The 1,153,433-nt window shown below is 40.5% G+C and overlaps 5 protein-coding genes and 1 long non-coding RNA gene across 11 annotated transcripts; 3 read left to right on the top strand and 3 right to left on the bottom strand.

Moving 5' to 3' along the window:
* Nucleotides 1-465,764: 465,764 nt before the first annotated feature.
* On the top strand, nucleotides 465,765-537,713 carry SLC39A10 (solute carrier family 39 member 10). Of its 3 annotated transcripts, none has more exons than XM_067548987.1 (10): nucleotides 465,765-465,785; nucleotides 488,319-489,380; nucleotides 490,552-490,759; nucleotides 513,553-513,722; nucleotides 514,890-515,105; nucleotides 519,006-519,129; nucleotides 521,194-521,565; nucleotides 522,926-523,006; nucleotides 529,058-529,248; nucleotides 534,001-537,713. In XM_067548987.1, exons 2-10 carry the CDS (start codon nucleotides 488,328-488,330, stop codon nucleotides 534,157-534,159), a joined length of 2,574 nt encoding a protein of 857 aa, XP_067405088.1. In that variant the 5' UTR covers nucleotides 465,765-465,785; nucleotides 488,319-488,327; the 3' UTR covers nucleotides 534,160-537,713. The 3 variants fall into 3 exon arrangements, with proteins under 3 accessions (XP_067405088.1, XP_067405087.1, XP_067405089.1); XM_067548986.1 differs by lacking the exon at nucleotides 465,765-465,785 and adding an exon at nucleotides 471,398-471,740; XM_067548988.1 differs by lacking the exon at nucleotides 465,765-465,785 and adding an exon at nucleotides 471,398-471,740 and having other exon boundaries at nucleotides 529,058-529,084; nucleotides 534,001-534,165.
* On the bottom strand, nucleotides 537,675-798,933 carry DNAH7 (dynein axonemal heavy chain 7). Its single transcript, XM_067548990.1, has 64 exons — nucleotides 798,260-798,933; nucleotides 785,653-785,718; nucleotides 780,397-780,505; nucleotides 778,874-779,027; nucleotides 776,621-776,714; nucleotides 772,004-772,184; nucleotides 771,530-771,605; nucleotides 763,454-763,579; nucleotides 757,964-758,083; nucleotides 755,450-755,633; nucleotides 754,178-754,357; nucleotides 752,089-752,364; nucleotides 733,672-733,799; nucleotides 733,318-733,396; nucleotides 730,592-730,816; nucleotides 728,866-729,012; nucleotides 726,284-726,969; nucleotides 714,679-714,865; nucleotides 707,707-707,900; nucleotides 706,362-706,560; nucleotides 701,433-701,573; nucleotides 692,351-692,563; nucleotides 688,166-688,275; nucleotides 686,967-687,135; nucleotides 684,615-684,717; nucleotides 684,374-684,501; nucleotides 680,081-680,293; nucleotides 678,643-678,741; nucleotides 676,222-676,470; nucleotides 669,493-669,642; nucleotides 667,992-668,174; nucleotides 666,326-666,502; nucleotides 665,869-666,000; nucleotides 663,133-663,357; nucleotides 660,057-660,254; nucleotides 646,061-646,216; nucleotides 645,209-645,377; nucleotides 639,075-639,201; nucleotides 634,637-634,856; nucleotides 632,552-633,424; nucleotides 623,652-623,881; nucleotides 622,221-622,551; nucleotides 619,526-619,872; nucleotides 616,725-616,905; nucleotides 607,363-607,548; nucleotides 602,865-603,028; nucleotides 597,362-597,516; nucleotides 596,213-596,403; nucleotides 590,727-590,860; nucleotides 589,860-590,195; nucleotides 583,443-583,569; nucleotides 581,970-582,164; nucleotides 574,119-574,211; nucleotides 565,784-565,960; nucleotides 563,417-563,578; nucleotides 561,872-562,072; nucleotides 560,596-560,757; nucleotides 551,786-551,971; nucleotides 550,446-550,583; nucleotides 543,946-544,176; nucleotides 541,636-541,788; nucleotides 540,607-540,784; nucleotides 538,746-538,849; nucleotides 537,675-538,121 (listed from the first exon to the last, which is right to left on the bottom strand). The coding sequence occupies exons 1-64, from the start codon at nucleotides 798,272-798,274 to the stop codon at nucleotides 537,915-537,917; spliced, it is 12,030 nt and encodes a 4,009-aa protein (XP_067405091.1). The 5' UTR covers nucleotides 798,275-798,933; the 3' UTR covers nucleotides 537,675-537,914.
* On the top strand, nucleotides 567,307-572,233 carry LOC137153532 (baculoviral IAP repeat-containing protein 5.1-like). Its single transcript, XM_067548989.1, has 4 exons — nucleotides 567,307-567,488; nucleotides 569,418-569,527; nucleotides 570,652-570,769; nucleotides 571,672-572,233. The coding sequence occupies exons 1-4, from the start codon at nucleotides 567,351-567,353 to the stop codon at nucleotides 571,813-571,815; spliced, it is 510 nt and encodes a 169-aa protein (XP_067405090.1). The 5' UTR covers nucleotides 567,307-567,350; the 3' UTR covers nucleotides 571,816-572,233.
* A 6,368-nt stretch (nucleotides 798,934-805,301) lies between the features above and the next one.
* On the bottom strand, nucleotides 805,302-836,748 carry STK17B (serine/threonine kinase 17b). The gene is made up of 8 exons (XM_067549839.1): nucleotides 836,683-836,748; nucleotides 831,723-831,889; nucleotides 827,260-827,472; nucleotides 816,427-816,571; nucleotides 815,278-815,404; nucleotides 813,489-813,537; nucleotides 809,488-809,667; nucleotides 805,302-808,638 (listed from the first exon to the last, which is right to left on the bottom strand). The coding sequence occupies exons 2-8, from the start codon at nucleotides 831,842-831,844 to the stop codon at nucleotides 808,356-808,358; spliced, it is 1,119 nt and encodes a 372-aa protein (XP_067405940.1). The 5' UTR covers nucleotides 831,845-831,889; nucleotides 836,683-836,748; the 3' UTR covers nucleotides 805,302-808,355.
* Nucleotides 836,749-851,496: 14,748 nt separating this feature from the next.
* HECW2 (HECT, C2 and WW domain containing E3 ubiquitin protein ligase 2) lies at nucleotides 851,497-1,141,856 on the bottom strand. 3 transcript variants are annotated; one of them, XM_067548983.1, is made up of 30 exons: nucleotides 1,141,510-1,141,856; nucleotides 1,140,975-1,141,140; nucleotides 1,073,836-1,074,177; nucleotides 998,662-998,769; nucleotides 981,819-981,913; nucleotides 976,106-976,181; nucleotides 966,328-966,497; nucleotides 964,203-964,345; nucleotides 952,096-952,196; nucleotides 950,264-951,619; nucleotides 948,545-948,640; nucleotides 943,925-944,075; nucleotides 943,421-943,524; nucleotides 937,906-938,030; nucleotides 935,585-935,770; nucleotides 919,590-919,724; nucleotides 915,049-915,151; nucleotides 912,833-912,929; nucleotides 904,116-904,199; nucleotides 900,798-900,907; nucleotides 889,428-889,548; nucleotides 887,805-887,918; nucleotides 874,773-874,925; nucleotides 872,523-872,621; nucleotides 870,263-870,392; nucleotides 869,689-869,835; nucleotides 868,838-868,952; nucleotides 867,805-867,890; nucleotides 866,082-866,194; nucleotides 851,497-853,940 (listed from the first exon to the last, which is right to left on the bottom strand). In XM_067548983.1, exons 3-30 carry the CDS (start codon nucleotides 1,074,125-1,074,127, stop codon nucleotides 853,829-853,831), a joined length of 4,722 nt encoding a protein of 1,573 aa, XP_067405084.1. In that variant the 5' UTR covers nucleotides 1,074,128-1,074,177; nucleotides 1,140,975-1,141,140; nucleotides 1,141,510-1,141,856; the 3' UTR covers nucleotides 851,497-853,828. The 3 variants fall into 3 exon arrangements, with proteins under 3 accessions (XP_067405084.1, XP_067405083.1, XP_067405086.1); XM_067548982.1 differs by lacking the exon at nucleotides 1,141,510-1,141,856 and having other exon boundaries at nucleotides 1,140,975-1,141,245; XM_067548985.1 differs by lacking the exons at nucleotides 851,497-853,940; nucleotides 866,082-866,194; nucleotides 867,805-867,890; ... (1 more) ...; nucleotides 870,263-870,392; nucleotides 1,141,510-1,141,856 and having other exon boundaries at nucleotides 869,693-869,835; nucleotides 1,140,975-1,141,245.
* On the top strand, nucleotides 883,431-888,643 carry LOC137153529 (uncharacterized). Of its 2 annotated transcripts, none has more exons than XR_010919826.1 (2): nucleotides 883,431-883,750; nucleotides 887,849-888,643. It is a non-coding gene; the product is annotated as an uncharacterized lncRNA (long non-coding RNA). The 2 variants fall into 2 exon arrangements; XR_010919827.1 differs by lacking the exon at nucleotides 883,431-883,750 and adding an exon at nucleotides 886,592-887,015.
* Nucleotides 1,141,857-1,153,433: the final 11,577 nt, after the last annotated feature.

The raw sequence follows: 1,153,433 nt of genomic DNA, 5'->3' as shown, positions 1-1,153,433 counted from the left end.
TGTGAAAGGAAGGTTTGTTACAACCAGGGCTGTCCCTGGGAGGCGTGGGGCCCGGGGCAAACCACACTGTGTGGGCCCCCTGCCTGCCTCCCACCCAGTCCCAGCGCACAGACGGGAGGTGGGTTGCAGCCACTCGCTTCCCACCTGGTCCAGCGCGGGGGCCCCCCAAAGCAGTCGCCCCGATTCGCCCTACCCTAGGGACAGCTCTGGTTATAACACTGGAACATGGAGGCCACTCTATCCTATAAAATAAGAATAACGTGGACCGTAGTAATGTGAGATTATCTGACTGCCACACCAATGTGATTCCAGCTTGGCCTGAAGGGAGCATTGCTAGCTGCATGAAAATAGTTCAGGGTTTATGCTAGTCAGGAAATTTGCCAACAAAACTGAAGCCCTTTGCAATAACATATTGGTTTCAATGAAAATTTCTGGGGTCCAGTATGGGAGGGAAAAGAGAGAGACCCACCCTAGAATAACCAATATCCCGGTAGTTAGGGCACACATCTGGGAGCATGCTGCGTCATTCAGAGCAGGGACCTGAACCAGTGTCTCCCACATTGCAGGTGAGTGCCCTAAATACTGGGGTTGTTCTCACTCTTTCTCTCTCTTTCTCATTTTTCACAAAAACTTTTGAGAGGCATCATTTTTGTCCTGATGCAGAATAAAAACAAATTTCACAACCTCAACATTTTTTCATGAAATTAATTATTGTTTTCCAGCTAGCCCTATTGCCACAGATTGCTCTCTTCTGAATTTACTTCTTTCATCATTAAGGTTGCCAGTTGTGTTGGTGGATTTTGTGGCATGAACATTCTCCATTAGCCACTGGCACAAGACCATCAGATCATTCTGCTTATTATAGGCCAAAAGTGAAAAACTATGGAAAATAAGTTTGTTACTCCTGTCCTGAGCTAACCAAATATTGGGATGTATCAAGAGACAGAACAGGGCACAAATCAAAAGAGAAAATGATGGCTCACAACAAAGAGCTAATGAAACCACATCTAGAGTGTTTTGTGTACAATTTTCAGCAATATATGACAGGCAGAATATAGAGGAATGTAAAAAGATACAGAAGAGCACAGCAGGAGTGATAAAAGATCCCAGGAGTTATAACTATAAGAAGTGCGTAGGTTTGTATTCATTAAAAAAAAAAAAAGGATTAAGATAGAACATGACTGAGGTTTATACAGTTCTGGAATACAGAGATCATTGATACCACAAAATAATCAGTGTGTGTGTGTGAGGCTCAAAATTAGCAGGGCTCAGATTGTTGCTAAGAAGAAAGTCTAATCCTGTGGACATACACAGAGGTTGAGAAGAGACAGACTCTTCCTGAAAGCTACAACAGTGTACAGGGACTAGCAGCTGTGGCCTGCAGCACCCTGCAATAATTTTGTTGCCCAGTGGATTCACAGTGTGTGCAAAAACCACTTGCTTCCTCTTTGACCTGTCCAATTTCCATCATGCCCTGCAGCCAGTTGGGAAGACCAACCGTGGAGCTGATGCACAGAGGGATACCTAATCCCCTATGCTTGGGCCCGCTGTGCAGCAAATTCTTAGACTGGAAACTGATTTTGGCCACTATCCCACTGCTGTGACAGATGCCTACAGAGGAAAAAGGTCTTTTACAAAGAAGGTAACTAGCATGGAGGATGATTGCTAAAAATAGTGATAGGGGCTGAAATAACTAATATATTAAAGAGGTGCACAAGCAGTGAGAGGGGAAAATACTAGTGTACAAATTCTAATCAAGTGTATAGACCCAGGTGAGACATGTAGCTGCCTTGCTTTTCTAATGTTATTCTGTTACTCTTTGCGTGTTTGTACTTGTGTTAGATGTTTGGATCCAGTAAATCACAATAAGCGGAGAAAGTACTGCATTTCAGAACATATATCAGTTTCTGGTGTACAATAACAGTGTTAACATTTTATATATAAACATGTATATATATACACACACACATACTGAAAACTGTTATCACCGATGTGTGCAACAATTAATTTTCAAATCTGATTTAAAAGGTCAGCTGTTTGGGGAATATTTGTTTTGGTTTCTTTTTTAAAACCAATACCTTCAGGCCCCAGATCTCATATGGTAAATTTCATGGCATATAGTACTCTTACCATAAGGGCATAATCCCTTTAAAAACAGAGGTTTATACAGTATTCAGAATTGGGAGTAAAACCAGCCTGGGCAGGATTTTCAAAATGACTGGTGACTTTAGGTACCTCATTTGTTGGGTGCCTAACTTGAGACACCTTCTCAGAAAATACTAAGGAATCCAGTCTCTGAAATTCAGGTCACTGTAACAATTTCCAGCTGGGCACCCAGAAAATGAGGGATATGGAATTGCCAGTCATTTCTGAAAATCTTGTCCAGAATTTAGAACTTTAAAGAAGCTGCAATTTTTTTTGACTGACGTTGTGATTGAAATTTGTGGATCTGAACTTGCCCCTATTGTTTTGGTTCTGGGTCAAATCCAGACCTGGACGTGGCCTATTTACCAATACGATTGTAGCTGGGGTCAACAACTTCTGGTATATCAATGTCATCAAACCCAAATCTTAGTTCTGAATCAATCTCAAACCCAACCTGCAGTTTAGGTTAAAACTAATGCAGATCTAAACCATGCACTGTCTCATCAACCCACTTATTTTTTGGAATGGAAAGAGTTAACGAAAAAGGGGAAGTGAAGTTGCAGAGTTTGTAGATGATACTAAATAACTCATGATAGTTAGGACCAAAACTGACTGTGAAGAGTTACAAAAGGATCTTACAAAACTGGGTGAGTGGGCAACAAAATGGCAGATGAAATTTAATGTTGATAAATGCAAAGTAATATACATTGGAAAACATAATCCCAGCTATACATATAAACTGATGTGCTCAAAATTAGCTGCCACTGCTCCAGAAAGAGATCCTTGGAGTCACTGTGGATAGTTCTCTGAAAACATCTGCTCAGTGTGCAGCAGCAGTCAAAAAAAAGCTAACAAAATGTTAGGAACCATTAGAAAAGGGATAGGTAGTGAGACAGAACATATAATAATTTCACTATATAAATCTATTATATGCCCACCCCTTGAATCCTGCATGCAGTTCTGGTCACCCCATCTCAAAAAAAGATATATTAGAATTGGAAAAAGTACAGAGAAGGGCAACAAAAATGATTAGGGGTATGGAACAGCTTTCAGATGAGGAGAGATTAAAAAAAGACTGAGACTGTTCAGCTTGGAAAAGAAACAACTGAGGGAAGACATGACAGAGGTCTATAGAATCATGAATGGTGTGGAGACAATAAATAAGAAAGTGTTATTTACACCTTCACATAATACATGAACCTGGGATCACCCTGAAATTAATAGGCAGCAGGTTTAAAAAAACCATAAGGAAGTATTTCTTCACACAACACACAGTCAACCTGTGGAACTTGTTGCCAGGGAACGTTGTGAAGGCCAAAAGTAGAACTGCTTTCAAAAAATAATTACATAAATTCATGGAGGATAGATCCATCAATGACTATTAGTGAAGATGATCCAGGACACAACCCCATGCTCTGGGTATCCCTAAACATCTGACTGCTAGCAGCTGGAACTAGATGACGGGGTGGATCACTCAATAAAGTGCCCTGTTCTGTTCACTTCCTCTGAAGTCCCTGGCATTGGTCACTGTCAAAAGACAGGATGCTGGGGTAGATGGACTTTTGGTCTGACCTGGTGTGGCCATTCTTATGTTCTTACTATTGTGAACCAATGATAATCAGCATGTGGCTCTCAAAGCATCTTCATAGGTCTTCATAGTCAGCCACATCTCTCTATTCCAGTTTGAGAAGTGCATTATGCAAGTGCTCTGCCAGAGTTACCTCAAGACAAAAGGCATTTTAAAATCTATAGGCATAGACATAGTTTAAAACTTCTGTTTCTACTGGTAGCCAAATATTGTAAGTGAAAATTTTTGCTTTGATGTTTTAGATTTAAGAAAACTGCTTTATTCTAAGTACCTGAATGTTCAATACTCCTGTGCTTTCTGAAAATCTCTTCAGTGACTTTAGCTGTTAAAGGTTGAGTGTCATTGCTCTAAACTATAGCCACACTACTAGGTGCTGCTATAATGATCTTCATGCATATGTATCGCATGCTAAGTAAGGCAGAATAAAAGAATAGAAACTCTCAGCATTCAAAAAATCTCTAGAGTTTCAACCCCTGAGACAGGAAAGCCATCTTGCTTCTTCCAGAAATAGAGAACTACGGGATTTCCAGGATCTCTTTTTTCCATCATTGTTGTTTCTTGGCCTTCCACAAAAAAGAAAAGCACCAGTTGTCACAGTCATAAACATTTTCATTCTGAAAATAATAAAACAAAATCCTTTAAGTCTACACATAAAAATTAGAATTAACCATCAAAGAATGGAATAATAATAATAATAAAACCTGCTTTGTGACACACACCTGGGTTTTACGGAGTTTGAATTCATTTCAGAATTAGATCAAATTTAGTACTTCAGAGAATGGATCATTTTCAATATAATCATAATGAACATTACCATGTACTGTGCAATGAGTGAACTTAGCTGAGCTTGCCAAAAATTCATTCCTGAAATCTCTGCCAATGCAAAAAATAGCTTCCTCCCCTAGGCACAATATTTAAGAGTTTTTAAAATACTTCAGAGTGATGCTAAAGTTATTTTTCAAAAGTAACTAGTTAGGTTTTGGAAACCACACCATGTTACCGGTTCCCAGGACTGATACTCTTTCCAGGTTCTCCAACATTATGATTTTGTGTGGTCATTCAGTGACCATCTGTCACTTACGCCCTCTGTCAGATCACCACTGATTTTTTTCCAAATGGAACAACCATAAACTAAATGTAGCAATTATTATGTTCAGGTTGAAAAAAACTGCTCTTTGTTACTCTAAATTGTTTATGTGTCACTAAGCTATCAATTAGAAACAGCCAATGTAAGAAAAAAACATTTTATAAAGGCCCTTTTCACACTGGAACCATTAAACTCATGCCTGCAGTTTCATTATCAGCCCTTATTTTTGGAAGGTTATAATTCAACTGTAAAAAATTCCATATTAAGCCTTAACCAGAACTATAGCAAAGTATTAACTTAGCCTCTCTGAGTCTGTTTAGATTTTTTCTGTTCACTGGTTCTTGCACAAAACTGAATAATCCTCCTTGGAAAGTTGAGCAACTGATTTATTGGCAATCCCTCTCTCCTCTGAATTACTGAATTATTCTCCCTGGCCAATACACAGTACTGTGTGTGTATTTTTCCTGCTCTAAGGTTTGTTCTGCATTACTCTGGTCCTTTTTTGGAGCCTCCTGTTGTTGTTTTTCTTACAGTAGCACCTTGAGGATAAAACCAAGAGAAGAGCCTCATTGTGCTAGGTGCTGTACAAAGTATGAGAGATCCCTACCCTGAAGAATTTACAGTCTAAGGTCGTGATCCAGGAAGGCACCCCCATTCAGAAAAGATGCTCAAGTACATGCTTAACTTTAATGGGACTTATATGCATGCTTCAATCAAAGGAACACAGTGCACGCTTCAAGTTAAGTGCGTGCTCATTGCTTTACTGAAAAAGGATAGACTAAAGTACATGATTAAATGTTTAGCTGAATTTGGGGCCTAAATAAGGAAAAAAGACAAAGGGTGAGGAAAGGAGTAAAGCACCTATCTTTCACTGTAAGCACGTCTAAGCATTATATAGTGTTCACCTCCCAGTAATAATAATACCGCACCTCTAACTATCCTAAATCTCTAACCTGCCTTCTCCCAAAATGAATGAGAAAGTTGCTGCTTCAGAGCACACTCTGTCCCTTCCATCCTCCTGCCCCATCACCACCACCTCACCCTATAGCTCTCGCATTTCCTGCCTGAACACTCAATAAATAATATGTCTGTAGCGGCTGCAAAACCTAGCCACTGGTTGGGGGATTCTCCTAATAGTCTTTGCTCACCTTTAAACCAGTAGTTCCATCATTGCAGCACAGTGTGAAGAAGCTGGCTGCTTTGTTTAATCTGCAGTGACATTCTCTATTAAGCATACTCTAAATTAGCTGACCACCTCAAGAGCACAGCTTCAGGTAATCGCTGTAGAGTGATGGTGGCTATGCAATGTTGCTGGCTGTAGTGTACATTCATAGCACATTATATTTGCTTGTTGCAGGCAGCTTTCACGTTGTTAGATGTCTCTAAAACTATGTCTTGGAAACAAACGCATTGTTTTCCTATTGTTATCCCCAGTAGAAATGCTTTGTAGTTACTGTAAACCAGCAGATTGTCAGAAGCATATTGGAATACATACACCACATTGTGTCAACTAGCTATAATAATGTTCTTTTTTAAATATGCTCTACCATAAGCCTCCTATAAAGATTACAGGTGAAATCTTGGCTCCATTGAAGTCAGTGGGACTTTTGCCATTAAATTCAATGAAGCCAGGATTTTACCCATCATCTGACTAGTTATCATTAGGTATAATCAGTCTTCCTTTAACAAGTTTATTTCCCAAATCAATTCCCTGTGGAAGCAGAGTACAAGAGCTACATTCTGCAGCTCAGCACTACACCAATAAACAAGGAGGGACAGGAGGGCAAACCAGCTGTAGCAGGAGGCTGGAAGTGGAGCAACACACCCACACACTCCTCCACAATAACAAAAAGCATAAAGAGACCGTATTCTCTTCTCCTAACGCAAACAGAATCTATTCATAAGTATGGGAAAATGTCCTGTCTCTTTGTTACTCTTCTCAAAGTTTAGAATAAATTTATATTGAAGAAAACTGTTTTATTTTGAAGGGGGAGGGACTAAAAAGCATGTTAACCTCTTTGCTGCCTCTATGGCTGCAGACCCAAAAATATAAAAACCCAGTACATGCCTAGGACAACTGAGTTTTGACTAGCATTGATTTTTAACCGGTCACATATCAGTAAGGATGAGCAGTGCATAGTTATGAGGCAAAACCGTGTCTTATTGTAAATGTATGCTACAGTCATTAATTAATTAATAATCAGTTTGTAATAATAATTTTATCTATCTCTCTATATATATAGCATAGTATGTGTATAAATATACTTCCTGGAACAACAGTTATAACAGCACAATATTAAACATGGAATCTCTGTGCTTGAATATTATCTTGAACAAAAATGATTTACTTGAATAACGTTGCACAATAATCCTGATTGCAAGCGTGGCTTTTTCATTTTCATTCATTTTTATTCACATTACATCTAGCTTTTTGACAAGTGATATTTATCCCTATACTGACATTTTAAAAAACAAGAACTAATTCTAGTTCCACCTCTCTTAGTCAGTCTAATTCTGAATTATCTAGGGCGAATTTCACATCTGTACAAAGGACCAGCAGAGGCCTTTACATATTTAAATACCACTTTTAAGCCCTTTTAAGCACTTTTAAGTTGAAAGCTCAAAGGTGAATTTCACCTCTGGTCTTCTTCCAGTTATCTTTCTCTAGTCAGTACTTCTTACTGGTTCTGTACAAACATATCTCATCAGTCATTAATATTTCTCTTTTCTATCTAGGTAGTTCTCTTGTGGCCCACATCATTACAGACTATAAGCACCTCATAATCTTTAATGTATTTATTCTCACAATGTTGTTGTGAGGTGGGGAAGTGCTATTATCCCCATTTTACAGATGGGGAAGCACAGAGAAACTTGCAAAAGGTCATATGGCATCTGTAGAATTGGGAAATTACATCCGGGTCTTCCAAATCCCAGCCAGTACCCTAGCCACTGGATCATCCTTCCTCTCTTTTTACTCCAAGTACTTTAGTCCTCTAGTCTCCCTCTCTTATATATTCTGTTAGCTCAAAAACAGTCCATGGGATTTCCCCTTCACCAGTGGGGTGTGCCCCAATGGATAGTCAATTTTGCCCCACCAGCTGAGAAATTCTGTAATAGAGCCATATTTTAGCCCAGTTCTGTGAGTTCGTTCTATTTTGTTCGATTGGGGACCTAATTCTGGTAGCTGTAGTCACTCCTGTGCAATTTAATTCAGCAGACATGGTACAAGGGTATTTGTTTAGTCTGTACCCAAATCATAGAACTCCCTGACAAACAATTTAGGACTGCTGAGTCCCTACAGCCTTTGCAAAAGAAAACTGAACACATTTGTATTTGCACAAGTTTACTGTTGCCAAGGCCCTTAGCTGATGTGGTAATGGATATCTTTGTGGTTTTTTATCTATAACACTTTGAAATGTTTTGCTTGAAATCTGTTCTTTAAGTGTTTTTTCTCTGCATTTATCCCACCTCTATCAGCTTTAAAATGTTTCTACAAAGACTTCTGGGAATTTATAACTCTGTTTTCTCAGAGGAGTTCTACTCAAAGAACACTCTGTGGAATGCGAAGGTGTCAAGCTCCAAACCACAACAATAGGTCTATCACCTCATAATTGGCGTACTAGGCAGCCACTTCCCTAGCTGAAGTTTCAAATAAGTGACTCAGTGTGTCTGAAAGGAATTGGTTGCCATGGTATCAGGGTTAATTGCCAGGATATGTTGTAATGAAATAGCTATGTGCATGTGTACTACTCCATCTAATGGATGGAATCAGCACTCCTCAAATGTGGGTCATAAACTAGACAGTTACTCCTAACAGCTAACAGGTTCTCTTTCAGCCCAAGTAATAGGTGTAATGTTTAGTAGGCATTCAGGAGGAGGCAGGTAAGTTGGAGAGGAGGCACAGGTATCTACACTCAGCATATGCTGAGTTTCCTCAGGGTCGGGGAACATTTTTGTTCCTAGAGGACAGGTGCCCGTGGCATAAAAACACTCCAAATTTAGCACCATTATTAGTAGTCCCAGTAGAGAAGCCGGCAATGGATTAAGTTTGGAATCTGACCTACAATTGCTTCTCAAAGGTCATAAAACCTCCAAGAGTAACATGTCAGCGTGTCCCTCGGGGGCAGGGTTGAGGCATGCTGTTGAATCACTAAACAGGAGCTGTCATTGCAGCTGCCAATGCTATCCCTTTTTCGGTGATAACAACAAAGGGCTCCCAATCCAAACCCTCACATAAGCATTATACTTCTTCTTATACTATTTGTTTATTTGTTTTTTAAATAATATTGCCCTTTGGCCAAATGGTAGGAGTATTTGGGGCCTTGCAATTCAGTTTGCCACATGGATCAGAAATCAGTTATGGGGTTTTTTAGTGTAATTTGTTTCCTTACAAAATCCTTACAAGTCCTGAACAGTGGTGGTAACAAACAGCACACAAGCAACTCCCTTGTGCAGAAACATCAGTGAAAGCATCTCTACCCTGACACCCTAAACTGCTATCCTGCACCTCTCTCTCCAGGTTCTCACACAAGCCTTACTGCTTAACAAACTATGTGCCCTTTCCCTCCCTCAGTTCTTCAATTTTCACCCAGGAAACCCCTCGTCCAAAGTAGCTCATGGAAACAAAAGGCCTGGAAAGGTGTGTCTGGGCATCTACCTACTTTTATGGGGTTGCTTTGCAATACCAAGGAAGCACTAATAGCCCAGACAATATAGAGCAGCTTAATCCAGGCAATACTTTTAACGACTCAGTGGGTGAAGTCACAGCATGGCATCTTTAACCATTTCTATGGAGAGTGTCACTCTGCAAGCCATTGGCACCATTTGCCACAACAACAATCAAAACATTGGACAAGTTCTGGTCCTACTGAAATCTATGAGAAAACTCTCATAGATTCTAATGGGACCAGAATTTGGCTGATAATGTGTGATATTCCTGGGGTACAATTTGGAATGATGAATAGCTGTGTCCCTTCAGTTCTCCAACCTGCGGTTCTCTTCTGCCCCACTCCTGGTCTGCTCACACACAGCCTCCAGCATGAAAGTTACACTCAGTTTATATTGTATGAGTGCTATAGCCAGCCATTCTTGAATTACATGGCAGAGCAACACCAGCAACCTCCCAGTCCCAGACTTTCCCCAGAAACGTATGCCTTGTAGTGCCCAGCTCTCTCCTGGATAATACAAGCTCATATAAGTTGCATCCTTTTATTTATAGAAAATGCACAAATCCTGTTGTCTCAAATGTAGTTTCCCTAACACTTCAATTCAAACACACTGGATCAGATAAAACAATAAAACAAATTCATTAACTACAAAAAATAGATTTTAAGTGAATACAAGTTATGTGGTATAAGAGTAATAGAATCATAGAGTTAGAAAGGACTGAAAGGTTCATCTAGTCTTACCCCCTGCCAAATCCTGATTTGTTGTGTCTTAACCATCCAAGACAGAATGGCTAGCCGGCCTCCTTTTGAAAACTTCCAGTGCAGTGAAGGATCTTCCACAACCTCCCTCGGCAGTTTGTTACATTGTCCTACTGTTCTTACAGTCCTGAGATTTAATCTAAATCTGCTATGCTGTAGTTTGAACCCATTGCCTCTTGTCCTGCCTTCTGTGGCAAAACAGAACAAAATTTTTGTGGCAGCCTTTCAAGTGTTTTAAGACCACTACCATAGCCCCCCTTAATCTCCTCTTTTCCAAACTAAACATACCCAGTTCCTTCAGCCTTTGCCTATATGGCTTGCATACCATCCCTTTGATCATCTTTGTCACTCGCCTCTGGATCCTTTCCAGTTTCTTTACATCCTTTCTATATATTGATGGCCAAAATTGGACACAGTACTCCAGCTGAGGCCTAACCAACATTGAGTAGAGTGGTACTATCACCTCCCATGACTTGCATGCTATCCTTCTATTAATGCAACCTAAAATTGCATTTGCTTTTTTAACAACAGCATTGCATTGATGACTCATATTGAGCTTGTGATCCACCACAACTCCCAGGTCCTTCTCAGCAGTGCTGGGGCCAAGCCAATTTTCCCCGGTTCTGTATTTGTGCATTTGGTTTTTCTTCCCTAAGTGTAGCACCTTACATTTGTCTTTGGTGAATTTCATTTTGTTGTCAATAGCCCAGTTCTTCAATTTATCAAGATGCCTATGAATTTTAGCTCTATCCTTCAAAGTATTGGCATCACCCTCTAGCTTTGTGTCATCTGCAAACTTGATCAGTATGCTCTCTATATCTACATCCGGGTCATTAATAAAGATATTAAACAACACCGGATCCAGAACAGACTCCTGTAGAGCCCCATTTGAGATCTCCCTCCAATCCGACATCATTCCATTAATAGTTACTCTTTGTTTACAGTTATTTGACCAGTTATGTATCCACTTAATGGTAGTTCTGCCAAGACTGCATTTCTCCAGCTTACTTATCAGAATGCCATGTGGAACTGTGTCAAAAACCTTGCTGAAGTCCAGGTATATTATATCCACCACATTCCCCCTATCAACCAAATCAATTACCCTATCAAAGAAGGAAATCAAGCTAGTTTGGCATGATTTGTTCTTGATAAATCCATGCTGGCTGCTAGTGATTACCTCTTCATCCTCCAAGTATTCACAAATTGAAAGCTTTATACATTGCTCTAGTAGCTTCCCAGATATCAAAGTCAGGTCTATAGTTCCCTGGCTCCTCCTTTTTTCCCTTTTTAGAGATGAGCACTATATTAGCTCTTCGCCAGACTTCCAGGACTTCTCCTGTCATCCACGACTTTATAAATATTATTGCCAGTGGCTCCAAAATTTCTTCCACTAATTCCTTCAGTACCCTCAGGTGAATAGCATCCATCCCTGCTAATTTGAATTCATGTTCAAAAGATATGTGACATGTTCTTTACTTATCCCAATCTATATCCCTTCCCTTTTATTGTCTATGGTAACTTCCCTAGTCTCCCAGTTACATGTTATTTTTTGTGAGACGACTGAGGCAAAGTAGGCAGTGAGCAGCTATGCCTTCCTATCATCTTCCGTTACCAGCTCACCTTCTCCATTGAGCAGCAGATCCTGTCCATCCCTGATCTTTCTTTTTGGTCTGACATATTTGAAGAACAACTTCTTGTTGTCTCTAACATTTCTTGCCAGCTGTAACTCATTCTTTGCTTTGGCTTGCCTGATTTTGTCCTTACACACTAGCGCTATTTCCATGCATGCTTCCTTAGCAATATGCCCCTCGGAATAGGTTACAAGAAAAATTAAAGTAAAACACAACTAATGCCTTAACAAATTAGAGTGAATTCAAAGCAAAGTCTCTCTAGACACAGTCTTACTGACTGAATTTCTTTCAGTAAGACTGTGTCTAGAGAGACTTTGCTTTGAATTTCTTTCAGACAGGATCCCTCTCTCCAGTTCTGTTTCCTTTGTTTTTCAGGTTGTGGATGCCGTAGGTAGAGAGAAAGGGAGGAATAATTCGGAGTGTCTGCTCTCCCTTCTTACAGTTCTTTCTCTTCTTTGAGAATCAGCTCCAGCTGAGATTCAGGAGACAGACAGTCTGTGTGGATAAGAAGCTCAGCAGTTTCTTTGTCAAGATGTAGATTTTTCGTCCACACCCTCTTTCCTGCCAAAGAATGGCCACTTAACCAGATGATAGTCCATTTGATTTCGTTGACAACTGGTTGAGGCATCAGCTTGCCTTTTGTCTCTGAGGAATTGGATTGTGGCTGCTCCCCAGACTTGTAAGATATCTTATTAATACCATACAGATGAATTTTATAACTTTATATACCATATTGATACACTTATTTTACCAGGATAATAATGATCAGCAAATTATGAGTTTTCAAATGATAACTCACAAGACATACTTTGTACAAAATTTATCATAATGCTGTAAAAAGGATGAACATAGAGGTACAGACCATCACACTATGAACAGCTAACACTTCAGAAAATTTTCTGTCTCTTGTGATCACACTTCAGCCTCTTATGTCCTGTCCTAAGGTAGAAACCCTTTCCAGTTGTTCTGGCCCTTTTTTGAGCCACTCATGCGTGATGCAGTTAAACCTACCTAACCCCAGTGTGGAGAGGTGGATTACCAACACTAGCAGGAGAACACCTCCCATCAACATAGGTAATGTCTTCATTTAAGCACTACAGCAACGCCCCTGTAGTGTTTTAAGTGTAGACAGGCTTTTAGACTGTCACGGAAGAGTTGATTCTGTATGCACTGAAGTCAGCTGTAAAACTCTCATTGATTTCAGTGGTGTAGTAACAGGTCCTGAGAGCACACAGCTAAAGTCCTGCATTATTCACTCCCTGCTTTTCAAAGGACAAAGTCATCAACCACCACATTTATCTTGTTAGCAGTGTATTACAGATAGCATAAAGTTGCAGGTTCACATGTGCGCAGTCTATCATAGAGGTGCGCAAATTACCAATTTTTCAGTCCAGTGGACGAACCAGAAAAATTGAAAATAATTTTGGTTTGGGTTGACCTGAAACAAGAAATGTTTCCATTTTTTCCAGAGAAACTAAAATATCAAAAACAAATTGTTCTGTTTTGTTTAATTTTTAGGGCTTTTTTAAAATAAAATAAAACTGAGTTAAATTCTACAACAAAACATCTTTCCAAAATGAGAAGTCGAAACATTTTATTTCAGACATGCCAAAATGAATCATTTCAACATTTCCAATTTTTTTAATTCATCTTAAACAATTCACTGAAATCTATCTGAATTTGCAAATTGATTTTGTTGAAAAAAAGTTATTTGCATTAAAAATTTTACCCAGTTCTAGTCAGTACTGCGATTTGCCAGAAAAGGAGTAAAAATGGTAGGTGGCACCTAGTTAGTTTCATATTGGATGGAGACCTCATGAGGGCATTTTTGGTGTCACAGGAATTAATATACTATATTTATATATAGAAATATAATAATGTATGTATTATATAAAATAATATAATTATTTTAGCTAATAAAAATGTGGGACAGATAAGACACCTACTATAAATCAACTTTTAACATACAAGAATTTTAGAATACACTTTTATTCACTTGATCAGTCCCCTCTGAGATTAATTTTTTAGGGTCTGGTTACAGCCACAGAAATTTGTTTAAGAATCCTGTTTCTGTATTCTTAATCCTGTCTCTAAAAACCTGAGAAATCTGTGAAGCATCTGATTAGTACTGAAACACAATTAATTGGATGGCTAGTAGTTTGGGACTTCAGTTATTTCAGAAATTGTTGGATCCTATGGGGCTAAGCAACCAAATGTTTCCATATTTTGCCGTTTAGAAAATGTTTAATTAATACATGAAATGCAAGCCAAGAAAAATATATAAGCAATCAATCATCCTGAGATTCAGACCAGACACGTAAATATAAGGTTAGGAAGCTTATTATATCCTATAATTGTAAATTACATAATAACAATGTAAGGATTAGTTTATTTTCAATAAGAATAAAAGAAGCAAAGCCTTCAGTTCTGGCATTAAGCACTTTGGATTTATGCTAACAATATTCTTCTGCTTATCATACAATATTGAATATGTATAAGGAATTATTGTATTTCAATACAGTTTTGTAAATTATTTCCTTCACATATAGTCTTCTAGACATGCATGTTTGGCCGTTGCCTTGTTTAGTATATTCCTGCCATCTGATTTTTAATTTCAATATCTCAGTAATGTCATTCTTGCAGTAAAAGGCTGAAGTTTGAACTTGTTAAGGTTTATACAAATGAGACACATTTGGATTTGGATTTAGATATTAATCATCTAAATATATACAGTGCATTAGAAGACAAGAAGAGGCATTGAGGGAGATATATAATTTAACGATAGATCAAATACACAGAATCATGCTTAATCTTTTCATCAATGTGCTGTGCAGTCTCTGAGTCTGATTCAGATCACATTTGCACTAGTTTACATTGGTAGAACACTGCTAGCATCAGTGGAATTGTTTCTCATCTACAGTAGTGTATGAGAGATGAGAATCATGTCATCAGAGATTAATTTAAGTGTATCACTTCTTTACTTTTACTAACACAAGGTAATGATGCTAAGCACCTGCATGCTGAAATGATTGCTCTCTACTGATGATTTCCATTACATGAAAACATCACCTGGGAAAGATGCCATTATTTCCTTTAATAGGTAGCTTTCAAAAATCAAAAAGCTGTTAGGGGGGGGGGAGGGGAAGTGCCTCCAAATTTTGTTTCACAAATATTCACATGTGACACTTGTGAGAATATTAATAAATTAATCTAAAATGAAATGATGGATTTATTCATTTTTACTAATTGATGGGGGTTAGGAAGAAGCTAGGGGGCAAGTTATGTCTGAACTGCCTAGTGCAGGATTTCTTGCACTTTCCTCTTAAGCAGCTGAATCTGGTCACTGTTCTATGTATCTTTAGGTACTTATATGGTCCTGATGACCATGTGAGCATCTCACAGTATGTAGTTTATTTATCCACACAACACCTCTCTGAGGTAGGGCAATGCTATTATCCTTATGTAACAGATGAAGAACAAAGGGGCTAGGGCCCAGAGTCACAAAGGTATTTAGGTATTGCTCCTCTCAGTACTACCAAGTCTAACTCCTGGAGCCCCCCATGGAGTGGAATATTCAGCCCGAAGGTAGGCTCCCCATACAGTACATGGGTAGAGTTGGAAACCTAAGAAATGGATCCTAAGAAGCCAGCAAACTGAGAGCCATCTCTCTCTCTCTCTAATTCAGTCTTCTACTCACGTTTAATAACTCTCTTACACTCACCCTATGTTTCCTTGTGCTCCAAGCTGTGTTTCATATGGCTGCTGTTCTGCCCACCTTCCATCGGTGGCCTGCATCTGACCCTCCTACTATGGTGTCTGACAGGAATTTTGTCTTAGGCATTTTCAGAGCATGCCTACAGGATTGGGCCCTGCTGGCAAGATAGACATTCCCTCTCCTTTCTCTCCTGTTTGAGAATCCCGTTTTGACTTGGGCTAAGGCTCTGAGCTGCTTGTGAGATACAGCATCAGGGCTTAGGCAACTTTGTGAAAGCCAACTGACAGAAACTTAGATGCCTAAGGGATTTAAGTACCTAGGGGTTAGGTGGCAGCTGAGTGGTGGTTATGAGGATGTCAGTAGAACCTTAATGGTAGACTTAAGTGTATGCCTAAAGAAGTAGATAGGTTCCTAAGTATCTTTGAGCTTCTGGACCTACATGACTGGTTCAAGGTCAGACAGGAAGTCTGTATTGGGGCAGGGAATTAAACCAGGGTTTCCCAAATCCCAGGCTCACACTCTACCCTGTGAACCATTCTTCCTCTCTGCTGGATCATTCTTCCTCACTATTACTAGATGGACCACTGGTCTGATCTGGTATGGCAATGACTACATTCCTAATTGCTTTCAGCTAGGTCAAGCCCCAGAAAAAAAATCAGAAGGGAATTATAAAAATAAAAGTTGTATATGAAACATAAATTGTTCAAGATGACAGAAAAGAGTAATGTTACCAATTTTTTATTGCTGTATTATTGCCTTTGGGTTTGGTGGGTTTTTTTGTTTTTTCCCTTGTTTTTGTTTGTTTGGCTTCTTTTGGATGGTACTAACTAGAATTGTAGAAACTGCAATAATGAAAAAGAAAACAAAATGTCCCTGCAGTGCAATGTTTTAATCTTACAATGGACAAAACATCTGTGAAAAGATGGCATGTTTTGGCTTTTGGATTTTCAAGAAAGAATAACCCTGGAGCAGGTTATCTGGGCAAGAAATAAGTGGACACAGATCCAGGATGTTATTTCCTAGTCTATTTTTAATTCAGATATGTACACAGTTCATATTAATGTTTTCATACTAAGGATTCATAAAACAGCACAATTTATACAGAGTAGTTCCACTCTCAGAGGCATTCAAAACCTTGCAGAGCTGTGTTGGCCAGTTCTCTCACAAAACTGTCTCAAGGCACCATTGTGTCACTGTGCTTTAATCTTTACATGACATATAACAATTTCTTGTGTTATCATCCCCAAACCAGCTCTCAGCCATCTGGCCCTAGTAATGGATTAGGGGAGATGAAAGGAGGGACAAGTAAATTCTGGAGTTGTGGTAATTGTGTTATCCTCCCAATCTAAAACAAAAAAGAATTAAAAAACTTCCCTTTTGAACATAAGAGCTCATGTGTTGGCTGATCATTTTCTATTCAGTTCATTGTTCTTCTCAATTAACCCACTTCAGCACTGAGCCAAGTGGATCCACAATGGTTTTTGACCCTTGTTCAGAAGAGATCAGTCATTTCTAAAGGAATTTGGGGGCCTGATTTACCCCTGCTTTACGCTGCTTTAACACCTGTGCAACTCTATTAGTATGTTTATATAATAGATTTTGAACATGAGATAACAATTTGCTTTAGAAAAGAAGATCAGGTGCTAAATTTTTTTCAGTTACAACACCTTAATTAAAACCAGTTCTTTTGCTAGGGACATGCCAGGAATGAGTGGAAAACTAGAATTTACCTTAAGCAAAGAAGTTTTTCATGGGTTTCCCTCTTCACAAAATCTTCACAATATGAAAAGCTCTCAAGATATCTCTTGAGCTCACTTTCTCATACACACACTCTGATTTGCTCCAGAGATATATTTCCCTAAGCTTTTTGCTTTCATCCACTCATCCTCTCCTCCTCCAATGACCACAGCAACAATGTTGTTACTCATCTTCTTTTTCTTTCCTTTTTCCCAACTAGCTGGAGTCAGGTCACCAGATCAGTCTTTTCAAGGTGGGGTTCCTGCAGAGTAACCAAGCCAATCCCAAGGCACATGATGCAATGTATAGTTAGGAATGCATGTATTATTAGTGTTGGTATAAATGTATATAAGGAAAAGTTTTGCTGTGTAATTTTGGATGCGTGGTACACCCAATATCCACCCCCTACTCTTAAGTCTGATCAACGCAATGTGGCTCTGCTATATGCCAAATAAAGGAACCTTAGTGATGAGATTAAAGTTAAACTGAGTTCTTGGGGAACCAAATGAGTGACGTCTTGGGGGAACCCCAACACTCCCTCCCAAAGGTGTTAAGAAATTTGTGGGACTCCTCCAATACTAAACCCCAGCAAACCTTAAAAGGGGCCTTACGTCTCACTTATAATTGTGAGGATAATATATTCGTACAGTAGAACCTCAGAGTTACAAACACCAGAGTTATGAACTGACAGGTCAACCACACACCTCATTTGGAACTGGAAGTATGCAATCAGGCCTCAGTAGAGACAAAAACAAAAAGCAATATAGTACAGCAATACAATACAGCACTGTGTTGAATGTGAACTACTAAAAAAATAAAGGGAAAATTAAAAAAAAAAGATTTGGCAAGGTAAGGAAACTGTTTCTGAGTTTGCTTCACTTCAATTAAGATGGTTAAAAGCACCATTTTTCTTCTGCATAGTAAAGTGTCAAAGCTGTATTAAGTCAATGTTCAGCTGTAAACTTTTGAAAGAACAACCATGAAGTTTTGTTCAGAGTTATGAACATCCTCCATTCCCGAGGTGTTTGTAACTCTGAGGTTCTACTCTATATATTTGTGGATTTTATGGAAAGATGGGAGGGAGGATGGAATCATGTTTATAACAGGAATAATTGCAACCTTATGTATGGTATGAGTACCACCATTCTGTAACAACACAAGCCACGTCTTTCTATGACTTTATACAGTAGTCTCACCCAACTACTGAATAGCAGAGAACAGAATGGAAGTTATAAGTACCAATAAAGAGAAACCCCAAGGTGAAGATTAGTAAGTGCCTATACTCACTCTGGGAGACTTCCCCTCCCCTCAGTTGAGGTGTACCTCAAGGGCCAACAATCATAGTTTCTTCATCATCAATACTTAGAACTCAATGCTCAATACTGTATAATGGGAAATGTGCTGTGAATCTTTATAATCTGGTTTTCCTACTATTCCATATGTCAAGAAGGGCTATATAAACAAACCAGTTGATATACAGTAGTAAGTGTGAGCAATACATATCTTGACCTTTCCCTTTCAGAAAAGGATTTATGCAGAAAATAAAATACTTTTTCATAACAATGAACAAAGGAATTGTGTAGGAAAGAAAGGAATCAAGAATAATGAGGTAATAATAATAGTACATTTGGTGTGCTAGAAAACAGTTCCCCGTGGGCACAACGTGCCTCATTGTGTAGTTTATATATAGCTTCATTATGAGCAAAAGTACAATTTACTAGAATTATTTTCTGGAAGGCCTGTTTTATGCATCATATACCTCACTGGCTGTTTACAACCATTTTTAACCTGTATAAAATTAGTTATATTTATAGGTGACACCTAAATGAACCCAGCATATTTTTCTTCAGCTTATTTCCTGAATCGGATACAGTTGCTTAACTAGACACAAAGCAAACCTGGAGGATTATAGCCTTGCCACTGCTTCTGCAGCCTGGATCAACCTCAATTTTATAGTAACAGAACTGGTTCACCCAAGTAAGCTTTCTTCTGCTCACAGTTAAAAGCCACAGCCTACTGACCAATTGGAGCATGGTTCAGGTCTCAGATAGAGGGGTTTCCACACATAGTATGTTCATGATAGGCACAGAAACCTTATTTCTATATGAAAAAAAGGAAGATTAATTCTGAGTGTTTAAATTTCTGGCCTTCGCCTGGCCCCTTGGATCACCACCTCAAACAATACATGAGAAATATTATTATAAAAGACAAAGAAGAATTCAAAATGGAAATCACACAAGCAACATTACTTTTAAGTGATAAGGAACAGAGGAGTTTTCTGATTTGCCCATAGTAATGGAATCAATTGATAGAGTAGGGTAGTTCTTTCAACAGGCAGTTAATCATTCCATCATTTCATAAATGAGTTTTGGTTTATTTGACAGGTATATTGTGTTATTTATGGAAGCTTCCTTGTCACATAAAGGCTCTGAAGATGAACTAATTCTCATATAATCCACCTCCAAGAATCTGTTCATTAATGGACATTTCCTACTATATGAGTCTGAATCTTCATTTGATCATACTAGAACCAAGTTACTTACGTACCGCAGACTGACTGGTTTTGGCTCACCTATTCACTATGGACCCGTTCTAAAGCCCATTGAAATAAATGGAAAGCCTGCTCTTGGGACTTTAATGGGCTTTGGATCAGACCTGATATAAATTTAAGGTTTGCTCTTAACACCCTTCTCTATGTATAGGAGAGGAAATAAACATGATTACTGTTGACTTTTTATGGGCGACCATTATATTTCTGTATATTGATGCTACCTGATGTGATCTTCCATTTATACTCACACTCTGCAACGAATAATGATGGTGTACTTCTGTCAATATTGTTGGTAAAAACAAGCAATGAAAATAACTTCCTTCTCTGTCAAGCTTGCTCTCTTTCAGAGTCAAATATAAGTATAAAGGGTTTATTTTCAAAAGAAAACATCAATCTTAAACTAAATGATATAAGAAGTGTGATGCTTTAAATATCATTTTTTATATTACGTTAACAGTATGAAGTCAGGAGATAGAGATATATGCTTTAAAGTCTACTGTGTGATAAAGATATAGAAATCTCACAGCCGATACCTGCCCTGCTGATAAAAGAAAAGGTCCACTGGCTACTTGTGCCTCACAGATTACTGCCATAGCATTTAAAATACGCTCCCAGGTGACCTTTCACTCAAGCCCTATACTGATAGCCCTGTAGACTGAGAAAACTGTGTTTCAGTATATGGGATAAGAAAGGATGATAATTCATTACCATATAATGACTTTCCAGACTGAGAGCTCATCTCAATAGTATATTAAAGCAATCCATTCAGGTATAACACAATAAATAGGCCAAACTATATCAAAAATCCCTGAGCCATACAAAATTTATTGGCAATTGAAAGATAAGCTTCACAGTAGAAGCTACTGTATATTTGCCTTCCGATATAAGAACTATTTTCAAATCCCCGGAGATTTAGTTAAAAACTCCTGCAAAACCTCCTGGAAGACTAAGGTCCAGGGACAGAATGGACTTCTAAATCAAAGGCTCTGCATGCTCTGACTGACTGTTATGTGTTCTGTTTAGCATTTCATTTTGCCATCCCTTACATAGAGCTGGCAGGAACATGAAGGGAGAGCACATGCTGCACTGTACCAAAAGGAGCATTACTGCTGCAGCTGCCACTGCATGCACGTCCTGGAACCTGATTGCCATTTTTGGGTTACACGCTAAAACACAGGCCCATCCACACACTCAAGACCTTTGCCTTAAAGAGTCAACCTAGTATTTAAGATGGCACTGTAGTAATGCAAAATGACACCAATCCAAAATTAAACAATCATAGCGAAAGGGGAAAATACTAGCATGTGTGCCTCAAAAGCCCATTTCAAAATGGGACTGGGCAGCAATCAGGAGTACATAGCACATTGGAGAATGTAAATTCCCCATTGCTTATTGTTTCACTTTGTTCTCTTGCTTAAGTCTCACAATTTGCTAAAGGATTTTGGGAAGTTCTTTAGGCAGCAAATTTTGTTGGGGCTAATTTCAGAGAAATCAAGATCTTCTAGGAATCCAATGTGCTAGTCGCTTTTCTAGTACCCACTGTCAGTTTTATCTGTAAATATAATGTGGCAACAAGTGGAACAATTACTAATATTTGTATTTTTGAGAGGGCCACAAGCTTTTGAATAGAGTGACAGACAGAAGAGCAATCACAAGTGAGTTTTTGTTTATGATTGAGAGCAAAACTACAATTGTAGTGTAATGGTGAGAAGTGCTTTGTGAATTTAGACCCAGCAAAGACTCAAGAAATGGGTTATTTTTCTTCTAAGAGAGAAAATGAGTGGATCACAGGTACTGTTCTGAGCTTAGTGAAATCTTGTTAAGGATTGAGTTAAAACCTCTTTAACCTGGTGCATGAATGAGTCCCCCATTTACGTCAATTATAAAAGACGGTAAAGTGGCCACACCTGAAACAAAGCCTAATAAAGTCTGTCCAGAAACTAGCACCAGCTGAGTATTCAATTGGGTATTGTGACCAGGTGTGGAAGGAAGCAGGTGGAAGGGAGAGAGAATACACGCAAACTCAGAACAGAATGAGTGTGAGAGACAGGCAGAAGGAGCAGCTGAAAGTATGTGACTCACCCTGGAAGAAACCAGGGGAGAGGATTTTTGGGTCGAGTTGAGGCTGAAAAGTCTGCTCAAAGTGATGTGAGCAAAATAAGCTGTTTCCTGCCCTTTGATTCCCTCCACATTCAGAAATGTGGAACTTCTGTACATTTACAAGAATGTACAAACTGCATCAAAAAATACATGACTATTACAAATTTCTGTTTCCAACTAAAGCACCCACCAGGCCCCAAACTTTGACTAATCTCTCCGGTTGAAAAGGGGCAGCAATACCAATATAAGAAATTAGTTAATCTTCCCCTATTTATAATCATACACATCCTAGAGATAAACAGATGAATAAATGGGTTTCATGAAGCAAAAACAGCCCTGTTCAGATTTTCCTACTGCATTGTTTAGACTCTTTCTTGGTCTCTCTTCTGTTTCTGCTGTTATCCCTTTGCTGAGTGGGAACCAGATCTGGGACCTAGCAGGATGGTTTCTGTTTGGATGAGAAATTGGTGAAACAGAGTCAAGTATTTTCTTATTGTATTCTCTTTGTTTACAAAATGTAGCCACGTCATGTTTCTTGGAAGAGCAGTAGGAACAAACAGCAGGAACAAATAGCATGCCAGCAGTAACCTTTTTGCAGGAATTCGAAGCTGGCAAGCACCACCTTCCCCCAAGAAGTAGCTGTACTGAGCTTTGGCTTCTCCCCAGGGATTCACACAGGCTCATTGCCAAACACAGACTGATTTTTTCCAGGGACCACACCAAAGTCAGTGTGTCCTGATGCTTAACAAATGGCTTTGTTCTAGCACTCAACCCTAGAGTTTGAAACCTAAGAAATCGCATTAGCTCCACATTCTTCCTCAGGACTGCATGGTCTTCCAGATTTCTCTTTTGTGTGCAGCTCTCTTGCCCTAGTGTGACCCGTCCATGCCTAGGGTAGTCACCTGAAAATGCCAAGGTCAGGGCAGGCAGTAAAAGGAGAGCAGATTTTCCCAACACTGGCGGGTGACACTGAAGTCAGACTTCCCAACCAGCCACAAACAGTGCTTCTGATTCCCCACACTGGTTTTCAAGAAGCCAAACAAAAATATACACAGCCCCCTTTACTGCATTTCAGTCTCTGGATCCCAATCAGCCTCTAGGTCCAGTAAAGAGATCAGTTATTTAAAACGCTATGCTCTTTACCAAAAAGGTTTCTCCTGACCCCAAAGGGTCAGCCACAGTACCAGATCAATATAAGTTTAGATCTTACCCAAAATACCACACTGCCAGCCAATCCTTTAGTAAATAAAACTAAAGGTTTATTATAAAAAGAAAGATACAAACTAAAAGAAATGTTAAAGGATTAAAGCAATCAGACACATACAACTGATTTGAAAGTCCATATATATCAGGTTTCTAGAAGAACTGTGGAGTTTGCACGCTTGTATAGTCCCTCTGGTATACATCCAGTACCTGGATGGGTCTCCGTCCTTTGTTTCACAGCTTCAGTTCAGTTGTAGATGATTTGATCCAGAGGTAGGCTGAAGATTGAAGACAAAATGGATGTGGTGCAGCTGCCTTTTATGTCCTTTGGCCTTTGCCATGCTGCTTGTGGAAATGTACAGGAATAAGATGGAGTCCAGGGTCACATGAGTAAGTCCTGGTGGCTCATAGGTATATCCCTGGCTTCTCCCCCTGGGCCCATTGTACCTGTGAATTTCTTTAATGGCCCATTAAGCAGGCTAGTGCTGCAGCCATCCTGTCTGGGGTGTCGCCCAGAAACAGAGTACAATATGAAATACAGATAAAACATATCCATAACTTCTATTACACACATAACATGTGAACATAAACATTATCATCTTACTTAGCACATGATAACCTTTCTAACGGTACCCGGCATGGCATATCTCACATGAATTATTATGATTCTGATGTATTGATGTTAAAAAATATAATAAATGCTCCCCTTCTTTCCCCCAATCCAGCCAGCATCACAACTAGCGAAGGGCTTCAGCTGCTTCTACTTTTGGGCAAAAAGGAGAGTGCTTAGTACACCCTTCCCTTTAACAAGATCAGTGTTTGCTTCTGAATGAATCCAAGACCCCTAATGTTGGATCATTTTTATTTTTATAAAACAAAATATGTTTTCCTTTTTAGTTTATTATTTTTTAAAGAAAAATTATTCCACAAGTGTTTCCAGACTCTAAGGGCTAAATTACTATGCTACCTGAACAAGAACAGGTTGATAAAACGTGAATGTGCAGAAATGGATTCTGAAATCCATACTTGTTACTGAATATTTTTCATGAGATGTCGTGCAATTTGTCTACATTGTATTTGAATGAATAGTCTTAGGATATTAGATGAATCTTGGAAAATATACAGAAGAGAATTTTCTTTGTATAAATTCACATCATTTTAGATAATGCTGTTGTATGATTGGTACATTTGCTCAAACCGAGCTGAAGCCTGCTAAAATGACAGAGAGTAATACTTCCATGTCTTCAAGCTCATCAGAAAAATAAGAAGTCAAAGACAGTGTCCAAATGATAAACAGCTAATATACATGAAAGGACACTACTCGAATTGTATGGGAAGAGGAATGCTTAGCAACACTGCACATGTATTTGATCAGGAATGCTGCTTGAAAGACAGTGGGAACTAAGATTTTTGAGCATATGTTTCTCCCCAGTGTAGCGAGGGTGTCCATCCCTCCATGTCAGTTTCAGAGGGAGGTCACACCCACTCACTACCCTGCTCCGGCAGGCATTGGCCCATGCTGGGGCAGGGAAACAATTCTGAGCTCCCAACAAGGCAGGGAAACAGTTCCTATTACCCCAGGTGCGGTGTGGGAAAGGGGGACGCAGGCCCATCCAACTCCCCTGTGCCCCCGCCCAGGTCCCTATCCGTGGCAGGAGAGTATGCTGCGGGGTCAGTGGGGTCCAAACCGCAACACGCTGACTCGCTTCCCGGTTCCACAGTCCCTTCACTGTGTTTCCCCTCACCTGGGCTACTTCCTACTCCCTTTCCCTCTGGTACCTGGTGAGCCACGGCCCAGTCGGTCTCTTCGGGGTAGTCACCCAGGGGTAGATTGCAGAGCCCCTCGATATCGTCGGGGGGCGGTAGGTCAGGCAGCTCATTGAGGAAGTCGACGTAGGGCACTTCCTCCAGGTTCGGCCCCATCAGGGCCCTCGCCCCATCATCCACATATGGCAACTCCTCCAAGTCCTGGCCTGTCAGGGTCACCATGTCCTCCAAGGTGCTCAGCTCCGGGGGAACCTGTGGACCCCAGGATGCCAACCGCTCTCTCGCCGGGGCCCGTTCCGAGCCCCCGGTTTGCTCGCCCAGATACCAAGCCGCAGGCAGCTCTGGAGGGTGGGGAAAGACGTCCTTCCTCTTCGGGAGCTTGCCGCTGACTGAGCTCCTGGGCCTTCCTTTTAGGCTTCCTGTCCCGTCCCCTTGCTTCCAGACGGGCGGAGAGGCAGTCTTTGGCTCCACCCCACCGGGCTCGGCCTGTCCATCCTTGTCAGTTTCAGAGGGAAGCCAAAACACTTACTACACCCAGCAACAACATGGGGTTGTGCCAGTGTCTGGGCCCATTCCATTGTTAGAGTGAATAGAGTGAGACACTTTTTAGCAAATGTGCCAGATAGGACACCATTCTGTCCAGGAGGAAATTTTGTTCAACAAATCAAAACTCATTCAACAAAGCTGCAATAGGAATATTGCTTAAAGATTATACAGGAGCACATCAACTTTTCTGAAAGGCTGAACAGTTTTTCAAAATTCCACTTGAAAAAGCTCACTGATAGGTGCTTTCATAGTAATTGCATTCAAAATATGAACAATTTTATAGGCACAAATCATGAAAGCTAGAATCACTGAAAATAGGCTACTCAAAATACAAGGACACTGAATAAAATGGAGATTTTGGTCAGCAAAGATGTATTGGACATGCTCAGAAATGGGTGTTTACCCGCTTTAAGAAGACTGAGGGGTATAATGATAATTAATTATCTGTACAATAGGCAGTATCATTTGAAGAACTGAACGTTATTAATTATGATGTTGATTGTGGCACAGCCAGGAATGCTGTTGCTGTTTTGTTTTGTAGCTATCCATTCATCACGTGAGCATTCTGAAGGGTAAGCATGCCAAGCACTAGAAAGTAGTGAATATTTCAATTCCGGTCCATATTCCCCAACAATGATGCTCTCCACACAGTCTCAAACAGTGATTGCCAAATAAGAAAAGTCATTCATAGTCTAAAAAAAAAAAAAGAGTGCTTCATTATGGCAGAATAACCAAACATTGTATAAGAATAACTGCATGTGTTAATTAATTCTCAAATTGCAAATCTGTTAACTCAGGGTCAGATAGTGCCCTGCCCCCTTTTGGGCATACAGGATACCTCCCTTGTCCTTCTCCACAAAGGGACAGGGCAAAATTTCAGTCTGTGCTCAGGTGAAGGAGCAGAAAGGGGAGGGAAGGGCGGAAAGGGTCAGCATCTGATAGGCTGCATGCTGTAGCCTCCTAAGTGATACAGCAGCAGCCAGCGCCCCTCTGCATCTTCAGGACCTCTGGGAGCCACTGAATAGCTAGCACCCTTGTTCTGGCAGAGCAGTGACTGAGGCTATATCTACACAGGGATAAAAAACCTGTGGCTGGCCCAGGTTAGCTGACTCTGGCTTGTGGGGCTCAGGCTCTGGGGCTGATAGATCACTGTATAGATGTTCAGGCTCAGGCTGGAATACGAGCTCTGGGACCTTGTAAGAGAGGAAGGTCCGAGAGCTCAGGTCCCAGCACAATCCCAAATGTCTACAACGCGTCTACAAAGCGATTTCTCCACTACAAAGCAATGGAGAACTAGACCCTTTCTGTACAAATGGTGTATTTAGGATCTTTTCTGAATGTACAACTTTTCTTTACAGAACAGAATAGAGTCCTGGGTCAGAAATATATCAGAATTTCAGACATCATTGTGCACTACTAGGGCTATGCCAGGCAATGATTAATAATAACTCTGTTGCCAAACTTTTGCACTTCCTAGCAGTGCAAAAGTGTAGCATGATAGCCACATCTCAGGAGATTTAAACTCCCATTCCATTTGGTTCAGCCCATCAGCTAAAAGTTCAGAGACTAATCTAAACGTATTCAAATTTCATTGCACTGGGCTAGAAGTTTTGTGAAAACAATCTTTCAGCACCTGTGCTTCTACCTTCTGCTGTAACCAGGTGCAGAAATTTATTTAAAATTAAAAAATTAACCAAACTTCCGTGAAAAAGACACAGGTTTTGTTTGGTTTGAGTCTGAGGTAAAACTTCATGTAACTTCCTATTTTATCTAACTGGTTTGCCCATCTGCACTTATAAGCGGTAATGTTAACTTATAAGCAGTAATATTAAGGTCGCCCTGCATCAGTTTATATCAAATTAAGTTGCAGTAAGTGATTAAATCAGTGATTTAATGTATATCAGTTGTTGTAAAAAGCAGGTATTCTGTGGCTCAGATTATTATACCTATTAATGCAAAAAATCATTTGATGTATATGTTAAGAATTCTAGCAGATGTCTTTTTGATGTCAAATATGAAAGAGCATACGCTTCATTAAATGACACATCAAAGCATGAAAATGCAGCCATTAATCTATATTTCATGGCACCCTCCTAACAATGCCTTTTAGAAATTCAGAATGCACAAAGCAGTGGAAAATATATATAAAAATCCAATTTATACTATAAGGGATAGGAGTAAAATTTGTGATAGTTAATTTCTTTGCTTGTTTAAATTGGCTGAGATACTCATTCTATAAATTAGGAAATTGGTAGGGCCCCATCCAGCTGTCACTGATGTCAATGGCAAAACTTGCATAGGTTTCAATAGACATAAGATTAGGCGCATAAGGCACCAAGAAAAAGTGCAGTGTTTTAAGACCTTTAGCAAATTTTCTATATTGACTCTTTGAACACAGTAGACTTTTTCTTGCTTCCCAACCAGGGGCTGTCAACATAGCTTAAATCAACCTTATTTATAGAGCTGGCTGTCTGAGCTTTACAACATCTAGGGATTTTCCCTACATCAGGGGAATCCATGGCTGTTCTGTTAGGCAGCTCTCCATTCCTACCAGAGTGACACAAAAAGGCTGGAGCTAGGGCCCAGAACCTGGCCCACTGATTTCAATAAGACTTATTGTGGTAACAAGCACTTTTCCTTGTAGTACGTCTTTGCAGAATCAGACCTTTAATCTTTTGCTGATCATAAGTGTTCATTACTGGAGAGGAAAAAGGGAGATGAAGTACAAAGAATTGCATTATGTGATGCACAAACCCGTTTGGAAAGAAATCTCTTGAAATGGAATAAGGTTCCTGTTTAATCAGTAGAATTCTCTAGAGAAGGGGAATACAGGTGGAAGGGTGCAAAGGTGTCTTTACTCCCTCCAATTCTGGTGTGGCTGCATGAAGGTCTGGTCTAAATTATGCCACTGCCAGTCATCACAAGGGGACATTATAGTAACAAGGTATTTGCCACTCTCCCTCTCTCATGGTCATAACCTTATGCCAGCCCCTGGCTGGTGGTAGAGGAGCCACATTATGCTGTATCTCTGGCACTGGGGAATCCCCCTTTTCTAAGGAAATCTTCACATGTCTGACTATGGAAGTTTTGGAGCTACTTTGTATTGGTAGTGTGGCAGGAAGCAGCCACACATCTAAGGTCCAGGTCCCAGATTCTTATCATCTCATTCCTGGCAATAAAAAGTAAGCAGCATCAACACCGCTGACAATTTAGGGTTAAGCAGTGCTGCCAACTCTTGTGATTTTATTAGAAGTATCACAGTTCTTGACATTTTACTTTAAAGCCCCAACCCCCAGAATTATATGATTAGGCAAAACTCCCAACTTGTTTTCATAGTCATGGAGAAAAACTTGAGAATGTGACCTGAGTGCACCCTAAAGGCTCAAAACCCAGATTGCAAATAAAAAAAACCTAAAAATGTATTATTATTATTTATTTAATCTCATGATTTCTAAACTAAAATAATTACTTCAGCTTGACTTACATTTTTTGAATATTTGAGGTTGGCAATACTGATTATGTGACAAAATTCTGAGGATACCCAGAGGGTAATTTAACTATTACTGCTCACAAATTACTACAATCTTGGCGCAGCTCCATCCTGAAAAAACAGTACCCTTAACTTCCATTGGCTTTAGTGGGAAGTCTGGGTGTTAATCACGTTACAGGAGCAAGCCCTTCATGATCTGAAGTAGAACTGGGTGAATTCCTCAAATAATTTTCTCTAGATATTCATTCAAATGGAAAATATAATTTGATTCACTGTTATTATATCCCTTTTGTGTGACCTTTCCATGAATATCCTAGTGAACAAGTTTACTGTCTGAATGTTCAAAGCATGAATGTTTAAAGCAAACTTTAAGGGAATTTTGGAGAATATTCACAGAAGGTGAATTTTAAACGTGTTAAGTGAGAGCACCATGAACTTCATTCTAAGAGTTAAACGTATTGAAAAACTATTAGAAGAGAAACCATGTGATCTATTCATACAATCAAAACTAACCAATACTGCCGGAAATTTATATGTAGCTTTGAACATTTTTAACCAAGCTGCTCTTGACAATATCTACAGAACAAGAGTGAGTACAGAAGTTTTAAGTATGTTCACTTTACTCAGGCAAAAAAAGAATTTGAAGTTTTAAGGCTGAAATATTGTCAGAAACAAATTTTGAACTGTAATTTAAAATTACCTGTTGTATTATTTAATTACAAGTGTATAAGTTTTCCAGGAGTTACCTGGTGACTTAACAAGAAAGCTTGCTTTTCAAAGTTTGGTTATCAAAGGCTATGAATACTTGTTTGTGGGGAATTTCACAAAGAAATTCTTGAATATTTTTGAATAATGAATACATTCAATGATTTTGCAATCTTATCATGAGCATTTGAACAACAGAAAAGTGGGGAAACCTTGACTAAGTAATCATTTATTATGAATTATTCATTCAAAGGTACATCTTGCCAAACCAATACTCAAAACAGGTTCAGAGAAATGTTTGAATGCACCTGGTCTGCTTTAAGGCGGCAGGTGGCAACCATGCAAAATTCAGGCTTTTGCATAGCTTTGATCCAAAAGAGGTGAGTTTATGGAATGGGACATTGTGGTTCTTCTGAAGGGCTATTGTTAGTAAGGATAGTGTGATGGCTTTTTAATAAGTCCACTAAATGTGTCATGGATCTTTTAATTCTTGTCTGAAATTTTGCCCAAAGTTTGGAATGCATGCTTAAAAACACTAAAATTAAATAAACTGAGCTCACAACCACATACAAACATGTGCACGAATACACACACACACTTTACAGACAGTTGGTTCTGTAATTTAATGTCATCTCAATATTTTTTCCTATTTAAATATGGTATGATTTGTACTGCATGTTAGGATTTTACCAAGGTATTTTAGCAAACTTAGAAGGGATGTAGAGATTTTCTGTATGTTCTCATTCTCTATAAAAAACTTTAGTACACCATAGATAACAATAAAATGCTGTTTTTCTATATAGCTAAGAATAGTGTACTGTACAAAGTTTAATGTTTCATTTTAAAAAACTTTAAAGCTATTATTTTACACTTGATGTGTTGAAATTGGCGTATAGACTCATAAAGCTGGCAACATCAGTGAAGTGAAAGGAGGAAGACAGGAGGGATATTTGGAAATGAGAGAACAGAATTAAATCATCAAGAAACACAAGGTGTCTTTATGATCAGAGTGGGGAGTCCAAAGACAAAGGAGACTCGTGATGAAGTGTTAGATGAAGAATGAAAACCAATGAGAACAACACAATAGCAGGCATACCTTGGGATCTCCAAAAGAATTCTGACTAGTACAGGTCTGGGGGTCAAGTGTCCAGATGTTTTTGGTACTCAATATCAATCAATCAAGGAGGGGGAATCAAGGGGGGGGAACTAAAATGAGTAATCATTGATTTATTTCCCTTTGCCATTAAGAGGGAAATATCAATTTTTAATCTGAAAGTACACTCATAAGTATGTCTCTAGCAGGGCCAAGTGTTGCTGTCAGATATACATGGAAGCTTTCATTGGAAGTAGCATGCCATGAATATGAAGGAAAAAATTAGACCTGAAGTATAAAATCTTTGTGCACAGTATTACACTGTTTCAATAGTGACACTGTGGCTGTGATTACAAATGAAGATCTTGATTTTTGCAATTGGATCTACGTAGGTGGACCCTTGTATCCAGATAGAGCCCCTTTTGTCCCTTTTATGTAGCTGAGTGTGGACAGGGATGACTTTTCAATAGCTATGAAAAATATCAGATATTTTGGTTTGGGGATTGATAACTTAAAATCAGCTTCTTTTTTTAAAAGCTCAGTCTTGAGCCTGATCCAATGCCCACTGAAATCAATGGGAGTCTTTCCACTGACCACAGTGAGTTTTAGATAAGGATCTCACTGCTCATCATAGACAAATGCCTTCAATATACTGTGGTCAAATTCAGTGCTGACCATATGATTTCAATGAACGTTTTGCTCTGTTATACCAGGGCTGAATTTGACTCTGGAACAACTAGAAAATCACATACTCTTAAAATACAATAGAGTACATGATTTCCAATCAGCTGCACACAGAGGTGCAACAAATCAAGCCTAAACACACACCTGCATAGCTGGAGCATCACATATCTAAAGCCAGCCTAAAGATGTACAATATCAATTCCCAGCTGACTCAGTTTAACTTTCACTATATTGGTCCCTTCTTACATCCCTGATAACTGTCCTTCTACTTTAACATTCCCCTCTTGTGTTTTATTTGCATTTTAGTGTGTGATCACCAGATTGCAAAATGATGCAAATATTGTATTAATTAAAGTTTATGCTGGGGAGCACGAGGAAGTGGGGGGGCACCTTTTTAACCCCCTCTGATTGTACTCTGTATAAGGAAAGATTTCGTTTTATGTTAATATAAAATGTCTGCTGTCTTTCCACATCTCCAGTGCAGTAAATAGTGTATACAATAATATTTCCATCAGAAAACAAGTTGAAGTGGATATTGTTTTTGATTCAATGCTTGTATCTGAATGTAGTGATAATTTAAAAACAAACCAAAAAACCGTATTTCCTGCACTGGACATTGCAACGTTTAGTTTGAAAATCCTGTCTCAACAGCAACATTTAGGTAGGAAATACCATTGGCTTTTTTTCTTTCCTCTGAAGGTCAAAGGTTTAATTTGTGTGCTCATCTCTCTTTTTCACTTTCCAACATATCCCTAATTGAAATTTGACACATATACCCATTAACTGAATTTATTCTTTTTCCATGCTTCATTAACAATGCTCTTTGCTATACTACAACGATAATGCTCATCATAAAATGCTCTCCTATGCAATGTGGATTACAATGGATGGTGATTGATGGTATGAAAGGTAACAGGGAATCTGTAAGGTAAAACTTTACATGCTGAATTTGCAAGCTGTGTCGTGAATTTCAACATTTAGAGACAAATTCTGCTCTCTGAGATTCAATGATACGGGTGTAAATGTGAATTAATTCCAATGATGCCAGTGGATTTATACTTCATTTTACATCAGTGTAACTATACCAGAATCTGGCCACTACTGCATATCCTGAACCCATATTTATCAAAATGATCTTTTGCTAACTGAACTTGATCTTAATCTATTTTCATCAGAAATGTTGAATATAATTTTCTCCACTAAATTGTGCACAATTGGATCTTGTAACTAGAAAATGAAACTCAAAACTCATAAATGCAAATAAGATTTTCATTTTAAAATTGCAATTTCCTCTTCTGATGTCCTGTACCACTTGTCCATGAAGTTATGTCTCTTTTAAACATGACATTTCCCCCTGGCATATAAGTTTCACTGGGTTGTCATGGAAACTGGGACACTCTCTCTAAAATCTTTCTTCACCACAAGAGGAAAATGCTTGTCATTTACAGTGCATAGTTTTGCAGGTTAAACTTTCTATGAGCATTCTGATAGGGACGTAATAGAATTCCAGAGCTCAAGGACAAGAGAAAAGGAGAGATTGTTCATGTATATAAAGGTGACAGTCAAATGCTTCACTGACTTACATCCTTGCTTTCAATGAGAAGTCATGGGGTGTACATGTAACATGCTGTCTAAATGGCCCAGGGATGAGTATTAGTGATTCTCCCAGATTTTCAGGTTGGATCTATATTAGCCCTGGTCTTGGCATAGATGAGAGTGATCTTGGGGCTACATGCCAGTTAAGAATAGCTATAGCACAATGAGCAGCTCTGAGCAACCCAATATCAAGGAAATTCCCAACAGCCAGATGTCACTTCTTTCTGGTCCTCTGCACTGCCAGAGTGGCACAAAAGGAGCTGGAATGCACTACAGAATCTGACCCGAAGTCTGTGTACATGTGCCCCGCAGAGAGGATAATAACCTGATATTTAGTCACAGCTAAAGAAATTACTCCCGTAGCTCAAAGGGTAGGAGTTGGTGCTTAAAGATCATGGGTCTTATCCCTGCTAACGACCTATGCTGGGGGACCTGGTTACATAAATCAGTTTAGAATTTGGCTCCGTGACTCTAGAGAAAGATTAGGTCTAAATATCCCATCCACATAAAAAAGAAATTTACTACAAAAATTTAAGTGCATATATGAGTGAGAATAATTCATTGGCATAGAAAGCCTCTTAAGGAAAATGACAGGAGCATCAACCCTGCTGGTTTTATGGCCAACCTGAAACCAGGAAGAATTTAAATCTTGATCATAAATGTGACCACTTGAGCTTTTAGACCTGAGGAGGTTAAGATGAGTTTGGAAAATCTTTGGCTTAGAATCTGAATTTGTGGATATTTACCAGATACCTCTTTTGTCGTTAGCCAATCACTAATTTTAACACCTGCACACAAATGAGTCACTGTGCAGGTTAATCTGAGCTATGGATGTGAAAGGCCCATGCATAATCAGTCAGGAGGGGCAGATTTTTTGCTTAAACTGAAAATGTAGGGACATATTAGTATAACATATTTAGTAGGGGTGGAAAGTAGGTGTTAAAAAAAAAAGTCCAATATTTTGCCATTTAACAGCTGAATATTATTGACAGTAGCAGAAAATTTGCTGCAGTGATTTTCACACTACACATTTCACCTGTGGGGAGCTGCATGATTTGAAATTCTCAACATTAGACTATTCAGCTCAATAAAGGAATTTATTCCAGCTTCTAATGAATAGCTCTGCTATGGGCATCATGATGTGTGGAGTGAAAATGTTTAATCAGGACTTTGCCGGAGCACTACATTGCATTTTTACTTGAAGAAACACCTGATATTTTTCCCAACTGTTTCCCAGATGTCATATGTATGCTTATAGGCCACTGCTCTATTCAGAGTGTCAATAGTGCCACTATCACTTATGACATACAAACATTGAAGAATAAAGTACTTTGAGTCCAAAATGTTATAGAAATATGAACAGCTCCTGAGAAATGGGAAAGAAAACAGCCTATGGGAAAAAAAATCCTAGTCTGCCTCATATTGCATTGATGTCTCAGCTTTCGAATGCCAGGACTTTGACATTTCTGCTGATAGGAACCATGAAGGTGGACACATTTGTTCTAAAGGTGCAAAGAAAAAAAAAAGAGAACTGCATTACCTCCTATCAATCAAGGCACAAAGCAGCATTGATAGAGCCAGCTCAGTGTGCCACTAGACATAGATTTAGATGGCACACAAGTTTAAAAACACCCTTCTTTTGTAAGCTACCACAAGAGGGAAAATACATAGTCAATGGTTTAAAAATGTAATGAGACCTTTTGAAAGTAAAACTGTAGACAATTACCAGCTCTTGAGAAATCTGAGATGAGACTTACTGATTTCTTGGCCAGAGTGAAAGACAAATAAAGAATGGATGAAGTTTCTTTGCCTAATTCAGAGTCAATCAGATGGTCGGGTGTGGAAAAAAAGGCACTACAAGAGAGGTTCCAGCCTGTCAGTCTGGCACATGCTGCTAGTGCTGAGAGATGGTATCAACCTACTATAATAATAGGCACAGGCTTTTATTGTGCTGTTTTAATTATAAAAAATAATATTCCTACAGTGAGCTGGGATACTTTTAAAAATATGTAACTGTGTAAGACTGGATGGCGGATTTTACTGTTTCTTGTTAGCTGGTGTTCACACTTAGCAGCAGAACGCAAATTATGCTTAGTTTCCAACCATGTCACCTCCAAATGACCTCAACAATTATAAAGAAATGGTGATTTGAGTAGCTCAGCGCTAGTTACTGTAAACTGCACAGTAAGTAAAAGTGTATTTACTTGTGGATATTTGCTCCAATATTCCGATGCTACACAAATGAAACCATGATATGAAATGTGACTGCAACCTTTTCCTTGAAACTACATGTCTGCCTTAATTCTCTATATCTATGTCACCTATAAATCATGTTGAGAACAGCTTGTATAAAGAAAAAAGTGAATAAGTTACTGCACTTTCATAATGGTCCCTTACCCACCAGGCAATTTATATGGGTTTCATAAACTTATTTTCTTCTGGTATGTATTCAAATACAGTGGTACATTAGCAAGCTGTCACAGTACTTTAAGGTATCTCTGAGCTGCACATAAAGGAAGTGCACACAATTACAATTTGTTCAATTTGTTTCTTTATGGCATTTTCCTTATAAGAAAGTATCACAAAATGTTCCACATTCTGTTTCAGAAAATAGATTTTTTTTTTTTTGCTACATTTAATGGGCTGGCTCCTTATAATTCTTATGTCTTGCATTGTCCATTAAAAATGTATCTGATTGTCATACTCACCCCCTGAAAGCTCATGATCTGTAGATGTCAGGAGTGAAATATTTTTAAGATTGGTCAACAGACATCCAACTGGTATGACCAATATATCTAGACTAGGACTCTGGGTTCAATTCCTTGCTCACCAAAGAGTCTCAGCATGACTTTAGGTAAGTCATTGAATTTATCTGTGCCTCAGTTCCCCATCTGTAAAATGGGACCATTGAAGTTTCCTTTATCCCACCTTTTGTCTGTTTTTTCTGTTTAGAATGTTATCTCTTTAAAGCAGAACTGCCTAGTGCAATAGGGCCTTGATCTTGGTGGGGGCCTCTGAGGTTATCACAATACAAATAAATAATAATCACATAATATGGAAAGTCAGTTTATTCACTTGTGCCATTTCCTTAAGTCTCCTTTGCAAAGCCATAGATGATGTGCTTGTGGCACATAATAGCATAGTCCCCTGTGTGCTGAAATACCTTGGTCTAATTTTAGCTGTTGGGTTTAGTGTGAGGTGAGTGGCCTGTGATACACAGGAGGTCACACTGGATGATCCGGTAGTCCCTTCTGTCCTCAAACTCTATGACTCTGGAGTTTGTTATACTTTCCCTCATTTTGCTTCTGCCTCTGGCCTTTAGTGAAAAGCAAAGCTAAAGTCAACAAAATACAAAACTGCTGCTCAAGTTCAAGGTACAAATAGATGGAATGTGATTTTCACACTGTGAGCCAAGAACAACTATGCTTAAATTGGGGCTGAAATGATGAAAGGCTAAATTAAAGTCAAAGCTTGCAGCTCTTTCTTTTAAAATGTGTGTGCAAGGTGGAGGAAAACAGCCAAATTATCACTGTACAGTGGGCAAGCCTTTGAGGAAATATAGTTTTGCCATATTCTGACATCAATCCATGAATAATACTCCTCAGTGAAACCAATGAGCAGCTCTATGTAAAAGTGATTACATGAAATGGCTCCTGTTTCTGTGAGAATGATGTGTTAGCTGAAACTTTTAGCAGTTCTGGGATGCATCTCTCTCTGACAAAGAGCTCAAAGCTGCCCAAAAGCTGGTTTAACCAGCATAGAGGATTCATTGGGTGGCAGAACCACCAGAGACAGCTCCTAATCCTCTTCACTCCCATCATGGACCTATAGCCAGGGAAAACAGGATATTATGGGCTGCTCTTTGAGGTCATTAGCAGCTGGTATATATTGAATACTGCTCTAATTTATCCCAGGGGCACATACCATGGTACATGCCAGAGTTACTCTGTTGGCTTTAGTGGTATTCTTGCATGACGTGCCATAACTTCCTATAATTTATCATAGATGAGCAAGGAAGTTAACTCTGACCATGTTGCCTAAAAATGTGACTGATCTGCAGGGGAATTTCTGGTCTGCAGGGGAAGCTGCCATGACTGTCTATAAAAAGACATATTCCTCCTGCAAAGTAGTAGCACTTTCGGGGCAGTGGTGTGTGCCACTTAATATATGCCCATCTTTTCTTGAGCACTGTAGGCTGGTGAACCATAAAATAAAAGTGAGGTAGTTGATATGTCAACCAATAAGAAGAAGACATTCATATTTGAGCATACTCAATATTCATTATATAAATGAATTCCACTTGGTTGTGGAGGGCTTATACACTTACATTATAAATTCACAGTGTTGGTGTATGTATTAATTGAACATAACTTTAAAGATTCTGATTAACTTTAATGGGATTTGTACAAGTTTAGCTATCGGGCTAAATCCTGACTGACCGAATGATGGATGTGCATAACTACAGATCTGCTGATCCCATTACAGCCCACTCACACACCCCAAAAAACCCTCCTGCTTTAGGACATAAGCCACTCTCCTTCAGTGTAAATTGATGGTGCAGGATCCCCTCATCTTGTCAGTGCCCATGTAGCAGACGCATAGCAATTTCATTGCATTCTTGGTTTTCCACAGCTGCTGATGGGGAGGTAGAATTTGCCCCATAGGAAGTACTATCGGCTTACATGATATTTCATGCATAGCAGTAAACAAGCCATTTCTTTTCTTTTTTGGGGGGAAAGCTTCCTGAGCCAGTTAGCATTGTTCATTTACTAATATTTTGAGCACAGCAAGAAAGGAGTACGTCTAAAAGTCCAAATCATCGCTAATTGTCTGGTGGCAATGAGACAACTATTGACATTATTATTAGTTGTACACCTCAGGGTATTTTTTTTAAGTGCTGTATAGCAATTTAGTCATATGACTTGTTCTGCTATACAAAATTTAGAACATTGCCCTGCATGTAATTAATGACCTTCAGGATACATCTGAGAACTGTGCAAGACAAAAGAACCTAGTTACAAAAGGAGGAAGCAGGCAAGCTATTAGTGCACATGTTGAAACGATTCTAACTTTTTGAAAGGAAGAGAAACCTGCAACTTGTTCTGCACAGGCTGACCCCTTTGATCACATCCTGTTGATCCCTAAACTTTGCAACTCAAAGGAAATAGGTAGAGAGAGTAATTAGGGCCAAAAGAGTAAGCAATCATCACAGTTCATGTTCTTCAGCAATTTGCAGATTATGTGGGTTTTAGGTTCAGATATTGGAATACCAGCTGAACCAAAAGTATAAAGAAAGATATTGCTGAGGGTTTAGTTGGCCTGGTAATTCATTACGAAATTCAGGGTAGGTGCTTGTTACCTTAGTTTGTTGTTCTGTCCCAGGAAAGGTTGCTTATGCCAATTTTGTCATTGCCAATAAAAGAAAGGAAAGCAGCTTCTTTAACAGCCTCTTCCTACCCTAAATCACAGGTAATGAAACATGTATCTATATTGTCCCTATCACAGAAGTATTTGCACCTGGGATAGATATATTAATTCCACTCCATTGCTACTATTAACTGTTTAAAAGAAATAATTTGTCATTTTTGTGTATTTCTTTATCATTCTAATAAAATAAATTGAGGATATGTCTGGATTTTAATATACTGAAAGGCTGACATTGGCTGAGAAAACCACAGGAAAGAGCAAAATGAGTGCACTTATAGAGGTGCTGACATGAAAGCAGTACATAAAGAGATGGAAAATGCCACCAGATGGAGAAAAACTGATCATTAAATGTCTAAGAACTAGCAAAGATTCATCAGTATAACAAATGGGGAAGAATGACTTTGACAAGACTTTAATTACAAAAAGTCTCCATGTGTCAGACAAGTAGGTGAGGAAAGAAAGGGGGGAAAGGAAAGTTCAAGAGTCCTGTTTCAAACATTTTTCATTTTAGGTTTATATAAGGGAAGTTTTTTAATTAAAAAAACTTTCACTCATATAACACCTGACCCGTGACATCTGAAGTCACTTTACAAAAGCAAGGTGAGCAAAGGAGAAAACAAATGAGTCCTGAGCTTTTGCTTTTAAAGAATAAAGAACAGTCCCTGATTTTTAAATGAGAAATCTCAGAGAGTAGTTTGTAATAAGCATTTGCAGTCCTCATTCACTCTGTGTCACCAACTGAAAAGGCAAATAGCTAGCAGCTATTCCAGTGATTTGTTTGACTCACCTGCTACCTGAAAAGTGCTGGTAAAGGGACTGATTCTATATTCACATTGGTATAAATCAAGAGAAATGCCACAGAAGCAAATGGAATTAAATTTGTATAATATAGTGTGAGAGCAGAACCAAGGTTAATTCTTACTAAATTATCATTGAAACCCACGAGACCTATATGAGAGAGAGAGAGCACACCTTAGTAACCTTTATTATGACTCAGACCTATTACAACGGTATAGGTCTGGGTTAATTCTATTCATTCAAATGGAATTATGGACTTAATTCAGTTTTACACTAATGTAACAGACCTCAGAAACTGTCCCTCTGTCTATAGGTATACAAAACACTCCTCTCTCTGGCAAAATGCTGTGACAAGATCAGGTGAGCATTAGTATGTATGCACTAGCATACATACAAATGCACTAGAACCCTCATTAAAGGTTAAACAAGTCTCTTTCTCCTTGCATTAAAAAAAGTAAGATTATTCATTTCCCTGGGAATTTGACAGATATTAGGTTTACTAAATAGGTCAAAATTCCCAAGTTATGGGCATATTTCTGAATCAGTGTGGCCCATCTCTACAAATCAGACTATCGCAAACCATTTATACTTTTCAGCTTTTAGCCTTACACCCAATGCAATGTAGTATCCCCACAAATAAGTCATCTCTTACAAAGGGAGGCTCAATCCTTCTAGTTTTCCACACACATGTGGAGCCTGCACTGGTCACATTGGAGCATTTGCAGGTTTGGGCTCAAGAAGTTACCTTATCAATGAGCGTCCTTTTGTAAACAGGCATGTGTGGTTTGGATCCAGTTCTCAAATGAGAACTAACAAAATTTAGGACAAGCTAGTTGATTCTTCTAAAGAAGACACTTGTTCATCTCTTGGTACTGATTGGTTAACTCCTTGGGACCACTGCTTTCATTCACTCTGCAAAGCATGCAGCAGCTCTGTGGTGCTATTCATAGATGTTAACTAATAGCAATGAATAATACTGAATTCTTTTAGTAAGGACAGGAAAAGAAGACCCTAAAATAAGCCCAATGGTTTAATGGAAGGAGAAATGAAGCTTCATGAGGTCTAGAACTGATAAGGGACACATTTTAGGATTTATATTAGCTGGCGTAGAATAGCTGTAAATAGCCTTTCCTCCACTAAGGTAGAGAACATAACTATTGGATTAACTTGGGTCTATTTTTATTTCTTTAAATGGCCCTGAAGAGACTGCTGATACCAACCAGACTGGTTTCCCTGGCTGTAACACAAAATTTTAAATATCATTGTGGGTTTCTTGTCCTGGAAAGGCTGTCATCAAAAGGGGCTTGATCTGTAGACAATCACAGACCTTGTTGAGGCTGATGGCATGCCATCCGCCCTTCCCTCAGGCTAAATGGAAAAAGCAATTGAGCTCATTTTATGAAGTAAGCCACTGTACTAAGCATGAACCAGCGTGGCAGGCCTGCATAGCAGCTGAGCCATGTAGCCTCAGGGGTTTCCCTGGGACTAGTTGAAAACACAGGGCCTGGGGCACTGATTGGTGGAATCATATGTATCAGAGTGCATCAAAAGTAACCAGAAAGTGAGCACCGATGGTATGGTCCTGGGAGGAAACTGTATGACTACTCTAAATAACTTACAGCGGTGCAGCTGCACTGATGCAGTTATGCCGCTGTAGCGCTGCTAGTGCAAATGCTGTAAGCCAATGAGAGAGAGCTTCCCCGTTGACTTAATTAATCGACTCCCAAATGAGTGGCGACAGCTATGTCGGTGAGAGAAGCTTTCCTGCCAACATGTCTCTGTCCACACTGGCGCTTAGGTCGGTGTAACTTACATCATGCAGGGGGGTGACTTATTCACACCCCTTAGTAACATAAATTATATTGACCTAAGCTGTAGTTTAGCCATAGCCTAAAAGAAAGAGTGTTTCTTTTGGCCACAGCAGTGGCTTGAAAGACAGGCTTGAAACTGTGGGCTAGGAACCTCTTGCTTGTTTCCACTGTGTTCAGGAAAACAGGATTTGTGAACATTCTTTGTAAATAAACAAGGTTACACTAAAGAAATACCATCATCAATTTCTTCTCCCAGTAGAGACATCCCAGCAAGCCACTGAATATTGGCTAACTGTTCAGGCCAAGGAGTGACAAGTTTTATACAATGACAGCAGGAATTAGAGGAAAGAGCATGTAATTGGGATTCAGGACCCTATGGCAGCTCTACCAATGACTTTATTATCATTATTTATTATTTGTATTAGGGTAATGCCTAGAATCCCTAGTTGAGGATCAGGTAGTAGGCACTGCACATACACATTATGAAATGACTGTCCCTACCCTAAAGAACTTACAAACTAAGTATAAGATCAGAGACAAGATGCTGATACTACACAGAGATGTGAAAAGCACAAGGTTACAGTGAGACAATTACAAATGATGTCGTAAACAGCAATCATAGCACACTACCTCCCTAGCCATTGTCTGTGGGTTATTTAAAGTTATTTAAACTCTTTGCTTAAGTTTTTTGTATCCAGAGAACAGATATAATCCTTGAAGGGGGTCCCATGTCACAATAAGTGGAATTCTCTCAATTCCTGTCATGTCAATGGGAATTGAGAGTTTGCATTACCTCCCAGCAAGAGCACAGCATCTTGCAGAATGGGCCTTTACTGTTTAATGCTCAGAGATGGGATGTTATGATAGTTAATTAGTGAATGCCTCTGCAGTACTTTCAAACTGTGAAGTGCCAGCTTAGTGCTAAAATAAGTGATGGGCTTGTTTTTAAGGCACTGGCTTCAGACTCAGAAAATGTGAGCTCGATTCTTGGCCCACCTATGGACTTCCTCTGCGATCTTGGACAAATTACTTAATAGCACTCTGCTTCAGTTCCCTATCTGTACAATGGGGATAATTATAATTACTTTCTGCAACATTTTGTCTGTCTTGTCTATTTTCTAGTACCTACTGAGCAGCAATTGAAAATGAGAGCAGAATCAAAGTCCTTCTTATTTCCTCCTTAGTTAACTTACAGTAATTGTGTTGTAAAGTTCAGGGCAATTATGAAAAAGCTTTAGTATCTCAGGATTTAGGAAATAAAAGTAATATTCTAGCAAGATCACAGAACAATACAAAGAAATATGTCAAAGGATCTACTGTATATTAGATACTCTGTATTATAATGCATCCACTGACAGTTCATGAAAAAACGTGAGGCATCCAAAACTTTTATCTAATTTTCTGTTTTATATGAAAAACTATTCTTAGAAAATCCAATTTCATGATTAAATTAGGACAACAAAAAGTGTATAGCAAAAATACATAAAGTTATATATACATTATTTATTCTTTTGGTTAAATAATGTTATGTCATTTAGGATTTGGAATACCTTAGAATAGTTTTACTAAGAATTTTATAAAACTATTGAGTACACTAGCAAAGAAAAACCCCTTTAATTGCATATCCAGTTTCTATGTCAAACCTAAAAGAAGGTATATTCTCCTAATCAATATTACAAATGGGCCTAATTAATTTTATAATTAACCTTGATAAAAATTATAACCTTCACTGAGTTTGTTCAGTGTTTAGTTTCAGATTATGAGCAAATTCATTTTAGCTAATAAGGTCAACAGTATCAAATGTTGATAGTCTTAATTTGCATGTGCTAATTAATTTCTACATTATACTATTTTTATTACACAATACTGTATTTCCTTATTTATTTCTCCACAATAAAAATCTATGTTAATAGTAAGTATCTAGAATATTGTATTTTAGGCATGTACAAACTATAGGGCTGTTGTATTTCATTAGACCACAAATACTACTTAAAAATTGTTTGCTTCAACTATTTTTTAAACAAATAAGCCCTAAAATACCGTGGTGCATGATTCTAATTGGTAGCAAATCTTGCAGTCCTTTTTCAATTCAGATTCAGACACAACTTCCCCTGAAGTCACGGAGAAATTTGCTGGAGTCAGGACTTAGTAAAGTCTGCAAGATTTGGCCTTTAGTTAAATCTATTGAAAGAAAATCTCATATTTCTGAGCATGACTGATTGTCTACTAGCTGGCAGGCTAGGTTTTTGAGACCCGCATACTATCTGAAATAAGTATTGTACCAGTCAAGTAGTTGAGCTTGGAGGAGCTCTACACACAAAGGATTCTTTAAAGACTTAGCATTTACTCAGAAGTTACTGTACCGTTTGTGTCACACATACAGTATCCCCTAATTAGATGGCACAGAGACAACCTTTCCACTTTATATCTGACTGTGGACTGAATCTTGTATCTGTGGGGTGGGGAATTAAAATTCAACTAATCTGAATCCCCTCCAAAATGCTACAAAACTAGTCTAGAAATCTGCAAAACAGGTTCTCAAAACATGTCACTACTCTATTTTGAATGGAGATGTGAAGGGAAGCTCAGTTAGGGATTAGGAAAGCATCTCTATGGGCCAGATTCTGCCACCCTTAGACGCATTGAGTAACACTGTATTTCTCAGGTGATTGTGTTGAAATCAGCATGACTTCTTGAGGAGTAAGATACTACTCAAAATTTGTAAGAGTAGCAGGGTATCATAACAACTCCCTTTTTCCTTTAGGACAAAGGGGCCTGGATGGCAGAGAACTGTGGGTAAAGAAGTAATAAAGCGGGGGGAGAACTGAAATTGTGAAATATAATATTAGAAAGACTTTGATCTCATTTACTCACAATTTCTGATTTTTCTGGGGTTTAGTGGAATGGCTCCTGACTGAATCTCAGCTGAATAATATAGGTTGTTGCAGGAAGTTGTAAAGCAATCATAACAAAATGCTGTGAGTTTTCTAACTGAAATCCTGAGACCTGCGTGGGCAGGGACTCTTCATTCCACATTTTATTTTATTTTTTTAAATTTTTATTAGATTTCTAAAGACAGGAAGCCAATTATGCTTAGAAGCTATCAAATGATAGTTACACTGAGATAGCAATTACCAAGAAGAATACAAGATTGTAACAGGAATGATGTATTTTAGCATTTGTTGCTCCACACGCAAACTCAGTAACTGTTTTGTTTTCCACACATGTATGTTCAGTCTGGAAGTCTTTTATTTCAGATTAAGAAAAACAATATGCAAAAAAAAAAAATCCCAAAAAACAAATATAAGCCTCCATGAGACAGAACACAACAGCCTGGTGTATATCACACATATAATTCTATGGCAAACCCTCTAGAAGGAATTCAGATTGCCGACTCCCAGTAGATAGTCAGGGACACTGCTTACATTTAAGGAATCAGCCAACAGAAAACAAAATCCTAGCATCAACCCTACTTTTACATACATCTCATAGTAAGCAGAGATAGAGAATACTTATTTCCCAATTTTCTCTTGTTCATGAAACACATCACTTTTGACTACCAATTTAAAAAAATATAGTTCAGTATAGTAAGCACTTAATCCCAGAGCTACAATAGGACTGTCAATCATATTAAAAAGTTTAGACAACATACTTTTAGGCCAATGTGACAGAACATAAAATGCAGAACAACAATCATAAAAAATACAATTTAAAAACCAAAATACTGCCCTCGCCACTTATCTCCCTGTATGCCAACACTCGCCTTCCTCAAACAAAGACTATTCAGTAGTCTGTCTTCCTTTGTATCAATCTCCAATACACTTTGCAGGTGGGTGCAACATGACAGTAGGAGATGGACCAACTGAAATATCATCTACTCACAGTACAGTCCCAGGGATGGCATATCAGAGAGGCCAGAGCATCATTCACTATGTGACTGGTATGAATTCTGCAAAGCTCTTAGATACATAGTTTTCTTAACTTGAAGTATAGAAGGAAGAAGGGAGTTTTTTCTATTATGGTTGTTTTTCCTAGAGTAAGGGAATTCCCCCCCCCCCCCCCCAAATTATTGTCCCAGATGCCTGGAATGGAGACATGCTCCTCCAGGTGAGGTAGGAGGTGGAGCTATATGGTAATCCAGCAATGGAAGAATCTTCTTGGGTCAATAACCCAAATGAAAATTACCTAGCCACACATAAAGAGTGAAGCATATTTAATAATGTCTCAAGTTTGGGTAGCTTGCCATGTTTGGCTCTGTTTCAGAGAAAGGTTTCATCAGAACAAATTAATTTGCAAATGATAAATTTTAGGGGTCTAACCCTGACCGAAATAGGGGTTGTCACCCATTTTCTTCTGTCTGATAAGAGAAATTAAAGGGAATGATGATTAAGTTGTGACTATTCTAGATACCATTCAGTAGGCCTATTTTGACAACTTGCAGCCAACCAGCATCTCATGCTTCCATTTCCTATGCTGCAGGATTTGTGGTTGCTAATTCCAGTTGTAGTAGTTCTGGCATGCTAGTTTTAACAACAGATTTCAAGCACAGAGTCCTGTAGTGAGGATAGTGAAGGAGCTAATGTTTCTTGTCCATGTGGATTTGTGCAGGGCCCTGTGAATGGAATTCAACAGCCCTTAAAGGGTGCATATAAGCACCACCAGAGAGAGGCAAAAGGCAATTGTTTTCTTCCTAGCCCAGTGCTGATAGTTCATTTGCTGCTGAACCAGAGTAAATTAATACTTTCAGAAGCTGCTGCTCCTGTCAATAAATAACCAAAGGTATCTGTTAGTTCCCAAAATATCAGCTTAGCATGATGGTGAGGAATGAACCTAATCAATTACTGGCCTAGAAAAAAACCCACAAGTAAAAAAGCTTAAGTTAAACTGAATTGTACCATAGGCATTATTTGCAAGTGTGACAGACTGACAATATCCTGAATGAATTTTATTAAATTAATTTAAACCTTATTGAATTCATTTTAAAACCTTTGGTATCCATTGTATTAAAACTGCAATTGAGTGTGTGTTATTGTGGAACTGTGTATATGTACCTTCTCTAGGACGCTGACTCATGCAATCTCTGGAAGATATTAGGAACTTGAAAGGACTTCTGGAACAATGTGTATAAAGTGGATTTCCTAGGAAGTACCTGGGGATAAGGAGATCTACTTCAAATCCACTCTTTGGAAGCTAGGCCCTGGGGAGGAAAAGTGATTGTTTACTAATTACTTGCTCCAATAAACTCCAAATCAAAGACCCCTGAACTCTCTAAAGAGTGGACTAAACATGTTATGAGTGTGTTTGTTCTAAGCCAAAACTGTGATGAATTTGTGACCACAAAGGAAACCCTATGGGTGGGTGTTGAATGACTGCTTCTGCCAGAGCCCCCTGTTAGAGTTGGTGTGATGTGTGTAGGTTCTTTCACTGTTTTCTTTATGTTTCCTTTGTAGTGCTTTTTATCTAAAGAATAAAATAGGCTTGGATAAGGAGAACTGTACGGTAATCTATACCTGTTGGCTGTCACTCGGTAATCAGACTCAAAGTAGAAATAAGCAGATGTGCTTGGGCAGTTGTCTCTTCTGGGAATAACACAGTGAAGGCAAAGAACTGTGCAGCCTGGGAATACCGCAGTCAGAAAGGAGTAAGAGGGGGTCTGCACCCAAGAAAGGCAATGGCTGGGGAGCTAGAAGCCTGAGACTGGGTGCCTTCGCTGGACCACTGAGGGGAATTATAGCTGCAAGTTGCCCTGAACTGTGCCAGTAAGTGCAGAGGTGTGTTAGGGCCATGGAGGAAACAAGCTCAGTAACCAAGGAAATGATCAACATAAACAATTTAATCCTAATATCGTCTCCCAGTTCTGAGAACTATCCTGTTCTCAGGATAGTGAGAACGTCAAGGCGATCAGCAAAAAAATATATCCCAACCTTAAAATCTCTATAACATGCCCTGACTTATCTGTCTCCCAGTAAATCAGAACAGGAGGTAACCTCAGCCCTCACAGCAAGACTGGCACTTTTTTAATGATTATCTAAGGCTATCTCCTTCTGAAATAAAAAAGCTCTTTGATTCCTGACACCTTAATAAAAAAAAATTGTATAGCTCATTTGTCCTCATTTCTTGAAAGCCATTTAAGTACTGTAAAGGGATGCCTATATTTCTGAGCGTCAAGGACAGGCTTATGCACTGGAATTGGTTCTGGGAGACACAAGAAAAAAGATCAGTGCTTTGCTTTACACACTTGGAAGAGGAAAATTTAAGTGTCATGTAAAAAGACCCATCCAGGTATTTCTAACGGTTCAGTATATGAGTGTGAATAAAATCAGGTAAAGTTCTTTTCAATCAGAAGGACTGTATTCATTCTCCTCCCCTGATTTATAATTCAATTCGTGTGTGTGGAGTCGTGGGGGTGTTGGATGGTTTTTAGGGTTTATCTTTACTAACGTGTTGTTAGGGTATTCTTCAAGCGTTGTCAATGTCCAAAGGCTTCTGTGAGAAGATGGTCCTAATATTTTCCTCACAAGAAATTTTAGAGTCATCTTAATTCTGATCAGAGGAAATTCCATAGCCAATGTCCCTCATTCTGGACTCCACCAGCAACAGTGTAATCATCTGTTTTTTAAGGCTAGACTGTGGTAGCCTGAGAATCCTAAACTACTGGAAGTTAGCCTAGTGATGAACCTATTAGAGTAGAGAGCAGATGGGGCCGGTTTTGTTCAACATCTTCATTAATGATCTGGAAGATGGGGTAGATTGCACCCTCAGCAAGTTTGCGGATGACACTAAGCTGGGGGGAGTGGTAGATACCCTGGAAGGTAGGGATAGGATACAGAAGGACCTAAACAAACTGGAGGATTGGGCCAAAAGAAATCTAATGAGGTTCAACAAAGAAAAGTGCAGAATCCTCCACTTAGGAAGTAAAAATCCCATGCACATCTATAAACTGGGGACCGCAAGCTAGGCAGCAGTTCTGCAGAAAAGGACCTGGGGGTAACAGTGGATAAAAAGCTGGAAATGAGTCAGCAGTGTGCCCTGGTTGTCAAGAAGGCTAATAGCATATTGGGCTGCACTAGGAGGAGCATTGCCAGCAGGTCATGGGAAGTGATTATTCCCCTCTATTCGGCATTGGTAAGGCCGCATTTAGAATATTGTGTCCAGTTTTGGGCCCCCCACTACAAAAAGGATGTAGACAAGTTGGAGAGAGTACAGTGGAGGGCAACAAAAATGATTAGGGGGCTGGAGCACAGGACTTATGAGGAGAGGCTAAGGAAACTGGACTTGTTTAGTCTGCAAAAGAGAAGAATGAGGGGGGATTTGATAGCAGCCTTTAACTACCTGAAAGAGGATTCCAGGGAGGATGGGGCTAGGCTGTTCTCAGTGGTGGCAGATGACAGAACAAGGAGCAACAGTCTCAAGTTGCAGTTGGGGAGATCTCGGTTGGACATTAGGAAAAAGTTTTTCACTAGGAGGGTGGTGAAGTACTGGAATGGGTTACCTAGGGAGGTGGTGGAATCTCCATCTTTAGAGGTTTTTAAGCTGAGGCTTGACAAAGCCCTGGCTGGGATGATATAGCTGAGGTTAGTCCTGCTTTGAGCAGGGGTTGGACTAGATGACCTCCTGAGGTCCCTTCTAACTCTAATATTCTATGATTCTATGATTCTAACTCCACCAATTTATGTTTACCCTGTATTTGTGTGTATGTGTGGCTTTGTATCTTAATTTACTTCCAGAAACACTGCTTCCCAGAGTGCCTCATGAATGCAGCAATGATGACAAGATAGGATTGAAGGGGTTGTTTTTCTTGTCCTCCAGAATTTAAGTTTTTGTTTAACAAAAGGTAAATCTTCAGAATGTGAGCTGAGTATAAATTGATGAAGTGATGTCTACCAAAGTCTGCAGATTGCCTGAAAAATAGCTTTGAGAGGTGTAAACTCTCTGTGTTCAGATCAGTTTAGTGTTTACTCTGAAGCTTAATTATGGCAGTATAAATGGCAACATTGTTAACTATTCCACTACTGATCATAGCACACAATTAGGAAGGACATGTTATTCAGTGTGAGCAAGGTATCAGAATCTGACACATAATAAGAAAATTGTCTGAATGATTTATTTTCTTTTGTGAGGGCCTGAAGCTGGCTAATGATTGTTTACAGGGTTTTATTAATAATATTAACAATAATTTAGCACCCTAACCCAATCCAAGCATAGTGCTTAGTGTAATAAATAACAATAAAATAAAATATAATTATATAATTATAATAAAATCCTAATTAAAACACCCTCTTAAAAGCCAAATAATGCTAGTTTACAAAGGCTGCTGACATCATGTTTTAATAAATTATCAAAAATAATATATGTAACTGCACTGTTTATTGCTCTACCCCAATATTTAGCATCTAATTTAACTTCAGCCATTCATCTAAATAGACATCTGGTACAGCCCTACTTCTGCCATATGTATTTCTAGTTGAGGAAAGTAAAGTAAAGTATAAAGTAAACAGCTCCTTTTCCCATGAAATACGCTATTCTCTGCCCATTGGCCTCATCCTCAAAGGTGGCAAGCAGCCTCAGCTCCCATTTAAGTCACTGTGAAGTTAGGGCACTCAGCACCTTGAAGGATCACACCTTGAAGTCTTTAGTTCATATACTATATCATTTAACAGGGGCACACACATCACCTATGCAGAGGGTGCATCATTCACCTGGATCATTCACCTAATACCACTTATTAATATAGTGAGCTCAAAGCACTTTATGAAATGTATTAACCCTCACCACAGCCCCATTCAAGAGGTAAATTTTAGATAAAATGGAAGTTGGGGCGGTTTGCTCAAGACACTGAGAGGACTTGCCCAAGGTCACAAAGAATGTATTTTACCTTGAGTATGGCCAGCTGGAATAGGATATCTTTTTAGACAGACATAAACTAGAGAGATTCTATTACTTCCAGAGACTGTAACCAAGAATGGAATATCCTAAAACAGTGTTTTCCCTTTCCCATCTTCCAGAGACTGAATACAGATTGCAGTAACCAAGTTCAGAATTCATAGCACTTCCTTTAATTCTATAACAAAATGGATCACAGAAAAACTGCATCACATCTGGTAATACTATGTCAAGAAAATGTGCAATTTTCTTGGTTAGAATACTCAGGGAATTCTCCTGGCCTGTGTTATAGAAACTTAGAATTATCCTTTCGATTTTTTTTAAACTACTTTAAAATGATCTACCTACAGCCAACAGCTGGTTCCCAATGTGACTGCCAGTTTCAATGAAAAATCTCTTCAACAGCCTGCAGTGTATGAAATTTGTAGTACTGTTACATCCAGCTCTACTGACGCAGATGTAATTTTTTTAAGACCAATGTTTGTTCATCACTGAGGGCTCATTTTGTAAGAAAAATGAATTTTAGTACAGTGTATTCTGTTCCATGCATAATGACAATACAGATCTTATCAAGCATTTGAAGAATCATTCTTTATATCTGCCACACTATATTTTAGCGCCTGTTCTGACACTCAAAAAAAAAAAAAAAAAGGAAAAAGTAAAAGGTTCGTGGCCTGATTTTCAGAAATACTGAAAACTAAAAATCAGGCCATCAGGCTATTTAATCAGATGCTCTTAACTCTTTGAAGTCGGAATTCTCTCCTCCCCTTAAGCAGTGCTTCCCAGCCTCTTCGGATCACTGTGCCAATTTACCTGGCTTGAACTTTTGGCCTGATACATTTCCTGGGTTCTGACTGTGGAACCCAAACTGCTGGCTGCCAACACCAAAAACTGTGGCCTTAATGGGGATGCAGTAGCACAAGCTGCCTACAACTCTTACTCTGCTGGGGGGGCCAGAGCCTAAACTTATCAATGTCCCTTTTTCAGAAGAAGGATTTTGGTTAAAATCTCTTATTCTGTCTATCAATCCTGTTTAGTGGGGAAGAAAAGGATAGATGATATAATTTTAATCCACCTGTGAGTTTTCTGATCACTTTTCCTGCCTTCGACAATACAGGCAGACACAATGGGGGAGAGGAGATAGGAAAGGAAAGATGGGAGAAATATGGCTTTTTGCTGAAATTCTCATGACTCAAGGCAGCTTGTCAGTCACAGATGAATGCTCTAAGCTGGCACGCTGGCTATGATCACAGTTGCTCTAGACCCTGGCTTACTTCCCTGGTCTGGGATGTCATCTGGCTGGTCTGGGCAGGTATCTCTTTTTCATTGGTCCTTCTTAGTCTGGGCAGAGCCAATGGACCATCTCATTTCACTGTGCTGGTGCCATGCAATACAGCTGGTCTCAGGATCAGGTCAAAAACTGAGAAAAAGAGACAGACGGGGAGGAAGATAGTGGGAAAAAGAAAGGGAAACACACAAGAAGGGAAAAAACAGTAGGATCTCACATATATTAACCCAGGATTCTGTCTGGTCTGGGTGATGGTCAACATCTTCACTGGTGTGCTGAGGTCTGGGTATTGCAGTGATCCTCTAGGCTCACCAGTGGAACACAGAGTCTCTGGAGTGAAGCAGAAGCCTGTCGGCCTTTCCTGAGGGAATCCTCCAGGAGTCTATTCTGCCATTTTATTCTGCAAAGTATCTCTTTGCAAGGACCACAAAATCAGATGTTTTACAGACTTAAGCCATCCCTTCATTATACTGTCAAATTCGGCCTAATTTGCACCAATTCTGCCCCATTATTTTCTGGTTCCATTTTCCTCCTGTTTCGAAGTTACAGCCGCAGCTCAGTTCTTGGGTTCTATCAGCAGATCTTTTTTGTTTGAACCAACCCAGTCTGTGTCTCCCTTTTGTATCTTTTCTATCGACGTTCACTGTTACAGGTTATTGTAACACTTTATAAACTTTCATCCGCTTTCCAACAATTCAGCTCAAACTAGAGAGAGGCCCGCCAGACCCCAATTATAAGAACACTCTGGGAAAGAAGGGAAGCATTGGTACTAGTGCCTGCCCTTTGCCAGGGATTTACGTCTCCATTGGGGCAGCTGATCTAGGTGCAGAGTGATGCAAATTTCACCATCACCTTTGCCCTGAGGTGGTGAATCAAAATCATTATTTGTACTAGTCAGCACTTGTACCTCCCATGCAGTTCTGTTTTGCTCTAATCTGCAGTGGGGTCACTCAGGTTCAATTGCAGGCTTGATCATGCACAAATAAATGTGAGAAGGGCCATGGTAGTGCAATTTGATATTCCTCATTAATTCTCCACAAATTAGCAGTGGATAGATGGATATTATATGAGAAATGGCTGATTTCCAGGATTTTGTGGTTGGTATTTGGGAAAGGCAGGATAAGTAGGGTGCCAGAAAGAAGGGAGGTTTTCTTGTGACAAAGAGAAAGGGAAGGTCATGAATCTTAAGAAAAGCAAGTTCCAACCTGCACTTCCTCCTTTCTGCCAGGACGCTTCTCCCCTTCATAGGCCTGCAGTCCCTGCATGAATCACCAATTCTTGGTGCCCATTGCTGCCGTCTCCTTGGATGGAAACCTACAGTAGGGAGGCAGGTTCCCTTGGTTAGGGATGGATAGGAATTGAAATAGAGCCAGCCAGCAATGATGGAGAATAGAGAGGGAAGGACTGGTGGCTGGGCCAGGAAATCAGGCAGCGAAAGTCTGTAGACCCATGGGACAGGTGCAATTTTGGGGGTGTTTTGTAATGCAGGTGGAAAGGTCTTGACTGCTGTATGGAAGGAGTGGGAACTGATAGGGAATAGGATTCCAGTTGGCAAGAATAACTAGAAGAGTAAGTGCTGAAGAGTTCAGTACCTCAGTGCAATATCAAGAGACTGTCTTTGGTATCTCAGTGGTATTATTTTCAGGACCTCAGAGCAGAACACTCAGGATGAATAGACCCACCTTGAGTGAGGTGAGGGTTAAGGTGAGGAATATTTCAGAGAGACCTGAATATGTACAGCAGTGGTTTGAAACCTCTGCTTTTAGAAACTCCTTTGGCTGTCAGTTCTATAAAATGCCAGTGTTCTGAAAGTTAAATTAGGATATCCATTTCGTTCTTTAAAAAAAAAAATAGGTGACATCCACCAGCCTGAAAACACTTCTGCTAAAAGCCAGTCAGTAGATTGCCCTGAAGTAAGGAATAGCTACACTATCAATACAAGTACATGAGTAAACATCTGAGCTTTTTAAAATTTTGATGATGATAAAGCCATTTGGAACCTGTGGGAGGGGAATAATTCTCAGTCCTTGCCTTTTAAGAACCTCTTCAGTCATAAACTGAAATCTACTCTTCTGTGTGTGATTTTGTGCCTTACTTTATTGTCCCAATCTAGCCGCAGCCTAATCAACTGTATTCTTGAATCTTACCCAGATACTCCATTCGGTCGCAGCAGAAGCAGCCAAAGCAGGGAGTGCTGCATTGGAGGGAAAGTGGATAAAATGGGGCCCAGCCAAAGCATCACCTTCCTCCCATTCCCACTTGACCCAGAACTGTGCAGGGGAGTCACCCCGTAGTCTGAGGGAACTAGGAGTCAGGTGGTGCCTTGTCTCCCTTTTCCACCTCTGCCCTCCTGTCAAGTGGCCTCGGGGGAAAAACTGCAGAGAGAGGAACCAGACCTAGAGTCCATCTGGTTGGAACAGAAGCAGCCCAAAGCAGGGACCTTTGGACATTAAGAGAACGTTCTACAGTTTGATTGAACTCTCTGTGCCCTGTGTTGAATGGCTGTTTGCTCCAGCCCAACATCTTTCCTTCCCTTGCAGTCTCTTCACCTCAAGTTCACTTCACATCTGCCCTTTCACCTTCTTCTCCCCTGCCCTGTCCCCCTCACCCACTTCCCATCCCATCCCTTTGAGCTTATCCCCTCCTAAGTACACCCACCTAAAAATAAAATTGTGAAACTAGCATGACGTTTGCTGCCATCACATCTCAGTGTGTGTTAACCCTTTCCCCTACCCTGTGTCTGACTTGTCTGTTTAGATTGTAAGGGCAGGGAATGTCAGCTATTCTGGGTTTATAATAGACCCCCACTCTTGGCTGGCCTATAGCCACTAACATAAAAAGTGTGATTAATAACAATAATTAATAATAGATACAGGCCTGTGATTCCATTATTCATGCAAGGGACTTGTTAACACATGAAAGAATTTTAAAGAATTAATTATGTTTACATGCATCTTAGGGGTGGCTGAAGAAATGAAGTCAAAATGAAGCTGATCAACATTTTTAAATGTCAGTGTTTGTCACAGAAATCACTTGATCATACAACACACTAAGCTGACACACATTATGGGATAATCATAATTATTGAAAATGGTGAGGCTGAGCTTTGTGCATCATAATGGAGCTGAAAGTCAAATGCTAAATGTTAACTCTTTCTTAAATAATGTAGCAGGTTATTGTATTGCCAATATATTTAACTACATTCAGATAATGGGAGAGTTTTTTCAAGTGCCTCTGTACTGTAGTAATAGAGGGAAATCAGGAAAAAAAAATTAAAGTTAGTCAAAAAATGGAAAAAATTGTTATGTGGAAAATTTTGAAATTTGAATCTTGTTTTTGGTTTGAGGGTTTAAAAGTCTCATTTCCATGCCAATATCCAGAATGATATTCCATCTCTCAAGAGAGACAAGGTGGATGAGGTAATATCTTTTATCACCCACCATGTCCTTTTAACATCCTGGGACCAAAGTGGCTACAACAGCACTGCAAACAACAATGGAAGATATCAATGTTGTGGTCTGAAATGGAAACTTTACAACATGAAGTTAAAGGAAGCAAAACTTAACAGTGATATCTATTTCCTGAGATATGCAAGAAACAAAACGTCACCCCCAAAGAACTCATCATCTATAAGCCTCTGATAAAAAAGAATAATAATAAAAAGAAGAAGTTGGTCCAATAAAAGATATTACCTCACCCACTTTCCCTCTCTAATACCCTGGGACCAACATGTCTACAACAACATTCCATCTATCAGTCTGTTTCACAGTACGGTTACTGTCTGTCTTCTGGGGGGAAAAAGTCAATGGACAGGTACAGACTCTGTGCAATTTCTATACTAAATATAAAATTTATACCTAAAAAATCATAAGGCACAGCAGAAGGCAACCCCAATAACAAAGGGACTTGGATCTTGTTCAATGACTTTTTTAAAAATAGATATTTGTTCACTGGAAACAAAGAAAGTAAGACATTTGTATCATTAAGTTTCCCAGTTTGTTTTTGCCATAGTGAAAATGGATGTTAGATAGTACAATAAAAGTGAAGGGCAATTAAAAAGCCAACAGTCAAACAAGACCGTGACCTTTTGTGGTCTGAATCCTGCCTTCCTGATCAGCATTTGATCCTGCATTGAGGAGACACTGAAAAAAGTAAATCAGTCCCTCCAACCCCATAATCATTTTTGTTGCTAGGCTCCCTCCAGTTTGCCACTGTTGTTAATAATGAGCTACATACACTACTCAGAGTTAAACACAATATTCCAGATGTGCTTGCATCATATTCATGTAGAACCCAATCTTGTGGGGTATTCCATCTACTCTATCTGTTTAGGTTCTTGTACCACGCAATTCACCGGGATATCTTTGCTCCCAGCAAACTCATTAAAATGAAAACAAGATGTCTCTTTTTTCTCTCCTCACATTCTTCAGGGACTTCATATTGTTTTATATCTGAGTGGGTTACTGAATATTAGATCAAAGAGGTGAATTTTTTCAGTTGATTCCAAATACACCAAGGTTTTTCTCTTAATACATCTTTCTGTTTTTCACTAGAAATCACCGTTAAATGTACCAGGCAGTAACTCCTAGGAACATTCTATTCCTTTCTTTTACATGGGTGCCACATTTGCAATTTCAGTTCTGAGCATTTTTTCAGTCCCAAATCTTTGAGAAGTCCTTCATTAAGCCCTATTGATCAACTTCTTGTAGAGAATATGTAAATTGGACCGACTAAGACCATTTCCTCTGAAAAAGGAAAGAATGAGAGGCAGGGGGGGAATGACAAAGAGTAGCATTTCCTTCCAATGTTCACTTGCAATCAAACCCTTCCTATTGTACTTTAGCCAGAGATCTGTTACTCCAGGGCTAACCCTCCCTAAATCAGCACCTGTGACAAATAATGGAAAAAACAGAGCACAAAAAAGGGACAAAGCCAAAGAGAAACAATGGGGTTAACAACGTGGGGGTGGGGGGCATTTATCATGTCCTATCTATTTTTATCTCATGTATAAAGTAGAAATTATGATGGATGATGTGTTCTGAGAATCCTTTTGAAGCAACAACGGAGAAAGGAAAATTGAAATAAAAATTCAAAACCTATTCATCACTCCAGGCATAGTGACGTTTCTTTTGGATTTACACTCTTACTGGTTCACTTAGTTATAATTTATTTTTAATCATAAATTTGAAACAATTAAAAAAGAAAGCCAACAACTTAGAAAGAAAGGACAATTTTTGCTAAAAGCCCATCCTGGATTAATGGCAAAGTGAATGCAGCAATTAAAAATACAAAGGCAATATATAACAAACGGAAAAATGGAGAAATGGATAGCAAATAATATAAATTAAAGTTAAGAAATCCACAAAATTGATAAGGGATGCTAAAGACATCAGGATGAAATCCAGGGCTGGCAATGCTAAGGACAATAAGGAGGAATGTGTAAAGTATATAAGCAACAAAAGAAATCCTAGTCACTGTATAGGACTATAGGCCCATTACTAGATAGAGATGGTAAAATTGTTAATGATGCGGAAAAGGCAAAAGTGTTCAATAAATATTTCTGTTCTGTATTTGGAAAGAACTAGGATGATGTACTCATATCATATGAGGATTATGAAGTACTTTCCAGACCATTAGTAACTGAGGAGGATGTTAGACAACATCTGTTAGAGTAAAACATTTTTAAATCACCAGGCCCAGATAATGTGCACCCAAGAATCCTAAAAGAATTGGCTGAGTAGATCTCTGACCTATTTATGTTAATTTTTAATAAATTTTCTAATACCAGGGAAATTTCAGAAGACTGGAAGAGTGTTAATCTTGTGCTAATATTAAAAAAGGAAAAACAAGATGACCCAGGTTACTGTAAGCTGGTAGTCTATCAATCCTGAAAGAAAATGGAACATCTGATACGAGATTGAGTTGATAAAGAATTAAACTATAATAATATAATTAATGCCACACAGTTTTATGGAAAATAAGTCTGAAAACCTGATTTTATTGTTTGATGAGATTACAAATTTAGTTGATAAAGGTAACTGCGTAGATATAATATACTGAGATTTTTGTAAATCATTTGACTTAGTACCACACAAAGTTCTAATTCAAAAATTGGTATTATACGGTATCAACAGAATACATGTTAAATGGACTAAGAACAGGCTAATTGACAGATCCCAGAAAGCAATGGTCAATGGGGAAATCATCACTGAATGGAGGTATTTCCAGCAGGATTGCATACAGATTGATTTTAGAACAAACACTGTTCAACATTGTCATCAGTGATCTGGAACTAAATACAAAATCACTGTTGATAAAATTTGCGGAATGATGGAATAGTAAATAATGGGGAAGACAGGACAGTCATACAGAGCCATCTGGATCGCTTGGTAAACTGGGCCCATCCAACAAATATGCAAAGTTATATACATCTAGGAATAAGAAAAGCAGGCCATTCCTACAGAATGGGGGATTATCCTGGAAATCAGTAACTCTGAAAAGGAGTAAGGGGTCATGGTGGACAAACAAATGAACATTACTTCCCGGTGCAATACTTTGGCAAACGGGGCTACTGTGATCCTTGGATGTATACATAGAGGAGTAGTGAGTAGGAGCAGGCATAAGGAGGTGGTTTAACTTCTGTATTCAGCATTGGACAGACCAATACTGGAATTCTGCATCCAGTTCTGGGGTCCACATTTTAAAAATTAGAAAAGGTGAAGAAAAGATCCACATCAATGATTCCAGGAGTGGAGAAAATACCTTCAAGTGAGAGACTTAAAGGGCTCATACTGAAGACTGATGCTACATCTACACTACACCTACAATCTAGGAGTTTGATTCCCAATTTGCATACACATACTCGCACTATCTTAATGAAGCTAACGCAAGGATCTTTATGCAAGCTGAGAATCACACACTTAGCTCGCAGTGTAGATGTAACCTCAGTTGTGCTTGAACACTGCTTCTTCAAAACTCGTCCCCAAGCACCTCTCCTTTACCTATGCTACCCTGATGACATTTTCATCATTTGGACCCATGGGAAAGAGTCCCTCAAAGAATTCCACCGAGATTTCAATAATTTCCACCCCACCATCAACCTCAGCCTGGACCAGTCCACACAAGAAATCCACTTCCTGGACACTACAATACAAATAAAGGATGGTCACATTAATACCACCCTATACTGAAAACCAGCTGACCGCAATACATATCTTCATGCCTCCAGCTTCCACCCTGGACACACTACACGATCCATTGTCTACAGCCAAGCCTTAAGATACAACCGGATTTGCTCCGATCCCTCAGACAGAGACAAACACCTAAAGGATCTCCATAAAACATTCTTAAAATTACAATACCTACCTGGAGAGGTGAAGAAACAAATTGACAGAGCCAGACGGGTACCCAGAAGTCACTTACTACAGGACAGACCCAACAAAGAAAACAACAGAACACCACTGGCCATCACCTACTGCCCCCAACTAAAATCTCTCCAACACATCATTAAGGATCTACAACCTATCCTAGCAGATGATCTCTCACTCGCTCAAGCCGTGGGAGGCAGACCTATCTTTGCTTACAGACAGCCCCCCAACCTGAAGCAAATACTCACCAGCAACCGTACACCCTACAAGAACACTAACCCAGGAACTTATCCCTGCAACAAACCCTGTTGCTAGCTCTGCCCGCGCATCGACTCTAGTGACACCATCACAGGTCCTAACCACATCAGCAATACCATAAGGAGCTCATTCACCTGCACATCTGCTAATGTAATATATGCCATCATGTGCCAGTAATGCCCCTCTGCCATGTACATTGGCCAAACCGGACTGTCACTACGCTAAAGAATAAATGGAGACAAATTAGACATAAAAAATGGTAACATCCATAAACCAGTCGGAGAGCACTTCAACCTCCCAGGACACTCTGTAGCTGACTTGAAAGTTGCCATACTTCTATAAAAAAACTTCAAAAACAAACTTCAGCGAGAAACTGCAGAGCTGGAACTCATATGCAAACTCGACACAGTCAAACTGGGTCTGAATAGGGACTTGGAATGGTTATCTCATTACAAGAAGTAATTGTCACTGTTCACTCATTCTCATCTTCTAATCAATGGTTGTGAATAGGCCTCATCTACTCTAACTGAATGGACTTTGCTAACACCTATCCTCCCCATTGTTGTTCGTTACCCTAAGATGTATATATATATACCCCCTATCTGATTGCTATTTCTTGCATCTGACAAAGTGGGTTGCAGCCCACGAAAGCTTATGCCTGCAGAAATTAAATCTCTTAGTCTTTAAAGTGCTACAGGACTTTTGTTGTTTTTGCTATATACAGACTAACACGGCTACCCCTCTGGAACTTTACACAGGGAGAAAATATTTACTCTAGTGAAGAAAGGCATAGTAAGAACTAATGTCTGAAAGTTTAAGGAAAAGTGTAACAAGTGAGGGAGACTACCCTCTGGAACAAACTACCAAAATAAGTGGTGGAGCTGCATCTCTTGATGTCTTCAGATCAAGACTGAATGCCTTTCTGGAAGATATGCTTTTGCCAAACACAAGTTATTGGGTTCAACACAGGGATAAATGGGTGAAATGTAATGGCCCTTGATATACAGAGGGTCAGACTAGATACTCTGACAGTCCTTTCTGGACTAAACTATGGATCTTTGAAAAATGAAGTTTTTGTCCTTTGTCTGGCTGCCAGTATGTTGTTGGTATTGTTTACTTTACAGCTGTGAGTGGGCTTGTTGGGGGAAAAATGCCCAACTGTTCTGTTCCTGTATTTAATGATTTATAGCCTTCTGTTTGATTTCTAAAACTACCCATGTTATTTGCTACAGTAGCCCTTGTGATATGGTAATAGAAAACTCCAACATATATGTCTTTATGGGGGTGAGCAGATCTGTGTTCCAGCAGCAGAACATCTTTAAAAACTGAGGTTTTTGCATGCCGACCCTTTGTGAGTGATCTAGAGTAGTCACCTGTTATCACACAGTTACCTACAGGCACCTCCAAGCCTATGTGTAGGAGAAAATAATGGTAATCTCACATATTGTTGGTGCTGACTTTTTAACAGCAATGAATGTCTGTGTGGCTGTCCCTGATTACTTATCTCCTGCAATTCCACCAGCCAAATTCACCCCATCTGTAAGCAGATGCAACACCATTGACAGTTATGAAGGTATGGAGTTATATTCATACTTACACCAAGGATAAAATTGGCTCTGTTTACAGGGAAGATTCTTCAAAGTGTGGAAGTGCAGAACAGTAGAGAGCAGAGACTGAGACTCATGGGGCTTGTTGAGCAGCTGGTGAAACTAACAAGTAGTTGTTGGGAAGAAAAAACAGCAGCCAGTCATGGCAATCATACAAATCAGAGCAATAAAGCATCTGCTCGCGGTAGTGTTCTGTGGTTTTGTTTTGTAGTAGAAAGCCAGTGAAAGGTAGTTTAAATTTTAATGTGGATCAACCTGGTGACCACTACAACTGCTTCAAATTTTTTAATAAGCTCAAAGAGGGTAGATTATTTAAATAAATAAGGGAAAAGTCATTGCAAATCCCCAATCATTAGCCTACCGTCTAGAAAACAGGCTCTCAGACTGAGAAATATCAGCTCGAGAGAGTCTGCAAACGATTCCCTCCTCTTTTCTAGAATATGACGTAAATGGTATTAAAGCGGGAATGCCTTAAACTGATAGCTCAAGTAGATTCTTATTCTCTTATATGGTCCAGCCTTTAGAGGCAGATAAAGTCCCACATGTTCCTAGCATGGATTACAATAGCACAGAAATGAACTAGTCCTTATTAAAATTAATTTAATAACTACTTCAGTTCACATTCCCCACAGTAGATGGTGGAGAAAAGAAAACAAGAACTAGCTCTCTCTGTTCCTTCCCCTAAACCTCAGACTGAAGCTGCACCAAATCTCCATTTAGATTTGATTAAGTTTTGTTAAAGTTTCCCCACAGAATACAGACATTATGAATGGTGACTGTGCAAGCTTCCCCGCACGGCCCCACCAATAAACCATAAATCTGGCGAGAGTTGTTCATTCCCCAGGCAAACTGAATTTTTAGTCTGCCTGCTGAGACTACTTTTTGCATTTGTCAGGAAGGGTTTTGTGATGCCAGGCCAATAAACTCATTTCCTGCAGGCTGCTAAATTGCCATAATATGGTAACAATATTCAATCACTAATTACCTTGACTGAATTAAAACTGGTCATTTAGACTTGAAAGCTTTCCTAACCCATTAACAAATGCTTCCACTGTATATTCTGAATATTCTCTAAACTATAAATTATCAATTACAAACACAAGTATCTGTAGCAAGAACAATTAATCTCTGTGATGGATTGAGCTGTCAAGGACAGACCAGGGCAGTTTATTGTAGTGCCTGACACCTCCCTGAAGGGCCAACAGAAGAGTCATTAACTGTGATTGTTTTCCAATCAAGGGGACCCACACCTAGCATTATGGGCATGCTACAGAGAGGAGCAAGGCTGTAGGGAACTGGTTTACTCAGTTTGTACTCCATGTCAGATAAGCAGCTGACTTGTGTTTTGCAGCTGATCAGTTGGTTACCCAACAGAAGGGGTAGAAATCTTATTTAAGGGTAGGATCTGCTGTAGGCTCTACTTTTCTCACGGGGTGATCACTGCAAGACAATCATAGGATTGCAGGAGGCAGAGGACAGGAGAGGTCTGCCTACCTGATGCACTGACAGGCTTAGGATTCACAAAAAGAGAGGTGAAGCATACACACAGTCTCTCTGGGCCTAGGTAATTGTTGTTTTTTCTGAAGAGCTATAATGCTTGTGAGCTTTTGCAAAGGTAAAAGTTTAAAAAACTCCTGTGCAAAAGCCTTGATTCTTTGGTTACTTGCCATGTGGTCCACAAGGGCTTACTCTATAAACTAGAGTTCCCAGAGTGAAGTGGAGGAGCATGCATAAGTGATTTACAGTATGTCCACATTGCAGCAGGGTAGACAAATCTGTGTTAGTGGGGTCCATGAGCTTTCACCTGTGCAGCAATGTCCACACAGCTATTTTTAGCATGATTGTGCAAGCCCTGCTACCACAAGTCTATCTACCCGGGTTGAGAGGCTCGTTCCCAGTTGCAGTATAGACATACCCTAGGAAGGCTGGGGGGTAGGAGGGAGCCGCAGCACTGGTTTCAAGGCCTAAGGCAGTTGTACTGCAGAATCCCACATCCCAAGCAAGGGTGCCAGATAGGCAGTCTATACCGGGAGTGTACCTTTGCGGCCTAGAGCTAGAAATGATGACTAGACCTGACTCAGACCCAGTTGATTTGGAAGCGCATGGGATCCAAAAGTTGGGTCCAATTACAACAGGTAGGGGACTCCCCTAGGGCTGTAATAATATGTATTTGCATTCACCTCACATGTGTATATGGCTACATTTAAGCTTTTGTCGTGGTTATTCCCCCTCCTCCCCCACCTTCATGGCTGAAGCCAAAGAAGTCACAGAGGTTCATTAAAGTCAGGGAATCTGTGACCTCCTTGACTAAATCTTCTCTTTATATATGGCTAATGGCATTGACACTGCCTCTGTGAGGCTGTTAAATAAAGATTCAGCACTTGGTTTAAGAGATGGCTGAAACTTTTACTGCCTAAATTGGCTATCTCAGACAGCTGTAACTCATTACTCAGCAGAAACCCTGTCCAATATGGCCCCCAGCCCACTTATGAGGAGTGCCATTAAAACAAGGACATTGCTGTAAATTCTGCAGTTTGTGTTCACTATACTCACAATAGGAAGAAACTACTCAATCTGTCTGTCAAATCTACTTATTTGGTCCCTAGCACTGTACTATCTGAGTGCCTCACAAGTGCTTAATAGAAATGAACAAGAATATGCAGTTCTCACAACCATACTTACCCCCGAATAAACTTTAATACCTACCACTACAGCAGCACATATCCTAAAATTGGTAAATTGGAAGTGGTTCAATCTAAGTTTTTCTGACCAGATCTACCTGCCATAATAGAGATGACCAAACCAGCTGACAGACATCCTTTTACTCCCAGACTCTTGCCTTCTCTCTTTAGGCCATGCAGTGGTCTAGAAGGTAAATCCACTCATTCCTCTTCTGCAGAGTTTGCCATGAGGCATTGCAGGGGAGGCTGGAGTGCAGGTTTTGTATAATCCTAAAGACAGGATATATGGCGTATTCCAGAAGACAATATAACTATTTATTCCTGGGCTGATTTATTTGTGTAAGTCATTTCCAAGTTAAAATCCCCTGCTAAATTTGTTCCTCACTTTGTAACTGCGTTTATATGCATAACTTACCAAATTGCATTCCTGGTACTGACATTGATATGATATAAAAATACATTAATCTATTACTGTCTTAACCATTTAACAAAAATCTATGGAATGTTTGCAAAACATGTTCTCCTTTAATAAAATAACTTGTTAAATGGAAAAAATTGAATGAAGCAACTGATGAATGAAGCTGCATGACAGTTTTTAAAAGATGGTTAAAATGAGGATCTATTTTTAATAAATAACCCATGAGTCATTTATAGTGGATATAGCTGCACAAATATTGATACATATAAATCTATATATCACATGAATTGACTTGCAGCAATGAGTTATAAATCATCATTTATGTGCAGCCCAAGAAAGAATTACTTCCAGTGATGATTTAAAATACATGTCAATAGGGAAGCAATATTGTAGCAAAATTGCAGGGGATTTTCTCAGCACCCATAAATAGACTCATTCACTCATTTTTCTTTTCTTACTTGAAATTTACTTTGTTCATCTCACTCACATAAGTGGAATTATACTTCCGTCTCAGTTACATGTGGGGAGAAGAGAGATTACAACTAAAGGGAACTTTATATATTTTCTAAAATCAGGTCTAAATTAAAAATGTAGGTTGATCCAGCTACATCACTTAGGGGATGTGAAAAATCCATATCTCTGAGCAATGAATTAAGCCAACCAAACCCCCAGTGTAGACAGGCTAGATCAATGGAAGAATTCTTCTGTCAATTTAGCTACTGCCTCTCGAGGACGGGGATTAACTACAGCAATAGGAGAACCCCTTCCATCACTGTAGTGATGTCTACACTAAAATGCTAGAGAGGCATAGCTGCAACGAGTGATTTAAGTGTTGAGATAGCCTAAGAAATGGTGAAGCTGCAGATGGCCAAAGAGAGATTCCTAACCACTTAGATATTTATATTTGTGTGCAGAGTTAGACATTTATATTGGGTGCCAGTTAAAAAATTACCCTCCGACTGACCACACAGACAGTATGAGTCATGAAACCTCCAGATCTCACTGCTGTCAGTTGAGATTTTTACACTTAATAGCTGAGCTGACAAGATAAGGCTTATCCATTGTCCTCATACATTATGCCCCATCAGTGAGAATTACATGGATGCAAGAAGGGAAATAGACCACTTGGATTGGAAAAAGGAGCAGCAATGATAATCATGGGAAATAATTCCTACTGTGTTACTCACTGATGGCAATGGTTATATGAGGCAGACATAGTCTAGTGACCTGATCACAATCTTAGGATCAGGGTCTGGGGTGTACAGCTGCCAGTCAGTCATCCCCGGTGGGTGGTGGGGAACTAGGGAATGTGATGTGCCTTGGGTCCCACACCTCCCTAGGGATGGCCCTGCCTGGAAGGGCCCCAAACTCCCAACATCCTCTGCCATCATGGCTCCTATTGAGCCCCATTAAAATTGAAATTTGCCTTCTCTGATACCCACCCTTTAGGGTGGGAAGCAATGTAAACACTGCCTGATCTCCCTGCCACACTGTGTGGAGGGGTTCATGACCAGGAGTGTCAACCACAGGGCAGACTGCCAAAAAGCAGGGCAGCCACCCCAAACTGGTAGTATGTTCTACAATTAGATTTCACCATGGAGTGAGATTACAATGCTCAAGGGGACTATCTTGCCACCTAGGCAAGCTGAACTAAGGGACAGTTGGTTGCAAAGATCACAAAGGATTCAGGTTGATTCCAGTCCCAGGAGTCCAGTCACTTACCCCAGGTACAAAGTACTGAGTGTACCTCAGATCTTAGCCAATCCTATAGCTAGCTAACTAAGGATTTATTAATTAGAAAAAAGAAATGATAGAGTTATTTACAGGTTAAAGCAGGAAAACATAGATGCACAAATGAGTTACAGTCTGTGGTTCCAAAAGGTGACAGAGTTGGAGCAATCTGTCAGCACTGAATGTCTTTTAGGGCTAACCCAGGTTGCCTCTGGAGATCTCTGCTTCTGTTTCCTAGCCCCAGCCCTGTGAGAGTTCAAACAACAAAAGAGATGAAAAATATTCTTGGCCCCATCTTTATTTCCTTCTTCCAGAATCCAAGTTGATGGGATGAGCCCTTGTGTACATAGCTTCTTCATGTGTGTGAAAGGGCAATTAAAGTCTTTGTGTGGTGATGTCCCACAATGGTGCAGTTAGTTTTGATAGCCTTGTTGAAGGTTAGGAGATGATCCCTTCCGACTCGGTTCACAGGTTCAGAGCAAACATTTTTTACAGTCATAAAGCAAAAACTTTAACATTACCCTACAGCATGGGATAAAGATATTATAAGAGAGATTAATTCATGCAGCCACTTACAAGTATTTCATAGAGTCGAAATATTAAACACATTGTTGTAACTTCAATACTCATTTTAATGACACTAACACACAGGTGAAACAAACTGATGTCAAGCCATGAATTTGTTAATGCTCGGCTGAGGTTTAAAGATTTGACAAAAGTTGGCATCTGGTTTGCCAGCATCTCAGTCCCCAAAGGGTGAATCTCCCAACTCGGAGCTGGAGGGGATACAACAAACCCTTAATGCTTTGACTGTTTGCTACAGCCCCCTTATATCACACTGGAGATCAGTTATTCATACAAGTAGTCCCACTGACTTTGTGTAAGTTGCTGCTCCCCAATGTAAGGGCATCTCCCTCCATCCCTATATGCCCCAGCAGAGTTGCATAGATGAATTTTATGGTGTGTTGCATTCAATGGTAGGTCTTTCTTTCAAAGCTTGCCACATTTAAAGGTGTTTAAAACAAAATTTATAATTCTATTTTAATGTAAATGTAATTTTATGATACATTATAAATGCAGCAGTAACTTCCTTACAAAGCACTGTAAATGAATAATCACAGAAGGATTTGAATAAAATTGTATGCTTATGCATCTTCAGTAAAGCAAGTACTGAAAGTGTAATGAGGGATGTAGTCTATGTAGATAATGTTTAGAAAGGAAGGGATGAATGCAGGTAAATTGTATAAGTGTAGCAAGTAGACTGGGGAAAATTGTGTTATACCAAATTTTCTCCATCTTAATGCACAAAATTGGGAGTTGCACATGAAAAGGAAACCTGCAGTTATATTTATAGCCAAAGAAACCTTAGGGAACAAAGGAACTGATGATCCTTTCCCACAGGAAAAACTCAGGGGAGAAAAAAAAGCTCCTGGAAACTCCATGAGGTTCATCCTGCAGAGAGTCCGGGGGAGGGTATGTGAACTAAAGGCTTTGTAGAATCTCTACAGATAAACTAAGCTAAAATCTCATAAATCCTGGCTCTGCAACAGAAAGTTCCAGTTCCCGCATGATGCTTCTTCCTGTGAGGTTGCAGAGGATTGCAAAGGAGAATAGTAGACGAGATGATTTGCAGCCAGAAAGAACAAGGGATAGGCTGGAGAATCGCACCATTACTAGGAAAAGGTAGGTCTGTGATTGGGGACTCCCTCCTGAAAAGAACAAACAGGCCTGTAACCAGAGCTGATCCGGAGAACAGAAAGGTGTGCTGTCTGCTGGGTGCTAAGATATGGGATGTGGACTTGAGGCTGAAGAGGATCCTAACGGGAGCGGGAAAGAATCCACTGATTGTCTTTCATGTGGTGCTATAAGGAGGTCTTTGGGATGTATGGCCACTGGAAGACATTCATGGACAGAGGATTGTTCTCTTGGGATGGACTTCACCTGAGTAGGGAGGGAAATGCACTTCTAAGATGGAGGCTGGCACAACTGTTTAAGAGAGCTTTAAACTAGAGAGTTGGGGGAGATGGTTGGGAGATGCCCAGGTAATCTCTATGCCTGATTTTAGCATTGAGAGGGAGGAAAATGAAGTAAGAAAGGACACAGAAGTGGGGAGCAGAATGGACATTAAGAGGAAAGGTAGTGTAGATACCAGTCTAATAGGTGACATTGGCAATAGAATGACAGTGCCAGATCAGGTAAGGAACATGAGCGAAGCCAAACGGCAAACGTTAAGATATTTTTATACCAATGCGAGGAGCCTGGGTAACAAAATGGAGGAACTAGAACTACTGGTAGAGGAAGTGAAACCACATATTATAGGGATAACAGAAACATGGTGGAATAGCAGTCACGACTGGTGTACAAGTATTGAAGGGTATGTGCTGTTTAGGAAAGACTGATATAAAGGCAAAGGTATATCAATGATGAGGTAGACTGTAAAGAAATTAGAAGTGATGGAATTGATAAGACAGAGACTGTGTGGGTGAAAATCACATTGGGGAAGAAAGCTACTAAAGCTCCCCCTGGCATAGTGCTTGGGGTGTGCTACAGACCACCAGGATCTGATTTGGGCATGGAGAGAGACCTCTTTAAGGCTTTTAATGAAGTAAATACTACTGGGAATTGTGTGATTATGGGAGACTTTAACTTCCCAGATATAGACTGGAGGACAAGTGCTAGTAGTAATAATAGGTCCCAGATTTTCCTGGATGTGATAACTGATGGATTCTTTCACCAAAACGTTACTGAACCAATAAGAGGGGATGCCAATTTAGATTCAGTATTGGGGAGTAGTGAGGATTTCGTAGAAGAACTGGTTGTAGGGGATAGCCTTGGTTCGAGTGACCATGAGCTAATTCAGTTCAAACTAAATGGAAGGATAAACTCAAATAAATCTGTGACTAGGGTCTTTGACTTCAAAAGGGCTAACTTTAAAAAATTAAGGGAATTAGTTGGGGAAGTGAACTGCACTGAAGAACTCATGGATCTAAAGGTGAAGGAGGCTTGGAATTACTTCAAGTCAAAGTTGCAGGAACTATCTGAAGCCTGCATCCCAAGGAAGGGGAAAAAATTTCATAGGCAAGAGTTGTAGACCAAGCTGGATGAGTAAGCATCTCAGACAGGTGATTAAGAGAAAACAGAAAGCCTACAAGGAGTGGAAGATGGGAGGTATCAGCAAGGAAAGCCACCTCTTGGAGGTCAGAACATGTAGAGATAAAGTGGAAAGGCCAAAAGCCAAGTACAGTTGGACCTTGCAAAGGGAATTAAAACCAATAGTTAAAGATCTATAGCCATATAATTAGGAAGAAAACAAAGAAAGAAGAAGTGGGACCGCTAAGCACTGAGGATGTGGTGGAGGTTAAGGATAACCTAGGCATAGCCCAATATCCAAACAAGTACTTTGCATCAGTTTTTAATGAGGCTAATGAAGAGCTTGGGGTTAGTGGTAGGGTGGCTAATGACAATGAGGATATGGAGGCAGAAATTACCACATCCAAGGTAGAAGCCAAACTCGAACAGTTTAATGGGACTAAATCGGGGGGGCTGGATAATCTCCATCCAAGAATATTAAAGGAACTAGCACGTGAAATTGCGAGCCCATTAGCAAGGATTTTTAATGAATCTGTAAACTCTGGGGCTGTACCGTATGATTGGAGAATTGCTAACCTAGTTCCTATTTTTAAGACAGTGGAAAAAAGTTATCCGGGTAACTACAGGCCTATTCGTTTGACCTCAGGAGTATGCAAGGTCTTGGAAAAAATTTTGAAGAGAAAGTAGTTAAAGACATCGAGGTTAACGGTAATTGGGATAAAATACAACATGACTTTACAAAAGGTATATCGTGCCAGACCAACCTTATCTCCTTTTTAGAGAAGATAATAGGCTTTTTAGATTAAAGGAATGCAGAGGATCTAATTTACCTAGATTTCAGTAAAGCATTTGATACGGTTCCACATGGGGAATTATTAGTTAAATTGGAAAAAATAGGGATTAATATGAAAATTGAAAAATGGATAATGAACTGGTTAAAGGGGAGACTACAACGGGTCATACTGAAAGGTGAACTGTCAGGCTGAAGGGAGGTTACTAGTGGAGTTCCTCAGGGATCGGTCTTGGGACCAGTCTTATTTAACCTTTTTATTACTGACCTTGGTACAAAAAGTGGGAATGTGCTAATAAAGTTTGCGGATGACATAGAGTTGGGAGGTATTGCCAATACAGAGAAGGACTGGGATATCATACAAGAAGATCTGGATGACCTTGTAAACTGGAGTAATAGAAATAGATTGAAATGCAATATTGGAAAGTGCAATGTCATGCATTTAGGGACTAATAACAAGAATTTCTGCTATAAGCCGGGGATGCATCAGTTGGAAGTGATAGGGGAGGAGAAGGACCTGGGTATATTGGTTGATCAAACGATGACTATGAGCCGTCAATGTGATGTGGCCGTGAAAAAAGCTAATGCGGTCCTTGGATACATCAGACAAGGTATTTCCAGTAGTGATAGAGAGGTGTTAGTACTGTTATACAAGGCGCTGGTGAGACCTCATCTGGAATACTGTGTGCAGTTCTGGTCCCCCATGTTTAAGGAAGATAAACTCAAACTGGAACAGGAGCAGGGAAGGGTTACTAGGATGATCCACAGAATGGAAAACCTGCCTTATGAGAGGAGACTCAAAGAGCTTGGCTTGTTTAGCCTAACCAAAAAAAGATTATGGGGAGATATGATTGCTCTGTATAAATACATCAGAGGGATAAATACCAGGGAGGGAAAGGAATTATTTAAGTTCAGTGCCAATTTGGACACAAGAACTAATGGATATAAACTGGCCATCAGGAAGTTTAGACTTGAAATTAGACGCAGGTTTCTAACCATCAGAGGAGTAAGTTCTGGAATAGCCTTCCAAGGGGAGCAGTGGGGGCAAAAAAACTACATGGCTTCAAAACTGAGCTTGATAAATTTATGGAGGGGATGGTCTGATGGGACAGCCTAATTTGGCAATTGACTAATCTTTGACTACTGGTGGTAGATATGCCAATAGCCTGTGAAGGGATGTTTGATGAGGTGGGTTTTGAGTTATTACAGAGAATTCTTCCTGGGTGGCCGGCTGGTGAATCTTGCCTACATGCTCAGAGTTTAACTGATCGCCATATTTGGGGTTGGGAAGGAATTTTCCCTCAGGGAAAATTGGCAAAAGCTATGGGGGGTTTTCGCCTTCCTCTGTAGCATGGGGCACGGCTCACTTGCTGGTGGATTCTCTGTACCTTAAAGTCTTTAAACCATGATTTGAGGACTTTAATAACTCAGTCATAGGTCAGTGGTCTATTACAGGAATGGATCAGTGAGGTTCTGTGGTCTGCGTTGTGCAGGAGGTCAGACTAGATGATCATATTGATCCCTTCTGACCTTAGAGAGTCTATGAGTCTGTGAACTTCACAACCTTTCAAAGATGCATGATCAGACAATATTTCACAGATATAATATGTTAAAGTGGTGTCTAACAATAATAGAAAAAATACACTAATAGGCAACAAAAGAGAGGGACAGGGAGAGGGGACCAGCCTGAGGGGAGGAAAGCAGAGAGGTCAGGTAGAATGGAAGTCTGGCGTTATTTGAGCTATTTCAGCATTCTTTATCCAAATGTATCAAGAAATAGGGTTCAAATTTCTTCAAATTCATATCATTGCTCTTTACATCAATAAGCTATTCTTCCTCTTGCTGATAACTCAGCAGGTCCAAATGCCACTTCCCTATTCTGGGCATAAGCTTGCTCCTCCATTTTTGTAAAATTGTGTGCTTCATAGTCATTTCAGCCCTCAAGCACTGAAGTCTTTGTGGTGGAGTTAAAGCCAGCATAGTAGCTATATAACCTGGAATATAATTTTCAACTGAGATTTGGTTGTGGAAGTCAAGCTCTATTTTCACTTGTGTCCATCTCTTTCCACAGCTGCCTGGCTGTTGGACAGTTCGATAGCATATGCATGAAGATTTCTTTTTCTTTATTACAGCACCAACAAACATCAGAGGAAAAGGCCCCCACCTTACGCAACCTCTGTGGCACTCAGTACATTTTGAATAGAATCTTCTGCTGAGATCTAGAAAAGCATTTTTAACCTTCCATAATGTGCTCTGCCAAGGGGGTTCTTTTATGGGCTGTGATAACTCCCCTTCCCACATTTTCACACATAACTGCAGACTAATGGAGTTTCTCTTCATTAGTAAAGCATATATAGTGGATATGGGCCTGAAAAATTTATGAAGCATTTCCAAGGTTCCCAGTAGCTCTGGGGCCTCTGGCAGCCGTAGGGCATTTGGACCAAACTGGTACATTAACAAGTGTTTTAGTTGTAACTACTGCCACACTACTGAGTTGCTTTAGTGCTAGAAGACAGCCAAAGTTCTCATCCTTGACTAATTGGGAAATCTACATGATGCCCTTGCTCAGCCAGTTCTTCCAAATTATAGTGTTTTTCCCCCCAGTTTGCAAGTCTGGGTTGCCCTAGATAGCTGCTTTTACATGACAGCAAGGATGAAATTCATACCTCTTAGCTCAGATAGCCCAAATAACTGCACAGCCACCACTGTAGGCACCTTATTTTTCTTGATTGGCCAAAAAGAGGAACTGAGCAGACTCGCAGAGGGAATTGGATGCATTAATACCCATTCAATTTCCACGCATGTGCATATAAGTGTGTTAGCATCCTGGGCCCAATTTGACATCTAGGACATGGTAAAAAGCATAATAATACTTTGGTAGGTCTGGGAACCCAGTCCCCACCCTTGGAGCTTAATTTGTTTAACTGATAATCATGGGTGTTGACCAGGACCTCACAGAAAGGCTCTAATAATGTTATTACATTTGCTAAAATAAGACAGAGGAGTACACACAGGTAGAATATAGACAGAGCCTAGGCAAAATATTAATTTTTATTGCATTAACCGCTCCCCCAAGGGCTCAGGGAGAGAGGTTGTCACCTATTTGTATCACTAATTATTTGAGAGAGTTCAGGGTCTAAATTTATCCTTACTGGTTTGTTAATGTTTCTTAGTACTTTTATACATACATATTTCATTGCATCAGTTTGCCTATGGAAATTCCATTGATAAAAAAGCCCCGCTACATGACAATTGGGAAATTTGCGACAGTTCTGTTTTACCCCAATTTTCTTTTTAGCCAGATATTGCTCCAGATTTCTGGATTAGTGATAGGAGAACTGCAATAGTGGTTTCTGGGTTTCTTATATGCAAAAAGACATTGTCTTCATGTAACATCAATTTATACTCCCTGGGCCCAGATGTCTCGGATAGCTGGATGAGCTTGTACTGCTATTGCCAGGGGCTCAAGGGTCAAATCAAAAAGTAATGGGGACAGCAGGCACTTTTGTCTAGTATTCTGGAAGAGACTGAAGGTATCTGAGGTTACATTGTTGGTTGTGATATGAGAGGTTGGGTGAAATTATAACAGTTGGATCCAGGAACTAAATATGGGTCCAGATCCAAATTTTTGTAGGGTGTAAAACATATACCTCCAGCGCATTCTATCAAGAACCTTTTCTGCATATAAAGCTACTACTTGTGTTTTGGAGGTCATCATATTTCACTGCTATAATATCAATAAGTTGTGAAAAAGTTATCAGAGTCATGATGGCCTCTGACAAACCCATCTTGATTTGGTGTATGATAAGACCCAAAACCTTCTCCAATCTAATTGTCAGAACTTTTGCCAATTTTTTGACATCATTATTAATAAGTGAAATTGCCCTAAAATTGGAACATAGTGTGACATCTCTTCCTGGTTTAAGAATAACTGGCATTAGGGCTTCCCTCATCATAGGGGGAAGGACATTGTCTAGGAGTGATTCATTAAACATTGTAAGCGTCTTTTCAGACTGGAGGTCAAGGAATTGCCTATAGAATTTGGCAGGGAAGCCACCTGGCCCAGGGGCTTTCCTCAATTTCATATTCTTAATTGCCTCAGTGAACTCATCCTCTGTCAGGAGCATGTCAAAGTTTCTCTGCTGGGTTGCAGTTTTTGCAATAATGTACTAGTTTTGAAAAATTGATCCAAAACATCCGTAGAGGGGTTTGTGTCCAATTTGCATAGCTCTTTATAGAAATTAAAGAACAATTTATTAACATAAAGAGTTCTAAAAGACAAGACCATTGCAAAGAAGCTAAATGAATTATTTGCATTGGTCTGCACTGTAGAGGATGAGAGAGAGATTCCCACATCTGAGCCATTCTTTTTAGGTGACAAATCTAAGGAACTGTTCCAGATTGAGGTGTCAGTAGAGGAGGTTTTGGAACAAATTGATAAATTAAACAGTAATAAGTCACAAGGACCAGATGGTCCTTCACCCAAGGTCCTTCACACAAGAGTTCAGAAGGAACTCAAATATGAAATTGCGGAACTACTAACTGTGGTATGTTACCTTCAGCCTCTGTACCAGATGACTGGAGGATAGCTAATATAACACCCATTTTTAAAAATAGTTCCAGTGGTGACCCTGGCAATTACAGGCCAGTAAGCCTAACTTTAGTCCAGGCAAATTGGTAAAAACTATAGTTAAAAACAGAATTATCCGACCCATAGATGATTGCAATATGTTGAGGAAGAGTAAACATGGCTTTTGTAAAGAAACAGCATGTCTCACCAATCTATTAGAATTCTATGAGGGGGTCAACAAGCATGTAGATAAGGATGACCCAGGGATATAGTGTACTTGGAATTTCAGAAAGCCTTTGACAACGTCCCTCACTAAAGCTCCTTAAGCAAAGCTGAAAGTCATGGGATAAGAGGAAAGGTCCTCTCATGGCTCAGTGACTGGTTAAAAGGGTAGGAATAAAAGGTCAGTTTTCACAGTGGAGAGAGGTAAATAGTGAGATTCCCCAGTGATCTGTCCTGGGACCAACGCTGTTCAACATATTCATAAATGTTCTGGCAAAAAGGGTTAAACAGTGAGGTGGCAAAGTTTGCAGATGATACAAAATTACTCAAGATAGTTACTGCAAAAGCTGGCTGCAAAAGAGTTACAAAAGGATCTCACAAAACTGTGTGACTGGCAACAAAATGGCCCATAAAATTCAATGTTGATAAATGGAAAGTAATGCACACTGAAAAACATAATCCCAACTATACATGTAAAATGATGGGGGATAAATTAGCTGTTACCACTCAAGAAAAAACTCTTGAAGTCATTGTGGATAGATCTCTGTAACTATCTACACAATGGCCACTGGCATTCAAAAAATCTAACGGAATGTTAGGAACCATTAGAAAAGGGAGAGATAATAAGACAGAAAATATTGTAATGCCATTTTATAAATCCATGGTACACCCACACTGCATGCAGTTCTGATCACCCATCTCAAAAAAGATATATTAGAACTGGAAAAAGTACTTAGAAGAGCAACACAAATGATATGGAGTATGGAACATCTTCTGTATGCGACAAAATTTAAAAGGCGTGAGACTGTTCAGCTTAGAAAAAAAAGATATCTGGGGGCTGTGGGGGGGGGGAGGGGAACATGATAGAGGTCTATAAAATCATAAATGGTGTGGAGAAAGTGAATAGGAAAATGTTATTTACCCCCTTCACATAACACAAGAACCAGGGGAACCTAAATTAAATTTAGCTAGCAGGTTTAAAACCAACATAAGAAAATACTTCATCACACACCACACAGTCAATCTGTGGAATTCATTGCCAGGGGATGTTGTGAAGGCCAAAAGCATAACTGGGTTCAAAAAACAATTAGATAAATTAATGGAGGATAGTTCCATTAATGGCTATTTGCTGAGATGATCAGGGCTGCAACCCCGTGCTCTGGGACGTTGGGACTGGATGACAGGGTGTGGATCACTCAGGGCTTGGCTACACTTGTGCTTATGCCAGCAAAACTTTTGTCGCTGGGGTATGAAAAAAACTCTCTCTCCCACTGACATAACGCGGCTACACACCCTATGTTCACATCCCTGACTAAAGTTTTGCCAGCAAAACCATGAGTGTAGACAAGCCCTCAGTAATTGCCCTGTTCTGTTCATTCCCTCTGAAGCATCTGGCACCAGCCACTGTCAGAAGATGAACCATTAGTTTAACCCAGACTGGCTGTTTTTATGTTCTTAATAGCTATAGGAAATGTACATAATTTATCATGTGTGCCACGGATGCCTGTGATTCTACATACAGAGGGCTTTTGTCATAGGCGGTATGCCAGCAACTTGCCAGCTCTTTTACCTGATTCTCAGAAGTCCTGCCTGAGTCAAAATAGGGTGAAATCAGCCGACTTTGAGTGCAATTTATTGAGTTCATATCTACAATTAATCAGAGATTGCAACAAATCTGGAGAGGGGGCTGCGGCATATGACAAATCAATCTCTTCTATTTTCTTTCTCCATGGCCATCATATTTTCTCCATGTTTCCTCTTCTTGGCAAATGTGAAACCCCTCAATTAGTCTCCTACAATAGCCCACTAGAAAATTTTGAGGGTTTGTCTGTCTCCAGGAACAGGCCACTTTCATTTTCAATACAAATTTTTTAAATAGGTATCTAATAAAAGTGAAGATTTAAATCTCCATCTACATGGCTGTTTCTCACCAGGACCTTTTGCCATTTGAAGAGCTGTAGGGGCATAATCAGAGACAGCAATTGTATTAATGGAGGAGTCAATTGTAGAATTAAGCAAGTCCCTGAAGATCAAAAAGAAATATATATGGGAATAGGACCCATGTACTGGATTAAAAGTATGAATACTCCCTATCCATTGCATGTATAAGCCTCCAGATATCACAGCCCCAGATCCTTATTATGCAACTACAGAACCATTCTAGTTTTGGTTGGCTTATGATCCTGAGGCCGAGATTTGTCCACAAAAGGAGCAGGCATCTCATTAAAATACTGTGCAATCACAATAGGGATATAGGGTTCTCCATATAATTTAGTAAAAAAACCTATGACAAGTTTCAGGATCATCAAGGTGAGGCCCATATGTATTAGCAATTATTAGTTCAGATCCATTTACAGTGACTTTAAGGCTTAAAAATCTGCCCTGTTCATCTGAAATTGAGTCAGAGACTATTACTGCCAAGTATGCTGCCCCTGTAGATTTGGATAAGAAGCAGCAAAACATTGCTTTTCCTACCAAGTCACATTCTAATTTAGCAGCCTCATCTGCAGTCAAGTGTGTACCCTGCAAAAGCACTATGTCCACATTTGCCTTCTTTAATAATGAGTACATTTTTTTCTTTTAATTAGAATGTTGGTTTCCATTCCAGGAAATAAAATTAAGATTCAAGACCATTTGGCTGTTAAGAAATATTTTTGTATTTGTAGTCTTACAAAGGTGATGGAATGTTTGTGTCAGTTGCGCTGTTATATCCCCTCCTACTCCCCACATAGATGCCCGTGAGGAGGAGAGTCTATGGATGAAAGGTCTCAAGCGCTTATTCCACAGATTTTGAATTACCTTGCCACTTGCCAGACTTTAAAGAATAGGGAAGAGAGGGATCCAGAGAGTGGGAGGGAAGAGCACAAAAAGACAAGTGAAAGGAAAGACATAAAACCACATGACATATAACAACCTCACTTCTATCAAGCATAGGAGATCAAAATGAAAAGGAAACAATTACCAAATACTTAATATTGTCAACAAAGCTAAGCCAATCATAAGTTCAAGAGGGGGCAACTGAGGTTATAGAAGGTGTTAGGATGGGGGAAGGAGCTGAAGAAGCTAAGGGGGGGGGGGGGGGACAATCAGGGCAAGGAGGATGGGGCAACAAGGATAGAGAAATATGGAAGTAGTGGGATGGAGGAAGAGCATGGGGGGAGAGGAAGACAGGGGATATGGGCAATGGAGCAAGCAGGGGCAGGGGCACTGTAAAAGGGAGGAAATAGGAGGTGATAGAGAGTGCAGAAATCACTGTCCATGTAGCTCACAGAACTTGCGTTGGTCCTCTCCTCTGCTGCATTGGTCTATAGGAAGTGCAACTATGTTGCTTAGCTCCTGTGTAGCTTTCCTTGCTATCTTTCAGGGAGGAGAGCCATCTCTCACACTTCCAGCGCAAGGAATGTCAAGCTGTCAGGCTTTGAGGACCCCCAGGAGTAAGGCATTGTACTCACCTTTAAAATGTGGTATTGAGTCCTCAAATCTCTACAGGGCACCAGGGAGCTACACCGCCCCCTGGTGATATGTTTGGCGTAATTACTGTCAAGCTGACACACAGGCTTTGTATAATCACAAACACAGGTTCATATTGATCTGTCCAGTTAGGGTAGCTGTCAAATATTTCATTAATTCCCCAGAACAAATATAGGAGCAAAGGCACTCGATATTGCTAATACGCAATTTAAATAAATCCTTTTCACAGTCAGCTCACACTCATGAGATCAATTTAGAATGAGCTGTTCCCTTCACTCCGCTGCAGGGGCCCTTCACATTCAGCCATTCAATGACAATTGATGGACATACCCCAAAAGTTAATAATGCAAAAGCTTAGAGCAGAAAAGTGAACCTAAATAAATAAGTTAGTCACAATAACTTTGGCTAAGCTCCTAGGGAGCAGATAGGACTGACATAACAACTGGGAAGTAAACTTGATATAAAACAGAACGGGTACTCAATTCACTGCAAGCTATTTAAAGAACATTCTGCTTCTCGTGGCTCATGGACTGGATGCACCAACCTTGGTGTAAAACTGAGTTAGAAACTTTAAAAAATATTTGAGCCCTGGCTGCTTGGCTAGTTCCCATGCTCTTCTAAAAGCTGATCTCTGTTAAATCACATATTTTGCAAGATCTTGAAAGATCATTATCTTATTTTGTGGCTTCCTTCAAAGCAGTTCTTTGTTTCCACAAGCTAGCTGCATTATCTTTTCTTTTTCAGTAAATCTGAGAAATTTGACAATCACTGCATGAAGTTTGTCATTTGAGGCTGGTTTAGGAGCCAGGGACCTAGGTGCTCTCTCTAAATCAAATTAAAAATCATCTGGCAAGCTGAGCACTTTGGAAAGGAGCCAGGGAACAAATTCTATGGGGTTACCTTTCTCTGCTCCTTTCAGACTCCTATCATTCTCAGATTATTGTGGCAAGACTTTCCCTCAAAGTCTGCCATTTTAGATTTAAGAGAAGATAAATCTGGGAGGCTTCTCTGCACCTGGGCAGAGACCACTTGTGCCTGACCTTGGACCGATTATATTCTGTCTGTTGCTTCATTCACCCATCCTGCCTGTGCTTTCAGAGAGAAGTTAATCAAGATAACAGTCAATTGTATGGTGGCCATTGTGGCCTTGTTATCTACTATGTCTGCAGCAACTTTTTTCAGCAGGCCCATCACAGACACAGTGCCCTCAGCACCAGCCATCTGGTACAGAGGATGCGGGGCCTCCATTCTTGTTTTTCAGCTACTTGTAAGAGATCCCAGGAGACAAATATTTGCCTGTTGACATTCCAGAGATTTTTGTGGCACCTGTTCCTTTATTGGGGGTTGTCAGGGGCCCTGTGCTCTGGATGGAGACAATATAAAGGATGGCTCTTGATGGCTTTTCCATGCCACACAGCGACTCCTGAAGTCCACAGGTAGTCATTCAATGTTCACATTTTCACCTCTTTCTGCACATGAAGAGAGGAATATACACCAATAAAAACTGATATTAGAAGTTCATAAAAAAGATCCAGGACCCCGTTAGAATTGTTTCAGAAAATTGGAAACTCTGGCTACAAAGGTTTAGGGGTATTTCACTAAGTTAAACCTATTAACATACTTATTTCTCCAATATCAGTGAATGAAAGTACATATATTACTGTGAATGTAAAGTCTGACTCATTTTATCGCATCATAGAACAGTCCATTCTGGGCCATCCCACAGGAGGTGGGGTGCAAGCCTGGCCCTGCTGAAGTCATTACCAGTTTTGCCACTGACTTCAGTGTGGCCTCGATGTCACTTTGGCTGTACACTGATGTAGCTACATAGGTGCAAACCCTGTATAGACATGCAGTAGTGGTGTAAAAAGTAATGTATATTGATGCAGCATTTTCCAGTTTCAAGTCAGGGTAAACCCTACTGGTACAAGCCACCCTTTGCTACCCGTGCAACACATCAACAAATGGGACAGTGTAAGCAAGTCCTTATTTGCAGTATGTGCTGCCTGACCTTTTTATCTGCTGCTCTTGGAACATTCAGCACTTAACCATAGAGTTAATTCATTTTAATATTTTCCCTTTTGCTATTAAATGTAGTGAGAAACCAGCTGCTGTTAAAGCCTACCCACTGCTGTACATTATAGGAAATGCAATTACAATTCTTTGTAATTTTTTTCCTGTGGGACCAGAAAGGAAGTATTTTACAATCTGACACAGCATTTGCAAAATCATCATGAATCCCAGTAATAAAATGGATCTCTAAAGCCATTTGTTTGATCAGAAACTTGAAAATAGGCCAATTGACACCTCATACAGCTCAGAGATAAAGTATTTTCTTTGTAGAGGTGGACCCAAAGTCAAACTCCAAGTCTGAGTACTCCATAACTTTCTGGATATTGCAAATCAGAAAGTGGATTCTGGATCCACATTTTGCTGATGACCTTTATCTTCATAACAGGCTAATCCAAGACATCCTGAACTTTGTGGTATTTAAAATCTAAATCCATATCCACATTTTGCAGCTTCTGCCAATCTGAATTTCTTGTGATATTGGAGCCCTCAGAGTTTAGCTCAAGATATAATCATTGGTGGCATAGATAGAAAATAAGTGTGAGAACTGGTCTTTTTAGTCAGGCAGAATAAAATCTGCTACAAACTATTGATATCAGTTGATCTGCTGAAATAAGAGAATCACACACAGATCATCTGACCTGACAGATAATGCAATGCAAACCAGGATTTAAAAAAGTGACAAAAGAAGGCATTAAAAATTAGGCAGGTTATGTCAATAAACATACACATGCAGCAGAGGTGTCTGGGTCAAAGCGTCATGTTTAAGTTTGCAACAGCTTATTTAATCATTTTGTCAAAGCTTATTTTCATTGCAGGTCACCATGAAGAAATTCTGTGAGCCCACAATGGAGAAGAGAACCAAGCAGGAAAGAGAAGCAACACAATCAGATTGAGAAGAGGGCACTTGCCCTTCTTTTATGGGAGTTCTGAAGTGAGTTGTCTAGGATAAAAGGACTAATGGAGCTGGATTTCCTCATTCCATACGAGGAACAAATGTAAGAAAGATGTGTGAGAGATTACAATAAATACCTTGGCGAGAGATAAAGGAGAGAGATCAAATGTTTAAATCATTTGCCACATAGATAAGCTGCCCTTGATATAAAAATAGCAATGAATATAGTCCAGCTAGAGACATTCAGCACCTTTGTTCTTAAACCAAAGAAAATTCTGTCAACTGAGGGCTGTTATTTCCAACTTCACATATGATAACAGAGCTCTACCTCAAAATGAGAGCTCAGAAGCTGCAAAACAGCTCACTACATGGGATTTTGCCGATATTCCCACCTTTACGCTGATATTACATGCTCCTGCTCACCACAGTCAGATGGACTGTTATAAGAGAGACACACAGGTCATAAGCTACTATTTTCTGCAATGTACTTCATAGCCCCCTGCGTTTAGAAAGGGTACTCTGATATTACTCCTCCATTTAGGACAGTACTTCTCAGTGCATGGAGAAGGCACAAGGCATCCTGCATAAAAACCACAGAGGGCCAGTTGCAGTCAGGAACTTTGATGGTCAGCTTCTCTGTTGTGTCCCAGGACAGTATATTGCCCCCAAAGGGCCTGACCCTCTGATAACTAACGGATCTTTATGTCCACCTTATATTACCCAAAGTCAGGAGCCAGGAAGGTTTCCTGGGTTGCAAATTCTGTCCCTCAGGGTGATTGTTAAATCGTTTGTTTCTCCTGCTTGTTTAGCTTGATGGCTTTATTTAACTTACACGTAAAGGTACTTTCATTGTCCTTTGAGGGGTAACTAAGCCAATCAGACAAATAAATACACATTTTTTTGTCTGGGGTAAGCTAGGTTTATGCACTGCCTCTCAAACACATTTTAAGAACATTTTTTCATCACACATCTATAACTCTTTGTACACACCCCGCACATACCTCACACAAAGATCTTCAGGACCAGCATGTCACCAGTCTACATATGAAACCTTACATGACACCTGTGAGATACCTATTAAGACAACCGTGTGATGTGGCAATGAGTTTGTCAGGCCTGATATGAGTTACAGTATGGTGGGCCCAGCCAGCTGGCAATGAGGGACTCCCAGGGTCACAGATGTCTATGGTGATTCCGCTGATTCATGACTGGCAGGATTGTGAGTTACATGGGGCTGATCTTTTGTTTTTGTATTCCTCAAACCTTCACTTTAATATCTTCCACAGAACACGACTGCAAACATCAGATCAAGTACAATTAATGAGGTTGGGTGGTATTTGGATCTTGTAAAATCCTTGACTCTGTGAAAAGGCACTTCCATAATCAGGACTTTGGGGAGTTTAAAAAATCTCAATTTTTACCACATTACATCAATTGGACCTGGGAAGAATATTACAAAGATTGTGCACTTTGCTTATTAGGACGGTTGTTCCTGATTCAAACAGATAGAAAAGAATTTGAGTTGTTTGTCCCTAATTTCTTCATTTTGTGTGGTTTTAAAACATGTATATATGTGCCAATGTGTTGCATAATTCTTTTGATGTTTTATTATCTGTATATGTGGGTGGTGTTGATTCCAGCCACAGTTTGAAGTGCAAATTTGCCTCACAGTTCTTAGTGATGGTTAAAAATGTCACAAAACAGCCTCTGTGATTCCTTCCTGGGATTCCAAGTAGTACTTAGGCAAGACTCTTTTCTTCAAATATTTGTATTAAATAAAAACTAATTCAGATGAAAATAACCAGTCAATTGGTAAACAAACATAGAGAGTCCCAACTCTCCTAGATGCTCTTCCATATCCCTGAAGTTTTAAGCCCGCTCTGTTAAAACTCTAAAATATCTTAGGAACAACAGGCATGACAGCAGAGGGAATTGCTCCATGCTGGATTAACTTGTCCATTTCAGCTTCCTCTGCCTTTCCAGTGCTCTACATGTTATCATGGCTAATTTGAAAGTGAACTCATTTATCCCAAACATAGTGTAAAAAAAGAAAACATAAACATAAAATCATATGTTTACTATGTGAGCATCTCAGTCTGAAATCATCAAAACGTACAGTAAAGCAATAGCCAGGGATTATTTTTCCTCCCCTTATTTGGTGTTATGCAAAGTAGCAAGAATTTTTCCATTTCTGTGTTTTGTCTGAAAGGTGGTACCAGAAATGTATCCTTTTGTTGCAATATCTACATATTGCAGCATTGCTTCTGATGCTTTTGGAAACTTTTCCAGAAAGACGATCGCATAAGATATACTGCACAAGAGAATTTAATGCCAGTAGAGAAAGAAGTAGAATTTTCACTCTTTGCATGTTCTGTACATACAAAATCTAGATACCAGACGCATCCTCTCATATGTACTGAGAATATTAGCATATAAAAAGTGCCATGGAGTTTGTAAGGTTTTAATAGTGCCACTTAAAAAAGCAAAGAAAGGGTTAAAGAAGGAGAGTGTCATCTTGACTTGTTTTTCTACCTGACCCTTTTAAAAAAACTTTAAAAATGTAAGTGTTTTCTTTTCTCCCTTGATTTGAAAAATGATCTTTTCAGCAAAAGGGAAACTAGTGAAGGACTAGATTGTGCCCTGGAATGGGTGAAGCTTGGCTCTGTCCTCCCGTCTCACTGGCTACCTGGGCTAGCCAAGGGGAGTGTAATAATTTGCTGCTGCAACAGTAAATTACTACTTCTCTGCTGCCAGGGGTAGCTCTCTGAGTCACATCCTTGGAACATTCCTGGAGCACGGCAGCAGTGCATCTCCCCATACTCTTGGCTGTATCCTTGTGACACAACCTAGCCCTGACTCTTCACAGGATCAATTAAACTGATTATACACAAAGTGCTGTCAAATGCACAATGTAAAGGAGCTAAAAAATATTTCTTTGATAATTCCTTTCAATTATAGAAATCTGAGGTGTTCACTTGTAACTATCATGGGAATGCAGACTTCAGACAGAAGTGTGATTTTTCAAGTTGCTGATGTTTCCTTTAATGATGGACACCAATTATAATGGGGAAGATGCATTGCCCCTATGAATGATCTGAGCCCACAGTTCTGATGTGCATTGCTCTTCCCAGAAGGCAAATATTTCTCGCTGCTTAGCAACAGAAATTTGAAAGCTAGATGAAGTGTTGATGATGATATGATTTTTAAATCCCATGCTGGTATATGGTGTTAGGATTCCTAACCCAGCCGAATGCTAGGATGACAGAAGTGATTTAGATCAGTATATTGGTCCTTCCCCTGTTTCCTTTACAAAAGTTTTGCTTTGTTAATATTCTTATCCCTTTTTACTAAGCCTTCCTTTTTTATGATTTTTTCAATTTTTCAACCCTTTTTTCTTTCACTTGTCCATGTCTTTTAATTTCCATTTCTTGTAGCTTTACATCTGAGTTATTAACACCTTTCTCTCTCTGAAATGAGTGCCCAAATATTCTCTAATGTAAGAGTATGTCTCTTCTTTTGTGGGAGATATTTAAAACAACATTTCCATGCCTCACTCCCAGTAAGAGCTTTAAGGAGCTGTTTTAAGGATTTATTTTTCCCTCCAGCTTTCAGGAATTTATTAGAAAACAAAGATAAAACTGTGGCTCTCAAGCAGTCATTTAATCTTGAGGTTGCCAACCATGATTTGATTTTTCATTTTCTTTTGTTCCAGGGTTACAAACCTTTCAGTTCATTTATATTTATAAACAATGTTCCCACTATATTACATGCCTGGATTATTAAGAATACCTCCCAGTAGAGTTCTGTCAACTTTTTGTACATAATTAATTAAAAGCCTCAAAGTTACCTTTTATCAAACTTTCACAGAGGGTTAGCATATCAGAAATCTCAAAGTAAAAGAACTCAATTTATACCAAAGGACTATCCAGCATACCCCAAGTAAGGAAATATTCTTTATTTCATGGGATTAAAAAAAAAAAAAAAAAAAGGATTAAAGCCAAAGCAGAAATCACCTAGGGCAGAATGTGGTTTCACTGATAACAGAATTATATTTCACAGTAAAGAAAACCAAACCCTGAATCTAATTAACAGACCAGCTCTGATAAAACAAGTCAAAGGAGAAAACTGCTAGCCTAAAACTATGCTCTCACCTGCAAAAGAATTAAAGTGGGAGTAATAACAGACCCTTAGTAGTTAAAGTGCTTATAAATCGCACACAAAGGGGAAAAGGAGTGTAAATGTAAAGCACTGCCTACCTGTGTGCCTTCTGTTTTTTTATGGTATTCCCCCACAAGTAAACACAATTTTTCTCTTTCACATTAACTCGTAGAACCCAGCACCAGGTCAGTGAAATAAAGGTCCATCCTTTGTAATCTTAATCCCCTACATTCAATCTGCCACAGGAGTGACATGTTAGAATAGCTCAGGGAGGATGCAGCTGTGTCTGGAGTGCTCTGACCAAACAAAAGGAATACATCTGCCCCTCAATAGGAAATGTTGGGATCCCCCAAGACCCTCTTCGCTCGGTTCCCTAAAACTCAGTTTTTTTCTAGAATTTGTCACTCAGGGTATTATTATTTGGCATACAGCAACATGACATCCAAGCTGGCCAGGCTGAAACACAATCGGGAGGTGCAGGGTACTTCACAAACCCAAAGTTACCCAGCAGCCAACTGTTCCTGATATTCAGCTTTACTAACACCTAAATTCTTGACTATATATTACATCATGGGCTTCATGATTGGCTTGGTGACTTTTCAGGAACCAATCCCTGTACAGCATGTTCGTCCATGTGGCTGTTCATGTATCACTTGATCTCAACATTCCAGGTTTATTCTGTCCATTGTCCCTACTACCAGGGTATTCCTGCTTGTCTTAGCTACACTGACTCCAGCCTAATACTGGTTATGCCCTTATTTAAACTTAGCCTTCCATTCATCTTCCTAGTCATGCCCACTGAAAAATGAGGTCTGATTTATGTCCAGTTACTCTCATAAAGCTGGGCCTCCAGGAAACGCCTTTTATTTCCTTGCCATCTGAACAAACCTCTGGTTTTGTAACAGTAAAGTCCCTGTCAGGGAGACAGATAATGAGCGAGTTTGGAGACCCACAAGACATTGCAACGCGTAGCCTTTTACCGGAGTTTCTGCATTGTGGGATGTTGCTTACAAGAGAATAGCTGACTTATGCTGTAAGGTATTAAACTCTCTCCCTCCCTCCCCCCAGAGCATTACTCCCCAATCTGTAAGGTATATTACAGCAGTATGCACAACTGTTTATTCTGGTCTAGACTCTGCTTGTGACATTTGGGAGAAAATAAAGAATACCCAGTAGTGTCATGTTGTTATAGGTGTCCAGTTGCCACTGAGTAATAGAGTATGTTAGAAGCCTTGTTAGTCATTTGCCATCATTTTATGATTCAATACATTTGTTATGCATTACAGATTATGGGCCCTGCCCATTCAAGATACATAACTCCTTCCACCATCAGTTATCAGATTCTATAACTGTTGTTTGCAGTGTGTTCACTGTCATTTTCCTTGTCACATATTACTTGTAGTGCCATTATGAAAGATGTGTTGTTAGGAAGAAAACATCGACGGCTGTGGGATGCATACAGAAGATTGTTTCCCTTTATTTCGTAAATCACAGGCCAAAATTCTTGCAAAAGGGTAGATTACTTGGCATACATCAGATCCTCACATTTCTATAGCCCATTCTAATAACTAGGAGAAAATGGAGGGTCAGAGTACTAGTAAAGCGATACAGCCAGTTCTTATTTTTAACAGCAAATTGAAACCTTTTCCTAGGATCAACAACTTTCCGTTTTTCAAATGCTACAAATGATAGCTCTGTAGCATGCCTCAGAGTTTTCCTTCTCCTAGATAGGTCACTGCTAGTGACGCAGGAAATGAATTAAATGGACAGTTTTTCTCTAGAGAAACTCACATATTCCATGTCTCAAATGCCAGAGTCTATCTGAGATTTAATTTGAAATCTAAGATGCTTTAATTCAAAATAAACACTTGGCAAAATAGTCATTACCAAGCAGCAGGACATCAATTTTATGAGCTGGAGTTCTCTAATTCTGTTTGCTACTAATTATCTTTAATGATTACTGGTTTTTTAATCTATAAAATTAAGAAAATAAAAGCTAAAGCTCCTTTTTAATTTTAATATGACCTATTGAGTCTAAGTAATACAATGCATAGGGAACATAATTTTGAGACCCCCTATGGCACAATAATAGTTCAAGAACTTAATGCTGAAATAATTCTATTATTATTATTATTACAAGTGTTTCTAGAGGTCAGGGCCCCATTGGGCTAGGCACCGGATATAACAGAGAGAAAGTCCCAGCCCAAAGACTTTTGCCTTATTTTTTTCAATTTGCAGCACTATGCCTGAACTTTTAAAAGATTGTAGCTAAAAGTGCATGAATGCTGATATGGCCCAAAGGTGTTGTGAATGGAAGGATAGATTGTGATTCGTGAGCTCAGTGAATTTTCACATGTATCACTGAGACTGAAATTTGGCCATCCACATGCAAGCGATCTTATAATGAAACAACCACAAATGCATATCACTACGTAATATTCTCATTTAAATATTCCCTGACAGCAGACTAACATGAGTCAAAGGATTGTATTTGTTCCACTTAACCTAGTACTCTGAATGAGTAGTGTATATATTGCATGATACCTTGACAAGTGTATCAACATGGCATTTAATGTTGTTTTCCCTACCAATAGGGTTGTGATGGTTCTGATTACATCAGTCATTAGATCAGTATAGCTGATCATATATAAAAAGTTATATCTACTTCTTAAAAGCTAATGTCTGGTGTATTGGTTTAAATTGGACTCCCAAGATAATTATCCACTGCTTTCTCTATAGTGTTATGGTGAAGGTGTAGAAGATGATCCACAAGAGACAGAGTGGAAATTTGGACTCGGAATTCCACTGTTTCGGTCACATTAAGTCATAACACAAACTTTTATTTTATTTACTAGAGGAGCATCATGCAAGGGATCAGCAAAAATTGTTTTCTTGGCCTTTAAAGGGAAGGAAATCCTCTGAGATACTCTGAAGTAGTTGATTAAAACAGGAGGTGACTGTTAGTACAGATTTCTTCTATTATATATGTCATAGTTTCAGGGTTAACTGCACCGTTGACCCCCACCTCCTGGTCTTACTCAAGGACAACCACTTAATGTTTCAGGCTCCCAGCTGTCACCTCTCTTGGGTGAAGACCCATGTCTCTTTCCCTCCTGACTGGGGTTTTAAGTCTGCACAGCTCCTGCCTTACACTGCAATATCCACAGCAAGCCACTTTGCCCAACGGCCAGTGCCAATGTGTTGCTTTCCATCTGAGGGCTATGCACCGTTTATTGCCAGCAGTTACAAGTTACCCCACAGCTTAAGCAAGCACATTTATTTTTAAGGTAAAAGCATTACAGAAAAAGCTTACAAAACAAGAACAGTTCCTATATGCATGCTGAAAGCTTATCAGGGGTTACCCATCAGTCTGATAGGGCCTTAGTAGGCCAAAGCCTTTCCCACTTCTGCAAGGGTTGAGAGCCCCTTTGAACAGAAAGTCCTGATCATTTGCTGGATCAAAAGAAAAGGCCACAAGTCAGTTTAAATGCAGCCCTTCTGTATCAAAAGCCCTTTCTTTGTCTGTTGATCTCTGAAAAACCTAATTTCATTTATATGCTAGCCTCCTCGGGGGTGGTACAGCTCTGGAGGTGTTCACTAATCTAAGTGATTTGCCTTCATCATCTCACTGTTTTTAGTTCCTGGAAGAACTGTGAGAACCTTCCTCCCTGGAGTTGCATATAATCCCTGGCCCACAATGATGCATAAACTATTCATAAACTTAATGCAATATGGTCTCCAAAGACATTGTATGCATTTACGGTATCTGTCACAGTATAAACCCTTACAATTCATGTTACTGTAAAATATTGGTATATTTATCCCCTGTGGCTGACCAGTCTTTACCCAGTGTATTGATCCAGCCTTCTTTCTTGTTCACTGGATTATGTGTTTACCATGATGTTTTGAATTGTCAAGGACACTATCCAACCACTGCCTGTTGCATGTGGCAAAAAGTAGAACCAGAGGAAAAAGTAAAGTGAGAAGGAAGAAATCTCCTAGCCCCCATTTATTTTCCCTTCCATTTCCTCTTCTGTCTGTTCATTTTATTTCATCTTTCTTCCAACTTCCTTAATTCCTCTCCTATTTCTTCTCATTTCTATCAGCTTTTTTATGGACCACTAGAGCTGAGTGAATACTGCCACAGCATTCCATGAATATTCTTTCTCATTACTTTAATGAACTCCTTTCCATTCTCCTCATAGTAAGTCTGACTATTGCACTTGTTCTCCAAAAATATTCCAGTGAACAATTTTATAGGTGAAAACAGCAAATGTTAATTGAATTTACAATTCATAATCATGAGTATTTTCACCAGGAATCTGGTTTTAAGAATCAAGGTCACACAGTCAGGGAACAGAAATATACAGTGTGACCTATATTTCTAGTCAAAACTGCTTGAATTTTGAATATTGACTGCTCACTGTACTGCTTCCAAATGACCTACCAAGCAAGATTTATTTGTAGAAATTATTTGGCAAATTCATTCAAGGAAATTGTGATCTTCTCATGGATGACTTCTGACCAGATTATCCAGCTCTGTAATTAAATCTCCATTCACAGTTTGCCTATATCCCCTTCATTTTTTACAAGTCATCCTTCCACTCTGTTATCCTTCCTAGTCTGAATTTTTATTGAAAAAAATAACAATTTGAAGTATTTTTATTGGTCCTGTCACCACAGCACTACTCTGTTTTTTCTGGACTGCATGCCGCATTTCCTTCACAATAAGATGGGTTTTATGCTTTCATTGAATAACACGTGAGGAACTGCTTTTAAGTCATCCTGATCCAGGCTATGATTCAACAAGGTACTTATGCACATGTTTGACTTCATACCTATGAAAGCAAGTAGTCCCATTGACTTCAGGGCTTAAAGTCAAGCAGATAAGTGCTCAGGTATCTTGCTGAATCAGGAATTCAGTGTGGTCTAGCAAGAAAGTCAGCCTACAACTGGAGCCAAAGATGATGGGAGAGGAAATTCCCCATCAGATCTTGTACTGAAATGGGTAAAGTGCTGTCCATGGAAAAGCAGTGGGAGAGATCGCTTGACAGGTTATAGGCATTTGCAGGAAGTCAGAAGTTTTCCCAATCATTTTCTGTCAGAGACTCTGTGAATCCTTGATATTCCTACAAGATCTCAATACTTTTCATTAATGACTCAGTTCTGACAAAACTGGTGGAGATTACAAGGATGAGCACTACCATGCTATTCTGCAAAATGGCAAACAGCTTAACTTCCACGAAAACAGGTTCAGCCCACCTAAAGAAACATCAATGAATGTGGTTTTAATTCACTGCTTCCCAGTATCTGCACATATATGGTTGGGAAACTTTTAAATGTATGACTCCTTCCCTGAGGAATACCATCTTTTATACTTGACTCCTCAGCAACACTACTAAAATTCCCATTCTAATACCCTTGAAAGAAAAAAAACTGGAGCTTCAAGATTGCAAGTCATATGCCCAATAAAATCCATAGATGTTCTTTCTTCATCCTGTGTAATGAAACCTTCCAGCACTTTGTTGCCTCAATTTTCCGTTAAAAAAAAAAAAAGAAAAAAAAATCATTACCATTAGCTTCTACCTGTGTATCTCCCATAAACAGTGAGAAATACCCTTCATTCTTTGTTTAGTTAGTTCTTAGGTGGAGAATAAAACTAGATGGCAGACCTATAATTATGGAAGTTTAGATTATTCAGCAACCAATTCTTATTTCCAAAAGGAGGGAGCTCAGCTGGAAATTTTCAGGCATTATTTGAGCGGAGGTCCATATACAGTAATTATTAGTAATAGGTGAACCTCTTAAAGTTTGATTCTGAGAAGCCTCCAAAACTTAGAGCCAACAAGAAATGAAGATATTTCTATTGCAGATACCTGTCTGTGCCTGTCAAAGTCTTTCCAAAATAATGTATCCCTCATCACTGAGAGAAGTGGGGCAGGTAGAGAATGTAATGAAGACTGGGTATAAAGGGTAAGTAGCAGCTGTAGCTCATTCTTGGGACATATTATGATGCCAGGATAATTTTTAAAGTCAGTGTCAGTTAACTTGAATTAATTTCTCTCTTTTCACCAAAATTGAGCAATTCAAACAAAAAATCTAGTCACCTAGCAAGCCCAAAATCTAACATGTCATTTGAGCATATATAGCTGTGTGTGTGCCACAGTTGATTAGAGATAAGCGGTAACTGTGTACCACTCAACTGACTTCTAGGTAGATTTAATACATTTGCCTAGTTCTATAAAACATCAGAAGTTGGATGTTTTATACTTGGACAGAAGTACAAGGATATCTGTCAAATTATCAGTAATCAGAGAGTTTTTGGTTACAGGAGAGGGGTGTACATGTCACATTTAATGATATGGAGACTCTGACCAGTTGTAGTTATTAAAGATCTCACAGCACTTTTCACAAGAATTAGGGGTGTTTATTCCGATGTACTACCTAAATTTCAGTTTGGGTAATTACATTCTGCCTAGTGATCAATGGCTCCATGTCTAGCTGGCAACCGGTCACAAGCGGAGTTCCCCAGGGGTCGGTCCTGGGGCCGGTTTTGTTCAACATCTTTATTAATGATCTGGAGGATGGGGTAGATTGCATCAGCAAGTTTGCGGACGACACTAAGCTGGGGGGAGTGGTAGATACCCTGGAGGGTAGGGATAGGATACAGAAGGACCTAAACAAACTGGAGGATTGGGCCAAAAGAAATCTAATGAGGTTCAACAAGGACAAGTGCATCCTCCACTTAGGAAGGAAGAATCCCATGCACAGCTATAGCCTGGGGACCGACGAGCTGGGCAGCAGCTCTGCAGAAAAGGACCTGGGGGTAACAGTGGATAAAAAGCTGGATATGAGTCAGCAGTGTGCCCTGGTTGTCAAGAAGGCTAATGGCATATTGGACTGCATTAGGAGGGGCATTGCCAGCAGGTCACGGGAAGTGATTATTCCCCTCTATTCGGCATTGGTGAGGCCGCATTTAGAATATTGTGTCCAGTTTTGGGCCCCCCACTACAAAAAGGATGTGGACAAGTTAGAGAAAGTGCAGCGGAGGGCAACCAAAATGATTAGGGGGCTGGAGCACAGGACTTATGAGGAGAGGCTGAGGGAACTGGGCTTGTTTAGTCTGCAAAAGAGAAGAGTGAGGGGGGATTTGATAGCGGCCTTTAACTACCTGAAAGGGGGTTCCAGGGAGGATGGGGCTAGGCTGTTCTCGGTGGTGGCAGATGACAGAACAAGGAGCAACGGTCTCAAGTTGCAGGGCGGGAGGTCTAGGTTGGACATTAGGAAAAAGTTTTTTACTAGGAGGGTGATGAAGCACTGGAATGGGTTACCTAGGGAGGTGGTAGAATCTCCATCCTTAGAGGTTTTTAAGCTGAGGCTTGACAAAGCCCTGGTTGGGATGATATAGCTGAGGTTAGTCCTGCTTTGAGCAGGGGGTTGGACTAGATGACCTCCTGAGGTCCCTTCCAACTCTAATATTCTATGATTCTATGATTCTATCTACATTTTCCATGTAGTTTTACTTCACTTCCTGTACCATACTGTTCTTTCGTGTTATACGCTGTTAAATAGATATCATATTCACCTGAAGATGTAGATGCATTTCCATGGTGGTTGAAGTGGTTATATGCACATTAACATGAATCTGGTTTCTTTGGAATTAAAGGTGGTATACACACAAAATATATTCTAATATTCTATATTCTAAGATTTATCTTATCTGAATTGACTGGTGTTTGTAAGAAGTACTGGGTGAAAATGTTTTATTCAGTGTTTAAAAAATCAACTTGTACAGTTTGTATAAAATCCCTTGGCTGGGACCCCAACATTTTCATCATTCTAACACTCGAGTCTAAAGAAAGACATTCCAGGAAATGCTTTTTTCATTTCATTTCATTTCCAGAGTTCTATGACAATTGCATTTTGGTTTGACTTTGGGTGAGATGCAAAAGGCCCATTCTTATAGACTGGAGCACTGAGGCATAAAAAAAAGAACATTGTAGTTGACATTGACGGAAATTTCTGCAGCACATCCTGACAGTGAGAGAATAGATGCAAGCTGGAGAGTCTATAAAAGTCATGCGAGTCTCAGCGTTTATTGTAAAAGTTCAGGAACTCTATTCAGACACACAGAACCCCAATTTCTGAACTCTCATGTTACACTTGTCTGAAAATTTAAAAGGACTACTCCCAGCCAAAAGAATTAGGGTCTCCTCTGCCCTCTTCAGCCTTCCCATACCCTTGCATTGAACACATATTTAGAGTGAAATCCTGTTGACTTCAATAGGGCCAGCATTTCACCCTTAGAATATGAAGAAACCCCAATCTGTTGAAATACAAAGCTTTTCTCTCTAGGTAACAGCAATATGCTACTGACATTTATGTTTACTTGCCATCAGGGTTTAGCAGAACTTATTGAAAATGTTGCTGTTTTAATAATATTTCGTCAAGTCAGTCAGCAGCAGACATGCAAAAGGTAAAACTGAGAAAGCTAACAGGCCCCATCACAGTGGCATACCATAGGTTTCCGACACCCAGGGGCCAAGCCTTAATTTGCGCCACCCACCTCCCCGCTGCTTTCCGCCCCCTACCGCCCGCCCCCACGCAGGGCAGGAGGGATCCCAGCGCCGTCCCCCAGCTTCCCCGGGGAGTATCTGTAACTGCAGGGGGATGTGAGGCCTGGGGGGTGGCACAAATGCAGGCTTGGCTCCGCCGGCTTCCCCCCGCACTTACCCTCTGCGTGGCACCCACCTCTCCCACTCCAGCCCCACAGCCTGGCGCTGGATTGGATGGGACAGCCTCACCCCCCGGTCTGGGAGGGGGGGCTGGGCCAGCCCCTCATGACACATGGGAGGGGGGACACAGGAGTGGGAGCAGCTGCCCCTCACAACCTCCTGCGCCCCCTCCCCTCAATCTCTGGCGCTTTCCCCCACACTTATCCGCCGCTTCAGCCCCACAGTCTGGCTTGCACAGGGCACCTCACCCCCCAGCCTGGAGGGAGGGCAACGGGCTGAGCCCTCCACCCCATGTACATTGTGAGGGGCCGGCACGGCACCCGCCAGCAGACTGGCGCCCAGGGCCTGCTCCCCCACCCCCTCCTTGGTACGCCACTGTTCCATCATGCAATGGCAAAAAAACGGGTCAGGCCCAATGTTTTACAGCTAGGCCCTGATCCTGCAAGCTGTTCCAGGTGGACAGACCCCTGAATACATACAGAGCCAATGGACTGCACTGGCATTTCATATGAGCACACAAGTCTGCTTACCTGGAACAATTTGCAGGAATGGTGCCATAATCAAGACAATTGGCATTTCCAAAAACTACTTATTCAAACTTTAACTCAACAAGAACTAAACTCAGGCTGCTTCCAGCTGCTCATAATTATTGTTTCCTTTCTAGTGTATATTTTGTATAGGACTACTGGAATTTTATAAAATAGAGCCCATTCCTAATTCAGTTTTTACAGATGTAAAAGATGCATTGAAGACAATTAGAGTATTGTGTAAGGATTGCAGGATTCGGCCCATAGATAACATAGTTTGTTATTCACATATACTGGATTTTATATTTCTTCATATGATCTGTGGCATTCAGGGTTCATTCCCATGTTTAGAGATTCTCCATATCCCAAGTTTGAGAATTTAAGTTTGCGAAAAACGAGTGCATTGAGGGACAAATTGTAACCCCTGGTGCATGGCTGCACAGGGACTTAAGAGTTCCCTCCTCCTGCACAGACTCTCCATGATACAGGTCACCATTCACGAGGCTTTTAGTTTCCCTCCTGCACATGGTTGCAGAGAGTAGGCAGACAGGAGTGAGCAGTGCTCAGAGCTTTGACTCCATCCCTCCCATGTATAGGTTAGTATAGTCAGGACAGAGGGAGAAGTGAGCTGTGTCAGATAAAAGGCTGCCACAGCTGTGGCCAAAGAGCTTTCACCAAAGAGCCATGTAAAACTTGCCCGGTCATGAAAATTACACAACGAATAATATGAGAACAGGAAATGGCCCTTGTTGTCACTGGGAATGATCACAGCTTTGCTGAGAATTTAAAGCACAAGCAACCAAGAAAAGTATCCATTAGCAATGATAAAAAAACCAGTTCTCTACTACAATGAGTTACACCTCCAAAGAACAAGCTTTATATGTAGCAGTTTGACCACTCCGTGGTCCCAGGTTATAAATTCCCACAGCTCATGGGTAATATGCATACTACTTTTCCTCTTTCTATCCATTTGTGTAGATGTGTATGTCTGTGTGTGCATGAAATAACTGCCAGGTTAGATGTCTGAAAGGAGTTTTACAGGCTTTCAGTCCTGAGGCCTGTCACTAGGAAATGAGGGATTTTGAGCCCACAATGAGACTGATACTAGAGTACAAGAGCATAAGTTTGCTTTTCAAGTCTTAAATATGACAAACAAGGGCCTTGAGAAGCAGGATCCTCAGAATGTAATAAACTCTCCAGGCCTGCTGTTACCAAATGCCAGGCAAATACAGATGTGGGCCTAATATGCTGCATGTATTAGTAAGCATTTTGAGGCACATAATAAAACACGATACAATCTAAAAGTGGGGTCTTTTTTTAAAACCCAAAACTGAGGCTTTGCTATAGTTCAGAAATAGTTTAAGAAGGCAAGTGTTAGATCATCTAGCGTTAGCATGAATAATAGAAAAACACATTCTCCATACTAGTCCCCCGAGGGCTTCCCAAGAGAGCTGCTGCTAAAAGAGCAAGAATCAAAGCAAAATGTAGCTTCTACAGAAATCTTGCTGTTTGCCTAGAAGCCCATCACCACCACCCCCTTGCATTTTTCTGTCAGACAGGCTCTTTCTCTTCCACCCTCACCCTTCACTTGCTATATGTCTCCCCTGTCTATCAGCCTCATCAAGCCTGCCTAATATACAAGCCTATTCCAGGGCTCATGACTATGTCAGGCAGGCATCTGAGGTTGCAGTTTCAAGATTTGTTTTTGCCTGCCAGCATTTCAAGGCTGACACTGATGAGGCTTCCTGGATGGGAAAATGGGGAAAGCAGAATGTCTGAGGTCAAATTGCCCCCTTGTGGCAGCAAGTATCACTAATGCACTTATTTCTCCTTTAGGATTACTGCTGTGCACTGGAAGTGATGGATTTGACTCATCACCAACTCTATGGCCCTATCTGCAGTAGGTGAAGCTTGCAAAGGCATATGCGAAAAGGAAAGGAAATGCAAATGAGCAGTCTGTACTTACAAAGGAACATGTCAGTGTATCTGGAAACTGTCTCCCCAAAAGGCAGCATCATGCATTTTGTGCTTCTCTGTCAGAAGCCGCTGCCAGCTATAGACTGAACTTCCCCATCTCCTTTTCTCCCTCAACAGCTATCTACAAAAATTCATGGCTTGAACAATGCTGACTTGTCCTTATCCAGTTCATCAGCATATAAAAGAAAAATGCAGCTTGTATAAACTAGCAGACCCATGCGATTTGAATGTGGGTTTTTTTTTAATCTGTTTGTATCTGTAGTTCATGTGTTTTTCTCATTCAGAACTGACAGAAACTTTGCTTTATTTTAAAGCATAACATTGAACTAGTTACACTGAGCTTTATTCTCAAATCAGCTGAACTCCACTAGCTTCAATGAATCTATACTGATTTACATCAGCTGAGGATCTGGGCATCATTTTGACTCATAGGCATATAAACAACAATACAAACTACTTGAGTAGCTTCAGTCACTCTAGACTCCAATGCCCAGATCTTCAAAGGTATTTAGATGCCTAACTCCCATTCAAATCAATAGGAGTTAGGTGCCTAGATACCTTTGAGGATCTGGGCCAAAATGGCTTTTGGGATCACATATGGGACAGACTGATTGGTGATCATATTTAAAATGAGGGAGGAAAGAAAGAAACAAAGTGAAACCCTTGCCCCAATTAAATCAATTTTAAAAATCCCCTTCACTCCAGAGGGATCAGGATTTAACCCAACAGCTAAATGATCTAGGAATACTCAGCCCCCACCCCTTTGTTTAAAAACAAACAAATAAAACAAACAAACAAACAAAACAGTAAACATTAGTATTTATTAATTAATCATTTTGTTTTAGTTCATCAAAGAATAATAGGGATTCAGTATTCCTTCTACATGAGAAATATCACTAAGTGAAATCTACCCATAAAGCCTAAAACAGCACAATGCAACCTACTATGCTTCTGTTTAGAGTCTCTGTTATTAAGCTGAGTTGCTTGCCTCTGTGCTTTTAAATCAAGGATAACCTTGGTTATGCTTTGCCAAACACAAAGAACAAAATCTATCACTGAGTTTAGACAACATTTATCTGAGATTACAGAAAACAAGACATATAGAATCTCCATGAGGAAGAGAGAGAACCATCTTCCTCTATAACATTCTCTATCTGAACAGACATTCAAAATGGTAGCTGCCCTTATAGCAATCACAGAGACACCTTCACATTTAAAGATGCAGTACAAAGAAAACAAAATGGTGAAAAGAAAGTACCAAATAGGCTGGGATTGCAAATCCTGTTGGTGAAGTTTTAGTATGGCGGTTTTCAACATTTTCTCTTTACAGAACCCTAAAAATTTTTGAATGGAGGTATGGATTCTTTTAGAAAACTTAGACACTGTCTGCAAACCCCCAGCTCCATGAACCACAGGTTGAAAAGCTCTGTGCTATGGTAACAACAACCTTTCATGGATCCCTCAGACATAGTCTGCAGATCCCCGGGGATCTGCGGACCACGAGTTAAAAACCACTGTTCTAGTATATTTCAGCACCATACTGCACAAACATGAAGCATCTGGAGAAGAGAGATTTGCAAACCCAGGTATAGCAGAGAACATACCATCAGGTGAAAGCAGGCAAGAAATAGAATAGAGCTTAAATGAAAAATAACATTTTAAAATGTGTAAAGTTTAGATAAATAAATGCAATGAACAAAGACTTTTTTACTTGCAAAAATCAGTAATGAGTAGATTCTCTGATATCCTTTCTCAGACTGAGTAGCACTGTTGTGAAATCAACAGTTCAATGAGTAGACACCTTGAAAGAGCTGTGGGGGAAGATTGTTCAGCACATACCCACACTATTCCTGGAACAAGGCAGCAGAGCTTGATTTGTGACCTGTGAAAGCACAGGAATGAGGGGACCTTGAGTTGTAGGACTTCCCATTTTTCAAGCAGTCCAGAATTACACATGGGATCTTCTATTGCCTGGGAAGATAAGGAGACTTTGAAGGCATGGTAGGACCACCAAAGATGACCTCATAATGCAGTTAACCCTGCCCACCAGTGCTACGAGTCCTTCTATTTCATGAGAAGTAAATGCCACACAACACTTGCAACAAACACCTTCTAAATTCAAACAAAAATCACTTATGTAAACTGGACTCTTTAAACTTCTGCTGCTATGTAGATTTAATTTTTCATATCATCTTATTAAGCACTATGTGAGTACATAATATAATTTAGAAGGGCTTTCATGCTGATATGGCTGGCAGCTCCAAAGAAGTTAATATTTGTTCTGGGGATCAACAGGCACTACAGCTGAAATTAAAGGTGTCTTTTTCATCTAAAAAATCCCTTCTAAGCCTCATTGACTTAGAGCCCAATACACACTTCGTGGTTTGGAGCAAAAACAGGTGGTGGAGCAATAGAGTCTGACCAGAGAAAAGTCAGCTATTAGAGGGTTTTTTTATCCTTCTCTCAGTAAATTGCCATTTCATATGTTTTTAATAAAAGTGCGCTTTCCTGAATATCCATTTACCGATTTCAAAGAATCCTAATATAGAGCCCATATTATAGAAAATAGGACATATTCATGATATTAGGGTATCATTCTTCAAAGAAAGAAGAATTAAAATTAAATAAATATATTTTAAGAATCACACACAGAAAAGGAAATGGATGTATAACTATAAAGATTCATTTACTGGACACCTATTGTTTACAAGTATATACCAATGGAAAAAATACTACAGGTAAATTGCATAATCAGGATACAAAGAATATAATTCAATAAAACATAAGTGATCTACCGGGCATAAAGAACAATAGGTTGTGTGATTTGGCTGGGTGGGTATCAGATCCAGCATGGACTACAGCAAGCAAAAATCCAGCAATAGGAAGATATTGGCCATTTTTATCCTGTATATATCTTCCCAGAGAGTGACATTTTGAGCATCTGTATTTTGAACTTTGAATTCACTGAAACCCTTCAAATCCCTCCTTAAACAAACAGCAGATAAAAAGTTTTGTTCCATTTCCCCAAAGGCAGTAGATTCTGCAGAGAGTTTCAAAGGCAGGATTGTTTTGCTTATTTGATTAAAAAAGATTATAGGCCAGCCTTGATTTTATGAGACCTTAGATTAAATGGCTTAAAAGAAAATTCCAAATGATTTTTATAAGGTCAAATAAAAATTATGTTTCAAAAAGTCCCCAAGAATTTGCTATTGGGAATCAAATCTGTATAAATATTTCTGGGAGTGAATACTGTCTTTAGGTAAACTTGGAATCTGTGCCCCATACTGTGACTAGCTGTTAAAAGTACAAAAAAAAAACCCTGTGTTTTATTTACCTTTATTTACCTTACCTGCTATTATTTTTGTTGTTTTACAGTACTGCTAGTAGCCTCAATCAGCCTTAAGATCCCCTTGCAACATGCACTATACAGTATTCATGGTCCCTGCCCTTAGGGACATACTGTTTAGAAATATTCTCAAGGAGACAACAATTTGGAAACATGTTTTTAGATTGGTTGGAGGAGACACAGAGCAAATTAATGTAGCTCTGCATGGTAACTCACAGGGAGATTGCTGAGCAGCATTTTCTAAAATAACTTGAGCTTCCACTGTACCAAACCAAGCAAAAGAAAAGAAGAAACAACAGCACTGGCAAAAAGTTACAGATAAAATGGAACTTTATGTGAATAACAATATGTAGCTAGGTTAAATACCGTAAGGGCTATCCGTCCTCATAATTCAGAGTTGAGGTTTCAATCCAGCAAAGTGCTGATCACTCTGACCCCAGTCCTGCACAGCACTTAAGCATGTGCTTAACTTTACGGGCATGAGTAGTCCCACTGAACTCAAGTTCTATGTGCTTAACGGTAGGTTCACAAGATTGGAAAGCTCCACTGATTTTAATAGTGTGGGTCCAGGAACTAAGGATCAAGCCATAAACTGGCTAAAGTCAGATACAAAATTTTCCAGCCCATAATATTGTACAATTAACCAGATATATTAGGGGTAGTTGCTATGGTTTTGTTTTATGCTAGTACTTTTCTCTCCAGTTTTTGACTGAATGAACTATTCGCTATTCCAGCATGGCAGTTTCTCTTTTCTCTCAAAAGCAGCCAGACAATTTAATACAGTTAGATGTTGTTTATGAATGTTTCTTATGGCATTTTCTTTTATTTTTATTGAGCAATTTTTCCAACATGAAATGGGACATTTATTGTTCACATACAGTGGGTAATGAACCTGCAAAAGCCAAAGCGGGCTTCATAAAACATGTGACTCTCCTCAATAAACAGAATGACAAACCATGATGGACATTTATAAATCGTTCAGGAGCATTCCTCATAATTCCTGAAGTTTCATTAATTCATTTAGGAAGGACTGAACTTACTACTCATCAAAGAGGTTTCAGATTGCAAGTCCTAGAGTCCTCTACCTATAGAACAGATAAAATACGACAAGCTGCTCACTCTGACTTACCTATGTGCCCCAGCACTGAGTGTCTAGGAGTGCCTGTCATCCCATATGGACTAGTCTTATAGAATTTAATATGTAGGTGATTTGGAATTCTATCCCTTCCATGGCTCAAAAATGTATATGAAAGATATAGTTCTCTATTAAAATGTGTAGATTTTTAGAGTTACATTTAAATTAAAATTATGAAATTATTTAAACTCTAAAGTGTCCATATAGCCCTATTAGTCTGATCACTGCTACATTTTATAGCACTTTTCCATAAGGGCTTGATCGATAAGGGCTGGAAACAGTGGTTCATGGAGCAGCAGAGAATACAGTGTGGAGCATGCTCATTATGCCCTCTCAATGGTGTTTCTGTGAAACAAGGTTTCCACAAAATGTCATTCCATCAGCAGCCACGCTGCCTAAAACCTGCATGCATGCTGCCTTACCATCGCGTAGGGAAACTGAGCAAGGCCAAGCATAGGGTATGGGTACGACCAAGTAACACACCCCTAGAGATGACTTCTATTCCTCATCTTTTTGCATGGCCCTACTCAACTGGCGTTCTGCCTTCTCAGTTGGGGCTGCCAACACAGTGCAAATTAGAGCCATATATGGTGGGGACAACTAGTTCAGCACCAGGAACTAGAATGAGAACACAACTTCTTATTTTACAGTCATAGTAGCCAAAATATACGGCCTGATCCTGAGTCAATTGAAATGAATGGAGGTTTTGTCTTTTGAAATGCAAACATAATCCAGGTGGAACTTTCCCAAGAAGGCATTTTAACTAGTGATGGCCTTGAACAGCTAAATGAAGATTGAAATCTTGATGTAGATTTCCAATGGAACTACTAGGTAAATCCCCTAGCCATGGCTGCCCAAGAATCTCCTTAAAGGAAAATCCCTGCTGTGGAGTGAGTTCTTCAGGAAAGATAATATAGTCCTGAAGATTCTTGGCAGGGCAGAAGGTGATGTAGGATTTCTCTTCCACATATAGATGTAGGGAGGCACGAGGTTTTTCTGTTTCCTGGTATATTAATAAAACAAACATTTTCAGCTTCGTAAATCCCAGCACAGTGCATAAAAAATTCTGTCACAGAGAACATTGAAGAAAGTGTGGTATCTTACACAAAATGGCAAGAATCAGAAAGGGGAATGGCTCATCTTTCAAAACCTGGACATGGTCTGTCTTGACTAAATCCTGCTGTCTAGATCCTGTATTTTAGTTCATGATAAGTAGATCAGCCTTGTGACAATTGAGTAATTATCCTGGCAGAATCAGAAAGGATACAAATGTACACCCTAAATACTTTTGATGGGTTATGGCCAGTGAGCTAAAAGAGAGTGAACCCCTTTAAGGCCAAAGGGGCCTCCTAGTATGGCAAACACTGGATGTATTTCACTTTACTAATGAGGAATGCCCCTGGAGCATCTTTATCCATGGTTGCCCTTCCAGGAAAGGGATTCAAATACAAGTGAAACTGGATATTTGAAAAGAAAAGAAAACATAAAATGCTCATTTCTCTAATAAGTCAATTAGAAAAAGATGTCAGCCAAATCGTAAAAGAATTTAAACAAATTTTCTTGTGGCAACCATAAGATATGTTAAAACTCTGCTTCTCTTTGTTGCTAATCCTGAATTAAAAAACAAAAATATTCCTGGTGCACAAACAATAAACTACATTAATATTTGTGAACTGCTCTAAATCTACCTGTTCATGTAATCAGAAGACATGTCAGGTAGCAAAGCTGGCACAGCAAATTACTATAAGTTAACATGTAACACATTATTTCAGCAATATGCACAACAAGAACAAAAGAGCCTTTTCTGGATTTATGGTTGCTGGATAAGACACAACACTTTAGCTATAATGTAACTCAGGATGAATGGTGCCTCCTAGATCATTTACCAAACAGGTTCTTGGGCATTTCCAAGACTACTGGGCAAATTTCTGAAGTACTGTGAACTCTCTGAACTAAATCGAGACTCATTGTTAGATTTATTATAGTTAGTGCTACACTGGAGTCAAAACGTATATTTCCTGGTGGTTGCAGAGGATACAAAAAGTAGTAATGGTTTTCAGTGAACTTTAAATACTAAACCTGGGTAAGCACCCACCGTTTGGTTGTTTATCAGGGACATGTTCCATGACACCAAAAGTTTGGGATGAAGCTAAGAAATGACTATTTGCTAAAGTAACTGATTTAAAATTGCATCTTTTTACTCAAAATATGTGCCCGCAGTAAGCTATAGTCTAATACTATTTATCAGATTGATTGGCACCTTCTTCCACAAGTTCCACCATTGATTTCAATGGAGCTAACCACAGAATAAGGTACTACTAAACATCAGTAGAGAGGGTGTATATGTATTCTGGCTCTGTGAATCTGTAACACAGAGGCCCATTGGTGCTAACTGGCAAAAGGTTCACTGTCCTTTCAAAGCAACTTCTGTCTAAGGCCTGACAAGCTCACTACTTATGGCATTTATCCATAAAGGGTAGCATGTGCAGTCTCTACTGTAAGCTTGAAACTTATTAATACTCATAATGATTGCAAGATGTGTTTATGGGTAATATTTTAAAAAACAATGTAACTATATTGAAAATTATGTCTAATGCTCTTGGAGTAAAAGTTAGTGACCGGGGAACCATGTCTCAGTGATGGTTGATTCAAGCAGGAGGAAGGTGTCACCCCTCTCTGGTTAATCCCTGGTTAATCAAAACCATTTGAAGATTAAAAAAAAAAAAAAAAGGAACGTTATAACAGACAGGTGATTGCTCTGTCTGTGACAAAAACCCAAAAGACTGATTCACTTTATCAGAGGGTGGAAAAAGACACTCTGCACCTATTCACTGAGGAAACATCTTGTTGAGTGAGGGGTGTTCCATGAAAAATTGAATTCTTATACCTGTCAGTTCTGCAACAGACTGAACTTGGGGGGATGGAGGATCAGGGAGACAACCTACTTTATTAAATAGGAGAGGTACTATGGATAAGCATAGCTCCTAGTTCACATTTTATTATTTTGTTTTCTGTTGTAACCATTTCTTTCCATCATTATTTCTTATTTCTAGTGAAATCCCTATTCTTTCTTCAATAAACTTTGTTGTGTTTTAGTATAAGTGCTCACAAGTACTGTGTATTATACAGGAGCAGTGGTTTAAGGTAAAAATGGTCAACTGGGGCACACTGCTCCTTTTGGAATGGAAAATCTGGAATTTCTGTGAGTAGCCAGTGTCGGGGCTAGATATCACAGGAGAATACTTCAAAGGAACTCATGGGCTGGAATACACCTATTGTTAACTTGCAAGGCTAAAACAAGGTTGGAGTAGCTCAGAGAAAAGTGGCTGAGTGGCTGAAAGGCTAGTAGTGTTAGGGAGCTAATACCCAGCCATGACAGGCAAGACTCCTTTTCACTAGAGGCGGGGGGATAAGGTGACTCACAGTCCTGGGAGACCCCAAGAACTATCATAGTATCTTCACGTTATATCTGTGTTTTATGGGTCAGATAAGTATATTCATGGAGTAAGGTGCTACTCATTGTGCGTGTGGCTGCAGAGTCTGATCATATACTGATGAAGGCAAGTGTATGCTTCTAGAGCTGGTCAGAAAAATTTCAATGGAACCATTTTCCATCAGAAAATGCAATTCTGTCGATATTGAAGTACTCACAAAATCATGTCAGTTTTACTGGAATTTCATTCTGAAGGCAAGTGGGGGAGCTGAATAATGTCAGAACATCCCGTTTCAACATTTTTGGTACGCAATGTTTAGCTTTTTCATTTTGCAATGGCTTTTCATTGCAATGGTCTATTTTCTGTTATGTAACATATTATAAAATAAACTAAAAAGTCAAAATAAAAATGAAACAATTTAGTCATAATAAAACATTTTGATCAATCTGAATTCTTTTTTAAAATTTCCTTTGTGGAGAATTTCTAAATGTTTGGGTTTCCTTCCAACTTCAAACAAAGCCAGATTTTGAAATCTCAAAATCCTTTATGAAATGTAATTCCCACCCTCTGTACAGCTCTATTTACTGCCATTAACACAACAATGCTATTAGAACTACACAAAAACAACCTGGATTCTATTCTACCATATCAACAAAAAAAAATAGCAGTTAAATTCTCAATGCAGAATTTATATTGCTGGCAGTGATGTAGAAGCTTGGTTTTGGGATGGTCTTTTACTGCGATGGCAATTAGAAAATTCATCATTAAACTTGTGGACTTAGCAAATTCAATGTGAAAATCATTGAGTGAATAACATCCTCAAAATTATTTTACAGAGTCACATTTCTGACCATAAATCACATTTTAATCAATGTTTGGTTTCTCCTGATGTCTGGAAATCTGAAAAGTCTTAATAGTAATTGGCTTTATTATAGAATATGCATGTATTATTGTCTGGTTCAGCTACAACATGTTTATTCTAAACGAAACTGAAGTTTACAAACTGGTTTCCATTAACTAGTTCTGACTATACAGTATATATTCGTGAAATAATTATACGGCATTCATACAACCAGTTGGGCAACAACACCACTCTATTGACAGGAAAACAAAATCATATTTGTCAATCTAGACATCTCCCATTTTGCAACCAAATGTATAACCAGGAAGATAAGTGTATATATAATATGTGTGTATTTTAGAGGTACAGGGATGTTTCTTTATCAATAATGCATTCATCCCAAACAATATTGGAGTATCTGTTATATGTTTAGTATGAATTTCGTATGAGTTTTATGAATATTTATATAGGTGAGTATCTATAGCTAAACAACTTTGTGCACAATTCTATTGCCACTGCATGCACAGAGTTCCTATTTAAACCAATAGGCATCCCAAGCACAGAGGAGCTGTGAGATCATTCCCCATATGTTAAAGAGGAGCTGTGAGATGGTAAAATGGGAATGCAAAGAGGCTGTCCAGGAGGGTACTGGGTACTGAATCACCAATTCTCCAATTTAGAGATGTGAACATTTTTCGGAACCTTTTAACCCTTCTCTAATTAAGGAACAAAGATCTTCAACTTTACAGACTGTGACAGGGGCTACCAGAGGGTAGTAGAAGGATGCTACATTAGCCCAAGAATGACCAAAGCCCTGTTCCCCTAGCAGCTGCCCAAGATTTCCTTCAGACCAATTAGGGTCAGTGAGGTCAGGATCAGCTGAGACCAGTTAAGGGCTGCCTGGGAGCAGATAAAAACTCCCTGCCAGCCAGGCAAGGGTCTCCTGGAGTTTGGAGGTTTGGAGTTTGGAGAGAGTTTGGAGAGTGTGGAGAACGGGGGAAGGAGAACTGCGAGTGGCAGGAGCCAGAGAAACGCAGGGGGTTTGGCTGTTGGAGTGGTCACTTAGCCCCGAAGGAAACCAGAGTAGGGAAGCAGCCCAGAGAGAAGATTTATACAGAGCCCTATAGCAGCAGCCAGCCACTGCTGTCAGCCAGGGTCTCTAGGCTGGTGTCCGAAGAAGAGGGTGGGCTTGGACACCCCCTACCCCATCGTAGAGTCTAAGGTCCCCAGGGCACTGCTCAGCCAGCGAAGGCCCGAAGGGAGATGGGGAAGAAGCAAGGCGGCCGCCATCTTAAGGCTGGTGGAAGCCCCAGGCGGCCATTTTGTGCCCACCGCACCAAAAGAAGCGCTCAACCCACGAGAGCACGAAGGCCACATTACCACAAGACTAATAAATGGGCCACTTATGAGAGGCTGGACATTTCACAAGGTGTACAAACACAGGAAGACACACAATCTCTGCTTTGCAAATACAGCTTGTGACAATTATAATTATGATTGTCTTACTGGCAATGCGCTTTATACATCATCATCTTTTTGAGCTATTATCCATCAGTGCTTAGTTCTAGACTACATAGAGAGGCTTGGTGATGTGCTGCAAATTCATACCAGATTAAAACTACCTGTTCTTGTCAAATCAAAGCATATTTTATTCGTGGTGGATTCCACATGTTCAGTCTCGATTAAATTATCACTTCTGCTTGGGAAAAAAATATTCCCCCCACAAAGCATCCCCCAACTCTTTACAAAAGTAACCAATTGATATGTAAACTAAATGGATCAGTTGCGGTACAATTTTCAAAAGTACCTAAGTGATTTAGGAGAATACTTCCCAATTTCAAAGTTAATTTAGGTATTTAAGAACCTATGGGTACAAATTTCAAAAGACGTAAATGTATTAAGAGCCTAATTTCAATGGGATTTAGGCTGAATTTCAATGGGATTTAGGCTGTTTAGTGTTTTAGATACTTTTGAAAATGTTACCCTAATTTCCCATGCTGGAATCTGGCAAGAACACTGAAATGAACACTCTTAAACTTGCAAAATGTTCCATGAAATTTTTAATGTCCACAAGTGTTTGGGACTAGAGCTGAATAAGCTATGAATAGTAAACAGTTTAGCTAAGGAATTTAGCCTTTTTTTCTATTTGAGAATTACCCGCAAAGAAACTGATGTTTATAAATGTATTCATTATTCACATATATATTGCAGCCTACACCTTGTTCAGAACATATTTTCTTTAACTATTAATTGTTTGTTTTGTTTAACTGGTCACTCAGGTCACATGGTATAGTTTCTGGTCCTTCTCTGGATGACTGAAATTTTATATATGCGTGGTGAAGCACTTCTAGAATGAATAGCAAATCCTCTTATTCCCAAGTACATATTGATACTTACATGAATGAAGAACATTCCCCAACATTTATACAAATTAAAAATAACATTACAAATGCTGAGGAAAAGCAATAAAACGTCATGAGCAAGGCAAAATCAAAAATCAGTTGAGAATAAGTGGAAATGTTGAGTATTAACAAATAATTTTCTCCTCTAGCTCTAGTCAGGATTTTGGTATTACAGCTCATCCAAAATACAGCCCGTCACACTGCATAATGGTCTGTAACACCATGCTAGGGTACTGGTTCAGTATAGACTGAGAGGGAAATGCCAGCAACGCTTACTGCAGCCTCTTTTATTTTATTGGCTCACAGTAAAAAATGATAGGGCTACAAATTTAAAACACATGGGGTGAAATCATGGCCCCAATGGATTTTTGCTATTGAGGTTAAGAATAGTTACTAGCGTGGAAATGGAACTTCCAAACTCTGACGTCTTTGGAAAGATAGTTGATTGTGTTTTATATTTCAGTTATCAATTGCCCTCTTAACTGAAATGGCTTTCCCACAACATGCTACATATTTCATATATCTGAGCCAGGGGAACATGAGATAATTGTCTGATTCATTAATAGGAATATTCAAATACTGCAATGTTCAAAACTTTAATAAAAGCCGTGCTGAGCATAGAGTATTTTTATATTTTAATCTAATCCAACACAATCATAATAATTAGGTGTTATTGGTTAGATTTGTCATTTGCAATTAAAAACCAATATTAATGCTGTGAACCGTTTCAATGACTCATGAAAGCACATTTTTTTAAATTTAAAGTACAGTTACTTCCATTGTTTTGCATTATATTTATATCTCCCCAGCTACTGGTAAGATGCTCTGCTGGGACCCTTATTCAAATCATGATTTTCAATGGTTTCCTCCATCACATTACATAATTAAACATAATGCTCCACCAACAGATTAACATCATATTAAGAGGAAAACAATCTGTGCTTGTTCACTAATCAAGGGACTATTCATCATGATGATTTCAATCTCAGTAGACATTATTGTACTGTAAATTTCAAATTTTCCAGCAGTTTCTAGGCAATGCTCTATGAATCAAGAAGAAGTGTAAAATACCCAGAGAGAGACTTCAGTCTGAGATGAGATTAACACTGATTTTAGAGCTCAAGCCAATGCTTGCTGAAGTCAATGGGAGCCTTTCAATTGACTATAATAGGATCAGGCGCCTGGTTATTTGGACACAGGGAAAGCCTCGTTTTGTACTCTGGGCCTAACAAGAGGTGGACAACAGAACTACTGTTTGTAGCCAACAAGGCTCCTTGTTTACCTTTAATTTGTGCTTACAAATTACAAAGATACAGGATACAAAGATAGTGAAGCCCAGTCACTGGGCAAGAGTCTCTGTGACTTCGACAAGTCCATTTCAACCTCTGCCCACCCCTATCAGACTCAAGTAAACTAATCACATGACTGATTAAAAACTAAAAACTAACTTGTAGCCTGAACCATATACGTGTGCAGGGACATAAAGGGAAGTTAGATCATCCCCCATATACACCTGTGTCTACTTTTCCGGATCAGGTGTCGGTGTGGGGGGAGAGGGGGATGGAACCCTGGGGTCTGGCCCCAAGGTGTCAACTAGAAAAGCTGACCTGAGTCAGCAGAGAAGAAGAGAAGGGGTGGGAAGGTAGTAATTTGTTTCTGGTATATGCCTGCAGGACACTACTAGCCCTCTGGAGCAGTGGATCCTGCCCCAAGGGGCTCATTGCAAGTTCAGGGTTTGCATTTGTTTGTTAATAACAATGATGCACTTTTTAAAGTATATATTCACTGATGTTAAAGTCAAGTCTCAGTGAAAAAATATGATGGTCCATTAGGAAATGGGACTAAAATTGAAAATATATTCATTAAAACTATAGAGATCTTCATCTTATTTTATCCTCTGCTGCCACTCATTCCCAGTCTCATGAAACAGTTTTGTTTCCATATGTAGTGGTGTGAGATACAAAGAATGCATTGTTCAGTGAATGGCTGCTTCATCTTGGCATGAGTGATATGTATAGCAGCTGAATGCTAAGTGCTACTGACACACCCCCAATCTGTCTGTGAGGCTGATGCAGCTGGAATCTTGGCAGGTCAGCACTTTCGTAGACAGTGTGATGTGAAAGTTTGATCTGTTTGTTCTGTCTAAAATGTCAACAGTTTTTTTCCCCCATTTTAATGATAAATGATAAATAAACCATGAATTAATATCACTTTCTGTCTTCTTGCTTTTCTGATTCATTTCAGTGGTATTTTGGGACCGTTTTGTTTTGTTTTTTCTGTTCAGTCTTCAAGTTTGCCAACTCCATCATTCCACCTACTTCTAAATGCCATCTAGCAATATGCTGGACTCTACATCTGAGGTAGCGCCCTGTGAAACGGCAGCTACCAAAAGTTCAGGGTATTGGTAGGAAAGTTCAGTATCAATTTACCCATTGGCAATCAGGCACATTATTAATACTTTATTATAATGAATAATATCATTATTAGTGTTGTTACTTTGTTTACAGTGGCACCAAGAGGCCTCAGTCATGATCAGGGCCCCACTGTGCTGGGCACGTTACAAATATAGAGTAAAAGACAGTCCTTGCCCAACGGGACTTCAGTGGGACACTCAGCTGGATCAAGTTATGTACATCCAGCTGTTTGCAAGGTAAGAGTACTAGAATCCACTTTTGAAAATTGGTCCTGGGCCATCTACAGGACATCACAATAACTAAAGGAAAAACATAAGCCCGTTCTGGATCCTGATCTAAACTGAAGGCAATGGGAGTCTCTTACATTTTGGGGTTTTGGATCAGATCCACAGTAATCTCTGGTTAAAAGAATCTCCCAGTTTGCTAAAATACTGTCACACCCCCAACATCAATACACACCATCCATTGCTCTCTACGCAACCAACAGTTTTAAATGACACCCAAGCTCCTTGGATAAATGGGGCTGCTCTATATTTGAATGTGCTAGGAATTTGCATATGTAAAAAGTATTGGCAACAGATACTGTTCATTTTGCAGCAAGAGTTTTATCATTGTATGACATGTTTTCTTTGGTAAATCATTTTTTTGTTCATCCAACCAGCAGCTTTTCTCAAGACTGTCTGATTGTTCATTAAAACTTCCTTTCCTCATGTAGCTTGCCCTTCAGAGATGGTTGGCAGTGAAAAATAACCATGTTAGATTTGGAAAAAAAATCCAAAAGAATTTGGGAGTTTTCTATCCAATTACCTTATTCTTTCCTAAAATCACATGCATGTATTTTTTCAAAAACTTTATTATCCATTTTCTTAAAAGATATCTGATTTTTGTCCCTTCCTTATGATTTTTAGGAGTGTTGCCCTGCTTTTTATATCAAAGGACTGAGTGGTATGCTAACCGTGTCCATTATAAGTGGATTGCACTCTTCAATTCACTTGCAGTGATGAGGGAGTTTCTAACAGAATCTCTCTCCTCTCTCTCTCTTTATTAATCTTTGATAACCCTCTCTTTGATCCATGCAGTACACCAGGCTAATTTAAGGATGCTTTTAAAAGTCAGACACGGGATTACTTCATTTGATTCATGGGAGGCCTTGGGCATTTGAAATTAACCTTTTGCTTCCTTGGGAAAGAATTTTTACTTTGGGGATTTGGCTTACCTGTTGAGAAAGAAGCTGTCTCTTCTTTTTAGTGAAATTGCTCAGTACCTGAGAGTTGAAACATGCATACTTTGCAGGGTTTGGATGCCATTGTAAATTCACTGCTATTATGCTTCTGGGCCTGATCCAAAGCCCACTGAAGTCAAAGGAAACACTCCTGACTTCAATGGGCAGTCCTGCACTGTGCTGCATGTACTCAGTTCCCACAGAAATTAATGGGAGTTGAGGGTGCTTGATACTTGGAAATATCATTGTGTGCTGAGTCAGTGGGGGAAGGGGTATGCTCAGCATTGTATTCTTTTACCTGTTTTCAAAAATGTAATGAAACTTGACAATCCACAAACAGATGGATCAGAACAATTGGATATATTCTGTCCTGACCTTTTTTATCTGTATTATACTGACATTATTCCCTTACTCCCTTCTCCCTTTGAAATCTTATTCATAGTTTTTCTTGAATTTTGCACTTTCCATGTCATTGCCTTTAGATTTCTTCATGTTCGGGGCCTGGCTCTCCACTGTCTTCAAGCTTGAATAGTAATTTATACCTCTGCAAAGTGAGTGTAAAATCCTACCATTCTGACATAAGAGGCAAGACAGAATCAGGCCCTCTGATTTGATAAGATGTTACTTGTTCATTGGCTACTTGGTCCTGCCATCGCTGACTGAGCTAGAGCTGCTTGAATTTTTCATTACAAATAATATGTGTGGTGAACTTAGCTCTTATTTTGTTTGCAAATCACAAATCAATTCTGATTTCTACAAATACATGACACATAAATACTTGCTGGACAGCTTATGCAAACAAATTTGAACTTGTCAATTGTCCATGAGCTGTTCACTTCAACTATTCACTATTCATTATTTATGTTTTGTGGTTAATCACCTAAGTAACCCAATATGTTTTCTGTTCTGTGACTGGATGACTGAAACTTTTTAAACAAGCAAATCAATACTAATAATGAACAAAGTGCTTCTGGTACTATTTATTTATTTGTTTGATAAATCAGTTGTACTAAAATTCACAAAACTTTTAGAAATTGGCAAAAGTTGTCATGAACAACTGATGGCCATTTGAATATTTGAACAATGAATTAGTCTGAACTAATGTAAGCAGTGACTTTCCCAACATGTTTCATAACAAATGTACATAGCATGCAGAGTTAGCACTCACCTTCTATCTGGAGTTTGGGTTTCCTAACAAAGAATCAACAGTAAGATAACATAAAGCATGAAGAGGACATCTTCATTTGAATGTCTGAGAGATCAGGGTTCTTTGGGGGTTCGCCTCACATTTGTTATTAGCAGGCTCAAATAATACTGCCTACAGAAATGGGACAGACAGCCAATAAGAGTAGAATGAGAAAATTAGAGACATTGAAATACATTGTTTAAGAACCTTCCGAGCCAGAGAATGCAAGCCTTACTATCCAGCTAACAAAAGTTCTCCCTCAAAGGAAGGAGAAAACAGCATGTCTATCTGTCTATATATCCTATGGTGCACCTTGACCAGCGACTCCCATGCGATATTGCAGTGGCTTGGCAAGAAGAGAAAATATTGTGCATCATTGGAGATGTAATTTCGGTGCCACATCCACAGCTAGAATAATGATCAAAGATTTGATGCCAAGATGTAAAAAGAGCTCTCACAGTCACATGATGTTGCCCATGAGCAAGAAAAGTATTGTGGCTCTGTTGTCTGGTACATAAACAGAAATCTGTGTAAAGGTGCTTTGAAGTGTTGAACTTGGTGTTCTATTGTTTGAGAAACAGCTTTATCTGAATTCATTTCATCCCTGTCTCTGGCTGTGTGACAAGAAACATCACACCATAGTTTTGAGAGAATAAAAGGTGCCAGGGATGGATGAAAAAGAACAAAAATTGAATGTGTTCTTGCTCTTCTAGGCATTTTACAAACAAGAAAACTATAATTAGGAAACTTCTCAAATTGATTGAAATCTTTAAAACTTTTGCTCTACACAAGTGAAGTTTGCTTCTTTCCCACCTCAGTGTTGTGGGATAAGTCTTTCTTCTGCTAGACTGATTATCAAAAATCCTGGCTCATGGCAATTAACAGACTTTAAATAACTATGATAATGACCAATGTTAGATTATTGTTCACGTGCCATAAATGTACATAGCACTTCACAAACTAGCAGGAACTACCACAAAAAAACTTAAGAAAGGGTAAATATTTTATAACAGTGTTTAATATAACATTAGATTGTATAGCATCTTTCATATTAACTATAGCCTATGACATGTCACAAAGTTAAGAAGGGTAGAGAAAAGACATTATTAGTAAATATCTGAAATGAGACAGACAGATGTACAGGAAAGCTGTCCCAGACAGCAAGAGCAGCAGAGGAGAAAGTTCTTGCCAAAAGTCAGCCTGAATGTTCTAATAAGTCGTTATTACATTGAATCTCTACAATTGTTAGCTCAAATTCCTATTCTCTAACTCTGGCCTGCATTCACTCAAGTATCTGCACTGTCCACTGCTCTCACCAAGTTCCCTAATGATGTCTTCATGGCCAAATCCAGCACCTTTACTCCATCCTCAACCACCTCAACCCCTTTTAACATGATTGGCCATTCCCCCCTTCTCGAAATCTTGTGCACCTTTGGATTTTGTACTCCTCCTAACTCTCTATTTGTTCCATCAGAATCTCTTTTAGTGGATCCTCCTCATCATCTCTCTCCCTTTCTGTGGATATCCTATAGGGCACCATTCTTCACCCACTCTTTCTCTTCCATCTACACAATTTATGTAAATTACAGCATCCACTCAGATGGCTTCAAATACTCTCTATACACAGATAACTCACAAATGTGCCTCTCTATTGTTATCACAAGTTATATACTCACTTGTTCCAATTAGTGTCATCTAAACCAACAGAATAATAATGTAGATACATTTGTAACAGAAAGTTTCATACATATATGCAATAATGGTCAATTCTTCTCCCTGACCAAGAGTCTCAATGTTGCAGATCGGTGCTGGTGAGATGTGCAGTAGGAAGAGACAGGGAGGAATTCTCTTTAAAAAGCTACAAAACTCTGCACACAGGGAGAGTTCTTAGAAATATAAGGTTCCAGTACACTGAAAGACAAATATTGATGCTACAGTGCATGCATGGAACATGGTTTGATTCATATTTGTAAGGAAGAATTGAAACAAATTTTTTTTTTCTCATACCTGGGAGAAGTGCCTAGTAAACACCTGCAAAACAAACTGTTTCCTCCTTCAAAACTGTCCTTAAAATTCTCTGTTGCTGTGAGGCCTACAAAAAATTTGACAACTGCAAGGCTACCAGTGTGCTGAGACGGCTGGCTATCACAGTGACCAATATTGTCTCATTGTTTCCTTGTACACCTCAACCTGTATCTATGTGTTGCCTCTTGTCTTGCACTTAGATTGTAAGCTTTTTGTGGCAGGGACTGTCATTTTATTTTATATTTGCAGAACACCTAACACAAAGGGATCATGTCCATGACTGAGGCTCCTATGTGCTATGCTAATACAAATAAATAAATAAATAATATTAATAATGATAATTTTCCAGGGATTGGGTACACAGGACACAGAACATTTTCATAAACAAATTATCTGGGCCACACGATCTATCTTCTTTCTCTCTTCTTCCTCCTCCTCTTCCGCCTCTATTTCTCTGCAAAAGTCAAGTACATTGCTAGGAATAATCTTAGGCCTTTTTGAGACAAGTCAGACAGATGCATACTTGCAGGTTGTTTATAAGAATGGGAGGATGGGACAGAAGGTGCCCCTGACATATTGTTGTTATGGCTAGAAATACTAGAAATGTTTTGAGATAATGAGTAAATCATTGAAATTAGGAGAATTGGTGACCTGGTAGAGGTTATTATGTTGACCCACTGGAAATCACCATAAATTATGTGTTTTTTTGGAGTTAGCTATAAAAGATTAGGTAAAAGTAAATACCTCAGAGCAGCCTGAGGGAGTTTTTCTTTGGGAAAGGAGCTGACACCTAAACTCCCCCATCAGCTTGATGGAAAGACGGCTTCTGGAAGCCTGGCTGGTGATCACTCAAAACCACCTCAGATTGTGGGTAACTATATCTGGAATGTCCTAAACCTATTGCGTGTGTGTGTGTGTAATACATAGTAGTTTTAGATAAGAACACGCTTGTTTATATTAATCAATTTCTGACGGAAGCACTGTGTCCCTATTGATTTATTCCTGACACCACTTGGAGAGAAACAGTTAAGTTACTACAGCACTGGGTTCTGAAAACCCCCAGGTAACAGGTAATATGCCAAAATGCTACACTTCTTAAAAATCTCCAGTAAGCCCAAATTTAACATTTTATCAATACTGCAACTCTGACATTATTGACAAATATGCCACAAAGAAAATAATAGCAGGATGAAAATCCAGGATTGAGCAAAATTGCCTTTACCTTCTTTTTAAATTACTTTTCATAGTGATTTAGTTAAATTGTCTCTGTTTGGCCTTACTAATGACCTGTAACAGTGTGCTCATTGCAAGCACTAGTGTATGCTAAAAAAATGGACTCTGATATGTTATTTATAGGCTCTTTGTACAAGCCACATTGCAAGAGTATTTATTAATTGTTTGCAAAATCAGCAAAATACATGCCATAAGAGTCAGCTCAGCATATACGGAACATAATTGCACAGCTGAGCTACACAGTTGTTTATGTCAGATTGTAATCATACTAATAATTATCAAACAGCCAAGTAATTCAATGCACAGTAAATGTAGCACTTATTGACTTTATTAATTTCCACATAACACAGAAAAAGGAAAGTAACCAGACCAATGCATAATTTCACTCTATGTTCAAGTCCTATATTCTTACAGATATATGGCATGAATTATCAAAACACAGCACAGGAGATCAGGAGATGCACACACATAACTCAGCATTTGCTTGATGGCTTTTTTTTTTTTTTTTTTTGCTCTGGCATCTCTCCTGCATGGAGCTTTGAAAATTTATCCCATTATGTCAAGCAACTTCAAGGCATCCTAGATTTCAAAAATTAAAAGGAGAGGAAAAAATAAATAAGTAAATCTTCCACTGAGATACAAATTCCACCTTCTGTCAGGAACTAACTGATTAGAAAACTCTTTATAGGTTAAGCCAACCATTACATTTTTATATCGCTGTATATTTCAAAACATAAAAAAAAAAAAACATTTTCACCATAAAATCCTTCAAACAGGAAATACTAGTACAGTTCCCTGCTCTAAACAAACTTGCAATTTATTATTTATCTATTTGTATTCTGCTACAGTATCTTTTCCTTTACAAGTCTGGCAAATTTCCTAAAAAAGTTTCTTCACCGGCAGTTATTTGTAATGTGTGGTCCTTTATAATTTATACTACATGTGTACTGCACCAATCCAGGAGAAACTGAGTATATTTACCAGCAAAGTTTCTTGGTCAGGAAAATACAAAATCAATTTGAAGATAGTGGGTGTTAAGAAAACTAGTTAAAATGCAAATGAACCATTTGGGGACAGATTGTCATACTCTGTACTGTGTAGTACCTTCCTCCACAAGTGGTCCTGTTGACTCCTGGTGTAAGGCCCCACTGACGCTAATCAAGAGTATCACGGTTTAGCCCTTTAGGTAAGCCATCATTTAGTGTGTTCAGTGTCTCCTCCCTAGATATAGACTCTTGGATTTGGGCCACAGAAATAAATCTACTGTATAACTACCACCTACACAGGGGTGTCAAACATCCAGCTCATGGGCCAGATACGGCCCGCCAACCTTTTGGTCCAGACCCTGGTGGCAGCGCACGCTGCCGTGACATCTTGCGGCATCGTACTCTCTGGAGGCATTGCTTGCTGCCACAAGATCTCGCAGCATCGCACACTGCTGCCAGAGAGTACAACACTGCGAGATTTCATGACAGCATGCGACGCCGCCAGAGAGTACAATGCCGCAAGATCTCGCGGGGTCACGCGCTGCCACAAGATCTGTGTACTCTGGCGGCTGCACGTGGAGCGCTGTGTGCACGAGACACAGCACTCCAAAAGGCGTGAGAGGGACAGTGTGGTCTTGGGGCATCGCACAGCACTATAATTCTTAATCATTGATCGATTCTTTTAATCATAAAATAGTAGTTTTAGAAGTGAATTTACTGCTGTTTTTATATTGCTGATATCTAGCAAATAAAATAGAATACTACATAAAAATGGTTGTGCCTAGTATTTCGATTTATGGTATGTATGGCCCACTTGAAGTACATTTAATTCAAATCTGGCCCACCATAGCAAATGAGTTTGACACTCCTGACCTACAGGATTACTCTTTCATCCAAGAGTCTATCATTTTAGCACTGGACGTTCCAGGTTCAATCCCCAGTGACAACACATGATGATATTCAATAAGCTTCATCTTCTCTTGCTCCAATAAACATGAATGGGACATAATCGGACCCTATATTTTCCCCATTTTTTAAGTTACACAGTGATCATGATTAAAAAAATACCACTTATTTTTCTTAGTACCATTTATTAAATGGGGAAATTTTAATGTCTTAGCATTTCTCATACCCTGTCTCATTATTAGTTTATTTATTATTAACATTTTATTACTTAATACAGTGCTAAAGAAAAGAAAGGTAGGAATGCTAGTATGACAGTGAAGGTCTTAATGTGCTTAATATTAGGTGCATGTTTCATTAGCCCCTCTTTTGGTTGTCTTTTAAATACATTCTTTAACATATTAGCTCTCGAGTCTGGACTGAAGGTCAGAGCTGGATTTTCAAATCTGAAATCTCTAAATTCTGAAATATTTTATATCCAGTCTCAAAGATCAAACCCATTTTTATTTACATCAGAAAAACCATCTTCAGGAGAATCTAGAGGAAGTCTTGTTTTTAAAATTTCTCCCTCTTTTCAGAAATATTTTTATGAAGTAGTATTTTCAGAAGTACTTTTCTTTTCTTAGTACTGTGGTAATATTTAAGGTATCCATTGACAATTGACCAATCAGGTACTTGAGAACCCAGATGGGTAGTCCACAAAAAGATAGACAGAGAAAGTAGTATGATACTTTGAGTTATGAATATAAAAAGGCTTTAGTGAAAAATGTAAATGCTTGGTTTTGTCCTTGGTGTTTAATACTCATATCTTTCAGTTCATCTGCTTTATTTATTAGACTTTCACCTTATCCCTCACATTTGCTGTGACATGCAGAAGTTCTTAGTTCAGAGAGTAAATATAATAAAATGCAATAGGTTACGAACACAAAAAATGCATTAGAGAAAAATGTAAATGCTTAGATTTGTCCTTGATGTTTAATACTCATATCTTTCAATTCATCTCCTGTATTTATTAGACCTTCACCTTATGCCTCATGGTTGCTGTGACAGACAGAACTTCTTAGTTTATCAAAGAGTAAGAGTGCCTGTGCTGAGTACCAAATACATATTCCTGCTGTGACTGTTAAAATTACAAAAAGTTTCATAGCCTCCACAATTGCCTTTGGAAGGAGAATCTACAGTATTTTAAATAAAGTCACTGGCATGCAGACCATTATAAAGACTAAATTGTTCTTGTATTTAAATAGAGTAATTAAACAGAGAGACAGGGTAGGTGAGGTAATATCTTTGATTGGACCTGCTTCTGCTGGTGGAAGAAACAAGCTTTCAAGCTTCACAGAGTTCTTCCTCCAGGATGGAGAAGGTAACTGGATTTTCCAAGCTAAACATAAGATGGGATAGTCCTCCCAGCCCTTGTCCTCAAAGGACACAATGCCTTCAAAAGATCATTCATGAGTCTGCTGGACACTAAAAATATATGGACTTAACAGAGACACTAGTTTTAGGTCTAATTACCACAATTTGTAATACACCCTGCTTAATCCTTAATTGTCCACTTCATTCAAAGTGGTCTCCTACAGTTTATGTGAACCTCATATGTTTAACAACTTGTCCCACCTTGTATTTAGCATGGATACTCTGGTTAGCTTCTCCAGACCTGAGGAAGGGCTCTGTGAAGTTTAAAATCTTGTCCCTTCCACCAAGAGAAGTTGGTCCAATAGAAGATATTACCTCACCTACCTTGACTTTCTCATATCCTAGGACCAACACAGCTACAAGAACACTGCAAACAGTAATTAAAGAGTCATTTCTATTTGAAAACAGTATAGTAAGAGCACTGTGTATATGCAAGTGCTGTTACTGTTGAGACATTTTTGCTACAAACCCCATCTTGGGAAGCGTAATATCTGAGCCATTTCAAATCACATCAAACTGAAATTTAGCACACTTACACATTTGTCAGCCTGGATACAACTGGGGCAAGTCCTCACCTGCTGTCAGTCAGTTAGTTTAGCTCCACTGAACTGAACTGTACCTGGACCGGTTGGTTTTACCATGTACATTTTTATGATTTAAATGATTAAAAGTCAGTATATCATTTACTTTTAGTTATCAAGTAATGGAAAATACAGTTTTCTGAGGTTTCAAACACAAGAATTTGTTGGACAAGCAGCCATTGATAAAACTAGCTATGATTCAGAAAGTAGTTTTGCAGACCTCCCTGCACAGCTCTGCCGATGTAGCTTCATCTTCCCTGTTACTCTAGAACTATGACAGTTGTTTAGTGATGTGGACAAACATTCAACAGGCCCTACTTTTCAAGGCATATGCTGATTTTTGCAAAGGTCTACAGTACTGAACATGGTTCACTGCTAACCTAGGAACCAGCTCTTATGCCACTCCATAAACAAAACTCCCATTAGTTTTTCTGAGTAAAAGAAAAGTCTCTAGAACTGAGCCTATGCTGTATTACATATCTGTACTATTTTTTTAAAAAAAGTAATGAAGGAGCTACTGAATTAAGCCAGGAAAATTGGTTTAAAATGCTGCTAGAAATCCAACATTTATATAAGCAAAAATCCCACACAATTAAGGTGCCGTATCATTCTTCACCCACCATCATCTGTCCAAGTGATTTTTTGTTAAGGGTCTCAGGGTAGCTTGTAATTTCATCTTTCATATGAGCTCCATGAGCTGGATGAGTTAAAAATGGTCTTTCATCCTCAGCTCTCAAAGTCCTTGATTTTGTAGATTTATGTCAGAGTGCTATCATTATTTGAATGCATTCTTGTATATACTGCAATCACATAAGTGTTTTTATGCCCTCCTTCTCAGATCAGTCTGGACAAATCTCTCTAACTGAGTTATGTAGAATGTTATGTAAAGAAGTAATAACTGGCTCCATGAGAGCTACATTGGCCATGAAAAAAAAATCTAATTTTATTTTGTACTTTCATGTAGCAGAATTTGTAGCATTAGCCTTGCCAAAGCAACTTCTAGTTATATTTTTAGTTCTTGACTTTTAGAAAACACTGTATGTGAGATAAATGAATTTTTTTGCTAGTCATGAAGTGCAAGCTATAAAATATATCTCCTTCACAAATCACTTGCAAATCATCTTTATAAAACCTAATAAGCCATGTACAATGATGGCAGGAGATGTACTTTTGAACACCTGGAAGCCATCAGACTATACCTGTCAAGAAATAGCCTCCAGTGAACATGGAACTGCAGATGGGAGACTTTGCTGCCTATTAAAGTACAGTTTTATTACAGGCTATTATTAGAATTTTAAATTTTGTTTTTCTGACAGGTGGTGTCAACATGCTTTGCAAAAAATACAATGTGTTTTTATGGGAATGGTTGTACACAGCAAGGTGCATCTCAGCCTGACCCTTTGAGGCCTGGAAACTGACTTTTGTCCAGGTGAATATCAACCTCTTGTTTCAATACTACAGTGATGGGGACCTTGATAAGACAATTGTTAAGATCTGAATCTAGCCTTCTGTCTTGTACGCCTAACTGAAGGAATAATAGTTAAATAAATACAAGAAGTGTATTTACAGGTGGCCGTATGCTCATCTAAATGCTGTTTTACTTTCCAGTAGAAACCCTCCCTCTGCTTAAAAATGGATGATGGAATGTTATCATTCCAATGAAGAAAGCAGCACATACATTAAAGAAAATACATTGAAATGCTTTGAGTTCAACTGGGCACCTCATACTGACTGTATCAAGAAAATATACAAATGGCCAAGCAGCCCACTGGGGGCTGATTAATGATTAAAGTAATTAAATTGTGGATCCAATAATTATAAGGTCCCCATCATAAAATAGCAGCAACATTTACAAACGCACAGAGTACTGTACACACCCTCCGTTTGGTTTGAATATCAGAGACTAAATTTCAAAGATACCACCATAAGTACAAATATTGGCCCCGGTTGTGACAACCTGATTCAGTGGAGTAGCACCTGACTCTGCTTAGAGTTCCACTGACCTCAATAGGATGACTAATAAAATACCATCCAACCTAAGTAATGGTATCAGAATCTAGATTGTTGTTTGTATAATGCTTACCCACAAAAAATCCTTCTTGTGTGCTTTACCATTTGCTCATGTGCCCTCTCGAGTGTTTGGACTCTGAAAAAGATATACGGAGTACGATGTATGTTACTGATTCTGTTGGTGTTCAGGGGACAATCCAGAACCATAAAGTGTCATGTCACCTCTTGCTCTGCAACCCTGGGTGCCTCACAGTACTTTGCTGCTGTAGCTTCCAACCTGGAACAATCACAACCCACTGACAAGCATGCTAGACAGTTCTGGTTCAGCAGCTCTGACCCGGCAGCCTGTCGACAGCCCCGCAGCCCCACTCTGGCTTCAAGCAACCTGGGTTACTATTACTGCTACTAAACATGCTCCCAGTCCCAAATGTTCCCAAAACCATGTGTTATGCAATTGTCCAGCCCTCTCCTGGACAGTTCAGAGAAATAATAAGATTTGTTTATTTCTGTACAGATACAAAAAGCCACATCACATCTTATTAACTCAACTGAGGTAAATACACCCTTCCATTTAAACACAGCACTGAATTGGTACATAGTAAATATACAATAAATTTATTAACAGCAGGACATAGGCTAAGTGATGCCAAGTAAAAAGAATAAAATTAGAAAGGCTTACAAGTAAATAAAAGTGATACCATGCACCTAGAAGTCTAAAACTTAATCTAGCAAGGTATGGGCTTTGTTCAAGATGGGTTTTTTTCTCACCTATATTCGGTTGCCAGAGACTTGAAATCCTCCCTCTCCCCCCCTCCCCCCGCCCCCCGCGCTTTGGTTGAAGGACTCATCTCTCGCAGCTTGCAAGAGCTCTGTTCTTGTGTGTCTGTCTAGTGATGGATGACAAAGATGGCTTCTGTCTTGCTTATACCTTCCAAAGTTCAATTAGCTTGTTTCAAAAGGCAGGATGACATCATGCTGTTTTTCTATATCTGTGGACTTCCCATCCCACTGCTGATTCCTGTGTAAATGAAGCTTCCATTTTTTTGGTTCTACCATGCTTAATTTACATAGAAGACTGGTAAATAGCTGCCTTCTCTTCTGTGTGGGAGGGAACCTATTTCTCCCAGTTTGGTCATAGATTTTAGAACATAATATCATTAAGAATCCATATTTCTCATACACTGTTAATACGTACATTTCACAATGATATTAATTACCAGTGTGTCATTAACTTTCAGAAAAGACCTCACTCCATACACTTTTATGATACAGTATACAATCAGGTGATGCAATTGGTCATCACTTGAGGCTCAGCCCCTCTGTCTTTAGACTAATAGACCTTTGAAATGGTTTCTTCTGATGGCAATCCCTCAAAGTAGAGTTTATTCAAGCTGTGAGGAAGGTGAGATGGACTCTGGTGATGAAGGAAGCCCCGTGCTTTTTTCTTCCCCCACTTGTTAGCTTAATAGATTTGTTTACCTAATATGTAAAAATGGACCTTTTTTGCCTTTGCCTGAAGATCAGGCTGGTCAGAGAATCAAATACACATCCCTTTATGTAAGGCAGACCTGTTTACCAACTCCCCCAATGTGCTTGGTTTAAACACACGAGTCATAAATTTAGCATATATACATAACCATTAATACCCACTATGTACATACATCACACAAGAATATTAATGAACAATGAGTTATTAGTTTTCAAATGGTACCTCATAAGGCATAGTTTGTACAAAGATTATTATAATAATGTCGCACGGATCAATAACAATACAAGGATTTTGAAAAGGAATAATTCAAAACTGGCACTCTCTCTTTCTCACTGTCTCTGTCAGAGAGATTTTATGCATAAAAAAACTGGCACAATATGTGGTCTAACCACAGTAATTAGATATCTCAGATGTGAGACTTATGTACCTGGTTCCAAGCTCACTGGACATGAGTTTAGCCTTTGGCTTCACCTCTGGCTAAAATCGATCTGAAACAGCTGACATGAAATCTTTCCTTGCATTGTCATTTAATTCCACAGATTCATATTTCCTCCCGTTAGGGATGTGCTGTACACTATGTGAGAAATACTAGGTTACTGAAGCTCTGGATTCTAACTTTAAAAGTTTTCAGGATAGGCAAAAAGTATTTGTCCTCTTACAAATTGATGACAGTGAAGTGACTAAGTGGCCTTATCATAGAATCATAGAGTTAGAAGGGGCCGCAAGGGTCACTTATTCTAACCCCCTGCCAAAATACAGGATTTGTTCTGTCTAAAGCATCCAAGACAGATGGCTATACCACCTCCTTTTGAAAACCTCCAGTGAAGGGGATTCACAACTACCCTAAGAAGTTTGTTCCATTGGCCTACAGTTCTTACAGTTAGGAAGTTTTTCCTGAGATTTTAATCTAAATCTGCTATATTATAGTTTGAACCCATTGCCTCTTGTCCCGCCCTCTGTAACAAGACAGAACAAGTTTTCTCCATCTTTTTTATGGCAGCTTTTCAAGTATTTGAAGACCACTATCGTGCCCCCCCCATCTCCTTTTTTCCAAATTAAACATAACCAGTTCCTTCAGCCCCTAGCTCATAGGGCTTGCATTCCATCCTTTTGATCCTCTTTGTTGCTCGCTTCTGGAACTTTCCCATTTTCTCTACATCCTTTCTATACAGCAGTGACCAAAATTGGACTCAGTATTCTAGCTGAGCCCTAACCAGCACCGAGTAGTGTAGGACTATCATCTTCTGTAACTTGCATGCTATGCCTTTGTTAATGAAACCCAACATTGCATTTGCTTTGCAGTATTTCACTGCAATGTGCAGTTGGGAAGAGTTTTGTCCAGATCCTCATTCTGTTTTCTGGTATGACAAGGGTTCTTCACAGGAAGCAATCAGTACGCTGAGGCAATGTTCTTGCTTCATTCAATACCAGTTATTTGGCCAATTCAGGAACTCTGTTATGGACTCAGAAGGGAATCCCATCCAGTTTTCTTTGGCTAAACATTGTCAGATCATTACAGAATACTTGATGAGTTAAAGCAGAGAGAAACTCTCAAAGATCGGTAAGCAATATGAATGATCCTGAGTCAGGGAAGGGGGGAAATGAGGTAGCACGAGATTTCACTTGTTGATCTTGCTGTCTTATTCTTCCCATAATGTTAGTTATAATGTTATAAATCCTGTAGGGATTATGTAAACGTCAAGATTTAACAGGTTACCTTGCTGACTGACTTGTGAGATTTCCATTGCTTTGTTTTACATATTGTAAATGTAAAAAGTAGCATGAGATGATATTTGAGGGAAGGTTAAAATTCATGAATTGTTGGCATCATTCTTATTTACAAAAAGTGGAGTCGTTAGGTAAAATTTTCAAAAGTGCCAAAATGACAGAGAGGGCAGATGTTTGAAGGTATTGAGGTGTCTAAAGATACAGATTGGTGCCTAAGCAGGTAAGGTGCCAAACTCCCATCGATTTCAATTAAAGTTATGCACCTAACCTGCTTACATGCTTTTTAAAATCCTACTAGGCATCCATCTGCATCTTTACTTTTCAAAGTACTTTTGAAAATGACATTTCTAGGTACCCAAGTCACTTCTGAAAATGGAACTTAGGAAAATGCAACTACATGGCCTGGCAGAGCCCACTGTGGTGTTGTGATTTGTAAACTCAGTAAAGCACTGTGATCTAACTGCCCCATGTAGACCCTGCTGGCGTGCTCTAAAACATACTCAGTTCATATTTAAAGTAGACCAATTTAAAAAAGAGAGCAGATGTGCACAGCTCCCATGGGGGCCAGCCAATGGCAGCACAGCAATGAAAAGAACCATACCGATGGTATTATAAGGGTGACTGTTAGAAGTATGGGTGACCAGCATCTCAAGAAAATGTCCCTTTTGGTCTTTCAGATCTGTCTTTCAATAGAACTGGTTCCTGTGCCTCTGGCTGGTCTGCATTAACACTTACCTTGTCTCCACAAGGGGAAGGCGGCACAAAATATGGAGGGAGAAAAGGCTACAGATGTTCCCTTCAGTGAGTTTCCAAAAGGAAAAGAGGCGCTATGGGCCTATGTTAAAATAGTTTAAAAATTAAAAAGTGTTGTAAAAAAAAACCCAGAAACTATTTGCTTATGAAACAATTTATTTAGTCCTGAATAGTGTCTTAAATTAAATATCTGATCAGCTGAAATCTTACAGTAATAATATCTCTTGGAGAAATTGTCCTTGAGTATTCCACAAAGAGTTGAACTTAAATTTTAAGATTACTAAATGAAATCATCAAAGGTCATGCTCTCTCTCGGATGAAGTCTGTAATTACAAAGAATGTGAAGTACCGTACTTGACCTTTAAAAATATTGACATGTCTGCTGTTATAAATGTATTTGTTAAGACCACATATTCTACACTCCTTAAATATTTAATAACATAGCGGTCACACTTAAAATCCTGCTCCTCCCCCACCCCCTCACTTTTGACTGCATTTAAAGATGAATGGAAATGCTTTTCCTGGATGTGGAAATTTTCCTTGCTTTTCGTTCTTACTTCAAAAATTCCAAAGGCTTCAATAAATAAGACTGATGATGTGCAAACAGCCATTAAGGCCAGTAAAGGAAAAATCTGGGAATGGGACTTAGACCTTCTAGTTTTAGCTCTCTATTCTCCCCTAAGCCCCGAGGATATTTTGGTAGGGAATGCAGCAGCAAGAAAAATTCCTTTTATCAGATACATTCCCAAGTCTCCCAGGATATTTGATAAATGTGTCATGGAAAGTTGGGAGTCATTCTGAGGAGTAAAGGAGTAAGTGTGTACTCAGCTACGAATGTATGCATGATGCATCATTCCTTAGGTGCATACTTAATGAGTTAAGCAAAAAGTATACTATATATGTTGAAGATATGCTATTCATTATGTATTATTGGTCAAATCAAAACCAATTTCCTCCAGAACTAAGCCATGCATTAAACCTGGATAAGGACTATTTCCATGTCAAATTGTGAGTTTCAAACCCCAGCCATTTTGGTTGCAGAACTGTTAAAAAATGGTCATATGAATATTTTACAGTAGGGATAATTATATATTTTCATTCTCTCACTCAAAATATAGATGAGTCATTTTTGTTCATACTTTACAAAAATCAGGTTTGGCGTAGACTCAGAATGGAAATGTCAGCATGAAAGGGAAATGTTTTAGAAATGTATTAGTGACTGAAAACAGGGACTTACAATGCAAACTACTTTTCAAGCTTAATTATAGAAGTTGCTACCAGGCACCTGCTATAAATAACAATCTCCTTCCTCAAGAGTAACAGCAGAACTTTCTGTGATCATGTTATCACACTAATTCAGGAATTCTCATGCTTTTTTAGTAAAAACAGAATTTCAATACGAAGATTTTTCTCCTGAACCACTTCCTCTCCCATTTACAATTCTGCAGACTACCAATATTCATGAGTGTAAAATATGCCTGTCCCAGCTACAGTAATGATTTACACAGACACAGTGAGATTATGGCAGATTTTTATGTTTAACCATCTTTTAAAGTAATTTACTGCTGGAAATGACCTTGGCCAAATCTCCTTATACTGCCAGTTCTCCAGAGACCAAAATTTGGGGACCTCTCCGCTAAGATAGTCAAAATAAAGTATTACAACACTCACACAATAAAACCATTTGATTGTTTGAACATTCTTAAACCCTACTGCTGAATTTTTTTGCAAGCAAGCAGAAGTCAGTTCAACTGGAGTCCACCTGCAAGATCAGGACACTAGCTGCTCTATAGTTAACTACACCGATTAACATTTCTCCAGTGTAGTGTTTCAGAGTACATCTGCACACGCACAAAATCTTGGCATGAGACCACAGGCATGAGCTAGGAAGTGAACTATTTGCAGTGAATTTTATTTTAGGTAGCCCTTTTTTCTGTTTGCCAATTGCCTATGAATAGATTCTAGGAATGTATCCATTATTGAATATATTTGTTGGTTGTTTTATGCAGTGTTTCAGCCTATAGATTTTAAACTAACTGATCATGACAAGTATTGCTTTGAGTGTTCAGTATTAGCAATTTGAAATTCTCAGGGTGTTTTTCTTATTTGCATAAGTAACATAGTGTGTTTCTATTCCTTGATTGGAATTAGAATTAGATCTCCAGGTCACATAATTATGGTTATGAATTCCGTGAATATTCTACAATATTTTCTTACAAGTTGCTGTCTGGATTAATCTTCCTGAAATTTCATTCACTAGAATACTGGAAAGAAGTGAGCACACAACGCCAGGATACAGTGAAAGCAAATTCATTTAATAGAAAATAAGTTAGAAAAAATAAGTAGTTATTCCAACCATGCTTCCCTGGATAACAAGTTAAGTATGCTTGCTTGCTTTGCTAACAATTTGAGGTAGAATTATTTTAATATTATTAAAAACAAACACAAATGCTTTCAATTTCCCAGCTTCATGAGACTTAATCAGGTGAACAAAGTTATAATCAAATTGGATAATTAATAATGCATTTAAAACTAAAGACTAGCGGAAATGAAGTTAAAGTAATTGATGCAATTATATGGTCAAATGAGGCTGAAGAAACAATTTCATTGGACTGACTTGTTTGTATCAACAGGCATACGTGCCAGATTCACTTATTTTGTTTATGGTCCATGTTTTTTGCTTACATAAAATGAGCCTAATGCCACATATCCTGTAAGGAGATCCAGAAAGGTCATGAGGGACAGAATGCTACACTTCAGCCTTTAGATTGCAGTAGATCCATAGGTCCCATATCTCCCTTCCCAGAGGGTTGGATGGTGGATCTGTCAGCCTTCTCCTACCCTTTACCTTATTCCTACCTCCCACTCACCCAAAAACAAACACACAAACATTTATATATAACTGTGCACAGGGAGCATCTGTGGCTTTGTCCATGGTGCAAGTCTTCTGTAACCATCTCTCACCTCCATCCCCATCACAGTGGAACCAATCCAGTAACCACTTAGGAATTATACAGCCAACTCAGAGATGATGTTCTGCCTTCAAAATATATAGGTCTTGTGGCTGTGGAATTCCAGCAGGCTGCCAAGTTTTTCATGACCTCTGTAGCTATGGAAACAGTTTATGGGTGAATCGAGAGACAGAAAGTACAATTCTGCAGCTGTGGTAGCAGCCATATGATGTAATGCAGTAGCAAAAGACGTTTCAAGTGAAAGCAGCTTCTGTTGGTGTAAAACAAATCTTTATTACCTCACAAAAATTACCTTTATACTACTTCCAGTGTTAGGCCTTGTCAGGTCAAATCTGTTAAACACATTTTAGATAATACATCAGGCCTCTTTAGGTATTTTTTCCAATTTCTTTAAGCCCTTCGCTTTGTGATATAGTCAGTTTTGAACTATCCTAGGTTTTAGTTATTCCTCTTATGCACACGTATCCTCATGCTAAGTACCAGCTATCTGAACTGATCAATAGAGGGATTTATGAAGTATTTATTTATTATACAGTATTTATTTATTAGAGTGGTAACAAAAAATGGTCAGAATTTTGTGTCATTCCAGTTTTTGGAGGTGAATTTTCAGCAAGATGTATTGAATTTTAAAATTTTTCAACTAGCCCTATTTCTGATGGGAAAATATGCGGGGAGGTGGGTGGAGGGTGGCCTGCAGAGATGGAATCAACTTCTCATGTTTCCATAACATTTTTCAATCAGCTCTATTATTTATATATTATTTATTTATTATTATTTATTATATCTCCATAGTGCTTTTTCATGTCAGTCAAACCATACTTAGTCTTGAAAGCCCAATAAAATATTGCCTCTGGAGCAGGTCCCCACCATAGAATCAATGTATGGCTGAACCTCAGAAGGGATTTGGAATTTTGGTTTAGTTTGGGTAAGCACCCAAAAAGATATGTTAAAATACATCTGAACTATCTAACTTTCTTCAGCTTGCAAAGCAGTGGGCCAAAGGGTTTTTCATAAGATTTCTGTTACATCCTGGTTCTGATATTTTCATAAAAAAGAAAAAGAGCTTTTTGTAATATTTTGGTATTTTTGCTCCCAAGATTGTCCAGGTCCAGTGCAAAAGTAGATGCTTTTAAAAATATGATAAAATAATTAACCAAGCATAGTCAAAATGATGTCTGTTTGGATGCCATTTAAGATGACCTAGAGTTATGCTTATTTTGTCCAGTCTGGTTCTCTAATCATTAGATATATTTTAAGTCACTCTGTATTGTGAGACTATAGTTTGGGATTTTCAAAAGAGCTCAGTTTGTCTGTCTTACTATAGTATCTGAGAACCTATTTAATAATAAGACTCCCATTGACTTCACTGAAAGCAGAATTAGACCAGTGCCAAGCCCTTTTGAATATCCACCTCTGATTTTCAGAAATAAGGAAACTTCTTGTTTTGTTAGTACTGTTTCCTTTTCTAGGTCATCTAAACAAAATCATAGAAAAACATTCAAGTCTCCATATCAAATTTATGAAAAATTAGTTTTGTTCAAATGCTACTGTGATAAATTGGGAAATCTGTATGCACAACTTAAGAAGTCTGGGTGATATTATGAAGCTGTTATTATGAAAATTGTTCTATCACTGGCTGCCTACATGGACTTCATCATGGTTTGACAGTGCTATCCCTGCCAGATCAGGGATAATGATGGGTCATTAGAATTTAATGACAGGACAATAGTCATACAAAGTGGTTGCCTGAGTGGGGAAACCAGTTCTCCCCTGCTGCCCTAAATACAGGTTTGGCGAATAGAGACTTACCAGCAGCAGAACAATGACACCAAGGTGGTAATGCCACCATTAAAAAGGACTTCCAAAGGGAAGACTGAGGGAGCCACACAGGAAGTTTTGGGCAGCAAAGAGGAAGGGGATGGACCAGCCAAGGTCAGAGAAGGTGAGGAAGGGGAGAGGGATCACAGGATACAAGCCATGCATCTCAACAGAAGGCCTGTGGGTGACCCAGATGAATCTGACCCCAGCCCAAAGAATACTATAAAGTGATGGGGAAACTGAGGCGGGGACATGTGTGTAGGGTTTATTATTTTTAATAGATTTGTGTATTTCTCATGGGATTAAGAAAAGAGCAATGTTTTTTAAACTCTTGTGCAAAGTCTGTATGTGTGTTATAAGTGCAGCATGTGCCTCTTGAAGAGGTAAACTGTGCTTCCAGAACATTCATGTGGCTGGTGTTCTGGGGCAGGGTGTGTTTAATCTATGGGGAAGTTTGATGAGTCAACATTGGTTACAGAGTCCAGGCAGTGGGCTGCATGGTCACAGTTCTCAGGAGGGGATGCTTGACAGATGCAGTGCCTTGTACTCTGTTCAGACTTCAGAGATTTAAAACCAGCAGCTGGATCTCCTCTCAGCAATCTGATGAGTGGTTATGAGGGAGTGCTCAACTGCAGCCATGACAGCTACCCACTGCAATATAAAAATATATGGGAAAGAAATACTAAGCTCACAACTGGGCTTTAGGCTATAGCCACCAGTTAGCTTGATTTAGATTTCTTAACAGACACATTATTTTAGATATTTAATGAAACACTATCTTCTGGGTTCATTCTTTTTTCTCTTTAAAGGAGAATGTTCTCTTGTATAATCCATGCAGTGTGCTGTATCTGGGTTGTAAATACTTTAATATCTTGTAACTAAAGTTAAATATTGAATGAAGGTGACTGTTGTAAAAACAGATAATTCAAACTATAAGACCATGAAAATTTCTCTCTCCCTCTCTCTCTCCACTCTGTACACAAAGTTTACTATGGTAAGTGCAGTGACACCCATTCAGTAGGATCACCATGCTTAAAAAAACCATAATTAAACAGGAGAAGAAGACAAACCCTTCTCACATCCAGCTCTAAAAGTGTCCAGTAATACTTCTGAATAGTCGATAATTCTTCCTCCACATACTGCCTGTGTCAAAGGTTTATGACTAGCATAAAGCTCTTCAATAGGAAATCGTGCCACTGTTATATCACAATTTTTGAAGTCTAATAGAATAAATATAAGGTCTGCTGTCTACCATTTATTCTACTTCTATGTAGGATGTAATTTTAAAACTTATTTTAGTCTAGGTTGTATTTTTATGGAGCAAATATTTAAAAACACTGCAAGGTTTTAGAAACACAAGTCCCACTGAAAGTCATTAGAACTTGTGTCCTTTAATTCCTTAAGTATTTCTAAAAATTTCCCAACTGTATAGCTGTTGTACTGTCTGAATGTCCCTAACAGTCTTCTAGCTCAGTGATGTCAAATACTAAATCTCCCAGAGTAGCCTTGTGAGCCTTAGGGGGAATATAGAACTGGACATTTGGTTTGGCACTACCTCATCCAGTGGGGCTGTCAGAGGTCAATAGCTTCCCCTGGCAAGGAGGCCCAGAAGGGCCCCTGTCTGAGCAGGGTCCGGACATTAAGTCAAGGGGCACGGGGAAGTAACCCAGGGAAGCTAGAAGCTTTCCTGAAGCCACAGCATGAGGCTGCTATTTGTAGGGTCCCTGGGTTGGGGCCTGGAGTCAAGGGTGGGACTGAGCCCCCACAACCTCCTACCAGCCATTCACTGGAGGGGCAAGAGCCCCACCAAAAAGGCAAGGGCCTCTGAGAACCAGAGACCGGACTGGGAGTCAGCAGGGAGTGGCTACTTTAGAGAGGCTGTATTACTCTCCCCCACCACTAGAGGATGGAAGAACAATAAAGGGTGAAGCAGTTCCCTGACCTACCGCTAGAAGGAAGTGCTGGACGCACCAAAATAGAAGAGCTTTGTCACAACTGGTGTCAAAAGTGGGATCTGTCAGCACAGCAGACTAAGCACAGCAACAACAAAAAAAGTGTTTTTCTTTCACTATAATGGATGACATGGTGAGGGCACTAGTACAGGCCATGGAGGCCCAACAAGAGGCCACCAAGGCCCAGATGATTGCCCAGCAGGAATCAATGCAGGTGCAACAAGAGACTAACCACTTGCTAATGAATCAGGCGGCACAGGACCAAGCCCTCCTACAAGAGGTGAAGGACCAGCTAAAGACCCTGACCACCACAGCCTGCATGTCTGATGGAACACAAGCCTGGAGAGTCACCAGTCACCTACCAAAGATGCCTGCGGAAGATGATGCAGAGGCATATATTCTGACTTTTGAGAGGACTCACTGTGTGAAGCCTGGACCCAGGACCAGTGGGCCAGTATTCTCACCCCTTTTCTGTGTGGGGAAGCCCAGAACACCTACCATGACATGTCCTCTGGGACCGCAGCCAACTACCCACAGTCGAAAGCAGAGATCCTGGCCTGATCAGGAGTAACAGCGGCTGTGAGGGCCCAGAGGTATCATGAGTGGGGGTACCAAGAAAACAAGCTCCAGAAGTCCCAATTGTTTGACCTTGCCCACCTTGCGCAGAAATGTCTGCAACCTGAGGTCCATAGTCCAGAAGAGATCCTGGTCATCGACCGATACATGAGGGGACTACCCACAGACCTCCGCACATGGGTAGGCCAGAATGACCCCTCCTTCTACGATGAAGTAGTCACGCTGGTAGAGAGATGGCTGGCAGCCGGGGGCTCTCCTGATCACCCAGGGAAGACTCACTCTGAGTCAAGCTACTGGCCTTGATCCCTGCAGTTTGAACTAAGAACTTGGTAAAGATTAAAGGAAAGAAGAAAGAACCCAGAGGCTAAGAAGGGACAGGGTGACCTAGGCAGCGTGGACTACGGAGTCAGTCCTCTTAGCCCAAGGAATAGATGGCTGCTTAGGGCCACATACCAGTGCTATGCGTGTGGGGAGTTGGGGCATATAGCATCCCGGAGCCCTAATGTAATTTTGGAAGCTGGGCAGCCCCTGGCACCCTGATCCACCTTGTAGGACTTGCAATGACCCCACATAAATATACGAGGCCAGTGAGGCTGAATGGGGTGGAAACCACAGCTCTTGTGGACTCTGGGAGTGCTATTACACTAGTCTCAGGGAAGTTAGTGAAGCGCAGTCAGTTGAAGCCAGCCAAACGCACAGGGGTAACCTTTGTCCATGGGGCTGTTAGCTATTACCCCATCAGTCTGATAGAAATCGAGATTCAGGAAAATGTCACCAAGGTCACTGCAGGGGTAATCCCTAAGCTCCCATACCCTGTCCTCATAGGAAGGGATTTCCCAGGATTTGGAAGTCTAGTCCCACGTAAGTGGGATCATGAAATGCGTGAATCCTCCTCAGCAGAAAATAACCCCCCAATGTTCTCTGAGATAGCTCAGGATCTGTTCCCCATTCCTGGGAAGGCCAGAAAGACCAAGCGGGAAAGGAGGGCCACTAAAGGCTTTAGGTACCTGGATTCTGACCCAGGGCCAGAAGGCTGCCCTTGTAGGCAGACTGATGCAGCAGCACATAGGAGGACTGAATAGGGACCCGAGGTTGGTCCAAGACCCGACCCCACCAAACGAGAGGAGGTAGAGACTGAGACAGGCCCACTTGAGCTCAGTCAGCTCAGTCCTGTAAGGGAGAGGACCTGAGGTACGAGAATGCCAGGATGGAGATTGTGGAAATAGATGGGGTGCCTGTGGAAGGGAAAGCCTGGGGTTTGGGGTCCTACTTCATAATCAAGAGGAATCTATTATACTGGGTCGCACATATACAGGGACAGGAGGTGCAGCAGCTCCTGGTGCCACAAAAGCATCTGAAGATAGTGTTGAGTCTAGTCCACAGTCACCTATTTGGGAGACACCTGGGAGTGGAGAAAATCTGGCACAGGTCCTATGGAGGTTATTCTGGCCGGGAGTACACGAGGAGGTCCAGTGCTATTGTGTCTCTTGCCCTGAGTGCCAGCTACACAGACCCCGTCCACACTCACGGGCTCCTCTGGTTCCTCTGCCAATTATTGAGGTCCCATTTGAGCAGATAGCTATGGACCTGATGGGGGCCCTGGAGAAGGCAGCCCAAGACCATCAACACATACTTGTTGTCCTGAACTATGCCACCTGATACCCGGAGGCTGCTCCCCTATGGAACACGGCCTCTAAGACGATAGCAACAGAGCTAGTAAAGATCTTTGTCAGAGTAGGGCTACCTAAAGAGATCCTGACAGATCATGTCAAAGCTAATGAAGGACCTATGTGCCCCACTTCACATACGGGCCCTGCGGACTTCTGTCTACCATCCTCAGACTGATGGCCTGGTAGAGAGGTTCAACAGGATCCTCAAGGCAATAATAAGAAAAGTAATGAGTCGGGATGGGAAAGACTGGGACACCCTGTTGCCTTACCTCAGGCCTCCACCAGATTTTCCCCCTTCAAGTTATTATATGGGCGACACCCCCAGGGCATAGTAGACATCGCCAGGGAGATTTGGGAGGAAGAACTGAACCTGGGGAAAAATATAATTGACCACATACTGCAGATGAGAGCCAAATAGCCAGAGTCACTCGCATCATACAAGAACACTTGGAGAAGGCTCAGGAGTCCCCACAGACCTACTATAACCTCCAAGGGAAGGTTCGACAGTTCCAGCCTGGAGATCAAGTAATGGTACTGGTACTTTGTCACAATACATAACTCATCACATATTTTCCATACATACATCTCGCAATGATTATGATGTTCAGTGTGACACAAGCTTTCATTAGAGACTTTATATGACAGTTTTTGGTGGACTGGTAGGTAGACACCAGACGCAGAAGATCCCTTTAATCTTTATGTACCCCTGTACTCTCTGCCAGTTGACACAAAGACGTTCCTGGGTCACAGCATGTGCTTTAACATTAAGCACATGTTTCAGTTCCCATTAAAAATGAGGGATAGATAACTGAAATCGTGTCCTTATGATGTGGGAAGATGAACCAAATGACCTATATGCAGTAGTATCTGAGTGCTTTTGTTTTTTAATAATTTTATCATAACAGTATTACCCAGTTCACAGTAACACAGTAGCTATTCACTCAACATCTCACATTTTTCAGCCAGTTCAAACTACACGGAAAGTACAATGGCTTCAGTTACAGCTACTTTGTTTCCTACAGGAGTGATTAAACATAGGCCAAATTTTTCCATAGAAATAATTTATCTATTATTTTCTTGCTCGTATTTTTGGTCAACATGTTTTTTAACTTAGCGAGGGAAAAGTTACCACATCGATATTTAGAAATTGGGGAAAGTTCAGAGAAGAGCAATAAAAATGATAAGAGGGCTGAAGGGACTGATTTATGAGGAAAAGTTCAAATATCTATGTATAGTTTGGATTATAATGACAATAAATATTTGGGTGGAACTACAGATGAAGAGGATTTATTTAGTGTTATACATCTGGGTAAAATATTAACTAAAAATAAAAGATGAAATTAAGAGAGAGAAAATTTAGGCTGACTATTCTGAAATACCAGCAGTGATTTAGGATATGGAGTAGACTCCCAAGGAAGATAGGAAGCCCCAAAGAATGGGACTTATAAAACTAGATTAAATAGAATTCTAACAATGTACTGCACAGAACAATCATGTTTTGGGACCACATAATAGTTTTTTCCCATCTCTAATTTCTATGATAGTTCGAAAAGAAGATATGGGTGATTTTCCTATCTAATATGGAGTTCAACCCTCTTCCTCCCCCAACATCTGTGACCATAAATCCCTACCAGGATTGACTTATCTTTATCATAAAAATACTTCTGAAGAGCACACATTTATCTTTGGAACGCACTGGATGGCATGTTCCCTCAAAACATTTTCAAAGAGAGATTTAACCCCAGACTTTCTGCCAGGTCTTTATTTCTCCTCCTCCCGATAACCCTGCTCTGAAAATTAATTCAGTTTAAAAACTCAGATGCACTGTATATGTAAAGGTAGTGAAATTCTGCCAATGAAAGTGATAAAAAAAGAAAGATATAATGATACATATTACCAGAAGATTGTTTTTCTATATGCAGATTTGTTCAGATGCAGACTTTTTCTAGCCCTTATGTCAGGGGTGGGGAACCTTTTTTTCTGCAAAGGGCCTGATGGTGGTACGCGGAAGATGGCTGAATGTCTGCCGCCGAAAAGGGGCAAACGGCGGCAGGGTTTCGTTGGCGGGCACTGCCGCCCCCCACGGAACCCCGCCGCTGCGAAACCGCGCCACCACCGAATTCCCCCCCGCCGCCAGGGCCAGACCAAATGGTCCCACGGGCCGGACCAAATGATTTTGCGGGCCTTATACGGCTCGCGGGCCGGACGTTCCCCACCCCTGCCTTATGTGGTCATCCATGCATGAGAGAAATCATAAGGGACTCTCCTCTCCCATGCAGTTCCCCAAAATGAGGCAAACTTTTCCTTCCCAAATGTTAAGAACTGCACAGAGGAAGCCATTCGCCATGCACAAACAACAAGAAATGTCATTGGTCCTACAAAACTCAGGAGCTAATTGTGATTCATATTCCCAAACCCAATCCGCTGGTATCCGTCTATTAACGGTTTAACTATATCCAGACATCTTTTGTAACACCATACACATGAGCTGGCAGAGCTGACCTGCTGTAAAGGGGTAGGAAGCTGCACCCCCCAGAGAGATTTATATGACTTCTGTGCACTTGGGAGATCTGGAAAGCAGAATGCTTAAATAGTATAATCTAGCCCTCAGTGAAAAGCATGAGAATTTGTGTCTGCCATCCATCACAAAGCTTTTTGAGAAAGGCAATAAAAGCAATTATACCAAAGAAGTGTGCAAAATTCAAATGATGCATTCTGGTGTCCTATTCATTTGTCCCTTACTTGGGAGACCTAGAAGAAATTGTCATCTTTGGTCTTGCATACTCTCTGAGAAATTGCTGTATTTCGCAGCTAAACCCTAAAGTTTTCATATCTTTTAGCTTTTTTTACTGGGGAAATTACAGTGTGTTCTCTGCTTGCCAAAGCATAAATTCAGGAGAATATTGCAGTCTACATACCACAGCAAGAGGTGCATTAAACGTACAATAAATAATGGATATAGAGTAGGTAAATTGGGGGTAGGTTGCCATTATTGGGCTATAATTAGGTTTAAGTTAATGAATTTATCTTTATAGATCAGCCACAAAAACTCTCAAAATAGTCTGGATACCAAAACTAATTCTTTGAGATTAAGCAAATTATCATTATTATTAACATCAATTATTTTCATTTCACATTTTATTCTTTCCTTCTTCTGGAAAATATACTGATGCTTGTCACATTCATATTAACTTCTTTCCATGAATAGATTCTGAAATGAAAACCATATTATTTTCTAAGTAAGAACAACCATTGTATGAGTCACTTAAGTATTTGATCTTTGCCTCTATTAAAGTATTTAGAATTAAATAAATGCTTTTAATTGACTGTTCAAAAGTGCCCAAACCAAAATACCATAGTGCTGCTATGTGGTATCTGGATTATTAATTTAACACAATTGCTTTATTGTGGATAAGGCCTGTTTAGCAGCATTATTGATGCATGCACAATCAATTTAATTATTACGTTTACTGGTATAGCACTATGACTCATCTGTTTTTACTTTCATTCTTCCTTTGTGGACCTACAAGAATGCATGAAGAGCTGAGTTTTTCAAGACAGCAAGATTTTGGAATAAAGAAAATAGGCATTCGAATATTTTGTGAAGACTGGTGATCTCTCTGAAAGAATTAAAGGAATTAGGAAAGGGAAATTAATTTTAAATAGTTTAATGATTTTTGTGGAAAGGGTGGGAGGGGATAACGATCTGTGCAGGGCAGATCACACATCCCAAAGAAAGATTTTCAGTCAGGAGGGTAGAGGAGAATTCCATAAAGGAAGCTAGCAACACTCCTCTCTGGTGATAGGGGAATGGGAAGACAAGGATTTTGGAAACTGCCCTGGGCCTCAGTGCTTAAGGTGCTTGCAAGAGACCTGGTTTATTCTGTGTCTGGCTCCAGTTGCTGAACATAACAACAAGTGCCCTGCCCAGATTCTCTGAGAAACTCAGTCCTTAAAGGCACAGCCCCCAACACCACAGAAAGAGCAATCTTCATGATGGTCATGAGGCAACTGGGGAATTTTAAACTAACACATTAATTAATTAAGTCTCACACACTCTGTAGGTACATAACAGTAACCCCATTTTACATAGATGGGAACTGAGATATTAAACAAATTGCCAAAGGTCACAAAAACCTTTTTAACCAAGATAGAATTTTCTTGGAGATTCCAAGATTCCAAGGCACTTTACTACTGGGGCTGAGCTTGTGCAGTTGTGGCTGCGGTTAATGTCAAATATTAAAGCTAACTTCTCTTTTCAGTTACACTGGTGCAAATCTGGCATATCCCCATTAATTTTAATTAAATTACTCCAGATTAATATAAATGTAGGTAATTTCTGTTAAAGAGCTCTCACACTTCTTATTAAGAAGTAAGCAGTAGCATAGTCGTTTGAAATTACCTACATACTTTTAAATATAGTCAAATATATTCTTGATTTTAACCAGACAGATGTGAATTGATCTGGGCCTGTGGACTGCCTTGCTTGTGGATCATTATGTTGCAAATTCCAGTAATATAAATACATCTGTCCTCCCTTAGGGAGCAGTAAATATTAGAAATCATTGACATTATGTACCTGGCAATTCCCTTGCAAACTATTATTGCTACTCAAGTGATTTCAAATCCTCATTACAAAACACATACATGATCAATAACAGATCTTTATTAGTTCCCTCACTAACTTTCCAATATATTAGATGCACTGATATTATAACAACTTACAACTTGCCAGGAAAAATGCGGGGAACTTCCCAAGCTTTGGTTCAAATGAGCATCCATAAGTGAGGGTGCTTTTTTGAACCTGTTCTTTGTGGCAATCTCATAGTGCTATAATGCTCCCTTGTTTTGACCAGACATAGAGGAGTCTGGTAGATACACATATATAATAATTGTTCTAGATGACCTCTGATTTTCCACCTAAAACTTTTTCAGGCTATAATGTATTTGGACCAAATTTATCCTGGTGTAAATAGATGTTAGTGACTGAGTATAAAGCTTGTTTTACGCCACTTCAGGTGGTGCCACAGGCTTACTACATTTAGCTCCAGTTTTGCTGCTATTTGGGTTCTGGGACATGGGTGAGCACAAGCCTGCCCATGGCTAAAAATCCCCAGTTTTGCTCCTAGGAGGAAGACATGCTGAGCTGGAGAATGGCATGCAATCATAGGTATTAAAATCCCAGTTGAGATTTCAAATCCCCAGATGGGAGAGTCTCCCTCATTTGAGGCAATTGGGTGCAAATGAGGCTAATTAGGCTCTGACCTTTAAAGGACAGGGGCTGTGGCAGGCTGTTCTTATTGCAGGAGGAGATAGAGTTTTGTTGACAGTAAGAGTTTATGTTCAGAGGGGGAGTGGTTGGAGTCTGCAGACTTTCATACTGCCTGTTGAGAATGTAGCCAGAGACTGTACCGCTTTGTGTTACTCGGAACAAACAAGAAGCCTGTAAATACACTGAATCCCCTAGGGAGAATGTGTTTTGCTTAATCTCGGTTTCCTGTGAACTTTCTCTCCAGCTACCCAGACTAGATCTACACAGGGTGCAATTTCATCTAGCTAATAAAGATGTAGCCAATTACCTGACCTGAATTTAGTCCAGTACATGCCACCTAAATCTGAAGGGGGGGGGTTACATTTATGTATGTATAGATCCCACAGAGATCATTAGAATCATAGATTGCCTATATTCAGACCTCATCTGTTAGGAGGAAAAAAAATCTTAACTCGATCTGCTTTTCCACAATGTTTTGATTAACATAAAAATTTGTAGCAATTAATGACTCATTTATTCCCATAACTTTTCCACCCACTATCAAACAAATCTACATACAGAGAAAAAATATTTGTCTTACAATTGTCAAACTCAAAACTTTTCACACAAGAGAAAGGTTCTAACAGTCAAATTCAAAGACATTTAGTAAACTTCTACCTTTTTCCTTTCTCTGTAATTCTTTGCTCTCAATATCACTGTAATCCTCAGAGACAATTTATGTATAAATCCGAAGCACTATACATCTGGAATCCCAAAGGTTTCTTTCCGCAATTCAAATGCAATCCAACCCTCTCCCACATTGCCTGACTCCCAATGACCTGAGCTCTGGCCAATCTGTAGCTGAAAGGCAGGGCAACCTGTACTCTAACCCAGGCTTGAGGAAATTTACAATGAAATCTTTTTAAACTTGTACTTACCACTATATCTTTAGGTGTATTCTTTCATTTAGTGCATGCAAAGCGTAATTTTTAAACTGTATACTCCTTTGGAGAAGGGTCCTAGTTTTCCTCTGAATATTGAAAAATGCTTGATATATTGTAACACAAGGTTACAATTTTACATAATGTAAAATAATAATAAATGGACAAAAAATGAACAAAATAGATTTTTCCACCCAGCAGATTATAAACATATCTGAGGCCACTATTCAGCCAAAAGTGTTAGTAAGCTACACACTGTGCCCTGAAAGCTAGTTAAATTTAGATTCTGTTAAACAAATGGTAGAAGTAAATTCCAGAGATATGGACCCTCCACTGAGAATTCCCTGGAGTAGCAGTCCTCAGACATTCTGATCTGAGGGCATATAGCTCAAGATCACCAGATGACCTCAAGTGCCATCGCAGTGTATTGGGAGACAGGCAGTTTCTCACTTAGCTAGGACTCCAACCATGTTAAATTACACCTCAGAGCTCACAGACTGTCAGCGGAGCACTGATGTAATATGCTTCCTTATGCAAAGCCAGTCTCAGAATCTCTAAACGAGATGACATAACCTATTTGGCTGCACCCTCTCTTGCTGGAACTACTCCTTCCATTGGAACAACTTACCAAAGGTTGGGGTAGATTCTCCATTACTGGCAATTTTTAAATCAAAATTGGATGTTTTGTCCAAAAAGACATGCTCTCATTCAAACAGGTGTTCATTCAGGCAAGTCCTTTGGCCTTCATTAAGCAGCAAGTCAGGCCAGATGATCACAATGTCCCTTCAGGCTTTTAAACTGTGTTTCCGCTCCACCCCGATCACATGATTATGTACAAGGCCAGCCTGAGGATGTTCATCAGAGCTAAAGAGATGATTATTTGGCATTTTCCCAATATTTAACTGATATATTTTATGTACGATGTGCCCCTCGGATGGAGAACCTTTTTTAAATCCTATCTTTCATAGCCTCCTGGTGCAATGAGAAGGGAAGAGCACAACTGAGGTCTGTGCCTATTTGTTAACATAGAAAAGATTTGCAAAGGACAAGTTGGGATTCTGGGCACCTTCCAGGCTCTAGGTCACGTCCCAACCATATGGGGGGTTCCATGCACATTTCGGTGAGTTTTAGAACCTATATGGGACTTTACAAATACTCACTAGTTAATTGTCACAACACCTTTATAATTATCCCCATTTTACAGCTGTGGTAATTGAACAACACAGCAGTTAAGCCTAACATTTTCAAGCTTCATTGCATAATGTTAGGCACATAGATACATATTTAAGCATCTAAATAAAAGTTCCTGATTTTTCAGAGGACCTTTGAATTTAAGTGCATAACTTTAAGCACCCAATTTGTGTGACTTGACCAGGGGCACAGAGACAATCAATATCAAAGCTGGGAGTAGGCCTATCCTTTCAGCCCTTATCTTAGTTCACTTGAGCATGTTGACTTGTGTACTATAATCTGCCCTGTCTTGTGACACTATCATTCTGCCTTCCTTAAGGAAGCTATAATGACTTCTGCCAGCAATGGCCCCAATGCCACCTGACCTTAGGCAGCTAATGAAGGCGGTGTTGTGGTTAGCAAGTTGTGATTAGAGATTGTAGTTAGCACACTGGACTGAGACTCAGGGCAGTGGGTATCATAGGCCAGGAGAGGCTTAGCCTCCCCAAACAGCCAGGTGAGGCTCTGCCCATGCTCTGCCCCGAGCCTCCTCCTGCTGCATCCTGCTCTTCTCCTGTGGCCCCAGCCCAAGCTCTGCTCCTCTTCCCGCCCTTCCTCAGCCTCTCCCCTGAAGTGGGTGGGGGCTGAGGCCGATGCTCGGGCCACCCAGTGCTCTGGGGCTTGGGCCACCTGGCTGGGCTCGGGCAGGCTGGGGCCAGCAGCCTAGGCCAGCTGTCGGGCCGGGACTTGGGCCAGCTGAGGTGTAGCTTCTCTGGCCATGGAAGGGGGCTCAGGGCTCTGGCAGGGGAGGGGGCAGAAGAGTCAGAGGCTCAGGTAGAAAGGGCAGGGCCGGGGGCTAGCTTCCCTGAACAGGGGGTTCACATGCCAACCATGTGTGGGTTGCATTCATTGGCCTGCTGGGTAATCTTGGGCATGTCATTTCCCTTCTCTGTGCCTCAATTTCTCCACCTGTAACATAAGGATATTGATACTGACCTTTGTAAAGTGCTTTGAGATCTACGGATGGAAACTGCTATATAAAAGCTAGGTTTTATTTAAAAAAAAAAAAAAGAAAGAAAAAAACAACAAGAGTTCTGTAGCACTTTAAAGACTAACAAATTTCTGTGGGCATAAGCTTTCATGGGCTGCAACCTACTTCGTCAGATGCATGGTTTTATTAGTCATTTTACCACACTTTAGATCCTGGGTCCAGGTCTCAAATGAGAGCCAGAAGTACTTCCCCCACATATCTAGAATCCCAGTGATTGCAACTGATCAAAACTCAACCAGAGATGACATTGAATTCATACCCTCCCCACAAAGATTTAACCTTGTAAATATGGACAAGCCCCTTCTCAGTCCTAAACACCTTATCCATAAAAGTGCTTCTGTTTCACAGTGGGATACTCAGATCAGTCTCATGCATTGACCGTGCATATTCCCAAGATATTAACACTCAATTCTATTGGCTGAGACTTTCGGGATGTTATCAGAGAGACGCAGGAAAGCTTTTCTGCCTCCACTGCAACCACATCAAATTTTAAATAGTCTCTGTGCCACCACCCTTCAGCCATTGAATGGAGAGCTTGTCACCGTGCTCTGCCATAGTTTCCACCCATGAAGGAAGCTGTGGGAATGACAAGTGATGAGGGCAAGTGGCAATCAGGACATCAGTGATTGTAGACTGTAATATTCCACCAAGAGATAGTCAGAATGGTCCACCCTCTGTTGAGTTCCATTATTAAGAGACAACTGGAACCAAACCATCTCCATCACTCTCTATGGGCCAAGTGACTAAATAAATCCAATAGAGGTGAAATGGTGGTCCCATTGAAGTCAACAGGAGTTTTGCCACAGGGACTGATCCAAAGCCTATTGAAGTCAATCCTCTGATGTTACCTCTAGTACAAATCAAATGTAGTTTTAAAATTACAGCAGTCTCCTCATTCCCCCAAAAAGTCCTGTTTCCTGAGCCATTCCTTGCACTTATTAAGTCCTATATGCAACTGGTTTTTAATGACAGGTGTCTGTCCAAATTACAGTAACTGGTGGGGAAGGGGTGTGAATTATTGCCCTCATTTTGAGATTTGGGGACAGCAAGTTGTTTCCACTAACTCTATAGTGCACATAGAGGCTTAATGACAATGTGATACTGTTTTGTATCTTGTTGCTGTTAAATTGGACTTTTGAAGACCAAGAGTTTAGGGGCTATTCATGGTTAAGGCTAAACTGCTCCTATTGTGAAACTGATATTTGGAGGTGGGGGGAATAGAGAGAGAGGTTGGAAGTAAACTGAAAAGAACCCCAATGAGTACTTCAGCAAATTATCCGTCCTGCAGAACGCTAGCCCCGGAAAGCTCAACCACTATTTTACATAACAAGCTCGAAAACACTCATTTAAATAGCAAATTCAAATCCACTTGGGATCCAGATTGAGGCATGGGTGGATTGTGTAGTCTGAAATTCCAAACACTATTATTTGAAGAAAACCACAAGTAATTCCTTTTTTAAAGTAGTAATGCGAGGTCCAAGTCTTCAATGCATTTGAAAATTTCAAAGACTGTTGCTGTACCAAATTGTGCTTAACTGGAAATATTACATTTTAAAAGGCATAGAGCATTTTTTTTTAATTCAAATTATTAGATTTATGTCCCTAAAAAACCACTAAATATGTGCATATTTTTTATCATTTCAACTTTGGAGGAAAGTAAAATATTTGTGCTTTGAGGCTGAAAGCTTACAACTTGTCAACTGAACAGGCGGAAGATGCCTGGACAACTCCATCCTGGATGCCTGAATAGCACATAAAACAATGAGTTTTAAAAGATGAACTAGTTAACACCAACAAAATAAAAACAAGAGGCTATTTGAAAAGTGACAGATTAAGAGACCGAACCTCATTCACCAGAAAGTCATTTCACATTATAAAAGGCCTGTTTCCATTGATTTTAATGGATTTTTGGATCAGGCCCAAAGTGATTAAAAATTCTGTTTCAAAAGTAGGAACATGATGTTAATCAGCTAGTTACACTAAACTGATCTGCATGTTCCACACACTCATCTCATTAATTCAAATGTTACTTTTAAAACTAAAGTTAGTCAGAGAGAAAATAAACTTATTCTAGAACTTGTCAATAGAAATTCTATATCTCATTTAAAGTGGTGAATATCTTTGATTCAAAGGTAAATAAATCATATTTAAATTGATATGTGGGTATCTCTTTTTTTGGGTTGTGAAAAGGAGAAGTGGTGATGGAAGTACCTTTCTTGAAGCCTCTCAAACTTTTTATTTAAAAATGAGGTTTGCAAAATGTTTTAAAGTTTCAAAAAACACTTTTATTAATTATTCCAAATTTCTAGCTATCGTTTTCAAGCAGTTTTTTTCGTTGGTTGGGTTTTTTTGTTTTGTTTTTTTAATATCTGTTTCTAACTTAATGGTAGGCTGTACTATACAAATAATTGAGTCTTTCTTTAGAACAGTTCTTGCGTCCCTCCTGGAACTACAGGGAATATAACAAAATATACGGCATCCCAAGTTTCACATCTTGTCAGACACAAATGGCAGATGCCCAGGGTGGTATCTGGACCTGGATCCAAGGCTGGTCGGAGGAAGTGCTCCACCATGAGAAGCCAAACTTTAAACTTCCAATTTTTTTTTAGATCTCTTTTTGAGAGATCTTTCTGGGATGTGAGTGTCTCCCAGATAGTGGGGACAACAGAAATTTCCATTGCTGACCAGGACATATTCCCAGCAGGGAAGGCAACACTTGAATCCCAAGATCCCTACAGATTAGGTCAGTGACGACACCCAATGTAAACCCTTCAGAACAGAGGTAGGGAGAGGGTATTAAACAGAAATCCCCCAAATTACTAAAGAGGTATGATTATCAAAATAACTAAATAAATTAACCTAAACTAAATGTAGCGCTAAGAACTCAGTGCTAAGCAAGCGCAAAGCAGATTCATATGCATAGGTTGAATAGACGCTTCTAACAACAGCTCCAATCAAAGGCACATAGGACACATGTGCACTTGAAATAGAGCACCCAGAGGGACATTACTCAAAGATGGAACAGTTTCTTACGCCTTGTCTACAGCAGCACTTACGCTGGCAAAGCTTTTGTTGTTCAGGTGTGTGGGAAAAATAAAAACCCAAGCAACAGAACTTTTTCCAGCATAAGCACTTGTGTGGACAGCGCTGCGTCAGCAGGAGCAGTTCTCCCGCTGACATAGCCGTTGCCATTCTTTTAGGTGGTTTTATTATGTTGGCGGGGAGCTCTCTCCCGGCGACATAATGCCAACTACACAAGCGGTCTTCCTGTAGCACAGCTATACTGATACAGCTGTGGTACTGGAATTTTTATGTATTGACTAGCCCTTAGCTTACCTGTCCCCCCAAGCCCTTTTAGCCAATACCAGATCCAAAAGCTCTTCTCTCTCTCTAGCTTTTTCCAGGGTCACGCTGTGCTTACAAGTTCCTGGTTGGCCTTTTTTTTTTTTTTTTGCCTCTTTTCCTCAGATTCTCTCTCTGTTCTTGCTTGTGACCTCAGTATCTGTGTGTTTTCTCACACTCCCACACATATCTACCCAAAACAACACTCAGCGCCAAAGCTCCTGGGTGGGTTCACATCACAGCTTCTGTCTTAGAGAGGGCTGATGTTTACAGTTCTGTTAGCTGAAGGATGAGTTCACATCTATCGACCTCAACAGGGTTTTAACTCAACCATCTCTCACTGAAATTGATGGCCCCTAACCTTTTGGGCCATGTCTGAAAATCACATGAGGCATCTGTCTGCATCTCTAGGTGCCTACATATCTTTGAAAATCTGGTCCCAAATCCTTTAAATTGTATTAAATCTGAGGGGTTTTGTATGAATTAAACAGAGAACAGGACTGAAATATTTGCCCCTGAGTGGAAAATAATAGTTGAGGCCCACTGATAAAATGTCTATGTAATCAAACCCAGTTAGTTATTCTGTTATGTTCTAAATGCATATTTTTAAGAATAACTTGGCAATTACACCAAAATTAGGAGACTTCGTCCACATTAAACTATATACCGGACAAGTCTTATAGTCCATATTCAGTTAAAACTCCAAATGAGTCAACGGAAATTTACCTGCAGCATTTTGGCCCTAAGCATTTAATTTAGATGTAATTGCACTATTATTGCGTGTTTATCAAATTCCAGCTAGTTATTAAATGTATTAACCTCAACTGATTAGTTTTTAATGAAAAGCTGTTTTCTTTGCATTAATATGCAATTATTATACTGATAGGTCCAAAGAGACACATCTAATTAGAATACTTATTTAAAGCTTTTAAGCTCCAATTATTAAAATATCTATTGAAATATCCATATGGGTCTGCAGGAGTGCTGTCAAAAATCAAAAATTTATTTTTAAAACTGGCACTTGCAATAAGTGTCCTTTTAGAGTTGAATGAGATCCTTATTTTAAATTTTAATGTAAAGTATTACACTGTTTTCTGTAAGTCAGAGTCAAAAGGTACATATGCCTGAGTGTGCACAGAACTCATTTATCTCAGTTCAGATTAAAATATTGGCATGCAGTTAAAGTCTTAAAGGCTTCTCCTATTGATGCAATTAGCACTAATGGGAGTTGGCCATGTAGATCCCCTGTCCATTGGTCAGAGAAAAGACCTGCAATGCACTTTACCACATACAGCAAGACAAGTTTAATTTATCATTTTCCACCTTCAAATATTCACTCAAAAAAAATCTTGTTACTTGGCAGAGATAAAATGTGTATAAATAACATCTTGTTTCCATTTCTGTTTGTATGGCCAAATTCATATGTTATTCCTGATTTTTTTCATCATGTTCTCTTCCACAGTTCAAAGCATCTGTGAAAGAAAGATAAAGCAATGAGTACCGCTCCTAAGAAATGCAATATGAGATCTTTGCACTTAACATTCATAAAAAGAACAATCAGAAATGTTATCTCTGACAGGTAAACAGACATTTTATCTCAACCCAGTGGACATTAAATTTCTAGTAAAACTCCTGCCAAAAATACATGGGGATTTTGCAGCAACAGGGCAGAAACCAGAACCAACATGATATGCAAGCTTTTTATATGACAAAAAATTATGTGTTTTTATAGGAATTTTATAGTACTGAATAGTTTGATGCAGTGGAGCTGCTTATTTTGTTGACCTTGAATAGGAACAAACAAATCTGAACCTGAACAAATCTTTGGGACAGTTTCTTCCCCTCTGGCTTGGACACATAATAACTATCTTCTGCTGAACTATTAAAATACTAGGTTTCACACTTTCATTGGAATAGGACACTAGGAAAGCCCCTTAGGCTCTTTTCTCACTAAACCCTAACCTGCCTCAGTTAATTTGCCTCCCTTGATAGGCTTGGTCTACACTACAAACTTATGTCGGTATAAATACATCATTCAGGTGTGTGGAAAATCCACACCCCTGAGTGACGCAGTTATAGCAACTGAACTCCCAGTGTAGACAGCATTATGAGGGCTCATCGAATAGTTACTGCCTCTCAGGGAGGTGGAATACCTATGTCAACAGAGAAGCTCTTCTGTCGGCATAGGTAGTATCTTCACTAAGCTCTACAGTGACACAGCTACAGCTCTGTAAGCGTAAACAAACCCTTAAACTTCAAGCCCAAGTATTTTCTTTCCTTATTTTGTGCTAATGTTACTGATCTTTCTGATTCCAATGGTAATTCTGTCACTTCATTTTCTCCCTTTCCCTCCTGCTCCTTACTTCCCATGAGGGGGTCTCTGCTTCCTTTTTTACACATTTGGTTTGAGTTTCCTTAGGAAGTAGTGTGTCTATACTCCTAGTTGAGTTAATATTTTTGTGTCAAGCTGGGATGGAACAGTTACAAGGAATACAATCAGGGGAGTTAATGCAGAGAGGCCTTGGGGCATCCTGCAAAAATATTTCCATGATTTCACATGGGCCTTATCTATCTCACTCCCAGCCTAGGGATGATGATGACTTGGGTTGGTTGCTGGTCAGGAAAGTTTTAGCACTTGGCATTTCACCTCTCTCTTTCTGGAAGGAGGGCGACAATTTCTATAACCTTTAAATCACAAAAAACCAAACTCGACCATTTCACAAATCTTGACCAAATGGGCCTTACATGTGGGACAAGGAACAGAATCTTTTCCCAACCCATTGGCTCACAGTTTCTCTACACATCTCTACTGCTCTGAGGAGGAGGAGAATGCTGAGCTCCCCTTAGATGAGGTTGTTGACTCGTTGATCCATTCCAAACTGAATAGTCAAAGTCAAAACATTAAGAATTGGGAATCATAGACAGCATTTTTCAAGGAAATACAGAGCTGCCTATTACAAGCCCATATTGGAATGTAGATCTTTTAAACTCTTTATTGCTAATGTAAACATGGTGCAGGTCATGTAAATGAAGGTCACGGTGCAGGCAAATATGGTAAATATGCAGGTATATGCAGGTAAATATAGTGCACAGCAAAATTCATAACCACCTGACGGATACTGGATGGCCCATATGGCACAATCTAGAGGTCTTCCACCACAGAACCTGTCATGAGCAACTGGTGTTAAATAGCTATTTGACAGCCTCACCAAAATTGCCAAGGATTCAGTGGGCATGAAAAATGTTATAGTTTTTCACTCCTTGAGATGATTCTGCCAGATGGAGCCTTGGGCATAATAACATATATGGGAGGGGGCTCTTGCCCTACTGCTGCCCATACAATATTTGTACTGTGATTGCATACAGGATTTTCTTTTCCAGTGCTGTTACTTGATGCTGTTCACAAGCACTAAATACAATAAAATAAAAATAAAGAAGCAAATCTCAAGACTTCCAAGTGAACATTATTTTAAAGAAAATCTGCATTTCCTTTTAATTTGAATTCACTTGAATTGTAAATGTACTCTCTGGAATTAGAAACATGTCTCTGTATTTATTTTAACATCAGGCCCAAGGAGAGCTCTTTTTAAAAACAGTATTGCAACATCTGCAGCCTCCCACTCTCAGAAACACAGTTCAGAAGAAAAATAAAATTCAGGTTTCCAGCAACATGATTATTATTATAGTTTTCCCAATATATGATGGTTAGCCTCTGGCTCTGAGTTGTCAGGTAGGTAAAGGACAATTGGTGTTAAGAAAGTATTGTGTGGGGAGTTGAGCAGTCGGACCCAAACCAGAAATGGATTATCTTCTTTTCCCAAAAGTGTACCGAAGCATATTGATAGTCTTCATTAATAATACATTTCTTATTAGTTAGGACTGCTTGTATGTCACCTAAATTTATCAGAAATTGCAGATATCGAGGAAATTGTTCCTATATTTAGATTTGTATCTTTTCCATGATTTCTTTGCATTGACTCCTCTTTCTTATGCAGCTCCTGTTTTCCTGCCCTTCCTTTGTTATAGTGGGGGAACAGCAGCAGCTCTTCAGCCTCCTACAACAGCTGTAGTAGGAACGTTGGTTTCACTTTAGCCCCGCTGCAATGGGACCAAAGAGAGGATTATAAGCAATTCTGTGCATGGGAACCAAAGATGAGAAAGGCAACAGGTGTCCTGGCCCCTGCAGCGTGGCCAGGGAGGGGAATAGTGAGAGTTCTCCAGCTAACCGCGTGGGGACTTCACAGGAGAGTGGCAACAGCTCTTAAGCTCTCTGCAGGGCATAAGAGATGGGCACTAAAAAATACTGGAAAATGACTCCGGAGTACTTCAATATTACTTGGTCATTAGCATAGTAATTATAGCAGAGCTGTGCCTGCCTGATGCCATCATTTAAGAAGTTTCAGCATTTCCATTATAATCAGCTACAGTTATTTCCTGGGGTTCATTGGCCATAAAATCTACACCAGGAAAAGGATAAGAGCTTGCCATTATGACAATTAAGTTCAGCTACGGTGCTTCTGCAGTCTCTGAGCTGCAAATAGCTCTGGTGGGTGATTCATCATGCTTCAGGGTACCATGTAAGGCACACTTTTTCCTGAGAGCTCTTAATTGAGATTTAACTAAAGTTTTCAATGGATCTTTTTTTACAGAAATGGGACAGTTCATTGTGTGCTAGTCACAGAGCTCTTCCTCAGCAAGATAGTGGGGTTGGACTATTTTAAGAAGAAGAGTCTGACTTTTAGAGATGCTGAATGTCAGAGAAATTATTCAGGACTATCCATTACTCCCTCCTTGTAATATCTCAGCCTATTTCCCTTTTGCTCTCTCCTTTATGAGCAGTATAAGCCTCCCTCCTGGCCCCATCCCAGTCGAAGGTTTTATAATGAGATGTGGCAGGTTTCTTCCTCCTCTTTGCTGGGCCTGAGTAGCTAATGTTTTGAGATCTCGCATGCTTATGGGTCCTTTTCCATCAGCCACATCCTTGACCATCCTATGCATCTGCAGAGGAAGATACAGAAGCATGCAGGATCCAGCCGATGGAGTGCACTAGGGAGAAAGACGTCTCCTCATCTAGGTCCTGATAGGAAAACTATGTACGTTGATGGGAACCAGACAAGTATGTGTGTGGGAAGAGGGGACTGGGTGGAAGGAAAGAGAAGGATAGAGGAATGCAAAAAGGGGGGCTTTTTTAGAGATCAAGGGAGAGGCAAAATGTGAAAGCTGACCCCAGGGCTTGTCTTTCTGTGGTTGCCCAGAGTCCTGTTTTGGATGAAGCGGTCCAATGTTTTGAAAGTCTGTCGAGGGAGCTGCAATCCTGGCCTATGTCCTGGAACCATAGGCCTGATCCAAAGCCCACAGAAGTCAGAAAGACTCTTACTTTCTTTAATTGGCTTTGGACCAGGCTCTGCAGCAGCAGGTAGGCAGCTGTACATCTGCTCTGCTAAAAGTCAAGCAACATTTTCCCTTGCTGCTCAGTGGCCCCTCTCTGTCCTTTTTCAAGTTCTCTCCCTATTACACAAGTGCAGGATAAGACCTGACAGATTAAACATTCAGCCTAAGAGTGGTTTTTCCCCTAAATATCAGAAAATTTGTATTGATGTTTTACACCATTTTTCAGTCATCCAGACGCTAATGAAACCCATTTTACTTTATTAACTTTTATTTTTCAATCTGTACCCCTCTCTCATGACATGCAGGCACCAATAAGTCCATCAGAATTGTCCTGGCCTGGACATTTTAATTTTTCAAATAACTGAGCTTTTGTTTAAGAAATGTGGATCTGGGCACATGAACATTTGCTCTAATTTCAAGTTCATGCATTGACAAAGTGGGTTTCTGCCCACGAAAGCTTATGCCCAAATAAATATGTTAGTCTTTAAGGTGCCACAGAACTCTCACTGTTTTGCTAAAAACAGACTAACCCGGCTACCCCTCTGAAACTCATCTAATTTCAATGACACTTTCAAGGTAAATATTTTTTTCTCACTGGATGTTCTAGCTCATACGCAGCTCCTTGCTCTATAGCACAGACTCTAACATTTCTACAAGACATGTTATTTTCTAACAAGTCAATAATCCTTGAGTTAAATGGATTTACAGGACAGACCATAACAGCTCTGCTGCCATCGAAACCACATTTGGAAAAAAAGCCACCAGATATGTATTTATCCAGCAGAGTCTCACATTTTACAAACAGAAATGTAAAAGATGGGTCTCATCCACAAACAGGGTGTGAGAGTAATTCATGTGTTAAAAGAAAAAAAAGATATTTACAGTAAGATTAGGTGACCGTCTCAGTTTATTAAATTTTACACTTTTGACTCGGGCTGGGCAAAGAATTACACCATTCAATCAACTTCAACAGTGTGTATTGATCTGCATAGCAGATTGGGGGGAAATGATATATTGTTTCACCGTAAGCTTTTTCCTGGCTTTATTTGTTTTGCAACAGTGCAATATTTTTCTAAGCATAGATTGAGTGCAATGACTTCATAAAATGGCCCAGGAGGCAGCCACACTACCATTAAAAAAGAGTTCTCTCTGCTCAGAACTTACCAAGTTATATTGCCGAGGAAATGGAGTCCCCTGGTATATTATTCCCAGAGCTGCCATGATGAGCCAGCACTTGAAATACTTCTGAGCTGTGCTGACTATGATAAAAATACTGTGTAGCAATTTCCCCCTTAAAACATTACTAACTCCATGAAAGAGAAACAGCTCCTTCAAGAACTTAAATACCCTGGGAAATCATTTGAGATAGGATAATTAATACCAGGATCACAGTCAGAGCTTGGTGAATTTATAACAGACATTTCTTTAATTTATTTTCTCTCTTTTTCTGTTCACCTGTTTTCCATGAGCAGAGTGTGGTTTCCTTGAATTCATCTGTTAACTGAAATTACTCACCAAGGCTGAATTGATCCATTAGGCTCTGTTACCAGATTTGCCCAACACCTTGAGGTATACTCATTTATTGGGGTTACCTTCCTGGAAGGGGGGTGTGTGATTCTAGGGGTGTGATTCTATTAATGTACTGCTTGTGTTACTTGTGTGTTCATATGGCTACCAGTCCCCTCCCAATGGAGTTATCCTGCAGGACCTAAGGTTTTCAGGGCTGGGTTCCTCCAGCCCCAGATTCAAGTAAACCTCCCACATATACACACAGATTCCAAATTAACCAGGTGCGTCTGAGTGGACCGGGCTATCAGCACTCTCAGCTGATCCATTATATGTCCCTGAACTCAGTAGGCTGGGTGACACAGCACTTTCAGCGGCCACCCTTATATGCCCCTTTGCAATGCACCAGAATAGAGCACACTTCTTGAGCAGGCTGGGTCAAACAGCACTTTCAGCTGCACCCTTATATGCCCCTGGACTCCATAGGCTAGGCAGAGCAGCACTTTTCAGCTGTCCCCTTTATATGCCCCTTTACACCACACCAGAATAGAGTGCACTTCTGAGCAGGCTGGATCCAAACAATACTCTTCAACTGCCCGCCTTATTTGCCCCTGGACTCAATCAGGCTGGGTCAAACAGCACTTTCAGCTGCACCCTTATATGCCCCTGGATTCCATAGGCTAGGCAGAGCAGCACTTCCCAGCTGCTCCCCCCTCACTCTACAATTATTCTAGCAGTACCCCCTTGATGAGCAAACCCCATAGGATTTTTGGGCACTCCAGGGATATTTGGCTTAGGTAAAAGAAGCGTTGCTGCAGAGCAAGATAGGGGAGTTGAGAGAGAGAGAGAGATTTGCAACCAGCTTGATTATAACAGTTAGTTTATTGCCAGGTATATAAAACTTATCATACTAATAGTAATACCATACAAGAAAGAAAAACAATCAAACACTTACAATACTACACAATTACAGTTGGGGTATTGGAGAAAGCTAGCCCAGGTTTGATTACAAAAGTAGAAAGTTATACCTGGACTGAGAGAGAGAGAGAGAGAGAGTGTTGGGGGAAGAAAAATGGGGTGGTCTCACCACTCCGTGCAGCTCAAAGGTTCCCAGGAGACAGGCTGTTCAGCTTAGGGTCTGGAGCACTTGAGACAGGCAGAGTCCCCAACACAATCAGTCAGGAAGAGGGGAAGTTCCCATGTAACTGATGCAGAATTTGGATCCAGGCATCAGACCAGGGGTTTGAACTTTGGTAGGGGTTTTTGTAGACACCAGGTTTGTTTATGGGTAAACAATGTCTCAAGGAAGTATCCCAGAATGGTTTTCTTTATGCTGGACAAAAGGAGCTGATCACTCCTGGCTATGGGCAGTGTTCCTTGAGGGAGCTCACAATGCAATCAGGCATACAGTGTTCTGCATATTAATAACTAGAATCGTCTGATAACTCCAGAGCTGGATGTGTACAAGTGTGAGTTCATTTACATCAAGAGCAGAGATCTCCCATCATGCAGGGCGTCCCCGCTTTGCCAATCCCAGAGTTCAGTGCGGTCCCTGCTTTGGAGGTTGGGTTTCCATACACTATGCTAATTCTTGTTGCATCTTTGATGTAGATGAGACTTCTGTAATTGAGATGCCTTCTTTTTACATCTTTGATGTAGATGAGGCTAGGGGCATTGTCTTAATCTTCTTCCACTGCCTTTTCATATTGAGATGCTTTTGGTTTCTGGTTCAAGCAGGGGGAGGGATTCAGGTGAGCCAGAGAGAGTAGGGTTTTGTCCCCTGGTTCCCCAAGAACACAGAGCTGCCAGGTAACAACTCAGCCCAGAGAAGGGGACGTAGTAGCTCAGGAGGTGTTTGGGAAGCCATCGTGGCTCAGGGAGGGTACATTTCCTTGCTTGTGCCCCCTTTGCTCTGACTGGGAATAAATTGCTTCATCCATTTCGTGATGCAGCTATGTTAACATGTGTCGGTTGGTGTTAGTTTCTGCAATGAGCTTTACAGAGTATAAATGAGCAAAGTAACTACAGAGCACAGTCTATGATAACCTCCACAGACAGACCAACCTGATCAGAATGAACAGAGTATGTAACATCTTAAAAGGCTTCTCAGCAAAAAAAGACCATCTGGACAAAATGAGCCAAATTCTCCTCTCAGTTAATCCACCGACCTCAGTGAGAGTCATACTGCTTTGCCTGGCAGGAGCATTTGTCCCCAACTCTTTAACTTTGCCACGGTTTGTACCACCTGGAATGATATTTTATTACTGTAGAATGACAACTGCAAAATCACCATGTGGCAATCAGCAGGAAGGAAAATTAGTGCTGATTATTATTAACAAAACAACTTTGGTTTTAGCCCACATTAAGAAAAGATGGTTCAGAAAGAATCACACAAAAGTAGCAGGAAATTGAAGTGTGAATGTCTTCACGTGCTCTACCTCTTCCAGGGTTGGGGTGGGAGGAGGGGAAATGCCCAATGAAAACAAATGGGAAAATGCATGTGACAAAATCATTCTTTTCAGGGGTTCCAAACTTTCCTTTTGCCAAGCCTGACACCAAGAAATTACCATTGGTCCCCATCTCTCCTGAATAAGGTCCACAAGGCGATTTAAAAATAAAGCAATCAGCGCTTCTTGGTTTAGGGCCCCGTGCAGCTCCTGCTGAAGTCAATAGAAATACTCTCATTGTCTATGTGACAGCTAGATCAGGTCCTTGATCTTTTGTTGCTTTAACACCATTAACTGTGAACAGAAGGATGTTGTGATATGAAGAAATGCATGCAGGGCTGGAAAGCAGAAGATTCTGATTTTTAGTCCAGATTCTGTCACTGATTTATGAGTGGCCTTTGACAAGTCCCTTCATATCTCTGTTTCAGTTAAAGTATCTGTAAAATGGGAATAAATACATTGCAAACCTAGCTTGTGAGGATTAATTTATCAATGTCTGTACAGTGCTGTGGTCACATAAAGGACTATACAAATGTTAAGTATTATTTTAATGAGCTCTTATTTATTTGATGTACTAAAACACCAAACTGCAACCAATTATTTCATACTGTATCACATAATTGTCTTTGTTACAATGACTACTGAAGTAATTTAATTAAAACTAATAGAAAGGCACATTTAAATTTTAAACGGTTGAGTTTTGTCATTGAAATAAATTAACATGATCTATTCACTATAATATAGTTGTGCATTCTTGTATAAATTATCATTAAAGTTTTTAAAAGGTGAAGTTAACAGATATATGGACTGATCTTCTATAAGCAAAACTTTTATGTTGAACCATAATGATTGAAGAAAGGCATTGGATAATACACCATTAAATTAAATTAAAGCATTTTCATTTAAGTGATACGTTGCTCCCCACTTAAACAAGCTATCCAAGAGTTGGACAAATTTGCCTAGAAAATTCTATTAAAGTTTGACAGAATCAGTTCGTTTGTTTTTGTTGTTGTTTTCTTTTCTCCTAAATGAGTATCAAAAAGACCATAAAGCTGCATGCAACTAGCTAATTGGTGAGACTCAATCACCAGCATGTTTCACACTTTCCTTTAGATTTACTTAAGGTGCTAAATTCAAATGATAACTTTGGCTAATTCACTTGACATACAGTATGTTTCATTTAATCCCCATTTTCCCAGTTCAATAAACTCCATGTGCGCAAGGGCCCAAGAAGAACTAATTGCAGTCTCAGGGGTCTATATTTATTTCAACAGTAAATATAAATAACTGAGGTAGTACTCTAAGGGGTAGTACAGGAAAATGAATGCACTGGGCCAAGGGATAGTTTTCACATAACTATCAATATACATAGATATCCAACTTTTCATTTGCTTTTATCCGTTATCCCTCAGTAAATTACTGAGGCCACAAATATAGGACATTTGAATAGACTTCTGAATTAAATCCTTGAGTACATCTTAGAAATGAGACAGGTGAAGAGACATTTATGTCAAAAACAACAGAAATTCTTTTGCCTGTATAATCATTGAGGGTTGACTCTGCAATCATAATCCAAGCAAAACTCCCACTGTTTTACATGTAAAATATGTATGTACTCCGTAAGCACAAATTCCTGTAACAAATAAATCTCTATTCTGACTGCCTGATAGGCTCCAAAATGAATATGTTGCAGCCATGGACCAAACATTCACAACTCTCAAATGCCTCACAGGGTATAAACTTTTCCTCTTTTATGGTGCTGCAGAAGATGGTGAGAAAACCAGGAGCTAGGTCTCTGCATAGCCAATACCCTCTCAACCCCCAAATCAACAGACTAGCTCCAAGCATTTAATTGAGGATCTCCAAGCACACTTTCAAATCACCTTTCCCAATATAACCTTCTTATTGCTCCACTACTTATCTAGTAAGCTACTAGGGAGAAATCTAAGCCACCAGATAGGCAAATGCTACAATCACTTTGCCGTTATTACAAAAGAGAATTTTTTTTAATGTACAGTCTGTACCCTGTTTTTATAGCAGATATTAAGCACTCTCTGAGATATGGGAATGTCCTTTTTATTTTATTTGTGTGTTTTTTCACTATTTCTTCATTGAAACTAGGGTATATCATCTTTTAAAGCTGTGTAAAAAGAAATTATTTGCTACCTATCTATAAAAATAAACCCATCACAAGTAAGTTTATATTTTTCTATTTTTTCAAATTGTAAGCATGTTATGAGAGAAGATTATTTTTCTTACTACTGCCAGTGATTTTTTTTAAGTCAGTGTGAGTAGAAAATATCTGGCTGATGACTGGCTACTACTGTCACAAATTCTGTACGTGTTGAAACTCCTCTGGGCCAAATCTGTCCAGCTGTGACTGAGCAATTCATAATGGCACAGAACTAATGATCAAATTGTGATGAGTAGGTGTCCTTAGTTAAAATGATCCTTCACTACGAAAGAGATTCACAGTAATCTAATTATGAAAGAATTCACAGTAATCACTAAGTGTAAGACTTTTTTTACACAGTAATGTTACAATATCATCACAGTATTGTGTGTGTGTGTGTGTTTGTATTAGCACAGCCACAATAGTGAGTTATATACTTAATTTTGGGTACATGAGATTAAAATTGGTTTACCTGGATTTAACCTGCTCCTCTTAAACCAGGATTAATCACTGCAAGAGAGTAAATATACAATGTTGCAGCAGTTTTAAATTGGTACAGCATCACAACTGTATTTAAACTGGTGTAATTTCTGTGTGTAGACAAGCCCTCAGCCAGTTTCTCTCTCTTTCATTCTTCTTATTTATAATGGAATTTTCCTCTAAAAAAAATAATCTCAAGAAGATTCTTTTGTGCTTCCTTCCAATAGGCATGTTCTGTAGATCAGCTGAAGGATGTTCTGATAAGAAAAAAGCCCTAAGAACATAAGAACGGCCATACTGGGTCAGACCAATGGTCCATCTAGCCCAGTATCCTGTCTTCTGACAGTGGTCAATGCCAGGTGCTTCAGAGGGAATGAACAGAACAGGGCAATTCCTGAATGATCCATCCCCTTCAAGTTATGCTCCCAATTCCTCCTGGCCTGTTTCAGTTCAGTTAAGAAACAACCATATTAATTCGCATCACCTCATTCTTATTTTCTCCCCAGTCACTGCATAAGTATTTCATGCAGCTTTAGAAATTGTGCTATATTCTGCTGAGATGAAATTTGGAGCATCACCAAGAAGTCATAATTCTGGTATTTTTTAAAAACATTTGATTATTCCATTTCACCTGGTATTTCAGTTCTAACCCATTTCCTTTACCTATCCTGAACAACTGAAGGGGAGCTAAGAAATAGGTTTACATTGGCTTTCAGAAACGATTTCTCCTTATCTGAATCAATCTTCAATAGACTCTACCCAATAATACCTTAAATGTTTGATGACTGTTTCCAACTCATACTGCTTGAGGTATAACAATAAAACTAAACTTTCTTCTGACCCCAGGTATTATACAATGTTCCCTTCCTTAAATTGAATGAGCATTTCTTCTGGAAACACAATAACCTCACTTTGTCCACTTCACATTTGAAAAGACAAGATAAAGATTGATAGGTTAAATATTTTTTGTGTTAACCTTCTCCTCTGTGCTCACACATTATAATGCCATTTGAAAACAGAATTTGCCATATAGCAGATCAGACCTGTTGGCTCATTAATTCTACTATCCTGCCTATGCAGTTCCCAGAACTCTCTGGTTTAAGAGTCTCCCTTCTCCTTGACCATATCTAACCTGTGTCTTCTCATTGGTTGTACTCAAAGAAGCCATTTTTCCAGTAATTATCCAGGGCCAATATAATCCTATGTGGAATTCCCATTGAAGCCTACAAGGAGTAGACTACAAAATTCCTTTGCAGGATTCAGAGATTAATAGTGTTTAAGGCCAGAAGAGACTAATAGATCATCTACTCTGACTTCCTGTATATCACAGATCATTACATTTTTAATTTCAGCTGTAGGGGAAGAAGCTATTTTTAAAATATTGATTTGGGGTTGAACTGAGAAGAAGTTTGTTGGGGGATTGAATCTTCCCTGTCATCTCTAACACACACACACACACACACTGCATTAATAATTTCTTAATAAATATACCCAGTAAATTTCACCATTCCTATATCAAATGTTGCAGTGACCAGTGAAGGGAGCACAATGGCTTCCACCAAGTTGCTACCCCTGACCCTTGGACTAATTTCCCAGGGAGGCATCAGAACCATGGCTCTGCCCCTATAGTCACATGTATGCTTGCATCCCCAAATGCCCCAATACTTTCCAATGCTTCCCTGGGGTAGCACAGGCTGAGTCTTAAAGGTAAAATCTAGTTCTTAACTGTCCTAAAATATGCTCCATTTCCCAGAGCTGGTTCCCTGAAAACAAAGCTGTCATCTTAATTAGAAACATCTGTGATATCATACTGGAAATGTCCATTGGCTTCTACTTGGCCGAGACGCCCCAACTCGCCTCACATTTAGTCTTGAAAAGCAGTTTTAGTGGTGAAAGATCTATTCTTTCTTTGGGAGCCTTCGCATCAGCTAATTTTCTTTTAAATTTCATTGTTAACCTTTTCTACATTATAGAAAAGTACGTGTCAACAGACTGGAATTAAAAAGGTGACAAACTGTGAAGAATTAAAACTTCTAATTTAACAGATGAGCAACTGCAAATAACAAAATCTCAGAAAAACACAGTTTTAATGAAAGGTGACATGCTAGAGAGAGCTTTTTTTCTCATCATCAGGTAACAACAAATGAGTTTAGGAAGCCATACAATAATACTTTGATTGCAATAACAAATTCATATCCTGTGCTGTTAATTTTGTTTTGTTGCTTGCTTTCTGAAACTACCTATGACACTTCTTTTGTAATAGTATATTTTCTTCAAGCCAGAAGTGTCAGAATTTGTTCACGTCTGGACTAGCTCTCATTTCTTATTACTATCAAGTATCTTATTTTTCATCCCTCTATGGAATTTAATATTTTAGCCTGCTGAGTGAGATTGGGATGGTAGCAAGTGTTGTGAAGATACATAGTTCTGAAGGGCATCATGCAATATTTGACCTATATAGAAGTGCTCTGTTCTGCTCATGTTGCAGGCCTGCTTAGAGAGAAATATTTAATTATGGCAATACTCAGAATAGAAATTCAATATGAGTTAAGCAAACCATTAAACTCCAAAAGGACAATTATGGTTCTAAGAATTGCTAAAAGTTTGCTGACTAATTGCAAAGAACTAGGGACATGGTTATCTGTGCCTTATACATTTTTGGGCTTGTTTTCCAAAGACTGCATGCTTGTTAATGAGATTTTTTTTGTATGTACCTCCCACTCATTGCTTGGTAAATGTATCTCTTGGAGTGCTTGCCTATTTGTTCAGCACACTGGCTCTGAATACTTGATCATGCTTTTAGCCTTTTCCCAGTTTATTTTCGGAATGGTTGTTTTCATTTTGTTTTTAAGAGACTATAAAAATTAACACAACTGGAAAGAGAGTTTGGTCTGTTTTGTTACTTTCATTTGAACGTTTTGTTGGCAAAGTTTTTATCTTTGCCTGTGTCTTCTAGCGTACCGATACATTGTTTCCCACAGTTTAACTCTAACACTTAGCTCTTTGTTCTGCCTACGGGTTCGTTTGTTCTCTCTATCTGCCCACATTTTTTAAAAAATACTTTGAAAACAAAAAGCTCTACATAAGAGCTAAATGTTTGTCTTCACAGACTTAGTGCATGGTAAGCCAGGGTGTGTCATGTACATTAACTTGTCACACATTAATTGTCTGTGCATGTTATGCATACAGCATACATACCAAGATATTAGATAAAAATATAGAATACTCTTGCTGGAAGGTTGCAATGTAACACTCATTTATTTCTTTACATTTAGAACTGTAACATACAAGGACCCACAACCAGAAAGAGACAAAGCAGGCTGCTCCCTAAAACAGAGAAGCACACCTCACCCCACTTTATTCTCGGCTGTCTGGCTGCACAGTGACTACTGTTATGCCCAGATTGCATGCTTCTTTTCAGAGTCTACTAGCCTGCAAGCAGGACCAGGAAAAAACTCTGACATTTAAAGTGATAACATATAATTTTAACACAGTTTTTAAATACACCACAGTGTGCACCCTGCTACCATGCACTAAGTGTTGCTCCCATGCACTAAAAGTTACCATGTACTTTGATATGCTCCCACTTCAAACAACAGTTCATCAAAATGCAATATGGAATTTTTATATTGTGATAGCAGGGTCCACATGGCCAAGGGAAATGTGCTGAACATTCACACTCTGGCTTGCCGTGCACTAAATCTACATGTAGAGAAGCCCTCAGAATTGTAACTATTATTACCACTCTTCTTAATGTCCAAGAGCATTACACATAGTACAATGAGCATGATGAAACACTCTATATTGGTTATATTTTGTATTAATATATTATAGGCACACCTAGAGGCTCCAGCTAAGATCAAACCCCAATGTACTAGGCACTGTACAAACATATATTCTGAGATTGTCACTGCCATGAAGAACTCAGATAAAAGTAGTTTATCCCCATGTTACAGATGGGAACTGAGACACAGAGGGATTATAGGAAGTCAGTGGCTATGCTGGGAATTCAACCCAGATCTTCTGAGTCCCAAAACAGTGTCTTAACCAGAAGGCCTTCCTGCCGTCCCATACCCTATTCTTACCTGCTGTATTTCAGTATGACAATAAATATGTCTTCCTGGAGATACCATAGTTCTGCAGTTGCTGTTGGGTGGTGAATGTTTTTTATCATACCCTCTGCATTTGGGGAGAAGATATTCAGCATGTTTCTGAATGTCTGATTTCAGGATAGAATGCTGCTTATGTTGGAGAAAAGCTGCTGGACATTGGCATGTTGTCTTACTGAATTTTCCAAGAGTGGCTAGTATACAGACTACCATCCTCTCATGGTTCAAATCTCTCCTAAGGGTCAACTTGTGGCCGTGACACTTATAAAACACAAATCAACACCAGGATTTATTTATATTAGCTATTTATTTAGATTTATGCAAATACTTAGAGGGCCAGTTCTTTCTGTGTAGGTGTCCTTGACATAATTTTTAAATACAATAACATAAATGCCCACCCTCACCTAAAGTGCAGCAGTACAAACTAATGTTGCCCTCTGCCAGCAAACCAGACAAATCAAAAAGATTACATAATTGTCTTTTTCCCACGTTTTCCCTCCCTTCCAAATTCCCCTCCCACGATGTCCTATTTTCAAATACCAGGGTGGAAAAAGATGAGCCTTACTGTGTTCCCTGGAGACCATCAGAAATTGATGGTGGTAGAAAGGGATGTGGAGGCAGGGTGGACAAATTCCAAACCCATTGGAGCCTCTCAGAGAATGTTTCTACAACACACTACAATTTAGCTTAAGCATAAAGTTCAAATCCAGATGAGCACTTTTCAAGTTAGGGTTCTCTCTATCCATGGTTTGGAATTAGGCCTGATATACAGGCAATTTAGATGCAAGTTTTGCAAAGTTCAAAGGAGTGAGGATCTCAGCATGATGGCTGGTCCCATATTTATTATAAATAAAGGACTACTAGCAGTTACCATGGGAAAATGGTTTAACATAAATACAGTTCCAGCTGATAAAATCTTTACCAAGAAGTAAGTACTGTGATCAAATGTTGAGACTTGGGAGGGTTATAGTAAATTATCTAACTCTTTATTTAGGCACCTAAATATAAGTGGCCTGATTTTCTGAGACATGATAATTACTGACTTATTGGGAGCTCTTGCTGTCCAGCACTTCTGAACATGAGGCCACTTTTATTTAAGAACCTACTTACTAGGCAACCTACTTAGTAGGCAACCTACTTACTAGGCAACCAATTGAGAAACACTGATCTAGACCATTCCTAACAGATGTTTGCCATTGGAGATTTTTAAGACCAGGTTAGGCAGAGATTCTACAGCATTTCCTAGGTAATTTGTTCCAGTCCTTAGCTACCCTTACAGTTAGAAAGTTTGTCCTCAGATCTCACCTAAATTTCCTTTCCTGCAATTTAAGCTGATTACTTCTTGTCCAGTTTTCAGTGGATAAGGAGAACAACTTATCACCCTCCTTTTTATAAAAACCTTTTACATACTTGAAGACTGCTATCATGTCCTCCCTCAGTCTTCTTTTCTCCAGATTAAACAAACCCATTTTTTTCACTCTTTCCTCATAAGTCATGTTTTCTAGACCTTTAATCATTTTTATTGATCTCCTCTGGACTTTCTCCAATTTGTCCACATCTTTCCTGTAGTATGGTGACCAGAACTGGACATAGTACTCCAGTTGAGGCCTTATCAACACTCTAAGTAGAGTGAAAGAATTACTTCTCGTTTCTTTCTTACAATGCTCCTGCTAATACATCCCAGAATGCTGTTCACCTTTTTAGCAATAGCATTAATTGTTGACTCATATTTAGCCACTCCTTCCTAGGCAGTCAATTCCCATTTTGTATTTTTGCAATTGATTATTCCTTACAAAGTGTAGTATATTAGAGGAACCTGTTACACCAGCGTTTAGCAGCAGGTCTGAGCATGACCAAGCATCTTCAGAAGTAAAACACTTCACATTTCAAAGAGTGTTCGTCAAACTCATTGTGTTTGTTCATTCTTAAATCTCTTCTGTTTCTAAAGCGCTCATTTTCATATAAACATAATTATTTTAGAAAGGTTTGAAACAACAAAGATGGATCAAAATTCTAAGATGATATATGCCACGTCATATTCAGTTTATTGCTGACAAGCTGAAGTCAACACACATTGATGCAACTATGAAGTGGGTGATAGCGTAATAGTCTTTGGAAACATATATGGGACCAGACTCAGCCATACTGTAAATGGGAGTAATTCCACTGAAGTCAATTAGGGCAGATCCTCAAATAATGCAAATCAGCAGAGCTCCCATGAAGTCAAATGTAGCTATGCTGATTGACACCAGCTAAGCATCTGGCCCAGTTGAAATTAATCTGCTTATGCTGGGTTAAATTTAACCCAATATGACACTGTTCAGCAGCAATTTTTAAAGCTAACAATATTATAGTCCACTTAAAATTTAGAATTATTCTGTCATGATTTAAAAAATGGCACTAGTTCTTTCAATCAAGGGGTATATTTTTACCATAATGCAAGAGGATTTAACTGGGTTGGGTGACTCTATTAATGTCAATAAGCATCTCCTGGCTATATGTCTAAGGGTAACTATCATGTTGAAAACTTGCCCACAAGTGTGTGCAGCACAACAATAATGGACATGTACCGTGACTAAATACCTTTAAGAGATTTGTTAACCATGCACTGTATTTATTATATAATAGCCACGTGCAGCATCAGGAAGGGTTTACCTGAGCATGCATTGTAATACATGCTGCACACATGTGACCACAGAATAACAACTCCTTTTGACTTGTTGTCATTCAAGGTGAAAAGTGAAGCAGGCCATTTTTCTGCATGTTATAAATGTGCACAAAATAACTGAGACCACTGGGCCTGATCCTGAGAGAGACAGAGCCCCAGCAATTCCAGCTGATGATTTAATGGGACTTTCAGCTGCTCAGCACTTCTCAGGAGCAGCCCCTCATGCTGCTGGTCCTGCACATAACTCCCATTAGAAATAGTGGGAGGCACGGTATGTTGTGCACACTGAGAGCACTATTTCATAAAACACATGCCATCTATATGCTCAGCTAGTGGAAAAAATATTCCTTACAACACACAGTTCCACATTAAAATCAATCAACAGATACTTTCAATCACTCCTATGACCTTGGGGGAAAATCAGAAATTATATCAAAGCCTCCCTTTGCACTCTGCGGCTTGATGTGGCGTTGACGGGAATTCACTGAATGCCTCAGTGTGTTATAGTATGTCATTAAGGGATCGAGTAAGGCACCTGGATGCAGAAGGCTGACTCACCTGGGTAGCATTCCTGCTACTCATTGCAAAAATGTTATCCTAGTGTATGCTGAATTCAGGCTTCACCTGATGTGATCTCAGGTACCTGTCATGAATCTCCTATCCAAATAAAAAATGGATAAGCTGCTCATAACAGGGTGATCCTTATACATAGGGTAACTCATAAGCATAGTGCCTGAGAGTATAAGGATAAAAATACATGTGAATGTGAGCTCATATAGCCTGTCAGCCCTTGAGTGTGGTGGGCCCTCTTGATTATGGGTCACTATCTCTTTGTCACTATCTCATGGGAATTAACCATCCCCTGAATATTTATGTTGTATGTATTTGGAATGGCGATGTGAAGATTGTAGCTCCATCATGACCTATTGTTTGGGGATAATATTCAACTGGGTTGTTCTGGGATATGTTAGCACTTAAGACAATATACATTTAGGTTGAAAGGGAGCACCTATCAGCCAATGGACTGGTGAATGCATAGGGAAACTGAATAGATTTACTTACCAACAACAGATATTCTGTTTATAAGCATCCAGAGGGAGCTACTTGCTCTGGCCAATATGCATATAGGTTTCTTTGTTATTTTGAAAACCACTCCTCTAAGTGCTGTCTAACCTTCAGGGCAAAATAAATCATTTTTGTGTTGGAGAAGTGGCTTCTGGGACACTGCATACTATTACTATCCATAGGCTCCTGAAAGAGAGCTTTGCAGGGTCCAGTCCCAGCTGGACTCGATGAATTAGTCATGGTTAGTTCCAAGGGGAAGCTGGAACCCGTCTTGGTTTGAGAGTGGGCAAATTGCGGAATTCCACCCCAGAAGAGGCCTGACACCTGTGGAGGTGAACTCGGTGAGACTCTAAGAAGGGGCAGTGGGAGCAGCCTACCCAGAACCTTGAGAGTGACAGGGAGGCAAGATAAGTAAGCAGGGGCAAAATGATAAGATGAGGGATCGAGGTGGTAGATAGGAAGAGGCCCAGGGGGCAAGCTCTGAGCAGCAGCATTTAAGGGAGAGAGGAGTATCAAGCCTTCTCAATTAGGTTGGGAGCATATTTTTGTGAGGATGTTCTTTCATGCACAGTATATGGCAAATTGCATCACAATTTCAAGGTTCCTACAACTGTAACTCCAGAAAGAAAGGGACAAAGTGAGTATGAAAATATTGGCCTGGTTGCATTTCTTCAATTTTATGCTGGTTTATTAGTGGACTGACACCAGCGTATTTCACCGCTCATTTCCTTGCCACTCTATTCCTTCTACTCCTCAGGAATTACTAAAGAGAAAACAGAGATCAACAAAGGCATGAGAACCCCCCTTCTTATATCCTGCCCCTCAAGTCCTCTGTACTCCTTACCTACCTCAGCTTCACTGAGCATAAATGGGTAAAATATGACACTTCAGCAACGCTGTGTGGATGATCACATTCCAATACAGGAGGCTGATTGTTCCAACTGTTATAGTTTGTCTCTGAATATGATGTTTTGTCAAAGCAAACAGAATGTATATATGGTAATATCTGTTTGACTACGTATTGTCTCTGTGTAAGCCTTCAGTGATGAATTTGTGTGTGTTTGCTTTAAATTTAACTTACTTTATTATAGAAATGCCTTGTGCTACATTTTCTCATTTAACAGCTAACAAATGTTATACTATGGACAAGGTAATTGTACCTTGTTTGGATTATCTTAAATTTCCTTATAAATGGGTTTACTTTATGTATGTTCAGGGAAGAAGTGCTTTGACCAGTTAATGTCATCCTAAAATAGATAATAGAATTGGGTGGGCATTTAGCTTAGATTACCTCTGTCAATTGAAAAACCAGCAGACAGCAGCAAAAAAATCCTGAAAGGAAGAGCTTAGATGTGTCCAGTTTAAATGGAGAAAACAAATAATTTCCAGTGTTACATTCAGCACTTGTCAGAATTTTCCCAATCCAGCAAAACACTTGAGCATATGCTTACCTTCAAGCACCTTAGTAATTCCATCTGCTTCAGTATCCCACTAGCAATGAGATGTAGGGCCCAGTTCTCTCCTAACATAACTGTTGAAGTCATTGGAATTACACCAGCAGAAAATTTGACCCATATACACTACCAGACTATTAGTCAGACAAAATAACTAATCAGCATGAGCATTGCGGATTACGGCCCTTATCCAGCAAAGTACCTGAGCATGTGCTCATCTTTAGGTACATGAGGAAACCCCATACTGTCAGTGTGATTGTTCAGTTCCAAAAAAAAATTATGAGAGTTGTTTAACTCTAGAGAATGGCTATTTTGACTTGGTTACTGTTTTTCTAATGTACAATACCATTGTGTATGAACAAACCTCCAATATTATGTAACTATTTTCATATAGAAAAAGGAACATCTCACCTGGAGAACCAGATTGTTTACTAGCTGATCACTGATGTGTTCTTGTTTCATTTTCAAACTATCCCACCTTGCTGCTGCAAATTTCTCCTTGTCCTTGACACCTGAAGTGTTACAACATCCATCTCCTACACCCATTTTGATTAGGTTCCCCTAGACATACCTATAGCTGTTGGAACTGCAGAGCAGACACACTTAGATATTGAGTCTACTTTCATCATTGTATACTACATATTCCCAAATAGCTTTTAAAATAATCAAAAACATTAACTAAAATAAACGAAAATAAGAACTAAAATAAAGACTTGGATCCCAGTCCTACTCCCATAGAAGTCAGTAACAAATTCCTTTTCACCCCAGTGGTGCAGAATAAGGCCCTTGATTTCAAGAGATGCTGCACTTGCAAATTGCAGGTACTCAGCACTTCTCAGTCAGGCCCTGCATGAACAAATTAACCGCAATCCAGGCTATTGCAAAAAGACAAAAAGAAGAAGCATTCATTATTGCAGCTCCTTTGAACTATACAGAATATTAAATAATAAGCTAGAGAGTATAAATCCAATAAGGACAAAATCTGATGTATAAATTAGAACATTCACTCAAATTTAACAAAAATATTGATTAAGTGGTGCAGAACCATCTGTACTGCTCCATCTGCCAGGCAGGAGAAGAAACAGGAATGTAATAAGATCATTAATAATCATTTGAGGGGCAGTTACATATTTTCAATAAATTAGCCTATATTGATATTACACTATTTTAAACAGGAGCATACTTTAAACAGCAGTATTTAATTTACAAGCAAAATACAGTCTTAATCTATAATATATGACAGGTACCTAAGAAACTCAATTTACAGTGTTTTATAAATATTCTTTAATATGTGAAGAAATTAAGAAACTTAGTGAGCAAGGTGAAATAAGAGGAATTATTAAAATCCAAGAGTAAATCCTAAAAGACATCAGGCCTAATTTTTCGAGGTGCTCAGCCCTCACAAAACAAATCTCTTTTAAAGTCGGTGGGAGCTGTGTGCACCGAAAATCAGGCCCCATTGTATTTAAAGAGCAATAGGCTACAGTGTCATTGGGAAAAATAATGCTGCAGTGAATAAAAGCTGGCTAATGTGATTCCACATCAGGCTTCCCTAAGACCCAAGGGATAAAAAAAAATCTGTCCAGAAAATGGAGAAGTGGAAGGAAACAAATTTTTAAAAAACAACAGAAAAAAACAGAGCCATGGAATCCGAGGGATGAGATTGAGAGACTAATTAGGTCTTTTGGATTCTAGTCCACTTCTGCACCACAACAGGTTTGTTTCCTACAGAATATTTTATAGTGTTTTATCAAATGCAGTTTTTAAGCATCCTAAGTAATGGGGTTTCCATCACTTCCCAGGGAGGATGATCCACAGCTGATACATCTCAATGTCCTGAAGTTTTTTTCCTGTCTAAATTTTCCCTTTCCAATTTCATTCTGTTTCTCTTTTTTATATTCCCTTCTATTTTGCTATTCACACCCATCAAATATTTGTAGACTTACATCCTCTCTTGACTTTTAGCCAAACCATGCTTACTTCATTCGTTTAATCTTTCTGCAAAAATCAATCCATCCAGCCCACTGATGATTTTTGTGGACCTTCTTTGAATTCCCTCCAGCATGTCAAAATCTTTCTAGTAATAAGGCACCTTCACCTATATATAGTATTCCAGGTGCAGTCACCCCAAAGCCACAGGGGAAAGTTTTATTTTTCTGTTCTGTAACTTGATGGCTCTGTGTGCATCTTTGAATCACAAGTTTTAATGCCATATTGCAAATTCCTGTCTAATTTCCGATTTGCTATCATCTGTGATCTCTTTGGCAGCATTATGGCTTTCTAGGTCGCTCTTTCCCATTGAATCTGTTTGAATTAATTTCCTCTAGATATATTTCTTTAATTTTCTAAGATTTCATCTCATGTCCATACTTACAACTTATTTAGGTCCCTTCTACTATGTTTTTGTCCACAGTGCTATTTATAGCTCCTCTCAGATTAGTATCCTCTGCAAATTTAATTAACTTGATGTTTATCTGCTTTTCTAGATCATTAATGAAGATATTAAGTAAAATGGGATGTAACCCAAGTCCTTGTAGTAGCCTATAAGTCATCTTCCTCCAATCTGATACATTCTCATTTTAGATTAATCTTTGCTTCAGGCCTTCCACCAGGTTTCCATTCCCATCAGAGTGCTCATTTACAAGGCAGTCTGTTTTGTGAGCAAACGTCCAGTGCATCAAGCATTCCTTAAAAACCAAATATATTATATCTGCTGTTTCCATGTCAGCATATAATTTTGTAATTCTATCATAAAACCAGCAGTTGAGTTTCTCTAGCAATATTTATCCTTAATAAATCCATACTGCTCCTTGTTTATGATTCTGTTATTGTCTAAGGCCAACAAACTGTACCACTCTGAGCACATGTAGCCTGAAAGGGAGTGGTATCAAACTGCACAAAGGCGGTGGGAGGCTATGGAGAACTGACACAGTTGAGCACTGAACGGAGACAAGAGTGTCTGGTTCCATCACACCACAAAGCTGTTTTGTACTTGAGGCTGCACCTCCACTAGCATGAAAGTGGGATCGGAGAGGAGGAAGTGGCAACTATAAGATGGAGCACAGGTCCATCAATGGCTATTAGCCAAGATGGTTAGGGACACAACTCCATGAAGCTGGGACAGGATGAAAGGGGATAGATCAAGCCATAATTTCCTGTTCTGTTCATTCCCTCTAAAGCATCTGGTACCAGCCACTGTCTGAAGACAGGATGGTGGACTAGATGGACCATTGGTCTGACCCAATGTGGCCAGTCTTATATTCTTATGTTTATGATACGTGCATGTCTTGTGGATCTGCCACTACATAAATCCATCAGCCAAACATCTTGTATGGAAGAGGGGGTGCCATGGCTGCGAAGCTACTGCAACAGCAGCTGGAAGCTGTTCTGCTGGTGCTCTTTATATTCCTCCTTAACTAACGCTGACTATTCACATGTATAAGTGTTTTCAGGATCGAGACCACAGTAAAGTGTGCACTGGAAACAAGCCTTCAGAACTTTGTTACAGAAAAATATGCAGGTGTATATACAACATTTTCCTGGAATTTTTAGTTTGTTGTGCAATTTTGTGCCCCAATTTTGCTAATTCATATGTAAAGTGCTTAAAGTAAGAGGACTGCTCACATGAGCAAAAGCTACACACACCCATTAGTGTTTGCAATTCTCAGGCAATGATGTGTTTGGGGCATTGCTACTCATTAAAAATCACTTCCAACCTAAAGAATAATAGTTGTCCATTTTAAGTATGTGAGCCTTCCACCAAAGAAAATTAGTCTGAAAAATGCTAATGGGATGTTTTGCTGACCTTTTAATCCTGCCTAGTTGATTCTTGCTATTCCTAGTGACCTCCTGGGTTGATCCCTGTCAGCTGCTGAATTTATAATACCACGGCAAGTCTCAGACTTCTTGACATCTGGGTCTGATTTGTGCCCAGTAAAGATTTTATATGCAGATTTTTGTATGTGGAGGGATGAGTTGGATTTGATTTCCATATGATTGTCCCAACCTCACTCAAAGTTTTTGATATTGTGTCTATCTTTAAGAACAAAAATAAATAAATAAATTGAGGTCACCGGAAGAGCTGCACAAAATTTTTCAACCAAAATTTTTTTTCAGTGAAAAATGCAGATTTGGCAAAACCAAAATGTTTTGCAAATTTAAGTTGGTTTCACCAAACTCTTTATTTAGGGGGGAAAAATCTGAAATAATCCAAATGTTTTATTTCAACATTTTCAAAAGCAATGTTTTGATTTTTTTGGTTTTAAAAGACTTTGTTTCAAAATATCCTTTCTTTTGATTTCTTTAAAGATATATACACATTCAAATGATTAAAATCATAAAAAAATATTTTCATGTCATTTGACCCAAAATAAAATTTTTCAACTCTTTGATTCACCAAAAATTTCAGAAATGTAAGGTTTCAGTCCAAACTGAAATAATTGTTTTTTTTTTGAAATTGCCAATGAACCAAAAAATAAGTTATTTGCTCAGCTCTAGTCAGTAGCCAATACTTTAGAAAGCATAAAGGATAAAGTGAGCATTGCGCTCTCTCTCTCTCACTCCCATTCTCTCATTATTTCTTGTTTGCATTGCAGGAGAACCTCAGATCCCTTCATGGACCAGTTCTCCATGTTGCTAAAGGCTGTACAAACAGGGAACAACAAAATAGTTCCTGCCCCCAAAAAGCTTACAATCTAAATATAAGCCAATATACAATAGGTGGAGACGGGGAAACCCAAAGAAACAATGAAACAATAGTGGTCAATATGATAGGCAGTAATCTCAGCATACCAGTTCTCAACCAGAGTCAAGTCTTTTGTAGACTGGGGAGCACACCAAAGGAGAGTTTTAAGGGGGGGGAGATTTGAAGGAAGACAATAGCTGGCTTTGAGGAAGTTTACAGGGAACTCCTCCCAACTGTGAGGGGCAGCAGGGGAGAAATCACAAAGGTACTTGTTTAAAAATTTAACAAGTGGGAAATGAATGCTGCCATCACTGATGGAAAGGAGGCCGGAGATGACATCTTGATAGTGTATGAGAGATGATAGGTAGTATGAGGATATGCCTTGAAAGTGAACAGAAGTCTGACTATCTATCTAAGAACTTCTGTATATGCATTGATTTTGGAATAAAGAATGTAGAATATTTATTAACATAAAAAGTGTTACTAAATATATTTTTGTGTATATCTACATTGTGTTTATTCTATCCACCTTGCAAAAAGCAACTGTGTATTTATAAAATACATATATGCATAAACACATACATATATATGTATATGTATAGCATTTTCACTAGCTTCACAATGTCATTCCCTGTGGCCTTACCTCTATTATACACATCATTCATTAGATTATGAAAACCATTTATGTCATGAAGCAGAACCAAATGAATTCACTAAGGGGCCACCATTAGCATATCAAGTAGCTATTTCTCAGCTAAATATTCCTGACAGCTCTCATTACATATGATGGATGAGGTTTATAAGAAGTAGTGGTTCCAGAAGAAAATAAAACCTCAGCATTCTACCACACGTGACCCAATAACTAGCTATCATTTTTCTATTGTCTGTTTACATTTCTTCCCTTTTTATCCTTTTAGGATGAAAGGGTTGTAAAACTTGCAAAGAGATTAACTGCTTAATTTGAAATACATTAAAAATTGTGAGCCTAATTTAGACTCAATTCTGAATTTTGCAGGTGCTTTAGTCATGAGATATCAAACACTGTAGCATCACTGCTGTATTGCAGCACTATGCCAGAGAGGAAAAGAGAGAGGGAGCTGTGGATTAGCAGGAGAAGCCAGATTTTAAAAGAACACACATTTCAGAAACTTCTAAAAATAAAGCTGGAAGTCAACACGTTCCAAAATAAAAGACCAAATTCCAAAAGCAAAAAATGTGTATGCAAAAGTTCACCCATGATTGCACGAATAATTACTTCGAAGTTCTATGAAAAGTGGGTTATTGTATATACAAACACGCAGTTTGATACCTAAATACCCATAAGCACTTTGGGTCAGGAGGCATCTTTTTGTCCTGTGTTTGCATAGTGCCTAACACAATGGGGTCCTGGTCCATGGCTATGGCTCCTAGGCACTATTGTAGTGCAAATAAATAATACTGACAATAAGTTGGGCCTGCAGTTATACAGTTTGTGCACACAACTGCGGCAGATGTGTATGCAAATGGGAATGCATTCTGGGGGTACCTTTTTGCACTTAAACCTCCTTTCTCCATTTTTCAACATTTTTCTCTGATTTTTTAAATTTCCTGCTCTAAATTTCACTGTACAGTATTAACATTCAGGGCCAGATCATCTACTATGCTGATTTACACCAGCTGAGGATTTGGTCCTAATGTTTTAAAATCTGAAACTTTATTTTTTATTGTAAAGAGAATTGTCATTTACACTCTTCGCCACCACAGACAGAACTAAAAATACAGGGAAGTGGAATAAAAATCAGAAGCCAGAATATCCCAATTAACTACATTGGTTGAACTAGGTAAAAATTGCTAGGAAAAACATCTTGTCTTTGTGGAAAAGATGGTGTATCTATTTATTTTTAGGTGGAAAGTTCTTCTGACTTCAGTTCACCCTATGTCACACATTCATTAATCCCAGAATAGTTGTATGGTGGTCCAGTTCTATCTAAAATTGGATCTAATATTTCATTTCACACCTTCCAGCCCTCCTGCTAATATATACACTGTGAAGTAGGGATCAGTACAGTAACATTTTATAGAATATAATAAAGTTCACCTTTGTTAACATTAGGAGTATAAACTGGACCAACAGCAAAGTCTAATCCAATTAAACTGATAACTACTACCAAAACACTTCCCTCTACATCTTCCATTCCTCTGGTGACTTGGGAGCTTAAATATTAACACAGAAAAATTGCAACTCCTCATAGTTTATTATTAAAGCAGCTCTATAAATTCCTTCTCTCATCCCATCTAACTCCACTTTTAAGAATTGGATCTCTCGCAATGGAAAGATCAAGTGAGATGGCCTTTGGTTCTTCTTTTTAACAGTCAGGTTGTGTTATATTTATTATGTTCAATAAATTATAAAAGCTATATGATTGGTAATGCAACTGACAACAGGGCAACATTTTTCAGTCTCATACAAGCAAAAGAAAGAAAATGAACATAGAGATTGAACTACCTACCCACTTATCTCACAGAGTTGTTCCCCCAGGGTTGATGCACATTGATGAAGCTAGTGGGGAAATTTCGCTGCTCCTGAATGTGCCATCCCTGTTCTGTGGATTAATACAGGATTTCAGTCTCTAGGACTTTCAGTTCAGCACCTTTCCCAGTATGTATTTGTTTAAAAAAAAAAAAAACAACTAAAGGAAAAGCATGACTGTAGATTAAGAAAGAAATCCTAACAACAAAAATACAAAGACACACAGGAAGTCATGTGTTTCCCACGATTCTTATTTTCATTCTAATGCAAATTAAGCATGTAATGGAGAGAGTATATAATGGGAAAAGCATTGAAATCATATTAAAAAATTTCAATTTTTTAAGTTTGAAATTATTTCTCAATTCAAAATTTAAACTAAAAAAAGTTTTAAGAAAACGTTAAAGGTTCAAAATCATAATGAAACATTTTGAAATGATCAAAACAAAACATTTTGATTGACCTCAATTTAATATTTTTTCAGATTGTTGGGTTGTGAACATTTTTGAGATTTCCACTTTCTGTATCAAATCAGGAAAGGAATTTTTTCTTTTCTTTTTTTTTTTTTTAAATCTCAAAACTTTTTCTGGAACAGGAAAATAGTTTCTCACTAGCTCAGGCTTTTGATTTTTTTACCTGCTTAATTTTTTTCTAAAGCTGCTAAGAAAAAGAATGCAGCCTCAACATTTGAGTGCACTTACCTGCTTTGCAAGGGAGCCCCAGGTTCAAAGTTAGCCATGCATCTTGGTTCCCATGAGAAAGTCCAAAGTAAACAAATGTAGAAACTAGGAACAATGGCATAAATAAGTAAATAAGCACTACTATTCACTGCAAGCTCCTTTCAAATCTCTAGGCCACCTATAAAAAAATGAGTAGAGGAGCTATTAAATATTGTGAATATCTTCAAACTTGGGTGTCTAAAGTTAGGGCCCTAGCTCTATAAGTTTGTTTTGGCCCAGGGCCGTAGCCTCAGGTATTAATAAATAGGAGAGAACAAAGGAAAAATTAGTTCCCCCCCCTGCACTATGTACCACACTAAATAGTTCTCTGAATCATCCTAGATGTTTATGTTTTTCAAATATTTCTAGGCTGTTATTGCATCCCCTGTTTTGCCACCTTTTTAAACAAACTTTCTATAGCTCATTCATTTAGCCTTTTCTTATGAATTAATTCCTCCAGCACCTCTTATCTTCCTTCCGTCCTATCCCTCTGGTGATAATGGGATGCCAAAAATGCAATGCAATATTTTCAGAGTGGTCGCATCAAAGCTATATGGAGAGGAACTATAAACTATGTCCTTTGTAGGTTCTCATATGACATTGCTAACTCATGTCTAATTTACTGGTCTGTTTTAGAATTAATGGTTTCCAGCTTGTCCTTCCCAATGAGTATAGGTACTTCAGAGCATTTTCCTCCAGATACATTGACTTGCATTTTCCAAACAGTCTCATTTTGTTATTTTCTTCCCCAGTTTCTAATTTCTCTCATTCCCTTTGTGTTGCTTTCCTGTCTGACTGCTGCCAAACACTATCTACATATTGTTTACTCCTGATTCCCATATCACTAATGCAAATGTCAAATAACTTGTAGCTTCCCTTAGAAACCTAACTTCACTTCAGTGTATTGTCATTTAATATTGTCCTTTGATTATGGTGCTGTAGACAGTTTTCAATCTGCATGGCCGTGCTCCTATTCAAGCCAATGTAAATGACTTTTTCAAACAAGATTGCCTGTTTAACTAAAATACAAATACACGATCTCTCTTGAATTTTTATCAGCCACTAATTTTATACTACTACCAAAAAAAGCAATAAAATTTGTCACACAGGATTTATTATCTATGCTATTTATTGTTCATGGTTCTGTTGCCCTCTAGATATTTAGTGATTTGATTTAAAAATGAAACAAAGGAATCCACTCCAACCAAATTATCAACGAGTATATTATTAGTATTTATTATTATTCAGATATGAGTGTAATAGGAAAATAAACAGGACACTTATCACGTAATTATTAACAGATGCCACACAGCAATATAACAGAAGGTCATGTCCAGTCATCTTCTCTTCCAAATTCAATGCCTACCTACTGTAGTGAGTTTCGCTTCCCTTTGTATCATTGTTACTTATTGTCTCACTAGTTAAGGAGAGGGTTCATTAGAATAACTCACTTGAAACCAGCACTAGAGAAAGAGAGACCATATTGTATGAAATTTGATGGGATTGTTGGAATAATACAATGTCACTCCCAGAAATTTTTGTCCCTACACTCTACTCCTTTGGTATTGATTTTGTTCAAGTCAAACAGTGCTAATTCACCACCCTTGAGATGTCATTCCTAGAAGCACTGGCTTTTATAAAGACCCAAGATTTTCAAAATGACTTATTCAACTTGAGACATAGTAAAGGATTTTTCAGAAATGTGATTTTCCAAAAGTACTGAGCGTCCATCCCCTGAAAATCAGGCCCCTTTAAGATATATCAGATTAAACCCCAAAAGTTGAGACACTCCAAATCAGTAATCACTTCTGAGAATCTTGGCAATCACCTTTATAAAAGATAATGCTGCCAGAAATGACATTCCAACAGTGACCAGGTGGGTGAAATAATATCTTTTATTGGACCAATTTCTGTTGATGAGAGAGCTAACAAGCTTACACAGAGCTGTTCTTCTGACCTGACCTGAAGAGCTCTGTGTAGCTCGAAAGCTTCTCTTTTACCAACAGAAGTCGATCCAATAAAAGATATTACCTCGCCCACCTTGCCTCTCTAATAAATTGAGACCAATATGGCTACAACATCACGTATTCCAAAAGTGGGCAGTTAAAACTGTATGATTTGTGAAAATCAGGGCCAAAAAGTGTATTTTGATTATCTTAAGTTTTAATGGAATCCCAATGATAGCTATGTTTACTACATACAAAAGCATACCATGAGTTCCATTAAATTTTCTCAGGTACCTTTTTCAAGAAATTAACTTAAGATGGTATTAATACTGCAATAACTTTAATTATTCAAAAGGAAAACTAGTAAAGGCATATATACAAGGACAGATCTTCTGTGCACTTATTCTAGTAAACATCTACAAGTTTATTGTACCACTTAATGTTACATAGAAATTAACAAGAATAAATCAGCCATAGATGTTCATTGCAGAAAAAAATCAACTTAGAAGCATTAGGGTTGCAAAACAAACAATTACACACTCACTTCTCTTCACCAGCATAAATAATTAATCATAGAAAAACACTTCAAAGGTGTTCAAAAGTGATGATATAGGAAACTAAGGGTAAATAAATATATTAAATTATATATTAAATATATTATGATATTTATATAAAATATACTACAAAATATTTGCTTTAAGCATTCATCTCAAGCTAGAGAGATATTAATACTATTCTGACTTCAGGTAAATTGCTCCAACAAACAGCTATGTATTAAGCTATGATATCAAGAGAATTCTTGGATGCTAATATAATTCTTTCAGTCTCCTAAAGTTAATTCATTAACTTTATTCAGAAGGACTACATACTTAGTCTCACCTACACACCACTTTGGAAGTCTTTGCTTTGGGGATATTGATTTCAGCAGGGCTATTCGGGAACTAAGGTATTACTCAACATGCACCGGACGGGGATTCAGGAGATTTGAGTTCTATTCCCAGATATGCCATTAAAGTGCTGTGTGACCTTGGAAAGTCATATCACCAAATTGTAACTCAGTTTACCCATCTGTAAAATGGGGATAATGATGCTAATTTCTTGCAAAATGCTTTGAGATCTATGCATGAAAAGTGCAATATAAGTGCTAAGTTGTGTATATCAGAACCCAACCCTAAATGATGTCAAATTTAGGCTACAACATAGTTGCATATTCTTGGAGTCTACAAATAAGGATACATGTGTAAGTCTTACATAGTTAAGGTTATTTTGTACCATTCCGAAAAAAGAAAGAGAAACAAAAATGAAAGCAAGTCGCATGGTTTTGCTTACTCTGCTCAGACTAGATTTCAAGGTGTCTTTTCCATGGAAACACTCATTGGAACATGCAGATGTTTGCATTCTCTTTGCCCTCAGCCTTTATAGTTTTCTTTCATTCTATTTCTCAAGAATTTTCAAAAAATATTTTATATTAATATTAACATTTGTATCCATGGCAATTTCCAACTCACTTCTCAAAAGTGTATAGGGAAATATGACAACATCTACCAATTTGAATACTTAAAATGCAGAGCATATGACAGTAAATAGAATATTTAAGAACGTTTCCATGGTCCTGAATGGACCTGGTATTTCATCTTTGGCCCACTGATTTTGCAATTAATACATTTGGAAGGAAACATCATTGAAGAGTCCCTGGTTTTATAGATTCATACTTTGTTCTTAAACAAAGGGACAGACTGTGAAATCTTTGTTCATGCTCAGTAGTATCTTGGAAACTAGGAGGAGGGTATTTTTTATCATGAACAAGAATATCAGAATTTGGCCTAGAAGATTAAGTCCATTATCAAAAGATTCCAGTTTTTGTAAAAAAGAGGCTTATGTATTAATAATTAAAGTATCCTATTAGAATAGCTTGGTCAAAGTACTCCAATAAAATTGTCAATGTGGTTATGCTTAAGAGAATATTTAATTGATTGATTGATTTGAAAAATGTCATCTTCCTTTCTGTGGAATAATACTTTTTTGCTGAACCGAACAGCAGAATGAATTTTGCAATAGCATCTTCAAATTAGGGAGTGATCGTTAGAAGGAATAATAAAAAAGAGATGATAAGGGAATGTAGTTTGGATTTTTGTATTTGACTTTTCTTGCTTCTCCAAAATTGTACCGTTCTTGTCCACTGCCCAATAAATAAATAAATGACAGGAAATAAGAACCAACCAAAAGGTTCTGTCCTCTCTGGCTCTTTTGTAAGGGTGAACTGGTATAGGTAAGTTTCTCCCCTGCTATCCCATTGCCTCAAGACTCCCTACCTTTTAGGATAAGGATAAGGAAACAGGGCCCAATAGTCTCCCTACTGATCTTTTCCAATTTGTCACCTGCTGAGGACTCCCTCTTGAACTGCACCCTAGATTGCAATGCACAACTCCAGGAAATCATAGACCTCACCAGTACTTTTTCTGTCCTGTGAGAAAAAGTGATTCTTGTGGGAATGAAGTGAAGGAGCTCACCTGGCTCCAGTATTCCTAGTCAGCTACTGACCAAGCTGGGGTCTGTTTCAGAGGCAGAGGATATCTCAGAGCTCTGAAAATGTTCTGTGAAGAATCAGATAAGAATTCAAACATTTGCCTCCTTATCCAAACTGAGAGCCAGATACTTAGCTATTATATGGAAGAACTTCAATGAAATCAATGGAACAAACTTCTATACACCATATACACCACAAGGACATGACCCTAAATCTCTCAAGCTTGTGAGGTTTGCCTCTCATTGGTAGAAGACAGCCAAAACAGTCTCTATCTGTTTCTTTCTCAATTTCCATCCCCAGTACCCACATTTCTAAATAATACTTTGGGAATGACAGTAGTCATTGGACCCCAGTGATTCTGTCACTCAGTATTTATATCTTGGAGCTTCTTAACTCCTCTTTGACAGCCACACTCAGTGCCAAAGTGGGTCTGTGAAAGTGGCACTGTATTCGAAGTAGCTGGGTAAGCAATACAATCCTCACTCTAAGGAAATTGTTCCAATTTCCCTGGGGCAGAGGAGTTAAGTTTTTAATTTTATGTGAAGACTTTTTGCTGAAATGGAAATTTAGTTATCTTCCCAGAGCAATCAATTATGGGCATGCTTCTGATCTCTTTGTGTGGACTTCAGTGGAAGTATTCCTACATTCAATCAATGAAACCCAAGTAAAACTCTGTGTTTCTGGTAACCAGGGTCAATATCCCTACACGCATATCCCTTCACTTGTTCCTGTCCTCCTCCCCACTCCCTTGGATTTCTGGTTCCCCTTACACTTATTTTGCTTTTGGTAGCAGTCCCAGAAGCATTCCCAGTACACCAGTCATAATAGTACTAAGAAGGCTGCTGGGCCAAAGCCATTACTTGCCAATAGCTTGACTCATTCTCTAGAATAATACATGAGCCTTGAAAGGTGTATGATAACAAGAAATAGATCTGATTTCCATCACAATTGCAGGCTGTTTGCTAAATTTGAAATAGGCTTCCCTTACAGTAGTAGTTCACACAAACAGTGAAAGGCACTTACAATACCGTTATTCTGCGTTACTTCAAAAATAGCTATTTAAACTCGCACTGTTTTAAGTGCCAGTGTCTTAAAGAGTGAACTGTTCTGAGCAGAACCACTGCTTTGCTGCATGCTCAGAATGACCTGGTGTCACACCTAGTCTTGCTTCTGCTGAGAGACCAAGTGAGTCGTACGGCTAAACAGCAGCCACCTCATGAATGTTTGATGACAGCACTGCCAGCAGCACTTACATTATTTTTACAAGGATAACACTTGCACACAGTGAATAAAATCAACAGCTGCTCATAAATTAATTCATATATTAAAACATGAAGGCCTGTTACAGTGGGTTGCTTGCAAGTTGGGAGTGCTCACTTTAGGCCAGCCTTGACTCGGGTCTGCTCACTGTAGCACTTTATGAGAAGAGCTTCAAGCTCCTCCATGTGAATCTATTTTCCTTAACATAGCAGCCAGTTAATCCCACCAGATTCCTTTACTGCCTGTAGGGGAGAAGATCCATTGTTCCCAGGGACATGCAGCCTCTGTGAGCCCAAGATCAACAGACAAATCTCAATTACAGCACATTTAAACAATGGACGGTTCATTTAAGACAGAAACAGATAAGAATTAAAGGATCAACTCTTATTCTCATATATACATGCAGTGGGAAACTGTGCTTCTTCCTGGCAAAAGAATTTCAATTATAAAGGTCAAGGATTTGTAGTTTGTTCTTATACGGTAGGACCAGTGTTCCAGTTCAGAATTGTTCCCTGGTGATACCCTACTTTCAAATGCAGATATCTCCCCATTATGGGTGAGGGCTCCCTCTCACATAGTAACACCCAGCTCTGGGGTCTTGGAATATTATCTCCAATCCACCTTTCTTTGGAATGAATCCAAATATCTAGCCCCACCCTTTCTCTCCAGAGTCCACCTGTCAATAATAAAGATAGTTTCTGCCTACAGTGGCTTTATAGCAAACTCCCATGTGTGGTCTCTGTTTTTTCTCTCACCTAAAAAGAATATAACTTCAATTTCACCAAGAATGCCCCTGGCAGACACACTGCTTATTAGAAGAATTGTTCCTGGCACCATTTGTCATATTGCCAACTAACCAGGTTGGGAATGTGAGAATTCGGAGGAGACTGGAAAAAGCAAAGGGGCAGACAAGGTTTTTGCAAATTTTAGTGGGCAGTTAAGGTAGGTTGGGTCCACTGAAACATGTTTTAAATCTTGATTCTTCTTTAACAAAGTTTTTCATATAGAGTTAATGGAAGAGGTCAGCTCAACCATTTGGGAAAGTACATGAAATGTTTTTAAAAAATTGTTAAGGACAGCAGCAACAGGGGACACACATGCCACGATTGGGACATTCTACAACAGTGGTTCTCAACAAGGCACACGCATACCTCTGGAGGTATGTGGAGGTCTTCCATGAGGTACATCAACTCATCTAGATATTTGCCTAGTTTTAAAAGCTACAAAAAAAGCACTAGCAAAGTCAGTACAAACTAAAATTTCATACAAACAATGACTTGTTTATACTGCTCTATATGCTATACACTGAATGTAAGTACAATATTTATATTCCAATTGATTTATTGTATAATTATATGGTAAAAATGAGAAAGTAAGCAATTTTTCAGCAATAGTGTGTTGTGACACTTTTGTATTTTTATGTCTGATTTTGTAAGCAAGTCATTTTTAAGTGAGGTGAAACTTGGTGGTATGCAAGACAAATCAGACTTTTGAAAGGGGTACAGTAGTCTGGAAAGGTTGAGAGACACTGTTCTATAGCAATGGAGATTAGTTGAACCACACATCAGGACAAACTATCAGAGAGGAGGCAAAGGAGGAGGAATTGTTACTGTAGAGATCAATTTAGCAGACCAGTGTAAAATATACATGAATATTAAAGACAAGAGATAATAAGTTACAGCGAGTGAAAGTAAATAAAGGAAAAGAAAAGGTGGGAGGAGATAGAAAATCCTTTTTATCAATTCCACTGAATGAAACAGGGATTAAACCAAGATATTTCCTTTCTACAACTGTTTTGAATCCTCTAACAGAGTTCTATCACAGGGCTACAATTCTCTACTACACCCTATAGGGTGGTTCAAAAAACCTATAGATAAATCATCATTTTCCTCTAAATTCTTTAGGACCACGCCATAAAGGGCAGAGAAACTGAGCATAAAGGTAAATAGCTATAGCCACAAAATACCTGCTTTTCAGAACTGAGATTGGAAAATCAAGTTAGGAAAAAAATAAAAACCATGAACTCTCCCCCAGAGCTTGAAATTAACAATGTTTGAGGCTGGGAAATGTTTTGGGGGTTTTTTTCCATTATTTTTCATTCTTGTGCTCTGCTGTGTTTCCTTGTTCCACTCCAACCAAGAAATGAAAAGTGACAAAATACTGTGAATAAAGGCTGGTCTTCTAGTATTTTCAGCCTAAACAGATATGGGAAGTATGATGCTATAAGTCTCCTAAGAAAGTCTTTTCTCATGAGAGATTTGTCCCAAGTTAGAGACAAAAGACGTTTAAAAAACCATCTAATAAGCTTCAGATAACAGTATCAAAAGGCTCACTAAACTATACAAACTCTCATTGCTTATCTAAATAAAGGACCAAAATCTGTACTTATTAAACCTCATGCAATTCTGCTGGTGAATAGTGATTAATGAAGTATAAATTAGTGCAAAATTTGGTCCCAAAACCAGTGAGTTGGTATGGGGTGTAAGTCAAACTAAAATCTGACTCCAACCCTGCAAAATTGTTGGGGCTGTTTAATCGTTACTTATTAGCACCCACCAAGACCTTTCCATCATTTTACATCAGAAATTCAACAAGAATGCCAGCTTTCCTTGCTCATTTGCTAAAGGGAGGTGTCTTCTGATATTGCTACAAAATAAATGCAAGGACACAAAATTGATGACTAAAGACAGTCTCTGTAAAGCAACTACATGACAGCATGTTGCCATGCATTTAGTAGCATCAGCAGCCCCAGAAATAATGCTGAGAACAGTTGAACTGACTTAGTAGGAAAATTTCTCTTCTGTGTTCCTATTTCTTCATCCCTCACTACCAACCATCAATCCCATTCTTATCATGACTTGCATGTACTTCCTAATATGAATTTTTTTTAAATGGGCCATTCCAAAACATAAGTGGAGCCCATTCCACTCCAAGAATACACACATTTCAGATTTAGGTCTAAGGTGACCAGATCGCAACAGTAAAATATCGGGACACATGGGGTGGGAGTGAGGAGACCTGGAGCTCTCTGCCACCCTGGGTGGATCTGGAGCTCCCTGCTTCCACAGGTGGTGGGGGGACCTGGAGCTGCCAGCCCCTGCTGGCAACGGGGGTACCTGGATCTCCCATTCACCATGGAGGGGGATCTAGAGCTCACTACCGCCTTGGGGGCTCAGAGCTGCGGGACTGCCTGCAGTAGCTGGGACCTCCAGGTCCCCCCACGGCAGCTAGGAACTGAATTTTAACCTGAAATTGGGACAAATGGCATCCCCATCACACATTTATTGGGACGTGGGACAAATGGTTAAATATCAGGACAGTCCCAATATTATCAGGACGTCTGGTCACCCTATTTAGGATTGTGCCTGAGAAGAAATAGATATTTATCACTGGTTGTGAATTTGAGAAAGAGTCGCTAACTACAGGAACCTTTAGAGAAAAGCCAGGGAAATATCTTGTGGAGTGCAAAGATAATGGTCTCACTTTTATAGAACTTCCATCTGTTACAATTAATTTCTCTCCCATACTTCCAAACCAAGTTGCTCAACCATACAAGTAAGAAAGGGGTTGAAAGAATAATTATGTCTGTCTTGCACTTGAATGAGCTGGAGGGGCAAAGGGTCTTTCTCTTGGAAAGACTGCATGGAAGAACATATAGTGATATAGATTTCCCCTTTCCAAAGGTAGCAACTTTCCCTATAATCTCACTGTTCCTCAAGCCTGAACTGACGGTCTTCTCAATTTCCCCAATGGTAAGACTTTAGTGTATGTGTGTGCTTGATGTTCAGTTGCTGTATTTCCACATGGAGTTATGGGATACTGTGTTATATGGACACATAGGTTCCAATCCTTGGCTTTGGCCAAGCTACCCTTGCCACAGAACCCGGCAAGATGGGGGAGAAGGGGCAAAGGTGGTTGTCTGTCACTTTTTGAACTTCCAGGATCCTTGGGGCTGCCAAGTTCAAGTTGAAGCTGGGGCAGACTCACAGCTGCTCTAACTGCTTCTACTTGATCACAACCCGCAACAGGCCTTTATGCTAGCTGTGGATAAGTGGAATGTGGCAGTGCTCTGGCCATGCTCCTTCCTCACTGGCCCACCTCCCCAGGGACAACACATTATATATGGGGATGGATTAGTAGGCAGGTCTGTCGACCCAATTATGCCAACTCTATTCCAGCCGAGAGCTGCCCATTGGGAGATCTTTATGGTTTGTTTATGGTGCTGGAATAGCACAAAGGAGACACGTCGGGGCTGAGGATCTGGACTATGAATTAGCTTATTTTTATGTGATTAAAATTCTTCCACTGAATATACCAGGTGACTATTTTTAATCAAATTGGGGGGTTAGCTGTTGTTTGACTGTATAACAGTTCTGCATCCTTACTTAAATGTTTCAACTTAATTTTAAATTACAAAATGAAAGGACTATGAAAAAGTGTTTAATTTTTAAGTAATTAAACATCTGTGTGCACTTGAATTGTTTGTTTTTTTTCTTTCTCCCTTTAATTCTTTGCTCTCCCTTTCTCTTTTCCTTACCTATTCTCCAGTCTCTCTCTCAGACCTTGTATATTCCAACCTAGAGGAAAATCAGCCATGTGCTTAACTTTTTAGATTGTTTGCAAATTCCACAAGGAAATCCACCACCTACATGTTGAGGTCTGATCTCCCTCACACCAGGGTAAACTGGAAGTAATTCCATTATTGAAGTCAATGGGGTTGAATCAGGGTGAAACTCATGTAACTGATGTCAAAATCAGGCCTAATATGTCTGGGAAATTTGTTCTCTGTGGACTAATAGGAAAGGAATTTATTCCTATGCATTCACCAGCTCTTATGTTCATCTCCTAATCATAAGTCAAAAAAGCATCTGAGTAGCTTTAAAAAGATGTGTAGTTTATCCCACCTTTATTTGTATTCATACATCATCACTAATTACCAATTGCCAATGAAATGTTCAAGTGAAATTTACAAATGAAGAAAAAAACCCAGAGATTTGCATACATGACATTACACATTAAAGTAGTCACTGATATATATTTGCCTGCCTTCATTTTTATCCCTGCGAGCATGATGATTTGTGCATTTATTATCCAAGTCTCTCTATTGCCAATTGTACATACTTTTTTTTTTTTTTAAATTGCTCATTTTATTGAACATATAATGATGATTCCGAAATGTTCTTGTCCTGGCATCTTAACATCCGAATATTTCACAATGAAAAGGTTTCAGAAGGGACAATTTGAGGAGGCAAAGACATTAGACTATGAATCCTTTTGCCAATAATTCTCAGGTTCAAATCTATCTCAGGTCAGAAGTGTTTAAAATCCAGGGCCAAGATTTTCACAGCTGACTAGTGATTTGGGGTGGTTCAGTTTCTCAGTACCCAAACTGATACACCTTAAAGGGGCCTGATTTTCAGAAAGTGCTGAAGAATATCAGTCTTTGTGGGCAGATCCACATCACATAACTAGAACTAACTGGTACCCATTCTGACAGTCTTAGAAGAGATAAAGTACTGACTGGCCCTAGAGACTGAAATGTCCTTTTACCTCTAGTGCTGGTTCCTGTAGATCATATTGGGAGCATCAGGGGGAAGCTTGCACTACCTTTGCCTAACTTGTAGCTGTTTTATGGATAAATATATTAATTCATTTTCCAAGGCTGTCACTCCATGACATTTCATATGATCTAAATTCACATTAATTTTTTAATAAAGAAGAAGGTTGTGGAAAAACAAACTGGAAAGAGAAAATGTGAGAGATGAGGCTTCAACTCTGACACCTCTGACACTTTCGTTCTAGCTGTAGATAAACATCAAGGTTAACTACAAAGAGTAAGAGAATAGTTACTCTCTACTCTGTATAAACAGAAAAAACAAGAGTGTGAAAAATGGAAGGGGAAAAAGGTTACATTGTGACAGGGGCTGTTCTTGTTCCCTGCCTGATTTTAATTTGTGTAAAACTCCACCTAATAAGTATGCCTTATTAAGATGTCCATTAAAAGTCAAAAATGTTAATCAAATGGAAAGAATTTGATTGCATTGGTAGATTTTCCCATTAACAATATTGACTTTTTAGTGACTGTACTAATTAGACATTAATGAGAATATAAAACAAATTAACAATAGGTCCACAAGTGAGGCTTTGGAAGTACTTTAAAGACCAGGCGACTCAGAATACAAGCAACATGAAGCTGTACATTCCCCGATCATGTTAGGGAAAGGGTAAATTTTCAAATCAATGCAGATGAGATAGTTGAAAGTGACCTCATTATTTCTTCTCTGTGATGTAATGCAATTGGTATGCCAAGTTCTTTTCTAACCTGTACTCAGCTGTTTTATAGTTAAAACTTCAGTTAATCATTACTCTATATCCCAAACTCAAATGCATAAACACATGCTTGTGACACAGGATTGTCCTTTGCAATTTTTAAGTTTTAATTTCACATGAGAACTGAAAATCTCAGTTTACTTGTGGTTTGCTGTCAACTATAGGAACACGTATCCAGCTTTAGCATCTGCAACATTTGGATGTTGATTTTTATTTAGGTCTTCCCTATATAGGCAGACCTTATTGCTACTGGAAAGAAAAGACATTAATCCTCATGCTTTTAAAAGTATCCTACTCCAAAGTATCCCAGACATCTTAGTGTTGTGGGGTGGGATTTTCAGAAGTGCCAAAAGGCCAGATGTTTAAAAGAATTGAGGTGCTGAAAGTTTCTGATAGCACCCAATCAGGTGCCTAACTCAAATTGATGTTAATGGAACTTATACACCTAACCTACTTTGGCACTTTTGAAAATATTACAAGGCACCTATCTGCAACTTTAGGTGCCTAAATATCTTTGAACTCCTGGTCCTATGGATTTAGGAGCACAAATCGCATTGATGTTCAGTGAAACTTGTGTTCTTTCATCACTTAATTGCTTTAATCATTGTTTTAAAATCCTCGAAGGATGGAGATTCTACCCCCTCTTTAGGTAACCCATTCCAAAGACCGATGATCTAGCCAGCTTTCTATCTTATAGCCCATTCATCCAACCATACTTCTTTAATCTTTTGGATCTTTTATCCATAAATCCATGTTAATTTGCATTAATGACATTACCCTCTTTTATGTCTTTATTAATCATGTCCCTTATATACCTCTCTATTATTTTACCTGTAATCGATGTCAGGCAGACAGGCTTATAATTACCTAGGTCTTTTGGGTAATTAAAGTAAAGATGGTCGGTAAATGATTTCATTATTCCACACACAAAAACTGATGACATTTAAAACTTTTCATTTTCATTGAAAATTTTCTTCTAATTTTTTTGAGTTTCCTTGAAAAAAAAATAATTAAAATTTCTATTTAATCCAAAAATAGGGGAGGAAAACAACTCTAACTGCATGTCTTTCTTGTACATAGCTATAAACCAAATATTATAATTTAAGAAAATGTAACTGTATTTATAGGTGAATGGATACCCTCTCATGTTGTCTGTTAAAGACAACTTACCCAACAGAGACGTTATTCTGTATAGAGGGAATCTATATATCTCCACTAGCAGGAACAAAAGAAGATCATTGGGAACACAGACCATTAGTGCACAGGAAAACCAGGTCTTATTCCAACGGAAGCTAGGAATATTGTATGCTAGCAGAACAACCCAGGTGTCCCTGTGAGTATCAGACAGTGATCTGGAATTGGGCTAGATCCTCAGAGATTGACACAAGGATTTTCAAGAGAGATCTGCAACATATCAGACCATCAATCCTGCAACTAGCATTGGCCACTGTTGGAAGACAGGATGCTGGGTTAGGTGGACCATTGGTCTGACACAGTATGGTCGTTCTGATGTTCCTATGTTCTTAGATACAGTTGCAATAATCTGTAATGAATACCAAGAAAATATATTTATATTTAGCATCCATCCTTCAGAATTTCACAAATGCTTAACAAAGATATATAGTCAGAGTGTTCTGATAATCACACTACAAGTATGGTAGAGGTGACATCTTCATTCAAAACTATTGTCAGTGATGTAGAATTTTCCCAGAAAATATCTTTGGAAAGTTTGAACATCAATCTGAAAACAACTTAGATTAAGAGCAGCGACCTATTGGTTGCATATGTGTACAGCTTGCTAGTTGGGCCCTTTCTTTGTTCTCCATATCTTTGCCCAAAGCAGTATTGAAAGTAACGAAATTTTGTTGCTGCTGCTGCCAAGTTTCTTCCAACAGAAGCTTGTTTCTCACAACTGATCAGCAAGCCTCAGTTTAGCAATATCCATTAAGAAATTCTCTTTCAACACAACAGACAGACACAAGTTGTATACGAAAATGAAAATTATGGCAGGCATAATACTTATTTCAGCAGCTGCATCGCATAAATAGTGATTTTTATATTATTCTCTTCAGAGGTTGTTTTGGCACTTAGATATTCTAGCATCATTTAGATAAGATATCGGGTCCCAATCCTTCAGATTTATGCATGAGTTTAACTTAATGCATGTGAGTAGTCTAACTGAACTCAATGGGACTACTCAGCTGTTTTAAGTCAAGCAACTGCATAAGGCTTTTATTTGAGTCATAGTGAGGATGATACAATCAGATCAGGAGTCCTACAAATTGCAGGCACTCTGAATGGGTGACCTAAAATCTCTAACCCTTTTGGTTTTACTGTCCCCAAATTTGTTTGAGATAATTTTTTCCAGAATGTTCACGTTCAGTCAATTTTGATCCTCCCTAATAAGAGTTCTGGATTTTGTGACTGCAATGTAGAATTGTTTTGGACTAGACTATGCAACACTTACTCATGTTGGCGATCTTTTACTTATTTTACTTGAATAAATCTATTGACTTCAAAAGGACTATTCATGTGAATAAATGCTCACCTAAGGATTCTAAATCCTAGGCCTTTATATCCATTAGCACTTTATCCAATGATTCCTGTTAACTTACATGCTTCTCACCTCTGTTTTAGTTGGTTGCTTTCTTGTGATTATTATTGAACTTATGAATACACTTGTGTGATGTGGGGTTGGGGTGTGATTGTCCACAGATACTAGTTTACTGACGAAAGCTTCTTTTGCAATTATTTGGAGGATATTCATTCTTTTTTCTCTTTTTGAATGTTTATTTATTGAATGTTGAAATGATTCTACCACTATAAAACTTAACTTTGGCTACTTATTTGCAGATAATCAGTCAAATACAGCACTATCAGAATCTGAAGCAATTGGTTGTGAGTAATTGTGGTCTCTTTCAATGTTTCATGTGTAGCAGTGTAATTAAGTAGAGTTATTATAAGTATAATGTTGTAGCACTAGCAGCATAAAAACAAATACAAAGTGCTCTTCACAAGACACTTAACTGCAGTATCTGTTTTTTCCTGGTTACATTAAATATGTGTGTGTGTATGTTCTGTTTTTCAAACTTATTTATCGACATGTTATTTAATTTTTTATTATGCTACAAACTTGTCCAGTATGCAAAATCAGAAATCCTTTTATATAAAAATTTTGCACTATATTTTAGTAATAAGAAAGAATAGATTATCCTACTACTTTAAATTCTCTCCCAGTTATCTATCCTGATACAAAGTAGAGACATAATTGAAAAGACACGTGGAAAATAGTTTCTTATTATGTGAAGCAATGTTCAGTTCGCATTGACGGGATTAGAAATATTCAGCCAATCAAATATCCATTCAGTCAAGCCAATTGGGTGAACCCCACAAAAGGGATAAATATTGGGCCAGTTTCTCCTCTGATCTGAACTGGTTTTACACAATTTAGTAATTGCCACACTGGCTCAGAGTAGTTGTCCATCTAGTCCAATATCTGCTCACCAGCTTCTTTACAGGAAAATGCAAGAACCCTGCAGTACTTAGTTATGGAATAATCTGTCTACAGAGAAAGTTTCCCAACTCCCAAGAGCGTGTTTTATGCATGAAGATTTATAGACCTTCCAAAGCTCTTCTTTTATTTATTTTAACATTTACTATTAGACTCTAGATATTCTGACTATCCATATAGATGTCTAATCCTTTGAAAATCCTGTTAAGCTCTTGGCCTCAATTATGTCTTGTGGGAATAAATGCCACAGGTTAATTGTGTGTTGTGTTGAAAAATATTTCCTTTTGTCTATTTTGTATTTACCACTGTTCAGTTTCATTGATTGTCCCCATGGAGGACAGGATAGCAATATTAGTATATGTCAAACCTAAGAGTGTTAGACATCAGGTTCATCAGAGAAGCTGGGCAATGGTTCCTGCACAGCGGGCAATCTGTTGTGGCTGACAACAACCAGGATAAAAACCACTATTTGGTTTAAAACTGGCAAGAACACAGAGATAGGCCATGAGAGCAGGGATGTCCCTGATTTTCAAGGTCATGGAATTACCCTCTTTATTTATAAACACTGAGATTGAATTGCTCATTATGGGGTGTCAATATGGTGGATAAGAATAATCTATAAGTTTTTGTTTGGAAGAGAGGCAGAGAAGTCAGTAATTTATTTTATTAATTATGGCCAAAAAATTCTAAAGTTTGCCCCATACATGTTTTAAGATATGTTTACACTGCAAATAAAAGTGTGTTCTTAACTTGAGTTAGCTAACTCGAGCAGTGAACTTGGCTTTTAACTTGGGTTAGTAACTTGAGTTCAAACCTATACAGGAATCCATGTCTAACCTGAGTTACCTAACCCAGGTTAAGAACAAACCTTTTTTGGCAGTGTAGACACATCTAGAACCTTGGATGTGCCATTCAGGCACCGGGCTTCTAAAAGAATGTTCAAGGATGTCAGTAAAGCATTTAAAGTTGCCAACTGATCAGTTTTGTATTGACCTTATCAGGAATGTTAAATGAAAGCCAAGCCACCTGAAAGTAGAAGCAAATAGGATCCTCTGTAATAATAAAAGTGAAAAGTGCTCTCTGGGTAAACTAAAACAATCCCACACCTCATCCAAAGCCCTTGCAGCCAAACTTTGATTGGGAAGGTATCAATATGGATGGCAGGCAGTCTGTGCCAGTCAATGTTCAAACAATAGCTCTCAAAATATGTGTCATTACATGTTAGGGAAGGAGAAGAGAAGGCTGGGTGTCAGAATTCTGCCAAATGCTGGTCTTACTGAATTTCAAACACTCCTGGCAAACAAGATGCATCAGAAAGTTGTAGTTTTTTTTAATTCCTGATTTATTAAATATTTGCTCAAGAGTAGATTTTCCACAAGCAATTATCTGCTTTGCACTTGATCCTGCTGCCTGATGTAGACACATCAAACTATGTCCCAGTACATGTGCTGCTCATCTGCCGTATGTGCTCTTCAGCCTTCTTTAATTGAAGCACAGTTTGCACACTTTGCTGGGATTCCACAGGGACAAAATATGTGCAGGCAAAATGCCAGGGCTATCCTCACTGGAAAGCCAGATTTTACACTTCATTGGCTGATTTGCTGGCTAGGTTTACCAAGTGGGGAAAGAGGAGATCTGTGCCTCTTTCTTAAATCACATTCTGAGTTCAATTCACCACTAAGTTGTCAGCCTCAGCTTTTGGGGTGCCTAGTAGTTTCACTTTCCAGAGTTCATTCAGAATGTATGTGAAAGCATATATTGGACCAACTTCAGCCAGTGTAAGAGATAAGCTTTTGAGATACAAAGAACTCTTCTTCAGTGCTTCCCATTTAAGATGTTCTGAAAAGACAAATACTGCAAAATGCTGTCATCCGAACAAAAAACACACAATGGTTGTGCTTGTTAATTTTGTTTGTTTTTTCTTATGACTAATTTATTAAGGACAATTGAGAAAGCTGAAGTATCTCAACTGATTTTCCATTTGTTTGGCTATTAAAGTTCCTCTGTGAAATGTATGTTTATTTAAAGTATCTCCAGCTACCCATTTACAATGCATTTGTTAAATTAGTTAAGAGACTTTAATTGGGCATTGGGGATTAGTTGTGCTATTCCCAAATCTGTTTACTAAAAATACATGAGAACAGTGAGCAATTTATTTATAACCTTGTTATATTAGGCCATTACCAACATCAGAGTTTTCCCTTACCATATTTTTAATATACCATATTCAAAATTCAAGCTATGTTTGCTCATGTTTTATATAGCAGCCTGAAAACAGTTTAGAATGAAATACAGGAACCACCTGTTAAATTTGGAACACTGTGAAATGGGGAGGGTTCCAAAAAATGCAACAATATTTAAACAGCTATAAACAATATTGTCTTTCTCTCCTTTCTCTCCCATCAAGACCAATCATTTCACAGTTCCTATATCTGAAACCACTAATCTCCTACACTATGCTGGCTTATCAGACAACATTATTATCTATTCATTTATTTATTTTGATCAGTCCTTCACCTATCCCAGTCCCCACATCTTTTAAAACACACAAAACTGATAATCTTCAATACAATATGAAGTGTTGTTATATCCGTGTCAGGTCCAGCATATCAGAGAGGCAAGGTGAATGAGATAATATCTTTATTTGAACAAGTGTATATTGGTGGGAGACCACACAGTTTCTCTCACCAACAGATGTTGGTCCAAATAAAAGATATTACCTCACCAACCTTGTCTCCCACAAAACCCCAAGAATCCAACTGTGCCATATTAGAATCTACAGCCTCTGAACTTATAAACACAAATGTCTTCCAAAAGCCTGCAGAAAAAGATAGGTCTTGCAGTATAGCTGAATGAATAACAAATCTGGCACTGGTAGACCAAGGAAGGAAGCAAAAGAGGTGCTACTCTGTGCAAAAATTAGGCCAGAGATGTAAAATTCAGATCCAGAGTGTTTTGGTTCAGCCCATTATGAAGACAGGGATTATTTGCTGAATTCAGTTGGGATCTAAATTCAGATTTCACCATAAAGCCTTCTCATACTTTGGAGTTTAGGATCATGGGTTTGGTTCAGACCCTCCTCTAGCCAATTCTGCTCAATTTGTGCTGATTTTGCTATTACAAGCATGAAACCCCTTTGACTTTTCATTTGAAAAGGAGGGGAGCTCTATGCAAATAGATTCATCCATCAAAAAGCATATACATATATTTATATAAAAAATGTACTCTTCCATCAAAAAGCAGCAGTCTGTGGTAGACAGACAGGATGGGGGGATAATTTAGCTTAAATGTGGGCAAGTTTAAAACAACCCATGGATGAATGTTTCATTTTAATCCTCAACAGCACCCCACTCAATATATTTTACATCAGCTACAGCTGAGCAGAGCATGGTAATTCTGTTTCACATAGGATTTCAGAATTTTGAAATTTGGTTAATTCCAATTTGGATGAAAAACAAAAATTTTTACATTCTCCATGAAATAGAATCAAGAAAAAATGTTGTGAAAAGTCAAAAATTTTTCATGTTGATAATTTCTCCTGGTAGGCAGATAGGAAGCTGGGAGCCTGGGATCCCAGGAAGAACCAGCTGAGCCAAGAGCCTCTGAGCTTGAGGACCAGTGTTCCCAGGGCTTCCATGATCTTGACTTCCCATGAGCTCTCCAAGTGGGCTGACAAAGAAAACTGGAAGCCTTAGGTCTCTACCAGCGTACCAGACAGGTTGCTAAAGAAATGGGCAAGCAATCTGGCAGAAAACCAAGCAGAAAACAAGGCAGATTTTAAAACCTATCTGACAAGCAAGGTTTCATCAGAGCCTTACCTAGATTCCATGAGAACTTCATCAATATCTAACTATCTCCTAGAAACCATTCACTGTGTGTTCAGCTGGAGAAAATTTCTTAAGGTGAATCCTGGCCCTATTGAAATCAATGAATTTCACACTGAGTGTGTTTACAGGTGAATGTGCTCATAGTTATACATGAAAGCTGCAGAAAATTCAGTAGCAGTGGTGTTCCTTCACCCTTGTGAAGATCTGTATCTAGAAAGTAAACTGCACCTGGACAAGCCCTAATGGAAGCTTGTTGGATAGAATTCTACTTTTCTCTGTAACTATGAAATTCAGAGAAGGAGGCTTGATATAAAATGAAGCTGAACTCATGGTTATCACACACAGAGCCAGATTCACACCAGCTGTGGGGGGTTTAAAATGTATCTTTGCAGCTCCCTCACGGATCTTAATATCCTTCCAGAGGGAGCAACCAGCTCCAGGATCTTTCCAACATAGGGCCCTCATCTTGTAAGGAGATCCAGGCAGACAGATCCATGTGTCCACCCATAGTCTAACTGAAGCCCATAGGTTATTGCATGGGCAGAGGGACCACCCCCATGGAGCAACTTGTAAAAGTGAGTCTTAACCATTATTAACTTAATGGTTAAGTTAACCATTAAGTTACCAAGAACTTAACCATTATTATGTTCCAGCACCAATTCCTTTTTAGTTTTATTAAATCCGACTCCTTCTGACTGTGGTCTCTTAGGATGTGAGGAGTGAATAAGTCTATAGTCAGTAGGCAGCTGGTTAATAAGGCATTTATTTGAACTATATATAAATCAAACTTCTTTCTCAAGTTGCAGTGGGGGAGGTCTAGGTTGGATATTAGGGAAAGTTTTTTCAATAGGAGGGTGGTGAAGCACTAGAATGGGTTACTTAGGAAGGTAGTGGAATCTCCATCCTTAAAGGTATTTAAGGTGCAGCTTGACAAAGCCTTGGCTGTGATGGTTTAGTGGGGTTTGGTCCTTCTTTGAGCAGAGGGTTGGACTAGATGACCTTCTGAGGTCCCTGGGGTCCAATCATCTTCTATGATTCTTCCAGAGGAAATCAACAATATACTGTTAAACCAGATACATTTACTGAACATAACGTTGCATGAAGCTTTGGTTGCTTTTTTATATATCACAGAAAGGCAACTTATTATAAGGAACACTGTGACACAATTTTCCCAAACAGTTTGGTGCATTGTTAATCAAAAAGCCAAATTCTCAGCTGGTGTAAATTGGCAGTGCTCCATTGAAATCAATGTACCTGAGGATCTGGTACAGTTTACCTTACTTTTAATTAGAAATACAATACTAAAAAGCAGTCTTATATACCAAAGGAGAAGAAAGGAGTAACACAGGCAAAGTCACACCAGTAAAGCTTTATACCACCTTCACCACATTCGTGTGTACATATATACACACACCCACAGTATCTATAAATGCACATAAATGCATATTTACTATATATATAACATTTTTGTTTTCTTAAATGTTATTTTAGGGTTATCCATCACCTGTTTTGATTTAAGTTTCAGTTCTCATTTTCCTTCCATATATGCTCAAAATCATAAGCTTGTATGATGCAATTTGGTTAATTATGATGTTCCACTGATCAAGCCACTACACTTGTTTGTTTGTAAGTTATTGTCTTTTTCCTTTAATTTGGACATACTGGAATAAATTACAGTTTGCTTCCAGAACCTGTTCCTGCTGAAAGACTCTGAAGACTGTCTGGTACATTAGATGATAGGTTTGATCTTCAAAATGTTTTCAGAAAACTTTTGCCTAGGCAAAAACCTTTATTTTTAAAAGTACTCCAAGTGCAGGGACTCGGAAATAAAAGTGAAACAAGCCTAATGAGTCCTTTTGGGGTTTATGGCTGCAATCAAAGGAACAAGAGGCAATAAGGTGATTGATAGCACTGTATATCCTGGCATACAGTATACACATAAGCAACTCATGGGAAGATATTCACTCGACTCTGCAGGAGGCTTACGATTCCTGCTTCATCTAAATCTCCCCTACCCTCTAGTTCTCCAGAAATAAGAACATTTATGTTATTGTTCTTAACAGATTGTAGTATTGTAAAAATTTATCCATAAGAGTGCTGGGAAAAGCTGGAGACTGATTGAATTAGCAAAAATGGTGATTAAATCACACAGTGGAGTTTTAGTTCAATAGTGTTTTTTTCCTTAACCATCATTTCATATACCTTGAAGCAAGTGAAACAACCATATTCTCAAAGCTTTAAACACGAGGCAAAATAAAATATGAAAATAATTACAGTAGAACCTCAGAGTTACGAACACCTTGTGAGTGGAGGTTGTTCATAACTCTGAAATGTTCGTAACTCTGAACAAAATGTTATGGCTGTTCTTTCAAAAGTTTACAACTGAACATTGACGTAATACAACTTTGAAACTTTACAATTGAGAAGAAAAATGCTGCCTTCCCTTTATTATTTTTAGCAGTTTATGTTTAACACAGTACTGTACTATATCTGCTTTTTTTTTTTTTGGGGGGGGGGGGGGGGGGAAGGTGGGTCTCTGCTTCTGCCTGATTGCATACTTCCAGTTCGAAATGAAGTGGGTGGTTGGCTGGTCAGTTCGTAATTCTGGTGTTCATAACTCTGAGGGTCTACTGTAATTAAAAATAGCAAATTCTCCTGAGATCTTAGCAGGGAGCATCAACAGAAGCCACCTTGTTGAATGGTAAGCCCAGCAACTAGCAACCAGTATTCTCACAATGCTTTTGTGATAAATTTAGCACTCCAAATCCTGAGAGCCAAGATTCATACCCATCTGGCAATGTTAAGAGACAAACACTCATATGTCAGATGTGCTGCAGAGCTAACATTCCCAGGCAAAAAGCAACAGTCATTCTTTTCTGATTTTGAACACTCTCCAAATGTAGCATATTTCCTGATGTTGTTGTCCACTATACAGTACAGAGATAGAAAAAAAAACAAAAACCAAAAGCAGCCATTTGGAACTGTAGGAAAAAGCTAATAAAAAGCCAAATGGCCCACAGACAATCTGGTGAAGCAGAGCTCACTCCAACAGTACCTGAAATACCTATTGAGAACAAAGAAAGCATATTTCCTTCTTTGACAGAAATGACCAGAATTAAGTCTCTAAGTTGAGAACAAGCAGAAACACCATAAAATTGCAAGCTGACTAAACTCAAAGTCCACTGAATGAAGCAAGAGTTATGCGTGACTTCCACTGAAGTCATACTTGCAGAAGGAATATATTTTCAGTAACGGGGGAAAAGTCTCCTTTATAATGTAACTGTCATTGATTATACTGTAGTTCCCTGCTATGTAATTTTGTTTCTAAACTGAGCAATACCATCAGTGCACTATGTAGTGTAGAAAATGACTCTTCTGAGGAGTAATCTTGCAACTGCACATGCAATTGAAAGTGATGTCAGTAGTTTGAAAAATGTATGTTGTGTGGCGCAGGACTGTTCACCTCTTCCTTCAAACAGGCAGCAGGAAGGGTAGTGGATCCTAATAGTTGGAGCAGAGGACATCTGGGGTCTATCCCTGACTGATACACTCATTTTATGACCCTAATGAAATCATGTAGCACATCAATATGCCTTTATTGACCCATCTATGAAATGGGGATAATAATATTTCCCTCCCTCACCGAAGTATTTTGAGGCTTACTGATTGGAAAGTGTTTTAAGACCGTCAGATGGAAGGCGCCATACTTAAACAGATGCAAAGCAGTAATAGGGTGGTGATGATGATTAACAACAAGTCAAGAGAGTTGCTCACCAGGGTGTCACCATTTTATCAGGGAAATAAATCGTATAAGATTCATTTTAAAGAGACAAGATTTTTTTTTAAATCCCACAATAAATATATAACAATAAATCTCTACTTGCCATGGAATTCATCTTCTCTGATCAGAAAGTGAAGTATGTGTGTGATGTAGAATTAGAGCACTGGCCGCATCACACTTTCTGGCTCTGTGCAATGAATTGGAACTATGAGCTGCTCCTCTGCCTCACCATACAAATAACTAGCTTGCTTCTCTTGAGGTGTGGTCTTGATTTCCAATTCAGTTCTGGCAGGGGGTCAACACTTCATGAGTAATAATAACCGTTGCTAATTCAAGCTGTAGGTCTCACAGGCTTGTCATTATTTGCAGTCCTCCTCTTGCAGTGGTGGTACACATGTCTGCTTACAAATTCCGTGACTTGTCAGAACTGCAGTCTTATTCCAGTATAGTCCTACCTTTTGTTAGCAATTATTGTGTGTCTGGGGGCAATGTATTACAGTGATGGGAAGGGAAAAAAAAATAGTCAGCAGAGACATCCAAGAAGGAACATACAAGAGAGGTGTCCATAAATAAATAAATAAAGGCACACGAGCACACACTCGAGCACACACATACTTATAATAAGCTTCAAAAAGAAATACAAACAGAAAGCAGGAGATACAAGGAACCATTTAAAAAGAAAGTATTGAAGACCCCAGGAAACAAGATAGTCTGGGGTAGTTAATTGGCAACAGGAATAAAAAGGCAATTATTATTTGTTTCTTTTTATGTGTGTATTTTATCGATGTAATAAAAAATATACCCAGTATAATGGGGCTGCCAGGCTAGATGAGGCTTATAAGTGCCACCACGACGTAAAGAATAATAGTAATATGTCTCAACTCTAGATCTTGATTCATGTGAATCTTTAAACTATAGAATTTTCATTTTTTTCATAGCCACTGCTTTTTCAATGCCCAATGGCATCATAGAAGAGACTATGTATAATATTAAATATGCAATGTAAATATGTATTTGTGTGTGCAGGGGTTAAAATACACTCATGTACATATGCATATTTAGGCCAAGACTTTTCAAACTTAAGAATCTAAAGGTAAATACTTTAAATCATATTTGAGACCTGAATAACTGGCCAGATTTTCATAGGGCTCAGCTCCTGCAGCTACTATTTACTTCAATATTGATTACTTCATAACAATGTATTTAGGTGCCTGACTTTATATACCCATGTTTTAATTTATTATCTATATTCCTTATTTACAGCAACACTCACACATTTATTATATAAATATATATATATATATATATATAAAGTATGTGTGTACATAAAGAAGTATATTTAATATATATTTACATACCACACTTTCAAATACAAAGGTCTAACGAGCCCTCTGAGGTATACAAATGATTAAAAATATAAAACATCAAACTCTCAGCTTAACAACACCTCTGAGGGGAACAGCATGAACAGGAAAATAAAACTAGACCACATACTCAGCCTAACAACTCCGCAGTGGAGTATGGCCGTCTAGGAAATTATAATAATGAGATCAAGTACAAATTACAACATCAAAAGTGAAAATTCAATATGCAAGTATGAATAATACAAAATTACATTAGTAAGATGACATCTTCTATTAGCAGAATATCATACAGTACATGAAACCCCTACTGTATGTGATACTTCTATGTTCTATTATTTTCCCCTCATCTCACTGTATACAGTATACTACAGTATATCTCATGCTACAGGGTCTGTATTTATTAGTGTAACAAAATACTTTAGGACAGAACATTATGCCATGCTAGCAGAATGCCTAATCTCCATTTTCAGCTCCTTTTCTTTAAAATTCCCTTCAGATTCTCCCTGAATCACGATACATTATAGATGCTCACTATGGGCTAGATTTGCAACCTTTACATTGAGTTGTACCTTACACAACAAGTAATCCCACTGGGCTAGATCACTGCCTGGCCTAAACAGCCACACAGAGGTGTAATGTGGGGTAAGACACGTACAAACCATATCCTCACATAGCCGCCCTGCATGTCTACTGCTGGTATACAGAGAGGGGCAAGGATTAGGCACAGCCTTGACTCCTTCCTCCAGTGCATCAGCCAGCACAGCTAGGGGTAACAGAATATTATTCCCTGGGATCCAGATAAGCTGGGGTTCTCCTTAGACAGTGAATCCACATGCCATCCCTTACACTAGACAAGTGGTGTGAAGATGTAAAGCCCTTAGTAGGGTTCACCATTTTCTTGCTTCCGTGCTGGGCCAGCTCTATTAGCCTTCTGTTATGGAGGCAGGGCATCATATATCTTTCCTTCCCACCCTTTTGCAAGAGGCCTCTCCCACCCCTCACATGTGCACCAAAGCAGAAGTCAACCACCATTGGGTCCCGTGTGTTCAAAATAGATTTCACCTCTCTAGCATTTTTTCTGTCCTGCACCCTCCTTCTCCATCTCTTCCCTTGCCTCCAGAGGAAGACAACAAAACTAGCTATGAAATGTGTTCTTGTAACAAATGACTTCATCTAAATAAAAACAGTTGAGGTTCTCCTTGTGTGGAGTTACATGTTGCAGAGAGACAGAGCTGAGTGGTCTTGTTTAATTTGATGTGTTATTCTTCAGAATGCTCTTTGCTGAATTTCCTCTCTACAAAAAATTAAATCAGTTAAAAAAAAATAGTAATTCAACTTTCCCACAGATAACTTCTAAGGTTAACTTTTACCTCTCTGTGTATTTTTCTTTTCCTGACTGAAATCCAGGATACATTCCAATCACATCAGTTTAAATCAGTAATAATATTGTAGAAATTATTGAAGAGAATGATTTGCCTCTTGTTATAGAAGCCAGGGAAGTCAAGCCTTTCTTCTACTCCTATGTTGAGAAGTTTCTGTATAACATTATCTTTGGCTATGATAATTCTCACTCCTCATTTGTATTTCTGTAGCAGACTCAACGCTGTGGGAAATGCTCTTGAGCAATTTGTTTTCTCCAGTCATTATCTTCTGTTCCATTCATACCTTGAGATTGAAAGGAAGCCTTTGACAGTTAGACAACCCCCTGTGGGGAAAAACAATCCCTAATGTCAGACTGAAGTCAGCAGTTAGCCAACTATAGTAAATGCAGAGAAAGAAGAGAAATAGCAAAAGAAAGACATTTGAGAAATGTTAGTATTCAGACATAGTACATGAGACAACTGGCTGCATATCAACTTACCTGGGGGTACCATGGGTACTGAGAAGCTTCCATATTGTTATCTATATCTTTCCCTGAAAACTCTCAGCTGAAAGATGGTATTTCCCGCTGACACATAAAAGCTACATACAGAGCTTTAATTACTATCAGCTGCAACGATTTGTGCCATCCTAATAAAAATGTCATCAAAGAAGACTGTAGTCACTGATGTGAACGCTACTCAGGAAGCTGAAATTCATGTTTACCCCAGGATCGGAATAACTTGTGTGTTTCATAAAACCATAGAAATGTAGGGCTGGAAGGGACCTTGAGAGGTCATCAAATCCAGCCCGACTGGACTACTCCTGGCTATCCCTGGTTTAGGTGTTTGTCCAACCTGTTCTTATAAACCTTTCATGATGGAGTTTCCACAACCTCCCTTGGAAGACTATTCCAGAGCTTAAACTATCATTCTAGATAGAAAGTTTTCCTAATATCTAACCTAAATCTCCATTGCTGCAGATTAAGCCCTTACTTCTTGTCCTACTTCCAGTGGACACGGAGAACTTTATTGATAGTCCTTAACATATTTGAAGACGGTTATCACGTCACCCCCTCCGTCATTTTTTCTCAAGACTAAACATGCCCTGATTTTTAAACCTTTCCACAAAGCTCAGGTTTGCTAAACCTTTTATTACTTTTGTTGCTCCCCTCTTGACTCTCCAGTTTATCCACATCTTTCCTGAAATGCGTTGTCTAGAATTGGACACAGCTCTCCAGCTGAGGCCTCACCAGTGCTGAGTAGAAGTGGGACAATTATCTCCTGGATCTTAAACAATCTTGTTAATACACCACAGAATAGTATTAGTCTTTTTTGCAACTGCATCACACTGTTGACTCATATTCAATTTCCGATTCACAATAACCCCCAGATCCTTTTCAGCAGCTCACCAGTTATTCCCCATTTTGTAACTGTGCACTTGATTTTTCGTTCATAAGTACTTATTTTTATTTATTTTCAGCTTGTTGAATTCAGACCAAGTCTCCAATTCATCCAGGTTGTTTTGAATTTTAATCCTGTTCTCCAAAGTTCTTGCGACCCCTTCCAGCTTGGTGTTATCTGCAAAGTTAGTTTGACATGATTTCTTCCTGACAAATCTTTGCTGTCTATTCCTACGTGTTTATAAATTGCGTATTTAATCACTTTTCCCAGTATCTTTCCAGGTATCAAAATTAGGCTGGTTTGGAATTAGTTTTCCAGCTACTTTCATTCATCTCTGAAAGAGGAGCTGGTTTTAAAATATATAGCTAGAGAGAACCCAGAGACAGAAACAAAAGGAACCTCATCTTCTTTTCACCTATGATGAAATTCAACTCTATGCCAAAGCCCAGCATAAAGCCTAACCATTAAAGTCCCAAGCTTTTATTTTGGCCCTCTCCAGATTTTCAAACAGCAGCATACTGGACAACATAAATACCACCAAATCAATGGAGAATCCATAATGCCTATGCTTTAATCCTGCCTTGAACTCGCCATACATGTGCAAATTCATTAGCCTACAACTAGACACAGAATTGTGAATTTTTGCTTTTTAAAACACTTTTGCAAAAAAAATAAAAATAAAATAAAGGAGAGAGACAGACACTATTAGGGCATCCAGTTCAGCATGAGGATACATAGCAAAGAAGGACATTTGTCTATATCAGAATTTGCTATTAGAAATAGAACGGTAAAACCAGAGGCCCTGATCTCTCAGACATTCAAGGAACTTGAATAAATTCTGGCAATTTCAAGTTTTGCATTTCAGAAATAACACTCCCTTCATTATTTTCTATTTCACCACTTCTGAGCAAGAAGAATTTAGGTCAGTGTTGAGTCTGAGTTACTGCTGATAACTGTCAACAAATAAATCTCTGCCCCATATTTCATTCTTTATGAAAAATAAATGAGCATGGGTCCAGGAAATTGACAATCTTCCTGAGAAAGAATCTGTTAGAAAAAGTATTTGCATTTTGAAATTACTTTTGAAGAAACAGTAATGGACTTTCCACATTGAGCTTGAGACACAGAAGACATCATCAGAGGCCCAGCTATATTAGGTTTCCTTGGTCCATAATATTTGTACAGTGCACGTGAGGTTCAGCTTCAAATAATAAACAGGTGTGTTCAATAGCTGTGGTATGAAACTAACTACATGATAATAAGGAATTGACTTCAAATGTGCAGAATGTGACAGTGATCCAAAAAGTGCAGGAGAAATGGTTCCTTTTCCTGTGTCGTGAAAACAAAGGGATACTTAAAGGATTTGTTAAATCATTTGCCTAAATCCTACTTTGCTATTTTAACCATTTGTAGCCTCACTACCATAGGTTCATTTCCTTTTAAAATGTGACTATCTTCTATAATCGGTTATAAATCTAATAGTAAAATGTACCTAAGGCTCGCTCCTTGGAATTAATTTAGCATATTGTAATGGTTCAAACCAAGGCCAGAAAAGGTCTCTGTTCACAGACTGTTGGAGCAGGACTCTAGGCTAAGACTTATTATGGTTGTTTCCAGTGGTGGTGTAGCCAAGTTGTTCCCAGGATATTAGAGACACAAGGTGGGTGAGGAAATATCTTTTATTGGACCAACTTCTGTTGGTGAAAGAGACTAGCTTGTGAGCTACATAGAGCTGTTGTTCAGAAGTTGGGCCAATAAAAGATACTACCTCACCCAACCTCTCTAAGACTTCTAGGATGTTTATCCATTGCCACATCCTGCTCAGCAAAGAAAAGAAAAGAGTTAGTTGTATTTGGAGTCTGGAGAGACGTGGAGACACTTCTACTGCTCCAATTCAGCAGCAGTTCATCACAGAACTTAAGCACATGCCTAACTTTAAACATATGTTTAGTTCTCATTGTGATCAATGGGATATAGGAACATACTTAAGTACTGTGTTGGGCTTATATGCTTGGCTGAAATGGGGCCTAACTCTGTAGTACATTGCCATGTGAGCCTTTAATTGGTATTTATATTTCTAGCTCTCTCTTTACAGCCCATCACTACATTTTCTCTGTTATATACAAAATATAAAATGGTTATATTTATATGCTGAGCTTGCTTAATTGTTCTTTCTGCCTAGCTACTAAGGATAAAACCTAAAAAATCATGAAGAATATCTACGTCCTTTCAAGTCCAAATATATTTCCTTTCAAGTAACATGTGTCCGAGATACCCAAGTACATTGGTTAATTTTTAATTCATCATTTTTAAAATGTATTTATGCAGTTACTTACTTATTGTCTTCAGAGGTCAGAACAATGCAGGGCTACAATTGTAGCACTAGAAGGCGCAGTTTAGCCATTCAATTATAGACTAGTCTATTCGTGCAAATATTTCTTTAAGAAAAAAAACAAAAAAACAATCTAAGGAGTGAAGTTAAGCCAAAGTATTTTGAACATCTGCATATATTTTGAAAGGGCACAAATTAAATAATTTGATTTCAAAATAGGTTTGAAATATCTATTAGATAGATGTTCCATTTTGCCATATAAATGAATGTTTAGGATGATCTCCCTAATTTATCTACTTACCTACCCTGGGTGAAATCCTGGCCCCATTACATGGGAATTTTGTCACTGATTTCACTAGAGTTGAGAGTTATCCCTAGTCTTCAAAAGGTTCAGTATGGTCAATTTCTTTATTACCCAAATTACATTTTTAATTTCTCACATTTATTCTCTTAATTTAAATTAATTACCATCCTTTGCAGTAAAATCAACATGGCTAGTGTACAATGTACTTTATAAATTAAAGTGGTTGCTATATGTACTTTTAAAAAAAATGCTGTAAAAACTTTCTTTTTTATTCAGCAGTAGTAGAAGGTAGCAGAAATATCCAATTATGTGCTTTTTAGAACAAATCATTAGTATGTATGCAAAATTACCTTCTCAGTAATCACATTATTTCTTTTTAAAAATATACAAATTTATGCTTAATGTTTATTCTTCCCACTTACATTACAACAGAAGCAGCCCTCACCCTACCCTACTTCTCCTTCAGCTAAGATGCAAATTGTCTAAGCGAGAAGCTCTGTCAAAAATGTGTGAAATCATTTGAATGTGGGAAAGGGTAGTTCGGTTTTTCAAATTAGGGATAATTGAATACAGTTTGTTAGAATGTCACCTTAAAGGCACATGACAAAGGGAATAGGCATATTTTTAGTTTCCTAAAGCAAAGCGATTCCTTGAATCATTTGAAAGAATTGGTTTCTGTGTCTCTTATTATCACAAAGCCGTAAAAGTTAGAGATGAAAAAGACCTATTAGTTCATCCAGTACCCTGCAGTATATTGTCAGTAAATTTTTCCAAGCCAATTTTAAATGACTCATGCAAAGACACTTCAACTCGTTCCCTTGGGAGGCTATTTCACAGTCTAATAGACCTTAATGTTAGGAATTTGTTATATATTTTTTTTCTTTCCTTTCGCCAGACCCATCCCTTTACTTCTAGTCAATAGTTCTTCTCTCTGTTTGGGGTGAAATCCTGGCCCCAGTGGCATTAATGAGAGTTTTTCCATCAACTTAAATGGGGTCATACAATAATAATGTGTAAATACAGAAAGACTATAAATATCAAGGGTGAAATGTAGGCCCCACTGGCCTTTTATTTGTAAACCATGACATTTTTAAAAAGCAGAAATCTGATCACACTAAGGACTTGTCTAGATTAGGAGAATTTTCACCAGTGTAATTAAGTGCACTGGTGCAGACCCCTAATATAGACAAAAGGGAGCTTGCAACAGCGTGACTTACCCCAGTAAACTAGTAGGGTCAATCACACCTGCTCTACACTAGAACAGAGCAGTGCATGAATGCCAGGAATTTGCAGCAGTTACTACACCGTTACATAAATACAATGCATAAGAGCTTTAAAAAAACACTATGTTTTCATTCTCAGTATTGAGGCTACAGAGCCCAGAGGACAGACCAGGAGATTTTGCTTTTACATTTTGCATGCATAAGACAGCTAGGAATATGTCTCCTTCCCTAGATAAACAACACTATGTGAAGCTGACTTTTTGACATAAGGAACTAAGGGCCCAAGAGAAAGAAGGAAGCTATGGTGGCCATGACTGCTCAGGGAGGTGCCGTGTATGTATGGTTTGGGGTTTTAGGGAGCTATACAGAATGTCCTGTGCTGAGCTTCTGAGGATGTTGGTATTGAACAATCATGGAGAGTATTGTTTCTTTTGTATAGACAGCAAGCTAATTGGGGCAGAGACTGTCTTTTACTATGTATTTGTACGCCGCATAGAACAATCTTTGTTGGGTTTCTAGTTGCTACTGCAATACAAATAATTATAGCTAATCAAAACAGTTCAATCAAACGTTTTTTAATGCAAAAAGATCTTGTTTGGAAATTACGTTTTTTCAGTTTCTCAGTGAAAAAATGAAAACCATTTTTTAATTTTTATCAATTTTTTAAGTTTTTTGTCATAGAAAAACCAGAATATTTCCACAAAGATTTGAGAAAAAAACGGAAATTTGTCACTTCCTTCTAATGATTTTGCTGAAAACGCTTCTTTGATGACCAGCTCTTCAAATATTCTATTATAATATTTATAACGCTGTCGCTTTACTTCTTTAGCCAAGAAAAGGAATAGGATTGCAGTAGGACCGACTGAAATATACGGCTGCCTCAGACAAAGGCAGCGGTATATCATGAACAGGATTCAGAAGCCTAAGTACTCTCACTGCATTAGGATATGCAGCCAGGTGTAGCACAGTAATAGCAAGAAGATCATGTGGTTCACCCCAGGAAAAGAACACATCATCTCCCTGGTGCAAGAGAGAACGGCACAGGACTTGCATTGGGGAAAGTTTTAAAGTTTGTGGGAAGTACAACCGTGCCCCACTTCAGAAGAAGAGATTAAAAGCAGTTCATTATGTGGTATGTAGAAATATCTTCAAAGGGCTTAAAATTAACCCTTGATATCAGCTTGCTGGAAAAGCCTCTTTCATTGTATCTGCTTTGTAATCTTTCAGATGTCTTTCTGAGAGGCTATTCTTCATGCCTTACTGATATGAAGCTGTAATAATTCCCTACCATTGCCCATCAAGTAGCAGTGAACCCGAGATCAGAGCTGTGTGCATAAGGGATTCTTTTGTTCATTGGCAATTCTGAAAAATATGAGAGAAAAATGTTTGGGGCTGAACTGAAATTGACTTTATTTGAAATTTTCAGTGAAAAATAATGCATTTTGAGTCAAACAAAATATTATGTTCAGTTCAAAAAGAAATGTGTTGTTTATATTTTGAGTGTTCTATTACACTTTTTAATATTTTTTTAAATAAATTTAAATGGAATTTCCTAATGAAAAGTCATTTTGTATCCAAAAATCAAAATGTTTCATTCTGAAAATGGCAAAACGAAATGTTTGGGCTTTTTCAAATTGTTTGTTTTGGGGAGATGGGCTTGTACTCAATGAAACCCACATGAATTCATGAAATGATTTTGCCAAATCTGCATTTCTTTTGCTGAAAAATTTTGAATGAAAAATTTTCCCAGGTTTACCTGTGATTTTCCATGCCAAGAAGTACAGGCCATTCATTTGAACTAGAGGGTTAATTCCATTGGCTGGTCTGACAGATAATGGCAATTTCTTGTAATATCTTTGGAAGCTATTACTTAATTAAATTTAAGTATTTTTGGAATCCATTGTATTGAATGCCCAGGTTATGTATTATTGTGGGCCTGGATGATGAAAGGTTTACATTGAACAAAATGGTCAACAAGAATGAACTTTTCAGACAATACAAGTGAAGTGGATTTCCTGAGAAATATCTACTGGGAGATGAATGCAAATCCCACCCCATTCTGCCTCTGGCTATGCAAAAACTATCCCCTTTGAAGCTACGCCCTAAGAAAAGGGTGATTGTCTAGTGATTACATGGTCCCAGGGTCCAAAAATCAAAAGCCCCAGTTGTATAAAGGAGTAACTCAGAGGTTCCTGGGTGTGCTTGTTCTGAACTAACAGCCGTCATGAACTTGTTACCACAGACAAACCCCTGTGTGGGGTTTGAAGGACTGATCACCTGCCATGAGCCCTTGTTGGATTTGGAGGCCATCTCCAGTATTTAGCATGCATGTAGGATTTTTAGATACTTTTTAATACGTTTTCTCTGTGATGCTTTCAACTTAAGAATAAATGTGCTTGCTAAGAAAGGGCTGTGTGGTAACTTTTAACTGTGGGCACTTATGCTGTTTATAGCTTCTAAAGAGAAAGAAAAGCAAGCTATTTAGAGCAGTTTGACTTGCTGGGGAACTCACTGTTTAAGCAGGAAACTGCAGTGCAACCAGGAAAAACCCTGGTCAAGAGGGAAAGAGACATGGGTTTCTTCCTAAGAGAGGCGATGGCTGAGGAGCTGGGAACCTAGAGTTGGTGTCCTTGGCAGACCACAGAGGGGGAATACTAGTGCAGTTGTTGTGACACTTTCTTGGTAAATCACTTTGTTACCTTTCTGCATCAGCAAGAGAAAGCTTTGTTGGAGCTTAAATTGTGTGTTAGCTCCCTGCCACTCCAATCTGTCCTCCTCACCAGCAAACTCCCTGAGCCGCTGCCACTCTTAACCTTGCCCTACAGGTAACAATCAGTGTACCCTCATACCCCCTGGAAGAGAATTCCTCTGCAGTACCTAGCCCTATCACTGGGCAATCCCAGGAATTACCAAATCTGCTGCCTCCAGAGAGACAGTGCTCGCACCAGCCTGTTAGTTTAGCTGAGAACTCACACTTTACTTTAAGACACCTCACTGAGATGTGTATTAAAGAACAGAGATTTAAGTGAGAGTAAGCAAGGATAATAGAAACAGAAAATGGTTACAAATAAAACAAAAATAAAATCTGCTGATCAGTGTCTAAAATTTAACAGATTACAATCCTGGCCTCAGGCAATTTCTCAGTTACAGTTAGTTCTCAGAGTCCTAAATCCACATGGCTGCAGTGATCCACCTATCGCAGATCCCAAAAGCACAGACCCGTTGTCCCCCAAGTGATGAATAACCACAATGTCTGTTTCCCCTCTTCTTATAGTTCAGGAAACCTTTGAAATGTATTTTTTGGAAAGTAAGCCCAGACAAAGTTCTTTTCCCATCCTGCTTGTTCCTCAGGATGCAGGATGCAGGAGCCAGGCCTCTTTTAACTCTGGTTAATTAGCTTTTTCTCTTGGTTTGATTACTTTGTCTTAGATGGAAGTGTTCTTTCATTGTCTCTGGCTTACAAAGCTTGACTCAGGCAGACTGACAAATCCACATTCCTTGTCTAAGACATATCTGTTCATCCACTCTACTCAGATTGTTTGGTCTGAACTTATTTTAGAAATGTATTTCCAGCACAAATACATAACTCTTTACACACTAACTAGCAGTACATCAGACAATAATATTAATGACCAGTTTTCATTTGATACCTTACAAGATACTTTTTGGATAAAATGTATGACAACAGTGTGTTAGACATAATGAGTTTGTCAGGCCTGGTAACACTTGTATTTACAGAACAGTGAGTACTTTGACATTGAGAGGCTCTTAGAGTCACAGTTGTCCTGAACTGAGGCAGATGGTAGCTGTGGTAGGCTTACATCCTCTGTTACCCTTAGGGTGGGCCATAATAAATAAAGCCAGTGTGTTACACAGATTATTTATGGAAGAACCAGAGGAGAATAGGCAATTCAGTTCTGACTACCATAATGAATACAAACAATTACAGCAAGGGACTAGGAGGCAGGTTCTCTTCCTGACTCTGCCACTGAGAACAATATTAGTAATATATACCTACCTGCCATGAATATCATAAGAATTAACAAGTATTGGTAAGGTGCTTTGAGATTCTTAGCTGAAAAGTGTTAGAGAAGTGCAGAATATTGTTAGAGACGCTATTATTGTTGTGCTCATATTGTTTATACCCACAGTGCAAGAGAAGGAATGGCAGATTGTATAAATGGAAGTCAGAATGCTAGTATATAAAAGATCACTGAATTCTCCAGCTCGATCTTATCTCTTTGAGCAGCTCCCATTAGGCAAATATTACCATAACTGCTGTTCCCATTCATTTGCCACCAATATGAGAAAATAATAGCAAGAATGATCTCTTAAGACACTGTTGAAGATTTCTGAATGATTTGGTCTTTTAACTGCCCCATTTCACCTGTCCTATATACAGACCGTAAGCACATTCTTCTTTGCTGGTTTCTAGGACAGTCTGTATTTCCCTTTTTGTCAAGATCCTCACTTACTACCAAGTTCCATTCTTAAATTAGTTAGGAAGCAGCTTTAAAAAACGCCCAGAAAAGCAGAAACCATCAATCAAATCTGTTGGGGCTTCATGCAACTTAAAAACAAACATTGCTTGATTTCAACTTGCTGTAGCAGAAAACAGAAACACAAACATGTTTACCCAGCTTCTCCCTCTCTGACTCACGGCTTGGGTATTGCTTTAGAATGAATGCATTCATTAGCAGGGTTGACTGATCATTTTCATCATTCACTTCAAATGTGCACTGATGTGTCATTAATTAGGATTAATCAGGAAATTGCCATATAAATACAAAGACTATGGGGGCCTATACATGGCTCATTAAGCTAATATAACTTAAGAAATTGACTGGACTTTCAAATGTGTTAGCTACTGTACACTGTAAAAATAACTAATTAAAACTCAACTAACTTACTGTCAAGCAAATTATAAAAGACCATACTACTTTTCTGCCTCAAACTATGAAGAACAATGCAAAAGTGCACAGAAAATGCAGAGCCAGAAGCTAAAAAATTGACCAAAACATTTCATGTACCAAACAAAAACTATTAATTTTGTCTTTAGTATTTGTTTGTTTTCAGGGGCACCCATAGTGTGCTAGGCACTACACAAACCAAAAAGAAGTCATGGTCATTGTCCCCCGAAGAGCTTACAATAAAAAAATAAGGGATTGCTTTCCACTTAACATAAATGAAACTTGTCATGTGCTGCTGCAGAAAGATGAGAACAACTGAAAGGAGAGATGTCCCTAGTATTATTATACAGGAAGCATTTTGTTTTCTGTATGTTTTCAGTGTTAGTATAAAGTTCCAGAGGGGTAGCCGTGTTAGTCTGTATACAGCAAAAACAACGAGAGTCCTGTAACACTTTAAAGACTAACCAATTTAATTTCTGCGGGCATAAGATTTCGTGGGCTGCACCCCACTTCGTCAGATGCAAGAAATAGCAATCAGATAGGGCAGGGGTTCTCAACCGGTGGTACGAGTGGTACGCGGAGGAAAGCTTGGTGGTACGCGAGATGTACCTGCTGCTGCCGCCGAATTCCCCCCCTCCGCCGCCGCAACCCCGCGCCGCCTAACCCCCCCCCGCCGAATAAGCTTGCCCCCCGCTGAAGATGCAGATCACTGCCGCCGAAATCCCTCCCGCCGCTGCCGGCTCCGCTGCCGGCTCCGCATGTGAGAAACCCTGCCGCCGAAATGTGGGTAACGGCGGCCAGGATTCGACGGAGAGTATTGTTCCCCGCAGTGCATTCCACTGTTTCTCCCTTTTTTATTCCAGTACCACTCGGGTCAGGACCAGTGGTACTTGACCTGACTTGACTGGTACTGGGGAAAAAAAGGTTGAGAGCCGCTGAGATAGGGGGTATATATACACATCCAAGGGTAAGGAACAACAATGGGGAGGGTAGGTTTTAGCAAAGTCCATTCAGTCAGAGTAGGACCATTGATTAGGAGATGAGAATGTGTGAACAGTAACAATTACTTCTTGTAATGAGATAACCATTCCAAGTCCCTATTCAGACCCAGTTTCATTGTGTCAAGTTTCCATATGAGTTCCAGCTCTGCAGTTTCTTGCTGAAGTCTGTTTTTGAAGTTTTTTTGTAGAAGTATGGCAACTTCCAAGTCAGCTACAGAGTGTCCTGGGAGATTGAAGTGCTCTCCTACTGGTTTATGGATGTTACCATTTTTTATTTGTGATTTGTGTCCATTTATTCTTTTGCATAGGAACAATCCAGTTTGGCCAGTGTACATGGCAGAGGGGCATTGCTGGCACATGATGGCATATATTACATTAGTAGATGTGCAGGTGAATGAGCTCCTTATGATATTGCTGATGTGGTTAGGACCTGTGATCGTGTCACTAGAGTCGATGTGCGGGCAGAGTTGGCAACAGGGTTTGTTGCAGGATAGGTTCCTGGGTTAGTGTTCTTGTTGTATGGTGTACAGTTGCTGGTGAGTATTTGCTTCAAGTTGGGGGGCTGTCTGTAAGCAAGGATAGGTCTGCCTCCCACAGCTTGAGTGAGTGAGGGATCATCTGCTAGGATAGGTTGTAGATCCTTAATGATGTGTTGGAGAGATTTTAGCTAGGGGCTGTAGGTGATGGCCAGTGGTGTTCTGTTGTTTTCTTTGTTGGGTCTGTCCTGTAGTAAGTGACTTCTGGGTACCCGTCTGGCTCTGTCAATTTGTTTCTTCACCTCTCCAGGTAGGTATTGTAATTTTAAGAATGTTTTATGGAGATCCTTTAGGTGTTTGTCTCTGTCTGAGGGATCGGAGCAAATCCGGTTGTATCTTAAGGCTTGGCTGTAGACAATGGATCATGTAGTGTGTCCAGGGTGGAAACTGGAGGCATGAAGATATGTATTGCGGTCAGCTGGTTTTCAGTATAGGGTGGTATTAATGTGACCATCCTTTATTTGTATTGTAGTGTCCAGGAAGTGGATTTCTTGTGTGGACTGGTCCAGGCTGAGGTTGATGGTGGGGTGGAAATTATTGAAATCCCAGTGGAATTCTTCGAGGGACTCTTTTCCGTGGGTCCAGATGATGAAAATGTCATCAATGTAGCGTAGGTAAAGGAGAAGTGCTTGGGGACAAGTTTTGAGGAAGCAGTGTTCTAGGTCAGCCATAAAAATGTTGGCATACTGTGGGGTCATGCAGGTGCTCATAGTTGTGTCACTGACTTGAAGGTATAGATTGCCTCCAAATCCGACGTAGTTGTGGGTCAGGACAAAGTCACAAAGTTCAGCTACCAGTGTTAGTATAGATACAGAAGAAGTAGGAAACTGAGGGTTATACAATAGCAAAAGGGTCATGAAGAGACACAATAGCTTACTGATGTTATATAAACAGAATGTGAAATAAATAACAATAATAATGAATATTGTCACTCTGTGTATTTATTTTAAAGTTTGGGCTGAACCTTTACATATCAACCTGCAGTGTTAGTTAAAATGGGCTATGTAGACAGAGGGGTATTACAGTGGTTTCTCCCAGGAATCCAACCCAAGTGACTACAACTGTCTACTACTAGTTGAAGACATATGCAGCTGCATTGTAAGAAGCACAGAAAGCCCCTATTAAGGTCCATGATATTGATAGTTTTTAGTTATTCGGTGGTGGATCAGTGGTATATTTTAGCAATGATTCAGAAGCCACCTTAGCCTCTCCGCCATTGTTGCTCATAAGACTAGTCAGAAGAGATGCTGCGGTGCCATACAAAATAGTTAGTTATTGATTTCAGTAGCCACTGTCAAAAACCAAATGTGAACAGTGGTGCAAGTGTTGCAGCAGTTAACGAGGAGAAGCATGTATTCTAATGGATTGCCCTCTACCAGAACTGCTCAAATGTGTTTCTTAGGCCTGATACATCTAAAGATAGGCATCCTTTTGGAGCAGGAGTATCTGGGCTCTGCCTCTGTTTGGGACCCTCCACTCCTTTGTTGGTGGATTTTTGTTTGGTTGGTTGGTTGGTTTTTGAGGATTCCATGCAGTTTCAAATGGCCATTTTTTATAAAAATATATTACAGTATCCTAGAGTAATGGTCCAGATCACAATAGCAACATTACTGTGAGATGCAATGTTTGGGATCATTGCTGAAGAATACTGTGGCATGTTTTTTATAAGAGATGGCAGCTTTGACATAAGTGCTTTCTTTTCAGGAAGGGGAGCTCCCTGGGCTGGTTCTGAGAGAAGTGGCCTACACAAGAGCTCCTGAAAACTATGCTGCCAAGGGGCTGGAAGGAGCTGTCATGTTGTCTGGAGTGGCTCATGACCATGAATGCCAACCTCAGGGCAGACTGTCAAAAACAGGGCTGACACCTGGTGGCATGTTCTATAATTAGATTTCACCAACCCGGGAACAAATGTGAATTCCTAGATCAATATATCAGTCTTGCCATGGAGTCTCCTTAGGCCCTCCAGTCTATCTTGCCACCCAGGCAAACTGGGCTTAGTGATAAATGGTCACTTACACCAAAAATCACTAAATATTCAGGTTGCTTTCAGACCCTAGAGACCAGTCACTTACCCCAGATCAACTGGTACCCTAGGTCTTACACCAAAGACAATGCTTGTAGCCAATCCTGTAATAAACTATTTAAAGATTTATTAACTAGGAAAGAGAAATAAGAGAGTTATTTACAGGTTAAAGCAACCAAGCATATACACACAAATGAGTTACCATCTATGGTTCCTAAAGGTAACAGCTAGGTGGTAATCTGTCAGTTCAAAATGTCTTTCAGAGCAGACCTGGGATAACCACTGTGGATCTCTGCCTTAGTTTAATGTCTCTTGCCTTGTGAACTTCAAACAGAAAGAGATGAAAAATTCTCTCATGACCCTGTTTTATCTTTTACATTTAGTCTTTCCATCTATGAGACAAGCTCTCTTGCACATAGCATTTCCAAGATGTGATAGGGCCACTCAACAATCCTTTGTGTTGTGATGTTCCTTTATGGCCTGTTTAATCTCAATGGGCCTCCTGAATGGGCGGAGGGGGACGATTCTCGTACCTGGGTTCACAAGTTCAGAGCAAACATTTTCAAAGTTACAAAGCAAAACTTACACATGTCTTTATAGCATGTAATACAGACATTACAAGTGAGATTAATGCAGGAAGCAAGTTACAAGCATTTCATCATGTCTAAACACTCTATAAAACTAATACCTATTTTGAACAGAACTAACATACAGGTGAGCTGGTTTGGTTTTCAGCTATGCCCAGAGCTGGCACTTGATTTACCAGTGTCACGGGAGCCAAGGGAAGGCAAGTGACATAATGGAGGTACAAGTCCTCCACAGATATCACAAGATCCTTTGGTTTGAGCAGATCAGAGCATGTCACTTCTACAGTAGCAGAAAAAGAGCAAACACTGTGCCCCATTGGCAGCTGTAAAGAAAACCACACCCATTAAGATTTGAGAAGCTTTCTACAACGTACATGGGAGTCACCCCGATAGAGGTGAGCAGGTCCCAGTGATATTTTCATCAATGGAGTTTGAAGTCAGAGGTTATTCCATACATTACATACAAAAACAGCAATAATTCTTATTTGGATTGGTTTCTACCTCTCCTCTGCATTTGCTTCTTTCGTTCCCCATCCATCAGGGGAAAGTCCTTGTGTTTTAATTAGTTCTGAAAATACCTGGTGATCTTTCTTGTCCTTCATAGGCTACTTACTGAAGAGGTGGGATCTTATCATTATGGCAATTGGAGTCAGAAACCAGAGTTCCAACCAGAAGGTGTTGGGGTCAGTTTCTGTCCTGGAGTCATTGTCACAAGTGGGGCTGCATTTCTATGAGCCCTCCCTGGCTCCATAGGGAAAAGTTTGCAGGGCACATCAATAAACCTATTGGGCTCATACAGCTTTTCGCCAAACTCTAGCAAACTCAGTTTGATGAGGTTGCAGGACTGATTGTCTGAGTCCTCTTTAGTGGGGCATTAGGGGCTGTTGTCAAAATTTAATCAACATTGGAATCTTTATCCAATGATGACTGGTTTTCAGAATGCAGAATATTAAAATCAGCACAGCTCCTGCTGTGTTAATCAGAGACTTTCAAACAATTGCATTAGCATACATTGTTTGAATAAATACTTTCTCCCCATGACATTGGCCTTTCCAGACTCAGGCTCAAAGATTCAGTGAGTTGTCTCAATAGTACTGGTGATTATTGTGACAGAAGGTGTGCAAAGGCTATGTGATATCATGGATTCCAAAAGCAATACTAATAGAAAATCTCACATAGAGACTCAGGTGACCCTAGTACTTTAAGATAGAAGGTTCAAAGTGATTCCCTTTCAGAGCCAGCCAAGTTGACTGATGAGCTACACTCCAATATAGACTTCAGTGTAATGGAAAAAACGGGAAATAAGCCACACAAAGATGATTTTAAAATACAGAGTTATAAATACCATTAAATGCTATCAAACCATTCCTTCCTTAGCTGTTTCCACACATTTCAGAGGCCAGTCAAGCAATGGGACCTAAGAAAATACCAATATATTAGAGGATAAAAATCTTCTTCATAGATGAGACTCTAAATAATTTGGTTTTGCTAATGTGCTAATACTCCTTGGGATACTGTACATGGATCACAAAGGAATGACCAGAGCCAGTAGGGCTGCAGAGATATAATAAAAACATTTTAAATGCTATACAGGTCTCAGTTTGAGATCTAATGTTTCGCCCTCTTTTAAATGAGAAATGCAAACACGTCAGATATCTACTATCTATGAGCATCTCTTAATTCTCACCTAAAATGTGATTTTTTTTTCAGCTTTCTGTTGTAAGAAAGGATGGGATAATCCATTTGTTTAAAATAAGAATTGACATAACCTCTGCCTTTCCCTAGAATCAGGGCCTGAGTCACTCCAGCTTCACACTTGTGCAACTCCACAAATCCAGAGCACTACCATGAGACTGAAATAACATATTATTGAGCATAGATAAAAGTTCATTACTAAATATGCCCTGCCACTCGTCCACTTCATTTTCTGATTCTCATTCTGCTCAATTCTGAAAACAGATGAGCCAAAATACCCTCAGAAAATTCCTGGTTATTTCAGGAGCATTTGTTCCCGTACAGAGCTACTCACATGTAAGGGACAGGAAATGCAGACTTGTGTCCTTCATGTTTTTCCCTCATGGGTGGGATTTGGCAGTCTTCACATGTGGAAGTAACAGGTGGTTTCTCCCCAAAACCAACAGATCCCCTAAAAGCTGCAGAGATGGCCATTTTGCTTTGGTCTTAAATTTCTGGACTATTTGGGCTTTTTAGTCCCCTCTGGCCTCTTGACACTAAGGTTTCTGAAAGAAGAATGCTAACAGAGGGTCTTTCCTTGCCCTCTGCCTTAGAACCTTCTATAATACAGAGGAGTGCATAAATTAGTGAATTTTGATAGGCTCAGCATTATCTCAGCCTCTAAAATCTCATAGGGCAAGAGAGATAATGTCATCCCCTTGGCCCAGCCCTCTCCTCAGCTGCAGAACCTGACTCATACCGAGCCCTCATATAGTGGTTTCTGTGGCTATGAATCAGGGTCTATATTATTAAAGGAGGGGGCCATCAAAAAGGACCTAATTATGATCTCGAGCCCTCCAACACACTCCTGTCTGGTCCCCCTCATTTTTATAAGTCTGTGATCAGAAAAAAAAGGGGAGTAAATGGTGTTTTAGTTTTGGTAATGTTATCAGCAGTGAGTTTTCTTTTTTAATTATGAGCTAACGATGCTTTGGAAGATAAGGACTTGACCTTTATGGACTCCTACCATTCCAGAGAAAACTGTTTGGTATATTCATTAATTCACTCAAGAGGAGGCTCATGGAGCTTAAATGCCAACTGAACATGTGAAATATCAGGCTTTAAAGTGAAGTTTGCACAGCTGCCATGCTGGGCTAGCAGGGGGCAACTACAGCTGCAGCTCAGAATAATAGGAAAACACAAGCTGGGATCAGAACTACATTTCTGCTATTTGCTCCTAGCCTTGGTTCTCTCTTTCCCATGTTTCTCTTTTTCTCTCAATTCCACCTCTTCCTTTTTATCTTTCCCCCCTTCTCTCTTTTTTTTGTATGAAGTTAACCTGTTTATATTTAAATTGCCTTGAAAGAGGAAGCCAACTTTAATTTACTCCATTCAAATCAGTTACAGTGATAAGAATTTCAGATTAAACCTTTTTAAAATGGGCTGGTTGTTCTGTAATTTGATTTGTGAAATGATACAGATTTTTAAACATTTCCAATAAAATCAGAGACTATTTCCCCTTATCATAACTGCTGGAATGCAGAGATAGACTAAACTCTTGGATATTATAACTATGTATGAGATACTGCAGAGCATATAAACATTAACATTTTAATTTAAAAAACTAGAATGATATAAAATTAACATGGCACACATTAAATGGATTTAAACCTGGCTAACTAGTAGGTCTCAAAATGTAATTGTAAACAGGGAATCATCATCAAGTGGGTGTGTTTCCAGTCCTGCAGAGATCTGTTCTTGGATCTGGAAGAAAAGATAAAATTATCCCTGATAAACTATGTAGATGACACAAAAATTGGGGGCGTGGTATAATGAAGATGACAGGTCACCAACACATAGTAATGTGTATCACTTGATAAACTGGGCACAAGCAAGCAATATGTTTAAATGTAAATGTACAACCTAGAAACAAAGAATTTGGCCTATATTTACTGGATGGGGAATTGCTCGTGGGAAGCAATGACTCTGAAAAAGATTTGGGTGTCATAGTGGATAATCAGCTGAACATGAGCTCCTAGTGTGACTCTGTAGCCAAAAGGGCTAATGCTCTCCTTAGATGTATAAACAGAAGAATCTTGAGTAGTAGTAGAGAGGTTATTTTACCTCCATATTTGGTAGTGCTGCAACTGCTGGTGGAATACTGTGTCTAGTTCTGGCATCCGCAATTCAAGAAGGATGTTGAGAAATTGGAGAAGATTCAGGGAAGGGCCCTGGGAATGATTAAAGGATTAGAAAAAATGCCTTACAGTAATAGAGTCAAGGAGCTCGATCTATTTAGCTTAACAAAGTGAAGGTTAAAGGGTGACTTGATTACAGTCTATAGACACCTAAGAGCAGAACAAATATTTAATATTGGGCTCCAATCTAGCAGAGAAAGGTGTAACATGATCCAATGGCGGGAAGTTGAAGATAGACAAATTCAGATTGGAAATTAGGTGTAACTTTTTAACATGAGGGTAATTAGCCACTTGAACAATTTACCAAGGGTCATGGTGGATTCTCCATCACAGACAATTTTTATATCAAGATTTTTATATCTAAAAGATATGTGCTAGGAATTGTTTTAGAGAAGCTCTATGGCCTGTGTTATAGAAGAGGATAGATTAGATCATAGATCACTATGATCCCTTTTGGCCTTAGATTCTATGAATCTATGAACACAAGCCAGACCTATACAATGGCTAGTGATACAAAAAAGCCACTAATATCACAGATGAATTGGTGCTGGTTTGCCCTTAAATATAGTAGGTACCTAAGCAGAAGACTTCCATTTTGTACCTTGAGCTCAGCACTAATTTTTAGTTTTCTCTCCAATACTCTGCTTTAATGTTGTTCTACACACATAGAAACATCTAGCACTGCTTTGGCATTAAGTACCTTCTTTTAAAAGAAAACCCTGCCTATCTTGAATAGATCTTGAGAACTATCCATCCACAATGTGTGATCTCATCACCATGTGAGTTTCATTATGCTACATGAAAGGGAGGCTTAACCTACAGATGGGACCCATTCAAAAAGCACAAAGCTTCCCAGTAATTGATTTTGCATGACATAAAGACACACATGAACCTTTGAGCTACATTTACAAACTTGGGATGCCTAAAGTTAGGTCCATACCTAGCTATCTCACTGATCTAATAGTTGGAGGATCTGTGCTCAGACATTTTACTTCAGTGAGAACTGTACATGCTCAGCAGCTCTGAAATGTGGTTCTTGGTTCACATTCACAGGGTGCTGCTTCTCTGGGCATGCACTGAACAAATGAAAGGAAGATATTATGTGAGTTTTTAATACATACCAAACAACAGAAATGGAATTTTTGGATGTATGTCGCATTGTTGTAGAGGTGCTCAAACACCATGCTGATGAGTACTTTGAGTAGATAAATACACTAATAGATAGAAAACTAGATGGAAGAGTATATCTTGTGTGACAGGAAAAGAAATAACACTGAGAGATTTTGAAGGTAACATAGTGAGACTGTTAAGGTAAACATTTGTTTATCTATGAGGTTTGGTGAGCTTCGGTGCAAGGTTCATGTATTTTAATACTGTTGTCTGAAGAGAGCATGAGTTCCTCATTTTTTGGTTTGAATTCATACATTCTTCTTATATTTATCTGAAGAAAAAAGCTAATTCTGGAACAAAACCCTGTAATTGTCCTTTAAGAGAGTAAAAACAAGGAAGAAAGACACAAAGTTCAAATTTTATATACATCTTTCTGCCCTCAGGTTTTTTTTAAAAGATCCTTTTTCCTGCTTTTCCCCCCACACCTGTTCCACTGACAAGGCCTAGATGCAAGATTAAACAGAGGCCTACATCCTCAAAGGTATTTAGATACCTAATTCCCAAGGAAATCAATCCTTAAGAATCATTGATTTTAACGGGAATGAGGGGCCTAAATACATTTGAGGATCTGGGCCAGTATGAGCCAAATCCTGCTGGTCTTACATATACAAGTTTTTCCATTACAATAAAAAGGAGTTCATGTGCATAGTAAGTAAAGACAGCAAGATTGGTCTTTGTAAAATTTTTCATCATTTCTTTGCTTCCTTTTTCTTCTTTTGAATCTCAGTGACAATGGACCCTTAAATTTTAGCTTTCACAATCTGACATGCAATTCAACTTTACATTACACAGAAATAGTAGAAACTAGGGCAAACATTTCAACCTTGGATGCTTATGGTTAGGAATTGAATCTAGAAAATTGTATAAAATTGATAAGGAAAGCAAAAGGACACATGACAACCTCTCTAGACAGCAGTTAAGGAGTTTTTTAAGTATATCAAGAACAAAAGGAATCCTAACAAAGGTATTGATTGGTCCATTACTAGATGGAAATAATAGAATTGCCAGTAATAATGCAGAAAAGGTAGAAGTGTACAATAAATATGTCTGTTATATATTTGAAAAAAAGCCAGATGTTGTATTCATATTATATGATGAAGATAATGTAATGCTTTCCATTCCAGCCATAATTTAGGTGGATGATATAGTTAGATATTTTTAGATCAGCTGCTCTGGATAACTTGCATGCAACAGTTATTTAAAGAGCTGGCCAAGAGGCTTTATAGATCGTTAATGTTGATTTTTAATAAGTCTTGGAACATTGGGGAAGAAATTTAATGTTGTGTCAATATATACAAAAGGTAAATTTTGATGATCCGGGTAATTATAGGCCTGTTAGCCTGATATGATCCTGGGCAAAATAATGGAACTGCTGATAGAAAACTCAATCAATAAAGAATTAAAGGATGGTAATATTATTAATGCTAATTAACATGGGTTTGTAGAAATTAGATTTTGTCAAAATATCTTCATTTCTTTATGAAGTATAGTTGTTGCCGTGTCAGTCCCAGGATATTAGGATATATTAGGATATATCATTTCTTTATGAGATTACAAGTTTTGTTGATAAAGGTAATAATATTGATATAAAATCATGAGACTTTGATAATGTTTTGTGTCACATTTTGTAGCACATGGCATTTTGATTAAGAAACTATATCAATGCAAAATCATCATGGCACATATTAAATAGATTAAAAACTGGCTAATAGATCTCAAAATGTAATTGTAAATGGTAAGTAATCATCAAGCAGCTGTATTTTTAGTGGGATCCTGCAGGGATTGGTTTGCAACCCTGTGCTATTTATTATTTTATCAATGACCTGCAAGAAAACATAAAATATAATCATTGATAAAGTTTACAGATGACACAAATATTGGGGGAGTAATAGATAATGAAGAGGATATGTCACTGATACAGAGTGATCTGAATCTTTTGGTATGCTGGGAGGAAGCAAACAATATGCATTTTAATATAGCTAAAGTAAATGTGTGCATCTAGAAACAAAGCATGTAGGCAATACTCGTAGGATGGGTGACTATCTTGGGAAGCAATGAGTCTGAAAAAGACTTGGGAGTCATGATGGATAATCAGTTGAACTAAAAGATATGCTGTAGTTCAGCCACAGCTATTAGACTTGAAGCAGGAATAATTCGGAGAATCCCTATTGCTTGGGTTATGCAGGATGTCAGACTATATGACACAATGGTTCTTTTGGCTTTAAAATCTATGAATCCATGAAAATTCACATTTAAGCATCTAAATAAGTGGCCTGATTTTTAGAGGTACAGAATAGTATGTCATTTTTAGATCTATATCCAGAGTAGTTACTACCTCTGAAAATCAGGCCACATAACTGGGTACTTAAATATGGATTCAGATACCTCATGTTAGCTATCTATATTTAACAGAGTTGTCTTGGATACAATAACATCCTTACAAAAGTGTTCATAAGGCTCAGCCCTGGTGACATTATCGTATAGTAACACATAACCTTACAAGTTCTTTTTCACAGCGTGCAAGCAAGTTTTTACTAATGGAAGAAAATGTAGGGGTTTTGTTGATTTTGTGATGCAGGCATTATGGAAGATCTGTAGCAAGCAGCAAGGGAATTTGTCATCTGCTTAATCTCTCTAACTAGAGTTAATTCTTGAAGCAGAGGTGCTCACTGGGAGCAAGAATTGTCTGACATCCCTGACTGAGGGATTGGTTACATGCCGTTTGTGACCACCTATGTTCTAGGATTCATGTATGTGTGTAAGTAAAACAAAGTTGCACTAAGAATATACCCAGACTCCATGTCATCTGATTATTCCTTCAGTAGGAAGCCAACCTGCAAGACTTCAACATCTTCTACTGCTCAGCACATGGGTGTCAGTATTGTTAGCATCTCTTTTCTGCTGTCATTTTTCCTTTAAAAAGTTAGGAAGCTAAAAATAGGACAAGAGTCAATAAAAACAACAACTTGGCTATGGATTAATTAAAAACAGAACTATAACGATAAAAGGTATATTAAAAGGTTCATAAGGCACAGAACATTTTGATGAAACACCTACTAGACTTCAATGAGACATGCAAATGTGTGAACCAACCACTCTGAACCTCTGTGGCTAGAGTATCAGTTACAGTCAGGAAGTTCTAATATGTAAATAGTATGTAACATGAAAACCTTTCTGGAATATAAGAAATCCAATGGGTCTTGACATTCTTGCATCTCCTTAACTGAAATCAAGCTGAGACAATAAGAAGTGGACTGTAGATATTTTTGAAAAGCAGTTTCAGTGGGAAACTGAAGAAGTCTGATTTTTCCACTCCTTGCAATGTAGCCATTTACATGTGTGTAGCATACACAGCAAGTGTGTGCTCACTTCCCCATTCACTCTCATCAGTGGTGGTAGTTTAGACCTTTTAAATACTTTCATGCAATCATCATGGCACTGACCCTGCAAAGCCTTACACAGAGGTTTCATTTTAAGCACATGAATAGTCCCACTTAGTCCTACTAAGTTAAGCCTGTGTATAAGTGTTTGAAGGAAGGACTCGCGTCCCCAAACTCTTTATTTGTTGCTTTGTTAAAATGTTAGCACTTACAGGCACACGAATATCCCCACTGGAATGGAAAATCAGGCCCAGATAGTCCAGAACATTGAAGTCAATGGTCCTACTAGCAAATTTACAGTTAAGTTTGTGATTAAGTTCTTTGCTAGATCAGGGTAGTAACCTTTTCTCACGGGTCCGTGCCTCCAGTTCTGTGTGTGTGTGTGTGGTGCTGGTAACAGAATATTTAGGAGAAGTAGGCATATTAAGAAAGAATCAGAATAAAAATCTTTATCTAAAAAAGGTGAACCCAAATGATAAAAGCCTCAGAAACCAAAATGTAAGAGATGCTTCCCACTCCATAGTTCCATTCCTATATTGTCTCAGCATAAATATTTCTTAATTTGGGGGCTTAATCCAAAACCCAGTGAAGTTAATGGAAGTCTTTCCTTTGACTTCAAAGGGCTTTGAATCAAGCCCATATTCTTGGATTATACAGGCCTAATTCCCCACTCAGTCAACTCCACTGATTTGGGTAGAGCTACTTCTGATTTACACCAGTGGTAATGAGTGGAGAGTCGAGCTCTGTGTTCTACGTTACAATTCTATTTATCCCTATGTCCTGTTTTATTATATATAAACACACTAAAAAATCCACCATAGTTTAAAATTCACAGATCACAGATGTTACAAATGGTCATCATAGATCAAAAGTGCAGCCAGAATCCACAGCTCCTGTTCCACCTTCTCATGAAGACAAATTGCGTTTTTAAATTCTTTTAATAAAGTTACATTTATCACTTTCCTGCTGCCTTTTCTTTCTGTCCTCTGCTACAATCCTGTCATCTTTACAGCGGATGTCACTGAACTTGAATTTTTCTTCAGTCATACTACCAACTAAGTGAGATGAATGAAATCAATATTCTTCCCTTTACAGGTGAAATGAGTTTAGTGACACATAATGGTAGTGTACCTACCTCTCTTTCTCCATCTCCATGCTACAATCCATCAATGTGTTCTGCTTGGCACCTGACTGAACATATGGTAATATGAGACTTCAAGCAACAACCCCCCCAATGTAATGAAATCTTTCAGTCTTTGCTCTCGAAAGCCTGCTCCTGGATCTATGCTCCTTCCTCTTCCACCAGAATTTATTGTCCTTATTTTTATAGTTCTCCAACTGTGTACAAGTTGGTTAGTGTGTTCTTTGACTGGTGAAACTGAACTGGAGGCATTCTGCAATGAGAGGGCTGACCACTGAAAAGGGGAAATATCCCAGAGAATGGAAATGTAACACTCATAATAAAAGGACACTAAATTTTTCAACAGTCTGCTGGGTTTTATCCAGCGCTGTGCTCCATTAAAGGAAGATCACTTATCATAGTGAATGGAGCCTTGCTATAGCCCTTGTCAGAACTGAAACTCATATTAGTCTACATTCTGAGAATGAATGTAGATTGACCAGCAGGGGACGCTGAAGAATGAAACAGTTAGCACTGCTCTACAAAGCCCAAGATGTCACCTCTGTAACTCACCCCTTCTCCCTGGTCACTCAGAAACTAGGACTTTCATAAACTTCTGCATATTTAAAGCTTATTGGATGAAATTCATCCTTGAACAAGGTCTATCTATGCACCACTTAACCCCCACTGAAACCCTCTTTTGGGTGTTTAAGTGGGATTTGAGTGGTGCTTGAGTTTTGGCTGGCCCTTTGCACTGGGGTATGTTTCATCCATTACATATAAGTAAAATAAACCATTGATTTTTTTAAAATAAGTAAACTGCTTTAATGTTACATTTGTGAGTGATGAAGTATTACCTGTTGTCTGAAGTATGTAAGTTGAAAGCATGATGAAAAAAGCCACTTTAGCTAATCAGGATGTAGGGTTATTCAAAAAAATTCATAGGCCCTTTGTTCATAACGTAAGAAAACATTTATGTAGGTGAAAACATGCCAATGGAAGCAAACTAATGAGCCCCAAAAAGAGAACATTTGTACAACCTGAGTTTGAATGTTATCCAGCCATTTGTCTTTGATTGACACCATAACAGTCATGGTAATAGAAAGCCATTGATAATCTCCCTCAGTGACAATGCAAACAGTATCATCTAACAGTAATTGGCAAACCAAAAATGGCTAAAGATTCAGTTCAGTTTGGAAGAGCTCCCAAAAATTCAAAAGTTTAATTAAATTGCCTAATCCACTAGGATCTCCAAATTTCAGCCAGAAATAACATGAGAAAATGGCTTGTTTATAGCTTTCAGTGCTGTTCTGGTGTTGGCCAAAGACAGGCTGTGCACTGGTGAACAAAGATAATTTTACTAATCAATACTTCTAAAAGGTCAAGTTTCAATTTGGGACAACAGTTCAAATCTATTTGTATTTCATTGGAATCAGTTCATTCTTCTACATCAACTTCAATTCATTAATTCACAAAATTATTGACTATTACTGTTTTTAGTAACCTCATACATTAGGTAAACTGTGCCATACAGACAACAGGAGACCTGCCCGTATACTCTACAATGCCAATCCAACTTCCACGGAAGTCACTGGAAAGACTCTCACTGACATCCATGGAAGGTGGAACAGGCCCTAAAGGCCAACAAGAAGAACAAGAGAACAAACACAGAGGGTGAAATCCTGGTCCATTGAAATCAGTGTCAAAATTCTAACTGACTTCAACAGAGCCAGCTTTCCTCCCAGAATGAGGCATGAATGTTAAAGCTGTGAAGCTTCAAGGAACAGATAGGACTTCAAAAGTGATAGTAAGAGGAGGAGGAGAGCAATTGGCTACTATTAATTGGGAGGTTTTTCCAGGCATAAGGGGATGAACTGGAAGGCAGCAGGGGTAAAAGAGACAATAGTAAAGATAGAAGCTTGGGTGCATCAAAGAGACTGGGACAGAAAGTAGGTGAAGATGAGAAAGGGGAAAGCAGAGTCAATATATGGAACCGGTGCAGGTTACTTTTTGTGTATTTTTGATGGGGGGAGGGGTTGTGCCAAGTGCAGAAACAATAATGTAGGACGTGGGTTGGGTTTCTTTTTTCACTTTTAATCTTGCCTCTGGAAGTATTTAATGCCTCAATAGATGGAAAAAACCCTAGGGTCCCTTGCTTATTTCAATTCAATTTAGATATGTGGGTTTTGCGAAATATATATCAATAGGGAGCCACATTTTACAGAAATAACCGCTTATCTATGCATTTTCTAGCTCATTATAAGCAGACTCATGGAATCCAACTTAAATAAAGGCTGTAAGTGAATAAAATTACAGTGCCATCAAGAGCCTTCATGACTAGGCACATTCTGTTTTATTAAAGCTTTCTTTATGTATACTGTGAGTCAGCAAAATATTCAATCTCAGCTAACCCTGGCCATGATACTTACTGTAAATCCTAAAGGCAAGTATTTTCTGCCGAGGGCACAGTGTAAGTGAACTGTAGGGTTGGTCTTCGCTCTGCTAAGCCAAGCTTGACAGAAGGTATTTCTTGCAGCCATTTTGTATTTCCTTTGACAGCTCCTACTGAGAACATGGGGAAATGGCATGTAGTACAGTTCAGAGCTACAAAGCATCATCAGTTCAGGAGATATCCTTCCAGGCATACATGAATGTTCCTGAGAATTTGATATTCAAACTAAAATGTACTTGATTATATCCATTAGATTTTTATGCAGCAATTCTACAAGGTGCTAGTGGAGATAGAAAATGTTCAAATAGGGGGGGAAAAGAAATTCTTTGCAAGCAGCATGATTTTGAGTGTGATCATGCTCACTTCAGTGTTGTGCATTTGTTTTTTCTTTAGCAACAACAGGGACTGACAGTGATCAAGAATTTTGTGATAGACAAAAACCAGAAATAACGGGTGTGATTTGCAGGTCAGAGAATTTAGTTGACCACCATCAAAATACACTCCAGCCTCACTATTGCACTATTCTCTCCAGCCTCAGAATCTCAGTCCGTAGTTTGACTTTGGTGGGACTATAAATTCTACTGGGAGCCACTGACTTTATCTAAATGACCAGCCCCACTTAGATATATCACTTAGAAAGTGAGCCTGTGTTCCATATTTTGTCTGCTTTCACTTCGTTTTATGCAGGAAGGCTGATGAACTTTAGAAGCCCTAGCATACACTCACCCATTTGCTTCACTTTAGATAGGAAGGCAGGAAATTAGACACGCACTTCACTTTAGACAGGAAGGCTGATGAACTTCAGAAGCCCTAACATACACCCACCTGTTTGCAACCAGGGACACAGATTCGGGACTAGACTACTTAACAGGCTGCTGACTGGAACAGTCACAGTGGCTGCCATAATGCAGAAATTTGGCTTAGCCCTATCTTCATAATGTGACTGCAGGACAGCGATGCAGACAGTCAAATGTGGTGGAGGAGTCCATAATAAGAAGGTTGGAGGGTGGACTTCAACATCTTGCTGCCCTTGATGGTGCAGTAGTTAGATGGCTTAATCTAGATATTAACTTGTGATGCAGACAAAAGAAGACGAACCAGCCCCAGGAGGTAATTAATTCACTATCTTAAATTTTTCCAGGCCTGTGGTTGTCTTTAAGGTCTGGTTCCTCAGTTTAGAGACTGTAGGCATCAGGTTACAGCCTGAAGCTAGTGAGTTCACTGTACAGCATGGGGACCCTCCACCTCTGGAAAGCTGATCTATGAGTGAGCAGCAACCGATGTACTTATGAGCTGTTATGGAAAGTGTACTTATATTATTTAAATGTCTTCTTCAAGGTTTTCTGGAACTGTTTACTTGGGGTATCATTTGCTATGAATTTCAGACCAGAGACATGACAATGAGAAAAGAGTCTCACTATCTTTTTAAAGGTAAAGGAATAGTTTAATGGTGTTGCAATTGCTGAGAAGGTCTGACAAAGCGTAACATAGATCAACAAGAACATTAGTGATGCTACTATTACCACTTATTAATGTGTTTGTTTATCTAGCCCTATTGCCCCAAAAAATGACATAACATAAAATATTGAAGACAGTCCTTGGTATGAATTCCTTGCACTCCAACAATAGTAAATATGACCCTTCCATGCCTAGGGTAGCCACCTGAAAATGCCAAGGTCAGAGCAGGTTGCAAAAGGAGAGCAGATTCTCCCAACACTGGTGGGTGACACTGAAGTTAGACTTTCCAACTAGCCACAAACAATGCTTCTGATTCCCCACACTGGTTATCAAGAAGCCAAAACAAATATACACACAGCCCCCTTTTCTGCATTTCAGTCTCTGGCTCCCAATCAGCTACTAGGTCCAGTAAAGAGACCAGTTATTTAAAACTCTGTGCTCTTTACCAAAAAGGTTTCTCCTGACCACAAAGGGTCAGCCACAGTACCAGATCAATATAAGTTTGGATCTTACCCAAGATATCATGCTGCCAGCCAATCCTTCAGTAACTAAAACTAAAGGCTTATAAAAGAAAAGAAACAAACTATGGGAGAAGTGTCAAAAAATTAAAACAATTAGACACATACAACTGAGTTGAAAGTCCATATATATCAAGTTTCTAATAGAATTGTGGAGTTTGCAGGCTTGTATATCCCTCTGGTATACATCCAGTACCAGGATGGGTCTCAGTCCTTTGTTTCACAGCTTCAATTCAGTTGTTAATGAGTTGATACAGAAGTAGACTAAAAACCGAAGATTGAAAACTGGTGACTGGTAACTGAAGACAAAACAGATGTGGTGCAGCTGCCTTTTGTGTCCTTTGGCTTTTGCCATGCTGGCTGTGAAAATTTACAGGAATAAGATAGAGTCCAGGGTCACATGAGTAAATCCTGGTGACTCATCAGGTATATCCCTGGCTTCTCCCCCTGGGCCCATTGTACCTGTGAATTTCCTTAATGGTCCACTAAGCAGGCTAGTACTGCAGCCATCCTGTCTGTGGTATCACCCAAAAACACAGCACAAGTTGAAATATAGATACAAACATATCCATAACTTCCAATACACATATAACACATGAACATAAATATTATCATCTTATTTATTACAGCCTTTTTTAACGGTACCTAATACGGCATATCTCATATGAATTAATATAATTTTGACATACTGATGTTAAATAATATAATAAATGCATCCCTCCCCCCAATCCAGCCAGCGTGACCGTAAACATGTCTTCTCTTTTCAGAGAGAGATTTCTTAGCTATAGTTCTAAAGTCAACGCCCACTATGGTCAGGATTGGGCCATAGTGAGAGACTTTGACAGATCTCCATTATAAATAATGGTAAATGATACCGGACTTGAGCTGACTCCCACTGAAGTCAATAGAAAGACTACAATCAATTTCCATCAATAAGATTTAAAATCTATCACATCTATCAGCCGTACTGCTGCAGTGAAAGATCGTGTGAAATCATTAGTGTTCACACAATATAGTCATTTCTTTACTTTAGCTACAAGGATACAAGAGCTGAAAGAGTTTTGTTTTGCTTTGCTTTTATACTTTTTCACAACCCCTATAAATCATCCTGCAACATGAGCTAGCTCCGGGACCTGTAATCAGTTCCAGTATTACAGTGATAGCTGCTGATACGCTAAAAAGAGCACTCCGAGAATCAACTGGGATTATTTTGTGGACAATTAAAATGTGTGAGCACATAGCCAGTCTTGTCAGAGTGCCGTGTATTATTCTTTCAGGATATAAGAAAATGTAAAAGTCTTTCCCAGCAATGCAAACTTCTGGTTTAATGAGATCTGGAAAAAAAATGTCTAAGGTCATGTAACAAATTATTTCTTCCAGTATTCTGTTGGATTTTAGGAAGAATAAAAAAAAAATGACATGTCAGTTAAAAATAACATTACTTTCAGAGATCAGCTATAGTGGGGACTTAAATTAACTTTTCTTGCAAAATGAAGTTATTGTAACATGCCTATCTGATATATCATAAGTTAATTCAAAAGCTAGCATACATCACCACTTTCACATTCTGCTCAGAGAAATAATTTGACTTCTCTGACAGCAATTAGCAAACCTTCCTAAACAATTTATATATGAACCTTTATTGTTAACAGTTCAATAGACTGCTGTTAAATATATAAGACAGTATATGGAGTTAATAATATTTAATTTCCTACCTTATATGGGCATTGTGAGGATTAATTTGACTATAAAGTACTTTAAAATGAAAAACTGTAGATTGCATAAATGCTTAGGGCTGCTATTATGGCTGACTGTCATAAAAGTCATTTCCCAACTGTACAGACGATGTTGATGAACTATAAACATTTTAGGCTATCCTCCTACATATTTTCTACTTGGTTTTTATCACAGAAATTCAGACTTTGTCAATTCTGTAACTCTGTGGGCAGCTAGACAACTAGTGGGACTAAGACATCAGAAGATATATAAGAGTGAAAGTGAAACAACTGAGAGGGAAAGGGATTTTAGTCAATTTTCTTAAAATTGTGTATGGGAGAAGTTATTTCTTTTTGTTTGTTTATTTTATTACTTCCTTAACTCAAATTCCTAATAAACATTTGGGAGAAGAGATGTCTTTGCTAAAAATTCAGTGCCCTCACTCCTTCAATTGGATTACAGATGGGTTAGAAAGATGATAATATACATTTGAGACTTTCAGTGAGTTTTTTCAGTAAAACCAGGCAGATCAGACTAAGGTAAAAGCACTAGAAGGAAGAAAATAGCTTTTAAAAATAATCCTATTCACAAACCTTTCGGGCTTTCTTTATACGTCATAGGGAAGGAAAGAAAAGGGAACCCAATTCTTTTCCTTTTGCAGGTCACTTGTAAAAATGATATAAGGACTCAACTAGCTTTTGGTGCTCCACTACTTTCCAAACAAAGACAGGGCAAAGAGAGAGTCGTTGAGCTTGTCAGGACTGCTGAATGCCTGACAATAGTAGAATTAAAGAGGCAGGCACCTTGTATTTCAGACAATCCAGCAAAGAATGTTCTTTATTTGCAGGTAGTAAAAATGTCTTAAAACTATGGTACTGGTTGGTCTATAGCTTTTTTATTATCGTATCACACTGGGTAATTTTGCTGTTTAGCATCTTAAAGTTAAGAGCAAAACAAATTTATTTCAGCATATCTGTCCTTTCATTGTTTTTCTTCCTCTCACTCCCACCCAGATTTCAGATTGAGTATTCATCATTTCCCATCTCATTTTTGAAACTGTGTGAAATAACAAGGTACTGTACATGCTAAATGCAGATCAAAGGGAACCTCTATTTTCTACCTTGTGTTTGCAAATCTAAAATCAGAAGAGTTCAAAAAAACTATTTAATCAATGTTAATTTTGGTATCATTCTAGAATGTTTCTGTATTTTCTGACATTTGTCTACAGGTTAACTAGACTCTGTGGCATTCTGGTAATGGTGAGCATCAATATAGGTTTTAATAGTTATCATCTGTTAAGAGGACCCTGCATACTTTGTTGATATTGATTCTTCCATCCAATAGTCTGGTTATGAAAATCAGAGGAGTAGTACCCTGGAAGCAATGTAAAATATGTAAATACACACACATATACACACCACACACATTAGTAAGCAAATGTTCATAAGACCTATTAAAAATGCCTATAATATTTGTGGGTGCTTTTGCATACATGTGCAAAGCCTTGCATTTGTGTGTGGACATCAGGTCATTGCTGCATGCAGGCCTACCAAATTGAGTGTGCAGTTAACCAATTTGCATGCATAGGTGCCCATATATATACACAGACCAGGGCAAACCCATTCACCCGCAATATTTGTGAGCAAAGTTTATCAAAGTTTAGCCCTATTAACCAGGGTTTGAATAATGATTAAACAATAATCAATCACTGATATTTAGATGTATATGTCTTATCTAATTAGTGATGTTTGGCCTGTTCAAATTTATTAAATGATTAAAGAGACCTATTAGCTTAGTTGGATTTATTAGACAGTTAGCACATAACAGAAAGAGCATGATTACCACAGTCCATGAGAATCTGTCCTGCAGCCAGTGACATGTCTCATCCCAGCCTGTCTGGTTCTGATTACCTGCTTACAGCCTCGAACAATTATACTCAGGTTGTTTACAGTTTTGCTTCCTGTTAGTTCCTTTTTGTTTCATGCAGCCCTATATTATTTTTAGTATGTTTCCAAACTTTCTGTTCATATTTTTAAATTTGCTACTGCCGACGTGGACATCTGTGTGCCAGCTCATTGTTTTTACTGTTAGCACGTTAGATTTACATATTCTTATCCGTTCCAGTTAGGACATTGCTGACGAAATCAAAAGAGCAGGGAGCCATGTTAACGATCACTATATCTTTCAACTAATAATTTTAGTAAGCTGGTAATTTCCATTCTTTAGTGTGATTGTAAAGCACTATGATACTTTGGCTCAGAGGCCAGCTACAAGGCCTTATGAGAGACTGGCTCATCAGACAACAGCCCATAAGAAATATACAGGCTTAGAACTGTTAATCATAGGTGCTGTGCTATCCCTGGAGGATAATACTTTTCCACATGTACCTTCCATTACTGTTGTCTGCAAACCTCAAGAAATACAGTGCTTACAAGCTTGGGATATTAAAAAGATGGAACAGTGGGGGAATTTTACTTCATTTAACCTCTTTGTCCGAAAGTTTTCTCACCTATAAAAGCTGAAATTATATTTACCTACATCTGAGACATGTTAACTTGTGAAGACTAATTAATTAATGTTGATAAAGTATTTGAGAGCCTGGGATGAAGGATACCAAATATTATTTGTAACGTCCTTATTATTTTAAAGCATATACTAGATATCTGTGAACAATAAGTATCTGTGGATTTATTCCTCAGTAAAAAAATGTATTAACTCCACAAATTTCATTTAGGCCAAATCCCAAAAGTAAATGGGACCAGGATTTCACCCTTTTGAATAATACACATTCCATCTCATCAGTAAAGATTGTGTTTTGTTAACTTAGTGTACATGCCCATAGTGCTACCATTCAAATTAGACATTCTTTATAAATTGCAGTACAGTTAAAATCTTAGAAAAGATCATGATTTTCAGATGTTCACAAATCAGCTTATCAAAAGGGATGTATACAACATTGGAAAATACTGGTTCTGAACTTCAGTATTCTACAAGAAATAATCTAAAAAAGCCTGAAGGAATTTAATTCCTAGCCCAGATCCACAATTGATTGCTGCTCCTGCTGAACTTGTAATTACAGTAATTAGGAAGGCACTATTTGAATTGTCATTCCTGAAGTAAATAGGACATTGCAGTTCCACTTGGATTATGGGCCCATGAACTTCAGTAAGTTTGATAAATCTTGATGTTTCAGAAAAGAATTAGAGGTCGAGATAGACTCCAAGCATTTCTTAGGTAGACCAGCATCAGTATTATGTGGGTGGACTGCAGAAAATTTTGCCAGGAAGCACTGAGCCAAATTTGTTTCTGTTACAGCTGCATTGACTTGAATGAAGATTATGGCCCAGAATTGTAAAATTTATTTCAAATCAATGGAACAGATTCTGAACTGTGGCTGAGATCCCACAGGAGGCATATCTGGATGGGAGTTGGGAGGAGGGGTGGCCAGAGCATGTTGCATTCTATTTGTTCCCAGCTGGTGGATAGCCCGTTCTACAGCAATTCATATCCCCAGGAAGAGCCATAGTTAGTCAAACAAATAATATCTGTGCTTGGAACTACACAGAGGAATAGTCCGAGGGCTTCACAGCCCCATTCCTATGACCATTCATACTGAGACTTGATCAAAGTGAAGACTCCGTACTGAGCCAAAACGAGAAATGGAAATGGATGTCTGGAGGCAGGATAGGGAGTTATTCTCTAGAAAATGCTGAAATACCCCAGCGCAATTCCTCTGTTTTAGAAGACTAAGACATCCCAAAAGAGAGCCTTTCCCCCGTGCGGAGCAGGCACTGGGGGTGGCAGATCCTCATCTTCCTCTTTCCTTTTAGTGGGAAAGCCAGTGGGAGCCAATTAATACTGTAGACATTAGGATGTAGCGAAAGGACTTCTAACTGGGACATCTCTTTTTCTCCTGTCATGTATTGCTTCTGCCCAACCTACTGTTGAGAAGGCTAAGAGACCCTGAAACTGCCCAGCTAGGCACTGGCTCCTCCCATATTATCATCATTTTATTCTTTCTATTGCATTACATTAGTGGCACCACTGTGCTAGGCACTGTACAAACACATAGTAAGAGACAGTTCCTGCCTCTGACAGCTTACAGTCTAACCATGGCTGGGAGAAAAGAAGTATTAGCATCCAGCTTTTTGTTATACCGAGGAACAGAGACATCAATGACTTGCCTAACATCACCCAGGAAATCTGTATCGGAACCAGGACTTGAAATCAGAGTTCTTAGGCCAACATCTTACTTCCAAGACCAGTCTTCTTTTCCTATCCCACTGCTCCCACTTCAGGTACTCCTCCCTGTGGAGTTTTCACCTCAGCAGCTAAGGAGAAGGAGGTTTGAGGACCCTTGAGCACTCACTCTCCCAGGCCAGGAGAGAGGAAAGGGAGCTCTCTATGTTATTGGCAATCAAGAGGGAGCTGTGGTTACTTTAAATCCTGTTTGTATACAAACAGTTGCTAAAACCTTGTATGCTAAGCTTCAGCACACAGTGAACGTGAAAGGTATTACAGAATAAAGACCTAAAAATGGGTTTATAATGGAAATCCTGACAGACCTAAAAGCGAAGCAATAAATAGGTGCCACTATAATTAAGAGCAGTGACCCTTTGAAAAAAAGGGTTGCCAACAGGTAAATAAAATACCATGGTGCAGCTCACCTCGTTAAACAGGAAAGTTTCAGAAATGATTGGAGAACGTCATCAATCAGCATTACTCCAGACATCAGTTATAAAAGGCAGCTACCTGCTGTGGGAGAAACACAGTGTATGTATTATTAAAAACAAGGCTCCTTCATTGTTTACCTGCAGCACAAGTTACAAATCTAAACTTGAGAATTTCTGCTCCATCCATAATCACAGACTTTATATAATTTCTGGACTATATTTCTTATTTTTTCCCTCTAAAAAATTATAATCTATATAATTTACTAAGGGCTATAGACAGAGAAATACTCAGAGAGACAACCAGTAGAGCTTTGGTCAGTCTGTCATATATGTCGGATATGCCAGCATAATTCTGCACAGTCTCTCTTTCTTTTTAATACTCTCCATTTTGCCACCATTCAGAGTGTCGAAGTAATTGTCTCCTGTGAGCATGCTGACAGATTCAAACTCATGGATTACTGCAGACTGTTAAAACTGTTTTGTTTTCAGTGTGGTGATGTACCACGTGAGGTTGTGTTTCTCTCAGACAGTTAAGAGACTGACTGAAGCACTGCAAAATGGACCTGGCTGCTGTGATACTGATCACATTGAAAGTCTTGCCTCACAAAAGGAGTGTAGAAAAAGTAGTTTGCTTGGAAAAGATCCAGAATGCATTTTTGTTATTGTTTATTTGTCAGGATTGTCTCATCCTGATGATTTAGTTTACCCAATTTGCCTTGTATGTAACCTCTTTGGAGGGACAAGATGGTCAGCCACAGGAACTGAAGTCAGGAGGTCTCATATTTACATGCAACTTTTGCCCTGTATTCTTGGGCAAGTCACTTAATCTCTCTGTCAGCCCAAAGGGTTCACAAAGAGCTTCCTGAGAACATCCTCTGTGCAGGCAAAAGATCTCTCCGCTGGCTGTGATCCCACCCTCCAATATAAACAGCAGATCAGGTCAGATGGTGTGTCAGAGGCATGGCCTGCCAGCTCTGTACTAGGGCTATTCTCTTCTTCCAGAGTCCACAAGGGACCAGGTAGGTGGACCCTGCACAACCCAAAAATATGTGGACATAAAAAATGGCTTAAAGAATCAAACCCTGTGCCTCAGTTCCCCCATCTGTAAAATGGAGATAATAACACCTTGTTCAATTATTATGTGGTTTAATTATGAATTTGTACATTTTTGTGTGAGCCTTGGACAGAAGGCACTATAGAAATGAAAAGTAATTTCATCCTAAATTCATAATATTACATGACAGTACAATAAAGATAGCAAATACAGGATACAGGATCTTAATTATTTAAAATGTATTCTCTAAATGTTACTGCAGCACAGGAAAGCCTTTTGCACTAATCAGTTATTTGAGTTTTATTTGCTGGTTTAAACAAATGGGCCCAGATTCTGGGCTGAGTCCAAGGAATGCTCAGAGGAGCTTGGGAGGGAGTGGGTACCATCAGAGGGCTTTAAGCCTCAATTTATACCCAAGCAACCTTATTGTTTTGTATTCATCAGCATCTGGATGTAACTGAGGGGAAATAATGGGCCGCTGTTTGAAAATGAAGTGAAACAACACATCACATTGTCCAAAATATCACCAGGTTCCAAAGTGTTACCTTTAAACACAGAGAGGGAGAGAGAGACACGGCTAAATCAGTATTAGGAAAGTCGCAACCACTTCAACAGGAATAAGCAGAGCGTGCCTTTACATGTGGGACCATGAGGAGTCTTGGGCTAATAATAACTCGGTAATTAATGTGTTTAATTATTCTAGTTAATACTGTATTATTATTTGTTTTTATAATTAATTTATGCATAGAACAACTGAAATGTGCCACGTACTTTACAGGCACATCGAAGGCAAATAATATACCTACACAATATTCTTCTACTGTTGTTTTGTCATTTTGACTCATATCCCAGCTGCAAGATTTATGCAGGCAGATGAACTACATTGTCTGATAATCACATTTTCTCACAAGCAATCTGTTCACTATGATAAATGCTAAAGTGATTCGAAACGTAGCTCGCCGCTGTTCAGAAAAAGCTGGTTTCACCTATCTTAGTTTTGCTGTCACTGATAAACACAGGTAATGTTATGAGACGCATACTGCAGTGTAACAGTGTTGTGATAAAAATAGCCACCCTCCATGTGGAATGCCACTCTTCACATAAGCTGTGGCGTTGAAGCATACCCGTACTCTTACTTCCTCCTGTGTCTCGGGAGAATAGTTGATATAGATGGTGGGATTTCTGCCTGGGCTGTGAGCCAGCAAGGCTTCAGGACACAACCCTGTAGCCCACACAAGGCAAAACTCCCATTAGATGCCTTGGAATTGATTTTAGGCTTATCACGCTGATTTTACTATTACCTCACCCCTTCTTCTTGCTATTTGCTCTCACTCATCAATGATCTTGGTAGATCTTGGTCTCAGTGCTTTTCTGTGAAGCTCTGAGTGCATCCATGAGGTACTCAGTACCCTCAGCTCCACATTATCAGCTCCTCCGTGCACAGGAGTAACTGCTTGATTTATTCTTCTTGATGGTTATGTCTGTACAGGTTTTTGAGCTATATTTTGACCTTAAAGTTGATGTGACAAGGATAAAGAGATACCATTGTACCCTTTCATAAGTTTTAGATACTTTTCCACTTGTTTTTATCTAAGGCCTTGTCTACATTCAAAGCTGCCCTGCTTTTTAACTTTAAATCAGTTTGAGAACTGCTATTGTTAAACTAGAGCAAAACCCTGTGTAGACATTCTGAACTCAGTTTAAATCTGGTTTGTATCAATTTCCTTGAACTCTAAACCTTAAACCCTTTGCCTGCTGGGGAAGAGAGCCTGGGTCTGACTCTGTACAAGGATGGAGAATCCTTTCTGCCAACTTCATACCCCGGGGTTCTTCGCTTAGTCTCTGTTCATTTGGCCAGAGGCAGTGGAGTGCCAGTCAAACCTGTGAATGCCACAAGAGGCTCATTTCAGACCTTGAAAAGCAGCATGAGGCTTGAGAGCCTCAAACCAAGGATCACAGTCTTTGAGGGCAGTAAGTATTTATTTTCCTGCAGGCTGCCTCATTTTCAAGTGGGGTGGGACACAGACAGCCTGCAAGCACTTTGGGGATTGATGGGAATCCAGTGTATTGCACTGTAGCCTGCTGCAGATGCTACGTTCCTTTAGCAAAATGGATGTATAGATTAATTTTCTTCAAAATAACATCTATGAATTGATCAGTGTTCTTTGAAATGGCTGACTGGTTAATGCCTGTTGTGCTCTCTGCAGTGATTTGAAAGACGCTTGAAGCAAAACAGTTTAAGGCACTGTGATTTTTGACCACTAAACAGGCAAAGCATGGCTTCCAGAGGTTTCACTTGCTTAATCCCTTTTAACTCCTCACAGATTGCTTATATATCAAACTGGCTGCTTTGATAAAGCTGCTGATTGGTGAGATCTGGAGCGGAGTGTCTATTGACTTCAATGTATTCAATTCCAAGAACGAGGATATCTGTTTCATCTTCCAGATCTTCACTCTACTTTAATTCAGGGGAAACAAGTTGCATTAGAAACATTTTTTGCTTTTAGCCTGAGATTTCTTTCAGGCTTGTTGATTCATTATAAATCAGGTTAATAAATTAACCATCTTTTTTTCACCTAACCTTGCACAGTAGTTATTTAATCAGTAGCACATTTTCCCCTTCTGGAAACAAGCAGTTCAGAGGAAATATTTGAAACCACTCCTGTTTTTATATGCAGTTAGGGATGCATGTATTTGGCTATGTATTGATAATGCTGGTCAACAACCAGCCAAACAGCATATGTGCTGCACGGTAGTCAGCATGTGCAGTGAAACCTATTGCTAAACAGTGTGATGCTTTTAACTGATATCATTTGAATTCAAGGTGCAGACATTCAGGTATAGTCTCAGACTGACACAAATTCAAGGGGAGATTGCAAATAGTCTCCAGGCACACTTCAGTGAATAAAAATGATTTTATTGAAATCACTGTGCTAGATTTCATTTTCCAGTCCCTGACAGAGACTTGCTGACGACTAACATTTCAGCATCTTACCCTTCCTCGGAGTGCCTTTGCAGCCACCATTTGAACCAATGTGTAACTATTTACTAGGTAGGCATATACAGGGCTATCTTGTGGCATTAAACCACAGCTCTGCATTGGGGATGTGCAAAGCTGCACCTCTACAGCCAGAGCTACAGGAGTCATTGTACCTCAGGGACTCCTTAGAGCTCTGAAGAAGTGCAGACACTGCATGCCCATTAAAAAGGATGCAGCATGCACTCCATCAGTGCCCAGACAGCTCTACCAATGACTGAAGAGTGAAGGCAGATTTATAGCTCAGTCTCCTCCCCATTTTGAGTGAGCTAACAGGGCAGAAGCTCTGCATACTCCTTGCATGCTCAATGGTGCTTGACACCTGCAAGGGAGGTACAGGAGTAGGGGAAAGGCTTTCCCCTGTTCAGGATATGAGCTCTTCCCCTGTTCAGGATATGAGCCCTTCCCCTGTTCAGGATATGAGCACAATCCAGCCCATGATATGCCTGCTTTGCTTTGGACCTGCTTTGGCGAATCTCTATTTCAAGCCATAGTGAGAAAAAGCAGCAGGAATTTTCTTCTGAAAAATCAAAGCCGGCTGATGTTAAAATCTGGTCCCATCTCATCTGAACCTTCGAAGTTCAATTGGCCTGGGAAGAGGAGTGCTGAATAAGATGGTTCCGGCTTTGGCCAGCTTCTATAACTAGAGACCGACTGAATTATCCAACGTTTTTTCTTATTATTACAAAATGATCCATGCTCATCTATGACCAAGCTCACTTCAGGGAGTCACTGGAAGTATTGTGGCACATGAGTCCCTGTTAGATGTCTGACAGCTTGCTCAGTGTACCATGTACTCAGAGGCAAGCATGGCGGGCATGCCACTCCAGACTCTGGACTCTGTAAGACTAACTCTTGGCGTGTTCTCATTAAACACTTACATACTTTAAATAACTAAAGAAGGATTCTCTACTAAGGTTGGCAGAGAGGATGCAAAGACCCTAGGAGGAATCACCTGGATATTGCAATAAAAGATAAACTTGCTAGTTCCCAACTCAGCCCTAGAGGGCTTTCTACCCAAGAGATAGGTAGAAGGGTAACCATGGTCTGCCAGGCTTCTTGGATCTAGTACCTGAGTTGCACCTTCCTCCTAAAAGAGGGAGCGTAAGGATTTCCCTGTCGGTCTCCTGTTGAGTAGTGACTTGATTCACATGCCATCCCCACCGATTCCCAGCTGGCTTCTTGAGGGCACATTTAAAAATCTGGATCCTATTCTTCTGAATGAGGCCCCTCTCTAAATAAAAAAATATAGAGAAAAATCAAATTTCAATTTGTAGTGTATTGAGAGCACACTTGATTTTCAGACTCTCTTGTGACATGTCTGAAATGTGCCTGTGTGAAAAGAACATTTGCCAAGTGGTAAGCTGACACACAGGAAACTTTCTCTCTGTAAAGCAGCTTAACCCTTTAATTTAATTCAAGCAAATAACATATTTGAATTTTATGTCACACAGGGTTAATCCATTCTCCACAGTGAAGTGCAAAACTTTCAAAAATAACATATTCTGTTCCAGTGTCATCCATATAAAATATTGTTTACACTCCAGGCTTATCGCTTCAGGAAATTATTGATGAGAGCAGCTGCTGCTTCACAAGAGGAGTAGAAAGTCCTTTCCTCTCCGACCAGGGGCACTTTCCAGCCACCTTTACTTTATCACCATGCCACAGAGGCATACAAGATTGGATTTCAGACTCAATTTTTTTAAAAAGTGCTTAGGAAATAAACTTAAAAACTTCAGTTGGGAACCTCTGTGAGCCATCTCCCTTGGCTCAAAAGGATTTGTTCAAAACAAAATGAAATCCAGAACATAAGATACACAGTACAATCAGCATCCAACTTCAAATGTGCCTCATTGCTACTGAGCTGAACATTGTAATTATAATTATAACTCTGCAATGCTTTATGCATAAATTATTCAAATTTAACCACATAGATTATTCAAATTTTATCTCCAAAAAACACTTCTAAAAGCTCACTAACAATCACTTTACAACTCATTGCTATCAAATGCCGAGCCATTAAAGGCTCGATATATTAAAAAAAAATCTTTTCAGAACTAGTCACTAGACAATGACTTGATTTATTTCAAGCTGAATGAATTGTGGGCTTAATTTTTATTTTAGTAATGGTGGAGTTGTAATTTCTCATATCGTAGTTCAGTTCAGCAATAAGCTATCGGGGCCCTCAATCTTTCCTTTCCACATGGTCAAGTGCCCCCCCTTCCCCCCACCCCAAATGCAATTTAAAAATCAAATACCTCTTCACAATGAGTGTATAGGATTCGCACTGTCTCCCAACAATACTCCCTAGACTAGTTTGGAAATATGCAGTCACATCATGCTGCCTTATGGAAGTTGATGATGACACATATTGTCACTCAATTGAGCCAGTAGCCACAGAAGAGTAATAAGATTGGCATGCTGAAAAGAGCCCTCTAAGCATGAGCAAAACTATCCCCTAGGGAACTGTTAATGAATAAAATAAATGTGCCTTTTGCTGAAGCTCAGCAGAGCTATTCAAGTTCTCACCCAGTTGCAGGATGACTGTGGACAAAACTTGACCATTTTCTCTAGTGTTACCCTCTCATCTGTACAACACCATCTAGAGTGTTTCCCATACACAGCGAGGAGGACCCGTGGCCGCGCATGTGAAAAGCACTGCTAACTCACTTACTGATTACACAGTTTGGAGCAATTTGCAGCAAGTGCCACTTCTTGTAGTGAGTGTGCGTGCTCTACCTTGGCTACCACTACTTGAGTCACTTGTGCTTGAATTTGTGGCTTGGTGTGATATTGCTCTTCCATGATAAAGGATGATTTTGGAAGATGATGTATAAGGCAATGCCCCCAATCTTAGGCCAAGCTTTGATCATTTTGAACTGTACCACCAGTACAAAATAGTCCTACAAATGGTGAATCTGACTCCTAGAAGGATACTCTTGGGTGTCATATAGCTACCATAACACCCCATGCACCACCACGTCTCCCAGCTCCCAAGGGGTAAGAGGCATGGCCAGATTATTCAGGGAACCCTAGCTGCCCTAATCCCTTGGAGTCATTGGTAACTGGTGCAGGATGGAGCAGTATGTAAGGGGGTTCCCAGCCTTATTCTGAGCCAATAGAGGGAAGGTGCAAAGGGCACCGTTGTATCATTCCTTTTGCAGCTGCTCATTTGCTTCAGCTCGGGATCTGACCCAACATGCGTGAGGAGAAATCAATCAAGAGGATTAATCTTCAGAGTACAAAATATTTTCTTTAGGTTGTAGCATCTACATTTGATGGTTACATTCAAAATAGGATTTGTGTTAATAGGTATAGTATTAAGAGTTTATAAATTGGTTGTGTATGTAGGCTGAAATCTCTTTTTTTATTAAAATAGATTTTCAGCATACAAATTAAAGTGTCATGTTATACCTGTTCTGAATGTTCTTGGCAGGGAAAAGGAGAGAGGAAAAAAAGCACAACACAATTGATTGTTTTCTTTTCCCTGTGGAGTGATATGAAGATTTTCAAATTACAGTAACAGAAGAAACAAACTTATAACCAGATCAAAGTGCTCCTGAGACAATGGTTCATATATAACTATTGGCTATGAGGTAAATTTCATAGCCAACAGTACCCAAAGAAGCAATGTGGTGATTACTATGTCCAACCACCCTAGCCCAATGGATTGGTACCTATTTTGCAGCTGGATAAACTAGAGGTGGTCTTTCAGCGTGAGATAGAGCAAGACTCAAACCCACAACATTCAGAAGGGGAATCAAGCACCTTAATCACTCAGCCACCACACCATACCTCATTTAAGTGTAACAAAACACACAGCCAGATCTGCAGAGAACATGCACTTGAACAACAGCATGGTTAATATTGAAATTTGGCACTGTTCCCTTTTACTGTTATATAAACAACCTTCAGCCCTGTTTGTATGTCAGCTCATTAACAAAATAGTTCTATTTTCTTTTTTTTAACTCCCCCCATCAGATTGATGGAAGGAAGGAACTGCCAGATTGGATCAGACCCAAGGTCCAGTCCAGTCCAATATCCTATCTCTGACAATGGCCAGAACCACATGCCCCAGAGGAAGGTGTGAGAACCTTGCAGTAGGCAAATGTGGAATAATCTGCCCTTTGCATAGATCTAATCCTGATTTATAATAGTTGGAGACTGGTTTAAACCCTGAAGAAATAAAATGCATGCACTCACTTAAAGCTGCATGTTTTACCTTATCTTTGGCATTTCCTGACTTTTGAGTGTTTTGCTGTGGAACCTTAATACTGGATTAAAATACATTTTGTATTTTGGGCTACATAGGAGTCCCATTTATACACCCACATAGTGCTATAAAGTAGAAGAGGACCCTAGGACCCTCTCTCATTTACACTGCTGTTTGGCCTCCCCAGACCTTGGATCCTGGTATATAGAAGTAAGTGCACTACATACTCCACTACTAACCAAGACCATGAAAGTGGGTTAGATATGAGCAGAGCCAGGGGAGCAGAGTTATTATTATTTATTTTTTGTATTGCAGTAGCACCTAGGAGACCTAAAGATGGATCAGGACCCCATTGTTCAAACTCAGAGCAAAAATATGGACCCTGCCCAAAGATCTTACAACAAATTTTCCTGTCGCACCCGCTCCACCCTTATCTGGAATTGAATCTGTCCATACTCCCACCCACCCCATTACTGCATAGCCAAGGCTTCCTCAGCTGAGGAGCTTGGTCTGAAGATGGAGCTGGGGGAAGAACTGGGGATGGGTGAGGAGCTGGGGCTAGAGGTAGAGCTGAACTGGGGATGGAGAGAGAATAAGGGCAAAGATGAGCTGGGGCTGGAGTCAGGAGTGGAGCCAGACTGGGAGCCAGAAGCCGCAATTGGGGGCCAGGGCCAGGGCTGGGAATGGAGCTAAAGCTGCAGTCAGAAGTCAGGGCCAGTGGCAGAGCCAGCGTCAGGAATGAAGCCATGGACTGGGGTGAGGAGCAAGGTCAGGAGCCGGGCCAGACCAGGGCCAGGGCACAGGGCCAGGAGCAGAGCCGTGGCTGGGGCCCAGGACCAGAAGCAGAGCCATGGCTGGAGCTGCAGCTGGGGGAAGGGTAGAGCTGGAGTTGCAGGCAGAGAAGGCTGTCTGGTGTTCCCTCCCCACCCACTGTGTGGGCTGGCCCAGTCCCCGCTACACCACCCAAATGTTGGCGCATCCCACAGTTCAGAGACCACTGCCTTACAACCTAAGCATAAAATAAAGGACAGCAAGTGGGACAGACAGACAGGTGGGGGGAGCACAGGGAAATAATGCGACAATATTAGTCATCGTGAATCATAATAGATATTAGTCTCAGCACACCAGCCTCCTAACCATTGCAAGGTTTTTTGTAGGCATCACAGCAAAGGGAGTTTTAAGGAAGACATTGAGGTAGCTTTGTGGATGTTTACAGCAAGGAATTCAAAAGACACAGGTAACATGGCCCAAGCAACAAGCTAGGAAAATGATCTTTGCAGAAGAGTTTTGAATGGATATGAGCAGGACAAAATTGAGGTTGGCAAGGCCAGAGAAGAGGATGTTGCAATAGTCAAGATGCAAGGTAATGAGAACCTGGATGAGAGTTTTGGCCTGGTGGATGGAAAGGGAAGTCCAGATTTTTGGTCTGAACCAGTATCAAATTATCACAGCCCTAGAGCAAGAGTGGAGTAGGGAGGGATTTGTGCCTCTTGGAGGCACAATTCCTCCCCTGGGATGGAAGGAACTGATAATTTATAATTATTCTCAATTATCTATAATCTCAAACAGTGAAGACTCCTTTAATTCTAAAAGTTTTTACAATATACACATACAAAGAAACAGGATCCTACATTCCTGATAAAAAAACTAGGGAAATACAACCCAGACAGAGCTACTATAAGGTGGATGCATAGCTGGTTGGAAAACCGTTCCCAAAGCGTAGTTATCAGTGGTTCACAGTCAAGCTGGAAGGGTGTATCAAGTGGGGTCCCAAAGGGATCAGTCCTGGATTCAGTTCTGCTCAGTATCTTCATCAATGATTTGATAATGGCATAGAGAATACACTTAGAAAGTTTGCAGATGATACCAAGCTGGGAGGGGTTGCAAGTGGTTTGGAGGATAGGATTCAAATTCAAAACGATCTGGAAAAACTGGAGAAATGGTCTGAAATAAACAGGATGAAATTTAATAAGGACAAATGCAAAGTACTCCACTTAGGAAAGAACAATCAGCTGCACACATACAAAATGGGAAATGACTCCCCAGGAAAAAGTACTGCAGAAAGAGATCTGGGGGTCAGAGTGGATCACAAGCTAAATATGAGTCAACAGTGTAACACTGTTGCAAAAAAAGCAAACATCATTCTGGGATGTATTAGCAGGACTATTGTAAGCAAGACACAAGAAGTAATTCTTCCTCTCTACTCTGCACTGATTAGGCCTCAAGTGGAGTATTGTGTCCAGTTCTGGGTGCCACATTTCAGGAAAGATGTGGACAAACTGGAGAAAATCCAGAGAAGAGCAACAAAAATGATTAAAGGTCAAGAAAACATGATCTCTGAGAAAAGATTGAAAAAATTGGACTTGTTTAGTCTGGAGAAGAGAAGACTGAGAGGAGACAGTTTTCAGGTATGTAAAAGGTTGTTACTAGGAGAAGGGAGGAAAATTGTACTCCTTAACCTCGGAGGACAGGACAAGAAGCAATGGGCTTAAATTGCAGCAAGGGCGGTTCAGGTTGGACATTAGGAAAATCTTCCTAACTGTCAGAGTAGTTAAGCACTGGAATAAATTGTCTAGGGAGCTTGTGGAATCTCCATCATTGGAAATTTTTAAGAGCTGGTTAGACAAACACCTGTCAGGGATGATCTACATCATACTTAGTCGTGCCATAAGTGCAGGGGACTTGACTAGACGACCTCTTGAGATCCCTTTCAGTCCTATGATTCTATGATAGGGGATTTTATAAGCAATTCATTTGGGACACAAAACCTTCATTGTGTATTTTTTCACTGGAATGTTGTAGGATGATAGGGGCAATCTTAAATACAAATGGAGAACAGAACTGAGAAACTTGCACAGGCACTCATGAAATACCAGCCAAATATTTAATTGCACAGTGAAATATACTCAGGCAGTATCATCAGTTTCATGTGAATTAAACAGGAGAACCTCTTTTCCCCTCTTTTCTCTGTAAATTATTTGAAATTCCAACTTTCTGCAATACAGGGTACAAATCCACTCAGAAGACAGCCATTAATTTCCATTTGCCGATGTTGCTAACCAGATACCATCAGCATGTGATGATAGTGTGAAAAGTACTGTATCCAGCTATTACTCTAACTATTAAGTTTTAAGGTCCCCTACCTAGCTACTAATATACCTCTGAAATGAGAAACACTTGAAACAATCCTAGATTGGCCTCTATGTGCCTATGAATAAGTTGCACTTCAAACAATAACTACATTTTATTTCAGTCTTTATAATCAGGCTATTGCGCAGCTTTTTTAATCTTTAAAATAGTATTTATTTCATTTAGCAATTTCTAACCTGAACAGCAGGTAAAAAATGCTAACATAAATCAGCACAATTCCAGTAAAGGCAATGGACCATGCCAATTTACACCAGCTGATGACTGACACTAAAACTGTAATCATTTTAGCTTTTCACCATTTAATCTTTTTGTGCTTCTCATCCTGGGATTCAATAAAATGAATTTGCAACCTTTTCCTTTGCAAAAAAGGAAGTAATTATCCCCATTTTACAGATGAGGAACCAAGACACAGAGAGATTAAGTGACTTGCACAAGGAGGTCTACATCAGAGCTAAGAGTTAACATAGATATCTTGAGTCCTCATTCTTAACCACAAGACCATCTTTCCTTCTTCAAATCTCTTCCTTACCACCAGATACCTTTACTTGGTTCAAAACTGCAAATTACAAAGAAGGTTTCTATGGAGAGATATGATTGCTCTCTATAAATACATTAGAGAGATAAATACCAGGGAGGGAGAGGAGTTATTTAAGTTTGGCACCAATGTGGACACAAGAACAAATGGATATAAACTGGCCATCAGGAAGTTTAGATTTGAAATTAGATGAAGGTTTCTAATCATAAGGGGAGTGAAGTTCTAGACCAGCATTCCAAGGAGAGCGGTGGGGACAAAAAAACTTCACTGGCTTCAAGCAGCTTGATAAGTTTATGGAGGGGACAGTATGATAGGACAGCCTAATTTAGCAATTAACTGATCTTTGACTACTAGTGGTAAATATGCCCAATGGCCTGTGATAGAATGTTACATGGGGTGGGTTCTAAGTTACTACAGAAATTCTTTCTGGGTATCTGTCTGGGGAGTCTTGCCCACATGCTCAGGGTTTAGCTGATCACCATATTTGGGTTCAGGAAGGAATTTTCCCTCAGGGCAGATTGGCAGAGACCCTGTGGTTTTTTCACCTTCTCCTACAGCATGGATCACGGGTCACTTGCTGGGGATTCTCTGGTGGATTCTCTGTACCTTGAAGTCTTTAAACCATGATTTGAGGTCTTCAGAAACTCAATCATAAGTTAAGGGTCTCTTACAGGAGTGGGTGGGTGAGGTTCTATGGCCTGTGTTGTGCAGGAAGTCAGACTAGATGATCATAATAGTCCCCTTCTCACCTTAACGTCTATGAGTCTATGGATCTCTAATGATCCATAGAACACAGTTTGAGAACCACCACTGAAACATAAAAATGTCACATAAAACCACATCTAAAAGACCTGGATGGCCTCTATGAGTGAGATCCTATTCTCATTCACCCGGTGGTATACTCAGAGTAACTACACTAACTTCCATGAAGCTATTCCAGTTTAGATCAACATAAATGTGAGATCAGAATCTATTGATATGTTTTCTCCTAGTTACTGCTGCTGGTTCATCATCTGCTTTCTGCTGTCTTATGCAGCAGTTACATTACTTGTATATAAACCAAAATTATTATATTGATGTCAATATGACTTATGCCCAGGATTTTCTCTGATCTCTTTCTCCATACTACCCCAGTCTTTCAAAGTTTTAAGAGGCCACAACTCCCAATTAAGGCAATAAGAGTTGAGGTTCATTGCCATCTTGCAAAGGATGCTCATTACTTCTCAAGTTTGGGCCCATGGAGAAAGAAGAAGAGAGGATAAACAAATCTCATCCCTTTAACCTACGGGGATTTGTATTTTTGGGGTTATGAGGGATTTGGACAACCAAAAGCCATTAAAATGGGAATTCAGGATTCCAAAAAATAGCTGTAGTGGTAAATAGTGACAAGGAGAGTTTTATGGAGAGCTCTGGGCTGCTTGGAAAGCTGGGCTCATTTGAACAACATGCCTTTTAATACAGCCGAATGCAAGGTCATATATCTAGGAACAAAAAATATAGATCACGCTTACCTGATATGAAAATGTAGCCTGGAAACCATTGACTCTGAAAAGAACTGATGTGTCATGGTGGATAATGAACTGAATATGACATCCCGATATGATTTTGTGGCTAAGAGAGCTAACACAATCCTTGGGTGCATAAGCAGGGCAATGTCAAATAGGAATAGAGAAGTGGTATTTCCATACAAATTTCATATTTCGTATTCAAACTAGCAAGAACTTTACTGGAATACTGTATTTAGTTCCAGTGTCCACACATTAAAAAGGATGTTGAAATATTGGAAAGAGATCAGAAAAGAGCTACAAAAATGATCGGAGGTCTGGAAATCTTGCCTTGCAGTGAGGGACTAAAAAGCTGAATAGATTTAATTTAGAGATGGTTATGAAGTGATTTGGTCACAGAAGTTATGGCCAGGGTGCAGGAATTTCTGGGTGTGGTTTGATATCCTGTGTTATGCAGGTCAGGCTAGGCAGTCACAATGGTCCTTTCTGGCCTTAAAGTTTACGAATCTATGAAGTTCCTTAGGTGGCTTTGAAAATCTTAGTCTTAATGGCTATTGACATAACCTCAGAGTTTGTGTATCTATCCTATTAAAAACTAGACATTTATATTTTATTCACTCATTATTTTGGCCCTTAATTTTTAACATGCTTACTTCATGGTTTTTCAAATGTCAGTGTACATCATAGTATATTGCACCATAAAATAAACATCATGAAATAGAATTATAATACATGATTATAGTTTAATAACTGTGGCAAATTACTAGTTTATATTTCCTGAAACTATAGCATCTCCATTGCAGTAATTTATGTACAAAAACAATTGTGTTTTACGGATCCAGCTGTGACACAGATAGGATTAGAGTAGTGCTATTTCATCAGTGCACCTTTTTAACTAATAATATGTTATTTTCTACAGGCATCTATTTTTAAACCTCTGTTTCAATAATCATTTTTCACTTCTTCCACTTAATCCTTGTTCATTGGCTGCAAACAGGTATGACATATTGATCTAGCAATGTACAAGATTGTCATGGATAGCAGGCCCAGAAAGTGATCTGCCTTTGGTTGGTTGGTTGCTTGCTTGATTGCTTATCTACACAGTTATTTTTTTTAAATGACATTGCTTTAAAAAAAAATGTTAATGCCAGCATCCAAGCATTGGAAGTAAATTATACCAACAAAGAGATGTAAACATCTGCAATGGAGGAAGGAATGTTTATGACTAACAACCATATTTTCATCTTCCCATGGGGTTGTTCGAAATAGCAATGAGAAAAATATGTATTTTTAAATACCTGGAGGTAGTCCTGATCCTGACTGCGACAAGAGTTTTGTCTCAGCAAAGATTGCAACTTCTATTCAGCATTCCATCCTTATTCAGCAAAGCACTTCAACGTGTGTTTAAGATTAGGGATGGGTTTAAGCAGATGCCCAAATGCTTTTGCTGAATTGAGACCTGCACGAGCAGGCTTATATGGTATTTGCAATTCTTGGAAAAGTCCATTTTAATCATTTTATCTCAATGTCTTTTTAATGCTAAATTAATTAGAACATGATTTTAAGGGTGGGATTTTCAAAAGCACTTTGCATTAGCTCAGCTTTGTTGCCATTGAAGTCAGTGGGAGTTCTACCATTGACTTCAATGGAAGCAGAGTAAAACCAACACTGAATATTGTTGAAAATCCCACATTTAAAGGCTAAATACATTTTACAGCATATTCCTATCCCAGCACCTATTTTTAAGAGCTTCAAATCAAAGATTGTAAATATCTGCAGATTGTTTTTTAAAAGCTAGGAAAGTTTGGTGTCAAATAACAGCCTTAAAAAATTTAGCACATACGCAACCACATTTTAAAAGTTAGTCTCCCTTTCTAAGCAAATAATTCCAGTGTAATTTTGCAGCTATGGTTATTTACAGGCATGATCAATATCACTTTGATATCTAAATACCTGACTGATGGCATATAAAAGAAACATTTCCTCTCCTCGAATAACCCCAAAATGGTCAGAGGAAGGGCATAACAGAAGATTCAGGCCTTCATTTGGATTATGTATCTCTTAAATGACATCTTAAAGAAAAATGAATATACAAACACATTCAGCTTCAATCTGTACAAAGTCCCACTTCACAAACTGAGTATAGAGTGGGCTATATAAGAATGATAACTTAGTAACTCTAACATCATGGAGCTAGATTCTGAATTTGGTTGCATGGCCTCGCAGAGTTGCAAGGGAAAGTAAAAAAATTCCTTCATCCCCTGTGTGGGCTAAGAAGAAGTTGGGTGTGGGCATACATGAATAAGTAGGAGTACGTGGCCACAACTCTCCCCTAGGAGCAGACATGCAAGGAGTTGGCAGTGGGGGGTGGCCAGTACAGTTCAGCTTGTGCAGGATTGTCATAATTTGTTACCCTTCACCCTGTGCATCATAGTAAGAGGCACAATTCCTTCCCTGGGGTGGCACAGCTATGCATCACCCACACACAGGGTTTGCAGCAAAGCCACAGTCTAGACCATGAGCAACTGTTTATTTCATCTCATCTGCTATGGAGAGGAATATAATAGCTCCCGCTTTTTGATCTGGGGAGAGAGCCAAAGCGATACCTGCTGATCCTGGAGTGTCTGATAGTGATGGGTGAGTTCCAACGCCCATCTTACCCACTCTCGAGGTGACTCTCTTCAAGAAATAGTATTGCATTCACTACAAAGGGTCTTTAAAATACAATATAAAAGCCAACAATGTAAATCAGTTCAGATAACTTCAGTAGGTGAACATGAGTTTTCAATTCCTTCACAATAAAAGACCAAGGAAGAGAGGCAATAAAGCCATAAATATGTCCTACATTTCACTTTTTAAAAATACCTATCTCAGCCCTATAATTTGACTAAAATCATTTCACCATAAGGCTGTCATAACTGTTTGCTATGTCACAATGCTTTCTAGATACTAGACCCCAAATTGTTTCAGAAAATTGAAAATAAACCTTAACTTAATATAAACAAACTTGAGCGTCATTAGCCAAGCCAAGCTTCAAACACAACATAAAATCATCTCTAAACACAGTAATAGAAAACAAGGCCAGGTCTATTCCAATCATAATGGCTAATGGCCAGCAATTTCGTGTATCTTCTTGATTCATCCAAAATTCCATCTAAGAATCCCAGAGTTAGAATGCAAACTTTCCTTTTGTTTTCTTTTCTTTAATTATTTTTCTGGACAAAACCATGATGACACCAGGCAGTCTGAACAGGATATTACCAGGCTACACTTAGATTTATGTTTCCAAGGGAAAAAGCTTCCTTGGCTGTGTTTTTCAAGTTCACAAAAAATTCCAAACGAAGTGGGGGAGGAGAGAGAAAAGACAAACACCCATCCTAACACTTGAATTCATGAACATTTCCATCACATAACACAATGGTCTGCCCCCTTTAAAGTGCCAGAGGCCGGAGGGGGGGAGGGGGGGACAACCAGCCCTGTTAATTAATTAGATGCAGCTGGTGGGACAGGTGTTCCCTAAAAAGGAGTGGGCTGCCAGTAAGGTGAGGGAAAGAGAAGTAGCAGGGAGTCCCCTGAGAGGCAACCTGTGGGAACCTGCTGGGGAAAAGCGCCTCCAGGGGAAAAGCCCAGGGAAGCAGTGTTAAGCCAAAACAGCAAAGAAGAATTTTGCAGAACGGGAGAAGCAGGGGCAAAGAGTGAACACAAATGGCACTCAAGAAAGGGGCTACATTTATGTTTATTTTGTTTAGTAAGGGCACGGTGAGACCATTGTTGAAGGTCAGTGTGGAAAAGGAACCTTTCTGCTGGTAGAAGATCCTCTGTTTCTGATAGTCTGTCGGATTTGCATTCCAAGGACATGGTAGGCTTATGTTTGTCTTACTAAATGAGACTGAACACAGGCATTATTGAAACAGGGAGTTTGTGAAGTCCCCATTCAAGAGGCTGAGCAAGGGCAAATGGAGGCAGAGTGCACTAACACCAGGTCTTCCCAAAAGGGAACACTATGAGATGAAGGTGTCATATGACACACCATATTTCCATTTTCTTTTACACTGTCTTTCACATCAAAAAACCGGACTCTTGACAAAAATGTTTAACTTTCACTATAATTGTCTATCTTATGGAAGAAGACAAAGTGAAAGTAGTTTCTTATGTCCTCCATTTCCTGAGCACACAACTTTCTCATTTATGCTAAAAATGGTCCGGATTGTCACCTCTCCCCTACTGATGATAGCGAGCAGCAGTTCACACAAATACACATAATGAAGCTGGTAGAGTCATTCAGTAACTGCTCCCCAGTGGGAGTAAGAGGCTCATAATCTGGTCTAATATAGATTATCCATGCTTCACCCAGGGGAGAATAAATCCCTAAGGGCCAGATGGGAGTGTGATACTGTGCCTTAGCTCCACCCCAAGCATAGGAAACAACTGACTGTATAGTCCAAGAGACGGTCATAGAGCCAGAGGACAATCATTATTTGGTGGGGAGCCCTACACAAATTTGGAGTTCCTTCCTTCCTATGCCCCAACCCTTTGCCACCCAACCAAAATGCCCACCCTACTGCAACCTCACCTCAAGTCCCTGGCAGCACTGCTCATTTCCTCAGCACCATTTTCACAAATTGCTGGTAGTGCTGTCTCTTTCTTCCATCACCACCCTCTCCCTCACAACTCAGAAATGGTGCTGCGTGGCAAAAGAGGTTGCTCCTGCCTGATTCATTTCCAGGTGAACAGATGGCAACCCGTTTTCCCCTGAACTTGTGTTGCTCATGTGCTCATCTGCTTATGGGACTGGCAGGATGCAGCAAGCAGCAGATAGTGATTTTTTCAAAGTAACTACCAGCAACTTTTACTAGCTCTCCAATAGAAGAAGGAGCTGCTGCAGTGTAGACAGAGGTTTAACATTTATCTATGCCCAATACGAGCTCTTTACTCTAGCCTCTGGTCATCCTTGCTGTTTCATCTTCATTTTAGCCTGCCCACACCCCACAAAGCTAATTAGACAGGAGAAAAGTGCAATTGTAAGTGCCTGACTGTTCCTTCCATGACAGAGATAAAGTAGGTAAGGGAATATCTTTTATTGGACCAACTACTGTTGGTGGAAGGAATGAGCTTTTGAAATACACAGAGCTCACCTACTTTGTCTCTCTCATGTCCTGGGACCAACACAGCTACATACAACAACACTGCGAACAACTATTCCTTCCATAGCAGCAGCAGGTCCTGGAGAGCCCCTCACCCTATGGGCTACCAAGCATTACAGGGGCTGCTGGGTGGGGACTGGCTCATGTCGTGCAATAGTACCTCTTAATAATTAGTATTTTTCATAGCTAGGGATGCCCACAGGCCTTTGTCCCTGAAAGCAACTTGAGAATACGGCTGACCTTCATGAATAACAGAGCAGGGGAACATTTTAAATGGAAAAATAAAGATGTACTTCCAAAAGAATAACTTAAAACTGAACTAAAAGAGATGAACTTCACAGTTTCCCTGATTCCTCTTACTACAAATCAGTACAGACTGCATCTGTGGCAGGAATTGTTCATAAATGATAAGTGCAAGCAGTTCTAAACATTTGTTTCCAGAAAACAAACCTATTCACAATATACTTAAAGCACAGCTCCTCTTCCCCATTGATTCACTGTTATCATTTGTAGCCTTTTAAAATGGCTTTCCCTCTTCACAAGAAGGCTGGTTTTCTTGTGGTGTTGTTATTAGACAGTCGATCAGTAAACTTGTGAAATGCAAATGAGCGCTCATAATGCTTCCAGCAGTCTTCCCAACACTGACAATGAGCATAAAAGACATTTCTCAGGGAAATCAAACCAACTTCATCTGAATGAGCTGTTTGCTTTGTCATTTCCCTCTTCTTTTTTTTTTCTAAAGCAGCAATGCTTTTACCATTGATTCTGAGAAGTCAGTTTTTGACTAAACTGGTATCCTGCAGATTGACCTTTATTTTATTGTTCCTGTGTTTCTTTCACATATTAATGTTCTGGTCTATAATGAGAGCCTTAAATAATAGAACTGGTTTCTGAAGCAATTTTCTCTCTGAGGTTTTTAAATCAGTCCTGATTCTTTTAGATCATCAAAATAAAGTTCTTAAAAAAATAGAAAAGAAATTCTCTGAGAGCTGAATTAGAATTTGTGTGCTTCTTAATATTAAAAGGTGGACAAATATTTATGTGCCAAATGTTCACAACAGTGCAAAAAACGCTGTGCAAATGGAATAGCATCCCATAGCCATATATACATCTGCATCAGAGACATCCTGCTTACAAAGAACAGCCAATTACACCACACGATCCTTTTTGCTGCTCCGCTCAGTAACAGCAAAAGACTAATAAGAACTATTGCAGATAGCTGTACATCCACCTGTGAGATTGTGAACTAACCATGCCCTCTTCCAATTAATCACACCCCTTTGGCCACAGTGTACACTCTGCCACATTGACAGTTCCTAGCTATCATTACACTCTTGCGAACAATGGCAGGATGTCATCTGTGCATGGCCAGATGTTGGCCTTCTGATTTATGATATCTTTGTTCTTTTTGTTTTCCCCTTTGTACATCCAATGGTAGTATTTTAGCCTGATATATTCTCAGGGAGATAGAAAAGGTTCACAGTGAGAAATCTTTCACAAAAGTACGTTTCTCTATAAACAGATGTGGGTTTGTTATTTGTGTGATGTAGAGAGTGAAACTGGCAAGTCGGAGTTCCTATTTCCAAAAAGGGGTGAATGTCTGTGATGTGAGGCATAGGGGGACGTTTAAAATGTAGTGGGCCTGGTTCTCCATTGTCCTGTACCTTGTGCAGTTTTTTATACCAATGCAAAGTGAGTGCAAGATCAGTGCAAAACACTATCCAATCAGACAAGTAATGCTCCATCTCATTCTACACTGGTGTAAATAACAATTCAAGGTGTAGTTCAAAGGAGAATCTGGCCTGTATATACAGTAGCAATATAGCTCACATTTAACAATTTGTGTGCTTTGCAATACTGGGAAATTCACTCCTTATTCCTAACCCTGTCTCAACTGTGTTTTCATGACAACATGTCCTTGAAGATGTGAATTTGTCCTGTTCCCTTATTTCCTCCCAATGTTTCCTTCTAGATGTTTCCAGAACAAAACCAAATAAATCAAAGGTTTTCCCTTGTAATGGCCCTTTCTGCTCTGCTGAGCTGACAGATTCCTGTTTGTATGTTCACAGAGAGGAAACAGAAGATTCTCTTGAACTTCCTCCATTTCCTAATATTTGCAGCTATTTCCCTCCAAAAAAGGCACCTGTCATAACAAAAAAGAGATGTTTTCTTTGAAGAAAAAAATCAATAATAAATCAAAAAGAATTATAAATGAACTAAAGGAGAAAGCAGGTTTTTAAGTTATATTCACTGATCTCCATCCAATCTTAATGGAACACTTAAGGAAAACATATTAGCTGTTTGTATTTGTGATCTCATTATCTGTCTGTGTTAAAGTAATAAAGAATCAGTATAAATGGTGAAATAAATTGATGACAAAAACAATTCAAACACCTTATGATTAACATAGTTTGCATCCACTTATTAACATAAACACAGTAGGGTAAACAAGGTGAAGACCCCAGAGGCTCTTAAAAGTACCTTTGAAGACTATCATAGTGCAACTTTTCTCACTATTCAAATCAAATTTGACTTGTAAATTAGGGAAGCATGTGAATTTGGGATTCTTATATAAGGATGTTTGTAATATAATTTAATTTAGGGGTTGTAATTATCTATCCGAGTTGGTTAGGTGTAGTAGATTCCACCCCAGAAGATTCCCTTCAATCTATTTATTGGCTGTATATTAAACATACTTATATTATATAAACCTATATTTAATTAAATCTCCAAATAGTCCTTATTCTTATCCCCCTAATTTATTTCACAGTTATTAAGCACACAAAATCAGGTCTTGAAATCCAGAGTGTAAGGGCCCCGTTTTGTTCCTGCTCTTCCTTTGTCCAGTTTGTTCCTGTTTAGTCCTTTTTAAAATTGCTTACCACTTCTTCCTTTGAACTAACATTGCCCTCATGCTGCATAGGCAGAGCCCTGCATCAGCATGGAACCCTGTGAACTTCAAAGGCACAGAGGTCCAGCCATCCTGAAGAGTTTGTAGTATCAGGACCCAGACTAATTACCATGGAAATAAACATGCCATTTTGTCACAGAGTTAGTGGTATCCGTGTAGCATACGATAATTTTCCATCATTATTATTATTTGTATTACTGTAGTGTCTAGAGGTCCCAGTTGAGATTAGGGCCCCATGATGCTAAGCACTGCACAGAGACATTACAAGAGACAGTCCCTGGGCCAAAAAGGTTACAGTCTAAATACACAAGACAGACAAAGAGTGGAAGGGGAAACAGAAATACAGAGAATTCAGATGACGTGCCCCGGGTCATCCTATTGCTCAGCAGTGGAACTGGGACTAGAACCCAAGGAGCCACACTCATAGTTTAAGAATCTATTCACTAGACCACACTTCCCTTGAATGAATTGATATGTATTCCATGATTTGTAAAATAAAATGTATGTGATCTTCCCTACTCTTTATACGTGGTACACACACATATATATATATACATATATATATGTTGATTTATCTATAGTATAGAAGATCCATTATGTGGGGATGGTATTCTCCCTGTAGTTAAAGTTGAAACCAACTTCCATGATAATTTCCCAAGGCAAAATTATGGTGGGTCCTAAAAGAGAAATGTAAGTTTACTTGCAGGGCAAAGAAAAACATTACTGCAACGTTTCAAGAAAATTCACTTAAGAGTTCCTTCATCAAAAAAGCAATCATTTAATTTGGCCCAGTGAAAGCTGAAGAAAAGTGTTAAAGAAAGACTCACAGGACAGACATAGACTGATCATTAATAGGAAAGCAAGGAAAGATGGTGAATTTTACACAATACTAGAATAAGGCTGCCATAAATCTGACTAAGCAGTTCCTAATGTTTGACAAGAATCACTATAAATGAGCAGATCTGAAACAGGTCACGAGATAAAACTAGAGCAGGGACGAGAGACCACACATCAGCTGTTGAGTAACGGAAATTAAGCTAATTAAAATTCTTCTGTTTATAAGGAAAAATATAGTTCCAATCATTTCATCCCCTTTTCCCCCTGTTCCTCTGTAGAAACAATTACAAAATGCAAATAATGGATAGCTGCAAACATAGTTTGTCCTGCATTTATATTTCTGAAGCAAACAGTCAGCATCATGTCAATATAAAACCTACATTTTCATCCTCCTTACTGATTTATATTGGAAAGGATGCTCAAGTAAAGTTATAACATGGGATTTTATCTCCCTAGCTACCCCACTAGAAGTGCCCTACTGTTATAAAAGTCACAGCAAAATAGTGCCAGCCCCTCCACCCCCTGCAAAAAAAACAAGATAAAAGATATGAGCTAGAAGTCTGAGAGTATGAAAATAAGTTTTTAAAAATGCTATTATGGTACACGTGCTCTCTGAGTATATGTAGATTTAGCTCTATGTATGTATTCTAAGAATTCTAGGTATTACAAACCTGACACTTTGATCACCTCTCACATACTGTAACTATGTACAAAGTGGACAGATATGCATCTCCAATAGCCTGCTTGGTTTTTTTTGTTTTTTGTTTTAAATTACAAAATATTGAACAGATGTTTCCTTTGGATGGGTGACAGTCAGGCATGCCATGCCTGTTTTATAAAGCTACAGCATATACTAGTAATCCTAGTATCAGGTGTCACTAACATACACTCCCCGGAACCACACATTCAAATCCCAACAATATACTGAACCCTTTTAGCCCTCTGAGGCAGATATACTGAGTCCCAAGAAGTCTCAGGCTTTTTCAGATGTTGAAAACAGGCATCTTGTGTTTTTTGTTTTAAAGATCCCATGGGCATTTTTATAAGAGCAGTTCCATCCTGGCTGTGATGATCAACACCTCCAACAATACACCTTTCAAGATACAGGGGTCCTACACATGCCTATGAGTACATGTGGTGTACTTCATCCAGTGCATCAAAGGCCCCAACAAAAATTGGGTGGGTGAAGCCGGACAATCACAAATGAACTCACACAGGAAAATGATAAAAGACAAAAACAACCGATCATTCCTGGGCAAACACTTTTCATGCAGCGTTCAATCAATATCCACAATACTTCAAAAATGGGGTTGGGAACTTTAATTCAGAATTCTGCTAGATACCAAAAATCATGGTCTCAACAGAGGCACTAGTTTTATGGTTTATTACAACAATTTGTAACCTACTAAACCTGCTCTGTCCTATGACTGCAGAGGTGTTAATTATCCACATCATTACCATGGTTCCTTGCAACATGTGTTAACACTTTATGCTTAACAAGCTGCCCCACCTTGTATTCAGCTGTGACACTCTGGTTACCTTTTCAAGACCTGAAGAAGAGCTCTGTGAAGCTCAAAAGCTTGTCTCTTGCACCAACAGAAACTGGTCCAATAAAAGATATTATCTCACCCACCTTGTCTCTCTCATATCCTGGGACTAACACTGCTACAATAACACTACAAACAACATTCTGAAATTTTTCATGGATATAGGGTTGCCAATTTTGATTGGACATATTCCTGGAGGTGTCATCACATGACAGAATCTTTAATTAAAGAATAATCTTTAACTCCTGGAGACTCCAGGGCAACCCTGGAGAGTTGGCAACCCTGGGATAAACAAAAAAATTCATTAAAAGTTTCTAACAAAAGAAAAAGCGTAAATTTCTTTCACCATTTTTGGCAAAATATATATATATTGTGGTAAAGTCAGGCCACATGGCTACAAAAGGGTATACCTATTTGCAAACTGCTGCCCGCCCACCGCTCAAGGCCCCTCCCCCAGCCGAAGGGGAGGAGCCACTGGACCTAAAAGGCAACTAATTCCGTGGGACAACAAATGTAAAAACAGGAAAGGGCGTGAAGGTCAGAGGTATAAATGAAGGGAACCGGAAGGGGACACCGAGCAGAGAGCCCCGAACAGCGCCCACCGCTCCCGGAAGGTGTTGACGGAGCCGGTGGACGCCGCCCAGAAGAACTCTGCCCTCCCTGGTATTAAAGAGGGCAACTTTGGCCAGGGCCAGGAGGAGGTTGACGAGGAGGTCCCGCAACTTTGTGGGGCCACGGACGGGGTGTGCATAAATAAACAAGTGCGGGGAAAAGTGCAGCCAGAACCTCAGAAGGAGGTGCCGGAAGAGGGGCTGCAGCCTGGCACACTCCAGGTATGCGTGCGCCAGGGTCTCCCTCATGCCGCAGAAGGGGCAGGTGTCGGGGCTGGGGGGTGAACCGCGCCAAGAACACGCCCGTGCTCATGGCTCCGTGAAGGAGCCGCCGACTGATGTCCCCGGCGGGCCACGGGGTCAAGGTGGAATACAGGATGGCCCACCGGGGGTCCCCGCCTTCAGTAGGTGGCAGCAGGTCCCGCCATTTGGTGTCGGGGCGGGACGCAAGGGCAGGGAAGTGAAGGGTGTGGAGCACGAGCGTGTAAAGATGGTCTCTCGGCACGGTTCGGAAAGGGACCGGCTGCAAATTGTGCAGCCGGCTCATTGCGTGGGGGGGGGGGGCCGAGTGGGCTCGCGAGGCCGGGACTCAATGGAGAGTGCCAGAGGGCCGGGGCTGAGGGGCGGGCGGGGAGCACCCTCTCCCAGGACCCGCTTGAGGTAGGCATGAGCAGCGGGGTGCAAGGCTGCCCTCACCTCCTGGTACAAAAGGGTATACCAGGTCCGGTATGTGAGCCCTAGAATGCTAAAGGCCCTTTTCCCTACAGGCAGAGGAGAGGTTACTGCAGGTCAGTTAGAAACACCTGGACCCAATTGAGGGCTACCCCAGGTATACTTAAACCCTGCCTTCCCTAAAGGGCAGGAGGGGAAAAGGAGAAGGAGCTGCTAGCAGGTTTTGGCAGCTGGAGGAGAGACTCCTCTGGACTAGGAGACAGAGCTTCTCTGCAGCCAGAGAAGGAAAGACCCTGGCCCCAGCCTGCAAGAAGGACCGGTGTTTCTCCAATCCTCCAGAGCTTTACCACCACCCCTGGGGGGGTGGAAAGACACTCCAAAGGCCTGAAGTAAGGCCTGCACCAAATACTCCACATGAGAGGTGCCGAGGGGAAGGGACAAAAGACTTGTCAAAGCTGGGCAGTTACCTCAGGCCCCACTGCCAAAGGAGACTGCTGCCAATAGATGAGACCAAGGGGGGTTGCTATACCACAATATATATTTTACCAATCTGTCACTTCCCCTCTCTGTGCCTCTTTTAACCCTCCCACCTTTGATCAGTCTTGTCTTTTTAAACTGTAAGATCTTTCCAGCAGGGTATGTTTCTTAGTCTGTTGTGCCTAGCATGATCTCAAGTAGAGCCTTTCGGTACTACAGGAATACAAAGAAGAAGAAAGCACCTGTACAGCTTAAATGTTAGCACCTTTCATTTCATATCTGTGGCAGAAAAAGAGAGGCAGTTTTGCTGAAGTAATTTCAAACTGTTTGTAATCTATCCTTGGTGTTATGGTATCTTATACTGAAAGAACAACATGTAGGAGAGTAAAGAGTTAAAAGCTGAACAAATGGTCAGGCCTAAGTTGCAGGGAACGGGGTCAATGCACAGGCAAATCTTGTTTCTGTTAATTGGTATGAATTCTAGTGAGTCTGTTATCTCTCTTCTTTTCCTCCCTTCCTGGCCATCTGCACTGGGGATGAGGCTAACAAAATAACTATCACCACTCCTGCACAAGGCCAGGGTGGGAAGAAAGCATTATCTTCCTTTTCTCCCTGGCATGCCTTTACTTCAAAGAATGTTAGGGTAAAATTAATAGGCTTTGAGGTGATGTGCCTGCCCTCTGTATGATAATCCTGTAAATAACAAACAGGGGCGGGTATAATTGTATTCATTATGTAGTTGTTAATATTCATTTTATAGGTGTCAATGTAACCAAATAAAGGTCTCTGGGGAGTTGCTGGAAATGTATACATTTACATACTGTTATGGATAAAAGGATTGTAAAGTAACCCCCTCGTTGCTCACTTGCGGCATCGAGGTGGAACAAGCAGGCAATAAAGGGTTCTGTCTCCCCAGTCTGCCCCAGGGACAACCTGTTTGGTTATTTCTAACACAATATATGTACATGTCAATCTAAATGACTTTTATTTCAGATTCAGGAAGCGAAAGAAAGCAAACATAAATTCTCCAGAAAAACAGAAAGCATTTCACGCTGTAAGATGCTGCATCAGAACTGAAATACTAAATGGAAGCTGCTACTGCAGCCTCCTAGAATGTAAAAGTGCAGTACACAGAAAACAAAATCATAACAGCTGCATATATACATACTGCAGAGTTGCTTCATTAGAGCCAACACTTAATTCAGTCTCCCGTAAATCCTAATGGTCAGTGGCAGACTCAAGAGGTGAGAGGGACAAAAAACCTTGCACCAGAAAGAGCAGGAGAAAAACAGTAATTTTTTTCTTCTTTTTTTCCTTTCAGTTTTTCATGATATTTTCTAACAAGTTTCTGATTTTAACAGAACCAACCTGGATCCTAGGATGGGTCCAGTTTAACCCCCAGAGGAAGAAGTGTAAATGTTAATCGACAAAGCTACACTGATTTACAGTGCTTGAGGATCTGGCCCTTTGTCTTTACTTCCTGATTTTCAACATTTCCCTCCCTCCTCCTAAATTACACAAATCCCATGCTGTACCTCCTGAGAGCCTGGGTACGATGACAATGGCCACTCTTATGTCACCCTTGTGCCCTCCAGCTTATGGATTTTTTTGTGATGTCCAAAATGTCTCCTGTGTAAATTAGAGCAGCCCTTGGGCTGATTATGGTCTGTAGAGAAACCCAGAATCCCTTGTAGCGCTTAATGCCATGTATACTCCCCCTAGCATTCCCTCCTACCCCCAGCTGTGCCCCCTGTGCTAGGGTTTGAAAAGGTGTCATGGGGCTATCTGCATTGGCACTAGTGCTCCTGCATTAGGAGAATCCTACCCCAATCCCTTGAGGCTCCTCCATCACCCAAATATCATGTAGGGGCTGGAGTGAGGACCAGAATTTGCCTCATGGTTTACACAAAAAATTCTGCAACATGTGCCACACAAAGAACATGTGCATGAAATTATGTTAGCTCCACAATATGCATAGAAAACTGAAATTGGTGTCACAAGACTTTCTCCAGCTTTTGGCAGTAGCACTTTGATTCATTAGAGAGGAGCTCAACCAAATAAACAAGGAAATCACTCATATAACTCTTGATCATTTTAAGTAGTTTTTGAACACTAAAACAAAAAATGGTTCAGTGCCCTAGCAAAGAGGGTGGAAGATGACTGTACACACTGGCATAAGCACAGCTGCATGTCTGAGAAGAGTCAGTGCAGCGGAGATGGGAACAGTAGGAAATGTGGCTTAATAGCAGCTTGCATTTAGAAAGAGAGGGAATATTTATGAAAAACCACTGAGAATGTGTTTATGTTAATATCCTGCCAGGCATCCCACTTGAACAGGTGCACGAGTTTGTCCTTTTTCTTCCTCTATTTTTTTTTTTTTTTTTTGCAGTGCAGGGCTCATGTATTCACTCAGGCTTGTCTTATGAAGTAGATGGGGGAGGGGGGTTAAGCATAAGGAGAGTGTGGGGTTAGTTTCGGAGAGGGGTTTTTAGGTAGAGTTAATCAGTGTTATTGTTTATAATTTTGGCACATGTATGAATTCCACTGCATTTAGGGGTTACAACAGCAACAGGGGGTAGGGATGAGATATCTCTCCACTAGTAATTTAGCAAATTTTAGATCAGATCATCATCAAATGTAAATTAGCATAGCTCTACTGAAGTTAATGAAGCTACATTGACCTCGACTAGCTGACTTCAATTAAGCTACATGGATTTACACCAGCTGAGGATCTGGCCCTTAATGTTTTACATAAATAGTTTCCTTTTGTAAATTCCAGTCAAATGGATAGCTGAGGGATAAAAACTTTCATTTCAAGGAAAAAAAGGGCAATAGTGTGGAAAATACAGGACAATGCTTATTTATAAGGGATATAGCTGCAATGTTCTATTAACAGTACAGCTCATCCTCAATGCAAAGTCACACGCAGTATTTGTATCACACCAAATCAGCCTTTGCATGGCAACTGCTGAAATATGGAACATAATATGACCCTTTTAAACTTAATATGGGTGTCAGAGCACTAGATACCAAATAAAGAACATCTCTTTAAATAAGAAACAGGTGGTCACCATACACCAGATCCAGAATGGTTATTGCCTTTATTTTTTGTTTTAAACAAATGTTGGAACTTGAAAGATGCCAGTGGGATCTTCATTAGCTCTAGCATTCACACAGCATCACTTTTGCTGTTCTTCTTCCTTACCCAACAATAGGGGAACATTTAAAATACATTCCCTGCTTTGGATTTTGTACTTTTTGGGGTTTAGCATGTTTTATTGCTCTTCTGCCTTGCTCCCGTCTTACTTTGCTACTGAGAAAATGTGAAAGTCTGCCTCCTGCCTGCATCTGACACAGATTCTTCTAAGAATGGAGGAAGTCAGGCTATTTAAAAATCTCCCTTGCATCAGCATGAGCAGAACAGAGAGGTGGATTCTTCAAAGAGGGAAGAATTACTTCAGATGCAGTTGGTGGAAAGCTGGCTTTTAAATGTGATCAACAGGATGAAACACAAAGAACTAAACGATAAATAATTCCTCCAGAGCAAAAGAGTTCCCTCCTGTGCACTCCTGTGGGAGGTGTTTCTGAAAGTTCTAATGTAAACTCTTAGAAGAAGCTTCTGATTTAATTTTTTATTAATCGGAATCTTACATGAAGCACATGTAATCCTGGTTAAGGATCATGAAGCAGTCCCCCTTAGCCACTTGCCGTCAGTCTTACATCACTATGTAATGGGACCTCTGTGTCCACAGCATTCCCCCTAAATCCAAGGAACTATAGGGAATACTGCAGTCAGATTTTATATTTGTCTAAGGGGGAAAGGACACATTTTTATGAGGATTGTTATATTTGTCCTTTCACTTTCTCCTATTTTAAAGTCCTGTAGTTTAAGAACAGTACATAGAGCAGGAAGGAGAAAATGAGCTTAAAGCAAAAAATAGGTCCAAAAGGATAGTAAAGGCACAGCAAGAAAATCAGAAAACCCCACAAAATTAAGCTACTGCTATGTATAGCTAAGTGGAACTTCAACGCTATAAGATATCTGGATCAGAGCTACACAAATCAATTTATGTGAAAAGGGCTATTTTTAGTTAAACTGTCACTATATGGTATATTTACAATTCAGACAACACTTATCGTTTAAGAACCCCTGTTTATTCTTTCCAAGCTGACAGTGCTGTTGAATGTCTGATAGTTCTCACTAACTGGATCAAACCCACCTCATATCTTTGAATTTGAACACAAGCATATTTTTCAGTTGTGCCTCATTGGAATGGATGTGAGTGCCATAACAGAGGGACTTGGAGATGAGGATCAAATCAGCCCCCCAACGACACTAAAGTAGGGGGACAGAAACCCTGTGAGAACCCTGCAAAAGAGCCTCAGAAGGGAAAGGGGTCCCCTTTGTGGCATCACCCCTACTTTCCCTCAGACACTATGGAATCTCTCTCAGGTCTCAGTATTGGTAGATGAGAATGGGACAGTATGTGCATTACCGCATAGGATTTCTGTATATAGCTTACTATTAAGACAATAATTTTTCTGCATGCCTCCTGCATGTTGTGGAACACACACCCCTTCCCTTCCCCCCACCTGCTGAGCGGACTTCCAGGGGCTGTGGCCCCCAGGATTGTCCTTGTCAGTAAGACCCCCTATGAGCTCTTCTGTGAGGGAAGAAAAATAGGCCAGGGAGCCTGGAGGCTTAAGAAACATGCAGCCCTGCTCCCTCCCCATGCAGACAGCCCTGGCCTCTAGTACATCCTCTGAGATGCCTGGGTTTTAGATGCTAACCTGCCCACTTCATCCTAATCATGGAGTTTCAAGTCTCTTACACGTTTTGTTTCTTTTGTCCCCAAAGGAGCCTACACAGCAAAAGCCCACATTGTATGGCATGGATGTGAACCAACAAGAGGCACAGAAGCTGGGTCCAGAGCCTGGAAGACCTCAGATCTGAAGCTTTGTCCCTTGTGGCTCCTAGCCAACATAACTTTTGACTGACCATGCTGTATCTCAGATCTGCTCTGCCTCAGGCCCAGGCCCACAAGGGGTTGCTGAAGCGCATGACCCACAGATCTGCCCTTCCCTTCTGCACCTTGAAAGGCATAAAGACTCAAGTAGCATCTGGGCCTTTGCCCTTATTTAAGACAAGTCATAATAAATGTCAGTGGAAATTACAGGTCTTCAGACCTATTTAGATTTTGACTGATTCTCACTCCTTGAGCTCTCAATCTGCCAAGCCCCTTGTGCTACATTACTTGGCCTTTAAAATGTGACACAGTGATGGGCAAAATAAAAAGTAACAAAGGAGGGAGAGTCTGATCTAATGTGAGATTCATTTCTTTAATATAGATAACATTTTCTTTCCTCAGCTTCAGACATCAGCATTCACCGCTCAGTCCTGCAAGATGCAGAGCAAATTTGACCACCGTTTTAGCAAAGCACTTAAGCATGTGCTTAATTTTAATTATGTGAATGGGCACATTGGATTCAAGGTCCCAGTTCAGGGAAGCACTTAGGCATGTGCTTAAATCCATCCCTACGGAAAAACGTATGTAGCACATGCTTAACTTTAACTTCAATGGGACTTAAATACCTGCTTAGAATTAAGCAGCTATGTAAGCACCCTTCCTGAAGAAGGATGCTTTCCTGAATCTTGGCACAAGTGGTTAAGCATTTTATTGGATCTGGGTCAGTATGTTCAGCATCTTGCACAATTAGAGCCCTTAGAATACTTTTAGTCTAGTTATAAATCACGTGTCAATTCCTACCATCTTTACTGAGGCAAAATTTCCACTAAAGTCAATGGAACTGCAAACACAGCACCTCTGAGGATCAAACCCTGAATCTACTTTTAGCAAATTAAAATTCTCCTAGACTTGTCTGTCTCACTTAAGTCTGGGTACAAATTATCATAAAAAAATCTTTTAAAAATAAAAATGAAGAGTTTTTATTTTAGGTTTGTGGGAATTGAATGTGATTGTTAAAGTACTGCAAGGCAAAACATTAGTAACAATCTGCAAACAGTTTTTTACTCAGAAAAATAAAGTGGAATTTAGGTCAGGAACAAGGCAAAATAAAACCACTAAGGAAATGTAAAGGGACCATACTCAGATAGTTCATGCTCCCAAATTTAAGTTTTGTTAATAAATAAAGTGTTGTTAGAAATAGACCCATAGACTTTAAGGTTAGAAGGGACCATTATGACCATCTAGTTTGACCTCGTGCACAGAACCTCACCCATTCACTCCTGGAATAGACCCCTAACCTATGACTGAGTTACTGAAGTCCTCAAATCATGGGTTAAAGACTTCAAGGTACCGAGAATCCACCAGCAATTGACCCATGCCTCATGCTGCAGAGGAAGGCAAAAAACCCCCAGGGCTTCTGCCAATCTGCCCTGGGAGAAAATTCCCCAAATATGGTGATCAGCTAAACCCTGAGCATGTGGGCAAGACTCACCAGCTAGACACCCAGAAAGAATTCTCTGTAGTAACTCAGAACCCACCCCATCTAACATCCCATCGCTGGCCATTGGCATATTTACCACTTGTAGTCAAAGACCCAGGTAATTGCCAAATTAGGCTGTCCCATCATACCATGTTTTAATGATTATGTTATATAAATGAGTATAGGTTTTTTGCCTTTTAATCCCTCCCCTGCATAATTTGCAAGCTAACTATGGTAGCATTTAGCTGCAAAAGAAACTGACTAGAAACTAAAACTTATTAGCCCATTTTCATTGTCCAGAATGTGTGAAATGAAAAAGTAAGCACACAGCATAGAAAATGAACGTAAGCTACATGTTTATAATTTGGTCTGGCTAAAAGAGAGAATGGCCCATCCTCTCTATATAAGAAGAACCTTTTTCAACCTCAGAGAGATGCTGGTGGTTCAGCAACATAAGTTCAATCAGAAGTCATCACATCCCTGTGTAATGAGCTGATTGGTGACCTTGAGAGGGCTTCATACAGGAACTATGTCCTACCAGTCCCCATCAGGACCACCACTACCCTAGGTATATGTGCCACCAGATCCTTTCATAGGACCGCTGGGGACACCACTGTCAATCTGCTGCCTCACATTGCCTGGAAGATTTACTCAATACCATGAGGAAGAGAGTCACACAGTATACAACTTCCCCCGAGAAACAGACAGCTTATGATCATGGAGGGAGTCTATGAGACCGAACACTTCCTTTTAGTGATAGTTATAGTGAACACACAAAGCTTTCAGGATGCCTATAAATATAAGAAGCCCACTTACTCAATAAATATTGTGTGTACGTGTGTATGTGTGTGAGAGAGAGAGAGAGAGAGAATCATTTGCATTTTATGTTCCTTGTGACCAGATTTTCTGGATCTTGCCATGACTCCTATGTGCTAAGCAAGTTATCCTAACCTGCACCATTTGAAAGCAGACCCACTGAATCCAGATTCATCCTGGCTGAATAGGAAGAACACTGTTATATTATGCACACTATTCAGATTCATTCAAGCACAATTATTGATAGTGGTAAAACACTCATAGGGCTTGATTTTGATCTCATATCAGTCTCACACCAGTTCAGCTCAATTGACTTTGGTGAAGTTACTCCTGATTTGCACTGAAATAAGTGAAGTCTGAATAAGGGCAATACTAATCATTTACCTCCTTCCTCTTTCTCAGGTGATAAAGGGCATCCCATTGAGAACCTGGCTCCTGATCTCTATAGTGAATCCTCAAACCAAGGCATTGCATAAGTACAAGAGTGGTCTCATGTCCACCAGGTAGTCATACAGATGGCAGGTGACCTTCTACAAATGAGATTCAGATGTCATATTACAACTTGAGCTGTAATATTACAAACTGGAGTCATATTACAATATGAACCCAAATAATTTAAAGGATATTCCTGGTGTTGTATATGTTGAACAGTGTATGCCCTGGGATGCAGAAAGCCCTTCCCTGAAAGGACAGAGACAAATGAATTCCTGAACCCTTCTAAGGAGGAAGGGGTCTATGGGTTAAATAAGTTTAGGCATAAAGTCACTAAACATGTATTATCAGGTGAGCCAAAACCTTTGCAATGGAGGAAAAAGGCAGGCTTCTTAACAAGAAAATGGTGCCATGTTAGTTCCAGCTCATATGCCTATAAAGTATTTAACACTTTACATTTATACCTGAAGCATTTCAAAATGATTTGCCTCCAAGGGGAAAAAAAAATCTCTTTGTCATCCCACCATGATCCCATTTCAAAATATGATTTCAGATGTACATCATACATTTATTTAAAATACAAATATTGTTCTGCTTTTCTGCACTGGCCCTATCAGCAGGACTCCACTCTAATTTCATTTATTCCCTAATTCCCAAAAATGCTTGTTGTTTGAGGGCAGGTGGGGCCAGAGGGTTGTTTTTGTTTTGTTTGTTTTAATATAACATTAATGTCAAAGTCCTCCAGTGTTTCTGAGCTGACTGTCATTCCAATTCACCAATTAAAAATGACTGCAGTACAGAAGAAACAGGTATAAAGAATCCATTGACAGCTGCAGCAGCAGCAATCTAACTCACAAGCATATAAGCCTAAGGGGGTGAATGTCAGGGAGCTTGCAATCCATTAAATGCATAACCCAGTTATGCAAAAAATATTTCTTACTACTTGTCTCTTCTACTAGCAGGTTTTGGTTTAAAAGAGCCCATTACATTGTGAAATCTAATTTAGTTTGCTACACAGAAAATGTATTAGTTGAAGAGAGATATTTTTCTGTCTTGTCTTGGCTAAAGTTGCAAAGGCTATTAATCCTCGGGCTTCAGAGTATAAGCTTATCACCTTTTGGGGTCAGGAAGAGATTGCCTTCCATGGTGAAGCAATATACAGTACGGTCAATATAAGGGACTAATTCTCCTCTATCTTGCACCTGGTGTAGTTATCTACACCAGTGCATAAGGAGTTTAAAGTGATTGTAAAAATGCACCATTCTGATTTGGCAGCATTTTACATTCCCTTTGCACTGGGGTAAATCATTTCACAAGGTATCAGACTGTGGTGAATCAGATGCTGAAGCATTCCAGTTTCCCTTGAAGCCTTCAATATTGGCCACTCTCAGAGTCATTACCAGCCTAAATGGTAAACTCCAGTGTGGTCATTCCCATGCTCCCGCTCCCATGAACGATCACTGCAGATACGCACACACCATGGGCTTGATTCCAGTCAATGCACTGTGATTTCATTATGTTATCAAGATTATTCCTTTAGCATTTCTTTTTTTGAAAGGGTATCTTTGTGATTCGGTTTAGTGTATGGAAAATGCTTTCGACTTCTTTAATGTTTGTATAAACACTTCACTTCTTGTATACAGTATCTACTAACTAGAGATGGATCTGAGCCACAAAATTTGGTTCTGGCTCTGGATTTTGAATCACTTCCACAAAGGATTCAGATCCAAGTTTTGGTTTAGTCCACTCTGTAAACAGGGGCTGGCTACAAACTGCATGAACCAGCCCATTTCCAAAGGCTACAGCTACACTGATGGCGGCAAAGTCACCACTGTCAGATTGATTTCTCTGGATCGACTGAGCGGTCAGTGAAGATCCAGAATCCAGAAATCGACGTTCTAAGACCACCTTCACAAGTGGCATAGCACTGTGTCGACGGGAATGCGGTTTCCATCGCTGCAGTGCAGTGAAGATGGCACACAGAAGAGGAGCAGAGAAGTCGAAGGGAGTTATGCAAGTTTTTTGCATAGCTTGCGTAACTCCCGTCAACTGCCACCGAATCCCGGAGGTAACAGTAGACAGGGCCATAGTTTCAGTGTTTGGACCCAGGATTCTAATTCTAGTCCTCGGTATCATAAATGCATGCACAAAAATATACACAAAGTGGCTGGCTCAGGCATAATACCTAAAAATGAAAGCCCCCGCTGCAATATCTAGAGTAAACAGGACACCTGGTGCTAGAAAAATCTAACAGTACTAGGAGATCTTTACCATCTTAATCTTTGTTCAGCACAAGATATGTGTCAGTGAAAGATAACTAGTGATATCCAGGGAATCATCAATCAGTGTTGCACTTACATATCATCTTTTCTGTGAGGAATTCAAAGCACTTTATAACTTCAATTACATTAATAATTATTTCCATTCCATATTTACTATCCAGTTAAGTCCTGTGTCTGAACCATATATTTTGAATTGATGTTATTTTGCCTTCCACCAATAGGTCTTGTGACAGGATGTACAGACTCCACCCAGCAGCTATCGGGGAAAGGCTTAATTCTGTCCCTCTGGCTACAAAAAGGACCACAGATGCAGGAGATTGGGGGAGGGGAGGGAATGAGTGGGACAGCTGTAGGCCATTCATTCATTTCCCCCATCCCCAAATCTATAAGAGAGATGTGTTTGCAGCAGCATGAATTTTAGCAGGCTTTCCTGAGAGTAGGACATAGCTTAGAAGAGAATCCGAAGGATTTTCTTCTCCCTGCCTGGAGCATAGCTGAAATAAGCAACACTTTAGGTCTTTGCATTGGGCTTAGCTGAAGGAAGCCATGCTCCTATACCCTTTCTTTGGCTGTGGAAAGCCCTGTTGTATTTGTGCTGTGCCCTTAATCAGGGAGGACATTAGTCTTATGTTTTTTACAATAAAATTCACCACAAGGTGTTTAAATTCCACCTACATATGCCGAGACCTTTCCTTCCCAGATCCTGTGTTTAGAGCCACATTCAACTCTGGTGTAATTCAAATGACTTTACTGGAACTGCGCCTTCTTGTGCAAGGCTTGTTTTTGGCCCATAGTCTCCATTAGTCAGTTCCACACAGGGTTGTTAAATCTGGGAGCCAAACTATCCCCCAAAATGTGGTGAATTTTACAGGAAAATCTTAATTCTGTGATGATACCCGCTGTGTTATGGGGAAAGACAGGAGACGCAAATGAGCTCTCACACTCACACACAGACAAAACTCCCAGTGAAGTCCAAGACAAACTTGGATCACAAAGCTGGAACACTCTGGCCCAGATTCATACATGGTGCATCTCTCATTGAAAGACCGGAGGTTAAGTCCTCAAAGTTTAAATTCTAGAAGCAATTGCCAGGACCTTTCAATGATGAAGCAGAATGTGTTTTTCCTTCAGATTATTGGATGTAGGCATGCAAGGGAAGGACCCAATAAATCATACCCCGCTTCCTGCAAGATGACTATTGTTCAGTGCTATGCAAAGATTCCTGCATGGCATCACCATGGACACCATTTTTATTCTCCCCACATAGTAACATCTCTCTGGAATTTCTGAATGTTCATGTCATTTGCTGAGGTGGCACATAGGACATGGAACATAATGTGCCTCAGTCCTAACCTGGACCACCTAGTCTTGCCTTATATCCACTTCTGAATGCACAGAAAATTCTTCACACGCAATCTGATACTGTCTCTCTAGACAGAAGCAGTTGTTTAGGTCTCTAGTTAATTAGCATGCAAGTAGTAAGGAAAGAAAGTGACCTTCTTATGGCCTAATTCACCAGCTTTGGTTCAACATGAGCTTGTGAAGTACCATGCGATTAATAAGATTGTAGAAAGAAATAAAGGTCTCACTTTATAGCAAGAGATTAATTTCACAAAGAGGAACTGGGTATAATTTTAGAAGTAGTTAATATGCAGTCTGTGGCACAGGTACTTAATTGAGCCATTTCCCCATGTTCTATCAGTGCGTTAGAACAAGAATATGTTTAATAATGTTTTCTTTTGCATTATGTTTCAGTGTGGTTATTCATCAAATATGAAATGACATCTAGACCTAATTGCACATTCGTGGGTCCTCTAGGCATTCAGAGTGTGAATTATCTATATTTGTTCTTGTTTAAGGGCAGAAGAAATTAATCATTTCCTAGTAAGAACAATGATAGTCAAGAATGCACACCAGAAAAAAAAAAGCTACAGTATCTTTATTTTTTTTTTTTTTTGGAGATACATGTTTTGCCTGGAACTACATTTATGCACATCTAATATTTTCATGTTACATAGAATTAACCAGAGATAATAGAAATGTGAGTGCAGATTTTATGGTGCATGGATTTTTAGTCTCAAGAGCTTTTATTTTCAGATTAATGATGTCTCCAGTGCTTCTCTTCGTGCAGAAACCCTTCAAAATATGAGCCACTTCACTGTTGTCTTTTTGAGTCCTCAGTCATACAGACTGAGGCCCCTGCCTAACTCACAGTTGGTCCTCAGCCAAGCGAATAAGCACACTGATATGCATGGGACTACTCCCTTGAGTTCATGTTTGCAGAATTGGGTCTTGAAGCAGTGGCACTAGGTGAGGTGTAAATGAACTTCCCTCATTCATTTCAATGGAGTTCGGGACAATGTGAAGGCAGGAGAATGTCTTGAAATCTTAGCTGCTGCCACTGTACAATAGGCATAGTCAAAGACATAGGAAGAGGCAGAAGCGGCACATATAGGTAGAGATACAAGACTATTATTTCAAATGCCCCTATTATTCCTAATGATACGATAGAGCAAAAATTGATGCGTAGAAAGATGTGGGGGCAGTGGTTCCAGGTGTGCCTCTTCTAACCCTACTCTATTCCCTGGTCCAGCAAGAGTGGTGTCCATGAATATTCATGCCTATGACTTTGAAATTCATACCAGCAAAAGCTGATTGCATAAATGAGCACAGAAAGTGAACACACAAGGGCAAGAACATGGCAAGAAGGGGCAAAAGGGGCAAGAACATCAGAGTAAACTCATTTAAAAGTTCAGACAAATAGTCACGGGAAATATCCTGCATTATTCACCTAATTCTGCCTGAAACACCTCAACCTCAGAACGTTCATGGAGCTGCAGGTGGATTTTAAAAAGCAAAAACCCAACTTCATATACAGTTATGCAGCTGCAAAATGTGTTCTAAAAAAGGAGTACTGATTTGCATGGGTCAGACCCAACCCAAGGCAGGTTTCGAGTGCTTTTGGGGCTCAGACAGAACATTCTGCACAGCCTGAGTGTTCCATTGCCATCAGTTACAAAGAGTTGAGCCTCCCATTATGCAGCTTGTGGGGCTTTGTAGGGCTATAAAACAGGATCCACAGACAGCCGTTCACTTTACTAACCTAATAAATATTTTTAAATGACTCTCCTCGTGTGTATATCTGCTGCTACAATATAACAGGAGGGCAGAATAGAACAGGCCAAAGAATAAAACATATGCCTTGAGCCCCCACAGAAATTCCACAGATTTTTTTTTTATTTTAAAGACCTTCATAAATGTTGTAATGCAGGGGGAGACATTGCCAGAATTTGCTCCAGATGTCAAATATCCCCAACCATAATGATTTAGTGGGCAGATTTTAGCTTTCTGGGCACCTCTTCACAAATGAAAAGACAATTATGAAAATACACTCTTTTAAGAAAATCACTCATATTGGGCATGATTGTAAGGGGCATGGGAGGAAAAATGAAGTCATGTTTCACTTTGTAGAGTTCTAATCTAATTTACAAGGTTCCCAGAGCAAGGAGAATTTCTTCATTTTCTCTTTAAAGCCATATGGATAACTATAACACTAAAACCAAATGTAAAATAATAATACAAAATTAAATGATACTTTTGTATTTTATGCTATATGCAGTAGACATCTGGGAGTGAGTTATAGCCCTCGTTCTAACACCACATTTTCTCCACATCTAGACTCCTCCCTATCACAATCTCAAATCCTTTCTACCAGTACAGACATATGTATAGAGACCAACCAGTGGGGTAGGTTAAATCAATCTTTGACAAAACAAATGCTCTTCTTCTGACCTTATGTGCTTCCCTTTCCCCTCTGCTCCCACACACTATCTTACTTGGCTTTTTATATGGTTCTCAGCATGTTTTTCCTCTGTGCCCATAGTATTTCATTACAATGAGAAAAGCCAACCTCCTATCAACAGTCTTGATGGTACACAAGAAAAATATGTGGGAGATAGGGAACATTATTTGAAAATTATTTTTAGAAGTCATGTAAGATAATCTTCTCCCTACCACACACATTAGGGAGGAAATCCTAGCCTCACTGTGGTCAATGCGAGTTTTGCCAGGATTCCACTGTATAACTCACATGCAGAGATTTGATTGAAGACAGGGTACCATCTAACTGCTTGGTCCAACACCCACTGAAGTCAATGGAAGTCTTTCTATTGGCTTAGATGGGAATTATATCCTGGCTCAGAGTGCAATGATGGAAGTTTTTCATTTTTATTAATAACCAATTAAAAAAAGATCTTAAGTGTAGAAGGAAGAAAAACGATTGTACAGTGAATGTGTTTTTAAAAAGCAATTGTATATTCTGCTCTAGAATCATCTGCATTTGTTTCAGTCTGTTTTAGCAACCGTATCATTTATGTCGGCAACTTGAAACTCATCTGCCTGAAAAGCTAGTGGCTACGCCTTTATTTTGAGAATTAATATGCTATAATATCTTGAGAAATGAACAAGACATGCTTGATTGGTTAAAAAGTGTGCATTTATGTAAAAATTTTCAGCTGGCTGAGTCTTTATGTGGGAAATGCCAGCACTCTAAAGTTTGATGTAAAGCTAATGTCATGGGTTATTTTAATATACCAATGTATCAGAGAATATTGTTTCATTAGAAGAGACATTGGGAAACATTAGACAAAGTACAATTATAAAAAGTGAAATATTTTCTATAGTACTTTCTGCTCAAATATTCATCTTCATCGTGCTTTATGGAAAATAGCAAGCAGAGCTGAATAAAAGGCTGCATACGCTGAAATCCACAGGTTCTTCTCATAAGTTTGTGTGTTATATATCGTATTGTGACAACACTATAGCTGGATTTCAACTGCAGTGCAGTTTAATGTACCTTTATTGTGAAATATTTACTTGAATTATATGAAGCAATATGGTGCTTCGGTTATAGAAATACACCATCTTTTTTCTTTATGCCATTAAAGAGTTCTCTCATCTTCTTCCTTTACATTTTCTCTGCTCAGGAAAGAAAATATTGCTGTCACTTTCAGTGGGGCTTGCTTTTTATCTCACTGTTATTCAATGGCTTTTCAGGTCTCTAAGTGGTATCCAATTTATTTGTATTCTGATGCCACTTCTGTGAAGCATACCTCTCTGTCAGCTGAGTGCAAGCTTTAGGTGTTTTGTACTTGGAAGCTATGGTATAAACAAATTGACTATATCAACTGCAGCCAATCATCTTGCAGGCAATTTCCACCTGTCTGCTGAAGAGCATTATTCCTCAAATTCATTCAGCAGAACCATTTACTTTCATCCAGGCAGAGCTGAGGTTACTTTCTCTGGCTTTCTCAGGCCCAGGAGCTTGATTTACAATCCCTTGGAATTGTGTGGAAGACTCACATTAAACATGAAAGGAAGTCTCTTGAGGAGCCTATTGTCTGTGTGACAAAAATACTGAGGACAACAATTCCCTTTACCCATTTCTCTTCATCTGCTTTTCTTCATTTTTTCTGAGGGGTTTTTCATTGGCTTCTCTAGGTTCTTCTGCCCTGCTTAGTTGCTGAATTTTATCTCTCTCTTTATGGTCTAAATTGTGCCTTCAGTTGAACTAATATGAGACCTTTCAAGTCATGGCCTTTCCACTGGTACAACTGAGAGCAGCATTTGGTCCTAAGATTGCTGGTGTTCTTATTCACTTTCTTCCACTGGTGCTTCCTGGAAAGATGTGGAACGTGGTGATTTTCAAACTGTTTCTCCTATTTTCACTTGTATCTTCTCTATGTTACTCCTCTACCATTTATCGTTCACCCAAATGATAATGACGGGCAGACAGCCAACAACATTTCATAACTTTTAACAATGAGGTACAAGAATCTTCACTCCCCTTGCACATTTCTGTAAATTCCAGCAGTTCTTGTGCTTTGGAAGCTGCCTCATGGCAGGCAAATAATATACAAAATGTTTGTTCAGACTAGAGGTGGGCTCAAGCAAGAAGATTTCAGTTCAGATTTGAAGAACCCCAAATAGCATTGTGTTCCTTTTTTAGGTTTTAGTTTGGCTTGTTATAAAGGTAGGGGCCATTTGCAAAATCCAGATCCTAATCTGGGTTCAAATATCAAATACCCCAATGATTTAGGGCGCTTGGATCTGGAGTATTGACTGAGATCTATCTCTAGTTAAGTTCTACACTGTTCCCTTTTTTCCATTAACTCGTCTTTTTGCACGCGCATGCACACACACACACACACACACAATTCATGTTCAAGTATGAAATGTTAATTAAAATACTCTGTCAATCACATCCAGTAAATGATGCAGAGTCGGACCCTGTAGATATTCACTGGGTGGAATACTGTGCAACAGACACACACATCCTGCCAAAGTGAGGGAAAGACTTACACTCACACAGTGGTGGTTACTTTTAAAAGTCCACATCGACCTCACAGTTGTATCTAAAGGCTTGCCTGCACTGCAGAGCTAACTCAAATGCAGCCCCTAACTTGAATCCATTCCACACACATCAGCCCTTAACTCAAATGTGGTGGTGCTTTTATATCAATTTGGTTTGCCCTTCAGGGGATATAGGCTACTTTTTTACTTGAGTAAGCACAACTCATCCACTGCTAACACAATCACTCTCTGCTGCTTGAGTATTATTTCACAATGTGGCTTCTGTCACTCGAGCTAGGCTAACTAGAGAGGAGTTAACTACAGGGTAGGTAATGTCACCTAAACCTGCTGTGAAGACTAATTTCTGATAGCATAGTTATTTCCTTTTCTCAGTGTAAAAAAATGCTGTGATGTGTCTGTGTGACACCTATTAATATCTTAATTGCAACTACAGTGGGGCTAAAATAACAAAAGAAAGCAATATGTCTTTAAATACTGTCTGTGTTCCCCAAAATGCAATTGATTGCAAATATAAATTATTAAATATTTAAGAAAATGAGCCTTAAGCAGGGCTACCAGTTATGCTTAGATTACTTAGATTGTAAACTCTTTGGAGCAGGATTAGGAATTGTCTTTTTCTTCTTTGTTTGTACAACTCCTAACACAATGGGATCCTGGTCCATTAGTCGGACTCCCATGTGCTATCACAATATAAATAATGAATGTTAAAATTAATATATTGTATTTAGAACATTTGTTCTAGGTACCCTCTTAATTTGCTAAAAAAATGCATTTATTTGTCATTCAGCAGGAATTTTATTTTTAATTTGATTTGTTGAATTAATCAAAACCTTTTTTTAAATAAAATATTATATTTTCTTAAAGCTTTGTTATGTTATCAGTAAGACAGTATAACACTTACTCTGTAATATTCATATTTACGGGCCAGCTAAGGCATGATATGAATCAACTTTATCTTAATGTTACTATATTACTAAAGTGTTGTCATATTGTTTGAGATTTATGATACTGAAAACCCTGGCACAATGTAAACAGCTTTTTCAGATACCACTGTTGAATTGTAACCCAGGATTTTATTGTTTTAAGAGGTTTGTTTATGTTTCAACAGTTATTGCTACATTTCTTTTTTCAATATTTGTAGGAACTTTTAAAAAAAACTGCCAGCAATAAATATAATTTCTTCTGTCAAGAAGGCAATCCTTTATTTTTCTTTCTGAAGACAAGCCTTAATTTCAGAATTGTTCCATAGAATTGTTCCAACCTCCAGTGGAATCAAATATATATTTTACTAGAACTTGACATCATGCGAAACCAGGCTGTGTACGTATTTCTGGATAAACAAAATCCCACTTTTCAAATAAAGAATTCAGAAGAAAATAATGTTCTTGTTACATATTATACCATCTCCTGGCCCTTATATCATGGTGCCATATGCGTATGGAATCAGACGACTATAATTATTTACTCAAATCATACTCCTTGTCAGGCCTGCTCCAGAGCCCTTTGAAGTCAATGGGATTCTTTTTTTACTTTTAAAACCTCCATTTGGAAGCCTGAGTGATGTTGCAAAAGACAGTGCAGCTTTTGATATAGCTAATTTTCAACTACTGTTCTTCCCATGTGAAGTAGCTGGTATAACATTGTCTTTATACAACATGCACCTTGTAGGAAGCCACTGTGGCCTCCCACGGAGCCAGAGCCTGGGGAAGGACCCAAGAGCTCTGATTGGCCCAACTCACACCCGGCCCCAGAGTCTGCCCGGCAACAGGAGACCCGGGCCGTGATAGGGCCACCCGGCCAGGCCAATTGGCAGCCGCGGGGCGGAGCCCCAACAGGAAGGTGAAGGATAAAAGCCTGGCCCCTGAGCTCAGTAGGGCCCAGAGTGCTGCCAGAGGCAGATGTGCTGCCCCGCCAGCAGAGGCCTAGGCCAGAGCCTAATCGCCGCCGACAAACCCCGGCCCCACCTGGGCCCGGGGATTGGATAGGGCCCTCAAGGAGCTGGACTAGGCAACCCAGCCAGGACGACTGGGCCGAGTTACCCCGACCTCGAGGCTGGGGCCGTGCTCGGGAATTGCCAGACTGGGCCGAGACCCCAGAGCCACCCGAGTGGCGGGCACCCCCGGAGGCCGGACCGGATTTGGAGGAACTGCCAGCCGCCGAGCCCCTCCCCACAGTGGGGCAAGACTTGGAGGAGCTGCCCGAGGCCGAGCCGCTTGCACCAACCTACAACGACCTGGAGGAGCTGCCCCCTGAAGAGGAGTTTCCTGCCTTACCCCCGGTCGATGAGGAAGGACTAGCAGCGCTAACCCAGGTGGACTACCCTTGGGACACGGACGCAGCAGGTACTAGGGTCAGTGGGGAGGAAGTAGCCAGGGACAGCCACGGCCTGTGGCTGAGTCCGCCGTATTGCCGGTGTGTTGCGGCGGGAGCCCCGCCGGCACAGTAGCAGCCGCTTCTGCCACTGCTAGGGCCCTGGGCTGGGACGCAGTGGAGACGGGTGGGCCTGCGTCCCCCTCCCCTTCCCCTTTGCCCTAGCCACCCCAGGAGAATTGCTCTCCTGACCCCGCCGAAAGCTGTTGCCTCCGCCTGCTCACCCTGCCTAGGGGTTGGAGCGATAGACTCCTTGTTCGCTCGCCCTGCCCGAGGGCCTGAGCGATCCGCCTGCTCACCCTGCCTAGGGGTTGGAGCGATAGACTCCTTGTTCGCTCGCCCTGCCTGAGGGCCTGAGCGATCCGCCTGCTCACCCTGCCTAGGGGTTGGAGCGATAGACTCCTTGCTCACTCGCCCTGCCGGAGGGCGAATTGCCTAGACTGATCTCTCGCCAAGAGCGAGTTATTCCCCTGTAGGAAGCCACTGTGGCCTCCCACGGAACCCGAAACGCTTACACACCTTAAAGGAAAAGTCTGAAAATTCCTGAAAGGCACAGAGACTTAATCCTGGAGTAGAAATTGTTTGGCACTACAGTTCTACCTCAAAGATCCTGAAAATATGATTAGATCTTGCTTCTGTACAATGGAGAACAAAGACCCTAGAAGATGTCTCCTGCTACATTAGCTTTCATGTACTAAGATAAATATAAACAGAAGACTATGATATATACTTAGTAAACAAAAAAAATGTGTGAATTAACAATATTATTAATTTGCATTGGTATTTTCATCCACCTCATTTTAGTCAATTGCAGATTAAGTCAGAGTGGAATTCAATTTTCTGGTGGTTTTATTCAAACCTCAGGATAGCTGTATTCATCACACTTACACATGCCCGTGAGAACTAGCCATTAATCTGCCCCAGACTTTAACTGCAATGGGTTAATAGTACAAAAAAGAATAATCACCAATCAGGAAAGGAAATTCAGATTAGTTACTATCAATGGGAAGGTAATGAAATCTAGAATCTGCGATTCTGATATTTAAAGTTCACATTTAATCATGTGCTTTCACTCTTTATCTGTTGAAAGGTAATGGGCAGTGCATTTATACCTATATTCTAGAGAGCTGGAATGAGCTGATTTCCAAAAATTAAATCTTTGGTTAGAAAGAGCATCTAGGTTTCTTTGGATTTTTTTATATTTCTCCTTCAGATTCACCTGAATTACAGAAATTTGAATGATTTCTGCTCCCAGGATGCAGCCCAAATTCCATGGAGGAAGAATGACTCTTGAGCTGCAGAATGGAAGTGAAGTTGCACTTCTGCTGCTGCTGAAACCTGAAATTGGAGGAGCCATTAGAACCCCACCACATATTGCTCTGCAGGAGGAATGGCTAGTGGATCCCCCATGCAATAAGAGAGCAGGGCAGGTTGGGGGAAGCCTGCACATCATGTCCATACACTTTTCACAGCATAGATTCATAATGGCTTTCTCTTCCCCAGGTTAGGGACTATGCAGATCCAACAGCTTAGCCTTTCCATGGAAGGGGATCATGACTCCAGCAGAAGCAACAGACTGCTTCATAACCTGAAGGGTTGGGGGCTATTTCTTCCCTTCTTCCCACTGATCCCTTCCAAACCTCTCCGTTCAGCTCTTGGATAAGCATGTACTACTCTTATTATCTTCAGAGGAAGCCCTGCACATGCATCTGAAGTCAGAATTTGTCCCTTAGCTGGGTTACTGTAAATCAAATCAGTTAAGAAGAGATACTATTTCCTAAAGTTTCCTAGCAACATGCCTGAGACCAGCAGGCAAGAAGAGAAAGGAGAAACATTTTGACTCAGACTTTCCATCCCCACCCATCTCAGTGTGTAACAGTGACAATTTGGGAAATCTGTCTGTACAAAATATGGATTCTGGTTGACATTATTAAGTTGTTATGAAAATTGTTGTATCATGGAATGAATATATATGTGAATGTGGGATCCACCATTAGTTGACAATTTAAGCATGTCTCTCCCAGATCAAACACAAGGAGAGTCCTTAGCCTTAATGACTGTGCTCTGGACTGAACAACTGGTACCCTAAGTAGGTTACTTGGAACTGGGAGAAGCTACTTCCCCCAGCTTGTCAGCAGAGAGCTGATGATTTGGAGAGTGGAAAAACACAAGCAGAAAAACAAAGAAACCAGGTGTTTATAAGTCCCCCCTGCCAACTCTAGACATTCACAGAGACAGAAACAAGATGCTTTGAGCAGGAGAGGGAAAGAGATGGGCGTGCTTTTGTAGCAAGGAGGATGCTGTAGAGAAAGCTAGCTCAGATGGAAAGACTCCATGATCTGGAATAGAAGTCATGAGCTGCAGGGAAGGATCCTAGATACACAAGAGGACTCTGCCCAAGCTCAGAGAACTCTCCAGAGTGATGAGGAACCTGAAGCAGGGTAATGCATATGGACTTATTTAGACTTAGAATCTCCTGTGCCTACTGGCACATGAGGCAACCCATTTTCCCCACTGCTGTCTACCCAAAGCAAGATGCTTGACTCCATCATCATAAGTTGTCTCCATGATGGCAGCATCCTTTACAATCATCCTATGTCCACAACAGATCATTCTTGGTCCTCCATGCCTTCTCTTCTCTTCAGGTGGAATCCAATCTAAGACATGCCTCATTATTCTGCCATGGAGCAGCCTTGACATGATCAAACCACTGTGGCTGTCTCTGTCTAATTATTGAGTCTGCAGTCTGCTGACATGTGTGGCACAGCTTTTCCTCATTGGTTACGTGATCTCTCCAATGAATTCCCATAATTCTACTTAAACAATGCTGATGGAATGCATTCAGCTTCCTGTTGTCTATGTCCCCTATATGCCACATTTCTGAGATGTACTATAATGTTGGAAGGACAATAGCATTGTACAAGCTCATTTTAGTATCTTCTTACTCTTCCAGGTGTTTGACAAAAGGAAAAATGATCCATTGGCATTACCTATTCCTGCTTTCACTTCTTTAGTCAGTTAACTATTAGTAGATATTGAACTTTTTCCCAGATAGATGTAGTCATCAACTCTTTCATACTCATCTTCATCAATCACATATCTGCCAGTGTTGATAGCATTCTCTCTATTTCCTTGGTCTACTGAGCTCTGCTTCGGTGTATTTTGCCTTCTTTTTATTATATGTATTTGGGAGTTACTTACAAGCACTTTAATATATTAATATATTAATTAATTATTATATTAATATATTATGGCCAAATCTTGCACACCTTCATTCAAATCACTTCATTCACTCCTTCATCAGCAAAACTCTCATTAACTTCACTAAATACTGTGTAACAAGTGAATAGGGTTTGACCTAATGTCCAGAGGTATATCTATTATTTTAATAGAAGCCTGTAATCTAGATGATTCTGAATTTACTCCCACTTATAATAATGTATTATTCTCTGACTCACCCTCATCACAGATAAATTTTGTTTGCATTCAGATATGACCACAGCTGTACCAGCTTTAAGTCCTCAACCTTTAGGGAAGTTTTAATTGGGAGATTTTTCTTCTTATCTCTAATTTACACCCTGGAGTCTTATTAAAATGCTCTTGCTGGTGCCACTTACAGACAACATCCTTGTGCCTGGTATTCACTGAATCACTTACACTTAACCTCCAGCCTCCCAAATTTAACATCAGGATGATAGTGCCATAAATTAGACTGATTATATAAAGATGCAGGTATGATTGAATGTAGATCTTGTTTTTGCCACTTTTAAAGCAAGGGCTTTTTCAACAGTACATACATCCTATGTCATTTCTTCCCCTAGATATTTTTAGACACAAAGGTCATCAGCCACAAAGGGATACTGTTGCCAGAAACACCTTATGTATTAGGATATCCATTAAGTAGGTGTGCAACTGACTTCTGTTTTAAAGAGTAAAGGACACAATTACTATCTACTAGTCTGGCCAACAGCCAGTCTTTTTAACAAAGGAAGGTCTGGAATCTTATGGTAATAGTAAGGATGGGAAAAAAACTTCCAGTACTAATAGGGCTTCCTGTTCTAAAGAAACAGGAAAGTTATGTCATTAATTAGAAAATTACAAGGATCTGATTTGTTTTCTTTTACCCAGATGTTTACAAGGGAAAGACCATGGGCTAGATCATCATATGGTATAAAAGCATTTATGGGGCTACACCAAGGCCCTAATCCAGCAAAACACGTAAGTATGGGCTTAACGTTTCACACATGAATAGTTCCATGAACATCAGTTGCACTATTTAGATGTTTATAGTTAAACACATACTTAACTAATTTGATGGATTGGGATCCACCTGAAGATCTGGCTCCAAATAAGAACACATTTTATATTAACCCCTTTTTCCTTACAGCGTGGATTTCTATATTCACTCTGGCCTACTCACAACTCAGAAGATTCGCTTACTGTACAATGACTGCTATTATTTTTATTTGAATTCTGGTCCATCTTCTCCTTACCTCTGACTTCGCTATCCCTGTGCTCTGCATCTCTCTAATGTAGACTGTAAAGTCTTCAGGAAAGGGATAATGTGGGATGGGGGGGGAGGAATAAATCTGTATAAAGCAGAGTGGAAAGTTATGCTTCTGTATAAATTCATTATTAATAGTAGAGATGTTCTGCCATCCCTACTGTCAGCGCTGAATGCAATGAAGACAAGGGTTCAGCGGGTCCCATTGCTAGCCTAGGAAGAAACACTGGAGTGGGATTTGTCAAATACTTGGTGTGGAGGGGCACATTCATCTAAGCAAGGCTTGTCAGAGGAGAGAAAACTGTCCTGTGAGTATCTCATATCCCCTCCCTGGGGAGCCATGATGAACTGGGTGTCTCTGCGGACATTAAGGACAGAGTAGGTAGAATGCTAATGCTAACAGTTTTGTGAAGTTTGAAAAAGGTGTTTTGTTTTCCTTACTCATTCTTGTGAAGTCTATTCCATGAACCAAGAGCAAATACAATAATTTGCATTGCTCTTTCCTAAGAAGTCTCATTTCCACTGGACTCAAGTGAGCCTGCTTCAGCGATGTGGTCATTGTTATGCAGAGCATGCTGCCGTATTAGTGGTTTATTTATAGCACTGCAGCCTTTTACAAAATGTAAGTATGATTCTGAATGGAATTTATATCTCACAACCATATGCTTTAAAAGATCAATTATCCCTTGCACTGATAAAGAGTTAAGAAAAAATATATGGACACGGGAGGGAGGAATAACCTGTTGTAACAGGTCAGAGAGTTTAAAATGCCCTGCTCTGCATCCAAAGAAAATGGGTGTGTATCATTCATCACGCTCTCCTCTTCTCTTTCCCAAAAATACAATGTGTTTGTTTTCCTATTCCTTCCTATCTATGATCCAGATTGTGACTGGCGCTGTGTGGTTTCCATTTTGGACATGATCATTAGATGCTGGAGCTCTCAGGAAAGCACACTAGTATAAACAACTATCCCTAACATAGCATTGTAACGTAGTGTCTGAATATGCAAGTTGCGAATGTTCTCACCTCCAATGTAATTCCTGGTTCTATTTTTAGGTGTGATGACCCACACATTAATCGAGATGTCCATGCTGAATGTTAAACATATCTTAGCTCAAGCCATGACTCTCTTTTATGTTTTGAGGACTAGAGAAGACCCAAATAGCACCAAATTGGATGAAAGCTAGGGAGAAATTGTTATATTTTTACTCAGCCATTAGTTTTAGCAATGAAGGGAGGGTAAAATAAGATCAGATAAAATACAAACAAGGTTAAGCCTCAACCCACATCTATACCTGAGTCTTTTTTAGCATAGTTACATTTTATAGTTTCAGTTTTTGTTTTGGGTTCCTCTGCTTTCTGGTTAGGATGAGCAGATAGCAAGTGTGAAAAATTGGGACAGTGAGTGGGCGGTAATAGGAACCTATATAAAACAAATATCAGGACTGTCCTATAAAACTGGGACATCTCGTAACCTTATTTCTCGTTCCAGCTGAGTGCAAGAAGTAGAAAGATCAAAATACCATGATACCATTCTTGGAGCACTTGTAATCTAGCACAAACAAGACAATATCTAACAGAGGCCAAGGAGAATTTGCTCCTGCATAGATGTAGGAATCTGGCCATTTGGCAGACTACAAAGAAGCAAAATATGAATCACAAGTAGAATTCAGTCCCTATCTGAGATTGTATCAAACACACTAAAATGAAGCAGTTTACACAAAAATGTATGGAGATGCATAAATAACTGAAAGCCTGAATGCTGTCCAACTTAATTTTCTACAGATAGGAGCCCAATTAAGAAAAACGAAGGAAAAAAACAGTACAAGAAAGAGTATGACACTTTGCACTTCTGGCTGGTATAATAATACTGTGTACTCATGTAGTATCTTTCATGTGAGAGTCTCAAAGCATTTTACAAACACTAGTAAAACCCCAAGTCACAATCCCTCCATGAGGTAAATAAGTGTTGATAAACCCATTTAATAAATTGAGAAACTGACCTGAATGTGCACTGTGGGTGACCAGCAGGTGCTCAGTAACTCCCAGGATTTGGACTAATAGAAAAAGTGATGACACTTCCTTCAGTAAACTGATATTCTCTCTGTATTTAACAGGCTCTCAGGTTCAGGTTGCCTCTTCACACTCTCTAAGCATAACCGTTCCATGAATTACTACACACTATAATAATACAGCTTCCCTGTTCCTAATAGTAATGATCCCACATCACTCAGATCTGAACATCCCTGAAATTTACAGGCAGTTAGAATATTATTCCAGATCCAAAATCTGCAGTTAGCTCCTAACTATATAATGTGTCCACCCAGAACCTCAGACCCAAATACACACAAACTTCTCAGTGTCTGAAATCCAATTTCTCTCTCCCATCTTTTCTTGTTCCTAATGCTTTCTTCCTACTTTAGGCTCATATCATGCCATTCTCAGGCGGAGTGCTTAAAAATCAATAGGATTTGAGCATGGGGGCTTATGGAAGAGAGTGCTCTTTGGTACTGGAACTCCCTAGCTCCTGTAGAAGTCCTTCATCGGGGGTCTGCAGGTTTGGTGAGAGTTGCATAGAGGCTGGAGAGAGCAGTGCTGGGAGATAGCTGCTCTCTGCTATACCCTGAACAACCACACAAGACATTTGCCAGGAAGTTAATTCTGACCCTATCAGTCATAATCTACTCAGGATCTTCTTCTGTGTTGTAAATACTCCTTTAAACTGGTAGACAGATTCTTGGAACAAGAGCCAATGGGGAAGCTCCTGAAGGGGCTGGAGAGGGTGTGGCTTAAATCAGTTACACGGTCCTGACCTCTGCAGATCTCGGAAGACTGGCTGATTTGAGGGTTGAATCTCCAAATATTCCTACTTGGGGAAAGTGCATCCCATCTCTTCTCCAACAAGAAGAATGCATCAGAAACCATGAGTGCAAACCTCCAGAACTGTTCCTAAACAGATGTAACATTAGGAAACATTATGGCCCTCTGTATACTAATAAGAGTTTAGTAATTACTTCTGTTTGAAACTGATCATGCAAATAAGCAAGCTGATAAGTAATAAATAAATAAAAGTAGACGTGTTCTTACATAATGTAATCAGTTCCATCTTTCAATGCTGGAAACCCTTCACAGTTATATATTGCTACACGTGAACTTATTCATATTTCAAGCTTTCATCTCCATCTCACTTTGGACTCCTGCTGGCAAATGCTCAGTTAGTTTTCAGATTTTGTGAACTGAGAATAATGCTAAATCCAGAAGGCATGTTACAAACAAGTAAAGGCCTAATGATTTTGCACAGTTCATAAGAATAAGCCACTCACCACTCAAATAAAAAATGTTTAAAGATTTATTAACTTGAAAATGAAAATCCTGCACTCTCCTTTCTCTAATCTATCACACACATACATACATACCAACCATATAGTTCTTTCATTTTTTAGAAAAGAAGGCACTTTATTTATTGCATGGAATAATAATTTGGCCTATTTGGAAAATCCATGTTCAACCCTTCAAAAATTTATCTGGTGTAGAACTAGACCAGATTTTTGAAAGGCTACATTATAACAGATTTCGGTGAAAATGTAAAACATATTGGGTGAAAACCAATTGAAGTCAATGACAAAGCTGCCATTGACTTCAATGAGGCCAAGATTTCACTCTCAAAAATCTACAGGAAATTGGAGTTACACATTTGCTTGATTGTTAGAGTTAATTCTGCAATGGCAATGACCACAACTCATTCATCCAGAGTCTAGATAGATCAGAATGCAAAACAGACTATTGAGGCTCAGTTGCAGGTAGTTACAAAATAGAGAATTGTTTTTAATTGTATTAATAATATACTGTAGTAGCACTGTCATAGGTTCCCGTCAGTGTCTGTGTTGGGCCCCTTGCTGGGCCCCTCAGGTGTCCCAGTTTGTTGCCCCTCCCCCTGATTGGGGGCAGCCTCTGGGGTTGTTGTTTCCCTTGCAGGGTTTGTTGGAGTAATGCTGCCTGACGCAGGGTGGTCACTACTCTGCGGTTTTAGGTTTCTCTGTCTCCCTCCTCCTTCTTTTGTTGTGGGTGTCTGCCTCCAGGATTGGCAGCTCTTGCAGCTGTGTATGGGCGTGGCAGGTCTGTTAGTTTGCAGGTAGGGAAAGCTCCCCTCCCCCTCCTGCTTAAATCCTGAAGGGGTTTATAGACCCCATTACAAGCACCTGTTTCATTTTCATTTATATTTGCACTGTGAACCACAATAAAAATAAAGAAATTCTAGCTGTAAATCATGACACATTCAATCTTCTACAATAGTACCGGTATTAATCCACTAGAGGCTGGCAAGATCACACACATACTTGAGACTGTCTGAAAACATATTGCTGATATTAGGGATGGAAAGAATCTCATGGGTCATACAGCCCAACCTAATATGTCAAGTGGAAAGAGCTGGCTGTCTTACCCAGCCTGTGGATATTTATGCCAGGACATTTACCTGTTTTCACAGAGACTTTGCAATGAGGCAACAAACTGAATGAGACAGATGAAGACAGACAACTACTTCTTTTCGAACTGAGAATGAGCCCACCAAATGACTGATGATTTTGTTCAGTGGTGATAGAAACTGAGAGACCAGTAAATTTAATAAATGAACTTAGAAGATATGTGAAATGTGCTTGTGCAAGACAGTATCCTCCTCCACTTCACACCAGAAACCTAGCACTACTACACTTTAATACAAATAACAGAAACAAGGATACTTGGTAAATGATTAGTGACTGGACGATGTAAAATGGAGACCAGTAAATTCAGTCCATGAACCTGCCAGATATATGACATACTATGTGCTTGTCCTTTGTCGTGTAGAATGGAAGAATACATATCAGGTTCCTGAATCCAAATCCTGGCACAGTGACAATAAAATGAGCTAAACAAGGATCTGGCCACAATCTCTGCAATCTGTGCACATAAATAAACATGCAAATTGTTGATGTGATTGCGGCATGGATAATTTTTCTCTTCCTCTTTCTTGGGTTGAACCTCCTGCATCTAAGTTAATTGGATTTTCAGCATTGACTTCAATATAAACAGAATCAAGTCTTCAGGAAGGAACACAGCTATTTTAAAATACAGAGCACATGAGATGGGTAAACATAATGTTTTTTCATTAAAAGGTCAAGAAAAGATGTGAAATGTCCAAAAATTCGCTACATCTGATTATTTCCATCTAGCTCTTTAAAAGGCTCTCTTCCCCAGACCAGCTCTCCCTCTAAGAGAAGCCACTTTGGCCACTCCTCTTATTTACATGGGTTATTTCATCCAGTGAGGAAACAGAAATAATACTCTGTGACTTAGGGTTGGTCTAAAAATTAGGTTAAAAATTCACACCCATGGGAAACTTAGCTAAACTGACCTAAGCCCCAGCACAGATAGCACTAGGTCAATGAAAGAATTCTTCCATTGACCTAGCTACCACCTCTTAGAGAGATGGATTTACTACAGCAATGGAAAAAACCCTTCCGTCACTGCAGTATCTATGCTACAGTGGCAGCACTGTAGTGGTGCCACTGTAGCATTTCAAGTGTAGACATATCCTTAGGCAACCGACCACACAGCATGCATAGTGAATCGTGTTTACTGTTAGCAACTAGATCAGAGGTTAACATTTGTAAAGCATTTTCTGCATGGCTACGAAGAGCAAGTCATACAAATCATATACTCTTCGCAGCTCATTTGCAAACAGAAGAAGTGGATAAAGTCACAAAATAAATAATGTGTTGTGAACTATTTGGCCATTTATAAATACAGCTACATGTGCTTGCTCTTGACCTCCACAGTGTGTCAGCAACAGCCTATGGGGAAAGAGAAATTGGAAGGCCATTGCTATTTTTTATCATTCAGCTAATGAGAAGTCCAGAAAAGACTCTTCCTGGCTAATTATTTAGTCAGTAGTAAATGCAATACTTCCTTGAGGGAATAGAGAAGACGCAATGATACATGGTTTTATTATTAGGTTTTGGGTTGGGTCTGCTGTACCCAGTAGTTAAAGTAGATTGAAACAGGAGGCAGCACGGGGGAGCACTGCATATCAAGCCAATGAGAGGCTTTCCCACTGCCTTTAGCAAAGAGGAGGGAGTTGTGCTGCCCCCTTACTTTAACCTCTGGTTGTATCTCTGGCTGCACACTTGTTCACACTGATATCAGTGGGAATGTTTCCATTGATCATAATTTTCAAACGCACCTAAGTCCCAATAAAATGTTACCCACATTGGCTTCAATAGAATCAACATCAGGCCTATTCATAATGGCTGGTCTGTCAATACTTAATGGCAATATCATATTAATTTCAGTTTCATTCACCACTCCAATTGGGAGTGAGTTTAAATTTTTCGGACATACACATACATATTTCACAATGCTCACTGTGTTTACAAGTCAAATATAAAAATCTGTTCTGATAATATGCCCCTTAAACAAAATCACTTGGGAGCCTCTTCTGCTCTAGTTGGCATAGGGTGTAAGTCATCATTACAGTGCCTATAGGGAAAAAGAATCCTTTTCCTTAGCATTAAGTGGTTCTTCACTCAAAAATGGCCACATTTCCCATGGTGCATCAGAAAAAACAGTCTAAGAGTTCACATGGAGAGCTCTCACAGTAAGGTCCTAATCCTGCCAACACTTACACACCTGCCTAACTTTATGCATGTTGATAGTCCCTTTGAAGTAAAAAAGTCAAGTTAAGCATACACATAATCAGCACCCTCTATGCTAAATCCTGACAAATGCTAGCTTGATAAGGAAATAAAGAGATTGGACCAAATTCAGCCTTGGTGAAAGAAATAAACACAACTCTCACTGAAGTCGATGGAATTACCCTGATTATGCCAGGGATGAATTTAATCTGCAATGTGGTACAACTGTCAGATCAGTTCAGTATACATAATTTAAAAATGTCATCCATCAGCTAGACTTTCCTTTTCAGCTCGAGGATCTGAGAAATATTTTAGAGAACTACAATGTGGTTTTGTGTTGTCAATGGGGCTGTCTTTATTTTTGAAGCAGTTTTTAAATCATAGGATTATCTCTACTTAACCATGAATGCTCAATCTCTTTTCACTCACAGAACAGGGGTGAACAAACAGCTGCTATCTAATTTGACAGGATTTGGTCACCGTGTAATACTTTCTTCTTTAACATTTTGACATGTCATTTTTAAAAAAAATAATACAGTGAACAGTGATATCTGCTTTGTTCTTGGACTAGTGAGCATGTTTAGTTCACTTGCATTGCCTTAAGAATTTCCACACACCTTTAATTTAAAAAGAAAAAAAAATGTTTTTCCTTGCCTATTCCATGAAGGAAATTTGCTCTCACTACACAGATGAATTCACACACCCACCAAAGCCAATTTTCCACTGAAATATTAAAAATCACCTAATTTCCCTCTCTGAACTAGCAATGTCCTGTCTTAGGTGCTGTCATTCATTATTGGTAGGTTTTTCTGCTTTATCACCATATTCATTCCTGCAAATCGGTTTCAACAAAGGGGCACAGTTTCCAAACTGGACTATGCAAGAATCTCCCCATTAAAGGGAGTAGGTTCCAGAGTTATTTGCATTGTACAGCTGTGACATTTTTATTGATTTTCAGGGGGTGGGGGTTGTAATTTCCAAGTGTTTTCTACCTTTACTGACTGAGTTGCTGTAAAGGGGAGGGAGGAGGATTTTGTTTCTGTAGGCATATGAAGCCTGCAGCTTCCATTTGATTTTTGATACTCTCTATATGGCGAGGCTAATCTCAACTTGTAAGTTCCTAGAACTTTTCATTACAAAGATGGTCTTGAAAATAAGTTCCAGATTTCTACTTTAGGTTGCCCAGAACTTGCTGGTGGAGCATGCAACTCCCATCTGTAATCAAAGAGATACCACAGATATTGCCTGTATTAAATATAGGAGAAAGCTGAGGCAAACTTGGATTCCATCATGTGATAACTATTGGAAAATTCTGGCTGTTTTTAGTGGTGACTGTTGTAGTTAAATTACTGTGTTACACTGTGTTGTTATATTTTATGCCAGTAATAGAACAAAGAAATGTTGATGCATAGATAAGCTGCACCAGCATGATGTCCTGTTTTCTAGGGAATGTATGGATATTTCTGGTAAATATAACCTGCAGCAGAAACTATTTTTCTACTGGTGATTGTGATGCAGTGTCTACCCCGCACAAGGCTGAGTAGGTAGAAGGGGCCATTTAACACTGTGACAGACTGCACCTGGGGGAGAATTGGGGCTAATAAACTTTAATTGATGATGACGCCCAGCTGGGCAGGGGGAACAAAAAACCAGGAAGTAGAGAACAATAAGAAAGGAATAATGTGGTCACTCCCTAGATAGGAAGGGTGTGGGTAAGAGGTGGAGGTGCTGCCGCTGCCGCCGCCACATAGGCAGGAGTAAGCCTTGGGACCCAGCCTGGGAATACAGACTTTGGCAAGAACCTGACAGGGGTGAAGTAACTACAGGGTGCAGAGGAAACTCCAGTGGTAACCCAGAAGGAGGCCAGAAGATATGGATGAGAGTAGAAAGGAGTCCAGGAAAATGGTGACAGGGTCTGGGAGCAAGCAGACCACTGGTGCTATTCATAGGGTCCCTGGGTTGGAACCCAGAGTAGTGGATGGGTGGGCCTGGGTTCCCCTACCAGCCACTGGTGAGCAGCAGTGTGGGCAGTAGCTCAGAAAATTATCTGAGACAGATTATCCAGTGGGACTTTGAGAACCTGGAAGAAGGAATATATAGTGACCTTTCTGGAGAGCCTGGCAACAAAGAGGGAGCACCCTGAGTAAATCCTGTGACCGAGATATTAAATTAGATATTTTAGCTATGTATCTATAAAATGAGAGATATTAAATTAGATATTTTAGCTATGTATCTATAAAATGTGAAGCTGTGTTTCAGGAGACATCATAAAAAAAATTCTGTTCTCATCCTTCCCAGTGTAAATTATAGCAGAATTTGGTGCTTTGTTTTTATTGATACTGATCGTACCAACCAGAGCAGTATTTTGCTTTGATTCACAGAATAAAAAAGCAATGTTGTCTAGTGAGTAGGGTACTCAAACTGGGAGTCTAGAAACCTGTGTCCTATTACCAGTTCTGCCACTGACATGTTGTGTGAACTTGGGCAAGTCACTGCCCTTTCCTGCCCTGAGCCTCTGTTTCCCATTCCATCCTTTGTCTGTCTTGTCTTTTTAAACTGTAAGCTCACCAGGGCATAGACTCTCTCTTTCTATGTGTATGTATGTTACTTAGCACAATGGGGCCTGATCTCAGTTTGGGCCTTTGCATGCTGCTGCAATACAAATAATAATTCCACTTCCCACTAGGAATAAAAGTTGGTTATCAAATGTATTTTTGTAACAAGATTACTTCTCTAAATATACCGGGAACCAGCCCGATCCCTAAATGGTCCTAGATTCAGGGAGTTTAAGCAATGTTTGCCTCCTCCCCCAACCTTGTGCCACTCACAGCATGGCTGGATTGGGGAATCTGGGGCCAGAACTTTAGTGACAAAACAGTATATAAACCTGTTTGATATAGAACAAAATAGTGACCGTAACACACATTATTGTTAGCCAGGAAAAGGGCAATAACAATTTTTTAAAGGCCTTATTTAGTAAACATGATACTTCAGACTACTTCTGATCTTCTATTTAAATAGATCTTTTGGGAAACAAATAGCCTATGTTATCACTCCAAAAATTTCAGTCAAGTCCAGCTATATAGCCAGTCCAAAACTGCCCAATATTGAGACTTATTCAGTCTTTCAATCTCTGGCAGTCTTTGCAATGATACCTTGAAGATACCAGCATCATCATCTCCTAGCAAAGTCTCGGAACCTTCTTCTTAAATCCTCTCTTAGCTAAAACAAGAAAGCAGAATCTAAGGGGGAAACAGTTTCTTATTAATTCTTAACTGAGTAAAACTGGTGGTTGCAGATGAAAAGATGGGTAGGAGAGAGAATTAGAAATAAATTCTTAGCTTTATTTTCCAACACTGACGCTTTTATCTTTTTACAGTTGCAAATCTGTCAGAAAACCATCAGTTTTGTATATCTATGTGGGCTAGATTTTATCTGCATCCATCTTGCCTGAGGACACTAGACAAAATACTTGTCAAAATGGTTTTACTTACTGCAAAATTTTCTCACTTATCAAGATATGACATTTTTTAGATGAGACATTAAACTAAGGTCCTGACCACTTGTGGTCTTTGAAGTTCCCTTGGCACTTTTTGCCATCCTCTTGGTCAAACTTCAGTGTGGGTGGTAATAGTCTAGTAATTCCCTCTGCAGTTTTAAGTGGATGTGATATTTATTTCCTTTTCCACATTACTGTGTAGTGTTGAAATGTGCTATTTGACAGCTGCCATATTCCATCCCAGAAGGGGCTGCATTTCTCAGATGGATTAAATAATTCCTGTGTTTGTAAAAGTTTGCAAAGTGCTTTGAGATCCTCTGAATTAAAGGAACATCATAAGTTTAAGTTGTTATTAAGGATACGTTAAAATTTATAAAGGGTTCATAAATGACTAATAGATGTTTAAGCATGCTACAGATATTGGTATGTGTTATAGATAAAGATAACCATCTATATTACCTTCTACTGTTGTAGTTATAACTCATGGTTATAGGCAATCTACCGAGCTGCTGGGACTCTAACAGTTGACTAACCATTTCTTTAAGAACAAGTAATCAATTATTAATATTTTATACACATACCCTCAATACAAAGTATGACTGATACATTTATTGCCAGGAAGGTCCCCTCATACCTGCCATCCTTAAATCTACAGCAACTGAGGACCATCATAAACCTCATCACAAAAGAGGGAGCATTAAAACAGTCATTTCTTTAGTGTAAAGGAAGTTCTAGTGAAAGGTACTTTTTAGTCTTCATTTGTAATGGTAATTTTTTCCATAAAAGGCAAAGATCAGTAGCTTCCATTAACACTGTGTTTGACTGCTCACACTTCAACATTTTGTATATATTTTGTGTCATTGGGCTATTGTTACATGTCATCTGTACAGCAGAGAATATCAATACTGCTTGTATTTTAAAGATCTATTTTTCTTTCCAGGTTTGAGGTTACCATTTATCAAATGAGACTTCTTTCCTATTAAAACTCATATGTAGTTCTGGATGGAAGAGGTCATCTGTCTTCAGTGGCCCCCCAGTTCTATGTACGAGTATCCTCTACAAGAGGGTCTAAAGACCTCTCGGGGGACCTATTTAAAAGTTAAAGTTCCCTTTTGTGTGTGTTTTTTTTTCCTCCAGGCAATTTGCAGGAGATCTCAGAATCCCATGGCTTCAGTAATACTGTAAATATGGGTCTTTCTTTAATAATGAGATAATGTACAATATCCTTCATATTTAAGATCTTTTGTGTGTTTATATAATTGTTAAACTTGTAAGAGAACGTACATTTTTCTGAAGCTCAAAAGTGTTCACTTTGGGCTTATCCAAAGCACATGAAAGTCAATGGGAGTCTTTACTTTTGACTTTTGTGGCCTTTGGATCATGCTTGTTGAGCCTAATTTTATATGGACTTTGCATCAGGCTCATTGATTAAATCCTATAATATTTCTATATAATGTAATTTTATAAAATCAAAATATTTCTACATTGAATATCAAATGATTAATGTACAGAGTTTGATGGAATCATTTCTCATCTTCTCTAAAATATTTTTTAAATAAATAACATTCATGGAAACATTTTAGCGTTAACTTTTCCATTCTATATGTAGAAAAACAAACTGGAATCCCATTTATTCAGTAAAATTAAATAAATGAAAAATATCCAGTTCTCTCTCTTTATGGATCTGTTCCATTGTGTTTTGCAGAACTTGAGTACTGTTCAAGGTTGTTTTATGTATTTTATCTTTGATTTCAATTCTGAGAAATCTGTAATCTTGAACTAAATCTGAAATGTGTCTGTTTTCTCAGGAATTCTTGGTACCTTTCCATCTTCTTACTGGAACATGCAGCAGTTGAACAGTTATGGGGTCTCCAATGAAATGGATTCACACAGTTCTGAAAGGAGGGTTGAGGGCCCAAAATGATGGGGCCTTTTTAAAAAGAACTCTACTCATAGTGTAAGAGGAACTCTCAAAGAGAAGAAAGTTTTCTCTTGAAATGGTAATGAATCAAGTTCTCTAAAGGCAAAGAGATAGGTTTCACATATTTGAAAGTGCAAAAGTATTCAAATGTTAAACACAGGACGAGGTAACGTAAAGGCATGTGCAATGAGAAGTGTCCTATTTTAAAACTAAGAGGAATATTTTAAAATATATTAATCTTCAAAGCATTTAGAGATCCAGCTGTGTACATTTATTGCAGTTTCTCAACTGAGATGAGAGAAATGTACATCTCAGAGTAAGTTTGCAGTATTTTTAAAGGCTTTGTGTACCTTTAAGATAGGATTCCTCCCTCTTAATTAATTGGAGCTAAATACAAAATTTACTACTCTTGAAAAATAGTTCATGCTTTGAAATGTGGAAGGAAGAAAACCACCCATATTAATGAAGAACTAGCAGCAATTTATTTCTTACTCATAAAAGAGCCCTGATCCTGCAAATCCTTCTTCAGGAGAGCAGTCCTCACACAAATACTCACATTATCATCACAGACTGCTAAGGGTTTGCAGGATCATGCTTATTTCACTGTTTTATTTCAACAAGCAATGGTATCTTGTAAAGTAGGGTTATAATCTGGGTCACTGGACAAGGCAAGGAACTTGGTTTTTCTCTTTCTTTTATACTTTTCCCTATAAAGAAATCCTGGCCCTAGTTCATCAGCAGATCTCAAAACACTTTATAAATGTGGTCAATATCATTATTCCCATTTTACAGATGGGGAAATGGGCACCATGAAGTGACCTGCCCAAGCTCACCCAGCAAGCCATTAGCAGTCAGGAAAAGAACCAAATTCCAGTCCAGTGCTCTAGCCATTAAGCCACACTGTTCCGAAGGGAAATTGCAATGAGACAACTCACATGCTGAAAGTTAGGTTGTGCGTAAATACATTGCAGAATCAGAGCCTCTAGCCTGAAGAATAGTTGCACATCAAATTTTCAATTGAAGTCTTTCAGGGCCTGTTCCAAAGTCCAATGAGGGCCCTAAATATGCAACTCAACATTACCACAAAAACACCTTGTGTTGCAAGACAGAACTTGAAATATAATTTGGCCCAGTTCCAAAGAAAGGACTCTTCTTAGAAATTAATGTCAATGCTGTCATAGTGCTATTCCTCACAGGGTTAGTTAACAAGTGAGTAAAATCTATTATTTATTTTTAATTTTATATTGTGTTAATATGACAGAGGTGGAGCAGCAACAAGAAAAATGAGAAAATAGCTCTTATTGTTACTTTGTATACAGAAGGGAACCTGATAGTTTAGCCATTTGAATGGGCAAATTGATTAACACACGACTAGAATTAACCTGATTTCCTTTAATGATTCTAAGGCCACTCATGAGTGTAATATGTGTTTAAAGCAATATACTTTAATATTCCTTTACATGTGTGTAAGTCCAATTGAAAAAGTAGTACATGGATTTAATTTACTTATTTTTCAAAGCATTCAGAGCATTTTTGCCAAGAAGGTAAAGGTTCAGTGGGCATGGAGTCTGAACTCCCATCTCACTTCTAACTGCTTTTGCTCCAGATCTGGACTGAACCACATGTATTTTCAAAGGCATGTGACAATGAATGAAAGTAAGCACCTCAGTCCCCCTTTGTGCCTTTGAATATCAACTTCTACAGGGATGCCAATATGTGACTGCTTTTCAAAAGCACTAAATGCTCATAAAATGTCAAAATTAGGCATGGTAAAATATAGGGCCAAAATCTCTGCAGGCATAGTGCCGTTGACTTTGCTTCCCCAGCAGAAAATTTGACCCATAAACTCTGGAAGTTATATTGTATATGAAGTTCCTTGAACTTTCCATGTTGAGAGTCCTATAGAAAAATATCTTGTTTCTGTTTTATTGATGATGTAAAGGACGAAACACTGTTTTGTGACTTCAACGTAACTTACTTTTGGGGCTCTTTAATATAGCTTTAAAATATATTAGTGCAATATCTATCATGATGTGCCTTATGTAGCACAGAATACATTTTGGAGCCTAACTTTTTCTAAGGGCAAGCTCATGGTCCATTAAAACTAGTCTCAAAAGTACATCTGCCAAAAATACCTACATATTGTACAACTAACCTTGATATTTAATGTGCAAGGCTGGGTCACTGCCTCACAGGGAATATTTTTGTGGTTTAGTAGACATACGTTTGATTCAACAGCTACTCCACTCTGAGACTTCCCCAATGCCTAGCCCAAGACCTTGATGTTTCTGATTAGGTCAGAACTTGACTGGCATGTTCTCAAGTCTCAAACACACTGACATTTACTAGTGAGAAGGAGGGAAAATGATCCACATAGTTCCCATCTGCCTAACAGAAGAAATATCTGTAGTATTCATGACTGGCATGAGTTTAGGAGAAGCAGAGCTTACCGTTAGTGATCTCTGGCCTACTAAGTAGTAATATCTGTTGACCAGTAATGGCTACAAATAGAAATTACTGTAGAGGTTTTACTGAACTGTGGATTCTGTCTGTCAAAATATATCCTAGAAATAGGACTCCAAATATTTAACAGGTTTTAAAGCTGACATTAAGGGCTAACATGAAAATTTAGTTAGTCACAGATATATGCTGAATGCCCTTAAATAACTAGTCTATGAGGGCCATTCATCACATAAATAAGTTCAAACTGGAACCAGGCTCACTGTGAGTCCCCTCTCTATTATAAAACACATTTTATTTTCTTATTGTGACCTCAGCATATTAAGCAACTATAAAATCTTTCGTTATTCAAATGTGCTTTAATTGTTTTCTTTTACTGTTCTCTGGATTCCACAGTGTTATTTTCTCAGTGCACTGAACCAGATTTATAAAAATATGAATAGTAGAATGTATTGCAGTGGTTTCCTAAAACAAAGCTCTTTCCAGGATGGTTCTGTAGATTAAGCTACTTACCATTCCAATGGAAAGACACTCCAGCTGAAAGAAAAGGAGAGGTCATGTCATTTCACAGGAAAGCACTTCTGAGAAATTTGTCCCTCCCTCCAAAAACTGAAGTGACAGTGCTGTGCCTAGCATATATAAGTGTGTCATAGCAAAAGAACCTATCTACAGGTGCCTGACCTACAGTAATGTAAACCGGATGGTTATATATAGAGATATCACCACTTAGTAACATGTTTATACCACTATATTTTGGGAGATATGCAGAGTCAGCAATAACTGTATCAGCGAAAATAAAAATTCAAAGTCCAGAGGACAATGGAAATAATGTGACCAAAAACCACTGAGTTGCTAATCTGGAGACATTGGGACAATATTTGGACAAATATACTACTGAAGACAATAAAGACACGCCCTTCACACGAGCAGAGAATTCACCTCAGGTTTGACTGAACTTACGAAAACTTTACACTTAATTCTATGGAATTTCTGTCTGTATGTATTTGAATACCACCTCTGCTCAATTCCAAAATTTCAGGGAATGGCCTAGGTATCAAAGGTCAGAATTCGATTGGGGGGCTGAGAGGAGAGACTGGAAAACCACAAAAAACGTACAGCCACAGCCTCTACCACTTCTGCAATTCTCTACAGATCAAAGAACTTTTTGATGTTACCTGTCAACACTTTTCAGCATAAAAATATCCTCCTGATATTGTCTCTGCTGATCCTCCTAATAGTTTAAACATGTTGACACGCCAAATGACTTCTGTCCCAAGCAGAAAGACTAATAATGGTGAGGAGAGAAGGGGAGTGCACCCAGCTCTAGAATGTGGGGAAAGAATGGGAAAACCTGATATGGGGGGAGGGAGAATGGAGCACACAGACTTCCCAGTATGGGGGGAGGAGGCAGGTGAGCACACAGAGAAGTGGGAATGGGGAGAAGGTGGTAATGAGGGTTTATAGAGAACCCTTTCAGGTGGAAAATGGAGGACCCTGCTGTGGAAAGAGGGGAAGTAGGGGCACACTACCTCTGCAATGGATGGAGGTTGGAGGGCCCTGCTATGTGGGAATCAGAGCAGACAGAGCCCTTACCATGGGAGATGCTAGAATGGGAGGGAAGAGAGGCACATAGATTCTCTGGAGGGAGATGGGGGGGGGGAAGAGGGGTGCACACAGACCCTGATATGATGGTGGAAAATGGGGGACCATGGTATGGGAAAGAAAGAATGGGGGGCATACAGAGACCCTGGCAGGGGAGAGATTGGAGGAATTGCAGGGAGTCCTTGTAATAAAGGAGGATGACAGGATGTCACAAGGGGAAGAGGAAGAAGGGAAGGATGCAAGGAGCCCCTGGTAGGAGCAATTAGCTTGTTTTACACAAGCTAATGAAGTGTATGCCCTCTCTTCCCCTGTCCCCATCCTAGCTATGGTAACCCTTTGCCAGCACCCTATTGTAGCTCAATGTGCTAATTGCTGTTTGTATTACTGGATATGTCTTCTGCTGAAGATCTCAATAAGGCAGTTCCAATTAAGGCTAATATTTGCTTCTGTAAAATAGTTACATGTAAACATCACAACCTATACACTATTAATTTCCAGATTTTTTTAAAAAAAGTGATGTAGATACCCAGACAGAGTATAGCTGTTAAACTACTTCATTTAAACATTGAAATTATTTTAAAAAATAATAACTTTAAACCTCAGAAAATTATAATTTGGAGCCCTGAGTTTAAAAAAAAACACCCTACAAATCAAAAAATCTGGAAACACTCAGTTACGTTCTCAATATCAGCCTTGTTTCCTGATTATCCAAGTTAGAAGTGTGATGAGCAATATATATGTCATATACCAGTGGTTTTTGTTTTTCTTTGTAATTGTCCTAAATCAAAATGAAGAACTACCAAAACTAGTCTGTCCAGTTATTTATATTCTATGTTATCTTGTAATCTTTAAATAAATGCTCCTTAAAGAACATAGGAATGGCCATGCTGGGTCAGACCATTGGTCCATCTAGCCCAGCATCCTGTCTTCTAACAGTGTCCAGTGTCAGGTGCTTCAGAGGGAATGAATAGAACAAGATAATTTATTGAGTGATCCATCCCCTGTCATCCAGTTCTAACTTCTGGCAGTCTGCGATTTAGGGACACCAAGAGCATGGGATTGCATCCCTGATCATCTTTGCTTAATTGCCATTGACTGACCTATCCTCCATAAACTTATCTAATTCTTTTTTTAATCCAGTTATACTTTTGGCCTTCACAACATCCCCTGGCAATGAGTTCCACAGGTTGATTATGCATTGTGTGAAGAAGTATTTCCTTATGTTTGTTTTAAAACTGCTGCCTATTAATTAGTTCTTGTGTAATTTGAAGGGGTAAATAACACTTCCTTATTCACTTTCTCCACATCATTCATGATTGTATAGTCCTCTATCATATCCCTCTGTGACAGAATACACCCCTTTATTCACACCCTACACATTATTGTAATAATCCTTGTACAAAATAAGACTTGTAAGGTTTCATTTGAAAACTCATAATTTGCTGGTCAGTATTCTCCTGATAAAATATGTGTGGCAATATTGTCTGTGAAGTTATAAGATTCCCCTGTATGGTGATGTTAACACATGTTCCAAATCCCACAGGCCTGCCAAAAGTGAAGTTGTCAAAGAGAAGTTTAGGTCTGTCCAAAACAAAGGAATGTGTGTTCTGTCCAATTTGAATTTAAGCACTAAACAGAGTCATGAAGCAGGGAGGGATACAAAGCTCAAATGGGTAAGAAAAAGCCAGCAGGAAACTTCCTTTCACATATACTCTTTTTCCCCTCTTGCCCAGCAGGAAATGTTTTTCAATAGGGGAACTGAAACTATAAAAAAGAGGGACAAACACCCCGAGGCATCCCCCTCTCTCCTTGCCTGTCCCACCCACTGCACCTGAAGGGACAAAGCAAGCAGTCATTGGAGGGGTCCTGACCTGAGAGTCTGGTCAATAATCTGCTGGAACATGCGGTGAGAAATGTCCCTTTGATTCTAATGTAGTTTGTTAGTTTAGGCATTAGCAAGTGTCTTATGTTTATCTTTCTTGTAACCATTTCTGACCTTTATGTCTCATTACATGTACTCACTTAAAATGTGTCTCTTTGTAGTTAATAAACTTGTTTTACTGTTTATCTAATCCAGTGTGTTTACATTGAAGTGTCTGAATAACTATTTGAGATAATAAACTGGCATATTATTCCCTCAAAGAAATAATGGACTTAAATATTTGTACTGTTTAGGAGAGGCTGAGCAGTACAGGACATATCTTTCTGGGGAAAACTCTGAGACTGGGAGTGTATTGGGGTCACCTTGCAGTATAACCCAGGCTGGTGTGAGAGCCAGAGTATAACCCAACTGTGACTGGCAAGCTGCAGCTACACATAGACACTCAGGGTGGGGCTCGCATGCTGGAAGGTTGTTTGTGAGCGGCTCAGGTGGGAGCTACTTCAGCAAGGCATTGTAAGGCCCCCTACTGGCCTGTATCCTGGGATGTTACACTCCCCTTAGTTGTCTCTTTTCTAAGCTGAACGGTCCCAGCCTTTTCAATGACTTGGCATATGAAAGCTGTTCCATGACCCTGGTGATTTTTGTTGCCCTTTCTGTACTCTTTTCCAATTCTAATAATCTTTTTTGAGATGCGGTGACCAGAACTGCATGCAGTGTTCAAGGTGTGGGTGTACCATGGATTTATATAGTGACATTATGATGTTTTCTGTCTTATTAGCTATCCCTTTCCTAATGGTTCCAACATTCGGTTAACTTTTTTGACTGCCACTGCACATTGAGCAGATGTTTTCAGTGAACTATCCACAGTGACTCCAAGATCTCTCTTGAGAGGAAACAGCTAATTTAGCATCATTTTGTTTGTATAGTTGGGATTATGTTTTCTAATGTGCATTACTTTGCCTTTATCAACACTGAATTTCTTCTGCCATTTTCTTGCCCAGTCACCCAGTTTTGTTGAGAATCCCTCTGTAAGTCTTTGCAGTCAGTTTTAGACTTATCTTAAATAATCTTGTATCTTCTGCAAACTTTGCTACCTCCCTGTTTACCCCTTTTTCCAGATCATTTAAGAATAAATTAAACAACACTACTCCCAGTACAGATCCTTGGGGATCACTGCTATTTCCCTCTCTCCACTGTGAAAACTGACCATTTATTCCTTTATTCTTTTAACCAGATACTGATCCATGAGAGGACTTTCTTTTTTATCCTATGACTGCCTACTTTGCTTAAGAGCCTTTGGTGAAGGACCTTGTCAAAGACTTTTTGAAAGCTCAAGTACCCTGTATCTACTGTATCACCCTTGTCCACATACTTGTTGACACCCTCAAAGAATGCTAGTAGGTTTGTGAGACATGATTTCCATTTACAAAAAGTCACATAGTATCTTCCCCAACATATCATGCTCATCTATGTGTCTGATAATTCTGTTCTTTACTATAGTTTTAATCAATTTGTCTGGTACTGAAGTGGCTTATCAGCCTGCAATTGCCAAGATCGACTCTGGAGCCTTTTTTAAAAATTGCCATTACATTACCTATCCACCAGTCGTCTGATCTAAACGATAGGTTACATACTAGAGTTAGTAGTTCTTCAAATTCATATTTGAGTTCCTTCTGAACTCTTGGGTGAGTACCATCTGGTCCTGATGATTTATTACTGCTTAATTCATCATTTTGTTCCAAAACCTCCTCTGTTGAGTCAAGGACAGTTCCAAAACTACTCAGTCTGGGACATTTCCTCAGATTTGTCACCTAAAAAGAATGGCTCAGATGTAGGAATCTCTCTCACACATCCTCTGCAGTGAAGACCAATGCAAAGAATTCATTTAGCTTCTCTGCAACAGTCTTTTCTTCCTTGAATGCTGCTTTATACCTCAATCATTCAGTGGCCCCGCTAACTGTTTGGCAGGCTTCCTGCATCTGATTTACTTTAAAAATATGTTGATGTTAGATTTTTATCTTTTTCTTGTTGCTCTTCAAATTCTCTTTTGGCCTGCCTAATTATACTTTTACATTTGACATGCCAGCGTTTATTTTCCTTAGTAGGATTTGACTTCCAATTTTTAAAATATGTTTTTCTGTCTCTAACCACCTCTTTTACTCTGTTTACCCATGGTAGCATTTTTTTATTCTTTAATGTGCGGTTTACATATAATATGAGCCTCTATTATGGTGTTTTTTAAAAGTTTCCATGCAGCTTGTAAGCATTTTAGTCTTGTGATTTTTCCTTTTAATTGCCATTTAAATATATTCCTCATTTTTGCGTAGTTCCCCTTTTTGAAGTTAAATTCTGCTGTGATGGGTTTCTTTGGTATTTCCCCCCCCACATGGATGTTAAATTTAATTACATTATGGTCACGGTTAGTGAGCAAATCAGCTATATTCACCTCTCGGACCAGATCCTGTGCACCACTTAGGACTAAGTCAAGAATTACCTCTCCCTCTGCGGGTTCCAGGACTAGATACTCCAAGAAGAAGTAATTATTGATGACTAGAAATTTTGATGTTTCCAGTCCGGATGCAGCTGTAGTCAGTTGTTGGCTGTGTGTGTGTTCTCTCTGTGTGTTGTACTGGCTCTGCCCAACTAGCCTGCACAGCAGGCTCTGATTGAATTACTCAATAAGACCACTGACTCAATTCCATAGCGAACTCAGCCAGGTTTATTGTCAACAAAACACGGTCCTAACGCCCTGACTCAATGGTTACAGGTATGCTAACACATGTATACTCATTGAAATGGATTTGGCTCAGTGAATGGCAGGACTTCCCATTCCCCCTTCAGCCAGACAAAGACACCCCCTCTGTGACCCCTCTTTATACACTGATACCAACAAGTTATGTATTGCCCCTCTGACATGGTTAGTTACCACCTTTTACTTTGTATATGTGGGTTCAATCAAAACGTCTCTATCCATGATGTCATCCTAACCTTATCTTTAGGAGGGGGAGTGTTTATACCATACTTGGTATTGGGGTGTTCTGGTATTGCCCTTCGTGAATGTCCTGTGCCTAGCACTTCTTAAATGTGTTCACATTTTCATAATATCAGCCCTGTGTCAGGTTCTGTGAACTTGCAAGCAGGCATGTTTTGTAACAGGGCCTGACTTCCGCTCACAGCCTGACTTTTGCTAATTTTGCTTTATATCAGCAAGGCCTGACTACTTTAGTTCAGACCTTAGGCCTCATGCCAGACCTCTTATACCAGGCCTCATGTCTCAGGCTCTCTCTACTATCGGAGATAGTTGAAATCCCGCATAATTATTGGGTTTTCTGTTTTTGTAGCCTCTCCAATCTCCCTGAGCATTTCACAGTCACCATTACCCTCCTGGTCCAGTGGTCAGTAGTATACTGCTACTGCTATACTCTTATTATTCAAGTATGGAACTTCTATCCATACAGATTCTGTGGTATTATTTGATTCATTTGAGATTTTAACTATATTTGACTCTGTGCTTCTTTCACTTACCTTGCCACCCACCCAACTAGTGCAATCTACTGTGTCATTCCTACATATTTTGTTCCTTGGTATTACTGTGTCCCATTGATTCTCATTGTTCCATCAAATTTCTATGATCCCTGCTATATCAATATCCTCATTTAATACCAGGCACTCAAGATCACCCATTTTAGTATTTAGACTTCTTGCATTTGTATACTAGCACGTTAAAAAATGTTCAGTGTTTAGTTGTCTGTCTTCATGTGATGTAATTAAATGGAACTTTTTTGTTTGTTTGATTGTTTCTCTTCAGTTCCTACCTCTACTTTATCAACTTCTATTCTTTACTCTTTACTAGGATACAGAGTATCCCCTTTAATAAAACCTCCCCTAAGGGAAGTATCTGTCCAAACTGTGTGCTCCTCTACACCTGTTGACTTTCCCTCAGCCCTTAAAATTGTCTACAATTGTTTACATGCCAGCAAGCTGATTCCATTTTGGTTTAGGTGGAGCCCATCCTTCCTGTATGGGCTCCTCCTTTTCCAAAAGGTTCCCCAGTTCCTAATAAATCTAAATTCCTCTTCCAAACAGCATTGTCTCATCCTCCATTGAGATCATGCAGTCTGCCTAACTGGCCCTGCATGTGGAACTAGAAGCATTTAATGCTACCATGGAGGTCTTGGACTTTAATTTCTTCCCTAGCAGCCTAAATTGGCCTCTAGGACATCTCTCTTATATTTCTCTAGGTCATTGGTATCTACATGTACCATATCCATTGGCTGCTCCCCAGCACTGCACAAAAGCCTGTCTATATATCTCTAAGATCCACAACCTTCTAACCATGCAGTCAGTTGACCATGCAGTTCTCCCAGTCATCACAAGCTCAACCAATTACTAATAATTGAATCCCCCATTACTATTACCTGCCTTTTCCTAACAGTAATAATAAAAATAATTAACCTCCCCCAGAGATGTATATTTAGTACAAGAGGACATCATGAAATCATCTTGAAAGAGGGTCCCAACAATGGAATAGTTTCCCTCTGCTTTAGCTTGATGTTTTCCTTCCCTGATCCTTTGTTCCTCCTCAACAGCACAGAGGTTGTCAGACTGGGAGTGGCACCACTGTACTTTGTCCCAGAAAGTCTTTGGTTTTCCATAGTCTGACTGGTACTTGACTGTTAAACCTGAGGAAAAATTGTTTGCATCATTTTCATAAGCATATTGAGTACCAGGCATCATTATGTGAGCAAGAAACAGGTTAAGAATGTCACTGGATTAGAGTTCTATCCCATAGACACTGTCATAATGTAATCAAACAATAGGATGAAAATTGAAATGGCAAAATCTGAGGGCTAAAATCTTCTAACATTCTTTGGAACATGATATCTCAAAAAAGTGTTGTCTAAAAATTCCAAATTCATTTTCTTTGTTTATCCTTAATATCAGCCAGTGCCTGGGGCTCCTTTTTAGAAGATTGATGTGTTTTAATTAGTATGAAATTTGGAATCTCCAAGTGATATGATATTTCTGTAAAACTTCCTAATAGATCTTTGTAGAGTTTCTAAATTCCATTGGCCAGGATCTGAGCCAGTATAATTCAGCGGAGTACATCAAGTTACACCAATTGAGGAGCTGGCTCCATAATGCAGTCTGATTATAAAGAACACAGAAGATTTGTAGACCCACCCATTCTGGTTTATAAAATCAATAAAATGAGAAACTGGGTGGGCCTACAAATCCTTTATGTTTAAACTTTCCCATTAGCATAATTCAATCTAATATACCTTTTTTTAAAATGATGGAATACTTATGCTTTTGGTGACTGCTTTTTTTGCCATTAAAGATGAGTAGTTGTTTTAATGGTAGACACCTTTTCCTGGTAACATTCATTTTATTGTTACGCCATATTGGGAACTGAGGGGAAAAAACACATAATCATCATCTTCCATAGTATACTCATTTGCATAAGCAACTCAGTGATCAAAACAACAGGTTGAATGCACATTTGAATCAATTAGATAAACAATTCCAGCTGTTTTGAGTCAAAAGGCTGAATGCAGTTGTAAGTAGAAATGATAACACTTATTCTGTTCAGTGGCTGCATCTATTGCATTTTATTTCTGCAATTTGTATAGCACACTGGCAATATTTTCTGCACTTTGCTAGCAGGATACCATAAATGTGCAGCCACTCTGTACTTGTATCATTACATCCCTCCATGGAAACATTCTGCTACGTGATACCACAACACTCTCAGATAGGGCTTGTTAAAGTAATTGATTAAGCTGACTCCTTATTGTACCTTTCAGTGGTAAAAAACACTATAGTTAAGGCTACAGAATAGTTTCAATTATAGGTCTGTCTGCATGGAGCTCACAAGAGGATCAGGACTATAAATCTTTTTCCACTTATTCATAACCCTTTCCCCTACTGCTGTGTCTCTCTTGTCTATTTAGATTGTAAGCTCTTCAAGGCAGGAAATGTCTAATACTCTGTATTTGTAGTGTCTAATACAATGGGCCCTGTTCTTGGTTGGTCCCTAAGTGCTACCATAATAAACCTGATTAATAATAATTTATATTTTTTTCTAGAATTTTCCATTGTGGCTGAAAGTGTTTGTTCTTGTTCTACTTCATAAAGGCAGATTGATCTTGGAAGACTGGCAAGATTTGGGGTTATAAGTGCACGATGAAAGAAACAAAACGTATTTTCCTCCACTTTAGAAAAGCTGTAAGCATTATTTTTCCAAGGACATAACACGGTAACTTTTTGAATTCTGGAATGTCAAACTTTGCATAGAGGAAGCCCTCAGGCAGGGTTACATGCTTTGCTAAATTTGGAAAAACAAGAATGGAAAATAAAGTTAGGAATGTAGAAAGTGCACTGTGAGGCTGAGTATGCATAGCAGGAATTTTTAGAGTTCAGTGTTCTACCGTTTAGTTCAGAGGCAACATGAATGCACAGCTAGAAAGTGTAACAGTAAAATCCGTAAAGCTAAAGCAACTTTACAATCTGCCTTGAGTATAGGACATCACATAACTGCATTTCCCTAAGAGCTGACCACACAAGGTAAGACACAATTCCTCCCTTGATCTTTGGGAACAAATAAATTATTTCACTCCTTTTTGCAGACCATCTGACTGCCCATTGTTTGCCTGGTCAGCTACTCAATGGCCAGTGAGTTGAAGGGGCACAACCAGGAATCCACCTCACCCATGTCCATCTCTGCTTCCCGGCCATTCGCTTCTTCCCAGTGGGAAGGATCAAGTGAGCAGCCCCTATTCTTCTCAATGCAGCCAGGCCAACCTGAAAGGATCTAAGTAAACGTTAACCTTTACTCCTTTTTCCCTGTGTGGCCAAATAATGGCTATGACAATCCAGCAGAACTGCAGTGATTCAATCCGGTGATTAAGATGGACAAATTGTGCTTTACTAGATATTCACTAATTTGTAATCTTTCCAAATCATTCCCTTTGCCGACAAAACTTGACCTGTTTTAATCAAATATTAAGGATACATTTTCTTAGAAACCCCATGAAGTGAATAGGTTCCATCATCTTTGAGTTAATACAGAAAACAATGCATATTTTTGGTCTCAAAAAGAGACAAAGTTCAAATCTTTAGTCTTGTTGGGTGGGTCATCCTCAGTGAGGAATAGAACCAGGAGAAAGTAGATGAAAATTGGATTTGAAATTCAGAATCTGCAGGTGTTTCTTTATAAAAGCAAAGTAAATTGCTCTTTTCCTTTGAAAAAAATGTAACGTGAAGCCTGTGTTTCCCTGTTAACCTGCAAAATATTGGATCCAGCCATCTCATAGCTGAAGCAAAGTTATGAATATCATCCCACCTTCCCCACTATCAACCTGCCAAACTCATTCAACTTACTGAGATATTAAAATACGGTTTTAGTTAGAAAAATTACTACATGGAAATGATGACACCTTATTATTCAACAGATCTGCTTCATATGTGTTCTAAAATAGATCTTTATCCCCAAATAATAAAAACAAGGTTTTGTTATTGTTTTCTTTACTTCTTTTAGCTGTGCAGCCCCAATATAGTGTTAGCTGGATTCTCTGCTGGCACTTGAATCACGAACAGGTTTGTTAAAACAAAATATTTTTTATTAGCAATGCTACAGAAAGCAAAAAGGAATACAGCTTGACTTACATATTCCTGGCTGAGTTTGCGAAGCTGATTCTTTTTTTTTAAATTGAAAAAAGAGCACACTTGGTATGGAAATTAGTGAGAAACAAAATATATGTGGAGCCCAATTTTAAACAATCACTTTTTGGAGTAGAATTTTGCTTTAATTTCAAACCCTTGAGTGGAGCATATAAATAAACTAATGCAGAAAATAAATTTAATTCACTGATAAACTAATTGCTTTGCTAGGTTTGCAGAAAACTGGATGTTATTAACCAAGTAAGCAGCATTTATCAATAGTGTAACGAGCATGTGCAGTACAATTTTTGGTTGATTTCTACTTCAGGCTTTTTCCACATGTGTTTATAGATATATTTAAGGGCTATAAACAACATTGTTTTTAGTATTATATTTAATAGAAAGTTTATTGTTAAAACATTAACATGAATACAAATACTAATTAGATCTTGGTGGGGAAATCTGTCTGGGAAAATAGTTGCTTTCCAGTGAAAAACAAACAGAAACAAGATGATAGAAAATTGGCTGGGGAAATGGTAAAATAAAAACTGGGACAGGAGAAGTTGGCGTAAAAATAGTATGAGAAGAAACTTGATTCTGTATCTTCTTTCAGAACCTTTAAAGCTTAGTAGAGTCCATGTGAGTCTTGTCCCTACTAGGAATTTCTTATTAAAAAAAATCCCCATCATTGCTAACACTAGTGCAGATTCACTGAGCTTAGCACTTCTGAGCAGTCGAATGCAACAAGGCCCCCAAGATTGTTGGTATTTTTAACACCATGTTGATTGGGTTTGCTCTGAACAGGTTGAAATGGCATGATGCTAAATGCCATGGAAACCTTATCAGCAGTAGGGCGGAAAGATTTAATAAGAATGGTGGAGCTGTGCTAGTGTTAGCAAGAACAGGAAGCAATGCCTACTTCAGTCAATGCTATAGACAACACCAAAAGAGAACATACAACATCTGAAGATAACACACAGCCGTGAATCCATACTCACAGATGACAGCCACTGCCTTTGTCTCCAAAGGAAAAGTAGCTGTCCCTAAAAAACCACACATGCCAAGATCTCATGATGCAACAGCAGGGTACATACTTCAGTCCAATAGTCCCACACTGCATATTGTTGGCAAGTCAAGATGCTATGTTAGGGAAACGACATCCCACACAGGTCCGTTTTACTAATTTAGTACAACTCTCTCTAATATAGGTCATTCACCAAACTGCAGCTTTTACTAGTTACTTTTCATATACCCAGGCCATTAGGTTGTATAATTTAATACCAAACTCCCTCAATTTCCTGACTGAGCTGCTTTCATTAATTTAGCAGCACTTTTCCAGTCAGATGGCTGCATATTTTACTAATTGAGTTGCAGAGTTTAATAATTGAGAAATAATTTACTGCCCTTTTTTGTATATACTCTTAGTGAAGATGAATACTTTGCTGATTTAGTTTAATTTGTCACAGATCCGGGCACCTGTTTCTCTAGCTAAGCCTCTACATATCTCAGCTGTGGAATTTTTAGAGTACTTTGGCAACTGAGCTGCATCTTCACCAGTTGAATGGCATACTTCAGCTGCAACGTTATTTACAAACTTTACTGATCAAGCTGCTGAATTTCCTATAGACAGAACTTTGCAGATGGAACTGAATATTTTACCAATCATGGGAGGTGAATGAATTTATTTGATTAGCACTAATTTGCATTATTAGCTGATTATGTTCCTGAGTTCCTACTCTGAAGACCTGTGTTGTGTTGCGAGTGCTAGTTAATCATATATAGTGCTCCACTTCAGATATGGAAGCATTTCAGTGGTGGAAGAAGTGATCCTTCCCATTTCTTCAAAGCCTTCCTAAAAAGCCTGGCCTTCCATGTTACGCTCAAGAAGTTAAAAACAAAACAAAAACAAAAGATCAGTTATAATTTAAGCAGCAGGATGAGCACAAACTAAAACTGAGTAACTATATTTTACGACTGTGACCTTTGTCCTTCCTCATCCCACCACATATTTTTATTATTATTATTTATATTATTTTTTATTTGTATGAGAGTTGCAGCTGCATGCCACATCCAAGATAAGGACCCTCCTGGGCTAGTTGCTGTACAGACACCAAGCAGTCCCTGCCTCAAAAGGCTTACAATGTAAATAGACGGGACACAGGAACAGAAAGGTGCTGCGTCTTGCCAAAGGTCACATGGCAGGTCAGTAGCTGAGTTTGGAGGGGACCCAGGTGTCCTGAGTCACGAACCAGTGCACCATTCACTAGACTACTCTGCATCTCCTTTGTTTGTCCTTCAAAGTGCATAGCACACTTTAGTTACTGTGTAAATAATAGAATACTTGGGAAAGAAAAGGTTGTAATTTCTCTTTATAAATATCTACCTGTCCATTTATCTATGCTATTTAAATGTATAAACATACAAATTCTGTAGAGTGCATCATGGGGTCTGAATGTAACAGATGAAAAGTACCTACTGTAGTACATATCAATTATTATCAACGGGCCAAATCCTGAATTCCTTCATCAAGCAAAATACTCATTTGCTTCAATGGGAGTTTTGCCTACATAAGGGACTTCTTTGGGAGTTGTGGGTTCTCATTACCCCAGTGGTTCTGGAAAGATTTTATATAATTGATGGCATAAGAGAGAGCCAACAAGCCGGCATGACCTGTGCTGATTGGCAGCTTCCATCAACCCTCTTCCTTCCCCTCCCTTGCAGTCTCTTCACCTCAGCTTCACTCCTCCTACCCTCTTCTTCCCTTCCCTGTCCCCTTCATCCCCTCTTCCCTTCAACGTCGCCTCCTAACTAAATCCACCCCAAAAAAATCATGGAACTGATATGATGTTTGCCACCATCACATTATTCACTCTGCTAGTATATTCTATCCTTTCCCCCACTATGTGTTTGTCTTGTCTATTTAAATTGTAGGCTGTTTAGGGAAGGGTCCATCTTTTTGTTCTGTGTTTCCACAGTGCCTGCAGAGTGCCTAGTCCGTGACTAGAATGGTGTCTTACCATTGTATTCCAGTAAGCCAAAAAAAATTGGCATTAATCAGTGGGAAGAATTCAGAATAGTACATGCAGCCACAGAAACAGCTAAAACATAAAGGTAGATAAGTAAATGTAATTATTTCAGTTTGTTCAGGAAAGAACATAAAATGACAAAGCATAAAACTGGAAACAAGAAAATATGCACTTTGATTAACAGCACAATAAAACATGTAAATAACTTCTGAACTACAAATTATGCAACTTGATCAGCAAACTGCATAAAGACCGAGCTATGAAGATTTGCAGTAGACTAAAATTTACAGGAAATGTGTGAACCTGGAAGGGCCCTTACTCTTCTGTTCCTAGTCTCAGACAGCAAATCCTTTCATGTTTGGCTTTGGATCCAAATTAGATCTCTCCTGCAGCTCTGCAAGGAAATTTCTAACAAAGATTCAACCAAAAACAGTATGTCACACAGAGATTCCACCAGACAAATGGAGATTTCTTGTCTGATGTAGGTCAGAGTCACCTGTCATCATCAAAGAGTTTCTCAAGTTTAAGAGCACAACTTTCTGATTCAGAGGTGAACCCAAGCAGAAGTGAAACTAACTTGAATTTACTTCTCTTCCACATGAAGTAATTGATTGACAATATGAAAATAATAGGGAAGTTTGGTATAAATGACCATGATCTCCTAAAATTCAGCATAGTAAGGAATGGGCTCCCAGAACACAGAAGTACAAGAATATTGGATTTCAAAACAAAATACTAGGAAATTAAGAAATAAAGGGCCTTATCTTGCACTCCATCATCTGGCAAAACACCTGTTGAAGTAGATGTAGATTTTTATGGGCCCATAGTGAGCAATGACAGGAAGTATTAATATATACAAATGAAAAATCTAAATTCAATTAATTCAAAAGACTTCAATAAAACAATGTTAGGAACAAGAGGCAGCCAATGTATCTTCATGAGGGGCTGGTAAGGTTGCCTCCAAGTGTCCTGGAGTCTCCAGGAATTAAAGATTAATCTTTAATTAAAGATTACATCATGTGATGAGAGCTCCTTGAATACATCCAACCAAAATTGGCAACCCTAGGCTGTTCAGAGCGTAAATAACAGTGCTGTACTGAAACTGGAAAATGGCAGAGGGAGCCCAAAAAGAACAGGGTAAGTTAGACAAGTGTAGCCCAAGGTCTAGTGTGCTTCAACAACAGCAGCAGAAGTGGGAACTACAAGTTGTGGACTACAAACTGCAGCATGTTGGGAGAACTTCCTGGCAAGAAGTACCCTCTGCCCTCCCAGGAGAAAGTTTCAGCACTGACTTCTGGGAGCAGGAGGCTAACAAGCAGAGAGAAGGCTGATGATGGACTGTAATCCTCTTCTGTGTTTCTTTGCAGGTAGGACCAAAGGGGCTTAAAGAGCACCCTGAGAGGAGTTTAAATGAGGCAAAAGGACAACGTTGGCTTGTTTGTTTGGGGGTTCAGTTATTATGGAAGTTAGGACATGTTTGTAAGGGGGATTGTGTTATATTAAGTACTCTCTGCCCTCCCAGTAGGGAGTTCCAGCACTGACTGAGGCTGGGAGCATGTGGCAGGCAAGCAGAGAGGAAGCCGATGGACAGTAATCCTGTTCTATGTTTCTTTGCATAATAAAACCTTGTTCTTGGTGGTTGGTCTGAGATGAATACACTCTGATATGCAATGCAGAGCACACAGGAACCCCAGGCCCAGTTTCCCAAAGTTGTGTAAAACTCAAACTCACAAGGCAGATTTTCCTTATCTTGAACACACTCACGATGGGCTAGTAGACAGGAGGGGCTACACAAGGATTGCAGGTAAAAACAAAGGGCACCCATGAAGCAGAATGAGTTAAAAGTTGCTAAAGTGGTTAATGGAATGTGTACTGAATGATTCAGCAAAAAAAAAATCCCCAAAATGGCAGCCAGAAAGGTCTTTTTGTCAAAGGACAGGGTTTATAAAAAGAAAGCAAAATAGGAAACCCTAATCTCCCTACGTTGGCCTTGAACTCAGTCTTGTGTCTCTGGGTGTGCAGCTCAACTTTCCTAAATGCATTCTCCTCCCCCTGCCTCACAGGCAACCATCCTTAAACCTTGTGTTGAACATGTATTGTCCTTATCTACGCTTACAGTTAAACTGTGATCAACACTGGCTCAGCTGCACTTACTGCTACCATACATTGTTGTGGTGTATTGAAAAGTCTGTTCAAATTGTAATATGTCACTTTACATTTCAGAGAGTGTCCTGGTCCTGCTGCAGATTAGGGGGCTCTGGAGGGAAGTGTGGGATCTGGACCAAGCAGCAGTCAGTTTGCAGATGGACAGCCTAGAGTAAATGGTGTTCTGTTATCCCTCTCAGCAGCCTGCTTTCGTCTCTCTTTTTTGGGGGGTTTCTTGTGTGTGATTGTTCTGAATTCTAAGCAATAAAATAGTGATACTTGCAACCTAGCAGCAGGAGTATTTATGTCTTTATCTAACTTCTGTGTGTGGGCGTGCCAAGAACATAACTGACAGCAATGGGTTCATTTTGTTCTGCAGATCAATGGTATGCAAACTTTTCCAGTTGCACCCCTTTTACCATTCAGAGAATTTGTCATACACCACCTCCATTACCACCCTTCCTGTTGCTGCTGATAGTGGCACTGCCTTCAGAGGTGAGGAGCCGGAGAGCAGTGGCTGCTGGCTGGGGAGTTTATGTTGTTTGCAGCGTGGCAGGACTATTTTTTTTAATCCCATTCCCATCTCGCCCTGCAATACCCATTCTAGTTTTATCCTGCTCCCACTATTATGGCAGTGGGTCCTTTGGGACCCACGGGATCCCAATTCCTTCATGCCTCCCCCAGAGAACCTCTTGCACCCACCAGGGGGGCACACCCTCCAGTTTGCTCACCACTGCTTTAGATAAAGCTTTATAGTCCATCCCCTGATCTGAGGTTAGCCCTTTGTGCACCAGAGACCTAACAGCATTTCTGCAATTTGTCACTGGAAATCAGAGGAGTTTTTACAAATCTATCCAGTGAAACAGGAGTACTAAAGAGAAGGTGGGGAATGAAATCAACATTGATCTAAAATTGCACAGATAACAACACTGCTTTTGTAAATCTGTCTTCAACCACAAAAAAAAAAGTAGGAAAAGTAATTTGTATAATTAATGGCAGACGCTATAAAGTAATAGATGAGCTTATAAAATAGCTATTGATAAAACAAAGGTAAAACAGTACTTGGAAAAAGAGACCAAATTTGGGTCCAGTGACATGTTTCCTCAGGTGTTCGAGGATTTAACCAATGAACTTAGTGAAAAACCTCTGACAATGATTCTGGAAGCCTCACTGATACCATGACCATTGCCTTATCCACAGTGGACAACAGAGCTGCCATGCACAAAAATGAGCACCCATTTAAAGGGTGGCAGATGTCCTACTGCAATGTTCACTTCCTCAAGCTGCAGGAGGAATTTTGACTGATTCCCCTAAAATGTGTTCCTAGGTGCCCACTGCTGCAAGGCCCCTAACACACTTCCTTGTCTCCAGTACAACAGTGCACTTTACAGCACAGTCCAGCCTGTAGTTTGTTGCCAAAGGAAAAAAGTATCATATTAGAAATTGTCATGGATCTAAAATCGAACCCTACTAAAACTAAAAGTAAGGGACATTTTTGTAAACAACTAGATGATGACAAGTTCATGGTGTCCCCAATGACAAAAGTTCTGCGCGCACTAGCCCATGCTAACCAGGAGTAATTGCAACACACAATAATACAGTAACGTTATGTCCCAACCATGGGAGCCATTATTCAACCATCTCCTCTTAAAATATGCTACACTTCTAATTTCATTTTTACGATGGGTTGTAAAATATCTCTGCAATCAATTACAAAACATTGTTCTCCTACATATTGCTAAAGTGTACAATTATGATGAGTCATGATGAATTTTTTAAAAGTTGGGGGCAAGTCAAGAATGGACCTTGACTGGAACAATGACATTTCAAAAGTACATACTAATTAAAAGTCAGATGAGTGCTAGAGCCTGAGCTCGAAGTCAAAACAAAGAATTGAAGTCACTATCTGCCACATATTGCACATAAGTCTAATTTAATTAACATACCCCATGGTATTTCAGTGTCAATGGAAGGTGCCAGACTGATATTTTGAGAGACAAAGTCCTCCCCTCAGAGAATAAGTACAAGACGAGCAGCATTCCTACATTGTCCTGCTAACTAGGCATGAATGGAAAGTTCATTTTCAATGCCTATTCCAACCTGGACTTGTGGGCTGAATCTGTCAATTATATTTGTCCCAATTACATTGTTTTTGATGATGTGTCCAATTTTTTTACTAGGAACTTGGATTGAGACCTACCAAACAATGACATTGGGGAAAAAGTAGCTCTTTGTTTATGATACCTCTTGTCCCTGTAATCCAGGTCACTGTAGAAAGTCTCCCTGATAACAGCAAGTGGGTGAAAGGTATCTGCCATTGGGGCATTTGAACCTCCCAAAAATATGCACAAAGCTTCCTGAAGAGGGGCCATGACTGAGACCCACAGAGGCTAACTGACTTGCCTATAATCAGAACTCAGCTCAGTGACACAGGGTCAGGTTTAGGACCCAAATTATGAATTTATGAGCATTTTTATTAAATTAAAGCTATTTTCTCTTCCACATATAATTATATGCAGTATGAGCCAGATGCAAACATCCCTGAAATCAGTAAGACTCTTTCCACTGACCTCAGTGGGTTTTGGATCAGTTTCTAAGAACTGCTTGTTCACTGAATTAGTCTACAGTTTGGTTATAATAGCCAATCATGTGACTTTGGATTATTTATATTTTTAGGTTATTTTGCTTGAGATACCACAGAGCTTGAAATATACTATTTTACAAAACATTATCAGGAGAAGGTCACATCCAATGTAAGAGAGGTGATTTGCTTCAGAGTGCATATGCACAATGTCAAAACTGCATTCCAGCAACAGGGAATAAGCAGGTGTCTGTGCAATTTTACATTTTAAATACCAGGAAGATTACCAGACAATAGTTTCTTGATTGCAGAACTGTTGTAGATGGTCCATCCCTGTAACATAATTGGTCTGCTGGCATTACACCCATGTTACTTCACAGGATGAAAATAAAATTATAAAGTTCTGTGTAAAACCTGAAATGGGCACCTTTAAGTTTAATCTTCCCCTTAATGTTCTAGAGTTCATAAAATATGCATTAATTCAAGTTTTTAATAGCTTTTATCAATCCATCTTTCTTCTGCAGATGGTTGACAATATCTCTAATAGGTAAGGTCTCTCTGCACTTCCATCCACATGGTAAATCTTAGTATCTTGCTTTGTTTTAAAGTTGCTCAGGCAATGTTTGGTTAGCAGAAGCATACAAAGCCATTAACAGTTCCAACACCGCTGATGTAATCAAGGCTAAGGCAGTTAAAGGACTACGCAGAGGCTGAGAATAGCAGATATAAACTACTCAGCCAACTGACTATTAATATCATTACATCAAAAGCAAAAAAGAATGGTTGGTAAAATGTTAAAATATTGGCCACAGAATCATCACTGTGTGCTGTCCATCAGTTAATGGTTTTCTACTACTTAGGTACTATTCCTTTTAGTAAACACCTTCAGTAGTATCCTTCACATACTGCCTCTTTAATAAACCTTCTGTATTATATGGGGAAACAACTCAGTGAAAGAAATTGCACTGAATAGAACAAAACAATCTGTTAGACCCATGATTTGAACTATGCAATCACAAAACAATAATAAAAAAATATAAATGACAATAATTAAAAGGTTTACCAACCGCAACTAAAAAAGGCTGAGGATGCAGGCCAGAAGTTAAATGTATCACATTTGTAGACATGCTTTAGCAATTGACAAAAAAAATTTTTAGAAGGGCTAGACTGTGGTTTAGATGATGTGCCCAGAGAGGAGAGAAAGAACTTGTCCCTTGGGTGCTATCTGAATCTTGGTAGAGGCCTGCAGCAAACTGCTACCTTCCTCCTGAAGCAATGGAGATGCAGGGAGGGAAATGAGGCTCATAGGAGCATCTATGAGGTACCATGCCTGTCAGACCTACACTTGATGGTGCAGTTTCCATAACACCCTTTCCACTGTGCCTAACAGCAATATCTAGCCTGAGGAGTTGTAGATTATACCTTAATCCAGGATTATTTTATACTCCAAACCTATTTCTTAACAACCTTTTTTATCCTTACTACAACTTCTTTAATAAAAAGATCCTTTGAAAAATAACCATCCCGATGAAATAGGTGCAATTTATTAATAGTATACGACATGTACTTAGACTGTAGAAGTCATTGCCACAAGACATCATTGAAGCCAAAAACTTAGTTCAATTCAAATAGGGATTGGATATTTATATGAATAGAAATAATATCCAAAGGTATATGAGTTAATTTTTAAAAAGTAGGAGGGGGGAGAGAAACCATGCTTCAGTATTTAAGACACTCAAACTATAAGTGCCTGCTACATCTATCTCAAACTATAAGTTCCTCTGCCTGCTGTGGGGTTTTTGTACCTTTCTCTGAAGTATCTGGTTCTGGCTACTGTCAGAGACAGTACACAAGACTAGATGGACTTTGGGTACGACCCACCATGGCAATTCCTATATTACCATCTAAATTAAAGCAACAGTCACAGCTGCCTGGCATTTTATGGAGAGTTGGTCTCGGCTTCCTCTGTAATACAGCAACTATTCCCCCAGCTGAATTTTGCTGAGTGGTTTACTTGCAATTATTGGACACAGCTGGGAAAGGATCAGGGCAGTCTACAATAAGAGAGAGAGCGAGGGCACAGTGTTTGAAGATCTCTGTCTAGAGGGGTCTTGATAGGAGTCAGGGGGAAAGAGAAGGCTATTGCAGGAGATTTAGCTCCCGTAAGTCGTCTCAACATAAATGTGAGACTTTAGTGAAGGTAGCACTTGGAGTCAGTGGTCCACTAAGGAATGAAGCATAGGAGAAACTTAAAATGGATGAATGTTCAAGCATGAGGGTGGCATAAGTGGTTTTAATATATATATATATTTCCACTTGGTATTTGTGAGGGGAGAGCTTCAAGACAGAGCCCTGTGAGCCCCTGCTCTGGAAGAAGGGTGAACCTGGAGTGGCTGCGGTGCTGCAGAAGACAGAGAGGTCATGGGGCTGCACAAGAATATAGGTACACAGTAGTCCCAGGAAGAGGAAGTAGGGAAGACCTGCAGACAGGCTGAAGGAAACCCAGGCAGAAAGTTTTTGAGAGAGTCTGAATAGACAGACTTTGTTTGCTTACTACTGGTTTGGAACCCAGAAGAGAGGGAGGCCCACTGAGAGAGGTGGTATGAAGACCCCAGCAACTAGAGATAGAAGGACTAGTGAGTCTGTGAGGCCACAGGACTTTTGTTTGTTGGACCTTCTCTGGTACCCCAGAAGGGGTAAGACTTTAAAGTGACTTGGTTGGAGGGCTCAGTCATGAAAAGAAGCAGACCATTGCTGAACTAGAGTGGCTGTTAGCAGGGGCACCTTTCAGAGATGAGAAGTGCCTGCTATGCCATGCCCCACCATGAGGAGGCAAACCAGTGGTGAGTTCATTTTTCTACAGTAACCTATAGCAAGGTGTCTGAACTAAAGAATTTTGAAAGGAACCTTTTTAAGCGTATGTTTAAAATGGTATGGCTGAGACAGATGTCCAGACTTTTGACAAGGAGTGAGTTTACATTCTACAATTAGACCACCGCAGGCAAAGTTCGGATGACTGCTGACCCCTTGATCTTGCAGAGAGCTTTGCACAGGCAGACACCTTTGCCTGCATGAAGATCACTGCAGATTGAGAGCCTTGCTTTGTGATGGTGGACCCACTACAAGGTGGAGATGTCTGCTGGGTCCCAGGAGATCTCTGCGGGTTTTATGGTCCCATTGCCTGTTCTATAGGGAGTGAGGTAAAACCCTCTCCTTGGCAGAACAATCAGAAAGGAATTGTCAATCAAAGATTCTGTAAAGTGATCCAATGGAGATTTGTTCCCTTGAGATTTCTTCTGTTTTCTGTGGGAGGGTCTGATTCAACCTATCAATGTATTTCTCTTAGTTTTCTTCTAACTCAAGTAGCTGTTTTCAGAGAGAATTAATTATTAGTTTGAAGTGACAGTGGCTGGGCTGTCAAGCAATTGATTATATCTGTCATGTTTATGTTAGTAAGCTGGAGTAGGTGGGCTCCTGGGTGCAAATCACACTTTTTGACTGTATGGTTTTTATGACTGAGCCACCTGGGTGAGAACCTAGAGTCACTTTTCCACAATTAATTAGCATAGCTGCTGATGGCTATATCAAGATGGGGCATTTCCCGTTTTCACAGGTGCACTGTGCTCTGGGAGTTTACACAAATAAGCTTCAGACTTGCTTCTTGTAGTGTTGTCATTTGTAATACAGACAGACAGGGATCTTTAACACTAAAATAAACACGTCTTCTGTCTTAAGCTTAGCTTATTAAAAACCTAGGAGCAGTTAGTCTGCTGGAGACTCAGAATGCCAAAGAGTTAGTTTGATAGGGCCATACTCAAGCCATTCCTCCTTCATAAATGAGGTAGCAAATGTCAGTACACCCCTACTGAGGGGTATGGAAGGGAAAGTGCCAACATGATCTCCCCCCTGCCCGTGTGGAATTCAACAGGCTCCATGGGAGAAGAAAGCAAGGTTAGGGAAAGGTTGTCTTCTGCAGTGTTGTTCCTCACTCAATCCTGTACAAATTCCTGTGTAAGTCTATGCTGCTGACTATGAGGTTACGGGAATAAATCCACATTTACATTACTGGGAACAAGAGCAGAAACGGGACCCAAGGTTTGAAGGATGATATAGATAGATAAGGTAGCCGGTGAGGTGAGGAAGGAAGATACAAGGGAAAGGGCACTACTAGACTAGACTCAAAGGACTTCAGTGCGCTTCCTGGCTCAGCCACATAATCCTTGTGTGACCTTGAGCAAATCACTTAATCTACCCTGGCCCAGCTCTCCATCTATAAAATATGGATAAAACTTCTCTACCTCAAAGGGGGAGTTGCAAAGAAAAAAATCAGTGAATGGTTGTGAAGTGCTCAATTATTATGATCAGAGCGATAAAAGTGCCTCAGAGAATGGGGAGAAAAAGGAGGCTTACAAAAGTCAAGGGTTTGATGCTGCAGACACTACTCATAGAAAGCGCCCACTGAAAAAAAGGGGGCCTGATTCTCCATTGCCCTGCACTTGGTGCAGTCATTTACATTAGTGCACAGCATGTGCAAAATGCTCCCATTCTGATCGGTAACATTTTACATCCACCTTCTGCTCAGTTTCTAACAGGGAAAATGGCTATATACAAGGTACAGAGAAATGTCGTCTCAGGAGTTCTCCCTCAACAAGAATGATGGAATCAAATACCAAAAAGTCCAAGAGAGAAGACTGTTTTGCTCCTTGCCTATTGTGTTTTACGATAGGTGAGATACAAAGTAAGCAAACAGAAAAAAAAACTGATAAAAGTTATGCTGAAAGGAAAGTAATAATGAGCCAGAAATGAAGGGTTAGAGAGAGAGAGAGACTGAACTAAAGTCCAGCTTTAGTCCTGCTGCCCTTCAGTGAGTAAACCTCCCCTCAAGGTCAGTAGAAATTTTCCATGCTGAGGAACTTCAAGAATACTGGTAGCTAGTGAAAGTTCAGCTATATCATTTAGGAATTCAGTACAGGTAGGAAAACAGACTATGGAAATGATTTTGGAAAAAGGGTAAGAATCCATTGGGGAACATGGTAATGAAAACAAATAGAGAAGGTTTATGTAATTGTGATAGGTGCATGACTTTTTGTTTCTATATGTTTTGGTACAGCTTTATTAAGTATTCAGCACCAGGATTACTGCCAACAGCCAGAGGACACAGTTCCAGAACACCCATTAGCAGATGGACTAGTAATACTAATAAGTTCATTCATAAGTGATGCTATTTTAGAAGGTGTCTGTTTGAGCAATAAATAGGTGAGGAGATTCAGACCGAGTTACCTGTTAAATTCATTTTCTTAAAGATGTACATTACTCTTGTCAAATCAGCTGCTTTCTGACAGGCTGAAGTTTCGTGACTTTTTTTTTTTAAAGTGAATAATGCGTGGCCATCCAGCAATTTGACTAGCTGGCACAGATTTTATGTGGCAGAATTTTCAATGAATTAATTTACATTTGTATCAATACACTAAGTTAGCTACTGAGGGCTTCTTCTACTTAGAGCATATGTTAAGAATCAGATGAGACAGGAACAAATCAAACAATTGTGTTTAATGAGGCAAATTTTGCAAGCTATTGGGTAAGATATTATAAATGGAAGTTCTTTTTATCTCAGAGGCTGCATGGACTTTACAAAACATATCTGTACACATTCATCCTCTGGAGAATGGCTAGGTCAGTCTATTTGAATCCTACAACATCTGAATTTTGTTTAAAAAATTACACTGGTGAAATCCTCCCCAGCCTGACAGTTTTCTTGATTACTGACATATTTCCTGCTATCATAGAAACTGTTCTGAGTTGACCCAAACATGGGTTAAGAGTGACACCAAGTGGTAAGATATTTTCTTGTGTGAATTCCATCTAAATATACCTCCTCAGGCTGTTTTTGAAACTGTTATTTTAAAGCGGAGAGCCCTGATTATACCATTTTTATTTTTCCTCTTTAAATTCAAAGTAATAGTGTCTGTGAAATCGAATATTGGACATTTACTATGTGAAGAAACATGGACTAATATAGCATAAGGTCTGAGAACTTCAGGTCCATGTGATGCTATTAATGTAAAATTTCTTTTCTCTGGAAAAAAGACAGTGACTAGCTGATGTTAATGATCTATATGTGGTAAGAGACACAGTATCATTGTCATGGAGGAATAGGCAGAGCTTTTAATGCATTGGAATTCCATGGCAATAGAAATCAGTGATTTTTTTTTTTTTTTTTTTTTTTTTTTTGCCCAGCAGAAAAACTTGTCAGGGAAGAAATCTTCAGGCAAGAGAGAATCTAGTAAGATGAGGACAATGACTAATGAATTTCTTGCATATTTCTCTTCAAATGGCAGATCTAACAAGGGGAAATCAATGGAATGGTTTCCATATTTTCCAACAGCAGAAGCTCTATGAAGTAGCCATCAGTAGTCCATTAACAACATTGCTGAGAAATCCAGAGTTTATACCATTGGACCAGAGCCTGCTGCTACGAAACTCTACCTGCTCCTGGATATAGGCGGGAAAATTACTTCTCTGTTTTTGGGTGCTGGACATCCCTATGTTGTCTGATGGCTGATTCTTCACATTATTAACAGCAGTGTCTCAAGCACTAGGTAATTATTGTCCCTATGAACTATTCACAAAGTCTTTTGTAGCAATATACCAGCATTAAGTCAAGTGGTTTTCTGACTAGGTTTGCTAGCTTAAAAAATAGGGTATGTAATGTCTACTCTACTATATTTAAAGCAGGTCGTGTTAGAGAATCAGAGAAGATAGGCAGACAGATAAGTATTTGTATCCAGAAGGCTGACCTAACAAATCAAGAATAGGAGCTAAACATTAGGCTTTTCCTGTAAAATCCTGGGAGAGTAACACAGAAAATCATGGAACAAATGTTATTTTGAATAGGACTTATTGGAAAGTATCTGAATTAATGGCCGGTCCTATAACACACAGGTAAATTAGCAGTCATGTAATTGGTTGCATTAAATGGAAGCCAAGAACAGATCACTTAAAGATCTGTGAATAATGAAATAATTACATTGGTCAATCTGTTGTACTTTCTAAAAATACCATGTCCAAATCAGTAATTCTAAAAATGGCACCTGTCACTACATACATGAGATTGCTTCCATAGGGTGAACACTGGCATAAGTAGTAAGCGCTCTACCTTTCATGTACGACTGTGTGCTCCTGCCACTGCTGAGTTGGAAGGTGACTGTATTTTTTTTTTTTTTAGATGATGCCCTTGTGATCTTTCTGATTACTTGGTTACATTGACCAGAGAAGAAGTAATGCAGCAAAGCATAATTGTATGCCAGTAGAGCTAAGGGAGGCAGTAATTTAACATTTCCAGTAGGGGCAGTTGATGTTTTGGGGTAAGTGACCCTAGTAAAAGGTGAATTAGGACTCAGCTTTACAGAACTGTCCTACTGTCCTAGCTGACTTCAGTATTTTAAAATTAGGATTGTGCCTCAGTATCAGAATAAACATGACTTCCAGATTTTGGCATTTATTCTCAATTTTTTTGCAGTACATTTCATTGTCTTATACAAACAGTGGCTTTTTAGTCTTTTTTTAAATTAGGGCTATTAGACATTGATCATTATTAATTCAATTTCATTACCACAATCAGTTTTGTAGCAATGATCACATGGGTGAATTTTTTTTAACCAAATCTTTTCTTTGGCAAAAACTGCAGATTCAGTGATACCAAAACATACTTTGCAAATTCAGGTTGATTTTTGTCGAATTGTTTTGGTCAAAAAAATTCTGAAAAAATGGAATGACTCTTCCCACATCCCCAAGGATGAATCATCCTGCAACATTAACCCTAATTTCCCAAACTGTACGCGCACACCCAAATTAGCCCACAAATATTCAAACTAGCCCCACCGAGTTATTTTGAATAACATTTATATCAATCATTCTTCTTTTGCTTACTTTTACCAGTTTTCTTTGTACTTTGAGTAGCTACATTTGCGCGCCCCCCCCCCCTTTTTTTTTTTTTTTTTAAACTATGGCTTAATATAAACTGACTGAGTTGCTGATTCAGTCCCCTTTTCAATCAATGAGTTCTCTTCTCTGAAAGACACATGCATGATGTAAATTTTCAAAAGTGACACAACTGATTTTGGGTACCTCTGAGTCCTTTTAAAGGGTCTCAATTTTCAGAATGTGCTGAGCACCTACCCTCTGACAGTCAGGCCCCTCTAAGGTGTTTAAAGCTGAGCCCCCAAAGTCACTAGTCCCTTTTGAAAATTTATGCTATGGCTCTTTTCTTGCCTACACAGATCAGCTGTTTGGGCAGCATGAGTTTACATTGTTTTACTACTGATTTTAAAGGATTATGATCACAGGGTGCATCAGCCAAGGATGGCATTACTGTCAACTACAAAACCATTACCAGCCATGTTTCTCAAATGCCCCTTATGTAGAGAAGCCTCACTCATTTTAGTCACAAAGTTACCTACTTTCCATACAAATTTAGAGTTCCCTCACTTTGGTTGTCAAAAATGATTTACAACAGGAACAAGGAATCATGAAACTGAGGTTTAGAGAGAATTATTTACACTAAAGGAAGGAAGCCTACTATATTATAAGTTTCTCACATGAATAACTGTCCCTCATTTTGGCTTTGTTCATTGCGTCCCACTTTTGGGCCTTAGCAGGTTGAGATATTTTAATGACCTCTGACTGAAGGGAAGACATTAGATACAGCACAGAGGGAAGGAAAAGAACTCTAAGTATAAGGAATGATTTCTCCATTTCCCAACAGCAAACTACAACTAGTCCCCAAGCTTTCACCTGAAATCTGTATCTCGTAGAAGTGAAGTCAGCGTGATAAGAGAGATCAGCAAATGTTTTGAGAGGATGCTGTCTGTCTCCATCTGACAAAAGGGAGCAGATGTTTGTGTTTAATTATTCATAAGCCATCTACTTTAGCGTAGTGGTTCCTGCCTGTAAATATCAGGAGTATTCCAAGCCCCCAGGCAGTAGCCATTGGAAGACAAGTGTTGAATCTGTTTGGTGTTGTAGCATAAAGCAGATTATAAAGCAACTTAAAAACAATATTATCCAAGGGGGAGGAGAGCACACTTCAGTTGGTTTAACTTTAATTTCAAGTCCTACAGAAAAAAATTACCTTCAGTCTCAAGATCCAGCCAGGTTTTGTGATATGCAGGCCCCCGTGTCGTATATATCTTCTCTGAGAGGGTCATTTAAGTGCTTGCTAAGTCTGTTTTACCTAAGTGATTTTTTAAATTTTCATATAGCTTGCAGAAGTTACTAAAATATAATATGAAACAGACTCTAAATCAATTGCAAGCATTTTTGAATCTCTTCCATACACAGTACAAAGGCTGAGAGCAGTTTAATATTGGCTCAGACACTAAAATGTGCCAATCTAATCAGGTGTAATAGAGTAACCATGAAATTTTACAGTACTATCAACCTGTTTTTTGACTTCCGATTTTTTCTGCCTTGCCTTTATGTATAAAAATGTCCAATTAATCCTGTACATTATTGGTAAATTATCCATTGACCCTGGCAAAGTGGATATGAGACATGAAAATTTGTTATTCTTGTGGCTGCTACTAGAGTCACTACACCAGGGCTTTAAGAAACTCAGAAAAGATTTTGCAAAGTTCCTAGCTCCAGCAGGCACAAACAGGACAAATTTTGACAACAGGCTTTAAACATCAGTATTGTCAGTAGAGTATTATCCCCAGAAAAAATGTGCTGGCTTTGATGTATGGTTTACATAGATATAGTAAAGGTTTTATTAATCTCCCACCTCACCCATTATTGCTTTGATATGGAATTCTAAAAACCAGATTTTGCTAATAAAGAACACTTGTTAGTGGTAAAATGCTATGTCCCTTGTGACCCATCCGTGCCCAGGGTAGCCACCTGAAAATGCCAAGGTCGGGGCAGGGTGCAAAAGGAAAGCAGATTCTCCCAGCACTGGTGGGTGACACTGAAGTCAAACTTCCCAACCAGTCACAAACAGTGCTTCTGATTCCCCCAAACTGGTTATCAAGAAGCCAGTATACAAATACACACAGCCCCCTTTACTGCATTTCAGTCTCTGGCTCCCAATCAGCCACCAGGTCCAGTAAAGAGATCAGTTATTTAAACTCTATGCTCTTTACTAAAAAGATTCCTCCTGACCCCAAAGGGTCAGCCACAGTACCAGATCAATATAATTTTGGATCTTCCCCAATATACCACGCTGCCAGCCAATCCTTTAGTAACTAAAACTAAAGGTTTATTATAAAAAGAAAGGAATAAACAATAAGAGAAATGTTAAAGGATTAAAGCAATCAAATGATTTGAAAGTCCATATACATCAGGTTTCTAGAAGAATTGTGGAGTTTGCAGACTTGTATAGTCCCTCTGATACACATCCAGTACCTGGATGGTCTCAGTCCTTTGCTTCACAGATTCAGTTGCAGATGACTCGATCCAGAGGTAGATAGGTGGCTGAAGCTGAACAGGATTGAAGACAAGATGGATTCCTACCTTATATATCCTCTGGCCCTTGCCATGCTGCTTGTGGAATTTTACAAGAACCAAATGGAGTCCAGAGTTACATAAGCAAGTTGTTAGGGCGCGCAAGACTTTGTAACGTGAAATCAGTATAGTTTGACAAGAGCAAGGCCCTGAAAGCAATGCTAAGCCAGCAGCCAGAAAGGCAAGAGTTAAGACCTCTCAGGAGCAGAATCCAGATGCTGCCCTCTGCCCAACGTTAGGCCAGAGGAGGAAGTGCCTTGGGGTCTGGAGCATCCTGAGACGACCACAGACATTTGTTAATGCTTAATAAGCTAAAAGGTTCCTATTTTAGTAATAATAAAGAAGAAGTAAGGCTATGGCTAGGTTCTTTTTGAAGTAAACAACTAACGTCACTTCATTCCAGAAGGTCCCTAGCTAACTACCAATAGACTAATAGCAACTAAGTGTTAAGGCCCAATCCCTACTGGGATTGAGATATACGTCATGTATTACTGGGTAAGGCTTGCTGCAAGGTGAGGGGGGAAAAAGGGTATATCAGTCCCCCGAGAGCCTCCCCAAGCTGAGACTCTCCGTGGAAGCGCTAGCAGATGCCTCGGTCAAGGCGGTTCCCGTATGCCACCCGCTTATCAGAACGAAGTATGGGTCTCCTCGTTCTTGCAGTGGTAAGCGTCCCTGCACACGTTTAAATAAGGCTAGCTCTCTTATATCGATGGGCCCCCAGGAGTATATTGCTGTAGGTATCCTCTTGGCAGGTCTCTTCCTTGCTTAAGGTTCACTTCTCTGTTCACTAATTGCAGCTGCTGCTGCGGTTGCTCAGCTCATGATAATAATAAGTCCTGTGCCTATAAGTTGCTACTTTATATCCTTGTGGTTAATTGTACTTTCATTGTACTTTTCACCTTAAGACTTGTGCCGGAGCTTCAGTTCCTGTATGGTAAAGGACTCCCGCTCCTGTCTTTCTTATGCTATTTCATGTAATAAATAAGCACTTTTGACATCCTTTTGCCAGTGTGCTCCATCCCGCCACCGAGATAAAAATACCGAACACTACACAAGTCCTGCTGACTCATCAGATATCCCTGGCTTCTCCCCCTGGGCCCCTTGCACCTGTGAATGTTTCAATGGGTCATTAAGCAGGCTATTGTTCTGCAGCCATCCTGTCTGAGATAACACTCAGACAGCACAATTTGAAATACTGATATACCAAACATATCTATAACTTCCATTACACATATAACACATGAACTTAAACATGCTCATCACATTATAGCTTTTCTAACAGTACCTGACATTGCATATCTCACATGAATTATTATGATTTTGACATACTGATGTCAAACAATATAATCCATGCACCCCCCCCATCCAGCCATCGTGACATTCCTGACCCTCAAATTTTCAAAGGATGGTGAAGGATTTATTTCTGTGATTCATTAACACAACTGGGAGTAATGTAGCTAGTTCCCTGGGCTGCTCTTTGAAACTTTTCACTTGTCTTCACTAAGCATAAAGGCATGTCTATCTTGTAAAATAGAAGAGCATCCAAGGCAACTCTGATGCAGTGGTAATTTTTACCTAGATGTGGCTGGTCAAAGTGAAACATAGGGCTGGCAGCTAGTGTTTACCTCAATCAGATACATCAAGGTAAAACCACCACTTGCCTTGTCCACACTAGGATTTTGAGATGGCTACTTCATTAAACTCATAGCAACACAATATAGAACTCATTGTAAAAATATTTTTATCTAGTGTAAACACAGTCTCAGTAGACTGTTTCCTATTCCCACTCACATTTTCATTGCAGGCATCATCCAATGCTCTAAATTCCAGTTACAGGATGAGGGACATTTTCCCACTGCTCTTCTTCTTTAAGCTATTTATGGGTGATTTTCAAAGATCAGTACAGTCTCTGCATCAATTAGACTCATTTCCATAATCCCACCAAAGGATTATAATATTGCTTTTTCTTTATACTGCATAATCTGTCTTTACTGTCCAGAAACAATATTATTGCCTCTAAGGCAGCATAAGCAAAGCTTTACAGTGTTCTGTGAAAATGCTGTATGTACACATGTAAACTTCATACTCAGGATCCTAAAAGTAGTTGAACATAATGAAGCCTGACAGCAATGAAGTATTATCAAAAATCAGAATGAAACCCAAATATCCATCTCAATGATACACAATAGATAAACAATAAAGTCCTTGACTGAGGGTGTGTATATAAAGTCTTGTATCCAAAACGGCCTTCTCTGAGTTTCAATTGCAGGCTAGCTGCTTTCTCCAAAGCTACCTCCCACCAAGCTGCCTTCCCCACCTCTGGGATGTTGTAAGGGTTAAAGCAGTACTCAGCCATTATAATTGCACATGACTAATTGACAAGACATAAAATGACTATTCATTATTTTTCAATGATGTGATTATGCATGAAGCTGAAGAAAATCATTTAATGAAATCATCAAGGCTGTGCATGTTAATACTAGCACTGTTCCCTAGTAGAGGGTGTATGCAAAAGAACAACTACTGAAGCAGAGGAAAATATTACTTATGTTCTAGAAATAAACTGTATAGTGCAATTAACCAGCGGAAGTGGAACCCACTTTTCTCAATGCTTTGGTTTTCTCACCACAATCCGGGTAGGTTCAAGAATGAGCTTGACTCGGGCTGTAACAAAAGGGAGATCCCCCACCTAATATAAATATTTGCTACCAATAATAAATACAGTCTTGTCAGCTTTGGGATTGAATCCTGTTCCCCTTTAGATAGATGTGTAAGGCTTGAAAATCAGTAGGAGCTCCATGCAGAGAAGCCACAAAACTCTGGGAACCCACTCCATACCGTGGTGTAAAGCTCTACCTCAGGCCTCCGCACAGCAGCCTGAAAGGGGGACTGGGATGTGACATTGGAAAGGCAGGTTGTGACCTTTGGAACAGTGAGCAATATCTATCCACACAAGCTGCTCTGGCCCCAACTACAGCCAAGCAGTCTCTGCTCTGCAACCTTCTCCACTCCTCAAGTTGTGGGAGGAGTGTGGAAGGTAGGATTCCACCACATCTCTCCTGTTTGTTCTCCACACACAGCCCCTTAGCTCGTATTTGTGTGGGAAAACATGGGTTTAGTCCTGTTCATCTCACTGCTAGGAGCCATTAAGGGATAAGGTTTTTTTAATCCAATTGAACAGGATCCTTTTCTCTTTTTTATGACAAAAGTCCAAATGAGTCACTGCTATAAGTGTGGAAATGGAGGACAAGTGTTAAAAGAAATGCAAGGGCTCACACTGGATGATCCAATTTTAATCCACCCCTGATTAGACAAGACTCTCTAGCAATTATTATGCATCAAGAAGTCTCAGTGTTCAGTGCAACTAGAACTCACACCTCCACTAAACTCAGTGGAGATCACCTAGCTAAAACTCCACTTCTGGAAATGTCCTAGAGATTTTTAAAGGAATGAATCAATCAAGTTATATGGAAATTAAATAAGATGCTATAGAAATTATTCTAAAAATTATAGAGAGAAGATGGATGAGGTAATATCTCTTATTGGACCAACTTCTGTTCGTGAAAGAGCTCTTGAGCTCACACAAAGCTGTTCTTCAGGTCTGGGAAACTTACTCAGGCTTGGTCTATGCTAGGAATTTGTTGGTATAACTAAGTCACCCACACCGCTGAGCAACAGAGTTATACTAACCTAACCCCCAGTGTAGGCAGCACTATGTCAAGATAGCTTTCGCCTCTTGGGTAGGTGGAGTACCTACACCAATGGGAAAAGCTCTCCCATTGGTGTAAGCAGTGTCTTCGCTAAGGGCTACACCACCCTTGCTACAATGATCAATACCCCTCACAAAACACCTCACAATCTCTGGGTCCTATATATGCCTATCACAACATGTGCTGTACCTCATCCAGTGTATCCAATGCCCCAACAAAAAGTAAGTGGGTGAAACAGGACAATCACCATACTCTTGAATGAATTTGCACAAAAAAATTATAAAAAACAAAAACACCATGTCACCTGTGGGTGAACACTTTTCACAAAAAAGGATCACTCCATATCTGACCCCTCAATCCCCATCCTCAAAGGAAACCTGCACAACACTTTCAACAGATAAGCCATGGAGTTTGAATTCATAACTTTGCTAGACACTAAAAATCATGGTCTTAAGCCTTAAATCCAGTGTCTTTATTATTACAACAATCTGTAACCCATTAGCATAAGCCCCTCCCCCTATTTGTTTTATGAGTGGAGAGATGTTAACTGGTCACTTCAGCTTGAATGGTCTTCTACAATGTGTGTTAACTACTTATGCTAAACAATCTGTTCCACTTCTTAGGCCTTGTCTACACTAGCATTTATGAGGCATTGCAAACCCTTTCCAAAGCATCCTGCGTACAGTTGCACATTGGATAGTTACCCACAGTGCACTTCTCCCAGTGTTGATCCAAGAGCTGGTAGTGTGAATACACTCCACTGACACAAGGAGCATAGTGAGGATATGAAACAGTGGTTTAATTACAGTGATGGCTGTACACCAGCATAGATTGTGTTGACAACAATCTGTAGCATAGACAAGGCCAGAGTGTCACAACTAAACACTAGCTAGCACTTATGCCAGCAAAACTTTTGTCGCTCAGAGGTGTGAAAAAAACACCCCATTGAGCAACAAGTATAAGCACTCATGTAGCCACGTTATGTCAATCAGAGAGAGCTCTCCCGCCAGCATAATAAAACCACCTAAACGAGAGGCGGTAACTGTATCATACTGACATAGCACTGTCCACACAAGCACTTATGCCGGCAAAATTTATGTCACTCAGCAGGGTGGGGGGGGGTTTCCACATATAGACCCAGAAGAATGATCTGCCCCCTTCCCAGTAGTTCAGGCAGGACTGCATTTGCTACTAGGAGCTGGCATGCTCAGCTGGGCAGTAGCTGTGTGAGCTCTCCATGCTGAGCAATTTCAAAACTTCCTGGGGCTCTGAAAGGGAAGGGATTTATATCTGTGTAGCTGGAATGCAGGGCAGTGCAGCAGAGATGAAAACAGTGAGCAGAGCGGTCAGGATGGGCATTGTGGGATAGTTCCTGGAGCCCAGGTACAACACACAGCATATACAGTGATGTTTTTCACTCTAACTTTGCTGCAAAAAGCTGTATGTCCCTTATCAAGATGGTTTTATTTTGTTGCCAAAGCAGAGGAGTTTTGTCGGCGTGGGAACATTGTAGTGTCTACACCACCACTATTTTGTCACTGAAAGCTGGCTTTAGGCGACACAACTCTGTAGTATAGACCAGCCCTCTAAGTACCTTTTCTAGGCCTGGTCTACACTTACCTCAGAATTCGGTGGCAGTCGACGGGAGTTACGCAAACTACATAGAGTAGCATATGTAACTCCCGTCGACTTCTTAACTTCCGTTATGCGCGGTATCTTCGCTGCACTGTGCCACTTGAGGGGGTGGTTTTACTATGTCGACTTCCTGATCGATTGAGCGGGTCTTTACTGACCGCTCAATCGATCCAGAAAGATGAATCTGACAGCGGCGAATTTGCCACCGTCAGTGAAGATGTACCCCTAGACCTGAAGAAGAGCTCTGTGTAGCTAGAAAGCTTGTCTCTTTCACCAACGGAAGTTGATCCAGTACAAGATATTGCCTCGCCTACCTTGTCTCTCTAATATTCTGGGACCAACACAGCTACAACAACATGCAAGCAACCTAGAATATGTTGGGTTTTTTACTTATCCTATAGAATTTTCTATTAAATTCTACTGCATGATCCAGAATCCTGTGAATTGGTTATCCTTTTTTACAAAATTCTATACAAGATTTTCATAAGGGCTTTCTAAAACTGATGGGAGTTTTTTAACATCTACTTTTTTAGTCACTAAAGTAAGGAGTGTTGTAAATACCTTGCAATTTTCAATGTTAGCAAAAGGCTAGTTTTTGCTGTACTGTGTCTGCCAGAACTAAACCTAAATCACTCTCTTAAAATGTCTAAAAGCATCTCCAAAATTCCCTAGTGAAATCACATATTCACTGCAGACTTGTCTTTGTGGCTGAACAGCACTTTGCATTGTGATGTATTTTAAGGAATGATTCATAAAGTCTGAAGATTAATTTAGATTTTTCTGTAACATTTGGTAAATCCTTCATTTGGGTTTCCTCCAGCACTTGTGGGCATTTTTTCAGGCTGTGTGGGTGAATGTATGTTGTAACACTGTAATTTAAACTGATTAACATCCCTGTTATTGTAGCAGTAAACCTTTTATATATTCAATTAAAAAACAGAAGACAGCTCTATGAAGCTGCTTTAGGGACAGAGTCTCAAGCAAGGATTATGAAATCAGTGCTGGCATTTAGATCTCAAAATTAAGGGAAAACACTTTCATTTGTTCTGACCTCCTATAATGAGAAATACTTAGGTACCTACTTGAACTACAGGGATCTTTCAGCCTGATAATTTCCTTTCACAGAAGCTACCAGAACTTCTTCATGAGCTACACTCATCAGCACTGATAGCCATTGGCCAAATTCCAATGCAGGAGTGAGGTGAATATACTGGAATATCTTCTGAAAAGAAATCACTTTTCTTGGGATTATCAAGGGGGATAGATTTATTTCCTTAGTAAAATATTCAAAACTTCAATATTGAACTCAGTACAGTTTATCAAACCCAAAGAATAAAACACACACAAAAATAAAAGCATCTGCAAGTACAGAAAACAGATGTCCATTTCACAGCAAAGAGGAGAACACAGTCTGCAGCGAGGGATGGACAAAACAAACCATATCAAATCTGACCCTCTTTTTAAAGCTTGGATAAGTATCACTCTACCCAATACAAACTACATTTTTCTTCTAACAAGACTTCCTACATTTCTTGATATTCAACTAAATTGGTAATGGGATTTTAGCAGGTTTGGTGGTCAGCTTGCTACTGTCTTTGAACCTCTTTCTTTGAATTCTGAGGCAAGTAAAATGCAAAGAACTACAGAGAAATATTAGAAGACTGCAACTGTTCTCAGCTGTAGCAGAAACTGCTAGACCTGAGAATATTAATGAAAGGGAAGGAATACTGTGTATGTCATGGATGAATGGGAGGAATGTAGAATCTGAGTCACCAATATCCAGATCCTCTAAGGTATTTAGGTGCTTAACTCCCACTTTTTCCAATGGGAGTTGGGTGCTAAAGTGATCTTGAGGATCTTGGCCTCATTCCAGGGCATGGCAGCCAGCTGATTGTACTAGTGGTAGGAGGGGATCAAGTCAGGGAGAGCATAGAGTGACGAGAATGGGGACTACTAAGGAGAATGGATGTATATGATTAGTAGAGCTGGTCAAAAGAGAGGAGGAGGAGGAGAACTGTAAACATTTTGGTTCAAGATCTTCAAAAATAACTGGTTTGGAAAAAAATTTCTGATTTTTTGCTAAATTTTACCAATAATTTTGGAGGTTTCCACCCCTCCTCTCCCACTACTTCGCCTCTTTCCATTTTGCAATTGAGACAGGGGAAGGAGAAAAAGAGAAAAGGAGAAGCTGGAAAACAAAGGATAGTGTTTTTTCCTGGAGGGGAGGAGACATTTTTAATTGAAAACAACAACTTGCAAAATATTCATTTTCAAAAAATGAAAACATTATTTCACTTAGAAGAAAGTATGGCCAGCTACTCTAATAAAAATCTCAATCTTGGCCTAAACTATTTACTGTCTCTTTAAATCCTAACCTCAATATCTTTTCTGTATTTCCCTCAGAAAAGCAGTTCTTTTAGAACTAAATGCATCTGTGTGTGCAGAGTCTAATTTCAGCAGTTGTTGGGTTTGTCATTCCTCCTTTGATTGATGTTTGCACGATCTCAACTAGATTAGGCACTCAGGCAGCAGCAGCAGATTTCCATAGGTCTATATCCTGAGCAGCTGGGTTGTGCATGGCTGCACAAGCATGAATCAGAATCTTCTGGTAAAGGTAAAATTCCTCTGTAGGGACTTCACTTCATCATCCAAGTATTTCAGCATCTTCTCAGTTACACAGACTTGAAACAAAACATCAATGGATTTTAAAATGCAGCTTGTTTGGTTTTTTAAATGATTTTAGCTGGGAATGGATGAATGCTTCTGATGGGAGAGGTGCCCCCAAACAAATCTAGATCCAAAAGCACTCAAACTTTGGTGAAATTTAGATCTGATTTTTAATTTTATTTTGCGACTAATTCTTATCTTGAGAATGGGCCACACATAGGGTGACCAGATAGCAAGTGTGAAAAATTGGGATGGGGGTGGGGGCTAATAGGGTGCCTATATAAGAAAAAAGCCCTGAATGTTGGGACTGTCCCTATAAAATCAGGACATCTGGTCACCCTAGCCACACACCAAATACCAGCTCTAAACACCAAGGGACTTTGACAGATTTCAGATATAAATTTTTCCAGCTGATACCATCTCTAACCTTAAATACTGAATAAGGGGATGTCCATGAAGGGATTAAAGCAAGTCAGGGCCCCTAACTACCCACAACACAGAGACAGTGTGGCTTTGCTCCTGTGGTCCTAGTACAGGGGTGCTAGAACTATTGCATGGTGAGGGTGGTGAGAGCCATTGAACCAAACTGTAAATCCTGCATATGATGATAACCACTTCAAGTCATAGGGTGCTGCCACACCCCTAGTTCCAGCACATATGCCCCAGTACTTCTTGGGGTGGCTTCATAGGGTTCCTTTATTCCTCTGCAAGTGGCAGCAGGGGAAGAGTCCCTCAGTATTTACCCAAGCAGCTGAGATGTATCTTCTTGAGTGAGCGAGATGGGCCTGTCGCATTTTTCTTTTCCTGTTGCCCCACACCAACAGAGACCTCTACTAGCGCAGGGTTGGCAGGGTCCCCCAGTGCAGTGGGTTTTGGAGTTAACAACCCATTGAGATTCACAGGCAGTTCTTCCATCTCAGAGCCATTGTTTGAGGCTGTTTGCAGACTCAGGTCACTGCACTGACTACTCTGGGTCATGGTCTCAAGCTTTTTTGCCCAACTATGAGAGCAAGAAATTTTTTTGTTTCAATGAAAGCTGAGATGCTGATGTAACTATGTGACTCTAGGAGTTGGGTGCTCAGGCCTGGGCTTCTTGTGCCTAACACTTAATCAGGTCCTGGCCACAGCCTAAGGAATTCCACTGAAGATCTGTGCAAATATTTTGCATTATTGGCCCAGCTCTGCCTATGAGCAACCATGTGAAATTTGTGTGCTGTCCTATCAGCTGCTGCCTTCTGCCAATCCCTATCCGAAACAGCAATCCTTGGGGAATTCCATAAAACAAACATCTCCCCATCCACCAGGATCTTCACAATGTCCTTCACCACCACTTAAAGTTGCATAAGCCCTTTTGGGACCCATGCATTTAACCTTCAACAATGCAATTTCAACCCTGATGAAGTTTGGAAAGACAAATGGAGTTTATGAGAAGTTACAAATAAACACCTCGTAAAAGACCGGACACACAGATCACTGGCTTCAATTTCCCACGAAGCTTATGGACAACCCTAAACTGCATCCACGCAAACCATGACAGATGCGGATACTTGCTGCACAAATGGAAAATTAAAGCGTCTCCAGCGTGCGACTGTGGTCACCAAAACAGACCATGTAACATATAACAACTCAATGCCCAATTCACAAATACAGAGGAGGCATCACTGCAACACACTCTGCTTCTCCAGACACAATTATCTGGCTTAACCATCTGAATTTAAAATTATAGCTGTTGCTCTACATTTTCATCAGCCATATGAAGAAGAGACAGCCAGTCAGCAGAGACACAGATAGCGCCATAAGTCAAAGCTAATATGAAAATGTTAATGCATTCATAAACAGGGATGGACAGATCAGTTCAAACAAAATATAGACTGGCCTTGTCCTTTATCTTTGTGGAAGAAAGTTCAGCTAAATATTTCTTTTTTCATTTGCACACACGTCTACATGTCCTGGGTCTGACTAGTAACAGAAGAAAAGCAAGGGAACCCCAATCTCATGAGTTTTCCAGAGGAAGATATTTCACTTCCCTCTTCACTTCTTGGGTTATGCAGCACAGAGCACACTTTATTTCAAGCCCATGGCTTTACAGCTTACTTTACCAACTGCAATTCAATCTGGTCTTCACTAAAGTTATTTTTTTATTATGCTAGTTATTGTTTTCCATAAACAAAGAGCAACCCCGCGTTTTTGGTCTGGTTTTTATTTTAATTATGGGGGGGGGGGGGGGAGGACGACGGACATACCAAAGAAACAAAAGTAAAAGTTCCCAGGAGAAAGCAGTGTGAGTGTGTCTTCTATACAGCAGATAGCTATAACACTGCATTATAGATGTCTGGGCACAGGTTGGAGCCTGGGCTCTAGGGCCTTTTTGAGGTCTCAGAACCCAAGCTCCAGCCAGAGCCCAAATGTCTACACTGCAATTTTTATAGCCCTGCAGCATGAGTCTGAATCAGCTGACGTGGGCCGCTACAAGTGTTTTATTGCAGTGTAGACATATCCAGAGACACCAAATAAGGAACTCTCACTTCCATCCCCTTTAGTCTGACTGCCTAATGGTCTGTGATAATGCCAGTGTTTATGGGATTGCAAGCAATACCTCTAGGGAGGAGACCTGAGTCATGTAATCCCGAGGACATGTTATGAGCTTCAAAGTCTATTTGAAACAATATAAATTTTACAGTTAAGTGGATTTCCCAGGAAACCCCTAGATGGAGGTGTATGCTGAGGTATACTCTTCCAATTATACAAGAACTCAGCTTTTTGAAGCCTTGCCCTAAGGAGGGGACCTTTTGTATAGATCAAAGACCCAAATCATATAAAGAAGTGAGTCTCAGATTAATTGCCGTGCTTTGTCTGAGCCACAGCGGTTATGAACTTGTTACCACAGGAAAACCCCTTTGTGAGGTGATGGCTAAGGAGCCAGAAGCCTAAAAGTAGGTGCCCTTGTAGGACCATGAAGGGAGAATACAGGTGCCTTTGCCCTGAATTGTACGACGAGGATAAATATCTCTTTCCTGATTGGTCAGAATTGTTGAGTTCCTCAATCTCTAGGTGAAGTCAGTGGCACACAAAAATTGTGGCAGCCAAAATCAGTGGACGTTCTTGAAAGTGTAGTCGCTACCAACTTGACCAAGACCATGGTGGGAGACAGAACCCCAAGTAGAATATAAGTATGACTTGGTCTTAACCCTCTGCTGAGTCCACCAGACCACGCTGCCTCTCACACTATTGAAATGTTCACCCCACATCTTTCTGTATATGGCTAAGATTGCGGATGTCCAAAGCCTCATCTTGATGGCCTCGCTAAAAAAAAATGGAAGGACAGCCTGGACATCACAGCAGCTAGGATGGACTTAAGTAAGGAGGCTGATGGTCAAAAAATAATTTCACAACTCAAATCCAAAATACTAAGGCACAGCACAGAAACCTTTGTACTCTATAGAGTAAAATAATAAAATTAAATGGACAAGTCCTGTCAGAGTGCAGTGCATGGCAGCTAGTGTGATGAGCTGCAATTAACTGCTTTAACCTCTGGCAAGCAACAAGCACCTTAAAAACTCATGAAGTTTCTGCCTTTCTCCTGGTGCATGTGTCCATTAGGCTTTCTGGAAAGGTCAAACCTATAGGAAATGTTAAGCTGGGAACTGGAACATTTCAAGTTCTGTGCAAAAGGATCCAGTGTTGCTAATAGAGTGAAACCTCCCCTACTTTGTGATGTTTTATAAAAAAAGCAGAAAGGGGTCAAGGCTGGACTACGCATGTGTATCAGAGCTGAAGAGGCAGTGGGAAATATTGTTTGTACAGCTGCAGTGTTTAATCCTAAGTGCTTTTGTTTTCCAGAAGGAAAAGATTGAAGGGGGTGAGCTGTGAACCTTAAATAAATGCACTGGAATTGTACATGAAAGTTCAGTATCAAATTAGCACACATGAAGAATGAAGTCTTATTCCACAAGACGAGTTCAGCAGTCAGTAGCAATGGGAGCTCCCCTTTCTCTGCCCCTTTTCCCCCATGTCTGAAATCTGAGCTGGAAGGGGCAGTCCAATCAACCTGCATTTATCCTTGGCCTTTCTGTTGAGACTGCTAATAAGAGAGGCCCAGTATGATGATGGGCCCTAGTAAAAGGGCCTTGCTATGTTTTTTCCCAAAAATCATTTCAGGCCAGTTGCCCCTTCCCCACAGAATGAAGAGGAGGACATTGGCCTGTAAAATCCATAGAAGCTCTTTGACCCATAGAACCCGGGAGCCCACAGGGGGCCCTGTGCCTCTGCATTAGTTCTGGGGCTTTTGCCCCCTCCCTCCACTGGCCCTTCAACTGCCAGGCAGAGCGTATTGCAATTCTACTATCAGGGTTTCCGCTATAGCTGGTTGCTTTTGGAACTCCCCTAAATAGAGTTTCCAGCATATGGAGAGGTATGGGGGCACTGAAAAACTAATGCAACCTGTAGCACCTTTAATTTTGAAGAGGGTAGGTGGGAATGGTGCGTGTCTCCCCATTCCAAACTCACCCTCCTTTGACCTTTATTCACCTCCCTGCTTATTCACAGATCTACAGATCCTGGTGGGTCATGGGCGGGGGGGAGGAAATAAAGTAAGTTATTCAATAACTTTAGCCTCTACCTGTGATGTAAAACACAGGAAGGGATCATATCACTATCAGCATATTTGGTTATGCCCCTGAATTGTTGGCATTATGCATGTGCCCTGTTTTCCAATGTAGTACAGGTTGCTGCGTACCCACTTCCACATGGCTGCATGCTGAGCTTCTTTGGAGGAGCTGCTCTGAATAATTATAATGGAAATGTCTGAATAGTGCACACTGATAGAATGGAAATCTGAATGCCTGTGAATGGGATTAGTCCCTGCCTAGTATTTGACAGAGCACACAGAGCTCAGTGAATGTCCAGCTCATCCTTTTCCTGTAGTTTGGCTTTACTGGTAACCCAACAATAAGACACAGCAACAACTTCAGCCTGTGCTGACAGCCACCAGGGATCACTTCAGCATCAAGCTAGTTTATTTAAAACAAAAACAAATGTTTACCTATTCTTTCTGAGAGAGTTAATAGCCTATAGAAGAACAGAACATTAAAAGTTAGAGTCAATGAACACACAATAGGTTTCTATCCTCCAAAGCAAAAATGATGCAAATTAAATCTCCCAACTATCAACATTGTGAGAAACGTGGCAAAATAAAATTTAGAAATCTGAAGAATCTGTTTACCATAATGCTGGCTACAACAGTCCTACTGCCACAGCTGCTCTATTTAAAATATAAATTTCTATAAAAAGTTGTCTTTTACATGACTGGAATATTCATAAATCAGTGACTACTAAATATCTGCAAAATGGGTGGCTTATAGATTTACAGTGCATCCTTTCTCAATCAAAGTTACCATAGTTACAGCACAGTTCTGGGCGGAACATCCTTTCATCACAAATTGTTACAGATTTATATATAAATAGCTTAAATGCACCTTTTTTTTTTTCAAGCTCAGTTTGAGATTTAATCTACAAGAGTGGTTTTAAAGCAGAATTCTGTGATAGAGCCTGGGTAGGATGAGGACAAGCTAGACTGAGCCTGAGGTGGGTCAGCCCTGTGCGTGGCATGCTTAGCTCTGCCGTCCAGAGAAGCACAATTCCTCTTCCTGTCTTGCTGCAGGATAGAGAGTACTTTTCTACAGCCCTTTTCAGGGCACTGAATACTTCCCTGCCTTCTGCCCAGCCAGCTCTGCTGGTTTGTATTTTGGGAGTGGGATGCTGGGTTCATTCCACCTACTTGTTACCCCTCCCTCTCCACCACAATGGGTCGCTGCTCTCTTCCTGATGCACAGTTGCTGCTCTCTTCCTGATGCCCAGAGCTACAATCCAGGCAAGGCTAACATGGCCATACCCGGAAATAAGGTGTGGGGTCTTTACTTCCCTGCAGGTCATGTAGTTCAAAGACATACCACTCTAGCCTTTTAACATTAGAAAATAATAAGATCCCAGATAATATTATTCTTCAACAGACATGAAAGAATTTCTTCCATAATATAGGTTCTTCCCTTCTGATGTGCATAAAATCCCAATGATCTGAACTTCCACTTGCTGGACCTTTCTTTCTAATGAACTATGAGCATGTCTTCTTTTCTAATGATATGATTATCTGAGCTCTCAATTATCCAGGCATATTTGGTGTTGTGTGTTAGGTTCTGTTCATTAGGATTCTACTGTATTTTATGTGTCTGATTGGCTGAACTACAGTAGAGAATCTGTTCCATTATTGTATAAAGTGGTAGATGAGAGAATTTTCTCCTCTGTCATGGCTAGTCAATGAATTAGGAGAGCCTCTCTTTACTTGTCAGTGTTGACCCTGAATGATTTGCTAGTCTCTGAAATAACACATCACACTCAAACACATATCCAATCATCTTTGTTAAACCCATCGTGTGACATGGTCAGATTTCAGGCTGCCAGGATCAGGGTAACACAAGCTCCTCTCTTTTGCAAGCTCTCTTTTGCAAGGTTGTTTTAAGAATTGAGGATTTTGATTGTGCTAGTAGGATCCATGTTTTAATTCAGTTCTGAAATAGAGATGGTAGTCAGAGACATGCCACAGCTGATAGTGGTACTTTATGATTTAAAGGACTTAGTTGGACCAAAGGAGGGGAAAAGCATTCCAAGATATCACTGGTTGGAAAGCTTTGAGCTGGCAACTCTTATGCAATGTTTTGTTTCCACACACAGCCACCATCCTAGGTGTTTTGCAAGCCTTGGTTTCACTAGTTGGTTGTAGCATTTAAGTCAACATCTTTTGCTCCACTATTGCTGAGCTGGTGCGTATGACAGGAAGCCACAAGCATTGCAAATGCATTATCTCAGCTAGCTGTCCTTATCCATTCCCATAATGCAGAGTGTCTTTTCTGAAGATTGCCCAAAAGCATCTGCTCCCAGCAGCAAAGTTGCCGGGCATGTTGTACTGTCGATGTTATTTTATTTACTTATTTCATATTATGGTAGGACTTCCAGGCCCCGAAAGAGATTGGGCTCCATTGTGCTAGGTGGCACTGCACAAAATAAGAGAGTCCCTGCCCCAAAGATCTTACAACTATATAATGTGTGACAAAACTGTTCCATTAAAAAAAACATTGCTGGAAGAACAAGCTACCCTGTTACGAGGCCAGATGAGAACCCTATTATTTTCATGATATTAATGTGTCTCCTGCAATGGCTTCTTCACTTACTGTCTGTGTGTGAGACTATACTATTTAGAACACAGCCATGCAGCAAACAAATTAGAGTTGTGCAAATCATTATGCACTGAAAAATGTTATGAACTAGGAAAATTTGGTCATTTTGCCAATTTTGTACAATTATAAATCCAGGAAGGTTTTTATGATTGTGCTGTTGTTTCAAAGGAGTTGTATTGAGAAAGAACACGGAGTGAGTATGACCCCAATCAGCTACAGCTGAAGACTTCATGGCAGAGCTCAAAAGAAGAGGGCATAAAGCTTGCTTTTGTGTCCCCCTGGAACTTGACAAGGAGGCATGAATTAGACCAGACTGAAGGAAGCCTAGGTTCTAGTGCTGACTGTACCACAAACTTTCAATATGTGACTGTGACGTTGGCATCCAGGGGAGCCATGCTAAGATAGCTTAAAAAGGGCAAACTGCAAAGAATGGGGCAGGCAAAGCCCTAAACACTGGTGGTTTTTCTTCCATAAGCTATACCAAGCCAGCAACAAACAGGTTCTGATGACCACACTGGTCATTCAGTAGACAAAGCACAGTTCCCTTAAAACTATCCAGCCCTTTGGCTAGCACCCAGACAGGCAAGTCAAACATGATGTGGATTACCAAAAATCTTTATCCATCATATGTAAAAAAGTTCTACCAATCCCAAAGGATCGGACACATTACCAAAGAGGTCAATTAATAGTTCAGATCTTTACCCAAATACACGCTTAAAGCCGATTGTAGGAAGCCACTGTGGCCTCCCACGGAGCCAGAGCCTGCGGAAGGACCCGAGAGCTCTGATTGGCCCAACTCACACCCTGCCCCAGAGTCTGCCCGGCAACAGGAGACCCGGGCCGTGATAGGGCCACCCGGCCAGGCCAATTGGCAGCCGCGGGGCGGAGCCCCAACAGGAAGGGGAAGGATAAAAGCCTGGCCCCTGAGCTCAGTAGAGCCCAGATTGCTGCCGGAGGCAGGCGTGCTGCCCCACCAGCAGAGGCCTAGGCCAGAGCCTAACCGCCGCCGACAAACCCCGGCCCCACCTGGGCCCGGGGATTGGATAGGGCCCTCAAGGAGCTGGACTAGGCAACCCGGCCAGGACGACTGGGCCGAGTTACCCCGACCTCGAGCCCAGGGCCGTGCTCGGGAACTGCCAGACTGGGCCGAGACCCCAGAGCCGCCCGAGTGGCGGGCACCCCCGGAGGCCGGACTGTATTTGGAGGAACTGCCAGCCGCCGAGCCCCTCCCTGCAGCGGGGCAAGACTTGGAGGAGCTGCCCGAGGCTGAGCCGCCTGCACCAACCTACAATGACCTGGAGGAGCTGCCCCTTGAAGAGGAGTTTCCTGCCTTACCCCCGGTCGACGAAGAAGGACTAGCAGCACTAACAAAGGTGGACTATCCTTGGGACACGGAGGAGACAGGTACCAGGGTCAGTGGGGAGGAAGTAGCCCAGGGACAGCCACGGCCTGTGGCTGAAACCGCCTTATAACTGGTGTGTTGCGGCGGGAGCCCCGCCGGCACAGTGGCAGCCACTTCCGCCACTGCTAGGGCCCTGGGCTGGGACACAGTGGAGACGGGTGGGCCTGCGTCCCCCTCCCCTTCCCCTTGTCCCTAGCCACCCCAGGAGAATTGCTCTCCTGACCCCGCCTGAAGCCGTTGCCGCCTCTGCTCATCCTGCCTAGGGGTTGGAGCGATAGACTCCTTGTTCGCTCGCCCTGCCCGAGGGCCTGAGCGATCCACCTGCTCACCCTGCCTAGGGGTTGGAGCGATAGACTCCTTGCCCGCTCGCCCTGCCTGAGGGCGAATTGCCTAGACTGATCTCTCGCAAAGCACGAGCTATTCCCCTGTAGGAAGCCACTGTGGCCTCCCACGGAACCCGAAACGCTTACACCGATCCTTATTAACTAAACTAACATTTATTTAAAAATAAGGCAGAGAGTAATGGTTAAAAGGTCAGTTTACATACCCAGATGAATATAAAGCTCTTAGGTCAGTTTCAAAGAAGAGATTATAACTGAGTTGCAAAATTCTTAAATTGCAAAATCTCTGAAATTACCCAAACACCTTAGGTAATCAGTCCTTGTTTAGAGCTTCTTTGTTAGAAATCCAGTCCAGAGAAATGAAGACTAAATAGTCCATGTGCAGAGTTTGTTCAAATTTCCCATGAGAATTAGCAGGGTGGTTCTAAGGTAGTTCTGGGATCTCAGTCTTGCAATCCAAACTTTCCCCAATGAGCTTGGACAGATTTGAAATAAAAAGGATCAGGCCTGAAGCTTCCTTTATAGTCGAAGCAAGGTGGCCACTTGCAGGTTATTCCCTCATGTGCGTTTTGATGAAAGAAACGTTTGATCTTTACTCAGTGGGTCCTTCCTTAGATAATATGGACAGCAATAGCCATTTAAACTATCATGACAGTCCACAGACACTTTCTTGAGTGGAGAATAGTAATGTATATTGTCCTTTGAAGTAAAACCTTTACCTCCTAGGCACAGATAGGTAATTAGCTGCACTAGCACAGTTAACAGACAGTTTACATAAACCTCAAAGAGTAATACAGGCAAATGATGTCGTTACATCAAAGGTCCATCTACATGTTTAATATTTCCTTTTGACCTCTTAATCAAACAGAACAACAGTTATAGACAGGAAAGCAGTTTATCTACATTGCTAGCCTCTAACAAGATTTATGCAAACAACATCAAATAACTGTCAACAATACACTTGCATATCGAAGCTCTAGTCTACTTATGAGGAATGACCCTCACTACCATTGTATTTTCCTATAATATGTCTCAAAAAGTCAGAGTTGGGCCATGCAATTTGTGAAGTTGCTTGGCTTTTTCGGGGCTATCGTCACAGTGACCTTTGTCAAATTACTTAAGGGTAGATTTTCAGAGGCACAAAGGACTGGTAGGTGCCCAACTCCTATTGAAAGTCAATGGCAATTAGGCACTATCTGCCATTTGTGCTTTTGAAAATCTACCTCCATTATGTAACAAAGCCTACATTTCCCCATCTGTAAAACAGGCTAAATGGGCCAAATTCTTTGATCTAAATGGGAGTGCTCCATTGACCCCAGTGGAGATTTATATCTATGGAGTATCTGGCCCAGTAATATCAAACCTATCTCACAGAGGTAATGCTGTGAGGAACATTCAGTGGTGTTTCTGAAACGCTTAGAGATTGTCAGATGAAAGGCACCAGGCTGCTGATTTTATCTAACCACCAGAAAAGCTGTTTTTCCAGTCACAAACTGAATTTACCTTTTGATCCTCTCAGTTTTCATTTTTAATAAGCATTAAGTCAATTTCACTAGCAAAATCTACTCTTCACTTACAGCAAAACTGGCAAAAACGTCATTGTATGAAATATGACTTGGTGTGTTTGCGCACACATTTCTTCATATATTCATCAAAAAGTGAATGTTGACAGTTTTGGTTAATGTGCAATGATTTCAGAATGCTCTCTGATCAGATTTGGAGACCAAAATGGAAAAAAATAAACTACTCATTAATCTCACTCATGAACTCATCATTCAGTGGCATTCTCTGTTTTTCAGTACATTTATGCCTTTCAGAATCTTCCCGCTTAGGAGACAAGATTCTACTGGCATTATTTTCTTTCTTTATCTTTTAAAGCTGAGAAAATCTAATCTCTGCTTAAAAAAAAAAAATAACTTAATAAAGACACAGATTTTTTTTTAAATTATTATTATCTCTGATTATGTAATTTGCCATAAAGTTCATTAAAGACTTCATTAATTTTTCACCAACCTGAAAGTGTTCTCACTGCTTTTTTTCTTAGCTGAGATATAATTAATTAGGTTCAAATTTTTAATTTGGGGAGCGAGTCATTTACCTGCCCCATCACCAGTTTTATAATAATTACATTTTGCTCTGTCAGATGTGACATGATTCGCTTTCTCCCACTCCCCGCCCCCACCAGTTCCAGTAATTGGGAACCTGTTTTTAATACTTAGCACTTGTACAGACATTTCGATCTCTATGTTTTATGTTCTCATTGTCAGAAGGCTGACTGGATCTTCAGTCTTTTTCCTTTCTGTAAGTCATATTTTGGGTATTTTTAAAGCTACAATGACAAAGAAGCTTCCCATTGACCTGTGGCCTTAAATGTATCCCAGATGGACTGGTAATAACCAGTCCTGGAATTCTCTTGGTATTTGTGTTCCTTTTTCTCAAATCTCAACGCCTCCTTTACAGAACAGGAATATCAGAACACACTATAAAGCTATAATACATTTCAGTCAGAACAGTGATTAAGACAGTGTCATCTCTTGTCAAAGAGTTACAGGCCCAACTGTGCTAAGGCCAATCCTGTAAAAGCAGATTCATGCATCAAATCTGAAATTCCATTTTACTAATATGCAAGAGGCTTTAAAATATACCACTAACACAGCAAAATCTCTGAAATCCCATCATCTGAAGCAAAATAAAGTTGTTAGAATAAGCAGATGAAAGCAATAAATCTGAATTAGGAACACAGCAGATCAGACAAATGGTCTATCTAGTTCAATGTCCTGTCTCTGGTCCCCATTCAAGAAAGCATACCCTGCCCCAAGGGGAATTTTTCTTCCCATCCATCATCAGGTAGTCATTGACTTACACCTTTGGTACATGAGACTTTTTGCAAGCATTGGGTAAATATAAAAGGAGTAAAAAACAAGAGTGATGTCATGGGAGGGGTCTACTATAGACAATCTATAGAAGAGGTGGTGGATGAGGCTTTTTTAAAACAACTAACAAAATCATCCAAAGTACAGGAGTTGGTGGTGATGAGGGACTCCAGCTACCCAGACATGTGTTGGGAAAATAATTCAGCAGGATACAGATTATCCAACTAGTTCTTGGAATGCATTGGAGTTAAGTTTTTATTACAGAAGGTAGAGAAAGCAAGCAGGGAAGAGGCTATTCTAGATTTGATTCTGACAAATAGGGAGGAACTGATTGAGATTTGAAGGTGGAAGGGGAGCCTGGATGAAAGTGATCATGAAATAATAAAGTTCATGATTCTAAGGAATGGTAGGAGGGAAAACAGCAGAATAAAGACAATGCACTTGAAGAAGGCTAACTTTAGCAAATTCAGAGAAGTAGTAGATAAGATCCTGTGGGAAGCAAGTTTAAGGGAAAAGAGAGTTCAGGAGAGTTAGCAGTTTTTTAAAGAGACATTATTAAGGGCAGAAGAGCAAACTATCCCAATGCATAGAAAAGATAGGAAGTATGGTAAAAGACCACTCTCGCTAACCAGGAAATTTTCAATGACCTGAAACTCAAAAAAGAATCATACAAAAAGTGGAAACCGGGTCAAATTATGAAGGATGATTATAAACAAAAAACAGAAGCATGTAGGCACAAAATTAGAAAGGCCAAGACACAGAATGAGATTGAACTAGCTAGGAACACAAAGAGTAACAAGAAAACTTTTGACAAATACATTAGAAGCAAGAGGAAGACCAAGGACAGGGTAGGCCCATTACTCTCTGAGGGAAAGACTATAACAGAAAATACAGCAATGGCCAAACTGTTTAATGCCTTTTTTTCTTCCAGTTTTCCCCAAAAAAGTTAGCAGTGATTGGATGACTAACATGTTGAACATCGATGTAAATGGAGTAGGATCTGAGGCTAAAATAGGGAAAGAACAAGTTAAAAATTACTTAGCTAAGTTAGATGTCTTCACATCAGCAGGGCCTGATAAAATATATCCTGGAATAATTAAAAAACTGACTGAGGAGCTCTCTGAGCCATTAGTAATTATTTTTGAGAACTCATGGAGGACGGGAGAGATCCCAGAGGACTGGAAAAGGGCAAATATAGTACCTATCTATAAAAAGGGGAATAAATCAGTTTTAGCTGGTCTATAACCAGAAAGATAATGGAGCAAATAAACAATCAATTTGTAAACTCCTAAAAGATAAGGTGATAAGTAACAATGAACATGAATTTGACAAGAACAAATCATGTCAAACCAACTTAATATGCTTCTTTGACAGGGCAACAAGCCTTGCAGATGGGGGGAAGCTGTAGATGTGATATATCTCAATTTTAGTAAGGCTTTTAATACTGTCCACATGACCTTCTCAGAAGCAAACTAGGGAAACATAGCTATATATATCTACTATAAGGTGAAATAAGGAAATATAGCTAAATATAGCTACTATAAGGTGGGTGCACAGCTGGAGAGAAAACTGTACTCAGAGTAGTTATCAATGGTTCACAGTCAAGCTGGAAGGACATATTTAGTGGGGTCCTCCAGGTATCTGTCCTGAGTCCAATTCTCTAGAGTATCTTCATAAATGATTTGGATAATGGCATAGACAGAGAGTACACTTATAAAGTTAGCAAACAATACCAAGCTAGGAGAGGATGCAAGTGCTTTAGAGCGGTGGCTCTCAACCTTTCCAGACTACTGTACCATTTTCAGAAGTCTGATTTGTCTTGCGTACCTCAAGTTTCACTTCACTTAAAAACTACTTGCTTACAAAATCAGACATACAAATATTTAAAATATAAAAATATATAAAATACCATATTAAAAAAAATAATATAAAACAGCAAACTTATTGAAAAAATGCTTACTTTCTCATGTTTACCATATAATTATAAAATAAATCATTTGGAATATAAATATTGTACTTCCATTTCAGTGTATAGTATATATAGAGCAATATAAACAAGACATTGTCCGTATGAAATTTTAGTTTGTATTGAGTTTGCTAGTGCTTTTTATGTAGCCTGTTGTAAAACTAGGTGTGTATCTAGATGAGTTAATTTACCATCTCTAAGACCTCTGCATACCCCTGGGGGCACACATATTCCTGGTTAAGAACCACTGCTTTGGAGGACAGGATTAGAATTCAAAATGATCTTGACAAACTGGAGAAATATTCTAAAATAAATAGGATGAATTTCACTATAGACAAATGTAAAGTACTACACTTAGGAAGGAACAATCCTTCTTGCACAAATACAAGATTGGAAATGACTGCCTAGGAAGGAGTACAGAAAAGGAGGTTCTAGTGGATCAAAAACTAAATGTGAGTCAACAATGTAATACTGTTGCAAAAAAAGCTAACAGCATTCTGGGTTGTATTAGAAGTAGTGCTGTAAGCAGGATATGAGAAGTAATTCTTCCACTATACTCAGCACTGATAGTAGTGTGTTCAGTTCTGGGCACCACACTTTGGGAAAGATGAGGAAAAATTGGAGAAAGTTCAAAGAAGAGTAACAAAAATGATTAAAGGTCTAGAAAACATGACCTATAAGGAAAGATTGAAAAAATGGGGTTTATTTACTCTGAAGAAGAGAACACTGAGGGAGAACATAAATCTTCAAGTACATAAAAGGTTGTTATAAAGTGGAGGGTATAAAAATAAAATTGTTCTTCTTATCCACTGAGGATAGGACAAGAAGTAATGAGCTTAAATTGCAGCAAAGGAGATTTAGGTTAGACATTAGGGAAAACTTCCTACTCTAAGGGTAAAGTACCATAACAAATTACCTAGGAAGGTTGTAGAATCTCCATCATTGGAGGTTTTCAAGAACAGGTTAGAAAATCAGCTGGCAGGGATGGTCTAGATAATACTTAGTCCTGCCTCAATGCAGAGGACTGGACTAGATGACCTACCAAGGTCCCTTCCAGTCCTACATTTCTATGATTCTGTGAAAAAGCCTGTTTTATTTCTGATCATTGCCACAGTTAGACATTCTTCCATTTGTCCTTCTCCATTAGTGATTGTCCTTGTTCAGAATGCAATAGCTACGTAAAAAGGAACACTACTTGGGATGACGGCTGTGAGGCTTCCACCAACACAGTGTTTGGAAATGTAGGAGACTTTCTTGTTCCAAAGAATATTTTTTAAACACAGAGAGTGGAATAATACACTCTGCAGACACAGAGACATTGTGAAACATTAAGGTGAACTTTGCTTGCAGTCAGGGTGACCTAAGGAATCAGTATATTGTCTCTAATATCTTAAGTTCAGTGGTTTTAATTCCCAGCTCTGCACGGTGTTTGACAGACCATTCATTTAAAGGGCTTCTGGGATATGCAGGTGATTCAAGTTCAGATAGTTATTTTAAGGATACATCGCTTGTGTTTATTTTTTAGTTCTAAAGAGAACACACAGAGAGGAGCCAAGAAAGACCTTTTGCGCACAAAGAAAACTGTGCTTTCCAGAAAGAGAATGTTTTGACATTTAACTGAGTTTATTTTGGGATACATTTCCTTTAAACTCAAACACTGATTGGTAACAGAGGTGTGAGGAAGTGTCTCAGTTAATAGTTCTTTTAGCTTTCATTAAAGCAGTCTCCTCTTGACAGGTGGAGAACTATTAATATTAGTCTGATTGTTATTTCTTACTATTCCTATTATTAATAGCACTTTTCTCCTAAGCAGCATCTTTGATCTGAAAGTTCACATTTTGAAAAGCGAGGATAATTAATCATTGGAACAACTTACTAAGGATTGTGGTGGATCATCACTGCTCATTTTAAAATCACAAATGGAGGTTTTCCTAAAACACATGCTTTAGTTTCAAGGGGAATTAATACATGGATGTTCTATGGCCAGTGTTATGCAGGAGGACAGAATAGATGATCACAGAGGTCCCTTCTGGCCTTATAATCTATGAATCTCAGACAGTGACAGAGTAAGAAATAAAACACAGAAGTCCTGTCTTCTGGTCTCTTGATCCTAACCATTAGAAACGTTGCCTCCATACCAGGAGCTACCGTACCATATGTTTATAACTTCACCTGCATGGAAATCAGATTAGATTGATTACATTAGACATTAAACAAAATATCTAGACCTACCTCAGATGGTCCTTTATTGAAAAAATCTCGTGTGTTTTGTGTTGCAATTTTCTTTGTAAATTTTCTCTAATTTTGAAAAACTTTCCCAATAAATATGCAAGGCATCCTGCAAGTGTTTCTCATGAGTAGACTCTGCACCTGCACTAAACTTCATTAACTTCAGTGGGCACAGAGGTCTGTCCATATGGAACAACTAAAGAATGGGTACCTAAATGATATAAACTTGTGACAATATGGTTATTAAGATGACCATACTTAGAGTCCAGTCCTGCAATTGATTTCACTGGGACCTGCATGTGTGCAGCAGCCCACCTGCTCACAGAAGTTGCAGGACAGGGATCTTAAATTGTACTCTTAAAATGCTGCAGTCACTAATTATAAAATAAATAATGCAAAGACGAATACAGAGAATAAACTAGTAAATTCTAGGCAATGTTTGTTTTTTCATTTGTTTTTCTTTAATTGTCTTTTACTGTATACATTCTAAATTAAGGTTCTTTTGCCACTCTGAAGGTAACAGCCATAATATTACCTGATTGACTCTTTAGAGTACAGTGAAAAATAAAAGAAAATCTATAAAATAAACTATAACAACAAAGAAAGGTATACAAAGTGAAACATTTCACAACTGAAAGTCTAAAGAAGAATGGATCTTTCATGTATAAGCATTCTGATCTGATTTCAGAGATTCTGAGCACTCCCAGCTCCCATTGATATTGGTGGGAGTTTTAAGTGCTGGGTGTCTCTGAAAATCAGATCCTAAGGACTTTAACAGCCAGGGACCTTTAGGATAGTTTGAGTAGATTACAGACAGTTTGAGGAGCTGGGCAGGAAGCAGTTCCCAAATGCGCTGTCAGTGAATCAGAATGAATCGAGGAGCACTTGGGGAATGTACATCTCTGGCTGACTCTGTAACATTTCCTTCACTCCTACTTCTGCTTCATAAACACAGCTCGTCCGCTATGCTAACCAACATGCAGCTGCATGCAGTCCATCTTCTTTTGCTAGCTAGCACAATCGAACCTCCTAACCTCAAGCCAGCTGGCTAGATGCAGCTGAGGCTCCCCTGCTCCTCCCATTCCCTTGCCAGCCAGACCATCTGCCTGTCCACCACTCTTGCTTTTCCTCACTCCAAGCACTTCTTCAGTCACGGCTAGGCTCCCCTAACTGCCCTTCTCTCCCCAGCTGCTCCAACTTCTGCTCTGCCACCTCTCCCAATACCCAGGCTCTTCAGTGCCTTACCTTTCTGCCTTACTGTTACTTCTATTTCCCCCATCTGCCCGATAGTTCTGATATTAATCCAGTTCTTCCATCTGCTGCTCAGACTCCTCATCAGCCTACTATCCACCTACATCCTCCAAGGGGATGCCTCCAGCTGCCACACATTCCTCTACAACATGGCACTAAAAATACAGGGTGAAGGGAAGAGTATCCACAACTTCCACTTAGCTGTAAACACTTTGCTTTGTTATTCTTGTTCTCAGGTGAATACAATGCTGGTGGAAGTGTGAGTGTGGTTTGAGCCAATCCCTATGAAGCTTCTCCATACAGCTCTTCTGATGCACTTCAGTAACAACCTGCTGTTCTAGCCTGTGTTTGTTTTGTGCAGAGAATGACAATCCGCCAAATGCTGATTTTTTTTCATATAGACAAACATCCCATAGGGAATTACATGAGCTCCTGAATCTCTTTTACTAGAAAGATATAAAGCCAGGGGTCTAGTGCCTAGTGCATTATCCACTCCACCATCTAGTCCTTTAATAACAGGTTATTTCTCCAAAGAACAATTTCCCTCATATTCACAAGGTTTTCATTTTAGCTTTCCTTACTATCTTTATGAATATTTTAAACTGCCCTACACCAGTAATACTTCTTACACACATTATTTCCCCGGGGACCCAGTTCACAATTTACGTGCCATTTATTTACTGATATTTTACTCAGAATGTCTATATGCATCTGTAATTCATCTAAGTATTGTTCATTCTCATACACCAGTGCATTGGGCTACCTTTCCATTGCAGCTGAGTAGCGTGGGAATCAATGTGCAGTTAAGTGAAAAAAGCTAAATCTGTCCTGCACCGAGTTGTGCAGATTGTCTCACTGCCTCTGTCACATTGTCTATATTTTTAATGTACTTGCCTGGCACTATTTGCATTCCACATTAGAAAAAAAAATATTCACTAGCTAGTCTAGGAATCTGTCATTTTATTGTTATCCTCATATTTCCCTTTCTCCCTCCTGTTTATTGAGCCCACTTTTTACATCTGAACGCATATAATTTCACTTTAGGTGTGGAAAAAAATGTGACACTGACTCATTGGCAGGTATCCAAGTGATCTACAAAGAGCAGCACTAATACACTTCAAAAATGGGCTAACGATAAATTGGTGTCTGGCCAATCATCAAGTCATTTCAATGCTCAGCATAGCTTTTATGAAAGCACTTGACAGTTAGACTGCAGTCATTATTTCCCTGGGTATTTGTTTAATCCTTTCATTATTAGTGTGGACGGCATAACTATCTCTATTTTCACTGTAAATCACTGTAATTATTTGGGCCAGTGTTTTAGTTTGTTAGTATTTTGATATTATTTGTGTCGATCCATAAAATGGAGATTAATTAAAGCATGTTTGGAAACAGCTTTGAGTTATTTATTCAACATCTTTTTTCTTTTTCTAGTTTTAACTGCATTATCATTTTCATGAAAGGTATTAAGATTAAAAGACTTAGGGACTGAAGCCCTCTGTTTATCCACACTACAGGTATAGCATCTGCAGAAGTAGTGCAAGCTTCCCCACACTGCTCTCTAAATGCACTTCAGTTCCGTTCTGGGCAGCCGAGGAGGAAGTGTTGTCTGAGTATGTGCAGGACAGTGGACAGTCAGCTAGTGGGTGACAGTATGGCTGTAAAGCTAGAAGGTGCTGCTGCCAGGCTCTTGTTCTCTGGTGAGCTCAGGCAGCAAAAGCAATTGTTTATGTGGGCTTGGAGCTAGTGACTTATGAAAAGTGAGACTAGGGAATGCTAAAGGAAGGAGGTTTGGTGAGGTTGGTTGGAAGAGGGAGAATGTCTTTCTGGAGACTCTGCCTCACTATGGAGACCCAGTTCTAGGAAAGTTGGGTATGTAAACTACATCTAGTTTGTGTGGCAGAAGCACCAGAATCCACACTATAGACACAGTGATGTTGAGACCAGTCTGGAAGGTAGGGCATGGGGGAGCACAGTATCAGTGGCTGTCAGGGCTTGAGCTAGGAACGAGAGGTCTCTAAAATGGCAAAGAGATGACAATGCACTTGGGCCTCCCCACTTTCTAACCCAGACAGCTGGTGGGAGCCACACCAGTGACTGAAAGCGGGATGAGTGAAGGAGATGAAGTGGCAGCAGATCTATGTTCTGTTTATACTCCAACATTCACTAGAATCGGTGTTGGGTTTCTGCAATTGTCCCATGATTGTTTGTGCATGCTAGACAGAAGAAATGGTCTCTTACCCTGTCTTTTTTACTTTTTGGTATATATTTTGGAAACATTAATTGTGTTCCCTGTAAGAATTCCAGTGTACTTTGTTTCTTTAGTATAAAATTCAATATATCTATTCCTTTTAATCGAAGAGTTAACTCCCTGAAATTTTTGGCAGCAGATAAGTTTAACTGAATGAACCAGCTCTCTCTCTCTCTGGTCCAACTTTTTCAATTCTGCTTTAAAAAAGAGGTGGGGGTTGTGGGGGGAATGAGTTTAACCATATTAACATTTGTTCTGTGATGACTTTCTGCAAGCTGCTAAACAGGATATTTTTCAATACTGAAAACTTTAGCAAGATTGCCTTCCATTCTAATCAGGTGAAAATAGGATACAGTCATTTAAACGCATTGTGCAAAGGCAAACTCTTTAAAATATGAAATTTACTGAACAGCAAACAAAAGAGCATCTGAGATTTTTTTAAGTTACTGCCAGAAATGGAGCATGTGAAGCATATACATCAAAAAAACAAACTGGTGCTACTTCTGGTGTAGACTAAGTGGTAACTGATCCATTCTGATATTTTGATGCTAAAGTGCTAAAAGTAAACGATATTTAGAACCTCATGAAATCATGATTTCCTCAATGAAATCAGTGGTAAAATTTAAGGGACAAAACTCGGTTTCAGTGGGATCAGGAACAGGCCCTAATCTAAATGGTTTGCAGTGTGGCTGCAGTTGCACCGAATAATTTTTATAGATAATTTCACTTCATATTTTAGACTCCAATGCAGCAACTGCCTCATTTCACCGAGAAGAACCCAAAGCATTTCCAAATCAGGGCATTACTTATGAAAATGTTAACTATTGATCATAATTATACAATAATGCACTTGCTTCCGAGCAGCCAGAAACGGTTTGTTCTCCTGGAATGGGTTAATTCTTTGTTGGGAGAGGGATGAAAGGACACAGACTCAGACCAGTCTTCCCTAGTCTATTTGTAGTTAAAATATGCACATGCAGAAGTTCATATTAGCCCATCTTTAATCAAAGCAATATCAACAAAACAGGTGTAAAGTTACAGTTCACAGCCCCTTTTTCAGAGTTCCGGCAAGAGCAGCTTTGTTTGAACATTTTTGCTTGGGTAGCCTGTGTGTCAAAACTGTCTCAAGATACTGCTTTGTGTGGGTGTGTCTTAATCTCAGCCCAGAACTCATTAAAACACCATGTGCTCCAACATGTTAGATTTGGAGTCGCTGGGTTTGAGAGTGCAAAACTGGGGACAAGTTGAGACCACGCGGAAAATCAGGGCCACGATATGTAGTCATCAGCAGCAACATAATTTCACATCAAACTGAAATATTGTGCATTGAGTGTCAGGGACCTCTGGTTTCTGGTTAGTCTTTTAATGCACTCTTAATTAAAAGGCTTCAAATTTTCTTGCAGCTAGTCATTGATATTTTTATTACGATGAATCAAGTATAAATGACCAAATCACATAGATTTCTTCCTCCTTTTTCCCGTCTTGATTATAGATTTTTGGTTTGGTTTGATTTTTTTGTATGGGAGAATTAAAGTGTTCAGCATCTGATTAATAAGTCAAACTATTACTGAATGCAAGGGCAGCTTTTAAAATAAGTTGGGAAGTAATGCCCTTTTGTGCAATGGTACATAAAGAGAAGTAAAATAAACTTAGTTAAGGAGTTCTGGCCACCAAGCCCAGAACAAACATCATATTATGAAGAAATGGACCTGAGCTGAGAGCCTGGATATAAATGTCATTGAAACTTTGGGAAGCATTGGATCCAGATCAAAACTTCTCAGCAAATCATTATTTTTGTAATGTTCCACAGCAAAACCCCAGATTTGAACACACCCAATTGTGATGAAGTGTTCACTCCAAACCTCACCTGGAGGTGTTAAGGTCTCTTGGAAGAAGCTAATTGACTTAGCAGGCTGCACCTGAGGGAGAATTAGGCTGTATAGACAAGCTCTAATGAAAGATGAAAGACATCTGAGCAGGTGTAACCTGGTACAAGGCTAGGAAGCTGAGAACAGAAGGGGCTGTAGGGGAAGCAGGCTGTAGTCACTCCCTGAGAGTTGGGAGCTTGAGTTGGACCCACAGGTGGGCCACAAGACCAAAAAAGAGAAGAGAAGTAGGAAGGAGCACAGGGAAGCAGCGGTGTCTGAGAGCAAGGAGACCAAGATTGCTGAATAGAGGGTCCCTGGGCTAGAACCTGGAGTAGTGGGGCAGGCCTGGGTTCCCCTATCTGCCACTGGGAAGTTGGGATAGTCTTAGATTAGAGGAAGGCCTGGAGAGGTAGCTGGACAGTTGGTCCAGAGAGACTTTTACCCCTGCCCCAGAAGGGAAAAACACATAGTGACCTGGCAGGAGAGCCAAGCCACAAAGAGGGAGTCCATGAAGTCCATGAAGAGGGAGCATGCTGAGTTCTAGAGAGTGAGAGGAGCTGCAAAGAGAACGAATGAAGGGCCCATTGGACCTGGATGGAGCTAATCCCCAGAGCAGCCAGGAGGAGGTGCCCAATGGTGAATAATGCCCATGACACCCATCTTTGGGATAGTTCAGATCCAGATCTGAACTTGACAGTTTGGGCCAATCTGTCCTATTATTCCATCCTGAGGAGTCAAAAAATAATATGGGTTTGTTTTATCATATTGCAGAAGAAGTCCAAATCTCTGAGTAGTGTGAGATGAGATTTTAAAATAAATAGTAATCATCTCTTTCCAATAGTATCCCATTTTATTTATTTTGCATGCCTTTCTAAAAGTGGAAATAAAATACTCAATGTCCTATGATCAAACTGTTATGCCAAATGAGCCATGTTTGAATAATAACTCTATTGAATTCAGTCTAGGAGTTATCATCTATGATGTCCAAAAGTAAATTCGCAAAAATTATGATTTATCTTTTCAACAGTACCACAATAGTTTTCATCTAAAATTCCCTGAGAAGGAATCTACCCCCCTTCTGAATCCTTCCCTAACAATAAAAACAAGGAAAGCTGAACTGTAGGTGATAGTGATGTGAATTAAGAGCAAATTCCATATTTGTTTTTTGCCGTAATACATATTTCATATAATTAGCTCACACACATACATGTGTATTTTACATGTAATACATATGTAGAGGTGATATTTATGTGATAAATTACAGAGCTGTGTGACACATTCACTTATTCTGCACTTTTGACGTCTTTGCCTGCTCTCTGCCCACAAATCCATCTCCTTGAGCCTTTATTCTAAATTCCCAACCATGTCATCAGTTTCAAACAGCCTGCATTTTAAAAAAAATCAGCCTACAAGAGCAATGTTTCCACTTCCCTTCATTGTGGAACTTCCCCTAAACTTGCTCATGCCTGAGACTCAGGATGGGCAAGATTTAGTCCCGGGCCAGTGACAGTTTTATTAGACATAAAATTCTCCTGACTCTGAAGTCCAATATCTCAGGATACTTCAGGGCTAGGAACATCATTAAAGATAAGCTTCCTCAGCCTCAAACTGGCTCCTGTTCCGTTTGTGGATCCTGCTCCCAGGAGAGACAGTTCCAACCTGGCTACCTGTTCATGGTGAAAAATCCCTCCCCATCGCCTCCCAGCGCTTCCTCAGTGGAGAGCACCTCCTGACTTGGGCCCTTCTTCCTGAGGCACACTCTGATGGGATGTCCCATAGATGCCAGCCCAAACACAAGCACCCTCCTGAATGGAGAAGACTCCTCCCCTCTGCCCTATAATGTTAATTTTTAAAAGTTAAATTGTCAGCTTTAAAAGAAAAAATCTCTATCCTCCCTCCTCTGCTCTATCACCATAGGACTTGCTAGAAATTTTGCTTCTACAGTAAACCCCCTGCCAGAGCTGGGGCCATATGTACAAGTTGTGGCAATGCTGTTACTATATACTGTTATATAACAGTATACTATACTATATACTGTTATATAACAGCTCCCTCTGCTGCTAGCACAGAACAATACTGGTTCCGGTAATCCAGTGGCTTCAGTGAGTTTACTTCAGATGTATAACTGACATCAGATTTTATCCCAATATGTGTCTTCTGAAACAGTGACATTTGTGAATGAAGAGAACGTGAAATGTGAAATTCCTGTCTTGAGAATGCAGATATTGCTGCACTTTGGTATAAACAATAAAGTCTCATACATTAGTGTTTAGCTGACTAAAAACTAAAACAATTTGCTTGCTTTTATGCAAATAGTTGTTTATTTCCTCTCCTTCCCCTCTTGTACATTTCAAAAACTAGACCTAAAAATCCCTAAAAGCTTTATAGTTTTTAAAAGTTTTCACTGAAAGCCACGGGCAACTAACATAGCTGCTGAGATCCTGCAACTAGTCTCCATACTGAATCAGGGGAGTGGTTTGGGAAATAAGGAAACATGTTTCATAATAAAAAATTATCTTCCCCTTTACTGACAAATCTCTTGTGGCCAGTTCTTTCAGATAATCACAGAGAAAAGAAAACTTAAGTGCCTGAGCGTCCAGAACCACCAGCAGCACACAGATGTTGAACAGTGAAGTAGCAACACCAATAGTGATATGCTGTGTTGTGGTTTTTATTTATGGGATAGGTGCCCAGAGCACAGATGGGCACCTATAGTTGTGGGGGAGGAAGTGTTTGTTTTTGGAATTTGAAGAAATAAATGAATATAAAAATATTTAATGTGAATTAAAACAAAAATCCCCAAAACCTTGACATTTGCCAGTTTTAAAGTTCATAGCACTTAGACAAACAGGCTGTGAGGATACGTGGACTGTACCATTAAATGTAGATCAAGCACTAGAGGTTGGGGGGAGACACATTTTACTGGTGGATTTCACAGCTATTTGCTGACAGCAGAGGACTCCTGCATTCAATTCCAGATTCTATAAAGGAGTGTGCTCTACTGGTTTATAGACCCTTCTGTCCTGTCCCCACCCCAAGCCTGTCTTTGTCTCCCCTTCTCAGTTCTCTCACCCTAGCTACTGTCCCTTACCCCCTCTCTTCCTATGTACCTGCTCACCCCATAGGATCCTGCCCCTACTTGATAGCAAAGGAGGGACAATCAGGGGCTCTAAAATCTTGTGCCTGGTGCCACAATACCCCCTGACTTCCAGGAGCAGGAGTTGTAGGGGAAGTCCTGCTCAGCCCCTGCATCCCACACTGGAGCTGTTCCCCAGAGTTCTGCCAACCCAAAGCTCTTGGTAACTTTACTCTGTGCAGGGTGGTGTCAGGAAATAAATCAAATGGAGACATGGCCATCCAGATGATAGACGGACTGGTAGAGACAGTATAACACAAGAGTGCTCTCAGGCTCTCACTTAAAAGCTATACTTTACTTAAGGTATGTCTATACTGATGGCAGCAAAGTCGCCGCTATCAGATTGACCTATCTGGATCAATTGAGCGGTCAGTGAAGACCCGTTCAATCAATCCAGAAGTTGACGCTGGTAAACCACCCCCTCAAGTGGCATAGCGCTGTGTCACCGGGAACGCGGTTCCCGTCGGCACAGTGCAGTGAAGACATCGCGCAGAAGGGAAGCACAGTAATCGAAGGGAGTTACGCAAGCTACTCTGCATAGCTTGCATAACTCCCGTCAACTGCTGCCGAATTGCCAGGTCAGTGTAAGGCTCTGTCTCAAGCACTTACACACGTCCGCAACAGGTTAGTAAAACACCCCCAACCCTCGATAATTACCAAAGTTTGAAGTGGCTTTCAAGCAGTACAGCAGCGGCTTTCCAGTCAGCCAGTCTTCCAGCCCCAAAACTGTGGCCTAGGAGAGATCCCCAAAGAGTCCAAACCCCTCCCCGCCATTTAGTCTTGTTAGTAGACAATAACACATTACAAAAAAAACTTGTTGAGCAAGCAGTTTGAAAAGCTAACCAAGAAGTCACCTCAGAGTAGTAATTAACTAGATATGTTCCTGCAGAATCTGCATGTCTTGAGGCCCTGACAAATATCTCCTAGAGAGCATGCATAGGTAAGCTTCTTGTTTTAATTCTAAAAGACAGATCCCAGCACGTCCACCCAAGACTTCATCGGGGACTGGGGGGGGAGAGGGAAGGTGTGTGCAGAGTCAGATAAGGTTGAGAAAAAGGCTTCCCTTCCATCCTGGCTTAGTCATGTCAAGGCTGCACAGGTCTGCTGAAAGGCCTACCGATTTTGGCTGCTGTTAGCAACAAGTATGATCGTTAATATTACATTATCAAGTGGTCTATCAAAATCTCCCTGTACAGAGCATGTTCATGCAGACTGACTCTTTAAAGAATTAAGGTGACGTATTCTAACAAGTCTCTACTGAGCATGCACAAACTGAGATTTTTCAAAGGCTTATAGCTTGGCCCCATGTGAGCCTATGCCAAATTTTCAGGCTCTACTTCAAAGCTGAGGGGAACTAGTGCTTCTGAACTACATAGTTAAGGATTCTTTTTAACATGAGCAAAACAACACCTTTGCCCCTAATCTCATTGTCAGAAACAGCTGCACTGTTTTAGCTAAAACTTTCCAAAGACGTTCAGCCTGAGGCAGACACTCAACGTGGAAAATTTCACTCCAAGTTGTTAAAATTTGGCAAAGTTACAAGCAAATGAAAAGATAGCAGATTGTATCAAACAGCCTGCATTATAGGCCTCACAACCAACTCCATCTACCAATAGGATCACAGTTATTTTGCTTGGTAAAAAATCGATAGCGCAGTACACCCTCCCTTGCAGCTCTAACCAGCTCCACTGACTGATGCAGAGAGTAAAAAAGCAGGACGCCATTTTCTCTCTGCACCATGGAAATGCTGGGGGAAGCAGTCCAGATTGCAGGAACTGAAGCTGTGTCTCAATATTGTACAGAAAGCATAAGGGATGTGGGTGGTAAGGATCCTTGATCTGGACACCCACACAAACTGGCCCTATATATAGCTCTATCAATGAGCTTTGAAATGAAATATAGTTATCTTTAAGACTATGCTATAAAAAGAACACTAAGGTAGTTATTATTCCTGAAAGACATGGACTCATAGCAGAGCCTGGAATTAGATTAAACAAACTGACAAGTTGCATATATTTCTTAAACACTTGACATTTATTTAACAACATTTATGCTCTAGTTGGATTAAATCATGGAAAGCAATGCCTTGTCAGAAAAGTGCACTGTGAATAACTGCCTTTCTAAGTAACTTCTGTTACTTCTAAGATGATGGAAGTAGTTGCTTAGTTCCCATTATATAATTATTGGACTCCTAATTCTTTTATGGGCCATAATCTGACTTCAGGCCTTTTCCCATCCATAGTGATAGCTCTAATAGAGTTTACTAAGAAAGTGAATTATGCAGTTGTCAGTAAAGAAACTGGCAGCCTAATTTTTCTAGTTCTCAAACAGCTAATCATGCAAATAGCCATAATATCTGGCATAATATATTAGGAAACCTAGCTATTTGTTTATCAGTTCAACTGTTTGTCTTCACTGTCTGTCCCTCCCTACATTAATTTATAAATTTATATTCCTTCCTCAGAGTCAGGGAGGTTCAGTAAAGGGATACAGCTTAGTGTCAGCAACAGAAACTGGTTTAGCTACCTGCACTAACTTGCAATTTTTCAAAAAAGAAAGATGGGCAAGAATGTTCACATATAGCGGATTAAATCAATCTGCCCTAAATTCAGTGGGGTTTGGTTCTGGTATTCGATTCAGTTCCCTTTCAAACAGGGAGGATTGGGTGTTGGGTGTGAGGAGCTGGGCTGCAGGGGAGGTGGAGAGCTGGGGTTCTCAACCTCTAGCAGAAAGTAAAGTTGGTAAGAGCTTTCCAGGAATGCAAACAGCATGCCAAACAATTCTAGTTCAGTTCTCCTGCAGTAGAATTCTTCTGGAAATCTCTTCCCATGAAAAGTCTCATATTAAAGACTTTTTTCTCAATTTGGGATTAAATTTTTTTTCAAAAACATAAGATTTTTGGTGGGAAGTGACTTCCATTTTCTGGCCAGCTGTAGGCACCAGTAGTCAAGGTGCCCATGTGTGCTACCCCTGGTCTCCAGCAAAAGGAAGACTTTCTGGAGCTTACATTACATCCCTGACACCACCAGTCTGCTAGCCAGGCAAACAATCTCCTCAGGGCTCTGCCAGCTCTCTTTGCCTTGCAGGCTAACAATAGGTGTACCCCAGACCCCATGGCTCCCTTGAAGCATTCCTCTGTAGTATCCAGCCCCTGTCACTGGTTACTCAGAGAAATACCAGGCTTGCAGTCTCGAAAGGGTCAGTGTACCCACTAGCTTGTTTGATTCAACTGCAGATCAGCTCCTATATAACGTCATAACATGAGATATATTTATTATCAAAGATTAAGCTTTAAGAGCTCATGAGTAAGGGTAATGAGGAAAATAGAAATATGTAAATTGGGCTTCAATTGTGTTGGCTGACAGGGCTTAATTTACATGTGAACTAAGATAGACATACATGTGAATGCACATCCTAACTCCTGTCTGGAAGAAATCTATTTTTCTCTTTGGCTGGTGACAGACTTTAAAACATATTTTCAGTGCTTATACACAACTCTTTAAACATCATCCATTCATATATCACACAAAGATTACGAGGTTCAGTATAACATAAGCTTATATTTGAGATCTTACATGATATTCTTTATGGATAAATACTATGAAATCAGTGTGCTAGGTATTGTGAGTTTTCCAGGTTGGCTAAGGGTTGCTGTTATAGAACAATAAACCCTTTACCAGTTGACATTGAGGAGTTCTTATGATTACAGAGGGAAATATTATGGACATAGAATGTTCATTTCTTAAGTACTTATCTTTTTTCATCAGCAAAACATCTTTCTCTCCCAAAACATCATCTCTCTCTCAGTTTTAGATGATTATTCTTCATCTAGGTGCTGATGATTCTCAGGCACTGAGATCATTGGAAGATGGTGTTAGAGTGGCAGATATTTCAACTGCATGCAATATCTTTGGGGACTATATTGTACTATATTTATAGATCACTGTGGGCCAGGGACTATAGGCAATTGAAGGGAGGAAGGTTGCCACAACTCTTACTGGAACTAAAAAACAGTGGAAGTGGGGGTTACTGAGACTAAACTAGAAGTTCCATTCCTTGGTGTGGTTTGCATACACTGGTTCATGATGGGTTTTCCGGAGACTAGGAAACACAGAAAATGCTTTTTGATATAAAAGGATGAGCATGAACTGACTCATGGTCTTCTTTTTTATCCAGCAAATGGACAGGACTTTCTGTCCAATGGGGTCTCCAAGCCTAGCAGAAGGGTTGGAAAGACTTTGAACTACTAGGGCCCCATAAGAGTGATGGGTGACCTCTGATAATCTTTTAGCATGAGTCTAGGAACTTTTTATTATTTTAAATGTTTTTGCTGTAATGCTTTTACCTTAAAAATAAATGTGCTTGCTTAGAAAGATCTGTGTTGTATTTTGCAATTTCTGGCAATGCACTATTCATAGCCCTCAGAGAGAAAACAAAACATAGGCACTGGCCTTTAGGCAGACTGACTTGCTTGGGATACCACAGTCAATGGCAGGTGGCTGTGCAACCTTAAAATCCTGGTCAGAAGGGAATGGGACAAGTGTCCATGACCAGGGACAAGTGATGGCTAGAAATCTGAGACCTGTCTGGGCACTCTGAAACTATGACAATTAACATTTGAATGTTGTCTGTGTGTTCCTCTAACTTGATCCCGATACTGTTGTATGATATCTGCAGTGGCCTCATGCAGATGTTGAATAGAGCAGGGGAAAGAAGTAAGCCTCATGGGAGTTTACAGATGGAAACACTAGAAGAGGTGATGTAGTTGCTCATGATAATACTCTGAGTTCAGCCAAAGAGAAAGGGTTGGAGCCATCTCAGTGTGCTTTTGTTCAATTCTGCTAAGTCTCTGAGGCAAGACAGAAGTATGTGGTGGTGGATGGTATCAAATACCATGGAAGGCTCTATCAGAATGAGTAAGGATCAATGCCTATGTCACAACCTCCAAGTAAAAACTGAAACTGACTGCTGGCACATCTTTGAAGTCTAGGTTCACATCACACAAAAGGCAGTGTTAAAGGAATCCACCATATGATATGCTTGCATGTCAATATGTTAATTACATTTCCACCCACCACTAAGACAAGGAGAAGATGTGATGCCTTTTCTTTGAAATGAAATCCTAAAACTTTCATTTTGTTACAGTTAAATCATTCTAAAGGAATTTTCTATCAATGACCACACTTCAAAGCTTCTGATGCCCCAAGTAAAAGTAGATTAAAGTTTTATCAAAAAGTATAGGAAAATCAAACCCTGATGCCTTAACAAAAGAAAGTAGCTACACATAAGCAAAAATTAATGTGCCACAGGAAACTTATATGGGGGAAATGCACTTAAAAATAAAGCTATGGAAGGAATAGTAACTTTAAAGATATCACTATGAGATATCATATATCTGCTCTACATGTATGACTTCCAAGTCAAATCTGCTCAGTCTATTAATAAAAGTAAGTTTTAGCTATTTTCAGCAACATTGCAGAGAGGACGCTGATGTAGGCAATAGAGACAGAATGTATTCTCCCTCATGCATCATACACAAAACTATTAGTTCTGATTCCAGAATCCTTACTGTTGATCATTACATACAAAGCAGAAAGAACAAAATTTGATGTTCTGATACTGGCTTGAGTTTGCTGGGCTTCTGAGACAAAAACATCTTATTTAAACTACAATTCTAAGGAAATTGGACATGAAATCACTAACATTCCATATTTGCCATTCATCAATGTTTTACTGACCAAACTCCACCTTAAGTGCTTATAGCTGCCTGAATAGCCAATTTCATGCAATAAAAATACAGAATATTCTGCCAATAAAATTGTTACTTTTGACATAGTTTTGCCACATACTTTTGTTGGTCCAAATTTCTGCTTTTGGATATACAGTTGCAACCACATTTAATTTGAACTACTGTTGCAAATAACCAGGTTAGAGTTCTAACTATGATAAGAAATTGTTATACTAAGGAGATCCACAATGATTAACATGTAGTTATTCTCTAATCACTTTAAAACAATTTAGGTAGTGAATGCTGAAGAAATATTTTTAAAGTAGTGTGCTTCATTGAAAAAATGTATGCCAGTGAGAAGGGCATTGTCTACTAATTATTAATTACAGTCACATGTAAGCAAATTGGGAATGTTCATTTTCAAGAGGGCTTATGCTTCATATTTACTAGTAGCAATCTGGATTTTACATTTGTAATATTTTCTTGCTCATGAAAATTTATTTAGGAGATAAACTTGTGGGTGATCAACATCGGATGCCAGTTCCTATTCTGGTACAGTCATTACAGCTTGCTCTTTCTGTAGATCTTGGTTATTAACATGAACTGTTTGTTATAACAGGGCACCATAGAAGAGAAAGGATTGTCCATATTGCTGAGTTGGTTTTAAAATAGGCTGTCAAATATTTCTTCAGAAGTTGAGGTTTTGGGTTTTGAACTCCATAGTTAACAATTTGTGGCCTGAGAAACTGAGATTAGTATTACTTCCCAGGGGAAAATTCAGTTTTGCAAAATGAGCATTTTCTGTCAGAAAAGCACTCTGACAGAAATTACCAGCCAGCTCTTCTCCCACCCTCTGAGCATCAAGAAAATCTGCTGCTTTGAGATCCTTCTAGAGTGTGTCTACACGGAGGCTTGGAGTGAGCCTCCCAATCCAGGGAGACAGACTCCTGCTGGGGGGCTTGAGCTAGCATACTAAAAATGGCTGTGTGAATGCTGCAGCACCAGCAGAGGCTTGGGTTAGCCATCCAAGCTTGGACCAACCCCACCTCCTGGGTCCAAGTTCACAGGGTTGCCTGAGCCTCCACCAGTGCAGCAACATCCACATAGCTATTTTTCATGCTCTAGCTCAAGCTCCACTAGTACAAGTCTATCTTCCCAGGCTGGGAGGGGAGGCTCACTCCCAACAGTGTAAACATACCCCTAGACTCCCTGCTACTACTAGATAGCCAGTCAGCTATGGGAAAACTGCCCTTTTCCTCTAACATATTCTGATTTGGTCACAGTGATCCACACATGCATGACCTCTAGGACTGATTATTGCAATTCATTATAGCTAGGAATTAAACCATTTACCTTGAGAAAGTGCCAGTGGTTTCAGCTGTCTCTTGCTCAGCAGCCCAAGCTGCCAAGTGAACATCACCTCTATGCTCTGTTCTCTGCATTGGCTCCCTGTAGAATACAGAATCAAATTCCAGCTTTTGGTCCTCTACATGATTGGCACAGATTATCTAATCACATACCACCACTGCAGCTGACACTGATGTGATGCTGGCTGGATTAGGGGGTTATTTATTATGATTATGATATTATTTAACATCAATATGTCAAAATTACAATAATTCATATGAGATAGGCCATGTCAGGTACTATTAAAAGGTTATAATTCGCTAAGTATGATGATATTGTTTACGTGCATGTGTCATATTTGTGTTGGAAGTTATGGATATGGTTGATGTATCTGTATTTCAACTTGTGCTGTGTTTCTGGGCAACTCCCCAGACAGGATGGCAGCAGCAATAAGTTGCTTAATGGCTCATTAAGGAAACTCACAGGTACAATGGGCCTGGGGAGAAAACCTGGGGCTACACCTGATGAGTCACCAAGACTTACTCATGTGACACTGGACTCCATCTTATTTCTGTAAATTTCCACAAACAAGGTCAAGGGACATAAAAGGCAGCTGCACCACATCCATTTTGTCTTCAGTCTTCACCTATCTCTGGATCAACTCATCTACAACTGAAGCTGTGAATCAAAGGGATGAGACCCATCCATGTACTGGATGTACATCAGAGGGACTATACAAGCCTGCAAACTCAACAGTTCTACTGGAAACCTGATGTATATGGACTTTCCAATCATTTGGATTGCTTTAATCATTTAACATTTCTCTTATAGTTTGTTTCTTTCCTTTTATAATAAACCTTTAGTTTTAGTTACTAAAGGATAGGCTGGCAGCGTGGTATTTTGGATAAGATCCAAACTTATATTGATCTGGTACTGTGGCTGACCCTTTGGGGCCAGGAGAACCTTTTTGGTAAAGAAGATAAGAGTTTTAAATAGCTGATCTCTTTACTGGACCTAAGTGGCTGATTGAGAGCCAGGGACTGAAATGCAGTAAAGGGGGCTGTGTATATTTTTGGTTTAGCTTCTTGATAACCATTGTGGGGAATCAAAAGCACTGTTTGTGGCTGGTTGGGAAGTCTGACTTCAGTGTCACCCACCAGTGCTGGGGGAATCTGCTCTCCGTTTGCAGCCTGCCCTGACCTTGGCATTATCAGGTGGTCTACCCTAGGCAGGGATGAGTCACAACTGGTTCTCCCCAGCTCTGACAATCTCAGCAGAGAGTCTAAGGACTTGTCTACGCTTGCGGCACAGCTGCACCGCTAAACAGCTTAGTGAAGATGCTACCTACACCAACAGGAGAGCTTCTCCCATTGGTGTAGTTACTCTACCTCCCCGAGAGACGGTAGCTATGTCGACAGGTGAAGCCGTCCCATTGACATAGCACTGTTTACACTGGGGGTTAGATCATTATAACTGTGTCACTCAGGGTTGTGGATTTTTCACATCCCTGAGCAACGTAAATAAACTGACATAAATTGGTACAGCAGACCAAGCCTAAGGACTGAATAAGTCTGCAAACTGAACTAATCTCTCTCTGATACCGGTGGCCTCCCTGTGGTTCTCATACACAGCTGATCTTGCATACCCAGAACACTTGCTGAAATCAGAAGTTTTGTGTGCACAAGGAATACGCAATCTCTTTCCCCACATTTAGCTAATACAGAAACTGAATGAAAGCAGAAGTGGTTATAGTTATTTCCACAATAATTATAATATGCAAATTCTTTTACTGAAAAGTTTTATTACAGGGTTCATAGGAGAATGACCAGTTACTGCGTCTTGCTGCAATCTTGGTTTTGTAGTAAAAGGCACAACCAGCCCCCTACAAGGCCACGGGGAGCCTCTTCCCAATGGGACTTGTGTGGCTCCTTTCTACAAAGGGGAGGAGACTAGATTTCAGAGGGCTGAACACAGGATATGCATACCTTAGCTGGAACCCTGTTCTAAGCAGACTTGGAGGGTCAGGAGAGTAGAGGAGTCAGGAGGGAGGATCCACTCTTGCTAGGGATGCCACTTGTCTAGATTTTGACAGATATGGCTGTTTTTTCTAGTGCCTGACCAGTTGCAGGGCAGAAGATGTAGTTTATCAGGGTTTTTTTCCTGCACACATGTGCACCCAACTGAGCAGCGATCTTAACTATCAGCCATGCACATCGTGGCTGGGAGTGCACAGCAGCCCAGCCAGCACCCAGATTTTGCACTGAATGCATGCAGTGTGCCAGGCCTTCACCTCCTGGCTGCCATAACTGCGGCAGCTCCTCTTGGTGCTAGGGACTAGTGGGTGGGTTTTCTGTACCATGGAGGTGGCAACCACATCTACTGCATGGATCATCCCCACTTTCCCCTGTCTACAGAAGGGATCCATATAATCAGCTTCCTTGTCTGTATTCCTGGAACCTGGTCCAACTACTTGGTATTTTCCCTATGTGCAAATATTCAGTATGGGGGATATTGGCACAAGGCATTTATGTTTACATTCCAGTCAATGGCACATTTTTACTATTATCAATATTGCTGAGGAGCAAGAGGCATATGGAGTTTTTCGCCACATACTCCACAGATTCTCACAAGCAGAAGTCCACAAAAGGGCCACAAGAAGGGGATTTGGTGTCTGCACCTACCTGATTTAAGTTTATGCAAAGGCAAATGGATGGTTCAGCTGGCACATAAAAAGCTAAAAGAAAATGGAGGCTTTAATTTACTCTCTCCACTCCATGTGCTACTCTGTCTGATTTTGATGTAGCCTAACCTTAGCCATATATAGCTTTGACTGCCTTTTTGTAGAAGTTCCAAAGTTAGTACAGCCCAAGAATTTACAGCAGAGAACATAATATCCCTGGCTACAGATACTGGCCAAGTTCAGCTCTTAACTCTACAGTTTAGATGCTCTGAAGTAAGCCTGGGACAAGATGAGCATTGTTTGTGGGTAGAGTGACTCAAATCTACCTCTGTTACACCCATACTACCCCACTGACTTTATACTTAAAGACTGACAAACTCTGGCCTGAACTTATTCATATTCCTGATCAGGTTGCTTTTTACCAAGATGTCAATCTCAGCAGACAGGCCAAAGATTGAATGGGCCTGGAGACTGAACTAAGCCATGACAGAGGAGCCCTGCAACAAGAAATTTGCATTAAGAGCTGTGAGAACCAATACAGATCCTCTCTTTCCAACAGGAATTTAGACAATTAAATATATTGGGGTAAGTTATTCTGAGGCATGGAATTTCAATGCAGTTATACAGTTTAGCGGGTCAGTGCAGTTACAGCTGACATAAATTTGGTCTACTGTGTTTAGTACTAATTTGAATGGCATGGGGAAATTTGAGAGTAGGCTTAGGTTGAATAAATTCATCTCTTCCTTCTGAGTTCCAGACAGGACTAAAAACAGATATGTTTAAAATATAATAGAAAGGCTGTTCTCACAATATGTCTGGCCAGATGACTGAAGGAAATAATGGAAATCTTATGAAATTTCCAGTCCAGTTTGACAGAGTCCAGAGGTTCAGGTAAGTATCTGAACTTTGGGCTGTTTATCTCTGAACTTTAGAGATTCTTCCATCATTTATTTTCAAAATGAGCCCTGAGGTTAAAACCCAGCTTTAAAATATTCTAAATCATTATACTAAAGAATTAATTGGTCTTAGTAACCAGCACATTATCACTTTCAACTGACACCTGAGCAAACTAGACATACATTTTCAAAAAGGAGTGTTTAGCAGCTAATACACAGCACATACCCATAGGTGTCACGCCAGATGCCTGGGCTGTGGTGCCCCTGCTCTTTCCAACCCTGCTCCGCCCCTACTCCAAAGCCCCCTCCCACCTGCCGCTGTCTGGCTGCTCCTCTCCTCCATTCCACCCTCCCTCTCTGGAGATCCCTGCCACTCACCACATACATCCCTCTGCTCCTCCATTCCTGTCTCCCGCAAGATCTCCCCTGCCCACCATGTCCCTTCTCTCCTCCATGTTCCACCCCCTTCTGTCTTCCCCCAGGGGAAGCTTCACCCATCTCCCATGCAGATACTCTATGCAGCAATTTGAAAATGCACCTATTATGGCCATATTCTCATCATAATGTTCAAGCAGTTCTGCAAACAATTCCCACTGACACACACAGGACCTGTGCATGCAGCTCATATTGTAATGAGAATTTAGCATGGTGAGATTTCTGAATTGATCACCCAGTGTGATTTAGTTACTGCATTACCAAGTTCCTCAGGGAAACTTAACCACCTGAGCATTACTAATGAAGCCCTTCAGAAGTCTGAACTAAGCCCTTTTTCTCCATTGATTTGTGTGTTGCAGCACTCAAAGTGTAAATATTGAGGCCTCATCTACACTGAGGCCTGGTCTACACTAGAAAATTAGGTCTGTTTAACGACATTGGTCAGGGATGTGAAAAATCCATACCCCCAAGTGGCATAGTTAAGCCAACCTAAGTCCCCATGCAGACAGCTCTAGATCAACAAGAGAATTCTTTTATCAATGTAGCTACTGCCTCTTGTGGACGTGGATTACCTATGACAACAGGAGAAAACCCCCCTCTCCCCTATCAGCATAGGTAGTGTCTACACTGAAGCTCTACAGCAGCACCACTGCAACGGCACAGCTGTGCCACTGTACCAATTTAAGTGTAGACAAGCCCTGAATATTTGCCCAAATTCCAACAACTGGCAGCCAACAATTTGTGCAAACCCCTAACGTAGACAAGGAAAGCCAGGATTTACACAACAGCAACTTACCCAATTTCAGGCAGGTATAACCTGCACTGGTGCAAATCAACAAGTGATGAGGGCCAATTGAAACCTAGTATAATGGACACAGACTAGGGCAAGCATGGGTGCTAGGAACAGACACACCTGTAAGATGATTTGGGCCCAGATCCTCAAAAAGAACCTAGGTGTCTAACAGGAGTTAGGTACCTGAATACTTTTGAGGATCTAGGACTTGGGCCATAAATATACAGCTTTTTCTCCTGTCATTCAAGGTATGTGTACACTAGAAACTCTACTGCAGCACAGCTGCAGCATAGCAGCTGTGCCGCTGGAGCCTAGACACTATAGCAGTGGAAGGGGTTCTCTGAGAGGCAGTAGCTAGGTTGAGGGAAGAATTCTTCTGTCGACATAGCACTGTCTACACTCAGGCTTAGGTTGGCTTTACTACATCTCTATGGTATGAAATTTTCACACCCCTGCATGACACAGCTGGGTTGAGCTAACTTTCTAGTGTAGACCAGCCTTGAGTGGTCAACATGGAAGAGAAATGGAGAATATGGGGGCAGTCAAAAGTGATGAGACCAAGCTCAATGGTGTGTGGAGAAAAATATCAAGAGGGCTAAAAGCAGCTAAGGTGCTTGATAATTGTTGTTTGTTTGTTTGTTTGTTTGTTTAATAAGCATTTGAGTGGTTAGCGCATGCCTACCCTATAGAGTTGGTTTGTTTTTCTGCTGGATGTTTAATAAATACCCTAAGCCCCTACATTTTCTCATGCAGCATCATGCCTGGTGTGATAAATTAAGAAGTAACCACCTATAATGAGAAGTGCTGGCAGTAGGATCAAACCCCATAAACAGTCTTCCTGTAAATCTATATTAAAAATCAATATTTCAGCTAACTTTGTCAAGGCTAGAATGAGAGTCAGTTGAGAAGCAAACAAAAGAGCAGCAGCATGAGTGACAGCTTTACACAAACATTAGGTTTCACCTTCGGCCAAAAGCTAGTATAAGTGAAATAAAATTACCAGTGATCTTCTTGGTCATTAATGCTTAATTATGCATTTCATTATGTAAAGTTTTGTTTTAAATGAGTTCATTAGTAACAATTAGCCTGTCTCTCTCTTCTAATTTATAATGCACCTGTCCCTGATTACAGTGGAACTATATCAATACTAGAAAACACTTAACCCTTTTATGTTCTATGGATATATACTATACCAGCGTGCTGTGCTGACATCAGATAAACATTCTGCTACATCATGATGCTTTTTTGCACCACCAGATCATTTCCTGAATACCAGTTTCACCGAGACTTGCTAACCCAACAATTCTCTTTGTTCCCAAATTAGGTGGAATTCATTATGTGTTTGCTGTAAACACCAAGCACCGCATTGACAGTAGAAGGCATCTGAATGAATGTTTAGATCTTTCTAATATATTGTAAATAACCTTAAAATTCATGTTTCCCCTTTTCTCTGGATATTATCCATTTTATTTATGGAGTCTGTGTCATTGTTACGTATCATGGCAGGACTCAGTATGTGTAATGGGACTTGTAAAGGCAACCTGCAATGGCATCACAATTTAATTCAGACTATGTTTGTGCCTTGTGATATCCTGATTTTTATGCTAAGAATGGTAATAAGTTACCTATAGTAGTAAATCTAAATGCAGAAGTGATACAGGAGATGATAGTTACTGATATTGTGTTTCAGCCTAAACATTATCCTTAAGTAAAATATATAATACAACACTAGACATCTTCACCCCTTCCAAGTATTTTCACTTTGTCTACTGTAACTAATGGTGTTTTCCCATATGATTTCCAAACATAACTTGTGTTCGCTAATATCTGAAGTTGATAGGAGTCGAAGTTTTAACCAGATCTTATAACCCTCATTCACATGAGCAATCCCTATAGGGATAGTCCCATTAACTTCAATAGAGCATATGTAAGGTTGAAGAATGGTGCCCTAAAATTACTGGGTTCTGGCACAGAAAATGGGAAATAGAGTGAAATATATTTCATTATACAATATATTCATTATATATCCACCCCTCTTATATCACCTTCGTTTGCTTCTGTAATGCCCAGAGACAGATTATTTCTTTCTCTGAGATTTATTTATTAAAAACAAACTGTTCATCGGGATTTTCAAAACCACAAACATAAACAGGAATTCTCATCACCTATAGGAAGCTATGAACATTGCAGATCCTGGCATTCAGGATTCCTTCTGCATAAGAGAAACCAGTAACACTGGCACAGCCCTCCCAGGTCTTAGTGCACAGGGTGACTGCCAGAAAAGTGCCTTGTGGCTGTGACAGCCTGGCATAAGTGAAGTCCCAGCCTTTATGCCGGGGAAAGGCAAAAGTGGCTTAAAACCATCTTTGCATCCCAGCCTCTGTCCTGTGGTTGAGTGCAGCTCAAAAAACCAGGCCCATTGTTTCAAAACTCATCACGGTAAAGACTCAGGGTATGTCTACACTGCAGAATGTAGTCAACTTACTTAAGGTCGACTTTCACCCGCCTATTTTTAGAAGTCACTGGATCGTGTCCACACCATGCTCCTTGTGCCGGGCTCGTGCATCCACACTCACCACGATTGTTTTGGCACTCAAAACAGTGCACTGTGGGTAGCTATCCCACAGTGCAACTAGCTGCAGTGGCTGCTGGGATGAGATTCATCGTCCCATGATGCAACGCTCCTTCCCCCTCCCTTCTTCCCCCAAACAAACAGGAAACTGATTTTCGTGCCATTTGTTTATGCTGCACGCTCACCATTGCTGCGGAGCCATGGAGCCAGCTCAACTCTGCACTATTGTTGTGAGCATCACAAATACATCTTGGCTTATAATGGAGTATTTTCAAAGAAGAGTGAGAACCCGAAGCACAGGCAACTGCTATGCCACCGAGGCTGCCCTGCTACAAGCCATTGAGTGGAAGAATTCCAGATTGCTGCAGGCCGTAACACATCATCTGCAGTCCGTGGAGCACCGGTTCTGGTCCCGGAAAACAAGCACATCATTATGCAGCTGTGGGATGATGACCAGTGGCTGCAAAACTTTTGTATGTGAAAGGTCACTTTCCTTGAACTTTGCTCAGAGCTGTCCCCATCCCTGAAGTGCGGGAATACTCACTTGAGACAAGCTCTGACGGTGGAGAAGAGAGTGGCCATCGCTCTGTGGAAGCTGACAACCCCCGACTGTTACCACTCAGTTGGGAATCACTTCGGAGTCGGTAAATCCACAGTGGGAGCTGCCATGATTCAAGTGTGTAAGGTCATTAATAGACTTCTGCTATGAAGGCTAGTTACTTTGGGAAATGTGCAGGACATAGGGGATGGGTTTGCCCCGATGGGGTTCCCAAACTGTGGAGGGGCCATTGATGGGACACACATCCCTATCTTAGCACCTGCCCACCTTTCAACTGAGTACATAAACCACAAGGGGTACTTTTCCATGGTCCTGCAGGCCCTTGTGGATCACAGGGGTAGTTTTACAGATATCTATGTGAGGTGGTCTGGGAAGGTGCATGACACGCACATATTTCGAAACTCGGGGCTCTTCTTTAACATGCATGTAGGCACTTTCTTCCCAGACCAAAAATTTCACATCGGGGGTGTTGAAATGCCAATAGTGATCCTGGAGGATCCTGCTTACCCCTTGTTCCCTTGGCTAATGAAGCCATACACCGGGCACATTGACAGCAACAAAAAGCGTTTTAATAACAGGCTAAGCAGTTGCAGAATGGTTGTTGAGTGTGCTTTTGGACGTTTAAAGGCCAGATGGAGAAGTCTCCTCACTAGGCTGGACATGAGTGAAAAGAACATCCCCTCAGTGATATCTGTGTTCTTCATAATGTGTGTGAAGCGAAAGGGGAAAGGTACCCCCAGGTTGGGCTGTGGAGGCAGAAAGACTGGCCACCAATTATGAGCAGCCAGATGCCAGCAATACGCTGAGAGCTAACCTCATTGCGCTTTGTATTAGGGACGCATTGAAAACCAGGTTCTGCAATGAGATGCAGTAATGATTTCTGTCCCTGTATGTTATGTGCCTTTGCTTAAAATCCCCCCCTACCATGGATGTCAGTACCCTCCAAATCCCTCCCAAGCAAGATATGATTTAATAAAGAAACGTGTTGAAACAATGCAAACTTTTATTTATGAACATTCAAGTTGGTGGAGGCGGGGGGCTAGTGTTCATTCACAGTCTCAAATGGTAGTGTGGTTACTTGCAGGCCAGCTGTTAGCAGGGCTGCCGCTGCTTTCTGCTCACCTCCACCAGGGTGGAGTACACCACATACTGCAGCCTGGCCATTCTCCTCTTGCCAGCTCTGGATATCATCTCGATATTAACCTCTGCATTCAGGTTTAGTTATCTTAGGACTTAAATGGAAAGGGCTACTTCAACCAAATAACAGAGGGTCAGTGAAAATTATACACAGCAGACATTAATAAACAGGATGAGTATATCATCCCCGTCATCTGCTTTAAGAGCAAGGGCTGCCAAAATAACGTCTGGGCCATGTAACATTAAAAAAGACCCATCTACTGCCACTTACTTCATAGAATCGCGTATAAATCCACCTCATCCCATTTCTCTGAGTTTCTTGCCTGGTGACCCACCCACTTTTTAAAGCAGTAATGACATTGAAGTGACCTCTTTGTAAGGAACATTTCAATATCCTCTTTCCCTCAGACATCCTCAGAAATCACATTGTACTCTTTTCTGCTTTTAGTAAATGTTTGACTGTGCAGAGCAGAGGGAGGAGTGATGGATTAGAGGCAGTGGCTGCAGGACAAGCCTGGCGACAGAAATGAAATATTAGCAGCACTCTCTACAATATGCTTAGTACTGAGAGAAATACCCAGCTAGATAAAAGTGGACCTGAGAAACTTTAGTGAACCTGAATATCATGAATAGTCCTCCTCTCCCTTAGCAACCCTGATGAAAGAACAATTACAGTTACCATTTAAAGATGACACACACTGATAACAACAAACCTACAGTTGCTCATCAACGTGAGAATGAAATTCTCTTTATATAGATTTTTTAAAATTTATTCAAATTAAAATTCTATAGTGTACCCAATAGTGGATACTCTCGAGTTCCAAACCTACACAACAAATTCCAACTTAAAGTGTTCTATCTGTGAAGTCGACTTGGGAAGAAAAGTGGGGAAATTGCCTTTCTATTTAGCAAAAACAACGAGAGTCCTGTAGCATAAAACATTCTTAAAACTACAATACCCACCTGGAGAGGTGAAGAAACAAATTGACAGAGCCAGACGGGTACCCAGAAGTCAACTACTACAGAACAGACCCAACAAAGAAAACAACAGAACACCACTGGCCATCACCTACAGCCCCCAGCTAAAATCTCTACAACACATCATTAAGGATCTACAACGTATCCTAGCAGATGATCCCTCACTCACTAAAGCCGTGGAAGGCAGACCTATCCTTGCTTACAGACAGCCCCCCAACCTGAATTAAATACTCACCAGCAACCGTACACCACACAACAAGAACACTAACTCAGGAACCTATCCCTGCAACAAACCCCATTGCCAACTCTGCCCGCACATCAACTCTAGTGACACCATCACAGATCCTAACCACATCAGCCACACCATAAGGAGCTCATTCACCTGCACATCTACTAATGTAATATATGCCATCATGTGCCAGCAAAACTTCAAAAACAGACTTCAGCGAGAAACTGCAGAGCTGGAACTCATATGCAAACTTGACATAATGAAACTCGGTCTGAATAGGGACTTGGAATGGTTATCTCATTACAAGAAGTAATTGTCACTGTTCACACATTCTCACCTTCTAATCAGTGGTTGTGAATAGGCCTCATCTACTCTGACTGAATGGACTTTGCTAACACCTACGCTCCCCATTGTTGTTCCTTATCCTTGGATGTATATATATATACCCCCTATCTGATTGCTATTTCATGAATCTGACAAAGTGGGTTGCAGCCCACGAAATCTTATGCCTGCAGAAATGTGTTAGTCTTTAAAGTGCTACAGGACTCTCATTGTTTTTGCTGCATACAGACTAACACGGCTACCCCTCTGGAACCTTTCTATTTAGGAGATTAAGATCCTAACATGATAATGAAGCCTCCCAGGAATAACTGAATGGTCTAGCAAATACGTACTAGAAGCAAGACCAAATCCAAACACTGCAAAATTTTTGAGACATTTGGATTAGGATGTGAACTATATAGCTCAGACTCATCTCTAGTAAACAAGAACGAACCATAGAGCAGTGTAAATTAGACCTAAGGCCTAAATTCTACTCTGATTCTAGTGCATATAATATATGCACTACTACTAATATATACTGATATAAAGGGTTAAGTGTGAGATAAGAACCAGGCAGATAATGATTATTTAAGTGCAGTGTTGAAGCAGATTGTCAAATTTTAACCTGTTTCTCTACCCTTAGATGTTGAAAAGAACAAAATCAAAGAAACTGAATGGTTCTCTAAAAATTCCACAAAATTTCACAAACATTATATATTTAGGCAAACGGTCTCCTGAAGGAATATTTTGTTCACATAAGCACAGCTGCAAAAATTAATTCATCACAAAATTACATTTTCCATATCTGCTATAGGCAATTACAATTTATTACCCCAAGAAAATATTTAAGACCATTTAAAAACTAGCAAATGTAGTCACAGAAACTAGTTAATTCTCCAGACCGACCTTTGTAAGCCTGTTTTTTGTTTGGTTTTTTTTCCTTGAAAGAGAATTCAGTATTCATGAAATTGAGCGGGACTAATAAAAGTAGACTGTATTAGACAAGCATTCCCTATTCTGTCACTGCATCTCGGTAGTGAACTGCAAATACCCCTACTATTCCAGTCCTGGGCCTCTCTTGAGTACACTGCCAGTCATACTGAAATGTGTAGTGGTTTTGTGATGTGCACAAATTATGTCTAAATTCCCTTCTTTCATCTGTAGCGTTTCGTAAGGTAGTGATACAGTACTAGACTTTTGTCTGGTTTTGGATCAATCATTAAGACTCCTCTGCCCTAAAGCAACTAGAGTTGTTCATGAAATATAAAACTATTGGGGCAGAAGATTAATGAAGTAAATTTGATTTCCTTATCTCAGCTTGTGAAGATCCAGAATGTGGGTCTATCTTGATTCACTGCCCATGGTGGGTAGTAATGAAGAGGCTGTGAAAACATCAGCTTTTAATGTTCCATAAATGGCAGGTTTAGGTGCAACAGCTTGAGATTTACTCACAGGCAGATTGTGTAATTCCAAATAGGGCTAGGAAATTAAGAAACCAGTTGTTCACTGTGCAGAGATGGGGACTCTGTTAGATAATGAATACTCTACAACATACAAAATTGATCTCAATTATGGGAGTTAACCACCAAACAGACTTAACTGCAAAAGCTGCATTACTTCACACTCCTATTCTATCTGGTCTGGGACAGGAGTGCTTGCAGAATCCTCACACAGCCATCAACCCAAATATTCACACCAGAAACCCAAGCAGTCTAAGCAAAAGGAAGGATGCAATGGGGCTATTGGAATCTCAGTGGCTATTCCCTCTATAACCTCTAAACCCTGCCCAGCAATTCCCTTCCCCAGCCGGCCTGTGGAATGTGAACTCTGATGTAGGGCTAATTGGGCATTATTTTAAATAACTGAAATATAGGATAGGCTCTGGGATTATTTTTAATTATTTCACCTTTTTCCTCTACATAAGTTACTTGGTCTGTCTTGATGTTTTAAGCAATAAACCACGTCAGTGTATCTTTTATATATGTATTAGAAGATTAAACAAGCAGTTATAAAACAAATATGAGTTTTAAGCAAAATATATTATTAGCTAATTTAACATATATTTTTCCTCACTTAATTTACAATAACACAATACAATACCAAATCAAGGTTATAATTGAAATATAATCAATAAGTCAGTGATTCAGTTTATCTAGCTCACCAATTACTGCAATAAGTATTTCAATCAAATTGTAATAAACAACTTAAGGAAAACAGTTCTCAATTTTTCACAGGAAACCTCTTAAAGGGAGAAGCAGTTCCTTTTGATTTAAGATGTTTAGCTAAGATTCTGATAAAGGCTGAGGCTAGTCCTTGCTTTGGTTTTAAAAAAGTGTAGCAGTAAAGCAATTTCCTGGTAAATCCTTTGGCTGATCTCTGTTCGGAGAACTCACATCACGCTTTTGTTTATCTAGTCTATATCCCATCACCTCTTTAACACAGTGTCTGCTTCTTTCAGCGTCCTGCACAGATACAAAATGATTTCTAGTATCCCACACTTGTAACAGTTTTAAAATGATAGTGGTTTAATCTAGAGATCTGTTACTATTTAGATAACAGATTTAGGGGGGGGGAGGGGGGTGTGTCTATTTCAGGGAACAGTCAGTCACACACACACTAATGGTCATTAGAGTAAATCAAGAGTTCTCAAATTGCTCTACAAAAGGATTTTCACATCTTCTTCTTCTTCTCAAAGTCTTTAAACTCATGTGGTTTGTCCTCACTTGGAACTAAGTTGATTTTTACTGGTATCTTTATCAATGACAGGATGAACTTGAAGCTTTTCACCTGCAGGGGTCAGATGGAGCTTGGTCTCTGCTCTCTTTCTGTTACCAACTTCAGGCTTGATTTAGCCATTGGTCAGCGTCTCTCACCTCTCCTTCTTTGGTTAGCCAGTCAATGGAAGACAGCAGGATACAACTTTTGGTGCAGTTGTTATTGCAAGAGTCCCCTTCCCCCCTTTTCCTCCACATGCTTAGAGTCATTTGTAGGGATCAGTGTCTTTTTACTCCACCTCAGATAAAACCCCAATATATTTAAAGGCCAATTAAGTGTTACAGTCCGGTAACCATAATCTAATCTGAGTAAGAGTCTGGCACCTTGATTTTAAAGTCACATTGAAGATTCCAAGTTACATTGAAGTTTCCGAGTGTGTATGTGTGCCATAATTATTCATTCATAACCACACATGTCTCTTGAAAACAGGATGCAAGAATGTGCCATGTGATAAGAAGCTGGAGGCAAACTACTGTTTAGAACCACAACATAAAGGTCTTAATTGTTTAAATATAATTTATGACTTGTCAGCATTCTCATTCCCACTCATTCCAGCCTCATGCAGCCTCATGACAATGAGTTAATTATGACACTGGGAAAGTAACTCAGAGGTGGAGGCAGAGTCTAGGGTACGTACATGACCTTACCCCTAATAAACTTTTGCCTACAAGCCTGAAATCTGCTTTGAACATCTTTTAGTAATGCTAACTTTCATTAAACATATGGCCAACTAAAGTTACTCAGGCCTAAATTTAAATATGGCCTATGTTCCCTGTATCGAGTTTGGGGGAAGACAGGATTGGCACAACAGTTTTGACCCATGATCCAGCCATGTATAAAAACCAAAGATAATTTGACATTTCCCCATTTACTAAGATTTGATTTGACCCTTTTATTGAAGGGTGGAATAAAATTTAAACAATCTCTGCAGATATACTTATAATTCCCACTCAAACAGTCCAACTGCCATATCTGGCAAGATGAATATATGCGGGAATGCAATTTGGTTGACCTTGTTGTTGAATACCGTGTAGCCAACACACTGATCTTCTGAGAGAGATCCATAGGAGGAGAATATGTACACATGATATCAGAAAGCAAAAACAGCTCTCTGACTCTTCTACTCTTTCTTCTAGTAAATTTTCCAGCTTTTAAAAAGAATGCCAGTTCTACCTGAAGAATTAGGCTGGCATTTTTAAACTTGAATCAAAGTTAAACAAATCTAATATTGCATTTGAACAAATCAGAGACAAAACTGTGCCAAAGGGGACTTGAGAGTTTCTTTTTACCTAAAACCCAGTTAGAGAAAGCACTTGACCATGTGCTTAACATTAAGCATGTTAGTAGTCTCAATGACTTCTCTGGTACTACTTATTTGCTTAAGTGCATATTTGGATTGGGACCCTGCTCTACATTTTTAAAGGGACATTATCAAGTTGTATATCATATTAAATAAAATTCTTATTTATGTCACCCATTCACTTTTTGCTAGAATTAAGCTGATTTTTTTTCTTTTTTCTTTTTTTTTGGGGGGGGGGAGGGGGGCGGTGTCAGTTGGGCGCTCAGTAATGCCTCTCTCAAGCTATGAAGAGCTGATGTGTTTGTTGGATATATAAAGACATCACAATTCCATGCCACCTCAAAACTGCCTGAAGTGACAAAAACATCATGAGACTTACTACCACCCAATGATGCCAGGACACAATGGACTACTCTAGTAACATGCAAAAATCCATATGGAACCTGGAAGAGTTCTTGATTGCCTGCTCTTCACTCTTCTGGTAATACAGTTGTGTGTCACATTTGACTTTCAGTGGTCATGGATATTTAACCTGCTTTATAATGGCATTATTCACCAGATGGTTGTATCACTGTTTGGATGACAGGCAATTGCTGTGACCCGGTATCTGAGACACAGGTCAAAGACACTGGAAACTAGATTTGTGTTTTTATGACACACTGTGCTTTCGGATGATTCCCCCTTCACTCCCACTGGAAAAACATTGATGGTGGTGGCATGACCAACACCCACATTTAAACCTGTGGGGAGGGAGTTTCCCACAAACGTCTCAATGCAAAAGATATCCACAGCTTGAGGGTCACCCTAGGAAGAAGAAAAGAATGTGCCCCAACAAAACAAAAAGGCCAGGACACACAGCATGAAGAGCTGCAGGCTTTTATTGTGTTGTTTTTCCCCCCGTAGTCCACAATTTGCAGGCAAAGTTTGTTCAAAGGTATAAAAGAATGACAGAGCAAGCTCACCTATCCCACTTAATTGTTTGGCGAGCAAAGCAGTCACCAGTGACCCCATCCCACAAAAGGGAAACCTTGAACTCTTCCAAGGGGATGGAATGGTTCATTGACTGCCAAATAAACGAACATTGTTTACCAGGGCACCAAGGAGTAGCCTTGTGGCTGCAGAAAGTTCTTTCTGAGACATTGATTCTTTTCTTCACTACTCACCATTTGTGCAGAAGTTTGGTTAGTGTTTTCTTTGGGATTTTTTTTTTTTAATTATCCACTTAATTCTTCATATTATTATGAAATTTAGTGTGGTTGTAAATCTCTGTTTCTCCTAAAATAATGTGTATATGGGGCTCACAGAGGCCACGGATGAGCTGAATGTGTTTCTCAGGAGCCCTTTGCTGCAATCCCACTACCAAACTGAAAAAGACAATGAGTGAGATCAGGTCCTGAAGAGCTGTACACCTTATTTTGGTCTAAATTGATTTTGCAATTACCACTGTTTAAACCCACTTTCATACAGTGTAATTGAGAGCAGGCTTGGGCCTCTAGAAGACAGGCAGTGGTGTATAGTGTATAGTGAATGAGTCCTAGGTCCACTCATGGAACAATGAGAATAAAATAAGGATTGAACAGCTGTCCCATTCACCATGCATTGTCTGACCTACTCACTGAGAGTAAATTTACCCTTGTGCAGAGCAGCAACACATTGCCTACGCACCTCTTAAGACGCACATAAAACCTCCAAATAAGACATAGGTGAGCCTAAACTAGTGCATAGATAATGTGTTGGCCCTCTGCAGTGGGAGGAATTTCCATCTGAATAAGTCAGGGATCCTGTGGAAATAACAGCATGTGATTGAATATCACTACACGTGCACAAGGGGATAGAGTTAGGGCTGCATGAGAAACATTAACTTTGGCATTTCCTGTGTTTCACTTTGCAACTGTGATGTCCACTTAACACAGATTTTCATATAAATATATATTAAATAATATCAATACAGAACTAAAGTAGCAAATCCTTTAGTCTGCAAATGTCAACATTAAAAATGAAGGTATATCTACCTACCAGTGCAAGATAACTTTCACAATTACAGGGCGAAATCAATGAGCTGCAGGAGTTGTCTTAAAACCGTATTACTTCAATGGATCATATTTATGAAGACACTAATAATTATAATATAAATACAGCACTCAGGACAATGTAAAATCACCCATCATATAATATTCAGTAAGTCAACTTTATTACTACACAGTTACAATTATTGGAGTTAAATAGAGAAATATAAGACACATACAGAAAGTAATTGAGATAAAAGAGTACAGACTGGTATAGTACTATTGAAAGTGATGAGCCGCAATCATTAATCTGAACAATTACAAACACAGAGGGCAAATTCTGCTCATCTAATTTACATGACTAATTGTGTTACAGTTAGTGGTCCAAATTCAACCCTGGTGCAACTCCACTTGGCCCTAACTCCTTCTTGATTTAAGGCATGCAGGATTTGACCCATAGACACACCCTACAAATGCTGCATCACAATTTAGTGAACTCTCTCTTTCTTTTTTAAATGAGCTACATTCAAATTCATTAAAATATAGCCTGAACATTTTTAACATATTGGCTGAAGTCCTGAGATTCACAAAAGGAAATCTCTGGACTCTGGTGAAGGGTGTGTGTGTGTGTGTGCACGAGTGCACGTGTGTGTCTGGTTAATAGTGAGTAGCTCCGGCTGTGAGACTGAGTGAACGGAGAGCGCTTTATGAGGATAGGTTAGAGAAATATTTCTATTCCAAATTCACCCCTCACTGCTGGAAGAACGTGAAATTACCAACCTGGCTCACTCTGCCCCTGGGGATTTCTGGGTCGAAAGCTTGTCTCTCTCACCAACAGAAGTTGGTCCAATAAAAGAAATTACCTCCCCCACTCTGTCTTTTTGTGCCACCGGGAGGTAAGGGCAGGCCTTGTTTCCACAGCTACCCTTCTTCAGGTGTTCAGCCAGAGAGTAGGCAAATGAGTGCTGCCAATAGAAGCCACTCAGTGGATGAGCTGGATCCACAATCTCCTACCACCCTAGTCATACCCCTTCCCAGGCCAGGGCATTCCACTTCTGAGGCTGCACTGGTTGGCTTAGGGTGCAAATTGCATCTGCCTTTATGCATGGTGATAACTCTGACCCTGGTAAAATATTTCATAAAAGCAGAAATATTTTTTTGCTACTGTGAGACATTTCTTTGTTCCTTGTTGTTTCAGCCTCGCTCAGACTTGACAGTGTTAGTTCCTGCTTATAAAGGGTGAATTGTCTCCATTATCCCCTGAAAGTATAGGGTGATATTTCAAGGACGTACTTACATCCATTTTGATATAGACCAGTTAGCAGCATTTATTAGAAAGAAGTCAAGTCAGATACAAGCTGACATCTCATCCACTTCTACAAAGGATAAAATAAACCAGCTTTTGGAGTCATTTTTGGAGGACAATTAGGAAATGGTGATATTAAAAGCTGCATACAAAGAGCTTCACCCAAGAAACTATGTGCACTGCACAGCAAAAAGTTTTGTTGAACCGATAAAAACTAGAAATAATGCTGTGAATTCTTAAGCACTATCTACTGGCACTTTACTAGTTACCTAACTATTTACATATCTACAGATATCATAGAGCACTTCTGTATCAGATGAGGACCTGCTTTTTCTGAGCACCCACAACTTCCAGTGACTTAAATTGCAGTTGTTAGTGCTTAGCATTAGAGCTGGTGAAGTGTGTCAGATGAATAGTTTAATTCAATGAAAAATACAGTTTCGGTCAATCCAAAATTATTTGCAAATTTGACATAAATAGTTTCAGCCATTCACAAAATGACCAGAGGTGGAGGAGGAGATGGTGGTGGTGCTTCTGCTTCTGTTTGTGCTCTCTCCCTGACCTCCCCCCCCCAGACCCTTTATAATTTTTAGCTAAGTAGTTAGGGCACTTACCTGGGATGATGAAGAGCCAAGTTCACATCCCCATTCTGGACCAAACCAGAAATGGACTTTTTCAACTCACCAAAAATTCCAAAAAATGTCAGATTTGGTTTGATTCAAGCCAATTTTCTTTTCAGTTTTCCAGAACACCCACCAAACCAAAAAAATAAGTTATTCGTCCAGGTTTGCGAAGCACTTCTGAAAAATCAGATCCTTAAACATGTAAATAGAACTACTGCTGGAATCAATTGCAGTTGCATGGGAGAAGCAAAGAACAGAAGTATATCCTCTGGGAGAGATCTTCACCTGGTGTCAATAAACATAGCTCCCATTATTTCAATAGAACACTGACATGCTAAATGAGGAGCTGGGCCAATGTTCTAGGTCTCCTTTCTAGACAGGCAAGTCTTAAAACAAACAGAGTTCATTGCTCTTGGATTCTGAATGTTTTGCAAATTTTTATTTTGATGTTTAAGTGATTGTGGGCTGGAGATATTTTTGTCTTTTTGAAAGTGTGTTAGTATTTATTTCTTATTATAAACTGGCTGCTACTATGTTGAATCAGGTCTTCTGTGATATACCCGTACCAGACACATGTTCTAAAGTGTGTTAAAATAATCGAGTTATGTGGTAGAAAATAATGTTCTCTGCTGTATTATTTTTCCTTTTAGAAATAGTTAAAGAAGAACTTTGTCTTTTCTTTATTCCCCTTTACTTACAGCCTAATGGAGGTATTTACAACTGGGTAAGGCTTTTATTTTAAAAAAGTGTTGTGAATCCCTGGTTTTGTGATTGATGTTTTCATATTGGGACCATTGGGATGTTGATTGTTGCCCATTTATTAATAAATAAATATACAAATTAAAAAGGGACACCCGTCCAGCCTAAAGTAATGTTATAAAACTTTGTCCTAGAATGTGACTGTTAGGGTCTAACCCAAGATCCATTGAAGTTAGTGGAAAGACTCCCATTGACTTCAGTGGGCTATGGATCAAGTCTTTTGAGTTAGACTGATGAGTAACTGGGATAGAGGTACAATGTTACCAAATTCTCTGCTCATAGTTTTGAATTTTTAGCTGGAGATAGAAGTCTTAGCATTGCTAAAACTCATCTTTTACAAATCTGCCTCAATGCCATTCTGTTATTGCAGCATAACAGATTTTTTTTTTCTTATTCTACTTAATAACCAGTAACTGATCTGGAGATATAACTCCCAATGTGCTGTTATGATTGAGAGTTGTTAGTTTATAATCGGATTATACAAATGATTATACACAAATTTTTAGTCTTATTATAAGTGTATTTTCAGAGCCTTGGATAAGGAAGTTGGAACTTCCCCACCCCCATTATATAATTTGTAAACTTATTACATTAGTAACAAAACACAAAAAAATAATTTTTACACTTCAAAGGAAAATGTCATAATATGAAAAAAGTTAGACATTAGCATAACTCAGACAAGAAATTTCATGTAACCTGCTGCCAGCTTTATCAGCATTATGTTAAATGATCCCATGCTCCATTTGCCTCATTGAGTCTTAATAACGTTTGCCTTTCTTCCTGAAATGAAAGCATGTTAGCATGACAAACACTACAGAAGAAATCTCCTGGGCGAGTTACAAGAATGATTTATGGGAACTTGGTACAATGGCCTTAAATAACACCTAATCCTGGAACCTTGGTTATGACCTTCATTAGCCAAAGAACTTCACCAGTTATTAAATGAAAATGAACTTCAAATGTCAAGTTGATATAAAGAAGATACAAACCAAAGGGATGACAACAGAAGTAGAATCAGGGAGAGGAGGTAGGGAATGTGCATTTAGAAAGCAGATGCTTTGAAACTAAGTTCCAAAACAAAATTGAGTAACTGCTTAAGAACAAATTCCGGATGCTGAAGAAGCAGACGATATGTGCGGAGCTCCACTGGGGACAGTGGGGATGGGAGGAGGAAATGCACTATGCAGCTCTACTGAATAGTCCTCTTCTGGCAGCTAGAGCTATATGGAGTGGAGTGGATCTGATAAATTAAAGACGCTGCTCTGTTGGGGCCTGATCCTGCATCCTTTGAAGACAGTGAAAGTTTTGGGCCTGGATCAGACCTATAGAGATAAAGGAACACAGACTGTTATCTACAATGGGTGGTATGCTGAGTTTACATTAGAGCCCCCCTCATAGACTGACTTGTTCACAGTTCTTTCCTTGTGTAACCTTAGAACTCACTGTATCCTCTTGGAGCCTGATGCAACTCCAACTGAAGTCAATGGGAGCATTTCTATTGACTTTAATGAGAGATGGATCAGGCCTTTCTTGGTTTTCCCTTGGCTATGAGTGATTTGTGTTCTTCTACTATTTATATTTGCTCTGGCTGTTTTCTTACCATTAAAAGAAAAATGTTTTTTAAATCTTTAGGTATGTCTACATAGCATTTTGGAGCCTGCAGAAGCAAGCCTCCCAGCATGGGTCAAGAGACTCAGTCTAGCAGGCTCTAAAAATAGTGGTGAAGACAGCACTTTGAAATTGCAGCTCTGGCTAGAGCTCAGGCACAAAGACTGGGGAGCGGGGTGGCTTCAGATCCTGAGCTCCAGCCTAAGCCACAACTTCAAAGCACTCTCTACACAGCTATATTAAGATTACTAGCGTGAGCCTTACTAGCCCAAGTCTGTCAACCCAGGCTGGGAGGTTTGCTTCCATGGGCTCCAAAATGCTGTGTAAATGTACCCTTTGGGACTACAGTACTAATTCCATATGTTGGGAGAAGGAGTTGGGGGAGTTACTGTAATGCTTAGGACCCCTAATCATGGACCTAGGTGCTATTTTACTCATGAGGCACTAAGTACAAGTAAACATGCTGAAGACAAAAGGAGCTGCCTATGTCTGCTGTTAAATACTTCTGTGTTATTCTGCATGATCTTCAATGGGCACCATTTGTCTCTGCTTATGTGCTGTGTATGGAATGTGTATTGAAAATCCTATGTAAAACATCTGTGGCAAGGATAAGATGACCATTTAAACATTGTATCTTGAATAGGGTTTTGCCTCTGAGCTGCACTGAAGGACATTCCCACTGTATTAGCAAATTCCTACCTTTGCATTGACCTTTTATCATCAAAGGAGATGAAAGGAGAACAAAGGAAAATAAAATACAGAGGGGGAGGAAGTGAAATTTCCAGGCATATAATCAGTGTGTACAGTCTGGAATTGACAAGGCTGTGAAAATTATGTCTCTGAACTGTAAAAACTATACGATAAACTACACTAAATATCACTGCTGAGTATCAGTTTATGCTCCTAAATTCCCAATAAGCCATATGGAAAATGTCTTTCTTATGTGGAATAGTCAGAGCTTTTTGGATAACTAAAACCCCACACACATGCTAAACTCTTCCCAGGTAATTCATATAGTCAGCTATGTGCAGTTTTCACAGCCTGATGGATACAGTAGTACTTGAGGGATAACTAAACCTTAACAGCTGTATTGTGTTGCATCACATTACTCTGCAATGGAAGCAGTGGCACACATGACCTCTAAAATGTAGAAGACAGTACACATTATTCTTGCTGCAGAGAGTTAGGTATCTAAGTCCAAGTTATGTCTTTTCAATCTCACAAATTAGACATTTCTAGAAGTTAGATAAATTGCTCAGGAACATTTCACATCTAAGCATCAAAAAGTACTTCCTTGCAGTCCCATCTGCATTCAGAATAAAATCAGGACTCCACTTGCTGGCAAGACACAAATAATCCTTTGTCAGCAAACATGATGTTAATTACAATCTGTGTATTTCCCAGACTTATTATGTTAGTTTCTGAATAGAGTAAGCATATTAAATAGGCTCACATCATATATCGTTGGCTATGGCAATGATTGCAAGTCCCAACATGGGGAATAATAGCAAACATTTAAAACTAGCATTTAAAACGATATGAAAGATTCCCAATGCCTTACAATAATGGTTGAAATCCTATAAAAGTAAGAGTAATTCTTAGGTAAGAACAGTCTGAATGTGGAATCTTCTTTAAGGAATTGATCCAAAGCCCACTGGACTCAAGAGATGATTTTCCATTGACATCAATGGACTTTGACTCATGTCTTAAACTTGTTAGATTTCATTGGGACCAAAAGGGTTATATCATATAGTCCATGCTCTTAAATCTGACCACCCTTAAAATCTGATGGGAAAATGTCCTTCACCATCCTTACTGGGAAATAATAATAAAAAACAAAAGAGTCAATGTTTATGCTTCCAAGCCGCTGCAATATTTGTTCTCTTATGATGATCCACTCAACAGGAGCACAAATCTATTCCCAGCCAGAACTGTTTTTCAGCTATCATTATGATATGCAGGATACCAAGGAAATCTATGCACCTAAGCTGTTAGACCTGGTCCAAACTTGGGATTCTGAAAACATTTTTTCATCAACATTTCTAATTTCAGCCAAAGAAAATGAATTTCTTGTGGCAATTTTGTTATGTTTTTCAAGCAGCTCTAAAACCATGCTGGCTTCTGCTCCATAAGGAACAGAAATGGTAAAAGCATATAGAAAAATGACAAAACATATGGGGAAAGAGAGCTTTTTTTCAAGCTTTTAAGAAGTTATAAGAGCCAGGGAGAGCATGGACTGACTACTGTAAGGTGCTGCTGGGCACGCTCCTCTAGAATCTCAGAAAGACTGGGCCTTAAACAAAAGTATAAAATCTATAAAGGATGTGAGAGTGTTGTTTTAAACTGGGATATGGGGAGGGAAAAACTTACAAAACTGAGGTATTATATTTGGGCCTTGATTGTACAATCTAATCCATACAGGCAAACCCTGCACCCAGGGAAATGACAAGAAGAGTCCAGGGAAGTCAGTGAGGTTCCACACAGATGCTGCAGGAAATGCTTTCCACCCAGATGCCACAGGTGGCAAGATAGCGACCTAATGCAATATTCAAAACTGAAAAAAAATCTGCCAGCAAAACATTCTGAGACGGATAAAATGCCCAAAGCCTAAAAATTAGAGGTGATTTAACTTGTATCTGTACAGCAGCAGGGAAGAGCAGGAACAGAAATTATACTATGCTCAGTGAAGAAAAAAACACCTCAAATCTCACTGGTGAAGTATGTAAATTGAGAAATATTAAGAGTAATTATGGCACCTCTGCAAATGAACTCATACATTAAAAATTTTAAGGGAACATTTGTTAGTTATTAAAAATTAACAGAAGATTAAAGCCTCTGAGTCATATTGTCATAATTGGACACATGGATTACCACTTAACACTGGCATCAAATGAGGAAAATAACATCTACAAAGGTTTCTAACATGAAATGAGATGAGAAATTAGCAACCTGTTTTCAAAGATAGCCTCAAAGGCTGCTAGGAATGGGAGGGGTCTGGGCCTATATAAACCAGACCCAGCCCAGCCTGTGGGAAGGAGATGGACAAGGTAGCATTTTAGCAGACTGCAGTAGTGCTTGGGAAACAGAAACAGCTCCAGAAAGGAGTCAGAGAAGAGACAATCACCTACTGGAGAAAAGGTACTGAGTTTGAAGAGAGTTGGGCACAGACAGGGCCTGCCTCTCAAGCAAACTGCTCTTGCTGTAAAGGTAGGAGAACTCTGGGGGCAGTGGGACTAAAGACTTGAGGTGTAGATAATGATAAACTATACACTGATCTATCCCTTTTATAACTATTAGTATGTTAATGATAGTCTACCAAACTGCCTGAGGCTAGTGAGAATGCTAATCCCACACTGTGGGCTTGCTGATTTAAAGGAGCAGTATTAAGGTCTAGATTGTTTAACAAAATGGTGTGAAGTCATCTATTAAAATCTCAAGAGGCAATTACCCTCCCCAAGATGGTTGAGGGACTAAGGCAATTCTTTTTATATGCAGCTGAACCACAGATATGCTCCCAACCAGTTTACTTTCTGATTCTGTAGTAAGGTAAAAAAATGGTTACAGATGTGGCACCTTACAGTAGTGCCAGGAGCATAATTACCTCCATTGTGCAGCACTTACAAGTAAAAACATTCACTGAAAATAAGAAAGTGTCTAATCAAAATTATTTCTAAGTAACTTTGAAGTAACTTTTAAAAGCTAGAGTTTACTGAAACACTCCAGTAATTATTTACAGCTACAATGTAATTAATAACATTCTTCTGTAACTTTTTTATTGCTGATATCCACACACTTTACTGATTATTAAGCAGAGCCTTCTTTCATGATCATAGATTTTATAGTGCATGTGAGACTATCCCATCTTTAGTTTAAATTTCCATGGCATCTCACTTTTCATACAAGTCTTCACAAGATCAGCACTTTTCTTTACATGCCCCTATGAAATTACAAAGGGGAAGGCATTTTATCTTGTAAATGAGCATTTATACATTTTAGAGTGATGGTTGCAGGATATACCTTGTTCATTAGCGCAATTACTGACCTAACCATAATTAAATGAACACTGCATTTGAAGTAATATGCTGTAAACAGCGATATATAAGGGCACCTAAACAGCAATTTAAATGCATCCATTTTGGTGGCATAAGCATTTGTTCATCTTAGAAATAATTTCTTGCCTTACTCAGCATCTCTCTATTTTACGTACTTATTTACTCTTATCATTACAACTGGTGCTATTTCTTTTTATAATAACATCAAAGTCGCTTTACCAGAAATCTTATTTTCTATAATTGCTTCCCACATTAGAACTCTTCAGAAATGAATGGCAACCTGACTTTTGTGGGGTGATGTTGGAGGTTGAGGAGAAATCTCCTAGTCTTGGCATCCAAAAAAAAAATTTTTTTTTTACCTGAAAAAGATGGTGTGATGTTGCTTCCAGGGGTAAATTTTCAAGTATCTTTCAAATCGGCAATTGAGTCTTTTGAAAAAGCAAATTTTCCTGGGAAGAAACAAGATGATGCTATCCACTCAGCCCAGTGCAGGTAATAAGTATTTTCCTGGAACAAATTTCATAATATTTACTGTAAATACTGACCTAAAGGTCAATGAAGTAATAGCAATGGGTTAGCGTTCCATATCTACAGTATCAGATTCCACTGCTTTTCAGTCTCTGAACTGTCAGAATTTAGAAGCACTGTGATGAATGTGGTGTAGGGATGGGGTCTGCTTGATCTGTCCTTTACTTAGTTTAAGATGGTACTCGTGATCTGTTCATGTTCACTGAGCCAGGTTTCTGCTGTTGCCACTAATGTAAACCCAGGCATGGAATGTTGGCAATGGAAAGAGATAGTAGTGATGGAAAGTCTTCTCAGCTGCAATGGTTTGTAGGGCCAAAGAGTGGGCAGCAGCAGGGGGGGGAAGGATGTGCTGAGTCAGGGCATCCCCCTCTGCACCCTTGGTGGGGCACCATTCCCAGACCTGCCCTGGATTGAAAATGCCAAGAGAAGTGGCAGTAGTAGGAACACCACCTGCCCATCATCTAAGTAAATTCCCGCCTGAGGCACAGATAATCCAGTTGGTGCAGGGAGGTGTAGCTTGGATAAAAATGGTGTGAGATCAGAATCGGACTCAAAATGTTTGGGAATACTTTCTCTAATTGCTCTGCAGACCCATTCATGAAGCACAAACCACACCCCAAAGAATTGTGAAAGTGTATTTTGGAAGAGTTTGAGCTCACTCCAATATGAGAGGTTCCAAACTTCTCTACAGCCTCAGGCAGACATTCTGTGTTGTGCCTCCCAGAAGGGCAGCTTACAGGATGCAGCCTAGATAGTGGGGAAGGCAAAAGTGCCTTTGTCACTTTTGCTCCTTCAGGATTCTGGGCTGCGCCAGGGTCCAAAACTTCCACCGACACACATTAGGGCAACTCGCTTATCACAGCTTCCTGAACACTGACAGGCACATCCCCAAGCAATTTAGAATCACAGTAGATGCAAATGCTATGTAGACTATCCTTCCATGCCCTCTGCACCAGGTCTTGGGAGAGGGCCTGGTATAAGGCCCCTGACACACTGCCTGCACGTGTGGAATTCTTCCTTGGCCCCTTGTGGCACAATCTGTCACTGAGTCTCTTTGAAGCTTGCACTCTAGCGTTAAGATCTAGAAGGAATGACCTGAAATCAGGATATAGCAAGATAGAAATGATCCAGCAACTTCAGAATAAATTGAATATGAGAAATCCGTTAGGCTGGGAGGTCCAGGGAGGAAGAACCCAACCAGAGCCTCTCCAACAAGAAGACCGGCATGCAGAGCTCACTCATTTGAAATGCATAGGTGGTTGGGGCTAGATAGGCACCCCTAGCGAGCTTTGTTGTAGGAGACATGGAGCCCTACTGCTTGTGTAGTGTGGCTAGCATACCTTGGCGAACATTTAAAAACCTTGTGAAGAGGCAAATATCTAAAGCCTCAATCCTGTGCATTACTCCATGCATGAAGGTTCCTGTCCCTGTGCAGAGCTTCTTGAATTCAAGATGGAATTATGGGCAGAATTGTGACCCAAATGTGACAGGCACTTGTCTACCTCATGAGACTGGGAGGCTTAATTATCTAACTTTTGTGTAGGTCTGTCTCTTTTTCAGATGAAAAGTGCTATATTAATGCTGATGGAATTCTAGTGTGCCATTAATGAACATATAGACTACAGGAAGTATGTTTATTTCCGGGGTAAATTCACAGTATCCCTTTAAAGGCTCAATATTCTATTTAAAACTCAGTCTGTGAGGAGCATGTTTTTGGGGGGGTTTTCACAAAGATGATCAATTTCTGCAAGAAGTGCATAAGCTGCTTTTCATATACAAGCTGGTAACACACCTGCAGGACAGAAGTACTTGTTGTAAAGATGTTTAAAGGAAGGCCACATAAGAGGATGTGAATTAGCTAGGTGCTCTCATTAGCCAGAGATAGCTCAATAGTTTTTGTAATCTGGAACAGTTGTTTCATGATCCTTTGCTTTCAAGGATGAACAGTACTCTTGATTAAATGAAATATTTTATCATCTTTCAGTGTAGGAATAACCCCCATGGAACATGATAGTATATTTTTGCTGGCTTTTGTAGGCTGGTGTTCTAAAGACATCTATCTTTAATGCTAGTACCTAGCAAGGTTTTCTCCACTAATTAACACCACCTGTACAGGCCTGTCCAGCTCCTGTGGTTTAGCAGCTCAACTGCTGAACAGCTTCTAAAAAAAGCTGAGTCTTTGCTTTGCCTTTTAACCTATTTTTATAATAGTTTTAAACTATATAATTTGAGACCTAAGAGCAGCTCTCTGCCCTTGCTAGAGAACTTTTAACTTTATTCCAAGTGAAGTAGGAAACCACTACCTTTATATAAGCATTGAGAAAAGAGAGGACTGGAAACCAAGAGGAGAAGAGACAGGATCTGTAAACATTAGCACATAAACTATAGATATCCTGGTAAGTATGTTTATATTACTTTCTTGGTCACTATTCAAGAAATAAATTAACTAAACTGTAATAGTATAGTATAGTATGTATGGCTCCAGTGATGCATTTAGGCATGTAATGCAACAAAATACATGCTAATATTTTACTATATCAGCTTTAAGCCTATTAGCCAATAAGGCAAATGAAATACAGAGGATTCTTGCCATGTTCTATTCTTAGGATCCAATCATGCAAACACTCACTAGTTAGCATGTTGGGAACAAATTATCCCTGTTGTGATTGCAGGTTTGGGACCCCTCTCTCTATAGGTATGTATTTGGGAGGCTTTGTTCTCTTAAACCTAATCAGATGGGTTTTGTTCTTAAATGCTCAAAAGGTCTCTTATTTAACATGTATTTTATTTGTAGCTAACACATAAGAGGTCCTCTTCACTTCTTCTTTTCTATTTTATATATCTTTCAATAATGCAATTTTCCTCTTTTAGGAAGGTGGCTTGTAGTAAATTAAATGATTGCATAAGGCAAAATGCATCATACTATTGGTGGTTTTTTTCTGTTGTTGGGGTGGTTTTTTTTTTTGTTTTTTTTTTTTACTAAGCACTTCTGAGTTTCTTTTGGAGATTTAAGAGAAATAACAGTCCTGTAGTATATGCATTTTATGTACATGAACAAATATTAGCTCAGTCATAACAATCATGAAACTGACACTGTTGCTGGAAGCAGGAACAGAATAACTTTGTTCCTTCATTAATAACAAAAACTCTGCACAGTCATTATCTGTATTTCACTGCCAGAAAATCCCTTTACTTTCTGTTTGCAGACCCTTGCTTCCATATAGTCAGTAGGCATTTTACGATGTTTGCTGTGCTTGCATTTACCATGAGAACTTTTGCCTCTCTCATGTTGGGAAAGGCACTTTCTGTTCCCTCTACCCTGTAAATGAAAGTGCTTGCATTAACTATGCTTTGAAGGCTTGTAGTCTGCAAAAGTTCACACCGCCAAGGTAGATAGACAGTTATTTCAAGATTGTTGTTAAAAGCTGAAATGTTAAGCCCTGTTTGTTTGGTTTCGTAATCTGTCCTGTAAACTTCCTCCTCACCTAACTATTTAACCAACTGGACACAAGATTTCTGCCTGTGATCACAAGGAATGCTCTATTGTATAAAAGCAAAGTACTTGAACTTTTGAGGAACAGTGATTTGAACAAACACTTTCCAAAATATGTGTTGGAAAGGAAGGTTTGTCTTAAATCTAAAGTGTGCACTTTTTCATAGGTTTTAATTCAGCCCCTTCCATACTCAAGGTATTTCAAATTGTTTCAACAGAGCAATAAGTAAGGATTGCTTAGCCATATTTATACTGCCATATTTATTACATGAAAGTGTGTACACCTAGCCTTGGATTAAACCTATATTTACTGAGGAGAGAAATTTGCCAGACAACAGAATTGTTCCTTACTCTTGTCAAAAATACTACCAGATCTCTCTCTCACTTGGCCAATAGAGTTTGGTTCACTATCTTTTCTGAAAAGAATGGTGGTACAAACAAGTCAGTGCATTTCCCCATGCATGATTAATATTTTACTGCAGTACCAGCGCAAGGTATGAGCCCAAGTTCTGATAGGTAAGTTGAACTCAAGAGTCCTTCTGAGGTCTCCTGCTATGGCCTTTAATTGTTTTACTCTAGAAGTGACAATGCTCCATTATGAGCAATACTTAGGAGGGACCTGATCCTGCAATTGGATCCCCATTGGTGGTAATCTACATCTGTGCAGTACCCCATTGAAGTCAGTGGAAACCCATTTGTTAAAATAAGAGCCAAATCCTTTCTGCCCCTCCTCCCCCAACTACTAAAAGAAACTCCTTCTTGAGGTTTGGGAGAGGTTTGTTTAACCTGATCTCTCATTTTGGTAACAGGGTCTTCTGTCTACTATGGCTATCTCTGTACAGAGCATACGCTAGTCAATGAAATATCCAAAGGAAAAAAAACCCTTGAAAAATGGAGCTTGCGTAAAACCACCATACAGGGTCTTTGGATTAATGGAGGCTAGGAACATTAGGCCTGGTCCACACTAGGATACTAAATTGGTATACTTGTGTTGCTCTGGGATGTGACAAATCCACCCCACCCCCTCCAAACAATGCAGTTAAACTGACCTAATCCTGAGTATAGACAGTGCTAGGTCCATGGGAGAGTTCTCCCATCAGCCCAGGGAGGTGGAGTACCTACATTGACTGGAGTCCCATCTGTGTAAGTAGTGCAGGAGCAGCAATGCCAATGCAGCATTTTAAGTGTAGACAAGCCCTTAGATAGCTCTATTAAATCTGCTTTTGTACTTAACTTTTTAAAAACACTTTTAAAGTTTGTAGACATGCAAACATATTGGAATTTCTACCATTGCCACCAAATAGCAGTACTTAAACACAAAGTGGCTAGGCTGTGAGCTGTTGTAAATCAACATAGCTCTATTGACCTCAGTCCCCAGAGGAGGATCTGACCAAAGGTGTGATGCACTGCTTTTTATTTTTAATTACATTACTCTCAGTAATGTTTGGTGTAGTAAGTGAGTTTTCAGTGGAAGATTACTCCTCTAATATCACATCTGAGCCAGTTTTAATTGCATCTCAAAGATACAATCCTTAATTTCAACAACTCAGCAGCTGTAAAACGTTCCAGTTTTCTGCAGTGACTTTGAGTCCCAGAGTCTGCAGCAAACGTGGTCTTTCATTTTCACATAGACTGTCTTGGTGTTTGTCATTTTAGAGCTTTAGAAAGTTTTCAGTGCCTGGATTCATTAGATAAGGGAAATGGGTAGTCTAAATCTTAGCAAACCTTGACTGCCACAGAGATTCACTACTGCAAATTTCCTTCAAGATTAAAATAGAAAAAGACCCCATAGGTCTCGGTCAGCGCTGGCTTCTGATGGTTACTACTTTACAGCTGTTGAAGTTGGTGTCTTGATACAGAAACTTAAAACATTTTTTTAAAAGATAAAGTTTATATTTTCTCTGTAAATTTATATGCGGAGTGCTGTAGAAATGGGGAAGAAAGGTGGATTTAAAGTTCAGCTTGCCAGTCACATAAGAAAATTCATTTAAAAAGGAGCTTTTCTTGATAAAAAGGCCAAATTTTGTTCTTGTTAAAAGCAATGTAATCTGGAATAAAATCCCTTGGGTCACTAGATTTATACTGGTGTAATTTTGATCAGAATTACTCACATAATGATTAAGAGCACACACAAAATCACGTCTATTCTCAGATACCTTTTACAGCACTATGCAAGAACAATGAGTCAGACTGCAGGATATCCTTTGATTTAAAACAAACAGAACTATAATTCCAGCCTGAACAGGAGCTCCATGTTCTTGCTTGGAATTCCTGAACGTGTTAACCGTCAGACTATTGATTAGCTAAAACTAATATGGTTTGCACTTTAGATGGGCACCTACTCAAAAAAAAAAATTCCCTTTATTTGGGGGAAAAATGGGCATTGTAAGTAGATTGAAGATGTATTGGGGGAAATGACTGACAACTGTAAGAGACAAGGTGGGTAAGGTAGTATCTTTAATTGGACCAACTTCTGTTTGTGAGAAAGGCAAGCTTGCAGAAGAGAAGTTGATCAATAAAAGAGACTGTCATCCACCTTTTGTCTCCAATAGCCTGGGACTGACACAGCTACAACTACACTGCATGTGGCAGCTGTAGGCATCATGGTCTATAAAACTGGTTGTTGGTTCCTTCAGCGTCATCTTTATATATAGTCATGTATGTGGACATTAATTCTTTCTTCAAATTGAAGTGGAAGAGCAAAAGCTTGAATAGTTATGTCAGTGGAATTCAGCAGGTTCCATATTGGATATCTGATGTTAAAGGGTTTTTAAGTGATTTGTTTTGTCTATCTATTTTATTTTACTATTTTATTTTACTTCAGTACTGAAGCTAAAATGAAAAAGAGAAGTTTCTTGAATTTGAAGTTAAAGTAATTTTCATAAAACTTGGCCAGTATTTGAAGTCAATTGCTTCAAATCAAAGTAAGAACAACCTATCAAAAGTAGACAATAGGTCAAATTCTAAATTTAACGGCACCTTAAACAACTTCCTTAAAGTTAGTAGGATTGTATAGGGTGAATAGTCAGTGTGGAGAATAAAATGCTACTTTTATATCGAGGTAGCAAAATAGGCATGCCTTGCTCAGTTTGCAAGGAAATCTATTGGGTTTGCCTCTGAAAAATCTGTGCCTGAATTTCTCCACCAGTGATTGCAATGGAGAGACCACTAACATAGACATGGCCGCAGGTGGCCATCAGCATTTCAAGACCAGTGTCCTCTGAATTGGCTCAGAGCAGGTTCACACAACATGTGATTAAAATGCTGGCAGCTGCCAACACCTTGTCTGCACAGATGCCCCAGTAATGAATAGGTGAGAGCAACCTTTACAGTTTCTGGTAAAAAATTGTCTTTCTGTAGACAAGACCTGAGATGAAGTCCCTCAGAAAGGTGGCGGACAAAAAGCAAGCAGTGTCTTATTCACAGGGGAAATAGAGGTAGGAAGAATAATATTGTCCTAATTTCCTTGGATCACCATCACAATCTGCTCCAGGATTTCTTTCCTGTGGAGGAAAAGGAGACAGGAGTGTTCAGGAAGCTTAGCAGCTTCTCTCTCTCTCTCTGGAGGGAGGTCAAATCACAAGGAATAGAAGGAGAATGTTCAGGGCTGGTGGGGGAGGATGCTGAAGTAGTAAAATAGCTGATAGTGGCTTGGCAGCTCTGTAGCCACTAGCATTCTGATAGTGTAGAAATTGCAGCAGGGTTGATTTCTATGTGAGCAAAATACAGATTTTGGTGCAGCTACTCTAGCTTTTTTTGTTTTTGTTTATCTAACACTTAAGAATGAGAGAGGAGATAAAATAGCAAGGTTTCCTGAAGAAGAGAGCCTTTCAACACAAGCTTTTGATTTTTTTGAGATGAGTATTTAAGGGAACACTACTGTGGCATGTTGCCATCTGCCGTAGGGATGTCATGGAGTTGCAGAGGAGAGGCACCAAATTAGGACAGACTGTTGGAATGTTGGTTGGGTTTTGGAGGGTGGTTTTGTTTTTAGGACACTGATGACCAAAATCTAGGTGAAGGCTCACTGATCTTTTAGCTGTTTATCCCTGAACTGAATACTGCCTGTTCACTTGAAATAAAAGCAAACATTTCACTGTGGTGGTAAATGAAGGGAATGAATAACTGGTGATAGGAGGAAATGCAGTGGAAAACAGGAAATGCCCTTATTATATATTGGTGATAGACTTGTGAATTTCTTTCCAGTTCCGTTTTTGCCATGTCTATTTTGGAATCTTCACTCATGGTGGCACTGTCCATGCTGCCGGATGAATTCTTAAGAATTGATTGAGCAGCAGTGGAGACCTGCTCAGTCGATCCAGAACTCTATTCAATAAATCCACCCCCACAAAAAGATTAACGCTGCGTCAACAGGAGGGCATTTCCTGTCAGTGCAGCGTAGCGGGGATGCTGCACTAATTAGAATGTAGGAAGTCAATGGGAGATACGCAAGCTACTCTATATAACTTGTGTATCTCCCATCGACTGCTGCTGAATTTCTCTGCAAGTGTAGACAAGGCCCGAGTAAAAGATCTGAACATAAACACTAATTTAAAGCTCAAATTCTAAACCAATCTAAAAGACAATGTAACAATCAAGGTTCGGTGGTCCTCTTGTAAAACTCTGGCTTTGTGTTTGTATGTCAATGTGGTGTTTCCCTTCTAAGGGCTTGCCTGTGGAGAGGATAAGTACTTTTTTCTTTAGTTCACATAGTAATTACCTGAGCCAAAGCATCACTGCAATCTTACATGGAAACTGACTCCAGTCTACAGACATGAATTCATCACATTTCCTATTGTGTGTTGTATGATTAGGTAACAAGTTAATGAATAATAACTACCAAACCTGATCAAGGTAGCCTATTAAAATCTGTTTGAGGTGATCATTGCAAATTGAATTGTCTGTGCTGTAACAATTTACAAAATTACTTATTTAATCATTCAACACAATAGAGTGGTAATCCTCAAGCAAGGGATATACACGGATTCACTGTTAGCTCTTACATTAGAATTTCATCTTAAGGTTTATTTTATAGTGCTGAAGCATGTGCTATGTAAATCACCTAACATGAGCAATGTCTGTTTACTCTTATAATAGCTTACAATCCAAGATCCTGAAATTACTATTGCCCAACTAAAATCATTCAGATCCTGATCCTTCAAGTCTCTCATGGCCCAATGAGTGGGGATGACAAACTATATGGAGGGGATAGAGTAAGAAAGGATGAAGGTAATACTATTACATGGTACTTACATGAAGGTAATTACTATTACAGCAATACTATTACATGGTTACTCAATTTGGGCTTGTGCGGTATGCAGAGATCTGAAAGGCATGAAGGACAAATCTGAATGGAGCCAGTCACAGACTACACAGGACTCTGAGCAGCAGCTAGCAAGTATATTTTTTGCTGCTACTTCAAAGTAAACAAGAAACAAAAGTCTCCTGAGTAGCAGTGGTGGGCTGAGAGAAATAGTGCCTTGGGCGAAGGGTTGGGGAAAGAAAAGGTGGGACTCTCTCTGGCTGTGCTTACAGTACTTATTGAATGCCAGAAATAAAATGTGTAGATTGGCAACTTAACTTTGCAGTATTTGATGTAATTTTATTTCTGTAACTCTAGTTGTGGTCAGGGCATCTACACTACAGCAGAATTAATAAACAAAGAACATTAATTGTTCATATAAATAGGCTGTGCCTGTATTTCTTTAAGATTTTTAGGCTTTATTCATACAACATGAAAACTTGAGTTCAAATAAGATCTACACGTTTTCTATTTGTGTGAGCTGCTATAACTACATGCTTTTACTAGGTGAGGGCCCAATCTTACATAGATTTATGCATGACACTAATTTTACTCATGTGCTTAGTCCCATTGAGCTACAATGGGATTATTCACATGTATAAAGTCACTTGCATGTTTTATGTGTTCACAGGATCAGGACCATAATTACCCAACTTAATTTACAGCAATGATTGTAGAATCTGACAAGCTTTTTCTTCAGCATGACACAGTTTGTCAATGACAACATCAAAGCTCAAGAAAGCTTGTTCAGACCACCTCAAGCTGGTTTAGAGCCAGTTTATAAATACAGTTTACAAACAGATGTCAGTTTACTTTCCTAAATACTTGCTTTGATTTGTGACTTCTCTTTAATCACCATGCTACATTTTATTGAGCTCCTTGACTGCTGTATAGTACCACAGTAAAAATAAGACTGGTGATTCAAACACTGCTGCCATCTTTCTCTGGTTTAGTTTTGCCAATATTAAGATTTAAGGTATTAAGACTAAGGACTAAGGCCTGGCAAAACAAAGCACCTGGAAATTTGTCAGCTTTGGCTTATTACCACTGTAACTTTGAGGAAACTGACGTTGGTATATGTCGTCAGCGATCCCTCGAGTGGAGGATTATCTCTCTCAGGTTTTATTTTATGTGGGTCCTTTGACTGAGGGGTCCAATCCTGAAGCCACAGACTCATTGGCAGACGTTGCGGGTGGTGTTGGATGGCAGAGTTGGGCCACGATTACTGCATGACAGTTGTCTGTCCCATCTTTTCTGGTGTTTTTCTGTGACCAGGGCAAGGTGATTTTCCTCAAAAATGGTTATTCCTTCTCTGACAAGTCTTCACCAGTTAGTCTTATCTTGGGGTACTGCCTCCCAGTGTGTGATGTCAATGCTACATCTTTTGATGTTTGTCTTGAGGGAATCTTTGAAACATTTCTTTTGGCTTCCCCATTTCCTTTCTCCTTTGAATTGGTCATACAGAAGTTGTTTTGTTAGGTGTGTATTAGGAATGTGCACGCAGTGCCCGTTGCACCTCAACTGGTGCTAGAAAATCAGGGCCTCAACATTGAAGATGTTGACTTCTGTGAGGACATAGACTTTAATATAGTGATCCTCCCACTTTGAGACTCTTTAGAGAAAGTGCTGGTGCTGGCATTCAAGGTTTTTCAGGTGTTTTCTTTAGGTCACCCAGTCTTACAGCTGTATAGGAGAGTTAGGATTACCACCGCTTTATAAACTAAAATTCGAATATGTATTTTGATATTGTGGTTGTTGAACACCTGGTGGGACAGTCTGCCAAAGGCAAAGTGGCACAATGGATTCTGTGCTGAATCTTGACATCTATCTTTGCCCTCCGTGAAAGATGGCTGCCAAGGTAGGCAAAGTGTTCCACATTTCCAGTTCTTCTCTGCTTGTGTAGATCTTCCTTGCTGGGTCTGATGACTGGGAGCAGGCTGATGAAGAACTTTTGTTTTGCTGATGTTCAGGGTTAGCCCTAATCTTTTGTAAGCTTCTGAGAAGCAGTTGAGGGAAGTTTGTAGATCTTTCCTTGAATGTGCAACTACAGCACAATCATATGCATACTGGAGGTTGGTGTGTGTGTGTGTTTGTTTGTTTTTTTAGTTCTAGCACTGAGACGAGAGAGATTGAAGAGGTTGCCGTCAGTCCAATACTGGATGCCAAGACCCTCTGGCAGATGGTCTTGGAATAGCATTTTCATAGCTGCTAGGAAAATGGAGAAGAGAGTGGGTGTGAGTACACAACCTTGCTTTACACCAGTTTGAATGGCAAAGGGCTCAGAGGTAGAGCCACTGCACAGGATGGAGGCAGCCATCTCGTTATGGAGGAGTCTTACAATGGTGGTAAATGTACTTGGGCAAACCAAACCATGGAGCCTCACAGTTGACAGAATCAAAGGCTTTGGTCAGAGGGTGAAGGAAGGAGAGTAGGGGACAAAGTAACTCAGAACTTATTTATGATCTCTTTATAAGGAAACATTCATTCTATAAATGTTTACAAGTTTTTTACCCACAGTCCTATCAGAGTATTTTGAAGCCCAAATTTAGCCATGAAATCTGCCTTCTAACCTAACACACAATACTGATTGTTTTAAATACAAATAAAATAAAAATTGCAGACCTGCTCCAACCTCTTTCCAAGAGTTATATCCATGATGTTAGAACTTCCCCCTCCACTCCCCCTTCCCTTACAAGGTTTGACATAACCTTCTCCATTTACTCCTCTCCTTCCATCCTATCTAACTCTACACACAAGTTGATTTTATTATAATTGAGGCAAGGAATGATTTCGGGTCAGGCAAAGTTTCAAGTAGTACAATGAAGTTAGCAGAAAAAGATCAAACCATACTATTTCACACTACAAAAGAAAGTCAGGTAAAGAACAGGACATCTTGCAGGGGAGATGTTAATGCTCTTTTGGATCATACTATAACAATGGGGGGTGCTTTCAAGTAATTCTATAGCAATCAAAAATCTACTCTAGATGGAAGATTAGAAAATTTTAACAATAGGGTGAATAACTTAAATGCTGTTAACAGATATGCAGAAAATATATAATCTCTATTACAACTTTGGATGGCTTTCCCTTATTTCCTCTTGAGTTTTGTTTTTTGAATTGGTGTACTGTATTTCTGAAGCCACATCAAACTGAAAAGCCTGCAGTGTTGAAATACAGGTGTTATTCTGTGAAATGGAAGTAGACTTGCATCTGATTTAAAAAATGGAAGGCAGCTCCCTATGAGGACATTTGATAGAGGCCCCCCAGCTTAGGCATGGAGGTTGTATACCTCCATGCCTAACGCCTGTGCTCCCCTATCTGGGGGGATCATTCAGGACCAAAGGAGAAAAGAGACTAGATCTTACAGGTTAGTGTGCATATGCACAGAGGAAGTTTGGAAAAAGTGGATGAAAGATTTCTGTTAAACAAGAAGAGATGGAAATATGAAGTACTCTATCAAAGGCCATGATCGAGGGAGGTGCATTCTGATTCCCTGGAGACTCAGGTTGGCACCTTGGAGCTTTTATTTAACATAAAATACTTCATTCTCCCCACAACTGGAGCATAAACAGTGAAATGCTAGTGCAATATGTAACCTGTGCATGATCATTTGGTGTATCTTTGAGCCAGGATCTCTGGTTGTAGGTTGGGCAGCATTTTGAAGCCACTTTATTGTGCCTTGAGGCAATAATGTAATTCTGAAGGGTGGAGTGGGGGGAGGGACCTGGACTGGAAATATAAATTCTGGATTTCCTGGTTTAGTTAAATTAAAAATTAATGAACTAGCCATTGTGCTAATATAGCATAGAACTAAATCAAGCATATGTACACCGCAATATCCATGCTTAAATCCCTATAAAGCTTCACCATTTCCATAGCACGGACACCAGAATTTCAAAGTTTATTTTCAGTTTAATTTGGATCTGTGCTAGACAAATGTACATGACCCAGGTAACTTACAGTAATACTTGAGGCTAATGCTTATAATTGAACAAAGCACACTAGTTGTTGTTCCTATAAGATTTTTTTCCCCCCACTTGTTCTTGCCACTGGAAGACTTCAGGGCCTGTAACAGTAGCCATTGAAGACAGTGGCTACTAAGCCTTGTCATGTGACTGCAGTATTAACCTTTCATATTGATAACCTGTGAGTGGGGCCAGAGAATAAACATCAGTCTGTTACCAGCCCTATTGTGTCACACTCCTGTTAGATGAGATATAGTAGAACTTCAATCACATATCTACTCCTGGTTTTGGTGTATGGCATCCATACTAATTAAACGTGATTCCTAATGAAAGCTACAGAATTATTACTTTTTATTCAAAAACAAAGTTGAATGCACTCTGGAAAGGCTAAAGTTTTAGTCTTGACGTTTTTTTGCTTATATGAGGATTATATTTGTCCATGAACACATCTGCCTTATTCAGGTATGTAGCCCATTGACTTCAGTGGAATTTAGGTAAGATAGTAAAGCAAGCAGGGTTTGGCTCTTGGAAGATTGATTGATTTAAAAAATTAACATGCTATTTGTATCTACTTTTTAAAGTGCAGCTGTGCAGCTGTCCTTTAAAAGGTGATTGTTACAGTGCTTTTTTAAAAACATATATCCGTACCATGATGACGACCTCAAATGTGATCCGTTGACCAGTGAAGTAGTGGTGGTTTTTCTTCTGAGTGCCAGTCCTGCAAACTCAATCTGGGATTAAAGAGTAAAGCTTTGTTCTTTCTGTCCTGTTCCGTGCCACTCATGATGCTTCTGAAGGCCAAATTAGGCTGCTGACAACTGTGTAACCTCATGGAGTTGCAGCTGACTAGAACTGAGCAAACCACTTTTCTAGTGAGGAGCAAAAAGAAGCCTAATCAGCAGTTCACTCTCTCCTGGCTGTGTCTGAGTCAACACAGTTGACGGGAGTAAAAAGTGGTAAAACTCTGTTACAGGAAGCTGGCAGCCAGTAATACTTCACAATAGGATGTAGATCTCATTGTATTTGCAATCTGGACTGGTATATCGTTGTCACCCCTGTCACCCCCACTCCTGAGGCCCATTTAGTACTTGCCTCACTGTGTGAGAACCACCACTCCTGGGTCAGCCCACACACAGCCACCTGCAAGCAAGCGTTCCCTGTCTTAGTGAATGATTGCTTCTGTCTGGCCACTCATAGGATTATGCAATGGTGTGTCCCCCGCCACCCTACCCAGCCGATATCCCCAGTCCCAGATGCAACCCTAGGAATTGCCATTTTATACTTGCCTACTGGATTCTGCAAGCTCATTGGTTAGTCAATCTATCAAAGAAATAAATAGGCACCAGTTCTATCACTCTAAATGAAGTCTCTACACACACCCAAACCAGAAGCACTGCTTTAGATAAAACAAATTACTTTATTAAGTACAGAAAGATTAAGTGATTATAAATCAGAGGAAGAAATAAAAGCAAATCCCATTCTAAATTTAACACTTGAGTAGCCTTACAGTCTTTAGATGGTTCTCACCACAAGCTGGTTGGTTTGGCCCCCAACCAGGCTCCCCCCTGTGAGCAGTCTTGATGTCTTGTAGATGGATTGCAAGAGAGAGCTCCATTGAACAAAATGTCTCTCCATTTTAACAGATTCCCTCATAACCCCCTTGGGGTCAGGTGATTGGCGATGTCTGGCATGGCTTCCTCCACTTGAGTCAAATGAGCATCACCTTATCAGATGCTCAGGCCAGTCCAATGTTCCTGGAAGAGCTGGGTTGTTTTATGTATGCCTCAGCGAGGTGTGAATCTTCTCTGTTTTTAGTGTTTGCCCAGATCTAGTCAAACCATGTGAGACACACATTTGGAAATATTACATAGCAGGGCTTCATACACATGACATTGCAAGAAATCTACTACTAGAACAATAATGTTCAGCAGGTCATGAGCATTTCAAAAATACCTTACATGACATACTTTGCATTAAATAATACACAGTTACACTATAGGGGTGAATATGAATGATACACAATCACACCTTAAGAGTATACATGGGGTGCAGTGTGTCACATATACTAACTTCTTCGCTGTGGAAAAGAATGTGTCCTTTGGCCAAATGGGTAGAGCCCAAGGGGAAGCCAAACCACAGGACCAAACCAGTTAAGCATCTTGGGGGTGGAGGGTGAATGCCTGGGGAAAGGGAGCAAGGAGTAATATCCATACCTCTCTGCATTAAGATCTGCTGAAGTCAACTGTAATAGGTGAACCCTATCAACTATCAGTGGCTTCAGACATCTGCTATGATACACAGGTGCTTAGGAAACATCCAGCTTCAAGCCTGAAGTAAACTTAGCCTTGCCCAGTCACAGCCACAACAGAAGCTTGTCTCATGCTTGTGGTCAGGACTCGTGTATTCTGTGGGGTGGTTTTTCTCCATGTCCCTGTTCTTTATGCCACTAGCAATCTTTACTGACTGAAGAGTTCTGGGGTGGGGGGTGGGTTGTTTGTTTTAAAAAGAGGGGGGAGGAGGAAAAAAAAAAAAACTTTGACTAAAACCATTTGCTGATGCCATTCCTACCCCCACCATCCCCTTGCTGGTGGTAGGTGGAAGCAGCCTAAGATACCAAGTGACCAAATACTCTAGCATGGATATTGCTTGCTATTGATGACAACGTCTGTATGAAATAGTATTATGGCAGTGTCTGGGGTTTTTAAGTCAAAGTTCTTATCTTCTGATTCAATAATAGTCAGTATTTCTATAGAGCATTCTACGAACATCTGTGAGGTAAATAGGGATTATTGGCCATATTTTAGGAATGACTGTGTGAGGGGAGGAAGAGTTACAGAGAAGGTTGGTGGCCACATTTCTTGATCAATAGGGAGAAACAGCATAAAGTATGTGGGGTTTTTTGAGTTGTCTGTCTTCCCCCTCTCTCCAGATAACCATATACACTCCAAAGGATTTTCTGGTGAACTCATTAGGTAAATGTATCTTTATATACTCTACATAGATACCAAAGCCAACCTATTATGCTCTTAACAAAACACTACTCCTTATACATGTAGGGTGACCAAATGTCCTGGTTTCATAGGGACAGTCCTGATATTTGAGGCTTTGTTTTATGTAGACACCCATTACCCCCCACCCCAACCTGATTTTTCACACTTATCTGATCACCCTGTATACACCCCATATTACTAAGAGATCATAAATTTAACTCTTGTATAGGAATTGCACCCTGTTTCAATTTATATTGATGAAGGTGTAAACCTGCACATGTTCTCTCGCAGTGCTTATAGCAAGGAGTGAAGCTTGACCAGTGAAACAGTTTCTCCCTTCTCTTGCCAGTTTCTCTATGGCAGGAGGGATGAGGCAGGAAAAGAGGCAGCTTGCTTCAAGTGGAGTTATGCACAACATAAGCTGTGGGACGAAAAGGTGATGTAGAAACAATTTTATTGCAAGCACTAAATGCAACTGTTCACTTATAGTATGTTATCCCTGCGTATTGTATTCAGATATGTAGTGGAATTGCAACTGAGCCACTGATGTTCTGTTTATATACCTAGTATCAGGAGAATTTAGGTTACACTCAGAAAACTTTTCCCCTTCAAAGCTTTAAGAGGAAGAAAAAATAACTAAAATTAAATTAGCCCAATATCAAAGAGAATAGAAACCATATCATTCCAAGAAGTTAATGAAGAGCACACCCCTACTAATTTCAGTGGAATTGTAGAAGTGTATGAGGGTATAATTTGACTCTTGTGTAACAGTAACATAGAACAGAATACTCACATAACATCTTGTGCAAGTTTCCTACCCTATCTGTGACTCGATAAACACAGAATATAAAATACAAAATTGGAGGCATTGTCACTTAACTCCTAGAAAAAATTATTAGAGTATTAGAAAGGTGTGGCAGTAATGTAAATATATCAGCACGTTGTTATCTATGACACTACAATTTCTCTTATCATAATGCCTCAGGTTTTGCTATGATACGTTCAGTGCAGGTCAGACACCAAATCTGATCTTGCATTGGTTTCATTCTAGTGACCTCAGCAGCTTTTCTCTGGAAGTAAATGAGAGCAGAATCAGCTGCTGTACATCTATGCATTTTTATCAGTAGTGCATAGAGATCCCAACTGAGATCATGGCCTTCTTGTCCTAGATGCTGTACAACACTAGAGTTTCAAACATTTGAAACACTAAGATTAAGGATAAATATCCATAAAATGAAGAGAATTTCTTCGGAATGTGCTGCTGGTTGCTAATCTGAAGCAAGTTCTCTCCTCATTGCCTGAATAAACTTTATATGGAGACCTGTAAAAGGACAACTGGAGCTATGCAATTTTTGCAGCTCTAAAATGCATATGAGGTCTTGAAATTAGATGGAATTTTGTTCTTGTTGGCATGTTTCGATGTTGGTGGGGAGTGGTTCCATGTAGCTTTCTCAGATGTGCCCAGTGAGCTTTCTCAGCCTTTAGGAGAGAGAGGATGACAAGTTGAATCTTTGCAAAAAGAGTTAGATCTGTTTGTTCAGCTAAACTTTTAATACCTATTATCAAACAAAATAACAAACCTGGAAATATTTATGAATAAAAATCACTTATCTTTCATGTAGTCCAACTTGCTTTTTATCTGATATCATACCTGAGCTCTCCATATGTCCATAGAATCTTTTAGCGTAATTAATATTAAAACTTCAGGCCTTTATTCATCAAGAAGAGGGATTGAACCTGCATGGGGTTTTTTCGGTTGTGTGGCTTGGGAGGAAGAAGGTGGCTATAGGAAGCCGCTGTGGCTTCCCACGGAGCCAGAGCCTGAGGAAGGATACAAGCGCTCTGATTGGCTCAACTCACGCCCTGCCCCGGAGTCTGCCCGGCAACAAGGGACCCGGGCCGTGATAGGACAACCCAGCCAGGCCAATTGGCTGCCGCAGGGCGGAGCCCCAACAGGAAGGGGAAGTACAAAAGCCTGGCCCCTGAGCTCGGTAGGCCCCAGACTGCCGCCAGAGGCAGATGTGCTGCCCCACCAGCAGAGGCCTAGGCCAGAACCTAGCTGCCGACGATAAACCCCGGCCCCACCTGGGCCCGGGGATTGGATAGGGCCCTCAAGGAGCTGGACAAGGCAACCCGGCCAGGACGACTGGGCCGAGTTACCCCGACCCCAGGGCTGTGCTCTGGAACTGCCTGGCTGGGCCGAGACCCCAGAGTGGGCCGAGTGGTGGGCACCCCCGGAGGCTGGGCTGGATTTGGAGGAACTGCTGGCCGCCGAGCCCCTCCCAGCAGCGGGGCAGGACTTGGAGGAGCTGCCCGAGGCCGAGCCGCTCCCAACATACAACGACCTGGAGGAGCTGCCCCCTGAAGAGGAGTTGCCTGCCTTACCCCCGGTCGACGAGGAAGGACTAACAACGCTACCCCAGGTGGACTATCCTTGGGACATGGAGGCGACAGGTACTAGGGTCAGTGGGGAGGAAGTAGCCCAGGGACAGCCACGGCCTGTGGCTGAAGCCGCCTTGTAGTCGGTGTGTTGCGGCGGGAGCCCTGCCGACACAGTGGCAGCCACTTCTGCCACTGCTAGGGCCCTGGGCTGGGACGCAGTGGAGATGGGTGGGCCTGTGTCCCCCCCTCCCCTTCCCCCTAGCCACCCCAGGAGAATTGCTCTCCTGACCCCGCCGGAAGCCGTTGCCTCCTTTGCTGACCCTGCCTAAGGGTTAGAACCTAGACTCCCGTTCGCTCGCCCCGTCTGAGGGCGTGAGCGATCCGCCTCTGCTCACCCCTGCCTAGGGGTTGGAGCCATAGACTCCTGTTCGCTCGCCCTGCCTGAGGGCCTGAGCGACCTGCCTCTGCTCACCCCTGCCTAGGGATTGGAGCAACTGACTCTTTGTGCACTCACCCCGACTGAGGGCCTGAGCGAGTAACTGCTGCTCACCCTGCCTAAGGGTGGACTATTAGGACTACTCACTCGCCAAGCGCGAGCTATTCCCTGTTTGTAGGAAGCCGCTGTGGCCTCCCACAGAGCCAACACGCTTACAGTGGCATGTTTTATTGTTGGTTGTTTGAGGGGTATTTGCTTTGCAGTTCACTTTTAAAATCCAAGACCACGTTTGTTTGAGTGGTATTTTACTCAGATAAATGCAATTTAATTTATACAGTACACAACTCTAACAATCCTAGGCTGACTAGCTACTACAGAAATAGTATAATGTAGATCCAAAATGAATGTGTCACATTCATATGTTTAAGACATACAGTTATCAACACTCTAACCTGACAAATTATGTTTTTTAGACCATTTGTATTCATCAGATTTGCTAATCACTTTTATTTTTGCCATGATTTTAGTCAATGATGATCAGGAGTATTATCTTTTCTCCTTTATTTGGAGAAAAGGGATCTATAGAAATATTCATTAAGTAAGGATTCTGATTTGGGCACTCTAATCTCCTTTTTACATTTTCCTTCCATGTGTGTTTCCCTGGTTAAATATTTTGAATGGTAGTCTCGATACAAAATCAAAATGCACAGCTGGCATTTATAATGGAAAGATTTAACTTACTTCTGTTACTATTTTCTTTTGTGAGATAATTACTGCCAAGTGTGAAAATGTACAAAGCAAAAGACCACCTCCTCTTGGTTTGTGACCCACTGTTCAGTCTAATTACATTTTGGGAAGATGTCTAGGATGCCTTCTCATCTTAATAGGTTACCCAGGAAGGGTTTGGGGAGAAACACCTAGTACTTTAGTTTATAGCCATGCTTTCTATCCTCTTCTGCCTAACAAAGGATTTCTCTGAAACTTACTGGCTTTTGTTATCAAGATCTTGCCTTACCTATGAAAAAAAAATACAGGAAATTGGATACGCTCTTTTTTTTTTTTTTTTTTTTTTTTTTTGTCAAGTCTTTCATTCAGGTAACAGTGTAATCTGAGATCATTACTGTATAACGCTAATGCCATCAGCTTTCTAAACACATCATGATATGGCCACATGCCTTTTTAGAGTGGCTAACTTTCATCAAGAGCTCTATTAATTGCAGTAGGTAAAGAATGAGGAGTTTTCCTGGGAAATGCCATTAATAGCTTACCTTTTGTAGCCCCAAGATATCTGTAGGAGCAGATAGCACACCAATGGCTATATAACTAGTTTTAAGGTCTTTGTTTTAACTGAGTTTTATAACACAAAAACCACATTTGGACATGATATTGCTATGGCAAAGGTAGTAATAAAAGGCACATTAAGAATTAATGATACATCAAGTAGCTGATGTGAAACTGTGTTTAAAAGGTAAAGTAGTTTTTTCCCAAAGGACTCAACAGCTGGCTCTGGCAAATATGCCTGGATTGGATCATAAGTGTTCTTTTTTGGGGGATGGAGACTGCCAGTTTCAATGGACACTGTCTAGCTGAACCTATTTTGAATCATAAGAACAGCCATCCTGGGTCGGTAATAGTCCATCTAGCCCTGTCTCCTGACAGTGGGTAATGCCAGGTGCTTCAGAGGGAATAAAAGCTATGTTCCAGCTCAGCTGGAGAAAAGTGAATGTGAGACCTAATGCCCAGGTCCTTCTGAAATAGCCCATGAAGAGTACAGAGAACAAGGACCATGTGACTTTAGGCTGAGAGAAGCTCCACAGGTGAGAACAGATTGTGTCCTGCCTGCAATCTGCTGGAAGCAGGTTAGAGAGAGTAAGTAAATGTCTACACTTGTGAGTCTTGTTTCTCTCATTAAGTGATCCACAACAGCTGTTGCACAAGCATTGTATACCCAACACCTTGTTCTATGGTTAAGCTGCAAGCAACATGTTACTACCATGTTTCAAAATAACTGCTCTGCATTCTGGTCAGACATCCCATTGCTCTGCCATTGTGCTGTATGCATTCTAGGATTTTTTTTGTGCTGTACATTGTAGTTTGACCCCAATCCCACATGATTTCCATGATTTTTCTTCTTTCATCTCATCCTGTCTTGTTTTTGAAAGCCAGCACCTTTAAGTGTTGTCTGGCACCATGTAGGAAACATTGGTGAGTGATGTGATCCTCAGTGACTATAAACCAGCTACTGCAAGCATATCTAAAGCCATGCAATGACAGGGTGATAACCTCATCCTGCTCGGGTGTCCTTATCACCACCTTCCTTGGATGGTTGAACATTTTTGTGGGCAAGCCTGATCTTCTTACAGATTGGTCTGAGCAGCCATTCACAGGTATTGGAAAATACCTATTGGAAAATTCTAGTTGTGTGGTCTTCTGGTCATCTATTTTTTTGTTGTTTCTGGTCACAGCCTGTCCATGCTCATCTACCTCAGCTACAGACTGTGTCAACTCTCCCAGAAGTTCTGTTAGAGACAATAACTTTCATATAGCCCAGCAGGAGTGCCTCTACCTTACTGCAGCACTGACTTGAAGCCCATTTGTGCCCCCTATCCTATACTTATTGTGATACACAGCAAGGGTCTACAAGCAGATAACTGCCATTCAGATGGGCCTATACACACTCCTCTCCCTAGAAAGTAATGAAGTTCTATTTGGGATCATACTGAAACACGAGACTTGACTGCTGAATAACCATCAGTATCTCAGTTATATGAACTCCCCACAAGCTAGAATTGCAAAGGACAGCACCTGATAACACACCAGCATTTGAACAGGAAAGTCTCATCCTATCAGGATGACCTAGAAGGACACACAGATTAAACAGACAGCAGACCCAGGCAGGCAGAAAAGCAGTATGAGATCTCTGTCCCAGAATCTCCCTACTTTGTGAGTAAACTCCTTCTGAGTTCTGACAAACTCCTTGTCTGTTAATCAACTTCCAAAGTGGGTTTAATGAAGTACATTAAAACATCAGATTTACACACACACAAAATTGTTTTGGATGCATGGCTTGTGAATGTATGATAGCTACTATTTCACATTAACATATCTCCCAACAAATTTCAAGTGTAGACAAGCCCTAAGAGTCAGAGCTAATTTCTGGCTTCAGGGCTGGACACAGTGGTGCCTTAGCTGGGGTGGAGGTGAAAATTCTATAGGTAAAATTGCCTGTGGGCAGCCATGTTACTGTTTTATCCTCTGCTCAGTGTAAACAAGACTCATCCATATTTTTTTAAACATAGACAAAGAGTAGGAAATATCTGGAGTCTCATGGATTTATCTTCTAACAAGAAACTGACCCATTCCAAGCCCCACAAACTGCTATCCTTTAGCAAAAGAACAATTACATATGTAATACCTTTCATCCCAGAAGAAGCATATTGTGTCTTCTGAGACAATCCTGTATAACAGAAGGCTGATATTTGACAAGCAAATTGCCTAGCCAGTGTATTATTTTATTATCTATTTATGAAAATCTAAAAAGGTGGTGAGCAAAGGCTCAGTGTGATAGCCATGAAGGAAAACAAAATTCCAGTGGCCTCCTAATTAAAACAGCAAAATATTGTGTTCATTTCTGTTAGAGTAAGTCTTCTGGAAGCTCTGCAGCTATAAGGAGTCAAACCTAGGCCTTAGGACAAGAAGGCATGCCCAATGCAAAGAATGAGGGAGATCAAAAAGACTATCAAGTTGAAACTTCCAGCTGGGTAGGGTTCATAGGGTTTGAAAAGAAATGGTTTTATAAAGCACATTCTAGTCTCTTGGCTACAAACAACTTGACGCAGCAAGTTCAGACATTAGAGAAGTCACAACCCTGTTAGGTTCTCTAGTCCAAGCCCCTGCTAATAAGTGACTGTTCTTTCAACCTTTTATATTTGATTGACATGATTGGGCCTAATCAAACACTTTGCTATGGTTAGAACTTCTAAACAGATTCTTCAGCACAGATTAGACATATTTAATTGTTTTCATTCTTGAGACCATCCCATCTATTGTAAGCATAATTAGTTTCCACCAGCTCTTGCTTTCTCCATAGGGTGTCCTTCAAACTACTTTGTTCCTCTCTATCCGTGAGCCTGTTTGTACATAAATTTGGGATTTTGTTTTTTTTTTATAGAACTATTTGAATAAGCTTTGGAAATTAGGTTGTAGGGTTTTTTAAACTTTTCCATTATTAAACCCCATGCTATCAAGAAAGATTAAGCAGGGAAGTTCAAATGTCTGATAAACTGCATCTACAAACATTTTTCAACTGGAGGTGGGGGGTGTGGTTTTGTTTTGAGGGGCTGCCGGGGTTGGTTTTTTGTAGGGCAGGTATTATCCAGGTATCCCAGGATGGTTCTCTTAATATACGGCAGTTTGCCATCAGTGCTTAAAAGCTTCTGAAACCTTACAATTACATATTGCAAATAATAGCAAGACAAGGGGGATGACTCATCTTTTTATTGAACCAATGTCTGTTGGTGAGAGACAAGCTTTCAAGTTGGTCCAATAATAGATATTACCTCACCCACCTTGCCTCTCCAATATCCTGGGACCAACACAACTCCAACAACACTGCATGTCTATCAAATAATGGCTGTGTTGTAACAGCTCACCTCTGTACACTATAGCAGGAGTATCAAAGCTGCTTGGATTTTAAGTGCCTGAGACATGAGAGTCTAGAAAAGCTTCCAAAAAATGAAAAATATGCCTAATCTGGTGTGTTAGGGTTACAAGGTCTACAAGAGTCTCTTGCACAAATCCCCCACTTAATTTTAATATTGATACTTGTAAGCATTCCCTGGTGTGGGTGAGGGGTAGTGGTCTTTCTGCACTGTCAGTTTTGGAGGGACGCCACACCGCTCAGCTATTATATCCTGTAGGGAAGCTTGAGCTAATGGGGGGAATTCAATAGTTTGTTTTGTGGGGTTTTTTTTTTTTTTTGGCCCAGTCGAGCAAGCAGATGATTCACAACCCTCAGGTAGGTCGGGGCAGGAGCAACCTCTAGCCCTGTGTAGGGTGAACATACAAGTAGGGCCCCCACATGGTGGGGGGGAAGGTGTTGTGCAAAATTAAGCACTCGGGACTTTTTCAAGGGGAAAAGGCAGTATGCCGCATTTATTGACAAAAACTAAAGTAATAACTAACTTAAACCTACACACACACACACACACATACACGCGCCCAAACATACCAGAAAGCATTCTATAGTTATATATAGCTACCAGTCCTGGTTGTGGCTTGAGATCGTAGCTAGGGTCCGTTGCTGGAGTTCGTGGCTCGTGGCAGCTACCTGGCCAGGGAAGCTGGGCACGAGGAGAGCAGGGTCCTTGTCGGGCGCGCACCGACGCTCTTCTTTAGATGATGTGTAGAACGCTGTTTTTCCCCCAAAGCCTTGAAATCTCACCCAGTCTTTTATAGGTTTTTCAGTTCTGCTGTGTCACGTCGCCCAGCTGGTACAATAGCAGACGTGACTTTCAGCTTGTTCTTTGATGTCTTTGATTAAGTTTGATTAAGTTTTTCTGGGGTGGATCCTTCTTTGCTTTTTGGGGCTATGTTCACACTCTTCAGCCTAGGATGGACTTCACACTTCATCAGGACAACTTCATCAGGACAAGCTGGCAGTTTGGGTCTGACTCACACACACATACACCCTCCATTCATACCTTGTTCAGATAACTACCTTATTCATCTAAAGGTTTAGAAAGGGTTTGACACAAGATGGAGTACATAGGGTCAAAATGGGGTTTTTACACAAGTGGAGTACATAGGTCAAAATGGGGTTTTACATTCACAATATGGAGTATGGCTGAGAGAAGTTCAAATGTTACATGATATCAATAATAACCATATAAGGTTGACACAAATAAGGGTATGAATTAAAAGATATGAATTAATCTACAGGGTTACAATTACAATTAAAAGCTCTGAATTAAGCTGCAGGGTTACAATTACAATTTTATTCCTACAAAGGTTACATTTTACTGGGGCCCAGAGGCCCTGGGGGGCCCGGTCCAAGCTGCAACCCCCATTACCATGAGGAAAAAACTTTCATGGCTCATGAGATTGTATGTATGGGATGAGGGATTGTGGTATGTGTGTGGGAGGGAGCCCATGTTATAAGTTTGTACTGAGCCCAAAAAAATTATGCTTGGGCCCTACAGACAAGGCAAGGCCCTGGTCTTCAGTCAAGGTGGGACAGGAGCAGTCTCTAGCCCTGGGTAGGACGAGCAGCCAGTTCAAACCCCAGCCTTCAGTCAAGGTGCGGCTCTAGCCCTGTGTAGAGCAGTTTCAGTCTCTAACCCTGTGTAGAGTGAACAAAGAGCTCAAGGTCTGGCCCTTGAGCAGGGCGGGGCAGGCAAGGCAAATAGTCTATAGCCCTAGCAGGGCAAACAGTTTACAGCCTGGCCCTCAGGCAGGACAAGGCTGACGAGGCAGACAGTCTTTAGTACCATGCAGGGTACTCACCCCAAGGTTGGGTAGGAAGGTGGAAGGGGGATGCAGGCCCACCCAACTCCACTGCATCCCAGCCCTGGCAGTGACAGGGTCTCCTGTCACTGAGTCAGTGGGGTGCCAAATGAAACGCACCGACCCACCTATAGGCCACAGCACACCCAGACTAGTGTCTGGCTTCCCTGGGCTCCTTCTGTTCCCCTTTCACTGATGTACCTTGAGGGTGGCTTGGAGGACAATCTCCTTGGGGTACTCTGCCAGGGGGAGGTTCCAGAACCCTTCGGCCTCGTCAGTTGGTGGCAGGTCTGGTACCTCCTTGGGGCCATCAACGGATGGCAGCTCCTCCAGGTCGCAAGGGCCGGGTATCTCCTCCAGCACGCAGGGGTCCTGGACCTCTGGCAGCTCCTCCAGGTCACAGGGTCCAGGTACTTCGGCAGGTGCTCTGGGCTCAGGCTACTGAGGGCCCCAGGTGGTGGGCAGCTTCTCTCTGGGGTAGTGGTCAGGCTCTGGCCCTAGAATCCAGGGAGAGACAACCTTCTCTCAACTAAGCTGGGAAGTCCACCCTTTATGCTGCCCAGTCCTGTCCCGCCCCTCTGCATCCAGTCAGGTGGGGGGTGGACTTCCAGGTTCCGTGCTCAAGCGAGGGGGGATTGGTCCTTCCTCACAGTCAATCTAGGAGGGAGGCCACACTACCAGCCACTACAATACTCCATTAAAAACTCCCCTGTGTCTTGGTATCTGAATTTAAGGCTGGGATTTTCGAAAGAGACCAGTCAAATTCCACTAAAGTTTTAGTATGATTGGAATGCCTAACTCCCTTAAGGCTTTTTTAAAGTCCCAGCCCAAAGTAAGGTTGCCAATGGGCAGTTCAAATCTAAAAGTATGTTTGACTTTTTTATCCTTGACTAAAGCCAGCCACCACCGTAACTGCACATTAAAACCATAACCTTTTAAATTGGATCTAAATAATGCAGTCATTCTTGTAGCTAAATAACTCAGTCTTCTAATAGCTATTTTATCTTCCTGTTATGGCCTACCTTGATTTCCCCTCCCCCCCCCCCCCTTCTGTCTTCCACAGACAGTGAAGAGATAACTAGCATGGGCCAAATAATGCCATACCTATCCCTGTGTTGCAAATCCCAAGTAAGTGGGCCATGCAAAGGAGATCGAAGATGGACTGGGGATTCCCCCTTCCAGTTATGGTGGCTTGGCATGGACAATGGCACAACCCCCATTTCAACTCCTAGATTGTAATAATTCCCCCAAGGGAATTTAAGTCTATGGATTTCCATGTTTGTGTGGGTTTACCCACACTTCCCCTAACCTGTTGTCCAGGCTGTCAGAGCTACTTGAGTCAGGGAATTCCCCGGTGTGGAAGGAGAGGTTTATTGTCTCCACTGAGATAAGGACTAGCACTTCTACCTACACACTAAACAAGGAGAACCAAGACAATGCAATGATCAGGATTTATTCCTTCCTCCACATGTACTATACTCCCCCATCAAGCACTTCCTGAAAGTACAGATCTCTAAGGGGATGCCTTCACTAAAAACTTAAGTCAACCTATGTTCATGTCTATGCTGCCCTCCTTCTGTTGGTGGTGCACATTCTCACCAGGAGTGTTTTCCCAGAGTTAAGAGGGGCACTGTGGGAGGCTGAGAGCCTGGGATATCAGCTCTGTGCAGTAGCTCCCCACCCAGAGGCCAGGTGCTTCTCTGAGGCTCCCCACTCCCAGCTGGTAGCTGAGACCCAGGGGATGGGTCAGCCATGCTCCCAGCAGGGAGCCTGGGGCGATCGGGCTCTAGCTGGAGTCCCCACCCACCTTGCTTTCTTGTCAATGTTATGGTTCTAGCATGGACACTGCATTGCCCTAACTACTGTGTCAGTGGATACTGCATCACTCTAAGTATACCAATGTAAGTCCTATGCCTCTAGTGGAGGTGGAATTATGATGTCTGTGTAGTAGGACCCTTACATTGGCAGGAGCAAGGCTGTAGTGTGCACACTGACATAAGGTTGACGTAGGCTGCCTTATGTAATGTAGACTGTCTGCTGTAGTGTGGACCAAGCCTAAGTTCCTACACACTACCCTATGCATAAGCATATTACTTGCTGCAGCATCCTCTACTGTGATGCTACTGTAATGCTTCTTCCAGAATGGTTTGTGGAACAGGATCCATTATTTACGATGTGGCCTATCTTTCTCTGGGAGAAAGGGTGTTTAACATCCCATTCACTGTGGAAGTACAGGAGAGGCTGCATTTTTCTGTGCACTATCATGCAGCTGCAGTTCTCTTAAAACAGCTTATGCTGTTGTGCCAACAAGAACTGCAGGCAGTCTTCATAGCATGTAAACTAGGCGATGGAACTGAAGCCCCTAGCATTATAACACTACTTCCCAGGACAGACTTGGTTTCATTCCATCTTAAAAGATAAGGTCTTAATTGCTGGAAGTGAGTGGGCCCCCCTTTTTTTTCTTATCTCCCCTTCTCCTTTATCTCCCTTAAATTGATAAACCTCAATTTAACTCCATTTTCCCTCACACAATGTCCTCTCCTACAAGAGGATAGGGGGATGGAGTGAAATAGAGGTCGAGGGAGGGGGAAAGCTTTGAATGGAATTAGATGGGGAGTATAGGGGAGTGAGTAAGAGGACTGGCTGTATCCCAATATCCCCTCCTCAGCTGCTTTAAGGAATCAATATTATGCTTTTGTACACACTTGCTTTCAGTATGTGTGGGATGAAGTCCATACCAACACACAATTAATAACTGTTTGTGATTATTACTCTACAAATAAGTTATCGGAAGTGCAGAATAAGAACCTAAAATTCCCTGTTTAGATCCTGTAGAACATCATGTAAATGGTAGATACAGCACACTGGTATCCCTCTGTATTTCAGTGATGGGGCTGTGCTGTATGCAGAGCATTTGCATTCTTCTGAACCAACCATTCATTTGAGACGATTGACTGAAATATTCTTTTAAGCAATCTTCATCAAGTGGAACCACATTAAAATTATGTGTTGTACAGGGATAGAGATGGTCCTGAGTTACAAAACTCTGTTCCAGAGCTGGAATTAACAGTTAAGGGGCTTTCAGATGAGGAGGCTTTCCCCGGAGCCCCTTTCTAATAGCAGTATATATGCTAAATTGGGCTATGTGCTGGTAATTCCTTGCCCTCCTTCTGCCACTCCCCTGAAGCATTCACAGTTGTTTACAACACTGTGACTTGGGAAGCAGGCAGCCTCTATACCCTGACTGCAATGCTAGTTTCCAATCAGTTGGGGCCTCTAAAGTTCATGCCCTAATGGATGCTTACATTTACGTCAAGAGCTGAGGAGAACAATGGAGCCAGTAACCATGGGTAACTTATGTGGGAGTCTGTCTGCACAGCTTATGGAGGTGACTTCTACCCAGGAGAACTGGCTTAGCAGGGGAGAGGTCAACAGGCAACAGTCAGCTGGTAGGGGTCTGTGGTCACAAAGGGTATTGGAGGCTATAATAGAGATGGCTTCTCAACCCTTCCCCTCTCCCCACCATGGCTGCTGAGAAGCCATGTACAGGGGAGAGAGGGAGGACCCTGAGCTCCTTGAATGTCTCCACACCTGAGGAATTCGCCACAGTGGTGAGGAAACTGAGGCAGAGAAAAATGCATCTCTCTCAGCTAAGTAAAGAGTAATGGTGCTTTAGAATCCTGGGTCTCTGGCGGCTTTCACTATCATGTATCCTTGAAGAAAAACTGTAAACTAGAAGGCTCACATCTTCAGTGGTATCCTGGCAAATTTGCAAGAGTTGCTAGGGCAGGAGTAGGGGAGATGGCATTCGTTTCAGAGCATAGGTATCTGGATCTGGTGTGCCCATTCTCAAGAGAAGTGGAAGATATGATAGCTGCACCTGGAGCATCTACCTACAGGCCCAAAGCCAGGACAGTGCCTACCCTTAATTTGCTGGGGCAGGAATGAGTGTATGTGGGATGCAGCCTTTGGATTCCCTCACAGCAATCTGGAGAATGTCAAGGCAGGGGGAACTCACCCAGATCTGGGATAGCAGAGTCCCTGCCTGCTTTTGGACTAGTCTTTGCTTTTATCTTTAAAATGTTTTCTAGGCTACTCTTGATGCAGAGAGAGCCTTGAACACGTAACATTTGTAAATGCAAGTTTGTCAGCCCTCCCCACACACAGCCCACATGTTATCTCCTGTCCCTAACTTTGCCCCTCCCACATGCAGCTGGGCACATAACTGAGTCTTTTCCGTTCATTGACCTTTCCAAAAAGATCAACAACAAAAAGTAGTTCAAGATAAACTGAAACCAAGTTTTCTGGTGAATCAAGAAAGTCACTCAAAACTTCAGTTTAGGTCAAACAAAAACAAGTTGTTTAGAATCAGGGCATTTTTAACTTTGCAAAATAGAATCAAAGGAGAAGGGCTAGATTCACACAATGGGTTCCAGTTATCATTAAGCCAGAATGTGAGAATACCTCTCCCTCTATCCTAGTAGTCAGGGTTCTCACCTGTGAGGTGGGAAGACCTGGGTTGACAACCATGGTCTAGACTGAAGATTTGTAACTAGAACTCCTGCATCCCAGCCGAGTGCCCTAACCACTGAACTATGGTTCATAGGGGAGGAGGGCTAGACCTGCTTTTTGTAAATAGTACCTTAAGTCCATCTGTGAATATAGCTTCCCCCCTCCAAAAAAACAAACTCAAAAACTACAGTAGTAATACAGAAAATCACAAAGGACCAGAACCAGAAAATAGATTCCAACCAGCACAGTGGATGATAAATTTGGAAGGGGGAGGGAGGAGTAATACATGGGTGTGAGCAAGAGGTGGAAAACAAGAAATTGGAAATGAAGTGGTGAGCAAGTGGCAGAAGGGGGGAATGAGGTTGGTCATTTATGAAAGCAGCAAGGTTGAAATAAAATTAAGAAAATAATCAAGAAAAAGGTGCACACATTCTAACCTAGTGAATTGTAATTATTTCTCTGGCAGACATTCTATGGTTTTGTGCAGGGGGGTTGGGGAAGGGAATGGAGAGTATAATGGGAAAGGTATTGTGAGCGCTTGTTACACCAGTGTAATGCTTCTGCCAGGTGGTTAACGGCAGCAATGAAGGGCAGATTCCATATATCTAGAGTCCCTCTTGACAAACAACTGGGTTAAACCTTAACCCAGAAATTGGGAAAATTAAGGAATGCAGGGAAAGTCCATTTGAACAGCCAGAACTTCCCTACCATCAGCAGCACTCTCACTGTGTAGAATGAGGAAATCTGCATGGGGGGGGGAAAACACTCATAAACTTGAGAAAACCCAATAACCGAATATATAGGCAAATTATAAAATATTTCTCCCCCTTTCAGTAACTTGGCAGTAATCTAACTCCCTTTCCAACTGCCGGTGAGGACGTTGACAGGTAGTAGTCCCTTGGCTGCACTCCCTCACCCATCCACCATACCTCACTCATGGTTTGGATCTGCAACTAGTCATAGACTCTGCAGGTCTGGCTCTAGTCACCAGGGAACTGCTTGCCTCATGCTGCCAGGAGGTGCTACCGCCTAACCCAAACTAGTGATTTCAGCTTCATTTAAGGTGGTGGGTGGGCAGGGCCTTACCAGAGTCCACTGCTGCTGTCCCATGGGATGGCTCTTGCTGTGAAGCTCTTGTGGGAGAGGAGCCAAGTGTTGCTAGATGAATTGTGGGTAAGTAGTCCATGTAAATGAAGCTCCCTGGTCCCTTTTCTCCCAACAGAGTGTAGGGAAAGTCTTTATCTTCTGGGGATTTTGGCCGTAGGGCTTACACTGGCTGACTATGCTGGATTCTGTAGTTCAATAACTGGAGCCCCAAGCTTGTTTGGAGAATTGTCCCTTGGAATAAAATGTGTTGCCTTGAACCCACTACCATCTTCTGGCCTCCTTTTCTTATTTTGAAAAGGAGATGAATGAGGGGCACAATCCCCACCTTTCCCCATCTCTCTTGTGTGTATATATAAAATGGTGCACTTAAGTGCAGGAGAGAGGGCAAAGAATCATCTTGTGGTTCATTCCAACAATCTGAAAACCTGTTCTGTGCATAATGTACCAGGATTAATCCTCATCAATGAAGTTTGGGGACAGTAACTGGAACCTATGGAAAAAATTGTTCTGAAGGGTCCCCCTAAAATTTTAATGTCAGCTCATGACACCTTCACAAACAAGAATATTCCCCTTAGCTTATAAGAAATCACTTATTTTCTGCCAAGAGAGAGAGAGATTTTTTGCAAGATTCCAGGCTGATCTACACTGAAAACTTATATTGCCAGAGCCACAACCTTGAGAGACAACTTTTGCCCACCTAATTCCCACTGTAGACCATGCTAGGTTGACAGAAGAATTCTTCCACCGGCAGTGCCACGGTAGCATTTTATGTGTAGACATACCTTCAGTGTGTCACCTTGAATAAACTCATTCAAGAGGCTCCTACTTTGTCTTGTTTAGGCTCATTGACTGCTTTGTAGGACACTGATGCCCGTAATCTGTCTTTTATAGACAAGCATACAGAAGAATTCTTTTTCCTGTCTAAAAAAGGAGCTGATGCATTCTTAGGAGTGTTTATCTTCACTGAAGTGGGATAACCTTGAAAAGAGAAGGTAAAACATGAAGACACAGTATACAAGGCATTTATATATAAGAGGGGTGGAGAAATGCGGGGATCAGTTGGGCTCCCACTGGCCTCCTTTTTGGACTGAGGAAAGGAGGCCACAAAATGGTACTGTCAACACTTCCAACATAAAACCTTTAGACAGACTTTACCTCCATAACTTTTTTCTTATTGCTGTTTATATAGTCAGTTAGGGATTATGTCAATTTTTAATTCAATAAAATAAAGACCCTTTAAACAAGTATAATACTTTGAAATCTGAAGCATTATGAATGTCAAATAATTAGAAATGGGAGAATCTCTAGAAGGTTCTTAATTTTATGTAAGCTTTTAAATATGCTCTACAGCCAGCCCTCTCTCTTTGGCCTCAGTCCTCATGTACCCAAGGCATGATGATTGTCTTAGCTATTCACCGAAGAATTAAACAATAAGGTTTTGCACTGGAAGTTCCTTCAAGTATAGAAAACTGGCTGGCCTTAAACAGACCCATCTCCTGCATTCTTGGATGCAACTTTCCATTGGGAACCTGTTCATCAAAGATACTGTAGAACTATTCACTATTTCACCAGTACAGTCTCTTTTTATCTTAAATCTTCCATTGTTGTTCTTAGTCCTGTCATACAGAGACTGCACAATTTTATTACTTTAACTTAAAAGATACTGATGTACCAGAAACATCCATATAGAAATAGCTCCAGACACTAAGAAAACTCCTTGTCTCATGAAAACATTAAGTTGATAATCCCCATGTCTGCAACTTCTAGGCCAAGTGTGTTTTCAGGCTGGTATAGCCCACTTTTTGCACCAAAAAAAAAAAAGATTGTCATCAACAAAATGGGGAAATAACATGGAACCATTGAGAGAATGCTTGAATAAGTTCAACAATAGACTGAAGATCATGCAAATCTTGTAACTTGGCTCTTACTCACAGGAGCTAAGCAGTGGTTGGACGTGACGCTGCAACCCTTTGTTCCACTGAGTAGCACTTATATGAATAACACTATGTGACTTGCTTGAGTAAATACTACTCACTGTGAAGTAATGGTTGCAGAACTGGCCCCACTATATGTAATCAATAACTCATGATACAGTGTGCTAGACAACATACTATGTCAGTCAGAAGGAGTGTGGATCTTGCTGAATCTTGACAGCTCTGCTAGATTTCCTAGAGAAAGGAATGGGAAACTCTTACAATTCTAAGCTTCTTTACCATCAAGCCATCTTGGAAGTGAAGCAAAGGACTTTCAATGCAGCAGATAATGAGTATATTAACTAACAAATGCGCCCCTTGGAATGTGGTGTTCTCTCTAGTAAAACATTCAATAAAAACTAAACTGGATAGGTAGAACCTAATCACCTATATTGGATTTTGGCAAGAATAATGATGCAAACTGTAGCATGCCTACTCGTGCAGAAGTGCCAAAGATCACAAAAGATTGTTAATAACTATATATAGTCAGAACCTTGATCTTGCATCCAAAAAAGGCACTTCCAGTGGCAAAGTACTCTCTCCTAAACCAATGCCCCAGCATGTTTTTTTACAGGTTCAGAATAAGTCATGGAATGCTACTGAATTACCAATGATTCTTTCTGCAGCAGAGTTATCCTGGGAGTTCTCCCATCCAAATACTTACTTAGTGCTTAGTTTATTAAATCTGACAGCTCGTCTGTATGGCTACCGCCACTAACTAGTGTCATATCAAGTGAGCTCCTTGCTGAACAACCACTGTGACCTTTTGCCACAAGGAAAAACACCGCTATAGTGATGAGAGGCAGCGTGGTCTAGTGAACTGAGTGGAAGGGCTTAATCCCGGATCTGATCACTGACTCTTTCTGTGGCCTTTGTCAAGTCACACAGACCAAAGTTTTCAGACTTGAATAGCTATATCTAGGCGTACTGACCATCCCAAGCTCCCACTACCTCCAGTATGGGAGCTACAGATTCTCAGCAACTCTGAAAATCAGGCTACTTACATTTAGGTCCCTAAATGTGGATTTTTTTTTAGGTAGCTAGTTTTATACATGTATGCTTGAAAATTTTGGCTTGAATCTCTTTGCCTCAGTTCCCACATCTGTACAATGGAACAATATGAAACAGGTAAATAGTTTTAATGCTTGTAAAATGCCAAATCAATCCTAAAACTTGCCACAATGTATGCAAAACCCTACAGTGTCTGGGACCTAGAAAACAAACTTCTATGAACAAGTGTCCCATGCAAAACTGTACTAAATGTTGGCATCCAAGTACAGACCCCAACAAAAACAGCTTGTGTGGACAGGGGGTTCAGTGGAGGGGAAGAGTTATCATAGGGAAGAAAAGAAGTGGTGGAACCCATGGGTGGATGGGGAATAGAAGAAAGAAGAGGGAAAGACAATAATCTATAAGGGGACAGAAGAGTGTGAGTGAGATACAAAGAACAATAGTGAAGCCAACAGAAAGAGACAATGTAATGGGGGGAGGGGAGGAATAGGGAGAAACACAGAATGGAGTGAATGTAAAAAGATTAAAATAGGAAAGAAAAGCTGTTGCTCTTCAGAGAAAGGATAGGACAAAGGAGAGAGGCTGAGGAAAGAAACATGGAGACAGAAGGAACCTTTTAGTATTATAATTTTGGGCATCTATCCCTATCGCACCAAAGCACTATAGCAAGAAAAGTAACAGTACAGTGGAAGAAATCTGAAGGCCACATAGGAATTTACAAAATGAAAAGATCATGGGTTTTATTTACTGGAATTTTTAGGTTTCAATTTGGTTATTTCATTTAGAGGCAGAGTCAGTTTGGCATAAACTTGCAGTGTTGTGTACTGGGATTCAGCTAAACAGCCCATTAAAGTTAATGAGAGTCAAACAACTAAATCTCTTTGTACTGAAATTTGAATGCCTACCCCTGAAAGTCTAACTACTGTCATAGATATACTTAAAATCTTTTCCCTGCCTATGATTAATCCACTGGTTTAAACTAATTTGGCATTCTAAAAGAGCAGTTTGCATAGAATAATTGTTCAATATCCTTGCCTCCATGCACACAGACCTATTGCCCTTTTATGTAGTAAAAAAAAAAAAAAAAAAAAGCAAGGTCGAACTCCAAGGAATTCCCATCTCCTGTAGATGTTAGCCATTATAAAGCAAAGGCAAACTGCCAGTGGTTGTATGCGTTAATTTTCTTTATTGTTGTGGTTGGAGGGCCTGTCCTAGTCATTTGTGTTTATTAAATAAATAAATAAATAAATAAAAAGATACCTGCTGTGTTCCTGCTGATTCATTCCCCTTGCCTGGGAAAATAAAATGCAAAAGGCACATTTGCCTTCAGTATATCCTTACCTCGGGGATGCATTCTGAGTTACTAATTGCAGGTCCCTTTCAAATAGTGCAGTTTTACATTAATTACAACAAAGCTTGCTTTCAGATGAAAGAGCTAGTAGATACTTTAGTTTGTTTGTTTTTGTTTTGTTTTTTAATTACATGTTAAAATAGTTTGGCTGGATCGGATTAAACCTGCAACATTTAGCCTTCATAAAAACAGAATTCTGTTGACATTTATTTCTTCATACAGGTCACTGAGAACCGAAGAATTTTACAGATAACCCCCAGAATAGTGTAAACAAATGGCTCCCAGTTCAGGGGTATTAGTGCTATGTTGAACAGCTTCTAAGCCTTTTTTTTAATCTGTGAATTTAGCATCTGCAGTACCCCATTTTAACAAAGACCACTGCAGACTTTTCTCTCCAGTGGATCTTTAGCAGGACCAGGAATGGAATGTTAATTTATTTTATTTTTTTATATATATATTTTTAATAATCACTGGAAGCTTAGGTTTAAACACAAATTGTCCTCTCTGGGTTTGGATTTTATTGCAGGTGTTCTAAGTTTAACCCAAGGTGATATTCACTTGAAAAAACTCTAGCTGAAGTGCTTCTATGCAACTTGACATTTCCAAGATTATCTTCACAAGTAAAAGGGCTAGAAACTTTTAAAAATGAAAACTGAGATTCTGATTTACATTTCTGGGTCCCCTAATTTAGGAGAGAAAGGAAAGTTCTGATTGCAATTACTTTGTCCAACTGAATAGAATTCAACATAAGCTGCTAAGTAAAACTAAAATTGGCTGATTGGACTGAAAAGTGTTTAAGGGCTAGAAAATCAGGAATGACTATGTAAATTCAAAAAGGAAAAGAACCTTCCTTTTAGATTTATTATAATGCTGCCAGATGCAGGAGACTGGTTCATTTCAGCAGTGCCACGGGATAATGAATGACAAACCCTTTCTAATGCAGACAAACGTAAAACAATGAGACTGGAACAAAGAATAGATATGTTTATAAGAGGTAAAAAAGAGTTTTAAAGCAGAGGGGAAATAAAAATAAAATGTGCATTCAGCGCCATGTATACCTGAAATGCCTGCCTGCCTCTAAAATACGTTCACTTAAAATCTATTTTGTATTGTATTTTAAAACATAGGAGGAAGCCAACAAAAGGTTACTTTAACATCCAGGAACTTCCAAAGCAGAATAACCTTACCATACAAGACCTGGATTCTGCAAACACTTAAAGCATGTGCTTTCCTTTACTATAGTGAGTAGTTCCACAAGACTACTCAGATTAAGCACCTGAGTTTTCAGGATTGGGACCTAACTCTCTCGGTAGGTATAGATATATAAAAATTTAAAACATAATCTTAAATATCTTCCCCTACATATTATATATCATATTCTATTTTAGGATATTCAAAATCAGACAGTAAAACAAAGGAAAGAGGGAAAGTCAGCTGTGTTCCTCATTTATTTTTTTATATAAACTAAATCTTTTGAGATCTAGGACATCTTTGTAATCTTTGCCTTACAAATTATTAATATACCCCAAAAAATTCTTGCATATTTTTGTATCCTTAAGAACAATTGAATACAAAATCATGCAAAGGAGGTAATCATACAAGTACTGATCCAAAGCCCACTAAGGTTACTAGAAAGATATCAGTTGACTTCAGCTGGTATGTAACTTGTTCTTTAGGTCTTCCTGTGTTGGGTAACATCTCTTCAGCAGTTTATTTGTCTGACAGACAAAGTAAATGTAACCATGGCAAGAATGTACCAAATCCTGCATCATCCTGCATTAATAATAGTTTGTGTTTGCACCATTTATCAAATTAGACAGTTTGTGCACTGGTTTACATGATCAGCTGCCACTTTTTTTAACAGAAAAAAACTGCAACTCTCTTCCTGTGTGAGTGGTTTTTTCCATTGATCTTCAATCGATGATTATGGTGATTCAAATTGTATCATGAAAGCAATTTGAAACCATATTAGAAGCTTCTATAAAAAGACTATAAAATATGACCTAGAACAGACAGACTTCAGTTTCCAACCATGTCTCTTCTAAAATGAGATCATAACTGCATATCATTAGAACAATTAAGATGCTTAGCCCTTAAGAATAGTTTTGTAATGAGAGAAGGATAATTGGGTTCAGTTAACTGAACAAATCCAATTTAATTAAAAAAAAATCAGTTGCCTCTCTTTTGCAGAAAAGAAAATGCCTGTATTTAAAATAAAAGAACAAAACCCAGATTTGTCTGTGCTTACTAAGTAGCTTTTAGTGTTTCTTGCTAAGAAAGAAAAATAAAAATCCCATATACATAGAACACCTAACATGCATAGCTGATAACTAGAAGTGATCATACTAATCCTATTTTATAAAGTGCACAGCTTGTTCAACAGACTCACAGAGAATATTATTAGCATATCTGAGCTAATTAACATGTAATTAGCTTGGTTTTCAGTAATCAGAAGATATAATTTCTAGAAAAAATGTAACTCCCTTGTGTTTTAAAGACTCAACATATTAACCTGTCTTCTGCATTGGAGGGAATATAGTCCAGTATGGAAAGTAATTCACCACAGTGGTGTAATACCTATAAAATTTAGATTTTGCTATGACAGGGATTATTTCTGACTGTGTTTAACTCACCTGCACACCTTACCAATGTCTTGTACTGAAAACTTCTAGCACAGGAGCAACAGAACAGCCACTGATATTCACAAAGGTAGAAATGTTATAGAGAAGAATTTTGGTGGCATTCTTGTCCTCAAGAATGTTACATTTTACAAGTTGGTACTAAGTAAATGTTGTCAGCTATATTATATTCAAATTAAAATCTCTATCCAAATGAGCACTATCACCGTATAACTGAGAAAAGTGGGTGCTGCTGATGACAGCTAAATGGTTCTGGAGATCAGAGTGAATTCCATTGACTGGCAAGAAACTAAACTAGTAAATAAATGGTCTGTGATCTGTATGTTATACCTGCAGGGTGTTTGGTTCTCCTTGTACCCCAAATGGTATCGAATCAACTTCTGTGGCACTGCTGAAGATGAAAAATGCCAGTCTCATCTATATGCTTGACCCATACACAGGCTTGTGCATTAATCTTTCTCCTCCTAATTGGAGGACAGAATTCATTTTTCTCCTAGATAGCCAGTAGGTACATAGTGGGAACTAACAATTTTCTTCTTTTACGTTGCTGAGCAAACAGTTAGCTGTTGGACAATGAAATGATGAAGGATGAGCAATAATAAATGTCAACAGAATCCTTAACTAAGTCCAGCTGCAGAGCCAGACTTTGTCCTTGCACGCCATTGTGATAAATGTAAAATAATTGTACAGAATAACTGTAACTGAGGGTGGAATTTGGTCCATGGTGATTAGTGCAGGAACCATAGAGAACTCAGCCTGATTTTTCACACCTCCCAGGTTGAATTTATGATACTGGCAGAAAAGGAGGAAAACACATCTTTTCATCTGCAAACTGAAATAAAAACATGGAAACCCATGAGGCCATTTTTAGAGGATCATGTTACAGAGTAGACCTCCATTTTTACAATTGCTGTGGATGTGCTAGGAAAATATACTATAGGAACCAATCCTGTAGTGGTGAAAGCCAGGCTAGGTGACTATCTAATAGATCATTTCCAACTCTACCTTTTTTTAATTATTATATTTATTTTATTAATTCAGTAAAGTTGCAAGTCCTGCTGAGCAACAGGATGTAATCTCATCTTCATGACATATGTAAGCTGGGTGTTTCAAATTTCAAATTTGACTGAGATAGTATAGATGATGATAGTATGCAACCCAGTTAGTAAATTACACAGTAACTAAACTTAAATATTTCACTTAGCATGGTATAAGTAGTTTGCAGCTTGGTCAGTAAAGGGTGTAATTTACTTTGTAAAATTGACAGTTTGATTAGTAAAGATCTGCTGGGTGATCAGTAAACTTCTAAGTTCTTTTCTGAAGTAGTGAAGAATGTAGCTGAATCAGTGAAGTGTACAACGAATTAGAGAGAGGCTGCTATTTCTAATGGCACATCATAGCCATTTGTCACAAATTTCATGCACTGAGCGATGAGAGCATATGTTCAGAAGAAGCTCAGGAAAAAACCAACTAAACTATATCAATGTCTCTTGAACACCTATTCTTTGGAGTCACTTTATGAACTTAAAGCACACAATAAGCAATGTAAAGCTGCAGGCACAGTGGAGGAAGCATTACATTCCCAAACCTAATCACAAAATATTACAAGTGCTAAATTTTTTTGGGAAAGGTACAGTAGATTTTATTAGACTTTTTTAGAACATGATTTGTATACAGTAGATTTTTAAAGTATCAGTGGATTAAGAAAGCTGTTAAATATTTAAATATGAAATTATGTAATCACCCCAAAATCACTGCACTTTTAAAATGTTAGCAGGATATGAGGCTTAGTATCATCACTACTCACAGTTCAAACAGTGAGGACCCTTGTGGTATCAGATAATTTTTCAGCCTCTTTGCAACACATTCTTGTTTTACTCTTCATGTGTTTGCTAAATCCCATGCAAGGTGTTACCTTAGTACCATTCACTGTGTGTGTGTGAAATAGAGAGAGAAATATGTATTATAAAAAATGCCCATTGGCTAATCCTTTGAGCACTTTTCGGCAGAATTAAAACAAAATCAAAATTTCTTAACTTTAGACTCCCGTTAATCTGACTGTAAAGAGGATACCTCTCAAATGTACAATGATCAGAGTTTAAAAAAAAAATCAGAGGTAACATCTCCAACCAACATCTGTGTCTGGCTCCTATGACTAACTACCTGAGTGGGCTAGCACTTGGGACTGAACTAGAGACCTCCAGAGTTAGTTTCTACAGCTTGAACTAAAAAGCCAGACTTTGTAGCTGAGGGCTGTAACAGACTAGTATCTGCTGTCATTTGGCATAGAGGGGGACGTGTAACACACATTGACCATTGTGTTACATGAGCACTTTGAAGCAAAGCTAGCCTTAAATATAACATCCTAACCAATTAGATGGACTCAGTACATTGCTGTATGGTATTTAGATAGTGCCTTAATAGTAAAGTGCAATATACATACAACTTTCAGAAGATTTTGCTTTTCAGTAAGTAAGTGTTTTGGAATACTTACTTCTCCCCTCATTTGCATTTCCTGTATCATCTTTTACTTGGTTCCACTGATATTTTTAGCATTGTTGATTTATTGTCCTGATTTCTGTTTTTATCACTCTCACTCCCTATATTCTTTTTATTATTCTCTGACTCTTCCTGTTAGGGTTCCATTTACACACTCATATATAATTACAGGTGCAGGTATGCATACCCCTGGTTGAGAACCACAGTGTTAAAGAAGCACTTGTCCCTAAATTAGTTAAATCCCTGCCTAATGTTTTCAGTAGCAGACCATATCTTACAGGAAGAGTGGGAGTGTAGGCTAGTGGACAAAGCAGGGGAAAGAGAGTCAGAAATTTCAGGAGATAATCATACCTCTATCACTGATTTGAAGTGTGGCTTTTGGCAAGCCACCTTGACTTTCTGTGCTTCTGCTTCCCCACCTATAAAATGAGTGTGATAATTTTTGCCTTCATCACATGGATACTGTGAGCCTTCATTGTTTATCTTTAGAAGCCTTGAGACTTGCAGAGGGATGCTTCTATAAAATGCAAAGAATTATTCATAAAGCAAATAGAAATGATGAAGCTAAGTCTGTAGTCAGTACTTGGAAAAATTAGGAGTAAATGTGGCCCTATCTAATAACAAAATCAGGCTATAGTGACTTCTGTTCTTTTGAGTAGGGAACTATGCTAAACTATTTCTTGTTTTCTTCCTCCTTTCTCATCATTGGTTTTAAGTCACTTTATTTCCTCTGCCTTTGGCATTCAAAAATGGCAGTGACAGAATAGACTCAGGTGAAAAGACAAATAATGATGATGTTGTTTATTGCTGAGACATGGGGCCCCTCTGCCTCTAGCAATTTGCAGTCTCTTGATGAGATTGGAAATAGGTTCATTTTAAAGCTAAGGTAGAAAAAAGAGCTCCCTGAATTTTTCTGGCTGACAATGAATTTTGTTCCAAATGATGAGGATACACCAAAATGTACTTATATATCAGAACTCTAGGTAATACATTTCTGGGGTGTTTTTGTCAAGAGACTGAGCTAGATTGTGTGGCAGTCACTGAGATGTTGCTAAGTAATTCTGATGCTGCAGTCTGTGGCGGTTCATCCAGCTGATTATTCCTTTTTGGGGTGGGGGGAAGGTTCTACTTGTGACATCTTGGGCTATGGCCATGAACACTTCTTGTTAACAAACCTTTAATGTCCTCAGTGGTTATAATTTCCACTTTTCTCTACAGCTGCATTGTTTTCATACTGTTTTGGCTACCAATGAGAAACTGATTTTGTACAGAATTGAGCGGGTTTTATGAGAAACTGATTTTGAACAGAATTTAGGGGGTTTTTCCAATCCATTTCCCTCTTTTTTTCCCCCCCCCCCCTCCCTCCCTCCCCCAGGTCATTGTGCCTTCTTATCTTGAGAAATAGCAATGCTTGTACTTCTGAATGGATACTTTCCAAAATGCCTGCAAGGATTTGGTCAGGTTTCTTTAGTTAGTCATGGTTTAGTATAACTACTCCTGAGAGCTATCCTGTTTAGTACTAGCTCATGTCACTGATGCCTTGATTCTGCATTCATACCTGGGAAGGTGAGTCCTTAAAGTCATTGAAGCTCCATGCAAGAGCAAGGGTCTACCTCTCCAGATCTGGTTGGAAGGTAAAGGGTCTTCACTGAGTGGATGTCTCTCTTCTTGCATAAGGGAATAGGCTGATATGGAAATAGGATTAGGAGTTGTGCTCCAGCATGCTCTTATCCTCAAGCAAATGAAGGCTCTTCCATGCAAACTCCACAGACATGAGACTCTGTGGCTGCACCTACACTGAGGATTTTATTAAATTCTTCCACCATAGCAAGAGTAACTTCTCAAATCTTCTCAGAGATGCAACAGTGAGAGAATTTTGGGGGTAGGAAATCATGCGGCTGTGTTTCGGAGAGAAGTATGCCCATGATAAAAGGATGTGGCCATTCCCCTAACAGCCTGAAGTTTTCCAAACTGCATAGTAACTTCCCTCAAAGCCTGAGAGAGACAAACTACCCCAAAGCTCAGGTCATCTTCCAAATTCAGTCACATGCATCAAAAAAGTCACATTGTACAGTGTTCTCAACAGCTTTCTTGCTGGCATTCTTCTGACTAAGAAATAGCTGCCAAATCTTCATCTTATTACTGCTTCAGCACATCTGCCACCCACCTTTCAAAAAAACCCCAAAACAAACAAAAAAAAAACCCAGCAGCAACAACAACAACAAAAAATAACTTCTTGATGTCGTCAGTTCCCTTAGGCAATCTTCTCTGTTACGGATTACTTTCCATTTTCTCTCTTGAGCTGGAGCTTTTATTTTCCCCAGGATTAAAGCAGGGTACATATAATTGTATATCATTTCTAGCTCTTTAATTTTGTTTTTAATTGCTCGGAAAGAATCTTGAGTTGCATCAAGGCTATTGTGAAGCAAGCCCATACCATGTCCTACCTCTTTATTGTGTTTCTGAAGCTAAGCAGTCCTGCCTGCCCGTCCTGAGATGTTTATACTTCAGCTAAGTGCTGAAATGTTTCTGTAGCCAAAGAACTTCCCAGCAAATAAATAAAATAAAATTAAAATTAAATCTTTAACCAGAGTAGCATTCCTGCTCAGAGTAACTTCAGATTTTAACATGAGACAGCCAGCAGAAGATTACAGATTCAAGTCTGCAAAAATAAAATGAAGCCACAGTGATAGCTTCGAGCATCTGATCACCAGTTCGTGCATCTGCACCATTTAAAATGTTTTAATCATGATTTTTTTTAAACGGATATGAATGTGTACATTGACACAGCCCTACAACCTGAATTACATGCAGGAAAGTGAATACAGTGATACCAGAGGCCACTGCGACCAAGGTGAACGCAGATTACTTGAGCTCTCAAGTGGCCCATGGGGAATCTCTAAATATCGTCCCTTAAACCCCGCCATCCAACCCCTGGAAATATGGTACCTGATTACTGAAACCCCCAAGATGCCCTCTAGCTCTGCATCTTCCTTTCCAAATCTGAAAATACCCCCCAAAAAAAAAATCTGCCTTCTACAGTGGCGTACCAATGGGAGGGGGAGTGGCAAGGGGCCAGGCCTCTGGGCACTGGTCTGCAGGGGGGTGCTGGGCTGGCCCTTCAGAACGCGAGGGACACAGGAGTCTCTGAAGGGCCGGCCTGGTGGGGTGGTTGGGTGAGGCTGCACCATCCGAGACGCTGCGGGGCTGGAGCGGGAGAGGTGGGCGCCATGTGCCCAGTAAGTGCGGGAAATGGGGGGCAGTGGAGCCAAGCCTACATTTGCATCCCCCAAGCATTTCCCTTCCCCCACAGGTAGGATCCCACCCCTCCCCATGGCAGCTGGGTGGCAGCACTGGGACCCCTCTTGCCCTGCATGGGGGGGGGCATGAGGCCTGGGGGTGGTGCAAATGCAGGCTTGGCCCCCAGGTGCCAGATACCCTCAGTACACCACTGACTTTCTACAAACAAAATGTGCCAGAGCAAGCCAGGTGGAATGCAGCTGATGGCTGTACTACAACAGGTGGCTGCAGGTAGTGTTGAAATTTAAATCTACAGTTCCACCTCACAGACCACCATGGCTTGTGAGTGCACTACAGGCTCTATCCAGACAGATGGCTGAAGCAGAACACAGAATTTCTGAAGTGCACAATGATTTCAAATAAAACAAATTACAGGTTTATGAAGAATTGTAATATTAAGACCAAGCTAAAAATCTCAAAAAGCCACTCATGACAATGTTACATCAGGAGTCTGGGTGTCCTTGAGGGAACAGAGAGAAAGGTAATAAACCCTCTGAATTTGTCCCTAAACTGTTGTTAGATCTGCCAGTAGATTTTTTTGTTGTGATGCAGAACGGGTACACCAGGCCTTTGCATGCCAAGCTAGCTACAGAGGTCAACCTAGAGCATTGATTGTGAAGTCCTTGAAATTTACCACTGACAAACTTATTGCAGAAATCCAGGGGGAAAAAAGAGTTATGGGGAGAGTCAGCAATTAAAATACTGCTTTTTCAAGATTTAGGCCCGTGATGTGATTGCAATGAGTGCACCTTTTAGTCAAGCAAAACGATTAGCCAGGAAGATGGATTTGAAGTATTTTATTAAATACCTGGCAGTGCTCCATATTAAGAATGGCAAGAAGATTGTATCATTCCGTTCCCATTAGGAGTCAGAAAAATACCTCAAAAATCTTCAAACTCCTCCCTCTCAAGAGCAGACATCCATGGAATGATCCGACTCTATGGAATTTTTGTATTGCTCTCTGAGATCTGAATAAGTTGGTCCTCTAAATAAGTTGATGAGCACTATTTGATATTGATGTCAGTTCCTTTTCTTTTTTTTCCTCTCTCTCTTGTTGGGATTGAAGGGTTATCATCTATTTACTTCCTAATGCCTTACCTCATGGGAAAGGAGCATCAGTGTAAAATCTATCATTTCACTGGTAATTTTATATCACTGCTTTATTAGATTGTGTTTCCTTATGGACTAATATATGAAGGTTCTATTGGTAATAGATGATTACTATAGTTGTCATGTTTGGAGCCCCAGAAGCTATGAGGAACTCCCAGTTTCACCTGACCCGGCCACCCCCTCTGGGTGTCAAGAATATCTCCTTGGACTGTTTAAACAGGTTCTCCCTTTTGATTATATGGTATGAATGTGTATTTCTCGCTCCACAATCTTTTCCAGTTTGTTTTTTCACTTATTTAATTTCTCTTTCTGCCCCCTCCTGTTACCATCCCGTGCTGGGAATTTCCTTCTCACTCCTGTAGAATTTGTACTGCAAAGCAACATGCAACCCCTGGATTGTATAACTTTTGCTGCTTAGATATGCAAGAACCATATGCTGCTCAGGAAAATTTGCAATTTCTCACTTATTCACAAAGTGAATTTATATTTACAATTTTATATCATGTATACTTTAACAATGATGACTCTGATAATTTAAATATGTCTCCTGGAATATAAAGGGTTTTAAGAACACTATTAAAGAGAAAAATATATACTAAATGCTTAAAAAAGAGAATGTTGCTATTCCCATGCTCTGAGAGACGCATCTGACAGAACTTGAGGATTGTAAACTGAATAGAGATTGGATAGACCTCTGAATTTCTAGGTGACTTAATTCTAAAGCAAAGGACATTGCAATACTAAGATATAAAATGTTGAATGTTAACATTCTGAGCACGAAATCTGACAGTGAGGGTAGATTTACTGACCTCGAGGCTGAAATTGGCAATCCTACAATCCTCTTTGCCAATCTCTATGGGCCAAATCGGGATGATCCCAAATTTTCTTTTTTTAGTACAAATGACATGGGTCACCATTCCATTATTTATAGCTGGAGACTTTTAATAAGACTCTCGAACCAGTCCTTGATAAATCTTCTCCATCTCGATATAAAAAAAAAATACTCATCAAGTACTTCATACATTTGTTAATGGCTAAGATTTTTGATTTACCATAATTAATTTTATATCCTGAGGGGTCCAAACTTATTAATAGTAGTTAGAAAGCATCCCGAGCAGAGGAGACAAGCACTGGAGAAGGAGGAGGAGGGGCGGCTATGGTGACTGGGCAGTCAGGATTGCTGGCAGTCACAGGGCCGAAGCCCGTCAGGACCTCCAGATGTGCCCCATCGCCCAGCTGAGGAAGCACTGGACCTCTCCTGAGGAGTAGTGTATCCTATACTGGGCCCCTTGATGGAGCACCAGGAAGGACCCCTCGAGAGCCTCCCCGTCATGTGCTGCCATCAGCGGCAGCTGGATTTGGACCTGCCAGCGGAAGGACAAAACGTGACGGAGGGTGGGGTCCTTTCAGCCCAGCAGGAGGGGGCTGACAATGGAACTAGCTTCCCCACAGTAGAGAGGAGAGAGAGCAGGGCAGCGTTAGGGAGGAAGGGTGAGACAAAGGTGAGGACCACCCGTATGCCCAGGTCCTCCAAGAGCTGTAAGGGGACATAGACACCCCTCACTGCCAGGCCCTTCTCTACTGCCTCCTGTGTGGCTGCCTCCAGTGCCAGAAAGAAAACCATCTTCCTGTACATCTTGGAGGCCACCACGATGGCCGAGGGCCACACCACCCACAAACACCTGCACCTGGGTCTCCACAGGGAGTGAGGCGGCCGCCAAGAGGCAACGGACACCGTGATCCCTGGTCAGGGTGGAGAAGGGGCCTAGAGATGTTTAATCAAGGAGGCGGTGGGGGCAGATGATGGGGCAGTGGCTCAAGGGGTGGCGGCTACCTGGGCGTATGCTCTGGGGGCCGCGGCAGGAGCACCACAGAGCTGGTGGAAAGGACAGTGGGGGAAGGAGGGACCTCAGCCAATGGCGGGGCCATAGCGGAGACCGGCCCCTGCCACAGGAGGCTTTGTCTTCCAGGCAGGGCTCTTGCCCTTCTTTTTCCCCTGGCCCTTTCTGCCGCCCGAGGAAGTCATAGCAGCAGCGGTGGAGGTATCTCCCATGCTTGCTGCTGCTGGTGTCCCAGTGGGGGCAGTGGTGACAGTAGATCTGGCAGTGGCGGTCAAAGTGGTAGCTGCAGGAATAGATGGGGAGCAGGCTAGGGGGGTGGGACAGGGTTGACTGAAGGGGTCTTCATGTCCATTTGGGGGGATGGTCAGGAGCAGACACCTGGGGATAGGCAAGGGCAAAGGGCAAAAGGGAGGGTCAGGGATAACCGCTCCTCCCTGCTATGCTGCAGGCAGAGGAGGAGGATCGTAGCGGGGAGAGGTTGCAGGGGCAAACGTTGAGGGAAGGGGGGGCTAGGAAAGGGAGGTATGGGATGGGATGGCTAACTTCTCCCTCCCGCTAGGCTGCAGTCAGGGGAGGAGGGTGCCGACAAGGAAGAGTAGCAGGGGCCTTATTTGGGATGAGTGTTTGGGGGGGGGGCAGCTCCTCTGGATGCACTGGGAAAGGAGGGGTTTACAAGAGCATCAGGGGGTGCAGTGTGCAGGGGACAACAAAAAACAGGGAGTTGCAGTGGCTTATGGGTGCTGTAAAGTCTTGGGCGCACTAGGGAGATGGGGTGGAGCAGAGCGGGGTGGGACAGGGCAGCAGCAGAGACTAGCCAGCCAGGAAGGGCCCCACACAGGTGGTAACAGCAATGGGGGGGCCACTCGCTCCTTAGCGGGAGGCAGGCCAGCAGGGCCCCCCAACAGCAGTAGCAACAACAACAAGGGGTTCAGCGGGACAGGCCCCCACAAGAGAATCCTAACTTGCTGGCCAATGAATCAGCCCCAGAAGGAGCAGCAAGTCTTTTCCTCCCTCCTCCCCCCAGCTGAGCAGGGGTTATGCCAGGTTAATTAACACATCTGGAGCCAATCAAGGCCCCACCCAGGACTTGTTAAAAGCCTCCCTTCCAGAGAAAGGGTGCGGTTGGAGTTGTGGGAGTGAGGTGAGCTAAACTACCGGAGAGTGTGAGCAGGCAAGATGCTGTCAAAAACCAGGAAGGTTTAGGAGAAGGAGCAGACCGCTGGCAGGAGAGGATCCTGCAGGTACAAAGACTGGGGGAGGGAAAAACCCTGCCCGAAGAGGGCAAAGGACCTTTCCTAGGTCTGGAGGCCTGAGGGAGGAGACCCTACTAGAAGGGGAAGATAGTGCCAAACCAAATGTCCAGTTCTACCACGCCCAGTGGGGCTGTCTGGTCAAGAGCCTCCCCTGGCAAGGAGGCCAGGAAGGGCCCCAGTCTGAGCAGGGTCCAGCCATTAAGTCAAGGGGCACAGGGAAGTAACCCAGTGAAGCTAGCAGGTATCCTGAAGTCACAGCACGAGGCTGCTACTTGTGGGGACCCTGGGTTGGTGCCTGGAGTTGTGGGCGGGACTGAGCCCCCCCAGCCATTCACTGGAGGGGCAAGAGCCCCATCAAAGAAGCAAGGGCCGGTGAGGACCAGAGACAGGATTGCAATCCAGCAGGGAGTGGCCATCTTAAAGAGGCTGTATTACCCTCACCCACCACTAGAGAGTGGAAGAACACTAAATGGTGAAGTAGTTCCTTGACCTACTGCTAGAAGGAAGCACTGGACCCACCAAGGTAGAGGAAGATCTTTGTCACAGGATTATGAAGAATCTGGTAATTTGGTATATTTGTTGTATTTGGAAAATTAATAAACAATAATAAATGCAAGGGAAGTGACTTGAATAGCAGAATTTCAGAAGCCTTTTCTAATTGAGGATGTTTTGCTCTATCTGATGATAATAATACAAAAATGTAATGCTAATACTTCAGATTTTAAAGTGCTTTCACCTTCCTGCAAGGTAGGTCAATATTATCCCTATTTTACAGACAGGCACAGGAGTCAGAGTGATGTTCCTATATGTCACACTGAGTCAGTGCCAGAATTGAGAATGGAATCCAAGAGTCCTGACACCAAAACCTGTGCCTTAGCCACAAAACTGTCCTTCCCTTGTTGGAGCTGCAGTGTTTCCTTTTCTGCCTTTTCCTCTCTCTCTCTCTCTCTCTCTCAATTTTTCTGCCTCCCCCTTTCTTCATCATTGTCTCTTTGCTTGGTCCTTTCTATTAGCCTTCTTCCACCAACCATTCTTTCTCTCCCTGAATTTCTTTGTAACATTCACACCATGGCTAGGGTGACCAATGTCCCAATTTTTAGGAACAGTCCCGATATCCAGGGCTTTGTCTTATATAGGTGCCTATTACCCACCTTCCCCCGTCCTGATTTTTCACACTTGCTATCTGGTCACCTTAACCGTGGCTGCCCTAGTGAGGTGGGGGAGGGATAGAGTATGCAGCCCAGGAAGCAGCACTTTTGACCTGCCACCTACTCCTCAGTGTTGTGCTGCACTTTAGGCACAGAAAGAGCAAGGGAGTCAGCATTGAATGGGTAGACGGAGGAGGAAACCTTGGTTTGGTAGCCCGAGAAGAAGCAACAGTCCTTAGTAGCTGAAGGAGGAACCGAAAGAGAAGAACCTTGCTTCCTGCCAGTTGCTCAGCAGGGGCAAATGTGTATCACTCCAGATGAGTGACACTGCAGACACTTTCTGCACAGATCGTCCAAGTCTGCCTCTGCTTGTGTTACAGGAGGGGAGCATCAGGCCTAATGTTACTCAGTCCCCCTCTCTTAGTCCCTTTGGCACAGTTATCACGCCTTAGACCTGCCTCTCGTATACCAAAGAATAAAAGAAATGGATAGAGTAACTAGGCTTTGCTATTAGATACAGTTTCATTATTTTGCTGAGAAGCACAGACCCCACTGGTATGGCAGGGAGAGGGGAGATTGTTACCCTCTGAACATAGTACCTGAGTCTGTCTACACGTTCTGCTTTTAACAAAGAAATAAATCACAGCTGGAGTTCAATACTGCTTTGACTGCTTGAAATCTGAAAAAGCACCTTTCTTTTTTTCTTCTTTTCTTTTCTTCTTTTTTTTTTTTTTTTTTTTTTTAAGTTTAAACTATGTTAACTCCAGATTAATTGAAAACACCAGGAGCCTGATTCACTGCCCACTAACATCATAGGAAAGAATACCAATAACTTCAGTGGACATTGGATCAGGCCAAAGGGAAACAAAAATAATGATCACCATAGAAGAAAACAAATTTTTGTGGATGTGAACAGGAATATTCTTGTATATTTCGAAGATGGTATTAAAGTCCATGAAAAGTCACTTTTTTTATTGACAATAGCCTTTTAAATGTGTGCAATTCCCTAGGTGGTTAGCAGAGAGATGTTTTAGAAATACAAACTTAATGTCACTAATTTTCATTAATACATTGACTGTTGAAATCAATTGTAAAACAGATTAATGGATTGCAGAATTTTTACCCCCACTGCATAAGAGAACATAGCTATTTATCTGTACCAATATAGATTACAGTGTGAGTGTTTCTCAGGCTGATGCTAGTAAAGCTGCAAATGAGGTATGGTGTCACACATTGTTGACCACATTAGCCACTCTGCAAAGTCCAGGAACTTGCCAGCACAACAACTGATAACACAAAATGTTACAATCAAAGGGGACAGAGTCTAATAACAAACTGAATATACCTAATTAGGTTTGTCTGAGCTAAATGCTTTCTAAACATGTCGTCTTGTGTTCCAGCTATTAAAGGTGTCCTCAGGGCATAGTTTGCTTTCTGTTCCTGATGTTCTGGCTTAATCTGCTAAACCTCCACCCCTAAACTCACTAGAATATTTTATTTCCTGGGTAAAAAAACACTTGATCCATTCATTTCATGCAGGACCATGTACTTTTTAATGATAAGTTAATGTATCAGCGTTGGATGAACGTGGTGTCTCTTTTGTGCTTACAAAAAATAGCTTAGAAACAATTTTGACTGTGATATATAATAGGGCATTCAATTTTGCACCATTAAAAGGCAATTGTACAAGTATGTCCTTTTCTTTGTGAGCAGGCCTCAAGAAGAGAGGTTTCTAATGATTGTTCTAATATATGGTGGCTACAAGGGTGAGACAGTTGTTCATTACAACCCTAATTAGGATAGGAAATAGAAAGTGCCTCTGAACAAACAGTTCTAATAATGTAAATTTAGAACCATAATGTTTAGACCCAGACTGAAATTTTTCCCAACTTAAAGGACTTTTCAGATTCCAGGTTTTGGTTTAGTCAGTTGTTGAGATGGGATGAACTGTGAAAGTTTGATCTGCATTTGGTTTCTGAATTTCATGTAAGTTCATAGTTGTTTAGATCTAGGTTTTGTGTTCTGTCCCAAGTCTTCTGTAAATGGTTATGATGATGTTTTCCTCTGGCATGAAAAATGGAATAAAAGATATTACAGTTAAAAATGGAATTCCAAGGGATCTTACAAAGGTCAGACTGTAGGGGTGTGATCTAAACTCTGCTGTGAAAATGAAACCATATGTCCATCAAGTCACAGTAATTCTAGTTCTATGAAGTCTAAACCAGGGATGAATTTAGCCTAGAATTGCTAAACTATTACCCCTTGAGCAAGAAAACTGAACAAACTGTAGCAGAAAAACTACATGGCTAAATACTGGTTTTCATCTAAGAATTAGAAGGAGAGACGATAACTTGGGTGAGTCCATTCCTTTGGCTATCATTAAAAATAAACTGAAAAACATATATAAATATTTTTTTGGTGATTAAGTTGTCTTTTCCAACTAGATATGGGAGAAGCCACTGATGGTTTGAGTTTTGTAAAACATCCTAGAAGTTATTTACTGGAGTTTGCGGTTTCTAAATACACATTTGTACTGCATTAACAAGGAAGGTTCTTGTTTAACAATAATCTTTCCCCTACTTCCAAGATTACAAGGGAAATAAAATGTATTTGCAATACATGTAAATATATTCTCAAAGTTTTCATTTGTAAAACTAATAAGCAACTCTAAACTCAAGTTTTGAGGGTTGTTCCCCTTATTCTAGAATCCAGGATATCTCAGTGAGTTCTAAATTTTCAAAATGCCCTTTATTCCCTAAGGTGAATATATACAGTAGTGAAAAGAATACGTGTTTAAATTCCTTAAATTCAAGTACATGTTGATTTTTCTCTCAAATGTTGATGATCTAAATTAGAATACAGAGTAATGATGGTCCTGGAGTTAAGCCACTAGACTGGGACTCTGGAGATCTGGAAATCTTAGCTTTGCCGCGGATTTCCATTGTGCCCTTGAACAAGTCACTTAATCTCTCTGGATCTTGTTTCCCATCTGTAAAATGGGGGTGATAAATAAAAGGGGTTCCTGACTTTGGTCAGGTCTTCTGTGTGTTCCTGTATATTATTAACAATAAGGTATTAAGTGCAGAGTCCTGCACTTAAGACGGAAGAATCCCATGCACAGCTACAGACTGGGGACTGACGGGCTAGGCAGCAGTTCTGCAGAAAAAGACTTGGGTTATAGTGGATAAGAAGCTGGATATGAGTCAGCAGTGTGCCCTGGTTGCCAAGAAGGCTAATAGCATATTGGGCTGCATTAGTAGGAGCATTGCCAGCAGATTGAGGGTTTGGAGTATTGTGTCCAGTTTTCGGCCCCCCACTACAAAAAGGATGGGGAGAAATTGGGGAGAGTCCAGTGGAAGACAGCAAAAATGATTAGGGGGCTGGAGCAGAAGACTTATGAGGAGAGGCTGAGGGAAGGAACTAGGCTTGTTTAGTCTGCATAAGAGAAGAACGAGGGGGGATTTGATAGCAGCCTTTAACTACCTGAAAGGGGGTTCCAGGGAGGATGGAGCTAGGCTGTTCTCAGTGGTGGCAGATGACAGAACAAGGAGCAATGGTCTCAAGTTGCAGTGAGAGAGGTCTAGGTTGGATATTAGGAAAAAAAATTTCACTAGGAGGGTGGTTTCACTGGAATGGGTTACCTAGGGAGTGGTGGAATCTCCATCTTTAGAGGTTTTTAAGCTGAGGCTTGACAAAGCCCTGGCTGGGATGATTTAACTGAGGTCATTCCTGCTTTGAGCAGGGGGTTTGACTAGATGACCTCCTGAGGTCCCTTCCAACTCCAATATTCTATGATTCTATGATTATTGTTTTTTAATTGAAATAATTTAAATAGAGTTATTTGGATTGAAAACTTCAGCAAAATATCTGAGGGAATCTGTATCATTCTTTAGATCAGAGTATAAAATAAATCTTTTACTGTTGAAATGAATCTATTTTACTATTAAAATCAAATCTACTTAAGACAATATCTGTTTAAAGAATGCCCACATCTTGCCTACATATTTAGGCTACTGAACAATGCACTTATTTAAGTTAAGGATCTGCTCCTGCACCTTTATGAAAGTAATTTTTCTCATGTTGACAGTCCTGTTTACTTCAATGAGATTACACGCATGAGTAAAGTTAATCATGTGCATCCATGTTTACAGGATTGGGTCCTAATGCAAATAGTCCCTGCATAATTTCAGTGTAGGAAGCAAGATGCCCTAGCTATTAGTGAATTAATTTTTAAATATTTTAATTAAGTACTAAAGACAAAAACTAAGCTTCCTCTGCTTTGTATGGAACACTCACTATTTATAGAGTTGATATGTGGACTAACAGAAGCTGTGACTATATATATGTAATATGACTATATGAATCAATCAGCAAATGCAGGCAAATCAAATAGCTATGATGGTTTTTTTTATAAGGGCAGATACAATCCTTAGTTTCTGGCAGTATCTACCTTACATAGAACTCTAAAACAAATTATGACTTCGGTTGAAAGTAATGAAACGCTATGTTGCTTGCTGATATATATACTTTGATAGTCTGCAGAACCTTAAATCTGATCCAAAATGTTTCACGCATTTAAAAAAAGCCAAGCTTAGAAAAAGAATATTTAGCCACACAAAGATAGGATTCCTCTAGAAAAATAGTAAGCCATTTAATGACAGCTGTTGTCTTGTCTTGTTTAGTGAATTTCCTCTCTGTATTTTTTTCCACCTACTTGTAGTGGTTTTTCATATCAATACAAAAAAGCTATTGAAACAGTCAAATTTAAACAAGATACAGGTAAAGTTAACTTGTATCTGCTCAAAAATCCATTCAAATCAATGGATGTCAATGATCTATTGAATCCTACAGAACCGGGATCAGTCCCTTGATCCCCTGCAGTCCCCATATGCCTACATAATATTTAGGAGTTCTAATTGGTTTCTGGAAGGATTAAATAATAAAATCTAATATGAAAACATAAAAATTAAGAAATCTGGTTCCTTAGTTCATACCAAGTTCTACTTGTATGCAACATTTCATAAAAATCAGATTTATGTGTTGGGGTGCCTTGGAAAGAATTGTTTACAGTGTTGTAGCCATGTTGATCCCAGGATATTAGAGAGACAAGGTGAGTGAGGTAGTATCTTTTATTGAACCCAACTTCTTTTGGTGAAAAAATGTCACAGCTCTTGAGCCCTTCTTCGGGTCTGGGAAAGGTACTCAGTGTCAGCTAAATACAAGGTAGAACAGATTGTATAGCATAAGTAGTTAACACGTATTCCAAGAGACACCATTCAAGGTGAAGTGGCCAGCTAACACCTCTGCAGCCATAGGACCAAAAAAGGAGGTTAGTGGGTTATTTGTTGTAATAAACCATAAATCCAGTGTCTTTATTCGGTCCATGATTGTTAGTGTCTAACAAGTTATGAATGTAAGTTTCCAGGCTTATATTTTGAAGGTGTTGAGCAGGTTTCCTTTGAGGACAAGGACTGAGTGGTGCCCATCGGTGATATGATGTTTCTGGTTTTTTATCATTTTTCTGTCTGAGTTCATTCAAGAAATGATGTGTATGATGTTAGAGGCCAAGGTATTTCAAAACTGTATGCTCAAAGTTAAGCATTTCCCATTGAGATGTTGACCTCGGAAATTTAAGTGTATAGAAAAAGTATCAATGCTGGCCTTGTCAGGATTTCTTGTCAAACTCCACCTTCTATAGAACAGTGACTGTTCTTTTTCTGATTTGGTTTAAGAGGTCACCACTGTGTCTCCCTATAGTGCATGTGACAGAGGCTGCAATTCAGAAAGGGCCTTAAGCTTATGCCTAACATGTGAGTAGTCATACTGGCTTGAATAGAACTGTTCACATGCTTAGTCAATGAGTCAGTAGGACTATTTGCATGCCTGAAGCCTGGTACATTTTTAAGTGTCCTCCTGAACTGAAGCCTGATAGTGTTTGTATAGTACAAACTTCCTTGATCCTCATTTTCAAGGAAAAACAAACCAGACAGCTTTTCACTGGGGCTTACTCAGTAACCACTGAAATGACTGTTTCCAAATAATGAAAACCAAATAATCATTTCCCATATCCCCTTGGAACGTTGCCAGCTGTAAATACAACTCAGGGAAATCAGTTGTGCTGATCAGTTAACTGAGCAAGGCTTTGCCTCCACTAGTGAAAATCAATTAAAGGATTTTTAACAGTGTGCAGTTTGGCCATGTGGGTATTTTCTTTCCATCGTAAAGAGTTTATAAATTCAGTAGGTTGGAAAAAAATCTGTTTCACTACTGTAGTTCTTGGCTTGGCTTTGGTGTACTTCAGCTATAATCTATGCCCTGGTGCTTCAAGGATCTTTCAAGGTACTCCAGATCCAACTGCATGGAGTTTCAGCATATCTCAACAAAATAGCATTGCAGTAAGTATTTCTAAATGGCATTATGAGAAAAATTATTGTGCCAGATTCCAAACATCATTTTCACTCTCATTTACATTTTTTTTAAAACAAAGGCAGATGTCCAAAGTTGAAATAAGCTTTCCAAAAATGTTCTAATAGTCAGCTTTTTTTTTCCTTTTTTTTTTCTTTTTTTTTTTTTGTTTTGGGGGGGGGGGTGATTTGTGATGTCTACTTTGTCCTTGCTAGAATATGACAAAGTGAAACTGACAAAAAACATTTTTGCCTCTTCTCTCCCTAATCGTAGATCAACTAAGTTTTGTAAGAAATGAGTTCCAAGACTGAGAATTGTTATATGCCAAGTTTAACCACAAAGAAGTTTAAGAAAAGTACAGGATCAAGCTATTATGGAGCACTGATAGGGACTTATCTGTAATGGCACTGCTGATACAATACAAGGTATTGTATGACTATATACCTTTCTTGAGTAGGACAGTTTTCTAGAGTCACACTGATATTCTGTGAAAACTTAATAATCTTCATGGATTTAAATTTTAATATTATTACAAGTATTTATAATGTACCCATCATGGTACCTGGGTGTACTTTTACATAGGTTTGATTGGTACCAAACAACAGTTTCTCAAGGACAGAAAGCATATACTTTGTGCTCCTCTGCAGCAGCAGGACATTTTATCTGCGACAATCTATGGGAACAGATAGCAGTTAGTAGATTCAAAGGCCTGCAGTGGGAAGCTTGAAGAGGGAGAGGTGGCTTACTTTTCACTTAGCCTTTATCTACACCAGTCTTATTCTTCCTACACTATCTCCTGGCATTGCTACCATTGCTTCAACTCCACCATTGGGAGTGCAAGTATAGACAAGACACCATTAGACTCTTCAAAAAAAAATGGATTAAGTTGAGTTCAGAAATACATCTGACAGGACTGAATTGCAGAGGCAGAGGTCTTGTTATTGAAAGCACTTTCCTCCCCACTTCTCCATGAATCTCCCCATTGGCACAGATAGCCGGCATATCTCTTCAGAGTGCAGTTTGCATAGGCATAGTGGGGGAGAGAGGCTTGGAGATAATGGGACCTACCATCTTTTTCCCACTCTGTTTTATTAAGGTTCTTAGAGTTCGATAGACAGTAACCAGAACCTTGAGTCCCATCCCCCCCCCTCCCCCCCCCACACACACACACCCTGCTCCCTGCAAAAGAATACAGATATTATATGCCCACATTCTCTGCTCTGCCTAAAAAGTGGACAGTTATAACTTGCACTAGCTGGTGATGCTAAGTGACTTTCTACGTTAGACCCTGTGAAAGCATATAGCAATAAGCTAATCTCATGTTAACAAAGGCACATGGATGAACCTGGCAAAGGCTGCTTCTGAAAGAATAAGCATGCTGGCTTGGTCAGATGAAGGTGAAAGAGTGTTTCTAGCTACTGCTGTTTGGGGGTCCAGGAGCACAGACACATGTATCAAGATCATGAACTACTTTGACAATAGGCAGGTGAGCACCCTTCATTTAAGTTCTTGAAAATGCTTGCCCCACCATTTCCTCAGTTTTACCAGACTGATCCTAAATTTAAGTGCCTTTCACACACGTCAGTCTCTGTATATCTGCCAGGCATTGGGAAAGCAGGACCTATTGAGGGAGAGGCAGAGCTGAATATTGGTATTCTCTGCACTTGGATTGGATTGTAGCCCACATCTACTTGAAGCCTTCCCTAGCAGCTTCACTAATACGTTGAACTAGTGACATGACAGCACTGAACCCTGTGCAATTCCATAACTGAGAGCCCTCAGAGGGAATGAAATTGAGCAGCACTGGCATCTGTGATCTCCCAGAAAGGAATGAGCAAAGCCATTTTTAGCTGATGCCATCAACTCCGCCAGCTCCTGCAGACAGATTAGTATTGCCTCATGCTCAACTCTATGGCCTGCTCTAGACTACAAAGTTCAATTGAGGGAAGTTGCCTTGCATCAACCTATTCATGCATGTGAGTGCAGTCAAATTTCTCTCCCTCTGATGTGCCTCTTTATGGCAACACAATAAAACCAGTTCCCCGAACAGCATTGTGGCATGGTCAATGTACCGTGGTTGACCCTGTTGCAGCACAGTTCCTGCAGATGACCACCCCTCGCCCTCCTCCCATCCATTCGTGCTAACAGTCAACCCACGACCTGACCTTATTAGGGCGTAACCATGGAATCGGCTGTACCTTTGGCTCCCACGTCATATATGAGGAATGTAACTGACCATGGGATACGAAACTCCCCAGCAACCAGGAAAACTGCAAGTGTCTCCTGGCCAATCCAGTGCTGGCACAAAGCCCATATCCCATCCCTTGACCAATCAGTTAACCCTTCATGTCCCATTTAGTCCATAAAGAGGGGTCTTTCCCAAGCCCCCGCTGAGAGCCTCATCGCAACCAGCCTGATCAACTGGTCCCGACTCTCTGCTCCCGTGTCTTCCCCCCGAGCGCGAAATGTGTTTTTGCCGGCCGAATCGAGTAACGCTGTGTGTTCTCCTAAGTCTGTATGGTGAGGAGTTAACTGTCAGTCTGTATTCTACAGCTGCATTGTCTGTTTAACTGCCCGTTTGTGCCTTGCAGTTAACTGTCTGTGTGCAATCTCTGTGTGTCTGTGTAAAATCCTTCTGTGCCTTACAGTTAACTGCCCCCTTTGTGCCTTGCAGTTAACTGTCTGTGTAACCCCTTTCTATGTCCTGCAATTAATTAACTGTCTATGTAGTATGGTGGTAAGTGTCCCTGTCTGCCATGTAGGAGACCAGGGTTTGATTCCTGGGCAGGAAACCACTGTCTGTTTAATATTAGTTGAGGTTTTTATAGGTAGTTGCCTGTCTAATACTTTCTTATATCAATTTATGTTTTGTAGTTACCGGTAATTGTTTTTATATCCTATTATATTAGTCTATATTTTATAGTAACTAGTTGAAGATCTATACTACTCCTGTTTTTTATAATAAAACTCATTTATTCCCTAACTGACTCATTATTGACTCTGGGGGATCACTAACCTGTTGAAACAGACCCAGAGTGAGTGGAGACACTATATAACCTATGCTGAACCTAGCAGTCCTCCGCAATGCCTGACACTAACTGCTCAGTCACAATTTTGAATTCCACTGCCCAAGGGTCATGGAGACTGGAAGTCCTCCTCTCCCCGCACTTTAGAACACCCCATGTATTTTTGAAATGGCTTTCTCTGGCTGCCCAACGTGGCAAACACACCTAGCAGTTCTCCCTTGTTGTGTGCAGCTGCCCATGCCAGCTACGTGCCCTAGGCATGCTCCTGCCTGAGTAGACAGGAGGTATTGGATCTCCTGAGCCTGTGGAGAGAAGAGGCTGTGCAGGCTTAGCTACACACCAGTTGTAGAAACATGGACATCTATGAAAGGATTGCATAGGGGATGCAGGTGAAGGGGTGTGACCAGGATCAGCAGCAATGCTGTGTGAAAGCGAAGGAACTACAGAAGGCATACTACAAGGCCAGGAAGCCCAACAGTCACTCTGGTGCTGAGCCACACTGCTGCTATTATGATGAGCTGCATGACATACTTGGTGGAAATCCCACCAGCGTCCCACACACCACTGTGGATACCTCAGTGGAGCCTGAGACCCCTACCATGAACAGCGAGAAAGAAGTGTGAGGAAACCCACCAGGAGGTGGGGAGATTCCAGGTATGCCACAAGCCAGGACCTGTTTAAGACTGCACCACAGTATAGCTGGTCCTTCCAGGCAAGCATGGATGAACCCGATACAGGGAAGGAACCACAGTAAGCATGTGCATGCATTTTCCCTTACAGTGTTTAAATATAAAGATGGTGCTGGCCTATTTCAAGTTACCAAAGACACGTATCGACTTTTCATTGTTTTATTCAGTGAGATCCTGCAAGCCAGTGCTGTTTTGAGCTATGAACAAAGGGCTTGGTGTGCCAACATGGCAGACGGCATGGAATGGGATAAAAAGGACAGGAGAAAATGGAGAAAGACCCAAGAATTCCATCAGGAAAAGGAGAGGGAGATGCACCAGAACATAATGGGACATAATGCAAACAAGCTGCAGACTCTACTTGATTTATAGGTCCAACAGTCGGACTCACCACCCTTTGCAATCTCTGGAGATCTCCAAGGTGGCAGTTCCCTACATCCCCCAACAATCCACTTGGCAACATGGGTCACATCCCTAACCCTACTGCTCCATGCTGTGGACACGAAGGACAACCACAGCTGACCTATGTAAGGAAACCATATATACTGACCTACGAGAGGCACAGTTGGTGTATGTGTTGCCAAAATTGACTGAAATTGGAAGAACTGTTTGCTGTGTTTCTAAATTTAAAATTCCCTTCAATGAATTTATATCGAATTTTTTATTATGTTGTCTTTTTCCCCCCACACTTCTTTTCCCCAATGCTTTTGTCAGTCAATAAAATTCTATATTTTGAAAATAAGTTCATTTTTCTTAGGTCACCACACTTACTGCAGGATGCACAGCCATACTCAAAACAACCAGTACTTGTAAAGGTACAGCACCACAGAACCTCATAAGTTCAGGAAAACACCCAGTCTTATCTGTAAATGTACACTTAGTATCACATAATACATCGTTTCAGTGAAAGACAGTGTAATAGCTACAAATGGGAAGCAAAAGAGAACAATTCATAGGTTCACTATAACAACAGTGTTTGTGTATATATATACACCAAGCACTACACTATTCCTAACAGCCCACAAACCTTCAGGACTAAAGTGAAGTCAAGCACAGCATGTTACTGTGGCTGACTGTTAAAGTGTTCTTTCAAAGCCTTCTATAACTGCATAGCTCCATGTTGGGCTCTTGTAATGGCCCTTGTGTCTGGCTGTTCAAACTCAAACCCAGGGGCCACTTTTGCCTCACATATATAATGCAGCACACACCAGGCAGCTATAACCATTAGGACATTTTTTTCACCTGAGATTCAGTCTTGTGGATAAACACCGCCACTGTCCCTTCAATGTACCAAAAGCACATTCAACTATCATTCTGCATCTGCTGAGCTGAATCTTTCTTTGGTGCTGTCAAGGTGGCCAGTGTATAGGGTGACCATATTGACAACTTATCATCAATTGGCAAGAGCAAACAGGACAAATGCCCAGTTTTGCCAAAAAAGTCAGGACAGCCAGCACAAGGCTTAAAAAAGGGACTGTCCTGGCCAGAATGGGATGTATGGTTACCCTACCAGTGTATGGCTTCATCAGCCGGGGAGCAAGGGGCAGGCTGAGTCCCCAGTGTCACTATTAGCATTTCAATATCGCCAACAGGAATCTGCTGGTCTGGAAAGAATGTCCCTGCTAGCAGCTTTCTGAACAGTCCCATGTTCTTAAAGTTGCAAGTGTCATATGCCTTCTCTGACCAGCCCACATTGATATTGGTGAAGCATCCCCATGGGATCCACCAAGGCTTGCATAACCATAGAAAAGTAGCCCTTTCTGTTGATGTACTGTGTAGTAAGGTGGGCCGGTACCAAAATAGGGATATGCATTCCATCTATCAGTCTCACAGTTCGGAAATTCCATTGCTGCAAATCCATCTACTATGTCCTGCACGTTGCCAAGAATCACAGCAGGAGGCAATTAATGGCCCCACACACTTGCATGACAATGTCCTCCACTGTGGATTTTCTAGCTCCAATATGATTTCCCACTGACTGGTAGCATTCTGGATTGCAAGTTTCCAGAGTGCAATCACCACTCACTTCCTTACTGTCAATGCAGCTGTCATTCTGGTGTCCATATGCAGGAGGGCTGAGGCAAGCTCTGCACACAGATCCAGGCATGTTGCCTTTCACATCCAAAAATTCTGCTGCTGTTGCTCATCATCCCAAACCTGCATTACAATGCAATCCCACCAGTCAGTGCTTCTTTCTCAGGCCTAGAAGCGGCGCTCCCATCAACAACCTTGAATTGTTTTCTATTATGTGTCTCAGCAATCTGTCCTCAAAAAAACTGTCATGTCCCCCACTGTTGTGTTGGTCTTGCTGCTCTGATAATGCCGGAGAATCGTGCATCCTGTATTTGCAGTATTCATGAGAATAGATGATGACATGATGACAGACAGAGATGACTTCAGAGATGACAGACATTGAACAGGGCCGTGCAAGTTTGTGGGATCTTAATTTTTGTTCTTTTTGTTTTTTAATGGGATATGGATGGCATTATGGGATGGAGAAAGTGGCATGCTGGGAACCTGATCCTTAGCACCCAGAGATCCCTTGATGAGTTATCTGTATCCCACAACACATTGCAAAAAGTTCCCAGAAGGTATTGCACTGGATGGTGGCACTTTGCACATTGCGGTTCTTATCTGTGGTGCACCACACTTTGCATCAACACAAGTATTCCTGGTGAGTACACTCAGCACTGATGCAAGCAGCCGAGTGTGCACACACATGAGTGATGCACTAACTCCGGCAACTATACGCTGGTGTCACTTGTGTTAACCACAGTTTGTAATGTAGATAGACGTGGCCTATGAAAGAGTGTTGATAGATATAGTAGTATCTGCATGGCTATCTGACCTTTAGATGAAATGTAAAACTTTCTGCATAAATCCATGGAAAACTTTTGCCACTGCACTATTCCCAATAGCTGTGGCACTGTAGTCAACTCAGGGCTCAAAAAGTTAAAACTTCTGTGAAGCAATTTAACCAATGATCTTCTGTAAAAACAGCAAAACTGGCATGAGAAGCATTACCATGTTATTGTTTTACTAGCTCAAGGTTCAAATTCAACATAACAAAAAAGCTGTTGACACAACTCCTTAAAATACAGTCAGTTACAAATGGAGCTACCTAGACAGCAAACATTGCAGGGGAGGGAGGTGACTATGGGGCAATGTACTCCTCATCCCCTGTAATCCAAGGAAGGGGGGAAAGAGAATGAGACAGGCCTCCTGAGTGGTGAAGTCTCTATTAATAGCTGTGTAAGTGGATTGGGCGGCCGTTCTATATGCCTGAATATTAATATCAAGAATGTGCAAAAGTCAGATTATCAAGCCTTTAGTTATTTTGTGACTCACTGCATCTAAGGAGCTGTAGAAACAAATCTGTTTCTGTCTAAGTAATGATAGCCATGATATTGTAAACATCTTCTGTGTTTTCATTTTAAGGCAAATAGAGTAGTTTTATAATGATAACAAATGTACCTCCTGAAAAGACCTCATTTCATTCCGTTTCTCTCTTGTTTTTATAAAACTATGGAATAGGCATATCCGAAAAATTAATGTTAGCACATAAAACAAGTTATTACACTCACGTATTTACTTCGTAGAGTAATTGGAAATGAGCTCAAACTGAACTTCAGGATCTGAATTTTGGGAGGGTGTTTTCAGAATCTGAACAGTAATCCATGTCTGAATTTAACAATGGGACAAACCAAAACCCCAGATCTGAACCAACGTGTGCACATGCAGGGGAGCATGATCTTCGCAGTTGAAGGCAATCTCCGATTATAAAATGGTTGTCTACAATGTTTGTCTATTCTAAATATACTTTAAACAATGCAGTAAGTGCTGATTTCTAGTTTAGTTTTAGCATCTGTTTTGTTTTAGGAAACAACATCTGGAAGCCTACTGTTTTTATAATTTCCTTCCATTCATCATATGTTCATTCACCAAAGTATATCATCTTATGCTTCAGAAACCAATTAGCAGCATTTTAGTGAACTGGAAGTTCAACAGATTAAAGCTTTAAACTGTATGCTGAAATTTCATTTGCAATTAATAAAGTGGCATTGTTTCTAACAAATTTAACATTAACCCCTTTAACCATAAAAGCAATTCTAGTCAGTTTCTGGAAAAGTAAATGAAAATACACCTACCACCCAGTCATGGATAATTGAAATAAACAACAAACTATTTGCAGTAAATGACAAAGGAAGACAGTTATTCAAAATAATATCCCTCAAAAAGTAAGGCCAAGATTTAAAAAAATAAAATAAAAATACAGGTGTGTCACATTAAACTCCTAAAGCCTTATTTAGACCTTTAAATAATTGTTCACAATTTTTCAAAAGTGGTGAATGCCCAGCAGCTCTCACCAAGGTCAATGGAAACTGCTGAGTGTTCAGCACTCTTGGAAATCAGGCCAATTACATAAGTTCATAAATATGAATATAAAAACTTAATAAGTACATATTTCTTAAGAAATCTGGGCCAAAAAAAATTGTCAATCCATATCCATTTCCTTAGGAATGTAAAATGGGAATTAGAAAATTATAATTTAGGTATTATAAAGAGATGCTCTTTACACATTTAAAATAAATGTACGTGCCACATATGTTATAAGGAGGACCATATATGTTTGTTAAAATATGACACCATAAAGATTAACCATTCTCCCACCCAAAGCCTGAAAACTGTTACCTGTTGGCAAAGAGCAGTAGTATTTATACATTTTGTATTAATTTGCAATCTCAAATTACCTCCCTTAATATTAGCACAGCTTTTCAGGTGGAGATTCAGGAATACAAAACTATTATACTATTGTATTTTTTTCATTTAAAACATTTTCCCTAAAAAGACTCTGCATGCACTGTTTTTACCAATAGGTGGTGTAAATCTGAACATAACATAAGAACAGCCATACTGGGTCAGATCTATAGCCCAGAATCCTCTCTTCCGACAATGGCCAATGCAAGGTACTTCAGAGGGAATGAACAGAACAGGTAATCATCAAGTGATTCATCCTGTCACCCATTCCCAGCTTCTGGCAAATACAGGCTAGGGACACTTCAGGGCATAGTTTTGCATCCCTGTCTATGCTGGCTAATAGCCATTGATGGACCTATGCTCCATGAATTTATCTAGTTCTTTTTTAATCCTGTTATAGTCTTGGCCTTCATAACATCCTCTGGCAAGGAGTTCCACAGGTTGATTGTACGTTGTGTGAAGAAATACTTCCTTTTGTTTGTTTTAAACCTGCTGCCTATTAATTTCATTTGGTGACCGCTAGCTCTTGTGTTATGAGGAGTAAATAGCTCTTCCTTATTTACTTTCTCTACACCAATCATGATTTTATAGGTCTCTATCATATCCCCTTTTAGTCGTTTCTTTTCTAAGATGAAAAGTCCGTTTTATTAATCTCTCCTCACATGGAAGCTTTTCCATACCCCTAATAATTTTTGTTGTCCTTTTCTGTACCTTTTCCAATTCCAATATGTCTTTTTTGAGATGGGCAAACAGATCTGCATCCAGTATTCAAGAAGTGGGCATACCATGGATTTATAAAGAGACAATATGATATTTTCTCTCTTATTATCTACCACTTTCCTAATGATTCTCAACATTCTGTTAGCTGATCTTATTTTCTTAGAAAGACTTGTGATGATTTCAGCAGAGCTGCTATGAACAAAGTATTACTCATTTATGTATACACAAAGGCTAAACTCAAGCATGAACCTTTATTCTTGGTTGACTTTTATGAAGAGTTAGGTACTGAATTAAAGGAGATAAGATTACATGAGGGATATAGAGACAGAGGGAAAAAAGAAGATAAATGGTGTATGTAAGTTCAAAAAACCATGCCTCTCTCTGATCCACATCTGCTCAACTACTATCCTAGATAGGAAAAAATGGTTAAATTTAAGCAACTCTTCAGGAGACAAATTTTGAGATGCTTTTTCAGTCTTTACTGGGGCAAACACTCAATGACTCCTGGACATACCCTGCTCCCCCTGAGCTCAATAGGAGATTTTCTATAGACTTGAGATTCTGCTGCCAGTGCAACTGAGTAAAAACAAGAGCCTTCATGCTCTCCTGTGCTCTTGCAAGCAGAGGAGAGCCTGTGTCCAGGGATGGCTATCCATGACATGTTGTCTTCGCTCTTCCCCTGCAAAAGTCCCTCTAAAGTTCAGCGTCTCTTGTAAAGAGAGGGTGAGGATAGGATGGCACAGTCATGCTATGCCAGATTCTCCAACTCTAAAGCCACAGGACATTGTAGTGTATATTACTGCAGAGAGTCCATAGTAGCTAATGCTGCTTCTCCTTCCCATGATGGTACCCTCTTGAGTTGGGTTTTAGGGGCAGCCAGTGACTAGGGAAATGGCAGCAGCACATTTCTCAGCTGCCTGCAATAGAAGAATTGCATTAGTTGAAATTTGCCATTTCCACTTCCACATATAACACAGGTGCAGGGAATGTGGGATTTAGTCTTAACGGCTTGGTGAAAACCAGTTTTTAGAAGACCTGTGCTCGTTATTACTCAGTAAAGGATGAACGATTTAATTATATATAAAGGTTGCCAATTGCCAGACTGGTTATTAAAAGTTTGCAAGGACCAACTTGTAGGATTCTAGCATTCATAGTCTAACCATGTTAGATTCTGCCCATTTATTCTTTCCAATTAATCTGTAGTTTCTCAATTTAAAGGACAGAATACAATTTTGTATTATATTTGAGAAGACAGTGTAAATCAAATTACTCAGCATATAAACAGATTAGGTTAAAAGACAACATTTCCTTTCCTGAGAATAGTCACTCTAGTTTGCTTTCAAAGTACATTTCTAGGAATCTAATGTAATTTCCTGTCTGCCCCCATCCAGCTAGCTAACCAGCCTTGGCCCAGCAGAGAATATCCAGTAACTATTGACACAGAACTAGTGATGCACTCAGAATTCCTTCGGATATCCGTGCAGAATTGGGCTTTGTGTCTTATCACATCACACTGTGCTTAGAGCCCAGTCCAGTGAGGTGCTGAGTGCCCCCAATTTCCATTGATTTCTGGGCATTGAGTGGTTGGGGCACTCAAAGAAAAAATGTTCAGGTGAGGCCTAATCCTGTTCCTATTGTCATTAATGGAGAGGTTTGCCATTGACTTAAATGGGAGCAGGCTCAGGCTGATTTATAGATAGACTTTTATTGATCTATGCATGTCATTTTATGTTCATGTGGATATAATCAGAATGGGAAGCCACCACAGCAGAAACCTCTCAGGAAAACTGAAGAAAAATCCTAATTATTATGATGTTCCAAAACTGAACCTAGACGATACCTAAATGTATCTCAACTCTCCTTTTTCTCGCTTGTCACCAGAAGAAATGAGTCGTGAGATGAAAAGGTATGAGACTATGCATAAACTGTAAGGAAATAAAGAAACTAGCCATTGCTGTGTAGGAAACATCCTAGAGATGTTGCTTCTGTAACTTTTGTGATTTTTTTTCTATGCACAAAGAGGAAAAACAGGTGCTCTCAGACTAAATTTAATTTGTATTAGATTAAAGGGAGACAAAACAAATGTGTGTGAGAGAAATCTGTGTATGGTTCTCTTTTCTCATTCTGTATGAGCCTGCTTTTTGAATCCTGTCATAGTCCTGGTGCTAGCAGAAGTTATGTCTCCCAAGGTCCAATAAAAGCAGTTTTGTAGTTAAATTAGAAGCCATAAGTGGCAAATGGGATCAAAAAAACAAGAAGAAAATAATTTAACAAAATCAAGTTAGCACAGTGAGAAGATTCTTGTTTATATGCTACGTCCAATCCCATTTACAAGTAACTGCTAGCCCTACAAACTCAAACTGGGTTCTTTCCAGATTGTATGTAATAAAGACTTGCTAGCACAAATTAGTTCCTCAGTTACACCTGTGTAACCTTAATTATTCCCTGGAATTTGCACAGGTAACTTATTGGAATATAGTTAATAATTCTGCTGAGGCACAAAAGAGAATAAAATCTGAAGCTCACTCAGTTTAGCAGGGCTAACAGGAGTAAAAAGTAGCAAAAACTTAATTCTGTCACTAGAGTGAGCAGATCTGACTCTGAATATATGTGGGAAGTAACTTGCTGAAGGTATCATTTTTACATAACCACTTTTAGGAGTAGAATTTCACTTAAAAACTGATCGCCAATAAGCCTACTACCTCTGAGGCTCACAGCAGTATCTGGGTAATCCCCAAACAAGTCACCAGACACAGTTCTGTGTGTGGCAGTCTCCAACTCTATCCTCATCACTGCTCATTTCCTTGATGGACTCTACAGTGAAAACTTATAACCACTTGTGCAAGTGGTCAAACTTCCCCCTAGAGATTATACAGCCTAAAAGCCTCCCACCCATATGAAAATTTTTCAGGTGACTCCCTACCTATCCAGTGCCCTCTCCCAACATCATTCCCACCCAGAAAACAGAAAATGAGAAGGAACAAAAGACATATAGGAAGGAAATTGTGTAACACCAAAATCCAAACTGTTTACAACTGCAAGTGGTCTTCTCTCCTGTAAGCAAATAAAAATTATTACAGTAAAAAAAAAAACCATATTTCATAGAAACATAGAACATTGCTTCCCAACTGCTACATATTTTCATTTCATGTTTTAATAACAGCCATACTGGGTCAGACCAATGGTCCATCTAGCCCAGTATCCTCTTTCTGCCAGTGGCCAGTCCCAGATGCTTCAGAGGAAATGAATGGGACAATTTTGACTGATCCATCCCCTGTTGTCCAGACCAATCTTCTGGCAGTTGAAGTTTTAGGGACATCCATATCATGGGATAGCATACCTGACCATCTTGGCTACTAGCTATAGAAAGAACTATCCTCCATTAACTTATCTAATTCTTTTTTGAACCCAGTTATACTTTTGGTCTTCATAACATCCCTTGGCAATGAGTTCCACAGGTTGACTGTGCATTGTGAGAAGTACTTCCTTATGTTTGTTTTTAAACCTTCTGCCTGTTGATTTCATTGGGTCACCCTCAGTTCTTTTATTATGTGAACAAGTAAATAACACTTCCCTATTCACTTCTCCACACCATTCATGATTGTATAGACCCCTATTATATCTCCCCTTAGTCATCTTTTTTTCATGCTGAATTGTTCCATCCTTTTAATCTCTCCTCACATGGAAATTTCCACATCCCTAATCATTTCTGTTGCCCTTCTCTGCACTTTTTCCAATTTTAATATATCTTTTTTGAGATGTGGTGACCAGAAGTGCATGCAGCATCCAAGGTGTGGGCATAGCATGGATTTAAATAGTGGCATTATATTTTCTGTTTTATTATCTAACCCTTTCCTAGTGGTTCCTAACAATCTCTTAGCTTTTTTGACTGCCACTGCACAATGAGCAGATGTTGGACTTAATGCTTTGGTATCTCGGTTTCTCTGTCCCAGTCAGCATTACTTAGCCATTGTTCAACATTTGGTCAGTGTTCTGTGTCATCCTGATAGAATCTAGGAAGCCTGAGATACACGTTAACATGTGACTATATATGAGACGTAAATTTTCTTATAGTAAGATAATTCCCTGGTAACTAAAAATCCAATCTTCATAAATCAATATCCAATACAATACACTGATTTATGAAGATTGGAGTTATAGTTAATGAACATATTCATTACAAGACATGTAGCTGAATTACATTTCTTCCTACTACTCTATAGCAGGTATATCCTTATGGCACTGTGTAAAATTCTCATATTAAAATATTAAGTGATGCGCATAACATGGAGAGGGAAAAATACATTTAAAAAATTCAATTAAAATTAAATCTCATTTTCCATTTTTTGCCCCCTAGAAGTTTGGCTGGGCTGCCAAGTTTCTCTTTTTTAAATGTTTCCTGTTTTGTTTTTATTTTTAAATAATGTGACTTTTTTTTGTTTTTCTGTCTGATTTCTTTAGACCACACTTTCAGAGAAGCCTCTATGCACTCTCTAAGCCTTCAAGTGTGTATATATATATTGTAAGCAAATGAGTAATCCCATTGACTTCAGTTTATGTGCATACTTATTTTTTCCTCAAAATTTCCCAAATATTTATTGCTTAATATTTGATGATAAAATAGTAATCATTGACTTCCATGGGACTATTTGCATGTTTAAGGCTGAACATGTGCTTAAGTATCGCAAGATCAGGGTTAAGTTTTGCATGCATGATCACCTGGCTGTGCAGCGAAGCACGTGCTGTCCATTATGTGTCATAAATTAGAGACCTTCAGATTAAATCCTGGTCTCATTGAACTCAATAGCAAAACTCTCATTGACTTCAGTGAGGCCAGGATTTCAGTCCATGTTTAAAAATGTAGCCATATGTCTGCAGGAATCTCTGGGCCTAAATTCCCCTAAACTTTGATGTGTGTATTTAAAATCCTGATCCCAATTTTACAATTTGGGTCAATCTTTCAAACAAAATAACGATTTTCTTTCTAACTGTTTTTTAATATATTGTCTTAAAACTATAAATTTGATTTAACCTTATATTGCAATAGAAATCTTTAAAATTATATCAAACCTGAATCTCTTCCATGGTGGCTTGTTGTATGATCTGATTCTTAGGTTTTGGATGCCTCCAGAGTCCTATGTCCTTTGTGCTATTGTCATCTTTACTATTAATGTGGTTATCATTCTTATTTAAATGGGGAGGTTTTTAGTGGCTTTTGTATCACTGTTTGTCACTTGTAGCATTATTATATGTGTATCACTAACAGTATTATGTTCTAGTACCTTCACTGTTAAAAGGAATACAAAAGGACAAACACTGCAAAGGACAGTGTAATCAAATTAGCTTATACAGTTTTGTGCAAGTATGGATGTACTGCATAGTTCTTGCTTTCTTTCCTAACTTGATTCCCTCAGATCACTAGTAACCAAGGAAAAGAAACAGTAGAGAGTTTGTGAAGCTTTTGAATGTTTTTAAAAAACTTATTTACATCCATTTTAAAATTAATATAAAAATCCCAAGAAGCTTTCAATGGTCAACCCCCTAGGTCTGCTGACATTGGCATTTCCAGTTTCAGACCAAAGTGTGGCATCTTTTGCTTTTAAAATCGCTCTTTGAGACTGAAGCTGCTTTGAATTCAGTTAAAAGAGCAGCTTGAAAAGATCTTTCTTGTGTGTAATGGTTGTGAACAGACTAGACTGTTTCTTTTCAAGTCACTAGCTATGGCTCAGGATGAAGGCAAGCTGCTTTATAGGTGGCATATGAGGCTCAGACTAAAGATGAAATAGAAAATGCTGAATTCAGCAGATACTTCTGCTATTAAGGCTCTAGGGCCTGATTCTGAGAGCTGCTGAGGACAACCAGCTCACATTTACTTAAAGAGAAGCTAGTTCAGCATCTTCCCTGACTGGATCCCTAGACCAAAGTTTTCAGCTTCCTGGCTTCTGATCCCTAAAGGAATAGTCACAAAGGCCCAGATGCTTAAAGGTATTTAGGATCCTAAATTCCTGATTTCAGTAGTAGGATGTGGGAGGACTCTTCCTCCAATTCAGTCAGAGGCAATGCCATGATGTGCCATGGGAATTAATATTGGCTGGGTGTGAGACCACGGAAAGAAAACATGCTCCAGAATCTCTTTATTCTTCTAAAATTAACAGAAAGTAAAAACTTGCCCCAATGAACTATTAAAAAAATAAAATCACTTTGTGTCCCAGACATACTCAGATTATTGCAAAAGAGAAGTCAATACTTTTTGAAAGTGTAGTAACACTTCATGATATACAGTAATTGTGGTTGCTTCATGGGTGCTGATGACTTACTATAAACCTAGCATGTGTTGTCTCAAAACAACTGCACACTCCATGTAGTGGTTACCCCAAGTCTGAGAGAGAATACACTTCAGTTGCGCTCTCTCTCTCTCTTTTTTGTTTTTAAAGCTAATGCCTCATTTAATAGCTGTTATCCTTGGTTCCAGGACTCAATCCTGCAGTCAGTGGGAATTTTAGTTGCAGAAGGAATACGTTACGAGGGCTGTAAAATAGTTTAATAGCTATGCAATATTTAAATTAAGTGTTCACAAAAAGACCAAATCTGCTGCTGTAAAAGGCCAAAACTTCATTTAAGTCAGTGAAGCTGTACAGATTTACACCAGCAAAAAAAAGAGCTGTGTTCCACTTAGGCCTGAAAAGTTCTGACAGAAGTTGCAGCGAGAAGCACAAATTAAGGCAGTCCTGTCCTGTGATTTGAACTGATCTCTCAAAGCCTCTAGGCTGGGGAATACTACTCCCTCTGGAGCCCTGGCTGGGATGATTTAGTTGGGGCTGGTCCTGCTTTGAGAAGGGGTTGGACCAGATGACCTACTGGGATCCCGTCCAACTCTTAATACTCTCTGATTCCCCTGTTCAAAGTGCAGAAAGGCAGAAGTTACACCAGTTTAATTTAAATGGATTGCAACTGCTGTAGCTAAACTATTCCATGCATTCGCCAGTTTAAAACTGGTTACAGTAGTTTTGGTCGCACCCACAAATGACCATGTGTAAACCCAACTGCTGTATGCCAGTTTCGAACTGATCTGAGAGTGTCCCTGCCCAAAGTTGCACCAGCTCCAGGACATTAGCTTCAAATCAGTTTGCTATACAAAGGGTGCAAAGCAGGCGTAAATTCCTCCTTTGTGGCGCTGTCCCAGGGACCTGCCGAGGTGTAGGTATGGGCCATCCATCCCGCTAGTCATTTCACGCGGTGCCCATCACCGTGGCGCCTCTGTGCTTCTCCGCCCACCGTGGCTGGGTCTCGCTGCCTTCCCCATCGCCTCCCGTGGATGCAGAGGTGCCTGGTATGTTCACCTCCCCCCCCCGCGACCACCTCCATGACTGCACAAGGGCTACCGGTCAGTCGCCCCGCCGGGGCCGCAAGGGAGCTGGGTTGACGCGCGCCCGGCCCCGCCTGGGAGCGGCTGCACAAACAAACTCCTAGGCATAGGCAGGCGGTGCTGCTGCAGCAACCGACTTGCCGGACTGCGCATGCGCGTCTTCCTCCCTAGCAAACGCGTGATGATGAGCACCTCAGAGTGGGCCGGGGGGGAGGGGAGAGGAGGAATGGAGAAGGCTGTGCTACGTCGTTTACGTAAAAGGGAGAGGGGAGGACGGACGCAGCATTGGTTACGCTGAGCTACTGAGGTGGTTGTGTAGCCCGTGCGCAAGGTGCGTAGCAGTGAGCGTGCCGAACGCGACTGGCACGGCGTAAGTGTGTTTGGTGAATGGCGTAGCGCAGCGGCCGCTGCGGAGCGGAGGAGGAGGCGCCCCGGCGGTTTGGTACCGAGCGGAGAGGGAGATGCACACGGCACTCGAATGAGGTAGCTATAAAACCCCATTTGTTTACCTTCCCTCCCCCACACCGGCCGGCGCCGCCGAGAGGGCGGCGGCCGGGTCCCTCCCGGGCCGGCGGGGGGAGCGGCCATCCCTCCGTGGGCTGCAGAGCGGCATGTGGGGGGCAGCGAGGCGGCGGCGGCGGCCACCTCATCACGTGGCGGCGGCGGCGCGCGCTAGTGAGACTCGCCGCCGGGGCCGCCGTCGTGGTGGGGCTGCGGGGGAGCGGCGGGGGCTGCTCCCTGGAGTCTGGGAAAGCCCGAGCGGCATCCGGCCGCAGTGCGCCCAGCCCCCCGTGCAGTTCTTGCCCCCCGTGCCGGTGCGGCCCGGGTACACCGCTCCTCTGGCCCCGCGCAGCGGGCCGCTTTCCCCGGAGGAAGGGAGGTCGAGGGGAGGCCCAGTTCCTCAGGGCCGTGAATGGCCGCAGGGGCTTGTGTGGGGGACGGGCACCCGGCTCAGCTCTGCAAGCGGCAGTGACCCGGGCTGGGGAGAACCCCCGGTGGGGCTGGTTTGCAGCAAGTGCTCTCCGCACATCCCAGAGCGATAAACCCAGCTTCCAGCCAGGGCTTCCGGGGGGCGACTCGCGTCACTGGGCCTCCTCCCCCTCCCCCCGCGGGCACAAACGTTTGCTGTCGGCCTCCAGCTTGGATGCCCGCTTCCCTGTGCTCCCAACTCTGTCACTCCTCAGCCGCTGCCAGGCTTTGGGGAAACTTTTAAGGCTAGGTGTAAATTGTAAACCTACATCGGCATAACTACATTGTTCCGGGATGTGAAAAATCCGCACCGCTGAGTGACCGCGCTACCTCGATAGGAGAGCTTCTGTCGACCTACCTACCACCTCTTGTGGCGGTGGATTGATTAGCTATGCTGACAGGAGAAGCTTCTTCACTAAGGGCTAGTCTACACTAGAGAGTTTTGTTGACAAAAGTCAGCTTTTGTCGACAAAACGGGAGCTGTACTTATTCAGATGCTCTTCCCACAGATGTAGCTCCCATGCTGGGGTGGCTGGACCCTGCTCCGGATTGGGATCAGGGCAAGAAGCCCTGGTTCAGAGCTGGGAGAGCAGCAGCCTTGTGTGGCTGGACCCCAGTTCCTGACTGGGAACAGGGAGGGAGTGGCTCCTGCCAGCTCCTGGTGGGGATTAGGCTGGAGAAACTCTGGGAGGCTTCCCCTGGTTCCTCGTGAGGAGCCAGGAGGAGAAGCTGGCTGGGAGCCTGTGGGGCTGTTGGGCTGCCAGGGGCTGAGAAACCGTCTCTCAGTTCCCTATGCTGCCCCTTTTAGGTCCATGAAAGGCCTCCTGGTGAGGACACAAACCACGGACCCAAGGAGGGTAGTGTGCACATGCAGCACTGCAGTGGCTGTAAATTGGCCTAATGTAGGTTGACTTACCTTTCTAGCATAGACAAGGCCTGAAGCGCTACAGTGGTGCAGCAGCACTGATGCAGCATTTTAAGTATAGACCTGCCTTAAAATTAGTGTGTATCTTAGGCCTTCCCAACCTGCAGTCATTATGCCTCGTCTGCAGTGTGTGCTTTGAAAGACTACACTTGAGATACCTTCCTTAGAATGAGATAAAAGGGAACACTGTTTTGTTTCACCTGTGCTGGTGAAACTTAAGTATCACGTCAGAGTCTAGGTCATGTTTATTTGGAAAGAATGGTGAAGGTGGGTGGTGCACATACTTTTCAGTTTGATATTTTTGATTTACTCTATTACTGGGGAAAGTTGCTGTTTTGAGTTGCATCTCAGGTGAATTATGTGTAACTTTGGACAAAGTCAAAAAAGAAAGATCTAAGTAGTACTGTGGGGGGTGGGACGGGACTTGATTGGCCACTGTCACTGAGATAGCTTCTGCAAAATCACCCAGTCACAAGTAGTATTGTCTACAGGAAAGAAAAATAAGGTTAAGTCCATACAAATTAAACACCCCTGACTAGCCTGTGTCAGGTAGCTTGGGCTGTGGGGCTGTAGGACTGCAGTGTGCATTCAGGCTTGGGCTACAGCCCAGGCTCTGGGAACTTTCCTCTTCTTGGCGTCCCAGAGCTTGGGCTGCTCTGTGTGGCTTGAAAGGTTCTCTCTCTCACCAACAGACGTTTGTCCAATAAAAGATATTACCTCACCCACCTTGTCTCTCTGATATCCTAGGAGCAATGTAGCTACAACTACACTAAATATAACTTTTAGAAAATGTTCAAAGGGAATTAGTAGTTCAGCCTTTTCTTGTCTGTCTTGCCATATTCCAGTGACTGAACTGAACTGAGCTTCTTGAAGCAGTACTTATTGTTAGTAAATGATGAGATGCTATGTGGGATACAACACTTTTTAATATTCTTCCCTCCCCCCCCTTTTTTTTTGTTGGTCTTCTCAATTCTTCTATTCTCAGAGCTATTTTGTGTCTGCCACTCTTTTCTCACTTCCACAACTTGCCCAAAATGCTACTCAGATTAAGGTAGATGCAGTTTTAGCTTCTAACACTACAAACACTTCATACATCTAACTTAAGTAATTCTTTAATTCCCCACTAGAACACTATACCATATTTTTCCATGTGATAGCAGCAGCCTGAAATAAGTACTGAAAAATACATATTGGAGGCATCTGTTTAGTACTTAGAAGTTTAGAACTAGTTGCTCTTTCATCTGACATAAATGGTTCATGGGGAATGCAAGCCTTATACATTAAAAAATGTTCCTTTGGGGACTACCGTGCAGAATAACTAACATAATACAAGATGATTAAAAAGTAGATAACATGACATTTGCAAAGGGAGTAGTCATTAGACAATCCAAGGAATTTTTTTCATTATGTTCTGTTTTGGAGACAATAAGAGGCTGCCTAAGAAATGGCTTCTAATTTAAAAAGATTTCATTGTGTATCCTGTGAAATCCTGCTGATTTTTTGGTGAGAGAAGTAACACACACCACTCTAACCCCCAAAAAGGACTCTTAACTCCTTTTGTATAATTGTTAGTATGCGGAATATTGGTCTAAAAGGAATGCTAATGTAAGAAAATTTTCTGAATCAATTAATTTATCCACAAGAATTGTCAAAGAACAAATGTAGCTGAATGGTTAGCACTTTGTCATTAGCCAACTTGTTTTGAAATAGATGTCCCTGTCCAAAATAAAACTTAAATATTATTGAATCTTAATCCTTGTTTTCAGAACTTTAATTTTTATTTTTGATTTATGGAGATAGTCGCGTTGTTTGACCAAGGAGACTGTACTTTTGGAAGAATGAATAGAAAACCCTCTGAAAACTTTTTATAGATTTTCTATAAATCATATGTGTTTTAATAAGTTCATGTAGCTCGTGAGTTTTCAGGTGGGGGAAAGTACATCAATGCCCATGGAAAGTGGATGCAGTGGGTAACCAGTATCCCATCTACTGGAATACTAAAAATGATAATTTAACATGGAAGTGTAAACCAGCAGGCTAACTACAGTAAAATTGTATAGGATGATAGAGAGACAAGGTGGCTAAGAGAATATCTTTTATTGGATCAACTTCTGTTGGTGAAAGAGACAAGCATTTCATCTTACACAGAGCTCTTTTTAACATCTGAAGACGAACTCTGTGTAAACTCAAAAGCTTGTCTCTTTTTCCAAGAGAAGTTGGTCCAGTAAAAGATATTACCTCAGCCACTTTGTCTCTCTAGCATCCTGGGGCAAACATGGCTATAACTATACTGCAAACAACCTACAAGATTCTGTCAAGTCACATTTGCCATACAAAAAAGAAAAGAGGCTTTTAGAAAACAGAAAGCAAATCAAAATATGGTTTTAATCTTTTACAAGGAAATAGTTTGTTTTAATAATTTCTTTGTACTGGTTTTGTCAGTCAAAGCAGCAGTGTGCTTAATGTATTAGAATAGTACATTTAAATTGGCTCCAGACAAAAGTGCAGTTGACTAGGGCCTAAGTTCAATGCACAAACTTGAATTGAAATAACTAAATGTTATAATTAACATGTTTTGTTGTTTTGGCGTGAGTCTGTGCATGCATGCTTTGGAGTAAGTGTTCTGTTTTGATTTAGATGTATGTTTGTTTGTTTGTTTGTTTTTTAACAAATTTAAGCAAAACAGCAATAGAACACTTATTACAAAGTAGGTGTCCAAACATAGGCTTGCACCATGTGCAAATAACAAGCTGTTAATTGAAACCAATTTAGTGCACATTTTAGCATAGACCAACCCTAGGTATCTTTATTTTGCATTTGAAAAGAAAAAGTAAACAGCATATTTAGTGAAAACTTAAAATTCATTTTCAGTAATCTAGGGATCCATTAATAATGTACCTGCAAATGTGTTTTAAAAAAGTCTAATTTTTATGTTGTCCCTTTGTCTGCTGTGGTACCCGGAATGAACCGATGCCAATTAGTAGTCTTGAACCCTAATGAGCGTGGCTTGCATGAAAAGTATGCCTTTTTCAGCAACAGAATATTGGGCCACTTGTATCTAGTTTCTAAGTGTGGATAGTTCAGTCCCTTCAATTTTTTATAGGAAATTCCAATAATATACAAACAGATATTCCCAGTCAAACTGCAGAAAATCATAAATTGAGAAATGCAGGGGGAAGCAAATCCAACTAATCCAAATATAGGAATAATAGTAGTGGATACTTCCTGTCTGATGCAGACTTCCTGTGTGGATTTGGCCAAATAAGGCAAGCAATCACATTTAATACTTCCATTTAAATTGAATATCAATGCATAATTGTCTGGCTAGCCAATGTAAGTGGGAGAAAATTCTGTAATATCTGGGTTAAAAATCTGTGCAGTCCAGATTACTCCATTCTTAAGTGTCATGTGTAGTTCTGTTTACCTACTTATAACATCATTTAGTTCCATTTACTTAGACTGTCCATGTGGTTATAATGTGGTTAGCCCCAACTGTGCCTACGAAAGATGGATTTGCTCCATCTGCCTCAGTTTCCATATCTGTAAAATGGGGATAATACCTACTGAGAGAATGAAGGTGGCTAACTGAAAAATTGAATTAAATAGGTTACAAAGTACTCTGAATTTGAAAAGTGGTATAAATGTGAAATTATTGTAAAAGAATAGATACCTATACATAAAAATTAGCCTTTTTTATGCTCTTTTGCTAAATTTGTTTGAGTTATTAAATTTAATCTCCTATTTCAGAAGTCCTGTGATTTAAAATTTGGGAGTTTAGATGTCTTTTGAGGGTATTGAAAATGTTAGTATAGGGACAAGAGAACCAACTATGATTTGAGTTTCCATAATAATTTTAACCATCAAGAAAGTATTTTCATACTTCCACAACTGTCTGGCACATTCCTATAACAAGTATTCAGAATTCTCAGAGGAGTTTAGCCCTGCCCCCTTTCTCTTTGAGAATGTCAGTAATATTGCAAAGAAGGAAAAAGAAATTGCAGTACTTCTGATTTCTGTTTTCTTTGTATAACATGTTTTCACAGAATCAAACTTCAGGGACAAAGGAGGAGACGCTTCCTTCAGTTTTAAAAAATCCATTCTGAGTGAAAATGATTAATGTGCACTGCTCCTGTTGTGGAAGGCCAATGTAGCTTCTATGTTTCATTTTACAGAAGTTTTAAAAGTTTGCCTCTTAAATTCAGTTACCAGCATATAGGGAGCATTCATCAAGTTTTCTCGTTTATAGTAATTGTCACAACAAAAATTTAATGTCCAGTTAACACCTTTAATCTGTAGGTGAAAGGTCCTAAATATCTGACAGTGCAGAAAGGATTGAGAGAGGGAGAGATCTTGTATAGTTATTGTAGTAATTTGATTGTTCTTTCTCAAACTATAGCTGAGACTTTAAATAAAGTGTACATAACAAGGTCAATTCCTGAGCTAAGCACTTGAAGTTATTAAAAAGAACAACAGAAAACATTGAAGCACCACTCCACAAAAGATGCCAGCAACTATGTCTGGCCTGAAGCATGTATCTGCAAAAGGTAAAGAGTGGGGAATCCTGTGTTGTGTGTGTGTGTGTGTATGTATGTATATAAAAAAAAGTTACTGTGGTCTTACTTATTCCATTTATTCAGAGCTTTTTCATTCAGAGGCTTAGAGAAGTGATTGTTTGACTCCACACTGACATTTTACTTTTATATGCATATATTTCTTTTTAATATGGAGCTAGTCTGTAGTATGAATAAAATCAAGGGTGTGAAGGGAGAAAATGGTTCTTATAACCAGGAGCATTTTTGTCTTTGTTTTTTAACTAGCATCTTCTAGGTCACATTTGCTTTACTGTGTTATGTGATGATCAAGATGGGAAAAATCTATTAGACCTCTAAAAGCCAGAAGCCAACAGAAGATTGGCAGGAGAAACACAATGCCTCTCCCACTAGCCTCTGGAAGGGAGAGTCAGTGTGATTCTTGCAGGTTTCTGTATCTGGATCATTTCCAATTTTGGTTAGTAGGGAGTCTGATTAAATTGGGAACTCTTCTCCATTTACTTGCTGCCACATTACCCACTAATCCCCACCTCTCCATGTCACAACTTCTCTTTCATTCTGATCCTCACTTGCTGTAAAGGAGGAACTACTTTCCTTTCTTTTTTTTTCCCCTCCAGCTACTGGAAAATAATGGTGAGTTTTAGTCTTCCTCCTGCTATCACTTTGGTGTCTTTGCTGTGGCTCATAGCTTTCAGAGCAACAGTACCACAACACGGAAGAGAATCAATCCAGTTTAGCTGAGGCAAAGAAAAAAAATACTGTAGCTAGTTTTTAACTTTCACTCTGCTGCTTCTTGGAGTGCCATTAGCATAGCTAGAGATAGTTTTCTGCCACTGCTGGGAGTTCTTTTGGATGAAGGATGAGGAGAAAGCAGACTCTCAGAACAGTTTGGGAGCAGCAGCAAAGTAAAGCTAACAAGCTCTTGTCAATGTTACTGCTGCTTTTCAGAGTTTTTCAGCGGTTATGAGAAATAAGAAAATCTCCAGGTTCATTCTATTACTAATGGCTCCATCTGCTTCCCAGAGAGAGCTTTTTTGTCACTGGCTAGTAAATGCATGTTTAGTGTCTGTGCTGTAGATAATGTCTGCTTTGTTTAATATTGACAGCTGTACATTCTTAATATTAAGCAAAGTAAAAAATGATATTAAAGATTTTTAAAACACATTAAACACTCACAAACTAGGAAAATCAGTTTGGGCTAGAATTGTGTAACTCACCTGATTGTTACCTTCATGTTTTACCTCCATAAGCATTTAGCTGGGAACTGCTCTTAAGGGACAAACCTCAAGACTTTCAAAAGATGAGGAGACTTTTTTTTTCTTAGTCATAACTGATATTTGTTTGCTAGTCTAGGTGATCAGAAATATAATGGTCACATTTTACTGGAAGTTGATGAATGACTATGGCTATGTCCAAAATAAGTAATTGACTCACTGTAGAAATATTTCAACCAATAGATTTTTGTGCCCAGTTGTAAGGTTACAATAACCTACTAGATCTTTTTAAATAATTACAAATAAATATGCAGGGATTTAATTTATATAGAAGTCCAACAGCTTGTATAAAAATAGGTGCTTCGACAGAGGCCTGATGTCAGATTTTAGTCCAGAGTTTCTGCATCCAGGTTATTATAAACACTTCAAAAATAGAGATTTATAATGGAAACTGTAAGAGAGCCCAACTACAGCTGCTGGCATATGCTGCTGTAATAAAACATGAAGTCCAGATAGACCCTGTCATCCTGTAAAAGTGCAATGATCACCCAACTAGTAGTAATTACATGAACAGAACTCTGTTCGCCTTTCATTCAGGACTACAGTGCTGCGGTCACTACGTGGATTAAAATAATCCTAGGAGTTGTGCATGATAACTGGAAATGTAATCTGATGTACTGCTGATAATTGATGGGTCTCTATAAATAGTCTTTCCCTTTTGTAGATCTGATTGCCAATGATGATGCAATAATGACTACATAAAATGTAATCACTTTTAATGTTGATAGTCCACACTAGATGTAGTATAAAGGAAACGTAACTTTTTAAAATTTTTATTTAAAGCATTCTTTAACAGAGATGTAAGTGGAATAGTCAAATTCAGTTTGTGATTTTTTTATTTTTATTTTTTTTGTGAGTAGCTTTAGTTTGTCATCTTAATATTGGTTTTTCATTTGAAAGTGGAGCTAAGTAGTGCTATTTATCCAACGCTGTGTGGTTATAAAGTTGCTTAGAATGGCAGCACTATGTCAATTCTACAGTTGCAAATGTTACAATTAGTAGTCTTTTTTACAGGGCAAGTATCCTACATGTACAGTTATGTGTTCTATGATGGTGGCAGGTAGACAATCATCTAAGTCTACTGGGCTGACTGTGGAACAGTGGCACTTCCTTGGTTCATACTGAATGCAAACTAAACCAGAAAAGCTTCCCTAAATGCTGACACTGAGCACTCGGTATCTAGGTTTTTAATAATTTTTTTTATAATCTAAAAACCCACCTATGATTTTACTCATGGAAGGTGCCAGATTGACAGTCATGGAAAGAGAGTCTTTTTACTGCTGCCCCAGCCCACCTGAGCATTAATCATTGGTCTCTGCTTAACACTTAATTAGTATGCTAGCTAGTTTCAGTGGCAGTGGCTGTTTTTTGTGATGTGGACACCTTACATCACTAGGTTTTTATGATAAAATATAGTCCACTTATTTCATGTACAGTATGATACATAAGATATATCTATACAGCAATTAAACACCTGGGGCTGGCCCAGAGCTTTGGCTTCGGGGTTGTAAAATAGCTGTATGCACATCCGGACTAGAGCCTGAGCTCTGGGACCCTACAAGCAGGAGGGTTCCAGTATATGGGCTCCAGTCTAAGCTCGAATGTCTACATTGCAATTTTTAGCCCCACAAGTCCGATCAGCTGACCTGGGCCAGCCACAGATGTCACTGGGTCTCTTATTCCAGTGTAGACATACCTGTAGACCAAAGATTTTCAATCACTACTAACTTGGAGTGCATTTGAAGTAGTCATTTAGAGGAGAGACTATTCTGTTCAGCAGTCCCTAGATTATCCATTTGTCCTTTACCCTTATTTACTTATGCATCTCCATTGAAGAGAATGGAATCTGTATGCATAGACAAGGACAGAAATGATGATCTGCCCTCAGCTAACTTCTAAATGTTTGTGAATATATTGTCCATTTGGTTATTTTGTTCGCATATTTTCATTACAGGGTAATTCTCTTACTTGTTTCTTCTATGAAAATGAGTCCCAATACTATGAGTGGAATGTACAGTAAAATAAGACAAAATATATTTTGTGCTACTAGAATCATGGATTCTTAATCATGATAAGGGTGTATGCTAACTAATTTTGTACATTTCTGACTCTTGAAGTACAAAAAGTACCAACAGAAGTTCATTTTTTGTTTAGTGGATTCATGGCGAAATCCTTTTGTCAAGTGACTTCACTGAGCGCATGATATGTTTGAATAATGCAGAGAGGAATGTGTAAAAGGATTTATGATGCTTGGAATTAAGAAACTGCATGAATGCTCTTAGTGGGATGAGTTAAGGTAAAGAGATGTTTTAAGACTTTTCAAAATGACAGTGGCTGCAGCTAATTATTGTGAATTATATACTTAAAAATAAGGGGTTTTATTTTCTACTTAGTATATTATTGATATAAAATAATTGTATTACACCAGAAGTAAGTGATTATAGTTAATATAGTAAAAATATTTTAGTTGTTTTCAAAAGGCATCTTTGACTCCTGGAACTCCTTGTCGGGATTTCCTGTCTGTCAATTCCAAAGAGCTACATATGTTGATTTAACATTTTTTCTTATAAGAAAGTAAAGTATTATGGTACTTTTAACCTTTGCACAGAAATGTTGTCTCATAAAGTAATAAAATATAATAATTTATGAAGGGGCACTAATTTTTTGTATGGTGTGTAAAATGTATGTTTTTTAATAAGTGCTTTCCTGTTAATGCATATTAAAATTGAACTAGGAAAGAAGCACAATTGCATTTTTGGAGTTAAAGACAACATACTATTGTTTTATTTTCAATTTAGTAGGAAAATTGAAATATACAAAGTGTAATTTCCTCAGCGTGTCTTGGCAGTGTCTACAAATGCATCTACAGAAATTTAGATTACTCTTTTACTATAACTTGATTACTTACTATAAATTCACAGTATGGGTTTGGAATTACCTTCCAAGGCAAGGTGTTAATTACATTTTATAACAAGAGGATTCTCAAAGGGAGATACTTACTTCAATTCAAGGAAGCAGCCATATACCTAGCTCTGTCTGTCAGATAAATACAATACAAATACACAAAGGACAGAATAATATTGGGATTGTTGCTTAATTTTGGTTAGTATCATTTAATTTTGTGCTTTACAGTAGCTTCCAGTAGTGATGTAAGAACACTGTGATGATCTCTCATTTATTATGCTTTTCCTGAGCACTTTCCAACCCTATCTCCACCTGTGTGTGTGTGTGTGTGTGTGTGTGTGTGTATTTGTTTGTTTTTTGGGGGTGGGAGGAGAAATACAAGGAGGAAGTTTGAATGTCTGATGCCTTCAATAAGTACTTTCCTTTGACTGTCTGGTAATGACTAAAATATTATCCAAGAAATTTTCTCCTGCTACCATCTACCCAAAAGGGTAACCACTTTTTAATACTGAATTTCCATTATCTGTAAAGGTACAGTCTGAATGATGAAGAAAATACAAGCAACTTAACTGAGAATTTCTTAATGTTTAAATTATTAATGAGAAAATATGAGACAGGAAGAGAACCTGAGGTGACCTGTGTCTCCCATTATTTGTTATACTTTGTACTTGATGCACTGTTACATTGGTTGAAGATATGATAATTTGCTAGGCATGTCAAATTACTAAAATAGTAATCCAACCTTAACATAATTGTCCAGTGCATCTGGTTATGGGATTTTTCCAAACCTTGGCGTCGAAGTCCAACTGAGGACTAAGGTGTCAGTAGCTAGATATTTGCTGTTTCAACTCCAGTAGGTGACCTATGCAAAGAGAGAGGTTGTAATTTTAATCAGGCAGTGATGCAGACTGAGGAGAGGGACAGATTGTTTGAGTGAACAGATAGCAAAAAAAAAAAAAGTAAATGAAGTGACTCTGTGGTAGGGTGAGTGGAATAAAATAACCCATTATGCACTTTAATTGTATAGAAATCAGAAAATACGAGCATGATATTTAAAAAAGCTGAGCACATCCCAGGAGGTGTTAAGCATCCTTAACTCCTGTTGACTCCAGTGGAAGTTGAGGGAGCTCTGCACTTCTCAGGGTCAAACTGTAATATCACTTGTATGTAATAATTAGAGTATATATAAGTTAGTAACTTTAGATATGTGTGGACTTACATTAAGAAGATTCTTTATGTACAATATTTGATAGCATCATAAAGATTGAACACAGGGTAGATAGATTTAAATCAAAGCAATTTACATCACCAGTTTTAATCATGATTTAAATCAGCAAGCAGGAAACCTTGATTTAAATCATTACTTTTAATCATGCTTTACATTTGTACTTTTTAGTTATTTTCCTAAAGAAAGGTTGAGTCTCATTTAACCATTTAAAAAATGTTGATTTGCAATTAACAACTGACCTTTACACTAAATTTGGAGCTTTTTTCCAGTTATGAGGATACACATTCATTTATGCAGTTTTATATCTTAACATACATTTATTCAGATTCTTAATTTTACATTTTATTATTTTAGAAGATGGTGAATGATGCAGTTCTTATTTAATATGTGGTGATTAATTTATTACTTGTGATCAGTGTCAAACTCTTATTTGTATGGAAATGCAAATTCAAATAAAAATGGACAAAAACAGAATTTTAATTTCATTTTATTAAATGAACTGGAGACATAAGAAAAAGTTTATCAAAACATGTTTTGTATGTAAAATGAACTGATTTTATTAAATAAAGGAAGTATTGTCAGTAGTTAGTGAATTGAACTGATTATTACTGATCTATGTTCAAGATTTTAAAACTAGTAAATCTCATCCTTTCATACTTTGTTTTTATTCATAGATTGGAAGAGGGAAAGCAAGCTTTTCTGCTTTTTCAACTCCAGATAGATTTCTTAACTTTGAGTGAACTACTCATTAAACTGAACTAGTTGAATAATATAAACAGAAATTAAAAAAAAAATAGTTTCCCTGTACCTGCAGAAGAGGCTGCCGCTGTGAAAAGCTGGTTTAGCATTTCAACAAATTCTGGTTTCAGATGTTTAGCCAGTGATTTCACCAGTTTAGTGATTTGACTGTCTTTAAAACATGGTAGCAAACGTGCTACTTGATTATTTGTATTTAATTTGAATGATATTAATAGATTTAGACCTTAACATGGGTTATCAACTTGAAATCTAATTTTAAATAGGCTTATTTTTATAAAACAACACTTGTATTTAAGTAAAAAATTATTTTGTATCAATCCAGATTGAATATAACTACTTCAGTTTCTTTCAGACAGATTTTTCCACAGAGTATAATTTTTGCTGATGCTGACCAGTTTGGTGGACTTTCTCAAGTCAGTTTACCACAGTTATTTGAACCATCTATTTTACTGAGAGTTGGAGTTGGCATTAGTTAATGAAATTATAGGCTTATATACAGTAGCTGTAATCAGTATGACTTTGCAGAAAGGAAGGACAGACAATTATCATGTTTTGCATTTACCTTGGGTAGCTTACAATGCTTATAATAAAATGTTTTGAATTTTGTAATATGAATAGCAAAATTACTGTCATATGCTACAGTTTAAACCATTGATTTAAAACACTTGTAAAGATGATTTGCAGATTCATAGATGCACCCAAGAGAACTGTACAAAAGCGTGGTATGTCCTAAATAACAAGGGCGAATAATTAAGGGACAAAAAATAAACAGAAAAAGCCTTCCTTTTTTAAAGATGGTCCATGATACCCAGACCTTTCTGAATTGCCATTTGCTAGTTGGCATGACGTCTCAACAAGATCTCTGCTTTTGTCTGTTATCATGAAACCGTAGTAGAGAAGAGTCCAGCAATAGAATAATAGAAAAGTTTTATTTTCCTTCAGCAGTGTATGTTAAAGTTCTGGTATTCTTAAATATTTTGTGTTTAAAAAACCCCCTCAAACTATGCAATATTGTAATAAATAGCACACCATGCCACTTAAGTTAGGATCAGACTTCAGCCTTCTCCAAGTTTCATGATCAGTATGACATCAGCGAAGATTTTACGGGGACATCTTTCAAAGCAGGAACTTGGTGATCCATAGTGTAAATGACATGAAAACTAAAAGATAAGTCAGGTTTTTTTTCAACATGGCAACATGATATACCCTCTGAAAACTCCTGCTCAGTTAGGGTACTTTTGCCATGTTATCACATTTAACTTGTTTTTAAAATACTTTTGCCAATTACCTATCTTTAAAAAAGAAGGAAATGAACTACTCGTTGTACATGTTACGTACAATATGTTTTGATGTTCTGCTGAAACAAAAGTCCTTGAATTTAATTTTCTTCCAAAATTGTCAGGCACAGTCTGTTAACTGAATCGGTGCTGGTCATCACTGACTAAAATTATTAATAGCAGCCTTTGCACTGGGAACCACTGCCTGGTACTGTCAAAGTATTGGAGACTTAGTGGACAGTTGTCTGTCCCTATTGGAATGGATTGAGCCACTAATAAAATTGTGTGAAAACACTAGATTTCATCTGGCCTTGAGATAGGAGACAAAATCATGCAAAGTTGAGAAGGCCTCAAATCTCAAAATCATGACTGAAGGTGGGAAGAGAGAGAGTTAAGTGGCTCTAGGAGTAGAAGAAGAAATATTTCCGTGTATATTTTCGTATTGCAGGCACAGAAAGGCAATTACCATGATGACATGGAATCAGGTCAGTAGGTAGCCTTGGGAAACCAAAATCCTTTAGAGATGTGAGCATAGTGAAGGGGGAGCACATTCATGTCTGGCCATTGGACTCGTATCATGGAATGCTACCAGAAGCAGGCGATGAATATACAGAATATAAGCCAGCTATTTACAGTGGATCAAATTACATGCAGAAGACTAGTCTAGAATAGATGCATCGAATTATAGTTAATTTCATTCCAAATTGATCAGATAAGCCAGCTAACTGTTCATAATACAGTATCTAACTTGCTTTTTTCTAACCAGTCATGATATGTGGCAATAAAATGTTCAATAACATGGTGATTTACCCTGGAGAAGTGCACATAGGTAGTTGCATAGTTAAAGGAACGCTCAACTTAATTTTTTTTATTAAGTTGATTGGTCCTCTGTTAGGCTTTTTCCCAATCAATTTTTAAAAGAAAATTATTTTAAAATATGTGTGCAATTTCCTGCTTCAATTTTGATATTTATAAGGTTAATTTAATCAAGGGAGATACTAACTATGTAGGGAAAACAGTGAAATTCACCAAATGCAAGGTGCTTATGTGTGCACAAAGTAAACATACTGAAAAATAGAGAGTTCTTGCCATCTTTCAGCTGCAGTAATCCTGTGTGTTATGAGTAACTATAGTAGATATAACTTTTTCCGAGGATGACTTCCCAGTTGTGTCCCTCAGGTCAGTGTTCTGTTACCGAATATGGCAAGAACTAACTCGAGTGAAAAAGTTGATTTGCATCTGAAGTGTTTAGCTGGATCAGGGCCTTAATGTCTTGTATAACTGGACATCAAATTTATTTAACACTTAAAAGCTGTAAATCTTGTGATATATATTTGAAGGCTTTGGTAGTGTTTCTTATTCTTAAACAGCTGCAATGGAAGCATGTGGGAATTAAACACACACCTAAGACGGTGCTGCCTTTCAGCCTATCTCTTTCCAGTGAAATAATTAAACATGTACAACAGTTCACGCTACAGCTGAGAAAATAAAAATCTATCCATTATTTTTGTCAGGTTGTAGCAAACATTAACAAGCCTATTTTACCTCTGAGATAAAAAACTCTTTTCTATAATCTTGAGTAGGAAAACCCTTTAGTATTGTTATTGATGTGGATGTTATCCGATAGTCATTCTGAAGTGAACAACTAACTCAGGGAACTGCTTTAAATCTGTATTGCTCTATTAATTCATACAAATTATTTTGTTTTATTACATTGGAAAAAACATTATTTACAGCATAGATGTAGTTATGGTTCACATTCTTAAATAACAAATACATGAGCACTAATCTTTTGATAGAGCATTATTAAACTGTAGAGTATTGTCACCTACAGCATTGCACTTTAGAATGTTTCAACACTACGAGGCTAAAAAAGTACACTTCCAAATGCCATATGTCAATTATTGTTTCAGTGATTTCCCTTTCTCTCAGGCGCTGTTTGACCTCCAGGGTATTCTCATAAGTAAACAAATGTTCTTTTCTCACTTCATCAGTTATTTCACCTCTACATGTTTCTTTTACTGAAACCTCCTACTTTTTATCGTAAACTAAAATGTCAACAAAATAAACCATTGCAGAAAATTTTAACTTTTCAGCAGACCTCCTCAGTTACACCCCAAGTCCATCTACTCATGTGCAGAACCCACATTTGCCATACAAAATAGATTATTGTGTCTGCCAATACTAATTTGTGGCTGTAAATGTTGCTGAGGCCTGCTCAGCATTTGTTCTTTTGTAGGAGCTGGCTTTACTCTTCTTAAACTTTAGAGGTGGGGAGGTCCTCTGATGACCAGTATGCTGTAAAAACAGGATAAATGCTAGATTCTCAGCTGGTGTAGCTCCATCAAATGAGCTATTATTTATTTATTTATTTTTGAGCACTAGTGTGGCTTAGGTTGTGGAGTGTTGTTTTCCCTCCCGCCCCCTTTGGTATTGGGTAGGAAACCGCAATCATTTTTCCTTATCTGAGGTTGAGTGCTCTATTAAGATATAGAATTTTGACTGATTCCAATAGAAATAATTCTGGTCTCTTGGTGCCAAAGCATCAATATTGTGACAGTTTTAACAGTAGTAATAGATACCTGTTTTACAGTACTCCTGATGTGATCTTTGGGGACATTCAGAATTTTATTGTTCATATTTTACCTATTATTTATCTATAGTAATTCAGAAATGAGCCTCAAGTGGCATTGTTTCTAGAGGAAGCTGGTACTAAGACCACCCTCATAAATTGTCCATTAATGATACTTGTACAGTGCGCATCTTGCTGTTTATATATGGAAGACTTCGAGACTCTAATGCTCAATCTATATTTACGGCTACTAGTGGAAGAGAGAACTTGAAACAATCAAAAGCATTTTTTCTTGCAGTTGTTGTATGGCTAGAATATTAGTATGGCTCTAAGAAGGACCATGTATTAGGTGGATTAATTATGAGTAATTTTAAGTAGCTGGGGTAGTTTTCTTTAATTAAAATTTGACAGATATATCTGGTAATTTGGGCTAATAGATTGCTATCTGGATTTATTTAAAATCAGTTTTCTTGTATGCTGTGACATTTTGCATTTCAAATACTTCACATTGTAATCTTGTTCTTTTAAATGTTCATGGCATATTTAGTTATGCATAAATGCTACCTAAATGCTCTAGGTTTTATCTATATTAACGTAGCAAATACAGATTGTAACACTTACTTAGTGGCCTGTTCTTGCAAATGTAAAATGTAAGTTGACTCATCTTAAGTGAATTTCCTATAATGCTTTTCAGTAGGAGTGTATTCCTTTCTCTTTATAGTTTTTTTTTTTATTATTATTTTTATTTTAAATCACTCGTCTTCAGAATAACTAAGCCCTGGTGTGATAGGAATTAATGGTTCTGTCTGTTATAAGTTTGAAATTTAGGAAATTGAAAATAAGATGCATATTATCTTTGAAGTTTCACCCTTATGAATCCACTTACAATCCAAACAAGAAAAGAAATGTGTGATCTGAATATGTCAACAAATTGCAATAATAAGATGTAGACTGGCATCCATTACAGAAGTAACTTCTAAATATTTTCCTTTTTAAGTTAGCCACAAAGATTTTTACTTTAAAATAATTTATATACAGCAACTATCAACATTTGATTCTGCAGCTCTTCTACCATGTAAAATGTCTCTGTTATTGATCCAGGTCCTTGGAATTGTACAATCTGTGCAATTACAAAACACAAATGACTGAGAACACACACAGTGGACTAATCCACTTAAACGGGATTTAAACTGTTGAGGTGAAAGCAACTGTCTAATCTCTACCAAGTCATCTTCTCCTTACAATTATAACGGATTACCATTTTGATTGCTATGAGCAGTTCCCACAGTGCTTTCTGTTTTTGAAGAGCCACAGTCAATTTAAAAGAATCACAATTCTGCCAAATTTTCTGCCTATGACTTCCATAACTGAAAATTAGAGATAACATTTATCTTCAGTTTGTTTTCTTTTGCATCACTCTTTGTTCTGAGATCTTGGCTAACAGATATAAACATCTTTAAAATCTTTCTTTCTTAAATCCATTTAAGAACATTTCAAGATCTTTATTAATCTGATAAATAATTGTAAATTTTATTTAAAATGAATATAAAGAAATGTATCTCTATTTTGCATAAACTTAGCTTTTTAATACAAAAATGTTTTCCTGTTGAAATCTACTTATCCTACAATTATCTGTGCCTATACTTCTCCAGCCCTTAAATCCTGATTTCCTTTTAGACAACCATTAATGACAAATTATTTTTACTGTGGAGCCTAGGGATTGAATCATAAATAAGGTGCTTGAAGAATCCTGTACTGGACAATTTAGAACCTCTCACCAGAGGACACAGCCAGTGGTGTCATTGCCAATACAAAATTAGGGAGGACAAGCATACTTTATGGAGGATGCCTAGCACATTATCATTTTGTTACAGTCCTATACTCAAGTATATGTGATGGAAACCAAATTTGATTTCCTTCTGAACCTATTTTAGTTCAAGTCTGTCTGAATCATAGGTTGTAATTTTGCAGTCAGTGTTAATATTGTATCAATGTTGATATAAAATACTGTATCTGTTTTGGATGGGAAATATGCTAATAAATTACAACCTTAATGCTCTCTCTTAAGGTTGTATTTACAGCCATAATGAAGAAGTTTCACACTGGAGCAAACCATAAGACTGAGGTAGACAAAAGCTCATCTGTATAATCAGCAGTTTACTTTGCTAGTAATCTTTTGTATCTCCTGTGTTTAAAAACAAGTTTCCTCATTTCTTATTCTGTGCGATCCTGAAGAGGAATAAATGTCAATGTTGAATTGGGTCAGTAGAAAAGTAGAGAACACCATAGCTCAGTAAAAATATCTGATTTCCCTTACTAGATATGTTACTTCTAAAACGTGAAATGTAAAAGCATCTTAGTTGAAGAATATGCAGTGTTGCCAACTCCTGATGATTTTATCATGAGTCTATGATAATTATTGTTTTCCTTAAAGCCCCAGCTCGTGGAGTCAAGTGGATATGTGATAATTTCAGTTTTCATTCTTAAAGAAAAAGTAAGTTTCTAGATCTTGTAGCTGTGAAAAAACTTCAAAATGTGACCCCTGTGCACCCTAAAACCTCAGAAAGCAGAAGGCAAATAAAAAGAACCCCCCCCCATCTATTATTTTTTACATAATATCATGATTTTAAAGCAAATTTCATGATTTTTGGTGAGCCTGACTCATGATCTTTGAACATTTGAGGTTGGCAATGTTTGACATCTTTGTTTGGTGTGAAATTCTTCAGATTGTCAGTGGCCTTATGCGATATAATTTTAATTGAGCTGGTGCTCAGGCCAATTACTTATGTAAAATGGCCTAACATGTTTCCCAAGGATTTTTCCACCCCCATTGAGCCCTCTTAACCCCATTCTGTCTCCCAGCCTGTTTTTCCTCTCCCCCCCCCCCCCCCCCCCTTTGTGCCTTTGTTCTCCTGGGGAGATTTGCAGGGCAGTTTCAGTCAATTTTTCCATATTGGAATAAGCTGTGTGCACAGAAACAAACCCTCTGTCCCACTGAAATGTGTTAAAATGTATACATAATTTAGTACTTTAGTATTACATATATGTGAACACATGAATATTGTCTGTCATGCTGGAACTTGAGCATATTTTTTTTTATAACAAAGGGGCCTCATGTTAAAAAACAAAACTTTTAAAAATTGAGAACTGCTGCTGTAAATAGACCAAAAATTTGGAAGAGAATAAATAGACATGTTTATATGCTTGGGACTTCGTAAGCTCCTCTCTTCCATGTATTGAGACTTCTATGTACTAATATAAAGAATATAAATACTTTGTTAGGAGTTGATTGTTTTTCAGTTGAATATTTATTAATCCTGATTTTAAATAATTTCATGGTGGTTAATGTTAGGGTCTGGGACTTCAGAAATGAAGCAGATTGATTAGAGTGATTTGTTGAGCTTGTATTTGCATCAAGTTATGATCACAGATCACTTAAACAGTTTATCCTCTCAAAACAGGTACCAGTGAATACTAACCACCACAGTTAGTTGCATGACTTGCATTTCAAAGTAATGTGTTAGCAGCACTGTATGTGATAGTCACATGAAAAAGATCATGAGGTTGTGAAAAGGATTATGATCATGCTTTAGACATGAATTTCCTTGTAGGAATATTTTAGTCTTGAACATATTTTAAAGAAAAGAGAGTTTTGATGTCACTTTGTGCTTTAATAGATGCTGAACTCTGATTGTAAACGAGAAAAAGATTCTAACCACAAAGAAGCTTTCATATTAATAGACTTAATGTTTAAGAAAGGATAGTCTGTATATCTTTAGTTGTATATTAAATTTTGAAGAATTATTGGTTTTTTGGTTTTTTTGCAAAGGCTTCAGCTTGAGCAGAATGTGATTGCCCACCTCCACCACAGATTGGGCAAACATGAGCGCATTCCCCCCGTCCTTCAGTCCCTCCACTGGCTCCCTGCCTGCCTTTGCTGTCCATTCAAGATCTTGTTTCTAATCTTCAAGTTTAACACGTCTTTGCTACATTAGAGGGATTGGGCCAGATCTTCAGTTGGTATAAATCACCATAGCCCCATTTAAGTCAGTAGAAAGTATGATGATTTACCTCACCTGAGGATCTGGCCCACTCAGATACACTTGTGCTTCTCTGACTCAATGCAGAGATTGCAAAGTTCAGAATGAAGCATGTGAGAGTGAGAGATAAAGTTTTCTTGGTTAAAGGGATGCAACTGTGAAATGAGCTTCTAAAAATATCATAGAACCTAGAAAGTGACCACCGTTAACCCATGCTACAAGATCTTCCTCTTTGATAAAATCTTTCCACTATACCCAGAATGACATTTATAACAATTTTTCTTCCTCACCACCATGCCCCCCCCTTCACCCCTCAAAAGAATACCCCATGCAGAATTTTCCATAAACAAAGAGGGTAGAGGATCCAAAGAAACCTGCCAGCGGCATCACTTTTGCCGGTATGTTAACCTTGGACACCTTGAGGGTGGACACCAATACAAAATCTAAAATAGACGAGTATATGTAGGGTAATAATGACACTTTTTAAAAACATTTTCTATGAGTCAGAAAGATAGCTATGTGACAATTACCCATCTTATTGACAGATCAGATCTTTGTGGGTCAGATTCATTCCAGTGCAGGGATGGGGTGGGGAGACAGATTGTTCCTCTGTTTAAGGTTTGCTGGAAGTGGTTCTGGGCATTAGACCAGATGACTAAAAATTGACAGGCATTTGATCAAATGACAGGGCATATTATAATTCTAGACAGGTGATGAATAGTTGTTTTATAAAAATTCAACTACAATGTATTATGAAGTTCTTACCAGAATTTTACTAGAACCAAAATCTGGAATTTCATTTTGATGCAGAGGTGTCTTCATCACTCATTTCCTGCAAACCCTATAGTTGTAGGTAGACTGGCATTATGTGATAATTTTTGTTTCTAAACCTAGAGCCTCTAGGAGCTCTCGTGAGGTTGAATGATGGAGGGGGTAGGAATGATTTTTTTCAGGGATTTCTGCATTCACACATGTTCTGCAGAAGGCCACCAGAAGAATACCTTCAGTGTTTGCTGCATTGTGCACTTGCACGGCACATCTTAAAGCTCCACAATTAGGTGATGGAAAGCTCAACTGTCAGGACACCTGTTCGCATGGGTATGGAAACTTCCAGCACATCTCTTCTCTTCTGCTCTATCTTGTTCTGACTAAGAAAGGAATAGGGAGGTTCTGCTACTTGAATCCTCATCCAGGGCCCAATCCTTTGCAATCTGAAAAGTTTCAAAGCTTTGGATATAAAATGTCAAATTCATCTTGCTGGGCTCCTTATCTCAGGGACTTCTGTGTCAGTGCTACAAGGCTCATACCAATGAATAATGGTTTACCAGGACCACTTGGCCAGTTTATTCTGTGGGCACCATCAACTAAAATTATAATTGAGGTTGCATACAACTGTATCTTTGTGCTGCTGAGTGCTCCATGTATCCTCATAAATGACAGTGAAACAGAGTATACTGCAGCTGTTATTACAGAACCCAAAATATTGTAGTGGGGAGATTGTTTTTGGATAAAAAAGATTTGTAGAATATGTTCAGCTGGAGCTTTAAAGGATATGTTTGTTGTGTGGAAGAGTGAAAATAAAATCAGTGTCTAGCTAGTTGGGATGAGCTTCAATCTAATTTGGAAGTGACTAGTTATCAACTGAGCATCAATCATGGGTTGATTCTAGTACAGGTACAAAGATGATATCGATATCACTTGTGTATGTTTTTTCACAATAGTTCGACCTTTTGCTTCCCACTCCCCGCCTCTGTTTTTTATCTTTTGTGGCCCATGAAAATATTCCTAACAGATGAAACTCCATAATCTCACTTTCTGCACTTCCGGTTGCTGTACCCATGCTGACCTAACCCCTGGAGTAGATACAGCAAGGTCAACAGAAGCATTCTTCCATCATCGTAGCTACTGTCAGTTGGGGAGGTGGAGTTCCTGCATTGATGGAAAAATCCCTTCCATTGCTCTAGGAAGCATCTACACTATGATCCTGTTTCTGTGGGATTTTTATTTGAACTCTATCAGTATTAATGTTCCAAGAGGATAAATTACATAACCGTGATAATCAGTAATAAGATGTGATAGTATTCTTAATAACTTTTTCATATCCTGTGATGGAAGGTGCTATGGTGTGCCTTCATAAACATGTGCAAAATAAATAATTACTATTTTTAATCATTTCTATTATTTAAATGAAAATATTTTTCTTAAACTCATCATTGTATAGATGTTATAAGATCTCCAAATTCCTGCTATATATTCCTTCATAGTTTTCAAGGAGCCTAACTTGGTATAGGCTATATAAATATATATACATGAGCAAAGGCCTTTATAGAAAATACTAGAGGGTGTTTGGTATGGATGTTTATGGTTTCTTTTGGTTGATTTTAGCTCATAATCTTATTGATTTAAAGCTTTTTTTTTTTAACAAGGATGATTTACATACAAGTACAGAGATGGTTGCATTGGAACTATCTAAATATCTTTTTTTCATTTTAAGTGTTTGCCTTTGTGTTTCTCATAGGAAACAGAGATGAAGGTACGCATGCACACAAAATTTTGCCTCATTTGTTTGCTGACATTTATCTTTCATCAATGCAACCATTGCCATGAAGATGACCAAGGTCCTGAAGAGAGCCGTGTACACAACCATAATGACTATCAGATCTCAGAGGCACCGTATCTCCAGAATGGAGGAGCAGAATCTACACCAAGTAAATTTTCAGTGCTGGAAGCTGAAAATGAACAAAAATACTACATTGAAAAACTTTTTGACCGTTATGGTCAAAATGGAAAATTGTCATTTTTTGGTCTTGAAAAACTGCTAACAAGCCTTGGCCTTGGAGAGCTAAAAGTAGTGGAGCTGAATCATGAGGATATTGGCCATGATTATGTTTCCCATTTGGATGCTTTAGAGGTACAAGAAGGAAAGCATTCTCATTCTCATAATCATCCTCATTCCCATAGTCACTCCAGTCCAGAAAACCAAACTGTGAATGGCATATCTACAAAGAGAAACCATAAATGTGACCCTGAGAAAGACACGATAGAGTCATCTGTGAAACCTGCCAGTAAACATGTTCGTGACAACAACCGTCACCACAACCATCGGCATCATCTGCATCATCACCTGAACCATAATGGTACTCATACTCATAATGATTCAGTCAGTCACAGTGAACATGGAGAGCCAAACCATGAACCTTCAACAGAAACAAACACTACCCAAGAACAACCTGAGAGAAAACCACCGAAACATAAGAAGAGACGAAAGGGAAAGAAAATCAGTGAGACTTTGACAGATACTGCACAAGATTTTGCTCCAGACCATGATCCAGGTGATCAATATGAGCACAATCATGTTCATAAACATGATCATGTACATGATGCATCTCACTCTCATGTGCACCTTCACGAACATGATAATGACCATGCTACTAGTCATGGACACCAAAATCCTAATCCTGGTAATGAGGATGGACATCGTCATACCAGCAAGCGAGAAGCTCCTCATAAACAGATTAGTGTAAGAAAACATGCGCGTAGTCACAAGGATCACAGTGAGGATGACCATCAACATGAAGAGGTGAGTATAAACCAGAAACTGGTATGCCCTCCTTAATTATTATTGTGAAATTATGACACCATAAGCAATGTACTCACAGATAAAACCAGTACTAATAAATGTGTATGACTGTCATACACAATCTAGGTAACAGTATAAAAGCACTAAGAAGTTTACCACTAATGTTTTAGCTCCACTCCATGATTTTCCATTTTCCATTTTGTCTTCGCTCAGTATCTCCTCTGTCTCCACATACATGAGATGCTTCAAACATCCTACATCTTCATGCTAAATATGTTGCATTTTGCATATTTAGAATTATTTTTTCATATACAGATTTCATGAATATTTCTTTTACAAATTTTGGACCTCTTCCTGAATGTCCTACATCTTTAATGATGTTCAGAGATTCACAAAGACCTCTTTGACAGTGAAAAACATCCATATCTCCTCAACATGTCCCCAATTTCAATTTTATAGTCATAAACTATGATGGCGACGTTAAGTAGATGTATCACTAAATGAAGTCTAGCTTTATACTATGTACTGTATAGTTCCCTCTTCACACACCTTCCCATTTTCATTTTTGTCCCCCTCCCATCCCCATTGTACAAAAGGCCATTATCTCTTCCATTCCCTTTAATCCTCAATTAAATCTTTCTCCCTTAACTCTTCAAAAAGGACAGTGTGCTTTGTTTGTTTGTTTTTTTTTTTAATTTAAAGTACAAAGCAGAACAATGCAATATAGACTGTACAGTCAATTTTAGGATTACATTTAAAATGAAAACACCAAATGTGCAACTGGGAGATGAGGAGAAACGATAGGATTCTTATTTCAGGATTATGCTCTCTCTTCCTCGTGGCAGACATTGTTTGTACTGCTACTTTTCATTGATCTTCCCATGTAAAGGAAAATGGTGAAATTTATTTTCAGTGACATTAATCAAGTACTACTTGATTGGAGGCTGTATATTATGTATGGTATCACAATTTATGCTGACTTTTTCCCCCTGGTTTAGCATACACCTATGTTTCAAAGGTGACATGTTATTGGTCAACATTTCTGCCTTTTCTGTGCAAACCTTCAGAATGTTTGCTATTTAGTAATTCAAGCTCTTTAATTTTCTATAGCTGCATATTCTTCAATGAAATTACTACTACATGTTTAATTTGTTGCATAAATTGCTTGCAGTGTTTAAATGTCACTCAACTACTGCGGTACTATGGTCTTGGAACCAATTCTCCAATATCTCCTGAGTTGTTTACGTACCTGTGCCCTGCATTGCTGTATCAGATCGACAGAAGACTTTGTATTGAGCACTATGATGATTTGCTGGTTGAAGACTTGAATAAAGATAAAAGTGAAGCAGCTGCAAATAAGGATAAAATAGGTGCATCAGGTAAGATAGTATCCATATGCTTTTAAAGAATGTTTTGACTCTGTTGTTGTTATTGATTTTATTTTTATTGTAGTGCATAGAAATCAGTCGTGGACCAGGACCCCATTGTGCTAAGTGCTGTAGAAACTCAGAACAAAAATAATCCATACATAGAAAATTCAATGTTTTTAAAATTATTGCAAAGACAACGAGAGTTCTGTGGCACTTTAAAGACTAACAGATTTAATATTTGGAGACATAAGCTTTCGAGAGGCTAGCTCTCTTCTTCAGATGCAGTAATACAAAAATAGGTAACACAGAGGTATCATATAGGAATCCAAGTGCATTGAGAACAATGGGAGAGGTGGAGTCCGGTACGTAAGACCTAATAACAGCCATTGAGTAGGAGGTGAGAATGGGTGGGCAAAGTAATTTACCTTCCGTAGTGAGACAGCCATTCCAGGTTCTGTTTAAACCCAGTTTGAATGTGTCAAGTTTGCGCAGTGGGACTCCAGCCGGCTCCGCACCCCCAAGCAGGGCTGGAGCTTCCAGTGGCTGTGGAGCTCCCGCGGTACCACAGCCACAAAAAGGAGGGGGAAAAAAAAAAAAGCCGGGCCGGAGCTCCCGAAGGCATCGGGGCTCCCGCGGGCAGTGGGGCTCTACCAGCACCGCAGCCCCAAGAGGGGCCAGAGCTTGCAATGGCAACGCGGTTCCCCATGGCACCGGGGTCCACACGGCACCGAGACTCCACGCCATGCTGCAGCTCTCCACAAGGCTGAGGGGCTCCTTGGATTTCCCCTCAGCGGAAGCACGGTCCCCAGCGTGGGCAGGGCACCTGGGACCTTGGACAACCGCCTGTGTGGCGGCTCGGGTCCCACGGGGGGGGGGAGGGGGGGGGATAGTCGTCAGAACAGCCGACGCCCCCTCAAGGTGTCTAAGCAGGCGACAAAAGTGATAGTATGGGTACAGTCTCTGCCTTGGCACAATCTGAGGCCCATGTACACCACTCCTCGGTTGAGGAGTTGGACCCTGTGGAGACACCTCCTACGGGTGCACCCCTTCGGCAAGGGGAGCACCCGCAAGACTTGCCTCGGTAATCCTATTACTCCTTCCCGGACGAGGCAGTCTCCAGGGGCCAAATGGCACCACTGAAAGATTTCAGGGCGCACCAGGAGTTGCCCAAAAGCGGGGCCCCTACCTTGAGGTTGGCTTCCGCCATCCTGCATGGAGGAATCACGCTGGCTAAGGCAGCGCTCCAAACGTCAAACAACCCTGCTGCCACAGCGGGTAGGGCCATAGCCCCTGCAAGGTCCAAGAGGAAGTGCTCATGGCTGCAACCATCAGCCCATCCAGGAGGTGCAGCAATCTATCCAGAATGCCTGTATCCAGGATTCTAGTATGCCGCCCTCGCCCTACAAGGACACATACTTTCTTGGGTCCATCCTCCGAGCCACCAGGGGCTGGCTCCTACTACCAATTTAGGCCAAGGGGCAGGCTGTATCTTCGGCTCCAAGGGTTTTCACAACTTGCGTGGCGGTAATGGCGGCCCACCTCAGGCAAAAGGGTGTGCAAATCTTTCCCTTCCTGGTCGATTGGTTGATGGGGGTAGGTCCAGGTTCCCAGTGCAGGTCAGTGCGACTTACACTGCTCCACGTGCAGCAGGCTGGGTCTGCTCATGAACAAACAGATGTCCACTGACCCCAGTGAAACGCATAGTGTTCCTGGGGACCACCCTGGATGCTCCCCAGTCCAGAACCTTCCTGCGTAGCCATGTTTTTAGGTGCTGGTCTCTATCATCTCCCAGCTGCACCGATACTCCACGACAACAGCCAGGCACTGCCTACTGCTGTTAGGCCACATGCCAGCCTGCACATACATAGTGAGGCTAGCTCACTTGAGACACAGGCCGCTTCAGGCATGGTTGGCCTCGGTATATGTGCCAAGCAAACACCCACTGAACTGTGTGGTCCAGTTCCCCACCTGCCCTAGCCTCCCTGGACTGGTGGAGATTTCCCAGGGTAGTAGGGAAGGGCGTTCCCTTCACGGAACTGATCCCTTCGGTCACCTTAAGTTCCGACAGCTCGTATGTGGGATGGGAGCCCACACGGGTGCCAACCTGAGCACTCGGGGGCTCTGGTCGGTGGAGGAAAAGTGCTTGCAGGTCACCGTGGGGGAGCTGAGAGCCATTCGCCTAGTGTGCAGGCTGTTCCTCCGATCCCTGACAGGCAGAGTGGTGCAGGCGCTGCCGGACAACACTGCAGCCATTTCACATGAAGAGGCAGGGAGGTGCACCCTCCCGGCCTCTCTGCGAGGAAACTACCCATCCGTGGGGCTTTGCCATGAGGCACGACTCTGCTGGAGTGCATCTCACCTCATGGGGGTGAAGAGCGACGAGATGGATTGCCTCAACAGGTCGTTTCTACCCCACCACGACTGGTCGCTGCACTCAGGGATAGTGGCTGCGATCCTCCAGAAGTGGGGTGTCCCCCAACCAGATTTGTTCGTGTTGGTTGGGAATGCGCAGTCCCAGTGCATTCTGCCAGCCTCTTGCCTCCGCAGGCGACCCTGGAGTACTCTGGGGTCTGGTGCTGGCCTCGTTCATGGTCCACTTGGCAGCTATTTTGGCCTTCCATTACCCGCTAGCGGGGAGATCCCCGTTCTCCCATCCCACGTTAGTCAGGGTGCTCAAGGGGGTGGAGAGGCGGTATCCCCAGGTCCGCAACCCGGTGCCTCCCGGGGATATCAGCCTGGTCCTCTCGAGACTCATAGGGGCCTCCCCGTTGGACATGGCTTCATGCCCTCTGCCGCGCTTCATGGACGGTAGCCTTCTGGGAGGCCATTACCTCAGCTTGGGGTGCCTCCAAACTTAAGGCCTTGACCTCAGAGCCCCCTTGTACACTATTCTATACGGATAAACTGCAGTGGAGGCCATGCCCAGCCTCCTAGCCTGGGTTGGTTTCTGAACCTCGTTGTAACTACGATTGATCTCTCCCTGTGTTTCCCAAACCGTGTGGTCTGGGTTTGGAGATGGCATTCACTAGACACGAGACGAGCCCTGGCCTCTCAAGTCGAAGACACGGCCGTTCCAGAAATTGGCGCAGCTCCTCGCTGCGGGCGGGGGACTGGATGAAAGGATCACCGGTCTCCACCCAGGACATCTCCGAGTGGATCACATCCTGCATCAAGTGCTGCTATGAGCAGGCGAATGTGCCGCTGCCGGGTGTCATCACAGCGCATTCACCCAGAGCTAAAGCCTCATCTGCGGCTTTTCTGTAGAGAGTGCCCCTGCAGGACATCTGCAAAGCAGCTGCCTGGTTGTCGGTCCACACCTTCACGTCCCACTACGCCATCATTCAGCAGGCGAGAGAGGACGTAGAATTCGGCAGAACCGTGCTGAGGGCAGCTCACCGGTAACTCCTACCCACCTCCGAGGTATGGCTATTTAATCGCCTATATTGGAATGGATATGAGCAATCACTCGAAAATAGAAAACAGGGTTACTTACCAGTAACTGTTGTTCTTCGAGATGTGTTGCTCATATCCATTCCACACCCACCCCCGTCCCCACTGTCGGAGTTGGCAGAAAGAAGGGACTGAGGGGGCGTAGGGCCGGCAGTGCCTCATGTGCTGCGGCATGGGCACGGCACTCCAGGGGGCACCAGAGCTGGCCCTATGGAGCTAGCTGAGGGGAAAAAAGTTCCGGGAACCGTGCACTGTGGGCGTGCACACACCTATAGTGGAATGGACGTGAGCAACACATCTCGAAGAACAACAGTTACTGGTAAGTAACCCTGTTTTTCTCTACCAGTTGGTGTTGCCTGCTCACTTACTGGGGACACAAGTTTTTATGATAACTCTGACCTAAAAATATGCATGTAGGAATAGTGAACACCAGCATCCTCATTGAAAACCTATTTTAGAGGAAATATTATTTAGGCTACAGCTACACTGACGGTGGCAAAGTCGCCGCCGTCAGATTGATTGCTCTGGGTCGACTGAGCGGTCAGTGAAGACCCGCTCAGTCAATCTAGAAATTGACGTACTAAGACCACCTTCGCAAGTGGCGTAGCGCTGCATCGACGGGAACGTGGTTCTCGTCGGCGCAGTGCAGTGAACACGGCGTGCAGAAGAGAAGCAGAGAAGTCGACGGGAATTACACAGGTTTTTTGCGTAGCTTACATAACTCCTGTCGACTGCTGCCGAATCCCGGAGGTAGGTGTAGACAGGGTCTAAGTTCCTTCTTTGAGTAGTCTCCCCATGGGTTCTCCACGTCAGGATTGCATGCACCTATGTGCTCATGATCATAGATTTTTATCAGCAGTGTCTGCCAGTTTGTACCGGCACCCTACACATCCTTGTGCCCTGATGCAAGGTTATGTAAGGAGGGGCAAACCCACTGCCACCCCAGTTCCTTCTCAGCCACCTGCAGCTTGAGATGGAGTGTTGCAGTGTCTGTTAGCTAGCCATGCAGCTTGCTGTACCTCTCGCTTAGAAAAAATAAAGAAAAAATAGCATTTCTTTTTTTTCTTGCAGTTAATTAGCACAGTTTGCACCCTTGGGATGGGGGTTCTCCCTCTCTCTCTCTTGCCTAATGTGGGCTTTTTTGTTTTTCTCAGGCCTTGATCCATGGCCGTGAGTGTGGGTTATGCCTAACATTCTGAGCTTCAAACCCCGCCAGACATGCCATAGTTATTTCCTCCTCTGTGAAGAACATTCAGACTGCCTTTGCTGCCTCAGGGAATCTCACATCCCTTCCAGTGTAAGATTTGCTCAAGATATATAAGAGCAGACCTAAGAAGTTGATGGAGAACAGGCTAAAACTCCTGTTAATGGGACTGCCTGCTGAGACTGGAGTTGAGTGCATCCCCCTCTGTATATTGGACTCTCTGCTGGTCCAAAGCAAAGACCCTGGGGGCTCTGCTGCACCGGCCAGACCTTCAAAAAAGAAAAGTTCCCATTCTCGGGAATGGAATTAGAGAAGGGAAAAGTCACTCTTGGTATGGGTCTCAGGACACTCACATCCCACTGCCGGGGCTTCCATCTCCTGTTCCATGGCACCATTAAAGAAACAGTGACTGAGTAGCCTCCTAAAGCAGCATGAAGTCAGCGCTGAACTCCGTGTCTTCAAAACTTTAGAGTCAAAATGAAATCTTTATCCACACCAGTTGTTCTTCAGGACTGTCTCTACCAGACGTGCTGACTTCTGAGGATCCCTGTCTAAAGTCCCTGGTACCATCCAAGCTCCTGTTCCATGATGATAACTGTACCCTGGAAGAGCCTGAATCACTGCTATTGAGTGATACCGAGATACACTCTTTCCTGGTACTGACTCTTTTATAGAACTGTGATGGGGCACCCTTGCCCCACACTGGATCTTTGAGGATTAGCTCTACCCTGTGGGCAGAAGAGACTATGCCCCCTCGACCCTTCTGGGCATGCTGTAGTTGGAGAGTGAGTATAAGAGGGAGTCAAGCAGCTCAGTCGGAGCTGGCTGTTGAAGGAGGATGCAGACCACCAACTCTCTCCAGGAATTTGAGACAGGCTCTGAACCTAGAGTTAGGGCACGCAGAGCCCCAGATGGATTCCAGGCTGTCGGATGAACCCAGAGAAGGGACCAGGTTATTAGAAGCTGCATTGACTGAGGACCTCGGAGGCCCTGGGAAATTGTGGATCATTGCCACAGAAGACAGGGTAGGAAGTAGCCCAAGAGACTTGAATATCGCTACATTGGGAGAATCGGGGGAACTGGTCAGCGTGTTTCAGGAGGAGCCCCACTGACTCTGTGTCGAATGCCACTGCCAGGGCTCTGGGCTGGGGCTTGGAGGAGCAGGGAGGGCCTGAGCCTGCCACCCAGGCACCACAGACCCCTAAACGGTCCCAGTTCCCCAAGGTTCCAACAGGCCATATTATCCCACAGAGTTGGGAGACTTCATTGACTCCAGCTATTAGACCATGCCACCCTGTGAACCAGGGTCTCCTACTGATTCCAGTTACTGGGCCTTGCAGCCCTGCGCTACAGGGCCAATATATTGACTCTGTCCGATAGGCCATACAGATTTGAGAGAGAGAACAGCTGTGGGGCTGTAGCGGCCCCTACCTGCCCCAAACGGAGGACAGGCATGCTTGCCTTGCTATAGAAACATACTCTGCCTTCCATCTATGCTGACTTGTCCTCTGGTGCTGACAGGGTCCCCATGCAGGTTCTTTGAAGGTACCATGACAAATTTCCAGTTGGCACTGAAGCCACTTCTCCCAGTGCCACCTCACCAGCCAACCAGCTGCCTAACATCTCTACCAATAAAGTTTAAGAGACTTTCCCAAGGCTCAGTTCCAGCTTGACCTTTGGTACTGGCACCATCTGCTCTCCCAGTGGACAAGGGAGATGACACCTCATCTGACTCTGAGGTTTCTGTACAAGGGTCCACTGCTTTCTTGTTGCCTTCCTTTTGAGGCTCAACTCAAGGAGGAAATTCCCAATGGGTGTTACAACCACAGACCCTAGTAAGAACATTTTTGGGTCCCTCCCCTTTCCCTTATTTCCCACCTTAGTGGGTGTATTGGAACCCCTTGGCTCCCTATAGTGACCAGCTCTGCAGTGTGCCATCTCGTAAAAGGGCATGTCAGGAGCTGCAACTAGTGCCATCGAGCCTTGTTCTTAAGATACATCTCACTAAATAGCAGATATCAGCTGAGGAGGAAGAAACACCTCCCACAAGTCCTCTTTCTCCTCACCAGACAAGGTGGTCATGCCTCCTTCAACATCTTACCCTGGTGATTTCAAGGTCTTTCAAGACCTGAGGAAACATATAGCTGACAGTTTGCAAATTCTGCTGGAGGAAATAAAGGAACCCCAACATTCCTTGTTGGACAGCCTTCATACATCATCTCCCCAGCGCAAGATCCCCATGCCGAATAACAACCTTCTGTTAGCCCTAGCACGCACTGTATGCCGAACTCCAGTCACTATGCTGCTTACTTACAAATGGGCTGACAAAAAATTACTGTATTCCACCCACAGGCTTGGAGGGTTTTTTTTTTGTCCCTCCCACCCTACACCCAACTCTTTGATTGTTGAGGCCACAAACAAGAGGAACAGACAGCACCATTGGACAAGAATCCTCAGCAACTGGGTTGCAAGAGCTACTCTTTGGCTTCTTTGCAGTTCATTGTGTCCAGTTACCAAGCCCTAATGGTGAAGTATGATTTTACAAACTTCTAAGTTCTCAGCCTTTATTAAATACCTGCCACAGGATCAGAGAGAATAGTTTTCTGGCCCTCATCACAGAAGGCCAAACAGTTGCTAAAGCATCTCTCCAGTCCTCACTTGATGCCACAGACAGTTGCATTTTCCATGGTTATGGCAGTAGTCATGCTCTGAGTTTCTTGGGTGCAGTGCTCCAGCCACAAAATACTGTTGAGGACCTTCCTTTTGAGGGAACCAAGTTGTTTAGTGAAGCCACAGGGGGTCTCTTTATTCTCTCAAAAACTCCTGAGCGACAGTACAATCTCTGGGCATTTATACACCTACAACAAAAAAAAAAATACATCGTCGCAGATGACTCAGTGATCTCACCCATTCCACTATCAGCCCACAAGACTGACTGAAAACCCCAGGAAGAAGCCCAGAGTCCCTAAGGAAGGGCCTTCCTCTGCAGCAACCTCCTAACCACTGTTGTCCTTAGAATGTCACAGTCCCGAACTACCTCCCATCTGGGTCCTACACTGAACCTCTCCCACTTCCACCCCTATGGGGATCATTTTCCTGGGAGCACTTCGGCTCAGACAGGTAGGTTGCGGAGGTTATTTCCACAAGTTATTCCATCCAGTTCAGCTCTTTACCACCTCCTCACTGCCCCCCAGCCGTCTCCAGAGACCCTTCTCACAAGGATTTTTTGAGACAAGAGGTACAATGCCTCCTAACACTGTCGGTGATTGAACCTGTTCCACTGGACTTCCTGGGAAAAGGGTTTTATTCTTGGTACTTTCTGATCCCAAAGAGAAATTGGGGATGGACTCTCTGCTCAGTGTTCAGAATGGCAGACCTAATCTCTTCCGTGAGTCCAGGAGATCCGTTTATTTCCTCGTTCTTCAGAATGCTTATTTCCATGTCTGTGTGCATCCTTTATGTTTCCTGATAGGCAGGGCCACTGCCAGTACTGTGTCCTGCCTTTGGCCTTTCCACCACCCCAAGTGTCTTTACCAAGGTCCTATTGGTCACCACAGCTTATCTTTGCCAGATGAAAATAATCATCTTCCCCTACCTGGACAGTTGGCTTCTGAAAGGTCCTTCATTGCTCGAGGCTTAGCAACTAGCAAAGCCCTCTCTCTCTTCCATTCACTAGGCCTCTGCCTCAATGTGGGAGAATCTGTCCTCAGACCCACTCACTGCATAGACTTAATTGGGGCCACTCTGGATTCCTTCACTGCCTGAGTGTACTTGCCCAAGGACAGATTTACCACAGTGTCCACCTTTATTTCAAAGATACAACATGACCTTCAAAACTCAGCACAGGTTTGTCTACGACAACTGACATATAGCAGCCTGTATTATTTGTGACACCCTTTATCAAGACTTTATTCATGGTGTCTTCATACCTGGCTAAGAACCATCTGTGCCCCCCAGCAAGCAGAGTCTTTGCAAAGGGTGTTCATCTCTCACAGTTGCTGGAAAGATCCATGAAAAGTATGCATGGGAGTCCATTCCTGCAGCCTTCTCCAACAAGGATTCTCACTATAGAAGCCTTCTTGATAGGCTGGGGTACACACTCCCAGAACGTCACAGCCCAAGGAAGACTGACCCCTCAGGAGAATATCCTCCATATCAATATGTTAGAGGTCAGAGGAGCTTGTTACACTTGCCGGCACTTCCCATCCCACATCAGGGGCCACCTGGTCAGAATTATATTAGACAACAGAGCAGTGCTGTATTGTATCAGTTGCCAAGGAGGAACAAGATCCCAGTCCTCATGCTGAATCCATAAAACTATGAAACTGGAGCATATCACACTGAATTCAGATCTCAGCAGTTTATCTACCAGGACCACAGAACACAGTGGTGGATTCCCTCAGCAGACATTTCAGCATTAACTCTGAATAGGAGCTGAGTGATGAGATGTTCCGGAAGAGAAGATTTATCTGGGGCAATCCAGTCTGTTTGCAACTTCATCCAATGCAAAATGCAGATGATTCTGCTCAAAGGGAGGGCACAGCTGCAGCTCAACAGGAGATGCCTTAGTCATTCTTAGACCTTGTTTATACTGCTTTATGCTTATCTCCCTCCCTCCCGAGTTCCTTAATACTGAAAGTCCTGAACAAATTGAAACAAGAAAAATTAGTAGCCATCCGCATAGCCCCATCTTGGCCCAGGCAAGTGTAGTTTCCAGAGCTGATCTGCTTGTCTTTGTGATTTGTCTTTCTGTCTTCCCCTGACAGTGAATCCTCACCCAGAAGTTGAGATTGATCACTCACCTGAATCTTTCAGCACCTCACTGTGACCCTTCCGTGCCTAGGGCAGCCACCTGAGAATGCCATGGTCAGGGCAGGCTGTAAAAAGGGGCAGATTCTCCCAGCACTGGTGAGTGGCACTGAAGCCAGACTTCCAAACCAGCCACAAACTGTGCTTCTGATTCCCCCAAACCGGTTATCAAGAAGCTAAAACAAAATATACACAGCCCCCTTTACTGCATTTCAGTCTCTGGCTCCCAATCAGCCACTAGGTCCAGTAAAGAGATCAGTTATTTAAACTCTACGCTCTTTACCAAAAAGGTTCCCTCTGACTCCAAAAGGTCAGCCACAGTACCAGATCAATATAAGTTTGGATCTTACCCAAAATACCACACTGCCAGCCAATCCTTTAGTAACTAAAACTAAAGGTTTATTGTAAAAAGAAAGAAATAAACCATAAGAGAAATGTTAAAGGATTAAAGTAAATCAGATACATACAAGTCCATATACATCAAGTTTCTGGGAGAATTGTGGAGTTGCAGGCTTGTACAGTTCCTCTGGCATACATCCAGTATCTGGATGGGTCTGAGTCCTTTGGTTCAGTTGCAAGTGAATTTATCCAGAGGCAGGTATCTGTCTGTAGCTGAACAGGACCAAAAGACCAAATGGTTTCCAGGCCTCTGCCTTATATACCTCCTGGCCCTGGCCATGCTGTTTGTGGAGTTTTACAGGAACTAAAATGGAGTCCAGAGTCACTTGGGCAAGTCCTGGTGACTTATCAGGTATATCCCTGGCTTCTCCCCCTGGGCCCCTTGCACCTGGGAATGTCTTAATGGGCCATTAAGCAGGCTTTGTTCTGCAGCCATCCTGTCTGAGTCGTTACCCAGACAGCACAATTTGAAATGCTAATATATCAAACATATCCATAACTTCCATCTCACATATAACACATGAACATAAACGTCATTCTCTTACTTAGCACGTTATAGCCTTTCTAACAGTACCTGATATGGCATATCTCACATGGATTATTATGATTTTGACATATTGATGTTAAACCATATAACAAATCCCAACCCAATCCAGCCAGTGTGACAGCCCCAACGCGAGACTGGTGTAGAAGGGAGTAATCAGAGCTCCTGAATACACCTCAAGGGCCCCCCATAATCCAGCCAACGTGACACTCACCTCAAAACTTTGAGACTAGATTGCTCTTTAATATAGAACAAGAGTAGTCACCAGATGTACAGACAGTACAGAGGTACTGCCTCATAGCAGAAAACCTATAACATAGAAAACTTGCCTGCAGGAATGGAAATATTTCCAGACTGGATGCAATCACCGATCTGTACCTCCTCTTAAGTCTTCTGATATGCATTCTCTATTACCTGCTCAATTAAAAAACCTCCTATTCTATCAAAATTCACCTAGTTGTTATCATAGCTTTTTCACTCCCCAATCAAAGGGTTTTCAGTTTTCATCCAAAGCTTTCTTCAACCTCTTCTGTCCTGTCAAGGAACAAACTCCACCATGGCACCTTAACTCAGAACTCTGAGGAAAACCCCCATTTGAACATATGATGAACTGTTCCCGTCTTCATATCCTCAGAATTTCACATTAGTCAAGAGCCTGCAGGTTTTTATCCCCACCCTCACTCTTTAAGAGAAGAATCAAGCCCTCACCCATTGGATGTAAGAAGAGGCCTTGCCTTCCACCTAGACAGGTAGCGTTTATGGCTTCACCGAGGCTTTTCATCTCAGTTGCAGAGTGCATGAAAGGACAGGTGAGTTCTACCCAAAGACTGTCTAAATGGGTTGCAGGATGCATCTTAACCTGTTACGAAGCTGTGCGTTCCCTCTCCCCATCCCCAAGAGTCATGCTCATTCCACCAGAGTGAAATCAACCTCAGTAGCCCTGCTGAAAACATACCCATTCCAGACCGTCTGGTCTTCGATTCATATGTTTTCCCAACGTTATGCTCTTGTGACTGCTTCCAGAGCTGACACGGCTTTCGTCAAGGCTGTTCTATGATCTGTATTGAATCTGTCTCCTAGGCACCCTCTTCCATGGTGGAGGCACTGCTTGGGAGTCTTCTGATGCAGAGCACCTATAGGGACACTACTCAAGGAGGGGAGATTACCTTGTACAGTAAGTGAAGTTCTGCAAATTGTAGGGGTGCTCTGCTGCCCACCCTCCTTCCCCTCTGCCTCTGAGTTTCTTGTTTTATTTTCATGACTGAGAAGGAACTGGAGTGTCAGTGGGTCCACACCCCATATACCGTCATATCTGGGCACGAGGGTGACTAGGGCAGTGGTTCTCCAAGTGGAGCGCGAGATAGATCGTAGGGTTGGGGGGTGCGGAGCAGGGGATAGAGCTGACCCAGCTCCACGTTCCCCAGAGACGGAAGCAGCCGCTGCTCACATCCTGCAGCAGCAGCAGTCCCCTGATGCTGCCGGGCATGATCCCCGCACTGCTGCTGCCCTTGCTCTGCTGCCGCTTCCTGCACTGCTCACTGCTCCCTGTGTTGCTGCTGATGCGCTTCCAGTGCTGTAGGCCCTGTTTTTTTCTGAAAGATGGGGGTTTGCAGGAAGAGGAGGCACAATTGTTAGCGGGGCGCTTCCTGTGCTATAGGCCCTGTTTTTTTCCTGAAAGGGGTGGGTTCAGGGGAAGGAAGGGAGTGCGATTGTTAGGGCCTAAAGTGCCCCCTTAACAATAGTTTCAGGAAAAAAACAGGGCCTACAGCATGGGAAGTGCTCCCCTGCTTTTTTCTGCAAGGGCCTCCCCTTTCAGAAAGGGGGTGCAATTCGAGAGAAGGGGAGGCATGATTGTTAGAGAAAAGTCCACGGGGGGGCTCCATTTAAAAGGTTTGAGAACCACTGGTCTAGGGCAAGTGTGCGGACCTGTGGACACTGCTGATGGAAAACCTCTGATCATTAGTGTACAGGCGCATGTACATACTGATGCGTGCACCCATAGGTACACATCTCAAAGAACTCCGGGTACTGTACAAGGTAAGTAACCTCTGCTTCCACTTCAGTTCTAGCACTAATCTTAGTTTGCAAAATCAATAATTTTGGTGCAGCAAGATAAGAGAATTGAATTGATGGTTTCTGGTTACAGTTCACGCTTCTGTGGCTTAATATCATTTCATAGTATCAAAATGAAATGTTTTTCCTTTTATTTCACTGCTGTTTTGGGGGAGGGAAGGGGGGTTAAATACATGTTAGATAATTCCTCAATGAGATTCCTCAAAGGTATTCTTTTTTTAAAAATTCTTCATTTTACCATGAGCAAAAACCAATATAGACTTCTCTTCCCTTTTTTTGACATTAAACTAAATAGCCTTTTTCTATTGGTTTTTAAAAGCAAATACTTTAAAGTTATAATCCATAGTTTTGATGGCATGACAAGGATCGTCTTTTTAATTAGGGTTTACTATTGTCATTATTCACATAGTCTAATGGAACTGTTGACAGATGCCTAACTAATCTCTGTTAAGCATAACTATTATCTAAAAAACCTTGGGCAAAATTGCCTTTGTTTTGGAAAATAAAGCTATTATTGTCACCGGGTCTGGTCTGTGTTCTAGCCGGTAACCAGTCTCTTGAGAGACCTCTTTGCAGGCCTGGCCTCAAGGACCCACACAGTTCTCCAAGATGGAGCCTTTGGCACCAGTAAACCCTGTCTCCTCTGGCTCTCTGCAGCAAATCTAGCCAAGCCGTAGTCCTGCACGAGGCTTGTATTGTACCCCTTCAGGGCACAGTGCTCTCAGTGAGTGTTTGCAACCATACAGGCAGCCTTTCTAGAACAAAGTAACCATTTATTAGTCACCTAGGTACAGAATCTGAAAGTCTTTTGGCTAGTGTTACCATATGTCCAGGTTTTCCCAGACATTGCTTCTCTTTTGATCCTCTGTCAGCGTATTTTTCAAAGAGGCAATGTCCAGGTTTTTTGCAAAGCAGACATGACAACTCAGAAAGAGCCCCGATTGGTCCCTCCCTGGCATCCGCATCCTATGGGTGCCTTGCAGATGCTGGATCCCGCCCACCCAGACCCTGGGGAGGAGGTCAGCCCTGCAGGGAGACGCTGATTGACGGTTGCCACTGCATCCTAGGTCTGTGCCAGCTGCCTTGTCACCGCGACAGGGAGCAATATTGCCACCCCCACCTCAAGAGTGAAGCCCCAGGTACCCCTTCCAACAACCCCCCAGTAACCTCTCCCCCCTCCAGCAGTGTCCCTCTTTTCAGGAATCTGAAACACAGTAACCCTACCTTAGGTTAGAGAGGCAAAAGTTAAGCCAAACCAGTGCCCGGGAGAGCCAGCCAATCTATAATGGTTTCTACCTCTGGCTCTTTCCCCCTGTGTCTCCCTAGTCCCTTTATGTCCTCTCAAGTCTGTGCTCCTTAATGAGTTCCTCCAAAAGGGCTACCCTTCTTCCAGTCACCTGACACCATGTTCTCCACCTTAGTTCACATGTCCCGCCTGCTGGGGTTTCCTACTGTTAGGTGTTGATTGTTCAGTCTTTGGGATATCCCTCTGTCATGTGGGACTTCGTTGAATTGGGTTGGTTTGAGCCAGTTCTTTAATAATTCTATTCATTTCACCCAGACAGGGAGATGGCAACAACACACCTATTGTCTTCTGTGCTGTTCCAAGCCACCCTTTTGCACCCACTTAGTAGCACTGCACAGGGAAACTGAGGCATGTCTAGCATTCATAAAAATATTACAGAAAATTTCCACTTTGTTACAATTATTAGTAGTAAATATTGATTAATTGTTTGCAGGTGCTTATTAACATGGTAAAAAAATCAAGCTTGTATTAATTATGTCCTGATAGATATTAATAATTGTTGGAAAGAATGCCATGCTAGTTGTTATTTTTAATGACTGCAGCATCATTAAGAAAGGTCAACTTATTCTATCTAAATCTCCCATAGTGACACAGCTACTACCTTATTAACTTTTATTCAAAGATTGCTGTAAACCAAATATTCTATATGCTGGGTATGGTAGCAAATTGTTTGTTTCACAGATTAGACTAATTTAGTGAGAGTTGACCCTAGTTTAATTATCAAGAGGGTTTAAGAGAAGTCCGCTAAGCATTTTCTACCAATTAAAATGTTGAAACAGTGAAGAAAACTGTCAACTTGCACATGCATTAAGCCAAGTTAATTAGAAAGCTTCCACAGATGAGCGCTTCTTTTTAGAAGAAAGTATTTTCTATTTCAATAATGAGAAAGAGAGCTGATGAATAACTAAGCTTGAAGACCTTTACGGTTTTAAGTGACCTAATTTGCAAAATAAGTAAAGCTCATTGCAGACATTTAGCACTTCTTAAGGCTTCTGGTATCTTGAGTACAAATAAAACATTTGCCAGTTGAATGTAATAGTCTATGAATTGTTGGTTTGGGGTTGTCTGAAAACAAACTCCTTTGTCACTTGCAAAACTGATTAAGCTTGAGGCATGGCGACTTGATTAGATAATGATGTATGTTTTTTATCTCTAGTAAACCCATTTATGTTATCCCACTAATTAGAGTGAAGTTTTACCAGATGGTATAGCAAAAACAACGAGAGTCCTATAGCACTTTAAAGATTAACAAATTTAATTTCTGCAAGCATAAGCTTTCGTGGGTTGTAACTCACTTCATCAGATGCAAGAAATAGAAATCAAATGGCAGGTGTGTATATATATATGTATACACATATATATATATACACATCCAAGTTTAAGGAACCACAATAGGGAAGTAGTTGAGGCCTATTCACAACTATTGATTAGGAGGTGAAAATTACTTCTTGTAATGAGAGAGCCATTCCAAGTCCCTGTTTAAACCCAGTTTGATAGTGTCAAGTTTGCAGATCAGTTCAAGCTCAGCAGTTTCTCTTTGAAGTCTGTTCTTGAAGTTTTTTTGTAAAAGTATGGCAACTGTCAAGTCATTTACAGAGTGTCCTGGGAGACTGAAGTGCTCTCCGGCTGGTTTATGGATGTTACCGTTTTTTAAGTCTGATTTGTGTCCATTTATTCTTTTGCATAGTGACAGTCTGGTTTGGCCAATGTACATGGCAGAGGGACATTGCTAGCACGTGATGGCATATATTACATTAGTAGATATGCAGGTGAATGATGTGAATGGTGTGGCTAATGTGGTTAGGTCCTGTGGTGGTGTCACTAGAGTCGATGTGGGGGCAGAGATGGCAACGGGGTTTATTGCAGGGGTACGTACCTGAGTTAGTGTTCTTCTTGTATGATATATGGTTGCTGGTGAGTATTTAATTCAGGTTGGGGGGCTGTCTGTAAGCAAGGATAGGTCTGCCTCCCACAGCTTGAGTGAGTGAAGGATCATCTGCTAGGAAAGGTTGTAGATCCTTAATGATGTGTTGTAGAGATTTTAGCTGGGGGCTGTAGGTGATGGCCAGTGGTGTTCTGTTGGTTTCTTTGTTGGGTCTGTCCTGTAGTAGGTGACTTCTGGGTATCCATCTGGCTCTGTCAATTTGTTTCTTCACCTCTCCAGGTATTGTAGTTTTAAAAATGTTTTATGGAGATCCTGTAGGTGTTTGTCTCTGTCTGAGGGATCAGAGCAAATCCGGTTGTATCTTAAGGCTTGGCTATAGACAATGGATCGTGTAGTGGGTCCAGGGTGGAAGCTGGAGGCATGAAGATATGTATTGCGGTCAGCTGGTTTTCAGTATAGGGTGGTATTAATGTGACCATCCTTAATTTGTATTGTGGGTCCAGGAAGTGGATTTCTTGTATAGATTGGTCCTGGCTGAGGTTGATGGTGGGGTGGAAATTATTGAAATCACGGTGGAATTCTGTGCGGGACTCTTTCCCATGGGTCCAGATGATGAAAATGTCATCAGTGTAGCGTACGTAAAGGAGAGGTGCTTGGGGACGAGTGTTGAGGAAGCGTTGTTCTAGGTCAGCCATAAAAATGTTGGCATACTGTGGGGCCATGCAGGTGCCCATAGCTGTGCCACTGACTTGAAGGTATAGATTGGTTCCAATTCTGAAGTAGTTGTGGGTCAAGACAAAGTCACATAGTTCAGCTTCCAGCAGGACTCTCATTGGTTTTGCTGTATACACAGACTAACACGACTACCCCTCTGGAACTTTCCAGATGGATAGTGGCTGGTACCTTTATGAATAAATACATGAATCACAAAATATGAAATCTTTAGTACTTATGAAAATACTTTTTTACTTAGGGATAATTTTATTCTGTAGGTAAGCAGTAATGGGTTTTGTACTAAAATAATTTTTTGTCTGAATTAGATTTAGCTAAACTGATGTAAACATTCTGAAAGTGATACAAACGTGCTCAGTATACATGGATACCCTGGTTTTTTTAAAAACTGATTTAGCTAAATTCCTGCAAAAGCTTTATAGAGAATCCCTTACTATGCTCTTCTTCAGTTAAAATGAATGGTCCTCATTAGGACTGATTTCTTAGGGTTTTTTTTTTTTTTTTTAAATTAACTGAGCATCAAAAACTTCTGAAACTGCATATGTCCCTATAGTACCTTCCACTGGAGTACCTTTTAAAAGAGAGTTCTCACAATGCACCAGTGAGAGAGGTGGTGGTGCCTTTGTCACTGAGGCATAATGATTTAAGAGGAAATGTAAAACCTGTTATAAATCAGGGTAATCCTTTTATGGCTACTGATCCCCTAAATATAATAGAGATGGCTAATGCAACACAGGCATGTGGAACAAGGCCAGCAGGAGACGTCAGTGGATGACCTCCCCTCCATCCACCAAGCCCAAAATCTCAGGGAGACTGTCAAGCAGTCAGCATGACTCCAGATGGACATCAGTTCCACAGACACTTACTGTATCTGATAGAGTCTGGACATAGTACATTGGGACTATAGAGTAGAACTCTTAAGAACACAATAAGTGTCTGGCAAATCACAGGATCTCCAAGCTGGACATGGATATTGTGATGGTAGATACAAAGTTAAATGGCTGGGAGCCATATACAGGGATTCTAGTCAAGAGAGGGAAGGCGACGTAAATTGGCTGGAGCTAAAAACGGTGTGAATTGGCTTTAGAGCATTGATTCCATCATTTTACAGCTGGAATGCTGTGGTAATGATCGACAGCCATATGCCAAGCATTGAGGAACCAGTACCTCAGCCCTTCAGCCAGAGGCTGCTCACGTAGGCGAATAATTTTATTTATTATATACAACTAAAATCTAAATAAATTTCCACAATAAAGAGGTATCTGTCCAAAGATCTGTGTCCTTGCCATACATTTAAAAAACACAAGAACATAGATGATCCAACATCAAAATTGACTTAAGCCGCATCACCTCTTCCTTCTTCCTGCACACCATTTAGTCACCAGTCATATGACAAAAATAATTAAAAACTCCCATCACCTTTCCCAAAAAACAGAAATCCCACGCTCAAGTGCCTTAGCCAACAGACACTTTTTTGTTATGCCTAGATAGCTTGAATTTGTTGGCTATTTCAGAAATTGGAGTTGTGCACAGAGAATTCCAAAGGAAAAGTTCCAATATAGAGAGGATGCTCTGCCAGCAGGTCTCTCCCTATTATAATGAGAATGATTGAGCTCAAGGAACTCTACTAATCACATCTGTAACAGTATGGCATGGGGAAAGGTGAGGTATCAATCTCAATAATCCAATAATTTTTCAACCCTATGCTGCATTGCTCCTTTTTTCCTCCCCTGATATCAAGGCAGATTGGGTTAGTCATTCAATAGATCTACCCAAGTGTAGACCAACAATAGACTTGTAAATCAAAACAAACAAGAAGCAGCCCAGGTTCTTTTGTGACCAAAATTTCATGGCAATGGATGCTGTTTTCCAGAATTGGAAAAAGACAGAATGGAGAAAAAAAATAACCTATCTCCCTATTTTCCACAATAGTAGATCAGATGATTGCCCCTTAACTGGCTGATGAGACCCTCGTTCTCTGACCTGATCTATCTGCCAGTTGGGCCACCCACTTTCCCCCCATTTCAGGAGAGATCTACTATATCAGGGGTTGATCGTGCATCAGCCAGGTAGGTTTAACCTAGCTCTGTAGTGTCTGAAAGGTAATAATTGAAGAGGTGCTTGGTGAACAAATTCACTGCCATCTTGCTAGTATCTCGGAAGGAGACAACCAGCAGCATGTATTCCAGAAAGTGGAAGAGAGTATAGTAGTAGTGAAGTGACCATAATATAATCCTTAAATCCAGTGTTAGGCATGGCCTGAAATTTTCACAAGATAATCTGATTGCAAGCATAAAACCCAAGGCCCTAAAAGGACAAGTGACAGATCTATCCGTGTATTGAAGACAATTAATACAAGATGAATTTCACTTCACCCTGTCATCGAAATTTCTCAGAGCAGCATCTCTAATCAGTCCTCTGTGACTGCATGGAAGACAAGCTTGGGACTTCTGTCTGATCTCATTACAATTCTCATTTGGGCTGCAGAGTAACAGTTGCTTTACTTATCAAAGTACCTTCCTTGTAGTTACTGCCTCAGCCAGGAAGGTGTGTCAACTTCAGATGCTGTCTAGAAAACCACAGCGGTGGATGCTTCACATAACTAATTCAATATTCTTCTTACAAGGGATGATCATGCCACTTTGCTCCCTTTCTTCCTTTAAATGTGAAAAAAGCTAAATGTATGTAGGATTTTTGAGCTACATAGAATGCAGAAGAATTTTTCAAAGATTTAATACCTGTTTTTCTTATCCAGGAGCCAAAGCCAAAAAGTTTTGATTTAAAAATGCATCAAATGGAGTATATTGTAAATATGTAACAACATGTTTGACTTTTCCTTCAAATGCTGGGGCTCACGAATTCAAAGCTATGGTATCTACCTGAGCAGAAAGACCATGTCTCATGAGGTACAGCTAAGGGTAGCCATGAGGCTCTCCATCCATTCTTTCAAAGTTATAAGCAAGCATCTGCCAGTTCTGCCTTTGGAAAAAGGGCACTACATGCTGTAGTACCTCAGGGACTAGAGACCAATTGTATATAGTATTGTACATAGTTTCTGACACTTTTCCTCTGTGGCTATGCACTGCTGATAAAATCCCACTGTAAGGGAATTGTAGATCTTTCTACACAGGAAAAAGAAAAAAAGGAATAATTCTGTGAAATTTTATTTCCTTCAGATAGGAAGGATCACAGATCAGTCCCACTCTGCGCAACTTCTTATGGTATGGGACAAAAATGGTAAACTTCTATGCAGAGAAGAACAGGAAAGGATGCAAAGGAAAAGATTAAATTCCTTATTTGATAACATTTTGACTGAAGTTTTAATGTTTCTGACGGTAGTCAAAGAAATTACAAGAAGAATAAGATATATCACACTGCTGGCTTGTGCTGGAGGATCACTTGCACTCTGCTAGTAATGACAGGTCTGTTCTACCCTCTAAATTGCTAATGGCTGAAACCCATTGCAAAGGGTTTGTAGATTGAGAGAAAATTGTTAGTTGAGTACGGATAGGTTTTTTTCCCCTGTAAACTAATTTTCTCAAATTAGAAATCACTTAAGGTTAATGATTCCCCTCCCCCTCCTCCTCCTCCCCCCCCCCCCCCCCCGTCCAGTCCAGTCCAGTCCAGTCCAGTCCTAGTTTTAAATACGATTTTTTGTTTAGGTCAGGTGAAAGGCAGGGATTTAGGCAGGAAATTCATGTATAGTTTTATTTAGAGCTCTGCACGGGACTATTGTTTAATCCCATTCCCGCTATTATGACAGCAGGTTCTGAGGGGCCCGTGGGAACCCAATCTCGCTGCATGGCTCCACTAGTACTGCGCAGGGCTCTTTATTACTTGATACGTTGGTTGTGTGATATCTACTACTTAAACACTTCATAGAAAATGCAGAGTACCTAATTAAATGCAGAAATATCAGTCTGTTATTAAGACCTTTTCTTTCGTAATTCTTAGTCAAAGAGGTAAAAAATCATGATAGGCAAATGTGACTATCCTTTATTCTTCAGTCTAGTTTGTTTCAATATAAAACATTCACTACCACAACTTGAGGTGCATATAAACCCATTGAAAATATTTACAATGTGTCACTTGAATGAGATACTGTCTCCATATAAATATGGAAATAAGCAAAACTGTCTAAATTCAAACTATATTTCATCTGTAAGAAGAAATGGATGGGAATATAGCTCAAAATAGGATAAGCATTGGCAGTAACAATGACCTGGTGAGCCTGTTTGATTAATTTAAAAAAAAAAAGCTTTTTTTTTTTCTCTTTTGTTGTCTTAATCAGTGTGGCTAGTATGTAAGGAGAAATGAAGTGATGCTTTTCAGCCCTTTCTTTTGCTCTTATTGATTGGTTATGTAACTCCAAAGGAGACTTTTTGCTGCGACTTTGTAATTCTTGTCTTTCAGTTAATGCTCCTAATTTACCCAGTTAAAGATTATCATAATGTGTACGTACAAGAGGGCCAAATTAAGGTTGCTCAGGCAATCTTAATTCTGACATTTCCTTATTGCTAAATGCTTGACTTTTTTTGTGGCCTTATAAATGTTCTTTAAACTTAGGAAGGACGTGTGTGTGTGTGTGTGTGTGTGTGTGTGTGTGTGTGTGTGTGTGTGTGTGTGTGTGTGTGTGTGTGTGTGTGTGTGTAACAGTAACATATCACAGTTACAATCTTATTTGCACAATGTAAAGAGTGAGCATGCAGTCTGAAATACAGAAAAAACTTCTAGAATAGCAGCTATTAATTTATCAAAACAAAAATCAAGGTTAAAAAAAGCTTTAAGAATAGTTAGAAGAATAAAAAAGAAGTTAAAAAAAAATTAAGAAAAATTAGAACAATGACTCAAATGAAGGGCTAGATCAATCAGCAGTGAAAGAAATGATGAAACCTGCCTCTTTTACCTGCTATTCAAGGGAGAGTGAGGATTGGGACTTTTTTTTTTTTTTTATTATTTTTTCCCCGCCCGAAGGGCTGAGGAGGACCTTGTATTCAAATCATCATATTTCCGCTACCACTAGCTCTGGTACAGGTTGCCAAGACTCTGCATCAGCACCATTTGCTTCAGTGTGGTAATTGTGCAGAACATTTCTTTCTCTCCCCATATTCCTAGTTCTCTGTTTCCATCCTCGTTCCCTACCTAAAATGTAATCAAGTGTATTTTGCTTTTGATTAAAAGATGAATTCATAAAGAGGGGCTGGGATTTCTTTCAGTTGAAACAAAAATGTATCCGTTATTCTGGAGGATAGACTTTTGTTGGCCTATAGGTGGGGGAAGGAGGGTTAGGGACTCAAAAAGTTATAACTGCCTTAAAAGCAAATTTCCCTTTCAACAATTTAATGACCCCATTTTCTTTGTTTTTCGGTACTTTCATCTTATGTACATCTTGAAGCTTTTGTGCCATCTTTGTTACTGGCAAACAGCTTTAAATTTTGAGGGTGGGGCTAGTGTTAACTTTTAAACTTTCTCCATCAAAGGCTGGGCCTTGTTTCCTGTTCATAGCAGAAAATGTACATATAAAAATATATATACAAGGATCATGATACCTAAGATTAGCAACCTTTCCCTGGCAAAGGAGAAATCTCTCTATTCCACACAAGTCTTGGATAAAAATCTTGTTAAAATTAATGGCAGGCAGGAAATGTTGTCCATATAAAACACAGTAATCTAAAATAAATGAAGCTATCTTTCTGCTCTCCTGTGTTTTTATATGTTTCGTTAATGGACTACTGAACCAAGCTTTTGTAACTCCGCATTAGGAAGAATAACTCAATAGTGGCTGTCCTAGCTAATTGGCTTCCTTTATTGCCCACTAGCATGTTTTACTGTTGAAATAAACAGTTGTACACTTTTTCCCTGTGTAACTGAATATAATGGAAATAAATACAAGATTTTATTTCTTGCCATGTTAAAATACTGTAATACAAATAGATTATCAGATTCTCACTGGTTTTGTAAATGCAAAAAAAATCTTCAGCTCACACAAAGTGTTAGCTGCTTGCTAAACAAATCAGGGGCTAAATTCTGCTTTCTTGCACCAATGTAAGTGCAGTAACTCTGCAGTGCTTGGGGTGAGAATAGAATTTGAGCCCAAAACTTTCTCATAGAAGTGCAAACTTTGCTTAAAAGGTTTAAGTGAAAATAATTTGAATAGACAAATTATAATAGCCCTGAGAACTTGAGTTTATAATGAGAAATACTGATGGATGCTTTACTGTAATGGATCTGTATGGGCATACATCTTATAATTTTCAGCATTTCGAATGTTTATAAAGGCACAATTTAGGTTAAGGCCAGGTGACCTTCATATCAGTTAATAGAATGTCATTTATCACTTACAGTTTTCCTTGTGTTCTGTTGATAAACCATTTTGTATTAAATTTTTTCCCTCCTACAGCCTGGCTTTGTGGTATCGTTTCTATCACTGTCATTAGCCTGCTCTCCTTGCTAGGCGTGATCTTGATACCCATCATTAACCAAGGGTGCTTCAAATTCCTTCTCACTTTCCTGGTTGCTCTGGCTGTTGGAACACTAAGTGGAGATGCACTACTCCACCTGTTGCCACATGTAAGTACTGTTCCACCCACACACCAATGATTTCAAGTTTTAAAATTCCCAGAGGGCTATTCAACATGAACATCAACACTTAAGACATTAATTATTTGTATGTTCATTAATTGGTCTGTAGATTGGGACTGTGAAGGAAATTTTAAAGCAGTCCTTTAGAATTTTGTTGGCAATGACAAAGAAAAAGTTAATTTGACCTGTGTTTAAAAAAAACCAGGGACTGAAGTGTAACAAGTATTCTGAGTTTATCAATACATCTGATCAATGTAAAGCATAACTCCTATTTTGTATCTCATTTTGAAACTTCTGTTCTCAGAAATTTTGAAAAGGTACTTCAGGAGGGTTCTGGTTTGAAAACTCATGAGGGCGGGTCACAGGCTACCCCAACTGAACATCTATTTTGTGTGCTTTTAGCAGCAAGGATGTAAACTTGGTTTTGAATTTTTTTTGTTCTAAACTTTGCCTTATCCTCATTTTGTTTGGGTTTATATATTGTAGAAAATCTAACTTTGCAGGAGTATTACCACGAAATTGCTCTTTAGTCCAAGGAAGATGGTGGTTTTTAATGAGTTGTAGTACACTGACATTTATTTGAAGGGATAAAAGAGGGAGAATGTATTCTATGAACTTGGCTTGGCTTCTAATTCTTTTGACCTAGACTATAAGGTTAATTTATTGTTTACTTTGCACAATGCGTGATATACATGTTCTAGGGATATATTGACAAAGTTTGGAAGTGTGTTTTGGGTTAGAGCTAAAGTTGTTTTAGATAAATTTTTACGTCAGTGTTGCTAACAATGGAGGAACTGTAAGGATAATCAACTCTTGTATGTTAGTTAGTTATTTTTAGCTTAGTTAATGAGCAGTCAGTCTCCTTCACACCTGAGTAATATAAAGGAGTTGGAGTCTGTCCATCTAACTGCCATGATGAAACCTCCATGGTGGAAATTTTCTATTGATAGTTATTGAAGGTGGGTCTTTCAGTGAAACAGTTACTGTATTTGATGGACCTTTTCTGAGGGAAAGAGACTTTATTTTTTTGAGTGGGATTTTGGTAGTGTTTTTTTGGCAGCAGCACATCACAGGTCATCTGGACCTGAAGTTACTCTAGTTTATTGAAATTTCAAATTCACATTGTGACTCCCCCCCTCCCCCCTTTCCTAATAGTCACAAGGAGGCCATAACCACAGTCACCAGGACCAAGGTCATATTCACGAGCACAAGCATTCTCATGGACATTCCCATGGGCATGGACCAGGAGTTGAAAGCTTTCTGGAAGAATATGATGCAGTATTGAAAGGGCTTGTAGCTCTTGGAGGCATTTATCTTTTGTTCATCATTGAACACTGTATAAGAATGTTTAAGCATTACAACAAACAAAAGGTATGTGCCACATTTTCTCATTCTGCATGCCATCATTTAAGATGATACTTGGTAAAATTGCGTCCTATGGAAAAAATCAAAGGTTTTTTTAGGAAGATAAATTCTTAAACCCTCTACTTGGAAAGCACTCTGCATACTGCTGTTTGAATGTTTTGTAAAAACTGTTAGCTGTTACTAACCTATTTTCATGCTAGATGGTAGCATGTGAGAAACTTGACTGGATCCTTTACTATAAGGGCTTGCTTTTCCAGCTGTAAATGACTCCACTATCTTCCACAAGATGTGGATATCTTGAATTGTCTCCTGCACATCCCACTCATAATAGACTAGCAACTATCCAGGATGACAGCTGAGGAGTGTTTTAAGCAAATAAGGATCCCCACATCTTGTTCCAGAGTCAGGTGATCTGCTTGTGAAAATGTGAATTGAAGTACATGGAACATTTGTAGTAATAGGGTCAGATAAGTATCTAGGTAGATAGAATTCAAGTGACAGGCTGATTTATTTCAAGAAGAGACATCATTGACACATTCAGCTGAGGGAGATGTACACTTACAGAGTGTAACATAGTGGTGTGCAAAATTACAAATCCATTTATAAGACCTCTGAATCATTAGGAATTACAAACCTTGCATTCAAAACTCGACTGCCACTCTCTGTTACACTCTTTATCCAAAAAGGATTTGGTTTACTCTCATAATGGTTTTTTCACATGAACTGCATTTCTGAGAAAGGATGGCAGAAGGGGATGAAAGTGGAATATATTGAAGGGCATAGCTCTTTTATAATGGGCATGGCACAACTAATTGCCTATCCTATTTGCCTTCTAGGCCAGAAGAAAGCGAGAGTTTCTGTTCCTAAAAGAGGGAGTGATCATCATAGAATCATAGGACTGGAAGCGACCTTGCAGGGTCATCTAGTCCAGTCCCCTGCACTTATGGCAAGACCAAGCGTTATCTAAACCATTCCTGACAGGTGTTTGTCTAACCTGCTCTTAAAAATCTCCAGTGATGGAGATTGCACAACCTCCATAGGCAATTTATTCCAGCGCTTAACTACCCTGACAGGAAGTTTTTCCTACCGTCCAACCTAAACCACCCTTGCTGCAATTTAAACCCGTTGCTTCTTGTCGTATCCTTAGACTTCAAGGAGAACAATTTTTCTCCCTCCTCCTTGTAATAACCTTTTATGTACATGAAAACTGTCATCATGTCCCCTCTCAGTCTTCTCTTCTCCAGACTAAACAAACCCAGTTTTTTCAATCTTCCCTCAGAGATCATGTTTTCTAAACCTTTAATTATTTTTGTTGCTCTTCTCTGGACTTTTTCCAATCCGTCCACATCTTTCCTGAAATGTGGCACCCAGAACTGGACACAATACTCCAGTTCAGGTCTAATCAGTGCTGAGTAGAACAAAAGAATTACTTTTCATGTCTTGCTTACAACGCTCCTGCTAATACATCCCAGAATGATGTTTGCTGTTTTTGCAACAATGTTACACTGTTGACTCATATTTAGCTTGTGATCCACTATGACCCAGTGATCTGCAGTACTCATTCCTAGGCAATCATTTCCCATTTTGTATGTATGCAACTGATTGTTCCTTCCTAAGTGGAGTACTTTGCATTTGTTCTGACTAAATTTCATCCTGTTTACTTCAGACCATTTCTTCAGTTTTTCCAGATCATTTTGAATTTGAATCCTATCCTCCAAAGCACTTGCAACCTCTCCCAGTTTGGTATTGTCCGCAAACTTTATAAATGTACCCTTTATGCCATTATCAAATCACTGATGGAGATATTGAGCAGAACTGGAGCCAGAATTGATCCCTGTGGGACCCCTCTCAATATGCCCTTCCAACTTGACTGTGAACCACTGATAACTACTCTCTAGGAATGGTTTTCCAATCATCTTGTTGTAGTTCCATCTAGGTTGTATTTCCCTAGTTTGTTTATGAAAAGGTCATGCAAGAGAGTATCAAAAGACTTACTAAAGTCAAGATATACCATATCTACTGCTTCCCCCCATTCACAAGGCTTGTTACCCTGTCAAAGAAAGCTATCAGGTTGGTTTGACATGATTCTTGACAGATCCATTCTGAACCTTTTTAAGGTTCTTCAGTTTCATGTTAGACTTTCTGCCGTAGGTGGAGAAGCAGTTGAAGATATTTTTCTGCTTAAAGAGAGCAGTTGTCAGACCTTCTGTTAAGGGGGAAGACTGGTTAATATTTTCAAAGTAGTCTAGGAGATTAACACATTCCAGAGTGCAATCTGGACCAGTGAGGGGCTGTGTTACCACCTGCCCTGCAATCTTGGGTGCCTCACAATTCTTTGCTGCTGTAGCTTCCAACGTGGGCCTCTCACAAATAACCAAACAGTGCTCAGGTCACACTCTGAGTGTCTGTGTATAGTTACAGCCCTGGTCCAGCACTCTGACTCCAGCAGCCTGTCATCTAGACACCAGCCACACTGTGGCTTCCAGCAGCCTTGGTTACTACCTGCAGGGTGACCCCAACACATTCCCAGTCCTGGGATGTTCCCCAAAAACGTGTGTTCTGCACTGCCCCGTTCTCTCCGGGACAGTTCAGATATTAGAGGGCCATTGCCCGTGTAAGGGGTCAATGTACAACTGTTTGCTGCTGTAATTAGTTACCAGACAATTACAACACTGTATTAGTTTTGATTAAAGAAGAAAACAAGTTTATTTAACTACAAAGATAATAGATTTTAAGTGAATAGAGATATAAGGTATTGAAGTCAGAAATGGTTACAAGAGAAATAAACATAAAATGTTTCCCAGTAACTGAAACTTAACAAACTAGACTTGGTTCAAGATAAAATTCTTACCCCGTGTTCCCAGCACCATAGTTTACCAAATTCTCAAGTCAGGCTCTGCTTTCAAAGGCCAAAGGTCATCTTAGGTGAGAGAGAGAGAGAGAATTTGGAGTGTTTTTACCCCTCAGATTTATAGTCCACTCACCCTTTGAAATGCATTTTCCTGAGGGTTATTGCTAGATCAAGTTCCTTCCAGCTGTGGGAACGGAGACATGGAGTCTTGTGATGAAGGAGATTCCACGTTGTTTGCTAAAATGCAGATTGATTTGTTCCTGCTCCCCTTCCTTGCCAAAAAATGGCCAGTGATTGCCAATTAACTTTAATGACACCTGGCTAGAGGCGTCAGCTTGTCTTTTGTCTTTAAGAAACAGGTTTACCCACTCCTCAGACTTGTCTGGTAAACACAGTTCAGTCATAATTTCAGCTTATGTTCATAACTTTACATAAAATGTTGCAACACACATTTCAGCATGATATTGTTGACCAGCAAGATATTAGTTTTCAAAAGATACCTGACAAGGCATATTTTGTACAAAGATGATAACAATAGTGTGTAGGGTGTAAATACAGAGTGTAAATCTGGTCACATGGATTTAGACAATCTTCCACTAAGATTGATTGATTGATTAATTAAATCCTCGAAACTGGTTTGAAAACCACTGATCCCAATCTGTAGTCTTGGTTATAAAGGACACCGAACAAAAAGGGAGTAAATTTTCTTCATTAAAATCAGTTCTTGAAAGCAAATTTAAAACCTGAACAAATTAAACAAATGTAACAGTTCTGTATAGGAAGTGACTCTTGACTAATAAAACAGGCATTGATAATGTAGCCTGTGTATGAATTGTGCTAATTTAGGAAATTATACATTATTAGCTCTGTGGTCTATGGCTGAGAATTCCGATAATCTGGAGCATGGATGTCTGAAATTCTATTTTGATGTGGTTCTCAGAACTATAGACTCTCTTGCTGAATATTAAAGTGATATGCATGACAAAAGTTCCATGAATCTTCTTTTCCATTCAGTATTTTGTTACAAACTAGGCACTGACAATTATCTGTTTCAGTCTAAACAGAAGTGGTGCAAGAAAAAACAGAAGACTGAAGAATCACCAATTGGAAGGAAGCTTTCAGAACACAAACTAAATAATAGGCCAGATGCGGACTGGCTTCAGCTCAAACCCCTTGCAGGTAGACATTAATGTTGAGAATTTGTCCTTAACTATGAGACTCAAAAAGAGTTTGTGTGGGTTTGTATATTCGTACTCCATCTTTGTTAATAAGACCAGTGCTCTCGTGCATTCTGTCATTGCCATTTAACTCCATTATAACCTTCTTTGTGTACATACATAATGTCTGGCTTCCATTAGAGTTGGGAGCACTTTGAACACTTCATGGTGTAATTACTGACTTGGTTCTCAAACTTTCTGAGGCAGAAGGCCCTTTAACTGACTTCTATAAAAAAAATTGTAGATGATCAATTGGACGTTTGCAAAGTCTTTTTTTAAGAATTTTGGGTGGGCATGGTTCTGGGGCCTGCAATGTGCAGGAGGTCAGGCTAGATGATCATGGCGGTCCCTTCTGGTCTTATAGTCTGAGTCTATTTTTACATGTTAGTTTTGATGATTAAAGGGGAAAATCCATTTCACTTTGTAGATCCCAGTTTGAAATGTTTGATCTATATTTTAGCTGATAAAGTTAAGGAAGATTATCCCCTATTCCTTTCTATCTGTTTATGGAAGTGGAACCCTTCCGAGGTCAGGTCTACACTACCACTTACTTCGATATAACTTACGTCGCTTGGGGGTGTGAATAAGCCACTCCCTGAGCAATGTAAGTTACACCGACCTAAGCACCGATGTGGACAGTGCTACATAGGCGAGAGAGCTTCTCCTGCTGAGATAGCTACCATCTGTTGCAAGATGAATTTTTGATGCTGACAGAAGAGCTTTCTCTTATTGGCATAGAGCGTCTTCACCAGATGCGCTGATGTAGTGCTTCTAGTGTAGACTAGCCCTTAGTTGAGTTTGTAGTGTTACCTAGTTGACTGTCCTCATATAGGCACCAACTATGATTATAGAAGCACTGAAACACTTTCTATGAGAGCCTTGGTGTGTTAGATGGCTTCTCTTATGTAGAAAATTTTATTTTGTTTTCTAAGGAAAAACAAAATATTATTTCCACTTCATTGGCAGAGTGCCAGTTTAGACAAGTGGGTTTGAAGCCATCCAGTAATATCCCCTACCACACCATTTTAAAAATAAAACAATCCTTTTGTTTAACTTTAGAGTTTTGTCTGGCTGCATAAACTGAATTAAGAAAATGTCAAAGAACATTTAAGAATTGCTTAACTTGGATTTTGAAATAATGGCTTATCTTCTTGGCCAGTGTGAAAAAGCTCTTATTATTTTTATCTATCTGTTGGTCATTCCTGAGACCCCTTTCTCTCAGCTAGATCATTTTATCACTTACCCCTGAGCTGAGACCAACAAACTTATTGCACTGGAACATGCTAAATACTTCCTAGAGTTTGTTATCAGCGTTGGATTCACTTTTTTTCCTTGTTCTTTTTTGTCATTGGGGCTTCCTTATAAAAAGTAGTTCTGGCACTCCTATAAAACAGTACATCCCACTGATCTACTACACTGTGAGACAAGCATATCTAATCAAGGTGCAGTACAAGTAATTTTAAAGAGCTGCCGTGTTCAAACACAGAGATAGCTGCACTCCAGTGATGGTTAAGTGACTTCTGTGTGTGTGCATGCATACAGAAATAACCGGATAAAGTTTTCAGTGCACTTTGACCTCAGTCTTTGTCATGTAAGAAATTCTGTTATTGTATTCTTGACTTTTTTTTCCTGCTTTGAGCTCTACTAAAACATGAGCTTTGTCTAAACAGGTCAGCAGCAAATTATCAGGTACAAGCTAGGTCAGGATGAAAGTGTCTCTGTGTACCTCAGATGACTTATTGTGCAGAGCAACTGCATTGTGTTTGAGATTTCAGCATGACCTGCAAACACTCTACAGTAAACAGTGCAACAAAATAGAATCCTTTCTGTTTACTCCAGCTGCATGTGGAAACATTGATCTTTAGGTTGAGAAGTGCTGGAACATTTAATAGTATTTTATGGGTTTTTTTTCTGTTTTGGCAAAGCAGTTGAATCTCTGAAAACATTGATATGCAATGGCATACTTGCTACTGGTGTCTTACTTAAGAATTAATACACCACATCTCTTTCTCTGGCGTTAATACAGGAGCAGATGACTCAGTTGTATCTGAAGATCGACTTAATGAAACTGAACTTACTGATCTAGATGGCCATCTGGATTCCCCTCCCAAAAACTTTCTGTCTGTAGAAGATGAAAACAACTTGCATGAGTCTCACAATGATGTCTCTCACACTGTTCAAGACCATGATCTCCATGATACAGAGTATGACGACAAACATGGAGAAGATAAAATCATATCTAGGAAACATAATCACCACTGGCATCACAAACATTCCCATCATTCCCATGGTCACTGCCATTCTGGAAAGGACCTGAAAGATACTGGGATTGCTAATATAGCTTGGATGGTAATTATGGGAGATGGCATCCACAATTTTAGTGATGGCTTAGCAATAGGTAAGTAAATACAAGGTGTTGAGCATATTCTCTGTGGCTGTACTTACGATAGGTTATTTAGGTAACATTTCCCCCTAGAAGCTCTATGGGTGGCAGTAATATCATGAAGAGTAGTTCAGGAGGCCACTAACATTTTGTTTTATTCTTGCTCAGAGCAGTTCTATGGACATTAGTGTTTAAAATGCCAGCAGCTGTGGTGCAATCCTTGTCTACACTAACTTCAGAAATGGGAACTACACAAAAGGCATCCTTTAAAAATTGGAAGTTAAATCCTACTGAGGAAAATAAAAGGGAACATAAACAGTGGGGACCTGGGGAAGCTGGAGAAGAAGTGCTGGTAGGCTCCCTGCTGTGAAATTGAGCTGGGTTCACAGCTTGGGCCATCAGCCCTGGGCAGAGAGGGGGCTCCAGCTGTGAGTGCCCCACAATGAGGTGCCCCACCTCAGTTAGTGCCAGCGCTCCTGATGTGGCCGTGCACCACTGACAGAAAGAGGGTAGCATGGACACCAACAGCCAGTTCAATTCCTATGGTGGCTGTAGGTCGACCTAATTTAAGTCTATCTAATTTTGTAGCATAGATAAACCCAGAGAGAGAGAAATTGGAACTGAAGTAAGCAGCTTTTGTGGCATTTTGGGTTATATTATAGCATCATCCATCTAAATTGATCCAGCGCTTACCAGTGTCCTTTAGAAGTATAAAGTGCATTATTCTGAATATTTCATATGGGAGTAAAAATGAGGGAAAGTGCAGCTTATTAGTGATGGTTGCTAGGCTGACCTACTTAGCACTAGGTGGCAGTGTAATGTGATGGATTCTCAATAACTGGGCTGAGGCGTGAACCAAGCTATTCATATGGCTCTCAGTTAATCACTTCAAAGAATCAAAGAGTAGAAAAGCAAACCGGAACTCATGGATTAAGTATTAGTATGAATTTCTAATGTGAAAAGGAAGAACAAATAACTGGGTTGTCCCTTTCATACACTCTTATCACCTTTGTGTGCCTTTCACGGTCTTTAAACTGTAAAACTGGTACAATCTGTTTCAAGAGAATGTATACCCGTTACCTCTTTCCGGTTTGTTCTCACGTGCATATCTTTTTCTAAAGATCTGCTTTTTCAGGTGAATTGAGCAGCATAGCATGCAGGATAATGCCGATTCAGTAACCTACAATGCTTCTGCACACAAATTTTACACACATCAGGTACACACTGTTAAGAGCAAACAGTTAAATAATAATCTCATCTATGTTGAAAAATGTTAGAATCTCTGCAAAGGGAACTCTGTTACATTACTTATCGATTGTTGTTTAACATAGCCAATAAAATTAAAATGCCTTTTATTTGCATCTTGTTTTTCTAGGAGCAGCTTTTAGTGCCGGATTGACAGGAGGAATCAGTACATCTGTAGCAGTGTTTTGTCATGAGCTTCCCCATGAATTAGGTAATTAATTCCGTAAACTTCAAATGTGATTGTTTTTTGGTCTCTTTGACATTGAATGAAAAGCTACTACATGAAAATATATCCATGGTTTATCAGAATAGTAGTGAGGGCAACCAGCATGCAATGTGAAAACCATTAGAGCAGAGGTTCCCAAACTTTGGAGTGTGCCCCCCTGGGGGGCCATGGAGGAACCTTGGGGGGCCATGTCAGGGCCTTGGCCAGCCCCCACAGGAGTGGAAAGGAAGCGACACTCAGTCCTGCTCTGCCCCCATCTCCGCTGCAGCCCCAGACTCAGCTCCAGGCTGCGGCACCGGGTGTGTTCTGGGCCCCGTGCCTGGTCGGCCCTGGCTTCTGGCTGCGGCCCGGGCCTTGGTTCCTGGACCCATTGCCGGCTCCATCCCCAGCCCCTGTGGCTGCAGCTCCAGCCCCCACCCTGGCCCAAGCCGCAGCTTGGGCCCCAGTTCCTGACTGTGACTCCGGGGGAGGTGCAGACCAGATGAAGGGGGGGCAGCGGCGCAACACCAAAAATTTGGGGACCACTGCATTAGGATGACCACTTACAGCAGAAGAAACTCACATGCAGAACATGATTATATAATGCCATTATTCAGTATGTATAATCAGAACATTAGTATGTGTTCTAGTAGAAATCTAACATCGTCCATATACCATCCATTCTGGATGTGAAACTTTCAGAACACATTATTAGAATGTTCTCGCTGAATACATTCAAGTAGCTGACTCTGGTGTTGGTCAGTCATGTGCTTATGCACTTATTGTCCGGTCAGGGATAAGCATCTGTGAATTTCATTCAGCTAAGTGTCCATAAGGAGGGCTACTGTATCCACTACCACTACAAACCTACTTCATACGGGGTCCTGCAAATAGAAGAGGTGTGCTTTGTCACATTGCACATGATGATATTAGAGAAAAAATGTGCATAGGCTAAAAGGAAAATTTTAGGAACATGACTTCTTAGCATGCAGCCATCTTACTGCTGAACTGCTGTTTTGGTATGTGCCATGGTGGGGAGTGGGTGTGGATTATCAGGGTCTATACAATTCATAGTAGACAGAATATATGGGAGAATATTTTGCTTCCTTGCAAATTAGGGCTTTTAGGCAGGTATGTGTATCTGAAACCATTGGCACTAAGATATAATTCAGAAAGCAATTCTTCTTTAAGGCTAACATTAGCGTTGTTGTTTCACAGATGCTTTTTTCACAGCGCAATGTAGATAGTGATATGTTACAATCCCACTTCTCCTTGAGTATTTTCCCTTGCTGAAACTATAGCTCTGGTATTTGCAGTCTTCTCCACTTTTGTTTGTTGCTGTAAGGTTTGTAAATTTTGGAGGCACTACTTTCTGAGGCCGTGGTTTCACTTCTAGAGATTTTAAAGACTAGAGGGAAAGGTTAAAATGATCATACCAGGGATTAAAAGAATGCAGGCAGGCTTTCTTTCTTTAAAATGATCCTTTTGTCTTTGCCCTGTCTGTTCTTGTTGTCTCCAGTATCTCCACCACTAGGATATGGTGTTTCAAACAAGATGGACTCGTCCAGCTAATATCTGTTATCACCTAGAGAGGACCTAGCTAGGAGCCTGTTTTGTGCCTCTCCAAGAGAGGTGTAAAACCACAAAATACTTGTAAAGCTTTCAGAGATCCTTGAATGAAAAGCACTATAGAAGTACAAATTTAGCCTGCCAACATTTCTGTGAGGCAGGTAAGAGATTACATCTGGGGTAATGCAGCAGATTTAGTATTGGACAACAGTGCTACACAACAGTTTAAGACAGGAAGTGAAACTGCTGTGGAATTTATGGATTTGGATGTATATTGGATGTTTAGGATAAAGGAATTAATTTAACATCTCCATTCTTGAGAGACACAACTGTGAGATTTTACTCCACATGGTCAGGACTATGGGTTTTGCATCTCATCTGAAAGCAAGGGAGGGAGGGAGCCAGTGATGTAGTATTCCAGGCTGGAGAAACTAAAGCCCCAAGCAACATTAGTGGAGAGCAAAAGGAGACTATCACTTCATAAAACATTCCCAAGTTTGGTCTGGATTTGACTGAGTCCTGTGGTTCATTTAATGGCTCTCTGACCACTTGGATGACCTGGCCAAACTCAGCCTAGATGTAAGCCATTGTATTCATGTGTTTACTTAGTTTTGTCTGTTTACCAAATTCAGCAACAGACCCCTAAGACAAGTATTTCACTTCCTGTCCAGGAAGCTGGAGAAGTTTTGTGTAGGTGCAGGGCAATAGCTGATCCATCATTGTAGGGAGCCTCCTCTTAGAGCCCCAGCTCTGACCGAGGTGGCGTATAGTGAATCTATACTGAGTTTTAAAGGATCACTCACAACTGGTTTCAGGCAAGCTGAGAGAGTTCGTCAGGATATGTTGCTCTTGTTGGTGCTCTGTGTATGAGAGGAAACTTCTATATACACAGGTAAAAAGGGGGGTTAAAAATTAGCAAGTACTTCTGAACAACTTTTAAAGAATACTGAACCATTCCAGGTATGCCATTTTAAATACTTTCCAGACATGCATATTATTTATGCCCATTACTTGAGTACATTAAGTTCAGGTCTACACTAGAGACCTGTATTGCTGTAACTACATCGCTTATGGGTGTGAAAAATCCACACCCCTGAGTGACATAGTTATACCGACGTAACCCTCAGTATAGACAGTACTATCTCAACAGGAGAGCATCTTCCATCAACATAGCTACTGCCTCTCTCAGAGGTGGATTAAGTACACAAACAGGAGAAGCTCTCCTGTTGGCATAATAGCGTCTTCACTAACGCACTACAGCGGCATAGCTGCAGTGGTGCAGCTGCAACTGTATCACTGCATGAGAAGACAAACCCAAAATTAAAACTAAAATAACTAGGGGTATGGAAAAGCTTTCATATGAGGAGCGATCAATAAAACTGGGACTTTTCATCTTGGAAAAGAGACGACTAAGGGGGAATACAGTAGAGGTCTATAAAATCATAACTGGTGTGGAAAAGTAAATAAGGAAGTGTTATTTCCTCATCATAACACACAAAGTAGGCGTCACCAAATGAAATGAATAGGCAGCAGGTTTGAAATGAACAAAAGGACAACCTGTGGAACTCCTTGCCAGAGGATGTTATGAAGGCCAAGATTATAATGGGGTTCAAAAAAGAACTAGATAAATTCAGGGAACATAGGTCCATCAGTGCCTATTAGCCAGATGGGCAGGGATTGCTGTTTGCCAGAGGCTGGGAATGGCTAACTGGATGGATCACCTGATGATCACCTGATCTCTTCATGCTCTTTGAAGCATCAGACATTGGCCATTGTCAGAAGACATGATACTGCGCTAGATGGAGCATGTCTAACCCAGTATGGCCATTCTTAAGGTTTTATGTTAAATTAGAAACTTTAATCCCAGTTGGATTAAATCACTTAACCATTTGTTTCCATCCTCTTCCTCTCAACCTTCAGTTAATTTCCATCTATAGAAGGCTTTATGTGATCTATGAACGTTGATTGAAGTGAGATTTCCTATACTCATCTTGAATCCTTATCAGTGAAGTTAGTCCCCAAATAAGTGATTAATTAAATATACCAATCAGAACACTTCAGGATTTTTCAGTTTCCAGGGTTGTTCTTAAGAATGTGATCTCTCCAGATTTTCATAAATTTGAAGAACGTTCTTTTTCTTGTTCTCTAATAATTTTTGAAATAGTGCTTTCTGCTGAAAAAGAACTGAATGCAAATCTGTGCTGACACTGATCATTTATTTGAATTTGCATTATTAAGAAAACTAAACCAAATTTAACTTTTAAAAATCAGAATTATAAAATTGGGATATGCCGCAACACCTCCTCTGAGTACCACTCACAAATGTGGTTAATCCCCAGAATCCCCTCTCTGGGTCTGATTTTGCTTTTATTAAAGCCAGTGGCAAAATACTTCTTACATAAGTGAGCAGAATGATTATATTTTACATTGCCATTTCAGAAAGTATGATGTAAATACTGGGCACCATATTTCACTCTTCAGCCACCGATTGTGTAATTCTAATCTCTGCCACAACGCACATAAGAAATCAGCCAAGTAACGATGGCTTCAGGCAGATGAGGATACTCAGAATTACTTTCCCTATTTTTAATATGTTGAAATATTGTGTGTGTGTGTGTGTGTGTGTGTGTGTGTGTGTGTGTGTGTTAATATATAGAATACACACACATGCGCGCACACACAGTATTTATATAATGTTCAGACTCATTTCTGTACATGATCCATGCTTATGACATTTCCAACAGGGTGTAGCTTCTCATGCAGGCAAGCCTTAAATAGTCTATTTTTCACTGCTCAAGACTATGGTTGCTTAGTGGCACGAGGTGTGTTATAGTGAGTTTTTAAAGACGTACTGGATTTGAAACTCATCTGTATCATAATTAAAAACTGAGTCACTGATGGACTTATAAATGCAAGAGTTAATTGTTAACTTCACATCTTGGATTAAATCAGCCTAGCAACACAGGTAGGACTAACAATTTAAGTGTTTGTCTTTAAAGCACTGCATTGATATAGGGAGTCCTCTACATGCAAATATTTTCTTTTCATAAATAAAGATTATTCTCTCTGTGATAACTGTTCTAATGTTCCTCATAGTTTGATCTGGAGAAAATTGCAGAGTCCTCTGAGAATTGAGGACACTTACTGGCACAACGGTGGTTAAAGTTGATCATTTTTATCCAAAATTACCCATCTTCTTGGCTACGCATCTGGTTGTCCCTTACACAGTACAATCTTTGAATGTTATTATTTGCAGCCTGCTTTTCTGTCACCAAGCTGCAGTATGAAGAAAAAATTCTGGAACAGAAGTAAATTAATGCAACAACAAAAAAAAAGATTAACTATCTGCCTTTACATTGTTAGTGACCAGTTATGCAGTGTTCTGTTGCCAGGGGATAGTTACAGAGCAGAACTTGAAAATAATGATCAAAATAGAGGGAGCATTTTGTTTTCATCTGGCTGGCAAACTCTGATTAAAACGTCAGTGAGAGATACTCACTTTCAGTTTTAGATCACCATGAGTAATCCCAAATATTGTAAGACATCAGACATGAAGTCTTCTATTCTCGTGTAGTGCATCAGTGTCACCTTTCGCCCCAGAATTCATGAATATTAGGTTTGAAGGAAATAGCTGTTGAAATAGAACTTAGGTCAGATCCGCTGCACTGGAAATTTCGTCTGTTCTGCATCTTTGGACTCAGGTGATCTCTACTAAAACTAGCTTAAAAATAAACCAACAAAAGGAGGTGCAAACCCCACCGTTCTACACCTGTATTAATGTTGGAGATAATCATAGTGAAGCAAATACTTAGTAGTGACATCACAATAGGATACAGGGTTAATGTAGCATATCTCAAGCTAGTAATGTATAAATCAGTGTGGATTTGTGTAATCTTTGCTTTCTTCTGAAAATCTGTTTGCCATCACTCTCTCTTCCTTCCCTGGTGCTACATTTTCCAACTTAGCATGCTGTAGCTCCCTCCTGGCACTAATGCCGGTTTATCTTCCTCATGCACATGCAAAATAGAATCTGTCTAGATAGAAGCAACGCTAATAGGATCTGAGGGACTGGTCAAGAATGAACCTGCATTTTTATAAAAGATCAGCACCCCACTCCCTGAAATTCTCTCCTTTTGTGCATGCAGATCTGACTGATTTCACAACTGCACCCTAGCTGGGAGGGCTGGATTGGGATCCTTTCAAAGCTCTGTCAATACCCCTCATCAGCTACCATGAGTCATGTGCATATGAAACCAAATTTTAGTCAAGGAAGTGATTTTTTTTTGTATATATGTATTGCAGGTTATGTAGTTGTACGCTGTTGCTCCTTCTCCCCTCAGAAAAGCCTCCAGTATGTTTATCATGGTGATAGGCAGTTTAGTAGCTCCTTAGATAGGTTAGATAATATAACTGAACACAAATGCATCTATTTAGTCTCTTAAGGGATTATGACAATTAAAAACCTTCATTATTCTGTCTCAATTTTAGGTGATTTTGCTGTGCTGCTTAAAGCAGGTATGACCGTAAACCAAGCCATTGTGTACAACCTCCTGTCTGCTATGATGGCTTATGTAGGGATGCTGATAGGCACAGCTGTTGGACAGTATGCCAATAACATCACTTTATGGATCTTTGCTATCACTGCGGGCATGTTCCTTTATGTTGCATTGGTAGATATGGTAAGATTGTTATCATTTTGTGTTACCTTATTCTGCATGTATAAAATCTGACAGTGTAACTTATTTTTTGTATTGCACAAAATAAAGCAAACCACCTGCAGGCAAATGTCTAGGCAGCCATTCCATACTGTGCTATCTCTTGAAAAGTGCAGTATAGTTAATTATGAGGGAAGAACTCCAGGGTTTGGCAGTGTCCCACTTGTTTGGATTCTCATCTGACCAAATCCCTTTGCGGTCATGGTTGAAAGTTAAGATATAAAAACTTTTTTAATGCCACTTGCTGCTGTCCCACTGACAAATCATCCTTCTAGCCTATCTTTTGATTTTGCTGCTGTGTGAGGATGTGTTTGGAGACTCTAAAACAGTCCATGATTGAGTCTGAGTGGAGAGCAATCATAAAACTGCACACGTTTGGTCCCAAACAGATCAATTTGGACGTTTAGCAAGGGCTGTTGGTAAAAATGCTGCTTTGATGGCTATCAGATTAGTTCCAGACAGCTGTCAAATTTAACAAATGTTGCTTCTTTGAGTGGTGATGTGTGTGTCACTCTTGGTGTGCGTGCATCCCATGTGCTGGATATAGGACTCTTTTGGCCTGTGCCTGCCCCCGAAGTGCCCTCACACCCCTCCTCTCAAGAGCATAAAAAGATGGAGCAAGGACAACCATCCCTCGGATCCTTACTACTGCACATGGCTGAGAAAAGGAAATGCTATTAGTTTCCTTTTCTTTATAGCATCAAGATAGTTTGGTAAACTTCTGTCTAGAGCTAACTGTAGACTAGTTTTAGTGTAGTGTTACGATGGTTCTATAGTTTTGGTTAAGTTCCTTTTTTAATCTATTTTTTTTTGGTCTTTGTTACCTGGTATCCAGTTTTCAGTCTTTATGGTTGAACAAACACCCCTCAATGCCTCCCGCCGTTTTAAGTATTGTCCCTTATGCAAGATGGATATATATATATATATATATATATATATATATATATATTTATTTTTAATGCTGGCACTCAAAATTTTCATTTTGTTTAGGTGAGGGCACATCACCAGCAAATGTTCCCTTTGTTGTTCATTTTCAAAACAAACTCAGTGTAAGAGATGCTCACATAAACTGTTTCTCTTGGATGTATCTGAGACCTGCGTCTGATCCAGGTAAACAAGACCCACTCGGATCTGAGAAGTGTTCTTCTAAGAGTGGCATGGCCACTACCAGTTCCTGGGCACCTGCCTCTTCATCTCATTCCACAGACGTGTCTGAGGGGTGAAGCCTCATCATTGTTCTTCCAAAGAGCATAAGAATAGGTCACTGTCTGAAGGACCTTCTAAGAAAAAAGGGCAGTGATTGCCTCACCTAGCCTTATCTAAGGATAGCACAAGGGCTGCATTTGAAGATGCTGTCCCATGGCACTCTAAAAGAATCTGGTACCTCATATATCAGTACTGACATAAGAACAACCCATCATGGTTGCTTGTACCGATGTTGCGATACTATTTTTAAGGAGTTCAGCACGAACAGTGCCTTCTGTATTAGTACCAGCTTCGTTAGTATCATTGTCATTGACACCGTCTACTCCAGCCCTGAAGATTTCTAATTTATTGTCATCGGTACTGACTGTATCGACACGGAGCTTCATGATACTGAGGAATTTGGCGGTGTCCGAATTTCCTGAGTCTCCTTTACTGTCTTCAGCAGTTAGAATTCCTGCCAAGCTCTGGCAGACTGTTGGCACAGATTGTATGTACAGCACCGATAAGGTTGGTCCCTAAAGAAATCTTAGGGGCTTCTATTAAGTCTGCTTTACTTCTGCAGGAGGACTGTTCATTCTCTTCATCAGTCTCAGATCAGACTTGGGAGGGTCTCTTCTCTGATAGGGAGTTCAGCAATGCATGTACAATCAAACAGGATTGGTGTTTCACCTGGTGTGTATGCATTCACACACATTTCATGCACAATTTGCCTGTGAGCACATTCTTGGCCCTGTTAGACTCCTAGGGACATCCTCACTTTAGAAGACCCACCTCCTCTATCCACTCCAGGGTAAGATCACCTCCTTTAATGAGCCTGAGAGTTCAGCTCTGTCAGTAACCTCAGGTGTTTCCTGCTCCACCACTGCAACTTCAGACCTCTGAGAAACATCACCACCCTTCTAAACTGGGTTCAGCAGCTGCCACTTTTTCATCTTACCCTGATGAGGCTGTAGTGCTGTCTACCTCATCACATCTAGATTGCAAGACATGTCAGAATCTACTTGGAAGAAAGGCCAAAACATTAGAGATTCTGGTAGATGTCACACAGGTTGACATTTTGTGCACCAGCTGCAGTGTAAACATACTCTAAAAGGGTCTTGAACCTGCTGTTTGTTCCCACAGGTTGGGGGAGGGTTTTTGTTTGTTTGGTTGTTTGTTTGTTTGGGGGGGGGGATATGTGACAGAACTGTGAATATATGGAAGATAATGTGTTCCCTTCCAATAATTCCACTCCCATTTAAGCTCACACTTTTTATTTGTGCTCATGAATGAGGAATGTAGTTATCGCTTATGGCCACACAGTTCTTCATTTCTCCTGTGTTTTAAACAAAGTGCGAGAATATAGTTTGGAGAATGAGTAGCCTTAAAAATGGCAATGGATGTGAAATACCAGTGTTGTCTCTTTGTAGAAGGTGATTACGAAACTTGAATTATGGATGCTTCTTCCAGCTAGTGCAGATGTGGAAGTGAGAATTGGAATCAGCAATTCCCACACAATTCTCTGATTAGGTTTCTCTGTTACTTGGTGAACAGAACTCCCTCATAATATAAATTCATTTCTTCAAGAAATCTTGTCTGCTTGCATGAATTGGAAATTTGCAATCTTTCCTAGTGTGAGCCTGTGACGATCTTCGTTATTCTTAATGACGTAGGATACCATGTAATAACACTAGAGTGACTTATTGATACAGTAGAACCTCAGAGTTACGAACACCTTGGGAATGGAAGCTGTTCGTAACTGAACAAAATGTTATGGTTGTTCTTTCAAAAGTTTACAACATTTACTGAACATTTACTTAATACAGCTTTGAAACACTACTATGCAGAATAAAAATGCTGCTTTCCCTTTATTTTGTTAGTAGTTTACATTTAACACAGTACTGTACTGTATTTGCCTTTTTGTTTTCTCTGCGACTGCCTGATTCTGTACATCTGGTTCCAAATGAGATGTGTGGTTGACTGGTCAGTTCGTAACTCTGAGGTTCTACTGTAGCTGTTTCCTCAGCTGTCTAGCCTACTGTGGGACTAATTAATGAACCTATTGGTCCAAAAGGTGTTTTTTTTTTTAAAGAAAATTAAGGTCTCAATACTTTTTAAAGTCACCAGATACCCTTTGCAGTCTACTGCTGCTAGCAGACAGTTGCATATGGCCACAAACTTGACAACTTGTCACATTTTTTCCTGCTACTTGTGGTGTATTCTGGTGTTAAGAATAACCAACACACAGAAAAGTAATGCCTACCATAATAAGTAAACCACAGAGCAATCAATCTTGCTGATCCGGAATTCCTATTTGTAAATTCTTTAAGTATTCTAACTGAAAGATAATTCCTTTATTGTATGTTTCTCCTGCATTATGTATAGAAGTTTTTTCTTGAGGTGAGTTCCTTGGATGAAGGAAGGAATTACATTTATTTTTCCTCATGCTCTTCTTGTGTAGAGATTTGAAATTGCATTTTAAAAACAATTATTTCTGTTGTTTATACACATGGTGGTCGTGCTAGAAAGTATCTCACCATTTAATTTCAGAGCTTCCTATGTTAAGTTCATGTTTCTTTTAGACCGAGTTGATCAGTACTGTTTGGCCTAATCTTTAACTAAAATCAAGAAGATCCACATTTTTGTAATTGCTTATGTGGAATTTCTCTTGAATTGAGACAATTACATGTTTCCTCTTATTTTTATGCTTTAGGGATATTGGTAAATACATGTAATATAGAATACTCATTAGTCCTACATAGCTGTTAAACTTGAGTAACAGAGCTTTGGATGCACTAATAAAATAGATTTTGGGATTTTCTGAGAACTCATGTCAGAATTAGCTCAATCAGTATAAAATCCTCAATATCAAAAATTATTTATGGCCGTTTAATTACTGGGACAATACTCAAAGCATGTTTACACTTCTGTGATGATAGAGATGTTTACTTTTGTGTGTGTGTATGTTTTCATGAATAGAATTATTTAACTTTTAACTCCAAGGAACAAAGCTCAAAGGAAGCGGGCATGGTTCTTATCCTACGGGCATGTCTACACGAACCCTTACCGTGCAACAAGCTGGGGTGTTTCAAACTGCAGTACATTAATGCACAGTAGGGAATATTTAGTGCACATCAGCAGGTCCATATGGACAGTTAGTGTGCTGTATGATGCACTTATGTCCTAGCTTGCAACACAGTAAGAGTTTTTGTAGACATGCACTGAGGAGCTTACGTTTGAAATAAGCAAGCAACATAGTGGCCCAAAAACTGCATTTGAATGCTCAAAGGAGGATGCTGTTGCCTACTAGTTTCCTTTTGAAAAGTATGTAATGGGTTAGTGACAATGGTTTTATAAGATGAAGATCAGGTGGTGTTTTATTGACTATCTCTAGGCTGCTACTCCAGTTGATAATTTTTCTAACGGAATCTTGGTATCAGTATTACCTATAAGTACCTTGTTGTGAATTAGACAGTTTACAAATATTGCGATGGAAATGAAATAACTATTTTTAAATGTTTCCTTTTTCAGCTCCCAGAAATGCTTCATGGAGATGGTGATAATGAAGAACATGGATATTGTCCAGTGGGGCAATTCATTCTCCAGAATTTAGGCTTGCTCCTTGGATTTGCTATCATGCTGGTGATTGCACTGTATGAAGATAAAATTGTGTTTGACATCCAGTTTTGACCATTTCCAGAAATTGCAGTGGTTACGATAATGTTACTGTATGGCTTTGAGTGTGCACTGTTGTACTGTATGCACATTGCTCAGAGAAAAGGCAGTGGTTTGCACTACTTACTTACACAAGACCAGTCAATTTGTTTCTGCGTAGATTAACTTTTGCTGCTTGTTAACTAAAATAAGACATGGTGCACATAATGGACCTTCCAAATTCAAGTGACAGAACTTAAGCAGGAAATGTTAAATATGAAAACACCAAGTTGTGTGTGCTGCACATGAAGCATTGTGCAACTGTTTACAAATCAGCATGCAGCGAAAGACCTAGTCTCTTCTGGAAATGTCTTTTCACATTACAGCTGAACAGAATCCACAAAACATTAAAGGTTAAATCTCTCCATCTGCAGTGGGCCTCCACAAGGTCTTTGTGCCATGTAATTCCCGCGAAAGGCTTATATGGCATATATATTTCATGCTGGCCCTCTGCACATGATGGATGCTACCCTGAGACCTTTAAATGCTACACTTAACACCTGACTGGAAAATACTGTGCTTTTTTGAACTTCACAAATCTGTTTATAACATGTTGCATTTCATTGTTCTAAAGTTTGTGTTTAAAGAGGCAGACTGTTGCAATAGGCACCGGTCTGTGTGATCCACTGCAAAGAGCTATATTCCAGTGAGGATCAGTTTTCCTGTCTAAGATGTAGTTGATGTTAGCTCTTTGATATTAGTAGGAAAGTGAAGTAGAGTTAGTGTTAACTTGGGGAAATCCCTGATGTCAGAGGGTTAATGGACCATTCCTGATTCTTTGCTTCAGAAGCTAAAGATGTTAAGCATTGGGTGCCACTTACAACCTAAACTACTGATAAATTGTGGCTGTGAGTTTGTGCAAACGCTCCTCTAACAAGGGATCCATAATGGAATTTCTCAGTTTTAACCGTTCAGTTTATTTTGGGATTCAAAATTTTTCTCCTCTTAAATCTTCTGAAATCCAGTATACTGAACACAGGTACAAAGATTATTTTAAAAAATGCCCTGTATTGGTGGGTCATTTACAACGCTGTAATACCAGGTCTGAATGTATTACTTCAGTGCCGTGACATCAGAGTTTATAAGCACCAGCCATTGCAGGCAGTATACAGGGTGCTAGAAGATTCCCACTTCCAGCATAAAGGAGTTAATGTATTTTCAAATTTTTCTGTCTTAGGTATCTAGGGGCTGTAAAAGCAGCTGTCATTAAATTACCGGTACGCGTGAGTTGGGGGGATAGGCTGAACCATCAAAATCCTTAACCTGCTAGAATCAGCTTCTCTTTGCTTACTGCTAAGATGCTTGTGTTTCCAGATGTGAATTCATTTCTTTTGTACCCTGCTGTCCTATTACATTTGTGAATTTGTGCGATGTGCAAGCTCTGTTAATTCTGCAGTCTCGCTTGATAATCTAGGACCAGTCCTAAGCATAGTAGTCATCTTCTTTTAACTTCCTGTTCTAGTTTTCATTTTTATGTACGTCAGGCAAGGTGTATTTTGACAGTACACGGCAAGGTTTGTTTGTCTGCTTAGCACCAGTGTAACTGCTAAAATTGCTCTGGTTTAACAGCTTAATGAGCCAGTCAGTGTCATCATCCTGGTTTAAATTAATCCCTGTTCTTGTTTCTCTTTACTTTTGTCCCTTCCGTTTAGCAGTGTCATCCTTACTTTTCCTTGCCACCCCGTCTCCAGAACAGTCTGCACATTTAAGTTGGCTCATGCTGGTATTTGTTCCTAATGCAGTATCAAGAAACTTGTGTATACAGTATTAAGTGTCCATTCAATAAAAGGTGTGGCTTCTGCTAATGAAGAAGTCAAAAGCAAGGGTCCAGTCCTGCAGTCCTTGGTGCACAGAAAGCACTGAAATCAGTTGGAATTTTGCACATCAAAAGACTACACGATCAGACCCTCATTAGCACACATCATCTCATTTCATGTTTGAGTGGATTTTTGTAATCAATATGTTAGATAAAATTTTCAAAAGCAACTAAATGACTTGAGTGTAAGGTATATCTACACTGCAGCAGCACAGCTGTCGGGTAGATATTTACTACAGCAGTGGAAGGGATCTTCTGTCAGTTTAGCAGTGTCTATTCTGGCACTTGGTGTAAATATTTCACAATCTTGAGCAGCACAGCTAGGTCGGCATACATTTTAGGTGTAGACCAGGCCTTAGACCCATTTTCAGAAGTGAATTGGGCACTTAGATCCAGATTTTCAGAAGTATTGAGGCCCCTATCTCCCATTGATTTCAATAGGACTTAGGCATCTAAATACCTGTTAGTATCTGGGCCTTAGTCTCATTGAAATTCATGGCACTTTTGCTTTTTGGTCTGCATCTAAAACTTAGGTCTACCTAGCTACGTTGGTCAGGGGTGTGAAATAGGAGACGTAGTTAGACCAACCTAAATACCACTATAGACACTGTTAGGTTGACAGAATTCTGCTAGTGACATAACCACTGCCTCTGAATGAGATGGATTTACTACAGTGATGGCAAATCCCCTTCCATCGCTGTAGTAAGTGTCTGCACTACATGCTACTGAGGTGTAGCTGCACTAGTGCAGCTATGTCGCTGTAGCATTTCTAGTGTAGATAGACCCTAAAGTGTCTCTTGAAAATTAGACTTTAGAGCCAAAGTTACATAGGTGCTTTTGAAAACTTTATTCATTGATTCTTCTGTAGTTTAGTGCTGTGAAATAGAAGTGAGCTTTTAACTCACGGAATTGAGATTTTTGTCAAAAAAAAAATCACCCTTTATTTTTTAATAATTTTCAAATGAAGATTCATTTATTTCAGGTAGTATATTTACTTTCCTATTAGGTGGAATGTGCTACAGTTTAATACACTGCCTAGCTACAGGAGGGGCGGGAGGCAAGAAATTAACTTTTCACAAGATCTTTTTCCTACATGGAAAACCATGGACATATTAAAGTGTTAGGTACTGCATTTTCCACTAAGAATGGAATTTGTTTCCTTATTTGCTATTATTTATGGTGCATTGTAAAGAGCAATGTAACAGCTGTGGGTTATAGGTTTTCACCAGTGTTTAATTTCAAACCAATTCAATGTAATTTTATGTCACGTTACAGAGAATCTGAATTCCAGAATAATTCTACTTAGCTTCAACATTCCATTCTGCTTGAATACAGCCTCATTCAACATGTAGTCGATGGAGGGCATAAATGTTACATGTATATTACAATGCTGTCACTGTGTGACATCCCATATGAATTTTGATGTAGACACATTGCACTCAATCAACAGTGATTATGCTTAGAAAATACTGTAGTCGCTAGATGCAGTGTGAATTTTTTCCATTATTGTTTGTAGTTTAAAAATGTGATTATGGTCCTACAAGATACTTGCTGAGCTATACAAATGTTTTTTGTTATAACTAAATCATTAAAAAATTTTTTACAAAGCTGGGAATGATCAAATGCTGTTTTGTTCATTGTCAGCAGTGTTGTGTTCATTTTATGTATGTTCCTTATAAGGAGCGTCAGAAAATAAAATTATTCAAAGAACAAATATTGGCTGGTTTTTATAAAGTTTTATTATACAGCTTTATTTTATGTTTTAGTATATTTTAAAAAAATCTCATGAAAGGCAGAAAGATAATGGATTTGCTTAAATAGTTTGATTGCTCTAGACAGTAGTATTTAAAAATTGAAATGAATTTTACACAAGTGCTTCATCTCAAAAATAAGCATCTACATGTCCGTGCTAATCTCAGGAATTAAGCTGGCATAATAATGCCACACCACGTCCAATCCAGTGTTGTTCTGGTTTATCTGAAGGAAGAATCATTGCAATCACAAAGTTGGTAGAATGCCCCGTCGTGGAGAGGGTTCCTCTTCTCTCACTGGTCTTGTACACTGGAGCAACGTAACTTGGTCGTTGTGGTATGTCTGATTTCTTACAAGGCTTTAACCACATCTATGATAAAGTATAGAATAAATCCTTTAGCTTTGTGGGTAAAGATTGTAACACTTTAAATTTGCTCACAATTCACTAAATACTTCCTAAATTTATTGTAGTTCACCATAATTTGTGCATAATCCTGAAAAGGGCCGAGCCCTTCTTCCCCTCCCTGCAAAAAATCCTCCTAGTGACACTGATGGTCCTAATCATAGAAGATTAGAGTTGGAAGGGACCTCAAGAGATCATCTAGTCCAACCCCCTGCTCAAAGCAGGACTAACCTCAGCTATATCATCCCAGCCAGGGCTTTGTCAAGTCTCAGTTTAAAAACCTCTAAAGATGGAGATTAATGCTCAGTGCCTCTCTGATGCATATGAACTGTCTGATCTGCTGCTCAAAATATTTTCAGTTCAGGCAGAAAAACATACAAGTTTCTACTTCACATTGGTTGCCACACAGCTATATGGAGACAGTGACTACAGTAGCTCTGTTGACAAAGCTTTTTATTTAGAAAAAAATGCATCTTATTTTGTACTCCTTTTAAAACTTTAGCATGGCAAGCTGAGCTTTTGACAACAGAGTGTTAGATTAGATTAGTTACTACTATTCACTTCAAACCTAATTATATGACAAATACTGACCACAGGTACTGTATCGTAAAGGATTTTTGGATAAGATTCTGCTAGCTTCTTAGTTTTTCTGTCCCAGCGAGCTCCATCCAGGAACAATCCTCGAATGTAAACCCCTGAATTAAGCAGAAAATAATAAAAATGTATTAGAGGGCTGTGTGAAATGAGGTCAGGTTTTTTTTAAAATCTTGCACTGTTTAGATCATGCATGCGTCTAGAGTGGACATAATCCATCTGCTAGCTTTTTTGGCCCAGTTCCCTTCAAAAGAAGAGGAGACTGCCCATGGCCTCTGATGGGGATATCCCTGCTGTGTTGGAGTTCCTCATAGGAATGAGGCTGACTTTTGGGCCTCCTTCCTCATACGTCCTGATTACAGAGAGCAAGGAGGGACAGTCAGGGGAAGTGGCTGAAATGCAAAATAGTTTGGCAATCTTCAGTTGGTAGATTGTCTTTTAGGTCCCCAATTCTTCATGTTCAGTATTCACAAACACAGTTATTTCTTAGTAACTATACTGTGTCCAATTCTCTTGACGAGACAGTCAACTACTCAAAGTGCAAGACACTGACACCTTTTAAGCTAATAATGATAGTTGTACAATGTATACCATGTATTTTCAACAATTATAAGGTAAAACATGGGAGCTCATCTTTTAATAGTTTGTCAATGGACCATTTTCATACAGACACAGAAAAGATATTTCTAATTAATTTGTTTTAAAGACTGAAATGCCAACCATTGATAAAGGTGTTAGGAAAAATGTCCAAAAATTTACAGATGTACATTCTTTTAATGAAAACAACAAACTTCTCCTTTGTCAAAATGTTGCAACAGCTTGCTCTAGCTAAGAAAGTATCCTTAATGTTATTAGGGTTTGATTTCTTAAAAATATGGAAGAAAAAGACCCATCACTGTCCTGCCCTCATCCTACAATATATTACAGCGGTAGAGTTAGGATGGCCAGGTCTGGGTTTACTGGACTTCTACATGTATAGCAGGGTGGTACTCCTATTTCATCAGAATATAATGAATTGGGAATGCTGTCTAGATGGTATTCACTAAACCTCCTGCTCAAAATCTTGTCTGGGATGTTTGAAAAGGTAGTGAAGGCCATGCTCAGTTTAATCTCTTCCACTGAGGGAACTCTGACTGAGATGGGGATAAGAAGACGAGGAGGAAGGGTCTGCAATTAGAGCACCTGTATGTAGTGTGTATACAATAGCATTTTTATACAACCTAATAGAACCTTCTAGCACTGATAATTTTGCTTCTAGAGCTCCCTAATTTTAACCTGTGTAAGTACACACAGGTTGTACTTTCTTAGTGAGAACTATCACAGTACAGTCCCATGCAGGATTTTGCTTTCACTGGGTTAGTGAAATGTTCTAAGTACTGGGGCATAGAGCTTAAAGTAATAGAATGAAATGAAGAAAAGGAAAATAAATATCACTTGAGCTCTGTTAGATGGTGGAAAAGTTTCTTAAGGTGAGTGGTGGATGGGGGTAAAGCACTCAAGCAGATCCTCAGCTGGTATAAATTGTCATAGTTCCAGTGAGGATCTGCCCCCAGTTAATATAGTATATGGCACAATCCTGCTGCAGGAGCTCTACTGACTAGATAACCTAAATGGGCTTGCCTATATTTAATTTGTATTATTCTACTAGAATTATTCAAAAGGCTTTTTTGTTGAATGTTGGCATATCTATGCCTTTCATGTGCAAGCCTCCTTTAGTGACATTAGTGAATCACACTGTGGCCTATATGTTCCAAGATTCTGTGCATTACAAGTGCTTAATGCCTGTTAATGTAGCTACCTGTAAAACACTCCCTACATGCACACTAGCGTAGGTAGCTAATAAAGCTTGTTTGTTTACCGTCTTCAGGAGCATTTTTGTATTCCTTGTCATCCAGCACTTCATAGTCAAACCCTAGTAGGTCAATTGGAATGGTGTATTTTCTGGCATAGTTCTGCTGGGCACCAGTTAAGAAGGCTTGAGTGAAGAAAAATCCTGAAAGCCAAAAGACTGGCGGAGTTCCATTTTCATACCACAGCTACAGCAGAAAAATGAGAGAGAAAATTTACTTTGAAATCAGAGGCAAAAAGTAATTTAGAATAGTATTAAAAGCCACAGCACAAAGATTCTCTTGTCAAAAGCTGGTGGGATTTCAGACAGCCACCAAAAACACTGTTTTATCTCCCATGTTTGTCCAAAATGCCACTGGCTTCTGAAAAAGGACTTTCCTGTTCCTGAAGTGGCTTTTAATGTAAGCATCAGTTTAGAACTGACTGAGATCACCAACTCATTTCACATAACCATAACAACCTGGTAACTGTTTAGTCAGTATTAAACCAGACTTTGGCTGAACCAGCAATCTGAAAGTGAAGGTCTCCATAGTTTGTGGCTACTCCTCTCGGCCATCAAGTAGTTTACTGTAAAGTAAGTATTTGGCCTGTTGTGTATTAGAGAGTGAGAATTAAAATGATTAACTTAAGCAATTCAATGGAAAGGCCAGGCAACAGCAGTGCCTTATGCACTAATAAATATATCTTTATTTATTTAATTTCACAGAACACCACAACGTTCTGTGTGCCAGTAACAGCTGGCAGTTGAGGCCTTTCATAGACTGCACCTTGAGCACCAATACTGCCCATCTGTCTTGCAGTAGTTTTAATATATAGCAGCTATCTTAATGAGGTGTATGGTAGATAATAAAATTTAGTAGTTTATTATATGCATTGATAAGCAGCCTGCTGTACGCAACTAGATGCAGGGGTGAACTAAACTCTAATTGTGCAAAATAGCTACCTCTGTGTTTCTAGTAGCTCATGCTGGTATTATGTGCCACCAAGAGAAAAATTATATAACACTCACAACAGATTTGCATAACCAGTGTGGGCTCACCTGCAAGAACTTTAATCTGGCAAGAAAGTCGTTCACATAGCTGCCAAGGGGTTTAAGACTTGGGTAAGACTTATTCATCCACATTCCTGGAATTCTGCCTTTCAAGATGCTGTTTACTACTTCTTCTAATTCAGAGGACATCACTACGAGTCCCTAAAGCAGATGTGGGAAAGGAAAAAGTCACATCACAGGCCAGTTCCCCTACCTTATCTTTTCAAACCACACCCCAAACAGCTGTGCTGTTATTCCAATAGGTATGGTCCAAGTGTTAGTCATACCAGAAATGCGAAAAGCTAAAGCAACAGGAATTGCCAGCAGACCAGGGGGCCAGTATCAGATACTTCAGAAAAAGGTTTAAGAAGCCTTTATGGAATAAATAGCATGTAGGGATTCTGCCTAACCACCATTAGAGGCCTGGAATATCATGATTTATATCCCTTCCAAAGCTCTACTGGGTTTTGTCAATCCTTACTACTGTTATTCTGGATGTTCTTCTTATTACCAATATGAATGTTCCCTCCTTTTCTGAATAGTCCTAAGCTCTGCTACACCTATGCTTGTGTGACTAAGTATTTCTTTTTTATTAAGTTTAAATTTTTCAATTATTTTAATGGCATCCCGTCCTGGTATTATGTGAATACAAGTTCCCCCCCTCCATTGTCTCCATGCCTTTCATTATTGTGCACACATGGATCCTGGCTCCTTTGATTTGGACCCTGTCTAAAATAAGGTTTTAAAAGGGATGGTGCTATATTTGAATGTTACTGCTGCTAAGGCCCACGACTATGCAGGGTTGGGCACCCTCAACTCTCATCAGTGTATTCAGTAGCTTGTGCGAGGTGCCTCAGTGGTCTTCAACAATAAACCCAACTGCTGTTACACCCAAATCTAGCTTTAATTTTTCTTGCCCCATTCACTAAATACTGATACATGTGTTTAGACAAGATGTCACTCTTTCCAAACCATTTGGCTTTCTCTATGAGAGCCTGCAGTGATTTCATACTGCCTTGGGGAAATCACATTCATGTCCATGGATAAAATGTTCAGGAGTGCCTACGTGACTTTGGAACCTAAAAATCCCATTTTCAAAAGTAACTTCAGCCCCGAACCTCAAAGGTGCCATTGAGATTTTTCAAAAGCACTGCTGCCTAACCATGTATGGCCCTAAAGTCCCCTAGACTCAAAAGTTTCTGCTAGTAGACTGGCATAAAGCCCCCGATGCCACTCCACAGCTAAGCCACTCAAGATCTCTTGCAGCAGCCCTGAAGCCCCGGCAGCATTCTCCAACTAGACAGTCCTATCTCCCTCCTGGGGCCTGAGACCTGACAAATGCAGCTGGGGGTGAGTAGAGGAGGCCACTGAGTGTGTTCTGGCTTAGTGGTTTGGGCCCTCAGCTGGGATGTAAAAAAACCTGAGTTCAAATTCCTGCCCAATTTGGAGCAGGGACTTGAACTCAAGTCGTCTATATCCCAGCTGAGGGCCCTAACCACCAGGCTATTGCCTATAATCTGGGGATGTTTTTCTCAATGTGTCCTGTTGAAGCTGTTCCACTTTGACACATCGTCATTGGGCTAGAGAGTGACTCTACTATCTGGTGGTTAGGGCACTCAGGTGATAGTTCACTTTCCTGCTCCAGTTAATATTGACTAACTTAAACAGCTTCAACTAGAGGGTTCAGAGAAAACCACCCAAGAGTAGGCCCCCGCCATCACTTGGAATTAGAATGCTCACTTCAGAGAAGGAGATGAGTACAAGTCCTTACTCCAAGGCATGTACAGCAGGGACTTGATTTTTTTTTTGCAAGAAGGTCTAGACTTCAGCAGCTAGGGCATAGGCTATCTAAAGAGTCCCCCATTTTAGGCACCTAACTCCAGGAGTGGGTTCATGGTTGAGAATGGACAACTCATCCGTCCCGCATTCTTGCTGATCCCATGCATGTTTTACTATAGAGGAACAGCTGAAACAGGAGAGATTGAGACCTCAGGTACCTAAGTCTCTTTTGAAAATTAGTCTCCTAAGCTGCTTAGGACCTTTTACCCCAGGGCTATAAACTGCTAACACAGCAGGAGAGTATGGCTTCTCCACACTATGGTATTTCTCTTCCAGGATTCGGATAGCCAATTGTGTGGTACAAATGTCTTACATCCATTTGGAACCTGGATTGTTGAATAGCTGTTAATACAGTGCATTAGCTAAATGGCTCAGTCCTGCAAAATGCAGTGCCATTAAATGCAATCGCAGGTGATGGCGCAACAGATCCCAAGATTTATCCCCTAATAATTTGCTTTTTTAAGGCTTGTTGCAGCTCACCTTGATTGCTTTCTGGATGTTAACACAGGAGTCTCTTATTGTATGCAGTAACTTGTTAAATCGCCCCATCTCTTGGACAAGGACAGTGTTCATACTCTGTGTGTAAGTGGTTGGATATCTCCTCATTGCAGCCTCGATGCTGAAGTTTGAGGGAAGTTTGCTCAGGATGTCACCTGCTACTTCATTAACAATTTCATCTGTTGATTTTGCACCTGTTCCTGATGCTCGAGACTATAAACAGTCAAAGGTTAAAAATGAAGTCTCCTTGTGAATGTCAGTAAATATTTAAACACAGAAACAAATCAGTAATGTTAACAATATTCTTATTGTTCAAAAAGCAGTCTTGGGATGAAACAATCATGCATTATGATCAACCCATAGACTCCCCATTTGTAGGTGTAGTGTATGAGACACCTCCAACAGGCTTAGTCCACTCTCTGAAGCTAAGGAACCAGTCTGCTCTCTAAATACGTTTAGGCGGTGACACAGTTCTGATGATATACTTGTTCTATTTCAATGGCAAAGTGGATTGTCACTGTGCTTCAGCATTTTGGGATGTTTGGAATTACGCTAGAATTTGGCTGGTCATAAACACAACTCCCACACAGGGTTGTTGGTTGCCAAGAAGGATGAAGCCTAGAGGGCTCACGAAGTGAATGAGCAAGACAATTAAGAGGCAGATCTTGCTCCCATTCAAGTCAACATACCCAGTGACTGAAAGCAAACTGAGCCTCTCACCCAAAGCTGATCCATTCCAGTCTGCTATATAACACACTGACAGGGCACTGAAAGAACCTTACATGGCTGATAATGCACATGCTGCAAAGGTTTTGTGGATAAGCACAGGACTTTCTGATGTGTAAACATGAAGATTTTTATAAGCACTGAAAGTAAGGATACACTGTATGTGTGAGGCCATGCCAGATATCTACAGTTTGCATGGGACAGAGCACAGCACATGTGGGCAGTCAGAAGAGAAGCTCTTAAAATATTTTCATTTCATTTTCTCCCCAGACTGCACACAATTTAGGATGCTGACAAATGGACAGATCGTCACTTAATAGGATGTTTTTCAGAGTCTTCCATTAGAACTTCAGTAGCTGTTCGATACTGCAAAGGCAGCAACAGCTATCCCCCTGTGAGTAAAATCACGGACATGCTTAAGTCTGTGAAGGATTGGGACCCAAATTAGTAACTCATCTCCTCCTATATCAACAAAATGAAAATAAAAACTGGTTACTTATCTTTCCATAACCATTGTTCTTTGAGATGTGTTGCTCATGTTCATTCCAATGTTAGGGGTACGCGCTTTTTCCTAGTGGTATCTGCCAGGTCAGCTCTGGTGCCCCCTGGAGTGGCGCCCTTATGGTGTGGTATATAGGCAGCTGCCACCCCCACACCCCTTCAGTTCCTTCTTGCTGTCTACTCCAACGGAGGGGCAGGTGGACTGGTTTTGGACACAAACACCACATCTCAAAGAACAACAGTTAGGGAAAGGTTAGTAACTGTTTTTTCTTCTTCGAGTGCTTGCTCATGTTCATTCCTGTGTAGGTGATTCCCAAGCTGTGAGTTAAGAGATGGGATCAGAGTTTAATTTTGATATGGACTGGAGGACTGCTTATCCAAAGGCAGCATCACTCCTAGCTTGTTGCATGATGGCATAGTGTGCAGTAAACGTGTGGATAGAGGACCAGGTCACCGCTTTACAGCTGTCCAGAACCAGGACCTGTGCCACAACAACTGCTGACAAAGCTTGCGACCTCGCACAGTGTGCTGTTAGATGAGGAGGTGATACCTTTGCCAAATCATAGCACATGCATATGCATAATGTGATCCAGGAAATGGTTCTCCGGGTGGAAACTGTGTCCTCTTTCATTCCGTGTGCAATTGCTATGAAGAGTTCAGTGGTCTTTCTAAATGATTTGGTCTTTGTAGAAAGCCAGGGCACAGCTGCCATCTAGAGAATGGAGCCTCTGCTCTTTCTTGGTAGCGTGCAGCTTAGGATAAAAAAAAAAGGGAGAAAAACGTCCTGGCTACTGTGAAAATGCAAGACCAGCTTTGCGAGGAAGGACAGATGTGGTCGAAGTCATACCTTGTCCTTAAAGAAGACAGTATAAGGTGGTTCAGAGGTAAGGGCCCTAATCTCTGAGACTCTTCTAGTTGAAATAATGGCCAGTAAGAACACTACTTTCTAAGATAGATGGAGCAAGGAATATGTCGCTATAGGCTCGAACGGGGGGCTCATGAGCCTTGACAACACCGGATTTGGGTCCCAGGGAGGCAGAGGTTGAAACGTCTGGGGGTATAAACACTCCAGCCCCTTCAAGAACTGGGAGTAAATTAGGTTTGAAAACACTGGACATTTTGGAAAGCCAAAAATCATGGCCAAGTGAACCCATATAGATGACTGCAAGACCTTCCTTCTTTAGATAGAGCAAATACTCCAGGATAAGAGTTGGTGGGGGGCTCTCATTTGGCAAGACCCCTTTCCGTGATGCCCACAACATAAACCTCTTCCACTTCACCAGATATGCTGTTCTGATTGATAGCTTCCTGCTACTCATAAGGACAGTTTGCACAAGCACTGAGCAGCCCCACTCTGCTTGACTCAGCCACAAACTTCCATACCATCAGACTCAGCAACATGAGGTTTGGACGGAGCAGACAGCCATGCTTCTGTGAGAACAGTCCATGAGCATCAGGAGACGGATAGGCTTGTCTACTGATGTGTACAGGAGGGTTGAGAACCAATGTTGTCGCAGCCATGAGGGCTATATGGATCATCCTCGCTTTGTCCCTCCTGATTTTGAGCAATACCCTGTGAATCAGGTCTATGGGAGGCAAGGCATAAAGCAGACTCCCTCCCCAGGGAAGGAGAAAGACATCTGAGAGGGATCCCGGGCTGTGCCCCAGGTATGAGCAGAACTGGGGACATTTTCTGTTGAAATGAAACCCCTACTTCTGGAAAATAACATTCAAGACATCCGGTCAAATGGACTACTCGTGATAGTTGACAAAGGATCTGCTTAATTGGGCCGCTAGCTTGTTTTGAAAGCCTGGTAGGTAAAACACCTCTAGGTGAATGAACTGGGCTATGCAATGATTCCATAGTCTCAATGCTTCCTACCACAAGATGGAAGAGCGACCTCTGCCCTGATTGTTTATATAGAATATTACCATTGTATTGTCCATGAGTACGGAGATGCATTTGCCCTGCAGGTGGGATTGAAATGCTTGGTAAACTAAGTGTACCACTCTTAACTCCCTGACATTGTGTGTAGTTTGTCTGGTGACCACAGGTCCTGAGTCTTGAGGTGCCCCAAATAGGCTCTCCATCCCATGTCTGAGACATCAGTGACCAGTGACCTTGAAGGGACTGGCCTTATAAAGGGAACACCCCCACACACTGTGTCCCAGTCCAGACACCTTTGCAAGGCGAGAATCACTGCCGGTGGGATTCTAATCACCTTGTCTAATGGCTGATGGCCTGGTACATATACCAATGTTAGCCAGGATTGGATGGGTCTCAGTCTGAGTTGAGCATGGTGTACCATATAGGTACAAGAGGCTATGTGACCCAGAAGTTTCAGGTAGTGCTTTCCTGTGGTGATGAGAAAGGTTCTTAAACTATTTATGAGAGCTTCAATGGCTCTGAAACAACGCTCTGGGAGGGCGTCTCTGGCCTGGATTGAGTCAAGGACCATCCCTATAAATTCTATCCTCTGTACCAGCAAGAATGTTGACTTTTGTTTGTTTATTAGGAGCACATTCGAGAAAGTGGACAGAACAAATTTTACATGCCTTTCCACCAGTTCCCTGGAATGACCCTTGATCAGCCAATTGTCAGGTAAACCTACACTCCTGCTTTCCTGAGGGAAGCTGCCACTACTGCCATGCACTTTCTGAATACTCTCAGAGCCGCAGACAGGACAAAAGGCAGCACCATGAATTGATAATGGTTATAGCCTAAGATGAATCAGAGGTACTTCCTGTGGCCCTGGAATACTGCTTATGTGAAAATATGCATCCTTCAAATCGAGGGTAGCATACCAGTCCCCTGGATCTAGGGAAGGGATTACTGAGGACAGGAAGATTATGCAAAACTTCAGTTTCTTCATTAACTTGTTGAGGTTTCGCAGATCTAGTATAGGTCTGAGGTCCCTGTTGGACTTCAGGATCAGGGAGTAGCATGAGTAAATCCCTGTGCCTTTTAGTTCCATAGGAACCTCCTCCACAGCTCCCACTCTTAGAAGTGACTGTACCTCCTGGGGTTAGAAGTCCCTCATGAGAAGGGTCCCTGAAGATGGCCGGGGAGGGAAGGAGGAGACGAAACAAACTGAAGGATGTTTCCCACTTCCACTGTGTGAAGCACCCAGAAGTCCGAGATGACATTGCACCATGCCTGATAAAAATGGGACAAACAGTTCCCAAACATAGGGATAAGATTCACATTCTGGTCTGATGCGCCGCCCCCGGGTGTACCTTCAAAAGTTCTGCCTAGGGCCCGAAGGTTATCTTGCAGGAGCAGCTGTGAAGGCCGAGGAAGAGCGATGGGAATGAATCCTTCTAAAGTCCTTATTTCACCACCACCCAAAGTCCTGTCTCTGCTGGCTCTGTGGTGGGTAGAAATGGTCCAAAGGCTGGGGCTTGAAGTGCCTTTGGGACAAGGCCAGTATGTGGAGGCCCAGAGACTTCAGAATGGCACAGAAATCCTTCAAACTACGAAGCCACACATCCGTTTGATCAAAGAAGAGGGATTGACCTTCAAATGGCAGATCCTGTTTCTTGTACTTCATAGGGCAGGCCTGCTGACTGAAGCCAAGAGCTTTGTCTCATCACCCTGACTATGGTCAGGGCAAGGGTTGCAGCATTCAAGATGGCTTGGAGAGATGCCTTGGCTATTGCCCTGCCTTCTTTCACCAAGGCTGCAAACTCCGATCTGGACTCTGATAGTAGGAGTTCCTTACATTTTAATATTGCTGACCAGGAATTAAAGTCATACCGACTTAAGAGCCTGGTAGTTTGAAATCCTCAACTAGTGGCTGCCCCTGGAGTATACTTTTCTCCTTAACAGGTCCAGCTTTCTGGCCTCCTTAGCCTTCAGTGATGGGCCTTGTTGTCCTTGTCTCTCCGGTTCGTTGGCTGTGGCCACAACCAGAGATCCTGGTGGATGGAGGGTGAATACAGGTACTTGTACCCTTTTGGAGCTACGAAGTACTTTCAACCCATTTCACCGTGGAGGGATGCGGGAGTTTGCCATAGGGCCTTTACGGCTGCGAAATGGCCTCATTCAGAAGTCGGGCTACCCATGCTGGTTCCAAGGGTGTTAATATATCCACCAAGGCAGGGGCTGACTCCGAAATCTCCTCTACCTTCAGGCCAAGGTTTTGAGCCATCCTCCACAAGAGCTTTTGATGAGCCCTGTAATCGTCCTTTATGGGCGCTATGGATAAGCCAGCCACCACTTCATCCAGGGAAGAGGACAAGGTGGCTAGCATTGCTCCAGGGTCTTGCACTTCCTCTGCACTGGCTGGCCCCTCACGGGGGTATCATGGGTATTCATGACCTCTGCTTCTGGGACTGAACCCCTTTCCGATGGGAAGGTGGGAGCACTCTGGTATTGGAGGGCACTGAGTGTGAACAACCCGTGTATGAGCCTTGAAAGGCCTGGGTAGTCCACGGTGACCACACTGGCCACTGAGGTGGCATCTGTCATTGGATGGGGGGCCAAGCTGGCGGGATAGGTCCATGAGTTGTGGCCACATATTTCTGGCCTACTCGATGACTGCTCCTTCATGACCCATAGAACTCTGCCTGAGATTCTGAGCCAGAGGAGTATATGAGCTATTTACTGACTAGTGACATTTATTTACAAGAAGAGTCACTGAGGCGTATCACTTGCGAAGCAAGAGACAAACAGTTTTCCAGTGACCATCACTGATGGAAAGAAGGAGCTGAGGGGACGGCGGGGTGACAGCTGCCTATATACCGTGCCGTGAGGGTGCCATTTCAGGGAGCACCAGAGCCGACCCGGCTGATACCACTAGGAAAAAGCTTCTGGCAATGATGCATGCAGCGCAAGCAAACCCTCAACATTGGAATGGACATGAGCAAGCATTCAAAGAACCGGCAGTTTTAATACTGAGTATTAGGTGATTTATTATTATATTAGCAATGCCAAGAATAAAAGTCAGTTAGGAATGTTTAGCTCAGCTAGTACTCTTAGTGCTCTCTCCTTCAATCCTTATTATTTCTTTGAAATTCACTTGTTTCATAATTTCATAAAATTGATGATTCAAAGTATTAACTAATTATGTTCCACAAAACGAAGCACTAGTAAAACTGTGAGTTTTTTAATCACAGTGGGGACATGGAGAAATGATATGAAACTTCCTGGAACACTTTTAAATACTATACAGCTGAACAGTAAACCCACTAACGTGTACAGTATGCAGTATCTTTAATGTACTGAATAATTGACATAATGGTCATTTACATACCTGCGTAAGAAGAATGTTATCAAATAGCAGCTGAGTTTCTGACTGATCTTTGGTAATATCAGCATTAGCGTTCATCCCAAAAATCTCTGGGGAAGGGTTCAATGGAAGGTTCTTTGTGTAGTCAATGTAGCTTTGATACTTAAAAGATCAGTGACAGGAAGTTAAAAAGAGTCAGAGGTCAAACAGGAAATCCAAAGCAGTCTATGCCAGCTGCAGCTCAAAGACAACACACCAAAATGCCCCTAAAGTAGTCGCTACAGTTAAAAAAAAAAACCAAAAAAACAAAACAAGCAGTATCTCCCTTCTTGCTGTCCATCCAAATGGATCATCTAGTGCCAGATTTACCAAATGCAATGGGCATCAACTTTAGGACAGAATTCTATTCTATTTAGTTTCTTATACCAGTGGCTGTCAACCTTTCCAGACTACTGTACCCATTTCAGGAATCTGATTTGTCTTGCATACCCCCAAGTTTCACCTCACTTAAAAATTACTTGCTTATAACAACAGACATAAAAATACAAAAGTGTCACAGCACACTATTGCTGAAAAATTGCTTACTTTCTCATTTGTACCATATAATTATAAAATAAATCAATTGGAATATAAATATTGTACTTACATTTCAGTGTATAGTATACAGAGCACTATAAACATATTATTCTCTGTATGAAATTTAAGTTTGTACTGACTTCGCTAGTGCTTTTTATGTAGCTTGTTGTAAAACTACACAAATATCTAGAGGAGTTGATGTACCTACCCCCTGGAAAACCTTAGTGGTTCCTGGTTGAGAACCTCTGTCTTATGCCCTGCCCATCTTCATAACAGTTGAGCTCCACTGAAGATAGTGGCAGGATTCTATTTCTGCTCTGTTTATAGCAGCACTTCTATAGAACTTCCTTAAAAACACTATATTATGCGTTAAGGACCAGCTTTTTGAGTTATTTAGGCACCTAGTGGAATTCTTCAAAAGCATCTAGGCACCTAACACTCATTGAAAATTCCACCAGGCATCTAAATACCTTTAAAAATCTGTCCTTAATCTTATGAATTCAGAGTTTAGATATCAAACCAATAAGCGCCTCAGAAATATTGTTAATTAGATACAACACCCTTGAGCTACGGTGCGGACTGTATCTTCCATTTTTTACAGATATGGAAAATATGATACTAAGGGCTTGTCTACACCAACATTTAGTTCATGTCAAACGGGGCAGGAGGTGGTATGGATCCATCCTGCACTAGCTTGCCAGGCCTTAACTGTCTGTGTGGCCTCTGTTGCCATGCATTAAATGTTCACTTTGGTGTTGGGCTCAGTTAATTTAATTTAAAATACTTACATCTCCTTCAGGAGGGGCAAAATAAAGACCACTGGTATCAAACTTATATTCTGAGTCCATAACAATTTCAGAACTGTAGAATTTGTTTAAAACGCTACGGAGCGTGCGCCGATCCCAGTCATCAGTAACTCTGCCACCATAATTGCATTCTCCAGTCATATAGCGTAGAGCATCATATGGCAGCTCCTGAAACATAAACAAGGGTCTGTCTGAATAACTGCTTAACATTTGTCAGCACAGATATACTAGAGCCTTTGCAATTTATCTGAAGGATTACAGAATTCTCACTTTAAACATTTTAAATATTATTCTGTGGCTGATATTTTAGGTTTCTCCAACAAACTCTCTCCATTCTCAACCTCTGGGCCAAATTCTGCTCCCAACTGTATGCAACAGATGTCATTCAAAGGCAGAATTTCTTATTACCTCTATACCCAACCATTATTGGGTAACTTAAGTCACAACTTACCGAATATATACTAGGTATGGCCCCTTTTTTGTACAGCATAGTAAGACTAGACCAAGTGATATAATTAAAATATTCATCTATTAGTAATTTGAGAACTAATCCTGGTAGAGTTTGATACAAAGTTTGGTTTTTTTGTAATTATTTTTCTCTTTCTTATGCTTTTACGCCAACATTAAGCTGACAACTACTGGGGGAAGAGAGGTGCACATGCGCAGATGCGGGCGTGCAAAAATAATTTTTCTTTATTTCTTATTGTAGTGTTAATTCGCAGTTTTCTGTAAACTTTCACTTCTGTCAAAATGTGAGGTTGGAAACTGAAATAGACTCAAATCTCCTGAATATAACCTGAGATCAATGAATGCATTTCACTTCAAAACATTTAAAGCAACTAGTTAGATAATGTTCACTGTGGTCAGTATCTGGTCCCAGAATTGTTCAAGGTTCAGCAATCAAGACACAGAGTCACCCAATTTTATTCTCCTATAGGAATAAGAAAACTCAAGATTTTCATTTATAATACATATGAAACTAACACATAGGCAGGAATTATCACAGTTCTTGGCAAACTTTTTAGCTATGCAAACTAACTCAGTCTTTTCAGAGCTACATACTTTTTTTTCCAGCACAATGTCACAAGTCAATCCTTCATCCCATTAGATCTACCTGCCTTTTAACTGCGCAGGAAGAAGCTGTCTGCAATTCCCAGGTAGCCACTTGGGCTAATTTTAACAATTGCCAACTTAACTTAACTAAACACAAAGTGCCATATGTAAGTTTAAAAACATCAGAAAATAAACTAACTGGGACTTGAGGATGAAAGGCACTAGCCCAGGGTCAAAGACGCCAGGGAAGAGCCTCTAGATTTGACTTAGGAGCCAGAGATAGACAATACTGATGGCATTGGCAGAGGAAAAAATTCCTATGGACATTTAGGGCAACATTAAATGATATGGGCTGTGATTGCAAAGATGGATATATGTCTGCTTTGAATTGGTACAGAGCAAAGCAACCAAAAGCTACTGATAAGTCTGGCCATTAGATTATTTTTAATTGTATTTTCATGGTGATCGTGCAAGGCCAATGAAGCACACTAGGCCCAGGAAATTTTGGGTTTCCTTTCTCCTTTATCAAAATTAAATTAGTCTCTGGAACCAGTCAGAAAGTAGCCTTGATATTAGTTTCTGATTTTGCTCAGCATAGTCAGAACATTGTAGAAGTTCTTTTTTATGCTGAAATGGATTATCTTTTATAGCCTAAGAGACAGTTTTCCAATAAAGCAAACATTATTGTTCAGGATATAGACTGTTTTGAGTTAACTCTGGAAGCAGTGAAGATGTAGCCTGGCATGTTTTTTAACGAAAGTGAAAGCTGCCATATAACCCAATAGTTAGAGGCAATTTTCTGCTGTCATCTGGGGGCTTATTAGAATGTTGGCAACAAGTCTTGTCAGTGTCGTAAATCTGTCTGCAGGGAGATAAGCTCTGAATGTTATGGCATCCAGAGAAGCTCCTTTGAAGTCTATCAGTTGAAATGGTATTAAAATGGACTTTTTGATGTTGAGCTGAAGTCCAAAGTTGCAGAACAAGGACATGAATGTCTGTATTGCAGAAAGGACTTCAATGTATGACCAGTCCTTGAACAGCCAGTCATAAAGTTAAAGGGAAGACTATTATTCCTCACCAATGAAGAATGGCTACTAATGCTAGGACTATATAAAATATTCCAGGGCAGTTGAGAAGCCGAAGGGGAACTCTTGATACTGGAAGTGATCCTGGCACACTATGAAACAAAGAAATCTCGTGTGAGAGAGGTGAAGGGAGGTATGAAAGTAAACATCATGAAGGTCAAGAGCCACAGACCAATTCCCAAACTCTAATGACAGAAATATTGCTGTGAGAGTTACCATCCTGAATTTCTGTGATTTCACAAAAGTGGTTAAAAATCTGAGATCTAATACTGAGCTTCATTCTCCATTCTTTTTTTTTAAACCAGAAAATACATGGAATAAAATCCCTTCCCTCTGTGCCAGACAGGAACTGTTTCTGTGGTCTTTATGTGTAGAAGGTAAATGGTCTCCTGTCTCAGCAAATATTCATAAGACTAGACCTTGCAAAGGGACAGGGAAAGGGGACAAAATGGAGGTAGTGGTGAAATGGATGGAGTAATGAGATACTAACCTTCAAACCCCGTTTTTTGTAAGTAATTTGCTCCCATTGGGTCAAAAATGGGAGAGACGGTGTCCAAAAGGTGGGTAAGTGTGGTGTAACTGAAGTTTCCCAGTTCTGGATTCTGCACCAGACTATCAAAATTGATGTTTCAATGAGGAAGAGGGCTGGGTAGCGATAGTGGTCACAGTGGGAAGCCTTTTCTTTTGATATCTTGCTCTCTTCTTAGGTGGCTCAGCTGGTCTACGAAAGCCAGAGAATTGGACCAGATGGGATCTCTGTGCCACTAAATGTTCTTCTAGTTGCAGGTGTATATACACCAAAAAACTTGTGTGTGACCCTTGAATCCTTTAAAATGTGCAAGGATTAATTGGTGAACTCACTGAAAAGTTTCAATACATCAAAAGGAAGGTCTCCTACAATATTTTGGACCTCCCTAGGAAGTATTGACAGATGAAGCCAAGCTACTTGCTGCATGATGACATCAGTAACAGATAGAACGAACTGAAGTATCAGCTGCATCTAAGAAGGCTTGCAACAAGGTTCTCACTAACAGATGATCCTCAGTTACATTGGCCTGGAACTGTTCTCAACGCTCTGGAGGGAGATAATTAATAAAAGTGTTGAGTTTGCTGAAATAGGTATGATCATACTTAGCCATAAGAGAAAATTTGCTATTCTATACTGAGAAGTCGTGAAAGAGTAGCTTTTATGCTCAAAGAGGTCAAGTTGCTTCTGGTATTCACTGTACAGTGTACACTTAGTATGGTGTTGTCTACTATGCTCATTACCAGCCTCTATAACTAAAGAATTGGCAGGACTGTGCTAAAATTAAAACTCACAACATTTTTGCTGAAACATAGTATTTTTATCAGATTCTTTACATGTAGGTAGTACCATAGTTGGAATCTGCCAGATCATTTTGGGCAGGATCCAGTGAAGTGGCACATATTGGCAAAGCTACTTGGTCCAAAGTTGTCGTATGGGCATTGTCCAAGAGTTTATGATGTGACTCTTGGACCTCCTCCAGTGGGATCTGAAGTGAGAAGCAATCAATTTCAACAGCTCTTGAAACACTTTAAAATCAACGACATAAAAGGGTGCAGCAGGACAGATCAGATCCTCATCTGATGAAGATGAGGAGATATTAGTTTGTGGTGTTAACTCCTTGTCCACTCTAGCCTCTTGATCTTCAAAAGACAACTCTTGTAAGTGGGGTGATGACGAGGGAGAGATGGAGCAGGAGACTGCCTTCCACAAAGATCCCCATGGAAATAGGTAGGACTCGATGGAAACTGGTGATGATAGGCTGCCCATAGGTTCCAATACAGCCATTGTGGAGGACAATAAGGTAGAAGAGGAGGAATCCAGTGCTGTTTGAGCAGTGAGAAAGGATACAAGATTGCCTTGTCCTTGGGACTTGTTTCTTAATTAAAGTGTCCAGAAAGATATCTCTGTGGCGCTATGTTGGCAATCTCTGCACAGAGATAGGGAATCTGAAAAAGAGGTAAAGATGGTTGTCCACATAATGCTGACAGTACCAGAGAAAGCTAATGTCTTAGATACACTGCAGATCTCAGTACTGACAGCCAATAGGTACCCATTAACAGAGGAGACACCGGCTCACCAGACACTGACAAGACTTTGGAAAATCCAAACTCCTGTGGTACTGGGTGAATCTGTGCCAGGACTACATGAGGCTGCAGAGTAACAGTGTCGGTATCAAGGATGTTGGTGGTGGTAACTGTCTATTCAATGGAGCTGGTACCAAAGATGTTGACCTCAGTAGTACCGACGTTGCAGTCTGGGTCACCAGTTTAGGTACTGGAGATGGTAGTCTGATGATGTTACTGACTTTCTAGAGGCAGAGTGTTTACAGTCTCTGCTGGAGTGGTCATACTTGGCTCGTACTGCAAACGACATCAGGACAGAGGTATGCATGGTACCATGGGTTTCTAAGGAGCTGGTGATCTTAGATAAGCTTGTAGTTCCAGGGAAGCCTGGAGCCTCACCAATACCCTTCCTGGGACATGAGGTTTCCAAAATAGTTAATCTTGATGGTGACCGAGGCTTTTTTGGAGCAGGCTCTCTATGAGGAGATCCAGAATTCCTCTGCTTGGGAGTTCTAATGGTAACCTCCATGTTCTTATGCTGCAAAGATGTAGGTATGGAAGTTGACAGGACACAGTGCTCATGAGAAGCTGAAGTTTTATTTCCCCGTTTTTTTGGAGATGTGCTTTTAAAAGCTGAGCGGATCTTGCGGCTCTTGGGATTTGGGTATCTCTCAGACATCAGACACACTAGGAATGTCTGTCACTGAGCAGGATAGATTCCCGGCAGGTAAGGCAGCACTTGAATCCTGGGGATCCCAGCATACCAGGTTGACAGACCCACAAGGCAAATCCCTCAGAACAGAGGGTGGTGGGTATTAAACAGAAAATCCCAAAATTAATTATAGCAGTTTGATTACCAAAAGAACTAAATAAACTAATCTAAACTAAAACTAGAACTAAGAACTCAAGGTTTATGCTACAGTAAGGCTAAAGTGGTAATAGATACTCCATTTCACGTCATCAGGTGATTGAGAAGGAACTGAGTGTGGTTCACTTGCATGCTCTATATATCCTCAGTATCAGGCACAAGAATGTCTGAAGCACATGAATAGACTGAAAAGGAACTGCTACTGAAAATCTCAGATCAAAGGCACATGAGCATCTTAAGTGGAGTACGCATAGGGACACTACTCAAAGAAGATGGAGCAGTTTCTTAGCTTACCAGCCCCTCAAACTCGTTTAGTCAACACCTAACCCAAAACCTATCTCTCTAGCTTTTTCCAGGGTCACACTGTGCTTGCTTACAGGCTCCTTCCTGCTTGGCTTTTTCTTGCCTCTTTTCCTCTGCCTCTCTCTGTTCTTGTCTGTGACCTCAGTATCTGTATGTTCTATCACACTCCCACACACACACACTCATCCTCAAACTCCTGGGCAGTTTCACACACACCTTTTGTCTTAGGTAATGCTTACATTTAGAGTTATGTTAATTGAACAGTGAGTTCACACCTATCAACCTCAATGTGATTTTAATCCAACTCATAAGAAGACATTCAGCTCATACTGAATTTTAGTGGGATTTGGACACTTCACTTCTTTAGGCCCCTTAGAAAATACCAGCCTAGGAGAGCAGTCAAGTGGCCAACGTTGAATTAAGAAACCAAGATAAAGAAATAAAGATTTGCTTTGAGTAATGCCATTTCTAAGAATGTTAAAGATGGATTCACCAAAGGGGAAGGAATGCAAGTCAAAATAGGAAAAGACAAGGTTAAAGAATATTTAGATAAATTAGATGTATTCAAGTCAGCAGGGCCTGATGAAATTCATCGTACAGTACTTAAGGAACCAGTTGAATCAATCTCGGAACCAGTAGCAATTTTGAGAATTCCTGGAGAACAAGTGATGTCCCAGAAGACTGGAGAAAGGTAAACACAGTACGCATCTTTAAAAAGGGGAAGAAAGAGGACCCAGGGAATTGTAGACCAGTCAGCCTAACTTCTATACCTGGAAAGATACTGGAACAAATTATTAAACAATCAATTTGTAAGCACCTAGCAGATAATAGGATTATAAGCAATAGCCAGCATGGATTTGTCAAGAACAAATTGTGCCTAACCAATCTAATTTCCTTCTTTGACAGGGTTACTGGCCTAGAAGCAGTAGATGTGATATCTAGATTTTAGTAAGGCTTTTAACACAGTCCCACATGACATTTTCATAAGGAAACTAGGGAAATGTGGTCTAGATGAAATTACCATAAGGTGGGTGCACAACTGATTGAATAACTGCACTCAAAGAGTAGTTATCAATGGTTCGCTGTCAAATCAGAAAGGTGTATCTAGTGGAGTTACACATGGATCAGTCCTGTCCAGTATTATACAGTGTTTTCATTAATGGCTTGGATAATTGAGTGGAGTATGCATCTAAAATTTGCAGATGACACCATGCTGGGAGGGGTTGCAAGCAGTTTGGAGGACAGGATTAGAATTCAAAATAACCTTCACAAATTGGAGAATTGATCTGAATTCAACAAGATGAAATTGAATAAAGACAAGTGCAAAGTACCTCACTTAGGTAGGAAAAATCAAATGCACAACTACAAAAATGTGGAATAATTGTCTAGGTGTTAATACTGCAGGGAAAAAAAACTGGGCGTGATAGTGGATCAGAAACTGAACATGAGTCAACAATGTGCCGCAGTTGCAAAAAAGGTTATTATTATTCTGGGGTATATTAACAGGAGTGTTGTATGGAAGACACAGGCGGTAATTGCCTCACTCTACTAGGCACTAGTATGGCCTCAATTGGAGTACTATGTCTAATTCTGGGCACCGTACTTTAGGAAAGATATGGACAAATTGGAAAGAGTCCAGAGAAAAGCAACAAAAATGATAAAAGGTTTAGCAAACCTTCCCTGTGAGGAAAGGCTAAAAAAAACTTGGCATGTTTAGTCTTGAGAAAAGAAGACTGGACCTGATAACAGTCTTCAAATATGCTAAGAGCTGTTATAAAGTGGATGGTGACCAATCGTTCTCCAGGTCCACTGAAGATAGTACAAATAGTAATGGATAGCAACAAGGTTTAGGTTAGATATAAGGAAAATTTGTCTAACTATAAGGATACTTAAGCTCTGGAATAGACTTCCAAACAGAGACTGTGGAATACCTATCATTGGAGGTTTTTAAAAACAGTTTGGACAAACACCTGCCAGGGAGGTTTAGGTTTACTTGGTCCTGCCACTGTGCTGGAGGCTGGACTTGATGACTACTTGACATCCCTTCCAGCCCTACATTTCTATGACTTCTGAAAAAAAATTCTGCAGCTTATAAAACTTATATGTGTGCATAAAAATGTCCCGTTATAGACCATGAAACAAGCCTATGGCTAGGCATTTTAGAAATACAATACTAACAAATTAAGGATCATGGTTTTTTCATGGGGAGGACATATGTACAAGAAGCTTCTAAGAGAGCAGCAAACAACTTCTGGAGTCAAAGCCTAAATGCCAAGAAATTCAAGAATACGACAACTTGAAACCTAGGAAATTAAAAAAAAATAGTTAAAAATACTTCCAGGTATTATACCAAGTCCTTGAGTTCCTCTGTCAATTTTTCTGGTTTTACAGTTGCATTTTCCTGTATTTTTTAATGCTTTTCTCTTTGCTATCCCTGTTTGAAAGAGCCAGTGAAGCAAAAAGGGGAAACTAACAATAAAAACCACAACAAAACTTACTATAACACAAAGTGCTATCTAATGCAATGTAAACCAGCAGAAAAGATTGAGAAAAGCTTTTTCCCCCATCTAATCTCTTATATAATAAGATAACAATACTACCACCTAAATCGTATATAGAATTTTTCATTCATAACTCTCAAAGCACTTTACAAAGGAGGATCAGTACAATTATCCCTTTTTATAGATGTGGAAACTGATGCACAGAAGAGGAAAATGACTTACCCAAAGTTACACAGCAGGCCAATGGAAAAGCCAGGACAGCCAGATCTCCTGAGTCCCAGTCCAGAGCTCTAGCACTTAGGAAACACTGCCTCCCCCCCAAAGCAGAGGGTCAGAGAGGGGAAGTGACTTGTCAGATTTACACAGCAGGTCAGTGACACAGCTAGGAATAGAACCCCAATTCCTAAGTGCTAGTCAAGGTCCCTACCTGCTGAGCCACATTTAGTTATAATAATATTTGGTAAAACATTTTCAGACACTAATATGATTATTGTATTGGTAGCATCTCTTTAAGGCCTGGGATCCAGACTCTCTTCTTTGGAGACAAGATAAAGGTGCCAAAGAATGAACTGAATATGCAGAGCAAAACCTGCTCCATTTTGCATGGAACAACATCTGGTTTGAAAGTTTTCTGAATTAGTTTCTGGACTGGTATGAACTTAGATGGTACTTCATAAAAACAAAGTTCTAACTGCAACTGTTAAGGTGTCAGTATTTCTGTTATAAGCCTGTATTTTCAGGGATTTATACAAACATCAAATAAATTTTCTTGTGCAATCATTTCCATTAATTTTGCAAAAGCAAAGATTAATGAGAAGGTATTTTTGCATGTATTTACAGTGCCATACAGAACAAAATGAGTAACATACTTCCTGTGATCCATTACTGTACCTCATATTGGTTCAGGAACATGTTCAGCTGCTGCACACTAATTCGCAGATCAGTCTCATTAAATTCATAAGGAATGTTCCAACCCAGTGGCCCAAATTTTCGCCTTTCTTGAACCAATGCATGGAAGAAACAGAGGCCATACAGCAACTTCTTGAATTCAGCCTTTTAACAGAACATGACAATAAGAATATAATCCATGGAATATGCTCTAAACACTTTCACTTCCCCATAACCCATATAACAACCCAAAGAAGCACTGTGACACACACAGGTGTAGAATCCCCCTTTGCTGTCTCTCCACAAGCTGAGCCCTCCACAGTAGTAACATATGTTTCTGTTTTATTATAGATCTTGCCCAGGCACACAAGATCCCTCAGAATTTAGCCATCAACTTGTAGTATATATGGCTTTGTCACAAGCAAGGCTTTTAAAAATTCTCTTAATCCTTCAATTACCCTACAAGTAATCCAATTATGACTTTTTTATTATATAGCACATATGAGCTGCAGCAATATATATGTAATCCACAAATAGTCTACCAATGTTATTTGCTGCTCTAGTCTTATAAAAGCATTTTTTCCTACTGTATTTTACTTTTTTATGACCCAGATAGGTTTTGGTCGTTGCATACCTTTCAAAAAACCTTTACAGTTAGGAATTTGTGTTTTTTAATTGAGAAAAAACTTAGCAAGCTACACAATCTCAGTTAAAAGCAATTATCTATAATTTTTAATTATAACAAAATACTGTAAAACAATTTTAGGTCAAAACATTCACAAATAACACCTAATTATAAAAAACAGTTGGTGGTTTCCCAGTCTGACTAGTCATTCTAAAAAAAGGCACTCATGATTTCTATCAATCAACCTTTCAAATCATTTGGCTCCCAGAGTTCTACAAAGTAAACATTTTTATGTTTAAGATTAATGATATAACTCTAAACAGAATAGGTCTCAGTTAATATTCTGCAACAAGATTCCCTAACCTTGCAAATTTATATCAGGAAATGACTTGCTTCTAGCTTCTTAAATAGAAAGTTGTATTATTAATGGCATACCACAAAATCTCTGTTGAGACAGAGTGAAACTAGTGGTAAAATAAAATATTAATAAAATTCACTTCAGTAATCAGTAATCAAAATCAGCTTCACTGCAGTGCAGGAAGAATAATGTGGCAGTTTTTACCCAGCACTCACACATATATCCACTATGGTTTACGTTAGCTGGCTTATAGGTAACACAAACTGAAGTAACAAGGCTAATAATACAATACTCACAGGCTTTCTGCAACTGTTGAAAAACTCAGGGTCAGAGATTGGATCCATCAGATATGAACGGACAATATTAGCCCGTAAACCTTTTGGTGCTTCATTGGTCATTTTAACTCCATTCTGAAGTACAGAGACAGGAAAATTTGGAGATGGGTAACTGGTGAGCCAAAGTCGGAAATCTGGATGTGTTGTATCAGGATTCAGTTCCTAAAAGAAAATACCACACTGAAACAGTGAATGGAACGCAAGAGGAATAATAAGGATTATGTATGTCAACCTGTTATTAAAGCATGTCAATCTGTAAAATGTGAAAATCCACCAGAATAATGTTTATAAATTACTACAGTAGAACCTCAGAGTTATGAACACTAGAGTTACGAACTGACCAGTCAACCACACACCTCATTTGGAACCAGAATTACACAATCAGGCAGCCACAGAGAGAGAGAAATAAAAAGCAAATACAATACAGTACTATGTTAAATGTAAACTACTAAAAAAATAAAGGGAAAGCAGCATTTTTCTTGTGCATAGTAGTGTTTCAAAGCTGTATTAAGTTAATGTTCAGTTGTAAACTTTTGAAAGAACAACCATAATGTTTTGTTCAGAGTTACGAACAACCTCCATTCCTGAGGTGTTCGTAACTCTGAGGTTCTACTGTAGTTTGAAGTGTAATTATAGTGGTAGCCACAGCTATTTGTGACAGTTACTACTCTAAACCTTCTCTATTTTACTTATAACTCTTTGAACCTTTCGTATTGTGGGCAAAAATGTTCCACAGTTCGTCTCTATGTGAACGTAAATATTTATAGAATGGATGAGCAAAAACAGTTCAGCAGTAACTAAATACAGGAAGAATATAAACAATTTATATTTTCTCCATTAATAAAATATTCTTACAACTTTATTTTGGACAGTTCTGAAGTCAAAATGGCTGATGATAAACATCTGAAATTTGGTACGGACTTGAAGACTTTGTAAGGAAGAGACCCACTTTTATACCCCCTTTGGAGCTCTGTAATTGGGGAAAGGTGCAAAGCTCCTAAACATCTGAGTTTCTGCAAAGACTTACATGTATGTTTAGCCTTAAGCAGGGTGTAAGACTTTGGAGGATTGAGGGCAACATTTGCAGGAGATATGGTATCTCTTTCAGATGTGTGGGACAGAGAAAATGAGTAGAACATCTATTTACCTCTGAGCAAAACATTAAATATATTTTGTTTTCAACATCAGGGACTGCATCCTAAGCTGCAGCTGAAATACCACTAGTGTAGCTGGAGGAAATGGATCAAAGGTGGTTGCAAGTCTGAGTTCTACTCTAAATTTATACTCTGCCCTTTGGGAGATACCCCAGGTCCACATTCTTTCTCTGGAGAGTGCCTCCTACACAGGGAAATAAGAGTTGATGCAGAACCAGCATGCAGGGATTCCTTTATATAGGGGACTCCTCAACAAGTAGGTTAAGTAGGCTTTCTGGCTGCTTTGCACACCAAAATGGATCTGAGAGTCAGGTCATAAGTGTTTGTAAAAGAAAATACTAGTGATGTTTACCTCACAGACTTTTTCCAGTGTTGGCATCCATGAAGTTGCTAGGTGGCAATTCTGCAAAACTACCCAGCTGCCTTCCTTTACCGCCTTCTCTATCATTCGCATAGCTATTGGACCTTGGCCCTGACCCAGCGACAGGGAGCTTAGTTTTGATCCACCATATCCCTGTACATACAGAACACTTTCAGAGTGATGAAATATTACAAAAGTTTATAGAAACACAGCAAACACTGACATAATTAACATCCACATTTTTGTTTGTTAAACAAGACTAAAACCACATTGAATTCAAACTAATTCAATAATATAAATGTATTAAGTAAATTCTATACATAAAAAATGTCTAACCTACAAAAATCCTAACATCTCTGGATAAGAAAGCATCTCTCATTTAATCTTTTGTTTGTTTTGAGGACATCTTTGGGATTGTAAACTAAGATTTAATTTTGTTTCTAAAGGCAAAAGGTTTTCTGTTTCCATATGAACTGGCCTGAACTATGAAACCCTTCCTTTTTTATATTTCTGACAAGAAAGAGAAAACCTGAGAGTCTAAGCAACCAAGAAGATGAGATAAGCACAGATGAATAGAGAAAAATGGATTTGTGAAAGAGAGCCACAGTGACACATGCAGAGACAAGGACAGATGGTTAAAGTAACTGAGCAGGGAGTGGAAAGGAGAAATCAAAGAATCCAGGAATATCCCAAGAATCCCTTTTATATACTCCCCCCACCATGAAAATCCACAAAACTATCTAGTCTGTTTTAATGGGCTAATTGGTGGTGAAGTTTCTTCTTAAAATTCTACATGGAATTTCTGCCTCCCCTTCTCTCTTATGTGAAATTAAAAAAAGGAAATATTATATGATATATTACAACTCCATATTAAGATAAATATTATCTTTTAAATGATAAACTCTTCATGGCAAGGTCATGGTTTCTATTACTGTATGTCTAGAAAGCACCTTGCTTATCATGGGTGCTGCCAGAAACTAATACTTAAAAATAATAATAGCAATTATAAAGGGTGTGTCGGTATAGCAGTGTAAATGCTCTCTGGAATTTAGACTGGCAGGACTACAGGTGCTGAACAGGCAGTGCATTTTGTCCTTGGTGTAAAGTAGAGTGCTTTACTTCACTTGCTAACCACCTCTGGTCAACTGAAGAATTAGCATCCATGGAGCCTCCAGTCTTCACTGGGAGGGAGGTGTTTGTAATACAAAATATTGAAGGGACTGAGAAAAAGGGGCCAGGAAAGTGAGATCCTGGATTTCCCACGAACAAATGGGAGGGGAAAGCCAATTTCCAGGCTCACTTGAGTTTCTCAGGCCTATTTTTTTAAGTAAATATGGAAGATGTGATCAAGAAGAACTTGAAAACTGAAAACTAGTAATATCATTTTACAAACAGGTATCTGATATTCAGGGACATATTTGCATTGAAATGAAAATTTACATCTACTTATACATTTCAAACGTTTAAATTGCACGACATTTTAAACCCAGCTCAAATCTTCTTTTCACTCCATTTCAGTTTAATCTCACACCTGCCAGCCACTGGCTCTAGCTACACATCAATTTAATCCTGTATCATAAAATTCCGAATATTTAAAAAGACTTCTCTGAACAGCATATTGTTTGAGGCTGTAGATGTCCTATTAGAAATTACAGGATATATTTACAGCTTGTTGAGTGGGGATTTGCAGAATGCCAGTCACTCCCAATAGCACAGAATTCTGACAGAGTAATTGCCAAGAAATGCAAGTCTTTCATCTTACTAGAAAAAGGCAATTTTCTGGTATTACTACAAAATTATTTTATAAGAACTTTTTTCTTGTAACAATGTCATGTTGCTAATGGTTAAATCCAATAAAAATATATTTGGCTTCTGAAGTGTAAAGTCCACCAAAGGCCATTAGACAAAACTTCTTTCTTACTACATTACATTTTGTAACAAAGTAGATTTTTGGTTAATACTTGCAAAAATTAACTTCAATTTTCAGAAAAGAACTACATTGAATTAAAAAGATTTGAATCACTATTTTTGACTTTATCTTCCCATTTTCTATTAGAGATTATATAAACTAATCATTTTAACTGTTCTTAAAATCACAATGGGAAAGAAGATGCAGTAAATAATGAATATGTATTTTCTACAAATGATGAGCCAGTTGTACAGCCTTCATTCATACAAAATATTCACTGAAATTCATTAGTTCTTTGTGTGACTAAGAACCATGGAATCAGGTCTAATGCATTTTTAAGAGCTCAAAAGCACACTGTGAGCTTATGTCAACATTTAGGTTTTAAAAAGTTATTGCTTCACACACACACAAGAATGTCATAAAAATGAAGCTTCGAAACGTTAATATACCTGGTCATCAGCAAACTTGAGAAGGGCAGCCATTGGGTCTGCACCAGGAGACAACACAAAAATCAATGATGCACAGCAGTGACTATCAGAAAATGCCTTAGACAAATCAAATGGAGGTGGTTCAATAAATGGACGACCCAGCTTGTCAGTGATAAATTCTTGCACCATAGGGATAATCTAGAAGAACAAATATGTACTATATGAAACATCAAGATTTGTCATTCTGAATATTTCAATACAAATGTTAAACAAGCTACTCCTGTGTATAAAATGATACACAGGAAAAGTCCCATTGAACTCGCTGTGTAAATCTTGGCAGGATCAGGGGTCATATAGGAAGATTCAGCAAAAAGGAGGACTAAATGGTCTTAAACAATGACTGATTTTATTTCTAGAGATATTGCTTCTAGGTGAACTATTAGGCAGATTGGTAGGTCAGTTTAGGAAGCTGGACCTGCACTTGCTCATGCTTAATCTGTACTATGGATAGAGGATTTCAGTTTCCAAGGCTATCAGTCAAGCCACTTTCACTAATCCTAAAACCCAATCCTGTATGTTATTTTGCACAGCAGTCTCCTACACTGAAGTCAATGGGACTCTTCATGGGCGTGGGGTGTGGCTATAAGAGGCAATTTACAGAAGCAAAGATCCTAATCCTACACACACTTATTTATGTGCTTCATGTTAATACCATGAATAGTCCCACTGAAATCATGGGACTACTCATGGGAGTAAAATTAATCATGTGTGTAAGGATTTGCACAAACAGGACCTAAATGTGGATGCAGACATACAAATCACATAACTAGTGGCTAATTTAAAAACAAACACATGACAAACATTTAAACATTTGCTTCTGAATATACACAGTAAAAAAGACTCGTAAGATTTCTGTTTCATAATTGACTGGCACTTCTGATTTGCCCATTTTCATTGTGCAACAGCTAAAAATTTTAGCACATCTCCAGAGTGGTGCAGTTTAAAATACATGCTAGAACATTTTTATATTCATCCTTTGTTGTCTTGAAAAGAAATGCAAAATCCTTTGCTAATGCACCATTAAAGTTTAAACTCTGAAAGTGAAACTGTCAAGAAATGCAAAAGTTTGTTTTTAATAGCAGTTTTAACTGAGCCACATTATATAATATTTATGTAGCATTTTTTATTACTAGTTAGATTGTTAAATATACAACTCAGTATATAGTATATGCAAAGTGACTGAATTAATACAGATATTTGGAGCTTATCATTTTTCTTGATACTGTAATGATCAAACTTATAACTTTAAAACTGAGCTAATATAGGCTGTTGCAGTTAACAAAGATACACCTTTGAGTGCTAAGAATGTGTCAGATGCAGAAATTCCATTGTAATCCCTTCTCTTGATTCTGTGACTCATAGATTCACCTGTGTCTTTACTTAATTGAAACACCTTCATGTTTGCAGGTGGGAGCAATGAAGCCAATGAGTGAAGTGTCTTAAATCTGAGAGGGAGTAACACAGCCCAAGCTTTGCATTAGGTAGGGTAAGGGTCAGACAAAAGTCTGCCCTGCCCCTGTGCTTTCAGATGGAGACTTTTTGGAAAGAGTTTAGTTTAGCCTCTAAGCATTTGATTGAGTTTAGAGACATGTATGAGTATGAGAATCGCATAAAAACCTTCACAGATTGGCCTTTTATGGAGAATTGCAAATGCACCCCTGAGAATGTAAGTCTGATGATATCTAATGTTGTCTATAACTAGGAACTCTCTTGAGACAAAAATAATAGATTATATAAAACTTCATTAAAACTCCCAAAGACTTTCTCTTCCCTGATGGACTTTATGTTAATTAAAAATGCTCCTAAACCACATGTTCATGTTAAAACAGAGTTAGGAGTCTCAATTAAGCCTATAAAAGTCAGGAGAAAAAAAAAGAGATAAGTGCTTTAATTCTGTCCTCTGTGCTCTGAGACAGCACTGCAGTGAGATGCGTGGGTGTGTATCATTAGTCTGGTAATCTAATTTTCAGGCATAAGGAAGAGGGTTTAAAAAAAAAAAAACCTCATGTCTGAGGTCTGCCTTTCCTGGAACTTCTGGATTAATTTGGTGTTTGATGTCATGCTGTGCAGACTAAAGTGTTCCCTCAACAACTAAAGACGTGCCCACTAGAGCTAAGCGAATAGTAGAATTTTTGGTTTGAGGGGCTAAACAGGAAAATTAAAAAAATCTATTTAAAATTCATACTGGAATAACTTTTTCAATCAAATCTAAAACACTCATTTCAAATCACCCATATCACTTAAACTGATGTAAAATGAAATTTTTCTGAGTTGTATCTTTTTCTTCCAATTCAGTCATTTTAAGTGGGGTTCTTTTGCGTGTGTGTGTTAAATTGGCCAAATCTAAAATTAAAATGCAGTTTCAAATTTGAAATGAAACATTTTGATTCTTTTTCCCAACCAAAAAAGTTTTTTGAATTTGGGTCTTCAGATCCTGAAAAATGTATTTTTCTAGGGGGAAAAAATAAAAGGGAGTGGGAGCAGAATCTACAGAGATCTAGTACTCATCTATCAGGAAGGATAAATATCAGACTATTCATTATTCGGCCGCAAGCTATTATCATTGTGAATTAAAATTGGTGTCCACTCAGTGCTTTGAACATACAAAGTACTATAAAAATGCCACAATGTTATGGCCCATAATGCTTTAAAATTGACAAGTCCCATTTTGGTGCAACTGCTGTATATCTTGAGGTTTACACCTCAGATGAAGCACACTTGCAGTTATCTGAGCAGGTGTGTAGGAAGTTAAAACGACAACATACCTAGGACCACTTCTAAAGATAAGTAATTGTAATTTTTAATCTTTCTGGGTATCTTTAAAGGTAGTATGTGCTTATTTCTTACAGCATGGCTGCATTATTTTTTTCCTTAAAAGATTCTAGAGTTGGGATAGTCACGGCTCTCATCTAAATCCAAAGTTACTGTCCTGCGAAGCTCACTGTAATGAGAACTCTATAGAGTTCTAGCTTCATGTTTGTGTGTGATGCTCTTCTCTTAATTGTGGGATTGCCTCATTTATTAATTATATTTGCAAAAGACAGTTTAAATCAAGAAACTATGATCTCACCCACTGAGTCTTCCATCCTGAATACATTTTAAATGACAATTTACCTGTCTGTCTTATTTCTGGATAAAATACTACTTCTGGTATTACTGTTCAGGCTAAAATTAGAGGGCTTAACCCTCAAGTAGTTCCTGGGCAATATATTGTAAATAACTAGTTCTTACTGTGATGCCTATTGAACACTGCCACCTGCTTAGCCATTACCAGCTGGCAATCTCAGAAATGGGTACCTGCAAACAGCTACTCTATGCAAAAAACCATGTTTGTTTACCTTTACTCTCTTCTCACCCTACAGCTTATCTGTTACACCCTCTTATTGGTTTTAAACTTATGTTCCTACAAGCCAGCTACTCCTTGCTGGATGACACTAATGCTCATAATGAGTAGCTTGCAGGACTGAGACTTGAAACTGCAAATTCTCTGGGTCAGGGACTGTTGTTACGTATCTTATATTTTCACAGTGTATATTACACGAGGGCCCAATTTGTTGGGGCCCTAGGTACTACCATAACTAATTCTCCTCTGCAGATGGCCAGGGCTGGCTTTATCCACTGTCCAAGTGCAAATGAACCTGATGTGGCAAAGTGTTTCTTTTGCTTGATAGAGCTGGAGGGCTGGGAGCCAAATGATGATCCACAGTAAGCAATGGTCTGCTTATATTCTTTCTCAATCTTCTTGCTGTGAAACTACTCAAACTTTGAAATATAGCCCTCCAAGTTCTCTGGTCTACTCCCCTAATATACTAGTTTGAGCATTACTTTCCCTCCTAGAAGCCCTCTATGGTTTAGTTATCAAAGCACTCATGTAATCTTGACCTGCAGACTTCAACTTTCCATTATTATGGAAAACATTTGTTTCTTCAAACTGTGTAACTATATCCTGAAAAGTAACCAATACTAGTATTATGAGGGTTCTTTGCCTCTCTTGATGTCTCCATATAAAACTCTTCTCCACTTTATAAGTTGGAAAAAGTTCTGCCAGCACTGGAAACTCAACATAAATTCTGAAATTCTAGCTGTATTTTTTTCTGACTCACATCTGAAATAACTAAATTCTTATTGGAAGTTAGAAAAACTTAGCTCTCTTGCCTTTAGCTGTATTGCTTCTGCAATGCTTACATAAGTAAACTCACCTGTCACTGAAATAAGTAGCTGATTCTGAATAAACACAGGTAGCAGATCTGAATAAGGAGGTCCTGTTTTTATAGAGTCTGTATTCTAAAACTAGAGCCACTGGGCGTGTACATTGCCCTCAGTTCATGAAAATTTGTCTGTGTAAATTGTGTGGTCTAAAGTTAAAGCTAATGGGGAGGGGGAGAAGAGAGAGAGAGAGGAAGAAATGACAAGAAGTGCTTCAGGCTGCTGAATTTTGAGGCCTAGGTATCAACTCTTGAGTTAAGTTTGTCAGCTATTCTGAAAAATTGCTTTCCCTCTTGTTGGAAATAAATATTCTGGAATGATGGAAGTACACATAGCTGGGGGTGGATGCACTAACTTGTGGGTGTCTGCCACGTGTATCTTAAAGAACTTATACCTGAAGAAAGAGGAAAAGAGGAGTTTCACAACTGTCCTCTTAGCACCTATAAATAAAGGTTTGAACAACGCTATTTAGGGGCAAAAGAAAACATAAAACAAGCCTGTGCAAGTTAGATAACATCTTCTATATTAGAAAATTGTAGAATTGTACCATTCTCTTCCACTGCCTCTCAAATGCTGTGGAAGACTAAATATTCCCAAAATGAAACTTTGTATTTGTGCTGCAGGATAGAGCACTCCAAACGTTCTAGCAACTGTGGCTTTTTATCCCTTACTAAGAACTTTGATGATCTGACAATGGAGGAGTACTACATGCTGGAGATGGACCGGTTGAGGACTTTTCTTGTAAGTGTTGGTGCAAATATTTTTTAATGGTTTTGGGTTAAACTGAGGATGTTGTCTGAACAAGAATTTGACACCTTGAAGTGATTTCCATGTGAGAGAGAAGGCAGGAATCTCTCACTGAAGGAACTTGCCAAGGTAGCAGTGTCTAGGAACTCCAGGCTAGATTTTTAAAGGTATTTAGGCACTTAAGGATGCAGATAGGCACATCTGAAAAAAGTCCCATCTGCATCCATAAGTGCCTAAATATCTCTAAAAATCTGGCCCTCTGTGTCTAACTCCTTAAAAAACTTCACTCCCCTGGATGTGTTCAATCTAACACTCTTAAGTGGTGGAAAGAGTACGATCCCTTCTGTGTATAACATAAAAGCAGCCCTTGGAAGCACCACTGAGAAATAACCATACTCTTTGTCAACTTGAACTGACAGGACTTCAAAGAGGCCATGCTAAACACAGACATAACTCTTGTCAAGCACTTTATCTTCCCCTGCTTCAGTATTGTTGTGCCAACAGCTTTCCAATCCCACAGTAGAAGACAAATTTGAGCCCCCCTCACTAGTTCTGCAGTTATCCAATTCACTGATAGGTCATCTCTTGGAATTCAAAGGTAAATGACACTAGTATCACACCTTAAAAGTCTTCCCTCATGAGATTACCTGAGTGGCAGCTGATATGTTATGTATAAAGTAATAGGAACAGGAGCTAGACTGCTTCAGTTAATAAACATTGACATCTGGCAGGTACCATTAGTGAATTTAATGGGAGATGTAATTAGAGGCTGGGATAGTTCCCCATTAGGGCAACAATACTAATCAAAGTTCTATATCCCACTTACTGAGTATTTTCTGAGTGTCTAGGTCTAATGCACTTCAAACACTAAGTGAAAACTCTGGCTTTACTTTAAGTGCAAAACTGGCAGAAGCGCAATAAAGTCCTTAGAAGAAGAAATTGATGCAACCAGAAAACGCCTCATTGATCATTTTGTCAGCAAACACCAGTACACTCCAGAGCCAAAGATGCCAACACCAGAGTCTCCCTCAACATGCTGATTCTACTGCACAAAGTTCAGGAACCCACCAGGACCCCCAACTATAGCCCCCTGGACAAAAAAAATGGATGCGCTATCTACAGACTTTCAGGACGGTTTATTCATTCTTTGTCTAATTTTCATATGGCCTGTGCCAAACATTAATTGTTGATCACATTGATACCTGAAATAGATACCACAGAAAGTTGCCTGAATAATAAAGTACTAATTTCTGTAGACATTTTATAAAGGGCATCATAATAATCAATATGAGCCCCTACCTTTTGAGGTATATTTGATCACTATGGCAGATGTAAACCAATAAATCTCGAAATAAATGTTTGTAAAATAAAAGGTACATTGGCTTGTTAAGCAGAGTACTTCTGCACTGTTTTTAGATGATCAAATATTTGTATTCTTAAATAAAGATTTACAACTGATTCAAGTGTGCACTTGACTTTTGATATACCCAAGCTTTGGGAATGTTCAGCTCATGTTCAACTTAGTCTGCAGAAGAGAAGAGTGAGGGGGGATTTGATAGTGGCCTTCAACTACCTGAAGGGGACTTCCAGAGAGGATGGAGCTAGCTGTTCTCAATGGTGGTAGATGACAGAACAAGGAGTAATGGCCTCAATTTGCAGTGGGAAAGGCTGGGATATTAGGAAAAACTTTTTTACTAAGAGCATGGTGAAGCCCTGGAATGGGTTACCTAGGGAGGTGATGGAATCTCTATCCTTAGTGGTTTTTAAGGCCCAGCTTGACAAAGTCCTGGCTGGGATGATTTAGTTGGGATTGGTCCTGCTTTGAGCAGGGGCCTGGACTAGATAACCTCCTGAGGTCCCTTCCATCCCTAATATTCTATGAATAGTCAGATCTACTGCTGGGCTTTTTGCTGCTTTTCAAGTAGCCATGGTATCTGTCCCTCTGCTTACCACTTAAGACATAGTTTGTGAAGGTGAACTTAGCAACCAGGTCCCAATACCTGTCACAAACTTCAGAAGGACTCGGACTGGATGCATCTCATGAATCTCAAATAAAAGCACTATTGTTGGTGACAACCTGCAATACTGTGCATTTATCACCCAAAGGCAACTACTGTGACTTTTAAAAGTAGCTATTGACAAGCTTCCCTTGAAGTGCAAAAACTGTATAAACTGTCTAATCCTCTCATGACTGAGAACTTGATTTTTATGTTCTAAAATCTATTAACAAGGTAAGTGAAATATGCAACATCTTGTATATCTACCAAGTGTAGTTTACAAGCCTTGTACTCTCATGGAAGGACATGGAGGATGAAGGTAACCATAGCCATTATATACGTGTCAATGGCTCACGCTGTTATGAGGGGTAGAAGCTGACTATTGCTGTTCTGTCTGGTCAATATTCATGATAGATACAGAGATGGGCAAGAAGGCACTCCTGTCTAATAGTACAGTCACAACAAGTATGTCTCAGGGCAGCCTCTCCTTATTTCTCTTCCATGTATTGGTAAACTAAATCATGCACACCATACAAAGTGGAGTAACTACATAAGACTTCTGCTTACACTTGGAATCTGGTTTTTGGTGGGTTTCTCTTCCAGGCTAACACTATATAAACTGCTGGCTAGGTGATCTTACAGAAACAAGTTTGTAAATATCTGCTGAAGTGGTGAGGTTTAGGGTTTCTGACCTGATTCCCTGGATTAAATATATATTCAACAATAGTGATAAGTATATATTAATGCGTGATTAGAATATGAATTAAGTAACACACATGTAAGGATACAATCTTGTTTTCATTGATGATAACAGAAGTTTGCTCTTGATTTCAATTATAGCAATATTGGGCTCCAACTGTGCAATATCTTTTAATGCATAACCAAAATCAGCACCCAGACCAAGGGCATAGAGTATGCTTAAACAATTGGAACTTGCAGAGGAATTTGACAAACTGGCTTGCTTTCCACTTTCAAAATGGAAAAACTTACGTGGTACTGTACTTCCATAGTTCTATTCCTTTTCTGCTAAATGGAAAAGGAGGAGGATACTCCTCCTTAGAAAAATGCAGATAACATTCTTTCACAAACTAAAAACATGCTCTGTTTCTTTTAATGTAATCAGTGAATGCTTGTATAGTTTTGAAATGCATAAGCATTTGGCAATTCTTTGGTTTTAAACCCCACTTCCTCCAGATTACAGGAAAAGACAATTAGTGGACAGCAACAGACAATTCTTCAGAGAAATAGTAAGATAGGGAAAAATCCAGACAATATCTAAGGCAGGGGACAGCAGGTGAAACCTGGAATACTTTCCAATAGCAAGCCTTTGCACTTCTACTACTTACTTTGTCAGGCCTCAGGCAGCGAATGATAAGCATCCTCTGGAACTGACCCACTTTCTTTTGCCACTCTTCAGGGAAATCCTCATGGTGGGGTTCCTATGAGCATACATGCAGATTAGCTTTATTTAATTAGCACTCAAATAATAGAGTGAGAATAATCTAACTGTGCTTTACCCTTAGGAATCCTTGATACAGTTGAGACACAAAAATGGTGAAAAACTACACAATGTATTGTTTGGTGTTTCATACTATGAAGCAACTCATGATAGGCTGAAATGTTTCAAAAGAAATGAGATGACAAAAATTCCTTCCATTCTTTTTGGAAGGATTGAAAAACAATGGAGTAATTTAAAATTACACTAATTTCCTTCTATCTTTCTGCAATATATAAACATATATGATAATGCTTCAATGGGATGTAAGTATGGCAATGTTGCCAATTCATGATTTGATCATGAGTATTGTGATATTGGGTATCTGTTTTAAACCCACAGGGTCTGCAATGATGTGACCACAAAAATGTTAGCTTCTATTTTTTTAAGATGTTTTGAGCTACCCCTGGAATTCACAATGTGTTCCTCCAAGAGCACATACCTACTAATATTGATATTGGAGCTCTTGCTTGTATTTCCTGTGTCTAATGCTTATACCAAAGCCAAAAGTAAGTGCTGGACCCTCTTTAAATTTTGGTTTGATTTTATGAAGTTTGTTTTAACTACCCCTGGAATTCACAATGTGTTCCTCCAAGAGCACATACCTACTAATTTTAATAGTAGTGTTTAGAAACATAGATGTGCAATTACAATGCATGTCAGAGGAAGTATGGCAGTTAGTTTCCCCATACCCATTTGAAAATGTACCCTTTAGAATGGACTAAATATCTATGGTTCTTCCTTCTAGTTTTCACATCAGTCTTTTCTATTTGGCTGGACCAATGTATGTTGCATAGCATTCTACATTGCAATATTAGAAACAGTAGCAGGAAGATAGCAGCAATTAAGTTTCAAAAAGTAATAGGAAATGCTCCTTTTGGATCATTAAAGATACATGCTTCTTTACATCTAATGAAGATTTACAAGGTAAATTTACTTTTAAAACACAGGGAAACAAAGGGTTAGATTCAGAAGAACTTAGGCATTGCAATGCTAAGGGTGCAGTATCTAACTTTTAAGGACCCTGCCTATACAACCCTGAGTTAGGTGCCCAAGCTCCCTATATAGTAAAGGATGACATTTAGGTAACTAAAAATGGTTTTCACAGAAGCCAGCACACTGAGTAGGGATCTGAGATGTTGGGGATAGCCAAGAGGAAATGCTGAAGAGGGTATGTAGCCTCATTCCTGACCCTCAAAAGGAGTTAGGAACCTAGCTCGGTTTGGGATTCAAAGTCATGAACCCTCTACTGGACTCAGGGACCTAAGCCAGGTCAGCCCTTTCTCAAGAAAAATGGAGGAAGTGGAATTGGTTCCCCTTTCTACGCTGTAGCCTAGGAGTTGGAGTGCTCCCTGTGACACAAGAACCCCTTAACACCAACTGGCAAGAGGGTTACAGGAATTCCTGAGTCTGGTACGTACGTTCTGGTTTACCAAAGAATGTCACGTGAGGATTTAAATGAAAGCTGGGGGTCACTTGGTCATTAATATAATTGTGAAATGTATGTACAGACAGTACATAAGGAGTTTTATTTATATATATATATATATATATATATATATATTGAAAATATGTTCTTAAAGTCTGTAGCAAGCTACAGTCACAAGCAGAGATGAAAAAACAGGTTTTCTGTTGGACAACAGATGTTTATTCACCAATCTCTCTGTCAAGATGTAAATCAAGCTCTGTAAGCTAACACAAGGGCTGCCTATTTATATACGAAGTCAACAGGGAAGAAGCACACAGAAAAAATAAGTGATAGGTGGTTATCCTGATTTTGAGTACAGACAACAAACTTTGGGGGTAGAAGGCAAAGAAGAGACACCCCCCTCACCCTACACCTAGGAAATAAATGGGTAGTTCCTTTACATTCATGAAAATGGGATCTTAGCCAACCTCAGTTGAAGAGCTGTAAAAGATGCTGGGTGAGAGAAACTGCTTCAGACAGGATGTTAACCTGTTAGTTAAGCGTAATCTCTAGAAAGCGTGTTCTGATTTTGTTTAATATGTAAGGTTAAGATTTTGTCAAGGTTATTTTTAGTAAAAGTCAAGAAGAGGTCACGGGCAATAAACAAAAATTCACAGAAGCCATGACCTCTCCCTGACTTTTACTAAAAACAACTATTGATGACAAAATGGGGCTGACTGGCAGGTGGGGTGGGATGAGAGCAGAAGGGCAGAGTCCCCCCACCTGCAGAGATAGGGAGCTGGGGGGCCAGGGCTGAGAGCTCTGGGTCTGTGGACCCCCTACCATACTGCAGGGCCCGCAACTGGGAACTGCAGGGGGCTCAGAGCTGCGGGGGGCCTTGCCTCGGTTAGTGGCAGCTGGGAGCTGGAGTCCCCTGGCTGGAACCAGAAGAGTTAAAGCAGAGCAACTTTCCAGGCAAGAAGGCCGGGAGAGAACTTGCTCAAGCAGGGGACAGAAGCCAAGGATGGTAACTTTAAGGTAATAGGTGAAGGTGATCAGACAGAGTGGGAAGCAGCCCAGAGAATGCAGCAGCAGCTATTAAGAAAGCAAAAATGTGGCTGCTAGTTGTAGGATCCCTGGGATGGGACCTGGAGTAGAGGGTGGGCCTAGGCCCCCTCCTCCCCCCCCCCACCTGCTGGGGAAGTGACCTACAGCCCCCAGAAGAGGACAAGTTTTGTTTGGAAGCCAAAGAAAGAGGCTGGGAGTTTAAACAGGCCCAGGGACCGGGCTGAAGACCCTGAAGAGGGTTGACAATTTGTTGAGTGTTGTTACCACTCAGAAGGATAGTGAAGTTAAGAAGTGACCTAGATGGAGAGCTGGGAAACCACAGAACCACAAAAGACAAAGAATCTCCTAGGAGAAAGCCTGAGGATGGCGGTTGGGGGGGACACTGTTCTATAACACAGCAGGGATAGACTTAAAGCTAGACCGGAAGGGGCCAAGAACTGAGACCAGAGGCAGGGCCTTGTTGGACCTTTATTATCCCAGAAGGGGTTCATCTGTTTTAGACTGTGACTAAGGCTGAGCCATCGAAGACTGACATGATGAGGGCAACAGTCAACAGGGGGCACCACAAGCACATGAGAGAGGCACTCATGAGAGGAGAGCGGCTCCAGTCACACAGGCTATATATCACAGAGGAACACCTGAAAGGGACTTGGAGACTGGGGCATACCTATTGTTAACCTGCAACACAAAATAAAGGCAAGCATAACTCAGAGGAGGGTGCTTGAGTAGCTAGAAGATTGGCAGTGTTAGGAAGCTGACACTCAGCTAAGTACAGGCAAGATTACCTCACATTGTTAGCAGGGGGCAACAAGATGAGATGCAGTCTTAGGTACTTTGAGAACCATCACTCTCCCCCACATTCAAATTCCCCTCCCCCTTTGCTTGATGTGGAGCAGTGACTTGAACTCAGGTCTCCCATCTCCTAGATGAGTGCCCTAGCCAAGGGGCTATGGAGTATTGTGGGGTGGGCCTTTCTCAGTCTCCTCTGTTGAAGCTGTTCTACATCATATGAAATATTTAAATGTTCATTGGGTCAGAGAGAAAGCAACTGCCTCTATAATCTAGTGGTTAGTACAGTCACCTGAGCAATTCAGGTTCCAGTCCCTGCTCACCCTCACAGGTGAGGCAGACAGGGGAAGGGCTAGTTTGTGCATCCTGTCAAGTGCTGGAAGAAGATAGATGCTGAGTTGTTCAGTGATGCCAGGACATAGGCAGAAATTTAGGTACAATGAAGACTTTACCAGTGAAAACTTAGGCACCTACCAGTAGGTAGCAGCTGAATAGTGGATTTATGAAAGGCAGTGGTACCTAAATGTTAGGTGCTACATCCCTCTTGTGAATCTAGTTCAAAGTGCCTATATGAAATAAAGGTAATAAAACATTCCTGACCACCCTCCTTACGGAAACTATTGGTCTGCCAAATGAAACACAGCTGCATTCATGTTATTAAAGTATTACAGTAATCAGTACTAGAATCTGATTTCACCAAAACTGTAAGCATGTGCTCAAATGATGGGATTTTCCTAAGTCAATTAAGTTTACAAGAGTCTTAATCTCCTCCTGATAAACACTAAGGACAATGTTAAAACCTCCCTTGATAGAAATATAAATCATTTAAAAATACACTTTGGTTCTATTAAACATTTGCAAAGTGACAAAGTTGACTTTATGGAAGAAACAGTTTAATACCCTGAATGGCCCAGCTACCTCACTGTGCACTAACAAATTCTGAATACATCAAACCTAGGATCAAGTTCACTGCTGGTGTAAACTGGTATAGCTCCATTAAGCTCCATGTCAATTGTGCTGCACCAATTTACAACAGTAAATGGTCCCTGATTTATAATATAATATTACAACCTAAGGCTCACTGCTGCAAAAAATTACATACAATATACATGTGACTTCAGTGAGACTATTAAGATATACATGTGCTTAAGTCTTGGCAGGACTGGGGCCTCAGACAGTCACTATCTCCTATCCCTGGTATCAAAGCTAATTTTTTAAAAACTCCAAATTAACCTCCAATATTGTTAGATTTATGGTTACTTGGAGTTCAGTCATCTTTTCTCATCTCTCCCTCAACCTGGTTGCCAGAGATTTTTGTAACTGCGTCCTAAAATCTGATGACTTCTTTTCCTTCTCTTATATTTGGTTTGCTTACTTCCCAGTAGATGAGCCTTTTCCAATATATAAATAAGTTAAAAATCAGAATTTTTGCCTGTTACAGATTTTACAATGGATTCTGATTCATTTTAAAAGATCCAAATAAACAGCCACACTACCAATTCTGTTAACAGGTAAACATGCAAATACAAGAGAACTGAAAGGAAAACTATTAATACCAGTTTGAATAAATACTTTGAACCTCATTCAGCACAAATATACTCCTAACTTTAGTTACTACAAATATTATGAATTTGCTGAGAACATGTGAATTATACAACAGATTTACTAACCATCATGGTGTAAATCTGTCATTTAAAAATAGGCTCTAAATCCACCCTTTTACCCTTCTTTTCACCAGCATTTATTTCCTCGTCTCCCAAACTCCAACTTTATTATAGGTAGACTCTCTCAGCTGGCAAGTATTATGAAAACTGAAACATGACAAATGTATCTCTAACTTCATTAAGAACATTCTACCAAATTAAATGGATTTCTTTGTGCGTTTGAATCTTTTATCAGCAGATGTTACATATTTATCATAACAAGGAATACAGAAATAGTCCTATATATTCTAATATCTACATAGAACATTTCCTTCAGAGAACAGTTTGGTAGTTCTTTAACGTATATTAAATTGAGTAATTTTTAATTATTCTGAGGAATGGGGTTTAAAAAACAGAATCTCATTCTAAACAGAATGAACATTTCAATGGAACACTAGGTTTCTTCTCCCATGGTCATGCTAGGAAATCTATAAGGAAAACAACCATTCACACCAATAAGTTTATACATAGATCCCCGGGCATCAATGGAAGACTAAACAGCAGTTGCTCTCCCATTTTAGTACTGAAGAGAAAGTTGTATTATCTTGTCTCTCTCTTATTGGACCAACTTCTGTTGGTGAGAGAGACAAGCTTTCGTGCTTACACAGAGCTTTTCTTCAGCTCTGGGAAACCTGAAAGCTCTGTGTAAGCTCAATCTTGTCTCTCTCACCAACAGAAGTAGCTCCAATAAGAGATATTACTTACCCACCTTATCTCTGTAACATGTTGAGACCAATGCTGATACAACACTGCATACAATTATAGCCAAACCAGTTAGAATTCTATATCTAATCCTTAGTCACAATATACATAGAATCAATTTAAGATACATTCTATGATTCTAGCACAGATGTTGATAAAATAGATAAATTCAAATGTCTAATCAATATGCCAAATGATAGATATGTAGATTTTTATTGTGAAAAAATCTATCCTCTCATCAAAGCATAAGTAATCTGGGTAAGTCCCATTAAAAACCAATCACTATTATGTGAGTATATCACTTGCATATTGAGGTGGAAAATAGACTCCAAATATGTGTAGAAAAATCATTACAAAAATACTTTCATTTAATAGCTGTTCATGGCAGAATAGCTCTCAGAATGCTTAATGACAATAAATATAGCAACTGTTATGCTCTCAAACAAAAACAGTTCCACTCAGATTAAAGTAATTTACATTAAAATATGCCATTTTAACATAATTAAAAGAGAATAAACTTTTCATAACATTTTATTGTGGTATAAACCATTTAAGAAAGAAACAGGATAAAGCAATCCTGATAAAATATTCTTCTCTCTCTCATGAGAAATCTTACCTAATTTCCCTATGGTTCACTAACTAGAATATCTGAAAATTCCACTCCACAGTGACAAATATAATGTTACTACAGCTAGATATGCAAAGGATAATTTTTTGTCATGACCTCAATGAATGGCAGAACAGCTTTCCTATTTCAGTATAGTGAGACAAAATACTAACTATGTGCCTGATCCTGCCCTCCCTGAACTAAATAAAAGTTCTGCTATTGACTTAAATGCTATAATTTATCAGGTCCCGTATTAGCAAACTGATATCCTGATTCTGCAATCCTTACTAAGTAGCATTTATTCACAGAAGTCCTTATTTTCTTCAGGATGCCTGCATGAGTATATAAGTACCATTCCATGAGCTAGATTTAGGCTTTTAAGCCACAGCCTTGCAGAGCCTCACACAGCGCTGCTTTGCCTCTTAATCACCCTCTTTTCTAACCCCCACCCCCTTTTCCAGCTGACTGGTTCTCAGGTAGGAAACAGGAACCAGCACTCCCCAAGTATAGGGATTACCATTCTGAATTACCATTGCAGTGAAAGGTGAACCTTTTTTCCACCTTTCATCACTGTGTGCAGCACAGGGGCTCCTGACAATCTAGGCCAATGAAAGTGTACAGAACTGGGCCCTGAATTATTTTCTTTAATTTCTCTCATTGTGCATTCCTGACCAGATTCATCCAAAGTCTACCAATTAAAAATCTAGTCAGGCTTTTCCTAACTCTTTTCATAGTTTCCTACCTATTGGTTAATCAGGTAGTTAAATCCTTAATTTCCTAAATGATGGACATTTCCAATGTGTAAAACAGGTATATAGTCAATCCTTTCTAGATGGGTTTCCCAAAGTTCCTGTGAAATCTTTTTGAACATTGGTGATATTTTTCACCATTACAGTGGTGGCACAAAATAAAAATAAAAAAATGGAAACAATTTAGCCTAGTATAAACAGGTGCAGCTTTGCTGCAAGTCTCTTAGCGAAATTCAACACTGATGTAAGTGGTTGTGTAAATTACAAGTTGGGTGTAACATGGTCAAATTGGTGTAAGTGGCAAAGCTGTATAATTTGAACCAATAATTAAACATGATGAACAAATATATGTGACTCAATGTGCATTTTGGTTTTCTTAAAATTAGCAGGTTTTTCCTGTCCCTCTCCTCATTTCAATAATTTTTATTTGAATTTGTTTAAAAATGCAACCCAAATTGTGACTCTCTACACAGAAGTTAGTTGACAAACTGGGAGTACTATAACCCTTTATATCATTTTACCTTAATATTTATGTTCAATTACCTCAAGAATGTAGCAGTACAAAATTATACAATTGTCTTTGTTTTTCTTAATTAATATTTTTAATGTGATCAGTTAACCTAGAGATACAGAAAATCAGTAATGAAACAGACTTCAATTATTTCTGTTAACCTACCAAACTATCGTACACTGATTTCCATCCATCCTTTAGTCGCATAAAATCCTTGCGAATGTTTTTGAAGCCTGGCAAATCATCTAGTCGACAAATTTCATCCCATGCTTTCTGAGGAAGCCAGGTGCAGGGATTAGAGAAGGGATTGTCCAGACCTATGCCACCAGTTAGTAAAAACTTCCACTCATTTGCATCAATCTGCAGTAAAAGAGAGCACTATCAGACAGCTTAAAAATGAAACGTAATGACTAGGCAAATACCATATTAGCACATAAAGTAGATAATTGATATACTTCTCTGAATTTCTGCACTAAAAGTGGGAAAGGTTTCTTAGTAGTAATATTGAAGACAAACCTCCAAAAGATTCAGTGGTTGACTTCAATTTAGTTAAGCATCCCAAAGTCTGGAGCTGAATATAATTGAAAATTTTAACTGAATCTGCTTTACAGCAGATGTGAACAAACCTTGAATCGTATCTTGGCTAGTTCTTTCTTGAGCTGATAAATGGATAACTGTAGCCAACTGAATTTTTGGACAAACCACCTTTGTTAAACACACATTTTTGTGCTAACTTTGATACCTTCTGGGAATCAAAAAGTATCAAGAGTTATGTATGGACGCTAATGTGTTTCAGACTCTTTGGACCAAACTTCAGGTCTGAAAATGAAATCCAAATATTAGTCCCCAACAAGTCCCATTCCCTCACCAACATTTTACCCAGTTCCAAATCTGTTTGAGGGCTGGAATTTGTAAACCAAGGTCCCTGGAATGAATTTTCAAAGGTTGATTTAGTAGCTTTTCAACAAAAATCACCACCACTTCTCCTAATACTATTAATACCGTATTGCGGAGATATAAATTAAAAGGGCTGCACTTCCCCATCAATTTCAAATAGTATTCTGCACAATGATCAGATACAACTAATCAGCATTAAAAGACACAGCTGTGTCAAAAGGGTCTGATTCTGAGAAATATATGTGTAATCAGTATTAAAGTAAACACATTTGGCATCATAAATGAATAAAACTGGCACTTTTCCCTCCTCCATCATAACAATTAATGGGAGGTGAAACTTTTTAGAAATGCTCCTAAAATTCATATAGTAAACTAGTCAATTTCATCTATTCCAAATGAATAAACGAAAAAAAAACTTTACTACTGATACAAATACTGACAACCATCTAATTAAAAAAGTCAGTGGATAAATAACAATTTTGCAAAATATTTGTAATACTATAGGCTGGGTTTTATTTTAATTAAAGATTCAAGAAATGGCTATCATATATTCGAGTTTGCTAAATCACTTTTATATTTTATTCTAGCAATTATTCTCTAATTGCTTACTAAACCATATAAAACCCAAACTCACCCAATTACAGCTTTTTAAAGTTACATGTTATATGTTCCTATTTCAAGATATAGGTATGTAGTTTAATATATACAGTACAAAATTGCAAATAATTTTAAAGTACTGACCAATTTTTCATGCTGCAGAAGGTTTACATTTAGACAAAAGGAGAAAAGCAGCTTGTCCTTTTCAAAGAGTGAGCGACAGATATTAACATAGAGTGAATACGTAAAATGATCCTTGAGAATCTTCAGCCTGCAAATGTCAGAGAAAGAGAAAACTTAAATTAGTATCTGTTTAAAGCCCATACACTTAAGCAACCCTATTACATCTCACTTAGACCTCTGTTATTCTAATAAACTTTCTGGTCAATTACCCAAAAACAATCAAGGATCATCATTAAATGTGTACACCAATTTGTGAGGAAAATAATGAAAAAATATTTCAACAGAATTACATTATACTGACAGATTTTTTAATTTTTTTTTTTTTTTTTTTTTTTTGGAGAGCGCAGGGGAGCTGAGCCTTCCTGTTGAAAAAATCAGCAATAATCTTTCATTTATATTAATGAATTTTAAAAGGCACAGACAAAAAAAAGACTATCTTCAGTGGTTATATAAAAGAATTTTCCAGTCTGATAGTGTCTAGTACAATGTCATAAGACAACTGTGCTGTATTAACAATTACTTCCTTTAAAAAATCAAAGTCAGAGAGCCATCTATTATCAAAACAATGAAAAAAAATCATGAAAGGGCCAAGAAATGCAGTATTTGAGTTTCCAGAATTTTTCTGTCAAGGTAGAGGTTGGTCTCACCAGATGGAATGAGCAAGATGTATGATCCTCCTACTCTGCAGATACCAATGGAGGTCAGAGGTATTTGTACCAAGGCCCAATGCCTTGCATGTCTAAGACCACTTTCCCTTGTCAGGAGAGCTTCTTCTGAAATGTGCCACCATGATCTCTACCTGCTGACCAGGAAGAAATGTCAAGCCCTATCTGTGTAGACTGGGCAATAGAGGGGCATTTGATAGGATCAATATTAGAGGAGATGCATGCTGGAGAGCCGTTACTCTGTTTCCATCTGTTTTTGCTCCCCTCCACTCACACAGCAAAGAAATGTCCATAACAAACATTACAAATGTACCTCTGAATCCTAACTTTTTTATATATGAGGTATTAATTTCCTGGCAGGGAATAATACAGCAGCAGTTCAACTCAGGGTCAATCAAGCCATGAAGCTTTGAAGTAAAGATAGTGCCAAAGGGCAAAATGTGAAATTTTAATAAGAAGTTATCTTGTTTACATTAGAAAAGGATTATAATAATAGTAACCTTGTTACAGATCAGCAGCACAAAAGCCAGAAAAGATTTAGCGCTGAAAACAGAGACGTTTGAATGGAGATCTGTTGGAAGAGAAGAGAGACAGGCCCTTGTTCCTTAGAGGTGGAGAGGCAGTTATTGAGTTTGTGTATGTTTGTTTTCTGGTTTGTTTTCAGTTTGTAAAATCTGGACAGAGGCTGTGTATTGTGAGGGAAGCAGACTGTCTGATCACAGCTGAACCTTGATTAGAGGGCAGGCTTCTCTCATCAGCAGCCCCATAAGGCAATGAAACAGCAGCCAGTGGCACAAGAGCAAGCAAGCAGAGGAGTTTGGGGAAGGATATGCGCGCACTTGTGCTTTTGGAGTTTTTTTGGTTTTTCTTTCCTACTTGACAGAAGTTTAGGAGGGAAGGCTCTGACAGCTACAGAGGCAGCAGTGGTAGTGACCAGAAGAATGAAAGAGACAATGAAGATAACTGGATGTGGAAGCTACGGGATGTACATTAATCTGGAGGTGGTACCTGAAAGGTGCTTCATTTGTGTGAACTGCTGCTGATAGATTTGATGGAAAAGGAGATCCCAGGTTTGGAGATGCAGCTAGAAACTATGGCTCAGTTTCAAAAGGGATTTGAGCAGATGATGGAGGAAAGGAGAGAGAAAGCTGACAGAAAACTTCAAGACTTGCAGATGCATGCTGGATCAGACAACTGTGATGGTAGGCTTCTGGATGAAGGCGGCAGGATCTGATTTGGATATAGATAGACCTATATACCCGGTAATATTTCTACTGGGAATGTGTGTCATTATGGGAGATTTTAATTTCCCAGATATTTATTGGATGACAAGTGCTCTAATAATGGTAGGGCCTAGATATTTCTGGGTGTGACAGACTACAGATTTCGTCACCAAATAGTCACCAAACCAACAAGAGGTGATGCCATTTTAGATGTTCTACTGGTAAATAGTGAGGAACTCATAAAATAACTGGTTAAAAAGGTCAGCCCCCTTTCCCCCCGGGCTTCTGATTGGAGCTGGGTGGTACAGTGGCAGAGCCCCTTCCCTGCTGGTATGATGGAGGGGCAGCCAGGCCAAATATGAGCGAGTGGTGTCATGGCCTGGCGCACAGGATCACAATGCTACTCAAATTTGGCCAATTTTGATTGCTGGGTCCCCCTCTACTTCTCCAGTCCTTCCAATCCCCAGAGTTATACTCATCCGACCTATTAGGAAATAAGAAAAGTATAGGAAGTGTTTGAAAGCTAGAGAAGGGGACTAAGTGGAGTCACTGGAGAGTGGATATAAAGGCATGGTTATTGGATGGAATCAAATGTGATTGGATGTTGAAGAGAAGAGAGTAGATAAGAGCTGTGGACAGTTGGGAGAGCTTTGTTTGCTAGAGTCTAAAAAGTCATTGAAGGTGGAAAGGGTATATGTTTACTTGTTTCTATAGAATGTTGTCTAGTTCGTTTAGCTGATTTGGGACTTGATGAATAAAGAATTAAAGGAAGGTAATATAATTAATGCCAATCAACATGGACTTATGGAAAATAGATCCTGTCAAACTACCTTGATTTTTTTTTAATGAGAATACATGTTTGACTGATAAACCTAACAGTATTGATATAATACACTTAGACTTCTGTAAGGGGTTTAACTTGGTACTGACTGACATTTTGATTAAAAAGCTAGTACGGTATAAAAACATCACACATTAAATGGATTAAAATCTGGCTAACTCATAGGTCTCAACATGTAACTGTAAATGCGGAATCATAACCTAGTGGCTGGGTTTCTAGCAGGGTCCTGCAGGGACTGTTTCTTGCCCTTGTACTTCACATTTTTGATCAATGACCTGGGAGAACCCATAAAATCATCACTGATAAAGTTTGCAGATGACACAAAGTTTGGAGGAGTGCTAAATAATTAAGAGGATAGGTCATTGATATAGAGCAATCTGGATCACTTGGTATACAGGGCACATGCAAACAATATGGCTAAAATGTAAATGTATCAAAGAATGTAAGCCAGACCTACAAGATGGGGGGCTCTATCCTAGGAAGCAGTGACTCTAAAAAAGATTTAGGGGTCATGTTGGATAATCAGCTGAGCATAAACTCCTGGTGTGACACTGTAGCCAAAATGGCGAATGCGATCTTGGATGCATAAACAGGGGAATCTCTAGTGTGAGTAAGGAGGTTATATTACATCTGTATTTGGCACTGGTGTGACCGCTGCTTGAGTACTATGTCCACAATTTAAGAAGGATGTTGATAAATTGGAGCTAGTTCAGAGAAGAGCAACAAGAACAATCAAAGGATTAGAAAACAGGCCCATATTGATAGAAGCAAGAAGCTTAATCTATTTAGCTTAACAAAGAGAAGGTTAATGGGTGTATTGATCTCAATCTGTACGTACCTACATGGGGGAACAAATATGTGATAATGGGCTCTTCAATCTAGCAGACAAAAGTATGATAAGATGCAATGGCTGGAATTTGATGCTAGACAAATTCAGACTGGAAATACGAATAAATTATTAACAAGGAGGGTAATTAACTATTGGAGCAATTTACTAAATTGTGCTGGATTCTCCGTCACTTCCAATTTTTAAATCAAGACTGGATTTTTCTTTAAAATATCTGTGATAGATATTGCAAATATATGCAATATCTTTGGTGACTATATTGTATTATACTTATATTATGCTTAAAAATGGTTTATGTATGATTGTATTGTACTTCCTAAAGAAGGATTACTACAGCTCCAAAGGAACTAAAGAAAGAATGTGTGTGCGGAGGAGGGAGAATGTTTAAAGCAAGTCACTAGGACTAAACAACTTGGTTTGCATATATTGGTTCAGGCTAGGTTTTCCAGTGACTAGGAAAGAAAGAAAGGGCTTTTGGTATAAAAGGTGAGTTTGAACTGACTCGTGGCCTTCTTTCTGAGCCAGCAAACAGACAGGACCTTCTGTCCAATGGAGGCTCCAACCCTTGCAGAAGATTTGGGAAGATTTTAGCCTACTAGAGCCCTATAAGACAGAAGAATGATTCCTAGTATGTTTAGTGTGCGTTTAAATCTGTTTACTGGTTTATATATATTTTCTCTGTATTGTTTTTACTTTTAGAATAAATGTGCTTGGTTAGAAAGAGCTGGGTAGTAACTTTTAACTGATGGCAATATATTGTTCATATGTTAGCCCTTGGAGCGAAAGCAAAGCAAAGCAAAGCTGGCTTTTTGGCAGACTGGCTTACTAAGAATATGACAGCATAAGGCAGAGTGTTATGCAACCTTAAAGAAGGGAGTGGGACAAGGGTTGTTACACAGAGACAGGTGATGGCTAGAGACTTGAGACCTGGGGAGAACTCCTGGAATCTATGGAGGGAGGAATATTGGTGCAGTTACCCTGAAACTGTGACATACTCTTATTCAAAGGGCATTTTTGAGGAGGGAGGTTCTATAGCCTGTGTTATACAGGAGATCAGAATAGATGATCACATTGGTCCCTTCTAGCCTTGGAATTTATTAATCTTATTTTTCAGTCTTTGCAGTGCTGAATTAGTGTTTATTAAACAACTGGTTTTCATTCCAATTGTAGTAAGCGAGAAAACTGCTGATTCACACTGCAATGGATTACCAAACATATATATATTGTCCCTTGTTCTGACAGTGCTACAAGCAGTAAACAATGTGTGGAGCATTGCAGGTTGGCTTCCAAGTGGATGACATGGAGTCTGGGTATATACTAAGTATAACTTGCTTTATTTACACATATAAAAAAGTCCTTAAATGAGATGGTCATACAACATGCAGGGGAATTTGTCTTTCCAGGAATCTCAGCTCAATACTAATGGCCAGTTCCTAGGGAGCAACTTTGCCTCAGGAATGGACTCTAATCATAGCTTAAGGTAGACAGAAAACTTTCCTGAAGCTCTCACAGGTCCCTCTCTCCTGACGTTGCCTCTATCCCAAAAACTAAGTATAATAGCATGTCTTTCCAAGAATCCACACTTTCTTGCACACTACAAAAAAGAACTTGGAACGTAATGTTACACCACATGGTAAACCTTGTCACAAGAGTATAAATTTATCTGATGCAACATGCCTAAAGTTGAGGAAATGCTAGAAAGTGGACTGAAATAATTAAAACTGAATTTTTCTAATGTAAAATATAAGCATCAACAAAAGTTATTAAGAACAAGATAAAGAAGATCACAGGTCATTTGAAAGAATGCAAGAAATTGCTTTCTTCAAGTTCTTTGAGATCAAATGGGCCACTGAATGAGAATTTATCTGTTGATGTGAAAAGCAGAACACTGATGATTACAACCTTACAAATATTCTTAACATTTTTGTCATATGTAATTTGACATATAGGAATAGATTTTTGACTAGTCCTAATAAGAACATAGGAGCAAGGCCCCCAGCATGTGCAATCATGTTAGGGCTTGCTTGCACCATGGCTTAGGATCCCCTTCAAGTTTGCCAGGCACCAGTGAGAGAGCAAGCTGCATCCCTAAAAGTGATTAAATAAATTATCTGCTCATTTGCTGTCTCCAAGCACAACTGTGAGTCACCATTGCTCCCCAGAGCTCTGCCAGTTGTGAGGAGCATATCTTGGCTGCAGCTGAAGGAGTAGGCCAACGTATAGATTCCACAGGTATGGTGCACTGGAACCACTTGTGCAACCCATTGTTGGTGACTGCAAGTGTGTAACTGAGAGCATTAAACCTATTATTACTTACATATTGTCAAAAATTTGCATGGCACTCTAGACATCTACATGCCCTATCAAAAAATGGGTTCAAATCTAAAAAAAAGGCAACTGGTACACAACTGGTAAAAGGGATACAGCATGAAAGCAAAGTGACCGCACAATTACTGTGTGTCTGGCAAGTATATCTTTTTAGTTCCATGCAGGACTAGAAATAGTAATATCTAAAATAGGAAATAACATTGAAAATATTTTCTACATTATTTCCTATTTTAGTTAGTAATAACATATAGTACTCTCTTTATACGTGTAAACAAATGGTCCTCAAGGAAAGTTGATTGGAATATATGGACTTTTCTGCTTAATTCAGGAGTACAAAACAGTATTCAAGGAGTAATGATTAAGTCAATATACTTTGGAGAAATGTCTGACATCTTCTGGAGTAACAATGAAAGCCAATGGACATACTATTTTTTTTTTTTGTATTAAATGATAAGGGAGAATTATCTTTCTTACCTCGTTTGTAACACTTCCGATTTCTCTGAATTATCTATAGACATGACAAAAAGGTTAATAAACCACATAAGGGAATACTGGTACATTGGCTCAATGTTGGCTAGATCAGCAATTGAGAAAAACAGGATTGACGAATGAATAGCAATTGGACGGTAACCCATCCGGGTACTATCAATCTTCTTTTCTGTCTCTTCGGCTATAGCTTGCTTCTCAGAAATCTCATTAGCCAGAGCTTTGGAAGAAGACAATATCTTAATGGCAGTTTCATCCTCTAAAATATTTCCTTCGGAAGCTGAAAGAACTTCTAAAATCTTGTCTTCTATTTCTTTTAGTTGCCTAAAATAAAATACAAAATGTTCATATAAGAAATTTGTAAGTGTTCTCCACTACACTGCATAATATGTACAACACATGCAATGCATATTGAAGATATGTAACCTGAGGCCTAAAGGCATATTTTTGTTCTTAGCTTGGTTTTTAAGAAAATTATTTGTATCTTCTAAACACCTGTGGCCAAATTCAGGCCTTATGCTGAACATACAGGGCTCACATGGTCTTACAAAACAAAATGACTCCAAAAGAATGCAGTGTGCAGGCAGGTATAATATAGCCAATCCTACTCCAACTTTGTTCATTTCATGCTCTGCCTCATATGGAAAGGGTACAGTCGGGCAGAGCCGGACCAAATATTCACTGAAATGAAGATTAATTTCTCAAAACATCAGGTAGGAGAACAGGTAGCAACTTTTTCAGCCAGCTCCGGCTCTCCCTAAAGCCTTTTAAGACTCCTCAGAAAACAAAGCCACCAAGGGGACATTCAAAAAGTGGGTCAAGGGGTAGAGTCTCAAACCAAGTTAGTTATGATACCTTTTGTTCTGAGCTCCTTGCAATATTAGGGCTTGCTTTTCTTCTTCAAGATCTGGTCTCTCTCTCGCTACTACAATTCCAAGCAGCTGATCCTGCATTCCTTCTGGAGTTATCATGAAGTTCAGTAAGGTTACCTATAAATGAAAGATGTTCCAAAGCACAACACAATTAGGGACAGATCAAATTAAAATACTGTTCCTCTTCCATGCTCAGGAAGTCTGCAAAAGACCATGAAGCCTAAAGCAGATGATTATGAAGGCAGATAGATTGCGGCTTCTACAGACCTCTGTGCTATGTTTTTGTCCCATAGTTATAGTAAGAAAGAAGATGTCCATCTTTCCTGTGAATTTTCTTTCTTCCTTTTCTCCATGTCACACAGTCTTCACAATACAGGCAAACAAAACACTTTCAGTGTGGGCTTAAGATCGCCCCTCAAAAAAGAACTCCCCAGAATGATGCTTTCAAAGTTAAAAAATACTAATGATATAATAGGCTAAGAAATGCTATTTAACTGAAATCCACTTGGTAATAGAGTCTGGACAAGAAATTTAAGGATGTTCTAGAGGAACACGCTATTCTTTCAAATTATTTAACACCCAAGTAATAGCCAGAAAAACTACATACATAATGCTCCAAGGGAGTGTCTGACATGGAACGTTTAAAAAAAAAAATCACAGGTAGACAGAATTTTCCCTTCTTCATCCCCTCCACATCAGACAGACTTCACAGAGAGAAGCAGAAAGTCTTAAATCATCCCTAGGAAGGGAGGAAGAATTCAACTATGCACAATTTGGAAAGAAATTTAAGGGTTAAAACTAATCTACCAAATATTGCATCTACAAAGGAGAGGCTGTTGACAGTCACATTTTGAGAAAATGTGAATGGAAAATCACATAATGCAGAACTCATTTTAAGATGTATATGATCTCTGCACCCACTAAATCACTGCGTCTTTCACAAAGTGAGTGATAACGTGCTAGGAAGGAGATATACTCAAGGTTTTTTTAGTGCCTGAGCTATATACACCTTTATTCCCTTGATGGCTCTGTTCACATCCAATTTATGCCCTTCATTAGGATGTGTGAAATTAACCAGAATGATAATACCACTTTCTACTATATGGTTACCTTGAGAAAGAAGTCCTTGTCATTTCAAAGAACTACATGCCATGCCTTGATAGAATATGCATAACTGAGATTCCATAGAGAGCATGCCAAGCTCTAAAATCCATCTGGGTCAAGCAGGTGGCAAGTAGACAAGATATTTGCAATGACAAGAGACATACTGAGACATAAGAGAGGGACATACTGACTGCAGGAGGCTAGAAAGGTAGTTTTTATGATGATTTGTAGTGTACAGATCAAGATCATGACAGGAATCTGCAGACTACCGGAAGGCTGATGAGAATGATGATGTACGTATGAAGGACTAACCCATTCATGGGTGTTCTGCTTCCGAATCAGAGATAGTTATGAGCTTGTAACAATGGGGAAAACCCAGTTGTTGTGTTTTAAAGGATTCATACCTACCAAAGCCCAAGGCTGGAGTTGGGGTGATCTCTGATCAACTATTTAACATTCACATATATTGTTTTTAGTATGTTTTGTCAGTAATGCTTTCACCTTAAGAATAAATGTGCTTGCTTGTGTGGTAACTCATAACTGCTGGCAATTACATTGTTCATAGCCCTCAAAGAGAAAGCAAAGCACAGATGGCCATTTTAGAGTCTGGCTTGGGGGACTATCACAGTGTAGGCAGGAAACTGTGAAGCCTAGAAAACCCTGGTCAGGAGGGAGAGAGATGCAGATCTCTGCTCAAGAGAGGTGACAGCTGAGGAGATGGGAATCTTGAATGGGTGCCTTTGGTGGACGACAAGGAGGATATACTAATGTAGTTGCCCTGAACTGTGACAACTGATTATCACAGGATGGCCTGAAGCTCCCTTCCAAGAAAGAAAGCCTTTTCAGACTTGTGAAACCCAAAGTCAGGAATTCAAGAGTTTCTGAATTGGATAATCTTCTAGAGGAGACCAGCCTGAGTCTTCTGACTCTCAGAAATGGCTACACTGGTCTTGTTCTAATGTTTAATCTTGATGCTGGTCCCTGAAGGAGTATCAGATTTGAAGGGAACAACTAGTAAAGTTAGGTAGCCTGAAGTCTCTCACTGGAAGGAGGAAGGGCTTTCTCTCCTCCATGGCTTCTTTGACTGCTTTCTCTCTATGCTCCCTGAAGCGCTTAACAGAATATTTGGAAGGATGTCATCAGAAGCAAGTGATTTCCATAGATGGAGCTGCAGATTCCCCCATTCTGCTACATGGAAACTCTGGAATGTACAACAAACCTTATGTCAAGTGACGCACTGGTACTGAAAGAACCTGCTACAGAAATATGGTTTGAAATAGATTTTATAGGGATTAAAAAAATTGTTCCAACTGCCTCCCACTCAAGAATAGTCCTGCAAAATAAGAGGGTGCAGCCAATAAATAATATGATGGCTAAGGCCACTGCATACAAGTTTTGTTTAAGTGATGATTCCATTCTCCTGGGATATTCATTCTTTGCAGCTCTCCATCAAGCTCCTCTCAGGAGATTTTCCCTGCTTTGGCAGGCCACTTTCAGCTCTCTCTAGCTAGAGTCTTTTTCTCCCTGGTGTCGCTGCACCAATTCTGTCATGACCACCCCTCGCCCCCCCCACCCATTCGGTGCTAACAGTCAACCCACGACCTGACCTTATTAGGGTATGCCTACGTGATCGGCTGTGCCTTCAGCTCCCACGTCATATATGGGAAACGAAACTTAACAGCAACCAGGAAATGAAACCTAATGCTAGTATCCCCCGGCCAATCTGGTGATGGTACGAAGCCCATAAAAGGGGTCTCATCCGAGCCCCTGGCTGAGAGCCTTCCCGAACTACCAGCCTGATCACCTGGTCCGGACTCTCCCGCTCCCGTGTACCCCCCCGAGCGCGAATCGTTTGTTAGCCGGCCGAGTTCGAGTTTTTGTGTTCATTATGCTGTGTCCCGTTCTCATCTGAGTGGTAAGGAGTTAATTATCAGCCCGTGTCCTCCAGCTAGCTGACTGTAACATTCCTTCGTATCAGTCTGTGACTCGCAGTTAACTGTCTGTTGTCTCTTTAAAATTAGTCTGTGCCTTGCAGTTAACTGTCTGTTTAGCATTCCATCGTATTAGCTTGTGTATTGTAGTTAATTGTTTGTTTAAATGTGTATAAATAGTTAAAATTCTATATTATTTCTGTTGTCTTATAATAAAATCCAGTTAATTACTAACTGACTCATTATTAACTCTCGGGGATCATTAACCTGTCGGAACACCTGGTATCTCATGATCCTCTGCAGGAACCATCCTGCTCTCTGCAGCTTTCTCCAGGCCTTTGCTGAAATCTCTCTCACTCTGACATATCAGGCCTGCCAGCTGGAGTCTTTTAAGTCCCTCCTTGCGACTTGGCCCTCCAGCTAAGTTGTTTAATGAAAGTCCACCCCTTCCAAAGCATACCTGTCCAAAAAGACAAGCACAAAAATCCCACAGAGTCTATGCCTCAACCTCTCTGTCTTGAGAGTCTAGTCTGTCTTCTACTCAGACATTAATTTTTAGCCTTCCTGGGCTCATTTTTCAGCCTCTCTCCATCATCCCCTTCTTCGCACCTTTGGGTCACCGCCAGCTCTTTTCCTGAGCAAAAACTCCCAGGACTTTCTTCCTGGGTTATTCATTCTCTTCCCCACAACCTTCCTCCCCAGAGATAAAGTACTTTTGCCTCATCCTGTGGGAAAGATAAGAGGGCCTAGAGAATCTTTTCCACTGCATTTTAAAACCCACAGCAGTAAATCTCAGTGACTGGGTCTACAGACTCAGGCTAGCACTACAGCACTAAAAACAGATGTGTACACTGAAGAAATTTAGGCTCAGGCTGGAGTTCAGACCAGCCACTTTGTGGCAGGGAACCCTTATCTCCCTCCACTACTTAACAACAAAAGTAACAACAACATCTCTCCAGGTTTGAAAGAGATGGGGTGGATACTCAGAGTCAATTACCCAAGAGTGGTAACTCTCTGTGTATGGAATCACTGAAGAAAGGGGACATGAGTAGGCAAATATGATCAATTGTTCATACAAATGATAGTGCACAAAAGTTTCATACATCCAAAGTTGTACCTACAAATGAAGGCCAGTATTGAACATGGGTAAAAGGTGGTTGGTGGGTTTTTTTGGTATTAGATATAGGACTTGAGTCTCCACTGCATTACATGAATTTGACACTGGTATAACTCCATTAAAATGAACAGAATTCAACTATTATAAAACTGGTGCAACATAGTGGAGACTCAGGCCTAAAATAATATTGTCTCATTTAACTTGGTACGATACATGTATCAGATTTTTAAACTTTTTCTCTTGCAATTCATTTCTAAATTTATATGCAGGCTAATAGTTTGTCTTTGGATGTTTTCTTTTTCTATCTCATCTTTGCTTATTAACTTGTACCTAATTATTTTCATCTTTGATAAAAGATCAATGTCTGGGTGTTTTGAGGTGTATTAAAGCAAAGAAAAGTTCTTTATTTTCATTAATTTCTTTTTCTACCCTTTCTTCCTATACCAGTGCTCCTTGTCAGTTGGAAGTTGTTATTGTTCCATTTTGCTGATTTTCAAATTAATTCAGAGACAGATTTCAGATCTAGTTTTCAGGGCGTTGTGCTCTAATATAAGTAACTTTTATATATTTGTGAGCCACTAACATACAAGGTTCTTTAAAAGTAACAGTGAATAAAAAGTATAATAGATCTCCTGAGTAACTGCAAGTGGCAAGAAAACACTAACCTTATTCTATGAAGCAGGAAATGTACTTCTGTTCCCTAACTTGCCACAACCACAAGAACTCATTTAGCTCATTATAGTTTGATGTTTCACAAGGGAAAGTTTGTGAGTGGTTAAAACTACTGTTATCAAATTATAAAAATCTGGAAAGACTATATGGTGGAAACAGAGTTCATTTTGTCCCTTCTCTGTAAATTTATATTCTTGTATATACCCAAGGCACAAAGCCTGGAACTGCTTGAAATCCTACCAACAGCAGTCACCATGGAACCAAATCTCTAGAAGATACTAGAAGCCCAATTTGTAGTCTGTATGTGCAGGGGGCTCCAAATTCCCCGTAGAGGTTTCTATGCTGAAAAGTGGCACAGTAAAACTGGCATGCAAAGTCATGGATTGGGGAGGAAGTTAAATACCAAAAATTAATATTTATATTAAATTCTTCAAAGTATGAATGACTGTTTTGTGAACAGTAATGTTTTGTCAACTCTAATATCAGCAGTTAGAGATTACGCAGGGATGACGCCAATATTTTCAGGAAATATCAAAGAAGGAAAAGAAAAAAACCAAACAACTTAGATACTCTTTTCTGCCCACAGCCTATAGAGGAAGTATTGTTAATATTAAAACAAAGCACATTAATTTTCAAATCTCTCACCTTAACAGATGTTTCAGGAAGATAGTGTGGGTTTCTCAGCTTGGTTGTAATATAAAAGCGAAAATCAGGAGCATATTCAATGGTGGAGTCCCCAAGACGGATGCATATACTACCAGACTGCTTAAATGTCTGTTTGAGTAGAAGTGGTTCTAGGATAGGGTCCAATTCTTCTCCAACATTTTCCAGCAGCACTTGAACACAACAATAACTAGGTTTCAATTCATTTTCTTGGCAAGTGACCTGTTAAATGTGTACTTACAATGCTCAAACAGTTACTACCTCCACAATACAAATATGGTCTAAAAAGATGTGTATAAATATGGAAAAACTTTCTTAAATGTTAAATTTTTTCAAAGTTCAAGGGAGTTTATATTTGCTTTGTGATATTTATCAAGTTGGAATTGGTCAATGAAGATACTCTGAACTGTAGTATTGCTTGAATATACTAACTTTAGGCTGGGATTTTCAAAGCATCCTAAAAAAAATTAGACACTCAAATCTTACTGAATGTCAATGGCATTTGGGCACTTTATCCAAACTTTAAAGTCTATTTTTGTTCCCCCCATAAGGAAATAAGTAATTATTTTCCTTAGGACAAAAAGAAAAAAGGATATATGAGCTGTTTCTTTACTTGTAGTTAAATTTTTCATTAAAAAAATAAATAACAGTGGAAATAACCATTACCTACAGTTAACTATTTGAGTTTTCTGATTCCTTCACCTTTGATGAGATATGGTAAAAGTACTATACTGAATACTATCTATTTGTAAAATAATCATACCCCCGCAGGAATAGATCATTTGATAGGCTGTGTGTTATACATTTTTTGGAAAGTCAAAGACAAAATGTTTTTTTTAGAAGATAAAAGTAGAATTATTGTAACTTGAAAATAAGTATGTGGCACTCTTAAACAATTAAAAGACAGGATTACAAATTGAGATTTGAGATGAAGAATCTCACAACCTGCTATGATTTCAATTACTAAAAATCTAATTTGATTAACTATCAATAAACAACCAAGGATAACAAAATCTCCCTTTTTCTATGAATCTGACAATATTTGGTACTTTTATTATTCTTATTTTTAAGTTAATTGTGACCTCTCCAGGTTTTTTCAGTAATCTACATTTTCGTTATTGAATCACTTACCAGGAGTGCCGAACTGAATGCAGTTTTCCAGTGTTCTCACAAATTCAGGGTCACTGAGTTTAATTATGTGCAGACTATTGGCTTTTTCCATGTTCTTTATCCATTTGTTTGCTTGGCCCTGGGGATCTATCATCAGAGGCCATCTTCTTGCATTTCTGGAAGAAAAAAATTGACATAGCTAAACTTTCAGAACTAAATTATATATCCTTCAAATGTTTACCTTAAACTTGGGTTTAAACTTGGTTTTAATGTAGTTTACTTCCTGGTGCCATTTAAACACAACCTTCTAATTTAATTTATAAAATACTTAAGGACATATTCCGCCTTCAGATGCTCATGTGTGCGCCCCACTGACACTAACAGAAGCCAAATATCTGTGTTTAGGCCCTTTGTTTACAAAAATTATTAAAATATTTCAGGGAGCATACTTAGAATAAAAAGTATCCACATCCTACAAAGTTTCATTTTATTTGAATTGTACAAATGTTTTAACTATTAAAGATCTAGTATTTATAGAATTTTGAACAGGTATAATATATTCATGATACAAATAATTTGGAAATTTCTAATCTATGAGTTTTCCACCAAAGGTAGATTTTACATCTAAAATAACAAATGAAGGGGATAGTCAAGCAAATTTAGACTTAGCACAAATGGGTGCAACTCTTGAATTTGAGCTCTTATCTCATGCTTCAAAACTTGAATTTTGCCTTACATAAAGTAGATAACCTTCCATCAGCATTTGCAGTATTCACTCTACGACTTACGTAAATGAATTAGATATTTAAGGACAATCATTGTAATTCTCACATAAAAAAACCCACACCACACAAACATCTTTCTGATAACATTTTGGTTGGCCAGTAAAACCTAACATTTTGGCACTGCCATACAGTTCCACACTTGATTCCTCCCACCTCAACCTATATTGGCAGCCCAGTCAACAATAGGCTGGGGAACTTGAGCACTAGTGGAAGAAGAAATTTTTTTTAGTTTGCTCTTGAACAACCCCAAACAGTCAACTGGGGAAATGTCATTCCTCCACCACCCACACTCCACCTCTGTCTCAGCGTTTGATGTTTGATTGGATTGGCAAGGGATAGAAAACCTCTAGTGTCCTGAGAGGAGGGAAGACAGGCTCAGCAACTCTGGAGCTTTCCTCTGTCTCCCCACTATCCAGAATGCACATTAAGAGCATGCCTGTGCAAGGAAGGTCAGCAGAGAAGGAAGAGGGGTTTCTCTGCCTTTCTCTGCCACCCATTTGGTAGGCTGAAAAGAAAGGAGAATTGATTGTCTTGCACACTCTTGCTGTATGTGAAGCCCTCAAGGCATGTAGCCGCCATTCTGCTGGGGTTGCTGCCCTATCCCAGCCCTATAATGAAGATCTAGTTTAAAAATGTATTTCCAAGATGCTGTGGGCCTGACCAATTTCCAGTTTTGGGGATCAGGAAGGAATTTTTCCCTTGAGACAAGTTTGACAAAGTGTCCAGTGGTTTTTTTCGTCTTCCTCGCAGAATCCTGAGTTTTAGGTCAATAAGGAGTAAGGATGGGAATATCAAAGTTGTTACTTAAGTGGAGTTCATAATTCCATTGCAATTTGCGGCTAGTGTCCAGTGCAGGTGAGAGGCTGTAACAGATCTGTAAAAACAACAGTCCTGTGGTGCACCCTCCATTGATTCCATCTCCTCCATGCTTGTGAGTCTCAGCTTTGTGAACATTTCAGGATAGGCAGAGTCCCTCCTGTAAGTCCTTCTTATGTATAAATATTCTGATGTGATGAATATGGCATGCCCTGTAATAATTTATTAATACCATATGTTGACTTTGTTATTGGGATGGTGTTTTGTGTATAAATATTTTGATTTAAATGTATTTCACTATGTCGTCTGGAACATAGACAGGAAGGAGGAGATGGCTCAAGTGACCTATCAGATGACATTTAAGAGTCGTTAAAAGGAACAACGCCAGAATGGTTAACTTTGACAACTCTGGCTCAGTCTCTGGATGGTTACAAAACTGGTTTGAGGAGGAGAGGCAGAAACCTGCAAACACTGCTAACAAAAAGTCATGGCAGGTTTTAAAAGCACTCTGTCTTGGGGACACAAAGGGGTAACCAGACTGAAAAGATATTTAGGGCTTGTTGACACTTAAAATATTATAGTGGCACAACTGCGCCAACATGCACCAACTCTTGTTTTTGCCGGTGGGTGCAGGTGGTGGGGAGCCTCTGGGGAGGAGGAGGAGTGGTGGCAAGAAGAGGTGGGACGAGGACATGTCTCCTCTGTGCAGCAACACCCCCTCACACCCGGCACCCAGTCCATGGCCACCACGCTCTCCCTGCCCCACGTTACCTGAAGGAGGGGGGGCTCTATCCTTCTCCCGCTGTTCCTGACCACCCCCTGCCCCCTGGCATGTTCGGCTGCTCTCCCTGGCAATTGGGCCTCGGTGGGAAGCAGGAGGGAGCCGCTTCTAATGCCGGCTGAAGCCAGCCCCTCCCAGCTGCTGCTCTGCAGTGCGGCAGCTGCCTGCAAGACAGCCTGGCTGGGGGGGGCGACTTCTGCTCCCTGCCCAGGCTTGGCTTCCAGGGACAGAGTCCAAGCAAGCCGGAAATGTGCCAGGCGGGTGGAGTGAAAGGGCTCCAGCTCGCTTGGCCTCTGTTCCCAGAAGCCAAGCCCAGGCAGGGAGCCTCCCCAGCCAGGCTCTCTTGTAGGCAGCTGCCATGCTGCACAGAACGGTGTCCCAGGGGCCAGAAGTGGCTGCTCCCTCCCTTTCTTCTCCTGAGAGCCACCAAACAGCTGATTGGTGTGGCTGTGGAGCAGCTGATCCACAGCCAGCCTGGTGGGTGCTGAGCAACCCCTCTTTTTTCCATGGTGCTGAGCTCCACAACACCCACAGAGTAGGCGCCTAAGACTCTGCTGCAGTAGCACTTCAGTGTAGACACCACCTACACTGATGGGAATGGTTTTCCCATCGGAGCAGGTAATCCACCTCCCCAAGAGATGGTAGCTAGGTTGATGGAAGAATTCTTCTGTTGAATTAGCACTCTAGAGATGGGGACTTCAGTTGGCTTACCACCACCACTCAGGGGTGTGGATTTTTTATATCCTTGACTGACGTTTTTAAACAGACCTAATTTTCTAGTGTAGACCAGGCCTTAAACACACTAGGTGTGTCTGGAAAAGCTAGTCCTATGTAGGTTGCCATTATTGGATGATAGAACTAGGTAAGCTGACATACATGTAGGCTGTTTTTTCTTTTAAAATGCCTTGTTCTCCAATGTTTTGTTCTGACTGCTAAATAAAATATTTTGTTTGAGCTATTCGTCGCTATCACTAGTTCCCTGACTCCTGTAGGGAAAAACGCAGCTATCCAGTCAAACCTGTTAGTGATAAAGGTTGGTACATATGGAGTAGCCTTAAGTCTCAGTCTAAGAGTGAAGGAATTGTGAGATTCCACTGTAAGATAGACCAGTGCCAGAAGCCCACAACTTGACATGGCTACACTCAGAGAGACCAGAAAGGGGGAGGCCAAGAGCTTGACAGAATTCAAAAAGGACTCAACATTTAAATGAATAATGAGAACATCTACAGTTATCTTACATAAACTATTAAGAAAGGCTATAAATACTTACATTTCAGGTTCTAAGACAATCACTACTTGAGAGATTTTATGAAGAGACTTCCATTATTGGAATGTGTTTCCATAATTGGCCACTATAAGGTTTCTTGCACCTTCTTCTGAAGCTACTGTGAGGACAGTTTGCTAATTCCTATGTCTCATTCAGATCTTACAAGAAGTGTCTTCCTTCTTGACAGACATTTTACTAGTATCAGGGAGGACACAGAATTTTGAATAATTTAAAAAGTTCTGGTGATCTCAACTACACTAGAGTTTCTTCAGGATAGTTGATTGAAGCATTACAACCAAATACCATGGGACTTTAGGTACTAGCCCTAGAGGCATTTAAAAAAAAACAAAAAAAACTGCGTAGATCAGACTCCGCATCTGAGTATTATCAGATATTTAATCAATCATTCTGATTAATGTAAATGAGCCTGTTACTGACATTTCTATTTGGCTTTACTTCATGAAGCCGGGTTTTGGAACTAGTTCCCCTATTTATTCAAGTACCACACTGCTGTTGCCATGAGGAAAAAGGTCATTGTCATAACTCCAGAAACCTTTCTGTTCAATGGAAGTTCTTCTTTGCTCAGTTCCAGAGAAACAGTATGCCCATCATTTTGTACCCATATTTAGCATCCTTTTAGAAGGCTGTGGCATGAATGGGCATTCCTAGTGTTCTAAAGATATATCTGAAGCACATGCAATAAACTAGCCAACTGTACCCTATTCATCTCACTCTATTCAACATGACAGAGCCTTAGGGCCTCAAAGTTGCTACAGGCAAGATGTTAAAATCAGCTGGCGTGCTATGCATCTGGGGAACTATTAAAAGACAAGGAATGCAGACTTCCTCTATAAGGTCATTAGTGGCATTGTTAGGTAAAGTGTATAAGCCTCATCTCAGCAAGATTTTCAAACTAGATTTCCATTTGTCTGCAGAGGCTTCTGTTGGTAGGAGGGTGCCACTGAGTTGCTTTCCAAATCATTCTTTGAATTATAAATCTCTAGCTTTATATGGAGGAACACTTTCATTGCTACGCAATGTACTATTACAATACTCCTGTACTTAAACTGTTTCTTCTCCCTTTCGCTCCTACTTTATTCACTGCTCACTACTTCCCAATAGTGATGAATGAGGACAGAAGCTGTGCTGTAGAATGCAAAACTTATTAATTGATAATTTTCCATTAGTAACTTCTCTTCTCATTCAACCCATCATGACAGTCTTCTAAGTGACAGGAATAAAATATGTAGCAAATTGAAATTTTTATCCAAAGTGAGACTTGAACATATATTTGCCTTAAGGTTCATTAATATATTATATGAAGTTTGTTGTTTTAATGCTAATAATTGATTGTTGGAGTATTTCTACAGCTTAGGAAGAACTCTTCTGGTGGCCTGAAGCAGCAACATTAGACTGCCTCTGAATTCCACAGGTGGGGGGGGGGTATTAATCTAGTAGAACTGCAGAATAACAGTCTCTCTTCACAGAGCTGAACATTTCCTGCTGTTAGTCTATTCCAAGTTTATTTTACCACGAGGTATCCAAAATTTGCTCTGTTTTAATTATTATTGGTCACTTAAAAGTATAGTTACATGTGTTTGTAGAATGTAGTTTATTGCAACCTTCTAAGATAAAAAAAGTTCAATCCCTTTACAGCAGCTCAGGAGAATTAAAAGAGGGTAGTGAATTACTTTACATACTAGAAGCCTTGAAAAAAGTACATAGTAAAAATAGAATCAATTTTGTTTTTGTTTCATTTAATTGTCAAACTTGCCCCCAAAGTAATGAAATGTGTCCATAAAAGTAATAACTGAAAAGAATGCTGTAAGAAGCTATTTAATGAAAGCTAGCATGTGTGAAACATTTCCTACTTACGAGATAATGATACCGTTATCAATAGAAAATGTGTCAGATGGCAATCCAGCAATGTTCCAAGCTCTGATTTTCACAGGTTCTCCCAAAGTATTTGTTAGGGAAAAGTCATCTGAGCAAGGAATATCTCTCATTTTACATAGTAATGCCCACTCATTTGTTTGATTCTAGAAGAGAAGAATGAAAATGTTAATTAAAGTTTTGTCTGTTCTTCATTACATTTATAAGATTTATAAAACTATCAATACATTTATCTATATTTTTTCCAATTCTTTCCCACAAACCATTGCTAAAACAAAGTAATGTCTGGACTTGTCTAAATACAAAAAAACCCCACATATGAAGTAATTAAAAAAAAACAGTAACTACTGTTTATGTAGAAGATACAGGGCCAGTTCCTTCAGTCAGGCTGAGCTGCATTCAGTGTAAGAAAGGAGATATGAGGCAACATAGTTGGCTTTAGGCTACATTTGCAATCCCCTGATCTCTGGGGGTCAGTTCTACATAGGATGCTATGAGCTACTAATGGCCTTTTTTGCAGTTGATGATTGCTACGGCATAGGGATGCCCCCTTTTCAGACACATACCCTACAAGGACCTGGAGAATAGGTGAGAATAGCTGTTATGGCAGCTTTTTGCTACTGGAGGATTTCTCTACTCAGGGGGAAACCTATTGGATGTAGATCTGCTGACATTTGATGGGGTTTTGTTTATATTTTAAACAGGACATGTTTAAAATTTGTGCTAATTAGTCAAACATCACTTTGGGATTACAATACTTTCCCTAACTAAATATAAGATTTTGTTTAATAATGATCTGTGATTAACTCTTTTGTTGAGACAGACATTGTCAACTAATGCAGATTAGTTAGCTGCACCTTTTATTTTTCAATGATACATTAGTGACAAAAACAATAGTAGAATATTTATTCCGACACAAAAAACTACGAAATCTACTGTGTGTTATTTGCAGATGAAAAATATAATGCTAAAGTTAATGTTTGTCAGATTGGGGCCATGAAAAACACATCACAGACCATGAAATGTGATCTCCCTTGTGAAATCTGGCTATTGTAGGGGAGACCAGATTTCACAGAGCTGGGCAGCTGGAGAGCAGTGGCTGCTGGCCGGGAACCCAGCTGTGAAGGCAGTGCCACAACCAGCAGCAGCACAGAAGTGAGGATGGAATAGTATGGGGGATGGAGGGACCGTCACTGGGAGGGCGGGGCCAGCTTTTCGGGTGGGTGAGTGGGCAATCACCCAGGGCCCTGTAGTCCAGGGATGCCAGGGTCACCCCACACGTACACAGCCAACCAAGGCCTCTTTAACTCCTGAGTGCTGGGCCTGGAGCCAGGGAGGGGGAAGTGGTGAAAAAGTAAGTATTGCCACCCTCACTTTTGTGCTGCTAATGGCAGTGGTGCTGCCTTCAGAACTGGACACTTGGCAGCAGCTGCCCTCCGGCTGCCCAGCTCTGAATGCAGTAGTGCAGAAGAAAGGGTGGCTACACCGTGACCACCCCCCACAATAGCCTTGCAACCCTCCCCTCCTAAAACACCCTTTTCGGTCGCACGCCCATGGTTACTACACCATGTAATTTCAGATTTAAATATCTGAAACCATGAAATTTATGATTTTTAAAGTCGTATGACCATGAAATTGATCAAAATGGACCATGGTTTTGATAGGGCCCTACTCATTAGTAATAAGGGCAAGGGCACATTAGCAGGGCCATCAAACTGTGACTCTCGATGCCAAGGCCGTCACACAGCAGGAAGGAATGGTGTGAAGAAGAAATAGAGCCAGATTGTCTAAGAAGCCAGTAAAGGTTGTAGCCATGAGCATGTGAGAAACAGGGCAGGAAGGATACTGAGGCAGGGAGCCAGGCTTGGAGAACAGAATGAGTTAGTGAATCTAGGCAGTTAACTTGGCTTTTCTTTGCGAAGATAAATTAAACTGAGGAATATGTCTTTGTGTTTTTACAAACTGTGCTATATCTCTGCAAAAGTTCAAGACTATACAGTGTCTTCAATTTTGAACATTTCTATCATTTTAAGATATTTCCTATGTTTAAAATAGGGAATATTGCTAAAACTAGTAATCATTCTCAAAAGTAAAGAAAATGTTAGTTTATCCATAGCATGTACCATTGCATTTATTCTGAAAGCTTTAGTCAGAAATACTGGAACCTCTCTCTTATGCCCATGAATTTAAAAACTGAAAGCTTTTTCCTTTTCAACTAACCTTTTCAAGGAGAAATGAGGTTAGAAGTCTAGAAAAATTACTATTTACCTACTTTGTAGTAGACATTAATCTTCATGTGTTTTAGAACAGTCTAGAAAAATTGCATACAATCTGACTGGTCAATATTCCTTCAGATCTCAGTACACAAACAATAAAAACTTATGTCGTGAAAAGTATCAGCAAAACATAACGACTCAACAATCTTTAGAGAGTTCCTATTTAGTGTGGTTTGGAGAAAAGTAAAAGAATAATACAAGTGATTTGTTACATGTGTTAGTATGGTCAATACTATTGAAATGAAGATGTTTTTAACTATCTAAACTTAAAATCAGCCACATTCTTCTTAATGAAATGTGATGAAGGAAAACTGAGGCCAAGACTGAACTAAAAGATTAAGTCGAGGCAGATATGTCACTCAGGATTGTGAAAAATCCACCCCCTCTAGTGATGCAGTTAACCTAACCTCCACTGTATATAGCACTAGGTCAAGAGAAGAATTATTACATTGACCTAGCCGACATCTCTTGGGGAGGTGGATTAATTATGGCAATGGGAGAACCCCTCCTATTGCTGCAGTGAGGGCTACACTGTAGTGTTAAGTGTCAATATAGCCTAAAAGAAATAGACTGTTTCACATGGAACTGAGACACAACCTTGACTGAAAACTTTGGATTAGGCCAAAGCATTATATTATCCTTACAAAACACAACACTAAAAACAAGAGTGAACATCAAAGCCTGAAGTTTCCCTTTTCCCTTTCCAAGGCAATAGCAATCAGAATTTAGAGTGAAAGGAAATGATTCTCAGGGGATAGAGAAAATTCACAGATATGTCAAATGAAGGCTCCACTACCTTATTCAAAACCAAGGTGCCAAAAAGATATAAAAGCTTTGTTCTTTGAAAAACTGGTGGAAATAAAAGAATTACCTTCCTGAGAAAATGAGAAACTGTAAAATAAGCAAACGTGAAAATCCTATTCAGAGGCTCAGGAAAGGCTGAAACAGCCACCCAAGGAATACAATGATAACAGAGACAACCACAAAGAGGCCAGATATATAAAAATAAAAAAGAGCTGACAGGAGGCCACAGCCACTGTTACACAGAGAAGAAAACACTTTAATTTCATATCAGACAATGACTTCCCACCAAAAGAAGCCCCATAAGACTATACTAAACTAAACTTCTTGAGTAAAACCAGTGAAGTTTAGTTATTGCTAAAGGAATAAGAATAAAACTGCCTTTGCTTCTCAGGCTGCAGGATACCCCATCCCCACTTTCAGAATCCCAATAATCTTTTACCAAAGGAAGTTCTGATACCGCCATACTATATATGCCTGATAATTGGCTGCTTTCATCAAATGCAGAATTACATTCTCTCAAAATTCAGTAATTAAGAACAGGAAAAAACTCCAGCCAAAATAAGCTCTTGAAAAATATGGAAATGATGAAAAATTAGAGTTTGAGAAATGTTACAGAATTTTCTAAACAAAGAAAGGTAAGGGAAGTACAGTAAAAGTAGATAAGGGGAGATAAAGAAAACAAAAAGGATTTAGGCCCAAATGTTTTCAAAAGTGGTCACCCGATTTTAGATGCCTCAATTTTTGGGTGCCCAACTTGTGACAACCTGGGCCTGATTTTCATCTGTGTTGAGCAACCATTTCTTCAGCTGAAGCCAATGAGAGATCCAGTTGCTCAGCAATGCTGAACATAGGAGCAAAATCACATCAGATTAGGAATCCAAAAACTGAGGCATCCAAAATGATTAGCTAGTTGAAAATTTTGACCTCAGGTCATAATCCTTCAGTTAATTTGCATACACAACTTCCACTTACTTCAATGGAAATTAAACACACACATTAATTATGATATTAAGTCCACTGTATCTCCCTGCTTCTCCTTGTTCTAAAGAATTGTTGCACTTTAAATACATTTACACCCTAGCTGCTGAACAGTGCTGTTGCAGACATAGGACCTGCTCCTGCTCCAACTGAAGATGGTGTGAGTTTGGCCATTGACTAGAACAGGAACAGATCTGGGCCATGAGGTATAAAGTTACTTGCAGTGACTTTACAGACAACTGAGAATGCCAACAACAAGGTTCACGTATTTTACAATTAAGGTTGTTAGCAAATAGTAAAGAAATATGAAGAGTTCCTCCAGGGGTCTTCTAAGTGAAATTCAAAATGTTGGAGTATATGGATCTCTCTCTCTCTCTCTCACACACACACACACACACACACAAAACAACTGTATTCATTACTTGTCTATAGCTGGATGTGAAGGCTCCAAGGTAAGCCACAATTCCTGATGAAATGAGGATATCTCCAGTTAAATTGATGTACTGCCTCCCCAGCTCCAGAGCAGTCTGGTTCCAACGAGTTTTCTCACCACCAAGGCCTCCGATCAATTGTTCTGCTCTCTGCAGCTTTTTGCTGCACAGGTCAACCTCAAAAATAAAATATAAACTACATATAATGACAGCACTTGTAGTGCTGCAGATTATTTACTTGTTTTAAGTCATATGATGAACAGTCAGAGAACATTCTGCCTGTATGTACTGTTTTTTAAAAAAATTTCAGCAGACAGAAAAACTTGATTAAAGGTTTAAAAATCTGAAGAAGGAAAATAATCTGTATGACAGATTATCTTGCTTACTTGTACTGAGACAAAATCCATGACATTTAAGAGTTATTGTTTCCTCCAAATAAATTATGAAGTTCTTATAAAACATGGAACTCCTAATGGCTTTATATGTGATATAGAAATGATCAATATTTGAGGACGTGACTCAGAGCTTATGAAATACAGAGTACTAACTAACTAATTTATGGTCATTCTCTCATGAATGTACATATTCCTTCTCTCATAAAACATCCTTATGAATACACATTCTGTGTTGTTTTTTTAATCAAGTAGTCTTTCTAAGTATTTTTCTACTTTAACAAGAGGTATGATTTAACAACAATTTAATCCAATTTTTTTACACTCACTACACCACTATGGGGGGTTGAGGCTCCACTGAAGTCCCCACCAGACCCCAATTCAAGTTGTTTACAATGTCCTTCTCCTGTTAGTAGCACACGAGAGATTTTCCTAACAAGACAAATAAAAGAAAGGTCCTTTTTCTCTCTTTCCCTTGAAAGAGGGGAATTAGAATAAAAGAAAAAAAAGGCAAAAGTCTGTCTTTTAGGCAGTCTTTTGGGGTCACTCTTTGGAGTTTGGGTTATCATCTGGTATACTGACTTTAATTAGGGTCTACCTCCAGCCGTTCCTCTGGGAGCACCCTGCTTTATAGTTGGTCCTTGCAGTTTCAGAGGTAGTGAGGCCTGCAACTGTCTTCCTCTTAGCTGATCTGTCTCTCTGGTCAGCAGTCTCTTAGGTACAGCCATCTTCTTCCTGTTCACCACTCCTTCCTATGGCAGGTTTTCTGCTTTTAAGATTCCCCCTCCAGGCAGATCAAGTCTTACAGATGTGCCAGGTTAATGCTGAACAAGCCTAGAAGAGGTCATTAGTCTCCTCTCTACTAGAGTGAGGGTGTGTTCCTTTACAACCACCTAGTCTGAATAGCTGGGTTTGGGACATAAGAGTTTCACGGAGGGGAGGGGAGAGGAGGGAAAGGGGGGCTATGCTTTTTTGCAACCCTCATTCAGTACTACACCCACACTCTCGAGGCAACCAGCCATGTTCCTGCCCTGACCCCAATACTCACTGTATGGGAATACAGAGAGAAGCCAGCTCTGAGTTCCACAGGACACAGGAATTAAGGACCACATGTTCAGACCTCTCAAATCCTTATACCACTCATTTATCAGAACCTCACTGGTTCTACTGTAGTAGGGGGCCAGATCCGCCTCTTAATTAATTCTTAAACTTTATTCAAATTTTTAAAAAAATAAAAAGCAGTTACTTAGTCTTGTATTGTTATTGTTGTTCTCTAATACATAATGCAGACATGTATTCCATTTAAGTGCCCAGCACACCGAAGCCACTTGAACCCTGTGGCACTAGCCCCTTCCTGACTCTCCCTCAGTTCTTTCACACTGTCATAGGGCACGTAGACCCCTGCCATTCAAAAGGGTGTGGGAGGGGAAGCCTCGTAGTCAGAGCCTAGTGACCAGAGCCAGTGGCGGCCCTTGGATTCGAGGCCAGGTGGCCTAGTGGCCAGTGAAAAGGAGGGGGAATGTCACTGGGGGGAGGAGCAGGTAGCAACCAGTGTAGGGGGACCTAGATCCTCCCTGCCCTACTGGTTCCTGGCCCATGGCCCTGTCTATGATTCGAGGTTGTCACTGCAACAGTGGGGATCCAGCCGAAACGTGCTGTTTCTTCAAAGGCCATTCAGTAGCCTTCCCCCTACCCTGATTCCTGCAGCCTCTGTCCAGGTGCCACCCAAGTCCCCAACTCCAGCAGGGGGTGTAGCCACCCTTTGAGCCTGGTTTCCATGGAACCTTCTGGCTCCCTGGCTGAAGCCTCCATCATACATCCTTCCTGCTTGGCGTCCCACCCCAAGTAAGCTGGGCTGCTCCCTCTGATACTGCAGTAGCAGTTGGAGCATGCCCAGCAGGAGTGGGGGGGGGCATGGCTTCCGCTGCCAGAAGTATGGGCTTAACCCCTTCATCTCCAGTGAGGGGCCAGTACACCCCGTCACACACCCGTAACGTCAAGCATATAGATTCTAATGCAGAGGGGATGGATAGTGGATTGTGGAATACATGTCTGCATCACATCTTGAAGAACAACAGTTACAATAAAAGTAAGTAACCATTTTTTCTTCAAGTAAATGCAGCTGTGTATTCCAGGCAGGTAACTCACAAGCAGTTTTCACAGGAGGTAGGGCTTGGAGTCTTTTTAAACAAGGATTGCAGGATTGCCTTCCCAAAATTTGCATTTGGTCTGGATGCAGTAATAATGGCACAGTAGTTGTAAATACATGTATAGAGAACCAAGTGGCAGCCCTGCAAATGTCCAATATAGGAATGTCACTTAGGAAGACCATTGACGTTGTCAGTATCCTTGTGGAATGAGGTCACAACCTGAGAGGAGATCAAGTCTCCGCAACTTTGTGTGCTGTCATGATACAAGAAGTCATGGAGGTCATGTGTGTAGAGACTGTTTGCCCCTTAATTTGGTCTGCATATGAAACAGACAGACGAGATGAAGAACAGAACAGTTTAGTCCCTATCTGGGGCAGGATGCCTGCCCCTCACTGGCCAGGAAAGGGTTAAGAAGTCCCTTGGAGAAACTGCGTGAAAGGTAGCTAATAGGAAGGGGCTGCACGACAGCCAGTCAGGGCCCAGGTGGTTGGTATAAAAGGGAACTGCAGAGTAGAGCAAGTGGAGTGACTCTTAGGAGCTTGAAGAGGGAGGACTGTCAGCACCTGGGCAGAGCAGAGGCTGGCTGCCAGGACTCAGCAGAGCCAAACACCCTGAAGCAAGGGCGGAGAAGATACTGGGGCTGTGGGGAAGTGGCCAAGGGAAATCCACAGAGGAGTTGGGGGACACATAGCAAAGGCCGCCACACATAGGGTCCTTGGGCCAGGACCCAAAGTAGTGGGCAGGCCCAAGTGCCTCCCCTGATCGCCATTAGAGTGGTGGCAGGACTGCAGTGGCCACAGTGGGAAGCAGCTAGAATGGACTACAGAATCCCCAGGAAAGGGGAGAAACACGGATCGTGACTCAGCTCTCACGAGAAGGATGGTCCAGTAGAGACAAGACTGAGTGTGAGATACCACAGAGAGGGGTGTCTGCCCCGCTGAGAGTGGATTCCTCAAATGGCCAGCAGGAGGTGCGAAGGGAGTGAATCAAACCCTGTTACACTATCCAAGTAAAAAGTCAAACATCACCTGACAATGAGCATGTGAAGACACTGCTCACCTGAGGTTGAATGCATTTTAGGGAAGAATACTGTTAGATATATAATTTGATTCAAATGAAACAAAGAAACCACCTTAAAGAAAAACATAGGGTGTGGCCAAATTGCGTGAGAGAAGGCTTTGCAACTCACACATTCTCCATGCATATGCTTTCGCCATAAGGAAAGATGTTTTCTGACCAAAAGGGCGAAAGAAGAAGTTACCGTGGGCTTAAATGGAGGTCCCATAAGAACCTTTAAGACAACATTAAGGTCCCAGAAAGGAACTTGTTCTTTCACCAGAAGGTGCAGACGCATGACTCCTTTCAAGAACCTTACTACTATGGAATTTGAAAATACTGACTTCCCATGGATGGGTGGATGAAATGCCAAAATCACTGCCAGTGCAGTCTCAATGAACTAAGTGCAAGACTAGAAGACTGAAGCTATAACAGGTACTTCAAGATGTCCTGGATTCAAGCCATCTTTGATTGAATTCCCTGGGCTATTGACCATATTGAGAACTGCTTCCATTCGGCCAAATAGGCAACTCTCTGGTGGAGAGGTTTGTACTGTTAAGCAAGATTTGCCAGGCCACCTCCAACCATTATTCTTCCTCCTCATTTAACCACATGGCATTTCTTGTTGTCTCTTATTGCAGCAGGTCAATCATTGGAATGCCCCAAACCACAAAAACAGACTGACCACAGGATGCTGGGCTTCAGAGACTACTCATGATTCAGGAAGAAATTTATGCTGACGTGATCTGCCAGGTGATTTTGGATCCCAAATAAATGATCAGCCACGGGGCAATGTTTTCCCTGATGCAAAACTGCCAAAACCTGACTGCCTCCTGTCCTAACACAGCACGTTGGAGTGTGCTCCCCACGTCTGTTCACATAATACATCGTGGTACTATTGTCAGTAAAGTTATACACCACCAAGTCCCTGACACGATCTTGATGGGCCTGACAGGAATTGTAGATGGCACAGAGTTCCAGGACATTGATATAAAGAGAAGCTTCTTGTTCTGACCACAGGATTTAAACTTTCAGTGACCCCAGGTGCTCTCCGCGACCTATTAAGGAGGCATCAGTGACAACAGTCCTAATTGCTGGGGACCAAGCAAAGGAGATGCCCTGGCACACACTGCCCTGAACTGTCTACCACCATAAGGAGTCCAGGGAGGAAGTTAGACCAATCTGTCCAAGAAATGATGATTTGGATGATAGACCAATGTCAGCCACATTTGAAGAGATACAATCTGACAAATTGGGCTACCTGTGTGCATGCAGCCATATGACCTGGCAACTCGTGGTTCAAGGTTGAGATTGCATTTCCAGACATAGGTGGCGAAATTGCATGGAATCTGTTGGTCAGTAGAAACACTTTTGAACTCACAGAGCCTATCAAGGCCCCAGTGAAGTTTATTCTTTGATTTGGGACCAATGTTGACTTTCCATTGTTTAGGATAAGACCTAGATGGACGAATAAATGTAGCATGAACTAAGAACTTCTTCTCTGGACTTCCCCCTGAGGAACCAACATACTCCTTGGCCACCTTCCAGTTTCACATTGCAAACTATCAAGACTTAATGGCAAAATATGTTATCAGAACTATGCAAACTCAATTCTTTTATTGAGCAGCTTCCTGATTCTCATAAGAAGCACTTCAAGGCCATAGTCAATGAAGGCCATCTTGTGGCTAAGACATCTCTCCAGGCTGCACTTGATGCAGCTGACATGGCGGCACATTCTATTTCAACTACTATTGTGATGAGACGGTCCTCTTGGCTTCATCTATCCAGCTTCCCAAAAGAGACCCAAACGTCTTTGAAGGACTTTCCTTTTGAAGGGACAAAACTATTTACTGAGAAGATTTGTATGTTGGTGGAACTGCTGTGGGGTTCTGCTATATGATCTTGGCAGGGTCAAGGAGTGCCTCGTTAATAAGGAGAGCTACTTTGGACGAGGTGGAAGAATGTAAAATGTCCACTGGCCTGTGGTGCAATTCAGTTACCTCTTGTAGTGGTATTTGTAAAGTTTCTGCCACCCTCTGTGCCAGATCCTGGAACAGTTTAAAGTCATCTGCCATAAATGGCAGAGGGGGCATCTCCATCTCATCTGGCGATGATGATGAGATGTGAGTTTGAGGAATAACTTCCTTCTCAATTTCAGCTCCAGTTCCTCCCTTTCCTGTTCAGGGGGTTCAGAAGCCCTCAAAGTAGTTGCTGAAGGAGGGTGAGTCCTTGATTGCTGGTAGGTCACGCTGGAAGTAAAAGAGACCTGTTATCTTTGAGCCTGCCAGGTATTCCAGTATGGCCATTGTGGGGCTAGGAAGGGAGCTGGTGGTTGCTATCATGCCTGAGGATCAGGAGGACAATATGCCTGAGGTCCATAGTGGAACTGGGCCCCATATGGCAGATGGGAAGAGTGGTGGGAGCACACATCCTCTTGCTCACTTTCTGACTCAGACGATGAAAAGAGAAGTGCGTGGCTGGAAGTCGTCAGCGAGTCAAAGGCTCTTGGTGAACTCGATTACTGGGGCCTCGGTACTGAGCAGAGGCAAGTCTGGTACATCAGACACCAAAAGATCCGACACGCACCAAAAGTCTGCTGGTGCAGAGGGTGCCTGCACCAGTGGTGGTTGTGGGTGCTAAGAGGCCTACACCAACAGGATCGGAGATGTAGATCTAATAGCAAGGTCCGTCGGTGCCTGGCATACCACAGAAGATATCAATGTAGACATCCATACCGATGGAGCCTTCCTGGGGTGGGTTTTCTGTGTTTCTCACACCCAAACAGAACTGATACTTCCTTGCCTGTGCCCATTGAGTCCTTAGGCAACCCAACGTGCTCTGTGGAGATGTTACTGCATGTGCCCCGGGTTCCAGATTTAGACAGCCATTGTTACCGATGATACTGATTGGGCTGGAGATCATTTTCAGCTTGATCAGGGCTTCCTATGGGGCCTCGCAGACCTTTTCCTATTTAAGTGGCTTGGGGTGTCTCGGGCTCACCTCCCTTCAAAGTACAGGGTTGCGGTGAGGTCTTACGCTAGGACCTAGATGGTTGAAGGGCTGACTCCATGACTAGGAGTTTGAGCCTCTCTGTCTTTTCTGGATTTGGGCTTCAGTTACTGACACAAGCCACACTTCTGTGGAATGTGTTTCTCTCCCAGGCAGTGAACACACTGATAGTGTCTGTCAGTCACTGGGATAGATTTCTTGTAACTGAAGCACTTCTTGAAGCCCAGGAGTTCAGGGGGGTCCCCACCACAGGGGGTTTGCAAAAGAACAAAGTCCTTTTCTTTCTTTCTTTCTTTCGGTTTTATTTAGGCATTAGCCAAATAAAATGTAAACAAAGGTAAAGAAAGAAAAGAGGCTTCAAAAGAAGCTAAAAATTGGCGATTCTAAAAGAGTTAATGATCCGCAAACAGACAGTTAATGCTCTGTCTCTAGCCAGGGGCAGTTGGGAAAGAACTGCAGAAGGTTCGCCCATGCATACTGGCTAGCCTCGTGGCAGAGCATGAGGGGCAGCGCATGCGCAGCCTGAATGTACACTTCTACCAAAGCTCTTAGATCAGCAGTGCAGGGACACAGACACACCTACATTGAGGCACCCATAGGAAAAGTACTTGGAGAAGAATGGGTGTTTGCTGAATGCTGGGGGTGGATGAGCTGGCTGACTAAATCTACAACCAGAGAGCCTTCATCTCTGGGATCTATGCCCCTTCCTGGGTTAGTCCTCCTGTCTTACAGGAAAGGGGGATAGCCCAAACCCCAAAGAAACACTGTGAGCAGTATCTCTGCTATTGCTGCTCACCACTAAAGTGGCATAAAGTAAAAACTCCCAAGGAATACAAAGTAGCTCAGGAATCCTTAAAAGAGTTCAGGCTTTTGCCAGTCTTCTCCAAAAACACTACCCAATTATCAAAAGGTAAGTCCTCAGTGATCTGCTGCACATTGGACACAATACCTGAATTCTGCAACCAGGAGACCCTCCACATAGTCACAGCTGATGCAAAAATTCTAGCCAAGGCATCACCACATTCAGAACTGACTGTAACAGTCTTGGCTACCATACAGCCTTCTGCAATGAAAGCCTTAAACTCTTCCCTCGAGGCTTCTGATAACTTGTCCGCAAAGTTAAGGGCCGCCCAATTAACAAAGTCATATTTGGAGAGCAACACCTGCTGGTTTGCTATGCGAATCTGCAGGGAAGAGGAGGTATAAATCTTCCTCCCCATGAAGTCCATCCTTTTAGACTCTTTGTCCTTATGGGCTCTTGCTGATCTTGGTACAGTACTGGAAAGTGATTAGGCAGACCTCCCATGTGCTGGAAGGAGTATAGTAACTCTTCTTAGAATATGAAGAAGAATCTCTCTAAGCCATGGAACAGTTCCAATGAGTTTTATGAGACCTCTTCTTGATGCACCAGTGAAGACAGAATGACTCTTCTCCTCCTTGGGGGAGATAGCAGGGTCCGAACACGGAGCCACATTTGCCAGTTCTGAAGGAGACTGCCAATCAGACGAGGGCCTCGATACCAAAGTACGCCTCATGGCCTGCTCCAGAAGGTGCTGCTTCAGCCAGAAGTCTCCTGCCACCTGAATCCTCTTCTTGAATGACTTACAGATGGAGCATTGCTCTTTAATGTGTCTCTTACCAAGACACAAATACCTCCTGTGAGGATCACTACTGGGAATGCCCCCCCCACCCACCCACATGACAGACAATGATTGAACCCTGGTGAAGGCATCACACAGGGTAGTCAATTATTCAATATATACTCTAAACTACACCTAAGATACTTTTAACTAGTATCTAGAGGAAAACAAAAAAAATTCTCAGAAAACTGAGCCTGAAAATGTAAAGTGAAAACACCACTTCAAGTTCTGACTCTGGCCCTGAGTGGTGAGAAGGAACTGAGGGGGGTCAGTGCACTGTTGTCCTTATATAGTTAGAGGAGGAAGTAAGGCCACAGAGCATGAACGCCGCCCCATGGGTTCTGCTAGGCAACGTTCTGTGGCTTCAGTGTGCTGGGCATACACACACCTGGAATATACAGCTACATCCACTTGAAGAACTTTTGTTCTGTTATTTAAAAATATGCATGTCAACATTTTGTTTTTTTACAGTTAGAACAAATTATTTCGTAAAGTACTGAATTATTGAAAAGTGAAAGAAAACAACCTTTAGAATTCGGTCTTACTACACCTGTATTCTGACCTTTATCAGTTTCTATATCTGACTGCTATTTAGTGACATTACTGGACAAGCAATGAATTCACAAAATTCACAAACACAGATGACATTAACTGGCAATCCTGAATAACTAGGAAGAGTTAACTACATTATAGCAGTCTAGAGGTGATTGTCCAGGTTCATGTAGAGTAAAATTATCAGGGCAGTGTTGGAAAATTTATCACCTAATGATTTCCTTTCTGGATCACCTGATTTCATTTCTGTATCCAGACCTCAAGTCGGATATGTTTGGAAATATTTGGGAGCAATATCAACAAGGAAAATGTGATATTTTGCATTTATGATTCTCATTGTTTTCACATACTTATTGTCCATGCCACACCCACGCTATAATTTTATAATCAACATGAAAGTGAACAAAAATGATGGTAGCCTAAAACTGGGTTTATTCAAGCTTTTGCAGGGTTGAGGGTTAAAGGCGGAAGTGTGAGGGCAAAAAACCTTATTTTTAAACAGCTTTTTCAAAGCGTCAATATTATCAATAGTTTTATCTATGTATATTATATACCTGATTCTCCAGATCAGCCTTCTCCTGCTTCTTTGATTCCAAAGTCTGTTGTAGTATAGCCAGTTTATCCTGAACTTCCTTTAGGGCTGCTTGTTTTTTTCTCAGACCATCCATGGCAATCTTTAGTTCCCCTTCAGCCTGATTCAGCTTTATCTTTTTTGGGGCAACAACTTTTGCCACTCTAAACAAAATAAATTAGTAAATTAAACTGATGCAAATATGCTGTGTGTATATCTATAGCTCTATACCTATGTATATACATTCACACAAGGATTGGCATTAAAAAGCCAACATGTGCCAAATTAGAGAAAACTGCAGTATCTCAGATAACACTTAGTTTGGCAGAAAATGTTAGCTTTTTATATGTCTACTACTGTAGATTTCATGCTTCTATTTTTGTCAATCTTGATTGGCTAAAACAGCAACAACCGATTTAAAACAGTTTTTTGCAATATTTCCTGGAATAACAGGCAATATTTTTTAAAAACGGCAAAAATATCACTCTGTGTATTCAGGTTCATCATGCATCCAAAATCTGAGATAGCTGGGATAGTATACACCTACTTTGTGTAGACACTTTGAGCCAATTTTTTAAAAGCACCTATGGATTTTGTGCCTGAAAAACTGTTTTGCATTAACAAAATTACATTCACAACTGTTTTACACATGCAAATAGATAGTGTTTATCTACTTTATTTGCACACACAAATATCTGCTTTTCACATCTAGGGATCAATTTGTGGGTACAAGTCTTTTTGAGGATTTAAAGTAGTTGCACACACTTTTGTGCATTTTGTCCAATGCTTGAAGATTACTGAAAACACGGCCTTTCATTTTAAAAAACAATTGGCAATTTTAAAATAAAATAAAAATGAACAAGTAATGAGATATTTTCAAGTAATGGCTAGACAGTCATTAGGTGATATTTTACAACTGCTCCCCTTAAAATCATACTAAACCATATCTTCAGTTGGTGTATAGTAGCATACTTCCATTACATACTGCCAGCTGAGGACTTGATCCACTGTTTTTTTGTTTTGTTTTTTTTAAGTTAACCTACAACCTGTCTGCAGACATTTATGATGTATACAGCTGTTCCTTGGTGTGACAGGCTGTACCCCTATGTTCACCCCTTTTACAAGTCTATGATAAATTTTGTACAAAGTATGCCTTGTGAAGTAGCATTTGAAAGCTCATAATTTGCATCAGCAAATTTGCATTATTGCCCTGGTAAAATATGTGTAGCAACACTGTATGTAAAGTTATAAAATTCTACCATATGACATTACTGAGACATCAAGTTTAGAAAAGCAGTCACATACCAGTTCCTCGGAGACAAAAGGCAAACGGATATCTAGGCCAGGTGTCAGCAAAATCAACTGGACTATCACCTAGTTAAGTGGCCATTCTTTGGCAGGAAAAAGGGTGTGAGCTAGAAATTTACATCTTGGCAAAGAAACAGATGCAAGTTCCCATCCACACAGACTTTCTGTCTCCTGAACCCCACCCAGTTGGAGATTATTCTCAGAAAAGAGGAAAAAGTATAGAAGTGGGGAAGAGACACCCCAAGTTATTCCTCCCTTCCTCTCTATCCACAGCAGTCACAACACCAGAAACTGCTTTGGACTCAGGGAGGGATCCTGTCTGAAAGGAATTCAGCCAGTAAAACGGTGAGAGACTTTTGCTCTTAATTCACTTAGCTTGTTAAGTTAGGCATTAGTTGCGTTTTACTTTTATTTTCTTATAACAATTCTGACTTTTACACCTCATTACTTATAATTACTTAAAATCTATCTTTCTGTAGTTAATAAACTTATTTTGTTGCTTTATCTAAACCAGTGTGTTTGGACTGAAGTGCTTGAGATAACAGGATTTGTGCATATAATTTTCTATTAATAAAATGACTAACTTTATATGAGTTTGTGTTGCCCGGGAGAGGGATGAGCAGTATAAAGACACACATTTCTGGCACAAAGTCTGGGACTGGGAATTGCTAGTGTTGCTCTACAGTGTAATTCAAGAGTGGCTGGCCATAGCACTCATACAGTATAGCTGAGAGTAATTTACATGATGGAGGCTGTGTGTAAGCAGACCAGGAGTGGTTGCTCTCATAGTGAAGCAGTGTAAAAGGTACCCCAGGTTGGAGAACTGAGGGAACATAGCTGTTCAACAGTACAGATTGTACCCTGGGGAATGTCGTACTTGGATAGGAAGCTTCAGTAATATGTACTAGTACATTACATTTTGTTACATTTAGTAGCAAAGATTCCTCCTCATCTCAGGCCTTTACTATTTAATTTCAGATTGTAAAATGACTTTAGGCACTTAACTGTGAATTTGATAGATTTATGCAGGCTCTCAGGATGTGTTACAATGGTACCATAAATTGCTGGGGTGACTCAGCACAAATAAGATATAGCAGAAATCAACAAGCTTTTTTCATCAGGGGTAAGCAAATACAAACAAATCCATTTCTAATATGGGTTTAACCCAGTCCTCAGAAACTAACTGAGTCTTTCTTTGACACAGGCATTCTAATACCCTTCTGCTAGGAAGAAAAAACAGAACTAACTCATTGCTTATTGGGGATGTGATATTGCCCCCTGCATCCTATCCAAGGCACCCACATTTGAAAATTAGACGCCATACCTCCCTTTGAACAACTGCCTCACAATCTTTACTAGTGAATATGTCAGACCGGCAAGATATAATTTCCAACAAACTTTAAATCCCTTTTAGTGTTAGACTAGATTAAAATCCTCAGGTGGATATTATTTTTACACAAATGCTTGCTTACTTACTTATCATAGGAATCCATTGCTATGACCCATTTGCACAGACCCTCTGCTGCTGTGGAAGCATTTCGAACCTTGTCTGGTACAAACTCAGGATTTGTGATATATTGTTTCCTGATGACGGCCATGTAAGCTGGAGGAATGTTGTCCTTATCATATTCATGTAGCGATTGCAGAAATCTTATATCACCCAGAACTCTCTTTGCTGGACCCCAGAAATCCTCTATTTTTTTTCCTGAGCCTGATGGATCTGGAATTTTATCTGATTTGATGCCTTTCAGGATGCATATAGCTTCCATAACTAGCTTGACACCAGCAGGAGGACTCTTCATGGACTTCACAACTGTGATATCCTTAAAATAAATGTCATACACATTACTACTTCAGAAATACATTATAAAAGTGGATCTAATGCTATCACAATTATTCTGTTTGTAACAGTACTACTTTTCCATATATGTTTCCTAGACTCGTACTTGGTATTTTAAATTTAATGTGATCTCAGGATCACAGACAAAAATTAATACACGCTATCAAATATATCATATATTCATTTTTAATAGTATCTGTCTTTTAAATCTGCCTGGACCAGTTGGGGGACAATGAGGATAACTGGGGATCTGGAAGAACAAAAATGACATCAGGTGGAGTGTAAGACTCTGCTCTCCCTGGAGCGTGAGGGGTCCTCTCTGCCCAGATCAACGGAGCAGACACAGTTTGTGCTTCAGCTGTGAGAGGCAGAGCTGGTACAGCTGTTGATTGAGGCTCTTGATGGTTGCCTTTTGGTGGTACTGTTGATTTCCAGATAGGCTTGGTTGGTATTGGTGGCAATGTTGCCACCAGAGCATGGTCTGGTACTGAACCGGAACCCTGGACTTAAGGGATTTTTGTCAAGACCCTAAGACTTAGGACGTTCTAAGTCTTTATGGGAGGAGTAGGAAGACTTGTACTTCTTTGAAGTAGATTTAGAAGAGGGTTTCCTCTTGTGTTTATAAGAGTGCTCCCTGCCATAATGACAAGACTGCAATGGAGGATCTATAGGGATAGATTCCCTCACTGCTAAATCAAACCTTGCACCAGGAGGTGAACTCTTTGCTGAGTCAAACCAATGTATGTGGGATGGTCCCCTGGTTTGGGTCCAAGTGCAGCCTCATGGCATTTTCCATTATGTGCTTCTCAAAGTGCAATTCCCACCCCTCATGGGTACGACTGGGGAAAGAACAGTAGATATCTCACCTTTCTGCAATGTGAGTTTCCCCAAGGCAATATAGGTAGCTTTGATGGTTGTCACTGACTTGGAAGGAGCATGGGCAAGAAACTCAAATTTGGAAGACAAGAGTCCTGGATACAGTCCAGTACCCATATCAAGGTATGGGAGGAGTGGGGTTGGAATTCTCCAGGATGGGAAATCTATCAAACTATAAAACTTAGCTAAAACTAATGGATAAAATTCTAAAAACTATTTACAATAAATATATATATATATATATATATATATATATATATATATATATGAATTTACAGGTTGAAGAATAAAGGAAGACTAATTTCAGACACTGGAGTTTCCAACCCAAGCCATGCAGCAGTAAGAAGGAACTAGAAGGGCGGTTGGTCTGTTCCATTCTTTATCTCCTCAGTTGGAGTCACAAGCAGAACAAAGGTGCATGTGTGGACCAACAGATGCTGCTCTCAAAGTTCTCTGATTCTGGGCACATGGAGAGCAAAGTGTACCTACAGAGAAATTCACATAGGGACCAGCACTCAAAGAAGAATGTTGTTTTCTTGGAATTATTCTCAGCCACATGGATCTACCATGGAAGGATGGTCTTCACTAGAACCTCTATACTGACATGAGAGTGGGGATAAGGATTCACTTAATCCCCTTTGCACTGGGCAAAAATCTGGAGTTCCATAAAGGAGCATTAAAAGCCCCAGTTCTGGTTGGAGGAGGATTCCCTAGCACAAGCACTGTGGAAAATTGCCCTCCAAAGACCCTCTTGCAAGTCCTGACATAGTAAGGGTGTGTGCTGGAGGCAGAGCCACAGCCTGCAGCACTGCAGAAATTCCAGGCATAGCTTTGGCTCACAGAGTGGCTGTTGTCATTTAGACTGATCCCCAGGGCTATCTAAATTATGTCTGGGACCTCTCTCTCCCCAGCACCAGAGCAGCTAGGGACAGCAGAAGAGTGACATAAAGCCACCTTAGCCCTCACTACCTCCCCTTGAGTTGTAAGTTAAAGGCGCAGCACAGAATTTCAGCCTCTGTTTCTAGTCTGTGAAAGAATAGATATCTATGTGAATATATTGAAACAAATTGCAAGGCAATATGCAGTTTTACTTAGGAAGAAGCAGATTCTTTTTAACCTGTCACTTGTTGATTCAGAATATTGTTATGTTTTACATTTTTAAATGGCTACAGTGAGAAATCTATGATTTTACACCTCCTGAGCACGTAAGTATTGTAGTTCACTAGCTTATGTTATAGCAGTCCACACAGGGGTGAAAATAAAAGAATACCTTGATTTTGAAATGGAAATGTTTTAAGAAATTTCAAATGCTATAAAATTATGCAACTTAATGTGAAATCTGACCATTAATAGCTATGCAGGCAGCATAGTTACTATTTCTTTGAAGGCAGACATGGTTTGTTTTTGTTAGTTTGAATACCTGGTCAATGTGTCAATATGTACATTTAGATTTACCTGTGCAGTAAGAGTGTCAAGAGCAGCCAGAGCACTTTCCAGAATGGGCAAGGCTTGTGCCAAATCAGCATCACATTCATCTTTGATTGCTTTTGCAGCCATAGCTTGCTCGTTTGCCACAGCTTCATCAGCTTTCACTATTTTTTCAGTTTTAGCTACTTCCAAGGACTCCTTTTCAATAATCAACATCATCTCATCGACTTGTTTGCTAGCTTCCTTTAGCTGAGGCTGTAGGGCTTCCAGCTCATACTGCATTGAAGCCACCTGTGATGCGGCAGAGTTCAGTTTCTCCAAGCCAACTTCATATCTTCTTTTCATTTTCATCACCTCACTAAAAGTAACATCAAGCAGTGCTTAATTTTCCAGACATTTTTATCAATATATTGTCACTTTTTCTTAGCCCATTCCCGAAATTTCTAATTTCACACCATTCTTAAAATTCAAACACCTGTCATGTTGTTTTATTTCTCCATCAGATGGACCTGATTCTCATTTACACTAAGACTCCTTTACACCACGTCGGTAATCTACAAGTGCCTTAAAGGTAAGAAAACTGACAAGTGAGTGATCAAGGCTGGCTTTGTTGGATGAACAGATGAGGAGGCAGGGGGTGACAAGATAAGAAACAAGAGTGGGAAAGTAGATGGGAGCAGAGTTACGAAGGCACTTAGGAATGAGAAGTCGGAATGTGATGTGATGGAGGAGGAGCCACTAGAAGGACACAGAGAGGGGATTGCATGATCAGGAAGATTATTTTATCAGCAAGTATTTTATATGGAACTGAGGGGAGTAATCTGTGCATTGAGAAGAGTAATCTGTGCATCAGGAAGTTCAGAGAAGAGGAGGAGATTGAACTAGACAAAGAAGAAATAATGAAGTTCTTGACAAGTAGGAATTGAAACTTCCTATTCTTTTTACTAAGGTCATGAAAGAGTCTTCTGACAGTAATGCCTTTGAGTCACTACTGATCTAGGCAAACTGGTGACCTAGAGGAATATCCCTAGATTCTGTGTGCCTAACTAAGCCTCTCCCTTCTCCTCAGAGCTTATATACAGTCCCAGAGACCTAAGCCTCCAACTGTCCTGCAAGAAGGGCATGTCTTTATATAGTAATTCAGTGTTACTCAGTGGTATTCATCCTGCAGAACAGGTGTAATTTCAAGGGTCTGGGACTGCATCAGAAGAAAAAAAAAGATATTTTGAAGTATCAATAGGCAGTAACTTAATCATGAACACAGGAACTGATCTTAATGGGATACAAGATTTAAAATGTGTCTAATAGCTCTTTAGTCCATTGACTGCAAATGTAACCAAGGAATGGCTATCTGAGTATATGTAACTTTGTTTTAATAGATTAGCTACACAAATTATTACATGTAGAAAACAACATTTTAAGAGAACTTGGTGCAAAGTGCATATTATACATCCTTACGTGCGTTTCTTTTCCAGTAAGGTTTTGAATGTGGAGATTAATTCCAGGTATGAGGTAGGTGTAACATAGTTGTGTCTTTGTAGCTCCGTATGGAACAAATCAGACAAAGCAATGGTAGAAGTGTGAAAGCTTTTACACATATCAATACAGCCTTCGCGTGTTGCCTCTGACATTTCAATATCTTCCAAGAAACGAGAGGCAACGGCTTGCAATGCATCTTCAGGCCATGTCTTAATTAGAATAAACAACGTATTACTTCACCTATCATAGAAATAGTTATTACATGGAGAGCTTTTCATTTGTACACTCACATAAAAAAGGAAAACCTAATATAGAATAATCCCAGTTTTCTGAAGGGTTTTCCCACAACGTGAAACTTCACGAAAATGGGGCTCTGAATAAGTAGGATGGGTGCAGTGCAGGGTACATAGTGTTGCTATAGAAGATCTAACCAACCTTTGATTAAATGGAAGTTAGATAATTGGGGTTTTACTGTGAAAAATTAAAAGACCCAAATTCTGCCTTTGGGCATGAAGGGCAACTCCCACTAAGGTCAAAGAGAGTTGCCAGTGCTCAACCAAGGCAAACTTTCCCTCTATTCATCCAATAAGCAAAAGCACAGTATGTTGCTAATTTGTCAGAATTTTATTAAAAGAAACACTTATATGCTCTCTTCACATACGCTTTCCATGTAAAGAATGACTACATTGTTTAATGAAAACTTATTTTTAGGGAAAAAAAATCCTGAATTTTGTTTAAACATCAAAATTTACTGCAGAGAATAACTGCTTTGCTGTTTCTATAAAAGGTAAAACTGTCTTTTAAAAACATATTTAGTTTGACATTGATTTCCAAAACTTTTAAAGATGGATAAAAGATGAACAAATAGAATTCAAATATAAACTGACTCCATAAAAGTGTCACCGTGGGATTCTTGGTTAATTGTTTTTTTTCTGATTTCCATATCACCAACACTGAGCTTACAAGTAAAAAATTGTCTTTTTTCTAACTGCTAATATTACAAACTCAAGTTGGACCCTGCAAATCCAGCTGGATTCTTTCCTTCTTGAACAGCATATCCATAATAAAGATTTTGCTAGCAAAATTAGGCTCTCAGTAAAACCTCTGCAACCCCATTTTCTTCAAACTACCTCTGTGTAGCATTTAGAGGGTTTGGAGAGGTGTAACTGACTGGCGATTAGTAAACAATATTGCTGAGAATGCACAAGATGGAATAATAATCTCTTAGTAGTTTTAACTCTTCATGGCTAACAGGTGCAAGAAGCAGTAAAATCTTATATTAATTACTACAAGCAAAAGATATGACTGACGCACAGGGAGAAGGCTTATTAAGTAAAGAATTGTCATGTTTACAGTCACTTTTCAGAACAAAATCACACTTTAAACAGAAGTCTATAAACCCGCAACTGCAAAATGTGGAATTGCACAAGAAAATAACACCAATATACTCAATCCTTAGACTGAAATATGAAAATGTATTGCAGTACACACAAACAGATGCCTGGCTTTCTGAATATGTTGAAGTTGGATGCTATCCTTTATTAAGATTTATTTTTAATTTAATTAGTATCATGAGAAAACTAAACTCGTAACTTTTATAGAGGGCTGACTGCTTACCTAGCAAAATGAAGAATCTAAGAGGAACTTATCACACTAATATCAGTTTGTACTTACACTTTTTGCTCTCCTAATTGTGGAAAAAGGATGAGTGAATGATCACATACTAATTATGCCTCAATTGTTCCTGTGTAAATAGAACTCACAGAATTTTCTATTGCCACAAACCTGAAAAGACTAACTGATATGATTAACTTTATACATGAGTAATCATGTTCCATTGATTACTCACTTAGAAAAAGTTAAACACGTGTGTAAGTAAGTCTTTTCAGGATTGTGGCTTATATGTGCATGCACCCTGCAGTCACAAATTACAGAGCTGTAAATACTAAACAGTATTTTGATGTGAATATTTAAAAATATGTTTTCAGTGGCAGATCTGCATGACAAAGTTAGAGCAAGCTATTCTGGGTTACAGCTCTGATTCTTCACTTCTTAGAATACAGTAGGTCAAAAATGAAACATGTTGAGTTTGTCAGTATCCAACACAGCAGCAATTAAAAACACACACTACTTTGGAGAGATTCAGCAACTTCTGTTTTGTTTGTTAGCTTTTAATATCACACATTAAAACATTTATTCATATCAAAATATCAATATTTTAGAGAATTTCATAAATTCCACAATTCATAAACTACTTCTCAAATGTAAATATATGATTTATTAATTGACTGCAAGCTGGCAAAATTAATGAATTCCTTTCAATTTAAATGCACTCATCACTGTGCTTGCTCTGTTCCTTACTGTAGATGTCCCCCCCCCCCATGTAGGGGGCAGCACCTGGGGCTCTCCCTCTGGGTCCATCTCAGAGGGAGACCACCCCTCCCGGCTACCCACCGCGCCGGGAAGCAGTCTCAAGCCCTCCAACCGGGCGAGCAAGCAGTCTTTAGCCTCCAGACCTTGACAGGGCGGGCGAGCAGGCAGTCTTTCGCCCCGGCCCTTGGTAGGACAAGTGAGCAAGCAGTCTTTCGCCCCGGCCTTTGGCAGGGCGGGCGAGCAAGCAGTCTTTCGCCCCGGCCCTTGGCAGGGCTCTAGTCTTTAGCCGGGAGAGTCAATAGTCTAGGGTTCGGGGGCCAGGGAAGGCCGGCAGAAGTACACGAGAGCGCTCAGGACCGTAGCGGGGTGAGCAGCTGTCTGAGGCCAGCTCTTAAGCAGAGCAGGGCAGGTAATGCGGGGTAGGTTCTGGCGGTAGCCGCTATCCACCCTAGGTCAGGGTGAGGGAAAGGGGGCGGGGGACGCAGGCCCACCCGTCTCCACTGCGTCCCAGCCCAGGGTCCTGTCAGTGACGGGGTGTCCTGTCAGTGACAGGGTGTCCCGTCACTGTGTCGGTGGGGCTCCAGCCGAAATGCGCCGACTCACTGAGAGCCGCAGCTCAGCCGGACCACAGTCGGCTTCCCTGGGCTCTTTCCTCCCACCCTCCGCTTAAAGTACCTGGGCTCCGTCACGTTCGCTTGGGTCGCTGGGTTCGGGGGTGTGAGGGAGTCCCATGAGTCCTTCCCCATCCGCTGGTGGCAGCTCCGGAAACTGCATGTGTTCTTCAGCGGAGGGCAGTTCCTCCAGCCCCCAGGCAGTGGGTAGGGCTGGCAGGTTCTCCGGGTCCCAGGCAACAGACCACTCAGATCGGTCTCCCTCCGGGACCCAGGAGGCAGGCGGCTCGGACCTGTCCTCCTCCGGCTCCCAGGCAGCAGGCAACTCGGGCAGGCCTTCTTCCGGCTCCCAGGCAGCCAGCAGCTTGGGCAGGCCTTCCTCTGGCTCCCAGGCCGTGGATAAGACCGGCCGCTCCCCCACAGCGTGGGCCTCTGGTCTGGTTCTAGGTGGGAGCCCCAGGGGAGAGGTGTCCTTTTCCCTTGGCCGTCCCTGCCTGACTGAACTAGCAGGCCTGTGTTTTAAAGGCCTGGCTCCGCCCCCCTGCTTCTGGTCAGGTGGTGTCCCTTTGGCTTCTAAAGGCCTGGGCCCACCCACCTGCTTCCAGACAGGTGATGTCCTTCTGGGCTCTAACAGCCAGGGTGGGTTTGGGTCTCCCTCTGGGTCCCTCTCAGAGGGAGACCACCCCTCCCGGTTACACCCCACCCCCTCAAGTCCAGTTCCCAGCCTCCAGGGCTGGTCTCGTCCAGTACCCCTAAGCAGGACAGCGCGTCCGCATTCGCATGTTGCTGGCCCGCTCGGTGCCGCACTGTAAAGGCGAAGGGCTGGAGGGTCAGGTTCCAGCGTATAAGGCGGGCATTGGTGTCCCTCATCTGGTGTAGCCACTTCAGGGCCACGTAGTCCATTACTACTATGAAGGTACTGCCAAGCAGGTAGTAGCGTAGGGCCTCCATGGCCCATTTTACGGCCAGCACTTCCTTTTCATCCACTGAATACCGTTGCTCCCGGGAGAACAGCTTCCGGCTTATGTACAGTACGGGGTGCTCTTCCCTGTTGATCTCCTGAGACAGGACAATGCCCAGTTCCACTGTTGAAGCGTCTGTCTGTACAATAAAGCCCTTCTCAAAATCAGGGCTATATAGCACCAGTTCCTGGCAGAGCGCGTCCTTGAGAGCCTGAAACGCCCTCTTGCACTGTGGGGTCCAGCGGACACGTACCGGCTTGGTCTTTGTCAGGAGATTAGTCAGTGGGGCTGCCATGGTGGCAAAGCCAGGGATAAATCGCCGATAGTAGCCCACTAGCCCCAGGAACTGTCGGACCTGCCGCTTGGTGGTTGGGGGGGTTGCCCCCTTATTGCCTGGACCTTCCCAACCAGCAGTCGGACCACTCCTTGTCCTAGGGTGTATCCGAGGTAGGTAGTTTCTCGCCACCCGATGCAACACTTCTTTGGGTTCACAGTTAGGCCCGCATCCCATAGGGCTCTGAGAATGGCCACGATGTGGTTGAGGTGCTCTTCCCAGCATTGGCTGTACACTACCACATTGTCTAGATAGGCGGCCGCATACTCGATATGGGGCTGCAGGAGCCGGTCCATCAGTCTCTGGAAGGTTGCGGGGGCCCCGTGTAAACCGAAGGGCATTCTCATAAACTGCTAGAGCCCCTTGGGCGTGGCAAAGGCTGTTTTTTCTTTAGACCCCGGCTCCATGGGTATTTGCCAATAGCCTTTAGTTAAGTCAAGGGTCGAGATGTACTGGGCCTCCCCAAGCGGCTCGAGGAGTTCGTCAACCCGGGCCATGGGATATGCGTTGAACCTAGAAATCAGGTTGACCCGTCGGAAGTCAATACAAAACCAGTGAGATCCATCCGGCTTGGGGACCAGGACAATGGGGCTCTGCTACTCACTCTTCGAGGGCTCAATCACGCCAAGTTCCAGCATGGTCTTCACTTCCTCCTCTATGGCCTCTCACAAGTGTCGCGGGAGGGGCATGGCTGGCGACCGAACCACCTTCCCCGGGTTCGTCTGAATGCAGTGGTGTACCAGGGTGGTCTGGCCAGGCCTTGCCGTGAACATCCGGGAGAAGGCCCTCAGGAGGCAACAGGCTTGCATCCGCTGTTCCTCGGTGAGGCCTTCACCCAGTGTGGGTTCCTGCTGGTCACCTGGGTATGGGGGGGTCGCAGTCCCAGCTCTGGTTCTGGGGGATAGGGCGCGATCATGAGGGCCTCCCGTTCACGCCAGGGCTTCAGGAGGTTCACATGGTAAATCTGCAGGGCTTCCGGCGATTTGGTTGATGGACCTCGTAGTAGACGAGGCCGACCTATCGTGTAACCTCAAAGAGGCCCTGCCATCAGGCCAAGAGCTTAGATTCCTCCGTGGGGAGGACAACGAGAATGCGATCCCCGGGCTGGAAGGTCCGAGAGCAGGAGCCCTGGTTGCAGGTGTTTGCCTGAACCCGCTGGGCATCCCGGAGATTCACCTAGGCCAGCTCCCCGGCCTGGGCTAACCAGACCCACAGCGTCAGGACGTATTGGAGTAGCCCTTGGTCCCGGGGTGGCTCCTGCTCCCAGGTTTCTCTCACGGGGTCTAGCAGGCCCTGCAGTTGTCACCCATACAGCAACTCAAAGGGGGAGAAGTTAGTGGAGGCCTCTGGAACCTCCCGGATGGCCAGGAGGAGAGGGGGGAGCAGTTGGTCCCAGCGGCGGAGTTCGTCCGGCGAAAACTTGCGCAGCATCCCCTTCAACGTTCGGTTAAATCTCTCCACCAGGCTGTCTGGGGATGGTAGACCGAGGTCTGTAATTTCTTTATTCCCAGGATGCCGCAAACCTTCCGGAGCGAACGGGAGGTGAAATTGGTCCCTTGGTCTGAGAGGATCTCGCGGGGCAGTCCCACCCGGGCAAAGATCTTTAATAGCTCCGCGGCCACTGCCCATGCCATGGCATTCCTGAGGGGGATGGCATCCGGGAAGCGGGTCGCATAATCCATTATGACCAGGATGTACCGAAATCCAGCGGCACTCTTGGGAAGGGGTCCCAGCAGGTCCATTGCAACCCTCTCAAAGGGGGTTCTGACCATGGGAAGAGGTACGAGGGGAGCTCTGGGCATGCCCAGGGGAGCCGCCAGTTGGCATTCGGGGCAGGAGGCACAATAGTCTTACACCTCCTGCCTAATCCCAGGCCAATAAAAGTGGGTCAGGATCCGGGCGAGGGTCTTGTCCAGCCCCAAGTGGCCAGCCGCGGGGACATCATGGGCCAGTCTGAGCATGGCCCGCCAGTAGAGTCTTTGTACCACAAGTTGAGCTTGGGGCTCCCAGGTCCGGGGGTCTCGCTCCACGCGGTATAACTGGACCACTCGCAGCTCGAACCAGGGCCACTGGTCGGCTTGGTTGGGGCGGGTTGCTACCCCATCCTCGAAGGTGAGCTGCTCATATGCATGGCGGAGTGTGGGGTCGTTTCGCTGGTCCTGGCTAAAGTCTCCCAATGGGGTCGCTGGCGGGCCTTCCCTGCCCGGTGTGCTGTGGCCCTCAGGTCCCACCGCGGTGGGGTCGCCAGGTGCTCCAGGGGTCATCGGAGCTCTTGGACCTTCCAATTCTAGGGGTTCTCCCCACAGGGCGGCCCCCAAGAGTGCTGTTCGCCCAGAGCTTTCTCGGTGTGCGACCGCCTGGAGGACTTGGGTGAACCCGGGCCAGTCCCGACCAAGGATGAAGGGTGGGGTAGTCTGGCAGCTACCCCGACTTGCACCACCTGGGTCGCTCCGGCAATGGTGAGCTGGAGCGGGCAGGTGGGGTACTCTCTCAGGTCCCCATGAATACAACGCAGGTGGACTCGCTCTTGGGTTCGCTGGCCTGGGGGAATCAGTTCAGGGCAAACCAACGTCTGCCCACATCCGGAGTCAACAAGGGTCTGCACCTGCCGACCCGGGAGCCTTATGGGGATCGTTATGGTGGGCCCGAGGTGTCTCCGGGCTTGTCCCTCCCTGGTGCAGACCAGGCTCAAGAAGCAGTCCATCCGGGAGCAGTCTCGCTGCAGGTGGCCTAATTGGCCACAGGTGAAGCAGGGGCCGATCTCGGGGCGTCCTCAGAGGAGACCACCCCTCCTGGCTATACTTACCAGCAGTAAGACTATGCGCTAGTAAACAGGATCCTGCAGAAAGGTCTATATCTATATATCTACTTGTGTAAATAACTGATGTTAAAACTGGAAAATAAATATTTTCATTTTCTACACACACTTAAACTTAACCGTAAAAATTGTTTTTCACCACTTCAAAGGGTTGTGAAAAATACTTTCCTATTAAACTTTCTCTGGGATTCAGGGTGAAAGAATCCTCCACCTCCAAAGAAAAACAGGATTTTGGTATTTTTAAAAGACTAGTCAAAACATGCCTAGAATTTACCATTCTTCTCCCTTTGAGCTGTACAGGTGTGTTAGTGTAACCCAAGGACTGGAGAATTTTCTGAAGGCTGTAAAGCCCCAAGGAAGGAGAAAGAATAGGATCAGACTAGGGAGTTGTGGAATGTGAAAGATGGGAGCTTATTTGCATGAGCTCTCTCTCTCCCCTAGACAGCTTACAACTCCTTCCCATGTTCTCAAGAAGAGCAAGGAAAGAAGAGCTATATCAATCCAGCCCTTCCCTCTCGCCCAATCCTCTTCCCTTTCTAGGGGAGCAAAATCCTTTGCTCCAAGAGGGACTTGGTGAGGGAACAAAGAGGCTGAGTAGGTATATAACTCTTTTTTCTATCCCATCCAGGTGCCACCTAAGAGCCCACCATGGCAGGAAGTAGAGAGGCCAGCAGCAGCCCTGCCTGTAGCAGGAAAGAGGAAGAAGGGAGATTTGAAGCTCAGGCAGACTGTTTCCTCAAGCAGTTAAATGGGCTGCTGCTCTTGCTGTCCATTCCCACCAGCCCCCACTCCCTGCTGAGACCATGACATGTTTTTTTGGAAGCGTGGGAGTTTGTTCACAGGTCCCTTCCAACAGATAAAAAGGCATGTGAGAAGGGAGCTTTACCTGGCCTCATTCTATTTATCTTTTTGGGGATGGGTATCAGTGCCTGCTCCTTGACTATTGGTCTTCTGAGAAACACAGATGGCTGTCCTGCCTCCTTTACCGCCATTTCTGCTGGATTTTAAGGGCAGCAGAATATTGCCTTAATAGGGTCAAATGATCCAGTCTTTGATCTTTAGCAATCAAAATGCATATTGCTGTGATGAAGTTCTAAAGTCTTCTTTCAAATGTCATTAGAATATGGCAGGATTTATTTCTCAGAGGGGAACTTTGGGAAACCCCCACATTCTTCCCTTTGTACATAGATTTTTTAAAATATACTTACTGGTTATAACTTACTCTGACCCCCTTCTCTTTAAAATGAGGTTCAGGGACACAGCAATGATAAGTCTGAATTTCCTAACTTGTGTGATCAAATTCGGAAGCTTACTGTTAGTATAATGTAGATATTTTGTACATAACAACAGATAATAGTATTTTGCAAGTTAGTAGGAAAGAAGGTCATGCTTGGGATTGGGAGATTTCTGATATTTTGCCAGACCATATCAGACTCAAAATTTTTTGAGTACCTGGTAAATCATCACTGAGATTTTGCAAGCCAAGTACATTGGGTATTTCATTTTCTAATTTCTACAGTACTGTGTTCACTTAGATATTAATCTTAGTGGTTGTGACATTCTGGGCACAATCTTGCCCTTATTTATACCTTGTGCAACCCCTCAGAAGTCATTAGGGCAGATTATCACCATCTAATTCTAGGAAAATCCAGAATACGTTTTAACTGTTAATTAACAGAATTAAAGAGAAAACTATTTTATGTGAAAAGAACTGAGGGCATATTTCTAATAATACATGTGGAGTGTCCATCAGAAAATGTGTACATTCTAAAGAACTTTACCTGAAACCAGTCAAGGGTGCAGCAATTAACAAGGGCTGGAAATTTTCGAAGGCGATTACGAAAAGCGTCCCCAATGGGACTCATTGCCAATACTACATGGAGCTGGTCTCGACAACGATCAATGAACATGTTAAAAAGAGCGATGAGGCTGCCATCAGTTTGCTTTGTTTTATCTCGCTGACGGTCTATCTGACGCATTCGTTCACAAATTTCTTGTTTCTCATCTACTGCAAAGAGGTTTGGTACTTCCCCTGCATTTAGTAAGTTGTTAATGTCCTCTAAAAATGACTCCTTCTTTATCTGAGAATCAGTGAACAAGAAAACTCCTTGCATCTCACCCTCAGTAGATTTCCTTAGGATGACTTTCAAGTCTTCGTGCCACTCATTGTTACCATAGCTCTTAGATATTTCAACCTGAAAAAGTGTATAATCAGCCATATGTGCTGCTAATCGAGTGAGGGACTGCCGGCCACTGCCTCCGACACCAACTAGAAGGGCATGGCTGCGAGGCTGTTTCAGAATTCGTGAAATTCTGCAGACGTGTTCAATAGCAAATCGGAACATGACAAGTTGCATAGGTTTTTTGCTCATGTTATTAAATTCTTCCAAGTGGCTTTCTACAACTAATCTCAATGTGTCCACATCATTAATCTCCCTGTAGTTGGTGTCCTCTCGTTTGGGGTCATGAAAGTCACAAAACATCAGGCTACGTAAGTCATCCTCTTCCACCTTGCCATCATAATTGAAGTCCAGGTTCTGGAAAAGTTCATGAAAGTCTTCATTTAAATGACTTTTCACTACTTCTTGGATATACCCAACAAGCCAGGCTCGATCTGCATTATCCACTAAGCGATCATAGTACACTCTAAGAACCTGCATGATAAAAAATAATGTAATAGTTTTAGTAGTTGATGCTAACATTCCATTCATTTTATACTGACATTAATCAAAGTTAAACTATATATATATATGAATGAAAAAAATGGTTTCAAAGTGCAAATTCTCTTAAATTCACATACAATGAAAATTAAAATAAATATTCAGAAGCAATTGAAATATTTAAGTCTTTTATCTTCTAAATGAAAGCTAAGCTCTTATATGGGAAAATAACACATTTTCCACGTACTGTATGTATGCTTTTTAACGGGAGGTGGCCAAACTGTGGTTTGTGAGCTGCATGCAGCTCTTTTATAGTTAAAGTAGGGCTTGAGGAGCTCCCTATGCCCCCACCATTCTCTGCCTGCCAGACTGGGGTGGGGAAGTTGGAGCTTCTGCCCTGTGGCAGGGTGGTTGGGCTAGAGGATTCTGCCCAGTGGGGCAGGGGGGTTCAGGTGGTCAGTAAATTTCACTAACCCTGCTTTATAAAATATATTCAAAATACAAATATATTTAAAGAGTGGCAGGTATCACTATCCTTACTTTTATGTATAGTCAGAATAAATTAAATACCAGACTTGGTTTATTTTTGCTTTTTCTTCCTGTTTCTAAATAAATGAGTTGACTCCACTCCCCTAATCAGTTAGCTTATGATGTTATCATTAGGGGAGAGGTAGCCACAGTTGCTGAAGACAAAAGACTCAGGAGTTCCTACCAAAGAGGACCAATAGGGAGAGACGAACAAGAACATGTTCTTTCCCCACCCAACCTTCCAATGACTCTGGATCACTGCTGGTTCTCTTCCCACTGACACTTTGTTCTGCCACTGGTAGGGAGAAAAGAGGAAATGGAGGTAGGTGTACTGTGCAATCATTTATGGCAGAAGATGTAGCCTGGATAATTGTGAATGGAAGGAAAGGAACCCACAAAACAATCCATTAAGATATGATTCAGACTTTAAACAAGTTTGAGAACCTCTGCCTGTAAAATATACATAATTAAAATCCCATTTCTAGCTACCAAAAAGGTTACACCTTGTGACTATGGCATCATTACATAGCTTTAGTCATAGCTTTTACATCATAGCTATGAAATAAGATAATTCCATTAAATTATATTACTAAAGAAAAATAAATTTCCAAATACAACTCTGGATCTTCAATCATTTATCATAAATATCATAAAATTTATTAGTAATATGAGATTTACCTCATGAACCCAAAGACGTTTTATCATTCTTACAGATTCTGTTGTTTCAGGTCTTGATAGACAAACACCTTGAATAACACGGGAGAAATCACGGAGGTTGAACAAGTAGTGAGATTTGGCTGGAGTGGGCAGCAGATTCTTCATAGCTTCTTTATACACAGCCATGGTACCGTTAATAATTTGTGGTGTCAAGTCCAAATATTCTGATAGGAAGTTATAACTGATAAATTAAAGAAAGTGCTAAGAATAAAATGATTTTCACAGTTCCATCATACTAAAAATATATACTTAAATTCTGGTTCATTTCTCAATGCCAATTTTTAGTCTCAAGGTGATACTTTCTTATAGACAATTCTATAAATTCTACTGTTCTTGCTGGATTCATGGAGTTTCCAGTGAAGTCAGCTTATGAATCAAAACTAAAAATTGTAGAAAATAGTGAGGATTCTACCACTTCTTTTTATTATTATTGCTGTGGTGATGAGCGAACTGTTATAATCAGGGCTTTCCCAATTTTCTGATACATCTTGGTGTTTCAATAGCACCTAGCTGAAACTTTTATAAATTGCCCTGTAGTTTGAGACTTAAAACTGGTTTAAATATGTGAAAATCCTTTGCAGTAAGTCAAACTTATCAGATTCAGGGATGGTAACAACCCAATGAGCTTCTCTTCCCAGGAACAAAGGAACAGGTGACAGGGCAGCTTCTGTGCTGCAACTTTTAAAGGACACAGCACAGAAAGTGAAATCCTGAAGAAGCAGGCACAAAGTGGCTTTCAGCTAATTGTCTGGAAGCCACTTGGCCACTGCTAGAGCAGCATACACAGGCTTCAGGGCATGCTATAATAAGGCCATATCTAGATATGTCACTGCCCTTAAGGCAAATGATACCCGCTATGATTATCTGTTAATGACATCTCTCTGATACAACTAAGGCACCATTTGAAGTTATTGGGCCACTTAAGTGAAGAAAAGTAACAGAAAAAGAAAAAAATATTTGCTTGCTTATAAGGCAAAGACAATTAAAGAGAGCTTTCAGAGGTAGAAAACTATTTTTATTTTTGCAAAATTCAAGATTTTTCACAGAAAAGAAAGTTTTCCATTTTAGCCCAAGACAGTTGTTTTTGTTTGCAAATATTATATATTTTCATACATTTTTCATTTTTTTCATTCTTCATTTTTCATACATCCGCAAGAAAGCTGAGAGAGAAAGCTGGCAAGGGCCAGGACCAGGGAAAAGCTGGTACATAGCAGGTCTCCTGGCGGAAAGGGAAGAGTTGATGTTTATGTTCCTCCAGACTTGTTTTGGACTTTGAGTGACTCAGAAAGGGTAGAAGTGTAAGTGACCTAGCCAGAGAGTCACTGCAACCCAGAAGACATTGGAGAGTGGGCACAGCAGCAGAACACCAGCTGAGAAACTGAGGCTAAGTACCAGAGGGGTAGCTGTGTTAGTCTGTTTTTAGTAAAACAGCGAGAGTCCTGTGGCACCTTAAAGACTAACAAATTTATTTGGGCATAAGCTTTCGTGGGCAGAAATTCACTTCGTCGGATTTCTACCCACAAAAGCTTATGCCCAAATAAATTTGTTAGTCTTTAAGGTGCCACAGGACTCTCGCTGTGAGGCTAAGTAGTTACTTGTAATGTAGGGAAATATCCCTCCCTCCATCCTTGATCACCACAGAAACTGCTCAGACTCTCATTTTAGTGTCCATGATATATAATTCATTCAAATCTCCTTCATCAACACCTCTACAGTGCAATACAACTTTTCTAATATCTATGACCTATTGCCTTCAGCCCTTAGTTCATCAGGATCCTGAGAGGAACAAAAATCTCCCTTCTTTGGGATCTCCTTCAGTCTGGGCACAGCTCGTGTTTTTCCACCTTCCCTCCAACACTTTTTTCCTGCCTTTTCTGAAGCTATTAAACTGATAGGCTAATTAGTTCCTTAACTTACCCAGCCTCTGCATCTTAATTCCTCAATCAGCCATTGCTGGGAAAATTAACTGAGACCACAGAGATCAGAGTGCCAACCCATCTGCTTGGCCTCAGAACTCTGTCACACACCTTCCTCCCATTACCTAAGAATGCAATTTTCCCTCTCATGCCCTCCCCTCCTTGTAGGAGGCATTTGCCTCTCTACACTGCTGTTTACCCCAAGAGTGGTCTTGAATGCTCCCCTTTCTGGGTCCTTCCATCATCCACCAGCAAAAATCACATTTTAAGGGCAGGGGATGTCCCCATAATTTGCTCTCAACCCACAGATCCTCACATCATGAGCAACGTGTAGATCCACGGTTCTCATATTTTTCCCCCTTGTCTTGGAGTCGGGTCTGCCATTGTCCCCCATTTTTCTCCTTCCCTAAGGCATCTAGTTCTCCCAGTCCCTTGAACTAGCCCCTAACCCTTCCTATGGTGCAGGTTCCTGGGACTGTTCAACTTGTGGGACTGAGCTTGGGCTGCTCTTCTTCCCTGAACCTAGTTTCACCTCTTCCATTTTATCCCTGTTTTCCTCTGGGGCAGTTCTATTTTCTTCCTGGCTTGTATTATTCTGTATAGAGTGGTCTAATTCTGTTAATCTGGACCCTTCTTCCTTCTTTGCCCCATATTTTACCACACACAGCCCTGGCAGCTCACCTTCTTTCTATAGGACAAGGGGCTCCAGTCCATACCCACTACGATTAGATGGGGAAACGTCTGCACTACTCCCATCTGCTTCTACCTAAATTTCCTCTTTAGCTCTACGGGTACCTCTGCCATTAGACAGAGGTTTTTTTTCCCCATTAATTAAGTCTAGCTCTACTCTTTCATCCGGGAGCTTCACTAAATCCCACAGGATCAACAAAACATCGCAAGGCAGCATCCACGATTCCCCTTTTGGCACCTCGTTCCCATATTCATAGGGACTGTAGTAGTTTTCTTTTTTATCCTGTCCCTGAGAGTCTGAGGTCATACACAGAATTCTGTGAACCCACATTTCATCTTGGGGAAGTCTGATTTTATATGTCCTGGCCTTCAACATTGATAACACACTTTTCCCCGCTTCCTTGAAAGAGTTCCTTTAGCCTCTTTCCTCTTGTTCTCAGGGCTTTTCAATATGTCACCCTTCCTCCTCTACTCCAGACCTGTAAGTGGCCAGACTTCTCTTCTGCACATTTACTGGGGATGTGCATCTCCCCCAAACAAAACAAATATCGAGTATGTCCATTGTTAATGGGCATTGCATGATTGGCAGTACTCAAATCTGGGGGATTTAGGATTAGCCATCTCTAAACCCTGATAACGGGGATGAATTTTAAAAAAATTCCTGATTGAAAGGAAATATATAAAATAAATTGCAAATAAATAAGGTAGGGAATCTAACTATCTTAACAATACTAAACTATGAACTAACTGGGGATAGGAGTATTTACAAGGTTAAGGTAAGTAAACTAGTAATTTGTAGGAAATGGTCAGCAAGCAGCTCTGTCTCATAGCCTGAGGCAATGAGAAGGAACTGAGTGGTAGTTAGTCCATTCTGTACTATATGCCACTGACATGAGACACAAAGACACTCAGGGCACATGCACAGACATTACTGGCCAAATACTCTGATTGGGAGCATATGGAGTGCATGCACACCACCAGAAGTGGAATATGTATCAAAATATCTCAAAGAAGAAACCTCAAATACCACAGAAATGGTTGTTCAGTACTTCACAGGATCAGGCCCGTGAAAATTGGTATTTAAACACAGATCTAGTGTTAAGAGACCTGAATTAAATGAAAGAAGAAACAAATACCTTTGCAAATAATACCCAACAACCTCCCCCGCCCCAATCCATTTTTTCCAGACAGTGTGTAAATGAGATACTAGTAGATGAAATTCAGATTCAACAATAATTTATAATGTTATTGTTATTTTAATAACAAATTATACTGTAATGGCAATTAACAAATGGATTTTTCATTAGAATTCTATTTTCCACCAACTGATAAACTTTCTCTTTTTATTGACTTCTGTCAGATACTAAAATGTTAGAGGAAGAAGCTAATAGTATTCTAAGTTATAAATTGTAAGAGTGGTAAGCATAGGTGGTAGACTAGTATAATATATTACTCAAAATCCTAAATTCTTAAAATAATCACTAATATGGCTGTATTTTTATTTACTTTAAATAGAAATAATATTTTCAAAACATCTGAACTAATTGAAGCAACAGGAACGATTCTAACACATTGTGAGACGCTTAGGTTTATGAAACAGAACTATTTTCCATAGGAGTTTCCTAATAAGAGGCCTTGTTCTAAGAAATACTGAGCACCTGTCAAGTCAATGGGAACCACAGATGCTCAATTCCTCTTGAGAACAGGGTCCTAGAAAGGTATTTTGGTAGACTTCCCAAAGACACAGTTTAAATGTTTACTGTAGCCATCTGCAATATAAAAAAGTTACTTACCAAGAAGAGAGATGCCAGTCTAAGATTCTAGAGAAAATCGTATACATAGAATCATCATCAAATTCATTAATAGTAACTGTATTGAAATGTCGCAAGTATCGAGGAGTTATTGGGTTTCGGCCACCACCTAAAATTAGAAACCATAAATACGGAAAATAAAATGATGAAACTAGTATTAAGTTATAAATGTTTAACACTTTTCTGCTAATCATCCTGTGTCAGATTCCACCACCCTGATTCATTAAAAAGTACCCTAACTCCAAGAATAGTCCCAGTGACTGCAAAGGACCTACAAGCAGAGTAAGCTACTATTCAACCTAAATAAGGGCATCAGAATCTGGCCTTCTGAAAGTGAGAATAGTCTATAAAATGCACACTGAAGTGGCCAAACCTATCTTGTTGTAAGTAAGTTTTAAACTACTTTTAAAAGGTGTCTCTTATATACTGGAAAACTCATATCATACATTCTAAATGTGTCTTACTAATTTCAAGCACACCATGCTCTATAATTTATGTTGTATATTTTACATTATTCTACTGAAATTCTATCCATGTCAGAGTATTATCAGGTTTTGGGGCTAGATATTGACCCTTGCACAGTACCCATTACTTGAGTCCAAGCATGCAGAAATAAGCAGGTGCACAACACATATTATCTTCTTCCAGCAGCAGACGGACAGAGAGTAGCCAGGGAGTGGGTGGAGCCTTCCATCCCTAACATCTGTCAGTATAATGGAGTCTGTAAGGGGATGTCAGAATTTGCAGCTGATATAGAAGAAAATTACTCCACCTATGCCCTCTCCTGACTGATGGGTGTCTGAGACCCAAGACTCCCAGGTCTACTTCTGGAATGACGAGGCTTACACACATACCCCGATTGAAGGCATAAACTAGCCACAGGTATTAAAACACATCTATGTATTTTATCCAACTGGTGAGATGTTAAAAATACAAACAAAATTTGATTTCTTTAACAGCAACAGCTTTAAAAGAGACAAAAATGTAAAGGCCATTTAGAACATAAGAATGGCCATATTGGGTCAGAACAATGGTCCAGCTAGCCCAGCATCCTCTCTGCTGACAGTAGCCAATGCCAGGTCTTTGAGAAGGAAAGAACAGAACAGGCATTCACTGAGCGATCCATCTCTTGTCATCCACTCCCAGCTTCTGGCAGTAAAAGGCTACAGACGTCCAGAGCATAGAGTTGCATCCCTCACCATTGTGGCTAATAGCCATTGATAAAGCTATCTTTCACTTATCTAATTATTTTTTGAACCCCATTATAGTTTTTGACTTATCAACATCTCCTGGCAATGAGTTCCACAGGTTTACCGTGCATTGTGTGATGAAGTACCTCCTTTTGTTTGTTTTAAAGCTGCTGCCTATTAATTTCATTGGGTAAACCCTGATTCTTGTGTTATGTGAAGGAGTAAATAACACTTCCTTATTTACTTTCTCCACACCATTCGTGATTTTATAGACCTCTATCATGTCCCTCCCTAAGTTATCTCATTTCCAAGCTGAAAAGTCACAGTCTTTTTAATCTCTCCTCACATGGAAGCTGTTCCATACCCCTAATCATTTTTGTTGCACTTCTCTGTACCTTTTCCGATTCTAGTATATGTTTTTTGAGATGGGGTGACCAGAACTGCATGCAGTATTCAAGGTATTGCCATCCCATGGATTTATATAGTGTCATTATGATATTTATTATCTTATTATCTATCCCTAATGGCTCCTAATACTCTGTTAGCTTTTTTGATTGCTGCTGCACATTGATCAGGTGTTTTTAGAGAACTATTCACAATGACTCCAAGATCTCTTTCTTGAGTGGCAACAGCTAATTTAGATCTGATCATTTTGTGTAGAGTTAGGATTATGTTTTCCAATGTGCATTACTTTGCATTTATCAATATTGAATTTCATCTGCCATTTTGTTGCCCAGACATCCAGTTCTGTGAGATCCTTTTGTAACTCTTCACCATCTGATTTGTACTTAACTATCTAGAGTAATTTTGTATTGTCTGCAAATTTTGCCACCTCACTGTTTACCCTTTTTTCCAGATCATTTATGAATACGTTGAACAGCTCTGGTCCCAGTACAGATCTCTGGAGGAAATTACTATTTACCTCTCTCCATTCTGAAAACTGACCATTTATTCCTATCCTTTAGTCAGTTACTGATCGATGAGAGGACCTCCCCTCCTATCCCAAGCCTGCTTACTTTGCTTAAAACCTTTGGTGAGGGACCGTGTCAAAAGCATTCTGAAAGCTCAAGTACATTATATCCATGGACTCATCCTTGTCCACATGTTTGTTGACACCCTCAAAGAATTCTAATAGATTGGTGGGGCATGATTTCTCTTTACAAAAGCCATGTTAACTCTTCCTCAACAAATCATGTTCATCTATGTGTGACAACTCTGTTCTTCACTATAGTCTCAACCAATCTGCCTGATATTGAAGTTGGGCCTACTGGCTGGTAACTGCCAGGATTGCCACTGGAGCTTTTTAAAAAATTGGTGTCATATTAGCTATCCTCCAGTCGTCTGGTATAAAAGCTGATTTAAGTGATAGGTTACATACCACAGTTAGTAATTCTGCAATTTCATATTTGAGTTCTTTCAGAACTCTTGAAGGAATATCAATCATCTGGTCCTGCTGACTTATTACTGTTTAATTTGTTGATTTGTTCTAAAATATCCTCTACTGATATCTCAATCTGGGACAGTTCCTCAGATTTTCATTTAAAAAGAATGGCTCAGGTATGGGAATCTCCCTCACATCCTCTGCAGTGAAGACCAATGAAAAGAATTCATTTGGCTTCTCCGCAATGACTTTATCTTCCTTGAGTGCTCCTTTAGCACCTCAGTCTTCCAGTGGATCCCACTCATTGTTTGGCAGGCTTCCTGCTTCTGATGTACTTAAGTTTTTGGGGGGTTTTTTTTGCTGTTAGCGTTCATCAAATTTATTGGTCTGCCTAATTATACTTTTGCACTTCACTTGGCAGAGTTTATGCTCCTTTCTATTTTCCTAAGTAGAATTTAACTTCTGATTTTTAAAGGATGCCTTTTTGCCTCTAACTACTTATTTTACTTATTGTTTAGCCATGCTTTTTTGGTCCTCTTACTATGTTTTTTAATTTGGGGTATACATTTAATTTGAACTTCTTTCATGGTGTGTTTAGAACATTTCCATGCAGCTTGCAAGCATTTCACTTTTGTGACTGCTCCTTAATTTCCATTTAACTAGCTTCCTCATTTTTGTGTAGTTCCCATTTCTGAAGATAAATGCTACTGTAATGGGCTTCTTTGGTATTTTCCCCTCCACCAAAGATGTTAAATGTAATTACATTATGGTAGCTATTACCAAGCAGTTCATCTATATTCACTTCTTGGACCATATCCTGTACTCCACTTATGACTAAATCAAGAATTGTCTCTTCCCATGTGAGTTCCAGGACTAGCTGCTCCAAGCTGCTATTCCCGGGGTCTAGAAACTTTATCTCTGCATTCCATCCTGAGATGATATATACACAGTCAATATGGGAATAGTTGAAATCCCCCATTATTGAGTATTGTATTTTTATAGTCCTTCTCATCTCCTGCAGCATTTCACAATCACCATCACCATCCTGGGCAGGTGGTCAGTAGTATAATTCTACTATAATTCCTATTATTTACGTACGGGATTTCTATCCATAGAGATTCTATGGTACGGTTTGATTAATTTAAGATTTGTATTATATTTGACTCTGCTTTCTTTCACCTATAGTGCCAGTCCCCCACCAGCATGACCTATTCTGTTATTCCTATATATTTTGTGCCCTGGTATTACCGTGTCCCATTGATTATCATCATTCCACCAAGTTTCTGTGTTTCAATATCTTCAATTAATACCAGCACTAAAGTTCACCACTGTTAGTATTTAGACTTCTAGAATTGTCACTTTTTAGCTGTGTGTCATTATGTGATGTAATTGAATGGGACACATTTTCATTTGACCATTTCTCTGTAGTTCCTACCCATGCTTTATCAACTTCTATAGGATTTGTGCTATGTTAGTTCAGTTTATATACTGTTTGGAGGCAAGCAATTGCCAGGCAGGCAATTGGCAGGCAATAGTGAATCATATTATGTAAATACATGACATCATATGGTCCAGGAGATTTTCAGGGATCCTAGAAGGTGGAGCAGCAATAAAGTTGATGTTAAAACTTCCAGGCAAGTCTTGCTGGTTAAAAGCCAGTCATCCAAGTACAAGAAAATGGTGGAGTCACCTAATCTGAGCTGAGCTACTACTACTGAGAACACTTTTGTGAAGACTCTGGGAGCTTTAGTGAGCCAAAACAGAAGCACTCTGTATTGACAGAGGTGAGAAACCACTTCAAACCTGTGGGAATCTTCTGTGAGAGGAGTGAATATCCACATGCAAGTATGAGTCTTTCATATCAAGAGCCACAAACCGTGCACCTTTTTGTCAAGATGGTATTATCGATGCTAATGTAACAATGTGGAAGTTCAGTTTTTGAACAACAATGTTCAGTTGATGCAGGCTGAAAATGGCTCTGCAACCTCCTACTTCTTGGTGACTAGGAAATACTCTGAATAAAACTCTTTTCCCTCATGTTGAGAGGGTACCTGCTGTTTTGCTCCTCATTGGAGAAGAGATTGTAGCTGCTGAAGGAGAATTCACTTGTGAGAGTGGTCCCGGAAAAGGAATGGGGAAGGAGGTTTGGGGGGAAGTGCGTAGAGAAACTCAATGGTGTAGTTGAAGTGGCTGATATTCCAGCACCCACTTGTCTATTGTTATCCCCTCCCAATATTGGGAAAATTTTGCTACATGTCACTCACAATGAATCTCCAGAATCAGGTGGAGATGGCATTGATATTATTTTGCTGCTCTTTAGCACCATTCTTGGTTTGAGAATGAGGGATATCTTGGTCTCGGTCAATGGTATGCCATCTAAGTATGCAAGGCATGCATTGCATGGTCTGTGGTCCAAATGACATCCCATGGCCAGATCCAGCCTGCAGGAAAATTCTGTCCAGCCCTTGAATGCGTATGGAGGATGTCATTTTGTAGAACATAATGGCATGCTCCACAGACCATGAGCTCCCACACACCGTGAAATTAGCCCTGTCTTCCAGAGGCAGTTTGTCCTTAAAGTTTAGAAATTTAAAGTAGTCCAGAAAATTGTGTTAGGAGAGAAGGGCCTAATAATTTGATACCCTGTTTGACTATGTCTAAGTGGCTTAGGAGAACATAAATCCTTAAGGCTTGAACGTGAAGGCTCACCAAACTTGGATAGGGTTGGGATGGGGTCTCTCCTCTTGGAGATTCTACGAGCGGATTTGCTTTTGTGTTTGCGGGCGTGTCCTTTACTCATGTGAGGGGGCCCTAGCCAAAGGGTTCTTCCCTCTACTCCTCTCCACTATGAATTTAGACTCAGAACTCAGGATGCACTCATTGTTGATTTTGGATGATGTACCAGGGGTGGGGGTGCAGGGGCTGCTCCCTGACCTGGATCTGACTGAGGTCTCATTGCCTGCTCCAGAAGGTGTTTTTAAGTTGGAATTCTTGCACCTGCCATGTTCATCTGGGGAAACAGCAGCAGATACTGCACCTGGCAGAAATATGTGCCTCCCCAGGGCAGTAAAGGCCATCACTGACTGAAAAGAAGTAGGGCCAAGAAACACATTTCTGAAGCCCAGAATCCTGGCATAATCCAAGACCCACGCTGGCAGACCAGGAGGGTTCCTGAGGTGAGAATTCTAACACTAGCTAACAACAAACTAGGAATAAAATAACTTTGACTATATTTACAGAATGAAGAGAAAGGAAAAGTTCCAGACGCTGAAGTATTCTGACTCAGGTCATGCAGCAGTAAAAAAAGAATTAGAGAGGCAGTCAGTCGGTCCCCGTCCCCCCCCCGTTATATCCTTGGTGCAGAGCACAAGGAGAGCTGGGGTGCACGCATGGACCAACAAACACTACTTGCAAGAATTCTTCAGACTCAGGCGCATGTATACCCACGGTGGAAACACATAGAGACTAACATGCAGAGAAAAATAACATATTTTCTTGTAGGTACTTAGAATTTTATTCGTGTATAAAAGATGCACATATCTTACCTGCTGGTCCCATCGCACACATGATTTGAATGTCCACAAGTTTAATCACAGAGCAGTCTTTAAGGTCATACCAATTCCAGTGATCTAACCACTGGCGAAGTAACTCAACCGGAGGCTGAGCACCATAGACCTCTCGTGCTGGCATATTTACATCATCTACAAATACAACCTGAAAATGAAAACATGAAGGACATTTTATTTTCTAATTTTTTTTTCATATGCCCCCTAAACCTGTGGATACTCTGAGATCCATATGGATCTTTTAGGATCTGCCAGAACTCTGGAGCATCAGCACAGAAGATTCTGGCTGGCTCCACAATTTTGCTGCCAGATCCCTACAAACTCTGGATATCACAGATCCTGCAGGAGCTATGCTGCCAGTAGCTCACCTGAACATGGATGACCCTGGTCTATGCCCTTGAGGGTGAAGTTACACAGTGTGGGGGGAAGCAATGCAGGATACAGTGAATTCAGTTTGCAATTATTTGCACTGGCTACTCCTGTGGCTATGGGATAGGGAAAACAGCCAAGATATATGTCACTCAGTGTTGCCCTTATGCACCATCCCTCACCCGAAGAAGCTGGAACATTGTGAGGAAGTCTCAGAATAGGTGGAAGGAAATATACCACACAAGTGCCTATCTCCTTCAATTTGGATCTGAGGAAATGGACTCCCTTATATTTACATAAATAGAATGGGGAGCACGAGAGTCTAAATTAGGAGAATTAGAACTCTGTCACTCTAGAATTACACTGTGTTAATTATTCCTGCTTAATTTTACTTCTGGTCACAGTTGAGAAATAATGCATTTAAATATTTATTTTGATAAAAAAAAAGTAAATTTCAGTTACCATTCGCTTCCCAAGAGGAGGACCAAAAACTCCCTTCCTCCTTTTGTCCAGTTTTGACATGATAATATTCTGAGTCTGAGCTGCTGTAGTTTGTGCTGAGAAATTAATGAGGAGTGGCTTGTAGATTTCTTTTTTCAAGTTATTTAAAAGAAAATACTGCAAGGATGGTGAAGAGGAAAATATTAAACCACATATGTACATAAATCTGACAAATTTTCAAGCATTTCAGCAAAAGTCACAAGACTAATATTTATTGTCAATCATCTATATGGAGCAATTTTCACATCAACTTTGCAACTCATTCTGCTTAAAAATGATGGAATCATAACTGATCCCTGATCATTAACATTCAGAACTCTTTAATGATATTATTCCAGAGATAAACCAACATTCTCAGGATAATTCAAAGTGTTAGAACACAATTTGTTAGTGGCGGGGGGGAAGACACCAAAAACACCTAGAACTCATCATATACATTTCACATTTTCTCAGACAGTCTATATACTTAGAGAATATCATACAAATTAATTATATAAAATCATTATATTAATCTCTTTCTCCAAAGACATCTCATAATTCTAAAAAGGTATGATTTGATTAAGTATGGCTTGTAGAAACCTAGGCACTAATTCTGTAAAAGGATCCATATCCAAGAATATCTAAATGCTTGGTTTTACTGCTGGCATTAATAGTATTGTGATATATTCACCCCCAGAAAAGCCCACAATATGGAATGAAAAAATATTTATAGCTATTAGTTCTAGCAAGATAAAACAAACAAAAAACCCACAAACCCTCCTAAATTCTCCTCCTAACTATTAGGAAACTCTTTCTTTTATTCTAAGGTTAACTCCTCCCGCAAAACCTTGACTCATGGTCACCGTCCCTTCAATGAAGACTGACAAAGCTTCTTTTCAAAGCCAGTGTGAATTGGTCTTTTCAGAGCCAGTGTGAAAGGACTGATCCTACTCTCATTTAAGTCAATGAGAGTTTTGACATTGATGTCAGTCGGAGCAGGAGCAGGAACTAATAGCTTACCATTGCACAGTACCAGACATTCTCTCCACTTAAGGGTGGAACTGACCTGGGTAGCAAGAGACCAAGAAAGGTAATGAACTGTTCCCATAACTTTGGAGAGTGTATCAGTACCACCGAGTTACGGGACCAGATGCACAACTTTAATTTATCTAAGCCATATTTTTTTCTAAACAGAATTTATTTTTAGGCAGAAGTTACTACTGACTGGGGCCGAGGTATAATGGCAGAGCAATCATTATGTTTGGCTCTAGCCATTGTCATTAATTCTTTACTGTGCTGAGCACTCAATTCACTTGCATGTTTTTAAAAGCAAAAAAAGATAAGAAAGAAAGGAATTTTCTGTGCAAGGACAATAATTATTGAAAAAATTAATCAATATATGAGAAACTATGTCTTCTTATTTTAAAACAATTCATATGGATGCTGAAGGGAACTTGTCAAGAAATGTATTACAAATTAGAATCTTTCTAGCTACTGTCCTTAAACCATCTTAATTTCCAATTTTAAAATATATTATTAGAATGAATATGCATGAGAACTAGAAAGTCAGATTTTACTTTCTACACTGAAGAATTTTGGGGGTTGCATAAAACACGTGTTCCTTCAGCAACAGACAAACCAAGTTCAGTTACAAAATACTCTACTTTGTTTTGGGCCAAGTCATGCTTTGCCATAGAAAAACCCTTTGGAAGTCTGGGTAGTTTCAGGAGTTTTCAGTTGTGTAATTTCCTCCACATAATGCTGCAAAGGAGATGCTCCTACATGAAGCAGGAAGGTAGAAGATGACTTTCCCAAAAAGGTCTCTAATGAGACAAGGCTACTTCCATGCCTTCCCCTGGTGGAATGGCTCTTTTATTAGTCATGTTTACATTTACTTTTCACCTTCTTCTGTATCACAAACCCTTTCTAACATGGTCTGAGAATGCATTAGAGCATGCATCAAATAATAAGAGAACATAGATTCCTTAACACGCAGTCCTGTTCTTTAACCAGAAGATTATCCTTTTGATAGGGTAAAAATCATTTTATGCAGGGAAATCCCCATGGGGGTGAAACCATTGTGAAACGTTATCCTCAGGTTCCACCCTCCCAATCAGCCATGCTTCTGTCAAAACCCCAAAGCCACACTAACAAAGATCGTGCATAGGGGCCTTTTACCAAGTCAAAAGAAAGAAAGCATAATGTTGTGTTTGCACAATCTTCTTCCTTTGACAAATGTGGTTCAAAGGTGCAAATTTTTTCACTCCTTTCATCACCTCCTTGGGAAAATAAGAGGGATACAATCCGTAGGAAAATAATGCAAAAAACTATATTGCACATGTTTGCAATGAGAAATACATTCTTTTTTTTTTTTAAAGTGCCCAACCATTTTTTGGTTTTATACAGCTGAGCCCAACCATTTTTTTGGTTTTATACTGCTGAGCCCAACCATTTTTTTGGTTTTATACAGCTTCAAATGTCTGTTCTAATCTCTGCCAATAGCTACTAGATTTGTCAGACTATACCTTTTAGATCTAAATCACAAACAAACTCAGCAAAAAGAACATTTAATCTCTATCCTAGATGGAAAAATGTGAACTATAATGGCAAAGATAAAACATAACTGAAATTTTTTTTTATCACAAGTCAAGAAAACTACAGAGTATTGTGACTGAGCATGTGACAAGCTTCATGCAGGGTAACAACCATATTTAGTTTGCTCTTTTGATCAGGTCAAAATTCTGAAAGGAGGAGTGCATACTGTGGCGCGGGCGGCTAGCTTAGCTCTCTCGTGGGTACTGTGCCCTCTTTGGCTACAACTATGGCGTGCCTGGGTGGGAGCGGGGGGGGGGACCCGGTCCCGCCCTCTGCTCTGGGCCCCGACCCAGGGACCCTGTGTGGAGTAGTCTTCAAACTGCCCGGTCCGTGACTTACTCCCTTCCCTGGGTCGCCTGTCTTTGGCCCCACTGCTCGCAGTCTGCTTCCTGGAACTGGGTGGGGAGGCCTCACGCCTGTGCCTTGGGTCCCTGACCGTAGCCAGACAGGTACCCCCCCTTTTGTCTCTGGTACCTTTGGGGTTGTAATATGTGGCAGTGGTTGCTCCAAGTCCTGTAGCAGCTCTCCTCCGCTCCGCTCTGCTTCTTCTCCTAACTCCCTTCCAGCTGCTCCTGTCTGCCTGACAGGGAGGCTTTTAACTGCTGGGGCAAGTTCCTTGGTTGGCCTCAGCTGGCCTAATTGGCCTAATTGCCCCAGAGTAGTCCCAGCTGGATCACCCAGGGAATAGAGATTTGTTCATTCTGGGGCTAATATAGACCCCCTCTATTACTCTCCTGTAGCCATCAGGTCTGGCCCTGTCACAATACCTATCAGTCTATGAATGCAGAACTAAAAACTATCTTTATCAGATAGAAGCTTGTCATATACTACATTAGAGAGAGAGATTCTTTGATTTAACTTCATTGTATTTCTGCAGTAGGGAGTAGCAGCATTACCTGCTCCAATTCAGGATGTGGTCATTCCTGCCCACACAAGCCTCAGCTCCAGTTGGTAGCACCCAACAAAGGACCCTGCTCACGGTAATGAGCAGAGGACAATGACAAATCCAGCAGATAAGCAACAAGTTCCCCAACGATGGTGAAGGTGGCTGGGATACGACTATTGGTTCATGGACTGCACAGGGCAGAAGAGGAGCTAGATCTTCCAAATGGTCATCCACACCCAGCTTGGGAAAGACACAGCCCCAATGGCTCCAACTTCCTGGAAATCCAAATCAGATTTCAGAAGCTTGTTGCATGTCTCCATGTGGAACATGTTAACACTGAATGGTTCTGGGTACAAGACAGCCCTTGTCAAAGAACTCCCCTGTTACAAGATTATAATCCCTGGCATCACATCTGGGATGCCTAATCCTTTTAGTGAGAGCCAAAGTGTTGACCTGTCAGCCAAATAAAAAGTTGTTTTGATGTTGATATATGCCAAGTGAAGCAGGCAGTTAATTTCTTAATGCAGTTCAGCCAGAAGCTTGAGGGTAATGACAATGTCCACTGTCAGTCACCCGGCAGTGAAACCTGATTGCTGTGGAGAATGATGTCTGTTAATGAGCAGCTGCACGCTGCCAAGCAGAACAGTAGTGAAGACCTTTCTGGGAACCAATAGCAATGAGATTGGCTTGTATTTGCCAAACTTGGTGTGAGATCTATGATATCATGTTTCCATTCTGCTGGTACTATGCCTGAGGCCCTTACTTTTACAAAGGTTTGATACAGGCCAGTGCTCACTGATTCCAAGGCACCTCTGAATAGCTCAGGTAGAATACCATCAAATCCAGCAGTACATCCATTCCGTAACTTTTGTTTGGCCTTCCATATTGCCTTGAATGATGGAAGCTCTGTTTGTCCCTGTGTCAGCAGTCATACAGTTTGCCAGATCATGTAGCTCTGACAGTCATCAGCAGGTGCATGGTTCAGCACATTTTCATAATGTGTTTTCCATCCTCCCAGGACCTCGTCCACTGATGAGTAGGGAGAGCCATCTGGTTTCATCTTGGGAATGTTAGAAGGCTGTTTATGGTTGCCAGCCAGACACGAGATAGCACTGTAGACAGGACACAGATTATTGTGCTTTAGGCTGTCCTCTGTTTTGTTGGCCAGGGAACTGATGTAGAATTCACAGACACATTTTGTTATGGCCTGAAAAATGTCTTTCAACCACTTACATTCTTGGACATCTCTCTGCTTGGATGCTTCTGACTCTTTTGCTAACATATCAGAGGCCTTTTCAGAATGCCAAGGTTTCTTGCACAACCATCTGAAACTGATTGTTTCAGTGGCGGCATATGATATAGCATTACATGTCCAATCCAGGCAATCTCTATGTCATCCAAGAGGGCAGCGGGATTACGTATGTGATCTTCGATAGCCTGTGTATACTTCACGGCTTCAACAAAATACTTGGAAAGATGCTGGAGATTTCTGTTCATGGACATCTGGATTGCGAGGAGTTGGAAGATGTAGTGACAGTTCAGCAGCAATTACTCTGGTCCGAGTTTGCTGGTGAGATTTCACTATGGAGCAGTTTCTGGTGGGGATGTGATCAATTTCTTTCATGGCAGGTCCATCGGTTGAATTCCATATCCAGCAATGGTTACTGAGGTGCCTAACCCAGGAGTCCGTGATAGAGAAACCCTTGGCAGCACATGATGTCAGAAACTGAATGGTGTGGTCATTTGGGGAATCCAAACCAAAGTGACCTATCACAATTTCACACTCCTTTTGACCACAGCCAGTAACACCATTGAAATCTCTGAGCACTAACACTGTGTCATGTGGCAGAGTTTGAGTGGACTTTTGCTGCCAGTTGGTGGTAGAATGCTTCCTTTTTCACAGGTGACAAATCTTCTGTTGGCCTCAGTGACAGAAGACAGTGTTGAAGTTGAGCGTAAAGTAAGCATGAGAAGATGGGGTTACATGTGGTTAAGGTCTGTGCTAGAGGTCGTCTGATAACAACTGCCACACCTTGAGTACAATCTGGACCACTGGAGTGGAAGGAAGTTGCTTGATTGCTGTATGGCAGGCCATTGTTCTGCTAAACCTGGTGCACGATCTTCATACTGGTACCTGTGCGAGAATGTGCTTTGGTTCATGGCTTTTGCCACATTTCTATATAACCTCAGATGTGTGGCAGGAATGTATTCTCACCCTGGCACTATCCTGTTGAATTATTGACTGGATATTAGGCCTTCCTACTCCACAGATCGGAATCAAGCTTGGCCAAGAAGTGTTCACTGACCAAGACTATGCCAACAAGATTGCCTTGATTGTGAAGAAGCTAGAGAATTTAAGGGCTGCCCTTTAAGGTTGAACATCTCATGGCAGAAGACCAAAATCCAGAACCTTGGAGCTGGGCCACCAGAAACTCTGGTAGGTGGGATCAAGTACCATGGAGAGCATTGACGAGTTTTTCTACCTCAGTTGCAAGTAGAGCTCAAATGACTTCAGCAAACCAGACGTCCTATGATGATCCTCACCGATGGATGCAAAAATGTCTTTGCACTGAGACAAAATTCAGGATCTATCAAAACTGTGTACTACCTGTACTGCTATTTGGATCAGAAACCTAGACCCTCTTAGGGGAAGACTTAGAGTGGCTACAAGCATTCCATATGCGCTATCATTACTAAATTCTGAGCATAAAGTGGTTCAACTTTACGTGAAATGCCATAATCTCGCAGAGATATGGCCTTCCCCCAATAGCTCAATATATTCAAAAGTGGTGTTGTGTGCTCTTTGGCCATGTTACCAGGATGGAAAAACATACCAGCACACTGTGCTCACAAACTTTTATTGACAAGCGAAGGAGTGGCACACATTGATCCTACCTGGCATTGCCAGTGGGGCTGCCCCAGAGATTTGTAGATTTGCAGGACTGAGCCAGATCTGGGAACTTCACTCTGCAATGCCTGGTATGATGCTGTCAACCATTGTCACTCTGACTGGCGCAGTGGTCCTCAGTAGACTATGCACATTTGATGATGATGATGATGAATTTTTGTAGAAAATATTGCTATGTACATTTCAAGAACACAGTGGTGTATCCAGGTTTCTTTCCATTCTTAGTCTTCTTCAGTAAAGTTATTACAAAATGAAACTATGACATTAATCTTGAGACAGGATCATTTATCATTAAGTGAATTTTATCATGCTGGGGGCAGGGTGGGGAGGAGAAGGAGCAAAGACACAAGACCATAAAACTAAGACTGCCCAAACACTGTTCATTCCATCATAAAACTAATAACCCATGAATATTTTTAATCACAGACTAAATACCATGGTAATTAATACCATAAGTATTCACTGTTTTTAAATATCAAAACAGGTACTCACATTACAAGTAGAAGGTTGCCAGCCTGGAAGGACATAAAGGACCCACCCTGTTAGTGCAGAACAGGATGTTTCAAAGAAATTGGTATAGAAGCATAGGTTGGACATAGGAGCTTATTGACTCTTCCAAATATAAGTAGCATTCTCGCTTCTCTGGCATATGATGTCAACACTAACATACTGGGGCAGGGGGGAGCAGATTGTACCCCCAAGCCTTCAGGGAATAGCTTTAGGGGCTACGCTAGGCTAAGATGCATAGTAGCTCCAATGTAGTGCTCTCCCAAGTGTAAGTTTGCAGTCTTGTGCAGAATTAAGAAAAGTTTCCTTCAACCTCTTCTCCCATCTAAGACATCAATATAACAGAGGGAAGGATTTTGCCCAAATCTACAATAGATTTATTCCTGCACATCAAAACTGTTATAGAAAACTAATAAATAATTACAGCTTTGATTCAAATCGTAATACAGCACCTCCCCCTCCCAAAGTTCAAGTATAAAGACTGTACGTAGGGGGTTTTGCAGTAATCAAGAGGGGCCAAATCTCCCACTCCAGACTGTGCAGCACAAGTAGAGCCATTCTGAGGCTGCTCCTGCAGTTGCTTTTCCCTCCTTCTCCTGATAAGGAGATTTAGTTGGTGAATCCATATAGCTGTGGATTCGACAGACACATTGCCACTTCTCCTCAATCCTATCCCTGTTCCACCCCATATGCTGGTACATATGTGAAGCATACAGAATTAGAAGTTCCTTTAGTGGACTGCATCCTGCCCCACCTCCCAAAGCAGCAGCACTTCATTGTGCTATCATGCTTTCTATGTTTGGAAAGAGAGTGACAGAGGCAGGATTTGCACATAATACTTGTCAGTTCTGTATGATGAATTAGACTTTCATAATGCAAATTAGGATCCTTTTTCAATAGTACCAAGACTATTCTTTTAATAACCAACTGACAAGATTAAGATGAACAAAGTACCACTCAGCAACTGAATATGAAAACAATTATTGTATCCCAAAATAACGATGAGTCAATAATTTCAAAATGCTTATAAAATCTGCCTTCCATTACACAGTCTTACATCTCTTTAAACAGATGAAATAACATTTATAGACATAAAAAAACTATAAAGTATTAATCTTGCTTTCTCATTCAAGTACAGAAACTTGAACAAGCCCATGCTTCCTTTTGATTATAATTCATAAGCTTTGGAAAACATGTTATGGTCCCTCTACCCTATGCCATCACTTATTTTAAATAAATGTGTTTCTATTATTTATGTGTCTAATTTCATGTGTTAGGCACTTATATACTCAAAACTAAAGCCCCTGCCTTATTCAGTACAGAGGATGGATGGTGTTCACGTAATGAGCAGCTATTAAATATTTTATTTTTATTTTCATTTTCAGTGTGCTGAGTGATTCTTTATTTACTGCTCATTATTTTAACCTGACTCTGAAGACAGAGCTATTAATTTCCTCAGGGGCTTTTCTATGGCATTTCTCACTATAGTACCTAAGTACTTCACAAATGTTCATTAAATTATCTTCACAACACCCCTATGAGGTAAGGAAGTGGTAGCATCCCATTTTATAGATTGGGAATTGAGGCATAGAGAGATTGAGATCCAAAGCATCCACTAATTTTGTGTGCCCAATCTGAGACACTGAAGACTGATTTTCAGAGTTCTTAGCATTATATTGCATTTTATATGTTCAAAGTACAGTTCCTATTGACTTCAGTAGTAGCTGTGAGCATTCAGCACTTCTGAAAATCAGACTCCTGGGTCTCAAGTCAGGCAACCAGAAAATGAGAATACTTGGCTAGTGACCACCTGTGAAAATTTTGGTTTAAGTGACTTGAATAGCATTACATAGGAACTCTTTGGCAGAGACAGGGATAGTTTCCAACTCTCCAGGGCAGCGTTTAACTGCATTAACCATGAGACCATCCTTTCTCTTCCTGCAGTCCTCTGCCTATTCACTACACATGTTCCAACTTTTGCAACAAATGAGGCAGGGATCTGACAATCTCTTTCACTACACAGCTGTGATTCATCCCTAAGCAGGTCTATCCTTGTATTGAATAAGGCAGCGGTTCTGTGGGAAAAACAGTACTGTAATACAGATCATGTAATTGAAGACTGTATCATAATGCATACACACCAGGAGACATTTTTAAACTTTTGAGCGCTTGCCTTTGCAATCTCATTAATGTTTTTTTAATGTAGTTTTGTGTGTGTGTGCATATGTCATATATAAAAACTATGCAATTTAAGATTGCTAATACAGTACCAGAGACACATCTGAAGAGGGTGGCTGGTTTGAGGTCCCAGTCTATGCCATGTAATTGTGGTAAGTATTCAAGTAAGTAGGTTGCTGGAAATCATGGCTCCTATACTTATATCAGAAAGTCTGGTTCAGATGTTGGAATATATTTGCTGAACAGAAAGATGTCTTTAAAATAAAGTAAGTGGAGCTGGATGAAAATCCCTTGTTTGCTGACACTTCCCTTTCAAAAGGCAGATTATCAAGTTTAAAAATTCTGAACATGAATGAAGTGTTAATCCTTGTCTGAGAAGATCTTATCTAACAAATAATAATAGAAATTGTGTTGATATTTCCACTAGATCCAAGAAGTACGGTCATCCTGGCATCCTTACAGTGACCATTATTATTTTGGTTAGTTTCTTCTTCATTTTCTGAATTGTTCTTCCTATCAGGGACAGTGAGGGAAGACATATATCATGAGTTTGGGGCATTTGGGTAACAGTACATGTATCTCTTTTGCTTCCAAATTCTCTTTCTCTTGAAATGCAGAGTTCTTTTTCCTTGTGGTGAGCAGATCCAGTTAAGAGACTCCAAACTGTTTGGTATTTGAAGGAACCTGCCTGAAAGGTTTGCTTTCTCTTTGCATAGCCTGTCCTTTTTTCCATTTTTGAGTCCTGTAAAGAGCTCTTTGGGGAATCTAGATTTGCTTTGCATGATTTCACCTATTACTTCTTTGTTTCAATGACTGGATCCTTTCTCCTTCCTGTTTGTGTCAGTATGCAACTGCTGAAGTGGTGTCTTATTAGACTATGATGTTTCCCCCTTCTGAACTTTCAACGAATGCCAGAAGTGTACTTTTTTGTTGCCTTGAGTTCTAGGAAATGTTTCTTTTCTTCTTATTTAGAGCCGATTTCTTAAGTGATTAGGTGATTCAGCAAGGTTCCAATATACTTTCAAATGCTGTGAACACTTTGCATTTCCTTGTCAAAATTATTCCAGGTAGGGCTCCTTGCTGTTGTATCCAACATCTCAGAAATTCTAGGACTGGGGTGTGTACTTATTTCTATTTGTTCATTGTAGTGAATGACTTCATAAGTATTTGCATGTGTTTATGTAGTCTTTCAAAGGGTGTAATCACAATGCAGAGTAGATAAATGCAATAGTTGAACTGAGGAAGTTCTGTTTCTTCAAACGTGGTTTTGAAGTTCAATCCTTTCTCATGGGAAGGAAGGACTTGGCTTTGAAGAATGTCTACTCTACTCTCCCATATGAGTAAGCCTATGAGCTGGAAATAGGAGAATTTTTCAAGGTTGTGATGTATCTGTGTTACTGAACTTTAATTAAGAGCCTGAAGTTGCATCCATAAATATCTAAGGTATAGCAGTGGATAAAGGTGAGTGCCTTCAGCCCTCAACTTGGCTATTATCACCATCAACATTTGTATGAATATCCTCAGTGTAGATAAAAGAACAAACAGAAGAATCATATACTGGTAGTGTTTGTATAAAAATCATAGAAATACATTATGACATCTTTGTTGGGAACATGGGAAAAAAGGACTGTTTTGCTATGCTTTAATTAACTCCTTTGTGGTTTGGAGGTTTAAAAGACAGAATTTATGTTTCCCTGTATTATCTGCTGCCACTTCTACCATTATTTTGTCAAATAGCACCTTTAATTTCCGCTGATTCCTAAGTGAGTTGTTGCTAACTTGGGAAAAGGATTCCCCTGATCTCCAGTAATCACAATCACATCCTATAGACTTAATTGGAGGCTGTTAAGGGGTGGAATTTGTCTCCTAAGTGCCATGCAAGCTTGAATGCTGAGGTTTTATACATAATTAGACAACTGCATGCATACCGTGTTTCAGTTTACTACATTCCACCTAATTTCTGCTCTTCTAGCATCACATTAGACATTTTCTGCAAGCATGTAATATTTCAAAAACTTTTCCTTTATCAGGTTGTAAAAGATTAGAGTAGACAACAGACTTGTATTTTAAATTAATAAATCTAGCTGAATTTTCTTAATTACACAGATAATATTTTTGCTTTTGTGTTCTTTTAAAATAGCTGTGAAATGTAGTATCAAATACTACTGCTCCAATTTTAGTATAATGTGTGCAAATCACAACAGATTATTTTTGAGTTAATTAACAATGTGACTAAATAGATCCTAAATATAATAATCAAATATGAATTTGTCAAATATAGCTATGTGGCACAGCTTGTTAAAATTGCTGCTGTTCCTCCTCCAGAATGCTCAAGTTCTAGTATTAATTTGTACACCTGTAACATGAGTTTCACAACGTCAACACAGTCCTTTACATTGATTTTTACCCCAGGTACCATGTGGGAAATTCTAGGACAGAATATACCTCTCCATAATCCATGGACAGGACACAGGACACTGTTTCATTGGCCATCTGTCGCTGCTATTATGGCCTATGATGGGATGGACCGGTGGCCACCAATTCAGGGGCTTGGGGCTACTGAATCTGAATAAGCACTCATTCAATAGCTCCTCCCCCAACCCACTCTAATGGCTCTTTTGGTATTTATTCTGGAGTCAGTGCAGAACACCACCTCTACAATGCATGGGGAGGATGGGGCGGAAGAGAGATTTCTCTCCTGGCTAGTTTCAAGAGGTGTAAGTAGTAGAAAATATTAAACAGGTCCCCCCAAAATGAGGTGAATTTCACCCTTCGAGGACTCAATAAATTGGCAGGATTGTCATTCTCTACCCAGGGAATGTCCAGCATAACAGAAGGAGGTCAGGAATAAGAGATATTAGCAACATTTGTTTGAAAAAGCCTGTATTGTGCAAATCAGCACTTGTCAAAACTACTATACTTCCACTTTCACCTGTAATAAATTTCAGCAACAGTATTTCAGAACTTTTCTTTGATTATTCAGTTACACTTTCCTAATATTTTATCAATATGACAACATAAAAGTTAAATTAAACAATAATTTATGAAAAGCCTATTATATTCCTAAACTGAAAATTAATTTTTCAGTGTTGTTAATGAATAAGTGAATTTATAAAAACCAGTATCAGCACTAATGAAAAAAGCCACTTTTCTGAATGACTCCAGTCTAATCTCAGATAACTTTAGCACAATGATTAATTGCGTTAATAACAATTCAGTTATCAGGGGAGGGGAGAGTGAGAGTGAGAGAGAGACAGAGAGAGAAATGTTTGTTGGATGACAATAAATCTTCAGAGAATTTTAATAGAGTTTGATTGAGGTCATAAAGACACATGTCCTAAGTAATGAGTCTATAACTTTGCAGCTGTGTTGGTCCCAGGATATTAGAGAGACAAAATGGGTGAAGTAATGTCTTTTATTCGAACAACTTCACCCATCTTGTCTCTCTATAACTTTACCTCATGGATAATTGAACTTAACTCAAAGCAGCTTTGCTCAGGTAAAAGCAATCCTTTAATTTTTTTGTTTAATACTTGCACTCCTAAAGATAAGCAACACTATTGTGAAAATAATTCTATTTTTATATTTTTCCATAGTGATCATAATAACTATAGAGTACATATAAAGCATTCCGATAATTTGTTTAAAGACCAACAAAATTCATCTCTACACCAAATAAACAAATCATAATATATACTGTAGTAGATAAACTCCACAGTAAATAGTGACTGATTCTTCCAAGTTGAATATACTATACCAGCTCAACTATAAGATCTTTTATTTTTTCTTGAAACCGTGTTTATTCTCTATTTTTAAAAGTCTAATTGCAGAATCAATGTGTATTGTATGTCATTATTTTGCATCTCAGCTGCATAAAGTTTTGGATAAACAAAGTCTTGATAGACAAAAAGATCTTGTTTTTTACCACCTTGTAAAGTTCCAGTAAACAGAAAGCATACTTATCAAGAAATCTGAGATTTAATTAAGCACTATATAATAGACTATTTGCTGGAAGCAATCCATAGAATTATTTTGACAAAGAACAAATCATGTTTTTGTCAGTCAAACCCCCATCGGCTTCCCGCAAAATGAGCCTATGCCCAAAAAGTCATGTCAGATGGTATTTGCTATCTACTCTGCACACTCACTTTACTTGGTGAATTAGTAAAGTTTACACAGTTGCACCAATGATACACTAGAATTTTAAAGGAACTTGTGATCACAATAATAGAAGCAAAGTTATAATAGAATAATATAATAGAAGCAATAATACAAAGTTAAAGTTTTATCAACATGTTCTGGTGATGCCAATAAATCACGAGACCAGAACTTAAGATCTCAGTTCAGCAAAGCACTTAAGTATGTGCTTATCTTTAAAGTTAACACTGCTTCAGAATGCTTAAAGTTACGCTTACATTCTTTGCTGCATCGGAATGGTTTTCTGAATCAGGGTCTAAGTGGTATTTTAGCAGAACCCCAAGCCAGAATTTCCTTGATCATATGTATTTTTCATAACACACTAGTATATTTTAATTTAAATTATATTTCTATGTACTGTATTCCCACCATATCCTTATTATTAATCTCACTGCCAATAGGGATGAACACCAAACTTTAAAAGCAGAGAAGACCAAGTAGTGTATCATGTATGAGGAGCAAAAGATTTTCTTTTTCAGCTTACATTTACACAGGATAAACACAGTACTGTTACTTGACCTTAATAAAAACTGATGAAGTTGTCTGAGCTACATATTTAATAATAAAACTAACATTATCCATAATTTCACATCTGAATATCCAGTAATTTGTTTCTCTATTTGCTTTTATCTACAATTTTGACAGTTTAGTCCTCACCATACACATTTTAAACAATATATAGTTTCAGTTTTTTAAAAAACACTTACAATAATATAGACACTTTTTCCAGTTCCTGTTGGCCCCACAAATATAGAAGGTTTTTGATGCACTGTCAGCAACTCCATTAACGCAGAGTATCGAATAGTATCCAGAGTTGGTACAATGATTTCATTAAACATCATATCTCGAGGTATGGGAGGAGCTGATTTGAGTGTTTCCACCCAGGGTTCCCATATTCCTGCTCCCTGTTTTAAATTATATGAATAGTCAAACATTAATAGTAAACAGTAAAACCAAAAAGCTCTGTATTAACATAGTGGACTGTATTATAGATGAACATTTACAGGATAATCACTACTAGAAGTTGTTATTTTAATGTTTGTTTCAGTATAAAAATTGGACTACACTTAAGCAGTTTTGTGCTTTCAATTCGGAGTACTTAAAATAAATAAATAAAAAGAACCAGCTGTTGGTCATGTGAGCAAAGATATAAAAATAAGGATTTTGTCCTAAATAAAATAAACATTTACTGGAACTTTTCAGGCCAATTTATCATTAGAGAAACATTATAATGAGAATTTCTTACCTGATAATTTTTTCTCTTTTAGCAGCTTCTCTTCTAATTCATCATTAATACATAATACCTCTCTGTGGTATTCAGAGTCTAATGTGGCTTGGAGACTCCAGGACTAAGCCCCACCGTTCGGCCCAAGTCACCATAGAAGTTCGTTAAAAGGTTCAGAAATACTTCAGCAACCGAAGAATGTGAAGTCCAGAATTGTTTCCTGGTTCCCTGTGGCATGTAGAGGCCAAGGGAGCACAATGTGGCAATTGAGTCTTTTAGGCCATGAAGCCTATATCAGTGAATACTGAGAAAAGAGCGCTCCCCTCAAATGGGAGGTCTTGTATGGACTGCTGCATAACCCTACACTCTGGATGTCCCTAAACCTCTCACTGGCAGAAGCTGAGACTGGATGACAGGGAAGGGATCACTTAATAAGTGCCCTGTTATGTTCATTCCGTCTGAAGCATCTGGCACTGGCCCCTGTCAAAAGACAGTATACTGAGCTAGATGGACCATTGGTCTGACCCAGTATGGCCATTCTTATATTCATTTTTAACATGGGAAGGGATTTCACACTGATCTCCTTGTAATCTCATGACACAGTTCCATGGAAATTGTGGAGCCAATCCAATTACTTTGCAAACCACTGCTATTGCTTTGTGTGACTCCATAGCAGAGTATTCATGTCCAGTATGGGAACAACCCATGCATGCTAAGAGATTAGACCTCGTTCTAAATGGCAGTTGTAATGGAATAACAGGATGTCTAAAGCCAATACCAAAGGATTGCCTGTACTTACTGGCTGGCATTTCACCACCTGATATCAGGAGGCAGGTAGCAAGCCAAAGGGACAGATCATGGCATATGGAAGATCCAAGGCATCCATTATATAGTCACACAGGAGTAATCAAACACCTTAAATCGCGAAAGAGTTTTATAACCAGTGTTGTGCCTTTGGATATGACAACTTGCAAGGCACGACTGAGATTATGGAATGAAAGACTATGTGCAGTTGGATGCACTGAAATACATCTGCAACCAGAGGAGGACCTTCTTGGAAGTGCCGATAATACTGCTCAACTTGGGGATGCCTGAACCGCCTGCACATGCAAACTGGCAAATCAAAGATTAATATAATCAAATAGGGCTATTCTAATGACATGAATATATACAAATGCAGTGAGGTGCAGACCATGGAGCATCTGCTCATTTGCTGACTGTTTTGGAAGACCTGTATGAAGGAGGACCTCACTGTAGCGATGGAATGAGCCATCACTTGTGCATGGTTCTGGAAAAATATCTAGTTTGTGACAAGGACACAAAGAGCAGAAGTTGCATGGGGAACAGAGTCCTAATGTACCTAATCTGTTCTGATCCCAGACTGCCTGAAGAGCTCCTTATGCTTTAATATGGAATCAAGTTTTGATGAGGGACAAGGGAGGCACTGAGCCCCTTTCCTGGCAGAGCAAGGGTGTATGTTGAAAGCCAGGCAGGCATCATTCCCATTACACTTCAGCCTGAGGCTGGACATCACTGTAGTAACAGGCTTCTCTGAATGCCCAGACTTATTGCAGGGTGGGGGAAGGGTCAGTGAGCCTTATACAGAGCACTATGTGAGTGCCCTGTGAGGAAAAAAGCTCCAGAAAACATTCCCTCAAAGTCGGAAGGAAAAGGAGAAAAGGTTAAAACCTTCATTTTTATACCACTTGCTCATCAACGGTACAGACTGCTGCCTTACAACAGATACACTTGCTTTTGTCTTTTTAAGACCTAGAGTCTTTGGAGTATACAAGACTTGCCCCAGAGCAGGTTGCGAGAGGTTCTTCTCTCCTTGGGAATTCCCATGCCCCTAACAGAGACTTCCCATGATGGAATCACAGTTTTAGGTGGGGGGTTGAGGCCCTAGCACAACTTTTTCATCTCAAAGCACAATGCCCTCGAAAGGGTCAACAGCTTTTGGCAGCAAGGCATAGTTCATCGTCACAAGCCCCATGACCTGGCAGAGCAAAGATCAGTGGCTTGAAGTAGCAGGGCATAGCTCACCCTCTGTGGCTCTCAAAAAGCTATCTATAGCACCTCTTAGACTTGGTGCAATGGTTGTACTGCTTGTCATCTGCTGGGATGAGGAGCAGAGAGACTCCACTTGACCCCACTGTACTGGAGAAATCAGAGCTAGCACCTCGCTATTCCAGTACTTTCTCAGCTAATGAGAGGCAGAAAAGTTGCAGGAACTGAAATGAAGTCATCACTAAAAGAAAATGAATTAAAATTCAAAAGTTATAAAAAAAGTGGTTGGGAGAAACTGAAATGTCAACTTGTTCCATCATCGGAAGTAGTAATTTTGGAGACCTGAGTTGATGGGCAGAACTTAGCCCTGGAGCAACAACAATGGACCGCCTCTGAAATTTCACAGGTGGGAGGTACTGTTACCCATTCATAATAAATGAGAGAATTTGTGCAGCAGAAATGATACCATATAATGATCATAGCGATACCATATAATCTTCAGAAAAGATTATTTCCGAATGGGTGTTCTCATTTTCTTCTGTAATCCTCACCTTTTTGATAAACCGATAGTCATAAATTGTTCCCTCTGTAGGAAATGGAACTGTGAATGTCTTTGAAGCTTGCTGATCAATACCATTCAGCAATTTATATTGTTCTCTTGTTTCCTCACTAATTGGTCCATCAAGTATTTCTCTCACAACCTTGTCAAATTTTAGTCGATCATCCTCTTTACAGCTAGCTCCTACAGACCAGGTCAGTGAAAAAAGGAAAATACCCTGGAGTGGAGGAAAAAAATATAAAGTAGTTCTTCAGTAGCTGTGTATGACCATATATCGATCCTTTGCTCACTGAAATCAATGAGATCTTTGCCATTGATTGCAATAGGAGCCGATTGGCCAAATGTCTTAATGTATAAATTAAACCAAAATATTATAGAAATAATAAAATATGACAGGGAATGTATTACACTGATATGACAGCACAATCTATTTTCTCTTGTGGCTTTCAGTACTTGACAAAAGCCTTTTATAGAAATGCAACATGTGATCTTATTTATTCATTGGTTTGTTCTTTTAAAACAGCAGTTCATTTCTTTATTTACTGAACACCAACAGCTCAACAAAATACAGAGAAGCTTGGCCTTCTGACTCAAGGAGCTTATATTCTTAAATAAATAATATAACATAAATATAATTTATAGGCCCTATTCCTCATTGCCTTACTTCCCCTTTGCACCAGGTAAGGGCCCATTCTGCAAACACTTAGAGACATGCTTAACTTTACTCCCATGATTGAAATCAATAGGGCTACTCACAGCAGTAAAGTCAAGAGTGAGAATAATTGTTTGCAGAATCAGGCTCTGAGCTGGAACAAAGTGGCAGAAGAGCAAGCTAAAGCCCCCCACTGGAAAGAAGACAACCCCTGAACAGGAGAATATTAAGCTGCTTCCCTTCTGTCCTGCACCAGCAAGGAGCACTATAGACTGACCTGAAAGCAGGGAAAATAATTTTTCAAATTTTATTTTCAATAGAACAACACTCTATGTATAACGAAAATTCCTTTGTTGGTTAGTTAAGCTAACATTCAAGAGTCAATCTATATCTATCATCAGCTGGACAAAGAAAACCTTGTAAAAACACTGCCAAAAATAAGTTACCATTACAGTGGGTTAAAAATGTATTTTATTTTCAGTGACTATTTTCATCAAAATTTTTTTGATTTCCGTTTAAAAACCAGGGGAAAAAATCTGTCGGTTTTTTATTTTGTTTTTTTCTATGAAAACCTGACCAATTTTGACAAGGACAGAAATTTTCCATTTTGTCAAAAGCCATTTTTGTTGGAAAAAAGTTTCAATGAAAACATTCTCAGCAGCTCTAATTACTACTGTGTTATATTAGTATCACACTGGGAAACTGCAGCTACTGTTCAAACTAATTGGTAATGAACAATAAATGATAAATTGAAATCTTTTCAAGATTCATCAGCATAACCACAAAAAAAGTGTGAACTATGGGCCACATCCTCAGTTGTCGTAAATTGTCATAGCTCCTTTGAAGTTAATGGAACTATGTTGATTTATACCAGCTGAGGATCTGGCCCTTTGTCTACTACACCAATTGCATCTGTGTAAGCAACAAATGAAGCTCTGTAGCTCAGAAGAACCTCATGCCAAAATCTTCAGTATTAGTGTCCAACATCATAATCAAGATAATTTGTGTCTTGCAAAATTGCTACTGTACAATCCATGTGTTTGGAAGTACAGTAGGATTATATGCACTGCACACTGAAGCACAGAACTGAATTGTATATGAACAGGTTCTTATCTACTTATAAATACAGTCTCAGCCTGCATTATAGTTAGAATGTACTGAAAGCATGGAAAAGAGCCTATGGCAGATGGTGATGATGGGGGCTCCTACAGACAGCAATTTGTGTCAAATAAAACATTCATAGGTTTGTGAGTAGGATTTGGGGCGGCACCCGTATTTTGCTTTAAGGTAGACTCTGACCCACTTGCCTTGAATTCAAGATGAAGCTAATGTCTGGGTAGCAAAGCTCACGCTTTGATAGTCCTCCAAGGCCACAATTCTCAGTTCTGCATTTTCCTGCCCTTCTACTTACTCACTTCCCACTTGTCTCCTATGCACTGGGAGCTCCCTGCTAGTTTATATACACCTGATCATTCCACATGGTCTGCTCTATTTCTGCAGTATTCAGCTCACCTCAGCCAAATAGTCCTAGAAGTGTCCATCCTAGCATGCTGCTAGATGGCTAGAAGGTCATACCAGAGTTCTGGTTAACCTCTGGTGTGACTACAGCAAAGAACATGATTTTGGGAGATGTACTCAAAATCATCATTGGTATGAAAACATCTCAAAGCGGTTGGCGGAGGTGAGGATCAAGCTGTGCAATGCAGGGCAGGGAGCACATAAAAAACCTAAAGACAGCCTACCAAAAGGCAAAAGATGGGAACTGCAAGTTGGCAACTTCCCCTCTACAGCTCTTACTACAAGGAGTCCGACCTGGTGCTCGCCACAGCCCCAAGTACAGAGCCAGTTGCTATAAAACTTACTGACAGTTTATTTCAGTAAATCAAACATGAAAAATTAAAATGTGTGTTAATTAAAAAGTACCTAAAAAGAGTTAACCATTTTCCCCAGACAGAATTTACAGGCTGTTTATTGTGATAACTAAAGAGTGTAGATTTTATTGTTTATGGATCCATTCATGGCTATAAAGTCCAATTTGGGATTTTCCATTATGTTAAAAAGATCAATATTGCCTACCTCAAGCCAAGAGAAAACATCACGTTCACTCATGGCTTTAATTTTGGCCTCATCAGCAAACTCATCCATCATGCAATCCATTAGATTCATTAAAGATCGAACTAAGTTTGTGTCTGAAGTAGGAGACAATTCCTGAAATAAGAGAAATGTTTGCTATGGCATATGTATTTAACTAATTGAAAATAATCCACTGTACATTTATTTATTACATAATACAGAGATGACAATAATCCTCTATGGTGTAGGTGCCAAAAACATATATTAGAGCAAACTAAAAATATAATTAAAATATAGATGAAAAAGACTATTCACAGGACAGAATTTCCAATATATATTATCTAAAAATAATACACATAAGTTGATAATGTTCTTTTGAAATGATTTGCTTGTTTGACAACTTTGAATTACAGGATACATGAATTTGTTTTGCTTTTCATACAAGCACACTTTATCCTACCTTTGCACATTTTCTAATGAACTCAACAGAAAGTGGGACCATTCGGTCAAACAAGCCTACTATAAATTCTTTATGCATAGAGCTGACTCCAGGTGGCATTAGATTTAGCCAAGACACCATCAAGGGTCTCCATCCTAACATGTGAGGCTCCATGTAGATCATGCCACATCTAGAAACCTGCCAAAAAAAAAGTGTATCTGTTAACTTGTGACTTCTGCAGTTTTTCCTGCTGAAAAATAATATCAAATGTTATCCTATCCAGATTTTGGGATTGTTAGAAATTGGAGACAATTATACAACGCTGAACATAAAGATGCATACACCTCATCTTGTCAGAGTGTGCTTTGCTGACCTCTGAGGAAAAATTCAAACCCAACTTCACCATTGACTGGCCTGGTGGGGAAAGTGGGAGGATTCTCTTCTTCAATCAATTTAGACCACAATAATTAATTTACAGAAGAGCATAAATTGACCACTAGTAGTACCTAGCCTGCTCTCTCACTGTTGATCTTTTATTCAGTTTTAAGCCAAAGTTCTTGATTGTGCCAGATATCCTGTTCTGTTTCCAATATTATATGAGCCACAGCTGATTGCACTTGCAGACTGGCACTGAGGAAGTTTACACTTTCTACTCCTGGGGGAATTCTGCACCAAAAAATAAAAAATTCTGTGCCAAAAAATTAAAAACACTGTGCACATTTTAAAATTCTACAAAATTCTGCATTTTCATTTGTCAAAATAACACAATATAATCACACCAGTTTCAATTATTTTGGTAATTTATTTAAAAATACCTGTCCGTAAGTATGTCTGTAACAATACAGACAACAAAAAAGATTCCTCCAGGAGTATAGAGTTAAAGAAACCACTATGACAACCCAGTTCCTGTTTCTCTGTTATGCTTTTGTTGGGTACCTCAATCTATGTGTGTCACACATGCCAGCTGGGCACTTCTTGGGGGAAAACTCTATCCCTCTGGTTTCAGACTCCCGCACCTCCTCCCCATAGAGCCCAGTTGTGCTCCCCCCCAGCCCAGACACCCGCACCCCCTCCCTCCTAGAGCCCAGACACCCACACCCCCAAACATCCAGAGCCCAGCCACGGGGTGTCTCCCTAACCCAGATATCAGCACTCCCTACCCGCCAGAGTCCTGGAATCCAGAAAGAGAAATAGCCTGATGCTAATTCCTAGGCTTGTAGAGAGTTTCATCATCATGCACACCACCTCCTTCCTTCAGGACATGCTGGGAAATTCAGCTGCCCGAACCCTCCAGCTCCACCTCCTCTCCAGCAAGTGTCCTGTATTTGCAAGCTGCAGAGACAGGCTCTAGCTGGTCCAGTGGCCCCTACTGTTCAGCAATTCTGAAGGGCAAAATGAAATTCTGCACAGAACATTAATTCTGTGCAAATTCTGCCTTGCACAGTGGTGCAGAATTCCACCAGGAACAACCTTCCCCTGAATATCCATCTGGTGGGTACAATAAGACAGTGAGCCAGAGGTCCCCATTGATTATTGGTTTTACCAGAATTTGCCTGGAATTAATTTAAAGATTTGCTTCATGGATGTTGGAAGTTGGAAAAGAAGCTCCTTCACAATATTAGCTTGCCAGAAACCTTCAGAATAATAGATTATATTGATAACCACTCTTTCAAAAATAGATACTTACAGTAGCAGGGGACGCAACTTCTAAATCCATTGGTTCAAAAATAAGACTCATTTGCTGTGACATCTGAATGATCTCTCCACTCATAAGACATAGTTTCTTGTTATCGTCCAGTACCGTATTCATATTCTCAATCCATACTGCGTCTACTGGTCCATCAAAAATCAACCATTTCCTGTCTGGTGTCTAGTTTACAGATAATATTTTGAAAAAATTCACATTTTAATTAATCAAGTACATCTGGAATATTTAAATCTAGTATATTTCCAGAAATCATAACTGAAAGGTCAAGGTTTCTCTGAAAATGCACTAAGAGCAAGGTTGTTGCATTCAGAATTCATTTTTGGAAAATGAACGTAACCTATGAATATTATCTAGTCTTAAAACTCTTTAAAAAGATATTCTTTTGTGGTCCTTAAAAGCTTTCTGCCACTCTTACTCAGGCTGAGCAGTATATTATTCCTCAAGTAATCAGTCTGGTCCAGATTCTGATACCTATAGTCATGATGAGTGTCATCTTGAAATCAATTGGACTACTAATAGAGTATGATGTTATTCAGCATGAATAAGGATATCCCAATTTGACATATTGGAGTTAGTGGGACTACTTGACGAGTAAAGTATATTCAACATGACTAAGTGTGCAGAATCTGGCCAGAGTAAGATACTACACAACATGTGTAAATAACCGTCAGCAGTATTCAGAGTATTTCCTGTGGAAAGTATAGGAAAGTACAAAGGGCCCACTCCTGCAAACACTTACAGTGTAGTAACTTGACTCATGTGAGTAGTTCCATCAACTTCAATACGTTACTAATGTGTTTCTGATGTGCTTAAATTTATACAGGGACAGAATCTAACATAGCAGATACCTAAAGTAACCGTATCTCTTTGTGGGCCAGATCCACTCTCATTGTACTCAGTGCAAAAATCATGAAGCTGTTTCCACTGAAATCAATGGTAATACTCCCATTCACGTCAGTAGTGTAGGAGCAGGGCCAAGATTTGGTTAAATTGCCAAAGTTTAGGGGCTACCACTGTAGAAAGTTTAAATACTCATCAGAATACAAATGACCATATATAACATCTATTAACATTCCTAAAAACCAGAGTAACTCTTTAGGAATAGTTTCTTCCTGGTTGCTACACAGATGTACACAGATGTAGGGGAATGCTGCAAGGAGCCTCCAGAGGAGTACTTTACAAGGAGCACAAGAAGTACTTTGCTAGGATTGTGCAGAGCCAGGCCAAATTGCAGTCCCTGCACTCAGTTCTTTACAGTCAGGGGAGCACAAAGAATGTTCCTTCCAATGTGACCAATGAGGTCACACAGTCATGTCTGGCTGCCCAGGGTGTACTAAGCTGCAATGAAAGTGTGTAGCAATAGATGTCTTATTACAGGTTTTCCATACAAGGCACAATCAAACCCTTACATGTCAATATTGTACATCTCTCGTAGAATTATTTTTACATAGATCACAAAACACTTTAATCTTGTGCATACCAAGGAAGAAGCAAATGCTCTAAAGCTCACTGCCAGGATGCCATCCGACCATTCATGTGAGACTGGATCAAATTGTCCATACAGCTGACCCATGGTTATAGACTTGGGATTTATAACAGTGATCTGAACCTTGTTTTCCTCCATCAGCCCCTAGATACACAAAAATAAAATGTATTTGATTTATACCAAGTTTAATTTATTGTGTCCTCTATTTTATTTTGGTTTCTCCTTTTTTATATTATTACATCTTAAAACTCCTAGTGTTTGGGCTAAGAAGGACAAGAACTAATCTGTGAACATTGAACTTTAAAGAAGATCTGAAAATATTTTAAAGAAAAATACCCTAAATGTATCATAAGGAGTGGAGGTCAACTTTTGTTACTAAACAATATCCTAATAAATGAAACGTAAAGAATGACAGCACAGTCCAGTGAACAAGGCACTAGATTGTGAGTCAAGTGATCCGGGTTCTATTCCCACACCTGCTGTGTGACCTTAAACAAGTTCTCTCACCTCTTTGTGCCCCAGTTTTTCCATCTGTAAATGGGAATAATGATGCCCTCCTTTGTAAAGCGTTTTGATATTCGACAGATGAAAATTACTACGTAAGGGCTAAGCACTATTATTATTTAAAATGTATAAGGAGCTCTAATTTTACTTTTAGTTAACTTAAGTTGATTCTTTTTTATGTCTTTGTGACATGATGTAACATTTTATATGTCATATAGTTCTGAAGTGATAAAAAACCACTGTTCCACAGGAATGCATGGCAACCAAAAGTGACAACTGCCATTGGCTTGTTTGAGCACAGTCATGCTATGCCCTGATAATATATAAAACATGTGTCACACTGTATTTACCCTAGGGAAAATATTCTGTCCAAATTCTTTCTGGAAGTAAACACTATTCCTCATTCCAAAAGCAGCACAACAGAATCAATTTCAGGATATCTTTATGAATCAGGATTCAGGAATTCATTCATTCACGTTTAAGTATTTTAACAGCCCTCCCACTATGGATAGACATAGCTTTCATTGGTTATATTCTCCCTGTGAACTGTAAAATGTGGGAATCTTTATTATACTGTTTCAAAGGAGAGCCAACTATTTCTGTAAGGATTTATATTACAGCTCCGCCCGTCTGACAACGCAGTCTGTATTGAACTATAAAACTTACCAAGACATGCCTTTTTTTTATTTCCCCAAAGTGAGAGGTGGGGAAAATTGTGGTAAGTCAGTCAACCTAGGCCTTTAAAGAACATCAGATAAAGCCAGTGGTGTGTAAACATTTCCAGTAGTAGCCCCCCTCACCATTAATGGAATAACTGGAAATCAATGGAAACAACTTGAATTTATAGTGATCAGCCGTAAGGCAATTACGTGTTTAAGTCTCTCCAATTTGTGTTCCAGTCATTTACCAGGCTATCAGAGTGAGATGAATGAGAAAAGAAGCTGCTATCAGAAAGAAAATTATCAGGTAAAAAAGTTCTCTTTCTGCTACACACTTCTCTCATTAATCACAAATAGGAAGTAGTAAGCAATGAATCCCAGAAATAGGGTGAAAGAATAAGGGGGAATTTAATTATTATTACTGTAGAATAATAGGCAAAAATAGTTCTCCCCATATAAAGCAAAAGCTTTATAATTTAAGGAACTATTTGAGAAGAACCAAATATAATATAACTGTAGAGGTTTCCCTGTAGGGGGCAGCGCCAGGGACTCTCCCTCTGAGTCAATCTCGGAGGGAGACCACCCCTCCCGGCGCCTACGGCTTTGGGGAGCCCGAATCAAGGGGCTGCCTCCAGCCATCAGTAGGGCAAGCCTGGGTTCAGGTCACCCCTTTTTGGTATGGGGAATAGTCTCTCGGCCCGCGGGCACGCTATTCGTCTAGGGTCCGGCCCGCTGTCGGGGACGGATCAGCGGCGGGAACTGGCCTCAAGCCCTCAAACCGGACAAGGAAGCAGTCTCTTGCCCAGCCCTCGGGAGGGCTGGTCGGCAAACTCAGGTAGGCTCGAGCCCTTAGAAGGGCGAGCCACAGTCTAAGGCCTGGCCCTTTGGCAGGGCAGGGCCGAGGGACAGCAGACTCTCGTCCTCAGCCGGGGAAGTCAGTAGTCTATGGGCTTTCTGTCTGGGAAGGCCAGCAGAAGCACACGCAGATGCTCAAGCCCTTAGCAAGGTGAGCAGCAGTCTATGGCCCGGCCCTTACGCAGGGGAGGACGGGCAGTAAGGGACAGGTTCCGGTGCTAGCCCGTATCCACCCCAGGTCAGGGTGAGGGAAGGGGAGAGGGGGACGTAGGCCCACCCGTCTCCACTGCGTCCCAGCCCAGGGCCCTGTCAGTGACGGGGTGTCCTGTCACTGGGTCGGCGAGGCTCCCGCTGAAACACGCGGACCCACTGTGAGCCGCAGCTCAGCCGCACCGCAGTCTGCTTCCCTGGACTCCTTCCTCCCGCCCTCTGTTTAGAGTACCTGGGCTTCGTCACCTTCCTCTGGGTCACTGGGTTCGAGGGCGTGAGGGAGTCCCACAAATCCTTCCCCATCAACCGGCGGCAGCTCCGGAAACTGCGCAGGGTCCTCTGCGGAGGGCAGTTCCTCCAAGTCCTCCGGCCCCCAGGCAGTGGGTAGCACCATCAGGTTCTCCGGGTCCCGGACAGCACTGGCAGGTTCTCGGGATCCCTGGCAGCGGGCAGCTCAGGCACGGCTTCCTCCGGGTCCCAGGCAGCAGGCATCTCGGGCAGGTCTTCCTCCAGGTCCCAGGCAGCAGGCAGCTCGGGCAGGCCTTCCTCCGGGTCCCAGGCAGCAGGCAGCTTGGGCAGGCCTTCCTCCGGGTTGGCAGGTCCCCATGCCGTGGGCAGGTCCAGCAGCTTCCCCTCTGCATGGGCCTCTGGTACGGTCCTAGTCTTAGGCCCCAAGGGAGAGGCATCCTTCTCCCTTGGCCACTGGGGCCTGACTGAGCTCGCAGGCCTGGGTTTTAAAGGCCTGGCCCCGCCCACCTGCTTCCAGTCAGGAATGTAAGTCAGAAAGTAATGGGAGTAGAACACCTTGCCTCTGAATTCCAGCGGCACCTCCTCCACTGCTCCAAGTTCTATAAGGGTGTTCACCACTTGTTTCAACTATATCACGTAAAAGGGGCCCTTAAAAAAGGACAGGGAAGGAGGATGGAAAATAGGAAGTGCCTGAAATTGGATAGAATACCCATTCTTTGTATTGCTAGGGCTCAGTGATTGTAGGTGATCTGGTTCCAGGCCCCCCAAACATAAAAAAACTGGTTGCCAAAGGGTGGTCGGGGATATAGATCCTGAAATGGTTCTGATGAGCTCTCAACAATGGCATTAAACTTGCTACTCTGAGGTAGATGAAGCGTGTGCAGCAGAAGAGAAAAAGACTGATGGTTCCTGCACTGGAATCTCTGCTTCTTCCTCAATAGTTCTGACAACACCTGTAGGTTATCATAATAAGAAGTAAAAGGACTCTTGTTGGTAAAGGTTTGGCATCTGGCCTGCTTCCTCCTTGGGGCTGCTCTGTATGCAGTCAGGAAGTGGTGAGTGGCTCTCAAATCCTTCAATGAATACAAAGCTTCAGCAGTCCAGGCATTAAATAAGTCATAACCTTCAAACAATAGGTCCTTGATTGTTGTTTGGATCTTCTTTGGTATTCTGGAACATTGGTACCATGAAGCTATAGACACCTCCATAGAAGTGGTTATTGAATATGCTGCCATATCAGAGGCATCTACAGCAGCATGTAGAGATGTTTAAGCCACTAACTGCCCTTCAGACACTAAGGAATTTAGTTCCTCCCTTTGATCTTGTGGAAGCATCTCAATGAATTGTGACACCTTTTCCCAGGTTTTTGATAGAATTTTGACAGAATTTTGACTGCCATCTATTCAAAAGGCATATCTGGAGATTAGCTGAGGAGGAGACCTTCCCTACTGAATAAATCAAGTTTTTTAGGTTCCTTCCTCCTCTTTGCAAGTCTTTAATTTTTGAACCTTTCATGCACCACTGCCATCAATGAACTTGGTATAGGATAAGTGTAAATATGTTCAACCCCCATAGAAGAAACTAGATAGTATCAGTCGGCTTTCTTAGACATGGTTGCTATAGATTGTAGGGTCTGCCACAGATCTTTGGTCAATTCCAACAGTCCTTTGTTGATAGATAAGAGAAGCATTCCAAGTGTGGAGGAGTGCAGAACTTCCACTAATTTGTGGGATTTTTCTTCAACTCCCTCCACCAGAATTACTAAGGTATCTGCCATGTGATATAAAAAAGATACTGGAAAAATTCTAAAATAATCCAGCTGGCTGGGAGAAGAAGTCTCCTTGTCTGGACATGGGGAGGATATTGTTGATAGAATCAATCAATCTTCGAAGTCCTGCAGGTGGCTCTCCTTCACTGTCATGATCCTGCTGGTGCTACCTGTGAGGCTGTAGACACTGACCCTTTTGAATAGACCTACAAATGTCTTGTAAAGGAGATAGATTAAATTTGGAGGGGTGGGGAAGGGCAGTGGAAAGGTTTCCTAGCTGGTTGCATACCCCAAGGAGCCCCATAATGCCTAGATTGTATGTGGTAAAGACAAGGGACTCAGGTCCATGGGGGTGGATACCAAGGTGAATGCTCCCCACAAGATCCCTGAGATCAGTTCCTGAAAGGATGATTTCTGAATTCCCTATCAGACCAGTACTGTTTTTGAGAGTGATGTGAATGGGTACAGGTTACCTCCCCACAATGTTCATAGAGGGAGGAAGGATACTTCTTTCCAGAGGGGAACTATTCAGCCTGGGGTCATAGGGTGCTCTCAAATCCACCCCTCAACAACCAGAACAGGAGTGCTCATAGATACCACAGTAGTATTAGTGAGTGGTACTAAGATAGAAGCACCATGAGTGGTCTTAAGAGAGCAAAGGTGACGACAACAGTGCAGCTACCACAAGATCACTCAATACCAAGAAAGTCTTCCATACGAAGAAACGTGCACCATGGAGGTCAATATCAGATTCATGAGCACTGAGATTATTGGTACAAAGCATGTCAGCGTTGCCACCAGTACTCAGGGTTGGTAATGGGGAAGTGCCAACTGCAATTTCAGGAGATAATGTGGGTACCATGTGCCAACTTGTGCCAAGGCATCAGAATGACTTGATGTAGGCCATGAACTGTCTTTCAGCTGAGCAACATGAGATGATACAGCAGCATGGTAGGCTTTTTGCTTCACTTCAGATGATACAGAATAGGTGAGCTATGCCTGTACTTGCTCTTGGAATGATGTTCTCTCTTCCTTCCTACCCCTTTCTGATGACTGGGTGTAACAGACCTTGGCTGCTCTGCTGGACTCAGTAGTTGAAAGGTTTGATATCTCTGATGAAGAATGAATCTGGAAACTCAGAACAGTGCTGAAGCTTACAGGAGCAGTAGCAGATGAAGACTGTTCAGGTATGGTGCGATCTTTTTTCTTATGCTCTGAGGAGGCTCTCATTGAGCACTTCAGAAGAAAAAGTTTGACGGGCCTCTCACCAATTGCTGCCTTATGAAGGGGACACTTCCGTGTATCTTTTTGAAACCTGGAGTCTCTGGAGTTTGCAAGATACCCTTGAGCAGGCTGTAAGGCATTCCCAAGGAGAGAATTCTCTTGCTCCTGGTCTAGAATTCCCATGGTGGAATCACAGCTTCAGATGATGATTGAGGTTCAGGCATGCCTTTCTGGCTCAAAACCCCACACCCTGGCAGAGCAAGTGTCTGCCGCTTGCAGCAGCAGGGCATAGCTTGGGGGGAGTGGGAGTGGAGAGAGACTGCTCGAGAGAAGCCACGGGTAAGATCTTTGGTGCTTTGGAGATTACTCACATCAAGCGGAGAAGAGCACAGCTATAAGATGAAACAAAGTTGCTCCAACATAAGAACAAATAAAAATTAAAGTTACAAAACAAAATGGTTGGGAGAAACTGAACTGCCCACTTGTTCCGCCACTGGAAGCAGAAATTCTGGTTGCTTGAGTTGAAGAGCTTGACTTAGTCTGGACCTCCAGCAACAACGATGGAGCAACCCCCACTTGTGATGAAGGAGAAGAGAAACTGTGCAACAGAATGGACCTGGATTTTGTTTTAATCCATTCCAAACATAAGAACTATTGGCAAAATTCAGATCCTGATCTGGATTTTGTTCAGATCCTGGGTTTTACTTCACACGTCTCTATTAAAAGTATTACCGTATACTTGTAATAAAACCTTCACATGGCGATCTTGTGAAAACTGATTGAGAAAATCAGTACAGCCATAAACTACTGTATTAACTTGTTTTGGTGCAGTTCCTCTGTGCTGATGAACCTCATTAAAGGAGGATTCAGGCTGCTGCCTCCCAGATGAGGAATCCATGGCAATGTGTGTCTATTGGAGCCACTCTGCCAGGAAGCCAGTGCAAAGGCACAGGGCTTCCATACAGATGTGTTGTTGGACTCCTGGTTTTTCCTAAGAGGCCAATTCTCTCTTTACCAACCTGCAGAGAGAATTTGGAGGAAATTCCATGTAAAGAAGATCAAGGAGTTTTCTTTCCACATCCCCATTTCTGTGGGTTGTTGTGTACCTTCAAAAATGTGTCACTACCTTACTACAAGTTTAGAAGTACATCTGTTCTACCAAACACTTTCCTATATAAGTATTGAATGTGCTGTAGCATTTGCTTACTTTGCAAACTGTTTTGATCAAAAATATCTGGCAAAATATGTAGTTACCTTCTCACACAAGTCACCCAAAGCTGCTGCCAAAACTCGATAGGCAGATGTTTTTCCACCAAATGGTTCTCCAACTATCATAAAACCATGACGCACAATCATCATTTCAAATATCTGTAAGATCTTCTCAGCAAATATGTCAGTCATTTGCAAATTCATAGCATCACAGTTCATTTTGATTGCTTCTAATAAGTCATTGTAATCTGGTTTTGGCAGCTTCACACCAGGAAACAAATCTGAAGTAATGCCCTGCCAAAGAATGAATTGCAATGTGTATTTATCATATCCTCATAGACATGCAGGGTGTAATCTTTGAATGCAATCCCTTTATCCTGTTACTCTGTACATATAAATATATATTTATGCTGTTTGATTCAAATAGTATAAATCACAATACAATAAATACCTGGATATGCTAGTTTTACTTGAGCAATTCATTGCTAACAACTTAATGAGAAAAATACAAATGACCAAAGGTTTGATGTTCTAATTCATTACTACTATATATTTTATGCATTCCACACAGCACATATTTAACAGTGTCAACAGAAAGGAAACTGGATCTATGAGATCATATATTTCTCTCTGATAAACATTAGGTTTTATCAGAGCAAGCTTAAACTAGTTGGCATGATTTATAGTTTGAAGGTTGAGACAGCCATTATGTTTCTCTTTCATTACCTCATTGTAAATGAAGAATTATTCAAACAAGTATTTTAATGTAAAAGCAGAGATCCTGAATTTTTACCTTTAGTATTTCATAGTACTCTGAAGCAAAACAAGAATAAAGTTGAACATATTTAAGAGACAAAACAAAAACAGATCCTGGAGGCAATAATTTCATTCTTACAATGTCAGCTTGTAAAGCTTAGTGAAATTACATCCACAGAGAACCCATTATTTTGGAAATGATCATCATGATGATTACTGATAAACTTAGAATTTTTATGTTATATCCAGTCACAATTTATAAACTCACTATTAATGATTTTAGAAAAGGAGCTATTGTGGTCTCTCTCTTTCATCATGTAAAAGAACACTGTTAGTCACTGATGTCAAGGTACCAACAAAGATATCATCCCGACCTGATAAATAATATAAATATACAATCGGCTGTGCTACTAGTATCTGCTATAGCAGATATCTGACATCAGGAGCTGACAGTGGCCAGTCTTCCCTCCTCACTCCACCACAGCAGAATCTTGCAGGGAGATGATGAAAGCTTTCCCACTTAAAGATAATCACCTTCCCTACAAGGCAAACAATTTGAGATATCAAGCTTCCCCCTCTCCTTTGAAACGTACTTCCCCACATTCCCTCCCCATTAGTCATCCATCTCCTTTGCTTGATCTCCCGATCATCTGTTACAGAACCAAATAGTTCTGCTTGCCTTTCCATAGTATAGTATAGTACTGTGCCCATTGGATTTTATAATTCAGATAACTGAAGTTTAAGAAAAAAAATATACTCTCTCTGTGCCTCAGTTTACCAGTGTTGTCCCCAAATTCCTAAAGGAAGTGGCTCTATCACTCTTTCATACCTCCATGAATTCCCTGCCCTGAAAACCTTCCTGTCCTTTTAATTCATTCTAAAATAATACAAAATTAAATGTTATGGGCAAAAGGTAACCTATGCACCTACAAAATGACACATACACCTAGCACAACCAGATCAAATTACATTTGCATCTGTATTTTGGATAATAATACAAATATCCATGTCTGCATGTGCAAGTCTCTCACATTAGCACCACACATTAGCTCAGATTCTCTCTTCTTCTTCTAGCAGATGAGAATACCCACAACACAGGGGAGATCTCAGCTGGTGCAAACATTGTAGCCTGCACTTGCACCAACTGCCACCCCATGCTGGTGCAGGGGCATGTCTAGTTATATTACAGAAAGAGACAAACATGCTTGTGAACGCCACTAATTTTCATCTTGTGTAGATCGCAACCTAGTCCTGCACCAAGATCCACTCAGGGCATGAGGGAATCTGGGCCACTGAATCTATTTGATTCTTTTCCCCATCCATAACACTAAAATCTTGGGTAAAACAATGAGTTTCCTCATCTAAAAATGGGGATAATACTACTTATCTATCTCACATGCTTGTTTGTAAAGCATTTTGAAATCCTTGACTAGAATGCGGTATGAAGTATTATGTCGTCATTTTTAGCTGGAAAATTGTGTTGGCAACTTACATTAGTCTAAACTATTAAAAACAGAAGCAGCATTTCCTAGAAGGAGGACTACATCCATTGCATGGAGGCAAACTGTTAAGACTAAATTTTAAATTGCTTATAGGTAAAATTAAAGTACTTCTTGGACCATTTGTTTGACATCCTTTCTTTATGCTAGTTACATCAATGAGTATCTGTAAAAATCTTATTACATTACTAAAACTACTTTAGCTGCTTACCTCAAAAAGTGGTAAATCGTGGGACAAAAACTTAGGCAGGTTTACGTCTATTATGGATCTTAGTAGCAAAATTTCTTCATTCTCTGATGGATATTTCAGCTAAAAAAGAAATTACACTGATGCAAATATGTTATTAATTTATTTTTATAGTTTCAGAAAATAGATGCTTGTTTTACAGATTGATTCCTGTTATGCACCTTGGTACTTAATCATTGCAGGTTTCAGGTCCATTGTCTACTGATAATACTATATTTTCCACCTGTTAGTTTATAAACTTACATCAAGTCTTTACAACCTAACACTCTGATCTTATAGCTTGGGAACTGGCTGCTACTCCACTTTCATATTTATTTTAACATTCTGTTGAGACGTGATGATATGAATTTGACTTTGACATTCCTTCTGTATTTCAAAATGTTTTCTGGGATGTGCCAACTACCGCCAAAGATAGATAACATCATACTGTCAGGTAAAGTTAAGCATTCAATGCATTGACTTTCTTGTAAGGCTATACTTTAAAGAGCTCTACTAAGCTATAAAAAAATCTAGAGTGAATATGTATGTACTTCTCTTTTGGACCACAACACATAGTTTATTTATTGTTTTTTCTTGTGTATTAAGATATACAGGTAGAAGATTCAACAAGGTAGCGTGTTGCTGAGTTAGTCTAAATATAAATAAAGAGCCAAATTTACAAACATAGACATCTAAGCTGTCCCTGCAAAATGTATGCATTCATACACTACAAACCAAACCCGCATTTCCACAAAAAACAAAACTCTACACTGCACACACAATTTTCTCCAGGGGCGAGAATGAGAGTGAAATCAATTCCACACACAATAGATGTTAGTCACATTGCTTTATACTCTACTGGAAGGTGCTCAGATACTATGGTGAGGTGGCAAGATAAGAACCTATATAGCATTGAATAGAATAGAATAAAACCTCACTCTCCTTTACCTCAGCAAGTCAGGGGATGATAGGTTAGAGTATACTGCATGCACAGGAGGTAAAAGAACCAGCCAAAAGTGGACTCAAGTTAGCAACCCTTGCACTGCTTTCATGGGAGAAGTTCATTGTGCATGGACAAATGTCCATGAAATGTGCAAGGACAGCAGCTAGCATAACCATAGCCATAGCCTAACTATGGTTACAGAAGAGCGTATTTTGGTTTCAATCACTATGTAATTCTCATTAGCATATGTTAAATTGTGCTCTGTAATACATGCAACCATCCCTAAATTTTCAGAGTCACACAGGGTTTTAGCTGTTTATATGATTGATATTAACAGGACTGGATTCATATGGATAAAACCCTAACTATCTATTTGAAAATGTATGGAACAGTGCGAAGAACTTCTTCTGCTATGAACATGAAACAAACTTTTCTGATTAAAATACTGGATGCCAAAAAAAAATGCAAGAAATTTTTTACCTTCAAGTTACCAGCTGCAGTAAGCACGGACTTCACAGCTCTCATTCCATAATCATAATGATGCTGGGAAGACAACTGCTCTGAACATAGACGATATGTAGCTACAATTTTCACTGACAGAGGTCGAGCAGTAACAAAACCACAGGAATATAAGACAATTTCTGCAATCATGGCATAATCAGGAACCATCATCGCTACTGTTCTAAAGAGAGCCTATTAAACAAACAATAAAAATCACATCAGTGAGTGACATATCACAATACTTTGTATAACTTCTTTTACATATACATAAAATGATGTAATTTTTCATTCAAATTGATCAGTAACTCAAATTACAACAAAACATAAACCTCCACTTTCTTCCCAGATATGCAAGTTCCTAGGGTTCCTGTAGGAACTGCTCTGATCCTCAGAAAGACACTCCAATTCCTCTTGTATTAACCTATAATTATTTCTGATTACAGGCACAGGATGCACCTGTATATAATATATATTATATATATATACACACACATACATATCTCCTGGTTGGGTGCTTACACTGGATTTTAAGATGGTTCAATAAAGTAGTCCCTACATTCCTACATAGCTCTTAGCTCTGACATCATGTTACAATGACATTTGTGAAACCATCAGTAAGATACAAGATAAGATTTTTCTCTTACTTTAACAATCGTATCTTGCTTCAGAGAACACCACATGGTCTGAAAAGAAGGCTACTCCTCTTGTGCAGTAACTGAGGTTCTTCAAGATGGTTGTCCCTGTGGGTACTCCACTTGAGGTGTCTGTGCATACTGCGCCTGTAATCGGAAATTTGTAGTAGCAGTGCTTGGTTGGGCCGTAAATGCGCCATCCCATTCTCGCGCCGCTTCAGGTGATTATATAGCACAGTGCGACCAACCGTCCCTTGGTTCCTTCTCTACCACAGAGTATTAAATATAGAAAAAACTTCAAAGTGGAGGGGAGGAGGGAGGGTAGTGGAGCACCCACAGGGACAACCATCTGGAAGAACCTCAATTACTACAAAAGGTGAATAACCTTCTCTTCTTCTTCAAGGAGTGTCCTTGTGGGTGCTCCACTTTAGGTGTCTGTAGAACAGTGGCCCTCAGTGGAAGGAAGGGGCTTTGGAGGTGCAGTCATGGCAGTTGATAAGACCATAAGTCCAAATAGAGCATATAATGATGAATGTTGCTCTATAGCATAGTGCTCTGTGAATATATGGGCTGCTTTGCAGATGTCCATTTCAGGGACATTGTTAAGGAAGGCTATTGATGATGATAACGTTCTTGTAGAATGTGTGCAGGTCCCAACTGGAACTTGTAATTGTTGTTGATAACAGAAATGGATGCATCCAGATAGCCATTTGGATAGTCTCTGTTTTGATGTGGCCTCCCCTTTTGATCATTCTGTGATAAAGAGGAATAGGTGATGACTTTCTGAAATTCTTTGTTCTTTCAATGTAGAAGTCTAATGCTCTTCGGACATCTAAGGTGCTTCTTTGTCTCCATGTGGTTTTGGGAAGAATGCAGGAAAGTGAATGGATTGATTTAAATGGAATGGGGAGGGAAACTTTAGTAGGAACTTGGGGTGTGATCTTAATGTGACTTTATCTTTGTGTATGAGGGGTGTGCCATGAGGGCTTCTAGTTCCCCCACATGTCTAGCAGACATGATGGCAAGAAGAAAGATCACCTTCATTGATAGATGAAGTGGAGAACACATCACTAGTGGTTCAAATGGGGTTCTGATAAGACCCCGAAAAACTAGATTGAGGTCCCATGTAGGAACTAGTGCCCATATTTCAGGGTAAGTACTACAGATGCCCTTAAGAAAATATTTGGTTATTGGGTAAGTGAAAATCCCTCCACCTTATCATAGAATGCAGTGATGACTGCGAGCTGTACTTTGAGAAAACTTGTGGAAAGACCCAGTTTTTTAAGTTCTAATATGTAGTCTGATACAGTTGGTAAAGGAAAAGATGCCGGTGTGATTTGTTTATTCTGGCACCAGGTACTGAACCATCTCAATTTATGTATATATGTATTTCTTGTTGTTGGTCTAAAGCTGTTTAGTAAGATGCCTCTTACTTCCTCCGAGCAGGTCATTTCATTTTCTCAGAAGCAAGCCTTGAGGTGGAGTTTTGCCAGGTTGGGTGATGAACCTGTCCCGTGTCTTGGAAGAGAAGGTAGTAAAGGATGGTTGCAAGGTGGAGACACAGTAATTTTTGAGAGGTATGGGAACCATATTTGTCAGGGCCATGTAGGGGCTATGAGGACGACTCTGGAGTTGTCCGTTCTGATCTTGTGTATGACCCAGAATAGGAGAGGGGTCGGAAGAAAGGCATACATTAGTGGCACATCCCATTTGGTGAGAAGGGCGTCACCTATGGAGTGGGGTCCCAGTCCCGCTCTGGAGCAAAATCACAGGCATTTGGTGTTCTGTGCTGTTGTGAAAAGGTCTATAGTTGGGAACTCCCAATGTTTTAATATGTTATGTAGAACTCTGGGATCCATCTCCCACTCATGATTCTGGGCAAGTCTTCACCTTACTGCATCTGTTGTGGTGTTTTGACATCCCAGAAGGTAGGACACTGAAATGTTTATATTGTGATTGATGCACAAGTTCCAAGAGCAGCATGGCTTCAGTGCATAAGAAGTGTGATCACGCCCACCCCTTGCCAGCTTATATAAAACATGCAAGCTACGTTGTCTGTGAGGATTTTTATAGCTTTGGTCTTGATAAGTGGTAGAAATTGGATGCATGAATTGCGGACCACTCTTAGCTTCACTAAATTTACAAGTAGGTTGGATTCTGATGGGGACCATCGACCTTGGACTGTCTGATTGAGCAAATGTGCTCCCCAACCTATTAAGGAGGCATCTGTAGTGACTGTCATCATTGGAGGCTTTTATACAAAAGAGACTCCTGCACAAATGTTGTTTGGTTGTGTGTACCATTTTAGGGAGTCCTTTATTTTGTTTGGCATTTTGAGGCGTTTGTTTAAACTGTGTCTGTGTGGTATGTACACTGCCCAGAGCTAGGCTTGCAGACATCTCATGTGTAGTCTGGTGTGTTTGATGACAAACGTCGTTGCTCGCATTTTGCCAAGCAGTTGTAGGCCCGTCCTAGCTGATTTCTGTGGGCTGTCCATTATTGTTGATATTAGGTTGATAAGGGTAAGTATAACTAACTAATTATGGAATTTAAACTATTAACTATCCTAGACTAAGTTGAAGAAATAGGTGCTGCTAAGTGCCCTGATTCAAGACAAAGGAGGTAGAGAAGGAACTGAGGGATGGTTGGTCACAGTGTGCTATGTAACTGCCTAAGCGGCACGAGACAGGGACGGCACATGTGCATCCAAACCAGGCACTGCTACTACAAATCTCTGATTACAGGGTGCACGGACACATAAAGTGGAGGACCCACTGGGACACACCTCGAAGAAAGTATACTGGCTCCAATGATGTCAATAGCAAAATTCCCCTTTACTTCAGTGGGGCCAGAAAACAAAATATTTCACCAAATCTGTAACAGACTCAACAAACCATTTGTTCAGAACACAGGCAGGTCTCTCCCAAATCCCACCCTAGCCACCTGTTTCCAGGGACAAAGAGACACTCTGCCTCCCCACCTCTCCCTTGCTCCAGCCATGGAGAGGCTTAGCACCAGGGCAGTCTGCCTCCTTACCACCCCCTCCTGCTCCCAGACATTGAGAGGCACAGTGCCAGGAGCTCAGCTTCCCTGCCTCACCATTAACTCTGAGATATGGGCAGCACCCCCTCCAGGTCCCCAGAGCTGAAGATTAATTTCACAAATGAAATTGATCTCTTCCTTGAAGGCAGCTGGGAAGCTGAAAAATTCCATTTTGGCTCTCCTGAAGCAGAATTTCTCTTGAAATCCTTTTTATATTGAAATTTCATTAGTTTGATGTTTTGTTCTCCTTTGGGACAAAACGTTTTTCCCAAAACCACAAACATTTTCATGAAAATGGATCCCCCATTTTCTGCCAACTCTACGTATTAGATCCGTCTCTAAAAACTACCTCTTGACATTGATGATTTTTCTAATTATTGCACTATCCCTAATTTTCAGGATAATTTTTCTTTTTTCATTCCTCTTTGTGGGAGGAGATAATAATTAGTTCATGTATTGAGTTTAGAGCAGTAAAGGTTGATTGGTTAAATATTCTTGGTAATGCACGTTTTGATGAGAGCTTTATTTCTTCTGTATCAATGTTAACAATTAATAAAACTAAAAGTGTAATAATTATTCTAAATACCTTCTACAGTACCTTAAGATTATCTGGAAGCTCTGAACGCCCAGCATAACCTGGATTCATGGTTATAAAGACAGCACATGTGGGATTCAGTTTCAGTTCAGTTCCTTCAAAGACTAGTAAGTCGGACCCTGTATTGATACCTATGGACAAATGAAAATTAATGTAATTGTAGTTACTAGCCAAATACTACTTTTTCTCACTCTTTATTTTATTCATATTTAGTATAGACGATGTAACTGAATTAATAGATTACCTCTTTGGATAGTAAGAATTTGTTGAGCAACAACAGAAAGTACTTCCAAATCAATTCTGTTAAATTCATCAAAGCAAGCCCAGGCTCCACAAGATAACAAACCCTAGTAGGATATAACAGACAAAGAATTCATTCATATCCCTTATTTATTTTCAGTGTAACAATGATAACTGAATGAACTATACAATGAAAAATATGATTTGCATTTAATATACAAAAGGTGACTATATGCAAGCTCTAGGCCTGCTAACAATTAACCAAACTGACAATTCATATAGGAACATCTCCCAGCAGCATTACACTATAAAAGATATTAACTTATCCGCCAATAAATCAAAACAACAAAATAAAATAATATCCCAATCTACCCCAAACACCTATCAAATAGTTGGATATCCTGAAGGTCAGCACATTTTGACTATTTTGGACGAGGAAGCAAATTCTCCAAATGGCTTATATGGACAACAATATGTCTGCAGCCCCCTCTTATTTCTAACAGGAAAGCTTCAGAACAAATGCCTCCACTGACTCCAGCTGTGGCACTATGGCAAGGAGAGAAAGGTAGTCCCTCAATAAAAGAGGTCCCATCCCTCTTGGCCATTCAGGGCTTTGTAAGTCAAAAAAACCCAAACACCGCAAACTCCACCTGGAGACCAATAAGCTACTAATGCAGGCCCCAGAATACTGGTGCAATATTATGGATAGATTATTCTAGTCAGTGTTTCAGACAAATTTGGGTGAACTTTTGTTAGGGTGACCTTTGGAAATGACAGGTTTCTTATATTTACAGATTTATTTATTTGACATACAAAGGCCTTGTTTATATTGGAAAAATCAATACATGTATTACAGCAACTGCCAGGAACAGTGCAGCTGTACCACTGGCAGCAGCAATTGTATAAGTGCTAGTATAGGTAGGAAACCTGTTTAGAGCCGATTTTCATGATATAAAGAAAAACAACAGCGCTCTATCTACACTAGCAGCTTAACATGGTTCCTATAATGAGAGTACTGATTTTTATAGTTTAGATGCACCCCACCCAATGCTAATACCAGACCCCTGTCAGTGGTATTCAAGTTCCTAACCTTACAGTACTTTCCAGTATTCTTGGTTTCCCTTTGTCTCTGTGCTATATGATTAACGTTACAAAGACAGAAAATTTAGGCTTGTTTAAAAACAAAAAGGCTATAGATGTGGCATCTGTTTGCAAATATGTCCGAACAGTATTTCACAACAAGAATGATGTATCAGAAAATAAAATGCTTATCTTTACAAATGCTAACAAGCACAATGTTTTATACAGAGTATTGTGTACTAAAAGTAATTTTCCCAGCTATTTACTAAATCTGGTTTTCTTAAAAGGGCAATTGGTATCCTTCTGATTGTATTACAAAAAGTTGTTGAGTCAGTCCTGTAATCTTCACTTCAGTGGGAATTTGTCAGTGGGAGTTTTGACTAGGTAAGGATTACAGAATTTGTCTCATTATTTATACTTAAAAGATGGAAGTAGATATGAACAATTTTATCTCCATGCTATATAAAATATACATGATATAAATATACAAAACTTCACTGGTTTGAATAAATTACCTGAAAAGCTTTCATTTTCACTAGTTAATTATTAGTGTTTAGATCACACCTAATTTTATATCCATCAGTCACCATGTAGTTAATAAAACTGTTCTTATGCAAATGTAACCTATACTTCCTACTAAAAATAAATAAAATCACTTTGTAGTTTTTATTCTTCAAACAAAACACTAAAATATCATATAAACATTTTGGCTGAATTAACATTTGAGTTGTATTTCATTCTAGCAATGCAAAGAGTCCTTTAAGTGAGATAAATTACATATTCACCCTCTTCACCTAACACAAGATCTTGGAGTTGCCTGATGCTACATAGGTAGCAGGTGTAAAACAAACAAAAGCAAATATTTCTCCACACAACAGTCAACCTGTGGAACTCATTCCTATGGAATGTTATGAAGCCCAAAAATATAACTGGGTTCAAAAAAGAATTAGTTAAGTTCATGGAGGATAGGTCCACCAATGGCTATTAGCCAAGATGATCAGTGATGCAACCCCATGTTTCAGGTGTCCCTAAACATCTCACTACCAGAAGCTGGAATTGGATGACAGGAGACCGATCACTCAAAATTGACCTGTTCTTTTCATTCCCTCCGAAGCATTTGGCACTGGCCACCGTCCGAAGACAAGATACTGGGCTAGATGGGCCATTGTCCTAACCCAGTATGACCAATTTTATGTTCTAGGCCACTTCACATGCCAGAGTGAAATAAAGAGGCCCTAGTGTAAATGAGAATATAGCGCTCAAGATTAATCCAAACCTTAAAGAATTTTCCTAAGGCAAGGTAATCCAATCCATCAGAACAATTGAAAACCACACATTGCTTTGCTACAGCCTTTGCTAAGTCTTTTGTAGTTTCAGTTTTTCCAGTTCCAGCAGGACCTTCAGGGGCACCTCCGAGATGAAGGTGAAGTGCTCCAAATAGGGTTCTGAAATTTAAAAAAACAGTTGATAATAGTGTACCATTTTCCATACTATCATTGGTAATGCGTCATTTTTCCAGCTATTCCAGCATTTACAGAAAATGTTAAGAACTGTTGTTCAATGTCTGTGCTTCAAAGCAATTAATACATTCAAAACCCACCCAGCAAAATATATATATCCAGCAAATCCTACTGAATTTCCTCCTAAAATATTCTCTACTACACAACTGGCGGTTGAAATCATCAACACTGCAATCATACATGAAGTAATTTACCCAGAGTCCAAAAAACTGCTTCTTTCTAGTCACTTTCCAAATCTCACTGCTGTAACATAAAATGGAGCTACAGACTGAACAGTGGTATAATAAATGACACCAATGGATTACAATATTTATTTAGTCTCAAATTTGTTCCATTTATAATTTAAATTATGATTTTTCAAACTGGTGGCATTTTAAACTCAACTGGGGTCTGAAAAGATAGCTGCATTATCTAGAAAAAAGTGCCGCCGCCAAAATTTAGCACAATTTTGTTTTTGATTTATGAGGCAGAAGAGCATCTAACACACTCTACCTTACCTGTATTAACCCTAAAGTGCTTACAGTAGTAAAAACATTTTTTGTTCAATAAAATCCCTATCTAAATACTTATATGGCCCCTCAGTGGTATCTGAGCACCTATGTCCAAGCAGAAATGACCTGAAGCCATAAAGGAAACATATGTTGAATAAGAAAGTGCCATTTTTACAGTTACTTTTGTGACCATATCTATTCTATAAAATTCCAAACAGGAATCTATAGATAATTAAGTTTTCATAAAAGGTCAATTATATCACAATAAAATATTAGCACATACCCTAATCTAGTCAATAAACAAAAAGCATAGTATATCATCATGCCTAAAAGAACAATAAAAACAAGAAGTAAAGTAGAATCATCCATTTCATTTTGGCAGACATCTATTCGGAAGGTTCAATTAAATTATTTCAATAACAGAAATTCATGTCTCTAACACATTTACTAATTTGAGGTTTTACCTGTAGCATCTGTCTGTAAGTGGAGTAATAACCAATCTGGGGGTATTGCCAAGATACTCATACCCATATTTCAAACCAGCATTGATCATCTTTGTTTGTAGATGCCCTTCCTATAGGAATAAAACATTAATTTTATCTAATACAGAAAACTAAAATAAATAAAACTAATCAGGATTATTCCTTAAACGTGCTGCTAGGCATGTTGCTATTAGAAACAACTAATGAGCAGACCGCAAGGCTTACAGTATATAAATGAAATAAGTAGCCACTTCAGGCCAATGATTTTCTCTGATGTGGTTACACGGCACTTGGCATCATGGAGGCCTGATATTGACTGAGACCTCTAGGTGAAAGGTTCCCAACCTGGGAGGCGGGTTCCCCTTGGGGGGATGCCAAAGATTCCAGGGGGTCCATGAGGCTTTAGTAATACTGAGGTCATTTAGTCCCCTGAGCTCCGTGCCGGACACAGCAGCCTAGAGCTCTGCGCTGGCCAGAGTGGAGGAGCAGCCCCCCACAAGGGAGCAGCAGGCCGGAGCAGAGGAGCAGCCCCCCACAGCCCTGCACCAGCCAGGCACCTGGCTGGAGAGGAGTAACTCCATGCTGGTGGGGACCTGGAACAGCCCCAGCCAACCCGCCAGAGCCTGCCTTCATTATCATTAGTCCACAAGGGATGGGCAGAGGCGGGGCCGCATGGGGCGTGCAGTGGCAGCTGCGCCAGGGAAGGCTTAGCTTCTTACTCAGTTAAGAGTAATTTATTATCATTATTATGTCATTTAGTGTTATTATTATTCTAATTATGTGTTTAAAGGGGTTATATGAGAGGGCGAGGTGGGGGATGAGAGGGGCATGTGTTTTACCTAGCATTAACTAGTGGCGCTTTCACTCAAAAAGGTTGGGAACCACTGCTCTAGGTACTACCATAACACTAATTAATAAATTTAAAGATAGACAGTAGTATGACATTTTTTAGGTTAACCAGGGATATAGGATGAATCCACCACTGCCTGCTTACAGCATGAGGGAGCCTTGTCTATACCCACTGCGAAAAACTCATCCAAAACTATCAGCTGCTGGCAATACAAGCACTTCCACTCCAGGTTCTGCAAGCCCTGCTCTTTCCCGCTGCAGGCTAGAAATTTCCACACCCCAGCCCTTAGGCTTCCTAAGTGAGTCCTTGAGGCAGATCATAGACAACCTATGGCTAAATCTATGGAGATAGTCACCAGAGCTCTGCTATGGCCCTGAGGCATAGGCCTCCCCTCCCCCCAACCTGTCTTTGTTGCACTCGAGTGCCCAGGCCCTCAACTTCTGGACACCTGCAATGCACACATATCTGCTGCCTCCAAGGAACCCGTGCACCCCCAATTCACCAGCCTTACTACTCCTTAGTTCTGCACTCTTCTTAGCACACAGCATTTAGTCATATATAAAGAAGAACCAAGCAGTTTATCTGACAAAGTTTAAGATAAATATTCAAAGAGAAGTAAATATAAGGATTGGAAAAATATGGTTACAAATTAAAAGGAAAATATAAAATGCAATCTAGAGCCTATACTTATTAACAAGTTCCTTTCCTGTCTAATAAGGTATTTCTCACCCAGTGGTCCCTACAACGCTTGTCCAGTCAAGAGAGCTGGGATCCACTTTTCATGAGACACTCGCATTGGCAGAATGTTGCCTCCATAATGGATGCCATCTTATGCCCTCCTTTCTCTTATTATACAGTTCCATATCTTTTGTCTTTTTTCATAACCATGGCATTTTGTTAACTTTCGTTCACCCCGATGGTCCCCCTATTCAAGATCTTTTTCTTGGACTCTTTTGTGATTTGTAAATGCCCAAGCAAGCACCCCATCTAGACTGTCAACATTTGGCTATGTTTGGTCAAAAGATGCCAATTGTTCTCACGCTTGACTGCATTAGCTCTGAAGGCCATGCCATTCCAGTTTCAGTTCCAGCAGCTTTGGAACACACTATTCAACATGTGACATAACTCTTAAAATATTTTTTCATACATATATCCTGCAATAACCATAACAACCTGCAAGTTCTTAGCTTTCAGCAGAGACTACACATGGTCCCCTTCAGTGAAATATTGTAAAGATGGCAATCAGAAGGGAAACATGCCCATCTGGGCATGTCTAAGCACGCCCCTGGGTACAGACTTGTAACTGTGTATTCCCTTTTTTGCCAACATGAGTCCACGGGGTCACAAGTGGTTCTCAAAATATTAGCTAAGGAACAGATCTATGTAGTGCCTAGAGTTATTTTGATCACAGTTGTGTTGTCGCTGTCTGTTTTCAAGCAATGAGGATTCTTTAAATTTTTCAAGGTTCTCAGAATTTTAAGTACTTTTTATATCAACTAAACTCAAAACTAGCCCTCCCTTTACACCCTGTTTCACTTATGTCTCTGTTGGATGCTTCTTTGGAGTATATTCAGCAGTGACCAAACTTATGGAGAATACCAAAATGGACGGTAGCAAACACAAAAAATAAAACATGCATGGGAGACATTGTTTCTGTGAGAAACATTGACAATAGGGGAGATTCACTATCAATAAAGGTAAAGAAACACATCCAGAGAGAAGAAATAAATAATACATACAAAATAAGGAGATGTAACACATTGCACTAAAATATTTCACAATGTCCCTTTAATATTGCCTTAATATTATTTATTCATAAAAACAAACAATGTCATTGCCACAGTGTAGGAGGCGAACCCATAAGATTTATCTGCAGTACCAGGCCACAGTATGAAAATGTTTGAGAACTACTCTAGGACATTAACACAAATACGACTCAGGTGAGTAGTGGTAACAGATAGACGTTAAATGACTTATGCAAAAATAAGATGCGGCCAAATATTTTTTTATTATATATAAAGTTTTCTAATTAAAAATGAAACAATAAATGTTAGCAATGCACATGATTTTATTCCCAAAGAGTAAAACAGCATTAGTACTGTTGACCTATAGGCCAGATTTGTATAAGTCCTTATAGCTTGCCTACAAGCCAGAGTCCCATGATGCTCTGAGGGCATGCTAAGACAAGGAAAAACATACTAGCTTGCCAAACTTATCAGAAAATATGTAGTAATCTTTTGAATATTTTTGCAATTGTTAAACAAGAAATAAATGTTTTTAGCAAGATACTAACCATATAACTAACAGGTGCTTGAGCTATAACAGATGTTCATTACACAGCTAAACATGCATGAAATGTAAAGAAAACTAGGAAAGAGATTACATATAAGATATGTTTGTATGTGAAAAAGAGGAAATAATGAGAATGAAACTGTAAACCACTTGGGTATAAAAGTGCCAAGTTGTAAGTAAATAAGCAACCTACAGCACCATACCTGACTGTCATCTGCTGCAAGGATTGGTTCAGCAGATTTTGATAATGTATACCTCCTTTCTGTTATGTACTAACTAATCATTACTTTAAAAACTCCATCAAAATGAGTTATCTGAGGTCTCTTTAGTTATTGAAAGCCATGAAAGCTTATAGATCCTTATCAATTATTATTAATTGGTAACAGGACAGTGCATTCATAAATCATATTGCAGTCCAAGACCAACTGGTATTTTGAAAAATACTTGAGCACATCTTCTGGACAAGGCCAGTATAGTGATTCTAGTGTTCTGGTAACAAGTGTTCCCAGCAGATTTCTCTAATTACTGCTACAACCTGCTCTTTATATTGGAACATCTCCTCCTGATGAATGTAATGTTTAAAAACATGGCATTCGAGACAAACATTTGGAACTTTGCCAACAAGTGTAATGCATATTTATAAAGCAGAAATCTTGATAACTAGTCACACTAAAGCCCTTAACTCAAAATTTAAGATCACTAAAAAGTTCTCTATCTAGCCAGCAGTGTCAGGGAATCAAACTACACTCTTACACCAAACTAGTTTTTATCTGTAAACATCCTGCAGATTTAGCAAGTGCACTGATAGTCAACAGCGATGAAAAAAAGGAATTTTAATTAAAATAGTATATTTATGGCTATTGGCTATTTTATGTTGCAATCGTCAGAATGATTGGGTAAATATATTTTGTCATCAGCAAAAATTCTCATATTAGTGTACCTATTCCCTGTGTCAGCAAGCAAGCACAAATTGAAAAGCTGTGAACAGAAATTATCTTCTAATAGGATTCAGTGGAATCACTTACCTCCCAGTAGTACCTAAGCTGACTTAACCATTCAAAGTCACTTTCATCACTGACTTTCTTGCTTACTAGAGATGCAAGAACATCCCTAGCGTGAACATCCAGCACAACAAGTGCTCCAAGAGTCACTCGATTCTGCTTAGACAGCTTTCCTCGCACCAATGTAACAATGTCATCAATCTGTCTAGTATTCTGTTCCAGATAATCCTCAAGTGCCTGAGAGAATTAAAAAAAGAATAAATTACATTGCTAATCTAAAGAACTATCAAATTCTGCTTCTTTTCCCATCACTTTTGAGTGTTTGTGTATTTAAGATGTACTTTCTGACAAAGAATAATAGTACAAATTTTCATTGGTATATTTCAAGTAAGACTGTTACTGGCTTTTAAATTCTACTTTTAAAATACATGTAACCCCCACTCGGACTTTGCCAGCTCCTAGAACTCTGGACTGAGCCCTCTAGCAGGTCCTACCATAGGGTCTACAACAATAATGGGTACCAAAGCCCTCTGACATTATTTCCCAGCATGCTTGGGATCAGGGGTGGGACAGAATGGACTAGAAACTCCTGTTGAGGCTAATATGGAGGTTCTACATTGGGAGATACGAACAAGCAGTTTGCTGGGCCAATGATGAGCCAGGGCTGTTCAGCTTCCTCAGTGGGAGGGGCAGCCAGATTCAGAGATAAAGGGTATGTCTACACTGCAATTCCACCCCTTTGCCTGGCCTGTGCCAGCTGACTTGGGCTTGCATGATTCAAGATAAGTGGCTGTTTAATAGTACTGTAGACATTCAGGCTTGGGCTGGAGCCTGGGTTCTGGGACCCTGCAAGGAGTCACCTCGTATGGGTTAGCCATGGGTTTTTAATTGCAGTGTAGATGTACCAAAGAGACAAGCTTTAGTTTCAATTTGAGCTTTGAGTTTGGAGAGAACTGAGAGAGAAAAGAATAGCTCACAGAGTCTCTGATTAATTCCCATGCCGCACAAAGAGAGTCTTTGAACTGTTGTGGAATCTAATGCATGGGTCAGGCAGTTCCAGCCCTGCAGAGACCAACATCCACAGTAGTAATGGTATGACCCAATGCCAACTACTGAGAGCCAGCTGACACCTCCATAGGACTCCAGACCAGAGAGCTAGGAGAGGATCCTGCCCCAGACGGGTGAAGAAACAGTAAGGGGGTTCTTTCTGTTTAATCTGGCCAACATTCACAGAGATGTAGCACTTGTCTCAGGACTCAACCTCAGCATACCATCTGATTGGGAAGGTGACAGGAAGGGATCTGGGGGCTGGGAAGAGTTGTGAGTGTTGGCAGGTGGGGCATAGGCTGATTTGTTAATGTTTAGTATTTATTAGTTAACCCTAACCTTTTCCTGCCCAGATCCTATTTTTCTGTTCCCAGTAAAGCCCCTCCTTTGTTATACTGTTATTTTTGGGTGTCTCATGCATTTCCTGGGGTTTGTATTAATGTTTTTTTTTTTCATGTACTGGGCTGTAACTCCTTGCTGCAGTGGTAGCATAATTTATTTTCCCAAAGATTAAAACCCCTTGTGTCTCAGGCACAGTGAAGAGTCACCTTGGGTGGAAACCCCAGGCATCACAAAAAAGAAACCTATGTCTCAAAACGTGAGGAGAATGGAAAACCCAAGCAGTAAGCACCAGGGAGGAGCCTTGAGCCACACATTAGGAGAGTAACTACTTACAATTTGTAAAAGATCAAAATATATTACTAGAAGTATAAAAGCAACTTTTATTTATAAAAAATGGATATAAAAATGGTCCTTTTCATTTGTAGTTTTTATATTATGAAAATGCCAAGTCCTCTCTCAAAAGTTAAAGGGACTCTATCAACTAGAAAACACATTTATGTCTGCAAATTTTTTACCTACCATAGATCTAAGTAATAACAGAAAGTAGCTAACAAAAGGAAAAATATTTTCCTCCATTTTTTCAGCAAACAAACAGTGCATTTAGCAGCAATTTAGGTTTAGTCAGTGTCACTGTTTCTCGTGTATAGAGTTAGTTTATTTCTTGCTAAAAAGACCGTAGTAAACATTAAGGCTGGTTGAGAATTTTTCATTAGAATAGTTTTTGACAGAAAATGTTCTTTTTGCAAAAATAAAACTTTCTTCTCCCCCCACCTTAAGGGCCAGAGAGGCAGATCATCCAGAATATCTGCCTTTCCAGTTCCCAGAGCTGGGGGAAAGGCAGTAATGCTGAGTGGCCAGCCTTTCTGCCTCTCCAGTGGCCAAATCTTGGGGAGAGGATCTTCCCCTCCAGAAGCCAGTTTCTGACCCATCCTGTCCGACAACAGACTGAAAACTGCAAATTTCTGTTTTTCATCTCCTGAAAAAGACTTTTTTTGTCCCAGTTCAAGATGATTTTTTTTTTTTTTTTTTGCAAAACTATGACATTTTACATGGGAAGGTATTTCCACTGTCTGGCCAGCTCTAATTAAGGCCCCAACTGAGGAAAACATTCCTATTCAGAATGGTACTTGACACTTAATCACGAAGGGGGAAGCAAAAAACCCAACATTTATTTTTAAAAATTGGGGTGGTAGGGTGGTGGGGGAATTAATTTCAGCATATATTTTTAAAAGGTGCTCTATAAGAAACAAGAAGTTTTTAAAATTAATCCACTTTAAAATGAATTCAAGCTAGCAAAGTTATGGTCACTAGAAAGTTTCAAGAAATAAGGTTGTTCTCCTATATACAAAAAGCTGTGAAGAATATGCTTTTTCCTCACAAATCACCAAAGCAATTCTAGAAAAGACAGATTAATGATTAATATAATGCAAAGTTGTCATTTTTTGGTTGTCAATAGTTTCAAAGTTATATAGAGCTATTAATATTCACAGAGACAATTCTGTGAAAGCAGATGTAACAGAAAAGATTTTGGCAGCACATATTAGAAATTCCTGAAACAAATACATACTAGAAAATGCATAATAGTTTATTTTTTGTGAAAAATTATCAGCTAGAAACTTCGCTCAATTGTTACACTAGCAAGGGCCAAATATTGGCCTCAAAAGCAGTTGGCATTCCTGTCCCTACTGAAATCAATGGGAGTTGCACACAATTATGTAAGAGAAAATCCCCAGCAATAGGATTGCAAAATTTAGATCCAGTTTCTGATCCAAATACAAACTTCTCCAAAGGCTGGGGGATGTTAGGAATCAGGATTTCATTTTGGCCGGTTAGAGAGATTTTCTTTATTTTATTATTTTTGTATAGGTTTTACTATGGCTGGTAACATCGTAATATCTTCATAATTATTCATGGATTTATCTTCACAACATCCCTGTGAGATAGTGAAGTAATATCTCAGTTTTACAGATGGGAAATTCAGACAAAGGGCTTATCTGCTTCACACCAATGTGTGTTTCAAGCTACTCGTCCTCAGCGATCCCTTGAGTCGAGGATGATCTCTTTCATGGGTTTTATTTTATATGGGTCCTCTGGTGACTGAGGAGTCCAATCCTTGAGCTGCAGACTAGTCAGCAGTACTAACTAATGTAGTACTGTTAGTACAAATAGTACCACATTAACATGAACTAGGGAACTTTTAGTGTGCATCAGCAGAGTCCACATAGGCCAGTTAATGCCTGACAAGATAGTGCTGACTAAAATTTACAACCCCTCTGTTGCAGACAAGCCCAAAGATAGTTCAAATGATTTTCTCAAGCATGCAGTGTAGTTGTTGCCATGTTGGTCCCAGGATATTAGAGAGACAAAGCGGGTGAGGTCCTATAAAAAATATTACCTCACTCACCTTATCTAAGCATGAAATCTATGGCAGAACTGGGTATGGAACTGAGAAATTCCTTACCTGATAATCTGTTGTTAGCAGCTTCTCTCCTCATTCATCACTAATATGTGATATATCCCACCTGTGGAATTCAGAGGCAGGCCAATAGTGTTGCCAGAGGCTCTAAAACTAAGCTCTGACCTTCAGCTCAGGACAATTAAAGAGTTCTTCCAACGCTATAAAAGCACTCCAGCAACCAATTATTAGCATTAAGACATATTGATATGTCTTAATTAATCTGCAGATAATTATATGTCTAAGTCTCCCTTTAAATAAAAAATTCAATTTGTAGTCATTTACCAGACTACCAGGGCAGGTTGAATGAGGAGAGACGTTGCTAACAGAAAGAAAATTATCAGTTAAGAAATTCTCATTCTCTTGCAAACCTTCTCTCCTCATTCATCACTAATGGGAATTAGTGAGCAGTGAATCACAGAAGTGTGCAGGGGAGGGGGTGTATGTGAGATAAGCAGAGCTTTAATTACTGTTACGGTAAAATAATAGGCAGGAATGGAAATTGCCCCCATATATAGCAAGGAATTATGCGGCAGCCAACACAGTACAATCTTCCTACCAAAGGATGCCTCTGTAGAGGAATGGAAACTTGGTTGGGAAATTTTTCTCAGATAAGGTTCATACTCTTTCCCCATAATCCCTCTAGGCACTTCTGTGAATAATTTCCCAGATTCTTAGCACGCCCTCTGATGCAGGATTTTAACATCTTACCTGCAGCCACTTTCAGGCCATAAAGCCTTTACCATTTTGGGTACACGTTGAACAGGGTACAATTGGCATGTGTATTCCTTATACTTCACATATATCTTTATAGAGCTAGTCATGCCCATTTATGTCACAACATTCCAAAGGAGTACCAAGAGTTAGAACAAAATAATAGGAAAACTATTTCCCAGGAATTGCAGAAAGAGGAACTTACTTTGAACAGAAAGTTCTGGAGCTATAAGAATAACCTTTTCCTCACGACAAGAGCAATGTGATGCTCGTATAGATGGGGAACAAATTCCTAACACTGCTTTTCAGAGCTAAGGGTAACAAGAAAGGCCATCCACAGGCTTATCTAATTTGAAATATAAATTAATTTTGGCATTTGATGATACTGTACTCAGATAGGGAGTCTGATGTCCCTTCCTAAGGAACATGACTAGGGCTGTTACCCAGGTTTCTATGGCGCTTGGTTGTAGGACTCCAATCAACCATTTTGGAGAAACTCTAATGTGGGTGAGATTGCTAAAACTTTGTGATTAGTATTATATTTGTATTGTGGTAGCATCCAGAGGTCAAAGCCCCATTGTTCTGGGCACTGTACAAATAAAGAGGCAGTCCTTTTCCTAGAGAGTTTTCTATCTCCCTCCCACCAGAAACATTAATTTGACTAGATCAATTAATCAAATTTACTAGCTGAGTTCTCTCTGGATACTAAAATGTATCAGAGGCTAAAGGAGAATCCCTGCAGAACTACACATCTCTACTGATGCTGTTAATTGTAGGTCATCCTGGTACAGATGAAGGAGTCCCCTCCTTGAAGAGGTCTAGTCTTTTCTGCAAAGTGCAATGTGGGTTCCTTTGCTGTCTAGCAAATCCAAAGTGAGCAACGTAATTGCCAGCTATGTGGTTTCTGGCATCTTCTTCTGATTCAGATGGTACTGTCTGTCCCCTGTCCTAGACAGGATATTGAACTCAAAGGTTCACAGTCCAATCTCATATGGCCATGTTTGTGGGATTGCTTTTTGTTTTGTTCTGTTGAGATACGCCACTGATATAGTTGTCAAAGCGAACTAAGGGATGTCTGACACTGAGATTTTTTAAATTTGTCTTCCAAGTATACATCCCATCTCGTAAGGTCTGCTTCCATAGCGAGCAGGTGTACAGTGCAAACTGGGTTGGCTTTCAGCATGTTTGTACTTACCTGCCCACAAAGGGGCATTCAGATGTGATCTAAAAATTACTTTTAATCTTGCATTGCGTCAAGTGCAAAGTTCCATGTACTCAGAAGGAATTTCTGTAGACGCATTTTAGAGAAACCCACCAAGAGGCTGAAGCTGATACATAATATCAGTAATCAACCCACTGCAGATAATTAGCAAGGGATGACCACTGCCAGGAAATGACTGACGAAATGAAGTTTTGGAACTTTGCACATTTTTACCATGATGGTAAAATTATGGCCAGAGCCATGTCTGGTTGGACCCCCAGGTAACCAATGCTCTGCACTGGGTTCACAAGCTCTTTTTTGATTTTGAACAACTCGTGGGTATTAATCCTGTCTAGTTATGAATGGGTCTGTTTCTTTGGGCACGACACTGATTGGCATGTTGCCTAGGTGCATAACTTGTGACCTGTGCCTTGCTGTGACTACTATCAGCTATATCTGAAGATTCTGGATGCAGAGGCTGGATCGGAATTAAGGGTCTTATACAGGAATCGTGTGCTCTCATATACAAATTCTCTTTCTCTTCGTCATGCTGAGAATGTGTTTATTTGGAGGAAAATTTATCTAGGTTCCACTGAAAATGACTGCTCCAGGTGTTTTCCTCTTCTAGGACAATATTTCTCAGTTTGATACCCTTGATGTTAGCATCTGTTCTGGTCCAACGTTGCCTGAAAAAGCTCTTTATGCTTTAAGGTGAAGCCTTTCATTGTAAAGGTTGAGGCCTCTCTGCTATCTCAGCCACTAATTTCTCTACTGTTTCCACAAACAGCTCCTCATCTGTAAGTTTGGATGCATAAGATAACTGTTTAGGATGAATGATTGCTATTCATGTGTGTACCATGGCTTCCTTGTAGCCACCAAGTTAGAAGCCATTGCTCTGATCACAAATCACATCAAGGGTTTGACCAAGACAGAATCCAAGACATCTCACTGTGAGCAAGGATCATATCCCTAATCATGAGCCATTTGTTTGCCACCAAGTAGGCTTTTCTCATTAAATATATCAAAAACCTTAAATAAGTATGCAGTGTATCATCCTGGTTATGGTTTATAGAGTCTTTTGGAAGGAAGGTGTGACTGTTTTTCACAGGTGGAACTACTGCTGTACCAACTTTTTCAAAATGTAGTAAATATCTTTGTTTTTATATAACATTTTAGTTTAACATTTGGTTTTAATCAGAAGTCCTCATTTGGATCTTATGGTGTTCCTCAAAGAAGGCTTGTACAGGAAATCATGTTCCTTAGGAAAAGGGAAGTATTTTGTTATTGAGTTCCTTGCAAGCCACTGCTATGCTGTCTTGGAAAAGTCCTTCAGGCTTTTGTTTTGTTTTAGGAGGAGGATGTAGCATACTGCCCTTGGCTGTTTACAAAGGGGAGGTAACACACTATTGTCCTGTTCAACCAAAGAGAGGTACTGGTACAAATACTTGGATTGTGGAAGTAGTATGATAGATGTCCCCAGGAGCCTGTATGTTTCCTACCTGCACCTGGCTAGCACCTATGAACATATTAAAGGAGCAACCTAGTACCACTCAGGGCTTTACTAGGTATATCTCGAGTCATTTTGAACACAGGAAATGATTTCTTTCTTATCCTTCTGTAATCCCATGATAGTGCAGCTTTCTGGGGAGTGGAATCTTCATATGCATCTGTTCTGGTCCAACATTGCCTGAAAAAGCTCTTTATGCTTTAAGGTGAAGCCAGCCTGTGGATTAGGGGAGGGGTAGAGAAGGGAACCCTTTCCCACCTTTCATAATCTGAGCTTCTTTCCCAGGTAGAGAAAGGGTCCTTGTACTGAAAGCCAGATAGGAATAATTTCTATTACACAGTAACCTGAGTTAGGACTTCACAGGAGTGACTTTTGGATCCTTTCAGGGCGTTTTCCTGCTCCAGCCCAAGTCTGTTGCAGGACCTATCACCTGAGCTGGATAGAGTCATGCTTGCCCTCAGAATTTTCTCCCTGAAATGTTTAGAGACTCTTGATTGGGCTTTTCTGTACTAGAGTCGAGGCTCCTCAGGACATGGGTTATGAATACAACATGCAGGCCAAACTCAGAGCTCTATGTCCTGGCAGTGCTAGGGTCAGCTAGCTCTGAACAAATAGGGCATAATTTGCTCTCTGTAGGGCTTGAGAGTGCTGCCTTATAGAGGAAACACTGCTTGGCTCTAGCCCAGCGTTTGTGGGATACCACTGCCATGCCTGAGTGGGGAAGGGGATCCTGGAGACAAGGCACTACAGTGGTGGATCCAGATGGTTGAATCCATCATGCTGCCAAATACCCAATCCAGGAAGGGAAGCAGAAGGAAGAAAGATAACAAGTTGTTGTTGCACAAAAATCAATACTAATTAAAGTTATAAAATAAAATGATTGGGAGAAACACTGAACTGCCAACTCATTCCATCACTGGAGTCAGAAAATCTGATGACCTGTGGTTTTGTTCTGGAACCGCCAGCAACAATATTTGACCAGCTCTGGATCCCACAGATGGGAGTCTTTAACCCATTAGTGATGTATGGAGAGAGAAGCTGGTCAACAAAATTACATATACTGAATCCCAGTTCAGTGCCTTAAGCAACCTTTCCCCATTGAAAGACCCAGGTCACAAGTTCTGATCCATAGCTGGATCAAGATCCAAACTTTCCCAAAGTTGAGGGTAGTTCAGATCCATTTTGCTGGTCCAATCCCATATTTAGCAAAAGTACTAAACACTTTAAATCGGAGACAAGTAGAGCTAGATCATAGACCTATGCCAATTTACATCACCTGAGAATCTTGAACATAAGAACATAGTAGCTGCCATACTGGGTCAAACCACGGTCCATCTTGCCCAGTATTCTGTCTCTGACGGTGGCCCATACAAGAGCTTCAGGGAGAGTGTACAGAACTATGCAACTTTGGAGTGATCCATCCCTGTTTTCCACTCCCAGCTTTTGGTAGTCAAAGGTTTAGAATCGCTCTGAGTGTGAAATTGCATCCTTCATCATCTTGACTAATAGCCATTGATGGCACATATCTGGCCTATTCACATCATTGAGATATATGTACAGTTGTTCAAGAAGCTCCATTCTGATATAGTTTGAATTCTGAAGCAACGTTACATAGAGTAGAGAAGTAATTATTTTCTTCATATTCTCCAAGGGTAACAATTCAGGTACATCTTTCAAGTGGATATTCAAAAACATAACAGTTACACCCCATATGGATATCCATCTATTATATTTCTGAACTCAACTGGTTTATACAACATGGACCCATTCACCACTGCATTACTTCAGTTTTATGTGAGAGCAACTTAAATTGTTCTTATAAACTTTAAAAAATGTTTACCTGTTGGCCGTTTCTAATAGATTTTTGAACCTCCGAAGTCCAGAAAGCCTGGGATACACAAAGAACTGTCTGCCCTGGCCAGTCCCTCACCCAGTTAATACGTAGAGTTCTTGGATAGGCTTCAATTGCATCTGCAATCACCTAGTTATGGGGAGAAACATAGTGAAAAGTTGAGACACAGAGACAGACTTTAGTATTGAGAGTCAGAGCTGAATCAGGGCTAAGATTCAGTTCCAAGCTCAGTTCCACAACACTAAATCTCACAGGAAATCTCTCAAAATTTTAGCCCATGATGGTGGAAATCTCAAAAGATCAATCAACTGATCCAACAAAATTCCCAAGATCTTGAATGGTGGGAAACTCATTAGATAGTCTCATTGGATTTTATCATCAGGAACCAAACATCTTGCAAAACATCTTGCAAAAACAGCAAACTTAAACTGGAAAACAGCCACCCCCTTCAATTTTAGATCCTATATGAAACTAAAATTGAAGGGATATTTGTGCCTGGACATTTTAATCCCAAATCCAATTCTAAAGTATGAAAAGGTTCCAGTTTGGATTTTAGTCATGGAATAAATGTCCTGATTCTCCTCTCATTTACACAAAAGTAAATTAAGAGTAACCCAACTGAAATCAATGTAGCTGCACTGGAGTAAAACTGCTTTGAGATCACAGTCAAGGCTTTTTGCCCATCAGCAAAATTTATAAGCAAAGTTGAGGTCTTTCATTGATTAAATCTTTACATTTTTTTATTTCTGCAAGTGATCTAAAGCAAGGCAATCATAGATGATGAAGCATTTGAGCTAAAGTCTATTATTAGTTTTGTAGTTGTAAGTCCCAGTGGCATCAACAGAAATGGAACACATAACTACTAGCAGAATTTAGCCCATAGATTTGACAAGCTTAGCATTTAGCTCATCTAAATAAAATATATGAACTCAAGTCAATATACAAAACCAAGCACTACATTCAAAGAACCTCAACAAGCCACCAACAGATTTAAATTGAAGTGAAAAACTAACCTGAAACTTTCAACTTTAAATTTGCTTAAAAAAATTGTGTGCTGACACCAAAGAGAATGTCAAAATAATATAGAACAAAAGACTGGCTATATGGGATGCTGAGAAGACTACATTTAAATGATACAATACAAATTCACCGTGAGAATTGCTAATTTTATCCTAAAACTTCTGTAGTCCTTACTCTCCATTCCTACTCTTAATGTCAGCTTTATGTGAACACTGAGTGTAACAGACAAGAGTTGGGAGCACAGACTGCACCCTAATATATATATATACTGCACACTAATTTTTGTGAATTAGAAGTGAATAACAGAGTTGTTTATAAAACAGTATTAAGCTACTGATTTAAGAATTGATCCTGTCCCCAGATGTATGTATGCACATAATCAAAAATGGAATAATCTGTTTTTGAGGAGACAGACCACTCAATGTTCTTCCACTGTGAAACTGACAGGGTTTGTTAAGATATTCTGATCTACATTATATATCCTCCAAGATCCCTCAGTCATTCAAAGTAGGTTTTCATCTTCTACAATAGTTACTTGTATATCACCTATAGAAATGGAGAAGTCAATAACAAAATCACAAAAAAACAATGTATACACACTTCTACAAATGCACTGGAGTAATTGACTTCTTCTGTGCATCCATGGGATGACGATCTGGAAGAAGAAAACTTTGCAAGCGTCCCGCTTGTGGAATTTTCCTTTAATTTTTCCATTTTGGGTGGAGGTGCAACCTTGCAGATTGGAAAGAGTTCTGCTGCCTAATCCTCTGAATCTCATGGATCCACAGGTGGCTAGAGTCATCCACACATATCCTCTGGGCTTTTATGCTGACTCTAGGACCCTCCCTATAGTGCCAATACTGCAGGGATCCATTAGAGTTGTGCTGTCAAGGAATCTTTAGCTCATGTTGCCTCTGGAACCCCTTACAAAGGAAGATTCCTAGGCTACGGGGGAGAGCTGTGAAAAGTTAATAGAACCAAGCTGCATTGACTTTATACTAGATTCCCCAGGGGCCTCAGAGTTGTGGACTATGTCCACATTACCAGCCCCATTCCTTCCACCACAGATTCATGATCCATCTGAGGGCTCTCCGTAGGGGTCTGTTGTAGGCAGGGTAGTGCCACAAAGGTGAGCGATTTCCCCTGCTAAAGTGGGATAGAGAGAGATCAGGGCTGAAAGTCTGCTTCCCTATCAGTGCCGCTCAGTTTTGGGGAACAATCTGGCCAAGAGTTAATAGGGGGCTGTCAAGCTTCTTCTACCCAATCCTGAGACGCAAATGTATCATTTAGCACTAAAAACCAGCAGATAAATTTATGACCCTCCTAGGAGGAATCTCTCTCTATAGAAAATGAGTGTCTTGCATTCATACACATATACAGTTTTTTCATCAACAGAATATGGCTAGCATTTTTTCATTTAATCCAAGAGTAATAAATTCTCTATATTAATATACATTAAAACAATTTTTTTATTTTAATTTTAATTTTATCTGTTTCAGAGCACCATGATATAGTGAAACTATGTATGGAAACCAGTAAGATTGTATCCGGGAATGCAATGTGGAATTTTAAACACTTCACATTAAAAAAGATAAAGCAGAAATTGAAAAGATCCAGAGAAAGGCGACAAAGATGGTTAGAGGTGTGACAGGATTTGCATATGATGAAAGATTAGAATTAGAAGGCTAGAATTATCTAGCCTGGAACAAAGAAGAGTTAAATGACTCTTTGTTAAGGTATTCTTAATTAAGAAAGCCCTAATGAAAACTGGTCAGTCTCTCAATTTAATCTTTGTTGAGATTCAGCCAGACCTACAATCTTGCCATTTAGTTCAAGAACAAGGGGCACTCAATGAAATTAAAGGACTATAAATTTAAAATGAATTAATGAAAGTCCTATTTATAAGGATAATAATTAACCTGTGGAATTCACTGCAGCATGAAGCACTAAGACAATGAATATGACTGCACTTAAATTGTTTGGATAATTTTCTGACCACACAAGTTAGTAGAAATGCAAGCAAAATAATTATAGGAAGAATCAAATCTCATGTTTTAAGGCATGCACTGAATGACTGTGAATATCAAAAAGGAATCCTCATCCTCCTTTGCTTGTGCCCTAACAATTTGCAAGGTTCATCTTGCCTTCCTCTGATGTATCAAGTACTGGGTACATCACCAGGAGTCACCCAATGAAATTAATAGACAGCAGGTTTAAAACAAACCTAAGGAAATACTTCTTCACATAACGCATATTCAGCCTATGGAATTTGTTGCCAGGGGATGTTGTGAAGACCAAAAGTATAAAGGGTTCAACAAAGAATTAGATAAGTTCATGGAAGATAAATCCATCAGTGGCTATTAGCCAAAATGGTCAGGGATGCAACCTCTCACTGCCAGAGCTAGGACTGGATAAGAGAGGATCAATCACTCCATAATTTCCCTGTTCCGTTCATTCCCTCCAAAGCATCTGGCACTGACCACTGTTGGAAGACAGGATACTGAGCTAAATGGACCATCGGTCTGACCTAGTATAGCCAATCTTATGTTCTTATAATACCAGACCAAATGGATCAATATGACAAATCATTCACAACATTCCATCATGTATCATCATCATTTTACAGATGAAAGTGAGATGCAGAGAGACTGATATTACCAAAGTCACACAGGAAATTATTGAACTTGGATCTCTTGATTTCCAGTCTAGTGTCTTAACCAAAAGATCACCCTTCCTCCCCACCGCTTATGAGAAAGAGAAAAACAACAGAATGGAAATTATTCATTTAAAATCTGAGCAGGGTTTGCATTATTTTAAAGCTTTGGATGTCTCTGAATGAATCAAAAAGCGTTTTACTCTGCATTTTTAACAGTTAGAGAGACTGATTTCTCAGTAACTAGATTCAGACACTGAAGTGTTAAGCTGGGATGAAAAAGAGCAATACATAAAATTAAGGCACAAAAAACCTGCTAATAACTTACAATATCTTCATCCAATACAAGATGTACATGATTTGATTTTTAGCTCTCTTTCAAGCTATCCTTTCTAGATGACTTACTAATCACATTATATAGTCTCAGTATTATTTTACAATATTTAGAGAATCATAGTACAAATAGAAGAAAAATTAAGATTATAAAAGATTTCAGAATTGAAGACATCCTTGATTAAGGCTTCCATCATATATTTTTATTCAGATTCTTTTCCAAATAAGGTCCTGTGAGATAGTGATTGAAGAATTTGAGGGAGTTCAGCATCTCACAGCATCAGACATTTAGGGTGTTCCTACACTGCAATTAAACACCCGTGGCTGGCCCAAGTCAACTGACTCAGGCTCACAGGGCTCAGGCTATGGGGCTGTTTAATTGAAGTGTAGACTCTTGGAGCCCAGACTCTTGGAGCTCAAGCTCAAATGCTTCCACCGCAATTAAACACCCCCTGAGCCCAAGTCCGGCAAACCCAAACCAGCTGGCATGGGCCAGCCGCAGGTTCCTAATTGCAGTGTATACATACCCTTAGCATCTAAAGATCTGGTCATAAGAGCTATGAAATGTAATGCTAGCATTTCAGAGCACTTCTGGTAGAACCACCAGCCCAGGTCAAAACAAAAGGCAGGCCAGAGGATTTTCTTGCCTCTATGCTGTGCTTAAATGCCCCATGTGAGCAAAGCAATTAAGTATATGCTTAAGTGTAAGAATATCGTTAAGTCCCACTGACTTCAAAGCATATTCCTAAGTGATTTCCTGAATTGGGACCAAGTGAATATAGTAATTTTGTACTATGTGTAACACACAATGCCATTTCTACAATGGATTACCTTGCTTGATTGTTCTAATGATACAGACTGCTTCATCATGTTTTATTGCACACAGAATAAAATAGAATATAGTTTATTACCTTGTGGATAGAATTTATCATAGCTGTTTCCAACTCAACAAGCCACTTTTCAACCTGACCTCTAGCTTTAGATGTTGAGATTGTGTCTATGAGTTCCACAACCTCTCCTTCACTACTTTTTATATGTGTAATGTCTAAAACATCAGTAAACTCTACACTTGCAATTCCTTCAAAACACTTTTTCAAGTGAGGGTTTACCCTGCAGAAAATAAAACAAAATATACAGAAATTAAGACTACATAAATAACCAAATTTTACATTAAAGCGCAGCCAAACTATTTTCCACCAATACTATAAAAGAAGACCTGAATGTACTTCTTAAAAGTATTGTTGAGGAATTTACTTTAGAAAAACATTTTAACCTGCTAATGTTAGATTTACACACACACAAACACACACACCCAAATGTTTTTAAAGACCAATTTAAAATAATTAAAACACTGTTGAGGTCCTCAGCAACTCAAACATAATTAAGCACCACTGGTTTAGCTGTTAGTCTTCCTATATTATATAAAACCCCTTGTCACTTAGATATACATTCCATATAAATAATTACATTAAAACAATGCAGCAAGTGAAGTGATCAAAAAACTTGCAACCTTAATTCTGCTCCTTGTGCATATAAATTACAGTAAAGTCATTCATTACATGATAGGATAGTTCTTCCCCCCCCCCCCTTTTTTTTTTTTTGGTTTTGTTCCCACAAAGTCCTCTATCTCATTCATTGCACAGTATGGACAATTCTCAGTGAATGAGTCAGTTGTTCAACATTCATTTTTATGCTCACTGTTCAATTTACAACCTTCTGCTGCATTCACTACACATTGAGTGCCAAACTCCAATGCCCTTATGCACAACTGAATGTCACCTTACTTAACAAGTACTTTCATTGACTACAATGGAACTACTTGTGGGGTAAGATGCTGTGCAGCGGGTATTTGCAGATTATTGGGCTAAATTGTACCAAAAAAGAATAAAACTCCAATGCTTAGTATTGTCAGAGATTTCCCAGTCTCTACATCAGTCCTCCATAGCAGGAATCCTATGCTCTTTTCCTAACTTAGCTTTCAGTCTCTACCTTGACTCTAACTTTACTGAATTGTTCTAGTGTGCAAATGGGTGAATAGTTTGGCAAAATTTATCTGAATTTAATTAATACATGTTTTAAAAGTAAAACCTTTGGTTTGGATTCTTTCTTGATAACTCAAGGACTATTTTTGTAGTTACTTCATATGCATAAGTCTCAATGAATAAAATGAGAGGTCTATGCATAGAGCAGCTACAGGACCATATCCTTAACTTCCATGTATTAGGAGCCTCATACATGCATCAAATATTACTGTACCGTGTAGGATCTTTGGTTTCTGAAAGGATCTCAAGGAGTTCATCGTTGGATAAGAAAAAGAATCTGGGGAAGAAAAGGCGCTTCTTTTCTAAGTATTCATTAAGTCCCTTAAGAATTAGTTCCAGCAATTCATTGCACTTTTTTAGCTTTTCCAACATCTTGTCTATCATCACCACTGTCAGAACATGTTTGTCCTGAAAAACAAAATGAAATTATTCCACTCAAAAAAGGTTGATATCATACTGAGTAGTTTGCACTGTGACATGGGAAGTCCAGTTTATTTTATTTGAAATTTTGCTTTAACCCAAAGTACCATTTACTCTAAGTGTTTTATATTAATCTTCTCCAACATCTGATTTTTTTAAGAAGGTTGGTTAATAGAAGGCAGAAAGGGAATTTTTTAATCATCCACAATTACTATATGAAAATATGATCTAAAACACAGGATCAAATCCTAAACTGATCTATGTCTCCATAGCTCCATTTACTTCAATGGAGCTACATATATTCACACCAACTGAAGATCTGATCCATAATCTGTAGTCAGCCAATATTATTCACTAATATAGAAGATCAAAGAAAGGGATTTAGATGGATTTTTTAAGAACAGCCTCTAGATAATTTTATGGCTAACAACATTGATAATTACCCTTTCTAAGAGGTAATCAAATATCATGGTTTAAGGTATCAAAAGATCTCGGCACAGGTCAGAATTACCTTCTCCCTTGTGTAAAACATTACAAACACTCTGTCAGAAATATTGAGATGGGGAAAGTGTGGGTGGGTGGCAGGCTTTTTCCTTCAATGAAGGATCAATATGGTTAAATAACAGAGTTAGAATGCCAGACTTGATCACCAATTACTAAATTTTAAAGAGGGGTGTTGCTTTTTAAAATATAAAAGAAAGAGAAGTATTATTGATCATGGGATGTTGTTCCAGGAAGAAGGATTACTAGGAAGAGACGGGATTCACCTAACGAAGAGAGGGAAGAGTATCTTTGCGGACAGGCTGGCTAACCTAGTGAGGAGGAATTTAAACTAGGTTTGATGGGGGACGGAGACCTAAGCCCGAAGGTAAGTAGGGAAGTGGGACACCACAAGGAAGCAGAAGGAGGAGGATGCAGCAGGGAAGGCTTCCTGATTCATACTTAGAAAGTAGGGCAATCGGCTAGTTATCTCAAATGCCTATACACAAATGCAAGAAGCCTGGGAAACAAGCAGGAGGAATTGGAAGTCCTGGCACAGTCAAGAAACTATGACATGATTAGAATAACTGAGACTTGGTGGAGTAACTCACACGACTGGAGCACTCTCATGGATGGGTATAAACTGTTCAGAAAGGACAGGCAGGGGCGAAAGGGTGGAGGAGTTGCACTGTATATAAGAGAGCTCTATGATTGCTCTGAGCTCCAGTATGAAACTGGAGATAAGCCAGTTGAGAGTCTCTGGGTTAAGCTTAGAAGCAAGAACAATACGGGTGATATCGTGGTGGGTGTCTGTTACAGACCACCAGACCAGGAGGATGAGGTAGATGAGGCTTTCTTCAGTCAACTAGGGAAAGTTTCCAGTTCACAGGACCTGATTCTCCTGTGGGACTTCAATCATCCTGACATCTGCTGGAAAGGCAATACAGCAGAGCACAAACAATCCAGGAAGTTTTTGGATAGTGTTGCAGACAACTTCCTGGTGCAAGTGCTGGAGCAACCAACTAGGGGCCGTGCTTCTCTTGACCTGCTGTTCACAAATAGGGAAGATTTGGTAGGGGAAGTAGAAGTGGATGGCAACCTAGGCAGCAGTGACCATGAGATGGTCAAGTTCAGGATCCTGACAAAAGGAAGAAAGAAGAACAGCAGGATACGGACCATGGACTTCAGAAAAGCAGACTTTGACTCCCTCAGGGAGCTGATGGGCAGGATCCCCTGGGAGGCTAATATTAGGGGGAAAGAAATCCAAGAGAGCTGGCTATTCTTTAAAGAAACCTTATTGAGGGCACAGGAACAAACCATCCCGATGTGCAGAAAAAATAGCAAATATAGTAGGCGTCCAGTTTGGCTTAACAAAGAAGTCTTTGGTGAACTTAAACACAAAAAAGAAGCTTACAAGAAGTGGAAACTTGGTCAGATGACTAGGGAGGAGTATAAAAATGCTGCTCGAACATGCAGGAATGAAATCAGGAAGGCCAAAGCACAACTGGAGTTGCAGCTAGCAAGGGACGTGAAGGGGAACAAGAAGGCTTTCTACAGGTATGTTACCAACAAGAGGAAGATTAGGGAAAGTGTGGGCCCCTTACAGAAGGGGGAGGCAACCTAGTGACAGAGGATGTGGAGAAAGCTGAGGTACTCAATGCCTTTTTTGCCTCTGTCTTCACAGAAAAGGTCAGCTCCAGACTACTGCACTGGGCGGCACAGAATGGGAAGGAGGTGAACATCCCACAGTGCTGAAGAAACAGGTCCAAGACTATTTAGAAAGATTGGACATACACAAGTCCATGGGGCCAGATGCAATGCACCCGAGGGTGCTGAGGGAGTTGGGCTGATGTGATTTCAGAGCCATTGGCTATTATCTTTAAAAGCTCGTGGCAATCAGGGGAGGTCCCTTATGACTGGAAAAAAGCAAATATAATGCCCATCTTCAAGAAAGGGAGGAAAGAGGATCCAGGGAACTACAGACCGGTCAGCCTCACCTCAATCCCTGGAAAAATCATGGAGCAGGTCCTCAAGGAATCCATTTTAAGGCACTTGGAAGAGAGGAAGGTGATCAGGAACAGTCAACATGGATTCACCAAGGGAAAGTCATGCCTGACCAACCTGATTGCTTTCTGTGAAGAGGTGACTGGCTCTGTGGATGTGGGGAAAGCGGTAGAAGTGATATACCTTGACTTTGGCAAAGCTTTTGATATGGTCTCTCACAGTATTCTTATCAGCAAGATAAAGAAGTATGGGTTGGATGAATGGACTATAAAATGGATAGAGAACTGGCTAGAGCATAGGGCTCAACGAGTAGTGATCAATGGCTCCATGTCTAGCTGGCAGCTGGTCACAAGTGGAGCGCTCCAGGGGTCGGTGCTGGGGCCGGTTTTGTTCAACATCTTCATTAATGATCTAGAGGATGGGGTAGATTGCACCCTCAGCAAGTCTGCCAATGACACTAAGCTAGGGGGAGTGGTAGATACCCTGGAAGGTAGGGATAGGATACAGAAGGACCTAAACAAATTGGAGGATTGGGCCAAAAGAAAACTGATGAGGTTCAACAAGGACAAGTGCAGAGTCCTGCACTTTGGATGGAAGAATCCCATACACAGCTACAAACTGGGGACTGACTAGCTAGGCAGCAGTTCTGCAGAAAAGGACCTGGGGGTTACCATGGATAAGAAGCTGGATATGAGTCAGCAGTGTGCCCTGGTTGCCAAGAAGGCTAATAGCATATTGGGCTGCATTAGGAGGAGCATTGCCAGCAGATTGCGGGAAGTGATTATTCCCCTCTATTCGGCATTGGTGAGGTCGCATTTGGAGTATTGTGTCCAGTTTTGGGCCCCCCACTACAAAAAGGATGTGGACAAGTTGGAGAGAGTCCAGCAGAGGGCAACAAAAATGATTAGGGGGCTGGAGCACAAGACTTATGAGGAGAGGCTGAGGGAACTAGGTTTGTTTAGTCTGCAGAAGAGAAGAATGAGGGGAGGTTTGATAGCAGCTTTTAACTGCCTGAAAGGGGGTTCCAGGGAGGACGGAGCTAGGCTGTTCTCAATGGTGGCAGATGACAGAACAAGGAGCAATGGTCTCAAATTGCAGTGGGGGAGATCTAGGTTGGATATTAGGAAAAGTTTTTCACTAGGAGGGTGGTGAAGCACTGGAATGGGTTACCTAGAGAGGTGATGGAATCTCCATCTTTAGAGGTTTTTAAGCTGCGGCTTGACAAAACCCTCACTGGGATTATTTAGCTGAGGTTAGTCCTGCTTTGAGCAGTGGGCTGAACTAGATGACCTCCTGAGGTCCCTTCCAACTCTATGATTCTATGATTATAGGGTATTTTCACATTCCGTAATGTGTGGCAAGAGTCATTGCTGAACCTAAACTGGATTTCTTATATTTTTGTTCTGAATAGAAGGTAAAATAATTCATGTCAGGAATTGTATTGACCCCTTTCTAAATTAATCAAGAATTTTAGCAAACAAAATTAATTCAAATGCTTAGTAGAGCTATTGTAATTATCTAAGTGAGTTATCTAATTTACCATAAATGAAAGAAAATGAGAGGTTCTGCAGACTTGTTAGTTCTAATGAATGTCATACTAATTACAGAGAATCTGAAGTTGCTTGTACATCAAGATCTGTCTTTTAATAGGTCTTATGGTCAATGTATAAGCCAAAATAATAATCATATTGTTATATTTTACTTACCAAATACCGGTCTCTAAAAGCAAATTAAAAATCTAAATAAAAAGCATTAAAATTATCCCATTTCAGTTAGCAATTTTTTGACCAGACATGAGTACTTGCAGTCTACCTACTATGAAACACAGAATTAGTTGGTTATGTAGTTGGCTCTGTTAGACAGCACACGTGCCTAGTACCTGATCATAATGTTCCCTTGTAAATGAAGCATACTTACATGAGCAAAACTACCTGAAATTACTTAGCATTCTGTTATTTGCACCTTTAATTATATCAAACCAGAACACAATCTGAATTAAATAACTGCTCATGCTTTTCAACCGTATATAGATAAACTGAGCTGTCAAAATTCAGACACAGCTAATAATTGGTTTTATGAGACAACATTTAAAACTGCATATTACAATACACCCTACACATTGTCAAAGGACAAAGTCTTTGGTTTCCTTTCTTAGTATGTACATCATCAGCATTTTTTCTGAGTACAATTGATCTTGCAATTCATCAAAACTGAATGCTGCCAAATATGAAAAGGGAGATCTTTCCTGGTTATGTTTAGATTCTTTTCATATGTGAAGAAGAAGCAAGTGAAAAATTAAAGATTTCAAGTTTCAACATGGATTTCTTACCTACAGTTCTGGGGAAGCATCAAGAATAAATAAGAATGCCATTGATCTCAGACATTCAAAACATTGGTGTCATTTGTTTGATCACTTGCAGGAAAAGAAACAGTATTACAAACAGTGTTTCAAACCTGTTACAATAATCATATACTAACATCTGTAGTTCCTACAAATCTCTTTTAATCTACCATAGGCATTTTTCTCAGGTTTTTTTAAAACACGATCTTGAATTTCTTTCCCACAAAAATTAACACTCCTCTTTTTCTAGTTATTTAATTTATGAAAAGTAGAAATTAAATTACAAAGTAATTTCATTCTCATTAATATGTTTTGCTTTAAAAAAGATATGTTAAAGATGCATAAACTATAATTATTCAAATTTGTAATGAAAAGTCAGGCAAATAAAAATAGCAGTTGTATTACATCTCACATGAATTTTATAACACAATGGCATCTAAAGGCATAAAAGCAATGAGCAGAGTCAAGTTTAGTATTGTGATTTAAGAAGAAACATTCATATTGATGGGGGAATTGCCTTCTTCTAAACCATAAAATCCAGACACTGAATTTCTGGACACAGAGTGCCATCTTCTGGAATATGATTCCTTTATGTTTCATTATAGTGACACTTCAGAAAAGTTGGACTATTGAGTGGTATATTGGGTTATCACAGTGCTTTGAAAAATATAATAATAAATATAAATGGATGAGTCTGTTTTTTGTCATTGCATTCCAATAGTTATTCATATTAGGTCCCACCTTACAACAACGAATTTCATAAATCATCAAAATAGTGATTTCCCATCCCCACTTCCAATTCCTTTTACAAAACAGTGTGCTAAAGTAACACCTCTGGAAGATTTTCTCAATATAGATAATTTAGTTTAACAGAAATTCATTGTACAACATGCCTTATTAGAACTGCGTGAAATATCCAATTTGAATAGAACCAAAATGAAAATGTTTTAAATTTCTTGGATTACAAAAATATCATATGAATTTAGTTATGGATTGAATGAAACATTTCATTTGACCTGGAACAAAACGTTATGTTTACAGGTGTTTTTTAAATTTAAAAAGAAATAAAATTTAAGGAAATTCTGAAACAAAACTCCTTTCTCGGTGAGGTGGTTTTATGATGTCGGCATAGCAGGGGAGTTACATCGGTGGGAGGAGCATTTCAGTGTGTTAATCTCCACTGTTTTGTCAATAAAAGCTGACCTTTGTAGACAAAAATCTGTAGTGTAGATCAGCCCTAAGTACGTTTTTCAGATCTGAAAAACTTTCACCTCCAAGCAGTAATTTCAAAGTGAGCACAATTTTAGTGGAAAGGAATGGATATTCATATGTCTTTTGAAGACTCAACTATGCAATTAATTTGTTACAGTCTATGAAGCCAGGTGGAAAATAAGTATTGGAAATGTCCCCATACCATGGAAATGATTCAGGCTGAATATAGATATCTCTTTTAATTTATTATTTAATTCCAAGTAGGTAACTGCTTATTTCCCTGATGTACCAAGTTTGTAAAGAATGTATATCCTTGTTGAGCTACAGGGGACTAAGATCGAATTTATGATGCAGGTTTAACATGAGGTTTCAAAGATAGGGATATCTCTACTGTTCAATAAGTGATTAGATGAAACCCTTTAAAAAAGCAAATGCACAATTTCATTATACACTTAGGAATGCTAGCGAAGTTAATCTTTAGTGCTGAAAGAAGTGAACTGTTTTTATATTACTTTGCTTTACATACTGTTTATATTGTTTAATATTACTTGTCAATATAGTGTCCTTCAATGTAGTTGAAATAGGTTTGACAAACAACATCTTAAAAAAAAGAGAATCAGGAAAAGAGTTAAGTATGAAATATATAGAACACATTTTTATCTCACTTGAAACAATTTTCTGATACATATTACAAACACACCCACTTTTTCTCAAGAGAGCTGTCCTTACCTGCAAGGCAGATTTCATTAGGTCTTTCCATGTTTTATCCACAGTGGTGAATCGCCTACTTTCCTCGGGCATTTGAGCCATAATGTCAGGAGAGCTGAAAATTGGCTCCAAATACAACCAAGTAGCTTGAACCTTCAGCCATTCATCCAGGATTTCCTGTAGCAACAACAGCTTTCCTTCCCACTCCCTAAAACAGAAAGCATTGATTCAAGCATTGTATTATTGCTAACAGTAAATCTTTTTATTTAGAATGTTGAGATCTAAGACATTTTGACAAGACACATACACATTACAATCACTGAGAACCAGGAACTGGACAATTACATAAATAATTTCAATTTATAAAATATTTTCCAACATTAACTATTTATCTTCATATTAAGGATAATGTATTTTGACTTGTTCTCCAAAAGTACAATAGCTTTTTTTACGCAGATCCTTATTCTTCACTCCCATACAATGCCTTTGCAGCCAGACTGGGGAGTATGTGCTAATAAGCAAGAAAACTATGCAACTTTTAAATGAAAGATGCCATCTTTGGTCAAAATGGGTATATAAATACTGAACCACAGTCTCTAACAATTAATTATTTGTGACATGGGTCCTAAACACGAGCCCAATACTGATGAAACTGAAATAACTCAACTAGTGTAGGTTGGCTTCTAACTCAGGGCTTGATCAAAAAAACGTTTAAATCCATTGGAATATTTCCATTGATCTGATTTTGGGTCAGACCGTGAGTGAGGATCTATATACTTTCAGGAAAGTTACCTGTTTAACTCCCATTTTAAGGATGTGCTATTATTATTATTCACAATAAGGAAAAATTAAGGAATAATATGCCCCACAATACACAAACTCACAACTGTGCATAAGTCTGAAAGTCCATCAAAAGTTTCCTTCTGTCAACATCAAAAATCATTAGAGAATGAGAGCTCAAATTCTGGTAATGTCACTGAAACCTTAGGATGGAAAAACAGCTTTAATTTTGAGCTCAATCCGGAGCTTTTGCTCATGTGAGTGACCCATTGACTTCACTGGAACCACTCACATAGCAAAACTATGGGAATTCATAAATCTCATAGATTTTAAGGTTACATGGGAACATTCTGTTAATCTAGTCTGCATTACATAGGCCACATAATTTCACACAGTGATTTCTGCATCTAGCCCTGCAACTTGTGATTGAATTTGACCTTTTCCTTTAAAAAGACATACAATCCTCATTTTAAGGCTTCAAGGGGTGGTGAATTTACCACATCCTTTGGTAATCTGTTCCAATAGTTAATTATCCTCGCTGTTAAAGAACTGTATTTTATTTCTAATTTGAACTTTGCTGACTTCAATTTCCAACCATTGAATGTTGCATGCCTTTGGTTGCTAAAGAGACCTCTAATATTAGACATCTTCTCCCTTTGTGGTACATACTGACCACAGTTAAATTCCTTTTTAATTTTCTCCCTGATAAGCTAAAAAGATTTGAGCTCCTTTAGTCTTTCATTGTATAGTATGTTTTCCAGACCACAGGTCATTCTTTTAGCTCTTCTCTGAACTCTTCCCAATTTTTTCAACATAATTTTTGAAGCTCTGAAACCAGAATTGGGTATAATAATTCAGCAGTTGTCTCACCACTGCCATAGGAGGTAATATTACCACTAGGGCTGGTCAAAACTCAAAATTTCTATTTTGTGGGAAATTTTGACTTTTCAAAATTTGTTTTCATTCCAAATCAAAACAAAAGCAGATATTATCAAAATTCTCCAGAAAATGGAAATTAAAAAAAATCTGTCTCCAAAATTTTATTGTAGAAAAAATTTGATATTTTGTTTTAAATGAAATGTTTTTGAATTTTTTAATTATGTTTACATTATTTTATGATGCCTGTAGTAGTAGTATATAATATGACAGTTCCTATCATGTAAAGTCATGTCATATTATGATGTAATGACCAAAATATTTTAGTTTAGTTTTTAAAAATACATTAAGAATAGCTGTTAGTACAGATTGAAACTTCTTGCCTTATTTTCTATATCAAAATATCTCCTGTTTGTGTTGTTGTAATTAAAACACTTTGACACTAAAACAAAAATGTCAATCTGTGTTAAATAGCAGCTGCCCTTCATGTTTTTAAAAAAATAAAACATGAGTAAAAAATGTTGACAATTTCATATCATATTATGACTTGACTTAACATCACATAATATGTACTACTACTACCAACATGTCATGAAATAATGCAAAAATAAATATAAATATAAAAACAATAAACAATTTTGAAAGAAAATTTGTTTCAAAATGAAATTTCAATATTTTCCCAATACTAAATTTTAAAAACAAAAAAAGTTTGTTTGTTTTCAAAATATTTGAAATTTGATATTTGTTTGATATTTGATATTTGTTTCAAAACAAAAATACTTATTTTCATGGGAAATTTCATTAAAATAGATATCATTTAACACACAAAAATCCATTTTGTCACAACTGCATTTTGCAAGGGCAAATTGTTATGACAAAAATTTTCCAACCAACTCTAATTACCACTTCCCTACTCTTGCTTGATATTCCTGTTTCTCTGACATAAGAGAGAGGGGGACAAATGTACTAATACCCTGCCCTATGTTTTATGGGACCCTATGTGAAATGACATAAGTGAATCACATCTAGCCTCCATATGCTGTGACAAACCCCTATTTCATCTACTATAGTAACTTCTCCATCCAGAAAGTGTAGGGCGCGCACGAAAATTGTAACGTGAAAACTGCTTAGTTTGGCAGGACTAGGCCCTGAAATCCAGAGTAGGCTTTATGAGCAATGCTAGGGCCTCCTGAGGGCTAGATTTGGCCTTGTCCTTTGAAAAACCCCTAGCAGATAAAAAAAACTATCTCTGGGGCCTAAAAATATCCTCAGAATGAAAATAGTATAAGGTCTGCTTAAATTGACAAAAAATGTTTGCTTAAACCAGCTGTACGAATGCTTGAACCAGCTGTAAGAATAACTTTAACTATAGACAACTAACCACAGCTTTTGAATAAAAAGTCCTGAATGCCCTTAGCTAATAGCCAATAGATTAACAAAAACCAAATGCTAAGACCCAATCCTTAAGTGGATTGAGATATACGTAATCAGTAGCCGGTAAACTTTATTACTAGAGTTAGGAAAAAAAGGGGTATATAGAGACCCCCAGGCGCCGCCCTGCTTAAGGCTCTCCGTGGATCCGTTGAGGCACTAGCGGATGCCCCTGGTGGATCGGCTCCCTGGTTGCAACTCACTTGCAGGATAGAGAATGGGTCTCCCTATCCTTGCGTTGGTAAGCGTCTTCTTTTCATGTCTTGCAGCCCTTTCCCTTGTAATCCTAATTGCTAAGTGCTGCGTAAATAAAACTAGCTGTAAGCACTTCCCTCTTGTCTAACTGCTCCTTTCTCATTACCGAGATCTCAAAGCACAAACCTTCGGCCTTCTGCGGTACACAGAAAGCAGAGACAAAAATGCAATTTTCCAAGCAGAGAGTCAGGGAGAGCAATTAAATAATTTAGTCTACCATAGTTCGCTGCCACCAACATTAAACAGAATTGCAGAAGGGAAACTGGGATTGTACTCTGGCAAGTGAGCCAGAGTTATAAACATTTTGCTGTGTTCTTGGAAGAGTGGGGCTTTATGTGGAGTTATAGAAGTCTCACAGACCTTAAGGCTATGTTATGCTATTATAAACCTCATCAGTGTCATCAACATCATGAGATGGAATTACAATGTTATACTGTATATATGGACATTTCTCTCATGTGCAAAGCACCACAAGAACACATTACAAGAAATCGTAAACACAACACACAGGTGTCATTGGCCAGCAATCTTCCTATACATTTCATGTCTTCACACAGTCTTGAGAAACTCAACATACTATATATACTGTCCGGTCAGCCACATCATCAAACCACTTGCTGCAAGCATTTTCTGCCCTGGAACCATCAAAACTTGCTTTGGCAATCTTCCTCCACTCATCTGACCCATTTGTCCCACAAACTCAAGTTTTCTTTGTCTGATTGTCTTGATATCAGGTATCATTCTGATTATGCTGTAAATTCAGATGATTGCCTCCTCATTAGTCATGTGTGAAATATAGCTAATGTACAGCAATAACCGGGAGCATTTCAATTTGAAGGCAGAAATCCTCTTAAAGTCCTGTTTCCTTCACATCTATGTCTCATCTGCATATAGCAAGATGCTGAAGACACGAGACCACATCAATTTCATTTTACACGTCACGGTAACACCTTTGCTCCTCCAAATGTGTCTGAGTGTAGCTAGAACCGCAGTCATGAATTTATTTCCACGTCAGATCTCTAAGGGTATGTCTATACTGCAGAGTGAAGTCGACTTATTTAAAGTCGACTTTCACCTGCTGATTTTTAGAAGTCGCTGGACCGTGTACACACCATGCTCTTTGCGCCTGGCTCATGCGCCCACACTCGCCACGCTTGTGTCAACATTCAAAGCAGTGTACTGTGGGTTGCTATCCCACAGTGTAACTAGCCGCGGTGGCTGTTGGGATTAATTTCATCATCCCATGTTGCAGTGCTCCTTCCCCCTCCCTTCTTCCCCCAAACAAAGAGAAAACCGATTTTTGCGCCGTTTGTTTATGCTGCGTGCTTGCCATTGCTGCGGAGACGTGGAGCCAGCTCAACTCTGCACTATTATTGTGAGCATCACAAATACATCGCGGCTTATCATTGAGTATTTTCGAAGTAGAGCAAAAAGCCGAAGCACAGGCAACTGCGATGCCACCGAGGCTGCCTTGCTACAAGCCATCGAGCGGAACAATTCCCGATTGCTGCAGGCCATAACGCATCATCTGCTGTCCGTGGAGTGTCGGTTCTGGTCCCGGGAAACAAGCACAGACTAGTGGGACAGCATCATTATGTAGCTGCGGGATGATGACCAGTGGCTGCAAAACTTTCGTATGCGAAAGGCCACTTTCCTTGAAATTTGCTCGGAGCTGGCCCCATCCCTGAAGCATGTGAATATTCGTTTGAAACAAGCTCTGACGGTGGAGAAGAGAGTCGCCATCACTCTGTGGAAGCTGGCAACCCACGACAGTTACCGCTCGGTTGGAAATCAATTCGGAGTTGGTAAATCTACAGTGGGCGCTGCCGTGATTCAAGTGGGCAGGGCCATCAATAGACTTCTGCTAAGAAGGATAGTGACTTTGGGAAACGTGCAGGACATAGTGGACAGGTTTGCCACAATGGGGTTCCCAAACTGCAGGGGGGCCACTGATGGGACGCACATCCCTATCTTAGCGCCTGCCCACCTAGCAAACAAGTACATAAACCACAAGGGGTACTTTTCCATGGTCCTGCAGGGCCTTGTGGATCACAGGGGTCATTTCACCAACATCGATGTGGGGTGGTCTGGGAAGGTGCATGACATGCATGTATTTCAGAATTCAGGGCTGTTCTCTAACATGCAGGCGGGCACTTTTTTCCCTGACCAAAAAATTCACATCGGGGAAGTGGAAATGCCCATAGTGATCCTGGCAGATACTACTTACCCCTTGCTCCCTTGGCTAATGAAGCCGTACACTGGGCACCTTGACAGCAACAAGGTGTGTTTTAATAACAGGTTAAGCACTTGGAGAATGATTGTTGAATGTGTGTTTCGGTATTTAAATGCCAGATGGAGGTGTCTGCTCACTAGGCTGGACATGAGTGAAAAGAACCTCTTGTCAGTGATATCTGCATGCTGGGTTCTTCATAATGTGTGTGAAGCGAAGAGGGAGAGGTTCCCCCAGGGTTGGGCTGTGGAGGCAAAGACTGGCTGCCAATTATGAGTAACCAGCTGCCAGCACTACACTGGGAGCTAACCGCGGAGCGCTTTGCATTAGGGAAACATTGAAAACCAAGTTCTGCAATGAGATGCAGGACTGATTTCTGTTCCTGTCTGTTATTTGCCTTTGTTCAACATCCCCCCCACCATTGGTATCAGTACCCTCTAAATCCCTTCCAAACAAGATATGATTTAATAAGGAAATCTGTTGAAATGATGCAAACTTTTATTTATGAACATTCAAGTCGTGGGGGCAGGGGGTGAGTGTTCATTCACAATCTCAAGGGGTAGCGTGGTTTCTTGCAGGCCAGCTGTTAGCGGGGCCGCCACTGCTTTCTGCTCGCCTCCACTGGGGTGGAGTGCATCACCTACTGCAGCCTGACCATTCTCCTCCGAGACCTCTTGAGGGTGGGGAGCAGCAGGGCAGCAAAGCCATAGGCGGAGGAGCATTATGGAGGGGCTACAGCGGGACTCTGTCCGGCCTCCGCTCCTCCTGAAGCTCCACAAACTGCTGGAGCATGTCTGCCTGGTCACGCATGATTTGCAGCATCTCCTGCGTGATACTGTGATCATGCTCCTGCATTTCTCTGCGACTCTCCCTGTTCATGTCCATATTCTGGGACAAGGTCAGCCGCCACACCCTGAGCTCTGCCTCGGCAGCCACGGAGGCATTCATGAGCTCGCCAAACATGTCATCTCTTGATTTTTTTTCCTCTTTCTAATCTGCAATAGTCTTTCCATAGCATTTCTAGAGGGTTGGGCCAAGGCCGAAGTGTCTACATAACGAAAAGGAATGCACAAGGTTGCCATTGTTAGAAAATGGAACTTCAACAATGTATAAAATACTCCCCTTGCAGTGCACAAGGCAAACCCAGACCCTCATTCCATTCCTAACATCCCAGAAGGGTCGTCTCGCTGTGCTGTTACAGAGATGGTAAGCCAGGGGCACTTTACTGTGCTATAGAGAGGATTAATAATCTTTAAAAAGCTCATTTTAAATGCCCTGTATTAGAAGGGTGACTAGGCAACATGGTTTAATTTAGATGACCGTTTTGTTACAAGGCGGCCACAGGGGATCTGAGGACAGTGTGCGGAGGTTAATAGTCTCTTCTGAAACCAAATCAAAATAATTAAAATGACTTGGTAGGACACTACAATGGGGAATACAGAGGTACAGGGTATCTGCTGTACAGCTCAGGTATTTTAAACATGTGCCGTCTTCCCTAGGTGACCATGAGCGATATCAGTCTCCTGAGGGTAACGCACAAGGAAAAGGAAGATTTGCTGCATGCGGTGGGGTACCAGCCTGGCCCTTATGCTGCTATGCTGTGTTCTGCCATGATGCCTGCTCCCTTGATTGCAGTGTGGCGTGGCAAAGTATCCTACCGGGGAGGAAGGAACAAGGCTGCCTTCCCCCGAAACCTTGTGCAAAGGATAACAGATTACCTACATGAAAGTTTACTTGAGATATCAAGTGATGATTCTCAGAGCATATCTCTGCACATAAATAATCTGTTCCAGGAGTAACCCCCCAGTAAAGTCCACTAAACGCCTGAAATCCCCTTCCTGCCCCCCCTTTTAAAAGGATAGGACGGCTAAGAAGAAAAAAACCTCACCAGATGTGCCTTCCTCGGGATCATTATTGCTGTCCTGTATTGTGCTGGACTGCTCTGGGGTCAGGAATAGGTCCTGACTGTCTGGGAGAACAGACACCCTGCTCTCCTCAGCCTCCTCCTCATCCACGGAGTCCTCATTATTGTCCATGAACTGTGATCTAGCGGACTATCGATGCTGTGGGGCAGCACCGTGGTGGGGTCACCGCCGAGAATTGCATGCAGCTCCTCGTAGAAGTGGCATGTTTTTGGTGCGGAGCCAGAATGGCTGTTAGCTTCCCTGGTTTTCTGATGTGACTGCCGCAGCTCCTTGATCTTCATGCAGCACTGCTGCGCATTCCTGTTGTGTCCCTTCTCCAGCGTGCCCTGGGATATGTTTCTGTAAATGTCCAAATTCCTTTTGCTGGCTCTCAGCTGAGCAATAATGGACTCCTCACCCCACAGACTGATGAGATCTAAGACCTCTGGTTGACTCCATGCTGGAGTGCATTTTGGCCTTGCAGTAGCCATGAGGAGTCCAGCGACAAAGCTCTCTCCACGCTGGCTGCACAAGAAATGAAAATTCAAATTTTCCCAGGGCATGAGGGAAGGGGCCATTTCCAGGTAGCATGAGCATGTAACAGCAGAGCGCGAATGTCCAGAGCGGTCACAACGGGGCATTGTGGGATACCTCCCGGAGGCCATTAACGTCGAATTATGTTACACTCTGTTGTGGCAGGCAGCCGACTCCCCCCTAGCGGGTCTCACGCTCTGGTTGCTTGTAGTGGGCCAGGGCGTCTCCAGTCACCCCGTCTTCCCCGAGGAGGGGGTAGGGACCCGGGCCCACCCGCTCCTCCGGGTCTCAGCCCAGGGGCCCCATAAGAAGCATCTATGTGCTGCTGGCACCGTGTTCCCAACTGCACTTCTCTTCCCCTGGGCTAATTTTCCCCCTCGTTCTGGCTTCTTGAGCCTGGTACCTTCCTCAAGCCTGTTCCTCCACAGAATCTCTGCACTCTGGTCTGTTCCTCCTTGCAACTCAGCACTCCTACACACAGCACAGCACGGCACACCTACTCCTCCCAGCTCGTGCCCTGTCTGTTTGGGACGGAGGGTTTTTATGGAGCACCTGGCTGGTCCCTAATTCACCTCAGCTGCTCCTAATTGCCCCCTAACGACTCTCAGCTAATCTGCAGGGAACAGAGCTCTGAGCATTCTGAGGCTTACGTATCTGCCGTCAATCACTTTCCTACAGCTTTCTGCCCTCGCTATATCATACTGTCTACACTGACGCAAAATCGACCCGATAAAATCGATTTAGGCGCTACGCCACTTGTGGAGGTGGTTTTATTACGTCGACTTTTGCCACAGTTTAAGTCAACGGAACTGCCGTACCAGTATAGATGCAGGTTTTCAGAGATCGACGTAAGTGATGTTACGTCGACCTCCGTCGCCAGAGTAGACCAGGCCTAAGTGATGTTTTGTGTCCCTTGTAGTCATACTACCCAGGTATTTGAAGTGCTCAACACACTCCAATGCCTCCTCAAGATTTGGGGAAAAATATCTTCACCTCTTCCACAGGCTTAGATGTCACCACTGTCTTTGTTGTTTCGTGTGATACCTTTAGACCTAATTTCCCTGCTTCCCCCACTACTCTTCTAGCAATTTTTGCACCTCTTCTTGCAATGATCCAATCAGGTCACTATCATCAGTGAAGCATCCATGACTAATTTTTCATCCACGGATAGGTACACCCGTATGTAGATTTTTGTCAGTGGTTCTTAAGATTTCTTCAAGATGAAGAAGATTGGTGATAGCAAGCACACCTGTATGACAATGATCCTCTTTGCACATGACCACAAACACCAAAACCATCACACTTCCATAGAGATTTTCTATCAGACATAGTACATTTTCACCAACTCCCACCAGCTCCAGGATTTCTCAGAGAGATTTGTGCCATATGCTGTCAAATGCTTTAGCTAAATCCACAAAGACATGGACAAACTTCCCATCAATCTCCAGCACTTTCTCACACAGCCCATGTACACTGAACATTTGATCCACTGTACCTCTTTTGGGTCTAAACTTGGCTTGTTCTTCACCTAGAAGTTCTCTACCTTGGATGCAATTCTCTCCAGGATGATTCACAGCAGTATTTTCTAGGGTGTGTCAATAATGAGATTGTGTAGTAATTTTCACAAACAGCTGGGTCCCCCTTGTTTACAATAAACACCATTGTTGACTATGTCAAAGTCTTGAGACTGTGTCCAAGTCTTGGACCATCTTCCAGATGCTGAAATCACATTGGGAAGCTTATGGTACACCCATATAAGTGCCTCTCCATCTCTTTCAATTAGTTCTGCTATGTTATCCACTCCAGGGGCTTTATTGTTTTTCAGTGCTTGCCGTATTTCAGTGTTTGCACTGCATCCTCAACTTCAGTTGGGATAAGTCAACCTTCTCCAGTAGATTTCCTCTGCCTCTTACACTTTCAGCTTAGATTTTTTTTTTGTTCATACTATATAGTTCTCAGCAATAATTACCACAAGTGTTGGGTGAAACATGATTTTTTCCTGCCAGATAAACCTTTCAAGAGAGTTTTGATTGTTTGGCAGGCCTTCGTACTGGCATTTGCCAGAGAAAAGTTCTGAATATCGATGCACTGTCATTCAAGTCGCTCTTCTATTGCCACTTTAATCAGTGCATCAATTGCTTGTATTATACAGGAATATTGCTCTCTTGTAGTTTCATCCATCTTCCTTTGTGCTCTTAGCTTCCTTCATTGATCACACAATTCGATAATTGTCTCTGTGATCCAAGGTTTCTTCTTTAGGGTCTGTTACCGCAGGAGCTTATTCACAGTCTCTGTAATGCAGAAGAAGATGTTGTGCTCTATTTGATTTATACTACCTGTGCAGAGGTCAGCAGTTTGAACAAAACTGAAATCATCTTCCTGAATTCCACTTGTGTTTCTGTTTATTGACATTATAGCAGACTCAGAGTACTTGCTAGACATTTCTTGCTTTGCATTTTGAGCTTTATGTTGGCTATAACTAAGTTATGATTGGATCCTAGATCAGCCTTCTTAAAGGACTGACTCTCCATCCCACCAGAACACCATCTCTTCAAGACCATGATAAAGTCCATCTGGTTCTGAGTCTGCAAATCCAGCAATGTCGAAGTCCTTCTCCTTGACAGTTTGTGCTTGAACAAGGTATTCATTAATACTAGTCATTTCCAGTCACAAATTGCTTGAGCCATTCTGGATAACTCTCAGAACCAGTACAATTACTGTTTCATATATTTCAGTGGAAGTTATCACTTTTTTATATTAACAAACAACCATTATGCTACAAAAAAACAGGAATTACATGATGAATATTTGACATTATATATTTGTTGAATGGGGCAACTCTGAAAAAGTATTCTTCACTTTAATATCAAGTAAGGATGCTCAAAGATTAGAAGATTCAAATTAAGTTTAAATATTGTATTTAAATATATCATTGTAAATGTAAGTTTTTCATGTTTTTTTCCAATGTGTCTAAGCCTGCTGGCTTTAAGAACAGAGCAAATTATTTACTGAGGGAAAAACCAAGGCCCAGGAGTGAGAGTGTAAATAATTTTAAAAAAATATTTTTTTTTGGAACTCAAGTTTTCTGCATTAGGAAAAGAAAACAGCTATTCCTATTTCTTCTCTATCTTTGTCTCTTTTCTATTTTCTTCATCTCCTTTATGTAGAGTTTACTGGCTCCAATTTATTTAATATTCAGAAAGATTACAATTTAGGTAAAGATAACCCTTTTCATGTTGGGCCACTACCTCCCCAATTATGCTGCCATTATTTATTATTATTCTGTTGAAATAAATGGACTGTTAGGATGCAATTTGTATATTTGGCAGCACAGCATGTGCATCCTTAATGAACACTCTAAAAATGTTCACCAGCTATCAAGTGATTAAGCAGTTCCCTCACTTTTCATTAAAAGTAAAAACCAGCTATGTGGAATTAAATACTGATTCCAATAAATGGTTCCAGACCTTTAAAAATGAATTACCCCCCTTATTTAGGGAAGATTACCAAAATACACAAAGATTCTATTCTAATCATATCTTTAGATTACGGAGAATAACTCATTTTTTTTACTTGTTAAAGTTACAGTTGCTTTCTATTAGTAAAAACATTTTACCTTATTTTTTTTTCGTAAGGCTTAATAAATGGAGATCCTCTCATGGTTTGTGTTTTGACAATGTGGTCATCCAATAACATCTGAATATCATCCACTGATGACAAAATATAGGTTCCTGTTTCTCTATAAGAGAGGAGGATAAATTCCATTGCATCCCATTCAGAAATCATTTTCATCATAGCCTTCTCAAGTGAATGTTCTTTGCTGGCTGCTTCACTGATAGCCTCAAATTTATCCAAGTATGGCTCAAGATGCATATCAATATATAAAGAGACAGTAGAATCTTCTGAAGGATTCAGTGAAAACCCAACGATTTCTGACATGGCCTCCCAGTGCCGTTCTTGCAAACCGGGGTTACAAATTACCTGGATTAGAGGAAGGTGTTCTTTGAATTCTTCCACTTTTGCTTTAATCTTTGTTGTCACTGATAATGCGTTTGGTGAATCATGGAAAGTTTTTTCTAGTTTATATAGTCCACGCCAATAGTTTCCTACATCTATCTCTACTTGGTCTGGATTCACCTTTCTGAATAATCCCTCCACCCAGTTTCTGTGTTTGGTAGTGAACTCTACAGTCATATCATAGAGACGAAGATATGGGTTAAGAGCGTCTTGGATTTTTTTACGCTGAGGGTACTGAGATGCTAGCCATCCAAAGGCCTCTTCTTCTGCATTAAACTGATCAATCTGTAGAGGCAAAAGTCAGGTATGAAATATAGAACAATTTGTCCACACCCACTAGCCCTTCCATTTATTCATTAAATATTTATACATATATATTCATAGAAAATATCTAACTGTACAGTACAAAAATTTAAGATGATACAGAACCAAAGATTTTTAAAAAATCAAAAATACAAGGACATGCCTATCTATATACACACAATCACAGTACAAATTAACAACAGCCACCCTTAATCACATCTCTCAACCCACCACCTTCAATAGTCCACAAAAATAGATGAACTTTGAAGATGCTCTAAAGGTCAAAAAATTCAGACTCTGATGCACTAAAGAGTGCAGCACGTTCCAGAGTCAAATATCCTTCACAGAAAATGCTCTGCTACCAGACTCCTCTCTTTTAAAATAAAACTGTCAGCTCTAGCTTTGTATTTCTCCAGTGCTGGGATATACTTGGATGACATAAAGCTGGCAATATCATAGGAGATATGTTGGAGAACAGGAAGAGGCAGGCAAAGACAAGGCTAAAGCACATAGCACTCCATCTGATCCTTAGCTGGCAGAGCAGTCCATAGGAGATTTTTTAATGTGAGCAACTTTAAAGAGCAACTTTAAGCTGCTCTAAATTATACTGAGGGCCATTTCAGCTCCTCTCAAGCACAGTATCAGGGAAGCCATAAAGATGGCATACAGTTACTTTTGCTTCTTTGAACTGAGAATAGCACGAGCTTGGCACAGGTCTTAACTGAGCCAACAAAGAAGGATTCCATCAGCACACTAGAGTGGTTCTTTCTCACTAGGGGCCTGATCCAAAGCTCAAGCCCATAGTCAATCTGCCACTGACTTCAGTGGGCTTTGAATCATGCCCTTAGGGCTCAATTCTGTTCACAATGAAATTAATAAAAGTTTTGCTATTGGCTTTAATGAGAGCAAATCATGACACTTTTAATGGCCCAGCATACATGTTGGGCAGTAAAGGAGACTACACAGAACCTTATGGTACCCTGCAAGAAAGAGCCATCAGGGAAGATGAGCACCCATTCAACAGTAACCTCTGAAACTCCTCAGAAACACAGAAATGTCGATTACATGCTACTCCTTCAAACCCTGCTAAGGGCCTTAAGTGTGTTACCAATACATCATTCTTAATAGTACTGAAGCCAACTGACAGATCTAAAAAAAGAATCAATATAGATACATGGGGCCAGATTTTTGGCCCCTGCATTGTGCATCACAGCAGTTATACTTATCTCCTTTGTGAAGTGCTTTGAAATCTTCATATGAAAAGTACTATAAATGGGATAGGTATTATTGCTTGCTTTGCCTTTGCCTTGTCCTGTTAGCCAGAGTTGATGGTGCAGACCCATACAGCATGTGTGACTGGAGCAACTTTTACAAACCAGCTGGCAAACCTGATGCTCTTGGTTTGAAACTGGAGTTTTCCTTCTCCTAGTTGGACTGCCTGTCACAGCCAACAATCCCCATCAACCAAACACAGGCGCAGAGAAGAGGACTGACTTGCTCAAAGTCACCCAGCAGGTCAGTGGCAGAGCCAGAAATGGAACCTCAGTCACAGCCCAGCACCTTTTCCACTGCCTCCACTGGGATAGGCATTATTATTATTAAGATAGTAGCTGATCATTCCCCTACAATTATCACATTTGCCAGAACAAGTTAGAATAGCCTTGGGCCTATAATAATAATGGACCCTAAGACTGGTTCAACCCCCTTCAGTGTTCAAGATGAAGGAAAACTGGTAAGTTTGGTAAATATCTTACAAAATTAAACAGCAGTTGAATTGGCAATAATTTTTACCACCTGTCTGTAACTGTTTCACTGTCAAAGCTTTTAATTTTATACAAATTCATCCATTTACATTTAGGATAAATTTGAAATCTATACCTTATCAGCAGCCACATCCAACTTTGCATTCAATGCCTGAGCTTTTTTTAGATATCTGTTGACTTCCTGGATGTCTCCAAAAGTATAAAATTCTTCACCTTGCTTAGAGTAACTCTCCAATTCCTCAACAAATCGTTCACAGCGTATCTAATAAAATGACAAACAATGTTATATATAAGGGTTCAAAGAGGAATTTTTTCCCACATGAATAGCACTGCAAAATTGACAAGGGCCGGATTTTTAAATACATTTAGGTGTTGTTCCACTCGGCATTGCCAGGTCTTAGGCACAGCAACTTAGATGGCTAACTCCCGTTTTCAAAAGTGACGTAAGCACTTAGGCTCCTTGGTTCCATTGAAAAAACAATTGAAAATCAACAGCACTTAGATCCTAAGTGTCTCTAGTCACTTTTGAAAGTGCGATTTAGCTGTCTAAGTCACTTAAGCCTTGCAATGCTGAGTGGAGTAACACCTAAATACTTTTAAAAATCTGGGCCTAGGTGAATGCTATGTTAAAGTATCAGTACATGTCTATGTCTGTGACAGAATATCAAACTATATGGACCGATGACCTGATCCAGTGTAGTAAATCCTATGTCCCCTTCTGACTAATTACCTTCTTAATTTTTGAAAAACACCAAACATATATACGTAGGAAGTATGATATCAGAATCTAATTTGGAATCAAGCCCTATACCCTTAAAGCCCCTTCGAATTCCATCCAGGTATCAACTAGCAGTCACCGGGTCTAAGAATTTGTATCAGGTCATGCAAATTCTTCAAGTGCTCCCACTGAAGTCAATTTCTGGTCCAGACATTGATTTGCCAGACACGGAAGTCAACTGGACTACGGCAAGGAGTAATGTTTTGCAGTATTGGGTCTATAATTATTTCTTTGTGAACATAAAAATAATGCACCTATTGAAGCAATCATACAACTCATATAAATTAAAATAATCATACTTAAATTATATATTGATAAATAAAACATTTACTGTTTACTTTTATGTGAAAAGGTTTTCCACTTCTAACCAGCACTTATGTGCTACAAAATCAATGACACCGTACATTGACACATTGTCAACAGTATAAAGAAAATATTCTACATCAGAGATAAAATACTATATGTAAATTATAACTGATTTTTTTAAAAAGGTACAAATAAAATAAGAATGGTCCATAGTAAATTTACAGTTACAAAACTGAATTATTTTAAAATGGTCCTAAAAGTAATATTTACATTTGTTAGTGAATGTAGATCACTTTCTTGCCAGAACTACAGTCACTTTTTATTACATCTGGCATACTTCTGTTGACATCAGCTACTCACATGCTTAAGTTAAGCAGATGCTCAAGTGTTTGCAGGATTAGGGCTTTATAAGTTTCATACATATAATTCCCATCAACATTTCTGGAGGTTCTGTACACAGAAGACTTACAGGATTGGGCCCAAACTGTGAAATATGTCTTAGATTGTAGAAGTCATGCATGGCATGTGCAATAAAATCAATAAGAAATCAATACAATATTAGTTAATATTATATATTCTGATATGTGAGGTGTCATATGTTTATTTAATATAATTAATTCCGCATTGTTTTTAAATGGAGTGGTGTAAAATATATTTTAAAAGATTATGCCCTTCAATGTGATTTTTTATGTCAATTGTAACAGTCATTTAAAATATTCAAATAACCAGAGGTTTTTAAAATGCTTTCATTACTAACCTTAAGTCCCTCCTGAAATTGCTCTGTTTTTTCTTTAATGATATTGCTATGCTCTTCAAAAATCTCTGCCATTCGAGCATACCACTGAAAGACACTATTGTTCAGTCGAATATCTGCTGGTGAGAAGTTTGCACACTCTATCAGAAAAGCAAGGCAATTTTTAGAGTCCACTAATTTCTGTTCCAATTCAAACATGTCCCGTGTTTCCACTTTCTGTATATAGGCCTATGGGAAACAAAATTAAACAACATAAATGTCTTCCAATCAAAGCTCCAATTTCTTTAATCTGTCAAGATATCTAAAATAGTCTTTACATATTAAACATGAAGTCTGTGTTCATGATGGAGTGAGCAGTTAACACCTATAGTCATAGGACAAAGGAGGGTTAGTGGATTCCAGATGGTTGTAATGAACCATAAAAATCCTGTGTCTTTATTAAGTTCATGATTTATGGTGTCTAGCTATTATACCCTGCACACCTTCAAAAAAAGAGTGTGGGAACTTAAATTCATAACTCTGCTAGACACCAAAAATCATGGACTTAAGAACGACTGGATTTATGGCTCATTGCAGCAATCTGTAACCCACTAATCTTCCTTTATCCTAGGACTACAGATGTGTTAACTGCCCACTTCACCTTGCATGATCTCTTGCAACATGTATTAACTCCTTATCTGTTCCACCTTGTTTTTAGCTGTGACATTCGGAGTACCTTTCCCAGACCTCAAGAAGAGGTCTGTGTAAGCTTGAAAGCTTGTCACTAGCACCAACAGAAGTTGGTCCAATAAAAGGCATTACCTCACCCACCTTGTCCCTATAATATCCTGGGAGCAACATGGCTACAAGACCACTGCAAAAATAATTAATGTGATGACACAAATTTAAATGAAGTCAGTAATGGCCAAAAGTTTTTACCATTAGATCACATTATCTGTTCAAAGGCCTGCATGAAAGAAAGATGTTCTCAACCTTGTTTCTAATGGGCATGTTGTCTATAACATATAAATCACTATTGGCACCTACTAGCACTAACTAGCACAGGAATTTAATGATCCATTTCCACTTACTAATAAAAATCAGGTGTGCAATCTTGGTCCAACTGAGATCAGTTGCAAAATTCCTATTAAGGCCATGTTTACACTACAGAGTTAAAGCAACTTAAATTACATCAACTTTATTTATATCAGTTGCTCACTATCCCATGATGCAGTTCTTTCCGTCTCATCATTCTATAGGCTTCTGACTTCATTTCATGCCGTTTTACAATAGCCATTTTAAATTGTGCACTTGAAATCTTTGCCTAACAGCATGGATCCTGAACTGCTGACCAATCTGGTGATGAGCATTATGAACACAACGCAGCTGGTCCTGCAGTATTTCATGAGCTGAGAAACAGAGAGTGAATAGGTGGTGCCTGCCTTGCTGTATGCCATGGAAATAAATAATTTAAGATTGCTGCTAGCATTCACGAAACAGATGCACATAGTGGAGTGTCGGTACTGGGCTCAGGAAACATGCACTGAGTGGTAGGATTGCATCGTGCTGCATGTATGGGATGATGAGCAGAACTTTCAGTTGTGCAAAGCCATCTTTCTGGAATTGTGTGCGTAGATGCGCAGGCTCCTTGATTTTAGCATAGCACTGCTGCATCTCCCTTTCATGTCCCTTCTCCTGCATGCCACTAGCAATCAGCCTGTAAGTATAAAAGTTTCTATGGCTAAGATGAAGCTGCGACTGCGCAGCATCTTCTCCCCATCAACCCAGCAGATCCAACAGCTCCAGCGTACTCCATGTGGGAGGGCATCTGCTGCAGAATGCCAGCATGGTCAGATAGGAAGATGCTGTCTGAACTGTGCTCTCCGAGCAAACAGGAAGAGGGATTTTAAAAATTCCCAGGCCTTTAAATGGGGGAGGGGTGCATACTTGTGTACCTTCAGGGCAGCGGAGTTCAAACTGCTAACCAGAGCAGTCAAGATGGACATTGTGGGACACCTCCTGGAGGTCAATTAGGACAACATAACCAAGCGCAGTGTCTACACCGATGTTGCATCACTCTAACTACATGGCAAAAAGCCCTATGCCTCTCGATGAAGTGGTTTTATTATGTCAGCATAGCAAGGGAGTTACATCAGTGGAAGGAGCATTCAGTGTGTGCACCTCCACTGTTTTGTCGACAAAAGTCAGCTTTTGTCAACAAAACTGTGTAGTGTAGGCAAGACCTAACTTATAGACTCATAGACTATAAGGTCAGAAAGGACCATCATGATCATCTAGTCTGACCTCCTGCAAATTGCAAGCCACAAAACCTCGCCCACCCACTCCTGTAAAAGACCCATAATCTCTGGCTGAATTAATGAAGTCCTCAAATCATGATTTAAAGACTTCAAGTTACAGAGAATCCACCATTTACACTAGTTTAAGCCTGCGAGTGAACTGTGCCCCATGCTACAGAGAAAGGCGAAAAACCCCCAGGATCTCTGCCAGTCTGACCAGGGGGAAAACTCCTTCCTGAGCCAAAATACAGTAATCAGTTAGACTCTAACAAGACCCACCAGCCAGACACCTGGGAATTCTCTGTAGTAACTCAGAGCCCTCCCCAAGTAGTGTCCCATCAGGGCCATAAGCGAGGCAACTTGGTTACACTTACACTGTCACTGTGTATCAAACAGCAGATCAAGACATTGTTAATTATACAATGCTTGTAGTATATAAGAAGAAACGTGTACCTTAAGTTCCATTAACTCCTGTGTATTGGATGGAGTGGTAAGAGCTTTCTCGGCTATCTTCTCAAATTCATCACATAACCTGAAATATAGAAAAGAGAGACAAAGTCTGATGCGTGTGTCTATACATGTAATGTGCTTCTCTGCCCAAATATACAACTAAGGGCAAAAAATCATTACTTAATTTTTCATTCAGTCTTTACTTACACAAACTACAAATAACATATTTTAACATCTCTGTGCAGTGTAGACAATAGTAAAATTTGAGATTAAAGATACTTTTCAAATGTTTAAAAAATTTAGCACCGGAAACAAAACAATGTACATTTATTTGTGCAATTTTAATTTGAGATTTACCTCAGGTTTATATCTTGATGATCTTTGAACATTTTGGCAACAATTTTTCCACAAACTGCATCTGCTCGCTTTGCCAAAGCCCTAATCAATTCATCACAGTGCAGCTCAAACATTCCTAGACGAATGTACTAGAACACAAATGTAAAAATTAACATACTTGACACACAATATATGAAAGAACAATAAATTATCCTAAATAGCAGTATTCACAATGCTGTCTTTGTTGATCTGTTAAAATCTTACAGTACCCATTTTTAATTCATGAAGAGTACATAAGATGCGGAGGTCTTGGCACTCTCTTCAGTAAGAAATTACTAGTCTTTTGCTTATGGCACAGGGAAAAGATTGTTAGCAAGAGATGCCTATCACCATGAGGGCAGTTCCTGTATGTCTCTTCACTGATGTCTCTAGTAGCAAGGGTTTTGATTTGATTTAAATTTTGTTCTCATTTACAATAGTATAAATCCAGAATAACTCCACTGACTTCGAGTAGTAATATAAGTGAGAGGAGAATCAGGTCCTAAGTGTCCACTCCCTACACACACACTAGTTGTCAAATACATCTGTGGTGTAATTCCATTAACTTCAATGGAGTTACACTTCAAATGAATTTGGCCCAGGAGTTCACACATTTGTGCACTTCACTAGGGAGTATTTAGAGACATCTATTGTAGCACTTTATTCAACCTGAGTTCAAATGTTGCTAGAATTAACTCTCCAAGTCCAATTCCTCTATAACTAAAATAGCCAAATATGAAGTTACTTACCTGTACAGTAACTCGAGTCCTTTGAGAAGTCTTGTTCAATATGCACATTCCACTAATGGGATGTGCTTTGAGTTCAGAATCTTTGAGCCATCATTGTCTGTATGGCCTGAAAGTCCCTTTGGTCCACATCGAGGGCATATAAGGGCAGAATCTGCTAATTCCCACTTAATTTCCTCTCCACCACAGAATCCCAGGAGTCCGAGGTAGAGGAGATGGAGGGTGAGTGGTGAAATGTGCAAATGGACAACACATTTCGAAGAACTAAGTTACCTTACAGGTAAATAACTTCTCATTTTCCTTTGGGTGATTGTCCACATATACATTCCACTAATGGTTTCTCCCCAGCAGTGAACCTGTGCAATGCAGGTGGGAACTCAGCGTTTTTAGAAAAACAAACATTGCAGCACCACTTTGCTAAACACAGTATCTGACCTGGAGACTTCGGTTAAGGGCACAGACTCATGACCACCACTGAGCTCAAGATGATATGGACCAGGTCAAGGGCCACCTGCAAGCTGTTTTTGGCCACCACAGAGTCACAGAGTTCAAGGCCAGAAGGGACCACTAGATCATCCAGTCTGACCACCAGTACATTACAGGCCACCAACAGCAATCAGGACCACATACTAAACCCAGCAACTGAAATGAGACCAAAGCATTTAAGCCCATGTGAGGCTAGACTATTATATGCCACAGGGAGAGAACAGGCAGGACCAAGGTGCACCAGTTCTCAAGGCTCCCACAATGACAGTGAATCATTAAGTGAGATATATCCAGATAATCCTGGCAAGTGACCCACACCAACATGCTTCAAAGGAAGTCATTACCAATCTGACCTGAGGGAAAATTCCTTCCCGACCACACAGATAGCAATCAATTAAGCATGTAAGCAAGAACCAGCCAGCCAAGCACCTGAAAGAAAAAATGTTTCGTGCCACCTTAGAGCCCTGGTCCACCCTACCCAATGACCCATCTATAGCCATGGCCATCTCTGATGTTTCAGAGAAAGGAGTTTTAAAAAAAAAACCCTCCAGAATACACTGGGGGGGAATCCCTTCCTGATCCCTGGCTGAGACACTGAAGCACGAGCTTTAGGAAAATAAGGCACAAACCAGAAAGGAGCTCCAGAGCTGTTGAGCCCTGCCCCCTACCATCACAAGGAAACCCATCATACGTTTACACTCATAAATTTCTTCTGTTCTCTCTTAAAACTAATTAGTTTTTTTGCCCTCACAACTGCTATTAGGAAGCTGTTCCAGAACCTGTCCTCTCAGATGGTTAGAAACGTTTTTCTATTTTCCAGCCTGAATTTGTTGATTGCCAGTTTATATCCATTTGTTTTTGTGCCAACATTGTCCTTTAGCTTTAATAGCTCTTCCTTTTCCCTAGTATTTACCCCCAATGTAGTGGTCCACTGACTTTTTACCTTGCACTCTTCCTTATCCCCGTCCATACCTTCCTCCCCCACCAGCCGCGGTTGGGAGCTGGGGCGGGAGCAATCGGGGGCCGGAGTCATGGCCAGGCTGGGAGCCAGAAGCTGAGGCTGGGGCCAGAGCTGGGGTGGGTCTGTGGCTGGGAGCAAAACTGCAGGTGGGCTGTGGTCCGAGCTCCAGGTTGGGGTCAGGGCAGGGGCCATGGTTGGGCTGGCAGCAGAGTCACAGCCAGGCATCAGCAACCAAAACCAGGGCCAGAAGCAGGGCCGTGGCTCGGAGCCATGGCCAGAAGCAGAGCTGGAGGCAGAGCCGGACTGGCTGGCACTCCCTCCCTGCCCCGTGTGATCACTGGCCCGAGCCCCACCGTGCCCCTTCCCCCCAAACTTCCTCTGCGTCCTCCTCTTTCTTGAACATGGGTGACAAGAAAAAAACACAGTATTGCAAGTGTGGTCTTATCAGTATCTTGTACAATGGCATTAATACTTCTGGAAATGCCTTGCTGAATACATCCTTGGAATGTGAATACATTCACAGCTCTATCACGTTGGTGGCTCACAGCCATCTTATGATTGACCACACAACCAGGTCTCTCTCCTCCTCTGTGCTTTCAACTGATAAGTCCACAGCTTGTAGAAGAAAGTCTTATTATTAGACCCTAAGTGCAGACATGACCTTGCACTTTGTGCTTTTGAATTTCATCCCATTTCTATCACTATAGTTTTCAAGGTCATCCAAAGCTTTCTGTATAATATTCTGATCTTCCTCTGTACTGATGATGTCCCCCAACTTTGTATCATTGGTAAATTTCATAAGCACACTCCTACTTTTTGTGCCAAGATCATTAATAAAAATATTGAATAAGATTGGTTCCAAGACCAATCCTTCAGGAACACCATTATTAACCTCCCCACAGTCTGATAATTCACCTTTCAGACAACCCTTTGTCCTCTCCTCTTTAGCCAATTCCATATCCACCTTACAATGCTTGTATTGATCCCCTCCCTCCCTAATTTAACTAATTTCCCATGTGCCACTGTGTCAAGTGCTTTACTGAAGTCCAGCTATTGTACTTCAATTTGACATGATCTACCTTTCATAAACCCATGTTGCATTACACCCATTTACCATTTATCTCTATGAATGTAATTAATCTTTCCTTCACAAATTGTTTTAAATCCTGGCATACTACTGAGGTCAAACTAATCGGTCTGTAATTGTCCAGATCACTTTATTTCCCTTACTTAAATATAGGTATGATATTAGCTATTCTCCAATAACATGGTACTGCCCCCAAATAGAGAGATTTATTAAAAATCCTTGCTACTGGACTAGTCCAGCTACAGGGTGTCTATTGAGCATATCCAAAACTACCGTACCCAATTTCAGAAATTTTTGGGTGTGGAGTTCCAATTGTGCATCTACCTATCAACAACGACCCAGACACAATTCACTCCTACTCACTCCCAATACATTTTTTTAAAGAAATATCTCCCTATTAGGCATGTGGGTTATACTATCACATCCTGGAACAGGCCCTACTATTATTAGTAGCCTTCATTCTCCAATCTATATCTGGGAAGTCAAAATCTCCCATTATGACACAAGTCCCAAAAGTATTTCTCTCTCTTATAATATTAAAGCAATCATGGCAGAAACTCTGGGAGCAATCTCCTCCCTTACATCAGGAGGAAGTTTGTCAGGAAAGAAAGAGAGAATGGGTCGTGGATCCAGAAATCATACCTGGCCAATAAACCTGGGAATTGGCTGCTTGGAATTATAAACTTGCTGATAAATAAGCTTTTCAGTCAAAGTTTCCTGTTCTTTTGGTGTGGACATATATTGCTTCAATTTTTCAATGGCTGTTGTAATTAACAACATGGAAGGCACAAGGTTGGTATAAAAGAATTCAGCTCATTTAGGTGGAACTCAATATTTCTTATCCAGCTTCTGGGGGTGGGAACCACTGTGTCCATGATAGTCTCGTTGACTGGTAGGGCTGAGATAGATTGCAGGATGTCCACTCATTTATGAGTTGGTCCTTGAATTGACTCCATTAGGATCTGCAGAGCTTCCACCACACTCTTAAGGAGCTCTTGGAAGCACTTAAAGTTATCCCTCTATAGGGCACTAGATAGAACTACAGCCTAAACAATGGGAGTAAATGGGAGAGTCACTGGTCCTAAGAGATCTCTATGGGTACCACTCCTCTGGTTCTTCCTCAGACACAGCCTGAAGTTGGATCAGAAGAGGCTCCAGTGCAGCCAGGGTGGCTGAGCACAACAGGAGAGGTAACTTAGGGTAATGAGGTTTGTCCTAATAGTTTGCACTGTTCTGAGCAGACCAAGGTCCTCAGTAGGGCCATATTGCATAAATGGGCATGTTTCCAGTGGTCATGATGTTGGGAACCATGGCCCAAATCCTTGGATGTCCCAGTGTCTGTTACAAGGATAAATGTCTGGATCTCCTATATGAAGGTGAGGCACGTGGAGATCCTCTGGATGAGGCTAAGGAAAAGGCATATTCTATCTCCATGGGAGGGGCAGGAGCCTGCAGCGTGGGTGGCGTTTATTGAAGTATCTGGTGCCATACAGGAGGTGAACCTCAGCACTGACAACTAGACAAAGGGTCAATAGCAGGGTAAATTCTGGTTCTGCAATAACACTAAGCTAATGGTGCCATGACCCTTAACAGTACCACCTGGTCTGGTAACATAGCTAGTCAAAGTGGTGCCAGATATTCCTCTGACATTACTGATGTTCATGAAAGGTTGTGAATGCTACCCTAGAATGTTGTGTGAAGACCTGTAGTATCAGAGCAGTCTTCAATGGGACTGGTGCATTTGGGGTCAGCTGTTGCTGGTGCTAAGCTCCTAATGGAGAGGGGGAGCCTTTGGTGCTGATGTAAATGTTCCCAACATCTGTGTTTTAGTACCAGCTGTTCAGTGCCAGCATGAGATTAAGTGCTTCTCTACATGGTGTGGCAATGCGTACTACGGCTGTGATTTCTAAAGCACACTAATGGATAGTGCACTGTAGCAGGGTAGTTTGCCCCTTAGGCGCTAGAGGGCTTGGGCTGGCCAACCATGATTACAGAATGAGCCACACCTAAGAGAGATCAGAATGACTGCTTTATAAAGTAAGAAGGATGGCATGCTCAGGGATTAGAGACTGCTAGGAGTGAGCGGTTCTAACAGAGAGTCCTGGGAGTTAGGACTGAGACTCCAGCCAGATAGGGTCTGAGAGTGGCCTGCCAAAACAGGAAATGCCCCAGACAAGAAGGCCTGGGAGAAGGAAGAGAAAACTTTGATTGTGTAGACTTCTGGATGGACTTGAAAACTTGATTTTGAATGCTTGTTAATTTAATAAAGCACAACATGAGAAGAGGTAGGAATAGACAAAACTGTTTTCTGAGTTTCTTGAACAGTCCAAGAGGGAAAAGTGAGATAGGTTGATGCTGTGGTTCCCCCAAGACCTCTTCCGCCCGGCTCCCCAAAAACGGTTTGACTCCAGTCTCATCACTCAGGTTCCTTTATCTGGCATAAAGCAGAGCTACGCTGAGTTGATCAGACTCAAACATAGAGTGTGGTTACAGGGCATAACACACATCCAAAATTACACAGCAAATCTCTTCCTTTATATACATTTATACATGATACTTACTTTACTACATATTGCATCACGTTTTGGAATTGGCTTGGTCACTTTGTAGGACCCAATCTCTGTACAGCAAACTTTGTCTATGTATGACTTAATCTTTACCTCCTTTTATGTTCTAGGTTTATCTTATCCATTGTTATCTTGTCCATTGTAAATGGTTCCCTGGGTGCTCCCCCTTAATTTAGCTGGTACAGACATTCTGTTTCCAGCCTGCTGATCCATTTACCTCCCTAATCCTGTCTTCCAAGAAATGTGGCCTCATTCATGAACAAATACTCACGTCAAACCAGGCCTACATCTGTCTGTAGCATGGTCGTAGGCCATAAGGGGGCATCCAGGAGGCAACTGGCCTGGTTACATGCGCTAATTGGTCTGTGTTAAGACCCCACTGGTTCACACTACAAGTTCCCTAGTGCACTTTAACATGTGCACCAGCAGGGTCTACATGGACCAATTAGTGCACAACATACTAGTACACTTTAAAAATCCCACCCCTGAAGTGCACATTGCTGTAGACAAGCCCCAAGCTTCAGCAGGTATTCTACCTTGTCTTTAAGTCTCAAAGGATGACTAGTCCTGAAGGAAAGACTTTTGCCTCAAAGAGACCTTGGTGGGAGATCTCCCTCTTGGGTTGATGCTTTTCTGCTGGTGGACTTTTAGAGATTTTTATCTGAGCTGATAATTGGGCTGACAATGACAAGACTCTGTGGGTTAGCAAGCCTATGCTCATACTCATCAGTTCTGAGGGCTCACATACAGGAGACTCTGGAGATCTCAGGTCAGAAGCTGGTCTTATAGACTTGCTCATATCTATAAGTGAGCTTCCCTGTCCTTTCTGGTTCTCAAACTGAAGGATTTGTAGATAGCAAATTTTCCAAGAATGTACAGTTCCCGTAAACATCATTTACAGGCATTGCTCCCTTGCATCACAGGCAATATTTAAATCTGAGGGACCTAAAGAGACCATCCCTAAGTCTGAGGACTAAGTCAGAAAAACTGAAAAATAAAGGCTTCCCAATAAGCAATAAAGCTAGCTAGCTTACTAAGAGCATCTACCTGAACTGCACTGAGTTAAACGACTAAAAGGGGGTTGCTAGCACTGAACATGAACAGGGCACCGCTCTATCTAGAAACCAAGAGGCAATGAGCAAAACTGAGTTGAGGTTGGCACGAGATACCCTTACACAGCTTCAGTACAGAGCATGAGGACTCTCAGGGTGCAAGAATGCCATACAAACACTGCTGGCCAAAAGTTTCCTGAAGCACATGTTCACCATTAATGGAACAAACATATGGACAATCATTGTTAGAAGTACAGTTTTCATTAGCTGCATTCAGGAAAACTCAAATCTGTTATAAACTTTCAGTGCACTATCTTTTTATGCTTGCACATCTTAAATTGTAATTACACACACACAAAACTATGTTAAAAGAATGTCATTTACTGACTCTCCCTCCATCCACGATCCAAAGAGATTGGATTCTTTCTGTGTGTTATACAAGGGCTTGCTGAGAAGAGGACTTACCATGGAGATTGATGCTTACGAGGGTTGTTCTGTCAATTCAACTGATTAACAGCTGAATAACAACTGATTTTCAGCATTAGTACTGACTTTGTCCATGTTAACTTACTTCAGTTCCCTTTGCACCAATAGAATTACTCCCCTAAATGTGGGGAGAATTAGGTGGCAAAGGCTGACTGGAGAAGAGATTTGTTCCAATAGAATTGGGAGGCACAGCACAGAGGCACAGCTTCTCTGTATAGATAAGCTTAGCCGACACGGATATTTCAAAACTAGAGGCTTTAGGGCCCCCACAAATGGGAGAATGTAAAGAAAATTCCTAAACAGAAATTCACATAATGGAAGTGTTCTATTAAATCTTGTCCTTTTCCTGCCAATGCAGAAGAGAGGGTTACTCACCCTGTGTAATAACTGAGATTCTTCGAGATGAGTATCCCTGTGGGTGCTTCACTTCAGGCGTCCCTGTGCCTTTGATTGGAGAATTTCAACAGCAATGCTCATCTGGTTTGTGCACATGCTGTCCCCATCTTGCACCACTGTTGGCACTTATCTAGCATGCATGACCAGACACCCCTCCCCCAGTTTCTTCTTTACCAAGGAGTCTGGAAATTGAACTCTGAAGTAGAGAGGATGAGGGCGGAGAGTGGAGCACCCATAGAGGCACCGTGAGTAACCTTCTTTCTTTCTTTCTTCAGGGTGTCCCTGTGGGTGCTCCACTTCAGATGACTGTCAGACAGTGCCTCTCATTGGACGGATGGGGCTTTGCAGTTGCATGCATAAGTGATGATAGGACTGTAAGACGTAGCAATGCATCTGATCTTGAACACTGGTCGATTGCATAATGTTTTGTGAAAGTGCATGTGGATGCCCAAGTGGCTGCTCTACATATGGCCATGCTCGGTACGTTGTTTAGGAAGGCTACTGAAGTTGTTAGGGATCTGGTAGAGTGAGTTCAGATCGCCAATAGGGCTTGCTGGTCCTTCTATTGGTAGCAGAGGTGGATGCAACTAGAAATCCATTTAGATAGTCTCGGCTTGAAAATAGCTGAATTTTTAGAGTGGTCCAAAGTGGAAATGAAAAGTCTCTGTGATTTTCTGAAGGGCTTAATTCTGTCAAGGTAGAACACTAAGGCATGCCTGACGTCTAAGGTATGTAATACTGAGTCCTCCCATGAGGTTTAGTGAAGAATGATGGAAAATGAATTGGCTGGTTTATGTGGAAGGAAGAAGATACTTTAGGTAGAAATCTGGGTTGAGATCTTAGCGTGACCTTGTCCTTAAAAAAGGTGGTGTAAGGTGGGTGTGTCATGAGGGCCCCTAACTCTCCCACTTGGCTGGCTGGCTAATGAATGCCACCTTCATCAGTAGATGTGTCAGAAAGCATGTTGCTACAAGTTTGAATGGGGGCCCAGTGATGCTATGTAGCACTAAGTTCAAATCCCAAGTTGGGGTAAGTACGCATACTTTGAGGTAAACATTTGTGAAACTCTTAAGGAAACGTTTGGTGATTGGATGGGCAAATATCAATGTCCCATTGACCTTGGGGTGGAAAGCGGTCATAGCCGCGAGGTGTACTTTGATTGAGCTAAGAGATAGTCCAGATGTCTATAGTCCCAATATGTATTCCAGTACCAAGGGTAAGGGGGCAGAAATGGACCTGGTTTATTTATTTTAGCACCATATGTTGAATCTCTTCCATTTATGCAGGTAAGTATCATGTGTGGTTGTCCTTCTGCTGTTTAGTAATATGTCCTTCACCTGTTCCAAATATGTTAATTCATCGTGATGGAACCATATAGGACCCATGCTTTCAGATGAAGCCTCTCCAGGTTCGGGTGGTAAACCTATCTGGCATCCTGCGACAAAAGGTTCAGCAGAAGTGGAACAATGTGCAGTGTATACCATCATCTGTGACAAGTACGAGTACCAAGTTGTCTGGGCCATGTGGGGGCTACCAAGATGACTTTGTTTTGTTGATTCACATTTTGCATATAACCCTCAATAACAGGAGGAATCAGGGGAATTGAGTATAGCAGAGGTACATCCCACTTGAGGAAGAAGGCATCCCTCAGGAATTGAGGCCCCAACCCTGCTCTCAAACAGAATTCTGGACATTTGCAGTTCTGGGATGTCACAAACAGGTCGATGGACAGGTGACCCCAGTGTTTGAATATGTTCTGTAGGACTATGTTGTATAGTTCCCACTTGTGATCCTGAGAAAATTCTCCGCTCATTGTGTCCAGTGTAGTGTTTTGACAACCTGGGAGGGACAAGGCTGATATGCTGATATCGTGCCAGATACACCAGTTCCATAGTTTCATGGCTTTGGTTCATAGGGAGTGTGACCTTGCTCCCTCCCTGCCGATTTATGTAAAACATGCAAGCAATGTTGTCCGTCATTACCCTTATAGTCTCATTCCTGATCAAGGGCAGGAAGTGCAAACACACGTAGCGAACCACGCACAGTTCCAGGAGATTTATGTTGAACATTGTCTCAGAGGGAGACCACCTGCCCTGAATTGTGTGGTGTTGTAGATAGGCTCCCCAACCCATCAGGGAGACATTGGTTGTGAGAATCAATGAAGGAGGAGTCTGTCTGTAAGGGACTCCCATGCACATGTTGTAGGATTGGGTCCACCAGCGTAAAGAATTCTTGACTTTGTTCAGCATTGGGAATCACTTGTTTAGGCTATGTTTGTGTGGTATATAGATGGTTCTTAACCAGCCCTGAATGCAGTGCATGAGAAGAGGTGTGTGTTATACCACAAATGTGATTGCCACCATATGGCCTAATAGTTGTAGGATATGTGTGGACTGTCCAGTACTGAGGAGATCAGATTGATTATGGTGATGAATCTGTTTGGTGGTAGTGATGCTTTGGCCTCCAGAGAGTCAAGATGGTCTCTGATGAAGTTCTTTTTCTGTATGGGTGTCAAGGTTGATTTTTACATGTTTAGTTGTAATCCCAGCCACGAAAAGAAGGCGATTGTCCTGTGAGTAATGTTGAGGGCATCAGCTCAGGTTGGAACTTTTAATAGACAATTGTCCATATAGGGAAATATTATTATCCTCTACCTGTGAAGGTGCGCCGCCACTACTGCAAGGATCTTGGAGAACAACCATGATGCTGTTGAAAAAAACGAAATGTAGAACTTTGTATTGGTAATGTTCTGTTCCCAGAGTAAATCTGAGGAACCTCCTGTGAGCAGGATGTATAGTTACATGAAAATAGGTATCTTGGAGGTTGAGGGCTAAAAACCAGGCCCCCTGTTCCAATGCTGGTATTATCATTACTAGTGTGACTATTCTGAGCCGTTGGATATTTACAAATTTGTTTTATGAGGTCTAGAATAGACCGCCATATTCTTTTTCTGGGTTAAGATGTAGTTGGAATAAAAGCCCTCTGTGTTGTAGTGGTACCTGTTCCACAGCACCCAGATGTAGTTTACTTCTTGCCGTAGAAGGTGTTTGTGAGAAGGGTCCCTGAAGAGGGATGGGGAGGTTGGGTGGGGAGAGGGAATGGAGGTAAATTGTATCGAGTAACCTGTGTGGATTATTTTTAAGACCCATTTGTCCATGGTGATGGATTTCCATGCTGAATAGAAAGGGTTCAAACAGTGTTCAAAATGGGGAATGGTTGGTGATGGTGTCAGCACTGATGAATGGGGAAGGTCACTTGAGCCTTTGACTAAACTCTCAAAATCATGGTTTTGCTGCGGGTTGCTGGAATGCCAATGATTAAGGCACAGGCGATCGATGCTTTGGAGGTCTCTGTCTCTGCCATTGTGTATCATAGTGTCTCTGTTGTTGTATATATGCGGTGGATCTTGTGCACTGGGAGGAATAACATTTACCCTTTTTTTTTCTCGATGCAGATATCTATATATAATTATAGCGGCAGTGGAGTGTGCTGCCGAGTCTGCCATGTCTAGGGATGTCTGTAAGGCAGTTCTAGATAGAAAATGACCCTCAGTTATGATGGTTTTGATTTGGTCCCTTTTGTCTTCTGGGATGTAAATCAATAAAATCTGAGAGTTTGGAATAGTTTGCATGGTCATATTTAGTCATCAATGCAAAGTAATTGGTAACCTGAAATTGCAGAGTGACTGATGAGTAGGCCTTGCATCCAAAGAGATCTAATAATTTCCACTCCTTGTTGTATGGCATGGATTTGAATTGGTGTTGTCTCCCACACTGATAAACTGTGTCAACAACTAAAGAGTTTGATGTGAGATGAGAAAATAAAAAATCCATCCCTTCTGAGAGGACATAATACTTTTTATCCGCTCTCTTGCAAGTGGGCAATATTTTTACCAGGTCTGTCATATGTTTTTGGCTGGCTCCATAAGTGTTTCATTTATTGGAGGTGTTATTTTTGATGATGATGAAGTTTATAGAATGTCCAGTAATTTATGTTGGGACTCTGGAATGTCCTATAGTGGGATCTCTAGGGAATCTGCAATTCTCTTGAAGAGCTCCTGGAAATATCTGAAGCTGTCAGCAGCTGTGGGTGGTGGGGCATTATAGCTTAATCTGGGGAAGAGGAGGAAATGTTGGCTGGTGGTGTCATTTCCTGTTCCAGGGCCTCCTGTTCCTCAAAACTTTCCTTAGGGGACTCTGATGGTGTAGCCACTGAGAGTGGTGGGGGAGATCTAATCTTTTCCCTACAGGAACTCGGTGGCCTGGGGTATTGTCTCCTGTATGCTGCCCAGGGACCCCAACAAGGCCACTGTGTGGAAAATGGCATAGGTGGTGGCATCTATAGGTGGCCATACCGGGTCTGGGTGTCAATCCTGAGATTTAGGACTGTAGGTGGGCCTAAGGTTGCAGCAGTTTGGATGACAGAGGAGTGGGGTGATGAAAAAACACCCTCCTCTTCATTATCTTCTTCCTCGCTAGAAAACGGAAGGGCTAGAGGTGAAGTGGGTTGATACAGTACCATGCATATCAGAAATACTAGGTGCTGAGGAATGGAGATTCCAGTGTTAATAAGACAAATAGATCTTTGTGCTACAGGAAATGGTGCAGTGCCGAAGAGGTCAGTGTCGATGACACTGGTGCAGTTGTGGGCATTGTGTGCCAATATTTGAGTGCTCTGCGCTATTGTAGCAGGTGGTGGTACCATAGCCTGCAGGGAGCATCTCAGTGCTGCGTCTTTGGGCGGTTCCGCTGGTGCCGTAGTGGAGGAGGTAGGCTTCTGTTTGCCTCTTGACTCCAAGCCTGCCTGCTTGGAGTCACTGACTTTCATGTTACGCACAGTACCGGAGGATCATGGTGCCTCATATGTACTCAGCCACAGTGCAGTTGGTACCAAGGATACAGAATGAGACGGAGACCGTTTCTTTTTCGGTGGCTCTTTCAGGAGAGAAGTAGACGCTCTTTTCCTCATTACCTTTTTGGATGAGTGAGACTTCCTCTGTAAAGAGAGAGTGAAGTCTCTGGAGATTGCTGTCCAGAGGGGGGTCTGCTGGCTAGAGTTGGATGTCGGGCACAGAGACTTCTCCATACGCATAAGTTTCAGATGCAGGTCTCCGTCCTTCCTGGTGCGAACCTTTAAGTTGTTGGTGGGAAAACACTTTTGTTGGATATGTGTCTCACCTAAGCACCAGATGCACTGAGAGTGTCTATCCGATACTGGGATTGCCTTCCAGCAGGAAAGGCAATGTTTGAATCCCTGGGAATCAGGCATGGATCAACCTACGACGGTTCAGCCCTAAGGATGAACGCGAACTATTCTAAGGGGTAGAAAAAAATATGCATTAATTTTTAATTTTGTTTTGTTTTGTTTTTTTGATGAAAAAATAAATGGGGAAAGAAAAGGGTAAGTAAATCTAACTAGTGTACTAAAACTAAAGAGCTACTTAAGCACTAAATAAAGCTATCGGTTTTCACACTGCTGGGAGCTCTGTCTCAAGCCGAGGACAGTTGAGAAAGAACTGAGGGGGATCTGGTCGCACATGTTAGATAGCTGCTGACAGCGGCACAAGATGGGGATGAGGCATGCACAACCTAAATGAGCACTGCTGCTGAAATTCTACGATCAAAGGCACAGGGATGCACCATCACCTGAAGCGGAGCACCCACAGGGATACTCCTCGAAGAAGAACAGTTTCCTACAGTATATTCTTTAGTGTGCTGTACAATTAAGTTTTAATGGACCTTCCATCACTTTCCTTGAAGGAGTTTCTACATTTAGATAAATATCATTAAGGGACTAATCCTGCTGTCATTGAAGTTTATGGCAAAACTCTGATTGAATGCAAAGGAAGCAGTAAGGCCCTGTATGTGAAGCAGGAAACTTTACACTCATTCAGAAATATACATAAAGAATGCTTATTTACTTTACAGTAACAGTACAGATGTATTGTCCACATGGATCTCATTCTGGTGTGCATACACCCATGCGTGTGAGATCAGATTATTTTGGGCAGTGGTGTTTGTTGGGTTTGCACCTGAGCCCTCATCCTTCCTGCCCTTTCCACATCCAAAAGTATAAAGGGCAGACAGGGCCCAAATGTCCCTCAGTTCCTTCACCAATATAGAATCCCAATGACATACAATTAGTAGAGGCAAAAAAGGAGGACAGGTTATGGGTTCCATATGGATAATACATCTCAAAGAATGACATTTACTGTTTTGTCTTCAGGTAATTGTCCATAGGGGCCCCATTTCTAGTGACAAGCAAGCAGTTACTTCTGTGCTTGGAGAAGGGTGCTACGAATTCTATTTAAACAAAAGAGTGCAGGACAGCTCTACCAAGCCGACACCTGATCTGGAAATCTCATCTAAGGAATAGTGCTAAGTGAAAATATGAACCAATCCACATATGGCTGCCGTGCATATTTCTGAAATAGGGATGCTTCTTAAGGAAGCAATACAGGATACCTGAGCTCTAATGGAATGGGCTGTACTGTGCATAGATGGATTTAAGCTGGGTAATTGTAGCAGGATTTTATAAAGTTATATACACATTTAGACAGACATTCATATAGGCTAATCCTTAACCCTGTCTGCAAAAGTCACAAAATCTAGGGAAGTTCCTGAAAGGCCTTAGTCTATTAAGATAATATGATAGTGCCCCCATCAGAAACTCACTGCCAAAGGGTGTGTTGATGTACCCAATGATGCTAGATCTAAGTGCAAGATCTGGATGTGATTCTGTGAGACTATGTCAGGCAGAGCAGGTAATGTGACTGGGGGCTGCAGTGTCAGATCAGATTAGATCCAGAACTGTCTGGTCCATGCTGGGGCTATCATGCTCATCAAACCTCTGTCTTATCTCAGTTTCCTCAGGATTCCTGAGGAATTGGCAAGAAAGTGTACATCAGTCCAGCATCCAAGAGATGAGCAAGACCTCTGATCTGGTAGAGATTTCTGAATTCCTGGCAGTTACAGAGGCACTGATGTAATATGATGACAAATACACCAAATCCAAAGACAAATGGCCTTCTGACGGAGTGGAGATGACCTTGCTTTCTCATCTGTTGAGACAGATGGCTGTAATGATGTCTGTCAGCACTTGGACTGTGGATCACTGGAGTGAGGGAAGACACATCAGGCAGATGGCTCTGAGATCCAGAAAATGTGCAAATGAGGTTCTTGTGAAGACTATATGCCCTGAGTCTAAAAGAGTTCCCCGTTCTTAAGTGGAAACGTGTCACCTAAGTCTTGGTTGGCAGAGTGAGGAAAAATGTACTCCCCTCTACTAACCCAAAGTGGATCTTTCCATGAGTTTAATATGGAGAGGACTTCTTGCAGAACCATCACCTGCTTGTCCATGAGATGCTTGCTTGACAAATTCATTGATTTCAATCACTCTTCACTTCAACTTGCACTTCAACCACTAGTCATGGATCACTGGTGAAGTCTGGCAAACTGTATCATTTAGACACAGGAAGTCATGTAATCCATAAGTGTGAACCATGCTCTTACTAATGCTTTGGTAAGCCTGGGTGTGGTTGACAAGTTCCATTATAGTTTGGGAGCTTTTTTATAGGAGATAAGTCCTTGCTGACTCAGAATCTAACATGGCTCCTATAAATTCTATGGTATGTGTAGGAGTGAATGTGGATTTTTCTGGGTTTATTTTGAGGCCAAGAGTAGCAAAAAGCCTTTGGATAACACAGATCGAACTGGTCACCTGATGGAATGATTTCCCCTTAGATAAGTCAATGGTCAAGATACAGGTAGATCTGCATACCTTACCAAATAAGCTGCAACTGCAGCTGGGTGAAAACCAGCAGCACTACAGAAAGACCAAAGGGCAGGGCACCATATTGGTAATGAGTCTCCCCTACCCAGAATTTGAGGTCTTTCCTGTGTATTGGGTATATGAAGAGATGGAAATAAGTGTTCTGAAGGTCAAGAGCTGCAAACCAGTCTTGAGGCTCCAAATGACTTGTTAGATTAGAGTTGGGGTATAAAAACCTAGAGAGTACAAGATAGCCTAGAGCCTTTAACAAATGGAGGGCTCTGTCAGCCTCAGAGTTTAAAAGAGCTCACAACCCTCAAAGGGAAGATCCTCTATAATTATTTGAACTTCCTAGGGTATCCTAGTTGACTGGAACTGGGTGGATCTTTGCATCGCTACAGAAGTGGCCATGGCATATGCAGCAGTGTCAGAAGCTTGCAGGGCAACCTGCAGGAAGTTCAATCTGCTACCCCTTGAGCATGGTCTCTGAGGAGTGATCCTGAAAAATACAAGTACTCTAAGTCCTTGGGAAGGACCTGGTATGTTTATCCACTCGTTTGGATGTGGCCATTATTAATATTGGAGTCTACTACATTTCCTTTACAGACTCCTTCAATCTCTCTTTAATAGGCATAGCAAGTCTATCAGACATGAAATGGTGCAGAATGTCTAGCAGCTTGTAAGACTTCTCTGACTACGCCCAAAAGGATGTCAGGGATCTCAGCCATGCATTTCATCAACTCTTGGAATGCCTTAAAGTTGTCTGCTGAACAAGACTTGGAAGGATTCACTGCCTCAGGGGAGGGGGGAATGAAATTGCAGCTGGGATCAATCATTCCTCCATGTCTGCCTGTTGATTGTCATCACATGCCTCTTGTTTTTTTAGGATCTGACACTCCACCAACTGTCCTGCTTGGAAAGGTCTATACTGCTTCTTAGGGGAAGGGAATCTAACACTATAAGGCAGTGACAATTAATGCTGTCTGTGGAAATAGAACTGCATACCACAGGGTGCCTAGTAGGACCATAATTGATAATTATATGGATGGATCCAGAGGAGGATACCACAAGAGCCTGTTCCTTATGAGACTCATGCCTTTTACTGCTCAGAGAACAGTATCTTGAGTTCCTCCCTAATTCCTAAGGTGACACCCATGGAAGGGAAAGGAGGTGAGCAGGAGATGATTCCCTACTATGTAAAGATGAGAAGAGGAAAAGGAGTACATCTTTCCCAGTGGGGAGACTATCCTTTCTGGCATGTCAGGGTGCCCCCATGTCCCTTCTACCTGGCATGGGGGGAACTGGTATAGCTGTTACAGCTCCTGCATGCGGTACTGTGCTGATGACAGCAGCAGAGGGAAGCTCTACACATGGTGTGCTGGGTACAACTGTGAACCATGGTGTTAGGTACTAGCGTGCTGGATTCTGAGGGGTGCCAAGGTACTGGATACAGGAGTGCTGGGTACTGGAGAGTGAGTGTCAGAGGAAACATGGTCTGTACATTTAGCTGGTATCGCAGGCGCTCGCTTCAGAGTCAGAATTGAGGCACCAGAAGGACCCATTTTAGGCCCCAGGCTAACCTTTGACTGAGGAGCATGAAATAAATCTAACACATTAACTCTTCCAGAGGGGTAGCCGTGTTAGTCTGTATACAGCAAAAGCAACGAGAGTTCTGTGGCACTTTAAAGACTAAAAAATTTAATATTTGCAGGCATAAGCTTTCGAGAGACTTCAGCTCTCTTCTTCAGATGCAGTAATACAGAAAATAGAAAACAGATGCCTCTGTGTTACCTATTTTCTGTATTACTGCATCTGAAGAAGAGAGCTGAAGTCTCTCGAAAGCTTATGCCTGCAAATATTAAATTTGTTAGTCTTTAAAGTTCCACAGAACTCTTGTTAAATTAACTCTTGTGTCTCACTTTCATAGGCATAGGAGAGGGTGAACTATGTCTCAGTTCTGAAGGAGGACTTAGCTGCTCTGCAGTTTCATAATCTGACACCTTCTTTGACAAGTGAACTTGACAGCTCAAAGTTGAGCCGCAGCTCATAGAAGCACTCAGGTATGAAGCATGCTCAGGCCTGTTAGAGACTTTTCCTCCAAATCTGATGAGGCCTTCACTGAACGCTCCAGGAGGAGTAGTTTAAGCCAGGGTCTCTCACCTTCCGAGTTCTTTTCAAAAAGGAACAACAAATTGAACATATATTGGTGATATGCCCTTCCCCAAGGCAAAAAAAAGCACCTCTAATGTCTCCTATTCAGTGGAATAGCAGCATCACAAAAGGAGCAAGTTTTGAACCACTTCACTTCAGCCACAGAGACTAGATCCCAGTACTGGGGAAGTCCCTAACACTAAGAAATTTGTTTGTTCGAAATCTTTTTTTTAAAGCCAATAGGTGTAAAAATAATCATAAAAACTAACAACTATACTATCTAATCTAAAATACTAACTCATTATATATAGAAGAGATTTAAGTCAAGCAGTGTGCAAAAGAAGCAGACACTGCCACAGCCATGGGCAGTTAGAAGGAACTGAAGGACAGTTGGAGCCTCTCTACCCTTTATGTCCTCACATGAAAGAGAATGCATTAGGGGATTCAGGCTGAAGGAGTGGCCCCAATGGACACCGCTGGCCAAAATCCAATCACACATGCACGAGGTACATGTACACCAGAAGTCGGATCCATGTGGACAATTTCTCAAAGAAGAACCAGCTTCTTCTAGAAAACTGATGAGCTCCAACTCACTTTAAATACTGCTAATAATTATAAACTATGATAAACAGCATACCCAGTACAAAATTATCTTTAAAATAAATTCAGTCTTTTTATGAAAATCAATATAATTTACCTTCCTAGAAGTGTACTGTATTTCCTCACTGAGATTTTGGTACTTGACAGCTTCTCCTGTTATTTCTTCAAAGGTATGTTCCTCTGACAGGAACTGATCAATATCCTCTTCAGCTTGTTTGTTTATCAAGAAGCTGTACTTATCATACAGTTTGAGATGCTCCATAGGTGCAATGCTTTCTTTGACAATCTCTTCTTTGATCCTTCTCTTATGCTCATCCAGGATCTCATCGAGGATAATAGGTTTCAAATTAGTGGATTTGGACTTGCTTTCCGGCTTTGGAAAAACACATTGTTTCTGTAACTGGTTTTACTATGTTTACCTCATGAACAATAAAAATTAAACAAAATAATCAATTAAATTTTACATAATCATGAAACTTTCTAAACTGAATTTTGTTACGTAGGTCTTGTCCAAACAACAGTTAGTTTGTGGCAAAATGGAGTATAATTCTACAGAATTCCAGCGTGCTTCACACTAAATATCTATATGGATCTTGCTGCTGTGCACTAAAAGTTCCCTAGTGCACTCTGACCTATTGCCAAAGGACAGTTAGTTTGCTGCACCCCAGCTTACCATGCGCTAACTGTTCACCTACACATGCCCAAAGATATTCCTGCTGTATGCAGGGCTGTTTTAAGACCTTTGTAGGCCCTAGGCACACTTGCCTTCGTAGACCCCCCCAGCTGAAATAACTAATTTGATTTTAAGCTATTAATAAATAGTTTTTCAAATTTAAAAAAAAAAATTATATATATAAAAAAAATTTCATAGGCCCTGAAAGTTTCGTAGGCATTAGGCACTTTGTCTATTGTGCCTAATGGATAATACGGCCCTGACTGTATGGCTACTCAAATTCAGCATCCAACTCCTTTCTGTTCTAGCTTAAAAAATGGCAGTCTGAAAAGTCTCACTGGCTAACAAGAATATAGAAATATATCATTCAGATATTGTTAGAGAATGTCAATGTGCTATTTAAAATAAATAAATAAAAGATGTTCATTGCTATTTCAATTTAATCTATATTAATTTCATTTTATCAGTACAGTCACAACTTCAGTCCAGTTAGTCTTGCTATCAACTAATGTACCTGTGAAGTTCAAATTAAACTGACCAACTTCTCAAGCTTGGAGGCACACTATTTATATTCATTCAAAAAAAACCAAAAACAAATAAATAATCTTAATTTTATCCTTTTCCAACATTCATTCTAAAAATGAAAGGAATTATATTTGGCACAGTCAGCCTCCTACTAAGATGATTACCTGTTTGAAAGACATATTATTGTTTTATTTGTTTGTCACCTGATAGCTCATTGGGCAGAAACCTGGTTCAGGAAAGTATAACTATTCAGAATAGTGCTTAAACATGTGTTTAACTTTAGGTATACTGACAATACATTGAAGGCCATACTGTCTCACTATTTCCCAAGCTCCACTATCACAGTCTCTGGGAACAATCAGAGAGAGGAATAAGCAAAAAATATCAAAAGGCAACTCCATTCACCTTTGCCATGAATTACACCCTTAAATGGTAAGTAAGATGCAATTTGGAATCAAGTTGGTGAAAACTAATTAAAATAACATTTTATGATTTTGTTTAGTATTTCTTAGCATGGGTAGTTTTGCCATTTGGGCTATTATTTTAATTTGCTTCATAATGTTTAGATGATTAAAACAATTTTAGCTTAGTGAATTCCTTAAAAGAGATACTTTTATCCTCTATTAGTAATAATCAGTTCAAAAGAATGTATATTTAACACTAGACTATCCTCTACATTACCAAAAAAATTAAGGCAGTTTTCGTAACACTAAGGTCAGAAATGTTTTAAGATATACAAATGCATTACCTGTTTTCTGCTGTATAATATATTTACAAAAAATTGGATTTTTTTAAAGAGAATAGTTTAAATATCTTAGATTAATAAGGTTAGAATTGTTTCAAGTGTCCCACAATGTGCTAAAAAAACATTATTATACTACTGTGAAAGATATAAAAGGAGAATTATTAATCAAATTACCTATGATCTAAATCTAGTAACAACATAGAGAGAAAACAAAAATAAAGTTATAAAATAGTAATTTCTTACCCATTTAGAATACAATTTGGTCTCCACTCTTGGCACAAGATTGATAGCTTTAATCATAACATTATAAATATTCAGAAATATAACTTCATAATCATTAAACTCAGGTTCAAACCTAATACAGTCATTGTCAAGGATCAGTCTCATTATGAAACCTGAATGCTCATAGGCTCGAACAGACTTCTAACAAAACAGAATAAAATATATTAGTTACCTCAGCTCATATAGGAAAAAACATAGAAACATTATTTCAAAACTATTACAGCTTAAGCACTGAAATCCTTAAGGGCGCTAATTGCAAATGATATGCTTTACATAAGATAATCATGATAAAGATTGCATGTGCAAACAGCAAGTAAGCCTCTGATAAAATTTACATAAAATTGACCTTCATTAAGACTACATTCAACATGTTTTTTTTCAATGTGTGGAAGGGGTGTATACTATATGTATTACCCCAAAACAGACCTCTATAAAGTTGGTTGCACAAGTCAAGGTTGTAGCAGCTTTACATTATTAGCACTCATGCACATAACACCACATGCAAGGTCAGATTCTGCTCTCAGTTGCACAATATTAATCCATTTAATTGAATAAAGCTACTGCAGATATACACTGGAATAATGAAAGCAAAATCTGATCCACAAAAACTAACGTGAGAGGCATTATGGTGGTAAAATTTGCACCACAGAGCACTAGATTACTGTATTTTGTCCTGTGGTGGGGCTTCCAAGGAACCCAAACATGGGATCTTTAATACTGTATTAATCCCTGATAAAGAATTTCACTTAATGAATGAGCAGACAAAATACAGGAATAGTGGAGAGCTGGATTAGGCACAAATTGTGAAGGAACAAGAGCATCAGGCCAACTCCACAGCCTGCTTCCCTGACACTCTATGGAAGCATTCTCTGGAAATGCAGTCCATGCAGATTTGAAGGCAAGGCTGGGATCCGTCAGGGAACAAATACATTTCACAAGTTTTGGATGCACATCAATGTCTTCCAGTTTTAAATCTAATTGACTACAACTACAAATTATATTTTTGGATTGATTAGACCCAAAACATATTCATATTTTCCTTTTCACTTGACAAAAATAAAGATGCTTTGTAGTATATTTCTCTGATATCTTAAAAGAGAGTAGCTTGCCATCACAGTTTTTAAGACTTCTTTTTGATAAATCTTTTCAGAAAAAATAAATTAAACATGTAAAAAGTCATTTTATGTACATGGACTAGCAACGCTGCCTTATTAGTATCTAACCCTTACTTACCGGAGGCTGTACAATTAAATCTGTGAAGTCCTGCATTGAAACCAAGGCTAAGCTTTGCAGCTGTCGAGTCATTAAAGTAGCAGCACAGTCGAAGAAAGATTCTAATTTGGCACTGCTGGCATTAGTGGGCACCTGCTTTCTTTTATTACCTTGGTAATAGATATTTTGCACTTCTGGAAACCACCTTGAAAGAACAGAAGAGGGTTTTTTTTTTTAAGTGATTAGAATGAACAAACCCGGGTTTTAAAATAAATTTTATATTATATATATTTTTTCATAAAGTCATAAGACACTGCAGTATACCTGGGCAACTATAGTTTAACTCAACTGATGTCATATGTCTGAGTGACTTTAACAAACAGGAATATTTACCTGAAATGCTATCTGCTATTACAGAGTCAAATTTAAAACATAAAATGTCAGAGCTAAGTTTGCTATCTCATTCTAGTCTTTTATTTCTCAGGCAAAAAGGAACAGAAGTGTTGCAGAGGCAACACACTCAGTCCCTGGAAGAAATAAAGTTCCTTATGTCATTCATGAGTGACCTCAGTAGGTATTAATAAGAACATGGACAGAGATCTGAAGGGAATTCTGTCCAACTGTTGTTGGCCATGATATGGAACCTTATGAATAGGGAAACATAAAGCACAAACACAAAAGAGTCGGTAACTTGAGGTTCTGCCAAAGATGTAGAGGAACCCTCTCCAAAATATGGGTGGAATATATGTGACTCTAGCACAGTAAAACCAATATGTAACACTGAACTCTTTGTAAAGCATAACATTTAAAGCTGATGACATAAACTCTATTTTCGTTGTAAAGACAAAGGTAAGAAACTCCTCGCTGTGGAATGTGCCAATAAACATCTAACACTTCAAATAACAAAAATGAAATATTCAAGTATGGGGAAAGTTGACAGAGTTTCTTTATACAGGTAAAATCTAATATGGTATCAAAATAGTAATGAATGATTGCAGGAAGCAAAAAAGCAGACATATTATAGAATGGTCAACAATCTGGAGTACACAAACAATATAGCCACAAAGTGAGATTTTAAAAAATGACAAAGTAATTTTGGGTGCCACAACTGAAACCCCATAAGGAGATTCATTTCCTGAAAGTGCGGAGTTCCACCTCTCTGAAAACCAGGTTCTTTATAGTGTCTCAAGTTGAACACCTAAAAATTATGGTATCCAAAATTTTTGCTAATTTTTAAAATCCTGGCCATAATCTCAAGTGTCTGTAGGTCTTCAGGTTTTTGTAAATATAATATTCTTTAGATGATTTTTTACTGTAACAACTATAGAGCTGAATGTGTAAATAATGAAAGAACAAATTCAACATCATCTTCAGAGATAGTGCCACTAATGCTACAATATGTTAATCTGAGTTATAGGCCTCCTATATTTTTATTTGAATCTAATCAAGAGTAACATGGTTAGGGTCTGATTCTGCTGCCAAAAAAGTCAATGGGAAAACTCCCTTTGAGCTCAATAGGAGCTTTACTGAATAGAAACTTTTAAATGCAGACTACAGATTTTTATTTTAATTTGTCACAATTTATTTACTAGGCAGTGATAGTAGGTATATCTTTTCCTTTCCTAATCTTGCAGTTCTTCAGTATTCAAAACTCTTGACTTAAAAGGAAGCTACAAGCATAGAACAAAGACAGAACTGGGCCCACTGAAGTGTCTTGCAAGAATAATATTGCCAAATTGCTCAGTAAAACTTAAATTGCAAATCAAAGCAAACAAAACACTAAAAAATAGGTCTTCATTAAGTTAAAATTCCTAAACAATAAATTATACTTGTTTTGGCCCTGATCCTTCTGTGGGACAGCACAGACTGCTACATTACAAGATTAGGGCCTTATACAGGAGGGGTTCTAGAGATGAAACTAAAGGCTATGGAACTATAGTTTTTCATCTATACTCAGACAGTATAAGCAAGGTTGCTTCTGGAGATCTATGAGTTAGATTTGTAGTACCGGAATAATATGTGGCTAATGTGAATTGGTATTATCTCATACAATCTTCAAAACAACGTTTTTATGACAACAAACCAAAAACATAGGCATTTTAAGTGGATCCAGTGTGTTAAAAGTGTACAGTCTTCACAGAATGACAACCAAAATAAGTGAGCAAAGTAGACCATTTCAAACTTAAAGCACAGTTTCTCATCATTGTCTAAAATCCAGAATAAACATTACTGCATAAATCAGTATGACATACTTAACACTTATACAGCTCTTTTCATTATATATCTCAAAGCATTTTGCAAAGGAGAGTCAACATCATTATCCATGGTTTACACAACTGGAAATTAAAACAGAACAACAATTATATTGTCATCTCTTTCTTTTATATGTACAATTAAAATGTATCATCATTCTTTCTCCGTCCCCCCAAAAAACAAAAGAGCAAATCAACAAAAAAAAACTTCCAAAGATATAAAGAGCAGATGTTAAAGATTTCTCTCTGTGCAACTTGAACATAAAGATATATTTGATCATACTTTTTAAGCAGAATATCTTTGGCAGATTCCATGTGCTTCAGGGCAATATTCTGAAAGAATGAGAGTTCCATTGCTTCCTGACGACTGTGAAATGGTTCTTTATCAACTAAGCGTAAATTTCTGTAAGAATCATAAAATGAATGTTTTAGGTATATACACTGTTCACTTTGTATTTGTTTCCTTGAGTTATTGTTTGTAAAAGGAAAATTACCAAATTATATAATTAAAAATTATAACCTATTTCTTTAGTTTGAATTTAAAAATTATGTCACATCCATTGTTTTAATTAAAATAGCAAGTTGCTGTAAGATATTTGCTACTATTATTCTAGGAAAACAAAATATAAATTCAAAAAAAATATTACAATATTGCCTACAAGTTTTGCACATGCTTCATATGTGCAACAAGATGGCCTGGGTTTCAAATAACTTTAAATGTAATTTTAAGTTGAAGATAAGGGACTACTCACATGAGTAAAGTTAAGCATATGAATAACTGTTTGCAGAATTAGGGCCCACGTGCAGGTCCCCAATTCTATTTATAGTCAGAAAAATACCTTCTATGTGCTTTAAGTGGTGCCCTTCTAGTAAAATTCCACTCAAGAAGCTTCACAAATATATAAAAGCAGAATATAAAACAGAAATAAAATTTTAGAAAATTTAGTAATTTGAATCAGCTAGCAAAATTCCTTTAAACATTTGTAAGGTCTTTTAACCCAAATAAACTGGGTACTTGTCTGTAGTTAGCAGATGTAAAAACAAATGTGTAACCTGCTACTGCAATTGCCTTCTGGTTGGCAAGCCACTGTGCAGGCAGGGTTGATTCCTTCTTCTGGTGTCAGTCAGAAAGAGCAGGGCCACTTAACTGACTGAGCAGAAATAATAAGGTGAACAAGGAAGAGGGTTGAGCAAAGAAGGGAGAAAATACATGCAAGTGCCCTGCTGAGCAAGATACTAACCATTCCCTACTTGGAAACAATCCTAGTGCACACTGACTGACTGAAGCATCCCTCATCCTAATGCCACATCAACCAGCGTGGTCAGGCCCACACAGAGGTGCTTGGTGAACGGATGGACAGACCTGCAAAAGCCCATCCATTTTCAAAACAGAGGGCTGGACCAAGAGAACCATGTATGAAGACCTCCCACAATTTAGGACAAAAAGGGTAATTCTGCTTCCTCCTGCTGCATGGAAGAGGTCGTAAGGGACTGAATAATATGACAGAAAATACCAGTCTAATTGTTGGAGAAAACATACCTGGGGCATCTGTAAAAGGAGAGGGAAGATAAATTGAGAGGCAGGGGAGACAACATACCTGGGGCATCTGCAGAAGTAGAGCAAGGACAAACTGAGACACAGGGGTGATAAGCAAGATATGGGGCTCAAATCTCACTTCCTCTCTTCAAGGGGGTCTGGTTTTAGGGGCATGTGGTAATTACCTTCAATACCATGATTGCAAAGAGCTCCCTAGAGCTACAGCAGAAGAAATGGGGATAAGAAGAACCCATTGAGGGTGATTTAGTTTAGGAAGCTGCTTTTTGGAGACAGAGGTTCCATGACTCTTGAGCAGAGAGATTGTGTATACCCTATTGACTGAGGTAATAGCCCTAGGAATAAAGGGCTCTTCTTTTCACCCGAAGAACAGAAGGTCACTGAGGTGGACCTGAAAGGAGTACCCCAACTCCTCTCCTTGCCCTCTACTGATGATCTGGATGTCCTGTACAAAAATAGGCATAGCAAAGGAGCTCCAAAGCAAGATGAGGCTACCTGGTTTGAGTCCACTCCTAGTGGCAAGCAGCTGGGTGGAGGGAACCACAGAGCTACTGCTTAAATGGATATTGTAGGTACACTAACCATGAGATGGGCGACTAGAAGGAAACCCCACATACAGGGCACCTTCCCAACATTTTTATTTTAAGCAACAGTAAAACAGGCTTGCCAACAGTGTCTTCAATTAATCCAGAGGCTGAAAAGATTATTTGATTCAGTATGAGGGGCTTGCTGCCATCTTCAACACAAAGCAGGATGACTGGGATTTGAGGGAATGCCTCAGAGGGGAGGGGGCTGAGTGATAAAACTGCTTGCTCCCAATAGGTTCTCTGATAACTGTCACTAGGGGAGGAAATCAACATAGCATCCTCACTGAGGAGCCAAGCCATAGTTAGGCTTTTCAATTCGTAGGGCAAAACTTGAAGGCTTAATCTCCAATCATATTACAACAAATATTAAGATAATTTTTCTACAGAAAATGTATTTGGTATGAGAACAGAAGATAGCATATAAAAAAACTGGAGATTTAATATGCATACCAGATAATCTCCATTTAAGGATTTACATGGTAAGAACAAGCACTTTGGGACCTGAAGCTGCATTCACTGTACAGTCAAAATTCCAACAGACTTACGGAAGAGTTTTGGGTGCAAAAAAATGCTTTCAAAGTCTAGTCGTAATTGACACAGTTTCATATGGTTCCATTTTGTTGTGTATATGGAAGCTTAATCAAGTTCCATTACTAGGCTAAAGCTATTGAAGAAATTAGCTTATCACCCTGAAAAAGTATCTCCAAAACCCAGTTGGGGACTGATTCCTCTCACACTGAAGTCAATGGGAATTTCTAACCAGGACCAGAGTTCCCCGTCACTGAGGCTTAATGTCTCTCAAGAGGACACCCACTGTCAAAGCCTGGAGTGATTTAACGGAGGAGAGGTCCTTGCTGGTGATGACCAAAGAAGGAAAAAAAACTGGGCACGTCCATATCAAAGATGCCTATGAGAAAGCCAGAACTCATACAGGTGTACTCTATCTCCCCTTCTTTAACAGTATCCAAAAGAACTGGGAGGGCTGCCTCAAACACCTTCTGATAGAGGAAGCTCTTAAGTCCTATTTGACTCAGATTGGAACTGTCAACATCAAGAGACCTCTCCACTCTAAATACCCACTCAATGAACACAGCTATATGTATGGCAAAAGTAGTGTCAAAGTCCCAGGCCAAAGAAGAACAGGAAGACTGATGCTGAAAGGTACTACTAAACCATGCATATTTGAGAACCCAACTCTGCACCAGCTTCTCTACACCAAAACTCTTCCTCTTCCATTTGGAGAAAAGAGGAATAATGCCAACAGGTCCTCCAACACATACTCCCACTTGACAATAAGGAAGGTGGCGAGGTATGGTGCCAGCTCTGTTTTCCTCCAGCCGTGTTTCAGCATGATGAAGGAAGGAGGGGTTGAACAGCTCCAAATTATTTTGCTTACTAGAAGCTTCCAAGATCATGTGACAAGGGCACATCTAGCCCCAACAGTTATCTAGACAGAAAATTATCAAAGTAGAACAACATCAATTTCAGAAGCCCAAGATAAAGATTTTAAATTCTTTTAAATTTTAATTCTTTTAAATTCTTTTAAAGATTTAAATGTTATTTGCCAGAGTATGAAATTTAGTAGTTAAGTGAAGAATACGTGACAGAAAAATTTTTATTGGCCCTTGATTAGTTCCTACAATTCAACAACATTGTCTATCAAATTAGATTAATCAGTTTCAATATCTTCAAAAATGCATTGTATTTTACTAAAATAAAATCTTACTAGAACAGCTTGCATTTCTGATTATTACAGAATATGATTAACTGTCAGATAATTTTCTCTTCTTGGAAGACAATATAGGTTGGACACAATTAATATGTCACTGTGAAAGCACTAGTTGTAGCACCCTGGTTACTGAGGTTGCTGCAGTGCAGAGAAGGCTGCAGACTAAACTGAAATCAACCAACCTGTTACTGGAAGGGATTACAGGCACTTGGAGGCAATTGTTGGGCTAATGAGGCAATTGGTTTAGTAACCAGGAAGTTACATAATAGGGAGAGCTCAGCGCCTGAGCTGGGTGGAGGAGAAAAGATGTATGAGAGGCTTCTCCTGCTATATACCTGTACTATGTCCTACAATGTTTGAAAATGGAGGATTAAAGGTACACATGGTAAAAAAAAGAAACAGACTGTGTGTGTTTGTGAGTAGGAAACCACCAAAACAGGCTAGGCAGCTCTGCTCTCTATGTAGCTGAAGAAGTCTCTGTCACAGAAGCTGTGACAGTCCCCATTAGCCACATCTATAGATTTAAAGGACAAACCTAAATCTGACAAAGAAACCCTTCTAAAAGTTTATTTTCCATTGTTTTTTGCTTCGCTATAAAATATACGGTTTAAAATTAATTGGATTTCACACCTAAAAATTTTCACTTGGAAGTTGATTCAGATGAAATTTCAAATTAATGTCACTGTTCTTTGAAGGTTATGAAGCTTCAGAAACAGAAATAATATCCTGCTCAACTACAACTTTCAAAACTTTTAAAGATAATTTCCTCTGACAACAAAGTTATTTCAGGACTCTTGCTGTCAGAATAAGGAATTACCTTATCAGAATCAACTATATTAATCAAGTAAGAATATTCTTCTTTGCTTTCACACCTTCTACACAATGAGAATATTTTCAGATGTTAAATGTTCTGATTTTCAGATGTTCTGAAGTTCTTAAAATTGAGGTTCTGCTATAAATAGGTAATTTGTCCTCACATATCACAGTTCCCAACTAACTTAATCAGCAAGATATAGCATGTGAACTAAGGCAGGGATTTTTAAGGAACCCATGAACAATGTGACTCATAGAAACATCGGACACTGATATGACAGAAAACATTTCTGTACATTCAATGTAAATCTGTGGGACTGCTTTATTTGCATAATTCTCTCAATAGCTCATGTGGTGATCCAGCTGTTAGACTTGACTGACTATATCCCACAAGAGTAGGAATACATGAATCCCTCCTTTCGTAGCCTAGAAGTTATCACTGTTGAGAAAGATAGCATTCTGAACCATTGGTAGCAAAATATTCTGAGAGTCCTGCATAAAAGGATGTCAAGGCAACCATCAGTCAGATGTTATAAATTTGTGCGGCTAGATAGCTGAGAAGATCACAGACACATTTTTTCATCCTGGAATAAGCCTTTTTCATGCTCCATTTTTGAGTAAACAAAAAAAAAATTTTTTTTTTTAAACTATTAAACATTTGTCTTATTCTGAGTATTTCCCTTTTACTATAGACTCACTGGCAGTTCTTCTGGTCTCCTGATGGAAGCAGAAAAGTAACAAAACCATGTTTGAAATGTCTGATTGGTTCTAGAACATTCTACATCGACCAACTTTCAGATTTAGCAGAAGTAAATCAAAACAGGTCCATTGCCCCAACAGAAAATATGTAAATCAGTGTAACTTCAAAATTAAAGGAGGCAATGGTCTTCCCAGGAATGGGTATATAATCTCTATCTCCCTCACTTTCAGTCCCAACCCATGCACTGTATCAGGAGTGTGGCCAGCTATGTATAGCCAACTATCACTAGGAACAGTCCCATAGTGGCCTTAAATCCTAAAATGAATCAATAAGTAGATTTTTCACATTTTCTGTTGGAAGAGCTTGAAATCTATAGGGTCCACACTTACTTAAAAGAAGTTTCCCATAAGTCTAGAACAGCCAACATTGTAGGGTTCATTGCATACAAATTTTCCTTTATGTAACTGCAGGCTGACAAGAAAGACTTGTTCCAAGGTTTTGGCACGACTTCCATTCTAAACAAAACAGTAAAATAAAGTCTCCAATTAGTCAAGCCAAGAATCCAAGAGATATGTATATTTTCCTTAATAGTTATAATTGTTTTGCATGCCACTCAGATTCACAATTTGGGAGATAAAACTAATTTCTTCTTTTACTCTTCAGAAATTTAAAGTTTGTCCTAAGATATTGGCAAGTATATAAAATTAAATATTGAGATAGAACTTTCTGTTAAAACTTAAGAAGAGGTATGTAACTTATTCATGGCCCCTTATGAATTCTTAGAACTAATCAAACTAATTAGATTACAAGCATGCAGTTTATACAGGTAATTATCCAATAACTTTTCTAAATGATCTTGAAATTGTAATGGGTAAGGCTATATGTCAGTCACAACCATGATTTCTGTCACAAAACCCATGAATTGTAGGGTGTTTTCATAAAAAGTCATTGCCTTTTTCACCTCAGTATGTCTGATACTGAATACAATTTTCATGCATTTTTACATATTTGGCACTTTTTTTGGTATCTTGCTAACTTTACATACTTTAAAAACTGCTAATCATAGTTATTTAACATTTCTAATTGAAAATAGATTTAATAGTTAAATATTTTGTTCCATGACTTTTTAAAAAACTAAAATTATAGCAAACATTTTTTGCTGTAACCAGAGTTCTTTGAAATGGACTCTGCATGTTCATATTCATGGGATATGCTGATGGTGCGGCTCTGACGGTGGAATTTTTTGAGAGCAGTGCCTGTTGGAGCACTTTCATGCCCTCTTCCTGCCTCTCCCTTCACTGTTCCTGAATGTTGTGAAGGCAAGGGTACAGAAGGGGACATGGTGTTCCAGCCATATCAGTTTCTTCCAACAATCTCCACAAATCTGAATTTAGAATTAGGACTCCAGAAAACAAGGGAAGGTGGACTGGGTTTGAGATTATGGAGAGTACCTCTCAAAGAACTCCATTTACAGATAAATAACCTTCATTTCTTCTTCAGGTGGCCTCTGATTATTCTCATTCATTGGATATTTTAACAAGCAGTACTGATCTTGAAGAAAGGTTGGACATGGAGTATTAATCAAAGAGGGATTGAACTACTGCTCTGCCAAAATGAGCATCTGATCTGGATGTTAGATCCAAAGAGCAGTGATTTGTAAATGTATCTATGGAGCTCCACATTTCAGCCCTACAAATTTCTGTACATGGAACATGCCTAAGGCATGCCACTGAGGTCACCATAGCTATGGTGGAATGAGACCTAATCCCCTTGAGGATATGGATGGATGCTAATGTGTAGGCCTTTTATAGGCATAGTCTAACCCATTTTGATAATACCTAAGAAGTGATCATTTGACCTTTTATATTATTAGCATAACATATGAATCAATTAGGAGACTTTCTGAACTATTTAAATAATAAAGCTAAAGCCCTTACTGCATCTAACTTATGTAATTTATTTTTCACTTGCATGTGCACGTGGTCTTGAAAAAAATACCAGCAGGTTAATTGACTGATTAATATGAAATTGGGTTACCAATGTAAGTGGGAACCTGTTGGTGACATAGCACAACTTTATCTTTTTGGAATACAGTAAATCACAGGTCAGCCATGAAGGGTTGCAGTTCACTCACTTTCTAGTTCATGTTATGGCTATGATGAAAGCTGTTTTAATTGAAAGGTGAAATAAAGAGCATTCTCTCAGTGGCTCGAAGGAAGGCTTCATAAGATCCACTTCTGGTGAAGGGTCCTTGACTGGTTGGTAAAAGTTGATCAACCCTTTCATAAATCTCTTTACTGTCCCATGTGTGAAAAAGATTTGTTTTCTATGAGTGATATGTTGATATGGCTGCTAAACGAACTTTAATCGATATAAAGAGACCTGAAAATTTCAGCGGTAGCACATATTCCAATATAGCCTGAACTAGAGCTGTGACTGGGGTTATATTGTTAACTATTTGCCCAGAGAAAAAATCTCTTTCACTTGAGATTATACAATTTATAGTTTGATTCTTTCCTAGGAGTTAATTAAGGCATGTTGTACTTCTAGTGAGCAAGATTTTTCTAATTCTGCCACAGCCCTGTAGCCCAAGTTAGCCAGCACTAGTAGGAAAAGTGGGAAGTAATCCATTCCATTTTGTAGAGTCAACAGATGTGTAGTGAGTGGAAAGACTGGTAAATTCCTTTGGAGAGCTGAAGGTCTGGGAACCTCTGTTGCCTCAACTATTCTGGGGCAACCAGAATTACTTGTCTTGTTTTATCTTCCTTATTATCCTCTGGATGGGGGAAATGGAGAGAAGGGATAAAGAAGACCTTGCCCCTTTTTATCAGGAATGTTTTTTAGATGGATTGGCTATCTTTCCCTGCTCTCATGCAACATCTGAGACATTTCATGTTTTTCTTGGTTGAAAAGCTGTCTACATCTGAATGACCCTATGAGTCAAAGTTCTTGGGTATCACTTATGTTTTTAATGACCATCCATGGACTTCTGTCACATCCCTGCTCACTTGGGCCACAAATCAGCTAGGTGTAGAGTTACAGCGTAGATCTTGTGTTCAATGCACCATTCCTACAGAGCCACTGCTTCCCACAGCACCACGAACTAAGCTCCTCCCTGTTTTTTTTACATAACATACTGCTGTCATATCATGACAAGGTCCCACACCAAGGGCTCTTAAGCAAAGTAAGCAGTCATAGGATAAGAGGAAGGTCTTCTGATAAACAGTAACTGGTTAAAAGATAGGAAACAAAGGGTAGGAATAAATTATCAGTTTTCATTTTGGAGAAAAGTAAGGGTCCCCCAAGGATATGTACCTGGACCTGTGCTGTTCAACATATTCATAAATGATCTGGAAAAAGGGCTAGATGGTGAGGTGGAAAAATGTACAGATAGTTAAGTCCAAAGCTGACTGCAAAGCATTACAAAGGGATCTCACAAAACTGGGGGACTGGGCAACAAAATGGCAGATGAAATTCAATGTTGATAAGTGCAAAGTAATGAACACTAGAAAACATAATCCCAACTATACATACAAAGTGATGGGGTCTAAATTAGCTGTTACTACTCAAGAAAGAGATCTTGGAGTCATTGTGGATAGTTCTTTGAAAACATCAGCTCAGTGTGCAGTGGCATTCAAAAAACCTAACAGAATGTAGGAATCATTAGGAAAGGGATAGATAATAAGACAGAAAATATCATAATGTCACTATATAAATCCATGGTTCACTAACACCTTGAATATTACTTGCAGATCTAGTCGCCCCATCTCAAAAAAGATAGATTAGAATTGGAAAAAGTGCAGAGAAGGGCAACAAAAATGATTAGGGGTATAGATTAGGAGTACAGATTCTATATGAGGAAAGATTTAAAAAGACTGGGGCTATTCAGCTTGGAGAAGTGATGACTGAGGGGGAATATGATAGAGGTCTATCATGGATGGTGTGGAGAAAGTGAATAAGGAAGTGTTATGTACCCCTTCTCATAACACACGAGAGGTCACCAATGAAATTAATAGGCAGCAGGCTTAAATCAAACATAAGGAAGTATTTCTTCACACAACACTCAGTCAGACTATGAAACTCATTGCTGGGTGATATGAAGGCCAAAAGTATAAATTAATTTAAAAAGATATATTCAAGGAGAATAGGCCCATCAATGGCAATTAGCTAAGATGGCCAGGGACACAACTCCATGCCTTGGGTGTCCCTAAACCTCTGACTGCCAGAAGCTGAGAATGGACAGGGGATGGATCATTGTTATATTCAGTCCCTCTGAAGCATCTGGCACTGGCCACTGTCAGAAGACAGGATACCAGGCTAGATTGACCATTGGTCTGACCTAGTATGGCCATTCTTATGTTGTCCTTGGTGACCTGAACCACCTTGTAATGAAGATGAAGCAGAAAAGATTTGGGAATCCAATGTACTGCTTTCAGCTCAGCTGTGTATTTGCTTTTCCTGGGACTTCCAATGCCCATGAACTAGCTATTTGTTGAAGTGTGCTCCTCAACCCACACTGGATGTTTTTGAGGTTGCAGATGGAGCTGAAGGGTTGAAAGCCACTCCCCTTAAGAATACTGTGACTGAGTCCCCCATGAAAGAGACAGTTGAAAATTCTTTAGTATAGTCTTTGTTAGAGACATGCTGGCGAAATTCATTTTGTAATTATTTGCCAAACAGTGTTAGAGATCTCATTTTGAGCTGGGTGTAAGGTGTTACCTACACAGCAGAGGCTGTGAGGCACATTAATTTAAGAAAGAATATGACTCTCTGACATGGGAGTAGGTGCAGTAAAAGCTACAGCTAACTGAAACTTTAGAAACCTCTTCTGGAAGAAGTGCTCTCCCTACTTGACAGTCCAGAATTATCCCTGTGAAGGGGATCTTTTGAGTGAGTAACAAGAGCAACTGCTCCCAGTTTATCCTAAGTCCCAATTTCTCAACTAGATAACTTTAGGGTACATGATTCTGGACAGATTTTCTTCTGGAAGTGCTTTGAATAGTCATCTAAATATGGGTATTCATGGATCTATTGTCTCTGTAAATGTGCTACCACAGCAGGAAAGCATTTTGTAAAACTTCTGGAGGCAGCAGAAAGACCAAACTGAAGGACCCTGAATGGGAAATCATCTTCTCTTCTAGAAAACAAAGACATTTGGTGTGTGTGGGTCTGATTTACATATGGCAATATGCATCGTTTATAAATAAAGCAGCAAACCAATCCTGTGTTGAAAGGGAAGTTGTTATAAATTCTAGGGTCAGCATATATAGGTGGAACTTTCTGACGAAAGAATGTTTTCTCAGTTCTAATATAGGTCCAAAACCTCCATCCTTTCTCAGGATTAGGAATTATCTTGAATAGATTCCTTTTCCTCTGAATTCCATTGGCACTGCTTCCAAAATAGACAGAACCTCTGATCTTAGTAGACTTATGTGAAGGTCCCTGAATAGGGATGGGATGGGGGTGCTAAAGAGGAGAAAGGGAATTGAACTGGATAGGATATCTGCTGTATATTATTTCTAAATCCACCTGCCATGTTTATAGCACTCCATTTGTTGTAGAAATGACACAAGTAGTCACCAAATGGGGTGGGAAAAGAATGGTGCAGAATTGTTTTTGGGCTCTTAGGCCTTATACCAAACTTGAGGCCCAAGGCCTGGCACAGAAGTCAACGCTGGAACTTATTTGTCTTTTACATCAGGCTTAAAAGTTTTTCTCTTTTGCTGCTGATGTTGCTGAGGAGAATGTTTTTGCATGGAGGAAACAAGGATGGATATTACTGCACGTGATACCTGAACACAAGTACTCCAGATCACCTTCTGGGCTGTTGATATACTTACAAATATCTGGCTGTAGAACTAGCATCCTCCATGTTTCAAATACCTCATCTGTCTTTGTGTTAAATAAGCCACCTCATTCAAAGGGGAGGTCCTTCACCTTATCTTTTGTTTCTGGAGTGAGTCCAGATACTAAAAGTCATGCATGATGCCTAAGAGAGATGCCTGAAGGTACTGCTCTGGCAGAAGAGTAGGAAGAATCGAACAACACTCTTACACTATGCTTTGCAACAAGCTATCCTTCAGAAATGAGGTTTCTGCTGCTTATTCTCCCCAAAAGTGTTGGGGGGCTGAATCTGACCTATACATACTTGTGGATCCAAGGGACATACTAGATCCAGAGAGTCTGGCTGCCAAAGCAATGCTTGCACTCTGTTCTTCAAGCCATTGGGGTGAAAGACTGTAAACTGAGTATCTTGAGGGACAGTATCCTTCCCTGAGGGGGGCTAGGCATCTTGTATAAGTGTCCAATGCCAGAAAGATTGAGGGGCAAGAGGCATGCCTTTTGGACTCTTGATTCTTCATTTTCCAATACTCCATCAGATCCTAATAATGGAACCGAAGCTGTATTGTTAGTGGAAGAGAATTGTTTTGCCAAATGGCACTAGTTTGAAATTGAGAATTTTCCACTTGTGGGGCTGCAAAAGTAAGTGTGCAACTGCAGCATAAGATACTTATATTCTACCATAATGTTCTCCCTTTTATATACACTACAGCGCCTCTGTGGAGCAACAGTTGACAGACAACATGGTAAGTCTGCAGTCAGGACTCATAGGATAACCCCTATGCCTAACCATTAGAGTAGAAAACTATACTGGGCCTTTCTCTCATATATTATCACTCTCTTCAGGATGGAAGATGACTAAGAAAACAAATAACACAAAACTTTGAGAGACTAGACATGTACATCTGTGGTTACATTTCAAGTATCTTAATCCATTGGCCAGAAATGTAAATTACAAGAAGATCTTTTTATTAAATTATTTTCTGGTAATTCTCCCCACAGTTTACAGCCTAAACCAAAGCCCAGTCTATGGAAAGAATTTTCATGATCTTCAGTGAGCTCTGCATCAAGCCCATATTGTGCTACTGGTGCCAAAGCCATTTATGGGGCTGCAGTTACGAAGTGGTGGAAGAACAAGTGAAGGATATAACAAACACAAAGCAGAGTCCATATGTATTTCATATGCCAAGGATAAAAAGGTAGAAATTATAATTAGTTAGCTTTGGTTTTAAAATAACTATACGTGCATTGCCTTTACATTCATTTGTATTACAATATATAAACTCTCATGCAATATGCAAGATGTACTAATGAAAACTACATCTCTATCTACAGATGAAAACTCTGCATGCATCTGATGTCCTGGAAAACAAGGATTTACCTGAAGCAGCATAGCTCTGTTGCTATGGTAAGTTTGGCTGTTTGGCATAGGGCTAATTTTGTCAGTTTTTTCCCCACTGATTTGGGTGCAACTTAATTTTTGGTATAGACTCAATTTTTCTATGTATCTTTTTCAAATCCTTTACAGCTTTAGTTAGGATTTGACTTTTTCACAAGGAATATGATGGACAAATAAAAGAGAGAGAGAGCATTTGACAAGTTAACATAAAAAGTTAAACTGCAGTCCAATCGATGGGTTAGTTAAAAAACAAAAAAATTAACTCTAAAAATGGAGGTCACAATGTAGCCAGGGTGCCTGTGGGGTTCCTTTCATCTAAAGGCAAACTGGCTAACCAGTTTATGCCTAAATCTTCACATGTAAGACAGACTGCAACCACTTCACTTTCATGCTCCAGAAGGGCTGAAAACATATTCTAGAACTGGATCCTTTATGCTGCTCTTCACCAAGCAGATCAAATTTCTGCTTATCTGACATTCATTTCAATGCTACAATGACAGTTAGCAGATCCTGCATTTTTTAAGACAGATGTGAAAGGAATGCATACAGTCCATTATTCTATACAAAGATACTGTCCATCTTTCTGTTGCCTGCTTGCCAGCTGATGTTCTCCTTTAGCTATGATGGAAGAGGCTTATCTGATAATTTCTGTATGCCAAGTCATAATTGCGAAATATTTTATTTGTATGTTTCCCAATGAGTGCTTTGTAATATGACTGAAGATTTAAGAAGTGCACATATTGTTGAATTGTTTGGACAGGAAAGAAAGTATTTGATTAGTGTTGCTACATATTGTATTCTTGAACCAGAACTTATTGAGATGCATCCTTAGCCAATGTAAATTGACATAGCTATACTGAAATACATGCAGAGTGTGCACTGAAATCAATGGAGCAATGTCAATTTACATCAGCTGATGATGTGGCCTTATGTTCAGTTGATGTGGGACTACATCCAACCTTATTATCATTGATAAATATTAAATGCTGCAACGGGAAATTTGTTCTCAAAAGTTTGTCAGAGTAAACACATATTTTGCAGAACTTTAATAATGTTATAATGCAACTGCATAAATTTATGCAACAAATAACAAAATATTTCTTTTTAGTGCTATTTAACATGCTTCAATTTGGATCAATTGCTTTTGTCTAATAAGTTTTCCATAATACAGTATTCTAGCCTACTGCTGTCTAGTCAGTGTTCTTGAAAGAATGTGTTTTCTTACTCTGCACGATAAGGTGGAAGAAAAGCTTGCTTCTTGTCTTCATCTTTTTCCCTGGGGTCTCTTAAAACAAAGTCAACTAAAAGAAGGGTATAAAAAAAACCAAAACATAAATAAGCTTAGCAAAGGAAAATCAACATTAAACTAGTGGATCCAAATGGTTGGACAATCCTAGTGAAGTGAATGATGATGTAATTGTACAGGGTATGTAATTCAAAATAATTTTCTTTAAGTGAGATTTACAAAATAAAAGCAATTTTTTTATGAAAGAGCAAAAGTGGTGAATGGGGCCATATTTCCCCCTTAAGGAAAAAACATGAAATCCTGTGGAACTTTTCTATTAAAAACATGTATCCAATATCTCTTTCACCTACAAACTTCTTATTTAATGATGGTATTCAACAGTGAACACTTCTGTATTTCAGTAACTCAGAATATGGATACAACTAGAAAGAACAGATATTATCATCAATTTACCTATGGCTTTTTTTACACTAAGAAGATAGTCTTCTCTCATTTCATCAGACAGCAAATATATACTTTTACTGAGTACTTTCAGATGCTGTGGGACTAAATCCAAGACATGCTCTAGCCAAGAATCTTCCATTGGAGCAACATGTTCTGTATCAATTCCATGGTGGATGTAATAGTAGTATTTCTGTACAATAAAGACATTAAATAAGTTGGCTGAGTTTGGCATTATAACATAAAGATAAAAATGGTCATTTCTAGTACTGCTTTTGATGGAAGCATGAGTACATTTCAGGAGTCCTAAGGATTGGTTTACATTATAAACAATATATATATAATTCAGTAAGACTAATTTTAGGTTTTATATTGTTTCTTAATGCATTTTCTATGTGCATCAAAATTATTTCTAAAAGTCATAAAGATAGTATAATTGCATTAAAAGTATCATGTCATAATCCATACTAAACGATGATACTTACGTACAGTGTAACAAATTCTCTCAGGACTCCTCTGGTGTCTATTGTTGCATACCATACATACTCAGGATGTGACAGTGATTGTGAGAATAGAATTCAAGTGTACCAAATCAGTTTACCCCTACCATGTTAACTAAAGGAGGATCTGCATTTTGTGTTAGCAGGATGGCACCCATAATACACAGATGAGCAGTTTAGATTCCATCCAATAAGAGGCAGTGATACACATACACCCCAGCCAAATCATTATAATATCTAAGGGCTTGTCTGCACAGCAAGTTGTAGAGCACTAGCAAGTTTACAGAGGACTAGTTTGCCAGGCAGCAATGGCCCATGTGGACGCTACCACAGAACAGTGGAAGTCCTATCAAACTGCACTCAGAGACCTTCACTATGTTGTAGCACAGTGGTTCCCAATCTGTGGCCCAGGGGCCAAAAGTGGCCCATGAGGGCATTCAAAGTGGCCCGTGGCTCCCTTCCTGCTGGCTGCAGAAGGGAGCCGCTTCCTAAGGACCCAGGTGGAGCACGTTTCCACAGGGCTAGAAGACCAGTGCAGGCTCCTTGCTGCAGCCAGGGGGATGGGAGCACGTTTCCCCAGGGGAACTCAGCAAAGACCTGCTTGGGTCCCTACTGGGGTCCCTGCTGGAGCCAGAGAGAGGGGAGCACATCCCCCTGACTGCAGAAGGAGCCACTGCCTAGGGACCCAGGTGGAGCACACACAGGGCTACAGGATGGCGTGTGGTTTCCCTGCTGCAGCAAGGGAGACGGGAGATCCGCAAGGAGGCTCCTTCCATCTGGCTGCAGTGGGGTGGAGGGCTGCTGGCGGAGACTGGTGGCCCTTCTGGGTTGTAAAACTGATATCTGTGGCCCTCGAGCCAAAAAGGTTGGGAACCACTGTTGTAGCAGCATCCACATGGAACTTTATAGAACAGCAAGCTGGTGTGGTTTAGAGTCATACCCTGGTTTGCTGTGCAGTAATTTGTTATGTAGACCAGCCCTTAGTCAATATAACAAGCATGATGAAAATTGAGTAGACACAGGAAGAGCAGTTAGAGATGGAATATAAACCTTGACTTTGAATTTGCTTGCTTATTTGGTTTAAAACTGATTTTTGGGATTAAGATTTTCAACTCTAGGTGCCAGCATTATTCTCACACAATTTAGCATACACATCTGTTGGGCCCACAAAGCCCACAGTTGTACATATCAATCAGACAACTTCATCACTAGTTGCAGATGCAATTTAGGGTCCTCTAGCTGATCAAGTTCCTAATATGCTCTCATGAGAAAAGAAAATATAATCATAATATGAATATTTAAAAGTTAATTTGTTTTAAAACATTCTTATGCAACAAATTCCTAGTGATTTTTTAAATAACTTAAAAACACAGATTAAATTTAGATATTTTCTATCCAGTGTATGGTTTTTTTTTCTTTTTATTTGGGTTTTACTAGGGCATCCTTATGGTTTGATTAGCTTGTCTGTTTCATTTTGTATTTAAAAAGTTAAACAGTAGCTCTTTGATTCAGCTAATTATAAGTAGTTTTCCAATACAAAATAAAACAGACTGGTGGGTCAGACTGAAGAGGAAGCCCTAGTGAAACTCAAAGCCATTCAGAATGCTGCAAAAAAGGATAATGCAGTTTTTAATCTTCAAAGGAAAGCCACAGATTGATGCAGGTTTTACCAATACTTAATTCCCTCATAGTCCAATCGGCTTGTCAGTTTCATTTTGTATTACAAAAACTACATCAGAGCATGAAGCAGGGTAAGATTTAATTTTTTAATAAATTTTGAAACAGATAAGCTAATCAGGCTGCAGAAGGATGTGAGGTAAACGTACGAGGCTCCAGAGGCTAGAGAAAGGGATACTAAGCAGTGAAGGCAGGAACAAAAGACAAAGAGCTATACACTCTGTTCCACTATCTTGTTAAAAGGCAAATAGCAGAAATCCCAGTAGAAAATAGACCTGATTTGTAGGAGGCAGGTGTGGTAGTTTTCCTCCATATGTTCCATCTCCTCTGCAAAAACCCGCCTATGGTACAATCAGAAGGCTAGAATGTGTAAAAGCCCCTAAGATCAGTAAGGATGCACCTATGTTTTCCTATTAATTTTCTGCCTCCATGTGGTATAAAGCCCATGACTCCCACCCCTTCAGCATGACCTTTAAAGGGAGAATGTCAAAACTTCAGTCTATTTTGGAAGCATTTTGCCCCTTCAGAAGGGTTATTCTGGAGGACGGGTGATTAAAGTCTATACAAAGGAAAAAGAAGGCGGGGGAAAGACAGAGTAGGAGAAATTATAGATTAGTGCAGATTGATGGGAAAGAATGTCCCAAGAAGTCCAGCTGGACAGAAATAATTATAATGATAAAATGTGCAATTTGAGATATTTTATAAAAATGAAACTGGAAAATCAGCTTTAAACAAATTTTCAAAAATGCATATTCAAACTTAAGCTCCAAAATTCATATTTAGATACCTAAAATTACGTAAGTGACCTACTTTTCAGAAAGCTGAGAACCTTTGAAAACCTGGCTACATATTTAGGTACCTAAAGATGGCTCTCAGAACCTAACTTGGGCACCCATTTTTAAAATTCATAGGCTGTATTTTTAGTCTGTTGCTTAATCAAATGTCAAGTGATTTGTTCCTTATTTTTATTCATTAGTGAGATGAAGTTACCTACAGTATATAAATTGAGAATGCCTAAATTTTATCATAGTGCACAGTAATATCGCTGGTTTAGTCACCCATCATAAGGACTTCTTAAGAACATTTATAAATATATCATATGAGACACTTTCAAGAACATAATTTAGAGTGCATCATGAAAAGTTGTTGTAGTAATGATTCCATTGACTGAAATACATCAGCAGATATTTTACATTACACTAAGTGCACTCAAACGGCCATACAATGTATTTATTCCATGGAAGAACACCCACTGAGGTCAACAGGAGTTGCCAAACAGACTGAAGATGATATGATGCCCAATGGACCCTCAAATGGTCAAAGTTCTACAGGAGATAGTACAATTTTAGATTTTTATTGTTTTGTATACACAAGATTATTTGTGTTGTTAGGACTTAAAATGTGTTTTTATGCAAAACAAGAGAGTTATGTTTGAATTGTATTTTTTTGATAATGGTCTTTGCTTAGCTTTTTGTCTGAATGCTGGAGATACTGTTACTGCAGAATATGATCTACCAACATCACAGAAAAAAAAAACTATTGGACTCTGTTTAGAATGCCAATCATCAAGGAGAGAAGAGAACAAAGATCTGATTTAACAGTTTAAAATAATTTAATTTAGCATCTAAATTAATCACCAGATAGCAAAGTCCTTTATAGAAAAACTCTTTGCTGTGATCTTTAAAATCTAGATTTTTAGCAGCTGGGAAGTATGGTGATTATGTGATCTATAAACACCTAGCTCAGACTGACTTAATGGTTTGATTCACATAAATAAGTATAGTACTAAATCAGCGCCTAATTCTGGCTAAGGGTAGGAAAGTGGCATAATCCCTCCACAAATAGGCACCTATATATGTTACAAAAGCAGAAATAATATATAATGTTTTCTAACTGAAACAAACCCAAAACATAGTCCCCTTGTGAATTCAATTCCTATTAAAAGCAGAAGTAACTTGTGATGGGAGAACACATTGCTTGGTTTGAGTAGATGCACATTCTTACATACATATATGTGGCTCAGACCCATTTCGCCCATGGCAACTGCCCATTATCCCCCTCACAGATATTAGTCAGAGTATCTAAAAAGCAATGTCTAAACTTTCCAATAGTGAAACAGTAAGGAAGGCCAATTCTGCCAACATACTACTGCCTGCAGATTTTCCATCATATACATACTTTCATTGCCAAAAAGAATATGGACACTTAAAAACAAAACAAAATAGCAAACTAAAATTGACTTAAATGTAGATTTGTTACCAAACCCTTAACAAAATTAGTTATTCTAAATTCTCAACAATAAAACCTCTCTACTGTATGTCAAAATAAAACCACCATAACAAGGAAACTAAAGTGCTACTGCCATAAGAATTCAGAATATGTCATCACTATTTCAGTAAAATAAAAAGTAATCATTTATAATAATACTGCAAACAACACTGTCTTTAATTACCAAAATGTCTTTCTCTATGGGCGTAGGAGAACCCATTCTTGGAGGCTGAGTTTCATCTACTGAAATAGGCTGTTCCTGAGTAAAGTCTTGCTGCCTAACAAAACAAAAATGACATTATGCAGTATTGTTGCAATCACAATGATCTCAGGATATTAGAGGTAATATCTTTTATTGGACCCACTTCTGTTGGTGAGAGAGATAGAGCTGCATAAGTTCAAAAGCTTGTCTCTCTCACCAACAGAGTTTGGTCCAATAAAAGATATTACCTCACCCACCTTGTCTCCGTACTATGCATTATGTTCTTCAGATAAACTGCAATGGCATACCTAGACGATACCATCCTATATCTCAGCAATGGCCAAAATAATGATGACTGCCACCATCCAGATCATAAGCATAATCAAGAATTCCATGTGGACCCAAATATTTTTCCAGACAATGGAATAATTTACTAAATATATTTTCTTTAAAGTTTCACAGGTTTAGTGCCCAATTCTGCCTTTAATGTGCATACAGAGCATTTTTGCCTATTTATCATATTTTGAAAACAAATTAATTATAAGATTTAAGCAGAAAATACTTCTAGGATATCAATTAATTATTAATTAAATTAAGGTATCTTTATTTAGTAATTTCTTTCACTTCAAGGAACTAGTCACATTAGCAAGGACTATTCATGTGGATAAAGTTTGCAGGCTCAGACCCATGGTTAGTGAAAAATCTGTCTTATAATTATGGGACTGTTAAATATATTCTAACCAGTCATTTAAATTAATCCATTGCAATTACTTTGACAATATTAAAGAAAACAAGAAAACTTCTCAAAAGGAGATATTCCCTCATTATCCAACTTTGCCACAACTTTGTTATTACAATTGCACTATACTAGTCGAATATTTGTTATATTTACACAGTTAATAAATTCAAAATGTTTGTTTGATTTATGCTAAACCATGGGATTCTGGCTTTCTGTTCTACTGAATTTATCAACATTTTCATACCAGTATGCAGCTATGAAAAAGTCCCTCATCTTATACTCATTTTAGCAGCAGGCACATATAATGAAAAATATATCCAGTTAGAAAAACTACTATTCCTAATATATTTAGTTTACAAAATTTCCAGATTATGTTAAGTAACAGGATTTCTCAAAACAGTTCTTTTCATTTTGGGGCATGGGTTATCAGGAGAGTTTTATTCCACAATTTACCATATAATAATGGTACATTTATGGTAACAAAATATTGTCAGTCATGCTGTGGGCACTTCTGCATCTGTGCAGCCAACTAAAAAATGGTCAATGACCCAAAGAAACTCTCTTCAAACTGCTAAATATTTAAGAAATAAAACATAAAATCATGTTTTTAAATAAACATTCTTCAGGGCATTGTAAAGGTTGACATATTCACCCAGAAATAAAATATTTTGGAGTAACACCAGCTTTAAGGTATCTTACTAAGATTTTAAAATAACTTTAAAAATATTTTTAAAGATCAATTTTAATTATAATGACATATTCATCCACTAAAATATTTTAGTAATTATCTCTTTTTGGAAAATCATTTCTCATTAGAGGATACATATGACTAAACAAATTTTAAAATCTTCCAGATTCACTAACTGCTGATATACAGACATTTTCCAGATGCTGCTGGATATCACTGCTTGCTATATTATAAAATAACAAATGTGTCTTCAATTAATCAACAGGGAATACTCTAAATGCAGTTTAATAATACTTATGTCCACAATCACAGTTTTCTATCCAAGTTATGAAACTAAACTGGAGCTCAGCTGATAATTATGTTTAAAAAGTATCACATAACTGAGCAATAAAAAGGATGTAATTTTATTAGGATGTAATTTTATCACACTTCAAGTAGTGTTTCAAATAGGAGTGCATAAGCAAAGATTTGGGTTGCCTGATAAAACTAGCTACCAAATCTACTCGTAATCCAAATTCTAATACCTGCCCTTTCATTTCCCAAAAGAATATGGCTGAGTCCCAGTCTGAGCAATTCTACAAATTATTCCTATATCCACCCAGTTTTAGAGGAATCAGTAGAAGTATACAGAAAAGCATCTTACCTAATAGTTTTTATTTCTTAAATTAGTGTAATTTTTTGCATTCATATACATAATCTGTTGTTGTCTTGCAATCTTAACCTTTTTTTTGTTATATTAGTTTTTTAAATGTTTCGTTTCACCTTTGAAAAGGGAAACGTACATTTATACATACATAAGAGAACTCACATAATGATGTTAACAAGAGCACTTCTGAAATTTTCACGATCTCTTTTTGGATGATAGCTGCTCCGCACTTTAGAAGTTGATGTTCCTGCAACTGGTTCATTAACTCCGGAGTCCTGTATCTTACGTCTCTTATTCCTCTCCTCCAAATATTCTCCTTGAATGAAATATATATGCAAGTTGCATAGTATAAACCCAAACTCACAAGTGCTGAGTACCCTCTAAAGGTTTTGAGAGCCCTCAACTCACATTTATTTCAATGAAAGTTGAGATTTCTCAGAATCTTTCAAGATCAGGCCCTACAACATTTTCAGCAAAAGTAATAAAATAATAAAAGATAATACCTGCATGCACTGTATACACTGTTAAAGAATATTTCTATAAAATCTATTTCTAGATCTGTAAAGTTACTATTTTTAAATATTTTTTAATTTTATTTCCTATGAATAGGTTCAAGTATTCTTGACCTGTGTTTTTTATTATCATGGATACAGAATCCTATTTCTGTTAACTGCCAAAGTAAATTTATATTCTAACTATATTTCTTTTGTAAAGATTTTGGTTAAAATTCTGACTCCACTGACATCACCTGAAGTTTTGCCACTGATTTCACTGGGGCCAGGATTTCATCCATTGACTGTATTTAGAATTTCAATTATTACTGTACTGATTTTTACATTAAAAAAATCAAACAACTTTCAACACAATTCTGCACCACTGAAGTCAGTAAGTTCCTCCACTGGCTTCAATAAAAGGAAGAGTAGTTCCATAGTTTACTAATTAGAAAACTTCGAGATATTAAGTTAAACTATTTTGTACAACACAAAACATTCAATTTTTAAAGGAAAGTTCTAGTTCAAAGGACACTTGATAAGATACACAGGTATTAAGAATTAAAATTGGGGACTTCTAATATTCAGGTATACAAAAAATGAATCTGACTTCTGGAAACTTTTACATCATTGTATAAACTCCTTTTATGCAAGATCTCAACACAGTCTTTTATGTGAAAAATATTAAAATATGCAAATATAAGGATTCTCTTTGCTTTTTGACTAGTTTTATGACAAACAGTGCATTTTCTAAACTAATGGCATTTCAGTAATGTACAATCGCATGGAACTGCTAGCAGCTGGAACTATTTATTTCTGATAAAGAAAATGTTAAATTAACAATGATGTACTAAACAGGCAAGTCACTTTTCCAACCCTAAAATATTAATAAAATAATAAATAATAAACTTCTACAGCATTTTTCACCCCAGGTGATTATACAAACATTACAAACATTAACAACTTTACCTGTACCACCTTTGTAAAGTAGGTAAGTATTATTGCCCTCATTTTACAGAGGGGAAAAATGAGGCACATAAAGATTGTGACTTGCCCAAGGTCATGTAGGAAGACTGTGGCAATTTGGGAATAAAATTCTATTCTCCTAGCTCTATGATCTTGCATTAAACCCAATTTTACACTACTTTTTCCCAATATTTTCTTTGTTCATTAAATACTGAGTGGTAATCTTACCAGGTGAAAGCTCATTTTTGACAATGAATTCATCTGGCCCATCATCTTTCTGTTCTTTTCTCAGATGAAATGAAGGAGAAACTTGCTGCCATTGTGGCTTAGAGCTTACCTGAAATAAATCTTTTATTCTTTAGTTTTATAAAATAACAGTAGCAAGAAACAGCTACATGTCTTTGACACATACTTGAAAACACAATAAATTACAAAAGGAAACAGCAGCCCCAAAACATATAATAATACAAAAATAAACCAACACAAAAATAAACCAAATTCCCTGTTTTTCTTTAAATACTGGAGGTAATCATTCAGAAACCCAGAATAACATATTATGTTTATGCCTATTATAAATTATTATTATTAATTTTTGGAGTAAGTTAACAGTATACACCTACTACTAAAACAGACCCCAGACATCTATGAAGATGAAAGCAATAAGGGAAAAAAAGAGCACAAGCTTAAAAAAAACAAAAAACAAAAAAAAAACAGGGGAAAAAGAGGTTTTACCAAATCTTTTTCTGGTGGAGTATGGTGAAGTCAGTTTCTCCCAGGTGAAATCTACAACCAACTTCTATAGCTGCTGCTTCCAAAAATACTATCTGGGATCCAAGATACTTATCCCCTTCAATGTTTTTGTTTTGCTTTGTTGGTTTTTTTAAACACAAACAAAAGGCTTTCCTATCCTGGTTCTTGGCCATTTTGGGGGTCCTAACTCCATGGGGAGATAACATAGTGTACAATATTCAGACATCAGTAGCTTAGCAAATCTCATACTGCTTAGAAGAATCCAATACTACCTTTCTTAAGTATAACTTATTTAAACAGCTCATTCAGCCTAGAATTATTTTTTTTATCATTTGCAGGTGTAAGCCCCTGAAAATATGTTTGTAAAGGAAATGACTTTCTCACTCTAATACTGGCATCCACAATTACTCAAAAGCACTGCCCTTGCCTTTTCAAGGGGCAGCTATATTCAAGAATTAATAAACCTTTTTAGCGAATGTCTACATGCATCTGGGAGGTGGGATTCCCACTGCAGGTAGACAGATGTGCTAGCTCATCTTGTGCTAGCACAATAAATATAGCATTGTGGACATTGTGACACAGGCAGCAGTTCAGGCTAGCTGTCCAAGCTTAGACCCAAGGAGTCAGGTGGGCTTTGACTCAAGCAGGTAGCCCAAGCCACTGCCCATGCTGCAATGACCACACTGATATTTTTAGCATGCTAGCTTGAGCTGAGCTAGTACAATTTGTCTACACATGCTGGGAATCATATATCCCAGCTAGTGTAGACATACGTGTGGAAACGGAATCATAAGATGGTGTTAGCTGCGCCACATACACTCATGCCAACTCAGAAGCGGCCTAGGAAGAGTTGACTCAGCAACATGAACTGCACGTAGGTATTGCCTTGTAAGGGAATGGCATAGGTTTTGGCCATATCACCTTGATGCTACCTTATAAGGGGATGGCATAGGTGTAGACCATATCACCCTATAAGGAAATGGCTAAGGCATAGGTGACATCACCTGGCCGGTGCATGGTCAGTGAGTGCCCAGCGATGTGTAAGCCTTTGGTTGACTAACAGCCAAAAATAACCTTAAAAGGTTATGCAGCAAATAGTAGCCAATGGCCACCAAGACATAAGCAAACTTGCAGGTAAAAATTATAAAAGCAAGAAGCCAAGCAACAGTAAGCAGAGAGGAAATGGAATCACCTAATGCCCAGCATCTCACGTGTGTTAGTTCAATGGGCTGACGCATTTTCCCTGGCCTGCTTCGCCACGGACTGATCACCCGGTAGGCGACTCTCCCCATCTGCAGAATCTAAGGCAGGCTGCGAACTGAATCTGGCCAACATGCTGTATTATTGCTTAAGCTTTGTAAGTATAAGCTAACTGTTATTTGTCATTTGTGTTGTAAACCCCCTTGGGAAACTCCATATTCGGGCACCCTAGTGTCACACAAGTGACAGCCGTGCGTTGATCCGGTGAGATCATTAACGCAAAAGTCCTGGGTGGAGCATTTTGTTCTTTCATGCACGGCGTTCCCCTTAACCTTTGCTATCATTTGTTTAGAATAAAACGTTTTGATTAAGAGAAATAAGCCTCGTCTCTGTCACTTTGACCTCCCGTATCCCATAAACAAACTTTTTTCCGGTACCGCTTGGTTCCGACTCGTCAATATGGTGACAGAGTACTGATAGCCAGCAGCTAATTCTCCACAAGCCCTGAAGGAAGGGTAGAAGACTTAATTACCTAATCAGACTATTGGCTGATGAGCTAAGGGGTTAATTATCTCATAAGCTGAGAAACTAGTTAAAAAGAAGGAAGGAAGTGCAAAGGGAGAGAAGGTCCCTGGCTAGGGAGATTTCTTTCTTTTCGTTGAAGAAAGGGCTGAGGATTGAGAGATGCTCCAGGTAGAAGTGCTGCATGGGTATTGTGATGGTGGCTTGGTGGTGGTAAAAACCAATAAAAACTCACAATGGTGTTGACAATCAAGAGGTGTCCAAGACAGTTTGTGAGGAGCTCCAAGGTAGAAAGGAACCTGCTCTGTTACACATACCTATACTTTAATTGATCCCCTCAGGCAAGGATACAATTCTGTACTATCTTTACAGTTTGAGGCAGTCAGAAAAATGAGGGAAATGGTCCTTTCCTAACTTGAATCTTTATAACTTTTTAGTCTACAAAGACATGCCAAAGACTAAGTCAGAGATATCGTATAGCAATATTTGGCAGTTTTCACATATAGAAGCAGATTTAACTTCCAAAAATATCTCAGTTTCTTCACCCATTTCAATTTTCCTTTCTTATCCAGGCTTATTAAAATAACTTATATGTCCTTGTGAAATCCTACCCCACGCTAATGTTAATACATAAATGCCTCTTCCACCCATCATCTGTCTGAATCCAGATTTTCCCCAAATTCAAAAGTAAAATGTTGTTCTTGTTTGAAGGAGTAAGGTTGGGGCTCAATTAAATCCTTTTACAAGGTCTCCTTCAGCCTAATGTGGTAGGGTTTTATTTTAAACAAGCCCAATATGGCCTAAGTTCCATCTCAAAATTAAAAGCACACAAATGGTTAAGAATGGCAGCTAATAATGTAAGATAGTGGTTCCCAACCTTTTTGGCTTGAGGGCCACAGATATCATTTTTAAAACCCTGAAGGGCAACAAGTCTCCACTAGCAGTCCCCCCACCCACTGCAGCCAGACAGAAGGAGTTCAGCAAGGATCTCCCATCTCCCTGGCTGCAGCAGGGAAACTGCGTGCGTCCGGTAGTTCTGTGTACACCACCTGGGTCCCTAGGCAGTGGTTCCCTTTTGCAGCCAGGGGGATGGGAGATCAGTGCTCCCCTCCCTCAGGCTCCAGCAGGGACCCCAGTGCTTATGGACCTAGATGGAGCATGTTGCCATGCTCCCTGCTACAGACAGGGCGAGGGGAGCACTGATCTCCCATCCCCTTGGCTGCAGCAAGGAGCCTGCACCGGTCTTTCAGCCCCATGGAAATGTGCTCCGCCTGGGTCCTTAGGCAGCAGCTCCCTTCTGCAGCGAGCAGGAGGGGAGCCGTGGGCCACTTTGAAAGCCACCACGGGCCACTTGTGGCCCCTTGGCCACAGGTTGGGAACCACTGATGTAAGACATAAAGTGATTCAAATTTCATTTTGTACAGTAGTAATTATACAGCAAAACTTGCATTTAGAATCACCTGCAATACACAATCTGTTGTCTTAAATAACCACTTTAAAATAGTCCCAAAGTTTCCAAAAAGCTTTTACCTTTAGTTCAGCGGTTCTCAAACTTCATTGCACTGTGACCCTTTTGGACAACAAAAATTACTACACAATCCCAGGTAGGGGGACCTGAGCCTGAGCCCGAGTCCTGCCGCTCCGGCGGGGAGAGGGGGGGTCAAAGCCAAAGCCTGAGGGCTTTAGCTGAGGATGGGGGGAGCTGTAAATTGAGCCCCGCCACCCAGGGCTGAAGCCCTCAGGCTTCAGCTTCAACCTTGGGCCCCAGCAAGTCTAACACCAACCTAGCAACCCTATTAAAACAGGATCTTGATCCATTTTGGGTTCCCAACTCATGGTTTGAGAATCACTGCTTTAGTTTAATAACTAGCACAACTATGTGATCAAGTTTTACTAGTCTCTTGAGATTTTCCTAAAACAGGTTTTCCTGAATTTTGCCTTCTTCTTTTATTCTCCTGGACATATTTGAAAAGACCAACACTAGATATTTAATATATGCAGAATTCCTGACAGTTGTACATAAGTTGTCTTTCATTATGGTTTTGTACATCCTGTTAAATGCATCTTATACATTACCATGTATCACTGTATCACATATTTTTAGCACAGGTATATATATGATGCTTTCACTCATTTGAGGGAATAGACCACATTTTTCCATTTGGGGCAAGTATTAAATAGAGTTTTCATGTACACTCTTTTTATTAGAAGAAATCTTTAAAAAATGATTGGGCTACATTTTCCATTTAACTACTTGAAACCTATTCTGAATAAACATTATGAGATAGTCGCTCCTAACAAGACATTTTGGAAACCTTGATATCTTTTGAATTAGAAACACTGAGTCTGACTCACCACTGCATTACTCCAGTTTCAAACTGACAAAACCAATTTTAGAAAAGTGACACTGGCATAAAACTAAAGTAATACAATGATGAACCAGTTCAATTATTCACCCTATGTGCATGTCCCGTTTCACTGAAATATGGAATATATTTTTGCAAACATTTATCCAAAAATTGTTTGTTGCTTTATATTGAGTATAACAAATGCACATGCCTGAATAGAGAGTTAGGCCCCAATCCTAAAATCACACATGCTTAACTTCACTACAGTGAGTAGTCCCACTTAATGGGACCACGCATGATAGTAAAGTTAAGCTGCTACATAAGTGTTTGAAGGTTACTTTTATGTTGCCTTTCTACTCAGAACAGCTGGATTGTGGAAGCTTCAAGATATTAGAATGAATTACATTCCAATTTTTCTATAACATTTATTTTTATAGCTTTCTTCTGTATCTTTTATCCTTTTCAATATTTTCTATTATTCTAAGTTAACCAATTTAATTATTTTCCAAATATTTCTTGTATATATATATATATATATATGTAAAGCCTTGTTTCCCATGTATACCTTTTAATTAGGTCCAGTTTTCTCTGTAATGATCATCCATTGTTTGCTGAACATTTGAAAATGAAAAGTTGTTAAAACAAAAGATTACAAAAATATTACCTGAGCCAACTGTGGCAAAAATTTTACAGTCGTCTTCACTAATTTTCCTTTGCCAGGTGGTTTGGGCTACAATAAAAAAAAAAAGAAAATAAGTTTATAAATATTTAAACTAGCAATACTTAACTTCTAAGCATACCTGAAGCATTCATAAAGAATGGTTACTTACCTTGTAACTTTCCAACTTTCCCTTAGGGCACTTGTTGACTATTGGTCTCATGCCAGTATTTAGCCTTAGATGGAGTTTACCACCTGCTTTGAGCTGCATTCCCAAGCAACCTGACTCCAAGAAGACCCGGTCCCAGCGCACTGGGAGCTGCTACCGGCCTCACACCATTCACAGGCACCTCTTAACCTCTTAACAGTTTCACGAGAGTTCAAGAGGGCATGAAACCATTAAGAGGTGCCCATGGATGGTGTGAGGCCAGTAGAGGCCCCCAGCGCACCGGGACTGGGTCTTCTTGGAGTCAGGTTGCTTGGGAATGCAGCCCAAAGCGGATGGTAGACTCCATATAAGGCTAAATATTGGCACATTACCTTGTAACTGTTGTTCTTCAATATGTGTTGCTCATATCCATTCTGAATTAAATGTGTGTGCGCGCCACATGCACCGGTGCCGGAAATTTTTCCCTTAATGGTATCTGTAGCGCCAGCTCTAGCACCCTCTGCAGCAGCACACGTATGGGCTCGTATGGGCGCTGACGGCCCCCCTCCCCTCCAGTTCCTTCTTGCCAGAACTCCAACAGAGGGGAAGGAGGGTGGGTTGTGGAATGGACATGAGCAACACATCTCAAAGAACAACAGATACGAGGTAAGTAACTGTTCTTTCTTCTTCAAGTGCTTGCTCATGTCCATTCAGAATTAGGTAACTTACCAGCAGTGCCTCTGGAGGAGGGCAGGAGTTTATGGGTGTGATGATTACAACACAGTTCTACCAAACCCCGCTTCATCCCAAGCTTGCTGCATAATGTCTTAATGGGACGCGAAGGTATGGACATGTAGCGACTCTGCAGATATTCTGTGTGGGTACATGAGCCAGGAAAGCCGCTGAAGACGCTTGAGACCTCATAGAGTGGGCTGACTGGGATTTTGGGGACACCGCCCCCGCCTGCTCGTAGCAGGCCCAGATGCAGGCTGAGATCCATGGCGAGATATGCTGAGATGACACTGGGCACCCTTTCACGTGATCAGCAATTGCGATGAAGAGCTGCATGGAGTGATGGAAGGGCTTGGTTTTGTCAATGTTGAACGCCAGGGCCCTTCTTACATCGAGAGAATGGAGACGCCTCTCCTCACTGGAGCTGTGCGGCTTCAGACAGAAGACTGGTAGAAAGATGTCCTGGCTGACATGGAAGTGGGAGACTACTTTCAGCAGGAACGCTGGGTGCAGTCGTAGCTGAACTTTATCTAGGGTGGGAAGCCCATCTTGGAGTACTCCAGACTCAGGGCCTGAGTACTCCAAGATGGGCTTCCCACCCTAGATCCGAGGCATCTGAGACCAATGATAGCGTCAGCTGCGGGGCCCAAATGGCATCCCCACCATCACGTGATGCAGATTCGTCCACAATGACAGAGAGAGGTGAGTATTCGTGGGGGAACTGTGAATATCTGTCCAGATGGTGTCTGGATTGGAAGTATACTGTTGCCAGCCATATTTGCAATGATCTGAGGTGCAATCTCATGTACCGAACCACGTAAGTACAGGCTGCCATGTGGCCCAAGAGGCTGAGGCACACCCTCGCCCATGGTGAGGGGTAGGCCAATAGCCGGATCGAATATGAGATCTAATATTGCCTGAAATCTGGCCTCTGGTAGGAGTGCTCTGACTTGCGTAGAGTCTAGGACTGCTCCAATGAATTCTATCCTCCAAACAGTATGAGTGTTGACTTCTGTTCATTTATTAGTAGGCCCGGTGCTCAACAGGTGTCTCGTACGACCTCAATGTCGTGCTGGATTTGCATCCTCAACTGACCCCAGATAAGCCAGTCGTCCAAGTAAGGGAAGACTTTTATACCTCAACATCTGAGGTGGGCTGCCACCACCTCCATGCACTTAGTGAACACACCTGGTGCCATGGACAGGCCAAAGGGAAGCACTGTGGACTGGAAGTGTTGGTTGCCTATCATGAAGTGCAGGAATCTTCTGTGGCCCAGGAAAATGGAAATATGGTAGTAGGCATCCTGTAGGTCGACGGTGGCGTACCAGTCACCTGGATCCAGAGAGGGAATAATGGCTGCTAGGGAGACCATGCGAAACTTCAAGTCCTTGATACCTGTTGAGGTCTCACAGGTCCGGAATGGGTCTTAGCCCTCCTTTCGCCTTTAGGACCAAAAAGTAATGGAAATAGAAGCCTCTCCCTTTCAAAACTTGGGACACCTCCTCCACTGCGCCTGTAGACCTGTAGGAGTGTTTGAACCTCTTGTATAAGGAGTTGCTCATGAGAGAGGTTCCTGAAGAGGGACGGGGAAGGAGGGTGGTGGGGTGGAAGGGAAATCAATTACAGGGTATATCCTGTAGCCACCGTGATTAGTACCCATCGGTCCGATGTTATGGCTGACCAGGCTGGGAGGAACTGGGCAAGGTGGGAGGAAAACAGTCGGGACTCTGAATCTGGGACAATGGCTGGTAGGCTGCCCACAGGCATATCCTCAAAAGTTCCGTTTTCCCCCCAAGGGGTGTTGGCTTGAGCCCAATTGGGGGGTCAGAGGCTGGTGAGTGGCCCTGGCAGCTTTTAAAACCCTTCTTTTTCCTCTAGGGTTCTCCCCAATGCTGTCCTCCAAACTTGTGGTTGGTACGGCCTGAAATGTCCTCTAGCAGAGGAAGGGGTATACAGACCCAGGGAGCACAGTGTGGCCCTTGAGTCCTGCAGCCCATGCAGCCTTGAGTCCGTTTGGTCAGTAAACAGGGCTGTGCTGTCAAAGGGGAGGTCCTGGATGAACTACTGAACCTCTGCAAAGAGACCAGATGACTGGAGCCAGGATGCCCTCCTCATTGATACCATGGAGGCCATGGACCTGACTGCAGGGTGCGCACCATCCGACGCTGCTTGCAGGGTGGCCCTAACCACCATTCTTCCTTCCTCCAGAATTGCCTCAAATTTCTGTCTGAAGGTCTGCAGCAGGGAGTCTGTGGAACTTCTCAAGCAACTGTCAGATGTTAAAGTGGTACCGTCCCACCAGCACTCGCTGATTGCATAACTTCAGCTGTGAACTTGCCGTTGAATATATCTTTCGACCAAATAGATCCAATTTCTTGACTTCTTTATTCTTAGAAGTGGAACTCATTTGGCCCTGTCTGTTGAGCTCATTGGCAGCCACGACAATTAACAATCCCGGGGAGGGGTGGGTATAGAGGTACTAGAACCCCTTGGCTGGCACATAGTACTTTTTCTCGGCTTGTTTGGACATAGGAGGCAGAGAGGCCGGGGTCTTCCAAAGTGCCTTGGCCAGTCTTATCACCCCTTCATGGACCAGGAGGGCCGCCCTGGATGGGGCTGCTGATGTCAGAACACCAAAGAGCTTGTCTACTGGTTCTTTAAGCTCCTCTATCTTGAGGCCTAAGTTATTCGCAACTCGCTTTAGCAGTTCCTGGTGCACCCTGAAGTCATCTAGCGGGATGGCCTTGGAGGGGTCCGCTACTGCCTCATCCAGCAAGGAGGAAGAGGAGGCTGGTACTTGAGGGGGTGCCGGCTCTTCCTCCCTAGTCCGAGTAGCCTCTGATGAACTGTTCAAAGGTGCCTCCTCCTGGTCTGAGTCCACATCCAAATTCGATGCCGCACCTCAGGCTACAGAAGAATGAGGTACGGAGGTTCCTTTGACAAATAAGTCTGTGGAACTGAGGTTTGTGGAAACCCTATGGGTTCCAAAACTGCCAAGGACCGGGCCACGGGCCCTGAGGCCAAACTTCCATCTGTGGAAGCATGGGGAACCCAGCCAACTGGCTGGAAGTCTGTCCTTTTGGAGGGACCACGACCTCTCCCTCTGAGTACGAGGAAGTGCTCCTGGATGACGATGGAGGTGCCAACACTGTATGCTTCTCCCTGTCACCTCTTGAATGCCAGTGATCCAATGTCGGGGAGCAGTGCTGGGAGCCCGAGCGCTGGGTGTCCCATGACTGGTCTTGTCCTTAGGCTTTCTATAAGGACTTGGCGAGTGGTACCAAGGTTCTGGGGATCTGCCTCAGGAGTCTGTGGATCGGTGCCGGGGCCTTGGGGAATGACGGTGTTCTGGGGATCAGTGCCTGCCTGCCAATTTTCCGGGGGCCAGCGCCTGATGTCCAGGGACCAGAGGTGAGATCCCAACCTTTCATGGCGCAATTCCGGGGATCGGGGCCTGATGACCGCTGATGGGCTCATGAGTGACATCCTGTTGACAGGGAACGCTGCAGCGGTTCTAGTGAAGGTTTTCCCCTGGACAAATCCCCTGAAGGGGTAGTCAAGTCTCGGTGCACAGGCCTCCTTTCCTTTGATGTAGGTGGCACTGGTATAGCCCAGACGTCCTTCGTTGCCTGGAATGCCTCAGGCATGGTAGGGACCACTAGGTGCCAAGGCCCCCTGCCACTTCCTGGGGTCAGCAGCAGCGTGGGCACCGGACTCAATGCCCGTACAGGGAGAGATTCTTTCAAGGTCAACGGGGACAAGTGGCCCGACATGGGTCTCACTGTCGTCCCCATGCCTTTCTTAACTGGCTTCGGTGCCAGTGAGCGTCCTCTTTTGGACGTTTCTTCAGCACCAGAGATGTTGAGCAGTGCCGGGCTGACACCGGCACCGGTGGAGTGCTTTCTGTCGACGCCGCAGTGCTCGGCACCGAGTCCGACCTCGGTCTAAGTGCCAATTCCATCAGGATGACCTTGAGTCTAATGTCTCTGTCCTTTTTTGTTCGTGAGCAAAACTTTTGCAGATTTTGCACTTTTCCCGCAGAGCTTCTCCTAAACACTTCAAGAAGTTCTGGTGCGGGTCACTTAGCTGCATCAGCTTCTTGCAAGAAGTGCATGGTTTAAGCCCCTGGGATCAAGGCATGCCCCGACCTTGGGTCAAATGCATTAAACTAATTTCTAAACTAATAACAAAACTACCTACACTAGATTAAACATGCGAACCACTAGGTTTACAAATACTTGCAAGAGCAAGAGAGTGTTCCAGCACCATCACGGGTGGTAAGAAGAAACTGGAAGGGAGGGCAGCCAGCAGAGCCCTATATATGAGTGCATACACGTGCCACTGCAGACAGCACTAGAGCCAGCCCTACATATACTACTGGGGGAAAATTTCTGCCACTGGTGCATGTGGCGCACACACACACACACCTAATTCAGAATAGATCTGAGCAAGCACTCGAAGAATAATATTTTGTCAACATGCACACAAAATACACTTCTGCACACAAGATAACAGAAACAACCCTATGCTGTCTTTGTGTTTATCACAGATTCACAGAAATGTAGGGCTATAAATCGTCAAGTCCAGCTTCCTGAGCTGTGGAAGGACCAAGTAAACCTAAACCATCCCTAACAGGTATTTGTTCAACCTGCTTTTAAAAAACTCCAATGATAGGGATTCCACAGTCTCCCTTGGAAGTATATTCCAGATCTTAACTACTCTTATAGTTAGAAATCTTTTCCTAATATCTAACCTAAGTCTCCCTTGCTCCAAATTAAGCCCATAACTACTCGTTCTGCCGCCAGCAGACATGGAGAACAATTGTTCACTGAACTCTTTATAACAGTCCTTAAGATATTTGAAGATTCATGAGGTGCCCCCATTGTCTTCTTTTCTCAAGACTAAACATCCCATTTTTTTAATCTTTCCTCATAGGCCAGGTTTTCTAAATCTTTTATCATTTTTGTTGCTCTCGTCTGGACTCTCTCCAATTTGTCCACATATTTCCTAAGGCATGGTGCCCAGAATTGGATACACTACTCCTGCTGAGGCCTCACCAGTGCTGAGTAGAGTGGGACAATTAGCTTCCATGTCTTGCATACAACACTCCTGTTAATACACTCCAGAATTATATTAGCCTTTTTCTCAGCTGCATCACATTGTTGACTCATATTCAATTTGTGATCTGCTAGAACCCCCAGATCCTTTCCAGCAGTACTACCACTTGACCAGTTATTCTCCATTTTGTAGGGTGCGTTTGATTTTTCCTTCCTAAGGGTAGTACTTTCTACTTGTCTTTATTGAATTTCATCTCACTGAATTCAGACCAATATGTCAAGGTCATTTTGAGTCCTAAACCTGTCCTCCTAAGTGCTTGCAACCCTCCCAGTTTGGTGTCATCTGCAAATCTTATAAGTATACTTTCCACTCCATTATCCAAGTCATTAATGAAAATATTGAATAGCACTGGATGCAGGACTGATCCATGCAGGACCCATTAGATACGCCCTCCCAGTTTGACAGTGAGCCATAGATAACTACTCTGAGTATGGTCACTCAACCAGTTGAGCACTGACATTACAATAATTTCATCTAGACCACATTTCCCTAGTTTGCTAATGAAAATGTCATGTGGAACTGTGTCAAAAGCCTTACTAAAATCTAGATATATATCACATCTACCACTTCCCCCCTATCCCCTAGGCCAGTAACCCTGTTAAAGAAAGAAATTAGTTTGGCTTGGCATGATTTATTCTTGATAAATCCATGCTGGCTATTCCTTATATTATCCTCCAAGTGCTTACAAATTGATTGTTTAATAATTTGTTCCAGTATCTTTCCATGTATCTGTGACACCCTGTACCTCATGCGACACCCTGTACCCCATGTTGACCCATTATATGATTATAATATATTGTGTACAAAGTATGCCTTGAGGTATCATTTGAAAATGCACAATCTGCTGAATATTATTATACTGCTGAAATGTGTGTAACATCACTGCATGTAAAATTGTAAGATGTTGCTATATGATTGTTACTGAAATATGCTGTAATTCTGGGTAATGCCCTCAGACCATTTTCTTAAAGAAAAAGGTGCACCACCTATGTGCTAAAAGGTGCTTAATCGGAGATTAACCAGCAGGGGCTTTGTAAACAAGAAATTTACAATTCACTTGAAAGACAGTTGGCAGCCCATGTTCGCCATGGAACAGCCTGACCACATAACCCAGAAAAGACTTTTCCTGTACAAAGGGTCAGAGTATAAGAAGGGGGGGAATGCCTCTAGACATCTCTCCTCCCCCATCTCTACTCACAGCAGTAAGATTGTTTGAAAGACAAAGGTGCATCATTGAACTGGAGGTAGTGGTCATGGCCTGGAGTTTTTTCTAGCCAGTACATACTGTTGAAAGCTTTTGTGTGAGAAAAACCTTTTTGCTTTTAAACTTAATGGCGTTGGTAAAGTTTAAGAATTAGCTTGCATGTTTATCTTTCTATTTCTTTTGTAACCAACTCTGATTTTTATGCTTTATCACTTGTAATTCACTTAAAATCTATCTTCCTCTAGTTAATAAACTTGTTTTACTGTTTTATCTAAACCAGTGTATTTGGATTGAAGCATTTGGGAAGCCTCCACTTGAGACAACAAATCTGGTGACTATTTATTAATTCCTTTGTTGGAATGACGGAGTAATTCATGAGTTTGTACGGTCCAGTGGGCTACTAAATGGTACATGATACACATTTCTGGAGGGCAAGGCTGGGACTGAGGATATGCAGGTGTTGCCCTGTATCCATTCATGGATGGCTGGGCATAGCATTCATGTATTCAGCTGAGAATGACTGTGCATGCTGGTAGCTGTGAGTGATCTGAGCCTGGAAAAGTTTGCTGTTCACTAGCAAAGTAGCGTAAAAGGCATCCCAGGCTGGAGAACTAAGGGGACACAGCAGTTCAGGTTTCACCCTGGGGAATGGCATAATATCTAAGTTAGGCTGACTGGTCTATAATTCTTCAGGTCCTTTTTGTTCCCTTTGTTAAACATATGTACTATGTTTGCCCTCCTACTCTGGGACCTCACCCATCCTCCAGGAGTTCTCAAAGATAACTGCTACGGGTTCCAAGATATCTTTCAGTTTTTCCTGTTTATTCCCCATGCTCCTCGCATTTGTCTATAGATACCTAAGATGTTGAGCAGATTCCCTCACTGATTTCCCTTTTGTTGCTCCTTTGACCCTCTTGTAATTTTTCATGCCCCACCCCAACTTCTAACCCTCTATGAAAGTCACTTTTTTATATTTACCTGTGGGCTTTTCTCACCTCCCCCCTTTGACACACTTAATCCAACCGTTGTCATAAATCTAGTGTTGGTCAAAAATTTTCATTCAGACTTTTTTGATGGAAAATGGCCTTTTTTCTAAAACAAAAACTCTTGCAAAGTATTTTCAGTTTTTCTAAATGTTCTGGTTTTACATTTTAGATTTCCCCTTTCTTCCCCTTTTCTCCCTGAACGCAGTCCAATTAATGATGTTATATGGGAGAGTGTCACTTTTTCTGGTTGGGTTTTATTTTGTTTTTTGTTCTTCAATTTTTCACTCTGTAACTTTTCCAAAGCTGGAGAAGATTTTAAAAGTGACAGAGTAGCAAAAGGAAAAATTAAAGAGTGAAAAAACAAGCCATGGATATCATTTGTTTTATTGCATAGAGTGGCAAAAATGGAGGAAAAAGAATAAGGGAGGGACAAAATTCATTTTTTAAAATAATATGTCCATGAACATATTTGAAAAAATATTGGACCATTTCATTCAAACGCTGTAAAATATAAACAATGTCAGTTTTTCATGAAATTGCTTTTCCATTTCACAACCAGCTCTATTATTAACATACAGTTTAGCCTCTCAAACACATCTCCACAGTACAGCTATTAAGACGTTTTCACTTCAATATATCTTTTTGGACATTTCAACAGAATCTTCTCTACTGTTTTTGTTTTCTAAATTAGAAAGCCAGTGGGTCACAACCAGATTTCCCCCTACATGCTATACTCCCTTAAAAATTGGAAATCGGATGAGTTTCTTTGCAATTCTTCCACCACAGGACTGGATATACACCCTAAACCCAAACAAGTGGCTGATGGTTCCACCTATAAGCCCTTGAGAGCCACACAGATCTTGCATTTGCACCTCCCTTCAGCACTGCTATGCAGCCCCCAAGTCTTGTTTCTGCCTTGGGGCAGCAAAGTTTCCATAAGCCATGCTGTCAGCGAGCTCCTCCATCTGCAGAAACTTCTATGAAAGAAGTTTTCAAATGCAGAGGAGTAATCAGCATAAGTGACTGCAGACTTTTCCCCCATAAGTTGTGTGTGGGAAGAGAGAGTCTGTCAGAACCCAGCCAGCCTCTCATCCTACTAACTCTTTAGATTCCAAACCCTGCAGGGATTCTACAGGGTTGGGGGAGACACCATTCCCTCCTCCACACCCGTCTCCCAAGCCTGGATACATAAAGGCAGGTGCCTACTCGCATGCATCTGCAGATTATAGCAAGGTAGCCTTGTTTTTAAGCTATTTGCCACTCAGTTCTAATAGCATTACTAGAATGACTCAGTGAAAGAGTGGAATCAATTCAAAAGTTAATTGTTGCTCTCCAGCCCACTCTTATTTACTTTCCACATAATTATTGAGAATTAATTTATGAACATTTATTCAAATTCACAGCATGAATGTAGATTCACACTGTATTTAAATTTTTTCTTTTTGGGAGTGAGAAAGGTACTATGCAGTAGAGGGGACATGCTGCAGGACAAAAAATTTAGAACTCTCTATGCAAGCTCTGCCCACAAATGCATAGTAGGTGGCTTTTTCTGTTAAAATTATCACAGTAAAAGAATCAAAGGCAATGTTTAAATTATAATGAGTAGCACAGTTAATACCCTACTCAGATGAAAAAAGGCAGCCAACATCACTCAGAACTATTATTTCAGTCTTTGTGTGCAGATTCTTTAAAATAATAGATCCCATTAAGAAAGATTTCTTCACAGCCAATAGAGCACCTTGAGTAGCCATTTTTTACACCTGTGAAAAGTGGATTCAAAACACTAGCAAATAAGAATAGTAACATTTTACACCACAAGTTTAAACAATTATGCAAAGAGCAAGGTAGTACAGCGTATTTTTAGTAAAAACTGATTATGCCACCAGAAAAGTGTTGACAGTGCTATGTACAGGATAAATCCAATGTTTGGTTATAGTGGAAAAAAAGTGTCTCTCAATATTCCTTATCCAGTTTGCTGTGTATATTTACTATAAAAAACCAAACCCCGCAAGTCTCTAAATATGTTGGTTATAGTAAGGTTATAGTGGAATTATTTTAATATTGGTGTCCTTTCTATTTAATCTTGATTGTGTAAGATGATCTTTAACAGGTATTTAGATATATAATTTCACTATGGAGCCACAAGCTAATATTCATAGCTGAAGTTGTAAATCAGCATTTCATCATATGTGCAGGGTTTATGCCCTGCATAATTTTGAAAATAATCTGATTTAATCTTAAACTGTTCATGCTCTCTCCCTCTTATAAGAATTCCCTATATGTAGTAAACTGTACCAAGCTGCAGTCTAAAACTTGCTTTTGCCATTTATAATGTAACGTATTTTATAATGACTTTAGAGAAAGCTCTGCCCCTCAAAATGCTGCAAGAACAGCAACCCAGAAACAAAATGTCAGTTTATGTTTACATTTCAAAACTAATTTTAAAATTATATGAACAGCTGCAAGGAGGATTATATCACTTTTGAATATCTGACTTAACAGAATTCAGAGCACAGACACTGAACTTTCATTTTCCTAGAGGATATCATCCTGCAATCTACTTTCCACTAATGAGATGAATATGTTAAAGTCTCCTTCAACAAATATGGTTATACCACCTGCTCTGTTACTCAAACAGTATGCGTGTTTAAATACATGTCAGAAAGAAAAAACAAGTCATTTTAAAAAGTTTAATCCAATCTATTTACTTAAACCAAAATATAAAAAATTTCCATCCAGTCCAAAGAAAAACCTCTACATAATCTAAAGTAGCATAAATATAAGTAACAAGGCTAGTTTGAAACCATATTTTATCAAAATATTGTGATGAAAGAATGCCCTCTTCTGTTTCAAAATATGCACACATTCTGCATATGTTGCTATGATTCTATTATCAGGCCATTTGAAAAACAAAAAGTCTCTGGCTTATTCTGGCTAGTCTTGTATGGAATTTTATGGAGGGGAAGAGGTTACAATACCCCTATCGTCCAGATCCTGCAAAGATTTATGCATGTGTTTAACTTTCATACTGTGATTAATACTACTGATTTTAGGACTACTTATACTGGGTAAAGTTAAGACCATACATAAATCTCTGCAAGATAAGGACTTACATGTACAACCCTAAAATGGGCACTTCTTCTTTCTTCCTTAAATCCTATTTTCTCCAGGAATCCTTCACACTTTGTTCTTCATAGCTATAACTTTTCACCCTTTCCTACTGGTGCCCATTATCTTGCCTATCCTAGACATATAGATGTAAGACACATCTTACTCTATTGTAAAATACCATGTAAATTTACAGTGTTTCAAAAAATAATAATGAAACATGGTAATATTTGTTTATAAATTGAAATTTCATCCCATTTGGGTGTTGTGATATAAATTAAATGGTGATAGTGATACAAGCCTGGTTGCAGTGATGTAAATAAAGATGAAGGAAATGACAACCTGAGGCTGTGATGACAAATATGTTTAAAATCATTGTGGCAAGAGCATGAAGGGAACAAGGTAGCAGTGGGCGAGAGTGAGGCCAAGTGGTGATGGCAGTGGGCACAAGAAGTCCTTGAGGCTGCATCAGCAATAACAAGGTCATCATGGCGGCAAAGGGATCACTGAATTAGGAGTAAGGGGTTACTGCAACATCAGGGAACTCATGGTGGAGTGGAGGGTGAAGTCAGTGCAGGGACAGAGAGGTGAAGTCAGCACAGAGGGAGGAGGTAACTGTGGGGGGCAGACGTCGAGGTCAGCAAAGAGTTGGGGTGATAGAGAGCTGGAAGGGTCAAGGTCAGCGCACTGGCAGGGGGGCACTGCGTGGAGGCAGCGAGAAGGTCAACACAGTGGCAGGGGGTTGTTGTGGGAGGTAGGGGAAGGTCAACACTGGCAATGATGGAGGTCATTGTGGATTGGGGAAAAGCTGTAGCTGGCACAGAAAGGTCATTGCAGGATGGGGCCAGGGACAGGACAGTTCAGAGGTGTTGGGGGAGGGAGGCAGGCAGAGGTCAACATAGTGACAGTGAGAGAGGACAGCAGGTAGAGGACAGGGGGGTTGCTCTGGAGGCACAGCAGGGCCGTCAGTACAAGGCAGGAGGTCACTGTAGAAACAAGAGGTCAGGGCAGGCTGGGGGTTGCCTTTGGTGGTGGGGGAGGAAAGCAGTACAGGTGGGGTCAGTGCGGGGCGGGGGGAAATCAGTTAAGGGTGGGGGTCGCTGTAAGGGAGCAGGGGGTCAGCGTGGGGCAGGGGCTGCTGTGGAGGAATGGCGCTCAGTGCGGGCGAGCGAGCGTTGCTGTGGGAGGCGGGGCAGGGCAGAGGGTCGTTGTGGGGGGGGGGGGGCAGAGGGGTGGGGACGGAAGCCGCTGAGGGGGGCAAATGGAGGTCAGTGCAGGGCGGGGGGTCATTGTAGGAGGCATGGGGCAGCGCCTCACCTGCTCGCTACCCATGTCTGCGGCTCCTGCTGGGCCGGGGGGCGCCGCTCACACGCAGGCTGCTGCCAGCTCCCCTGGGACCCTGTCGCGGCGGGAGGGGCTGCTGTGTTGAAGGAAGCCCCGTTGCTTAGCAGCCCGTCGAGCCCCAGCTCCGCCTTCGGCGCGAGATGCAGAGCGAATCCCAACGGTCCTCGCCGGCAGTACGCGCGCCTGATTGGCCCGGAGCTTGGGGCTGCTGCTGAGCGGTAGCCAAGCCAACGCTTTCGAGCGGCGAAGGTCAGGTCGCCGGCATTGCCCGGCCTTGCCCTAGCAGCCCAGCCGGGAGCAGGCTCTTTGTGTCAGCCGGAGACGGGCCTGGCGAGCTCAGTGGGGCTTGGCCCTGTCCACCACAGCGCCGCCCCGCCCCGCCCTAGTGCAGCGGCAGGGAGCTCCGCGCCTCCCGGGCAGTGCTGCCTGCCTAGCGGGAGTGGCTGGGGGCACATGGCGCCCGGGGCACTACGTAGCATTGGGGGCAAGGGGACTGTGGCGACCAGACCCGCCCACCCGTGCACTCCGGCTACAGGCAGGAAGCCCCTGGGAGGAGACCGACAACGAGGTCAGCACCGCGTGCAGCTACCGCAGTCTGAAAGCTCGTGCAACAACCAGCGGGGAGCAGACTCAGGAACACACACGCACCCGAGTCTCTGTTACAGCGGCGCTGGGTTGGTATTTCGGTTCTTAAATACCTTCCTCAGCCTCAATCACAGACAGGCCTAAGAGTTTGCTCTGCGCTCTCCGCCCCCCGCAGCCTAGACAGACGGGTTGGGAGTGGTCTGGTCACGTGTATTGAGCGATGAACTCACGCAGCTGCCCGACAGCGTCCAACACCTGGCACCTATGGAGCTAGGGGTAGGGCTAAGGGGGGGCGCACTACTGGACTTAACGAGAGGTCAGTGGGGGTAGAGCCCTCTTGGTCCCAGCATCAGAAAAGGGGTGAGGGGTCATAGCTTTTAGTGGACTAATTTCAGATGGTGAAAGAGACGAACGTTGGAGTTTACCTACACCTGAAGAAAGTTCTGTGTAAGCTTGAAAGCTCGTCTCATTCAGCAACAGAAGTTGGTCCAGTAAAAGATTCCTTCCACCCCTTGTCTCACTTGTCAATCACTGTTCTGCCTGACGAAAAGCCTTTCTGCTGTTCAGCAACATTCAAACGAAATTTGTTTTGTACAAAATATGAAATGATTCCCGCAATGTCACATAGAGCAAACTTAACACATGGACCCGTTAATTACAAGACCACACAGAGCGATAAGTTCTTAAGTACACCTACTTTTCTTGATAATTGCATTAGCTTCTTTTGGCCACTGAGAGGTGTGCGTTCACCACTAAAACTGAAATACAGTGCAAAAGAAAAAAAACAGGATATGCAGGAATGAATGCCGGAAACATGAGAATATACTCCTTTGCCATGGATTTATAGTTACAATTTTTATTGGCCCACAACCCCACAATTCATGTACTAAAATGTGAAGAAGAGTTTTCTAGTTGGTAAGCTTGGGGTCTGTTTCCTCTTCCTTTTGAAGTCAATGGAATATTGCCAATGTCTTCATTCAGGACAAAAGTGAGACCCTGGGCTGGTCTATGCACAGAAATTGCACCAAAATAGCTAAATCTATTAATCAATGTAGCTAAATCAATTCAACTCTTCTAGGTGGACATTCTTAAATCAGTTTGTGTCCACACCAGAGTTGCCCCAATTGAACTAAATCAATTTAGAAACCAAATTTAGTTCAATTGGTGCAATTTCTGTATGTAAGCTGAGACTATGTTTTTCTCAACAGGATGACAAAATAGTTCTGTATTAACTATAACTGCATACTAAAAGGAAACCAATTTCACAGATGCTTGCTACATTATTCTGATACTGTTTCTATAAAATCATTGTTCTTTTGATAATTGTGTGTTCTTGCTCAGTGATGTTAAGTGAAACTTTCATCCTTTGAACTAGGATGAAATTGATTTCAGTGGAGCTATGCTAATTTATATCAGTGGAAGATCTGGCCAATTCTGTGTTAAACAGCAAGAACCCAGTCCTGTAAATTGATGACTAGTCCCCAAGACTCAGTGGTTAGTGGGTTTTGTAATTTGCAATATGAATCACTAAATTAGACAGCTGCTTACTAAATCTATGCACAAAAGGATGGAGCCGAGAACACTTGTCTGTGGAAACACATGACTTTCAGCCTGGGATCTCATGGGTACCTGAAGCATATGTAGTTACTTTATCATATTTCAGTTTTTATCAGGTAAGCAAAATGTTGTCACAGTTAGAATCATACTTCATCCTTGTACTTGCCCAATAAAACAGCTTATCTTTTATTAGTCAGTGACCTCCTGTTTACAGAACTATGTTTACATTATTGCTTGGGGCAACAGAAAAACATTTCCTTATTTGATCTGCCATTTCTTTGGAGAAGTATGTTATCACTATATCAGCAGCCTATTGTAATTTGACAAAAGGTTACAAGTATGAAACAGAGCATGCTGTCTGAACGTTTCAATTGCTGGATAAGCAAAAAGGTTGTTATAATTATTAACGTAAAAACCAGTAAGTGACTTTTTCTGCTCTTTCAATGATAAAGTATTTGTGGTCATCAGAGGAAACTCACTTAGACACTTTAGAATTTTTACTCTATATCTCAGTTTCTCCTCCCAGGCTATTTTGTTTACCAAATTTCTCCCACAGCCTTCTTGTCATCTTACCTCTTAACAATTTACAATTGTAACTTCCTTGAGGCAGAGACCATGTATTTCTATTAGCCTTTAAAGTAATATGCTCACCCACAGCTGTGCTTTGCAGATTAATATGGCTATCTCAAGTGTTCACAGCACCCAATGAAGAGGGCAATTTTTGGTGTTGGATTTTGCTTTTTTAAAAAAAAATATTGAGTTTTGTTCTTTGCTTCATTAGTTAGATATAGTCTGCAGGCCATTAGTACTACTTACTGAGTTGGGGAAGTTGTGTGCTCTTCAAAATAAAGGGTGAGCCTCTTTTAAAAAGCACCTAAATCATTTGACTTTCAATGTGACGTGTTCCTAAATCACTCAGATGCTTTTTGAAAATCCCACCCAAACTGCCTAGGTATAATAAATAGCTGTCTGCCCCACATATCTGCTTACCTTAGTGAATGTGCTCTGCCTCTTCTGGAATTTCTTTGCCCTACTATTCTTGTTCTTGACAGTCATTTCCCCAAGTTTTTTTTTTTTTTTTTTTAAACATACTGGGCAAACTGACTGCATTAACTGAAGCATGTCCATAGTTAAAATTAAAAAACTGTGGGTACTTCAGAAAGATTCCAATTTGCTCAGTATGGTAAGAGTCACTACTGCGGATGGTGTAAAAACAGTTATATAAGTATTTTGATAATTGTTGTTCTAAATGAGTATTTCTAGTCCCTAAGCTGAAGTTTTCACATATTTAAAGTGATCTTTCACACACAGGGTTTTAATTTTTTATTTTTTTTAAAGGCTGTTTTCTCTACATTTAGATATCACAGTAACTTTTACTGATTCCCTCGAATTGCTGGGTGCACCGTGTGTCGTGCTAAGCACCCTAAACTCTCTGACTTAAGGTGGATTTGAAAGTACTTGGCCATATCAGCTCCTTAGTAGGGGAGGAGGAAAAATCAAGAAGTATTTCCACCTGTTGAATCCATTCAGTGCAAGTTAATGTAGCAAGCTGAATTAAATCATATAATCATTTGGTTGTAACATTTCTAGAACTGTAGCCCTTTAGCTACCCTTATGCTAGCAGTATGGTGCATATTAGTTTATCAATGAATTTTATCTCTAAGTTACATGTGAACATCCCTTTAGAACTTTAGTACACAGTATGGTATTGTCACAACTGATTCATTGAGCTATGAATGGAACTATTAAAAATGAGGGTCCAGGATTTTAGCACAAAGAGGGGGGTCATTGTTACCAAAAGCCAACCCAGGGATTTAATTATTTACATGAAGTTAACAGTGGAGTTGGCTTGTGTTAAAATAAGAGGCATGACTTTTATATACATTTTGTACAGTATCTTATAACTAAGACTCAGTTAAATGCAGTTAGTATTTCAAACAGCTACTAAAATATCACTTTAAATCATAATAAATGTGGGAAGTTATATTTGGAAAGGTTGGGGAGTTAAATGGCAACTATTGTCTTTCAGTTCAAGGATTGTTTGCTTGTTTTATACAACAAAGTAGGGAATGGTGAGATTAAAGTTGCATGCAATATTTATATACTGTACACAAGAATTAAATGGATGAGTGAAATATGCTTTTGCTTTGTATAATCATTTTTCTGAAAAATTGCTTTATAATGATAGGAAGGATTGTGCATCAGTCATAAAGTAATTGCATCCTTATTTCTTTAAGAAGTCAAACCTTCACACACTTGCACAAACACTATAAATAAAACCAAGAATTCAGGTAATGAGAGAATGCAATCAAAATCAAGTTATAGCAGTGACTCAATACAGTCATATTGTCTTCCTCGATAAGGAGATATATTCAGGTTATGCCTGTAAAGTGGTTTCAGTATTGCAGCATCTTTGTAGTATAATGTAGTCCTCCTAATGGGTATTCAGATATTTGGAAATTTGCTATGAGCAAACAGCCTACAACAGATCACTCTGGAGGGGACATTTTTGAGGACTTGGGAGAGATTCATTTCAGATGGGAGCAATTTGATTTTCATCAATTCAGACTGGGGAGAGTAGGATGGGGAGTGGCCCAATGTTTGCTGATATAGAATTCTTTCCCAGAAGATACTGAACAACTACAAATCACCATCATCAGCACCATGTAACTCTCTTTGCAACAGCATTTCCCCAGTGTATTCACCCCCCTACCCCTCCCCCCTACCCAATTAGGAATAAAGGAGAATAGGAAGAGAAGACATGAAAGTTCACTTATATAATTCTGTCACACATGCTGATACATGGCGATGTTCACCATAAAACTACCTAGAAAGTCAGTGACAACATCCTTTTAAAAATACCCTGGGCTATTCTGGATTGTTATTAGATAAAATATAAATATAAATATTGGAGACCAGAATGTACCATTGATGGTAACTGTCTCAACAGGAATTTTGGCTTGATCCTTGTGGCTGAATTCTGTCCTGTGATGATGTACTCAGGGCTAGAGAATTTTTGTGCTTCAACTTCTCTCTCAAGATTTCAAGAGTGAAATTCTTAATCGTCTGAGGTCAACAGGAGTTTTGCCACAAACTTCACTGGGTCCAGGAATTCACCCTTACTGTTTTTCCTTCTGCTATAAAAGTAACAAAAATTTGAAGTATTGTCACAGCAAAGGCCTAATCCTGGAAACCCTTACTTAGGACTGCTATTGTCATCTTAGAGCTAATCATGTAAAGCTTACATAAGAGTTTTCTGAATCAAAGTTTTCTAAACTATATCTTAAGACATTTATAGATTATCATCATTGTATAATTTAACTCAAAACTACACAGTATTTGTGGATTTTTCTACACTGAAATTTGGAAATTTCTCTGCATACTAGCTCAATGATACAGCAGCCTACCCATTTGTCTACTATATAGAGCTGGCAAAGCAGCACCTCCAAGTTTGATAGTTGGCAGAGATTCTTAAGGTATGAAAGAATTTTTATTCTTTTGGCAAGAGGCCAGCAAACTTGATAGCAGAAAAAACAGTGGAGAAAACTGGTTGTGTTTCTCTGAAACGCTATATAATTCCTAGTTAGGAAAACATCTGTGGTTGAACTTATGGAGTTATCACTTGCTATCTAGAGCAGAGATTATTCTGTTAACATCACATTTCTCAGGAAACCAAAATCTGAGTGGAGATTTGCCATTCTTATTTTATTTCAAACTGAGCTCTTACAATATTGCCAATGCTTCATTAAATACTGGAAATCAGTATTTAATAAACAGGATTTTGTTTCTAGTGTATGAAGCACATTGGATAAAAGTGTTATGCAGAAAATGTAAGATTTAAAGCCCTTTTGAAGTGAATACTGCAGTTATGCCAAAGCAAATACATGGCAATATTGTTTCTTTCACAGAACATACAGCTCAGTCATGAAGTTCTAAGCATAAGCAGAATGTTCGTCATGTCAATGGCATCTTTATGTAGCAACTGCAGTATCCAGCTTGTACTAGTGAATTACTTACCCATGTATAATGCACATAATATATGGAGTTCTCTAGAAGAGTATAATTTTTTTAGGCCATCTTAGACTATTTTAATATTCAACTTAACTTTTAAGGAGTTTACTACCTTTAGAAAAGACCATCTGCTAAAGAACATGGATATTACACACCTGTTTATCTTACACTGTTGAACTATGCAGATCAGCATTAGTTTAGTGTTGTAAATCAAGACACTTCACATTTGTACTGGGCTATCTCATGTTTTTGACTCATTTTGCTTCTTATCTTCTCTCTCTAGCTCATTGGTATTGTGCTGGTTCTACAGCCTTGACATACAGGCTAATGAAACCAGCACTTCATTATGTATTATTTAAAATGCTTCTCTTCTAAATATTTTACACCTAAAATTAAAATATAAAAGGAAAGAGTTCTGGACCTTGATGTACATTAAGCAGAAACACCTTTTTCCTCATAGATTTAATCCAGATTCAAATGTAAGCAGCATTCCAGATATGAAATTAATAAATATGAGGATGTGGTGGCACTTCAGAAAGCTACATTCACTAAACTTATGATATGAACTTTACACAGAGCACAGGAGATTATTTGGAAAGCCACTTTCTGATTAGAAAAAACTAAGTGTACAAATTGTTGAATAAACTCACATTCAAATACAAAATATTTGTTTATACAAAAGAATTCAGGAATTGCATAGAAATTACATCAGTTATCTTAATGAAATATTACTAGGATTACTTACATCTGTTTTTGATAATCCCCAATAATGTGACACTAAGCACGATAGGCTATCAAAGAACAATTGTACCTTAAATGAAATTACATACATTAAAGAAAATTATGGCATGCACAATAAAAAATTAAACATTAATATTAATCCAAACAATTTAAAATTCTGACTCATTACATTTTGAGAGTTTACATACAAAAAATACAGCTGTCTACAAAATTTGATAAAACCAAAATTTACTTATCCAAACTTAAAGATAACTTAAAACCAGAAAAAAAGCAGTAAGAAATGTAAACATTTATCAAACACCATGGTGGAAAGTTTCTTTATGGAATATTTCCTGTATTTTGTTTAAAGTGCTGTCATACGGTTACTACTTTATACTTTATCATCATCTATTTCTTTTAACATATGATACAATCATCATGAGCTTCTAGTTTTAAAATTAAGAATTTAGCAGTAATTTGGACAGTTTAAATTACATTACAATTATTTTTTGTAAACAACTTTTTATAGCTGCATCTGTTGTATTGTTTTGACATTTCCTCCCTTCATCTTAAGTTAACTTTCAATTCCGTATGTATAAAAATAGTTTATACCTTTATTTCAATACACTGTAATTAGATTCATTCCTTGGGAGGAGATAATCATTTTAAACAAAGATATTGTGTAAAAGCAATAACTTCCAAAATTCAAAAAGAAAAAAAAATCACCTAATAGACAAGTTAGATTGTTTTTAACTGCTTCCACAAAATCCACTTATTTCTCAGTTATCAATTTACAGAAAAGAATAATGTACACATATTAATGTAATGTATATATGAGATAACAGTGCAGTCCCCTAATACCTAGTTAGCTCAGCTTTTTCACGCTTGAACACATATGGATATTAAAAACAATACCACATGGAGAGCAGTAAAGACTGAATTTTAACACATACACATTTAAGGCCTGATCCTGCACTCTTTATTCAGTTGGAACTTAAATTCAGATCAACAGGAATATTACCCAAGTAAAGACAACATTATTGAACTCATTTGTCTGTTAAGATGGATTTACCATATAAAATCACTTAAAAATATTTTCCATCCTTTTGTTATAAAGGTACTTAAAATACAACATTTTACTACATATTAATAAAATACTTATTTACATAATTTCATTGTTTGATATTTTCTCTTGAACTTTAGCTAGAAATCGCTTAAATATGACAAGGTCCAAATGCACATTTGAGGAAGCATCTTGCAATTAACTAAATATCACAATTCTCATTATATAGGATAAATGAGACATCAACACTGATGAGAAGTGAGTCTAAGTTATGCAGACTTGAAGATCCAGGAAATACTTTAAAGTGCCATTTACTTTCATAATATTTCAAAGAGCTTTAATTACTTACATTCCCTGTGTGAAAAAGCTCTGATTTTCACACTATTAGTGCTACTACGGATAAGGTATCTTGTCAGCATTTTCAGAATAAACTCAGGAGTTTAGGACCTGATCAACATTTGCTCCAAGCTGAAACTTGGCATAATACAGTGTTTGTTTTCAGAGCCTGGGAACAAGAGGAATTAAAAAGATCCTGCCTTTAAAAAAAAAAAAAAAAAAAAAGTAAGATGGAGAGTGCAAAACAGAAAATAGATGTGAATGTTTTAAAAAATTGATAGATTTATAACCAAAATGTATTTGTTTTTAATTCTGAAATTTTGCAGCAAATTTCTCAAGATTGGCATAAGTCTAAATACTCTGAGGAAAAATAGTTTGATTGGAAAAATTACTATAGTAGAATCTCAGACTTATGAACTGACTAGTAAACCACATACTTCATTTGGAACCAGAAGTATCCAATCAGGCAGCAGCAGAGACACACACACAAAAGCAGTACAGTACAGTATTGTGCTAAAAGTAAACTACTAAAAATAAAGAGAAAGTTTAAAAAAAGATTTGACAATGTAAGGAAACAGTTTCTGTGCTTGTTTCATTTAAATTAAGATGGTTAACAGCAGCATTTTTTTTTTGCATAGTAAAGTTTCAAAGCTGTATTAAGTCAATGCTCAACTGTAAACTTCTCAAAGAACAACCATAATATTTTGTTCAGTTATAATCATTTCAAAGTTACAAACAACTACCATTCCCAATGTATTTGTTCTGTGGTTCTATTGTATGTAAGCAAATTAACTCTCTCTCTATCCCACACCATCAACTTTTTAAAACAAATCCTTAATGCAGATACATGGTAGCTGCACGATCAATAAATGATTACATGCTGCTATAAATCTCATAATCTCTGATATTTTAAGAGGTATGTACACTAAATATTATGGATATTCAAATATTTATAGTTTACTGGGCAATCTGTATTTCAGAAATATCCAGGTTTATATGGAGATTGACAAAAGCTTCTTTGGAGCACGTACACTATTGTTTCAATATGCACTTCAGTGTAGGTCTTTCCATACTCTTATGATTAGATTTGTTTATGAAGCAAGGACCTTCAGCATTAAGACTGACAACCTACCCTTATTCTACTCTAGTATTCCAGCGGTATTCATGTTACCATATTACAAGTACATGCCACATGCACTACACTACCTAGGTGGAACCTGTCAGCTAAAGCAGAAAGATTATCCTTAACCACAGCTTAACATTCTAAATAAGAAGTACTTGCTGAATGCATCCAATACATCTTAATATTCCACTGATTCTAAACTCTCAGTTAAATAATTGCAATGATTGCACAGTCACTGTGGTGAAAGGCTGTCAAAAATAATTAGATTCAATTTCCCTGCTTCAATCTGTTATCAAGTCTTAGTCACAAAAATGTTTAGGTTATTTAATTAGGGTCCATTTATTAACATACAAAAGTTTTTATATTTTTATTCTCTACTTTATTATATTAAACGTATTTTTGGACTAAACTTGAAAAGTGCAAATATATTCAATGAAATCTCCTTCAAAACATAAAGGCACACCCCCCGAAACCAGAACTCCAGTTTCTCAGGAATAAAAGCCATTGCCAGCAATGGACATAAAAGAAAGTAACGCATAAGAGGATTGTTCGAAAGTGCATTTCCAGAATATCCATGCTGCACAAATGGACAAGCCATAATCTCCTAGTATTCATCATTAAAATAGATTATAGTCTTAAATTCAGTTCAGAGGACCTGAATAGACAGATGTATGTTAACATACTAAGTCTGTCATGAAGTCTTGAGGATATTGCAATGAATCATCAAACCGAAAACGTTTAGAGACAGTACTGCTGTCTTCTGGAATGTTCTCTTTATCGGCTCGGTCACTGCAGGTACCATTACAAATGGATTTAATATTCCTTTCCTCTGAACACTTTGTTGTGTGATCCTGCATTGGACAAGGACAGGAAGATTCTTCAGGACTACACAATAGTACGAATTCCCCCTGTTTCAGCCAAGAATGAGAGAGACAGGCCTCTGCTGTTGGTCTTTCCCTTTAAAAAAAGAAAAGGAAGAAAGAAAATCAAAAGGAAGCTGTTTTACTTATATAAGTGAAAGTATTAACCTCTTATATGGAAATGCACAGTTTATTTCAAAAACATTTAAAAAAATCAAGAATTTGGACATGTGTAAGATGGACAGCCATGGAGAGCAAAGTCTTAGCCACACAACAGGTATTAGTAAGGACAACAATTTTGTCACCTTCTTACGGCCAACACAACTATAGAAGAATGTACTGACTCTAGCCTGGCTCAGGCTTCAGAGCTATTAACCAAAATCCAATGCAGGGTCAATCTTCGCCCTCTGCATCTTAAGATCATTTACTTATAGGTAAAATTTTGCCAGCAGAATTATTATTTCCAACACATAAGCAAAAAATACAATCAAGACAGAGTTTGTGGGACTGGCAGTTAATTTATTTGAAAGCGGAGCAAATTCAATTTAGAGGCCATGGTGGCATTTTTGGAAGTAAAATTGCTTTTAAGTAAATAGTATATTACTGAGTGGATAAATCAGTTGCAAACTGATATTACCACCAGTTAATCCAATATACAATCAGACTAACTTTACAATTCAACATTTAAATAGAATTTCCATTCGCTATTATTGGGATCTCACTGGCCAAGTCAGACTTTCCATTTGAATCCACCACGTTCTAAATATATATAGCATACAGATCCATATGGAAACCAGCATTTTTATGTTAAATAGTCACTGGTCTCATCACATTTACCTTACATTAGCACCCAACGCCATCAGTCAGGATCAAGTCCCTGCTTTGCCAGGTGCTTACCAAACACATAGGAAGATTTGGTACCCGCACCAAAGAATTTGCTACCTACTCTGGGTTTTTGACAAGAAGTTTCTGAATGAAGTCTCTGGCCAAGTGTGAAACTGATGCAAAAGTTTCTTCTGAATAATCCACATTAATTTGAGAGATATTGAGGAATGTTTCTTGGTTATCTGCCCCCACAAATGGAGATTCTTGAATTAGCAGCATATATGAGATTACACCAACATTCCTGAAATGAAATAAGATGTAATTTATTTTTTATCCTAAATTATAACTAATAGACACCAGACAACAAAATAGACACCAAAATGAAGTCTCTCCCTGCATTGCTGGTGCTGTGCTCAGTGTTCCTTGTTATTTCTCATTCCACTGGCAGCAAAAGAAAAAGTATGCCACAGTTCCAAGTAATTTGATTACATGTAATATGTGATACATGCTACATGTTTCTTAATTCATTACTCAGAGCGCTAAGTAAATTCGCTGGAATGCCACTTGCTCTTCCTAGCAGCCAAGAAAGGAAGTTGCTCGGTTATTTAGATCTCCTCCAGTCATTTCTTTCTTGCTGCCGCCATCACCCATACCTTCTACTTTGGAAGGTAGGATAGAGCATGTTTTCCAAAAATCAACATTGATGCCTAGTTTTGAATTCCTCAATACAGATACACAAGAGGAACATGGTTAGCAACCCACCTGATGTCCAGACATATCATCATGCCATGGTTATGTCATCCTTACTCCAATAGTACAAAAAAAGTACTGAAGGGAATCAGGAGTATTCAATCTCCTTAATAAAAAGATATTTATTGTAGAACTACACTACAGTTGGGTAATAATGGCTGGCAGGTCACTAGCAACTTCAATTAAAAAAAGTTTAGGTTCAGGTTGAAAACAAAAACCCAAATTTTTCAGGAAGTCAAAAATTCAAAACGTTTGGTTTGACCTGGCTCAATTTCTCCTTTTGAATTTGGTGTTTTAACAAAAGCAAGGGAGGACCTGACTCACAAAGCAGGCAGAAGCAGTGGTGGTTTCTTTATAATTTCACTCTCCTGGGAAACAAAAGAACCAAGTTTAAATCCTCCCTCTCTGCCTAATGTAGAGAAGGGATCCGAACTTTCTGTCCCATATTGCAGGACAGTACCCTGGCCACTGCACTATAGAATATTCTGGTCTAGGTCTGTCTGAATCTCTCCTATAGAAGCTGTTCCACTTTTTAGAAATTAAATAGTCATTGGAACAGGTCTCCCACATACTAGGTGAGTGTTCTAGTCTCTAGAATAATGCTCATGCCCAATGACTATGAATTGCCACTATGGCATGGATTGCAGGTCAAGAATGTCCTTACCAGAAAGTTGAGTCTTAGTGCTGTGGAAATAGAATGCCTAAAGGAAGCTTCTCCCTGACTGGGTGATATTACCACCATTTGCTATCACAGGTTATAGAGCAACTCCTCAGTAGTTATGGCATTCTTTTGCCAGAAACTGGATATCCATTTCCTGGTACAAAAGACTGTCTAGCTGAACTAAGACTGCCGTGTTTAAAAAAAATCCATCTATTTTAACTATATCTTGCAGGAAGGAGAGGAAGCTCTTTTGCTGCTTTACTCTTAAGATAAGAGCAACTTCCTCTTTTTTACCTCTCCCTCTACACACAATTTTTACAGAAAATGCAAAGGGAAAATTTTACTTGTGTCCCCCTATAGTTTGCATTTTACATAGTTTTAGAGGATACACTAAATGCATTTGACCAATAGCCAGCTACTGTTCTGGCATGGCACAGTTGTCTTGGCACAGAACAAATAGTACCAAAGGCAATCTGTTCCTACTGTCCTTGCACACCTTTGCATTCAGTTTCTGACCACTAGACGCTCCCAGTACTGTGGGATCTCTAAGAGCTTCAGACACACCAGCTCCAAGGCATAGAATCTTACTTGGTTCCAAGGCAAGGAGGGAAGCTGCCGTCTTCTTAGCAGACTTATGCGTTGTTTTTCCCTCCTTCCTATGAGGGTACTTCACCTCATTATTCTCATTGTGCTTCTTTTTTTTAAGAGGAGTCCTTGGGTTTGCTGGAGTGTTTCATCAGGGCACTGCTTGGCCACTTCAGTCAACAAGGCAGGGAGCAGGAAGGTCCCAAGTCCGACCAAGACCTCATTGTGAGCTCCATTAGTTGCTTGCAAAGTCTGAACTCCCATTACTGCTTGGTTCGGGCAGGGAAGGAGTGGCAGATGTCACACCTTGATAAGATGCGACTCCCAGGCAGCAAAGGCAGCTCTTCTGTGGGTCACTTACTGGGAAGACCCCAGGGCAGGAAAGGTAAGACTTGAAGCCTGGAACTTTGGGCATAAGTGCCTCAAACGTCAGGGGATTACTGGGGTGGGAGAAAGAACCCCTGATCCCTATTAACTAAACTATGACTATATGCTAACTATGAAACTTAACTGTATCCAATGTTTTTTACAAGAAAGTTGAACCTTGGAACTACAGGAGGTTCCATCCCAGATCGCCAAACGTAGAAAAAGAACTGAAGAGGCAGCTGGTCTACGCTGCCACTGATGCCCTCAGTTCACAACAAGAGGAGGTAATAAGATGCAGGACAGACCAACACACACTGCTACAGAAGAACTGTCAGTTCAAGGTACATGGAGAACATGTGCAACAACAGTTAATATGATAGTGACCAACTCTTGAAAAAGGATAAGTACCACGTACAAAAATGTAAGAATCCAGACTGCAGGAACAGACAACGTTTAAATTTATGGTAGCAGTGGAAACCAGCACTGCAACATTAAGATGCACACAAGATTCCCCAGTTGTTATTCATACAAATAGGGGAAAAATTTTTTTTTTTTCCAATTTCTTGGAGAGCTGTGGTGAATGTGGAAGGCTGATACACAGTCACACAAACATATGATACTGTACCCTATTTTTGAGATACAGTTTGGGCATGAGAAAGTGAAGATGAACTCCACACCATGTAGTTTATAAGAAAATTAAAATTAAAAAAAAAAAGATGAGGTCTCTTGGTGGGAGGAAAGACTTCTACAGTAGGGCATATGTGGCATTTCTCTTAGATTAAAAAACAAAAACAAGAAACTTTTTTTTACATAATGAAACTGAGGAAAGAAGTTCTCATTTCTGCTTCACAGTGCTCCAAGCTCAGGAGCAAATTATGCTTTACCACCTGTTACTTTTCTGGAGTTATGTGGGAAGATATCAAAATAATAAGAATTTCTTAATATTCATGAAGCTGTACAGATTAAGTTAGCTTTATAGATTAAGAACTTTGAAGGAGGAGGAAGGGAAAGCAAGTGGAAGTAAAATTCACAAATGAGAATATCTGGAATTTAGATAAACATGCATGGGCAATGGGGTTGGGTGGTTTTGGTTTTTTTGGTAAAACATTTCATATGTATAGGAATAAGGCTGATTTGAGATATGAATGTCTATTTGGTTAAAGTCACCATTAATTCACATTTTAGTAGCTATAGCATGTTTTAAAAGATACTAGATTTAGATATTAGTTCCAGTGTGTGAAGACTCTGAAAAGGAGATAAGGACAACCAGAAGGGTATGACGACTATGAGGCACAATATTGGGGCTGAAAATCTTTTGTGACAACACTAGACTTTTATTTGTTGGACTCTCTGTACCCCAGAAGGGGTGGATTTAAAGCATAATCTGACCAGAGGGCCAAGTCACGAGACAGGCATGACAAGACTAGCATGACCACTGGCAGAGAGTGCAAGACAAAACTGAGCTACTGTGCCACACCCAGCTACAAGGCGGCACTCTTGTAATGAAGGCATTCTTTTACACAGTGCTACCAGTTTTACACTGTTTCTGCAGAGTAACTTTGAAATGCAACAAATATACAGTGCTTTAAATGTAAAGAGTGGAAAATTAACATTTTGGGTAAAGTGTTCCAATCGTAGTAGATGATGGAAAATTAGAGGCTGTTAGGAAAAAAGCGTGCAAGAGTAGCTGATATCTAAATTATTTAGTGTCCACTTTCTTTAAGTTTAGTTACTATTAACTTTAAAAAGAATAAACTTACCACATATCTGTAGCTGTGGTAATAGGATCATAGTTTAAGATTTCTGGAGCTGGAAAAAAAAAAAAAAAAGAACCTTAAATGCATGATTTAAAAAAAAGCATGTAATATGCTATGTCTTATTCAAGTAACATTTGTCATACCCTGGATTTTTTTGGCAATTTTATCCTAAAATAAAGACTATAGGACTAAACATGTAGTTTTTGTAGTCAAGTCTCTATTACTATTATATTTAAACACCAAGAATGAAGCTGTAGGAAATAAATTGCAAATCTCTGAAGAGCACTAAAATCACTTCTGGACTGGCAGTTTCTTACTCACCACAGATTTAGGGTTGTAAGACTATACTGGAAGCTTTTCCTACTGCCACCTGCCCCATCTACATTTAGAAAGTTCAATTTTGTGTTGAACCAGAGAGATGGAGCTATTTTAAACAAACATTGAGTGCAGTCACACTAGGATGCTACTTGCTTAATCAGTTTGTGACCTGTCCTGCATTAAATTCTTGTGGTGGAGAAAGATGGAAAAATTCTTGTGGTGGAGAAAAATGATGGTACTTACTGAATCAATTGTGACCTGCCCTGCATCCACATTAGTGCTGTTCTAAACCAGTTCAGCCACAATGTCTTCTGGGTGCCTATCCCAAAGTTTCTGGTACAGCTCCCAAAGCCAAGTACTCTAGAAGATATCAAAAAGGCCACTACAGCATAGTGTGGGACAGCAGTAAGGAGAATTGATTGACATACCAGATTGTCCACAGCCTCAATAGCACTGAATTGGTTCTTAGAGCTGTTGAAAGTCTACTCTACTCCACTCCAGCCAATTCTTAGAATACTTGTAAATTGGCTGAAACACTTGTGTTGATACAAAGCATCCTAAGGAATTAAACTAATTCTTAGAGTGATCATTTTTTCCTCACATAAATAAGATCTTATGCTGACCATAAACGGTTGGACTACACTGGGAAATTTCCACAGATATTCTAATCAATTTTAAAACTGATTTAGCTAAAGTGATTTTTAAAGTCAGTGAAGTCACAACGTATAATGGGTTCTAAACAGTCTTCACTCTTCACTACAGCTCCTTGATCTTAAAATCAGTGTCACTGAACCAATTTTAAAGACAGAATTTGGAGGACGTTTCCTCAGAGGAGTAGGTCTTCAAAAAAAAAAAAAATCTGGATGTTTCCCCTTCCTCTCCAGAGAATAGTTTAATCTTACTAATCAATTTCACTAGATTGCACACCTAAGAATACAAAAAGTTGTCTGTCTCCACCACAAGAATTTAATAGCAGATCCTTCCACTGATCTCATATTAAGATTTTAAAAAGACAATAAACTAGTAGTGTACTGTAGAATCAAATTACAGCCAAACCACAACTGAGTGGATCTATAAGTTACATTAAGATTATTTTATTGTTTGCTCAGTTATATGCTAATTTGCAAAATCATTATTTTCAGTGGGTCACCTAGTCACTAGAGAGAATTAGCAATGGTCTAACTATGTAATTTCTCAAAATTAAACAATTTTAAAAAGCAAACAGTACTACTTTATATATTACTTCTGTTTTCAGTGCTGAAATATTTTTAACTTTTTAAAAGAAAATGATTAAGTCTAACCTGGTCTATGAACTGCTAAAAAACCACTCAAATACATTATGTGATCACCATTAAAGGATACAAGATACTAGGTATAAGAGACTCAGGAAACTGAGCTTATAAAGCACTGTACATGTGTAGCTTTCAAATTCAATAAATTGTTCGGTTTTCATTTGCATACCGCCCCTCCATACCTAGATATTCTGTAGTTCCTAGGATTTGCCGCAGTTCACTAGCATTCTCTATCTTCCGAGACATACCAAAATCTACTATTTTTACATCACCAAGAGGATTGAAACGGCTCAGCAAGATGTTCTGGGGCTAAATGGAGAAAGATGACTATTTAGTCCTTAAGGCATAACTTATTAGGTATGATTAAATGCTAAACAGTATACACCAAAGTGACATTTAGGTTATAATTTAAGCATTCTGTAATACAATTTTAGTTGCTAATATTGCCTTTTTAAAACAAACCACACAAAACATTTGTGATGCCCATCTGTAACTTTCTCTGACCAAAGCCAGACCCTGACATCTGCAGCTCTTATGCTGTTGCTAAAAACATGAATATGGAAGACTGTATATTTTCCTCAGTCAGTACAACCCACTCCAAAGTCGCACTGCATTGTGAGGAACAGGAGAGTAATCATTTGCAGAAGAACACTGAAATTGTGGCATGCACAGAGTCTCTCTGCAATTATAGCTGCATTTTTCCATAGTCTATCAGCTAATATTTATTGTAAAAGTTTCTTTCAGTTGCCAAGATACAGCCATGACTGTGTGAACACGTGCTGCTGCCCTGTTAACCCAGCAAAAGACAGTCCCAAATAGTAGTAGCAAAAGGTATTCATTCTCCCCTTGAAGATTCCTTTCACCTAAGTGACACATCAGCTTCTGAGGCTTGACTAGGACCATTTCAATACTAAGGTTAAGTACAATCAATTACGTATAAAAAGGGGACATACAATGGAAAAAAGCTCTACATTACTGATGTGTTCAGTTTTCACATTGATAAAATTAACAAAGTTTGGAAATGCAAGCATTAGTTCCTATATAAATGTTAACATGGTCAAGATGCACAGCCTGTCTTTGGTTTTTAATCACAATGTATTAACTGGAACCTTAAAAACAAGAAGTTACAATGTACATTCAATATAGACAAGTTACACCTCTTAAACTTGCATCAGTTATGCCAGTGTACTTCCACCACCTCTTCCAAACTGTTCTGATATAGCCATATCCCACACTTGCTTTTCATACAGACTTGATTTTGGTGCAGACATAATCAACAAACCAGCAAAACAAACAAAGGTAAGTTACTGAAAGACCATGTGTAATTTTACCTTTAAATCAAGATGCACAATATTGTTTTCATGCAGACAGCAGAGTCCTTCAAGTATTTGTCGAATAAGTTTGATAATATCATTTTCATCAATTCTTTCATCTAGGTCAGGGACACACAAGTTAAAGATTTCACCTCCGGCAGCACTGAAACAAGAAGATAAATATACACAAGCCACATTAGATGTACTAAGCTTAATCTTTTTGACACAAATGCTGCAAATTTAAGAAGAGTATTAAGGTAGCAACACTGCCCAAATGTCTTTACAATTCAAATTAATGCATATTTGAAGAGAGGCTGTTGAGAAAGTTAAAAATTCTAGAACTTTCTAGTATTTTTAATGTATTCATCAGCCTGTTAATCTACAAAAAATGTTATAAAATGCAAATAGGCAAAGGCAGAAAGAAATTTCATAGCAAAAAATATGTGTTGAGATTTCCAAGTGGAAGGTGTACCTATTCGTTGCACTGATCTGAAAATTTCAACCCTGGTTTCTAAAATTTTTTCACCAAGTTAAATGGATGATCATCTTTAGTTCTCTTCCAGTCCACCACAAAGGATTTACTTCACTGAAAGTCAAAACCAAGAGTCTCCTGAACAAGGCAAAAGCTTTACTTAAGCCAGTTACTAATGCTAATACTAGCTGGGAACTAACCAATACTCTTGTTAGCTGAACTCCTTCAGGAGCAAAAACATTTCAGTCAATCACTCAAAAGAAGGGCCTGTAATGAAACAGAAGGAAGTCTTGGAGTATGGTGGTGGAAGAAAGGAAACACCCTCCCCTTCTGTTTTGGGCTCTCAGTCCTGCTGAGAAAGAACTAGAGATAAGATTCTATCAGCAGGGGAAAAAAGCCAAAAGGAAGAGTCACTAGGAATGAAATCTAGCAATGTTATGGTATTGGTGTGAAATCTTATTTCTCAGTAAGGGTTGCTCAAGATCAATGAACCAGCACCCTCTCTGAGCAACCCAGCAAATAAAGGTCTAGGAAAAAGTAAGTCTTAATGAAAAATGCAGCACCCCCAAAATAGGATTTAAAAAGAAAAATTATCAAATGATCTTCCAAAGTCATAGTGGGGATACCAATAAGCAACATTCCAAGAAACAATTTATCTAAAAGGAAGATTCATAATCCTTGCCACGCCTTAAACCATTCGTCTAAAGCCAACAACCTCTAGGAAGAGCCCTTATGTCAGTGGTGCTCAAATATTCTCACTGTGGATCACTTAGAAGAGCCTGTCCTGGACCACCTAACCTAACATCTAAAATCTGCAGCTGTTTAATGCCTGTATACTTCCATCACCACCCTGTAAAATATGCTTATGTGTACTCCATGTATTTTTCTGGACTGCAAACTATTTAAAAACCTGAGATTTTGTCAGCTATAAAGTTTATCCATGTTTTGGCACACCAGACCCATGCTTTCCCTGAAACAACTATACCACTTCGTTATATGAAAATAAAACTAACCACTAGGACAGCATAAAGGAAACAAGATGAAAATAAAGCTGAATCAATGAGATGCATGTGGTTTCTTGGTTATAGAATGCACTTTGAATCTGTGCCATTTGTTTCCTTCTCCATGCACGCACAGCTTAAAATTAGCATTGAATCTCTCCTCAGTACCTCCATTCTACTCTCTCTCTCGTTTGAGGAATGATGAATTTTTAAAAAAATAATGGATTTGAGGATAAGCTGCTATAGCTGCCAGGCACACTTTTAAGTAAAAGTAAGTAGTTCAAAAAATAAAATTGAGGAAAATAAAGGCACTTTTTATCTGCTGTTTGCTTGTATTATTAAATGCACTTAACAGCTCCCTATGAGATATACATTGTAATATTTTAGAGAATATTGACTTCTGGTAGCCTACTTCCTAGATTTCAGAAGATCTTGTGGCACATACAGCAAAAGAAGAAGATTCATATCTCACAGGCTGCCAAAAACCATGCTGTTAGATGAAGAATTTGGCTCCACTTCCTAAACGAAAGGTCCAGGGACCTTAGAAAGAAGGATGGTGTATTAAAACATTAATACTGATGATTCCAAGCCAAGGGTCTGGGGAAAAGATAGGCTTCATCATTCTGATGACTCAAAAAATACAAGGGAAGGCACATCAATAAGTGATTCCAGTTTACTATCAATGCTTCTGTCAAGAAGTCTGGATCCTGCCAGCATTTGAGCAGCTGAGAAGAGATTTGTATTGACCCTGAAGAAGAAGAGATCCACTTTGGATGTCTCATTTTCTCACTATGATGTTCTCTAATGACATTACAAACCACTTGAACACCAGTTGCAAGAGATGCCCTCTCTTTGGGTGCTGAGTGGAGGAAGATGCCAACACATATCTCCAACTCAGATGACAAAACTAATGACCCCGTTGCAGGGTTGGTGAAGAAACATTCAAATCCCTGTTACAGCACTCTCTAAAGGTTGCCTAAGAATCTGCATTCCCTTTCCTTTCTATTTTGAGTAGGGTGGCGAGGGGGTAGAAACTACAGCTCCGTATACAGTCCCATTTAACCTCATTATTCAGATCTTCTGAAGACCTTGCCAAGATCCTCCAACATAAAAGCAAGGACCCTCAGGGTATGTCTACACTACCTGTGTCAGCTGACTTGGGCTTGCAGGGCTCAGGCTGTGGGGCTATAAAACTGCAGTGTGGACATCTGGGCTTGCACTAGAACCCAAGCTCTGGGACCCTCAGAGCAGGGAAGGTTCCAAAGCCCACACAATTCAGTTACATAGCCTTGCAGCTGCACTCAGCTGACACAGCCAGCCATGGGTGTTTACAGTGTAAACATACCCTGAGGACAATTAGTGTAAGCTCAGGTGTAGAACGCAAGTTAGCAGACCATGGGTTTGTTAACTTAAGGCTCAAGCATCTATACTCATTTGTAACTCCAGGTTAAGAACTGTTGAACTCTGAGTCCCAACCTGGGTTCCAGTGTCTACACTGCATTATGTGGGCCCAAGTCCAACCACCTATATCTCAGACTACCTAGCTTCCCCCAAAATGTGTCCACACTAGCTCTTTGTTTGTGGTGCAGTGTGGGAAAATTTGACTGTCCAGAGGACAAAGAAAGTTGGCCTATGGGACTGTGGAATACTTTTAATGGAACTCGAGAGTATATGTGTAGTGGTGCTGCATCTACACTGCAAAAATTAGGGCTTGAACTCTGAGTCCTGCTTGACTCAGGCTCGGACCCTCCACTTTCATACGGTCCTGGAACTCTGGGTCCATGTAGTGGGTTAGCACAATTAAGGGGAATTAGGCTTGAACCTGAGTTTGAACCCTGGGCTTACATTGCAGTTTAGACATATTCTATGTCTAATCTGAACAAGCAAAAACAAGAAAACTTTTAAAAACAAATGGCCATAAAACAGTAAGACTTTTTTGCTTTGCAATTTGTCTTTGAAAGAACTGCCTGAGAGTCAAATGAATAAATGGATATGTATTTAATAGGATATAATTTTGTTCTACAACAAGGACTTCACGATTAAAAAGCATAAGCATCTCATCACCTCAAAAACTATGAGAAAATAATCAGGTAAGATCCTGAAAGTGTTAAAGAAATTGAACTAAAGGCTGTTGAGCACTTCTACAAAGCAGCCAGTTAAGATTAACTCTGCCTACCATAAATACATGGTGTCAGCTCATTAGAGATACAAGTAAAACAAAACACAGCTGTTGAGCTGAAATATAGGGGTAAAGATAAAAAGATAAAAGAAAGGGAAAGAAGAAAGTCCAAAATCTGCCAGGACTTTGTCCCTATTTCCAGTTTAAGATACCTGAGCCATCAGGATACGTTGTGAACCAAATAGTCTGATTCAAAAAGCACTTGTCTGACATCCAGCAGCACAGTTTGATACAAATTTTAGAACCTATATTAAATGAGTTTGGCTGTTCTTAGCACATTCCACCTTGGAAAAACATTAAGAATCAAAGCAGCTACTAAAACAAAAACAAAAACAAAAACAAAAAACAACTTGATTTGCTCAGAGAAACAATTTCATTGATAGCATTTATTTAATACATGTACACTTTTGTTCCTACAAGTGCGTTTGTGTTTTACACACAGCTAGCAAGAACTGATAATTTTGATATCTGAAATTTGTCATCAACATCAGCCACCATTTTCAGACATGGGTACTCAATGTTAGGCCCCTAAATAAATAGCTGGATTTTCAGAGGTGCCAAGCAACCAGACTATCTAATGGGAGTGGCTGTTTAGCACCTCCAAGAACCAGGCCACTAATTTTAAGTAGCAAAATTTAAAAACATTGGCTTTAAAGCTGATAACCAAAATTTGAAAAAGACACTGACCAGCTTGCTCACCTTGTGCCTGATGGCAGCACTAAGCACTTAACACCAACTATAGTCAATAGGAGCTGCAAGTGCCCAGCACTTCTGAAAGTCAAGAACAAGGTGTCAAGTGTGTTACTCAAGAAAACTGGCTACTTTTTAAAATTTGGCTGTATGTAACTTGTTCGTCTTTCTTTGAGCAATAAGAGCACACATGGAGCATGCTAATAAAGCCAGACCCCTTACATGGGATCTGTGTACATTCTTTCTTGCTGGTCTGACATTACAGAGACTGTTCTTCTACAAAAATGGTTATGAAAAAACCTACCTTTCACAGATGCTAGTTGAATTTGACCTAATATGATTACACAGAAGATTTTACAAAACCTGATGACCGATATAAATATCCATTTTGTGTATTTTAAGTTGTATTTTTAAACAAAAAAATTGCTTCTACAGTGTTTGCAACATTGAATGCATGAAAACCTGAAAATAAAATTAATCAGAATCTGAGACAAAAGTGGAACTGACTAATTTTCAGACAAACTGACAAAAATGAGCTACTTCTCTTAGCTAGATAGGATGTGGCCAAAACATAGTGCAATCTGATAAAAGCACGAAGCACAGGAAGATGGGGGAAAGATGAGCAACCCTCTCTTAAATATGACTCATCTTGTGCAGTAACTGAGGTTCTTTGAGATTGTGTCTCCCTGTGGGTGCTCCACTTTAGGTGTCAGTGCGTCTTTGATCGGAGATTTTTGCTAGCAGTGCTTGTCCAGGTCGCACATGTGCCATACTGGTCTCGCAGGACCACTGGTGCCCTTTTTGGTGCACACAACCCGGCCCCCCCTTGGTTACTTCTCTACTGTGGAGTGCTAATATTTGACTCCAAAATAAAGGGGAGGAGGGCGGGTAGTGGAGCATCCACAGGGGAACACATCTCGAAGAACCTCAGTTACTGCACAAGGTGAGCAACCCTCTCTCCTTCGAGTAATGTCCCCATGGGTACTCCATTTTAGGTGACTCTCAAGCAGTACCCTTAGATGGCTGGAGGGACATCGAAGTTGAGAGGTGGTATGGAGGAGAGTACTGAAAAACCAAAGGCTGCATCTGATTGTGTCAATCGCATAATGTTTAAGTGAAAGTGTGGGCTGAGATTCAAGTGGCTGCTTTGCAAATTCCTACTATTGGTACATTCCTCAGGAAGGCTGTGGATGTAGACACAGCCTTTGTGGAGCGTGTTTTAATCATCTGAGGTGGTAGGATACATGCTTGTTCGTAGCATGTGTGGATACAGCTGAAATCCATTTGAGAGCCTTTGTGTGGATACGGCTTTTCTTTTGCAATGATCTGCAATTGATACATACAGATTGGGCAATGTTCTAAATAGCTTTGTTTTATCTAGATAGAACGCTATAGACTGTCTCACATTCAAGGTGTGAAGAAGTTCTACCAGTGGACTGGCGTGTGGTTTTGGGTAAAAGGTGGGTAAATGAATAAGTTGATTTAGATGGAAAGGTGACGTGACCTTGAGTATGAATTTTGGGTGAGGCCTAAGGGTCACTGTCTTTGTGGAGTATTGTGTACGGTGGATGAGCCATGAGTGCTCAGAGTTCCCCTACACATCTTGCCGATGTTATGGTCACTAAAAATGATACTTTCATCAACAAGAGTATTAAAGAACAGGTGGCTAGTGGTTCAAATGGGGGTTTAATGATGGTTTTTAGGATTAGATTGAGGTCCTATGGTGGTGTGGGAGGACAAATGTCGGGTAAGAGTTCTGAATGCCAGACATGAAGCGCTTCATGATTGGATGTGTGAAGACTATCATCAACATGGTTGTGGAAGGTGTGGCAAACGGCCAACTTCACCCTAGTGGGTCTCGCACTTTTGCCTCTCAGAGTGGGCCAGGGTGTCGCCAATTATCCCGTCTCCCCAAGGAACGGGGTAGGGACCTGAGCCCGCCCACTCCTCTGGGTCCCAGCCCAGGGGCCCTATGAGTAGCAGTTATGTGCTGCTGGCATCGTATTCGCAGCTGCAGTCTTTTCCCCGGGCTAATTTCCCCCCTCTGTCCTTCTGACTTCTTGAGCCTGTTACCTTCCTCAGCACTCCTTCCTGCTCCTTCACACAACTCTGCACTCCTACTTCTCCAGCTTGCGTTCTGTCTGGAGCAGAGGGTTTTTATCAAGCACCTGGCTGGGCCTTAATTGGCCTCAGCTGCTCCTAATTGCCCCCTCATGACTTCTAGCTAGTCTGCAGGGAACAGAGCTCTGAGCATTCTGGGGCTTACATGCCTCCCTTCGAGCACTCTCCTACTGCTCTCTGCCCTTGCTATATCACAAAGGTTACAAGAGATGCCAGGTGTACTTTAAGAAAACTAACTGATAAGCCTGTTTTCTTCAGGGTGAGAAGGTATTCAAGTATGGCTATTATTGGTGCGGATACGGCTGGGATCTGCCTCTGTTGACACCAGGAGGCGAATCTGCGCCATTTTTGGAGGTAGGTCTTTCTGGTAGACTGTTTTCTGCTGTTTAGTAATACGTATTTAACGGGTTGTGAACATTCTAGTTCTGCTTGTTGAAACCAAATAGGAACCAAGCTGTTAGATGTAACTTCCTCAGATCTGAGTGAAGGATGCGTCCCTTGTCCTGGGATAGCAGATCCTCGAGGAGAGGTAGAGAGATTGGTGTGCGGGCTGACATCTGCGTCAGATAAGTGAACCATACTTGTCTTGGCCACGCTGGGGCGCAATCATTATTACCCTCACTTTGTCCGGCCTTATTTTGCATAGGGTCTTGTTTATTAGAGGGATGGGTGCAAATATGTAAAGGAGCTCCCTGCTGCAACTGAGGAAGAATGCATCCCCTCTTGACCCCCTTCCTAGCCCACTTTTGAACAAAACTGGGGACATTTGTGGTTGTGGGTCGCGGGGAACAGATCTATTATGGGGCAATCCCATTGTTGAAAAATGTTTTCCAGGACTTCGCTGTGAAGCTTCCACTCGTGGTTGGTGGTGAACCTCCTACTGAGGATATCCGCAGTGATGTTATGGATTCCATGTAAGTAAGTCACTGAAACGTTGATATAGTGGTGTATACACCAATTCCATTTATCACTTCTGTGCAAAGGGAGTTGGATCTCACTCCTCCCTGTCGATTGATGTAAAACATGCACATGTCTGTCATTTTAATGGATTTGTTCACTATGATGATAGGTAAGAAATGGAGACAAGCACTGCAAATTGCACATAACTCCAGTAGATTTATATGTAGTACCGTTTTGTGTGTGGATCATTTTCCCTGGACTGTTTGGTTCCAGCCTATGAGGATGCATCCATGGTTATCATAATTGAGGGTGTTTCTTGTGTGAATGGAACACCCGATGTTAGATTGCAAGGATGTGTCCACCAAATCAATGATCGTGTAATCTTGTTCGGCATTGTTACTTTCTTATGTAGTGAATGTCTGAGGTCTGTACACTGTTGAGCGCCATAGTTGCAGGGTCTGCATATGAAGTCGTGCATGTTGTACTACAAAGGTAGTTGCCACCATATGTCCTACCATCTGAAGGCAAGTGCGAACAGTTACGGTTGGACTGTTTTGTATTGCGTCTTGCAGGTTCATTATAGTGTCGAATCTGTGTCTCAGTAGGGATGCTCTGGCTGTAAGGGAGTCTAGGTGTACCCCTATCAATTCTATTTGTTGAACAGGTTTTATGGTGGATTTCTTGATGTTTATCAACAGCCCAAGCTTTTGAAAGAACGAGATTGTAAGTTGTACCACTTGCCTGGCCTGTAACTGGCTGTAACTGGTTGAAAGTCATCAGCAGTGGTGGGTGGAGGAGTGATTATGGCCTCATCTGGCAAGGACGACGAACTGTGAGGGGGTGATGTTGTTTCCCTCTGTATGCTCCCCTCCATGACCTCTGATGGCACAGGCTCAGTTGCTGTTGGGGCAAATTTAGATGGTGACCTGGATCTATGCCTATGGGAGGTGGAAGGCCTGCTGCAGGAAGCAGAATAAAAGGACCACGTGTCCCATCTCAGCCACTTCATATGGTAAGGTGCGGGTTGAGCAAGCCATGGGGGCCCAAACCATCGGTGTGGTGGCATTTTGGAGCGTGGATGTCATTTGACAAGCTGCCCCTTAGGAGAGGATAGCTGAAAGGAGAATATTGCCTCCTCTCCGTCATAGTCCTCATCGCTTGAGAAAAATAGGGGCGAGATGGGCACATTCTGAGAAAAATGAACAGGAGAGGTATCCATGCCACACAGTGGAGATATGGGAGAGGATGTTAGAAATTTCTCATCACGTTCATGATGCCCGCGCTTCTCCGTAGGTTTCCTCGGCACTGGTGTGGTCAGTGCCGGGATCATCTCGATGCCAAAGGTTGGTTCAGAAGAGGTTGTCGGTGCCGTCACGAGATCCCGCAGTTGTCAGTGTTGTGACACTGGTCAGCACAGAGATTTCTGACAGTGCCAATGTCAGGACGGTTTTCATCATTTTGTGGACCGTTAGGTGCGACAGTGCTGTGTTAGGGTGGAGGTGCCCTGATTTATCCTTCTGCTCCATGCCAGACCAAGAGGACTCTTTAGGCACTGTGCTCGATAATGTACCCGAGGAACCTGTAGCCTCTTTGGTATTTAGTCATTTAGCCACCAGGGTTGATGATTTTCTTTTCTTGTGCTCGGTGCCAGGTGGGGTCAAGTGCCTTTTCCCGCTCATCTTATGTTGTGAGATCTGTTTTTCCTCAGCAGGGTCAGAGGCAGGTCTAAGAGATCTCTCCATTAGAATTAGCTTCAGCAGCGGTCTCTGTCCTGCCTGGCTCTAGACTTCAGATTTTTGCAGTGGTGACATTTCTGAGATATATATCCCTCTCCCAGGCATCTGATGCATTCAGCATGCCAGTCAGACACTGGCTTTGCATCCCTGCATGAGAAGCAGCATTTGAAGCCAGGAGAGCCCGGCATGATACAGGTATCTGTAAGGAAAAACTAACTATCCTAAGGGTAAGTGTAAAGATTTTTTTTAAAAACAGGTAACTAGGGTAAAAACTGACTAAATGCCTACAAACAACTAACTAGAAGGATATTTTGGACGAGCTGTGAAGAACTGCTGGAGGCTCCATTTTCATTTCTCCTCCAACCTGATCCCCTAAAAAAGGGAGTTATCTTCAAAATCTACTTGGATTAATTTAAAAACACTATATATTAAGCAACAGTGATCCCCCCCATGTTAACACTGTCACTCAAGTGTTAATTTTTGCATTTCCTGACTGCAATTAAGTGTACATGTTTATTAATCCAATTATATGCATTTATTTTTGAGCTCTTAGTACAGCACTAGTATATGTATTGTTCAATTTTCTTGATTTATGTCATTATAACATTAATTTTATTGTTTCTGCAACATTTATCTTGTATTATTTATAATTGATTATGATGATAAATGATGTCATTTACAAAAGGCAAAAGCATGTAAATTAACTATGTTAGTTTCAATACATCTTTTGACCTGAATATAAATCATACCTGGAAAATGCAACTGTCAACAAAAAAGGAGCATAAGAGGGCAATATTAAGTACACTATAAATGCACTCATATGTTGTTCTCCTGGTTGCTTATGGTCGACTGATTCAAACAATGGATGTTAACAAATTATTATAAATACTGACATTGATGTAAGGCATGGTTTCTCAACTTGTGGTACGTGTACCCCTGAAGGTACTATGGGAAAAACAGAGTGAAGGGGAGGCAGGTAGCAGCTGCTGACTTCTGGGGAAGACGGGCGGCAGTCCTCCACTTCCCACCCAGTCACAGCTCCCAAGTGGGAGTCCGGTGGCAGCCTCCCGCGTCTCACAAGCTGGGCATGCAGCTGGGTGGCAGCCACCCGCTTCAAGCTGAGGGAGAGCCTCCAGCGCCCCGGCTTGAAGACGGGCAGCAGCCGCCTGCCCACATCCCTGGATCCCAGCCGGCACGGAAACCTCCTCTGCCCCAGCTCGGATTGGGTGACAGTTGCCCACCTCCTGGGCTGGCAGCTGGGTGGCAGCCTCCCTCCCTGGCTCAAAGCCCAGTGCCCAGAAAACCTGTCAATTTCACTGCTCTAGATGAGTGGTGAAACCGACAACTATGACGGCCCCAGATTTCACCAGTTACCCTCTTTTCCTTTCTCTCTCTCTCGCCCCTTCCTCCTCTCAAATCTATGGCAAAAAATTTGGCGCGGTGCTATATATTCCCCAGCATTGGCATGCTGCTCAAAGCCTCCTAGCTTTGGCCAACATCACCTCTAGTCCAGGTACACACTTGAGTTGTGCACCCCTGGTGTAAAGGTGGTAACCCTATCCACACTAGATCTGACATCTGTCATAACACAGACTTATACACTCAGCCCTTCTTCCAACATACGACTCATATTAGTCTGTAAATATAAAATCCTGTGGAAAATTGAGTGTTGGGGTACTTATTAAAATTTTCAGAAGTTAGGAGGTACTTGCTACTTAAAGGTTGAGAAACATTGATGTAAGGCATACTTACTATTCCAACACTAAGATGATTTCATTTGTCGTTTCATAGACTTCATGGAGATTAACTATATGAGGACTAGACTTTGTTAATTCAAGCACAGCAATTTCATGTAAAATTTCTGCTTTGCAGTCCTGTCCTCTTCTCCTCTTCTTTAGAAATTTAGCAGCGTATTCTTGGCCTGTGGATTTAGCTATACATTTTCTAACCACAGCACATCTTCCTCTGCAAAAAGAGGGGAAAAGCTTAAGATTTCTTTAGTGAAAATTAATGACAATGTTACACTGAAGCCCAGATAAGGGCAATTCATAAATGCTTAAGATAAACAGTTGTTTACAGTGGTATTGTAGCTACATTGATCCAGGATATGAAAGCAACAAGGCAGGTGAGCAAATATTTTTTATTGGGCCTACTTCTGCTGGTGAAAGAGATAAGCTTTCAAACTCTACAAAGCTCTTTTTCAGGTCTTGAAAATAAATGTTAATATTTTTCTAATACATTATTCTCCAAAAAGAAAAAGCTGCTTCACAAAAGCAGTTAGGCAACACCTATATAGTGTGAGCCACAAGACCAAATGACAGGAATCTGCATTTCTTCAATGTTTATGGATTAAAATATTCTCATAGGGGGGAAAATTGGTAATACAACATTTAACCAAGAATGAAAAATGAAGGCTCATCTGAAGGTTGCAGGAATGAACAAAAATTATTTTTTTTCCATGTAAACAACTGTTGTTACTACATGGATGTTATACAATCATGAACAAGAACGGAGGTAGTCCACAAGAGAATCTCTACCTGAGGATGGACCACATCTCAATAGTTTCAGAACCCTGCTCTAATGTACTGTTGCTGGATGAAGGGTAGGGAAATACAGTAGTTTCTTACAAACAAACATTTCAATAAATCAACATTATCATTTCAGCAAACATCAATATACTAAAATTACAATAAGATTAGAAATCACTTCAATCTATTAAGGTGCTTACAATGCCCATTTCAAGTTAGCTAAAAAAATTAAATTTGCACATAAACATTTTGCACATGTAGGGCATAAGATGCCAAGATCTCAAAGTGCTGCACAGACTTTAGGTTCACTCCCATTCCTGTGACACAGCTTAATAGTTATAAAAAAATTCCTCCATTTGTCATGCTTATTTTTAGACAATTTACTTCTAATTTAGGATTAAGTAGTTTGTGGAGATTACAGTTAGCCTTCCTTGAATTACATTAAGAAGGTTTCACTAAAAGTGTGCCTTCTCTAGAAGAAGCTCCTATTAAGTGTAGGAGATTTTCAAGGCCCACAAATTCTCTCCATAAACAATTCTCAATATTGCAAACAAAAGCTTCATCGTTTGTGCATTTTCCTAAAAATCAATTCTTACATGTTTTGGTTGTCTATTTTAAAAACAAACTGGAAAGCTGAGTTACAATATGAACTTTTAGATGGTTAACCTCAGGCATGGAAAAGCAAGAGACTTGCCCAGATTCGCACAGCAAGTCAGTGATAAAGCCAGAAATACAATCCAGAAATCTTGTCACTCAATCCTATTTTTTAGTTGCTAGACATCACTCTCCTTTCTTGATTATAGTAAGAAGACAAAGCATTCTGTTTCATTTCCTTGCCCACTGTTCAAGTATAGAAGCAAAAATGTGTTTTGGTAAAGATATGTTTTTAGAAGAAAGCCACATACTGTTTTTAAAAACCAAGCTGACTTTTAAAAAAAAAATCAGGGGAAAAAATGTACTCCCTAAGCCAAGTTAAAACTCCTGAAAAAGCAAGGTTTATGATCACATGGCTGACATTTCTAATCGTGCCTAGTTCCACAATTATGAAATATTTTCAGAATTAGATAAAGAATAGCATAGACTTCTAAGAACTTGAGACATAAAATTAATAATTTCAACTGGTGTACATAAAACTCTAGAAATGTTCTTCATATTTACAAAGATCATAATACTGTAAATTTTCAGAGTCCTGTCCATTTGTTCATATACATCACTGAGTGTGTGCAGATGCCTTTCCACATATAAATTCTATCACCTATGCACACAAAAGATAATGCTTAAAAAGATTACACACAAAATTGGATTCTGGATTGAGGCCCTCATCAAAATCTGAGTCAAACTCACTACGCACACAAAAATATGCCCATTTGCAGGTAATATAGTACCTATTGCAGGGGGTTGGACTAGATGACCTCCTGAGGTCCTTCCAACCCTGTCTTCTATGATTCTATTAAATACACCTTCCAATTTGTATAAAATCTGACGAATTATGAAATGGGGTAAAATTCCACAATTTTCTAGCATTTAATGATAAAAATATTGACTAAATACTTCCTCACTATCTTGCAACAGACAAAATAGTTATTTCACTAAGAATAAAACATTGCTTTAAAAAAAACAAAATCACACAGAATGCAGAAACAGATAGAGGTACACATCACGTAAAAGTTAACCACTGAATTAGTTAAAAGAAAGAGAGGATTGTTCTTAACCGGAGATGCACACGCTCTCTTATGACAAATAACTTGAAATGGTTAACTGCTTTCCCAACTGTGAAAATGCTTTGCAGTAATCTGTTGCTAAACATGAATCATCTGAATTCTATAACACAATGAAATTTGAAGATACCCCCCCACAAAAACAAAAAAGTTTGCATTTTATTTGTCTCACTTTTCCCACTACAAACAAGTTAAATTTTAAAAAGAGGAACCATTTAAGTTTCATATGAACAATCCTGCTAATTTCCTGAACATCTTCCTTCCACTTAGAGTGAACACTAGTTTTGAAATCCGTGATAGTATCTCTTCATGAGATACTTTAATTAGTAATTATTCATGTATTGCTTTTTATTTGTAATGCACCACATTTAAATTTGTGCTAATTATTATGATAAAAAGCTGTAAGATGAGTTAAGACTGAAACAACTTATTAGTAAATTCAAGGAAAGATACTTTCTGATAAAAAAAGATCAGTAGAAAGGCAAGAAATTCATTACATTTTGACAGTGAGACAGAAATGAATAGTTAAGGCCATCCCTGGTAAACCCCACCATGCACACATGGCATGCAGAGATACATTTAATGAAGTTTTATAAGATCTATATGAATGTACTCTGTCACATTTGCCATGTGAGGTATAAACATTTTGTTAAAGGCTTCCCGCTGAATATGCCATTTCTTCACTGTCCCCACTTAATACCCTTGTCATGTGCAAGGAATAGTGAAACCTTCTCCATCTCATCTTCCCACTCCAATCTGTCTAAAACATGACTACTGGGATCACACTCTTCCTCTGCTCCCATCACATCATCCTATCCTTAGAATCCTGTCATTAGCTATGGGGCCCTTACCACAACAAATTCAAGCACTTCCTCTCCTACAAGACACACTATATCTCCATTCTTATTTCCAAATATTTACCTTTCTTTTCTCCATACTCCTCCTTTTGTGTCCTTCCTATACTTGGCTTTGTGCCTCAAACCATACTGCTCCAGCTACCAGAACAGACCTGTCAGCTACCAAGCTGTCCCTCCTTACTCTTTAAAATAAATTTCTTCAAATAATCTATATACCAGCACTTCCCCAGAGTGTGGGAAGAAAACTAGCAGGGGATGGAGGAGAAGAGGGGCAAACAGGCCTCTCCCTTTGTTCTCCAGATTTTCAGCTTTCATTAAAAAAAAAAAAAAAAAGGAATAGGTCTCTAGATGTTGCAATTACAAAGAAAACTTGGAAAATATGTCTAGAGTAACTACTGAAATTATGTTTGTCTGAGTTTCCAGAGTCTGAAACAAGATCACAGAGGTGTGAGCTATCTCATTTTAATTAGTACTAAGTTAGATGCTAATGCTGATAATTAAGAATATTGACATTTAAAGTATTTCACTAATACACAGCATGTATGAAAGAAGAGGAGGTATCACACAATGAAGATCTACACAATCTACCACAAGCAATCGTCTATCTTGAGTAGCCCTTTAACATTACCAAATGGTAGGGCTGAAGGCAGGATTTAGCTTTCAAAACTTAAGGAAATGCTGTCTTCCACCCTTCCTTAAAATTACTCCTCATACTGTCCATCTTTTGAATTTTGCCCTGTCTTATTTAGATTATAACCACTTCAGCATCTTGCTGAGATGTGTAAATAAGAAAAAAATCATGCTCCCTGATTCATATAAAAGATCCCTGTGCACACAGATCTACACTCTCTCATGTGGAAAGGCTGGCAAGTCATCTATCTGGCGTCTTCCCCAGGCCCTACAAAGACCTTACCATTTGTTTGGGGATATGGACAGGGAAGAAATGTACTTCATTTCCCTCACATACCCCACCTTGTGGAGTTTAATAGAAGGTAACACAGGCTAGGGCAGTATTATTCTTTCAACATATGCCCCTATACAGCAGGGATTTCCCCTTACATGTAAAGTTACATACCTTTTCCCCAAAAACACAACCAATAGAATGTTCTTACCTTCCTAGCTCTTTAGAGTCAAGCATGTAAAAATCGTGGAAATTATCCATCTTGATTTGTGTCTGAAGAGATGTGGACAACAAGCCTAAAAGGCTTTTGCTCTCTGACTTTCTTCTTGACATAATTAACACAAGGTCTTCTCCCCTCTGCTGGTTATCTGTTTTCACCTATCAAAGCAACATATGCATTTAAACATGACCAATATTACAAAAATCCCACTGCTACACAGCAGGAAAAGTTCTCTCATAAGACTGTCATCAAAAGCAGCTGATTTAACACCCTTGAAATATAAGTGGTTTTTCACATCTTTTAAAAAAAATGTTTTAACCAACAAGACTAAGGACTCTTATGAACTGAAGTCAAGGATAACAGGCTGAGTTATGGCCATATCAAAACTGTTTGTGACACATTTGTTAATAACGTCTAAAGGTCCCTCCTGTTCTTACCATGTCTATCAAAATACCAAAGAAAACAAGAGAGCACAGGAATATTTTGTATAGGAGTTTCATAAAAATAAGTTCTCATTGTTAAGAGCTGTGGTATTCGTTTAATATACACTACAGGAAACCTGTGAATAAATTTGCACACATTCCCCAGGCTTCTGAGTTACTAACTATGTCCTTATGTGAGGTAATGGATATGCATGTAATATCTCAGCTCTTATCTTTGTAAACTACACAAATTTATTAAGATATACCCTTCTACATTATTTCCATTAGCTGCCTATTAAACAGCAGATTGTAACCCAGTACTGCAGTTTTCATAGCCTGTGTTTGTTTGGGCCAAAGCTACATTCAAAGTCATCTCTTTGGGCCTTGTCCCGCACTTCCATACTACCTGCCTTAGAAATCTCACCATCCTGGTACCTCCCAGTCATGTCAATACTCAGTAGGGAATTTCTTATCACAATTCCCCGGGGGGGAAAATGGATGATACCACCGTTTGGAAGGTTGGAAACAGGAGTCTTTATAGTGCTCTCTATGATCCCTGATCCATTCCCTGAAAGGGAAAAGGCAAAGAAAGCCATCAGGCTGATCCTGGCCCAATTCCAGATCAGAGCACTGATCGAGAAGGCTTCCAATGGTAAGAATAATCCGCTTGAATAAGCAAAAAGCTGAAAGGGGTAAGACATTTCCTGGAAAACCAGGTCGTGTTCAGGGGGAAATTCAAACTTCTCCAGTAAGATTTATGTAGCTAAGGAAATGGGTTTATCCGCAAAGTTTCCAGGAAAGAAATTGGAAAAAAGGAAAAGAAGAAATCATCTGCCACCTGCATTACTCTTCTTTCCAAGCCCCAGAGATTTGCTTTTGCACTTCAATACACAAATCCAGAAGTGCTGGAACATTAGGGCTATGCTCTCAAGGGCTGCCCTTCCATTAGGACTGACACACCTTTGACGCCAAGCTTTTATGCTCTGCCATATCCAATCTCCACCAATTCACAGTGACCAGCACCTTAGATTTGCCCCCAGCCAAGGAGGCCAACAACTATGCTAGAAACTTTGCCAGACTTTTTAACCTGAGGGTCAGAGCTAAGGCTGGTCTTCCAGAATGTACAGAGACCTTAATTTCAGACCTGGAAGTTTTAGCCACAAATGCTTCCTGCAATAGCATAGGTTGGAAGAGATTCTGATGCTCCTTTCTGGTCCCAGGGTAAAAGGTGTTGCATATGAAACAATAAGAAATCAGATGACCTTCCCTCACGCTGACCCAAGCAGGCCAGATGATGCATAGGTGCATCCAAAGCAGGAAAAAACAGCAGGATAAGAGGCACATTTAAAACTCTGGTTTCTCTGTCTCCGGTTCCAATGTACCAGAACCAAGTACCCATGCCAAGGCACTAAAACCCTTAGACAAACAAACAAAACAAAAAACAAAGAAATACACAGAACTAGCTAACTAAAACCTAATTAAACTAAGGCAGAAGCATTACTGGGAACAATCCATTATGGCAAACCTGGGTCCATGAACCTGCTACAGTTTCTGGTTTCTTTGATACTGCAGTTGGAAGAAACAGAGGCAGCTAGCTCTTAACCCCTCCTTCCCTTATTTATAGCCCCATCCTTCAAACAGTCTTTCCTAAGTTTTGAACACTGAAACATTCAGCATATTTCAGGAGAAAATATGTTGTCAGTGTGTTCTAAACCATGTGAAGCATTATAAATTCATGCAGTAGTAAGAGTCTTTTACATAGAAACTGTTTACAATGACAAACTATGCTACTCTGAACATTTTTAAGTTTGTTTTTTAATAGCTGCAACAAAAATTTAAGATGAACATGTAAGTCCTGATACTGCAATTGAATCTGCATAGACCCTTGGCACCTGAGTGGAGTACCAATGAAGGCAAAAGGGGTCAGCCACATGGATCCAATTGCAGAACACAGGCTTTACCTTAAATTTAGAAGACTTTTATACAGACATCAAGGTTATTGAAATGCGGGCATACAAGATATTCAGGCTGCACTAAAGGAGTAAGTGTCAGTTACTGCTTGCTGAAGGATACAGCCTGGAAGGCATTAATTCACACAGTTATGCCAAAGTCTCAGAACAGTAAGTAGTGATCTTTCATATATGTGGTGAGGGTGATGCAAGATCTGAACACAACAGGGTTACTTAAGGATAATAGCAAGCAAACAAAAAATATATAGTAAAGTTAAAACATTTGCATTTTAACTGTTCAAAATAATCATCAATAGAAATTTATAAGAATGTATTTTTCAAAGCTCAATAGCATCAAGGGGAGTCCTGAAGGGGGTCTGTCCTGGTTCCAGTACTATTCAATATTTTCATTAATAACTCAGATAATGGGGTGGAAAGTATACTTAAAAAATTAGTGGATGACACCAAACTGGGAGGAGTTGCAAGCACTTTGCAGGGAAGGATTAGAATTCAAAATGATCTTAATAAACTGGAGAATTGATCTGCAGTCTACAAGATTAATTCAATGCAGATGTGTAAAGAATTACACTTAGGAAGGAAAACTCAAAGGCACAACTACAAAGTGGGGAATAACTGGCTAGGTGATAGTACTGCTGAAAAGGATCTGGGGGTCAGAGTGAATTACAAGCTGAATGAGACCCAACAATGATGCAGTTGCAAAAAAAATTTATTTTTATATATATTATATATATATATATCCATCCTGGGTGTATTAACTGGAGTATCATATGCAAGACACAGAAGGTAATTGTCCTGCTCTGTTCAGTACTGTTGAGGCCTCAGCTTGAATACAGTCTTGTTCTAGGGTCACTACACTTCAAGAAAGATGTGAACAAACTGGAGAGAGTCCAGAGGAAAGCAACAAAATGATAAAAAAATTAGAAAACCTGACCTCTGAGCATGCCAAACTGGTATGTTTGGTCTTGACAAAAGACTGAGTGTGAACCTAATGATAATCATCAATAGCTGTTCTCAATGTCCACTGAAGGTAGTACAAAAAGTAATGGGCTTCATCTACAGCAAGGGAGGTTTAGGTTACATATTAGGAAAGACTAACTATCAGGATAGTTTAGTACTGAAACAGGTTTCCAAAGGAAGTTGTAAAATCCCCATAACTGGAGTTTTTAAGAACAAGTTTGACAAACACCTCTGTGGGGAGGGCCAAGTATGCTTAAACCTGCTTCAGCATGGAGGGCTGAACTAGATAACATCAAGAGGTTCCTTCCAGCCTATGAATATATGATTAAACAACTTCAGTGTCAGCAGTTTATCACAAACTTCCAATGGGGTGGGGGAGAAAGGGAAACAACAACAAAAGAAATCTTCCATTGATACTCATGTCCGTAACAACTTCAATCCAGTTATCATTCATACATTATCTAACACATTCACAACAACAGTGTCAAATCACCAGTTCTCTAAATTTATATATTCTTAATGGAGCTACTTTGATTCATGTATTATTACCTATGAGAAACAACACTCATTAAATCAAGCTTGTGGATTCCTCAAAGAAGTCTGTGTCATGGTTTCAAAGTTTTGACAAGTTTTTTAATTTAAAAAAAAAAAAAAAAAAAAGCACACAATTTAGTCCACAAACAACATATTAAAGGACAACTTCAGAAGCTTGTTATAAACAAGCCTTTATTTACCCATCTTACTAATAGTAATTTAGATAATTAAAGTAAAATAATGTTGAAAACCTAATTTGTCACTACTTAGACTGCCTTTAATTTTAATAGTCCAAATAGAACAAAATGTAGTTTCACGTTTAGGTTCTTATTACTGCATTGTTTGGATTTGACAGGCCAGTAACTGAACAAAGTTAAAAACCCAGGAGCAGTTATTGGGTGGAGAGGACGGAAAAGAGAAAGCAACTCCTTCAACTTCCGCAAATAAGCTGGTTTGGGTAACCCCTCCGAAACACTGAAAATGAACAGCGCTGGCTGACACAGACGCAACTAGAGCGAATCTAACCCTTAACTCACCAGAAGCGGAGCGGACGGCGCCCCTCACTCACTCCCCAGCCTTGACAACGGCCTAGCCTAACGCGCCACCAGGGGCCGGCGCTCGTCACTTGCTCTGTCTCCGAGTCCGCTGCGGGCCCGGGGCGCGCTGCGGGACGGAGGAGGGCGAGGGGCCGAGTCGCACACCGAAAGGGCAGCGGGGGAAAAACAACCCGCCCCAGCTGCCGGTTGCTAAGTCGCCCCCCGCCAGCCACAGAGCCCACGGCAAGACTCCCCAGCACCCCCGGGCACACGCGGCGCATCTCGCCCGCCGCGGGGAGCTCTCTGCCGCCGGTTTTTCCGCCGGGCGACAGGGCTGGACGACGCTCCGGCTGTCCCCACCGCCACCCCACAGGGCCTCCCCCAGCTGCAGGACAAGGAATGTGCCACCCGAGTCGGTGGCGCTCGGGGAGATGCCCCGGGGGAGGAGAGAGGCGCCTCCTGCCCGTCTCGGCATGTCCCATCCGCAGCCCCGGCCGCGCAGTGACCGGGGTGGGGTCCCCCAGGCACTCACCACGAAGCGCCCTTCCAGTCCTCGCGCGCCCTCAAACAGACGGAGCCGCCCTCGCGCTGGGCTCTGCTCTGCGGAGCGCCCCAGCCGCCCAGTTCAGTTGGCGTTTGAAAAGCGCAACCTGGCGCCGGCGGATGCGGCTGCTGCGGCGCAGCACGGTGCCGGCCGCACAGTAACCACGCCCCCTCCGCCCTTGCATAGAGGGAGCCAGTCCGCGCCGGCTGTGGGCGGGCCGTCTCCCAGCGATTGGCAGGAACTTGACCCAATGAAAAAGCTCCATGGGAGTCGCTCACTTTCTCAGGGCCGGCCGGGCAGTGAGAGGGTCAGGGATTGGGAACGGGGGCTGAGGGGACGCCCTAGGAGCGAGGGAGGGGGTCGGGGGTCAACAATTGTAACCATGTAGAAGCAGCTCCGCGCCCCTGGCTGGCAGGTAGTGACCCGCCCCGCCCCGCGCCATCCCCCGCAGGTACAAAGATAAACTACACCCCGGCACCTCTGCGCACTAGGGGCCAAAGTCAGAGGTGACGCTGCCGGCATGTGACAGCGTCCTGGGCCAGGACGGAGGGTGGGAGGAAAGGCGAGGCTCAGACTGGAAAAACCACCAGCCGCTCCACGCAGGGAGGGGACTTGCCCTATTTTTAATCTGGCTGCAGGATGCTGCTGCTTCCACCTTGGGTTCAGCACTGTTCCGTCCCCCGACCCCCACACTTTGGCCCCCTCCACGTCTAGCGCATGCCTGCCCCCCTACCGCCTTACACCACCTCACCCGTGTGAGACTTACAGGGTCATGTCACCTCTCAGTTTAGCCCTACCCATTCAGGGAAACATCAAACCCTGGCAAGCACTCATCAGCCACAGGAAATCAGTAAAAACTACCAGCAAATGTAACTCTATTAACCTGCATCTTCAGGGAGACTCTCCCAAAGAAGCTGTAACATGACATCATGAACCCCAGTCACACCCTCAGAGAAAAGAGAATGGGGCAGCCAATTTAAAAACTGCAATTTTTCTTAAAGGCGTTTAAGACCGAAGGGCTGGATCCCTAACTCATATATCGAAGTAGCTCCAATGACTTAATGGCTGTTGATTGGGTCCAAAGTCTTTTAAAACTTTATCTGCCACTTCATTTCCCTACTCTCATAGAGGGAAACTGAAGACAGTGATTGCTATACATTCTTTCCTTTTAATTATTTACTTTTTGTATTGGGTACAGGTGTGCAAATAGCTGTGGACCACGCTTACAGAGCTTCTAGAGATAGGCAGAAGAGCTAGTAACGCCTCCCTCCATACTTGATATGAGTATAGTACTACATCCACTAAAATATTCTTCAAATACAAAATATATCCGACTTCAATCACAAATATCATAATTCCCTTGTCAATTAATCATTTTTAATCTTAATATTTTAATAAAGCTCAACAATATGTACACAAGTGGTAACTTTGGGGTCCTAGAACTTGGAAAGATTGAAAAATGACAATGTTATGGAAGAAATATTAGGTGGAGACTAGTCGGGGACCCCAAACAGTTCATAGCATACCAGTTGGAGGTCATATCATTTGCATCTTGGAAGGTCAAGTGTAGGCAAAATCATTCAGTATTGTGGACTGGAAAATATCTTACCTGATAAATTCCTTTCTGCAACCAGTGTCTCCCACAATTCTGCTACATATGGGCTATTCCCCTCCTGTCTGCAGTTTTCAGAGGCAATTCAAAGCTGTCGTACAGCCTGTGCTAGCCCCACCTTCTTATTCAGCCTACTATCAAATGATTAATTCCAAAGCTGTGTAAAAATTTATAGAAAATAATTAGTAACAATTCCAATGCTAACCAAATAACTATGTACAGTAAGTCCTTGTTTATATGGTAACTATCCAAATAAGATGCTAACACTCAGTTGGAGAGCCACCCAGAGTGGGTAGAATTCTGGGAGACGCTGCTAGCAGAAAGGAAATTACTGAGTAAGAATTTTTCCATTTTGCCGCCCAGAGTCCACCATAATTCTATTACATATGGTGAGTAGCAAGCAGTGGACAGGAATGGGGAGGGATAAGAGAACGACTAGAAAGTTTTTGGTTTTTTCCTGTCTTCAGGATTGCCCAGATGGCAAGGTTATTACTGGACCACCGCCTGCAAACCCGCCTGCCAAAGCAGGCCTCTGAAGGAAGACAGAAAATACCTTTATCAATTGCTATAAAGTGGATTAGTCGATGTCCAGGTCGCTGCTCTGCAGATATTTGTGATGGTCTTTTGGCATCTGAGGTTACCATAGATCTTGTGGAATGCACCTTGATTCCTTCTTGAACGGACACCCCAGGTGCCTTGTATAACTCAATGATACATAATTTGATCCATCTGGGCAGAGCTATCTTGAATACTCTACGGGCCAGACACCTTGGGTGAAAGGAAATGAACTCCTTGTGGATTATGTGTGCTCTATAAAACTTTAGTGCTCATCTGACATTCAAGGTGTACCATAGCTTCTCAGTTGCTGTGACTTTGGCTAGAATGAAGGGAGGATAATCTCCTGTGAGTGTTTGGCGTATCTACTTTCCACGGATGAAGCTTTGTGTCTCCTGGCTAGTGATCCACATGCCATGACCCTGCCAAAAAACCTCATAGCATCCATTGCAGTATCAGCCACAAATGCTGACGGTAGGGAGGTTTTCTTAAGTATAGACTTAAAATTGGGTTAGTCTCTTCCCTTAAGGGCTTTAAGGTCCTCCAGTCATGACACTGTGGCTAGAACAAAGCATGTGGCAGCTAGAGATGCTCTAAGGGTGGTTAAGGAAGCACCAAAGTCCCTTCTAAAGATTGCTTCAACCTTCCTATCCTTCGGGGAAAAAATCCCGTTTGGAGGGAATAACCATATCCTTTAGTAGAGTGGCTATGGCCGCATCGACCTTAAGCACATTTGAGAGAGCATTCTTTGGCTCTTGCAGCTTGTAGAATCTGAGAACATGCCTGTTAACGTGTTTACCCTGTCCAGGAGATTCCCACTCCTCCCTGATTACTTCCTCAAGGATGGGTGTAGGGGAATCACTGCCTCAGGAGAGCATTTGGAAGGGAGATATTTGCTTTGAGCTTGGATCTGGATTGTGGATACCTTTTTGCACATGGTTTCTAACTGTGTGGGGATGGAGGGGAACTTGTTGCATTTTGCCTGTATCCTGCTCAGAATCAGAGTCTGAATGCTTTCCTTCCTTGGTAGAGAAGGAAGTGTGAGTCAGAAGACAAATATCTTTTATTTTTTCTGTACTTTTTCTTACCCTTTGTATTTTTTTATAATTATTATTTTGCACAGAGCCTTGAACCCTCTAGAAATTTCTCTCTCAGAGTCCTCCCTTGTAGACTTCCCACTCCCCCAGGTTGGGAGATGGAGACTCTGCCAGAATTTCCTGACTCAAGATAGGAGGAAGGGGGCTGACTGTGAGCTGTGTCTCTTGTCAGAGCACATAGGACTCATTTCAGGAGTTGTGGTGGGACCAGCAGCTATGCTAGGATCTTATCCTTGTACCCTGAATTGCTGCAGGATCTACTCCCGGGGCTGGCTGAGTCAAGTCCTCCTCATCCTTAGAGCAGAAAAGGGAAAAGTTCTGTGTTTCTTGGTTTGGCTTTTCTGTGGTGGAGTCACAGCTTCTTGGGGTGGGGGGAGGATAAGGGTCCCAAACATGCCTGTCCGACTCACAGCTCCATGCCCGAGCAGTATTAGGGTGGGCTGGCTGAACAGGCAATGCATGATTTGCCCTCTGCAGAGCCTGTTAAAGCTGTCTCACAGATGAAGCATCTTTTAGGTTTATCCCAGTGCTTGTGCACCTGCTTTGACATTCCTGAAAGGGGTCAGAGGAGCTTGGCAGGGAGGTGCTGCAGCGGGGGCTCCAGGTGGCTTCAGCCATGTAATGCTAAATATCTGATTCACGGGTAGAGGAGAGAACAAAGGAGGCTGCTCCCTATGGTCATCAAAGGGAAAAAAAAGGCACAGGAAAGATCAGGAGCAAAGACAGCTGCCACTGACTGATGCCATAGAGGCAAAAGATCTGCAGCAGGTTGAAGAATGGGACATGGTTTTGAACTGCTTCCTGAAACTGTGAACAGGAGGGGAATAGCTCACACACAGCACAATTACTGGAGATGCGAGGCTGCAGAAATGCACATTGATTTCTGAGATATTGTATACAACACAGGATACAAAGGTCTGCAACATTCTCCTCCTTGTCTAGTTGTAAAGCAGTTTCTTGTCAGACAAGACATTTAATCCATAGCTAGCATGTGGGGACTGGGCCTAACCATATCAACACTAGTTGCATTTGATTATGGTTCTCTCACTGTGTTATAGTCTAAAGCAGCCATGTCACTGAAGAGTCACAGTCACAAGAATTTCTCAGTAGTCCCTGACAATTTTTTCTAGTGCTTGTACAAGTGAGCCCAGAATGCCCAGAACAATCTGCAGGACCTCATTGGAATAGCACTTGGATCTGCACATTTCAAAGAGTGAGAGAGCTATTACTTTGCATTTAGTAATAGTCACATCAGGAGATAACCCTATAGGAAAGACCCATATGAATAGTAATTTTAAAAAATTATGTGGTGTCTATTTAGGGATTTATAGCTCATTGTTTGGTTTCCAAGAGCCCTTTTGAGCATATACAATGGCTCTAAAGGCTTTTGAAACAGCTGAGTCTTTTAAGCAGTTCTAAAATGTCTGTGACTGATTTGATTGGTTGTCAAGTTGAGTTCACTTTGTGAGAGGAGGCAATCTAAGCTGCTGCTCCAGAATTTGCAGACTTTCATTTTTGTTCTTTGTTTGGTGTAAGAGCGATAACATTAATGTAAAATGAAATTTTAATTCCAGTGATAAATGAGCTAGCTACTTCATTTTTTGCTTTAGTTTATTTTCAGCACCTGACCATTATTGGAGCCTTATGGCTAATGTTATCGTTTAATTAAAGCATGGCACTGTGGAATGAAATGACAGCCATCTACTCTGGGATAAGTCATCTACTGGAGGTGATATTTATATAAGAACCAAACAAATAAGGCAACAGAAGTAAAATACATGATTTTGGTAAGTTGGAACAATTTCTAAAGAATATAGAGTGTGTTATACCACTTGGTTGTTTGCATGTGTATTTTAAGAATAAGAGCCATATTTTGCATCATAACTCACTCATAGGCCCATCCATCTAGATTTTAGAATTGTAAGTAATAGAGATTTTTCACTATTACAGTCTTAAATAGTTACTGGATTCTTCTTATAGAGCTATACCATCCTATGCACTTATATCATTATAAATAATTTCAAGTAGCTTTGACAAACAAAATAGAAATGTGCAATACATGGAAGAGATTCATTTGATTAGGAGTGCTCACTGTACAATATGAAAAGTAGCATTCCAAACATACCAAATGGTCCACAGGACTATTTTAAGATTAAGTTTAAAATTTTTTAACTTTAAATTTTAAAATTAAGATGGATGCAATTAAGTAAAAGGCTGTAGGTTATTACAGAACATGGTGCTAAAAAATAAATGACAGTGTTTATGTCTTTGGCTGTTTGTATCTCCTCACATATCCTTTCAGGGGCAGAACTGCTCTGCGGTTCTGAAAGTCAAATAAACAGTTAAAAAGCCAAGAGATATGGGAATATTATTGTAATATTTATTTTTATAATGCCATGGAAGCATGCATCGCACTTTACAGAAAAATATAATTGACGGGACTCGACCCCCAAGTACTTCATAATTTTAATTAGATATAAACAGCAAAGATATAAACAAAGGGTGGGGAAGGAGGAATTGGAGGATGAAGGTTACACTAGTGCTGAATCATGAAATATGCTTATTAGTTCATTTTAAAAATTAATGTATTATGACAAAATCTTAGATAGAGGTCTTTAATTGTCAGTTACTATTCTAACTGTCTGTATAGGAATTCAGCTTATCTCAAAGCATCTTTACAAACCCAGGGACCAGTACCGCATCTCTATTTATTCCTGTCCATGACTTGTTCCTCCGTTAAGCCCAGTCTGGTCATGCCTCTGTTTACAATGTCCGGCCGTCTAGTTGATGGTTGGCCTGTAGGTCTGACAGATCTTGGTTTTGTTGGGTTTTTTTTTTTTTTTTGGTATCCTATCATCTGTTTGTCTCCTTCAATGTCCCCCTTATCATAATATTTTCAACTGCAGCCAATCTTGTATCCTGACTTTACATCTTACTCACCTTTTAACTTCTTCCCCTGGTTTTTTTTGGTGCAAGGTGGCATAGCTGACTTGCCAGCACAACACACACAGTGGGCAGAGCCAGGGCCTAGCTGGCTGGCTATGTGCTGATTCAATGTGTCTCCAGTTGGAGTTTAAAGTTGCCTTCCTCTGGGATAATTCTACAGCATATCCATTCTCACAATAGGGGTTGAATCTGCCCTTTGGATTTTGTGGGACCAAGGTGAGGGAATAAGTTCTAGCCATGGGACTTTTCCTGAGAACACCCAGGTCCCAAATACATCTAGGGAATGTCAGCAGCTGTCAGAATCCCAGGTTAAATCATGAGAAATACCCTAATTAAGTGGGCAGTCATTTTTCACTAGGATGCCACTATGTGGTTGTCTACTGTAGCTCCAAGCAGAGCACATTATAGTAATTTATTCTATAGATGACACACTCATTGATAACTGCATTGAGGTCCACATGGATAAAGAAATGTCACAACATCCATACAAACACAGATGGTAAAAAGTATTCTTGGCCACTGCTAGTATTTCTGCTTCCAGAAACAACCAAAGATCCCACAAGACCTCCACACTGTAAACCAAAGTAACAAAAGGTATGCAAAATTCCTCAGATGAACAGACAGATATGATCTATGTATTTCATCCAGTTGTTGCACCCAACCTGGCAGTATCACCTTGGATTGAACTTTATCCAAGCCCCAGTCTTGGCTTGAAATTGGGAAAAGGGATCAATTTCTCAACAGAGAAGATCAATTATAATTTATTTAGATCAAACTGTTTCATGATAAATCTGAATCCAAGAGCAACAGCAGAAAATTTAATCTAAGATGACAGTATCACGCCATTTACACCACCATTTGCAGTCGGGTGTCTCTTTAATCCTTTAGACTAAGCTCCCTTCAGGCTTCCTCTAACAGTGAGACCCTGTAATACCAAGAATTCTTTCAAAATAAGTAATTACTTTTATTATAAAGAGAGCCAGTTTTTCCAAGTGTAACTCTCAGCAATTATGGGGACTTAAGAATAACCATCATCACGATCTGAAACATTGCAAGAGAAGTGAATATTATCCCAAAGATTTATGCCTATTAAAACATCATGCTTTCTCATTATAAACCATTGTCAATAAAAAGTACCTTTGCAGCTTTTGATTCTCTGTAGAAGAGTAGACACTGAAGCAACTTAGTGAATTCTGGGCACTTTCCAAGGTGGAGATTCCAGGGCATGGTCCTTTATTTATTTCATTTATCATAGCCTTAGTTTCCCGTATGGTTCTTTTGCAAAATCTGAGGCACAATGTTGCAGATTCTTTACTTTCTCTATTTCTGAAATGTTGTTGCTTTTAAGATATGTCACTTTCCAGATCACAGGGAAATTAATATAAGAAGATGAATGTGTCATGGAGATGCTCTAAAAATTTAAACATACTGGATAGGATTTAGAACAATTTGCAGATGAGAACTAAACTTTGTAAAAAAATTAGGCCAAAATACATTCAGAGGCATAAAGAAAAAATTAATTCCCAAAGTGATTTGTAAGAAGATTTATTGGGGAGTAAGTGATTTCATGATGGAACAAGCTTTTAAACAAAATAGAGATCAGTATGAAAATAAAATAAATTGTACACAGTAAAACTCTTTCCCTCTAAGCATTTTTGAATAAGAAATACAACAAAAGGGTCAGGTATTCAATTTAATAGATTATACAAATCTGCAAGCAGCCAAGCATTTCAGTACACTCCTCAAGTACAGGCACTATCTAATGCCACCCATGTAACATACTCAGCTGCATTATCTTCTTTCTGCCTTGAAGCAAGAAAGTGACACTTAACTGATGCAAATGTGAAATGGTAAAAGAGACATACATCATCCCAACTCTTAAAGCACATTCCCCCATTCCCTTCCTCCCTCATTTTGTCTCTTATGAAAGACACACACTAAACCCAGATGAAAATTAAACTGGCTTGTAGAAAGATAGAAAAATTGGTATTGCATTTGATACACAGTCTTGTGGATACTCTCAACGTGAAAGCATGGAAAGGCTTAAAAAAATATACCACGTGCCCTACTTAAAATTTAGAAATAAATATATGCTCTATTTTTACAGTGCCTGAAATCTTTTAAAAACAAAGAACTAGTATAAAATTAGATCTGGTAACATTTTGTCAGAAGTGAGGGAAATGCATGTATATACCTGTTTGGTTCTGGATGACTGCATCCCCATTACAGAAATTTGTAATCCTATGTGCTTTCAAATACAGAGACAACCAAATCTGTACTTAATGTGACATAAGAAAGAGCAAGTACTTTTACCATGTTGGGGTTCCAGTGTCCTCACAGCACACACAGTATTCCCTCCCCCCTCGTTCCCCCCGGCCCATTCTCTAAAGTTTTCCCATTTCCCCCCCCCATGCACTCCTGCAGGTACAATGTTCAGACAGTTACACTGAAGGTACCCATACATATAGTTCAGAATTTGCTGATCCAGGTTCATGGATACCCTCAAGATTACGGCATTTTCAGGAGAAATGGAGTACAAAGAAACAGTATCTTACATACTTTCTAAGAATGTCATTGTGATTCCCAGTCCCACCTGTGATGCCAATAATAAAACAGCAGTCTTCTGACTGTGGAAGACTAATTTCAAATGATGTCCTAACTATGTAGAACCAATACAGTCAAATATACTGTACTACTTCTACTACTACTTACAGTCTGTATGAAACTCTTACCAGCTTAATTAGCTTGTTGAAGAAACAACTTTCAGGGAGTTTTTGTTTTGACTTTTATAGCAAACTTTTTCCAGTGCTCTTTTTTAAGATCACAGTGGCCAAATCCCAAAATCCTTACTAAGTTCTTACTCAGCAAACCTCCCACTGCCATTAGTGGAGTGTGGCAAGGGTCAGAGTCCATGCAACTGACCCTGATCCCATTGAAGTCATTGGCTCCAGAGGACTCTAGATCAATTTCCTGGAGAGAAACTTCACAGAAGCCCAGGTTAGCAGAAAGCCATCTGCGGAGTTTCATTGTGCTGCAACCAAAATACCAACAGTTTCCCCACCCCACCCCAGAATACATATATACACACACACACATACAAACAAACAAAACCGATCACATGGGGGTTCCAAAATAAAGACTGATTAAAAACTGTTAGTTACAATCTGGAACAATGGTTTAAATAGCTTCTTATCCAATATTATTTCTCTTGCAAATATATCCAGTAATGAACATAACAGTAGTTACTTATAAACTAAAATAAAAACCTAAGCAGTGCCCTTTATACAAGACTCAATTATCCAATAACAGTTCAATTTAAAAAAAAAAAAAAAAAGACGACGATGACACATAAGCTAGACTTCTGAACCTCCAGGTCAGACTATGAAGACTTTTATTACTTCTTGGCTAAAATAAGTCTTACAGTGCAGGTAATATTAACTAACTTACTTATAGATTTATGGCACTTTTCCATTTATGTGTATTATTTGATGTGGATTTTCAAGCAAATGTCTCACTTCACAATGCAGGGTTTCCTTTTATTAGTAACTGCATGTTCACTGCACAACATACTCCCCAACATGATTAAAAAAAAGTCAGTGTCTTCTCTTCCTCTCCACTTTTTGTCCCTGCCTTTTCAGTTTTGTCTTCACTCAGTAGCATTACTCCATGGCTGCTGTTGTGTTGTTCAGCTCCCACTGCATTTTTCATGCCATACCCATTGTGTGTGATTACCATATATTATGTTAACAGCTGCTTAACAGCTACAATTACATTCCTGAGCTGGCATGACTCAAGAGGCATCAGTAGTTACTTCTCTTTTCATTTTAAAAAAAAAATATCCAGCTTCACTCGCCAGGAAATCAGTAGCTGCCAAGAGTAAAATCAAATCCAAATAAAATCCAGTGTCTCAGGCAAAATTTCCATAGTGTACCAGCCAGATCTGTACAGTTGGAGAATATGACAGTTCTAATATACCTACCTAGCTATTCATACTATAATTTTCATGATGCAAGGTAAAGATGCCTAACTGCTTACTCAGTGGAGTGTGCCAACAGCTGATTATACCATCAAGCAGGAAATGGAGACATGGGAGGAGTGCTAGAATCCCAGGCTGTCCTTTTAGAAGAGCCACCTTTAAGTACTGTATGGGCAATGTACTCCATCTATGGAAGGAAATATTTTGGCTGTAATAATATATATCACATCTTCCTCAGAAATCTCGATCAGTATGCCCCGGTAAGGGGTTTTCACTGATCTTCTAGCCAAAGGTAGGTGCACTTGTTAGCAAAGGTTGGGAATGAGAAAATAAAAAGTTCAAGTGCGCGCGCGCACACACACACATGGTAGATGTTTCAGGAAAAAACCTGTTAATGTCAAGAAACTAAATTTAAAAAATATTTAGTTCCTTGGATTAATGGAGCAAGACTTGTAGCAAAGGAGACATGTTTAATTCCTGAGGAACAGGTGCAGCAAGCCACAATCTTAGCTTCACTATCTTGACTCTGACAGTTTAGTATCAGATGATTGGTTGCTCTCGCTTATTGATTGTAGGTTGGTGCGGCAATAGTTCAAATCGCGTGTGCAACTAAGGGTTGCTGGGAAGTTGCCCAAAATAAGGAAGTGAATGAAAGTGTGAAGAGTTCCACTTTGAGTAGTTCCCATCTTAGGAGTCTTGTAGTCCCATATATTTTAAAGCAGAAGTTTCCAGTGGGGAACTCTGGTAGTCAGTAGCATAATATGGCTCTTAGTTATTATTTATGGGGAGGTAAGAACTTTCTAGTTGTGGTTGAGTGAGAAGTTCCTGTCTATAGAAAGAAACCACCATATACTAAAGAATGAAGTAGCACTTTCATTAAAAACCCTTTTAATTAGAAAGTTTTAGAGGGGTGAGTAACTGAAAAAAACAAAACTTTGATGTATTTTGCATTGATCATAACTGCAAACAATTTCTTAGAATATTTTTCATTGGCTATTCTGTGATGTGCTCCAATTACATTTGGTATTTAAAGAAAGTTAAAATTGCCAATGTATTGATTCAATATGGGGTCAATTCATGGTTACAGTAATTTTTTGCAGTATTTTTGCAGATAATTTCAGGTGTTTTATTACATTTTAAATATGTACAAATATATTACACAATAGCAGCTGTAACAAATCCAAAGGAGTTTTTACTATGTATTGTCATCTTTAAACTGTAGCCAAATCCTGTAGTCAAGGGGATTTTTCCTGAGTAATGATGAAGAGTCATATGATGCCACTGATTTTAAGCAGATTTTCCCAATGAAATTTTTTATGACATCAGTTTAAAACACCCATGGTATTACATGGCCTCGACAAAGGCCTCTTAGGCGTGCAGTTCTGACTTTTTAAAGGGACACAGCAAGGCAGTTTAGACCCCAAAAATTAGGTTTCTTTAAAATAAAATTATGTAAAAAAAAACCTATTAGAAATAGCTTAATAAAATTATTTTTAAAAATTCACTAAACTAGTGCATGAGAATAGAGAATGCAATTGACCAGAAACTGACCATAAGCAAACACCAGACTGACCACTCTGTTTGCATTATGCATGTTGAAAACATGCAAAATGGAAAAAAAAGTGCATTTAATTTTTAACAATCTAGTGTTATTAGTAAAAGAAAATATTTTTTAAAAAATATAGCTCTAAACCTGACAGTGTCCATTTAAATAATATGTATTTTTAAATGCCTATATAATCTGTATTTATTTTTCAGAGAGACGAGCAATTTCAAATCAGCCTTTCTAGTCTGTATTTTATGTTAAAATATTTAACTAAAGGACTAGAATAGTTCTAAAACAGCCATTGTGGTCACTCAGATACAAATTTATTTATTTATTTACAAATTTATTTGCAATCTGTTAACCAGTCAGCACTGAAAATTTCTGCCACTGTCTCTTGGACTGGGTAGTGGTGTAGTCATTGGAAAATAGCCCACAATGGCTGGTCACTTGGGAAAAATTTAAAATCAGGTGTTGGTAATCATTTAGACATTTTGTTTGGGATGGAGGGGGGAGTAGAAATCTCATTTTTGGGTGGTGGAGTGGGATTTAAATAAAAACAAGTCCCACCTTGTAAGATTCATGTTAAGATTGATGTCTGTTATCTCTTCAAATCAGACATTACTTAATGCTTAATTCCCATTAGTGTTACTAGGAGCAAATTCTCCTCAAATCAATGACAAGACAGATAAATTTGAGCAACAGTTCTAAAAACTACTGTAATTCAATACAAACAAGTTTAAACCTTTAAACATGATTCAAACTGCTTTGTATTACATTATGGAAAAATTATGTTATAAAGACTATTCAAACATAGTTAATATAGATTTACCATTTGTACGTAAATTCTCTCAATCCAGAACACAGTCTCTGCAAACATCTCAGTGACTATCTGCAAATAACACTGTAGAGACTCATTAATACTGCAGAGACTTCATAGGCATCTTCAATTAAGCACTGCAGAGATTACTTTAGCAGCCACATGATATCAGTCCTAACGATTAAAACTGAAACTGTTTTGGACATCCAGAAGCACTAAAAAAGCACAGTAAACCACTTTTTACATTTTTTACATTACAAACTTTTTACATTTTTGTAATCTAAAAACAAACAACTAGTTCAGTGTTCTCTGCCAGTTTACATCATGCCAAACACTTACTTTTAGATGCTCTGCCAGAGTGCTACTGCCTGGATTTTCAACTTCCTTTGAAGATTATATATTATCTATATTCACTATATACGATATGTCCTAGGGTGAAAATCTTTACCGTGAGGCTTATGTGTTGCACAGCTGGATCTGTGCACTGAGATGATTTCACCCTAGATGCATTCTCTCTCTGAACAATATTAACACCTTTATTTATGGTATATTCCTGGTCCACAGCATGGATAATGAAAATAATTTATTTAAAGATGAAAAGCTATTTTTTATTGTGGTGGAATACTTGAAGTGTAACAAAGATTAACTGGGAAAAAAGAAATCTCTACCTCCACTTTGTAGAATAAAGGTTATGTTACACAGAAATTTATTTTTGGGCTGAGAGAATCCTTTCATAAATTAATATGCAATCTGCTCCTGAGGCTATTTCTTATCATAACAGAAGGCTGTCTCATGATTTGAGTCGTTGAGAAAATTGCTATGATAAGGTAAAAGGTTCTGGCATACCTACCTTGAACAAGGGACTACATATTACAATATATGACGTAATAGGCATCTGTGACTCTGATGGTTGGAATGTGTTAATTAATTATTTGATTAATTAATACAACAATGTATTTGGCAGAGATAATGATTAAGTTCACCTCTGATGGCACAGAGGTATGCAAATTACATCCCACCTTCCCAGTAGGAGAAGCTGTGCTCCAGGACATCCAAGGTTTACCCTAGAAGAGGAGACAACTTTCTCTGGTGATTCTGCCAGGGGAGCGAGCCTATCTGCTTTCTGTGTAGTGCTGGCTCAGTGTCCCATCAGAGCAGGGGTCAGGGCCAGCCATATGGGTGGGCAACCGCCGAGGGTGCCATGGTCAACAGGCAAGGAGCAGGGAGGGGCTGTGGAAGGGAGCTTGGGCAATAGGGGGGAGGCAGGCAGCTGGGCCTGAGGGCAATGGGAGGGGGAAGCTCAGAGAGGCAGAGGAGGCCAAGGGGATGGGTAGGGAGGCAGCAGGGGCCAGAGGCACCAAAATACAAGTTTGCCCAAGGTGCCATTTTCCCTAAGGCTGGCCCTGGCAGGAGTTTTGCTGCCTTAAATTTGCTGCTGTGAGCAACCCTCCATGTGGGCTTTCTGCCGTATGGGGTACTGGGGATTATGTTGGCATGAGTCAGGAACCCATGAGTGGCTTGGGTAGGATGAGGCGGGGTGCTGAATGGGCTATAGTGCTAGTGGGTGAGTGCTGCTGGTGGGGTAGTGGGTGCATGGGACTGCTGATAATTCGTTCTTTATGCTCCCTCCCTTCCTGTCCCTTTTTCAGGGATGCGTTTCTTAAAATACAGCAGAAAGCTAGCTCAGGTATGTGAGCAGCAGGGGCTGCAGCATCAAGGCAGCCAGCCCCCCCATCATCTTCAGGTGGCACTTCCCTAGAGTCCAGTATGATGCAGGCAAGACAGGAGGAAGGAGCAGAACTTCTCCCCTCCCCTTAGCTTGCTCCTCCTGGGTCTTAGTGGTCGCTGGGTTTTGTATTTTTTTTCTGAGACCTGCCCCCGTGGTAATCCCACTGGAACTCTACAGAGTCCTGGATGCTCACCGGCTGGTGAAAAGGGCGGAATACAGAACAAAGGTAAGTAGTACATCTCATTTTTTAAATAAAAGCTGACAAATGCATTTATTACTTTTGGTTTGTACAAAAGCATAGCTCAAATGCAGCCTGATGTAAACTTTGTGTGTCAAATATGTAAATGAGTTCCTGGATTGATGTTTGTAGATCTATTCTCCTGTTAGGATCTCTTTTTAGGCAAAAAATACTGTAATATTACAAGAGCCAAACTCTGTGGTTCTTAGCCAATCAAAAGTTCCATTTGGCTCTAAGTAACTGGAATGTCAGGTACTTAATGAAATTGATCACATGAAACATTAGCCATGGTAAAATGATTGGCCCCCAAGTAAATTTATCTACTGTGTATCAGTTCTTTGATACAACACATGCATTAACAAACTCTAGACCATTAACGTGATATCTTAGCAAACACTGATAAACTTGCATGTAAAAATAGTATGATACAGTTTGACTTTTCTTTGCCACTTCGTACAAACCAGGAGCAGTTTAAGAAAACCTGTGAGATTCCCAGATGGGTTGCTCCCTAAAACAGTGACTTCTATTTGTAAAGGCAAATAATATTTTCATTTTATTATTGACAGTGGGATTTCCTCAGTTATCTGAACACAGGCATCATTTCCTATGTCATTCAGGGACGGGGCTAGGAAGGCTTGGGGCAACTCCAATTTTTCCCACCACTCTGCAGCTACCACCGCAACAACACCTATTTTCTCATTAGAAGGGTGAAAAAGCAGTCTTTCCTGACAGCATCTTTACTGCCTTCCAATGTTCATCTAAGTGGATGGGTGCTCCCATTGATACAAGTATGGAAAATAAGCATGCCACCTCTCTGAGACACCTACTCTACAAGAGTCCCCAGAGTGGGAACGCTGAGATTACTCCCAAACTTAGTTCTCCCACAAAGCAGGTCTTGAAATGCTTGAGTGCCACCAAGAGGACCACACACAGCTACATTTCTGTTCTTGCCATCCAATATCCAGTTGCAGTTTTCTAGAATTCTGACACATGGGGTATGTAGTATTTCTCAGTGGCTATACAAGTCACAGACACAAAACTAATTTAAGAAACTTTTAGAATGAAAGATAGTTATGAGGAATGGGTGCAAGAGACCCCTGTGCACTTTGGCAAAATTAAGCATAATTAAATTGGATTCATGCAGTTTTGATACACCATAGACATTACCATAGAAAAGGTAAGTGATAAGAAAACTACTCATCATTGAAAATGCAAGTATAGAACGACATTATGAATAGTTTACAACTTGGAGGTGTTCACTGATAAGGGAGAGTGGAATTATTACTAATAAAGGCTCTTCTTAAGTGTAGTCCATGGTGGTTTTCCCAATAAGCTAGTGTGTTTTACAGTGCTGTACAAATAAAAAGTTGCAGGGAAAATATGAAACATCTATATTACACTTAATCCCTTAAAGGTTATTTGATGGATGAAAAATGAACCAAATGCATTTAAAATAAATGCATGTTACAATATCACATGTAGTGATTTTAACAAAATTATTACTTATGTGCAGTCCTGATATCTGAAGACATGGCACTACGAAGAAAGCTCAGTTCTTAAGAAGCTATTTTCTAGATACTTGTAAGAGTGATGCAGTTTGCTGTCAATCTGATCATAATGTCCCTTCAACTTTGGTACATTCAGTGCAAAATATTTTTGGGAATTTCTTACTCTTATAAAAATAAAAGGCATTTTTTTCCTTGAGAGTGCTTAAAGAATAAAACAATAGCACAATGTCTGTTTAAGCATGAAATGTGAAAGGAACAGAAATAGCATTTAGTTTGCTAGTTTCTTATTTACACTCTGAGGAACTTAACATAATGAACCTATAAAAATAAAGAGAATTCACTGTAAGTTTTTTCCTGATATGCTGTGATAAATTGATACGTATTTTTTAAAATAGTTTTCATGCAGTATAAAACATAAAATCAGTCATTAAGTTCTCCTTATAATAGCTCATCATTTGCCATACACACACCACTTGCATACCTCCTTATTGCAAGCCATTGTTGTGACATCCCTTGCTGCTGATTTTCCTTCAAATTCAGTTCTGCCCCAGGAAGCTGAAATCTATGGTGCACACCATGCAGGCACTCGTAGTCTTAGGTATAGCAAGTAATGGATATTCTGTTATAGTATATGGCATAAAGTAACGTACCTTTAAGAAACCTTTTTATTTAAATTCCATTGTTTGATTTTAGCTAATTTAGGGGGGTGGGGCTGAACAATTTCACATTTTGACTTGAACTTTACATTCAAGGACTTGGGTGAAATCCAGTTTCAGGATACTTGTCAGTTTTTGCAGTAGCCATCTTGCTGATCATGCATGGTCACATCTTTTGCTTGGGCCATAACAAACATGGCAGTCAAGAAAAACTGTTGATTGTAAGACTTTGTTTTCCTTGCACACGAGGCACATTCCAGTATTACTGTAGAGGACTCTGCCACTGTCACAATGCTTGTAATTGCTTCAGAAGCTAGCTTAATTCATGGAAATCTCATTATCTGAATTGCATTGTAAAACAATTTTCCTATAAGAAATCCAATACAAATGTTCATTCATTCTGGAGAGGACAGATCCACAAATGACCAAAGAGCTGGGCACTATGGTTTGTGTATCACTCGAGTCCAAAAGTACTTGTTTCTTCAACTGCTGTCAACAGTTTCTCATAGAGCATGGAGAATGATGGGTAAGGGGGAAGGTCAAGACGATTGAAACACGTATGAGCCCTGCAAAAAAAGTGACAAATAAGCAAAGGGTATTCAGAAATTCAAATGAAAGTAACTGGAAATTCAGGGCACTAGAAGGTCCTTTCAAAATACTATGCTCTGTGGAATATTTTGTTACTGAACAACATTATTTTCAAGTTAAAAAAGAATTAATTGTCAAAGCTACTTTTGAAAATCTGACCTTAATATGGATCACAAATAGCAGCTTAAATTTTGCCTGTAAAAAGTGCACACACATAATGTGCAATTTAGGGGCACAATTAAGGCAGTCTGTTTTGAAAACTTGGCTTAAAATACATATTTTGTAAATTAGATTTTTCTATTAATAACTAGGGATATTTGAATACTAAATCTTTAATCATCAGCAGGTTATTTCCATAGGATGAATGCACATAAATTAGCTAGAATCAGTGACATACTAGAAAATACACTGTAGGGAACAATCCCATACCAACAGAAGATAAACTAGTTGACAAATTAGTTCTTTTCCATTGCTAATTTCTATGGACCAGATCCTCAGCTGGTGTAAATCAGTGTAGCTCCCTTGAAGTCAGTGGAGGTATGCTGATTTACACCAGCTGAGGATCTGGATCTTGATAATATATTACAGAGAAATATATTTAGTAGTTAAATGTATGTAATTCTCAAACACACTCTGGCTTTCTTGACAGGACAGAAATTTATTTCCCCTCCTCAGTTTCTATAGTCTGCCTATCATAATCTCCAGGCACCTTGTGAAAAGGCCCTAGAGCAGCAGTTCCCAAATTTTGGGTTGTAACTCCAAATGGGGTCACGCCATCAGCAGATGGGGGTCACAGCAATCCCTAGTATGTGGAGGACTCCATTTTGCTTCGCACAGCATGAACTTGCACGTATTGTGCATGCGAGGTCACACTGTGAGAAAAGCAAAATGGTGTCCTCCATGCTGTCCGGTGTCCGTGCAGGAAATACTTCATTAAAATGGGGTCATGAAGACAAAAAGTTTGGGACTCCTACCCTAAAGACTCCATCCTCTGGCTAGAGGAAGGAGTAGAGTTGCCTGAGCTTGATACAAGGATTTATTGAGTAGCAGGGTACTTCCATTCAAGACACTTTTGAGCCCCATCCTACTCCTACTGAAAGAAATGGCACAATTCCAAGTGACTAATGAGAGTAGGATCTTTTGGGAGAGAGGTTCTGAGAGGAAAGCTCCTAGGACTTTGCATTTCCTCTTCTTTGAAAGTTGGCTTACTTGGGAGCCTCATTTAGATCTTTGCTTTGGAAGATAAAAGTCCTTTTATATTTGGGTTTGGCCCTTAAAAGGGGCAGGACTTTCTTTACATTTACTTTTCCCTTTTGCAATCAAGCACATCGCATAGTTATTTAAACCTGTTCCCGTAGGCAAGCAAAAACCTTTCCTGAAGTGACCTGCCTGTCACTGGCTTGAACAGCAAACATTTAAAAACACACACCATCATAAATTTAAGTGTATAATGTCAGGAGCTCTCCCCTCACCAAGGACCGAGACTCCCTATTCAATATAACTGTGCTCAGAAGTCAGAATGACTATTCTGGATTTGTAATGAGCCCTCTCAAAACAAAAGGGTGCCTAGCCCCATGCTGAACAAATTTAGGGACCATCATCTTAACAGCCCAACAGGTTGGAACATGAAGAGAAGAGATGAGTCATTCTAGCTTGTTTATAAACTGAAGCTAAGAATTCATTAAAAGCCCTTAGTGAAGTGAAACGCTGAATTAGCAAACAGCATTATAGTGCCATAAAAATACCAGGCTTTGGGAACACACAGTATGCAGGGCCAAATTGTCATTATAAACATCAGATCAAACTTCAGGTGTACTGCTGTGATAGAAAAAAATACTGTATTTTGCTTCATCCAATTATTGTAGAGTTAACAGAATAAGAATGTCAGGATAAGAATGTTTTTCAGCAGGTAGAGTTCACACTCCACAGTATTCTATGGGGCTGCTTGTTTTCCCACTCCTTCCCTCCAGATTCGGTAGAGAGATCAACCCTTGCCTCCATGGAAAGGGGACAGGTCAGCTGAATCCGTGGCCCTCTCTTCCCTTCCCAGAACATTGTAGAAAGCTATCTCTGAGGTCCAGGAAGTGTGCTTAGAGGATATACTAACTTTCCTGCAGAGTCCCTCCATGCTGGGGAACCTTGTTAAGGGGGTTGAGAGGCCAAAGACAGTAGGAAGGCTGACAATTAGAGCAGTGCTGTCAGATAGTTAAATGGCCTTATACATCCACCAATTCCCTGGGTTCAATTTAGACTTTGCAAGATCCATGGTGGCCTAACCTCCTGCTTCCACTGGGTGGGTTCAACTGATCCCCTTCCTTAACCCTCAGGAGGGAGAATTTTGAGGAAACATTGTGAGATAAACTTCACAGAGCTTCTCTTTCTATCAGTCTCACAGGAGGGAAATGTGGGCCATTGTAATAATCCTCCTGGAATCCTCTGGGCTGCTCATACAACCAGCAGAATGATTTCCTCTTGCTTCTGAAGATTAATGCATTCAGAAAGGATGTGGAAGGAGAAACAGACATCCATTTATTAGAATTTTGCATTATGCATCATGTGGGCTGTAAAACCACAAATTTTAAAAACCATGATGCATGAATCAATAAGGAATTAATTACAAGCTAACATCTTGCATCTTGAGTTTTCTTTCAGTTTTTGAGGATGATTTTGTCACAGCATATTGAAAATGTGATCATCTTCGTTAGAGAGCTGATTCATTTTAAAAAATAAAGACCTTGATCTTGTTGAGCAAATGTGCTCTTCTTTTACCAGACATACGACTCTGTGATTCTGAAAGGAGAATGACTTTTCTGTGGATACTGCTTTCCCACGTCATTTCAAGCTAACTGTATATACTATGTTCATCTTTCTGTTCTCATATTTTCTGATAAAGGTATTTAATGTATCTTAGTTCCTGGAGTCTTGACATTCAATCACTTTCCCCTTCACCGGAGTTCAAACAGAATTACAGACAAATTGACTTTAGGTCCAAAGTCCAGTACACCTGAGCAATAACAGAAGAATGCTGTTTGCGTGCAAACGTTGATATGCATTGGCACTTGCTGTTATATAATTGACAGCACAGAGAACTACCCAAAACATCACCAACTTCTAAACATGTAAGAGAATGGAGAGAGTAAGAGTTCCCCTAGTGATATCTGGGTTTGCCTGACAAACAATACAATAAACAAGCTGGGAGTAAAAGTGGCGACAGGGACAGTAGTGGCTAAACTAGTCAGTTTCTTTTTCAGTGCATTCACATGCCACTAACATACAGTGGAAAAGGCCGTGGTAGAAGCCGGGCCACTTGACATATAAGTTAAGAAGTTTCATTGTTCTATTTCAATAAGGCTGATTATAAAATGATCAGAACCGTGGAAGCTATGGAATCACCTAATCAATTTGTTATCTGTGTTAGCCTTCCTCAGCTCTACAGAGCTAGAAAAAGGTGATAGGGAATAGCTACTTTAAAATGTTTTCATTCATTATTTCTTCTCTTTGGTATGAATAAAAAACAAAACTTTGACTTGTAATTTGAGAGCCAGATTTTGCCACCCTTACATTGAGTAGTACCAGACTCACAAGTAGTCCCACTGAAATCCATGGGACTATTCTCAAAATAAAAACACTACTCACTGAGAGTGAGGGTAAAAGAATTTGTCCTTAGGTTAATACAAAGCCTTAGAACCATTAAACATCTAAGAGCCTCAGAGTGAAATTTTCAGTGGGTGTCCAACAATTCATCCACATTTGCAGGATCTTGGAGGAGAAGAAGGAGGAGGGCTGCATTCACATTTGCAGGATCTCTTTTAGGAGCCTGCTGAAAGTTTACCACTCAGTGTCTTTGTTAACACAGGCAACTTCAGCCAGTGCTACTCAGTGTTTGCATAGTAAAGCCTTTGAAGCTGGTATGGCTGAGGTTGAAGCCAGTCTGCACATAGGTATTTTAGATTTTAGAAAAGCAAACACATGGTTTACATTCTGCTCAGAGCTAAATTTGAGATGGACACTGTAAGTAGTGCTTCCTATGAGATTAGAGCACCTCAGTGAGGTGCTGAATCTCCTGGCTGGGCTTGTCCTGTACCCCTCCCTATGGTGTAGACTGTACCCACTATGGCAGAATGGCAGCTTACGGGAGTGTGGCCCTGCTCCAGGTTGATTTGCTACCGCCAGAGTCCTACTCCAGATTGGATCCTGCTGCCTAAGAGGTGAATTTGGTCCCAAGCTTCTGTCTACGCACAATAAACTCAATTAAATAATAAAGCAGGGTCATCTGTTATATTAGTTGACAGCTAGTTTGAGCCTTCCCTTTGAGTTCCCCTGTGTTGGTGGGTTTTTATGGGTTCAGAACACATTTTAATGAAGCTTTCACAATTTCTTTTCTTTCTCCAATTTTTAATTAAGTTACTTTAAACATCCTCAATGTTATACCCCCAAAACACTTATTTTTACAGATAATGAGAGGTCCAGCAAGATGCAAGGAATTTAATAATTTAATTGTCATGTTCTTCTCATAGTAGCCAGATTATCAGTCCTCGAAATCTGATTTCCAGTTAATTGTGTCTCCCAGGCCAGCATCCTGCCACACTGATCAAATACGTTTTACTTACTCCTAGCTACTAAGGCCCCAAACTTGATGACACATACACATGTGCCTAACTTTATTACCATGAGTAACCCATTGAAGCTAATGGGCCTACTCAAGTAAAGTTAAGCATGTGCGTGTTTGCAGGATTGAATCCTTAGATTTTAAACCTTTTGGGGCAGACTTTTGTCTTTTTGATGCAGTGAAATGTGACCAGTGCAATGAAGCCTAATGCTAACTCTGACTTAATAACAGTATTTCATTTCTGCCTAAAGTCTGTCTCAGAGACTAAATATTAGAAGATAGAAAAACTGCAATAATCTCTTTTCCTATTTGAGCATCTGTATAAAAGGGAACAGCACAGCTGAAGTCCAGATTAATGCAAGAAAATGCAACTGTTTATATTTTTTTAAATGGTCTAGGAATGTAATCTATTTCTCATTTCAGTAACAATCACTCTCTGAGGCAGACCCAAGTGGCTGATGCACAGAATACCCTTTGACCCTAAAAAATGCTACAGCAATTGTTTTGAAATATAAACTCTTAGAATTCTGTTAATTGACCTTTGACCTTCAGCTTTGTGGCTCCCATTTAAACCCTTAACTTATAAGGTGGTTTTGCTTTCGAGCTACTGACTCTACAGACTTGTACACTGGCTCTGTGCATTTCAATTACATAGTACTGTTTGTGCTTCTCTGACTTTCTACTGGTAATCAACATTACGAATATATCTATTTCCAACCAGTGTAACTTCCTTTAGATGCTACAGAATTGGATGATGGGAAATCTTTCACAAATGTATTAACCTGCAAAACTGATCATACTGTAGACAAGTTCTTGTTAATAAAGAGTTCAGTCAAGATGACTTTTCAGATCCTGGCTCATATGCCATCAGTCTTTGGTACTGTAGATCATCTCTTTTCCTGGCATCACAAAAGGAAAAATGAGGAAAGCAATTCTTTCTTACCTTTTCCTCTTGCCACTCTGGAAATGTCATTTTCCATCTTGAATTCTTTCACTGGCTTCCTCTCTTCAAGGCCTTGTGCAACTCAGATCTTCCATACATCCAACTCATTTCTTTCTATTCCCCTTTTCACTTGTTTCACTTGGCCCAAGCCTCTCTGCTACTGGCTCCCTTTACAGCCTTCACCCTCTCTCTCATGTTTTGCCTTCTTCTGTCTCTCCTTCTTCAGATCACTCCTCAAAACACACTTGTTCTCTGATTCAAAACTCACCCCTGCAAGATTTCTACACAATGCTGAAGTCATGCTGGCCCTCCTATTATGTGACTGAACTGGACTGTAAATACATTGGGTCTCTTTAATCCAGGCCTGATATTCATTTTCTGGCAATGACTAATAACTTACTTTCCAGAGAGTGTCATATATACTATTTTAATTTTTGTCCTTCTTTGTTCTTAATGCAAGAATGAAACATTTATTCCTTTAAGGGAAGCAATGCCTGGTTTTATGACAAATAAAAACTGGTTACTAACCTGCTGTAACTGTTGTTCTTCAAGATGTGTTGCTCATGTCCATTCCAAGTAGGTATGCATGCACCGTGTACACAGTTGCCAGAAGGTTTTTCCCCAAAGGTATCCGTAGGGTCGGCTCTGGAGCCTTCTGGAGTCACGCCTTCATGGCACTGTATATAGGGTCCTGCAAACCCTGCACCTCTTCAGTTCCTTCTTGCTGGCTAGCTCCAACAGAAGGGTAGGTGGGCGGGTCTTGGAATAGACATGAGCAACACATTTCAAAGAGCAACAGTTATGGAAAGCTAGAAACTGTTTTTCTTCTTCAAGTGTTGGTTCATGTCGATTCCAAGTAGGTGACTCCCAAGCAGATCCATAGGAGCAGGTGTTGGAGTTCAATGACCTGCGGATTGCACCACCATTTTGCCAAATGCCGCATCATTCCTGGTGTGTTGCATAATAGCATAGTGTGCCATGAAGGTGTGAATAGACGACCCCGTCATGGCTCTACAAATGTCTTGGATCGGGATCTGAACAACGAATGCTGCCGAAGACACCTGTGTCCTTGAGAAGTGGGCTGTCAGCGCTGGAGCCAGTATCTTTGCCAAGTCATAACACATCCTGATACAAAATGTGATCCATGAAGAGATTCTTTGTGATAATACAGGAAGGCCCTTCAATCCTCTCTGCTATTGCTATGAAAAGCTGTGTAGATTTTCTAAAGGGCTTAGTCCTCTTCATATAAAAAGCCAAGGCTGTCTAACGTCCAGAATATGCAGCCTCTGCTTTCGGCTGTTGCTGTGTGGGTTTGGCTAGAAGACCAGAAGGAATATGTCCTGGTCCGAGTGGAATTGTGGCACCACCTTCGGAAGAAAAGCTGGTTGAGGGCACAGATGAATCTTGCCTTTGAAGAAAGCCATATAAGGAGACTCAGACATGAGTGCCCTGAGTTCTGAGACTCTCCTGGCTGAAGTTATAATCTCTAGAAAAGCTACCATCCTGGTCAGATAGAGAAGCGAGCGATAGGTTTGAATGGAGGATCCATCAGTCTTGACAGTACAAGGTTAAGATCCCATTGGGTATAATCTGTTTAGACCTTTAAGAAAGACTCCCCACCATGGGGTTGGCGAAGACCCAATGGCCTGCAACCCAGGGATGAAATGGCAAGATCGCCATCAGGTGGACCTTGACTGATGACACCAACAGATAATCCAAGATGAAAGGTATTGATGACGGTGCAGATGGAGTACCCTTCTGCCTCAACCAGATGGAGAACCTCTTCCACTTAGTTAGGTTAGTGGCCCTGGTGGAAGGTTTTCTGCTGCCAGGAAGGACGTCTCTGACTGGTTCTGAGCACTCTAATTCTAAAGCATTCAGCCATGGAACTTCCATGCTGTGAAGTGCAGAGACTCGAGATTGGAGTGACGAAGGCAACTGTGGTCCTCAGTGATCAAGTCTGGGCCTATTGAGAGACTGATAGGAGTTTCCACTGAGAGGTTGAGGAATATGGCGTGGCCAGACTGGAGCTACCAGAATTACAGAGGACTATCACGTCCTGATCTTCAGCAGAACCTTGTGAACAGTGGGATGGGTGGAAATGCGTAGAACAGATTGCTGTCCATGGGATGAGGAATACATCCACAGTTGACCCTGGAAGGATCTGGAAGCTTCTGGAAGGAGCAGGAGTGCAAGCACTTCCTGTTCATTTCGGCACAAACAAGTCTATGCAGGGAATTCCCCAATGTTGAAAGATGTTCTTCACCAAATCCAGGCGGCGAGACCACTTCAGGTTGGAGAAAGACCTGCTAAGGTGGCCCACCAGCTCATTCTGAGACCCGGGAAGGCAGGATGCCTTGAGGTATACTGAGTGGGCTATGCAGAAGTCCCATAGTCTGCGGGCTTCCTGGCACAAGAGAGAGAAGCATGCTCCACCTTGTCTGCTTATACAGAACATTGCTGTTGTGTTGTCCATCATGACCGATAAACATTTGCCTTTCAGTTTTCAATTCTCTTACACTGATGTGAATTGAGAGCTCTGACTGGGACCAGAGGCCTTGGGTCCTGAGCCACCCTAGATAAGCTTCCCAGCCCATCGCAGAGGCAAGGTGACCCGGAACAGTGAGGGGCAAGGTGTGGGGAATAGGACTTCTAGGCAGACTGAATGCAGGTTGAGCCACCAGTGGAGGGTTTCTACCACAGAGGGAGGAAGCAAGAATACTCTGTTTATGTAGTCTCTAGATGGATGATACACTGAGGCTAGCCATGCCTGAAGTGGTCTGAGATTCTGGCATGATGAATGACATACATGCATGCAATCTGTTTAACTCTTCTATGATGGAGCATATAGTCCGGAACTGAGCTTCTGAAAGAAAAGCTCTGGCCTGGTTTGAGTCTAGCACTGCCCTTATGAACTCTATCCTCTGAGTCAAGGCTGACTTCTGCACATTGACCGGGAGACTCAACCTGTCAAAGTTTTATGTCTTATCAGTTAACTTATCAATTTATTAACATCAGTTTTATGTCTGCTTCCACCTGCGCCTTGGTGTGACCCTTGATCAACCAGTCGTTGAGGTACGGATAGACTTGTACCTTCTACTTCCTCAGGAATGCAGCGATGACTACCATGCACTTGGTAAACACTTGGGGGGCCACAGGAAGGATGAACAGAAGTACTGTGAACAGCTGGTGGGTCTGGTTGACTATGAACCGGAGAAATCTCTGAGTTGGAATGATCAATATGTGAAAGTACACGTCCTTTAAGTTGAGGGTGGCATACCAATCCCCCAGATCGATAGAGAAGATAATAGAGACCAAAGGAACCATGTGGAACCTCAGCTTCTTCATGAATCTGTTGGCTTTCGGGATTAGGAAGTAAAGGGAGTAGAATCCCTTGCTGCTTAGCTCCCAAGGAACCTCCTTCTCCACTCCTACACTAAGGAGCGCCTGCACTTCTTGGATTAGAAGTTACTCGTGAGAAGGGTCCCTGAAGAGGGATAGGGAGCATGAGGGGTGAGAAGGAGGAAGGAAACTGAATTGAAGTTCTACCATGCACAGCACCCAGTGATCTGACATGATTGAGGCCCCTGCATGGTAATAGTGGGATAGCCGGTCCGAAAAGTATAGGGGTGAAGGATCCGAGTCCTGAATTGGTATGCCACGCTCAGGAGAACCCTCAGTAGTTCTGTTTGGAACCAGATGATTGCCTCGCTGGTCCGGGGCATTGGCTGGTAGAAGGCTGAGAGATTCCCCTCCTGTAGTTCCTGCCCCTCTTACAGTTATACTCCTGCCTGGATTGGGATTGGTAGAACTGAGGTAAGGGTTGAGGTTGGAAATGACTCCTCTGCGGCACCAGGGTTTGAAGGCCTAAGGACTTGAAAGTAGCCCGAGAGTCCTTGAGGCTGTGCAGTTTGAAGTCTGTCTGCTCAGAGAACAGCGTCAGACCCACAGAGGTCCTGGATCGTCTGCCGGACCTCGTGCAGGAGGCCCAAGGCTTGTAGCCACAAGCTCCGACGCATCACTACCACCAATGACATGGTGCAAGCTGCGGCATTTGCCACATCTGGAGCCACTTGAAGTGAAGCCTTTGCGACCACCTGGTCTTCCTCTATTAGGGCTGTGATCTCCACCCTCAAGTTCAATGGTATAGACTCCGAAAACTTTGACATAGACCCCCATGAATTAAAATTGTATCTACTCAAAACTGCCTGCTGCTCCGTGATACAGAATTGCAGCCCCCAAGGAGAATACACCTTTCTACCAAAGAGGTCAAATTTTTTAGCATCCTTTGGCGTGGAGCCTTGCTGACCTTGCCTCTCACGCTCATTGGCCCATGCAACTATCAGCGACCCTGGTGGGGGATGAGTATATAGGCATTCATGGTTCTTGGAGGGTACAAAATATTTTCTCTCCACCCTCTTCGCTGTGGGGGGCAGAGAAGCAGGAGTTTGCCATAGTGACTTTGTTGTTTCATGAATGGTCTTTATTAGTGGTAGTTCTACCCTGGATGGGCCCACAGGGATTAGAATGTCCACCACAGGTTGTGTGTTCTAGGAGACCTCCACAATCTGGAGCCCCAAATTCTGTGCCACCTTCCTCAAGAGCTCTTGATGAGTCCTGCTGTCATCCACAATCGGTGTCGCTAATGACCCCTGCTACTGCTTCATCTGGGGGACGAATAAGATGATACTCTGACTGGGGCAATCTCTTGGCCTTCTGCCCCCAGAGTGTCCCAGGTCGCCCGTTCCTTGAACTCGGTGCCAGGATCGACATTGTGCCTGGTGCTGGGTCCAGTGCCATGCAGTAGCACATCATCCAGTTGAGAACGGTGATGTCTGCTCCAAAAGGCAAGCGCTAGTGACCGTCCAGAGTGTGACCCTTGAGCCTGGTGGAATGCCTAAGGGGCCCAGAATGGTCACGGAGCTAGCATTTGGCACTGTAGCAGCCAAGGCATGTGGAAGGGCTCACCAGCCTCAATCCTTTGGTGCCACCTCTCTGATGGGTGCCAGCTTCTTCTAGAAGAGTAGGACTCCACTTCAGAGTTGGAGCCTGACAATTCATTTCATGGAGAGCACGGCGGTGCAGTTCTCAGTGGTGCTGGAGCGCAGTGCCAGGGAGACAGTGACTGTGACATCGTAGCCGGCTTTTCCCTGGTCAGCACTGAGTGCTTTTTTGGCACCGGTGATCTGGGGTCTGGAGCACTTTCACACCTCGGAGGGGAAGGCGGTGCTATGCTCTCTGTCAGCTCCCTGGCCACTTCAAAAGTCTCCAGAATGGAGGGGAGCATCAAGTCCTTCTCACGGCTCTCCCTGGGCAGGGAGTCCAAAGGCACCAGACTCGACAGACCCCTTCCTGAGACCACAGTCGATGGAACCATGCCTGAGATTACAGCACTTGAGTGGCCCGATGCAGGTCAGATTCTACTCGAGCTCTTACATCCCGTTGTTTTGGGTGTCGGTGAGCGCCTCCTGTCAGTTTTCCTCTGCTTCTTACGAGGTATAGGGGATTGCAAGTGGTGCCACGTCCCTGAGGCATCCCTGTTGCCAGTGATCAATGACGGTGTTGAGGGTCTCTAGACACAGAGTCCTTCTTTGGCGCCGTTTCTCTTATAGACGCTGGTATATTCTGCACTGAAGCCAATGTAATAGGTGTTGGCTCAGCTGGGCTTGGCACCAAGTGAAGTCAGAGAGCAGCCTCCATTACAATGAACTTTAATCTTTGACTCCTCTCCTTCTTTGTCCTTGGGCATAATCCCCTGCAGTTCTTACAGAGATCCCTTTGATGGGTCTCCCTGAGACACTTTAGAAAAGTGGATCATTCCTGGGCATGGGGTTTTTGCAAGCCCCGCATGGTTTACAGCCGGGGGGACCAAGGCATGCCCCGGCCCCTGGGAAGGGGAGGAGACCCCGATAAGTGGGGTCTTATATAACTATAACTATAAACTAACTCAAACTATTTAACTAATGACAGGTATCAGTTCAAATAACCACTAGGAAGATGCTTGCAGAACAAGAGAAGACTGATGTTCCAGTGACCATCACAGGCAGTAAGAAGAAACTGAAGAGGTGCAGTGCCATGAAGGTACAACTCCACGGGGCTCCAGAGCCGCCCCTACGGATACCAATAGGGGAAAAACCTTCTGGCAACTGTGCATGCAGCGTGCACACACCTGCTTGGACCATGAGCAAGCATTCGAAGAAGAACCATAAATTTTAGATTAGTTGTAGTCCTAGTGAAAGAGAACGAATTGAAAATTAATTTGCCTTTCCCACCACACAGGAAAACTACATCTTCAGTTCAAAGAAATACAGATGTGTCATATATGCAGTGGAACAACTAGGAAGAAGAAATTCCGCTGCATATTCCGCAGAGCATATTCTATCTATCAATGACAGCTGTTTATTTCTCAAGCAGTTTATGCATAACCCCATAGTTTGCAGCAGAGGTAGTTGAGAATACCAACACATTTACCATGATTGGCTCACAGAGAACTGAACTTTATCCAAGCAGTTCAAAATTCACTCAGATTTAATAAAACAAACAAACGACACACACACACACTTTTACCTGGGTAGAGCAGTGATTTTCCCCCATTTTTCTACACAGAATCTTCTTGGCCCATTGCTCCCTCTTAGAGATGCAAACCCCTCATAAGGTATGCTGGATGTGCCCGTAACAAACTAGCAACACAAAAAGAACAACACGGATGACAGATATACAACTTGAAAGTTTTGTGAATGCTCGTGCACAAGTAACTACTCACAGCAGTGTTCCCACTGAAGTCAATTTGGTCATGTATAAGAGTTTGCAGAATCAGGTTTTATTTGGAGGGGAAGCAGGAATATTAAAATCCTATTTAAAATGCAGGGGAGGGAAAGTTGCATATTTCCTGATTAGCACACTAGGAGGGAGAGCTTACTAGACTAATTGCTGTTATAGATTTCACTTATAGACAGCCAGTATATAGAGTAACTATGATGCACAACCAGTGTAGAATAAAATCAAATTACTAGTATCATCAAGTTAATAAATAAAGGGAGAAAATAAAATATATTTAATAAGGTTTAAAAGGGACTAACTAATAAGTAAATAACCATGTATGATGTTACACTTATGTCGTGCTTTTAATCCAGCTAGATTTCAATGCACTTTACAAACTTTACTGATATTAGCTAAGAGCCAAGTTCTGCAATTCTCATTTAGGTAAAATTCCCATAGATTTCAGCGAGAATTTCTTCTGATGTACAGAGCAGATGTGACTAGAACCATCCATGGAGAGGAGAATCTTGTGACAGATGTAGCCTACTTATTTTTTAATGGTCTTGATATGACACCTACATAAAATAATTTTTTTGAATTGCAGTTGCAGAATCCCTACTTTGTATTATAATTACAAAGGAAAATCTTAGCAATAAAGTAACACAGACAGCCCTCTATAATCCTGCATCAAAAGGAATACCTCTGTAGTGTTTCCCACAAAGTATTTACACAGAGCCAGCTGTAACAGGAAAAAGGCATGTTAGTCATACAGTTAACATGACCAGATGCCAATTCTGAAATGTTAAAACCAATGGATTTGAAACTAGTGCAATTATGTGGCAAATATAGATAAAATCAGATTTGACCCCTTCTAATGAATTGGGGTGTTGCTAGAGATACCTGTATTTGATTATATGTAACTCTGAAAAACCCACATGCATTAAAATTCCTCTACTTCAGTGTTGTTGAGTTCATCAGGTAAGTGAATTGAGCAGGCTGACCTACTGTGTGAAGCAGTATTTCTATTTATTTGTTCCTAATTCCCTGGCTATCAACTTAGTGAAGAACTCTTGTTTTCATGTTAGGAATGAAAGTGGAATAATGGGGGACTGGATCCGTTTTCAATATCATTTTCATAATTTTGAACACCTCAGCCAAGTCCTCTCTCTAACTCTGCCTCTGAATAATCTTCAAAGGTAAACACTATCATGCTTCTTTCCCCTTCTTTGGTTCAATACAAATCTTGAGGATTTTTTTATCAAATAATAACCACCACCACCACCACCAGCCAACTCTCATACTGGTATTGGAAACCTTCTACCAAGTGGACTTTTTTTTTAGTTAGATCTGACATTTCAATTACTTACAGTAAGCATCTACAGGGAGACTGCTCAGTTACTATAGCTGAGGGCTATTCCCCTGTCCTGATATCACACATTATCTGAAGGTTTCATTATCCTAAACTGATGACGTCTAACATTTAATGTGAAATGGTGATATATGTTTTTAAACAAATCTACTCATCTCTCACCTGTAACAGCCTTAGTCGTTGTTCATTGTTGAATCTTTCTACAGCAGCCCAGAACCACCGAATTACAATGTGATTGTCATGGTAACCTGTTAGAACAACAACAAAAAGACACATTACCTTTGGCTCTTTTAATTTTAAGTGCTACAGAAGTGTGGGAGAGAACACATGAAATATCAATCACTAATGGCCTTACCCTAGCTCGATCTTGGTTACAGTATTAGCCTTCATACTTATAATCAAATATCAGCAAAAGACAGCAAGTGAGACAAAACCAGGGCTTTTATCAGGGTCATTGCACCTGGTTCCAAATTAAAGGCAGACATTCAGTTTCCCTTTTGCAAACACTTCAAACATTAGCAAGTCACTCATCTGAGTTGCCAAGGGGTTTTCTACAGTTGTTTTTTAAAGTTGTTCATCATGATGCCAGAAGTAACTGCATGCAACTCCACTTAAAACAGTTGCCATCTCTCATTATTCTTAATGGAACTGAAGCCAGACTGCATCCGGTTAGGATCATTACCATTTCCAGAAAGTCTTTGCAAATGGAAGCGAGGCAGTCCTTACTAAAGATGGATGCCTTATCACTCTCTTTATGCAGCCCAAGCATGAGAAAAATCAGAGAACAGTTGAATGTGAGAGCAGGGAGAAAGACTGAGGGTAATGGGGATATGAGAGGGGTTTGGAGTTAGATACAACATGAATCTTTTAGCAGCTGCTGTAAATGAACTCTGAGTACACCTTTATGTCAAAGATTTGCCTGCTCACTTTCAGATGACATCAGCGTTTCTTTAGATTCAAAATAAGAACATACTGTTGCAGTTTTGGATTTCACTCCTTTTATCAACTAAAATGTCTGCTTCTAATTCAAAAGCTAACCAGGAAAACAAAGATATTCCAAAATTAGTTTAAAATGGGCTTCCACCCTTATTAAATTGACATCTCATAGAAAAGTTTAGCAGAATCTTAGAAAACGGGCACTTCCAGATTCACTCATGCGGTATCAGAGCTACTTTGAGATAAAAATCAACGTCACCTCCTCTGTACTCTGTGTTGTTTCTCCAATCACTTAAGTCAATTTCTGCCGTGCCAGCAATAACCAGTTCCAATTCTCTTGCATCAAATACAGACACCAGCCTAGCGTCAACAACCTATGAAATGAAACAAAATACATAGAAACATGCCCTCATTGTTTCTATTATTTTTGTTTCCTACTAAATAGACTCCCCAATTACTAATGCTGTATCATTTTTCAAGTAATGTTCTGGCTTGTTCAATGAATGGGGAGGTTTAAGGTTAAAACTTTTTTCAGAAGATGCAAATATGTGGGCTATTCTTCCACTGTCTTTTATACTGTAGTTACATTCAGTTTTATTAGAAGATCATAGTATTTGGAAGAAATATTTAGAAAATAATACAGAAATACTTCAAAGGTTATAGGGAGTCAACATATTCAAGTTCCTGTTCAAGTGTGGAAAATGTAGAAGGAAAACATCTCGCAATACACTCAACCAATTATGTAATGCTGGACATGGAGTAAAAAATTCCTTCCTAAGTCCAAATCTTAAGGCCCATAGAAGAACTAGGTTGTCATTATCTAAGTTTGCATGCTGCTAATGCAAATAGTGGTAATAATGTTTTCCCTCTCTTTAGAACATAGCCATGTTATTTGACTGAATGACCTCCAACAAGTGACCTCCACATATAAAAAGACATTTGATTATTATGAAATACAATAGTTAGGCCTACTGTAGGATATACATAACTCTCACTCTTGATTTTACCTGTGTCTTCTAAATACTGTGTGGTTGGGTGTATTAGAAATGCATGTATAGAAAAAGCTAGATAATACATATATGGGAATTAGAGATGAGTAGGATTTCTTACCTCGTAGAAACCACGAACTAGACTTTCTGTTTGCTGCACAACCCCCCTCTCAATTCTCCATTTCACCATTCTCTCTATGTATTCTTTCTTGTTCTTCTCCGTGACTGGGATGTTGGCACCCCCTGGTTTCAATTCCCGTTCAGTGATCTTAGAGGAAAACCACCACCAAAATAGTATAAAGACAAAAAGGATATATTTATGAACTCAAGCTTTTTGTTAAATATGTAGCACTAATTCCCCAATAGCATTAGCCAAGCACAGACTGGTTTAACAGATTGGTGTACATAAACTCAGACAGATGACATGAAACTGAAATCCCTGTTTTGACCAAATCATATCAAGTACAAAGTAAGAACAAGCAGCTTCAAAATAAAAGATACAAACCATCTTCTGCATTCTTTAGGTATTGCATTGGTAGGTAATGAATAGTAAACTATAAGTATTTTAATTGTTCATACCAACCAAGTTTGTATTAAAATCAGCTGGGAATGACAACATTTTTCAGCCCAAAGAAACTGTTACCTAACAACAGAATATAAAGAGGAAAGGAAAGGAAAGTAGCAATCTTGCACACCTGCCCAAAAACTTCTTCATTTACAGTGAATGTGAGATCTAGGATATCATGTATATCGTTGTCTTTCATCCACTGCAAACTCTGGTGGAACTCCTCATCAAGGTATTCCAAGTCACTCAGGTCACAGAGTCTAACATAAACAAGAAGAAAATATACAAATATAGCTGACAGCAGTAGTGTGTGCTCATTAACAGAGCTCAGACAGGACAGCTCTACAAAACAAACTGAGAATAAAGGGAACTCAGAGAAATCAATAGAACAAAGAACAGTAGTTACTGGATTCCTTTGTGCTGACGTTCTGAAGTCAAGTTAGTAGAAACTATTCTGAATCTCTGTGTATTTGCCTAGCAACGGTAACAGCAACTACTTGCATAACTCTCATCTCTTTTTTGTTAAACTACAAAATTCTAAATTTCCATTTTAAAAGATCTTTTCCTTGTAAATTTCACTTTATTTCGAATTCTAGCCATTTGAAATATGGTTCAATGACCAATACCCTTATTTTGATCATGGATTACAAAAAATGCTATTAATAATTCTTGTAATACTTAAGTGAAAAGATCCATCAATATGGGATATGTAATTTACCTCAAAAGAAACAGGACATTTTTATTAGAAGTAACGGCCATCCTCCCTATTGCAGAGGTTTTTAATCTGCCACCTCTTGCTCCTTCCACTTTTCAGTGATGCCAGCCTTGGTGCATTTTGCCATAAAGCCCTTAAACATGGTATGCCCTTCCAAATTTGGTTTGTGAGCCAACTGCCCTCTCCTCATTCAAGCACCTCCTTACGACTCGCGTCTTCCATGATCCCCACAAGAAGTCAGTCAATAATCATTATTATTGTAATGGGGCCAGATTCCATCAGCCTTATTCACGTGGAGTAGAATCTTACCCTATGCACAGCCTTACATTTTCAATAGGACCACTCAGAGTGAGCTGCTATTTAACCAGAGGAATTTATCCTTGTGCCCACTCTAGGGCTGGTGCAGGCACATAGGGGAGATGGCTTGCATCTTCTCTTACTAGAAGCTGCTGGGAGCTGTCTTGAGCAGAGGGTTACCTTAACTTGCATCCTGCAGCAATGGCCCTTAGCAGCAGTGCAGAATGGCTGGGACAACATTCCCCTTGCTGACCTGGGACTGCCCTGTGCATCAGTGCCTCCTGCAGAGATGTATGCAAAGCTGGTTCAGACACCTTCTGTGGAGTTGCAGACCCAGGAGGGACTGCATTCACAGGGGTATCCATAAAGATGCTTTGTAGTCTCTTTCTGTTGGCCAGGTCATAAGGTGATCATGAGTCACGCCCACTGCTTGTGAGAGTGGCAGAATGTGCCCTATAGCTATTTAAAATAATTCTAGCAAGCCACCATGACCAACAGATAACTAACTAAGTAACCACATGATATTACTACTGGAGCCCTTGTCTTTCTCACCTTCCCCACACCCATACTGTTTATTTAGCCTCCTTCCCAACTCCCGTCACATCACCTCTAACATTGGACTCCTTGGGATAGAGACCGTGTCTATTTAAAAAATAAATTCTCAAAAGCACCTACTACAGTTTTAGTTGATGTAAAATTAAACTTGTAGTATTTGCACAGCACTATAAATGTGCATGGTGCTTTTCAGATAAATGTAAATCATCCTTCCAAAATTCTCAGATGTGGCTTCTGATTCTGAGCTCATTTTTTGGATTCCTAATCTTGAGATACATTAGGTCTAATTTTCAGACATATGAGCAACTGTAGTTCTTATTGGCTTTAGCTGAGCTGTGGAGATGCAGTACTTTTGAAAATCAGACCCAGGGAATCTCAAGTTAGGCACCCCAAAATGGAGGCAGCCAAAAATCAAAGACTCCTTTTGAAAATGCCGATCTTAAAGTCTAAATGAAGGCGTGATTCATATCCTGTCCTATGAGTCATTAAAGACAAATGAACAAGCACTCTATTAATATCTGTTGTTTCACTGCAGGATTTGAAGAGTACGGTTTTATAGAAGAAACAGCTAATGTAACTAGTTGATAGAAATCACAAGGTTTTGATATTGATCAGAAACATCATCTTCTAAGTTATCAAGTAACTCACTAGTTCCATAAACGGGCCTTAATTTAGGCAAGTATACATTAAAATAAATCTTGGATTAAAACTAAATGACCAAATTACATTGGCCTACCTTCTTGAAGTCAAGAACTTGGCATTTATCCCTAGTCAAAAACTGCATTTTCCATGAGAATAAAAGAGTCAGAACATTTTTACTCACATTCTGAGGAGGGCTTTATAAAAGGGCCGTGTAAAGAAGGCATCTAACAAATACTGATGTATCAGAGCAAGACCAAGGATTCGACCACTGAACCTGAACCTGAAAGACAAATGAAATGAGTTATAACCAGTACCCACAGACTTTCTACTTTGTGTGCTGCTAAGTCCTTTACATAAGTACTAAGTTTAACACATATTTAAATCAGATAGCTATAACTGTATTGTGGTAGCTTGTTTCTTTTTAGCTTCTCAGTAGAATGTAGTGAAAAAAATCTGCAAGGTGTGGAAAGTACCTGGGTTTTAAAGCTGAAGTTGCCACTTTTCAGTTATTGAAATCTAAACTGAACTCATCCTAACTCTACCGAACTATGTCCTTTATTCAAACCATGGCTTCCCAACATGATTGCTGTTTTCTGCCCCCGTCTCCTCACTCACCCCTTCTGAGCACTGTGAGACTAACTCTGGTAGGTGATTCTAGGTATCCTTTTCCACCTTGTGGGTGACTCTATACTCTCTCTCATGACTGGCGGATATTGGACTCCATAAAACCTTTCATGTGTGTTGGCTGGAAAATATCAACCTCACCATTCCATTTCTCCCCAAAAAGTACCAATGTGATTTAAACCCCCTTCTACATTCGTTGCAGTTGGAAGATTAGAAATCAGAAATGTGGCAACCTTGTTTGCTATACTAGGGCCTTTACATAGATTCTATTAGACTCTAATGGCATAATTCTGCTTTTGGAAATAATGGTTCATGTTGAAAAATTCATTAAAAAAAATAAAAAAATAAAAAAAAAACAGGCAATGCCCTCCTGGTATATCTGAAACCAGACTCAAGCCTAATGCTCTCTCTGAAAGCAAATCAAGTTTCTAGACTTTCTGGTAGGCCATACCCTCAGGACTACTTTACTTGGGAAAAATAAAGGCTTTGTTTTGCCTGGCCCTATGCAGGTGTGCAAGATGGGGAGAAGGTACACAGAGTATCCTCCCTCTGTGCACAGGGATTATGCACAGCTGTGTTCCTTGCACTCTCCCCAATGCAAAGACAATGCAAGTCTAGTGCTGCTGCCAGCACTAGTCTCCCCAAAAACAATGGGGTCATGCCCCACTCAGTGGCCAGCTAACTAGCCCCACATAGTTGAGGATGGGGAGGAGAGGGCCATGCACAGTCCTGTAGCTTGTTCTGCCAGACTTTCATGCTTTTCAGATGCAACATATAGAGTTTGTTATTGCTGAACTTCTTTATCCAATCTTTTATCGGAGTCCAACAGGTACATTGCTTCAGTTGATGTGCAGTGCAGCCAGCCAGCCCGCACTAAATGAATGGCATAACCTCTCAACTATGCTTCATTGCAATGGTCCTCCATCATTTGAGCCCTAATTTGCCTTTGTCCTACACAGACTTGCAGCTGTCACTCCATTACTATAATTTTAATACTTTAGAGCCAGATTCTCAGATGGTGTAAATGGCATAGATCCACTGACTTCGCTGAAGATGCATTGTTTTATACCAGCTTAGAATTTGGCCCTTCATCATGAAATTGAAATTATGTATACATATATAAAAAGAGATACATTTTATAGATATATACTGCACATCATCTCAGGTTTTTTTCCTCTTCTGTTTTTCAGATTCCTCATAGTACATCCTTCTCACATATTTTAAAGGCTACTATCAGACATATGGACCTTGATTAAGAGCTTCTCTATCAATCAATTACCATTTTTTCCATAGCAAAAAACAAGAAGAGATATCTCCATAGATTTTCCTCCACCAGATGTGGACTGCCTTACTGGAAACAATCTATATTCATAGAGAAATCCCAAACAAACAACACACAATAAAAGCTGATTGAAATCTCTCAATCACAGCGCTGACTACAAGCCAGTGTTTAATATAAACTGCTTTTCATGCACAAAGGACTGACAGTGCTTTGGTGAAGCAAATGTTTGCTCTTGTACAAGAAGTGTGGAGTTTCATGTTGTGAGCCAAACCCACAATACATATGTTCCAAATCTCATCTTTGCTGACTTTGTGAGAAACAAGAATATCTGTTAAAACCAACTACATACACACACACACACACACACACACACAAAAAGAAAAACAAAATGAGGAAAGTCTAAAGAAATGCAATTATTTTACTGTTGGTTAAAAAGATCAAACACTGTGTTATATGTCTGAACAAATATGAGCTGATTCTCCACAAGTGGAAACAGAAAAAGTAAGATTAAAAATTAATTCTTACCACTCATGGTGATTGTCTACAAAAGCAGACATGGGACTTATTTGTACTGTGTAGGTATCATTGGCCGAATATTCAAATAAACCATAATATGGATTGAAGAGCTCTCTGGACACCAGGAAAAAAAACTCTCTTGAAGGTCCACTGTAATCCAACCTTTAAAAAAATTCAAGTTAATTTATTACAGAAGGTTTATTTGATACAAAATACTTGTTATAAGAACACAAGAACAGCCATATCGGGTCAGACCAATGGCCCATGTAGCCCAGTATCCTGTCTTCTGACAGTGGCCAATACCAGGTACTTCAGAAGGAACGAACAGAACAAGCAATCACCGAGTGATCCATGCCCTGTCGTCCACACACAGCTTCTGGCAATCAGAGACTAGGGACATCCAGAGCATGGGGTTGCATCCCTGACCATCTTGGCTAATAACCATTGATGGACCTATCTTCTATAAAGCTACGGTTTTTTAACCACTGCATAAGTTTTTCTAAGACTCCTATCAATGTGGTATTTAAAGCCTTGATTCTGTAAGATGCGTCATGTGGGTGGACACTTATGCCCGCATGGATCCCTAACTGAGGTGGAGTAGTTTGTAGGATTGGGGCCTAAGTGACACACAGCCTTCATTGAAGACCCTTGCTTAGTCTATATTGGTCTCTTGGGAATAACTTTAATCACTGGTATCAAATCGAGTCATTCTGGAGAAGGGAAAGGGAAAGCAGAAATCCCTTCCTATACAGGGTACACAATAAAAGAGCCTACACATATATGCACCTGACAAATCAAGGACAGAAATGAAAAACAATCATATTATATCCTTGCAGATTGGAAGCAATATGACAATTCGAGGAGTTATATTCTCCCTTCGAAATAAAATCTCAAATTACTTTAATGCTTCATCTTTCTTGGACTCTCTCTCTCCTTTCAGAACCTTCACCCTATCAAAGGAGTTAGTTTTTTATTAAGAAGCTGAGGGTTATTTAGATTCTTTGTTTATTAGAAACTACAATCTTAAATTAGTAGAACCTGAAGGCAATGCATTCTCCAAGTGACATGTAATTGCATTCACATTGGGAAGATAGACAGCCTCATTGCTGAAATAGTATTGAGAAAAATCATTGTTTTGCCACTCCTCCCAGAGTCACAATTGAAGTGAGTTAAGTGTAGGACTAAAATCTCTATAGATATGGAGAATGGAAATGGAGAATGGGGGGAGGGAGGGGGATTCCCATTGGGAACAAAAATTATTATAGCCCTCAACAAGAGAAATAAAGCACCTCTATAGCCTCAAGATTTCAGACATTGACCTTCTTTAGTCTTAGTACCAGAATAATGTACACAAAAAAAGGCAGAGACTAAATCTGAAAGGACAATCTGTACCTATTAAGATGATTATCCAATGCACAGTTAATATACAACATCTAATGTATAGAATGAGACATGCTTTGCACCATATATATGTGGGGCTTTTTCTCCTCTCATATTTTGATTTAAAATATCTATCTAAAATATAAAATGTACATATCCTTGGTTCTGCGTATCGTTATCCATTTTAAAGTATACAATAATAAATTAATGTTTAGCAGTATAATTCTATGCCTTAGCCACATAAACCAACCTCCCCACCAAAAAGGGTTTATATTAAATTATATAATATTCCACCCATCTCCAAAAATGCTGGCCATTCTATTCCCTTGGCCAGAAGCCTGAGCAAATAGATCTGTTTTTTCAATGTACTCAGAAGATCAAACAATTTGGTTTATTTTAGACCAAGATGGGGACTGGATTCCAAAGATGAGAGTCCCCCGTCTCCCCTCCCAACAATGCCCTGCCAGCAGCTCCTTCTTATTCAAACTGAAGGAACGTCACTGCTAACTGCAAATGTAGGGCATAAGGAAACAGTCTCTGAAACAGGCAGTTCTATGGACTGGCCATTTAGGGACTTATGTGTCAAAATTAGCATCTTAATATCCTGGAAAACAAACCAAAAAGCAGCTTGCACAAATCCTGAGCACCAGTGTAATATGTTCACAGTCCAAAACTCTGTTTAGTAAGCATGCTACAATGTTACTGCGCCAGCTTCGGTTTCTGATTGGATTTAAGGTGTAACCCCACGTTGCAGAGTGCATTGCAATAGTCTAAACTCAAGATGCCAAAGGCAAAAATGATAATATTGAGAGGCCCATATAAGAAAGAAAAGATCACAACCATCTGGTGCGGAAGAAAATCATCTTGATTGCTGATTGATGCTTGGTTATTAAACATCAGTTTCACGTCTAACCATCTGAGTGAGAAAAGGCAGACTATGCCCTCAGTCACAGGAGCAGATGTAATCTCTACCATATAATCAGTTTGCCTTCTCCCACCTATTAACATCCTGTCAGTCTTTTTTGGCAATGAGCCTCAGCCAAACAGCCTCTTATCCATGCCCCAATCTCCACCAGACAAAAGGCAAAACACCCCATTTGTTTCAGCTGATGAAATCAGATGGTCTTGTGGTTAAGGCCCTATACTGAGACTGAGGAGATATAGGTGCAGTTCTTAGCTGTGACATAGATTTCCTGTGTAATGTGGGGCAAGTCATTTAGCTCCAGATCTCCATCTGTAGAAGATGAATACTTTCCACCTCACAGAAGGGTTTATAAAGATGAAGTCTTCGAAGTTTACTTCACCAAATATACTATGATGTTGGAGGCCATGTAAGTACCTACAGAGATACAGAGCTGGGTGACATCAGCATGTTGAAGACAGTGTAACCAAGGTTTTTTCACTAACCCTCCCAATAGCCTCAGATACTCATTAAATAAGAGGTGTGGCAAAATAGAATCCTATAGTATTTCACAGGAGAACGCCCTCTCACGCACTAATGGTGCAAAACTACACTCAGGGATTGACAAAAAGTAATGCACCACTTTTCCTTAGCATCTCTATTTCTTCCAGGGTTCAATGAACATCAACACTGCTGTACCAACAAGAGTTATTAAAGGTAGCTAACAGATCTAATAATATCAACCTGGGCACCCAATCAATCACTAGGAGATTTCATCCACCAAAGCAGTCCCCATACTATGCCCAAGCCTGCAACCAGATTGTCAAGAAAATCTGAGGGATCTCGATACCGTAAGAGTTTTCTTATGATGTTCTTTTGAGTAATCTTACCCAGAAATCAAAGATGAGATAAAGAACAATAATTAGCAACAATGGTTTCTTGAGTAATGGATGTACAAATGCTTACTTAAAGCAGGAAAAGCACTCCACCCTCCGTAACTGAAACGCTCAGTCTCCACCAACAATTGGCCCAACTCTTCCCCACTGGCTATCACCAAACAATGAGGACATGGGTATAGAGTTGTTTGTGGTGGTGTTGTAGCTGTGTGTGGCTCTGGGGATATCAGAGAGACAAGGTGAGTACAAAGCACTTTGTGGCATAAAGTTCCCCCAGTACCTCTGCCATTATCTTAGTGAGTGACACTGGCTGAAACCCAAGCACAGAAGGCTCAGTCCCCTTCAACCTACAGCCCTAACCTCACAGATGCCACCAGTTCAGTATGAACCTGGGCAATTTTGTCCACCAAGTAATGTAACTTTTCCTCACAATGGGAGGAACACAATACGGTTAGTGAGTAATGACAGCTCAAACTAATTGCGCTGTTCGGCACCCACAAAAATCCCACTAATCAAGATGATGCAGATGCTATGGTGGAGGCAGAGGCTCTTCTTTGCCTCCTACACACCCATGGCATAAGAATGCAAAAAATCTATGGCACAATGTACGGCACAGTACAAGTCTTCTGCCACTAGCACTCAGCTGGTATTCTCTAAAACATCAGTTGTTACCTGCCCTCTATAAACCACAGTGTGACCTGTGGAGATGAAGTTGGGAAGAAAAGGTCTAGCTGTATTTTAAAGAAACCTTATTGAGGGCACAGGAACAAACCATCCCAATGTGCAGAAAGAATAGCAAATATGGTAGGCGTCCAACTTGGCTTAACAAAGTCGTCTTTCGTGAACTTAAACACAAAAAAGAAGCTTACAAGAAGTGGAAGTTTGGTCAGATGACTAGGGAGGATTATAAAAATACTGCTCAAACATGCAGGAATGAAATCAGGAAGGCTAAAGCACAATTAGAGTTGCAGCTAGCAAGGGACATGAAGGGGAACAAGAAGGGTTTCTACAGGTATGTTACCAACAAGAGGAAGATTAGGGAAAGTGTGGGCCCCTTACAGAATGGGGGAGGCAACCTAGTGACAGAAGATATGGAGAAGGCTGAGGTACTCAATGCCTTTTTTGCCTCTGTCTTCACAGACAAGGTCAGCTCCCAGACTACTGCACTGGGCGGCACAGAATGGGAAGGAGGTGAACATCCCGCAGTGCTAAAGGAACAGGTCCAAGACTATTTGGAAAGATTGGACATACACAAGTCCATGGGGCCAGATGAAATGCACCCGAGCTTGCTGAGCGAGTTGGCTGATGTAATTTCAGAAGCATTGCTATTATCTTTGAAAGCTCGTGGCAATTGGGGGAGGTCCCTGATGACTGGAAAAAAGCAAATATAGTGCCCATCTTCAAGAAAGGGAGGAAAGAGGATCCGGGGAACTACAGACCGGTCAGCCTCACCTCAATCCCTAGAAAAATCATGGAGCAGGTCCTCAAGGAATCCATTTTAAGGCACTTGGAAGAGAGGAAGGTGATCAGGAACAGTCAACACGGATTCACCAAGGGAAAGTCATGCCTGACCAATCTGATTGCTTTCTATGAAGAGGTGACTGGCTCTGTGGATGTGGGGAAAACGGTGGACGTGATATACCTTGACTTTGGCAAAGCTTTTGATACAGTCTCTCACAGTATTCTTATCAGCAAGTTAAGGAAGTATGGGTTGGATGAATGGACTATAAAATGGATAGAGAACTGGCTAGAGCATAGGGCTCAACGAGTAGTGATCAGTGGCTCCATGTCTAGCTGACAGCCGGTCTCAAGTGGAGTGCCCCAGGGGTTGGTCCTGGGGCCGGTTTTGTTCAACATCTTCATCAATGATCTGGAGGATGGGTAGATTGCACCCTCAGCAAGTTTGCAGATGACACTAAGCTGGGGGGAGTGGTAGATACCCTGGAAGATAGGGATAGGATACAGAAGGACCTAAACAAACTGGAGGACTGGGCCAAAAGAAATCTGATGAGGTTCAACAAGGACAAGTGCAGAGTCCTCCACTTAGGACGGAAGAATCCGATGCACAGCTACAGACTGGGGACTGACTAGCTAGGCAGCAGTTCTGCAGAAAAGGACCTGGGGGTAACAGTGGATAAGAAGCTGGATATGAGTCAGCAGTGTGCCCTGGTTGCCCAGAAGGCTAACAGCATATTGGGCTGCCTTAGTAGGAGCATTGCCAGCAGATCACAGGAAGTGATCGTTCCTCCCTATTCGGCATTGGTGAGGCCGCATTTGGAGTATTGTGTCCAGTTTTGGGCCCCCCACTACAACAAGGATGTGGAGAAGTTAGAGCGAGTCCGGCGGAGGGCAACAAAAATGATTAGGGGGCTGGAGCACAAAACTAGGCTTGTTCAGTGTACAGAAGAGAAGAATGAGGGGGGATTTGATACCAGCCTTTAAATACCTGAAAGGGGGTTCCAGGGAGGATGGAGCTAGGCTGTTCTCAGTGGTGGCAGATGACAGAACAAGGAGCAACGGTCTCAAGTTGCGGCGGGGGGGGGTCTAGGTTGGACATTAGGAAAAAGTTTTTCACTAGGAGGGTGGGGAAGCACTGGAATGGGTTACCTAGGGAGGTGGTGGAATCTCCATCTTTAGAGGCTTTTAAGCTGCGGCTTGACAAAACCCTCGCTGGGATTATTTAGCTGAGGTTAGTCCTGCTCTGAGCAGGGGGTTGGACTAGATGACCTCCTGAGGTCCCTTCCAACTCTATGATTCTAAGTTGAGAATCAAGCTATGAGTGCTTTGTCTGAAGGAAAAATATTCTCCCTCAGTCCTTTGGAAGCATTTAGATTTCATTAATATCTTAGAGTGAAGTATCAAAGCAGCTCTCTCACCTTGACTGGAGAGATGTGCCCATCCTCAAACTGCAAAAGGAAATGATAGTTCCATGTGATGGGCAAATTTCCAATTGCTCAATCTTTAATCGCAGCCCAAACAACAGATCAAGAAAATGGTCAGCTATAAGAGTTGAGCTTTTAAACTTCTGAGATATTCCCATGGCAGTCATAGTAGCCATGAAATCCTGAGAGAAAATATAACTTTTGTGCTTTATCTAAATCCAGCTATTTCATACAGCTGCTTTTATACATAGTTAATATGACTCACATCAGATGGATCATTCATTACATTCCTGTTCTGTCAGTCAGGTCTGTCCCACACTAAAGAGTTGGCATAAGAATGAAAAAACTCCATACAGTAGGCACAAAGCCACACAACAGCTGCAACTGGAGGCATTTGGGTATTCAAACACAGAAGTACTATGGTTGGCAGCATGTTTCAATTCTCTTGAGAAGCAGTGTTAGGCATTTTAAACTACCGCCCTCTCATGCAAGGCAGCTGTTTGACACACAGAACAGACGGCAACAGCAGGACCTTTTGGTAAGTTAGATGCTGGTTATTCATCAGTGGTAAATAAGCATTCGTAGTATAAATGCAAAGGACAGCCATAGAGTAAGAAAACATAACAAATTATTTTACTTTATACCATCTCTAGACTAAATAGTTCTTTGGATTTGGATGAGATTCTCAACTGTGCTTTAACAGGAGCTAGGAGCTCTAAGGTAACTTTAAGCCATCTTTGCACCCTCCCAGTCCTGGGCTGTTCAGAGGGCTGGAGAGTCTGTCATTTAGACAGTCCCGATGCCAACCTATGGACCACAGTGCTGCTCAGAGCCTTCACAGTGATGTACGCTGCAGTCCTGCCCTGGCACACCCCCTGCACCAGGACTTGCAATAGGTCTTTGAGAGTCAGCCTCCACAGTGCCTGCACCAGAGGAATCCATCCCAGCTGCCACTGGAGCTTTTATGGCCCACTTATACCACTCCAGCCTTTTTACCTGACTTAAAGGGGCTGGAGCAGGGGGTGAGAATATCACTACATGACTTATGGCATCTAAAAACATCAGCACATTGATTCTTCTGTCATCTGAGAAGGCCCAAGACATGGGCTTTCAAACACATATAATCAACCATTAAATAAAAATTATATATAGTAATAAGTAATTGTATTTAAAGACGTCTAAGGTAGACAGATCATACTGTTGATTGTGCTAGTGACAGTAAATCCAGGCCCCAAAACTATTCCTTTTTAAACTCTCCCTTTCTTAACAATGCCAAGTATTCAAAAAATCACCAGTCTGGACCCAAAATCATGTTTGGCTTGAAAATCATGAAATGTAGAAAAACAAATACATTTGGGATTCATTTTATTTGCCTCGAGATTTTGATCCTTTTCTGCAACCATGGGGGCTAGAAACCTACTTTTTAAAGAGTAGTAGTAATAATAGTAAAGTAAGATGGAGGTTCTCATATAATCACATGGTTCCAGGAACTGGGGCTTTAAGAAAAACCATAAAATATTGTGTGATATGATAAAATTGCCTGAATGGCAACAGTGGGGTTTAAATTACCCCATGTGCTAATGCAAACAAGTAGAGTTAATCAAAACGTTTTCATATACATTCAGTGACGATTACATTACCCATTTCTTTAGGACTTATACTTACAGCATTACAAATTGATGAGGAACAGAAACTTACAACCAAGCTCCTGCCCAATTATGACAAACAATAGTTTAGCCTGCATTTAAAAAAAAAGAAAAAAGAAGAAGTGGGATGGGAGGATATGCGTCTTTTAATATTTCGCCTATTACTTTCCCTTTCACCACAGATACATCCTCCTACGTCCAACCAAATGAGCAGTTCTGCACAGTGCACATCCTTGCACCGTCTATGCTGAAAGACTTGTTTGCACACACCCTCTCACCATTCAAAACTGGATCAAATGATTGTATAAAACTGAGACTAAATATCTTGCATTCAAAATAGTTAATGTCATTTTGATTTGATGTTAATCATAAGTAACTCATTCTTTTCTTCAAAGAAAGGTATCTTGTACAGAGGTGGCCACCAGGGGAAAAAGGAAAGGTGTGTGCGACATGTTATCCTCATCCATCATTCATCTTATTATTTTGTGTTTAGAAAAGCAAAAGCCTAACATGGACTGATGGAACAAGACAGTCTACCTGACCTTAGTTTTATTTTCTTACTGTATTTTTTCAGATCTTCCCTTCCCCTTGTCCCATCTTTCCTCTCTCTCTTCTGTATGTTCTGCAATCATTTTATATATAGATTTTTAATTTGGGTGAAGCTACTAGTAGTGGGGGAAAAAAAAGCTGATAAGAGCTCTGTCAAAACACCGTAATAAGGCGCTGTGGCCTTCCTCGGAGCCTGGGCCCGAAGAAGGGCCCCAATGCCCCTGCTGGACGGATCAGGACACTGCAGGCCACAGACCCTGGGAGCAGAGGGGCCGGGCCAGGACAGGAAGGGGAAGTAGAAAAGCCTGGCCTAGCAGCTCAGTTGGGGGAAGCTGCTGCCAGAGAAGGACATGCAGAGTCTGCACTCTGGGCCTGACCCAGACCCCGTGGCTGTGCAGTGCAAGCCCTCCAAGGTCCTCCAAGTGCAAGACCAGAGGCTTAAGGGCCTGCCAGGGCTGCCGGGCCCTAATGACTGGGAAGAGCTACCAGAGGCTGCTGACTCAGAGGAAACCCCCGAGGCCAGCCACTACCTAGAGGAGCTGCCTGTCACCTAGGACCCACTGGAGCTGCCTGAGACCTGTGTGCTGGAGAACCCACCGGGACCCTGTGACCTGGAGGAGCTGCCATCCACTGACAGCCCCAAGGATTTCCCAGACCCGCTGCCAGCAAGGGACTCGTGGGACTCCTTCTAGCCGTCTACCTCGGAGAACCGGAGGAAGACCCCCGACTCCAGGTACCTGGGTTTAGGGTGGGAGGAAGTAGCCCAGGGGCAGTCAGCTGCAGTTTGGCTGAGCTTGTGGTCGCATTAGTGTCAGCATTTTCCAGCTGGAGCCCCGCTGACCCAGTGGCAGAGCCCCTTGCCACTGGTAGGAACCTGGGCTGGGACGCAGTGGAATCGGTGGGCCTGTGTCTTCCTTTCTCCTTTCCTAGCCACCCCAGGGAAGTTTGTCTCCTCTGGGCCTACTGCCGCAGAGAATACCAAGCAGTGTGTTACAGACTCATCGCCAGCCCCTCCACCCCACCTGGGGGCCAGGTGCTACAGACTACTCGCCAGCCCCACCCTGCCTGGGGGCCGGGGGCTAAAAGCTCTTCCCATCCCCGCCTCACCTGGGAGCCAGGGGCTAAAGGCTCTTGCAACCCCCTAACTTTCCCCTTGGAGCAAGGCACTGTGGCCTTCCTCGGAGCCTGGGCCCGAGGAAGGCCCCCAACTGCTAGGCAGATTTGCCAGCTTACATGTAGTGAAGAATGCAGACAACCTTCACCCCTTGATGAAAGGGGGCTGCACATTAGGACAACGCATCGGCAACTCGAATCCAGAATCGGAAGGAGAAAATGGAGTTTCAGAGGTTTATGAAGTGGTGGACTGAACAGCAACAGCAGCAGCAGGCGGCCCAGCTACAGCAACAGCTGCTACAAATGCTGGAGGCGCAACTGTAACAGTCAATCCCTGAACTGGGGGCCCAGCAGCAGGAGCAACAGTATGTGCAGCAACTGGGTACCTTGCTTCCAGGTCCATCTGGTCTGGTTGACACCCGTGGCCGATCCCGTGAACAGAAGTATGCGACGATAGAGAAAGAGGTGCTGGCCATAAAACGGGCACTGGAGGTGCTGCGATATTACCTCCTTGGCAGCCCCTTCATGGTCATCACGGACCATGCGCCCCTACGCTGGCTACAGCAAATGAAAGAAACCAACACCCGAGTGATGCGCTGGTACCTCACCTTGCAACCCTTCACATTTCCCATTCAACACCGGGCAGGAAAGGACCATGCCAAAACGGATGCCTTGTCGCATTTAGGGGAAGGGGCACAGGCCAGCTCCATAGACCAGGGGCTGGACGTGAAGTGGGGGGGAGTGTAGCAAAGCACTGTGGCCTTCCTCAGAGCCTGGGCCTGAAGAAGGGCCCCAACACCTCTGCTCGACGGATCAGGACACTGCAGGCCACAGACCCCAGGAGCACAGCGGTGGGGCCAGGACAGGGAAGGGAAGTAGAAAAGGCTGGCCTAGTAGCTCAGTCAGGGGGAAGCTTCCTTCCCCGCGGCTGCAGTCTGGGCCTGACCTAGGCCCCGCGGCTGTGCAGCGCAAGCCCTCTGCTGACCAGAGCCTAAAGGGCTTGCCAGGGCTGCCAGGCCCTAGTGACTGGGAAGAGCTACTGGAGGCTGCTGAGTGGGAGAGACCCCCCCCAAGGCCAGCCACAACCTAGAGGAGCTGCCAGTCGCCTGCGGGCCAGGGCTAAAGGCTCTTGCCAGCTCCGCCCCACCTGGGGTCCAGGGGCTAAAGGCTCTTGCAATCTGCTAACTTTCCTCTTGGAGCAAGACGCTGTGGCCTTTCTTGGAGCCTGGGCCTGAGGAAGGGCCGCACCGCCCCTACTGAGTGGATTCGCCAGCTTGCACACCTTAATCCTGTACTGCTGCAGTCCTGCCATTCCAGTTCTGGGTTTTTCTTGGATCAAGAATACCTATCAACCTGAATTGTGCCAGACAGTACAGTGATATTATTTATGTGAACAAGCCCATACTTGCAGCTAGAGTGAGACCACCACATTTTACTTGAAAAGTTTAAGTAGGTCATATTAAAACTAAGCCGTTAAGAAGGAACTTTAAATACACTACAGAGTTTAGAACCTTTAAAAGGGGCATTTATCTAATCTTGTACAAGCTGCTTTTATTACACCACAGCTGTGAAAAGCATTCTAGAAACTTGATGCCAAACCACATGGTACTAACAACCAATAGTATTAAGGACTGGTTCAGGACACATTTTGCAGCAGTTCCCCTAAAGACAGTGCAAAATTTCTGAAATACCAGTGAATGAAATTCAGTATATATTTACAAGCATTACAGGTTTTATCATGTTGATAAAAGTTCAGACATCAACTGCAGCTGAGAGTTGCAAGGTATTGGCACATGCAGATGGACTGATGAACAACTAGTCTATTTCAAGCATGTTTCCAATAATTGTGTGTGCAAATCAGGTGTGAAAATGCAAGTTAATGTCAAGTTAATCAGACCTCTGGGGCAAATCCTCATGCCAGCACCCGGTCCTAGCAGCTCAGCAAGGCAGAGGTCAGGTGGTGGTGTGGCTGTGGTACCTAATTCCTCTTATTAGCTTCTTAAACGTCCCCGCCACAATGTGAAGAATAAAGTGGCAGATCCTCTGGATATGCTCTTCCACAACCTATCCTCTGCTCTGCCCCTAACCCCAGCTACCTTCTGAGTACTGTCATGCCAGGAGCTGCTGCTGTGCAGAGCTTGCTGTTGGGCACTGGGTTTGCATTCCCCTCTGCAATTGAACTGCACTGGATTATACTGCCAGGATTCCCTGTGCAGTGGCAAAGATGAAGTAAGATTTGTCCCTGTGACAGGATGAGATCCCTACACTAGCCCTGAAAGAGCGGAGTTGGGCCAAGTGGGCCCACTCAGCTATTTAGTTGCAAACGGGAGCTTTCAGTTGGAGGGAGCTAATTAGAGTGAGGCTCACCTGTGCAGGGACAGGGAGGGCTGGTATAAAGCCAAATACCTGGCTGCAGAGAAGGAAGTTGCTGTTGGTGGGAAAGGCTGCAGGGAGATAGGCTGCAGTCCATCCCTCAATGGAGGAAATTGGAAGCTGGCAAACCCAGAGTGGGGGGAGAAGCCAGGCAGGAAGTAGCCCAGGGAAACAACAGCTAGAAGTAGGACTGTACAGGGACTGAGGCTGCTTAGTATAGGGTGCCTGGGCTGGAACTCATATAGAGGGCGGGTCTGGGTTCCCCTACCAGCCACTTGAAAATGGCAAGAACATAAGAGATGCCAGTCTGTCTAAAACGACTTTGATTTCCCCGTAAGGAGAGGACTTTAGTGACCTACCCAGAGGGCCAAATCGTGAAGAGGATGCTGCAGTTCCTGACACAGAGAGGGGCTGCAGACTGGATGGAGAAAGAGAGACTAACCGTGTGCAGATGGGGGGCGTTGGCCTTCAGCTAATCCCCAGAGTGACCAGGAAGTGGTGCTGGACCAGCGGTGAGTAGTGCAGCCCATAACAATCCCTTTGTGTCTACTGAAATAGTACATTATAAAAGGCTCATGGAGAGGGGGAGGAAGAGAAAGATTAATTTGGGTAAAGGTGCTCTGATCAAATTTTTAACCTGGCCTCATAATGAAAATCTCACAAATGCTACAACACATTAGCATTAACTAAGCCACAGGCTACACATTTGCTGCATGGTTGTGGAATATTACAAACACTTGTTTATTAACAAATAGCAACAGACTAGTTGACTCTGAAAGTTTTATTTGTGACAAAGGACCTGACCCTGAAAGGTGGCCAAGGCTCTTAAGTCCCACTGACTTAAATGGGAGTTGATGGTATACAGCACTTTGAAGGACTGGCCTTTTAGTCAACACTGTATTTAACCACACCCATCAAAATATCTCTTCTCCTGTAGCATGCATTAGGAAAACAATATCAGCACTGGTAGAAGTGAAAGGAATAGGGACAACATGAGAACTAGGTTTGGGTTTGTTTGCTTCCTTAGTGAGACACTGAAATATATATAGGTTAAATCAGAAATTAAATATAAACAGATGTGTTTTTTTTTAAATAGCAAAGATGCATGACCAAAAGCAACAAAATGAATTATTTGGCTTTGTGAAATGTGAATAGCTGTAGGTTCTAGACTTATGTATGTAGCATTTCCTGACCACAATCCTTCTTCTTTATGCTCTAGACCGCAACAGTATGGTGAAATACCCAAGGACAGCTGCAAACATAGTTGATTGTGTTCATGCCCACTTCCCTGTTCTACTCACCCTTCCTCTCCAACAAACGTGACATAGAGTTTATTTCTCTGCAGGTCTTTTCTTGAGTAACCCATAATCTGATTGAAGGCATCTTCCAGCAAGTGGTCTCTCCTGATGATTAATCTGCACAGCAAGATCATTTTAAACACAGTAATTCAGAAAGATGAACTGCAGATAAAAACATCCACTTACACTGAATAGAAACTGTGTGCAGGATATAAGATACAAACAATATTTCATCACAGCTTTATACAACCATTTGATCCAGATTTAGCAGCCAATATCTGTCAGCCTATGTGCTTCTTGGATATACTTTAGAATTCAATAAAATGTCTCCCTCATAAAGAAGAAGTGTTTTAAATTTTTCAGGTCCAGTTCTCATTTACACTGTCTGCTTTGCACCATTCTGGCAGAGTGTAGGAGACTTGAAAGGGGTATTTAAACCCACTCTAAAAGCCCTTTACAGTGCCAGGGCTGTATAAAGTGGCCTCATTGTAATGGAGAATCTGGCTCCTCAACTAAATCAACATAGTGCAAGGCAAAAGGTAAAATTTGGTGAAAGGTGTTGGATTGACAGCTCTGGAGTCTAAAATTCTGTATTTATGCACAGAACAGGTACAGATGGACAGCAAGTGATGCCAATGGGAATGGCAAATGGTCATCAGATCAGAATTTGGTACTAAATGAAAAAATGTAATGCCCTGATTACTGGAAAATTTGTAGAAGGGGGAAAAAACATCAAGGGTCCGGAATAACGAGCAAATTAATCCTACACAGAACTGAACATTTATGTCTCTGGCCAAAATATGTTTTATTTTGATACAAATAAAGAACTTCAATTAAATGTTGTTTCAAAGGTGTTTGAACTTTTGTTCCCAGAGTGTATTCACTGAATAGAATTGTGATTTTTCACTCGCAGTTACAAATAATATACTGCTGCAGCCATTTTGATACTACAAACAGGAATAATTAGTAACACATGGTCATTCTGTGGCCTGCTGCAGGAGGTTGCTCCAGGAAGGGGCTGCCCACTGACAAGTATGTAACCATGTGATTAGATATTCTATACTAATGCAAATTCATAAAGGACGCAGAGTTAGAATGGCATGAAGCTTTCATTTTGGCACTCCCACATTTACCAGAAACTATGTTAAAGTGTCAAATTCTTTGGAATGTAATAATGTTTAACTATGCAAGTTCTGTTCAATAACAACTATCTACACAGATAAAGATGGATAATACGAAAATATATTTATTTTTGTGTATGGGCAAAACACAAGAAAATAGTTATTTCAACCTTGCCCACTGTGATTGCTGTAATGGGAGTGGATCAAATGCTCTGTTTCTTTGTGTGCTGCTCTTCAAAGCTCTTTCTGCCACTGAAGTAGCATTAATGTGCATATGAAGATACTACAATAGGAGATAACATGGGGAAGAGATGCTTTGAATATGCCCTCTGCTGTAAGTGAGATGGCTTTGAGTGCCTTAAAACAGACTTCGCATTTAATTCAATAAGTGCAAGAGTCAACCATGCTACCAAGAGGATTCCCAGAGGAAAGTGGTTCTTACACTTGCAAGGCAAAAAGTTCAGCCTGTGAGATAAACCCAATTTGAGAAGATGCTTCTACATACTTTAATTTCCCTGGCCCTTGTCCATATCCTTTAGTCTCCAGCTTCCTGTAGAAGTTCCTCAGCTTGGCTTCAAAATCTCTTTTATAAGGAGCTGGAGCCCTGGCATTAGCACGCTGAGTACCTGGAGCAAACAACAAGCACAAGATGAACTGCAACTATGTAAAGCATCGCTGGTCGTCCTGAAAAGAAAAGTAAAGCATCCCATTCCAGGTCTTTCTGACCAAAAGCACGGGACATGGTTGGTTTCTTTTAAAATCCTAGTTTATGAACTGATAAGAGATCCGTGTATCCACATCTACTCTGTGGTGGGAATGAGCCTACCGTGGGTTTAGATGTTTTTGATTGTTGTTTGCTTTTATTTCCAATGGCTTCAAGGTGGCTTTGAAGCCATCAAAAAAAAAAAAAAACCCACAACTCCAAAACAAAACTGGAGATGACCCAACTTCTGTTTGGCATATATGCATTTTATGAATATCTGTGTTTAACCACTAAAATGATGCATGGTCATAAAAAAAGTTATTCACTGTCAAGAAGAAAAACAGATTGCAGTGAGCTAAATTAGAATGCCCTATGCGTAGAATACACCTTTCATTGCACGGAGTTTCTCAGCTTGCTGAGGAGAGGATACTGTGAAAAAGTTTACTTGGGTAAGTACAACAAAGGAGAAAAATACTGGAAGAGAAGAAAGATTGAAGAGTTTTCTCTTCATTCAAATGCCTGGATCAAGTTAATTGCTGTAGTCAGTTTCTTTCAAACATGACTCAAAAAGGTGGATGTATTTTTGGTGATGTAAGTTTAAGGAACAGTTCTTTAAAGATTGGCATATAGATATCTGCCTAAAAATTGCACATCCACCCACAGTTGTAGGCACAGTTATTGCAAATTGGGTAAATAAAACCACTGATACTAATGTGACATGGAGTGGGGGGACTTATCCCATATCCCTCCCAATTCAGTTGTCTAGCCAGTTGTCCCTTTTTGTGTTTAGTCCAATCTAGTTTTAAACATCTTAGGCAATGAACTTCCACTACTTCCCTCAAGAGACTATTCCACAGCCCAAAAGATTTTATTGCAATTTTCAGCACACATTTTGTCTTTTAAATTTCATTCTCATATCCCTACTTACTTATATCTTTTGTATAACTTTAAATAATTCCTCTCCCACTTTGGGGTCTAGATCATTTAAATATACATAATTTAAAAAATATCTGGGAGGTTGACATTTCCAATGGCCAACAAAAAGGTTAGGCTTCTAACCACCCATTTGTGAGTAATCTGATGTGCACATGCAATTGCATGCACAAATATGGATGCAAATGTGCATTCCATGCATGTTCAAGTAGGACTCTACTTGTTAAATATTTGGCTTTAAAGCTATTTGTAAGTAAAATATCAGCCAGTTCAGTATATCACTTTTCTTTTCTCTCCCTATATAAAATTAACCCAGTGCAGGGGGTTTCATTAGTATGGAAACAATGGGCCTAGCCTTCAGGGGAAGAAGAGGAGCAGGCACTTTGCTTGGATTCTAAATGGAAGGGTGTATGCTCACAGACTCTAAACAAGTAATCTGGGGATGAGGAAGCAGCTTGCTTAGCCATCAGAGACTTCTTCTACTGCTGGAAGAAGCTGTATACTCAATCTCTGGGCAGATATGGGAGAGGCAGAGGAAGTAGTGTCTCATATCAGTCAACAATGAATGCCATTCATGGGTCCCTAAAGAATCCCATGAGTTCCCCTGCCACCAGAAGGATGGTGGCCTACGTGGTGGTGGTGGGTGTGAGAGGAATTCAAGCCTATAAAGAGAGTTTATCAGAAAGTTGTTTTTGTAGTCCTTCCCTCAGCCACTCAACCCATCAGAATTAATAATCTATGCCCCATTCTTAGAAACCAGGCAGAACATGTGTATCTTGAAAGTCAAAACACTGAGCTTTGTGGGAGAATATGGCAGGAGATCTTCAGAGTTACAGGAGAGACGTGTAGGACGTCTTTGGATAGCTAAATCATAGACATCAATTGAACCTGCTGTAGTCGTTCATATTTTAATGGGTATTGCAAGTGCTTCCTACTGGACATTTCTGCAGCTGAATACTTTAAAATATGTACCCATTTAAATATTTAGACAGTCCATTAATTGATGTCTTCCCACCATTTGTTTATGTGGAGGTTATTTTGATGTGGGTGAAGAAGGTACAATTATGAGTTCACCAAAGAATGTGACAAACCATCTTTCATCGGTATTGTGGTAACAGCCCCCAAAGGAAACTTTTGCTAACAGATATATCATGGTAAATAAAACTGCTAACATATTACTTCATGGTTCAAAAATTACCACTAAATTATTCTGTCAGCACATGACAAACGCTCACTGCAAATCAGCTGCAAATGCCAAGAAATTCCTGGGCAATTTTAGCAATTACTTCCACCTTGTGAACAAAAACATTAGGAAAAGGGCTACAAAAATACAAATAATATGGGTAATCATGCTTGAGTCTCAAACAGATTATATTCTCCAAAAGAGATACACAGAGTGATTTCTTGGCTCTTTGTGCTATTTAATGGAAGAGAACAGCAGCTGAAGATCAGTAACTAAGATTACTGACTTGATCCCTATTATAACTGTATCCTCTGCATTCAGAAATCTTCTTTTAATTTGATACCACCCCATTTTAGGATACATGGATATTAATCCATTCCTATAAATTTAAACATCACATTCACAGTTAAGCCAATAAGTTCAGCCTGATTAGCGTCACTGCAAGAAATTCAAAAGAATTTTAAAAGATCGCCTCCTTGTTGTACACAGCAGCCAGTCTGATAGAACAAAACACACCCAGCCCCAGTAGAAATGATGACCTGTTAGTAAGATTTCTCATTGAGAAGTCAGAGGGCTCCATACACAAAAACAAATGACTGATAGGTCCACTAAATGCATTTTCTATTTACTGTATCTTTTTGTGTTTCTTAGAACAGAGATTGCAATTGTAAGGAAAATGAAACTAAAGTCTTCACATTTCAATATTTAGGTCTCAATTCAGCAAAGCATTTGTGTTTAGTGCTTTGCTGGAGAGGGATGAAAATAATTATGTGTTTCATCCTAAACATATGTGATACATACTTTGCTGAATCAGGGCCTTCACCAGGGTGTTTTGGAGGACACACTGCAGAAATGAGAACTGTTTGGATAGAGCCCTTTTTGATCATAAAAAGACTACCAAATTTACAGCAGGAATAAGATATGTATGTGGATGTTCATTTTTTCTTTCTTCTTGACAAATAACAAGAAATAGTTTATACACAAACAATAGTTGCCACACATGTAGGCAACAATAGCAACACTAGCTATGGACATACATTTTACTGCTATTACGATCAGAGTAGTTATCAAAACAGTAATGAAGATCTCAGAGCAAACTGCTGCCTTGCCCAGCACAGGTGCAATGTATGATATGGAGGGAAGAAGAGGGATGTAGGAGCAGCCTCTATGCAGCTACTGCCCTTTTGCCAAAGCTTATCATCATACAGGTAAACTCGAATTATCCAAATTCTGAGGATATATCCAAAACTTTGGATAAACAAAATACACAATTAATATTAAATACAAACAACACAGGGATAATTGGAATTTAGCTGTACAGACACAGATACAAATGTAGCCTGTCATGCTACACAGCCCTAAGGTGGGAGTGACAAATTAAGATGGGGGCATGAGCAGAGTTCGGTGTGCCTGCTAGTTGCCAGCAGCAGACATTTTTGAGAGCATATGCAACTCTTTTCTTTGAGAAGCAAAGGAGCAGTATACTCTCTTCCTTCCATAGCACTCTTGGGGTGTTCTATCTTTGTGTATTCTGAGAAAGCCAAATGCCTCAAAGCATCTTTGTTCAGATACTACAGCTCCATACCCCTCCCTTCTCAAAGAACGTCAAAGATTTCCAGTTTGTCAACAAGCAGATTTTGTACATCTAGCTCTATCACGGCAGATTAGGACCCATTAAAAGGTCTGTTTGAAAGTTAGGGGGCCTTCTTAAAAGAAAATTTTATTAAAACAACAAAATCTGATGAGAAGGACCCCTCAAGAGGGGCTGACTTACTTTATACCTATCATGCCCCTCTTGCCAACCCAGTGGAGAGAGTAGCATTCGTTCTGTAGCAAATAAGTCCATTTTAAGAGTGAAATTAATCACAATTCATGATGACCACCTGGAACCTTCAGATAACTCAGCAGGCTGTTGTATGCTGCACTAGCAAAATGTCTTGCAAGCCAGACCGTGCTCCATGATCTGGACTGGCTTCTGACTGGTCCTACATAAGTTCAAGGTATCGGTTTAAGCTACAAAAGACAAATGCTTCATAGATTTGCTGTTTTAGAGATCACCTTTCTCCCAGCATAACATCACCATTGAGATTAACTGAAGAGCTCAGGCTGTCAGCACCCTTTTGTAACTGGAAGGGCAGCAGTAGCAGGATGTTTTCAGTGAAGAGTCCCCACTGGGAACAACAGAACCCAGTCTTTTGACTTTCAGGACACACACACACACACACACCCACACACACACACACACCCACACACACACACACACACACAATCCCTAGCTACTGAGGATGAGGCATGGATTATTAGTTCTGTTGGGTTGAGTGCAAGACTACAAAAACGCAACTTCCTGATGAACTCTCCTTATGAACTTGACTTTTCCAGACTTGACTTTGTCTCAGTCCAAAGTTGTTGTTGTGGCTTGTTTATTTTAAACTAGCAGAACCTCATTTAAATGATTTCTGTCTGGGGAGGAAATCCACATTTTTCCTGCTACTTATCTATCACTATCCTTCCAATAAAATAATACGGGCTCTATTTGTACACTTCAAACTGCTGTAAGTAGAACTGAGGGGAGGAAATAGGCTTTGCTACATTTGAAATAATTTAGTCTGAATTAACTAAGTTATTAAACACTATTTTAAAATGCACAGATAATGTAACAAAGTTGTAAAGTGTGCGTTTCCAGACAGATGCACTATGCACACTGTTCAACACAAGGTAAGTGACAGCAGTCTCACTCTGCATAACTATTGTCACTCCCCCTTATACATCAGCTTCCCGCTCCCAAAACACAAATTAAGATTTCTAGTGCTCTAGGCTTTTGCGCCCCAATATTACAGTCATGTGAACACTTTCAAGTCAGTTAGAAACAAGTTTTATCACAAGCTCTGGAGTTTGAACAAACATTTTTTTTATTGTCAAATCTCATTGTGAGCCAAAGAAAAATTTCCAGTTTGACAGGTTCATGCCCCATCATGCTGGTTTGCTAGAATCAGAAATGGGATTAGGCCTTAGTTCTACTGCAACAACAGAAATCTGATATCAAGGAAACTGGGATGTAATTATGTGAAGCAAAATATAAATTAATAATGACAGCACCATTACTATAGCACTATAATGAAAATATTATTATAGTATTATGATGAAACTAATAATCTGGGGAATTACAGCAGTTATTAGGCCATTGTATCCTGTGTATAGTAGGAGTAAAATTTTGAGAAGTGCAAAAATGATTTAGGTGCCCAATTCTCATTGATAATGGGACTTAGATTTATAAGTGCCTAAGTCCCATTTTCAAAAGTAATTCAGGCCTTTATAAGCCAAAGTCACTTTTTTTGAAAAATTTAACCTCATTTATGGAATCATAGAAGATTAGGGTTGGAAGAGACCTCAGGGGCTCATCTAGTCTAACCCCCTGCTCAAAGCAGGACCAACATCAACTAAATCATCCTGGCCAGGGCTTTGTCAAGCTGGGCCTAAAAAACCTCTAAAGATGGAGATTGCACCACTCCCTAGTAACAAATTCCTGTACTTCACCACCTCTCTAGTGAAAAAGATTTTCTTCATATCCAACCTAGACCTCCACCACTGCATCTTGAGATCATTGCTCCTTGTTCCGTCATCTGCCACCACTAAGAACAGCCTAGCTCCATCCTCTTCAGAACCCCCCTTCAGGGAGTTGAAAGCTGTTATCAAATCCCCCCTCACTCTTCTTTTCTGCACACTAAACAAGCCTCGCTCCCTCAGCCTCTCCCCATAAGTCATGTGCCCCAGCCCCCTAATTATTTTCATTGTCCTCTGCTGGACTCTCTTCAATTTGTCCACATTCTTTCTGTCGTGGGGGCCCAAAACTGGACACAACTGTCCAAATTTGGCCTCATCAGTGCCAAATAGAGGGGAATAATCACATCCAATGATCTGCTGGAAACGCTCCTACTAATGCAGTCCAATATGCCGTTAGCCTTCTTGGTAACAAGGGCACACTCGACTCATAATCCAGCTTTTTGTCCACTGTAACCGCAGGTCTTTTTTGCAGAATGGTTGCCAGGTCAGTCAGTCCCCAGTCTGTAGCAGTGCACGGGATTCTTCCATCCGAAGTGCAGGACTCTGCACTTGTCCTTGTTGAACCTTATCAGATTTCTTTTGGCCCAATCCTCCAATTTCTCTCGGTCACTCTATATCCTATCCCTATCCTCCAGCATATCTACCACTCCACCCAGCTTAGCGTCAGCCACAAACTTTCTGAGGGTGCAATCCATCTCATCATCCAGATCATTAATGAAGATGTTGAATGAAACCAGCCCCAGGCCCAACCCCTGGGACACTCCGTTTGATACTGGCTGCCAACTAGACATTGAGCCGTTGATCTCTACCCATTGAACCCGATGATCTAGCCAGTTTTCTATCCACCTTATAGTCCATTCATCCAACCCATACTTCTTTAACTTGCTGGCAAGAATACTGTGGGACACTGTATCAAAAGCTTTGCTAAAGTCAAGGTATATCACGTCTACCACTTTCCCCATATCCACAGAGCCAGTCATCTCATCATAGAAGGCAATCAGGTTGGTCCGGCATGACTTGCCCTTGGTGCCCTTGGTGAATCCATGCTGATTGTTCCTGATCACCTTCTTCTCCTGCAAGTTCTTCAAAATGGATTCCTTGAGGACCTGCTCCATGGGACTTTTCCTTTTCCAGGGACTGAGGTGAGTCTGACTGTCTGTAGTTCCCCAGATCCCCCTCCTTCCCTTTTTTAAAGATGGGCATTATATTTGCCTTTTTCCAGTTGTCCGGAACTCTCCCAATCACCACGAGTTTTCAAAGATAATGGCCAATGGCTCTGCAGTCACATCAGCTAACTCCCTCAGCACCCTCAGATGCATTGCATCCAGCTCCACGGACTTGTGCATGTCCAGTCTTTCTAAATAGTCCTGAACCTGTTCTTCCAGCACTGAGGGATGTTCACCTCCTCCCCATTCTGTGCTGCCCAGTGCAGTAGTCTGGGAGCTGACCTTGTCTGTGAAGACAGAGGCAAAGAAACCATTGAGTACTTCAGCTTTTTCCACATCATCTGTCACTAGGTTGTCTCCCCCATTCAGCAAGGGGCACACACGTTCCCCGATCATCTTATTGATAACATACCTGTAGAAACTCTTCTTGTTACCATTTACGTCACTTGCTAGCTGCAACTCCAATTGTGCTTTGGCCTTCCTGATTTCATCCCTGCATGCTTGAGCAATATTTTTATACTCCTCCCTGGTCATCTGGCCAAGCTTCCACTTCTTGTAAGCTTCCTTTTTGTGTTTAGGCTCACCGAAGATTTCTCTGTTTAGCCAAGCTGGTTGCCTGCTATTCTTTGCCATTCTTTCTGGACATTGGGATGGTTTGTTCCTGTGTCCTCAATAAGGTTTCTTTAAAATACAGCCAGCTCTCCTGGACTTCTTTACTGCTGATATTAGCCTCCCAGGGGATCCTGTCCATCAGCTCCCTGAAGGAGTGAAAGTCTGCTTTTCTGAACTCCAGGGTCCGTATTCTGCTGCTCTCCTTTCTTCCTTTTGTCAGGATCCTGAACTCAACCATCTCATGGTCACTGCTGCCCAGGTTGCCACCCACTTCTACTTCCACTGCAAATTCTTCCCTGTTTGTGAGCAGCAGCTTAAGAGGAGTACGGCCCCTAGTTGGTTCTTCTAATACTTGCACCAGGAAGTTGTCCCTAACACTCTCCAAAAACGTCCTGGATTGTCTGTAAACTGCTGTATTGCTCTCCCAGCAGATGTCAGGTGATTGAAGTCCTCCATAAGAACCAGGGCCTGTGATCTGGAAACTTCCATTAGTTGTCTGAATAAAGGCTGTTTTACCTCATCTTCCTGGTGTGTTGGTCTATAGCAAATGCCCACCACCACATCACCTTTGTTGTTCTGACCTCTAAACTTAAGCCAGAGACTCTCAACAGGCTTTTTTCCAGTTTTATACTGGAGCTCTGAGCAATCATATTGCTCTCTTACGTATAGTGCAACTCCTCCACCTTTTCTCCCCTGCCTGTCCTTCCTGAACAGTTTATACCCATCCACAATAGTGCTCCAGTCATGTGAGTTACGCAATTAAGTCTCTGTTATTCCAGTCGCATCATATTTCCTTGACTGTGCCAGGACTTCCAATTCTTCCTGCTTGTTTCCCAGGCTTCTTGCATTTGTGTATAGGCATTTGAGATAACTAGCCGATTGCCCTACTTTCTCAATATGAATCAGGAGGCCTCCCCTGTTGCACCCTCCTCGTGTGTTCTCCTGGTATCCCACTTCCTTACTTACTCTGGGCTTAGGTCTCCACCCCACAACGAACCTAGCTTAAAGCCCTCACTAAGTTAGCAAGCCTCTTTGTGAAAATGCTCTTCCTTCTCTTCCTTAGGTGAATCCTGTCTCTTCCTAGCAACCCTTCTTGGAACAACATCACATGGTCAAAGAATCCAATGCCTTCTCTCCGACAGGACCTGCATAACCACGCATTTACTTCCACAATTTGATGGTCCCTACCTGGGCCTTCTCCTTCAACAGACAGGATGGACAAGAACACCACTTGCACCTCAAACTCCTTTATCCTTCTTCCCAGAGCCACAGTCTGTAATGACCCGCTCAAGGTCATTCTTGACAGAATCATTGGTGCCCACATGGAGAAGTAGGAAGGGGTAGCGGTCTGAGGACTTGATGAGTCTCGGCAGACTCTCCGTCACATCCTGAATTCTAGCTCCAGACAAGCAGCACACTTCTCGAGTTTCCCAGTCTGGAAGGATAACTTTGCTCCACTTAGGAGGGAGTCCCCGACCACCACCACTCATCTCCTCCTCTTGGGAGTGGTGGTTGTGGAACACCCATCCATAGGACAATGCATCCCATGCCTTCAGATCGATGGGGTCTCCTTCTGATCCCTTCCCTCGGATGACTCTTCCAAACCATACACAGTCCGGCCTAACAACCCCTGGGGCCTCCCTGCTCCAGCCACTGTTCAAGGGAAGCTCACTCTCCTCCTGTGGCTTCTCCCTTTGCTGGCTGTTTGCCCCGCCCCCCTGCACGTCCTTCCTGGGAGCCTTTCTAGTGCCTGACTAACGAGCCCAACAGCTGCTCCTCAGCAGCCCACTCTGTGCAGGTTTCCTCCACCAGTTTCCAATTCCCCTCAATTAGGGCTCCAGTGGCAGGGGCTGAATCAGCCTGGTTTCTCCCAGTACCCTGTCACAGGTTGATACTTGGGTCTCTAGTCATTAACTTTCTCTTTCAATATGGAGACCAGCTTGCACTCCGTACAGACGAAGTCGCTTCTATCCTGTGACAGAAAGACAAAGATGGCACATCCTGTGCAGGTCACAAAAGCAGATCACTCACCATCCATATTGTCTTCCTTCCAAGAGCCTCTTCAGATGTTTTATTTACTGCTTACAGAAGCCTGAAAGGCGAAAACTCTGTGGGAACTCCCCCAATGCAAACTCCCTCTGCTTCTTCTCTGTTTGCACCTCACTTGGTTTGCAACTGGCTGCTTTTTTATAGGTCTGCTGGCTTGAAGCAGTTGCCCTGGCTCAAAGCCTCACCCTCCAATCAACCACTCAAGGCCCACTTGAACAAAGCACTCCCAATTCTCACACTCACTCACTCACACTCACACACACACACACACACACTCACACAGAGTTAAACAGTCCCTGTAACTAGCACCAGTCAAACAAATGGCCACAGCAGACACTCAGCTATTCACCCCACCAGCTCACAACAAAAGCCCTCAATGCAGCACTCACTGTAGCTACTTTCCTGATGGCTCCCAAGCAAAGTCTTTCTGTTTGCTTCTCTGTTCACAACTCTCGCTGATAGTACGCCCATGGGCTGCCATACAACTGTTTTATTTCAATTTGTTTGGAAAAAACCCACAAACCCACTGAAAGTTTTGTTGTTGTTTTTCTTTACAGAAGTACTAAGGAAACTTCCCGTGCCTTGCAAGAAAATAAGAAGCAGACCTATCTGAATAGTGTACTGTTATTTTCCCTTTAAGAACAAGAATATCACCAATGGTTTTTTTTCAATGTACATTTTAAAAATATGTTTCAAGCAATGTTTTTAATGTAAATCATACTGCTTATGAAAGATGCTGTATTGACATCCCTACAGAATTTGTACTGCACAGGCAGTAAGAGTGCAAGGTGCAGCACACTTTCTAAGACCCTGAACTGGAAGGATCATCTCTCGGGGTGAGAGGGTATTTTAAGCTCCTCATTCGTGTTTTAGAGTCAATGGGACTACTGACATGCTTAAAGTTAAGGATGGGCTTAAGTGCTTTGCTGGATCACGGCCTCAACCCTTGACTACTCTGGATAAAATGCTTTACAAGGGTGCCAATTAACAACATTTTCAGTGGCAGGTTTTGTTATAAGAAACCCTACCAGAACTGGACTGAAAACACCAACTTACTTCAAAAGGCCACCACTATAGCCTGTAAAGAATCCATCAAATAAACCTCTTCAACAAGATCAGCAGTGCTACAACTTCCAGTAAATAGAAATCACTTAATTAAAAAATGTTTACAGACCAAAGAGGAAACACCATGGGAAATAAACCCCACACATATCATTATATGTTCCTACTGCATATGAAAATGAGACTACACTTTTCAGAACTGATAAGTAAATAATAATCTTACATTTACTTTATTTTACTTGCATATTTTTGTTGTGTAACTTCAACCTCTGTTGGACTTCAGTGGAGTCTCATAATCTCACTGTCTGTGACCTCATCATCTGGAAAGTCTTTCATGTCTGACTTTCATTTCTTACAAAAAAGGCCCTTTTGAGAAATATCATGCAGAACTAAAGTTGTCAGTGTAATGAAGCAATTACAGTCAAAGTCATCCAACAGCTAAATTCTTTTACTGCTTTTGTTCAGAGAGTAAAATCCTGGTTTCAGTGAAGGCAATAGGAGTTTTGCCATTGATTTCACCGAGACCAGGATTTAGTCCACATTAAGTATCTGGAATTAAAGATTCCCACTGTAAAGATTCCCCCTATAAACTCCAACAAGATTTACCTGGAGAGTTCTGAGGTGAGGATACCGGAGAGCCTCTTGGGGATTGGCAATAACTGGGATGAAGTAAGGCATGTGGCGGCACATATGACATTATTTCTTCTTCAAACAAACTGGTAAAAAGGAGCAAACAGAAGAAGACAGAAGACTTTTATTTGAACCAAGGATATTTTCTACTTTCTAGCAATAGATGTGGCCTTCAAAGCCAGTCTGAATTTTTTTTTTTTTTAAAGTCACTCACCTACTTCCCATATACATGTTCAGAATGCCAAAAAGCAAGGGTTTTTTTGCCCTTCTTTCAATGTTATCTCTGTGTATCAAAGACTGGAATCTTGCAAGTGACTGGGATATCACAGTTCCTAGTTTTCTGTGTGACATTTCAGAATATGATGACGTGTGTGTGTTTTCAAAACTACAATCCATGTATTTAATGAACTCTTTAAAAGTACATTGTTTTATACTTTTGCTTATACATTTTCCCTGCCAACACACCACTAACATTCATGGCACTTTCCTGTACAAAGATTTATAATACTGTACATAGGAACAGAACCAAATACTTAACCTCTGGTGCAATCAATCATGTCTGAATCAGCTTAGTGAATTGAATATTATACGCTTTAGTTTATTAGAAATCAGTGCTTCACTTATTCTTACTTAACATGTCATGCACAGAGAAAAATGTATCATATATAGATCTAACCCAGGGTAGGCCCCAGTATGCATCACCATTTTCCTGTGATTTTAAAACGTTTTCTAGGAAATACAGTACAACTGTCACAGCCTGAAACATCGAAATAATCTATAATATAGATACCATTTAATAATTCATACACAATGTACATAATGCTTGCATATACCTAAATGTAATTAATATTTTCCTAACTGGTAAGAGTAGAACATCCAAAGCAGACGTGTTTATAGTATTTTTATGTAATAGGTATATTAAATAAAATATGAAATAGTGTAGCTGTTAGATGTTATCACTCAATACACACTGAATCAACTTGTTAAATGACAATCTTTATTTTCAATTGTTAGGCTGTACAATACATCACTGACTTGTGGTTCTCTGACTTGTGAGTGGTTAAGAAATCTTAAAATAAAATAGATTTCATATCAAATCTGTTCATTACAGATACCTTTGTGCATGCTCTTTTTTGGAAAGGATATTTACTGGTAATAGTTATGCACTCCTAAAAAATGTTCTCCAATACACAATATGCTTTTTCACAGAGAAAAGATTAATTTTGCCCTTCAAATGTGGATTAAAAACTGAAAAAAACCTGGTTCAATCTGGGAATAAATCAAGAATTAAGAAACTGATTTGTGTTTAAATTATCAAGATAAAACTAGAACTGCTTAGGGTATAGCCAAATGGTATGTTTACATGCTCAAACTGCAAATATCTCTTCCTTGGAGCCTCATCTCTGAAACAGAATAGCGTTACATCAGTGATTCTCACGCTATTTTAACTAAGGCACCTTCATTCCCTATATAGAAATGTATTTATATTCAGCTGCAACTTGAGTTTTATTGATGGATGGGAGAAAACATTTTACAATTTGTGCAGTGTTCTCCAGCAGTGAGAAAATTCCATCACATATTTTTTTTAGATGAAGTAAGGAGAAGTGGCCCAATCTTGTTCCTGCTAGAATATTTTATAATTTTTTTCCCTGCTTAACACTAAAATAAGAGATCAGGCACACACAATAGCTTACTGTTTTTAATTACCCCATCTCTACTTTTACATCAATATTTACTATCACCCTATAGCTAACTTACCAAATAACTCAACCCAGCTTAGTGGGTTCTGCGGTATACAACTGAGGTTCCTGGGAACCAATGGAAACACAGAAATCATGTATTCAATAATGTATTTCCTGAGTACAGCGATTATGGCTAGGACTGTCCTGAAAAGAGGGCTAATCCCAGATCAAATCTCTTATTAAAGTAACAGAAAACCATTGTAACCACATGGTTTTAAGACATGTATTAAGTAAAATAAAATTTGAAAAAATCAGATATTTGGTTTTGTAGATTTTTGGTGTGATGCTCTTTGTCTTTTTGAAAAAATAGTTTTGCTTTATTGTCATTTATTCTCTTTATTTTTTTCTTTAAATAGCATCAGCAGAGAGTCAGAACTAAGATGTAAATAGCTTTTAATTAATTTACAGATTGTAAGGCCAAAAGGGACCATTTTGTTCATGCAATTTGACCCCCAAATAATAGTGATATTAATGCCAACACTACTAATGATTTAGATGATTTTTAAGATTAATATGTGTGTAGAAAAAAGTTTTAAATTTAGATTTTCCCTGAAAAGCCCAGTTAGTTTTTTCTATTACACTTACACCCTGAATGAACATACAATGTGTAGGACATAAGAAAAACTTTGCTCTAAGCTGCCTGTTTTTCTGAGCATGCAGTTTTGTTATAGCCATGTTGATCCCAGGATTAGATAGACAAGTAGGGGTGAATTAATATCTTTTATTGGGCCAACTTCTGTTGGTGAGAGAGACAAGTTTTCGAGCTTACACAAGTGTGAAGACTTGAGGAAGACCTCTTTGTAAGCTCAAAATTTTGTCTCTCTCACCAACAGAAGTTGGTCCAATAAAAGATATGAACTCACCCTCTGTCTCTTTCTGGATTAATGCTCAAATGGGACATGCTAAAGGGGCAGTTCCCCACTCCTAAAAAGCCATAACCAATCATCCCGTCAACAAGATGAGCAAAAGCATTCAGCATAGTTAGAAGGCAGCCAATGTAGTGTTCAGCTCCAATAATGGAATCAGGTGCTAATATTCAGAAACTTGGTACTCACAAATCACAGAGCTAAACAGAAAATATCCTTGAAGGAGCACAGAGCAGGGACTTTACTTGTGGATAAATTCAAACTGTATTAATTTATATAAATCTCAGCCTTACAGACAACAACTATAACGGAGCAATTTAAGGCAATTAGGACAAGCCCATTTATTATTTTCCTTGCAAGAGAATCATATATTAGTTTTGACTGTAATTTGGTTTAAATTCTACTTGCAGTATTGTGTTCTTTTACCCCCCTGCTTCCCTCAAGGATAATCACCTTTCTGCACCACTATGCAAGATGTGACCTCCCTCCTAATAATTGACATTGGAATCTCAGCACTGGGAATATCAAGCATCTGAATCCTCTGCTGCAGCTCCCCCAGCTGCAATTCTGAGAACTGAAGGGGAGATATTTTGGTCATTCAGGCTGTACACACAATGCACAGAAAAGCACTTCGCCAGCTGTTCTCAGCATATTCCACACGCTCATTATGAAGCACTGCTACCCACCTTAGTAACATGACAAGGTCTGCATCACTGGATAAACGCACCAGTCCTGGTGTTCCCTCTGTCCGGATAAACTGGATCTTCTCCCTGTTTAGGTAAAGAAAGAGTTCCAAAATGTCTTTTGCAAATAAGGCACCAATGTACACCAGGGCAACAAGAAAAAGTGCTGGGTATATCAAGTAGACCTCTGGGGTATGCCTCTGTGTTTCAGACACCATTTTTCTCCCTGCCACACCAGGTCCATGTGAGCAACACGATCCTACAACCAAAAAAACCCCCCTGATTTGTTCTGAATGATTCTCCTATTGCCCTCATCTTCAAGATGCTCAGGCTGCTTCAGGTAGCACAGCCATCCAACCAATAAAAAAAAAATCAGTCCCTCAAGTTAATACCAGCTGTGGCCCTGAATTCAAAGCAGCAGTCAGAGCCCTCTGGGAGGACATGCTATTCTGAAAGTGAACTACTTAAAGTAGTACTCTCCTTCCGTCTCCCCTCCCCAGTACAAATTCAAGCTGTATGTTACAAGATCATTCGTGCTCTTTAAAGTAGGTTTTATGCACATCACTGAACTTACAGATCTTCCAAAGACCTTTTGCTGTGTATATGCAACTCTCTCACACACACACACACACACACACACACACACACACACACACACACACACACACACACACACACACACACACACACACACACACACACACACTTCCCTCCCCTACCTCCCAGTTCAAGTCAGTCACTATTCTAGATTCTATGCGTACCCACCACTGTGCAATGCTGGTTATTTTTAGGCTGTATCCTGATGAAAATCCCCAAGTGCATGTCTTTGAATAAGAAAAAATATGTCTGGGGGGGTGGGTGAGTGAAGTGTATTTGTTACTTAACTGCAACAGAGTCAGGAGAACAAGACCATGAACCAGTTTCAGAAATTACCCCTTTCTATAGCACTGAAATCTGTTGCATCCTGGAGTAAGAGTTCACCATTGGCCTCTCCATGAGAGTGGATGACTTAGTTTGCACCGGCAAGCTATTGATGGAATGTGCAGATTCAGCACATCCTCAGCAACCTTAGCTACACTGCCAAGTTTTGGGGCGATGGTGGCCTCCTATGGGTCCCTGGTGGAAAAGAAGCTGGAGATCAAAGGAACCAGGAAGTGTCAATAGGAGGAAACAAGGGCAGATATTTAAGCAGGGAGATGGAAAGATCATAAAGGCAAAAGCTGAAATTGTTCAGAATCAGGGATGAGGCCCATCAAAGATAGAACAACTGAGGCAGGATGGAAGATGACAGCAGCTTGAACAGAAGTAAGAGGTTGGATAGATACACTTAAAAAAGAAGAAGCTGTTGGAAGGAGAAGGGGAAAGGTAATTCTATAAATCTCCCAGAGGATGGTCACAAACTGTCACAAGGAGACAGCTAGATTTAAGTGAAGGCAAAGGAAACAGAAGAAGGCAGACAAAGAGTCTAAAAATGGCAGAGAAAGAACAGATGTTGAGAAGAAGGGAAAAGAAGAAAGGAAGGGAAGAAGGTGAGCTGCATTAAATGTGGAATGCCAGGAAAAGAGAGAGGATTGAGGAAGGAAGAACAGGAATAAGGGGTATGGGAACCTGTATAAGATCCGAAGATGACAAGCAGCAAGGCAGAGGAGAAAGAGAAGGAAACACATTTGGGAGCATAAGATTTATGAGGGCAGGGAGGAGAGGTAGGAGGAACTAGTGGAGAGGCGGTGGAAAAGAGAATGAAGTATTCACATGACCAGAAATGGGGAGGAAGAGAAATAGAAGTTAAAGATAAAGGGATGTGGTGAGGCAATGAGAAAGGAAGATTAGAGCATTGGAGATGCAGAGAAGAGGAAACAACATGAGGTAATCGCAATAGCAGGTTCTAGAAGTCAGGTCAGAAATGTGTATTAGAAAGGGTGAAAACCTGGCCTCCTAGCAACAGGAACTTTGCCATTGACTTTAATGGATTTCAGAGATAGCAAGAGTGACAGTATGTGGCATATGCATTTAAAAAAAATTGCAACACAACAAAACAGCTACTGTGCCTTCACAGCAAGCAACAAAAAATCCCTCCAGGAGCTATCCCTTGCTCAGAAAATAACAGTATAAACTTTTCAGCTGTGAGCCAACACAACACTGCAGACACAAACAAAATAAAAGCCACGAAGAGAAGAAGTTAAAACCACAAGAGTTCTTGCCTCCTACTACTGACACAGAAGGGTGGGCCCAAAAGCTCCCTATCAAAAGCCCCAACCAAAGCAGAAACACCAGGGAAAATACAGAAAATGCAGTTCAAGCTCTACCCATCTACTAGGGAAACACCAAAGAAAGCCTAGTAATAGCCTGCCACCCCTGTAAGAGCTGGAGAGAGAGTCCAGCCAATCCAGAAATGAGTTGCCATAACCGAACAAGCCTAGCGATGACCTCCATCATGTATGCTGTACAACTTTAAGTAATTTATAATCCTGAGCGATGGATAAGTGAATGTCAATAACAACATGTTCAGTTATTTATACACTGTCCAGCTGCATGCACATGTACTACAGCAAATAAGTAATCCCAGATCTGATTTCTTTTTAAACTTCCATAGTAATTTAAACTCAACATGCACCTTTGATAATAGAACAAACCAATACAAGAGAGTCACAGAAGGAGTGCACAGTGACCAAACAAACACTATTAATCATCATCACCCAGAGACCTTAATTCAGGTATTGGGCATGTGCCTAGCTTAAAGTGACTTCAATGACACTACTCAGTATCACATGCTTCTAATTAGGCACATGCTCAAGTATCTTGCTGAATCAGGGCCTTAAAGAGCAATTTGGAAAAAGAGTCATGGCACCTTTATAAAAAAATGCAGTGATGTAATAGAAGTGTCAGTCCTATAAACTGTATAAGATGTAATTTTAAAGGATGAGGGAGTAGGAGTAGGGGGGAGAAGGAAGGCAGCTAATTCTTAACCAAGCAGGAGGAATTGGAAGTCCTGGCACAGTCAAGGAACTATAAAATAATTGGAATAACTGAGACTTGGTGGGGTAACACGCAACTGGAGCAGTGTCATGGATGGGTATAAACTGTTCAGGAAAGAGGCAGAGGCGAAAGGGTGGAGGAGTTGCACTGTATGTAAGAGAGCACTATGATTGCTCTGAGCTCCAGTATGAAACTGGAGATAAGCCAGTTGAGAGTCTCTGGGTTAAGCTTAGAAGCAAGAACAATAAAGGTGATGTCGTGGTGGGTGCCCATTATAGATCACCACATCAGGAGGACGAGGTAGATGAGGCTTTCTTCAGTCAACTAGGGAAAGTTTCCAGTTCACAGGACCTGGTTCTCATGGGGGACTTCAATCATCCTGACATCTGCTGGAAGAGCAATACAGCAGAGCACAGACAATCCAGGAAGTTTTTGGAGAGCGTTGCGGACAACTTCCTGATGCAAGTGCTGGAGCAACCAACTAAGGGCTCTGCTCCTCTTGACCTGCTGCTCACAAACAGGGAAGATTTGGTAGGGGAAGTAGAAGTGGATGGCAACCTAGGCAGCAGTGACCATGAGATGGTAGAGTTCAGAATCCTGACAAAATGAAGAAAGGAAAAAAGTGGGAAATGGACCATTGACTTCAGAAAAGCAGACTTTGACTCCTTCAGGGAGCTGATGGGTAGGGTCCCCTGGGAGGCTAATATGAGGGGGAAAGGAATCCAAGAGAGCTGGCTGTATTTTAAAGAAACCTTATTGAGGGCACAGGAACAAACCATCCGATGTGCAGAAAGAATAGCAAATATGGTAGGCGCCCAGGTTGGCTTAACAAAGAAGTCTTTGGTGAGCTTAAACACAAAAAGAAGCTTACAAGAAGTGGAAGCTTGGTCAGATGACTAGGGAGGATTATAAAAATACTGCTCAAACATGCAGGAATGAAATCAGGAAGGCCAAAGCACAATTGGAGTTGCAGCTAGCAAGGGACATGAAGGGGAACAAGAACGGTTTCTACAGGTATGTTACCAACAAGAGGAAGATTAAAGAAAGTGTGGGCCCCTTACAGAATGGGCGAGGCAACCTAGTGACAGAGGATGTGGAGAAAGCTGAGGTACTCAATGCCTTTTTTGCCTCTGTCTTCACAAGGTCAGCTCCCAGACTACTGCACTGGACAGCACAGAATGGGGAGGAGGTGAACATCCCGCAGTGCTAAAGGAACAGGTTCAGAACTATTTAGAAAGACTGGACATACACAAGTCCATGGGGCCAGATGCAATATACCTGAGGGTGCTGAGGGAGTTGGCTGATATGATTTCAGAGCCATTGGGTATTATCTTTGAAAGCTTGTGGGAGGTCCCTGATGATTGGAAAAAGGCAAACATAATGCTCATCTTCAAGAAAGGGAAGAAAGAGGATCCAGGGAACTACAGACCGGTCAGCCTCACCTCAATCCCTGGAAAAATCATGGAACAGGTCCTCAAGGAATCCATTTTAAGGCACTTGGAAGAGAGGAAGATGATCAGGAACAGTCAACATGGATTCACCAAGGGCAAGTCATGCCTGACCAACCTGATTGCCTTCTATGAAGAGGTGACTGGTCTGTGGATGTGGGGAAAGCGGTGGATGTGATATACCTTGACTTTAGATATACCTAGACTTTTGATACAGTCTCCCACAGTATTCTTATCAGCTAGTTAAAGAAGTATGGGTTGGATGAATGGACTATAAAATGGATACAGAGCTGGTTAGAACATTGGGCTCAACAGGTAGCGATCAATGGCTCCATGTCTAGCTGGCAGCCGGTACCAAGCGGAGTGCCCTAGAGGTTGGTCCTGGGGCCGGTTTTGTTCAACATCTTCATTAATGATCTGGAAGATGGGGTTGATTGCACCCTCAGCAAGCTTGCAGATGACACTAAGCTGGGGAAGTGATAGTTACCCTGGAAGGTAGGGATAGGATACAGAGTGACCTAGACAAATTGGAGGTTTGGGCCAAAAGAAATCTGATGAGACTCAACAAGGACACATGCAGAGTCCCCCACTTAGGACGGAAGAATCCCATGCACAGCTACAGACTGGGGACCGACGAGCTAGGCAGCAGTTCTGCAGAAAACAACCTAGGGGTTACAGTGGATAAGAAGCTGGATATGAGTCAGCAGTGTGCCCTGGTTGCCAAGAAGGCTAATAGCATATTGGGCTGCATTAGTAGGAGCATTGCCAACAAATCAAGGGAAGTGATTATCCCCCTCTATTCAGCATTGGTGAGTCTGCATTTGCAGTACTGTGTCCATTTTGGGCCCCCACTACAAAAAGGATGTGGACAAGTTGGAAAGAGTCCAGCAGAGGGCAACAAAAATGATTAGGGGACTGGAGCACAAGATTTATGAGGAAAGGCTGAGGGAACTAGGCTTGTTTAGTCTGCAAAAGAGAAGAACGAGGGGGGATTTGATAGCAGTCTTTACCTGAAAGGGGGTTCCAGGGAGGATGGAGCTAGGCTGTTCTCAATGGTGGTAGATGACAGAACAAGGAGCAATGGTCTCAAGTTGCAGTGGGGGAGGTCTAGGTTGGCTATTAGGAAGACGTTTTTCACTAGGAGGGTGGGGAAGCACTGGAATGGGTTACCTAGGGAGGTGGTGGAATCTCCATCTTTAGAGGTTTTTAAGCTACGGCTTGACAAAGCCCTGGCTAGGATGATTTAGCTGAGGTTAGTCCTGCTTTGAGCAGGGGGTTGGACTAGATGACCTCCTGAGGTACCTTCCCACTCTAATCTTCTATGATTCTATGATCATAACTCCAAGGAGCAAGAGAGCAAAGATCTGGCAATGCAGTTTGCACTCTGAAACCAATTATACTGAGCAAAGCATCACGCTTCTCTGTTCAATAAAATCCTCAAATCACTCTGCTAAGGCAGATAAGAGACTCAGACATATTTCTTCAATCCAGTTACCATGGGGATATCAGCAGGGACAAGGTGTATCTTATGAGAAATGGATCCTATAAACTGGAATATACTAATACCTTTTCTCCCCTTTGTCTGTACTTTTAAGATGTAAACTAACTGATCCTGACAAGATCCCAGCCGCTAGCTTGCTCTGATGCTATGATCCAGGAACCAAGATTCTACAAGAAGCAAAATCTGATAGTGTCAATAGTCCTTTGAACACCTTCTGATCTGCAAATTCAGAAACTTCAGTCACAAGTTGTTTTTATTTTATTACCTTATGGATTGGCTTGTTCACATTTTGAACACAATTCAAATGAGATAAGCCTTCTGCATAAAAACATGGGTACAAACAGGAAATACTTTGACAGGCTGAGATCTGCGGGGTTTTAATTTTCCTCCTCCCCTCATTTTTTTTCTGCAAAGTGTGAATTCTGTAGGTACTTGATTTCAGGGTTGTCAACAAGGACATATTCAGAGGATAAATCAGTCATCTGTCAAGTTGTTAGGACATAAAGCTCAGGGAAACTGCAAAACAGGAGAGCTGGCTGAGTTCTGAGAACTTGCAGGACATGCAGGAAGAAGGGTCACTAAAAGTATGTCTTCTCTACAATCAGAGGTGTGACTGCAGCATGTGCAGACATACCTGAGCTACCTCAAACAACAGTAACAGTGATTAGCTGTGGCAGCATGGGCAGCAGCACAAGCCAGGCACTCAAGTGTACAGCCTATGCTGCTGTGGCTTCACTGCTACCTGAGCTACACGTGCTGTAATCACACCTCTAATTGCTGTGCATTCATACCCTAAGTATCACTGCACAGAAAAGGAGACAGGAAAGTAGTGCTAGCTGTTGAGCCAGTACATACTGATCAGGCTATTAGAACACACGAGTCTCTGACTCTGGGAAGTGAGAGCACTGCACCAGCGGCCACTAGTGTACAATGAGATCAAAATCTACACAGCTACCATAATCACAGATGTGCAGCCAAAGAACCCAGACATTTTTCAACTGTAGAGTGTCCAAGATAGTTCTGGAAACATACATTTGAACACCAGTTTCTAATTCCTATGTTAACATTGAGTCAGTTTTACAGCTAAGCAACACATATTTTAATTACGAAACAGGTATACCCTAAGAGTGAAATTCACTCTTGTGAAGAGGGTCAGTGTAAGACTTGTACAAGTCAAGCATGTTTATGGGGGATTTAAAGATCAATCCTGCAACGTGCTAAACCTTTTGACTTCAGTCCAGCAAAGCACTTAGCTACATGCCTAATTTATGCATGTTAGTAACCCCAATGACATCAACGGGATTACTCATGCTCTTAAAATTAAGCACGTGTAAGTTTGACTTAAGTGGCTTTGTGCCTTTTCATCCTGTATCAGTTATATTCTACCTGTTATATAATACCGTAATCACAATATATTGTGTATATATATATATTGTGTATATATTATGTAATATAATGTTAACCATTTTACATAATATACTACATATCTTATGGGGCTGTGCAAGACCTATACTAGTCTGCTTCTGAACCATCTGTGCAATGATAAAAATGTACAACTCTAAAAATGCTAGATGAACTTATCCAAAAAAGCAGGGCCATCTCTAGGTTTAGGAAGACCCTACAGTATGCCAAGTAAAACGTTCAGGGCCCCAACCAATGCCTTTCTATCTGTGACTGTCTCACACCCATATCCAACACCACCAATGACCACATCTTGTCTGCCTTTCGATCTGTGAGATTCTGTGACTTCTGGAGATACCATATGTCAGTAGCTCCAACTTTTTTTCCTAGATACTATGTCTTCGTAAAAGAATGGCAGACTGGCAACCTTCTCTGTCACCTCCCATTTCCTTTGCTTAATGCTCCACCAGCCTGAATAGTCCATCTATGTTTGCTTTCTCCCCTGCCTACCTGACTAGCATGAGTTTGTTCTTCTCATCCCTTGTTGTTTTCATTTTTCTCTTCTTCCCTATTCCTCACTGAAAATGATTATTTACATGCACACACACTCTCTTCCCAGTTCCTTGGTTGCCCAAGGCTACGTGCTGCTGGGGGTAGTAGAGTTAATTGGTGGCTCTGGGAGCCCAGGCCACATGTACTAATGCAGTTAGGAAGAGTGCTAAGGCAGCAGAGAAAATAAGATCAGCTTATCAAGCTGCAGTTTAAGAACAGGGAGAGGAGTCAGGTACCATTAGAGGAGCTGTGGATTGCACAGAAATGCCCATGGTCACATTTGCAATGGAGAGCCTAAGGGGTGGCAGGAGGACAGATCCAGAGTCATGCAGTTTCACTTGCTCCCACTATTCCTTTTCTTTCCCCTGCATCCCTCCCTAGTGTGGGAAAACTTGCCCTACATGGACACCACCTGACAACGGCTGAGGAGCTGAACAGAGAACCACGAGAAGACATTAAGAGACGAGACTGAAGACTATTTATGGCCTTGCTGTTGACAGGCTGGATGCATGTGTGCAAGCCCCTGAAAGAGCGTAACTGCACTACTACAAAGGTCCAATTACATAACATCACATTAGAGGGATATTTCCTGCAGTTCTTTGAATAAGCTTGCTTCTGACAGGCTGAAATTACACAAGGTTTTGTTTTGGGGATGGGGAAGTGGAGGGAGAGGGAAGAGTTTAAATTTATAAATGACCAATGGACATTCAGTCAGCAAGCAATTTGCCTTTTTTTTTTTTTTTTTTTAAATAACACTGCAAACTCGGCCAGAAAAAAGCATAGTAAATTGATGGTCTGTTTTGAAATGGAACAGTCAGTGGTAACAGAATCAACATCATTACCTGAGTGAATGATTCCTGGTAAGATCTGGCTGACGCTCTTGTAGAATTTCAAAGATATTGGGCTGTCGGAGAAATGCAACAATCTTGTCGTTGTAGGCTGCAAGTGGCGACAGAAAACAGCTTGCTGCAAACAGGTGTATTTGAAAAACAGTATTATATTTCTGTAACTTCTGAATAGTAATGATAATAATGGAATTATGTCCTTACATTCATTCATAATCTCTTTATTTACTACATTAATATAATCTTTTCGTTACACTTTCAGCCTAAAGGCTGATGCTGCTATCATTGGTTTTTGGATTTTGATATACATGGCCCTCTTTATTATTAATCAAATTCTAGATTAAAACACTCTACCACATGTTAATGTGCTTTTTTGAAGAATTCAGAGTATTATAATATTTTATCACATGCACCCTCAGCTCATACCAACCTGGAATATATGTCCACATGAATAAAGTGTTAGACGCCTTATTTTCCACACTTCATTTCTTAGAATTACAGAACTTGGTGAAAACCTAAATTCACTAAAATTATGTGTTACACAGTTTGCTTCTTATTGGATGCGCATTAATGGATAGGTATTTTTGTTTTGCTTCCTCCTCCCCCTACCCCCACTACTCTGAAAAATAATTATCTGTTTTAGTCATATTAAGAATCTGATATAATCTCACAAAAGCAACACCTTCACACATAAGGCTGAAAATCTAGGCTTCCACACCAGCTTTAACTCATGCCGCTTTGCCTGGTACTGTAATTCTAAGCCTTTATGGTACACAGTGTTCCTAGACTCCACAATGACAAGTGTTATGGCCAGCTTTTCTGCCTTAATGGTGAATTTCCAGATTTTTTGTGCTTTCAAGAGAGATTCAAAACTTCAGAGATTTTATTCCTCTTCCTTTTTGTAACATAAGAATAAGAAAGGAATAAAATAATCAATACAAAATTCATAGGGACATTGTCAATGCTGTTAAGGCAATTTGACCTACCTTCAAATAGTTTTATCTGATGAGAAATATACTAGAGTTATCATGCATTTATAACTCTCTTGAGCCATCACTGAGAACTACAACTTCCTTCCCAATAACCATGATTATGATGTATCACATTAAAACATAGTACATGAGCTCCCTTCTCACTCTGCAGTTTGTATTTGAACAAACATCATTTACACAGCTGCACACATTTCTGATGACAAGAGCAATTCTGCTGCTGGACAGAGAGGCAGACAACTTGTATTGTGCCAGATGGGAGTAAGATGCAGTCACCGGTGAAGCTTTTAAGAAAGTCTGACAAATATTACAGTCATAAATAATGAAAATTAAAATGTGATTGGCAATGGCCATCTTTTCATTTATGTATTTATTTTTTACTATTTGTTCTATCACAAAGAAAAATATTACATAATTAAACCAATATTTCATATTTAGTCATGTTTCTAAAGTGGTTCCATCTACCAAGTGAGAGCCCACACTCAGAGTTTGTGCCTGTTCCACTATCAATTATTAAACAGCAATTGAAGTATTAAGTATCTTTCTTCAAATCATCCTCAGATGCTGAATCTGAAAAATATGCAGTGTCCATTGCAAGTGAAAGGAGTTTAAATTCGTAGTGACTGTCAAGTAACTGCTACTAAACAAAGATCCACAATCAAGCAGATTAATCAATCTTGATTTTTTGCTCAATGCCTGTTAATTTCAGTGCACTATATTATTGTCTTAGTGGTACTGATGTCAAAAGGCTTGCGCGCGTGGGTGTGTGTGTGGTGTGGTGTGAGTGAGAGAGAGAGAGACCGAACAGAATTTAGGCTATTGACCAATTCTGAAGTAACTAACACCTCATGGAAGGTGTCTGAATCCCAATCTTTATATTGAAGTTATTGAAATTAATGGGACTACACAGGGTCCAGGTCAATACAGAGTCTAATCCTCCATTTGTAACTCTTCTAGATACTTCTCAGGGGAAGTTAAAGATTTTAATGCAAGAAACCCTTTGCATTAACTAGCAAACATTTTGGTATTAATAAATTGGTCATACATGGAAGTTTTTCACTATTATGTACAAAAATTGAAATTCCATGACAGGAAGTGATGATGCATAGAGTTAGCCATAATATATGGTAAACACAAAAATAAGAAAAACCCAGCAGTGCACATTGACATGCACAGTTAAATCAAAGTATACTTCTCTCAAGAGAACCCCAAGTCCTGACATACCCACTGGAACCATGTCCTGGTACTGAGCCCTGCTGACTGTATTGAATGTGCTGGACGGTCTTGGCAGAACTGGTGGTCCCGAATGACGGGAATCCTCTCCTACCTGAAAATACAGTAGTAATTATGGTCAGCACCAAGCAAAAAAAAACCCCAAAACCCCCAAACCTTCATCATGGCCTAGATCTACAACAGACTGGAAACAATTATTGTGATGAGTAAGAAAAGTACTAGAATCCAGCTCACTCTCTCTTAGCTATCTACAGGGCACACACAAGTAAAAAGCACTAAAACCAAACTTATTTTGTATCACCAAAGAGAGCGGATATGACTCTGAATTCACACAGGGAGCAAGAAGGTGTTATTGGTACAGAACTATTTTTCACAGAAAAGCCACACTTTAAAGTGATTCCTAGTAGTGACCATGATGTCAGAGCGACTTCTTCAATTTTCTGGCTTTTGTGGGCTTGATCTAGTTGACTTACATTCTTTTTTTGCTTTTAATTATTATTATTAATTGTCATTATTACCACTATTCTACTACACTACTGTCATTCGCTCAACCTCCTTTCATCCCACTGAGCCATTATGTGTACTACTGAGCCCCTCCACACACAGTTACTGAATCGGGCAGTATTCCCAAGGTCTCACTCCTTAAGACCAAACAATAGCAGTGCTGTGTTACAGTGCTATGTCTAGTCTCTAGAACCATAAAGGACCAAAAGCCCTGAGATTTCTCCCCAAATGTTTGTACTCTGAACAGTAAACTCGCTATGAGAAGAGGAAAGACCATTTCCTTCATAGATATTGAATTGCTGGAAAGTATAAAGTTGACAGCTGTTGTTATCTCTAGCTCAGTGTTCTAGTTCCTCTTCTAATGAAAAGAATTTCCTTAAAATATGTTTTTGTTGTAGGGGTTCTCAATCTAAAATGAGATCATCAGATGTTAAACATCAAAGTTTTTGGATAGGCAAGTCACTAGAAAATATTTTGAGAGTTTTTTTCATTATTAGCTTTCCTCTAGCAACGGTAGTTTGCTTAGATATGAGTTTAGCTCCTTGTGTTTTAAAAAAGAGCAAGATATCTGTAGGAGCTCTTCATATTGCTGGTGATCATCAAGTGGGGATGATGAAGATGGAATAATTGCATCATCTCGAGAGGAAGATGAGATAGCCATTGGGACCATTGGATCCATCACAATCTCTTCTCCTTCATACTCAAACAGAGCCAGTTGGTGTCAGCTAGGAGAGGGTAGGTAGGATTCTTACATGGATCTTGTTTGTAATGTAAGGATCCCTGGGACTCCACTCATTCCAGTATGAAGGATCATGTGGTTGGGAGTGGGGGAAGGGCACCCCATGGCATTGGCTACCATCAGTCCCCTGAACCGCGTAGAACACAGATCTGCTAGAGCTTCTCTCCAGACTAGCGTCCCTACACAGAGGTAATGATTCATCTGAACTTTCCAACTCTGCTGATTAGAAGGCAGTTTCCTGTTCAATCATTGGAGCCAGTGGTACCTGCAAACAAGTGATCTGGCTTGTGGAGGAAATAGGGGATCAACCCCATGTCTTTGACGTAGTTTCTTCCTCCAGTGTGATGACATTGCTGAATAAGATCAGGCCCAAAAGGAGAGGAGATTGAGGATGGGTGGGTGAAGCTATCCTCCAGGGAGACACAAGCCTTGCACCATCCCAGAATGTGGAATGCACTGATGGTTGGGACTGATGGATCCGTCAGCTCCCTGGTTATGGTGGATGTCAGGTACATCTGGAGATGGGCAGATTTTGATGCAGATTTTAATATCTTTGACTGTGCCAGTGGGTGCCAATCCTTTGGTTTATGCATCAAAACCAATGTCGGTACCAAAAAATACTTACTGCTTCATGCATGTTGAGGAGGTTTAAGCAGGCTCAAGCCCTTAGTATTTGCACTTGAGGACTCACCCAACCTGGATGGAGTTGGGGAGGAATCTTTTCTTCTAGGAGCAAAATTTGAAGAGAATCTTATGCTTGTGAAAGACTGCCCTGTGATCTCATGAGAAGCTCTGGGAAAGGGCTATGGTCTAAGCACTTATTGCCTAAGTTCCTGAGCTTGTGCTTGAAGGGACATTGCTCGTCTAACTCAGTTTGGTGTACAGGGGACATCCACCCAGCCCAGATCTGACTGAGGTTTCATGGGCTTCTCCATGAGATTCTTTACCTGGAGCTCTCAATCCTCATCGGTCTGGGGAGGGAAAGAGTGACAGATGCTGCACTAAGTGAAGCTGTGAGCCTCACCAAGGCAGTAAAGGTAGCACTGGTGTTCATTGCTCACTGAGAAAGAGCGGAGTCAGGTGATATAATTCTTAAACTACGGGACTCTGGGCATTCAGAGGAAAAAGCTCCCCAATGTGGGGAAAAACTAAGCTATACTAACACTAATAAAAGCTATCACTACTGAAGTACTGAGAACTACTTACAATATATATTTATAGATTAAGATGAAGAAGAAGGGGGTAGCTGTGGACAGAGAGGATTCTGACTCAGACTATGCGGTGGTAAGAAGGAACTGGAGAGGATTTGATCAGCACTGCCCCTTATGCCCTTGTTTTGTACCGAAGGAGAGCAACTGTGCAGATGCGAACCAACAGACTTTACTTCCCAGAAAATTTCAATCTCAGGAGCATGGTTTGCACATGCACCCACATGTGGAATCCCCACACATAGGGATCAGCACTCGAAGAAGAACTATGAAATCCCTTGCAAAATTTATCCTGCCTTTTTTACCAGTCCAAGGCCAGTATATGGTAACCAAGAAAACCTAGCTTTATGGGAGCCAGATATGACAATACCAATAAAAAAAATTAAAGCTCAAAACCTTTTTTCAAAGTAAATTCTCTCTAAAATAAGGCATAAATGAAGCAAGGTTGTGTAGTGCTATAAATATTTTATTAGTAGTACTTTGAGGTGATCTACACAACTACCGGTTTTTCCATTTGTGAGAAATCCCAAACACAAGCTAATAAAAAGTTATATCACCAAATACCATTTTGTATTCTGTCTGTAATAGGTACTGTATAAACACTCATCGTGCAAGATGCTTACATCCTAGAAAGGGTTGTGGTTGACATTATATACCAAAGACTAGGTTAAAAAAACCATTGCAAAAATCAAACTAGAAAATGCTAGAATTAACATTGTCCACGCAACTTTAATTTTGTCCCTTTACATATATACATTATAACAGCATCTTGCCCAATATCACACAGTAAGTCTGTGGCAAAGCCAAGATCAGATGATCCAGCTTTTATAAGTCCAGTCCTGTGCTCTAAGTACAAGAGAACAACTTAACTTCCTGCAATCCTCGGCCTTATTCGCTCTCCATTCTGTGCACTGAACAAAGCAGGGTAGAACAAACAGTTTGTGATCATGTAATTACAGACTGTATCATATTATTAGAGATTGTATCAGAATGCAGAGGGCAGAAAGCTGTTCTAAAGAGACAACACAGGTTTTCTCCCATTTCAGAGGAATTCTCAGGTTATTCAAAGCAAACAGCATCAGCCATATGCCACTTACTCTCCCTGAGTTAGGTATGTCAGTGATGGGAAACAGGGAAGGTGCATACTAGGGGTAGGGAAGCATTCTGGCAGATTCTCATCTGCCACAGCTGCTATTCACAGAAAGCATAAATTAGAGCAGCATTCTAGCTCCTCTAATGATGCTGAGTGCAGAGTTGGTCCCTGGCTACCCCTAGATGAAGGAAATGGAAAGATGGCTTAGAACCACCTTTCCCATCCTCTTCCTCAACTGAGCTGAAGATAAACTCAGTACAGATCAGGAATGAGCTTACAGTATTTACATATGTATATAAAAACATATTATAGCCATGACATAATTGACTCAAAGCCTTCTAAGTGAAAACAATACAGTTCAAGAGTTTTGTCAGCAAAACCCAAATATAGTATTTCTTTATATTCTTGATAAGGGTTTTGGGCATTCCTACCTGGAATCAATGTTCTAAAAAGATTATATTATTATTTCTAGTATGATGTCATATGGACCATAAGTTAACTATCTGACATTCTGTTAGTGGTAAGAAGAATGTTTACCTTTCTTGGTACTATGGCTTATATGGGGAAATAGTGTAATATTTAGGCATGCATGCACACAAACTTGTTTTGCTAAATTAAATCACCTACTTGTTTGGACAATTGCCTAGTCAGTGTAAACTGCTGTGGTAGTAAAAAAACAGGCTGCTGCTGTTTGGTGAAGAAATTTGTATTCAAGAGCCCTCTTGTGGTTTGATGGAGTTACTAACATTTAAGAGCAGCAATAAAATCCTATCAGATTATTAGCATAATTAAATCAGACCTTCCCTGGTGCAATAAAGACTGTCATTATCTTTTCAAAAGGTAAGAATGCCTTTTGTTTGCAGGTAGATATCACACTGACAGAACTATTAAACTGCTGACAAAATAATGTTTGACTGGAATGATGTGAAAATGGTACGATCCTGAAATCCTTGTCAGTTAAGTAACAGGAGGAGCAGTGCAGGCTTACCTCACCAGCACTGTGGCTGCGCTGTCTGGTTAAATGCTGTCGATGTACTAATGCACTAGTGGGCCGGCTGCTCTGCAAGGGAAGTCGTGGGTCGATAAATGTGGTGGCGCGGGAATTGTGGTCAACAAAAAAAGCCTAGAAGAGGAAAAAGAAGAGGAGTTCAGAGTCAACATTAATTGTAATTTAGGACCTTCCTAACTACATCTACCTGCAGTAAGTACACTTGTAGGAGTGAAAAATGTGTGAAAGTTAAACCACAGGAGGATCTGGGTTCCAGTCACTGCTTTGAGACTTTGATAAATTACCTCACTGGACTCAGTTTCCCCTTCTAAGATAACATTTCTCTGTCTCACAGGAGACTTATGAGGTTTAATTCATTAAGGTTTATATAGCATTTTGAGATCCTCAGATAGGAGGCAACATAAAATACCAAGACAGATAATGATTCTTCTTCAAGAATAGAGGATGTGAATGTCTAACAGAAGTTATGTCAGCACATTCACCAGTTCATTTCACCTATATGCATCTAAAAGGAGGTCACACAGTGGCAACAACATGAGGTTTAACAAGCTATTTATCACTATAAATATAAATGGGTGTGTACACGTCAAGAGTATGATTATGTTTTAGGACACAATGTGATTACAGGTTAAAGGTATATTCACTGTCCCGCTACAGCTATTCTAGGTAGGCCAATTTAAAGACTCAACCAGGAATACAAAGACGACGGATGCCAAAAATATAAAAAAAGAATTGAATTCTTCAATTCAATTGAAGAATTGAAAACAATGGTTTCTTGTGATAAGAAGAAATGACAAGAATTGACTGATTAGCCATTTGCTGAGACAAGGCCACGTGTTCCTGGGTCCCAAACCCAAAAAGCCTCAAGATGCAATACAATTAGAGCAAAAACTCTTCTCTATTCCAAGATATTTAAACTTGTTCCAGTTTTAGTGTCACACTTGGGAAACATTTCCTTGCAATTCTCATGTTTCTGGGAATTTTCAGGCACTATGAAGGAAACATATGGCACTATAGAAGGATAGCTAAACTTGGGGTTACAGAGGCATTGGGAAGTTAAATCAGGCACTGAGGAAGCAGGGAATCTGGACGAGAGGGCTGTCGTCATTTCTATTTGTCCATGCTTAAGCCTATTAAGTGTTGAGACCAGCTCTTTCTCAGCCTTTCTGATGAGCCTCAGCCTTCTTAAACCTGATGACTAATACCTGAGGGTATGTCTACACTGCAGAGTGAAGTTGACTTATTTAAAGTAGACTTTCACCCGCCGATTTTTATAAGTTGCTGGAGCGTGTACACACCATGGTCTCTGCGCCGGGCTTCTGAATCCACATTTGCCACACTTGTATCGACATTCAAAGCAATGTACTGTGGGCTGCTATCCCACAGTGCAACTAGCCGCAGTTGCTGTTGGGATGAGTTTCATCGTCCCATGATGCAAAGCTCCTTCCCCCTCCCTTCTTCCCCCAAACAAACAGGAAACTGATTTTTGCGCCGTTTGTTTACGCTACACGCTCGCCATTGCTGCAGAAACATGGAGCCAACTCAACTCTGCATTATTATTGTGAGCATCACAAATACATCGCTGCTTATCATTGAGTATTTTCGAAGTACAGCAAGAAGCCGAAGCACAGGTAACTGCGATGCCATCAAGGCTGCCCTGCTATAAGCCATCGAGCGGAACAATTCCCGATTGCTGCACTCTGTGGACCGCCGGTTCTGGTCCCGGGAAACAAGCACAGACTGGTGGGACCGCATCGTTATGCAGCTGTGAGATGATAACCAGTGGCTGCAAAACTTTCATATGTGAAAGGCCACTTTTCTTGAACTTTGCTTGGAGCTGACCCCATCCCTGAAGCATGTGAATACTCACTTGAGACAAGCTCTGATGGTGGAGAAGGGAGTCGCCATCACTCTTTGGAAGCTGGCAACCCCCGACTGTTACCGCTCGGTTGGGAATCAATTCGGAGTTGGTAAATCTACAGTGGGCGCTGCCGTGATTCAAGTAAGCAGGGCCATCAATAGACTTCTGCTATGAAGGCTAGTGACTTTGGGAAACGTGCAGGACATAGTGGATGGGTTTGCTGCAATGGGGTTCCCAAACTGAGGGGGAGCCATTGATAGGGATGGGCACATCTCTATCTTAGCGCCTGCCCACCTGGCAACCGAGTACATAAACTGCAAGGGGTACTTTTCCATGGTCCTGCAGGGCCTTGTGGATCACAGGGGTCGTTTCACCGACATCTATGCGGGATGGTCTGGGAAGGTGCATGACGCGCGTATTTCAAAATTCAGGGCTGTTCTCTAACATGCAGGCTGGTACTTTCTTCCCTGACCAAAAAATTCACATTGGGGGTGTGGAAACGCCAATAGGGATCCTAGCAGATCCTGCTGACCCCTTGCTCCCTTGGCTAATGAAGCCGTACACCGGGCACCTTGACAGCAACAAGGAGTGTTTTAATAACAGGTTAAGCACTTGGAGAATGGTTGTTGAATGTGTGTTTGGGTGTTTAAAGGCCAGATGGAGGAGTCTGCTCAATAGGCTGGACATGAGTGAAAAGAACCTCTCGTCAGTGATATCTGTGTGCTGAGTTCTTCATAATGTGTGTGAAGCGAAGGGGGAGAGGTTCCCCCAGGGTCGGGCTGTGGAGGCAGAAAGACTGGCCACCAATTATGAGCAACCCAATGCCAGCAATACGCTGAGAGCTAACTGCGGAGCGCTTTGCATTAGGGAAGCATTGAAAACCAAGTTCTGCAATGAGATGCAGGACTGATTTCTGTTCCTGTCTGTTATTTGCCTTTCCTTAACATCCCCCCCACCATCGATACCAGTACCCTTCAAATGTCTCCCAAACAATATATGATTTAATAAAGAAATACATGTTGAAATGATGCAAACTTTTATTTATGAACATTCAAGTCATGGGGAGGGGAAGGGAGTGTACATTCACAGTCTCAAGGGGCAGCATGGTTTCTTGTCAGCAGGGCTGCCGCTGCTTTCTGCTCACCTCCAATGGGGTGGAGTGCATCACGTACTGCAGCCTGGCCATTCTCCTCCGAGACCTCTTAGGGGTGGGGGAGCGGCAGGGCAGCAAAGCCATAGGCAGAGGAGCGTTATGTCCGGCCTCCGCTCCTCCTGAAGCTCCACAAGCCGCCGGAGCATGTCTGCATGGTCACACATGATTCACAGCATCTCCTGCATGGTACTGTGATCATGTTCCTGTATTTCTCTGAGACTCTCCCTGTCCATGTTCTGGGACAAGGTCAGCTGCCACGCTCTGAGCTTTGTCTCTGCAGCTGCGGAGGCATTCATGAGCTCGCTAAACGTGTTGTCTCATGGTTTTTTTCCCCTTTTTCTAATCTGCAATAGTCTTTCCGAAGCATTTCTAGAGGGTTGGGCCAAGGCTGAGGTGTCTACAGAACGAAAAGAAATGCACAAGGTTGCCTTTCTTAGAAAATGGAACTTCAACAATGTATAAAATACTCCCCTTGCAGTGCACAAGGCAAACCCAGACCCTCATTCCATTCCTAACATCCCAGAAGGATCGTCTCGCTGTGCCGTTACAGAGATGGTAAGCCAGGGACACTTTACTCTGCTATAGAGAGGATTAATTATCTTTAAAAAGCTCATTTCAAATGCCCTGTATTAGAGGGGTGCCAGGGCAACATTGTTTAATTTGGATTAATGTTTTGTCAGGAGGCGCCCACAGAGGATCTGAGGACAGCGCAGGGGGTTAATAGTCTCTTATGAAACCAAATTAAAATAATTAAAGTGACGTGGTAGGACACTACAATGGGGAATACAGAGGTACAGGGTATCTGCTGTACAGTTTGGATATTTTAAACATGCGCCGTCTTCCTTAGGCGACCATGAGCGATATCAGTCTCCTGAGGGTAATGCACGAGGAAAGGGAAGATTTGCTGCACGCAACGGGGTACCAGCCTGGCCCTTATGCTGCTATGCTGTGTTCCGCCATGATGCCGGCTCCCTTGATTGCAGCGTGGCATGGCAAAGTATCCTATTGTGGAGGAAGGAACAAGGCTGTCCTCCCCCGAAACCTTGTGCAAAGGATAACAGATTACCTACATGAAATTTTCCTTGAGATATCAGCTGATGATTCTTGGAGCATATCTCTGCACATAAATAATCTGTCCGGGGGTAACCCCCCAGTAAAGTCCGCTAAACGCCTGAAATCTCCTTCCTGCCCCCACCCGCCCCCTTTTAAAAGGACAGAACTACTAAGAAGAAAAAAAAACCTCACCAGATATGCCTTCCCCGGGATCATTATTGCTGTCCTGTGTGCTGCTGGACTGCTCTGGGGTCAGGAATAGATCCTCACTGTCTGGGAGAACGGACACCCTGCTTTCCTCAGCCTCCTGCTCCTCCTCGTCCACAGAGTCCTCATCATTGTCCATGGACTGCGATCTAGCGGAGATATCAACGCTGCGGTGCGACACCGTGTTGGGATCGCCGCCGAGAATTGCATGCAGCTCCTCATAGAAGCGGCATGTTTTTGGTGAGGAGCCAGAATGGCTGTTAGTTTCCCTGGCTTTCTGATATGACTGCCATAGCTTCTTGATCTTCACGCGGCACTGCTGAGCGTCCCTGCTGTGTCCCTTCTCCAGCATGCCCTGGGATATCTTCCCATAAATGTCCAAATTCCTTTTGCTGGCTCTGAGCTGAGCCAGAACGGACTCCTTGCCCCACAGCCCGATGAGATCTAAGACCTCTGGTTGACTCCATGCTGGAGCATGTTTGGGCCTTGCAGTAGCCATGAAGAGTCCAGCGACAAAGCTCTCTCCCACGCTGGCAGCACAAGAAATGAAAATTCAAATTTTCCCGGGGCATGAGGGAGGGGCCATTTCTGGGTAGCATGTAACAGCAGAACATGAATGTCCAGAGCGGCCACAAAGGGGCATTGTGGGATACCTCCCTGAGGCCATTAACGTCGAATTACATTATGCTCTGTCTACACTGACGCAAAATCGACCCAATAAAATCGATGTAGGCGCTATGCCACTTGCGGAGATGGTTTTATTACATTGACTTTTGCTGTGGTTTAAGTTGACGGAACGGCCGTACCAGTGTAGACGCAGGCTTTCGGAGATTGACATAAATGACGTTACGTCGACCTCCGTCGCCAGTATAGACCAGGCCAGAATTACCCCTGAGCCTGCTTAAGCCTGATAGTCATCCCTGAGCCAGAGAGTGTGATGAGTCATCAAAGCCAATTACCCGCAGACCTTGTGATAGGCCCCAGGCCATTCAATCAGGGTTCAGCCAATCCACAGATGAGGAACCACCCAGGTGTTCCCAAGGCAGGTATACAGGCTCTTAAGGGAAGCAGTCTCTCCTGTCTGTTCAATGTCACTACATGGGCCAGGTGCATTAGTAGCTGCCTAGTACTGTAGATGGCCTGTGCTAATGCTCTGGCCCCTGCTACTGCTCCAGGGTCCATTCCCACTCCAGTCCGCTCTACTCTAGCTCATGCCTGTCTCCACACTAGCCAGCCCCTGCTCCACCTTGCATCTGCTCCTGCCTCAACTGACTGCCCAGCGATTCTGGTATCTGGGAGTCTGGCCTGTTAAGGAGCAAAATGGTTATTTACCGTCTCATGAGTGCTGTTCTTCAAGATGTGTTGCACATATCCATTCCATTGTGTGTGGGGGGAGGGGAGAAGAGGTCCCATGCACCAGTGCCAAAGAGTTTTCCGTAGCCATACTTGTAGGGGTAACCTGGCTTCCTTGTGCGTGGATCCAAACGGTGGAGCCTCCCCACCCCTCCTCCAGTTCCTTTTGCACAAGAATCACATAATGATAGACATTTATGCATTGGGGAAGGAGGGTAGGTCACAGAATGGACATATGCAACACATCTCAAAAAGCAACAGTTAGGAGAAGGTGAGTAACGGTATTTGCTTTTTCAGGTGATTATATATGTCCATTCCAATGGAGGTGACTCACAAGCTGTTTTCAACAGCGGCAGGGCTTGGAGTCTCATCCAAAGAGGGAATGTTGGACTGCTTTTCCTATATTCATGTTGCCCCTTTATGCATCTGTAATCTCATAATGTCTAGCAAAGGTACATACACATCATTGCCCTACCAATGTCAACAATAGGATCAGTCCCCACAAAGGCAGCAGATGCCAAATGTGTTCTAGCTGAATGCACTGACAGTTTTTCAGGAGGCATCAGACCTTTGGCAGTATAGCACACAGAAATGCAGCTGGTAATCCATTTAGAGAGTGTCTCATCACAGGATGACCCCTCATGCTCTCTGCACAGGAAACAAAGAGCTAAGAAGAAACCTGAAGGAGTTTTTTTCTATCCAAATGAAATGCCAGAGCTCTGTCCACATCCAGATTATGCACCTTTCGTTCATCTTTATGAATATGTGGCTTTAGAAAAAAGACTGATTTCGATGGAATTCAGACATTACTTCAGATGGAAACTTAGGGTATGTCCTAAGCTGCAGCTTGTCCTTGTAGAAAACTGTATAAGGAGGGTGCATTACAAGAACATGCAATTCCCCCAGTCTTTTACTGAAGGTGAGGGCTACTAAGAAGAGTACTTTAGCCAACAGATGTAACATTGAGCAAGGGATTAAGGGTTCCAATAGAAGCCCTATAAGGGCCTAAAGTATTCAAGTCCTAAGGAAGGACCAGTTCCCAAATAAATGGGAAAAGCCTATCCAATCGTTTCAGGAACCTGGTTGCCACGGAATTAGTGAATGCAGTCCTTCCAACAATACAAGGGTGAAATGCAGAAATTGAAACCAGATGCACCTTGATCAAGTTGACTGCCAGGTCTGACTCTTAGGGGCTCCAGAGGGTGCCAGAGTTGGCCCTACAGATACTGTTAAGGGAAAAAAATTCCCATAACCATGCATGTGAGCATGCATACACTTAGAATGGAATCAACATGAGCAAGCACTGAAGAAGAATTATTATTATCCTCATTTTACAGATGGAGAACTGAGAAATAGAGAGGCTAAGTGACTTGCCCAAAGTCACACAGAAAGTCCATGGTGGAGCAGGGAATTGAAACCAGATCACATCTTAGGCCAGTGCCCTAACCACTGGACCATCCTTCCTCTTGAGACATTCCACCCAATCCTTTGACCTGCTCTTGTGCTTCTATGTGAGTAGGATTGGGTTCTCAACACCACCCTGGAGTTCCTGATGTGGGAGGTAGAAGATTCCACCTCCCATTCTAAAGACAAATACAAGTACTCAAGTCCAAAGTAGAGCAGTACCAGGAGGCATCGGAGACTGTCACAGAACTGCATAGGAGTGATTGAACTGGCAGTAGTATCAGAGACTTCCTGGCTATCAGTACGGACTGACATTGAGCTGGTACCAGATGACAAGATGTCAGCACTGAAGACATCAAGCAAAATGATAACGGCCCTAAAACCAAGGGCCTCAAAGCAAATACTGATGTTGACACTGAAGCCTGCACAGCCATCTGCATTGGTACTAATGAAAGTTCTTGCCCTTGAATAATTGAGGAGTCTGGTACTGAGAGGCACAAGAGGTTTTTTGCAACAGCATACACCTCAGGCATGACTGGTACCAAGATAAGGAGCTGCACTCCATTGAATAGTGGTGGCAGATCCTTCAGACACCAAAGAAGTAGCCAGCATCAACAGTCCCAGGATGGGCCCTGAAGTTGACATGGCTTACTCTTGCAGAAGAGGAGTCCTGCATCAAAGACCTCAAGGAAGATGAAGCAATCCTTCTTAGCGTTCGGAAGCTGAGAGCACTCAGAGTGCTTATGCTTCCTTGATGATGATCCTGGAGACAGAGATTTCTTACTCCTGCCTCTTACAATGTGCGAAGGCAGGGCAGTGGGTATACTTCCTGAAAGAGTGGTGGATGAGCTTCCATGCACCCACCTAGTGGGCTCCGACGCTGGGCAAAGTGCAGACTCCATAAGATAGTCTCACAGGTCCACTTCTTTTTATTTCTGTGTCTGCTTCTTAAAACCCCTGCAGATTGTACACCTGTCTCTAATGTGGCCCTCACCCAAGCACGAAAGAAGGTCACTATCTGGAATCACTGTGCGACTCCTTGAGCAAGGCATGAAACCAGGAGATCTTGGCATAAGCTCTCCTGGTACTGAGCAAAGCCTGGACAAGTCAAAACAATTAAAAATGAACTTTAAGAAAAAAAAAAAAACAACAAACATCCAACTGAATGAAAAACGAGTACCACTAACTACTATGTACAATTGTATATACAGATTTAAAGGCAAAAGACTACCAAAGTACAGCAACAAGCTCTGATCATAGACAGTAAGAAGGAACTGAAGGAGGTTGGGGCAGCTGGCTCCACTCTTTACATCCATGACTCCAAGCATGAGATAAGGCAGGGTGCCTGCCTGGCCGCCACTCATAGGTGCCGACTCAATGGATGCTGAGGGGCTAACATACACACAGAAAAAAACCAGGATGTAGCCGTTTCCCCCAGCCACCCCCCACAGCTGCTGCTAGCTGTTCAACTTGCTCAGCCTGCTGCCGGTAGATCAGCGACCACCTCTCCCTGCTCCGGCAGGGGCTGAGTCAGGGGCGGCTTCAGCTGCTAACAAGGAGGGCGGACCCATGTAACAAATTAACAACAATATCAAAAAGCCTGAGGGGTAGGTGTGTGACACGTGTGTGTGTGTGTGTGTGTGTGTGTGTGTGTACACGTGTACTGCGCAAGTGGTCAAGGAGCATTGCAGCTGCTGCAGCTCCCCCTCCCAGCCAGACTATGACCCTAGGCAGCAGGTAAGTCCCAGGCAGAGCCAGGGAAAGAGGGTAATGTGGGTAGGTGACAGGCAGGGGGAAAGTGGGAAAGCCCCCGCCGCATGGAGAGAAACCTGCCTGAGAGGTGACAGGAGTCCGTCCCAAGCAGAAGCCAGGTGGGCAAGTGGGGGCAAAAGCACCGCTGCTGCCTAGGGAAGCCACGTGGGGCGGGAGCCGGCCCCAACCCTGACCCCCGGCAGAAGCTAAGGGGAGAAAAGCCTCCCTGCCACCACCACTGCTGCCTAGGAAACCACGTGCGGGGGGAGCCAACCCTGACCCCCATGCCCTCGCAGAAGTCCAGGGGAGGAAGCCCTGGCACCGCTGCCGCCTAGGAAGTCACATGGGGTGGGGCGCTGGATCCGACCCCCAAGTGCCGGCAGAAGCCGAGGGGGGAAGCCCTCCCACTGCCGCCACTGCCTGGGTAAGTCACATGGCGGGGAGGGGAGCTGGACCTGACCCCAGTGCCTGGTAGAAGCCATTGGGGGGAAACCCTGCCGGCCATCAAGCCATGTGGGGGGGTGGAGCTTGACCCAGGCCCTGGCAGAAGCTGGCGGGGTTGGAGAAGGAGGAAAGCAAGAAGAAATAGGGGTGGGGAATGAAGGACCCCAGGGCAGGAAGACCCCAGAAGGGAGGCTAGAGTGGGGGAAGAGGCAAAGGGAAGGGAAGGGAATGGGGCAGTGAGGGCTGGATATCTAGTGCAGCAGGGCAGGGCGATGGAAAAGAACAGGGAACACTAGGGAGAGAGGGAGGGATTAGAATCAGGATGGTAGAACAGAAAAAGATAATCAGGGGAAAGAAAGGGAGAAAAGATGAGTGAAGGAAAAGAAATAATGGAAAAACAAAGCAGGCAGTAAGTTAATCATATTGTTTTACAGAAAGTTAAATGGAAAAAGATTTACAAGCAGTATCACAAGCAATAGGATTTTAAACAGTGTTAAGCTTGAAAGAAAGATGGGGTGAAACCCCAGCCCCATTAAAGTTAATGGAAGTTTTGCTATTAACTTCAGTGGAACCACGGTTTCACGCAGCATTCTTTACGATGATGGGCATGGAGGGGAGAATGGCAGCTCTGGTTCTGATGAGTGATGGACAGCGGAAGGTAGAACCCGGTGTTTCTGTGGGTGAGAAGTGTGCATGTATTACTTTGTCTTTATGTTTTTTCTTTTTTCAATATTGAATCTCTGTGTTTGAATATAAACATGTTTATATATGCATCTGATCGGAACATTAAGGGGCTACAATAATAAATTACCTCTAAAAAGTAATCTGATTATATGTAACAGACACACATTTAATAACTAGAATATGAAAGTAGTTTATAATATGCTGAAAATTAGCCTCCCTCCAAAACTGGCAGAGCTCCACCCCGAACACACACTTTGCCCTTAAGGCAGAAGGGGTCAGAAAGGAGTGCGCAACAGGTGGGAAGGGTTCAGGGGAAGGAGTCTAGGGAGTGGGGGCAGGGCCTCAGGGTTGGGGGGCAAGGTGAGGCACCCACCAGCAAAACCAAAACTCAGCACTTGTGCTTGCCACTACAGGTCCCTGGTAGGGAAATCTTTTTGTTACCAGGACATGCATACACCCCCATAGTGGAATGGAAATATGCAATCATGCGAAGATGAAATCAGAGTTCCTCTTAAGAGCAGTAAGAAAATAGGTAGACAGAAAACATGGGTCATGCTATGGAAGAGCTATGCATTATCATTTACTATGGTGGGGAGCATAAAGTCCCTCCTGGGAAGTTCACCTGACCAAAGGGAGAAGAATCAGAAGCTTCACATGGTGGCATGGGGGACTATGACATCAAACTGTCCTTTTAGTTCTCAGGACAATGGTTTGCAGTGTGGAGGGTATTGTTTTGAAGTTTTTATTTAATAAACGTGAACAGAAAAGAAACTGAGGCTGCAACATATAGGGAATAGTCCAGCAGAGGGCACCAAAACTCTTAAGGACCCTGATTGTCCAGCTACTGCCTGATAATTTGGAGATAGAGAGACACCTTACATATTGGTGTCCGGAATGAGACAAACCGTTATCTATAAGGGAAAACTATATACATTTTGCTCAGCTGAGATATCTATAAATGTATAAATTAAGCAGAATGTTTCTCTGTTAATACATTTTGAAATGTTTTTGCCAATTGCAATTTTAATTGTTATTGCAACGTTTAGCCTCGGGCTGGTATTGTCCACCTGGCCAAATAGTGACCACATTTGTGACACTGGTTACAAAGGATCCAGGTACTAGGGAACGTTAAACGAGTTTGAAAGCAGGATGAAACCTGTTCTACAATTTCAATACTGGTTTATTAAATTTCTGCAAGGAGAATGAGGGAATGAGCTAAGGCATCTTTGGTATCTATGCCTCAGCTAAAGATTTAGTCCTCTTGCTAGCAGGTGTCCAGTAATTCTTTTCAAGCTTTGATAACTGTTTTATCTAACCCCATCTATCTGTATTTTGAAGGAAGTGAGACCACCTTCCAAAAGCTGACCTCAATATACCAACCTTATAATAGAGTATGATTAGAAAAACAAATACAAACAATTCAATATGAAAAAAATGTTACTTGTTTAAAGCTATATTGCAGATGCATAATTCTCTGATTTAATGCAGCAATCTAACACAGCACGTAATGCTTTTCTATGCATTACATTTAAACTATGCTTAAAGATTATATTAAGGGTGATCATGTCTTATTAAGCATGAATGCTTTTAGGCCACCCAGCAGCAGTCTATCATATAATAAAGCACAGATTTACTGCACTGAAGCTTCATTAAAGAAAATGGTTGCAGCGTCAAAGCTCTGGGCTAATCGGATGCTGGCATCACATCTGGAAACTGAGCTGAGAACACTAAAAACAAAAAAACGCAAACTAAGAAAAACAACCTAATTTTAAAGAAATTCCTATCATTGGTCCTGACAAGGTATAGCCAGAAAATGTATAGTAGTTGGGAAAAGTGACAATATTTGGTCTGACCAAAAATTAAATCCCTTCTGCCTCAAAGCACTATTAGTTGTTTAAATAGAATTTATTTCAAATATTAAAGGCTGTGAATGCTTGTTTAAATACTTCATCAATATTCAATTCAACTTAGTATCAAACCCCTCCCCACACACACTATACTCTAATTTTTTAATTTATATACACTAATTTTCTAAATATGATTTGCTTGCAAATCCAGCAATTTACACACACACACACACACACACACACACACACACACACACACACACACACACACACACACACACACACACACACACGAAGACTGGTTAGTTTTGAGCCAGACATTTCAGGACAAGATCTGCCTAAGCTTCTCCACAGAATTCTACCAATACACCTCAGTTCACAGTCAATTGCACAGAGATGAGAAACATAAGCATCCACTGGAGAGTGAGGCAGTTTGTTCCCCGTGCCTCATTCTTTATCTCTTTGCTCTGGCTGCTGGTCTGTGAAATAACACACACTAATCTTCACTACCACTACCTTATAATTTGTGTCATCAAGAAAAATATCCATATATCCACCAACCGCTAGGGTCCCACACAATCATTCACCCTCTATATCACAAAATTAATCCCAGAATTCACTTGTGCACATGAGATATCTGTTGTTTTTTATTATGCTTTAACATATCTGTAAGGTGATAGCAGGTGAAAAATGAAAGAGCATTTTTTAATTGCAGCACAATAGGGATGAGCTGTGCTCACCATCAGCACAAGTACTAAGGCACCGAGAAGATATATTTACATATTATTATTAATTATTATTATTATTATTTGACCCTGGGCAAACAATGCTCACTGTACAATTTAGGCCCAGCTATCATCTGTCACACACATGCCACCATTTCTCCACTGCACTGAATAAGCTTTTCTATTATGGGTGACATCTTCCACTGATCACCGAGGAAGTAAGTACTACTTGTGGAAAAGCCAATTCAAAATGGTGAGAACCAGCAATCCTGAGCTAGGGCAGAGAAAAATATACTTAAAAGTTAAGAGCTTCCTATGAGGCTTTATTCAGTGCTTCCTCTAAGTTTTATACAGCTACATTAATCACTATCATCAAGTATCACACGCAGAAATCCAAGGTTTGAGTCTGCCTTTGGAGAGTATGAGTAGCTCCTACTCAAGTCAAATGGAGTTACTCATATTCTTCAGGGAGAGAACTGGATTCCAGGAAATGTAAGGGGAGGGGCTGAGTTAGACAGAGAGGAAAAAGAAAATGAGGGAGACGGGAAAAAAGGATGTTAAAATACATTTTTACAAAATGTGCTTGTTATTTGTTTTTTTTGTTTTGTTTTTGTTTTGTTTTGTTTTGTTTTTTTACAGCTGCAAAGTAATAAATCCAAGAAGATAACAAACCTCAAGCATATTTCCTGCCTTCAGTTTAGAGTTTGTTTGTGTCCCTTTCAGGTGTCAAGTACATTACTCATGCGGATGCACAAATATTCTTGGCTAAACATAACCGAGAATTATAGACCTAGATATTTATTGACTTAGTGGGACTATAGTCCTAATTGTAGCATGCAGTTTTGTTGAAGCTGTGTTGGTCACAAGATAGACAAGTTTGGTTTTACCCCATAGTTGTTGTTGGGACATTTAGTGTGCTGGATGAGATACACCACATGCTGTGGTAAGCATGTGTAGGACCCATAGATCTTGAAAGGTGTGTTGTGGGATGCGTTGATCATTGTAGAAGTGGAGATATGTCTACAGGTTTTGCATCTGTTGTTCTGGCAGGGTCTGATGATGCTTTGAATTGGTGGGTCATGGTCTATGGGGAGCTTGCTTCTGATGATAAGCTTGGTGAGGTTGGGGGTTGTTTGAAGGCCAGAGAGTTCTGTTCAGGAAAGATTTTTTTTCAGGATGTGGTCACCAATGAGTATGGGTTGTAACTGTTTAATTATATCTTGTATGGGTTCCAGTGTAAAGTGGTAGGTGACAAATAGGGGTGTAATACACCTCTCTCTGACTGCACTCCCCTAGCCGTGACCTGTGACCTCACAATGGAACCAATATGAGGAATCATTAAACAAGTATAGACCATACTTGATGGGACCACATCCTGAGAGACATCTTTACTGAATCCCCTTTTCTGACCAACCTCTCCAAGCTCATCATCAGAAACAAGCTCCCTACAAACCAGGACCCACTAACTCAAAGTGGCACCGAACGCTGCCAGAAACCCGAAGAAGAGCTCTGTGTATGATTGAAAGCTCGTCTCTCTCAGCAACAAAAGTTGGTCCAGTAAAAAAATATAACCTCACCCAACTTCTCTCTCTGATATCCTATGAGCAACACAGCTTCAACAAAACTGCATGCAACAATTGGGACTATTGTCCGTATAAGCCAATAAGTGCATATGTCTATAATTCTTGGTTACGTTTAGCCAAGAATGTTTGCATATCCACATGAGTAATGTACTTGACAACTGAAAGGGATACAAACAGACTCTAAACTGAAGGCAGGAAATGTGCTTGAGGTTTGTTATCTTGTTGGATTTATTACGTTGCAGCTGTAAAAAAAACGTTGTGTAAAAAGGGTGGGGGAAGTACAATTATTTTAACATCCTTCCTCCTCACTCCCCCCGCCATCTCCCTCGTTTTCTTCCTTTTCCTCTGTCTCACTCAGCCCCTCCCCTTACATTTCCTGGAATCCAGTTCTCTCCCTGAAGAATATGAGTAACTCCATTTGACTTGAATAGGTGCTACTCCTACTCTCTAGAGGGAGGATCAAACCCTGGATTTCTGTGTGTGATACTTGATGATAGTGATTAATGTAGCTGTAATAAGATTTAGAGGAAGTACTGAATAAAGCCTTATAGGAAGCTCTTTACTATGCTCTAGGATGAACTCTCACAAAGATAAAAGACAAAAACACTGTATCACTTCCCACTAAACCTCCTGCCCCCTTCCAAATATTTTCCCCTCCTTTCCCCCCTTCACTGGAGAGGTGCTAACTAGTCACTTCACTTTGAAAGGCCCCTTGAAATGTGTGTTAACTACTTATGCTAAACAATCTATTCCACCTTGTATTTAACTGCAAGAGCTTTGTGTAAGCTTGATAGCTTGTCTCTTTCACCAACAGAAGGTGGTCCAACAAAAGATATTACCTCCCCAACCTTGTCTCTCTATAGTCCTAATTAGCATTTATTTCTCATCCAAATAGATATCACTATCACTCCCTCACATGGTAATTCTAGTATACTTTTTTTTCCCTATACCTATGCAAAATGCCACTGTAGGTAGCACTATTACAATGTAAGGCCACTGAAAATTCCCAAGGATGGCTTCAACTTTCTTTTGGTTTACTAATTTAGAATTTTATATTTAATACACTGTCACAGTCATACAAAAAGTAACTGTAATTGTCCCTTCCTCTATAGTATTCAATAATATAATTTTCTCAAGGAAAGATCCAATATCACATCAACTTAAAGAAGGGAAAGTTAATGGAGGAACCACAGAGCAAATTTAAACTCTTGCTAGTGAAATAAATATCATAATTTTTCTGACAGTGAACATTTCTAATTTAAACAATGAGTTATAGAGGTCCTCATTCTTTTAAAGTGGATAAACTATAACCTTAAATCTAGAAGGCCTTGCAATGCAACCATTCAAAAGAATTATCAGTTGACAAAACCTAAAAATAATTTCCTCCCAGCATTTAAGACCAGCATTAAGTACCACAGAACCCAATTTTATGAGATAGTCCTTAAAGCCAATTAGGTCTGAATGCATCCAATCTCATCTCATCTCCGAAATGGGTCGGTACTGGGTCTATTTAGTACTTGGATGGGGGACAACCTAGGAACAGAAGGCACTATTAAAAAAGAAAAACTAATAAGGGATGGTGATAAAATTCCATTCAACTGAAGTTTTAAACTACAATATGGAATCTAATAGTGAATGATATCCCTGTAAAAAAGTTATAATTCTCTACTAAATATTTTTCCATAATGGTTAATGTTACTCAGTCTCTATTCCCTTCCCAACGATGCTCCCTCAGCACAGTCAGGATGTACTATTTTGTGCAGGGGAGAAGAAGAAAAAAAATAATCAAAGTAACACCCACTCAACTTAGAGAATCATCTGCATCTCTGCTACTTTTAAGAGCAGCTGCTTCAATCCCATCATTACAAAGACAAAATCCAACCAGCTTTACATATGCATTCCAGGTACCTTGCCCTGATGGTCATGCTTCATTTCCCAACCTCTTGGCAGCTCCAGCTGTTTGTTAGCAAACATATTGAGGAAGCCCACCAAATCTCGATTATGCTGGTAGCGCTCAAAATGGTGGGTATCCCGCCGGACTTTGGTGATCATGTGCTTCAAACACGTGTTGTTTGTAAACATGCGGTAGGCACTCTGAAAAATTCATAATAAAATAATTTCAGGAAAGGAAATTAGAAGTTAAACATCTATGTAGACAGACCATCGGTCTAACATTAAATGAGTAAACTATATTCTGATGAAACCAGCAAAGCACTTAAGCCTGAGTTCAATGGGCACTGTTCACATTTAAAGTTATGCATGTGCTTCAGTGATTTGCTGAACTGGGGCCCTGACAATTAGATCAATAGTTAGCAATATGGACGAATGGACATTAAAGAATAGCAGAAAGGAACGCAGTTATGAAGTAAATACTTCTCAATATATTTTATCATAAATATTTTGTTCTTGCAAGCATTTTCTGAAGTATCTATATTTTAATTAAACAAAAGTATTTAGCTTTTTTTCCCTGCAAAGGGAGACTTCCTAATATAAATTAATGGCCTGCAGCTCTAATAAACCTTGAATGAAATTGTCTCCAGCTGAACAATAGCTGCAGAAGAAAAGCCACAAAGTCTTCATTGCCTGACCCTATTCACCCAGTGAAGTGTGAATTATATTGTTCAGCATTCCGCTTCACTGATATTAGTGCAGTTTATGAATGCTTCTTTTAGCAGTAAAATTGTAGAGTTGTGGAGACTTCACAATGCCTTCCTAAGCATTCTCTTAAGGGTAATATATATGGAATAATGTCTCCAATGTAGCCATTGTACCTGGCAACAAAACTGATAAAGTGTATTACTTTGGTACTATATCGTTAATGGAAACTCATGGGGGATTTACATTAACATTGTTTTGACCTACTGGGTTTCTAAAAGGACACTTTAATATTTGATTGTAGCTCTACATAAAAAGAATGAAAGTCACAGAAATACACATGCCCTTTTTTCATCAAACAAATCAGACCTCTGCCTTATGAACTAAAGATGCAGGTATGCAGTCTATATTTCATGCAGCTGAGTGGAATGATACACATACTATACAACTAAATTAACACTGCCAGTAGTTTTAAAGCCACTGAATTATTAACAGGAGTGCTTGCAGACAATGAAGTATTCATTACATTATTTCTATTTCTATTATGCAAGGAAAAAATACTGAACAGAAAAATTATTTGGGAAAGAGATCACTGGAGAATAAATAGGGAAAATTTTAAATCAAATATGGGGAAAAGCATCACAAGAGATCTATTTTATTCAATGATTTCTAATGTCCTTTCACATAAAATAGGTGAGTATTCATGTACCCCACTTAAATCCTCAAAATACTGTAACATGAGTGGTATATAGAATTTGTGCTGTTTATCTGCAGGAATGTAGTTCCCCCTTTATAAGTGGATCACCTGTTGCAAGAAGCTAATTAGTTATGTTTTGCAATCAGTAAGACTGGGCAAATAGTTATGCCTAAAGCAAAACCTGTAGACACAGTAATATCACACCCCACTCCAAGAGAATGCACTAAAAGCAGCAGAATTTGCTATACCTGCCTGAATACACTTACCAGTGTATACTGCATCCAATCACATCTGTAGCTTGTAAGCTGTTCAGGGCAGAGATTTATTTGTTTGGCACCTTCTCTCTATTATATAATGCCATATACACTTATAATGTTGTATACAATAGTAGCCATTACAAGGTCAATATTTACCACCAATACTAGAATGATCTCTGATAATGCAGTGATTCATTGTGTGTAAAACAGACAATAACTGAAATATCTCAAATATCATTATGGTAAATGTTGCTTCTTGAACAGTAACCACTGTAAATAAATAAATAAATGAATGAACACACACACACACACAAAAGGATTCACCATTGCATCTCTCCAGTTTTCTGGACATCTAATGTAATGCAGTGATGAACCAGGCCCATAACAAATAACGCAGCAGTTCCTCAGCACAAATGATGCCAGAAACCCTGACTTGAGCCTTATCTCAACAGCTGGTACATACTGCCAATTTTTCACAGTGTTTTCTTGGCTATGCATAGTTTGAATAGTAAAGTAATAAATGCCCCGTATTGAGTAACTCATCACGTAGTTTCCTTTTTTCATATCATACTCTCAAAATATTGAGTAAGATCTATGTATATAAGAAAAATACAGAGACCATAGATGTGCCCATATTTATCAACATATAATTATGAAATTGCATGTCACACTATACTCACAGGGTTAGAATGCAGCACTGTAAAGAACTCTGGGCTGATAAGGAATTTCACCGGGGGAGACTGTAGCAATAAAGAAAGCCTGGATCTGGAGGTAGAGTGAGGCAGCACATTCTCCCTTCGAAAATCTAACAGAGTGACAAAGATTTCCAGTAATAATCGTTAACAAAACCTCACTGCAAACAACTACATTGATTTGCACCAAACAATCATGACAACTGCTTGATGGACATTTCTCTCAGGTTCTTAAAATGTTCTCTACATAAGTGTACCTCAAATAATCCTAATTTATCAATTAATGTTTGCTGAAGATATCTGAGGTTTCCGGGGTAACAGTATAGTAATAGTTACCTAACATTTACTCTTTAATTGTTTCTGGTATAAAATATACAGAAATGTCACTCTTAAAAATCAATGTTTACCCACTGTCATCACACAATGGTACTTGGGATACTACAGCCATAGTCCTACAAACAGAAAAGAAGGTATCTGTGGTATGTCAGATACCACTGTGCTCTAACTGCGGACAAATGCTGATTTTTTTTAATGCCAACCAATGCAAATACGTACAGTGCATATAAAATTAATGTTTCACTACTCCTATTAAAAGCCAGCCAGAACGCAGCACTGATCAGTTGTACAGTGTTTAACCAAAGTGCTCACACAATGGAGGAAAGAAAAGCTTTGGTAAGGAAATCAATTTCAATTCCATGTTTCCAGATGGATATGATAAACATTTGGGCTGTCCCCTGAGCACCCCCTTTAGTATATTGATTTCTCACAAATATCATGAAATGGAGCTGAATCATGGGTATCATTTGTTATATTCTTTCTACTAAAGGGGCAACTAGTAAGGCTTTTTTAAAATAAAACAGGAGGTTTGGATGCAGATTTTAAAGTAGATGGAAGGTTATAAATGTAGATTCAGACCACAATGATCGTACTCAGGACCACTAAAAATCATGCCATCTGCCACTCTTCACAAGCCCATTCTTTTGTGTGTGAGATAATATGCACAGGGTCATCCTGCCTCACTAATTCTCGGGAGTCCAGCCATCAGTAAATGCCAAATGAGCACCAATTATGAAGAACATTATACTTTAAAAAGCTAGAATACATAACCTAATAGAGGAGACAAGGAGAGGGAAAGAGCACGTTAAAAGTGGGAATAAAAGCTGAACGAAGAACACGGTCTTCAAATGGAGGAGTAAGGGAGGAGACAAAAGAAAGAAGGAAATGATAAATACAAATGTAGAAAGATGGGGAACATTATAAAAGAGGGGAGAGTGAGAGACAAAAGTACCATTTGAAACAAATATGGAGAAAAATATTTCAAATATTGAAGAAATTCTGAAAAATGAAAGAGAAATAAAGAAGAGAGATGAGTAAGGGATGACAAAGATGAAGAAGTTATTCACCTTGTGCAGTAATGATGGTTCTTTGAGATGCGTCCCCCTATCGGTGCTCCACTTTAGGTGCGTCAACACCCCTGTGCTACTGATCCAAGATTTTTCATAGCAGTTCGTACCACCTGTGCATGCATTGCTCCCCACCTGCCAGGAGGCTAGCTACCACGCACAGGCATTCCCTCCTCAGTTCCTTCTCTACTAAAGAGCCAACTAATTGAGCTCCAAAGAAGAGAAGAGTGGATCATGGAACATCCTTAGGAACACACATCTCAAAGAACTATCGTTACCGCACAAGGTGACTAACTTCTTTGAGTAGTGTCCCTATGGGTGTTCCAATGTAAGTGACTCCCGAGCAGTGCCCACCACTGGAAGCTGGGACTTCAGAGTTGAGCCTGATATGGCTGATAGTACTGTAGTGCCAAATTTGGCATCTGCTGCTAAATGCCCCAGGATGACGTAGTGTTCTGTGAAGGTGTGTGCAGATGCCCAGGTAGCTGCCCTGATTTCTGATATAGGGATACCCTTGGAGAAGGTGCATGATGAGGAGACTTACCTGGTAGAGTGTGTGTGTATTGAAGACAGGGGTACTGCATTACGCAGTTGATAATAGAGTTTAATACAGCCCAAGACACACTTACACATCCTTTGGGTTGAAATTGGTGTTCCTTCTGATCTATCTGCAATAGATAGGAAAAGTCTCAGGGATTTTCTGAAAGTTTTTGTCCTGTCCAAGGAGAAGGCTAAAGCTCTCCTTAGATCAAGTGTGTGAAGGATGGCTTTTCTATTATCCTGATGAGGCTTGGGATACAAGGCCGGAAGCTGAATAAGCTGATTTATGTAACATACAGAAGTCACCTTGGGAATGAACTTTCGATCTGGTCTAAGCGTGACCTTGTCAGGGAACCTGGGCTTCTTTCTCTGAGGCTCATATGGCCTCTGTGAGTAGTGGGATGGGTATTGAGATGGGTAGGAAGCTGAGTATTGTGAATGAGGCTTAAATGGTAGCTGAGGGTTGTATTTTCTTTTGTATCCGGGTGTATATAACGAGGGACCTAAGAGTGACCCTGGAATCCTTTCATGTGTGGAGAGAAGCATCAGTCTTTTCAGGGAACAGTGTTAACCCTTCAAACAGGAGATCCTCCACCGTCGCTTGTACCTCCTTGGGAAAGCTGGAGAGGTGAAGCCACAAGGCCTGTCTCATCACAACCGTGGTCAATATAAAACAAGACACAGTATTGGCTGCATTGAGTGCCCGACTGGAGGGACATCTTTGCCAATTGCTCCTTGTGGGAATCAGGGAGCTGTTCAATAAAGGAACTTAACTTTGCATAGTTTTGATAGTCATATTTTGCCCATAGTTTGCCACTCTAAACTGGAGGGTTGCCGAGGAATAAGCTTTCCTGCTAAACAGGTCCAGGCATTTGCAGTCCCAATCATAAAGGGTTGACTTAAAGTGTTGTTGGCATCCCCTGGAATTCACTGCATCCATGATGATCTAATTGGGGGATGGGTGTAAAAATAGGAATTCTGTGCCCTTTGCCGGTACATCATTTTTCTTGTCCGTCCTCTTGCAAGTTGGAGGGGCAGATGTGGCAGTTTGCCATATCACATTGATAGAGTAAAGAAAACTGGAGCACACACACAAATAGGAATTCTGTGCCCTTTGCCGGTACATCATTTTTCTTGTCCGTCCTCTTGCAAGTTGGAGGGGCAGATAAATAAATGAATGAACACACACACACACACAAAAGGATTCACCATTGGAGGGGCAGATGTGGCAGTTTGCTCCTCTTCCGCATCACATACTGGTTCCTCCCTTGTCTGTTCAGGGGCTTGGAGGCTCTTGAGGCGGCAGCTGAAGGAGGGTATTTCCTCTGCTGATGGAAGGCCCCATTAAGGGCAAATGGGGTCTGTTGCCTATTGACCCAGAAAAGGGCCTGGTGATTGGAATCATGGTTGCCCAAATCTAGGTGACTGCTCGGAGGAGTGGTATTACCACTGTTTGTAGTGGTACTGGGCACCATATGGAGGAGAAGATGAATAATGGGAAACTAGGTCCTCTTGCTCACCTTCTGATTCTGCTGACGATACTGGCAGTGCACGTCAAGAAGCTGCTGGTGAGCCCAGGGTTCTGGACGAACTCTGTCCCAGGGTCCCAGTCCAACACCAAAAGATCTGTCACACACTGGAAATCTGGCGATGCACAAGGTGACAGTACCAGTGAAGGCTGTTGGTGTCAAGAGGCTTGTACCGATGGAGTCAGAGATGAGGACCTGATGGTAGGATCTGTGGTGCCTGCCACATCGTTGGCACCGATGTTGATAACTGTACCGATGGAGCCTTCCTGGTGGTGGATCTTCTATGCTTCTCCACCCCTTTGGTATCAATGCTTCTTTGCCTGTGCCCATTGGGTCTTTAGGCTGTCAGACTTGTTCTGTCAGTTCAGTACCACGTATGCCCTGGGTACCCGATTTAGACAGCTTCGGTGCCATCAGTACCAATGTTACTGTTCGAGATGGGGACTGTTTTCATCTTGATCAGGACACGCCATGAGGACTCACTGACTTTTTCTTAGAAGCCTTTCATGAGTGGCCCGCAGTCATCTGCCTAAGCTCATCTCCCCTTGATGTTGAGGGTTGCAGAGTTCTCACTAGGGCTCTGGAGGTTGAAGGACTATCTCCATGAGTAGGAGTTTGATTCTCAGTTCTCCATCTTTTCTCGACCTGGGTTTCAGTTGCTAACACAATCCATACTTCTGTGAAATGTGTTCTTCTCCCAGACGGTGAACATTCTGTGAGCGTCCGTCAATCACTGGGATCAAGTCATTGCAACTGAGGCACTTTTTAAAGCCAGGGAGCCGGACATACCCTTGTCCAGAGGGTTCCCCCACAGGGGTTGTGGAAGACAGAGTCCTTTTCAGCGCTCTCTCTCTCTCTTTTTTTTTTTTTTAAAGGCATAGCCAAAGCAACTGTAAACTAGAATATAAAATATACAAATATAAATAGAAAAAGGAAGCTTCAAAAGAAGCTAAAGTTAGCAAATCTTAGAGAATTAACAATCTACAAACAGACAGCTATTAGCTCATCTCTTGCCAGGGGAGGTTAAGAAGGAACTGAGGAGGGACTGCCTGTGCATGCTAGCTAGCCTCGTGACTAGTGGGGAGCAGCGCATGCACAGGTGGTACGGACTGCTACTAAAAATCTCTGATCAGCAGCGCAGGGGTAGAGACACTCCTATAGTGTAGTATAGGGACACTACTCGAAGAAGACTCTTAGAGCTACTGCTCATGTAGTAGACTGCCCTCAATTCCTCCCACTGTGTGTCCATCATGGGTATGCTGTCTTGTTCTCAGATGACATTCTCATCACTTCTTTTGTGAAAATCAGTGGTGGAACATTGAATTAACATCTTGGCACCTCCAGCAGCCCCTGTGCCCCACACTGCCAACAATGAAATATGCACTGAGAGAGACCCTGACTGTTGGCTTCAAGAGGCTCATTTTCACAACGGAACAGCCTTCATTAAAGAAAAACCTCACTGAATTTCTAGACACAGTGAGACTTGAAATTGCCTGACAATATGGTGTATTTAGGTTACTTCCCAGGTATATAATTCTGCTTGTATAGTTCATTCAAACTGTCCTCTAAGCTCATCTTTCCTGGCATTAGGAACAGAAACAACATTGATAATGAGCACAGAGGTCAAGAGAAGAAGGGGAAATTCGTATTAACTGAGTGAAAGGAATTGCTACCGACTAGCCTGGTATTCACTATATACCACCATTAATAATCTCTAAAGAAGTTGGCAGCTGCAGAACATTTTTATGCAAGATAATACAATTTTTATGCAAATGGTCTACATTAGCTATTTACATCATTTCCTAAAGGGATAGAGTAAAGAAAACGGGAGCACACACACAATTCTTCAACATGCTGACTGAATAAGTCCTAATAAACTGAGCCATAATCTGCAGAAACAGGACAGTAAATGACAGCAAATAGCGACCCAGTTTTTTGCAGACAGAAAGTAGGGTTGGCTCCTCTTATCTCACTTTTCTAAAAGGCTGATGGGCTGAACTCTCCATTTACAGACATCAATTTTGTTCTGACCTGCATTCGAAGGATGAAAGTCAGTATCCTCTCCAGCTCCATCAATGGCATTTGTGTGCTCTTCAGGCCTATCATTAGTCATCGTTCGACGAATACTCTGATATCTAGAAGTACAAGACTGGATTTACATACAGTGCACAGTGAATATACCCTAGGTCTGGCTCTAGGGAACCCCTACTACTGAGGCTTGTTTTATTTGCTTTTTCTCCCATGCAACCTAAAATCCACTGTCGTCTGATTATTCACAGCCTCCTTTTTGGGGTTCCTTACCCATTGTTTTTGGCCAAGTTGCCATTGAACATTGATGGAACACGGATGCTATTAGCCTGCATCCAGATTCAGGCAGACATTCAGAAGAACTATGCTTAAGACCTACTGGTCCACAAAAGACTGCAGAGCTACTCCTAGTAGCAGCTGGGACCTACTCTTCATACATGCTTGTAAAATGCCAAGCACACTCTTGGTACTATAAACTTAATACTAACTGACAATAATAATTCTCACCGACGATTCAGCTGCTCCATTTGCTGTATAGAATTTGACCTTTGGAGGATCTGTGGGGCTGGGGGAGCTGTGGGTCGCTGCCATGTTGTTGTTCTGTTTACATGATCCACGTAGAATATCCTCCCATGGCTGTCGATCCGGGCCTCCCAATCTGAACATCAATAAATTGTTACGAGATATTTTTTCATTAAATTTTGCTACCTTTTAAACTACATCTCATCTTAAGTTTCTGTTTCTCTTCTACAAGATTCCTTCGATCCAGCACTTTTTGATTGCTCCATCTACAAGACTCATAGCTAAAAACCAACACTTCTCTCAGATGTTATCCTACGAATCAACCTCCCACTATACTGAGTTTTTATAGAATTCACATTTAATATGGATTATCCAATGTGTGTGCTGCTGCCCCACTCACTAGGCAGTGTGTGACCCTAGGCATCTCTGTGTTCATACCCTCCACACTACTGCAATGATTTCTTGTACAAAACATGCCTTGTGAGGTATCATTTGAAAACTAACACCACACTGGTCAATAATACCATTGTAAAATATATGTGACAGTACTGTATGTGAAATTATGAATACTCATAGATATGATGGTTAACTTCGATTAAAATAATAAGCTGTACTTTTGCCTCTTTAAAGGAGCAACGAACCTTATTACTTCTTTAAGAGTTCCAGGGGAAGGCTGGATATTTTGGGGAAATTCAGGCCTGGTGGTGTGCTGAGGTCATCCTGCAAGTATTAACCACAAGGTATGGAGACGAGGGTGGAGCTGTTGTATTGTAAGCAGGCTGCTGGGGTCAGAGTGCTGAACCAAGGCGGTACAGCACCACCCAAGCACTAGGGAACTGCATGCTTGTCTGCTGGCTGCTGATATCTTGGATATGAGCCACAGCAGCAGAACATTTAAGGCACCCAGGGTTACAGAGCAGGTAGAGACACAACTTCTCACTGGTCTGGTTGTACCCCAAAACATTACAGAGTGTGAATCCCTTCCATGCACAAACTGAACCCCATTTAAACTCTAATTTGAAGATTAAGGCAGAAATTCAATGATGTATAAACCCCTGCTGGCCCACTCAATTTCACCTTTATAAAACAGATGTGACCTTTATAAATCTTAACTAGTTGTTTTGATCTCGATACCTGATGGTTGTTTTTTTCAGCTATCAATAACAATAATAAGGCAGATTAGTTAATGATATAGAATGTGTATTTCACAATGAGAAATTACTCTTTAGAGAGAAAAGAGTATATTAAATGCTTTTTTACTGCTGCAATGTATTACTACGATAAATGAAAAACGGCATTCAGCGAAGCATTACACAGCTGAATTCACACACACAGTAGAGTACTAACCAGAGATTGTGGAAAACAACAAGGCCCATTCCTAGAGAAAGCAACAGACATAAATGGTGGGAAACAACCTTGATTACTTGCATAGAAGCTCATTTACCTCTCATGATACACACAGTCAATTGACCAAAAGTAATTAAGCCTGGTAAAACTAAATTTTTCAGAGTGCTGTAACCCCTTATTTGGCTTTCCAAAAGGACTGCCGATTTCAGAGTATATAGAGATTTTATATTCTGGTGAAAAAAGACCTTTCTAGAGGGAAATTTGCACCTATTTATCACATATATTCTCCACTCCTTTCTTTAAATCAAGTCCACTGCTGAACAGTTGTTATGCAATAAGGTCCCAATCCAGCACAGCACTTGTGCACATGCTTAACTTTAAGCATTGTAAGGCTTGAGATTGTTTTCAGCTAACAAGTTGTAGGTCAAAACTCATTTAAATGGTTAACGAAAATACCTGAGCCTCAAGGACAATGGCTAGTGTAAACATCCGAGGGCTCAGTAAGCCAGATGTCCTCTTAGTGATTCTAATTCCAATGAGAACAGCACATTTGCTTTTAGAATTTCTGTCTCATCTGTCACCTATCTGTAAGAACCCCCCCCCTTCTTCCTCCACCCTATCCAACCCGAGTGTAGCCCTAGCATCCTTGATGCAAGTAGAGTGATTAAAGTGTCTCTGCATGTATGTAATGACCATTATCACTGTTGTTCTCTCTGGATGGGACCATGTCTGTATTTGTAAGTGAATAGATAAAGAATTTAAAACGTTCTATGTAATCGATAAGAAAGCGTATATAATTGACCACTGTAACACCATGAAGTTGAAGTTGATTTATCAGACTTCCCAGTATCGTGAATAAACCTCTTCAGTATTGTCTATGCTGCCTGATTCTTGGAGAGAGAATCCTTCATGCTTTACAGCATGTAACTAGTCCCATTTTCTTCAAGTTAAGCATAGACTTAAATGCTGAGATGCATTGAGAACTCAGTACCATTACTGAGGCAACCGTACAGATTATTGCCACCTTCAGTCAATTTAACTGAATATAAGTGTAGTCATATACATTTTTTTTTTAAACAAAAGCTTGAAAGTAGAGTGAATTTGCAGAGTTTCTATGCAGTTAATCAAGGTTATATAATACCAGGTCATCTCTTTTTTGCTTTCCCTGGTAACGTAGTGAGTAATTTGTAAAATCAGCGTATTGCATATGCATATTGCATAAATAATTTTAATATTTTTCTAGTTCTTTAGCAATCTATATGGCAACTGAAATAACTGTATCTTTTCCCGTCTCAGCCTGATGTAACAACAACTAGAACGTATTCCAAAGTAACTTGAGACTGCAGTATGTTGCCCACAACCTTTGACTGAGTGAGCATGTTCCATTATATCTAGTGTTTGCCCTAGATACATCACGATATTAATAATGTAACATTCAAGCACATTTTCAGATAGAAAAATTGAATCCAGATGACATTTAGTATTTTTTTATGGTTTAAGTTTTATTCATGGTGGTGGATGCAGAATCTGTATAAACCCTTGCACTCTGCCTTGATTTTTTTTTTCCTTTCTAAATATTTATACAAATATTGAGAGGGAAAAATACACACACACACACACACCCAATTCTAGTAAATGACAGTGTTAGAATACTATATTGCAAAACAAGTTCTAAACACAGATATTTTTTTAAAGGCAACAATTATAGCAGACCCATCTTGAGAAAAAAAACAAAAAACAGTTTGTATATATATCTCTGCAATATAAAAGCCACCTCCCAAATGTTTCTAATTTATGACATCCTGACCTGATCTCATCTAAATATTTCCTGTAAATGTTCTATATCTTATCAGCATGAAAAGTCATGAAAATACCAAAGTACTTATTTCCCCATGCAGGACTCTGAAAAGAAATAAAGTTTTATGAGTAATTTTAAATGAATTTGGGGATTTTTGCATGACAATGCTGTCATGAACATTTGCTGTAATACAATCAAACTGGAGCAAGATTTCTTTAATACCCTGGCATTTCATTACAAACAACCATACCCTTGTTTAGATATTGGGCTTCATACAGCACTCCTCTGATGTCTCTTATTACTAATGCCAACACAATCCTATTCCACATGGCAAGATTAATATCCTACTCTATTTAAATTCAATGGACAAAATCCTGATCCCATTAAAGTCAAAAGGAGTTTCTTTTCTGCTGTTTGACATCAGTCTTCAAAACTAGCTGGCTGCCCTCACCACTCCTTGTGAAACAAAGAACAATAAATCAGGGCTGGTACAGCTTAGTGGTTATCTATGAAAGCAATGTTGGTAATTGGCCTCCATATTTTGGGGGGAGGAGGGTTGGGAAATGGGGTAAGCAATGTTTCCCCACTAGCAGTCTATAGATAGATGCTATAGTCCTTCCCCTTCAAATTTTTAAATACTGACTGGGTTATCACTGGGCCAGGATTAGTCATGTGCATCAGTCAAGTAACTGACAGCAATATACCAGCCACATATACAATACTGAGTAACTATTTCTCAGCCAATTTAGAGGCATCCAATAGTTAGCTTAGCATCTAGGTTTCCTTTATGTCCAGAAGCTCTTCATTTCCCTCACAAAACAAAAAATTAAAATAACAGAATTTTTCATTTCTTTTCACACCTAAGTGTGTCACCATTCCACTATTGATCATTCTCTGGACCCATCACCAATGACAAACTACCAGGTCAGCCAAAGAGAAAGTTAGCACCTTACACCTACTGCATCAGATACATTGTACATAATAAATATATCTCGTAACACAGCAGCTGAAAGCAAGAAGGCTAAAGCTTCAAGTTCTAGCTTTCCAGCTGATCCTGGAACTCCAGGTAGCACTGTGTGTCCAGAACTTACATTATTTCAGTGTAAATCTCCACCAGCTTTGAAGCACCCCACAGCTTCCAGGAATGTTTGATATCTTTGCTTCCTAGCACCTCCCACAGCACATCACCACTCATCTGGATCACAAGCTGAAAAGGCAGTTTCTTTCCTCCTTAGCTCTCTTCCAGTTTCATTTAGTGGACCATCACAAGAGGTTTAATCAGCACAGCACATTCTGATATTCCCGAAACCGAACACTGTCTCTCTTACAAAATGTGTCATAGCATCATTCCCACTCAAAACTCCTCAGCTGATCTTAGTTCTTGTTGAATTACAGGGTCTCATTATTCCTAGAGTAGCTTATATCCTGAACCCTTTGATTAAAGTAAAACAGCATCTCACTTGGTGGTAGAGCCTCATCCACTCTCTGATATCGGCCAACATCCTGGCGTACTGAAGGCAGGGACCTCAAAGTCTGGTGGTCATTGGCTTGGGAACCTAGAATTAAACATAAAGAAGACATTCAACTATTTTTTTCATTCAATGCTAAGCCGCTATTGAGCGGCCTCCGAATTAACAGCACAGTGAATATGGATTCTGTCTGGAATTTCAAGTCTCAGGAGGGGGCTTCAATTCACATCTGGCCCCTTAGGCGGCATACAGACTACATGGAACCACCATGGAAACCCAGTTCAAATACAGTCACTGATGCTTTCTGACCTTTTGGGCCAAATTCTCTATTGGGTCCAGGGCTACAGCTCCACTGACTTCAGTAGAATTGTGCAAATTTATACTGCAAGGGAATTTGGCTCTTTTTCAGTGTCTGGACAATAGGGCAACAGAGGTATATTGACAATACTTTAAAAGGTCTCCCACTAAAATAATTTCCTTTCATCATGTAAGCAAGGGGTGAGGGTTGCTCAGAGACTGAGGAGATAAAGGAGTCTACTTATGGGTTTGTTCCCTTAAATAAAAGTTCATACTCATAACCTAGGAGGAGAGAGAACACCATTTGTCAAACTATCATATTACCAAGTGCACTTCAGTGGAAAGATTTACACACTGTTGCTGAAAAATATATCAACCATACTGAAAGCATACACAAACTTGTGCACTCCAGGTGAAATCCTGGCACCACTGGAGTCAATGGCAAAACTTTCATCGACTTTAATGGGGCCACGATTTCACTCTTCATGCATGTGCATCTGAAGATTCTGAGTTTGGGAATATCATTCCCAGGGATATTTAGTGCAGTTTGGTACATTCAGAAGTCTAAATGTTCTTCAGAAGTATTTAATGTACTTGAGATAAGCCTTTACTAGCAGGGATGACTTATTGTAGCAGTATCCAGCATGTGTTCAGTTCCATCAGAGGCAGGAAGTCACCCCAGGCCTCCTCAAATATGGTAGTGAAGTGCTATCAAAGAACTCCCAAGAGTCCCCACTTCATTACCAGAGAAAGGAAGTGAATGAATATATGGTAAAGTTATTTATTATAATATATTACTACCTATGCTGAAGTTAGGTATGACATAAAATTTTTAAATCCTAAATTAGCTTTACAAGTAATTGTTGTAAATAGACTGAATGTATGAAATCTCTTTTTCCATGACAGACACGCTTGAGCAGATCAGAATTTGTAAATGAGAGGGGAATCAGCTTTAAATCTGAGAAATAATTCTTGAAAAAAATATAGAGCTTGTGTCCTCTTTGTACTTTATGATGTATGAAGATTTCTTTTCCCTTTTCCCCAAAACAATAAAAGTGCCAGGAGCTCAATTTCTCATTATTGTTTTTCAGGTTTTCTTTGTTTGTTTTTCCCTCATTAACCATTTTGATTAGCCAGCACAGTAACACGATGGATTTCTTTTCCAAAATAGAACATTTTAAATTTCCATTTTTTTAAATTCTGATTTCAAAACCATAAACAAATTGATTAAAAATACAATTAACATGTTTTTTAAAAAAAATCAAACTGTTTCAAAACCCACCAAGAACAAAACTATTTTGAAATATTTTGAAATGTCTGTCAATTAAGTATTTTTAACAGCTCTACTAATGACTACAGAAAAGTCTTATCACTTAAAAAACAGTCCCATTTATTGTCTAACGTAATAATTACCTCCACTAGCTCCCTCAACCTGTGTAGCTCCCTCCTCGCAAGCTGCTTGGGCACCTCCAGTTTCTTCATCTTGAGACTGGCTACTCGCAGCTGCAGCCTGCAAACTCCTCCTCCTTTGCCAAATTTCTTCTGAATCATCTCCATCCTGTAATCCATCACCTTCAGCTAACTGCCCCTCCTCTGTAGTGCTGGGTAACCGCACTGCAGGTAAAGAGCCAGGAGTGCGCACAGAGTCCTGTATTTCTTCAGCAGGCTCACTTCTGGCTACATCCATGGCACAAGCTCCCTCTTCCTCTTCCTGAGAAGAAAAAGCAGGAGTCTCAGAAAACCTGGCACTCTCAAAAGAAGAACACTGAGTTTCAGCTGAGGAGAGCCGTGTAGTCACACTTTCATTGCAGGAACTGTCTGCCCCTTCCACATCACTCTCTCCTTCTGGTCTGGTACTAGCCTCACTGACACTTTCAATGCGAGCAGGGTCGCTGTGCTCAGTTTCTGAGGATACCTGGGAAGGTTCAGATCCTAGGTCAATGGATTCCATTTCACTGATGTCTCTTCTGCTACCAACAGCAGAGTCAGAAGCTCCCGTATCTGCACTGCTAGTTGGCTGCTCTGCCGCCTGACAGGCACACATTACGCTGCCAGCCTGTTCTACTAACACATTGTTCTGAGACTCTGGCTGGCCTTCACCGTCTCCTCCTGCTAGCTCTGATGGCGGAAGCCCTTGGACAGTCTCCTGCTGGTCATCAGAGGACTGCAAAGGAGTTTCAAAGGCTGGAGAGTTCCCATCCTCTGCAGGACCTCGCATCATCTGATTAGATGATGAGTAACTTAAAAAATTTCCTTCAACATTCCTTGTAGCACCATTAAACATTATTAAACCGCCATCTTCTTCCAAGGAAGACTGAAAGCCCAGATCTTTATGCAGCTCATGCTCCTCTTCATCTGAGTCAATGTGAAGCATAGCATTAAGTCTCGTGTCAGTAGGGAAACTACTCCTTAGTTTTGGGGATGCCCCAAGTGAACGCTCACTGCAGGCAGATGTCCCAGGTCTGGGATGATTACTGTGTTCTATTGCATCCAGATAGTCATTCAGTGAATCCTGGCGACCTCTGGTAGGTGATGACCTGGCAGCAGTAGAGGTTAACTCCTCTTGGTCCATTTCTATAGTTATACTAGTCCTTAAAGAATGCTTTGGGATTGCATTCCCAATAGATTCCTCAAGGATTGGGCCATTTGAACAAACTGGAAGTGTGTCATGATGTCCTGCTGGCATGTCCTCATCATCAGAGGGGCTTCCTAAGTCTCCATTTACGGAGTTCACTCCTAGCAGAGTACCAACTGTTTCTGGTGAAGCATCTGCAGTGAAACACAAAGACTGGGAATGAAACACATGAATGCATCCAGTCAGTTTATTCCAATATCTCTGTACAACTCAAGCTACATTCTCAAGCTACTTCGCTTCATTCAAACAGCAAAGTGAAAATAAAAACAACCCACAAACCCACAAAACCCACAAAACCACAAAACCACAACCCACAAAACCTATACATCTACAATTCCAGAGTCTACTCATAAAGTATGATGAGGATATTCAACTATATCAGCAATAATAAAAGCAGAAAATAACTAAGATAAAACTAATATTTAGTAGTACTACTAATAATCTCAAAAGTAGTCCCAAAAATTTGAAATATTTGATTCAACACTCTCATACAAAGCTTTTCTATAGTACTGCCACTATACACAACAGGAAAAATACGTGTAACAGGTAGTCACGGTATATAATGATTTTCTCTACCCTATCATTTGTGTGCACAGGTTTTAAATCTTACCTTCATGAATGGAAGATGTAATCTCCACTTTGAACTGGAGATACCCACTTACATGGTCAGCTGGGAGCCTTCTGCCAAGGTTATAGCTGAGAATCTGGTCTCTGCAAAGAAGAAAAAATACTGTTCTCTAGACTTTTTACTATTATTTTAATTTTCAAATGTTTTACATCATAGGTTCCTGTCACAGAGATGTGGCGTAATAAAAGGTAATAGAGAATCATAATTTCATAAAAGCAAGCTTCACATTAGCTTGTGTAGCAGAGCATGAAAACTGTACAATTCCTGAAAGATAATTAATTACCAGATAAAGCAACATAGCATAAACCATGCTTTTGCCCTTTTTCAAAATATAAATTGTACACTGCCAGCTTTCATCCATCCACAAATCTTCTCTTAATTTAAAAAAAATAAAATAAAAACAACAAAAATAGTGCATATTAAGATTACAAAACCTTTTCATTTCTGGAATCATTCTGCCCTCTGGTGGTTTTTACTGCACAAAATATTTTAATTATTTACCTGACCAAGAGACACTATAATTTTTATTTTTAGGTCCCAATTCAACAAAGCACTTATGCACACACTTATCTTTAACCATGTGCTTAAATCTATTCCTATTCCCAAAGCTCTTATGCAGGGATGTAAATTTAAACATGTGACTAAGTCTTATTGACTTCAATGAGATTTAAGTGCTTCCGGAATTGGGATTTTAGGATGAGACTCTGAACAGCATAGAATTCACACCCCACAGTCCTCCCCAACATTGTTTAGACAGCTATGGGAGCCTGTCTAAGGCCTCGTCTACATGGGAAAGTATTACCATTTATACCAATATAGTTATACTGGTGTAATCCCCCATTTGGACACACTTATTTCAATATGAGTGAAACTTGTTTTGGTTCAGTTTAAACACCTTCCCAAGCAACATAAGCTAAACCAAAAAGAAGTCACTTCTATACCAAGTGGCTAAGGCCTAAATTACTGCAGCCTCTCCTGGCTACTCCATGGGTCACAGTACCAGCTGGAATCTCCTGTCCCAAGTCTCGCATGTCTCCTTTTCTAGGGCATAGGAGGGGATCCTCATAAGACAGCTTTTCAGCTATCTTTCACAGCTCCTGTGTTGGGATAATCCTCTCCCAGCTCCCCCAGGCGTTTAGAGCTTCTTTATACTACTCAAGCCATTTTACCCAGAAGAAACGGGCCAGAATGGTATTGAGGATCACACTCTTAGTGCCTGCATTAGGGCAGGTCATGAAATTAACAACAGCTCTGCATTCACATGAAAATAAATGCCACCAGCACTGACCACGTTTCATATTTTCAACAACTGCTACACAAAATTCAAAGTGTGTTGGCACTTTAACTACACAAACATGCAGAGCATTGGTGCAGCTACACAGTATCAGAAATCAAAACTAATTTCCGGTGCAGACAAGGCCTAAATTAGCACAATGTACTTGGAGAATGGCAAGTTCCAGGCTTCAGACATTCTGATGACTCAAGACAGCATCACTGACATGGGAAATAAACATGAGCCATTCATGCTTATTTATGTTTCCTGTGTACAAAATGTAATATTTCTACTGTGCTCCTCAGGCCAAAGCAAGTTTTGTTCAACAGGGCAACCACAGTGTACGTGTATTTTGTGTGTGAAAATAAATCCTGTGTATTCAATTCATTTGGCACATCTGGTAGGAAATTCGATCTGAGTTGATCAATGCAAGAATCTCTTTAAACAGTATTAAATTAGATTTACAAAATTAGGGTCTGATTCATCACTGTTTCCTCTTGTTTTACATTGGTGTAACCTATTGGAGTAATTTAGTAATGAATCAGGACCTTAAATGTTTAAGCTGGAAAATGGCCAAATTGCTTCATTCCCAGTTCATAACAAGAAAAAGCCCTTATAGGAAGCCAGTACCTTCTCAATAAACACATCTAGCCCTTTCCACCACTCAGTATCAGAGGCTAGATCACAAGTTATCCAGTTAGAGACAAAAATACATTTCTGTAATAGCAGTAAAATACCTTGTCTGAAATCAGAGTAAGTTCCACCAGTGCAAATTGTGGCTTTCCTTGTCTACATGAGAGGTTTGCCCATATGCATCTACATCAGTAGGTGAAATTGGGGTTAATTCCATGTGTTGAGAAGATGCACATTATGTTTATTTAGAAAATGGAACTTCCAGACTTCAACCTGCATTGTATTTATTCAACATTCGCATTCCTCAGAATTAGCCAAGACTCATAGAACAAACTTCAATAGTAAATAATTACAAAATCGTCCAGTTCTGAACTTTAAAAATGGACTTTTATTCAGAAGATGATTCAGTGCTAACATGCACTATGTGGATTAATTAGAATTTGGTTTCATTATACTCTTCTGTTCTAATAAGGATGGAGAGAAAAAAATTTAGACAGCATATTGTACAATTCTAGATTTGTGAGAGCAAATACAAAATGTAATCCAGTAACTAATTAAGTTCTGGGCATGAAGCCCTTAGAACTTAGAAAACTCCAACTACTGCAGAACTCTGCCACGCATCTCCTCAGCAACACAATGGCTACTGGGAACATATCAAACCTATCATCCACTACCTACGCTGGTTTCCCACAGAATATCAAATCAACTTCAAGGTCTCTATCTCTACCTTCAAAGAGCACCAAGGGCTGGGCCCAAGGATACCTAGCTGACCATCTAAAGCGCCGGGATGAAGACTGTGGTTGACAACTTTATCCGTGGGCACAATGGAACTCTCAACAATAGAGTAAAGTTTGTCTGTGCAGAAGACAGAACTTTCTCCAGAAGCAGTCAAAGACCACGGAACGAATTCCCACCAGGAACTAATGACTATCACAAACCTCACACCACTTTCTGCTCCAAATGCAAGGGATATTTTTTTGACCTTGCCTTCTCCAATATAAATACATAGCAATATAAATACATCACACACACACAATTTAAAAAAGAGATACCCTGCTAGACCTGGTTCTCCCTCTGGGGAGAGGGTGAGAGAACAAATAACACGTGACATGTGTAGTCACATAGTTTAACACACTACAGGAAGGTGCTCAATACTACAGTGAAGAGCACAGTATAAAAATCAATATAGGATAAAAAGAATACCAGTCTTTAGTGTACAAAGTTCAACCTTTGGGACTTGGGTTCATTTTTTCCCAAGTTTTAACTAACTGATCCAGGCACAAAATCTTCGCCTGTCCTTGAAGTCATCACGACAATGAAAGATTATATTTTACTAGCCTGTGCAGAAAGAAAGACTGATTTTGGCTTCTTACGTTATCATAATTTGTGTCCTTTACAATTATATTGTCTGCACTTTTTTTCCCCTCAGTTTGTTTCATCTATCTGTTGCATCTCGCCATACCCTAGATTGTAAGGTCATTGGGGTAGGGGCCGTGTTTCTGTCTAGCACCTAGCCAATGGATCCTTGATCACTGACTGGTACCCTCCTTTGCAGTAAAAATACAGCAATTACTCATCCTGGATGAGAGATCAAAATAATTTTTCAAGACTGCTTTAATATAGTTCTAATGCTAATGTGTCACCAAACTGAATACCCACCCATAGTCTCCTTGTGCATATAATGTGCAATCCTTCATCCTCAGAATGATTTAAGATATTGTATATACAACTGAAATATGGAGACTGAAAATGTCTTCCAAAATTTTTGCTTGTGATACATATAGAAGAAAACTCCATGTATATGTATAAGCACACCAAAATCACTAAGGTTGTCCCCAGACTTCACACGAAGCACTACTATGAAACAGAGAGCTAAAAGAATATTCTGAGCATCAATGTGAAAATGCACACATTAAGCAATATTCTGACACTCGCTCACAGAGTCATCATATTGTTCTAGTGTCCAGAAGTGGGCAAATTTATTAGAGTAAGCCTCTTATTCTGATATATCATAATTTATTTAAACTGAGATCTGAATAAAACTATTGCAGTAAAACAAATATAAGTATTTGAATTTAGAAACCAAAAAATAAACAAGCAATGTGTTTTCTTAGGAAAGTCAGTTTATGGATGTATCTGGGCTACTCTTGATCCTATAATAAAGTGTATAGGCATTTATTTAAAACAAAACTCAATAGAAGGCACCATCAACATTTTAATGGTATACTTTAAAAAAAAACAAAAAAAAACTTACCTATGTAAATACCACCTTGGGAGACTTAAAAAGTAAAATTGTTTTTAAACTGAATTTGCCTTTCTCCATTTATGCAACTTCATGTTTTGGTGGGAATATCTATGAAAAATAGGAAAATTCATCTTACCTTACCCCAAAATTTCCTTTCTTCTAGGGGAAAAGTCCACAGATCCAGTACAATGGGTCTTATTCCTGCTTGTAGCTTGTTGGGATCAGTAACCAGACTTGTCAATCAAGCAGGCTGGGAGTGGCCACACCCCCGAAGACCCAGCCAGCTTGCCAGTCCAAGATATTTCCAAAACTGTTTTGTAGAACTAAGTCCTTTAAAGTTTAATTCACAGGTTAATAGTAAAAAAACAAAAAAAAAAAACAAAAAAAACATTTCATGTTGCAGAGCAATGTGAAAATCCACCCCAAATACACTGTACCCACATGTGCAAATTCCACACCAAGGAAATATACGTATTGTGCCCATAAAGAAAATGGAGGAGGGAGACAGTTTAAGCCTCCCCCAGAAGCATAATGCTTATGCTGCGATGGTTGGATCTGTGGACTTGTCTGCTAGAAGAAAAGAAATTTTTGGATAAAGTAAGAAATTTTCCTATTCTTCTTCATTGGGAAAGTCCGCAGATCCATTATAATGGGATGTCCAAAAGATGTGTCTCACGAGGGAGGGAAAACAAAGGATGAATGAGGAAAAAGCACTCTCAGTATTTTTTAAATATATTAGTTCTAGGGTAATCTAGACCCCTCCATCTAATGGGAGGGGCTGAAGAGGCCTGCACATTTAAATTTGCAAAACTTAGTGAAGATGTAAAAAAATATGACCAGGCCGCCACTGTACATCTGTATTTGTACGTTGGATATGAATCTTCAGGTCAGAAGGATTCTGAATGAATGAGCACTTGTTCTTTTGGCCCATTTTGCCCTTGCATTGACTGGATCCATCCAGGCCTATAACTTACCATTATGCTATACATATAGACCAGGCCCTTGAAGATGCCGTTTGTAAAATACTTTCCCAAGGCTAAAAGAGAAGTGTATTATAAACACACCTGAATATTCTACTTTAACTGATGCATCTCACATATTGTATATTTAGTTAGATTTAATTTTCTGGGAGCAGAATTTTGTCCTTGGGAGCAGATCCTTCTAGTAGAGAGGTGGCATAACCAAGTGCGTTTGCCACTTGATTTGGATATAAGATCCAGGGCTTCCCTTGACAATGTAGCGCCACCCCCACTCGCTTCTGCCTCCTTGTGGTTATCCTGGAGTATGTTATGATAAAAAAAAAAAAAAAAGACAGACATGCTTTTTAGCCAGGAAAGAAAGTGAACGATTGTAGCTGTGGCCGATTCATTTCTTCATCTGGAAGAATACTTCAGTTTCTTTGCTGAATACAGATAGGTCCATTGACAGATAGGCAACTCAAAGCTGACTCTCCACTTGAAGACCTTTGGCCGTAGATTCCACTTTCCACTATTTTTCCTTTGCTTTCTTAACTGATGCTATGATATTTATTTCCTCCTCTTCATGTGTAGTGCTTGAGCATACAGAAGATCTCCTTTAAAAAATATATATGCACCCAGGAACAGAGATTATAAACTCACAGCCACATTGAAGATCTGGTACCAATCTTGTTGATAAAAGCCATAGTGAAGTGCAGTAAGACACCACTGGTACATCTTGGCTGATTAGGACTGGAGTTATACCTCTTAGAACCTGATTACTCTGACCTTGATCCAACTGATATGTTGGAGGTCTCATTTTCCATTATCCTTGGATGAAATGGTTCCATCAATGAGGTTCTGTGCTCTTGAAGATCACATAGCTTTTCTCCACCAATCTTTTCTGACTGAAACACATTGTGACCTTCCAAGTACCCCTTGGCACTGGGGCAAGGGAGGACAGGAATAAGGAGTACTACAAACTCAAGAAATTTAGAAATGTATGGAGAAAATAACCCACAAAGAGTTTCACTCTCAACAGAATATTATTTCTAGAGACCTTCGTTCTTATCCAAGACCATCAGAACCATGATAGATGTGACTGGAAAACGAGTGACGTGCCTTCTTAGCACTGGCTTCTGAATCCTGATCTCTGATAGAAATAAACACCTGTGGAAGCTGATATCTATGACTACTCCCAGAAGTAATATTGACTGCATGGCATTATCTGGATGTTGGTGATGTTGCCAAAAAACATGTTCCAAAAAATCCTGAACTGCATAATGGCTGTTTTGTGGGCCTTTTTCAGGAACAGTACTCTGATGAACAGGACACCTTATGTGCATAAAGGAACCCTTTCTGCTCGAGGAAAAATAGTGTTAAATAGCATTTTGGAAAACATCCTTAGCAAGGCAGGAATAAAGAAATATAGTTGTCTTTGTATAGGTAACTTTGTCTGTTGCATATTTTACTGATATCTCCTCTGGAGGATCACATAATAATATGTAAATTGGTGTTCAATGGATCAATTAATGATGGAAATGGATGCTTTGCTGGAACTTAGGGTCTCCATCCTGAACTGAACTTTTGGAGAAAATCCATTCAAGAACTTACAGGTGAGCCTTCCTCTGTGTTTGGAATTTGGACACTAGAAAGAAGATGGAATAGAAGTCTAAGTCTTCTTGTTCCCTGGGAGATAAATTTTGAAGAAGATGATATACTGCAGCCTTCATACTCTGGTGTTACAATTGGTTGGAAGAAGAAGAGGATGTCAATGTTGGTTTGGAATGCTTTTAATTCTAAGGTGTAAGCGAGACTGGATATTTCTGCCTAAGATTCATTCTTCTGACAACCTTGCCAACACTTTAAATTTCACAGAATCAAAGAACTGGAAGGGACCTCGAGAGATCATCTAGTCCAGTCCCCTGCACTTATGGCAGAATGAACCATTATCTAGAGTATCCCTGACAGGTGTCTGGGATCTCCAAAAATCTCCAATGGATGGAAATTCCACAATCTCCCTAGGCAATTTATTCCAGTGCTTAACTATCCTGAGAGTTAGGAAGTTTTTCCTAATGTCCAACCTAAAACTGCCCTTGCTGCAATTTAAGCCCATTGCTTCTTGTCCTATCCTCAGAGGTTAAGGAGAACAATATTTCTCCCTTCTTTAGTAACAACCTTGTATGTACTTGAAAACTGCTATCATGTCCCCCCACCCTTCAGTCTCCTCTTCTCCAGACTAAACAAACCCAATTTTTTCGATCTTCCCTCAGAGGTCATGTTTCCTAGACTTTTAATCATTTTTTGATCTTCTCTGGACTTCCTCCAATTTGTCCACATCTTTCCTGAAATGTGGCACCCTGAACTGTACCCAGTATTCCACTTGAGACCTAATTAGTGCGGAATAAGGCAGAAGAATTACTTCTCGTATCCAGCTTTCAACAGACCTGCTCATACATCCCAGAATGGTGTTTACTTTTTTTTGCAACAGTGTTACACTGTTGTGTCATATTTAGCTTGTGATCCGCTATGACCCCAGGACTCTTTCCTAGGGAGTCATTTCCCATTTTGTATGCTCTCTATTCGGAAAACAACTTGAAACAAAATCAGCCTGTAGTGAGACTTGCTTGAAAAATGCAGAGGATTTTCCTGCAGCATTTCCTCTGTCTCTCATGCCACTTTGTGCATTCAATTAGCTCAGCTGGATGGCCATATCTCCTGTAAGTGAAAACTGAAACAAAGAGTGCCGACCCACAGTAGGGTCTATATTTCCTTTTCAGGTACCAGCGTTCCTTAGATTATGATTATTTTTATATTTATTTTATTTAAGTGATCATTTATAGTCACTGAAGCACCCATACTTAGGATACTTAGCAGTAACCAATACCTGCTTTGCCTGGGGATTGGATTACCATGGCCTCAAGCAGGGTTGGAGTTGGGCCATATAGTTTAGCACATTGTTCTTACTGTAAATCTCAGGGTGTTTGGAGTAGAAAGGCATTCTCTCGAGACCAGTTTCCTTAGCAGAACCTTTCTCAAAAAGACTGCTGGTCCGAAGGATCAGCTGATCTTAATGACACAGAGGGCAACAGGTAGTCTGACTAGATATACTGGGTTCTAGACAATACTTGGAGACAGTAGATGTATGAATGGCTACTAAGGTGGCTTGCTTTTGTTTTTGTTTGTTTTTAATTATACTTGAAATAATACTTTCAATTTCTGTAACCTCAGGATTGCATCGATTTGGGGAGCATAAATCATCACAGAACTACTTATGGGTGAACTAACTCCCCTGCTCACCCACTTCTCCCATGTTTCCTTTTTCAGTGGCTTATTTGCAAGAATACTCCTGAGAATGGTTTCAAATTGCTCCTCAAAAAATTGTCTTGGAGGTTCTTACTCTGAGGGCTCTCGTCCAAAAACTGAAACAGCTACCTTTGCTCTGAGGGAAGTGAATATGAAGAGGCTCTCTGCACTTTCTGGGCTCTTTTTTGTCCCTTTCAGAACCTTTATTCTGGGAATATTTTCACTACAGTGAAGCAAAAGGGGAATAAAGTCCCTGCACCTCTTACTCCTTCTTTTACCAGGAAAATCAAGCCTTAGAAATTTCCTTTGTGGCAGAGCAACTCTTGTAGCCAGAATCTTTCCATTCTAGTTCATCAGAGTTACAGGAGGGAAAAGTGAGAAAAATTAAGCTCTAGCTGCCGCGTATACCCTGATTTTTGGGATTCGCCTACCCCTCAATGGTAGGACAAAGGGAGAGTGGCCTCTATCCCCTCTGAAAATAGAATATCACTGAAGAGGGTATATGGAGGGAGAACCACACCTGCTGCTGTGCTACTGAAATAAATGTAACATTTGTAAGGTTCACTCTTTTGAGATGATCCTTAAGTAGCTTCCTTGAACTTTAAAGATGCTCCCTAAACCTCTGCTTGAGGCCATGGCACATGGCACAGCCCTTTTGTCTCACTGGATCCTGCCTTCAACCAGGCAGTATTATACAAGTATTATAGGGCACAGCCCGTTCTCCTATTTTAATTAGCAAGCAGAAAACCTTGATTTCATTCATGTTTTTAATCATGTTTTGAATCCTAATTTAGCTATTTTCCTAAAGAAAGGCTGATTCTCATTGGTTGGTGACCAATAAAATATAGTTGATCTGTAACCAAACATAGCCTTTGGAGGATACACATTATCCACATACACTTATTTAAGCAATTATATTGCTTAACTTACATTTATTCAGCTTCTTAATTTTTATGATGTTTAGAAAATGGTGAATTACACATTTCTTATTTACTAGATAATTTTTACTTTGATTTGTGTCCAGCTCTATGTGGATGGAAATGGAAATTCAATTAAAATGCACAAAAAAGCATATACATTTTAAAATAATTTTACTACCTTAAATGTGCCAGATAAAAAAGAAAAAACATTTTAAATGCAAAACACATTTTGACAAGCTAAATTATTTATTTAAAAAAGGAAGAATTTTCAATTCTATGGAACTGATCTGAGTGCGGTCTCCATGTCCTTCAATATTTTAGAACTATAGATCTCATCCTCTCAAGCCTACTTTTTTAAACTGCTTTTTCAACTCCCAATTGGATTCTTAACTTGGAATAAACTAGTCATTAAGCTGAACTAGCTGAATAAACTGAAATGAAGAAAATATTATCTTTCCTCCTGCAGAAGAGGCTCTCTGCAGCCAGGTTAGCACTTCAGCAAACTCTGGTTCTAGATGCAGAGCCAGTGACTTCACCAGTTCACTAGTTTGACTTCTTTAAAATATGGCAGCAAACATGTTCTGCTTTATATTATTTTTTGTATTTGAATTATTTTAATAAATTATGTTAAGGCTTAAATGTTTAATAAGTTTTCAGTTTCAAATAGGTTTATTTTTTAAAACAAACCTGTATTTGATTTACATTAGAGAATCTGACAATTTTTTTAAAATCCATTTTTAATTTTTTTTAATCATCCATTTTTCTACTCCCTTACCTTTGCCTCACTGAATCCCATATTGGGCCCTGCAGTGCTACACACCAGCAGCCCTTGTTTCACTGAATCCCTTAGTGAGACAATCCCTTAATGAGACAAAAGCTGCGTGGCATGGTTCTTTGTCTCAGTGGATCCCTCAGTGCCAGGCAGACTTCCATAAAGACTAGCTTACACCTTAAATTAGTCAAAAATAAGTGATGGTCCAATAGCCCCTTACCACCTGCTTGTTCCTCCATGTCTAGGCTGCTCTCCCTTGAGCCTGGTAGGACTGGCTATATCGGGATATAGCTGATTCACAGTGAGCAGGGTCCCATCAGCCCCACGGGTGTGGATGTCCAACCCACTACATGAGCAGGGTTCAGTTAGCCTGGTAGTTGTGGCATGGCCGACCACGACAGGGTCTGATTAGCCCAAGCGTTTTTGCACACTTTTCTGCCAAATTTTCTATTCCTCTTATTGCCTGTGAAGCATTCCACCACAAAGGCCTTTCCAGACATGTTACGCAGGAAGCTGCTGCAGCCAGCAACCTCAGAATAAGAAGGTGGTTTCCAGCAACTCTGCTGCAAAGCCCCCTGAGGCTAAATAGCCCAGTAATGCTCAGAATCCTTTTTGGGTTTTATTTTGTTTTCTTGTTGCTCTGAGTAGGAAGTCTGGTAAAGCCTTCTGGCTGCTGCTGGAGGCAGGTCAAACTGGCTAGCTGGCTGGTCTTCAGGGGTATGGCACTCCCAGCCTGCCTGATTGACAAGTCTGGTTAACACTCCCAAGAAACTGCAAGCAGGAGTAAGACCCATTGTACTGAATCTGCAAACTTTCTCTGCAAAGGTTGCTATTTGTTTACATCCTGGTTGTCATGCAAGAGCATGATGATACTCTCACGCCATTTAAATTCCTGGGAAGAACATATGCACTTTTTGCTTCTGCTTCTTATGGCCTGATTCAGAGCCTACTTGAAGTCAATGGAAAGACTGTCATTGACTTCAATGGGCTTTGGATCAAGCCATAAAAGAAGAGTGTTTGACAGTTCAATTCCTCCCAGTGTCTTCAGATGTGTGAATGTTAACAAAAGTATTATTTGTTGTCTCTTAAATGTACTATATGAATGTTAAAGATCCTGAAATAACAAAGTAATTTACAGGATTCTTTTTCTTAATTTATATTTTAATTTATATAAATACTATTATCTATCTAGCAGGCCCACTCTCAGCCTACAGCCATCTTCCTCCTCACCCACAATGCCAAGCTCCAGTGTTCCAGCCCAGATCTCTGGCCTTCATCCTTCCCTCTTTGCCCAACTACAGAAATCCAGAGCCTGTCCAATCACCATCCAAGATTAGACAGTGTTTTTAAAAAACAAAACAAAACAGACAAAAAAAACCAGTATCAAAATCTAAGAAAATTGACATTTTTAAACAAAATAGATGGATATTGGGGCCCATTAAACCTTTATTCAAAGTGTAAGTTAATTTCAATTTTGTGGAATTCCCAACAATCAAAACAACCACCAATTACAATCCTTTCATTTCTACCCAATTAGTTAAACTATTGTTAAATCTTTCTCACTGTTAAACTAACAATTATAAATACTTGAACTGAAAAAAAACCCCAAGACAATAAAATCTATTCTAAATAAGTTGGCACAGCACTATATATTGATGTAAATAGCTATGCCTTACATCTTGGTTTATTAGCAACAAGTTAATTTTTCTTTGCATCAGAAACCTTAAGAAAATAAGTTATTACAAATCAAACACAGGTGCTTACACACACATAAATTTAAAATAGGCTAAGAAATGCAAGCATATTCATATCAGAAATAGTAAGGCTACATAGAGATTAACTTCCTGCTATGGCAAGTCTATGGTATATGACCAAAGTGACTACACAAATAATTAGTAAGGGAAAGATTGCTTTATGCCAGTATCGCAGATTCTGATCTGATCTTCCCAACTGATGTAAAATTAACAATAACAAGTTATTTTACCCTATTGCATGTCTTTCCAATAGTCTCTGGACTGGTATGGTTAACTTCCCAAGAAAGCGCTTGATGATAGGTCGACTCTTGGCAAATTTGTCTTTAATTTCAATTTCCAAAACATCTGTTAGAAGTGCAACAAAAGAATATTTCTGAAAGAAAAAAAGAAAGAAAGAACACATTCAGTAGCATATTCGTATCCCATTATTTAACATAAATATACATTTACACTACCCATTTGTGACAGGCAACACAAAGCAATGATTATTGATGATGATAGTTGTTTCCAGATTACAAAAAGACGCTATTATCATTAAACTTAAGATTTCTTCCTTCCCCCTCCTCAAAGAATAAATTGCCTTTTTATTTCTATATTACTATGATATTTCAATCACAAAAGACAGTTTGGTGAGCATCAGTTTTCTGCTTAAAACAGAGTATATCAACTAGTTAAGACTTCCACTGACTTGCACCTTTCGGATTTCAATACAAATCACAACCTTGCCAAAATGGCTAAAAACCACTCTGGCTAGTTAGCTAAATAATTCTCAAAAGGGAACAAAAAACTATAGGTTACCGTTCAACTTCATTACAGATGACAACCAGACAGATTCAAATCTCTGCACATCTGGCAGACTCATAAATCAGCAAGTAAATTAGGTTCATGAATAAAAACAAAAATTCTCATCCTTGTCAATCAGGGTTGAGTTTCTTGTGATGAATGGAATTTAAAGGCTGTTAACCATCTGTTTGCTATAGAAATTGCAAGTTGACATTGTGAAGCCATAGAGAAAACAAAAGGACCAATTCTGTACCAAATCCAGCATATGTAATAGGATCATAAAACAGTATTGTCAAGGCACTGCTAAAGGGAAAAATACAGCAGTTAGAGCGTGCCGATAAATTCTGCTCCAATGAATACTGAACTATATATCATTACTTTGCTAATAAGCTGCAAAAATAAGAGACAGAGAAGAAAGGAGGAAACATAGTAGAGGGATGTTTTTTTCCTTCCCCAATGACTGTTAGAAAGAAAGACAAGAGACTCCAACTAAAACTTCTATTTCTGAGTTTAATGGGGGGAGGGAGGAGAGTGAGGGGAAATCGGCTTGATTGTGAATGATGCCAGAGTGATATCACTGAGGGAAATGCCCTCTATCCACAGACCAGCTAGCCCATAAGCAGTGGCAGTGCTAACAGTAACCCTACACTGTCCTGTTCATTGCTAATCTACTTTAACCATGTCCTCTGTTAAGATTCCCATACCCACTCAGTCCTTGATCTCTTTGTTGAGTCTGTGAACTCAGCTATATGTACACTAGAATGTAGACTCACACCATCAACACTTTTCACAAAACAAAACAAAAAACAAAAAAAACAGTGGATGATCTTCGAATGGTTACAGGGTTTGGTTACTAAGTTAATATTATTTCCATTTTGGTGTTTCTTTTCAAAACACACTTTTGCCATTCAGCATTCAAATGCATATGAAACAGTGTCATTTTAGTAACCATTCTGACCAAAACAGCCTTCCCAATGGAAACAAATATGAAAAGTTAGCTTTTGTCAAGTTACCCATTTTTCTTGCTAGACAGTGCTATAATTCCTCCTTTGACTTTCTCTTCTAAAAGAGCTATATACAATATTTCGAAATGCATCCCCTTGGCCTGACAACACAGAAATCTTTGAACTCGCCAGTTGCTACGAACTGTGAGAGAAATAATTTCTCAATGAACTGTAGTTGGAATAACTGAGCAGGCTGAGCCTGAACATAAATGTTGACTTACTCTGCCTTTTTGTAACAATTCTTCTTACAACATATAATCCATTCTAATTAATTTATTACTGAAATTTCAAGGAATCCACAGGGCTATTAAGCAATGCCAAATCTTGCTATCAGAGAGGGACTGAAAAGTTCACAGCATATGGTTCAAACATGTTACAGAATACAACTGTTCCCACCCAACAACAGGGTTCCTACAATTACTGCAATTTCTGTGTCAATTTAAATAACCAGCTGTGAAATTAGCTCATAGCATCAGACAGTAAGGACCAATACATAAAAGAAGGAAACACTAGCCTAATGAACGACTGCACCAGCCGACTGAAGGAGTTCTTAAAAGGCATACATTACCTCTCTGTGCCAAACAGGATTAGTTGTGTTACTGATGATAGTAGACCTTCTTTCCTGACCATGATGGGCAAAGGTAGGAAACGTGCTTTTCTTTCCTGGTTGAATGGACATCTTTAGGTAAGGATCAGGATTGAAGAACATCCCTTTTTTTAGTCCAACTGCCCTAATATCTTAAAAGAAAGAAAGAAAAGGAACAAAAAGATTAAAACAAGAAGCTCACAAATGAGGTAGTCCTAAAATATTACCTTGGAATTCAATTTATCATAAACTATTCAAAAAAGTAATATAAAATTACTCAAACTGTGATTAATTAGATCTAGTGCATGGACGTTGCCTTTGGCAGGAATTCACTCAGTTTTCCCAAGAGAATAAACAGACGAGACAATGAGACTAGGAGTATATCAGGCTCTTGATTTATATTTTGGCCACCATTTATTTCTAATAAAAAATAGTTTATTCACTTCTGACTCTGAGTTGCAGAACTGTTTTTCTTCTGTACTTAATGTATTTGCATTCAGAGAAAAACCAACCAACCCCCATTCCTCCACATACCGCTGGATTAAAAAAAAAAGAGTCACCCATGAAATAGGATAATGAAACCATGTTTTTCAGGATTGATACTTTGATACACAACCATAACCCTAAAAATTTAAAAGAAAAGATGGTGATCTTGGCTAGGACACACATGGTCCCAGCTGAGAAGAAGAAAAGTCATTCCCAGGAGAGGATATGCAGTTTTCTGAGGATTTTTTTTTTTTAAACAGAGATTTTTTAAACAGAAACAAAGTTTGCCAGCTTTGTGTCATCTGCAATATGATGGAATAGCTTACACTGATGCTCACCTGCCAAAAGTACTTTTCTTAATATCCTCAGCATCTGCTTAAATGCTGGGGCCATAAGCCTCAAATAGCCAGGTTAAGAGAGGCACTTTTAGTACAATAATTTATTTTAAAATTAACTTTCAAGTATTTTTCTTTTCAGGTTCTGTTAAGCCACGGATTTCTGTGTCCTTCATGAGCTATCCTAGCATATAATATGCAGTCTCCAACCTCAGGGCAGCTGGCACACACAAGGTCAGATATGCAGGTTTGAGTATGTAGTTTTTGCACATACAGAAAAAGCTTACTGTACTAAAATGAAACACTGAATTTGGATTGAACCTAAACAACCCAACCCAATGATCAAAAGTAAATTATACTAAAAATAGTAAACAAACTTAAAATAGTAAACAGGAAATATAAGATACAAAATAAACACTTTTAAGAGCAATCTCTTCATAAATGAAATGACAGAGCAGTAACACACAGTTCTCTGTCATGAACTTCTACCATGAACTATCATCTGAACGGTTTAGACACTGTCCTTCTCCAGATAAAAGCACAGTTATGCTTGTGAAAGAAGCAGCCCTCTGTCTCTTTGTAAATGGTTATCCACCCAGCCATGAAAAGCAATTCATGCATAAAGAGACAAGAACTCATTAGCAAGCATGAGCGACTTCAATGTTTTCCCCCATTTTTTAAAATATATCCATGAGATTTAATTTTAAATGATTCTCAATACACATAGAGATTAAGAACCTTCCGGATCCTACAGCCTAAGGCAGATACGTTATTTCATCACGCAATCTGATTTTACATTGATATATTAATGCAATAATATAGTGCATGATATCACTAATGCTTTCTGACATGCATTGTCACAGCCTATAAACAGAAATGTTAGGGAGACTCAGTCTCTCAGCTTTCTAAGTATTCCCCACTAATTTTAGAGACCTTTTTTATAAAAATCACCTATCCTTTCATCATCTTTAAAGGCCAGCATTTTGAAATGTGTTTATCCGAATGTAGTTAAGTAAAGTGCTCTTAGCAAAGATTGGAGAATGAAAAACACCAAGCTCTTTAAAAAAAAAAATATGAAAGGCATCTCCGTAAAAGGAAGATTAAAAGCCATACATAGTGAGGACTATTTGCACTATGTTTTCTATTCAATTTTTTTCAAACATTTGTGCTCCAGTTTTGTTCACAAAATATTCAAAAAAAGACTTTTTGGTCTTTAGCCAAAATTTTGTTTCATGATTAAATCATGTTAGTTTCACATCAAAGCAGAAGTCACAGACCTGCTTTTCCCAGTCAGTCTGCCCAAACAAGATTATTGTTTCCATGCTCTGCTGCTAGCAGAAGTGCAAGGACAAATCTACCCTGACCGTGCGCATGGAGACTGTGCAGGGCCTACGTTTATCTTTTTTGGGAGACTGCTTTCCTCCTTTGTTCATCAGAGTGCTGATGAGCAGAAAAGGTATTTATGAATGGATGAATCACCACACAGGGACAAGCCAGTTGAAATGTTATATTTATCCATGTTCATCTTTGATGGGCGTGTTAGCTGATCAGGAATGGATCACAACGTTGCAGCAGACAGAGGGGAAAAGGCCATCCTGGTGCAGAAGAGCACTCGGTGTGTGAACTGATGAAGACAGCTCCTCTCCACAATTCCCATACCCGCAAGTTAGACGCTCCACTGAGCAGATATTTTGGAAACAAAGGTGACATATTCAGAGATCTGTCTTGGAGGGACTTTAGTAATAGAAACTTGAGTGCTGAAATATTAACATAAGCAGAACAAAATGCCATCATTTGTAATGACTTTAATTGCTGGAGATAAAGGCTCAGTTTTCAACTCTAATGACAGGGAAAGAAGTGGATACACAGGAGGTCAGACTAGATGATCTAGTGGTCCCTTCTGGCCTTAAACTCTAAGGAAGATGAGGAAATGCAATTTCATTCACTTCAAATTCACTGAGCTTTCAATGATGGAACTAAACTTTACAAAGAGTTCATGTTCCACGGGTGAGGAGAGTTTTCAGAACTACCAGACTTCATGGATACAGCATGTGCCACCCTGGAGTGAACTGACTGCACTTGAGGCGTGTGAGCGAGGGCAGGAAGAGGAATGTTCCCAATGAGATGACTGCATATGAGGGGGAGGGGAAGGGAAAGGAAGGGGAGTGGAGCAGAGCACACTCCCAGTGGGCTGACAGCACAGGGGTCAGGGGCATGCTCCTGGTGACAGCAGCATGCAGAAATGTACCACACTGAATGGTACATCAAGAGGGTGAGCAACAAGGCTGGTCCTTGATGGAGGCGGAAGGAGAAGACCTGGAGGTCAGCACTGATGGTGTTGCTTTGAGACTTAAATTTCATCCACCACTACTGCATCACGATAGTAGTCCAAGACTAATTTTGAGAGGTCTAGGTTAGGAGTTTGCTCCCAGAAACTGCTAGGTTAGGAGTCATCTGACTTCCAGGGGAAGATTTTCTCCCCACAAGGTGCTGCCTTTTCTCACTTGCTCCCATTGCTCTGATGCTCTTGGTGACACCTAAAGGACTCTGTCATATCATTCAGAAATCAGTAGATGAGCAAAAGGGAGGGGAAAAGAGTACAGAAGGAAACAGGGCTTCCCTCTCCCCCATCACTTGACTAACTGGGGAGGAGAGGAACAACTACTATGCATTCTTCCAGAAGCTGTATCAGAATAGGAGCAGGTTTGGGCCATGCCAGCTGCCTTAGAGCAAACAAGATCTCCCACTACTCCCTAGGGAAACCATCTGGATTTCACAGTGTGGGGGAAAAATTGAAGATCAGGAACTGGAGCAGGATAAGGAGTGTTGGGTTGGAGTGAGACAAGGTCAGGAAAGAAAGAAGATGCAGTACTGCAGAATTGGAGGAAGAACTTGTGTGACGGTCAGAAAATAAAGAAGGGAATTTGGAAAATCTGGGGCAAAAGAAGGGTCAGATAGGAAATGGAATGCTAAAGCCATCCAAAAATGTTATGTCATCTCTGTCTCTGAAACCCAGAGAACTAGGGAAGCAGAGACAAGCAAAGAGAAGACAAGTGAAAAGGAGACAGGGCCTTGGAAATGAAACCAAGACAAAACTTCACTGCTGTGTGATCCAAGGAACTTTAATCCAAGTGGTCTGGATCTCCAAGCAACTGAGAAGTCTGAACAAAACAAGAGATCTGTGGCACTTTTAAGACTAACAAATTTAATATTTGCAGACATAAGCTTTCGAGAGACTTCAGCTCTCTTCTTCAGATGCAGTAATACAGAAAATAGGTAACACAGAGGCATCTTATAGATATCCAGGGTGTTACCTATTTTCTGTATTACTGCATCGGAAGAAGAGAGCTGAAGTCTCTCGAAAGCTTATGTCTGCAAATATTAAATTTGTTAGTCTTTAAAGTGCCACAGATCTCTTGTTGTTTTTGCTGTATACAGACTAACATGGCTATCCCTCTGAGAAGTCTGAGATTATCATTCTGTTCATGCAAAACACACTTGTGGCCACTATGACAGTTGATATGAAAGAGTATCAAATTTAACGGCAAAGGAAATCTTACTGAAATATGGTTTGTCTCAAACTTGATTAGAAGGCAGAGTGCATCACATGAGATTGCACATTTCTGACTGCTGCAGAACATCCCAAACATTCAAAAGTTGTCTCTGACATTGGGTGCCCAACTTAAGAAATCTTGGACCTTATTGTCAGAGGTGGTAAGTACCTACATCACATATTGATTTCAACTGGATTTGTGGGTGCTCAGCACCTCTGAAAAATCAGGCTCAAGTTGGGAACTCACAAGAATTGTTACTTTAAAAATCTTGGCTTATGGATGCTGGAGCCACTCTGATCACATTTTTGGGGGGTTCAAACAAACAGATATTAAAGCACCCCCAGTCCTTTTTATCATGACCAAACTGACACATGATGTACAGATTATAGCAAAAAGGTGTAGTGCAACTAAAATTCTATTTTGTGCTAGAAATGCCCAATTGCTATTTTTTTTTCTTTCAATCTCTTCTTCTCCAGATTTTGCTACCATAACTGACCTACCTGCTTAGATTATGTAGCGATGTAGCATACAATTTAGAACAAGGGTTCTCAACCGGTGGTACGCGTACCACCAGTGGTACGCGGAAGACGGCTCGGTGGTACGCGAGGCAAAACCTCGCCGCCGATTCGCCCACCCTTCGCCGCCGCCGAAAAAGCTCGCCGCCGCCGAATCCCCCCCCCCCCCCCTCCGCCGAAAAAGGTCGCCGCCGCGGAATGGTCCCCCCCTCCCGCCGGCGAAAAAGACCAATGCCGCCAAGAAGCCCCAAACACCCTGCCGCCAAAAATGGTCAAACGGCGGCAAGGCTTCGGTGGAGGGCATTGATCCCTCCACAGAACCCGACCTATTCACCGAGTCCCACTCTGGCCAGGTACAGTCAGGCAAAGCGGTACTTGACCTGACTATACCTGACCCGAGTGGTACTCGGGAAAAAAAGGTTGAGAACCGCTGGTTTAGAAAGACATTTTAATTTCATTTGTGTTCACAATTATTATTTGTAAGTGTCGTTTGAAGAATTCTTCAAACAACAACTTGATTTTTTCTTTCCTCAGAGTGTCCTTCATTAGGGCAACCAATAGTGAAAGTTATTCATGTAGTTTTTACATGGTATTTTTTCTGGTCTGCCATTTTTAATAGTTGGGGTTATTGAGGACATATGCCCCAGTATGACAGGAGAGTTTATGTTATTCGCCTTGCTTCTTTTTTGGTATCAAAGATTCTGAGAGAGTGAGAGAAAGATATTGATACTTTTTTGGCTTTCACTCACTAATCATATCTTGATTTCACCTGACACTTGTTTATTTTGAGTTAGGAGTAATTTTCAGGTGTTTTGAACATCCTCATTTCCTCCTTACGTACATTTTTGGGATCTCTTAGGATTTGTAGATTAATATGAAAGGGAGTATAAATTTCTAGAAGGGGATAAACGTGCTCATTAGAGTCTTCAGGCAATTCTTGTAAATTTAACAAGTTCACACTAAATGGGATTTATAAAATGTTTAATTTTTTTCTCTAACTTTGTCAGAATTTGATAAGAGAGAATTCTCTGTGAATCAGAGAAAAAAAAATTCTAACCACCTCATTGTGCTGTCCATGAATTAGTTCCATGTCAGCATTAAATCAATGCTAGAACAAACAATGATAAGTGTGTGTAGATACATAGAAGAGAAGCTCACCGCATTTGAAAGGCACAGAGTAAGGTCAAGCACATATAATAAATTTCAGGGCTCAGCTAAAGTGATTTAAAACAAAATGCCATTATCTTACTTTTAAGATTACAGAACTGACCAGCTGTCTGTCTTTAGGCAAGGAATTTGTAACCCTATAAAATTATTATGGAAAGCAATGGCCCCTGCCATCAGCAATCTGTGTACTGAATTCTACATTATCATGAGATGTTACTGGTGCTGACAAGCAATACCTGTGAAAGTTCATGCTTCAAGTTCCAATTTTTTCTCTAGTAGAATCAAATTCTCCCAATAACCATGGCCCAGTGCTAAATCACATGCTGTACCACACCAGTGTAGAAGAAAACGCTTGTCAACAGAATACATTTTGGGATCGTTCCAGCGAGGTAGCTGTGTTAGTCTGTATACAGCAAAAACAACAAGAGTTCTGTGGCACTTTAAAGACTAACAAATTTAATATTTTGGGATAGTTATTACAACACTAGCCACGGAGTTCCATGTCTACAGCAAAATGTAAGGAATTTAAAAAAAACAAAAACAAACAAACAAAAAAAAAAAAACAGCCCAACCACCAGGATTGAGACTATGTGACAGAATTCATAATACCAACCCTCAAAGTGTAGTAAATCAGAACTGGCTTGACAAGGACCACACATCACATATCACACACCTTGTCTGGAAGAAGCTACAGGACAAACAAAATGCGTCATTAACATTTAATGACTGTGCTCTGGCCGGAGGATGGGTATGCTAAGAAGGGAGCCTGAGCAGGAAGAATCCAGTTATTCCAGTTTGTCTCCAGGGAAGGGGAACAAAAAACAGGTATCAGAGCTGGGTTTAAAAACACAAATGCTGAGAAGTTGAGGAGGACTCAAGGAGGGACTTACAGGGACAGGTTTCCTAACTGAGTCTGAATCTTTTTGACTGCTAGACCAGCCAGAGTTGAAACGGTCAGAGAGTGACTCTCCATGATTCAGAGGAGAAGCCCTGAGCTGGTGGAGAGGCCCTTGAAGTCCTGAAAGGACACTGATCCCCCTCTCAAAGAACACCCCGAAGTGGTAAAGAAACTGAAGCAAGGAGTAGTGAAAACCTGTTTATTGTTTTACCTACACCTGGTTATATTTTATGCAGTCTGAAATTAAGAATGATTGTTTTGGAAATCCTTTTGCAGAGTCCGTGTCTATTTGTTTCAACTATCATTGCCCCTAAACCAGTGCCCCCACAAGAATGAAGCACTTAAGCTCCTAGGGAGTCTTAGATGATGTCCAGCATTGGGCTGCAGGGCTTCACTTCCACATGGGGTACCAGACAAAGGCTGTGCCCAGGAAGTGTGCAGAGAGACCACAGCCTACTGAGACCTAAGGAAACTTAAAAGCACACAGGCCCAGCATGTGGGTCCAAATAGAGCAGCCAGGGTAAGTATCCAGCAGTGGGAATTTGATCAAGGCTGTGACACCATGATTATTATTGTAGATTAAAGGAAGATTTTAAAAATCCACCCATAATATTATGGGAAATCAATCCTAAACACAGATGTATGATCAAGACACTTTATTTTATATTAACCATGGGATTTTGGATAAAACAGAGAGATTTTTGAAGCCTGATCTCTGAGACTTATCAACACAGAAATCATAAGTCATTCCCTAAAACAGCAGATTTACAAATGAACACACAAGTGACAAAGGAGAAAGATTTCAATTCAGCAGTGCTTTTCAAATTATGAAAGGAATTACTTATTACCAGATGCATATATGGCTCAAGAAGAGATGATGCAACCAACATCCCTCCCCTTTATGGTCAGTCACAGAGTGATGGAACTTCAGGCCAGAAGGGGCCACCAGATCGTCTAGTCTGACCTCCTCTGTACCACAGGCTATGAGCACCACCTAGCATTCCCACACTACACCCAACAACAGAAATTAGACCAAGGTATTCCAGCCCTCAGGAAAATAAGCTATTTGTACCACAGGCAGAGAATAGGAAGGGCCAAGGTGGACCAATCCTCAAGGCCCCTGAAATGGGAGGAAACGGATTAAGTGAGATGAACCTAGATGATCCTGATAAGAAACCTGCACTGCACCCTGGAGAGATGGTAAAAGTTCCCAAAGTCACCACCAATTTGACCTGGTGGAATATTCTTTTCTGACTCACATGGCAATCAACTAGACCCTTAGCACATGATGCATCATTGTGCCATCTATGAATACCTAGCAGTGTGCCATGTGTGCTAAGAAATGTGTTGCATACATTACAAATGATGGGTCCTGTGGCCCATGCCACATGCATTGCATGCGTTCTTTATAGAGCTAGACCACCTTTATACCACCTTTCTGCTTCCTAGCTAGATCAGTAATCTCATGTCTCCTACTTGTGAGTCACTTCTTCTGCAGGAGATAGAATCCTCTGCAAAAATGGATATTTCATCAAAATATTACATAGTAAATTCAACAGTCTTCTGAAGAGATATGCCAAATCTGGAGAATAATGCAATCACTTAAGTATGGATTTTGGTCATGATTTAAGTGTAAATTTCAGTAGTGGAGTCCCTACTGATATGTCTATAATCACACTCATCCAGGGGGCTGGTACTGATCTCTCACCTCCAAAAGTAGAAACTTCTAGCACTAAGGACAAAGAGACCTTCCTTACCAACATTAGTTAGGTCTCTGATCCTCTCTGTGGCCAGCCCTGGAGGGCAATACCATTCACACAAAAACACTACTGTGCAAAATTCTGCTTCACAATGTAGAAGCATCTTCTCCACAATAAAGCCCAAACACCCCAAAAACATACTACCTTTCCCCAGACTCAGCACCTTTATGGAAAAATCTTATTAAATTTATCATTCTATAAAATTTTTAAATCAACCTACCCATAGAATTCCTGCAGCTGAGCTATAACTGTTATACTCTATAGTTTTTAGAGCGATTTTTATAGAGCCCTATTTAGTTTCTACAGATCTTCTTATGTTTTCCCCCCATTAATTGCTACAGAACCATTCTAAAAGGCAGTTTTAGTGTGTTCTAGTCCTACAGAGTGGAAGAGATCTCCTAGAGATTTCTATTGTCTGTTCTTAAAGATTTAGGGAGCAGATTCTACCTCCTTTGTTCACACTGAGATACTTTATTCTCCTGAAACCACGTGTGGAATAAGGCAGTAATCAACATGAGTAAGAATTTAATTCCTTTTCTGTTACCAGTAAAAAAAGTGTTCAAAAATATTTCACTATTTGCAACCCTTGTTGTTCTGGCACTCTGTCCATATCTCAAAGCAATGGGACTAACGTGCATTCCATTAACCTTTTTCTATGTGCTGAAAAGCTAGCTTTACCACTACTTGGTGAGATGGATGTTCCCTTGGGCACACTGAAAATTTCTTGGAGACTTCTCATGCTAGACCCATCAAATCTATTTCATTCACTTCTGGATACAAATTAATCTGGCTTGCTTTAGACATACAGAAGTTCTCAATGAAATTGTCTTTCAAACCACTCGAGTGTGCCCCTAAAGAAGACAGATACAGATGAAGAGGAAATGTTTTCCATCTTTTGAGTATTTTAGCTCAGACTTTTTTTTTTTTAAATGTATATTTTCTTTGCTGTAGTACAGTTGGAGTTAATTCGGACTTTCAATAACAATCTAACACAAAACTGAGGCTTGTTTTAGTGAGATAATGCAAGATACTTTTGAAATCTTACCTGATAACGCAAAGCTGACCAGTTTCCGAGAGTGTTGAGTTGCAGAAGCACCTTCATCCATGCCTTCCACCCCTGTCTACAGAGGGAGAATAAAAATGAAGTGTATCATGGCATTTTTCCTTTGTTTTTTTGTATATTCATGAGGATGATTATGCAGTACTCAGGAGAAGAATCTGACAGCACCACTGAAAATTGCCCATAGACAAATCTGAAGGCACTAGTACTTGTTTCAGTCCACCCCAAAAACTCCCTGGAATTTGAAGGATACTGACTACTGCTTATGCTATGTGGTGTCAATGTTGCAATACTGAGAATCTTCTGAACATACATAATGCATGGACTATTAGGTGTGGGGAGGGTATTAACCGGAGAAAGTGAAAGCTCTTCTTCCTCATAGATTTCTGTGTCTTCTCAAACTATCAACAACATGAATTGGCATCTTATATACAAGCGTGAGCTAACCACAGGCACCATGCAGTAAATACTTCCATGTACCATTTATTGCCTAACACAAAATACCTGGCTCAGTGAAGGTAATCAAAAGAAAAGATCATCAAAATATTTAACATCCGTGTGACAAAATAAGGCATATCAGATTTCTAAGCATGGCATTGATCTGAAAGCCATGCTCATACTTGTGAAACTTTCACTCAGGTCTATTTCTCCTTTCCCTGATGAGGGCTTTTTTTTGTTTTTGTACGTTTCACTTGTTCACTGTTGCCTCCTTCACAAGTGGAGTTTTTGTAAATGCATGAGCAGGGGGAGCTTGCCTTTCTCCTCCCTCCCGCTCCCAGAGTGGCATGTAACCAGTTGAACAACGTATTATAAATCATGGACTATTATGGTAGTCTCCCAGCCCGGGTAGACAGACTCGTGCTAGCTCCACTCAAGGTGGTGCACTAAAAAGAGCAGCGAGGACATTGTGACATGGGTGGCAGTTCAGGCTAGCCACCAAGTCCAAGCCCGCATAACCTCCTTGGTCTGAGCTTGGATGGCTAGCCCAAGCCACTGACCATGCCGCAACATTCATACTACTGTTTTTAGCGTGCTAGCTTGAGAGGAGCTAGCGCAAGTCTGCCTACCTGCACTAGGAAGCATGCTCCCAGCTTCAGTGTAAGACATACTCTTAGTTTTTTAATCAGTTGAAAATATAGGGACAGTGTTTCAGGACAAATGGTTCCAAAAGAAGGCACAGCCCTCATTCAGCAAGGAAAAGGCAATGAATCACTAGGATAAGGTGAAGACAGCCTGTGGGAACTGTTTAGCAGATTGTAAATCTGATAAAAGCTTGATACATGGACACACTGTAGGTGTACACTGAGGATATGCATCTCTCATAAAACAGTGTGTTGCCAAAGTCATTTTATATTTAAAGAGAAAAAAATATGTTGAGGAAACATGCATGTACATGAATGGTGTAAAAAAGATACACAACAGAAAAAATATCATATGGCCTATTTCCAAGAACATAATCATAACAGGAGTGTAAAACACTGAGAAAAATACTGCAGTCTGGCTGCATTTAGCCATATGTTAAATCTGTGAAAGATAAGGCGCCTCTTTAAATGAAGACTGAATAGCTTTCTAAAAACGATGCTATCGCTCAAATAGAAGTGATGATCTTGATACAGAAATTATGGGATGAGGTTCAGTGGCCAGGAATTCAGACTACATGATTGTAATAGTTTCTGCTGACCTTAAAATCTTTGAATTTATGAAGAAACCCATCTTCGTATTAATATAAAATGTAATGGCTTTTTTTTTTTCAACTATTCATATTCTTAGCTTTTTTTTAAAACAGATATTGCGATCTCATCTGTTAATCTGATTGCCATTTATCATGGAGTGTATCTACAGACTAAATCAGAGCAAAAACAAACAAGATTAAGTGGTGAGGATTAATCAGCATCTGACGTCTAAGAATTTCCTCCTTAGCAAAATTGTGACATTTAGCATATTATGTAGCAAAGATAAAGAAACAGCAGTGATAAAGAAAGAGCAACGACATGTCTGAGGTCTCCATAGGCCTTAATACTCTTCCGGAAGGATGCATGATGACAGGAAGCTACACTGTTCACATCACAGCTTATTTCCTTTTGCGTAAGTACTATGTCCATGACTCACCTTTATTCATGCAATTACAATTCTCAATATAGTGTTCTGCATTCTGTCATGTGCCTATTGATCTTGAAACTGTTATTTCAAATGACTTCATAAGGGTAAGGCACCTGTGTCACAATGCAGCAGAATGCCCTGGTCCTCCACAGACAATACGTTAACTCCCTCTCAGTTTCCTCTATCCTTTGCAAAGGTGCTTGGAAAGCAGAGAGGGAGTATATGTACCTTTAGGACAGTTGAGATGAACACCAAGGGTCATAAGAAATGTGGAGTTTGCAGTTTACTTTTTTTGGCTTATGCTAACTTATATTGATTTCTTGTTCCAAACATTATTCATTAAGAAAAAGTCCTTGCTGATTCTGGGTATATCTTTTTCTGTTGAGTTATTCCATCAGTTAAGACCACATTATTGTATTAATATGTCATGGCAACAAGTTGTCCATATGACTGATACTTTTTTTTTCCAAGCAGAAGAAAAATGCCTCCATTCAAATCAACTACTATAAAAGTCACAATACATGTATGCTATAGCAGCTTCTCTGCAATAGAATTCACATCAAGGCTGACACTTTGCTGGCAAATAATTTAACACAGTGACAATGAAATACCATCTTAAATACCCATATTTTTCACCTATTTATTGTATATATACACATACATTGTACAGACCATGTAAAATGCTTAAAAAGAAGGAGTGCAAAGTCAAAAAAATACTTATCAGCTGAAATAAATTGCACTTTTCAGTATCCACACCTGTATAGTCAACCAGAGGATTATCTGGCTACACATTATATCACACACTGAGCACTAAATCAATTAACAAAATGTACTGTGGAACATTATGTAAACTCGTTACATAGAGTGCTATGATAAACTGAAATAAGTACAATACAGAGTTGGGAAGACTTGCAGTGCATTTATTTAACAGAACAACTGAATTAATTATTTTAAACAACGGATGAAAACTATTTACTTAAAAATATTCAGTATTTCACAAGAGTGCATTCAGTATTGGGATAAATAATAATTGTTCAAAGTTGAGAAGAAAATCTAAATCTATTGTATTACAAGAATACTCATGAGAATTCAGTTATTTTCAGGTAAGTGGGTAGTTTCTATTTTAATCAGTGGGAAATATCAGTAGTTATACCTACTTTTAATAAGTAATTAACAGTGCAAAAAATTGGAGTTTTAGTCATCTCAAACCTGAGACATGGATGAACCCAAACTCAAAAAAGGTGTGTTTTATGTGTACATGGAGGTTTAGATTGAAGAAAACTATTCATGTTTCTCCTTAGTACATTGCTCCACAGGAAATAACTCAGCATATACATGGAATTATGCCCAGGCTTTTCAGTTTATGTCATGTCAGCATAGCTATGAAATAGCTGTAAGCAGAAAGTGTGCTGAACTGTGGGTATTGCCACACAAATGAATATCAAGCATTGCTTACTATCGCAACAAATAACTTACTAGAGCAGGGTTTATTCTGGCCACACACAAACATGAATATGATAGCACTGACTGCCTTGATCTTGAAAGGTGCTGACTGCTGCTCTGCAAGATGCTGAAGACTCTAAACGTTCACTGGAGGTGCACCTTGCAGGATTGGACCCAAGTTGTGCAGTTCCCAAAATATTATCAAACAGTTCAGTGTGTTCATATGTACACTCTATGGGATTCTCCCATATTTCCTATTCTGTTGTTCAGAGTTTACTTTCTGTGCTGTACTACAGTCAAATTCACTCATCAACCAATTAACAGAAAGTCCTACTTAATGGAAAAGTTACGTTCGCTAAACCACTTCATATTAATTTAGCAAAATTGCATCCACTTACTGCCAAGTGACATTAAACAGGTTCCTGTTTAATTTTTTTTTAAATGTCTGGTTTTTTGTTCCAAAAAGCATTTAATATTAATTACTGTATGCATCTCAAGAGAATTCTCAGTATTTTGATTGATTACGTAAGCGACAAACAAAAACTCATTTTATTGTTGTGTGTTTTGCTTAGTTGTGTGTGGTTAAAAACTATGTAAATAAGATGAAATACAGTTCACCTGCATGCAGTGACTAAAAATGGCATCATGGTGGTTCCATGTTTATTGTGCCTTCACTTCTGTATTAGCTCTGCTTAGTTCACAAGGAAAAAAAAAAATCTAACTACCAGGTTTTCAATCTCAATTTGGGATCTGAGAGTGAAACTGGGCTGTTTCCATCTCCTGTATAGAGATAATGAAGAACAAATTATTCTCTTAGTCTATACCTGTGTAATCCTATTGTCTTTGAATAATGATTCCATTAGATTCCAATAGGACTGCACAATTACAACTAAAAATATAATATAGCTTTTTGCATGTAATTTAAATTAAGAGCTTGCAAATTCAAGGACCCAAAAAAGTGATAGTAGTAGGTTGTCATCCTCTATGCAGGTCAGTCACTAGAGGAAGATGAGGCAAACATTTGCCAGGGGGCTGAACAGCTAATTTGCAGACAGGAAAGTTTAATACAAAGACGAACGAATCCTGGATTCAATTCCAGGTTCCAAAAAAAATGGCTTTAGTGATTACAGATCCAGCTACCAAGTCTCTCCCCTTCCCACAGCAGCTTGATCCCCTTCTTCTACTGGTCCCTCCAGCCTACCCTTGCCCCAGTCCTCCCTGCCCATTTCTCCCAACCTCGCTCCCCCAACCCCAACTCACTGGCCCAGTCTCAGCCCTCCCCTACTCAGCTCCACGTCCCAGTCCCTACCTTTCCCCTGGCTCCTCATCCCCATCCCCATCCCCACCAGCGCACCTGGCCCCTTGTCTCAGTCTCCACATCCCACAGCCTGGCTCTCACCCCTCTGCATTCCAGGCATGCTGCATCCTTCTCTCAGCCTTGCTTCACAAGCCTATATGGGAGCCGGAGGAACACTGAGAGCACAGGACAGAGAGTTTCCCTGCTTTTGGTTCTTGTGTCTGATGCCACAGTGACCCCTGGAAGCTGGGAGGAGTACTTGCAGGGAAAGTCCTGCTCAGCCTCTGCAACCCAAGACTGGAGCATGCTCAGTGCAGACAGAATCTTCAGCAAATTTAGCTGCCAGATTTCAGCAAGTGTCTACTGAGCATGTGCGAACTGAGATTTTTCAAAGCCTCATGACTTGGCCAAATTTCTACAAGGATAGCTAAAGGCACATTCCTGATAGCAGGGTGGCCCTGCTGCTAAATTTCAAGTCATTGTGTTTCTCAACAACACAATTGTTTTGCCCAGGCAAAACCACATTTCCTAACCACATTCTGAGAAACAGTTAAACTGTTTCAGCTCATAATTTCTAAAAAAATTCAGCCTGAGCATAAAAAATCTCAGCCCAAATGGTTAAAGTTTGTCAAAGTTATAAGCAACTGAAAAAAAGTCTCATAATGAAAAGCATTGGGCAACCTTCACTAGAGTCATCATTATTGTGCAGCCTATAATACAACTGGATTGCATTAGAATCGGAAAATTCTAGTTAATGGCAAAACTAGGAGAGTGATATTGATATTAATTGAACCTGTCAGTCAAGCCCACTTATCTCCTTACAAATATATTACAAACACATATAAAGGATACACTTACCAACACAGCGGGGTTTTTCACAGTGATACATGGGGTAGTAGCTCGCAGGGCTCCACTAATACCATGGTAGTATTTAAAACAGATCTTTATTTCAGCTGGGAAAACAAACACAACAAATGAACAATCATGTGGAATCCATACATTGTTAATATTGGACAGAACAGTAGTAGCTCCATGCTTATGGGGAAACTCAGCTTAATCATAGTTCACTTCTTGAAATGACTGAGAAGATCATAACTTTCACTGAAATGGATTTCCTCTCAAATACTGGAAACCAGAAAATCTTTCCTTCTTAAAGAATATTTAAATAAAGATTCTAACTAATATAGAGCCAAATCCTGAAATCACTTAAAATTCAGTAAAAATCTGGTGGTCCATGCACGAGTAGTCTAAAATAATTACTTGATAAGAAAGAGGATGAATTGTAGCATGTGGTTTTGTACACATGAAAGCAGCAGCCAAGACAAACATTGACCTACTTTTTATACATCTTCTGGATCCAAATAACAGGGAGACAAGATCACTGAATAATGTATTTAGTATTAGCATTGACTTATTTTATTCTAAAAAATAAAGGTGAATTAAAACTACTTAAGCTCTTCATCAGATCTAGCAACAGATTTCTTGCAACTCAAGATACCATACTGTATTGCATACATGCTGTTTTATACTTAAACTATTTTGTCATATAACTATTAAATCCTGGAAATAACATAGCCCTAGATATAACTGCTTTTCAATATTTGGTCAGTTTAACTGAAGATACCTTGTATCTTAATATTTTATGCAATAATAAAAGGAACTGACTATTTGGCTTCTCAAGGGGAAAATATTATGCAAATATGTTTAGATTAATACATTAATCTTTTTAAAGCACTGTAAAAAGTGTCAGCATGCATTATACTGAGATGAAAATTTAACCACGTGGTAAAAGTTGGGGCCCTGCCTAAATTGCATATGAAAACTTTTTTTTAAAATGTGGATAATGTCCTGGAGTACAGAATGGTTATTTATTCTACAGTAACTATGGTTATTCAAGATATCCATGTGGATCCCACTGTATATGTGCACCCACCTCCTGCACACCAGATTGGAGAATTTTGAATAGCAGTACATGCAAGGGCCACCCTTGTAACATGTGCCTCCTTGTGCTCCCGTATGAGGACAAAAAGGTCAGGGCAGCCACAGCCCTATTTCAGTTCCCTTGGATTTCTAAGCCCAAGACTGCTGAGGACTCAAACATGGGGATGGAGGAGAGGGCATGGGATCCACACTGACTACCACACTCGAAAAACCACAGTTATTGTAGGATAAGTAACAGTCCTTTCTTCAAGTGTATTCATAGAGTTTAAGGCCAGAAGTCATCTAGTCTGACCTCTTAGATATTATATGTCATTGAATTTCACTTAGTTACCCCTGTATTGAGCCCTATAAGTTATGTATTATTCAAACACAAGTTGTAATTGACTTAAGCATATCTTTTCCAGAAAGGCACCCGGTCCTGATTTGAAGACATCTAGAGATGGAGAATCTATCACTTTCCTTTGGTAGTTTGTTCCAGCAATTAATCACCCTCACTATTAAAAATGTATGCCTTATTTCCTGTTTCAATTTGACTGGTTTCAGCTTCCAGCCACTGGTTTTTATTATGCCCTTCTCTGCTAGATTAAAGAGGCCATTAGTACTTGTTATTTAATTCCCACGAAAGAACTTGTACACCATAACCAAGTCACCTCTCAAATTTTTTTGATAAGATAAAAAAGACTGGATCTTTAAGTCTTACTGAAAGGCATTTTCTCCAACCCTCAAATAACTTGATTGCTCTTTTCTGCAGCCTCTCCAAAGTTTTCAACATTCTCTTTAAAATGTGGACACCAGAACTGTTCACAGTATTCCAGTATCAGTCTCCTCAATGCCATTTACAGAGGTAATGTCAGCTCTCTACTCCACAGGTGAATTCTGGCAATTGGCATCACATATGTACATGCTGACATGTGGTTTAGTTGTCCCAGACATGTATGCATGTGATTTGATTTTAGATTGGTCTCCACTGACCAGAGAGACTGGAATCTGTCTTCTGGGAGGTAGGCTCTTGCTAACAAGGAGTTGTTATGTCCTGATAATCCATCATCTGTGGAGAGCAGATGATGCACCTGCTCTGCCTATCTTTTAACATGATTAGTCTTTCAGAAGAAGAGAAGGGCTTGAAGCCTGCAGGCTGGGAGACAACCATGATAAAGGGCGCTGTGCAGTGGCCAGACACCCTCGAGGTTCTATCTTGCTGTCATGGGCAATGAGAGAACTGAGGAAGAATCGTGGATATCCTACCCTTTATGCCCTTGTACAAGAGCATAAGGTGGCAGAGGATGCCTGCTATTTAAAATACTCCATTCTAGTATGCGTGAAATAAGCGCACACACACACACAGCAGAACACAACACTGATATAACACTCTAAAATACTAATTCTGTAATATAGTTTGTATATTTTCCTTTCTTCTCTCCTCCTTCTGGCAATCTGCTGATGACGAGTATAAATTCAATGTTAGGAATAATAATGAATACTGAAGGACAGATTGCTCCACTAACTTCAGTGGAACTATGACCACATTTAGCACATTTCAAATGTAGCTCTCCCAGAACTTTACACAGGTGGGCAGATCTTCACTCCAGTCAGGAAGGGATTAAAGAGCAGCTCTGAACATAATCAGCCCCAACACAGCACACCTATGAAGATTGTCAAGCCTGGAGGGGGTAGGTCCTTTAAAGGGAGGATCTCTGATCAGGTTGGGGCAGCACAGAGCACTCTGAAGGAATTCAGAGCTCCTCAGCCCCTGCAGGGGTTGCTGACTGGGGAAGCTACTTGAAAGCTATAGCCCCCCACAAGCCCTCTCAGAAAGGAAAGGCGCCAGTTCTTTTCTCTTTCTTTTCTCCTTGGCTTTTCCAAAGACCCAAAACTCTGTCTTTTGTGGGATGCAGAAGCCTACTGTCTCTTTCTGTTTGGGCGACTATATCCCCTCCATAAGCGGACAGATGACCTGAACAGTACAGCTAAAGGGCAGTGCCCCAGTCTCTGAGACAAAATCAGTGCCCACCCTTTCCTTACAGGGGGTGCCAGAGAGGTATAACCTACTACAGTGGGTATACATTATTGTCATTTTTATAGGGGGTGCCAGCGGGTATAACCTATTACAGTGAATAAACATTATTGCAATTTTTACAGATAGGGAAATTGATATGAAAGCTGGCAAGTTACTTAACCTAAGGTCACAAAGTAAGTCAGTGACAGATCTGGGACTAGAACCCATCCCAAACTCACATTCCTATGCGCTGTTTACTTGACAATACTGGCTCCCTTACACGCTATTAATAATCACTGCTTAACAGGGAAAATGTGACAATAGACAGACGCTGATTCCATTTGTGGGATTTCCAAAGCATGCGGAAAGCTACAATCCCTGCAAAAAGACCATGTAGTTATTGGGACAGCTTTTCTTAATGCCCACATTAGAAGAGCTGCTACAGTGCTTTGTACACCACCAGTTTCTCTATTAAACAAACTGGAGAAATGCACATGGAAAAACAAGGTTACTTACCAGTAACTGATGTTCTTTGAGATGTGTTGCTCATGTCCATTCCATTATAGGTGAGTGCACACCATCGTGCATGGTTCCCGGAACTTTTTTCCCCTTAGCAGATCCCATAGGGCCGGGTCTGGTACCCCCTGGAGTCCTGCACGCATGCCGCGGTATATGAGGCACTGCCGGCCCTACGCTCCCCTCAATCCCTTCTTTCTGCCAACTCTGCACCTTATCCTTATAGAATACTGTATAAGGGGGCTCCGAGGTCAAGGCCCTAATCTTGGAGACCCTTCTAGCTGAGGTAATGGCCACCAGGAAGGTATGAGCAAGGGGCATGAAGCCATGGGTTCAAAGGGGGACCCATGCATCTCAAGAGGACACGGTTGAGATCCCAGGGAGGCCCCGGGTCACAGACCTGCAGGTAAAGTCTCTCCATCCGCTTGTGGAACCTGACCAACATGGGGTGGGAGAACAGCGGTCTCCCCTCTAGCTGCTGATGGAAGGCCAAAATGGCCAGCAGGTGAACCTTCAGCGAGGCCAGCGCCAGACCCTGGAGCTTTAGCTGGAGCAGGTACTCCAGGGTCTCCTGTTAAGGCGATAGGCTGGGCAGACTGCCTCAGACTCCGCCTAAGAGGTAAACTGTTTCCACTTAGACCAATACACGACCTGTGTAGAAGGTTTTCTGCTGCCAAGCAGGAGTTGTTGGGCCTGCACCGAGCAGGCTCTCTCTCCCTCCGCCAGCCACAGGGCCTCCAGGCCATGGAGTACAGGGGGTCCAGCTCCAGGTGCAACAGTTCATGAGGAACGCATCGGAAATCGACCGCAACCCCAGAGCGAACAGAACCTCGGACACTTTGCTTTCCAGGCTAACGTGAATAGATCCAGTTGGGGAACACCCCCCTTCTGGAAGATCATCGCCACTACCTCCGGCCAGTCATGATGGGGTAGGAACGACTTGCTGAAGCTATCTGCCTCATCGTTCCTCACTCCCGGGAGCCTTTGCAGAGGGCCGAGGGGTGCTCTTCCCCCTGCCTGTCTACGTAAACCATGGCTGCGGTGTTGTCTGTCAGCACCTGCACCACTCTGGCTGTCGGGAATCGGAGGGACACCTTATACACTAGGCAAATGGCCCTCAGCTCCTTCACGTTGCTGTGCAGGAGCTTCTCCTCCCCTGACCAGAGCCCCTGATTGCCTGGGTTGGCGCTGATGCAGGCTCCCCATTCTACATCGGAAGCATCATAAATTAGGGTGACCGACTAGACTAGTTCCTCGAACGGAACCCGTTTCATCACTGCCTGGGGAGTCCGCCACCAGCGGGTAGGCCAAAGGGCAGGGCTATGATCTGGTAGTGGGAGCCAGCCACTGTGAGATGGAGAAACGCCTGTGGCTGGGGAGGATAGACACCTGAAGTGAGAGGGATCCCTGAAGACGTAGAGGGAGGATTGTTGGGTGGGGTAGGTGTAAACTATTTAACTGTTGTCTGATCCCCTGGGGGGCCCCTGTTGGGGGAATGAAGACAAGCTGGGGGGTTGATTTCTACTTCTGAACCCCCTATTCCTGTCCCTATTTCTATAGCGTTGAAAGGGCCTAGATGGAGGCCTTGGCTACTGCTGCGCCTGGGGCCATGCCTGCCGCCTGGAAGCCTGGGGCGTGTACAGGCCCAGGGAGCAAAGTGTGGTCCTGGAGTCCTTCAGACTACGCAGCTTTGCATCAGTCTGATCGGAGAATAGGGCCGACCCATCAAAGGGAAGGTACTGAATTGATTGCTGCACCTCCTGGGACAGGCCCGAGGATGGCAGCCACGAGCACCTTCTCATGGCAATGGCGGAGGCTATGGCTCTACCCGCCAAATCAGCAGTGTCACTGGATGTCTGGAGCGCTGCCCTAGCCACCATGATTCCTTCATCCAGGATGGTGGTAAGGTCTGCAGCCTGGTCCTGGGACAGGGCCTCAGCAAACCACCTGAGGGAGTCCCACAAGTTAAAATTATATCTACCCAGGAGGGCCTGATGGTTGACAATCCTGAACTTCAGGGCTGCCGTTGAATACATTCTTCTCCCAAACAAATCCAACTTCTTTCTGTCTTTGTTCTTGGGAGTGGAACCTGGCTGACCTTGCCTGTCCCACTGGTTGGCTGCGTCTACTACCAGGGTTCCCGAGGCCGGGTGATAGAACAAATACTCAAGCCCTTTGGCCGGGACATAATACTTTTTCTCTGGTACCTTTGATGTAGTGGCAACTGAGGAAGGGGTTTGCCACAGGACCTTTACAATTTTGCGTACCTTATCATGGACTAGTAAGGCCACCCTTGCTGGGGCAGTCGCCGCCAGCACATTAAAGAGGGTATCATCGGCCTCCTCTAACTCCTTCACCTCCAGCACCAAGTTAGAGACTACCCTCTTAAGCAGCTCCTATTGTGCCCTGAAATCCTCCAGTGGCACCATATGGTCCCAGGAGACTGCCTTGTCCGGTGAGGAGGAAGACGACTGCCGAGGCTTGTCCTGCGGGTGTTCCGTCACTTGATGAAGGGATGCACCCGTAGAGGGTCCCCTCCATGGGGTCCAACTCCTCGTCCGAGGAGTGGTGTCTATGGGCCTTCTCCTGAGCTGGAGGCACGGACTGAACCCCCACTGACAGGATGGATTGTGGCCCCTGTCCCATCTGGATGCCCCATGGGGCCCAATAAGGCCATTGCTGCAGCCATTGACCCTGTGACCAACCTGGGGCTGACTGTGCCGCTGGCTGTGGTGCCTTGTGGGGGCATCAGCTGTCCCGAAGACTGTTCCCCATGTGGGACCCCGAGCCACTAGATCTGCGGTGCCGTGCACGGCCTCGGTCCCGGGTGCCATCCGGTGCCAGGGACCATCCTCTTGACGCCTCCAATGGAGGACAATGAGGACACTCTCCATCGCCGCAAATGGTGCCTACGAGTAGGGATGTGCTCCGAGGAGCTCAAGGAACCAGAGCATCCTCTCGGCACCGGTGACTTGCGGTGCCGCTTACCCTTTGCTGATCGAGACCGGCGCCGCTCCGAACCCCTCGGTGCCGAGTCCTCCAGGTGCCGAGTGACCGGGTTCTGCGCCGCCTCAGTGCGAGCAAACTTGTCGGTGCCAGGGATGCGGAGCAGGAGCTGTCTGAGCGCCGCCTGGTGGACCTCGACCAGTGCCGCCTCTTGGCCTGCGCTGCCTCTGGTGCCGGGGACCAATGTCGGTGCCGAGAGGGAGACTCCGCATCCCAAGTCGAAGCAGGTCAACTCGACAATGTCTACCTGGAGTGATTGCTGGGGGAGAGTCCTCGCTCTACCCCTGGTGGCCATCTGGCAGGAGATCTTCCTCCCCGTACCGGGGATCTCCACCGCCCTTCAGGGGGACCCAATGCGGGCTTGCTCCAGGACACCGGCCCCTTCTCCCTCAGCAGAGGGGGGGCGGAGGTGGCGTGGACAAGGCCAACAAGGCTCTTGCTGCCTGAAAAGCTTCCGGCGTTGGCAGGGGTGCTCTCCCACTTTCAGGAGTTGGGGGAGGCTCCCTGCTCGGAGATGCAGGCACCGGAGAAGACTTGACGGGCCGTGGCCAGTGCATCTCCACACTCGACCCTACCCATACCAACGGCACAGGGAGTGTCCACGCTCCGCATGCTGTCTCTTCTTTTTTGGCACCGGGGATGTTGCTCAGTGCCGAGTCGAGCCCGGAGACACTCGGTGCTGAGGTGGAGCGAGATGGCTCGGACGCCGGGCGGAGCGTTGTCTCCATGAGCAGGGCTTTTAACTGGATCTCTCGGTCCTTCTGAGTCTGTGGTTTAAAAGCCCTGCATATCTTTCACTTGTCTTTCCTGTGCTCTTCCCCCAGGCACTTAAGGCACCGATCGTGGGGGGGCCCTGAGTGGGAAAGCCTTCCAGCAGGAGGCACACGACTTAAATCCAGGTGACCGGGGCATGGCCCAGCCGCTCTAAGTCCCTCAGGGACTTCTTATCTAACTACACTTAACAACACTCAACACTACTTAGCAGCTACTTAAAACTAACTAAAGTACTTCGAATATCAAAGAGTTCAAAGAAGGGGAATGGTACTTGCGGAGAGCAAGGCTAGTTCCAGCAACTGTCACGGGCGGAAAGAAGTAAGTGAGGGGGCGTAGGGCCAGCAGTGCCTCATATACCGCGGCATGTGCGCAGGGCTCCAGGGGGTGCCGGAGCCGGCCCTACAGGATCTGCTAAGGAAAAAAAAGTTCCAGGAACCGTGCACGGTGGCGTGCACACACCTATAGTGGAATGGACATGAGCAATCACTCAAAGAAGAACATACACTTCTGACCTCACAAATAGATTAGACAATCCTGACTTTTGGGCTTCATTTAAAAGTTCAACAGCATGAGCAAAAAGCACCTGGTTGTTATTAAATCAGTTCTTTAACAGCTAATACATGCAGTTAAATTCCACGGTGGGTAAGAGTTCTCTAGAATGTATTGAGATTCTTGGATAAGCAAGTGTAAAGCATTGTTATACCCAATCATATACACTGCATATTAAGCTCCAATTCAGCAATATTCATAAGCACTTATACATATGCTTAATGTTAAGCACAAGGAATCCCACTCTCTGATTTGTCTTAGTGACATTACGGTGGTTTGTCATACGTTGTGAAAATGAGAAAACAGATGACAAAAGATTAGGTTAATTCTGACACTTTCAAAAATAGTTGTTAAAGGCAACAGATTTTAAAACAAAAACAAAACTGTAACAGAAAATTTCTAAGCAAACCCAGACCATCTTCTGCAGAATACTGAATGCTGCTGGAAAGAGTTTATAAATAGTTTGGGGACAACAATCACACAGAAATGAGATAAACAGTCCCCAGATGGAACAATTAAAGGACATGGATTACATAATAGCAGAACAGCATTCCAAGGCTCTGGAGGTACCATGTCATCCTCTTCAGTAATCAAAGCTAATCCAGAATTCTGACACTTAATTATTTCCAACATACTCTAAATGTCCTAATTTTGAGACGACCCTGATGAGATTGAGAAATATTAAGATATTTATCTTGTCTTCTTGATTCTGCCACCCTTATTCATGTTGAGTTGTATCTTACTCCACGAATACTCCCATTAATTACTTGCAGAGTAAGGTATGCGAATAAGAGCCAGGGCTCAGAATTTAAGGGGGAAAAAAAGGGACTTGGAGCAAAAAATTAGGGACATCATCTTGCAAAAAATATTTTTGGTCAAAACAACTTTTCATTGATGTATCTTTGTGAAAACACTGAACTTTGCATTCTTATATCTCTTAACAACACTTCCCCTCACCCTCGCCAACTAGCCATAGTGATTAGTCCTCAAGGATTTATGGCATGCTGAGGTCAGTTATTAAAACTAATATATTTTTTTAATTATCTGAGTGAAAGGAATGGTCACACACAAAAAATTTTCAAATTCAAATCTCTCACTAATTGAAAACAAGCCAAAATGTTTTGAAATCAGTCTCGAAAGGAGAGGTTTGGAAAATGAGCTTTACAGACCCCAAGTATGGCAAGTTTCAGTCTCCAAGAACTATTTTTGCCAAAGTTATAATTAGTTGAAAATAGAGTTTGCATATAGACACCTTATATATCAACTTTGACTGTAACATCAGTACACTAGCATGATGCAGACAGTACACAAAAGTACCATATATTTGCATTCTCTCATACTCCATTCAGGCCCCAAACTCAGATTGCTATCAGTACAAAACACAAATGGTCTATATGCACAGATGTTGAGCCGGAATGCTGTACTGCAGTGACAACAGTAATTTACCCTTAAATATCCCAGGGGTGATTTGCAGGTGATTGATGTGACAAGACTTGGAGTATTGGGAAAAATCTCAACAGCAGCTACCATATGTTACTGTTCAAGATTTAAACCTGTAGTATCAGCACAACAAATACATGCAAATCAATATATTTACATAATATTTATGGATATAAACATAGTGCAGAATATATATATTAGCAAAAATATGACGTTAAAGTGAAAGTACTACTCTATGTAGAGATTTTTCTTGTAGAGAAATGTTGAGGTTAACACTCACTGGAATGAGAATATTATGGACAGTATAGTACATTATTACTGTAGAGCCCCAATCCAGCAAGTGTTTACTTCTGAGAGTAATCCCTTTGACTTCAATAGCCTTTGTCTATTGTATAAAGCCGAAGACAATGGAGAAAGCAGTATGCCCAGTGGCAAGTGTCTCCAGGACTGGGCTTTTATTTTGTAGTCTCTTTCATATAAACTGAGGGAGAAGTGAGATGCAAACACTAACAGTGCAGATATTTGTTTACTAACCCATTTGTTTGTTAACCCCTAGACTGACCTTGCTTTTTCTGGTCTTTCCTGGGAGGTAAAAGTAAAGCTCTCCCTCTGACAGCAAAACATTTCTAACTATCTTTCTTATACTCTTGCTAAAATAATTTCGTATTCAGAGAGAATTGTTAATAAATCACCAGGTGGTTTTGATGACATTTGTAGATGCTCTAGTCAGTTCTGCATTATAGGTGCAAAAATTAATTATGTCACAAAAGTCACAAGGACAGTCTGCAGAGCTACTTTATGAACACAGAAAGGAAGGATGGTCCAGTGGTTTGGGAAGTAGCCTGGGACACATGGGTCAGTTCCTTGCTCTACCACTGAATTCTTGTGTAACCTTGGGCAAATCACTTAGTTTCCATGTGCCTCAGTTCCCCATCTGTAAATGGGAATAATAGCAGTACCCTACCTACAGGGATGTTATGAAGATAAATATACTACAGATTATGAGTCAATCAGATGCAATGGTGAGAGAGCATAACAAACAATTTAAAAAAAATCAGAACAGCAGCAACTTTTGAGGCAAACTGAGTTTTTTAATCTGTTATTATGGGTCATTGTTCTATTCTGCTCACTTTATGTGAACATGGAATATCACCTGTGTATTTGGCAATATATTTCAGGAATATTTAGAGTCCCTACAATGACAAAGGTAAAGGTTGGAGATACTCTGGCTGTTCCCCAACATACAAAGTGGACAGGTGTAAAAAATAAAAATAAGAAAATATAACACGAGACTGACTATCTCCCTGCTGCTTTCCATTCCATTGAATGGTGCAGCAGATCGCAAAGCTTAGGCCTTGAAATAGTTACACAGTATACCCAGTTCTGTACCTGCCTGGAAACTTTATTTCCCAGCTGAAAAGCTGCTTCAGGACTGAAAACTCGAGGTTTTGACAATAGAAAATTTTGGCATCCCTGAAAATGATTCTAAATTTCAAGACACTCTATGGCAGCTGAAAGATAGAACTCACTGGCCATTCATGCTTGCAATCTATTCATAGTTTGGGGGGGGGGGGGGGGGGGGGGGGGAAGACAAACCAAACCAACCATAAACAAGTTGGTATTTGCCATGCCAGCCAGGTTGGGTTTCCCTGAATTTCCAACTCTCTGCCCCATTCCTCCATGAACTAACCCTGTCTTTCTATGGGAAGAAAACAGGATGTAGGAACTGCAGCAATATAGGAATTGGGTCTTTAATCCCACATCTTTACCAGCAGATCTTTAGAGTACTTTTTTTTTTAAATGTACCATTTCCCTCCACATTTCTTTCGCTGAACATTCCTGCCCAACCATGTGCTGACCCTGCCCTCCAGCAAGGGCATCATCAAGCCCATGTCAGACTGGTCACAAGATCCCTGCTTCTCCTGAGTCACACCAACTGGGGAAGCAGCAGAAGCCCTCTGCCAAATTCTGTCACATCTGCAACAATTCCAACTTCTGGGGGACTGAAGGACCTGGGTTGATCAGAACCCAGAACCACCTAATGAAAAGAATCACCCCCACCCCCTCCCAGACTGGACACTCAGAACCTTTGGTAACATTCCAAAGCATCTGCAGAATGGTATGAATGCATCACACTGTACTGTACTTGCACAATATTGCCACCAACTCAGAGGACCACTCACTGAGTTTGTCTTTTTATGTCGGTGAGAGCACAGTTTTTTATGTTGGTGAGAGCTTCATGGAGCTGATGTCAGGACTCTGCATTTAAACAACCCTTCTTGAATGCATACAATAAGCAGCTTCACTGAGATGACCAGTGAGTCACAGCTTTCAGTCCTTCCCCTTGAAACAGATACCTCCCATTAGCTTGTATTACATGGGTAAGGAAATATTTTTATTTTTAAATCTCAGACTGCTATCTCAGTGATAACACAGCTCAGTTTTGCTTTGTTGAATTTCTACAGCTATAGTGTTACATTTCATGCTTACATTACACTTTTGCCCTTTGCCTAGGGACCTGAAGAAAGGAACACCTGTCTCTGTTATGGTTTGTGCTGCAGCATGAAGTCAGCTCCTTTGTCTGAAGAGGAAAGCCTAACAGCACCAGCTGTTTGTGAGGTGAGAAGGACATTGTACTTGGCAGGTGTTTCATTTCACTCTTCCTTTTCATTCCCTTTTTGCTTCCCTCCATACTGGAATGGGTGTTTTTGGAGCATGTTTGTATGTGAACATTTATGATTGTTTCTGGTATTTCTTTTGATTACTGGTCAGAGCCTTTGTTTAGAAGAGTGTCTTTTCAGCCTGTTTTGCTGACTTTTGTGCCAGGATAGTGAGTTCTCCTTGATCATCTCTGTGTTGTCAGTTCTTTGAGTTTTAGTGCATTTGGAGGAGTGAATGAAACTCACCATCTTTATACCAAAAACACAATCTCAGCTGCCATCTTTTGTGGCTGCTTTTTGTGGTTTGAGGGGAGGGAAGGAAGAGTTCTTCCTTTGTGTTTGTTACTGGTTTGGCAATGGCATGAATGGAAGATGATTCCATAAGGGGAGGTTACAGGATAGGAGAATTGAGTGAGTAGAGGAACTGAACTAGAGGGATTGAAGATTCCCTAAATCAGGGTCTTAATGGGTACCTAATCTTGTGCTTAACTTTAAGCATATGACCAACCCAATTGATTTGACTGGGAAAGCTCACATACTTAAAGTTAAGCAGCATCCTGAATTAGGACCTAAACACCTCTCTGAAAAAGATCTAAGCTTTGGGGATAGCAGAAGGAGCCTTTGGCCAGTCCATCCAACTCTCACTGATAAAAGCTAATGTGATGGAATTGGTCATTCCAGATTCCTTGTGGACCTTCTTGATTTTTTAGCACATACTGTGGCTGTAGTAATATTATTAACAGGTATTATCAAAACCTCTCTTAGTGAGTATGCTGGCTATCTCAGGCAAGAAACCTTGTCTTCAGACTTGAGTGATTGCCACTTAATGGATTGTCACCAAGTCTCATGCCTACACCATTTTAGAAAAAGAACTGAGAAAGTAGCAGCTACTCAGCTTCAAGTGCACTGGAATACCCATACTCCCAATCTGAGAACCAGCCTTTGGCAATAAGGCTATGCTTGTCATGAATAGTCTCTTCCTTGTTTTGGACTGTGGTCAACTGGTCATTTTGTTCATGCTGGACTCCGCATGCATTTGACATACTGACCATGGACTGTAGTTTCAGCAAATAAAGGACACTGCTGCTGTTTTTAGTTCCGGTCATATTGATCCCATGACACTTTTAGCAATCACCTGTGCTCACAAACATAATACCGGATTGATATTCCCTTTTTAAGGTTGTCATTTGGGCTTTTGAATTCCTTGTACCTTATTCATAATGCATTGGCATAATTATTAAATGCCAAAAGCAACAGTGGTCACATTACACCTGGCTTGCATTCTTTCTATTGGTTACCTCTGAAGGGGGTGGTTGATTTTATGCTAACACTGCTGGTTTTTAAAGTCCTGCCCCTGGCACCCAAGTATATTTTAAATAGCCACCTTGACTCTGATCTTGATGATGTAGTATCTGCACATAACATACCACCAGCCATTTATAGATCCAAATATTGCACCTCAGGTCAGCAGGTAATTGTACATTTTCTGTGATGGGCCTAAGTGTGTGGCATTCCCCAGACACGCATCTTAGTCCACATCTAAAATACTGCCAGAACAATTTGGCGTTTCCTCTACTCCCAGTGTTTATTAGCTTCCTATCTTATACTTCTCCTACCCACTCCATACACTTTTTTTATTTTAATGGATTCTCTGAATTAATTTCATTTTTATTCTATTGGGGCTTTTTTATTGTTTCTATAATGTTCTATTGTATTTTCAGAACTATGTTATGAAATGCACAGAGCCTTGGTGGGATAGATGGGTGTTCTAAAAATAAAGTGTATTAATCATTATATATACTAAAGGATACATAACACTTCTTGAAGGATATGTATAACTGTTAGTTATGTGAGTTATATGCATTAATCAAGGGAAGAACTTGCACCAAGATCTACCAACAGTTAACAGCATCTCAACGTAAAATGCGGTAATAACAGACATGAAGATTTTTATTTTTTTTTTTAATACCATGAAGCAACATTTGTTACTTTTAGGCAAATTGGGTTGTAAACAGCCCTTGAAGCTTTTCTCAGCTCTTTTGTGACAGAATTCTCTTTTCACCTTTGATGCCAGACAGATTAGGATTTCTAAAAAGTTCATCCACATCATTCCAGGCTTATTAGATTGATTTCTCCCACGTGATCAAAATTACAGAAGATAAAACAGCTCCTTTTCATGTGAAAAGTAACACTTCACAGGAGCCCAGCAGCCTATAGAGGTTGGCGGCTGTGTAAGCCCTGGTCTACACTTACCTGGCAATTCAGCAGCAGTCGACGTGAGTTACACAAAGTAGCTTGCGTAACTCCGGTCGACTGCTGAACTTCCCTTCTGCGTGGCATCTCGACTACACTGCACCGATGGGAACCGCGTTCCCGTCAATGCAGCTTTACGCCACTAGAGGGGGTGGTTTACAAATGTCGACTTCTGGATTGATTGAGCAGGTCTTCACTGACCGCTCAATCGATCTGACAGCGACGACTTTGCCGCCATCAGTATAGACATACCCTTAGAGAGGGGCACAATAGTGTAATCTGAATTTTGGCTGCCAGTGCCTCTCAAGGGCTTAACTTCAAAGAACATCTATTATTCTTCTATTATGGTACTCAGTGTTTCAGAGGTGGCTGGCAGTCTTAAAGTTTTACTTTACTTAATCAACTCAGTTGGGAGCTCCCAAATCAGATTTTTGTGTAAAGATGGAACCAAAGCGGCTGAGCTGGGGAATGGTGGTGAGGATTCATGAGGCAGAGAGAAATCAGGTGACTTAAAACTGCTTTTCATAGGTTCATCTGCTGTTTTAACATCCACATGAGAAAGCAGGCCTCAAACTACTGCTGTAAAAAGAACACCTGGACATATAGAGGACAGCAGAAGGAAACTGAAGTATCAATAATTGGGAGGAGGGGAGAATAATATTAAATTTTTATTTTAAATAGTAAGGAAATGATACTTCTCCCACACAACTCTCTTTCCCATGCTGCTCTCTATACTTGGAAAGCTCCCTCTCACCATACTCAAATCAACCTCATTTTTCTCCTTCGAATCTCTCCTTAAAACTTGCTCCTTTCATCTAGCTCTGCATGGTTAAACTCCTCTCTGGAGTTCGCTACTCATGGTCTCATTACTATGTTTAATAAAGCTCGTCAAAAATCTTTTTTGTTTGCTTGTTTTTGCAGCAAGCGGTGGAAAGAAGTTTTGCTTTTTCTCCCTTAGATTCCTCCTATAAATATCCAGTTTTCGATACAAAAAGGAAATTACAAACAGAAAAATCATTAATTGAAATGTTCCAGAAAATGTTTCATTTAAAAAAATCTGGAAAATTTAAAGCAGCTCTAACCTTTTACTTTTAATTCAATTTTAAGAGCCCCCAAATTCTGAACTAATATATATTTATTATAAACATAATATGCGTATAGTTCATTATTTACATGTTTGGAGTTTTACTACTCTACAATAAAATCTCCCATCAATTGTTCAGGGCACCCTTGATAGTAGTTTAAAAGCACATTAACAAACAGATTTGTCAATTACCCCCACCAAAATCAAATCTTCTAGCAACAATATAGACATCACAATTAATCATCCTCCCCATGCAACCACTACACACAGCCCCATCCAACACCCATTTCCTGACAGGAAGGGAGTAAAAGGCGGGTCTTGCAACAGTCTAAAAAACTCTAGCTATTACAGAGAGGGCAGGGAAAAGTTTTGAAGGTCTGGAGTCAAAACACCCTACACATCAGCTACACACCCTATCAGCCACTCCCTTTCTTTGTACCAATAGCATTTGAGCGCTTCACTTACTCTTGCTGATTACTTTGTCTGCCATCATCATTCTCTCTCTCTGCTGTGTTTGAGATTGTTCACAACTGAGATTGTGAACTCCTGGGGGCAGAGACCCCATCTTCTTACAACTTTTATCTAAGCACCAGGCATATTCGTCGTGCTACATATAAAGAAAGGATCTTTTTCCTACTATAAACTAGGTGTCACAGTGGAAGAACATTCCTGGAGTAAAAATGCACATCTTCCTTCTGCTTCATGTCTTAGAACGCACCCATGGTGTGCTCCAATGGCCCAAGGATATATACCATTACTTCCTCTATACACAATTGTGACGGGATCTAGCAGTTCTTCTCTGCCCCCCGCTGGAGGAGTTGCTGCCCTGATACATTTCTGCCCAGGCCAGGCTATCAACAAGATTTAGTCTCCACAGGCCTAGATAAGCCAGGAAGAGACAGTTACCAATCAGGAGCCAGCAGGTCAGTTAGGAAGGCTTGACTGCTTCTTCTCAGTCTCAGAGGCAGAACTGGGTGAGACTGGAACAAAGGAGGAGCTCTGTAGCGCGAGCCCCAGGACCAGATCAGGGCCTAAAGTGCTTGCCTTTGAAGTTTTTTCTTTAAAAGCACAGACAGCCAAACTATGAATCTGTTATTTTATTTTACTGTTTAGATATTGATGCTGAGCTGATGGCATAGGCCACCGCGCTCCAGTGGCCACAGTTTCTAGACCAAGGCAGGGAGTGCGTATAGTGCCATGCCTGACCCTGCAGAGACGCTACGAAGCAGCCCCACCTGTGGCAATACCCTAAACACACTCAGAGAAACCGAAGGGTCTGTTCAGTTTTCCCTTCCAATGCATGGCTCTGTGCAAAAACAGCTAAACAGGTGATTTTAAAATGCTGTCACACATGGAAATATCACTAACAATAAACTGCTTTGTTTAGCAGATTTTGACAAAAAGTCATAGCAACTAACAGCTCCGAGAGGCTGCTGGTTTCCATGTCCATGGCTGCTCTGTATTACCCACGTTGGTACTTACGTTCCATAAAATAAGGGCCAGATTCAATTCGCCATACAATTTGTCCTTTTTGCGTGCCCGTCACTCCCCGGTTCTTGGAATCCCAGAAGTTGGCTGGAGAATTCTCATCTGGAACAGCAAAAAGAAAATCCTTTTCTGTAAAATGGTAACTAATAGTAGCCCCTAACATCAGTGATTCTGCCCCCGTCGTGTGACCCAGATATATTGTAGGTGATGGTAGCCAAAAAATGACTAGTGACAAGCAATAAGAGGCCTTAACATATTCTTTTACATTTAATAATCTACAGTGCTTGGGGATAAATAACCCCATTTCTTTATAGTGTGCACTTTTCTTTACTTTTTTTTTCCTTTGAAGAGCGTCACTTAAACCAGAAGACCATTAATCTTTGATCTTACACAAAACAGAATGTGTGTTTGTAGTGGTTTCTTGTCCAAGATGATGGGAATTCAAATAGGGACTTCGAGAACTCAGATTAAACAGTCACACGATAAATGGCCTTTCACTTCATTGCTGGTATTTATTTAAATTTATGCAAAGACAGCAGACATATACATAGATATAGTAAATGTATGGCTTCTTGTAACCTTCTGTAACCTGCAAAGGCAAAATATTAAACTCCAAAGACTTTACTTAGCATTACTTTCAATATCTAGGCTAATGGAAATATGCAGCATGTTGCAACCCAAAACACCACTATATTTTTCATCTTAGTGGTGCCCCATTGTACATCCTCAGCAGAGCTGTACCACTCTCTCTGTTATGTGAAAATCTAGCTTTCCCCAGCTGTGATATATTGGAACCCAATGGACAGAGCAGCAATATAGTGATTCACATATATATTAAAAATAAATTGATGTATTTTAAAATAAATTATATCCCCTAGAGAAGAAGGGAGGAGGCTTAACGCTTCTAAGGTCTTGTCCTGCAAGATGCTGAGCAACTGCTGTAAGGCAGCTCAGCACTCTCAACTCCTAGCTGGACTCCAGTAGATGTTCATAGTGTTCAGAACCTTTAGGATGTTCTCAGCAATGTACAGGACCAGGCACTTAATAGGATACAGGGTATCTGTGAAGAAGTAAAGGAGGACTGGGAGGGGAAAATGTTAATCTTTTAAGTTAATTAACATTTTGATCTTGACAGCCATAAAAATAGATTTTCATCAGATAATTTACGTTTCAGTTACCCATGCCACTGTTTGAATGAAGGGAGTGCTGACTGAGAAGCTGTTCACTAGGGGCAAATGAGGGCATAAACAGGAGCTGACGGCCAACAGACAAGCTGATGTAAGTCAGCATGAAATTATTTATACAAAAAGTTCACCATGATATTTTAACAAGTTTAGTTGAGCTTACATGCTTTGGTAGGCATATAACTAGACTCACAGATCCTTCCCTGTCATTGCACTTGTTTACCTAGGTTAAGTTTTAAAAATCTTTCTATTTAATTGCATAGGCATGAGTGCATACTGCTACACTCTTTAAAATGTATTCACTGAAAATTTAGCCCTCTGTGGGTTTTAATGTGCAGTCTTTATTCATTCAGGTTTTGGACTTTGATGAGAACACTCACGAGAACGAGGGTTGCAGGATTCAGCCTTATGTTCCTAGAAATATGTATGCTATCTAAGAAACAAAAAAAACAGCAACAGTTATTATTTAAAATGTCACAAATATATATTATAGCTGAATTCGCTACACTGAATATTCAGCTCTGTGCATGTACAGTATTCTCCTGAATTATGGTAACCAGAACTAGTCATACAATTAATTTCCCTAGAAGAACATATAAGCTCCATTCAAAACTGAAACACAAGCTCTTAATTATCATGGCTATTTTCAAAGATGAATGCAGTTTGACATTATTTTAAGCAACTGAATTTTATTTATTGATTTTATGTTTGTATACAAAGTACAAGACTGGGTGTCAGGAGTTCTGGGTTCTGTTCCAAGCTGTTCTGCTGATTTCCTGTGTGACTTTGGGCAGATCATTTTATTGCTCTGTGCCTCAATTCCCTTATGTATAAAATGGGAAGAAGACAACTGCTTCCTTACTTTGAAGGCATGTTCCAAGACTAAAATTCATTTGTTAGTATTGTGCTTTGAAATCCTCACATAGAAGGCACTATGTGCAAAGTGTTATTGGCCCACAAATGGGGAAAGAATTTCTGCAAGGATCATCTGACAGAGTTCCTCCTTGATTGTTCTAGAATAATCCACGAGGCCTGCCCATAAAGCTGGAGGATCTCCAGAGATCCACAAAAGGCCAAGGTATTCTGTACAGAGCTCCTCGTGCTTCCACACTGCTCTGGTGGGTATCCTGCTCCCCCAGGACAGGACAGGACAGCACAGCTCTACTCATACCCTAGTCATAGCTGGCCCTTGGGGATTACGGGAGGGGGTGAGGTCCTGTTAGGAAACAAACAATCTAGACAAGGTGCGATTAATATTATCTCCATGGGGATAGAGAGAAGACAGTGTGCAATTGCTGGCCTGCTTCTCCTCCGTGAACCCAACCAGACTCCACCTTCTTCCCCTCGACAGGGTCCAGAAGATGAGAAACAGATGACCACCAGAGAGATAGTTGACCGCTACTTCCACACTGGAGTCAGGGAGTTTTCTATGCAGATGTCCTTCTCCATGTTTGGTTCTAGGAGCGTGGACAATCTGGGCCACTATTAACTCCCAGTCTCAAGCATAGTAACATCACTATCAGTCTGTTTTCTTATTCTTATTCAGTTTCTTTATTCTTCAGTCACATCAACAGTCTACAGTGTTCCTAATTAAGGCTGTGATATTGCATAGATTTACACACATGCTTAACTTTACACATTGACTTTAATGGGATATTCATAGCACATACGGGGATCAAGGCCCAAATCATGTAAACGGATTCTTATTTATTATTATGCCAACTATTTCAGAGACAATGATGTGCATGCAGCTCAATGCTGTGTCATTCCACCACTCTCTCACAGTCAATTGGCCACGTATTTTTCTTTTTCAAAGATGTGTAGTGTAGCAAAGAACTCCTCTCATACATGTCTTGATACGACATGAAATCTTGGTTATACAAGCCACAGATACCCAAAACAGGGTCACATTCCCTGGACAATCTATTAATTATCTGAAATGGTAATAATTTCAAATGATTCGTTTTTCATTATTTATTTTTATGTCTAGTGGACTACAGTTGTAAGACAAGAGCCAGTTGCTCTAACGTGCTCTTGTTTCTTGAATTCAAGTACGAACTGGATTAGAGAGTGTTCTATTTAGATCAGATGCAGAAGGAAAGACGTTCAGTATAGCGTACACATTAGCATGAAAACACAATGTATCACTTGAGGTAATGGAAGAACGCAATAAATATCTTAAGCAACCATATGTGCCCATATCAACAAAGTCTCCACAATTAACACGTTTAACATTGGTTCTTTTTTTAAGGGCCCAATCCAAAGCCCACTGTGCTGGTTCTTGAGGTACCCAGGACTGGGTCATCTTGTTACCCCCTTCCTCCAGTGTGACGAGAGACTTGCCTGTGAGGACTGGGTGTCAACTCCTGAACACCATTAGCCTTTCAAGCACTCTCCTCTGAGCTATGTTAGCCATATCTTTTGCCTTTCAGGTTAACAAGACGTACACTCCAGTCCCCAAGTTCCCTTGAAGCATTCCCTTGTGAAATCCAGCCCGACATTGGCTACTCACAGAAATCCCAGATCCTATGCCCTTAAAGGACCAGAGTTCCCCAGTTTACCAGTTTCACTTTAAAGTCTGTTGCAAGGGCTAGCTGGCTTCACATGAACCAGGATTTAATCTTTCATTAAAAACACCTCTGCTCAACAAAATGTCTCCTCAATTAATGGATCCAGAGTTTCTCTCCCTTTTGTCTTATTCATAGACATGGCTATCTCCTGTCTGCTATAATATTCTCTATTTTTTTTAATTTACCCTCCAAGTGGATGTCTTTGATGGCTCTCCATTGACTGTTCTGTGATGAAGCAATGGTAGACAATTGCACCTTCCATTACCTCACTAGCTAACCAGAGAATGGTGGCAACTCCCTCATGCATGAATAGGCCGTTGCCACGTGATATCACTCCCTGGTGACTCCTTCTAACCTTAAAGGCCTAAGAGCATAAATGTCAATATAGTTTTGTTATTCCTTAAGTATTGTCTGTACATGCATCATGCATTGATTATAAACATCAATAAGTTACGAGCTTTCAGCAGAGACCTTGTGTGTTACCCTTTCTAGACAAATACCCTGTAAGCAATGTGTTTGATGTAGTGAGTTTGTCAGGTCTGAGATGAGAGTTGTTTGCAAAGAATACTGGACCCTTTGCTTCCTCCACTAAAGTCATTGGGAGCCTTTCTATTGATTTCAATGGGCTTTGGATCAGGCCCTAAATGAAGAAAGTGCACATTACAAGCTGTCTCTAAAATCTTGAGCACAGCAATTGCTGATGATGATGAGAGAGAGAGAACAGCAGTTGAGAAGGTCCCAGATTTTCCTAATATTTAAATTTGTTTAGCAAGAAAGTAAAACAATATCCTACATAGTTAGCATCCTGCTTCTTTCCCCTTTCATCAAGAAATACTGCCATTGCTAACAATGCTTGCTAAATCAAGAATAGTCAGCCTTGGTGCTGCATCTGCTAGGATAACAGAAAGGTCAGGGAAATTAATATAAATGACCAAGATTTGCAGGGCAACTCAATCCACTCAAATTATAAGGTTTTTGTTTTTTGTTGGGTTTTTTTTTCAGGGGAAAGGGGGAGTGTAGCGGGGGTTCTTTAAAATATGGCTATTTGCGGTATGTCATTAAACTAGAAGAATGATTATCATTTGAAAACAATTTCAAACTTCAGTTCATGGATTTAAACAAAAAAATCTTTTCCTTACACACCAATAAAAATGAAAATTAAACTAATGTGGACTAACACACACACACAATTAAAATTCTGAGCTAAAGTCTCAGAAGTTAGTTCTGTTGTCCTTGGTCTGTTGAACTGCAGTGAAAGTGCTGAAGAAGACTGGAAGCAACATATCAGGATTACCGCATTCATCCATGGGCAACTGCAATTTTAATTGATTCTAGTCCCTTTTTTGGCAGTTAACCTGCTACTATTTGTTTAATTGGATGACTGAGTTGGAATCTATGCCAAACAATTTGTTTAAAATCAATGACGACAACATACAACATGCAATAAAATACAGTCTTCATACATCAATAATTTGCCAATTCGAACTTCTGCTCTAGCAACATGAGAGCTCAATGCAAGATCCCTTTTTGCCTGGGGGAAAAAAACCTTAACAACATTGCATCAGACACAAGAAGTTCTAGGAATTAATTGTCACTACATAACAATGTGTCTCAAGTACAATTTGGTGGATGTGGGAATTCAGCTATGTTCTTTTAAAGTGCTGATCTACTCCAACAAACTGACTTGTACAAATAGTATTGTGTGGTTCCATGTTTACCACATCTCAACTACTTTCAGATCATATCTGTTCTGTTTATGAGTAAATTTAAAACAAAAAACTACTAGCCCTAAAAATTGAACCTGGGGTCTGAGAATCAAAATTAATTTTTTCTCTCTCATGCTTCATCATCAATAATAAAAATTCTTCAGACAAATTAGGCTCCCAGATCCACTTATATAACCCAATGTCTTCATATTGTGTCTTCTGTGACAACTGGGCAAACCTACTACTGCCCTCAGCTTTGCATAGGCATAACTGATTGCACCTTAGTGAACAATCCTGTTGACAATGAACAAAATGGAATAGAAGCCAACTCATTCTTCCTTGCCATTATTAACTCTGCATTGCTACCTAGAGAAAAAAAATTGTGTCACTGCTGTCAACAGACATAAGCTGGGATACATACAGTGAACAGCCTTGTTGAGTAAGAAGGTACCATTTTTACAAAGTCACTTTATAGACTCGGACTGGACTTTTCTTGTAGTTCTTACTCTGTTTTGCTACTATACAGATAGCTTCATCATGCTGTCTGAGCTTTTAATTGCTGTTTTTTTACTTTGTTCCTTCGGATAAACAGCTTTTACATTAACCATGAAAATATATTCTCTGTTTAGCCAGCAGGCATTCTAACACTAGTACACACACAAGACATTATTGGACTGAATTCCTGGAATTACCCTTAATCTCTGATGCCATAGTCTTGCTGAATGGGCCAACAGAAACTAGGATTGCTGCAGAGAGGATGGCCTTAGCCCTTGGAAGAAATAATCCTTTGCATCACTCTGGTTGATAAAGTAGTAGTACTTATATAGTTTAAATGGCTCTGGGGCTAGATGGCCATAATGAAAAGTCTGGATAGGGAGATTGATATCAAGGCGAAGTGGGGGAATCTGTAGAGCTCCACTGGAGAAAACGAAACAGAAAATTCTCTTTCCCCTAGAGAAAAGTCTCCAGAGACCACCTGATTCTACCCATGGCTCTGGGAAGTCTGCACTGGTAGCATTCCTATGGAGCCCCAGGCAGAGTTTAAACCTGCTCTCCTGTGGTACAGCACAGCAGTTCTGCCTGCAACCCCATCCAAGCTGAAAAACCCTGCTGATAGAGCTGCTTCCAAACACACAGGTACAATGAAATTTAAACACCCTTTTGTCTGATGAATCAAGCCCATTGTCTTATTGGCAGAAATCCCTAAGACTGTGTATCTTAGGGACCAGATAAGGTTTCACATACAAGATTTATAATTGTAGGAGGAAAACTTTTGAAAAATAATTTTTAACAGAGTTTATGTTTTTAAAATTTCATTTATTAAAAAAATCATATCAGATATTTTTAGACTTACAATTTGATTTCAAGATGCCATTGTGGAGCAGCTCATTTTTCTATGGCAAGATGATGACATGCATCCAGTCAAAACATATTTGATTTTATGCAATATCATTTTAATATGCAAAATAATAAAGAGCTATAAAAATTCATAGTAACAGTTACATTATCCAATGCATGAAATATAATCTTCTAAAAATAATAATAGCCATGAGAAAAGGCCCCTTTTTTTTTTGATTGGCTGGCTATCAAATATTTGCTGTATTTGTTAAATCCATGATTAAATGGATCAAGAGAGATCCATAGTTTAATGTCTCAAATTGGGAAAGAAGATTAGTGATTATTATCAGATAACTACAAAACAGAAGGTCTCCCTTACTTGATAATACTTGTTTTGTTAAAAATAGATTGATTGCCTAGGAAAGATAGACTAGGATACGCTGTGCTAGTGTTACATTCAACTGTGGAATTATCTACTATGCATACAAAAATCCCAAGCATGAAGACTTACAGCACAGTCTCTTCAAGTACATACTACTGCTACATCATCATTTCACCCAAGAATGCAAGCTTCAGCTAATCTTGTTCTCTCCTCTTTCTTCTAACCAGCTGAAATTGTAAACTGGGATTTGAAAATGAAGTATTTCAGCACAATATGAATCCAAGCACTTAAAGGGTCAAGTATTCCCAAAGGCTGATTGTTTAGTAAGCAGTGTTCTTGCCTCCGAGTCACACAACACCACATGCTGGCAGACCCCCTCAAATGTATTGCCATTCATTAGCACTCACTCGGGACATAAGGATCTGTACTGCTGCTGAAGGGTGAGTATCTGACATTAGAAATCCTATACCATCTATTGAGGAAAATAGATTTATTAAACTCTTTGCATCATATCATTTTTACTACTCTGCTCCAGGAAAAGGATAAACTCCCTAAAACATACCTCCTCAGAGTCATCTTGTATAAAATAGCAACAAATATACACATACAACAAGAGTTAGAAAACAGAATCTTCTAAAAACATCACAAAATTCCTGAGGCTAGCCTGATAGTAGTAGTGCTCTGAATGGCCATGTTCAGATCCATGCTCATTTTCTGGTCCCAGTTTCTCTGGCCTACAGCATCTGGACTGTTGAATAGTATGAGTGGGGAAGGGCTTTCCATAACTCAAGAGCAACTTCCCTAGTTCAGAAGGGAGTCTTGTCAAGTCCTCGTCAGCCAGAAAGTTAGTGGCCATGTTACAAGGTCTCTGTGATGGTGTTTCAAGACATGATGGTTGTCATTACTTGATCAATGAGAATGGATCTTTCATATTGTTTTACAAAATTCGTGATGTGTGTTCTTTTTACAAGGTTCTAAAGTGGAGGTCCTTCTTACAAGGTTTGTCTAAAACTCAGTGGCTCTCAACGTTTCCAGACTACTGTTCCTCTTTCAGGAGTCTGATTTGTCTTGCGTACCCGCAAGTTTCACCTCACTTAAAAACTACTTGCTTACAAAATCAGACAAAAATACAAATGTGTCACAGCACACTATTACTGGAAAACTGCTTATTTTCTCATTTTTATCATATAATTATAAATCAATTGGAATATAAATATTGTACTTATATTTCAGTGTATAGTATATAGAGCAGTATAAACAAGTTACCTGTATGAAATTTTAGTTTGTACTGATTTTGCTAGTGCTTTTTATGTAGCCTGTTGTAAAACTAGGCAAATATCTAGATGGGTTGATGTACCCCTGGGGTTATGCAGAGATCTTCCAGGGGATACATGTATCCCTGGTTGAAAACCATTGTTTTAACTCACCTAGTTTGAGGATGCCCAAAATCTTTAAGTAATAAACATGGAAGCCAGTCATCAGGCTTTGAAGTCTGCACTCTGTAGGTGAGATGTTGTGGTGCTTAGTCTTACAGTTCTTCTCTTAAGCACCACAGGTGAAGAACATCAGGACCCCCTCCCTCCCCTTTAATGGTCGCTCAAGCTGCCCCTCCTTGATTATCAGAGCAGCACTTAACTGGAACCAACTATCTGAAACAGGGTCACATCCTCATCTTAAGCCAGGGAACCCAGGACCCTGTTTGGATAATAGGAAAGTTTGGATTAGTATGGTATGAATAATCAAGGATGCACTATGTTATCTCTGAATTTACATAATTAATAAATGCATGCATTGCTCCTGAAGCATCATTTTAAAAGACAGCTCTGGTACCCAGTTCCTAAACTTGCAGATAATGAAATACAGAGACAAGAGAGCTACACGGTTACTAGTTTGCGTTATAGAACAGCTTGTAACATGTATCAGTTAAAATGAGCACAAATTTAGAGAAAGATATTGTCTATTCCCTTTGAAACAAAAATTCTTAGAATCACATACTCCCGCACTGAACCCTCTTGGAGGACTATTTACATTGTTAAAAAGAAAAACATGCTGACCATAGGTGTTTAACTAATTAAAAACTTAATATGAATAAATTCCTTTCCTGTAGTAGGTTTAAAAAGAGTTTGGGGCATAGAGTTCAGCGAGAAAGTGATACCAAATACATTAATTCGCTGAATGGCTTTATTTATGAAAAAAATCATCATCATCATCATTCACCAATTTAGAAGGGGCCTTGCAATCTAGAGAACTTCAAAAACTTTCATACAGCACACCCTGGAAAAGATCAATCATGGCAGCTAGCAACATTGTCCACGCTTAACTCCATTACTCTCCTTTGCGATTTACCCCTTAATCTCTCTTTTTTTTTTTTTTTAAATCTCTTTTTCAGGAATGTACTTGTTTTGCTTTATGGGAAGCTTTCTGATTTGTTATGCCTTGTTTTGTAACCTTCTTCATTTTTTAAAATAAGTGGTTGTGTTCTTTATACTTAATTTTTAAAAAATCTTTAAAATTACATTTTTCAAAACTTCAGACCCGTCAGCATTTTAGATGAATTTCAATAAATTATTGTGCATTGAAGACTATTACATTCCACCACAGTTTAATCAAGAGAGGGGCAGAGTGCGGCTTTGTGCTCAGATGTATTACGGAAACTACTGAAGTGGATCTCAATCTGGGGAAGGTTTCAAAGCATGCTTCCAAAATAGGTCATTATTTCTGTCAGGTGTTCTCTTAAAGTACATGTCATACAATCTGTGGAAGCTGATGCACAGCGAGTGTATTCTTTTCACAATTATATTTTTGTCTCAAGGTGAGTTTCACTGACCTAACATGAGTTTCTCTAGTAAACATATGACAAAGAATAATCTGCCTCTGTCAATTTTACTCAAGTTCGAACATTTTCACTCAATTTTTTTTTTACTAGAATGTTAGTTAAATTATTTGTTTTAATTAGTGGGTAGTGATGCAAAACATCAGGACTTAATCACTCCTAATTCTTATTGTGATGCTTATAGGTGCACACAGATTTCTATTAAACACAAAGAATTCTAAGAACTGAAATAACAAAGCATGTATGTTTTAAATTTAATTGATTCTTTGTTGTCAGTTGTTAGAATTCTGTGTGTTCAATAAAAATCTGTGTTGGCTTTACATGGCTGACAAGGCACAAAATTTTGTTCCCTACCTTTACACGCTGACTTTGAAACACTGTAAAAAGATGCATGGTTTTGTAATACTCAAGAGTTCTGTGTGCACAAATAAAAGAAGCACCACATAATTCAATGGAGAATCTTGTCTGTGTACATTAAACAGTGAAACAACCCCACTTCTCTTCTACATCAGCAAAAAATGCTTAAAAGCAATCAAAAATAGTATCCACACACATTAATAGGAGTAGACAAGTTTAATCCTGAAGCCTCACTCCTCAAAGTTTAGAAGCAAATTGAGTCTTGTGAACAAAAGCATCCCCGGAAAGCCAGTCTCTAAATAAATTGTATTAAAGCAATCCATTTAAAATGCACCAAATGCAGTTCAGAGCCTTTTTTCAACCTTTCCTACTTCCAAATGTTCAGTGACTAAGTGTGTTTTATACTCTGATAACAAAGTCAAATAATTCTCCAAAGCGATCTGTGAATGTTCCACAGGCTTTCCAGTGGGGTGGAAACAATTTTAATGTAGAAAGTGTATTTAACACAATTCTAAAGTTGCCTGTTACGGATCCACAATCCATTGCACATTCTAGCCTTACCTCACTACTGCAAAGGGTCTCTGCTGATCCTAAACTGCATTCCTTCATGTCAGACCCAATTAATTAACTGGAGAATCAGAAAATGAGACGTTCTACAGGAGGTATTCCGCATGGTTCATAGTATTCATGCGTCAGCCCTGTTTCCAGTGATATGCAGTAGGTTTCACAAAAGTTGCCTTCTGGAACCAGACAGTGCAGCTCAGTGTTGAAGAACTAACATTCTGCTATCACTGTGAAATCACCACTTCAAAAAGATGCTTCTGCATTTTCTATTTTCCTCCTGTCATTATGAAGAAGGGATTTAAGAAGGATGTTCTCAAACTTCTAAGGAGTTGCTACCAGTTACACACAATTGACCGTCCTCCTTTAATCAAGGGCTTATCTAGGTTCAAACATCCTAAGCTAAGATATATAAAGTATTACGTCCTTCGAACTAAGCTATGTGTGGCCCCTCCCATCTGAAGGGTACAGGATGCAATAGCCCCATCCTCCCTCCGCTTCCTTCCTTTACTTGTCCATGGGAGAATTCCAAAGAGTGATTTACAGCCCACATGTAGTCAAGCAGACTGATGTAAACAGGAGGATTTTAAAATCCCAGAAATGACAGCAAGCCAGTCATAACAAAGAACACAGGGGGAGCTCACTGGGAAAGCTGACTTGTTTTCCCAATATTTCACCACATTGGATGATTTCCCTGCAAAGTCATTTGTTTTAGAGCAGTTCAGGTTGCTGTGTCTCATTCTGCTGGTGCAAAGATGCCCTAAAGTTGTAGTTAGCCACTGGAAGATTCCTCAGCACAAAAGGACCAACAGGTGGCAAAGAGCTGCTTCTACTAGGCCACTCCTTCTTGGATGGCGACAGGGCCAGAGAAAGGCAGCCTGATTAGGGCTCCCTTATACCAGCTGATCTGACTGCTAGAATCCCTACTTGTGGCACTGGCAGCTGGCATAAGACTGCTCTAATTTATGCCAAGGACCATACCCGTCCCAGCTTGGCACCAGGGTCAGGGGAGCACAAAAGGTGGCTTAAGGCCAGTTTTGCACCCTGTTCCCCTTCCTAAACTGCACTGAGTGTTACTCAAGCACAACTCAGGATCTGGTCCACAGGTTCCTCACCAAGCCCTGCTTTACCATATGTTGGTAAAGCACTGCATAGGTTCATAGTGCTAAGTGATTGTTATTTTTATAATAATTAGGTAAATAACAATAACCAAAACTGGACCAAAAAACTCCTGCAGAAGTGTTCATTCGTACTCAAGAGAACTTTCAGGAAAGCGCTTCCAATCAATAAGGTGAGACAGGTTTGCTGCAAACAGACTTGGTAACTACTTAGCGTAACCAGATGTCCCCATTTTATAAGGACAGTCCCAATATTCGGCCTTTTTCTTATATAGGAGTCTATTACCCCCCATCCTCTGTCCCAATTTTTCACATTTGCTATTGGTCACCCTATAATATAACTACTGTTTTATTATTTCCACTGCGCCATCAGTGCACATGACTTTTTACAGAACAATCAGAGATGCAATCCCTGCCTCAAAGAGCAGTGATAGGAAAAATATGGGGAAGATCAGATAAGGGAGATTTAAAATATAGCAGCAGACTCAGTCAATGGCATATAGCAGCAGACTCAGTCACATTGAATTCTGTGGTCAGTATCAGGCCTTAAGGGCTCAACAACACAACTCTTATTGGTGTAAATAGCTCAGCCTCATATGAGCAGCTCCATAGTGACTCATTTGACCTACATACATGACCAAGGGTTTTCAGGGACCAGTCCCAAGAACTTATTTACAGACTGACTCTTTAGACTGAGACAGTCAAGATAGTAGCTACAATTAATTTACCTCTCCTGGAAACAGAGAAAAGACATCGTAACTTCAAAGCGCACATCCTCTCTAGAAACATGGTAGGTGCTTTCACAAGTTGTAAGAAATATACAACCTTGAGGGTTTTATCATGTCCAAACAACCCCCATTAATGTTTTAAGAGGAACAAGATTCTTGATCTATTTAAAGGCTGCCTTACAATTTACTTATGATATTATAGATCCTACAAATTTCGACCAACAAAGACATGACATAGTTAAATCTACAGTTGGGGTGGGGAGAGATATGTAACAGATAAGATAATAGACTCACTTAAAATCTTACTGATTAACATGGGAGAGAAGTAGCCATCCTGGTTCTTGCCCTCTTACAGAAGACACTTTGACAATATGTGGCATACACATGTACACACAAGGAAGTGCTGCAATTGTGCTTCACCACATCAGGGGAAGGAAAGCATTTAAGAAGAAAACAGCCTACTATGAGACTATAGGTCAAAGTTCTGCACCCTTAACATACTGGCCAGGTACTGGCCTTCTGCAAAATAGTAATACAGTCCCTCTTGAAGGAAACTCAAGTAAATAAGTATGTTCAGATTTATACACCCACAATCAGAGATCTAATGTTGCCACCCATCTCTTCCAGCCCTGCGAAATATGTTTGCTCCTAAATCTCCATCTTTCATGTGCTGGCAGTGTGTTTTTCTACTCCACCGTAAAGGAAAATAAATGTACAGCCTTTTCCATGGCACAAAAAAAGAAAAAAAAAGGAAAAAAAAAAGAATTCCACTCATACAGGAAGCCAAGCTGAGGTCATCTCTGACTAATGTTCTCCTCTGGGAACATACTAGAGGACAACACCGCCTGAATGACAGCCAAAGTTATTTGTACTTATTACACTATATTTGTTTACATATTAGGAAGGAGGATTAGCACTTTTTAGCCTGCTCTTTTCATGCACAGGATGTTCAGGAATGAGCTGAATACTTCTCCAGTTCACAGAATCTAAGGCCAGAAGGGACCATTAGATCATATAGTCTAACCTAACATATATCACTGACCATTATATATCACCCAGAGACCCCTACATTGAGCACAGTTACTTTAGTTAAACTAAAGCGTTTTAGTCCTGAGGAGACTAAACTGCATGTGCCACAGGCAGAGAACAGGAGAGAGGCCTCCAGCACCTGCAATGGCAGAGAACTGATTAGGTGGGTTACGCCCAGATGATCCCATGAGGTGATTCATGCTTCGCAGATGAAGGCAAAAAGAACCAAAACCAAAAACAAAAACAACAAAACCAAAGTCCCTGCGAATCTGGGGGAAAATTCTTTCCTGACCTTAAATCTGCTGATCAGTTCCACCTTGAGCAAGACACATCAGCCAGGCACCTAAGGAAGAGGATTCTCTGTGCTTCCTCAGAGCGTTGGTCCTCACAGGCTAATGCCCCATCTCCAGCTGTGGCCAATTCCTGATGCTTCATAGGAAAGTGAAAAAAAACAAGCAAAAAATCCAAAACCAACCCCCCAAAAAACTTGTAATAGATTACAAGGCCAGAAGAGACTATTATAGGTCAGACTAGATGACCACTGTACAATAGAGGCCATAGAACTTCCCCAAAATAATTCCTAGGACATATATTTCATCCAATCTTGAGTTAAAAATTGCCAATGATGGAGAATCCACCACAACCCTTTGTAAATTGTTCCAGTGGTTATTTACCCTCACTGCTAAAAATTTACACATTCTTTCTAGTCTGAATTTGTTTAGCTTCAACTTCAAGTCATTGGATCATGTAATACCTTTCTCTACTAGACTGAAAAGCCCATTTTCAAATATTTCTTCCTCATATAGGTATGTATAGATTGTAATCAAGTCATCCCTTAACCTTCTCTTTGTTAAGCTAAATAGATTGAGCTCCTTGAGTCTACCACTTTAACGCATGTTTTCTAATCCTTTAATCTTTCTTGGGCTCTTCTCTGAACCATCTCCAATTTGTCCACAATTCAAGAAGGATGTTGATACAGAACTGGACACACTACTCCAGCACTGATCACACAAGTGCCAACTACAGAGGTAAAATAATCTCCCTACTCCTATCCCATTTATGCATTCAAGGATCTTATTAGCCATTTTTGCCACAGCATCACACTGGAAATTCATGTTCTGCTGATTTTCCACCACAATGCCCCAATCTTTTTCTGAGTCACTACTCCCAAGAATAAAGTCCCCCATCCTGTATGTATGGCCTACATTCTTTGTTCCTAAATGAGCTGCATATCCCTCCAATTTTTACTGGTTAATTCTTACTTTTGTTGCAGACACCACACAGAAGTGGAAACCTCAAGAAGTTTCCATTACTGCACCCAAACTGTAACCTTCAAATAAGTTAAGTTACTGAAGTTTAAATTAGTTGAGAGGTGGAGAAGGCACTAGTCTCTTGTACTCATGCAAAGCTTTATCCTACCTTTCATCTTGTACCAATTTATTTCCATCCCTTTCTAAGCCCCTTTTTTCATCATCATGGACATTGACATTTCAAGTCAGTATTAGAGTGTCTCTATGAACTCCTGTGCAATATGGGTTCTTGGTGATACTGAATTCGCAGCAGCAGTTCAGTGGGTTAATTAACTGGAACAACGGACATGAGAAAGACACTACAAAAACAAAATAACTCTTTTTAACAATGTCACAGAATACAGTGGTGAGGAATTGAGAGGAATTCTACATCTCAGTATTCCAAGTAGACATAATTTAAATTCAAAGTATTCAAAGATGATAATAAAGCCCTTCACCCATCACACTTTGGCTAAGATTCAAGAGTATGACAACAGGAAGGAAATGACCTCAAGATTAAACTCTTTCCTGAAGATCTCATTAATTCCACTGTAAAATGATGTGCATTTCACACTCATCTACTTCTTACATGCATCCTTTTTATACATTACTTGAGCCCCACAGCACACGTCTACATTTCTTATGTAATTTCTCCTGGAGTGAATGGTCTGTACTGTGTGATACAAATGCCAGGATGAGACAGTGCATGCATGTATATCTTATACATCACAGCCTGAATTTCTAGAATATTAAACCACAAAAGACAATTAGAATCTAAATACAATGTATTATGTGCTATAAAACAAATGTTATCAAAATATTTTTTCTTAAAGAATAAGTCACTGATTTATCAATTACCTATATGACAGATGTGTTGTGAAGTGCCATTAATTAAATATTTTAAAGTGTTTTGTCATCTTCAGATAGAAAAAGACCCTATAGAATTGCAAAGTATTGCTATGTCTTCCATCACTTCGTTTTTGATGGGTAAGAATTTCATATTTTTAGTGAGAAAGAGGAGAAAATAAGAGGATGACAAGAATAGCAAGTAAGAAGAGAAAGACTGTGAAAAGAGTAGGTAAGAAAAAGGAACTCTCTGTTCATGCTGTCTCTCTCACTCTTTTTTCCCTCCCCACAGGATCATTTTTGCTTTCTTCTAACTTTTATTTATCTTATTACTTAATCTCAGCTCCTTATAGCAAACAACTGCATAGTTTTCCTGTAACCTTCAGCTCCTAATCTACATACATAAGCTTGTAACATAGAGGAGGTACAAATCAAGAGGAGCAGTGGTGAGGAGTTCTCGTTTTCATGGCCACAATGGGAGGTTGGCATTAAAAAGAAGTATACAAAACTGCTAATATGATGTCAAAGGGTGTGCAATTCAAACAAGCTTCCTGGTAATCTGTAGATAGTTAATTTAACACTATTGTACTGTAACCGTCATTAGGAAATGTATACCTCTCAATGCATTATTCATTTTGCTTCTCAAAATATGCCCAGTGGGACTAATTCAGAGTTCCTTTCTTAGTTTGCCTTTATTTCTTTCTCTCGTCAGAACCCAATCAAAGTCAAGTGTAGTCTTATGGGTCAGGTGACAAGTTTGGGGGTGTGTGGAATGTTTAGAAGTCCTACAAGCTATATATAGTATTATTCTGAAGCAAGAATGATTACACAACAAGCTGATGGACAACATGTTGAGTTGCATCTGCAGAGCTAACATCAGCTATTAAACACTTCTGAGAAGGCTTGTTTTAAATAACAAGACAAGGGTAACCTGCTTTTCCATGCGTCTTTTTCTTAATGTTTTTGGAGCCTTGTGTTCTCATGTGGTTAGGAATTTTCTAAGGATGTAATTGGATACTTTTTTGAAGGAAGCAGAATCTGTGTGCATGAAATAGTTTTCTTTGGCAATACTTAAACAGCTATGTTTAAAATAAACTAATACATGTCACAGCTATTATTCTGAAGCAAGAATGATTACACAACAAGCTGATGGACAACATGTTGAGTTGCATCTGCAGAGCTAACATCAGCTATTAAACACTTCTGAGAAGGCTTGTTTTAAATAACAAGACAAGGGTAACCTGCTTTTCCATGCGTCTTTTTCTTAATGTTTTTGGAGCCTTGTGTTCTCATGTGGTTAGGAATTTTCTAAGGATGTAATTGGATACTTTTTTGAAGGAAGCAGAATCTGTGTGCATGAAATAGTTTTCTTTGGCAATACTTAAACAGCTATGTTTAAAATAAACTAATACATGTCACAGCTATTGTTTTTCAACTTGTGTTAAAACACTGTGTACATATTCTGGCAGAGCTATCCGTGCTATAGACTAAGGACTACATTCTACCCTCTCCATGTTAAAAGGCCTATAGGGATTACCACAGGAGACCCAGAACTCTTAACCCACATCATCCTCTTTTGGGTGGCAGAGTCGGGTGCACCACTGAATGGCAAGAAGGCAGGTTTGGCAGTACTTTGGATCTCTGCTTTCCATAAGAATAAGGCATGTTCCTGTTGAATTAGGCTCAGAAGCATTCCCTCCAGGACTGCTGCTGCAAGTTTTAAAATTAATGTCCCCTGCCACACTACTTCTGGATGATCTCCATTGCTAGCAAAAGCCCTATAGTTTCTTTCAAGTTTCTAAAATCAAAGCTATTTTCTTTCATCTTGTATCAGACAACATTAAAGAGCAGCTGCCAATGTAGACTAAAGTTAACAGGGACTGCTGGATGCTCAGCACTTCTCATGATCAGGCCACTTATTTAGGCGCCTAAATAAGGACATAGGGAACATAGCTTTAGGCACCTATTTTTGAAAATCTCAGCCTCTTCACAAAATTACATCAACACCAGTATCACCACCATTTCCAGTAACAAGTGCACCAGAATCCCATAACTCATAACACTGGTGTCTCCTGCTTTTTGAATATATATATATATCTTATTGAGTTTCACTTTACTACTACAAAGACCCCTCTGCTGAAAAAGGCTTAAACTTGTGGCTAATTTTATGCACTGAATAGTCCCACTGATTTCAAAATACACACAGTAGCATAAATAAAGCCCTTGAAAGTTTAAAAAAAATCAAAAGAAGCAGTACATTCTCTACAATATTCAAATTCCTAGGTTTTCCATGGAAGAATTCCAAAAAGCATACGTCAACTTGATGATGATGATGTCTAAAGCATAGAACTAAAAGCAAAACAGTCATAAAGAGGATAATAATATTATAGGTTCATTAAACTAGATTATTTGTTGTTGTTTTGTAACTAAATGCCTTGTCTTTAAATCTCTAGGATCATATATGTAGTTTATCCCACACACACCTCCATATCCACAATGAAAGAACAGCTGCACCAATGAGCTTTCATGATTAAAAAGGAAGCTTATAAAATACTTCCAGTAAAAGGAGATGCATTAGTTAACTGCAACCTCTTTAGAGATTAGCAAATGCAGCCTGAGTACTCAGTTTTTATCCTGGCTTTTTTCCCCACTCATGAACTGGACATATTTATTATTCTGTCTACAATTAATTTATCTGAACTGGAAGTTTAGACGCAATGGAGTCAGTTTTCAAAGCATGTCATGTATTCACTTATACCATATGTCCTACAAAAAACACACACGTATATAAAAAATAAACTCAAAATATGGCTTCCATGATCACACCAACTGGCAGAGGGACCTTACAAGGGAAGAAATGCATCCAAGCTTTTTTGTGACATTAACCTGCAAATCTAAGTTTCATACAGAAGGTTTTTCTTCATGTCCCCTCTTAATTGCAATCCCGTATAGCATCATTCTTTGCTGACAGCACTTGAGCTATACCAGTGAAAAACTCCTAGTGGTAAACATGGTCATAGATAAAAGTCCACACTAGGAGTATATTTTACTGGCAAAATACTGCTACTGTGGACATAACTAATACCAGCAAAACTGCACTTTTGTTAATATAGCTTATTCCAGCTCCCCTGAGCTAAAAAAGTTATGCCAGCAAAAATCAAGTTTTGCCGGCATAACTTTATTTACACTAGGGGTTTTGCCGTCATAGCTATGTTGCTCAGGGATCACATCTCTCCATCTCTCTGACTAACACAGCTATGATTGCAGAAGTCTGTAGAGTAGACATGATGAAGGTACCTGATAAAAAGTTATGCTGCATGTGGTATGGCATGAATGGAAGATTTTAATCTTGAGATTAAGTAATCTATTACTTGCCTAACAGGGAAACAAAAATTCAAATGGTGAACAAGGGAAAAGCAATAGAACCACCCACAATCTATGGAGGCTGCCAATGGCATGACATTTGTGCACTATAAAAGGTGTAGCTGACTGATTTTTTTTTTAAATGAAGCAATTATAGGATTATGTGTCTGACTAGCATAATGCAGAGATACTGAGCACATATTTCAAACTTTTAATTTCTGTGGGGGGAGGTTGGTTGTTTATTTCAGGGCTCCCAAAGTTGCAGACAGCTGTCACCTACTGCACTGAGACATCCCTACAGCATGATGCATGCTGTGACTTCAGACACAGCAGAACTTCACTCATGCATAGAGCTAGCCAGCAAATGGGCATATTTGTACAAGGTGCACTCTAGGATAAAGGATCAAATAAAGTTGATGTCCCAAAGGGTGGAAAATACATTTTAAAAACTTTATGAAATCCAAAACAAATTTACATACAAGAGAACTGCATAGAAATACAACCAAACCTTGAAGTTCATCAAGATCAGGAGCTGTAAGGCAGTTACCATATACAAATGCATTGTATATATGCATTTAGGGAGGTGGTGGAATCTCCATCTTTAGAGGTTTTTAAACTGAGGCTTGACAAAGCCCTGGCTGGGATGATATAGCTGAGATTAGTCCTGCTTTGAGCAGGGGGTTGGACTAGATGACCTCCTAGATGACCTCCAACTCTAATATTCCATGATTCTATGATTATGCTTTCTGAAAACCAAACATATCCAGAACAGGATTTTAGGGCCCAATCCTGATTTTATTACATCAATGAGACTTTTGCCACTGATCACAATGGGAGCAGGATCAGGCCCTTGGATCTCGTGATGCTCAGTTGACAATTCAAATGGCAACTCACCCAGCCATCTGCTTATGAGCTAATATTAAGTACCTTCAGTCCTACACACATCTCTCTCATACATAACTTATTTTAAAAAGCCTTTTGTTTTAGTGAACAGACAGTAAAGAAAAGTGCCATAAGTGAGGGATTTTAAAATAGATTCACAAATAGCCACATGCTATTTTTACATTGTTTACTTCTAAAACTCTAAAAATATCATTTTGAAATGTTATGAAACATACATCTGTCCTTTAAAAGCTGTACACGAGACTGAAATGTGTCTGTCAATAGCACAAAAGGCTGGTAGAGGTCTTTGTTGCTGCAGTATATTTTTCTAAGCCTAAAATGATTGACAAATTGTTCTCAATTCTTTTTATTATTAAAAAAATGCCCCAAAAAGTATAATGAGATACATATAAACAGAATTTCTTGGCAACTCTCCATAAAGACGTACTAAAACACTCTGCTTGGGTTCATTAAATATAATTGCACTACCAGCATGGTAAGCTTTTCTCAGAACTACACTGTAAAACATGCCTCATGTTGGATACCTATGAAGCAGGGCAGGGTATTTCCAAAACCCACTTCCCACATCTTTGCTATTATGAGTCTGAAGATTTGCAGAGAACATTTTCCTGTCTCCTTCCTTCCTGTTCTTTTGCCTCCTCTCCCTTTTCTCAAGAATTTTAGCGGTATGGACTGCACAGGGGACCATCCCCACCCCCCGATAAGTAGCTTATACCATTACTGATATGTTCTTGTCAGAAATTCCTGTAGCTGTGACAGACATGACCCACGAAGAGACTCAGATGTTACTGAAGAGTTTCTTTCACCTTAGGCTAGCTTTGAACAAACAGCCATTTGTTCGAACACTTAGTTTAAAAATTGCACCTTGGATAAAATTCACTGCAGGTTTTATGTGGATGAGGTGCAGAGGAAGGGATTGGGGACGTGAAATCTATAAACCCTGAACCTGGGGTCTAGCTGGAATGCAAGTCCCCTGGGCCACTTTTATAGAATAGTAGGGGCACTGGTGCCATATGAACTTCTCAAACTGGCCCACTCCCTTTCCTGCCCATCTACACTCAGCTAAGTTGGCAGGCACAGAGATCCCCATAGCCATCAGGGAGTAGCCTTCAAGCTGTACATCTGCTCCTGTGGTGCCCCTTAAAATAAAATTGGATTTTTGGGTATTTCATTTATTTTAATTTTCCTTTTGGTGACGAGTTTATGCTGACTGGTTTGTTAGCCAATCTCTGACATCTGGGTTAGGGTTTGGAGGCTCTTTGGAAGAAATGTGTTTTCAGAAGGGTCTGAAGGAAGAAAAGGCAGGGAGGTATGCCAGGCTGCATTAAAAGGTCGGTTCCAGGTGTAGGGATGCAGCAAAACAAGCCCAGTCACAGGAGTAGTCTGGCTGTATTCATAGAAGGAGGTTATGTGGAACACACAATACTACTGAAAATAGCCATTATAATCAATTACACTTGCTTAAACTCATTAGCAAATAATTACAAAAATATCACAAAAAACCTCCAAGTTTGATAAAATCCATGCAATGTTGCAGTAAACACATTTATAATAGCTACCCAAATGTTCTGCTGTGATTAGTGGGAGTTGTCCTGATTCCCCTTGCCACACAGCTCACTGATAATATGTATTTCAAAGAATGTTTGCACTGATTTTAGATTAATGATCAGATACTGTGTCTATTTGCATCTCCCCATCCCCCGGTTCTCATATGCAGATCCAGGCTCATTACATGAATCTACAATACAATGAAAAAGGTTATCAAAGATCAAAACTGCAGTGAACTGCAGAAGGCCTCAAAACAACTACCAAACAAAGTTAACTACTGATCATTCTAATTTGCCATAATTAAAAAGGAATAAGGTTATCTCTACCCCCATTAGAATTGGACAAATGCCTCAAAAATTTTCTACAACTATTTGCTAAAAAACTGAATTCACTTCTGTATTGTTTGTGAAGCTTTTCTGCTCATTTTCCATTAATATTTACTGGCAGAAATTTGATGATCACAACTCTTATGCAGAGTTTGCAGAAAACAGCAACATTATTAACTAATATTAGATAATATTCATGTAAAACAAAGTATGAACTCAAATGGCATATAGGTCAGGGACTCTCTCATGCGGTGTGTTTGTACAGCACCTAGCACAATGAGATCTCAATCTTAGTTGGGGCCAGCAGGCATTAGTATGACATAAATTAAAACAACCTTGAGTATATTGGCACTTGATTTTAAGAGTTATGCTTAACAAATTAAGGAACACAGACAATATCATGTGATCTGTATATCCAATCACAACGATCCAACAGAGTTTGAATTTCAAATATTGAATGCACACGACAACATTAAATGAAAGCTCTGCAGACCAAGACATATATAATAAAGTTGTTCAGAAAATACTTTTGAATAAATTTAGGAAAATCAAATTGCTTGCATACACACTGCAAACCAAAAAAGGCTAACTTCGTCAAATAACTTATTTGCTACACATTAGCTACGCAGCTCTAGGAACAAGAAAATACAGGTCAACAGGTTAAGAATAATATTTCTTGATAATTCACCACTCAGGTGGCACTAAGAGGCTGGAATCTAGTCCAACTAGCAGAGAATTCCCCTGGTGCAGGGGAGCTCTCAACTGGTGTGAAACCAGTGTACCCAGTTCCTGCATCAAATGGTCTGCCTCATTGCATTGGGCGGAGGTGGCAAGTTAGGTGAAGGACAGGATGCACCTGTGCTTCACCAATTACCAAACAGCTTCTGGTACCAGCTGGTAGTTAGTGTTAGAGACAGTCAAGTAGGACATGTTCTGAATTCTGCAGCTTGAGAATCAGGGATCCATAACCAGCTCTCTGACTGCTCAACCACTCCTATGACGAGCAGATCTTGGTGCAAGAGATAATCTGGGCCAGAGTGTTCAAGAGCCCATTTTGTAGATTTTTGCCTTTTGAAAATGAATTCCATATTCTCAGAGGTGCAGAATGACAGCACAATACATCCTGGGCCACACTGATTTACAGCAGCTGGGGATCTGGCCCATTCTACATGCATGACATAACAATAGTTTTCTTTTAGTTCTGTGTCCTGTGTAAAGCCAGCAGGAATGGAAAGTTTTATTTGTTTTTCATAACAACTCTCACCTGGGTTCCCAACAGCTAGATTTAATTTTGGCATGAAACAAAATTGAGGAAGGCCAGTAACCAGACACTCTCCAGGGTTCTTGTTAAGATCAGTCTAAGCTCTTACTTACATCCTGCTGTTTCTACTGTTGTTTTATATGAAGTTTTCCAAGATCAACTGTTAAATTTTTTAAAGTTTACATCTAACACTAGTGAGAAATGCCAGAGTGAAAGCCCTGGAGACTATTTGTCCACAAAACAGATATATTATGGGGAACAGCAATATAAGTTACCCCTCATTGACCCATTTGCTACATGGGGAACATTTCTAGAGGGGAGAGATTAGTTCACCGTTTGTGTGTCCATTTAGGGCATTATCCCATTGTTGATGTCAATGGGATCTTTGTCAAAGACTTCAAGAGAAAGAGGATTGAACCTTCAGCTCTTATGTCTTTCCTGAAAATGCCAAGAATTGTGTCAGTTGTGATGGTAATTTCTTGTTGGACTGTTTTAAAATTTGATACACAAATAAATCAATTCATTGCCTTCAATTAATTCTAAAGGGTGTTTCACATTATGTAAACTTCTTTTATTTCTCTTAGCACTCACATCGAAAAATCAAGTAGAGCAGATAAAACTATTTTTGCAACAACATGTAATTTTAAAAGACTATAATTATATATTTGTATTTGGAATCATAAGGTGTTAGGGAAAATGTTTTTAACTGTTTTAAGGTACACCCTCCTTCATGTGTAAATAGTTGGTAACCAGGCCAAAAACTCCATTTTGGATTCTAGAATCCATGGTGGTGAAAGCAGGATGCTGATGCTGGCAAAGTGCCAAGAGTTGAAATCTGCCTAGTGATGGCAGGAAAAAGGAGGAAAGCCTGATGGACTAGTGCTGAGTGCACAAATTGGTGCTGTGTGCACAGGCAGGAGTGCCATGTGCACAACCTAGCAGAGCGGGAGAAATCCTGGCCGTGGATTGGCTAGGAGCAGAGCAGATAAGGTTATATTAGGTAGTAAGTGCCAAAGCACGCTGCTGCTCCTCTGAGTGGCAGTGTGGAGGGTGTGAGGGTGTCAGCTTATTTGCGCGGGCTTCAGAACCAGGCCGAGAAGCAGAAGACGACAGACCAGGCCGAGAAGCAGACGGTAACATCAGAACGGCTCGACCAACCCATTGGGAATCGTGACCAGCACTCCCTAGGGAGGGGGTGAAGAACGATTGTAAATATTATTGCAGACTGTGGGAAACCAAGGGTTGTGTTCATGGTAAGGGATCTGGGGTTCATCCCCATCGTTTATTCTCAATACCAGTGTTTTGTGGTTATATTTGATCGTTCCCTCAATAAACCTTAGTTGTGTTTCACTATTTATCAGTGGTTTGTTTTCAGTCAGTCACCCAGGGATAGATCCAGTAATCAGGGTAAACGAATACCAGAGAATAATTGTCTTAACAAAGGCAACCATCAAAAGGAAGTTTTCCCTTATCACAGAATGTTCAAATTGCTCAAGAGAATGATGCTATTTTATTGCACACCCTAACATTTTAAAAGCTATTCATCAGAAATCCATGCTTCAGAACAAGAGGAAAGGAGAGCACACTCTGTCACTGGAGCATCTCCAAAGGGAATGATATGGAGAAACATCTTATTAGGATACTGTAATTAACTCAGACCAGCCTTAGGCTTTCTATTCACTCATAAAAAAATGAGTATTTTTACCATGTAGTAGCTAATGCATGTTAAATACCCCACTGTAAAATCCAGTAGAGACAAGGCACTGTAGATTTACCATGAAGTAAACTGGGCAAGGTCAACCACAGCTGGCTGATGTATAATGTTGATCTTACCTAGCTACCTCATGGTACAAGCTACAAATGCCTTGTTTCCACTAGGGTTCTACAGCAAGATAACTATAGCACATTAGTACACACCACCTTTATAGCAGTGAAGGCACAGTCTTATTAAACAGGGGGACTGTTTCCTCACTAGACTTTGCTACTAACTGGCTAAAGAGCTATAACCCAACTAAAAGTGTGATTTTCATTTTTTAATCAATACTTACAACAACAGTGCGTGCTTGGTGGGATCAAGTTCAATTCTTTATAGATTTGAACCCAACACTATTGTGACTATGAGACCTACATCAACTCCCTGGCCAACGAAGCAGAGGATGGCCTAAAGTACAACAATCCGCATCCTGCCTTCAGAGCCACCACGTCTGGCTGGCATACATAAATAGCGCTCTATCACCCCTATATGAAACCAGACAGCTCTCCCTGCTCAGCACTGGATGAGATCCTGTACAGATGGAAAACACCTTATGAAAGCATGATGAACCATGCACCTGCTGACAGCTGCCCAGAGCTATTTGGCCTGGCAAACTGCACAGCTGCAGATCCAGGAATGAACACTGATCCTCCATCACTCAAGGAAGTATGAAAGACCACCCGGAAGTTACAAAACGGACATGCAGCTGAACCTGATGGTATTCCATCTGAGCTGGCAAAACATGCCTTGGAATCAGTGAGTATTGGCCTGCATCAACTGTTATTGACAGTACCAGCAGAATGAAAAGATGTCATCACAGTTTTCCTGTACAAAGGCAAATGCTCTCGAACCCAAGTGTGGTTTCAACAGGCCAGTCTCATTGTTACTGGTCCCTGGAAAGGTCTTCACTCATGTTCTTCTTGGTAGGATGCAGCTGCTCCTTAAAAGACATTGTCATCCACAGCAATCAGGTTTCACTTTTGGGCGGTCAATGAAGGACATCATCCTAGCCTCCAGTTTATGACTGAGCTGTGCCAAGAGTTTAACCACCTGCTTCACATGGCATATATAGACATCAAAGGAGCTTTTGATTGGGTCAACAGGTCAGCACTCTGACCTTTACTGAAAGGAGTTGGCATTCCAGATGCTCTGTTAAATCTGGTATGTGGTCTTCACACAAGTACAAGAGTGCCGTGTTTCTACATAACCTCATGTGTGCAGCAGGGATGTATTTTCACCCCGGTGTTATTCTGTCAAGCTATCGACTAGATTTTAGGTCTTGTCACTCCGCTCATTGTAATCAAGACTTGTCAGACTTGGTGAAGGCTTCCTGACAACACTGCCCTGCTGGTGGAAGAGACATAGAATTTCAGGCTCACTCTCCAAGATATGTCTAATGGCAGAAAACTAAGGCCCAGAACTTCAGAGCCAAGCCATCAGAACCCTAATGCAAGTGGGATCAAATACCTTGGAGAGCATTGATGAGTTCCTCTACCTATACTGCAAACCCAGTTTAAACAGTCACAGAAAACAGGACATTCTTCAACAAATAGGTTTTGCCAGCTCCTGTATGAAGGCCATATCTCGCTTCTGGACATAAAAATGTCTCTGCACTGACAGAAAGTTCAGGATCTCTCACACCTGTGTATTACCTGTATTACTATATGGGTCAAGCCTGGACCCTCTTACAGGAAGACTTGGAGGAGCCAGACACTCCATATATTTTATCAACACCAAATCCTGAGCATACAAATGGTTCTATCATGCAAACTCATCATCTCATAAAGATCTTGCCTTTCTTCAATCACTCAAAGTGGCTTCTGGGTCTTGCCACCAGAATAGACAGAAACACCCAAGCACTCTATGCTCTCAAACTGTCTATCGATACACGAAGGGGTGCATACTCTGTCCCTACCTGGTGCCACCAAGAGGCCCCTCACTGCCTGTCAAGTCTTCTACATCTGGACTGCTGTCCCTCTTATCACTCCATAGCCATCTGCTGGGGGAAGGAGGAAGAGGTGATAGTGAAGCATGGCAACCAGCAACAGAAGCTGAGCACAACGACCCCATAGTTAAAGAGATGGCAATCCACAGTGGCAGCTGAGGATGACAGTCCAATACTTTTCCCAGTCTTTCGATGTCTCAGGAAAATCCCTATTCCACTGTCATACACTCACAGGGTGTCTGGGGAGGGATACATACTTTGTAGCTTGTCTAAGGCATCTGCAGATCTCAATTATAGTTCACAATATTCAGTACATTTTTTCCAAAAGACCATTCTGTGTGTCTGGATGGTTGGTTTATGTATTTTATTAGAGTCTTCAGCTATGATTTGGAGTGTTGGCATTCCTCTCCTGAGCATGGAGAATTCCCTTGTGGGGTTGTGGATATGCATGCCTAGAGGAAACAGCACAAGCCTATGACCTGGGCTTTTCTGCAGCGACTTGCTATGCTGCACTCTGTTAGCGTGAGCACCAGTGAGCCCAAAACTGTTTATCCTGTGCTGCACTCTGTGAAGTTGAGCAGGGAACCCAAGTGCTGTGGATTATCCACCCTGCTACACTCTGAAGATGTATGTAGTTTGAGGGAAACAGAGCGCCTCCTAAAGAAATCCTTCAAATCAGACACTGCAGATGAAAGGGATTGGAGGCTTTTTTTGTGTGCGCGCATGTGCTTTATGTTGCAGGGACTAGAGGGGGCTGAACATCTGAGACACTTCTTTCTTATGCCTCCCCTTGATACTCCTCCTCTTCCTCAGAATGGAGAGGTATTTCAGGATGATGGTCCCCTGGAGAGTGGGGGAAGGGACCTTTTCAGGGCTTTCTTGCCCAGAGAAAGTGGGGGTTTGTGCAGGCTTCCCCGGGTCCCACACTTTAAGGAAGATTCCTGGTTGGGGCTTGGAGACAGGCTGACCCCACCCCAGGAGTCCAATCCTGGTCATTTGGCCAATTTGCTGCACTGGGAGACAGCGCTGGTCTGACATTACTAGAAGGACGTAGCCTTGAGCCATTGCTGGACTGAGCAGGGCATACTGCGGAACAAAGGAAGGGGTTGGGCCCAAGGGCCCTTTACCAGGCTCTCTCTGTTCTGAATCCCCGTCTGTAGCTCCCTACTGCCACTGTAATGCAAGAGAAGGGAGGAGCTGGGAGCCCAGGTGCCAACGGCCAGATAGGTAGTTTCCCTTGTCCTTTAACACTTGCTTCAAACAACACTCCCCTCAGGTGTTTGTGTGATGGGGCGAAAAGCCACCTCGCTTGCTGATCCTGGGGCTGATGCAGTCACATATGCGGGGCCTATTAGATTTTGCTGCAGTGCCTCTACTTCCTGGGAGCTCTCCTGCTTGGGGAGGGAGGCTGCTAGAAACCTCCCCCCGCCTGAGCACTTGAAAGAGGCACAGAACAGGCACAGATCTCCATGCAGACAGACACTTAATCAACGGGGCAGATGCAGGAGACACAATGTCTGGTTTTCCCTCTGAGCATTCTCTGCCACGCTGCACTCTACATAGGTGCACAGAGAGTCCCAGCAATTGAGGAGAAAGGGAATCCTCTCTGCTGATAAAGGCAGACCCTGACAGCCTCATTATTTTATCCTTCTTGTTCTTTTCCTTTAAATCCCTCTCCAGAAGGGAGGAGCGGTCTGCAGACAAAATTGAGCAGTTTCTCAGAGATGGAGCCACACCTCCCGGTCTCTGATTGACAGGTTTGGTCTACCTCCAAGGCTGCATACAGCCATGTATCCAATATCATGGATCTGTGGACTTCATTACAAATAAAGAAGAAAATTTGATCAGTTATGTTAAGTTCAGCTATACACCATAAATCAAGTTTCAGTCTCTTACTGGTGGTAACATTTCAGTAGATTATGGTTGTCTTAAAATCAGAGATTTTAAAATCTTCTGTAAAAGGCTGTTAAATGCCCATGTCACGCATAAGTGGCATGATGAGAGGAACAGTGTTTACTTTCTGTAATTAGCAATATAAAATATTTCATTTTCAGGTATGCCAGCAGTGATCTCACGTTGAAAAGTTAACACCTGGGCCTCAATCCTGCAAACACTATACACATGCAGGCCATGGACTGCGGCTTAAAATAAATAATTTTTAGTTGCCCTCTGGTTTTTGTGTAGGCATATCTGCATATGCAAAATTCACAATTATTTGTGCAAATGGCCATTTGTGAATAAAGACTAGATACCAATCTTATTTGCATAAACAAAGGCCCCTTTTTTCAGAACTAGTAAGCATATGGCAATACAGTACAAATCACCACATCTACAGACATCAAAAATAAGAGGAAGGGGGCTCATGAATATGTTCTGTCCTATTTCCCATTTTAGAGACTATTTTGTTCAATAGCCAAAAAAATAATAACCATATTATGTATGATATTAAAGTAGAGCACAAACAGTATATCCCAGAAATAGTTCAGGAGTTTTGCATATTCTGAACTTGAAAATGCACTTTCAAAGATGTTATTTTTCCAAACTATGAATGCACAGGAAATTTGATTAGTTCATTTCTATTTCAGTGTCTACACATTTGTACTGTCCCTGACCTGATACTGGCTATTGGACTGGAGCCTGCAGTTTGTTTACTTCACCAATAGAAGATCATAATAAGTCTGTCAGCTCTGCGGAGGAGCCCAAACACAATAAGTTGAAATGTGCCCAACAATTTGTCACATAGGTTTGGTGGCTACGTGCAACCGACTCTGCTCTGTATTCTGTCACTATTTGCACCCTGTCCATGTATGCCTCCATCCCTATGACAGAAGCAAGAAAGTGTGCTGAACTGCAAGTCTACTATCCCATTTCAAGCATTTGTTGTTATCCTTTTCCTTCCTTCTTTCAGAGCGTATTACAGTTGAAAATTTCGTCGAGTTAAACAGGCGCTTCTGCAGACCCATTACATTTGATCTTCTTAAAATTTCAGCCATCGCTCTTTATAGAATCATAGAATATTAGAGTTGGAAGGGACCTCAGGAGGTCATCTAGTCAAACCTCCTGCTCAAAGCAGGACTAACCTCAGCTAAATCATCCCAGCCAGGGCTTTGTCAAGACACAGCTTAAAAACCTCTAAAGATGGAGATTCCACCACCTCTCTAGGTAACCTATTCCAGTGCTTCACCACCCTCCTAGTGAAAATCTTTTTCCTAATGTCCAACCTAGACCTCCCCCACTGCAACTTGAGACCATTGCTCCTTGTTCTGTCATCTACTACCATTGAGAACAGCCTAGCTCCATCCTTCCTAGAACCCCCTTTCACATAGTTAAAGGCTGTTATAAAATCCCCCCTGGTTCTTCTCTTTTGCAGACTAAACAAGTCAAGTTCCCTCAGCCTCTCCTCATAAATTTCGTACTCCAGCCACCCAATCATTCTTGTTGCCCTCCGTTGGACTCTCTCTAACTTCTCCACATCCTTTTTGTAGTGGGGGGCCCAAAACTGGAACAATACTCCAAATGCAGCCTCATCAATGCTGAACAGAGGGGAATAATCACTTCCCTCAATCTGCTGGCAATGCTCCTACTAATGCAGCCCAATATGCTATTAGCCTTCTTGGCAACCAGGGCACACTGCTGACTCATATCCAGCTTTCTATCCACTGTAACCAACAGGTCATTTTCTGCAGAACTACTGCCTAGCTAGTCAGTCCCCAGTTTGTAGCTGTGCATTAGATATTTCCGTCCTAAGTGGAGGACTCTGCATGTGTCCTTTTTGAACCTCATCAGATTTCTTTTGGCCCAATCCTCCAATTTGTCTAGGTCACTCTGTATCCTATCCCTACCTTCCAGGGTATCTACCACTCCCCCTAGCTTAGTGTCATCTGCAAACTTGCTGAGGGTGCAATCTACCCCATCCTCCAGATCATTAATGAAGATGTTGAACAAAACCGGCCCCAGGATCGACCCCTGGGGTATTCCGCTTGTGACCGGCTGCCAGCTAGACATGGAGCCATTGATCACTAGCCGTTGAGCTCGATGATCTAGCCAGCTCTCTATCCATTTTATAGTCCATTCATCCAACCCATACTTCTTTAACTAGCTGATAAGAATACTGTGGAAGACTGTATCAAAAGCTTTACTAAAGTCAAGGTATATCACTTCTACCGCTTTCCCCACATCCACAGAGCCAGTCATCTCTTCATAGAAGGCAGTCAGGTTTGGCAGGCATGACTTGCCCTTGATGAATCCATGTTGACTGTTCCTGATCACCTTCCTCTCTTCCAAGTGCCTTAAAATGGATTCCTTGAGGACCTGCTCCATGATTTTTCCAGGGACTGAGGTGAGGCTGACCGGTCTGTAGTTCCCTGGATCCTCTTTCTTCCCTTTCTTGAAGATGAGCATTATATTTGCCTTTTCCCAGTCATCAGGGACCTCCCCCAATTCCCACAATCTTTCAAAGATAATACCCAATGGCTCTGAAATCACACCAGCCAACTCCTCAGCACCCTTGGATGCATTGCATCTGGCCCCATGAACTTGTGTATGTTCAGTCTTTCTAAATAGTTCTGAACCTGTTCCTTCAGCACTGAGGGATGTTCACCTCGTCCCCATTCTGTGCTTTCCAGTGCAGTAGTCTGGGAGCTGACCTTGTCTGTGAAGACAGAGGCAAAAAAGGCATTGAGTACCTCAGCTTTCTCCACATTCTCTGTCACTAGGTTGCCTCCCCCATTCTGTAAGGGGCCCACACTTTCCCTAATCTTCCTCTTGTTGGTAACATACCTGTAGAAACCCTTCTTGTTCCCTTTCACGTCCCTTGCTAGCTGCAACTCCAATTGCGCTTTGGCTGATTTCATTCCTGCATGCTTGAGCAGTATTTTTATAATCCTCCCTAGTCATCTGACCAAGCTTCTTCTTCTTGTAAGCTTCTTTTTTGTGTTTAAGTTCACCAAAGACTTCTTCGTTAAGTCACGCTGCGCATCTACCATATTTGCTATTCTTTCTGGACATTGGGATGGTTTGTTCCTGCACCCTCAATAAGGTTTCTTTAAAATACAGCCAGCTCTCTTGGATTCCTTTCCCCCTCATATTAGCCTCCCAGGGGATCCTGCCCATCAGCTCCCTGAGGGAGTCAAAGTCTGTTTTTCTGAAATCCATGTTCCATATCCTCCTGTTCTCCTTTCTTCGTTTTGTCAGGAGCCTGAACTCTACCATCTCATGGTCACTGCTGCCTAGGTTGCCACCCACTTCTACTTCCCCTACCAAATCTTCCCTGTTTGTGAACAGCAGGTCAAGAGAAGCACAGCCCCCTAGTTGGTTGCTCCAGCACTTGCCCCAGGAGGTTGTCTGCAACATTCTCCAAAAACTTCCTGGATTGTCTGTGTTCTGCTGTATTGCTCTTCCAGCAGATGTCAGGATGATTGAAGTCCCCCATGAGAACCAGGTCCTGTGAACTGGAAATTTTCTCTAGTTGACCGAAGAAAGCCTCATCTACCTCATCCTCCTGGTCTGGTGGTCTGTAACAGACACCCACCACGACATCACCCTTATTGTTCTTGCTTCTAAGCTTAACCCAGGGACTCTTTCATAGCACCCACTTCCAGGGTATCCACCATCTATCTCCCCCCTCCATCCACATCCATTGCAGCATCCAATTAAATTAAATAGTCTTCTTTTCAACTGAATGAACATGCAAGGTTGCATGCTTCTTTAATTAATAAGGAGGTAAATTGTTATTACATACATTTACCAGGATACATTTTGCATGGCTTAAACCAAGTTAGTAGTAATTCAAATATGCAGAGCAGAGACCCTGATACCTGCAGCTTTAAGGCAGAGCATAGAGAGGTATCTAACTTCTACAAACACGAATCCTCCATATTATGATCTCTGCAAATGCAAACAAACTTGTAAAATATTAATTGCGGGTAATTTCCCCCCCCCCCCACACACACACCACATTTAGTTGAATAAAAAACCCTATTCCCTATTTTCCACCATTCGTGCCCATTTATTTCTAAATCAAAGACTTCAAAACAGCTCTCAAAAAATAGCCAGTTTCATTTTTTATACATGTGGCTAGATCACAGTGTATGTCCCCTATCACTACTGTAGATGCACATGACTGCTGCTAAAAAAGATTAATAGATATTTGTGCAGCCTCTTCAGAAATACTTAAACTACATTAAACACCAGGACAGAACTGCTGTGGGACCAGAAGCTGTAGCTTCTATTGCTACTGCTGCTTCAATTCTAAAGGTCAAATCACAAAGCTTATGAATCAGACTTTCAACCTGATCTTCTGCATCTCTCCTTGGAGTGCAAGAATTTGCTGCACATGACCAGTCACAGAAAAAACATCAGACAATGTGAACACCAGAGGAAAAAGTACATGTTGTCTTCAGAATAATTTCCCAGCTATCTCTGCTGAAGGGGGAGAGTGGAGACAACCCATAAACACACCTTTTGTGAGACACCAGCTAGAATGAATAAGTGGAGATGCCATGCACAACCTTGTTACACCTAGCCACATGTGCGAAAACAAGGTTACTTACCAGTAACTGTTGTTCTTCGAGATGTGTTGCTCATATCCATTCCAATGTAGGTGTGTGCGCGCCCCGTGCACAGATTCCCGGAACTTTTTTCCCTAGCAAGCCCCGCATGGCCAGCTCAGGCGCCCCCTGGAGTGCCGCGCTCATGTCGCGGTATAAAGGGCGCTGCTGGCTGCGCGGGTCCCCAGTCCCTTCTTTCTGCCAACTCCGACAGCGGGGACGGGGGTGGGTTTGGAATGGATATGAGCAACACATCTCGAAGAACAACAGTTACTGGTAAGTAACCTTGTTTTCTCTCTTCGAGTGATTGCTCATATGCATTCCAATGTAGGTGATTGCGTAGCCGTACCTTGGAGGAGGGTAGGAGTTATCGGTGACCTGCTCTAGACAGCACGGCTCTGCCGAACCCCGCATCTTCCCTTGCCTGCTCCACGATGGCGTAATGCGACGTGAACGTATGGACTGACGACCAGGTCGCTGCCCTGCAGGGGAACCCTCTCTAGAAAGGCTGCGGAAGAGGCCTGGGCCCTAGTGGAGTGTGCTCTCACCGGCCCTGGGAGGGGTACTCCTGCCTGCTCATAGCATGCTTTAATGCAGGCAGTAATCCACTTGGAGATGCGCTGGGTGGAGACAGGCAAGCCCTTCACTCCTATCCGCCACAGCCACTAAGAGCTGTGTCGACTTCCGGAAAGGCTTGGTCCTCTCGAGATAGAAGGCCAAGGCTCGCCTGACGTCCAGCGAATGTCCCCTCCTTTCCTCCTCCGACCCATGGGGTTTGGGAAAGAACACAGGAAGGAAAATGTCCTGGTTACAGTGGAACTGAGACACCACCTTAGGCATAAAAGCCGGGTGAGGCCTCAGCCGGACCTTATCCTTAAAAAAAACCGTGTAGGGGGGCTCCGAGGTTAACGCTCTCAGTTCGGGGACCCTTCTGGCCGAGGTGATAGCCACTAGGAAGGCCACCTTCCATGACAAGAGTAGAAGGGAGCATGTAGCCAAGGGCTCGAATGGGTGACCCATCAGCCCGTTGAGGACCAAGTTGAGGTCCCAGGGTGGCACCGGGTCCCGCACCTGAGGGAAAGTCCTCTCCACCCCTTAAGGAACCTCACCGACATAGGGTGAGAAAACAGGGAGCGGCCCTCCATGGGTTGGTGGAAGGCCGAGATGGCTGCCAGGTGGACCTTGAGGGAGGCCAAAGCCAGGCCCTGCAGTTTAAGCTGCAGTAAGTACTCCAGGATGGCCTGAATAGGGGAGATGCTAGGGTGTAACCCTCTCGCTTCTGCCCACCCCGAAAACCTCCGCCACTTAGCTTTGTATGTTACTTGCGTGGACGGCTTCCTGCTGCCCAGGAGGACCTGTTGAACCTGCATGGAACAGGCTCTCTCTCCCTCCGTCAGCCACAAAGTCTCCAGGCGGTAAGGTGGAGGGAGGTCAGGTCGGGGTGCAACAATCTCCCATGGTCCTGGGAGATCAGGTCGCACCGTCTGGGTAGCGGAATCGGTTCGGTGATGGAGAGGTCGAGCAGCATGCTGTACCAATGCTGCCTCGGCCACGCTGGAGCAATCAGGATAACGTCCGCCCTGTCCCTCTTGATTTTTAGGAGGACTTGGGGCAGGAGCGGGACAGGGGGAAAAGCATACATTAACTCCCCTGTCCAGGGAACCAAAAAGGCATCGGACAGAGAGCCCGGCTCGCGACCCCTGAGCGAGCAAAACCTCGGGCATTTCCTGTTCTCCGCTGTAGCGAACAGGTCCAGACGGGGAGAACCCCACCGTTGGAAAAGGGAAGCCACTATGTCCTGGTGTAAGGACCATTCGTGGCGGGGAGAAAAAATTCTGCTGAGGCGGTCCGCCTCGCTGTTTCGTACCCCCGGGAGGTGAGAGGCAGATAAATGAAAACCGTGTCTCACCGCGAAGTTCCAGAGGTGAATGGCTTCCTGGCAAAGTGCCGAGGAGCGTGCCCCCCCTGCCTGTTCATGTAGAACATGGCTGCCGTAATGTCCGTAAGGACTTGGACCACTCTGCCCCTGAGGAAGGGGAGGAAGGCCCTGCAGGCCAACCGGACCGCTCTGAGCTCGCGCACATTGATGTGCAGAGCTCTCTCCTCCAGAGACCAAAGCCCTTGGGTGCCCTGATCGTGAGAAATGTGGGCTCCCCATCCCCGATCGGATGCGTCTGTGATGAGCGTCACAGATGGGGTGAACTCTCTGAAGGGGACGCCCATCATCACTTCCCTGGGGTCCCTCCACCAATCGAGGGACGACAGCACCTGTGGGGGAACCAGGACCACTCTAGTTAGAGAATGCCTGTGTGGTACATACACCGAATTCAACCACGCCTGGAGAGGTCTAAGCCTCAATCGGGCCAGTCTCACTACATATGTAGAAGCCGCCATATGTCCCAACAGCTGCAGGCAGTGCCTGGCTGTCGTCATGGGGGACAAGTGGAGATCCGATATTATGGCTGCCATCGCCTCAAATCTTGCTTGAGGCAGGAAGGCTCTGGCTTGTACTGCATCTAACCTGGCTCCAATAAACTCAATACATTGAACCGGAGTGAGTGTGGACTTTTGCTCATTGATAATCAGCCCCAGTCTGGCACACAAGTCGCGTGTGAGGAACAGACTATGTCTCACATGGGCACTCGACCTCCCCCTGATTAACCAGTCATCCAGGTAAGGGAAGATTTGAACACCTTTACGGCGCAGGTGGGCTACTACCACAGCCATGCACTTAGTAAAAACCCTGGGTGCTGAGGAGAGCCCAAAGGGTAGGGACCGAAACTGATAATGGTGTCCCGCTACCACAAACCTCAAAAACCGCCTATGGGCCGGTAATATCAAGATGTGAAAGTATGCATCCTTCAAGTCCAGGGCGGCATACCAATCCCCTGGGTCAAGGACCGGAAAGATTGTGGCGAGAGAGACCATACAAAACTTAACTCGCCTAATATATCTATTTAGGCCACGGAGGTCCAGAATGGGCCTAAGGCCTCCCTTCGCCTTGGGGATTAAGAAATACTTAGAATAAAAGCCCCTGCCCTCTTCGGCCAGTGGGACTTCCTCCACTGCCCCCAACGTAAGGAGCGACCCAATCTCCTGCACCAGGAGCTGAACCGAGGCCGGATCCCCAATGGGGGACAGCCTTGGGGGGGTGTTGGGAGGGGAGGTTGTAAGCTGGAGGGCATACCCTTTAGCAATCACCTCCAGGACCCAGCGGTCCGTAGTGATGGCTTCCCATTCTGAAAGAAAAGGGCGAAGCCTGTCCCCAAACGGCCGACCAGGATCCCAGAGAGAAGGAAGAGTACTACCCTCCTGCTCTGGGTCAAAAACGTTTATTAGCCTGATTACCCCCTTTTGCAGGCCCATGCTGGCCCCTCGCAGAGGACCCCTGGCGGCCTCCCCTGCTGGGACCGCGGTAGCGCTCACGACCCCTCCTCTGCTGGGGTGGTCGAGGAGCCGGCCTGGGCGGGGGCGGTGGTTGCCCTTGGACCTGCGGTCTGGACTGCTGCCTGGAGGCCTGAGGAGTATACAACCCCAGAGACTTCAGGGTGGCCCGAGAGTCCTTGAGAGCGTGGAGCTTGTCGTCTGTCTTTTCCGAAAACAGACCCAGGCCATCAAACGGCAAGTCCTGGATAGCCTGCTGAACCTCTTGAGTGAGGCCAGAGGCTTGAAGCCACGAGCAGCGGCGCATCACCACCGCCGAGGCCATTGCCCTACTGGCTGTGTCAGCCGCGTCGCTAGCCGCCTGCAGCGCAGCGGTAGTCACCGCAGATCCTTCATGCAGCACCATGGAAAAATCCGCCTCCTGGTCAGGGGGCAGCTGGGAAGCAAACCTCTGCATCGAGGCCCACAGGTTCTTATTATACTTCCCAAACAAGGCCTGGTGGTTCGCTACTCTAAACTGCAGCGCCGCAGTAGAGTAGATCTTCCTCCCGAACAAGTCCAGCTTACGGCCTTCCTTGTCCTTAGGGGTGCTACCCTGACCCCCCTGACGGTCCCTCTGGTTGGCCGCATCGACCACCAGAGAACTGGGCGCAGGGTGGCTGTACAGAAATTCAAAGGGTTCCTTGAGGACATAATATTTCCGTTCCACCCCCTTAGAGGTGGAAGGCAGGGAGGAAGGGGTCTGCCACAGCTTCCTCGCTATCTTCATGACATTGTCATGCACTGGCAAGGTCGCCCGGGAGGGTCCCAGAGAGCCCGAGGGCCCAAAGAGGGAGTCCTCCTCCTCAGACATGAGCTTAAACTCCATGCCCAAGTTCTCAGCAGACCTCTTTAGGAGGTCTTGGTGGGCCCTGAAGTCAAACAGGGGTCCTTTACGATCCCTTGCTGCTGCCTCATCCGGTGACGATGAGGAAGAGAAGGGTAGGGGTGCGGAAGAGGGTCCCTCCCCAGGGTCCGAGTCCTCCGAACCCTGCTCATAAACCTTAGGGGCCGGAGGGACTGGGGGGGCCACCACAGAGTGCAGTGACACCGAGCCCTGGGGCATAGAGGCATTCCAGGGTCCCCAATACGGCCACTGCCAAGGTCCCTGGGCCCACCCCGCAGCCTGCAGGGAAGGCTGATGGAGCCGCACCGCCCTAGTGTCACCAGAGCCCCCGTGCGTCGCTTATGTCGCCGACGCGTGGAGCGGTCCGATGAGGACGACGTGGACCGGTGCCGACGTCTGCGGTGCCGGCGATGAGAGGAGGACGGGGACGACGACGACGACGCACCCGACCTGCCCCTGCGGCGAGAGGACTTGCGATGCCGCTTGCCCCCTCGAGACCGAGAGCGGTGCCGACGATGGTGACGCTGAAGGGAGTCCAGCCGTCCCGAGGTCGGTGCCGGTGCCATCACCGGTGCCGGTTGCAACGGTGCCATCATCGGTGCCGGCTGCAACAGTGCCATCATCGGTGCCGGTTGCACCGGTGCCGGAGCCGGCAACAGTGCCGAAGCAGGCGTCGGTGCCGGGATCGGCAGTGCCGCCAGATGTGAGTCGCTGCCTCTCGAAACGACCGACAGTGACCTCGATCGGTGCCGGGACGGGCTCCGCACCGTAGATCGTGAGCCCGAATCCCGGTCCCTGCTCGAATCGGAGCTGGATCTGCGGCTCCGGCGACGGACTCGGGACCGCTCACGGTGCCGCGGTGCCGAGTCGCTCGACGACCTAGAGTCGGAGCTCGGAGGGGAGCCGACGCTCTCCACCCTCCGTGACCGTCTGGCAGGAGACTTAGATTGGGAGCGTCTCCAACCACCGGGACCACCCAGCGCGGGTTTGCCCCGAGACGCGGGTCCCTTGTCCCTCGGCCGAGGGGGGACGGAGGCGTGGGCAAGGCCATGAGGGCTCGTGCCGCAGTAAACGCCTCCGGCGTCGACGGCCCTTGCAGGTGCACTCCCCCACTACCAGGAGTCGGGGGAGGCAGCCCGCGTGGAGACCCCGGTGCCGGAGTAATCTCAACGGCGCTTGGCTGGGGCGTCTCCGTACTTCCTCCACCCTGCGCGGGCCGGAGGGAGATCTTGGGTGCGGCCGAAGGCCGTGCCGTCTTCTTGGCCACTTTAGAGGCCCGCGGCGGTGCCGAAAGCAGTGCCGGTAGGGGGACGCTCCGCACCGACGACACACTCGGTGCCGACGGAGACCGGGACGGCTCGGAAGCTGGACGGAGCGCCGACTCCATTAGAATCGCCTTTAGCCTCGCGTCTCGTTCTTTCTGGTTCCGAGGCTTAAAGGACTTACAAATCTTACATTTGTCTCGACGGTGTTCTTCTCCAAGGCACCGGAGACAGCGTTCATGCGGGTCACTAATAGGAAAGGCTTTAGTACACAAGACACAGTTCTTAAAGCCTGTGGACCCCGGCATGACTCCCAACAGAAGAGGACCCCGTCCGGGGTTCTAACTTGTCACTACAACTACAAACTAACGAACTCTATAACTACTACTATAACAAGAAACGTTGAAAACAGTCAAACAACTAGGGAATGAGCTACTTGCACACAGCAAGAGGCGATAGTTCCAGTAACCGTCACAGGCGGAAAGAAGGAACTGGGGACCCGCGCAGCCAGCAGCGCCCTTTATACCGCGACATGAGCGCGGCACTCCAGGGGGCGCCTGAGCTGGCCATGCGGGGCTTGCTAGGGAAAAAAGTTCCGGGAATCTGTGCACGGGGCGCGCACACACCTACATTGGAATGCATATGAGCAATCACTCGAAGAGAGAATCATGGATAATTTAGGTAAGTAGGAAATTCTCATTAAAGAGCAAAGGGTTCCAACATTGCCAATGTGAGAAAAAAGCAACAGACGGATTGGGTGAGCTATTTCACAGCAGGAATAAGGAAACATTACTGTCTGAAAAGCATTTCTACATCACTGGATGTTTTCTTTTCTACATGATGTTTCTTATCTTCTTCATTATGCTGACTCGCCAATACTCATTTGGGACACTCCATGCATTATTTTAAGCAGCCTACGTTAATTTGTTATATTGTCCCATTAATGACCATCACTAACATTCAAGTATGACTATGACTGGAAATCAGTTTCCACATGTAGGGTTCAGGAGACGTGCCAGAGCATGTTGGTGTCTACGTTCCCTCCTACTGTTGGCCAAGGTGGTACGACAATATTCTGTTGCTTGTTTTGTTTCCTTTGTAGCAGAGTGCCAAGCTCACTTGTCATGGGCCATATCCTCCCAGGTCATTAGGCCCAGACTGGCAGATTGTATGTGCCACCTGATGCAATCCTTGTAGCGGAGTTCAGGATGGCCAACCTTCCTACTGCCTTTTTCAAGTTCACTGTACAGAACTCACTTAGGCAGTCAATTGTTATCCATAGATATAAGGTGGCCCACTCAGGTCATTTGCCTCCACGCTAGCATGGCTTCCATGCTTAGCATGGCTGCCAGATGTAGTACTTCATTGTTAGTGATTTTGTTACACTATTTGAGTTCCATTATGCTGCATAGGTGGCATTTGTTGCAGACAGTTATGTTTTTGGATATGGCAATGGGGGGCAGGTCTTTAATAAGTATAAAAGACAAGGAAGCACAACAGCTCTGTAAACTTCGCATTTGTGGACACTTTGATCTCCCATCTTGTCATAATCTATTTTGTAGATGACCGAAAGCTGAAACAGCTGACTTGAAGCATGCTGAAAGTTCTTTCTCACTGTTGGTGTCACCAGTAACTGTGCCACCTACTTAGCAGAAGGACTTGACATTGTTTAACTGGCAGCCATTCAATTTTATTTCTGCAGGTGATAGAAATGATGAGTTTCTGCCAGGAGACAGTTGGTATAAGATTTCTGTTTTCCTTACATTAATACAGAAGACAAAAAGGGATACAGCACGGGCAAAGGAATTCAGCAAATACTGCAGGTTGTTCTCAGAAAGGGCAACAAATGCTGAGTCATCGGCATACAGGAGATTCTTTACTTTGCCTAAATTTGCTTTTGGACTTGAATCGGCAGAGGTTGAAAAGTCTGCCATCGAATCGTGTCGTTAGAGTGACAACTGCAGTAGCACTATGTGCAGCGACTTCTAGCACTTCAGCAAGGAACAAAGTAAACAATGTAGGGAATGAAATTTACACTCACACAATGAGCCAACACAATACCTATGCACCACTCGAGTCCTACTTCAGCCATCTAAGTGCACAGGGGTGAACTTTACCCTTAACAAATAAATGGTAAAGGAAATAATAAAAAATAATTAAATGCTGCAGGGCTTTCTATAGATTAAAAGGCATGATGCTGCATACCAGCCCACTTTCTCACTGCATGGTTCCTGACACAAGCTGTTCAGAATATTTGTCTCTCATGAAATATTAGAAGTGACATCATGCTACCGTAGGAATAGTTCAAGCCTCAAAGAAGCAGCAAATCTGATCAAATTTGATTTATGTACCTCCCCGCTTATAAACAAATTTAGCCATTGGATTTTAATTTGTCTTGCTGGAATGGATCAGCATTTAAAGGTGGTTCAAGCATAAATGGACTTGACTTGTTGCACAATCAGTGGCACTTTAACAAATATGTAGATGTATCACACACAACTCTAATAATATGAACTGTCATATACAGTTAAAATGTACAGAACTATTTAATTTGTACTATTAAACACTACATGCTTTGTAATTCTAGTTTTAGCAATTAAAGCAAAATACATTGAGGACAGGAAACAAAAACAACAGAGGAAGGCTTCAGGCTCATATTTTATTCCTTAAAGTTTCTCTCTTGCACTTGTGGCTAAAAAGGTTGTTCGTAGCCTTTTATTCTTAATAAAGGTTAATTTATCTGCTTTTCAGTCAGTCTACCACCACTCAGATTTGCAGGTTCTTGATTTGGACTGGGTACAGATCAGTCTCTTATAGTGCAAGCCTCCAAAGTTATTGTATCTAAAATACTCTCACTAAAGGAAGGGAAACTCTTATTTTGTTTCTGTACAATAGATAGCCCTGACACTGGGGGTTATTTATACTCAATTTCCATGATGCTTTCTGTTACTGTTCTTAAACCACAGCCCTTTGACCAATGGCAGTCTGCAAAGAAGAATGGACTGTTTACATGGTACTAATTAAGTCTTTCCTGCCATTAGATCACATTAAAAACAGCTACATACTTTTCTAATACTACTTTCCCATGTATGTAACTGCAGCAGCTACCACCAGGATGTTGTGCAATTGTGAATGGGATGCAAAATGATCCATGAGAAAGTCTCTATGAAGTTATGATCCACCCTGCAAAAAGGCTTGAGGAGCACTATTTTCTGTAACTAACTGGTTTTATTAGTTAAACACTGATCTTGCTTTGCAGAATTGAGTGTATATATTCACAATGAAGTTTAATCTAAAAAAAAAAAAAAAATGACCACCACACCATCATCATCTACTCCCCTCTGCTTCCTTCATAAACTGTATATTCAAGATCTACATCTGTAACCCTTTTGACATATCCCATTTTAGTTTATAGTACAACTTTCAGGGGCCTGGTTGCCTTACCATCGGAGGTTGTGATCTCGTAAGCAAGGAGAGTCCAGTCTCGTCAATACTGGGAAGGAAGACTTACAAGGAGTGCAGAAAATGGCGCTGGCAGCTCAGTATATCATCCTCTTCTGAGTTAGTACAGAATCAGTTCTCCAGTATGATAGCAAGAAGCACCATGTAGTTGGAATTACCAGGTTTTGGGTGAGGTTTAAAAATGAGGTCCTGAATCCTTGTGATTAGTGTTGCAAGGGAAGGGCTGTTCTGACCAAATTCCAATGTGATTAATTGCATTCTGCCCATCTAGAATTCCCAGCACTTTTGTTTGGATGAGACATTCAATTCTTGTCTTCGCCATTGTGTTATGTACCATTAACAGCTACTATGTTTCACGTTAGAGATGGCAATATTTCAATGGCAGTATTTCAATAATGAGTAAAATGACTGCTATGTATATTGCATATGGTTTATAAAGGGTTTTTCTAGATGAGAACAGTATAATAACCTAAATATAACTTTGTGCAATAAATATAACTGCTTCCTCTTCTCGGACCTGTCTCTAAAGAAATAAATGAAGATTATCACATGTTCATCATTTATCTTTTAATTCCACTCATGCAACAGAGTTTGTCCACCAACTGTGGGAAACACAAATAACCGTTTTCCCTCCAATTGTTTTAAATCCCCTACAGGGAAAAACATTGGCTGTTTGGCATTCTCTTCTTACTGTTCTACCGCTCGATATATCAAAGGTAAAGCTTGCACTGAGAACAACTTTTAAGAAGCCAAATATGACCTCTATGGGGAATTGCCTCCTTTGGCGTCATTCTGCACTTTCTTCTCTCTCTTGTAGTCCCACATTCCCTAGACTATTGCTAGCTTTTCCAGAGCCCCTAAAGGTCAGATGGGATCCCTCAGTGTTTTGTATTAGTTATTTTAATCATTACTACTTTTCTTTTCCTTGTTTTGGAAGTGCTTATTTGGAAGTGTTTTGGACAGAGCACATGGGACACAAAACTCCTTTGTTCGTCTTTAGTGCTTTGATTTGCTATCACCCTATCCTGTTAGCTGGGGATGGCAGTGCAGACCCACAGAGCATATGTGACTGGCACAACTTTTACAAAACAGTTGGCCAGGCCCAATGTTCTTGGTTTGAAATCAGAGTTTTCTTTCTCCTGTGTGGACTCCCTGCTTCGGCTGTTAAGCCCCACCTGCCTGATAGAGGCACAAAGAGGTTAGGTGACTTGCCCAAGGTCATCCAGCAGGTCAATGGCAGAGCCAGGAATAGAACGCAGGTCTCCTAGAGTACCAGTTCCCTACCTGCTTCACTGGGCCACATTGGCTCTACCACCCTCCGCATCTTTTTTTGGGGTCTCTAATGAAGAGAATAATTTAGATCACTTCCATCCTAAATTCCTACATTTCAGTTGTATAACATGCCAGACAGTGGAAAATTTACTAACACATTTCAACAATGACAATACAAGTCAGCATTTTTTGAATGAACTGTTTCTTGTTACCATCATATGCCCACAAAATTAGAACAAGGTGGTTAATTAGTGATGGATCTGCAGGTCACAAAGTTCAGAGCTGCATCCAGATCCCAACTTCCCAAAAGTTCAGCAGCATTCAGATTTTGTATCATGGTTCGGCTCATAATAAAGATGAGCCCAAGTCATGAAATTTGGAGCAGGTGTCTTGTGAGATTCCACCTCTAAATATTAAACAATTCTAGGGAAACAAACTTGATCTATGCAATGGATAACATGAAACAATTTTTACAAAAATAGTTTTTTTCTCATCTATTTTTAAACTAACTATTTATGATTGTAGTCAGATGCCAACTCAGTGACTTGGCAGCATGCAAATCAATGCGCAGACACACCCACTCTTGGGATGCTTGCTTCTCAGGATGGAAACAAGTATGTTGTGTGCTTTCTCTCAAAGGACAAACACGTGTCTGCCTTATACCATTAGAGGATACATGGAATGTCTTCTGAGATAGTTCAAGAGGAAGCTTAAAAGCCTAAATGTAAATTTTTAGCAAGCGATACAATGACTGGTGATTACAAGTACATTGCATCTGCAGCATTTCAGCTCCAAAATTCAAAATGCTACTTTAAGGACACCTGGTATGCAATTATGCATCTGTATTTACGTCAAAACCCATTCAGCCATCCTTAATTTCAACTGATGTCCCAAATTTCATATCAGATATTCTACTGGTCCCTTCATAATCTGGAGCTTTCACACATTAGTGACTAAAATTCTAAAATCAGACATTAAATTAAGGTTCTAAAATGAAGCTTATTTTAAAATGTTTTTGTCAAAGCTATTTCAAAATATGGAATACAGGAACATTCTGAATCTTCACTACTTTTTTTTAAAATACATATAAAGTCATGTCCATGGACCATATGATTCTTTAATACAGCAGCTTCACTCCAATAAGTGGTTTATTTCAGGAGGCTGACTCACTTCCTTAAAGCTTTTACAAGCTATCCATGTGAGTGACAGAAAGTCCAAAAACTTAGAAGTACTCAAGGAAATGAGCCAACACATCCTGGAAGAAATATATCCAATGCACACACACAATGAGATAGATAACCCAGCCTAAGGACTCATGAAAGAACAACCAGGAAGAAGAGGTTTTTAATTACCTTAAACATTTTGTCCAAAACAGCAACTTTTGTTTTCCTAAACATACTGTATTCGAGAATCACGTTCCATGGATGTTAATGTTCATGTATTTACATCCATACTACTTCTATATGCCCTACAGATGGTCAGAAAAATAAGGTGTTTTTCCCAAGGAAAATCTTAACTTTGACTCTCCCACCCCCGAAAAAATGAAGCACAACAACCGTAAACTGAAATATTTCAAACAGAATATTTCAATACAGAAATGCCACCATGGTGCAACACGAGAATTCTACTTCAGATGCCCCCATTAGCCTCTATAGGCTGGGGTCCCTGTTTGGGCTGTATTACTCATGATTATCCACGGTCTCACTTACTGGTGAGGGGTGATTGTGCATCATGGGAGATAAAGTCTAATTGAAGATCCTGGCCCATATATCAGAATGGGAACATGAGGCAACTCAACTACAACTCCCATGAGGCTCTTCCATAGCATATCTGAATAAAAATACATTGGTTTTCAGCTGAAAAAAATTTAGTTTTTGGACAAAAATCTAAATTTTCCACAGAAAGCAGACACTTTTCATGAAAAAATTCATTTAGTTGAAACCCCAATTTTCAATTACAAACAAAACAAAACACTTTTGACAGAAAATTTATGACCAGCCTTAATATGCCGCCTTCCAAGCATCACTCACTTTCCGAGGGTTTCATGACTATAAATTTCTAAAGTCAGGTCATCAACAAATGTAAAAGCTATTTTCCAAGCAACAACGCTCTCAAAGAAAAGTACTGAAATGCCCATCCTTTTCCTACTCCTAGATCCTCGTACTAGTATGAGTAGTGTCCCAAGGAGCAGTGACCCAGCATCACATCAAACCTGACTTTTAATCCATCTGCTTACAAGTGGATACAAAAATGTACATTTCTGTGGCTGCATCCAAAGCAGGTTGGAAGTGCTCACTGTAATTTAATACAGTCATGCATCGTCAAATACTTTATCCAAATGGCCACTAGTGGATACACAGATAAAAGTTTCCAACAGGTGAGGGAATAAATGGGGTGAAGGTTTGTGTCTTTTTTATTATTAATTATTGCTTCAAGAAGTCCTGAAATTTTTCCTCTAAAATATCACAGAATCATAGAAATGTAGGGCTAGGACAGGGGTGGGGAACCTTTTCCCTGCCAAGGGCCATTTTCATATGCCTACCGTCATTCGCGGGCCATGCCGCCGAATCCCGCCGCCGAAAAGGGGCACATGCCGTGAAACCGCGCCGCCGCCGACTCCACCCCCGCCGCCGAAATGCCACCGCCTTTTCCGCCTTTTCGGCGGCGCGGTTTTACAGTGTCCGCGGGGTGCCGTGGGCCAGTAACCGCCTCCGAGCTCCCGCCGCCGCCGAAAATGGGCAGACAGCAGCAGGGTTTCCGCGGCAGGGTTTCGACGGCGCGCACTTCCCGCCCGCCCGCGGGCCGGATCAAATTCTTTCGCGGGCCGGATCCGGCCCACGGGCCGGAGGTTCCCCACCCCTGGGCTAGGAGGACCCTCAAGAGGTCATCTAGTCCAGTCCTCTGCACTGAGACAGGACCAAGTATGCCTAAAATCATCCTTGACAGGTGTTTGTCTAACCTGTTCTTAAAATCCTATAGTGATAGGGGTTCAACAACCTTCTTAGAAGCCTATTCCAGTGCTTAACTATCTTTATAGTTAGGAAGTTTTTCCTCATATCTAAACTAAATCTCCCTTGCTGCAGACTAAGCTAATTACTTCTTGTCCTACCTTTGGTGGATAAGGAGAACAATAGATTGCCATCCTCTTTATAACTATTAACATATTTGAAGACTACCATCAGATCCCTCCTCAGTGTTTTCTCAAGACTAAACATGCTCACATTTTTTTTTTAAACCTTCCTCATAAAAGGTTTAGAAAATATGACCTATCATTTTTGTTGTTTTCCACTGGACTCTCCAATTTAGCCAGATCTATCTTAATCTGTGGCACCCAGAACTGGACACAGTACTCTAGTTGGGATCTCACCAATGCCAACTTGTAGATTGGGACAATTATCTCCCATGTCTTACATATGACACTCCTGTTAATATATCCCAGAATGATATTAGCCTTTTTTTTTTTTTTGCTACTGCATCACATCGTTGACAATTTGTGATCCACTATAATGCCTAGATTCTTTTCAGCAGTACTACTGGCTAGTCAGTTTCCCATTCTGTAGTTGTTCATTTGATTTTTCCTTTCTAAACATAATATTTTGCACTTGTCTTTGTTGAATTTCATCTTGTTGAGTTCAGACCAATTCTCCAAATTTGTCACAGTCATTTTGAATTGCAATCCTGTCCTCCAAAGTCTTTGTAATCCCTCCCAGCTTGGTGTCAGCTGCAAATTTTATCAGCATACTCTCCACTCCATTATCCAACTCATTAATGAAAAATTGAAAAGTACCAGACCCAGGACTGATCCCCTGTGGGATACCACTAGATACGTTCCCCTCCTCTCCCAGTTTGACAGCAAAGCTACTTTGAGTATTGTTTTTCAACCACTTTATAGTAATTTCATCTTGACAACATTTCCCTAGTTTGCTTATGAGACTGTCATGTAGATACGTCAAAAGCCTTACTAAAAATCAAGATAGCTGTACATGTGATATATCTATCTATCAGAAATATCTGGTCTGGATTTCCCTTATTTTGCTGGCAGCCATCTAGAAGGAATCAGTTAGGAGCTCTCCTTCAGTTGTTAAAGACTGAACACAACTCTTTCAATTAACTAAACATCTCTTCTCGCAAGTGTTCTGAGGCATCTGCATTAAACAGGTATTTAGCAGAAATCACCACTAGAGTTTTAAACATGACTACCTTTTAGAGTGAGCAAGCAGGGTCTGCAAAGGACAGTTAGGGCCCAGTACAGTGGGCTTTACAAATCACACCCCTCTGGCACTCTTTGCCACACCATGCAGAAAAGTGTAAGGAATCACTTCCCCCTTCGATTAATCAGATTCCACTTCTTTGGTATTCAGGATGTCATAGTCCTACTAGTTTAACAAGCTTTCACAGATCCTTCCAAGAAAAAAAAATCCAATTCGATACAATCAGTTGTCTAATTTAATCATGTAAAAAGCAAGCAAGTAAACAAAAAGTTTGAAAGAAGCTGTGGGGGAGATTCCAAGCCTCCTTCATGGTTCATAAAGCAGCTGAAAGGGGAATGAACCCAAATGGTTGCTTTTATTTGTTTCCAGGTCACTTTTAAGTCATTCTCAGACAATTAATTCTTGGACTGAAACTTCGCAAGCTTTGTCTGAGCCAAAAAATGATTTTATTTGTGCAGTTTCTGAATATCCACATGACCATTTTTGATCCTTGACTTACTTCTTGTTTTGGAGGGCAGGATTGGGGGGCGGAGAGTAAGAGGGTTCCAAAATGTGGTGTCCCACTTCATGTCCTCCACTAGCTTGACACAAATAAGGGAGCGTGACAGCCTTAATTGTGATTTTCCTTGTTCTCATGGATCATGTCAAGACTTACAGTTGTTCTTCGGTAATACATTTCATATCCTCTTACCAAAATAAAACCTTAATTTGCTGGCAGTGCTTAGTGTTTCCTTGAGAACACGTATCTACAAGCTTACACTGGCATACCCAGCGTAACTGTTGCAGAACGTACTCAGTGGACAACTCCTTGGCCAAATTGAAGATTGTTTTCTTCTGGAAATGAAAATGGGGTTTTGTAAAATGACTTGGATTAACCAGGTCTAACTGCACAACACTCCCAAGCAGACTGACATTATTCAAGCAATAGCATTTTAATACTGGATCTGTCATTGCCTCTCATGCAGCAGATGAACATGATTGAAAAGATCCTGGGCAATAATCCAAGCTCCTTTTTCAATCTGCTTTAGCTCCATGACCTACCAAAGGGAGAAATTAAATTTCCAAGATGAAGTAGATCTCCTGTTACGCACTGACAGTATAAACAGCATTTCCCCACACTTAAAAATATCAGTCATACCAACTGCCATCATAGCTTCAGCACCCTATTTTCATTTCAGGGTAGCAGCACCAGTCAAGGAATGGCATCATTTCATAAAATCCCAGGATCCTTTTCTCTCTGTTTCTCCTGTTTCAAAATGGTTTGTTACACTTTACGCTTTACCACTTGAAGAAAGGATGGCAGAAATGGCTTCTGCCAATCCTCACCTCCATAAGCTAAGGTCTTAAAGATGGTAGCAGTTGTATCCAACCCATTTTACAGAGTGCAAACTGGACGTGAAATTGAATTTGCTAGAGAGCAAGGCTAAAAGAAACAGAGCACTTGCATCTGCAGTTTTTTGTTACAAAAGAAAATATGCACCTTTCTTAATACAGAAAGTTGCCAGAGAAGTGATGGTGCTCTTCTTCAGAAGCAGTATCTTTTTTACTGAGGAACCATAGGTCAGAGAAATGTAACTTAAAATCGTTACTAGCAGGAGAGAGAGAAGGAGATAAAATGTTCAAGAAAAATAATGAAATTAAATATAATGAAGTAACAGGCTCCTTCTCATCCTCACTTCCTGAAAAAGGAAAACAAAATGGTTTAGTCAAAGGAGAGCAGAGGAGGTTTTGTATTTGTTTTTACGCCTCTCTCCCATTTCCTCTTCTTTCACAACAATAGCCGTTTATCTACTATGCAGCCCACTCCTGCTAACACACCTGTAGCAGGAGTTATGCCTGATATGTCATCTCCACAATAATCCAGTATTTACTAGCCTAGAAGTATAAATCTCATGGTGGCACCCAGCCTTCACTCTCCTGTGTGACAACGGATCCAGCCAAACAACTGGGGCAACTAACTAGAGCAGGGGTGGCCAACCTGCGGTTCCACATGCAGCTCTTTGCTCAGACACATGCAGGCTTGGGAGAAGAGGGGAGTGAAATTGACGAGCTGCTGCAGAAATTGACAGATCAGTGCAAACTGTTGGTGGAGGGTAGAGACACAAGGGGGAGTGAAATTGACGCGCTGCCTGAGGGCAAGGTAACTGCAGCTCTTTGTCTCTCACTGGTTGGCCACCCGTGAACTAGAGCCTTTCTGAACTAAAAGAAAGATTTGCAGCTCAACCTATTGTACAGTAGAACCTCAGAGTTATGAACACCTTGGGCATGGGACTTGTTCGTAACTCTGAAATGTTCATAACTCTGAACAAAACTTTGTGGGTTGTTCTTTCAAAAGTTTACAACACAACCTCGACTTACTACAGCTTTGAAACTTTACTATGCAGAAGAAAAATGCTGATTTTAACCATTTTAATTTAAACGAAACAAGCACAGAAAGTTTCCTCGTCTTCTCAAATCTTTTTTTAAAAAAACTTTCCTTTTTTCTTTAGTAGTTTACATTTAACACAGTACTGTACTGTATTTGCCTTTTTTTCTTTTGGTCTCTGCTACTGCCTGATTGCATACTTCAGGTTCCAAATTTAGGTGTGTGATTGACCAGTCAGTTCATAACTCTGGTGTTTGTAACTCCGAGGTTCAGTAGTATGTCTGACAGTAGTAAGTCACAAGTACAGAATATAATAAGCTTTGTGGGCCAAAGCTTTGAGAGACGGTGAGCAGCTGGAACCCCCAATGACATCAATGAGAGTTGCAGGAGCTCAGCAGATAGGCAGCACTTTTGGGGATTTGGCCCAGAGTATGCAAGACAGATTCAGAAGTTATAGTATTTATATAATACTGTAATAAACACCTTGGATGAAATACTGGCCCCTTTGAAGTCAACAGCAATACTCTCAGGAGTTTAAAATTTGCCAGGAGGTACACTTTTACAAAACCTTCTCTCTCTCTCTCTCTCTCTCTCTCTCTCTCTCTCACACTCACACACACACACACACCCATTTGCAGCCACCAAACATTGGGGCATATTGCCAGCTACAAACAAACTGAAACTGACTAGCCTACTCCCCATCAAACAACTGGAGAAAAATGCAAAGAGTAAACCAGTAGCATAAAAAGTGAAACAGTAAATTTGATTTTTAAAATTGTTTTAATTATCCTAAATATTGTTTAGCAACACAGGTAAGGAAACCTGTCTAAAAATTGTTAGGGTCAAATTCTTTATTAGTTTAACTGGGTGAAATTCCATTAGTACTAGCAGAAAAGTTGGCCCATAATTTCTTTTAACTTGACACTGTCCTTTTAATTCAACTACTACGGTTTTCATAGATTCCAAGGCCAGTATGGACAACTGTGATAATCTAATCTGACCTCATGTATAAACACATGCAATAAAACTTCCCCAAAATAATTTCTAAAGCATATATTTTAGAAAAATATCCAGTTTTGATCTAAAACTGCCAGTGATGAAGAACCCATGATGACCCTTGGTAAATTATTCCAATGGTTCATTACCCTCACTGTTAAAACTTTACGCCTTATTTCCAGTTTGAATTTGTTTTGCTTCAACTCCCAGCCATTTGATCATGTTATATCTTTCTCTGTTAGACTGAAGAGCCCATTATCAAATATCTGTTCCCCATGTAGATAGGTACAGACTGCAATCAAGTCACCCCTTAACCTTCTCTTTGTTAAGCTAAATAGATTGAGCTCCTTGAGTCAATCACTATAAGGCATGTTTTCTAATCCTTAAATCAGATCTTCTCTGAATCCTCTCCAATTTATGAACATTCTTCTTATGTTGTGGACACCAGAACTGGACACAGTATTGCAGCAGCAATCACACAAGTGCCACGTATAAAGGTAAAATAACCTCTGTATTCATACTCGAGATTCCTCTGTTTATGCATCCCAGGATTGCATTAGCTCTTTTAGCCACAATGTTGCAGTGGGAGCTCATATTGAGCTGATTATCTACCACCACACTCAAACTTTTTCAGAGTTACTGCTTCCCAGGATAGAGTCCCACGTCATGTACATATGGACTATGTTCTTTGTTCCTAGATGTCTACATTTACAGTTAGACATATTAAAACGCTCGTTGTTTGCTTGAGCCCCACTTACTGAGTGATCTAGATCACTCTGTATCAGTGTCCTGTCCTCTTCATTATTTACCTCTCCCCTAATTTGTGTGTTATTTGCAAACTTCTTCAGTGATGATTTTAAGTGTTCTTCCAGGTCATTATAAAAATGTTAAATAGTGTAGGGCCAACCACCGATCCCACTAGAAACAAACCCATTCGATGATGATTCCCCATTTACAATTACATTATGAGACTTATCATTTAGCCAGCTTTTAATCCATCTAATGTGATGCCAAGTTAATTTTATATCTTTCTAGTTTTTTCGTCAACATCATGCAGTACCATACCAAATGCTATACAGAATTCTAAATTTATTACATCAACACTATTACCTTTATCAACCAAATTTATAATCTCATAAAAAAGACATGAAGTTAGTTTGACAGGATCTATTTTCCATAAACCCATGTTGATTGGCTTTAATATATTATCCTGCTTTAATTCTATATCAAACAGGTCCCATATCAGGTGCTGCATTATCTTTCAATGAAAACCCACCCAGAAAAGCTTCACCATTGTCTTTCCCTTTAGTATTATATAGAATACATTACCAGAAATAATTTTGCAGGGTGACAGATGTTTGCATGCCAATTCAATGTCTTAAAAGCAGGTCTCCATTTATCACTCAATTGAAACATATACATCTAAGAGATTTTTCTTCACCCACCATCCCACTGGCTACCATTTGTTTAACCATCACAAGCATTAAATTCTATACAACCATTAAAATATGTTTAATTTACTTTTTAAACTGGACTTTTTTTTACCACTGTTTATTAAGGAGTATTACTACAAGTTCATCTCAGTAACACTAGCATACTACAGTATGTGACACCTACTCGTGTAGGTGGCTCATTTTGCCAGTCAAGTCCATTGTGTTGACTAGAGTTTCATATGCAGAAAAATGCATCCCAGGTTCAAGAGAAAAAGCAGTATACTGATTAAGGTTGTGACCCTGCAAGGTACTGAACACCTATTGATTAATAGGAATTGAGGACACTCAGCATCTTGCAGGACTGAGCCTTAAATCCAAATGTACCTAAGATGCCCGAATGTGATCCAACTCAAATAAGCTTTCTGCATGTCACTCAATATTCTGTGTTTAAATCTTCCAAGATACAAAGTCTAGTCTGAAAAGTAAAACCTCATTAGAACAATGAGAACTCTATATCTGATATGGGAACTTTAAGGGTAACTAAATAGCAATGACAGTAAGAATCGCTATCTGTTTCTTCTCCCAGAATGAGAGCAGTTTCCAGGGAAAGCAGGGAACCAAATCTCAAATCACACTTTTTTCAATGCTGATGCAGAATTTTTTGTTCTGTCTACGTTATCAGTTAAACTGTTTTCAACACAATGGATCAAATTCCCACTGTAGACGGGACATACAGTATCATGATCTAAACCTCTCTAAAAATGGTTTTTAAGAAGACATTTCATAGAATCATAGAGTTGGAAGGAACCTCAAGAGGTCATCTAGTCCAACCCCCTGCTCACAGCAGGACTAACCTCAGCTAAATAATCCCAGCAAGGATTTGTCAAGCCGCAGCTTAAAAACCTCTAAAGATGGAGATTCCATCACCTCTCTAGGTAACCCATTCCAGTGCTTCACCACCCTCCTAGTGAAAAACTTTTTCCTAATGTCCAACCTAGACCTCCCGCCCTGCAACTTGAGACCATTTCTCCTTGTTCTGTCATCTGCCACCACTGAGAACAGCCTAGCTCCATCCTCCCTGGAACCCCCTTTCAGGTATTTAAAGGCTGCTATCAAATCCCCCCTCATTCTTCTCTTCTGTACACTGAACAAGCCTAGTTTTGTGCTCCAGCCCCCTAATCATTTTTGTTGCCCTCCGCCGGACTCGCTCTAACTTCTCCACATCCTTGTTGTAGTGGGGGGCCCAAAACTGGACACAATACTCCAAATGCGGCCTCACCAATGCCGAATAGGGATGAACGATCACTTCCTGTGATCTGCTGGCAATGCTCCTACTAAGGCAGCCCAATATGCTGTTAGCCTTCTGGGCAACCAGGGCACACTGCTGACTCATATCCAGCTTCTTATCCACTGTTACCCCCAGGTCCTTTTCTGCAGAACTGCTGCCTAGCTAGTCAGTCCCCAGTCTGTAGCTGTGCATCGGATTCTTCCGTCCTAAGTGCAGGACTCTGCACTTGTCCTTGTTGAACCTCATCAGATTTCTTTTGGCCCAGTCCTCCAGTTTGTTTAGGTCCTTCTGTATCCTATCCCTATCTTCCAGGGTATCTACCACTCCCCCCAGCTTAGTGTCATCTGCAAACTTGCTGAGGGTGCAATCTACCCATCCTCCAGATCATTGATGAAGATGTTGAACAAAACTGGTCCCAGGACCAACCCCTGGGGCACTCCACTTGAGACCGGCTGTCAGCTAGACATGGAGCCATTGATCACTACTCGTTGAGCCCTATGCTCTAGCCAGTTCTCTATCCATTTTATAGTCCATTCATCCAACCCATACTTCCTTAACTTGCTGATAAGAATACTGTGAGAGGCCATATCAAAAGCTTTGCTAAAGTCAAGGTATATCATGTCCACCGCTTTTCCCCACATCCACAAAGCCAGTCACCTCTTCATAGAAAGCAAACAGGTTGATCAGGCATGACTTTCCCTTGGTGAATCCGTGTTGACTGTTCCTGATCATCTTCCTCTCTTCCAAGTGCCTTAAAATGGATTCCTTGAGGACCTGCTCCATGATTTTTTCAAGGATTGAGGAGAGGCTGACCAGTCTGTAGTTCCCCAGATCCTCTTTCTTCCTTTTCTTGAAGATGGGCACTATATTTGCTTTTTTCCAGTCATCAGGGACCTCCCCCAATTGCCACAAGCTTTCAAAGATAATACCCAATGGTTCTGAAACTCCCTCAGCACCCTCGGGTGCATTGCATCTGGCCCCATGGACTTGTGTATGTCCAATCTTTCTAAATAGTCTTGGACCTGTTCCTTTAGCACTTAGGGATGTTCACCTCCTTCCCATTCTGTGCCGCCCAGTGCAATAGTCTGGGAGCTGACCTTTTCTGTGAAGACAGAGGCAAAAAAGGCATTGAGTGATTTCCTCTTCTCTTAATTGGGATAACTACCTACAGCTTTATCATCTTTATCACTAGCATTTTTATTTATTAGTGTGGATAAGATATAATGTGTTAAATCCTTTTCTCCCCCAAGCCCTTCTTTGCCAGCAAAGGGAGTCTAAGCATCTAGCACAGTTAAGGATATTATACAAATAATACCTTTCCTCTGCTTATTTAGGCATGAAGTAGGTTGGCTAGAATATTGAATATGCTGTACATAAATAATTACAGTGAATGAAGTGTGCGTTTCCCCAAGTACACTGAAAAAGGTTCAGTACATTTCAATGAAAAAAGATCACACTCTATTGAGATACTGAACTTATGTAAAGTTCCAGAGGAGTAGCCGTGTTACTCTGTATACAGCAAAAACAACGAGAGTCCTGTAGTCCTTATGTAAATGTATCTTGATTTTTTCTTGTAGGCTTTGCAATTTTAGTTCATATTTCTCTTTTTAGAAAGTAGCATTGGAAAATAAAAATGTTCTTAGAGATAGAAGCCCAGATTGCTTAGATTTAGGGCAAGGGACTGTCTTTTGTTACGTATGTGCACAATTCTTAGCACAATAGGGCCTCAATCCCTGACTGGGGGTTCTAAAATACCATTGTATAAGAATTAGTAATAATAGGACACCTCACCAAGGCTGTAGATGCTTTAATACCATTAACACCACAATAAATAAAGTTTTAGCAGCACTGAAGTATCCATTCCAACAGGAATTGAGTCATCTACTTATAGAAACTTCTTTTCAACCCTTCATTATCTGAAGCATACCCTCAGGCCTTCTCCAAAAACCCTGTCAGACAAATGTCTTTGGCAACATGCCCAAAAGATCATCAAATTCTGGCTCTTTCGGATCAAGTGTGGGGAAGCAAGATCAGAGCCTCTGAGCTCTCACAGAGAATGCCTCGCCAGCTGCCCACCCTTTTATAGTAAGGGAGATCCAGCTCAGGTGCCCCTGCTGCAATATGGCATGGGGAAAGAGGCCACCCCTCAGATAGGTTGGACCCAGGCCCATTAGAGCTTTGTAGGTCATAACTCACACCTTAATCTCTACCCAGAAACCAATGGCAGCCAGAGCAGATACTGGAGCACTGCAGCCATATGCTCCCAGCGAGATGTCCCACTCAAGAAGCAAGTCAATGCATTCTGCAGCAGCTTCATTCTCTGGATGTTTTTAATGTAGGAGCCCTATCACAGATCCTAGCGAGTGCTCCCTGCCGGCCACTCACTAGGACTCCTGTAAAGGAAACCAAAGCCTTTGTGCTCTGGGCTCCCTGGGGTGTGTTAAGCTTCTAGCGCTTCAGCAGGCTGCAACATCCCTGGGCCTCTCTGGCACATTTCCAGGGAACTGTCTCTCAGTCTGCTACTACTTCCTGGAAACGGAGCTCTTCAGACAGCTCAAGGCCCCCATGGACTAGCACTGACCTCCAAGATACCCTAGTTACTTAAACACACTCCCCCACCCAAAAGGTGTGAAGCTCTTGATTACACTTTAACGCTCTCAGGGGTATGAAGTAGCTGTAAAACAGTCAACACACACTCATACACCTTGCACTGTCCAACACCTTTATACTCTTTTATACTTGATCATAGAAAGCATGGGAGAGTACCCATCATACAAAACAATAAACAAATGTCCCTGTCTCAGTTTGCTTCCAGGACATTCTATGAGCTGGAATCCGAGTCCTTTGGATTGTCCAGAGTCCTTGGGACCATCTGGACTCAGAAAAGTAGGCAGGACCCCCCAGCCCCATGAGGCTGCTACATGCTGGTTGACATCTCCTTCTCAGAGCCCCCCCTAACCTCCCAGCTTCTGTGATCATGCTATAGTTGCTGTCATGACCAAAGCATCGTTTGTTTAATTTTGAAGACAGGGATATCTTAGAAACATAAAATAAAATTCATTGAAGCATGTCTCCTGACAACTCCTCAGTACCAGCTTGAACTTTCCCCAGCCATCAGAGTCACCCTGATTTTCTTGGTCCTTATTAATCAAGGAGTGTATCAGTCTCACTTTAAAATAGATATTGAAATATCCACTGCTGGCAGTAAGACTACACAGAAGATTCCCCTTATTCATTCCCCTTCTACCGCTGTGATGCAGGGACCCCATATGGAAGTTGTCCCACTGTGAGATTACACTGCTTTCTGAGCAGGGCTCTACTAAATTAAAAAGTGGGAGGAGGGAAGTGTCAGATTTGTGGTGGGATAGTTGGCAGCTATCTCAATAGCCATAAAACAGATTCAGGGTCCATTAGGAAGAGAAGAACTAGCACTGAAAATATAGCTGGAGGAAAACCCTGGCTTGTAAAGACACTAGATCAGGGGTGTCACTCGCTGATGGTGACGGGTCAAATTCACGTAGCATGCCAGGCTACCTTCCATTTTCGGTGGTGCAGAATAGGCCCTTTTCCACAGCGGGATTTCGCGGGGAGTCCTGTTGCCGCTTTAAGGGATTTCTGCGGAGGAAGGCGTTCTGCTTTAAGACTCTCTTAAAATGGGCCCTCCGCCGACAAATCTCTTAAAGGGGCAATGCCATAGGCAGAGAAGCTTTCGGCGGCAGCACAACTCACTGAAACACTGGCCGAACGTGGGCCGGATCAAAAAGGTTCGCGGGCCAAATGCGGCCCGCGGGCCATATGTTTGACACCCCTGCACTAGACCTTTATTAGAGATATTTATTACCAGTATATGTTGGCTCTAGGGTAACCATAATGTCTTATGCAGAAGCTGAACAAGAAAAAACAATAAAAATCAAACTTTTCCAGAATGTAAAGAAGACATTAGGTCATATGGTTTTTGTTACAGGAGGTCAAAGAAAAGCCTCTGAGGATAGGATAAGGTGATTTTAATTTTTTTTAATCTCTCTGTCGAATCTGAGCTGCTATCTTAAATGTATTAAATCCATCTTATGTGAAAGCTTTTTCTTTTCAATCTTGTTTGACCCGAAATGGAAAGGCTCCAAAACTCTCCAACCCTAGGAGATTTATTATAAACCGAGATCCTATCTAAACTGTCCTCTATAGTTCTCCCCCAGTCCTTAGAAAGAACATGCTATTGTGAAACAGTGCTGTATTTATTCAAGAAAAATGTCAGTCAGATTGCGAGAAACAATTGATGGAAATAAATTATGACCTTTGATATTTAGCATTATAAATGTGCTCAAGACCCCTAGAGTAAAGACACGTCTCAGGACTGGGACTCCATAAATAAGGACCAAACAAAAAAAAGGCTGACCTGGGCAATTCGGCCATGGGAGACAATCAACTAATGACAATGTGTTTCTCACACCACCACCCTTTTCTTTGTTTTGAGCTTTTTAATTTCTTTAAAAAAAATATAAAGTCAGACATTCTCAAATATGTATATAAACAGAACCATTGAGTTTAATGGCAACTGTGCCTCCTGATTCCAAGGCTGAATTTATGCCAAGTTATTTAAAAATGAACTCACAAATCTCCTAAGCCTGGCTTCATTCAGAGTTTCATTAACAGGGGGATTTTTACCATCAAATCCTTCACATTTGCACTGCCAATTCAGGGCATTTATTTCATTGTGGTTTTTCTTAAATTCTTAATTCCAATACAAATTGTTAATTCCTTGTTACTAAATGTATATAAAGTTCTACAGTATGAACACTCTTGTCCATGTCTCACTGGTGCTACTTGTCTTTCCCATATACAGAAAATATGGGTGAGTAATATCATTTATTGGACCAGCTTCTGTTGGAGAAACAGCTCTGTGTAAACTGGAAAGCTTGTCTCTTTCACCAACAGAAGTAGGCCCAATTAAAAATATTGTGTCACCCACCTTGTCTTTCTAATATCCTGGGACCAACATGACTAAAACAACACTTCATTTACATACAGGCTCTTTTTGGGTGTCCAGACAAAGACAGGCAGTACAGGATAATTTCTCTAATTCACTAGATATAATGACAAGAGCTTACACTAGTATCTCATTGCAAAATATTTTAAGGCTATCCCCAGGGACTACTTAAAAACATTTTGGAGGGCCAGCACTTTTTAGAATCACATGCTCTTTGGCACAGTCCTTTTATCTACCATTGTTCTGATACAATACCTAGCACAAAAGAGCCCAGGGCTCTCACTGGGGCCTCTAGGTGTGGCTGAATCACCAAATCATAGATTAGGGTTGGAAGGGACCTCCAACTAAATCATCTCAGCCAGGGTTTTGTCAAGCTGGGACTTAATCTCTAAGGATGGAAATTCCATCCGATAACTAATAATATTCCTATAAGGTCTGATCCAATGTCCACTGAAGTCAATCCCCAGTTTCATTGCACAAAAAATGCATTTCAAGGCACAAAAAAAATGTATTGGATCAGGCCACTAGAGTAGATTAAACAACTTTTATTTAATATATTTATTTCTCTTATCTATCTGGATTCTTATACAGTGCCCCTTACCATAGTACTTGAGCACCTCATACTGGTAGAGGAGGGATTCTGCCCCCTCCCCCCTTTTCCAAATGCGGATTCTCCATGCCATCTCACAATTCAGTAACTGACCTCTTTGCTGAAGAGCAGCGGTACTAAAATGGTTTAAAATTTCTGCAAACAAAAAAAAGAGAAAAAATGTATGCCATACTATTAAAAATCACCTCTAGGCAGCTCTTTGTTCAGCTGTGCCATTTGCCTATTTCCCCCAGCAAATATTTCTTTATTGAGCCTTTCTCCATCCCAGGGATAAAACCAATGTCTACTAAATGGAGCCAGAAGTTGCAAGAAAATGGTATTGCATCATTTAGGAACAAAGAACGCACACCATACTCACAAGATGGGGGACTATATCCTGGGCAGCAGTGACTCGGAAAAAGATTTGAGCGTCATGGTGGACAATCACCTGAATATAAGCTTCCAGTGTGATGCTGCAGTCAAAAGAGATAATATGATCCTAGGATGCATAAACAGGGGAATCTCGACTAAGATTAAAGATGTTATTTTATCTCTATATTTGGCACTGGTGCAACTGCTGCTGGAATACTCTGTCCAGTTCTGATGCCGACAAATTAAGAAGAATAAAATGGAGAGGGTTCAGAGAAGAGCCATGAGAATGATTTAAGGATCAGAAAACTTGCCTTATAATGATAAACTAACTAGATTGAATTCCTTGAGTCTAACAAAGAGAAGGTGAAGGGGTGACTTGATTGCTCTCTACATAGGGAATATTTAATAATAGGTTCTTCAATCTACCAGAGAAAGTTAAAGCATGATCCAATGGCTGGAAGTTGTAGTTAGAGAAATTTAGACTGGAAGTACATCATAAATTTTTAACAGTGAGGGTAATTAACCATCCTTGGTAGGATTGTGGTGGATTCTCCATTGCTGGAAATTTTAGTTCAAAACTGAATGTTTCTCTAAAAAATATGCTTTAGGAATTATTTTGGGGAAGCTCTATGGCCTGTGTTATATAGAAGGTCATGCTAGAAGATCACAACAGTCCCTGCTGGCCTTAGAATCTATGAATTATGGGGGATTTGGATCCTGGCTGGAAATTTAGAAACATGCAGCTTTTTATTGATAGACGTACAATCGTTTAAAACACACACACGCACACGCACACGCACACGCACACACGGATTTGTTTACTGCAGAGTAGCATAAGAGTTTCCATACATTATTCATGCTTTGATAAGTCAGAGCTTCTTTAAATGAATGCTTTAACCTTCTTGAAACTGATACTTCCAGACCATTATATTTCTTCCGCATTATGCTACTACTATTGTTTTTTTCCATATTCTTACCCCCTACCCTAACAACCTTTCCTCCCCACACCCTTTGTTTTTCTGTTAGTTGTGTCCAGTGAGTTAGCTTTGAGCATTCTCAGAGCATTAATTGCCATTACACGTGTTTGGCATTCATCCAGATCCATCCCCAGGGCTGGATTCTTTTTTGTTGAGGGTGGAAGATGCAAACTGTACTGAGCCTGTTGCACTCCTTGGAGATAAACCCTAGAGAGGGCAGTAGTGGCAGGGAATTGTAAGCGAGATCCTTGTTTAGTGACTTATATCCTTATTGGTCTACGTCCAATAAGCAGCATTTGATCAGATTAAAAAAAATGCTTTCAAGTAACAATCACACAAATGATCAAAACAGTGTGATACAAATATATGATTTTGTACCATGAATAAAACATTACAGGGAAGTGCCCCCTATATTATGAGCTTTGTACAGATGGTAAATTGTCTTTTACTTAGGTAAAATCAAGGTGATTGCTCTAGAACACTCGCACAACTACATTGAAAAAATAAACCAAGACTGGTTTGTAACTCATTCGCTCCTGTCCCCCATCCAAAAACGAACAAGGGCTAGAACATAACTGCGTGACCTACTCCATAGTAAATGGCAGCACGTCATTGCACTGTTCCTGGAGCAGCCCAGAAGTGAGACTATGACTCTCAATCTACCTCCTGATCTCCCTACTTCTCAGGATACACCAGTTTTTACCAGGTACAGCAAACATCTACTGACTTCCAGGACAGTGATGTTGTCCAGCATGTTAGGAGGTGCAGACAAGGCTCTGCCCATTCTTTGCCCCCTCCCATCCACCTGTGTGGGGGATTGGGGGGGGCGGTGATATAGTGGATTTGCAGAGCCTACTTCCTCTCCTGCACTGTGACCAAGCTACAAGGTAACTGGAGCAACACAATAAGGGACACCTTACACCCTATTCCTCCCTTACACGGCCACACAAGCCAGGCCCCAAGTGAAGTTCTATATGGGAAGGAACCTGTCTGAACATTAATTAGGAAAAAGCATTAGCTGGGCAGCAAGCTATCCTACTGCAAGCAGAAAATTTCTGAAATGACACTAAATCATGAATTTCATGTATCAATAACAGCACTATTTATTTCGTGTATTGTTACCAACGGTCCATTCCCCCCTCCAACCTCCCGCCCCCGTGCAATGTGGATTAATATGAATTACAGCTGCAGAAAAAAAAAAGTCATTCCTTTGAATGCATTCTGGGTAGAATTTTATGATCATATGAGCTCCAACTTCAGCATTCAGCTCCCTTAACTGCCCTCATTTTACAGACTGACTATGAAACATGGATGTCAGAGCAAGAGTGCAACAAAAACAAGCAGATGGACTGAGGCTTAGAGTGAGTACATATCAGTGGACATTTATTATAGAGGTGACACATGTTTTCTTTCCAATCTGCAATAGCACACCATAGGATTTTGCGCACCACATTGCTTTAGCTCCCAGTAAGCAGAAGCTGTTCTTTCAATAGGAAACAATGGCAACTGGACATGACAAGCTGCACCAGCCCTTGAGAATTAAACTCTGTTATGGAATCATCACCACCAGACAGGGTGTGCAGTTGTTCTGAGATAAACCAAGCCTTTAGTATTTAAGAAATGTGGTTTTCACACAATAATCACATCCCTTGTGCTTATAGAATTGTATATTCAAACTAAAATAAATCTCACACTTTAACAAGAGCACGTACTACATGTTGTTCGTACTCTGTCCAGCAGTAAAAAAAAAAAATTAATATTGTGCTTTTAATGTTCCTCTCTTCTTGCTTCCATCTTACCCCCATCTTTTGTTAGCTCTTTGGCCAGTTTACCTTGCTAAGGGCCTGATCCAAAGCCCAATGGAGTTAATGGAAAGACTAACACTGACCTCAACTGGCTTTAGATCAGGCCCTACCTTTCTAATATCCAAAAGTCACTCCAGGAAGAGGGGGATCATATACAATGTATTGCAAAGCACTTCCAGTCTAACGGTTGTTCTTAGCTCACATCTCTTCCTCCCAGATCAGTTCCTCTTTCCTGTTCTCATCTATTTATGTAGGGGCTAGACACTGATCACTGCTGCGCTCCCAGGATTCAGGCCCAGATTCAGTACAGCATATGTTCAAGGCCCATCCCTATTCAGTTCAGCACTGAAGCATGTGCTTTACTTTAAGCAGGTGTTTAAGTGCTTAAAAGTCCTGAAAAGGGACGCTCTCCTGAATCAGGATTTCAGTGAGAGAGTGACACTTTTAAGATGTCTAGAGTCTCAGGATAGACAACAATCCACTCCACAACTAATTTTTTCTATTTTCTGAAGTAGAAGGTTGAAGTTTAAAGACACCTAGACGTAAGAGTGCCTATTCCATCCTCTGTGCTGCAATCTCTATCTTGTTGAACCAGAGACAGTGGACCTGAGAAGTGGGATATTTAAGCAAGCCAATGTAGAGGATGGTTAAAAATGGTGGGCTATGCTGGGGGTGACAGGACAGCGACAGGAAGACTGACCCAGTGTGAAATATCGACATTTTGAAAAGGTTCCAGGGGTAGCCATAGGTCTGACAAAGTGGGTTTCTGCCCACGAAAGCTTATGCCCAAATAAATTTGTTAATCTTTAATATGCCACAGGACTCTTGCTATTTTGAAAAGGGTTGCCAACACTGTATTTCAAAAATAAGGAACTGTTTTCTTAGCACCACTGCTCAGTCCCTCCTCCGAGTATTTTCATTGTCATAATCAATCAAGAAATAAATAATAAGCAGTACTCACCTACATTCACAAGGTGTATTTCTTGCTGCTTTCTGCAGCATTCAGCAACTCCCTATCTTGTACAGAGATGAAAAAATACGGGACGTCCCTTGTAATAAGGGACTGTTATCAACTCTAATGCTAAAGCAAGCGCTCATGTGGAACCCTGTTATTTTATCGCCCTTATTTGAAAGCTATTCTGGGGTAGTTGTTCAGTCCTGTTAGCTAGGCAATTCCCATCAGCTCCAAATTGGAATGCTAAGAATGCAGAAACAAAAATTAAACACAGGTTAACTGCATTTCTGCATATTATGCCACTCAGACACCCTGCCCAGCGCAGGATTCTCATTCTCCTTAAATTTGAGGAAGATACTCTGTTATCTTCAGATAGGAAGATACTTCAATCTTCAGACCAGTTTTTCTAGTATCCAAATAGAAAGATTGTCTTAATGCAGGTTTTTATAGATACGTAGACGGATGTAGACGGACTGAAGGCTATAGCATTGCCAACTGACGGAAAGATGTTACAAATGTCAGGAGCACAGCACCCCAAAATATGGGTCACTAAGTAGCATAACTGTGTCAGTTTGGAAAGAAGAGGAGGAAGAACCCACTTAGTTCCCACTGAAACCGTTCTGTGTGCAGAAAAATTGCTTATTCCCTTTCTTCCAGTGGTGGAAGGCAGAGGGAAGGAATGGCAGCAAATGCTCTGCAGAATTAAACATAGGTACAGTACCACAGCTATAGAGCCCAATTCTCATTGCTGACTGCCACCAAGAACTGTCATTTCAAATTAGGATCTTAAAAATGGCTACCAAAGAACTAAAAGAAGCCAACTCTAGGCAGGTCCTAACAAAAACAGCCAAACTCAAAAAGTGATCAGGTAACCAAGGATTATTCCATGCCTATCAATGTCAAGCTATTAATAGAAATGTTTTAGATTAATTGAAGAGGAGTTAGCACTTCTGGAAATGCACTTCTCCATCTCCTGTAGTCCCAATGTATAATACACCTGACCAGCTCTTTACTTTTCTACAGATTTATACTCTGTATATAGTGCAATTCTTCTCCGAATTAAAATTCTATGGCATCAGAACTTTGGGGAAAATGACCATTTGCAGATAAGGTGTGCTACTGAAACTCTCATTCGTCATTGATCAAATTCAGATAGCACAAGACAAAATTACCCAGAAAAGAAACAACATATTCTGCAAATAGCATCAATGATACATATCTGCAATTTTCTTCTTGTGACCCCATACCAATAGCGAGCAAGATCCTCATTATAAAAGTCACTCAACAACAGTGGCTCTCAACCTATTTATCATTGTGGGACGCATATGTGACCTTAGGGTGACCAATTAACATTAGTCCAATTTCAGGACACCATGATCTCATTTGCCGGACATTGCGGGACACAGTGAAATTAAAATAAATCCCTTTAATGAAACCAAGAGCACTAATTTCACCCCGTAGCAAAACAGCTTGTTTCGGGAAGCTGTAGAAAGTTAAAATGAACAGATTTAACTAAAGTCTGCATTCAGTAACTAACCACTAGCTATCAATATAGCTAGCTTACTAGCAAGGTAAACAACCCTGTCCCATGGCCGGCCCCACCCCTTCCGCCTGAGGTCCCTTCCCATCTGGCCCTGCCCCTCTGCCCCCCTGTGCTCACCCGCCAGCCATCCCCGAGCCCCCTAAAGCCCCCCGAGCCTGATGCGGAGCAGAGCAGCCCGGCCGGGTGGCCAGGCAGCCCCCCCAACTCCTAGCCCAAGGTGAAGCAGAGCAGCCTGACCGGACAGCCCCCCAACTCCAAGCCTGGAGCAGAGCAGCCTGGCTGTGTAGCCACCCTCCCCCGGATTCTTAGCCCCGTGAAGTATTTTGCAGGACATTGTATAGTTGTGAGACATGGGACAAAGGATCCAATTGTGGGACTGTCCACAATTTGTGGAACTGCCTTAACTTTGAATTTCCAGGCTTTCAATATTACAAGTTTCCATATTCTAATAGTGTTGTTTTAAGATATGCAGATGTCTATTAACTAAATGACATTGTGAATTTCCTCTCCCCACACACAGAAAGAAATTTTAAAACATTTCTGACAAAACTATAAATACGTACGTGGAGAAAACAGGGTTACTTACCAGTAACTGTTGTTCTTTGAGATGTGTTGCTCATATCCATTCCAGTATAGGTGTGCGCGCGCCCCATGCACAGAATCCCAGAACTTTTTTTAACTTAGCTAGCTCCGTAGGGCCGGCTCAGGCGCCCCCTGGAGTACCGCACTCATGCCGTAGTACATAGGGCGCTGCCAACACTGCGGCCCCTCAGTCCCTTCTTTCTGCCAACTCTGACAGTGGGGACAGAGGGTGGGTTTGGAATGGATATGAGCAACACATCTCGAAGAACAACAATTACTGGTAAGTAACCCTGTTTTCTCTCTTCGAGTGATTGCTCATATCCATTCCAGTATAGGTGATTAAATAGCCATACCTTGGAGGTGGGTAGAAGTCAGCGTTGAGCTACTCTCGCCAGTACTGCTCTGCCGAATCCTGCGTCCTCTCTCGCCTGCTGCACGATGGCGTAGTGGGACGTGAAGGTATGGACCGACGACCAGGTCACTGCTCTGCAGATGTCCTGCAGGGGCACTCCTCCCAGGAAGGCTGCAGATGAGGCCTGGGCTCTGGTTGAGTGCGCTGTCCCAGCTCCTGGAAGCGGCACCTTCGCCCGCTCATAGCAGGTTTTAATACAGGCGGTGATCCAGGTGGAGATGCGCTGGGTGGAGACAGCTGAGCCCTTCACCCGGTCCGCCACTGCCACGAACAGCTGCGTTGACTTCCGGAACGGCCTGGTCCGCTCGATGTAGAAGGCCAGGGCTCGTCGGACGTCCAGGAAGTGCCATCTCCGCTCCTCCTCCGAACAGTGCGGTTTGGGAAAAAAACACGGAGAGGAAGATATTCTGGTTATAGTGGAACTGAGACACCACCTTAGGCAGGAAGGCTGGGTGGGGACTCAGTTGGACCTTATCTTTATAGAAGACCGTGTAGGGGGGCTCCGAGGTTAAAGCTCTGAGCTCAGAGACCCTCCTAGCCAATGTAATGGCCACGAGGAAGGCTACCTTCCAAGAGAGGACGAGCAGCGGGCATGTAGCCATGGGCTCGAAGGGGGGTCCTGTCAACATGGTGAGGACCAGGTTTAAATCCCAGGGAGGCACCGGGTCGTGGACCTGGGGATACAGCCTCTCCACCCCTTTGAGGAACCTGACTGACATGGGGTGGGAGAACAGTGAACGCCCTTCCATCGGCTGGTGGAAAGCAGAGATAGCTGCCAGGTGCACTTTCAGGGAAGCCAGTGCTAAACCCTGGAGCTTTAGGTGGAGTAGGTACTCCAATATCGCCTGTATGGGCGAGCCGGACGGTGGAACACCCCGGGACTCTGCCCAACAAGTAAAACGCTTCCACTTGGCCCGGTACACAACCTGAGTGGAAGGTTTTCTGCTGCCCAGCAGAATCTGTCAGACCTGCGCCAAGCAGGCTCTCTCTCCCTCCATCAGCCACAGAGTCTCCATGCCGTCAGGTGGAGGGAGTCCAGGTCCGGGTGCAGCAGGCAACCCTGGTCCTGTGAGAGCAGGTCGTAGCGCCTCGGGAGCGGGAGCGGCGTATCGATTGACAGGTCGAGCAGCATGGTGTACCAGTGCTGCCATGGCCAAGCTGGCGCAATCAGTATCATATCCGCTCTGTCCCTCTTGATTTTCAAGAGGACCTTGCGCAGGAGCGGAGTGGGGGGAAACGCATACAGGAGGGTCCCCGTCCAGTCTAGAAGGAACGCGTCGGAGAGGGAGCCTGGCTCGCACCTTGGAGCAAGCAGAACCTCGGGCACTTCCTGTTCCAGGACGACGTGAACAGGTCCAGTTGGAGAACCCCCCCACTTCTGGAAGATTGAAGTCACCACCTCCGGGTGCAGTGATCAGTCGTGGCGGGGAAGGAACGACCTGCTGAGGCGGTCTGCCTCGTTGTTCCTGACCCCCAGGAGGTGAGAGGCAGATATATGGAAATCGTGCCTCACAGCAAAGTCCCAAAGACAAGTGGCCTCCTGGCAAAGAGCCGAGGAGCTCACTCCCCCCTGTCTGTTTATATAAAACATGGCCGCCGTGTTGTCTGTAAGGACCTGAATCGTTCTGCCCCTCAGGAATTTGATGAAGACTTTGCAGGCCAAGCGGACTGCCCTGAGCTCTCTGACATTTATATGGAGAGCTCTTTGGTGTGGTGACCATAGTCCCTGGGTGCTCAGGTCCTTGCTGATGTGAGCCCCCCAAACCCTCGTTTGAGGCGTCCGTTATCAGGGTCACTGAGGGAGCCAAGTCTCTGAAGGGAACGCCCCTCAGAACCTCCCCTGGGTCCCTCCACCAGTCCAGGGAGGACAGTACCTGGGTGGGAACCGTGACCACCTTGTTCAGCCGGTGTCTGGCCGGTACATAGACTGAGGCCAGCCACCCTTGGAGAGGCCTTAGCTTGAGGCAAGCCAGCCTCACCACATAAGTACATGCCGCCATGTGTCCCAACAGCTGAAGGCAGTGCCTGGCTGTTGTCGTGGGGGACGTGTGGAGATCGCTGATAATGGCGGTCATGTTCTCGAACCGAATCTGAGGAAGGAAGGCTCTGGCCTGGGTGGCATTCAAGGTGGCCCCTATGAACTCTATGCGCTGCACCAGGGTGAGAGTGGACTTCTGCTCGTTGATGAGCAGCCCCAGTCTGGTGCATGTGGCGCAGGTCAGAGCCAGGCTGTTCCTGACATGGGCCCTGGACTTGCCCCGAATCACCCAGTCATCCAGGTAAGGAAATATTTGGACCCCTCTGCGGTGCAGGTGGGCCGCTACCACTGCCATGCATTTTTTAAATACCCTTGGCGCGGATGAAAGGCCAAAGGGCAGGGCAGAAAACTGGTAGTGGTATCCAGCTACCATAAATCTTAAGAACTTCCTGTGACCTGGAAGGATAGTTATATGAAAAGACGCATCCTTCAGGTCAAGGGCGGCATACCAGTCCCCTGGATCTAGGGTGGAAATGATGGAGGCTAGGGAAACCATATGAAACCTGGTGTGCCTGACAAACTTGTTCAGGCGGCGGAGGTCCAGAATTGGCCTCAGGCCCCCCTTGGCCTTGGGGATTAGGAAGTACCAAGAGTAGAATCCCTTTCCCCGTTCCTGTGGAGGAACCTCCTCTATTGCACCAAGCGTGAGGAGGGAGTTGACCTCTTGTATGAGGAGTTGGTCGTGAGAGGGGTCCCTGAAAAGGGACTGGGTAGGGGGAGAAGGCCGTAAGCTGTAAGGCATAGCCCTTGTGGACTATGCCAAGGACCCATTGGTCGGTGGTAATGGCTTCCCATTCGGCGTGGTATGGCCAAAGCCTGTGGGAGAAAACTTTGGAGTGATCCAGTGGGAAGGGAGGAGTGCCACCCTCGTGCACCCCGTCAAAACCTCTTATGGGGCGCATTGCCCTTGTTAGGGCCTTGCTGGGACCCCGGAGGGGGTCCCTGCCGGTCGCGGCAGTTGGGCACCCAGTACCTGTCCCTACCCCTCCTGGGCTGAGTGGGTCTGGGGGGCAGCCTCAGTGGAGGTTGCGGCTGCCTCTGTGTCTGAGGCCGGGTTTGGCGCCTCAAGGCCTGAGGGGTGTATAGCCCTAGGGATCTCAGGGTGGCCCGTGAGTCCTTTAGGGCATGCAGCTTCTCATCCGTCCTCTCAGAGAAGAGGCCGGTGTAGTCAAAGGGGAGGTCCTGAATAGACTGTTGGACCTCCTGAGACAGACCAGAAGCTTGGAGCCAGGAGCAGCGGCGCATGACGATGGCCGAAGCGATCGCCCTGCTGGCTGCATCCGCTGCATCACTGGCTGACTGGAGTGCCGCCTTAGCCACTGCCACGCCCTCTTGCAACACAGTGGCAAAGTCTGCAGCCTGGTCCGGGGGCAACCCCGAGGAGAACCTCTGTAGAGAGGACCAAAGGTTCAAGTTACACTTCCCCATGAGGGCCTGATGGTTCGCGACCCTCAGCTGTAGGGCCGCAGTAGAGTACATCTTGTGCCCAAAAAGGTCCAGCTTCTTGCTGTCCTTGTCTTTAGGGGTGTTGCCCTGGCCACCCTGGCAGTCCCGCTGGTTCACTGCATCCACTACACGCGAACCTGGGGCAGGATGTGTATATAAGAATTCAAACCCCTCCTTCAGAATATAGTATTTGTGCTCAGTGCCTTTTGAGGTGGGGGCCACTGAGGAGTGGGTTTGCCAGAGAGTTTTAGCAATCTTCATAACCCTCTCATGAACAGGCAGGGCCAGGCATGAGGGCCTGCTGCCTCAGAGACCCCAAAGAGGGGGTCCTCTTCCTCCGACAGCTCCTTAATCTCGAGACCGAGATTGTCAGCCACTCTCCTCAGGAGGTCCTGGTGGCCCCTGAAGTCAAAGAGGGGGGCCCTATTGTCCCTGGCCACCGCCTCATCCGGAAAGGAGGAGGAGGACTGTGGGAGGGCCCCTACAGAAGGGCCTTCCTCTGGGTCAGACCCCTCCTCAGAGGGGTGACCCTCCTGTGGACCGGTAGGTGGGGGCATTGGTTGGGCCACTGAGGAGTGAATAGAGGTGGTCCCTTGGCCCATCTGGGTACCCCACGGCCCCCAATATGGCCATTGCCAGGGGCCTTGGGGCCATGCAGATGCAGGTGCAGGGACCTGCTGGGTCATTTCCAGGCGTCCCCCCTTGGATCCCGAGCCACTTGACCGGTGCTTATGGGCCCTGGAAGGGGAGCGGCTCCTGGACGAAGAAGACTTCCGGTGCCGACATCTGCGGTGCCGATGAGGAGAGGAGCTGCTGGAGGAGCTGTAGCTGGAAATCTCCTCCCTCGAGAAGACTTGCGGCGACACTTCCCAGATCTAGAGCGGGAGCGGTGATGCCTGTGACGTTGCGACGCTGACCTGGAGCACGACGTATCACGCAGTACCGAGGCGCTCGGTGCCGAGACAGGCGGTGCCAAGGAGCTCGGTGCCGAGGAACTCGGTGCCGAGGCAGGTGGTGTCGTAATGCATGGTGGGAAGCTCAGCGCCAAGGCAGACAGCACCGGGGATCAGTGTTGAGCTGGGCTCCGCACTGGGGTACCGGAGCCCACGCTCAGGTCCCTGCTCGTGGCGGAACTGTAGCGCCTTCGCCTCGAGCGTTTGTCCCTGGACCGCCCTCGGTGCCGCGGAACTCAACGACCCGGAGTCAAAGCTAGGAGGGGAGCCCGCACTCTCTACCCTCCTTAGCCATCTGGGGAGAGACCTCAACTCCCATCTCTTCCACCCACCGGGGTAACCCAACGCGGGTTTACCCCGAGACACGGGTCCCGGAACCCTCGGCCGAGGGAGGGACGGAGGCGTAGGCAGGCCCATGAGGGTGCGTGCCGCAGCGAAAGCCTTCGGTGTCAACGGCCCTTGCAGAGGCGCTCCCCCACCCCCAGGAGTCGGGGGAGGCTCTCTGCGAGGAGATGCCGGTGCCAGAGTACTCTCAACGGCACGTGGCTGGGGCATCTCCTGCTGCACCCCCTGCTTTCCCGGTAGCAGGGGGGAGTCCATGTGTGCGGCCTCACGCCACTTCTTTTTCTTCGGTGCCGATAGTGTCAGTGCCGGTGCCGAAGTCGGTGCCAGTGGAGCGCTCCGCACCGAGGAGACACTCGGTGCCGCAGGAGAACGCGATGGCTCGGAGTCTGGGCGAAGTGCGGACTCCATCAGGATCGCTTTCAGTCTCACGTCCCTCTCCTTCTGGGTCCTTGGTTTGAAGGACCTACAGATCCTGCGTTTTTCTTTCCTGTGGTGCTCCCCGAGGCATCGGAGGCAACGGTCGTGAGGGTCACTCACTGGAAAGGACTTTGCACACGCGGTGCAGGCTTTAAAGCCGGTGGAGCCGGGCATGGCTCCGCTCTAGCCCCTAAGGGCACTATTTACTTTAACTACTTGCTAATCTACTATTAAAAAACAAAAAACTCGAACAATAAAGCTAACACTAAGGGATGCTACTTGTGTTTGTATGCAAGAAGCAGACGTTCCGGTAACCGTCACAGGCGGAAAGAAGGAACTGAGGGGCCGCAGGGTCGGCAGCGCCCTATGTACCACAGCATGAGCGCTGTACTCCAGGGGGCGCCTGAGCCGGCCCTACGGAGCTAGCTAAGGGAAAAAATGTTCCGGGATTCTGTGCACGGGGCACGCACACACCTATACTGGAATGGATATGAGCAATCACTCGAAGAGAGAACAAATATTTAATAACGGGCTCTTCAATCTACCAGAGAAAGGTACAACATGATCCAATGGCTGGAAGTTGAAACTAAACAAATTTAGACTGGAAATAAGGCATACATTTTTGACAGTCAAGATAATTAATCACTGGAACAATTTACCAAGGATCACAGTGAATTCTCCATCACTGGTGATTTTTAAATCAAGATTGGATGTTTTTCTAAAAGACCTTCTCTAGGAATTATTTTGGGACTTCCCATGGCCTGTGCTACACAGAAAGTCAAACTAGATAATCACAATGGTCTCCCCTGGCTTTGGAATCTATGAAACTAACAAAAGATTTGTGAATTTCCTGAGGATTTGCTCGACCCCACAGGAAAACTTAACACACTGATGAGTGAAGACTAACAGAAGGTTAGCATATTTCCTACTGTAAGGAGACTATTTTGCTCAATTACAACTATGATGTAGAGCCATCATACTATTCATAACAAATACTCCGCTGGTGGTGATTTTGGGCCTGATTCAGCTCCTATTGGAGTCAGTAGAGACACATGGGAGCACTATCTAGCCCATTAAGCTCAAAGATGAAGCTGCTCTGTTGATGAAGGTCATAAACCCTGTGGACTTTTTGTGAGTACTATAGTTCACTGAAAATTAATGAAGTGTTTTGAAGTTTAAAAATCTATAGGTACTAACTTCTGCACACTACCATCTGAAAAAACAGTCCCATCCTTCCCAGATCTCTTAGCTACATCTCATGACGTAAACAAATTAGAATTTTCTAGATCATGCTATTAGAATTATTCCCGTTTATTTTTTTAAAAGTTACATTTTAAAAGAAAAACCCCACCACAATCTCAGTTTATCCGATCAACCTCAAACTGCCCCTCTCCCCTTAAAATTTTCTGCTATGGATAGGGAATACACATGCCAAAATGTCAAGGCAAAGAGATTTTTTTTCAGTCAGAACAGATGCATAATCGAAGTTAGATAAGGCTGTAACTTGCTTTCCATTCTATCTAAAGAGCAAGAACAGTGACTCCATAATACAAAATAAAAACAAAAGTGTTAAAGGCAAGATTCTGCTAAGATCCTGCTCTTATTTTAATCAACAGAAAAAGACAACCTCAGAAAGGAGCTGCATTCAACACTGAAAGATTTAAAGTGCTAGATAGGAGACCAGTTTATAAAATTAAAAATTAAATTAAATTAAAAAAAAAAGTGAGTAGCTAAACCTCCTCTCACTTTTAACAAGCAGATAAGAAATCCATGAAGGATATTATACACTATTGCACTGTAACATGCTGGGGTTATGAATCCAGAAGAGGTAGTCTGAGTTTATTTGCCCCCTCAGGAGAGGCTAGAGACAGTTGGTGCCTTTGTTTTACACTTTGGGAGTCTCAGTAGACAGAAACAGCAGAAAAGTTCTTTATTCTGGAGCCAGACTGAAACTGCTCTTTCACCATTTTGGGAGACAGCTGAATAACTGGACAGGAGGATGGCATAGTTTAGGGCTTGATACTGCTCCAACTCAAGTCAATAGCAAAATTTATTATTTAAATAAAATGTCATTATATTCACATTTGTATTTTGAGAGTCTGTGCAGTTTACCGTAATCTTTGCATATAACTACACTGAAGATTTATTTATGTTGTTTGGCGGATTCCAGCTCTCTTCATCAGGGAGCGAGTAATTTGTGGCTTAGACATTAATGGAGGTTTATTCTGAACTTTCAAAAAACTGTTCCAATGGGATTTACTACAGCATGAAGGTCTATTGAGAGAAATTTGAAGCCACAGAACATGTTTGTTGGGGTCCCACACCCTCCCATCTCATTTTATTTAAACAGACATTACAGATGTTTTTTTCGGTGGCCTCTGAGGTTGGGGCCAAAGTACGATTGCCCCCTCCCCTTCCTCTCCTGTCATCAGTCCTAGCAGCAGCTTCCCCAGAAGAGACCCCAGATTGAGAGCCACATGCAATGATTGAAATTTTGTCTACACAATGGAGATTCTCCCTTCCCCACCCCCACATGCACACAAAATTGCCAGTGGTGAAGGATATTGATTCAGCTGAACTGGTGTTAGTCCTAACAGGGACAAGGTTCCAGTTGTCCGACATGTTTTATCTTCGTTTAATTTGAAGTTTAACTAAAATGGTCGCAATATGGGATCCAGGAGCTAGAGCCTTGTCTACACTAGATTTCCCTCCAGCTGAGTGCCATTAAAGAAAGGGGGAGGAGCATGGGGGGAGGAGTGATTTATTTATTTTAGAGGGGTCCTGAGGCATATGCATTTCATGAATAGGAGTTATTGCTTATACAAATGTAATACTTTACATTTTAGTGTGCAACAGCCAGCATCAAAAAATCACACAAAATACATTTTCACAAATGCTGAAAACCCACCTGGACAGAAATAATAAATTACTGTTTACAAGTCTAAGAAACCCTTTTCTTGTAAAAACCATAAAGATGAATCCTGGAAGAAGTCAAGACTGCCTACTTATAAACACTGACGTGAAAAAAGAAAGCTAGATATTAGACCTGATGGTAAAAGCATCTGGCATACGATAGGTATTTTGTAAACACCATGTTACTATTAATTTATCACAGTTTCAGAAAGGATCACCATGCTAATGGGACAATATATCTGAAATTCTTACAGTGAGATAAAGAAGAGACCCTGCAGTTCTTCTGAGTTTCTGAAATAGTGGTACAGCTAACAGCTCTGTTGATTGTGCATCTCTTTTGTTTAACTGGAGCATGTAAAAATCTACCCCTTATATTTCCAAGTCAGTAGTGCAGCCACCAGCAATTAAAGATAGAAATAGGAAGACTGTGTGTGCATATAGCGTCTGTTGTCTAAGAAGGCTGCATTTCATTATCTAGGAGGTAAATACGGAACCAAGATCTACATTAATTGGCAACACATTTTCACACTTCCAAGAGGGGAAGACAAAGCTTCAGAGTAATTTTGTGCACTCATCTCACATTTTATCTTTAGACTCTATTGCGGCGTGAACCACTGGAGACAATGAAAGGGGAGAAGAGGTGGCAAAGGACCAAAAAACACAGAAAATTAAGAAATGGTTCTGACTCACCTATATGATAAAGTCCTATCCAGTCTGTTGGGTCAACTTCTTCTTTAATATCCCAGAAAATAATAAGGTTCTGAGATTGTCCCAGCGTGTATTCATACATACTCGCTGTCAAACTAGAGCGGCTGTCAGAGGTCACTAGATCAGTGTCACTGTTGGCACGCTGTAAGTTCATGTTCTCCGGTATGGTGTGTTGAGATGCCAGACTCTGCAGGTTCTCTGGGCTCAGAGTATAACGTAGCTGAGGATTGCGACGTCGCACAAAAAGCAGATGTTCTCTGGCTGAACTTGTCATCTTGTCTCTCTATCTTGTCCGTCTACGTGAAAAACTTCTCACTTAGGGATCTGCAAAGAACAAAGAGAAGCATGAAGGACAGGATACTGGATCAAGCTCCTCATGGAGAGAACTTGGTTTAAATGTTTATTGAACTGGAATTGTCCCTATAGTAGTCTCATATGAACAATATAAAGCTCATAGTTCATTAATCTATCACTGCAGCCATTTGAAAACACTATTCAGTACACTGGAACCGAGGCATATTGCATGCATTTGTGGCAGCCTTGTTGGCATTAAAATCTAACACATACCTCGTTTTAAAATTTGTACACCAAGAAAGAAACAAGGAGCTACTGTGCAGACTAGAAAGAAGCAGAAAGCAAAATATCTCAGTCAAACAATGGAGATTTAGTACTGACCCCATTAAATAAGTGGATTAAGTCTGACACAGGCTCACATGAAGGTAACAAACTCCTCTTTTAGTTAAGGAATTACAATAGTGTCATATCTCTATTTACAAGAAATAATTTCTAGTAGTATTTTATAATTTTTTTTTTAATTGAATCAAAAAAGTAATACAGTTCTGCAGATCAGACATTAGACAAGATTTGTCTATAGCTTCAGCAAACATATAGCACCACAGTAAACTAATACAACTAAGTTATTTTGTAACAAAAAGATTCTTCTATACTTTTTAAATTCTAAGAGGGAAAACTGGGTTCTGAGGTTTCTTTAAATCGTGCTCAAATATGCCAGGTTCAATTAGCCTATGTCAGTGAGTCTGCCCAATTAGATTTTTTTTTCCCCCCAAGGTCCAAAAATAGAGACCTCGCAAATTCAGTGGTTCCCATCTGACCTAAAATAGATAACAGAAGGAGGTGTTCTCCAGAAAGGACACAATCCAGTATCAATATAAAAAAAAGACTGCACAATTTCCAGATCTAAGCCATGCAACATTTTGCAAGTAAGAGACAGGTTATTTGGTTTCAGTCAGAGATAGTTTACCCTTAACTCTCCAAGTGAAAGGAACTGTAAGTAGGCTATGTCAGATATTCCTTTGGTAATCATCTCTGTTACTACATGCTCATTTACAAAAATGCCCAGAAGATGTTATATAAGTCTACCACCTGAGACTGATTTCTAATACAGTCTGGATGGTGTTTGGGTTAAACAAGGCCAAGGTATAATCTTTGCAGCATCAACTTCTGTAGCTTTGCATCAAGAGTCATGTCTGTTAAAAATTGTCTGGTAAAGGAGTAGCTAGTAAAACAAAAACACAGGTGCCTAGTTCCATGCTTCTTCTTATATCTGACTCTCTCTTCATAGACAGTCTCCCTCTTCACTTTCAAATCTCTCCACAGAACATACTTCTTCCATTTTGTACAGTATCAGAACAACATATTGGCACTGAACAAACTAGAACTGTGTTTTTCAGAATGGAATGAAGCGCACTACATTTATTTGGGTAAAAGGGGTTTTTTGCAAGCAAGCGATTTATCAATGCAAATACATATAAGTTTGGATTGTTTTAAGTGAAGGGAATACAGACAGAAGAATACTGCATGCAGTATGTTACTTTCATTATTTACTGTGGGACTGAACAAAATTACTGTATATTTTATTAAAGTACTATAGCGTTAGTTTAAAACGTTTCAAATCACGTAATAAAAATGCAACAGAATAGACCATTTAGACAACTCAAGGATTATTTTCATGCTGGACTCTGGCAATAAAGAAGTTTCTTTCCACTGTGGAAAGACAGTTTTAGAATAAAACTGAATATATGCTAACAAAAAGGATCATCAGTCAAAACCTTGAGAATTAATGTAAAAATGGTCTAAAACGTGCTGCACTTCCTTAAGGCAGTGAACTAAAATTTGTGGTCTTTATTTTTTTTAAACACATATATCTACATAGTTTACTGCGCACAGATTGTGAGAAATTCACACCACTCTTCGAACAATTGCAAGCACTATGGCAAGATATCTGATCATTTTACAGGTTAACCATAGACAAGGTCAATTGTATTACATTCAGGGTCCTCTTTGGAGGATGTCTGCTGCAGGCAGAATACAATGGATCTCATTATTCATTTAAAATATATGTATTTTAAGCAGGTTTACAGATACCTCTGTATTATTCCTGAGCTTTCTTCCTGGTTTCGTACTTCTAGCCTTAAGCTATCACATATGGGTATTTTTGTTTCCTTAAAATAACCCAAACATCCCCTGACAATGCTGAATGTCAGCTGCTGTGATTTTCCCCGTTTCCAGCAAGCTTCTGATTTAAAATGAGGTAAAGCTCACTGGAAATGGATTCTGATTGGTTGGCCACCCTCCATAGTATTATAATTATGATTAGATCCACAATATGCTATCCCCATCAGTCAAATGTCTTACAGCTGCATTAATAAATAGAAATTATTTCTAGCAAGCAAAGAAAGAACACCCAGAGCTCCAGTCTTTTTCACAAAGGTCTCCGTACTATTATTAAGAGAGGAAGAAACTACATGATTAGTTATAACAAAAGTAATATTATTTTACATTTTACACAGGATTTTACGGAAAATCACAAAGTACTATCCATATAGGCATTTCTTCACTTAATGCTGAAATGCAGTCTCCTGTGAGGTAAAGTAAGTAACGCTGTACAATACTTTGGGACAAGAGTTGAAAAATACAATATTCTATTAAAACTTCAAAAGGTGGAGGTAGAATAGACAAATGCTAATGTCCACATTAGAATTTGGTACAACTAGAACTAGACAAAATTTTGACTTGAAACTTCCTCTGCGCCTCCCCCAAAACGGCTGTTTTTCAAAACCAAAAAGTTCTGTCAAAAACATTCATGTTTGTCAAAAATATATATACTTTCTGTTTAAGTCGGAGATTTAATGTTTTAAAGGTGTTTATTCCCCAAAATGTCTACATTTCTTATTTTTGATTTTCCTGTTTCTCCTCTGGTTTTTCCTTTTCTCCACAGAATGCAGTGCAATGAATGATGTCTTGTGCCCTCCCCTCACCCCCCAATGTTTAATTTTTCTTTTTTCCTTTGGCCACTTTGATTTTCAAAAATTCCTCAACTTTGGAAAAGTTACTGAACAGCAAAAAAACCTATAATTCTGCCACTCTGGAACTTTAATATGTGGCTTCAACAGAGGGATGGGTCTTGGAATGGACATGAGCAATGTATCTCAAAGAACAACAGCTCTGAAAGGCAAGTAACCATTTTTGCTTCTTCAAGTGCTGGCTTATGTCAATTCCAAGTAGGTGACTCCCAACCTGACTATAGGAGGAGGGGTCAGAGCTCACAGAATCGCTGATTGAAGCACTGCTTTGCCAAATGCTGCATTGTCCCTGGCCTGGTACGTGATGACATAATACGAGGTGAACGTGTGATCACGTCACAGCCCTGTAGATCTCCTCTGTAGGGACATGCACCAGGAATGCTGCCAAGGAGGCCTGTGCCCTAGTGGAGTGTGCTGTCAGTGCCAGGACTGGAACCTGTCCTCAGGTATAGCAAGTCGTCATGCAGGACGTGATTCATGATGAAATTCTTTGGGACGACACCAGGAGATCCTTCATCCTGTCCGCTACTGCAACAAAGAGTTGGTTTGATTTGCGAAATGCTCTTGTCTTTTCAATGCAGAAAGCCAGTGCCTACCTGATATCTAGGGAATGGAGACTTTGTTCCCTGCTATTAGCATGCGGCTTAGGAAAGATACTGGGAGGAAGATGTTCGGGCTCATATAAAACTGGGATACCTTAGGGAGGAAGGCTGGATGCGGTCGCAACTGGACCTTGTCTTTATGGAACACCATGTATTGGAGGTTCGGCCATCAGAGCCTTGAGCTCTGGCACCCTCCTAACTGAGGTTATTACGACCAGGAACGCCATCTTCCATGAGAGGCAGAGGAGCAAGCATGTTGCTAAGGACTCGAAGGGAGGCCTCATTAGCTTAGGGAGCACCAGGTTAAAGTCCCATGCTACTATTGGACGGCAAACTTGGAGGTATAGCCTGTCCAGGCCCTTGAGAAAGCGGGTCACTATTGGATTAGGAAAGACTGATCAACAATCCACCCCAGGATGAACACGGAGATTGCCGCTAGGTGCACCTTTATGGATAACATGGCTACACCTAGCTGCTTCAAGCACAGCAGATAGTCCAGAATGAAGGGTAGTGCTACTTGCGTGGGAGGGATGCCCGTCTGCATTGCCCACACGGAAAACCAGAGGGTGCCAGAGCCAACCCTACGGATACTGCTAAGGAGAAAAAATTCCAGTATCTGTGCACGTGGCACGCACACACCTAGAATGGAATCAACATAAGCAAGCACTCAAAGAACCTTTTATTCACATGGTTCAGTTTGTCTGGGTGGCAAGATAGGCTGGAAGATCTAAGGGGACTGTCTGTGACTCCACGGCAAGACTGGTATAGTGATCCATGACTTCTCATTTGTTACTGACTTGATGATATCTAATACTAGAAAATACCACGAGTTTGGGGTGTCTGCCCTTTTTTTCTGACAGTCTGCCATGAAATAGGCACTCACAGTTGTGAGCCACTCCAGACAGTGTGAACAGGTCTACACAACAAATTTGTACTGGTGCAGCTGCGCCACTCTAGTGTTTCTGGTGAAGATGCTCTAAGTCAATGGGAGAACTGCCCCAGCATCTTAATAACTCCACCTCCGCGAGAGGTGATAGTTTCTCCCACTGACATAGCACTGTCTATATGGAAGGGTTAAGGTCAGTATAACTACTTTGCTCAGGGGGTGTGGACATCAGGGGATGTAGTTATACTGAAATTAGTGTGTAGAGTAGACCTGGCCTTAGGCATTTTCTTTTCCTGGAATGAAGACCAGGGGGTGACTGAGACCAGAAGAATAATTATTTGAAGACACAGGAGTGCTAAGTGAACACTTACTAGTTTCATTTTGAACCACTGGAGAATCCAGGATAAAGGTTAACTAATCACAGATATTGCTGGTCTGTTTAGTACATTGGTCCCCAAACTTTTTCAGTCACGCTCCCTTCCCCGCTCCCAGGAACCACAATCGGGAACAGGGTCTGGCAGCGGACCATAACTGCTCTCAGGGGGCAGTGCTGGGACCTACAGTTGGAAGCAGAGCCGCGGCCTCAAGCCAGGGCCAGAGCTGCAGGTGGGGCTGTGTAGGAAGCCACCGTGGCCTCCCACGGAGCCAGAGCCTGGGGAAGGACCCGAGAGCTCTGATTGGCCCAACGCACACCCTGCCCCAGAGTCTGCCCAGCAACAGGAGACCCGGGCCGTGATAGGGCCACCCGGCCAGGCCAATTGGCAGCCGCGGGGCGGAGCCCCAACAGGAAGGGGAAGGATAAAAGCCTGGCCCCTGAGCTCAGTAGGGCCCAGACTGCTGCCGGAGGCAGACGTGCTGCCCCGCCAGCAGAGGCCTAGGCCAGAGCCTAACCGCCGCCGACAAACCCCGGCCCCATCTGGGCCCGGGGATTGGATAGGGCCCTCAAGGAGCTGGACTAGGCAACCCGGCCAGGACGACTGGGCCGAGTTACCCCGACCTCGAGCCCGGGGCTGTGCTCGGGAACTGCCAGACTGGGCCGAGACCCCAGAGCCGCCCGAGTGGCGGGCACCCCCAGAGGCCGGACCAGATTTGGAGGAACTGCCGGCCGCCGAGCCCCTCCCCGCAGCGGGGCAGGACTTGGAGGAGCTGCCCGAGGCCGAGCCGCTTGCTCCAACCTACAACGACCTGGAGGAGCTGCCCCCTGAAGAGGAGTTTCCTGCCCTACCCCCGGTCGATGAGGAAGGACTAGCAGCGCTAACAAAGGTGGACTATCCTTGGGACACGGAGGCAACAGGTACTAGGGTCAGTGGGGAGGAAGTAGCCCAGGGACAGCCACGACCTGTGGCTGAAGCCGCCGTATTGCCGGTGTGTTGCGGCGGGAGCCCCGCCGGCACAGTGGCAGCCGCTTCTGCTACTGCTAGGGCCCTGGGCTGGGACGCAGTGGAGACGGGTGGGCCTGCGTCCCCCTCCCCTTCCCCCGTTCCCTAGCCACCCCAGGAGAATTGCTCTCCTGACCCCGCCTGAAGCTGTTGCCTCCTTTGCTCACCCTGCCTAGGGGTTGGAGCACTAGACTCCTGGTTCGCTCGCCTTGCCTGAGGCCTGAGCGATCTGCCTCTGCTCACCCTGCCTAGGGGTTGGAGCACTAGACTCCTGGTTCACTCGCCTTGCCTGAGGCCTGAGCAATCTGCCTCTGCTCACCCTGCCTAGGGGTTGGAGCACTAGACTCCTGGTTCGTGCCCTGCCTGAGGCCTGAGCGATCTGCCTGCTCACCCTGCTAGGGGTTGGAGCAATAGACTCTTGCTCACTCGCCCAGCCTGAAGGCGAATTACCAAGACTGATCTCTCGCCAAGAGCGAGCTATTCCCCATGTAGGAAGCCACCGTGGCCTCCCACGGAACCCGAATCGCCTACAGGCTGCAACTGGGATGCGGCCAGAAGCAGAGCAGCAGACGGGAGAGGGGACGGGAACCGGAGGCAGAGGCCTGGCCAGAACTGCAGCTGGGGGCAGGGACGGGGCAGAACTGGAGGCAGAGCAGAGCGGGGTGGCACTCTCTCCCCAACCACTGTGGGGCTGGCCCTTGCCCCATCACACCGCCCTGAACGTTCCTCCATGCCCCACAGTTTGGCGACCACTGGTTTAGTGAGATGAGCTTCACTTTCGCCTGATCTACTGAGGTCTTATGGATTTAAAACATGTCCTGGGTTTGAGTTTACAGGATTGTTTTGTAAGTGTTTATATAATCTGACAGATTTTTTTTTTAAAGTATCCTGTGTCACTATATACTCCCTCCTATGTTTATAAGATAATGCTCTTAGAGACTATAACTCTATAAAAACTTACACATGTGAACAGCTTTATGCACGTGAGTAAATCTATGGTGTTCAATGGGACTTTTCACATGTGTTTTTGTAGGCTCATGGCCTAAAAGCATCTACTGGCAACAACGCACACTAGTAACTAAATTGCAGTTTTCATAGTGGAGCAAAATCATTCTCTATACAGACCTAGACAGCCTGAGATGCAGCTGAATTCACTTACTACTCCAACCAAACGCTAGAGATATCATTAGTATTGCCACCCCAACAACGACAAAGGCTAGAAATGTATTAGTGCTGCCAAACCTGGAAATTTTATTTTGAGTCTCAAGATATCTGACATTTTACTTAAAAACCTCAGCTCTTGGAAACAAGTGATAACGAGACTCAAACCTCACCTTTTCTTTTTTTAATAACTAAATTTCTAGCCTATATGACGGCATAGAGAAACTTGAAAATGAGAACCAAATGCACCCTAAAAGCTCAGGAACCAAAAGGCAAATAAAAAGAACTCAAAATATATTATATATTTAAATCTTCTGATTTTAAGCAAATCTCATGATTTTGGGGTCTGATTCATGATTTTTGAGAATACTATTTATTTTTTAAATGAAAGCTGAAATTCTGATATAACAACATGTCCCAGGAGCTGGGGCTTTAAGAAAAGAAAATAGATACTATGAGACTCATGATAAAATTGTGAAGTGCCAAAACTATATCATAACCCTTTCCATCAAGCCTTTATATAGGGCTCATTCTTGCTATCACAGTTGACGATTTTCCAACTCAACCAGTTCTTTCCCCAAAAAAGAAGCAGCAGACTGAGCTAACAACAGCACACTCGGTTTAATTCTAACTACCCTTTAATAATTATCTGCACTGTTAAAATATTAATAACTACATTTAACTTTCAAAAGCTGCACAAGATTAGATATGTCAAATTAGGTAGAATATTATTTACCATAACTAATTTACAGAGGTGTTAAGATATTTTGTAAAATACTTTCAACATGTAAAATGGTACATAAGTGTTAAATATATTATTATGTACAAACTATATGTGCAATAAGTTCTACAATAAGTAATAATATTTCTGTTCATTTACTTTGGTTATTTTCTTTTCCCTCCAGATTTATCACCTGTGAGTTTGGGTCTGAGTATAATGTAACACTAATACCTTGCCGTATTACAGGCTAAATGGTACCAGGAGAGGAGATTCCAACTCACACTACCACTGCACACTTTGAATTGCTGTATTCTCCTGAAATGAACATAGTTTATGCATGAGTATTACAAGATAAAGATAAAACGTTGGCAACAGAGGTGACAAAAATTTGTTTGCAGCACAAGTCTCTGGAGAAGGACATCCACTGCTTTCTACAATAATGTTACCTTCTAACTACAAACTACCAGTTGCACCGTTATTGGTGGGACCACACAGAAAATCTATACACAGTTAGTAGGTTGTTTCAGGTAGGTAAGTAGGTAGGTTGATGTAATTTATAAATATTCAAAAAAAAAAAAAAACCAAAAAAAAAACCCACCACTCTCTATATATTATCCCAGAGATTGTGAAATAAGGATATAGATAAACCAGGCTGGGAAAAGTAACATTATGTCCTTTAAAACTTTCAAAATTTCTCTAATCTCTAATTGTTATTGTTCTGGTGAAACATGTAAGTAAAAATCAAAACACAACAAAATCACCACCACAAATTAAAACTTCAGTTTCCACTGAGATATATGGTAGGCTGGGTATATTTTCATTAATGCGACCTACCCATGGACAACCTGGATCTCATATTTGTTGTTCAACAAGAAAACAAAGTGGTCCAAAAACCAAAACCATGACAAGTGTACATGCCAGAGGTTGAGGAGAAAGGGTCACTGTTTTTATTCCTCATGGAATAAAATCTCAATCTGAAGTCGGGTGGGAGAGTGCCTGTGTATTTTCCCTCACTCCAAGATGAGCTACTCATCTTACTTGTACAATCCCAAGCATACTGATTCACTAGTGCATCCAAAGAGAGCCTAAAAATAAGAATTATCCTCCCACCTCAGTTTTCTTCTAAATGTCACTGAACAACAGTTACACTATGAGAACATATATAATTAGCTGCATGAGCTTTCCTTTACATGAAACATGGGATACTACTACCTGAGAAGGACCAGAGCAGGAATTTCACAAAGTACCAAGCCAGGATGGACAAGTTTTCTATTCAGCTATCCAGAGGTCAGAGAGGGAGCAGTGTTTAGTGAAGCCAAGTCTGAGTGTGGAAATAAATTTCATATGCTTTTTATTCTAAAACAACTGAAAAACTAGGAGGGACTATGACGAGCTGTGTGTTTCATGTTGGTTTTCAATTAAAATTTAAATCTGTGTAAAGTAGTACCACGCTGCTTATCTGGCTACCAGTGTTTTCTTAAACACTTCAGAGGATCAGAAAAAAGTAGAATTAATTTCTTCATAAACAGCCAGTAGGATAAATTCTGGATTATATCTAGATTTAAAACACCCACGGCATAAACATAAGCCTCAATTACTGACCTTGGAAGGGAGCAATTTGGAATGAATAGTGATTTTTTTTAAATTCCACTTAATATATAAAAATTGGATGGGGGAAGTTATCGGATTTAGTTTTCATAGCAAAGGAAAGTCATACACCAAAGCATTTTCTATACAGAATCAAATATTAAATAATTTTTAAAATATAAATGAAAGGCAGGGAATCCCAAAACCTGGTATATGATTGAAGAGAAAACATCAGCAGAGTGAATAACAAAAAAAAAAAAAACAAAAAAAAACCTGAGTTCACATTCCCCTTCTTCATCTTATTCATAACAGTGAATCATTTCTTGTTTATGTAGGGATCTCTGATGTGGCTTAAGGCTGTGGGCTGGATTGCAGACTCTTCCCACAGTCATTACTCAAAATAGATTGTTAAAGGGCTGGCACAGAGATGCAACTGATCATCCTCTGAATTACCATACAAACCTTTAGTATGGAAATGACTGTGAGACAAGCACTCTGAACTTATGAATGGTGGTGGCGCTGCAGAAGTGAACATTAGCACATTTCATTTTTCACTTTCCAATAGCAGCAGAACAATCTCGTATACAGAATCAGTGTGGAAGGAGGAAGAACATGGGTAAAACAGTACCAGGAACGCTAGGTAGAGTGAGGAAAGGTTCTCCGTTCTCTAGAACAGCTTTATCCATAACAAGCTGATTCTGCGTTTGAATCTCATGAAGGAACATATAATTTTCTTTTGGGCTGTCACATATCTGGAGTCTCTCAATCTCTCACCTTTCCCACCAAAGGATAAGCAAAACCAAATAATTTTAAAAACAAGCAATCACAAATAGGAGAATACAAAGAGCAAAACACATATGCTGGCTTTTATATTGTAAAATGTTATTTCACTTAGTACAAAGATTTATAAGTGGAACAATAGAAATGTTAAGTAAAAGGCCCATGACAATGTATAAGTAGAGTGGGCTGAAAAATGAAAACACGTTTCCATGGAAAATGCAGAAGTTTTTTTTTTTTTTTCCAGTGTTTGAACCAAACCAAACTGTGGTTTTCCTAAAGTTTTTGGGTTTTTTTTCCCAATTCTACTTAATATTTTTCTTAAAATATTACTGAAAATGTTACCATAATGGTTTGGAAATTTTTCATGCTGATGTTTTTGATTAAATATATTGGGGGGAAATGAAAAAATGAACTTAACTTTTTTGCAGAAAGTTTCAGTTTTGAAAAAAGGCCTTTTTTAATGAAAAAAATGCTTTTCATTTGAAATATTACAACCAGCTCAAGCTCTGATGTACAAAATCAATGAATTTTAAAACAGGCATCTTCTTTCACTTTGCCAGCAACTGCTGGAGCCATCTAGGAAAGGAAAAGTCTGGGGATCCCTTGAACACTTTCAACCTCATCCTCAAAATTTTGGATCATGGCCATTATCACTGGCAGTCATTCTGTTCCTTAATAGGCTGGTAGTAGCTGCTGAGCTTCCTCCAATCTGACGCTAAACATGTCATCCCTGCAGCACAAAAACACTTTCACTTCCATGTACATATTCAAATTAATATACTGTAACAAATATTCAGAAGTAAGGATTCCACTTTCATTGATTTCTAACACAGACACTTCCTCTTGCCCACTTCTTCTGAAGACATCTGGTGTATCCCCATGTTCCCACTCCTTGACTGTTACTATTGCTGCAGCAATTCTCTGCAACCAACTGAATATGATGTATGGCTCTCCATGCCATTGTGCAAATTTGCTGGCACAATATCCTTTCCATACAGGCAACTCTCAATCCCACCTCACTCTCAGAGGAGGCATATAATGGTCACCAGACATCTCAGCCTCTCAGCAAAACTCATCACATACCTAGTGGGCAATGTCATTATTCGGAGGATCTAAACTGATTCTTACTCAGACGACGGTGACATCAAGATTCCTTTTTCCTGTAAATGTGTCATAGAAATAAGGAAAAGACATATGTTCCTTGAGTACACATTTGTGGCACATTTTCTATTATTTTAACTAGACCAGTGTTTCTCAAATAGTGTTCCGTTGAAGGGTTCTGCGAAAAAGCGGAACCGCGCTGCCAAAAGCAACACAAATCGCGCACCGCCAAAACAGCTGATCTCGCCGAACAGCTGATCACGCCAGAACAGCTGATGCTTACAGAGCGCGCTGCTGAAACCAGCCTACACCGCGCCGCCGAAGAGGGGAAGATTTCCTGGACTTGTCGGCGGAGGGTATCACATGGCTGCACAAGGGTGCCGCGGCGAAATATAATTGAGAAACACTGAGCTACAGTATTATGGCTTTCTGTGGGTAAATCATTATGAAACAAAAACAGAAACAGCAGTGGCCATGCTGCATTTCTTCATAAGCAAAATGAAAAAGACAAATGAAAATTTACCAGGCCAAAAAATCAAATTGCTCAACCTTACCATGATGATGATGACAGTGATGGTAAAACTAAAATATTTTTCTTGCCTTTTTTAATAAATTAATTGTACCAGGCAAATAAGAGAGCAAAAATTTGCAAGGGATGCAAATTCTGGCCTCTTTTTGCTCTTCTTGTTTTAAAAACTTTCCTTGTTTACTAGCATCCTAGCCATTTTACCCTTTGATCTGCACTTTTTACATTCTTATCTTTTTTTTAAATATGTGGTTGCTTTTTACTACTCCTTAAGCTAATTTTTTCTCTGTAATAAGTCTGGTTCCTTCTATTTGGCCATATCATTCCTTTAAAGCAAAGTCATTCTGAGTCACTCTTCAAACCCCATCTAGATCCCTATTTTGTTTACTATTGTGCCTTTTTCCCCCCCTTTTCTCTACTTTTCCTCTATTAATCTGAAACACGTAAGAGGAAAGATATCCAGTATATTATAACACACACACACGCACACATACCATCGCCCTCTTTTTCAACTCTATTCATAATACAGAGGAGGTGAGGACAACTGGATATGAATAGGCAATAACAACACAGCACTACTGTTTTGTCGGGATCAGATCCATTTTCTTCTCTTGCTTTCACTCTGAGGTTTTTGTCCATACCACTGGGAAAAAAAAAAACATGCTTGCTATCCGCTGACTCATCTTCTCAGCTCCTTTTAGTAAATGAAGAACAACACTAGAATTTACTTCTGGAAATCCCCTGTGGATATTTTAAAGTAAGTTTAAAATTACAGTATCTAAGTTTTGCTATAAACCATAAAGATTCCATAAAGCAGAGACAGACAAAGAGATCCTGTCTCCTTTAGTTTTCAAATGACATGAGTTTGATGACTCAGCTCAGATGTTAAACACCAGCTCAAATTACAAAACCACCACATAATTTAGACTGTCTGAAATTTTCTCCTAAGGGAAAAGCATAAAGTACAGCATAAATATATACATATATATTTAAAAAACCTATCTACATAGTGTATTATTGGGGTAGACCATGATTCAGGTAATTCAAGGTAAAATAAAAAACTTGCATTATCTCTTCTGAATATATTTTTGTACATATGTGCATTTGTAAAGACAGTCTTATCCATAGGTAGACAGGAACACACACCAAAGTCCTATTAGTTTAAGGGATGAGGTCTAAAACAGGATTTGAACCTCAGCATCAGAGCTTAGTCTCTTCTATGCCAGTTATGCCAATGGAACAGATCTTTGCAGGCCTGCAATACTCATTCTCAAAACATGATAAACAATTCATATTTGTAGACATTCAGTTTACAATTAAAGCTAGCCTATTGCAAATGAACAACTCTCAGCTCTGTTTTCCCTTTACAAGCTGCCCTGTCTACACACAAAAGTTGTACCACTTAACTTATACCAGATAATTACGCCAATACAATATCCTTAGTGTGGACATTTTTATACCAATATAAGGGTGCTTGTACTGCTATAGCTTATTCCCATACAGAAGGGAATAAGGAACCCTTATTCCAGTATAACTGTGTCCACACTTGAAGTTGTTCTGGCATAACTATTGTGGTAGAAGAAATCACACCTCTAATCAAAATAGTTCTACCAGTACAAAAACTGTGCAGACCAAGCATAAGTGAAGCACATGCATTTTAACCCTATTATCTAGATTAATTATATAATAATAGAAAAAAAACACTGTGAAATCTTAATGTGCTTATATAAACCACAGCTCAGGATCAGTGTATGTTATGCATCCCCCTCTTTGCCTATTCCACAAAGGACAAGAGTGTTACAGCTCTCAGAGAGCCTGGCTCTTTTGCTCAAAGTGTTTTCAGAATTGGAGGTCTCCAGTATGTCAGTTGTCACATCACCAAACCAGTTAAGTGCTGCACAAGCAGCAAGAATAAATTGGAGACAAGCAAATTCATATTCATGTTATGAAATGAAGTTATGTATTTATTATAATTACTGTGTATTGCAGTAGCCTCATTATGTTGGACATTATACAAACACATAGCAAGAAACAGTTCTTTCCTAAAGAGGTTAAGATTTAAATAGACAAGACAGACAAATGGCATGGAGGGGAAACAGAGTCACAGAGAGATGAAGTATCTCTGACTGCATGTTGTCACCATGTTTAAGCCTACATTTCTCTTTAAAGTACCCTGGTGGTGCCTTCAGTTAGTATCTTGCTTCCTTTGGGTGTCTTTCATATTTCCACTAATAAAGTTCCTTTATTATTAAATGGTTATATTTGACCCTTCATGCATCTGCTCCACACAGAATCACCTGCATGCTCTACATCAGATAATGCACCCTGTATGCCATGACAAACTCAGTGTAATTACACCTTCACTTTAAAAATCAAAACTCTTGCTACCACAGAGTTGGTCTACAGAATTCACAATATTGAAAAGCACATTTGTAGTTGCAATGAACAGATTGTGCTGCAGAATTCCCCTGCAATTACTGATGCTATTGCCCTCAGTTTAGCACTTCACGTAGTCTGTCTCTAAAATATCCATACCAGGTCTGCTATTAAAGAGATGAAAAACAGAAAGTGACCAGTATGTGAGGGTATGAGGGTATTGTGCCACAATCTGGGAAAGTGTAAACTCACATTCATTATAATCATTTTTTGCTATGTATCAACTGTTGTATGTTTAGGACTCTGAGCTCTAATGTCAGTCTCCTTCCCCCAGTCTTTTTGGGGACCAGAAAATACATGGAATAGAATCCCTGCCCCCTGTGCTGGAATGGAACTGCATCTACGGCCCCTATGTGTAGAAGAGAAATTACTTCCATTCAAACAAATGATCATTGAAATGGGTCCATGAAAAGGGACAGGGAAGAGGGAGTTGGGGTAGAAAGGATGGAGATTAAAGGAATGAAGCAACTCGCTGTTATGGCCTCCAAAACCCATTTACCAAATGTAATCTGCTCCCATGCAGGTCGGAAATGGGTGAGACAGACTCCAAAGGGAGGGATGTGGGTGGGATGCTGCAGCTAAAGATTCTTGGAGGTGGGGATGTTCTGTACTTTCATAATTGATGCTTGGACCAAGACAACGGCTCAGTGGTGGTATCAGTCATGTTAGATGGTCTTCTCTTTTGGTATCCTGGCCTCGTTAGGTGGTCCAGAAGGCCTATGGTAAGTAGAGAACGGTACCTAATGAGCTCTCTGTGCTATTTGTGACCTGCTTATTTTCTTTTGTTTGCTCATGACAGCCTCCACAACTACAGAATTTGATGCACTAAAGGCAAACGAAAAGTTTGGATTTTTCACCAGGATATAATGCTTCTTATCAGCCTGATTGCTTGTGAATGATACGGTGGCAAGAGTTTGCCAGACTGTCTTGGCAGGATCAGGGTTCATTTACTAGTAGAGTCACATGACTAGAGGCTGTGGCAAATTTATGTTGTGACTTCTGGACCTCCTCTAACTGAATCTGTAATGAGTCAGCAATGCATTTCATCCGCTCCTGAAATTCTTTAAAACTGTCAGCAAGAAAAGGTGGTGGGGGATTACCACCTCATCTGGTGATGTTGATAAAATATAGGCAGAGGTGTCACCTCCTCGTCCTCTCTAACTCTCACTCCTCAAAAGTCTCCATCTGAGGTTGGGGAGCTGTTGAGGAGTGAGATCAGGAGAATGTCTCCCTCAATAATCCCTGTGTTCAGGGGATCTGTACCTGTATCCCCATCTCCACTTCCACGTTACAATGATCCACTTCAGGAGTTTCCAGTCAATCCTCAGGTCTCCAGCCATCATCTGCTCTGGGTAGGGACTCTTGTCCCACTCCCTTCTGACCAGGGTTTTCAGGCTGCCGAGCTCCGGAACTTCAGTTCAAGCTCATCCTTTTATACCAAAAGCCCTCTCCTTGTCTGAGTCTCTGGAAAATCCATCTTGAACCAGTATATGCAAACTACTCCAGAGGGTGGTACCTCTCTAGATTTGTTTAGTTGCAGTGACTGGCCTTAACTACTTCCCACTATTTTAGTTCCTGTAGGAACTGTGAAAACCCTGTTCCATGGAGTAACACAGATTCGTACAGGAACTATTCATATATTTAATACAGTGGTCCCTAAAGCTACTGCATGGGGTTCCAGCAAATGTCACAATACCCTCAGAAAGAGATAGGAAGTTTTGAGAATTGCTGGTGATAGGTAGCCCATGGGTCCCAGTATGGCCACTTAGGTGGACCAGGGCAAAGGAGGGGGCATCCACTGTTGGTCATGCTAATGTGAAAAGACATAAGACTGTTTCTCCTTTGGAATTTCTCTCTCAGGGAAGGTGGTCAGAAGAATGTCCCTTTGATTATAGACAGGAGTTGCCTGCCCCAAAACAGAATTATTGGGGTCTCCGCTACAGCAACCATGTTTAGATGGTATCTGAAACAGTTTTGATACCAAGGTATTTCTGACATTGTGTTTTTTCAAAGAACCTGTGACGGGGGCTACCAGAGGGTAGTAGAAGGATGCTATGTTAGCCTAAGAATGACCAAGGCCCTGTTCCCCTAGCAGCTGCCCAAGGTTTTCTTCAGGCTGATTAGGGCCAGCTGAGGCCAGGGTCAGCTGAGACCAATTATGGTCAGCTGAGGCCAGGATCAGCTGAGACCAATTAAGGGCTGCCTGGGAGCAGATAAAAGCTCCCTGCCAGGCAGGCAGGGTGCTCTTGGAGTCTGGAGGTTTGGAGAACGAGAACTGCGAGTGGCAGGAGCCAGAGGAAAGCAAGGGTTTGCCCGTTGGAATGGCTACTTAGTCCAGACGAAAACCAGGGCAGGGAAGCAGCCCAGAAAGAAGACTTACATAGTGCCTTATAGCAGTAGCCAGCCACTGCTGTCAGCCAGGGTCTCTGGACTGGTGTCCGAAGAAGAGGGCGGGCTTGGACACCCCCTACCCTGACCGTCCCTGGACCAACCAGATAGCCTCTCCCTAACCTGGAGAAGAGGTGTTTTTTCCCCTCTCCCTGCCTTAGAACCTGAGGGCACTGCTCGGCCTGCGAAGGCCTGAAGGAAGACGGGGCAGAAGCGAGATGGCCGCCATCTTAAGACTAGTGGGGGCCCTGGGTGGCCATTTTGTGCCCACCGCACTGAAAAAGCACTCGGCCCATGGGAGCACGAAGGCCACCCCATCACAAACTGAAAGTCTTCTAAGAGCTCCGAGTACAAGAGCAGCCTGGAGCCTTCATGGGGGGATGCAACAACTGTATTTCCTCATGTTTTTGCTGTATTAATTTCATCCTATCAGTAATGAGAGATGGAAGAGGGGCTAATCTTTACCAAAATCACGGAATCACAAAAAACATTATTACAAGTTGTATACAGCTGTTTCCCTTCAATAAAAATACAGCAGTAATCACAATATGGGCACTGGGGAGAGGGTAGAACATCAAAAGGCAATTTTCTCCTGAAATAAAACTGTAGTTCAAACTAGTTTTCACATTCAATGAAAGGTCCTAAGGCTACCTACTGTAGGTGTATCATTTTCCTCACCAGGACATTTTAGTTCAGAATGTCATGGCTGCTTGAATGTTTTGATAGGACTACTGCACAAAATATTCTATTATAGTATTGAACAGGCTCTTTAAATACTTTAAATGTGAAAGCATTTGTAAATGATTAATTCAAGAAACTGAACATTTTATAATCTTTAGTAAGAAACATCAGATATAGATATAACTACTCCCTACCCCACAACTACTCATTTCACACCACTTGAGTCAGATGCATATATCCTTCACAAAAGGGTCATTAATACAAGAAGTCTAAATTTATTAGAGTGCAACAGCACTGAAGCTAAACAGACGCAGGACATTTAGACAGCGCTGCTCCATGTAACGCAGACTGTCTGTCTGTCTCAGTACTGAACTGGTTGTAGCGCAAATGATGACATTGTCAGAAAGTGTGAGGACTGTAATTTTAATCACATACAATCTCCTAAAGGGAGCAGACTCAAAAGAGAAAGAATCAATCTTGTTGCTCCCAAGGAGATAAGCAGCATGGATGACGGGAGGATAAAAGGAGTTTTCATTCTTTAACAATTCTGCTGATGTAAAGTTTAGCATCAATATGTGATTAGAATTGCAGGAAGATAATAAAAAGCAACAGTGGACTACCATGTGAGAAAAATTAGGATATAGCAGAAATAAGACATCAACTCCATTCACTCCTACATACGCTACATAGATATTACACTATTGTATAGATGTATTCCATACAAAAACAATGTTAAAAGGATGTTCGGGTTTGAAAGTGAAGGATCCAAAAGTCAGGAAATGCCGAAGTTAAGTTTGCCCATGCAACCCCTACTATGCACACTTATTACAATGAAGTATTTTACTTAGGTGACTGCATACTGCTGCAGTCACTATCCTGCTCAATTTTCATAATGAATAAGGCAGATATCCTACAAAACACAAATTAATAACAATAATTAGTGAACAGCAGCAACAAACTGAAGGGGGTGATACATAAAGTGGTCAGTTATGAATTTATGCTTTTGTAATTAAATATTTATGAGGTTACTAATAAGGCAGGCTAAAAACAGGTGTGCCTCAACCAATTTCTAGGCTGTGCAATTCACATGCATTACCACCCTGCAAAGAAACCTATTTTAATAACTGGGCTACTGCTACTTGGGCAAGAGCTGTGCATTTTTATGATGCTGGGGATTTGGGGCACATAGAATATTCAATATCACAAATGCAACTAAAGAGCAACAGCGGAACTGCCTTGCGAACATTGGCTGCAGCAGCTTCCATGATCACTGTGCCTCCCTATGCAGGTGTTTGTAGATGCAGATCTGAATCTCTTTCAGCCCCATGTTCTCACCAAACCACACTGTGCACAATTGTGGACAAAGCCCTGTGGAGCACAGCCATGATGTCTGACAGAGTTTACAGAGCCCTGAACCATCTTCCATTGGCCTGCATTCAGTCCTCACACAGAGTGATGCCACTCCAGTTCTGCTAAATTGAAGGCCATATGCTCCTACAGAACTAGGGTCAACCCTGGGGTAACAGAAAAAGTATCCTTTCAAAGCCACTGTAATTCAATACCAGTATCCATTCTCTACAACTGCCTGTATTCTAACTTGTCTCTTGAGCACCTTCATCCAACAGTGGTGTCCCCATCTTTAGACCTTCTCAACGTGGAGGTGCAGCCTGGTGCGGACCTATTTATGCATGTGTCGCCACACAAATTTATCTCTTGCCGATGTAAGCATCCCATTGCAGTGATGCAGTAAATCATCTCTCCAAATGGCATTGAACCATGCTGGACAGACTCGGGTCTATGTAATGCGAGTATAGACACTATCACCTCTGTTGACTCTAACAGTCCTCAGCAGCTGTCTCACAATAGCCAACAACTAACCACTCTGGTCACAATTGTGAATTCCATCGCCGAACAGCCACAGAAGCCACCCCCACCCTTAAAACACCCCATGAATTTTTTGAAATGCCTTTCCCTGGCTGCTCAGCTTGGCAAACACCTCTAGTAGGTCTACCTTGTTATGTGAAGCTGCCCAAAACCAACCATGTCAGCTATACATTCTTGACACTCTCCTGCCTGGAGTAGACAGGAGGCACTGAATCTTCTGGGCCTGTGCAGGCAGTGCAGGCAAGGCTATGGACCGCTCATAAAAATGTGCACATTTACAAAAGGATCTCACAGGAGATGCAGGCAAAGGCAAAACGTAGAGAGGCCAAAAACAGTCAGTCAATCTGGTACTAAGCCACAGATTTGCCACTTTTACAATGAGCTGCACGCCATACTTTGCAGAGACAGCACCAGCACCCCACACACCACTGTGGATACCTTGGTGTAGCCTGAGACACAGAACCCTGCAATGAACTGTGAGAAGAAGGAGAAGGGGGGCCAAGCCAGTGAGAAGGTGGTCAGCTATGACTTGAGCCTGGAGTTGTTCAAGACTCAGCTACAGTCTAACCAGTCCCACCAGCCAAGAACAGATAAGCCCAATCCAGGGGACGCAACCTCAGGTAAAAGTGTTCATTCATTTTCTCTCACAATGTTTAAATGTAAAGGTGGCACCCAGGCCGTCTCAACTTACCAAAGACATACGTACAACTTTTCATTATTTTATTCATACTAGAGAAGGTGACAACCAAGATAGAGCTGTTATCTGCTTCTCATTCCCCCGTAGGATTATATGGGGCAGGAGATTGCAGAGCTGTTTCTTGATCTACACAAGGTTGTCCCTTGTATCCTCCTGAGAGATTTGGTGAAACTTTTATGGAGATAACCTTCAGCAGAGATTGCTGAAGGTTATTAAGGCTGGCAGCCTTATTTCTTCCTCCATGTAGAACAGTTTCCTATACCATTCCGCAATGAGTTTGACTGGCACCATTGCAGTAAACAGTCTAGCAGGATAGGGGCTTTTGTGGCTTTGGAATGCCAACAGCAGCTGTGTTCTCTGTGCATCTGTGACTCCCCAGAAGTGAGATATCAGCTAAAATCATCACTGCCTGTGAAAAATTGTGCCAATTTTCAGTGCTATTGCCCTGTACTTATACCCATGGAAATAGGGACCAAACTGTTTCATGCATCCAAAAATGTTAATGCCTTCCACCCTCCTCGTGGCCAATATTCACCATGGCTGGGGCTGGAGAGCAGCGCTGTGCAGGGGCAAGCCAGAGCTGAAGTGTCAATAAGCAAGTCTTATTAAAAAATGTTTATAGGGATTGAAAATTAGCTTTCACTTTCCGTTGTGACTGTAAATGCAATGATACACCCATCTGTTTTACTGCAGCTGCTGTCACAGTGGATTAACACAGGTGCCCGCTCCACACCTGCAGAACACCAGATCCTGATGCAGAGAAGAAAGATGACTAAGAAGAATACAAATCCTGCAAGCCAGTGCTGTATTGGACTGTGAACAAAAGGCCTAGCAAGCCAATATGGCAGACAGCATGGAACGGGATTGAGAGGATGAAGAAAGACACGAGAATCCAATCAGGAAAAAGACATAAGTGGACTTCTAAGGCAACAAACTCAAAAGTTGCAGACACTATTTGACTACAGATCCACCAATCACAGACTTGCCACCCTTTGCAGTCCATGGAGAACTCCATGGTGGCAGCTCTATAATCCCCTCTCCCCCACAACAATCCACTTGGCAACATAGGTTGCATCCCTACCACTCCATATCGAGGGACAGTAAGGGCAACCACAGCTACACTGACCGATGAGAAGGCACGGTTAGTGTACGTGTAGCAAAAATGGACTGAAATTGGCAGAATGGTTTGCTATCTAAATTTAAAATTTTGTTTGGTTAATTTATGTCGGAAGTTTGTATTGTATTGCCATCAATTATTTTCACATTTTTTCCATTGCTTTTGACTAAATTCATCTTTAGTTGATGAGTTCACCACACATACTGCAGAAGGCATAGCCATACTCAAAGCACCCAGTACTTGTACACATACAGCACCACAGAACTCATAGGTTCAAGAAACCACCCAGATGTATGTGTAAATGTACAGCAAGCATCACGATTCATAGTTTCAGTGGAAAACAGTGTAATAGTTACAAACATGCAGCAAAAGAGAATAATTCATAGGTTCATTATAAGAGAGTGTAGTATGTATAAATGTACATCAAGCACGATGCTATTCCTCACAACCCACAAACTTGCAAGGCTAAAGCACAGTCAACCACAACACATTATTGTGGCTGACTGTTAAGAGTGCTCTTTTAAAGCCTCCCACAACCACACAGCTCCACACTGGACTCTTGTAATGGCCCTTGCACTTGACTGTTCAAACTCATAAGACAGTCACTCCATCTGCGCCCTGCTACTCTGGCGGCAACTTTTCCCCCTTTGCCTCACATGTATTATGCAGCGCACAACATGCAGCTGAAACCATTGCAATTTTTTTTCACTGAGGTCCAATTTTGTGAGTAAACACTACCAGCATCCCTTCAATCAACCAAAAGAACATTCAGCTGTCATTCTCACCTGCTGAGCTGGTAGTAAGCATGGTGCTGTCAATGTGGCCATTATATGGCTTCATCAGCCAGGGGAGTAAGGAACAGGCTGGGTCCCCCAGGATTGCTACTGGTATTTCAACATCCCCAATGGTAATCTGCCAGTTGGGAAATAATGTCCCCAACTGCAGCTTTTTTAACAGGCTGGTGTTCTTAAAGATGCAAACATCATGCACCTTCCTAGAACTAACTCACACTGATATCATGAAATATCCCCTATGATCTACCAAGGCTTGCGTAACCATAGAAAAGTAGCCTTTTCTGTTGATGAACTCTGTAGCAAGGTGGGCTGGTGCCAAAATATCATGCCATCTATCACCCCCACAGTTCAGGAACCCCACTGCTGTAAATCCATCCAGTATGTCCCACACATTACTAAGAGTCACAGTCCTACATAGCAGGACATGACTAACGGCCATACACTCTTGCATGACAAGAGCCCCCACTGTGGATTTTCCAACTCCAAAATGATTTCCCACTCATCAGTCGCAATCCAGTGTTGCAAGCTTCCAGAGTCTGATAGCCATTTGTTTCTCAACTGTCAACACAGTTCTCATGCTGGTGTCCTTGTGATTGAGGGCCGGAGTGAACTCAGCACACAGATACAAGAATGTGGCCTTTTGCATCTGAAAGTTTCGCATCCACTGTTTGTCATCCCAAACCTCCATTATAATGTGATCCCACCAGTCAATTCTAGTTTCCCAGGCCCATAAGCAGCACTCCATAATCTGAAGTGCTCCATGAATGCTACCAACAACCTTGAATTGTTTTTCACTAAGCCCATCAACAATCTGTCCTTCAATAAATCGTTATGTCCCCCACTCTTGTGGTTCTTCCTAAGGTTCTGATAACACCAGAGAATCATGCATCCTCTACTTGCAACATTCATGAGAACAGTACAGAGCTGCATGGGCTCTGTGCTTCTGTCAGAGTTGGCAGACACTGAACAGTGCCATGTGGGTTTGTGGATTTAAAAAAAAGAAAGAAAAAAAGTGAAAATTACTCAGTAGGGATGGCACTATGGGATGGAGAAAGTTGCATGATGGAAACATGACCACTAGTTCCCAGAGTTCCCTGCATGACTCATTTCTACCCCGCAATAGATTGTAAAAACTTCCCCAATGGCATTGCATCAGACAATGGTGTATAGTATTCTGGGATACCAACCCATCATGCATTGGCACAGCATTACTGGTGAGTACACAAAGGACAGACGCAAGCAGCCAAATATGCACACATCTAAGTGATATACTAACTGTGGCAGATGTATGCGACATAACTTGTGTCAACTAAAGTTTGTAGGGTAGGCATGGTCTGAGACACAGAGAGGTTCAGTGATTTGCCCAAGGTAACAGAGCAAGCCATGCCATGAAAGAGCTTGGAATAGAACTCCAATCTCTGATTTCCAGATTGGTACCCTACCCAATGCTCCATCTCAAAATAAAATAAAAAAACACTGAAGCATATGAATTGAAGCAAGAATAGTGTAATGTAATAAAAATAAAATTGATAGTTGCACAGATGTACTATGGTTTAAAGGAAGGTTTTGTCTGTATAGTATTTAAGTATGTTATATCTTCTTATATATCCATAACAAATGGACTAGGAGAAGGAATAGCTATGCGTACTCATGGACAGTTTCTCTTTGGGGCATGGATTTTGTCTTGTATTATTAATTTGCATTTTTTTCGTAGATTCAGAAATGTAGGAAAAGAAGGGACTTTAACAAGTCATCAAGTCCAGCCCATTGCACTGAGGCAGGAACAAGTAAACGTAGATCATCCCTAATAGCTGTTTGTTCAACCTTCTTAAAAATCTCCAATGATGGGAATTCCACAACCTCCCCCAGAAGTCTATTCCAGAATTTAAACTACCCTTATAGTTAGAAAGCTTTTCCTAATATCTAACCTAAATCTGAAGATTAAGCCAATTACTTCTTATCCTACCTTCAGTGGACATGGAAAACAATTGATACTATCCTCTTTACAGACAGTTCTTAATACACTACTGTTATCAGGTGCCCCCTCAGTCTCCTTTTCTCAAGACAAAACATCCCCAGGGTTGTTTTTTGGGTTTTTTAAAACCTTTTCTTCATAGGTCAGGTTTTCTAAAACTTTTATTATTTTTGTTTCTCTCCTCTGGACTCTCTCAAATTTGTCCACATTTTTCCTAAAGTGTAGTGCCCAGAATAAGACACAGTATTCAGCAGTACCAAATAGAGCAAGACAATTACCTCCCAAATCTTACATACAACAGTCCTGTTAATACACCCCAGAATGATATTGAGCCTTTTTTGCAGCTGCATCACATTGTTGACTCATTCGATTTATGATCCACTATAATAACCCTAGATGGTATTCGGCAGCATACTGCCTAGCCAGTTATTCCCCATTTGGTAGTTGCGCATTTGATTTCTCCTTCTTAAGTAAACCACTTTGTACTTGTCTGTACTGAATTTCATCTTGTTGAATTCAGACCAATTCTCCAATTTGTCAAGGTCATTCTGAATTCTAATCCTGTCCTCTAAAATGCAGCTTGGTGTCATCTGCAAATTTTATAAGCATACTCTCCACTCCATTATCCAAGTCATTAATGAAAATACTGAATAGAACCGAACTAAGAACTCACCTGTGCAGGATCCCACTAGATATGCCTTAGCAGTTTGACAGCGAACCACTGATAAACTACTCTCTGAGTACTGTCATTCAATCAGTTTTGCATCCACTTTATAGTAGTTTCATCAAGACCATATTTCCCAGATGGCTTATAAAAACATCATGTGGCACTATGTTTAAAGCCTTACTAAAATCAAGATATAACGAGTCTTCTACCTCTTGTCTATCCAGTAGGTCAGTAACCCTGTCAAAGAAGGAAATTGGGTTGGTTTCACATTATTTTTTCTTGATAAATTCATGCTGGCTATGTCTTATAACCCTATTATCATCCAGGTGCTTACAAATTGATTGCTTAATAATTTGTTCCACTACCTTTCCAGATATCAAAGTTAGGCTGACTGGTCTATAAGTCCCCAGGTTCTCCTTGTTCCCCTTTTTAAGGACAGGTACTATGTTTGCCCTTCTCCAGTCCTCTGGAACTCACCTGTCCTCCATGAATTCTCAAAGATAACTGCTACTGAGATTACTTTAACTAGTTCCTTAAGTACCCTAGGATGAATTTCATCAGGCCCTGCTGATTTGAATACGTCTAACATATAAATATTTTAACCTGTTTCTCCCCTATTTTGGCTTATATTCTCTGCCCCTTGTTGTTAATATTAATTGTGTTGAGTATCTGGTCACCATTAGTGAAGACTAAAGCAAAATAGGCATTAAATCTTAATTAAGTCTTCTTGATGTCACAAGTTATTAGTTCTTCTTCCCCACTAAATAGAGGACCTACACCTTCCTTCATCTTTCTCTGGCTCTTAATGTATTTAAAAGAACCCATTTTTACTGCTTTTCGTGTCCCTTGCTAGGTGTAACTTATTTTATGCCTTAGTCTTTCTGATTTTGTCCGAATACTCTTGTGCTATTCTTTTGTATTCCTCCTTTGCCATCTGTCCATGTTTCCACTTTTTGTAGGATTCCTTTTTGATGGTCAGGTCATTAAAGAGCTCCTGATGGAGCCATGTTGGCCTCTTACTATTCTTCCTCTATTTCCTTCGCAACAGGATAGTTTTCTGTTGTGCCTTTAATCTTGTCCCCTTGAGAAACAGCTAGCTCTCCTCATTTTCTTTTCTCTTAAATTATCTTGTACCATGACATATACAGCACTATATAAATAATAATAAAAGAAAAAAATTCCAATCTTGGATGCCATTGGCAATTCTCTTCAGACAGAAACTGGTCCTCTGTGTCTAGTCAGATTAAATAAAATAAGATCATTATTGAATTTAATTATATAGTTATTATGAATGAAGATTTTCAAAGCCAGAAAATGGCAGTTACATGTTCAGTGAGTGTCGAGCATCTTATTCCCATCAGTACCTTTGAAAATCTCTCCTCACTTCCCCATAACCATATTGAAAATTTATTCTCTGGAGTCCTAACCTAAAAAAAGCTAAAAGGAAAAGGCAAGTGTAATTTGAGCACAATTAAATTAAATTATAAAAATACAAAAATATAAAGCTATTAATACTTGTTGTTTTTTCTTCCATTCAGGCAACTGTTTCTACACTCTCCTATATTTTTAAACATAATTTCACAGGATGACCTTATCAAAGAATAAGATTCAATGCAGTTTTCTAGGTAGCCTGTGTTTCAAGGTCATAAATTAATTTGTGCCAAATTCACTGTCAAATTCTCTCTCTGTTGCAGGTTATTGCTAAGCAGAAACTGAATTGAAATCCCCAGAAACAAATCGCTTCAGGACAGGCTGATGTGAACTGGAGAAACAGAAGCAAAAGGTCAGTATTTTAAGGCATAAAAAGGAACCTTCCAATTACCACTATCTGGTTACTTGGCAGCTCTCTAATCAGTTTTGGGTTTATTTCTCTTTTATCCTTTATCTAATAATCAAAGTTATACTATCATTACAGCAAAGTTACTCTAAATTACCCAATTCCCATCACATAATTACAGTAGTCCCACAACAAAAACTTTAGATTTGGGAAAGCATCCCTACACCAGGTCCCTAAGTAACAGGCTTAGGGTCTGTCTTAAATCCTGGCAGTGCAGTAAAGTGTAGCATGCTGTCCTGCTGGCACTTTATTAACAATCCTACAACACATCATCATGTATCCAGAAATCTTGAACGACAAATCAAACAACATAGCTGCCAACATCACATACTCAGTGAGGAGACTGGAACTCTAAGAATATTGGTCACTGGACAAAGCAGTAAAATTGTGGAAATGATCTGTAAGACTAGTTCAGAATATGCCTTCTAAGTGTAGGGTGCGTTCAGAGCCAACGTTTTAATTCAGTCCAGTATTTTTCAAGGGTTTAATGTTACTGTTTATCACAAATTTAAGAAACATTTAAGCTATAGCAAGATGGAAAGAGGTTTGATTCTGCTGTTTAATACAATCTTGAACTATCCAGGAATCCTTCCACAACACATTGCGTAGACACAAACGCAAGAAGCAATTATCTATCCACCAACAATTATCTAGCACCAACTGTAAGACTAGTGACAATCCAGGCTTGCTACAAAAGTACAGCAGCACAAGGTATGCTGAGTATTTAGATCATTCATTCATTTTAAGAGCTCTTCAATTACATCTTCTTTCCTAATAGTCTGCTAGACACCAAATCACATCAATGATGCCAACTACTGTTCAGAAATCAATAGCCATTTAAATAAGGCTGTTGAAAATGGCTGAGCAAGCGTCCAACATTGACCCAAAAAAGATTTTATTTATAAACTCAAAATGAATGTTGTATCCGCTGGTCTGATAAACCGGTTCAAGTCCAGATGTCCTGGACCATCACTTAGCTATTAATGTTACTGTAGAAAGTTAATGGAAATACCTAAGTCCTTCTGGCACTAACTGTGGGAAAGAGAAAGAAGAATATTTGCTAACAGTACCAATGCAATAAATAAAATAAAAAACCTGTTCCTCCATGAAGCCACATAGGAGCAAAGATATCACCCTATCACTCCATCAGATGCTGTATCTTGTAGAGTTTCAGGAAATGGAAATAGAATTCCATATTTTAAAAAATATCATTATAAGTACATTAGAGAACATATATCAAATACTTCCCCCATCTCTTCAACAGTAAGTTTATTAGAGAGAAACTTTTTTGCAACTGTTGGAAGCAAAAGCTCTAACGATATACCCAGCATAATTCTGAACTGAAAGCAACTGTTCTCTGTTGACTAGGTATGTCAATAAGCATCCTGATCTGACCATCCTCTCTCTCTCTCTCTCTCTCTCTCTCACACACACACACACACACACACACACTTTAATGAAACAACTTGTCCTCCTTTCATTGCAGCATATCCTTTGTTAAAAGCAGAAACAAATGCCCAGCCATAGCAAAACCAATCTGTGCTGCAGTGGTAGGCAGTGTAAAATTTGCCATTAAAAGAATCAGGAAAGGAGTCTGCAGAATGCCAAAAAGAGCCTTAATGCAGTTGCATATTAATATATTCTCTTGATTCTTATGCTGCAAAGGGAAAGCCCATAACTTAACAAGCCCATCCCTTAGCTGCACAACTGTGACTATTTATTTTGGAATAAATACATACTGGACATTGACACAAATACCCACTGACATGTAATACAAGAATCAATACTTTTCATGGCACCAAAAGATTTACATTCACTGATAATTTTGTTTACTGACCTACAAATTTCAGCAGCAGTTCAAGAACATAGCTAATTATGCAGGGCCTGAACCAGACCCAACAGCAGTAACCATCTCCTGTGCTCCTATGCTCAATCTGACACCATCTTCATGCATCATGGATCGCTATTGGCATCCATTCCAATGGGAACCATTGTCAGCCCACCAAAGCTTAACATGTACCAACAGGAATAAGGAGGGTAGGTTACACAAAAAACCAAATCAATAGACAATTAGAATGTGTTAATAGCACATAATAAGGGTAGGAAAGATCATTATTCAAAGAGAAAGGCATGGTAACTAAAAGATGCAAAACACCTCATTAGAGATCCATTGGAGAACTTTCCACAGGCTTAGTGAACTATATACCATACAAATTAAATGTTGTTATCAGCATTCTAGAGCAGCGGTTCTCAACCGGTGGTACGCCGAAGAAGTCTGGGTGGTACGCGAGCCGTACCACGCCGCCGAATCCGCCGCAGCCAAAGGGCCTTCCCACCTGCCCTCGCGAAACTCTGCCGCCGAAAAGGGGAAACGGCGGAAGGGTTTCGGCGGCAGGCATTGTTCCTGCCATGGAGCCCACTGCGAAACCCCGCCGCCGCCAAAAGTCCTCCCCCCCCCCTTTTTTTCCCCGAGTGGTACTCGGGAAGAAAAGGTTGAGAACCGCTGTTCTAGAGAAAGCAAACAGAAATGCGTATGCAGTTCTCTATTTCAATTTTTATATAGCAAACTAGATCAAACAGTAGACCACTTCTCCTGCCTATATTAGAGACAGCAGAGGACGTGTCATTTCTGATGGCAGCAAAGACAGCCTGGTTTCCATGCAATAGAAATATACCCCTAAGAAAAGCTCACAATAGACTTTCCAAAATCCAAGTAGAATGGTTCTCAACCAGGGGTACGCCCTGGCGGTATGGAGAGATCTTCAAGGGCGTACATTAAGTCATCTAGATATTTGCCTAGTTTTACAACAGGCTATATAAAAATCACTAGTGAAATCAGTACATACTAAAATTTCACACAGGCAAAGACTCCTTTATAGTATATGTACGGTGTATATACTATACACTGAAATGTAAGTACAATATTTATATTTCAATTGATTTGTTTTATAATTATATGGTAAAAACGAGAAAGTAAGCAATTTTCAGTATTAGTGTCTTGCGACACTTTTGTATTTTTATGTCTGATTTTGTAAGCAAATAGTTTTTAAGTGAAGTGAGACTTCGGGGTACACAAGACAAATCAGACTCCTGAAAGGGGTACAATGATCTGGAAAGGTTGAGAGCCAGTGGATTAGATCTACCGCATTTCCTTTGTGTAGAAAATTGATTATTTTCTCAAAGACAGATATCAGGTTGGTGGGGTACAATCTACTTTTTCTAAAACCATATAGCATTTTACCCCAATTACAATTTGTCTCTATGGCTTTCATTACTCTCTGTCAAAATTTGTTGTAAGACCTTGCATACAACTGATGTCAAACTAAGGGCCTATAACTTCACGGATCATTTCCACCCTCCCCCCGCTTTCTTAAATATAGGTACTATCTTTGCAATTCTTTAGTCATAGGGTATGAACCCCAAGTTCACAGATTCATTAAAAATCGATGCTACTATGCTTGAAATTTCACATGTCAGATCCTTTAGTATTCTTTGATGGAGATTACGCAGGCTCCCCAATTTGGTCCTAATAAATGTTTGAGTCTGGCTTCCACCTTAGATGTGGAAATTTCTATGTCCATATCTTGTTCCCATTAGCCGCTGACCATGCCAGGGCTCCCAAGTTCCTCATTACCTTATTAAAAACTGAGGCAATGTATTTATTTAGGTGTTGGCACATAACCATTCCAGGTCCTGCTGCACCTCACACAGAGTTTATGAAATACACTTCAGAAGTAGTTCATAAAGGATTTAAATAAAACCTTCCAACCTTTAGGTTCTACTCAAATCTGTAAGCAGAGAAAAAGATATGCTTATCTGAGGAGATATTTACCAACCCAACCTTATGAATCTGCAACAAAGCTTGTCACGCCTGCATATTGATCAAAGGGCACTAACTTCTCTCAAATACTGAGCCAAGAAAGGATGAATTCACAAGGCTGGAAACATTTCTGATTACTTTAGTTTTACTGCTACATTTAGTATAGGAATTAGACTCAGGGAAAACAACTATCTGAACAACTCAACACATTCATAAAACCACAGATCTTATCTTTATGGTATGAATTTCAACTGGAAGAATTTACATTTTAAAGCATTTAAAAAAAAAAAGAAAAATGTTATCTACAATTAAGCTTCTTCTCAAACTTCTTTCCAAAACAGTCTTCCTGAGCCCAGCTTAATTGTGACCAATATCTTCCACTTTTTTTCCCCCCCCCTTTGCCATATGCCACTTCAGAATAACTCTTCTGTTTTGGTTTTCTGCAAAGGGGAAATGACATCAGCTTCCACGAGGCTTACAAACTCAGATCCATGAAGATCAATCTGTAACTGCTCTCCTGGGAAAAATTCACAGGAAATCAGCTTCACAATTAATTGAAAGGAAAGGCTTATGGTACAGTAGTGCTCTCTCCCTCTCTCTTAGAAGAGCTGGTGTAACAACACTACATCAGGCCACGTCTCCCTAGGAGAAGGAAGTCAAATACTGTAAAGCCACTCTGGATTCCAAGTAAAGCAGAGGCAAAGTGATCCAATACCATTATCTTTCCACTATCAGGAGGGCTGCCTTAGGCCAGGCTCCAGCTGAAGCAAGCCATGAAGCTTCTCAGCAGATTATGGGGATGCTTCTCCCCTGTATCTCTGCTCAGTTGCCCAACCCATGTAGGGTGCAGAGCTAAGGATGTCAGCTTTAGCACCTCTACTATGGAAGCTTATTAAGTTAAGGAGTGTTCAGAGCCAAGATTCTGGTTTGAACCCATTAATAATGTACTACAGGACCAGATTACAGCATAGGCACTGTAGGCCAAGGGCCCCAGCTCTTGGAGTCATGTGATATCAGATTTTAAGCTTTCCATTTTTAAGAATAAGTTTTGAGCCCTCACAGTTGGAGAGGGTGGAGAGAGAATCTTGATAATGTAACAGATGCAGGGACATCTGCCTGAGTCTACAGATAGCCCAGAACAAGAGACATGAACTGCCTTATTCATGTTAATGGGGTGGTAGGTATGCCTGGAACACCACCTCAGAGGAGTCTGTGTAGCAGGATGAAAATGAGGCAAGGGGCACAGCCCACCCACCCATCCTGCTTGCTGCTCAGATACTGAGGATGGGTTCCCTATTTCCATCTCTTCTCCTGACAGCAGATTGGCTCCTGACACAATTTCTAGGGGGAGAAAGGGACAGCATGCTGGTGTCCCTGCCTCTCTAGGAAGGAAACCACTGTCACTCCAAGCAGGAGTGGGTGATGCTGTCAGGTGCCTAAAACCCAGATTGCCTTAATCTCTAATCTTAATCTCCTAATAAAAATTCAGCAAAAACAAGATTACATTTCAAGGTCATTACAAGATCACAGCATAGGTCAGAAAAACAAAAGCCAACAATCAGATCAATGAAAATGAGGGTCACAGAGGAAGTTTTAAAGAAGGAAAAAATACTGGAGATTTTCAAGGTTCCATCCAAGGTGCAGAGAATTTGATGGGTTTTGATTTTTTGTTTGTTTGTTTTTTCAAAAAACTGAACACAAATTTAAGAAAAGCTTACATGTATTATTTTTTTGGACTAATCTTTTAAAAATGACAATTTCGCAGAAAGACTAAATATATTGTATCAAGCTGTTTAATAGTTTCTTGCTTCACTGAATAATTTGATTTATACTCCAATTTGTACAATTTATTTGCCAAAACATTCAGAGACCAGAGGAAGGTTTAAACATAAGCACTCTTCTGATATTTCAGAGTCTTTATTTTACCATGCTCCTAAACACCAGTCACACATAGCTACCTAATTCTATTTGAAATTTTTTCTAGGAGTATCATAAAATTGACAGGTAGGAGAAGAAACATCACAGCAAACAGTGTCATTTTCTTTCCTGTTTCAGGAAATACTTAGCAATAAGTCCATAAACTGATTTCAGCTGACTTCACCAGTTAATATTGGCTTAAACTGGAAAATGCAATCCTTAATTATATATACTGCAGAACACACATTTGCATCTTTGAGGATGTTCACACTTTAGAATAATTTGTATTAGTAAAGTTAAAATGACCCTCTTTTTTTCTATTCTTAATCTGAGTGTTGTAGATTCAGTAAACTCAACTTCAAACAAACCAACCAACAAACAAAAACAAACTCTTAGCATACTGGACTTGCTTTACTGTATTCTTAATTTTCTCAAAACTATTTTTAGTCAATTTACACAAATCTTTGTAATGCATTTCTATTTCTGTTCTCCTATGGCTGTGCTTTAAGAAGACTCCCTCTATTCTTCAGTAATGAGAGAATCTTATGAACTCTCTCCCTCTAATCCAACCAAAGAGTTGAATCTATGATACAAGAAGAAATCAACAGCAATTTAATTCCACACCATATCAATGGTTTTATGGTTGGTAGCAGAGACAGGCATTTTTATGTAGCAAATCATCTACAGCTCAGTCAGAAGTTTCTCTTTGGCTCAATGCTTACTACTTTCCTAGAAAGTATTTAAGGAAGGTGGGAAGATAATTAATTAGTCTTCCAGTGCTTTCATAATTTCCCTTTTGCAATTTTTAAGAGCAGGCACAACATTTTTGTCAAAAGATTTAAAATCCATAAGAGACTGGAAAACAGCATTTCCATGAAACCCATCAGTTTTTATTCTCTCTTTACTATTTTTTTCAAGTTACTGCATGGTCAAAGACTGGTTTGGAAAATCTACTCAACAGTTATTAGTAGGATATCTTCCTGGTGAATATGGACATGTGTCATGTAACTTAAATTGATGTGACTGTATTAGAAAGGATGTAAATGCTAGTATTGGAGGGACTATGCTAATATATGTACCAAACCTCTCAACATTCCAAGTGTGAGCTAAATGTCTTCCACAAACTAGAGCAGGGTCAGAGTGACCTTAGTATTAAAAAACAAAACAAAACACAAAGCCGCCCTGTATTCTCTTTCCCATCCATGACTGATTCATGAGTGCTTGCTAAATAATAAAAGGTGGAGGTTGGGCTATAAACCATCAATTTCTGCAGAATATGAGCTTTAATTTTTTTTAAAGTACTGTTTAATATATGAAGTGCTATCTTCCTCTGCTTCTGCTCACAGCTGTCACAAACAGCAGCAAAGTGAAGTTAACAACATTCTGGTCATCTCTGATACTTTTCAGAACCCTGTTGACAGTGTAAAACTGACAAGAATCATGTCAATTTCATTCTGGTCTGGTTGGGAAACCCTATGAGTAAGCTTGGCTGAATTTGGTTTTTATATATAAAACTGACAGACAATATCAATGTTTATTTTTAATTTTATTACCCTCTATTTAAATTTTCAAAGTTGTGGGAAATTATGTGGGGATGTCAGACAACAGGGCAGGGCAGACAAATATTTAATTGTAATGACAATAAACAGATTTCCAAAAAAGTTAAAGCTTTGTAACCATTAAAATATACAAAGAAGTATTCTTAAATCAAACTAAGTTCTCAAACAGCATTTTTCTTACTTTTGCTTATCTGTTCATTTTGACATTTATTAATGACAAATATTTTTTCGTGTGTGTGGTGAAATTGACATTTACCAATAAAAATTGAATCTTTCCAAACCTGCCTATAAGCAGCACCAGAGGCAGTAATTGGATCTGTTCACAGGCCAGAGAATTAAAAAAAAAAAAAAGCCTTATATGGGATTAAAGTAGCAGAGATCTCCCACTTCTCCAGCAACCAGAAGTCTGGGAAAGGGATATAGTCAGGAACAGTCAAGAAATTGGAGTGAGAGTGAAGAGGAAGAATGGGAGCAAATGGCTTCAAAATTATCAAAATGCCTATTAAGCTAGAGGCTGATATGAGTGATTGAGTCCACAAGTTGGGCTAGGAACAACATCCTCAGAGGAATACCAGCAACCACTCCCTTCCCCGCACTTAGGAGTGAGCGGAAAGGCTGGGGTTTTAACCAGAATGCTATTCCTGGACACTGCAATAGTGTACTCCTCTCCCACTTTCTTGCATATGATTCTTTAGTTTTTCTAGTAGGTATCTGCTAAATTTTCCAAGCCCTGAATTAAGTGTATTACTGCTCTTTCAAGAGATCAAACACCATGAGTCAGACCCTCCAAAAATCATGATTTAAAAAAGATTATACGGAGGAGGTTTTTTTTATGTCTTTTGATTTTCTGAACTCGGCTGCCCATCCTGTGAGACAGTGTCACTCTCCCAAACCTATTAAGTAAGGTGGTTTGGCCTCTGCTGCAGGAGCTGTCACCCCAACCTCTGCCTGCCCCTTGCTCAGCAATTACCAGCCACTCACCTCACTTCGGCCCACTCCATCCCATCGGCCTCCACACCCCCTCAATTCAGCTCCATCTCACCCTCACCTCTGCTCATCCTAAGGTTCTTCACCCACCTCTCCCAGGCCTGGGGGGGCTACAGCAGGGTCCTCTCTCCTCTTTCCCTGACTGGGAATGGCAGCTCCAGGGGCTCTTCCCCCCTTTCTGGGGCTTTCCAAAGCAGGTGCCAGAGTGGGTAGGGAAAGGAGCAGAAGTGCCGTTCTGTTCACATTTTTCCCAGGAGGGGAAGGAACGGGGAAGAGGGAGCGGAGTTGAGGTGAGCTTCTGGGTTGTTTGCTCCCTCCTCCCCATCTCACCCTCATGAGAGTGGAGGGCAGAGGGGAAACAGCTGAATTCCACCAGTGGGGTTTTCAGGCAATTGCAAGATGAACACCAGCAGCTTCATCACTCATGATAAAAATCACAAGGAGCGAGCAATGCTAATTATTGAACTTTGTTTATGGCATACTACCTCCCCACTCCACCCATAACATTGCCTACAATCCATTCACATATGGCCCCAGCTACATTTGTCTGAAAACCTAGCTTCAAACAGCTTGAGCTCTGCTGCAGTTAAACTGAGTTCTAGCACTGTATGGCTGGACACTTCTCACTGAACCACATTCTAGCACAGAGCCCAGAATCTAAACCGGACCTCAATTTCTGAACGCAGTTCAAAACCACCCAGTCCTCTTGGTCACTCAAATCACATCACAAATGTACAGGGCCAGTAATTCTTCTCTGTAGCTAAACTGAGCTTCAAACAGTCAAATTATCAGTCAAATCATCAGCCAAATTAAGTTTCTCATGATAAAAATCAGTTTTCACACAACCATTAGCAGTACAAGCAACAAAACTCACACGCTATCTTTCTTCCTTATCTTGGAAGAATTAAAACAAGATTCCAGCACAAGGCCATCAGTGTGTCACTTTATTCACACTGCTGGTGTAGTTAATAATATTAAAGAAAAGAAGACAGGCTGTTTTTACAAAGACAGAGAATATATAACCAGATTTTAATATATAAAGTATATACTTATATACTCTAAGATCCAGCTGCATTTAAATCCTTTATAAAAATGATGCACCCCAACTTCCTTCAATGAGGCTTCCTTCATAGTTTTGTTTTATTTGCAGAGGAGGAGGGAGGGTGTAACCATTTTGTTGACTGATTGAATTATTTCACTGTAGCATCCTAAGTGTGTCACAGTAGCATGGTCTTTGGTATTTCCAGGTGGCCTTCCATCTAAGTGCTCAGCAGACCTAGGTCTTGATTCTTGAACTAAAGGAGATCAAGCACATTCAGGATGGGATGCTTGACCTTTAACATCCTTTACTCTCAGCTATTTATATTCATGCTTTAAAAATGTATTTCCTGGCCTCAGAAAAAGGGATCAGTCTAGCTTTAAAGCTGTTTTATGCATTGGTGCCTACTTCCCTGTGCAGAAAGAAATCCTTACTCTGCGTTGGTCTTAAATTATGCAGCCTTCCCTGCTGTGAGTAGTAAATCATTCATAAGTTGGCATTAGTGAATAGGAAATAAATTAGTAGCAATGTGCTCAGAGACCACTATGCACCGAGTGTGAAACATTTTGAAGAACAGTAACTTATTCATATATTTTCCTGTTTAAATAATGCATACTTGGGGAGTGGCATGGAACAGATTTAACCTTAGCAATAAGGGCAATCTAAGTTGAAATGTAACCAAATCATCTTATTTCATTTTCCTATAGTAAAATGGAAGGGTTGCACACATATAGGGAAATCAGTATGCCTGAAGCCAAATTTTGGTTTTAATATTTGGGATTTTATTATGTTAAAAACGGTAAATATATTTCACCATTTACACATCGTCATAGGCGCTTCTTACTTTTTCTTTTAGACTTTTGGTCTGGGCAACATTTATTACTCTGAGATAGGCATAAGAGAAACTGGGACATGATATAAAAAAATAGTTGACACTAACAACCAAATCTTATAGTCCTTACTCTGGCGAAACCCCCATTAAATGGTGTATCTCATAAATCAAATTCAATGGAAGTTTCACCTGAGTAAGAACTTAGTAAGGACTGCAGGATTTAGTGCTAAACAAATAAAAGTAACTAATGTACTAAAGAAGGCTCACAGGGGCTAAGAGAGCTCCTGTTAAAATTCAGGCACCAAACTGAAGTGAAAGTTGCAAGATTTCCCTACCTCTGATAGGAAACACTTCTCCAGATGCAGTTAAATCATTTCTCCTGAACAAGACTTATTTCGGGGATTCGTAAATATATTTGTGAAAAACAAAGGTTTTGCCTGTGGAATGCAATAAATGTCAAGTACATTCAAAGCACTTCCAAGGAGAAGGCAGCCCCTTAAAAGGTCTTCACCCCCACCTACCCTCCTTATCAAATATTATCAGTGTACTCAGTATATTTTTCAGGAATACAGAGAAAACAGTTTCCATTAAGTTAATGTAATACATAAGTCTGTTTGAAAAGTGATACTGCCTCCTTCCTTCCATATGATTATGAGAAAGTTTTATTGTTTAAATAGGAAAATAATTTAATAGATTCCTCGGTCCCTTACTCTTTAAATCTCTCACCACTCAATCTACTATGCAACACCTCCCCACATAGGACATAGGTTTTATCATAAGCTAAGTAGGACATTTTATATCATGTCTCATGACAAAACATTGGTGACATATCACTTAATCTATCTAGGTACTTATATAGCCATCAACACCTTAGTATTTTGGTAAGAATTACAGATTCGACAAGTATCTTCAGTCAGTAAAAATCAAGGTTTGCTAGTATTTATAAGAAAATTGGGGTCTATGTAACCTCCCCCCTCTTGAATCAACGTATACATATTTAAATGAAGGTCATAGGGAAAAAATGAGGCTCTTCAAAACAGATCAGACCAGATTAGGATTTAGAAATCCCCTTGTCCACACAACAGTGGAGCAAAATTGGATATAGTACAAAAATAATCTCCACTGATCTGTCTTCATCTAATTCATCATAATTTATTTATTTATGTATTGCATACATTAGACTACATTCAGAATGCTCAAACTAGACTTTACAGTTAACTACTGAATGATAAAGTGAAAGATGAACTCTACTGACAGGCCAAGTGAAAAACAATGCTAGACATAGATACAGACTGATGTGATTGTTGTATGAGGACAATCACTTAGTTCTGCATGGTATTTGTTCCGTCTAATACACTAGGCTCTACATGTCATCTTCCCATCATTTCCTATGGCTTTTTTCTCTGTCTGCTTCGCTTTGCTGGTTCTTCTCTGAGTTTTCTTACAACAGAGTAAGAAACAAATGTAAAATGATACTGTGTGATTAGTAGAATTTTACTGCACTTATCTTTGTAATTTTTTTCTTATTTCATTGTAATTGTAATAGTTTGTTTTCCTTCATACAATAAAAAACACTGAATCAGAAAACAATTAAAGACAAAATATGGTTTAAGAACCTATTTCATTAATACAATGTACATGAAAATGTTTAAAGTATCCTTTAACAAAACTACTTTAAAATGAGTTCTTCGTTCAGACACCTGCCAAGACTGTGGGACCTTGGGGATTCTACATTTCCTATGCTGCAGTGGATAATATTAATAAAACTGAAAACCAAGGAAACAATGTTCTTTGCATGACTAAGCATTACTGATGAATTCTACTTTAGCAGGAAAAATTTGGAAGCCCAAGATGCTGATCTCAGGTCTTGGCAGATTTAAAAAAAAAAAAACACAAACAAACAAACGACAAGCCAACAACTTTCCATTCACCTTCAAAGTATCTTTTACATATGGGATTTGTGAGAGAAGTTTTTAACTTTTGTCAGCATATCCACACAGACCTTTAGGAGGTGCGAGTTGCCTTAATTCCATTGACTTCCATGGAGCTAAGACACTTTACATCAGTTGGGATACAGCACTTTACCTTTAAATTAATTGAGAATGACCCTAACTTCTAATGCCCAGATACAGTATAGACTAAAAGATAGATCGGCTTCAGGTAACACTAAAAGGGCAAAGTAAGGAAGCTCATACTTGTTACAATACTGCTCACCAAGAAAGAATTAGATCTTGTTTGAGAAAAGCCTTTCATTCACTGTTCACCAATCCTTTTCTCAGTATTTTTGCACTCTACCTGAAATTCCAATTCTAGAATCGGCACTCTGTTAGTCCAGCAATTCTGTTTTTGTTTTTAGCCTGCATCCATTCTCATAAAACGAGGCTGCTTTTTCTCCTAATGGTTTCATCGTGGTTTCTCATTAGCGTGCCCAGCTCTCAGTCACTGTGTAACCACAGAAACCAGACCATCCCCCTCGACTTGCTGCATAGTAAAGGAAGTATAAGAGCAGCAGCTGATTGAGCAGCCTGGGGAGGGGGAAGCCAACTTTTAAAAAAACAAGCAAACAAAAACAAACAGTTCTTTTGGATAAAGCTTACAAAATCATCTTACTGTTCTAGTGGAGCTGCTTAGTAGCTACTGCTGCAGCAACACCAAGCAAGGTGTATAAATTACAGGCTGAAGAGGAAGGAGAGATTATTTCCCAAAGTGGTGCTGCTGCTCTTCCAGGTGGAATCGCAATTATCAACTCAGCAATGGTCAATTTTAACTCCCCTTCGAACAAAAACCTCAAAATGGGATTTTCAAAAGCACTCAGCATTGGACTAACTCAGCTCCCACTGAAGACAGGAGTAAAACACTCACTGGACTTCAGTAGCAGCAAAGTTAAGCCAACGGTGAGTGTTTTTGAAAAATTCCACCCTCAGTATCACATTGCTTTAAACTATGCTTCCAGCACAGACATCATGTATACTCTACATAGACACCAGTATCGAAAACACAGCCTCATTCTTCCCCATTTCTCCATATAGACTACAAATAAACAGTGCTTTTTTAGACCTAATTACAACGCTGGAACAGTTAATAACGATTGGCACATAGATCTGCAAAAGTCAACTCAAACAACATTTTTCCCTATGCTTCTATGAACGAAAGGGACAGAGATCCTGTATGCTCCTCTTGAAGGTGCAGAACGGGGGAAGCACAATTGTAGCAGCATCCCCTCAACTGAGAAACTATGGGAGAGCCTGTGCTGGGGCTCAGCAGGTTCTTCTCTCAACACTATTATTATGGAGGAGGAGGCAATGGCAGAAGAGAGCAGAGCCTGACAACAGTTGCTTTCTGCACTCTCTCTTCTCCATCTCTATCGATAATAGAAGAGTTATCAGATTTGGAGGTAATACTGCCGAAAGCAGGGCTAACCTCGTCTGGATCCCACCAGAACAGCTATTGTATAGCTGCAAAGGAACTCAGCTACATTCCTACTCGGGGGAGGAGTAGCACAGCCCTGCACACGGACACTTCTGTGCCCACAGTACTGGGTAGGGATTCATTTTCTTATGGTTGCCCATGATTCTTTTGAGGTTTGGGAGAGCATGCACTATAGTCACTCTGCACTCCCCAAACACTCACCTAACCAAGGGGATTATTAACTGGAAACCCTAGAAACTCATCCTTGAGGAATTTTCTAGCCAGATTTCTCAATGCAAGGGTACAGTCCAGCCTTTGGGCTTTAACTTAGAGGATGGCATTTCAGAGTGTTAGGCATTTTGGAACACATTTCGATATTCCTGGAGAAAACAGTGAAGTTCCAAGTATTTTTAAAGCAGCCACATGAGAAATACATGTGGAGGAAGTTCAGGTTCTTGTTAAAGAATTAATTGTTAAGAGTTATCTGTTATGGTGCCGTATTTATTTTTGTGACTATGGCCTTACCCTTAATAAATTTTAACAGTGATTTTCACTTCACTTCAAGGATACACAATCATCTAGCTGATATCTATGTATGATCTTCAGTTACTCAGGTGTTAAATGTGTTAAAAGTTGGTAAATGATTAATATAACACTGCCGCTGATGATTTGAAAACTAACTGTACTTTCATTACCACTTCAAAATTAATATAAATAAACAGAAAAATACGATGTAATTGAATTTTTGGGTTTTTTTATTTTTTAAAAGATCAGATTTGTTGGAGGCATTGGGCATCTTTGATGCAGAGAAAAAAAGACTCAATTATTGGCTGACTTTGTATGAACTTCATGCTGACATGTCTTGTACTGACTGTTTGCCAGATTGGACAACAAAACCTGCTATTACATTTCCAAAAGTGTTTTATCTTTAAACCTATGTCTACATCCTCAGATAATTTGTATCAATTGCTAATATAACTACAGCACAGACTGGGGTGGAGGGGGAAATAAGCCACTAATTTAGTTTCAATGCTGAGTGGTTGCTGCCTATTCAAAATGATGCATCTTTTACTAACAATCTTTATTTCGAGAATACATTCCTAAATTAGTGCAAACAGAATACATTTTCATTGTCTTACTGAATTGTAACTTTTCTTTCAAAGCTTGAATGCCAAATGTTCTTTATGGGGGAGATATCACATTCTGAAAATGATACAATTACAAAAAAAATAAACCAATTTTACATAAAATTCCTCCTACACATTCTATGTGAAAAACAAGGAGTACTTTTGCCTAGGCCACTAAAGCATTCAAAGGCTCTTACGTACTGTCACCTAAACCTCAGTCTCTTTAACAGATTAACTGCTTTGCCAATGGTGTCCAATATGAATATAACCAGCATGAATGTTGGTGCATCAAACAGAAGTTACCAGGAACATGGGTCAGCACTGAAGTTGCATTTTGCCTTATGTTAGGCAGCACAAGTATTTAAAAGAAGGAGTCTCACGAGCAGGAAAGCACTGAGAAATAGGAAATTCTGCAGGGTTCTTAGTAAGACTGGTTGACAGCTGAATGGACCAGTAGAAGAATCTGCAAAATCAAGAATTCAATTTCTGTATGTAGCTCACTGTAGCTACAAAGAGTCACCATTAACTACGTAAGCCAGTAAGCCTGAGCTTACTGAGCATTTACACTAGCTGAGAATCTAGCCCTCAGTGTTTTAAAGAAAATCCACAGCAAAAACCACACACACAAATAGCTTCATATATTACTGTATGACTGCCAGTCTCTGACCAAGACGACCTAGAATTCAGGTCCAAATTCTGCTTTGGATGCATACACCATAGCTCTGATAAGTCACCATTAGCCCTCAAAATTTGCATGTCTGGCTTCCATACACGCTTCACACTACAGAACAAATTCTGGCAGACTGCTTATTACTATTATTATGCATTATTTTAATTGCAGTAGTGCATAGGAGCCCTAATCACAGACTAGGATCTCACAGTGGTAGGCACTACACAAACACACAATATAAATATGATCCCTGCCCCTTATTAGCAGTGCCTACAGCCCCCAAGCAAGGTGCAGAGCCCTTTTGTGCTGGATCGTGCGTGCACACACAGAGTGAGAGACAGCCCCTGCCCTGAAGAGCTTACAGTCAGCATAGACAAGACAGACAAAGGCTGGGCAGGGAAATGATTTGCTCAAGATCGCACAGCAAGGCAGAGCCAGGAATACCCAGTCCTCCCAGTGCAGTGCCCTATCTGCTAGACCATAGTTTCTCAACCTGTGGTACGCGTACCCCTGGGGGTACACAAGACACAGGCAGGGGGTACCCGGGAAAAAAAGCAGTGAATGGGAGGTGGGCGGCAACTGCCGACTTTTGGGGAAGCAGGGTGGCAGCAGCCCGCTTCCCACCCACTCCCAGCTCCAAGATGGGAGCTGTGTGGCAGCCCCTGGATTCTGGGGAAGGTGGGCGGCAGCCCCCCACTTCCCACCCAGTCACAGCTCCCAGCTGGGAGGCGGGCGGCAGCCACCACAGTCCCAGGAAGCCAGATTGCAGGAGCCTGCTTTCCGCTTGGTCACAGCTCCCAGCTGGGAGGTGGATGGCAGCCGCCAGCTTTTGGGGTTGGTGCGCGGCAACCGCTTCCCACCCAGTCCCAGCTCCCAGCTGGGAAGTGAGCGGCAGCCCCCAGCTTCTGGGGAAAGCGGGCAGCAGCCCCCTGCTTCCTACCTGCTCACAGCTCCCAGCTGGGAGGCGGGTGGCAGCCGCTAGCTTCTGGGGGAGGCGGGCAGCAGCTGCGGCTTCCCCCCAACTCCGAGGTGGGATCCTGGTGGCAGCCTCCTGCGTCTCGCAAGCTGGCCTCACAGCTGGGTGACAGCCAGCCGTGCCCCGGCTCCAAGCCGAGGGACAGCCTCCAGCGCCCCTGCTTGAAGACAGGCAGCAGCCACCTGCCCACAACCCTGGGTCCCAGTCGGCGCAGAAGCCTCCTCTGCTCCAGCTCGGATTGGGTGGCAGTCGCCCACCTCCCAAGCTGGCAGCTGTCTGCAACTTGCCCAGGTGGCAGCCCCTCTCCCTGCCTCAAAGCCCAGTGCAGAAAACTTGTCAATTTCAGTACTCTAAGTGAGCAGTGAAATTGACAACTATGACAGCCCCAGATTTCACCAGTTTCCCTCTTTTCCTATCTCTCTCTCTCTCGCCCTCCTTCCTTGTCTCTCTCTCTCACCCCTTCCTCCTCTCAAATCTATGGCATAAAATTTGGCGTGGCGCTTTATATTCCCCAGTATTGGCTTGCTGCTCAAAGACTCCTAGCTTTGGCCAACATCACCTCCAGCCCAGGTACATACTTGAGTTGCGCACCCCTGGTGTAAAGGTGGTAACCCTACCCACACTAAATCTGACATCTGTCATATCACGGCCTTGTATACTCAGCCCTTCTTCCAACCTATGGCTCACATTAGTCTGTAAATATAAAATCCTGTGGAAAATGCAGTGTTGGGGTACTTATTAAAATTATCAGAAGTTGGGGTTACTTGCACTTAGAAGGTTGAGAAACACTGTGCTAGACCATACTACCCCCCAGACTCTGACTTGGGATGCACATGAGGCTCCCAATTAATTCCATGGGAGCCACGTATGTTAATTGGAGAGCAGAATTTGGCTCATTCTCTCAAAGCCTGCTAGATCAAAGCACTACTACGTCAGAGGGCTAGCTCAAGCCATCTCTGTCCAATCTATTAATCTTCCCTCACGCCTGAGAGACACTACAGTCATAACTGATAATGACTGATTCCGTTCAGCTAACAATGTAGGTGGATGCCCTACATTTTCTCTTACCACTCTATGGAAACAGAAAAAATCAACACTACTGACACTTCCATAATTCTCAATGGCCAAGCAACTCCCTTGTGCTCAGTAACCTTACAAAAGGCCCTGAGCACCTTGTAAGACTGGACACCACCGCATATGTGGCTATTTTTAAAAAGCCTTTGTTTTACAGCTTCTAGAAAATATGTATACTATTATTTTTTTAAGATGGGTATGTTTAACAGAATTAGGATTAATTATAGCTCTGTACATTCAGCATAAACCATTCTATTTCATGACATGCACTGCCTATAAGAAAATACTGCACCTGAAGTTCTGCAGTAGGTTCTCACTAGATGCACTGGTTATACAAAGATAAATAATAGTTTCACATCCTATTTACATGAGGGAGGGCTTGCATGTGAAGATTCACAGAGAAGGGCACCCTAGAGATAGAGCACTCTGGCTAGTCATACATATTGTATAAGATAACATAGCTGAGTTTAATTAGCTCCTAAGAGCTATGCCTTTTCTAAGCTTTACTTGTGGAAGGGTTTCCTCCCCACCCCACCCAAGTCAGGCATCAGCTAAGCTACCCTAGCACTAGGTAGTTAGGTTTTATTCTTGTCCATTCATTTAGGGAGGAATTCACTCCCATGCAGATGGTCTATGGATTTTACTTTTAGTGCTTTAACTGCACTCCTCTGTCTCCTGCTGGTCCTTCCTCACTAACTCTGAAAACTGACTTCTATCCAGTATGGCAGAAAAAGAACCAGCCTGTCCATGAGTGCTGGACACACCATTCCACAAATAAATGCTCATGGCCACTGTTAGAATCATTCAGCCAACACAACAAAATATAAGCATTTTGCCCTAGGAAACAGTGAAATGGAGAGGTTTGAAGCTACTGAGAGAGTTGTCAGTGGTGAAGGATGGGCTACAGAACAGTTTATGCAGCTGCTGGCAGGCTGGGATCAGGATTTACAGGGGAAAGAGCTGAATTTGATGGGTAACAGGTTTTTCACAAGGAATGATCCAGAGAAGCTTCTACAGGTAGTAAAGGGCAGATTGGTCGCCACGAAAATGTGAGAGGTCTTGGTAGCTGGCATCACTATTATGGGCAGACAGCACAGTTTGTATTAGACTTGCCTTGACTACAAGATGTGCAATTCAAATCTGGATTTGGGAGGTGGGTGGAGAAGTTTAGGGACAGTCATGACATTCAGACTCAAAATACTTGTACTTTGGAGATCCCCAACGCAACGTTCTTGGTGCCCTGATCAAGGAGAGGAAGCTGGTTTAGGCCAAGCTTTAACCAGAATGTGTTTTCACATATGCTCTGGGTCTGCAAGACTGCAGTGTGTATATATACCTCAGAGTCAACAAAATCTGAAGTAGTGGTTGGACAGTGCCACAGAATGGAAGCCAGACCTACATCATCCAAAAGGCTTATGCTATTTAAATCCCTGTCAAAAACACCTAATGAATATTTATATCACACACAGTAAGGGCTTATGCATATTTTTATGCAATGAAACAAGTTGGAAGTGGGGGATGGATAAAGATGCCAGAAACAATTATCTGGTATCTTGGCCACAGGAGAGCAAGCAGAATTTGTCCTACTTCTAAAGGAAAAAGAAGAAGCCAAATAACTGACAGCAGCAAAAGACATAACCAGCACAAGAAAGCCTTTGATGAATTCACTATAGCCTGGCTTCACTATTCATGAATGCTTATGAATTCACAATGGACTGTAATCAAGAGCACTCAGTTAAACCTGACTCCCCAGTAGAAAACAGAGGTCCTCTCTTTGTAGCTTTTAGGCCCTTCCCAGGAGAACTCCAAGACACCAGTGCTTAGACAAGCCAAAAATCAGTAATTATGGAGATTTTTACTGCTTTTTTCTCAGCAGGACCAGCTGTGGAGCAAGCCTAGTTTTACTGGGGGCATTAAAAATGACCTTTTCGTCCTTTATGCAGGCTAGTTACAGCCTATCATTGGGCAAAAACACACAATTGATTGCAGTTTTAGTGTCTATTTACCCTAATATTGAATATACACATTGATATTTTCCAACAGTATAATTTCAAGAAAATCCAAACAAAGCTGCTGAGTGAATAAATATGCATTCATTGCTGGTTCCTAAAACATGTCCTTTTTATCAGAACAAACAATTAACGGAAGTTTTTGTTAATCCTTAGTCACAGGTCCAGAATTCTTCAATTGACCAAAACAAACAAACCAACCAACCAACCAACCAAAACTTAACATCCCATAGGAAAGATGTGGACAGAGAAGGGAAATGAGTCTCCAATACATTTACATTTTAAAGCTCACTGATCTAATGCTATTGAAACTTTAAGATTGAAAGATGTCTGTAAACCTTTTTAAATGGGTACATGTCCGAAAAATAATCCCAAATTATATCTCATACTCAGCACTGTAATGCACTTTTCCAAATTTTGATTCAAATTTCCTCCCAATCTAATATTTTGTGGGAGTTTTTTAAAATAGCTTGATGTATCCCTATTTTTATTCACCATTTATAATATGCCTATAAACAACAATTCTGACACCATTTCTAACCTTAAAATAATTTGTGTTTGCATTAAAACAAAGAAATAATGCATACAAAGATGATGCTCTTGACTGAAATAGATATAGTATTAACAAAGGGTCTCATTATATTAGATGATGTTCATTTGATTGATAAGTTTGTGTCAATTTTATTTGTTAAGTCGTAGTTCATACTGATTCTTATACTGATTCATCCAGGTATAAATCACAGTAGGCTCAATTATGGGGGAATGTGGGGGTCAACTTCTTGCAAATCCAAAAGGAACCAACCCTCTTACACAAGAACCTGCCACTGCTTCTTCACTAGTCAAGGTTGCAGAAGCTACACTAAAAAAACTGAGCTGTAGCTAGGGAAATCCTGGGGTTTCCTGGAAATACGAAAAGGAGTTATGAAGCGTCATACTTTGCAAAGTATTTTTCATATAACTATATCCCAAATACTGTTCAGATTTGTGGAGTACAAAGTTAAATGATAATAGCTTTTGATTCAGACAAACTCAGCAGAAAGCCAGTTTCTCCCCTCTAAAGCAGTCTGTCTAGTTTACCTTGGAGCAGGAAAAGAGTTTTGCCAAGTACTATAAGTTGTGCTCCTAACAGACACACTTTCTGCTCCACCTACAATTCAACCAGCCACCTCATGGTTCAGCCTTTTGGTGACACACCACTAAGTGGCTGGGCTTAGAGTGCATTTCTCTAACTAGGAAGCAAAGAGCTCAAACTGCAGCAGTATTATGTTACTACAATATTCACGCTGCAAAAATCAAACAGAAAATGTTTTGAAACTTGCTGTGTAATTACTGTTTCTTCTGAGTGAAAGACAACCCCAGCACAGACATAGAGGCAAACCTTTCATTGGTTGAGGGCAGCTTGTGTGGCTGCAGTCCATTAGTGGTGCTATATTTGGTGTAATACAACTGACTGAAGCACCACTAATTGAGTGCTTTAAGATAGATCTACCTGCCTAAGGTAGTTTCATGGTTATATGAGAAATGGGCATCATTGCTCATACAAATCTGCTGTCAAAATTGGGCTACCAACAAGTATCAGTACTTATGAAAAGCAAGGCTGGTCAGACAGTTACTTGTCAAATCAGTAAGGTTTTGTGGATTTTGTTTTGTCTTGTTTTTTAGCTCACACTGGCTTGTTCTCAAACATCATTAGGCAAGCTTTATGATTTTTTAATGAAAAAGTTAAATCAGTAGCATGAGACAGCTATTAATAACTAACGAAAGCTAAAAGGACACAGATGAGAAACCAGTGAAAGAAGTGACTGGGTGACACCATGGAAAGCTAGTGAATGAATCAGAGGAGAGAAAAAATAAGGAAAAACCCAAAGTCCTCAAAACAATACTCCCCAAACAAAGGCCCTCATCCTGCTAACAGGTACTTCTCTTGATTTTAATGCCAGAAGGCACCACTATGATCATCTAATATGACCTCCTGCCTAAAACTGCTGAGGACTTGTACCCAGCGCTTGACTTTGGCATCAAGCCAGTAATTTCTGGCTAAACTAGAGCGCACCTTTTGTCTTTTTAAAGGATGTGCTACAGCTCAACCAGAAGTTATGAGCCTGATCTGCACACAAGTTGCAGGACTGGAGCTTAAATCAACACAGTAAATATACATCTTAAAATGATACAAAATGGAAAGCAAAGAAAGGCATTTTAAAAGTATTTTCACATAGTGGGAATATCCTTTCTTCTGTTTTTTGAATGAAACAGAAATCTGAGGTTCTGATCACATTAGTCAATAAATATACCCTGTTTCTCATTGCAAGAACATACGCATCAGTTGCAGTATCATGGCCATATCATTTTTATTTATTTTAAAAAGTTTATTTTATAGGAATTATATTTAATGTAGTACTTTGCTGAACTGGGGCCAGATTTTCAAAAGTGCTCAATACCCAACAACTCCCATTGTAATTTAGCATCTAAATTTGTCCCACAGTGCTTAGACTGTATTCATTTCCAGGCAGGGATCATGTCTTCTTTCTGTATGTATTTAACCTGCCACACTGCTATTGATTTTAATCCCACATTTCTACACCAGAAGTGGTTGCATTTCAGAGGTGGTGAAGTATACACACATAACTGAGTGCCTTTGGCTGAAAGGTAAGGCCCCAGTCCTGCAACCAGCTGCTGGTTGAAAGATAGCCTCAGGTACCAAAGGGAAACTGTCAAACAGATAAGGCTCAAAATTAAGTTTTTCCTGTGTTTTGTTTTTAAGAAAAAAAAAAGTTTTACAAAAAGTAATAAAAGAAATATTTTCAGGGGTTGCTTAAATTTCAATGAAAATATTTTTAAAAAAAACAAAAACAAAAAAACAAGCATTCCACTGCAAAGTTTCAATAGCAAATATAGGCCGCAATTCTGTAAAGACTTATGTACATGGACAACTTTATATAGGAGAAATCCCTTTTATGCATGTTTTCAGGATCAGGACCACAGGGCATAAGAACAAAGAAAAATGAAAACTGGACTAAAAAGAAACTAAGTCCACATCCCTGAAAGTGGATCCATGCGGGTGGACCTGTTGCCAATGGGGAACCCTACTGACTTCCATGGTACTTCACACAGTCGTAAGGATCTGCCCACCCAGAACCAACTGCAGGATCATGGCCTTAATCATCTAATGCCCTGATTCTGCAAAGAGTTACACATGTGCTTAACTGTGTAGAGCCCCACTGACTTCAGAGGAACTAGTTACTATGTATGAAATTAAATTATTTTTTAAAATATGTTTAGAGATCAGAGTTTCGCTTTGATATCATCAAAATTTGTTTATGGAAAAGAATATCCAATCCCATATAAAGTCCTCATGAACACAACACCAGACTGGGACTCAGAAGATCTGGTTTCTTTTCCAGTCCATGCCACTGACCTGCTGAGTGATCTTAGGCAAGTCACTTCAACACTGTGCCTCCGTTTCCCTGCCTGTAATATACAGATAATGACGCTGACTCTCCTTTGTAAAGCACTTTGAGATCTACCATTGAAAAAGCGCTATGTAAGAGGTAAATAAGTAAAATATACTCCTATCATTGAAGTCAATGGGATTTCTTGTACAAGTAAGGATTACTCATGCAAACAAGAGATGCAAAATCAGACTCTATGATTCTTATTCTAATGTACATTTTCCACCACGCTTTTAATGAATATGATTTCCCATCAACTTCTCAGTATTTATATATGCATTAAATTAGTGGGCAGACCTTTCTTGAAATTGTCACAGCGCGGCAGGCAAATTATTATTATTTGGTTTTCTTTTTTCAAAATGTTTGCATTTCAAATGAACCTGTGACTTTTATGAACAAAGCTGAGATTTAAAGCCTTCAAATAAAACTGCAAAGCAAAAATGAGTTGAGTACAGATTTTTTTAAACTGAAAACCTCTTTCTCCACCCCCCCAACCAAACTGCGAGGGCTTTGAATGGAAAAATCAAGTTCCTTACCTTAAAAAAAATTAAAATAAATCCCCTGACATACTTCTAGCACTTCCTGATTCACTGAAGATATTTTAGAAGGTATCCCTGTCACCACAAATACCACAGTTTGAACTGTTTTCAATGAAACTTCTGGTATTTATGATTACACATTCTGGATTATCTTCACTGAACCAGGTAGTACCCCCACAGGATTTCCACTCAGTGGGGAAATTAAAAAAAAAAAAAAAAAAAATTAATCTTACTTTTGTGCCTTATACCCCTATATTTTGATTAGAAATCATAAATCAATTTTCACTTTTGCTTTGCAGTTCACTTCTCATTCCTAAATTTTGATAACACATTAAAATACATTTTAAAAACACCTCTTTTCAAGATTGGTTTTTCCTTGTGCTACATCAGTTCAACTGGTCTGCCCAGCAAACCAGAGTAGCTTGAGTTAAATTGGAGGTTTTATTAAAAATTGCCTGAAATTTAGGGTCCTAAAAGCCTATAGTGTTTACATAGCCATTTAATGTAGGCGAAAGCAAAACTATATTATACATTTTTCCTTACTATTTTTTCTGTCATGTGAAAACCATGTTAACATCAATCCTTTATGCGGATAACCATGACATTTTTACTGTATACTGTACTGTACACATAGGCCCCAATCCAACAAAGATGTGCCTACTCAGATGCGTAAAGTTAAGCACACATAAAAGGGCTTGTCTACACTATGAAATTAAGACAACTTAAGTTAAGTCGACGTACAGCCACCACAGTAATTAAAGCGGTGGCTCACCTCCAAACTTCTGTTGGTGATGCACGTATTCACCAGGATCGCTTCCACCGACTGAAGTGGGGCATTGTGGGACACTGACAGCTGGAGCCTGTCAGCCCCATGTGGGGCTTACTTCTGCCCCCAGCCATCCCAGCACTGACAGCCCAACCTGTCAGCCAGGTACAGTGCTCACCCAACTGACAGCTTGGACCGTCAGGTGAGGATGGGGGAGCCGTGAGCTCATGCCTGGCTGACACCTCAGGCTGTGAGTGCAAGGGTGGGAGGGGAGGGGTCCAGCTGACAGCCAACAGATGGTGTAAGTAAAGCAAGTGTCTACATGGACACTGCGTTGCACTAACTACTTCAGTATAAGCACTATGCCTCTTGTGGAGGTGGAGTTATGTCGGGGTAGCAGGAGGAAGCAGCATTCTAGTGCAGACACTGACATAAGCAGGTCGACATAAGCCGCCTTGCATCTACTTAACTTTATAGTGTAGACCGGGCCTAAGTCTTTGCGCAACCAGGTCCTAAGAAGCCAACCGGCATGCTGCCTACACTAAAGCTTTTTTGCACTAATTATTAGACTGTCCTGTGTCCCACTTCCCAGTCCCCCCGGGGGGAGAGAAGGGAGAAAATCAATAAGTGCATAAATTTTTGTTTTTAAAGTAGGCCTTTTATTTCATATTTTTAGAACTAGCAAGTATTATACTAGATTATGGTTTCCACTCCAAGACAAATTAGTGACAAATTAATAAAACCTGGTAAGTGTCTTGCTACCCTGTAGTCACTTTACAACTTTTGTTATAAAACTGTGTCAACACAATGTTTAAAAAAAAAAAAACTGTAAAGCTGTATGACAGAAGGAAAGCACCAAGGAAGGAATAAAACGGAAGGTGAAAAAGTTTCATAGTTGCTAATAAGATATTTAATAGTAGTAAAAAGAAACTAAAAAAAAAAATAATATGAACATTTACTGTATTGTACACATTATGCAAACAAAGTCAATCAAAAACAAATGCCTTTTAAGAATCCATTCTGAATAAAATCCAAGTGTTTCTTTCCCCCCACTTCCATAGTAAAGTTAAGTACCTTCAAAGACAACCAGGAAATTAAATGAAATCCAAATGTTCCCTGCTCAGTCATAGCCCATGATATAAGCTGCACTGTGAACTGAATATTTCTATCTTGGCATCAACAAAGTGCTATACTGTACTTCAGGGACTAGAAAAAATTATGGGAACTGCAGAAAGGCACACATGCTTTACTGTGAGATGCCACTTTAGATGCTACATATAGCATTCAACAGATGTAAAAGTTAGAACTACACATGATTTCTTTAAATTTTAAAATTATTCAATATTATTGGAGTAATATAGGAGTTGATTAGATTTAATAAGATTTAAGAGATAAAGTTGTATATAATGGCTCTGAAATTATTATTATTATGACAATATGATCATAGATTTATATTCTTCAATTGTGTCTCTCAAAAACAATGACTAGGGAAAATCAGTGTTTTTTATACCCAGTCTGCTTATATTTAATCCCTAGAGTAAAACACCACATACATAGAGCTCTATGCGAATACCAAATTTATATCTGCATCCAATTCACAATTCACAAACATGGTCCACAGATATCTGTGGATTTTCAGAGTTCTATGTATACATCTCATGAGCTATTCCTTTTAAAATGGAAATCATTTTTTTTATTTTTAAAAGCAAGCACTCGTGTTGCCAACACCAAGCATTCAACAGTTATGAGTAAAAATGAAAAAGCATTAGATTGCAAAAAATAAAAAAGTGCACTGTTTTCTTATTTCTGAACCTGTAAGGTAGAACCATATGCCCCTAATTTGTGTGCAATCATTTCAGGTTCAAAATTCACACAGACCTTCCCACAGACTGCACAGGACAAGGATTCTAATTTACCAGCTCCAAAACGCCTATTTCATCCCTCTGCTCATTCTTCATGCCCTTTCCTGACCCTCTAATATTTATTCTCCTCCAGGCTCCTGCCAACATTTACCTGTCCCCTCCACAATGATTTTCCTCTCAGGCTAAAGGTATACACATGAATAGGGATTTGCAGAATGAGCCATTAATCAAAATACATTAGCAGAAATAGAATAAAAAGCTATTGAAAGTAACCAGCACCATCCTATAACTTTTGTTGTTCTTCACATTTGTTTTTCTGGAAAAAAATAAGTTAGCAATTTTTTTATATAGACAATTTGCAACAAAATTCCCACCCACCAATTATTTTGTGGAACAAGTACTTTCATGTCAGAATTCAGCCCATTATCTCTGACATCTTCCTGAAGTACTAGCACTTCAGGTGAGCAAGCAATCGTGATCAAATCAAGTGCAAAACAGTTAAAATTATCCATACTTGAGTTTTCAACCAAGCACATTTGCCATTCATTACTTTTTGCTCTTGCCATTGTTCAGTCAGAGTTAAAATCACTAAAAGGTTGTTCTCACTAGAGCTGTTTCCTTACCCCACAGTACACATCCTAAAGTAATTCAGCATCATCAATTATTCTTTCTAGTCTTTTACAAGCTTATCCTTAATGCATCCAAAAGCAGTTCAACAAACAAACCATCTATTCTCAAACAGAGAATATAGGGATGTGCTGTACCATAAAGCTGAGTGAATTGCAAGAGAACATACTTCAAATGTATGGTACGCATTGTGAAAAGAAGTTAGTTTATGAGACCACAACTAAAACACCTAATAAATATTCTTAAAATGATCACATTTATCTTCTTCTGGACCTAAAACAAAGTCTCTGTACTGTTTTTATAAAAAATAAGATAGTCGTGAAAGGTGACAAGGATATATGCACCTTTAACCTTGCTCTAGCCTCATTGAGTGCATCCCTCTTACGTGACAGACTCGCTATCATATTGTAATTTCAATGTCGTGATTCTCCTACTCTCAGATTGGGTCTTGGGGCACTGTACCCTGTGTACCAACAGGGTCTCCTCAGCAGCCCGAACGAGTTTGAGTCCTGCAACTTTTCTCTTTGGGAGCAGTGAACAATGTGTGAATAGTCGGACATCAAACAGCCTTTACAAAACAAAGGATTGTTTAATCCCAACAGTAATGACAAAGCATAAAAGAGCAAAGGATTTTTAACACAGACAGTCTGCACACATATGTATACTACCTAAATATAAGATAGGCCTTGTATCATGATTAATAAAAATGCAGTCAGAGGGCCAATATTCCCTAAAGGGGCTGATAATGAGGGACACCAATAGAACACAGGGAGCAAGGGTGGAAGCAACTCAGCCACACAGACACAGGATTTATTTAAAGTTCCACTTGTTCAACTTAATCAGCACTCAGTTTCATCTTTGAAAATGAAACAGGCCTCACTTTTCCCCAGACACATCTGCCTCTGGGGAATGGGATTCAATCTGCTTCCCTGCAGTTCTAGTGTCTCAGTCCCACTCCGCCCTGTGCTTCAGGGGCTGGCCTTATATCCATGCCCCAAGGTTCTTTGTCGCCCTTTATCTCTTGAACCTGGTCAAACTGGCTTATGTGGCCTACTGGTGAGGAGGGGTAGGGGCTGCAGCATGATGTCACAATTAATAGTTCTGGGTGTTAGGGACTCTTATCTGGGCTACTGTCCATCTTCCTGATTACAGAAATAATACCTTGAAATCACAACAACAAACAGATAATATTCACAAAACATTACAGGCCTCTCCCATGTCCTTCACAGTTCTCACTCTGATAACAGTAGCTGGCAACTCCAAGATCACAGCTATCTGCAGATTCCTCTGGAATCAGCAAAACCCAGGACCTGTTTTATCTGACTATGGAGAGTCACTGACACCACCACATTCACTCTGAAGGCTGTAATGACATGTTCTTATAAAATAGTAAAGAGCAGAAAGCAACCAGCCAAAGAAAAAAATTGGGGGAAAAACAAATTTCTAATGGTAGGGTCTGCACACAAAGTACTTAAGTAGTTCCCTCCAAGGAAAGCAAAGCAAAATATGGTTATCCTTACAGATCCTATCTTCTTCTGAAACTTCTCTAGATACCAGGACCACAGAATTTCTAAGAGGGACAATATGAAAATGTCAGGTTATCTCAACAACATGATGAGAGATAACTGAAATGCAGGAACGCAAGCTATATGAAAAACATGTTACGTACCATTAAATGGCTATTTCCACATTCAAAGTATGGCTTTTCACATTTCACTCAAAAATGTGCATAAATTTATCAAAAGTTTCTAAAAATAGGCCTATTTTCAAATACATTTTAAAATATGAAAAACCTTGAGTTCTAAAGAGCTTCTTCCAAATATTTGGCACATCTTTATTGCATACCTCTTTAAATTGTGACGGAAAGAAAAATCTTCCATCCCTCCCTTTTGGCCTGATTCTCCTACATTTACACCAGTATAAATAAGGAGTAATTTGAATGAAATTAACAGTTAGACGGGTGAAACCAGTGTAAGTGGGGGGGAGGTTGGAAATCAGAACCCTGGATTACAGTAATGGATGACCTCACTTAACTATTAAACATCAATGTTGTTATATGTGAATTTTCCTCAATAATCTGTTAAAATCATCCTCACCATCCATCTCTACCAAAGAATGTATTTTAAATGACTCAATTTAGATAAACAAGGATCTTGCATTCTAACTGTGTAGACTAAACAGCCAACAATTATTTCAACAAGTGCTACCTGAATTCCTATTGATTTAGATGACAAAATATTAAATAAATACGAATGTAATATTTTGATGGCAGCATGGAAAGGGCTTGTTATTTGAATCACTAGATTTTTGAGTGTCCTTCAACTGCTACAGAGAGAACAGTACCCCCCAAGTGTATTGTGGCTACAGCAGCAGCCAGAGTAGATGATGTGATTCACAACTTTCTGCTGCTATAAATTACAAGATTACAATTCATCAGAGGTACATCCCAAAGCTGTAATAAAACCACACAAGCTATCCATCCATTTATCAAAATATAGGCAGTTCCCCAACAAAGTGGTGGGGAGGAGGACAGAGGAAGAAATAGTAACTGTGACTGGATCAGGACACAGCAGACAGAAGGGTCACTTATGAACAAGTTTAACACAACTCAATTTGATATTTGACCCATGTGACGACAGTGCATTGGAAAAACCACAGAGATTAGAAAAATGGAGTCCATTATAAAGGCAACAGAGAGTCTGCATCTTTATCACTGCTTTGGTGGGGTTTTTTCTTTGTATGTGATCTCCCTTTCCGTAAACTTTCATGTTGCATGGTGAAGATCTCTGTCTTTATAATTAATTTGTTTCACACCAAATTTGGTAGTCTCAGGCTATATTGTGATTATGTTGCATAGTGTTTGTTCATTCAACTAGTGATGGGCATATATATATCCCACTTGTAGTGTACATAAGCTGTTGGAGTCTTTTCCAAACACATGAATTAGCCAACTTCAAATTAATTATGGTTAAATGCTTAAGTGAGTTATTTTTGTCATACACATGATACATTGTTCTTTGGATTCCTTTCTACAGGATATAGTTAACTTTCCTCTGAAGAAGAGGCATCTGAAACTCAATTAACAACAACTCTCGATTGGTCATAAGGTGAACTGAAGAGCAACAAGTGTCTGGTACCTTAGAGGTGTATCAAATATTTACAATGAAACTGAGATTCTCACATTTCATTTTGCATCCACCATGACATTCAGAAAATGGAGGCCATTAAGCAAGCAGACAGCATTTCAATTCTACTAACTGCTCTTCTTTATGAACTAAACATCTATTTTATTGTTATGAGTGTTAAAAACAAAAAACAAAAAAACAAAAACCACGATGCTCCAGATCTTACCAATGCAAGCTTCCAATTAAGTTTAATGGGAATTTTGCAGGAGCATGACCTGATAATCTGGGCCTCAGACGAGGTGGATAGCACTGGAGTGTTATGTAAGAATTCAAATTGAATGAAAGAAGTACAAAGTTCACTGCTAGAAGTTATTATCTGTCAAGCCTCACGAGTATTACAGGCTGTTTTTCAAATTATTTTCCTCTAGTTATGCATCCTAACCAGGGTCCAGGTTCTGAACAAACCCAAAGACTGAGGATCAAAATTGGGAAGCTCAGGTCCACCTCTATATGTCATTAGATTCAGTTACTGAAGGCTGGGTCTCTGAGTACAGCCCATACACACACACTATGATGATATTCATAGTACTCAAAACCTACCAAACAAATAAGAAGAGATTCCTGCAAGTAACAGAGTAAGTGCCAAAGGGATGATTTTCTCAATAGCCAGAACAAGTATAAGAAGTTCTGAGACAGTTTATAAATCAGGGCACCACTGTCCTAACAAAAAAAGGCATTCACTACTGAAGAGCCTTTGCAAGCACTACACATGAGGAAACCTATGTGCTAAGAATATAGGTTGCTTGATTGAATCTATTTATTACTCAGAGCATTAATTTAAAATAAAATTCTCTTTCGAAGTTAAGAAAACATTATGGACCAGTTCCCTGAAAAATGTTATTCTGGAATTACACCTGCACTAAAAGAGTTCTAAAAATAGTCTTCAGGGTTTGTTTCTTTTAAACTCAGGAATGGCTTTAATGCTTTCCAGTTTTTGTTAACACTAAAATTCACTTTCAAGTGTCACTCTGTGTGCACCTATGCACTTCTAGCTTTTCGTTGAATCCATAAGAGATTTAAAAAGTGCTATGAAACAAGCTATTTCTGTGTTTAGTTCTACTTCCTAGGCTGTATTTCCTCTAACTGGATTGGAGGAAGACAAACAACAACGTCTGTTGATAAAATACATGCACAGGCAAAGCCTTTAAAACAGCACTGTGTAGATGTTTTTCATAGACCCTGAAGGTTCTCTGCTCCCCCGCCTCACAGCACATGGTGGAAGGGAGCAGCCACGGAGAAAGCCAGGGTGGATGCGCCTTCTCTAAATAGTCAGTTTTCCCATCCATAAAACATGTTCCTGGAGAGGCAGGCTAGGAGGTGGAAGCAAAAGCTAGGAAAAACAACAGGAAGCAACATACTCTGCTGCCACTCTGCCATAACTACCACTTTCTGATCTATGATATTTCCTCAGAGGAGGAAGAGCACAAGCAGAGCTTGGCAGGAAAGAGAAGCATGGTTACACACCCTATCCAGACCATACTACCATGCCTAGAGGCCAGCACAGATATATCAGTGGGGCTGAGATCCCACATACTTATATATCCCAGTCACATACGTCATCTTCTGTCCAGCCGCCTGATTAATTCACAGGCCCACAGACTGGACGAACAGGGGTTTAGAGGAGATAGCTGGAAAAGCAGCAGCAGAAAGATGATGAGAAAATGCTGATGGAAAAGAATGACAACTGGAGATATGGAAGTGAGGGTGGGAGCAGAAAAGTGGTTAACTAAGTGGGAATCTTGATAGAAGGCTCAAGAAGGGATTAAAACTATGGAGGAACCAGTACAGATGACTGAAGACAAAAATAAGAGAAAGAGAAAGAATCAGTGAAGGAAGGAACTGGAAGAGAACAAGCTCCAGGGTATTTGGGATGGCAAGGGAACACCAAAAAAGGAATCAACATAATCATTAAAACATGGTAGAGAACTGACATCATCTTCAGAAGGTTTTGACAACTCAGTTTGCACATGTTGTGTTTAACTACATAGTAAGCATCCCCATTATATACATCTGAATCATAATTAAGTGACACAAAGTCTCAAAATGTAATATTGCATAAAACTACCTGGACTCTTAAAATGAAAAGGTTGAGCTTAAATTATCAGACCTGTGAGTGGGAACATCATAACCAGATGGGAAGGCTGTCCCAGGTATTGCTCTTAATGGGATATTCCCACCATGGGCAACAGAAGTAGTACTGCAAAAGATAATACACAGTCTGGGGCCTGCATCTTCCCACCATGAGTTTCACAAGGACAGTGGGAGGACAATGTATTTATTCCACCTTCCCAGTTCTATCTATCTATCTCCAGGTTTTATGCTGCCGCATATCACTGCAATATCTCAGTACCTGCCACATAAAATCAACAGCAATACCAAATTCTCTAATGAACTTCATGGAGTCTCCGGCACATCTCCTTTTTGGTCATCAAAACTCTGTCTAGGGTAGAAATGTTGTTTGTTTTGGGGAGAGGGGTGTTGTTTGGGGGTTTTTTTTTTTTTTTTTAGGTAGAGAAGGAGTGGATTAGCCAGGGACTCTGAGTAGAAGCAGTGTTCCTACTAGGAGCACCACTTATGGTAGAACGGCTTAGTCTAAGATGAAGGTTTTGCAACATTTCCTAAAGATGGACAGACTCTGGATTCAACTTATCTCCACTGGAAGATTGTTCCCAACCAGATACCCCTGACTGGGAATGTTTTGTTCCCAACTCACATATGCATTCTGTCTGCTTTGTCCCAGAGGAACACAAATGTCAAGATGGTTCAAAGTCCTGTCCCTTCTTCCCCCTGTGGATTTCAGGAGAATGACTGTTGCACAGTCTCTGATGAACACTACTGTTCAGAAAGCTAATTTCCTCCTACCCAACGCCATGGGGGTCCTCTCTGTACTTGGATACAGGGTGAATCGGATCTTAAAATCTACTCTATTTTTTTGTGCAAACATGCCCTGTAGGAATTATTTTCATTATCAGTTCCCACTAGCTATGGAATATATTTAATATTCTGATCATTTCAATAAAAACATTCCAGGCACATCGTTTATCCATCTACAGTTTATAGTAAACAACTCTCTGTAGATGAAAAATGTGATCACAAAATAGCCATTAGATGGTTACAACTTTTGCTCACTAGCAATCAGAGTCAGAGACTAGCAACCTAGAACTGAAAGCTTTATTACCAAAATCCCAACTCATCCAATTGTATGAGCTCATCCAGTTTATTGTAAATTTTGAATGAAGACTGTAAAGAACAAATTTTTTAAAAAGAGAATACATGAATTTACCAACGAGTAAAAGTGAAAGATCAGTCTTGCAAAAGCAAAGTTTCTCTTTTTTTCCTTAAGTGACTTCAGAATGGATTCTTTATTAATAAAGAGCCCAGTTCTCAATGGAGCTATTTGCATGAGTAAGCATTACTCAATTTAAGTAAGGGTTGTGGACTCTGTTTCAAAATAATTATTTTACAGATAAGACCCATTACAGCTGAACTACAGCCTACATGAGAATGTACTAAGTTGATCTGATTGAAAGAGAAAGGTTTTACTCTTTAGATGTTGCTTTTATTCTTTTGAACAACACAGAGAGAGAGACATACACACACACAGCTCCAGCCAAGTCTTTTTCCCCTTAGCACTGAAGCTGATACCCAGGCATTTGGAATACTGAGCTCTGCAGAATTACCATTTATGAAAGTAAGTCATCTACTCTATTTAGAAAAAAGATGAGCCTCACATGTTTAACCCACATATACTTTGTTTAATTAACTTTTTTAATATATAGATATATGAACCTAACGATGTCTCATTTGCTATTAAAGGAATGCCATCAATTTAAGAATCACATTTTTTGTCAGAAAAACATTTAAATACAGTAAAAACAACAAGAATCCTGTAGCACCTTAAAGGCAAACAAATTTCTCATTGTTTTTGCTGTATGCAGACTAACACAGCTACCCCTCTGAAATTTAAATACAGTAGTTACTTGTAACACCTGCAGTTACTAAAGATGAAAGACTAGAGGGAAAAATATTTTTCTCTATTTTTTTCCAGTTTGACGCTTTGTGCATTTGACATCACTTTATGTGTATATGTAGCCAGTTTCTCAAGTGTTTGTGTGGGTTTTTTTTTTAAATGATTTGATTTCAAGTGAATCATATCACTTAGAAGACTATTGGGAAGATCAATTTATGTGAGTGGAAAAGACAAATGAGGGGTCCTTCCTTGCCAGAACCAAGAACCTTTCAGTATATTCTATGATGTGGTTCCTATAAAACATTTCTTCTATGATTGTTTGTAAGATGCTGTTCATTGTTTTTGGAGAAAAGGGAATTTTATTTCAGTCTTGGGGCTCATATAATTACAATATTAGTCTTCAGGGAATTTTTAAACAAGTGACATAATATTTATCTTGCACAATGCATTTGAATATCAAGACTTTTAATCTGATTTTCAACTACTTGGGACACAACGGATATGAAGCTTCCCTCTCAGACATGGTACAACTTAAGACACAATTAACTGTCCTCTATACAATATTTAGAGGGGCTCAATGTCCAAACATCAGTTGTTGCTATCCAATATTTTTTTCTGATATTCAATACAAATAGCCAAATTAAAATATTACGGGAATGTGACAATGTTATTAGAGGTTGCATGGCTAAAATGCCACGTTGAATAGTTTAAAAAAAAAAAAAAAGACAAAAATATTTGTGACAAATACGCTGATTCACATGCAAAACACAGGTTGTTTTCTTGACTTAGAATGGACTATAGTTGGCTCCAAGAGAGACTTAACAGCTCAGCTGATCTTTTTTCATATCAGAATTGTTTGTTTTTTACTCTGTTCCCAAAGGGTTTCCTCTGTGGTGTTCTAATAGCTGTGCAAAGGTTGGAGAAACAAGCTACTCATTAGGTTAAGGATCACCAAGCTTACATTTTTTTCAGAGAGCAAGCAACTCAAATTATCCATCAACCAATTATATTTTTCAGGTATTTTATATGGACAGGTGGTGGGTGGACTGTTTCAAATGCCAGTAACAGCCTAACTGTAGCAACTGGGCATTTCGGCCAATAATGCTAGGTTCGCATTTTAGCTGAAGAATCAACATTTTTGCTTCCTCAGGCCACACAGATGCTCTAAATAAGCTATATAGACGGCCCTGAGATGGTGAAAGGGACATCTTTAAAAACCACAGATAGCTGCTAAGCTAAGCTATTTTTTAGTTTTTCAGTGCAGCAGATCTCGAGAAGATTATAAAACAAATTGCTGCATGTAAGTTTCATTGTCCATTATACATCATTTTATTGCAATGTAATTCCTCTTCCATCTTCAATAATATAGCTTTGACACTGACAGAATGCCATATAAACCTTGAGTGTGCAATATTATATATATAAAAAGACCAGCAGAAAGTAATTGGTAAGCACTCCTTCCAGTCATCACACCATCTCATATATCAGTGAGGGTAATTAAACACTGGAACAATTTACGAAAGGTTGTGGTGTATTCTCCATCACCAGCAATTTTTAAATCAAGTCTGGATGTTTTTCTATAAAAGATATGCTCTAGTTCAAAAAAGAAATTAATTCAGGGAAGTTCTACGGCCTGCATTTTGCAGGAGGTCAAACTAGATCGTCACAGTGGTCTCCTCTGGCCTTATAATCTATGAATCTAAATATTGAAGGCAAATTTACCCATTACAATTCCCCACACACACTACTAAAACGGGAGGATCACAATGAGGAAATAGTTTTTTATAAGTAAGAAGACTGACAAATATGCAAAAAGGGGTGCCCACAAATGGTATGTTCTTTGAAATCTTCTCACACATCCTGTGCCAACAGAATTTTGATGCCTAGCACCATTATCAAAATTTAATGCCTGTTAAATACACAGAGACTAAGTTGCATAGTTGTAAATAGAGACAACCAGAAGATGTGTATTTATAACTTTAATTACTTAATCTTGAAGGCCACATCTTGAAAATCTGGTGAGAATATATAGCACAACCACAACTCTAACATATCTAATCAGAGGTTTTATCAACATGTTTAGAAAAGTAACTTGCAGCATCTGTGGCGCTATTACTTAGCACATCATGAAGTCTTATTTTTCAAAAAAGAAAATGATGCACAGTATATATAAGGTTTAACAACTGGCCTATAACTTTGTGAAAAGTTAATGTTAAATTTTTGGAGCTGAATGACCAATTTTGGTTGCTCACATAAAAACATGTATGTATTTATTCTAATCCAGACACACTGAAAATAATATTGGTAATTTTCCATCAGTAACATTGTATTTTTTTAAAGTTATATTACTTATATCATAGAAGGGAATGAGGGGTATGTCTGCTCTGCAATAAAACACGCACAGCTGGCCTGTGTCAGTTGGCTCAGGCTTGAGAGCCTCAGGCTGCAGGGCTATAAAATTACAGTGTAGACGTTTGGGCTTGGACTAGAGTCTGGGCTCTGGGACCCTGTGAGAGGGGCAGGTCCAACCCGAGCTCAAATATCAACTCTGCAATGTTATTGCTCTGCAGCCTGAGCCCCACAAGCCCAAGTCAGCTGGCACAAGCCAGCTGTAGGTGTTTTATTGCGGAGTAGAGGTACAGTACACTACATCGCTTTTGGAACTGATAATCGGATATGTAGGCTTTAACCATGAGGTCACTGGTTCAAACTCATCCCATGTCCTCGATGACAAAAAGTCATTATCATCAGTTGGCTATTAGATGTCCTATGAAAAAACAGGTGTCCATGTTACATAAACCTTCACCAAAGCTGCCAACAGAAGTGACAATCTCACAAGAAAGCCATGAACTGAACAGGCATAGAAAATCAACCAGTCTCTCACAGCTAGAGGTAGCCCTCCAGATCAAGACTGAGACATATTGGAGATGCAGCAGAGAAAGCTTTCACTACTTTCTATGTTATACTTGTTCTGTGGATACACAAGGGACTTCAGTTTCCAGCAGAGTTGATCTGACATTTTTCTCAGATACTAAAGCATATATTAAAGTAAATAATAATAATAGTCAGCTGTATACTTCTCAACATTGAAATGGCACTATGATGACTGAACAAAAGTCTCTTGTGTCATTAGCTAAAAAGCATCATAAACTAGTATACGATGCAAAAATTTGCAATAGCTCTGCATTCTACTGAAACTCTCCATCAGACCTAGCAAATAATCCTCCCAAACTCCCACAAACCTCCCAGTAGATAGCAAGCACTTCTTACCAAGAGTCCTCTATGCCCTCTTTTGTTGAATCTGTATAATGCAGGCAAAATCCTGTTTTCCAGTTAAGTTTGAAGACATCTTATGTCCCTTTATAAAGCACTCAGGGTAGTAATGAAGTGCACAATTTCATTTCAGACCCATAGAACAGCTCACTGGATTTAATTAAGCTTTACCAGGCATTCTATATCCTGGGCGTTGAAGTTAACTTTTTCATCTTGGCATATGTATAGCTAGGAGTGCCCTTCAACCCCTTTGTCATATCATTAGAGAATTTTCACCATCAACAGGGGACAAGCAGACAAAGGCTATAAATGCACCCCGTAAGTGAGAACCTCAGGGTCATCAACACTACTAAGCTTTGGGGAAGGCATTCTCTCATCCTGTGTTATGAAACCCATCAGAACCTACACTCTATGGTCCAAACTCAGCAAACCCCTGAAACATATACTTAATTTTAAGCATATGCTTAAGTCCCATTTAAGTCAATTAAATAATACTTTGACAAAAATTGATATTAATAAAATTATATTTCTTGTGTCTGTGAAATTACATTGTAGCCAATGGGACTGAATGGATATAATGGCCCAAACACATTAGATTCTGTCTGATACTCAGAGGGTTTATTTTAAAAAACAAAAAACAAAAGCTGAATTGGATTAAAATAGGAAATATAGGAAATTATTTACTTTAAATTATTAAAAAGCACAATCTGCATTCTCAGTTTCTTCAGTTCATTGTATGAACTCCAATTTACATCCAATTTACAATAAATTTAAAAACAATTAGCTTCCTATGTCATATATTGCACATCATACCATGCTTTGATTACTTGCACATAATGAAAAATGTAAGTGTATTCCTTAAAATTTATTTATTTATTTATTTTTTTAAAGCTTTACAAAAGCAGTCATTTTTCAGAAAAATTTCATATGACTATTTAATCTTGCAAAGCAAAATTTGTTCCACTTCTTCTCAGGAAAGCTGGCAAAACAGCATATTGTTCTGGCAGGCAGCCACCATAAACAAGGGAAGGAGTCACTGGGCTTCTTAAAGGTACATACCATCCTGGATTTAACAGGTTTGAAAATCATTGTAAATGTAAAACAATAAAAAAATTCTGTAAGAGAAATCATCTTTAAAAACAAGCAACACCACGGTAAAGTGCGTCTTTAAAAAGGCAGGGGATCCCAGCAGTGACATTCCATGGCTCCAAGCCAAAACAAATGCTGTAGTAATATACCAGCCAGACTGAAAGATATGTTACAAGTTTGCCTTGAAGTTGTGATTAGGCTGTTTAGACTTTTTTAAAAAGATGAACAGAAGGCCTATAAAGTACCACAGTAAAGCATGACTATTATTAAGCATAATTAAAGATTAGTTTTTTGTCAACCACAGGGATGATAATGCATGCCAACTGTCTAGATTAAGATGACTGTTAAATTCCAGTGCAAGCCACTAAAGCTATATGGATCCTGTTTTGCTAGATTATGTTATAGATCAACAGTTCACTGAAAGATTAAATATGAAAAGTAGCTTCTAAATTATGCAGGTCAGTTTTGTCATCTACCTGTCACCTAACAAAGCCTATGTATTTTTTAGAATTGTAGATCCTGCACAATGGTGTGGATTGGAAAAGGACCATTAGCATGTTTCTTTGATATGCTAATAATGATATTTTATAATCATATATAATCACTCATTAAGAGACTTTTCCAAAGGTTTTGATACAGCCTAACAGCAGGGAAATGTCCATTTGGGCAGTATGTTAATAAGAAGTTTGTTTATCTCATTTACCCGTGCCATCAATTCAGTTCTGTGAGGAATTTCTCCTTAAATATTTACAGAGTTTTATTTTAATCTTTGATAGTTTAACTCTTACAAACAGAAAATAGGAATGACATCTCAGAATATACTGAAAGCAACTCTATATAGCTCTTAAGAAAAAACAAAGTAAGGACCTAATTCTCCATGGCTTACGCCCATCAATGGGAGTTTTGGGTGCATGAGGAATTCAGGACTGGGTCTTTTGTGAAGATTCTTGTATTGATTGTATAGAAGCTTCTTTTACATAACTTATCTATCAGAAGAGAAAATAAATATCTACCTTTTATTTATAAACAAGCCATGCAGGCTCTTGATGACACTCCAACATTAGATCAAGAAAGTACTGAATTATGTAACAAATATTGTCCTCACACAGTACACTCCTATAGTTTTACTAAGACCATATAGTTCTTAGAAAAACAAATGTCTCTTTCCTTTTTGAAATACCCTCTTGGTTTGGAATGACATCCAGAAAAGGCTAGAAAAATCAATCATGCCAAGAAAAAATAATCTTCATACTACATAAGAAAACAACCATCAGAGTGATAAGAATACAAAACATAAGAAACAGGTTCTTATTCTAAGTAACCAAAATATTATGAACATGAAAAATCACTAGTTTCAATACAACATACCAGGAATTGATGTCAATCCATTCACTTTTCTCGCATCCCAGAAACTAGAGGAAATTTTGGGAATCATCTTACATTAAATAAATATCACACTAAAAGGAGGAGGATAAAAGGAGGAGATAAATGCAATACGCAAAGTGACCGACAGAAAGAATGTTTTCTGTATAGAAAACAGTCAGTCATAATAGAAGAAAAACCAAAGACCCATTTTATAGTGAGGATTATGTACCAGTTAGTTGCCTATGTCCTTCACATGAAGTTTTCTTGAATTTGGGTTCCAGTGACTGGGAATCATCTCCAACATTTAAAGTTCCTTCCAATAAACGTTTATTTTGCATTTTAACCCTTATGGTTCCAACAAACAATTTCACTAGTTTACTGCATATTTAGACCTTAATTTTTCGCCCAAATCAAAATAATATTTTCTTTCCCTGCAAAAACAAATCCATGCAGCCTTCCTCTGCACAGGCACACGTGAAACAGACCAGCCTGGAAGAGATAGGGAATGGAGGAACTTGACACATCTGCCATTGCACTCTTCACACAGGAAATGTATCCATCCAAGTCTGCAGTTCCAGGTTACTTCATGCCATAAGAAACAGTTTCATCAACATATATTTTTTTAAATTCAGAAAAGCAATGCAGCTATTTAACCCTCTAGCTATGATAAAGTGCTGACAACAAAGAATATTCATCAGACTCATTTAGGGTTTGATTTGGTTTTTTTTTTTTGTTTTGTTTTGTTTTTTTAAATCCCCACAGCTTGCGAACAAAAAGATGGAAGCGCGTCGTAATAATGAGCGGAACAGCGGCGGAGGCGAACAAAATCAGCTTATTCTCCATCCACCTATCTACCTGCTACACCAGCAGAGCCAGCCGCTGGGATGGGAATCCTGCAATGATCAGCAGCAGGCGACTCCGCCTCTGACAAGCGCAGCGAGCAGCAGCCAGCAGGCAGGCAGGCACAGGGTGCACCACAATCCCTACATCGCGCGCGCACACGCACACTTCCCAACGCAGCGCCGTTTCAACTTACCACCAGCATTGGCTGCCTGCAGAGGGGCTCCTAGGGAGAGGGGTTTCCAGCCAAACTGCACGTTGAGGACGAGGATTCCTGCAGAGCCCCCCCCCCCGGTCCACGCACCAACACCTCCCTCCAGCAGCCTCTAGTCTGGGATGGGGCTGACTGCAGCGAGGGGAGGCTGCGGGAGACACGCAATGCTTGCAGCAGGCAGCTACTGCCACTTAACCTGCCCCTTTCCTCTTCCCCTCCGTCCTCCACACCCACCTTCGGCAGCAGGCTCAATCCCCCCCACACACACACATACACACACGCCCTCCCACCGCTCTGCGCCGGCACCTTCTCTTTCCCAAACAACAACAAACAATGGGGATAACACAACGATCCGGCCCGGGGGCTGGCCCGGCCCCGCCTCTCCCCGCCCCCCACCTCCTCAGAGGGTTGAGTCAGAGCTGCAGTAGGGGGACCCGCGCGGCGCGGTGCCCGCTGCAGCGCTGCCTATACTGGCGCCGGCGGGGCCGGGAGCGGTGCAGGGCGGAGGGTCACTGACTGCTGAGCTCTGCCGCCCGCGGCGCAGCTGGGCCGCCCATGGGGGGGGGGAGAGGGAGTCACTCCCGCCAAGAGCGCTGCGCTTCCCCCGCTCGCGGTGGTGGACGCTCTGCCAGCGGCTGCCCGGGCACGGCTGGGGACGGGACAGGGCCTCCCCTCGCCCGCCCCCACTCTGCCTCCTCCGAGCCTGGCAAGATGCTGGAAGGAATTGTGGGTAGCTCCCGCTGCTCGTTCCCCGCTCTCCCCCGCAGGCCCTGCTGAGACAGGCTGGCGGGCGCGGCTCGGCGCCGACTTTCAGCCGGCAGCATTTGAATCCCTCAGTACGCCGTGCTTCAGGGAAGCCCCCAGTCCCTTCCTAGCCCTTCTCCCTGGGGGCTGGCTTCAAAAATACCAGTGGGGAAACCAGCAGTAATCACTCCCCTTCCCCTGTCTTCAAATGAACTAGCTTTCAAAGCTGCTCGAGCTGCAACTTGCCGAGTGACTATACCCCAAATGAGCCTTTTCTCCTTTTTCCCCCTTAGGGGGACATGACATTAATGAGCCCCAAATATGAGGCCACCAATTGCACATGTAGCAGGCACTGTGGCAACCTTTTGGGACAGGCACCATCTTTTTGTTCAGTGTTTAAACAGCCGGATCCTGTAATGATCCCCACAGAATTTTAGAGGGGAATAATGTGGGTAATGCCACTGCCGCTACTGTTTTACATTAGCTTAAATGGAAAGCAGCTGCTTACAAATAAGGTTTCTGTCTGAAATATTTTACCTACTGTTATCAGTAACACCTATCCTTCATATCCATAAGAATGGCCATACTGGGTCAGAACAATGGTGGATCTAGCTCAGTAGCCTGTCTTCTGACAGGGGCCACTGCCAGCTGCTTCAGAGGAAATGAATAGAACAGGTATCATCAAGTGATCTGTCCCCTGTCACCCATTCCCAGCCTCTGGCAAACAGCAATCTCTGCCTATCCTGGCTAATAGCCATTGATGACCATATCCTCCATGAACTTACCTGGTTCTTTTTTTTAAACCCTGTTATATATAGTCTTGGCCTTCACAACATCCTCTGGCAAAGAGGGCTACAGATTGTGCTTTGTGTGAAGAAATACTTCCTTTTGTTCATTTTAAACCTGCTGCCTATTAATTTCATTTGGTGACCACTAATTTTTGTGTTATGAGAAGAAATAACACTTCCTTATTTACTTTCTCCACACCAGTCATGATTTTATAGACCTCTCTCATATCCCTCTAGCCATCTCTTTTCCAAGCTGAAAAGTCCCAGTCATATTCATCTCTCCTCATATGGAAGCTTTTCCATATCCCTAATCATTTTAATAATTTTAGTTGCTCTTTTCTGTACCGTTTCCGATTCAAGTATACGTTTTTTGAGATGGGGTGACCCCATCTGCCCACCATATTCAAGATGTGAGCATACCATTGTAAGAAATACCTTTGACTAAAAGGGTTTGATAAAGAACATCGGATACAGGTAAAGAGTAAAAAAAAAAACCTACTTTTTATTTCTTTAACAGGTTTGCAAAGCTGGGCACAACTCCAGAACAAAAATCTATTCTGAAAGGAGCGCGCCCCTCCTTTATTATTCAGCAGTATATATTTCCTATCCCGGCCGAAAGAATCCCTCCCTTCGTTCCCCATTGTCTGGGTACTAAAAGGTTTACACCTGTCACGACCGCCTACTACATACATTGTCTTTTTCATACAAACGTCATTCCATGTTCATGCTAATGAACCAATTTTCTATGCAGGGTGTGCGATAATATTCTAACACCTCATTACGCATGCGTCTTTTAAGGTGCCTTTTTGACCTTTTTCTAACGGGATTGTTTGTTGGCATATAGCCTTAGCAAAAGCGGGTAGACCTTGGTTTCTTTGTCTTGTGGTTTGCCCTTTATCTGTATCCAGGCGCTTGATGTCTGTTCGGCCTTCAACTTCTTCTTTATCTATTAGCCCCCCTTCTTTTCTTTTTCACGCATTTCTTAGGCTTGAAGCTGATTAAGTAACTTTCTAAGTTAATATATGCATATAGCAAAAATATTACTTTTCTATACCTACAACTATTTTATTTCTTTTAGACTCTTAACTCTTTCACCATGGATTTATAAAGAGGCAATATGATGAAAGAGGATCATCTCTGTTTATGTTCTAACTGATTTTACTTTGTGTATTTAACAGCACTGAAGGTATAGCCAGATTCATTATTTCCCCCCTTTTAGTCAGTTTCTCTTGTTCCTTGGATGGGTCTTTCACAACTGCAATGAAGGTGAGAAAAGAAATTTGAAATAGGAAAATGTGATTGTAAAACCACAACAAATGTCAGAGTAATTCCTACAAATGTTTAACCTTGTTAATTAATGTATTATATTTCAATGTTTGTGGAGGTTTGCTAAGGTAATAAGAATTAGTATTCTTATTTTCCAGATGTGTATCATCCAATGACAGAGTATTGGTGTGGTTAGAGAGTGGGAGTTTTGTCTAGTGGATGATGAGAGAGGGAGTTGGGAGTCAAGGCTTCTGAGTTCTAGTCTCAGCTCAGTGACTGATCCACTCAGTGACTCTGAGTAAGTCATTTAACTTCGGTTTCCCCATTTATAAAATTACTTTCTTAATAGCTACTTATCCCACAGAAGTATTGAGAGGCTTAATATTTGTAAAGCACTTCTAGATCCTCAGCTGAATGGTGTTATAGAAGTGCTAAATAATATTTTATCAATAAAAACTGCAGAAAGTACATGAGAAATAGTTATCTTTGAATTAAGTCTTAAATATCAGAGTCCTGTCTACCTCCATTCCCTGGTACTTTTCATAAAAGCATTGCCAAAATGTCCCTTTTTCCTGCTGTTGTGCAGTGGACTGTGGGACAGTTTACTACCTTCCCACACAATAAAAGTGACTGCACATCAGTGTCTAGGAGAAGGAAGCATGCCTGTGTATTGAAGTGAAACATATTACCCCTTAGATGGATTAAGTAGACAGATCTGTTGACTTCCTCAGTCCTCTCTTTCTTCAGCTTTCCTCTGGTCCTGAGAAATCTTTCTATCTTATCCACTCACATGCCTCTTCCTTAATACCTCTTCATCATTATTGATTATCCAATTTAAACCATCTTCCTCTTCCACCTATTTTCTCCTGCTTGAAGCCTCCCTCTTCTGGCCTGCCCACCCATCTGGGTTTTGTTTACTTCTTTAAGAGAAAATTGACAGGAGCTCTCCCTGTCCATCTTTCCTCCCATTCTTCTCCAATTTTGTTCTCTGAACCCTGTGTACTACTCTGAGATCTCCAATTTTCTGCCCATTTCAAACCCTTTGATTGTCAACCTGACCCTATCCTTCCACCTGCTAATCTCCATTTTTTATCCCTCCCTACTTCATTTCCTGTCTCTTATGAATCACTCTTCTCTTCCCACCTATATTCAAACATGCCCCCTCTCCCAAAGACATCCAACCTCAACCCCAATTCTCTATCACACATTTCCCTCCTTCTCTTTATCTCAAAGCTTCTCGAGGGGTCTGCCTGTTCCTAATGCCTATGTTATTCTTTCTGTCTAAGCAGAGTATATGGTAATACATGCTTTACATAATAACTGTACTGTCAGGAATTCACATGCTGTCATTTGCGTGTCCTGTGTTAGGTTCACAAACTTACATTCCAAGGCCCTGATCCTGGAATGTGATGCAAGCGAGCAGACCACTGCACTTATGGGGAGGCATATTGATAATGGGGCTTCATACAGATACAGGGGGTCTGATCACATGCATCACACTGCAGGATCAGGACCCAAAATTTGCCTATACCACATGGCTAACACTGCTGGCTGCACAATTAGCTTGTTTTACAGACTTAGTACTACAGGATTCAATTTCTGGGCATTACTATGAGACAGCACCTCATGCCTTGATTTTCTTTGATGCTACATACAGTTGAACATTGCCAGGGTCTGTTTTGTAGGCAAAGGCAAAACAGTTCAGACTATTTTTTTAAATGTTATACTAATGGAAATGACAAGTGATCTTATCACACTGGTAACTAACATGCTAATTAGGACAAGTCAGTCAGTTCCTTTGGATTGTATTAAAAGGCCCAATTAGTGAATTAGTAAAGCAAAAACAAAATAAAAAAGCCTGGCAATGAGATTAAATTAATGTGTTCTGAAATAAGTAGATTCTATGCAGCCTGTGATCCATTCTCAAAAGATCTGGGTGATATCTCCTGTATATTGAAGTCAATGAGAAAACTCCCATTGACTTAAAAAGAGACAGGATTTCACTCTCAGTATGTGGCCTTTCTGTATAATAGCATGTAGATTGCTGCTGATGTTGGCATTTGTGCCTAAAATTCCAAACTAGGTCAAGTTATGAAAGCCAAGAAAGTTCCTAGTCTCTGTGGAGTGCATTATTTTTTATTTTATTTTATTTTATTTGTACTACCTAAACTAAACTAATTAAACTAACTAAAAATTATATTTTCTGTGCATCTTGGCACTGAATCTTACTCTATAATTTGAGCATTCTTACTGTTTGAATAAGCAGTGTAATGCAAACTTGCCATAGACTGTTAGGAGCTGAAGGTTGTGCCATACTGATATAGTCTTCAAAAGATAATTTTCCCTAGGTTTGCAATAAGGGCTCAGACTTGAATTATGACCACATCGCCACCATTATTTGGGCATTCTCAAACATATCTATCCCTCAGATAGTACCTTCACTAGTCATAAATAATATGCTGAGAGTTTTCTCTCTTTTGGTTTTGTTAAGGGAAGGAAAAATTTGCAATGCTATGAGTTTCATAGTTACTTGTGCTTTGTTTTTGGTTGTTGTGATTTTTTTAAAATCAAAAGGAGAAATATAGAAAATTAAAGTGTTAGCTAATGAATTATTCCCACTGAATTAACAAACAGCACCATTTGACTGACACTGGTGCACATGGTGTTTAAGATAAGACTTCTGATTTATCACATTCAAATAGCACATAAATCACATACTGGATTTTTATATTTCACTCCCTCAAGAGAGATTGAGAATATCCTTTGTAGTAGGCAATAAACTTTAGTGCACATGAATCTTTAAAATCACCTTGACTTTTCCTGAATATACATGGTGGCAATCAAAAAAAGTACTACAAAAAGCCTTTGTAGAAACCAAGCACTATATTTCTCTCTCTGCTTTTGGTAGTCACAACCCTGTGGGATTTCTAACCCCATACTTCTAAATTCACATCTCAAATATTTGATAATAACATGTACTGATTTTTCTGTTAAACACCTCCTACCCTCCTTTGTATTTCTTAGGACTGCTTGCTGTTCTTACTCGGTGTGACTGCATGTTTGTCTTAAAATATGAAGCCATTTCAGAGAGAATTTTTCCCCTTCTGGTCTTTCTGCTAAATGACTATTCTGCTCACTCTACAGACATAATGCAAGTGAGGAATCGAGGATATATATCCCACAACTTTTCAGAGCTGTGTCTGGACCACCTTCTGCAGTGATATCCTCACTAACACAAAAGTGAAAGGAAGGTGGCCTCTCGCACCAGATCAAACATTTACCGGTACCCTCTGTCCCACTCAACTGCTTCTTTCTTATCTGAACACTGCCCACCTCACTTTTGCTGAAAAAGGGCTCAGTCCTGCAGTTACTTATGCAGAGGAGTAACTTCACTAATATGAGTAGTCCCATTGTGTTCTGCTTATGCTGGTACTATTTGCAGGTACTGGGACAGGTGGGTCTAGGCTGCTCCCTCCACCTTAGGGGAAGAGCCACTGGACCCAGACCACAAGTGAGTATTAGGGACAACAAATGAAAAAAACAGGGATGAGAGCAAAGATTAAAAATCAGGGATGCAAAGGGGGGATGCTGAGCAAAGACCCCCATACAGCAGCCACTGCTGCTTAAAAAGGTATCTACAGAGTTAGCAGACATGACCCAAAGGAACTCTTTTAGGAGGCAGCATCAGATGAAGGACGGGAAATAGGCCTCACAGTCTCAGAGCATCCCCACATTCAGTTTCCTGCTCCTGGTATGATGGATGGCCATCTTAGCCAACGCCAGGAGGAAGTTGATGAGGTCTCATGACTTTGTGGGGCCATGGATGGGGTGTGCTGAATTAGTATGTGCGGGAGAAGTGCAGACAGAACCTCAGTGAGAGTTTCTGAAGGAGCCAGAAGAGGGGCTGCAGCCTGACACACACTACACAGATGTTCACCAGGGTCTCCCTTTTGTCACAGAAAGAGCAGGTGTCAGGAAGGTTTGTGAACTGCACTGTGGTTCATGCTGGTGCTCCTAGGGGTATGACGGCTTTCTGTATACCAGACCTGCAGCACTTTGGAGGTCTTGAGCTTTCTGCTATGTGTGAAATGCATGCTGGGGAACCTCTGAGTTGAGAAAGTTATTTTTTGCGGATCTTATGTTCCCTGAAATTAAGGTTATGATGCATCTGAGGCTGGATGTTATAGAAAGCCATACTAGCCCCACAAGGAATCTGAGACCTGAAAAATAAATAAAGTAGAACCACAACACTAAAACTATTAGCAGATAATTTTGTTACATATTCTTAGGCCAAGGATTAGCATAGGAAAAAGCAATTTTGAATTATCCCCCAAAATGATTTAAAATCAGCCAACCAAAACTACTAAGAAATGTTAAGGTGAGTTGTAAATTTTTTTACCCAAAATGAAACTGATTAAAACCCAACGTTCTTCTGATTTCATGTTGGCTGTATTCAGCTCTTTCCAGGAATTCTGTCACCATTCTTTAATGGATGATAGGTCTGATTTTACTGTCTTGAAGGTACTACTAGATATGATGAGAAAGTTATAAAATAAGGTCATAAAGATGTTATTAGAAGATGCTATTAGAAAAGGAGTGCAAAGATACTGTTGCCTTGTATGTTCTCGAGATAACTGAAAAAAACTTCTCATTTAAAATAGTTGATCAGCTGGCATTAATATTAATATGTTACAGGCACACTCAGTCAAGATTTCTGATTTCTATATACTACAGTAGCATAAAAAGTATTTAATATAAAATAAATACAAAACAAAAATATGAAATTATAGCAGACATGAGAGAAAGTAAAACAGAACTCCAATACCTTCTCTTTCCATTCTCTTCCCTTTGGGTATTACCTATAGCAGAATGGAGCACAGATAAAAGATGAATTGGCAAAACAAGATCACCATCTATCCATACATGTAATAAGCAAGAGGGAGCTGATAGAGTCATGACCTACAGGGAGATATCATCCCTAAGCAACAGGCAGAAGTGTTGAAATGTAAGAAATAATTCTGTCATCTGCAGAGTATGTATCTCCTCCTGCCAATACAATTGCATTCATGGGAATGGCCAGAGATAAATGCCCAAAAGGAAAGTTTCTATAGTATGACTAGTGTAAAAATGGGTAAAAGTATAAAATAGACATTCACAAGATGTGGAAATGACATGTTCACAAGACTTCTGGAAAGATTGTTGTGCAGAGGGTGAAAGCAATGATTGAAAGAACAATCACTCTGGATGCCAAAAGCTGCAGGCTACATTCTCTGTCATCTCCTCCCCTGTTTGTGTTGCACAGAGAACGTATTGGGAGTGGAAACCATCTGCAATTTCCCAACTGGGGATTTTTCTGACATAAGGGAATCCTCAGTAGGCATACAGCATTTTGGTTTTTACTGACATGAAGATCTGACATTGATTTTTTTACTGACATGGTAAACTTTTTACTGACATTACTAAAAATACCGTAAACAATACAATAACGTCACAAAAGTGTGTACTCGCTCACAATAGTCTGTACATGGGAATTTGGAATTAGACAATTGTTTCAGCTGCAGTTAATTGATCAATCAGGTTCTTTGGGCATGTCCAAGAATAGAAAACAGGAAATTGATAAAGTCATGATAAGTGTAGTTTTATGATAAGACGTGATTCTGACCTATGACAATCAATGTCAAAATACAATATGTTTTATTTCTACCCAATTTTATGGACATTTTCATTTATTTACGGATTTACTGACAGTGTTAAAATTGTACATTTTTTTCTGACTGTCTGTAAATTTACAGACGGTTGGCAACCCTGACTCCAGGCCATCTCCAGCTGACAAATGATCCCTTGGGAACTGTTACCACGTGGCACAGACACAGTTACTTTGCCAGGCAAGCATATATCCAGCCAGAGAATCAGGGAGCTTAACAAATAACCCCTCACTCCTCTTCTGTGCCAAGCAGAAATTCAATGCATGCTAGTGTATTTGGGGCTTGAATCTATGGGCCTTACTCTGGCAAAACTTCTTTTTTTAATCAATCCATATTTTACCAGGACGTGCCTTCCAGGATTAGACCAGATGAATATTGGTAAATTGAACAATCAAGCAAAAAAAAACCAAAACAAAACAAAATCTGGCCTCGGTTGAGAGAATGAGTACAGTCAAAGAAAAGCAATTTAAATAAAAAAAACAATGCATCCCCTAACAAAAGAACTGTAGTAGAAACTGTTGACGATTCCTGGTTATAGAAAATATAATCTATTACAATACCTATTGTTTCTAGATAAGCAAACTAAAATATGAATGAATGTTACCAAGTATGCAATAAAGGTGAATTGACTATTACTTTTGGTCATCTCTTCTTCGTGCTTTCAGAGATAAATTGTAGAGCTGTACCCATAGGCAATGGATGTAGAATTAGCCCCACGAGCACTTTATTCAAAGTCATGCTGAAATTCCCATATTTTTAATTTATTTGCTGTTTGATAGTAAAAGTGTAGGTCAAATCTGCAAAGAGAGCCATTTCAATCAGTTTACAGTAGAAATGTATTGTGGGTTTACAGTAGTAATGCATTGTGTGGTGTAGCCGTGTGCTACATTACTAATGCAGCACTGTTTTTGTGACACTGCTAGAGAAGGAAAATAGAAACTGAAAATACTCTTGCTGAAGCATGCAAAAGATTTCTGTGATGACGCAGTTCAATGGCATGCAGAAAAGGGATAGATGATACAAAAACTGAAGTTGTGAAGGTCTGAAGACACTGGTGAAGCAGAGAGAGGAGATCACAGATCTTAATAAATCTAGAGAACTCAAAGACAGACACACTGGGTCTGATTCTGCCCTAATTACACTAGTGTAAATCAGAAATAACTCCACTGAAACCAATTAAGTGAGAGCAGAATCAGGCCAACAAAAGCCCAGAAAGACCATCCTATAGATATACAGGTGTATTATCTCCAGAGATCAAACAGAAATCCTAGAATGCTTATTTAGAGCCCCTACTTCCATTACTTTACATTTCTCTAGACAATGAAAAATGGTGATATGAATTACATATTTGGCCTACAATTGACTGCCAACCGGGCCTTTTGAATGACAAACTCCAGTCTAGCACTTTGGGAGCTTCACCCTTTCCACAGTAGCAATGGTTTCTATGTAGGAGAGGATTTTAAAAAACTACATTAGTAACTAAATAGATAACATGCATTAAATGAGCAGACAAGGCAATAAAACTATATAAAGAAAACATATCTCTGGCATCTAGGCAGCAGGGTATTTTGGAGATGTTAATGCTTTTTGAAGGTAACGCCTGGTTGATGATGGAATTAACAGTTAGGAAATGCCCCCACAACCAGAAGAGAAATGGGAAACCTCACACCGCACATGCAGCCTTCTATTCAAGAGATGCTTGTGCCTCACTGTTCCTCCCAAACAAGGTAATGTGCCTATGAATTTCACTCAGACACAGTCAGCAACAGAAACTCAACCAAGCTATGCAAGAGAACTGCCAAACACTGTAATGACATTTATACTCTGAGAGGAAAATAAATTATGCCAGTAAATTAACCCATTCCATCAGTAAACCTGGTGATTCACCAAATAAGCATTCTTACTGTGCCAGCCCCAGCTAACTCTTCTTTAAGTTCTGGTAGAAGCAGTTACATTACATGATCCCTAGCCATTGTAGTATACTTAGCCAGGAAGCCCATTTCAGCATACCTGGTTGGTTTGATGAAATAAATGTATATCAGTATCTACAAATCAATACAGGTATCTAAAACACAGGCACTGAGACAGATGTCCTAGCTGAGACTGTCATTTAAAACGGCGAAAGTGGCCAGCGCACAACTGCACCTGTAAGGTGATCATGTGGTGCAATAGCTCTGCCAATCCCTGCACTCAATTTGCAGAGAGGGGCTCTGATGTGTTGGGGCTGTGATGACTGCATACTGCATAAGTGTTGACAGCCCCACCCTTAGTGGAAGGAACCTTTAAAGAGGCACTGACCATTTCACCACTTGCTCACAGTTGTCCCCTTATTCACATCCAGCAAGATCACAATGGTGGGAGCAACCGCCTGGCAATCCTGAGTATAATCTCATTTACTTTGCCCCATTTCTGCTCAAAACAAAAGGAGGAGAGTGAGATGAGATATTTGTAACATGTATCTGTCATGATTTGTGTTCCATATAGTGTACCTCTAAATAAAGAAAGTCCTTCCCTACAGAAGAGGCCGCCATTATGTGTTCAAATAGCCTGCTACAGACCAGCCACAGACTGTGCGCTGTCTTATGGATGGTTTGCTTTTGTATTTGGTTTTGTGGCTCTCATAATATCAAATAAAGGTCATTCTGACTGACCGTAGTATATGGTTGCTTTTTGTGTGAGGGAACCCATCAACAACAACAACATGTGACATCACTATTTTGTGGTGCAGAGCTCTGAGCAGAGGGTCTTTATCAGGGGCTACTCTCCATCCATTATGACCACTTCCACAGCTAGACAACTTTTCCTTCCTGCTTCTGTAACAATGAAAACAGACATGGTCAGTAGGGCAGACATGGTATCCTTGCACTGCAGGGAATGAGTTAATTTTGCAATTATTGCAAGGTGCCATGTAATGTTCATACACATTTTAAGACACATTGTCACAAGCCATTGTTTTCATCAGATTGTATAATAAGAAATATTAATGTGATCACATTGTCTCACAATGGCAATATTAAAATGTGTCACCACGGCATAGAACTAATTTTTGTATATAATCTAAATTATCTAGCACATTGAAGCTTTGCTTCTTTTCTTTTTAATCAGTTACTGCAATACAAACCATCCATTCCTCATGTATATTCATTTAATCCAGTGATTCTCCACCTGTCATGTTCAGACCAAAACTTATGAGAATTAAACATTTTGAGAACCAAACAGTAGGCAAGTGGAAGTAGGCCCATAGAGAGTCTTTTCCTTTTTAAGTTGTCTGCAAACTGACATAGTAGAAGAATCATTGGTTTAAATCAAAATTAACTTTTCTTCCATGCAGTAAGAATTTTTTGGAGGACAAAACTAAAAGATCTATTTCAGATTCCAGACATTTGTTGTTTGAATGATGACCAGTTTAAAGAAGTACATTACACACCCTCTAGTGCTACTGTAGCTAGCAGATTTCAGATACTCAGAATTAATGAGCATTGCAGTGATCAACATGGCTAGGGATAGGGGTCCTGATTCAGCAAAATATTTAAGTATGTGCTGAAAAATTATGGCCATGCCGAAGCACATTTCTATTTGGCAAAGCACTTATAGTTTAAGCCAGTGCATGCTTTACTATAAGTGCTTAGCTTAATTGGGATGGACTTAAGCCTAGCACATTAAATGCTTTGCTGAATCAGGGCCAGGGTCGAGGACAGGTACGTTCTGGAACAACACAAGTTAAACTGTGCTCACAACTAAAATGGTTGTCAAAGTATAGTTCTGCCACAACTGTGCTTGACAATGGTTTTCAAGCAGTTAGTGTAGTTTGGTAACAGTTTCTGTCCAATATAGACGGACTTTTTTTTAAAACCAAAGACTCTCAGAGCATACTTTAGGTTACATCCTGCCTCCTTATCCTTATAGTATGTACCTGTCTACAGTTGCTGAACAAAAGG

Source organism: Emydura macquarii, unplaced genomic scaffold (assembly GCF_026122565.2).
Source record: "Emydura macquarii macquarii isolate MOO-44397 ecotype Brisbane River unplaced genomic scaffold, CSIRO-AGI_Emac_v2 contig_1253, whole genome shotgun sequence".
Taxonomy (NCBI): Eukaryota; Metazoa; Chordata; order Testudines; family Chelidae; genus Emydura; species Emydura macquarii.
This window is presented reverse-complemented; position numbering and strand designations above follow the sequence as displayed.

What these genes read in the sequence shown, in the direction of transcription:
- SLC39A10 (XM_067548986.1), top strand. An exon ending in GGATAAAATAGGTGCATCAG is followed by an intron (nt 490,760 to 513,552) that starts GTAAGATAGTAT and finishes TCCCTCCTACAG; the next exon opens with CCTGGCTTTGTGGTATCGTT. An exon ending in ATGTTGCATTGGTAGATATG is followed by an intron (nt 529,249 to 534,000) that starts GTAAGATTGTTA and finishes TTCCTTTTTCAG; the next exon opens with CTCCCAGAAATGCTTCATGG.
- LOC137153532 (XM_067548989.1), top strand. Translation starts at nt 567,351, where the DNA reads ATGGAGACTTTTTGGAAAGAGTTTAGTTTAGCCTCTAAGCATTTGATT. An exon ending in GCAAATGCACCCCTGAGAAT is followed by an intron (nt 567,489 to 569,417) that starts GTAAGTCTGATG and finishes TCTCCTCTGCAG; the next exon opens with ATGGCCAGGGCTGGCTTTAT. An exon ending in GAGCCAAATGATGATCCACA is followed by an intron (nt 569,528 to 570,651) that starts GTAAGCAATGGT and finishes TTTGTGCTGCAG; the next exon opens with GATAGAGCACTCCAAACGTT.
- DNAH7 (XM_067548990.1), bottom strand. An exon ending in CTGCAGCTGGTAACTTGAAG is followed by an intron (nt 678,742 to 680,080) that starts GTAAAAAATTTC and finishes TTTCTTTTTTAG; the next exon opens with CTGAAATATCCATCAGAGAA. An exon ending in AATCAGTGTACGATAGTTTG is followed by an intron (nt 574,212 to 581,969) that starts GTAGGTTAACAG and finishes GTATGCTCATAG; the next exon opens with GAACCCCACCATGAGGATTT.
- STK17B (XM_067549839.1), bottom strand. Translation starts at nt 831,844, where the DNA reads ATGTCAAGAAGAAAGTCAGAGAGCAAAAGCCTTTTAGGCTTGTTGTCC. An exon ending in GACTCTAAAGAGCTAGGAAG is followed by an intron (nt 827,473 to 831,722) that starts GTAAGAACATTC and finishes CTCTTTTTGCAG; the next exon opens with AGGAAGATGTGCTGTGGTTA. An exon ending in ATCATCTTAGTGTTGGAATA is followed by an intron (nt 816,572 to 827,259) that starts GTAAGTATGCCT and finishes TTCTTGTTTCAG; the next exon opens with TGCTGCCGGAGGTGAAATCT.
- HECW2 (XM_067548983.1), bottom strand. Translation starts at nt 1,074,127, where the DNA reads ATGACAAGTTCAGCCAGAGAACATCTGCTTTTTGTGCGACGTCGCAAT. An exon ending in GATAGGACTTTATCATATAG is followed by an intron (nt 998,770 to 1,073,835) that starts GTGAGTCAGAAC and finishes TTGCTGTTCCAG; the next exon opens with ATGAGAATTCTCCAGCCAAC. An exon ending in GTAGACAATCACCATGAGTG is followed by an intron (nt 872,622 to 874,772) that starts GTAAGAATTAAT and finishes TTTGTCTTTCAG; the next exon opens with GTTCAGGTTCAGTGGTCGAA.